The sequence below is a fragment of the Dermacentor variabilis genome, chromosome 6, assembly GCF_050947875.1.
Source record: "Dermacentor variabilis isolate Ectoservices chromosome 6, ASM5094787v1, whole genome shotgun sequence".
NCBI classification, from domain to species: Eukaryota; Metazoa; Arthropoda; class Arachnida; order Ixodida; family Ixodidae; genus Dermacentor; species Dermacentor variabilis.
Genome location: NC_134573.1, coordinates 12,077,934 through 13,231,366, shown reverse-complemented (window position 1 = coordinate 13,231,366; position 1,153,433 = coordinate 12,077,934). Strand labels below are relative to the sequence as shown.

The following is a 1,153,433-nucleotide window of genomic DNA, read 5'->3' as shown; positions in this document are numbered from 1 at the left end:
GAGAACTCATTTTTTTCGAAAAGTGTTTCAGCTTCCCTTTAAGGGCATGGTTGAACGAACAGGAAGCGCGTACGCGAGAAGAGCGGGCAGCGGAGCGCCAGGCTAGGAGGGAGGAACTTGCACTGGAGGAGAGAAATTTACAATTACGGCTTAAAGTCGCGGAAGCTGAGGGCGCATATCTGGGCAAGAAACAGCCAGAAATTAGATTGTTTGACTTAGCCATCGTCGCCCAGCGATTGGGTTTGCATGGGGCAGACTTGCACAGATGGGTGCAAGACAGATGGTTGTTAATATGCGGGAAAGCTCGGAGGGAGTGCGACAGGCGAATGGCAGAACAGGCAGCTGAGAGGGAACGCCTGGAGGAAGAGCTTCGCAGGGTGCGCGTTCGCATGGAGGAACTCGCGGATGATTGCTCCGAAGGGACAAGATCCGCGGTTGAGGATGCAGCACAGCAGTGCAGCGGCGACCCAAGGGTTCCCTCCGACATGGCGTCAGGCCTTGGCGAGGAAAAAATGTCTCAAGGAGAGACAACTTGTGACCAGGCCATTATAGGCAAAGATACTGATGTTAGGTCGCAAGACAAGAAGCAGATTGCTTCCGTACTTCAACCAGTGCTGCGTGGGCCCAGCGCAGGCGATGACTGGTTTGTACAAGGCTCAGAGCTACCATGCATAAGCATGGTTCAGAAAACTAAAGTTAGAACTGAGCACCTCCCACAGGATAAATATAGTACGCCGGAGTGTTTGCGCCAGGGTCAGGATGGACCTGAAAATATCAGGGCTCGTGAGGAACCAGGTTTGGTTTCCATAAAACGTATTGAGTTGTCCTTACTGCGTTCCTTGAATTCAACAAAGGCAACTGCTTGTGACCCTATGCGCACCTGGGAGGGCTCGGGCCTGTGTACCCAATCAATACATGGCTTTGAGGATTCAGTACCTCCTTTGTCTTCTCATGCACTCGTGTGTGGTTCGACCATTGGCACTGATGCTGCAACCACACATTACAGTGTTGACTACCTTAGAACGCAGACAGTGACTTGGTCGACACCATGCAGAGGCATTATTGCCTGGAGCAATATTATCGCGGACTGGCCAGGGTTCTCTGACCGAGAAGATAAATGTTTAGTTAGGTTGATATGGGAAAAGGTCACCTGAGGGTGCCGATGCTTCGCTTATGGCTCTTCACGGACTTTTGACCTCATACTTGGTGACTTCAACTTGATTGTTTATAGTGTGTTGTGATAGCCTTTGGTGCTACAATTTTTATTCTTTAGAGTTGTTGTGGTCTTTTTGTATTAGTGTTTTCCTTTAACGGTTTCATCTGCGCGCTCAGTGAACTGTGCGTTGGAACCATACAGCGCAATCTCGTGGACAGATCATGACTGTAGTGTTGTGCGCAATCTCGTGGACAAACCATGACTGTAGTGTTGTGAACTATGTCGCGCACTGAGCGGCAGTCTTTCTTCAGAAAAACTTGTTAAAAAGGGGCTTGTGTGATGTGTGGTGCGCGACATTGTGCCCTGATCGGGACGGTCAGGAGCAGAAGACACTGAGTGCAAGCGCGCCGAGGCGGATTCCATGCTGGAAGCAGGAAAACAACGACGCCGAAGAGCGTCCGGCACGACAACGCGCGGCGCATGAAAAACAACAAAAAGAAAAGCAAACCAATTAGAAAAGACCACGGGGCGTCAGGCAGCCAATCCGCGAATGCCAAATCGGCCAGATCAGAAGAAAAAGCGTGGTGCACTGGCAGAACGAGAGGACACGCAACGAGACGCAGGGGAGACCCCAGGAGAATTCCAGGAAGCAACGGCAGGAGGAGGTCAACCACCGGAGCGGGCGTTGAAGACGGGCCGTCAGGTTCCCGACCCGAGCCACCAGGACTTCACCCGACCGGGGCCTCCTGCCAACCTGTTCCTGTGCGTCGCCCGTCTACCTGAGCGGGCCGCCAGCTGCTCAAGGCCGGTGAGCTTCTGCGCCCGTGGGCGAGACGAGAACAGTCGGGCTTCGGGCCCGAGTTCTACGCCAGCTGCCCGGCCAGAACGCCAGCCCCGTCTGTCGTGCCGCCTGCTGCCCGAGGCCGGCGTTCGAGCTTCTGCGCCCGTGGACGGGACAAGAGCAGTCGGGCTACGGGCCCGAACTCTACACCCAGCTGCCCGGCCAGAACGCCGACGCCGTCTGCTCCTGCCACCAAGCCGCCCGCTTTACCTGGCCTAGCCAGAGCTGGCGCGCTCCTGTCGCCCGGTCGGTCAGCTTGCACCACGACCTATGGTGAGACCGGCGCCACTCCTTTCGCTAGCCTGTCGCCGCGTCACCGCGTCGAGACTGTCACGCGTCCCTGCCCTCGTGGCAAGCCCGGACTCGCGCAATCGTTAATCTCATGCGAGCCCTATGTGTGTTCCTTGTCGCAATGTCTGCTTGAGTGTTCATTTTAGGCATGCTTTCTATTTCCTTCTATTTACTTGATGCCTCTATTTAGTTTGATTAAAAGTCTGTGTGTGTGTTCAAACCAACGGCTTCGTCCTCAATTGGGTTCTCGGAGGCTCCGCCTAAGAGAACCATCAGAACCTTTTGAGTATACGAACCTTTGTCCCCATATTAGGGTCATAACAATATATATATAAAGTACATTGAACCAGTGAGTTTTAAAACGGTCTGCAACAACAAGACAGGCATATATATAAATATATATATATATATATATATATATATATATATATATATATATATATATGCCTGTCTTGTTGCAGACCGTGTTAAAACTCACTGGATCAATGTACTTTTGCTTAATTGTGGCCGTGGATGCCCAACAGTCCAATTTAAGTTTCAAGTTAATCTGCTTTGCTTTAGCAAACCGATAGAGGTCCTCTGACAGCTGCATTATTATTCCGACATTCTACGCACGTGCTGCTTCTGCTGCTGTTGAAAAAGTTGCCTATTGCAACCATAGCCTCCGTCGCTGTTGGCGTCTGCGGACAAGGCAATCAACTACAGGAGATTGTCATCAAAATTTGTGGTAAGACTCTTCGCTTGCCTGATTTGCTTTGTTTACTTTGCAAGATTTTTGATTGCGACTCTTCATTACACGTCAACGAACCAACGCAGCGTTCTTGCTCGCAGTAGCCAAGAACGAGTTATAAATTTCTCATTGTTAATTTCTTTAGATATCTGACGCACGCATTCTCATGTCTCGTTTATTTCACCATCTTTTATCATGCGCAGGGTAGGAGTTCGGATTCTACCGGCGGTAGGTAATTTTCTTTGTCTACATTAAGTTTCCTTGTTGGTGAAATTTCTACACTTCAAATTAAAACAATCAAATATTTCCAATTGCATTCGTTTGCTGCATTCATTCCTGATATATTTGGGAGTAACAACAATCGGGCGCCCTCTGCTCCCCTTTCTCGGTTTTTGTTTGTTGCAGGTTAATTGCACAGACTTTATGTTTGAAATTACTACTATTATGACAACAGGCGAAGCTTATCCTTGTAAATTAATCTGCAGTTAGTGTATCAGAAAATATGATTTTGTAAATCACCAGAAAGCTTTTAGAACCAGCTCATGCAAATCGCCAACATTGCTCAGTGAGCACCAACGAACACTAAGTACATTTCATAAAGTCTCGGCACGTTATCTTATTGTCCAGTTTTATTTCCCATTGCGTTATTATTTCTACACTTACTTAAACATAACCTAAGGGTTATCGGCAAAGTGTGCTAGTGTCTTCGGACTTCGAATACATATGCGTGCTTTCCTATCTTTTTACAAAAGGCACACGGCGTATGTGCATATAATGAAATTATTGAACATGAAGAAAGCCATTCAGCAAACCCGTCGTGCAGTTGGTGAACCGAACCGTTTAATACATTTAATTAATTCGTGATGCACCTGCTTTTCTAGGCGTCTGGTCAGTTTCGTGTTTTCTTAATAGGAACTCCGCCTTTCTCACTCATTGCATGAATCATGCAGGCGTCCTGGCGAAACGAGATGCCTGAGTCATGATTACGGCATATGATAACACGAATAATACATTTTAATGACCCACCACGAGTGCTTGCTAGCAAGATGAATTAGCTCAAGGGCAATGTGAGGTACATCACATTTCATACGTTCCCGTTTGCCCAATGCCAATTCCGCCGGCATTCGGAACGTGCAAAAGAAATATGGTAGTTTTTTCGTTTCCTAACAAAGCAGGCCATTGTTGATCCACGGTTGACATGCGACGGCTTATTGGCGTGTTTGCAGATCCTAAGGTGAACTAAGCCATCACGCCTGCGGTTAAAAAGTACGCTTTATGTCGGTCGCTTTCACCGTGAACGGTACTGGCTAATACGCCCCGGTTACCAATCACTGATCAGAGTGGGCGTCAGGATGGTCCCCGCGGGGACATTATGGGTAAATCAGGGCGCGTAAGGCGCCCACCTGCGGCAAGTTTCCTTTACGTCCACTTTCATATCCTGTATTATCTGTATTATCAGAGACCTGGATTGGGAAGAATTGGGGATAAAAGTTAATGGAGAATACCTTAGTAACTTGCGATTCGCTGATGATATTGCCTTGCTTAGTACCTCAGGGGACCAATTGCAATGCATGCTCACTGACCTGGAGAGGCAAAGCAGAAGAGTGGGTCTAAAAATTAATATGCAGAAAACTAAAGTAATGCTTAACAGTCTCGGGAGAGAACAGCAATTTACAATAGGCGGCGAAGCACTGGAAGTCGTAAGGGAATACATCTACTTAGGGCAGGTAGTGACGGCGGATCCGGATCATGAGACGGAAATAATCAGAAGAATAAGAATGGGCTGGGGTGCGTTTGGCAGGCATTCCGAAATCATGAACAGCAGGTTGCCATTATCCCTCAAGAGAAAAGTATATAATAGCTGTGTCTTACCAGTACTCACCTACGGGGCAGAAACCTGGAGGCTTACTAAAAGGGTTCTACTCAAATTGAGGACGACACAACGAGCTTGTAAAGAAGAATGATAGGTGTAACGTTAAGGGATAAGAAAAGAGCAGATCGGGTGAGGGAACAAACGCGAGGTAATGACATCTTAGTTGAAATCAAGAAAAAGAAATGGGCATGGGCAGGACATGTAATGAGGAGGGAAGATAACCGATGGTCATTAAGGGTTACGGACTGGATCCCAAGGGAAGGGAAGCGTAGCAGGGGGCGGCAGAAAGTTAGGTGGGCGGATGAGATTAAGAAGCTTGCAGGGATGGCATGGCCACAATTAGTACCTGACCGGGGTTGTTGGAGAAGTATGGGAGAGGCCTTTGCCCTGCAGTGGGCGTAACCAGGCTGATGATGATGATGATTATTTGACTATTTCTGCGCCTGAATTAACATAACAATTACTTTTTCTTTATGCGTGCCCAGTCTTCGTGGCTCGTCACTTCGTGCGCTCGTAGCCACGGTTGTGACCAACTCTCTTGTGTGCTATGCTTGATACCAAGGCACCATGACATACATAGAAACGAACACACCGAGAAGCGTGTTGGCCAAGGAAAGATGCCCTCCCTAGCCTGGATATAGAGGCGGTCGGCAATGACAGTCAAGAAAGCGCTGGTAAATTCAACTGGACGAGCAATGTGATACTATTTTTCTGTAATAAATTAACTTTAGTTCATTAGTGGCAACACAGCCTGTTCAGGCCACAAGATAGCGATAGGGCACGGCTATGGTATTGCGCTACTATGCAGGAGGTCGCGGTATCAAATCCCGGGCCGTGGCGGCCGCATTTCGATCGGGGCGAAACGCAAAAACACCCTTGTCCTTCTTTGCATTGGTGGTCGAAATTATTCCGTAGTCCCCCACTGCGGCTTGCCTTATAATCAAATTGTAATTTTGGCAGGTCAAACCGCAGAATTCAATTCAACAATAGGGCGACTTGGCGTGCTACGAAGAATGACGTTCGATCGCGGGTTCGGATGGCATTGCTAGTCTCCTTTTGCTTGTGTGCCTCTCGCGTGTAACAATGTAGCGAAGGTGCTTCGTAGTGCACAGCGTAAGACACCGTCGCCACCACTGGAGCGAAGCTCCAGTGCTTGCGTCTCGATGTCTGCTATATCCACCGGTTCCGACTCGATGAATGCTATCTCCAGTGGTTGCGAGTCGATGACTCCAGTAGTTGACTCTCCAGTGGCAAGGTGACGACTCCAGTGGTTGTGACTCGATGACTGCTATCAACCACTAGCTGGAGCGAAGCTCCAGTGTTTGATAGCAGTCAGCACCGTCCTTCGCCAACAGTCATCGCTTAAGCAAAGAAGTGCACCAAGGCCGAGACAACACAGTTGGGACAACACAGCAACAACCACTGTAGCATCGTCAAATATTGCCGTTGGCCCATTTCATTGAGTGCCCAAGAAATGGGGCGGTGGGGGTCATGTGGGGCGGGAAAATTATTTTTTAAGGAAAAAACAGGAGCATGGATGAAAAGGAATGCACGGCTATTTAGAGTACAAAAAATACATGTACCTCAAATGAGTGCCGACTGAATGGAGGAAGAGGACAAGTAAGTTGGCAGCCAAGTACAGGTCAATTGAAAGTGTAACTAGACAACCCTCAGTGGCTGTGGCGACGATGAAGGAGCTTCGAAAAAATAATAAATCCTGTGGCTTTACTTGCGAAAACCACGATATGTTTGTGGGGCTCGCCATAGCGGGGGACTCCGGATTAATTTTGGCGACCTCGGGTCCTTTAACGTGCACGTAATGCACGGTACATGGACGCTTTTGCATTTCGTCCCCATCGAAATGCGGCCGCCGCGACCGCGATTCGATCACACAAGTTCGGGCTTAGCACTGCAACACCAAAGCCTCTGCGCAACCACGGTGGGTCATCTAAAAAAATGGTGTCTGATGAATACATTGTTGCGCCAAAAAAGGAAAATAAGGACTTGGGAGGGAGAGTACGAAACGACAGATTGAGCGCTGAACTTCAACTGATTTTATTCTTACAGCAGGGCAGGGAGAATGAACATGCACATGCGTACGTGAGTGTTGCCTAGAGCGATTACAGTGACGTTTTTGACAGTTGCAACTCGTTGTTTGGGATCAAATGTATTCATTAGATCCCAACCAACTCGCCCAGCAACAAGTCCTACTCAGAAAATGGTGTATGACTGGGTATGATGTTTTCCTAAGACTTCTCTGGTGCAGCTTCTGTCCTATTAGGTTTTAATCGTCCTTCTTTCTTTGCCTCACAGCCTCGGAATGAAGCATCCATCCATCATCTATCTCAAACCAGAATTTGGTTGTAGCCGAACGATATTGGGGGTTGTTTTCTATCAAAAACAATGGTCCCCTAAAGGTATGACGCCCGATAGACCTGCGAATTTATAGTAGACGCTTTCCGGTTCTGGTAAATATTATTTTTCTCCTTCTCTTCACTAAGGCAGTCCCATTCAACGAAGCTCGCTGAGACCCGCGTCTTAGAACTTGTAGAATTGATCAGCGAATATGCGGGCCAATGAGCGATTTACTTATGCTACGTAAGAATGTTCGAAGCCGAAGGTATCTTCCCGAGCCACAACTTAATGAGTAACAAACGATATGATCTCTTCTCTGTAAGCTGCTACAAAGCTCCGAAACATAGATTTCCTAAGCTGGAAGTGCAGCATAAGCGAATCTACAGCAATTGCCACATTCATGCGCGATTGGGTGGGCTAGGTAACGCAATGCATCGCACCAAAAAAAAATGTTACTGACACAAGCCCATTACAGCCTGCGGCTTCACAATAAAAGGAAGTAACTAGAAATGACGAGCAACTGACAGTAATTACGATTTAATACAGCGGCTGAAAGTACGTGAAAGCAATTTCTACCTTGCGTTCTCGTGCACGGTACGTGTGGCGTGCTCACAGCATTTGGACAAGCTGTATGCGAAGCTGGCACGGACACCTGTGCAAAATTTGCTTGTCCTCTGAAATTCAAGTTTTGTGTCCCTCGCCACATAGAACGACACGGCATCAACGCTTAGCGAGTGACGCCTGACAAGTGTGGCCGAGGACCAGGGCCGGATTAAGAAAAATAGGGGGCCCTGGGCTAATGCGCATGCAGGCCCCCTTTCCCTATACTGACCCCCCCCCCCAGTGTCACCTGCTACGCTACTGGACAGAAGCCATGTTTCATTTTATTTCCACCAAATTAAAAAGAACGACGTGTGATCAGCGGGATTATTGTTATTATTATAAAGAAAACAACAAACCTTGCTTGAAACGCGTGCTGTTGTAAACACCAGCACATATGTTCACTTTGTGATTAATCTACATTTGTTTTCAGCAAAAGCGAGGCTTTAAGAAAAAGTTTAGCGCACTCAAGACGAACACGAACGTAGAAAATACAACACAGCTCAGATGTCGATCCTTCTGAAGCTAGGCTTTCTTTGCATCAATAAGTTTAATCCCGTGAGGAAACGCATGATTGTATCCAAAAAATTCTTTATTAAAATTCAAGCATCAGACTGCAGTAATCGTTATACACGTTACCCTATAAATACGCAATAGATATATACAATACTTAAAGCAATACAAACACCATAAAAACGCACTAGAATACAGATGAAAATTACCAACCGTATTTACAAAAAGTTATTTGAAAATATTTTCGTTAAAGGTAAGACAAGCAAACGACACCAAATAAACGTTGTACTATCAAAAACAACAAAATACAGTTCTTTATAAGAACGCGAAATATCAAAAGAAAAACAAACAAGAGACGAACAACGAAGAGTTGCATATCTTGATTTACACTGCACAGCGTTTCATTGGCAACGTGGAGGCTGCGAGGCGACACAACGAACTTATCAAAGCTATTCATCTATAGCGCAAACAGTCCTCCTTTAAAATGGCATCTTTCGCGCCTTCGCTTTGGCGAAATCAGATGTAGTCTGTTCGAAGGATAGATCGCGGAGGATAGTTCGCACTTTCAATGGACATGATAGCAAGCGAGTTCAGCTTGTCGTCAAGGAGGCTCGAACGAAGGCGATTTTTTATTAGCGACAACTTGGAAAACGATCGTTCGGTCTCACAGTTTGAACCGGTATGCTTAAGTACATTCGCAAAGCAGTAGAAAGGTTCGGAAACACATCAATAAGCTTTCTTTCGTGCAGCAACTTCATTATTCGAAGGGGACTCGTGTCCTGGCACACAGAGTTGTCCAGAAAGTTCGCAAACTGAACGAATGCAGCGGGAAATTCTGGCTGCAAATGATTTTCGTAGGTTTTCACCAACTTCTCAGTCTGCTGTGCCAGAGAGTCCTCGCTCCCTACTTCTTTTAGCAATTTTAAAAATTCGAACCTTTCGCAGAGTTCAGTGTAGGCAGTCTTTCGCACTCGCAAAGCAGAGCCTAGACTGTCAAGTACAACATTTTAGGTTTCTACGATAAACTTTTTTCTACCTTGTAGCGCACTATCGCTTATTCAGTCCGGGTGCTTACTCAAAACGATGCGTTTGCCCTCATCCTGATAACATTGAGTGGTACTTTGCGTGCGTGCTCTCTCTTCGAAGGTATCAGAGAGGTCACAAAGAATTAACAAAGCCTTCTAGAGAGCTCAGCAGGTCTACAGCAGCTGAAATGTCTAGGCCTGGTTTCTGAAGTGCTACGCTCGTTTTATCAAAGCCCTCCAAGATATCACCATAGAAAATCGCCACTAATGCAGTCTCTAGTTTTCTCATTTTATTGAACAGAGAGTGCGCTTCGTTCCTTATGTCACCGTTTTCTTCCTCGTTCTTTGATATAGCTTCAAGGCAACACAAGACTGCATTGAAAATTTTCAGAATTGCCTTACATGCTTTAGCGTGTCGTGACCACCTTGTATCAGAGAGACTTTTCAAAGCAAGCCACTGGCCAGTTCCGCCCATGCTGTCCAAAAGATACCTCCATCGCTTCGGTGAGGCAGCAAAGAACACACACAGTCTCTGAGTTACAGTGAAAAAGTTGACTGCCTGCAGGCAACTGTCAACGCTACACGCGCGAAGTAAGCACGGTGAATGAACAGCACACCCGACGTAGACTGCCAATTCGTTCAGGTGTTTGCTTTGAGCTTGCAGTCCTTTGTATTTTCCTGACATATTACTCGCATTATCTTAAGCTTGGCCCCTACAATCATCAACCGAGATGCCCTTGGTCGTCAAATGGGACATAACGGTATCGAAAAGATACATGCCGGTATGCGATTCAATTGGAACAAATCCAAGAAAGCGTTCGTACACTTTCCCATATAAATAGTATCGTAAAACAACAGACAGCTGATCAACGTGAGTAAGGTCTGGAGTCGAATCAGCAAATAAAGAGAAATATTTTGCGCGTTTCACTTCGTCAACAAGACGTTCCATGACAGTCTTTGCCATATGCTCGATAAATTCATCACAAATGGTTTTTGACAGATACAATGGGTGACCTTTTCCTTTGTCCCCGTAGCCTTTGATGTGCTCCTCTAAAAAGGGATCAAATTTGGAACTGGCCTCAAGCACTCCCATATAATTGCCATTTCTCGGTGACCCAAAAATCTCCTCACTGCCCCTAAACGCTAGGTTGCGCTCAGCTAGAAGCTTAACCACAGCGACTAAACACTTCAACACCTCTGTCCAGTAAGCGGTCTCAGTGACAAGATGCTTAACCAGCTCCTTCTCAATTGTGCTGCTCGAGTTAGAGCGGGTGAGCCATGCTGCCACGTAGTTCCGGTGCTCGACGCTATTTTCATGTGCGCAAACCTTTTCTTCTGCTCTTTTCCAATCAGAAAAGCCGTGCGTGGTGAAAGCACTGGGGTTGCTTGAAATCGAAAAAGGTTTGCACATGAAACAGTCATCATCATCAGCCTGGTTACGCCCACTGCAGGGCAAAGGCCTCTCCCATACTTCTCCAACTACCCCGGTCATGGACTAATTGTGGCCATGTCGTCCCTGCAAACTTCTTATGTTCATCCGCCCACCTAACTTTCTGCCGCCCTCTGCTACGCTTCCCTTCCCTTGTAATCCATTCCGTAACTCTTAATGACCATCGGTTATCTTCCCTCCTCATTACGTGTCCTGCCCATGCCTTTTTACGTGTCCTGCCCATTTCTTTTTCTTGATTTCAACTAAGATATCATTACCTCGCGTTTGTTCCCTCACCCAATCTGCTCTTTTCTTATCCCTTAACGTTACACCTACCATTCTTCTTTCCATAGCTCGTTGCGCCGTCTTAAATTTAAGTAGAACCGTTTTCGTAAGCCTCCAGGTTTCTGCCCCGTAGGTGAGTACTGGTAAGACACAGCTATTATACACTTTTCTCTTGAGGGATAATGGCAACATGCTGTTGATGATCTGAGAGTGCCTGCCAAACGCACCCCAGCCCATTCTTATTCTTCTGATTATTTCAGTCTCATGATCCGGATCCGCATTCACTACCTGTCCTAAGTAGATGTATTCCCTTACCACTTGCAGTGCCTCACCACCTATCGTAATCTGTTGTTCTCTTCCGAGACTGTTAAACATTACTTTAGTTCTCTGCAGATTAATTTTTACGCCCACCCTTCTGCTTTGCCTCTCCAGGTCAGTGAGCATGTATTGCAGTTGGTCCACTGAGTTACTAAGCAAGGCAATATCATCAGCGAATCGCAAGTTACTAAGGTATTCTCCATTAACTCTTATCCCCAATTCTTCCCAATCCAGGTCTCTGAATACCTCTTGTAAACACGCTGTGAATAGCATTGGAGAGATCGTATCTTCCTGTGTGACGCCTTTCTTCATTGGGATTTTGTTGGTTTCTTTATGGAGGACTACGGTGGCGGTGGAGCCGCTATAGATATCTTTCAGCATATTTAGATACGGCTCGTCTACACCGTGATTCCGCAGTGCCTCCATGACTGCTGAGGTTTCGACTTAATCAAACGCTTTCTCGTAATCAATGAAAGCTATAAATAAAGGTTGGTTATAATCCGCACATTTTTCTATCACGAAACAGTAAACGGAACCTTTGGACTCCAACTACATTAACCAGTGTCGCTCGTACGCATCCCCATTTACAGCCTTTCGCGCGAAAAGATGAGGTGAAATACAGCGTTTCTGAGTTTTGTATTGCCTTTGGGAAGATGGAAAATTTTCTGCCCTATTTTGAAAATACAATGGCCCTTTCTCAAGGCATACACTTCGAAAGCTGTCAGTGATAATGTCCGGTCACTTAGGAGGGTCACTTCGGAGAATCTCTCAACGTACCTCTTGCTGCGGTGGTGTCTGTTCTTCTCTGTTGCCGCAACGAAAAGCCGTCTCATTCGTTCTTTCGAGGCACACTTTGTGGGTGGGAACATCATTATTTGAAGCCAAACTAACAGGAAACAGTGAGTCGGTTCTTGGAGTGTTATTTTCTGGCGCTCGTCAGTAGAAAAAGGCTCATCGGAGGCTAATTTTCGCATGAATGGATGCTAATTGTTCACCGGGTACTTCCTCAGTCCGACGCGACCGCAGGTGTCCAACGGTGGCCGTCCCGATGACTGGCGCACGCTGCCTGGATGGTCCGTGGCAGGTCGAGAGTGGTGCGTCCCCCGCGAGCTCCTCAACGGGCGGGCTTATGCAAGCTTAACGGGCGGCTCAGGGCTGAATCGCGGCCCGCGATCAACTTCCATTTATAGACGCGCGCCGCGTCTGTATGTTACTCGCCCCAAAGCAGGCGTTCACGTACGCATACAGTTCCTTGTACAAATTCCCTCCTACTCCATACAAACTCACTTCTCCCGTTCCGCTCTCGTCTTCCTACTGACTAGGTGCAATAGTCTGTTCTGAGAGGTTCTCGATTTTTCTTCCGTCCTTGGACGCCGAGCGCGAGAGCGAAGGAGAGAGGCCGACTCCTAACGCGGGCGAAGTTACGCGCCCTCCGTCGCATCTGAGTCAGCTTTTTCTACTTTCTGAAAAGTTCGGCGGCCCCGTAGAGGCCTGACCCGGCGTTGGCGGCGGCAAAAACATAATCGGAAACTTCGTCTGCGTATCGACGTCAGACTCTGGAGTTTTGCAAGACGCGTAGCGCCACCTGCCGGTGCGAAGAGGCAGTAATTGAGTAGTGCGAAGCCTGACTCCCTTGCTAAGTTGCCTATGCAGCTAGCGACGACGAAACAACAATTTAACTAGATTTTGGTCCATATTGCGAGTATTTTGCGCATTTAACACCCAGACTGAGAGCTGCGAATTTCTATGCTAGTCGGAGGCGCCGCCGAACTGCCATAAAGTGCTTGCTGGCTCCCTTTTCAGAGTGATGGCGGAAACAACGGCAACCACGATAGTTCTGCGCGCTACGAAGAAACGCCGCAATCGACGCTCCTGTTTTGTTGTAAATTGCCATGAACGTGAAGGACGGAATAACAACGTTCAGTTTTACCGATTTCCATCGCGATCGTATGAAGGGGAAAGGTGAGAGCGCTAGATATGGGCCGTTCAACCTGTTGGGTAATCGGATTACTTGCATTCCCCACAACACAGCAGCTCGCATGAGAAAGTGCGACAATTTTGTTCTTCTGTAATTGTGTTGCGTAGCCCTGACGGAGGACCGTGGTAACCAAGCGAAAACTCAAGAATTTGCAGCCGCCACTTCATTGGTAACAGAAAAAACAACGTTGCGAACCATCCTGCTTATGTACCATCGATATCTCCACCTTTTAACAGACGTCCGCCTCCGCTTGACTCAACAAGTGGAACGGAGAGATTTGGCAGGTCAGCTTAACCAAACATTTTGGTTCGTTTATGAATTCAAAATCCTGTTCTAGATCATCTTTGTATCGCGAGCTCATTTCTACTTTCGGTATTTTGTATGTCCTGCGCCGGTAAGCACGCTTCGCAATGTGCTGAGCTTGCTCGACTGCGTTTTTGAAAAGTGGGCAGTGAAGTTGCTGTAGGAGCACTGGACGAGTAATTGCGAAGCAACGCATGTGTGTAAAGAAAAAGAATGTCGCGTGTATCGACATTTATTTGTGCGCGCTTGTTGCTCGAAGCGTCTGCGAAAAGTTCAAATTAAGGTACGAGCGATGCTGTAGCTCCTGCGAGAAAGAAAGATGCAGCGCGTAGGCACTGTAGGAAGCTTCCTTCGTTATGATCTCACGCTGTTCGCTGCCCTGGAAAACGTTTTCTGTTTGCTGACCTGGAAAAGGTTATGAAAGGATACTCTCTGAAAATAATTGCGAGACAAAACATTACGATAAAACACATAAAAATATAGGAGATACTGAAGTCTTGTGTTCAGGACATATTCAATAGAACCCATTTGAAATGCTTAGATTTTTATGCTCATATGCATACAGACAAACCTGATGCTCTTTGTACTTGCGAGTTGCAGCACGCCGAAGTAACACTTGAGACTTTATATTGTACAGGTACTTCACTCTGCTGGGCTTCCTTTCCGAAGCGTGGATGGGCGGAAGAAGCTTTCCAGGTCCTTGATTTTTAGGAAACCGTGCCTCAACACAAACGAAAGAGAGGGGTCCATTGTGGCCTATGCACCTTCGCTTGCGGACAGCTCTCCTTGCACTACTCAGTTCGCGCCAAGGCTCCGATTGGGACGCTGGTGACAGCTTTTTCCGTAGCGCCGCCTGGGCAGAGTCTGAGGTCTATCGCCCGCCTAACTACGGAGGCAGATGACTGCGCGAGCACCCTCACTAATAACAATTGGCGTAGCCTTTGCGATTGCCTCAGCGGCACGCTAAGCACACCTGGGACCTGGTCGCTACTCCGCGCATTATTAAACCCTACGCAAACCAAAATACACACTAGTAACACAGTCCGCACCATCCTCCACAAATCAGGCCTCGATGACACTACTCTACTTCACACTCTACAGCAACGCTACATTGCTACAGGCACCCGCCCCACCTACAGAGACTACCCACACATAGACGCCACCACCCTAGACGCCGACATTACAGTAGCCGAGGTTAGGGCGGCCTTATGAGGCATTAGGCGCAACACTGGACCCGGGACTGATGGGATTCAATACACAGTCCTACGCCACCTGGATGATGGGGCCATTAAAGACATAACTGCTTTCTACAATGACCACTGGAGAAATGGCACGCTTCCACAGGAATGGCGCCATGCGGACATCACACTAATTCCTAAGCAAGGCAAGCCACTGTCCCTCCAGAATCTCCGACATATATCCTTAACTTCGTGTGTAGGTAAACTCTTCGAGCGTGTTGTACTTTCGCGGCTACAACCGTTTCTCGAAGACAGCCAATGCTTTCCGGATACACTCTTCGGCTACCGCCCTAACCTCTCTCCGCAGGACATTTTGCTGCAGCTTAGGGAGGACGTTGTGGATGGCCCCACTGCGGCACAAGCCAGAGCTATTCTGGCCCTGTACCTCAAGGGGGCTTTTGACAACGTCTCCCATGACCTAATTCTCGATAATCTGGCTTCTTCCCAATGCGGCACACGTACCTATAACTACGTCAGAGCTTTACTGTCGGACTGCACAGCCACTATTGGCATAGGAGAGCTCCGGTCGGACGTCATCGCACTCACAGGTAGAGGAACACCACAAGGCTCGATCCTATCGCCGTGGCTCTTCAACGTGGCTATGGCTAAGCTGCCCCCCTTCCTAGACCAGATACCTACTATCCGGCACGCTCTCTCTGCCGACGACGTTACTACCCGGGCAACCCAGGGATTCGACGGGGCCATCCAGGATGCTCTCCAGGAAGCTGTACATGTCATGCAAAACTATGCAGCCACGGGAGGCCTTTCCTGTGCAGCCGAAAAGTCCGAATTGCTCCTCGTGCACAGACGGCGCCGCAGAACCGACAAATTCCTTAATATCTCCCTGTTTTTACACGGCAGCCCCATCCCTCAGGTAGATAGACTCCGTATCTTGGGCCTCCTCATTCAGTCTGATGGCAAAGCCTCGCACACTATGCACCTTTTGGGTCAGCAGATAGCACAAGTCACACATATGATAAACCGCATTACTAATCGTACAAGAGGCCTTCGGGAGAAGGACGTCGTCCAGAAAGTACAAGCTCTGATAATCAGCCGGCTCACATATCACCTCCCCTATCACAATCTCACCCTCACTCAAACTCAGAAGATGGTCTCCCTTCTGCGGAAGGCAGTGAAAGCGGCTCTTGGGCTGCCTCCACATGCTTCCACAAAACGGCTTATTCAGCTTGATATCCACAACACCGTAGGCGAGCTTTTGGAGGCTCATCGCCATGGTCAGCTCCAACGTCTTAGACGCAGCCGTCAGGGCTGCGCTATGCTCTCTCGCCTTGGCTACCCTGTCCCTGAAACACCCACACACGCCCCACAATATCGCCTCGCTCCTGCTCTACGCGCTAGCAAACAAGTAGCTCCGATTCCCCGTAATATGCATCCCGAGCGACACGCCGGCCGTAGACGCGCCCGAACTCAGGCCCTGGCACGCATTTTTAGAGACCGCACCACAATTACAACGGTTTTGTACACTGACGCGGCCCGCTACCCAGGGAAGCAGGCCATGTGTTTAGCTGTAACTGACAATACAGACGCGCTTAGGGTGTGTGCCACAGTTCTGACAACGCACAGCTGCTCAGCAGAGGAAGGGGCAATAGCCCTGGCCATTGTCTACGCCTCGACCCTTTCGGCACAAGACACCCCCATCACCATAGTGACACACTCGCAGGCTGCCTGCCGGGCCTTCGCGCAAGGACTCGTGACTGCACACACACATCGAATTCTCTCATCTGTCTCCCCTTCCACGTTACACAGGGTGCGTATCGTCTGGACGCCTGGACACGCCTCTCTCCATGGTAATGAACGCATTAATGCGGTAGCCCGAGGTCTGACTGGCCGGGCACCATCGGAAGAGCTGTCCAACCCAGACGACGCACCGCCAGAGCCTCTGCAGTACACGGAGACGCTCGAGTACTACCGACAATATCGTCATACCTATCCCCCTCCTCATCCATCGCTTAGTAGGGCAGATACCGCTGTCTGGCGGCAACTGCAGACCAATTCCTTTCCTTGTCTTCACATGCTACATACTTTTCATCCCACGCTGTACCCTTCCTATTGTCCCCGCTGTGGGGCTAAACCCACGGTGTATCACTCCATATGGGAATGCCCTTACCCTTCAGGTGTTCCTCCTATACCCAATCCTACCCTTTCCTATTGGGAGTCTGCGCTGCTCAACACAAGCCAGCAGGAATAGCAACGGCTTATCCAGCGGGCTCACGAAGTCGCGCATGGCAATGAAGCCCTGGTCTGAGGGCCCCACTCATCGAGGAAATCTTCTACTTGCTTTACGAAATAAATGTTCATTCTCTCTCTCTCTCTCGGCGGCCAGTCTGACCTACTTTTTCCGTCGAGCGCGCGCGAGGGTGCGCAGCCACTAGGCAGGAATGGGCCCTGGAGACAGGCCTTTGTGTCCAGCTCTCCAACTTCCCCCTTCACTCTTCTACAACCCTAGCCCGAACAGTGAACATTCCATGCCCCATGGCACGCGGACGAAAGCACCGTGTGACATCTTCTTTCCTTTCCTGCCTAGACTCTGCCATCAGACTCATCATCATCTGCTATCGGACTCATCCTCCCCCGCCCAAATTACCATCACGCTAAAGAAAAGTCGAATGAGAAGCACTGTTGGGTACTGCAGCACATCCTTTCTATGAGAAGGGCAGCGGCGGAACTATTTGAGAGGTGGATGGTGGCGCGGTGGTGACGAGGGGCAAGGGAGATTTAGGTCCTCATCCCACATGTTTTAGTTCTTTCCCCCTTGCCCCTCCTCTCCAGGCAGCACTGGACAGACGGACTCATAGGAAACCGCGAAAACTCTTCCAAGCAAACGCACCTCGCTTCCTAAGAAAGAGGGTCTCGCCGGGGTGGCGGGGGATTCCTGTTTTTGCAGGTCGACAAGCTCTTCCCAAATGATCAGGCTGAACGCATGCTATTACATGAAGCGAGGGGCCCCGTTAGTTCGTTCTGGTTTTCTCGCTTCATATATGTCGCTCGAAGTTCCGTTGCCCATGGTTCCATATACTAAGCAGGTTAGAATAAATGGGCCCCTTCTCCTACTCCCCGAGGTCAGGCCCTGGGCTGCAGCCCCCTTAGCCCCCCCCCTTAATCCAGCGCTGCCGAGGACGTGCTCAGGATTAGGGCTTAAATGAGGGAGCTGGAGACTTACGAGCACGGATACCCTTAAGAAAATGAACAGTCAGTTTCTGCAGAGAATGTTATGTATTCCTAATGTGGCATCCACATTGATAAGAAATGCATCGTCTAATGTTGTTTGGCGTTACAAGTACATCAGAGACTCAAACAGCAGTGCACCTTAAGATTTCTGATGAGAGGAGTAGACAGCTTTTTGTGTTATTGATAATGTCAAAGTACATCATATAATTATGTGTACGATTCCAAGTCGTGAAAAAGTATTTCTAATGCTATAGTATTAAATGGCTGAGGAGGCGGAAAATCTGGCATGTTTGGCGTGAGCACACGATGTACAAAAAGGTTACAAACCCTCGACCGTTCATGGGAGTCGAACCGACTACCTATGGTGTTAATTAAGGCTACGAACCCCCGACCTTTGGTGTTGATTAAGGCACAGGTAATTAAAATAAGGTTAATAAAGACACTGGAACCCACGACCTTCACTGGGAGTCGACCCATACAAAAAAAATTGTTGAAAGGTTATTGACGTATCATTGTTCAACGTCAACAAATGACCTTGAAAGATCATTGGGGAATTGTTGAAACATCATTGAGGAAATTGTTGACAAGTGTTGATAATTGGCCCGCGACATTCACTCGAAACATCATTGTGGCCTCTCAATTTGAAAGATCATTGGCATATCGTTGAAACTATGGTGTACTTCAAAGCTGAAAGCCCATTGAAGCATTGTTGAAGATGTGTTGTTTGTCAATGTTGAAACCCAATTGACGTATTGTTGAAATGTGTTGTTTGTCAATGTTGAAAGCCCATTGAAGCATTGTTGAAGCTCAAAATTGAAAGCCCATTGAGGTATTGTTGACATGTGTTGTTTGTCAATGTTGAAAGCCCATTGAAGCATTGTTGAAGATGTGTTTAGTCTCAAAATTGAAAGCCCATTGACGTATTGTTGAAATGTGTTGTTCGTCAATATTGAAAGCCCATGGAAGAATTGTTGCAGATCTGTTGAACATCAACACAAATTATGTTGAAATCCCTTTATGCCCCACTGGGTATTTAGCAGTTTAAACCTGCACTTACCTTAAAATACTGCTAAGCTATGTTGCATATAATTACCTTTGATGTCACATTGGTATGTTTGCTGTGAGAGGATAGGGATAAAATTTAAATACAGCCGTTTTGTATCGCAGGCCTCTGTCACCCTGGGCTCAAAACATGCTCCTAGATTGCCTGTAATAAAACATATTGCAAAACTGCTAGCAGTACTGTTATGCCACATTTTTCAATTGTCAGAGTGAACGGTCCTCCACAAAATCAAGAGTGCTGAACTGGTGCAGACAAAAACCATTTTTCTAGGTGAACTGTTTATTTGTAACCAAACATCTGTGTAAATGTACAACCATTTGTAGTTTGAGAACATCAGAAACTTCTTAAAAACTATTGCACAGTACAAACTTCCTGCAGCTTGACACCATAACAAAATTGAATACTGAAGGTGTAGTCTGTGTAGCCCTCAAGTAAAACACATTTCCCAAAAGAAATAAATTTTAAAAAATAAATACCTAAATAAATATATGTAGAAGCAGACTGACATGACTGTCAATAAGAACACTCAAAAAAGGTACTTGCTTTCTCTATTAGGGAGCCAGTGGTACTATTACCATGGCACGATTTGCTTGAGCCCACAGCAATCAAATGAGACCCGATATGTAGGGTGGTTATCTTTAAGTTTCATGGAATTTATTAAACACGGACTGTTGCAGCTAACATAATTCTAGATACAGAGTGCCAAACATTACTTGCATGAGAAATCAAGACACCATAGTCAGCTGATTAAGAAAAACTCAGTTCCTAATAAAGTTTTTACGAATTGTAGACGGTAATTTTACAAGGTGTATGCACTAAGAACAAACTTCCAGAATGACACCAGTAACGAGACACATGTCATCAAACTGGCTGTAGAAATGCACTGCTGTAGCACTTTTTTGTTAACAAAACGCACTGTTATGCATTGAAGCACAAAAGTAACCGGAATGCCCATGTATTTCTCTCACATTTATGAAAAAATCTCGCAACTGGTGTCATCCTGGAAATTAATTTCAAGTGAATATGTCTTTCAACCTCACTGGCTACAATTTGCAAACTGAAATATGTGCCGTGATGTTTAAGTGAATTAATAAATTTATGAGAATCAGTTTAATATTTCCATTTCTTGTGCTAGTAATGTCCACCTCTGAATAATCCAGCTCAAGAACAAAAATTATGCTACCTGGCACAGACAACTTTTAAAAAATCTGTAAAACTGAAAAAGGACCACTGTACAATCCTTATTTGTTGGTTGAATGGTGTCTGCCAATTTCAGTAAACCTCACATACTTCTGAAATATGGCAATCACAATAAGTGATGCTTATGGGAGCAGTTTATTATGCTGCATTGCTGTTGCATGATACAGTTGCGTTTTCTGCCATGATAACGTTCCTGCGCAGGTCATTCCATATCAAGCAACTTATTCATATTAACTACTTCAGATTTTTATATGAAAAAAAACTATTAGTGATGTGCTGGAATAAAACAAAGTTACTCTTTTGTGAGTTCAATTTTATTCACTGTCACAAAAAAATAACGAAAGAATTCAGAAAAAGATACGGTTTCATGCAAGCATGAAAGGCACATCATTGCCATTACAGGAGATTTTTTGTTGCACATTAAATGTAAGCCGACTTATACCTCTTAATTTTTACTCATATATTTTAGATAGCAATAAACCATGTTTACAAAGCTATGTAAAATGCAGTTTTTACTGAACTCTGACAATGGCACAGATGCACTTGCAGGTGTGCGATTCCATGCCGAATCGACCAGTGTTTTTTTGACACCACACATATAGCTGAAACATTGCCATGTGTTTATAGAGTTCAAAACTCGCTACCCACTTTTATTAATTTTTGCGAGATATTTTGTAGCATTTTGGTGACAGTTTAGTTTTCCTGCTCAGCTGAGCTAGAGGACATCAATCAACATTCTTTCTCAAATGCACATTGTATTGATCGAGGCCTTCAAATGGTGTGCGTGGAAATACGGTGAAGTGATGCAACTGCCAAAATAGACAATTTTTCAAATATTTGAATACTTCAATTGCTTTTGGCACCGGCAAAAAATGAGTCAAATTGCAATCCGTTAGATTTTTTTTTCGTAACGAAAAATTCACAGGACAGAACTTAAATACAGAATGGTAGCCCAGGTGACATAGCATAGCAAAAAAATATGTGCAGCTTTGAAGGTTCAGCTGATCGCTTGTAAAAAAAAACAAATTCTAATCTTTTGCAAGAAGCTTCATGTTGAAGGAAAAAACAGCTTTCGTAGTTGGCCAAAAAATATGATACATTATTGGATAGCTCTACATGTCTGCTATGCATGTGTTAAGTTAAAGAAGGCATTATTTTTAAATGCGAGAAATTCTTTTTTGAAATTTTGTCAGCACCGACTTTTCTCGGATGTGCGCACAGCTTGCCGGCTGGGAATGCACACGAGAAAGCTGGCTTTGTCTCCACACAGATGACAGAGAAGCGGTGTTAGGGCCTGCATTTTATTGCCAAGGGCCACATGCTCTAACGCAACAAGGCTTGTGTTTGGTGTGGGCCAGGTAAACCATACAGACATTGCACATAAACTATCAATACGAGGTCTGTTAGAAAAGTATCTGACCTTTGGCTGAAGAAAAAAAAACTGGCATCACTGGAGCGTTGGAAACCTAATCACCCTCAATGTAGTCACCTTGGGACTCCAGTCACTTCTCCCAGCAGTGCTGCCATTGTTAGAAGCATTCCGAGAAGGCCTCCTTCCGAACGGAGTTTAGCTCAGCTGTCGTTGCAGCCATAATGTCTTCTCTTGTCTGAAATCGCGCTTCTTTCAATGGCCTCTTCATTTTGGGAAACAGCCAGAAGTCGCAGGCGGCCATATCAGGAGAGTAAGGAGCCTGTCGAACTACAGGAGTCTGGTTATTCGCCAAAAAAGTCTGAATCAAGTGCGAGAAAAGCGTTGTCGTCATGGATGCGCCAATTTCCTGTTGACAACTTCGGTATCTTGCGCCACACAGCATCACATACCATGGAGGACATCCCTGTAGTAGTCTTTAGTGATTGTTTGACCCTGTGGTGCGTACCCGTGGTGTACCACTGCGGGAGTCAAAGAAAGCAGTCAGCAACACTTTAACATTGATGTGCACTTAGCGGTCTTTGGTTGGTGACGTGGAATGCTTCCACTGTAATGACTGGGATTTGGTTTCCGGCTCGTAAACATACCCCCAAGACTTGTCACCAGTGATTATGGTGTTCATGAAGTTGGGGTCACTGTTTGTGGAATCCAGCATGTCTGTGAGACTTCAACACGAAGTTGCTTTAGCTCCACCATGAGCAGCTTGGGAACGAATTTCGGTGCAACTCTCTTCATGGCCAAATCTTTAGTGATAATGGAATGTGGATAAAATGTGCTGATGCCCACATCTTCCACAATTTCTTGGATAGTCACACGACAGTCCCGCATCACCACGGGGTTCACTTCGGCAATGACCTGGTCATTTCGGCATGTTGATGGCCGACTGGAGCGTGGCTCGCTCTCCACCGATGCGTAGCCGTCTTTAAACTGGTTGTACCACTCCTTAATCTGTGTGCTGCTCATAGCATAGTCACCAAAAGCAGTCTGAATCTCGGAATGGTTTCCACTTGGCTGTCGCCCAGTTTCTGGCAAAATTTGATGCAGTAGCACTGCTCCAGTCACTCCGCCATTTTCCTTGCAATAAAAAACCGACGAGAGCACTGTGTACTACCTCATTCAAATGCTGCGTCCCAGCAAGTCACGCTACTGGCAGGCAGGAAAAAATTCGTGCATGCGCACAAAGGTTCAAGGGCGGCTGATGAAAACCCACTTGTTACATATTCATCAGGTGTTCGCAAAAAAAGGTTAAATACTTTTCTAACAGACATCGTACGTATTAAATACGTGAGGGAATCCTGCAGTGCTAAAAGATATGGTTCCTGCAGTTTACAAAAAGAAATATCAGCTATTATGTAGACAGTAAATCCAGAAAGAGCGCTGATATTGTTTATACAAAGCATTTTAAAGGGCATGTCGCAGTGCAATGCAACATAGAGGGAGCAGGACACTTTGTGCCCTGCTCCCTGAAGCCCAATGATGATGCAAGTAGAAAACACCTTCATAATTAGGACTGAAAACCTACATGAGTACGAACAAATTCTTGTGGTGTTGTTTGCTACCACTGTTTCAGAGCCGGAACATGCTCATCTATAAAAGTCATATGTGCCATGTTTGGTCTGATGCGGTCAGACACCATTGGCAACCACTTCTTGCGTTCATGTTAAAAAAATACGAATTGAGACTGCAGCTGCAGCGCTTGACGTCACCTGCCTTCGCAATGATAAAAAAGGCAGTCAGTTGTTGTTGTTGTTGAATAGTTCTTGTGGCTAATTATATTAACAATATTTCCTTACTAGATGACATGGCTTCATATATTTATGCTATATTTATGCTGTATGTGTGATCCACAAATGAAGATTATAAAAAATAATTTATCGCACTTAAAGAATAATACCTTTTTGTTACTTGTCACATGTATAGCAGCCATGTAGGGCTGTGTAACGATGGGCGACATATACTTTTGTGCCAACCACCAAAGCTAATTTTTTACCTTCAACACGAAGCTTTTTGCAAAAAATTTGAACTTTACAGTTTTTTAGCTGATCAACTGAACCTCCAAAGCTTGAAATATTTTGCAGCTATCCCAAGTCAACCAGTCTGATTTTATATTTATTTTGTGCCTTCTGTATTTCCCTACGTTAGAAGAAAATTCAAACTTTGCAAATTTTGGCACTCACACCACTTCAGTCTCTTGACATGAACACCATCTGAATATTTGGATCATACAATTTTCCTTTCAGAAGAGACGTGTATCACTGCCTTCTAGCTTAGCTGGGCAAGAACAATAAATTTTTGCCAAAATTCAAAAAATTTTTGCGAAGGAAAATAAATGGGGAGCAAGAGTTCGGAGCCTCAGCTATATCTGTGATGGTCAAAAAAACGCTGGTTGGTTGCCCTGGAATGACTCAAGTGTGTGTACGAAAGCAAAATTTCTCATTGTACCTACTCAAAATCAAGCAAACTTGAAATGGTTTGCCATAATGGAACAGTTCTTGACAAAATTGGGTGGTTTGGCATGAAATGGCTTAAGATACTTAAAAAATATATTAATAAGGAAACACTTTCCTTACTAGAACCATATCAAAAACTAACATAAAAATGTAGTGAACTATAACAAAGCACAGGACTTGTATTCTGGATTGAGCAATCCAATGTGGACTTCTCAGGAGACTAGCATAATTAACATAAATAAAATTAACATAAAAATGTGAAGGCATAGAAAGGCACAACATTTGTAAGCTCATTTGAGAAATCCAAATTGGGCCCTTCAGGAGACTAACACAGAACATAAAAATGTCGAGAGTTACAAAAGCACAACACTTGTGTTTTGGTTTGAGCTGTCCAACTTGGGCTCTTGAGAGGTTATTGGTCCCATGCGAGAAGCGAGGCCACAGTTCTTTACATAGGGCATGTTGGCACCAGGCAATTTGCGACACGTGAAGCCTGCAAAAACAAGCAGCCAGAACAAGTTTTAAAAGGCAACTTCCACATGCAAAAGAATGGCATGCAATCTGTCCTCGTTATAACGAAATTGATTTATGTATTTGTGTTGCTTTATTCCAACTTTCCACGGGTACAGCTTTACAGCATGACCATTTCAATTTATTCAGTGCGGCACAGGACTCCACTAAGTGTCAAATGCAGGAAAGGGCAAAGAGGAACAAAACACTGTAGCAAAATAACTTTATGAATATCCTCAATGTCAAAGATGTGAGCTTTGCTTGCTGAGAAACGAAATGGTGAAACAAATTCATGTCGTTCAATAAATAAACCTGAACTGACAACTAAAATTATTTCTTATAACTTTCATAATTAAAATTTGCTGCACTTCACTGTGCTTTTCCATGCTCCAAATACAATACTGTCATGTCACTACAACTGAGTGTAGCTTCATTTGATGTTAGGTTTCCTGAGTTCACATGCAATCGGAATGTACTTCTCGCCTTACGATGACTTAAGACATTCTACATTAAAGAAGACACTGCCTACAGTGAAGTATGTTTTCTGCCTCGACGACTGAATTACTGTTATAATGAGGATTCCGTGTAGTGCACCAAGCTGCTTAGCATGACACATGCAGAATGTGACAGAGACGAAGAAATGCCGTCTTTTAAGAGCCATATGCCATAGGACTGACTTCTTTAACCCTTTTAGGGTTCACTGCCGTACATCTGTGGCTGTGATGGAACGTTTTGAAAAAAATTTGCCTTTTCAGAATAAAGTGTTGCCTAGCATCCCACTGGAGGTGCTGCAACCTTCTGAGACTTCTAGAAAATATTCTTATAGTGCTGTCGCTCCTTGGGTTTCTCCAAAACTGATTTTTCACCTAGCTCCTTGGTGTCTGTCATTGCAGTAATTTGGGAGTGTTGCCACAAGTTTTTTGTAAGTTTCATTACACAAAAAAATTATGCTGCTTTATCCTGCATAAAAAATAAAACATGTAAAACTGCAAATACTGAAATGGTATTGCCACTTTATTGTTATTTAAAAATATTATTTACCAGTTTATTTTCTCGGAATGTCACTCTGAAGAAGTTAAATCTGCAATAAAATATTAAGGGTGCGCGAAAAGTGATTTTTGAGGCTGAACCGAAAAATGCTAGAAGCAAATCAAATAATGGATAGCTTCTGAATAATGAACAGCTGATAGCACAATTAATGTAAGATGAGGCTCACATCCTAGTATTATTAAAGTTAGCAAGTTTCTGTCATTGTTATGTTATGAAAAGCTGTTTATTAAAAGCACAAATGGAGCAGCAGAAAGTTTCTTCACATGCACAGGACTCTTCAGTAAGCATAAATGATTGCTGTAAAGCTTCTAAAGTACAGCTACTGAAGCAACGTAGCCTGGTCTGCTATTACAAGTTCTTACGTATTATGTCTACACTAAGTTATTGGAGGTGAAAATTTACCGTACTTTGGCTCAAATTTCATGTTTTATTGGTGTTTCGAAATATTAGAATACTCGCATTTACAAATAGTGACCACTCAAAGACTAAATTGAATAGGACACTATTCAATTCGAAAGTTTTGAGCATTTGCACACCACAAAAAATATATAACTCCTAAATTAGAGAGGCATATTTCTCCCCAAAATGTGATCCTCAACGGGCTAAACAAGAGCGACAAAAAAGCCCATTCATCTTTTTGATTAATTTAAGCCCATAATCTACTTGGGAATGGTTCATAATCCTGTTAACAGGTAGGTGAAGTAAGGAAGCAGGAATTAATTCTAACAATTTCAGAATGGGAGTAGTGGACATATCCGATGGTCTGTAAGAAGCTTTATACATTAGGCCCCAAGATCCTATTCTCAATTTATCGAAGTATATGCGGAAAAGCCACATAAATATTTTCTTCATGTTAGAATACAAAGTGATAAAGTATGCATTAATAAATACGAGTCATAGGTTAAGTGCTTAGAATGAGTAAGCGCCCACTAAACGTAGTACTGTTGACAGCAATGCTTGCAACTCTGTCCCTGTTGTTTCTTTGATTGAAACAACCAAAAGAAAATTGTCACACCACTCAGATTCCCTCTGCTAAAAGGCTGCTGTCTGGCATCACATGGACCTCCTTCAATATAGGAGCAACCTTAATTCGATGTGGTCTGTTAAAATTGGTGAAACTACTGTTTCACATCTCAGAACCTGGAGAGCTGTTTTGACTTCTGCAATTTGGTGAACATGCTCCTGCTCGAGCTGAGCAGTAACCACACTTCAGCATACCTTCTCCGCAATTCGCGTATTAGAATAACATTTTCAGGCTAACTAAACATGTCCTCCATGCCAATAGATTTGGAGCGTGCTTCACAGACAACTATTCCTTGCAATGACAGCCAAGTAACACTGCTAATGCGCAAATGCAGCTAATTTTATGTGGTGGAGCCACTAAAAACTTTCAGCAGTGAAGGCAGCTTTTAAATTTTAGAAGCATTTGAGTATGGCGGCATAACGCACTTAAGATCGTATGAACAGTCATTCCAAATAGTAGGCTATTGTCGCACACAACTGCACACACGGGCTACTTGAAAGTCGTTTGTTATGCCAATGGCAAGTTCATAATTTTAGAAAAAAATGTGAATGTAAAAATGCAACCAGAAAGGATATATGGTACTTACCTATAACTGCACTGACCCTGGTGGGGTCAAGAGCCTTTTTTGCCCCTTGGTGTTATTTCCAAAGCCCAAATGGCCCATGAGCTCCTCCTCTGTGAACACATGGTGAAGCAAGGCCCTTGCAAACTTTCCTGGTCCACCATGGCAGGCCATGGCAAGCTGTGCCAGGATAACCTCAATGTGCACTCCTTCAACCTATGTGAACCTGCATGTTTAAGTAAATGTTAGCAAAACAGTTTTAAGCCTTCCAAGCACATTCACACAACAGCCCTACTGCAAATAAATTACAAAAGTACCTGTTGCAAATCTAGATTGCTAAACTTGACTTCTTACAAGCTTCTTATGCTGTCTGGACGCCACATGATTCAGAAAAACAATCCAGCACAAAGAAGAATAATAAACCTAAGTATCCAAACATCTAGTACTTGAAAAAGGGGAGTACCAGCGAAACACAAATGACACGCAAACAAGGAAACGGCATTAGACACGGACGGACGTTGGGACGGACCAGCGTCCGTCCCTGTCTAACGCCTTTTACGTGTGTGCGCGTCCTTTGTTTTGCTGGTAACCCCCTTTTTCAAGTTTATCTTGCACCAACTGGCCCAAGAGCTTGCGCTAATGCACATCTAGTACTATTTATTGTGATTACCATTCTTAGGATACTTCATATTTTCAGGTGTTTGTCTCTATTTTCCCATCCATTTGTGTCAATAGGTAGTCCATGGTCTAATGGGGAGATTGGGCTATGTTGAGGGAAGAGTTCAATATCAACCGTTTGAACAGCTTGGGTGACTGGGTATGCGACCCTGAGCATATGCCACTTTTCAATGAATCTCTTTCATGCTATCTTGGGCAACTGCTGCTGCTTGTGTTGGCAAGCAGCATTAGGAGCTCAAAGAGGGACATGATTGTCGATCATTACTAAGATTACCACTACACGTCACGTTAGCTTGCTGTGCTGCAGAAGCAATATGTGAGATTCCACTCCACTGTATGAAATGTACGTAAGCTGCAAGGACAGTATGTGCCAACCACCACCTCAATTAAATTAATCGACTCGCAAAGCACAGGCTGCACAAGATCACGGAGTGAACTCAGAAGTTTGTGGACAGTCAGTTGATGTCCATGTCAGGGACCTCTAGGGAGACTCAGTCATTTCCTCGATGTGCATCATCGTGCCGTCATACATTGTATTACAATTCTGTCTGTCTCGTTGTACCACCGTTCTAATAGTCATCACGTATCACCACAATTCAAAATATAGACACTTATATCTACTGTTTATTTAATCTTTATGGAGAATACTTTGAGCATGAGTTTTTGCAAAGATCATGAAATCTACAGCTTAAAGGAGCACTAAAGCAAAATTAAATTAATTAAATTCTGGCGTTTTAAGTGCCAAAACGACAATCTGATGTTTAGGCACGCCTTAGTGGGGAACTCTGGACTAATTTTTACCAAATCAGGCTGCAAGGTACCTGGGCAGTTTTGTATTTCACCTCCATCAAAATGCGGTTGTTTGATCCTGTGACCTCGTGCTTAGCGGAGCTGTGCCAACACCCCTAAGCAACTACGGCATGAAAGCACTAAAGAGAAAAATTTTTTTAGATGTATCTGTACATGACCTTCCTACAATTCAAGAGATTCACTCATACCGTGACAAGAGGCTGAGTAAACTGTAAAAGCAGCAAGAGGAAAGATTGGTGGCAGTGCTGCTTTGAAGTTACCACACCCGCTTGCTGTGACGTCATGGATTTTGATGATGTCTGTTGAGGTGTAGCAATTTTTTTTACAAATTAAGATGTTCTTCATCGTATTCCAAAAACCCAAAATAAAAAGCGCCAAGAACTTTTACAGAACCAATACAGCCCAAGTTTGAAAAAATACTTGGAATCCATGATGTGACAATGAGGTGTCAGCACAAAGATTTTGGGGCGATACTCAGAAAATTGAACTTAGAGCTTTATTTTCTCTAATAATCAAACAACTACCAAGAAAGTTACAGAAGTAGTTATTTAAGACGATGCTTTATTTTAAATTAATTTAAGGTGTCATTAGCGTCCCCTTAATACAAAACAAGGAATGCACTTGGCTGCGTAATAGGTTAACATGCATCACTGGTTCTCATTAAGGTAGGATTATCAGTATAGCAAAGGGCATGCACTGGCTGTTCCAGAGGGGAGCCCTTCCACTTCCCCTCAACCTCCCAAGTTCCAATTTCTTTATGAGCAGTGATGCAATTTCTGTATCTTAACGAGACATAATCCCAAGGAGATTAAAAATGCCATGCTGGCTACAGCATGTGGTGACCGGCACTTCACACCGTCCAGCTCGACATCAATCTTTTTGGAATTTGGCCCTTGAAATGTAGAAAGCCCCGATCACTGCTCGTTTTTCAGCCAACTTTCTCAAAGGGTGCTGCTGTTCTGGTTTGATACCTCTAGCTGTGCACTGCTGTATGACATGGGTCATAATACCTTCGTTCTGGTAAAACTAGAAAGATGTGCACTCATGCAGACCACTAATGTCCACACTAAGTTTCTGAACGCCCCTCTCATATCAGGCATATACACTGAAAAAGGCACATTCCGCGTTTAATATGTTCACAAGTGGCACTGAAATTCACTCCCAGTCCCGGTGCAGTTGCAAAGTCTTTAAGCTGAGTGCTTAAAGGCACCATGTCTCCTAATAAAGGCACTCTGCACCAATTGATCACTGGAGCAAATGCGTTGCAGTTGCATCAGCAATGTTGTTGTTTTTAGAGCGCAGCTCTTTGGCGTCCGTTCCTGGGTTTCGCGTCGGCGTCGTCGCCGGCCTCGTAACCAGCTCCGCCCCCCTTTCGTCCCCCCCAGCGCTAGCAGCGATCGACTGATACCGCTGGATGCCGCTGACGCCGCTAGAGAGTCAAGATAACGTGACTGCATAGAACACCGTCGCCGCCATGCAGAAAGAGGAGGAAAGGGTCCCCCCCCCCTTGTTCTTGTGTGGCGGATAGGGTGCTCTTCAGTTGCCGACGCGCCGGTTATTCGTTGTCCCTGAAACCAACTCCGCAGCTGGAGTTGACTCACTATCGGCGTCAGCGGCATCAGTCAGTCGCTGCTATCTCTTCCCTCCTCCCTTTATCGTGTTGTCCGCTTGCTGCGCGCGCTTCTGCCCCCATCGTTTGACGCTGGGTGTACACGCCGCCCCCCTCCCCACTCTTCCTGCGAGTCTCCGGTTGTCAAAGCGCCAGCTCGAACTTAGTTCCTTTCTTCGCTCCTCCTCCAATGCAACCCCTGTGCGGTGGCAATCAGAGCCAGATCGGTGGCGGCGGATCTGTATATGTGCACCGCCCGAGCCGAAATTGCCGCTGCCGTTCGCCCTGTGCGATGGCAATCAGAGAGCCAGATCGGTGGCGGCTTGACATAAAGACAAACAGCAATTTCCTAACACTTATGCGGGAGAACATCCCGTTCCTCTCGCTCGTAACGCGTCCCACGGCTGTGACAACCTCGCGAGGCACTTGTATACATCTCGTCTTTGAGAATCAAGCATTGGTGTACCAAGTCGAACATATATCAGTCTATTTCTCCGACCACAAAGCTTCCTTCATGACTGTCAAGAACTGTTAGTGGAGTCTTTGTTAAAGGAATACGTGTGAAAAATAAAAAAAGAATTCTGTGATAGCGCATACATGTGTTGCTAGATTTCTTTGCCTCAACCTATCGAAAAGGTGAAATAGCTTATTTGCTGCGCTCAAATTTCGCATTAGGAAGTAACGTAATCGTCGGCAATTTTTTCTGCTTCCTGCAATACATTTTCACGGTATCACTGTATTTGATCATCGTGACGCTACAGAATGGATGGCCAAAGAATTCACTTTTACCGTTCCAGCTGGGGCATCTCCCAGCTCATTTTGAATCTGAAAAAAGATGTCACTATTAAAACGTGAAGCCACGATGCAGCAAAAGTGACAATCAAAAGAGCTACATGGACCATTAGGCTGACATAAATGGACGGAGTCATTGAATACACTAAAGTGTGGCCGCTCTTGCCAATGGCAGTGTGAGCTTGTCAAAAAATTTATTTCACATTCCTCTAGTTACTTTAAACATTATTTCCACGCATCTACTTAACTGTTATGGCCACATATTAGAGGCAGCTCCTTCATATAAAACCAGTGTAACATTCTTTTACTCCCCGTATACCTGATGCTACTGAAGTTTTGCTTACTCTCAAAGAAAGAATTTCACAGAACTGCTCTTTCGACAAAGCATTATTCCAAGCTTGTGGCAAAGCGTCGTGATTTAGTTCACAACGATGCGCTCCCCTTTCAATCTGTTCACTCTATAGTGCTCTGATTCAAAGCAAAAATAGCTTTTCGACATAACTAGCTACTTCTATGGTCACAAGAAACAATGCTAATTATTGATGTTTATGTTGCCGATAACGTATACATGCCGCCTCGAAACACAGTGGGACGACAACGCAGATATGCCAGGCCTCTCGTTCCTTTACTGATTTTAAAACTATTGTTAAATCAGTTACTGAAGTGCGAAAAGCTGCAATTTCACGAAATTACATTATTTTGAATGTTGTAGGACCTGGAGTGCCATGAAATCTGCCTTTCCGTGAATGCAAAGAGCGCCTACGCGAAGCCGTTTGGGCGAAGCACTCGATGGCGTCGAACGGAGAAGATGATAAAAGAAAGTTGAATGCGCGCGACCTGGGGGAAAACAAAACACACGCGGTTGGCAAGGCGTATAACTCGATGATTTCGCAGCACTCTGTGGCATCACCCCTATTGTATCTCACGTATCGCATGTACACCCTTGAAATTCTTTATTATTATTGCGCGAGAGCCTCCTCTGTGTTTTCCGATCGCGCGAACATCGGCCACACGACGTGTCAGATAGCGGCCTTGAAGCACCGCGGAGTCACTCGATCCTGAAGGGAACAGCGCAACAGAATACACTTTCGCCAATCCCACCGCACCCCCCCCCCCCTTTTTTGATGAAAGCTCGCTCACACGCCTTGTACCAGCGTGGCGCAAACGAAATATCTTCGATTACAGTACAGATCGGATGGTTTCACGTCGCATTGTTTTGCGCTCATTAATAAGGCTAACTCAATCGGTGCTCGAACACCGTATCAGAAATCATGGCGTACAACATGCCCTGTTTTAGGTGGCACCACGTAGCTGCCTTACGTCACCACAAGCGGAGTGTAAAGTTAAACCAGGACAAAACTCCACGTTATCTACCACAAATCTAGTGCTGTACAACCCATTCTCGCAACGGAAGGATAGTACTAGGAATGAAAACTAGAAAAGAGGCGCGCGGAAGACACGCACAAGCGCTGAAATCATTTCCCCGCTTCCGTTCACCGCGTCGCAATGGACGAACACGGGGAATTCGAAACACTCACTCACCCTTGATGTCGCTGAGTCGGAGGCGATCATGGCGATCTTCGAGGCAACATGTCCATAAAAAGCGAGCAACACGCAGGAATATTCCAAAGATGTCACAGCGAAGCACACAAAGAACACAGAAAACGCAGGAAACTCTCACGCAAACGGCGTGCACGAACTCGCCGGAATGCGCCAAGCATCAACAGCGCAAACGCGCAATCATACATGTACACTCATACAAATACACGCTTATATTATCATATATTGTACTATTGGATAACAAATTATGTAATTTCATGTTATTACTGAACAATTGTTGCGATTTGCAAGTGTATAAAAGTTTTTTGCTTCGCTTCTATGATGAACTACTTTCTTTAGCGCAGTAACGCAGTGCACCGGCCGGAGCTAATGGCATGCGCGGGAAAAGGCGCCAAATTCAAACGTCACAAACGCCGCGCTAATTTGTGCGCGCACAGTTTTCGTCGTTTGGATTTTAAAAAAAAAGTAATGCGTGCCGCAACCATACGAACTGAACTATTGACCAGAAAAGTACAGAAACGTCGCTGTTTGTGCTTCTTATTTCGACGTCATGGCAAACTGCAGGCGGTCTGTCGTCCCATTCTTTAAACATTTGTGCGTGTGCTCCTGCGCTGTGTGATTTGTCACCGAGAACGTATAGCAGCGCAGATTGTGCTTGGTGGCCGAGCAGACTCCGAACACATTCGCCAGCACCCCGTCTAGGTCACAGAAAAGAATTTGGCCTCCATGTGAAATATGAGCACCATGTCGTACATATCGGCCAAGCTTTTCGTTTCGTTCTGTATAGCGCGCTAACGGGTAAGCGAAATGCACTCTGTAAAAACGATGTTCACTCCTTTCTCCGCCGCACCCACCGTGGTGGCATAGTGGCTGAGGTGTTGCTCTACTAACCCGAGTGCTTGGGATCTAATGCCGGCCGCGGCGGCTGCATTTCGATTGGGGTGAAATGCAAAAACGACCGTGTACTGTGCGTTCGGTGCAGGTTAAAGGACCCCATATGGCAAAAATAAATATGGCATTTCTTACTACGGTGCGGCTCATAATCAAAGCGTGGTTTTGGCACGTCAAACGCCAGACTTGAATTTTGTTAACGTTCTCCGCCACCTTGACCATATTTAACATGGAGGCATGCAATGCCGTTTCCTAACACACAGCCAGGGCACTGGTCCATTATAATGGACGCCGATGGAAATGCAGGATGTGTCCAATCATCGGTTGTTTGTCACTGCTTGTAGGGACGTTTGTCTTCTCAAACTGCATATATATATATATATATATATATGCAGGGTGTTTCTGCCAACTTTAGGCCGAGTGTATAAACTCTATGACGACGCGACTAAATGCATGTTGCTCCCTTTGGTATGTAGCGTGTCGCGCTCTTTGTGTATTTTTGCTTAATTAGCTAATTAGTCAAGCATAATTAACCAACTTCTGAAGCAAGGAAGTTAGGAAAGAAATTCCGATTAGAAAGTTGCAGAGCTGTTGGCAACACGTCCGAATAAACAGTTTCTGTCTTTCTATCTGTTAAGTATTATTGTTTTTCAGCTTACTGCGGATGCTCGCGAAATAGAAAAAGCACGTGCCACGTGACATATGCCCGCCTGCGTCGTGATTGCACTGCTCCTAAGCCTTCTGCGCACAAACGAAAACATACCATTTAACCGGTGTGAACACCTGTCTGCTTATCGCCATCATGAACCGCAGCGAGCGGAGCACGTCGCTGGCGTCAATACCACAGCCAACGCCTTCGTCACTGCCCTGTCGCCTTTTAAGCGGCAGCACACCCTGCTCGATGGTATGCTCGTTTGGGAGCGCTGCAAGGACTGCGCGCAAGCGGATGTCAGGTGATATTTTTTGTATTTCACGGGCATCCGCAGTAAGCTGAAAAACACTAACACTTAATAGATAGAAAGTGAGAAATTGCCTAATAGGACGTTTTGCAAAGTGCTCTAGAGCTTTCTAATTCGAATTTTTCGCCTAACTTTGTTCCTTCAGAATGGCTAATTTTCTTGACTAATTAACTACTTAGGAAAAATACAAGAATAGCGTGACACGTACAAGAGTGAGCAACATGCATTTGGTCGCATTGTCTTATGGTGCATCGGCATATTTTTAAACTCTGAGTAAAGTTAGCTGAAACACGTCTATATACGTCTATGGTTCAAGTAACGTGAAACAACACCCTGTATATATGCAATGGTGATCAAGTGATCAGTAAAGCAACATATATGTGCAAAAGACGCACACATACATATGTGCGTGTGTTTTTCACATGTACTTCGAAACTCAATATTGCTCGTGACTCAATTTTATTCAACAATAAGTTAACATCATTTAGTCAACGACTTTATTGTTGGAAACTACTCAACAATGGTTCAATATTCAATACTATTCAACAATATGTCAAGAGAATTTAGTCAACGACTTTATTGTTGAAAACTACTCAATATTGGCTCAATAATACTCAACACTATTTAACAATATATCAAGAGAATTTAGTCAGTGACTTTATTGTTGAAAACTGCTCAACAATGGCTCAATAATACTCAATACTATTCAACAATATACCAACAGAATTTAGTCAACGACTTTTTTGTTGTGAACTGCCCAACAACTTTACTGTTGAATTATTGCCTGTGGTTTCAATAATTGTTGAGGTATTGTTGAAAGGCTATTGAGTCAACAATTCGTCAACAATATGCCAACAACTTTTCAACAGTCATTTTCATAAGGGGAGGCCACGAAGTGTCGTGTTAATGAAGGCGATGTTAATTAGGACACAGTTAATTAAGATATTGTTACACTCAAACCCACGACCGTTGGTGGAAGACAAACCCTTGAACTTAGGGGTTAATGGAGGCGGTGTTAATTAAGGCGCAGTTAATTATTCTATATTTAATTAAGGCACTCGAACCCACGACCTTGGGTGGGAGTCGAATTCCCGACATTTGCTGTTAGTGAAGGCGATGCTAACTAAGGAACAGCCAATTAAGGTACACTTTAGGCACTCGAACCCACTACCTTTGTTGTTAATGAATGTGATGTTAATCAATGCACATTTAATTATCACATAGTGTATTAAAGCACTCGAACCCATGACGCTGAGTGGCAGTCGAAGCCACGACTTTTGGTGTTAATGAATACGATGTTAATTAAGGTACAGTTAATTAAGATATAGCTAATTAGGACACCCGGACATATCACTATTGGTGGCACTCGAACCCAGGACATTTAGTGTTATGAAGGCGATGTTAATTAAGCTCCCGTTGATCAAGGTATAGTTAAGGCATCGGATCCATGACCTTGGGTTGGAACCTAACCCTTGGCCTTTGGTGGGAGTGTTTTACATTCGTTGTTGGGAGCAGTCTAAGAGACAAAATTGAAGAAAACGATATTACACAGCGTGAGCGCGGAGTACTGCCTTACCAAGAATCTAATGCTTAAATAAATAAAGGATGTGATGCATGCTCTGAAAGGGATTCTGATTTATCCGGGGGAGGCACAAAACACCGGCGTCCTTTATTTTTAAAGACCACTCTGAGTTCGTGCAGCCCAGTTATCACTTTTGGTAAACAGAGCAAGCCTGTAGCGTATGCGTGGTTCTGCGTAGCTTGCTTTCTAGGCTGTGTTACTTGTCTGTAAGTGGCAACCGACAATTGTGCAGATTGACAAGGTCATGACAAAGAAAACTGCACGTAAGCGGCAGCGTCTATTTGCTTGAATGCACTCTAGTACTCGGTTGCAAGCACATCGCAAGCCGGCGCACATTTCTGGCACATACCACACAAGACAAAGGCACGCTGAATATACATGTGGGTGTCTTCGAGGTATCTTCATGGGTCGTACGATCAACGCAGAAGGCACGGACGACAGTAGCGCAACCCGCGCACTTTAAACACACTGACACGAAAGCAACATACGGACGAAACGGGTGTAACCTGCGCTACACGAGCAGATTCGATGCTTTCCGACTGACGCTGTTGCGGCGCGCACTGAAACATTGCACACTGCACATCCTGTGCCACGGAGATCGCGTCAACAATGTTTGAGGCTATACAGTTGATGTTAAAGACAGCACGATGTTATTTAAATGAATTGACGGCGCAGGTAGCACGGGGAGGTGCGGAAGACGTAATTCTCTCGCATTAAGATAGGTGACCAAAATGCAAATCGTTGGAATACCGCCAAAGCGACGGCTTTTTATGGGGATAACATTTCCCGATATCGAACGCCATGCTTTTGCTGGCTGAAGACAGCAGGAGCAATTCAGAATTGAAAATGCGCCATAGAATTTCTTTCTATGCTGAACTACAGCTTACAATATAGACTTAACCGTGGTTCCTTTTGTCTCGAAACATCTAAACGTAGTTGCGAGCAATACGGCACAGAAGATAAGCGTACTGGTTAATATTGTTAGGAAGGCTAAAAAAGAGAGAGGAAGAAGAAGATCGCGAGACGCTGGCTGCTGCGTGTTGTCGCTAATCCGCCAACTTAACCCCATTGACTCTGCTTGTATATACATTGTAAATACAGTCTGTCTACGCTCCCAAAATCCCCGTAACATATTGGTGGGAGAAGAGGGGTACCACGGCTGGAAACGGAGCTCCGCAGTGGAACTTGCATCACCGTCCCCACCATGAATGATGGTGAGCATCCGAGATCATGCAATGTCGTTGCCACCTCAATTGTCACCATTCCCAGTTACGTCGCTGTCGCGTTCGGTTGTGGTTGTGCAACCTAAGGATCCCAGAACTTTCTGCGGGACCGATGGCGCCGACGTTGAAGAGTGGGTGGAATCAACAGATGGTGACCCTACGCTTATGTTAGCTAAGCTGTTGTTCTACCTGAGACGGATGGCGAAGGTGTGGTTCAAAAACCATGAAGAAGAGCTGACCAGCTGGAACCAATGCAAAGAGAAGTTAACAGAGTTGTTTGGCAAACCTGCCGGCCGCAAATTTCCGCAAAGCCAGGAACTGGCCTCTCGTGCCCAATCCCCCACGCAGTCCTATGTTTCGTACATCAAAGGCGTGGTTGCGCTTAGTCGTAAAGCTGATCACGACATGACAGAAGCTGAGAAAGTAGGGCATGTGCTCAAGGGAATTGCTCACGACGCCTCTAATCTGCTCGTGTGCAAAAGCTGCTCAGCAATTTATGCTATCATCAAAGACGGCCGACAATTCGAGCAGGCCAACAGCCGACGCGTCCCGCAGCCATTCGCCAGGCATTCCAATACTGCCGCAACGTCGACGTGTGAAGATCAGCCCGCACAGCAGCATGCGTCGCCATCAGAGGACGGGGTGCGAATCGTTCGACGTGAACTGGACACGATGGCGCCCACAGCTTTCTATTTGCGTAGCCTTGATGCTATCCCTTTTTTTTAGTTTTTATTTTTGATTCATTTTTCTATCGATTTACACAATACTGCAGGCTGGTAATTTGGCTCTAGCAGGAGGGTCCAAATTCTTCGAAGAATACATACGATGTAACAACGATCAACAACAACAAAGATCAAGAGAACACCAAGACCCTAGCAATGTTCAACCATCGAAGTTTACAATGTGAGACTCGAGTACCTTCACAAAGTCGGCAGATTCCAAAATCTTTCAGAGTAAAGAATTCCATTTAGACACTGTTCGGAAGAAGATAGTGGACTTATGTGCGCCGGTTCTAGCAAAAATTGACGATAAAGAGCATCCATAGCTATGTCTAGTTGTCCTTGTAGTTGAAGGTTTTATGCAATAAAGTATTAATTGAGTTTTCCCTGCAACACAATTGTGAAGAAACGCAAGAGGACAAATTTTCCTGCGAGCCTCGAGAGTCGGTGCATCGTACTTCTGCATCAATAAGGATGGCGAATCGTGCCTTCTGTATATACCACGAATAAATCTTATTGCCTTTCTTTGGACCATTTCGAGTTGCATAACATCCTTCTTAGAATGGGGATCCCTTGAACGAGCCGTCGTTAGCCAGGAACTTGAAAACATTGGCCTATACTCTGTCTGTGCTGTCGCCAACCCCAGAGTCAACGAACGCCCAACTGCTATTTTCTCTCCACCCCGACGCTTCTCTCCGCGTTATCACAACCCAACTGAGTGGAGAACTGCGGTCGACCAGCCCATATGTTTCCCCTGTCGCCGCATTGGTCATGTCGCCCCATACAGTCGCAACTCGCTGCCCTCAACACTTCGAACGCCGACCAACCTGAGCCGTTTTAATGGAAATACCCGCAATGTTTCACCCAGCTCCGAGTCTAACAGCGCCGACAACTGGGCTAGGAACACGTGGTAGAGTCACTCACCATTGCTGCGCGGACACCAGTCTCGTTCACCGCAAGCGCGTCGCCCATCTTCCCGTTCGCCGTAGCCACGTGGCTTTTCGTCCCCTGTTGCTTTTGGGCGCACCCTTTCGGAAAACTAAGAAATGCATCCCGCGAAGATGGTGCTGCATTGCCTACTACTGCAGCAAATCCTCTCTCTGTGCCCACAAAGAGAAGTGCAATTGAAGTTAAAATAGACGGCCTACTTGTCCAAGTACTCGTCGACACTGGAGCCCACGTACCTGTGATGAGTGCTAGCATACGTAGACGTTTAAAGCAGGTCTTCACCCCAGCAGCTGCCCGAGCGCTTTGTGTGGCCGATGGCGGTGTGCGTGTTGTTCTTGGAGTCTGTGCTGCGCATTTAAGTATAGCCTGCCGCCCTACTCCTGTTCTCTTTGCTGTGATCGACAACGGCCCTCACGACGCTAACCTTGGATTGGACTTTTTATCCCATCATTCCGCTCTCATCGACTGCGCAACCGGCCTTCTTCAGTTGGAACTGACTCAAGTCGCCGATGGTCCAAGCACCGCTCCGCCGCACTTGTGTTCGCTCTAAGATGTGCGTATGTTACCTGAAGCGGTCACGTCGCTTTGACCGCACAGCCACAGATCCCTGACGGTGAATATGTTCTTCGCCCTATCATCGACGTGCTTTTGAGCCGGAACGTTGCTCTTCCGCATACACTGGTGACGATTACTAATAACGGCGTTGTTCTTCCGCTTCTGAATTGCAGCTTGTGCTCTGAAGTGCTCCCTATCGGCAGGTTCTTGGCCAGCGTTTCTAATACGTTCGAATTTGACATTGAGTGTCTGAATTCCGAAAGTGGTTTCTTAGGGCCAATTTATTTATTCATTTTTATATTCAGGTACCTACAGCGCCCGTTGAGAGTATTTTTGTAGTGGAGATACAGCTGCAAAACATACATCGTCATGCAGATGACACTGTATAAATAACAAACAACCAACAATAATAATGCAACGCATTCAAATACTGAGCAAACTGATAACAAAAGAATCACGAAAGCAAGAAAGACGTAAATATTGTCATATGAACAATCATATAAAAAATTCGAAAACGCACAGCAACACCGCACAAAAAAATTTATTCAACTAAAGTTAATTCAAGAAAAGGCGTGACAGAGCATTTTCAAAAGAATATTGCGAGGCTAAGACAACTTCTTCTGGCAATTTATTCCAGGCATGCACTGTGTTGGGAAAAAAAATGAGTTTTTAAGCACGTTTATACGGCACTGGTATACTTGAACCTTTAAAGAATGATCTAAACGGGAGGATATATAGCTGGGAGCTTTCATGTATGAATCTTTAGACAAACCTGTTGCTCCTACAAAAATATTGTAAAATAGCTTAAGTCTAAGGTATTTGCGTTTGTCTTGCAATATAGGCCAGCCCAAATTTGTGCACATGTGAGAGCTGCTTTTGGTGAAATCATAGTTGGCGAACACAAACCTTGCTGCTCGTTTTTGAATTCGTTCAAGTTCGCTGATAAGTGTTTTTGTTTCAGGGTCCCAAGTCGCACAACCATATTCTAAGATGGGACGCACGTTTGTCAAGTAGAGTGTCTTCTTCAAATCAGCAGGTGCCTGCTTGAAATTGCGTTTTAGAAAGTTTAACACACGGCTAGCTTTGGCAGGAATATGGTTTACGTGGTCGTACCAAGAAAGGTTGTTTGCGAAGATAACACCCAAGTAGTTGTAATTCTTAGCAAATGATAAGTTTCTGTCGCCTAAAGAGTACTGGGTAGGTAATGGATTATTTTTATTTGTAAATTGCAGAACTTTACATTTTGAAAATTTAATGTCATGTTCCATGTTTTGCACCATGCCAAGACATAGTCAAGGTTGCATCGCAGTTCATAAGAGTCCCTTATACATCACACGTCACGGTAAATGCATCAATCGTCAGCATACAATCTGACCCGACTCGAAACCTGGTCAACTATATCATTGATAAATATTAAAAAAAGAAGAGGGCCCAAAACTGATCCCTGGAGAACCACCGATAAGACTGCAATATCAGATGAACTTGCGCTTTCAAGAACAACGCGTTGCTTTCGACCGACGAGGTACGCTCCGAGCTATTAGCAGGGTGGGTTGAAATTTGAGGGTAGACAGTTTCAGTAATAATACATTATGTGCGAAAGAATCAAAAGCTTTTTGAAAATCCAAAAATATGCAGTCAACCTGGTTACCATTGTTAATTGAAAAAGCGATATCGTGAGCAAACTCTATCAGCTGCGTATCGCAAGAAAATTCCTTTCTGAAGCCATGTTGCATTGGACAGAAAAAGTTGTTATTTCCGAGGGGCTTCAATAGATTAGTGTAAACGATGTGCTCTAGCGATTTGCATATGACCCTTGTAAGGGAAATAGACCTATATTTTATAGTTTTTGTTTTGTCGCCACTCTTATATAGAGGAACTACGTTGGCGCTTTACCAGTCATCGGGCAAGGCGCCGACATCCATTGATTTTTGAAACAGTGTTACTAAGAAGGAAGCAACAGAAACTGCACAGTTTTTCAAGATGCAGTTCGGTATACGGTCAGGACTGGTGCCGTGTTTACCTTGAGCTTCTCCAAAAGTAGCACTATTCCATGTACTGAGAAATCTATGCCACTCATCTCCGTAAACTCATTCACAATATGTAAACCGTCGGTAGGGCATGCCGATAGAGAAAAAACTGACTGAAAATCAGGATAAAACTATTCACCCTTGCCTTCCAGATCCGAGCTATAGTTAAACGTCATCCATAATATCGGGAATGTCTCTTACGTGCTGCTTACTTTTTACAGCGCTTGTGGTGTCTTCTTGCCTCGTCTCTCGTCTACATTTTGCGCTGTTAACAGCAGTATGGAAAACCAACAAGCCCAAGCTGCTATTTTAGCGAAATACATTACATTTTACATACTTCCCTACTTGCTTTGGATTATTCTTTATTTTCCCGCCAAGAACACCCAGATACGCACGTTCGGCCCTGCGCATCTCCCGCGTTATAATTTTGTACAGCTCTTTCCATTCACAATGCGCAATGCTCTGGTGATTGACAGTACCTTCGATATAAGTGGTGCCTTTTATTTATCAAGGTTCGAATGGCAGCGTTCATCCAAAGCTTATCTGTCCGACACTTCGACGAAATGGTGCGTGATGGAACATACGTCTGCACTAAGACCAGGAGTTTTGTCTTCAATAGGTGCCACGTGGAATGTATATCAAGTCTGGAACTGCGATGTCGAAATTCTGGGACAAAGGCATTGAGTCCATGCGAGAGCGACACATAGTCTCCTCTGTCGTAATGAAATACCGTACGTGGTGGCGACTTTTTGCGGTGCTCGGCAAAACAGGGTAATCTTGCGATTACCACTTCATGGTCACTTAAACCGGGAATTGTGATGATTGAAGAAACAAGGGTGCGATCGTTGCAGAAAATCAAATCAAGTACATTTGCACTACTACAGCCTATTCTAGTTGGGCATTCGACAAACTCAAATAGGAATGAGTGTTAATCATTTCACGAAAAACAGTATGAAGAAGCGATGTTGTCTTTACATTCGGCTTATGGGGGACCTATTCTACATTAGGTAAATTAATATTACCACCTAAAATAAAGATGCATCCAGGATTAGTACGATGTTGCTCAATTCAAATAGGGGTTGCGGTGTTTTAGGGGCTGGAGATCGGTAAAATGAACCAGTAGCCATTGAGGAACCGTCAGCCAGTATGACCTTACACGAAACCGTTTCGCATGTCTTGCTTTCTGTGTTAAGAAGTATGCTGTTCAGTCCATTATCGACAATTACAGAGACACCACCGCCATGCTTGTTAGGGTCCTTCCGGTATACACTATAATTAGGCGGAAATATCTCGCAGGTGCCTATTGTTTCGTCCAGCCATAATTCGGTGCCTATGACCACTTGTGGTTTGACCAATTCCAAGAGTGCATCAAACTCTTCTTTGATATTCTTGAGGCTGTGGCAGTTGACAGCAATAATTATCAAGTCGAATTTATGATCTGCTCTTTTGTGCGGTGCAGGATTCCTTGGTGGCTATTGATTTATGCTTTTCACGGTATCAGTAGCGCTTTCATACATGTAAACTTGTTTTGCCAACTTTAGTTTATTGACATGAAGTTTGAAGTCACCGTCACGTTCCTTGGCAAACTGTATCAGCTTTTTCCGCTCATGCCCTACATTATTCGAGTAGTCTTCACTGATAGCAAAACCGGTATCTTTTAGTTTTGGGGCAGCTGCAAGTAAGCGTTGCTGATCTTTGAAAGATAAGAATTTTACCAGAATTGGCCGTTTTTTTTTCTGGTGAGTAACGCCCAAGTCTGTGCGCTCTTTCCATAGCCATCGAGCTAAGTTCGAGCTTAGCTTAGTTTCTCAGCGCAGTCACAATCCGTTCCGCACACAGTGCCCACGTTTCATTCTCGGAATCTAGGCGGCCATGAAAGATCAGGTTGTTCCTTCTTGCTCTGTTATCTAGATCGTCTTGGCCTTTGTGCACTGTCGCAAACGAGAAAGCAACCGATTCGACACGAGACGAGATCATTTCTATCTATTCTTTTAACTGTGGAACACATGATACGCGGTCTTCAGCGCACACAACCTTGGCTGTGAGCTCCTCGACTTTTTGTTCAATGGTCTGCTGATTACTTTGGAGCCAACGAATTTTGTCAAGAATGTCGGATTATTTTTCCGAGATTGATGGTATCTGCATAATAGCCTCAAACATTTCCTGTTCTTGTTCTTCGGTAAGAGGACCAGGATTCAGCTCGACATCCCCGGCAAGCAGTAAGAGCAACTTTGAAAACAGACAAAAAATGGTAATAGAGCAGCACAATCTTAAACAGAACACGCGACATGCGAGCATGTAAAGGCATTGGGTGGGATCTGACGCCAGTTTTCTAAAAGGTTCGCCATTTACACACCGATAGGAATAACCAACCGGTAGAAACACGAAGCATAAGTGCCTGGCAGCCATGGCGGCGCCAGATCCCAAAATGGTCGGCTGCGGCGGCTGCTTTAGTAGGCTTTAGTCCGAAGGTGACCATGGTGGCCAGCAAGCGAGAGAAACAACCGCAGGCCGCGCTGTCATGTCCAGTGGTGATTTGAAATCTCACAGCACTGCAGCTCACAGCTCTGGTTCCCTAACGTATGAATTCGTGAAGATGATTGCACCTGACCTCACCTCTGCACATGCCACGGACATACGTTTTTCCCTCGAATCGTACCGTGACATCTTTGATTTCGGTGACAGGGCTTTAGGACAAACGTCTGTTGTTCACCACCGTATCAACAATGGAGACACGAATCCTATTCGTCGGCCTCCCTATTGTGTATCACATGATTAACGGAGAGTCATTCAATCAGAAGTGTACAAAATGCTCCGTAAAGGGGCCATCGAATGACCAGCCAGCCCTTGGGCTTCGCCTGTCGTCCTTGTGAAAAAAATGGTACCTGGTGTTTTTGCATAGATTACCGCCATTTAAACCAGATCACCAGAAAAGACGTCCGCCCACTTCCTCGCATCGATGACACCTTGGGTTGCTTGCGCGGAGCTAAGTACTTCTCGTCCATTGATCTTCGGTCCGGCTACTAGCAGATAGCAGTTGTTGAAATGGACAGCGTGAAGACGGCCTTCATCACACCTGATGGTTTATATCAGTTCAATGTCATGCCCTTTGGCCTATGCAATGATCCTGCGACATTTAAATGTATTATGGACTCTCTTTTGCGAGGCTACAAGTGGACCACCTGTCTTTGTTATCTTGACGACGTTATTGTTTTTTCTCCCACGTTCGGCAGCCACCTAACCCGACGTGCTGCAATTCTTGCGGTCGTCAAAAAGACGGCCTCCAACTGAACTCCAGCAAATGTCGATTCGGGCGCCGTCAGTTTACCGTGTTGCAACACCTCCTTGACGCACCCGTTATACAACCTGATCCGGAAAAAGTTCGCACCGTTCGCAGTTTCCCGGTGCCACGTTCTGCTTCTCACCTGCGCTGCTTCGCCGACGCGTGTTCTTACTATCCCCCTTTGGTCAAAAACATCACCGAAGTTTCTCGGCCTTTGACAAATCTTCTTAATAAAAACACGCTGTTCTCATGGGGCCCTGGGCAAGCTCATGCGTTCGCCGCTCTCATTGGGTTTCCGACCACCGCTCCCATACCTGCCCACTTTGATCCATCTGCACCGACCGAAGTCCGCACTGGCAAAAGCGGCAACGGCATCGGCGCTGTTCTCTCCCAACAGCAGAATGGTACCGAGTGCGTGATAGCTTACGCCAGCCGCCTGCTATTACCTGACGAGAAAAATTATTACAGCACCGAGCGGGAGTGCTTGGCTTTAGTTTCGGCTGTCGCCAAGTTCCGGCCATATTTGTACGGCCGCACATTTTGTTGGCTGCCGCCAAGTTCCGGCCGTATTTGTGCGGCCGCGCGTCCGGGACCCATAAGGGTGGCTTGGCCGCTCTGCTTCGCTGCTCGAGGAATTTTGCTTGTTGTCAAGTATAGGTCTGCACATCTGTACAAGGACGCTCCCTTATGAAAATGGCTGTTGAAATGCTGTTGGCATATTGTTGACGAATTATTGACTCAATAGCCTTTCAACATTACCTCAACATTTATTGAAACCACAGAGCAATAATTCAACAGTAAAGTTCTAGGGCAGTTCACAACAAAAAGTAGACTAAATTCCCTTGGTATATTGTTGAATAGTATTGAGTATTATTGAGCCATTGTTGAGTAGTTTCCAACAATAAATTCGTTGACTAAATTATTGTCTTGATATATTGTTAAATAGTATTGAGTATTATTGAGCCATTGTTGAGTAGTTTCCAGCAATAAAGTCGTTAACTAAATTTTGTTGATATATTGTTGAATAGTATTGGGTATTATTGAGCCAATGTTGAGTAGTTTCCAACAATAAAGTCGTTGACTAAATGCTGTTAACTTATTGCTGAATAATATTGAGTGACGAGCAATATTGAGTTTCGAAGTATATGTGAAAATCACACGCACATATTTATGTGTGCGTCTTTTGCACATATGTGTTGCTTTAGTGATCACCGATCACCATTGCATATATACAGGGTGTTGTTTCACGTTACTTAAACCATAGACGTATCTACACTGGTTTCAGCTAACTTTACTCAGAGTTCAAAAATATGCCGATGCACCTAAAGACGATGCGACCAAATGCATGTTGCTCACTCTTATACGTGTCACGCTTTTCTTGTATTTTACCTAACTATTTAATTAGTCGAGAAAATCAGCCATTCTCAAGCAACAAAGTTAGGCGAAAAATTCCAATTAGAAAGTTCTAGAGCACTTTATAAAACGTCCGATTAGGCAATTTCTAACTTTCTATCTATTAAGTGTTAGTGTTTTTCAGCTTACTGCGGATGCCCGGGAAATACAAAAAATATCACCTGACATACCCGCTTCCGCGCCATGGTTGCAGCACTCCCTAACGAGCATACCATCGAGCAGGGTGTGTTGCCGCTTAAAAGGCGACAGGGCAGTGACGAAGGCGTTGGCTGTGGTATTGACGCCAGCGACGTGCTTCCCTCGCTGCGGTTCATGATGGCGATAAGCATACGGGTGTTCACACCGGTTAATGGTGTGTTTTCGTTTGTGCGCGGAAGGCTTAGGGGCAGTGCAATCACGACTCGCAGGCGGGCATATCACGCGGTGTTTTTTGTATTTCGCGAGCATTCGCAGTAAGATGAAAAACACTAATACTTAACAGATAGAAAGACAGAAACTGTTTATTCGGACGTGTTCCCAACTCCTCTGCAACTTTCTAATTGGAATCTCTTTCCTTTCTAATTGGAATCTCTTTCCTAAGTTCCTTGCTTCAGAAGTTGGTTAATTATCCTTGCCTAATTAGCTAATTAAGCAAAATACAGAAATAGTGGGACACGCTACACACCAAACCCTTACAAAAATTGTTGAAAGGTTATTAAAATATCATTGTTCAATGTCAACAAATGACCTTGAAAGATCATTGGGGAATTGTTGAAACATCATTGAGGAAATCGTTGACAAGTGTTGATAATTGGTTGGCGACATTTTGTCGAAACATCATTGTCGCCTCTCAATTTGAAAGATCATTGGCATATCGTTGAAACTATGGTGTATTTCACTGTTGAAAGCCCATTGAAGCATTGTTGAAGCTGCGTTGGTTGTCAATGTTGAAAGCCCATAGAGGTATTGTTGAAATGTGTTGTTTGTCAATGTTGGAAGCCCATGGAAGCATTGTTCAAGCTCAAAATTGAAAGCCCATTGAGGTATTGTTGAAATGTGTTGTTTGTCAATTTTGAAAGCCCATTGAAGGATTGTTGCAGATGTGTTGTCTCAAAAATGAAAGCCCATGGAGGTATTGTTGAAATGTGTTGTTCATCAATATTGAAAGCCCATGGAAGAATTGTTGCAGATCTGTTGAACATCAACACAAATTACGTTGAAAGCCCTTTATGCCCCACTGGGTATTTAGCAGTGTAAACCTGCACTTTCCTTAAAATACTGCTGAGCTATGTTGCATATAATTACCTTTGATGTCACGGTGGTATGTTTGCTATGAGAGGATAGGGATAAAATTTAAATACAGGTGTTTTGTATCGCAGGCCTCTGTCACCCTGGGCTCAAATGCATGCTCCTAGATTGCCTCTAATAAACCATATTGTAAAACTGCTAGCAGTACTGTTATGCCACTTTTTTCAATTGTCAGAGTGAATGCTCCTCCAAAAATCAAGAGTGCTGAACTGATGCAGACAAAAACCATTTTTCTAGGTGAACTGTTTATTTTTAAGCAAACATCTGTGTAAATGTACAACCATTTGTAGTCTGAGATCAGAAACTTCTTAAAAACTACCGCACAGTACAAACTTCCTGCAGCTTGATACCATAACAAAATTGAATTCTGAAGATGTAGTCTGTGTGGCTCTCAAGTAAAACACATTTCCCTAAAGAAATAAATTTAAAAAATAAATACCTAAATAAATAAATGTACAAGCAGACTGACATGACTGTAAATAAGAACATTCAAAAAAGGTACTTGCTTTCTCTATGAGGTAGCCAGTGATACTCTAACCATGGCACGATTTGCTTGAGCCCACAGCACTCAACTGAGGCCTGATATGCAGGGTGGTTATATTTAAGTTTCATGGAATTTTATAAAGACTGGCTGTTGCAGCTAACATAATTCTAGATACAGAGTGCCAAACATTACTTGCATGAGAAATCAAGACACCATAGTCAGCTTATTAAGAAAAACTAAGTTCCTAATAAAGCTTTTACGAATGTAGCCGGTAATTTTACAAGGTCTATGCACTTAGAATGAATTTCCAGAATGACACTAGTAACGAGGCACACGCCATCAAACTGGCTGTAGCACTTACTTTTTTTAACAAAACGCACTATTATCCACTGAAGCACAAAAGTAACCGAAATGCCTATGTATTTCTCTCACATTTATGGAAAATCTCGAAACTGGTGTCATCCTGGAAATTAATTTCAAGTGAATGTCTTGCAAACTCACTGGCTACAATTTGCAAACTGAAATATGTGCGGGATGTTAAAAGTGAATTAATAAATTTATCAGTTTAATCAGTTTAATGTTTCCATTTCTTGTGCTAGTAATGTCCACCTCTGAATAATCCAGCTCAAGAACAAGAATTATGCTACCTGGCAGACAACTTTAAAAAAATCCGTAAAACTTAAAAAGGATCACTGTACAATCCTTATTTGTTGGTTTAATGGTGTGTGCCAATTTCAGTAAACCTTACATACTTTAGAAACATGGCCATCACAATAAGTGATGCTTATGGGAGCAGTTTATTATGCTGCATTGCTGTTGCATGATCCAGCTGTGTTTTCTGCCATGATAATGTTCCTGCACAGGTCATTCCATATAAAGCGACTCATTCATATTAACTGCTTCAGATTTTTATATGAAAAAAAGACAGCTATTAGTGATGTGCTGGAATACAGCAAAGTTACTCCTTGTGTGAGTTCCATTTCAATTTTATTCATTGCCACAAAAAATAACGAAAGAATTCAGAAGATATGCTTTTATGCAAACATGAAAGGCACATCATTGCCATTACTGGAGATTTTTTGTTGCATATTAAATTTAAGCCGACTAATACCTATTAATTTTTACACATGTATTTTAGATAGCAATAAACCATTTTTACAAAGTTATGTAAAATGCCGTTTTTACTGAACTCTGAAAATGGCACTGATGTACTCGCAGGTATGCGATTCCATGCCGAATCGGCAAGCGTTTTTGTGACACCGCACATATATCTGAAACATTGCCATATGTTTACTAGAGTTCAAATCTCGTTACCCACTTTTATTTATTTTTGCCAGATATTTTGTAGCATTTTGGTGACAGTTTAGTTTTCCTGTTCAGCTGAGCTAGATGACATCAAAGGTCACCTAGCTTTTCATTCTTTTTTTTCAAATGCTTCAAATACTTTTTTTTCAAATTCTTTTTCGAATCCACGTTCTATTGATCGAGGCCTTCAAATGGTGTGTGTGGAAATGCGGTGAAGTGATGCAGCTGCCAAAATAGCCAATTTTTCAAATATTTGAATACTTCAGTTGCTTTTGGCACCGGCAAAAATGAGTCAAATTGCAATCCGTCAGTTTTTTTTTCGTAAGAAAAAATTCACAGGACTGAAATTAAATACGGAATGGTAGCCCAGGTGACATAGTATAGCAGAATAATATATGAAGCTCTGAAGGTTCAGCTGATCCCCTGTAAAAAAAATTCTAATCTTTTGCAAGAAGCTCCATGTTCAAGGAAAAAACAGCTTTCGTAGTTGGCCAAAAAATATGTGATACATTATTGGATAGCTGTACATGTCTGCTATGCATGTGTGAAGTTAAAAAACGCATTATTTTTAAATGCCAGAAATTCTTTTTTGAAATTTTGACAGCATCGACTTTTCTCGGATGTGCGCACAGCTTGCCGGCCGGGAATGCAGACGACAAAGCTGGCTTCGTCTGCAACACAAATGACAGAGAAGCGGTGTAGGGTCTGCATTTTATTGCCACGGGACACATGCTCTAACGCAACGAGGCTTGTGTTTGGTGTGGGCCAGGTAAACCATTCAGCCATTGCACATAAAATATCAATACGAGGTCTGTTAGAAAAGTATCCGACCTTTGGCTGAAGAAAAAAAACAGGCATAACTGAAGCGTTGGAAACCTAATCACCCTCAAAGTAGTCTCCTTGGGAATCCAGCCACTTCTCCCAGCGGTGCTGCCATTGTTAGAAGCATTCCGAAAAGGCCTCTTTCCGAATGGAGTTTAGCTCAGCTGTCGTTGCAGCCTTCTCTTCTTCTCTTGTCTTCTCTTGTCTGAAATCGCGCTTGTTTCAATGGTCCCTTGATTTTGGGAAACAGCCAGAAGTCGCAGGCAGCCATATCAGGAGCGTAAGGAGCCTGTCGAACTACGGGAGCCTGGTTTTTTGCCAAAATAGTCTGAATCAAGTGCGAGAAAAGCATTGTCCTGATCGATGTGCCAATTTCCTGTTGACAACTTCGGTATCTTGCGCCATACAGCATCACATAGGCCATGGAGGACATCCCTGTAGTAGTCTTTATTGATTGTTAGACCCTGTGGTGTGTATCCATGGTGTACCACACTGCGGGAGTCAAAGAAAGCAGTAAGCAACACTTTGACGTTGCTGCACACTTAGCGGTCTCTGATTGGTGACGTGGAATGCTTCCACTGTAACGACTGGGATTCGGTTCCCGGGTGTAAACATACACCCAAGACTTGTCACCAGTGATTATGGTGTTCATGAAGTTGGGGTCACTGTTTGTGGAATCCAGCATGTCTGTGAGACTTCAACACGAAGATGTTTTTGCTCCACCATGAGCAGCTTGGGAACGAATTTCGGCGCAACTCTCTTCATGGCCAAATCTTCGGTGATAATGGAATGTGGAAAATGTGCTGATGCCCACCTCTTCCGCAATTTCTTCGATAGTCACACGACGGTGCCGCATCACCACGGGGTTCACTTCGGCAATGACCTGGTCATTTCAGCATATTGATGGCCGACTGGAGCGTGGCTCGCTTTCCACCGATGTGTGGCCGTCTTTAAACTGTTTGTACCACTCCTTAATCTGTGTGCTGCTCATAGCATAGTCACCGAAAGCAGTCTGAATCTTCCAAATGGTTTCCACTTGGCTGTCGCCCAGTTTCTGGCAAAATTTGATGCAGTAACACTGCTCCAGTCGCTCCGCTCCGCCATTTTCTTTGCAATAAAAAACCGACGAGAGCACTGTAATACCTCATTCAAACGCTGCGTCCCAACAATTCACGCTATTGGTAGGCGGGAAAAAATCCGTGCATGCGCACAAAGGTTCAAGGGCGGCTGATGAAAACGCGCTTGTTTCATATTCATCAGGTGTTCGCAAAAAAAGGTCAAATACTTTTCTAACAGACCTCGTACGTATTAAAAAAGTGATGGAATCCTGCAATGCTAAAAGATATGTTTCATGCAGTTTACAAAAAGAAATATCAGCTATTATGTAGACAGTAAATCCAGAAAGAGCACTGATATTGTTCATACAAAGCATTTTAAAGGGCATTCCGCATAGCAATGCAACATCAGGACACTTTGTGTCCTGCTCCCTGAAGCCCAATGATGATGCAAGTAGAAAACACCTTCATAATTAAGACTGAAAACCTACATGAGTATGAACAAATTCTTGTGGTGTTGTTTGCTACCCCTGTTTCAGAGCCGGAACATGATAATCTATAAAATTCATATGTGCCATGTTCAGTCTGATGTGGTCAGATACCATTGGCGACCACTTTGTGCGTTCATGTTCAATAATACGAGTTGAGACTGCAGCAGCAGCGCTTGACGTCACCTGACTTCGTAATGATAAAAAAGGCAGTCAGTTTGTAGAGTAGTTCTTGCGGCTAATATATTAACGATCTTTCCTTGCTAGATGACATGGCTTCATATATTTATGCTATAATTCTGCTGTATGTGTGATCTACAAATGAACAGTATAAAAAATAATTTTTCGCACTTAAAGAATAGTAACTTTTTGTTACTTATGTCCCATGCATAGCAGAGATGTAGGGATGTGTAATGATGGGTGACATACTTTTGTGCCAACCACCATAGCTAATTTTTTACCTTCAACACGAAGCTTCTTGCAAAAAATTTCAACTTTACAGTTTTTTAGCTCATCAACTGAACCTCCAAGGCTTGAAATATTTTGCAGCTATCCCAAGTCACCCAGTCTGATTTTATATTTATTTTGTGCCTTCTGTATTTCCCTACGTTAGAAGAAAATTCAAACTTTGCAAATTTTGGCAGTCACCCCACTTCAGTCTCTTGACATGAACACCATCTGAATATCTGGATCATACAATATCCCTTTCAGAAGAAACGTGCATCAGTGCCTTCTAGCTTAGCTGGGCAAGAACAATCAATTTTTGCCAAAATTCAAAAAATTTTTGCGAAGGAAAATAAATGGGGGGCAAGAGTTCGGAGCCTCAGCTATATCTGTGATGGTCAAAAAAACGCTGGTTGGTTGCCCTGGAATGACTCAAGTGTACGTATGAAAGCAAATTTTCTCAAAACTTTTGTCATTGTACCTACTCAAAATCAAGCAAACTTGAAATGGTTTGCCATAATGGAACAGTTCTTGACAAAATTGGGTGGTTTGGCATGAAATGACTTAGATACTTAAATATATATTAATAAGGAAACACCATCCTTACTGGAATCATATCAAAAACTAACATAAAAATGTACTGAACTATAACAAAGCACAGCACTTGTATTCCGGATTGAGCAATCCAATTTGGCCTTCTTAGGAGACTAGCATAATTAACATAAATAATATTAACATAAAAATGTCAAGCCATAGAAAGGCACATTTGTATGCTCATTTGAGAAATCCAAATTGGGCCCTTCAGGGGACTAACATAAAACATAAAAATGCCGAGAGTTACAACAGTTCAAAACTTGTGTTTTGGTTTGAGCTGTTCAACTTGGGCTCCTCAAAGGCGAAGGGGCAGGGGCAGTTTCTTCAGGGGCAGGGTCCCATGCGAGGCCAGAGTTCTTTACATAGGGCATGTTGGTACCAGGAAATTTGCGGCACGTGAAGCCTGCAAAACAAGCCAGAACAAGTTTTAAAAAGCAACTTCCACATGCAAAAGAATGGCATGCAATATGCCCTCGTTATAATGAAATTGATTTATGTATTTGTGTTGCTTTATTCCAATTTTCCACGGGTACAGCTTTACAGTATGACCATTTAAATTTATTTAGTGCGCACAGGACTCCACTAAGTGTCAAATGCAGGAAAGGGCAAAGAGGAACAAAACACTAGCAAAATAACTTTATGAATATCCTCAATGTCAAAGATATGAACTTTGCTTGCTGAGAAACAAAATGGTGAAAAAAAATTTATGTTGTTCATAAGTAAACCTGAACTGACAACTAAAATTATTCTAACTTTCATAATTCAAATGTGCAGCACTTCACTATGCTTTTCCATGCTCCAAATACAATACTGTCATGTCACTCCCATTGAGTGTAGCTTCATTTGATGTTAGGTTTCCTGAGTTCACATGCAATCGGAACGTACTTCACGGACTTAGGACTTTCTACATTAAAGAAGACGCTGCTTACAGCGAAGTATGTCCTCTGCCTCAACGACTGAATTACTGTTATAATGAGGATTCCGTGTAGTTGTGCACCAAGCTGCTTAGCATGACACACGCAGAATGTGACAGATACGAAGAAATGCTGTCTTTTAAGAGCCATATGCCATAGGACTGACTTCTTTAGCCCTTTTAGGTTTCACTGCAGTACATCTGTGGCTGTCATGGAACGTTCTGAAAAAATTTGCCTTTCAGAACAAAGTGTTGCCTAGCATCCCACTGGAGGTGCTGCAACCTTCTGAGACTTCCAGAAAATATTCTTATAGTGCTGTCGCTCCTTGGGTTTCTCCAAAACTTATTTTTCACTTAGCTCCTTGGTGTGTGTCATTGCAGTAATTTGGGAGTGTTGCCACAAGTTTTTGTAAGTTTCATTACACAAAAAATTATGCTGCGTTATCCTACATAAAAAATAAAACATATTAAACTGCAAATACTGAAATGGTATTGCCACTTTATTGTTATTTGAAAAAATTATTTACCAGTTTATTTTCTCGGAAAGTCGCCCTGAAGAACTTAAATCTGCAATAAAAATATAAAGGATGCGCGAAAAGTGATTTTTGAGACTGAACCGAATAATGCCAGAAGCAAATCAAATATTGGATAGCTTCTGAATAATGAACAGCTGATATCACAATTAATGTAAGGTGAGGTACACATACTAGTATTCTTAAAGTTAGCAAGTTTCTGTCATTGTTACGTTATGAAGACCTGTTTATTAAAAGCACAAATGGAGCAGCAAAAAGTTTCTTCACATGCACAGGACTCTTCGGTAAGCATAAATGATTGCTGTACAGCCTCTGAAGTACAGCTACTTAAGTAACATAGCCTGGTCTGCTATTCTTACAAGTTCTTACGTTTTATGTCTGTACTAGTTATTGTAGGTGAAAATTTACCGTACTTTGGCTCAAATTTCATGTTTTATTGGTATTTCGAAATATTAAAATAATACTCGCATTTACAAATAGTGACCATTCAAATACTAAATTGAATAGGACACTATTAATTTCGAAAGTTTTGAGTATTTGCACACCACAAAAGATATATAACTCGTAAATTAAAGAGGCATATTTCTACCCAAAATGTGATCCTCAACGGGCTAAACAAGAGCGACAGAAAAGCCCATTCTTCTTTTTGATAAATTTAAGCCCATAATCTACTTGGCAATGGTTCATAACCCTGTTAACAGGTAGGTGAAGTAAGGAAGCAGGAAACAAATCTAACAATTTCAGAATGGGAGTAGTGGACATGTCCGATGGTCTGTAAGAAGCTTTATACATTAGGCCCCAAGAGCCTATTCTCCATTTATTGAAGTATATGGGGAAAAGCCACATAAATACTTTTTTCATATCTTAGAATACAAAGTGATAAAGTGCATGTTAATAAATACGAGTCATAGGTTAGGTGCTTAAATGAGTAAGCATCCACTAAGCATAGTACTGTTGACAGTGAAGCTGGCAACTCTGTCGCTATTGTTTCTTGATTGAAACAACCAAAAGAAAATTGCCGCACCACTCAGGTTCCCTCTGCTGAAAGGCTGCTGTCTCGGATCACATGGACCTCCTTCAAGATAGGAGCAACTTTGATTTGATGTGGTCTGTTAAAATTGGTGAAACTACTGTTTCACATGTCAGAACCTGCAGAGCTGTTTTGATTTCTGCAATTTGGTGAACGTGCTCCTGCTCGAGCTGAGCAGTAACCACACTTGAGCATAGCTTCTCCGCAATTCGTATATTAGAATAACACTTTCAGGCTACTTAAGCATGTCCTCCATGCCAATAGATTTGGAGCGTGCTTCACAGACAACTATTCCTTGCAATGACAGCCAAGTAGCACTGCTAATGCGCAAATGCAGCTGATTTTATGTGGTGGAGCCGCTAAAAACTTTCGGCAGTGAAGGCACCTTTTAAATTTTAGAAGCATTAGAGTATGGCGGCATTAGGCAGTTAAGATCATATGAACAGTCATTCCAAATGGCAGGCTATTGTAGCACATAACTGCACACACAGGCTACTTCAAAGTCGTTTACTATGCCAATGGCAAGTTCATAATTTTAGAAAAAAAATGTGAATGTAAAAACGCAACCGGAAAGGATATATGGTACTTGCCTATAACAGCACTGACCCTGGTGGGTTCAAGAGCCTCTTCCGCCCCTTGGTGTTGTTTTCAAAGCCCAAATGGCCCATGAGCTACTCCTCTGTAAACACATGGTGAAGCAAGGCCCTTGCGAACTTTCCTGGTCCACCATAGCAGGCCATGGTAAGCTGTGCCAGGATAACCTTCTCAATGTGCACTCCTACAACCTATGTGAACCTGCAAGTTTAAGTAAATGTTAGCAAAACAGTTTTAAGCCTTTCAAGCACATTCACACAACAGCCCTACTGCAAATAAATTACAAAATTACCTGTTGCAAATCTAGAATGCTAAACTTGACTTCTTACTAGCTTCTTATGCTGTCTGGATGCCACATGTTTCAGAAAAACAATCCAGCACAAACAAGAACAATAAACCAATGTATCCAAACATCTAGTACTTGAAAAAGGGGAGTACCAGCGAAACAAAAACGACACGCACACAAGGAAACGGCATTAGACACGAACGGACGTTGGGACGCACCAGCGGCCGTCCTTATCTAACGCCTTTTCCGTGTGTGCGCGTCCTTTGTTTCGCCGGTACCCCCCTTTTTCAAGTTCATCATGCAACACCTGGCCCAAGAGCTTGCACTAATGCACATCTAGTACTATTTATTGTGATCACCATTCTTAGGATACTTCATATTTTCAGGTGTTTGTCTCTATTTTCCCATCCATGTGTCAAAAGGTAGCCTATGGTCTAATGGGAAGATTGGGCTGCTATGTTGAGGGAAGAGTTCAAAATGAACCGTCGGAACAGCTTGGGTGACAGGGTATGCGACCATGGGCATATGCCACTTTTCAATCAATCTCTTTCATGCTATCTTGGGCAACTGCTGCTGCTTGTGTTGGCAAGCAGCATTAGGAGTTCGAAGAGGGACATGATTGTCGATCATTACTAACATTACCATTACACATCACGTTCGCTTGCAGTGCTCCAGAAGTAATATGTGAGATTCCACTCCACCATATGAAATGTACATAAGCCGCAAGGACAGTATGTGCCAACGACCACCTCAATTAAATTAATCGACTCGCAAAGCACAGGCTGCACAAGATCACGGAGTGAACTCAGAAGTTTGTGGACAGTCAGTTGATGTCCATGTCAGGGACCTCTAGGGAGACTCGGTCATTTCCTCGATGTGCATCATCGTGCCGTCACACATTGTATTACAATTCTGTCTGTCTCGTTGTACAACCGTTCTAATAGTCATCACGTATCACCACAATTCAAAACACAAATAGACACTTATATCTACTGTTTATTTAATCTTTATGGAGAATACTTTGAGCATGTGTTTTTGCAGAGATCATGAATTCTACAGCTTAAAGGAACACTAAAGTAAAATTAAATTAATTAAATTCTGGCGTTTTAAGCGCCAGAACGACAATCTGACGTTTAAGCCTGTTTCACATGCAAAGGATTCAGCGAATGGAGCGAACAGCGGCGCGGCGCTGTGAAGCTTTTCGCGAGGTTTCGTTTCACATGCATTGCCGCCGCGCGTTTTCCGCCGCTGCGAATAGCAATGTTGCTGGTAAAAAACACAGGACTTTCGGCCAGTTTCGGTAGTTTGCGACTACCAACATAAGCATTGCTTTGTCCCTGCCTCTCAAATTTTTATTTTATAAATACATATCCTGCGCTTAGCAATTAACAATTCATTGAAAAGCTCTCTTGGCATGTTGCCTGTACCACGCGTAGCAAGTAAATAAACATCGTCCTATGCGCAGGCTTTCCAGCACTAATCGTCCGCTGATCACGTGTCGAGGTGGGCGGTTCGGAAGCGGTGCTGCCGCTCTGCCGCTGCGATTAAATTCCAACTTGCCCGAACCTTGCCGCTCCCGCCACTAGTGCCGCCGCCGCCGCCGCTTGAAACTGATTTCTTCGGCGCGGCGGCAGGATTCGCGAGCATTTTCGCTTGCATGTGAAACAGGCTTTAGGCGCGCCATAGTGGGGAACTCTGGATTAATTTTTACCAAATCAGGCTGCAAGGTACATGGGCAGTTTTGTATTTCACCTCCATCAAAATGCGGTTGTTTGATCCTGTGACCTCGTGCTTAGCGGCGCTGTGCCAACACCCCTAAGCAACTATGGCAAGAAAGCACTAAAGAGAAGAAAATATTTTAGATGTATCTGTAAATGACCTTCCTGCAATTCAAGAGATTCACTCGTACCGCGACAAGAGGCTGAGTAAACTGTAAAAGCAGCAAGAGGAAAGATTGGTGGCAGTGCTGCCTTGAAGTTACCACACCCGCTTGCTGTGACGTCATGGATTTCGATGATGTCTGTTCAGGTGCAGCAATTTTTTTACGAAAGAAAGATGTTCTTCATCGTATAGCAAAAACACAAAATAAAAACCGTCAGGAACTTTTACTGAACCAAAACAACCCAAGTTTGTAAAAATACTTGAAATCCACGATGTGACAATGAGATGTCAGCACGAAGATTTCGGGGCGATACTCACAAAATTGAACTTTTAGCTTTATTTTCTCTAATAATCTAGCAACTAGCAAGAAATTTACAGAAGTAGATATTTAAAATGATGCTTTGTTTTAAATTCATTTAGGGTGTCATTAGTGTCCCCTTAATACAAAACAAGGAATGCACTCGGCTGCATAATAGGTTAACATGCATCGCTGGTTCTCATTAAGGTAGGATTATCAGTATAGCAATAAGCATGCACTGGCTGCTCCAGAAGGGAGCCCTGCCTAGTCCCCTCAACCTCCCGATTGCCAAGTTTTTTATGAGCAGTGATGCAATTTCTGTATCCTAACGAGACATAATGCCAAGGAGATTCATGCCATGCTGGCTACACTATGTGGTGACTGGCACTTCACACCGTCCAGCTCGGCATCAATCTTTTTGGAATTTGGCCCTTGAAATGCAGAAAGCCCTGATCACTGCTTGTTCTTCAGCCAACTTTCTCAAAGGGTGCTGCTGTTCTGGTTTGATACCTGTAGCAGTGCACTGCTGCATGACATAGGTCATAATACCTTCGTTCTGGTAAAACTAGAAAGATGTGCACTCATGTAAACCACTAATGTCCACACTAAGTTTCTGAATGCCCCTATCATATCAGGCATATACCCTGAAGAAGGCACATTCTATCTTTAATATGTTCACAAGTGACAATCAAATTCACTCCCAGTCCCGGTGCAGTTCCAGTCTTTCAGCTCAGTGCTTAAGGGCACAATGTCTCCTAACGAAGGCACTCTGCACCAATTGATCACTGGAGCAAATGCCTTGCAGTTGCATTAGCAATGTTGTTTTTTCTGCTTCCTGCAATAAATTTTCCCGCCATCACTGTATTTGATCATGGTGACGCTACAGAATGGATGGCCAAAGAATGCACCTTCAGCATTACAGCTTGGGTGTCTCTCAGCTCATTTTGAATCTGAAAAAAGATGTCAGTATTAAAACGTGAAGCCACGATGCACCAAAGCGACAATCAAAAGAGCTACATGGACCATTAGGCTGACGTAAATAGACGGATACAAATGATTAGTCATTAAATACACTAAAGTGTGGCCGCCCTTGTCAATGGCAGTGTGAGCTTGTCAAAAAATTTATTTCACATTACTCTACTTATTTTAAAAATTATTTCCACGCATCTACTTAACTGTTATGGCCACATATTAAAGGCAGCTCCTTCATATAAAACCACAGTGTTACATTCTTTTACTTTCCGTCTATCTGATGCTACTGAAGTTTTGCTTACTCTCAAAGAATTTCACAGAACTGCTCTTTCGACAACGCATTATTCCAAGCTTGTGGCAAAGCGTTGTCATTTAGGTCACAACGATGCGCTCCCCTTTCAATCTGTTCACTCTATAGTGCTCGGATTCAAAGCAAAAATAGCTTTTAGACATAACTAGCTACTTCTATGGTGACAAGAAACAATGCTAATTATTGATGTTTATGTTGCCGATGACGTATACATGCCGCCTCAAAACCCAGTGGGACGACAAGTCAGATATGCCAGGCACCTCGTTCCTTTACTGATTTTAAACCTTTGGCAAATCAGTCAGTTACTGAAGTGCGAGAAGCTGCAATTTCACGAAATTACATTATTTTGAATGTTGTAGGACCTGGAGTGCCATGAAATCTGCCTTTCCGTGAATGCTAAGAGCGCCTACGCGAAGCCGTTTGGGCGAAGCACTCGATGGCGTCGAACGAAGATGAAAAAAGAAAGCTGAATGCGCGCGAACTGGTGGAAAACAAAACACACGCGGTTGGCAAGGCGTATAACTCGATGATTTCGCAGCACTCTGTGGCATCACCCCTATTGTATCTCACGTATCGCATGTACACCCTTGAAATTCTTTATTATTATTGCGCGACAGCCTCCTCTGTGTTTTCCGATCGCGCGAACATCGGCCGCACGGCGTGTCAGATAGCGGCCTTGAAGCACCGCGGAGTTGCTCGTTCCTGAAAGGAACAGCGCAAAAGGAATACACTTTCGCCAATCCCACCGCCCCCCGCTGCTACAAGCTAGCTCCCGCGCCTTGTACTAGCGTGGCGCAAACGAAATATCTTCCGATTACAGCACAGATCGAATGGTTTCACGTCGCACTGTTTTGCGCTCATTGATTAGGCTAACTCAATCGGTGCTCGAACACCGTATCAGAAATCATGGCGTACAACGTGCCCTGTTTTAGCTGGCACCACATAGCTGTCTTACGTCACCACAAGCGGAGTGTAAAGTTAAACCAGGACAAAGCTCCATGTTATATACCAGAAATCTAGTGCTGCACAACCAATTCTAGCAACGGAAGGATAGTACTAGGAATGAAAACTAGAAAAGAGGCGCGCGGAAGACACACACAGGCGCTGAAATCATTTCAGCACTTCCGTTCACCGCGTCGCAATGGACGAACAAGGGGAATTCGAAACACTCACTCACGCTTAATGTCGCTGAGTCGGAGGCGATCATGGCGATCTTCGCGGCAACAAGCCCATAAAAAGCGAGCAACACGCAGGAATATTCCAAGGATGTCACAGCGAAGCACACAAATAACGCAGAAAACGCAGGAAGCTCTCAAGCAAACGGCGTGCAGGAACTCGCCGGAATGTGCCAAGCATCAACAGCGCAAACGCGCAATTATACATGTACACTCATAGAAATACACGATTATATGATCATAAATTGTACCATTTCATAACAAATTTTCTAATTTCATGTTATTACTGAACAATTGTTGCGATTTGGAAGTGTATTAAAGTTTTTTGCTTCGCTTCTTTGATGAACTTTCTTTAGCGCAGTAACGAAGTGCACCGGCCGGAGCTAATCGGATGCGCGGGAAAAGGTGCCAAATTCAAACGTCGCAAACGCCGTGCTAATTTTTGCGCGCACAGTTTTTGTCGTTTGGATTTTTAAAAAAGGTAATGCGTGCCGCAACCATGCGAACTGAACTATTGACAACAATAGTACAGAAACGTCGCTGTTTGTGCTTCTTATTTCGACGTCATGGCAACCTGCAGGCGGTCTGTCGTCCCATTCTTTAAACATTTGTGCGTGTCCTTCTGCGCTGTGCGAGTTGTCACCGAGAACGTATAGCAGCGCAGATTGTGCTTGGTGGCCGAGCAGATTCCCAACACATTCGCCATCACCCCGTCTAGGTCACAGAAAAGAATTTGGCCTCCATGTGAAATATGAGCACCATGTTGTACATACACCCGCCTTGGTTGCTCAGTGGCTATGGTGTTGGGCTGCTGAGCACGAGATCGCGGGATCGAATCCCGGCCACGGCGGCCGCATTTCGATGGGGGCGAAATGCAAAAACACCCGTGTGCTTAGATTTAGGTGCACGTTAAAGAACCCCAGGTGGTCAAAATTTCCGGAGTCCTCCACTACGGCGTGCCTCATAATCAGAAAGTGGTTTTGGCACGTAAAACCCCAAATATTATTATTATTATGTTGTACATATCCGCCAAGCTTTTCGTTTCGTTCTGTAGCGCGCTAACGGGTAACATCTAAGCGAAACGCATTCTGTAAAAAAGATGTTCACTCCTTTCTCCGCCGCACCCGCCGTGGTGGCATAGTGGCTGAGGTGTTGCGTTACTAACCCGAGTGCTTGGGATCTAATGCCCGCCGCGGCTGCTGCATTTCGATGGGGCTGAAATGCAAAAACGCCCGTGTACTGTGCGTTTGGTGCAGGTTAAAGGACCCCAGATGGCCAAAATAAATATGGAGTTTCTTACTACGGTGCAGCTCATAATCAAAGCATGGTTTTGGCACGTCAAACGGCAGAGTTGAATTTTGTTAACGTTCTCCGCCACCTTGACCATATTTAACATGGAGGCATGCAATGCCGTTTCCTAACACACAGCCAGGGCACTGGCCCCTTTTAATGGACGCCGATGGAAACGCTGGATGCGTCCAATCATCGGTTGTTTATCACTGCTTGTAGGGACGTTTGTCTTCTCAAACTGCATATATATATATATATATACATGCAGTGTGTTTCTGCTAACTTTAGGCCGAGTGTAAACTCTATGCCCTCTATGACGACGCGACTAAATGCATGTTGCTCCCTTTGGTATGTAGCGTGTCGCGCTATTTCTATATTTTGCTTAATTAGCTAATTAGTCAAGGATAATTAACCAACTTCTGAAGGAAGGAAGTTAGGAAAGATTCCAATTAGAAAGTTGAAGAGCAGTTGGCAACACGTCCGAATAAACAGTTTCTGTCTTTCTATCTGTTAAGTATTAGTCGTTTTCAGCTTACTGCGGATGCTCGCGAAATACAAAAAGCACCACGTGACATGCCCGCCTGCGAGTCGTGATTGCACTGCTCCTAAGCCTTCTGCGCACAAACGAAAACATACCATTTAACCGGTGTGAACAGCCGTCTGCTTATCGCCATCATGAACCACAGCGAGGGAAGCACGTCGCTGGCGTCAATACCACAGCCAACGCCTTCGTCACTGCCCTGTCGCCTTTTAAGCGGCAACACACCCTGCTCGATGGTATGCTCGTTTGGGAGCGCTGCAAGCACGGCGCGCAAGCGGGTATGTCAGGTGATATTTTTTGTATTTCCGGGCATCCGCAGTAAGCTGAAAAACACTAACACTTAATAGATAGAAAGTTAGAAATTGCCTAATCGGACGTTTTACAAAGTGCTTACAACTTTCTAATTGGAATTTTTCACCTTTGTTCCTTCAGAATGGCTAATTTTCTTGACTAATTAACTACTTAGGAAAAATACAAGAATAGCGTGACACGTACAAGAGTGAGCAACATGCATTTCGTCGCATCGTCTTATGGTGCATCGGCATATCTTTAAGCTATGAGTAAAGTTAGCTGAAACACGTGTATATACGTCTATGGTTCAAGTAAAGTCAAACAACAAGCCGTATTTATGCGATGGTGATCAAGTGATCAGCAAAGCAACATATATGTGCAAAAGACGCACACATACATATGTGCGTGTGTTTTTCGCATATACTTCGAAACTCAATATTGCTCGTCACTCAATGTTATTCAGCAATAAGTTAACAGCGTTTAGTCAACGACTTCATTCTTGGAAACTACTCAACAATGGTTCAGTAATACTCAATACTATTCAACTATATGTCTAGACAATTTGATCAACGACTTTATTGTTGGAAACTACTCAACAATGGCTCTATAATACTCAATACTATTCAATAATATATCAAGAGATTTCAGTCAACGACTTTATTGTTGAAAACTACTTATCAATAGCTCAATAATACCCAATACTATTCAACAATATACCAACAGAATTTAGTGAACGACATTTTTGTTGTGAAATGCCCAACAACTTTACTGTTGAATTATTGCTCTGTGGTTTCAATAATTGTTGAGGTATTGTTGAAAGGCCATTGAGTCAACAATTCGTCAACAATATGCCAACAACATTTCAACAGTCATTTTCATAAGGGGGATGTGTTGGGAATCTGCTCGGCCACCAAGCACAATCTGCGCTGCTATGCGTTGTCGGTGACAAATCGCACAGCGCAGAAGCACAGGCACAAATGTTTAAAGAATGGGACGACACACTGCCTGCAGTTTACCATGACGTCGAAATAAGAAGCACAAACAGCGACGTTTCTGTACTTTCCTGGTCAATTAGTTCAGTTCGCATGGTTGCGGCACGCGTTACTTTTTTTTTTAATCCAAACGACGAAAACTGCCCGCACAAATTAGCACGGCGTTTGCGACGTTTAAATTTGGCGTCTTTTCCCGCGCATCCCATTAGCTCCGGCCAGTGCACTGCGTTACTGCGCTAAAGAAAGTAGTTCATCAGAGAAGCGAAGCAACAAGAACTTTTAAACACTTGCAAATCGCAACAATTTTTCAGTAGTAACATGACATTACGAAATTTGTTATCAAATGGTACAATTTATGATAATATAAGCGTGTATTTGTATGAGTATACGTGTATGATTGGGCGTCTGCGCTGTTGATGCTTGGCGCATTCCGGCGAGTTCGTGCACGCCGTTTGCTTGAGAGCTTCCTGCGTTTTTTTCGTTCTTTGTGTGCTTCGCTGTGACATCCTTGGAATATTCCTGCGTGTTGCTCGCTTTTTATGGGCTTGTTGCCTCGACGATCGCCATGATCGCCTCCGACTCAGCGACATCAATTGTTAGTGAGTGTTTGGAATTCCCCTTGTTCGTCCATTGCGACGCGGTGAACGGAAGCGCGGGAATTATTTCAGCGCTTGTGCGTGTCTTCTGCGCGCCTCTTTTCTAGTTTTCATTCCTAGTACTATCCTTCCGTTGTGAGAATTGGTTGTACAGCACCAGATTTGTGGTATATAACATGGAGTTTTGTGCTGGTTTAACTTTATACTCCGCTTGTGGTGACGTAAGGCAGCTATGTGGTGCCAGCTAAAACAGAGCATGTTGTACGCCATGATGTCTGATACGGTGTTCGAGCACTGGTTGAGTTAGCCTTATTAATGAGCGCAAAACAATGCGATGTGAAACCATCTGATCTGTACTGTAATCGAAGATATTTCGTTTGCGCCACGCTAATAAAGGCGTGTGGGCAAGCTTGTAGCAACGGGACGGGGGACGGTGGGATCGGCGAAAGTGGATTCTGTTGCGCTGTTCCCTTCAGGATCGAGTGACACCGCGGTGCTTCAAGGCCACTATCTGACACGCCGTGGGGCCGATGTTCGCGCGATCGGAAAACACAGACGAGGCTGTCGCGCTATAATAATAAAGAATTTCAAGGGTGTACATGCGATTCTATGCGATACGTAAGACACAATAGGGGTGATGCCACAGAGTGCTGCGAAATCTTCGAATTATACGCCTTGCCAACCGCGTGTTTTGTTTTCCACGAATTCGCGCGCATGCAACTTTCTTTTTTCATACTCTCCGTTCGACGCCATCGAATGCTTCGCCCAAACGGCTTAGCGTAGGCGCTCTTTGCATTCACAGAAAGGTAGATTTCATCGCGCTCCAGGTCCTACACCATTCAAAATAATGTAATTTCGTGAAATTGCAGCTTTTCGCACTTCAGTAACTGATTGATTCTACAATGTTTTAAAATCGGTAAATGAACGAGATGCCTGGCATATCTGCCTTGTCGTCCCACTGTGTTTCGAGGCGGCATGCATACGTTATCGGCAACATAAACATCAATAATTGGCATTGTTTCTTGTGACCATAGAAGTAGCTGGTTATGTCGAAAAGCTATTTTTTTGTTTGAATGCGTGCACTATAGAGTGAACAGATTGAAAGGGGAGCGCATCGTTGTGAACTAAAAGACGACGCTTTGCCAGAAGCTTGGAATAATGCTCTGTCGGAAGAGCAGTTCTGTGAAATTCTTCCTTTGAGAGTAAGCAAAACTTCAGTAGCATCAGGTAGAGGGGGAGTAAATGAATGTAACACTGTGGCTTTATATATAGTCTTTAATATGTGGCCATAAGAGTTAAGTAGATGCGTGGAAATAATTTTTAAAATAAGTAGAGGAATGTGAAATAAATTATTTGACAAGCTCACACTGTCATATTTGGCAAGAGCGGCCACGCCTTAGTGTGTTCAATGACTAGTCATTTGTGTCCGTCCATTTATGTCAGCCTAATGGTCCATGTAGCTCTTTTGATTGTTGCTTTTGCTGCATCGTGGCTTCACATTTTAATACTGACATCTTTTTTCATACTCGAAATGAGCTGGGAGATGCCCTAACTGGAACGCTAAAGGTGAATTCTTTAGCTATCCATTCTGTAGCGTCACCATGATCAAATACAGTGATACCGTGAAAATGTATTGCAGGAAGCAGATAAAGAACAACATTGCTAATGCAACTGCAAGGCATTTGCTCCAGTGATCAATTGGTGCAAACTGCCTTCATTAGGAGACATGGTGCCTCTAAGAACTCAACTGAAAGACTTTGCAACTGCACCGGGACTGGGAGTGAATTTCAGTGTCACTTGTGAACATATTAAATGCAGACCCCGTAGGGGCGTCTGCGTAAGCAGACATTTGGTGCGTTGCGACACCACGTACCCGAGCACACGAGGGTTGGACCCTCCCGCGTGTAGCCGTGCGCGGCTTAGCCGTGTCTGGGGAAAGGGGGATCCTGGAGGTTGAGCCGATGCTGGGTGTTTGGACCTTTAAGGCTCCCCGGCGGAGGCAACACACCTCTTTGGCCTCTGCTTCACATAGACGGCACCCCCGGACTGACCCACCCGGGGGAAATCGGCAGTCGCCTTTTCCTGTCCTTTCCAATCTTTGTCTTTCTCTCTCGCCTTTTTTCATCTTTCCTGTCTTCTCATCACTTCTCCTCACTTCCTAGTTTCCCGGCGGCAAGGGTTAACCTTGTGTGGCTAGCCAGCCTTGGTTATGCTGTATTTGGTTATAGCAGCGATGTACGGCTGACGTTGGCAGGGTTTCTCTAGCAGCAACTTCTGTCACGTCCCCCTGTTGGGCTCCATGGTGGGTAGTCGGCATCGCGGCCGAAAACCCAACTGTACCTATGGAAAACGCTTTTCCTAAACTCCCTGATCGCACTCAGAAACGAGGGCGCACCGAAGAAGTCTTTCAGTTTTTCGGACGGTAAGTCCACAATTTTCCTCGTTTTCACGTGATCCACTCAGAAAAACCAGCTAAACAAGTGCGAACAATCTCACCGTTCCTTGTATCGAAGCTTCTTACCGAAGTGTTTGGTCCAGGATATAAGGCTTCGAGGATGGCTAGCGGTGACCTCCTCTTGGAGCTCCGCGATCAGAAGCAATTTGAGAAACTGCCTAAACTAGATTCATTTGGAGAGACCCAAGTAGTAGTAACCCCGCATACGTACGATGAATAGCTCCCGCGGCGTTGTCTCGGACGATGATTTGCTGGAGCTCACTGAGGCTGAGCTCTTGGTGGGCTTCAGTGAACAGAATGTTATAAATGTCAAAAGAATCAAAGTGAGACGAGATGGCAAAAAAATCCAAACCAAACACTTGATAATCACCTTCGGTTCAAGCGTCCTGCCCGAGTCAATCGAGTCCGGGTACATCAAGCTCCGTGTCAGGTCGTACGTGCCCAATCCTCTCACTTGCTTTAAGTGCCAAAGGTTTGGCCGCAGTTCACAGAACTGTCGAGGCCGGCTGACATGTGCCAAGTGCAGTGACAATGAACATTCCTCCGAGACGTGCCAGAACACTCCACATTGTGTCAACTGTGATGGCGAGCATGCCGCATACTCGCGGTCCTGCCCGTCTTGGAAAAAAGAAAAAGAAATTGTGACAATCAAAGTCAAAGAAAACATATCTTTCAAGGAGACACGTAGGCGGGTGTCATACCTGCCTAAGAGCAGCTTTGCCGATGTGACGCGTCAGGGGGCAGCGACACAACGGCTTCCGGCGGCTGTCCGACCCACAAGCAGTGAGTCGGCAGTTACGCCACCTGCCCCGCGGCGATTGCACCTAGCGCTGCTCCGTCACCCCAGCAGACGGGGCCATCTACCTCCGGGCAGGTGACCTCGAAGGTCTCGTCCAACGTGCCGAGGCCTTCACGTCAAGCAAAGCGCTCGGAAGAGCGCGTGTCCAGCGCCTCGCTAGAGGCGATGGACACAACCACCAGCAAGACGGCGCCACCAGCGCCTAAGGAGCGGCGAGGATTTCTTGATCGCTCCAAAAAACATAAAACTCCCGTCACGGCGCCTGCAAAGCTCCGGTGAACTAACCTTTCCTTTCCTTTCCAGAACACACAGTATCGAACTCTATCAAACTGGATACACAAATTAGGCAATGGAATGTGAGAGGTCTCATCCACAATCTTGACGACGTAACAGAACTCCTACACAAACTTAATCCAAAGGTACTCTGTGTTCAGGAAACGCACTTAAAAGCTACACAGACAAATTTTCTCCGGTCACACATTATTTTTCGTAAAGATCGTGACGAGGCCAACACCTCATCCGGCGGTGTAGTCCATTGTCCATAAAACTGTTGCTTGCCAACACATGCCGCTTCGGACGCCCCTCGAGGCAGTTGCGGTTCGCGCAATTCTTTTTAAAAGGTTCGTAGCCGTCTGCTCTGTCTACATACCTCCAAACTATCACATGAGTAAAATTGAATTCCACGAACTTATTAATCAACTTCCAGAGCCATTTCTTATTGTCGGGGACTTTAATGCGCACAACAGCCTCTGGGAAGATTCCAGGACTGATTCGAGGGGCCGACTAATCAAATCCTTTCTTGTTACGTCCGGTGTGTGCCTCTTTAATAGGAAAAAACCCACCTACTACAATGTTGCGCATAATTCATACTCCTCCATAGATTTAGCACTTGGATCTTCCATACTTTTCTCTTACTTAGAATGGAATGTTATAGAAAATCCATTTGGGAGAGACCACTTTCGATAACTTTAAACTTACTAACACGACACGACACTCGTCCACAGGTACGTGGCTGGAAACTTGACTCCGCTGATAGGAAGCGTTTTAAGGAATCTACTTAGTTATCACAAGATTTTATACGTGATTTTAGCATGCATAACGCTGTAGCATATTTTACTGCTTTTATTATTGATGCAGCTTAAAATTTCATTCCACAAACAAATGGTCCCTCATCTAAGAAACGAGTTCCTTGGTTGAATGAAGACTGCAGGGATGCACGAAAAAGACAAAATAAGGCGTGGGGCAGATTGCGGCAATATCCTACGGCGGAAAATTACATCGCATTTAAACATATCAAGTCACAAGGACGGCGCACAAGACGGCGGGCTAGAAGAGCAAGCTGGGAAAGTTTTCTCTCAGGCATCGATTCCTATACCCAGGAGGCTAAACTATGGGATGGGCTGAGAAGGCTAAAAGGGCAGCAGATCAACCCATTACCTCTGATTGATGAGCGAGGGAATACCTTGGAAAAGCAGGCCGATGCCCTTGCATTACATTTTGCACGTGTATCAAGTTCCATAAGCTATCCACAAACATTCGTTCAATATAAGCAAATAGCAGAACTTCAACCAATAAACCGTAAATGCAGACCAAATCTACCGTACAACTGTCCTTTTAATATTGCCGAGCTTAGAGCTGCGTTGAGCTCGTGCATGAGCTCTGCACCTGGAGTTGACAAAATCATGTATGACATGATTAAATACCTACACTCTAAAAACTAGGAAGGGTATCGCAGGAGTGAACCGGCAGGTTCACTCTTCAAAGCGTCGTTTTACTGTCGCAAAATGTCGAGGAGAGTAAAATGTATTGTTCACTCTGTCACAAAGGAGAGAGTGAAATGTGCTTTTCACTCTCCCCTTCAGGGAGAGAGTAGAATGCCCGTTCTACTCTTGCGGCAATAGAGAACAAAACGTAGCGTAATCTTCTGCTTCAACTGTAGGTGGCTGGCCCCGAACTTGGAAATGTATCATTCATGCACGCTGAGCAAAGAACACATCGTTTTGCTTCTAAGAAAACAGGCCGCCGCAGTTCAAAGGAACGCGTAGCGAGCGCTCCACTTTTTCACTCGGAGTTGCTCCACCGCGCGCGCGCGCGCTCAAGATCGCGGAACAACACAGCACCGGAGAATGGTGATCCGTCCTGCGAGCAGCAACCAAGGCCTGCCAAGGGAGATCGTGTGTCAGCCATCTCGCGTCGCCAGGAAAACACGACAATCGTTCGTCATGCCTAGGATATAACAAATCCTCCACGGTAAGTGAATTCTAACTTAGGCGCACATTCTCCGTATATGTCATGCTATCGCCAGGAAGTCGTCGCTGCGCTTAGCCGACGCGATTGACAAAGGACTAGGCATACGCGCTGTGTCTCTCGATGTCAATCGAAAAAGCCAGTCGTCGCGATAACTGCATGTGATTTTATCACTTCGCCGTTGTCCGTAAGAGCTTTAAAAATCGCAAACGCTGCCAGAACTATGGTATGTTCAATAAGACGCCAGGCGAGAGGACCCTTAAAATGGTTGGTTCACCAGTCCGTGATTCTGAGCATATGCTGAGCGTGATTAGCGTGCGTTTTGTGTGTTTGAATTTATTCAGTTTGGCAGTCTACTGTGTACGGAACGCTGTTGAACTAAGGAATCACATAACAGAAGGCGTCATTTTGCTGGCAGCATGCGTCTTTTATAAATAAACCGCGCGCTTGACGGTGTCTCGCGTAGGGGGAATCTGCGACCACTGATGTTACGTGCAGCACTAGTGCTGCACGTAACTTTTGCCGCAGGCATTCAGCTGAAATGCTGCAAGAGGTCAGTTGGGCGCGTTATCTTGAACTTACTGAAAACGCATGAGGAATTCATGTTTTAAGCTGAGAAAAGTCTAAACCCCACACAAGCGATCTTTCGCGCGGCAGCTACAAGCGACGCGATGGAGATGGCTGTCGCGTTCGCTCGTTGCCTACAAGTCGTACTCCGTGCGAGCGACGATTTTGAGCGACCGGCATGAGGGCTGCAATCACGCGTGACGCGTGCTTTAGTAATTTACGTTTATGTATTTTACTATAAAAAGTAGCATAAAATATTTCCGGAGGTCTTGCAGTAGGTTCTTATCCTTGCACGTATAAAAATTGAATCATTTGCTCGTTCCGCGCGACATTCGGTAGTATTTGAGCGATGTACATCCAGTTCCGGCTTCGCGCTATTGGCTAGTCGCTCATAGCTCTTCCGGGCGACGAGCGACGATTTCTAGATTTCCAGGACCGAGCCATCTGTTCAAGCGACGGCCCGTTTTGTCGCTCGAAGCCGTCGCTCGTCGCCGTCGCGCACTAAATCGCTCTCACAGTGTTTATCCCTAAGACTGAACTGTTTTTGCTCATGTATTGAAATGGTGTGATTATAGGTCTGGTTTTGTCTCCTGTTGCGGTTTTCGTGCACGGTGCGAAACTGAAAGGATGCTGATGTCTACGAACTCGGTGAATTGTCGAGCAGCTAGTCATGCATCGGCATCGAATATAACGGCTGCTGTGTGGAATTACAATTGCAGGGGCGCTTTGCATACGCTTATTGTTTTGGACGTGCCTGTGCATTTTTTAACATGAGTTGGCGTGGTCAGTGTTATGTCATATGTACAGCTAAATGAGCCTTCCTCTGGGGGTTACAAGCGTAATGTGTGCACTTTGCTATTGCATGGCAGATCAAAATGTGTTTATCGCTTGAATATTTTTAGTAGAGAAATAAAATATCAAAATAAAATGTTGCTTTAATTCCGTGTTACCAGTCTGTCGTACACAGAACAATAGGTTGCTGTAATAAACTAATGACTGCGGTTTAACTGCAACTTTTACATGCCTTCAAGAATCTAAAATGCTAAATTTCAAACTGCAGCAGTAGTCGGGTCTGTCAAAAATGAACTCCATTGCGCACCTCATACATGAAAATAAGTTCATGTCTTTTAGTAAGCTTAGATGCATTCCGCAGTGAACTTTCTTGTCAGTATTGAAATGCGGGTAAGCTTGCCATAACAAGCCTTGTTGCCCTTTTTTATAGGCGCATCCATATATCCATTGAACTGAAGGACAATATTTTCATCCCTACTGAGCGTCATGTTTGCAGCTTTAATCCTCAAATTGTGGCTTCAGCAGTGGCACAACCAGGGATGGTGCGGGGGGCACACTGGGCACATGCTTAGGATGTGTCACAAGTGGTGTTTGCGATACACCAGACTCATGACAGACCTATGACGTCTGAAAATGACCAATATTCTATTCATTAGCCGAGTAATTTAACATTCGTGACAAACAAGGATGAACTGTTGGTTATTTGTTTTTTGCTTAAATCTAAAAATTGAAGTTAGTTTAGCAGTTGACTGTTGCAGTCATTTGGTTGTTTTGCATGCATTTCACTAGGAAGACTAAGAGCTAAGACTTTCTTTTATTGCCATGGCCTTGACTGTCTTGATGTTGTTTTGCACCATGCCCTTGTGCTGACTTTTGCATACGATATTTTTCAGGCACCCACTTTATATAACGCAAGAAGGCAGCTGCAAGGACACGAGGATGTGAAAGAGCCAGTGCAGCGCGACTTCACGTAGTGCAGAGGAGCCAATGCCAAAAAATCAAAATACATTGGCATGCAATTTGGACAAGAAAACTTGAATGTGGGTATATTGGGTGTACCATTTGACCAGATGTCAACAAAATCAAGATACAGTATGTTACACCAAGATGAAAATTCTCACGTGCTCCAGGCAGTCATCTTAACATGGTATATTTATGTAATGTCTCTGACTGGAAAGTCAAATCAAGTATGCTTTCTGGAGACAAACACGTAGCAGCAAGTGTCATTGAAAAGTTAGAATTGTGTTTTAAAAAAGCTGATTAGTTCTGAGAAGTGACTGCTTTTTGTCTTGCCTCTCAACAGATACATCCATGTGATAAAAAATAGTGGTACAATGAAATTGCATATTTGCTTAGTGACATAATACATACTTGCAATGAGCACGGTGCCTGTGTTTACTATAGAAAGCAACAGCCCATGCTTGGTTAGGTTAGGCCCACTACAACATGCAGGCATGGGGGGGGGGGGTGATTGGTGCTTTTTTTATTTGTGTGTCGTGTGGTTTATTGACGTGCGTATAGGTGCAGTGGCACGCAGTATGGCTAGTACAAAGAGGGGTGGGGCAGATATATGTAGGTCACTGTACACGGCACAGGACAAAGGAAATCCGTGTTCAGCAACTATGTCAAACGCCATGTACGTAAATTTTACAACGCTACTCATTCGAAGCGCGCACAGGTGCATATTGAAGAAAAGTTTTCCAGGGTACATAATTTAGTGCGTAATTTACACTAATTTTGCTCTAACCACGAGACATAATAATTTGAATATACTGCACGGAAAAACCTAGAGCGAATTAAATTGTGTGTCAGCTTCGTGTGTATACATATAGTCTTTCCTATGCATTAGGTTTTTCGCATAATGCATTACCAGTTGACAGCCTATCTTATCATGTGTACTCTGTTTACATTACAGTTGTTTATTAGTTTACTCATTTGTTTTGCAACTTATGAAATGCCGATGTATATATATTTTCAACATTTGACATAACCCTGTATGTTTTGTAGGGACAACCCAGGACGTGCATTTCTCAGCACCCAGTCAACTGCCGAAGTGACTCAAACACAGGCCACCAGTAAGTGGACATCAGTTGCAATTTCACATTATGCAGTTGGCTGCTGCCCTGTACTGAGGCTTTTTTTAGTGAGATGGTGGTGTCGTTCTAATGTACATTTTGACCACAATAGTTCGATCATGTCTCAGAGGCATATATGGTTGTTATTCTCTACGAGGGACGTGTTCTCGTGTTCGTGAAGCATTTGTGCTTGGCAGTATTGTCACCCAATGAGTCAGATATATAAACACTGTAACTCGCCACTGCTGGCAAGTAGTTGCGAGAAACACAATATATTATGACGCTGTAAAGTTATTTCATTAATTCGAAGGAAAGTTCTGCAGCAGGAAAAAATGTTGCTATTCTATGTAAACATGTCTTTTTCTCACAAGGTATTTAACCAAACTGTGGATGCGTGAAATTCGTGACTTATGAATAGATTTTAATTCATCCTTTAGTAATGCTTCTAAAAGAGACTAGAAATAGCATGTGACTACCTCTCCTATCAGCAGATCATACACTTACAGTCATAAGTGGTAGTTCCATGCAGTCTCGCACTCTATATAACCTTTCCTTTCAGCAGCATAGGAACTGGTGGCTGCGTTTTCAGAAGGAGGAGTGCACTTGGCACCGTATATGTATGTGTGAATTCGGTTTTCTTTGTATGTGTCGGCTCACTGACACAAACAGTGCAAAAATCAGTTGTACCATGAGGCTGACGACACTTTCTGCTGCTAGAAATGCGGCACTTCATATTTTATAGTACTGCATGACATTTAAATCATAGCTAGCACATAAAATGATCAAGAAAACTAACCGCTGTTGTAGCTGTTTTCCTCAAAGAAAGCTTGTCCTTTATGGGCTGTGTTAATCTGAGCTCTCCACCGATGTTTCAGTAGTATTATCCCTTAGTGAGTAAGAGATTGGGGGCATTTAATCGTGTTAATGTTTAAATGGTGTCCTAATTATGTGTATTTGTTCCAACAAAGTTGTCTAGATTACTTTATTGTGTAGTGTAAAGCTTATGAAACCATCAGCAACTACTGAGTTGCTAACATGCTTATGCATTTGTCACTATACAGGTAGCACTCGGCTGTACCACTGCAGTGCTGCGGAAATTGCCAGCACCAGTGGCTTTGCAACAGCTGTTTCACAGCATGTCGGTATGGGCTAACTTATAGTTATGTTGGGATGGGCTAGTATTATGGACCACTGCTACTCTGTATTGTGACAGATCCATATGATAAGTGATGTAATGGGCACAGCGAAAAACTGTGATTGTTTTACTATGGTACATAAAAAGGCTCTCCTTTTCGTCACTGGAGCAGGGGAGAAGAGCATGCAGGCACTCCGGAATGTACATATATTTCAAAACATGATATATATATAATATATATATATATAATATATATATATATATATATATATATATATATATATATATATATATATATATATATATATATATATATATATATACAATTAAACTAAACCCAGGGACATTCCCTCTTTCATCTTGACTTAACTTGTACAGCGCAAAAATAGAACACAGACCACAGAGAATCCCGCATGTTAACAGGTTTGATGCACACAATAATTCAACAGATTTGATACTTCAGGTGTGCTATTTTACGCAAGGGGGAAGGGAAAGGGGAGAAAAACCAGAAAAAAGAGGAGTGGAAAAGAAAGGAATCATGCCAAAAAGCATGAGAAACTTCGTGCAGCCAGGATCGCCAGCAGGACATGTATAAAGCACTCTGATAAAATTACATACAGGGCATCCTTACATATTGTTTGTTTTGAATCAACTAAGATCACATGCAGCCATTACTGCAATCAAGTTTCCTTATGTCATATGAGGGAATGATGTGAGCCCAAAAAACTGTTTAGAGCTGAAGGATTATGTTCCATGCTAGCCTCATTACCTGCTTTTTATCATATTGTTATCAGCTGCTTACGTTAGGGACAAAAAGTAAGAGTACGAGCTTTTTCCTGATTCGCCATCCCACACAACATGTCTTTGTGACTATATGTACATGCAGATGATCCATAGATGAAAAATATTCAGTACAGTAGAATCTCATTACAAGATACGCTTGGTTGTAAGAGACATCTGAAAATGGTTTGGTTGGTTTTCTGATGTTTGCCACGTTAACAACACTGTACACAAAGAGACACCTTTGTTACTAACGACTTTTTAAGTATTCACTACTTCGAAGGGATCCAACCCAGACACATTCACTTCATGCACCTTGTGTGCTCCGAAGGGCGTAAAGATCACGCAACCCTAACACAAGTCAATTGCGCACGTCTCTTTAAGCATGAACTAGAAAAGGAGGGCAACGAGGACAGTGCAGGGCAGAAAGTGTCCGCAGTTGAAGCTGACGAACGCCTAAGAGCACCTCAAAGGTACTGCGAGCAACAAGGCTTGCAAAGTGAAGTGTTTAACTTCCAGAAGTTAGGAAGGAAGCTAACACAATCTACAGTCACTAAAAAGCTGTGAATGTCTTCTTTAAAGGGCCCCTAAACCACCGAGGTTGAAATTTAATTGCGGTGTTGTAGGTGTACATGTTAAGGCAACGAACACGTAGCTGTCGCGTGGTTGGTGCCGCGCGGGGCACGAGCACGCAGGGACGGACCGAAACGTGCGACCACTTGCTTGGACGAAAAGGGAATGCCCCTTCTTTATTGGGCCCGAACATATATAGACACACAGATCACAGGGGGCGCCACACTCTGGTGGCAGCCTAACAAATGGGGCTGAAATGTGGCGACCTCTACATCTCCCCCCTTGAAGCATTGGAAGTTAGACGGGAGAGATTGAGGAAGCCAGACACCTCAAAAGTTTCACAAGTTCAAACGGCGTGGCGGTACGATAGGCCGACCGTAACGTGTTCGAGTCACACCGTCACTGCGGTCCCTGGCTGCAGGGGACTGTTGCACGGACTGTCCGAGGGGGACCGTTGATTCCACGATGTTGGCAGGCCGAGGCTCCTGACAGCGAACTTGCTGCAGTGGTGGTGGTTCATCTCCGGAGGCAGTAGTCCCAAAAGGCACTAGGTGACGCCGGTTGCGCTGTAGGGTGCCACCTCGCTCCGTTTTGACCACGTAGCTTCTTGGTCTTTGCCCCGGACTGAGGACCGTAGCCTGCACTTGATCGGGTCGCACCCAGACGCGCTGACCTGTTTGGAGTGGCGGCAAGTCTCGAGCTCCATGATGCCTGTTGTAATTGTCGACCTGCTTCTGCTTGTAAGACGCATCCTTGGCGACGACTTCTTTCATTGGGGGCCAGTTGGGACATAGCTGGGAGCCTTGCTTTGGGACTCTGGTTCTCAGTTGACGTCCCATGAACAGCTGGGCTGGACTAAAGCCGTTGACTCCTGGAGTGTCCCTATAGCTGAGCAGAGCCAGATAAGGATCCTTTGACTTGCGAAACAGGTCCTTGAAAGTCCGCACCATCCTCTCCGCCTCGCCGTTCGATTGAGCGTAGTGTGGACTGCTGGTCCTGTGGTTAAAGCCGTATGACGCTGCAAACGCCGCGAACTCTTGCGACGAGAACGGTGGGCCGTTGTCGGACCTGACTTCTTGCGGGATTCCATGGCGGGCAAAGATGGATTTGAGAGCGTCAATGACTGCCTGAGCTGTCGTGCTCCTCAGGGTCACCACCTCAGGGAACCTTGAGTAATAGTCCACCACCAGGATGAACGTCTGGCCGTTGAGGTGGAACAAGTCTATTCCAAGGAATTCCCAGGGATGTGCAGGTAGGGCTGTGGAGAGCAGGGGCTCGGCAAAGTTCACGCGGGTGGAAGCGCACTGTTCACAGTTGGCAACGAGAGAGGCGATGTCTGTCGAGATACCGGGCCACCAAACTGACTCCCGAGCTAGGGCTTTGGTCCTGTTGATGCCCTGATGACCTTCATGCAACAGCGTCAAGACCGCTGGCCGAAGGGACGATGGGATGACTAACCGGGCGCCCTTCAACAGAACACCGTCGCAGACAGAGAGCTCGTCTGCCACCGAGGCGTACTTTGTAAGGTGCAGTGGTATCGTGGTCTTTTTAGGCCAACCATTCTGGCAGTAGGAAGCGAGGGCTTTGCACTCGCCATCGGACTCTTGTGCCTGTCGCACGTCTTAAGGGCTGAGTGGCAAGACTTCCGACGTGCAGCCAACTACCTGTGCTGCAAAAAGTTCGATAGTGTCTAGAGGAGTGGGTGGCTTGTAGGTGATGCGCGACAACGTATCAGCTGTGGCTAGCAGCTTTCCTGGCACGTGCAGCATACGGAACTGGTATTGCATGGTCTTCAGCCGTAGTCTCTGAATACGAGGCGGCAACACGTCCAGTTCCATCTTGCCCAGAAGCGAAACGAATGGCAGGTGGTCAGTCTCGACGTCGAAGGGGATGCCACGGACGAACTCGTCGAACCTTTGGATAGCCCACGTCGTTGCCAAAGCTTCTTTTTCAGTCTGGCTGTAACGCTGCTCGGTATCGGTCATTGACCTCGAAGCGAATGCGACTGGGCGGCGCTCTCCTGAGGGTTGCGTCTGTAGCACAACTGCGCCGAGTCCGAATGAGCTTGCGTCTGCAGACAACGTAGTGGCGTACGACGGGTGGTACTTGGCCATGCACCTGTCTGACGTCAAGAGTTCCTTGATTTTCTCGAACGCTGCCTTTTGCTCGTGCTGCCACACCCAACTCGCAGACTTGTTCAGTAAGGCTCTGATGGGAGCCGTGACGTCCGAGATGTGTGGCAAGAACCTGGCAAGATGGTTCACCATTCCGAGCAGTCTTCTAACGCCAGCGACGTCCGTTGGGGCTTCCATGGCTTTGACTGCTTCGACCTTGCCCGGATCTGGCCTGATGCCCTGTGCCGAGACGACAACTCCGAGGAAGGAGACCTTGGGTACCCCAAAACGACACTTGTCCTGGTTCAATGTGATACCTGCTTTTGCAAGGCGAAATAGCACCTGGCTCAGTCTGGCGTCATGTTCCTGGCGGGTGCGTCCAAAAACCAAAATATCGTCTATCATATTGGCGACTCCTTCTTGGCCCTCCAGGATTCTTGCCATCTGCTTTTGGAAGTACTCGGGTGCGGAGCTGATGCCAAAGGGGAGCCGGCAGAAGCAGTATCGGCGATATGGGGTGATAAATGTCGTAAGCTCTTGGGAGTCTTCAGCGAGCTTCACCTGGTGGAAGCTTGCGGTCGCGTCCCGCTTCGAAAAAACTGTTGCATCGCCGAGGAGGCCAAGGACTTGCTCGACAGTTGGCAGAATATGTCTTTCACGAAGGACGACCTTGTTGAGTTGTGTTAAGTCGACGCAGAGGCGGTAGGAACCATCGCCTTTCCGGACGACGACGAGACCCGAGCACCATGGTGTTGGCTCGTCGACCCTACGGATCACGCCTGCGCTTTCCAATTTGTCCAGCTCGCGGCGGACAATCTCGAGCAGCGGAATGGGGATCCTGCGAGGTACGCTTAGCGAGAAAGGTACGGCATCGGGTTTCAACCGGATGTTGTATTCGTCCTTGAGGGTTCCCAATCCATTGAAGAGCTCGGCGTGCAGCGTCGCTTTTGAAGTTTTGAGTTGGTCAAGAAACCGAACTACTTGGAGAGCTTGGAGCGCTGGCAGTCCCAGAAGAGGCACAGTGAGAGACTGGATCACGTAGAGGCGCTGACAGCTTGTTTTCCCTTGCCACTGAAGTCGTGCCATATACGAGCCCAGCACGCGCAGTGGCTGTCCTCCCGGGCCAGTGAGCAGAGTGTCGACTTGGTCGAGTGTGGCAGGCAAGGTAGGAAAGTCGCTGGGAACAGCAGATACTTCGGCTCCGGAGTCGACCTTGAACTGCGCTGTGTAGTCGTCAACGGTGACGTCGACGAACTTTGCCGAGGCGGGCGTCGCGACGGCGTGCAGGTGAACGGAGCTGAGCTTGTACTGCTTGAACTTCCGCGAGCGGCATACTTCGGCAAAGTGGCCTTTCTTTTTGCAGAAGTTGCAGGTGGAGCGACGGGCCGGGCAGTCTGAACGTCGATGAGGCGCGCGGCCGCAGAATTCACATGTGGACGGCTCGCGTGAGCGCTCTGCTAGCGACTGCGGCGAACGAGGCTTAGCGGCGGAGCGGCGGCGAGAGGGGAACTTGCTAGCTTTTGCGGCGTCGAGGTTGAGCTCGCGGGAGTGCTCGGTGCGGTTCTGGGGCAACGCCTTTTACCTGTCGGCGTCTTCGGATTGACGGGCTTGTGTCCAGGCGTCCTGTAGTGTCAACTTCGCGTTCCGGCACAGCTGGTCCGAGAGACGGGAGTCGCGGAGGCCGACGACGAACCGGTCGCGTACGAGCCTTTCCTCGACAGCAGCAGACGGATAGTTACAGCGCTTGACCACCCTGCGCAGTTCTGCGTAGTACGTGTCGACGCTTTCGTCGGGCAGCTGAACGCGTCTGTGGAACCGTGACGATTCGTAAAGCTCGTTTGCCGGGTGCACGAAGTGCTCAGTGAAGCGGGTGGCAACGGCTTGGTATGAAGCGAGCGACTGGGCGTCGAACGAGAAAGTCTCGAGAAGCGGGCGGGCCTCCGGGCCCATGCAGTACAGTAGCGAGCTTACCTGCATGTCTTCCGACGCTTTCGTCAGTCCTGAAACCACTGCGTAGTCTTCGTAGCGGTTGAGCCATGTCGCCCACGTTGGCGGGTTCGCGAAGTCGAACGGTGCCGGCGGCTGGAAGTTGACGCCGTACAGTTTTGGTGGCTCGCCGGTCTCGAGGGACATCTTGGTGCCTTCCTATGAGGTGAGGGCTAAGGCAAGGGGGCGTTATCCGGCCGCTTCTGACACCATGTCGCGTGGTTGGTGCCGCGCGGGGCACGAGCACGCAGGGACGGACCGAAACGTGCGACCACTTGCTTGGATGAAAAGGGAATGCCCCTTCTTTATTGGGCCCGAACATATATAGACACACGCAGATCACAGGGGGCGCCACACTCTGGTGGCAGCCTAACAAATGGGGCTGAAATGTGGCGACCTCTACAGTAGCCACGAGAATTTTTCGAAACGGTGCAGTAATAGTGGAGCTACATGTGTTTGCTTATCGAAAAGTAGTCCCCGCTCATTTCACTCTTTCATCTGGCACACGCCATCTGGACAGTATCGTCTTTTCCTCGCCTAGTACACCTCCAAATGTTACGGGACAGGCCATCACCAACGAGCTCTGCTGCTGCTGTGCTGGCCCGTCCTGCGAAGGGTGGCGCTAATGACCTCGCCAATACAATGGAACTGTATGGTGGCTCGTGTTGAAGAGCCTCATAGGGAGACCCTTCTGTTGGCGTTTCTGTTCTTTGCCCCCATTGGCTGCCCACAATGGCATCGCGAGCAACGCGACCAGGTAGGAGGAGTGTGTATTTCCTTGCAGGCCTTGCCGGCAGTCGTACACTTTCGTTCGACCAATCGACAGCACCGGAAACTGGTGACATCATCAGAGACAGCCTGGTGATGTCAGGACAAACTGGGGGGTGCAGGATAGGTCCAGAGAGTCGCACGGGGTCATTTTCTTCATATTGTGGTGCTCCCACAGTGCTACGCACTGTGGCGTTTGGCATCGTCAATTGTGACGGCATTCTGATTTTGATGCGCGTGTTTACTTGAAATGTTCAAAAACTGTCAAGAAGTGGTTTAGGGGCCCTTTAAGCCACCCTGAGCAATTATTCCTTCAGATATATCTGAACATACTTTAGTGATGATGCATAATAAAGTGATCTAGTCTGGCTCCTCAGTGTTTTAAAATTTTTCGTTTCGAGAGACATGTTTCCCGTGCCTCTTGAGTATCTCTTCTAATGAGGCTTAACTGTAATGTGCACACACAATTGTGTAACTCCTCCTGCGAGTATTATTCATTAAGCCTGGTCACTGATGTGCAAAGCTTGTGGTTAAGTTTTGATATCCGTACTTTTTAGAGCTATGTTTAATAATTCAGGCTGTTCTTATTGGTTCTTCGATGCAGGAGACAATGCCTAAGAAATTATTGGCCCTGATGACGAGAGCCCTCAAGGGGCAAACGACATCTCTGTTGCAGAAGTGAGCCCGATACCACCTGAAGTTACCATGACAGGTGGCATGGCAGCAATAGATACAGAGACGGCCATGTCTACTGCAGCTACAACAGTGTACGAGGCAAGCATCAGTGTGTCAGCATCAGCAGCAGTGTCAGAAGGAACCACACCAGGCCTGGTAGAGCAACATGTGTGCTATCACTGTGACTTTTTTGTAGTGCATACAACTCATTTGCTCAACATACAAAAGCTTTTCACCACGACTGTGAGCCAGCAAGTGCAAGACTAAGTTAGGTGTTATAACACAGTACAAGCATCACTTTAATATATGCAAACATACTACAGTTGTTGCCTCCCCAGCCAGCCCACATAGCGACAACAATGTGGAACACATGGTGGGACACACCTCTTCCCCATTAGAAGATAGTAGAGACTGTCAGTGTTCTTGCTAGATTAACTGGTCTTTGTAGGCAACTAGAAGGACAACACAGGTGTCATAAGATTGTTGTTGATGTTGTTGTTGAAGAGGTAAAAAAGAAGTTTGGTGCAGCTGAAGTGCCAACTGAAATTAAGCAAATCAAAAACAACCACCTGAGAAAGCAACACTATCGAAATTTGGGCTTCTATGTGCTGCCAACTCTGGTAAGGATGGCATAGGACAGAAGTGTGATGAAAATCACACAGACACTGCTGTTCCATCACTGGTCACAGTGAGCAGTGACTTGTAGGGCAAGAGATTAAACTGAAACGAACATTATGGCATAGTGTCATGCTCCCATGTGACCACTTTCCATGTTATTTTGCATGATACAGCTCAACCTCCAGAAACGAGACTGCAACTTGTCTGTAAGAAGCTTTCACAAAAAATTATTCATAACACCATTAACTTCTTCTTTTGTGGGTATCTTCTTCTTTTGTGGGTTCGAGGTTCCCGGGTGTCCATTAATGCAAAAATTGCGGAAAAAAAGAACATGTGTCGTACTTGCACCTTTTTAACAAGTACGAGGGGGACAGAACCTTTCTAGTCATGCATCTTCATCATAATATCAAGTTTTGTAAATGCCTTTTATAATTATTATTACCAGTTATATCTGAGTGCACTGTATGCATTTAGCAGGTGTAAAATCAGGTCAGTTGGATCAGATGCCTTATCCGCAAGAGAGCCCTATATTCAAGGAATTTGAATTAAAGTAGGTACGTTAGAGGCACAGTCTTTCAGCAGTTTATTGCGTGTGGTTTAAGCATTGCTCAATAATTTTGTGGATGGCAGTTTCAACCGGCATAGCACTGCGCTTTGTCACGGTCACGTGTCTTCAAAGCGGTGTTTACCATTTGTGTTGATCTGTTTGTGTATTCATAGAGCAAGTTTTTAATTTACTTTTTTCCGCACTCTTGTGCTTGCATGAAGCTTGTATAAGGCAGTTAAAAAATGTGCGCCACTATAACGAACTGTTCTGTTGAGCTTACACTTGCAAATAATAGTGTTCAGATGGCCGCACTTCTATGTAGGTGCACCGATAGCTTTGTGTATGTCCTCATGTTTGTATAAAGCTTATATAAGCTAGTTACGAAATGTATGTCACTAAGCATTGTGATATTCTTTAAAGAACTGCTTTGTTGGTTTTACACCTGTGAGTAATAGTACTCGGGTGGCACTAGTCATGTGTAGGTACACAGGGACAATTTGTATACATTATGCTCATGTAAAGCAGTTACAAAGTATATGTCACTAATCACTGTGATATTTGTTGAAGAATTGCTGTGATGGTTTTACACATGTGAATAATAGTGGTCAGGACACAGTACTTGCGATGTATAGTTGAATTTATACAGTGACAAGACATGGGCTGTATACGTACCAAAAGAAATGTATGTCATTATATTGTTGTGATTATTACTGTTTGGATTTTATTAAACTCTAATAAAATTGTTTCTTGTATCTATTGAGGTATGGCAATTTGTCATGCAACCAAACTGAGGACCTGAACTTGTGCATACAAATAAACAGCTAATTTAAGAGTATACTGCTCATATTCTGCGAAACCAGTTTAACAAATCTTGTACCACAATGCTGGAAAAATGACAGAGCTGACAGGGATGTACAGAAAGGGTTCTGCACTGGCTGAAGGACTGCCCCACACTGGAGTTGGTAATGTTGCGTTCATTGGAGTAGAACAGGAAATGCACTTGTATTCAAAATGTGACAGTCAATGCAGAAACATAAGGCAGACGAGGAGATGTGGCACATTTTTTTCAGGGCCTTCCATGCCTACTACTGAATTTCTAGTCTTCCTGTGCTCTTCGTATAAGCCCCTGTTGAGCCAAGGTTTTTACGCCATGACAGTTCTAGTGGGTTCGTAGCAATATTGAAGAAAAAAATTCAATGGTTTTCAAGAACTTTCGAGGCCCCGACACAGTAACTTCAAGGACCTCCTGCGATTTTTTTAGTAGTTTGGACAGGCAATAACTTGTTCAACAACATCGTTAACTTTAATGCAAACAAAAGAAACTAAAACAAATCGCATTTCACTCATTTCAAACATTTGAAAGACTGCTAATTTGCCTTTCACCGCCCATCGCTAAACGCACACAAGGAAGCATTTCAAGAAAGCGCTCAACGTGTTTGTGCAATAGCACAATTAACTACTTGGACCTGCAACATTTGCAGTTTTTGAATACTGTTTGGTTTGACAGTGTATGTGATGTCATCTGTTGCCTCAGCTTTTCACCATCAAATAAGCAATAGTCATTTGTAATTTCCTTTTATTGTGTCTGTAGCTCTCGATTTACTCATCACGGCTTTTCTTTGAATGCCTCAACTGTGGAGCTTCCTGCGTCTGCTCCTCCAAGTACATTTGTCGCCGGTTCCATGCGCCTAAAACTGGTATCTGCAGTTCCTTTGTAATTTCAACTTTAAGGATGTCGCTTTCCTTCTATTACCTCCACAGACAATTCTCTGTGGCATGCGAAGAGTGTCACAGAAGGGAAAAAACGCTTGGCAATGTCTACTAAGTCTAGCCAAGTGTACAAATTTAAGGACTTTCCAGTACTTCTAAAAATTCCAGGGTTTTCAATGCCGTGAAAATGACATTTTAGAAATAAAGGGGTTTCAAGGATCGCTACAAACTCTGGATTCGAGCACCTAAATAATTTTACAAGCTTATTTTGGCATGGAGTTCGGAAATTCATGCTTTTTAGCTAACGCTGCACTATCTCTGTACATTGAAGCCACGAGAGCGCAAGCATATTGGAGTAAAGAAAAATACTGAAAGCTTTTAATACCACTCTTATTCTATGGAGCTTCGTATTGCTTAGCTAAGTTTACGAATGTGCCTGGTTTTGGTGGGCGTTTCTTCGACATTTTCTGTGAGAAGTAGATGACTAACTCCCGTATTCAGAAATGTATCTTAATACAAAGCTCATGCTTGACTTTATATAAACGACGCCTGGTGCGAACGTCCCCCAGACGCTCACTGCCTTTCTTTTGGTGCGTTCACGACTTGCGTCATTTAGATCAAGTCAAGCATGGGCTTCAAGTTATGATGCATTTCTGAATATGGGGGTAAGCGTGCACAATTCTGGGCAACGCATTGTGCTGTTGACACTGAGAGGAAACGGGGAAAACAAAGTTAACGCCCTATGCTCCTAAACTTTCGCGTACCTGTGGTGTGCGTGTATCGTGGAAGAAGAAACAGCGCAAACACCAGGACGAAAAAAAGCATCAACCACAGCAACGCTTCGTGGTGTGGTCCATATTTTTGCGTCGTCCTTGTGTTGCGCTGTTTCTTCTTCTAAAATGCTCAACCAACTAGCCGGCAAGTCCATCCTGCGCATATATATTGAACACAAGTATGAGTGTAGATGGTCTTCGAAGCTTTTAGAACGAGCATTGCCACAGGATACGAGCAGTGCACGCGTAACAAGTGGACACATTAGTCATTTAAACATGCGTGCCAATGCATGTGACGCGGCTATCGGCATAAGCAGTCTCCAAATGCTGGAATGCATGCTCTTTAAAACGCTAACGATCCGCTGCTAATGCAGGACAACAGCTCACAGCTGACTGAACCAAACTCTAAACAAATGCACTTGAAAAGAACGCCTTCACGGCAGCGTGAGGCACGTCGAAATACCTAGTACTGGCGTCGCAGTTGACCACATACGAATGAAACTGGCGGAAAAAATAAACGGAAATGCTCACCAGTATACGCGCGAATTAAATTGACATACGTGGATGGTTGGCACGATACTTTGTATCCGCGTATTTTCGGAGAACATATAATGTATGGACTGGAAAAGCACTCGATCGTGAGCTGAACGGCACATTTGTTATTTTCCTGGGGTAACGACAAGCCGTGAATAGTTCTCACGTTGTCGTCTACGTTGTATTCCTTCGTTAGTCGTAGCAAGGAATAGAAATGATGCAAACGCAAACGTATTCCAGTACACAACAGCACAGCATACTACAGAGAAACTCCACCTACCGCAGCCGATTCCTCAAATACATTTGTTATATATATAACCTCTAAAAGAACACGACTGGGCGTGGTGGCTCTGTGGTTTACTGGTTAGGATGTGTGCTTTGAGTTGTATAGCTGCGAGTGTACGCGGGTTCAAATCCACGTGATGTATAGAGTAATGTGGTTCTTCATAAGTATGTGATTTCCTTGACCATTGTGTTCTCGTTAGATTATGTGACTCCTGATTGTGAAATTTGCGAAGATAATTGCGGATTAAATGTTAACTTCTTTTTCTCCGCAGTGGCGTTCGGGACGCATACGCATAGGCCGATTCCGAGCAGTAACGCCCCATGGTAGGCAGCAAATAGCCAGAAAAAATGACTTTAAAATTCTGCATAACTTTGCTCACGCCTATTCTGAAGGCCGCTTGGAATTGGGCCACTGACTCTGAGGAGCCGCCTAGGGAATGGTATATCAACGGCCCTAATTTGATCTGATTTCCTGCCTGCATGCGTGGCCAGGACTTCGCTAAGAGGGTATTGGGAAGAGTACTAGCAGTCTGTTTGGGGGCGTAGAAATACTCGGTCTGGTGGAGTGCCATTACCCCTGCGGTGAAAGTATTAGCACTCTGCGGAAGAGTACTAGCAATCCCTTGCGGTGGAGTAACAAAACTCTGTCAACAGGAGTTGACCTACTCTCTCTCAAAGAGGGTCGATCTACTCTCGAAAAGAGCGTGAAATATCGGACAAGCCGCTACTCCCTCAAAGAGAGTGCCCGGAACTCTCTTTGTTTTTAGAGTGTTCATACTGATACACACATGACACTTCTGGCACTTTTTAACTCTGTTTGGGCTGCTGGATACCTCCCATCCTCATGGAAAGAAGCTTTAGTAGTGCCGGTCTTGAAACAAGGCAAGGACCCATCCGACGTTTCAAGTTACCGTCCAATAGCGCTGACAAGTTGCTTATGCAAACTATTCGAGAAAATGATAAATCATCGTCTTTTACATTTCTTTGAATGGAATAAAATGCTCGACCCTTATCAGTGCGGCTTCAGAAAGGATAGGTCGACTACTGGCGAGCTCGTGCGCATTGAGGCAGGCATTCGCGACGCCTTTATCCGTAAGCAGTTCTTTCTTTCTGTTTTCCTAGACATGGAAAAGGCATATGACACGACTTGGAGTTATGGGATATTGCGAGACCTCTCAGAAATGGGTATTCGAGGGAATATGCTTAATGTGATTGAAAGTTACCTATCAAACCGTACATTGCGAGTTGGGTGGGCAATGCTCTATCCAAGCCATTTACACAACAAACTGGGGTGCTGCAAGGAGGGGTATTAAGCTGTACCCTTTTTATAATCAAAATGAATTCCTTACGCTTATATATACCCCAGAGCATGTTTTATTCGGTGCACGTAGATGACGTGCAATTGGGTTTCAAGTCATGCAACCTTTCTATATCTGAGCGACATGTCCAGCTTTGCTTGAACAAAGTGTGTATATGGGCAGAGGAAAAAATTGGAGGACGCTTAAGCTTCGCCTTCAAGAGTGGAACGCGACAGCGTTCCCATCGACCCGCCAAGGGGTGTAAGACAATGCGCTACGGCGCAGGGATCACTTACGAGGCGCCCCGAATCGGACTTTGCGGCCACCTATCACACGGAGAGCGTCGAGCAACGCAGCGTTCGGCGCGGCAACGAAACGTGCGCCTGAGCAAACGGAACGAACCAAAGAACTCGGTGTCTCGGAGGGGGAAACGGTCTACGCCAGCCAAACGTCGTGATCGGCACGGGCAGAGAGATAGATAGATAGTGATCTAAAGAAAGGAACGGCGCTTGATTCTGCAACCCGCGTGGGAGCACGGCGAAGCGTCGTCAGGGGAGAGGGAGTCGGAGCCGCGGCGCGCCTGGCACCGGTCCGCGCACAGCCTCAATGCGCGCATGGCGCGCCACCTGTCGGGGCAGCGCCGTACATTGAGAGGAGGGGGTCTTCTGTGTTTGCCGCAAGATGGCTCTGCGTGTGCGGTAAGCGCAGAAGAAATGTAGCGGAAACTTACTTCGCTACTCGTGTAAATGCGACTTCTGTAAGTTACATGCTCATAATTACCGATATACACCGCAGTATAACTTTGTACGCCACGTTTTTAAGGCAACACCGCGTTCACTAGAAGCGCGTTTGTACCGCTTTCAAGCGTCGAACTCGTGGCTGAGTGGTAGCGTCTCCGTCTCACACTCCGGAGACCCTGGTTCGATTCCCACCCAGCCCATCTTGGAAGTTGCTTTCTATTTATGAAGTGCCTGCAGTGATTTATCGCTCACGGCCAACGCCGCGGACGCCGACGCCGACACCGACCCCGACGACACCGGCTTTTCTGCGGCACGAGCTCCTTAACGCTATCGCGTTAAAATGGCTTTAAACTGAATCCTGCTAAAAGCGCATGTGTACTTTTCACGCGAAAAAGAGGGTTATTTGCAGAGCCCAGCCTAGAACTACATGGACAGCACATACCAGTTGTCACACAACACAAATTTTTAGGAATCATATTAGATTCAAAACTGACCTTCATTCCACAGTTAAAATACCTAAAAAAGAAATGTCTAAAAACAATCAACCTACTTAAACATTTATCACATAAAACATGGGGCAGCGACAGGAAATGTCTGATGAACGTTGTGGGGATCGCACGCGCATCCCGATATCTCCGGAGCGGCCACGCGGTAATCACGCGATAATCACGTGCTCGCTCGCGGAGAGTGGCTGGGAGAGGGCACGTTCGCCGCTGCCGCTGCTCTTCGCGCCTGGCCGCGACGCCGCAGCCCAAGGCACCCCGTTCCCTCCTTTCCCTTTCTTGGAACCGGGGAGACTCCCTCTCCGCCGCTCGGGGAGAAGCGCTATTCCCCCGATGCACTGTTGTCTTTCGGCTGAGGAGCTTGCGACAGGCCGCATCTCAATTCAACCGCTGAGACCGCCGCACGCCATCCCCCTGCTACGCTCGGCCTTTGTAAGCGACTGACCGCCCCAGGGCCCGAGCGCGGATCCACTCTGGGTGAGCTGAACTCTTATCAGCCTCTTTTGTGGTCCCCACACTGTGCGGTTTATTTCACCCCAGACGTGCGGAATGCTCCGCCGCTGTGGTTTTGTGTTGTATTTGTATGTGTGGCTGCTGTTGTTGTCAGTTGGTATATTTGTACTCTAAGGTGAATAAACACCTTAGGTCGAGACTCACCCTGTCCCCACTGGCCTGAACCTGCCGTGGTCGCAACTCACTGCGAACCGCGGGTTAGGGGTCACAGCTCTGACTGTTAGGGCTGCTGCGAAAGTGCTAGTGAGCGACTGCCGCTCCGCCGGCACTGTGCGATCCAGAGAAGGGTCAGGTGCGCACGCGCGAACCTGAGTAATACCCCTATATTTGGCGCCCAACGTGCGGCCAGAGGTGTGACAGGTTGAGTCTGTTTGTGTGAGTGACTGCCACCACACAAACGAACTATGGCAGCATACGGGGCTGACTTACAGCCGTTATATACGCTGTCGCAGTTGCTACCAACAGGCAACAATTCGAAGCGGCGGTAACTGCTACCGCTCAGTCATACCCTGTGGCGAACATTAGCCCTGGGAATGTGATAAGCTTCGAAGAGGGTAGCGCAACACATGAGGCGCTCTCTCCGGCAGGACGTACCCTTGAAGGCGTGAGGCACATTACGCCGAACGCTTCGCCAGAGTTTGCGGAGAGCATGGAGCCACAGCAGCACACTTGCTGAAGGCGTCCCGCTCCTGTGCCACGCATTACTGGCCAGAGCGAGCCTCAGCAGGCACTGTTGCACGATGCGATGCGCTTGATTGAGAGGTTGACAGGTGCCGTGCAGAACACTCTGCTGACAGCTGCCGCCGCAGCTGCTAGACCGAGAGTGAGGGTGGACTTACCCACCTACAGCGGGTATCATGATTCAGTTAGCGTCAACGAATACCTCGATCGCGTGCTGACTTACCAGCGCTGTCCGATGGCGAGATACTGGAGCGCGTCGTGCCAGTGTCGTTGACTGATCACGCTGCCCGCTGGTTCCGGCTTACTAGCTACCGGTCTAGCACGCTGGCCGAGTTCCGAGCGACCTTACGCGAGGAATTCCTGCCCGCAGATTACGAGCGTCGTCTGCGGTGCGAGTTGGAGCTGCGTACTCACCATCCGGACGAATCCTTGCTAGAGTACGTAAGGGCGATGGACGAACTTTATCGTACCGCTGACCCTTCAGCTCCGAACTGCGATAAGGTGGAGAGAGTCACGCGACAAGCTCATCCCACCTTCGCAGCGTAGCTAAGAGGCAGCAAGTTCAGGGATTTGGATGAGCTGGCCTTCGAGGCAAAGCTCATACAGGCGGACATACTCGCCTCGCGCTCATACCGACCTCCACCCCCCGCGTCGAGGGCACTTGAGCCGCGATGCGCGTGGAACGGGGACACTTTTCGCACTCGTTCCGGTGGAGATGGTGCGGTTGCTTTCAGTGACGGACAACTGAGAAACGGTTGGGACTTATCTGACCGGGCTCTCGACCCGTACACTTATGCCATGCGTGCAGCACGCGCTGCCGATGGCCGAGGTATGCAGAATCGTGGTCGACATGCCGGCCCGAGGATGCCAGAGCCCCCGCAGGGGCGTCTGCGTCAGCAGGCGTTTGGTGTGTTGCGACACCACGTACCCGAGCACACGAGGGTTGGACCCTCCCGCGTGTAACCGTGCGCGGCTTAGCCATGTCTGGGGAAAGGGGGGATCCTGGGGGTTGAGGCGATGCCGGGTGTTTGGACCTTTAAGGCCCCGCCGGCGGAGGCAACACACCTCTTTGGCCTCTGCTTCACATAGACGGCACCCCTGGACTGACCCACCCGGGGGAAATCGGTAGTTGCCTTTTCCTGTCTCTCTCTTCCTCTAGTCTTCGTCTTTCTCTCACTTTTCATCTTTCCTGTCTTCTCCTAGCTTCCGCTTACTTCCAATTTTCCCAGGCAGCAAGGGTTAACCTTGTGTGAATAGCCAGCCTAGGTTATATCATATTTGGTTATAGTGGTAATGTACAGCTGGCGTTTGCAGGCCGTGTTTCACAGGTCCTGCAACGTCCCCTTGTAGGACTCCACGGTGGGTGGTTGACGTTACTGCCGAAATTACAATGTCTTATGGCGTCTTCTTTCCCCCCCTTACCTGATCGCTCCCTCAAGAGGGGGCGCACCGATGATGTCTTCGAAGTTTTTGCCCGTCAAAAATAAACTTTTCCTCGCTTCCATGTAGTGCACTCCGAAACACCAGACAAACCCGTGCGAACAATCTCACCATTCATCGTGTCCAAGTCTCTTACCCAAGTTTTTGGTACAGGTTATAAAGCATCCAGGATGGCAAGCGGCGATCTCCTCTTGGGACTCCGCAACCAGAAACAGTATGAAAAGCTACCCAATCTAGTTTCATTTAGTGGCGCCAAAGTAACCGTAACTCCTCATCGTACCATGAATACCACCCGTGGCGTAGTCTCTGATGATGATCTCTTGGAGCTGACTGAGGCTGAGCTCTTGGAGGGCTTCAGTGAGCAGAATGTCATAAATGTTAAGCGAATTAAGATGAGGCGTGATAATAAGGAAATACAGACCAAACATCTGATACTTACTTTTGGCACAAGTGTTCTGCCCGAGTCCATCGAGGCCGGGTATATCAAGCTCCGTGTTCGCCCATATGTTCCTAATCCCCTGCGTTGTTTTAAATGCCAGCGTTTCGGTCACCGTTCACAGAGATGCCGAGGCCGCCAAACCTGCGCGAAATGCAGTGCCCATGAGCACACCTCTGAATCTTGTGAAAACTCTCTCCATTGTGTAAACTGTGAAGGCGAGCACGGCGCATACTCGCGGTCGTGCCCGTCTTGGAAAAAAGAAAAAGAAATTGTAACGATCAAAGTGAAAGAAAATATATCGTTCAAGGAGCCACGTAGGCGGGTGGCTTACCTGCCTAAGAACACATTTGCCGAAGTGGCGCGTCAGGGGGCAGTGCCACAACGGTCTCCGGCGGCTGACCGTCCCACACCCAGTGAAGCGGCAGTGACGCCATCCGCCCCCCCCCCCCCCGGCGGCTGCAGCTAGCGCTGCTACGCCAACACAGCAGACGGGGCCATCGACCCCGAAGGTGGGCGCAGCCGAGGCTACCCCAACCTCCCTGGCCCCATCCAGCGCTGGCAACAGCCGGCGCAGCCAGATCCCTCAGGGAGCCCCATCGACCTCCGGGCTGGTGGGCGCAGGGATCTTGCCTTCCGAGGCAGGACCCTCACAGAAAACTTCTCGCTCGCAAGAGCATCTGTCCGGCGCCTCACAAGAGGCAATGGACACTACACCTGTCCTCACGGCTCGCCAAGCGCTTAGGGAGCGGCGAGGCTCCCTCGAACGCTCCAGAAAGGGCAAAACCCCGATTACAGGGCCTCGAAAGAGCTCTGTAATCTAAGGCATAACATCCGTTTCTGTACACACAGCACTTATTCACTTCCAATATGGATACACAAGTAATTGAATGGAACATCGGAGGTCTTCTTAGAAACATAGATGATGTGCAGGAACTCATCCAAAAACACAATCCAATAGTGCTGTGTTTGCAGGAAACACACCTAAAATCCAAACACACAAACTTTCTCCGACAGTACATAACTTATCGCAAAGATCGCGATGATGCTGTCGCATCATCGGGCGGTGTCGCCATTGTTATTCATAATAGCATTGCGTGTCAACTTTTACAGCTACAAACGCCTCTCGAAGCAGTGGCGGTTCGAGCTGTTCTCCTAAACAAACTCATCACCATTAGCTCTCTTTACATACCCCCCCCCCATTACAAATTAACGAAACATGAATTTCAATCCTACGTAGATCAATTGCCAGAACCTTATGCTGTTCTTAACGATTTCAATGCGCATAGCACCTTGTGGGGAGACTCTCGCATCGATGCGCGAGGTCGTCTCGTTGAACAGTTCCTTTTTTCTTCTGGAGCGTGCCTTCTAAATAAGAAAGAACCCACATATTACTTTCTTGCAAACAGATCCTTTTCGTCAATAGATCTTAGTATAGTTTCCGCGTCTATACTGCCCGAAGTCAAATGGGAAGTTACGAGCAATCCTTACGGGAGCGATCACTTCCCCGTACTGCTAAGAACATCTAAAGAAAATGAATTTCCCCCACAAGCTCCTAGGTGGAAGATAGATACAGCCGACTGGGAGAAATCTCGAAATCTATCTAGCATCTCATGGGCTGATATGTCTTCTCTAGAAATTGATGCCGCTGTGGAGTATTTTACAGCGTTCATAATAGATGCCGCATCTAAATGCATATCTGAAGGAAGTGGTTTGGCAGGCAGACGGCGTGTCCCGTGGTGGAACGACGAATGTAGGATTGCTCGTAAGAAACAGAACAAAGCGTGGGGGTTGCTACGCGCTTCCCCTACTGCAGAGAATCTTATCAACTTTAAGAAAGTAAAATCTCAAGGCAGGAGAACCCGCAGGCAGGCCAGAAGAGTAAGTTGGCAGAACTTTTTATCAAGTATTAACTCGTTTACAGATGAGGCGAAAGTATCGAACCGCGTAAATAGAATTAGAGGGCGACAAACATATTCACTCCCTCTGGTAAACACACAGGGTGATATGCTGCAAGACTAGGCAGACTCACTTGGGGAGCACTTTGAGAGCGTGTCAAGTTCAACAAATTATTCAGAATCCTTTCTCAAATACAAACAAATAGAAGAATGTAAGCCACTCATAGGAAAATGTCGAAAGAATGAACCATACAACTGTCCATTTAGTATTGCCGAGTTCAGAACTGCCTTGAGATCATGCAAGAGCTCCGCACCGGGTTCTGACGGAATCATGTATGAAATGATCAAAAACCTACACAATGACACCAAAGTTACACTACTCACAATTTTCAACACTATTTGGGCTGCAGGATACTTTCCAACTGCATGGAAAGAAGCAACTGTGGTCCCTGTTTTGAAGCAGGGGAAAGACCCATCCATGGCGACAAGCTATCGTCCGATAGCTCTTACAAGCTGCCTGTGTAAGGTTTTTGAAAAAATGATAAATCGGCGACTCATCCATTTCCTTTAACAAAACACAATGCTTGATCCCTATCAGTGTGGCTTCCGAGAAGGGCGCTGCACAACGGACCATCTTGTACGTATTGAAGGACATATTCGTGACGCGTTTGTACACAAACAGTTTTTCTTATCGATATTCCTGGATATGGACAAGGCGTACGATACTACCTGGCGCTACGGAATCTTGAGAGATTTGTCAGAAATGGGCATTCATGGTAATATGTTAAACGTAATAAAAAGCTACTTGTCCAATCCTACCTTCCGGGTGAAAGTAGGCAATGTGCTGTCACGTCCTTTTATACAAGAAACCGGTGTACCCCACGGTGGCGTGCTCAGTTGCGCACTCTATATTGTTAAGATGACAACACTTCGTGCTTCCTTACCACCGGCCATTTTATATTCCGTCTATGTGGACGACATTCAAATAGGTTTCAAATCCTGTAACCTCGCAGTGTGCGAGAGACAGGTACAGCATGGTTTGAACAAGGTGTCAGGGTGGGCAGAGAAAAATGGACTCAAAATCAATCCTCATAAGAGTTCTTGTGCTTTGTTTACAAGGAAGAGAGGCCTGGTTCCGGATCCCTGCTTAGAAATGTGTGGACAACAGATACCTGTAAACAAAGAGCACAAATTTCTAGGTGTTATACTCGACAATAGACTCACTTTCGTCCCACACATTAAACATCTTAAAGAAAAGTGTCTAAAAACAATGAACATAATGAAACTTCTATCCCAGACTACGTGGGGTAGTGACAGGAAGTGCCTAATGAATCTTTATAAGAGCCTCATCCGGTCACGATTAGATTATGGTGCCGTGGTATATAACTCTGCCGCCCCGTGCGCGCTAAAGATGCTAGACCCTGTTCACCATCTGGGTATCCGTTTAGCCACCGGAGCTTTCAGAAGGAGTCCCGTACAAAGTTTATATGCAGAATCGAATGAGTGGTCACTTCATATCCAGAGAACATACATCAGCCAAACATATTTTTTGAAAGTCCACTCTAATCCTGAACATCCCTGTTTTAACACCATTAATGATATGACATATGCTACACTGTTTCGTAATCGTCCTTCCGTAAGACAGCCTTTCTCGCTGCGTGTGAGGGAGCTTAGTCATGAAATGGATCTTCTACTCCTCGAACTTCGCGTAATGCATCCAGCCAAGCTGCTACCTCCTTGGGGGTGGCAGTTGATACAATGCGATACATCTTTCATGGAAGTTACAAAAACGCTCCAGAGATTGAAATCCAAATGCATTTCCGCAAACTCCAGCACAAACACTCCTGCACGGAGTTCTACACAGACGCATCGAAGTCACACGACGGGGTGTCCTACGCAGCCGCCGGGCCATCCTTCTCGGAAACCGATGTACTGCATGCGGAAACTAGTATCTTTACGGCTGAGGCCTACGCACTATTGTCGGCTGTGAAGCATATCAGGAAATCAAAACTCCAGAAAGCAGTCATATATACGGATTCCCTTAGTGTTGTGAAGGCCTTGATGGCATTCTCTAACCACAAAAATCCGGTAATTAACGAACTCTATTCTGCTCTGTGTAAAGCGTATATAGGTAATCAGCATGTCATCATATGCTGGGTGCCAGGTCATAGGGGCATCGAAGGTAACGTTCTGGCTGACCAGATGGCCACGTCAGTTGCATCACATTCTGCTAATCCCACCGCTGCAGTTCCTGTCACAGACCTGAAGCCGTTCTTACGGAGGAAACTACGGAAGCAGTGGCAACGCCTATGGGACGCGGAAAGAAATAATAAACTCCACGTGATAAAGCCACAGTTAGGATTCTGGCCTTCCGTAACAAAATCGCGCCGGACAGATGTCCTATTCTGTCGTCTAAGAATAGGACACACATTTGGCACACAACTTTTTACTCACCGGAAACGAGCCTCCAACCTGTGGTAGGTGCGGGGAGAGGCTGACCGTCCTCTATGTCCTTCTGGAGTGTCGGAAAGCCGAATCTGAAAGAAAGAAACATTTTCCCTTAGCATACCGCCAGCACATCCCCCTTCAACCAGTAATGTTACTCGGCCCAGAACCGCTGTTTGACTCCAGCGCAGTCCTGGGCTTCCTGAAAGATGTTGTATTACATGTTATTAGCCCCACACACTCGTAGCGTCTCCTCTGTTTAGAGGATGCCGCTGTGATAGCTGTTTCATATAGCACATGCCTCTAGGCCCTTGTGTTTCAAGGGCTCTGGTGAGGCAGTGGTGCTCCAGGTAATTTCACCAGCTAATATATTTTCTCCATTGCATCACTCTTTCACGATGGATTTTATTACACATAGAACACGTCATTTGTCATCGACATAATCTTATTACAGATAGATTTTACGCACTCTAGAGCGACTATTTTTAAGGCCCCTATACAGCCACTTTACATTAACCCCATAGAACACGTAACTACATTGCGAACTTATCAACACTGCCTTGGCGCTCTTTGGCCACACTTGGCCCTTGCGCCAATAAACACTATACATATCATCATCATGCCAGAGCAGTGCGTGCCTGCAAGGGAGCAGTCGATGGAGAGGAACAACGGTCAAACGGCGCGAGGCACTGGACGCCAAGCCCGACAAAGGCCGGCTCTCCTCTGTTATCGGTGCAACCAGCCGGGGCACTTCGCCCGGGATTGCAGACAGCCTGCGAACCGAGAGCACGCGCTTTCGGGAAACGAGCGGGGCCGCCGGTGAGCAACGCTGCATGGCCGGCGGCGGTTACAGCGGGGCGAAGTGAGACACATGAACTCCTTGCCCCGCTGGCTTGTCGTTTCGGACCACCCAACGACACGCCAGTGCCGCTCATAGAGGTTACAGTCGCCCGGCGCAGGTTTTTTGCGCTGTTAGACACAGGAGCAAGCGCTTCACTATTTGGCGACGAGGTGTGTGAACATCTCCATCGGAACGCTATCCGACTGAGAGAGAGTAATGTGACCTTCCAACTCGCCAGCAGCACGGCACACGTGAGCTGTGCTGCTAGGCTTGTGGTGCGGTGGGAGAAACGGGTGAGGCGACAACGCCTCGCTCACCTTCCCGGCCTGTCGGTTCCTATAATTCTTGGTAGAGACTTCCTCGCCAAGACGGGCATTGTTATTGACGTCTGCAACGGAGGATATAGGGAGCGAGCATGTGGCGCCCTGAAACCTTTCGTTTCATTTCAAAAAGCGTCAGAGACAACTTCGTTCGATGATGCTTCGCGCGCAGACCGACCAAACGATTGCCCGAAAAGGTCCCTCAGAACGGTCGCGGCCGGGTCGATATGCCGTCCGGCCAACCGCGCTGAGAAAAGAGGCGCGGAGGGGAACTGCTCCCCTCCCGCACAGCCCATAGCCCCCGCTGCGGTGGCACAGTGTGCCGCAGGGAGGGGCGAACGATACCACCCGCTGCTGAACGACTCAAGCAGTTTGTCGGGGGAAGAAAAGGCTCGCCTCTCATCGCTACTGACTGAATATGACGCCGTATTCACAGAGCGGCCTAGTTGCACTACGCTATACAGGCACAAAATTGAGACAGGCGACCCCTCTCCGTGGAAGTGTAATCCTCGGCCGGTGAGTTTGGCTAAGAGGAAAGCACTAGACAGCGCTCTGGACGAACTGCTCGATACAGGCGTTGTTGAAAGGTCGGACAGCCCATGGGGTTCTCCTGTGGTGTTGGTTCCTAAAAAGAATGGGACGCCCCGCCTTTGTGTTGACTATCGCCGCCTGAACGAGGTGACGCCGCCTGAACGAGGTGACGAGGTTCAGGCATTATTGAACTACCCGTCACCGGCAGACATAGGCGGACTGAGACGCTTTTTGGGGCTGGCGAAATTCTATCGACAGTTCATCTCAAACTGCGCTGCACTGCAAGCCCCCTTGACTATCCTGTTGAGGAAAGGTGAGCAGTGGAGGTGGGGTCCCGAGCAAGAGCAGGCATTGCGCAACCTCGTAAACGCGCTCGTGGAAACCACCTAGTTAAGGCTACCAGATTTGAACAAATAATTTGTCATACATACGGACGCCAGCGGCCTTGGCCTAGGAGCGGTTTTGCTCCAACAGCACGAAGGTAGCTTGCGCCCGGTAGCTTTTGCCAGCCGCTCTTTGACTCCCGCAGAGAAAAATTACTCCGCGACAGAAAAGGAATGTCTGGCGATCATTTTCGCTCTCAAAAAGTTCGGCTACTATATTGATGGAGTCCCATTCATAATTGAGACCGATCATATGGCACTAACTTGGCTTAGGCGCGTAGGAGAGCCGAGCGGCCGGCTCGGGCAATGGGCACTTCTCCTGCAGCGATACGATTTTACCGTTCGCTACAGGAGAGGAGAGAACAACGTTGTGGCGGACGCACTTTCGCGCGCGCCCGTTGACTGTGAGAAGAGTAACATTACTACTCAACTCACCTCGCCCGAAACTGAGCTTGAGAGCGGACTAACCGCTGCGACGATTGAGGGTGTCAGGAGGGGTAACATTAATACCCATCGTGACTCATCAGTGACTCAGCCTAAGAGCAGAGTAACTGTTACAATGCTCGACCGCGCTGGTCCCGAAGGAAAGGCGGACGAACCCCCTTCTCAGGACGAAAGCGTGAACCACTTGGACTGCGTCAGTTCAGTGGGGAGCGTGTTCGGCAGAAAGGAGGTGTTAGAGGCACAGCGGGAGGATCCGTTTTGTAAGAAAGTGTTTGATGGGCTCCTGGAGCCCGGCGGCGCGGCGCACATGGACGCAGCTGGTATTGCTGTGGGTGCGCGGCGCTCCGAAACAGCTGGTAATGCTGTGAGCGCGTTGGATTTCTACCTGCTAGACTCTGACGGCGTCCTGCTGAGATACATAGCCGCGGGGAAGGATACACATGAGTCCTTCAAAGCGGTGATTCCACGCACGCTGAGAGGAGCACTTTTACGCTACTTTCACGATACGTGCCTGGCCGGGCATGCGAGTGGCCCTAAGACTTATCTGAAGTTGTGCCGCTTTGCAACCTGGCCTGGAATGAAGCGGGATGTGATGCGCTACGCCCGCTCTTGCAACGTGTGCCAACGCGTGAAGCCGCGTGGTGGACGCCCACCCGGGCTCATGCAGCCGATCAATAGCCGAACACCGTGGCAAATTGCGGCATGTGACGTCATGGGACCTTACCCCAGGACACCGAGCGGGAACCGATTCCTTCTCGTAGTCACAGATCGTTTCAGCAAGTGGGTGGAACTGTTCCCCCTACGGAAGCTGACGGCACGCGTAATCACGGGAAAGCTGATCGAGGTGTTTACACGATTCGGCTATCCTGAGCAGCTGATAACGGACAATGCGTCCTACTTCACTGCCAAACTCTTCGTGGACTCTTGTGCAGCTCTCGGCATTAAACACAGGAGAACAACCACGTACCATGCCCAGGCGAATCCCACTGAGCGTGTGAACCGCAACATCGAGCACATGCTAGTTGCATTTGCGGGGACGCACAATGAGTGGGACGCTTGTCTTCCTGAAATTGGATTTGCGATCAGGTCGACAGTGAATCGATCGACTGGGTGTATACCTTGGGAGGGAGCTGTTGAATCCGGTAGAACTTACTCTACAGGAACGAAGCAGCACGGAACTGGTTGTTTCATCGGCACGCGCCGATTATGCGACTGGGCTGCGCGCGACGGTAACGGAGGCTTTACGAAAAGCGCGACGGAACCTGAGCACTGCACGTGCCGAGCAGAAAGCGCAGTACGACCGCTCTCATCGGGAAGTTCATTACAAAGTGGGCGACCTGGTGTTGAAACGGAATCACGTCCTGAGCGACGCCAGTAAGAAATTCTCAGCTTCTCTGGCGCCGAAATGGACAGGACCGTACCGGGTGCGAGAGACTGTCTCTTCGCTCGTGTAGAGGCTGGCGGACTTGAAGTTAAGACCGATCAGTCGACCGGTGCATGTCTGCGATCTCAAACCCTACTACGACAGAGGGAACGAGTGCCCCGAGAAGAACGCTCTCCCGCGCCCGCAGGCAGCAGCATCGGGTGGCACAGCTCGACGTTCGAGCCTAGTGCGGCGTTATAACTTGCGATCTCGGCAGAACTAACTCTGTCCGGTTCGCGGAGGCTATTTTATTGTTCGTGATATCGGACGGAACGCTCATCCGATGTTTAGCATGCAGGCTTCCAGAGCGAGCACGCGCTTTCTCTTTGGAAGAAGCGAGAGGGGCTAACGGAATTGTCGCAGCAGCAGACCGCCCGTCTGGAGCCGTGCAACAACATTCAAGCAAGAAGAAAAGACCGTCTTCACTGTTGGTACGAACGAGCATGCCGTAAGCAGTCAGCAACGCAGTTCAGGCAACAGGCGGCGAGAAAAGAGGATCATCCGGCGGCTAACAGCGATGTGAGAGGTGCAGCGGGCGACTTCCGGTCCGTAATGGTCGCAGCGGCACAGAATTCGACGAAGTGCGCCGCACAACTCCGCGACCGAGTTGCGAGCCCCGCAACCAAGCACCCAGCCTCAAGGTCGAGCGAAAGACTTCGCCTGCAAGGACAGAGTGGACCCCTGCTGCGCAGCGAGGTGCAAGCCATCGTCAGGGGCGGGTCGGCGCGCCTTTGCCGATCTTGCGTGCCGACACCAGCGAGGGTGCGCAACGACAGAGAGAGCTGTGTCGGGACGAACAGGAAGAAACGCGTTCGACCATACCAGAGGGCAACGACCTCCGGGAACATCAAAATACAGCTGTCCTGCGCCATATCGAGGCTCGTTCGGGGATCGCGTCAGCATAATCGAAACAGCCAAGAGAAATTCAGGGGCCCTTTCGCCACCACGGACCCGGCACGTCCGACAAGGCAGGTGACGCTGCCGAGAAGCAAGGTGACCCGGACCCAGCAGCCTTCTTGCCTCCTACTATATCCAATTACTGTCAAGCTGCTCCGTACCATCATTCGATGTTCCGGCCTGGCTCGCGACTACCCACACGGCAACAAAGGCGGTCCGCAGCTAGAGCTGCTCCCTCACCAACATGGGCTCAAACCGTGTTGCTGCCCGAGTAGCGGGTCCCTCTCGGAAAAGCCTCAGGTGACGGCGGCCTCTTAACGGCTAAAGGGTATATTTAAGGAGGGGGGGATGTGGGGATCGCACGCACATCCCGATATCTCCGGAGCGGCCACGCGGTTATCACGCGATAATCACGTGCTCGCTCGCGGAGAGTGGCTGGGAGAGGGCACGTTCGCCGCTCCCGCTGCTCTTCGCGCCTGGCCGCGACGCCGCAGCCCAAGGCACCCCGTTCCCTCCTTTCCCTTTCTTGGAACCGGGGAGACTCCCTCTCCGCCGCTCGGGGAGAAGCGCTATTCCCCCGATGCACCGTTGTCTTTCGGCCCAGGAGCTTGCGACAGGCCGCATCTCAATTCAACCGCTGAGACCACCGCACGCCGTCCCCCTGCTACGCTCGGCCTTTGTAAGCGACAGACCGCCCCAGGGCCCGAGCGCGGATGAACTCTGGGTGAGCTGAACTCTTATCAGCCTCTTTTGTGGTTCCCACACTGTGCGGTTTATTTCACCCCAGACGTGCGGAATGCTCCGCCGCTGTGGTTTTGTGTTGTGTTTGTATGTGTGGTTCCTGTTGTTGTCAGTTGGTATATTTGTACACTAAGGGGAATAAAGACCTTAGGTGGAGACTCACCCTGTCCCCACTGGCCTGAACCCGCCGTGGTCGCAACTCACTGCGAACCGTGGGTTAGGGGTCACAGCTCTGACTGTTAGGGCTGCTGCGAAAATGCTAGTGAGCGACTGCCGCTCCGCTGGCGCTGTGCGATCCAGAGAAGGGTCAGGTGCACACGCGCGAACCTGAGTAATACCCCTATAACGTTAACAAAAGTCTTATACGCACGCGCTTAGACTATGGGGCCATAGTATATCAATCTGCCAGTCGAAGCGCCTTGAAGATGCTTGACCCTGTTCACCATTTAGGTATCCGCTTGGCGACCGGTGCCTTCAGGACAAGTCCTGTAGAGAGTCTCTACGTTGAAGCTAATGAGGGGTCGCTTCATCTAAAGAGGTCATACTCTAGTTTCATGTACTTTCTAAAAGTGAACGCAAACCGCGACCATCCCTCTTATGTAAGCATAAACGATGTGGCAGCTGCACAGCTCTTTAATAATCGACCTGCAGAATGAGAACCATTCTCTCTGCGCATTAGAAAGCTTGCTGAGGAAATGAAAGTTCCAGTTCTTCAGCAAAACCTAATGGTCCTAGCTAAGCCATTGCCGCCATGGCAGTGGGAACCCATAGAATGCGATACATCATTCGTAGAGGTGACGAAACACGTCCCACAGGCACATATTCGACTGCACTTCTTGGAACTTCAATCGAAGTACTCGTGCATAGAGCTTTACACTGACACTTCTAAGTCACATGCCGGAGTGTTTTATGCTGCAATCGGACCATCCTTCTCTGAGTCCGATGGACTGCATCCGGAAACAAGCATATTCACCGCGGAAGCTTATGTAATTCTATCTGCTGTTCGGTCGGACTGCTTTCACTCGCATCCGCACTACGTGTGTCCCCCCTTGCTCTCATGCGCGTGAACTTCGGCCTCTTCCAAATTCACCCTTTTGACCGTCCTTAGCTCCGCGAGCCCGACACGCGTCACAAACTCCTCGGCTAGCTCGGCGGCTTTAGCCACCGTACTAACATCTGGCCTATCCAAGACCCAGCACCGCACGTTCTCAGGTAACCGACTATAAAACTGTTGCAGCCCGAAACACTGCAGAACTTTCTCGTGGTCACCAAACGCTTTCTCTTCTTTGAGCCACTCCTGCATGTTTGACATCAGCCTGTATGCAAACTCTGTATATGACTCACTTCAGCCTTTCTCATTTTACCGAAACTTCCGACGGAACGCCTCCGCTGACAACCTCTACTTTTTTTAGCAGACTCGATTTCACTTGGTCGAAATCCTCTGCCTCCTCTCTCTTCAAGCGAGCGACTACGTCGGCCGCATCGCCGGGTAACAAAGTGAGCAAGCGCTGTGGCCACGTTTCCCGAAAGAATCCCTGCTTCTCGCATGTTGGCTCAAAGTTAACCAGGAACAAACCAATGTCCTCTCCAAGCTTAAACAGCCGCATCAGGTCAGTCATTTTGAACGATACTCGTTCTCCTGCACCGTGTGCCTGACTTCCATTACGAGCGCGTTCCATCTCTACCTCGAGACGCTTCATTTCCAAAGCGTGTTGACGGTCGCGCTCCTCTTTTTCTTTCTCTTTTTGCTCTTTGCGTTCGCGCTCCTGTCTTTCTCTTTTTGCCGTCTCCCTCTCCTCAATGGTCTCAAGGCATTCCGACAGCTCGTCATCCTCAGCTTCTAACTCAAGAATAGCCCTCAGCAGTTCTGGTTTTCTGAGTTTGTCTGAGACATCCAGACCCAACTCTCTTGCAAGCTCCAGCAATTTCGGTTTGCCCAACAACTTCAAATCCATGGCTGCTCTGAATGCTGCTTTGTCTACTGCCTACTATTGTCTTGCCGCAAACTAACCCGGCAGCAACGACAACCACAATTACCAGCTCTGTTTCTGACACTAACAAAAGCCTGGCAAAACTCAGAAGAAGAAACTCCCGCACTCACCAAACCTCGCAGCCAAGAATTCAGAGCAGTCGTTCCGCTGCAGGCAACCAGTCATCATACAGGGCTCGTTGCACTGCTCCAGGATGGTCGTTGTGCCGCTCAGCATACAGTCGACCGCATATCTTCGCTGCTGGCCTCCGTTGTCGCGATCTCACCGCTAGCAGCCAAGTGTTGCAAATGGTTCGCAAGCCCCAAGGGTAGCGTTGGCCTGGCGGCCTGGGGCACAGCTGGAAGCATCCGAAGGTCCTGGCAAAGGATGAGTCGACTGCTAACAGAACAACGTGTTCATTCTCGCATCGCAAAAGAGCGGCCGGTCAGGTCGACCGAAGTGGAGAAACGGGAGACCACGTTACTCGACGGAAGAGATCGAAGCCTCTCCTGGCGTCCGGGGGCAGCTGCTTTTATACTCTCGGAGTCGAGGGCAAGAAGGAACGGCTCGGAAGAGGCGCACGTGACGGCGGCGCACGGAACACGTCGCGACAAGTCTCCGCCGGGCCGGCGCCGCGCACAGACGTGTCATTGAAACATGACTGGACGCGCTTAGCGGGAGGCGTTGGGACAGCGCTGAACTGGCCAAAATGTCCGCCGCTGTGAACGAAGCCCCGGCGTCCGTTGCATCCGCGCCGGCTATACCGCACGTCGGAGGCGAAACGTAACACGAGTGATATGCGGTGGTACAGCGATGAATAACGCAGCATTCAGCGAGAAGTTCTTGAATGACATCGGCGACAAAGACGCGGCCTTCGTCGCTCAGGAGTTCGCGGGGAGCGCCGTGACGTAGAACGAAGCGTTGAAGGAGGAAGGAGGCAACGTCACGGGCCGTCGCGGCTGGCAGAGCGGCTGTTTCTGCATACCTCGTGAGGTGGTCTGTAGCTACAACGACCCAGCGATTGCCAGCAGCTGTGTATGGCAGAGGTCCGTATAGGTCTATCCCAACCCCGTCAAGGGGTTGCGAAGGGCACGGCAAAGGTTGCATTGGTCCAGAAGGGCGGCGAGGATCAGGCTATCAGCGTTGACATTCTGTGCGAGAACGAATGTACTTTTGCACAAATGTGTACATACCGCGCCAATAAAACCTATGACGTAGTCTGGTGTTGGTCTTGAAGACACAAGCGTGTGCGCACTGAGGGTCGGCGTGGAAAGCGGCGCATACATCTGTGCGGAGCTGCCGAAGTATTACAAGCAGCCATTTGCGGGTGTCGGAACAGTAGTTACGCCGATAAACTATTCCGTCGCGGATGGCGAAGTGCGAAGCTTGTCGGCGTAACGCTCGGGATGGTGGGCGTGCAGGTGAATCAGAGATGTAATCTACCAAAGATGAAATCTAGGAGTCCTTGCGCTGCTCCAAAGCCATGTTGACAGAAGCGAATGGGAGAAGTGGGTGGTATAGTACGGAGACATGGACATCGAGGGCTGTGCTGCCCGCTACAAGTCATGTAAATGCAACTGCGTCGACCACCCACTGTTCAGCGCTGAACGTATGTTTGGCGTATTGTGCTTGAAACGAGTGGTGCAGCCATGCAGAGGGATAGTGGAGAAGCAGAGTGGCTGAGGGCCTCCGTTTGCGCGTTCACAGACATGTGCTCCCGTTTTTGTCTCATTAGCGGCTATCTCTGTGCTATCTCTTTGCCTAGTGTGAAGTTTACGATGCTAACACACAGCATGTTCAGGTTTTTCCGTGCTATATGTCATTTGCATGACGACCGAGTCGAAAACGATACATGTTTGTGTTCGTTGCGTTTGTGTTTTGTAAATTACTTTCTATTGTTGAAGTTCTGGGTGTCTTATTACGCAAGGAGTGCGAACGTAAACATAAACACATATGTGTGTCTGAAATCTTGAATTACCCATAATACCCTTTACGACTGATAATAGGGCTACGCGGCCTGTGTGAATCAGCAACCGTATGTTGCGGCGCTCTTCCGTGTGGTAGACTGATGCATGGTGCACGTTTTTTTCTGTTCTTGTTAAAATCATTTGTTTATTCACTCAATACAAATATACTGCTCCTTCGCTGCAGTACATTTTAGTTACGTGGTGCAGCATACTAAAAGTGGGAGGAGGCCGCTATCAGCCAGCATAGTATGTACACTTAGGCGACCGGAGAGGCGGCGGGTGCGCGAGTGTATAATTAAAGAACTCTTATTATTTGACATAAAAATTGTTACAGCGCAATCACATGCAACCACAAAGTATGAAGGGCGGGACACAAGCGCTGACTGTCAACTAAATATTATTGACGGAAGACGGATGCCTTATATAAGGGGAAAGGCAGAAGTGAAGGGGGAAGGGAGTGATACAATCAGGGAAAAATGCCAATGCGCATCGATGAACGATCGTGCCAGCAGTCAACGGAATCGGCGCAGAAAAAACAAGAAAACGAAAAAAACTAAAAGAACACTAGCAAAAGGCGAGGGATACTAACAAACATTGAAATCAGTAAGCAGTGGCTTCCAAAATACGAAGCTCTGCATCAAAAAGTGATACAGCAGGGGTGCTTACGCACTTGCTGCCACATTTGTGTATGTGGAACGCTTCCAAAGTGGCGCGCGCCGTCGCGTCGGCACTCTTGCCGAGAATCTTCGTCTCTCCCAAACGAGCCTCGCATCCTGTGCATTCAATTACGTGCGCAACCAAATGTGCGTACTTGCCCTTTAAGTTCCTTGTTCTTTAAGATGCAGCGGCCGGTTTGGCCGACATTGAAGGGGGAAGGGAGTGATACAATCGGGGAAAAATGACAATGCGCATCGATGAACGAACGTGCCAGCAGTCAACGGAATCAGCGCAGAAAAACAAGAAAACGAAAAAAACTAAAAAAAACACCAGCAAAAGGCGAGGGATACTTCATTCACTTCTGCCTTTCTCCTTATATAAGGCATCCGCCTTCCGTCAATAAAATTTAGTTGACAGTCAGCGCTTGTGTCCCGTCCTTCATACTTCATAGTTGCATGTGATTGCGCTGTAACAATTTTTATGTCAAGTATGCACCAACTCGCCCAGAATGAAGTTTTAATGAACTCTTATTATGTCCAGTGACAGTGGCCACCTTTCACTTTTAGTATGCTTCACCGCAGTAATTTGCTTAGGCTTCACCGCGAAATTCTGTTGTATTGCGAGAAAGGTAATCCTAAAAAGCCTAATTATGCAACGATTTTTTGTAGCTTGCTACATGGCAATACAGGGCTGCAAATAAACATCGTGCAGTAAAGAATACTAAGTGTGGAAAGGGCACATAGGTTAACACTGTGCTCATTACTTTCAATTGTGATATAATTCGCAAGTGCATCTGTGCTCGTGGTAAGCTTCATTGACAATTCTTTGTACTTTACAAATTCATCTTGCAGGGAAGCTTACTGAAGCACAATCAAAATTATGGTACGCGTTATTCACTTTAAATGCAGGAGCACAATGTGGATATTTGCCACTGCCTTCGGCTGGACTGCACATGCTCTGAGAACTGATTCATTGTTCATAAGTGCACTGGCACTTTAAACTGGAAGGCTCAAGTTGATATGGGAGCACAATTTTTATTAAGGCGACGAGATGTTCCCGCGATTGTTGCAGTACAACTATTTTTCTTCCAGGCACATTTTCTACTTGAAGCCTCCATTGCAGTGTTTCGAGCCTCTTTGAACCAGCACCTAATGTACATAAAAATTGGACACTGATTGGGAACATCACCTATGTTCATGCCTATCTATAGTAAAGAGATGTAGCACGACCAGACAAAATAAAATAAGAGGGTGGGCTGCAGCAGTATTAAGTGTTAAATGATGCTTTATCCTTTCCCTTGAGTTTTCTGTTTTTGTGCTTTTTATGGATCCTCCGCAGTAACCACGCGAGTGCCGAACTTGAGCTTGTTGGTTTCAAGTCTCATGGTTGTTACTAACAGAACAGTGTGATAAACGAACAAGGGCTTGGAGGCATCCGTTCACCTTGCTTGGTGAATTCACCTTGGTGTTGCTTCATAAGCACCGTGAGCAACCAGGCCAACTAGGAAGGGAGGTTTGTTGCAATCGCTTCTGAACTGTATTGCCACCAAACCAACAGTGCTCTCAATGACAACTTTTGGACACTAGAAGGCTTGCACCCAGCAATGTCTAAGAAGGAAGCATTAAGGAAGTGCAAAGTGGCCTTTTAAAGCTGGCAGCAATGCTGAAGGAGCTTTGCCTGCCTACCTTTTTTATTGATACATAAAGATGATTTCCTCGTTGAAAGCGATTGTTTCAGAGGTCTTTACATGGCAACAGTGTTGGGTGTTTAGTAGCAGAGAAGCTTGTCTTTGCCCACTGTTAATAACATGTTCCTTCTCCAGTGCACCTGTGAAGTGCATACTTTTTGGACACAATGGGCTCTCGATGCATGCATGCAATTTTAGCTTGTAAAGACGTCTATTACCCCTTGCCTCCAGCTGGTCCTTGCTGATGTCACCCAAGTAGGCATTGAAGAGTATGGCAATGTACACTTACAAAACACTGTTGATACCGGTGAAACCAAATTGATCGAGCTGCTGTTTTTGTTGTCCACTCCATCCTCGTTAGTCACAATGAGCAGTTCTTTGTCCGAACAGAAGGCTATGTAGTTGGTCGTGCATATACTGCACACTAAGACATGACGTGTTATGACCTTAGCACAGTGTTTATATGTAAAAACCTTCTGATGTGTTGATGACTTCCTTCTCTTTATCACACTTTGCTTGATGAAGCCAGCAACTGGGTCAACCAGATGTTCAAGAGGCTTCCCACTACTTCTTCCAGCGTCTCCTTTACCAGGGTGCTTCTCATAGATATCTGTTTTCTTGACAATCCACTGCATTTCGACCATGGCCACACTTGCTAAACCTATAGCACGCGATCAAAAAATGCTATACATCATATTGCTCCAAACTCATGACATGTGCTACAAGGCCTTGAGGAACACCCTCATTTATTTACGCCCTCATCATATTGTATAATGCTTCGCATCATAAGTACGACAATTAAGATCTGCTGGTTTTTCAGTGTTATTCCTGTCCAGCTTGCTGAAAGCTATTCTCGGTGTTTTAAAAGCAATAAACCACTGCTGGACAGGAAATGCATAAAACAATGGTCGTTGTAACCACATATGTCACACAAAATGAAGAAGGCCACTGAGTATACAGGCGGAGTAAAGTTTCGTTCGTTCTCCGTCCTCGCTTCACCGCTGGAACTTGAAGCTTCTCGGACGATGATCGGCAGTTGATCAAACGCAGGCAGGAAGCGATGAGATCAGATGTACAAGAAATATTTATAGGTAAACTTTTCTATATACATGGCAGGTAAAACAAATACATTACAAACTTGAACAATTGAGAAACAAAGTCTCACTCTTCGACTGTCTCAATGACTGTTAGAGCCCAGACTCGTTTTAACGTACATAGTACGGGGGCTCACTGATCTATCAGCAATCCTGATTTCAGCCAAGTCTGAGGGACAGCATGTCGTCCCAATTTTTATAGCCCAAATATACAAAGAAAAAAAGGCGGTAGGGCCGTTGGCCCGTCCCACAGGTTCAGTTGCCAATCAGGGTCAACCGTTTGTTAAGCCACAACCCACAGGGATGGGCTTACTCTTAAAAATAAACATATTGGAAAACAAAGCTCTTTTCCTTCTTCGCCAAAACTCCGTTGCCCTCTCATTTCTCCGTAGTTAGTGACGGGCTCAGCAAAACACGCCAGGCCCGAACAAGTTATCGCTAGACCGTTTCAAATCCCAACGGCGTCTAGGCCGCAAATGTCTCGGAAGCAGGGGCATCGATACCACGTAGTGCGGCCGTACTCAAAGTTTGTCCGCGTGGGAGACTGATGGCCCTCCTTGTCCTTCAAACTTATTGTCTACAAGACAAAGTTATCCGAGTGCGTGTTTCCAAGACGCCGTCGTCCGAATGCACTCTTTACGTGTGCACCGCATTCCTACAGCGTGCACTGTAAGCTGGCCTTCGACACCACACCGGCAGTCGCACCCAACAACAAGGCTGGCGATTGCGTTCCGGACGCGTAGAAGATTAGGTCCATGCTCACTGCATGCGGAACGGGGTCAGAGTTGCTAAGCCCTTCTTAACCTCGGCGGCGCCTCCAATTAGTCAGGCACTCGGGAGCCACACTCACAATACCTTGTACAGCGGTCCCTTTCAAGGCTGGACTGTGTGGACTCGTGTGACCGTCGGCGGACTGCCAACACCGTGCGCACAGTGCCGACTTCCCGGAATCGGCACTCGCCCACCTGGCACCTGCCGCGACGCGTCACCCAACACCGCGCGGTGCCTGTGACCCCACATAACACAGCAACTGTCGCCCGGCTGACACGTGGGCAAGTGAACCCCCTCTCTATGCACAAAGCACGTGGCCGATTCGTGACACTTAAGAACCCGAACAATCAGAGCGACCTTACACGTCCCTCCTAAAGAGTATACTGGGCTCACAATGTGCCCAGCTATACTACAAGAGCCAAAGGGCGCTGTATCGTAAAATTTAGGCTCTGAAGGTTCCGTCAAAGAAAATTGACATACGCTGCCCAACACGGGTGCTGCGGAGCCCGTAAGGAACAGGAAAATGAACTAAAAAGACCACGAAAAAAAAAACAATTTTCTCACAGTGATAAAAGAAAAGGGCGAAGGCTCAACACATTCATGGCAGTGAGCATGCACAAGAAATACTCATGTAAGTACAGGAACACTTTCCAACGCGCTGCACTGCACAACAGCAGAAAAGTGACATATACAGGGTATATACATAGTATGTACACAGTCTTATAACCCTCACACACATAAACGACAACAACCACCGAAAGTTCCATCAAGGCTCAACTGTCCCACGCACACGTCCTTCGGGTGAACGGGAACATTCACGCCTGTCGTAGCTGGCATGGCTGTTTCTGTCTATCCTTTCTTTTCTGCTCTTTACTCGGTTGGCTCCCACGAACGATTCGAGAGCCTTGACAATGCATCAGCATTGGCGTTACTTGTTCCTTTCCGGTGACGCACCGTTACATTGTAGCGCTGTAGTGAAAGCGCCCATCTTGCTAACTTGGCCCCCTACGGGGTGCTGGTTGTCAAATATGACAATGGGTTATGGTCAGAGACAACATTCACTACTGCTCCGAAAAGCCAGTAGTCAAATTTCTTGAGTGCCCAAATAATAGCAAAGGCTTCTCTCTCTATAGTCGACCAGCGCGCCTGTGTCGGGTTAAAGCGATGGCTAGCAAAAGCGATCGGCTTTTCTTTTCCGTCCGCTGACATTTGAGCTAAACAGGCACCGGCCGCCGTCGCCGACGCATCAGTGAATAGCCAGTACGGCTGATGAGGCTCAGGAGTGTTCGTGGCGACGGCTTGACAGAGAGCTAATTTCAGACTTTCGAACGCGCACTGCGCTTCTTCCGACCATGGAATTGAATTAGGAACCCCTCGCCTTGTCAAAGCTGTAAGCGGGCTAGCCACGTCGGCGTAGTTTGAGACATAGTCCCGATAATATCCGCAAAGCCCCAACAGACTTCGCAACTCCTTCTTTGTGTGAGGTGGCACAAGACCTTCTATGGCAGCTATCTTGGTTGCCCGATCTGTGTCAAAGAGGAGTACTTGGTCCTCGACATTAAATTCTTTAGTCCGTGCCCTCTTAATGTAAACTTCAGCATATTTGCTCTGGCACTCGGTGCTTGTCAACTCAGCTACACTCGCGGCTAGTTCTAGTTGCTCCCGCAGCTGCTGCAAATACTTGGCAGGTTTCTCTCTCAGAGTTGAGGGCACCGCGATCTCACCCGTCCAAGTTTGCTGCAATATTGATAGGGGCCCATTTGGGTTTCTACCGTACAATAGCCTGAACGGCGCCACCCCGGTGGTATCATGCGGCACTTCGCGATAAGCCCACAGAACAAATGGGATGAGCTTGTCCCAGTTTCTTCGGTCCCGTTCCATTACATGATACAACTTATTTTTGAGGACGCTGTTCCATCTCTCAACCACTCCGTTGCTCTCAGGGTGTTCAGCAGTGGAGAACCTGGGTGAACAACCCAGTTTTTCTAACATTAGCTGTGTCAGCTGAGCTTTAAAGTTCGTGCCTTGGTCTGAACAGATCGTTTCCGGCACTCCAGTACGACTGAAAATTTCCAGTAAAGCCTCGCATGTGGCCCTCGCTGTCAGGGATCGGAGCGGCACTGCCTCATTGCGTCTTTCTTCTGGTAGGACCAGTTGTCTGACTTTGACTCCCGCTAGGGAATCCCAATGGCACAAAAGTCCGTCTGACACGAACTTGTCAGCTTTGCCGTTTCCAGCATTATTCCAGGCCTTTTCCAGGCTTTCATCGGCCAGCTGAGCAGCTCGAAATTCCTCCCGCTGACTGGGCACCCCATTGACATCTTGTATCAAACTATTCCCTTGCAATTTAGGGATTTCATCTGTCGTTTCTTCGCAACTTAGACCGCAGTCTGGCTCAGTGTTATCGACCATTTCAACTGATCGGACCCCAACGTAATTGGCCACCCGCGGAATATTTTCTCCTCCAAACTCCTCTTTTTCCTGCGCCTGTAGTAGTTCCCAATCTCCCTTTGACAGCAGGCAGTCAACCCCGTTTGCAAGTTCGTCTGTAACCGCGCACACCAGATCGATCCTCTGCGGTTGTATCACAGCCCCCGGGCGATGCATGCCTACGGGCAGCGTAGCTAGGTTAGCTCGAATGGTGTTTCCGAATGCCGACTCGAGTTTTACTGTTCGTGATGGCTCCTGTAAAACGACGGGCAACATACTTTTACGGACCACCGTTATCTCACTACCTGTGTCCAACACAGCTTCTGTTGCTACATCCCCGCACACGATAGGGATGAGGTCCAGCTTTGACCTCCCTGAACTAGCATTTTGAGCTAAGACTTGTACTCTAGCGCTTAGCACCCTTTCTTGCTCTGGTGGAGGTTCTTCACTTACAACAGCAACCTTCTGTACCCTTTGTTTTTGCACAGTCGGCGCCTTCCCCTGCGGTTCTTTATCTGAAGCTTTTGGGCAGTCTCTGGCTAGGTGACCCTGTACATGACACACGTGGCATTTCAAATTTGTCCTCTGCGGGCTAGCTAGTTTTGCGTGCTGCAGCAGTGAGGCTGTTGCGGCTGGCTTAGTTGCTCGTCCTTTCCCTTTAGCTTGCTCGAAAGTCTCGAGCACTTTCGCCACCTCCACTGGCTTAAACCAATCTTCGCCCTCCCGCAAAAGAACATATTCAAGGGCTTCTGAGCTTAGACTGGCTTTCATACGGTCAGCGACCATAAGCTCCGTCATAGCTTCTTTGGTGTTTGCATTGCGAGATTGAAGGTAATAGGCCAAATAAGTTCTCGCGCGGGATGCGAACTGAGCCCAAGTTTCCTCCTTTCGTTTAGATGCCTTTTCAAACCTCTCCAAGTATTTAGCTGGCGTGAGCTTAAGTTCCTCTAATACCGCCTTCTTTACAGTCTCATAATCTGTACATTCCTCGTCATTGAGGCCACGCAACAGATAACGAACCCGCTCGGCCAGCGCAGGCATGATCAAATGTACACGGCTATGTGCTGGTACTTGAAAAGATGCAAACAACTTTTCGACCTCATCAAACCATATCGGAACGTCAGCGTCACACGGCAACCGGTATACCTTAAGCACTTTAGCACATTGTGCTATTCCATCCGTGATGGCACCGTGCCGATCGCTTCCTTCCGACACCGAAGGCGGCCTGCTCGACTGCTCGAGCTCCACTCTCCGTAGAGCAATGCGCTCGCACTCTAGCTGTAGGCGCACCTTTTCCAGCTCCAGCTCCAGGCGTCTCACCGCCATGGCTTCTGGATCCGTCGTGCTCGGAGCCTGCGCAGCGCCTTGCGCCTCACTATCCATTTCAGTATCCGACGTCTCAGACTCGGTCTCTCCGACGCGTTGCAGCTCCTGCCGTCTCTGACCCTCTATTTGTTCAGATGCAGTATCAATGTTTATGTTAGCCTCAATCGCATTTGCTGTTCTGCGCGTGAACACCATTAACCTCACTGAACAACAGCCATGCCAACCTAGACAAAACGCAAGGAATCCCGCTCACCCGTTGCTGCTGGGGGCGCCGCCTGACGTCCTCGTCCAGATGAATTGCAACCCTTGCGGAATTGGCTGGTAGCCCTCTGATGCCTTGCGCCTGGCTCGCTGCTCGTTGCTCGTTGTGGGGCTTGCCGATCCTGTCGGCTGCGCCAGTAAAGTTTCGTTCGTTCTCCGTCCTCGCTTCACCGCTGGAACTTGAAGCTTCTCGGACGATGATCGGCAGTTGTTGATCAAACGCAGGCAGGAAGCGATGAGATCAGATGTACAAGAAATATTTACAGGTAAACTTTTCTATATACATGGCAGGTAAAACAAATACATTACAAACTTGAACAATTTAGAAACAAAGTCTCACTCTTCGACTGTCTCAATGACTGTTAGAGCCCAGACTCGTTTTAACGTACATAGTACGGGGGCTCACTGATCTATCAGCAATCCTGATTTCAGCCAAGTCTGAGGGACAGCATGTCGTCCCGATTTTTATAGCCCAAATATACAAAGAAAAAAAAGGCGGTAGGGCCGTTGGCCCGTCCCACAGGTTCAGTTGCCAATCAGGGTCAACCGTTTGTTAAGTCACAACCCACAGGGATGGGCTTACTCTTAAAAATAAACATATTGGAAAACAAAGCTCTTTTCCTTCTTCGCCAAAACTCCGTTGCCCTCTCATTTCTCCGTAGTTAGTGACGGGCTCAGCAAAACACGCCAGGCCCGAACAAGTTATCGCTAGACCGTTTCAAATCCCAACGGCGTCTAGGCCGCAAATGTCTCGGAAGCAGGGGCATCGATACCACGTAGTGCGGCCGTACTCAAAGTTTGTCCGCGTGGGAGACTGATGGCCCTCCTTGTCCTTCAAACTTATTGTCTACAAGACAAAGTTATCGGAGTGCGTGTTTCCAAGACGCCGTCGTCCGAATGCACTCTTTACGTGTGCACCGCATTCCTACAGCGTGCACTGTAAGCTGGCCTTCGACACCACACCGGCAGTCGCACCCAACAACAAGGCTGGCGATTGCGTTCCGGACGCGTAGAAGATTAGGTCCATGCTCACTGCATGCGGAACGGGGTCAGAGTTGCTAAGCCCTTCTTAACCTCGGCGGCGCCTCCAATTAGTCAGGCACTCGGGAGCCACACTCACAATACCTTGTACAGCGGTCCCTTTCAAGGCTGGACTGTGTGGACTCGTGTGACCGTCGGCGGACTGCCAACACCGTGCGCACAATGCCGACTTCCCGGAATCGGCACTCGCCCACCTGGCACCTGCCGCGACGCGTCACCCAACACCGCGCGGTGCCTTTGACCCCACATAACACAGCAACTGTCGCCCGGCTGACACGGGGGCAAGTGAACCCCCTCTCTATGCGCAAAGCACGTGGCCGATTCGTGACACTTAAGAACCCGAACAATCAGAGCGACCTTACAGGCGGTTTACTTCCTATCTAACAAGATTGGTTCTTCCTTTGCAAGTGGGTCAACTCAACTTGCCCCAAGGACATGGCCTGTGACAAACTATGTGCCAGATGCTGTGTCCCCTGCAACGCTAAAGATGTGTATGAGATCCTGACACCCCGCAGTGGCTTCTACACTGGGCAAACAGGTTACTATAAGAACGACTGCCTTTACTAATATGCTAATAACATGAAAAAAGGCAGAAATTTGGCTATTCATTGGGCCCAACTGCAGGTGCAAGCCACTCTTCCACCAGATGTGTGTTCACAGAAACTGGAGTTATACAAATGCAGATAAAAACAATGTTGTTTGAAAGTAGTGGAGTTGAACTATATTCTCAACAAGCAGTGCTACCTGCAGCGCTGGTACCTTATAGCCACGATTCATGGCTGCACCACCACGCAAAGGCACTGTTCTTGAATTAATAACTCCTATTATATTTACGGTGGTGACATATTGCAAGTACATATCATCCACATTGTGTGCAATATGGTTAAATGTCAATTATGATAACCATTCCTAATCTGAAGTGCAAAAAAAGAGCAAATATAGGCAACAAATTGTAATTCAAAGAGACAAAAGACAACCAGTTCACAGGATAAGTGACAGGCTTCCTTTTATTGAAAAAGAAATGTCAAGTGTCATGCCACCAGCAGTGGGTAGCAATCTTTCAAGCTTGGGTGACAGAGGCAAAAGTTAGCAAAATACTACAATCACACTGTAAAACTGCCTAGGACACAAAAAACCGACATCATATTGTACAGAATGAAAAGGCAAGACTCCATCTAAGAACAGTCTATGGCACCACATACTTTACATGGTGTAAAAATGTTAACATGCCCTACCCATAAAAAAGCAACAAACACGGATACACACCTTAAAATGCAATGTGCAGAGTTTTAAACCAAGAAAGAAACAACCCAAAAAAGTTTTCCCTAAATCTTTCAGCGATTAAAATTGTCAAACTGTCTCATCACTTCTTAATGAGCCTGCACAGTTGAAAAGGTTGGAAGGAAAGCCCAATAGCAGAGCCGCAAAAAATGTCACCAAATAAATATACTTTGCTTAACAAGGATATCTGTGGTTTAGTTGTGGTCCTCGCACAATAATTGTGTATAAGCTTTTCTTGTTTAGAATGGTTTAGCGGATAGGGAAAAATGACCATAAGAGCACCAGGTGTATCCATAGTCTACGCACAAAAAGCCACTGCTTTCTTACTTTTATTTTTTTCTCTCTACTATTCTTGAGTGTTTAAGTGTCTTAATAGCACTGCTAACATGCTGCCGCAAAACACAAAATTTGGCAAGTTGTGCCATAAAGAAAATTGCAGTTTCACTCATAATGTGAAACAATGATGCAGTAGCTCGTGAAGCATGTGCAGGAAGCTTACTTCATGCAGTGTTTGTTGAAGTGAACACTTGCCAATGCAAGCCAGTAATCTCATTTAAAAAAGTAAAATAAGTACGAGTCGTATTTATTTGTGGGAGTTGTGCCTCGCAGTGTTGAAGTGGAAAGACGGCTTTTATTCCTCTTTCATATCCGGACTTGGCCACTAGTCTCCACCAAAGCAACCCTTTAGCTTCTTACAGCTGAATTCGTGTTAGTTTTCTCAAATCTATATTTGGGCTACCCATTGCTAGGTCTCGCGCTGTGCTTGAGGAAAACAAGACACCAATAGCTCCATCCAGAAAATCTAAATAGCCAAGCACTAGAAGAAGATTAATGAAGCAGATGCACCCAATTATTGCCATTACATGTAAGAAGAAAATTAAAATAGGACTGCCTTCACAAGTGGGCAAAGGATGTGCAAAAACTTGAACGTGTGGACGCCAGCTCTATATACAGTACGCAGACATTGAGCAGGTGCTAGCCAATCATGGCACCTGTTGGCTAGATCACGCTCTCTGGGATCAGTGTTCACGACGACTGTACCTTCAGCAGAGTGGCTGAAATGTAGAATTGTGGACTGCCAATGTTTTGATCGTAACTATGTTTGAATCCTCGCACACAAAGAGAACTTTAAAGAGCGTAGGTCAGGGCGTGTTGGTATTCCATAACTGAGGTTTTTTAGCGCACGAGAAGGGACGAAAGACAGTGGTGAGACGAGGACACAGCGCTAACTTCCAACAATGGTTTTACTCCACAAACCGGTACACACATATATATACGTAGCACACACAACTTTACTTGCAATATTCTAGCAAGAAATGTGGGAATTCAGGTGACAACACCAGTAGACACCAGAAAAACCAGGGGAGTTAGCCCATAGCAGCTATTGCTCTAAAAAAGAAGACTGGCATAAGCACAACAACTGAGATGGGCACACTACATACCTTTGTTCTGGCAGTGGTCTACTAATTTGGTGCAATATTTATTGATCTCGAATGAGTTCAAGGAGCAAGAATTTAGCCCAGAAAAAAATATTACGCCTATCAGCTGTATCTAGTAGTCATTTTGCCTATGCAGCTTTATATAACCCTGTCCACACTTACCTACAGCACATAAGTGGCATCCTGAAACAGAATGAGGGTCTGATATTGCTTTGAAGAAAATTAATCTGTTTCAGCCTAACAGTATATACACATACTGCACATACCTGCATTCGGTCGACCTTATCACCAACTATTAAGTCGCCTTCTTACCTCATCAGCAAATTACTCCTGCAACCAAGTCTGCTGGTCCGGGTTTTACCTGCATTTCCACCTGTGCAGATCGTAAATGTCTCAGGCTGTTTACTGTAACTCCATATTTCAAAAATTTGGTTGCATAAGAGGCTTTGGCAACACTGGCAACCCTAATGCCTGAACAGGCTTCACGAAAGGCCACCAGTACCTCCTCGTTGCAGACTGTGTCAACATCCTTCTTGGTTCGACTGTCACTATACAACCCATATATCTTTCCTCCGAAGCGGCTGGTATTGGCGATGCTTTGATGCAGAAAGAGGTTATTGTCGTACATGCCAACCTTAGGCCAGAAACCAATCTGTCACAGGTGGAAATATTCTTGTCTTTCCCAGATGGTGGTTCAGCCTCGAGAGCAAAGTCCCTTCGTCAACTTGCACACTCAATGTGAATGAGACTAATCGAAGGTTGGCTATGGTGTCAGGTTTCTTGCCTGGTTTCGGTAGTGGCATCATGACCAAGTGTTTCCACTATGTGGGGAATTCTAATATTCCAGATTTCATTGATTAAAAGCAGTAGTGCTTGCTTTCTTGTTTCGGCAAGAATCCTCAACATCCGCAAAATGACTGCATCTTTGCTACGTGCGCTTTAAGTGTTGATATGCTGGAGAGCAATGACAGGTTCTGCCATCGTGAACAGCTTTCCATTCCTTCCTTGGCAAGTGGTCATTGAGGTGCGTACAAGCGTTCCGCACTGTGGGCTCGGTGGCATTGCCACGATGCGATCCACTAACCCGCTGCTGTTCTTCATGCAGGTTTTGACGTCAGTTATCATGCTAATACTGCTTCTTCTTCTTGTAAAATCAACGAGCGTCACTTTGGGACGATCGCACCCGTGCTCCGATGACGTATTAACATGGGACATCAGAACCAACGTGGATTCAACCCATCTGGCCACGCCGCCAGTGAAAGAATGGATCCTCGACGAAAAGCCGCTGGCCCTACTACCATCGTCAACAACAATCCAGCTGCCTATAAAGGGGGAGCGACTACCCCTGCCGCACTGTGGGCTCGGTGGCATTGCCACGATGCGATCCACTAACCCGTTGCTGTTCTTCATGCAGGTCTGTAAACCAAACTCTATTTACGCTAAGAAAACCAATAATTATTCTCTTGTGCAGCTACCGAGCCCGCAGTGCTGCTTGTGTGTTGTCTCTGAGTGCTTATGTGTTATGAAAAACCTTTTGTTACTCTCTGGGGACATTGAAAGTAATCCCGGTCCGGATTACGCCGCATTACTTGCCGAAATGAAGAATGTATCCGCTGGCCAAGATACGATTATCGCTGAGATGCAAGATCTCAAAAACAAACACGTGGCTATGACTGCATCTCTAGAGGCTCTAAGCGAGAGGCTGACGCACCTACAGGGCAATTACTGAAGTGTTTTATCCATGCAAGCCGATATGCAATCCATACGGGCAGACAGTGAACCAACGACGCAGCTGGTTCATAAACTGGATGCCCGTGTAGATGATGCTGAGAACCGGTCAAGGCGAAATAATTTATTTTTTATGGCCTTCCCGATCCATCAGCATCAGAGCCATCAAATGAATCAGAAAAAATTATCTTACGCCTCTGCTCGGATCATCTAAAAGTACCGCTTGAGCCTAAGGAAATAGAGCGAGCGCATCGAATTGGTCGGTATTCCCGTGATCGCAAACGCCCAATTATAGTTAAATTTGTATTCTTTAAAATAAAGGAAGCTGTCCTTTCAAATGGCCGTAATCTTAAAGGCACTGACTTCAGCGTTGCCGAAGAGTTTTCGCCGGCTGTTAGGAATGCTCGTGAACATCTTGTCGCCTTCGCAAAAGCTAAGTCTGTGCCGTTTTCCCTACGCTTTACAACACTATTCGTAGGTTCCAAGCGCTACGTATATGATGAAGCTTCGCAGACGATTAAAGAAGTATAGCAACCACTTCGTAATCAAAAAATAAATCGACGCCCCCGAATAGCAGATTTACCACGCACTTCTATTTCAGTAATCTTTACTAACATACGAAGCTTCATTGCAAAACGCGAACACGTGTCTAACCTTGTACTAACGTCTAAAAGCAACGTGCTGGTACTCACGGAAACCTGGCTTAGTGACCATATTCCAGACTCGGAAGTGCTGACTGATTTACCGAATTTTAACCTGTTTCGGAAAGATCGCACGACAACACGAGGGGCAGGCGTCCTTAGCTGTCAGTCAACAATTATCGTGTTCTGTTGTTAGCGTCACATCCAACTTAGAAATCCTTTTAATTCATTTTCACGCCGCTCCACAATCAGTTCTTTTGGGCGTTTGCTATAGACCCCCTCGCAGTAGCACAGATTTTGCCTGCCAACTTAGCAATGTACTCTGCAAACTAACTTTTCAGTACCCCAAAGCTGACCTCCTCCTCTTCGGAGACATTAACTTTCCTGATATCGATTGGCACAATATAGCTCCGTCTCTCGTGAATCAGACAGAAGCAAGAAATTTCCTTGATGTTTCTTTTAATTTTAACCTCGCTCAACTTGTATCTTAACCAACGCGCGTCACACCAGACACAGCTAACGTATTAGACCTAATACTAACAAGTCGACCAGACAGTTTATCGTCAATTGCATATCTGAAGGAAATTAGCGACCATAAGGTTATTCACGCTTCCTTTCACTTTGGGCCAATTCCACGCCAGAAACTTCAAAAGACAATACATCTTTATAACGAAGGCAACTACGAGGCTATACGCGATAATCTGTACGACTTCTTTATTTCATTCGAGGCATCCTTTAACAAACACGATATCCATACCAACTGGCAAAGGTTCAAAGAAAAAATAAATGATCTAGCTGACAGGTTCATTCCAACGATAACGTTTCAAACGCAACTTCAGAAGTCATGGTTCACCAATTCTTTGAAGAGACTTGATAATAAAAAAAAACGTTTGTACCGTGCAGCAAACGGCAGGACAAACACATGCGCCTGGGATAAATACTACGCAGCGGAACGTGCATACTTATCAGCTATTCGGGAGGCAAAACACTCTTTCTTTCTCGAAGATCTGCCATACATGCTGTTCACTAATCCAAGAAAGTTCTGGCAGGTGATCAATCCTCGGGAAATAAGCAGTATTGCGTTAGTCAACGATAACGGTGAAACGATCGATGATGTTGAATGTGCTAATCTTTTTAATACAGCTTTTGTGTCAGTCTTCTCCCATGAACCTAGCTTGTCATTTCCCTCTACAGTTAACAACTCAACTAGTGTCATGCCATCAGTAACCTTCTTTGCCGATGGTATTTTGTCTCTAATTGACAATCTTAAACTAACATCCTCAGCCGGAGTGGATAACATAAACTCAATAGTGTTAAAAAATACTAAAGACATCAGACCTGCTTATTTGTGCTTGTTCTCGCAGTCACTCTCATCTGGCATCATACCACATGACTGGAAGGTGGGGAGGGTTGTTCCCATCTACAAATCAGGTGACAAGAACTCTCCACTTAACTATCGCCCCATCTCACTGACAAGCATGCCTTGCAAAATTATGGAACATGTCATTTATACAGAAATTATGAAATGTTTAGACGCAGGAAACTTTTTTCATTCTTCACAGCACGGATTTCGCAAGGGATTTTCCTGCGAGACGCAATTGGCACTTTTCCTTCATGATCTTCACACTAATCTAGATACTAACCAGCACACAGACGCAGTATTCCTAGACTTCGCGAAAGCATTCGATAGGGTACCACATCAACGACTATTACTAAAGCTATCTCTAGCGAACGTGCACCCCGATATATTGCGATGGATTGAAGCTTTTCTTAGTAACCGCTCACAGTTTGTCCTTATTAACAACAGCCCATCTGTTTCCCTACCGGTAACTTCTGGGGTTCCACAAGGATCTGTCCTCGGGCCTCTCCTCTTTTTAATGTATATTAACGACTTACCTCTGCATGTATCCTGCAATATTCGCATGTTTGCAGATGACTGCGTCGTTTACCAAACAATTACTAACATGTCTGACCAAATCTCCCTTCAGGAGGGTATTAACCGCTTGCAACAATGGTGCGATTGCTGGTTAATGACACTTAACCCAAATAAATGTAAAGTGGTGGTATTCTCCCGCCGACGTAACCCACTAGCTTACCCATACACAATAAATAACGTAGACGTAGAAACTGCGCAGTCCTACAAATACCTTGGTGTTACCCTTACCAATGACTTGACTTGGAGCGCACATATTACTAACGTCATCTGATCTGCTAATAAATCTCTTGGTTTCTTAAAACGAAACTTTAAGCAAGCACCCAAGCATGTGAAATTACTAGCCTACAAGAGCATAATCAGACCCAAACTCGTATATGCATGTGCCGTATGGAGCCCTCATCAAGCATATCTAATCAACGCACTGGAATCGGTGGAAAACCGTGCCATAAGGTTCATCCATTCAACGTATTCATATGATGTCAGCGTGTCATCACTGAAAAAAGAATCCGGACTGGTTACACTCGCTGATCGCCGTCGCATCTCAACTCTCTCTCTTTTTCATAAGTTTTGTCATACTCCCCTTAATCAACCACCATACATTATTCCCGCTGCCCGTGTATCACATCGCACTCGGCACGTGTACCAAGTTGGCCGCCCTCGCACTCATACTACCACTTTTTCAGGCTCATTCTTCTTTCACGCAGCAACAGATTGGAACAACCTGCCCCACCAAATTGCCGCCATAACCTGTGCACCTACATTCATGTAAAGACTGACAGACCATTTTTTAGAATAAAAAAATGAACGGGATATGCTGTCTATGGGTTTACTAGATGGAATTATGTACTTAATTTTCACGTGTGTTGTAACTTATGCTCTGTTATTCTAACTTATGCTCTGTTATTCTTAAAATGATGTATAATAAATATATGTATTCCCACCCCTTATGTAATGCCCCTATGGGGCTTTTAAGGTAATAAAATGAAATGAAATGAAAGTCTGGGGACGGCCAGTCGCTGTGAGGTGTCGGGGAAAGCATTTGCAGCTTCTCACTCAAATATCTCAGATGTGCCCTGAAGATCAATAGTATTACAGTATTTGGTTCATCCTGTCAGAGCCGAGAATGTGTCGCAGCTTATCGAGACCTATGCGTTTAAATTACACGCAGTGGTCCATCCACTAGCCTCTCGCAAGTTTTTTAACATGACATCTTGCCTGCTCAGTCTTGTGCAGAACATTGATCAGGGTTTGTTGCGTGTGGCCACAATTTAAGTATACAGCTTGGCTTGCTCACCCCAAAGTTGCAGCAGGTGCTTGTTAGGGCTGGATGTTGCCTCGGTAAGCTCTAGTTCGCATGTCGCTTTTTGTACTGCGTAAAGAATGCGTGTTGCTAGCGATTCTTCGACACCTTCACATTCTGCAGACTCAAGTGCATCACGGAAATGCTCCCAGCCTGATACCCTCATTTTTTTAATGTGGCACATTTTCGCTCCTTCGTCAAGTGTTATATGAGATAATGGTCGCCTCCTCTTGGGGTAGACTCGCACTGACACTCTGGATGAAGGCCCCAGTTGCCTATGCTAGGTAAGTGTACTGCCCTTCTGGTTTGAATGGAAGGTGCGGCCGTTGGCATAGTTGGTGTTCATTGTTAACTTGAGGTCTGCGGTGTCTGCTTCGTCAAGGTGGCATCCTCTTTAACATCTTGCCTTACATCTTTGCATCCCCAATGTGGGTGATGTGCATTGAGCTCACTTTGAGTATTGTGTACTCGGGAAAGCAAATATGCAGACGTCAAAGCCAAGTGCCAAACCAACGGCAAGTATCGTGCCGCAAAATGAAGTATGAACACGTGTGCATGGGAAAAATACTACGCTGCTGAACGCGCATACCTATCAGCGATTCGCAAGGCGAAAGATGCATTCTTTGGTGATGACCTTCGGAAACTTTTAATCAATAACACGAAGAAATTCTGCCATGCGATAGACCCTCAAGGAAGGCACAATGTAACACTTCCCAATGAAGGAGGTGAAACGCTCCACGATGTTGAGTGCGCGAACATTTTTAATGCAGCTTTTGTCTCTGTATTTACAGAAGAGCCTACCACGTCCCTTTTTTCTTCGCGTACTAATGAAACAAGCGTTATGCCGACCATTACATTTTCCCCAGATGGTATCTCATCATTAATTGACAACCTTAATCTCGCATCGTCAGCCGGCGTGGATAACATTAATTCGAAACTGTTAAAGAATACTAAACATGCCACCGCGGTGTTCCTGTGTTTGCTATTCTCGCAGTCACTTTCAACTGGTGAAATGCCACATCACTGGAAGGTGAGGAGGGTTGTTCCTATCCACAAAGCAGATGACAGGAATTGCCGGCCTAATTAACGCCCCATTTAATTAACGAGTGCGCCCTGTAAGCTCATGGAACACGTCATGTACACAGAAATCCTGAAATTCCTTGACAGGAACAAATACTTTGTCTTCACAGCATGGATTCCGCAACTGGCCATTTTCGTGCATGACATTCACACCAATTTAGATTCTAACCTACAAACAGACAAGTTATTTTTAAATTTTGCAAAGCGTTCGACAAGGTACCACAACAACATCATCATCATCAGCCTGGTTACGCCCACTGGAGGGCAAAGGCCTCTCCCATACTTCTCCAACAACCCCGGTGATGTACTAATTGTGGCCATGTCATCCCTGAAAATTTCTTAATCTCATCCGCCCACCGAACTTCCTGCCGCCCCCTGCTACGTTTCCCTTCCCTTGGAATCCAGTCCATAACCATTAATGACCATCGGTTATCTTCCCTCCTCATTACATGTCCTGCCCAAGCCCATTTCTTTTTCTTGATTTCAATTAAGATGTCATTAACCTGCGTTTCTTCACTCACCCTATCTGCTCTTTTCTTATCCCTTAACGTTAAACCCATCATTTTTCTTTCCATAGCTCGTTGCGTCATCCTCAATTTAAGTAGAACCATTTTTGTAAGCATCCAGGTTTCTGCCCCATAGGTGAGTACTGGTAAGACATAGCTACTATACACTTTTCTCTTGAGGGATAATGGCAACTTGCTGTTCATGATCTGAGAATGCCTGCCAAACGCACCCCAGCCCATTCTTATTCTTCTGATTATTTCCGTCTCATAATCCCGATCCGCGGTCACTACCTGCCCTCGGTAGATATATTCCCTTACCACTTCCAGTGCCTCGCTACCTATTGTAAATTGCTGTTTTCTTCCGAGACGGGTAAACATTACTTTAGTTTTCTGCAGATTAATTTTTAGACCCACTCTTCTGTTTGCCTCTCCAGGTCAGTGAGCATGCATTGCAACTGGTCCCCTGAGTTACTAAGCAAGGCAATATCATCAGCGAATCGCAAGTTACTAAGGTATTCTCCAATTACTTTTATCCCCAATTCTTCCAAATCCAGGTCTCTGAACACCTCCTGTAAACACGCTGTGGATAGCATAGGAGAGATCGTATCTCCCTGCCTGACGCCTTTCTTTATTGGGATTTTGTTGCTTCCTTTATGGAGGACTACGGTGGCTGTGGAGCCGCTATAGATATCTTTCAGTATTTTTACATACGGCTAGTCTACACCGTGGTTCCGTGATGCCTCCATGACTGCTGAGGTTTCGGCAGAATCAAACGCTTTCTCCTAATCAATGAAAGCTATATATGAGGGTTGGTTATGTTCCGCACATTTCTCTATCACCTGATTGATAGTGGGAATGTGGTCTATTGTTGAGTAGCCATTACGGAATCCTGCCTGGTCCTTTGCTTGACAGAAGTCTAAGGTGTTACTGATTCTATTTGTGATTACCTTGGTAAATAGTTTGTAGGCAACTGACAGTAACCTGATCGGTCTATAATTTTTCGACTCTTTGGCGTCCCAAGGATTATGTTAGCGTTCTTCCAAGATTCCGGTACGCTCGAGGTCATGAGGCATTGCGTATACAAGGTGGCCAGTTTCTCTAGAACAATCTGCCCACCATCCTTCAACAAATCTGCTGTTACCTGATCCTCCCCAGCTGCCTTCCCCCTTTGCATAGCTGCCAAAGTTTTCTTTACTTCTTCCGGCGTTACCTGTGGGATTTCGAATTCCTCTAGACTATTCTCTCTTCCATTATCGTCGTGGGTGCCATTGGTACTGTATAAATCTCTATAAAACGCCTGAGCCACTCCTCGAAAGTTCTGCCAGTCTCCATTCTAGCTGTAGGGTTAGAGGCTTTCGTACATTGGCGTTTCTTGATCAGATCTTTCTTCTCCTGCGATAGCTTACTGGTATCCTGTCTAACGGAGTTGCCACCGATTTCTATTGCACACTCCTTAATGATGCCCACAAGATTGTCGTTCATTACTTCAATACTAAGGTCCTCTTTCTGTGTTAAAGCCGAATATCTGTTCAGTAGCTTGATCTGGAATTCCTCTATTTTCCGTTTTACCGCTAACTCATTGATCGGCTTCTTATTTACCAGTTTATCCCGTTCCCTCCTCAGGTCTAGGCTAATTCGAGTTCTTACCATGCTATGGTCACTGCACCGCACCTTGCTGAGCACGTCCACATCTTGTATGATGTCACGGTTAGCGCAGAGGATGAAGTCTATTTCATTTATAGTCTCGCCGTTTGGGCTCCTCCACGTCCAATTTCGGCTATCCCGCTTGTGGAAGAAGGTATTCATTATCCGCATGTTATTCTGTTCCGCAAACTCTACTAATAACTCTCCCCTGCTATTCCTAGTGCCTATGCCATATTCCCCCCACTGGCTTGTCTCCAGCTTGCTTCTTGCCTACCTTGGCATTGAAGTCGCCCATCAGTATAGTGTATTTTGTTTTCACTCTACCCATCGCCGATTCCACGTCTTCGTAGAAGCTTTCGACTTCCTGGTCATCATGACTGGATGTAGAGGCGTAGAACTGTACAACCTTCATTTTGTACCTCTTATTAAGTTTCAGAACAAGACCTGCCACCCTCCCGTTAATGCTATAGAATTCCTGTGTGTTACCAGCTATATTCTTATTGATCAGGAATCCGACTCCTAGTTCTCGTCTCTCCGCTAAGCCCCGGTAGCAAAGGACGTGCCCGCTTTTTAGCACTATATATGCTTCTTTTGGCCTCCTAACTTCACTGAGCCTTATTGTATCCCATTTACTCCCCTCTAATTCCTCGAATAGCACTGCTAGACTAGCCTCACTAGATAAGGTTCCAGCGTTAAACGTTGCCACGTTCATATTCCAATGGCGGCCTGTCCGGAGCCAGGGACTCTTAGCATCCTCTTCTGCGTCGCAGGTCTGACCGCCGCCGCGGTCAGTTGCTTCGCAGCTGCTGGGGACTGAGGGCCGGGGTTTGATTGTTGTGTTGAGATAGGAGGTTGTAGCCAAGTACTGCACCAAGGGGGCCAATGCTGCTCTGGTGAGGGAGTGCGTTACCGGTTCTGGTCACCGGGATCAGGCCACACTCCAGGCCTGTTTATGCAATTCTATCAACACGCGGATTTTTTTATACCTGTGGAAAGTTCGCGGCACCGGGATTCGAACCACAGACCTCTTGCACTCGAGGCGGGTGTTCTATCTCTACGCCACCGCTGCACTACACCAACGTCTACTACTGAAACTTTTTCTTGCGAACCTTCACCCCGACATTTTGCGATGGATTGAAGCGTTCTCGACAAACCGATCTCAGTTCGTTACAGTTAACAACCGCGCATCTAACCGCCTTCCAGTGACTTCCGCTGTACCGCAAAGATCTGTTCTTGGACCCCTGCTATTCTTAATATACATCAATGACCTACCCCTGCTCGTGTCTTCCAACGTTCGTTTGTTCGCAGATGACTGCGTCATTTATCGAACAATTACTAGACTATCTAATCAAGACTTACTTCAGGAGGACATTACCTGTTTACAGCAATGGTTCGACCTGTGGCTAACAGAACTTAATCCTAAGAAATGCAACTTGATTGTATTTTCTCGTCGGCGCGACCCATTTCCGTACCAATACACAATTAATAACATTCCAGTGTGTGCGGCGCAGTCTTACAAGTACCTAGGTGTTACTACATACATACATACATAAACATACATACATCATTATTTCAGCAGTTCACAACTCATTACACATATCGTGCCCGCATAGCGCAAATCGCTTGTGGGCGGGTCACGGCAGACATGAGCTGCTAGCTCGCTGCTAGCAAAAGAAGTATCACGTATATGTTACATATTGTCACGTGGTGGTGACGTTAAGAACACCGTAACAATACTGTGAAAGGCAAAACTAGATTTTTATTGGGCGAACCTTTGCCCACAAAACAAGCTACACTTATAGCACAACGAAAGCGGCGAACACAGTCGGCGATCGTCAAAAATCTGATCAGCGGGTCAAGTGCGTCGGCTTTTATAGAGCAGTCGTCGAATGTTCCAGACTAATCGTTCGGACCCGCGTGCATTCCACAAAGTTCTACACCATTCGCGTTACGCGATGAAATCAGATAACACAAGGTTCGCCGACAACAGACAGCCGGGTAGAAGCATCGATAACTTTCCAGAAACGTCGGATACATGCAGGCGCGTCCCTTGCTGTGCGATTACCGTTGTTAAGCGGCGAAACGTGGTCGCCCGAGAAAGATAAGTACACACGTCAAGACCCCCCTCTTAAAAGCATCGTCCCGAGGCTACAAATATAAGAGAGCGAAACAAAAGGACACTTATTAAACATAAGTAACAAGAAAAAGAAACAAAGTCCAAAGGTCTGTTACGCGAAGCCCGAAAGTTCATTAACGCTGGTAGTAGGGCTTTAGTCGCACAACGTGGACTATTTCAGGTCGTGAGCGGCGCCGCTGTGATAGCGAAATACAGTCTGGCACGACCTCATAGTCCAGTGCGCCAATACGTCGGATGATCTTGTACGGTCCGAAATAGCGACGCAAAAGCTTCTCGCTCAGGTCTCGTCGGCGTATAGGGGTCCAAACCAAAACACGGTCACCGGGCTGGTACTCCACGAAGCGTCGTCGGAGGTTGTAGTGTCGGCTTTCGGTCCTCTGCTGGTTCTTGGTCCGCAGGCGGGCGAGCTGTCGGGCTTCTTCGGCGCGCTGGAGGTAGGTAGCGACGTCAAGGTTCTCCTCGTCAGTGACGTGCGGCAGCATGGCGTCGAGCGTCGTCATCGGGTTCCTGCCGTAGACCAGCTTGAACGGCGTGATCTGTGTTGTTTCTTGTACCACCGTGTTATAAGCGAATGTTACGTACGGCAGGACGGCATCCCAGGTCTTGTGTTCGACGTCGACGAACATCGCTAGCATGTCGGCGAGAGACTTATTCAGCCGCTCCGTAAGACCATTCGTCTGCGGGTGGTAGGACGTTGTCCTCCTGTGCCTTGTCTGACTGTATTTCAGAATGGCTTGGGTGAGCTCCGCTGTAAAGGCCGTTCCTCGGTCGGTGATGAGGACTTCTGGGGCGCCATGTCGCGGCAGGATGTTTTCGACAAAGAATTTCGCCACTTCGGCTGCACTACCTTTCGGCAGTGCTTTTGTTTCAGCGAAGCGGGTGAGGTAGTCCGTCGCCACGATGATCCACTTATTTCCGGTTATTGACGTCGGAAAGGGTCCCAGCAAGTCCATCCCTATCTGCTGGAATGGTCGGCAAGGAGGCTCGATTGGCTGTAGTAATCCGGCTGGCCTTGTCGGTGGTGTCTTGCGTCGCTGACAGTCTCTGCATGTTCTGACATAAGGGCGACGTCGGCGGTCAGGCGCGGCCAATAATACTTTTCTTGTATCCTCGATAGTGTCCGGGAAAATCCGAGGTGTCCCGCGGTCGGATCGTCATGTAGGGCGTGCAATACTTCTGGACGAAGTCCTGACGGGACAACAAGAAGGTAATTGGCGCGGACTGGTGAGAAGTTCTTCTTCACGAGTAGACTGTCTTGAAGCGTGAAGGAAGATAATCCGCGCTTAAATGCCCTGGGGACAACGTCGGTGTGCCCTTCCAAATAATCGACGAGGCCTTTAAGCTCCGGGTCCGCTCGTTGTTGTTCGGCGAAGTCTTCCGCGCTTATTACTCCAAGGAAGGCATCGTCATCCTCGTCATCTTGCGGCGGCGGGTCAATGGGGGCGCGTGATAGGCAATCGGCGTCTGAGTGTTTTCGTCCGGACTTGTATGTTACAGTGATGTCGTATTCTTGTAGTCTGAGGCTCCACCGTGCAAGCCGTCCTGAGGGTTCCTTTAAATTCGCTAGCCAACACAAGGCGTGATGGTCGCTGACGACTCTGAATGGCCTGCCATATAGGTAAGGGCGAAATTTCGCTGTAGCCCAAACGATGGCGAGGCATTCCTTTTCGGTTGTAGAATAATTGCCTTCCGCTTTTGACAACGACCGGCTAGCGTAAGCTATCACGTGTTCATGTCCATCTTTTCTCTGGACTAGGACGGCACCGAGGCCTTGGCTACTGGCGTCAGTGTGGATTTCGGTATCGGCGTGCTCGTCGAAGTGCGCAAGTACGGGCGGCGACTGCATGCGTCGTTTGAGTTCTCGAAATGCGTCGGCCTGCGGCGTTTCCCACTTGAACTCGACGTCACATCTAGTTAGCAGCGTGAGCGGCTCAGCGATGCGTGAAAAGTTCTTGACAAATCGCCTGTGGTAGGCACACATGCCAAGAAATCTACGCACTGCCTTCTTGTCGATGGGCTGTGGGAACTTTGCTATGGCAGCTGTCTTCTGCGGGTCGGGGCGGACTCCAGATTTGCTGATGACGTGGCCTAAAAATAGAAGCTCCTCGTAAGCGAAGCGGCACTTTTCCGGCTTCAGAGTAAGTCCTGATGACCTGATGGCCTCTAGTACTGTTGCAAGCCGCCTCAGGTGATCGTCGAAATTTCCGGCGAAGACGACGACGTCATCCAAGTAAACGAGACAGGTCTGCCACTTCAATCCTGCTAAAACCGTGTCCATCACGCGCTGGAACGTTGCAGGCGCCGAGCACAGTCCGAATGGCATAACCTTGAACTCGTAGAGGCCGTCTGGGGTGATGAAAGCCGTCTTTTCGCGATCTCTTTCGTCGACTTCTATTTGCCAATAGCCAGATTTGAGGTCCATTGACGAGAAGTATTTAGCGTTGCAGAGCCGATCCAGTGCGTCGTCTATCCGTGGGAGGGGGTATACGTCCTTCTTCGTGATCTTGTTCAGACGACGATAATCGACGCAGAAACGAAGGGTTCCGTCCTTTTTCTTCACCAAGACAACAGGGGATGCCCACGGGCTTTTCGAAGGCTGGATGATGTCGTCGCGCAGCATTTCGTCGACTTGTTCACTTATAGCTTCACGTTCTCGCGCCGAAAGTCGCTAAGGGCTCTGACGGAGTGGTCGAGAGCATTCCTCGGTTATTATGCGATGCTTTGAGACTGGGGTTCGTCGAATCCGTGATGACGTCGAAAAGCACTCTTTGTATCGTCGAAGTAGACTTCTGAGCTGTTGTTGCTTAATCGCGGGGAGACTTGGATTTATGTCGAAGTCTGGCTCGGGAACTAAGGCCGTCGGGGTAGATGCGGCGGAATCCGAGAGGACAAACGCATTGCTGTTTTCCAGAATTTCCTCGATGTATGCGATCGTCGAGCCCTTGTTGCTGTGCTTGAACTCCTGGCTGAAGTTTGTCAGCAACACTTTCGTGTTTCCTCCGTGCAGTCGAGCGATCCCTCTTGCGACGCAAATTTCACGGTCTAGCAGTAGACGTTGGCCACCTTCGATGACGCCTTCTACGTCAGCGAGTGTTTCGGTGCCGACCGAAATAACAATGCTGGAGCGAGGCGGGATGCTCACTTGATCTTCGAGCACACTCATGGCGTGGTGACTGCGAGGGCTCTCCGGCGGTATCGCATGATCTTTCGACAGCGTTATGGACTTCGGCTTCAGGTCGATGACTGCGCCGTGTTGGTTGAGGAAGTCGATGCCGAGAATGACGTCTCGTGAACACTGTTGGAGGATAACGAAGGTGACAGGGTAAATGCGGTCGTGAATGGTAATTCTTGCCGTGCACATTCCTGTCGGCGTAATCAGGTGTCCTCCAGCGGTCCGAATTTGAGGGCCTTCCCATGCAGTCTTAACCTTCTTTAATCGGACGGCGATGTGTCCACTCATGACTGAGTAATCGGCGCCTGTGTCGACTAAGGCGGTGACTGCGTGGCCGTCTAGAAGCACGTCGAGGTCGGTGGTTCTTTGTCTTGCATTGCAGTTGGGTCTTGGCGTTGGATCACGGCTGCGTCGTGATGAACTGAAGTTGGAACGTCGCGTCGTGAAGTCGTCTTTCGTCGGTGTAGTCTTGGCTTCCTGACTTCGTCGGGACGGCGGCGTGTCGTTATTATGTCGTCGAGATGGTCTCTTCGTCGTCTTCGTCGGCGGCGGAGGATCTTCGTCAGTTCGACGAACAGCAACCGCACCTCCATCGGTTGCTGCTTTTAGTTTTCCGGATATGGGCTCGCAGAGCGGCCCCGGGCTGGGCCGGTGTATGGTCGGCGCTGCGGCGACAGGTAGCGGCCTGGTGACGGCGAATGGGACGGTCGTCGAGGGTTCCACTGTGTGGCGACGAGGTAGTCGGCGATATCGCGAGGTCGTTCGCCAATCTGTGGTCGCCGCGCGTTAACGGCGAACACTCGGAGTCCCATCTCCCGGTATGGGCATCTGCGGTAGATGTGCCCGGCTTCTCCGCAGTGATTGCAAAGCGGGCGGTGGTCGGGGGTGCGCCAAAGGTCAGTCTTCCTCGCGTAGGTGCGCTGGGCGACGGGTGGGCGTGCTGGCGGCGGCGGCGGTGGACGACGGAATTGCGGCGTTACAGGGCCCTGGCGTTGTCGCGGAGGGAGACCTTGACGGCGGGCGACGGCGGCGTATGTCATCGCTTGCGGCTGAGGCTGCGGCGATTCAGGGGCTACTCCGAGTTGTTGTTGGAGCTCTTCACGTACGACGTCGGCAATCGAAGCCACTTGAGGCTGTGATGACGGGAACAGCTTCTGTAGCTCCTTCCGCACGACCGCTCGGATAGTCTCGCGCAGGTCGTCGGTGGCCAATGACTGAACTCCGACGTTGCTTGTTGAATTCGTGCGGCGGTTGAATTGCCGGTTCCTCATTTCCAGTGTCTTCTCGATGCTGGTGGCCTCGCGAAGAAACTCGTCGACAGTCTTCGGTGGGCTTCGTAACATACCACGCATCAGTAGCCGGACTTTCTTTTCCTCTGACATTTCCGGGTCAGCGTGGCGGAATAGGCGGCTCATTTCTTCTATAAAATTGCGGTCGTCTCATTAGGCAGCTGCACTCGGGTTTCTAGTAGTGCTTGTGCTCGTTCTCGGCGTACGACGCTTGTGAAGGTCTGCAGGAAGCCGCTTCGGAAAAGGTCCCACGTCGTCAAGGTGGCTTCTCGATTCTCGAACCACGTCCTGGCGGCGTCCTCCAAGGCGAAATAGACATGACGCAGTTTGTCGTCGCTGTTCCAGCTGTTAAATGCGGCGACCCTCTCATACGTCTCGAGTCAGGTTTCCGGGTCCTCGAATGTTGAACCGCGGAACGTTGGAGGCTCCCTGGGCAGATGCAGCACGATGGAGGACGCTGGGGCTGCCATTGGGGTTTCCTTGGCCACAATCTTCTTGGTCTTCTCAGGTAGGAGTCCGTGCTCCGGGGGCAGCTGTTGAAGACGGCGGCTTGCTCGATGTTCCGGGACGGCGCTGGTGTTGTCTTTGCGGTCCGGGCTTGCATTACGGCTTGTCGGGGGCGTCCGGTAGATTGACGTAAAGCACCTAGACCAGATGTCACGAGGTGGTGACGTTAAGAACACAGTAACAATACTGTGAAAGGCAAAAGTAGATTTTTAGTGGGCGAACCTGTGCCCACAAAACAAGCTACACTTATAGCACAACGAAAGCGGCGAACACAGTCGGCGATCGTCGAAAATCTGATCAACGGGTCAAGTGCGTCGGCTTTTATAGAGCAGTCGTCGAACGTTCCAGACTAATCGTTCGGACCCGCGTGCCTTCCACAAAGTTCTACACCATTCGCGTTACGCGATGAAATCAGATAACACAAGGTTCGGCGACAACAGACAGCCGGGTAGAACCATCGATAACTTTCCAGAAACGTCGGATACATGCAGGCGCGTCCGTTGCTGTGCGATTACAGTTGTTAAGCGGCGAAACGTGGTCGCCCGATAAAGATAAGTACATGCGTCAATATCGCAACAGCTCGAAGAGAACACTGAACAGGAATATTTTACTGTGTTAGTAGCATGTCAAAAACAACTAATTTGAAAAATAATATTTCCCTCTTCTTTTGGGAAACACATAAGTTAAAAATGATCACAATCTGTTTTTGTTTACAAAACAAAAGTGTAAATAATGATAGGAACTGTTTAAAAAACATAAGCAGACAATACCTTTCAAGAATTTTGAGGATGAAGTAACCATGCTTTAATTTGTTGTTTGGCTTCTTTTTGGGAATGCTGTTGAATTATTTCTTTCGGCAACTGGTTAAAATAAAAAAAAAGGAACGTAATATTGTCGACACTTTTTCACCATAGTTCGTATACATACGCGGTAAATGATAAAGGCATGTTTTTCTTAGCGTTTTAGGTTTACTCTGTATTATTTTGTGGCTATTCGAGAAAATATTACGAAGAAGTATCACTTCTACCATCAGATCCGAAAAGGACTCAACACCTGCAATATTACTTCTTACGTCATTGTCTGAATAATCATAAGTTGTACCAAACAGTATGCTCGCAGCTATCCTATGCAATAGCTTATCCACTCGATCTAGTTTCGTTTGTGAGCAGGAACCAAAAACTCAGATGCCATATCTGAGCACAGGCTGGCCTAGAGCCTTAAAAACTAACCTTCGCAACTTAACAGGCGTGTTAAATTTAAGTGTGTATAGCTGAGCTGCTACCGTTCGTAAAGGCTTCATTATGTAGTCAATGTGGACATCCCACAACATACGGTCGTCTTAATGAAGACCAAGGTACTTACCAGAATAGGATAGCGGTAGAGACAGGCAAGAGCATTTTAAACACTGAGAACCATGTAATTGAATGGACAGGTCTAGGCTAACAGTCTTATGAGGATTTCTGAAACATATCATGGTGGTTTTGTCTTTGTTTAAATATATTTGATTAGTATTTAACCAATCAATCACACGTGTTGCATCTTATTGAAGTAGTTTTACGGCATAAGAATACGATTCGTGTGATATATAGTGCAGTGTCATCAGTCTATTGAAATATTGCAGCATTCAGTTGTATGTTGGCAATGTCATTTACGTAAATGTTAAATAAAAGAGGTCCCAGGACCGATCCTTCAGGTACACCATATCTAACGACTTATCCTGGCGAACACACGTCAGTAGCATCATTTCATCTGCTAACAAATCGCTGGGTTTTCTCAAGCGTAATCTAAAACGTGCCCCCAAACCTGCTAAACTACTGGCCTACCAGTCAATAGTCCGACCGAAACTGGAATATGCATCCGCCATATGGAATCCACACCAAACATATCTCATTAACGCACTCGAAGCCGTTCCAAACCACGCCGCAAGGTTCATTCATTCTAACTATTCATATGACGTAAACATATCTTACTTAAAAAAAGAATTGAATTTACTTCCCCTTTGTACGCGCCAGCGCACTGGAACCCTTTCACTTTTCCATAAATTTTATCACAGCTCGCTTAATCAACCACCCTATGTCCTCCCCGCAGGCCGAACATCTCATCGTACACGCCACACTTATCAAGTGGGCCGTCTTCGCATGCGCACTGTTACCTTCCCGCCTCATTCTTTTGCCATGCCGCTACAGATTGGAAGAACCTGCCCCACCATATCTCCGCCATGACTTGCCCTTGTACGTTCATGGAGAGTGTCACTGTGCACTTTTCACAATGAAAATGACTTGTGTTAACAGACTTATTTGCTCGTGCAACTTTAGTTTGTATTACTTAGCTCTAGGTATTTGCGCTGACGTATGTAACACTTTAGCACATGTAGCTTTTTGTTGTTTGCGTGTTCAGTTATATATTATGCAAATTATGTACCAATGTATTCCCACACCTTATGTAATACCCCTATCAAGGGGTGTTTAAGGTAATAAAATGAAATGAAACGATAGTGAAGTCACTTCAGGTGTGGTGCCTGGTTTTGGGACCAATGCCAAAACGGCTTTCTTTCACTGCCTTAGCCTGCAGCCCACTGCCACAACTTTCCGATGAGACATATGTTTATTCAAGCTGTTCTTTCCTTGCCCTAATGCAATAATAGCCAATTTTAGGAGATGCAGATCAAGCTGACTTCAGAAGACTGCCGAGTTTTTGCTACTTATAGTAGCTTATTGTTTGGTTAATTTTCTAGTCGGGCATGACATGCTTCGTGCTTAAAAATTATCTGTTTAAAGAATCATTGGAGTAATATTAGGACAGGCAACTCTTAATGAATGATTACTGCTGTTGCAAAATGTGGCAATGAGCTACGCAGATGCTGTTACGACATCACAGTGTGTTTAGGTTGTATGAGTAAAGAAGAAACAAAATTGCAGTTGTGAAGTTCGAAACCCTATTACTACAGCCTCTCTTTATACTGCTCACATTAGAGAGCTTTCGATTAGTGGATGCAAGCAGCATACATAAACAAAAACCTTGTTTGTGTTTTTGTGGGACCCATGTGGTTTGCGTAACCAAGCAGCACACGGCTCGCTTGCATTCTCTTATCCAATATTATTGTCATTGTAAAGCAACCAATATTGCAATAAATCTGATCAACCTGCATCAATATGCTAGAAATTTTTAAGCACGTAAGGTGTGTCGGTTGAGTGTTAAAAGCACTTCACCGCACCCTTGCCCACTAGACTTGACTTTCCAGTATTACTTGCTAGTCAATTCTTGAAGTGTTTACATTGTTTTTCTGTGCTGTAAAAGTAGTTTCACACTCTTAATAAAATTGTTAAAGTGAAGGTCTGGGCTGTTATTTTGGCCATGTCATTCTGAAACTGTTAGATCTGACACTGTCAAAGCATTGGCAACTTTAATAAGCTTCACCTCAATACATATATGTATTGCGGTGGGACCATACAGCATGTGAAAATAAAAATACCGACAAATAGAGAGTTCGAGAGCACCTGAGATTATAGTAAAGCGGGCGGGGCAATATCTTCAGGGTAACGGGGACATCAAAGCTGGAACTAGGGCTGCCATACATCCCATCCCCGCAATACACTGTTTGCTTCATCGCATTACACGAATGTGTTGCGATGAAGTTATAGCAGACGCATATACACATTCATTTGTCTCAACATTGGACAGAACCCTGCGTCCCATTGCTAAAACTAAGAGAGGGAGAACGGGCGGAGATGCAGCTGAACATCACCGGGCACAGTGTTAAGCTCCACCTCACTGTGTTTATCGCGCCCTTAGTACCGATAATATTAAACACCTACTCTGCATTTTAGTTCATGGAATTCTGGCGGACCATGTGATGTCACTAAAGCTCCGTTATGTTCACAGAACTACGCGATAATTGTAAAGCCCACGACAAAAGTAAGTCACATGAAGTCACGGACAGCGCTGAACACGGATGGATGGATGGAAGGTAGGAGCGTCCCCTTTGAAACGGGGTGTTGGCAGTTGCCACCATGTTTAGCTTTTTATTTTTGTTTAACTGTGTTATAAGTTATTAAAATTCGCCATTTTCTTTAAGTACGTCTTCCTACACTTTTAACCTTATGTCATCTGTCTGTTTTTGAGGCACCAAACCTCCAATCGCTATTTGCTAATTTCCACCGCATATTTATTTACATGACTATTGTTATCTCTGAACCCTAGGGCCTCAGAAAGCGTAACTGTACCAACATCGACATCGACATGGATGCCATCACATTTCAGTATGGGGTGTTCTATTGTTTCTACAGATTTAGCACACACAGTACATGTGTCTTCTTTCTTTGTTAAATTTCTTTTTATAGCTCCGCGTTCTAAGACATCCTGACCTAGCTTCAAAAACTAGGGCACTGCCTCTTGAGTTATTATAAAACGCTTCCTTCCTGATCTGCTGTTTCGACTCCCGATTAGAGGGGTATTACTCAGGTTCGCGCGTGCGCGCCTGACCCTTCTCTGGATCGCACAGCGCCGGCGGAGCGGCAGTCGCTCGCTAGCACTTTCGCAGCAGCCCTAACAGTCAGAGCTGTGACCCCTAACCCGCGGTTCGCAGTGAGTTGCGACCACGGCGGGTTCAGGCCAGGGGGGACAGGGTGTCTCGACCTAAGGTGTTTATTCACCTTAGAGTACAAGTGTACCAACTGACAACAACAGCAACCACACATACAAATACAACACAAAACAAAACCACAGCGGCGGAGCGTGCCGCACGTCTGGGCGAAATAAACCGCACAATGTGGGAACCACAAAAGAGGCTGATAAGAGTTCAGCTCACCCAGAGTGGATCCGCGCTCGGGCCCTGGGGCGGTCAGTCGCTCACAAAGGCCGAGCGCAGCAGGGGGACGGCGTGCGGCGGTCTCAGCGGCTGAACTGAGATGCGGCCTGTCGCAAGCTCCTCAGCCGAAAGACAACGGTGCATCGGGGGAATAGCGCTTCTCCCCGAGGGGCGGAGAGGGAGTCTCCCCGGTTCCAAGAAAGGGAAAGGAAGGAACGGGGTGCCTTGGGCTGCGGCGTCGTGGCCAGGCGCGAAGAGCAGCGGGAGCGGCGAACGTGCCCTCTCCCAGCCACTCTCCGCGAGCGAGCACGTGATTATCGCGTGATAACAACGTGGCCGCTCCGGAGATATCGGGATGCGCGTGCGATCCCCACACGATATAGCTCAACACTATGCTTCTTTTCCATTGAATTTATCCAATTTTGACCTTCAGCGTTTTTAACCTGTCCTTTAATGCTCTGTCTTTCTCCGTCCTCGTGTCTGGCATACTTACTGGTTAGCTTCCTAGTTCTTTCTCGCCATTGTGAGTCAACGCTGTTTCTATATTGACACGTGTACTTACCTTTATCGGGCAACCACGTTTCGCCGCCTAACAAATGTAATTGCACAGCATGGGACGCGCCTGCATGTATCCGAAGGTTCTGGAAAGTTATCGATGCTTCTATCCACTGTCTGTTGTCGCCGAGACTTATGTTATCTGATTTCATCACCTGACGCGAATGGTGTAGAACTTTGTGGAAGGCACGCGGGTCCGAACGATTAGTCTGGAACATTCGACGACTGCTCTATAAAAGCCGACGCGCTTGACCCGCAGATCAGATTTTCGACGATCGCCGACTGTGTTCGCCGCTTTCGTTGTGCTATAAGTGTAGCTTGTTTTGTGGGCACAGGTTCGCCCAATAAAAATCTAGTTTTGCCTTTCACAGTATTGTTACTGTGTTCTTAACGTCACCACCACGTGACATCTGGTGGAGGTGCTTTACGTCCATGTACCGGACGCCCCCGACAAGCCGTAATCCAAGCCCGGACCGCAAAGACAACACCAGCGCCGTCCCGGAACATCGAGCAAGCCGCCGTCTTCAACAGCTGCCCCCGGAGCACGGACTCCTACCTGAGAAGACCAAGAAGATTGTGGCCAAGGAAACCCCAATGGCAGCCCCAGCGTCCTCCATCGTGCTGCATCTGCCCAGGGAGCCTCCAACGTTCCGCGGTTCAACATTCGAGGACCCGAAAACCTGGCTCGAGACGTATGAGAGGGTAGCCGCATTTAACAGCTGGAACAGCGACGACAAACTGCGTCATGTCTATTTCGCCTTGGAGGACGCCGCCAGGACGTGGTTCGAGAATCGAGAAGCCACCTTGACGACGTGGGACCTTTTCCGAAGCGGCTTCCAGCAGACCTTCACAAGCGTCGTACGCCGAGAACGAGCACAAGCACGACTAGAAACCCGAGTGCAGCTGCCTAATGAGACGACCGCAATTTTTACAGAAGAAATGAGCCGCCTATTCCGCCACGCCGACCCGGAAATGTCAGAGGAAAAGAAAGTCCGGCTACTGATGCGTGGTGTAAAGGAGGAACTTTTCGCCGGTATGGTACGAAGCCCACCGAAGACTGTCGACGAGTTTCTTCGCGAGGCCACCAGCATCGAGAAGACACTGGAAATGCGGAACCGGATACTCAACCGCCGCACGAATTCAACAAGCTACGCCGGAGTTCAGTCACTCGCCACCGACGACCTGCGCGACACTATCCGAGTGGTCGTGCGGGAGGAGCTACAGAAGCTGTTCCCGTCATCACAGCCTCAAGTGGCTTCGATTGCCGACGTCGTACGTGAAGAGCTCCAACAACAACTCGGAGTAGCCCTTGAATCGCCGCAGCCTCAGCCGCAAGCGATGACATACGCCGCCGTCGCCCGCCGTCAAGGTCCCCCTCCGCGACCACGCCAGGGCCCTGTAACACCGCAATTCCGTCGTCCGCCGCCGCCAGCACGCCCACCCGTCGCCCAGCGCACCTACGCGAGGAAGACTGACCTTTGGCGCACCCCCGACCACCGCCCGCTTTGCAATCACTGCGGAGAAGCCGGGCACATCTACCGCAGATGCCCATACCGGGAGATGGGACTCCGAGGGTTCGCCGTTAACGCGCCGCGACCACAGATTGGCGAACGACCTCGCGATATCGCCGACTACCTCGTCGCCACACAGTGGAACCCTCGACGACCGTCCCGTTCGCCGTCACCAGGCCGCTACCTGTCGCCGCAGCGCCGACCATACACCGGCCCAGCCCGGGGCCGCTCTGCGAGCCCATATCCGGAAAACTAAAAGCAGCAACCGATGGAGGTGCGGTTGCTGTTCGTCGAACTGACGAAGATCCTCCGCCGCCGACGAAGACGACGAAGAGACCATCTCGACGACATAATAACGACACGCCGCCGTCCCGACGAAGTCAGGAAGCCAAGACTACACCGACGAAAGACGACTTCACGACGCGACGTTCCAACTTCAGTTCAACACGACGCAGCCGTGATCCAACGCCAAGACCTAACTGCAATGCCAGACAAAGAACAACCCACCTCGACGTGCTTCTCGACGGCCACGCAGTCACTGCCGTAGTCGACACAGGGGCCGATTACTCCGTAAAGAGTGGACACATCGCCGCCCAGTTGAAGAGAGTTAAGACCGCATGGGAAGGCCCTCAGATTCGCACCGCTGGAGGACACCTCATCACGCCGACTGGGATCTGCACGGCAAGAATAAGCATTCATGACCGGACTTACCCTGCCACCTTCGTTATCCTCCAACAGTGTTCACGAGACGCCATTCTCGGTATGGACTTCCTGGACCAACACGGCGCAATCATCAATCTGAAATCGAAGTCAATAACGCTGTCGGAAGATAAATCAATGCCGCCGGAGAGCCCTCGTAGTCACCACGCCTTGAGTGTGCTCGAAGATCAAGTGAGCATCCCGCCTCGCTGCAGCATTGTTATTTCGGTCAGCACCGAAACACCCGCTGACGTAGAAGGCGTCATCGAAGGCGACCAACGTCTACTGCTAGACCGTGAAATTTGCGTCGCAAGAGGGATCGCTCGACTGCATGGAGGGAAAACTGAAGTGTTGCTGAGAAACTTCAGCCAGGAGTTCAAGCACATCAACAAGGGCACGACGATCGCGCACATCGAGGAAATTCTGGAAACAAGTAATGCGTTTGTCCTCTCGGATTCCGCCGCATCTACCCCGACGACCATGGTTCCCGAACCAGACTACGACATTAATCCAAATCTCCCTATGATTAAGCAACAGCAGCTCAGAAGTCTGCTCCAACGATACGAAGGCTGCTTTTCGACGTCATCGAGGATTCGACAAACACCAGTCGCCAAGCATCGCATAATCACCGAGGAATGCTCTCGACCACTCCGTTAGAGCCCTTACCGAGTTTCGGCGCGAGAACGTGTAGCTATAAGAGAACAAGTCGACGAAATGCTGCGCGACGACATCATCCAGCCGTCGAAAAGCCCGTGGGCATCCCCTGTTGTCTTGGTGAAGAAAAAGGACGGAACCCTTCGTTTCTGCGTCGATTATCGTCGTCTGAACAAGATCACGAAGAAGGACGTATACCCCCTCCCACGGATAGACGACGCATTGGATCGGCTCTGCACCGCTAAATACTTCTCGTCCATGGACCTCAAGTCTGGCTATTGGCAAATAGAAGTCGACGAAAGAGATCGCGAAAAGACCGCCTTCATCACCCCAGACGGCATGTATCCGACGTTTCTGGAAAGTTATCGATGCTTCTACCCGGCTGTCTGTTGTCGGCGAGACTTATGTTATCTGATTTCATCACCTGACGCGAATGGTGTAGAACTTTGTGGATGGCACGCGGGTCCGAACGATTAGTCTGGAACATTCGACGACTGCTCTATAAAAGCCGACGCGCTTGACCCGCAGATCAGATTTTCGACGATCGCCGACTGTGTTCGCCGCTTTCGTTGTGCTATAAGTGTAGCTTGTTTTGTGGGCACAGGTTCGCCCAATAAAAATCTAGTTTTGCCTTTCACAGTATTGTTACTGTGTTCTTAACGTCACCACCACGTGACAATATAGGTATTTAAATACTGCAGCTGCCCACCTGTTATCGTCCAATTTCCTCAGGCGTTTTTCGTATAGGATTTTACTCTGAGCTTCACGTGTATCGAGCAATGCCCAGCCCAGGATTGAAAACATGCGCTGCCCCATTTCAAGGACGCTTGAACAGTTGCGCGCAAACACCACCTTAAGCATTATATTACTTATGTAACCTGCGTCGTGGCGAAGTACACGTACAATACCTCCGCCTACGACGCCCGTCAAGTAAAGGTGCATGCGCGATGTGATGACGCTGCCCGAAAAGGGCGAACACGGTGACGCTGCTGCACAGCGCCAGTTCGCAAATTACATTGCCGAGGCACTATGCCACTTGAATATTTCGATCGTCAACACCACTGAATTCTTCAGAAATACGGGTTTCACACCACCAGAGTTCACCGAAACCAAAAGCCGATATGCCACACCACTACTACTGCACGACTTTTCGCCAACAAATACCGAATTCACTGCGGAAACATCACATGACCAGCGGCCGGAGATTCAACGCGCCACGTGGCGCCACCATCGTGTCTTCTCAAAAGTCCCTAAACGATCCTGTCCCTAGGCACCTAGGATCAGGTCACGTGAGGGATTTTTGTATAACATTTAGACGCACGGGTACAAGAGCAGGTATTTCGCCGCCGCGCTCCCTTTCGCCCCATTAATTTCGCTGAGGCGAGTGGCAGCACCGACGTCGCGCAAATCCCGAGCTTCGAGAGCGGGAAGCGCACAAAAGCGCTAACAGAGGGAAGCCGCTACCGCCGAGGATCAAGAAGGGGAAGAGCAAACCAAGCGGCGGTGGAGGTAAGCCACCCCCACCCCCCCTTTCAAGAGAAGGCAACCCAAGTCAAGCGACAACAGAGGCAAGCTAGCCCTCGACTTCGAGAATAGGAGGCCGAGCAGAGACGTTGACGCAGAGAAATTCCTCCCACGTAGGGTACCGATGGACGGTTCAAGAGAGAATTCCTCGACCGTGAGTGCGGCCCCAGCTGTAAGGTGTGTGATAGACTGTGGTTTGATCACAACTTCACGCAACAGAAGAGTGCGCGGAATCCAGAACGGAAACTCGTATTTAGAAGGACGACGACAACGAGACAAGGCTCATGAAAATCGCCCTAAACACCATTTCAAACTTGCGAAAACAACCGCCAGCTTCCCTGTTTTGACAGCTTTCACTGCGTGTAACAGGTTTTATTATTATTATTATTATTATTATTATTTAATTTCGCAGTGTGTCCGCGCCGCGATTGTCCCGTTCGTTGGCGCGTGCGCTGCTCGCGCGAAAAGGGTCTCCAGAGACACGCAGTGGCTGCAAGAACCGTCATCGCAATTACCATGGCGTTCTGCTTGCCACTGCGGGCACGAGCGTTGTGCGCCCGCCTCTACAGGCGCACTAGCGTTCCTGCTGAGCTACGGTGTGCCGAGTGATACGAGCGAAACAGATAATGAACGATAAGCTCGCGTTATCTCAGACATTGTTGGGTATACGTGGATCGAGGTGCGACGCTTCTCACCTGGCCAGCAGGTGCTGCTTCGCGAGGCACCAAAATGTCGCACATGGTTACAACGCCGTTCGAAGTATCGAAGGGCAATATTGCTAGCGGTGTCAGTGCTTTGCCCTTTTAGCGCAACCGCCAACATATTTGCTGTCTTATATGTGCATTCTACAGGTGAACGGCACTTCCATGTTTCGGAAGTAGTGGTGGACTGCGCCGCCCGGGTCTACGGCGAAAAGGTGAGCGCGCCGCAATTCCTCTTCAAGGAATATACCTCAACAACAGCCCACACCAATGCTTAGCTGTCCCTGTTGTGGAAGCCCAAGAAACGGCTGAGCCTTCTGCACCTCGGCCTATAACAACAAAATCCGAAAGGCCTTGCAGGAGTTCGCCAAACGGGATGCTGTTTATTTGAATGGGTTGAGATTTCTTGATGAAAAATTACTGCTGGTAACTGTTTTCAGTCGCGTGAGCACCTGCACCTATCCCATTCAGAAGGGAAACGATGGGCGCACAATGTTCAGGCGTATCTACACCATGTCGTTCACTAGAGGCGAAGGCGACGGCCGTTTCCGTCTCGCCGGCTAATCCCTACGACTGTCCGTTGTAATGAACACGACAAGTTACCGGCCGCTGTAGACTATAGACGACGGTTCGCTTACCCTGCTTGGCATAGACACGGTTCGCGCCTCAGGACTATGGAGGTCCGATCCTTTGCTCCGACGTACAGCATTCGTCAGAAACGAAAATAAGGTCGTGGTATCGGCGCATAATAAATTAATAATAAACTTAATATATTTAATAATAACCTAATAATAAACTTAATAAGACGTACAAAATGAAGTTTGTACAGGTCTACACCATGATGACCAGGAAGTCGAAAGCTTCTACGAAGACGTGGAATCGGCGATGGGTAGAGTGAAAACAAAACACTCTATACTGATGTGCGACTTCAATGCCAAGGTAGGCAAGAAGCAGGCTGGAGACAAGGCAGTAGGGAAATATGGCATAGGCACTAGGAATAGCAGGGGAGAGTTATTAGTAGAGTTTGCGGAGCAGAATAATATGAGGATAACGAATACATTCTTCCGCAAGCGGGATAGCCGCAAGTGGACGTGGAGGAGCCCGAACGGCGAGACTAGAGGTGAAATAGACTTCATACTCTGCGCTAACCCTGGAATCATACAAGATGTGGGCGTGCTCAGCAAGGTGCGCTGCAGTGACCATAGCATGGTAAGAACTAGACCTAGACCTGAGCCTGAATTAGCCTAGACCTGAGGAGAAAACGGGAGAAATTGTTACATAAGAAACCTATCAATGAGTTAGCAGTAAGAGCGAAAATAGAGGAATTCCAGATCAAGCTACAGAAGAGGTATTCGGCTTTAACACAGGAAGAGGACCTTAGTGTTGAAGCAGTGAACGACAATCTTATGGGCATCATCAAGGAGTGCGCAATAGAAGTCGGTGGTAACGCCGTTAGACAGGAAACCAGTAAGCTATCGCAGGAGACGAAAGATCTGATCAAGAAACGCCAATGTATGAAAGCCTCTAACCCTACAGCTAGAATAGAACTGGCAGAACTTTCTAAGTTAATCAACAAGCATAAGATAGCGGACATAAGGAACTGTAATATGGATAGAATTGAACAGGCTCTCAGGAACGGAGGAAGCCTAAAAGCAGTGAAGAAGAAACTAGGAATTGGCAAGAATCAGGTGTATGCGTTAAGATACAAAGCCGGCAATATCATTACAAATATGCATGAGATAGTTGAAGTGGATGAGGAGTTGCATGGAGATTTATACAGTACCAGTGGCACCCACGACGGTAATGGAAGAGAGAATAGCTTACACGAGTTCGAAATCCTACAGGTAACACCGGAACAAGTAAAGAAAGCCTTAGGAGCTATGCAAAGGGGGAAGGCAGCTGGGGAGGATCAGGTAACAGCAGATTTGTTGAAGGGAGGTGGGCAGATTGTTCTAGAGAAACTGCCGCAATGCCTCATGACCTCGAGCATAACGGAATCTTGGAAGAACGCTAACATAATCCTAATCCATAAGAAAGGGGAGGCCAAAGACTCGAAAATTATAGATAGATCAGCTTGCTGTCAGTTGCCTACAAACTATTTACTAAGGTAATCACAAATAGAATCAGGAACACCTCAGACTTCTGTCAAGCAAAGGACCAGGCAGGATTCCGTAAAGGCTACTCAACAATACAGGATATTCACACAATCAATCAGGTGATAGAGAAATGTGTGGAATATAACCAACCCTTATATATAGCTTTCATCGATTACGAGAAAGCGTTTGATTCAGTCGAAACCTAAGCAGCCATGGAGGCATCACGGAATCAGGGTGTAGACGAGCCGTATGTAAAAATACTGAAAGATATCTATAGCGGCTCCACAGCCACCGCAGTCCTCCATAAAGAAAGCAACAAAATCCCAATAAAGAAAGGCGTCAGGCAGGGAGATACGATTTCTCCAATGCTATTCACACCGTGTTTACAGGAGGTATTCAGAGACCTGGATTGGGGAAGAATTGGGGATAAAAGTTAATGGAGAATACCTTAGTAACTCTCGATTCGCTGATGATATTGCCTTGCTTAGTAACTCAGGGGACCATTTGCAATGCATGCTCACTGACCTGGAGAGGCAAAGCAGAAGAGTGGGTCTAACAATTAATCTGCAGAAAACTAATGTGACGTTTAACAGTCTAGGAAGAGAACAGCAATTTACAACAGGTAGCGAGGAATTGGAAGCGGTAAGGGAATACATCTAGTTAAGGCAGGTAGTGACGGCTGATCCGGATCATGAGACGGAAATAATCAGAAAAATAAGAATGGGCTGGGGTGCGTTTGACAGGCATTCTCAGATCATGAACAGCAGGTTGCCATTATTCCTCAAGAGAAAATTGTATAACAGCTGTGTCTTACCAGTACTCACCTACGGGGCAGAAACCTGGAGGCTTACAAAAAGGGTTCTACTTAAATTGAGAATGACGCAACGAGCTATGGAAAGAAGAATGATGGGTTTAACGTTAAGGGATAAGAAAAGAGCAGATTGGGTGAGTGAAGAAACGCAGGTTAATGACGTCTTAATTGAAAGCAAGAAAAAGAAATGGGCATGGGCAGGACATGCAATGAGGAGGGAAGATAACTGATAGTCATTAAGGGTTAGGGACTGGATTCCAAGGGAAAGGAAGCGTAGCAGGGGGCGGCAGAAAGTTAGGTGGGCGGATGAGATTAAGAAGTTTGCAGGGACGACATGGCCACAATTAGTACATCACCGGGGTTGTTGGAGAAGTATGGAAGAGGCCTTTGCCCTGCAGTGGGCCTAACCAGGCTTATGATGATGATGATGATTGGCGCATGGCGGCATGCGATATCATCTACATCGCGATTGCTGGCAACAAAATAGGCATGGACACTTGTCTTGAAAGTTACATTTGAAATTCATATCTCCGAATGAACCTGGTTTTGACAGAAGTATCTGTATTTCCGCGCATTGCACTCTAAGAAAAAAGAGAGTAAAAAGGGAGTCACGGCAACTTGACTCTCTTTTTTCTTCCGAAGACCCACTTTGCGCGAGTACAGTCACAAAACAAGATTCCATATTTGCGCATGGGTCGTTTGACTCTCAAAAGATCGCGATTCCTCTGATATTCGAGATGAGTCTGGCGACAGAAAGATGATAATGCAGGAGAAGAAATACCAGATAACCTCTTCTGTTTGCCCTCGGGCTCCTGTCCTGGTTGTAATGCGGTGTATAATTCTTTCATCCTTGTCATGTTCTGCAATTATTTCGAACTCTATATTTCGATTTTCCTTGACCATGTTAGTTGATACCTCACACGCTTAAGCCATAGCTGGTTTCCTATGCTAAGGAAGACCTGGATTTGTCACGCTGAATTCTGACCATCAGTAAATCTTTAAAAAGTATTGGCTACTAAAGGGAGCACAGCAACGAGATAACAGGTTCAGTAGGCGCACTCAACAGTGTCGATCGTAAATGCAATTCCGCGACGTAAAATTACATTTTGAAGATTTAAGTTCCAAAGTCAAGATCTTGTTATGAGGCGCACGGTAATGGAAAGCTGCAGATTTATTTTCAGCAGCTCGGGTTATTTAACGTGTACGGAATGCATGGTATACGCGCGTTTTCGCATTCTGACCCCGTTGGAATGTGACTGCCGCTGTTGGAATTGGACCCGTCACCTCGAGCTCAGCATCGATGACCAAAGCCACTGGGCGACCGCAGTGCGTTGCGTTACGTGACCAGAAACAAATATTAGTGTCCGCAACACTGCTTGTAAACCCCTAGAAATATAAAAACAAAAATATAGCAGTTTCACCCCAATGATACATGAACCACTGCACGAACAATAGCACGAACCAAGGTTCGTAGTTTCATGGGCTGAATAAACTGCAGTAAACATTCGCTTACTCCTTAAATTAGCAAGCACTGGGTCACGCGCACACGTGCAAACATGAACATATTTCACTCAATGACCGCGAACACTCGCTGCCAGAGCGTTGGCGTGATGAAGGGCGCGAATAGAGCGGACTGAACGCTTCTGCTGCCTCTTCCTTCAAAGCGTCTCCGAAAAATTGCGCTGAGTGCCCCCCAACTTTGCACCCATCGGAAATTATCTCCAAGACAGAGCGAGGGTGGCGCAAGACTGGGCTAGAGCAACGGCCAGAGGAGGAGAAGCGCGCTAAACTAGCGCCTCCCTCCCCCGGCTTGCGCGCGTTTTATCACGTGACCTTCTATACATACTTGACTTGGGGCGCCCAACCAGCCGGCTCACCCTCGAACACTTTCTTTAACGCGCACAGTCAAAGGCGCGGGACAGGATCTTATCGCAGTTGACTTTATACGTAAGCTCACGGCAACACCGACAGATATATTTCGACGGTTGTGTCCATATAACTGCTATCGCAAAATACGCAATAAACAGAAAATTTTACTAAGGACTAACAACGCTGCTTCTCCACGTCGTGATACAGCGGTGAACGACATTTCTGGAAAATGTGTTGCTAAATCTCCGCCAAATGACTACGCTCGCATTTGGTGACAGCGGAACGCAGTCGCAAGAAATTGTGGAGGAAATACCGGAGTTTTGGCAGCTTCAGGTGCACTAGATTATCCAATAACATCGGTGGCTTTATAGTTCTACCTTACATCAGAGCAAACTGCACTCGACAGATATCAAGGGCAGCCGCACCGTTATAGCTAAGCAAATTAAGCGCAATTACGCCGCGTCTTCCCACTTCGAGCACGCTCCGACAGCCCAACGATAGATATTTCAAACGTAGCCACACTCGGACGAGCAAACTTTGCTTCTGCGAAGTGAACGTAGCGGGTATTTGAAGACGCGTGTTAAACTCATGGCTCTTTCATTCGTGAACATTACTTACGTGACGTAAAATTATCAGTGAGCAAAACAGTTTTTATTTCAACGAGAGGAAAGAAAACCGAAACTAGTGCAACTGTTTTGCTCAGTTGTGCGGATACAAATGATCCAAAGCCGAAGCCGTCAATAGCATGGCGGCATTTTGCAGTTGCGTCAGGCCCCGCACACTCTCAAGTTCAAGAAATTGCCACAGAGGGCGAAAAAATCGACCACGCGCCGCTGCTAATGAAACAAGCGTAGTAGAAACACTCAAGGGATGCTCGAGTTAGTTTCAATATCTCCCGCAAGGGGCGCCGTAATAAGCGCAATTTTTTCTTACAAACTTTCTCCTACAACACCGAAACATGTTTATTACATAAAATAAGCCATACAATTGTCAGTACTAGTTAGATACTGTACGTTTCTTTACTAAGTTTACTGTTTTTTGTCACTAAAAACGCAAATAGCGTTCCGCATCATCGATCTTCCACGTGACCTCAAGCCTGGATTTAAAATTTTTACCGGTATTTTCGAGTGCATGGCAGCATGGATTCATTCGTTCGTACACTTAGACCAATGCTTAGACTGGTTGCTTCTTTGTTGCTAAAACTAGTTTATTGCGCTTCGATGTCTCCCGTTATTTAATTTGTGGTGAAGGGACGTGTTTGCAAGCGGACATGTAAGCCCGAAAGCTACGTTTCTGTCGTGAGCCATGCATGTGCATCGAAACGGGAGCCGTATTCTGCGACTGAGGACAGCAATACCGGTGAGTCGTTTAATATCGCTGCCTGAATCCTTATGTACTGTTGCTCTCGTTAACGTACAGGTGGAGACAAGTTAACGAACTAGATGCTGCATTACATATGGGCAGTCAGCACCCTCCGTTGCAGTTTGCGAAATAAACTTTTAGTTGCGAATTAACGAAACAGAAAGCGATTTCGGAACGCGCGTCACATTTTTATCTCGTTGTAGCCGTAGCCATGGGCCACAGAGTAGCCTTATCAATGTTTTTTTTTTCCGAGGCCGCCTGCAAGTTCTTTCGTCCACAGAACCGAATAACCCTTTGATAAACTGAAGCTAAAGTACTGAATTTAATGTATCAAACAGTTTCACGCATGATAATTCACCCATATTTCGTACCTGTTGGTTCCAAATGTTCTTGCTGTGCAGTCTGGTTTACGGACATTTATTTTTGTAGTAGTGAAGTGGAGCATCACGTTCACGCAGAAAAAGAATGCATCATTTCTAATAGCTTCATGTCTTCATGTATTTGCTTGTGAAACCAGCACTGTGATCTCTTCTAGTGCATAAATGAGCGCACAAATGTTCTCATCCATGATCTTAATAATACTTAAGCTGTTGACATGCATTGTAGTTACGCAGACATCAATTTTACGGAGAGTAGCAATATTTATTTGCCATGCTGCTAAGCAACCTAGAACAAACTGTGTACATTTGCGTGTGCTCTGTAGCCACCAACCATTACAATGTATATGTTACACCTTTCCGCATGTCATATTGCAAAACTGTGCTTATTCATTTTCTGATGCAGCCAAAATTTTTGTTCCAGACATGCAGTAATGAGTACGGTACCAGTATAGAGCAACAAACTCCACGCACTAAAGAGAACTTGCTGCCTGCTACAACAAGGTCTTTGTGTGGACTTTGGCTGCTACCACAAGGTAAACAACACCTGGTTCAGACATAAATGGGCCTGATATATGCTGTATTGGCTTGCTAGTCTTTAGATACATGTAATTTGTTTCTAGCAGATGATAGGAACATTTGTTCGTATTTAACTTCAGTATAATTGGTTCGAACATAAAAGAAAACACTACATGACTTTGTATAATCTCTGCTGTATCTCATGTGTCACTGTTCTGTCCCAACAGAGTCTGTGCCAAGCACATCTTGGTCATCACGGGAGCCGCCATCTACACCAACAGGAAGGGGCTGAATCCGAATTCCCAAGGCTTTGCACCACAAACAAAGAAGTTCTTCTAGAAGTATTGGGATGAGATATCAAGTCTATAGACGACTGTGTCCAGAGTGAAAAGAGCCTCTGCCATCATTCCACCAGCACAGATATTGGTCGAGTCATCCAGGTACCTCAACAACAAAAATTGTGTGTCTTCAGATGTACCTGCAACCTCTGAACAAGCTCAGACGACGCTGGCCAAAAGAGTTCCGTCAGCTTGCCCTTCCTTAATGAGCTTCCTCGCATTGTCAAATACCATTTGTGCAAAGTACAACTTTTTCCAATGAATGAAAGCTTTTTCATTTCACATTCTTGCTAAAGATGATTCCTCTTCATCATCCAAACTTTAAAGGTCAACCAATTCTTTGCTCATACTTAATACCAGTCACTGTCTAGTAGCATAACATATGTGTAGCAGTATTTTCTAGTGTACGTTGCCATGTGCAATTCCTCTCCTGAAATAGCTGATGCGGCATTGGCATGTGTCTTCCACTAACATTTGCACTGTGTGTTATGTAGCATTAAACTTTTCTTAATGTTTTTGGCTTTCAGTGCTTGCAAGGTAGAGTGGCTTCTTTCCTGAATGCAAGCTTTCTCATTCCTATAATTCCTAGTCTCGTTCAGAATTGCTATTCTTGCTCGACAGCCTGTGTTTTCGCGCAAGCTACATTGAAGTGATCTATTGTGAAATCTTGTTTCGCTGCCGTCCGACTTGGTGCTCGTCACCGTGTCACGTTTCTGGTATGTGGGAGCCTGGTCAGTTGCATTGGGAAACAGTCTCTGAAGGCAAGCACCTGCTCCTGCAGTCAGCGCAGCGACATAGACTCTGAATTAACACACACTACGATTGGTGCTCCCCAAACCGTCCTTTCCTGCTGCTGCCGTGTGCAAATTCTGCTTGTGGCCTCGGCCATGATTTGGCGCCAACGGAGAATATCATACGTGAGAACACGGTCCGAAGTGTATGAAGTTGATATCCACATGGATGGAAAGGCCTGCAAAAGTGGCTGCAAAATGGGGAGGCCCACAAAACCGACCATGCCCATATTTCCAGGATTTGGGGCACCAAGTGTGAATTACACAATAGCGGCACGCGAAAGAACAAAAATAAACATGCAGGTCGGAAAGGAGATAACGCTAAAATGCCGGGTAGTCCATGTCGCTTTGCTGGCTGCGGCAGCAGATTCCTGCGTCACCTGGTTGCTTCGCAATGAAAGTTGCTGCGACTGTCGGTGCAAACAGGTAGTACACTGTCCAATTTCCTTGCGCTGCTGATTGTCGCTCGTTACCAGACCCCCATGTGCGACGGCTTAAGTGAGCTTCTCAGCGTATCTCGAGATGCACATTTTATTTCTGCTCTTGTACGAGAAGGTGCACTGCTTCTGCCAATAAAGCCGCACGTCCTGTTCACTCACTTGTGGGTTGTGTGTATGGGCTTCAGTAGAGGCTCTTTGGTCTCCTGGCAATTAGAACGCACCAGCTACGCGGCAGCCTAGGCAATGAGGCATACGCGACCACGGCGCGTACCAGCGCACGCGACCAGCGCAAAACGGCCATATTGGATTTTGCTCTAAAAAAAAGATAAGAAACTTCCGCTTCCTGGTTGAGCATCGCCATCTGGCGTCCGCCTCGCTAAGTTCCATGCGCTGCCGCTGCTTATTTTCGTACCACTGCCAAAGGTACAGTTTCCCTTCTCTAAAGTTTGTCTTTATTCTATGGTTACGTTGCATCTCGCGCGTGTACGTTGTCGTTGAGTGGTCGTTGCTTCTTTATTCTATGGAGTGGTTCTGAAAGCGCTGCGTTAGGGGCGACTGCATGTAACGATACAAACGAGCTATGGAAAGAAGAATGATAGGTGTAACGTTAAGGGATAAGAAAAGAGCAGATTGGGTGAGGGAACAAACGCGAGTTAATGACATCTTAGTTGAAATCAAGAAAAAGAAATGGGCATGGGCAGGACATGTAATGAGGAGGAAAGATAACCGATGGTCATTAAGGGTTACGGACTGGATCCCAAGGGAAGGGAAGCGTAGCAGGGGGCGGCAGAAAGTCAGGTGGGCGGATGAGATTAAGAAGTTTGCAGGGACGGCATGGCCACAATTAGTACATGACCGGGGTTGTTGGAGACGTATGGCAGAGGCCTTTGCCCTGCAGTGGGCGTAACCAGGCTGATGATGATGATGATGATGATGATGATGATGATGATGATGATGATGATGATGATGATGCAACCAGGCGTTGCGGCAAGTTACGGTGGGAACTTCTGTCCGTACAGTGTGATTGCGACGAGGAGGACCGCCGCCAGCAGTGGCGTGTTGCCGATTTCGTCTTTGTCGACATCGAGCGAGTGCAGCTCGCCGGACCGTCACAAGCACCTGAAGTGTTGCGGTTTGCACAGCGTCTCTCATTGTGATATGAGAGATCGCAACGCACAGATACGGCCAGATGCATACAAAAGACTACCAGCGGGGATTGACCTGTACCATATTTCTCTTAACGTCTCAGGTGAGCATATCAGCTTTTGTTCCGAGTTCACAAACGGCGCGTACTCGGCCTTTCCGGTATGGCTATGTTTTGCGCCGCGTTTCTCTTGGCAGTTCACAGACGTTTCTTAGGCATGCCTGCGCGTATGTATGCGAAAATACTACTGGCAGACGGAAGCCTCAGGAGAGCATCTGAAATCACAGCAAAGCTGTACTGCCAGGGGAAACACCATTCTTAACGACTCTAGTGACCAGTGGCCTGTCGCATCTAAAAATCCATAGAATATCAAGTACTGCGTAGCTTGAAGTCTAGATACAATAGTAGCCCCAGTGTGACTTTCGCTGGCGAAGATGGGTCGTCGGAAACATTGAAGACAGCTTGTGTATTCTGAAGATTTACTAGCGCTTTAGGTATGTTACCGCAAATTATACAAACGCTACAATGCTCTATTGAGCGTCAGGCGATGTGGCAGCACAGATATTTTCGTAGCGGTAAGGCGGGTGCATGCACAAGCGAACAGACACAACGCTTTAAAAGCGCTGAAACAGAACAAATTTAATGTGCATTTGGCTGCAAGTCGGAAACACATTAGCTCACAATCTAAGCCAATGTATAATGTTATTATTTTTTATGTAATCTTTATTTTCATGGTTGTAAATATTTAAAAGCATGAATTTGCTGCAACTTTTATATAGTAAATCCTACTAAGCTTGCGAAACCTGTCTGTGCTATGTAGAGGATTTGTGGTATTCCTACTGGATTTTCTATTATGAGTCCGGTGTTTTATGAAAAAAGGGTATTTTTATTTGTAGTCTTATGATAGTGCATATAGTTGGCAAGCAGAAATGAGTTGATTGCAAAGTTGTACCTCCCGGTGAGCTGCATATGAACCCAAGTTTATCCTGTCTTGGCAATTGTAATGTGCATATAACAATTTTAAGTATATACAGCTGTAGTTGGAGTAGTCGCTGTAGCGTATATTGTAAAAGTAGAATGCTATGATTATTTTACTGATTTCATGCAGAAATACCTTTTTCCTTGTACCAAGAAACGCTCACAGCATTGAATGAAATGAAGTGTGGTGTATTTTTCTACTAATTCAATAAAGGAAATTTCGTCTGCCGTGTGTCAGAGATTAGTTTACTTTCTTTTACTAAACAATGCGTTATCTCCTCTGCTACTGCGGTTGTTCTGTGTATTTTTGTAATGTTCAAATGTACTTTATTTTAGGTATTCAAGAAATGGCAACATCCAAAAGAAGACGCCATCTTATCCAGCACGTTATGGGTGAGACAGATCGTAGCAGACACTTTTGCATATCTCATTAGCATATGATGCTATTTGTTCTAATTTTTGCGTCTACTTTCCTGGCCTCTATTCATTTTAGCATTATTGTGCAAAGGGTAATACTTTTACAATTTAATTGATACAACATTGAAAGTACAGAGGTACACAGGAAGACAGAGACTTGAAATGATGAAGAGCCGTAGAACAAGGAGCATAGTTGGAGCCAGGAGCCAATGTTTCGACAAAGAGAAGGAGATAAGTTTTTTGTGAAAGAATTGGCCCCGGTAAAATTTATTGTTCTATCACTATTTACGACTAAAAGACACCATCATTCCTTTTGCTGAAGTATTATGCATTATGGAATAAAAATTAGCAGGGTGAAATATCCGGAATGTCAAAATTCTTGTATATTCCAATGCTAGACCGAAAGCCAGAAAAACAAGTTGTCGAGAACCACATTATTATTTTCACTACCCAGTCTGTCCAGCTTCATTCAGAGCTTGCACTTTGTTGCATTAACGACCACTGGAATTCATTAATTGAATTAGCTTCGTGATTTAGTTATGTTTAGAGATGTTGAACTTGTTTTAATGCAGTTTAACCTAATGCATGTAAAATGTATACACTAACATTTTAAGAAGCCTGCAGTTGACTAGCAGATCACTTGATGGTATAAGCTCAGGTTTCCATCGAGCTTCCGTGCACAAATCAGATGCACATTCTTTTTTTCATTGCTTGGATTTTCATAAACATAAGTACCATTTCTTTGTCGACGTTCTAGTTGTGTTGTAGTACCTAACTGATTACCTTTATTTGTATTGGTATCCATGTTACACAGACAGCTGAATTTTTCTTGTAAATTGTGACATGGTAGGATTAAGAGTATTTGTGCGAATTTGCTGCAGGTGCACTCTGGCGGCTGCCGCCCCTGCATACTACCACCACCGTATCCTGACTACATCCATTAGGAAGTTGGAAGCCTTTGGCGGCTCCTGCCACTGCGTCCTGCCACCACCGTGTCCTGACTACGTTCACTAGGGAGTTGGCAGCCTTAGTGATGATGCCAAGCAGGCTGGAAGCCGACATAAAGATTAAGGTAAATACATGTAAATAAGTGGCAACTTTTTGAATGAAGTGGCTTGTAGCCACTCAGCAATGAAAGAATTAACTTCAAAGCAGTTTAGACTACCTGCTATCGGTGAAGGAATGCACAAGTCCATGTACAATGTCTTAGCGGCCAAGAGGCTAAGTGGATTAGACGAAGCGCGATGCAAATTTTGAAACTAGTAGGAAACCACTTGTACAAGTTTTTTCTTGCTTAACACAAAAACTGATTGGATAAAGCTTTAGCAATTTGAAAACAATACGATGTACTTTCATACATGGTATTGGGCATAAATTTACTTGGACTGCCTCAATAGTAAGCATGCCGATAAGCTTACACCAAAACTGACTTTTTTTGCAAGTTCATCCTCATCTCTGTGCACTGCTGCATAATTTATCTTCCTGAAACCAGTTTTTGCATACAGCACAAGTCCTAAACACGTGGATTACATAAATTTGCAGCTTTTGCTGCAAGCCAGTTCTATGAAAATAAAGTTAATAAGCTATTTTGTCCATTTTTAATGACTCATAGTAAACTGAGCAAATAAGCTGTTCAATTTTTGGTTTAAGGCCTCTCTTTATTGTCCTGAAAAATTTGGCCCTCTTAATGAAGGAACCAATTTTACGGCTATGCCTTTTAGGATGGATAGTTTGGTGCTTTACACAAAATCTCACTTAGTTCTTGCGCCTGTAAAAACTTTTTTTAAGTTATGTATTTCTTGAAATTAACATTTGTCCTATATTGAAGGGCCTCCAGTGTGCCAGGTTGGGACAGCTCGCATGGAATAGCCTAAACGCGGTGGTTGCTCAGTGGCTATGGTGCTGGGCTGCTGAGCAGAAGGTAGCGGGATCGAACCCCGGCCACGGCGGCCGCATTTCTATGGGTGCGAGATGCGAAAACACCCGTGTACTTAGATTTAGGTGCACATTAAAGAACCCCAGGTGGTCTCACTTTCCGGAGTCCTCCACTACGGCGTGCTTCATAATCAGAAAGTGGTTTTGGCACGTAAAACCTCATAATTTAAATCTTTTAGGGAGGTCCATGTACACTTGACTTTATGTTGAGATACTATTATTGATCTACAAAAGACAACATGAAACATTCCGTCCTATAAGCAGCTCTTCACATTCTTTTACACCTTTGCACATTTGTATACCTCGAGCCTGGTGACTTGTGTCTGTTTTCATTATCTGCTATGTGCCGATGGTAGACTTCAGGTTTGCCCTGAAGAATATTTTGGTGCTTATAGATATGGATCTGTGTTTCCCAGGTTGCCTCGAAATTTTACCCAAGCCATGCCACACACTCGGGCCAGGCCTCTTGCAAACGACGTATAACCAGGCTCAAAGCATGAGTGTCGAGTGAGTCCGGAAATCAAGGCAACCTGCTGTGCAGCCAGCGTGCAACCTTTGGTGACCCCTCTACATGTTCCACCTGTTTCATAGCCGTACCTCAGCTCCCATCTATCCAAACAGCATCGCCAGCTGTGGTCACTTATGAAACCATGGATGAATGTTGGCGTGGAGTGATTTGAAGAGAGATTCTATTTGTCTCTTCAAATTCTTAGCAAATACTTGTGTTATTGTAATTCATATGTGTCTTTAGTACCTAGTTTATAATGGTCCCTTCCTATTAGAATTCTAACCATTGATTCCTGCTATTATAATGTATGTTTGTCTTTATGCCTAGTTTTTCGTATTTCTTTTGTACTTGTGTATGTAGTTGATAGGTTCCTAATTCTTGTTATACAGAAGGCTAAAATGCAAATTTATGGCATTTTTTCTTCCTTTCGATAATCTACAGCACTGCAATGTGTTCAGGAAATGTAACCTAACCTGGGCTCTGGTGCTGGAAAAATTTGAGCAATATAGAGTATTTATTTCAAACACTCATTATGTTTGGGAAAGTCAAGAATATAGGAGCGCAAAAAAGAAAACATTAAACTAGAGAAACATGAGTTCCCCTCATAAGTCTGATAATAATGTGACTTCCTTTCGCTGCAAAGATACCAGTAATACTCGCATACAAGGTTTGAGACATGAAAGCTATGATGCCCTTGGCATTTCTCAGTGCCTATTTGCCGCACTGACGAACGTCAAAGGCATCGTAGGTTTCATGCACACATTGGTTGCGTTACACCTTTGAGTATTGCATTTCTCAAACACAAAGGTTTACAGCACTGCTTTAAATAGCAAATGCATTTCCTAATTTATTGGTGCAAAAGTAACAGTACAGATCATGTAAAAATTATTTTACAGACTATATGTTCATGGATGCACGCTTCTGATGACATAGCAGTGATGTGGTCGTGGGATGTATGTCTTTATTTCAGATTTAAATATTGGCTTCCAGGTCTGGGTTAGTCGCCTACGCTGAGTATTCTAGGTCGGAGTCCATTTACTAGAGAAAGTGAATTAAACTAGAAAATATAAGCATCAAAAGATCTAGTTTAGGACACTAATGTGACAATCAGCAAGGTTCTTTGTGCATTCATTTCCGAATTTGTAAGGATATATTTTATGACTGGTTTCATTATTGCGAGAACAAATCTTTGTCACACTAGAGTTGGCTGCCCCCACTTCTATACAGCCCCTTTACAGGCCAAAAATTCAGTGTGTCACCCTATTTACTCGCATAATGATAACACTTTTTTGTAAAAAGAAATTGACGCAAATGAAGGGGTGCGATCATTATGCGAGTTAAATTTCCCGCAAAAAGAAAAAAAGATTTCATCTGGAATTTGCTACGGGATGACAACAGGTCAACAAATAGGCGGCTGCCGCTGTTTGTAGTGCGGGACACAAAACAAAGAAATGGCGGCCGGCAGAGCAATCCAAACGCGCCAAACGCGATTTTTTTTCTTCTCGTGAGTACATTACGTGCATTCAAACACTTTCTTCCGTATCAGTAATGAATAATATCGGCAAGGTTGCAGCAATAACATAGCCATGTCCACTTTGAGGGGACAGAAACAGATGGGCGCGCTTAGCTGCCAGGGACATAGGAACACATGGCAGGCATGCTGCGGAAACTGCGGCATTTGTCTTCACCACTATCCTAATATGGCACGTTTCCGCTAAGGGCGGGCGAATATCTCAGCTGTGTTACAAACGTCGGCGTATGAATAGGCTACACTTCTAACGTATCAATATAAACGTGGCTGCTATCGTTAACGCTTGCGATTTGTTGCGTACCCACGAGTGCAGACGAGAAGAATCGAAAGACGCCTTTTTGTTGTTGTTGTTATTGACCACAACCATTATAAAGCCTACACATAATAAAGACAAGTTTGGTTGTAGCTTTTTTTTGTCATAGAAGTGCGGAAAGTGATGAAAGGAATGAAATGGGGCATCTGCTTAAGAATGTTTGGTGCGTGCAGACCGCTTGGTTCGTCTTAGCAGTCGACAGATGGTAAGCGCGATCATTATTAGCTAGACTTGGCACGTGACATATCGCTGCGGCAAGTTCGGGGTTCAATCATTACACGGGAAATAAGAAAATTGAATTTTAACGACAAAATTTAGGGGTGCGATCATTAAGCGAGTGCGATCATTATGCGAGTAAATACGGTAGTAGGCTGTTTTTGTTTTTGCACACTCAATGTTACGGGATGCAAATGGTAACATACAACAGAATGCAAAAATGACTAAGGAATGCGAGCAGGGCGTGGGGCTTTTTTGGCTGATGCGTGCATGGGATATTTATAAAACTCCCCATGGTATGCCTGAAGGCATTTTCGACCACTTTGGTAGAATACACTGACACCCACTTATTAAGGGGAAACACTCCTCGAAACAACCTTTTTATATATTTTTACTACAGATTTGAATATACTGTCATTCATAAAGTGTTTTACTGTATTTGAATTGTCATTGATTTTTGTGTATCTGCTGTTTTTTAGTTATGTCCTACACAGTGGCAATATATTTTTGTGGGCACGTTCTTGTGTATAAATTTTTCCGAAAAAGCTTCATGCTGTATCTTATTTAGCTAGTTGTATACTGCAAAGTGGTGATACCTAACCAAACGGCTTGCACAATTACTGGAACTATGCAAAAATATATTAGGCCACTATAAATAATTTTACAGATTGCAGTTTCAATTAGATATCAGCATTCTGCATATCTTGAAGAGTAGGTATCCCAAATTTCGTTAGTATAGGACAATTATAAGTGCATAAGGTTATTCTCTTGCTATTGTGAGAAAAAATTATTGAAGTATATTCAATAATTTTTTTCACAAGAGCATGAGAAGTATGCAAGATTAGTAGGCAGGCCTGTATGCCTGCCTACTAATCTTGCATACTTCTAGTAACTTTACATGCTGTTTGAATAGATATCGGCACTTTGCAGTCGATAAAGCGCTGAGTTAGCTACAGCACACTGCTTTTTGTGAAAATTTTGTACACAAGAAAGTTCCCGCAAAGATCACTGTATTTTCCCAATTTGAAGGACATAACTCAAGAAGCAGCTAAAAAATACTAATGACATATATGAAATCTGCATTAAGAACTCTACAATTTTCTCTCTTTTCAAACCTCTAGCACAAATAATAAAACTTTCGAGTAATATTCAATCAGCAAAACATGCCCCTTGCTATAGTGACCTACAACATACCGACGAAAAGTTGAAGGCAAGTCCTTTTGTCGACGCGACTCTGGGCTGTCTTCCCAGGGGCTGCTGTTAAACACTGAATTTTCCTGCATTTGCCAGAAGTGCAATACTAAAACGTTTGTGAATGTGCAAGTGGTATTGTCACACCAACAGAAAAAAGGAACAGTTCTGTCAAATGCAGCATCGACAATAACTTTGTTCGACATTTACATTTTGACTCCATGTCCTTGTTTTGTGTTTTGTACTGACTTTTTCAGCAGTGACTGCCGCTAAAAATTGAACATAACTTCTTCATGACAATGCGACACTTTTCGCTAACAGAAATTTATAGCAGTAGCAGGCATTATAATTACAGTACTCAATAACATCTAGTTTGTAAGAACTCAGACTAGCACCAGTTCTGAGATACACAACCCAAAAAAGCAATGATCAAATAGGTTTACCTTCCACACAGAATTGTCCCACAAGGCTTACAAAATGTTTTGTGGCAAAGTAATATCTGCAACAGCAAAACACGTTCCACCAAGTATGGCGACAAATATTTCAGAGCTGTCAGTCTGAGGACTCCTACAAACTAACAATACCTTCAGCACTGATTAGCCTCGATAATGGGATGTCGGCCATTTTGCTGAAATGAATAAAATTTCAATTATTGTGACTAGTTTAAGAAGAAATTTGCAGTTATGATGTAGTTCTTATCTCTGTCAGTTTTGTAAATATTTTCCAAATAATTTTTGAGACAGCAATTTTTGGTAATACAGGTATTAATTTACAAAAAAAGCTAGTACATGGCATTTAATATTAAAGGTACTGGTCATTGTAGACTCTTTCTTCAGCATTTGTTCTGTTGCACAGCTGTGGCTTGAAATCTGAAATGATGTACCTGCCTCCTTATGTTAGCAAGAAACAGGGAAATCTGTCAGTATGTTTTGTTTAAAATACAGCTGATCAACCCGATAGTTAGGCTGTTTGCTAATTATAAATTAAAACGATAATAGTGCAGGACCACAAAAACAGACTGATGCTGATTCACAACTATGCCCAGCTACATCCACGCAGCTGTGCCATACAGTGTGCACGTGTTCAGGAGAGCCAAATGCCCCAGAGAGAAAGCAACAGTAACTCATTGTTTGTCATCTTGTACAAGCAGATTATGCGCTAGGCGTAATTTATGCTGCGTAAATACATAAATCAGTCATGTGAGGTGACTTACTTTAGGTTCGTAAGTTCGAAGGTCTTGTAATCTTGCTTGTTTTTATTTTGTTTCCTTTGTGAGCATGGAGTGACTTGGTCGCCTTCGCACATATTCTCAAAACTGTTTCATCACTGGGAATCACGAAATTTAATTTACATATAAAATTCCCAGTTACTAATTTGGTAGGCTTCGAGCTTAATTCTCTTATCTGTTATATGTTTATCTACCAAGTAGTTTTATCGTTCATTGTAACATATCCACGCAATGCACAATGGGGACCAAGTTATAAATATCTGTTCTTGCTTTCTACCCTGCTCTGGTGTTTTCAAAACCTAGCATTGGTGCAATGGCCTGTCTGCACCTGCAGAAAAGTAGCAACGTGGCTGAAGTTAAAGGTCAACAAGATAATTAACATACAAAGCGAAAATATAAGTTCGCAATTGTCCCCCATAACCAGAGTTTCACTTAGAAAAAGAATTGACATCCTGCTGTGGTGTGAGAGTTGCTTTGGGCACCAAGAAGACTACGTAGCATCTGTGCTAGTGTACACAACAAAGCAGAAAAACACGCCAGATTGGAATGGCAGTGGAAATTTTAGAGCAGATGTTTTATTTCACGCATCATTAATGTGGCTTATCATCTGGTGCTGTTGTGTGGGAACGCATACATTGGGAAGACGATCCTTTGCGTTATTTTTACCTTAGCGGGACACCAGAGAAAGGTACAAATCGAGAACAGTTATTCACGCTTGGTTGCCACAGTGTATTATCTGGATGTGTTTCACTCTACAAAAGACTACTGTGGTAGATAATCATAAAGACGAAGACAAAAGAATTAAAAGAGGTATGTGTCAGTCATCCGTCCGTGACCTCTAGTGTTTATAGACACACTTCTTTCTGTATATGTGCCAAGCCGTAGGGAGGCTTTACGTAACTCAATTATGCTTGCTAAGTTAAAGATTGGAATAAGGAAAATCACAAGAACATTGTATGAGTGATTTGTAAATGTGGCACCTAATGTAACTTATTTATGTATGTCCTGAGGATAGATTACAGCCAGTGCATAATGTACTCTTACAGGATGACTTGTGATGAGTAAAAGAAGCCTTCTTCACATCTTCTTCTTTGTTTATTTTGGATCTTTCTGCACTATGGGTGTATTGTTACAGCTGCGTGCATGCAGCTGGGTATAGTTTGTTTATGTGTTCTGCTTCCTCCCTTATCCTCATCATTCGTGCGCTATCTTTGCCGTAACAAGCTACCTGTGCTACTTATTTTGACAACGTGTTTACATTATGGAAATTTTTGTATTAGCGGCTATTTCTGCCTGTGAAATCGTCTGTGTCAGCTATTACACTTAGTCTTGCAAAAGTATGTTTCTCAACATAAATAAATGATCAGTATAAGTGTTGCTGTATTTATTTTTGTAATTTTGTCAGTTATGAAGTTTTTTATACACTGTTGCATGTTGTATGACAAAATTAAATTGATGCACAACTTTTTCTTGTGGTGTTTTTCAGATCAATTCTCTTCTCACGCTAACACGCAGAAATTGTGTGGGAAAAAGTGCCAACAAGAGTACCATAAGGTAAGACAGCTGCTTTTACTGTTAGATTGGATTATCAATTGCCAACCAGTTGTGTTCAGAAAGCATAGTATGATGCATAGATTATGTAATCTAAGTTGGAATATTGTTTTTATTGCACTTCATTATCTGGGTCTCCTTTGTACTAAATGCAGCCTTTCTCGTTATGTGTAGTTTACTTGCTTACAATATTAAGTCGTAAATTAAGTCTTTTAGAACAGGGAAATAGGTTGAACTTATAAATCTTTTGATATATTATAAGAGATTTGTGCGGTGGTGAATTGAACTTCTTAATGAGTTACATAATATTTTGGGATCTCATTATGCTTCTGAGTGGCATTGCAGTGTCATGCATATGCAGCCACAGGCTACATATTCGATATTTAAGACTGTTTTGCTTGGTTGGCTATTGATTCCAGTATAATAGTAATGACAACTGTTTTGCTTTCATAGTGGTTCTGTGCTGACTGATACATTTGAATTTTCCAGAAGGCAATAACAAAGATTCATTAAATATTAACTTTTTCTTGCTAACCTGCCATGTGCTTCATGGCCAGCTTACTGTGGATTCTTTTTTATCCCATGTTGCCTTTTCATAGTAGTCTTATTGAGAACTACAGGTAGTCGTGTGTACTTACAGCAAGAGTTACTGACACATTTTGAAAAGCGGCTCGACACTGCCATCCAAGAGTGAAACGACTTACATGGATTAGTTACTTTACTTTATTTGCAAGAGACAGGCACCACGCACTAAGGGTAACTTGACACACACTGCTGGAGTCATCAGATTCATCTAGAATGGTTACCTAAATCATTCTTGCATTGTTCATGTGACACTTTATCTTCATTCATCTGACTCATCTAGAATTTTTAATCGACTCCCTCAGCACTAATCTTGTAACCCTTTTGAGAGGGTATAGGCGACTACTACAACAGAGTATGCATGGCTATTGTGTTCGGAGTCACGTAAACACCTTGTATCGAGCACAGATAGTCTCGGGACTCTCTGCCAAAAGAGAGTTCGGGTGTCTCCCACAAAGTGTGTCGTATACGTGACGAGTCCAGACTCTTTAAAAAGAGGAAGGGATAGTCTTTTTTTTTTCTTAGTGTGTACTTTGAAGTCAAGACACATACGGTGTTGGTAAAACGAAGAGCGCGAAAAAAACAGACACAGGGAAGGAGCTCAAAAGCATACATAGCGCCCTTCTCCGACCATTTGTATGAAAAAAGCGGTCCATATACTTCTCTCTGGGTATCTATATTTTTTCTCACTCTTTCTCACAATGCAATTGTATGAAGCACCCACTTTGTGGCCTCCACCTCGCTCTGCTGCACCGGAAGTCGCCCGGACCACCGCGCAGGCCCAAAGATATCAGCCCTCAGGGCGAAAGCCCAATCGTTTTGGTGCTCGGTAAAGGCATAAGCATGGCTTTCACTGTTCTGTTCATTCTCTCTGTGAAGCTGGACTGGGGGCGGTAGGCCGAAGTAGTGCGATCATCAATTTCAAAGGAACGGCTCGTCACACTACACAACCAAGCCGGAAAACAGGACACATTGTACATGATCAGCCTTTCCGGTGTAAGATTCGTCGGACGATCCTACCGCTGTCAATCAGATGTGGGAGTCGTCGGACTATCCCACCACTGCCACCAGTTGTAAAATTCGTCGGACTATCCCACCGCTGCCACCAGTTGTAGGAGTTGAGGACAGACTTTGCGATGAAAAGCTTGGGAGGTTTATTTTACATTATATACAGTGAGACGTCAATGAACAGTCTTACAGTCATTACGGGCCGGCAGCAACTCGGACGCTGCGGCCCGCGGCAAGAAGTTCGAGAGAGGTGAATCCGGGAATGCTCCAGGAATCTCTGGAATGCTCTGGCATCCTCCTCCGCTGCTCCCGGTCTGCGTCTTTTAAACCCTTCGAGGTCTCGGCTTAAAACGACGTTCAGCCAATGGGCGAGCCCGCTCAGATGACGCCATTTTCGGCCAATGGTAGGCGCCCGTGCGATGGTGTCATACCCGGCGAAGAGAGTCGCCGCTTGGTCCTCCTGCGGTCTTGCTTTGCTGACTTACAACTCGCCGTCACAATAGCCAGGTGGGGGCGACGGCGGACCAAGGCGGGCAGGGTGCCTTACTTTCACGGTGCCTTACTTCTCCCTGCGGTCTTGCCTCGCTGGCTTGCAACGCGTCGGCACAATGGGCGTATGGGGGCTACGCTGCCAGGCCTTCCCAGTACATCACAGCCGTCTTGCTTCGGGACCCACTTTCCTTGCAACAGTGCCGGGCTATCCCCTCGTTTTCTGGAAGAGTCAAGCATTGAATACCTCCCCCGGCGGCACACGAAGTGGGGGCTGCCAACTTGTTTGCACGTGCGCTCCTCTGGAATGTGCTTTCCGTGTTTCTGCGCTCTTAACAGTGGCGCGATTCGATGTGGTCTCCAGACCTCGAAGTAGACGCAGGAAACAGCCCCATATCTAACGCCGGGTAGCCAAACCGATTGAGCACTTCTAGGGTCTTTTCTAGCACCGTCCGCGCTGTTACCTTCCGAGGAGGGAACAGTTCGACTCATTTCGAAAAAATGATCAGCAAGTACCAACTAGTATTTATATCTACTTATTCTTAGGGTAAGCCTCATCAGGTCGCAGGTAGCTGAAGCAAGGTTTGGGTACGGGCTAGTGGGTATTCCATGATATGAATCGTCACTTACAGCGCTTACATAGACGAGGGACGAAAAGGACGACGAAGACAAGCGCTGACTTCCAACTAATTTTTATTTTGAGAAACAAACGTATATATACTGAGACACCAAGACAAAAGCGCCACCTACAAAGCGTCAACCCAACATGAGTATGCATTCAAAATTTATGACTTAAGATGAACGAGAGCGCATGTGCGACCTCAAAAAACCAGTTCTTTGTCTGTTAATACAATTGATGGCATTGATGGCTAAGGATTCTAGAATGTACCAGACTTATCATTGAAGCAGCAGCGATTGCCGATTGTGACTCAGTAAGCCATCAATGGCATTCACAGACAAAGAACTGGTTTTTCTGAGGTCGCACATGCACTCTCGTTGCTGTTAGGTCATGAATTTTGAATGCATACTCATGTCGGGTTGACGCTCTGTAGGTGGCGCTTTTGTCTTGGTGTCTCAGAATATGTACGTTTGTTTCTCAAAATAAAAATTAGATGGAAGTCAGCGCTTGTCTTGGTCGTCCTTTTTGTCCCTCGTCTATGTATGCGCTGTAAGTGACAATTGATGCGCAGGTAACTACCCGCCATGGACGCGCACTGTCAATTGGTTTCATCAGTCCAGGTGGCTTGCCTTCTCGTGATTTAATCATTTGACAGACATGGCAAGAGCGACAATAGCCGAGTATATCCCACCTCATGCCAGGCTAGGTCACAGTTTGCCTCAGTTTTGTGAAAACTCTGGCATCTCTAATGACCAGCCAAGGGTCATTCATGACAGAGTTGCAACAGTGTGCCTCTCATACTTCTGGAGACCCTTAAACGAGTCCCTGGACTCATCATCAGTGGCTATCTACTTCAGCAAGCGCGTATCATTATCCACCAGTGGCGTAGCCACAAATTTCGTTCGGGGGGGGGGGGGGGGGGGGCTCACGTTGCAGCTTGGCCTCCTCCTTAAGAGGAAGCTTTATCTCGGATGCACCTATCCAAATACGTGTAGATGGTAAATTAGTTTTTCTCGGCAACCACTGCACGAAACTTCATGAGGTATTTTTGTATTTAAAGGAAAAGCTTAAGTACTACTGTCTTCTGGTTTCGAATTTTTCATACCCAGGTCGTGGAACACGATGACACCATTCGTCAATTTTCGCACGTCCTTTGTTCTTGATTGTGACACGCAGCCGATCCGGCGTTTCATAATATCGAAAACGATTGATAGTTTCTCCGGCTTTAGAAAATTCTATCAGTAATGGCCCCTGACTATCGAAAAAAATACTAACCAACACCTTTCCGGCGGAAATGACGGCCGTTGCTTTGTTTGGGGGCGGTGAATTCGAATGTCTCCACTGTAAGCTTTGCCGTCGTGTTTCAGGCTCGTAGTAGTGGCAGCATGGTTGGTCCCCGATCACAATTGCAGACAAGAAGTCGTCACCCTCATTGTGATACCGGATCAGATCAGTCAAGGGAGCGCAGAACCTTCTTCTGGCGGTGGTTCAAAATCTTGGGCATCCTTTGCGCACACAACAGCCGATGACCGAGATGTTCATGAATTATGGTGTGAACTGAACCGCGGCTGGTGTTCACAGGCTCTGCCAGTTTATCGATGTTTATCCTCCGTTCTTATCTCATCAGCTCATCAACTTTTACAGTTGTGTTGGAGGTGATTGCATGATGGTTTTGGCCCGGTCTTGGATCCTCTTTGCAACTTTCACGTCCTTTTTCAACCGGTTGCTCCAATGCTTCACAGTGGCCAATGAAATGCAATGTTCAACGTACACGGCAGCCATACGGCGAATAATTTCCTTTTGGGAAACACCTTCAGCTGTCAAAACATAGGACAAACCAGTAGGTGCATAAACACCCGTCTAAAAGAACATGGACGTTCTCTCGGTAAAGAAAACCGTTCGCACTTGTCGAACCACTGTAATCTATGTCATTGTGATCCGGTATTTTTTAACACTGATATTTTGTTTTCAGATAAAAATAAACTAACACGTGAAATCACAGAAGCATTTCATATCAAAAAGTATGCGAAAAGATGCATAAGCCAGGCATCGGTTGTAATCACTGAATATAAATTTGCTTTTTTAAATACTGGATGACCCTTGTTAATCTGTTTTTAATCTGTTTCTGTTTTACTGACCACTCTTGTTGCACATGCTCAGCGCTGATAGCTGGGGTATATATGTTCTGTATGTTTGCGAAAATAAAATAGCTGTGAGTAAGCGCTCGTGTGTCCCCCTTCACTGGGTCCGTGTCAATTGTACGCGCTAAATATTTTACTATAAATTCGTACCAACTCGCCCAACTATCAGTTTTGCTGCAGTTCGTCAACGTGCTTGCCTTTGGGAGGCTACATACGCTTTTTCACATGCAAGTGCCTGTCACATAGTTAAAAAACTTCCAATTTATATATTGACATGAAAGCCTCCTCTGATCACGGAAAACGAATAGAATTGTCATATAGTATACATAACATTTAAAGCATCAGGGTACTATTTTTCACATTACGTAAATACTCACGAAAGACAAAACTGCAAGAAACAGACTACCACTTTGCCACAATCCGTAACTGATATGTCAATGAGTTTCCCATTTCATGTGGCAAAGTTGCATAGGGCAGATGGGATGTGACATCTGCGATTCAGAGATGCGTTATTGTATCTTTGCACAAGTATTATACAACTGGTAATTATGGGAATAAAGAAACAACAGACATCAATTACCCGTATGTCATCATGCCACTTCCATCTGAAAAGTGACTCATTTCAAGGCAAGCTTGCAACTGGCCCACTTGCATTGAGCATCAAGTTTATGTGCCCATATGTGTGCGTACCATCTGTAATGAACTGTTGCTTTAAGTTATGACCAGTGTCGTGCCATTCCTGTATGTAATTATGGTTTTACATAATACACCTATAAAGATTTTGATCAGCATCCTAGTACATTTCCTTGCATTTGCACACAGGCTTTCTGTCGCAACACCCACTTCGCACCCATGATAAATACTGCAGTCAGTAAAATAGAGCTTTAGATTGTTTCCTAAACTGCTTTCATTCCAGCAAGTAGAAGCCGAGCATACACTGTGCCGCAAGTGAACATTTATGAGGGCGTTCATCCTTGATGCTTACTAAGGAGGCTGCAGGGGAAATGGAAGGAAAGTGTAGAGGTGAAGCGATGCTCCGCTGTCGCATGCACGAAAACAAAGCTTATGGTTCTGGCGTCAAAACATTTTTTTGCGTCAATCCTCCTACCATGGGAGCATGTACTGCCAGGATGTAAAGCAAACACCGAGCAGACGTTACGGCGCGAATGCACACATTTTGAGGGGCATTCAGCCTTCCTCTTAGCCAAGGAGCCCAGCAACTTCCCCAGTGCTGCAAGGAACAACTGAGATGGAGTACAGCTCACAGAACACATTGTTAGCGTGAAAGGTTAGTGTCGTGTTCCAGAGCTTCCGTGAACGAAGAGGCAGACTGAACTTGAAACATGCTTTATTGCATGGCAACAACTTAACGTGGCATAATGACAGCCAAGGAATACAAGGACAAAACCACACCACAGCTTGGCGGTGAGTGATTATATACACATAGTGGGCGAGGGTGATGTGATCACGATATAGCCCGCGTGACAGAAAGGGAAACGCTATCACACGTACACATGTACAGATATGTGACAGTTGGGCAGTGGTAGAGAAGGTGATTCGCTGTGTCATCACATGGGCGAAAAATTGCATAAGGGGCATTTGAATAGCTTACATTACAGCAAATGACACCTAGCACGAAGTGAATAATTGCAATATGTGGAGCAGTGATATAACTTCTAAGCCGTTCCCTAGCCTCCCCTCTTCATAAAGTGCAAAATGTGCTGAGACAGCTCTGGAAAGGAACGGGCACAAAGCAAAGAATCTGCTTTGATTCAATACCTATATTGAGGTGCATTAGAGCAAGAGCGACAAGCGACGCTTCTGCAATGTTTATAACTTCAGAGCATATGCAATTGACAGAAAAAAATCACAGATAATTACGACACTCCCTAATAAGAAATTTGAGTGCAGCTCTATACGCGTTGTCATTTCTCTGGCCTGGACAACTGGTCTCGTGTGGAATGTTGCAAATGGAGCGAAGTGTGGCACCACTGCCTTGCTAATCTGGGGATCGCGTGAGCCAGCGCATGGGTGATGCGTGGGCGTGATTCACAGAAGCCACCAACAACAAATCTCCCAGATGTTGCGTGCTGTTCTGGCACCATCTCGTAGCTATCGTCACCGCACTTCGCTTTTTTTTTCTCGCGCTCTCGCCATACATTCCTCTGCTTTCTGCCTCGTAGTTCTGCTGCACCTTCCTCTCCGCTTTCCAGCTCGTGCCTCTTCCCACTTGCCGATTTTTTCATCTGCCACTGCGTGCTGCGTTCGCTCTCTTCTTTTTCTATGCTCGGTCGCTCGGTTAAACTGAGCGAACGAGTGGTCCTCACAGCACCACAAAACACCACTAAAGCTAAATGGAATGTGCTCAAAACCATCGAAAAGAACACCCTGAATGTATGCACTATAAACCACGTTAAAGGATTGGTTGAATGCGCGATAGACGGGGTCTACAAGATACCTTTGACACGTGGGGCTGATTACATGGGCTAAACAGGCAGGCGCGAGAATGATTGACTCTACGAACGTCGATACAACTGCTGTCTGGTACAAGCACCCGGAGACCTTGCCATACATTGTGCTTCATGCCATATCTATCTTGCACATGACGGTAATACTGCTGAAATGCAGTAGCCAAAGAAAAAGAAAAGTCGTGGAAGCCTACAAGATCAAGATGACCCCATGTGCCATCTATATCAATCAGAAAAGAGATTAGCTTAATGGCTGACAACAGATGGCGTAGGTAGACTGGGAAGAGCATCCCTGCACATGCGAGTATGCTATATGAAGGTCTCATGTTCCAAAAAATAAAAGACTTGTTAATTTGCATTCAGGTATCGCGCATTGTTTTTCTCGCTTAAGTCCTGTCCCTTCGTCACTTTGCGCAAGAGTGTTATGCCGAACCAACTAGGCCACCGGGAAATTTCTTTAAATATATGTAATATGCTCTGAGTGCATGTTTATCTTGCAGTCTTCTTTGCAATGTACATCTGAAAGACAGCACAAAAAGATGCAATATTAGAGGTGAGCAAATAAGGATTTTTGGGACCGAACAGAATAGTGCCAGAAGCAAATAGAATCGAATACTTTTCTAAAAATGAATAGCCATTATCACAATTGATATTAACAGACGTTTAAATCCCAGTACTTTTGAAGTTAGCCAGTTTCTCTCATTATATTGTACCTTACGAAGTATTGTACTTGAAAAAGAAAAAAATGAGCATTACGAGCAAACAAGTGCTTCATTTGCATGCACAGGGCATTTCAGAAGATGCAAATGATCGCTGTAGAGCCTGTAAAGTGTCTCTACCTGATTGTCGTAGCCTGCTCCACTACGCAAGTTCTCATGTTTTAAGGCTAAACTATGCCTGTCTTGAAAATTTACCGTACTTTCCTGCAATTTAATGTTTATGTGGGTGCAGTTGGCATTTTTGAAATATCAGAAATGTATGGAAAAAATATTCACATTTACAAGAAGTGACCACCGAATCGAATAGGGCACTATTTGATGCATTATTATAAAGTTGCAAATATTCGCACATCCCTACGCAATATCGGCAGCTTCAAATATTGGTTTCGACGCTTACATACGCACTACATGGTGCAGCAGCTAACAGAATACCATATATTGACAAAAGGGTGTTTAACTGGGCAAGTTGGTTCATTCTTCGAGGATTGTAGCAGCAGAACTTAAGGAACACGGACACAGAAAGAAGGACTAGACGACGACGGAGCTGCACTGTCAGCTGATCTCTTTATTGAAACTCCCACCTCTTATTTATTTCGTCGCCACATCTCTTATCTGAGGCTGTCTCAAAAAGGCGACTTCCTTTCTTGTCAAGGCGACTGACGGTGTGCTTAAATATCGCGTTCCTGTTTTACTTATCTCAACTGCCTCAAGAATCTCCCGAGTTAGCCCATCGTTGTTCCTTTTCAGGACTTGCACTTCATCAAATTTGAGGGTGCACGTGCTTACTTGGCTACCTTGTCCCTTCTTGTTCATTTCGCAACGTTTGCAGTGCAAAGCCAGATTGCTGCCGGATGTCCCTGAAAGTGATGTTGCGTGCTCTCTTGTTCGATCATTAAGGCACCTTCCTATTTGCCCTATGTATTGTTTTCCACAGGACAGGGGGACGGTGTACACTACTCCTTCGACGCCATAGCAGTCAAATCGAAATGAACAAGAAGAGACAAGATAGCCAAGTAAGCACGTGCCCAGACCTCAGTGCGTCCTAGTCCAGGCGAAAGAAGGACTTGAACGGGTGCTAGTTTCTGGTGTCCGGTCACTGTCAAAAGCGTAAGAGAATTATTCTAAGACCCCAAAGGAATGCCTCGCCATCATTTGGGCTATCGCTTAATTCCGCCCTTACCTATATGGCAGGCCGTTCAAAGCCATCAGCGACCATCAAGCACTCTGTTTGTTAGCGAATTTCAATATTCATTCGCATACGCTGTGAATAAGCAGTTGAAAGTTGCGCCTGTCCCATCTCGCTTGCTATGTGTTGTCTCTTTTCGTCGCTACAACCTTCTTCTGGAAACATGCACCAACAAGCCCCCCAACAAGTATTACTCAATTTAAAAGACCCTTCAGGACACCTGTCGCGGTGGAGCCTCAGACTGCAAGAATAGGACATCACTGTGATCTACATGTCCTGACAAAAGCACTCGTGTGCCGATTGCCTCTCTCGCGCTCCCGTGGAAACGCCGCCCTAATGGCGCCAAGACGAGAACGTCTATTTAGGAACAATAAGCGCAGGAAACTCTTCCGAGCAGCATGAGAGTAGACCCAGAGCTTAGAAGCCTTGGTGAGTAGTTGCAAAGCAAGAGCGACTTTGTCCCGGTGGTATTTAGGCGCGCTTTGTATTCGTTTTTCTTGCGAAACAACATCCTCGTGAAGACGTTTTCGGCAGCCCGCGCAAACTACCTTCTTGACCCCTCAGTACAACGGTCAGAAGTCCTCAACGCCCTGCACAATGATAAGACAGCCGGGAACATCTGGTTTCCTTGTACACTCGCAACAATACAAGTATTCTTGACCGCATCTGACCGCTGACGTCGCCCGTTACGTGAAGACATGTCGAGAATGCCAGTGACGCAAGACACGACTTACAAGGCCGGCGGGATTACTCCAGCCGATCGAGCCTACTTGCCGACCGTTTCAGCATGTCGGGATGGATTAGTTGGGACCCTTTCCGACGTCAACATCTGGAAACAGGTGGATCGTCGTGGCCACAGACTACCTTACCCGCTACGTTGAAACGAAAATCCTGCCCAAATTTATTGAAGCGGAAGTGGTGAAATTCTTCGTTGAGAACATCGTGCTGCGACAGGGTGCACCAGAAGCCCTAATTACTGACAGAGGAACGGCTTTTACAGCTGACCTTACTCAAGCGATCCTGCAGTATAGCCAGACAAGTCACTGGAGGACTACTGCCTACCACCCGAAGAAGAATGGCCCAACGGAACGACTGAACAAGACGCTCGCCGACATGTTATCGACGTACGTCGACGTCGAACACAAGACGTGGGATGCAGTGGTTCCGTATGTCACATTTTCTTACAACCCGGCAGTGCAATAAACAACACAGATCAGGCCGTTGAAACTGTCTTGCGGAAGGAACCTTGTGACAACGCCATGCTGACGCATGTCACAGGCGAAGAAAATGTCGACGTCGCCGCCTATCTCCAGCGCGCCAAAGAAGCCCGACGGCTCGCCCGCCTGCGCATCAAGTTAACCAGCAAAGGACAGTCAGCCAGCAATACAATCTTCGATGACGCTACATGAAATACCAGCCCGGTGACCATGTTTGGGTTTCTACCCCACCCGCCGTGGTTGCTCAGTGGCTATGGTGTTAGGCTGCTGAGCACGAGGTCGCGGGATCGAATCCCGGCCACGGCGGCCGCATTTCGATGGGGGCGAAATGCGAAAACACCCGTGTACTTAGATTTAGGTGCACGTTAAAGAACCCCAGGTGGTCGAAATTTCCGGAGTCCTCCACTACGGCGTGCCTCATAATCAGAAAGTGGTTTTGGCACGTAAAACCCCATAATTAATTAATTGGGTTTCTACCCCGACACGCTGGCAAAGACTCGATGATAATCTGCTGGAACGCTATTTCGGAACCTACAATATTATGCGACCCATTGGCACACTGGAGTATGAGGTCGTGCCAGACGGTATTTCGCCATTACAGTGGCGGCGCTCGAGACCTTAAATAGCCCATGTTGTGCGCCTTGAGGCCTTCTACCAGCGCTAACGAACTATGGCACTTTCTTTGTTGCATTGTGACTTTTTTTTTACTAACTGCTTTTGTTTTTCGCTCTCCATTTTGCAGCATCGGGTCGATTTTTTATAAGGGGGGGGGGCGTTGTCACGTATATTTAACCTTTATTGGGTGACCGTGTTTCACAATTTCAGAAATATTATCACTAAACGCAGGACGCGCCTGCATGTATCGGAAGTTTCTCAGCTTTTATCGAGGATTCTATCTACTGTCTGTTGTCACTAAACCTTGTGTAATCCCATTACTTGTACACGAATTGTGTATAAGTTTCCCGAAGACACGCGGGCATCAGCAATTATTCTGGAACGTTCGATGACTCATTTATAAAAGCCGACGAGCTTGACCCGCTGATCAGATTTTATACAATCGCCGTGTTCGCCACTATCAATGTTCTTTGACTCTTGCCTGGTTTTGAGGGCATAGGTTCGCCCAATAAAACGCTAGTTTTTATCTTTCACAGCTTTGCTGCTTTCGCCCCCGTCACTGCTACGTGAAAATGTAGAGACTTCCTTCATCGATTATATGGTCATGTTCATTGAAGTGGCTCGCTGATGCTTTAGGTAAATTCTGTTTTGTGTCTGCGTGATGGCCGTTGCATTTTGCATGAATTTGTTGTTAAGTCTCACCTACGTAGTGTTTCTTACATCTAGTACATTGTAGACTGTAGACTACGTTGCCTGGCGCGCATGTGAAACTCGAAGGTACTTTGTGAAGGCAATCCGACGCTGCACTTTTTGCTTTAGTAGCAGATTTTTGAACAAGTTTGCTTGTAGAGCACGTGGGGCTGCCACAGTGACCGGATGTTGGCTCCGTCTTTTTTCTTAGTTTGGCATGCACAAGAACATCCTTGAAATTAGTGCTGCGTCTGTAGGCTACTCTTGGCGGGTTGGAAAAAATCTTAGTAAGTTTCTTGTTGCTGGTGAGAATTCAGTAGAGCATACTGAAAATGTTTACGTTTCGGAGTGCGTTTGAGAATTTAGTAGCAAGCAGAGGCATTGTTGTTCTTGTGATCTTAGGGCGGGGTTTGTGGGCGTCGACTTGATCAAGTTTTGTTGGATCGATGTAGGCTTTTTGAAGGGCAATGTTCGTCTGGTTCCTGTTTGATAGGGTTACTTTAAGGTGATAAAGTTCATCATCATCATCATCAGCCTGTTCGATGTCCACTGCATGACGAGGGCCTCTTCCTGCGATCTCCAATTACCCCTGTCATGCGCCAACCGATTCCAACTTGCATCCGCGAATTTCTCAATTTAATCGCTCCGCCTATCTTCTCTTGTCCTCGATTGCGTTTCCCTTCTCTTGGTACTCATTCTGTAACCCTAACAGTCGAACGGTTATCTAAACGGCTGATCACAAGACCTGCGCAGCTCCATTTTTTTCTCTTTATGTCAATTAGAATATCGTCTATACCCGTTAGCTCTCTGATCCAAACCGCTCTCTTTCTGTCTCTTAAGGTTATGCCTAGCAATCTTCGTTCTACCACTCTTTGCGCGGTCCTTAACTTCTTCTCGAGCTTCTTCGTCAGTTTCCAAGTCCCTGCCCCATATGTCAGCACTGGTGAAATGCACTGATTGTGCACTTTCCTTTTCAATGATGTTTATTTTTCCAAAGTTCTTTGGAAAAATAAACATGATTTTGATTTTGATTTTGATGGTAAGCTTCGAGTCAGGAGCTGGCAATGTCTGTCGTATGCGATCCAACCCATTTTTATTCTTCTGTGAATTTGCTTCTTACGATCTGTGTTACCTGCGATTATTGGAGCTAGCTAAATGTATTCCTTCACAGACTCTGGAGGCCGACTGGCGATCCTGAACCCCTTTGTCCGGTCATTTATTATTATCTTTGTCTTCCGTCAGTCATGGTCTTTAAGGCAAATGCGACGAGGTCGTATGGCTTAACCTTTAAAGAACTTGTTTGCAATGTTTGGGATGCTGGCTTGTATATTCTAGGCACTGTTTATGAAATTGTTTCCTATAGAGCGTTGGCTTTCGTGTCCCATTATCAATATACAGCTTTGTCCAGAGAGTTTGAGCACTTAGTTGAACATATCGATGTGAATTTTTTGTTGGGTAAAAAGAATTTAAGAGTGTCACAGATTTATCTAGACTGTCTTGACCATGTCCCCATGTCTTAATGATGAATTTCTTGTTTCATGGCGCATGGGACAATAATTACCAAAGAGCTCCAAGCTGGTGTTAATGAGTTGGCAATGTAGCGTTTATGTACGAGGTAAATATGATGTGTCTGTAGAGAGGCCTTAAAACAGTCCAGATTGTGTACGTGTATATGCAACAAAAGTATGGCAATGACTTAAGAAGTGTGCTATGAACGCAAAAGTGACTATAGTGATGGATGATAGGCTAAACTAGAATATGTCAGTGATCATAGCTTAGTGAGGGCTAGGATTCACATACATTTGATTAAAAAAGAGTTAAATTGGTCAAGAAACAGGCCGACCTAAAAGCAGTAAGGGTAAAAGCAGACACATTCAGGCTCGTAGTTGGAAACAAATATGGAGCCTCAGATAAGAGAGATGATGATATCATAGAGCTAATAAATGAAGCCGTAACTAGGTTGGCTTCAGAGGCAGCAATTGAAGTGGGAGGCAAGGCACCAACGCAACCAGTAGGCAAGCTCTCCCCGAGTAACAAATGACCTAATAAAGAAACGACAAAGAATGAGTGTTCAACTCAAGAGATAAGATAGAATTCGCGGAACTGTAAAAACTGATCAACAAAACAAAAATAAGTGATGTTCTAAATTATAACGTGAGAAAGACTGAAGCCGTAAAAATAGACGCAGCCTGAAATCATGGAGAAGGAAATTTGGCATAGGGCAAACCAAGGTGTATGGGTTGAAGGATAGCTGGGTAATATCATCAGCAATTTCGAAGATATAATAAAAGCAGCAGAAGAATTCTCACTGACTTGTGCAGTACCCAGAGGACTCAGGCGCCTTCTAATCGAAACAATAATGAATAGTATACAGAAACTTCTTCTATATCTAGACATGAGGTGGGAAGGGCCTTGAAAGGCATGAAACGGGGGAAACCGGCAGGAGAGCACGGAATAACAGTCGATTTAATCAAAAATGGAGGAAACATAATGATAGGAAAACTGGCGGCTCTCTATACGAAATGTCTATTGACTGCAAAGGTGCCATAAAACTGGCAGAATGCAAACGTTATACTAATCCAAAAAAAGCAGACGTTAAAGAACTGAAAACTTATAGGCCCATTAGCTTACTTCCAGTATTATAAAATATATTTACCAAAATAATCTCCAATAGAATAAGGGCAACACTGGACTTTCGTCAGGCTTGCTTCAGAAAGGCATACTCTACAACGGGTAACATCCATGTCACTAATCAGGTTATCTAGAAATCCGCAGAATTCAATAACCCTCTTTATATGGTTTTCATAAATTACGAAAAAGCATTTGATTCAATAGAGATACCAACAGACATAGAGGCATTGCGTAATCAAGAAGTACAGAGGGCTTACGTAAATACCCTGGAAAATATCTACAGAGATTCCACAGCCACCTTCATTCTACACAAGTAGGAAGATACCTATTAAAAAAAGAGGTCAGACAAGGAGACACAATCTATCCAATGCTGTTCACTACTTGTTTGGAAGAAGTATTCAAGCTATTAAACTGGGAATGTTTAGGAGTAAGGATCGACGGCAAATACCTCAGCAACCTTCGGTTTCCGTATGACATTTTTCTATTCAGCAACCCTACGGACGAGTTGGAACAAATTATTGAGGACCTTAACAGGGAGAGTGTAAGAGTGGGGTTGAAGAGTAATATGTATGCAGAAGACAAAGATAATTATAAATAACCGGGCAAAGGAGCAAGAGTTCAAGATCACAAGTCAGCCTATAGAGTCTGTGAAGGAGTGCGTTTACCTTGGTCAACTAATCATAGGGACCCCTGACCATGAGAAGGAAATTCAGAGAAAAATAAAGATGGGCTGGATCGCACATGGCAGACATCGTGAGCTCCTGACTGAAAGCTTACCGTTATTATTGAAAAGGAAGGTATACAATCAGTGCATTTTACCGGTGCTAACATATAGGGCACAGACTTGGAGACTGACGAAGAAGCTTGAGAACAAGTAAAGGGACCGCGCAAGGAGCAATGGAACGAAGAATGATAGGCATAACTATAAGAGACAAAAGGAGAGCTGTTGAAATCAGAGAGAAAACGGGTATATACGATATTCTTGTAGACATTAAGAGAAAAAATGGCTCTGTGCAGGTCATGTAATGCGCAGATTAGATAACCGTCGGACCATTAGTGTGGCAGAATGGATAGCAAGAGAAGGGAAGCGCAATAGAGGACGGCAGAAGACTAGGTGGTGCGACGAAATTGGTGCTAGTTGGAATCGGTTGGCGCAGGACAGGGGTGATTGGACATCACAGGGAGAGACCTTCGTCCTGCAGTGGACATAAAATAGGCTGATAATGATGATGATGATGACGACGACGATGATGATGATGATTATGGCGATGAAATTTTATGAAAAACACTACTGCCTTAACAAGGCCCTTGAAACTCAAGGGTCCAGAGCTATGGGCTCTACAAATATATTTTGCAGCAGCAACGTAAGCGAGAGGGCGTGCTGCAAATTTCTTGGATTAATAATATCTAGCATAACATCAAAAGAGTGTACTGCTGGGCTAGGTGGTTATCCGACAAAATAAACCAGTTTTGCGCCAAGGCCACACGCAAAAGAAGAGAGAGAACACCGGCGCTTACTTCAACTGTTTATTGAGCGGAAAAGCATCCGACATATGTCGGCCCGCCAGACCCGAGCGCATGCGCACGCGTACAAGGCAATCAAGTAGATTCGGGAAGAAACACTTTATCTGGGTGCGCTTGAAAGAAAAATCTGCTCGGCCTCGTACAGAAAAACAGTTGTGTCACTGACACAATTCGGACCAGCTTTTCTAATGAAAAAAGCTTCCAAAGTTTCACGTGCCGTTTGTTGCCTGCGTCTACCCAAGATCCTCACATCTCGGAACCGTTGAATAAAATTGGTGCAAGCCCTACAGTGTTCTTCTAGCCGTTCACCGTCATTCTTTTTTATATATTTTGCATATTCCTAAGTCGGCCATTCACGCAAACGATTCAACGTACCTGTAGTGTTTTCCGCTCCCAAAAAGCTATTCCAACTTAGCCGACGCATAACTTGCGAAAACCAAAAGATTGGCTAACAGAAATTGCATGCCCAGCGTTTCATATAGTGCGTCACAAACGTACTTTATAAAATTCCTGCACTCCCAAACGTAAATAACATCCTCAGTAAGCACTACCTCATTCTCACCAGCAACAATCTTCCCCGATCCACCCAGAGTAGCCTAAAGATGCAACACTAACTTCAAGGACATTGTTCTACATGTCAAACTAAGGACAAAGACAAAACCAATATCCGGTCACTGGGGATGCCCCAGGTGCTCTGCATGCAAACATGTTCAATAATCTACTACTAAATCAAAATGTGCACCGTCGGATTGCCTTCACAATGTAACTTCGAGTTTCACATGCACGTCAGGCAACGCATGTACTACTTGTCAAAACCAATACATAGGTGAGACTGAACAACAAATTCATACAAACTGCAACAGCCATCACGCAGACGCAAAACAATTTACGTAAAGCATTAGCCAGCCACTTCAATGAACGTGACCATATATTCCATTAAGAAAGGCTCTATATACTACAAACAATTTTCCGTTGGCCTCTCGATAGGAAATATAGAGGATCATGCTTCACGCACAAGTTTAAATTCCTGCACCCAACGGTGATCAATTTCGGACGTGGCAGCTTAGAATCGAGAAAACTTGCAACTTGAACCTGAAACTCGCATATCGTTAACAAAAGCACAAAACACGTTATGCCTCCAGCTAACCTCGATCCTGAATCTCACCTACTTCTCCATTTGCACTTCGTCCCTGTCTCTCCCCTAACACTCAAATTATTCACTTCCACTGTATTAAACATGTATAAACCATACAAGCCCTTTTCCCATGTACACTTGCCCCCTCCCGTTTGTTCTTCTTTCAGCCTCCTATTTCTTATCGCCTTCTTTTTATCGTTGCTTCTGGTATTTCTTTTTTCTTTTTCTTTTGAACGCCCATACCGACACATTCCATAGTCCCAGGCGCCACGATACCTTTTCGGTGCCTCGACCACACGGGTCGTGCCACATCTGTACACCTTCGCGACGACGGCTACATCAAACTATTGAGACTAACGTTCTTTTATAGATCAGGCTGCCTTCTTCCATCTACCCTACTCATTGCCCCCAGACTCCATGTCGCCACTTTAACGCGTTCAAAATTACCCGATGCATTGCTGTTACGCTACTCAAGTCATTCTTTCAACTCATCTATTTTTGCTACCAGCACACTGGCCGGCTGACCAGCTGTTGCATAACTAATGAATACGTTGTTGCGCCAAAAGGAAAATAAAGGCCAATGATGGCAAGTAAGAAACGATAAGTCGAAGCGCTGAATTGTTACAGCAGAGCAAGGTGAATCAAATAATGCGCATGCGTACATTAGTGCTGTCTAGAGCGATTACAGCGACGTTTTTAACAACTGCATGCCGTTGTCAAACATAAAAACAAGCGTATCACTAATACAACTCGCGCCTCTCTCTTTTATGTAATATACCTCCCAGAAGTTCTCTTAACCTACCACCACTACTGCCAAGTATTTTATTCTCGAGCAGTAGTGTCTGGCACCAAGCAAACAATGCAATACGCAGGTAATTGCGCTTTACCTGACTTTTTGTCAACGCGGCTTATGCGCGTACACAGTCCAGTCAACTTGCGTGGCGCCGAGAAAGCCATTGGAACACCAAACCTGGCAGCGACTTTCCTCAAGTTGTGGGAAAGCTTGAGGACGGATGGCACCACTGAGGCTTTGCATCCTTTTTGGTCAGGGCTAGGCATATGCTTTTTTCTCTTCATCTTCTGGAGCAATGTTTTTGACATCGCCCTTACGACCGAGCTCGAGTAGCCGGCTGTGTGTAGCCTCGCCGATTGGTTATGCAGGCTAGTTTTTATGCAGCTGTTAATAACTTCACTGTAATCGCCCTAAACAAAACCGATGTACGACTTTTTTTAGGCTTGTAGCGGAGCTGACAACGAGCATTAAGGAAGGTGGAAGGGGTAAGGAAAACGAAGGGAGAACAGAGTGAGCGCTCACCCTTTTCGCCGTTGCTTTCAACAAAGGATGAAAATGATAGTTTCTTGTGTTTCTGAACACAGGAGGTTAGTTAAAGCGGCTCCGAACTTAGGATTATCAGATATTTCAACTACAGGCCAGGGAAGGCGATTCAGGCTTGCTGACGTACTGGGGTGAATGAATTGTAAAAATGGTTATTGTGGTATGAAGGAATACGAACCTTATGACGATGGTCGATGATGATGATTTGGGATTTTTATGGCGCAGCAGCCGTGCAGACTATAATGCGCCAAGCACATGTTTTTCGGATCAGCTTATTTATTCAAATGCGGTAAAATGATGTAAATGGCCAAGTGAAAATATAAAGCATGAAATGTGCTACAGCTCTTGTAGGATTCCTGTGGCTTTTAAAAAGTTAAATGTATCTTAATATGGGACGAGTGGTTCATCGCTCAATATGAACATGGGATGGATAGGGATTCTTTTTTCGTAAAAAATCTTAACATATCTTTTCCTCCATTTTTCTAAGCCAGGACATGTTATTAAAATGTGTAGCACGTTTAAAATTTCACCGCAGTATTGGCATGTTGGTTGTGGTTTGTTATTAATTAACTATCTGTCAGCCTTGTGTAACTAATTCTCAGGCGACATAAAATAACCTCGTAAAATCTGTCTGTGGCGACAACTCCACCATTCTCGTAAAAATAGGTTTTATGCAATGAAGCTTGTTAAGTTTTTGCTGATCCCACACTTTCTGCCAGTGTTTCTCAACTGCTATTCTTAAAGTGGTTTTAGAATCTTGCCAAGGTAGACCAACATCATGTAGCTCCAATTCTTTGGTACAGGCTGCCATAAAATCTGCTCTTTCATTCCCGGGAATTCCTACGTGACTAGGAATCCAACAGAAAGTGACATTTAAAGCTCTCTTGTGACACTTGGTGTATTGATTTTGTATTTTGTTGAGTAGAACATTTCTAGATAATAACCTGGATGCGAGAGCTTGAAAAGAGCTCAAGGAGTCGCTACATATAACAGATTGATTATTTCCTCTTTTCAGCATGTCTTAAAGAGCTAACGAAATGGCATGGAGTTCTGCAGTAAATACAGTTGCCCGACTTGGAAGTCTCATTAGTTTTTCAAATTGATTTGATGTGACTACAGCGCATACATTGTCATTGCTTTTTGATCCATCTGTAAAGTATTTCATGCAGAAATTATATTCTGATTTTATTTCTAAGTATTCACTTAGTAACGCTTCTCTTGGTGAAGCTTGTTTTATGTTTTTTGTTAACCTAAAGTCGCATTGCGCATGTTTCATCTCCCAAGGAGCAAAAGAAGATTCATCTTGCAAGAATTTTTTTCTTACGTCGTAACATAGGTCCGCATTCAGCTTTTGGTACCTGTTAAACAAAGAGGGAGTGATTGCGGGTTTGGTGCTAAAATGTATTTCATTTCATTTCAAAGCGCTGTCTTGTAAATAGTAGTCTACAAGGATGCGTTGAACAGGACAGTACTCTCATAATGTGCATGTTTCCGAGAAATAGCCTTCTGTGTTCCAAAGACAACTGTTGGTTTCTGCATGCAAGCTCTGTATGAGAGACATACGAAACGCGCCGGAACACAAACGTAGTCCAAGATGATGCACCGGATCAAGAACATCTAATGCGGACTTTCGAGCTGAGCCGTACACAAAACATCTGTAGTCTAATTGTGACCGGACAGCTATTGTATATGCGTAGCAGACATATTCTATCTGAACCCCATGGTCGATGGGATAGGGGCTTTATTAAATTTATGGATTTGAGAGATTGCTGTTTTGCATAAGCGATGTGCGCTTTAAAGTTGAGTTTCTTGTCAAAGATCATACCAAGAAATTTGTGTTCATTCTTTACTGTAATTTGCTGTCCCTTAATATGTAATGTTGGGTCCGGTGTGAGCCTTCGGTATTTACTGAAAGGTACGCATATTGTTTTTTCTGCGCAAAATTTAAAACCATTTTCGTTTGCCCATTGCACTATAGAGTTTACACCCAACTGGAGTTGGCGTACGCAAGTAGCCATATTACAAGAGGAGAAACAAAGTTGAATGTCATCAACATATAAAGAATACATTAAGGAAGAAGGAATAACTGTAGTTATCGAATTGAGCTTCACTAAAAATAGTGTAACGCTCAATACTCCACCCTGCGGCGTTCCATTCTCCTGCATAAAACAGTTGGAGAAAGTTGGTCCAAACATCACATGAAAAGTTCGGTCCTCCAGATAGCTTTTGATTATACCAAGCATGTGCCCTTTTATTCCGTATCTGTGCAAGTCCATTAAAATACCATGTCTCCACGTCGTATCATACGCTTTTGATAAGTCAAAGAAAACGGAGACGCAATGTTGCCTTTGGACGAAAGATTCACGGATTTTTGGTTCTAACCGGACTAATTGGTCGATTGTACGGTGATTGACTCTAAAGCCCCTGGTACTGATCAAGTAATCCGTTACTTTCCAAAAGGTGTACAAGCCGTTTGTTAACCATTCTTTCGAATGTTTTTCCTAAACAACTGGTTAAGGCAATGGGGTGATAACTATTAGGGTCAGAGCGTGCATTTACAGGTTTTAAAAGTGGCTGAACTATCGCCTTCTTCCGTGCTTTGGAAAATAGCCTTCCACCCACAACCTGCTGAAGAGGTGAAGTATTGTGTCGTACGTGCTCATGTATAGGTGGCGCAGCATTTCGTAGTGTATGTTGTCCGGACCTGCTGAATGGCTTTTCCCTAAATATATCGCATCGAAGGGTTAAGTTTTTTTTTTAAAAAAAGACAGTTATATTGCTTAGTGCCATTCAGTGATATCCGAAGATCTTTCTTTTCTGCAGTGGCCTTTATCTTAAGAAACTCGGGAGTGTAGTGAGCGTCACTCGAAACTCCAGCAAAGTACTCGCCAAGTATATTTGCTTGCTCTTTAAGATCCGTTTCCTCGTCAAATATAGGGAGCGTGTCTTCTGTGTGAACACCGTCAATTTTTCTCACTTTCTCCCAGACTAATTTACTTGCTCTGTGCCTGTTTATCGAGCTCACATATTTCACCCATGATGTTCTTTTTGCTATCCGTCTTTCCCTTCTAGCCTCACTGTGCTTTTGTTTAAAAAACAATAAATTTTTTAAAGTTGGATACCTGTTTAGCGGAGACCATGCACAGTTTTGTGCATGGTCTCCGCTCTTATCACATGATCTCCGATCTTTATCACATGCATCATTCCACCACGGGTTTGGTCTACGTGGAAGCTTCCCTTGTGAAAGTGGTATGGAGTCTTTAGCTGCATCTAAAATTTGTTTCGTTATCGCATGACATACGTCGTCACAGGCACGTACCCAGGGGGGGGCCCGCCCCCCCCCCCTCGAAATCAAGTGGCATAACCCCCCCTCCCCACCCACGCCACCACTCCTCACACATTCCTAAAGCGCCGCCAGATCAATGTTGAGACTTCGCAGCTGTTCATCGGTCAGCATTATGCTGCCTTTTTCACTCCTTTTAGATGGCGGTAGTTATCGGCATCTCTTGTAATGTTAAGGACAGTTTTCTCGTAGATTCCGCACCCGCGCGATTAACTCGAGATGGGTTCAGTTGTCACCATCTATTCAACCGTCACGCGCATAGCTGTTGCTTTTGTTGGTTCAACCTTCTTTGTTTAGGCTGATCCTGGGACCAGGAGAGGGATGCGGCTGTTACTCAGCTGGTCTGTACTCTCATGGAACGAGTTGCGGCCGGAGAAAACGCCAATTGCGTTTAACTTATCCCTTTGCTTCATTGTTTCCTTGAGTTACGGCTCGCCGCGACGCTGGCAGATGCCTGGAACCATATACACGTGATATGAGTTAGGTAAAGTGGGAAATAAAATATAGTGAAAGAGCGTCCATCATGAAACCCTGCAATAACCCTTGAACGCATAAGCAAGATGACTGTCGCCCGTTACCTCGTCTGTTTTTCCCTAACTGTATAGCACTTTTCGTTCAAAATTGGCAACTGGAAACAAAAATAGCAAGTAGTTGAGAAATTAAACGATCTACTAAGGGAGAGAGCCAAGGCAACAACCAAACTGCAAGCAAAAGCGAATAACAAAAAAGTTAACCGTTGTTTATCAGAGTATTTATGGATCAACATCTTTTTATTTAACAAGGAAGTAGAGAAAACGCCGCCGGAACTGGGGAACAATTACTTGTTTTGAATGACGCTTCTACAGTTATCGGTCGAACCGCCTCACGTAGCCACTTCTCTGCTGTGCTTATGTGGGTGTTTTTCTAACCTTTCGCAGTGAGCGCAGTACGTGAGCGCAGAATCGCAGAGTCCTGCGCTCTACGCGGTTGTATGGGACTGGCGGCTGCACAGCGTTACGCAATTCGCGGAACTGTCAAAACTGATCAACAAGGCGAAAATAACTGATATTCGAAACTATAACATGAGAAAGCCTGAAGAAGCCGTAAGAAATGAACGCAGCCTGAAATCATCAAAAAAGAAACCTGGCATAGGACAAACCATGATGTGTGCACTAAAGGATAAGAAGGATATAATATCATCAGCAATCTCGAAGATATAGTAAAAGCAGCGGAAAAATTCTAAGCTGACCTGTATACAATACCCAGAGGAGTCACGATAGTTCACTTAGAAACAGTAATGAACAGTGTACAGAAACCCTCCTATAACTAGCGATGAGGTCAGAAGTGCCCTGCAAGACATGAAACGATGAAGAGCGGGAGGATAACGTGGAATAACAGACGATTTAATCAAAGATGGAGGAGACATAATGCTTGGAAAACTAGCGGCTCTTTCTAAGAAGTGTCTATCGACTGCAAGGGTCCCATAAAACTGGAAGTATGCAGACATTATACTAATCCACAAAAAAAAGAGACGTTAAAGAATTGAACAATTATGGGACCATTAGCTTGCTCCCAGTATTATATAAAATATTTACCAAAATAATCTCCAATAGAATAACGTTAACACTGGATTTTGTCAACCAAGGGAACAGGCTGGCTTCAGGAAGAGATACTTTACAATGGATCACATCCATGTCATCAATCAGGTTACCGCGAAATCTGCACAGTACAATAAGCCTCTCTATGTGGCTTATATAGATTACGAAAAGGCATTTGATTCAGTAGAGATACCAGCAATCGTAGAGGCAATACGTAATCAAGGAGTACAGAACGCTTACGTAAAAAGCTTGGAAAATATTGCTACATGCTTGAGGTATTTGTTTGTTTGAACGAGGCGCGTAGGCGCCATCACTCCAGAAAAGAGGAGGAAGAACGAACTGGGCTCGCGCTGTGAATCTAACCGGTCAGCGCTGCAACCGTTGTTGTAAATATAATCTGTAAATAGTTTCTCGTCTTACTGACTCGTCTTTCGCGTTAGAATATCTACAGAGGTTCTACAGCTACCTTAATTCTACACAAGAAAAGCAGGGAGATACCTATAGAGAAAGGGGTCAGACAGGGAGACACAATTTCTCCAAAGCTATTTTCTGCGTGCTTAGAAGAATTCAAGCTATTAAACTGTGAAGGGTTAGGAGTAAAGATCGACGACAAATATCTCGGCAACCTTCGGTTTGCCGATGACATTGTTCTATTCAACAATAATGCAGACGAGTTACAAATGATTGGAGACCTTAACAGAGAGAGCGTAAGAGTGGAGTTGAATATTATTATGCAGAAGATGAAGATAATGATAAATAGCCGGGCAAAGGAACAAGAGATCAGGATGGCCAGTCGGCCACTAGAGACTGTGAAGGAGTACGTTTACCTAGGTCAATTAATCAGAAATAACCCTGATCATGAGAAGGAAATTCACAGAAGACTAAATATAGGTTGGATCGCATACGGCAGACATTGCCAGCTCCTGACTGGAAGCTTACCATTATTATTGAAAAGTAAGGTGTGCAATCAGTGCATTTTGCCAGTGCAATATGTCCAGTGCCAATGCATTTGCCAGTGCATTTCCCAGTGCATTATGCCAGTGCATATGGGGCAGAGACTTGAGAGCAAGTTAAGGATCACGCAAAGAGCGATCGAACGAAGATTGCTAGGCATAACGTTAAGAGAGAAAGAGAGTGGTTTGGATCAGAGAGCGAACGGGTATAGACGATATTCTAATTGACATCAAGAGGAAAGAATGTAGCTGGGCAGGTCATGTAATGCGCCGGTTAGATAACCGTTGGACCATTAGGGTTATAGAATGGCTACCAAAAGAAGGGAAACGCAATCGAGGACGACAAAACACTAGGTGGAGCGATGAAATTAGGAAATTCGCGGGCGCTAGTTGGAATCGGTTGGCGCAGGACAGGGGTAATTGGAGATCGCAGGGAGAGGCCTTCGTCCTGCAGTGGACATAAAACATGATGATGATGATGATGATGGAGGTGGTGGGCCGCCCCTCCCCGAAAAAAAATCCTGGGTACGTGCCTGCGTCGTCAATATTAAGTTCGATGACATCATCAATCCTTATTTCAGAGCATTCCAAAAAAAAGTGGCCAGTCTGCTTTACCCAGCTTCCATCTGTCTTCGTGCTGGCATTGTTGGAGGCGCGTCGATTGGCTTGAGTATTATAGGGCAGTTGTCGCTGCCACGTGGATTTTCCCTCACGTCCCAAGTAAAAAACCTAGCAAGTGACCGCGTGCCACAGGAGAGGTCAATGCTTGACGTAGATTGTGATCTCGCAATAAAATATGTTGGCTTTCCATCATTAGAAAGGTACCCATTGCAGTTGTCTAAAAATTCCTCTACCATTTTCCCCCTCGCGTCAGTGTGGCTACTGCCCCAGATGTTGTTATGAGCATTAAAATCACCCAATAAAAGGAAGGGTTCTGGAAGTTCTTTCACGAGATTTTCTCTTTCTTTTCTTGGGATATTCTTACCTGGTGGAAAGTACAGCGAGCATACTGTTATTGTTATTTCTATCTGAATCTTTACTGCAACAGCTTCTAAGTTGGTGTTAAGCTTCAGTTCACGTACTGGGACTCCTTGAGCAACCACTACAGCAACTCCTTCGGATGCGACTGAAAACTGTTCCCTGTCTTTGCGAAAGATGCTACATCGACGCAGAGGTTGTTTATGTCAACCTTTCAAATGAGCTTCTTGCAAACGCATAACAGAAGCCTCAGCATTCCCCAAAAGATCGTAAATGTCATCAACATTAGTTCTTAAACCACGGCAGTTCCACTGCACAATAGTAGCCATATCTGATGATGTGGACTGTCAAGTACTTCACGAAGAAATTCTATGTAAAAGGTCACAAAGATGACATATGTAAATGAGCGAAAAGCTTGTTAAAACGCTTTTAGGTCACGTCTCCTTGGCATGGACAATGACCGGAAGTCTACCCCCTTTCTCTTTTCCAGGGGGAATACTCGAGTTTTTAGTTTGCCTACTATTTTGTTTGATTCGTGTCCGGTGGACACACTTCCATCATATCATCGCCCTTTGGGCGTTCAACGTTGATGGTGCTTGGTGAAGGTGCCGACTTCTTGGAAAGAAAGCGGTCCTTCGGCACCGATGTTGAGACCTTCGTGGCCTCTACCGCGTGCTGACTGAAGTCAGCCCCAGCAGAAGCATCTGGGCCTTTTGGGAGAGGGTTGCGCCGAGCGTCTGTTTCTTCGCTAGGTGAGGAGGGCCGGGGCGCTGACGCTTTGTCCAGCAGCTCCACCTGGGTTCCAACTGACACCGTCGGCGGCGCACGCCCTCTATGCACAGCCTGTGCGTAAGTACCTCTATCGGCAAACGCGACTCTCTTTTTGGGTTCAATGCATGATATGTTCTCCCGTAGCTTCAAAGCAATCACTTATTTTTCTTTTTTCAACTCAGGACAAGATCTAGAAAACGCCGCGTGCTGACCCGCGCAGCTTGCACAGCACAGCTCGTCTGTGCACGTTTCATCACCATGGTCTGGTTGACCGGATTTAGCACAGGCTGCTCTTCCACGACTTGACTGGGATCCGCGCCCACATTTCTGACACCGAAAGCACCGGCGGGAATTGGGCAAATATGGTCTTACTCTAAGGTACAGGTAAGCGGCCTTAACAGCACTTGGAAGCGTTATGAAGTTGAAGGTCAGCACAATGTGTTTAGTCGGAGTTTCACTGTCATTTTTTTCTAAATTTAATTCGTCTTGCAGATAGAACACCCTGATCTCTCAAGGCTTCTTGGATTTTCTCGTCTCTGCACATTAGGAGTTTTGTATCTGAAATCACACCCTTCGCGTAGTTCAGTGTACGATGTGGCGAGACAGACACACTGTCCTCGCCGATCTCCTGAAGTTTCTAAATCTGCCTGCTATGCTCAGCCGTCATAACTTCGAGCAAGAGGTCTCCAGAATTCATTTTCTTTGCTTTGTAGGTTTCACCAATACACTCATTAAGTGCATTGGCGATGAGGAAAGGGGAGATGTCTTGAATTTTTTGTTCAGTTTCAGACGTGATGACAAAAAAAATTTGTAAAGCTATCCCTAGGTTCACTCAAGTTCATTACCTCGGTCCGGTGCCTTTGGGCCTCCGGTCAGGTTTTGCTGGAGAGGGGATTCTATCCATTAAATTACAGATACGTTCGGCAGCTAAGCTGGCCGCCCACCATGGAGCCCAACGCGGGAGTGTTTTAAAAACCACTAGCCATACATAACTACTATAACCATATAACCATGACCAAACAAGGCCACGCCCTCATGGTTAACCCTAGCCGCCCGGAAACTTGGAAATGAAATGAAGTAAATAGAAGACAGGAAAGATAAAAAGATAAAATAAAATATAAGATAAAAAGATCGAAGAGGGGGCAGGAAAAGGCGACTGCCGATTTCCCCCGGTGGGTCATTCCGGGGGTGCCGTCTATGTGAAGCAGAGGCCAAAGAGGTGTGTTGCCTTCGCCGGGGGGCCTTAAAGGTGATATCTATGGTAATAATAAGCTTGCTTTCACGGTAGTAATGCTGGAGTTGCGGTGACAGAATGAAGCGAGGTGCCCAGTTCTGGACTGATTGAAGTTGATAGATGAGCGTCTCTTCACTGGGGTCCCGGACAGATGCAGCATAGTGACACGTGTGCTTGTTTATTTTGGGGGGATGACCGCTTTTCACGGTGTAAATGTTATCGCTCAGCGCGGTACGCGCCCGTATGTATCGGAAGTTTATCGAGTGTTACCGATGGTTCTTTCTACTACGTTTTGTAACCGAATTTAATGTAATCTGATTGCATATGTGACGCGATTTGTGTATAACTTTCTGGAAGACACGCGGCCACCAGTAATTACTCTGGAACCTTCGATGGCTCATGCATAAAATCCGGCGCGCTTCACCGGCAGATCGCCGACTGTGTTCGCCGCTGTCATTGTGCTTTAAGCGCAGCCTATCTTTGTGGGCACAGCTTCGCCCAATAAAAGTTTCGTCATTGACAGTATTGCTACTGTGTTCTTTACCGTCACTACTACGTGACAATATTCAAGCTTAGTACGAACTCACCATTTATAAAGTAGTAGTTTTACACAACTTCAAGAAAGATAAAAATTGCGGTGCATGTAGCCCTGCATGTGATTATCGTTGTCGGGTTACATGGTGTACGTGCATCTAGCAAGAAAAATTAGAAGAAATAAATGCGCCTAGATATTTGTAACAGGGCACAGATTCGAGGTTACTCGTATTAAGGTGATTGAGGGCAGTCTAGTATTACGACGAGAAACGCGCATGTACATTCATTTGTTGAAGTGCAGTTCCATGTTCCACGTGTTAGCCCAGTCAGGAGCATGGTTAATATCGGACTAAAGACCTATATCGGAGTCGCTGTTAATTCCACGGTATACGACACATTCATCAGCGAAAAGAATAATTGATGAGCATAACCTATCAGGTAAATCGTTCATAAACTTGTGAAAAAACAAATGTCCCAGCCCAGAGCCTTGTGACACACCTGATTACACTGCAGAAGTGACAGAGGAAGTGTTATTACCTGTGAAAAATTGTGAACGATTGGTGAGAAAAGAGTGCAGCCATTGAAGAACGTTAGGATGAAAGTTGAGTTTACTTAGTCTTAAAAAAAGCAGTTGAGAAACCCTGCCGAACGCTTTTCAAAAATTTAGGAACATAGAATCAACAATGGAACACCTGTCAAGTATGGAATTCAGATCATGTGTAAACGATAAAAGTTGAGTTTCATAGGAAAATCCCATGGCAAATCCATGCTGGTCTGTAAAAGATGCGTTTGACAGCAGGAATGATGCAAGGTGAGATTAAATGACATGTTCCATCATTTTACAGGGCATGCACGTAAGTGAAAGGGTACGATAATTATATAGCGAAACGCTATCCCCAAAATATTGCAAGGGAATCACCTTCCCGACCTTCCAGTCTTCCGGAATGCAGGCTGTCTGAAGAAATTGCTGGAATATATTAGAAAGTATTATAGCAGTGTACACTTTAGTTGTGATCAAAGACTTGGAATTTATGTTATCGATGACATGTTATGACGAAACATTTATCTATTATTGTTTCTATGCCAGCAATATCTAAGACAGTAGGGTCCATCGGAAAAAAGTCTCTACCGGGATAGGCAGGAGTTACAGAACACACGTTTTTTTGGAAAAAGCGGAAACTAATACAGAGTTCTGAACATCTTCCAATTAACCAAGTTGGATTAGTTCATCGCTTGAGTCTTTAAAGTAATACTTGGCGCAATAAAATATTATTATTATTGTTATTATTATTACTACAATTATTATTAAGTTGTCCTTTTTATTGACTACTCTCCAAAACTGTCTAGGGTTAGTAATTAGAAGACATGGTAATGCAGTATTTAGAAATGAATCCTTAGAATGCTTAAGAGCTTTTTAGTATTCGGTAGCAACGGCCTCATAAGTAGTCCAACGTTCTTTAGTGCCAGTTAGTTTTGCAAAGCGAAAAATGCGTTATTTTCTTGTTACAGAGCCTGTTTAACGATTGACTGAACCATGGTGATTGCCAGTTTGACGCAATGACAATGTGTGGAACGTATTTCTTGATGAGCAATTAAACTTTTCCTTTGAATAATTTCCAGTTAGTATTCATAGAGCGATGATACAAGTTAGGCAAGTAATTATGTAAAAATGCGGAAAGCTCATGGTTAATATCATCATAACCACCGCGCTTAGGGTCCCGGATATATTTTTGTATTTACTTTTCTGAGGCACAGTGCATGTCCAAGAAAAATGAAGCAGTAAGTTATCGCTTAGCCCCGGTAGGTACGATATGAGATGGAAAATGTCAGGCGTAGTGGTGAGTGCTAAATCGCGGATGTTATGGTAGTAGATATAATTCGAGTGGCCTGCATTACAAGTTGCGACAAGTTGTAATCATTGCACAAATTCAAGAATCTGTCGCCTTCACTGGATAAAAGATGACAATAGGAATGCACATTAGACCGTACTATATTAGGGAAATTAATGTCACCTAGTTAAAGGAACGGGCTATTCGGATACCGCGCTGTAATCATATGCTTCAGATCATCAAGGCTGTTAGCAAAGGTGGGTGAACAGGACGGCGGACGATAACAAACGCCCAATGTGAATTTCCTAAAGCACGTTTGTATTTCAACCAAAACAAGTTCAAAATCCTTGGTAAGATGGATGGGAAAAGACTAAACAGCATCAGAGACAGCTACAAGCACGCCTCCGCCACACCGGTAAATGTTGTAGTGTTTCTTACACTCCAACAACTCGCTACTATCGATCGTCGCAGATAACCAGGTTTCAGTGAGACATATTATGTCGGCGTCAGAAGCATCAATAGCAGAGCAAAGATCGTCACGTCTTGAAAGTATTTCTGAGCCAAATGGAACACTGGTTACTGATCGGTAACTTTGATTCATTGCCCCTCGCGCAGAGCTATTCAGCGGTGGGTGGCACGGAAGCATAACAAGATTCCACCGATGGCGCGAAGGCGTGAGAAATTTCACGCACGCACTCTTCAGAGCGATTGTAGGTGTAGCGCTTTTTACTTGTGTACAGTTTATTGAAGCGCAGCTTGAGAGTTTAGGGTTGGATTCTGCCCAATTCGACCAATTTCTTCCTAGCGAGGCGAGTGGTGGTTATTGAGTTATTGAGTTATGAGTTATTGAGTATTTGCTCTTTGAGCTTGAAAGAAGAGAATTTGACAATAATTGGTTTGCACTTATACGACGTATACCCGCCGAGCCTGTGCGCTCTCTCGATCAGTACTTCAGAGGGCGACATTTTCAACCAGGATGTAAGCACATTGACCAGCTTTTCCTCCGACTGAGCCCAGGACTCTGATTGGGTGTCCGATAGGCCGTAGAATAGAAGGTTGTCTCGCTGCTGCATGTCTTCAAGCTAAGCTTGCTTGGAGCGCAGTTGAACGTTTTCACCTTTAATTTGATCAGTCGACTGGCGAAGGCGCTGTTCTTTGTCCTCGAATTCCTAAAGCGCGACAGTTTTGCAGTAAACCTCCGTTAATCTTTTGTCTGTAGCTCTCAGATTTTCCTAAATATTTCCCGTGTTTTCTTGAGGTCATCAACAGAATCGATTAAATCCATCTGGTGCTTTTTCGTTTTTTTTTTGTTCGCGTGTTTACTGTTTGTAACATCGCGAACATATGAAATTGCTTAGACTGGAAATGAAGAACAGGGCCTTGCAGTGGGGTTTGGGTTATTGTGCTCGTACCAGAGTTGAGCACAACATCCTCGGACAGCATAGGCAATTAGGCTGCAACGTCAAAGCACTCAAGGAACACGCAAAACAAAACTTTCGGACATGGTAACAGCAACAGATAAATAAAATTCATTTTCTTGCGTACATAGATGTAATAGGGCTAACGTGGACGAAGAAGCAGAGCGGATGAATAAGCCGCATCGCAGTGCTCTTCACGTCCCCAGTAAGGGCACCGAAGTTCCGCCAACTCTTCATATAGGCAGCAGAAGATTTCGTCGATACGAATCCTTGATGTGGCAAACGGATGACTATAAAGATGGATCTGTTGCGCGGCCAATTGCATACTCTTGCGTCCATGGATTGTCTGGGCAACTTGCTGGTATGAAGGTGCCACGACGCTGGCAGGGTAAGTCCAGTCTTGAACAGTAATTCTTTGCCGTGCACATTCGAGTCGGCGTTATTAGGTCTCCTCCAGCTGTCCGAATTTGAGGGCCTTCCCAGGCAGTCTTAGCATTCTTGAACTGGGTGGCCATGGGTCCATTCATGACGTACTAGTCGGCTCCTGTCTCCACTAAGGCTGTGATTGCGTGGCAGTCGAGAAGCACGTCGAGGTCGGTTGTTCTTCGTTTTGCGTTGCAGTTATGTAGTGGCGTCGGATCACGGCTGCGCAGTGTTGACCTGAAGCTGGAACGTCGCGTCGTCAGGTGGTCTTTCATCGGCGTATTCTTTGTTTCCAAATTTTTTCGGGATGGTGGCGTCTCGTTGGCGGCGGAGGATCTTCGTCAGTTCGACGAACAGCAACCGCACCTCCATCGGTCGCTGCTTTTAGTTTTCCGGGTATGGGCTTGCAGACCGGCCCCAGGCTGAGCTAGTATATTGTCGGCGTTGCGGGGACAGATAGCGGCCGGGTGACGGCGAACGGGACTGTCGTCGTGGGCTCCACTGAGAGGCGTCTAGGTGGTAAGCGATATCGCGAGGCCGTCCACCTTCCTACGGGTGCTGTACTGGTGGGTATGGGTATGTGTAAGTCGCGGTATGGGCATCGGCGGTAGGCGTGGCCCGCTTCTCCGCAGTGATAGCACAGCGGGCAGTGGTAGGGGCGCGCCATACATCTGTGTTCCTTGGGTAGTGGTGTATGGCAGCAGACAGATGAGCTGGTGGTGGCGTCGGCGGACGGCGGAATCACTGCGTTACAGGGCCCTGGCGTGAGCTCGGAAGCAGACCTTGAAGGTGAGCGATGGCGGCGTAGGTTGTCGCTTCTGGCGTGGGAGGCGTCGATTCGGGCTGCACTTCGGACACGCCCAGTGACCGGCGAAGTTCGCCCTTGATCATGTCAGTAACTGAGGACACCTGAGGTTGCGACGAAGGCAACATCTTGCGCAGTTCATCGCGCACAACGGCTCTGAAGATCTCTTGGAGGTCCCGGATACGTCCGCAACTCACCGAAGACCGCATCAAGAAGAGGACTTTTAAAGCCAAGCTTTCTTTGCCTCTGCTGCCTCTGCTTTCCCACTGCTACTATCGCGCACACCTCGTCGGGGGATGGTTCAGAGCGCGTATATATATGACAGTTGCGAGTAAGAGAAGAAAGGCGACAGGAGAAACTCGTTTTCGCCCCACCGCGTCTAATGTCCACAATGCCCTCTGGAGCTCCCTGGCCGTCGCCACATTAGCCGCTTGACAGCTGCAATTATCCGTAGCTCCCGTGAGTAGCCTGCTATCCGTGAGTAGCATTTCATAAACTGCGGCGCTCCTTTTCTACTAACGTCGGAGGACAGAGAGGACGCACATAAAACTGTAAAGAGAACAACGAGAGGTAGGAGAAGAGGCAGTTCCCATATAAGAGAGGGGGGAGGTGACGTGAGAAGGCAAGGAAACCCCTATACTATACATTCTTATGAAAAATTACACCCTTTTGCCACACAACAATAATCGTCATCTGTCTTGTCCGCGTGTCCTTTCTTTAACGCGGCGAGCCCGGTACTTCCAAGTTATGTACGGCATGCCCGTTATCAGTATGACAGAGCATTCTCGACAGGAAAGTAGCGAGCGAATCCTTTGCAAGGAAGCAAACGCAAGCAAGACAGATAACGATTATTGTTGTGTGGCAAATATTGACACGTGTACTTATCTTTATCGGGCGACCACGTTTCGCCGCCAAACAAATGTAATCGCACAGCGCGGGACGGGCCTGCATGTATCCGAAGTTTCTGGAAAGTTATCGATGCTTCTACCCGGCTGTTTGTTGTCGCCGAACCATGTGTTATCTGATTTCATCGCGTGACGCGAATGGTGTAGAACTTTGTGGAAGGCACGCGGGTACGAACGATTAGTCTGGAACATTCGACGACTGCTCTATAAAAGCCGACGCGCTTGACCCGCTGATCAGATTTCCGATGATCGCCGACTCTGTTCGCCGCTTTCGTTGTGCTATAAGTGTAGCCTGTTTTGTGGGCACAGGTTCGCCCAATAAAATCTAGTTTTGCCTTTCACAGTATTGCTACTGTGTTCTTAACGTCACCACCACGTGACATCTGGTGGAGGTGCTTGTGCGTTCATGTACCGAACGGCCCCGCAAAGCCGCAAAGCCCGAAGCCCGAGGACAAAACCAACATCGCCCAAGACCAGCGTGCTAGCCGCAGACTGCAAGCACTGCCCCCAGAGCACGGACTTCTACCTGAGACGACAAAGATCGTGGTGAAGACAACCCCAATGGCTGCCCCAGCGTCCCCCGTTATCCAACAACAACCTCGGCACCCACCGACCTTCCATGGGGCAGCGACTGAAGACCCGGAATCCTGGCTGGAGACCTACGAACGAATTGCGACATTCAACAACTGGGACGCCGATGACAAGCTGTGGCATGTCTACTTCGCCTTAGAAGACGCCGCCAGAACGTGGTTTGAGAACAGGGAGTCGACCTTGACAACGTGGGACCTGTTCCGTAGCGGCTTGCTGCGCACCTTTACAAGCGTCGTGCGCAAGGAAAGGGCCGAAGCTATGCTGGACGCCCGAGTGCTGCTACCAAACGAGAACGTTGCCATCTTTACGGAAGAAATGAGCCGTCTATTTCGCCACGCCGACCCTGAAATGCCCGAGGGGAAGAAACTCCACCTACTCATGCGTGGTGTGAAGGAGGAACTTCTTGCCGGAATGGTGTGAAGCCCACCAAAGACCGTCGACGAGTTTCTTCGCGAGGCCACCAGCATCGAGAAGACAGTCGAGATGCGAAACCGGCAATTCGACCGCCGCCCAAACTCGACAAGCTACGCGGGAGTTCAGTCACTGCCCACCGACGACCTGCGCGAGGCTATCCGAGCGGTCGTGCGGGAGGAGCTACAGAAGCTATTCCCGTCATCACAGCCTCAAGTGACTTCGATTGCCGACGCCGTGCGTGAGGAGCTCCAACAACTCGGAGTAGCCCCTGAATCGCCGCAGCCTCAGCCGCAAGCGATGACATACGCCGCTGTAGCCCGCCGTCACGTTCCCCCTCCGCGCCCACAGCCGGGCCCAGTGACGACACAGTTCCGTCGTCCACCGCCACCCCCGCCGCCAGCACGCCAACCCGTCAACCCGCACGGCATTCCAAGAAAGACTGACGTTTGGCGCGCCCCCGACCAGCGCCCGCTCTGCTACCACTGCGGAGAAGCCGGCCATGTGTCCGCCGATGCCTATACCGGGAGATGGGACTGCGAGGTTTCGCCGTTCACGCGCCGCGGCCACAGATTGGCGAACGACCTCGCGATATCGCCGACTGCCTCGCCGCAACTCAATGGAGCCCTCGACGACCTTCCCGTTCGCCGTCACCAGGCCTCTACCTGTCGCCGCAGCGCCGATCATACACTGGCCCAGTCCGGGGCCGGTCTGTCAGCCCACATCCGGGAAACTAAAAGCAGCAACCGATGCAGGTGCAGTTGCTGTTCGTCGAACTGACGAAGATCCTGCGCCGCCGATGAAAATGACGAAAAGACCATCTAGACGACCTAATAACGACATGCCACCATCCCGACGAAATCAGGAAGCCAAGACTACACCGACGAAAGACGACTTGACGACGCGACGTTCAAACTTCAGTTCAACACGGCGCAGCCGTGATCTGACGCCAAGGCCTAACTGTAACGCAAGACAAAGAACCACCGACTCGACGTGCTTCTCGACGGCCACGCAGTCACCGCCTTAGTAGACACAGGAGCCGATTACTCCGTCATGAGTGGACCCATCACCGCCCAGTTGACGAAAGTTAAAACTGCATGGGAAGGCCCTCAAATTCAGACCGCTGGAGGACAGCTGATTACGCCGACTGGGATCTGCACGGCAAGAATTACCGTTCATGACCGAACTTGCCCTGCCACCTTCGTTATCCTCCAACAGTGTTCACGAGACGTTATTCTCGGCGTGGACATCCTGAATCAACATGGAGCAGTCATCGACCTGAAGTCGAAATTGATAACGCTGTCGCAAGATCAAGCGATACCGCCGGAGAGCTGTCGTAGTAACCATGCCTTGAGTCTGCTGGAAGATCAAGTTAGCATCCCGGCGAGCTTCAGCATTATTATTTCCGTCGGCACCGAAACACCCGCTGACGTAGAAGGCATCATCGAGGGTGACCAACATCTACTGCTCGACCGGGAAGTTTGCGTCGCAAGAGGGATCGCTCGACTCCACGGAGAGCAAGTGGAAGTTATGCTAACCAACTTCAGCCAAGAGCTCAAGCACATCAACAAGGGCACTACAATCGCATACATCGAGGAAATTGTGGAAACCAGCAATGCCTTTGTCCTCTCGGATTCAGCCGCATCTAGCCCGATGAGCATAGTCCCCGAACCAGACTTCGACGTGAATCCAAGTCTTCCTATGAGTAAGCAGCAACAGATCAGAAGTCTTCTCTGACGATACAAAGACTGCTTTTCGACGTCATCGAGGATTCGACAAACACCATTTGCAAACATCGCATAATAACCGAAGAGTGCGCTCGATCACTCCGCGAGCGCCCTTACCGAGTTTCGCCGCGAGAACGTGAAGCTATAAGAGAACATGTCGACGAAATGCTGCGCGACGACATCATCCAGCCGTCGAAAAGCCCGTGGGCATCCCCTGTTGTCCTGGTAAAGGAAAAGGACGGAACCCTACGTTTCTGCGTCGATTATCGTCGTCTGAACAAGATCACGAAGAAGGACATGTACCCCCTCCCACGGATAGACGACGCATTGGATCGGCTCTGCAACGCTAAATACTTCTCGACGATGGACCTCAAGCCTGGCTATTGGCAAATAGAAGTCGACGAAAGAGATCGCGAAAAGACCACCTTCATCACCCCAGACCGCCTCTACGAGTTCAAGGTTATGCCATTTGGACTGTACTCGGCGCCGGCAACGTTCCAGCGCGTCATGGACACGGTTTTAGCAGGATTGAAGTGGCAGACCTGTCTCGTTTACTTGGATGACGTCGTTGTCTTCGCCGGAAATTTCCACGATCACCTTAGGCGGCTTGAAACGGTACTAAAGGCCATCAGATCATCAGGGCTTACTCTGAAGCCTGAAAAGTGCCGCTTCGCTTACGATGAGCTTCTGTTCCTAGGCCACGTCATCAGCAAGTCTGGAGTCCGCCCCGACCCGCAGAAGACAGCTGCCATAGCAAAGTTCCCACAGCCCATCGACAAGAAGGCAGTGCGCAGGTTTCTTGGGATGTGTGCCTACTACAGGCGATTTGTCAAGGAGTTTTCACGCATCGCTGAGCCGCTGACACAACTAAATAAATGTGACGTCGAGTTCAAGTGGGTAATGCCGCAGGCCGACGCATTTCAAGAACTCAAACGACGCATGCAGTCGCCACCAGTACTTGCACACTTCGACGAGGACGCCGATACCGAAATCCACACTGACGCCAGTAGCCTAGGCCTCGGTGCCGTCCTAGTCCAGAGGAAAGAAGGACTTGAATATGTGATATCGTATGCTAGCCGGTCGCTGTCAAAAGCGGAAAGCAATGATTCTACGACTAAACAGGAATACCTCGCCATAATTTGGGCTACAGCTAAATTCCGCCCTTACCTCTATGGCAGGACATTCAAAGTCGTCAGCGACCATCACGCACTGTGTTGGCTAGCTAACTTAACGGACCCTTCAGGACGGCTAGCGCGGTGGAGCCTCAGACTACAAGAATATGACGTCACGGTAATATACAAGTCCGGAAGAAAACACTTCGACGCCGACTGCTTATCGCGCGCCCCCATCGATCCCCCGACACAAGACGACGAGGACGACGACGCCTTCCTTGAGATAAAAAGCGCGGAAGACTTCACTAAACAGCCACGAGCAGACCTGAAGCTAAAAGGCCTTGTCGAGTATTTGGAAGGGAACACCGACGTTGTCCCTAGGGCATTTAGGCGCGCGTTGTCTTCGTTCACGCTACAAAACAACCTGCTCGTGAAGAAGAACTTCTCACCAGTCCGCGCCAGATAACTTACGTCAGCGTTGCGTCCAGAAATACTGCAGGTCCTACACGACGATCCAACCGCTGGGCACATCAGATTCTCCCGGACGCTGTCGAGAATACAGGAAAGAAATTACTGGCCGCGTCTGACCGCCGACGTCACCCGTTACGTCAAGACATGCCGAGACTGTCAACGACGCAAGACACCACCGACAAGGCCAGCAGGATTACTACAGCCGATCGAACCTCGTCGCCGACCATTCCAGCAGATTGGGATGGATCTGTTGGGGCCGTTTCCGAAGTCAACACCCGGAAATAAGTGGATCGTCGTGGCGACGGACTATCTCACCCGCTTTGCTGAAACTGAAGCTCTACCAAAAGGCAGCGCAGCCGAAGTGGCGAAATTTTTCGTCGAGAACATCCTGCTGCGACATGGTGCCCGAGAAGTCCTCATCACCGACAGAGGAACGGCTTTTACAGCAGAGCTCACACAAGCCATTCTGCAATACAGCCAGACAAGCAACAGGAGGACAACTGCCTACCACCCGCAGACGAATGGTCTGACGGAGCGCCTGAACAAGACCCTCGCCGACATGCCAGCAATGTACGTCGACGTCGAGCACAAGACGTAGGACGCGGTCCTGGCGTATGTAACCTTCGCTTACAACACGGCGGTGCAAGAAACAACACAGATCACGCCGTTTAAGCTGGTTTACGGCAGGAACCCGACGGCGACGCTCGACGCCATGCTGCAGCACGTCACTGACGAAGAGAATGTTGACGTCGCTAGCTATCTGCAGCGCGCCGAAGAAGCCCGACAGCTCGCCCGCCTACGGATAAAGAACCAACAGAGGACCGACAGCCAACACTACAACCTCCTACGACGCTTCGTCGAGCACCAGCCCGGCGACCGTGTTTGGGTTCGGACCCCGACACGCCGACGAGGACTGAGTGAGAAACTATTGCGCCGCTGTTTCGGACCCTACAAGGTCATTCGACGTATTGGCGCACTGGACTATGAGGTCGTGCCAGACGGAATTTCGCATTCACAGCGGCGCAGCGCACGATCTGAAGTGTTCAACGTGGTGCGTCTGAAACCCTTTTACGGACGCTGACTAACTTCCTTATTTAATTGTTTTCTTTGCTACTGGTGTTTTTCTTTATTTCTTTCGTTTGTATGCAGCATCGGGTCGATGCCTTTTAAGAGGGGGGGTATTGACACGTGTACTCATCTTTATCGGGCGACCACGTTTCGCCGCCTAACAAATGTAATCGCACAGCGCGGGACGCGCCTGCATGTATCCGAGGTTTCTGGACAGTTATCCATGCTTCTACCCGGCTGTCGGCTGTCGCCGAACCATGTGTTATCTGATTTCATCGCGTGACGCGAATGGTGTAGAACTTTGTGGAAGGCTGGCGGGTCCGAACTATTAGTCTGGAACATTCGACGACTGCTGTATAAAAGCCGACACGCTTGACCCGCTGATCAGATTTTCGACGATCGCCGACTGTGTTCGCCGCTATCATGGTGCTATAAGTGTAGCCTGTTTTTGTGGGCACAGGTTCGCCCAATAAAAGTTAGTTTTGTCTTTCACAGTATTGCTACTATGTTCTTGAACGTCACCACCACGTGACAATATACACCTCAAAGGGTCTATGTACATTTGCTTAAGAGTACGACAGCTGTTGCGGGGAACAGGATAACCTTATGTTCAAGGTACGGCACATCACGTCGCCGCTATTTCTGAAAAATAGGCGCCGTGCAAATGTCAAGCGGACAAATTACGCAGGGCGTGCAGAAGCAGAGTCGCATTAATTAAAGCGCAGCGTAGGGTCCAGGAGACACTACGGAAGAGGTCGACCGTCAAATCAACACTTCTGCGCCCGCCGCGTAAGATTTGCGGCTATGACATTGCTAGAGTTCGTGGACTTAATCCCAGTCGCGGCAGCCGTATTTCGATGGGGGCGAAGTAGAAAACGCACGTCCACTTACATTTTGGGACCCGTTAAAGAACATCGCGGTGTCAGAATTAATCCCGAGTGCACCACTACGGACTGCCTCATAATCCGTTTGTGGTTTTGTACACCCCACAGTCCAATTCAAGTGTAATACTTCTGCCACTGTGCGATGCGCCATGTGAGTAAATGACAACGCTCAATCCTCTCTGAGGTTATAAAATATGGCACACAACACCTCAAGCAAACACATCTCCCTGTGTGTTCTGCGTACTACGCAGACAAACAGCAGTGGTGCACGCAAGGTGATGAACATCAACTCACCACTCTCGCGTTAGCCTAATCGTTGAAGAAGTTAAGTTTTAGCCGTCAACATTCCCGCTAATTAGCGTCAATCAAAGCATTTAGCAAGGAAAGCTGCGCTTAGATCGATTCCCACAGTGCGTGGGATCTGCATATTTTTTCTCCTCGGACATTTCCGGGTCCGCGTGCTGGAAAAGACTGGTCATCTCTTCCGTGAAGACGGCAATGGTCCCACTGGGTAGTTGCCCTCGGGTTTCCAGCAGAACTTCGGGCCTTTCTTTACGGACAAATCTCGCGAAGGTCATTAGGAAGTTTCTGCGGAACAGGTTCCACGTTGCAAGAGTGGACTCCCGGTTCTCGTACCAGGGCCTAGCAGCACTTTCCAAGGAGAAGTACACGTGGCGCAGGTTATCGTAAGAGGTGCAGTTATTTAAGGCTGAGACGCCTTCGAAGGTATCGAGCCTGGTTGTTGGATCCTCGGACGAAGCTCCACGGAAGATAGGGGGCTCCCTGGGTTTTTAAGCATGATGGGGGACGCTGGGGCTGCCATTGTGGTTGGCGAGCTGGCACGGACTTCCTAGCAAGGTCGTTTCAAGCAGAAGTCCGTGCTTCGGGGTCAGTCCTTGCACTCTGAGGCTAGCTCGCTTGTCTTGCACGACGTTGGTGGTCTTCGGGTTTGGATCACGGCTTTGCGGGCGCGTTCGGTACATGAACGCACTACCCAGGTAGCACACAAAGTCTTGGAGACGTCGTATTAAGGGATTCAACGTCTGAAACGGATTTTTGACCAAAATCGACGCATCAAAGACGTTCCAAGCAAGATAGCTTAAAAACGAGGGGTGAATACGTTTTCATAACGTTGGAAGCCAGGCTGCTTAAAAACGAGGGGTGAATACGTTTTGCAAACTACTCAAAACGCCACCGCCACGCCACGGCGCGTCAGCCTCTTTTGCGGCTTCTATACAATATTCAACAACCCATCAACGCGATCCAACCTTGCGCAAGGTGGCGATACCGTCGTCAAATCATGTGACCAAGGTGGCCACGTGATTCGTGATGCCGGGCAGCCGGGCATAGTCGCGTCGTCATGGCGTCGTCGCGTCACCGCACTCGCATTGCGCTTTGGTGTGTTTGCGGCTGTTCCGAACGTGCTGCCGCTGCCCTTTGCTATGTAAGTGTTGCAGTGTTTTGCTGTCAAGAAAACAATATTCTGTGATCAGTTTGGGTTGTGCGATATGTTTGTGTGGTTTTAATTTGGAAATCAGTAGTGTTTTCAATTGTTATGTGACCAAGGCGGCCACGTTATTCGTGAAACAGGGCATAGTTGCGTTATCGCACTCGCATGGCACTATGGCCTGTTTGCGACTGTTCTGAATGTGCTGCCGCTGCCCTTTGTCATGTAAGTGTTGCAGTGCTTTGCTGTCAAGAAAACGACATTCTGTGATTAGTTTGGGTTGTGCGATCTGCTTGTGTAGTTTAATTTGGAAATCAGTAGTGTTTTCAATTGGAGGGCGCGGAGTGGAGGGCACTAATCAGCTCTTCAAGTTCATTGTCATGTTATGTGAGGCGCCTTTTCACTGACCCTGTAATTAAGGCGTTAAGGGCAGTATAAGGACGAAAGTGAGAGGGACGAAATCGTGCTTGTGTGTCCCTAGCGTCGGGGTCGGCCGCTATGCGTGATCCTAACAAGAAAGCATTTTGCAGAATGCGAAGAAAGGCGGCAAAATTTCTGTCTGTGCGCACCTTGCCGATCTCCGCAATAGAGCCGTCATCGTGGTATTTTAGTCTCCCGTTTAGCAAGAGTGTTGCAGACAAGGGAACTGGTTCAAACAGGCTTTTTTTAATGATTCAGTACTAGTGCGGTATGATTCAGTACTAGTGCAGTACTAGTGCAGTACTAGAGCACTTGACCTCACCAAAAGGTGAGGTCAAGTGCTCGCCCTATTTTGTTCCCTCGCGCTACAGCGCACTGACAGAATTTTGCGTGCACCATACCGTGCTTTTATCGTTTGCGCTTCAGGTTCTCGATTGTGTTTTCGCCCCCTTTACCCAAGTGATGGGTATTTCATGGTATTACCGGGTACCACATGTGTCCATATATTGTGTCCAATATATGAAACGGCCAAATTCGATTTTATTTGACGCCTCAAATGGTAGTAATGTATTGAGTCCTTTGTAGCTTTGTGCTTGTTATCAATTTTACTATTTGGCGAATGGATACAGCATGTACGCTGCATAACTCGCTCGTGGATACTGCATACGTAAGTCGAGTATGCCCTTGGTATAAAATAACTTGTATGCTTTAGGTAGTACGATTGTTTGCAGTTTGGGACATGTGTCGGAATGTACGCTGTGCGCCCTTCGCGCTTTACGGCGGCCTGCCGAGTTCGTGCGGGTGCCATGTGTGCGCATGGAGTTCGCGAAGCGCTCTCGCAGTATATATATATATATATATATATATATACATGAGTTCTGTTCACGCGCTTCGCACAACAGGGCATGTCGCAGTTCTTTGTCCTTATGCAACACATTTTCCTAGTGCACGTCTGTGCATTATTTGATACCGGTTTCACACGGTGCTCTTTTAGCCGCTATCCAGTCCGTTACAAATCGAATTTGTCGGTCGTGATTGGCTCCTCTGCGCAAGCTTACGAGAGTGAGCCAGTCGCATCGATGATTTCGATCCGGATCGGGCTTGATCGCGATCGAAAGTGGTCGTGTGACACCGGTTTTACACATGGCTCCCACATAGGGAACACTTTAAGTTCAATGCTACTGAGTGAAGAGCAAGTGCATATATATGCCAGTGGTGGTATGTGGGCAAGTCTTTCTGGTGAAGCCAATACTTGTGCATTCAAAAGATTTCAATTACCAGCGTAGTGCATCAATGTGTCTACTTCGACAAAATGAAGCACCAGTGCAGATATCTGAGCACACCTGTCCAGGGCAGCAAGTGTGTCTACATTGAAACCACTACCAGCATGTGCGGCAGTTCTATTTCAAGCTGCGGGACTGCACAATAATCAGTAGGGTGCTCTCAAGCTGTTTATCTGTGAAGCTCTGCCTGGTCTGTGTGCCAAATATTTTTGGACGTGAAAGTGGGGGTGAATTTGTAAACATCAGTGGAACTGTGCCTGGACTTTGTGGCAAATGTTTTTGGATGTGAAAGTGTGAGTGAACTGGCAAAGAATTTGCTCTGGGCTACATATGTTAAACGTTTTTCTCATTCAGAGTGCTTTTTTTTTTACTTTAGGAGACTGGAGATGTGCGCAAAGTGTGACATGTCAGTGTGCTAATTAATGTATTTGCTGGTTTGCAAATTATTCGTCGCAACTTTATTTTTGCCACAGAGGTACAACTTTGCCTCTTGTAAAGGGCTTTTTAGATAAAACACTTACTATTTATTATGACCATTGCTTCCTTTGTTACACAAATGCAGCTTCCAGTGCATTCCAGTTTATTTCCATGTAAGTTTCTAATATGAGGCTTGCATATTCATTTCTCACGTTCTGGAGTGGCAAGATGCAGCATTACTGTCTCATCGTTCGCTGTACTACAGTAGTGTTCACTTGTTACACTTAATCCCCCGTTTAAGTATTCTGTACTAATTTCACTTTATTTCTTTTTTGTTGTATGGTTATTTTTTCTCGCCATTACCTTCTTTGATATATCCTAAAGGCAATATTTCCATTTTTGCGTTGTTCCCATTTTTTTATTTCTGTCACAGGATTGTTTTATGATGGTACGCGGTGGTATTTCTTTTTCTGCTCTTTTCAAGCTTCTAGATGATTGGTAACATTGCTTGGAGGCAGTTACCATCCAGTTCATACTCTTGCATTTTTCAGTCCACTTCTTCCATTTGCTCCGATGTCACTTGTGCATAACTCTAGTCCATCTAATAGCACGCGCACTTTACTATGATAAATTAGACACTTTAGTACACTCCATGTTTTTCTGTTGATTTTTGTATGTGTACTTGGAATTTTGTTTATGTGCTAGTGAATGTTCAATTTCGAGTTCATTATGAATCCTTTCTGCGACTTTTGTCATTGTTGATGTACTTTTACTTCTATTTGCATTTCTCACACAGTTTGTTCGAACCTTGCATAAGCATTACATTTTAATAAAGTGTTTTTGCTTTGTCACAATGTTCTCATTTCATGCACTCTTGGCATGAAGGGCTTGGTCTGGCCACCTGCCAAGACGTGGCCATTTGTTCTTTTCAGGATGTCATTCCCATTGTGGTTGTAAGCATCGTAGCTTACTAAAGGCGGTATTAAGGGTTTATTATTCCTAACAGGCTCATTTTCGTGCGACTTGGTAGAGGATGCGCCGGCCATGCGGGGAACAGTGCTTGGCACTGCGCCATGGCTCTTACAGTCAACACCGACGCTTCTACTTATCTGGGGCGCGATTGGAGATCGTTGTTCGAAACGCCCGATCAGTTTCACCTCACGCGATTGGCCTAGGCCGTGCCAACGGGTGCGGCTGACGACGTCTGCGCGGCATAGGCCAGTCGCGTGAGGCGAAACTAAACGCGTGTTTTGAACAACGATGTCTGATCGCGCCCGTCACCCGCGAAAATTAGCTTCAGATGATCGTAAACCTTTCAAGACCACTTCTAGACCAGCTTTTTGATAACGTCCTAAAAACGTTTAGAAATCGGTTACGAATAGTTTTGGCAAAGGGATTACTTGTGTCTTTCCCAATCCTATTTCTAGACCAGCTTTTCGAATACGTCTTGCAGACCTGTTCTAGATCATCTCAAGAAAGTAATTAAGCCGGACATTAGCAGAGATATACGACGTTTTCCCGCCGAAGTTCTCTTATTCGTGTCTTCTTTAACCCGTTTTTATCGTCTTGGATAAACGCTACGAAAACGTTACGTATCTCTTTTGTGCTACCTGGGTAGCACCTCCACCAGACGTCACGTAGTATTGACGGTGAAGAAGATTGCAAAACATGTGATTTACGAAACTAGCGCATTATTGGGCGGACCTGAGCCCTCAAAAGCATGCTACACTCAAAGGACAACAACAGCAGCGAAGGCAGTCGGCGGTCGTCGAAAATCTGATCTGCTGGTCAAGCGCGTCGGCTTTTATACATGAACATCGAAGGTTTCAGGGTAATTGCTGATGCCCACGTGTCTTCCAGAAAATTCTACACACTTCGCGTCGCACATGCAGTCAGATCACACAAGTTAAGGTGACAACAGACAACGGGTAGAAACACTGATAACATTCGAGAAACTGTCGATACATGCAAGCGCGTCTCGCGCTGAGCGATAACATTTGTTAAACGGTAAAAAGCGGTTTCCCGGAAAAGTTAATCAAGTGCACGTATCAGTATGGTAGAGGGAGGCCCATAAAATTGCGTCTTTTTCGCGGTCAAGCGGATCTTCTTGCGTAGTTGGATTTACAGAGGATTCACACGCCGAGTGCTATTCACATACCCACTAATATTGTCACGGTATGCGCAGCGCTCAGCGAGTGAAACGAGATACCCGGAGCGTATGGCTGCAGCCGTTTTTTCGCGCCACCGCTGAGCGAACATCGAGCTCGTACACTGTGGCATGCAACAAAACAGAGCCTTTGTGACTAATTGGGGCTAAATTTGGTCTCCAAGCAATCACCCAGCGCTCTCCAGTGACGCCAAAGCGATGACCGTCATGCGGTTTCAGTATATATATCGCAAAAATTGTTCAGCACTGCATACCCCACCAACAATATAATGCTGTCAGAAATAAGCAGTAAACGCGTAAGCTTACGGAGTCGAAGGTTTCCATTAGCCCTAGCATTAAGGCTGCATTGATTCACCGCGATCTAAGTGGACAAACCATGACGATTTCCCAATTTATAAATCACGTATTATTGCGATATGTGACGGGTAGTCTAAGCAGAAAGGCATGAGCAGGGACTCGATTTGAGTGTGCAGGTCGATAGGTTGACCTTGTCGCCGTAACGGGGCATGTAAAAATTGCCGCCTTCACTGCGTCCAGCGTGCCGACTGTAGGCGCGTTTAACCTGAGGTAAGGCGTGGTTACTAAACAACGCATCGAGGATATCACTACACTTGTGGAGGTGGCATACAAAGCTCAACAAAGCGGTACGTTCGTTAAGGCAAACGAACGTGGGCCCTTGGTTCCACTAATGCTCCACTGCGTTGTGACCACGATTTCGCGCATCATGCAAGGTCCACCTAAATACGTCGCGAAGCATGGAACGAAAAGCGTGCCAACACCAATCGCCTGGGATATCAGTTAGTGGTGCACGATTGAAGCGCCATAGGTGAGGGGGGGGACGAACTCTGAAACTGGAAAACCGATGTAGAAAAAAATGTTCCAACCTTTTTAATCACAGTACAGTCATACGGGTAAATATTTACTTCAAATATTTTTGCTGTACTAAAACACAAATGTTAATTATTTCTATTTCACAATTTATTACTTCGTCCTCGGGGACCCCACCAACCCGTGATTTTGACGGAGTACTTGCCAAGCCTGTGCAAACCAGTTATGTAGTGCGGAATGGCGTTGCTCACTCGATGCGGCGGTTTCATCGGAGTTCTTTTATTTCCATGCATGTTTTTTTTTTTCAAAGTGTGGCGTGCACTTAAAATTTTGCGTGACCTAGCGCTCAGCATTCATTGGGGAAAGGTGTGAGTGCAATATACAATACAATATGCCTTTATTTCCATAAACATACAACTTATGGGAGAGTTAAGGAAAAAAGTTGCTTCCAGCAACTTGACGAGCCTTAAACCCGGTTTGAGGGCAGCAGCAGAAGGCACAGGCACTGATTCAGGACCGATAAAGATACACAAGCAAAAGAAATGAGAAGTTGGCTTAGACAGTATGCCAGCAAACAGAAATGCAATGTAAAAAAATTACAAACCATAAAAAAACTATGCATTGACAGAGGCTAGTATCAAACGGAGATGTGTGACGACAGTCTACCTCAGAAATAGTCACAAACAAGAAACTAATTCGTGTTCAAAAATCACTGAAATGCTCAAATAAATGCGATACAGGACAAGAAGTGACATCTATGTTATTACGTTTAAGCGTGTTTAACAGTCGTGGTAAGCGATGGGGCAACATTTGAAGAGCATAGTTAGTGCGAGGATGCGGCACATACCAGTGTTCAGGTGACCGTGTACTGTATTCTGTTCTGTTTCTAATTACTTGCGCTAACAACGTGATGTATGACTGCCATTGTTTTTCTTTTTTACAAAAAGCTAGTAACAGCCTGAACTCTAAAAGAGAATGCAGTGCGAGTAATTTCAACTGTTTGAATAGAGGTGCACTGTGAGCGTCTACTGGAGCATTACAGATGCTACGTATTACCTTTTTTTGAAGCAAGAGTAACCGGTTTGTGTTTGTAGCAGACGTCGTACTCCACACGAGACAACAGTAGTGTACGTGACTCAGGAAGAGAGCGTTGTACAAAATAAGTTTGACCTTGCGTGGCAGCGGTCTTAAACTGAAGAGCGCCCCCAGCAACTTGCGCAAGTTTGCCTCCAAGGAAGTCGATGTGATCAGTCCATAACATAAGGCTGTCAAAAAAGACACCTAGCGTCTTCGCAGACTGAACAGGCTCAATTTTTGAAAAAACCTATTATAATGTCAGTCTCTAAGTTCACACCTTTATTTTTTGATGGAAATAATATAGCTTTTGTTTTGTCAGTGTTAATTTTTAAGCCATTATCCTGTGACCATCGCTGCATTTTTTTCAAAAACAGAGTTTGCAGTTGAAACCAGCCTTGCAATGTTGTTCGATGAAAAAAGCACCGTAGTATCATCTGCATAGATGATGTATTTAGGTTCAATATCGACAAGAACAAGAACTGGGAGCAGATCGGTACCTTTAGGTACCTCAATGTTGACTAATTGTTACGTTACCATTGAAAATCCATTGTGCTTAGACGGCCCGTTGTGTTTGTTTTGTTGAATGGTTGTTGGGTTACCATTGCTTCTGCATTGAACTGACGTTGTGGTAGTTCTGTTGACATGTCTTTGAGTTATTATTGCCACAGCACTGAAAAGTACATTGTGGCCCAGTTGAAATGCCATTGAAATATGATTTACGTTTCGTTGGGCTAGTGGATTTTTATTCATATATTGAAATTGCTTTGCTGTGCACACTTGCATGCCCCGGTGCCTGCTCATAACTTTCCCAAACACAAACAAAAGCAAAGGAGACTGATCAATTTGAAGTACCTCTATTTACACTAAAGATGCGTGCACATGAAACATTATTACAGTACGTAAGCCACCACTAAATGGAACCTGGAGACATAGGCTTGTACCTACAGCACTATAGCAGTGTAAATACATCTGAAAAAAAACTTATATATATGAATTAAATTAAAACGATCGTTGTGGTCTTGACTTTCGACTTAAGTTTATGACTAGAAGGCAAAGCGACTCAAAAGACAGGGCTTAAGCATACCCAAGAAACAACCAACTTTGAACACATCAACGCTTGAAGCTGCTTGCGTGTGAATACACAAAAGACATCTGAATATGTTACATTAAAATGTTTTGTAAACTAACAGATCACAGGAAGAGCTACGGTTGACTGTGAGAAGGCAAAATAACACTTGAAATAAACGACTTTATGTAAATATATACAAGCTTGAGAACACGTCTTTCACCGCGATTAAAATTTAATTAAGTACCAAAATAGACTTGCCTGAGCTTTTTGTCTTCGAGATGCATATATCTTCAGGTTGCCCAATTATTTTCTAAAATAACATCACTCAACTTAACTAATAATTGAAGAGACATCATTTAGAAAGTTGTCGGGCATGGTGAACATCTGGATCATGTTTCTGACGAGCCAGGTTTGCTTTCTTCAAAAATAAACTTCTAAAACTTTTGTGTAATGGATGCAGCTTATCTTCCTGGCACAAGTCAAGAACAAACAGTACACCATTTGATAATGCTAATTTGGGGTGCAGAAGAGTTTGTTGGCGGCATTTCCTCAATATAGTTAGCTCATTTGCAGGTAATTTTTCTGGACTTGCACAAAGCTAATTAGAGCACTTTTTCGGGCCTTTTTCGCTATTCCCAGTAACTTTTTTTTTTGTTTTTGGTTTTACGTGCCAAAACCACTTTCTGATTATGAGGCACGCCGTAGTGGAGGACTCCGGAAATTTTGACCACCTGGGGTTCTTTAACGTGCACCTAAATCTAAGCACACGGGTGTTTTCGCATTTCGCCCCCATCGAAATGCGGCCGCCGTGGCCGGGATTCGATCCCGCGACCTCGTGCTCAGCAGCCCAACACCATAGCCACTGAGCAACCACGGCGGGTTCCCAGTAACTAAGTGGTACCTCAGTCAATAAAGAGATAAGGCAAGGCTAATACCTTGAACGATAAGAGAAAAAATATTTAGCACAGAAAATTGGTAGTAACACACGGCTGACACAATTCCAAACAGCCAAATAAATGGTCACCTGGACTTCCAGTATCAAGTATCCCAGAAATACTCATAAAGGATGAGAAAAGGTTCCAATGACTGGACAGCCAGATTGGTGAGACAGTGAAAAACGCAAATAAATATGTATACGAAAACCCAATGACTTCAATTTCGCAGGTAAAATGTTATTAAAATGCTACCAGAATTTTATTGCATAAAATATATAAAAGTTGCATAAAAATTGGGACAAAGCAGTGACAAAGACGGAGGGAGATACAGCACCCATGTTGAGAAATATTACAAGTGATATACATGCATGTTTAAGCTCACGGCAATTTTTTCTCCAAGATATACAAAAGGAACACATGCACTTACCGCATAAAAAGGTTCCTGCGCCTAGAGAATGCAGCACAGTACAAATCAGCGTCATGAGAACGGAAAAGTAGAGCTTAGTATGTTTAAAAACTACGAATGCTTGCATACCTACAAACAGGCATGTGGCATGTCATGCCTTGAATGGACGAAATTCATAAACCTTACACACAAAGGAAGTTACCATCACTCTTATTGGCTTCCTCAGGGGAGTCCTTGAAGTTGAACCAGAAAAATGTACATCAGTGTTAAAAACAAAGAGACGATAAGACTCTATAGCGTTCTTCCTGAAATAAACAGCGCAAATAACTTCATGTATCAATTCTATGGACACTTCGCCTCTTCGGTGTACATTTATATTTGACAACCACCCGAACAGAGACGAGAAGGATGAATTAAGGTGGGAACACACATGAACGCTGACTCAACTAGAAGTTTATTCGTGAAGACAAAGATTTTAAACACACTGGCCAACTTCACAAAGAAGAAGCCACGGATGCGCAGCAGAAACAGCCCGCCACAGCAAAAAAGGACCAGAAGACGTCCTGTAGAATAAATATGTGCCTCAAAAAATAACAAAAACATGAAAACTGATCGGTTTGTCTTGTGATATTAACGAGAAGTACTGCAGCAACTCTTTCCCATTAAGGGTCACAAAAATCTTGCTTATGAATTTTTTTTCGTGATCAATAAATAATGCTTCCATAATTCCTCTTGTGTTCCGGTATTTGTGGTGAAACAATCGTTCTTTCTGCTCTATACCGCTACACCAAAGGAGTTCCAGAATCAATATTTATTGATCACAAACGAAACAAATGCATAACCATGTTATTTGTTGCCCTTAGTGGGAAAAAGTTGCAGTTCTCAAAAGAGTATTTCTCGTTGGGCAGTATCACTTATCGGACAAATCTTTCGCTTTTTCGTAAAATTTGTCCGATAGTTCTCATTATTCACGCACGTTTATTCTACATGACATGGCTTTTTCATATTTTTTTTCTTGTCGCACGGGGCTGTTTCTGCCACGTATGCACGGTTTTTTACCTTTGTCAAGTTGACCAGTGTCTTTATTACCTCTGTCATCGAAAGTAAACCTTTAGTTGAGCTTCAGCTCGTGTGTGCTCCTACCTATTTCGTCGTCCATCGTCCGCCTCTGTTCGTGCTGCTGTTTACAGTACGCACGTATCACTTGGTTAGGCTGGTAAACATTCTCACAAGCAAAAGTAAATGTCTCCCCTCAAAAGGTAGCCCATCTTTTACTACTAAACGCCAGAGCAAATCGAAAGTAAGCCTTCACAGCGTCCATGCGGCAGCTAGTACACCTCAGAGCAGCACAAAAAATTGTTGAAAACCCCACTTGGTGGAGAGTGGCAACAGAGATGCGAGCTTGCTAGTGAATCAGCCACATATCAACGGCTGTCACTTCCACGACACCAATGTGCTCTTGACGTAGAACACTTTAGCACCTGGGCATTAGCTGCATGCGTAACCTGTGAGAACGGAATGCGGACAGAAAATGAGATTACGCAGATTAAGAATCTGCCACACACTGCACATAACTACGCACGAAATAGAAGTACACACTATACTGGCAAGTAAAAATTTGCGACTCTTTACTAGTGCCGTCGAGAAAAGGAAGAAATGGGTTGTTACGGTAAATGTTAGCTAAAACACGCACAGCGATGTTTCACAGCGCGGAAAAATATTCCCGGCTCAAGAACAGTTTACACCCTTTGGCTTGCCCCTTCTGCCACACAAAAATAATCGTCATCTGCCTTGATGCGTTTCCTTTCTTTATCGCTGCGAGCCCGGAACTTTCCAGTAACGAATGGCACGCGCGTTATCAGCATAGAACAGTTTACACCCTTTGGAGTGCCCCTTCTGACAACGCGCGTGCCGTTCGTCACTGGAAAGTTCCCGGCTTGCAGCGATAAAGAAAGGAAACGCATCGAGGCAGATGACGATTATTTTTGTGTGGCAGAAGGGGCAAGCCAAAGGGTGTAAACTGTCCTTAGAGTGAAGGACCACGCGACGGTGCATAGCGGATACCAAGCAGATATCGAATCTTTGGAAGTCCAGCAGAAGGAATGACCTAAACATACACTGAGAGCGATGCGAGCGTGCCTGTGCGAGTGAGAACATGTACCGCTTCTTTGAAGCTAGCCGCTCCGGCGTGGCTCCGATCATCCCACGCCATTTGTGTGCAGAACGTCGCGTACACGCCCTTGCGCGTTTGGCGCGGTAGCGTCTGCGCAGTGAGCTAGCTTTATGCACGCGTTCGCCGCGCAAACGGTGCTCGAGTGCGACACAACGCGCCGATTCGCGCTCCTTTCGCTTCTGCAAGCAACGCACATTCGGATCGGTCCAACTCAAAGCGGCAGCAGAGAACGGTGGCATGTTTCGGTTATCGCCTATTAATATAGTACAGTACGCCTTCAGCGGCAACCCGCCGCGCTAGGTAAAGATGCTTACTGCGGTAGTTTTGGCGGCGATAGGCGAGCCCGTCGGCGGCTGTGTTCTTTGCCGATATCGTCACCACACCCATAGAGAAAGGAATACAAGAGCGGAAACTCACATAGAGCCCAGCGGCCGAACTGACTGCAGCGCACCAAGCCGTGGGCGTTAATGCCTGAAGCACACTTCCGGTTTCGGTTTTGTGCGCGCGCGTTTTGAATACTAGCTGCTGCGCGTCACGCCGGCTCTGTTTTTGTTTTTAGCAGCAAATATTTTATTTATTTTTATTTAGGAAATATTTATTCGCAAATCACTTTATTAGTAAGTAAAAATGATTGCGAACGATCTTCACAAGCCTCTATTGAATATGTGCCACGTGCAATTTCATAAAGACGCAAGACACCTTGTGAAATGAGGAAATGTTTATTTTATTCTTTGTAAATGCTCGTCGCGGGCTTTTTGTGCATTCATCCAACGTTGTGGCACCAGGTAAGCAGCAATAGTTTCCACAGGAAGCTCCCACCAGACGACGTGAGCTGAAAAATTACAAGCAAGATTTATTTTGTTATTAACATGTAAGAATAATGCCTGTAGAGGCGAAGCATCCGAGAGTGGTGAATGGGAGGCATTACAAACAAAAGCAGTTCGTATTTACACACACGGCGTAGAAAATACCCGACTCATCCCAAGCAATGCCGTACAGTAGCGATCAATTTGAAGGTGATCGCGCGAGCATCGACCGGCGGGCCTTCCATGCAGCATAGCGGCCGATTTCGGAACTGCGAAGGTAAAGATTGCGCTGCCTTCTTCCCCTATTATGCTATTCCAGGCTGCAACCATCACCCCCCAGACCAACTCGCCACATTTTTGTTTCCCTTTCATGGCAATGATCTGTGTGCGTCGCTTCCTCATGCATATCTTGGCTAACAATGACGCCTCTGTGCAACAGCTCATAACACAACCGAAATGAATTCGCAGATTATGCCGTGAACGGTGACGGGAGGGACAGCTTTTCAGGGAGCACCGAAAGATAGAGAGGGGAGCTATCTGATGTTTCCCTCTCGACCGACGGTGATGACGTAACGTGGCGCTGCTCCTAGTTTTTGGTCGCCGCTCGAGCGATCTCCTTCCAATTGATCGCGACTGTACATACCACAAACACATTCCAATTCCAAGCATTCCCCTCTTTCCAAGACTTGTTTCCTGCGCTTTAATACCACGAATGTGCGGGCTACGGCGCGTTTCGCGAACTTGGCTACGACCGACGCGATAGTACGCTACGAATACAGAGGTGGCCACAACACAGGCTCTCAACCAGAGCATGCTGGACGCTCGCAGAATTCCTTCTACTCGCACTAAAGACAAATGCGTGGTTGCCATTCAGAAGAAAGAATTTTCGAGTTAATAGTTCCTTGCGTTTGAGCCCCTTGGCTTATCTCTTGTGCATTCTGGGCCGGTATTTTGTAGCGACGCCTTTTCCGATTCTATGCCTTTTCAGGCTTTTCGCGCTTGGCCAGTGGTCAGAGCGACGATCTGCCCACATTATCAACGGGATCAGGCGGCCGTGTGTGGTGGATGATAAGAATAGCATAGAATAAGGCATAAGGCATCGCTACAAAATAGCGGCCCTGCAGACGCAAGCAACGCACTCCCGTGTTATCACTCTTGACGATTGCTCGTCGCGTTTTCGACAAGCGTCTGTACCGAAAGAAGGCTTAAATTGTTGCGGGGACATAAAAATTGCCACAAACTTGTCGCAGTAAAATTCAGTACGCGCCAAACTATCTTTGTCACCACGGACGAGCTGCTTTTCGCTGCGTCACAACAGGCGCGGCGAGCGGGCCTCATAACATAAAAGTACCTAAAATAATTTTCTGCAATGTTGGGCGTCAGAGAAAGCGCCATGAACTTGTCCGTGCATTAAAGCGCGAAACCGCCCACCACGCCTAAACTGATTTTCGCTAACCGCGTCACAGCGCCAGGCACGCCCACTGCGCTCGAAAGGTACCCCAAAAAGTAATGAAATTAGTGTCAATAATGTTGGCAGTCAGAGAAAGGGCCAAAACTTGTCGCAGTAAAAGTCAGTACACGCGAAACTGTGTCACAGCCTCCTGTGCGACTAGCGTGCCCAAACACTACCGAAATTAGTTAAAATAATATTGGGGCTCATAGAAAGCGTCGCAAACATCTCCCAGTACGATTCATTAATTCAAATTAACTGCTCCACGACGGCCACGCTGTTTTTCGTTAACTTCGTCACAAGTCTAGCCTAGGTGCCGGGCAGTAAGCCTAATTGCTTGAAGTGCGTCGCAGACTGCTCAACAAAGTTTCTCACCTTCCCGTAGTCCAATAGTGCAGTGGTGCCATGCCGAGGTTCCGAAGGAACGCAATAATTCGCCGGGAGGCCACCAAACCAGGCTAAATCCCAAAATAGAAAAACAGGCAGACGGGTACCCGAACAGTCCAACGATCACATGTGCGGCCGGTCTCTCTCGCTTCGGCGGTGTGTCTGACGAATGACGCAAACATCTGGCTCATCATTCGCCGGTTCGCCTGTCGCTAGGCAACGGAAGTAAGCCGCAAAGCTTAATTTAATTTATGCGCAAGGATTTTTACTTTTTTCCGGGAAAGACTAAAAAAATAAAACAATTTCTGTTATTCTCATTTCACATTATTTTTTTTTCGGTGCTCGCGGCTCCGATTCGCCGGCGTTAATACCATAGAGAAAGAAATTCAACAAGAGGGGACAATCTTCAAAAACTGGCAACAGGAAAGACGTCACGCCTAGTTTCAACAACATCCGTTAGTTGACGCGAGCATCAGAAAAAAAAAGAATGTGAAATAAACTTCCAGACAACGTTTTATTTTTTTAATTCTTTCCCACTAAAAGTGAAAAAGTTTTGCGTGTAAATGAACTTACACTTTGCAACTTTTTGTTGCGTTGCCTAGCAACAAGCTAGCGGCACGCCAGACGCGCGTGCATACGTCATGCGCCAGACAAGCCGCAGGAGTGAGCGAGGCCGGCCGTACGTGCGAAGCTCGCGTGCTCGGCGACCCGTCTGTTTTGGATATAGCCCATGTTTTTGGGCTCCCGGCCTTCTCTATGCTTTTCTTGCGTATCGTCTGCATTTCGACACGGCACCACTGGACTACGGCAAGGTGAGAAATTGTGTTTGACAGTGTGCGGCGCATTTTAAGCACATTTAGGCTTAGTTCGAGTGGCGGAGTTAGCGAAAAACAGCTCCGCCGTCCTGGCGCAGTTAATTTGAGTTAATGCCTCGTCCTGGGAGATGTTTGCGACGCTTTCTATGAGTCCCAACATTACTGTAACTTATTTCGGTAGGTTTTGGGCACGCTTGCCGCGCCCGGCTTATTGACGCAGTAAGCGAAAACCGGCTCGGCCGTGTGAGGCATTTGCCTGTGTACATGCGTGTACTGCGTCGTAGCGCCTAAGACAGACAAGTTTTCGCGCATTCTGTGGCCCCCAACATTATTGGAACTAGCGTCGTTATATTTGGGGTAGTTTAGAAGCACGGTTGCCGCGCCCGGCTTATTGACGCAGTTAGCGAAAAGCAGCTCGGCTGTGTGCCGCAGTTAGTTTCGCGTGTACTGGATCTTACTGGTAGAAGTTCGTGACGCATTCTCTGACCCGAAAAAGTATTGTAATTTATCTGGTAACATTTTGGGATATCTTAAGGCTTGCTCGCCGCGCCTGGGGTTGTGAAGGTGTTAGCAAAAAAGCAAGCCGGCCATAGTGAGTTAGTTTTGCGTGTACTGAATTTTAGTGGCACAAGTTTGTGACTCATTTTATAGCCCTGCAACAAGATATACCTTATTTCGGTACTCACGCTTCTCGAAAACGCGACGAGCGATTGCCGAGAGTGATAACACGGGAGTGTTGCATGCGCCGGCAGGACGCGTAAAAGATAACACGGAGGAGCTCAAGAACATGACATCTACGTATTATGAGCGACTGAAAACAGGCTTTGCACCCACGAGTCTGACTTGAGTGCCATTAGAAGGCATTCTGCGAGCGTGTAACATGGTCTGGCTGAGCCTGTGTGTGTACTTCGCGTACCATCGTGTCGACTGAGGCCAAGTTGTTTTGGAAACGCGCAGTCACCCGTGTATTTGTGCACTTAAAGTGCAGGAAATAATGCCAGGGAAAGGAGGGGTGCTTGAAAATCGGATGTTCAGATTTTATGGCATTGTTTCGGAGGAGTCTTTGCTGCGAAATGTACGTAAAAGTGAATTTATCTGTAATGCCGCTTATTCACCACTTACGCACGTTTCGCCTCTACACGAAATACTCCTGTTAGGTCAATATGCCAAAATGATACATGCTTGTAATTTACTTTCAGCTGATGGGATCCGGTGGAGCATCGTACGGCAACGACTGCTGCTTACCTGGTGCCACAACTTTCGATGAATGCAGAAGAAGCCCGGAACGAGCATTTATATAGAGCAAAATAAACATTTCATCATTTCAGAAGACGTCTTTCGTTTTCTTTATGAAATTGCACCTGACAGATTCGGTGCAGTCTTGTAAAGGTCAATCGCAATCATTTCTACGTAATAATGAAACGATTCCACGCCAAGGCCACGCGAGGTTCAGCAGAAGCGAAAAAAAAATGCCGCGCCGAGCAGCGGAGCCAGCGCGGCGTGTACCAACTGGTGTTCAAAACGCGCGCGCCCAAAACCGAAACCGGAAGGAGTCTACAACATCCGCTTGGTGTGCTACAGTCAATTCGGCCGCTGGGCTCTATGGGAGTGTCCGCTCTTGTTGAAATTTCTTTCTCTATGTTAATACTATAGCGCGACGTGTTTCCTGCTTCCAGTTTTCGCCGAGTGTCCGCTCTTGTTCTATTCCTTTCTCTATGCCACACCTCTGTTCATTTGCGCTGTGTATCCGTGTGCAGTCACCGCGCGGAAGCTTTTACTAATCCGTTGGCCGCTCTCCGCAAATCCCACAGAGGCGAAATATATTTTGCGGTGTGCTGCATCATTAGCCGCAACCTAAATCGAGGCGCGCTTAACCGCTACGGCACAAAAGGTGATCACACTAACTGTATGATACACGATGAGCCACTACGGATTAAAAAAAAATAATTCTGATGTCCTACGTGCCAAACCAACGATCTGATTATGAGGCAGGTCGTAGTTGGGGACTCCGTAATAATTTTGACTTCCTGCAAATTTTTACGTGCATACAATGCACAATGCACGAGCGGTGTTACATTCTGCTCCTTTGGAATGCGGCCGCTGCAGGGATCATATCCACGACCTCGCGACCCAAATTGCCAAAGCGGCCGCGATAGTTAGGAAATGCCTAAGCGTGAAGTGCAACACTGCCTTCCGGTACGAGTGTGGTACAAGTGTAGCACAGCTGCACACCTGCTGCACAATTATTTGTCGCGGTTCTCCTATGCTCGTAGTGCCTGCCTAAATACCTTGAAAGGCAGCGCGCCTCTCACATATCGGAACGCGATAACAAGCGCTTAGACAGCCAACGTGAGCCCCTATGAAAGATGACGTGGACTGCTGTACAAAATTATCACTGCGCAGAGAAGCCGATCCTTATGTTCCAATTGGTTTGCTTGAAGAAAGTGAACGGTGTGCTTAATATCTCACGCTTGTCATTGTCAAAATAGAAAAAAAGGCTACGTGCTCAAGAAAACGAGATTACTTACCTATCTGCAGAAGTTCGGCTGCGACTATTTCGGGGTGCCTTCTCTCCAACAGGCATCATGATCTCTGCAGCGCAACTCATCAAAACAACCAGGCTCGCACATCAGTCGAAGATTAGTAGCTGGGTGAGCCAACAACTTCAACGCATAAACGTCCCACTTATCGTCGTTAAAGCATTTCACTAAAATGTGCGTCATGATGTCCGAAAAGAAAAAAATAATTTCATCAAAAAGCACGAGGCGTGAAACACCGCACAACGGCTACCAAGTAACTGAGTCTGAAAGCCGTTCACAGCTCCACTATCGTATTGAGTTATAAAAACCTTTCAAACACAAAATAACGGCACTTAAAAACCGCTAATTAATTATCAGTAAGTTTTCATCCACTAATTGATTTATTTCTTTATTTATTTCAGTACTCTCAGGGCCAGAGGCATTACAGAGAGGGGAGGCATACAAAATCGGCGGCAGATTTCTTAAATTTGTTGAAGTCTGTGATGGCAGCCCTGAAGGCAGGGAGGTGGTTTCAGTCATTTCCAGTTCGAGGAACAAATGAATTTATACAAAGGCTAGTTCGGCATTGCGGTATTCCTACCTTGAAGTTGTGGTCAGCGCGTGAAGATATATAGGCTGGAGAGAGGAGTAACTTATCTTTGAGAATAGACTTGGTATAATAAATTCTGTGAAAAAGACATAAGCGAAAATATTTACGGCGCAGAGAAAGAACGAGAAGACCAAGTGCAGATTTCATTGCAGATACGCTCGCTGTTCGGGAATAATTTGAAACAATAAAACGGGCGGTGCGGTTTTGAACAGACTCTAAAGCGTTAATTAAGGTTATCTGATTAGGATCCCAAAAGGAGCAAGCATATTCTAGTTTAGGTCTGATTAACGTCCTATATAGATGAAGCTTAATGGTGCTGTTAGGAGCTATGAAATGGCGCCGTAGGAATCCGAGCGTGCGGTTAGCCTGGTTGGATATTGTCACGTGGTAGTGACGGTAAAGAAAGAAGCAGTACGGTGGAATACAAAACTAGCTTTTATTGGGCGAACCTGTGCCCACAAAACAGGCTACACTTATAGCACAACGATAGCGGCGAACACGGTCGGCGATCGTCGGAAATTTGATCAGCGGGTCAAGCGCGTCGGCTTTTATAGAGCAGTCGTCGAATGTTCCAGACTAATCGTTCGGACCCGCGTGCCTTCCACATGTTCTACACCATTCGCGTTACGCGATGGAGTCAGATAACACAAGGTTCGGCGACAACAGACAGCCGGGTAGAAGCATCGATAACTTTCCAGAAACGTCGGATACATGCAGGCGCGTCCCACGCTGTGCGATTACATTTGTTAAGCGGCGAAACGTGGTCGTCCGATAAAGGTAAGTACACGTGTCAATACCCCCCTCTTAAAAAGCATCGACCCGATGCTCCAAACAAACGAAGGTAATAAACAAACGCACTCGTAGCAAAGAAAAGAACAAAAATGGCGAAGTTTGTCAGCGTCCGTAAAAGGGTTTAAGGCGCACCACGTGGACCACTTCAGATCGTGCGCGGCGCCGTTGTGAATGCAAAATGCCGTCTGGCACGACCTCATAGTCCAGAGCGCCAATACGTCGGATGACCTTGTAGGGTCCGAAATAGCGTCGGAGTAGTTTTTCACTGAGTCCTCGTCGGCGTATCGGGGTCCAGACCCAAACACGGTCGCCAGGTTGGTACTCGACGAAGCGTCGTCGGAGGTTGTAGTGTCGGCTGTCGGTCCTCTGCTGGCTCTTGATTCGCAGGCGGGCTAGCTGTCGGGCTTCTTCGGCGCGCTGGAGATAGCTAGCGACGTCAAGGTTCTCTTCGTCAGTTACGTGCGGCAGCATGGCGTCAAGCGTCGTCGTCGGGTTCCTGCCGTAAACCAGCTTAAACGGCGTGATCTGTGTTGTTTCTTGCACCGCCGTGTTGTACGCAAAGGTTACGTACGGCAGGACCGCGTCCCAAGTCTTGTGTTCGACGTCGACGTACATTGCTAGCATGTCGGCGAGGGTCTTGTTCAGGCGCTCCGTGAGACCATTCGTCTGCGGATGGTAGGCAGTTGTCCTCCTGTGGCTTGTCTGGCTGTACTGCAGAATGGCTTGGGTGAGCTCTGCTGTAAAAGCCGTTCCTCTGTCGGTGATGAGGACTTCTGGGGCACCATGTCGCAGCAGGATGTTCTCCACGAAAAATTTCGCCACTTCGGCTGCGCTGCCTTTTGGTAGAGCTTTAGTTTCAGCAAAACGGGGAGATAGTCCGTCGCCACGACGACCCACTTATTCCCGGATGTTGATATCGGAAACGGCCCTAACAAATCCATCCCAATCTGCTGGAATGGTCGGCGAGGAGGTTCGATCGGCTGTAATAATCCTGCTGGCCTTGTCGGTGGTGTCTTGCGTAGTTGACAGTCTCGGCATGTCTTGACGTAACGGGCGACGTCGGCGGTCAGACGCGGCCAGTAATACCTTTCCTGTATTCTCGACAGCGTCCGGGAGAAACCGAGGTGCCCAGCGGTTGGATCGTCGTGTAGGGCGTGCAGTATTTCTGGACGTAGCGCTGACGGTACAACAAGAAGGTAGCTGGCGCGGACTGGTGAGAAGTTCTTCTTCACGAACAGGTTGTTTTGTAGCGTTAACGAAGACAACCCGCGCTTAAATGCCCTAGGGACGACGTCGGTGTTCCCTTCCAAATACTCGACGAGGCCTTTTAGCTCCGGGTCGGCTCGTTGCTGTTTAGTGAAGTCTTCCGCGCTTATTATCCCAAGGAAGGCGTCGTCGTCCTCGTCGTCTTGCGGCGGGGGATCGATGGGGGCGCGCGATAAGCAGTCGGCGTCGGAGTGTTTTCTTCCGGACTTGTATATTACCGTGACGTCATATTCTTGTAGTCTGAGGCTCCACCGCGCTAGCCGTCCTGAAGGGTCCGTTAAGTTAGCTAGCCAACACAGTGTCTTTGTATCGTCAGAGAAGACTTCTGATCTGTTGCTGCTTACTCATAGGAAGACTTGGATTCACGTCGAAGTCTGGTTCGGGGATAATGCTCATCGGGGTAGATGCGGCTGAATCCGAGAGGACAAAGGCATTGCTGGTTTCCACAATTTCCTCGATGTATGCGATTGTCGTGCCCTTGTTGATGTGCTTGAACTCTTGGCTGAAGTTGGTTAGCATAACTTCCACTTGCCCTCCATGGAGTCGAGCGATCCCTCTTGCGACGCAAATTTCACGGTCGAGCAGTAGATGTTTGTCGCCCTCGATGACGCCTTCTACGTCAGCGGGTGTTTCAGTGCCGACGGAAACAATAATGCTGGAACGCGGCGGGATGCTCACTTGATCTTCCAGCACACTCAAGGCGTGGTGACAACGACAGCTCTCCGGCGGTATCGCTTGATCTTGTGACAGCGTTATCGATTTCAACTTCAGGTCGATGACTGCGCCATGTTGATTCAGGAAGTCCATGCCGAGAATGACGTCTCGTGAACACTGTTGGAGGATAACGAAGGTGGCAGGGTAAGTCCGGTCATAAATGGTAATTCTTGCCGTGCAGATTCCAGTCGGCGTAATGAGCTGTCCTCCAGCGGTCCGAATTTGGGGGCCCTCCCATGCAGTCTTAACCTTCTTCAACTGGGCGGCGATGTGTCCACTCATTACGGAGTAATCGGCCCCTGTGTCGACTAAGGCAGTGACTGCGTGGCCATCGAGAGGCACGACGAGGTCGGTGGTTCTTTGTCTGGCGTTGCAGTTAGGTCGTGGCATCGGATCACGGCTGCGTCGTGTTGAACTGAAGTTGGAACGTCACGTCGTCAAGTCGTCGTTCGTCGGTGTAGTCTTGCCTTCCTGACTTCGTCGGGACGGCGGCGTGTCGTTGTTATGTCGTCGAGATCGTTTCTTCGTCGTCTTCGTCGGCGGCGGAGGATCTTCGTCAGTTCGACGAACAGCAACCGCACCTCCATCGGTTGCTGCTTTTAGTTTTCCGGATATTGGCTCGCTGACCGGCCCCGGGCTGGGCCAGTGTATGGTCGGCGCTGCGGCGACACGTAGCGGCCTGGTGATGGCGAACGCGATGGTCGTCGAGTGCTCCACTGAGTAGCGGCGAGGTAGTCGGCGATGTCACGAGGTCGTTCACCTTCCCTCGGGCGCTGTGCGTTGACGGCGGTACAGGGCGCGGTATAGGCATCGGCGGTACACATGGCCGGCTTCGCCGCAGTGGTAGCAGAGCGGGCGGTGGTCGGGGGCGCGCCAAATGTCCGTCTTCCTCGCGTAGGTGCGCTGGGCGACGGGTGGGTGCGCTGGCGGCGGCGGCGGTGGACGACGGAATTGCGTCGTTGCAGGGCCCTGGCGTGGTCGCGGAGGGGGACCTGGACGGCGTGCGACGGCGGCGTATGTCATCGCTTCTGGCTGGGGCTGCGGTAATTGTGGTTGCAGTTCAGGAACTCCTAGCGATCGGTGCACCTCTTCTTTCACGATGTCGGCGATCGAGGCCACTTGAGGCTGCGACGATGGCAAGACCTTGCGCAGTTCTTCGCGCACAATGGCCCTGATGGTCTCGCATAGATCGTCCGTGGCCAGTGATTGAATTCCGGAGTAGCTTGTTGGCTTGGTGCGTCGGTCGAATTGCCGGTTCCGCAATTCCAGTGTCTTCTCGATGCTCGTCGCCTCACGAAGAAACTCGTCGACGGTCTTCGGTGGGCTTCTTACCATACCGGCGAAAAGTTCCTCTTTTACACCACGCATCAGTAGACGTACTTTCTTCTCCTCGGACATTTCGGGGTCGGCGTGGCGGAACAGACGGCTCATTTCCTCAGTGAAGATCGCGATCGTCTCATTCGGCAGCTGCGCTCTTGTCTCCAGTAGAGTTTGGGCTCGCTCTTTCCGCACGACGCTTTGAAATGTTTGCAGGAAGCCGCTTCGGAAGAGGTCCCACGTCGTCAAGGTGGCTTCTCGATTCTCGAACCACGTCTTGGCGGCGTCCTCCAACGTGAAATAGACATGTCGTAGCGTGTCGTCGCTTGCCCAGTTGTTAAACGTAGCGACCCTCTCATACGCTTCCAGCCAGGTTTCCGGGTCCTCAAATGTGGAACCGCGGAACGTCGGTGGTTCCCTGGGCTGCTGCAGCACGATGGGGGACGCTGGGGCTGCCATTGGGATTGCCTTGGCCACAATCTTATTGGTTTTCTCAGGTTGAAGTCCGTGCTCCGGGGGCAGCTGTTGAAGACGGCGGCTTGCTCGGTGGTCCGGGACTACGTTAGTGTTCTGTTTGCGGTCTGGGCTGGGATCACGGCTTGTCGGGGGCGTCCCGTACATGAACGAAAAGCACCTCCACCAGATGTCACGTGGTAGTGACGGTGAAGAAAGAAGCAGTACGGTGGAATACAAAACTAGCTTTGATTGGGCGCACCTGTGCCCACAAAACAGGCTACACTTATAGCACAACGATAGCGGCGAACACGGTCGGCGATCGTCGGAAATCTGATCAGCGGGTCTAGCGCGTCGGCTTTTATAGAGCAGTCGTCGAATGTTCCAGACTAATCGTTCGGACCCGCGTGCCTTCCACAATGTTCTACACCATTCGCGTTACGCGATGGAGTCAGATAACACAAGGTTCGGCAACAACAGACAGCCGGGTAGAAGCATCGATAACTTTCCAGAAACGTCGGATACATGCAGGCGCGTCCCTCGCTGTGCGATTACATTTGTTAAGCGGCGAAACGTGGTCGCCCGATAAAGATAAGTACACGTGTCAATATGTAGTTGACGTGCATTTTCCAGGACAGATTGTGTGTTAAGTGAATACCCAGGTATTCGTACGATGAGACAGATGATAACAGAGTGTTATTAAGAAGATAGCAAGGGGTGTATTCAGGAGGACGGCTGGAGACACGCAGGTGTTTGCACTTAGTGGTGTTAAGTGCCATGAGCCATTCGCTGCACCATGAGGAAATTGCTTTGAAGTCCGATTGCAAACATGCTTCATCAGAAGGATTAGTAATTGAACGATAAAGCACACAGTCATCTGCGAAAAGATTTATATGGGAGATAACGTTATCAGGAAGATCATTAATGTAAATTAGATACAGTAGAGGACCTAACAGAGAACCTTGAGGCACTCCAGAAGTTACGGAAACAAGAGGCGAGTCATAATCATTAACTGAGATATATTGACTACGGTTGGAAAGAAAACATTTAATCCAGCCTTATACCTGATCGTTAATATTAAGAGCACCGAGTTTAATTAATAATAGATCATGAGAAACAATGTCGAACCCCTTAGCAAAGTCTAAAAAAAACGCAATCCACAATAACGTTAGCATCCATAGCGCGAAATAAATCATTAGTGAAAGACAGGAACTATGTCTCACGCGAAAAAAATTTTCTGAAGCCATGTTGACATGAATTGAAAAAGCTGTTAGATTCAAGGAAGGTAATAAGATGAGAATAAATAATGTGCTCAAGAAGTTTACAGGGAACGCTGGTTAATGAAATGGGCCGATAGTTTAGTATTGAAACTTTACTACCTGATTTATGCAATGGAACCACCTTCCAATCAGGAGGGATGCTACAACTCTGCAATGACTGTTCAAAGATTGCACAAAGACTCAATGATGAGCAGGTAGATGTACTTTTCAAGAACTTCGTTGTAATGCCGTCGACGCCTGAACAAGATGAAATCTTCTGTTTTTTCAATTAAACATGTCAAACCAACCGAATCAATGAGTATTGGATCCATGGGTAAAAAGTCAGGTGTACAAGTATAAGGGAAAACATTCGGCAAGGTAAAAGAAAAACACGAGACAAAAAAATCATTTAACACTTTGCAGCAATCGCTCTGGTGTATTGGAGTGTTGTGATCATCGCAAAGATCTATTGTATTCGGCTTATTCCCGCTGACCACATTCCAAAATTTCCTCGGATTATCTCTAAGAAGGAGCGGGAGCGTGTGCTGGTAGAAATAGTGCTTTGCTTCATACGAAGTTTGTTTATAATCCGTTTTAGCGGTGGCGTAAGCGTGCCAGCGTTCGGCCGTTTGAGTTGCCTTGGCCCGCCGGAATAGTCTTTTTTTTTTTTCTTGTTCAGTAGGCGCCGCAGACGCGCGTTAAACCACGAGGCATGAGAGTTGGATATAATGCGTTTCTGAGGGATAAGTTCATTAGTTAAAAAATTGACTTTATCTTTGAATAAGGTCCAATTTTCATCAATCTTGCGCGTGTGGACACTTGGAATGAAGTCAGTGACAAAATCCATTAGTTCGCAGTTTATAGATTCAAAGTCAGCGTTTTTATAGTCTCGGATAACTTTTGGCGTTTTCGTAGCGGGAACAGATATGCGCAGTTCAAAGTAAATGATGCAATGATCACTCAAACCAGGTAAATATCTTAAACATGAAACAAGCTGCGGTGTAGTAGTGAGAAGGAGGTCAAGAATGTTAGCAGATTGGTCAGTAGTTCGTGTAGGCTGAAGCACAAGTTGCTTAAAATTAAAATCCGTACAGAGGTTGATGAAGAGAGAGCACTCAGATGAGCAGTCAGATGAGGGAGGATATTCGTGCCAGTTAATTGCTTGAAAATTGAAATCACCAAGAAGGAGGAGTGGACATGAGGGGAACCGGACAATTAACTCATGTAATACGTCATGTATATCTGAATTAAATGTTAAGGGCGAACTGGGCGGGCGATAGCACACACAAAAAATAAAATCACGATATCCGAGAGTGACACGCGTACACACGATTTCCAAACGAGTAGCAATATCTATAACACAACTCAAGCCGTCACGTACGGCGATCAACACTCCGCCACCAGTACGCGAGATACGATCACAGCGAAAAAATTTGAAAACTCTTTCACATTCAAAGATTACATAGTCTGCAATATCACTCGAGAGCCAATGTGCAGTTAAGATAACAACGTCAGCTGAACACGAGTCAATGGCTGAAGACAGGTCATCACGTTTATTACGCGCACAGCGCACATTGGTAAAAAGGAAGGAAATTGGTTTAGCCACCGGGCGAGCAGATAGCTACAGCGATGAAGTACTAGCGGCGAGCGAGGCATTCCCGACAGTTTTCGTGGAAGCCGAAACAGATATGCCTCTGTTCTCGCTGGAACGATTTTCGGCAATATCTACTTCACAAACACGATCGGTGGATGAAAAATAGACGTAGCACTTTTTCTTGATGAACAATCGGTTCAACCGCAAGAGATACTTCTCTCCCGAAGCCTTACCGAAATCAGCCAACTTTCTGCGGGACTGGTGTGTGGCGCGAGAGAAGTCTTCACTGAATGATACTTTGGAATTCTTGAACTTTCTGCGTTGCGATATAATCTTGTCTCTTAATTTGGAAGGACCGAATTTAACTATAATGGGTCGACATTTCTCCGAGACGTACGAGCCCAGTCTGTGAGCGCGATGAATACCTTCGTCGGGAAAAGATAGATCCAGCTTTTCTGAAAGACTTTTTCGAATGTGTTCTTCAGACTTTGCCCGTGTTTCAGAGCTAGTGTCCGGGATACCGAAAAAAATCAGGTTATCTCGACGGGACCGATCCTCAAGATCGTCTAGCCGTGAATTTATAGCACCTGACTCCGCACGAAGTGCTTCGGATATGGCATCGTTGAGCGCAGGAACACGTTCACTGTCCAGCGACAGTACCTGGGATTTGACAGCCGCAAGCCTGTTAGTAAGGTCGCATACTTTCTGCTCTAGCTCAACTTGGTTCGCCTCAAGCTGTGGTAAAGCATCCATCAACTCACTGTGACGGGTATCCGATTTTTCAGACAGGGCAGCAATAGCAGCTAGCACATCGGCATTTGGATTAGTATCAGTTGGTCCCGGGTTTGACTCAATGTCGCCTGCTAACATCAAAAGTTTAACATGAATACAATCACATACTGTAGAAACTAACACTAGCGGACAGGGGAAGAGCAGCGTACAAATGTTGCTGGTACGTTTAGCGTGCAAGGAAGGACAGTCACCAACCTGTACAGCAAGGAAGCAGAACAGATTGTCAAGCGTGCGCATGGTAGTCGCTCTTTCCTGCCCACTGAAGAATAATATAATAATATTTGGGGTTTTACGTGCCAAAACCACTTTCTGATTATGAGGCACGCCGTAGTGGAGTACTCCGGAAATTTTGACCACCTGGGGTTCTTCAACGTGCACCTAAATCTAAGCACACGGGTGTTTTCGCATTTTGCCCCCATCGAAATGCGGCCGCCGTGGCCGGGATTCGATCCCGCGACCTCGTGCTCAGCAGCCCAACACCACTGAAGAAGTCGTTGGAACCGCAGGCTTTTATATGCTCGGTTGACGTCATTGATGTGCCGGGGCCGCAAGATGGCGTTGGTCGCAGTATAACGTTGGCGAGAGCGTTAAAATCTTTGGTCCAATTTGTTGCCACAGAGCACGGTGATGTTGCAGCGATGTCGGCATATCCCCGGGCTGGTGCAGATAGCCACGTGCCAAAAAGAACGGGAATCTGTACAGCAAGGAAGCACAACAGATTGTCAAGTGTGCGCACGGTAGTCGCTTTTTCCTCCCCACTCAATCTTCATAAATTTTTCAGCACAACCTAATTTGTAGCGTAAACAATAAATACTACGACCAAAAAATGCGACTACGAAACTAGCGGTAACCATGTGCACTGTTGCAAAAGTGTGCTCAAAACGAAGCTACAAAGGTTGTAACCGCGTGCGCGCGCTAGCACACACGCACCCGAACGCTACCTTGACGTTTGTAGCGTCACCTAGAAATAAAAATTGCTACTAATTTTGCTATTTCGACAAAAGTAACGCTTCCAAAATAGTTTGTAGAGCCTTTGCAGATGACGATATGACAAGTAAGGTATGATAAAAGTCCGTTACCTGCATTTCTTTCATTTGCCTTTGGCGTTCTTCTATTTAACTTTACATACGAGACATACGAGGCTTCGGAGATGAGAGGATGACAGTTCGGCGCGTGCGTCTATTTGTCGTACAAAAATCCCTCACGCGACCTGATCCTAGGTGCCTAGGGACATCATCGTTTAGGGATTTTTGAGAAGGCGCGATGCTGGCGTCGAGCGACGCCGTGGCGTGTTCGTCTATATGTGTTCGTCCTCGGCGTGATCGTTCTCTGGACCGCGCGTTGTACAACATTTCTCATGTGATTGTTACGTGCGTTTCTTGTGTGTTGGTTGTAGGTTGTGTGTTACTTGGCGGAAAGCCGTGAGTAGTGGTGGTGGGGCAGTGCGGCTTTGGCCTCGGTGAGCTCTGGCAGTGCAGAATCTGCGTTGTGTGACCCGTGCTTTCTTGAGAACAACGCGGTGGCGACAATTGAAATATCGAAGTGACCTTGCGCCTCGGCTGCGAAGTTCTGCGAACCGCGATGTGGCGTCGCCGTGTCCGACTTTGCTTAACGGACATCGAGGGGTGTGCTGCTCGCTGCAAGTCATGTAAATGCAACTGCGTCGACCGCCCACTGTTCAGCGCCGAATGTTTGTTTGGTGTGCTGCGCTTGAAACGAGTGGTGCAGCCGTGCAGCGGGGGTGGCGGAGGAGCAGAGTGGCTTAGGGGCTCCGTTTGCGCGTTCACAGACATGTGCTCCCGTCTTGGTCTCATTAGCGGCGGTCGCAGGATTGTGGTGTGCTAGCTCCTTGCTTAGTATAAAGTTTACGACGCTAACACACAGCATGTTCACGTTTTTCCTCGCTATATGTCATTTGCATGGTGGCCGAATTGAAAACAAGACATATGTCTGTGGTCTTTGCGTTTGTGTGTTGGAAATTACTTTCTATTGTGGAAGTTCTGGGACTCTTATTACGCAAGGAGTGCGAACGTAAACATACACATATGTGTCTGAAATATTGAATTACCCATAATACCCTTTACGGCTAATAAGTGGGCTACACGGCCTGTGTGAATCAGCTACCATATGTTGCGACGCTATTCCGTGTAGTAGACTCATGTATGGTGCGCGTTTATTTCTGTACTGTATTAAAAACCATTTGTGTATTCACTCAAAACAAATGTACGGCTTCTTCACCGCAGTTCATTAATGTTAGGCGGTGAAGCATACTAAAAGTGAGAGGGGCCGCTATCAGCCAGCATAGTACGTCCAATTAGGTGACCTGAGAAGTGGCGGGTGCGCGAGTGTATAATTAAAGAGCTCTTATTATGTCCAGTGACAATGGCCCCTTTTCACTTTTAGTATGCTTCACCGCAGTACATTGCTTAGGCTTCACAGCGAAATATTAGTGTATTGCGAGAAAGATGATTGTAAAAAGCCTGATTATGCAACGTTTCTTATGTAGCTTGCTACACCGCAATACAGGGGTTTAAATAAGCATCGTTCAGTAAAGCATACTAAGAGTGGAAAGGGCACATAGGTTTACACTGTGCTCATTATTTTCAATTGTGCCATAATTTGCAAGGGCATCTGTGCTCGTGGTAAGCTTCATTGACAATTCTTTGTACATTACAAATTCGTATTGCAGGTAAGCTTATTAAAGCACATTCGCCACTATGTACGTGTTATTCACCTTCAGTGCAGGAGCACAATGCGGATTCTTGCCCCTGCTTTTGGCTTTAGTGCACATGCTCTTTGAGAATTGATTCATTCTTTGATTAAGCGCGAGACCTAGCAATGGGTAGCCCAAATATAGATTTGAGAAAACCAAAACGAATTCAGCAGTAAGAAGCTAAAGGGTTGTTTTGGTGTAGACCAGTGGCCAAGTCCAGATATGAAACAGGAGGAAGAAAAGTCGAGTCTTTCCACTTCAACACTGGGAGGCACAACTCCCACAAATAAATACGACTCTTACTTATTTGACTTTTTTAGGGAGATTACCGACTTGCATTGGCAAGTGTTCACTTCAACAAACACTGCAAGAAGTAAGGTTCCTGTGCATATTTCACTAGCTACTGCATCATTGTTTCACATTATGAGTGAAACTGCAATTTTGTTTATGCCACAACTTGCCCAATATTGTGTTTTGCAGTAGGATGTTAGCAGTGCTATTAAGGCACTTAAACACTCGTGAATAGTAGCATAGAAAAAAAAATAAAGTAAGAATGTAGTGGCTTCTTGTGCGTAGGCTGTGCATACACCTGGTGCTTTGTCATTTTTCCCTATCCGCTAAACCATTCTAAACAGGAAAAGTTTATACACAATTAGTTTATACACAGACCACAACTAAACCACAGGTATCGTGGGTAAGCAAAGTATATTTATTCGGTGACATTTCCTGCAGCCCTGCTATTGGGCTTTCCTTCCTTCGTTTCCAGCTGTGCAGGTTTATTAAGAAATGACGAGACAGATTGACAATTTTAATCGTTGAAAGACTTAGCGAAACCTTTTTCGGGTTGCTTTTTCTTGGTTTCAGACTCTGCACATTGCATTTTAGGGCGTGTTTTCTGTGTTTGTTGCTTTTTCTTTATGGGTAAGTCATGTCAACATTTTTTACACCGTGTCAAGTATGTGATGCCATAGACTGTTCTTAGATGGAGTCTTGCGCTTTCAACCTGTACAATCTGATGTCGGTTTTTTTGTGTCCAAGGCTGCTTTACATTTGAGTGTGATTGTATCATTTTGCTGTTTTTCCTCTATCACCCAAGCTTGAAAGATTGCTACCCACTGCTGGTGACATGACACATGTGACATTTGCAATATATGACCACCATAAACATAATAAATCGAAGTTCATTCAAGAATAGTGCCTTTGCATGGTGGTGCAGCGATAAATTGTGGCTATAAGGTACCAGCGGTGCAGCTAGCACTGCTTGTGCGGAATATAGTGCAACTCTACTACTTTCAAATATCATTGTTCTTATCTGCATTTGTATAGCTCCAGTTCTCGTGAACAACACACACCTGGGGGAAGAGTAGCTCGCACCTGCAGTTTGGGCCAATGAATAGGCAAATTTCTGCCTGTTTTCATATTATTAGCATGTTAGTGAAGGCAGTCGTTTTTATATTGACCTGTTTGCCCAGTGTAGAAGCTACCGCAGGGTGTCAGGATCTCGTACACATCTTCAGCTTTGCAGGGGACACAGCATCTGGCACATAGTTTGTCACAGGACATGTCTCTGGGGCAAGTTGAGTTGACCCACTTGCAGAGGGAGAACCAAGCTTGTTGGATATGAAGTAAACCGCCTGTACACTCAGTGCCCTTCTTTCATTTTGAGTTACATAAGTGGTTATAGCTACCCTTGTTTTATGCACTTCTTGTTCGGCAGCAGTCTTTTGCACATGAAACACTCGGCATAGCTTTCAGCAAACTGGACAAGAATAACACTGAAAAACCAGCACATGTTAATCATCGCACTTATCATGCGAAGTTTCGTACAGTATGATGAGGGCGTAAATAAATGAGGGTGTTCCTCAAGGCCTTGTAGCATATGTCACGAGTTTGGAAAAACATGATGTATAACACTTTTTTGACCGCATGCTATAGGTTTAGCAGGTGTGGCCATGGTTGAAGTGCAGTGCAAGGTCAAGAAAACAGATATCTATGAGCAGCAACCTGGTAAAGGAGACTAAGAAAACTAGTGGGAAGCCTGCTAAACATCTGGTTGACCCACTTGCTGGCTCCATCAGGCAAACTATGATAAAGCGAAGGAAGTCGTCAACACATCAGAAGGTTTTTACATATAAACACTGCGCTAAGGTCATAACACGTTATGTCTTAGTGCGCAGTCTATGTACGACTAACTACATACGCCTTCTGTTCGGATAAAGAACTGCCCATTGTAACTAACGAGGATGGAGTGGACAACAAAAACAGCAGCTCGATTAATTTGGTTTGACTGGTATCAACAGTGTTTTGTAAGTGTACATTGCCATACTCCTCAGTGCCTTCTTGGGCGACATCAGCAAGGACCAGCTGGAGGCAAGGGGTAATAGACGTCTTTACAAGCTAAAATTGCATGCATGCATCGAGAGCCCATTGTGTCCAAAAAGTATGCACTTTACAGGGGCACTGGAGAAGGAACATGTTGTTAACAGTGGGCAAAGACAAGCTTCTCTGCTACTAAACACCCAACACTGTTGCCATGTAACGACCTCTGAAACAATCCCTCTCAAAGAGGAAATTATCTTTATGTATCCATAAAGAAGGTAGGCAGGCAATGCCCCTTCAGCATTGCTGCCAGTTTCAAAAGGCCACTTTGCACATCCTGAATGCTTCCTTCTTATACATTGCTGGGTGCAAGTATTCTAGTGCCCAAAATTTGTTATTGAGAGCACTGTTGGTTTGGTGGCAATACAGTTCAAAAGCGATTGCAACAAACCTCCCTTCCTAGTTGGCCTGGATGCTCACGGTGCTTATGAAGCAACACCAAGGTGAATTCACCAAGCAAGGTGAATGGATGCCTCCAAGACCTTGTTCGTTTATCACACTGTTCTGCTAGTAACAACCATGGTACTTGAAACCAACAAGCGCAAGTTCGGCACTCGCGTGGTTACTGCGGAGGATCCATAAAAAGCACAAAAACAGAAAACTCAAAGGATAAAGCACCATTTAACACTTAATACTGCTGCAGCCCACCCTCTTATTTTATTTTGTCTGGTCGTGCTACATCTCTTTACTATAGATAGGCATGAACTTAGCTGATGTTCCCAATCAGTGTCCAATATTTATATACAATATGTGCTGGTTCAAAGAGGCTCGAACCACCGCAATGGAAGCTTCAAGTAGAAAAGGTGCCTGGAAAAAAAAAGCTGTGCTGCATCTTGGGAACATCTTGTCCCCTTGATAAAAATTGTGCTTCCATATCAACTTGAGCCCTCCAGTTTAGAGTAAAATACCAGTGCACTATGAACAACTAATCAATTCTCCAACAGCACGTGCAGTCTAGCCAAAAGCAGGGGCAAGAATCCGCATTGTGCTCCTGCATTGAAGGTGAATAACACGTACATAGTGGCGAATGTGCTTTCATAAGCATACCTGCAATAAGAATTTGTAATATACAAAGAATTGTCAATAAAGCTTACCACGAGCACAGATGCACTTGCAAATTATGGCACAATTGAAAATAATGAACACAGTGTAAACCTATGTGCCCCTTCAACTCTTAGTATGCTTTACTGAACGATGCTTATTTAAACCCCTGTATTGCGGTGTAGCAAGCTACATAAGAAACGTTGCATAATCAGGCTTTTTACAATCATCTTTCTCGCAATACACTAATATTTCGCTGTGAAGCCTAAGCAATGTACTGCGGTGAAGCATACTAAAAGTGAAAAGGGGCCATTGTCACTGGACATAATAAGAGTTCTTTAATTATACGCTCGCGCATCCGCCACTTCTCAGGTCACCTAATTGGACGTACTATGCTGGCTGATAGCGGCCCCCTCCCACTTTTAGTATGCTTCATCGCCTAACTATAATGAACTGCGGTGAAGAAGCCGTACATTTGTTTTGAGTGAACACACAAATGGTTTTTAATACAGTGCAGAAATAAACACGCACCATACATCAGTCTACCACCCGGAAGAGCGTCGCAACATATGGTAGCTGATTCACTCAGGCCGTGTAGCCCACTTATTAATCGTAAAGGGTATTATCGGTAATTCAATATTTCAGACACATATGTGTATGTTTACATTCGCACGCCTTGCGTAATAAGAGTCCCAGAACTTCCACAATAGAAAGTCATTTCCAACACACAAACGCAAAGAACACAGACATGCGTCTCGTTTTCAACTCGGCCGTCATGCAAATGACATATAGCGCGGAAAAACGTGAACATGCTGTGTGTTAGCGTCGTAAACTTTATACTAAGCAAGGAGCTAGCACACCACAATCCTGCGACAGCTGCTAATGAGACCAAGACGGTAACACATGTCTGTGAACGCGCAAACGGAGCCCCTAAGCCACTCTGCTCCTCCGCCACCCCCGCTGCACGGCTGCACCACTCGTTTCAAGCGCAGCACACCAAACAAACATTCGGCGCTGAACAGTGGGCGGTCGACGCAGTTGCATTTACATGACTTGCAGCGAGCAGCACAGCCCTCGATGTCCGTTAAGCAAAGTCGGACACGGCGACGCCACATCGCGGTTCGCAGAACTTCGCAGCCGAGGCGCAAGGTCACTTCGATATTTCAATTGTCGCCACCGCCTTGTTCTCAAGAAAGCACGGGTCACACAACGCAGATTCTGCACTGCCAGAGCTCACCGAGGCCAAAGCCGCACTGCCCCACCACCACTACTCACGGCTTTCCGCCAAGTAACACACAACCTACAACCAACACACAAGAAACGCACGTAACAATCACATGAGAAATGTTGTACAACGCGCGGTCCAGAGAACGATCACGCCGAGGACGAACACATATAGACGAACACGCCACGGCGTCGCTCGGCGCCAGCATCGCGCCTTCTCAAAAATCCCTAAACGATGCTGTCCCTAGGCACCTAGGATCAGGTCGCGTGAGGGATTTTTGTACGACAAATAGACGCACGCCACTTCGGTGGGGCTCAAATAAATCGCGTGCTTCTTGCAAGGCTAGAGTCGGGAGCAGCCGCAGATACAACGATTAGCTGTGACACTGTTGCGGCTGTTGCTGAATTCGAAGCAAGTCAGTTGTTGTAGCGGCTGCGCGCTGCCATCTCAAAGCGCGTTCGTTCTTTGATCTCCAGCACCACGGACATTGGATAAAAAAACTATATTTGCTTTACGGACAGAGGGTACGTCGCAGGAAATTCGAAGACCTCACACGTGCATGTTTGTAGCCTATTGCGCGCTTGCATCCTGCGGTTGCCACAGCGCGTTCGATGCTCGAAGGCAGCGTCGCCGCGAGTCGGCGCCTGTCTTATCGCCGGCCGCGCTGCCGCCGTGTCTACTTTTGGGGAACTCCACATGCGCGTAGTCACCGTGTTTGCAAGTGAATTTCGCATTCTTATGCTCCCCGAAATGTGCTCATTTGGGATCGTACCAATGGCTATGTCATTTAGTGTACGTTAAAACGACGATATCATTTGTACAATGGCGAAGAAATAAATCGTTATGAACTTGGGCGGTCATGAATCTAGTCTAACGTTGCCGTTTTTACGTAGCGAAAACGGCTACGAAAGTGGGGCGGTCCCGGAGATAGGCACTGGCGCTGTAGCGACAGCACGAGGAAGTGGCACGCGGCGCACGCGCCAAGCATTTCAGAGCTTACTGGCTTTCGAATGAGATGAGTATGCGGGTGCTCGTGGCCTATTGGTTAGAGTACCGGGCTCGACGGCCGACGTTCGATTCCAACCCATCGGTCACACATTATTTTTTAGTGAAAGCGAGGCGAAAGAAGAACCTACCTGCCGCAAAGTGAGAGGAATGAGGTTGGAACTCTTAGCAATAAATTTTCGGAATATCTTCATATGCGAGTCCTAATTATTGTATACTGGACTCAACTGATACACAACAAAAAGACAACGAGAACAATCAACACAAATCACCCAATAAATTGTTTATTCAGAATACTCAACGGTTATATTGTTGTGCAAGGGTTGAGTGAACTCAATTGCTCTTGAAAATTTGTTGAGTTCCGTTGTTTCAACAATTGCCCAACAATATATCAGTGGTTAATCAACAGTCATTCTTGTGCGGGAATCGCGAGCGTGAGTAGCTTGTTTTCAAAATTTCGCATTATTAGTTCCTTTTGTGTTAGTAACGCGAGCTGGGTTGACCGTCCCTTTCGGAAAGCATATTTACAGTCAGTGAACAGGTTATGTTATTCAAGGAAATCTGAAATACGCCGAAATATTATTTTTTCAAGTCCTTTTGAATATACTGGATGTATAGAAATAGGTCTGTATTAGATATCACAATTTTATTGCGTTTTTTAAATAGTGGAAGTACTTTAGCAGTCTGCGTGTTGGTAGGAAATACCCCAGATGTCAGGCAGAGGTTGTAAAGGTATGCTAAAACAGGCGATGTAATGTCAAAGACGTGCTTTATATGTGTAATCCGTATGCCGTCAATGTCACATGACGTGGTATTACGTAACTCAGAAAATAAATGGAAAATAAATGGACTAGCTCAGATTCAGTAGTAGGATATAGGAATATACTATCGGGGCACCTGACCTGAACATGGCAAATGGCATTTCTATGGACACATAAACCAGCTGCATTAACATAAAAATTATTAAAACAATCAGGAAGCACTTCATCCGGGACGATAATGTCATCTTTAAAAATCTCAATATTGGCGTGCGACGACGATGCTCGATTTAGCACAACATTTAGTTTTTTCCGAGTTTTGCGACTATCATTTTGACAAAACAGGAAGTATTCATATTCATATGATGTCTTGGCTTTGCGAAGCTCATTTGTTAGCTTATTGTGGTAGCGCTTAAATATGTGTAGATCGGTTATATTACGCGACTTAACAAACTTGTTATAGAGTATGTTTTTAAACTTTATTTTGCGAAAGAGGTCGTCCGCGATCCACGGTTTGCGAATGTGCGATGATCGCTTGCGTCTAGTTCGCAGAGGAATGCTTTCCTGGTAACACGTGCTGAAAATACGCAGGAATTCCTCATATGCTGATTGGGCACGTTGTGTGGCATATACATCGCTCCAGTCAAGTAACTGAATCTGTCTGCGAAACGTTTCGAGACGGTTTGGTGTAATCACTTGGCTGGGGAAAAGACGCTGTCCGTTCTTTTCGGTGCATCGTTTGAGACAGAAAAAACGGCCATATGGTCGCCCAGGTTACACGAAAGAACACTGGCTTTTATGATAGCCGTTGAAGCATTGGTGATAAACAAATCCAGGCAAGTTGACGCGGCATAGGTTACTCGTGTTGGGACGGAGATAACGCTTGAGCAACCATGCGACTGAAGTAAGATATGAAATTCCCGAGTTAAGCACGTGTCAGCTAGGAGATCAATGTTAAAGTTACCACCCCAGATGACGTCATACTTATGCGTACAGACATATGCGAAGAAATTTTCGAGAAAACTAAAGAAACGTGGAATATTGCCTCTAGGTGGACGATAAAACACCGAGTAAACGCATCTGCCGCTGAGAATGGATATAACTTCGTAGCCATCTGTGACACATGAGAATTCTTCGATGTAGTCGACATTAATATTGTCACGAACAAGCAAGCTAACATCACCACCATTAGAGGTAGTCCTAAATTGGTTTAAACATTCATAGCCAGGTAGATGCCAAACAAGAGAATTGTGGTTGTAGCATGTCTCAGATAACATAACGAAATCGAATTTAAAATTAGGGCTACCAAAAAACATCTAGCTCATTATGCTTGTTTCGAGCAGACTGGCAGTTTAAATGAAAACATTTAGTGGATAGCCAGTGTTCCGAACCGATGAAGTCGAGTAATTCTGTAGGTGATACCCAATCCCCACTTGACACGGTGAACTGAAGATATGCAGATTGACTCGTCATTTCAGACTGTTTAGATCAGCTACATTCTTTACCACATGGGCGCTATGTCCTTCCTTCCTAATAAAGATCTTGCCGCCACGGTGGCAGACAAAGCGGAAGTCATTCGCTTTCGCCCATTCCTTAGCCTCCTTAAGTAGAGCCCTGTTATACGTTGTCAAGTTTTCCATCACATGTAGGCCAGATTGAAGACCCGGGAACGATTTTCTTTTCTCTAACCACTTATCTCTAACCGACTGATTCGCAAAACGTATCAAGACACCTGGAATTTTATCCGCTCCAGATAGCAGCCTGTGGATTGCCGAAACTAACTGATTATTCAGCATGTCTAACATGAGTTTGGATGCGATAGCGTTTATTTCTGTAAGCAGGCATTCGTCTCGAACGTGCTTAAGACAATGAACTTCGAGGTTCAGCTTTCTGCTCTGATACTCAATGTCATTTACAGAAGAAGCAATGCGCTGCAGTTCGGCACCAAAGCCGTCCGTTTTTGCGAGCTTTGAAAGCCTAAAGAATACATTGTTGCGCCAAAAAAACGAAAATAAAGACTTGGGAAGGACGAGTACGAAACGACAGTTTTGTACTCGTCCTTTCCAAGTTTTTGTTTTCCTTTTTTGGCGCAACAATGTATTTTTTAGATCCCGAACAACTCGCCCAGCAACAAGTTCTACTTTGAAACCCTAGCGGTAAGACATTTAATCTCGCCTTCATGCCTGGTTACGTCACCAAGAATGGCATCGTATTTGTCAGACATAAGCTTGACCGATGCCTCTAGGTCATGAACCATCTTCTTCAAGGGAAGCAGCTCGTCAAGCTTTCTATTGATCTCAAGAAGCAGGGCAGCAACACAAGTATCTTCAGCATCTTTGGGACGGGAAACATTTGGCTCGGACTTTCAGCACTCGTTCCACCATTTCTCATAGTCCTCGCCTTTCGACCTAAAAGTCTTCTCTGGGACTCCGGAGCAAGAGCCCAAATGGAAAAGGCCTAAGCATTCACAGCACACCATGTACCGGGTACCAGACGAAATATCTCCCATGCAGTTCGCACAGGTTGTATCGCTGAGATCGCTCATTGCAATTTAAGAGCACGGCTATCTGGTACAGAGGAAAAAACTTCTCGGAAGTGCATCTGACAAGAGCTAGGAGCACTTAGAACATAAAAAATACAGAAGAACCAGAGTGGCAGCGGCAGAGTACGTTAACATGAGTGTTTGCTACATAAATCAGCAAGTGTAAACAACCAACCTGCAAAAAGTTTTCAGCAGATTTAGACAGCGTGCCAGGCCTCCCCGCTGCTACTGCCAGAAGGGGTTTTTTTATCGTGCAAGTTCAAGCAGCCGCATCTGATGCGCTGTGTCTCGTGGTGATGATAAATTCGGAACGCTCCGCGAAGAAACGTCGCTTTGTTCGTTCACTCTCTATCAAAGGCTATGAGTGTCCGACGTGCAGCAAAATTAGTATGTAATTTTTTTTCTAAATGATAGTGTGGGGCAATGTTGTCTTGCCTGATAACTGTTGTGATGAATACATGGTGTATCAAAATGTCACAGAACTGCGAATGATTGTGCGAAAATGTTTGGCATGTGTTACGAAACATTACTATAGTGCGCTCGCCATAGTAATTTTCATTCACTGAAGCACGCGTTGTTTGGTCCATTATTGCAGCGAAGCTGCTTATGGACATCCAATTCGTCCATCCGTCTGTCGCCTGTACGCCGAAAACTCCTCCGGTGCCACGGAATGCACATGCGGAAAAAAGGAAGAGAGGTGCGCGATTGGCTGCGCCAGTAGTGACGTCGATGGTCTCCGTCGCAGCTGAGCCAGTGTTACTAGGTTTGGCTATATATAGCCAAATTGGGCTACAGAAACAAATCTGTGGCATCGGCTTGGCCGAGTTGGCTATGTGGCTATATTTAGGCTACTGAAAATCTGCGGCGACTTGGTTTTGTTTGGGCTTTACGGGACGCCCTATTCCAAGCTTCAGAGGTGACTCTAGCACATACAAATCTCGAAGGCTCTGTTTTAGATGGCTTAGCCGGCAGTGCGTGCGTGCGTGTGCGAAATGTCCACACTCCCCTCAGTGCGCCGTGGTGTGAGCCGGTGGATTTGGTCTTTGATGCCCTTAAATTTAAACCGCGCTTCACCGTGCAAACATCTGCGCCAGCAACGTCGTCTCACCTTCGTCTTATCTGTTTCACTCTTCAGACACCCGATCACAAGGTATCCGGATGAGCCTCGAAGTCGAGGATCTTTCACAGTACACTGTACTAACATGGTTATGCTCAGAAAGGGAGAGATCGTGGCGCCGGCACCAAAGAAAGGTATCACGGGTAGATGACAGGCTCGAGTGTGTTCATGGCCACCGTTTCTGGGTGGAGTATTGCGCCGCGTACCGCTTTCGACTTGCTCCACGTTTCTTACGGTAAGCTTTACTGCCATTTTCCTTTGCCTGCGAGAGTAATTTTAACACGACAGCGTTACGGGCACCGTGCAGCAAAAAATCAGGTGTTCGCGCCCGGTGTCGGCGCCGTTGTCGGTGCGAGAAAAATGAGGCCGAAGGATGCAGGCTTCGCGCGTGGAGCGTTACCGAACGAGCTGAATTTCTCAAAGTAAAATCCATCAGAAAATTTGTAAATTTGTACACACATGATAGCGTCCGATTGTAATTTCAATACATGAGAAAACCCATTTTTGTTGCCCGGAAACTCGAACCCTTTTCAGCGAACCATTTTCGAACCCTTTGGCGAATCGCGCCGGGCTGCCATCGGGCGACGATGATTGGATGAAACGGCGTATTGGGGTAGCCCGGTGTGTAGCGATTTGCCGAATGCGCCACTAGTGGGAAGCTCGGTTCCTTGCGACACCAATGGTGCTCGCATCCTCGGCAGCGCGGCCGCCGCCGTGTGGGGGAAAGACAAAAGAAAGCCCACCTTCGTGCATAGGGTTAGGTAAGCATTACGGTTTCATAAGCTGCACTTGCCAGGAAGCGTGAGAAGCGCTCAGGGATCTTTGAATGCTATCGCGTTCCACTCATAAAGGCGAAGTGTCCTAGTTTTTACAGCGAAAGCTCTGTATGACTAACCTTTCGTAGTTTTTTTCGGCGTCCGGCAACAGAAACGGACTTAGCGATTTCTTGCAAACCCACACGGGTGCAGTGCGGCGGCGCAGATGTGCAAATGCGGAAGAGATCAGAATGGTCGCTGTGAACAATGGCGTGCCGTCAAGGTTATCGCAGTATGTGCGCAGCAGGGGTATCGGCGCTAAAGATACCTGCGTTATCGATGGGTTGTACAAGTATACTTCGTACACGAAATATATAACGTTACCCGCCGTGGTTGCTAAGTGGCTATGGTGTTGGGCTGCTGAGCACGAGGTCGCGGGATCGAATCCCGGCCACGGCGGCCGCATTTCGATGGGGGCGAAATGCGAAAACACCCGTGTGCTTAGATTTAGGTGCACGTTAAAGAACCCCAGGTGGTCAAAATTTCCGGAGTCCTCCACTACGGCGTGCCTCATAATCAGAAAGTGGTTTTGGCACGTAAAACCCCAAATATTATTATTAAATATATAACGTTAGCCCCTTGTTGTTATCTTCCGTTCCTCGTTATCTTCGGCTAATCTTCCTGCACGTGTCTTTCCCATAACGATAAAAGGTGACAATGCCCTAGTAACCAGTTGTCGTCTGATATCAATAGCTTCATCATATTGCAAGTTAATCGAACATATTATAACTAATTAAATAACCAAATTCCTAAGTGACAACAACGTACTGTCTCCTCATCAGCATGGTTTCTGGAAGGGTTTCTCCACTGTGACACAATCAACGACAATTATTCACAACTTTGCAAGTGCTCTTGACAAGTCAAGCCAAATTCAAGTAATATTTTTAGTCTTTAAGAAAGCGTTTGACCTTGTTCTTCACAATAAACTTATAGAAAAACTACAGTCGATATACCTTCCAGCCTATATTATCAACTGGGTGGCGGTTTATCTGTTTAATCGCAAGCAGTTTGTTTTAATTTGTAATTACTCTTCTAACGAACTTTCAGTAACCTATGGAGTACCCCAAGGTAGCGTGCTGGGACCTTTACTATTTCTGATATACATAAACGACATCACTGACGAAATTTCTCATCCTTTTCAAGTTACACTATTTGCTGACGATTGTGTGTTGTTTAACGAGGTTACTTGCCACGAAGAACAATTAATGCTTAACTCTCACCTTCAAAACATTATTTCCTGGTGCAGTCGGTGGGGCATGGAATTGAACAGAGAAAAAACTGTTTACATGTCCATAACAAAAATGTTTTTCTATAACCTCGACTCTGAACCGCTGACCAAAGTCAGCCAATATAAATAGCTTGGAATCACAATAACCAGTGACCTCAGCTGGAATAGCCACATTTCTAACTTATGTAACTCGTCTTTCAGAAAGCTTTGTCTCCTCAGGCACAAACTAAAGCACGCTCCCTCGGGTACTAGATTACTGACTTACACTTCACTCATCCGACCGAAACTATAATACGCATGCATTGTGTGGGGTCCCTATCAGAAAATTGACATTAACGCTTTAGAGATGGTCCAACGTAAAGCTGTCAGGTTTATTTGTTTTTCTAAATATAGACTGAGTGACTCTTCTACTAGCCGAATGAATCAACATAATATTCAAACGCTACAACTACGCAGGAAAATTCAATGACTGAAATTTCTTTTCTTGCTTAAAAACAACTGTTGGTGCCTCCACCCACAGACTTACGTTAAACCACTTACAGCGCGTCAAACACGGCATCTTCACGCTGATTCTTTGACACCTTATAACACCCGAACTAACCTATTTAAGTTTTCCTTCTTGCCGCTCACTGTAACAGATTGGAACAGCCTGCCATTATCACAATTGATAAACACCGATTCTATCGAACGCATGTGTCTTTAAAGGGACACCAAAGTGAAACAATAAATCAGTTTTGACTAATGAAGCATTGTTTGAGAACCCTGCAAGCAGTCATTTCAAAAAATTAGTTTGATTATTAGATGAGAAAATGAAGGTCCAAGTATCAGTATTTGAATTTCGCGCCGAAACCCCAGCGCCGGTACGTCAGCGTGACGTCAGGGATTCCAAAGTATGTTTCGGCATTTGGGCCGCGTTGGCTGAATAAAGGTTCCCGAAACTTGCTAAGTTTAATATTTGGTTCTTTTAGAACACAATGTAGTCAATCTGTACCGCTATATATAATTAGCAGGCCCTAAAAGATGCCATCAAAATCGAAGACGTCACAGCTACCAGGTGCGGGAACTTAAGTAGGCGTCGCCACCCGTGTTTCGTTCTTGCGCTTTTTCTGACTTACCAAACGTCTTATCGTTGTAAGAGTGGTGTTTTTGCTGTTGTAGAATGGTGATTTACTGACGCAGAAGAAATCATTTTTCACTTTAGTGTCCCTTTAATACTAAGGTTATTGCCATGTCGGCAAGCCTTGTAACTGTTTTCTTTTTTTTCACGTGAATTTTGTTTGATACTTTCCACATATTCGTTATTCTATTATTTTCAGTATATTTCAATGGTCGCTCGTTCAACTTCTGGTACTTGTTCTTTTTTTTCCCTCTCGCGATAGTGGTTGCAAGTACTCATATATGCGTGTGATACTGTTTGTCGAGTTGTCTTCCTTCAGTGTACTTCCTCTTAATCTTATTTAGTTGTCGCTCTCATTTCTTTTTCTGATATGTACATACGTTGATTTGCTTTTGTATTACCTTTTCTTGTGTGTATGTATATATATATATACGTGCATAAGTAAAGATTTATGTATTCCTGCCCTCCTGCTAGGGCCCCCATTTGGGCCCGCAGTATTGTATAAATAAATAAATAAATAAATAAATAAATAATACACCCGAAGAACAATATGCGTGTACGAGGAGCTCCGCAGAGAACAGTAACGAGAATGCAAACGGCGCCGGCACGAAACGACAACCGACGAAGAAAGTTCCCGCGATGCTGAACGAAAGCGACAATCGTGAGCCCGGGCACCTCAGAACGACCAACGATGCCAGACTCGCAACACAAAAAGAAATGACAACCATTCCTTTCTGTGAAGGTAGAATGGCAGCGAAAGCACTTTCCTTTTCGTTTGACAGCTTTGACTGTCCTGAGCTTTCGCTGCCATTCCATCTTCACAGATTGAAAAGGTTGTCATTTTCGTTTTTGTTCGTGTTTCCATTCAAGATTTATCTCGATACGTTCGCCCTATGCAGCGATTTGCTTGGAACTTCAGTTTCTGTTGCCATCCAAAAAGCCTTCTGTGTGCAACCATAATGTCGCTGTTGCTGATGTGAAGGGTCGACCGTGACGTACTTTTTGCTATGACGGGTTGCGCAAAAAAGGGATTGCCGTAGTCGAATGTGAAAATGTATATGCAAATAAAACTGCAAATTAGAAATGGCTATCATCATCATCATCAGCCTGGTTATGCCCAGTGCAGGGCAAAGGCCTCTCCCATACTTCTCCAACTACCCCGGTCAGGTACTAATTGTGGCCATGTTGCCCTTGCAAACTTCTTAATCTCATCCGCCCACCTAACGTTCTGCCGCCCTCTGCCACGCTTCCCTTCCCTTGGGATCCAGTCCGTAACCCTTAATGACCATCGGTTATCTTCCCTCCTCATCACATGTGCTGCCCATGCCCATTTCTTTTTCTTGATTTCCACTAAGATGTCGTTAACTCGCGTTTGTTCCCTCACCCAATCTGCTCTTTTCTTATTCCTTTACGTTACACCCATCATTCTTCTTTCCATGGGTCGTTGCGTCGTCCTCAACTTAAGTAGAACCCTTCCCGTAAGCCTCCAGGTTTCTGCCCCGTACGTGAGTACTGGTAAGACACAGCTGTTATACACTTTTCTCTTCAGGGATAACGGCAACCTGCTGTTAACGATCTGAGAATGCCTTCCAAACGCACCCCAGCACATTCTTATTCTTCTGATTATTTCAGTCTCATGATCCGGATCCGCCGTCACTACCTGCCCTAAGTAGGTGTATTCCCTTACCACTACCAGTGCCGCGCTACCTATCGTAAACTGTTGTTCTCTTCCGAGGCTGTTAAACATTACTTTAGTTTTCTGCAGATTAATTTTTAGACCAACCCTTCTGCTTTGAATCTCCAGGTCAGTGAGCATGCATTGCTATTGGTCCCCTGAGTTACTAAGCACTGAGTTACTAAAATGGCTAGATTTGCCTACAATTTTTCTTGCTCTTTTTTCTCTTTGGCTGTGTTTTCGCTACCATTTCTCTAGCTTTGGGCTATGCCGCCTTGTCCGACCTGGCCACACTGAGCTGAGAGAGCGCGCTGCAGTTTCTCTCCGGCTCCGCGATGGGTAGGCGACGGAAAGGACTGCTCAGGAGCGGAAAGCTCCTGAGCAGCAGGCAGCTTTCCGCAAAGCCGCGAGCAGAACCGGTAACGAGGTCGTCTACGTCATGCCGATGCTGCAGCTCAGGCACAAGAACAGGCTCGTGCAGCAGCCTGCCACGTGGTTTAATGAACCGTCTGGATTAACCCAGTAAGAAACACCGGGGCCCTATTTTTCAGCTTTGATGGTTAACCATCTGTACGGAGTGCTTGGGCGATTATCTTTATTGCCTGCAATCTTCTAGGCGAATAAAAGTGAAGTTGCTTTTGAAACCTCTGTGGTACTGTCGTTTATTTGCATCCTAATCGTTCACCTTTCTAAGGAACCTACAGGAGCAATTACCATCAGTAGCAGCCGAAATATTTTCAGATTGAGATATACGCCACTCCTAAATTTTTATGACACGCTGGTGCTTCAGCTTAGGTGAGTCGCAAGCTCGCCTCAGCCTCAAATGAAAAATAACTGCTGCCGGAGTGGTCGAAATGCCAGACACTAAATTCATACATTCGCGCGAAGTAGCATAAGATCTTGACGTTGCTGCCAATTCCGTTTCTGACGTCAAGTTTTTTTCGCTTGCTGTTAGTTCTCCCCTCGGTATGTAGATAGCACGGTTGCAACGAGTCGCCGCGACAAAGAACGGAGATGTACAAGAGCAAAGTTCGCAATGGGGGTTCAGAAAAGTTGGTTGTGGTAGTTCACAGTGTTCTTTTTTTTTTCTTTTTTTAAACTTAGGTAGGGCATTAGGCAGTATAATAGCAAGAGCTTGGTGGCGCCACCCACCGCCCCGTTCCAAAGGGGACGCTCTAAAATCCAACCATCGATCGAGCCATTTACTTGACATGCGGGCTTCAACGGAAGCTTCGCTACCAATTTGCACATACCCTGCGTCATGCACATAAAGAGGATTCGATTCAATTAAGCCTTCGAGCAATCAGTGGTTGCCAGCACTATTTTGTTAGTGCACGCACAACATGAGCAGACGACGCCGCGACACTCGCAAACCACGTTTTGGCCACCCCAGTTCTGAAGGTGCACCCCTGTTGTGCCCGTTGAAATATGATGTAGGACAGTTACACGTGGGATTACTGCTTAAAACTGCAGATTTAAGGACACTCTTTATCCGTCCCTCAGCAGAAGAAATGAAGTGAACGTATCAACAGTGTGGCCATAGCGGGGCATGCTGGTGGGGGGGGGGGGGGGGGCGGTCCTCCAGTGGTCTGCAGTTGTGAGATTCATCGATGATGCAATGCTTGCTTTTCTGTTATGGCACTCGCTCTATGCTGCGGCTGTTTCCGCAAGTAAACTCACATGTTCTCATGCTACTCTTGAGCGGAGTGTCATCATTATCATCAGAAGCAGCCTAATTTATGTCGACTGTAGGACGAAGGAATCTCCCTGCGATCTCCAATTACCCCTCTCCTGCGCCAACCGATTTAAACTAGCACCCGCAAATTTCCTAATTTCGTGCCACCACCTAGTCTTCTGTCGTCCTCTACTGCGCTGTCCTTCTCTTGGTCGCCGTTCTGTCACCCTAATGGTCCAGCGGTTGTCTAATCTGCGCTATACATGACCAGCCCACCGCCATTTTTTCTCTTAATGTCAATTAGAATATCATCTATACCCGTTTGCTGTCTGATGCAAACCTCTCTCTCTCTGTCTTTTAATTTTATGCCTAGCATTCTTTATTCCATCGCTCTTTCCGCGGTCCTTAACTTGTTCTCGATTTGTCACTCTCCAAGTCTCTGCCCCATAAGTTAGCAATTAATTGTAAAATGCACTGATTGTACACCTTCCTTTTCAATTGCAATGATAAGCTTCCAGTAAGGAGCTTACAATGTCTGTCGTATGTGATCTAACCTATTTTTATTCTTCTATGAATTTCCTTCTCATGACCAAGGTTCCCTGTGAGTGATTGACCTAGGTAAACGTACTCCTTTACAGACTCTAGAGCCTAACTGGCGATCCTGAATTCTTGGTTTTTTGCCCGGCTGTTCATCATTATCTTTGTCTTCTGCATAATAATCTTCAACCCCACTCTTACACACTCTCTGTTAAGGTCCTCAATTATTTGTTGTAACTCGTCTGCCGTGTTCCTGAATAAAACAATGTCATCGGCAAACCGCACGTTGCTGAGGTATTCGCCGTCGATCCTTACTACTAAACCTTCGCAATTTGATAGCTTGAATACTTCTTCCAAGCCCGCAGTGAACAGCATTGGAGAGATTGTCTCTCCTCGTCTGACCCCTTTCTTCATCGGTATCTTTCTACTTTTCTTTGTAGAATTAAGGTGGCTGTGGAATCTATGTAGACATCTTCCAGGGAATTTACGTAAGCGGTCCGTGTACTCTGATTACGCAATGCTTCTAGGACTGCTAGTATCTCTGCTGAATCAAATGCCTTTTCGTAATCTGTGAAATCCATTTAGAGAGGCTTATTGTACTCTGCGGATTTCCGGATAACCTGATTGTGATACAATTGATGTGATCGATTGTAGAGTATCCCTTCCCAAAGCCAGCCTGTTCCCATGGTTGACTAAAGTCCAGTGTTGCCCCTATTCTATTCGAAATTATTTTGGTAATTTTTTATATAATACTGGGAGTAAGCTAATGAGCCTATAATTTTTCAGTTCTTTAACGTCTGCCTTTTTTTTGGATTAGTATAACGTTTGCATTCTGCCACTTTTATGGCACCTTTGAAGGCGATAGACACTTTGTATAGAGTATAGTTTTTCTAGCGTTATGTCTCCTCCACCTTTGATTAAATTGACTGTTATTCCATCTTCTCCTGGCGCTTTTCCCCGCTTCATGTCTTGCAAGGCTCTTTTGACCTCATGTCTAGTTATAGGAGTTTCCGTATCCTGTTCATTATTGTTTCGAATGCAGTACTCCTGAGTCCTCTTGGTACTTACTGTTCAGGGCAGTATAGAATTCTTCCGCTGCTTTTATTATGCCTTCGAGATTGCTAATGATATTAGCCTACTATCCGTCAACGCATACATCTTGGTTGGTCCTATGCCATGTTTCCTTCTCACTGATCTCAGGCTGCGTCCATTTTTTACGGCTTCTTCAGTATTTCTCACTTTATAATTTGGAATGTAACTTATTTTTGCTTTGTTGGTGAGTTTTGACAGTTCCGCGAATTCTATCTTATCTTTTGAGTTGGACACTTCCGTTCTTTGTCGTTTCTTTATTAGATCCTTTGTTACTTGGGAGAGCTTGCCTACTGGTGGCCTTGGTGCCTTGCCTCCCACTTTAATTGCTGCCTCTCAAACTAGCCTAGTCACAATTTCATTCATTACCTCTATTTCATCTTCATCTCTCTGTTCTAAGGCTGCATATATGTTTGCAAGTACCAGCGTAAATTTGTTTGCTTTTACCCTTACTGCCTCTAAGTTGACTTGTTTCTTCTTGACCAATTTTGCTCTTTCTCTCTTCAAATTGAGGTGAATCCTAACCCTCACTAAACTATAATCTCAGCGCGTTACCCAACCTATGACTTCTACATCCTGCCCTATTTATTTATTTATTTACAAATAGTGCCGGTACACATCAGGACCAAGACAGGAGTGGTAACAATACATGAACATACAGCAAGCAGCGTACGAAACAATACAATACAGTGATACAGCGATATATGCCCTATTGTTGAAAATATTCGGACACAAGTGCGGAAAACTGCTCGCGGGTCCTGGAGTTTACAATGTTTGCAGAGAGACAATTCCAGTCACGTGCTGTTGAAAGGAAGCACGGCCCAGAGGGCCCTACATGCCTAACAGATCCGCTGCTATGTCCGCTCTTTCCGGGTTGCACGATATAATGTCAATTCTCCGTGGTCCCAACTTCTTGCTTCCCCAATCTCACGTATGCACGCCTCTCGAACGCGCCCACGTACACGATATATTTTCGCTGAATTTCAACAGCACTTGTGTGTAAAAACGAAAAAGGGCGAAGCTTTCAGCGCCCACCGAGAGCATCATCCGCCCGACGCGTCTGCTTGTCCCCGCGTCTGCTTGTTAGCCGATTGTGACCTACTCGTACAGGGACACGCGTTTTTCTCTTGCAATCACAGAAAAATGTTTTTGCTGTCACCGCAGCTCCCTGCTCACCGAAGTTTTGCAGAAAGATCGAATCTGGTGTCCCGGATTGTTCACCGCAAAAGTTGGAATAGTTACTTGCGAAGGCCTTAAGCAATAAAATTGAAGATAAAGCTGCTGCTCAGACAGTGTCAGCGTAGACGTATTTCGCCACCTAATGGCAGCTGCGAAAGCAGTACCGTGCGGGTTTGCGCATGTTTCCCACTCCTCTAGAACACGTGACAACTCTACCAAAATGGCTGCTTTCCGCAGCGGCCAACAGGCGGCTAAACGAAGTTATGCTAGCGCCGCATCGATAGGGCGTTGCTTTCACCATAAACAACGACAAGTTCGTTTTCTTTCTATTTTTAGTCGACTGTGTAAATTGTCACAGTAAATGATCCGGAACATAAAACGCGATGTTTCTGCAGAATTCCATTAAGGACAGGCAAGCTGAATGAGAAATACAGTTAGTGTTATTGTGAGAGAAAAACACAAAGAATGTAACAACCTTCTCCAAACACCGTAATCGTCGCTTGCACGCGTTTCAGTGACAAGGATGGCGATGTCTGAGCCACGCGCCTTTCCACACGTGGCCTGTATTGACGCTCGGCGCCACGTCCATTTCGTTTCGGCTCCTATTTGTGGTATGTACATGTCACATACCAGGCATTCAGGCATTTCACCGAAGATTTAAGGAAAAGAGAAAAGAAAACAACGCACGAAGAGGTCATTTTCTTGCCATTGCGGTATTCATGCTCGCGGCTATGAAAGGTATATTTTAGGACTACTAATATCCACAAAACTGCTTATTTTTCATTCGCGTCTTTTAAAGGCATATCGTTATACCAAAATTCAAGCCGGACAATATGTGAATTCACCCATCTGGCAGAAATGCTGTCAGTACTAGCCTCAAAAAAAATTTTACAGTCACTTTACCATACCCTAAACAGGATGAAGGCAGAAGTCTGTAGGCTCGCGAGACATTAAATAAATTACCTGGCATTTTCATTCGAATGTGCTGTAGCTTCCTATTGTTTTATCCCACCAAGGGTCGTGTGTCCGAGTCCTTTAATCTACCTTGATTAACTGTGCCTTAATAATCTTCGCAATTGCTCCCACCAAACATCGCAGTTTTAACTCCGACCAAAGGTCGTGGCTCGAGTGCCCTACTTAAGTTCATCCTAATTAAGTGTGCCTTAATTAACGTCACCCTGACACCAAAGGTAATGGGTTCGACTCCCACTAAATGCAGTGGGTCAAATATATCTTAATTAAGGTAGAGATAATTAAGGCACTCCAACCCAAGACCGTTGTTGCTGGCACTATAAATTTTGGTACGATAACGCTGGACATACTATTTTCCTACCCATGAGTCATCTAAGTTTTCCGCCCTAATATAACCTAAAAATTAAATTAAATTACGTGGCTATACGTGTCAAAACCACTATTTGATTATGAGGCATATCGTAGTGCTGGCCTCCGAAACTATTTCGACCACCAGGGGTTCATTGACATGCACCTAAATCTAAGCACACGTGTGTTTTCGTATTTCGGCCTCATCGAAATGCGGCCGCCGTGGCCGAGATTCGATCCCGTGACCTCGTGCTTAGCATCCCAACACCATAGCCCCTAAGCAACCACGGCTAGTTTAACATGCACCTGATGTGCGGTATATGCACTAGAAAGATTTTCTTAGAAAACAGATAACAGTAGGTCATGAAGTATACCATGCCCGATGTTTTAGAAGAAATGATTTAAAACTTGTGCCGCTAACCGAATTTGCACTTATTGGGTACACTTTTCATACAGGCCGACTTGTAATTACAGCACGCTCTTTTAAGTAAAAACGAAAGCTAGCTGGTTCCATTTAGTATCTATGTAGTTTAGTACCAGGACATGCACCTGGCGTTAATTGCGTCGAATAGGGCATTGCCGAATTAGGTACCTTTATTATCACTGATGCTATAGGGTTATGTTATCTACAGCCTTTGTGAAAGACTCGTGCGCACGCTTATTATACATCTTTACGAGTGTATGCAATGCACACCTTTCTAGAGCACAAACATTCCTGTTGCCACTCGAAGCGTGCTAACGATGTAAGCAGCCTACTGAAAGGTTGTAATATTGCCAAAATAATGGCAAAGGGTGTGCAAGGATGCGGTCGGTTGGTCGGTTATATATTTATCTTCAGCCAAGCTAGGCCCTACACTTTCCGGTCATGTATCTACACGAAAGTGGTCTACTCCAGAGTAAAGCGTTTATTTTTATCTTCTAGGACAAACAGTATTTCCGCAATATTTCGCTCCATGGTAAATCTATGTTCATTTGCAGCTCACAGGCCGTGCCTAAACGAATGTGAAAGACAGCTCTAGCCAGGGGTTAAAATCGCGTCATCCACTGGGTTCAGGTAGTGCGCCTCTGGGCCTCCTTTCGCTTGGCGCAGGGCATGCACGTGGCGCTCCGAGAATGCCTGCTGGCACACGTGTCGGGCCACGATCGCCCGGAGGCGTGTTTCGATTTACGCCCAAGCCCAGCGCTCGATCGCTGCGCCGCCATGCGCCGCCCGCACGTACTACATCTCTAGGTACTTTTTCGCCGAAGCGCCATGATACGCGCCCTAGATGTATTGGGTTTTGCGTCCCTGGCTGTGCCAGGGCGCGCAGTGTGTTCGGGCCAGCCCGCATTCGCAGAGTTTAGGCGGCGTAGGTAAATTTTAATTCTGAATGCTTAAGCAATTGTATGCTTACCCAAAGAGAAAACCGTCCCTTCGTCCGTCCCGTGATAAGACGACCGCTTTCGATATAGCGCCCGCAGTAGCGAACGAATTTGCCTTTGCGCTGCCTTCCGCTTCAACGGAAATGAAGCGGCGAAAACACAGGGCTGGCGTTGCTCTCAGTTAACGCCTCATTCTGCAACTTTCGCAGATCGCTTTGAAGTTAAGCGGACCCGCGTCTCTTCAAGACTATGTAAGCGGCAAGAACACAGCGCGCGAAGCTATGAGCTGTTGGCACTGTTTTGTGGGTATCGCAGATCGCTTTCAAGCTGCGTCCCACGCGGCATTGACGTAAGCCGCCGCCTTAGTACATTCATGGCTCAATAATAAAGAATTTTAGGGCGTCCCGTATTCCGTCAAGCGCGGGCGGTTTGCCAGGTGAACGGGGGCGTAAACGTCAGCAGGCCAGATTGGTGGCGCCAGCTGTTGGCGCAAAGCTCAACCACACAAACACGGAGCCAATTGCTATATTCTGCTTATCTGCTGGTGTAAATTTTGCACAGCAGCGTAATCGTGTGGACAATTATGCCACTGCCAAAAATTTGCACCGGCACCGAAGCAGAATATAGTAGCTTACTGCAATTTTAGCTCTGTGTTTGTCTGGTTGAGCTCTACGTCACCAAGGCGGCTGCATCGCGCCGGCCGCTCACGTTGCTCCCGCCCATCCGGCAATCCGCCCAAACCACCCTGGTGTCACCAATCCAATGGTGTCACGCGGATGAATAATCCGCTAAAGAGCGATAACGGCTTATAAAATGATCGGAACGGTCATCAGCGCACCTCGGGCCTCCACCTGCAGTACTTTAATTGCTTGCGTCATCAATGCTCCTTGCGCCGCCGTCGGCACTAGTTCGTGTCGCCACTGAGCTGTCGTTAGTAATGGCCTAATCAAGTTACATAACATTGGTAATGACACCGGGCTGCGCGGAGGTGAGCTAGTGGCACAATGCTTACGCATAGTCTAACTCCCAGAGGAGTTTCTGCGAGATTTTTTGTTGTTGTTGTTGTTCCTGGTCGTTTAATGTGCGTCGTGCATGGCGCCAGCGCACTGCTATTGTTTCTGCTGGAAGAGCGATAGTGATATCAATAAGGAAGCTTGAGCGCAGCGATGATGTGACTCGTGGTGCGAGAAACCCTCCATGCCCCACGATTATTCCAGCTTTTGTAGATCGAAGCGCTTCGCACACCACAACCAACTTCTTATCACATCCCTTTATCCGTTTATCCAAACTGAGCGTCCGCACGCAACTCTTATTTCGAAGCAGCCTATAGGCGGCTTGTTTTGAAACACCTATTTTCTCTTAGCGACAGCTGGGTGAGCAGATTGTGCGCCCAGGCACAACATCTCCCTAGGCCCACCAAGTACCTACAAGGATCTAGGGCGCTCGCCGTGAAGCTTTGGGGAAGAAGTACCTAGAAACGTGGTACACGCGAGCAGCGCATGGCGGCGCAGCGATCGAGCGCTGGGCTTGGGCGTAAATAGAAACACGCAGCCGGAGCGTAGACAGGTCCCGGATGTACGCGGCGGCGCTGCAGTCGCACGGGCTGTACGGACGCGTTCTCCGTGTGTTGCGGCCGGTTGCAGCGTGCTTGCCCTAAAGCACTGTGATGAAATTTCTCGAGTTTCTGTCTCGCTAGCAGTCACATGCAAAATGACTTGGCGGCTTCTTGAGCCAGTCGACGGTAGATGGGCTCCGTGCGACATTGTGCAGCACTTTGGCTGTTAGAATATTTGGAAGGAGACGGTTGTAAATATCTATAGACCCTATTGACATCTAGACTAAGCGAAATTGGAGAACTTTGGTATTGTGGGGTAGTCGTGCGTATCCAACGGTCACTCAACGCCGTCTCAATTTTTCATTGTCGTGAATTGCCTGTCTTTTTATAACTTGGCGAAGGCAATGCAAACAGGGAACACAGAGGCCAGTGAAGACTTGGTATCGCTACTTCACTTAACTTACCTGATAATTCTCGCAAGGAAGGGGACGTTGCGTCACTTCATGAGTTAGTTGAAGCTAGAAATCTGACGCTTGTAAAGCAAAGGCTAAACATACAGTGCTCCGGTAGAGCGCTGGGCGTATGTTAAGGAAAGGAGCGATGACCAACTCATCCATTATATGGCAAGGTATATCGCACAGAAATTTTTTACTCGCAACAAATGTGAGGACTGCCGCTCTCTTAGTCTTCAGCAGAACGTTAGTGTCAGTAGCATAGTCTCAAAATTCACGAAATTTGTGACAGGGGATCTTGCTGTATTCCTCCAAGTTGCTTTTTGAAGCAGTAAAGAAGGGAATATTTACAACCTTCTTCAGCCAAAATGAGCTTTGCAGCGGCGGCATATAGTCGATGTCATGATTCTAGTGAAAGCTAAGTTTGCCTATGCCATACGCTGCAAGTTGCATGCTGATGATTTCGCATCAGCAGTTGTGCGCTTTGATGTTAACAGTCTTAACGTCGAGAGAAGCACAACGAAAAAGGAAATGAGACTTCAAAAGTTAGCCACTGTTCTTAGCAGGCTGGTGCAACATGCATACTGACACTTCATCGTGTTTTTTTTATCTAACCGCACAACTTTTTCTGGTGCATTCAAAAAGCTAATTTTGTCAATACTATTAAGAAATGAATTAAGGAATTCAGTTAGGCATATTAATTCCGCTGTAAGTCTCCATTGTTTGGGTACTCGCATTGTTTTTCTGCGTTTTCGCTTACTGACATGTCTAGTTTTTCATGGATCCCTTTTACTTGACGTATTTACCTGTTTGAGTCCTTTCATAAAAATATAGGATGTCGGTGTGTCTCACACTCGCACATGAGCCTGACTTTCGGGAGCACTTCATGATGTAAGAAAAAAAGACATTCACGGATAAACTGTATGTGCAAATGTAGTCGTTGCAGGGGATTCGCGAAACAATGAAAGAACGAGGCACAAATGTTTATCATGAAAGAGGCTAAATTCCAAGCCGGGAAGGTCTCTATGGCTTTGGGCTGCGCTATATATACATCTATATATATATGCATATTGTTTTGCCTTGTCTTTTACAACAGCGGCTGAGGAACTAAGCGCTTGATGTTGGGTCGCGGTTGTCGCGGTCACTTTCTTTATGAATGAGAACCGCAAAAAAATGTGTGCACCTGCAATCCGAATTGCATAAAATCAATTCGAAGCCTTTACTACGGCGCTACTTCCAGCACGAGTGTTGCTTGCGGATATTAAACCCATTAATCAATCAGTTTTATTTTTCCGTCCAAATAATATCTGGTTACGGGGTAGCGTGGCTCAAAACAGATTTAATGGTTTTACGCCACTACGATCGGTCTCTGAAAAACCTTTGCTGTCAGGTTAATAAATCCGTCTAATGGGCGTTGAGATGGCCTAGAAGTGCTATATCAAGTGAGTTTCGGGCATGCATCTTAACATCCGCTATGCATTTGCACGTCTATTCGACTGCGGCAGGAAATGATTACAATAATAATAACGCGCAGCGCAAGCTCTGCGCCATCGGTTCCGTATAGGATGGATGGATGATTGAGGCTCAACCCTTTGAATCGGGCGGCGGCGGCGCGCGCCACCTAGCCTTTAATGGTTCTATATGCATGCATACCTATGTATTTGCTCCTTTACTTTTGTGTTGATATTATCCACCAATCAGATAGTCTCCGTTTAGTTATTTCTACCTGTTCAAAGTCTATTCTACTTTCACTGTCTTTAAAACCCAAAGCTTTGAATAGTTTCCCGTTAGATTTAACTGCAGGGTGAAGTTGTTTACAAGCAAGTATCAGGTGTTCAGCCGTTTCCTCCTCCTCTCCACACGCCTCGCACACCAAATCTATCTCCTGGTATCTGGCTCGGTACGTTTTAGTCCGCAGTACACCTGTCCTGGCTTCAAACAACAATGAGCTTCCCTTAGAGTTATCGTAAATATTTTCTTTGGCTATTTCTTGCTTAAACGTCCTGTATGTCCCCAATGCCGATTTGGTTTGCATCTCTGTACTCCACATACCCCTCTCTGTCTCCTTAACCTTTTTCTTGACAGATGATTCCTTACTTGTCCAAGTATTTGCTTGTCAATTTTCTAGTTCGCTTCCTCCACCTCGTATCAACATTCCTCGTATATAAGTAACTGAAAACCTTCCTAGCCCACCGAATTTCCCCCATTTTTCTCAATCGCTCCTCAAATGCTATCTTGCTACTAGCCTCTCTGCCCTCGAAAGAAGACCATCCCAGATCCCCCTGCACTCCAAGATTTGGTGTCTTGCCATGTGCTCCCAGAGCGAGCCTACCCACACCACGTTGCCTAATTTCCAACTGTTGCCGGGTCTCTGTTCTAATACATAGAACTGCATTGGCAAAAGTCAGGCCTGGTACCATTACCCCCTTCCATATGCCTCGTACTACCTCGTACCTATTGTAGTTCCACAGTGCCCTACTCTTCATAATCGCTGCACTGCTGTTACCTTTAGTCGTGAGATATTTTTCGTACTCTGTCAGATACTCAATGCCATTATTTATCCACACCCCAAGGTACTTGTATTTATCGACTATCTCCAGCATGGCCTCCTGTATCTTATGCTCGCCGCAAATGTTATCATTAAAAATCATGACTACTGATTTTTCTTTGCTAAATTTCAAGCCTAATCTGGGGGTCTCCTTCTGTACCACATATGTCCATTAATCCCTGCAGATCTTCTGCATTGTCAGCCATTAATACAATATCATCCGCGTACATCAGTCCTGGTAATGACTGTTCAATCAATTTTCCTTGTTTCAAAAATGATAGGGTGAAGCCGAGTCCACTTTGCTGTATTTTGGCCTCTAAACCTTGCAGGTAAAGCATAAACATCAGAGGTGACAATGGGCACCCCTGCCTAAGCCCCCGCCGAATCATTACAGGCTCTGAAACCTGCTTTTCCCATTGTATAATCACCCGGTTACCTTTATAGATATCTTTTAAGAAATTGGTTACTCCATCTTGCACTCCTAAAGTTTCCAGAATGCCCCACAAGCCCTCTTGAAGTACACTGTCATAGGCTCCCTTGATGTCCAAAAAAGCCAGCCATAGGGGTCTGTGTTCCTTTTCAGCTATTTCAATGCACTGTGTTAGCGAGAACAGATTGTCTTCTAGCCTCCTATGCTTCCGGAACCCATTTTGTAACTCTCCAAGTACCCCCTCGTTCTCTACCCATGCCTGCAGTCTGTCCTTTATAATCTGCATAACCACCCTGTAAACCACTGACGTCACTGTTATAGGCCGGTAGTTATTTATGTCAGCTTTGTCCCCCTTTCCCTTATATATCATTCTCATCCTACTTAGCCTCCATTCGTCAGGTACTTTACCATCCACTAGCATTTTGCTCACCACCTCCCTCAATGCTTTCTTAGATTTCGGGCCCAATTTCTTTATTAACGTAATTGGAATACCATCGGGGCCTGCCGATGTGCTTGGTACCTTCTTCTCAGCCCTTTCCCACTCTTTTTGTCCAAGCGAAAGCAGTGGGTTGACCGGGCTATCCCTCTCCGACGTACTGCATGTACCATTTCTCTGTTTTGTAAATTTTTCCCTCATCATGGTTCCTATATGCTCCATTGCCTCCTCTCCTTCTAACCGAGTACCTTGAGCTGTTACTATACACCTCTGCTCTAGGCTTGTCCTATTACCCAAGGAGTTCAGATGTTGCCAGAATTTTCTAGCTGCCTGTTTATATTTTTTATTGCTTATTTTTGACAGCCATTAAGATCCTTTTGTCTTGATTTTCTCATTGATCAAATAGGAAGCTTCCCTTTTGCATTTTATGTAGTTTACCCATTTCCTCTCTACTTCTGCTTCAGGTTCTCCCTCACTTTTGGAATACCTGTGTTCCCTGGAGGCTTCCTGACGTTTCTTTATGGCCTTCTTAACCTCTTCATCCCACCAGCTCTTGAGTTTTCGTATCCCTTGCCTTGTTTTCCTGACTCGCGCCTTACCTAGCTCACGCTCAAATAGTCTCATTAACTTTGGGTAAGTCCAATCAGAGTCAGTACCCTCTGATATTTTCTCTTCAATTGTTTGGCCGCTATTTCCACTTGGTCTTCTGAGTAAAAAATCGCATCTGGCGTTTCCTCGCGCGTCGTTCGTGCTCTAGTTTCCCTCTTAAAACTCAACTTGATACGTTTGTGGTCGCTACCTATACTTCTAAGAGCCCTGTTCATCTATAATCATGGCTCCTAATCTATCGTACATCCTATGTGACATTAACGCATAATCTATTGTCGAGTGTCGACCCCCTACCTCCCATGTTATAATCCCGTCACACTTTTCAGTAGAGTTACAGACAACTAAGTTAAGCCTCTCACACACATCCAGCAGCATGTTACCTGTGGAGTCTGTGTACCCATCCATATCTTCAACATGCGCATTCATGTCTCCTAATACAATTACTTCAGATCCTTTTCCTAGCTCATTGATGTCCGCTGCTATACAGTCCAACATTTTTTGTTTTCCTCTTTAGCATTTGATCCTGTCCAAAGGTATACAAAGCCTAGAAGTGTTTTCGCCCCTGCTACTTTTCCTTTTATCCATAAATGCTCCTTGCATTCCTGTTTGACCCTTTGCCAATTTGTATTTTTATGAATGAGTGCTCCAATTCCCCCACCCTTTCTGCTACCCTGCACTCTGTTGCAGTATTCCCATGCATAATCAGGGTTACAGGGCGGTTGTTCCATGTCCCTAAGATGTGTCTATACAAACCCATAAACCATTACGTTCTCCTGTCTTGGTTGTTCTTCGATTTCCTCCCATTTTAGTCTATTTCTGCCACCTTGCATGCTAATGAACCCTATGTCTGGCTTAATTTGGCTCTTGCGCTTATTCCTGTCACCTCTCCTACAGTACCAATGTTTGCGTGTTGGTGGCTCCTGCCTCGAATCGTCCACGCCTACACTGCTTCTTTCAGGGCTCTGGGTCCCCCTAAAAAAGCTGTTGCCTGGCGACCCATCCTGCCCCCTATCCTTTTGCCAGTGGCACCACTGTAGTGAATACCATCCTGCACAAAAGGTTGGAAGCCGGTTCCGTACACGTCCCTGTTGACCTCCATCACGCTGTACCCGACTCGTCCGCTCAGACTCCTAATGACCCGATTGGCCTCAACCACCCTCCTTTCTACCTGGTAAGCCTGGCCTTGGACCTCTGGGATAGTGCATATGGTCACATGCACCCTCCCGGAGGCCTCTCTAAGCTTACTCAGCCCAGTCTCAATGTGCCTCTCAAGGTCCTGGCTTCACCCCTTAAGCACGTCATTGAGCCCAGAATGCATAATGACCAAGCTGTCGCTCTCCGTGCTGACCCCAACTACTTCCCGCGCCTTGGTCATGGCTTCCGCCATGCCCTTGCCCGCTTGCGCCTCCACCTGTACTCGCCCGTCCGCCTTCACTCTCGCCATCACGCCCTGTTCGGCCCTCCCCACATTGGAGTCCCCTATCACCAGGACCCTTCTACGTGCAGACCGTTCGACTGCAGCCTGTGTCCGCTGCCCCTCCCTTTGCGCCCGCTGGCGCCCCTGTGGCTGCAGCGTCGCCTCACTCGTGGCGCGTTGTGCAGCTTCACTATAACTACGCCGTTTCACCGGCGGCGAGCTGAGGACGGCTTGTTCTGGCTCTCTGCCTCCCACTTCGCCTGTAGGTTCTACCCTACTTTCTGAGTTTTTGCCAGCACTTTGTTGTCCTGACCCTACCTTCTCCGCTGCCCGCGTCTCCAGCGCGTCGAGCCGCCTTTCCAGTTCGGTGCTCCTTTCTTTTTCTTCCTCAAGCTCGGCCACGGTCCTTACTAACTGCGCGGCCTGGGCCGCCTCCACCTTGACGAAATTGTCAACTTTCGCCTGCAGTGCTACCCGCTTCTCCTGTTCCTCCCTCAGGTCTGCCTTAAGCTCGTCGAACTTAGCCGCCCAATTCCCTTCCAGTTTTTGGACGGCTTCCCTGACGTTCTCGCACGACCTGCACGTGAAGCTAGACCCCTCCGCGTCTGCTAAATTCTGGAACTTATTTTCGTCGAGGAAGCACCATCGCAGGCAACTCGTCGCACTGCATTTGCTCCCCGGCCCCCACGGCCTTCACGTTCTTCGATTTCATCGCTAGGCCTACGTCCCTAGGCTCAACGAGGAAGTTCGCCAAATCACTCAAGCAAAGCCGACCTCGACCGCTATCCCAAACTAAAATAAAGAATTATCACTCCCTACCCCATGAAAGAATCCGAGGAGCTAGCTGAAAGAATTAACTAAGCCTGTCAATAGGTCCCTCCTACCAACTAGGCCTAACGGGGGAGCCGCCAGACCTAGACAAAGCCGGTACGTTTGCTACTCTTACCAAGAATTCAAAATTTGCGCCTCTACTCCATGCAACAGAAAACACTTCAAAGCACTAGCTAATAAAGATAAAAAAGTACTTAGCTACGAACGAAGTCGCTGAAGCCTCGACCACAGGAGCATCCGTACGAACAGCTTACAGCCGCACAACCTTCCTATGCCCGTGTTCCTATAGACCGTTTTTTCGTAGGCGCCGCCATATTGCGAACGCAGTGGCGCCGCCTATGAGCAGCGCCATACTGGCTTGGGTGAAAGCGGTCTTTTGCATGGCAGGTATACGCTTGGCGGCAGTTTCTGGCGTTTGTTTTCGCGGTCGTGCGGTCTGTTTAGTATGACGTGCGTCTTCTACGTAGTAAACGTTCTGTGAGACGTGCTGAAGTGGTTTAAGGCATCATGGCCGGAATTTCTGCTGGCGTTCAGGTGGACAGAACACGCAACGCGATGTGTGCGCGCATATTCGAGTCTGCAATCAGCCTCGGAGATGAATTGTGTATTTCTGAATGTTCCAGTCACTAATGTGACCTTAGTGCAGTATTATCCTCTATTTCTAAGCTGCGGAAACATACGCGACGATCATAACAGCGTGATCGTGGGTACCGTTCTGCTACGATAGGAGCTGTGATGTTATACTTTAATTGGCAAGCGTTCAATCTGTTCGCTGCAGGTTACATTGCGTGACTACTTGGTTCGATGGGTGAGGTTTCCGCACCTGAATAAAATAGTTTTGGGAAGTGATAGCAGCATACCTTACAGTCTGAATTACGCTTGTCCAGCAAAGGGACTGTTTACGAACTGCGCGAGCGTCCTAAGCAGTGGTAAGTGCTGGATTACATATGTCTTTGTTCTATATACCGCATGGTCCAAGCATACCGCCTCAGCGGTTATATATTTATAAACGTTGTGCGGCGTGACAATGCGAGGCCCTATTGCGGCGTTAGCCCGTTTTCTCTTGCTTTTTCGAGAGAGAGGATTATCACCGAATTTCTTTTTCGGTTGTGTTTGTTCCGTTCACTACGACGCACTCACACGCATTACGGAAATCTTGTCCTCAGAAATAGGCATCGCATTATTTTTATGCGATCCTTCATATATTATGGCTGTATGCAGGCAAAAAAGGCAATGCCGAAGCGCACAGCTTACATATGTACCGTGCTGGTTCACAAACCGCAGTGACCGCTGTGTTGAGCAGCGCCATCGGCCTCATGCAGGAAGGCTAGCGTAGACATATGGTAATTTGAAGCCTACTAGACTTGAAATGCGCGAGAACGATGCCGGTGCATCACAAATATTTGATTGCTCCTGCCGCTTAGATGTTTCGTGGTTGCCTTAGGTTGGCCGTGCACGAGCACGCGCTCTTATGTTTATGCTTTGCTCCCTACGCCAAGCGATCAGATATTGAGCAGATTTACCATTTCATGCTGCTAATACAGAGACACCGGGTTTCTTTGTTGAATTAAAACCGATAAGTAAAATAGTTCACAACATATACACACACCGCGACTGATAATGTGCGTACACCGCGGCTTATAAAACGCGTCACATTTCTGCGCTCCCAAAAGATATTTCCGCCTACTGTAGTTATCGATGCACCGAAAGGCTTCCCTGACGACCTTATATGAACGGACACGGCGTAAATTTCACAAAATACCATCTAAAACATCTCAAAATCGCTCCGCAGCACGCGACAGCAATACTTTCAAGCAGCGCCGCGCCGGATCGCCCAAGCCAGAGAGTAGGAAAGGCTCTCCGCGCGCCTTATCCGCCTCGCCCGATGAAACGGTCTATAGACAAGACCATGCCTCCTTTACTAGATGCCAGCCGCGTTGCTCGCTTTCCCATTGAGGCGGCGGTTCCCTTAGTTGAAGTTAGTTCAGCATAAATTCCGTGAGGCGGCGCTCGTTGCCTTTTCAACTTCCGGCGGATGTGGCAGCGGCGGCTGAATGCTCCGCCGGCGCTTTATATGCGCGGGCGTCTGTTAGCGAGCGTTATCGCGGGCCTCCGAGATGGCAACAGACGCCATGGTAATCTCAGAGGCAGCAGCACGTGATCTAGGTTGCAGGCGTCCGCCACAAGTGGCGCTCGTTGCCTTTTCGCGGAGGAGAGAAAAGGGAGAGGGCCAGGAACCGAGTTTACGGACATAGAGTTTCTCCCTACATTACCTAGAGGGAAATCTGGCGCTGCTGCGCTGTGGTATGCATGAGAATGCCGGTATATTGTGGATTCGGATTGGCATCGTTCTCGTAGAGACAGGACACCTTGAAGACGCGCTTGGCAAGTACCGTTCCGTCTGTCACAATGATTCATTTTCTACTAGAACAGCACATGAAAAGCTGTTTTAGCTTTATTATTACGCGAAAACATGTTTTGTTTCACTATGAGAACTTGTTATTGTGTGTACGACTACATGTTACGTAAAAAGTATCAGCGGGCCGCTAAAGTTGGAGGACAGACGACAAGGTTCGCGCTCGCTTTGAAAGAGTTGGTCGTCTGTTCTTGCTTTTCTTTGCTTGGTCATGCATGGTGGGTGAGTAAAGATGTAATATGCGTGAATGGAAACATTTTATGAAGATTTTACTTTGAGAACGCGTTATTTGCGTAGCCATATCCACGTTTTAGACGAAGCCTCTTACAACACCAGCCAACACGAGCCTCGCAGACACATATACCGGCATTCCCATGACGGCACGGTGCCCCCTTAAGAAACTCCCATAGACGGTGGCGCCAGATTACCCTCTAGGTGTTATAGTGAGAAACTCTATGTTTACGGACAACGCGGCTGGCATCTAGTAAAGGAGGCATTGGACAAGAACACGACAGCCTCGCACCCAGACTAACCGAACGCATACTCTCGCACCCGGGTTGCCCGATCGACCGGCGCCATATTGTACTGGGCCGCAGTGATGCTATGGTGGCTGGTGATGCCAACCCTAGGGATTTATCCCTAGATCTAGAGATTTTTTCTTTGCTTTAGGGATCTGGCGTCTTTTTGTGAAATCTAGGGATTTTAAGAGGCCGTATAATTGTTACTTTAAGCGACCTCAAAGCAGGCGTATCTGATTATATTGCCTTCCAAACAGAAAATACTATGAAAAATGCTAGTTACTGCTCATCTATTTTTGGTGTTTTGGCAAGCCGATAGATGGCGGCCGCAGTTCTGCAAGGCGAAATAATCGGCTGCTGCACAGTGAGGTAAAACGAAACCATATGACTTTCAAACTGTTTCATCATGCGTGTGATCTCCGGCGCTACGAGTGACTGCTGCTCTACGAAAGAAAAAGTTGAATTTTGACTTGTAGTGTCAGCATCAACGCGCTAGGTTTACGCTCACCGCCTACCTTCACCGTTCAAACGTGCTGCATGTCAGATGGCAACTTCTGGACCAGGAGACTTTGATGATGGTGAGCCAAGCATAAAGAAAGCGAATGCGTACGACCAAAAATATTTGACCAAATGGGAAGCGGATCCGAAGTATGGAGGGTGATTGTCAGCCAGTAAAAAAGGGCCCTTGTACTTTTCCTGCAAAGCATGCAGATCCGATTGTAAAGGTGGAAAATCAGAAATCGACCGCCACCTTGCAAGCTCCAAGCACAAGAAAAGCGCTGCAAGCTTGCAATCGACCCGCGCGCTGACATCCTACCTCTTCTACCTACCCTAAGTAGATGTAAGGGAATACATCTACTTAGGGCAGGTAGTGACGGCGGATCCGGATCATGAGACGGAAATAATCAGAAGAATAAAGATGGGCTGGGGTGCGTTGGCAGGCATTCTCAGATCATGAACAGCAGGTTGCCATTATCCCTCAAGAGAAAAGTATATAATAGCTGTGTCTTACCAGTACTCACCTACGGGGCAGAAACCTGGAGGCTTACGAAAAGAGTTCTACTCAAATTGAGGACGACGCAACGAGCTATGGAAAGACATCCATGCCTTCAATAAGTGGGCAAACTCAAGTAGACAAATCGGTCAAAGAGGCTGAAATCAGACTTGCCGCGTTTGTCACGGAACACAATCTACCTTTTAATGTCATGGGGCATTTAGTTCATGTTGTCAAGGCGTCGTGTGACGACTCGCAGATTGCAAAGAACTTAAGTTGCCGCCGGACAACGTGCGCTGCAATCATAAAGAATGTGCTTGGAGAGGAGAGTCGCGAAGAGTTCTGTGAGCTTTTGCGCCCACAGAAGTTCTCCCTTCTGGTGGACGAATCCACTGACAAGGCTACGGTGAAGCATCTGTCACTTGTCGCCCGAGTAATGAACGCCGACGGCGGCATAATGGATGCGTTTTGGACTTAGTACCAGTCAGTGATGCGACTTTCAGCTCTCTCTACACTAGCTTAAAGGCGGTGTTCAGTGCTGCGGAAATTCCGTACGACAAAAGTTTGATTGCTTTTGCGGCCGACAGAGCGAACGTAATGATGGGTGCACATCATTCCGTCGCGTCGCTGCTACAAGCAGAAATTCCAGGCCTCTTCATTGTGAAGTGCGTTTGCCGTTCGTTCCATATCTGTGCGCCTCGTATGCGTGTAAAACACTTCCAAGAGTAGTTGAAGATTTCGCACGCGATGTTTTCAATTACTTCTTGTCGCCGAAGCAGACATCTGCCTTCCAAGAATTCCAGAAGCTGGCAGAGGTGAAACCACACAAGCTCTTGCACCCAAGCCAAACAAGGTGGCTGTCTCTCCAAGTTGTTGTGAAACGCTTGCTTGAGCAGATGCCTGCCCTGATTTTGTTTTTCAAAAAAGCAGCCACTGACGACCGCCTGCTTGCTGCAGAAGCCATTCTGGAAAAACTGACTGACCCGTCAACGAAACTCTACCTCGAGTTTCTTGAGTACGTCCTGCCTTTTTTCACTAACCTAAATAAGGAAATGCAGTCGGAAGAAACCAGAATTCACTTGCTCCATGAAAAGGTTTCGACCATGCTGAAATGCATACTGGAATGCTACATCAAGCGACACTACCTGGAGGCCACGCCGTTGTCCGATGTGCGGTACAAAGACCCAGCCAAGTTCCTGCCATTGGAAGAAATTTACCTTGGAGCAAAGCCAACTGCCGCACTAGCCGGTAATACGCACGGTTTAAACGATAATCAGGTTCACAACTTTCGGCTGCGGTGTTTATAGAGTTTTTTATTGAAGCAGCTCACCAGATCCACCTGCGGTTCCCCCTAAAAAGTGAACAGATGAAAAACCTTCGAGTCATAGACCCGAAAGTTGTCCTGGGAAAGACAGTACCATCAATCGCGTCGCTTGCGGTCTCCTTTCCCCTGAGCGTGATAGAAAATGAAATGAACGAACTGGACAGGTAATGGCGACTTCTTCGCAACATGGAGCTGAGCGACCACGTTGACTTGACTGCGAGCCAGTTCTGGCACAAAGTGTCTCAAATGAAAAAAGTAGACGGATCACAAGAGTACCGCCTGCTGTCAAGTTTTATGAAGAACCTTTTGTGCCTACCACACTCCAGCGCTGCTGTCGAACGCGTATTTTCGCAAGTCAACCTGCTGAAAACAAAGCAAAGAAACAGATTGTCGACAGACGCGTTGTGCGGTTTGCTGCACGCAAAAAGAACCTTGATGGACAGTTGCTGTTACAGCTTCAAGATCACTCCTTCTCATCTGAAGAGGATGAACAAAGATATGTACGATGATTAAGAGTTTAAGATTGTGTGCGCGTCTTAATTCCTTGTTTGTGTGCCATATAATAATTCTAGAGTGTTAAGAAACCTATCTTAACGCGTCAACATCGACACTGCACGCGCGTTTACGTTATCTTTGCATACAGTATCATTTGCGTCGTACGTGTTTTTATGTTATTGAAGAAAGTGCTACTGTGCAGCGTTTTTTTTTTAAAGAAAATCATTTTTCCACGTATGTTAGACCACTTCGTTGCAACGTGCTGCGCAACCAAAACAACATATATATTCTCAGCTTTAAGGAACCATTTTCTGATTTTGTAATTACCAACTCTACATCTTAATCACTGCTTTATAACTAGCAAGATTACATTTTTGGGGATGTCAGTTTCTCGTGATGTCATTTCTTAGTCGCTCCAACTACTGTTTGACAATCTTTGATCGAGACTTTGATAAATAAAGAACTATGCGGTGAGGTGCGCCATTTCACCGCTTCTGAGTGTTCTATTTGAGGCGAGAAGGGGACTTTAACGAAGTCCAACATGTCCGTTTTTCTGTGCGCATCATAAAAAGACTGTTGATGTTGTCTGAATAAAATACCTTGATGTGATGACGGGGCTTAGCAGACAATGTCCAGCTCTTTCAACTTGGGACCATTCTTTTTTTAAAGGACTGCATGGGTTCTTTGCGCGTGAAGATGAGCCTGCTGAAGGAGCAGCTCGAAAAGCGGTGCGGTGAAACGGGAGTCGTCTGCTCGAAGTTCACTTCAGATAGAGAGGAAATGTCGTTGCTGACTCCCCCTCTATCTGGTGGTGCCATCTGTCGACCCTCTATGCATAATAACTCTACAGAAAATTAAGAAAAAAACTACAGATGCGGCTAATACACATTTATTTATCTCTGATAAAATGTATAACAAATGGAACAAAGAGTGAACTGCGCTGAGACGTTGTTAAAGCTGAAATTGCCACATTAACAAGTAAACAAAGAAAATCTAGGGATTTTTCTTTAATCTAGAGATTTCTGGGGGTTCATTTTAGGGATAAAACGTTGACCTGAGTTGGCATCACTGCGGGCCGCCAAAGTGTGTTCGCCGGCGACCGGCACACATGGCGAGCGTCAGCTCTAGGACTCCAAAGTGCGGAAATGTGCCCGTTCACGCGGATCCAAAGTACAAGAAGTCATCTGGGCATCATTGCGTCGTGTTTGGATGCCAAAACAACCAGCGCAAAAGGAGCAGGTTGCTTAGCGCTGTTTGCGAAGAGCACAACACACGTAGGGAATCGTGCCGGTGCGGTGTTTTCAGCCTGCACCGATTTCCATTCGGAACGAAGAATGCCAAGCTGCGCCACCGGTGGATAGCTGCAGTGAATAGGAAGAACTACCAACCCAGTGAAAATGCACGAGTGAGTATTCGATCTCTGTATATTTTGGTGCCACGTTCAACTTTGCGCCCTACGAACGTAATATGTGTAACACGCAGGTTTGCTCCGAGCACTTTCTGGGCAACAAGCCTACAGAGCAGAATCCTGTGCCTGTGCTTCGCCTTGGCTATAACAAAAAGACAAGCCTTTTCGTGTTTTTAGTCATGCAGAGCTCCCGACGGTCAAGCGGAACAGTTGAGTTTGCGGTTTTAGCGATACTTGCAGCTGGTGCACGGCATGGCCATTGAACGACAAGTTGTAGGCAATAGAATGTTGCCCTGCTGGTGAGCGTTATTGCTATGAAAGTAAGCCGAAGTCTGCTCGTCACGTAGCATGCGTCCACAAAAACGTAAACGACGACTGCTCGTCGCCGAAGGTGCTCGTGCAGCGCGCCTGTCTTTACGAGCTGGTGTTGCAGGTGTCATTCGTGACGAATTCATTTGAGCTTCCTGAGCTCTAAACTGCGCGCGGGCTGTTATGCGGGGTAAAACGCAAGATTTTTCCGTTCATATAGCGAGGAAAATAAGGTGGTTAGTTATTGTTGTATTTTGTAACAAAATTTTGCTCGTTCTCGCCAGTTTTTTTATTTTACTGTTTTCTTTTCTAAGGGAGCGCCAACAATCCGATATGGCCTCGCCCAGGCGAAACAGGTCTGATACCAGGTACCTGCAGTTGGTGGGGCTAATTTAATGCAGGCGCGGTTGTTGTATTGTACAAAGGGGTCCCTGATGATGCAGCTTAAAGTAGGGATGGTGATTTTATGTGCCCTGTCATGGTTTTTGCAGCAGCTGTACAACACCTGCATCTGTCATGCTCACCCTGTTATACGGGCTTTGACTGCACATGTAGTTGAGCATTATAACTGCTGTAGTTCCTCATTTTCCATTGAGTGCAGGTTTAGCTTCGTATGCTGCTTGTTCGAGTGCTGTAGGCTTGTGTTCTGAATGTTGTACTCTTAAGTGGTTGCACGATACAATTGGCCTGGTGTATTTTTCATATTGAGAGGACTTTATATCTTCGCAATAGTGATGGCATGGGAAAGAACTACAGCCGTTCTTACTATAACATATATTATTTTGTTTTCAATATGCAGGTGGTGAAGGGCAGGCGTCTGCCAATCAGGCAGTCTATAAGCCCAGTCATACGACCTCGCCAGTTGGTTGCCAAACGCGGCCAACCCTGTAGTGACCATGACAAACAAGATCAAACTGAAAGTGCAGAGGACAATGTTCTGCATGCTTTATTAATATATGGCACCAACACAGTGCTGTATATTTCTTCACAGGTTACGTGCTAAAAATACGGAGATATTACAGCTCACACGTGTTCTAGCATATAGCGCGCGGTTTGTACAAACGTAATAGCGTACTTGCCCGATGTATTCGCTTCTGCAGCCTGCACAGCACTCAGTGTGGTCATTGCGGACTTGCATGAGGTCTTGAAGTTTGATTGGATCGAGACAGCGAAAATTACAGGTTAGAAAAAACGCGACACACGCCTTCCGCCCAGCTGAAAAGCCCAAGTTTCGCTTATGCGCCGGGTCGCATCTCCCGGCGTGGCAGCCCAGACCTGCTACTTCGCGGCGCTTGGGATAGATGGCGCGACGAGCGCTCATCAATATGGCGGCGCGCTTTGAATTCACGGTGTTCTGGTGTATAGCGCCATCTTGTGCTATCTACATGAAGCGCCTCAGCGGCGAGCCCTTCCTGAACACCCTGCCCCTATTCTAGTACACTGTACTCATCGAGGCCTTGTTCTATACACGAGCCATGAAGGAAGGTAACACAGGAGAGGCCCTACCCCCTCCGCACACTAGGAGAAAAGTGTGGAGGAAATGACGTAGTGTAGGCTCACCTTTTTTTGCTGTTTTTTTGTCTTTGCTGTAGTGGCACGGAGGAAGGAAACTCAGGAGAGGCCCTGACGTCACTCTTTGTGAAGCGAAAGTGAAGCCGGAAGTTGGCGTTGCTCGCCTAAAGCCCCTCCATACACGTTTCCGCCGACAAGGTTAAGTACCGCTAAAGCCCCTGCATCCACGCGCCACCGCCGCTCCCTGCATCTACGTGCCACCACCGCTTTCTTAAGTAGCGACAACCTTTGTTGTGCGCCGCCTTTTCCCCTCACACAAAATCCGGTTCTGGCATTTCCGGTTCCGGCGTTTACGCTTCCTGGAGTTGCGCTGCGGGAATTTCCGCTTTGACTGCTGTTAGACGATGGTGAGACGCCCGCGCGTGCTTAGCAAAACTATGGCAGTCACCATAAGAAGAATGCAAAGGGGATAAGCTGTCGTATTCCGCTGAAGTAGTTCGCGGTCGCTGTTGTCCAAATGCACGAAAAACGGCAGTGGTCTCCAAGCGCCCAGGCACTACATTCCACTGTACGTTGTTGCTCGTTCCACAACCCGTCGCAGGTTGACGCGAAGCAGTGAACACGAGCAGATCGCTGGTTACAGTAGGCGGTGGTTATTGTATGGAATCGCATTCACAGTTTCAACCGCAACTCGTGCAATTAAAGCCTCTCCAGCGGCGCGAAAGTAAACAACGCTAAAAAACAGTGTCACTTCCACTCGGAACAGGGAGCTGCAGCTACGTAAGTTCCGCTTGACGCCGGAAGCTAAGGGGGTGAGTGGGAGAGGAGCGTGGAGGAGGAGGGCAGGTTACGGTACTTAACCTGGTCGGCGGAAACGTGTATGGAGGAACCGGAAATACCGGAACCGGATTTGGTGTGAGAGGAAAAGCCGGCGCACAACAAAGGTTGTCGCTACTTAATAGATGCAGGTGCCTTAGCTCCGCCTATCGGGCCACCTCTCCTCTCTTGTTTACATTTCTCGCGAAACCACGCCGCGCTGCGCGCCACCGTGCTACTCGGACCCTCTCGCTCCGGACACTGCCCAGGCGGCGCGTCCGAGCAGCGATCGTCAGCGCCTCTTGCGGCACCTTCCCTTAAAACTGACACTGACGGACCACGCTACTCACGCTGATCTGCCAACGTGATCTCATATTCATGCTTGTTTTGAAACGAACAAATGGCGCAAGTTTTGCTATCTGGTTTCAGACCAATCTCAAAATTACACGGTCGGATACGCCCTGCCATTCGTCGTAAAGGGGAAAAGCTCTACGCTGCCGGGCACGTTCACAGCGTGAAAGAAGTCGCCGGTGAGACTGTGCTGGCGAAGTGTCACAGCCATCAAGGCAAACGCAACTGCAGCGTATCACTGGCCTGAGTACACTCAACTATCATATTATGCTTTGATCAAGCAACTCAATTGAGTGTGCAGGCATGACTGAGCTTATTAAGCATTAGGCGTAGGTGTTCTTATCCAACCATTTGAGTTACCGCAGACAAAATGTGTGCTTCCATGCTGCAGCTTTGACACGCTTGCAAAGCCTCATTTGCCAGGGAGGATGGGCGCCATATCTTTTAGAATTATTAAAAAGCTTTTTTAAACAACTTGCAGAAAAATGTTATTAGACTGCTATGTTCTGCCAAGCAACTGCAGTACTTTGTTTACACTCTAAAACAAAATTACACCATTTGGGTTGTATCTTGCCATATAACGATAAACGTCATCTGTCCTGTCCGCATTTCCTTTCTTTAACGCTGCGAGCCCGGTACTTCCCAGTAACGAACGGCATATGTGCGTTATCAGCATGACATATAATTCCCGATAGGAAAGTAGCGGGCGCGGCGTTTTCAAGAAAGGAAACCCAAACAAGGCAGATGACGATTATCGTTGTGTGGCAGATTACACCCCAAGGGGGGGGGGGGTTACCTTTGTCTAAGAGTACACAACTGCCGAGGCACCGGCACGACCTTGACCCGCTCCGGCCGCCAAGACTCGGGTGACGGCAACCTGGACCCAAGCAGAGCCACACAGCGTGAAGTGCTCAGCGACTCACGCAAGCCAGAACATCTGCAACCACCACGCACTACGCTTCGTACAGCAAAATAAATAGCTCTAAAAGATATGGACAATTTGGAAAAATATGTAAATCGGCTGCCCGGCAAGACTCTTTCTCGACCAAAAACTTCACTCACTAAGCTATTTTTTCCTGGGCTGTTTTAGATGTCTTGCACATTTGCCATCGTAAAACAGTGGTATGAGAACGTTTGCCCGAAGGACGGTGGCGCACGTAGTTCAGAAGTTTCGAATCACACGCAGTAATAACAATACGTGCGCCAGCTGGATTCTACGCCGTCGACTGAAGTTGTATCAGCACAGAACACCTATACAAACTTTAGAGAAGGGAAACTGTACCTTCCACAGTGCTACGGAAATAAGCGTAGCGGTGGCGTCGTGAACTAAAGTATGCGACCACAGGTGGCGCTGTACAACAGGAAACGATTGGACAGGAAGGCAACAATTTAGGTTTGAAATTTAGTGTTAGAAAATCAGGTGTTATTGTATTCAATGAAAACAGTGAACAGACAGTGGAGATACAGGGCCAAGAAATACCTCGGGTAACAGAATATAAATACCTTGGTATATGGATAAACGAAGGCAACAGATATATGGAAACACAGGAAAAAACCATAACAGTCAAGGGGAAGAGAAATGCAGCCATAATGAAGCACAGAGCGCTATGGGGATACAATAGGTACGAGGTCCTCCGAGGTATGTGGAAAGGGGTAATGGTTCCAGGACTTACTTTTGGAAATGCGGTTGTTTGCTTTAAATCAGGGGTACAATCAGGACTCGACGGGAACCAAAGGTCAGTGGGTCGCCTCGCATTGGGCGCTCACGGGAAGACTACAAATGAAGCTGTGCAAGGGGATATGGGCTGGACTAGTTTTGAAGTGAGGGAAGCTCGCAGTAAAATTGAGTATGAAAAACGGCTGAGGAATATGGAGGAAAGTAAATGGGCTGGGAGAGTGTTCAGGTATCTGTACAGGCAAAACATTGATTCACAGTGGAGGAAAAGAACTAGGAAGCTTACCAGCAAGTATGCGGCCTGTGGGGTGGGCAACACAGCAACAAAGAAGGTCAAGCGGAAAATCAGAGAGGCTGAATTAATCTCATGGGTGGCGGCAATGGAAAAGAAACCTGCCATGAGTAACTACTTAAGGGGAAAAAACGAAATTAGGAAAGAAACCATTTATGATAACTCAAAGGGAAGCTCATTACTTTTCGAAGCGAGATCGGGATGCCTTAGAACACGCACCTATAAAGCGAGATATAAGAAGAAAGAAGAAGCATGTGCTTGCTGCGGTAAAGCTAGGGAAACGACGGAGCATATTTTATTAGAATGTGAAGACGTCTATCCAGCGGTCGATTTAGGCACCACTGGCCTCCTTGAAGCCCTTGGGTTCAGCGGGAGCAGTGGTAAAGCAAACAGGTCCGCAATAGACATCAGTAAGAGGCGATTGGAGGATTGGTGGAAGAAAAGTAGGGAAACGACAAAAGACGGAGACGTACAAAAGCACAGTTCGCAATAGGGTATCAGAAAATTTGGACGTGGTAGTTCATAGTGTTTTTTTTTTTCATTGGTTAATCTAGGTAGGATATTAGGCAGCATAGTAGCAAGAGCTTGGTGGCGCAAGCCACCGCCCCTTTCCAAAGGGGACGCTCATAACATCCATCCATCCATCCGGAAACGGGGTTTTGCACAGTATGGCCGTTGGCTTTACCAGGTGTTCTGTGGTTTTACTGGGTTTCTGGCTGCTGCGCCTCGATCGTGCACCCGCCAGTTTAGTTGCTGTGTGGCAGACGTAGCGCCTACATATATATGTAGGCGCTACGTTTGCCACACAGCAACCAAACTGGCGGTAGCACGATCGAGGCGCAGCAGAATACATGTAGCGCTGAGTCATATCGAGTTGAGGCACACTCTGAACTGACTTTTAAGGGCATCCCGAGCGGGTTTTCGTTCATTACGCCGCCGTTACCCCGAGTTGTGCCGCCGCGCTCCAGCTGTTGCATTTCGTGTAGGGCTACTGACAGAATGCGGTTTCCAGGTGGCACGATGGCCTCGACTGGAATAAACGCACACGACACCGAAGATTGAGTAAGCCTGAAAATATTTTATTTGCATTTTACAAGTACAACAAAGAGCACACGTCTACGCATCCACACAAACGCGGTTACATGGTCAAGAACATAGTCAAGAAATGGCTCATTAATAAGGGTAGCACAAGCGCACAAGAAAGAAGACCTAAGCTACAAAACGCACGGTCGGCTGCTAAGTATAATAATTTCCCTGTCACCGCGTGTCACTTTTGTACAGCATCTTTACAGCACTACCAGGCCGGGTAGTTTGGCGGAAAGAACGCAACAGCTTACGACCGTCAGCTGCCTCTTCCTTACGGGTGTCATAATTATCCTAATCTCCGCATCAACGTCGTGCAAGTCCGCAAACAGGCATCTGTATCTGAACCATATGTGCCAGCTTAATACATGTGTAGTAAAATTATGATAACCACTGCGTCTTATCAAACGTATTGGTTTTGCAAATGCGCATTACAGCTGACGGAACGACATACTGTAAGTGAAGCACAAGAGAACAAGGACAAAAGGAAGGTACAACACTTGAAGAAGAAATGAAGAATTAGTAGGCGTACAGCAAACAAGCGATGACGGAGAACACACAACGATGCATCGGGTGTTCTGCGACATCGGTTTGCGTACTTACGGTGTTATGGAGATCAACGGCATAAAAACGTACCTTCAAGCGTACTCCCTCAACCTCCGCCGCATTCATTATGATAATCAACGCCCAAAACAAAATGAGGCACTATTTTTTGCCAAGAGTAGACCTCTTTACAGCAAGTCTATGTAATGACTCGCAGACGAAACCAGCATGCTTTCGAAAATGTTTTACCGCCGTAGTATTTGAACGCCAACGGCCAGGAAACACATCGATACCAATAGGCTGTCGGCTGTCGGTGGTTAATCAAGTACAAAAACCTTGACGCTATGACTAAAAAGCAGCTTCAACAATCGAATTTAAAAAAAATCAACTGCATATTTGTCTGAGGTAACAAAACATCCTTAGACACCTCGATTGTTTATGTCAATGGTTTGGGTAAAGTAAAAAATCCGGCTTGTTCAGCGCCCCTAGCAGAGAAAGCACAAATTAAAGTATTCGACCAAATTACAGTAGCTACACTTGCGCGCTTACGCTGAAACGCGCTTCGATTGATTTTTCGCCCTCTGTGGCCATTTGTTGAACTTGAGAGTGTGCGGGGCCTGGTTAGGGTGGCTAGAAGGGGAGGTGTGAATACCGGTGGCGCTTTCCTTCGGGCGCGCATGACCCCCTTGCGCACCGATGCCACCAGGGGGAATGTGGCGCTGCCGCTCGCGGCGGGGGACTCGTAGCCGTGCTGGCCTGCGCCTCCGCCGTCAGTTGGTCTCGGCGCCCCTTTTGAAGTGTTCCTCGCGACAATCCGTAGTTCGAGGGCGAGATGCAGTCGGCAGCGAAAAAGAAGACGGAGCTTTGTGCCCGGATGTGATACTGGGTGCAAGAAAACCTCAGAAAAGGTATCTCTTCCGTGCCCCTGCCTGCAAACAAGCGTTTGCCAAACGGGATCGAGTGGTCCCAATGGTCAGGCCAGGCTCATTGAAGCTATGACGTCGAGGTTCCCTGCAGAAGTCATGAGGTTATTTTAACATAGTTTTTCTCTCAAAATGGTGCATGATTGTTCTCTTTGGTATTTCAGACGGTGCAGCAAGAAAGAGGCCACTCTTGATGAAACTCTTCCGTTTCTTGATGAATGGGAGGCTCACTCCAATTAATGGGCTCGGCTTTCTTAGTAACAGTACTTCTGACGGGCTGACGATGACCATCCATTCAACAAAACACCTTCTGAAGCACCTTACCGACAATGCTGACATCATGTACATGACGACTTCGAAACTGAGCCAAGACCGCCTAGAGCAATGTTTTGGCGTTGTGAGACAAGCGAGTGGGGCAAACAATCATTCTACCCCACCTCAATTCATTCTAGTCATAATGTATGTATACGTGCAAGCTTGGTAAATAGTACCAATGTTTTGCAGAAGTTCGGCATGCTTAAAGGGACACTAAAGGTTACTATTAAGTCAACGTGGACTGTTGAAATACCATCACAGAAACCTCGAAACGCTTGTTTCGTGCCAAGGAGAGACTTATTTTAAGAGAAAATGCGTTCTGAAGCGTCCGCGTACCTCTAGCGCAGTTCAAATCGCCCGCCCTCCGATCGAGGAGTACTGACATCATGGTCTCATAGTGACGTTGCGCCATCGGTGAGTATAACGGCGTCCGCAGACGGCGCTACGGCTTTTCTGCGCAAAACGCGAACGCGCGGCCAGAAACAGAGCCAAGACAGAGACGACAGCAGAGCGAAAGCGGGAGAGAGAGAGAGAGAGAGAGAGAGAGAAACAACTTTATTTTACCACTGCAGGGTAGCAAGTTAGGGCAGGTAGGCCTAGTGTGGCTCCCAGGTGGGGGCGACGTCCAGGGCCCACGGAGTAGGGTGGCTAGTGGAAGGAGAAACGAATTACGTCCCACATTACGTCCCACGGCACACGGAGAGTCCGTTTTCGTTAAACTATAGGCTGCGGCGAGCTCGCAGCGTGGTCGGCGTGGTCTATGAGAAGCGACGAGCCTTTTCGCACTCGCAACAGGGCATAAAAATGTGCGAATCGACGCAACACTCGGCCTAGAAACGTGCTTCGCCACAGCCAGGGCTCAATACGACCCAAGCTGGCACGACCCAGATGTCGTTTCCCGCACCGCCACCAGGCGCCGCTACTATACCTCAAACTACAGCGCAAGACGCCCATAAGCTGGTACTTCATTCTATGACGCTAACTTCGACGCTCGTCGCAATGAACCCTGACACCGACAGATTGGCTCGCGATGGTGGGCTCAAATTCAGCAATTTCAGCACCGACGAGCGCGACCTGCTGCTGAGGGCTCGCACTGCCGGAGTCGTTGCGTACTACGACGGCGGCCTCGACACCGGCTCTCCGGAGCGGGAAAGCAACGAGGGCTTCCCACGACATCACATGGACGTGGCATTCTCGCTGCTTGTTCCAAATGAAAGTTTCGCGAGCCAGCAGAACCCTCACAGCACGATGCGATAACGAAACTACTGAAACTCCAAAGCGTGCGCGGCGCAGAGTCGAGCACGCAGAGTCGAGCGAAAACGAAACCTTTCGAACACCCATATTACTGAAGGGTAACGTCTAAATGTTATTTTTTCTTAGAATCGAATAGACGTAGACAAGCAGCATTTTTTCCGTCTTATAATCGAATGAAATGATATTTTTAATACGAGTAGTTGAGTATTAGTAGCACAAATTATGAGGAGTCCTTTCGTCATCGGGCTAGTACCGGAATGTCGCTGGGGGGTCTCAAATCGTGTCATGCATTTACCTCAATTTCTCGGTTACTAAAGCTCTGTTCGGGATTATATTGACGCCTTAGACGTTCTAGAACATTGCTCTACCACTTTAACTTGAGTTTCTGGTAACCTTTAGTGTCCCTTTAAGTAACAAATGTTGCTTGTGCACATCCAGGTGTCTTAGCTTCTAGAGCCTCACAAGGAGCCCCAAGGACGGCAATGTGTCTTCGGATGTCCTGGAGTTATCTGTTGAAAAGGTGCTGGCTGAACAAGAAAGCCACAGTGAAGACAGCGTGAAGGCTGTGCCAACAGATGCCGTGCAAGTGGCTGTGGACCACCAAAATTATGTATAGAGCACCGCAGCGACGCACGGCTTAAAGTTTATTACATTGCAGGTTATGTGGCGAGAAGGCGTGTTTTGCCCACACATTGTGAAGACTGCAAAGCAGCATGTCTTAGTGATAAAGGCAATATCCCCGGAGAACTTCCATCAGAGGCAACCAAAGAGCGGGACCTTGGGGGCATTTTATATCCCCCAGAATCGTCCTATAAGCTGGTAAATGCCCCTGAAAAGAAACTGTCTCGTTCATTCAGTGTAACACGCTTGCATGCCAAAGCTGTGGCCGAAATATTGCAGTCAATTCGTGATATGCCAAAAATTGGTTGCCTGGACCATTCTGCTACCCTGACAGCCTCAGTTACACGTTTTTATAGCTTCACAAGGATTCACTTTTTGCTTAAAGGTGTCAATCAGCAGGGCAGTGAGAAGAAGTGGAAAACACTGAAACATTGTGTGTTGTAAAGTTCTCACTATTTTTTTCCTCACTTGTAAATAAACGATTTCATGACCAGATCTGTTGCTTCACTGTCTGCAGTCATGGGAAATTGCTTATATGGGCGTCAAAATGACATGCTACAGTTGTGAAAGTGCAGACAGAAAGTGGCTTGTAAATACGTCGAGGCGAATTATCAGGTAATGTCTCTTAATCTGGAGACATTACCTGATACGCATAGGGTGATTGACTACTGTGCGTGACTACGTCATAGGGTGATTGCATAGGGTACGTGAATGACTACTATGCGTGCGTCACGCATAAGGTGATTGACTGCACTGATCTAGAGGACGACGGTCGCATTTTCAGGGAGGCGAAATGCAAGGCCCCCGTGTGCCGTATGATGCCAGTGAGCGTTAAAGAACCCGAAGTGGCCGAAATTATTTCGAAGCCCCCCACTAGCCCTTATAACACCCTGAGCCGCTTCACGAAATGTGCACAGACAAAACGCGTTTGAATCCCGATACAGTGCGAACTGGGCCCGTAAAATTTCACAGGAGTAATGATGTGCATGGTCTGACGTAAGATCGTTTTCATGATAAATATTTATTCTTTGACGCTCGCAGAAAGCCCGGGATATCTGAAACGGGCTCACTTTCACTTCGGTTCTAAAGATGCAGCCGACGCGAGGCTGGCGAGGCGCTCATTTCGGCTGGCTGCTTCCCGCGCCTCGGTCAACAGCGCCGCCCCGCGGCATCGGTGCGCTGTGGGGTCACGTTTTCGCCGCCGGTATTCACACCTCCCCTTCTAGCCACCCTAGCCTGGTATCAGTACCAGAGTTGCGCTTTCGACGCTACAGGTGGCGCGGCCGTCGCCGGGAAACTCCACTGTCAGGAGCCTCTAAACAATCGCTAGCACGTTAGCATGATTCCGCCAGAGGGCAACATTTCCCGCGGATATTAGGGTCTTTTCGCGGTGCTACGGAAAGTACAGTATACGGTACGGTAAGTGCGTAATACCGTACCGGTTGAGGACTGCGCATGCGCGAACTTTATCGTACGGAATGACTTTCCCTACGGCATACTAGACGGTAAGGAGTCGGAAAGGCTCGGCTGGCACCGTGTGTCGCGAGCCGAGCTGCACCAAGCCAAAACAGTGAGAAGCTGATGTCAGCCACAGAGTCCACGCCGTGCATGGCCACGTCTCGCGTGCTTTTTTTACCATGATAATACCAAGGCAAGAAGTTACTTTAAATTACCTTCTGCGGTAATAACGAAGTAACAACAAATAAACAGTGGCATAAAAAAACAGGTAGGTGGCGCCATCTAGTGATGCAGAGTTTACTTAGAGGGGAAGTAGAGTTTTTATTGCAGTAACTAACTATATTCTACTTATCTTATGATGTAAAGTGTCAGCAGTGGTGCAATTTACAAGAAACAAACCCTTTTTTATGTATTGATCAGATAAGAACACCTATGTAACAAAAGGTTTCACGTGTTGCAGGACGAAGTGTCACAAGATGTCGCTACCGGTCTTGTGACTGGTGTCTATGTTTGCTGCAGCCGGGCACTTCTGTAAAGAATAATGCGTCCATGGACAAGCTAAAGCTTTCTATTATTCGTCAAAATGAATATTTCGTGCTCAGCGCATAGTTATTGCGCATAGCTATTGTATTCTGCAAGGCCCCAATGTTAGACGCTGTCATCATTACTAACTTTAGTGCCTCCTGTCCCACCTGGCCACAGAAACATCCGGTAGAGCACGGTCCAGATAACGCAGCGCAACAAAACACGGAGACCAACGCAAACTTGCCCGCACGGCGCCTTTGCCACGGTACGAAACCGACGGAGCAACACGTGTGAGCGCGCAGAACAATAACCATAGAGTTTCTATGATAATAACAAAGCCGCCGTTGTGGCCCGAAAGGCGGGGCCGTGAAATGTAAAGGTGGGGCCGTAAAGTTCGTGAAATGAACGCGCATGCGACGCTGTACGCAATGTACCGCGCCACGGCTATGGCAACTGACGAAGGAATATCTGCGGGAAATTTTGCCCTCTTTGGCGGAATCATGCTAACGACTGTTTAGTATCGCGCGTCCGAGCAGCCCGGTTGCGCACAGCAAGGCGTGGTTTCGCGAGAGATGTAAACAAGAGAGGAGAGCTGGCCCGATAGGCGGAGCAACGCCATGAACAACGCCAACTTCCGGCTTCACTTTAGCTTCACAAAGAGTGACGTCAAGGCCTCTCCCGAGTTTCCTTCAACCGTGGAGGCAACCCTTCCCCTTTACTTAACCAAGGGGTCGTCGACGCTGCTGGGCCGAAACTGGATTCATGCACTGGGCGTTCGTCTGCCAAAGTACCAAGAAGCCAGCCTGCATGTGGTGCAAGACGTCCCCAGCCTCCTGACAGAGTTCAGGTCCCTCTTCTAGCCAGTGGTGGGCACATTTGCTGGCACGACGGCTAGCATCTATGTACCCGAGGGAGCCCGGCCTCGTTTTTTCAAGCCTCGCCCGCTGCCGTTCGCCCTGAAGGACAGTGTCACCCAGGAGCTGCAACGGTTACAGCGAGAGGGCATCCTGGTGCCCGTCAAGACGTCTGAATGGGCCGCTCCCATCGTGCCAGTCCTCAAGCGAGACGGCAGTGTCAGGATCCGTGGGGATTTCAAAGTTACCATCTACCCTGTCACTGGTCAGCATTGTCCGGATACCGAAGTTTACAAAGCTCGACCTCAGAGATGCTTACCAGCAGCTGGTGCTCCACGATGCCTCCCAGAAGTATGTCACAATGTCGACAACTTTGGGGCTATTCCAGTACAAAGCGCGTACCTTTTGGCGGTATAGGCCTGGGGCTGACCCAGCCATATTTCAGAGGGAGATGGACAACCTCTCTTCAGGGGCATGAGGCACATGGTGGTGCACTTGGATGACATCCTGGTTACTGGCAGCGACGACGAGGACCACCTGCAGGACCTGCACAACGTCCTGGCACGACTGCAGGATGCCAGTCTCAAGCTGGAAAAGTGCATTTTCCTGGCCCCCCGTGTTGAGTACTTGGGACACGTCATTTCCCAGGCTGGCCTAGCCCCGGCCCTCCGCAAAGTTGATGCTATGCTCAAGGCGCCTAAGCCCCAGAAGAATAAGGAGCTTCAGAGCTACCTTGGCCTCATCAACTTCTACAGCAGTTTCCCGCCAAACCTGTCGGAGCATCTACAGCCGCTCTTGTCTTCTGCTTCGAGATGGTCAATGGGTCTGGAAGAAGGAGCAGGACCAGGCCTTCAAGCATAGCAAGGAGCTAATTACCAAGGCTCCAGTGCTGGTACACTTCGATCCTACCAAGCCTGTCGTCCTGACCATAGATGTGTGGCCGTACGGCATGGGAGCCGTCCTGGCACACCGGGACGGGGATGGCCAGGAATGCCCTGTGTCCTTTGCTTCTCGTCGGCTTCATGCTGCAGAGCAACGTTACAGCCAGCTGGACAAGGGAGGTTTACCCCTCATGTTCAGTGTCGAAAGCCTCCACCAGTATCTGTGGGGCCGAAGTTCGATGCGGTCACGGACCACAAGCCGCTATTGGGGCTGCTGGGGCCTGACAAGGCAGTTCCCGCGCAAGCATCACCTTGAGTGGTACGCTGGGCCTTGAGGCTGGCAGCTTACAGTAACCAGCTGGTTTACTGTCCAGGAAAGGACCTGGGACCTGCTGATGCCCTGAGTCGCCTGCCCCTGCCAGAGGTGCCTGATGCTGTTGAAGAACCTGCTGGAGTGTTCATGCTGGAGCACGTGAACCCAGAGGTGCTCTCCAGATCTGCGGTATTGCAAGCGACCAGCTGGGACCCAGTCCTGTCTCAGGTGGTCAAGGCGGTGTCCCGTGGGGAGGAATTGGTTCAGCAGGCCTCAGCAGTAACAAGGCCGCTGAGCTGAGCTTGCAGCAGGGCTGCCTACTGTGGTGTTCCAGGCTGGTGATTCCACAGAGTCTCCGGTCCAGGGTCCTGCAGTTGCTGCACGCAGGTGATCCTAGCATGGAAAAGACCAAAATGGTGGCCCGGTCCCATGTTTGGTGGCCTGGCCTGGACCACGACATCGCTCACATAATGCAGAGCTGCCAAACTGCCAGGAGCATCAGTGGGCCTCGCGTCATGTAAAAATCACCCCATGGCCGTTCCCATGGAGACCCTGGTCCCACCTACATGTGGATTTTGGGGGGGTCCTTCAAGGGCCATTACTTCCTGGTGGTGGTGGACGCCTTTTCGAAGTGGGTGGAGGTTCTACCTGTCGCCGCACTACGACAGGTCTTCGCCGCCCAGGAGTTGCCGGACATCATTGTGTCTGACAATGGTCCAGCTTTCACCAGCACAGAGTACCTGGCCTGGCTGACGAAGAACGGAATCCGCCGGATGATGGTTCTGCCGTACCACCCTGCTTCAAATGGTGCAGCCAAGCGGGTGGTGCAAACCATCAAGGACAAGCTCAAGAAGAGTCAGACTGTGGATTTCCGGGTGCAGATTGCCAGGATATTGTTTCAGTACCGTACCACGCCCCATGATGTCACTGGCCGTGCCCCATGTGAGCTCCTGCTGGGTCGGATGGTCAAGACACCCTTGGACGTCTTGCATCTGGACCTCTGATCCATAGTGCTCCTGATGCAACTGAAGCAGAAGCTGGCTGCTGACCGAGGGTGCCATCCCGGGCCTTTGCCGGAGTCGGGAGCTCCAGTTTCCGCCAGGAACTCTCGTCCTGGCCCAACCTGGTTTGCTGGATAGGTGGTGTCTCCTGCCAGCGCCTCATCGCGGCTCGTCCGCATGTCAGACGGGGCCACATGGCACGGACATGCCGACCATGTCAGGCCTTGCCTCAGGACCTGGCCAACACCCTCAACTGCCACATCAGAGTTCCAGCCCGCAGGAGGACTAGCGGCAACACGTCGCCTCCAGCGGAGCACCACCCACGTCAGAGGCGGCAAGCGTTGCCAGTGGTGTGGTGCCCGTTGGGGCTGGTGTCGAGCCCGGCACCACTCACAAGGCCGACCACTGCGGACCCTCCGGATGGAGTGAGGCTGTCTCAGGCAGCACCCGGCGCTGCCATACCCGGCCCATCAACAGCGGTGCCCAGGCAGAGTACTCAATGGTGGAGGCCGAGCCTCGCATTTTGAACTTGGATGTTTGTTGTCGACAAACAAACTGGGGGTAAGGGGGTATAACAAGCATGTGACACCCCCTCGGGCATAATCTTGGTTGGTCTGCCAGGCTCAGTAAGGAACAGTGGTCACCGCACCGCAATAAACACCGATGAGCACAGCTGATTGTTGTGTTCATAGGAGGTTTCCCCCTTACCGTTAGCGGTAAGGGGGAAAATAGAGGAATTCCAGATCAAGCTACAGAACAGGTATTCAGCTTTAACTCAGGAAGAGGACCTTAGTGTTGAAGCAATGAACGACAATCTTGTGGGCATCATTAAGGAGTGTGCAATGGAAGTCGGTGGTAACTCCGTTATACCAGCAAACTATCGCAGGAGACGAAAAATCTGATCAAGAAACGCCAATGTATGAAAGCATCTAACCCTACAGCTAGAATAGAACTGGCAGAACTTTCGAAGTTAATCAACAAGCGTAAGACAGCTGACATAAGGAAGTATCATATGGATAGAATTGAACATGCTCTCAGGAGCGGAGGAAGCCTAAAAACAGTGAAGAAGAAACTAGGAATTGGCAAGAATCAGATGTATGCGTTAAGAGACAAAGCCGGCAATATCATTACTAATATGGATGAGATAGTTCAAGTGGCTGAGGAGTTCTATAGAGATTTATACAGTACCAGTGGCACCCACGACGATAATGGAAGAGAAAATAGTCTAGAGGAATTCGAAATCCCGAAGGTAACGCCGGAAGAAGTAAAGAAAGCCTTAGGAGATATGCAAAGGGGGAAGGCAGCTGGGGAGGATCAGGTAACAGCAGATTTGTTGAAGGATGGTGGACAGATTGTTCTAGAGAAACTGGCCACCCTGTATACGCAATGCCTCATGACCTCGAGCGTACCGGAATCTTTGAAGAACGCTAACATAATCCTAATCCATAAGAAAGGGGACGCCAAAGACTTGAAAAATTATAGACCGATCAGCTTACTGTCTGTTGCCTACAAAGTATTTACTAAGGTAATTGCAAATAGAATCAGGAACACCTTAGACTTCTGTCAACCAAAGGACCAGGCAGGATTCCGTAAAGGCTACTCGACAATAGACCATATTCACACTATCAATCAAGTGATAGAGAAATGTGCAGAATATAAGCAACCGTTATATATAGCTTTCATTGATTACGAGAAAGCGTTTGATTCAGTCGAAACCTCAGCAGTCATGGAGGCATTACGGAATCAGGGTGTAGATGAGCCATATGTAAAAATACTGGAAGATATCTATAGCGGCTCCACAGCCACCGTAGTCCTCCATAAAGCAAGCAACAAAATCCCAATAAAGAAAGGCGTCAGGCAGGGAGATACGATATCTCCAATGCTATTCACAGCGTGTTTACAGGAGGTATTCAGAGACCTGGATTGGGAAGAATTGGGGATAAAAGTTAATGGAGAATACCTTAGTAACTTGCGATTCGCTGATGATATTGCCTTGCTTAGTAACTCAGGGGACCAATTGCAATGCATGCTCACTGACCTGGAGAGGCAAAGCAGAAGAGTGGGTCTAAAAATTAATATGCAGAAAACTAAAGTAATGCTTAACAGTCTCGGGAGAGAACAGAAATTTACAATAGGCAGCGAGGCACTGGAAGTCGTAAGGGAATACATCTACTTAGGGCAGGTAGTAACGGCGGATCCGGATCATGAGACGTGTACTATAGTGTCGCCCCCTGTCAGATCTCTGTCATCGTACATGTGTGTTTTGTAGTTGTATAGCTAGATGGCGCACCCCCCTTCTGTCATGTGACGAGGTTGGGCCAATCTGGAGGTGTCATCTAGCGTGTGAAGCCTTTATAAGTAATAAACGGCCGTGCGTCGGCCGAGTCTTCGTTCCGGTTTTCATCGGGAGCAGTTTGCTCCGCGTCGCCTTCCTGCGCCGGCGCTAGCCGCGCGTTCGCCCGGTCAGGGCCCCCCTCTTGCCTGCCGCTGCCGACACAACATCTTTTGGCGACGAGGATGGGATTCCCGCAGCGGTTCCGACCGAAGCCCCGGAAAACCAGCGAGCTTCGTAAGTGAAGCGTCCTTTACGTGTCGGCACGGCCTGCAAACGCCGCCGACGCACTTGGCGTCGGCGAGCGAGGCTTCCGAGCCTAGGCCTACTCGCCCCCTTGTTCTTCCGTGCCCCATTCCTGCTGCGAGCTCCGGCTTGTTTTCTGCACTGTCTCCTGCGCGCTACCGGGCATGGCGTCTTTTACGGCGAACCTTCCCGTTTTTCTTGAAGTGCCCGGCCCACCGTTAATTCCATGGTTTCGATGGAAAAAAATTTTTCAGGCCCACCTCGAAGCGGCCGGCGGTGGCGACTGGACGGACGCGCGACGAGCGTCCGCGCTCGTCAGCGCTCTCGGGCGTGAAGGACAACGGAAGTACTTTGCAGACAAGGAGCAGGAAGCAGCAAGGCAGTTAACCAGCGCAGCGTCAGCTTCAAGCGAAGCAGCAAGGCAGTCGACCGGCGCAGCGTCAACGTCAAGTGATGCGGTCCCGCCAGCGTCAGAGTTCCCGAGACTCGTGCAGCGGCTTGACCGGCTGTTCGCCGCGTCAACAAATGTCCTGGCGGAAAGGCACGAATTCACCAGTCGAAAGCAGTTCGAGGGAGGATTCCTGGAATTCGTGACCGCATTGAAGGAGAAGGCGGTACAGTGCAACTTCGGCACAAGCTATGACGAGCGCGTCCGAGACCAAATCATACATGGGGTAGCGAACGTCAGCGTTCGGGAAAAGTTGCTGGCTCATGGCGAAACCTTGACCCTGGACAAGGCAGAAGAAATTGGACGCTCGTTAGAAGCCTTGCATCGAGCGAACCGCGCGTTCGGCTCCGAAAATGTACGAAGAATCGTGGCATCTCAACTTGGCGTTCCGTCGACGGGCCAAGATGGCCGACGTAGTCCGGGAGGCCGCCAAGATGGCCGACGTAGTCCGGGAGGCCGCCAAGAGGGCCGACTTCTTCCGAGAAGCCGCCAAGAGGGCCGACATTTCGCACATGGCTCCTCCGGGAACCGTGGTGCATGCGACCGGTGTGGCAGCACGAAACATATTGCAACGTACAAGAATTGTCCAGCAAGGAACCGGCGGTGCAACGCCTGCCACACGTTGGGCCATTTTGCATCTGTATGCCGAAAAACTCGTACTGTTCAACCCGTCTCTTCCGCAGAGACGCTGTCTTCAACTTCCGCAAGGCAGCCGTCCGCGTCTGTCTTGACGGTAAGTGCTTTTGAAACTAAAAAAGATTTGGAAGTTCCGGTCGTAGTGAATGGCGTCTCCATGCGACTGCCGGTGGATACGGGAGCGTCTGTGTCATGCATGACGGCAGAAGATTTTAGAAATAACTTTGGTCGACAGCACAGGCTGTCACAACCAACAGTGGACTTGAGAAATTTCTCCAAGCAACGCATCATCATTCAAGGCCTGTTTCAAGCCACTGTCCAGTTTTTCCAAAGGTCATGCTCCGTCACGTTCCACGTAACGACTACAGGAACATCACTGCTGGGTTTAGACGCCATCCAACGCTTGGGCATACAGATCGACGGTACGTCGCTGACATGTCGTCTACCATCGCTTCCTTCAGTACAGAGCCCCACAGGTGTGCCTCCGGGTTTTGATCACCTCTTCAGTGACGAGTTGAGTCTCGTCAACAACTGTGTGCACCGAATTCATCGGCAGCAAGATGCGAAACCAGTATCTTCAAAGTTGCGCAGACTACCCCTGGCTCTCCGTGACCAGGTCACAAATGAATTGCGACGTCTCGAGGACTGCGACGTCATCGAGCGCGTCGAGGCTTCTGAGTGGGCGTCTCCACTCGTGGTGGTGCGCAAGAAGGATGGAACCATGCAGCTCTGTGTAGATCTACGGGAACAGGACAGTCTTGTGCCTCACGTTCAAGAAAGGGTCTTGCAGAAACAGTGGCAGACTAAACAGTACGTAGACAAACGTAGAGGTGCTCAGGCAACTCGTATCAAGGTGGGAGACACCGTCAGAATAAGATTTAAGAGGAAACTATTTTTTAAGTACAGTAAACCTCGTAAAGTCAAGGCCCAGATAGGACCATCTACTTTTTTACTCAGTGATGGGAAGACGTGGCATGTGTCTAAGTTAACCCTAGTGATAAAGGATTCAGCAGGTAGTACATTGTGTACAAGTGACAAAGATTTTTTGTACTCGTATTCAAACTTGGATAGTCATTCCGATGACTCGTCTGTGGCGACAGCGTCTTCTCAGTCATAAGCTTCAGTTGAGTAGTCCGTCTGACTGTATCACTTCCGAGTTTACACAGTCAGCAGTCGTCTCTGATTCCGTAGGAGAATCGGTAGCCTCCCAGGACTTGTTGGGACGTCGAGAGGAGCTTCCTGGGCAACCCTCTCCAGCTTTGAGCGACAACCACATTCAATTGTCCAACCAGGGGGAAGGAAATAGTGGGACGACTGGGTCTTTAAAGTCGACCGATACGCATCGCAACCCCCAAAGTTCTGAGGTACGCACGCGTCCTCATCGTGACAGAAAACGGCCTCCGTGGCTCGATGATTTTGTTTCTGTAGTGTAGAGCGTATTGCCGTCTTCGAAATGCCACGGCTAGGGACCTCGCTGTGACATTTAGGAGACAGTCCACATGTTTCATTAACACAGGAAAAAAGTGCTTATTGTTGCGGTGCAGTGAGTTTTGTGCCGTGTTCCTTGTCAGACTTTGTTCGAGTGACTGCCTGTGTTATGGTGCCCAAGACTGGTGCGCGTGTATGTGAACTTGGGCAGGGACGGATTGAATTTGTTGTGGACTTAAGTGCGTGCTTTGTGTGCGACTGGTGCGCGTGTGTGAACATGGGGGGAACGAACTGAAATTGCCTTTGGACTTAAGTGCGCGTGTTGTGTGCGCGTTTCACTGTATGCTTACTTTGTTTCCAGGGGGGGGGGGATGATGTAATATAGTGTCGCCCCCTGTCAGATCTCTGTCATCGTACATGTGTGTTTTGTAGTTGTATAGCTAGATGGCGCACCCCCCTTCTGTCATGTGACGAGGTTGGGCCAATCTGGAGGTGTCATCTAGCGTGTGAAGCCTTTATAAGTAATAAACGGCCGTGGGTCGGCCGAGTCTTCGTTCCGGTTTTCATCGGGAGCAGTTTGCTCCGCGTCGCCTTCCTACGCCGGCGCTAGCCGCGCGTTCGCCCGGTCAGGGCCCCCCTCTTGCCTGCCGCTGCCGACACAAGACGGAAATAATCAGAATAATGGGCTGGAGTGCGTTTGGCAGGCATTCCCAAAACATGAACAGCAGGTTGCCGTTATCCCTCAAGAGAAAAGTATATAATAGCTGTGTCTTACCAGTACTCACCTACGGGGCAGAAACCTGGAGGCTTACGAAAAGGGTTCTACTCAAATTGAGGACGACACAACGAGCTATGGAAAGAAGAATGATAAGTGTAACGTTAAGGGATAAGAGCAGATTGGGTGAGGGAACAAACGCGAGTTGATGACATCTTAGTTGAAATCAAGAAAAAGAAATGGGGGGGGGGGCATGGGCAGTACATGTAATGAGGAGGGAAGATAACCGATGGTCATTAAGGGTTACGGACTGGATCCCAAAGGAAGGGAAGCGTAGCAGGGGACGGCAGAAAGTTAGGTGGGCGAATGAGATTAAGAAGTTTGCAGGGACGGCATGGCCACAATTAGTACATGACCGGGGTTGTTGGAGAAGTATGGGAGAGGCCTTTGCCCTGCAGTGGGCGTAACCAGGCTGATGATGATGATGATGATGAGCACAGCTGCTCGGAGGTCAGTCATCGTTCTCCACCACCACGCCACGGAGCACGTCTAACAGAGGGTGCCTCAAGCCCTCCCTCATTCACGAACCCGGGCGGGTCGTGAAAACATGCCCTGATAACTGCAAGTGTTATTGAAGTTGAGCGGTGGCTATGATGGGAAAGTGGTAGCGCGAAAGTGAAGAAGGAGCAGATATCCTTTTGACTGCTCTTGAAGCTCTACATGTGCGACAGTGACATCTTCCCTGTGATCAAGACACTTCTGCAAATACCACTTACTCTTCCCATCAGGGTTGCCAGTGCTGGAAGGTCTTTCTCCACACTCCGTCGCTTAAAGACACGGCTGCTGTCACAATGAGTGAAACCCACCTGACCGGCCTGGCCTACCTATATACGCAGTGAAAAAGTTGCCAATTGCTTTGCCAACGGAAATCTTCGACGACGGAGGTTGAAGTTTGCGGTGTAACGCTAGCTTTTTATTTGCTACCTCAAATGGACTTTTGAGAGAACTGCCTAAATCAATGAAGCTGACATCCCAGTTCTCTGGTCATTAATTTTGTATCAGTATTGTTTCTACAGTCTAGTACATGAAGTGACATTTTTATATTTTTATTTGCTATAAAGCTTCATTGTGTAAGTATTCCCGCATACCCTCTCCGATTCTTAATTTTGTTTAAGGGCATGAATATACATTTTGGTCGCATGTCAACAATGATATGCATTGCTTTCGTGATCTTCGTGTACTCTATAAATTTCAAATTCCATATACATATTGAATTGCTGATGGAGAGTGAGGTTGTGTAGCTATAATTTCACATGTCTCAATTCGTTAGATGTATAATCACTATTTTAATTATCTTGTTGAATTTTGGGGTGATTTTCTCTGTGTTGCCATCATGTTGATTCTGTAGCATTAATAGCAAGTACTAAAGAGGGATGAGCATTCTATAAATATGTCGCTGCTACATGCTACTACGAATTTGAGACTTTTAATTGATCTTGCGTTTGCTCCTTTGTTGCATAAGAATATAACCATGCTTTTGCTGACTGCACTAGTCTTCAGTCAATGGGCACAATTTGATTAGTGTTATTTTGCCACTGTATAGTCCTACAAGCGGTAGTGATGTTGCCATCCTTTCTTTCATCTCCAGGTTTCGACTGATATTCTCCAATGTACGAGTAACCTTTCACATCATTATTATGTGTTACAGTAAATGTAGAATAATGGTTATTTGAATGCAATTGCACAAACTTCACTGATAGCGCAAAAATAAACAACACTCTGCCTGTTATGTAATAATTTTGCACCCCACTCAGCACAATGATCAGTTTAAAATCATATTGATTAAGGCACCAAGATCAGTGCTCACTCATTTTGACAATGGCATTGTGTATGTTTTCTCCATAATACTGACACTTGTACTTATCTGTATCGGGCGACCATGTTTCGCCGCCTAACAAATGTTATCGCACAGCGCAGGACGCGTCTGCATGTATCTGAAGTTTCTGGAAAGTTATGATGCTTCTATCCGCTGTCTGTTGTCGCCGAACCTTGTGTTATCTGATTTCATCGCGTGACTCGAATGTTATAGAACTTTGTGGAAGGCATGCGGGTCCCAACGATTAGTCTGGAACATTCGATGACTGCTGTATAAAAGCCGATGCGCTTAACCCGCTGATCAGATTTTCGACGATCGCCGACCGTGTTCGCCGCTATCGTTGTGCTATAAGTGTAGCCTCTTTTGTGGGCACAGGTTCGCCCAATAAAAGTTAGTTTTCTGTTTCACAGTATTGCTACTGTGTTCTTTGACGTCACAACCACGTGACAATACGTTGAGAACCAATCTTCATGATTTAGAGTCATAGTGCAACAAATTATGGAAATACCTGAAGCCTGGCTCATAAAGCTTTCATTTTCCAGAATTCTTTATGAGTGGAAAAACTGATTAAAACGAATGAGTGGGTTGACTTAAAGATATTAACCATATTTATATTATGGTGGAAGTCTTGCGATAAACTCCATAAAACAAAAAAAGAGACCTTCCCCTGCCTGGTCTCACTTCGAGTAACTTCTCCACCTTCCCTAAAACGAATGACTAGATCTGCCACTGGACGGTGCCGCCACAATATTCCAGACCAATCATTCGACAGAAAGCTGGGGAGCTACATATTACTGTTAGTTGCAGGTACACGAGCTTTTCAATACCAGGGTGCTGCTACAATACCCTTTGGAATGTTCCTAATGCACCTCACCTGTTTCAAGGTAAGGAACCTGGAAGCCCACTTGTGCTCCAGGTGGCTTCAAAATCATAGTAGATTGCTGTGCAAACGCCAAGCAAAAGCATGCCCCATGTTGTGAATTAGGTGCAGACTTCAGTGTGCTACTGTCCTGCTACTGCACAAAAACATGGGGTCTTTGGAAAACTTAAACGCAACCACATTTGATAAAATGGAAGTAGGCAGGAACTGAGCAGCATTTGAATGCTGTGGAGAATTTTGCTAGCAGCTTGAGTGTGCTCGACGTGTTGGACCAATTGTGAAGTCTGACAAGTTCAATGAGACGTGCTTACTTCTGTGGCAAGGCAGCCCTTGCCCATCTATTCATGTCTGATGCTCTTGTCATGTCAACAGTAAAGCTCCTCTGTGTATGATCGTTGTGGTGATTTAGGCTTTTGAAATTAGGAGGATGCTTATAAAGGACTTATTGCCCTTGACAGAAACAGCAAACTTCAGTTTTCTAGTCTGTTCCTAGTTCTGTTATATTTTTCAATTTTCCAGCACGATTGAGTGGTAAAGCACATCTTCAATCATATCAACAGCAAATGAGAACATGTTGCGGCACTATGAATCATGTGCGGTACCTGAAATAGAGAAAGCTACTGAAAGCAATGACGAGAGATTTTTTTTTGCACTTAGTATTACAGTTTTGCTTCTTTGATGGTCTTCATGATTTCAGTACAGTTGCTGCAAATGTGTGGAACATTACTGACGACTTCCGGCTTTCCTGAACTCGTGTCTCCAGCACAGCAAGCATATCCTCAACCTTCTGTTCGCAAGTAGACCCAAAGCATGGCACATCATTTTCTTTGTCGTCCTCTGAAATAAAAAGAATTCAATTGATGCAGCAAAACAACACTGTGACACAAATAAGGTGCCTTCAAAGATGGCCACCAGCTCTGTGCATTGAAAGCGTCTACTTGCTGAACACGCACACATCACATGCCGTTTGTGCATGAAACTTCTCTCACTCACTGAAGAGCACTGTACTGCGCTGCCAAAATCTCTGGTGAGTGCACAGCTTTGGCATTGTGGATGATAAGGTATGCGCCGTAGGTACTCACCTACAGGGCAGAAACCTGGAGGCTTAGGAAAAGGGTTCTTAAATTGAGGACGACGCAATGAGCTATGGAAAGAATGGTGGGTGTAATGTTAAGGGATAAGAAAAGAGCAGAATGGGTGAGGGAACAAATGCGAGTTATTGACATCGTTGTTGAAATCAAGAAAAAGAAATGGGCAGGGCATGTTATGAGGAGGGAAGACAACCAATGGTCATTAAGGGTTACGGACTGGATTGCAAGAGAAGGGAAAACGTAGCAGGCGCCGGCGGAAAGTTAGGTGGGCGGATGAGAATAAGAAGTTTGCAGGGACAACATGGCCACAATTAGTATATGACCGGGATAGTTGGAGAAGTATGGGAGAGGCCTTTGTCCCGCAGTGGGCGTAGCCAGGCTGATGACAATGATGATCAAATATTTAAGTGTAATATGATGACCTTGGTGATGCAACCATACAAAGTGACAAAGCCAAAACAAGCATAGGGTAAATTAATTTTTGTTGAATTGAAATTCAGAAATAACGATAAAAAGGGGAAGTAGACGAAAAGAGAACCTGCCACACGGCAGGTAGCCTTGGTCATGAGTGGTGCAGGCTACTCAAGCAAGTGGCCACTGTGGTAGTGCGGGTTGGACTCTGACCTGTGGCAATGATACTATGGGTCAAGTATTAATAAGGGGGAAAGATCAGCTGGGATGGGGCTTTACCGCAAGTCACCCAAGGCTTCATTTGGAATGTGTTGAGACAGCTCTCGTCATATATGAACCATCGGAGCACATTTTATTCTCTTTACATCACCTGCGTGACACCATAGCAGCCAGAGATCTTGCATCGGTCTCTCTTCTGACTATGCCAAACTTCCTCATCCTGTGTTCCTGCTCTAAACCAACAAATGACTATGGCTGCCTGTCAGTCAGTGTTTGTCGAAGACATTTAGCCAGAAACCATGTACTCAATACCAAAACTCCGCAAGAAAAAGACATTCTTGTATGTTGGTAGGCAACACACGTCAATAAAGGGTTAATGTGAAATTGAAATTGTAAATTACTGAAGTCATGTTTCCTTAGCAGGAACACTGAGGCTATTAGGTGACCATTAGTATTAGTGAGACTATTAGATGAGTTATTAGTCAACAAAATGATATAAAATATACATTGGCATTGCAGTATTCTGAACTGTTAGAGGGAGGCTTTTAAGAATATATTTCATACATTTTGTACACACATCAGCCATAAACTGAGCTTCATGTTAAGCAGACATGACTTATTGCTGCTCAATTTCACGATTTCAAAAGATTAAACAAATAATTCAAAAAATAATTACTGAATCTTTAAAGTTAGGTGATTTGTCATTCAAGTAATGTTCACATCTTCACGTAATTCTCCCGAACAGGCTGAACTGTGCTTTCACAAGCTACCCTTTAAAAAAATGTTTAATCTTAAAAATACCCATAGAACGTGGTATTTTGCAAAAGTGTCCGAGACTGACATCTTTGGTACACCTTCATACCAGAGACACTGCAATAAAATCAGGACAATAAAGAGCTGACAGGACAGAGTGCAGATCTGTCTGCTCTTGTCCCATTTCTTGTACAGTTCTTGTTCATCATGAATGTATTTGTACCTAGCTTTAGGTGGCAACATTTGACAGGACGTAAACTTAGCTTAAGCTAAGCTTGTGTGAACTCTTTGAAAAGATTTTCGTTGTGCAGTTATAGGAACTTCGTCCCACACAGGAACATGCAACAGCCCTTCGCAACGATACAATATTTGTATGAATCCTTCTTTATTGAATTATTTATCATAGCTGTGCTAGAGTGCACTAATGTTTTTCGAGTGGTGCGACTGTGCCTTTCTGCCTGACTCATTCTAAGTCACCAGTAGCGGCAGCACTGCAGTCGCTGATTATGGAAGGTGCACTGCAGACGAGTGCGCTGACAACACCGCCCCTATGAGCACCATTTCAAGCGACACGCATAAGACACAGCGTATGTGGGGGGGCACAATGGCGATACATTCCAGCTCATTGTAGCTATGCTGTGAACTACAACGCAGCCACGGCTCAGCTGGGGTAGTTAAAAATTATCATACTCAGTTCTGCTTCTTTATTTCCAACACCACACCGACGACAGCGCCATACTTTCCAACGGTGGCACTTTCCCTGAATACACTTTTGTTTTTTTGAAAATTCAGCAAAACTTGGCAGCAATTATAATCACCATTTAGAATTTTTTTGACATAAAAACAGTTGCTTCAGTCTGTTGTTGAAAACACTAGCAGGCACTGGATAACGCAGGCAACGAAAAATACAGGCGCACACTTAGCATGGCGCCTGAGCCTCTTAGCCACGTTTGCCACATTGCGACGGCTAGCATTGGCGAGACATGCCGAGGTCTTCCGTCGGAGCACCTGTGCTGCTATTGTGGCTGTGATTGACAAAGTCAAGCTCCACGGATTTCTCTATTCTCGTTGCTCATGAATGTAGCATGTCTTTTTATGTCCGTGTCATTTTATTGAACTTCAACATTTAAAGGGGCCCTGAAACACCTTTCAAACTAATCATAAAATGACCTCACTATTAAATGATGTATCTCACGAATCTCACGCTGCAAGTATTTTTTGAATCCTTCGAGTATAAGTGGAGTAATCGCACCTTCTCTCTCTTTTCGTCTCTGCTAGGGTGCGGGAAGCGAAAGGGGACAATGACGACAATGTAAAAGCAAAGCAAGCAATTTTTCGCTATTTTTGGTGCGAGATTCTAAATTCCCTCTGGCAGTGCAATATTTGGCTCACACATTCACAGGAGCCTCTTGCACAGATTGGCAACATTTCCTTACAATGTTCAAAAAGTGTTTCGAGGCCCCTTCAGGTATGTCTGATGAAAGTCACATCCTCTTTTAAAATAACTGACAACCAATTCCTGACTTAAAGTTTATGTAATATGGCTTGGATGTCCTACCTGCAGCCAGTAGAAACATCAGGCTCCCAGGAGTTCTCACAAATTCATGGTGACCCAAGGACTTTTGAGGACTAATGATTGGCCCATGCAATAAGACTTGCATCTTAAGAAAGCAATGAAAATGTGCCAAATAATTTTTTAGGTGAAAACACTCATGAGAGCCCTATGGCAGATAGTGCAATTCTGTCCCATCAGCTGGATTACTTGAAGAGGCAGACAGTGCTTACATGAGAAATTGTAGTGTGATGATTAACCTCTTAATTATTCGCTTTAGGGCCTCAATGACAGAAATCCTGTGCTTGGAACTAGTCTCAGAAAGAGGGGCTCAAATTCTAAAATGTGTTCCAGATATCAGCACTGTTGAATAATGCAGTTCCGACAACCACCACTTAATTCTATGCCATGGAACCCTCATGTCCTTGGAAAATATGTTACTGCACTATTTGGCGACCACTAACCCTGGCTAAGCGTGGAGACGTTGCTGGGAGTTGTCAGCATGGTTTCCAGCTGAGAAGAAAATGAGGCTGACAAGCTCTTATGGTGTGCAAGCATCATTTCGAACTGATGCAGACACTGCGAGTCTGAAGTCCCAAGCACTTGATCTGTTCCGCCAACAGGTTGCAGCACTTTTTGCTCCCCTGTAAAATGTAAGCACACAATATTAGCTTTCTTAATGTTTATTTTTTGCTTAGAAAACAACAGCACCATGCTCAGCACTACAGCGGTGGTGAAATGGTAAAGCATCTGACTTGTATATGGGAGGTTGAATTTAAAATTAAATTATGGGGTTTTACATGCCAAAACCACGATCTGATTATGAAGCATGCAGTAGTGAGGGACTCCGAATACTTTGACCGCCTGGGGTTATTTAACATGCACCTAAATCTAAGTACACGGGTGTTTTTGCATTTCGCCCCCATCAATATGTGGCTGCCGTGGCCGGAATTTCACTTATCACAGTGCTTGGACAAACAACCTTGCTTCTCTCCAGTTGTTAGGGACGTAGTATAGTGACAATACGGACATAGTATAGTGACAATACGATGGCGGAGTTGGATCTGGCTCCAATGCGAGCCTCCACATGTACGCACCACAGCACCTCGAATAAAACCAGCTAGCACACGCTGCTGGGTGAGGGAGGCATGTCCCTCTGATATTTTTGTTTTGTATTGTTTTCTGGTGCTATCCACGAATATTCAAACTGCATAGAACTGAACATCTTATCCCCAAAAAGCTTTTTCAGCCCGCCAAGAAAGTATTTGAAGGTGCTGCCGTGGGAATCCCTCTTACTGCTTACTGCAACATTTTCCAATTTCACGGCCGAATTCAGGGCAAACTAAAGAAGTTGTCTCGAAAACCTTTCATGCTCATTTCAATATCCTTAAATGTAAATAATTTCCATGCGTTTATGCTATGTACAAAAGAAAAAATATATTCAGTTCCACACCCGGTCCAAATGAGGAACGTTTTATAACTGACGTGCCTTTGTGTGTTTTATATTTCAAACTGAATTGAAGAGAGTGTCATATTTAGAATATCGCCTTTGCAACATTCCTGAAAAAGATTGTGTTCCTAAAAAAGATATAAGATAAAAAAAATATAATTACATAAATTACTTTTTACAAAAAGATGATTTTCATACAATAAAGGAAAAAGGTTTGGCCTCAATTGAAAAAAATTTTGTATGGAAGTCTACTTATGTCAGGCAAAACATGGCTGTGAGATTATGTTTCCTCCTTTGCTTCATTTGCAAAATATGACGGGCCCAATAGGCTAATATTGAGCATGCTGGCTTTAGTGCCCTCCGTGAGGACTTGTTCTGGTTTGTTAACATTTACTCTCTCTCCCTAACAAGAACAAAAAAGGGCATTGGTTGCCATAAGTGAAGGAAGGCTCACCTGGAATTTTTTTATTGTGTTCAGAACAATCAATATATTTTTTACTTTGTTTCCTGTTCCAGGACATAATGCAAGAGAGAACAACCTCAACACTACTTGTGGTGCTCAAACAAATTTATTGCGTGTCCTTTGCAGTTATTACTTAAACTGGTTTAATCAGCATCAGCGGGCTAGCAGCAGTTCTCGCAACAAACAGCAGATGTCCGCTTGACTGATCATGGGAACACATCCACACATGCCACGAGTGAATTCCAGGTGGCATCGACTTCCATTCTACTGACTTTTGCGGACCATGAGCCTCAATGGCTGCAGCAGGTGCACAAAACAGGGCCACAGGTTGTCGCTAAGTTGGGAGATTGAATGGCGCTTCCAGAACTCGGTTTGCGCAGGGAAGCTTGGTGCTTAACGAGTCCACCCACACCAACACAGGCGTTGTGCCCGTGCCCAGTGGCGGAAAATATCCACCTCGCGGACGTATACTTGGAGTGGCACAACTCGTACAGTTGGCACTTTGTTTTTAAAAGGCCTCATTGCACAACTGCTGACGTATGTCACGGGACAGTGTATAGGTGCTTTTTCATCTAATGCTTCGTGCACTCTACCTAGGGCATAGCAGGCATGCGCTGCGTCATGATGCATGTCGTCACTTATGACAGCAAAGCTGTGCGTTGCTTTGCTTGTCGTGGCGACACAGGTGAGATTTGTTTCTTGTGCCAATGGTACAATTGTGTTTCATTTGAGAGAAGGACAGTACAATTTTCTGCAAAATCAAAATGCAGAACAATGCTTCCATGCCGCTCGTACTTCTTTGCCTCATGAATAGCCGCAGCTTGAGGGCGGCGCATGCATTCCTGAGGAATACATTTGGTCGACCATTTGCCGACCTCTTTCACAAATAGGGTCGGAGACGTCTTCTTGATCGAGTCACCGCTTTCCCATACAGCAAATTTGACCTCGTCTTCGTCGACCATTCCCCAGACTGGCCAGAGTGAGGCCTCCACTCTGGGCAGCGCTCGCATTTCCCGAATATACAATCTGTGGTCGGGGAGCCACAAAGGCACAATGCTTTAATGCCTCTTAATGAGATTTCCATGCAGTTTTGCATTCTCAAGCGTAGAGACACAAAGGTTGGCACTAGTGAAAGAAAACGCTAATGCAAACTTCTTGTGAGCAGCACCCATTTTGGATGCAGGCTGTAAAACCTTGACAGAGCAATGGCACTTTCGGGGTGAGCAGCTTTTAATATCTGGAATGTTTCGCGGATAGAATGTGTCATAAACCACTTCGAGACGTACTGTCTCTGGCCGTTCGTAATGACTGACACGTCCTTCTTGTTTGGGCTCTGTCGAGAGCACCCAAGTTCGTCCTTGGGGAAGTAGTCGAGCACAGCTTGTACATCCGATGGGCTTAACGTTGACCTTGTGTACCACTCAAAAGCTCATACATGCTTCTCGCACCAATTTTGGGCCTTTGTGAGCATGTACGTTGTAACAGCTGGGATTGTCCGTTGAAGACGTTTGTTTCCAACTTCTGGTGGCACGATAGTTAAGAAACGAAGAGGCTCTCGACAGGACCTTGAAGCCTCATACGCTTGCTTCAAACTATTTAACCAGTGCATATTGCGCATGCACAACATTCTGTCACGGACAGTTCAGGTGTACTGATGCTTCCGTATACAGCGCTTAAAAATTGAGCGCATCTCGGCTCGTTTTCTCTTTCCATAAGATCCTCTGCTGCATATGTGAATGGAAGATGATGACCTCAAGAAAGGTGGACGTACCTGTTCAAGTCGTCAATCACTTCTTTCTGAAAGAATGCCTCGCCTGCTTTATCATGGGTGTCACTAGATCAAGACAGGCTTTCCTTGAGGCACGTAAAGTAGTGCTGGCAGATCTCATTGGTGGTGTCGTGAATATCCTCAGCCTCTGGAAGCAGCTTCCGCAGGGAGGCAACTACCAAAACGTTTACGCAACTAAATTTTTTTTTTCCTTAGCAATCTTCTTGTGAACACGTAAATAATCTGCACAAAATACTCGGACCGAGCTATCAAGCCGCATGCATCGCGTGTAGTGAACAGTTAGACCAAACTGAAACATTTATACTGAACACCACCGCACCCTTCCTGTTGCTTTTTCTAAGCTGCTGTCGTGACTGAGGTTCCAGAATGTCTCAGTTTCATGTTTTATGAACAAGGCTGTTTAAAGTTTTTTACTGAGAAATTGTGCGTGTGTCGAAGGACAACGTCCATGTGGCAATATTGGCAACCTCTGCTGTTCTTGGCATGGGAAAGCACTGTTAGCAAGTAGCTGACAAAACATAATAAATTAGGCAGCTTCAACAGCTTTTGGCTCCGTCAAGCCACAGCGTACTTTTTTGAACAGCTGAAACGTAGAGTTAAAGGTTGAGGTAATACAGGAAGAGGTTTGTGAGTGGCAAAGAAAACATGCGATAGCAGGAAACTAAATGAACGGTTCAGGAACTGGCTCGAGAAATTACTCAGATAATTTACTACTTACTTACTTACATGTTTCCTTATATATGATTTTATTTGTTGTTCTCCTTGTTTCTTTAGAAAACACATTTATAAATAACAGGCGGTCCCAATACAGTCTTTGACTATGAGATCTCCTTCTGTATATTATTCTTTTTGTCAAGAGGCGTTATAGTTCGATTGCTAAAACGCTCAGATAGCAGAGCACTGCAGCGAGAGGACACAGAGCTTCGGCGACACAGGCACAAGGCTTCCAAACACTCGTTGTCGTCGTCTTTCTCCAAGCAGTGCCTGCTGCTCATTCTTCTTCTGTACAATTTGTATAACCTGTAATCTATAATGAATAAATCAATTTCAATCTGTGAAGACAGCGATAGAGAAAACAAACAAACAAGAAAAAGGCATTATAATCGTGTCACAAACCTGAATATAATGCGAGACACAATCTGAGGCCTGACACTTAGGAAAAAAACTTGCGTTATATTCGTGCAAATATGGTATACCAGTAGCAGGCTGCAAATTGAGTAAGCATTAGCACTTCTGACGGCAGCAGCACACAAGCGAAACAAATAAAATCTGAGAATACATTTTTGTTGAAAACAAGCTACCAGAGCGAAGTTCTTTTGCAGCAAAGAAATGAGAACTGTAGATTTACGTACAGTGCAAACTAACAAAGACAACCAGCAAAGGCACTGAGGCCAGTAGGCTCAACATCGGTCACTCTGGCCCATTACATTTTGTGAATAAAGCAAACGAGGAAATAATATCGTACCTATGTCTTGGCCGACATAAGTGGACTTTCATCCAAATTTCTTACCTTAATTTTCGAAAATTAGCATTTTGGGAGAAACTTGCTTCTTTAACTTTTTCTTTTTTCGTGTCTTCTGTTTTCTGAAGGAACACAATCTTGCAGGAATGTTGCAAAGGCAACATTATATATTTGACACTCTTTTCAAGTTTGTGTGTGAAGTAGAGAAAACACACAAAGGCGCATCAAAATTACAAAGCTTTCCTCATTTGGCCATGTTTGGAATTTTAAACTATTCTTTTTCTTATGTCGACAGCATAAAAAAGCATAGAGGTTATTTACACTTAAGCATACCAAACGAGCAGAAAAGGTTTGACATAATTTTTTTCAGTCTGCACCGAGTTCGACTGTGAGGTAGGAAAATACTGCAGCAAGCAGTAGCAGCACCAGGACAGCTGCGGCTTCAAATATTTCCTTTGGCATGCTGGGAACTGTTCTTGTGAATAAAATTTTAAGTTCTGTGCAGTTTGAATATACCTTGTTAGCATACATTGATTGATTTGTAGCGTTTATTGGCACAAGGGCCAGATGTGGCCAAAGAGCGCCAAGCCGATGATTTGTGCTTCTCAATTATATATGATTTAATTGCACAAAGTATATGAAACACGGCTGTATAGAGGCCTAAAAATATTCGCTAAAAAGTGCAAAATATACACGTGGTGCAATGTGGCTGTAAAAGGGCCTGAAGTTTATTCCCTCTAAAGTGGTAAAATACAAGTATATACATATTAAAAATTACAGAGATTGATCGTGTATGCGATGACAATAGATGTTTCACGAGATGAAGGATGATCAGTAAAATATGTAGTGTCTCTAGCACTAGTGCCTCAGCAAGGCCTTGAAAGCAAGGGCTGGGAGACACATGCTCTAGAATACGGTTTCGTTGCAGCTACGAGGCCGTGCTACAAGTAGCCTGGCCAAATCACATTTAAGGTGTCAGTTTCAGTTAGAAAGTTTAATACTGATTGAAAAGTAAAAAGGGGTTCATTGCTCAGAAAAAATACTGAGTGTAACGGTATGTGTTGGAGATAAGCAGAGGGAAAGTACTTTTTTCTTTCTGCCTCTATTTCAGTGCATTGGATAAGAACATGAATAACTGTAAGCCTCTTGCCACATTTGGTAAATGTCGGAGGTTCGCTTCCCACCAAAAGGTAGGAGTGAGTGGCGTAAGTATGTCCTATTCTTAATTTACAAAGAAGCACTTCCTTATGTATTGCTGTTCTTTCAGATATCCAGTTTCCTAATTTTGGTTTGATAACGTGCAGCTTATTCTCTACTGCATGATCCCATTGGTCCTGCCAGTGCTTCCTCAGTTTGTGGCATAAGAAGGGCTTAAGTTTCGTGGGAGGGACAGGTTTATTCACATCTGTTTCATTAAAGGGAAGCTGAAATGGTTTTCAATTTCCATGAATTGCTGGGATTGGGAAGAACAGACCTAACAATTTATGGTTCCGAAATTTTTTTCTTCGTTTTGTTAATATAAGGGGCGGAAATCGCTTTCTAAATCACCCCCGCGGACACGCCCCCATCGCTTGCCGGAGCGCCGGGTGAGGTGGTTGCCAGAGGAGAGAACCGGCAAGAGTGACGTCATTCGTGGGGACCGAGCTGCCAGACCGGCGTGCTGGCATGTGCTGGCATGCCTCTTTCCGTCCTGCGCTTTACTAAACGACACTACGAGAGATCTGCTGCTGCCGCCGCTCATGTTTGTTTTCTTTTGCGATTTTCGTAAACTGTTCTTTCCTTCTGTGCTGCGTGAGTGCATACAGCCAAGGGCGCCCAACATGCCCTCATTCTGTGCAGCATTGGGCTGCGCGAACACAGGCGGGTGAGACGATGTGGTGTTTCACAGATTCCCGAAGGACAAGAAGCTTGCAGCGCAGTGGGTCCGTGCGGTGAGGAGAGATAAGTTCGTGCCGACGAAATCAACTGTGCTGTGCTCGGACCATTTCCGCGATAGCCGGATAGCCTTACGACAAATGCGGAAACGCGTTGTTGCTAGCGTTGCTACACTCCGTTTCATACATCAGGTGCAACGCTGTGGAGGCTTGAGATATTTCTTGCAGTGGCTGAGTTCGCACTTCGCACTGAGTTCGCACTGAGTTCGAACAGAAAAAGTTCGGTGTTTCTTGACCCAATTTTTGAGAAGATTTTCTATATATAAGCTCAGTTCTGAATGAAAAAAAAAAAAAGAATTTACCCATAGAAACAATCCGTGTACTTATACGGCTGCTAACACGTTCTTTTAAATCAATTTTCTTTTCGGCATTTTTTAATTGCAGCCTGTCGCGGCAGCTTCACGTGTATGCTCGCGCGAGCAAACACCGCTGGCATGCTGCGAAGCATAGACGGAAACGCGTGCAGTGATAAATTTTGGTGACCGGACTTCGTGCGTAGCTTCCACAGCGTTGCACCTGAGGTATGAAATGGAGCATAGGCTTGCCAAGTGACATTCGACGTACGGTTGCAGTTATCGTGTTTACCATACGGCGGTGCTAAAACTGCCCGATATCTTAATGTGAACACTAGCATGGAGCACGCATACTGATTCTTGATCGAGCCACAATCGCAAAGTCGTCGAACCACAGTGTGAATATTGCACATATAATACCTTTGGCCATCTCTGGATGTGTATGATAAGCAACTTCCATGACTGTACCTCGCAGCACTGCATGTGCGTGCTTTGAAACGTGGCACTTATGTTCGCAATCGTGTATCAACACTAAAGAAACCAGGGGACTTTAGACAAGCAGCGACAAGGTGCTTGACATTGCGGAATTGCACCCGTGTTTACAATCTAATGAGAAGTTAGTGCTTCGTCATTCTTCCAGCAGCATGTTCCCAGTGACACTTTAGCGCACTTTTTCTCCCGTCATCGGAACGTGCAGCTACATGAAAAAAAAAATAACAACATACGTACCAGCTAAGATTTCCAACGCGCGAGAAGGTGCACACATCGCTCTCGCTGTTGGCACACTCTACATTGTCGTTGCCGCTATCGTTTTCCGTATCGGCTGTCGGTTCGAACATGTACGGCGAAAATACAAGCTGCCCGAGACCGCGAGAACGTTCCATAATGCTTACAACTCAGCTATGAAGCCAGAACAGAACAGCGTGCTACGCTCTGAAACGGCGGCGCCGACCGGCAACTGCCACGAATGACGTCACAGCGGCCCCGACCAATCATGGGCAACAGCGGCGTTCGTGCGATGCCCTGAGGCGCTGGTGCGCGTTTTCATCAAAAAACAGCTGCTTGCGTTTGTTTCTGCCCTTTTTGAACCAGATATTCGTGTTCAGGGAACTCAAAACTGTAGAATGCCGCAGAGAACTCATTTTTTTCGAAAAGTGTTTCAGCTTCCCTTTAAAGGCGACTGACGTTGCATTTTCGTCAGCAGCTACATTACCTTTTATGCCCCTATGGCCAGGTACCCCACATAGGACAATGTTTTGGTTGTATATTAAGGCTAAGCATAGTTGTGCGTATAGTTTATTAAAAACAGGGTTCTTATGTTTTCGAAAACTCATTAAGGCCCTTACTACGCTTAATGAATCTGTGAAGATGATGGCGATGATGGCTTTATTCAGATTTGTTTGTCTGATGTGCTTTACAGCTGAGAGTATTGCGTACGCTTCAGCCGTAAAAATACTTGTGTTAGGATTTAGAGTACTGGAGGTAGAAAAAAATGGCCCAAGAGCTGCATACGCGACACAAGCAGATGATTTGGAAGCATCTGTATAAAACTCGGCACAGCATTACTTCGCTTGCAGTTCGAAGAAGTGTGATCGTATGTGTGCCTCAGGTGCATGTTTTTTTATTTCGACAAAAGAGATATCGCACTCCATGGTCTGCCATTCCCAAGGCGGTGGAAGGCGAGTGGGAGGCATTAGGATATTTTCTGGGAGATGGATGTCTGTTTCTTCCGCCACTGCTTCCAAGCGTAGGCTCAAAGGAGTTTAATACGTGGGCGGTTACTGTAAAATCTGGCAGCGGACAGGTCGCTAACGATGGAATGTCATGGATGCTCGGTGTCTGATTTTACCTTAGTGTAGTATGAAAAACTTAAGAATGTTCTGCGTTGATATAAGGACCATTCGTTGGCCTCGACGTACAGACTTTCAACAGGGCTAGTTCTAAAGGCACCTGTTGCCAGTTGTATATCGAGGTTGTGGACGGGGTCGAGAATCTTTAGTGCACTCTCAGTTGCGGAGTGGTACACCACGGCTCCGTAGTCGAGGCGTGATTGTACGAGACTCTTATACAGGCTAAGCAGACACTTCCCGTCACTGCCCTAGGTTGTTCGAGAGAACAGCTTGAGGAGGTTCATGGTCTTGAGGCACTTTTATTTCAGATATTTTAAGTGGAGAATGAAGTTAAGTTTTGTGTCCAGGGTAACACCTAAGAATTTGTGTTCGAGGTTGACAGTTAGTCTTTCTCCATTAAGGTTAATATCTGGTTGTGGTAGTACACCTCTCTTGTTTGAAAACAGGATGCATGTGCTTTTTTGGGGGTTCAATTTAAAACCATTCTCGTCCGCCCACTTTGAGAGTCTATTCAAGCCGAGCTGTAGCTGTCTCTCGCAAATGCTAAGATTGCATGACCTGAACCTTATCTGTACATTGTCTACATAGACGGAGTAGAAGGGTGCGCGAGGTAATACGGTGTGGAGGGAGTTCATTTTAACAATAAATAGCGTACAGCTCAGTACTCCACCCTGCGGTACACCTGTCTCCTGTATGAATGGTCGGGACTGCACGCTGCCAACTCTAACACGAAATGTTCTGCCAGAGAGATAGCTTTCAAGTATTATAAGCAGGTTGCCGCGAATGCCCAATGCAGAAAGATCCTGAAGGATCCCGAAGCGCCACGAAGTATCATACGCCTTCTCCATGTCAAGAAACACTGATAATACAAGCTGTTTGTGGACAAAGGCATCCCTAATGTACATTTCCATGCGCACAAGCTGATCTGTCGATCTGCCTTCTCTGAAACCACATTGATATGGGTCTAATTTCTTGTTTATTTCTAGATAGTGGACCAGGCGACTGTTTACCATCTTCTCAAAAACTATGCATAAGCAGCTCGTCAATGCTATAGGCCTATAACTATTTGCCAAAGAAGGGTCCTTACCCCGTTTCAAAATGGGAATTATGATGACCTCTTTCCAAGCAGAGGGAATGTGGCCGGACGACCATACAGAATTGTAGAGACAAATAAAAGTTTCTTGTGTTTCAGGCGGCAGGTGTTTAAGCATTTCATATAGGATGCGGTCAGATCCGGGGGCAGATTTGTTGCAGCTGTTTTGGTCTGCCTGAAGCTCTGCCACGCAAAAAGGTCTATTGTATGCCTCGTATTTTGTGCTTTTCCGTTCTAATAATTGTCCTTCTATTTGCCTTTTGTACCTTTGGAATGTTTCAGAGTAGTGCGACGAGCTGGATATCTGTTCGAAATGTTCGCCAAGAAAGTTCACCTGATCTTCCATGCTGTCGCCTTGAGTATTCACTAAAGGCAGAGAGTAAGACTGTCGACCCTTTATTCTATTCACTCTATTCCAAACCTTTGTTTCGTCAGTGTAAGAGTTAATGCCCGATATATACTTTCTCCAACTCTCTCTGCTAGCTTGTCGCCGCGTTCTTTGACCCTGGGATTTGACCTGCTTGACATTGACTAGATTTTCTGCCGTCGGAGAATCCCGAAGTAAACCCCATGCCTTGTTCTGCTTCTTACGTGCTACTCGACACTCATCATTCTCCCATGGAAGACTGCGTTTTGGGGACAATCCACTTGTTACAGCGATATATTTGGAGGAGGGTGTCAAGGAGAAAAACCGTAAAATATTTAACCGCAGCATCTATGCTTAAAGCACTCATGTCGTCCCAGGATAAAGAAGCAAGTTTTTTAACTTTTCCCAGTCAGCAGAGTCAGTTTTCCAGTGAGGCAATTGTGGGGGACATTCATTAGACATTGGTGTGCATAGAGCTACAGGGAAATGGTCACTACCGTAAGGGTTTTTAATAACTTTCCATTTAAAGTAAGGTAGAAGAGTAGGAGATGCAATGCTAAGATCTATTGAGGAGTATGTTTTGTTTGCCAGATTATAATACGTGGGCTCCTTCCCATTCAAAAGACATGCACCTGAAGAAAAAAGGAACTGTTCAATCAAGCAACCTCTCGCGTCACAGCGCAGGTTGCCCCATAGGTTGCTGTGTGCATTTAAATCTCCAAGCACAAGATATGGTTCAGGTAACTGATCTATTAATGTTTGGAATTCTTGTTTGTGAAGCTGAAAATGCGGCGGTATATATAAAGAGCAGATGGTTATCAGTTTATTTAAAAGTACAGCTCAAACAGCCACTGCCTCAAGGGGTGTTTGTAGCTGTAAGTATTGACAGGCTATAGATTTGTCAGCTATGATGGCTACGCTGCAGGATGATGCGAGGGCATCATCGCGATCCTTCCGAAATATCGCATAGCGACGAAGGAAGTGTTTATGCTTAGATTTCAAGTGAGAATGAACTTGGTTTAGCTTACAGTGCCCTTTTGGGGCCCTGTAATTGGAGTTTTTTCTTTTTTGGAGCGGTCGACAAAATCGCGCCGCTCCTTAGGCGTCAACTGCGCCTTCTGACTGGGTGTTGTGTCCATGGCCTCTTGAGAGGCACTGGACACGTGCTCTTGCGAGCGGTGTGTTTTCCGTGAAAGCCTTGTCTCGGAAGACAAGGCCCTGGAGCCCACCGTCCTGGTGGTTGGTGGGTTTTTCTTGACCTCTGAGCTGGGCTGACTGGTGCCAGCACTAGCAGAGGCCTCCACTGTGGTCAAATTCGGGAGAGGTAGGGTAGCCTTCGCTGCTCCCGCCATGGGGGCGGGTGGCGTTGCCGCACACTCGCTACGCGTGGTGCTGGCGTCTGCCAAGTGCCGTCGTGGTACTGCCTCCCGACGTACCACTTCGGCAAAAGATGTGCTCTGTGCAAATGTTGGTGAGATGCGTTGGCTTGCTTCTCTGAAAGTTATGTTTTCTTTTACCTTTATCACAATTATTTCTTTTTCTTTTTTCCAGACTGCGCATGATCGAGAATATGCAGGGTGGCCACCATTACAATTGCTACAATGGGGCTCAGCCTTACAGTCATCTGCAGAGTGATCATTGATGCCACATTTCGCACATGTTAGCGGCCCTCTGCAGCTCTGGGAAGCGTGGCCAAACCTCTGGCATTTAAAACAATGTCGCGGGTTGGAGATGTACGGTCATACTCTGATTTTGATATATCCAGTTTCTAATGTCTCTGGTAATGTGCTAGAGCCAAAGGTAACTATCAGGTACTTAGTTGGCAGCTCCTTGTTGTCCCGTCTGATCTTTATTCTTTGTACGCTTATTACGTTTTCATCAAGCTTCCATCCTTCCAGGAGTTCTTCTTCGGTCAAGTCTATCAAGTCAATGTCAGAAATTACGCCTTTGGCCGTATTCATGATTCGGTGTGCTGTTACACTGACAGGGATGTCTCCAATTTCTACAAGGTTTGTTAGCTTGTCGTGTTGTGCTTTGTCTTTTGAGTAATAAGTCGCCACTGGCCAGCTTGGTGATTTTATAGCCACCTCCAATGGTCTCTGTGAGATACTTCGCCACAATGAATGGTGAAATCGTTTGTGCCTTCTTGTCAGATTTATCACTGTGAACGTGAAATTTCGGGAAAGTCTGAGTGGCTTTCAGAGAAAACTGAAATGCAGCATCGGTGCGCCCCCTTTTAGAGGGACGATCAGTTGAGAAGGGGTTGGAAGTTCCCATGAAATATGTTGAGTATTCAACGACGATGCCAGTCACCCAGCACCGAGCCCAACAAGGGGACAAGGCAAGGTATGTGGTGAAACAAGCCCTACCGTGCCAACTGTACGTCGTCGCTATAACCACATGTTATAATCAAGGTAGGTAATACCACACCAGGTTAACCCTCGCCGCCAGAAATGTTGGAAGTTATCAAAAGAAAAAGAAGACAGGAAAGACTAAAAGTGAGAGGGAAAGACGAAGGTGTGTGAAGAGAGAGACAGGAAAAGGCGACTGCCGATTACCCCCGGGTGGGTCAGTCCGGGGGTGCCGTCTACATGAAGCAGAGGCCAAAGAGGTGTGTTGCCTCCGCTGGAGGGCCTTAAAGGTCCAAACACCCGGCATCGGCTCAACCCCCAGGACCCTCTTTTTCCCAGACATGGCTAAGCCACGCACGGCTACACGCGGGAGAGGCCAACCCTCGTGTGCTCGGGTACGTGGTGTCGTAACACACCAAACGCCTGCTGACACAGACGTCCCTGTGGGGCTCGATAGCATACAAAAATCAATACATACATATCAAGTGGATGTGCACGTTCGATCTCTCGTGGAATCACCCTACTGCACATCGTTGTCACACATCATGTCAGAAGCTTGAGGATGGTCATCTCACGTTGGCAAGTCCTCAGCATTTTTGAACTGCCAGCGGTCTTCATCAGCAATCAGACTGATCAAATCAACTCGCTCATTTACATCATGGGCAAAAAGGCTCAAGATGTCCTCACGGCACTTTGTCAAATGCCAGCCAGTGTAGAGAAGTACACTAAAGTCATTGAAGCCTTTGACCGTCACTTTGTCATAAAGAGAAACGTCATTTAGGAGAGAGCGCTTTTCAACTGCTGTGCACAAGACGAAGGCGAATCAATAACAGACCATCACAGCTCTGCACTCCCCAGCTGAGCGGTGCGACTACGGCAACTTAAAAGACGAACTGATCCATTGATCGGATTGTCATTGGCATGTACGACCAAAAGCTGCCAACGAAACTACAGTAAAACCGTAATTCATATTTCACGGGACTGAAATGAATGTCTGCATGAGCTAAATGTTGAATTATTGAGGATATCAAGAAAACCATAAACAAATGCTTACTACGTCAATATGCTTTTACTTACTGAATCAATCAGCAAGCCCTATTTCTATCTTGCAGGAAAGCAGTGCAGAAGCTACAATTCTTGCCATCTCGTGACTGATTACCACTCTCACCCCCATATTCACAAATGTATCTCAACTTGAAGCCCATGCTTGACTTGATATAAAGGACGCCTGTCGCAAACGCACCAAAGGATACGCTATGAGCGTCATGGGCACGTTCACACGAGGCATCATTTATATCAAGTCAAGCATGGGCTTCAAGTTAAGATGCATTTTAAATACGGGGGTTAGTGGCAAAGGCCTGGTGAAAGTCTGCAGCGTGGCCGGGGTGCGTCTTCATCCGAGACATGCTCTTCACCAACGTGCACACAACCGGATTATTTTTTCGCTGGGGAGCTGGTTGCCAAAAGATTGTTCATCCAGTGCGGTGTAGCCGGTGCTCTTCATCCTTGACAGCTTTGCATTGAGTGAAAATGGAATTACCGTTTGCTGCAACCACTGCGTAAGAAACAGTGATCACTATCGAAACGATCGTGGATGGCTGTGATATGTGGTACGCGGCAGTGGGAAACATAAACACATGAAGGCAGTGTGCCGTGTGGTGGTGAAGAGGAGACTGACTCCTGGCAAATACCTGTGAGTGGGTACGTGCGAAAGGGCCCCTCATCATCATCATCTACACTGATTCGGGAGTGTCGACAGTGGTGCCTCAAAAGGCATGGCGCGAGGGAGTGTGGCCCGTCGCGTGAGCAGTGTGTGAGGTTCGGCGTTCGAGGGCGAAGAGCTTCATCGCTGGGTGTCCGGCCCATAGGAGCTATCGCTGCCCGCGTTACGACGCTGCACCCGAATCAACGCTGTCGCCCACTGAGAGGCTATCTCGTCCAGTTCATCCGCTGGGCAACTGGTCCAGGAGGGCTGGCGGTCTTGAACCAGGGTGAACGAGCATTCGGGTGAGCAGCCACAGGGCCACCCCGCCAGCTGTGGATGTGACATGGTGGCTGTTGCTGTGGGCTCCGAAGCGAAAAACCCGCCGGTGAGAAGCCGGGCACGCAGAGGCTCCAGTATATCGACTGTGGCGCAGGGCCACCTGAGTCCCGCAAAGCGGTCCGACCCTGCTGGCCGACACTGGTTCCACGACGTCTCCGACATGGTGACACATGCTTCCGCCTGAACCGTACGCCAATTATATTTTATCAATACATATATATAGCTGCGTGTCAAATTTCGGGAACTGTCGCGTTTGTGTGCCGTTTTAATGTGTTAAGTGTGTCAACACAAGTCTGATGTGTGTATGTTTCTGCGTGCTGCTTTTGCCTCTTTCTGTAGTGATCCTGCACCCAATAACATCAAAATGGCGACTACGCAGTTTTTAGGCGCGCAGCCGACTCGCGCACCGAGTCAAAATGAAACTACTTTTTGCTGCAACTGCTGCAGACGAAAGTGCAGTCACTATCGATGCGATCGATGATGGCGACTGCGCAGTTATGAAGGCATTTGGCCGACACAGTGTTATGAGCAGCGGTAAACACAAGCATAAAGGCACAAATAGGCATGAAGTATTCCGGCTTTTTCAGCTGGTGACATGGCAATGTGGACTCCGCCGCTCCATTTTGGTTGGATGCTAGCATCGTTCTTGCTCTTTTGCGTTGCACGTTTGGCGCTCCATGCTCGCCGAGCTCCGAGAGTTGTCCTATTAATCGATGTGTGGCCAAACACGTCTAAATTAATTATGGTTTGATTGCTTTAAATAATGCATACGCCTGCTGGGACTAGAGAACGGGCTCGATTGAGCTGAGTTTGAGCTGAGTTTGAGCTGAATGAGCTGAGAATGAGCTGAGCTGAACAAGGCTTGCACATCTGGTGGTACCAGTCCATTCTTCAGGGCAAAGGATAGCACTCTTGCCCAATAGGTAGTTACTGCTATTAGGTTCACATATGTAACTGAGGGATCTCGACACATAAAAGAAGGAAGCACAGGGCCCGATGCACGAGAAATCAAAGCGATCAAGGCAGAAAGCTGGGCTAGTTGGTGCGTCATCATTATTCAAAAGACTAGCACAAAATAGCAGGGACAAAGACAGAGAAGACGGCAGGACGAGCGCTAAACATCAACTGGTTTTTACTGCGAGCGAAGGTACATATATACATTTGGTTGGTGCATGCGCGCACAGTGTTAAAACAGTACAATCACATTCTAATCAAAATGTGGCCGACTGTTCTGTAAGTACATTTTTTCTTTTTTGGACAAGGCAAGTGAAGCAGTGCTGACACAGTTATCACCTTCCCTGTCAATGTGATATGCCTCACAAATCTCGCGCCCCCACCTTGTGCCTCCCCTACCAAGCACACACGTGGTGTCAAACGCTGTGCACGCTGTTCCCAGACAAACTCTGCTTTGTCCTTTTGAATTTTTGTTTGAACTCTTGTGAATACAATATGGAGGCCTCCACTCTGTGCACACTTAACCCTAAACATTAGAGTTTTTTTTATCTTTCTTTAGCTAGCAACCCACCAGCAGAGGAGACGAGACTCGAAGCGGGTGTCACTGGTTGCAGGCCGGTGGTCTCAGGCTTCAGGGGCGGCCTCACTGCACAGCAAAAGAGCTTATGACAAAGCGCATCTCTGGAAAAAGGGTCTGCACACACTGGGCAGCAGAAACATTTAGATGAAGTCGATGAAAGCTCGGTTTAGTTGGGCGCGGTAATGAGATGTTCACGAGCAGGAAAACTTGCACTGATACAGACGACAGCATTGTTTCTTTGTCCTTCATCCACATTAGTGCTGCCTTATGCCAAGTACAAGGTGGGTGCAAACCAAATGATTTTATTTTGAGAGCTGTGCTTTAACAACAAGCTTTGATCGTCGTCAACTAGAGGTTGAATTTCTTTCCAACTTTTTGTCGTAGTCATCTCCATCTCCATCATAGTCATCATCAGCATGGCTTGCAGAATAAACTACATGGTTCATCATTATGAACAGCCCCATCGTCAGCCATCATCATCAGCTTTGTCTTTTAGACTGCATTAGTTCAGGCTCAACTCACAATTAAGGCTACAGACAAACATACGGTACCAGATACAGAAAAGAATAGTGGCAACTCACCAAGAAAAGCACTATTCTCAAAAAGTGCACAAAACTAATAATTTTAAGGAAACACCAATACAATGCTTGTGAACTTATAATGACTGGCTATCTTGCAGTACATTAGGTTTGCCATGACGGTAAGCACTTCATAGCCAGCCAGCACAAAAGGATGCACAAAGGCTGAATGGACGCAGGTGAGTCACCTATTTTTTAATATACAAGCATTGGCAAAGAATTAACTATTTATCACAGTACCCACAGCATGAGTTTGGCATTACAGTGGGTGGGGGGGGGAGAGAGAACATATATCATTGACAAATAAAAGCAGTTATTATAGAACACATGAAGATGACGATGAACAGTTCAGGGCAAATCGCTGACTCAAAAAAAAGACAAGCAGGGCATAATCGCGCAAGCACAAAGTACAGAAAGGAAGTGCAAATCACATGGCTGAAGCAAAGGCAGCACTTGAAGATAGCGATACAACATCACAAGGCAACCTGTTCCATTCACTGACTGTTTTAGGAAAAAAAGACATCTTAAAAGGCTCTGTTCTACACCTATACTCTTTAATCTTAAGTGGGTGATCACGCCTTGCAGAAGTGTACTCTGGTGCCTTTATGTAGCTATGATGATTGAGGTCAGTTTTAGAATGATATATGTTGAGCAAAAATTTGAATCTGAATGTCTTTCTACGATTTTGAAGTGTATTCCAGCCTAAGTTTTCCTTTGTTTTGGATGCGCTAAAATACCAAGTATAATTTTGAGCCACAAAACGGGCTGCTAAGCTTTGTACTCTTTCTAGTTTCATCATATGTCACAGTCCAGAGGTCCCAGATGGTACAAGCATATTCCAGTATTGGCCTTATGTTAGTTGTGTAAAGTTCCTTGTTTCTATCGTAAAGTAAGTTCTTTGTTTCTAAAGGAAAGCATTTCGCATTTCTATGTAACATGCCAAGGACTCTACACGCCTTAGCAATTATATAGTTATCATGAAGGTGCCAGCATAGTTGAAGGGTCAAGTACACACCAAGGTATTTATATTCACACACGGATGCAAGATTTGTCCCGTTGATGCTATATATATGCATAGTTTTATCAAGGTTTATACCCATGCCCCATTTACCACACCACTCTGCAACCTTGTCTAAATCCTTCTGTATTTCATTGTAATCATTGGGAAATTTCACAACATGATACAATACGTTCAATACTTATCAGCTTAGCAGTGAAATATAACAGCAGTCCTAGTGATGCCTGCCGTACCATTGTTTAAAAAAAAATCTTCCTGCTGGATGTCAGTGGTAAATAAAGCCAGTGACCACCCCTTGATCAAAGCATGCTTGGGGCTTCTCTAGAAAAAGCAGTGCAGTGAATTTTATAAACAAGGCTGCTGTGGAGTGCCTCTAGTCAATAAGTCAATAGGCCAGGTAATTACCAGCTCGAGGCGTCGGCACACATGTGTCACCATTTTAAGCACTCATATTTTAGAAGCATGCTAAAGGAGCCAATCTCACAAGCAACCAAATCTTACAACTGTCCTTAACACTACCTACCTTACCTGTAAAGCAGCAACATTTGTTCGTTTTTGGTTATGTATTTTAATGTGTTAACATTTTTACTCCACATGCTTTCCGGGCCTGGCCTGCCCTGCCTGCCCTGCCTGCCCTGCCTGCCCTGCCTGCCCTGCCCGGCCCGGCCCGGCCCTGCCCTGCCCGCCCGCCTGCCTGCCGCTTTACAGTGACGATTCCTTAGGTTTCTCCGATGCCGAGCGGACTCGAACCCATTTCCCAAGGATTCCTCAAGGACTGCAACTTGACACATTAGCAAGCTGCTCCACAATTGCACTGGGTATGTGCCGCTCCTCAATGAACTTCTCACCAACTTGGGTCACTGAATGTGTACCAGTGAGTGTGCAGCAAGCGAGGGAGAATTCTCAGCAGGCACAGGCACGCCATACTTCTCGTCTTGGAGGCCACATGTGGACTTCTTGACACTGCCACTAGATGGCGCAGTGTGCAGAAAGAAGCGAGAGAGGAGCCTGGCTGTTGCATGACGCGCTTCTGTGTTCAAACGCATTGTCGCACCATGCATTTTGGTGGCCACACGCAGGCTTCGCGGCAGAAACGCCAGATGGCTCCGAGTGTTCTTACGGAAGTGCGAAAGAGGAATCTAGCTGCATTACATGCCTCGCACTTAACTCTTCAATAGTAGCAATACGTTGTGTCACTATATTGATTTAATGCTAAATGCATTACTGCCGACAGTCATCGTGAGATCAGTTCCGCCTAATTGTTTTATGCAGCTGTTACCTTTCTGGCATACTTAGCTGTTTGCTGCAACCAATTTTGTTGACTAGCATCACTTACTAGGTTTAAGTGCACTCACTATTTGCTTCTCTGACAAAACTCCTGGCAGGTGTTGTACAAGGAATAAATGAATGAAAACCTCAGCAAAGTTTGCATGTATGCATTACTGCACAGTTGAATGTGGAAAGAAGAGGCTGAGCTACATCTACCACTCTTGCAAATGTATCTCAACATAGATCCTGCAAGTAATTTTGTAACAGAAAAGCAGTTGAGCAAACACGAGAAGTAATCACACCTCACATTACATTCAGTATTTCTATCAGAATTGTAGGCAGTATGATATTCTGGTGTGTTGTTATTCGCCGCATATCATTATTCTTGGCAGTGCTTGCCAGTAATTTTCCCAAGGGTTCTCGTGAAGGCATAAAGTGCAACAATGATTAGATGGGAGACATAGTATCGTGACAACAAAGCAAAAATAAACTCGACAATCTTGGTGTACCTGTCCTTCACACGTGCAGTAACAGCTTTTCCACATGGTATGGGCATTATATACTTAAAAGTGCATCTATGCAAAATCTGCATTATTGTGGTCTAGCGCAGCACAGGCAAGGCACATATTTAGCGTATTGAAACGTGCAAGTTGAGTTTGGATGAAGAGAACAACAAAGCTGGGCTGGCTCGCCACTAGAGGCCATTGGTAGTGGAGCCCTCAGCCGAGGCCCTCAGTTGCAGTAGCCGTGCTCGTTGAAACTTGCAGCATTGATTGTTGTGGATGGTATATCACACTGCGTTTCTCTAGCTTGCACAGAAACAGAAGCATGCCAACGTAGTTCCTCGTGTACAATGAGACGAATGGTGGAGGAAAGGTCGGTAGGTAGTGAATCATGGCATACATCGACGGTGGCAACCGTCGTGACGTTGGCCAGACGTCCAAGCTTCGAAGTGATGTGACATGTTTTCAGGGCCTCGAAAGTTCAACATTGATTAATCATGTCAGCGACTGATTGCATACTCTCCTTGCCAATGAGGAGGTGATAAACATCCTCGGCAATACCTTTAAGAATATGGCCCACCTTGTCTTCTGCCATGTGGGCATCCACCGACTTGCACAACTTTGGTATCTCTTCAATGCATGTTCTACAAATCTCCCCGGTAACTTGAGCCCCCTGCGACAGCGTCCACACCGCATGTTTCTTCTTTATTGCTGGGTCTCTAAAGCATTTCTTAATTTCCTCCACAAATAGTTCCCAGGCTGTCAAAGCGTGTTCATGGTTCTCAAACCATAAAAACACAGTGAAATCAAGGAACAATCTCACATTAGACAATTGACTAGCAGCATTCCAGTGGTTGGATCGGCTCACTCGCTGATAGTGGCTGAGCAACCCACCCACATTGTCGCCGGGGGTTTTCCTGTGAAGGCTCCCTGTAGTGGTAAGTAGATGCCCTCGTGGACGGTTGCTGGGTATCTCCATTTGAGCTCATGTCTTGAAGTAGTGGTGCCAAGCCCGCAAGTCGATGGCTGCGGCGAAGCTCGTACTGCTGGGCTTTTGTCATTGGCAGACTAGGTAGCACGAGGTAGTGCCCGGCTTACCCAGCACCTCCACCATAATTGTGACAATGGATCATGTTGATTTACAAGATGAATTTAAAAGTATCGCTCAGTGAAAGCAGTTCACAGTGCCGTGTGTGAGCCAACCAAACTTCGTCCTCCTCTTCATCCAAACTCTACTCGCACATTTCAGTATTGGGGGCGAGGAGTTACGGAGTTATCATCTGTCGGAAACGCCTCCCTTGCGTAGTATGAGGGATCACGCGGCACGCTCCTCATAGGTTTCGCTTTCGGCGCTCAATAATAACACCACACGGCAGCACTCCTGGACATTTATGTAGGTACTCTCAAAACGAGAGAAGTTTTTGACGGTCTATATAATAATGTTGGGCAAACAGCAGAATCGTTTACAGACGCTATCTCTTTACCGAATACGTACAGCGAACACCACTACGCGCGGTTGCCGCGATGGAGTCTCCTGAACCGGCTTTTTGCGTGAAAGGTAAGCAAATGCTGAAAGTAAACTATGTGAAATATGTTCTTATAGTGGGCTGTCTGTATAACCAAATGAGGCATAACAGAATGAAGCCGCAATCCAGCGATTGCACGGGTTTGCAGTGACCGACTGCGCGTCTGCATGCATGTCCGTGCACAATGTTTTGCTTTCGCTGTAAGCGCGTTTTTTCACCCTGCCGTGAGCTTTAGGCCGCAGCATATGAGCATTTTGACAGTACACAAGCAACCCCTGTTGCGTGTACGCTATCAGAACTGTTCAAAAATAATTTCGTTATAGAGCGTCTACAACGACTGTGATGTGCTGTCACGACGATTCAATCTTTTGTTGTCTTTTAAATTCTTGGACATTTCAATATTATTTCTCAAGTTGCGTCACACTGTATGCTTATTGGTCTTCTCAGCGTGCGATTTCCCGTTGCTTCTTTTTTGTAATCCAGTGCATTAATTCTTAACACAGACATGACTATATGCTATGCCTTTCTTTATTGTGCGCCTTACGGCTCTCTTTCCGTTACAGTGAATTTGCCAGTATCTAGCATCAATAAGTCACCAAACCACCAATAGCACCAAACCGTCCTGGCATTAGCCGGGCAGTGGGTGTGGGCGAGCGTCTCAGTGCGCGTTTTTTGCTACTCACCGAACATCGCGCAGTCCCGACGCCGTAGAACAAATCTTCCTCGCGTTTGTGCTTGCTGCATACCCAAGTTGTAGCCGATGGCTGTCTGCCGGTTCTAAGTTTCGCCAGCCAAGCTTCACGCAGCTCCTTGCCCTGTGGCTACACGTGAATAAGGCTGACACCAAGCTCCATTGCGTACGTCCGGCACTACGGCACCGAGCAGTAGCCTACCATGCTGCACGCCTCCAAAGGCAGCCACTACCTATTATAGTAGTTTCATATGTTGTCAAGTTGACACCCAAGGCGGTAAAGCAGCACCACTTAATCAGAACCGCGGTGCAGGTGGGACTTTAAGCTTTCGTTTTCAGCTCGCTTTGGCGCTTCTGAAGCAGCTGACGCAGCCACTGTGTCCACGTGATCCCTCATGCCACCTCACGCCGAAGGTGGCGCCAGCTTTTCCAGTGATGGAACTCGCCACCAATATTCAACTGGCACTGTGCATCTGCCCTGTTCCTTCTCTACCATACACAATGCTGTCAGTAAAATAAAAAAAATAATTTTATTCAAACCTTTCTAGTGTGCTTCAACATTTAAATAAAATATTTCAAAAATGCCTCAAATGTTCCTGCTCTTACACTAATATATAGTGTAATATATAGTCCATAGCGTAATCGAACTGCGTAGGTGTGCGCACTCAAGAAAATTGCTTGGTTGTGGGTCCATCAAAAAAAGCAACACGTGTGACAAACTTCTGCTAATCTTCATCTTATTGCCAACCAGCTAGGGCAATTAGTTTTCGTGAGTCTTAAAAAAAAGAAAAGAAACGGAAACGCATGCCCAGCGGCATCCTTTCTATGCGCACCCCTGTGAGCACTAGAAGAACGAGAAACAAGCGGTCGCCCTTCGAGAGATTACGAACGAGATAGCCATCAGTTTCGCAAGCGCAAAAAGCCGAAACTGCCCGCAAAACAAAACCCAGACGACCACCTGCCCGCGCGCACGCCAATGTGCGAGCGGTAGTATATAGACGCGCGGGAGCAAACTAGCACTAAAACAAACTATGCAACGAAAACCGAGAGAGGGAGGCATGCGAAAAAAATTCCCTGTATCCCCACATAGTGGCAGCACATAACAGAAAAAGAAAAGTTAGGAAAGTGGCGCGCTTTTATTGCGAAAGCAATACTGCTCGCACTTTTGACCCATCGGTGGTCGTGGCGCCTCCTTATACAGCTGCCGCGTCACGTGACCGTGTGACATCACGCTAGACTGAGAGACGGGGCCCCAGCTCGCGGCATCGATGGTGAAGGTGAAGCCTTGCGCACCGCTGCTGCGGCGCTACCAAGAGAGGGCGCTCGCTGGTGTGACGTCACGCTAGGAGGATAAATGGGGCTACAGCTCGGCTCCTCGCAGTGGTCGGTGCGCTGCCTTGTGCTATGTCGGATGATGTATAGCCATAAGTTTAACAAAGGACAACCACGTCCACACCATCAGCCAAACCAAGGTGCAGCCAAGGGTATTGCTTTCGCAATCTTCCAGGCTTAACCAAGCTAAGCCTTCAGCCAATTTTTTAAAAAGTACAGACGGCGCCGTAAATATACGGCATCGACCATCTTCTGAATTGTTCGCGGTGCCGTATATTTACGTCATTGACCGTCAAAGGGTTAATAATCGAGAAATTGAGGTAAATGAACGACATGATTAGAGACTCCCCTGGGACACTGAAGCACTTGCCCCATGACGAAAGCCCTCCTCGGTTAAATTCTGTCACTAGTAGTCAACGACTCACTGCACAAAACATCCTCCTATTGTATTATAAGACGAAATAAAATGCTACTTGTCCAGTTTTATTTAATGTTTAGACAAAAGAACTCATTGATTGAAATCACCCTTGACAACCACGCAGGCGGTCGAACGGTTTTGTTTTCTGCCGGCTGCGCACCGCCCACACATTCACGTTTCAGTAGTTATCGCATAGTGTTGTGGTGGTTTTTCTGGCTCGCGAAACTCACACAAACTGCAAGTAGCAGAGAATTCACTTTCCATGTGATGTCGCGAGATGCCCGAACGGTCTACACAACTTGGCCAAAAAGCAGCTGCGGCGGAGAATCCGCCGCTCTGACTTTGTCTGTCTTGGCTCGGTATCGCCGTCTGTCGGATGCCGTTTCACTCACCGACGGCAGCAAAGAGCGTCTGCAACGTCACCACTCCCGCGGTTGGGTGGCGGGAGATTCAAATTTCGAGAAAGGTATTCGTACCCTTTAGATGCAATTTTCTCGTAAACTGTCTTCTCTTGGCACAAAACGAGCATTGCAAGGTTTCTGGAACGGCATTTAAACAGTCCATGTCGACTTAGTATTAGCCTTTAGTGTCCCTTTAAACCTCAATATAATGAAGATGGTAAAATTGGATTCGCTTCGTTGTGTTAAAATTTTGTTGCATTGAAATTCAACCTTTTATACAAATAAGTACAGTCACCGATTGATTTTTCTTACACAGAAAGGGGCTGCGGAATTTCCACAATTATCGGGCAAATAGTGGGCACGAGAGAGCGGCAGACATGTGCTGGCCGCTAATTCCGCCGTTCAATTTCCTTGTGCAGTTTCTTCTGCTTGGCACATGGCTTCCTTCGACACCTGGCGTTTTGACGACTGTGCAGTCACCACTGAACTTGAAGTTCGCGGCATCGATGGTGGATGAATGGTGCTTTCGTCATCGATGGAGCTGGGGCACCATCTACAGTTTTTCGTTGGGCGAACCAGCGGCATCAACACTGACAGCGCCATTACCGGCCTACTTAAGGAACTGGCATCGCCACGCTGCCTTCGGTGGGCACGGGAGAGCGGCAGACATGCGCTGGCCGTTAATTCCTCCGTTCAATTTCCTTGTGCAGGTCGGTGAAGCACCATCCCTTTATGCTAAGCATTCTAGTAATGCATGCTTGCTGCTCCTCCCGTGCCCAAGTGTTCTTTATGCCATGTTACAACAATGCGTTTTTGTGTTTAAACAGTTAATGATGTGTGGTGATGTTGAGTCTAACCCTGGGCCTGATGAAAAAGTGCTAGCTGCCATAACCGCACTTTCATCAAAATTTTAATCCCGTCATGCTGAGGTAATGCAGGCATTTGGTGACCTTAAACAAAGTCAAGACGCACTTGCTCAAAAGGTTTCAGACCTATCAACCAGACTACAAACTCTTGAGACAATTGTTGAATCTCTTGAAGGTGCACAGCCCTCGAAAGATATTAGTAGCATGGTTTCTGCAGCTATTAAATGTGAGAATGCTGAGCTCAAATCAAGGTTAGATAATCTTGAGGATCACTCATGGAGGGACAACCTGATCTTTTATGAAATCCCCGACAAGCCGTCCAAGACCTGGGCGGAGTCAGAAGCTCACATTTGTGACCTTGTTTCATGCCATCCTCAATTAAACATTTCTGGCCATAACATTTCTAGAGCACACCGACTGGGATAGTTTGTGGCTTCCAAGCCTTGTCCTCTAATTGTCACGTTCGTTTCATATAAAACACGAGAAAGCATTTCATCACAGAAAAAGATACTAAAAAATGAAGGTGTTTCTGTCAGTGAAGACTTTTGACAAGAAACGTGGCAATCACGGAAAAAGTTAATTGCGTTTGGCAAGGCTGCAGACCAATCTTTTTCTTTACACTTGAATAAGCTTTTAATGAATAAAAGGACGTACATCTATTGTGTGGCCACTGATATGGTGTGCAAACTTGAAACAGTTCGAGAGCTGTGTGCACCTTAAACTGTAACCCCAAACCCACCAACACCGCCTCTGTAGCAATCTTCGGCTCGACCCCCTTACAGCAATCTACCAGTACTTTTTACAAACACACATAGTATCTTCAACAAGCGTGCTCAGCTTTCTTCTATCATTGATTCTTACGGGGCAGATATTAGCATTCTTATTAAAACTTGGTTGTGAGCAAAAATAAATAACCATGAAATATTCGATTGTGCAGAAGCATATACAACATTTATCGGCATGATTGCGACGTTCGCTCAGGTGGAGGCGTTTTAATTGGCATTACCGACGCGTTCAACTCTTCAGTTATTAATGTTGCCTCTTCTCTGGAACTGATTTGTGTACATGTAAATTTTTCCTCTCGCGACTTCATTTTTTGCGCATGCTAAAGGTGGCCTACTACCTCACCCTCTTTTTGTCATGATCTTAACGATATCCTTAACATATTATTTGTAAGATATCAGAATTCACCTTTTTTTCCTTCTGGGTGATTTTAACTTCCGGAACATAAAATGGCAATCCCAACTTGTTCCTTTAGAGCACAATTTGTCTGAGTGTACTCAATTCATAAACCTATGTTCCGATTTCAACCTCACTCAGCTCGTCCACCAACCAACATGCATTACTCCTAATTGCTCTAACACCCTAGATTTTATCCTCACTACCCCACCTGACCTTGTTTTTGCATTAAGTTATCAGTCAAGAATAAGTGATCACTTAGTGTTGCATTTTGATATCCAAGCTCGTGTTTGTATAAAAAGAAGTGTAGAGCGTATCCATGATTTTTCTAGAGCTGATGTTCAGGCTATGATGGTAAACGCTTTGTTGATGAATTTATTGCAGAGTTTGATCAGCGCTCAGTCAACAAAAACTGGTTGATGCATAAAAGCAAATTACTGTACCTTATTGATCGTTATGTACCCCAAAAAATTGTTCAATCTGACTAATGTTCCCAGTGGTTCAATACAACATTACACTGCCTACGCAACAAAGAGAAGCGCTTGTTTCGATGCGCGAAACGTTCGAACCTCACTATATGTTGTTCAGATTACCCAGCTGCTAATGCTGCTTATTTTTGCGTGGTTGCTGAAGCAAAACAAGTTTTTTTTACTCTTGCGCTTCCTTCGTACTTGCGCAGTAGCCCTCGTAAATTTTGGAGCATTGTTGGCAGCAAAACTAACAGGCAAATACATTTTGAACATTCCGACATCACTGTTCCTGTCAATGAATGCTGCATTGTGCTGAGTAATGCTTTCACATCAGTTTTTCATAAAGTGTCACCTGTTTGTAACCCTTTGTTTGCGGTTCGGAATTTCCCGCCTATGCGCCCTATTATAATAGATTGGGACGGTATAACAAATCTAATTAGCGGCTTAAAAATATCTTCATCTGCAGGACCCGACAAAATCACGTCGAAAATTCCAAAATGTACTGGTGTGTATTCATCTATTATTCTCTCTAAAATTTTTGAACAGTCCTTACAGTGCTCAATTCTACCCGGCGATTGGAAAGATGGGAAGGTGGTTCCCTGTTCACAAGTCAGGTACTACACATTCACCCAAGAACTATCACCCTATCTCATTAACCAGTATTCCTTGCAAAATTCTAGAACATATTCCCCCCCCCCCCCCATTCACAACTAGTTAATTTCCTAGAAACAGCATTTTTTAACCCTTGTCAGCACGGCTTTAGAAAGCACTTTTCATGTGAAACTCAGCTATTATCATTTATCAATGACCTGTTCTTTAATGCTGACCTAGGTTTTGATACTGACTACATTTTCCTGGATTTTTCCAAGGCATTTGATACGGTCCCACATAATTTACTAACCTTAAGCTCAGCAAACTTAATATTGATCCTAATGTCTTATCTTGAATTAAAGACTTCTCGACTAACAAGACACAGTATGTAACAGCTAATGAGTACTCTTCTCCTTCCTCTGCTGTAACATCGGGAGTGCTGCAAGGATCGGTGCTGGGTCTATTGCTTTTCCTCTCGTCTATATTAACGACCTCCCTGACTGCATCACTTTTTCCTTTATTAAGCTCTTCACTGATGACTGTGTACTTTACTATAAATTACTAATCCATCTGATGCATGTAAACTGCAATACAATCTGAATAATGTGTCACTCTGGTGCAGTAAATGGCTAATGCAACTTAACATAAGCAAATTAAAACTACGCAAACTTCCCGCCATTCAAAATGCAGTAACATGCACCTATACTTTCTTAACAGTAATCAGCTAATGCTCGTTGACTCATACAAGTATCTCGGTCTTCATATCACTAACAACCTCTCATGGCACACCCACGTTGAGTATGTCTGTAATGCTAACCGCATGCTTGGATACCTGTGTCGTAATCCGCCTCTTTCATGTTCCTGTGTTGCCCTCTGACGCACGCCGCTGGAAACGTTTTGGAAGGGTGTTGGGGATTTCGCCGGTTGATTTGTGTGCCAGTGCCCGTGTTGAGTGCACGTTGGTTGTCCGGTTTGTGGATCGCAATGAATTATTAATGGTTTCTTCGGGGCAGCATGTTGTTCACCCATCGAGTATAGTGGGTGAACAGGCCCGAGTGCGCTGTTGTGGTAACAGCGCTGCCGATAAAGGCACGCTGCGTTCCGTCTGCCGACGCGGCTGCCTTGAGTTCGTTGTCGCTGATTTCTGCGATTGCACATCGATTTTTGTATTCCTTTTACGCATTCACTAAACATTTCGCATATTCAAGAAGCCTTCGAGCGCAGCCTTCCACGTGGGATTTGCCAAAGCAGCGCATTTGTTTACCTCTACAGCTTCAGATCGCTGCAAGCTTCGGTAATTGTAGAAACGGCGCATCGCTGATGTGAAATAATCTCAAAATGTAGCAAAACAGACAGACGAGTCAGTATGAGCGGCCGAGTCCCTTAAACAACTGCAACTGTGATCCAGACACATATATATTACAGGCTGCCACTACTGATTCTCGCTTTTGTTTAACTTCATCATACTTCGCTTGCGCGTGCTATAAAGTATTATTAGAGACAACTGTGCTCGGCATAAGTCCCCACTTATACGCCATGTAGTTCTCTCGCAAAAAGGCGGATGCCATCGCCGACACCGTTGGCAACTGAGCGAGTTTATGCTGCTGTAACGAATGCACTGTCTCTCCTTTCCTGTTTGACGCAGAGGTAAACAATGCTTCTTTGGAATTAAGGAATGTCAGCGTAACAACACACACAGACTCACCATCTACAGGAATGCGACCGGCAGCATTCGGGTACAATGACCAAAGCACAAGATGTTGGCACAGTGCTGTGTCGCCGCTTGCCCCTTATTGTGTATGTGCCATGTGAAATGAAGAGTAGTTATCAAATCACTATAGGGCCGCAACCTAACTATAAGAGCGGTTTCGTTCGTCCTGGCTGCTTATTTTTTAAGTTCAGCTCTATCGGTAGCGGGTGCACGAACTCGACGGGGTCAGGCCTAACCCAAACTTCGCTAAACAGGATCAACATTGGCTCAAACTTCACCTGCACGGCTTGAGAGGACTGAAGCTCATGCGTTTCCACTTCGAAGGCATGTCGGTGTGCCCGGTGTGCCCGGTGTGCCCGGTGTGCTGGAGTGTTACGCTGACAAAGATATTTACAAGTGTGACAAAACTGCTTTTTTTTTCTGATGTTGCTGTCGAAGATGCACGCTTTTAATGGAGATACATGCCCCGGCGGGAAGCACTCTAAACTTAGGGTGACTGTGTTGCTGTGCTTTAGCATGGACGGAAGCCATCGCCTTGCGCCGACCACGACAGCAGAAATGTGCCTGGAGTGTCCGGATCATTGCTATTGCAATTCTATAGGAATGGCACCAATAGGTTTGGGTATGACCCGCCTTCACGAAGTGAAAGTCACTGTATCTTTTTTTATATTGCTTACAGAATGAACAGGTGCATCTTATACACCGGTGCAACTTATATATATATTTTTTGTTTTGAAGAACTGCCGTATTAGGGTGGATGCGACTTATAGACAAAAATATGGTAATTAGGTTTTTAACCAATTACCTTATGACACATATTGCAATTTACAAATTCTAGCGGGAGAGAGTGCAAGGCATGTCCACTTGTAAAGAATTGTGTAGATGAGACCATTTACGAGATATGCGCCATCAAACTTGTAAAAATTCACTGTTGTTCCACTTACTTTAACAAAACATCGTTTTTGCATTGAAGCACAAAAGTGACTGGAATGTAAGTAACTATGTCCTCCCAGAAAACATTGTTTCATGCACTGACCGTAAATCGTCCCGCGAAATGTTAAGTGACCACATCGCTTAATTACCCGTCATACCGACCCCTACTGCAACGCAATGTTTCCCTTTTTTCCCAATAGTTTCTTGCTTGTTTTTGTTTGTTGTTGTTCCTTTTGTTGTTCTGTTCACTTGTTCTGACATTGCCGCATGGATTAAAGCCCTCCCTTATGTAATGCCTCCATGCCTTTAAGGTGAAAATAAATGAAAATGAATGTCGCTGCATTTCTCCACAAAGTTTGGAAATTAATATCTCGAAACTGGTGTCATCCTGAGAATTCGTCCCATGTAGATCCACCTTGTGAACTCCCTGGCTAGAATTTGTAAATTGAAATATGTGCCACAAGGTAATTAGTTAGAAATGTAATTAGCAATGTTTGTTATGTAAGTGTTAGTAATGTTTGATGCAGACGACCTTCATTTATTAAGGAAGAACGTCTAACATCCATCGACTTAAAACTTGACAGCCTAAGCATTCTCGATACCAAGGTTTCTACATGCATGGAATAAATTAACAGCCTCCAGAAAGCACTAATATCGCTTGAACTAAAAGTGGACGACCTTGAAAATCGCTCAAGAAGATCAAATCTAATTGTTTACGGTCTTCCCGAGGAAGCTAAGGAAAACGAAGGCTCACTTGAACACAAAGTGCACGAAAACATTCTTAAAAGTGTCCTCAAAGTCGAAGATGTAACGATTGAAAGGATTCACAGATTGGGCAGGCCAGCAGCTAAAAAAACCAGACCGGTTATTTTGAAGCTCCTGGACTACCGCGACAAAACACAAATCCTAAGCAACTGCTATAAGCTGAAGGGGAGCAGTTTTTCAATCGGCGAAGATTTTTCATAGCATGTAAGAAACATCAGGAAAAAAACTGTGGACCTACGCGAAAGCTAGAAAAGAATCTGGGGACAAGGTATCGCTATCCTACGACAAACTGCGTATCAATGATGACCTCTACCGATGGGATGACGAAACAAATGATGTGGCCCTAATACAACCACAGTCAGCTACCTCGAGCAAAAAAAAACCAGGAAGCAGAAAGGCAACCAACACGCACTTGGCGCAACGCGCTACGTCCGAAATAACTTTCTGCAATATTATTGCGCGTAGCATACTAAAGAAAACTGACTTCCTTGAGGCATTACTTCTTGGTATCGAACCAGATTTTGTTGCTCTAACTGAGACCTGGCTAACAATCGATATCAGGGATGCTGAAATCACACCACCAAACTATGTAATCGTACGGAAGGACCGATTAACACGTGGTGGTGGCGTCGCCTTATTGATTAAAAAGGAAATCCCTTGTATCGAATTACCTGATGTCACAGGAGTGGAAGGAATTTTTTGTAAACTAACATTTTCTACATGCAATATTGTCGTCGGCTGTATTTATCGTAGTCCCTCATGTGAGGTTGAAGTGATGGAAAGACTGTGTTTGTATGCGCAAAATAACGTTTTAGGTTCCAGACTAATACTTCTAGGGGATTTTAACTTGCCTGATGTGAACTGGCAAACACTTGAACACCACTCACCAAGTGCTGATATGCTTTTCGAACGCATGCTTTCATTGAATCTCAGCCAAATCGTAACAGAGCCCACACATGTTCAAGGAACTACTTCTAACACACTTAATTTAGTTTTTTTGAGCCATCATTTCCCGTTAGAGCAAACGCATCTTGAATTCATTGATGGCCTGTCTGACCATAAGATTACTTTATGTGTTGTACCTGCTCAGAATACATTTTCTTCTCAACCACGCATTACTTACCCGGACTTCAGTAGAGCAGACGATACGAGTATTACAGACTACTTATCTAACGAAATTACCGCCTTTGAAGAACTTTCAATACGTTCCACTACGAACATCGAAACATTGTGGCATGATTTAAAAAAAATTATGTTTCATTGTATTTCTGAGTATGCACCTTCTAAAGTTAAATAAACGAGGAAGCACAATCCCTGGATCTCATGTGACATCATTCATGCCAAACGTAAAGTCAAGCGTCTGAAAAAAATCAATGAGAATAGCACCTGAACCTTCATCTCGAAGTAATCTTACTCTAGCTAGCCAAGACATGAAATCTAAAATAAAGACAGCGAAGTCAAACTTTTACACAAACACACTTCAAGGATTCCTAAGAAATTCATCGAGCAAATTCTGGAACTACCTTAAACCTAAGGCATCAAGTGATCCCCAAGTGTCGCCCGAAGCTAGCAAACAAAGCGCCAATTCACTAAATAACTATTTTTCTTCTATCTTCACACCTGACAATGGGAAACTGCCCCAAATTGACATCATCGTTAACAGCACACTGAGCCCCCTCACCGTCAGTACTGAACCTTCTCCTAAACCTGGACACAAAAAAAGGGCCAGGCCTGGATAAAATACCTAACACTTTCTTGAAACGATATGCAGAATGGATGACGAAGTACCTTTGTATAATATATAACAAATCATTATTATCATCTGTTCTTCCACGGGATTGGAAATCTGCAAAAGTTGTCCCAATACATAAGTCAGGCTGCAAAGACGACCCGTCCAACTTTTGGCCGATTTCGCTTACGAGTACCGTGTGCAAGCTTCTAGAACACATTATACTAAAACATATAACCGTTTTCTTAGAAAAGGAGAGTATCATATCACCCTATCAACATGGCTTTCGCAGAGGCCTTTCTACAATCACTCAACTACTGCAACTAACCCACGACATATCATTTAATATCGACCAACAAAGACAAACCGACCTCATCCTACTCGATTTCTCGAAGGCATTTGGTCGGGTATCACACAAAAAGCTCATAAGGAAACTTGAGATTACATTAGGTACAGGCCCCATATTTGACTGGATTTGCGACTATCTTACTAACCGTACCAAGTTTGTGGAAGTGAACGGACAGATTTCCCGGAAAGCCCGGGTAACATAGGGAGTCCGAAGCATTCTGGCTCCCCTTTTATTTCTAATTTTTATTAATGACCTACCCACAAGAATCACAGGAGACATTAGGCTATTTGCAGACAACTGCATTCTTTATATAAATATTAACTCGCATGATGACCACATAACATTAAACAACGACTTGAAAGCTTTGTTTAACTGGTGTGCCCACTGGCAAATGACTATCAATACTAAGAAATCTGCTGTTCTTTCAATCACCAGAAAAAAAAGTAACTCGAGCTTTATGTATACCATTAACGACGTGCCACTAATACGAGTTCATGATCACAAGTACCTCAGATTAACGTTAACATATGACTTCAGATGGAACTCCCATATAAATAACGTTACAGCAACTGCAATGAAACACCTTTTCTTTCTTGTAAGACACCTCGGACTAGCACCACCCGATACAAAACTTCTGGCTTACAAAACTTTCGTCAGGTCAGTCCTTGAGTACGCAAATGTTATCTGGTTCCCATACACTAAACAACTAATTAAAAAACTAGAAGGTGTACAAAGGAAAGCTCTACGGTATATATACAATAAACATAAATTAACAGACTCGCCCACCGAACTACTTAACAAAGCCGGAATCCTAACAGTACTAAATCGAGCTGTACTAGCCCGTTCTAAACTTATTTACCAGCGCTTACACAACAACCTTAATATTGATACCTCTAGATACATCTCCAGAAATGAAACACGGCCAACGCGGCATAAAAACACACAAACACTCAGTGAGCATTCTTTTCATACCGATTGCTTTAAGAATTCATTCTTTCCTTTAGCGATAAGAGAGTGGAATAAACTGAGTCAATTCATTAGTAACAGCCCCTCATTAGATACATTTGCTAATTCAGTGGAAGAACATCTCCTTGCCTTACAGCTCTGAATTACATACTCAGGTTTATTACCGATCTTCATAGCCTAACACTTTAATCTATAAGTGTTCTTTTTGTATGATGCATCAAACGCATGACTGCATCCTGTTTGTCATGTTCATTAGGTATTTTATATCACATGCATTTTCAGGTGTTATTTTTTTTTCTTGTTTGGTTTCTTGTTTTCTCAGATTCTTTTTTGTTATAGTATATTGTACCCGAATACTGCATCTGTGATGAACTACTTAATTCTTTTGTTTAGCGAAGCCATAACCTTTGCAATAACACACCTACGATTATATAATGTATTTATATTCTCTGTTCGTAAATACTACCATATGTACTTGCCCTTCCTGTTATAATCCCAAGAGGGATTGACAGTATGTGAAATAAATAAATAAATAAATAATCATTTAATTATGCACTTCAATTCTTTGAGCAAGTAATGTCTGCATCTTCCAACTGTGGGATTCTCACCCATGCCCTTGGGACAAAGGAACGACAACACACTAGTGCAAACAATCACACGGGCATTTAATGCACCTTTTATAGACTAATGCCTGCTAGCCGAGTTGCTATCCACAAAACATGCCGATGGGCGCGCGACAAATCAAGGAAGTCCGACTCACTGCGACCGGATAACGAGTACAAACAGGGACGACAGAGGCACGCGAATTATTGGAGGCATTGTAAAAAAAAAAAGGTGAGGCATGCAGACCAGACACAAGAGTAGAGAAGTGGACAACACAAACGTGCGGCGTTCGTGTTGTCCCAACGCCTGATCGTTTGCGCGTACGGTCACGTGAACGGTGGCGCGTTCGAATTAAGCACAGGAGCACTGCTTTTATCTAAGCGGCCACGACTGCATTTTTTTTTCCATATTGCCTTTTTTCTTTCTTTGCTCAGAAAGTAACCATCCTCGCTTTACTTCCACAACAACGCAGTGTTGTTGCCAAATGCATGGCGCCTTTAAGTCAGCATTTCATAAGAACGCCTCTTCTGTTGATCTGACAACCTGAAAAATTCTATTACTCTTCGAAAGCAATTATTTTACCACAGAACATGAACATTTCCCCATGCCGAAATGACACTTCGCTTAAATAAGTCGTCGTCGGACAAAAACTTTGCATTGCATTTACGTGAACATAATTCATTTACGTCCACTTACATTGTAACCTGAACTGATGTGCAACACTAATCTTGTCGACAACCATCTGCCGTACCCGGTGGCGGCACCTGAATTCTGATGAGGGCAGATGGCAAAAGCTGTCATTACAGTGCTTTAAGTGCACGGTGAAAAACCCCAGGTGTTCAAAGTTAATCCGGAGTTCTTGCTTACAGCATTCTTCATAAGCCACTCTGTGGCTTATGAATTAATTTTACTTCTTAGTCATTGCAATCCGAATACACGAAGCTTATACAAATCATACATAACTTGTTGCAAGTTCACTTTGCTGTACCAGCAAAGTTAACTAGCAACTCTTTGCTGGCCTTACCTTAAAAAAGACCCAGTTTTGCATGTTAATGTGCACCATCACAGCATGGGTATTGTGTTTTAAGGAGAATTATAAGAACAAGAAATAAAATATGTTAATTGTTTTAGCTCAAGCCCATGAGATCTGCTATAAAGTGCAATAATTTTAGTGGACCACCTTCTGTGCAATCCCAGTGGCATATACAAGCAGCTTCAGCAATGGTAAAAACATGCTAATAGCGCATGCACATTCCTTGTGGCGAGGTGTACGCTGCTCCACGAATGGTTAAAAAAAAGAATAATGGAAGGAGCTCATACCTTTAGGCCGATAGATTACGCTGAAACAATTCTTTTTTTCTACACAGTGCAGATGACACTGAGATATATGCGCTCAGTGATCATTGCGTCTTGTTCACCCGTGCGAAGAAACGACAGGCCCTGAAGTTCTGTCGATGACGATGGTCACCAAGACTGCCCCTATTACACGTCAGTGCGTCCATGTTATTGCGAACACGATGCATTGCTAATCGGGCATTATACAGGACACACACCCACACAACAATGTGGTCCGTTTCCCTACGCAAAGATGAGTCCATAGTGCCACTATTTTTTGGTGCATCCTTTATCATGACACAACAAATGCGCTCGATTCCTGAAGAAAAGCCGCCGTCTCTGTCTTTCATCGCACAGTCCACCACAAACAGCCACGTTCTCCATTCCTGCTAATAAAAAAGCTATTGTTGACTGTTCTTCATCATACAGTTTACCACACACCAATGTTCTCTGGCACACAATACTGCTAATATGACTCACAAGAGTTCACAAAAGAACAAAAATAAGAAAATGCTTCCACGTGGCACTCACACCAAGCACAGCACCCCCCCCCCCCCCCTTTGGCTGGCGGAGATGGTGTTTTGCCCACCAGAACCACTGCACGTGTGCCGGCAACCGTGTGACTTGCCCCTGGAGAGGTCTGTTTGATCACAACCAACGCACTGGGCCGGCATTCATACATTTCTATGGGCCCAAACCTTCATTATTTCAGTCCTGAAATTGGTCATCATAGGGTCGATCTTGGCTGGTCTGCACACAAGTGCTTGACTTCTGTTGTGGCAGCATCTGTCTTGGCGGCGCTTAGGATGCAAGGAATGCATCAAACAAATGTCATCACCTATGAAAATGCCAATCTTCAGTCTGCTCAAGAAAGATTTTAAAGCTATAGCGATAGCTAACAATTATTACAGCATATACCCAATGTTAATATGTGACCCAACGCTAACGTGCATATTTTTTTTTACAGGAAAATTTGTCCGCAAGTTTCCTGTGCAACGTAATTCGATGCAAAACCAGAACTGCAATGGCAATATGCAGCAACAGCCTAGCCAGCCTAACCAGCGTCATGGATGGCCGCAGAAAAACGCACGGCAGGAAGATGATGCACTGCTTTCAGTCCAATTACAAAAGAACACTTAAATGATAAGTTATCTTACATATTAAGACAGTGGCAAAAAGTCCGTCATGTGTCTTTGACATCCCGGAGAACTGCATGCATTGCAGGATGAATCACCAAAGTGGTTAGTCCAGGCGTGGGCCACCGTGCTGTTATGGAGTAATTTGATAAATGCAGAATGCCAACTGTGCCATGGATAGTACGGAGGAAATGTTGTGGTCCTTCAGAGACAATGATAAAGTGCTGTCTGAGAGTGATTATGGTGGAAATTAAGCAAATAAATTTCCATTTTGCGAACTTAGTTGGTTTTGTCTTTTTCTTATTGCCAGAATCAGAGGCATGCTATGTTCTTCTTGCCAAAAAAATAAAATAAAAATGGGAGTCCGTTCGGCTTCTGCTTTGTGAACGAGTGCTGATGCCACTTCTACTCTAGTTTTATACTTTGAATGCAAAAGAGTGGGTGTGCGTACGATTTAAAGACATGCTTGAACACAAGCGTACAGTGCCAAACAAATCAGCAATGTGTTTAGATGTTTTTTCTGCCTATTAGTTCGACCTGCTGGATAATTCTACCAATTTTGACAGTCCCATCAAGGTCGAATTAGTGTACGCTTACTGTGATGCCAATGGCCAATTGATCACTTGAGAACATCTGACTGGGAAAGAGAAGCACTACAAAGAGGAAAGACCTCATACGAGTTCAGCCAGCCCGTTCAATAATTCAGCCAAGTACTCCTTACCCATGGAAGCACCCCTGCTGGGCAGAAGCGTGATGTCCACCCAAGTGTCCCATGCGTTGAACTGGTCAAGCTCAGCAGGTAGGTAGTGCACCACCATCTCGTCCCCGGTGCCCTTAAAACAGCCACAGTATACCACTCGCGTGCCTTTGCCAGAAAAAACACAACTGCTGCATTAAAGTGTCAAAAGGTGTCTGAAACTACTTGGACGATGCTCGATGTTAGAACATGCAGAGGTTCTCTGCCCTGGTGATGCTGTGCACAGCAGCTGCAAAAACTATTACGGTGCACAAGGAGTGCCTGAACTCCATCTGTGGAAATGGCACAAGCATATATTTTTTGCCCCAAAAAAGAAAAAGACAGTTCGAGTGGTGTTAGTAAATTATTCGTCTAAAAAAACAACCTCCCTTGCCATTAGAGAAAGTACAAATATAGAAAGATGGATGGCAATGCCGCCTTAAAGTTCCAACCAGCCTTGACATGTCTGTCACAATTCGTGAAAGTGTACTTGTTTTAAATTTATTTATTTATTAATACACATACCTCACAGGCTGCAACTGGAGTAATGCATGAGGGGGTAAGGAAAAAAAAAAAAACATGGCAGAAACAGGAGAGGATAACTAACAGCAAATCAAATTGAGAAAAAGAAAGACTCCATTTAACATCAAACAAACGAGGAACAAAAACAACACTCTGGGCAGTCAAAAACGCACATGGCTCAATAAAACTCTAGGCCAAGAACTGCAAACGTGTGTATACATATAAATAGCAGGCAATAAGCATGGATGATAAACAGCTAAGCCACATGGGACAAATTAACATATGCGCATGACTAGGCTACGAAATCAATTTTTTAAATGCTTCTCTAAAAGATTCCACATTATTAATTTCAACAATATGGCTTGGAAGTTTGTTCCCAGCTGCTATTGCCCGAGATAATGCAGATTTATTAAATGCATTTGTACAGCCAAACAAGTGTGAAAGTGCGTGTGTTATATAAGTGGCAAGTTTTACGAAATGGTCGGGAAAGAGGTTAATGTAGTTATGTAAAAAGAAAAGAAAAATTATAGGGTTTCAGTGCCAACACCACAACCTGATTATGAGGCATGCCATAGTCTATGGATTAATTTTGACCACTTGGGCATAGAGAAAGAAATTTCAACAAGAGCGGACACTCCCATAGAGCCCGGCGGCCGAATTGAGTGTAGCGCACCAAGCGGATAGTATTAACACCTTCCAGTTTCAGTTCTGGGCGCAGACGTTTTGAACACGAGTTGGTACACGCCATGCCAGCTCCGCTGATCGGCACAGCATTATTTTTTCCCAGTTCTATTGCTGAACCATGCGCGGCCTTGGCGCAGAATCGTTTTATTATTTAGTAAAAATGCCAGCTCCGCTGATCGGCACAGCATTTTTTTTTTTCCAGTTATACTGCTGAACCATGCGCGGCCTTGGCGCAAAATCGTTTCATTATTTAGTAAAAATGATTGCAAACAATCTTTACAAGCCTTCACCAAATCAGTGTCACGTGCAATTTCATAAAGAAAACGCAAGGCGTCTTCTGAATTGAAGAAATGTTTATTTTGCTCTCTAAAAATGCTCGTTCCGAGCTTCTTGTGCATTCATCCAAAGCTGTGGCACCAGGTAAGCAGCAGTCGCTGCCGTATGAAGTTCCACCCGATGCCATTAGCTGAAAAAAAGTAAATTACAAGCATGTATCATTTCAGTATATTGACTTAACAGGAATGTTGCGTGTAGAGGCGAAACGTGCGTAAGTGGTGAATGAGCAGAATTACAGATAAATTCACTTTTACATACATTTCGTAGAAAATAGACTCCTCCCAAACAATGCCACAGTTGACGTGACGGTACACCAAGTACACGGAGGTGGCTACAACACAGTCTCTAAGGCAGACCATGTTACACGCTTGCAGAATGCCTTCTAGTCGCATTGAAGACAGATTTGTGAGCGCAAAGCCTGTTTTCAGTCGCTCAGAAGACAGAAATGTCAAGTTCTTGAGCTCCTCGGCGTTATCTTTTACGCGTCCTGCCGGCGCAAGCAACACACTCCCGTGTTATCACTCACAGCAACCGCTCGTCGCGTTTTCGACAAGTGTGAGTACCTAAATAAGGTATGCGTTGTTGCAGGGCCATAAAAAGCATCACAAACTTGTCCCACTAAAATTCAGTACGCGCAAAACTAACTCACCACGGCTGGCTTGCTTTTTTGCTAACAGCGTCAAAAGCCCAGGCGAGGCAAGCATGCCTCAAGAGTATCTCAAGAAGTTACGAAATGAATTGCAATAATTTTTGGAGTTGGAGAATATGTCATGAATTTTTCCCAATAAGATTCAGTACACGCAAAACTAGCTGCAGCAAAAAGCCGAGCTGCTTTTCGCTAACTGCGCTACTATGCCGAGCGCGGCCACTGTGCTTGAAAAGTACTCCATAAAGTAGTGAAATTAGTTACAATAATGTCTGGGGTCAGAAAAAACGGCAAAACTTGTCCCGATTCAGTTCACGTGAAACTGTGTCAAGCGGCCGAGGTGCTTTTCGTCACAAAGCCAGTTGTGGGAAGCATGCCCAAAAACTACCGAAATAAGTTGTAATAATGCTTGGGCTCATAGAAAGCGTCGCAAACATTTCACAGTTTGAGTAATTACCTCAAATTAACTAGGCTTGAACGGCGGAGCTGTTTTTTGATAACTGAGTCACTATATAGGTTCAGTTTTGTGCAGTAAGCCTAAATGTGCTTGAACTGCGTTGCAGACTGCCAAACAATATTCCTAAAATTAAAATTAAATTAAGGGGTTTTACGTGCCAAAACTACTTTCTGATAATGAGGCACGCCGTAGTGGAGGACTCCAGAAATTTCAACCACCTCGGGTTCTTTAACGAGCACCTAAATCTAAGTACACAGCTGTTTTCACATTTCCCCCCATTAAAATGCAGCCGCCATGGCCGGGATTCGATCCCGCGACAACGTGCTCAGCAGCCCAACACCAAAGCCACTGAGCAACCACAGCGGGTAACAAAATTCCTCACCTTGCTGTAGTCCAGTGGTGCAGTGGTGCCATGTTGAAATGCAGATGGAAAGCAAGAAAACGCCAAGAACCCAACAAAAGTGCTGCATCCAAAAGAGATGGGTCATCATGGTGAACTTCACATGCGCAGCCGGCCTCACTCGCTTTGGTGGCATGTCTGGCGAATGGCGCATGCATATGGCGCATCTGGCGTGCCGCTAGCTTGTTGCTAGGTGACGCAAGAAAAATAAGTCGCACAGTATAAGTTCATGTACACGCAAAACTTTTTTAGTTTTAGTGGAAAAGAATTTTTAAAAACTAATACGTCTCTAAGTTCATTTCCGCTTCTTTTTTTTCGGATGCTCGCGTCAACTAACAGATGGAGTTGACACTAGGTGTGACGTGTTTCCTGTTACCAGTTTTTGCCGAGTGTCCCCTCTTGCTGAATTTCTTTCTCTATGACTTGGGTTTCTTTAAAGTGCACTTAAGTTTAAGTACACAGGTACTTTTGCCTTTCGCCCCCATCAAAACGCGGCTGCCGTGACCGGGATTTGAGCCCACGACCACGTACTTAGCAGCGCAACACCACAGCCACTAAGGAACCACGCCGTGTAACATAGTTGTGCGTTAACTGTGAGAGATTTTGTACAGCAAGCAAAGCAGAGCTACCATTCTTCGTGATTCAAAAGATAGGAGTGATAGCGATTTCTTTATAGCAGTACAGTGAAACCTTGTTAAACTGTAGTTGGCCGGAGCTCGAAAAAAGTATGCAATAAATGGCAGTAATGCTTAACTGAAATAGCATGAGATCACCTACTTACCTGTCAAAATCAGAACTCGGAGAGAGTGCGATGAAAGGGAAAAAGTCATGCAGTATTTATTCCCTTCGCGCGACAAAAGCGTTATTTTCGTTTGATGCAGCGGCGGCCTAGCAGCGACGACAGCGGCCTCAAACTTACTGAAGCTGCGAGCCCGCTTTTCAGCCGGCCCCCTCTTCACGGTAAACACTCACAGGGCAGATTCCTCGTTGCCGTCGCATGTTCTCTGTGCACGCGAGCGGTAGCACTGCAGAAGTTGTGGGGTACCTTTTTCATTGTGGGATGCTGTTCTCGTCATGACGATTGCATTTGTGAGGCTGTCTGGCCTGAATCGCTCATGCTGTCACTTTCTGTCGTCCTCATCGCTGTTGCTAGTCGACATTTCGGCAACAACAAAGGCAACGATGGCAAAAAGTCGAAACTCGCAGCCGACATCTCTTCGCAGTTGCAGCAGCGCTGCCGAGCAACTTCGTATTTCAAATGCCACGCACCGTCGTCAACAGTAGACTCATGTCGCGTGCCAGCGCCAACTTCGTGTCACGTTCGCTAGAGCGAACTATGTCTAATATTTCTTCTGTGCTGCGCACCCGGCGTCTTTTTTATCCGAGCTTTGGCATGATGCAAGTCCTTGTTTGCAGGACGCCACAATGCTCTGGCACGGCGCCGAAATGATGTTGATGTGGCTACACGCACAAACGCACAGGGTGCTTAGAGGCCGTTCTGATCTCTGAGGCTTGTTGTTCTGCCAAACCGCCCGATGGAGACGACGCACCGACATGTTTACACGACAAAAAGTGGAAACACTATGTGTTAACTGATACGTATGCAATAAGCTGGTACGGTTTATGCGAATACAAAACACATTATGTCCAATGGCCGCCGAGTCGGAGATTTGACTTTACTACTTTTAAAACGAAACTACTGTTTAAACGGGTACGGTTTAACGAGGTTTTACTGTAACACTAGAATGCCTACTGTAATCTTTGGCGATGAATTATGCGGCACTGTTTTGAACAGATTCGAGATAATTGATGAGATATTCTAGGTGTTGTGACCAGACGGGACACGTTAATTCGAGTTGCGGACAAACAATAATTCTGTACGCTATTTCACGAGTGGCTGAAGGGGTGTCACGCAGGTTTTGTTTTAGGTAAAATGTGCTAGATGCTTTTGCTGCAACATCTTTTCTATGCGCCCTTGCACGATAAGTTAGTTGTAATATGGATACCGACATGCGTACAAGGGAGTGACAGTGAGGACACTGTTATTAAGTAAGTAGGTGTAAACAGAGTAGGTTTGCTTTTCACTCTGGGTATGTGCATGCAAGACAGGGCCTGGGGAGACCAAATCGGAGCACGAGAGAGTGCAAATATGTTGCTCTCTGCCGGTGTCCACCACTGGCCAATGGAGCGAGCCGGAGCAGGTGGGGACACTGTATGCATGGTGGCTCGGAATGCTTAAGGGGGGACGCGACTTTTGCATCGCGAGAAATGGTCAAGGAACTGATTTTTCGAATTTCAGTTTCTATAACTCTTCTTCTATCTGATTCCAAAATGTCATCACTGTAAATCATGTAGAAGCGCTCTAAAAAAATTGTTCGATCAGCCAAGGTAGCAGATCTTGTGGACATGAAGAAAGAATGGTGTTTTTCAAGCCACAATATCTCCAGAACGACGCAACCGAGCGCCGCCATCTTGGTCTCGTTGGAAAGCGCATTTCTCTCTCTTCAAATCTGCCACTTAAGCTATCTCATCCACACAGAAACAAGCACACAAGAAGCAAATGATTGAAGGTCACGCCCGCAACGTGACTCTAGTGCTGTTCGCCACTGGTCCGGCGATTGCGTCATTTGCACGGCTCTTCGCACCTCGCGAGTCTGGAAGTCTCCACTCGCCGTAATATCCACATGTCAAAACGGGCGCTACGTGAACATCACAGTAGCATGGCCGATCCCCATGTCTGTGGACATCTCAGACTCGCGGCTAAGCATTCCGACGCGGACTTCGCGACCAAGATTCACGAGCGGAATTCTCGGACATACGGCTAAGCATTTCAAGGACAGGAGTCTCTGACTCTGCAATCAAACACATCGCACACGGACTTCTCAGACGCTCGCCTAACCATGTTGTGCATCAGCACCTTGGACGACGTGAATAAGCGCATCGAGCGGCGACTCCTCAAGCCCGTGTCTAGGCATTTCGGGCGTCGGCACCTCGGACTACTTGAATAAGTGCACCGAGCGTCGATTCCTCGAGCCCGCGTCTAGGCATTTCGTGCGTCTGCACCTCGGACTACGCGAATAAGCGCATCGAGCGTCTACTACTCGAGCCCGCGTCTACGCATTTCACATGTTGGCACCTCGGATTGTGCGAATAAGCGCATCGAGCAGCGACTCCTCGAGCCCGTGTCTAGGCATTTCGGGCATCGGCACCTCGGACTACTTGAATAAGTGCACCGAGCGTCGATTCCTCGAGCCCGCGTCTAGGCATTTCGCGCGTCTGCACCTCGGACTACGCGAATAAGCGCATCGAGCGTCTACTCCTCGAGCCCGCGTCTACGCATTTCGCGCATCGGCACCTCGCACTGCGTGAATAAGCGCATCGAGCGTTGACTCCTCGAGCCCACGTCTAAGCATTTCGCGCGTCTGCACCTCGGACTACGCGAATAAGCGCATCGAGCGTCTACTGCTTGAGCCCGCGTCTACGCATTTCGCGCATCGGCACCTCGCACTGCGTGAATAAGCGCATCGAGCGTAGACTCCTCGAGCCCACGTCTAAGCATTTCGCGCGTCGGCACCTTGAACTACGCGAATAAACGCATCGAGCGTCTACTCCTCGAGCCCGCGACTAGGCATTTCACATGTTGGCACCTCGGACTGCGCGAATAAGCGCATTGAGCGTCTACTCCTCGAGCCCGCGTCTACGCATTTCGCGCATCGGCACCTCGCACTGCGTGAATAAGCGCATCGAGCGTCGACTGCTCGAGCCCACGTCTAAGCATTTCGCGCGTCGGCACCTTGAACTACGCGAATAAGCGCATCGATCGTCTACTCCTCGAGCCCGCGACTAGGCATTTCACATGTTGGCACCTCGGATTGCGCGAATAAGCGCATCAGGCAGCGACTCCTCGAGCCCGTGTCTAGGCATTTCGGACATCGGCACCTCGGACTACTTGAATAAGTGCACCGAGCGTCGATTCCTCGAGCCCGCGTCTAGGCATTTCGTGCGTCTGCACCTCGGACTACGCGAATAAGCGCATCGAGCGTCTACTCCTCGAGCCCGCGTCTACGCATTTCACATGTTGGCACCTCGGATTGTGCGAATAAGCGCATCGAGCAGCGACTCCTCGAGCCCGCGTCTAGGCATTTCGTGCGTCTGCACCTCGGACTACGCGAATAAGCGCATCGAGCGTCTACTCCTCGAGCCCGCGTCTACGCATTTCACATGTTGGCACCTCGGATTGTGCGAATAAGCGCATCGAGCAGCGACTCCTCGAGCCCGTGTCTAGGCATTTCGGGCATCGGCACCTCGGACTACTTGAATAAGTGCACCGAGCGTCGATTCCTCGAGCCCGCGTCTAGGCATTTCGCGCGTCTGCACCTCGGACTACGCGAATAAGCGCATCGAGCGTCTACTCCTTGAGCCCGCGTCTACGCATTTCGCGCATCGGCACCTCGCACTGCGTGAATAAGCGCATCGAGCGTCGACTCCTCGAGCCCACGTCTAAGCATTTCGCGTGTCGGCACCTTGAACTACGCGAATAAGCGCATTGAGCGTCTACTCCTCGAGCCCGCGACTAGGCATTTCACATGTTGGCACCTCGGACTGCGTGAATAAACGCATCGAGCGTCAACTCCTGGAGCCTGTGGCTAGGAATTTCGTTCGTCGGCACCTAGGACTGCGTGGCTAGGTATTTCGCAAATCGGCATCTCAGACACGCAACCAAGCATATTGCGCGTTCACTATACGGTCGAACCCGGCTATATCGAACTCGCAAAAAAATGCCTATCAGTTCGATATAGAGCATAATTCGATATAAGCCTGCTAAATAATTGGATGTCATAAAAGCACATACCATCTATAAAATCACTTTATTGATTAAACTAGCCTAGTTTCGCACGAAATAGTCCTGCATTTTCTTCTGCTTTGGCAATTTCGCTGCCTGCGACGCACGCACTTTTCCACATTAAGGAGTCGGAGCAGCTGAGGCCGCAACTTTCCGCATTCGCGCAGAAGCACCGGACTAGTGCGAGCGCACCAATCACTTCGGAGGATGTGGGCCAAGGACCGTCGTTGCTTTCCTCATTGTGCCCACTTTCACTTGTGCTCGGTACAATGTTGGCAATGTAGTCTTCGTTTTCGGGCTCTCCCGTGGTCGCAACACATCATTTGCGCTCACAAACTCATCCACCGTTGATTCGTCAACAGCTTCCGGAAATTCTGACAGTTCGCTCCAAACTTCGGCAACACTGGCAACGGCTTCGTCGCATTCATCAGAATTTACGGTCATCACTGAGCACGCGGAAGTCGGCACGGCTGAAGCAATTTCAGATTAACCACTCGTACACGGCCGTGCGTACGGGTCGGGCGCCACGGTCACCGGGTCGCGAGTTTGGATGCTTTAGCCCTAATCTCCGCCTTATTCTTCAAGATCGTGCCGAGAGTGCTCCTCGGAATCTTGTGCTCTGCGGGGACATCCGACTTCTCACCGCGTTCGACACGATTCATGATTGCGAGCTTCACGACGAAAGGCAAATTCTTCTGCTTCATCACGGCAACACTGCGAGAGGAGGCCTACAAGGCGCACACAAAAACAGCGAGGCAAGTCGCACTTTCGCCATCTTGCATGATGAGGGCACAAGAGCATCTGATTGGCTGTCTGAGCAAGCGCTGTGGGCGGGCCAGGATCATGTTTTGCAGGGGGGGGTGCCGACGGCTCGTCCGAGGCAGCACGGTCGGGCGCGGTCACGGTAGGGAGAGCGGTTGGATGGAGCCGCGCAGCCGGGTTTTCTCCACCACCGCGAGGGAAAGCCAACATCCGGGGGCACTTTCCGCCGCTTGACGTTCGATATATCGGGTGTCGCTGCTATTTTTGTTCGATGTAAGCGTAATTTTTGCGATATATACTCATTGTAACTATATCGTGTGCAGAAATTGTTCGGTATATAGAATAATTCGATGTAAACGGGTTCGATATAGTCGGGTTCGACTGTATTATCATATTGTCACGATAGCTAATAACAATATCTACCATACTACCCCTTCATAAAGAAAACCTCATCATGAGCTCTGTTCACTAGATTCCTTGAGCTGACACAGACTGCAGAAGTGATCGAGGCATCATACAAAAGTACAATTCTGAAAAGCCCCCAGCAGCTGCACATCTATCACTGGCTCTCTGATCCTGAGTTCCACAGCCATTGTCAAGTGAGGATGACTTGGAAGGCTGTTGACACTCAGAGCCTTTATTCAGTAACATGGTCAATTCTGCCAAAAGAAAAAAAAAATGCTTTACTGATTGTAATGGAGACTGCTATCAATCAGGCACCTTGCAGGTACAGCTACAACACTGGAACTACCGTATTTACTCGCATAATGATCGCACTCGCGTAATGATCGCACCCCTGAATTTCGTCTTCAAAATTCGATTTTTTTTTATTTCCCCGTGTAATGATCACACCCCGAACTTGCCGCAGCGATATGTCGCGTGCCGAGTCTAGCTAATAATGATCGCGCTTACCATCTGTCGAATGCTACGCGAACGACTCCAAGACAAACCAAGCGGTCTGCACACACCAAACATTCTTAAGTAGACGCCTCATTTCATTAACTTTCATCACTTTCCGCACTTCCATGACAAAAAGAGGTACAACCAAACTTGCCTTTATTATGTGTCGGCTTTATAATGGTTGTGGTCAACAACAACAAAAAAAGGCGCCTTTCGATTCTTGTCATCTTCACTCATGGGCATACAACAAATCGCGAGCGGCAATGATAGTAGCCACGTTTACACTGATACGTCAAAAGTGTACCTTATTCATACGCCAACGTTTGTAACACAGCTAAGATATTCACCCACCCTTAGCGCAGATGTGCGGTATTAGGATAATAGTGGAGACAGATGCCGCAGTTCCCACAGCATGCCCGCCATGTGTTTCTATGTCACTGGCAGCTAAGCGCGCCCATCTGTTTCTGCCCCCTCAAAGTGGACACGGCTATGTTATTGCCGCAAACTTGCCGATATTAACGATATTATTCATTACTGATACGGAAGAAACTGTTTCGATGCACGTAATGTACTCGCGAGAAGAAAAAAAAAATCGCGTTCGGCGCATTCAGCTTGCTCCGCCGGCCGCCATTTTTGTTTTGGTGTCCTGCACCTGCATCCCGCAGCAAACGCGGGGCGAAAAAAAAAATTTTTTTTTTCGCAGGAAATTTAATTCCCGTAATGATCGCACCCCTGAATTTGCGTCAGTTTTTTCTGACCAAAAAGCGCGATCATTATGCGAGTAAATACGGTATATTCAGGCCCACACAGAGTTCTGCACCTCACATGGTTTGAAACCCAGGCACCATGCTTTGTAGAGCAGTAGCAAAGAATGCCATACAAAAATAGGGGGGGGGGGGGGAAGGAAACAAAGGCACACCAGACCAGAGGCCACATGTACAAGAAGCCCCACATCACAAAACACTCCAAGGACTAGAAATTTGGTGCCTTTTAGAAAATTGAAGAGAAGGTGAAACTTTAAAGGGACACTAAAGCGAAACAATAGATCAGTTTAGACTAAAGAAGCATTGTTTGAAAATCCTGCAGGCAGTCATTTAAAAAAAATAGTTTGATTATTAGATGAGAAAATGAAGGTCCAAATATTAGTATTTGAATTTTGCGCCGAAACCCCAGTGCCTGTACGTCAGCGTGACGTCAGAAATTCCAAAGTATGTTTTTGCATTTGGGCCACGTTGGCTGAATAAAGGTTCCCGAAACTTGCCATGTTTAATATCTGGTTCCTTTAGAACACAATGTAGTCAATCTGTACCGCTATATATAATTAGCAGGCCCTAGAAGATGCTATCAAAATCCAACACGTCACAGCCCCCAGTTGCGGGAACTCAAGTAGGCGTTGCCACCCGCATTTCGTTCTTGTGCTTTTTCTGGCTTATGAAACATCTTATCGTTTTAAGAGTGGTGTTTTTGGTGTTGTACAACAGTAATTTACTGATGCAGAAGAAATCATTTTTCACTTTAGTGTCCCTTTAAGAGCCGTTTTCTCAAAACTGTTTTTTTTTCCCTTTCTACTCAGTTTCTGGAGCTGATTTCTTTGTTACCGTTTAGCATATTTTGACTCCGTAGTTTTTGTCACATTCCTTGGGCTACAGTCCAGATCGTGACAGTCTCGCTTTCCTATCTTGACTCTTTGTAAGTTTACGATATGGCTATTCGTCTACCCCAAAAGTGTGCTTGATGCAAAGGTAACATAGAAAGGGCACTCCAAAAATTTTGTGTTGCGAAAAAAAGAAGGAAGAATGTCACGACCTTCAGCCCGCATTTAGCTGTAGCCAATACTTAACAAGCCTTGTATCATGCTTCTTCATTTCCCCAGGCTCTCCAGAAAGTTCGAAGGAGAAAAATCCTGCTGAATAAAATTGAATAAATGTTCTCAAGATATCGCTCTGAAACTTTAATGGAAGCATCAGGAAGAGATTCCAAACATTTGTGCCAATTTTCATCAAAATCCATGAAGAAATACGCAAGTTGATTTTCAAAGCCATGTCCCCCCTTAAACCCGCAGTGGTCGTCTGACGCGTGCAATCAGAGTGTGCACGCCGTGAGCGTAGCGCGGGACCACAGTAGCTAGCACCGTCCAAGTCTGCCAATACCCGCTGTGCGAAGAAGCAGCAGGCATCAGTGGCGGCTGCCATGAAAGATGGCTCAATGCCATTGGCGGTTCCTGTTGGGCTTTCTTCGCGACCCTGGCCACTGTCGCTGCTGTCTAGCCGAAGAACTGGCCAGGCTCAGAAACCACGACGGTGGTGGAATCGGACCCCAACAGCGCAGCAGCCCGTTGCTCTAACCATTAGGCCACAATCGCATGCACACTTCTATCGTGCCAACGCGAAGTAGCTGTTTGAGATTATTGCCGCGTGTGCCACACTGCCCAGCATAGGCACGACAGCATGTGCAAGAGCACAAGTTTCCTTGACGCCAAATACACAGGTACGGAATGGGATAATTTAAAGCCTTTGATTAACCACTCCACAAATAGTACTTTGCTTCACATAGGTTCCAAGATCTGCGTAGGATTGACATAACTTGTTTTATTTGGTCTATTGGAAACTGACTAGTTTTTCACAAAGACTGCACAACAGATATGGAAATCCAGCTTAATGGGTTTGTCTTAAAGGGAGCCCCAAAATGTTTTAACTGAATAGTACGCTCAATCATATACCTACTAAGACCTACCTATATACCTACTAAGACCTAATATATACCTACTATACCTACCTCTTCGTAGCGCTCTCTTTTTTCATTAAGTATGCTCAACCAACTCGCCCACATCAAGCTTCTGCTGCTTCAGATATACCTACTAGCCCAGCCCCACACTCTGTCACAATATTTGATTATTCACTCTATTATCCAGTTTATTACTAAAACCCGCAGCTGAACACTACGTGCTGGCAAGATCATCTTTGAGGCTTCGGTGACAATGATAACTGTGTTTTCTGTGTACTACTTTTATATTTGCAATAACTTCCAAAATGTCACAAAGGGGAAAGAAGGTCACCCATAAAACTGGCTTCTTGCGTGAATCACTGCCGACTAATTTTCATGTCTGAAAAGAGCACTGGGCCTTGATTATTAGTGCGGATATTATTAGTGTGCATTAGTATGGATATTAATCTACTTTTTTTTTGTATCGATGCCTTCATCCATTAATTTGTAGATCAGTTAGGGGGGACGTGGGTTGTAGAGCAAGCCTATGTTATTTCTTGATCAAATCTGATGAAACTGAATATGCTCATTGAGTTTCTTGTGCTGATTCTAAATATCTAATTATATTTTGCATGTACATTGTAGTTGCCAAGATAATTAGTAATTACCTTCTATTGACTGCTGGAACAATTAAAATTTAACTGCTAAAGAGAAAGTTGTAAACAACATATAGACGGATACTGCAATGCATAAGGATGGCAACGCTGGAAACAGATTCGAAATTGAACATTATTTGTCATTTTACAGCCCATTGAAGTTCTGTGTTCACAGCATCAATAATAAATGCAAATGCAAATAAAAAAATTTTTTTTGAGTAGAAAATTAAAAATCTGCTCTCAGCATTGCCTTTCCAACACATCTAGCTTCATGCTGCAAAAAAAAAAAAAATGCTCTAGTTGTCCTAGATCCAAAGATACTGAAGCAGCAAATAAACAAAGTGACCAAAAACCATGTTTTGAGAAAAATAAGAGAAAAGAAACTTTACTCAGTGCTATACTGAGTCTTACTAGTCTGTATAGACAAGTAAAGCACAAAGTAAGCCCCAGGCACATAGTCCAACTGCTTGGCTGCACTGACGTGCCTCTTTTTCAAGGTCTGCTGCAGGTTTTTGGCTGATGAGCGCTTGTGTGCCGATGCCACAGAATGACGGTAATCTTTTTTGGTCATGCACTTCATATTGAGGGAGCTAGGGTTCAGCCCAAGCTCTTTCAATATGTCTCCAGAGCTTCTTTCATTGCCTGCATTAAACTTCATAACTGCCTCAGCTGCCGCAGCTTCGACGCTGAACAATGTGGCATGTCGCTTCTTGTGTGCAAGTGCCCACATCATGGAGTGCGAGCACTCATTGCTGTTCTGTGTTTTGCCCTGTAGACAGCGCTGCAGCAACTTCTTATCAGAAAGCCTCTGGTATACTGGAAGCAGGGCCTTACAAACGTGTGGAGGCAAGCTGTGGGGTTGTTTTGGTGCAGGCTCGCCCCTAGCCTCTGCAGCGTTCTGCAAACACCAAGAGTTGGGCCCTGTTGGGCAAAAGGTGTGGTTGGCCATTGTATCATTGGAAGTGATATGATGGTATGTGGCCATCACAGCCCTCTGCACGACATCAACATCCTTGTGTGTCTTCAGGGCCCAGCCATATTAGGAACTCAATTTGTTAATGAGATCACCCGTCAGCCGCCCTTTTTCACTGAGGCTCTATGAGCCAAGGTTTTTGTACATAGCGATCAAGCTGCGCAGAGCAGTTCCCATCCGCTTCTTTACGTGGTTGACACAGTCTCCTTTCTCAATGGGAATGTAGCCGTATACCTTGTCTTCTTGTAGAGCAAGGTATGTTCAGCAGTCTCCATCAGATAGCATAGTTGTGTATCGGAGGTTGTGTCACTCCAGGGACCTCCTGAACAAGCTGAGCGCAGCCTCTACTTCCATCTCGCCAGCTTTCTTTGCTGCATTTTTCTGGCACAAATGGAACTCCTTTCACTTTTCGTGAGAGGGGTCAACTTCCTTTGGGCCCGATTCACACCCAGCACAGAAGTTACTCAGGACAACATAGTCCAAAACAAGGCCGCTGAAGAGCTCCATAACGGTGCCGACGCCGATGTGTGACGAATGTCCCCGAGCCATCCAGGACCCGTCGTTGTTGCCCGGATAGCTTAAGTTTAGTACCACGTAGAGTTCACGAATTGAGCATACACACTCGCTTGTCTGTTTCTCGGTAGCGCGGGTAGCAGCGGGCGTCAACTTCGTCTTCACGTACGTTTGCCACATTTTCGTATGCAGGCCGTGATGTGCAATGTTCATTGTTGCAAACACGTCAGTTAGCGTGGTTTGCTTGTTTCCCATAGCTTGCATAGCGCGCACTACGAGTACGTTCACGCTGAATGGATTTATTTTATCGATGCGCGGCGAATTCCATCCCGACGTCGTCACGCCGCAGAGTTCGCACACAAACAGCAGCTTCATGGCAAGGCCATAATCCAGCTCACCTTTGACGATTTTCACGCAGCCGTTGCAGATTTTTCAATTTGCAAACGTCAGCAAAGCATTCACTGACTTCAAGCTCAGAATTGTGAATGTCGTAGCATCAGGCGGGGGAGCCGCAGCATCGACGCGTTCAGTGAGGAAGCTTTGTTTTTGTTCCATCGCTAGAAAGGATTACAACTGCTGAAGTTTCATTGCTACTTTCCCTCTGATGTCTTGTAGCTGCGGAGGTTGCAGAATTTGCGTGTCGTAGCGCACACGGCAGTTGTCCGCGGTGCTGTCGGTAGCCGACGGGTTCGCTGGGCCAGCATGCGTTAGGCCTAGCGCGAGGAGCTCGGCCGGCTTGGCGACTGCACCACTAAGCACGGCACGTCCGTCATCTTGGGAATCCTCAGTCGTAGTGGGGCACTTCTTGAAGTTTTTGGCCAACGACCGCTTTCCCGCTTCCTAAATTTGTGCTTGCTGCGGAACTTCTTCCCTTCTCGGGCCATGACTACATACTTGCTCCGCAGGCGACAGCAAAACAAAATGACGCGCGCGTGTGCACGTTCCTGTGCCGTGAAGCAGACGACGGAAAAGCTGCAAGGCCAATCGGGTGGCTCGCTGCGTCAAGCAGCCAATACGAGCGCACGCTGGTACATCACGAAGCGTTTTTACTATAAAACCAATGAACAAGCCGAGACTAGGGTGGCGGGAAATTAAAGTTGAAGGACCGCTCTTTCAAATGAGACCAAGATGACCTCAATAGCACGTCTGCAACGGCTTCTGCGTGCCGTGAGAAAATGCGGTTTTAGAGTAAATTCTGGCTCAGATCCTGCTCAAATAGATTATATCAATTAGTTTTACGGCAAAGCTACTGATCTGCAAAACTAAAAACTTTGCAAATTTGTGCAAAAAGAGCTCAAGATATTGAAAATATTGTCTACAAAAGATCTTTTTTCGCGAATTTCGGCCTCTTAAGACCCGTGTCCCGCCTTAACTAGCATCATACGAGGGTGAATCAGAAAGTCCTTGGGACCCCCCCCCCTTTTTTTTTTAGCCATATTGTGACTGTAAATGCGAAGTCAACATATCCATTCCCAGCGATGGACCTTTCCTGGACTAGCTTTGCCTTATCTGCCAGTGGCTCGGCGGCATGATGCTGCTGTCAGTTGTTTGAATATGGCAGTTGTGCTTAACACGCCCATGGCTTACAAGCAACTAAGTGTGATTCGTTATTTATGGAGCAAGAGACAAACGCTCATTGAAATCCAGAGGGATACGATGCCCACATATGGGGGAAAGGTGTCTCGCTTTAAGAAGTGTGAGGTGTTGTGAGTTTGAAAAAGGCCGTGATGACTTGAATGACAATGAGCATTCGGGGAAGTCGTGTGCGTCGCCGACTGACGACAACGTGGCAGAGGGGCATCTCAAATTTAGTGCTGTGATGGGAGAAATGTCCGAACCAGTGTAGGGACTATGTGGAAAACAGTGTAAGGTATGTAGAATGCATATATTTCTAATTACCTGTATGTACATTATTTTGGCTAATAAACAAGAGGGGAAAAGTCTTTCTGATTTGCCCTTGTAATTATTAATTTATCACGCACTTATTATGCCCATGTTTGTTTAGTAACACCATGACCATTAGCCCACTGAATATAATTGCCTGTAAACTGTGCCACGAAATTCTTTGCTGTTTCATGTGGATTTGTTGCAAAGCGCGCAAGGGATGCAGGGAATGCACTTTGCCAATTATCTATGGCAAGCAAGGAGCTTTTTGACTTGAACCATTTCAAGTGGGTTCGACTCCCACAAATGGTCGTGGGTTCGAGTGCCTTAGTAAACTTCATTACTTCATCTTCACTAACTGTGTCTTATTCACTTACCCTTAATTAACACCAAAGGTAATGGGTAGATATGGCCGGTATGCCCATATCTCTAAGTGGGTTCGATTCCCATCAAAGGTAGTGGGTTTGACTACCACCAGAGCTCGAGGGTTCAACTCTCACCAGAGGTCATAGGTTCAACTCCCGACCTTCACAATGTCAATTGGAATCCAACTTGGAGATATGGCCGGTTCGCCCATATTTCCATGTGGGTTCAACTCCCACGAAAGGTTGTTGATTTGAGTGCTTTAATTAGCTACATCTTAATTTAACTACATCTTAACTTTGTCTTAACACCACAGGTCGTGCTGACGCTTCATTGCCTCGGCTTCACACTTTGTTATATAAAGAAATTGATGGCCTAATTCACCCTAACTAACACCAAAGGTTGTGGGTTCGATTTCTAATGAATTTTGGTGCCATAACACAGGACATGAATGTTTCATTCCATGAGCCATCTAAGGCTTTTGCCTTAATAGAGGTAAGGAGGAGTGCAATCCTACCTCATCCTCAAAGCTGGACCCAAAGAGAAGATGGCAAAAGCACTCTTGCAGGACGTCAACCCAGGGTGTTGCAGACGACAGCCAAGGACTGCTCTCCCCATGCTGTTCGAGCACAGTGGCAATGCTGCAGGGACAACAATGTTACCTTGGCTTCGCTGGAGTTGAGCATGCTTGGAGTCAGTGATCAATAACCAACACAACATAAATTCCCCCTCCCCCCTTCAACTACCAGGTACATGCAACTCTTCAGGCTAACATTTTTCAGAGATTTTATTTATCAATATCGCAATCCCCATTGGGGATTTTAGCAGGGTGGGAAACAATACATATATAAAGAACACTATAGCATAGGCGTCAAAAACAATACAAATCAGGTTAACAGAGCTTGAACATAGCACTGGCACAGCAAGGTAACAAATTGTTACTCAATACTTGAAACAAACGCCGAAAGTGATAATTTTGAAACTTGGTCATTGGTTAGAAGATTCCATTCAACCACCGTTCGGGGAAAGAAGGAATAGTTAAAGCAATTATTACGTGTACTAAATGGGGTTATTGTTCGGCTATGTCGCTGCCTAGTAGCATAACCAGATGAAAAAGTAATTATTCCCGTGAGATCTGTCTTATAATGACCGTTAATAAGTTGAAAAAGGAATTTTAGTTGTGATACCCGATTTCATTGCATTAATGGTCTGTCACTGAAGTGCGTCCGAAGCTGTTATAAATGAAACGAGCTGCTTTTCTTTGCACCATTTCTATCTTGTTGGTGCCAGCTTTAGTAAAAGGGTCCCAAATTACACATGCATAGTCAAGCATCGGCAGAATTACAGCTTTACATGCGAGTAGGCGTACAGTGGGAGTAGAAAGTTTCAAAGCCCTCCTTAAAAAATAAAGCTTGCGGTTAGCATTAGCTATTACATGTTCAAGGTGCTTAGCCCAAGTGAGGTCATTTGTGATCCATAGTCTGAGATACTTATAATGTGTTACTTCGGAAATAATTATGTTATTAGTACTGTACGGAAACGTTAGTTTATGCTTCTTATGTGAAATGGACATGAAAACTGTTTTCTTGAAATTAATTGACATTTGCCAGGCATCGCACCAGTCAACAATTTGTCAAAAAGCATCGTTCAGCAACTCGCGGTCAGTAATATTGTCTATCTCTGAGTACAATACACAGTGATCAGCATAAAGCTTAACCATAACTGGAATGCAATGCAGCATATCATTGATGAGTAAAAGGAACAAGAGAGGTCCAAGGACCGAGCCCTGGGGAACACCAGAGTCTACTGGAAGTCGTTCAGAAGAATGATTATTAAAAACAACTAATTATTCTCTGCCATTAAGGTATTCTGTGAGCCAATTAACTAGTCTGGAGTATTTCAGTATCTTGCTCAATTTGTAAAGTAGTTTTTTGTAAGAGACCCTGTCGAAAGCCTTTGAAAAGTCCATGAAAATAGCATCTATTTGTTTCCCATTGTTAATTGCTTTCGCAAAGTCGTGCACTGTTAAAACTAATTGGGTAATTGTAGACTAACCTTTTCTGAATCTGTGTTGATGCTTTGTTAATATATTATTGTTTTCCAAGAATTCTGAGACATGATTATGGATTATGTGCTCCAAAAGTTTACATATTGTAGATGTTAAAGAAATTGGACGGTAGTTTTGAATGCAGTGCTTCTTTCCTGTTTTATGTAGTGGCTTCACTCTGGCTGTCCTCCACTCACTCGGTACTTGTTCTTCGCACAATGACCTTGTGAGCAGAACATGCAAGTACTTTGATGTCCATTCTGCATATCGTTTTAAAAATGTGTTTGGAATGTTGTCTGGGCCAGAAGATCCTTTAGTGTTCAGTTGTAAAAGCATGTTTAGTATACCTGGTTTGCTTATTTGAACCTCGGGTATAGGCGGCACAGACATTTCGAAAGGTGGCATTACATCATTATTATTTGTATAGACGGACTTAAAGTGTTCTTTAAATGCATTTGCTATTTCTTTGCTTTCGTGAACTGCCTTACCATCAACATGAAATAAATCACATTCCTTGGAGGTCGGAGGTCGGAGAAATAGAACACCAAAATTTCTCTGGAGCCGTGGTTATGAAACTTAGTAGTGATTCACCATAGTAGCGTTGTTTATCAGCACGCACTTGACTTTTCATGCACGCACTTGATGGCATTTCATGCAGCTTTAATGCCACAGTTGAATGCCACCTGCCTGTATTCATCTAGAAGCAGGAGCTCCAGAACCCGGGGAGGGTGTAGTGAGGGCAAGCAGCGCCCCCGACAGGTTTCACAACCTCTTCCCCAACTTTGTACAAAAACACAGGTGAAATGAGGTGCAGCTACCACAATCAAAATGCACTTCCACAGTCCCTGTCGTTGCCATACCTGGTTCTCATTTGCCGAGAGCGTTCTTCAGGCACACTGTGGCAATAGCTCGTTTAATGAGCTCAGTGTGCTTGTTAAACAAGCTATTGCCATGTTGTGCCTAAAGAACGCTCTCGGCAGATCTTGCCCGCACTGTACCTCAGATGTGTTCAATCATGAAGCCGAAAGACTCCCAAGTGCCGGGCATCCTCAGCACCTCCTCATTTCAGCCTCAGGGGGCCTTCCCACAGAGATGTGTACAATGCTGCAAACGTGTGAATCTCGTGCACAACACAGGCAGAGGCTAGCTGTGATGCCTTACAGTCACATGCTATCACACAATCTGAAAAAGGAGGCCTAGCATAATGACGCGACAGGTGTGTTCTCTGCACCCCACAAACTGTCAAAGCTGTGCGGGTGGCAATTCAGCGATGTGACAGGGGCACAAAGCACAGGCAGTCTTTTGTTGAATGCAGAGAAGTGTAGTCTACAATTCCTTTAAGGTGTGGCAAAGTGCACATTGGTCAAACTGGGAGATGTATTAACGACAGGTTAAGCGAGCACTCAAACAACATAAAAAATGCATGTGAAGGAAAAAATTTTGAAGGTTTTTCCGGAAAGCCACTGTGACTTGCAAGGACTGTTCACCCAACCTTGTGAACACTTCCGTTATCAAGAAGAGTAAAACGGATGTGACATGGGAAATCGCAGAATCTGAACAGATTTTTAGACTTGGGGAGGGATGTGTCGGCATCGCCTGAATTACAAGCTGCCACTTGTAATTCTATCATTTGACCATCTGCATCCATGGAAGTTTCTATTTATTGTCTCGGCATTCCTTTGCAGTGGAAGCGAAACTTCGTTATATTGTAATCTCATACAAACGCACTTTGTTATATTGAGGTTCTAATTACATCATGTTCTATGAACAAGAGGCTATGAAAAGGTAAATACTTTGTTATATCAAGAATTTCGTTATATTAAAATTCCTTATATCAAGGCTTAACTGTATTTGTGCACACATAATACAGCAATTATTGGCAGTCTGCGCTAGTCCTGCGTTCTTCCTTCTGTATGTGCTTTTAGCGTTGTTTTTCTACCGAGGTGTTTATGGAGTGGACCGCTTGCTCGCCGGTCTCGTCTCGAACCAGTGTTTTTGCCAAAAAAGCATGGAGACCACCTACGTGAACAGGGGCATGTTGTCATCGCCGTTTTCAAACGCGGTGCTGACTCGTCTGCACGCGAAAAAGCCTCGGAAGTGTTTCATCCCTGAAAAGGACTTTTCTGTCCCGCGAGAGGTGTCAGCAACGAGGCCATTGGTGATGACTTGAAGTGCATGACCACGATCGAGAACCTGAAGTGAGTGCACCGATATTTTCACAGCAAGTCCAACCTTGTTTGACAGGCGGCACAGCAAAGCACTTCTCTCAAATGAGCGAGAGATCGCTGAGCTAAAACTCTCCAATTCAGGTGGCACTCCGCTGCTGTTGCTGCTGTCTCCACTCATTCGCTCAGCTTGCTGGTCCGCAAACTCACTGAGCTATAACTTTCCAGAAACATATCACACACAATTCCTGCTGATGAACATGGCAATGCGAACTCTGCCGCTTCGTTTCGGGTGGATGCTGGCGCCGTTTTTGTTCTTTTGTGTTGCGCATTTGCAGTGCTCTGCACTTGCCAAGCTACCGTACTAGAATCAACTGGGTTGCACTGCTCTGTGCATCTATCTTTTTAATCCTTCTACATATCCATCAGTGTGCACGCTAGAATCACCTATATACATATGGAAGAAATGGGCAAGGTGGTAAGTTACGGCCTCTGAGATTCAAGTGTGAAAGCTTAGGTGCGCTGCCTGTTTCTGGACTGCCAATGCATCTTCCCAACATCTGACGTCTCAGCCTTCGGCGGCGCATCAGTACCAGTTCTGTCTCGTTCAGAAATACTTCTCTGATGCATGAGACAGGCAGCCGAGACCTTGAGCTGTTTGGTGTACCTCCCTCTATATGCGACTAGTGAATTTGCGGTGAGCGCTGAAAGTTTTTTCTTTTTCTCATTTTCTTTTTCTTTTCACACTACTTTTAAGTGCTGTTCAAATTCGCCTAAAATATATAGTGTATCTAGCCGCGTTCATGGCTGCATGCAAACGGGAGGCTCCGAAACCACGATGTTAGAACCATAGAGAAATACTATGCCATGCCACCTGCCGCAATCAGCGAAACCCACATATTGCAGATAATTCACTATTGTTTTCAGCCATTTTGAGATACACTAAATTGACTTAAACTGACTCTACCGACATGCCTCACGCTGACTTTCTATTCGGAGCCCCCCCCCCTCCCAGAAAAAAAGACGTAGTGCAAAAGGAAGAGAAAAAAGTGATCAGAAAGTTTGCAGTATCACACAAACAATAAGAAAAAATATTAACATAGCGACAACAGTTGCATAGTTCACATACAGATTTTCCACAAGTAAGAAAAAAGAGCGTCATAGTTTGCATTTATTTACTTCTACATTTCCACTTCTATTCGTTTTCCGGTGTTTCAGTTTGTACTCCTGTAGATCATGAGCATGTATTCGCAACTGTCAAAGGTCGTCGGCACGCCTGCATTGTTTGCCTAACCGAGCTCATGGCCGTCTGCGCAAGTGACATTCTGGAACTACAAGGCCAGAACTGTTTAGAAGTCGTTCTATATTGAGTTACCCATCGCGACCAGCAAAACATGTCTATCGCGGATAAATCAAAGAAGTTTTTGGGCACGTACGGCCCTCTGGGCTGTACTTGTCGGTCATATGGTAGCCTTGCTGCCTACGGGATTTTCTGACTGAGCTATGTCGAATGCTAGGTTGCCATAGTCATAAATTCGAATCCTTCGAGAATTTTTTTTTAGTCTGACGATGGTGAGCTTGAATTTCACCTCATCCAGCGCATCATATCTGCAGGCTTGGAGTGATGCCTGACACCGGCAAAAGACGCTGGGAGAAAGTGGGGCTATACTAATCCAGGTACAACCAAATTAGGAAGGCCCACTAAGCTTCGACAAAGACACTCCATCACCACAACAGGAATTGGCCTCCCTGGTGCAGTATTCGGCCACTACCTCCCTAATGATTCCTACAATTAACCCAAGGCCCTCAGTCCCCAGCAGCTACGGAGCACCTGACCAAGGCGGCGGTCAGACCTGTAACGCAGCAGAGGGTGCAAAGAATATATGGGTCAGGACAGAATGCCAATGGAAACTGACCCTGTCAACCTCCAATACCCGAACTCTGTCGAGTGAGGTTAGATTAACAAGACTCTTTAAAGAACTATCAGACATTGTTTGGGATATCATCGGCCTTAGTGAGATTAGAAGAACTGGAGATGCTTATACAGTGCTGAATGACAGCCATGTCCTCTGCTATAGAGGTCCCCTAGATAAGAAGCAATACGGGGTAGGATTCCCAATCTATAAGGACATAGTGGACAACATTGACGAATTCTACAGCATTAATGAGAGGGTAGCTGTAGTCATAATCAAACTTAATAAGATGTGTAGATTAAAGGTAGTACAAGCCTATGCCGTAACATTCAGTCACGATGATGATGAAGTAGATAAGTTTTATGAAGACGTTGAATTAGCGATGAGAAAAGCGCAAATTCAGTATACTTAGTAATGGGCGCCTTCAATGCATAAGTGGTACAAAAGCAGGCTGGTGAACAAGCAATTGGCCACTACGGCATCGATTTTAGGAACGCTAGAGGAGAGATGCTGGTAGAATTCGCAGAAAGGAACAAGCTTCGAATAGTTAACACTTTTTTTCAGGAAGCGTAGCAACAGAAAGTGGACCTGGTAAAGCCCTAATGGTGAAACAAGAAATGAAATGGATTTCATACTTTTAGCTGATCCCAGAATAGTGCAAGATGTAGAAGTGATATGTAGGGTAAAGTGCAGTGATCAGAGGTTAGTGAGCGCTAGGATTCACATCAATTTGAAGAGAGAAAGAGCAAAATTGGTCAAGAGGAAACAAGCCAATATAGACACAGTAAGGGTAAAAGGAGACAAATTCAGGCTGGTACTTGAAAAGAAATATGCAGCCTTAGAACAGAGAGATGAAGATGACAAAGAGGTAATGAATGAAACCGTAATGAGGCTGGCTTCTGAGGCAGCAATTGAAGTGAGAGGCAAGGCACCAAGGTAACCAGTAGGCAAGCCCTCCCAAGTAACAAAGGACCTAATAAAGAAACGACAAAGAATGAAAGTGTCCAACTCAAGAGATAAGGTAGAATTCACAAAACTGTCAAAACTGATCAACAAGGCGAAAATAAGTGATATTCAAAACTATAATGTGAGAAGGACTGAAGAAGCTGTAAAAAAATGGACGCAGCCTGAAACCAGTGAGAAGGGAACTGGGCATAACGCAAACCAAGCTGTATGCACTGAAAGATAAGCAGGGTAATATCATCAGCAATCTCAAAGGTATAATAAAAGCAGTGGAGGAACTCTATACTGACATGTACAGTGCTCAGAGGAGTCAGGATATCTCCATTAGAAACAGTAATGAACAGGATACAGAAACTCCTCCTTTCACTATCGATGAGGTCAGACGGGCCTTGCAAGACATGAAATGAGGAAGAGCAGCAGGAGAAGAGGGAATAACAGTCAATTTAATCAAAGATGGAGGAGACATAATGGTTAGAAAACTGCCGGCTCTTTATACGAAGTGTCTATCGACGGCAAGGGTCCCAGAAAACTGTAATGCAAACATTATACTAATCCACAAAAAGGGAGATGTTAAAGAATTGAAAAATTATAGGCCCATTAACTTACTCTTGGTATTACACAAAATATTCACCAAAATAATCTCCAATAGAAGAAGGGCAACACTGGACTTTAGTCAACTAAGGGACAGGCTGGCTTCAGGAAGGCATACTCTACCGTGGATCACATCCATGTCATTATTCAGGTAATCGAGAAATCCACAGAGTGCAGTATGCCTCTCTATATGGCTTTTATAGATCACGAAAAGGCATTTGATTCAGTAGAGATACCAGCAGTCATAGAGGCATTACGTAATCAAGGATTATAGACCGCTTACGTAAATACCTTGGAAAATATCTACAGAGGTTCCACAGCCACCTTAATTCTACACATGGAAACTAGGAAGATACCTATAAAGAGAGGGGTCAGACAGGGAGACTCAATCTCTCCAATTATTCACTGCGTGCTTGGAAGAAGTACCATAAAAACCGGACTATAGGTCGGACCGGAATATAGGTCGATCCCTCCAACTAATGAATTCTAAAAATGAAAAAGATATTTTTCAATGGCAAAAGTACCGAAAGACAACCTTACCTTGAAACAAATGCAACTCATGCACAACAGTGACAGTATTTATTTAAATGCTGCTCGCATCTACACCCGGCCAATTTTTAACAGTATTGCGCGACCATCGACCCGCATGCTTATCAGCACCTTATTAACGGTGCTGGCGGCAAAACAAACGAGATACGCGCATGTGTACACGTGCGCTTACTTTCGCTATTTTGCCGCTCTGTGCCGTGATGATAAGGTGCTGACAAACATGTGGGTCGATGGTTGCGCGATACTGTTAAAAATTGGCCGGGTGTACAGTACACAGAAGGGCGCGAAGTGCGCAAGTGCTACTCAAATCAGAGCAACGCCTTTGATCAGAGTCGTCCAAACTAGAGTCGGATGACGAGTGCTTCTCGCTGCCCAGTCCAGAGGCGTGCGCGATCTCTACCGCTCTCAAACGTATGCATTCGGCAGTCACAGACAGAGATCTTACACGCAGCTCTCGGATGAACTCCACAACCTTGTCTTCCAGTTCTGCGGTCCGCCCACGCATGACGTTTTCTGTTGGTTTGCTGCTTCTGCCTCCGCCAGTGCCGAATGCTCTTTTCGGATACTCCAAATTTGTGCTGTGCTGTGAGGTTGCCATGGGCTTCCGCACACTCAATCGCCTTTTTCTTGAAGGCGACGATGAATTGCCGTCGGCTTCCGCTCATTTTGAAACAAAATGTGAAAAAGCAGCCTTTAACCAATGTAACTTTGTGACAATGTAAACGCAAACTGGCGGTGCCACAATGTCACCCCGCCGCGCTACTGCTGATGGCGATAGCGAAGGCGGCTCTTTACTTCATCCGCCCATTGTTGAAAGACTTTCGTAGTTTTTCCGCCAATGTCCGGTATATAAGACGAGGGTCGACTTTTCGCAATGGTTTTTTGAAAAAAAGTTTGACTTATATTCCGGTTTTTACGGTATTCAAGCTATTAAACTGGGAAGGCTTAGAAGTTGTTGTGCCATACCACGTGGCTATCATCGAGGTGACGGGAGCTCCCACTTCTCCGCGACAAATCAAAAATTCAATGAGGGGGACTTCAAGAAGTAACCAGCCATCTCTGCGATGAATCAAGAATTCAACGTGAGTGACGTGGGCACCTGCCAAACTGGTTCCTGCCGATGAGGGGTCGCAAAAGGAACTAAAGGTAGAACCGGCCCATTGTGAGGAGATAGAGTTGCTTCCAGCCGCCCAGTCGGTCTGATGCGCTCTTGCAGCTACATGTCTAACATCCACTATCTGTAAATATTTTATAAAGCTTTTCATTTATTCGTTGCCTGCGGAAAGAGTCTGTCTTTCGTCGTCCACCCCGAAGTCAAAACAGTGGATGGCAAGCTGTGGGATTCGAAGCCAGATAACGCCTACTACACTGCTGAACGGAAGCCACGACGAGCACCGGCGTCAGCTACTTCGGAGGAGTGAGTGCCCGACATTTGTCTTTCACATCGCCAGACCGTTGTCGCACATGTAAATGCTAAGAACAATTGCTCAAGTATTCTGAAAGGGTTGTAGTGGTTTTGTCTTAGTTTGCTTCAGGCCTTGCATAGATTTTCGGCTTCGGAAGCAAAGCTAATTTAGAGGCAAAACCAGAGATGAGCCGTCAGGTCGCAATGGAGAAGTTCAGGATACAGGACCTTCTTGAAGTTTGTCATTAGATGGGCATTTCAGTTTCCGCAAAAAGGCGAAAGAAAGCCCATTCTGGATTTTATAAGGGCACATAAGGGGTAAGGGCACATAAAAGGAGTAACCGAGGAGGAAATTGAAGAGGTCTGGGGTGAAATTCTTGAGAGGAGAAGCGAGAAAAAATGTGCAATGAGGAGCAGAAAAGGTGCGAGTAGGCAAAGGAGAAAGAAAAGCGCGAATAGTGAGATTACAGTAAAACCTCGTTAAACCGTACCTGCTTAAACAGTAGCTAATTTGAAAAGTAGTGAAGTCAAATTCCCGACTCAGTGGCCATTGAACATAGTGTGTTTTGTATCCGCATAATCCGTGCCAGCTTATTGCGTACGCATCGGTTAAAACACAGTGTTTCCACTTTTCGTCGCGCAAACATGGCGGTACGTCGTCTCCATCGGGCGGCCCAGCAGAACAACAAGCCTCAGAGATTGGAACAACGGCCTCCAAGTGCCCTGTGCATTTGCACATGAAGCCACATATACATCATTTCGATGCCGTGCCAGAGAGCGTTGTGGCGTTGTGCAAGTGAGGGCTCGTGTCATGCTGAAGCTAGGATAAAAAAGACACCTGGTGCTCAGCATAGAAGAAAAATTAGACATTGTCCGTGCTATCGAACGTGACATGAAGAAGTCGGCGCTGGCACGCGACAGGGATCTACTGCTGACTACGGTGTGTGGCACTTGGAATGCAAAGACGTTTCTCGGCAGCGCTGCTGCGACCGTGAAGAGATGGCGGCTACGAGGTTCGACTTTTTGCCATCGTTGCTTCTGTTGTTGCCGAAGTGTCGACTAGCGACAATGATGAGGACATGGAAAGCGACAGCACGGGCGATTCAGGCCCGACAGTGAAGCCTCATGAATGCAATCGTCATGAGGAGAACAGGGGCGCGATAACGTAAATATTCCAAACGAAAAGTATTGCGAACTCCAGCACCCGGCAATGAAAAAGGCGCCCCGGAATGTCTGCAGCACTACTGCACGCGTGCACGGAGAATACGTAATGCCAACGAGGAATCTGCCATGCAAGTGTTTGCCGTGAAGAGGGGGCTGGCTGAAATGCTGGTACGCAGCTTCAGTAAGTTTGAGGCCGCTGTCGTCATGCTAGGCCGCTGCGGCAACAAATGGCAATAACACTTCTGTCGTGCGAAGAGAATAAATACTGCATTTTTTTTCCCCTTTCATCGCACTCTCTCCGAGTTCCGTTTTCAACAGGTAAGTGGGAAATCTCATGCTATTTCGGTTAAACAGTACTACCGTTTAGTACACACTTTTTCCGTGCATCGGCCAACTACGGTTTAACGAGGTTTCACTGTATGCTCTTAATATGAGAGAAGTGGAAATAGAGCAAATTCGAATTAGCTCGGCGTGTTCAGGTCCTCTTTCCTGTGGAGACGATACGCCTAAACTGAGAATACAGGACCTGATGCTACCTTACAGGATAGGAGGTGATATCACACTTTTTCTTGTGAATTTAGAACCTATGTGTGAAAAGACAGGGCTGGACGAAAGCCTTTGGTCTCAAAAGCTTGTTTTAGTTGTCCCAGGAGAGGCCGCGGAAGTTCTCTCATGCTTGTCTGAAGAAGACTGCGAGAACTATGGAAAAGTAAAAGCCACGCTTCTTCGCAAACACCGCCTCTCTGCCGAGGCATTTCGATAGCGGTTTAGACAGGCAAAAAGGGGCAGCGAGTCGCACACTGAGTTCGCGTAGGAGTTAAAGTCTAACTTAAAAGAGTGGCTCAAAAGTGCAGAAGTGTATGGCAACAACAACAAGGTGCTTGAATGCATAGCACTGGAGCAGTTTTACCGAGTTCTTCCAGAAGAAGTTAGACTGCAGGACAGGCTACCAGCGGTAGACCTAGAGAAGGCAGCGCAGCTCGCAGAGAAATATTACACGCGCCGAAGCTTCCAAGAAAAAATATTCAGGAAGATAGGGTGGAAAAAAAGAACTATTCTGTAAAGCGGCTTTTCCCTCGCAACCCAATTTTGCAGAGTTCAACAAGGGAGTATTGACTAAGGCTGAGGTGGCGAGGGAAAAGGGCTAGCAGAGACAGCCCAGTTGGCTGGGGCCGCAAAAGCTAAGGCAGACATAGAGCAGACGTTCGAGGCCCGGAGACCAATTATCTGCTTCCGCTGCAACAAGGAAGGCCATATTTCCTTAAATTGCAAGGAGCAAATCGCATTCGCCAGCATTAGCCATTCAGACAAAAATATCTGAGGCTGCTTGAGCCATATATACATGAGATTGTGGTAAACAGGAAAATGTGCAGGGCACTTTGCGATTCCGCCGCCACCGTGGATGTTACTCAACCCTCCTGTGTTTCTTCCGGAGACTATACAGGGGAATGCACCTGGATCAGACAAGTTGCAGAAGAGCAGAGCGCATGCTTGCCAGTTGCCAGGGTAAACCTCGAGGGCAATTTTGTAAGGTTGCAAATGGAGGCAGCCGTGAGTCAAGTTTACCCGAACACTTTTCATATCTTTTTTTGAACAAATCGGAGCAGCTTTTAGAAAAGGAGGGCCGGTCGTTCTCTACCAGTCTCGCATGCATGGCATTACCGTGATCGTGGTCACATGCCCTTTCAAAGAAATGTGAAAGCTTATCTCCAAACAAGGAAACTGACAGTGTAACGTCCTCACAGCGGCAGCCTAGGCTGGGAGATACGGCTGATGAAAAGCAGAGGAGTCAGACTTGTGACGGATCAATTACCGGATCGGTGACAGTGGGTAAGGAGCCTTCTGAAATTCTGGAAAACGGGTTGCCTAGGGCTGAAGTGGAAGGTTCACTGCTTAGTCCCGCATCTTTTTGCTGGGAGAAGCTTAGTAGGGTTGAACGAGCCGCGCTTACCGCAGCACAGCAAAGTGACCCTTCGTTAACTGCGCTGCAGGCTAATGTGAATGAAGGGATGGGCCGAAAGAACATATCGTTCTACACTAAGTCAGGTCTCAAGTACCGGAAATATCAGCTTTCAATAGAATAAGCGCCAAAATTGACGGCACACAAGAAGAAATACAGACAGCGCCTTGTCCTGTCTGTATTTCTTCTTGTGTGCCGTCAATTTTGGCGCTTATTCTATTGAAAGCTATGCACCAACTAGCCCCACAACGTGTTTTACTACGGAAATATCAGGATTCCAAGTGTCCGACATACAACCAACTACTCGTGCCAGAAAAGTACCAACCACCGCTTTTAGAGTTAGCGCACGGGAATGCTTGGGCAGGTCACTTTGGTATCAAGAAGACAAAGGCTAGGCTAGCGCAAGATTACTATTGGCCAGGATGCTGGAAAGAGATTGAAACACTTGTTCCATCATGCGACGCATGTCAGCAAGTTGGTAAATCCAATGACAAGTGACAGAATTTCACTTGAAGCGAGACAGGGCAAAATATAAACATTCTTCGATTGCCTCAGCTGTGTTTGGTCTGCCCAAATGACTGTTAGGAATTGCTTTGCAATTTATTCTTTAGCTGTTTATTCTCTTTGAATGTGTGTTCTTTGAGAGCACTATTTGTAGAGGTCTGTATCCCGGGCTCTTTATCAGATGTGTGTTTCTTGTTGAGTATGTGGGGTTCTCACCTGTGCTCTTGGGACAAAGGAGCAACAACACAGTAGTGCAAATAATCACAAGGGCATTTATTGCACCTTTCATAGATTAATGCCTGCTAGCCGTGTTGCTATCCACAAAACATGCCGATGGGCGCGCGACAAATCTAGTAGTCCGACTCGCAGCGACCGGATAACGAGCGAATATGTTTGCCCCATGCTAGATCCCAATGCCTGGTCGTTCGCGCGTACGGTCACGTGAATGGTGGCACGTTCGAAGGAGGCCATGCGAGACGGTCTCGCAGAAACATGGATCGGTGCATGCGCGGGGCATCCGCGGCACTTGCCGACCCGCAGCCAAAGAGAAGCGCCTTCACCTTTCCACGCCCAAGTAACCCTGCCGTGAGGCGGCATTAGCAGTGCATCACTTGCACCGTCTCTCGTACTGCGCTTCAACCACACCGACCGCCGCAGGCACCAGGCCCTGCGGCGAAGCCAGATCTCAGGAGACGGGAGCTATGCGGAAAAAACAACGTATCAGGGGACGCGTGAGAGTCGCGCATCCCCACAAGTGCAATAACCATAATGGTGCTGCTGAGAGCACAGAGGGGGTTAGAGAGTTTGTTTTCACGGAGTTTGGTCTGGAGCTGTGGAGAGCATTGGGAGGGTGCTCACTTTCACCGAAGTGGTTGGCGTTGATTTTCGGTCACTCCGTGAGCTTTCTCAGATCCAAGCAAAGGAAAGACCAGCGGATGAAAGGGCGGCAAAGCCATTTCCTTGGCCCCATCAAGGACGTCACTCAATCAGCACATCGCATACGTCGAGCTGCGTCAAACAGCTCGACTTCTGGATGTATTATCTGGAGGTGGGGGTGCTGTTGTGCCATACCACGTGCCTATCATCGAGAAGATGGAAGCTGCTATACTACGTGCACCATGTGGCTATCATCGAGCCGATGGGAGCTGCCACACTACGTGCACCCCGCGGCTATCATCGAGGTGACGGGAGCTGCCATACTAAGTGCACCGCGTGCATATCAGTGAGGCGACGGGTGCGCCCACTTCTCCGTGACGAATCAAGAATTCGACGAGGGGGACTTCAATAAGCACCCAGCCATCTCCGCAACAAATCAAGAATTCGACGCAAGTGACGTTGGCACCTGCCAAACTGGTTCCTGCTGACGAGGGGTCGCCAACGGGACTAAAGAGAGAATCAGGCCACTGTGAGGAGAGAGAGTCGTTACCAGCCGCCCAGTCAGTCTGATGCGCTCTTCCAGCTACATGTACTCTATCATCCACTATCTGTAAATATTGTATAAAGTTTTTTGTTTCTTCTTCGTCTGTGGAAAGAGTTCGTTTTTCGTCCTCCACCCCAAAGTCACAACAGAGTAAGGATCGATGCTGAATATCTCAGCGACCTTCAGTTTGCCGATGACATTGTTCTATTCAGTAAACAATGCAGACGAGTTACAACAAATGATTGAGGACCTTAACAAAGATAGTATAAGAGTGGGGTTGAAGAATAATATGCAGAAGACAAAGATAATGATGAATAGCCGGGCAAGGGAACAAGAGTTCAGGATCGCCAGTCAGCCTCTATCAGTAAAGGAGTACGTTTACCTAGGTCAATTACTCACAGGGAACCTTGATCATGAGAAGGACATTCATAGAAGAATAAAAATGGGTTGGATCGCATACAGCAGACATTGTAAGCTCCTGACTGGAAGCTTACCATTATCACTGAAAAGGAAGGTGTACAATCAGTGCATTTTACCAGTGCTGACATATGGGGCAGAGACTTGGAGACTGACAAAGAAGCTTGAGAACAAGCTAAGGACCGCGCAAAGAGCGATGGAACAAAGAATGCTAGGTATAACTTTAAGAGACAGAAAGAGAGAGGCTTGGATCACAAAGCAAATGGGTATTGGCGGCGAGGAGTTACAGAGTCGCCCTCTATCGGAAGCGCCTCGCTGCCGTAGTATGAGGGATCACCTGACGCGCTCCTCATAGGTTTTGCTGACAGCGCTCGCTGAAAACTCCACGCGGGAGCTCTCCCGGACAGTTCTGTAAGTACTTTCGAAACGAAAGAAGTTTTTTATTGTCCAAATAATAATCTTAGGCAAGCAGAAAGCACAGAATGGTCTACAGACACTATATCTTTGCAGAATACAACAGTGAACACCCACTGCGCGCGGTCGCCGCGATGGAATCTCCCGAACCGGCTTCTTGCGTGAAAGGTAGGCAATTGCCGAGAGCTAACTATGTGAAATATGTTCTGATAGTGGGCTGTTTGTATAACGATATGGAGCATAACAGAATGAAACCACAATGCAGCGATCGCAATGGTTTGCAGCTACCGAATGAGCGTCTGCATGCACGCCCGCGCATGAAGTTTCGGTTTCGCTGCGAGCGTGTTTTCGCACCGTGCCGCGGGCTTTAGGCCGCTGCATATGCGCATTTTGCTGTACAGAAGCAACCTTTGTTGCCTGGACACTGTCAGAGCTGTTCAAAAATATTTTTCTTATAACTAGGGACTTCGACGCCTACGGCAATTTCTGATGTGCCGTCGCGACAATTTAATCTTATATTTCGTTTTTTATAAATTCTTGGACATTTCAATATTATTATTTGTCAAGTTGTGTCACACTGCATATTTATCGGTCTTTTCGGCGAGCTATTCCCCACTGTTTATTTTTCTTGATACAGTACATTAATTGTTTGGTGCTAATACAAACATCAGCATATACCATGCTTTTTTAGATGTGCTTCTTACCCTTTCCTTTTCCATTCCAGTGAACTTGCCGTTATCGAGCATCACCACGTTCATAGACCAAAGCTTCACGACTTCGCGACTGCTGTTGGAAGGAGAAGCGGTGTACGAATCGAAACATGTGGTAGCATGGAATGTGAAGGAGAAGAAAGATGCCACAATAACGTTTGCTGGGCTTGTTCTCCAAACGTCGGCACTAAACAAGGACCCGCATGAGCTGGAAATTTCCGTGAAAGACAGAGAAGTTATTGCAGCAACTTGCAGCTGCAAAGCAGGGTAAAAACAAAGTGTAAATACTAAAATGCAAATTTTTTGAAGCATTACATTTTAAAAGTACTTTTTTATGAAATCCTTTGATCACTTTCAGCGTATATTTAAACAATATTACAAATTTTATAAAATAATTTGACCACTTTCTTGTTATAATCCAACCAGAAAAACTACAAATTACTACCCTTGCTTCTCTTGACTTCATTATCTACTGGCTTCATATGGTTGCCACTAACAAATTAGCCCCCTCAGTTACCCTTCTTTTCAACTAGAATTGAAGTATTTAACAAATGTGAGTAAAATGACCGCACACCTATGCATGTCTCTGAGCACAAGAAAGCACTGCTACGTTATTAGCTAGCAGCATTCTATTGTGCCACTCTATGTACATTACCGAATATCATTTCTGTGGGTGTATATGGCTGTTAGTATGGCATCAATTCATTCAGTAAGCATGTATATTACTCCAAGCTAACAGCTAGTTCTGCATGTCTTCATTCAGGTTGCACAAATGCAAGCACATGGTTGCACTCCTCCTGCACATTAATGCAAGGGACACCTTTGACATCCTGTCTTCCACTGATCTTCCTCAGCTGTGGGGCAAAGAGCTCAAGGCAGGTGTCAAAGATAAATATGTGCCAAGGAAGATTGTAGATCTTCCTTGTTCAAAAAAGGTAAACAAAAATTACTTTCAACTTGGTTAATGGAACGTTAAAGTTATAGCAGCAGTAAAATAAAGCAGAGCCAAGTAAAATACAGATGTTTATTCCTGAAATGTTTCAGGCGAAGAGCGACCACGTGAAGCCTCCCACTGAGGACACCTTAAACAGGCTGCTGCATGCTTTGCCCTACAGTTCTACAGCATTCAGGCACAGTGAAAGCAGTAAGTACACCTTTAATACCATTAAGTCATGACTGGCTGCCAACACCATTTGTGCACAGATAATGCCAACTACAAGAAATGTACAACCCACTGTCAGAGAGCACATATTTGGTAGAATCGCTCATTATAGAAGCACTCCAGCTCTTTGTACTAGCCAATTCTTGTTAACACACTGTGCAACCACTCAGAGAGGAACTGCTGCTGCTTCACCTTGCTTGCTAGAAACAGGAAACCCAGCTACTTTGAAACCTGCAGCGACATGCAATTCAGTAGCACCACTAAAATTCCTGCTCCCTTTAACATTGGACTGCAATGTACATTTCATTGAACCTGTAAGGCTGACTACTGATTCTTCCACATACACCACTTAATGTTATCTACACACTTTGGTGCTGGTTGCTGCAAACATAACTTGCATAGGTAGTGGATTGCAAGTTTATTGTGTTGTGTTATCCACTTAAGCTGCAGGAAGACGTTAAAACAAATATTTTACAACTAAATCTCTGCTTCCATGGCCTATAAACTTTTTTGACAGTTTCACATTAGAGCACATGCTTACAAGAAAACACAGACAAATGAAGTTTTGGTAATGAGCCAACTGTATTTATGACCAATGCACTACATGTAGTCATCTTTTACTAGAAACCTGCAGGTGTAAATAAAATCAAAACAATAGAGCAACTACTTATACAAATTGTGGACATAATTCCCAGTCACAGTCATAGAGTCTAAACATTAATACAAGGCAGATTATGTACAATGAGCAAAAATGGACTGTACATGTGTTGTCAGAAGTGCTTCGATTGGGGCTAGTTGGTATGGCATCACTGTATGCGGTATTGTTGCACTGCACACACAAGGTGGCACACAAATGACATTAGCACGGTTTGTGTTTGTTTCTTGTTTTTAGTGTTGATGTACTATCGGCCAAAAAAGTAAACGGACCACGGCACCGCTGGCCGTAGCGGCTGCGGGGCCGCACCGGGGCGCTGCTATCTCGCTCCGCGCGCTGATGGCGAGAGTGCCCCGAGTGACGCCAGACTTCGCCCTCTCTCTCTTACGGATCCTTGTCACGCTTGATAAATTTCTAGTGCCCCGTTCGGTTGCTCTGCTGCTGACGGTCGCGACGAAGGGGACTGTGCATCGCCGGTAGTTTAGCACATGGCGCTGTCGAACACTAGTGGACGGCTGCGGGGCGTCAAACCGCGCTACTGAGAAGGAACGAAGACTCGTTCTTAATGTTGTTTTGCTTATATTCACCATACCTCTCATATGAGTGCATTTCGCTGGCGTCCACCGCTGTTCGATTTTAGACAACACAATGAAAGCAGCCGCAACGGCGGCTACGGTGACGCGCGCTTGCAGGTGCCAAGCTTTACTGCCGGCGCGGGTTCTCTGTCGATGTTACTTTTCCGGCATTGTCTCCAGCAGTGGGTTTATTAACTATAGCAGTGCGCCTCTTCACACTGCTTTAATTCGCTACTACAATACACAGTCCGTCATGAAACTTTCTTTACAAAAGTACCGTCAGAAAGAGATGATTGGAAAGACTAATCGGAAAGACAAGTCGCTTGTGAAAGTTTATTCACGGAAGAAAATAAAAATTGGGGTTTCATGCGTTGAAGAGGTCCTCAATGGGATGAAAATTCGCTGTCGTCCGCGATTACTTGGCCTACTCGCCTTGGCATCGAGTCATAGAGCGCGGCCACTAGCTCCGGACGTCCGCGTAGTGCTTCCCACTCTTCCTTCACGGCATGCCAAAGCTGATCCGCTGTGCCACCACACAGGCGCCGTGAGGCAAGAGTCTTCTTCAACATTGCCCAAATGTTCTCGATGGGGTTAAGATCAGCCCCGTTAGGCAGCCACGGAGGCTGACGCACGGCGTAGCTCTCCAGAAGTGCACTCACAGCGCGGGCTTTGTGCACAGGGCAGCGGTCGTGCTGGAACATGTAGCACCCGTCCCGGAATGGCCCGTCCAGAACGTATGGAATCAAGTGCTTGACGAGGAGTTCGCAGTACTTCGACCCAGTGAACGAGCCCTCAATCCGCACGAGTGGGCCAAGGCCGTCTTTACTGATGGCGCCCCAAACACTAACCGAGCAGCGGCCGCTGCTGAGCACGCTGTGGATGTGGCCGGGGTCATATCTGGGCATATGAGAGAGCAGTCATTAAAATATGTCGTGTACAAAACCTAACGCGCAGCCACCTCACTCTGCTGTAGAAAAGAAAATAATGAAGGCTTAAATCATACCCTGTCTAACATTCAGCTCGCTGATATGCAATGACGCAAAAGAAACACTTCGTAGTCAATACTGCGCCTACGTGTAGTCATGTAGTAAGACGAGAAATGAGGCTGTACAGCATTCTTAAGGCTAGTATGCGTTGCAAACAATCCCTATTTTTTAGCACTGACTAGCTATGCAAACTTTACCCGCAACTTCCCTCAGCTGCAAGGATGACAGGTCGTACCTGCTGTTCAACGGACGCCACAGACGCTGCTGTTGGTCCTAGCGTGTGCTGAACGTTGACTCATCTGTGAAGATGACCTCCCGCCACTCCTCTGCAGTCCATTGCTCGAACGCTCGGGCAAAATTCAGTCGCTCTTCCCTCTGCTTCGTCGTCAGGTGCGGCTTCTGAGCGGCAACGCAGTTCATGAGACCTGCCTCTCACAGTCTGCTCCTGATAGTCTCGCTGCAGCAACTGAGGTCCAGTGCGTCGCGAATTTCCCTGGCGTTCAGAAAGGGGTCAACAACAGCGGCAGCAACTATCTGTTGGTCCTCTTCCAACGTTGTAAGCCTTGGCCGCCCACTGCGCTGAGCATCAGCAATTCTGCCGTATTCATCCCTATAGGCTTGAATAATGCGGTTCACCGATGTTCTGCTCCTCCTAGTGCGGCGGCAGATTTCACGCTGAGGGACACGTTCTATGCTAAGCCGCACGATGCGCCTTCTCTCCTCGATCGGCACCCGGGATGGCATTTTTGCGACGAAACAAATGCGACCATTCTCGTTTTTAAACATTTCCTAGTCTTCCAGTGTCCAATGGCTGGACACAATCATATCTGGATAGCAGCGCGCACTACAAAGCGCATCGCCGACACCGTTCCAGAGAATAAAAAGGAAATATTGAACGCCGGTGTCCTATTGGCCCCTTTGCTGTGGCACCGCGGATCAGCTGCATCATACCGCGAAAGAAGGGTGGGAAGCAGTACGCGGACGTCCGGAGCTAGTGGCCGCGCTCCATGACTCGATGCCAAGGCGAGTAGGCCAAGTAATCGCGGACGACAGCGAATTTTCATCCCATTGAGGACCTCTTCAACGCATGGAACCCCAATTTTTATTTTCTTCCGTGAATAAACTTTCACGAGCGACTTGTCTTTCCGATTAGTCTTTCCAATCATCTCTTTCTGACGGTACTTTTGTAAAGAAAGTTTCATAACGGACTGTGTATTGTAGTAGCGAATTAACGCAGTGTGAAGAGGCGCACTGCTATAGTTAATAAAACCACTGCTGGAGACAATGCCGGAAAAGTAACATCGACAGAGAACCCGCGCCGGCAGTAAAGCTTGGCACCTGCAAGCGCGCGTCACCGTAGCCGCCGTTGCGGCTGCTTTCGTTGTGTTGTCTAAAATCGAACAGCGGTGGACGCCAGCGAAATGCACTCATATGAGAGGTATGGTGAATATAAGCAAAACAACATTAAGAACGAGTCTTCGTTCCTTCTCAGTAGCGTGGTTTGACGCCCCGCAGCCGTCCACTAGTGTTCGACAGCGCCATGTGCTAAACTACCGGCGATGCACAGTCCCCTTCGTCGCGACCGTCAGCAGCAGAGCAACCGAACGGGGCACTAGAAATTTATCAAGCGTGACAAGGATCCGTAAGAGAGAGAGGGCGAAGTCTGGCGTCACTCGGGGCACTCTCGCCGTCAGCGCGCGGAGCGAGATAGCAGCGGCCCGGTGCGGCCCCACAGCCGCTGCGGCCAGCGGTGCCGTGGTCCGTTTACTTTTTTGGCCGATAGTACATATGCTTGCCATCTTTACAGCACAACAATATACTATACACTCATGTGGTGGCATTTTGTCAAGCTGCGGTCATGACTTTTGGCACTTACACAATGTGCTTGCATTCTAGGAAACCCCACGCATCCAGCAGATGTAGCCAGCAGCTCATCTTCAAGTGGCAAACAAGACTGCAGAGCTGCAGATGCAGCAAATACAACCCCAATGCCAAATGAACACAGTGCATGTGGAGAAATAATGGAGCACAATAAGGAAGAGTCTTGCGGGCCACCAGCACTGACAGAAGCCGTCATCAAGGCAGTAGAAGTGGGGGCACTTTCAACAGAAGACATTTATATACAATTGCAGCAGACATTCACACAATCAAACATTCAGACAATCACGCATTTGACAGAGCAACAGGTGAACTCGCAACACTGGATGCTCTACAGGAAAGGACTTATAACAGCATCCATTGCTTACTCTGTGTACACGCGAGTGCATACACTGAAAACAAGAATGGGCCCTCATGACGTGCGCCCTCTGCTTAAGTCGGCGATGAGGGAACACACGGTGCAAACTCCAGCCGCGTCAAGAGGATCCTTGCTTGGGAACACAGCAAAGGACTTCTACTTAGCCACAACAACACACCAAAATCTCCAACTACAAAGCATAGGCCTTGTAATTTCCAAAGAAAACCCTTGTATTGGAGCAAGTCCAGATGGACTTGTTACTTGCAGCTGCTGTGCTACCAGAGTGCTAGAAGTAAAATGCCCAGTTAATTTGGAAAGGTTTAAAGCTAAGGAGCTAACAACACTGAGCAACGGCAAGTTAAGCCTTAAGAAAACAAGTAGATATTTCTGCCAAATTCAAGTGCAAATGGGGATTCTAGAAGTAGAGATGGCTGATTTCTTTGTTTTTCAGGACAGCGAGAATGTGCTGCTGCTAACAGCTAATTTTGATAGAGACTTTTTTAGCACTGTTGTAGAGCGAGCTGAATATTTTTTTAAGTCTTATGTGCCCCCGTATGTAACTCGTTAAAAAACTCAAGATGTGAACATTGCTTTTAATAATGAACAGAAAATTGATTGCAAAGGTGCAGACTGTACAAACAACCCTAGTGTCGCATTCATTGCACTATTGAGCTATATTGTGAGTAATCTGCAACAAGATCGTTGCTTAGAGAGGATTTTTTACATCAAAAAAGTGTTTTCATGCACATACATGTTCACCTCTGAACCACTGTTAGCAAAATTAAGGACATCAGCATCTACAGATTCTCTAGACAGTGCGACTAATGACCAAAATTAAATGCAGGCTTGTTTACGTGGCCTCTCTGTTGCGTGCTCTGTCGTATTAAACAAATAATTTCCTAATTTAAAAACTTGTCATCACTGAAAATTGGCTTAGAAAGGTTCACAATTCCAGCTATGATCTGCACAATGTCATCAATAAAAGGAAAAAGTTCTATTCCTACATTTCCTCCCAAAATCTTGAATGCTTTCATTCGCTGGATTGCCCTCTCCACGTGAACTCGTGCTGCAGCAATGCTTTGATTTCTTTCAGCATCATCTTTTGAAAGCTGCCTTCTGTTCTTCAAAAAAGGTGGACGCACCATTTTAATGTGGTATTCAAGGCATAATTTGTCAATCAGAAAACCCTCATCTACCATAACACTGTCTGTAGAAGGCAGAAACTTCAACACTCTACATTCCTTAGTTATGAAGGAATCGGATGCCCTTCCCCCATAGGCATAGCTGATGTGTCCTCCTGGTGTCTCACAGACAAGAATTTTAGCTGTGTATGTACCTTTATACCAACTGTAAGTCAGCAACTGAGACTCCATGTCCTTGGGCCTCTGCAATGGTATCTCAGTACAGTCAAGTACTGCGCGTACAGTGGTGTAATCTTTAAAGTACACAGTCATATTGTCAACGACAGCTTCTTTTGTTGGCCAATAGACTGCCTCTCGCAATATTGCTGCAAGGACTGTCACACTTGCTTTAAAGATGTCGGCTGCAGTGGTTCTATAAACACCAAAGAGTACACATAACACTGAAAATGTAAGGTTGTGCTGCAACTTCATAAACGTGACCAGCACAGCGTCTTCATTTGAGATGCAAAATCCCTTTGCATGTGAAAGTAGTCTACAATCTGTGTATAGGTCACACAAGTTGGAGAAAAGCTGGAAGCAGGGCAGACCAGTAAGAACATTGAGGGCTTTTTCATCTTGGATCGCAGCAATGCTTAGTGGTTGGCTCCGCACTGCGTCAAGGGTGTTGACTTGGACACCAATGTCAGTCGTAACTGTAAGGACCTCGGAAGGTATGGCTGAAGTAGAAAATAATTATTATGGGTGTTCCCATGAATTAAAAATACAGATTAACCTTTGTTCTTAGCGCACCTTGGCTGCAGGTTTCACTGGAATCTTGTTCTTCATCAGTGTGAATGGGGGAGGAGCTGGTACTGGCCTGGGGGTCAACAGCCAGTGTTGCAGGATCATCTTTACGGAAGGTCTCGGCCTGAGGTCTGTCCTCTGTGCACACTTAAAGCACATAGCATATTACCCACAACAAATATGAAGCAAAATGACTTAGTTAAGCACCAATTCTAAATGTATATAGAAGAACATGTATTACCACAGCACAGCAACAACATTTCAAGCTAAAGGTAGAGATGTTCACATTCTTTCCTTTCTAACTAGAACTGTTAACAATACTTGGTTTGTGTGGATTCGATTTTTTTACTTTGCATGCTTCACAACTGGCTGCAAAGAATGGTGACATTTACTTTTGCTATCATACTATTTCATCGCATACAGAACAATTTTTTAGAGGGAAATATTTATTTACTTTCCTCCATCTTGCAGGTTTCTGCAGAACTGATTTGCCAAAATAATTCTTATAGGTACTGACGTAGTATTTTACTGATAACTTTACACATTCTCATCTAGTCATGTTATAAACCACTTGAAGTTCGTGCGTACTTTTTTAGACATGTGCACAAATTGTTCCTCCAGTGGGTTAGCTAACGGCCACATTTCTTACAGTACAGGTGACTACATACATGTATTGCATCACTACTCAAGTCTGGTGAAGACCGCAGCATCTTGGCACAACTATCAGAACATTGTGATTCACCATTACATCATAACCAAGATTTGGCAACAGCACTTCCTTACATACTACTTTAAGCTTATTATAATGTACAGTTGTAGGTCCTTTTTCTTGATATGCTGACACCATGAGAAATGGTCATGCACTGTACAGCAGATCTTGCATATTGGGAAAAATAAGTTATTTTAGGTGCTGTTACCCTTCGACAATGACTTGCATTTACAGTTTGGCATAGTGCTCGCATGAAGCTCTCTTGTTGCCCACACACTGAAACTTAACATGTATTCTAGCTGCTATGGACTCTGATCGAGCAGAAGTAAATAAAATACCCATGCGCAGTAGAAATTAGTGTCGGAAGATTACAAGTATCATGAAGCATGATGCAAAAATGCTTGTTTTTAGCTGAAATACCCTCGAAATGCGAGAACCAGGGAAGGCCGAGCAAAGGTCAAACATGCCTCACAGGGCTTATCTGTTGTTCGTTTTTCGCTGCCATAATTACAATTAAATGGCCTGTTTACAATACTGGTACACATGTGCATCAAATGTTTGAGCCTTCGTGTCAATAAAACCAGGAGCAATACGAACATTTACGCATAAGTAAACTGCCACCGTAGGCAGGGTATTGATTGTGAATCTCGGCTCGCACAGCACTTCGCTGTTTTTTAGCGCATAGCGTTTCCGTCAGAAGAACGCAAGCTTGGTTGAGAGAAAATTATTGCTACAATAAATGCAGCACACATCAAATGAGCCGCAGCCACAGCGTTTAGCTCGCGATGCACATCCACCAGCAAACGTCGTGTAGATATTATAGCATTCAACGAGTCTAAACAATGACTTACGTATCTGCAGTCGATTTTGCGGACGCTGAGGACGGGGCGGACGATCAAGAGGTCGCACCGGAAGGTTCCGAGATGGTATCGCACCTCGTAAAAGCCAGCGCCTTTTCCAGCCTGCGAGTGATAAGCGTCTTTAGCCGGGCAGTGCGCGCGGGCGAGCATCTCCGTGCGCGCTTTCAGCTACTCACCGAACATCGCAGCCCCGACGCCGTAGCAAAAATCTTCCTCGCGGAAGTGCTTGCTGCACACACGAGCTGTAGCCGATGGCTGCTTGCCGGTTCTTAGTTTGGTGATCCAAGCTTCACGAAGCCTCTTGTCCAGTGGGTATGTGTGAAGGGTGACACCGGGCTCCGTTGCGTACGTCCGGCACTGCGGCACCGTGCAGTAGCCTACCATGTTGCGTGCCTTCAAAGGCAGCCACTACCTATTGTAGTGCTTTCAAGCGTTGTAAAGGAGGCACTCGAAGCGGGAAAATCTCGCCGCTAAATGAGGATCGAAGCGTACGAGGGAATTTAGACTTTCGTTTTCAGCTCGCTTCGGCACTCCCGAAGCAGCCGACGCGGCCGCTATGCCCACGTGATCCCTCATAGGACGTCACGTCGACGGTGGCGCCAGCTTTTCCAGTGGTGGAGCTCGAGGTCAATAGCCGATATTTTAATTGACATTAAGAGAAAAAAACGGAGCTGGGCAGGTCACGTAACGCGCTGGTTAGATAACCGTTGGACCATTAGGGTTACAGAATGTGCACCGAGAGAAGGGAAAAGCAGTCGGGGATGGCAGAAGACCAGGTGGAGCGATGAAATTAGGAAATTCGTTGGCAATAGTTAGAATCAGTTGGTGCAGGATAGGGGTAATTGGATATTGTCACGTGTTAGTGACGTTAAAGAACACGGTAGCAATACTGTGAAAGACAAAACTAGCTTTTATTGGGCGAGCCTGTGCCCACAAAGACAGCCTACACTTAAAGCACCACGATAGCGGCGAACACAGTCGGCGATCGTCGAAAATCTTATCAGCGGGTCAAGCGCGTCGGCTTTTATAGATCAGTCATCGAATGTTCCAGAGTAACCACTGGGACCCGCATGTCTTCCACAATGTTCTACACTATTCGCGTGGCGCATACATGCAATCAGATTACACAAGTTGCGGGGAAAGACAGCAGATGGAAACATCGATAACATTCCAGAAACTTATTTTACATGCAGGCATGTCCTGCGCTGTGCGATAACATTTGTTAGGTGGTGAGAAGTGGTCGCCCGATAAAGAAGTACACATGTCAATATCGCAGGGAGAGGCCTTCGCCCTGCAGTGGACATAAAATATGCTGATGGCGATGATGTCTACAAGTTGCTGGTGGATTTATTGCGTAGGCTACGCGTTTCTGTTATGCGCTGTGATGTGCTTTTTGCCACTTGGCCATGGATAATGGAGGTTCCTTGGATTGAGCACGCCTCGTGTTCACCGTCTTAGCGGCAGCAGGGAAAATGTATCAGTGGCTTGCAGAATCCAGAGGAGGGGACTGCACAACCCGTTGTTCTGTGGAATCCCCTTTGAGAACCCATGGTTTGGTGCAAGGTGGCTTGCTAATCAACTGCACCAACTTCGTGTAATAAAGTTCCTTCAGAATGTGTGTGGGCACTTAAGCTACAGAGTGCACTTTTTGTACTAAAGTCTCATTTGTTGACCCTCTAAACGTCACTGATGTACCGATACGTTGCTGCGTTTCTGTCCTGCCATGTCACTGATGTCCCCATCACGTTCTGCACTCTATCCCCTTGGATAACATGAGTGAATTTCTCATTACCCAATTAACATTTTTCTTGCTTCTGCATAACCAAAAACAAACCATTGTGTTAATTTTACAATGTCTGAGAAAAAAAACCCGTTGCTAGGGGTGCGTCACATCCGAAGAAACCCGACACTTTCTGAAAGGATTAAAAGGACCAGTGCAAGACCACAGTGGACCACTCTGATTTATACAGAGTGTTCTTCGTTTGAAATAAGGTTCTTGATCATCTGCCCCTTGGCCTACTGCTCACCTTCTGAGCAAAGCTGCCTTCCGGTGGACAAGGCACCCATGCTGGTTGCACAGCTCTTCGATGTAGCTGCTCAACGTAGCCACATCGTGAGTTTCGCCGCACACCTCCGCTAGCTTCAACGACTTCACGTGCCAGCATAGTGCCTTGAGGCGGTGAGGTTCATTCCAGTCTTGGCTGTACCCTGCACCACGACAAAGATGCTCGTCATGTCATTTTGTGATGATGATTTATTGGCACCCCCTTTGAAGCAGGGTGATGTCACCTAGCCTGATTAGGTTAATCAGGTATGCTGTACATGCTTTTCATTCTAGCATTTTTATATACAGTAAAACCTCATTAAACCATACCCACTTAAACAGTAGTTTCGTCTTAAATGTAGTAAAGTCCGATCCGACTCAGAGGTCATTGAACATAATGCGTTTTTTATCCGCATAAACCGTATCAGCTTATGGCGTACATATCAGTTAAGACATAGTGTTTCCACTTTTCGTTGCGCAATCACGGTGGTGCGTTGTCCCCATCGGGCGGCCCGGTAGAACAAGCCTCAGAGGTGGGAACAACGACCTCCAAGAGCCCTGTGCGTTAGTGCGTGAGGCCACATCAACATCAACATCATTTCAATACCGTGCCAGAGAGTGTCGTGGCGTCGTACAAGCAAGGACACGCGTCATGCTGAAGCTCGGTGTGTGGCACTTGGAATGTGAATAAGTTGCTCGGCAGCGCTGCTGCAACCGCAAAAAGATGTCGTTTACAAGCTTTGACTTTTCGCCATTGTTGCCTCTGTTGATGCCGTAGTGTCGCCTAACGAAAGTGATGAGGACGACATGGAAAGAGACAGCACAGGCGATTCAGGCGCGACAGTGGCAGAAGCTACGTGTTATGTCAGCCTCATGAAATCAATCGTAGTAATGAGAAAAGCACCCCGCAATGAAAAAAGCGCCCCGTGACTTATGTAGCACTACCACGTCTATGCACGGAGAATATGCAACGCTAACAAGGAATCTGCCATGCGAATGTCTGCCAAGAAGAGGGGGCTGGCTGAAAAGCTGGCTCGCAGCTTCAGTAAGTTTGAGGGTACTGTCGTGCTGCTAAGCCGCCGGGGCATCAAACGAAAATAACACTTTTGACTCGCGAAGTGAATAAATACTGCATGTTTTTGCCCTTTCATCACACTCTCTCTGAGTACTCTTTTTGACATGTAAGTGGGCGATCTCACACTATTTTGGTTGAAGTACTACCGTTTAGTACGTACTTATTCTAAACTACGGCCAACTACGGTTTAACGAGGTTTCCCTGTACATTTCTTTTTAATCTTTTATTTTCTACCTCAAAACTTCTCTATCTACCTTGTCCGCTACCTATGCCATAACGGGTCCAGTTGTATCAATCTCTTCCCTGCTTTTTCTCCACCAATACTCTAAACACCTCTTGCTTGTCTCGACTGCTGATAGGTTGATGCTTCTGCCCACTTTAAATCCAAGCACTTCTGGAAGATGTACGTTACCTACGGATCTGAGTGGATGAACCCCTCTGCATTACATTAGGAGATGCGGAGTGGTCTCCTAGTTTGAGATTATGCCCTATCTGAGGCACGTCAGGTATGTTAGATCAGCTTCAACGTGCTGACTACAAATCACACGACATCTGCCAGTTCAGGTCGTCAATCAGCGAATATGGCAGGAATACTGTATTGCGAAAGCTTGCAGCCATTTATATGCGATGACACCCAACTTAATATGCACCAGCAACTTAAGGTTCGTTACATAGGTAATATAAGGGGGGCATAAATATTTGAACATTTTAGCTACTATTAAATATTATATTTTTAACATTCGCCCTGTGCGATACACAGGTACGCCCTGTGTGATACACCTCTCCTTTACTTGGCAAACAAGGAACTACGTCAAATGGACTTGCGCAGGAAGAACACTGCCAAGGACAAGCAAAGAAGCCAAAGTGTAAAATAAAGATTACTTTAGTAGAATACAATTTTAAAAAACAGCAGTTGGCGACCAAGGCACACAAACCACACAGGGTTGTGATACTTATCCAGCCAATCACAGAAGCAAACAAAATCGTCGTTATGCGGCCTTTTCAAAATGGCGTCGTACTTGATACCTCCGGAGTGTCTGCTCTTCTTGAATAGTCTTTTCAGCGGCAGAAGCAATGAAGTGTGCAACAGACATGGACGAAGTGTCTAAGGTCGGAGCATTTCACTCTTCAAACGCCTGCGGTACAGTTAATTTCACTGCTGAACCCATTTTATTCATGAAACTTCACTGCCAACTGAAGTGAAACTTGACAATAAATAGTTGCAGCAAAGCAAGCATGTTATTTCAGTTCAATAAATAATTTAGGTTTGGCCATTCCACATAATAGGCGAGGCAAAAGGTATAAAATTAAGCACCAATAATTTTATTTTTGTGGTTACCGCCCTATTTGAGTAACAGAAAAAGTTTGAAGATCTTGGAGGAACAATGGCTGGCAGTTATGAGGGCGTGGCTTCACTGCAGACTTAATTTGTATCCGACTAGAGTAGCGTTTTTTGAATTAGCTCTGGAAGAACTATAGAGAAATATATATTTGCGGAACCGTCACAATTCTTTTGGATCCCTCGTTTATGCTCTACCAGGTGCCGCAAACGACTCGTATTGTTATTTGGGAAGTTACGTAACGATGCGTGGCTGCCAGTCCATCACAATCTCTTAGGGCACAGGACGTGCGATTCTATACGTACTACGCCCACCGTGGAAGCTTAGAAAGACACTTACAAAATCACAGCAGAGAAGTGGCTACGTCAAGCGGCTCGACTGATAACTGTAGAAGCTTCATTAGAACACGGAATTGTTCTCCGCTTCCGGCGGCGTTTTCTCTACTTCCTCTTTGAAATAAAAGATCTTGATCTATAAATATTTTCATAAACAACGGTTAAATTTGTTAACTTTCACTTTTTCTTCCTGTTTGGCTGTTGCCGCGGTTGCTGACAATGGATTCCTTAGTAGATCGCTTAATTTCTCAACGCCTTGCGGCTCCTGTTTCCAGTTAGCAATTTTGCACAAAAAGCGCTCTACAATTAGGCAAAAACCAGACGATGTAACGGATGACATTCATGTTGCTTATGGATTTAACGATTATTGCAGGGTTTGGTGATGGACGCTGTTTCGCATTATTTTATTTTTCACCTTATCTAACCCGTATCGCGGGTACATGGTGCTGGAAATCTGTCAGCGTCGCGGCGAGCCGTTACTCGAGGAAATAATGAAGCAAAAGGAAAAGTTAAACCCAACTGGCGTTTTCTCTGGCCACAACTCGTTCCACATACAGACCAGCTGACCACGAACCAAATCCCTTTCTTGGTCCCTGGATCAGTCTAAACGAAAAAGGTTGCACTAACGAAGCAACAGCGAAGTGCGTGACCGTCGAAAAGATGGTGACAACTGAATGCATCTCGAGTTAATCGTGTGGGCACCGAATCGATGAGGAAACTGGCCTTCACACCGCAAAAGGTGCCGATAACTACGGCCATCCAAAAGGAGTGAAAAAGGCAGCAAACTGTTGGCCACCGAAGAGCTGTCAAGTTTCAACATTGATTTGGCGGCGCTATAGGAATGTGTGTGAGAAGTGGTGGCGTGGGCGGGGAGGGGGGTATACATCAATTTCAGGAGGGAGGGGGGGCCCGGGCCCCCCTCCGGGCCCCCCCTTGGGTACGTGCCTGTCTTAGACAACCTGTGTGCTGCATACATTACCCTCCCATCCCATGCGGTGAGTAGTATACAACTCTTTTTACCAGCCTCATCATTCATATCTTGTTCACACTCCACTGACCACAAAGGCACACCTCGAACAAACCTCAACAATACCCAAGTTGCTCTATGTAACGGTTTCAATCAGTGTTGTACACATTTCTCTAAAACAGCAACGAAAGCTTGTTCCTCGTTCTTTCCCAATCTTGAAATGAGTTCTTGTTACAAGTTTCTTTAATACGAAAGGAACGCATTCCAGTTACACTTTGAATACTAGAATGTGTTCTTACATTAACATTACATTCAATGTGTTTAATTAAAATGCAGTAAAACCTGGATGCAACAAACTTCTTTGTAACAAATGCCTGAATTTAATGAATTTTTTCATTCCCCAACGCTTATATCCCCATAAAATCCCACATATTTCTGACCTCCACGTAACGAAGTCATTGTGGCAATTGATCTTGTAACGAATTTTCAATGCTCATCATTTATTAGACAGCTTTAGTTTAACGTTTGCGTAATAGTGGGGTTAAGGGAAATAGTGTTACCATTCCGCAAACAAAATTTGCAGAAAGCCAGTTTTAGTATAGCGTGATAGCATAGTTTACGTGCAGGATGCTATTCCAATATGCTTTGAATTTCGCATACATGGTGCACCTAAGTGATTCTATCTGTGTGTGCATCCGGAAAATGTGAGAGGCAGCGCAATAAAAGCCAGGAGCGCGTTGTATTCGCACTTTCCATGTCCTTTGATCCAGCACCGATCTGCGGCGCATCCGTACAAGCTACCATAGCCTTCGAAATCTTCCAATCTCAGAGGCCACCATACCGTTGTTGCACCTATTTCCCGATTTCACCGATAGGTAGCACTGGCATCTCGAAAATGGAAATCTCTTTCGTTACGCTTGAACGGATTAGCAACAAGAAGCAATCTCTAAAGCTCTTAGAGTTTACCCATAATACTCTCTCGTCGAAGTGGCCTGAGACTAAGCGAAAGCAGTTTACACAGTCATTTGCTACAAAGTGAATTCTACAAAGACAATTCCAAATTCAGTTCAATACGGGTGGCCGAGACCACCGCCATGTTTCACGTAAACGACATAAAGCACGCAAAAATGGTAACATTAAATCTAAGAAATAGCGTGCGTATGCTAAACGGTACGGGTCGTTTAGTGTTCTGCGCATGTGCATTTCCATCTCACTCTTCCGCTGGTGCATATCTTAAAATCCTTGAATCTAAGCCGACCCTAGAGTTTGGTAAGTGATTATTTGAAAAGAACTATTGGCTTGGATTGGAATAAGTACAGCATATTTTTTTCGAGTTTCTACCAAAGAGCTAAGCGCAGCTAATGACAGTCAGCATGATGGAACATTATACGCTGTTATATCATGATCTACCATTTCTTCGTCTGACGAGTAATCAAGATCCACATTTTGCAAGATCACGATCAGCAGCGCACATTGCTCCACCTTGAGCTTTAACATTCTCACATTTACACGCAAACATTGAACATTGCTAGAAGCTCATTATGTCATCATGATGGTGATAATGAAAATATGAGCACCTCATTTGAAATGGGGTGGCAGTATGCAGAGTTTATTTTTTAGCTGCACCAACTTTTAAAAAATGCAATTATGCTAGCAATTATGCTATCTACCACAGGTGATTTAAAAAAAAATGTGGTGCAGCTAAAGAAAACTTAGTATGTTATCAAGTTCGTTCTTTCAACTTTCTGGTGTTTATATATTTAAGTAGCTTGACAGCCGAACCTATATTTACTGTGTTTTGCTGGTGCACAAAAAGGAAAAGTGCATAGTGCAATGCATAGGCTATACGCAATCTTACGTCAGTGGAATCCGCGGAACTCATTCATTGCATCATAATGTGCAGATTGTGTACTGAAGCTTAATGTAGGAAAATTACCTATGTGTGCAAACTAGTATGCAGTAAAATAGGACGCTGACCTGCTTTATGATAGAACTACAAATCAGTGCATCATAACGAGTGTGACAGTGGTATTGAAAAATTGATTGTGCAGTGTACTTGCATTGATCTTATGCAAGTCCAGTCTACCCGATAGGATGTTGAGGAATGGCAATAGGATACCCGATTATATTGTAGGAAAAAAATCTTGCATGTTAACAGAGGAAATCTGAAAGGAACTGCTAGTGGGAGAGGAAAAATTTACAAGCAATCACCTGCAAATTTGCAGCAGCCCTACAGTGGAGCCATGAGGAGGAGTTAACTGATGTATAGAAGTGTCTTAGGATATAAATGGAAAGTTTCGTATCATATACAACTTACCTGCCAATATCTTGTACCTGTATGCCAAATACTTGTCGGCTCAGTATTTTGTGCCTGTGTCATGAAACAGTTAGAAAGCACCAGGCGAGAGTAGGCGCTTCACCTGCACGCCCAGCATTACTGTGCACATTTTAATGACTTGGTTATAGCACTGAGGTTTAGCTTGTTATGTAGCTGACCAGTTTAAAGTTTAGTATTATTTGCAGCAGTTTCATACGATGGGTCACTCAGAGCTTTTCAACGAGTTCAAAAAGCTGTGAAATAAAAAGGCTTTCCAGTGGTGGCAGGCATGCGAGGCTACCTATGGTTCTTGCTCTACACAAACACAGATTGAAAAGTTCTATGGTGCTGATCAAGAGCAGGTTGCTGGCTATCTAAAGCAGTGTTGCGACTGATAGTATTTTGGAAACATACTCAAACATCTTCTTCACTCTGTATGAGTCCGTCGCAACACCAGAAATGCAAGCAAGGGAGGAGGCTGGGAATTGGCCTTCTGACAGTGATGTCGCGGCATGTCTGTTGGCGTGCAGACCACATGGCCGAGGCATATCTGCCAGGGCGTGCTGTGTCACTGGCTCCTGCAACGTGGCTCGCCGAGGTCTCTGGCTGCCATGTTAGCTACTTCTGCTCATTAAACATGCTGCGTTAGTCGACTGTGTATCTCTGCTCAAGCTCCAATACACACCACTACATGTTCCTCGCTTGCAGTGAGCTGGGCAAACTTGCTGACTTGACTGGTACAGACACTGCTGCAGTCAGCATTGCCATGAGGCGAGTTGTGACGGCAGCAACACACTGAGCTGGAAGCAGCAGGCTCAAACACATCTTGATTGCGAGACATCTTAGTTTCACCTGATTTCCCATCTTTGTGTCTTCCTTGTACATGGCGTTGTCATGTAATGACTCGTCGCTTCTTGCAAATGACACTGTCCTGTTCGACAGTGCTGGTCAAGACACTACAAACTTTCACGAAACTTAACTGGCAGGCTAGATTTCAAGATCATAGCACACAAAACTAATGTTATATGGCCTATTCAAGCAGTGTCCATACCTGGACTTGGAAAAGGAAATTTATGCACATATAGAAATAGGCTTGAGGGCTTTTGGCAGGCATTTCCAAGTCATGAATGACAACTTACAGATGTCATCACTGATATCCTAGTCAAGATTAACAGCCAGAGTGGAATTTAACTGTTCTCGTAATGCTTCGAACAGAATACGCTGCTCGAGTAATTGAATGATTCTTGAGGAGAGGAACCACAGCCGAGGGCAGAGAAGGTTTGGACACACCAATGACGTGAAGTATGGAGTCAGCTGATGCAGCATATGATAAGCCCGTAAATGTGCTGATGAATAAGTTACTGCGCATTTCCAACCCTTTTTCCTGATTTCCTGCTGTGCATGTTTTCAGCAGAACCTTGTAGATACGATCCTGTTCCGCACAATTTCCCGGCACTTGTGGTTCAGAACAGCCTTTTTTTTTTCTTTTGCCGGTTGATATGTGTCTGGAAAACACAGTCTATCAGTGTCAATGTTCAGTGCATGGCCAAACTGCAGTGGTATGATACCTTTTCCAGCTGCTAGATTCTTTGTGAACAAGGCACATGCTTTCGAGAACGGTAAGCACCAGCCACGGCAGCTTCCCCATGATACCCGCCCACCTGTGTCACGCGAGAATACTGGCACGCATTCGGTTTCCTCTTTCAGTACCAATAAATCGGCATCTTAAAACACTGTGCAATAGAAAAACGACAATGCGTGCCTTGTGCCGTTCGGGCCTCACCCGCTTGGTGTGTGCTGGTGCCTTCTGGCACAACGGTTCTGTCCGAGTGGGCATATCATAAAAACTTCCTGCTAAAGTACCCAGCCCGAAGAAGCTGCTGACCCAGTCCGAATTTGAGGAGTGCAAACGTAAGGTCGCTAAAGCTGCAAGGATGACAATGCACATCTTGGGCCACTTCAGCCCTGAAAGCTCTACGTGCCTAGACATCTCATGGTGCAACAATTCACGTAATGCTTCGCATTGCAAAGATGTCAACAACAGTAGAGGCATGCTCAATTTTTTACTGACTCCAAGTTTTTTCCCAGTTAGTACATTTTTGCTTGTTTTTTCACGAAATGAATGAAAGAGGTTCTACTTTATATACCAGTAAACCCACAACAGGAGATAACCCACTTGGATGTTTGATCTCTGGTGCAACCACGCTCAGTTCAAGGAGCCGCTCCGAGGCTGCCACGGCTGCAAGGTGGTCCAGTGTACAGTTGTACAGCTTGATCATGTCGTTGGGGAACTGCAAGATATGCCAGTTGTTGGATGGTACAATATTTAGTCTCTACTTGTTAATGTTACTCAAGTATAATTGTGCACAGTGAATGGCAACAATACACATGGTGGTAAGTGAAACCTCGTTATAACGAACAGTTAAAAAGTCGGAAATTAGTTCGCTATATCCATAATTCGTAATATGAAATTTCGTAAAATATACATGCAAGAGGAGCAAAATTCAATCAGAGAAGGCACAGCAACTCGAACGATGCTTACTTGGGTCACGTTCATTTATTTACGCACAAAGAACTGCGTTATCGCGGCCTGCTTCTTGGTGTTGATCGCATTCCGTATCACGCCCTGTTCCACAGTTTGCAAACACTCAACAAGGGCAAACCCACTGCCCTCAATAGCACTGCAGTGGCGGCGCAGTAAATCCAACGCAGCAAGTGCTTCTTGTGAAGTCGGAATGTTCTCATCGTCTACAGGGTCTCGTCTGCTTGTGCCTTGATGACAGCTTTGTTCTTCACAATGGTACTCAAAGTGCTCCTTGGGATGCCAAATAAGTCCGCAAGAATGCACTTCCTTTCGCCGTTCTTGACACGTTGAATAATCTCGAGCTTGGTCTTTAACGTCAGTGCCACTCTTTTTTTCACATTCATCGCCATCACAGCACTACGCACACCTGCGCACCGCGCTTGACACGACCACCGAAAGAGCCTCCACACAACGCTACGACGGCCACGCCACTGCTAACACTAAAACGCAAAAGCAACATTCGATCACGCCGCTGCCGCCGCTGCTGAAGCGGCGCTGTCAGCGGTTGTGAGGTGCGGACGATTTCTTTGGCTGTCAACTCTCGATGACGACGTGGCCTCTGTGGCGCTGTCAGCGCCTGCGAGGTAGTCCTGAATGTTTGCTGCGCCGCACAACACACTTGTAGTGCAACGAAGCCTGCCGCCTGCTATTAAAGTGAGGTAGGGCTTGGCGTCGCGAAGTTCGTTATATCCGTTTTATGCCAAACCGCGTTCGCTATAGGAAGTTAAAAATACATGTGTTTGACAAAAATATTTCGGAAGAGTTCGATATATTCAATAATTCGTTATATGCGTGTTCGTTCTATCGAGGTCTGACTGTACATCTAAGGGATATGGTGCCTGTCACAGACAAATGGGATGCTGCCACGAGCTGCCTCAGCAAGTTCTAAATATATAATTACGTGGACTAATTATATAGGCAAATAAAGCAATTACAGTAAAGTGTCGGTGAACAAAATTGCTGCCTAAATAGAACAACAGCCTTATGTTTGGTTGATTTTGCAAAAATGCCACCAAAAGCGAAACCGAGTGTCCAATCTCAGCAGCATTGCGATATGCATTAGTGTTGGTACCTTTCCATTTTAAGTTTTCTTGCCAAGGTGACATTTGCTGGCTTTTGTTTGTGCCGTGGTTAGCATAGCTCGACTGTGGCTGTGGCTTGCTGTGGACTCTTGGTGTGTCAGTGAACCGCAAGTTTACTTCGCTTTCCCATAGGGGCAAAGAAATGCCCGCAGAATACGCTCACAAAAATCACAGTTATCTATTACTTTGACAGTGGTAGCTTCACTCAAATCCCTATTCTCTATTGAATGACTTTTTTCTTTTTATAATTATTGTTATGGTTTCATTTTCAATTGCCATTTGTTTAGTGGATGCAAAAGAACTTGTTCACAGTGGCAGTTCAATGCTTGCCGTTATGCAGTGGTATACGTCGGTTCCTCGGGCATTGACAGCGACTGCAGAGCTGGTCCACCTCTTGCCATTGCTTGGTCTACACTAGTAACAATTAAGTACTGCGCTACTAACTCTAGTTAGCAGTTGCTCGCACGTGGAAATTTTTTAAGAAAATGATCAGATGTGTTCCACCAGTCATCTGCCGTTGGCAATAAAGCATCTGCCTCGTTTAAAAGAGCATCTTGTGTACTCTTGAGCTCGATCTGTTGATACTGCTGATAAACAAAACTTATTTTCCTGCTTCCTTCAGGTTCTGTTTAACCCTTTAAGGGTGAATGACGTAAATATACGGCGCAGCGAACAAGTCCAAAAATGGTCGATGCCGTATATTTATGGGGCCATCTGTACGTTTAAAAAGTGCGCCAATTTCCTTTTTCTTTTCTGTCACGTGCTGCCACTATGTGGGAATACTGGAAATTTCTTGCGCGCGCCTCCCTCTCTCGGTTTTCGTTGTATTGTTTGTTTTAGAGCTAGTTTGCTCCCGTGCGTCTATAGACTACCGCTCGAGCATTGGTGCGCGGGCGGGCGGCGGTTTAAATTTTGTTCTGCGCATGGTTTTCGCTTCTTGCACTTGCAAAACTGATGGCGATCTCATTACTAATGGTTTAAAAGGCGACCGCCTGTCGCTCGCTCGTTTAGTGCTCCCAGGGGTGCGCATAGGAAGGATGGCGCCGCGCATGCGTTTTTGTTGCCTTTGTCTTTTTTTTTTAGACACTCACAAAAAACTAATTGCCTCTGGTTGTTGATAAGATGAAGGTTAGTGGAAGTTTGTCACACGTTCCGCTTTTTTGACGGGCACACAATCACACAGTTTTCTTGAGTGCACGTGCCTATGCAGTTCTATTACGTTGTGCATGTACATATTAGTGCAAGAGCAGGAACATTTGTGTCTTGTGAAACATTCTCGTGTGCGCATTTTCAGGGCCTTGAACTATGTGTATAACAATGCATCAAATTTTTTATTCTTATAAGTTTATTTCCTTTTTTATTGTTGTTATTCATGAATGAAGAGTACATATACACCAACACAAAATACATTTTCTTCTCACTTTACGGTCACCCTAGAAAAATTACGGTAATTTTTTTTTTTCAAGTTGGTCCCTCAGGAGAATTGGAATATGCAGTCCAAAAATCTACACTGGGTGGTCGCATATGGCAAAAGAAATTGACCCTCAAAGGGTTGAAGAGTTCCAAAGACTTAAAGAATACATTGTTGCACCAAAAAAGGAAAATAATGACTTGGGAAGGAAGAGTACGAAAAGACAGATTGAGCGCTGACGAAAAAGGAAAATAAAGACTTGGGAAGGAAGAGTACGAAAAGACAGATTGAGCGCTCGTACTCTTTCGTACTCTTCCTTCCCAAGTCTTTATTTTCCTTTTTTGGCGCAACAATGTATTCTTTAGATCCCAACCAACTCGCCCAGCAACAAGTTCCAAAGACTTACAGCTTCGGTCCTACACTGCCATGCTTTGAGCCAATCAGAGATGACAAAGATTCAACCAGTGCTCCCAACTGCAGTGGCTGGACAGAAATGTTTATTGCCAATCATGACAACTTGTCATCAGTTTTGATTAATACTTGAATCTCATTTTTCAATAAGTTCTTCCAGAAAAAAAGTGTGCACCTGAGTCTAATAAATATGCATGCAGTAAAATCAACAAAAAGCATAGCATTTATGTGGCAGTGCTAAATCGTAAGGGTCACATCATAAAGCAGGCATCGGCAATATCCGATTATCATTGCACAAAATCAACAAGAACAACAGTTCAACCAGCTAACACTGATAACTTGAAAAGGAAAATTGTCATCCACCTGAATGCAGCACGAAGCTACACAGAAAGCTCACAGGGGTTTCTGAGAAAGAAAGCTTTGCAATTGAGGAAAAATTAGTTGTCTGGGATATATACTTTCTGTATGCCAGCACATGGTGCCTCCCATGCCCAGGGTCCACAACACTGCTCAGCTATTCTGCTGAACTTTACAGTCAAGTTTGGTAAACAAGACCTCGTTCTCCTTAGTCCAGATTCATCATCATCATCAGCCTACTTTATGTCCACTGCAGGACAAAGGCCTCTCTCTGTGATCTCCAATTAGCCCTGTCTTGCGCCAACTGATTCCAACAAGTGCCCGCAAATTTCCTAATTTCGTCGCTCCACCTAGTCTTCTGCTGTCCTCGACTGCGTTTCCCTTCTTTTCGTATCCATTCTGTAACCCTGATAGTCCAACGGTTGTCTAACCTGCGCGTTACATGGCCTGCCCAGCTCCATTAATGTCAATTAAAATATTGGCTATACCCATTTGCTTTCTGATCCAAACCGCTCTCTTTCTGTCTCTTAACGTCTTTCTGTCTCTTAACCTAGAATTCTTTGTTCCATCACTCTTTGCACGGTCCTTAACTTGTTCTCGAGCTTCTTTGTCAGTCTCCAAGTCTCTGCCCCATATGACAGCACCGGTAGAATGCATTGATTGTGCACCTTTCTTTTTAGTGATAATGGTAAGCTTCTAGTAAGGATCTGAGTATGTCTGCTGTATGCGTTCCAAGCCAATTTTATTCTTCTGTGAATTTGCTTCTCGTGATCAGGGTCCCCTGTGAGTAAATGTCCTAGGTAAACATATTCTTTCATATACCCTGGAGGCTGACTGGTCATCCTGAACTATTGTTCCCTTGCCAGGTTGTTGTTGGTCATTATCTTTGTTTTATGCATATTAATCTTCAACCCCATTCTTACACTCTCTTTATTAAGATTCTCAATCATTTGTTCTTTACTATTCCTTATTCATCAATTCCCCTGCAGCGTCCAAAGATGTTACAGCAGGGGTTCAGCAACACTCTTCCCCAGTGTTGCTGAACAGGACATTGTCATCTGTAAACTGAAGGTTGCTGAGATATTTGCCATTGATCCTTAACCCTAAGCCATCCCAATTTAATAGCTTGAATATTTCTGGCAAGCACATAGGAGAGATTGAGTCTCCTTGTCTGAACCCTTTCTTTATAGGTATCTTCCTACTTTTCTTGTGGAGAATTAGGATAACTGTGGAATCTTTGTAGATATTTTCCAAAATATTTACGTAAGCCTCCTCTACTCCTTGATTACGTAGTGCCTCTATGACTGCTGGTATCTCTACTGAATCAAATGCCTTTTCCTAATTTATGAAAGCCATGTAGAGAGGTTGATTGTACTCTGCAGATTTCTCGATTACTTGATTGATTACATGGATGCGATCCATTGTACAGTACCCCTTCCTGAAGCAAGCCGGTTCTCTTGGTTGACTGAAGTCAAGTGCTGCCCTTATTCTATTGGAAATCATCCCTTATTCTATTGGAAAGCATCTTCGTAAATATTTTATATAATATTGGAAGTAAGCTAATGGGCCTATAATTTTTCAATTCTATAACGTCTCCCTTTTTGTGGATTATTATAATGTTGGCATTCTTCCACTTCTCTGAAACCACTGAAGTTGTGAGACATTTCGTATAAAGGGCCGCAAGCTTTTCCAGCATGATGTCTCCTCCATCTTTGATTAAATCTACTGTTATTCAATCTTCACCTGCCGCATTTCCTCGTTTCATGTCTTCTAAGGCTCTTCTAATTTAATCGCAAGTTATAGAAGGAGATTCAACAGTCAGCTAATGCTAGCAAGAAGTTTCTTATGAGTTGCGGTGTTTTCCGGAACCAGTGTGAACAGTGTAGGCCTGGCAGTTCTACACTTTGCCCATTTTGCGCTACTGGTGCTGGCTGAAGAGGTGTTGCTGTGTCATCTGGGGGTAGTATAACTGTCGGTCGCCCCTCAGGTTCCCTGTGTTCTGCTGTCTTGCCACTGCTCATTCTGCCAATTGTAGGACTTGACACAAGATGGACATCAGGCTGCCATTACATAGGTACAGGCTCTGCTACCATGGTGGGAGTGATCCTCTGACGACAAAACTTGTCCGTGTGCCAGAGCAACACTTGGCCGTCAGGGAGGAAAGCAACCTCACAAGAGATCGGGCCAGCTGCTCTGACGATGATGGCAGAGACACATGGGTGGAGGTGGGGGGGGACTGGCTGTAGTTCCGTGCAACAACAGGGTTTTTGGGTTGGAATGTGTATGGCGTAGGCGGAGCTTCTGTCTACTGGGAGGACTTGTCTGGGGCCTGGCCTGGGTGCAGCCGGTCCAGCATGTTAGACAGTTAGTGGCCCATCAGTAGGTCAGCTGGAAAATGTCCCGTGGCAGTGTGCAGGTTTACATGCTGCTGGAGATTGAAGTTTGCCAAGCGCTGTGTCCAGTTTTCTTAGATTATGCCAGACAATGCCTCCCTGGTGGTCTGCCCTGTATTGGTCACTGCATATGAGATGACCAGTGGTGCTCTATGGGCACGAGCAAGGGGACGTGTACTAAATAAAGCACTTGGAGTTTGGTTCTGAAAGGGTGTGCGTGTCATCTCGCATGCTCTGCTCTGTCGTGGCCTGCCAGAATGGCCTGACAGGAACGCCACGTGATATGGTGCCAGAAGTTGGATCCTTTTGAAAAACTTCAATCTCTGAATGGCCACCAACAACAGCATGCCCCTCGAAGTAAGCGCCCCATCGAATCAGTGGCTAGGCCTCACTCTTCAGCCACCAGACATGCTCGATTTCTCTAATCCTGCAAGTCGGTCCTCGTGGAAGTCTCACTTTAAAGCTTATGCTGCTGCCTCTAGACCACAGAAAGCTCTGCAAGACTTCCAAGTATGTACGCTACTTTACTGCCTGGGCCCAGATGCTTGCCCGCTCCTGGACACCCTTCCACTCAACAGAGATTTGTTAAGTGTCCTACGACGCTGTTGTCAAATGCTTCACCGGGCACTTAATGCACCCTATTAATGAACTCTATGAGTACACCTGCTTTTATAAGCAACAAGTCCAACAACCTGGCGAAACCATCGACATGTTTCATGCCGAACTCTGCAGGTTAGTAAAATGGTGCAACTACCCGTCATCGGCCGTGGCAGAACGCTCAGTTCGCGACAGGTTCATTGTCGGGTTGCAGGATACGCATCTTTCAAAGCTGCTGTGCCGCTCCCCGAAGCTCGCTCTCTAAGAAACTTGGATGCAAGCTCATCAGTCCGAAGACGCCGATAAGGAACGCTCACTTGCACGGGCTACTGGCTCGAAAGTTCCCTTTGCGATAGTGTGTCAACGCCAGAGCAGCTCGCTCAATGGACGCAAAGTCGGAACGCTGCCATTGTAAAGCTGCAGTTTGTTCCTTCTGTGGTTACATGTTTCACACATGCTCGAGTGCCCAGCACGGAACTTGGTCTGCAATTTTTGCGGCAAGAAAGGTCATTTCGCTGCAGTCTGTCATTCCAGAAAGTCGAAGCACGCCAAACTCAGTGCCATCGAGCTACATGCTCTGGAGTCACCTGCCAAAGCCAAGTTCGTGGATGTCACAGTCGACCATTACAGAACTGAATTCAAAATAGACTCGGGAGCTGAGGTTTCTGCAGTCCCAAGTGACTTGCCTGGAGTTCCAGCCAAGCTTGAAAAGGTTGATGCCGTCTTAACAGAACCTGGAGGCCAACCTTTCCGAGTACGAGGCTTGTATCTAGCACGTCTATTTTGGCAACAGAAGACAAGCTCTCAGCGTCTTTACATCATTGAATCCCTTTCTGTACCATTACTGGGTCTACTGGCTATCCAGGTCCTTTAGGTCATCAAATTCCTTGGTGCCGTGAACACTCCCGAGCCGATGCTTCATACCGAACTGTTCCGTGGCCTCGGCACATTTCAAGACAAGTACACAATTCACTTAAAGCAAGACGCTGTAAACACCTGTGTACTTGGACTTAGGTGCACAGTAAAGAACCCCAGGTAGTCCAAATTTCCGGAGTCCCTCACTATGGCATGCCTCATAATCAGATTGTGGTTTTGGCACGTAAAACCCCATAATTAAAATTTTTTTTTAAGATGCTGACCCTAAGTGCCCTCGACGTGCCCCTCGACGGATACCTATTCCGCTGCATGAAGTCATTCGGCAAGAAGTGAAGAAACTTGAAGGCGACGGAATCATTAGTCGTATTGATAAGCCAACTCCTTGGTGTGCTGGTTTGGTAGTGGTACCTATGAAGAATGGAAAGTATTGTCTGTGTGTTGACCTCACTCGACTGAACCAAGTGGTCCTCACAGAGCATCACTTTCTGCCTATCGTCGAACAATTCCTTGGGCTCCTCTACAATGCAGCTGTTTTTTTTTTCGAAGCTGGACTACCTAGAACGCCACAAAAAGGTCTCAATTTTAACAATAGATGTTAAAGGAGCCTTCGATAATGTGAAGTATGAAGAAATCCTCCAAAATCTCCAAGACACAAACTGCGGAATCCAGACCTACCCCCCCTCCTCAATACGTACACGACATTTTCAAAGATCGCACGGCTACGGTGGATATCGGCAACATCCGAAGCGACAAGTTCGAAATGCCCAACAAAGGAATTCCACAAGGGTCAGTCATTTCACCTTTGCTGTTCAATCTCGCCATGATTAAGCTCCCACATCAACTCGAAGGAATCGAGGATTTAAGCTATGCAATATACGCCGACGATATAACGTTATGGACAAAAGCGTCCACAACCGGCCAACAGCAAACTACCCTCCAAGGGGCAATCGATCAGATAGAACAGTACCTCTCAAGATGCGGGCTCCAGTGCGCCCGCGAAAAATCAGAGCTACTTATACTCAAGGCAAGGACCCGGGGAAGACCCACCAGCCTACGTCGCTCCAGATCTCAACGTCAGACTCAATGGAATCGATATCCCTAAAGTTGGCTCACTCCCCGTCCTTGGCCTCACAATACATAAAGACGGTTCTGGCGCAGCTACACTTCCGATGCTTCAGAGGACCCTAACACAAGTAACCCATCTCATTCGGCGTATAACCACCAAAAGAAGAGGACTTAAAGAGCAAGATACCGTCCAATTAATCCAAGCACTCCTTATAAGCCGGATCACATATGGCACCCCGTATCTACCCCTCAAGAACGCTGAAATTTAAAAACTCAACACCATCATCAGAAAAGCAATCAAGAGTGCACTAGGACTACCCAGTACGACCTCAACCACGACACTTCTAAAACTTGGCCTTCATAATACCTGGGAAGAAATGAGTGAAGCGCAAAAAGGCAGCCAGCTGGAATGCCTTAAGCTGACTCAAACAGGCAGAGCGGTACTTCGCAAACTCGCATACAGCGAAAACTTCATAGCAGACTCAGAAGCGAAAGCCTGATTGCTGCCACTTCTTCGTGACTCTATCTCAGTCGCTCCAATGCCTCACAACATGCATGCAACATACCACAAAGACAGAAGACAAGCAAGAGTCAGAGCGCTGAGCAAGAAATACTCAAAGGACCCCAACACGAGATATACAGATGCGGCAAAATACCCAGGTAGAAGAGCATACGCAATTACCATGACGAACAACCAAGGGAAGGAGCTAATCGCTGCCACCATACCGGCCAGAAATCTATAAACGGCGGAGAAAGTGGCCATCGTCCTCGGCATCGCCACATGCAAAGACACAGCAATAATCTTGAGCGACTCGCAAATGGCATGTAGAAACCTACAAAAAGGCCGAATTTCTGCCGCAGCAGTGAAGATTCTGAAAGAAATAACAAGACGCCAAGAACTACCCGAAACCTACGTCGCATGGACCCTAGGCCACGAAAACCTGGCAGGAAATGAAGCAGCACATGCTGCCGCCCGAGAGCATACCAGCCGGGATTTCCTGCCACATGGTCTCCGGAAAGCGACGAGGGTGGAGGACATTCCCATCAATTACTCCTTAATATTGCAACATTACCGACTGGAAAGAAGACAATATCCCCTACCGCATCCAAAATTAAGCAAGGAAGAAGCCACTGCCCTCCGCAGACTACAAACGAATACTTATGTCCATGGAATTATCATGCACCAAATGCACCCCACCGAATTCTCATACCTATGCCGATATTGTGAGGTACCAGACACCCTACAACACATGGTGTTGGTGTGCCCACACCGCGGGAACAACAGTCAAGATGATACCCCAGAACCGCTACAAGAGATCGAAGAAACGTGGGAGGCGATGTTAAAGGCACAGAGCCTGGAAGATCAGTGAGAAGTCTGGTGGACCGGGCCTGGGCTGTGGCATTAGCCAACGGCTTTCCGGACTAAGAGAGCCGCCCACCTAGGGCGAATAAAGAACACTTTCTTGCTGTTTCACACAATAAACGTTCATTCCTCCTCCTCCTGGATACGACTGCAGGCTTTCATCTGGTCAAGTTGTTGGCAGACTCTCAAGAACTTATAACTTTCCCCACACCTTTCAGTCACTATTGCTTCTGCCAACTGCTCTTTCGGTATCACGTCTGCCTCGGAGCATTTTCAAAAACAAATGGCATGGATTCTCGAAGATCAGGATGGTGTTGTTAATATGATTGATGATGTTCTTGTGTTTGGACATACCATGCAGGAACACGATGCAAGGCTTGAGCACGTGTTGACTCGTCTTGCAACTGCAGGCATCACTTTAAACCAAGAAAGGTGTTGGTTTGGGGTCTTCGAAGTCTCATTCTTTGGCGTCACTGCCTCAGCACAAGGCATTGAGCCAGATCCAGGCAAGATTGAAGCAGTCCATGTAATGGCATTACCCACAGACCTTGCAGGTGTCAGATGTCTACCTGGTATGGTCACTAGTCTTGCCAGGTCTATACCCCGTCTTGGAAACCACCGCACCGATACGCTCCTCTAGCAGCCCAGCCATCTTTCTTGGCCGCCTTTTATGCACCTGCACATGTGCCTTCTGCTGCGAGCTGCAAGATTAAAAGAAAAAAGGAAGAATAAAAAGAGCTTCTTCTGCTGCTCTTATCGGTCCATACAGTCTTCAGGTCTTTTGCTCACCGACTCGCTCACTGTTGTAGTGGACCTTACCTCGGTCCCTGTAACGTGGTGACCCGGATGAGATTGATGAGGATATCAATAGGGGCTTGTTGGTACGGCATATCTCATTTTGTTATAGCGCAAGCTTGACACAGACAACAGAAGGCACATCTGACACACACAGCGCTAACTTTCAACAACAGATTTATTTCTCTTTCTTGTCACTATATATACACCCTCGAACCGTCATACAGCACGTGTAAAATATTAGGAAAAATAAAGAATATAAACTGGGAACCACACGTAGGCAGTTTGTTGAATCACATATTCACAGACATGTACACGTTCAATATGAACAAAGATAATTGAGCTCTTTTGATGATAATGGAATGGAAGGTTTACTGACGCATGAGTCGCCGAATGTTGATATGTGTGTAGCTTCTATTGACATGTGAACTCGTTTATCTTTTACGGGTGAGCGATTTTACCTTCTAAGAAATGTTATCGCTCAGCGCAGGATGCGTCTACATCTATCTGAAGTTTCTAGAATGTTGTCGATGCATCTATCCGCTGTCTGTTGTCGCCGAACCTTGTCTAATCTGATTGCATACATGCATGCACGCGAAAGGTGTAGAACTTTGTGGAAGGCACGCGGGTCCCAGCGGTTACTCTGGAACATTCGATTACAGTCAACGACTGAATTTTTGGACGCCCAAATTTTAGAACATGCCTGATATTTCGGACATCTTCTCGGCACCGCCACGAGCCCCATAGAATCAATGTATAAGGACATCTGAAGTTTCGGACGCTCGAACCCCCCACCGTCCAATTTTCCGGACTTTTTGACGCGACAGAAGGTCCTTTGGCTCCTCACGCAGCGCCCTTGCGAAGCAAATCGACTTGAAGCCGAAGCATATCACCGCTCTGAACCACAACTAGCCGAATCTAGCCGTCACACACCGATTTGGTCTGGCCACGCTGGCTATGTTCATCGCCGCGCTTCGACCTCTGGCGGAGCTTCCGGAGCGGCGCCATTTCGTTTGTTTGCGCAGGCCACGTTTTGGCTAGCGTGGTGTGTGGTTGTGCTGTTGTGTTAAGTGTGCTCTGCAACGCCAAGCCTAGGTGCTTCGACGCTCATTAGCGGACTCCACTGTTCGCAACTTGAGGATTTCGTTTGCCTGCGATGGCTCCAACTTTGTCTTCGTCATCGTCGCCGATGGCATCGAAGCGCGGAAAGCAGTACCGTCGGGGAAGACTCCAATGTTGAAAATGAGGAGCCAATGCCTGCGCCGCCTCCAAGCACCGAGTTGACGCGAGCACCGTTGACTTTTTCATCAGTGTACAGTGCTGACATGACCCTTGCTCAGATCGAGGCGAATATGATCGGATCCAACCGGAACGCCGTCCAAACAACAATCAACAAGTTCTTCAAGCCATTGCAGCAATAACACTGGCTGCCCGACGATGCACATGTACATAATAAACCGGCCGTTGGCTGTATAGAGTTTTTGAACGCTTCTTTTTATAGCCATTTCACTGATGCTTTGGCAGGGTTTCGGAAGCTTGGTACTATGCCCTTTACCCTCTACATCTGATAAAAGAGAAAAAAAAGGTGCGTTTTTTTGCATGCATTCATTTTTTCGGACTGTCTGAATTTTCGGACGTTTTTACGCTCCCTAGAGGGTCCAAAAAATCGGTCGTTGACTGTACTGATCTATAAAAGCCGACACACTTGACCCGCTGATCAGATTTTGACGATCGCCGACTGTGTTCGGCGTTGTCGCCGTTCTTTAAGTGTAGCCTGTTTTTGAGGGCACAGGTTCACCCAATAAAAGTTAGTTTCATCTTTCCCACTATTGCTACTGTGTTCTTCATACGTCACTCCACGTGACACTATTATCAAGTGCATCATCTCACACCTGCTTCTACTCATGATGACTGTTTCTTGAAATCTAGGGTTGCATTTGCATCTTTGGCAATGGATGGCAAGAGAGCCGTCTGAAGCCAAGTTGTTTACTTTGTTACTGTGTTCTCGTAGCCTGTCATTTACGAATCTACCTGTTTGACCGATGTAGGATCGTCCACACCCGAGAGGAATAAGGTATGCCACACCGGCAATGCAATCAATGAATTTCAATCAATGAATCAACGGGAGGATTAGATTCCTTGACATTAAGTTTATGCTCACCTATAACGAAACCTGCTGGTGTTACAAACGCAGGGCAAGTAAGCCACTTTTACCATTTAATTCCGCGCATACAAAGCTTGTGAGGAAGGGAATCGCGAAGATGTGTTTCAGCAAAGCACTGAAAAAATCATGCCAACACCTAATGCACGATAGCTTCGGACGGCAAGCCTCACGTTTAAGCTGCGCTGGTTACTCGAGCGACGTGCTTGTGTCAGTCGTAGAAGGACTGCTTAAGAAGGCACAGCAAAGCAGTTCGGAGCAGGTGCACGTTTCGAGCACTGACATGAACAAAAGAAAGGTTGCCGTCATCTGCACAGGTTGCCGTCACGGGTTTTCCCACAGAATAAAGAAGATTGCTGGAAGGAGCGGCATCAGCGTTGTATTTTTGGCACCTAATAAATTGGTCAGCCTATGTAAAAACACAAGGCCAGTAAGAATCCCACGTAGCGCATGCGAAAAAGAACATAAAAACAAATTCACTGATTGCATCGCCGGTGTGGTATACCGTATTCCTCTTGGGTGTGGATGATCCTACATTGGTCAAACAGGCAGATGCATAAATGACAGGCTATGAGAACACAGTAACAAAGTTAACAACATGGCCACTGATGGCTTTCTTGCCATCCATTGCGAGAAATGCAAATGCAAACCAAGATTTAAATAAACAGTCATCATGAGTAGAAGCAGATGTGAGATGACGCGCTTGATAATAGAAGCCAGACACATATGAACATTCGGCGACGCATGCGTCAGTAAACCTTCCATTTCATTATTCTCAAAAGAGCTCAATTATCTTTGTTCACATTGAATGTGTACATGTCTGTGAATATGTGAGTCAAGAAACTGCCTACGTGTGGTTTCCAGCTTATATTTTTTGTTTATTTTTCCAAAAATTTTACAAGTGCTGTATGATGGTTCGAGGGTGTATATATAGCGACGAGAACGAGAAATAAATCTGTTGTTGAAAGCTAGCGCTGTGTGTGTCAGATGTGCCTTCTGTTGTCCGTGTCAAGCTTGCGATATAACAAAATAAGATATGCCGGATGAGATTGTATGCCAAGCATGATGTCATGAATGAGGCTGCAAATGAGAGACGAGACTACCAGCTCAGAGGGCCTCGCCATGGTGCAAATTCAGCTATCGCCCTTTTGGCCACGAAATCCTGCAGCCTGGTTTACTCCGGTGGAGGCCATCTTCGACCTTCGGTGCATTACCTCGCAGCATGTGAGCTTTCTCCACCCTGTCTTGGCACTCCCTACAGAGGTGGTCGAGAAGTTCCAAGATGTTGCGCATGCACCCCCTATGACCTCTTCAAAATGGCTGCAACGCAACTCCATGTCTGTGTGCAGGCACCTCCTGCAACTTCTCAACAAAGAGGAGCTCGGCGACTGTCGAGCGTCGGAGCTTTTACGTCGTATGCAGCGGCTTCTCAGTGACTGTGGGCTTGATACAAACAGCCCGCTGCTACATGAACTGTTCCTACAGTGCCAGCCCCAGAATTTTGTGGTTGCCTTGGCTACCAAACCAGAGAACATGCCCCTTAACAATCTTGCAGAGCTGGCCGACCGCGCCGCTGATTATTCAGTAAAAGGTACTGTGGCAACATTGACCGTTCCGCTGTCGCACTTCAAAGATCGGCAGTCTTGCCTTGAGCAAATGATTGCCAAACTTTCTGAGACCATTAGTGCACTACAGTCATTGCCCCACCAACGTCAGCACAACTGCAATTGCCATTCCCAATTCTCTTCTCGGTCGAGCTTCTTTTCAGGCCCTCGTCGCGGCACATATTGCTGGTATCGCAACCAGTTCAGTGCCAGCACACGTCAGTGCCGCTCCCCTTGCAGCTGGCAGGAAAACATTCCGCAGAGTCACCGATAGCGGCCAGCCACTCTTGCCGCACAACAAGCCGCCTGTTCTACGTCACGGAAAAGCTTGCCGGACAATGACTTCTCGCGGACACGGGTGCAGATGTCAGCATCGCTCCTGCCATGCAACTAGACTGGCACCGTGTCCGAAAAAACGTGTCCCTTCAAGCAGCCAACAGCTCTTCTATCTACACATATGGCCAGCGTTCTCTTACCATTGACTTGGGTGTCCGACGCACCTTTCGATGGGTGTTCATTGTTGCGGACGTACGCATGGCCATAGCAGAAGGGTTGAACGCAGCCCACGGGAGGGAAACCACTCTTTGATGCAGAGGGGTTGAACGCAGCCCATGGCCACAAAATGGAATGACCCAAGTGGCCACAAAATGGAATGCAGGCACTGCAGGCAAACAGCCACATGCAGTTCAACCGTTTGATCATGTGCATCCACGAAAGTTTCCGTTTATTGTCTCTGTATTTCTTCATAGTGGCAGTGAAATTTTCTTATATTGAAATCATGTATAAACACACTGCATTATACTGTTAAACCTCGATATAACACAGTATTTAACTTCTTATACCTTCTCGTCTATAAAACAATGTACCTTGAACCTCAATATAATGAAGCGCATCACATACAATTTTAATAAAATTTCACTGCCACCACAAAGGGATACCATGACAATAAGTGAAAACTTCCACAGACGCAGATGGTCGAATGGTTGACTTACATGCAGCTGCTTGCAAATGCACCTCTCAAATTGCATTCCGTACGACCACAAATGTGGAGCAGCGACATGTTCTGCATAAAGTCAAAGTGTGAGAAGATACTAATGAGTTATGCTTGCACAGATGTTTGACTGCAGCCTGAAGAAAGAGTGACAGCCATCTATCTTGCAAACTGACAGCTGGGCTTAATAACCATCTATGGGTCACAGTTCCTTATTCCAGATTTAAGGAGCGACACTGCTATTGGAATAATGTTAATGTTTTTATCAATATTAATGAAGCTTTCCATGCTTATTAAGATTCTTGTGCTGATTTCAAATATGTTGTTAGTTTTGTTGTAGGTCAGTTAGTCCCCATGATAACATTTCACATCCACTGCTTATGGCCACAATGGAAAATGGCACATTAAAAAAATATCTTTAAGCATGGTTATATAGTATAAAAAGTATGGAATGAAGTATAGCAAGCCCTTTTTTATCTCACCAATAACAGATGTTTTACAGCCCACTGAATATAAGACCACAAAATGTGGCAACTATGTAGCAAAAAATGTAGCAAAAAAATTTATTTCTGGAATGAAAAGAATGAAATTTGCTTGCTATACTTCATAGAGGCTCATTAAGCTCCAGTCAGCAAAAGAAATGTTTAATCTGTTCTTGATGTTGAGATATCGAGGCCTGAATACTGGATTGAGCCCAAAATTCGTGTTTGGAGATATGTACAAAAAACAAACGGCACTAAATATGAGGGGACATGGCATCCAGAACAAGCCTTTTTAATGCGATAGTGTTAAGGAGCCCATGTCGCAGAAAATATGCCATCCCATGTCGGACATCGCATTGGCAAAAAAGATTTTCGAACCAAATGTACCTACGTCTTCTATATGAAGCAATGAATTGACTGAAATAATTGAATTTCTCAAGCTAAAATACGTTAAAAAAAACTGTAAACTACGACTTGCACACAACCTACAGACATGATAGCTCTCAGATTGTATTTTACAATATGAGAAAACATAATTCTCTTATGCGAAAACTCAAAGAAACCCCTTCACACACACAAACCGGCCGCGGCGTCGGCCATATTGCATGCGCTGGCTCCATGTGCGTCTTGAGGGCCACAGAGCGGCGCACCCGGTTCTTTGCATTAACTCCAGCTGGCGCTCACCTCCGCCACATCGCGGCCCTCGCAAGAGGCCGTGGTCCCACCACAAAGCTCGCCTTTGTGCATAGCGTTCGCGGCAAGCGTATACAGGTAAACACTACGGTTACATATGCTTCAGTTGCCGGGAAGCGTGAAAAGCAGTCAGGGATGTTCGAATGCTATCGCGTTCCACTATTAAAGGCGAAGCTTACACGTCCTCCAAATTTTTAAAAATTTGCTTAGACACATGAAACTTTCAGGACACATCCAATCTTGTGGGCTCATTACAAATATCAAGTAGTTGTTCTTCTCAAAGTCAATAAATAATGGAGTTACAATTCTTCTTGTGTTCAAAATTAGGGATGCAACTTGCAAAAGATGTACAGCAACAACATAGCTTAAAGTAAGCAGGTAAGTTCATGGATGTTCAAAACGTGCAAGTTAGAATTTGGATGTTTGTAATTGTACTTTAGCCAAAGTTGTGATATTCTAATGTTGCAGCTTTACAAATGTGAATTCTTGTTGGCGATTTCTGCAGGACTTCAAGATATTTAATTGCCCCAAGACACTATATCATAGTTTTTGTGCACTCTGACTCGTCAGCATTCAGGCAAAAAAAAGAATGACAAGAATTGAATGAGTAGAAGTGTAACCATTCAGATACCAAAATTTGACACTTTAGAAATGCTTTACAGGCGCCGACCGATTATTCAGACCTCATGGGGATTGAGGAAATGTCCGAATAAACAGGCGTCCAAAAAAGCAGATTAAGAAAAAAATAAAAAATAAATCCTTAATTTCCAAGCACTTATTCTGGCTCAGCAGTAGGCTTGAAGAAATCGTGAATGCGCCGTTGCACGCTGTTCCGTTTACATGCAATCAGATAAGCCTGAATCTCAGAGAGGGTCCTACGGTCACTATAGGTGGCTGAAAGCACAGTCACTGCTTGTACCCGCTCTGCATGCGATGGCAGCGTAGCACATGGTGTGTCATCTTCCGACTCATTGTCCAGTGGTGCGGCAGAAACCTGACGAATGATCTCGCCGTCGTCGAGTTCTGCGCATCTCAGTACAGCATGTCAGCACCTGTGAAACTGTCAAATCAGACGGTGTCCGGAATCGCAATGCAACTGCTGCGCAGGTCCCCGCAGAACATTTTCGGCGTCAGTAGGGAGCACATCGGAAGGCGACAAATCCTAGGCCTCCCAGCACCCGCTTGCTGGCATTCCCCAGCGCTCTCTGCGCGGGCACTGTCGGCGCCATTAGACACTTGACGCAATGTTTCCGTATGCCACGTTGGATCACTGCAACCTTGACACAGCACACAAAGCAAACATCACCACGCCGTCATGCCGACACCAGTCGCACAAACGAAAAACGTGGCCTACGCACAGCGTCATGCACGAAGAAACAAATCAGCTGCTGGATTGTCTTGACATATGGCTTACAAAGCTGAGCCCGGACTGCTGCAGCCATGCTGCAGCCACGAACCAGGCAGAAATGATGATGATGAAAGGGGATTCGCAGTAGCGCCACTTCGTGGGGCAGCAAGGAGGCTCCATTCAATACAAAGATGGCGTTCAGCAAGTCTAACCATTCAGCGGTCAGAATCGCTGCATGGCGCTCTCGATCGAGTTGGCTCAAGGACTGTCCGAAAAGTCAGACGAGAGGTTGCAAGGTGTCTGATCTTTCGGCAGTTGTTATACATTATGGTCTATGGGGAGAATGGCAGTGCCACGAAGCAGACCGAATAATTGAGCATGCCCGAATTTTTGGAGTCCGAAAATTAGTCGGCGACTGTATTTAAGAAAAATGAAAAAACTAAACAAACTGGGAACACATAAATTTCAAGCTTCAAAACTGAAATTAATTACACAATTACAAACACAAACTGCTTCCACCGATGCTGACATTAGGGTCGTAACAGGATCTGGAATACATGTAAAACTACATGCGAGCACAAAGGGCAATGGTTAGCTTCACTTTTGCATTATTGCTGAGGCAGTACGAAATGGCATAGTGCTGCAAGTTATATCCGGCATGATCTTATGATGATGATGATCATCATCAGCCTGGTTACACCCACAGCCAGGCAAAGGCCTCTCCCATACTTCTCCAACAACCCCGGTCATGTGCTAATTGCGGCCATGTCGTCCCTGCAAACTTCTTAATCTCATCCGCCCACCTAACTTTCTTCCGCCCTCTGTTACGCTTCCCTTCCCTTGTAATCCAGTCCGTAACCCTTAATGACCATCGGTTATCTTCCCTCCTCATTAAATGTCCTGACCATGCCCCCCTCCCCCCCCCATTTCTTTTTCTTGATTTCAACTAAGATGTCATTAACTCGCGTTTGTTCCCTCACCCAATCGGCTCTTTTCTTATCCCTTAACGTTACACCCATCATTCTTCTTTCCATAGCTCGTTGCATCGTCCTCAATTTGAGTAGAACCCTTTTCGTAAGCCTCCAGATTTCTGCCCCGTACGTGAGTACTGGTAAGACACAGCTATTATATGCTTTTCTCTTGAGGGATAATGGCAACCTGCTGTTCATGATCTGAGAATGCCTGCCAAACGCACCCCAGCCCATTCTCATTCTTCTGATTATTTCCATCTCATGATCCAGATCCGCCGTCACTACTTGCCCTAAGTAGATGTATTCCCTTACCACTTCCAGTGCCTCGCTACCTATTGTAAATTGCTGTTCTCTTCCGAGACTGTTAAACATTACTTTAGTTTTCTGCAGATTAATTTTTAGACCCACTCTTCTGCTTTGCCTCTCCAGGGCAATGAGCATGCATTGCAATTGGTCCCCTGAGTTATTAACCTTTTTTCTTTTAATCTTGCAGCTCGCAGCAGAAGGCACATGTGCAGGTGCATAAAAGGCGGCCAAGAAAGATGGCTGGGCTGTTAAGCAAGGCAATATCATCAGCGAATCGCAAGTTACTAAGGTATTCTCCATTAACTTTTGTCCCCAATTCTTCCCAATCCAGGTCTCTGAATACCTCCTGTAAACACGCTGTGAATAGCATTGGAGAGATCGTATCTCCCTGCCTGACCTCTTTCTTTATTGGGATTTCGTTGCTTTCTTTATGGAGGACTACGGTGCCTGTGGAGCCGCTATAGATATGTTTCAGTATTTTTACATGCGGCTCGTTTACACCATGATTCCGTAATGCCTCCATGACTGCTGAGGTTTCGACAGAATCAAACGCTTTCTCGTAATCAATGAAAGCTATATATAAGGGTTGGTTGTATTCCGCACATTTCTCTATCACCTGATAGAGAAATGGAGCTGATAGAGAAATGATCGGCTCATCTAACAACTGCCTCTTCTTTCTTGTGCTTGCACTTCGCTTTCTATGGACGTGTGTCCAGTTTTAAACCCTCTCCCCCCCTTTTTTTAGAGGGCCTGTCATGCCTAAGAGGCATGCGGTGCAGAAAGGAAGAAGAGGACGATGTGCACATATCGGTCCAAACGGCACAAGCACTCGAGGTGCGTGACCCGAGCTGTGATCGAGGGAAAAGCGGCGCCGAGCTGGCATTATCGACGTGGCTCTGGGCCAAGAAGATTGCAGCATCAGCATTGCACTGGCGACAGGAGCCACAGAGGTTCAGTTAAGTCCGTGACGCTGGCGGTCCAGGGTGTGGCTGTCGACCTCGGCGACACTCGAGCGAGGCTCCTTGGACCTGCTGCAGCCTCTCACGGTAGTGCCGCGCACTCCAGGAAGGATCCCCCTTTCCGAGGCAGACCAGCACATACAATAGTCCCCGGGGCGTCTCGTGGGCACTCGAAGAAGAAGTAGCGGGGGGACTCAGAGTTAGGCCTAACCGGTGTGGCCGGGATGCCACGTCACCTACTGTGTTCGGAACACCGGCATCAGAGATGGGCGAGTTGAGTGGCCAACACCAAGGTAGCAACGTTTACTGAGCTGACAAGAACACCGACTATGATGAAGATCCATCACACATCAGACACGGAGGATACGTGTGACGACAAAAGTCTGTAAGAATGCTCCTTTCTGATAGCGTTGCAGCCATAGGCTAGGGTTGCCTGACTTTCGCACAGAAAACGCCGAGAACTATCGTAGATGGGGATAAGGACACGTTTGGGTTACATAAGTGTTAACATTCCTTCAGTGAGCTTTGTTTTGAGTTATTGAGTTTTTAATGTAATCAAAGCTTGTTTGCTGTGCCGCTCTGCGTCTCCCAACCCCATCTCTCGTAACATCTGCACACCCCGAGATCGGTGACACACGACAGGGTCGATTTGCCGATAATGTTCTCAATACGATCAACAAACGGCGGATCAACAGTTTTCGCAGCAGGCCCACTGGCAGGCCTAGCAGACGAGGTAGGGCACTAGTTGCCATAAGAACAGCCAATCGGAGGGCCGCATGCATTGCGAGCTTCATCAGACTGGTCCCTGATTGTTTCACATTTGAGTGTTTTCTATGCAGCCATCATTGGCGAGGATGCGGGGTGAACCCCAGTGTTTCTGCGCGATTGGGCTCCTTTATCGCTGTCCACGCCAACAAAATAACTTTTTCAGACCCTTACAGTGCGTTCTTAAGCAAATCATTTTGATACCGCATAGATTAAACATTAGACATACCAAAACAAGTGGTTCCCATAAATCTAATTTTTTCCCCACTATTTTAGGTTTTTAAGACCTGTGTCCCTCAAATTCTGCAGAGTGACTTGTTCTGAGAAAAATAAATTAGCGAACAGTTTTTTCAGATTGCACATTAGTGCTTTTCCTTCACCCACTGGCCAGAGGTGTGACTGAACAAGGCTTACCTGCCAACGCAACCGATGTTGGGTCAGGTCACTGTTGATGGTATCGAAGACTAGCTGGTAAACGCCTGTCCTGATGAAGTCTCTCAGCAGGCTGGTTTGCAGCGGAGGAGGCACAGCACGGAACTGTGAACACCACCACACTGCCTCCTCCAGCTAGAACACCAATAGAGTGATTCCATCACAGTGTGCTTGTACTATATACCATACTATCAATCTTTAGACTCCGGTTATTGCAAGTTATTGGTTATTTCAATCCTGCAAAATAAAACAGCCATGCATTTGGGAGTAAGTTGCTTAGCGGAACTAGAAAGGACAGAAGAAAGTGTTCCCAATTGTCGCTTAAGACACAAAAATCAAGACTGATCATTTTATTTGAAAAAGCATTGGTGGCTGCATTCACAAGAAAAAGCTATTATGCTAAAATTGTTCATGAGAGCAAGTGCCAACATATTATGATGGAGGCGAGATGCAGGCTGAGTAGACCATAAATATGATCGCTTGGCGCAAACAAGGAAGGACAGAAAGGAACAAGGGGGGCGCCAACTTTCGACTGTTTATTCTCTATTGTTGATTGATTGATGATTGATGTTTAATGGCGCAAGGGCATCTAAGGCCAAAGAGCGCCAAGACATGTGTTATGGTTTAGTAAAATTGTGAGATTAGGACTATGATTTAAAATAAAGGCTGTATAGAGGCCTACACGTAAGATATATCTTTAAACACTATTGAATGAATTCTAAAATAATTACTAAGATAAATGTAGGGCTTTAAATGCATTTGCTATAAGCACACATGTTAAATTATTCTGGATTGTCCAAGTCCCTTGGTGTACAATTTTTGCTTACGCAAGAAGCGCAAGAGCTCAGACATACTTTTGTGCATCAGACTGTGCCTCACCTGTGAAGCGCAATCTGAAGGTTAGGATGGTATGAGATGATGTCGAGAAAGTTAACTTGCGCAAGATAATTAAGCACTCGTTCATAGTTAAAAAGTGCATCCTCTGATAAGGACATCGAGGGATGGGGTGGTATATGGTGTGAGTAGAGTTCTCTAAAATGAGTCAATCGGTGTTGGTGAAGTTCGGGACATTGAATGAGGACATGTAGGATGGTTAAGTTCTCACCGCAGCGTGTGCACATCGGTGGGTCAGTTGCAGTCAAGAGGTACTTGTGTGTGCCGTAAGTGTGTCCCATTCTGAGTCGCGCCAGTGTGACTTCAGTGTGTCTATCAAGCTTCAATGGGAAAGATTTGGTTAACTGCGGTTTAAGCAGGTGGAGCTTATTTTCAACTGCCTTGTCCCATTCAGCTTGCCAATGATTACGGAGTGCCTTTCGTACCACAGGTTTCATGTCCACACCAGGTAGCCAGCTTACATCAACGGTATTCCGATGAGCCGCTTGTTCAGCATTTTTGTCTGCGATTTCATTGCCTGTGATCCCAGAGTGGCCTGGCACCCAGCGTACAACAAGAGCCAGGTTTTGTTTATGCACTACGTGGATCTGTTTAAGGAGCTGGTTAATTACAGGGTTTCGGCTTGGTTTGCCACAGGACAGGGCTGTGACAACGCTTAAGGAATCTGTGTATATTATAGACTTTTGTATATTGTGTTGTACCATATACTCAATAGTGATCAGAATACCGTACGCTTCCGCTGTAAAGATGCTGCTATGTTTATGTTAGGTTTTAGAGTTGGAGAAGTTTGGGCCATGGGCTGCACATGACACCGAAGTTGCAGACTTTAAAGCATCAGTGAAAAATGCCATAGATTTATACTTGTCTTCGAGGGCCAAGAAATGTTGCTGAATGAGGGCATTTGGACAAGTCTTTTTGTTGAGTTCTGTAAAGGACAAGTCACAGGTGACTGTACATTCATCCCAAGGTGGGATGGGTTCAATGTAGTCGCTTTCCAGCAGATCTATGAAATCTGCTCCAAGTTTTTCTGCAACGGATTTTACTGCTAACGGGAACGATGGTGCGTGTGAAGGCCTGTTTGAATACAACTGACATGTGGACTGATCACTTATGAGTGCTTTGCATGGATGTTGTTTAAGGGACATGCGTAGGTGACTCCGAGATATGTACGCTGATAATCCAGTGGCCACTGATCCGACTCTGCATAGAGACTTTGCACAGGGCTGGTACGAAAGGCACCAAGTGCTAGACGGATACCTAAGTGATAGATAGGATTGAGTAGCTTAAGTGCTGCCTTTGAAGCCGACTGATAAACAATGCATCCATAGTCTATGCATGACAACACAAGGCTTTTAAAGAGAGATAGGAGACAGTGCCTATCTGTTCCCCACGACTGGTGAGATAAAATCTTTAAAAGGTTCATTGTTTTAACACATTTCAGCTTCAACTCTTTTAAATGCTGCATGAAGGTTAGCTTGGTATCGAAGATTACGCCCAAAAATTTTTGTTCCTTTCTAATTGACAGGCTTCTCCCATTCATCGTAATGCAAGGGTCAGGACATACCCCTCTTCATCGGGAAAACAGCACACAGGTAGTCTTTTCTGCACTGAATTTAAAACCGTTTACGTCTGCCCATTTGGCGAGCCGATTAACAGTTAACTGTATCTGGCGTTCACATATGGACAGATTGCAAGATTTAAAGCTGACTTGGATGTCGTCCACATAGACAGAATAAGACTCCACGGATGGTATAGCAGAGGAGAGAGAGTTCATTTTAATTACGAAAAGTGTGCAACTTAGCACACCTCCCTGTGGTACGCCGTTTTCTTGAACAAAAGTGCGCGAAAGTACACTGCCAATTCTTACGCGGAACTTCCTTTCAGACAGGCAATTCTGCAAGATTGTCAGCATATAACCACCAATTCTATAGGACGCCAGATCTTCCAGAATACCATATCGCCAGGCTGTATCATATGCTTTCTCAAGATGAAAGAATACAGATAGACAGTATTGGCTGTGTACAAATTTAAATGCATCACATATATATGACTCAAGGAGAACAAGATTATCGGTTGTAGACCTTGCTCTTCGGAAGCCAGATTGTTGAGGATCCCAATATACTATTTTATTTATTTATTTATTTACAATACCCCTAAAGGCCCTCGAAGGAGGGTATTACATAGGGGGGGGGGGGGCTACAAGAAAAGCAAATGTAGTACATTCTTTTTGGAATATATATATTCCAAAAAGAACACAAGGCGACGGTTAATCATTTTTTCAAATACCTTAAGTAAACAGCTTGTGAGTGCAATCGGTCTGTAACTGTTCACTAAGGAAGGGTCTTTGCCGTGTTTGAGTATTGGCAGGACTATTGCCTCCTTCCAAGATGAAGGTATATGACCTGTTGCAAAGATCTTATTATAGAGACCTAAGATACAGTTTAGGGTCTCACAAGGCAGATTCTTGATTATTTCATATGTTATGGTGTCAGAACCTGGAGCCGAGCTGCCACAAGAGCCTAGGGCAAGCTTGAGTTCATGGATTGTCAGTGGTTTGTTGTATCCTTCTGATGACAACTTGGTTGGACGCAGAGGGATATTTTCAGCTATTTTTTTATGGTGTAAGAACTTTTCGGTATAATTTTCGGAGCTTGATACCCACTGAAAGTGCTCACCAAGGGTGTTTGATTGACCTTCTATAGTATCGCCAGAGCCAGTGATGAGAGGAAAAGGATTTGGATGTTGCCCTTTTAGTTTACGTACCCTATTATACACTTTGCTAACATCCGTGTATGAGTTTATGGAGGATACATAGCGTGTCCAGCTTTCTCTTTTCGATACTCGGTGGATACGGCAGCCATTTGCCTTGCACCGCTTAAATTCTATTAGATTTTCTGTGGTTGGGTAGCGTGAAAATCTACTCCGTGCTTTGTTCTGGAGTTTCTTTGCAGTTTCACAGTCTTTGTTCCACCACGGTTTTTGGATTTACTTTATCTGTGCAGGACTGAGGTATGCAGTCTTTAGCAGAAACAAGGATATGTTCAGTGATGTAGGTGGTTAGTTCCTCAACACCCAGGTGGTCCACATCTTCCAGGCACAGTTTACATATGTTTCTGAATTTTGACCAGTCTGCACAATGAAGTTTCCACTTTTTGGGGTAAGCTGGTCCATCGTGCCACTTTGTTGTTTCTAGGAGTGTTGGGAAATGATCGCTCCCATATGGATTACTGATAACTCTCCATTCCAGGTATGGAAGAAGTGATGCTGACCCTATGGCTAAATCTATACATGAATACGTGTTGTGTGTGGAACTGTAATAGGTTGGCTCTGCCTTGTTAAATAGGCAGGCTCCAGAAGAAAGAAAGAAGTTCTCTATTGCCCGTCCTCTCGCATCACATCTTGAGTCACCCCAGAATGTGCTGTGAGCATTGAAGTCTCCCATTACTATATAGAGTTCAGGAAGCTGGTCAATCAGTTTTTCAAATTCTGCTGTGTCAAACCGTTCATCAGGCGATATATATATGGAGCAAATCGCCCGAACAGCCACTGCTTCAAATGAACTCTGGAGTGATACATGCTGGCATGCTACTGACTTTTGGACTATGATTGCCACACCACCTGAAGAAGAATTACCATTATTTCTATCTTTATGGAAAACTATGTACTGTTTTAAGAAGTTCTGGTGCGTAGACTTTAAATGTGTTTCTTGAACACAGAGCAGTCGTGGCTGATATTCCGCTAGTAGATCTTTGATATCATTTAGATTGCGAAATAGGCCCCTGGCATTCCATTGAATTACTTGTGTAGCCACATCGAGGAAGATTTTGGTTGTCTGCGTTCAAGAGCACATAGTAAAGATAGATAGATATGTATACTAGGGCGGCAACCGTTTAGGTTACCGGTCCCTTTCTTTGAACAGTTACAGGTATTTTATCTCTTCTAGTGCGCTCTTGAGAGTGCTGATCTTTCGGCGTCGATGACGCCGGGGATTTTTGATCGACCTCCATAACTTTCTCAGAGGCGCTGGAGGATCGTGAACTAGGCGCTGAAACTCGCGTCTCAGGCCGTGGAGTTCGGATTAGCTTTGGGACCTGCGGAACCGGAGTCGCAGGTCCACCTTCGATGTTGATGGAGCAGCACTTGCTGCAGCCACCAGGGGGGCAGGCGGAGTGATTACCGGACCACTATCAGTGACCGCGGTAGACTTCCCAGCGGTTTGTGACGCTGCCCCCCGTCGCGCCACCTCGGAAAAGCTTGTGTGATTCAAGAATGACAGACGTTTCCTTGCTTCGTGAAATGTTATATTTTCTTTGACCTTTAATGCAATTATTTCTTTTTCTTGCTTCCATTTAGGGCACGTTCTAGAGTAGGCTGGATGGCTTCCATCACAGTTCACGCAATGTGGAGATGAGTCGCAAGTGTCTGATGGATGATCGTTCGAGCTGCATTTCGCGCAAGTCTGCCTTACTCGGCATGTCTGGGATCCGTGCCCATACCTCTGGCACTTAAAGCTCCGTCGAGGATTTGGGATGTACGGCCTTACACGTACTTTAATATAGCCTGCATCCACTGTACTAGGTAACACACTGGTACCAAAGGTTAGTACAATGTGCTTTGTTCGAAGTTGTTCGTTATTCCTGCGGATTAGAATTCGCTCTACTTTGATGACATTTTGGTCCTGAAAACCTTCAAGCAATTCTTCATTACTAAGGTCCATGAAGTTGTCTTTGGAGATTACTCCACGGCTCGTGTTCATGGTTCGATGTGCGGACACAGTGACTGCTACATCGCCTATTCATTTCAATTCATTGATTTTATCATATTGAGGTTTATCCTTCAATTCAATCAACAGGTCTCCATAGCTCATCTTTGTGGCTTTGTAGTCAGCTCCTATCGTGTTGCCAAGGCATTTCGCCACCAAGAAGGGGGGGAATTTACGTGCGCTCGTGTTGCTTTCACTATGAATAACATATTATTTAGGGAAATTTTCTTCATTGTTTTTCAAAAAGAATTGAAAGGTTGCATCGGTGCGCCCTCTTTTTAGAGGGCGATCAAGGGAAATTGGTTTGCTAGAAGCCATATAGAGGTCATGAGTTTGGCAGCAGTGCCAACCGCCCACCACCGAGCCCAACATGGGGACGGAGCAGGTCTTACGAGTAAGACAAGCCCTCGCCAGTTGTACGGTGCCACTATAACCCAATCTGAAGTACCCAAGGTTGGCCACCCACACAAGGTTAACCCTCGCTGCCAGGAAAGTCGGAAGTAAATAGAAGCGAGGAGAAGACAGGAAAGATTGAAAGGAAGAGAAAAAGACGCAGAATGGAGAGGGGGACAGGAAAAGGCAACTACCGATTTCCCCTGGGTGGTTCAGTCCGGGGGTGCTGTCTACGTGAAGCCAAGGCCAAAGGGGTGTGTTGCCGCCGCCGAGGGGCCGTAAAGGTCCAAACACCCGGCATTGGCTCAACCCCCATGATCCCCTTTTCCTCGGACACGGCTAAGCCGCGCACGGCTACACGCGGGAGGGTCCAACTCTCATGTGCTCGTGTACGTGGTGTCGCAACACACCAAACGCCTGCTGGCGCAGACGCCCCTGCGGGGGATTATTCTCTATTGTATAACATGCAATACACACACGTAGGCAAATGCGTGCCATACAAAAATAGCTTCTATCGCGCAACACCCTAATCACAGCCTGCTATCAAAGAACCTTCTTTCTGCATGCTAAAGTAAAACTGATGTGTCGCTAATACAAGACGAACCTCGCTCTTTAATATGAAAAGACTAACAATTCACGTGCTATGGTGTCTCTGCTTCTTGCAATAATCTGTATCCTGTCCAGTCATGGCTCACACGAATGTGAATTGCAGTGCTTAGACAAATGTGCTCTGTCCTCACCTTTCAGTGACCGTTCATGTTCCCGCACGTGCTCATTTACGCATCGCCCAGACTGGCCGACATATGTCTTACCGCAAGACAGCGGAAACTCATACACGACTTCAGTAGCACATATTGTGTACGGCTTGGCGTGTACTTTAAGACAGCCATGTTTCTGCTCCCATCGGAAAGAATGCGAGGACACAGCTGGGCGACCTTGCGTGGTGCAGAAAATACTGTCACAGTCGGCAATGTGGGAAAAAGAGGACGCTGATGGTGGTCTTGGAGACGACGAAGAAGAGTTAAGTGTTACCGTTGCTCCACGCTTGCTGGCTCAGCCATTCAAAGTCATCTGTGAATAGACGCACGCTTCTTCCTTCCCGTAACATCATTGGTGGGGGTGCTGGGTAATCACTTGCGCAGGACGGAGCTCCACAACGGACGTAACCTGGCCGCCATGTCATCCGAAGGAGAGAGTTCAACCATGGCCCCGTCGTCGCCACCGACGGTCATCATGGCCCAGCCTCGCGACCCTGGCATGTTTTCCGGGATTGACAACATTGACGTTGATGACTGGTTGCAGAATTACGAACGGGTCAGTGCACACAACAGGTGGGATAACACGCTTATGCTGGCTAACATAATATTCTACCTCAAGAAAACTGCACGGGTCTGGTTCGAAACACACGAAGAAGAGATTACAAGTTGGGACCAGTGCAAACAGAAGCTTAGAGATTTGTTCGGCAAGCGTGTCGGCCGCCAACATGCTGTGAAGAGGGACCTTGGGACCCGTGCACAGACGTCCAATGAATCTTACGTGGTGTATATCCAGGACGTCCCCGCTCTTTGCTGCAAAGTGGATAAATAATATGGCAGAGGCACCTACGTTTTAAAAGGCATCGTGGATGACCCGCTTAACCAGCTTGTTTACAAGAACATAACAACGGTCAATGAGATCATTAACGAATGTCGCCACTTTGAAGAAGCGAAGAGTCGCCGCATAGTTCAACAGTTTACACGTCTACCCAATACCGCAGCTTCATTGACAAGCGAAGACATTTGTCCACCGCGTGAGCCCACCTCCTGCGAGAACGTCGTACGTATCGTTCGGTGAGAAATCAAAGCAGCGTCACCTGCCACGCCAGTGACACAGTGCTTTGACGATTCCCGGCTGCTTGTGTCTCTCATCCAGTCGGTCATTCGCCAAGAATGTGCCAATGTGGGTCTTCCGTCCATCGGCTCCACCAGCCGTCCTGACTTTCCTTCGTCTGCTGCCTCTGCCCCTGTTCACCGGAGCCAGTACGGTCCGTATCCGAGCTATTGCAACCCGGCCGAGTGGTGCACACATGACGATAGGCCCATATGCTTTTACTGTGGACGTGTGGGCCACATCTCTTGCCACTGTCGAAGTTCCTGGCCAGCCCACTCTCGACCAAGCTTTCCAACCTACCACCGCTCCCCATTGAATCCTCACTCGCCATCACTCTTCACCGAGGTTTTAGATGCACCTGACAACGTTCGAGCCACAGCTACTAGCCGCTCGCCATCACCACATACTCACCGCTCCCGTTTGGCCCAGTTGCGTCGCTCTCCATCCCCAGCTTACCGTCGCCGCTCTCCGACGGGAAACTAGCTGGGGCAGCTCCTGGAGGTGGCGCTGCTCTAGAACCCCGGCCTGAAATTCCTCTGCTGACCCTGCCTACTGATTGGAACCTTATAGACGTTGACGCGGATGGTTTGCCCGTTACAGCACTCATCGACACTGGAGCCCAAATTTCCATCATGAGTGCGGAGCTTCGAATGCGCTTGAAGAAAGTACTTACTCCTGCTCCGACTCGACTGCTCTACGTCGCCGATGGTGGAACTCTGGCTGTGCTTGGAATGTGTACTGCTCGTGTCAGTGTCGCCGGTCTCCACACGTCCGTTTTGTTTAGTGTGCTCGAACATTGCCCTCACAATGTGATTCTCAGACTTGACTTTTTGGCCACCCATTCTGCTCTGATTGACTGTTCAGCCGGTGTTGTACAGCTTGACCTACCCCTACCTGTTCCCGTTGACCATCCTGCTCAAGCTCCAACTCAGCTTTGTCCCGTGGATTTTATTCGCCTGCCATCTCTAGCAGCAACCTGCATTCCTGTTTTAGCCTGCCCACCTGTACCTGATGGAGACTATGTCCTTACTCCCGCGACTTCAGTCCTGCTTTCTCACAATGTCTCCTTCCCGCACACCATCGTTTCTGTTGCGGACAATCAGACATGTATTCCCATCCTAAATTTCGGACAGTGGCCACAAGTACTTCCTCAAGGCATGTCTCTTGCCACATTGTCACCGTTGCAGGAGTGCCACATTTCTGCTGTATCTGTTGCGCTGTCTTCAACCAATGCCCATTCTGTGCCTTCTGCATCTGCCCTGACCGACGACCTTACAAAGATGATTGCTCCGGATCTCTCAACCCAACAAGCCACAGAGCTCCGTGGCCTCCTCGAGTCCTACTCCGACATTTTCGACCTGAACAATCACCCTTTGTGTCAAACCACGGTTGTGAAGCATCGTATAAATACCGGCGACGCAGCACCAGTTCGCTGGCACCCATACTGGGTGTCGCCCTCTGAGCGACAAGTTATCCAGGGCGAGGATGACAAGATGCTTGCCAAAGGGATTATTGAACACTCTTCCAGCACGTGGGCTTCCCCAGTTGTTCTAGTTAAAAAGAAGGATAACAGTTGGCGATTCTGCGTTGATTATCATTATCTAAACACGATCACCATGAAAGATGTGTATTCACTTCCCTGCATTGATGATGCTCTGGATTGTCTCCACGGTGCCACTTATTTTTCATCTATAGCCCTTCACTCTGGATATTGGCAAATTGCTGGGGATGAAATGGACCGCGAAAAGACCGCATTCATCACACCAGATGGCCTGTATCAGTTCCGGGTAATGCCTTTTGGCTTGTGCAATGCCCCGGCGACCTTTGAACAAATGATGGACATGCTCTTGCGTGGTTTGAAATGGTCCATCTGTTTGTGTTACTTGGATGACGTCATCGTGTTCTCTTCCACTTTTGAGACTCATCTTGAAAGACTTTCATCTGTTCTTTCTGTTTTTCGCACCACTGGCTTGCAGCTCAACTCGTCCCAAGTGCCACTTCGGTCACCGCCAAATAACCATGCTCGGACATCTCGTCGGTTTGTCTGGCATTTGCCCCGACTCCGCTAACGTACATGCTGTGCAGAATTTCCCCGTACCAACTTGTGCCAAAGATGTCCACAGCTTTATTGGCCTTTACTCTTACTTTTGCAGGTATGTGGAAAATTTAGCCCATGTTACCCGTCCCCCGACTGACCTCCTGAAGAAAGATGTTCCTTTCTGTTGGGGCTCTGAACAAGCGTCTGCTTCCTCGCAGCTCATCACGCTGCTCGCCACACGTCCTGTTCTCGCCCATTTTGACGCCTCCGCTCCGACAGAAATCCGAACTGACGCCAGTGGCTATGGCATCGGCGCAGTTTTAGCTCAACGCCAAGGTGGGCACGACCGCGTCATCGCCTACGCTAGCTGTCTCCTCTCTCCAGCAGAGTGCAATTACTCAATTACTGAGCGCAAGTGTCTTGCCCTCATTTGGGCAGTGGACAAGTTCCGACCCTACATATATGGTCGACCATTTACAGTTACAACCGACCACAACGCCCTTTTGTTGGCTTTCCTCCCTCAAGGATCCCACCGGACACCTTGGTCGCCGGGCCTTACGGCTGCAGGAATACACATACACTGTGGTCTACAAGTCGGGTCGTCTACATCAGGACACCGACTGCCTGTCTCGTCATCCTGTCGATGTACCGGACGGTTTAGTGGATGTCGCACCAATCTGCGTTCTTTCACTCTTTGCCTTGCAAGACATTGGTGCTGAACAACGACGCGATGGATCGTTACAGCCCATTATCAAATGCCTACTCTCTGATTCGTCTGACCCATTCCTTCACATGCTCGTGCTACAAAATGGCATCCTGTATCGCCGCAACATTACCCTGACGGGCCCGAGCTCCTAACCGTCATACTGTCTCATTTTTGACAGATTGTACTGCAGCAACTGCACGATGTTCCCACCGCTGGATACGTTGGCATCACGTAGACCTATGACCGAATTCGGCAATGGTTTTTCTAGCCCCGTCTCAACTGCTGCGCCTGGCGCCATGTTGCCGCGTGTGAGTTCTGTCAATGCCAAAAAAGATCAGCCTCCTGCCGGTCTGCTGCAGCCTTTGGATATACCGACCGACTGTTTCTTTTGCGTTGGCGTTGAACTTCTCAGACCATTCCCTGTATCAAATGATGGAAATAGGTGGATTGCCATCGCTACGGACTATACAACTCGCTATGCCATTACTAGAGCCCTATCGACAAGCTGCGCTACAGATGTCGCTGATTTCTTGCTTCAGGACGTTATCTTGCACCACGGTGCACCTCGCCAACTTCTCACCGATCGCGGCAGATACTTTCTTTCCAAAGTCATAGACGACCTACTTCGATCATGTGCTACTAAACACAAACATACTACCGCTTGCCGTCCTCAAAGTAACGGTCTTACCAAACGCCTGAACCGTACATTAACTGACATGCTAGCAATGTATGTTTCCTCCAATTATCGCGACTGGGACATTGCTCTACCATTTGTCATGTTCCCCTACAATTCCTCGTGCCACGACACAGCTGGATATTCCCCCTTCTAACTCCTCTTCGGCCGTGAGCCAACTTTGCCTTTCGAGACACTCCTCTCACCCACGCTCGACTCGCCGACAGAGTACACTCGGGATGTCATAACCACAGCGACCCAAGCACGCAAGATTGCCCGCATTCGTCTTTCTGCTTCACAGACTCGCCAGAAGTGCCGTTACGACCAGCGCCATCACGACGTGCATTACGAACCAGGTGCTCTTGTGCTAGTTTGGTATCCAACTCTGCGTGTTGGTCTTTCAGAGAAATTCCTCTCGCGATACTATGGCCCTTACCGCATCCTTCGCCAGGTGACCTCTGTCACATATGAAGTGTCCTCGTTGGATGCCATGGTGCCTTCACCTCTCTCTGACATCATCCACGTCAGCCGTCTCAAACCTTACCTCTCTCGGACCGATGAGCCACACCAGTAAGGTGCTTTTTCCAATGGGGGTGATGTCACAGTCGGTAATGTAGGAAGAAGAGGACGCTGATGGTGGCCTTGGAGACAACAAAGAAGAGTTTACTGTTATCGCTGTTCTACGCTTGCTGGCTCAGCCATTAAAAGTGACCTGTGAATAGATGCAAGCTACTTCCTTCCCGTAACACTACGACGGCCACACCATGTCTGTCTGCAACCTTCTTTAGGTTTTGGGTTACACGGTGCACATACCGTATTTACTCGCAAAATGATCGCACTTCTTTGTGAGAAAAATTGATGCAATATCAGGTGTGCGATCATTACGCAAGTTAAATTTCCCGCGAAACGAAAAAAACATTTTTTCGGCCCGCGTTTGCTGCGGGACATCAAAACAAGAATGGCGGCCGGCGGAGCAAGCCGAAAGCGCCGAACGCGATTCTTTTTTCTTCTCGTGAGTACATTACGTGCATTGAAACAGTTTCTTCCGTATCAGTAATGTATAATATCGTTAATATCGGCAAGTTTGCGGCAATAACGTAGCCATGTCCACTATGAGGGCACAGAAACAGATGGGCGCACTTAGCTGCCAGTGACATAGAAACACATGGCCGGCATGCTGCGAAAACTGCGGCATCTGTCTTCACTACTATCCTAATACGGCACCTTTCCACTAAGGGTGGGTGAATATCTTAGCTGTGTTGAAAGCGTCGGCGTAAGAATAGGGTACACTTTTAACGTATCAGTGTACACGTGGCTACTATTGTTGCCGCTCGTGATTTGTTGCATGCCCACGAGTGCAGATGAGAAGAATCGAAAGGTGCCTTTTTTGTTGTTGTTGACCACAGCCATTATAAAGCCTACACATAATAAAGGCAAGTTTGGTTGCAGCTTTCTTTTAGTCATGGAAGTGCGGAAAGAGATGAAAGTAATGAAATGACGCATCTACTTCAGAATGTTTGGTGTGTGCAGACCGCTTGGTTTGTCTTGAGTCGGTCGCGTAGCATTCAACACATGGTAAGCGCGATGAATATTAGCTAGACTTGGCACATAACATATCGCTGCAGCAAGTTCGGGGTGCGATCATTACATTTGAAATAAAAAAAAAAGAATTTTGACGACAAAATTCAGGGGTACGATCATTACGCGAGTGCGATCATTATGCGAGTAAACACGGTAAGCTAAGACCTTATATGCACTTAAAGGGAAGCTGAAACGGTTTTCAACTTCCATGAATTGCTGGGGTTGGGAAGAACATGCCTATTAATTTATGGTTCTGAAATTTTTTTCTTAGTTTTGTTAATATAAGGGGCAGAAATCGCTTTCTAAATCCCCGGGTGAAGAGGCAGTCAGAGGAGAGAAGCGGCGAGAGTGACGTCATTCCCGGGGACCATGCTGCCGGACCGGCGTGCTGGAACGTGCTGGCATGTTTCTTTCTGTCCCGAGCTTTACTAAACGACGCTGCGAGAGATCTGTCGCTGCTCACGTTTGTTTTCTTTTGCGATTTTCGTGAACTGTGCTTCCTTTCTGTGCTGCGTGAGTGCCTACAGACAAAGGCGCCCAACATGCCCTCGTTCTGTGCAGCCAGCGTTGGTGCAGCATTCGGCTGTGCGAACACAGGCGGGTGAGACGTTGTGGTGTTTCACATGTTCCCGAAGGACAAGAAGCTTGCAGCGCAGAGGGTTCGTGCGGTGAGGAGAGATAATTTCGTGCTGACGAAATCAACTGTGCTGTGCTCGGACCATTTCCGCGACAGTGATTATCATCGCAGCTTGACAACAATGCGGGCAATCGGTATTCCAATTAAATCAGCGCAACTGAAGCCCAGCGTTGTTCTGTCTATATTCTCCCACAAGAGAAACACCTCGCCAGCTCCAAGAGCGGCCTTCGCCAAGAAGAAAAAGCGTGAGGTAAGGGTTTTTATGTGCACACGGGCAATTTTTTAACAGATGATCACCTGAGTGACGAACAAACGGCCTTACAGCGGCCTATGATGAAGCAAGGTGGAGGCACAGCCGGGAATATGCGCATGCGTGCAAAGTGCTTGCCTTTTCATTCTGTTTTGCCACTCAGCTTTGTCACGGAACACTGTACTACGGCTGTTTGTTCAGCGCTGTTTTGATATGGTGAAATAACTGGCCGGGGGTATGCTTGCGCATTCAGTGATATTTTTTATTCGTCCAACCATGCGGTGCCCGCAGGTTAAACCATTCAGCATTCCTGTTAAATCGCATGACATGAGGCATTACGGTAATATTTTCATGTTCGCGTTCGAGTAGTTGAACTCGGCATGTAAAAACTTCGTTCCGTAGATCTTGCACTCACAGCTTGCTACCAGCAGCGAAATGCCGCAAAAACGAGTGTCGGCATAGCCGCGGCCGTGGCAAGGCGAACAGGCTGAAATAATCAAGTAACGTTGTGAGGTACTGAACTTGTCAGCGTTCGATGTAGTCTAGCCCAATACAGGCATTGCTGCTGAACAAAAAATGTTTTCTTGCCCTTGTACCTAGCTATGCATCACGGGTGGCAAAATTATTTGAAAGTAATTATATTACATTACTCATTACTTTCTTATTACGCTCATTGATTTGAATTACATTAGCAATTGCCGCTTTCAAAAAAGTAATGGTATTACTTTACGATTGCTTCCAAACAGTTTTCATGCATACAAGAAGCAAAAAGCAAAGTACAGTGGAACCCCGTTCATACGTTTTTCACCGGACCGAGGAAAAAAAACGTAACAGCCGGGAAAACGCAACAGTGAGGAAAGCTCCGAAAATTAATGAAAAAAGTGCAGCTTCAACTATAGACAATTTATTTCCGCAGAGTGCGCTTAGGACTTAAAAAGAGTCTAGAATGGTGGCTTGCCGTTTCTTTTGCTCGCTAGAAATCACCACACGCTTCTCAATAGCCTGGAAGGCCGCATTGCTGTCAGCGTCGCTGTGAGGTGCGACGTACCTGCGGAGGAGGTCCAGAGCCGCGACGGCTTCTCCAGAGCTAGGATTTGGCAACTCCCCGGCATCATGCGGCTCGTGCTCCTCGTCGTCACCGCGCCAGGCAACGGCAATGGACGAATGAATATCCGCGGGAAATTTTGCCCTCTTTGGGGTAATCATGCTAACGTTTGTTTAGTATTGCTGCGGAGCGCGCGCGTCCGAGCAGCCCGGTTGGGCGCAGCGCTGCTAGTGCCGCGTGGTTTCGCGAGAAATGTAAACAAGAGAGGAGAGCTGGCCCGATAGACGGAGCAACGCCAACTTCCGCCTTCTCTTTAGCCATAGCTTTCCGAAGAGTGACGTCAGGGCCTCTCCTGAGTGTCCTTCCTCCGTGGGTCGACCCGCGCAACAAACCATGCGGTGACCGTAATCACAGTGATGATAGTCGGAGCATTTTTCACGAATGGCCACCTAGTGGCGGCCTCTCGAACTGGCGTGCGGCTCCTTGCAGGCAGTTCAATAGCCAAGCCCGGCCAAGTCCGGTCAAAACTCGTCAAAAGCCAAAATGGCGGTTGGAGCACGTTGCCTACTTTAGCCCAGGCGGGTTCGGGTTGCGACGCATCATGCGGGAACGCTTTCACAGCTACTACGTAACAGCGGGGTTCCTTATACATTGGATCCTATGGAAGCCATGCCGGGATGGGATGAAAGCGACGTAGCAGCCGGGAAAACGCAGCAGTGAGGAACGTAACAGCGGGGTTCTACTGTATAAAGGGACGCCAACTTTTCTTCAAGGTAACATACACTTGCCAACATTTCATGCCCTCCCCCCCCCCCTCCCATGCTTCTCCACGACACCTCACCACACTACCGACGTTCTGGCGCTGTACACAGCTTACTGGTGTATAACGTAATCAATATATTACTTTATCCAAGAAATTACAGACTCCAAATAATTTACATTACTAAATCACTAGACAACAAATCAATCACATAAAAAACTGAAGAGGTGTATTTCAATTACTGTAATTAATCCAACTGTTGTCATGTTTGCTGATATGCACGATATTCTGAAATTCATGACATCCATGCCTTTCACTCTTCCAGGTTCTAGCAGAGCTCCTTGAGAACTGAGCCCCGGATGAACCTGTTCCACTACTATCACCAATCGAAGAGTTTGAAGCAGCCAGTGTGACAAAGGCAGATAATGTTGTAGAGTTTGAAGTAGCCAAACGCGGCACTTATGTTCGCGATCGTGTATCAACACGCAAAAAAAAAACACGCAACTTTAGACAAGCAGCGGCAAGGTGCTTGACATCATGGAATTGCACCCGTGTTTACAATCTAATGAGAAGTTGGTGTTTCGGCATTCTTCCAGCAGCAAGTTCCCAGTGACAATTCAGCGCATTTTTTCTCCCGTCATTGTAATGTGCAGCTACATGAAAAAACATATTTGCAAGCTAAGATTTCCATCGCGCGAGAAAGTGCACACATTGCTCTCGCTGTTGGCACACTCAACATCGTCGTTGCCGCCATCGTATTCTGTATCGGCTGTCGGTTCAAACATGTATGGCGAAGATAAAAGCTGTCAAAGACAGCGAGAACGTTCCATAATGCTTACAACTCAGCTATGAAGCCAGAAGAGAACAGCGTGCTACGCTCTGAAGCGGCAGCGCCGACCGGCGATCCCCGTGAATGACGTCACAGCGGTCCCGACCAATCGCGGGCAACAGCGGCGTTCGGGCGATGCCCTGAGGCGCTGGTGCGCGTTTTCTTGCAAAAAACAGCCGCCTGCGTTTGTTTCTGCCCTTTTTAAACGAGATATTCCTGTTCAGTGGACTCAAAACTGTAGAATGCCGCAAGGAACTCATTTTTTTCGAAAAGTGTTTCATCTTCCCTTTAAAGAAGGTGGAAGACAGACATGGGGTGCCAGTCGTATTATCTGCGCCATGCAAGCTCGCCCAGCTTTGTCCTCGCATTCCTTCCAATGGGAGCAAGAAACACAGCTGTTTTGAAGTACACGCCAAGCTGTACACAAAATGTGCTACTGGAGTCGTGTACGAGTTTCCGCTGTCTTGCGGTAAGACATATGTCGGCCAGTCTGGGCGATGCGTAAATGAGCGTGATCGGGAACATGAACTGTCACTGAAAGGTAGGGACAGAGCACATTTGTCTAAGCACTGCAATTTCCATTCATGTGAGGCACGACTGGACAGGATACAGATTATTGCAAGAAGCAGGGACACCACAGCACGTGAATTGTTAGGGTCTTTTCATATTAAAGAGCGAGGTTTGTCTTGTATTAGCGACACATCAGTTTTACTTTTGCATGCAGAAAGAAGGTTCTTTGATAGCAGGCTGTGATTAGGGTGTTGTGCGATTGAAGCTGTTCGTGTATGGCGCGCATTCGCCTATGTGTATATATTGCATGTTATACAATAGAGAATAAACAGTCGAAAGTTGGCGCTCCCCTTGTTCCTTTCCCTCCTTCCTTGTTTGTGCCAAGCGATCATATTTATGGTCTACTCAGCAATATGAACCGACTAGCCAAACAACATGTACTTCTGGAGATGTAGGCGAAGGATATATTTACAAAATATTCACAAGAGGAAAGCTAGGGCAAGAGAAGATGTCTGATCCGGCCCATGTGCAAGTGACCTCATCGTCTTCATCGCTCTGCCAAACCTCGCGTTCACCCATGTATCAATTGCTCCGTAACATCACCCTCCGGGTGTGGAAGCGCTGTCCTGGCGCTTGCTACGAAGGTGAGGACCTGGAAGGGCAATAGGGCTTCAGCCGGGAAACGTGAACATCAGTTGGTAGTGAGGAGGTTGAAGAAGCAGGGCCTAGGGGTATAACCTCGTAATTGATGTCACCAAGTTGACACAGCATCTTGTAGGCACGGTGTAATGTGGGAAGAGCTTCTCTAATAGGCATAAATAGGAGGACCATGGCAACCATAGGAGGACCAGAGAGCCAGGCATGAAGTGCACACTTCTGTGTAGGCTGTTGTGACGAGACTTTTGGGAGTCTTGCGAAGCACAAATCAATCTCTGGTGGGTTAGGGGACTTTTAAGGGGAGGAGGATGCGGGGTGCACACACATTTCTTTCTCTCCCGTATACTCACGTCGTCGCATTCGCACATTCCGGATGCGTCGAAACCCGGCATAGCTATGGGAAAGGCACACTACACCCTCTCCCGGTTCTCCCTCACTCTCACGATATGCACATCCTCGCCCCCCGACTCGTGGGAAGGTATTTGATGGGTGAGGAGGACATTCCTCTTGTAAAGGTAAAATGGTATAAAGCAGCGTCACCGGGGGAGACTCCCCCCATCTGGCACCCCGACCTCGAACCTGTCGAATGCGCATACCTGCTGCAAGCCATGAGTCACCTCGTTTGCCTGACTATACCACAAAACCAAGGCAAGCCTATTTATTATTAAAGGGACCCTAAAACGTGTAACATTCCTAAATTGATTTACTTAAACACATGTGTAAAGAGATGGGTGTTGTCCGCCATTTTAATCTCCTCCACCCTAGTATCTTTTGCTTCCTCTTCTTATCCCTCTTCGTCTTCTATGACTATTCTGGAGCAGACCGCTTCACTCCTCCGGACTTCATTGTTGACACCTCCTGGTGTAATATTTGAACACATTGTTGATGGAGGCGTACTCCGTTTGCCCAGACTCTCCCAAGTACTAGATGGTCTTCACGATACCATGCTGCGAGGCACTCTTGATTATTTGAAAGGGTCCATAAAACGTGTGATTGGAAGTGTCGCTGCCTTTCCGTACTAAAACGCGGTCGCCAGGTTGTATATCCGGTATGTCGCTGCTGTGTTTTCTATCTAAATTTTTCTTCATTCTATCTTTATATGCCTCTTGTTGTTTCGCACTTTTCTTACTCTCAGAAAGCTTTAGGTTATTAAGAAGGTCCAGTTCGTGATGCACTGGAAGTACGGGCACAGTCCCTGAAGCAGTGAAAAGGGGGCTGCATCGAAGACCACTTGTACAAGGGCGGTTGTGATGTCTCACAGCAACTTCGAGCAAGCACTTGTGACCACCTGCAATGTTCGGGTACATTTTTATGTACTGTTTTGTATCTCCTATAGCACGTTTGAGGAGGCAATTAGCAGCTGGATGATATGGTGAACAAAACTTGACTGTCATTCCTTTACCTCCCACCCACTTTGCAAGCTTTTTGCTCCGAAAAGCAGGTCCATTATCACACACTAAGATCTTTGTGTCTTGAAAACACCCAGCCGTAAGAAGAGCGAAGATGCTGTTGGCATCTTCCTTTCCTGCCCTGGCCATAATCACGCTTGTACATTCATCAATAGCCAGCAAGAAAGCTTGCGTTTTCCTGATGCCTTCTTTCTTACTGAGCCCCGCGAAATCCAAATGAACGACTTCAAACGGTATACTTGAGTGCTCTGTGGTTATCATTATATCCGTGGACTGCCTGAACTTGACTTTATTCGTCTGGTACAGATGGCACATTCAGATGTAGGTTCTGGTATTATCCTTTATACCTGGCTGCGTAAATCTCTTGAGCAGTTTATTGTACGTGCGCCAGAAACCATCATGCCCGCCAGATTCTGGGGTGTCATGGTAGAGATGCAGTATTTTGGGAAACATTATGGCTGGAACACTATATTTGCTATCAATAAACTTCATTTCTTCAGTGCCCTCCGAACGCTTCATGCGATTAATTTCTTGAGGGTGGTCAAATGTGTTCAATACCAGCAACCCATACAGTGCATCAGCGTCGGTGAGGAGAAGACCGGGTCAATGGGAAATGATGAAATCAAACTGTTGGAGATAATTTACCCATCTAGCGATGCATCCTCTTGGTTGTGTCTTGCCAAGAAGGTGAGTCAGTGCCTGGTGATCCATGAAAAGGGTGAATTTTGTACCTTCTAGGTAAGCTCGAAAATACTGCACAGCTTTCAAGACTGCCAGCGCTTTTTTTTTTTCTGTTGTAGAGTAGTTGATTTCAGCTGGCTTCAGTGTATAGCTGTAGTACCCGACTACATAATGCTTTTGGTGGTTAGACTCCAATTATTTCTGGTAGAGAACGGCACTGGTCGCATAATATGATGCATCTGTATTTAGCACAAACGGCAAGGAGGAGTTTGGTATACGTAGGATAGGGTCCGACGATATCATTCTCACAAGTTCACCGTAAGCAGTCTCACACTCGTCATCCCACTGGTAAGGTACAGTCGAACCCAACTATATCGACCCCATTTACATATAATTATTCTATATATCGAACAATTTCAGGACACGGTATAGTTACAATGAGTATATATAGCATTGAACAAAGGTAGCAGCGACTCCTGATATATCGAACGTCAAGCAGCGGAAAAGTGCCCCCAGAAGTTGGCTTTCCCTTGCGGTGGCAGGGAAACCCGGCGGCACGGCTCAATCCAACCACTCTCCCTACCGTGACCGTGCTACCTCGGACGAACTGTCGACACCCCCCCTGCAGAAAATGATCCTGGATAGCCCGCGGCACTTGCTCAGACAGCCAATCAGAGGCTCTTGTGCCCTCGTCGTGCAAGATGGCGAAAGTGCGAGTTGTCTTGCTGCTTTTCTGGTTCATTGTGCATGCGCCTTGTGGGCCATCTCCCGCAATGTTGCCGTGATGAAGCGGCAGAATTCGCCTTTCGTCATGAAGCTCGAAATCATAAATTGGGTCGAACGCGGTGAGAAGTCTGATGTCCTCGCAGTGAGCAAGATTCCGAGGAGCACTCTCAGCACGATCTTGAAGAATAAGGGGGACATTAGGGCTAAAGCGGCCGCGACCTGGTGCCTGTGGTGCCCGGTGCGTGCGCACGGCCGTGTACGAGTGGTTCACCCAAAATTGCTTCAGCCGTGCCGGCTTCCGTGTGCTCGGTGATGATTGTAAATTCTGATGAATGCAACACAGCCGTTGCCGAAGTTTGGAGCGAGCTGTCAGAATTTCCGGATCATCATCATCATCATCAGCCTGGTTACGCCCACTGCAGGGCAAAGGCCTCTCCCATACTTCTCCAACAACCCTGGTCATGTACTAATTGTGGCCATGTTGTCCCTGCAAACTTCTTAAACTCATCTGCCCACCTAACTTTCTGCCGCCCCCTGCTATGCTTCCCTTCCCTTGGAATCCACTCCGTAACCCTTAATGACCATAGGTTTTCTTCCCTCCTCATTACATGTCCTGCCCATGCCCCATTTCTTTTTCTTGATTTCAACTAAGATGTCATTAACTCGCGTTTGTTCCCTGACCCAATCTGCTCTTTTCTTATCCCTTAACGTTACACCTACCATTCTTCTTTCCATAGCTCGTTGCGTCGTCCTCAATTTAAGTAGAACCCTTTTCGTAAGCCTCCAGGTTTCTGCCCCATAGGTGAGTACTGGTACGACACAGCTATTATAAACTTTTCTCTTGAGGGATAATGGCAACCTGCTGTTCATGATCAGAGAATTCCTGCCAAATGCACCCCAGCCCATTCTTATTCGTCTGATTATTTCCGTCTCATGATCCGGATCCGCCGTCACTACCTGCCCTAAGTAGATGTATTTCCTTACCACTTCCAGTGCCTTGCTACCTATAGTAAATTGCTGTTCTCTTCCGAGACTGTTAAACATTAGTTTTCTGCAGATTAATTTTTAGACCCACTCTTCTGCTTTGCCTCTCCAGGTCAGTGAGCATGCATTGCAATTGGTCCCCTGAGTTACTAAGCAAGGCAATATCATCAGCGGTTTGCAAGTTACTAAGGTATTCTCCATTAACTTTGATCCCCAATTCTTCCCAATCCAGGTCTCTGAATACCTACTGTAAACACGCTGTGAATAGCATTGGAGAGATCGTATCTCCCTGCCTGACGCCTTTCTTTATTGGGATTATGTTGCTTTTTTTATGGAGGGCTATGGTGGCTGTGGAGCTGCTATAGATATCTTTCAGTATTTTTACATACGGCTCGTCTACACCCCGATTCCGTAATGCCTCCATGACTGCTGAGGTTTCTACAGAATCAAACGCTTTCTTGTAATCAATGAAAGCTATTATAGGGGTTGGTTATATTCCGCACATTTCTCTATTACCTGATTGATAGTGTGAATATGGTCTATGGTTGAGTAGCCTTTACGGAATCCTGCCTGGTCCTTTGCTTGGCAGAAGTCTAAGGTGTTCCTGATTCTATTTGTGATTACCTTAGTAAATAGTTTATAGGCAACTGACAGTTAGCTGATCGGTCTATAATTTTTCAAGTCTTTGGCGTCCCCTTTCTTATGGTTTAGGATTATGTTAGCGTTCTTCCAAGATTCCGGTACGCCCGAGGTCATGGCACATTGCATATACAGGGTGGCCAGCTTCTCTAGAACAATCTGCCCACCATCCTTCAACAAATCTGCTGTTACCTGATCCTCTCCAGCAGCCTTCCCCGTTTGCATAGCTCCCCAAGGCTTTCTTTACTTCTTCCGGCATTACCTGTGGGATGTCTAATTCCTCTAGACTATTCTGTCTTCCATTATCGTCGTGGGTGCCACTGGTACTGTATAAATCTCTATAGAACTTCTCAGCCACTTGAACTATCTCATCCATATTAGTAATGATATTGCTGGCTTTGTCTCTTAACGCATACATCTTATTCTTGCCAATTTCTAGTTTCTTCTTCACTGCTTTTAGGCTTCCTCCCTTCATGAGAGCACGTTCAATTCTATCCATATTATACTTCCTTATGTCAGCTGTCTTACGCTGTCTTAGCGGTGGCATAGAGGTAGAACACCCGCCTCGCGTGCAAGAGGTCCGTGGTTCGAATCCTGGAGCCGCACAATTTTCCACCGGTATAAAAAAACAATCTACATGTTGATAAAATTGCATAAACAGGCCTGGAGTGTGGCCTGATCCCGGTGACCAGAACCGGTAACGCACTCCCTCACCAGAGCAGGATTGGCCACCCTGGTGCAGTATTTGGCCACAACCTCCTACATGAATACAACAATCAATTTCCGGAAGCTGTTGACAAATCAATGGTGGACGACTTTGTGAGTGCATATGATGATGTCACGACCACGGAAGAGCCCGAAAATGAAGACTACATTGCCAACATCGTACTGACCACAAGTGAAAGTGGGCACAATGAGGAAAGCAACGACGGACCTTTGCCCACATCATCCGAGGTGATTGGTGCGCTTGCACTTGTCCGGTGCTTCTGTGCAAATGTGGAAGGTCGCGGCCTCAGCTGCTTTGACTCCTTAGACAATGTGGAGAAGTGTGCGTCGCAGGCAGTGAAATCACCCAAGCAGAAAAAAATGCAGGACTATTTCATGCGAAACTAAGCTAGTTTCATCAATAAAGTGATTTTACATACTATGGTATGTGCTCTTATGACATCCAATTATTTAGCAGGCTTATATCAAACTAATAGGCGTTTTTCTGGGAGTTCGATATAGCCAGGTTCTACTGTATGTCTTTCTGCGTCAAACGTGTGAGACATCTCATCTTAATGGCACAGTCTTTGATGGAGGACCTGAAATGTCCTGCTAGATCTAGGAAGACACGTAGTCAGTGTATATCAAAGGGTTTCACCAATTTTGAAATGCTTTCAACTGATTCCTGCTTTGTACTTTTTGTGGACCCGTCAAAAACTCTTCCAAGGAACACCACCTTTTCTTGGAAAGCACTTTTTTTTAATTTCACTTTGAGATGTACAAGACTGCGAGCGTTCAAAACTTGTGAAAGGTGTTTCTGATGTTCCTCCTTTGTTTTTGAATAAACAATGACATCCTCAATGTAAACGTTGCAGAACTTACCCAGGCTCACTTCTGCCAATGTTTTCTGCTTAATGGCGCGTCAGTGCGAAGGCTCCAGGACCAAGTCCACAAGCCCCTGCAGCTGCAGGTCCACTTTAACGGATCCTACCTGCAGAAGTTCTTTGCAACTCATAGAAACTCCTTGCAGCAGCACTGCCACGAGGTTCGCCGTTGCGACCTCCCAGGCAAGGTCTTTTGCTGTCTCACCTTGCACTTGGTAAAGGCCAAAGGATACGCTCGGGCGTGACTTTGAGTCAATGAAGAAAGTCACCCACATATTCGCTTCTTCTTCATCTTCTTATCCCTCTTCATGACTCTTCTATGACTCTTGGAGCAGACTGCTTCAAAACGATTTTGACAATTTTGTACAAATGGTACTAAATCATTAGGGTAGGTCCTTCAGATCATTTATTGATGCATTAGGTGCACTGCATAAAGTGTGTAATTATTATAAAGATTAAAAAAAAACGTGCGCAGCTTGCACTAGTGGTGCAAGGCTGGAGTCAACAGCGGAGCTTGTGATCACCTAGCTTTTACGCGGCTTGCCTAAGTTGAAATGGAACAGCGCGGTTTTCATGGGGACAAGCAGGGAGCAACGACACGGATTAGCACTGCCGTAGAACTGATAGTTGGGCGAGTTGGTACGAATTCATAGTAAAATATTTTTGCGCGTACAATTGACAAGGACACAGTGAAGGGGGGACACACGAGCGCTTCAGTTTCTACATGAACTACAGTTTCTAGATCTTTCTCTGCGATTGCTACCCAATCACACATGCTGGATGTACAGCCCTAGATCAAAAAAGCCCATATTACAGTACAAATCAGGACATTCGAAGATTGTAAAAAGCGGAATTGCGGTGTCTTGCTTGCCTTCGGGCTGCGTTAGTAAAATCTTGTTGCCACCGAATAAAAGAAAGCTTCGCCAATCAGGTAACAAGACTAGCTTCGGCAAGATTCCCAAAACGCATTACAGTCAGAGAGGCCGAAAAGGTAATAAAAATAGCAAAGGGTGTACAACCCACACATTCAAGGAACAGGCTTAGCACGAACAAAAAACACCTTGCAGTTGTACCCTACGTACATTATTTTTCCCATGGCCTAAAGAATGTTGCCAGCCGGTATGGCGTTGAAGTGGTTTTCAGCGCTCCTAACAAGGTGCAAAAACTGTGCCAAGCTATTTTCAATAAATTAGACAATAGGGTAAAAAAATGTAGCTGCGGTCTAAAAGACGATCAAAAATTCACAAAATGCAGAATAGGTGGTGTGTACTGGCTTCCATTGACCTGTGGTAACATGTACATAGGGCAAACCGGTCGGTGCATAAACACCCGTCTAAAAGAACATGAATGTTCTCTTGGTAAAGAAAATCATTCGCACTTGTCAAACCACTGCAATATACGCCACTGTGATCCGGTATTTTTTAACACTGACGTTTTGTTTTCAGATAAAAATAAACTAACATGTGAAATCACAGAAGCATTTCATATAAAAAAGTGCGCTGAAAAATGCATAAGCCAATCATCGGTTGTAATCACTGAAGATGAATTCGCTTTTTTAAATACTGGTTGAACCTTCTTAATCTGTTTTTTAATCTGTTTCTGTTTTACTGACATGCTCAGCACATGCTCAGCACATGCTCAGCGTTAATAGCTGGGACGATGATGATGTGTGGTGTTTTGTGGCGCAAGGGCCAGGTTTGGCCAAAGAGCGCCATGACAAGTGGTAATGTCGACGATGTATTATGGAAGATGTGACTTGGCTGTAAAGTGGCCTAAAAATAGTCACTGTAAAGTGCGTAAAATCTACTTGCTATAAAATTATGGCGATGACAAATGACGAATACTATGAACATTAAAATCCATCGTAAAAGAATGACGCAGAATAGAAAATATATGAGATGGTAAAAATACCTGGAGCACTGTTGCCTTGCCGGAGCCCTTGAAACACAAGGGCCTAGAGGCACGTGCTATACGAAAGAACTATCACAGCGCCATCCTCTGAAGAGAGCAGACGCTACGAACATGTGGGGCTAACAACATGCAACACAAGATCTTTCAGATAACTTAGGACTCCGTTGGTGTCAAATAGCGGTTCTTGGCTGAGTAACATTACTGGATGAAGGGGGATCTGCTGCCGGTATGCTAGGGGAAAATGTTTCTTTCTCTCAGATTCGGCTGCCCGACACTCCAGGAGGACGTGGAGGACGGTCAGCCTCTCCCCGCATCTACCGCAGGTTGGAGGATCATTTTCAGTGAGTAAAAAATTATGTGTGCCAAATGTGTGTCCTATTCTGAGGCAACAGAATAGGACATCTGTTCGCCGTGATTTTGTTACGGAGGGCCAAGAACCTAACTGTGGCTTTATCACGTGCAGTTTGTTATTTACTTCTGCGACCCACTTACATTGCCAGTGGTTTCGCAGTTTCCTTCTTAAAAAAGGCTTCAGGTCTGTGACAGGGACCGAAGCAGTAGGATTAACTGTATGCAATGAAATTGATGTGGCCATCTGGTCTGCTAGAACGTTACCCTCGATGCCCCTATGTCCAGGCACCCAGTATATAATGACATGCTGGTTAGACATATACGCTCTACAGAGAATGGAATAGAGCTCAGTACTTACGGGGTTTTTGTGTTTACAGTGTGACTTCAAGGCTTTTACGACGCTTAAGGAGTCTGTAAATAAAATTGTTTTTTGAATATTTGATTTGCTGATATGTTTCACAGCCGACAATAGTGCATGGGCCTCAGCCGTAAATATACTTGTTTCAGGGTGCAGTACACCGGATTCCGAGAAGGATGGACCAATGGCTGCGTAGGACACCCCGGCATGCGACTTAGAAGCGTCTGTGTAAAACTCTGTGCACGAGTACGTGTACCGGAGCTCCAAGAAGTGCATTTGGATATGTGTCTCTGGCGCATGTTTAGTGACCTCTACAAAGGATGTGTCACACTTTATCAGTTGCCACTCCCAGGGCGGTACTAGCTTAGCTGGAGGCATTAGGCGTTGTTCGAGAACTGGGACATCCATTTCCGTGCTAAGTTCTCTTGCACGCAGTGAGAAAGGAAGTCTCATAGAGGGTCTGTTATGAAAAAGTGTCTCACACGTCAAGTCGTTAGCAGTTGCGAAACACGGATGTTCCTTATTAGAGCGAACCTTGAGAAAATACGTTCAGCTGATGTTTGTTCTCTGAAGATGGAGTGGCCACTCATCTGACTCTACATATAGACTTTCAACAAGGCTTGTTCTAAATGCGCCAGTGGCCAGACGGATACCCAGATGGTGAACGGGGTCTAACATCTTAAGCACGCTCGGTGCGGCAGAGTGATATACTAGGGCACCATAATCTAACCGTGATCGAACTAGGCTCTTGTAAATATTCAATAAACACTGTCTGTCGCTACCCCACATTGTGTGGGATAGGATTTTAAGTAAGTTCATTGTTTTAAGACATTTTTCTTTAAGATGTTTTATGTGAGGAATGAAAGTGAGCCTGGAGTCAAGAATAACACCTAGGAATTTGTGTTCTTTGTTGACAGGAATTTGCTGTCCGCCCAGTTCTACACAAGGATCTCGGACCAGGCCTCTCTTTCTTGTGAAGAGAACACAAGAACTTTTGTGGGGGTTGACCTTCAATCCGTTTTGGTCTGCCCATTTGGACACTTTGTTTAAGCCCTGCTGTACCTGTCTTTTGCATACTGGGAGGTTGCAGGATTTGAAGCCTATTTGTATATCGTCTACGTATACGGAATAAAAAATGGCAGGTGGTAGTGAAGCACGTAGTTTGTTCATCTTAACGATAAAGAGAGTGCAGCTGAGCACGCCTCCCTGGGGTACACCAGTTTCCTGGGTAAAGGGACGTGACAGTGCATTGTCGACTTTTACATGGAAGGTACGATTCGACAAATAGCTTTCAATTATTTTCAACATATTTCCACAGATGCCCATTCCCGACAAATCTCGCAAGATCCCGTAGCGCCATGTTGTATCATATGCCTTCTCCATATCGAGGAATATGGAGAGGAAATACTGTTTGTGTACAAAGGCATCGCGAATATAGCCTTCAATGCGCACAAGATGATCTGTTGTTGACCGCCCTTGTCTGAAGCCACACTGACAGGGATCGAGTATATTGTTGAATTCAAGGAAGTGTATGAGTCTGTGATTAATCATTTTTTGAAAGAGCTTACACAAACAATTCGTAAGAGCTATCGGACAATAACTTGCTGCCAAGGAGGAGTCTTTCCCTGCTTCAGGACAGGAACCACAATCGCCTCTTTCCATGTAGATGGGAGGTATCCCGCAGCTAAAATAGTGTTGTAAAGTGTGAGTAGTGTAACTTGTGTGTCAGCATGTAAGTTTCTGATCATATCATACATGACTCTGTCAGGTCCCGGTGCAGTGCTTTTGCATGTGTTCAAGGCAGCTCTCAACTCGGCAATACTGAAAGGCCGGTTATAGGGTTCATTCTGTCTGGAGTTTCTAATTATTGGCTTACATTCTTCTATTTGTTTATATTTGAGAAAGGACTGAGAATAATGGGTTGAGCTCGACACGCTCTCAAAGTGCTCCCCAAGTGAGTCTGCCTGATCTTGCAGGGTATCGCCTTGTGTGTTTACCAGAGGGAGTGAATATGTTTGGCGCCCTCTAATCCTATTAACCCTGTTCCAGGCTTTGGCCTCGTCTCTAAACGAGTTAATACTCAATAAAAACTTCAGCCAATTCTCTCTTCTGGCCTGTCGGCGCGTTCTCCTGCCTTCGGATTTTGCTTTGTTAAAGTTAATAAGATTCTCCGCAGTGGGAGAGGCGCGTAGCAACCCCCACGCTTTGTTTTGTTTCTTACGGGCGGTCCTACATTCGTCATTCCACCACGGGACGCGCCGTTTGCATGCTAAGCCACTCACTTCGGATATGCATTTTGATGCGGCGTCTATTATGAATGTTGTAAGATACTCCACCGCAGCATCAATTTCTAAAGAAGACATGTCAGCCCATGAGATGCTAGTGAGAGTTCGAAATTTCTCCCAATCAGCTGTCTCAATCTTCCACCTAGGAGCTTGTGGAGGATATTCATTTTCTTTAGGTGACCTTAGCAGTATAGGGAAGTGGTCACTGCCGTAAGGGTTGTCGGTAACTTCCCATTCAAGTTCAGGCAGTACAGACGGGGAGACTATGCTAAGATCTATTGAAGAATAGGTTCTGTTTGCAAGAGAGTAATATGTGTGTTCCTTCTTATTCAACAGGCACGCACCAGAAGAAAAAAGGAACTGTTCAACAAGACGCCCTCGCGCATCTATACGAGGGTCGTCCCACAGGTTGTTATGTGCATTGAAATCGCCAAGAACAACATATGGTTCTGGCAATTCGTCTATAAAGGACTGAAATTCATGTTTGCTTAGTTTGTAGTGTGGGGGTATATAAAGCGAGCAAATAGTGATAAGTTTGTTTAGCAGAACAACTCGAACCGCCACTGCCTCAAGAGCCGTTCGTAGTTGTAAACGTTTACAGGCTATGCTTTTTTGAAATACAATTGCAACACCGCCCGATGATGCGACAGCATCATTGCGATCTTTGCGAAAAGTAACATACTGTCAAAGAAAGTTTGTGTATTTTGATTTTAAGTGTGTTTCCTGTAAACACAGCACTTTTGCATTGTGTTTATGGATAAGTTCTTGCACATCATTGAGATTCCTAAGAAGACCTCTCACATTCCATTGAATGATTTGTGTATCCATATTTAAAGAAAAATTGGTGCTGTGTTTACGGAAACGGAGGTGATGCCTTAGGTTACAGAGCTTTTTCGAGGCCATGTAACGGGAGTTCTGCCCTTTCTGGAGCATTCAAGGGAGCCTCGCAGCTCCTTTGGCGCTTGGCGCGACGTGGGGATAGGTGTAGTGTCCATTGCCTCTTGTGAGGCGCCGGACACGTGCTCTTGTGAGCGAGAAGTTACCAGGGAATGTCCCGCCTTGAAGGGCAAGACCCCTGCGCCCACCAGCCCGGAGGTCGATGGGGCTCCCTAGGGGATTTGGCTGCGCCGGCCGTTGCCAGCACTGGAAGGAACCTGGGAGGTTGAGGCAGCCTCGGCTGCGCCCACCTTCGGGGTCGATGGCCCCTTCTCCTCGGTTGACGGAGCAGCGCTAGCTGCAACCGCCGCGGGGGCAGATGGCGTAACTGCTGACTCACTGCCTGTGGGTCGGACAGCCGCCGGAGGCCGTTGTGACGCTGCCCCCTTACGCGCCACATCGGCAAAGCTGCTCTTCGACAGGTATGACACCCGCCTACGTGCCTCTTTGAAGGATATGTTTTCTTTGACTTTGATTGTCACAATCTCCTTCTCTCTTTTCCAGGACGGGCAGGACCGTGAGTATGTGGCATGCTCGCCATCACAGTTGACACAATGTGGAATGTTCTGGCATGTTTCGGAGGAATGTTCATTGTCACTGCACTTGGCACATGTCAGCCGGTCTCGACAGTTCTGTGAACTGTGGCCGAACCTTTGGCACTTAAAGCATCTAAGAGGATTAGGCACGTATGGCCTAACACGAAGTTTGATATAACCGGCCTCGATGGACTCGGGGAGGACACTTGAACCGAAAGTGAGTATCAGGTGTTTAGTCTTGATCTCTTTACCATCTCGCCTCATTCTAATTCGCTTAACATTTATGACATTCTGTTCACTGAAGCCCTCCAAGAGTTCAGCTTCGGTGAGCTCTAGCATGTCATCGTCCGAGACAACGCCGCGGGCGGTGTTCATGGTACGGTGCGGAGTTACTGTTATTTGGGTCTCACCAAATGAGCCAGGTTTCGGCAGTTTCTCGTACTGCTTCTTATCGTGGAGCTCCAAGAGAAGATCACCATTTGTCATTCTCGTCGCCTTATATCCTTTTCCAAAAACTTCAGTTAAAGACTTCGAAACAAGGAACGGTGAGATGTTACGCACCAGTTTGTCTGGGTTTTCTGAGTGAATCGCATGATATCTAGGAAAGTTCTGGACTTGTCGTCTGATAAACTGAAAGAGATCTTTGGTGCGCCCTCGTTTGTGAGGGCGATCAGGGAGTTTAGGAAAAGCGTTTTCCATAAGTACAGTAGGGTTTTCAGCCGCGATGCCGACCACCCACCATGGAGCCCAACAGGGGGACGTGACAGGAGCTCCTGCTAGAGAAACCCTGCCAACGCCAGGCGTACATCGCTGCTATAACCAAATACGGCATAACCAAGGCTGGCTAGCTACACAAGGTTAACCCTTGCCGCCGGGAAACTAGGAAGTGAGGAGAAGTGATGAGAGGACAGGAAAGATGAAAAAGGCGAGAGAGAAAGACGAAGATTGGAGAGGAGGACAGGAAAAGGCGACTGCCGATGTCCCCCGGATGGGTCAGTCCGGGGGTGCCGTCTACATGAAGCAGAGGCCAAAGAGGTGTGTTGCCTCCGCCGGGGGGCGCCTTAAAGGTCCGTACACCCAGCATCGGCTCAACCTCCAGGATCCCCCTTTCCCCAGACACGGCTAAGCCGCGCACGGCTACATGCGGGAGGGTCCAACCCTCGTATGCTCGGGTACGTGGTGTCGCAACACACCAAACGCCTGCTGACGCAGACGCCCCTGCGGGGTTTAATAGCTGGGGTATATATGTTCTATATCTTTCCGAAAATAAAATAGTTGTGAGTAAGCGCTCGTGTGTCCCCCCTTCACTGTGTCCTTGTCAATTGTGCGCGCAAAAATATTTTACTATGAATTAGCACTGCTGTCTCTCTGCCGTTTCTCCCTGCTTGTCCCCATGAAAACCGCGCTGTTCTGTTTCAAATATGTCTTACCAACTCGCCCAAACGTCTGTTTTTGCCTAAGTTGTTTGTAGGTTTTGTGAGGTTATGCTAGGTTTTGCTAAGTTGTTGTCTCGGCGGGCTTGACGGTGGAAGTGTTTGAGTAGTCGCAGGCCAGGATCGCTTTCTCAGCGACGTCGAGCATTCAGGCACCAACGCTTGCGTTTGCTGGACTGAAACTCAGGATCCTCAACTTGGCGTCGCCTCTTCTCAACCGCAGCTTCGGTGCAGTGTTCTGGATCAGCTCGGCGGCAACGCGTCGCTTCTTGCTTGGCAGTACGGTGCGCTTCCTGGTAAGCCGCTTCTTCTTCATGTGTCCGGACTTTCTTTGGTCTTTCCATGGCAGCAGCACATACGCACGGAGTAGAGGAGGTGACAGATGTGGCACCGCACCAGCTGTTCCAAGCTTTTACTCGCCTGAGATGTCACGACTCCATCCTACATGCATGGGGTACGAGGAGGTTACGTGGCTAAGTGCTCTTGCAGGTGGTTGCTAGGTGTTGTGTCGGCAGCGGCAGGCAAGCGGGGGGCCCCGACCTGGCGAACGCGCGGCTAGCGCCGGCGCAGGAAGGAGACACGGAGCAAACTGCTCCCGATGAAAACTGGAACGAAGACTCGGCCGACCCACGGCCGTTTATTACTTATAAAGGCTTCACACGCTAGATGACACCTCCAGATTGGCCCAAGCTCGTCACATGACAGAAGGGGGGTGCGCCATCTAGCTAAACAACTACAAAACACACATGTACGATGACACAGAGATCTGACAGGGGGCGACACTATACTACACTAGGCAATGCGAGGCGGCGCACAGCTGGGCTGAGTTTTCTAGTAATGTTCCACGGCAGAACAAAAAGCTTAAACAGCTCTGCTGTTAAAATGGACATTGCTACCCATAGCAGCACCCCACTCGGCTGATTTTTGAGCTACACCTGACCAGGTGACTTGAGGTGACCATGTGATGCCAGCAGGGCGAGCTAGCCGATTGGCTGTCCAGGGCACATCATCAATAATTTTTCCAACTTTATGGAGAACAAATGCTGTTCGCAATAGTCGGAATGTTAGTTAATTTGCTTCTATAAAAAACTGGCCGATGATTACGCTTCTTGGCAATGCGATCTTCAGATCGACCAGCACACACCGCGATCTGCCGTTATCGAGTCGGCGCTCTGGCAACGCGCCATCGCGCCATACTATAGTGGGTCACCGGCGCGGAGAAAGGGGGGGGGGGGAGATTAGCAATTATTATTTAATGTTTCTTCTGAGGTGGGATGGGGAAATGGGTGGAGAACAGGGGTATTGAGTAGAGGTCACACACTCATTCACTCAAAGACAGGCCTCAATGTGGCCGCACAAGGTTGGGGTGGGAAGTAGAAGTAAGGGGACGAGACGCTATAACTGTCTTTCGAGCCACCGCAACAGCACTGTGCTAGGTAAAAGGAGGTATAGAACGAGAGTGGAGGCGGGAGAAGGACAGCCAGGTGCAAGCACTGTCAGAGGCGACAAATGCCACCGAGGAACACACCTCGCAAATGGGGAAGCGAGAGACATGGCTGAGAGCTGTACAGTCACGTGACGCGGAGACGGACGAGCACATAGCCGTGGATCACGCGCAAGGTAGCAAGGAGTGCCCGTGGCCGGCACCGCGGCAGTGTCATGACAGCGGGAGAAGGGATGGTGAGGACGGTGTGGACGGTAGCGGCGAGAGTCACTGCAACGGCACCGCACGGAGGAAGGGGGCAAGAGAATAGGTGAGAACACGTGATCCGGCTTTGGAGGACAAGGGGAGAGCAAGGCTCGCGCCGTGCGAGAGAGATGGCGATGGGAGCGTGCGCAGCTAGAGCTGTGCACTGGCTCCAGCTATGGAGCTGGTTACGGTGAGGCACAATGGTGAGGCCGACAGCGACGCAGAACATGGGAACGGGCGCCGAAGAGCTGCGCTCTAAAAAGAAAATAACATAAAGAGAATGCACAAGGACAACTTATCGCTACACTCAAGACTTCTGGCACACAGCAAGTGTCCTCTGCTTGTGTTACAATGTGCTCTGTGTTGACGACAGCTCTGCAGTCAGCGTTGGTCTCACTGCTTATTTTCACAAGCACCATGGTTCGCCCGAGTTAGGTTGTGAGCTGCAAACGCAGCGAGTGGTAATACGTCAAGCTGCGACATCGCGTCCCTCTGCAAGGCAGCAGACGAGTGGAGTGGGTGCAGTGCATCGGATTGTCGCTATCCGATCAGTGCCAGGATTTGTGCATTTGTGGCCATCACTTTATGCCGCAGGATGACTATCACAATAGTGTTTGAGGTACAGTCACCGACTGATTTTTCCGGACTCCAAAAATTCGGACATGCCCGATTACTTGGTCAGCTTCGCGGCACCACCTTTCTCCGCATAGACCATAATGTATAACAGCTGCCGAAAGTTCGGACACCTTCCAACCTCTCGTCTGATTTTTCGGACACTCCTTGAGCCAACTCGATCGAGAGCATCATGCAACGACTCTGACTGGTGCATAGTTCGACTTGCTGAACGCCATTTTTGTTTTGAACGGAGCCTCCTTGCTGCCCCACGAAGTGGCGCTACTGGAAATCCCCGCTCATCATCATCGTTTCTGCCTGGTTCGATAGAGGGGCTCTACAGCAGTTCCGGTTTCAGCTTAGTAAGCCACGTCAAGACAATCCAGCAGCTGATTTGTTTTTTCATGCACGACGCTGCGAGCAGGCCACGTTTTTCGTTTGTGCGACTGGTGTCGGCACGGTGGTGTTCGCTTTGTGTGCCATATCGAGGTTTCGGTGATCCAATGCGGTGTACGGAAACATCGCGTCAAGTGTCTAGTGGCGCTGACAGAACCCACGCAGACTGCGCTGGGGAATGCCGGCAAGCGGGTGCTGGGAGGCCGAAGACTTGCCGCCTTCCGATGTGCTCCCTACTGATGCGGAAAATGTTCTGCCGAGACCTGCGCAGTGGTTGCATTGCGATTCCGGACACCGTCTCATTTGAGTTTCACAGGTGCTGACACTGCTGTACTGACATGCGCAGAACTCGACGACGGCGAGATCATTCGTCAGGTTTCTGCTGCACTGCCGGACGATGACTCCAAGTCGGAAGATGACGCACCATGTGCTACGCTGCCGTCGCAAACGGAGCGTGCACAAGCAGTGACTGTGCTTTCAGCCACCTATAGTGACCGTACGACGCTCTCCAAGATTCAGGCTTATCTGACTGCACATAAACGAAACAGCGTGCAACGGCGCATTCACGATTTCTTCAAGCCTACTGCCGAGGCCGAATAAGTGCATGGAAATAAAGGATTTCATTTTTTTTTTCTTAATCTGCTTCTTCGGACACCTGTTTATTCGGACATTTCCACAGTCCCCCTGAGGTCTGAATAAATAGTCGGCAACTGTATTTGGTATTCGGGTAAACGGAAGCACAAATGGACTGGGCCTGGCCATTTCACAGGATGAGCGGAGCCGCAAACGTGAACAAACGGTCTGCAATGTGCAGCCACCTGGTAGCACAGAGCTCAACCAAACACATAACTAATATAGCAGTAACGAAGTGTATTCTACTTTGCTTAATATGTTTAAAATGTTTTTTACTTGGTTAGAGCAATATTAGCTCTTTGTTTCGCTGCTTAAGCTCTGCACCACCAGCTGGCTGGGCCGTGCAGACCAATCAGGCTGCTCACGTACGTCTACACTTAAGCTCCTTTATAAGCTTGAGTTAATGCCTCCATCCATTCGTCAAAACACCCAGCTCGCCCGTGGTTACTGGAATACCAGACATGCTTGGTGCCGAGACAGAATGCTTGCAATGCACGCTGCTTCGATAGCTCTCGCTTGGGATAGACTGCCAGGCAGCTGGTAGAGACGTTCGAAAGGCTTCACGCACTGACTGGAAGGCAACCGGAAGCAGACAACACGACATTCCGTCACGACGCAGACCCAGTAAAGGCATAGCTTAATCCCGATCACTCTGCGAACGAGCTGAAGACAAAATACATGGCTATGGATGATGGTAACTTGTAATCATCTGTAGCTCTCTTAATATGACACGCTACAAACAAATTGTGGTGCAAATGATTTACTGTAGCTGTAACCTACATGTCTACAAAATTTGTCCAAACCATTTCAGGAACCCTTTAAGACAAAAACCTTAGATGGCTCAAGGGACAAAAGAATCTGATGTCCAGCTTTAGGGCACCAAAATTTATAGGGAGTTGTACCCTCAACCTCTGATAGGAGTCAAACGTTAATTAAGTCAAATGTTAATTTGAGTTAATTAGGGTATAAATTTTTTTATAATAAAGCGTGAAGCCGAGGTGAAGAGGAAGTGTCAGCACAACCTGTGGTGCTAATTAAGGCAATGTTAATTAATATAAAGTTAATTAATGCACTCTTACACACAACCTTTGGTGGGAGTCGAACCCACTTGGATATATGGTCGAACTGGCCATATCTCCAAGTTGGATTTTAAGTGACACCGTGAAGGTGATGATGATGATGATGATTTGGGATTTTTATGGCGCAGCAGCCGTGCAGACTATAATGCACCAAGAACATGTTTTTCGTATTAGCTTATTTGTTTAGATGCTGTAAAATGGTGTAAATGGCCAAGTAAAAATATAAAACATGAAAGTGCTACAGTTCTTGTAGGATTCCTGTGGCTTTTAAAAAGTTAAATGTATCTTCATATGGGACCACTGGTTCATCGCTCAATAAGAACATAGGATGGATAGGGATTCTTTTTTCGTAAAAAATCTTAAAATATCTTTCCCTCCATTTTTCTAAGCCAGGACATGTTATTAAAATATGTAGCACGGTTAAAATTTCACCGCAGTGTTGGCATGTTGGTTGTGGTTTGTTAGTAATTAAGTAACTATGTGTCAGCCTTGTGTGACCAATTCTTAAGCGACATAATATAACCTCGTAAAACCTTTGTCTGTGACGACAACTCTGCCATTCTCGTAAAATAGGTTTTATGCAATGAAGCTTGTTTAGTTTTTCTTCATCCCACACTTTCTGCCAGTGTTTCTCAACTGCTATTTTTAAAGTGGCTTTATAATCTTGCCAAGGTAGGCCAACATCATGTAGCTCCAAATTTTTGGTATGGACTGCCATAAAATCTGCTCTTTCATTACCGGGAATGCCTACATGACTAGGAATCCAGCAGAAAGTGACAATTAACGCTCTCTTGTGGCATAGTGTGTATTGTTTTTTTATTTTCTTCAGTAGATTATTCCTAGATGGTAACCTAGATGCGAGAGCTTGAAGAGAGCTCAAGGAGTCGCTAAATATAACAGATTAGTTATTTCCTCTTTTCAGGATGTTTTCAAGAGCTAACGAAATGGCATGAAGCTCTGCAGTAAAGACAGTAGCCTGACTTGGAAGTCTCATTTGTTTTTCAAATTGATTTGATGTCACTGCAGTGCCTACACTGTCATTGCTTTTTGATCCATCTGTAAAGTATTTCGCGCAAAAATTATATTCTGATTCTATTTCTAAATATTCGCTTAGTAACGCCTCTCTTGGTGAAAATTGTTTTCTGTTTTTTGTTAACCTAAAGTCGCATTGCGCATGTTTCATCTCCCAAGGAGCAAAAGAAGGTTCATCTTGCAAGAATTTATTTCTTACATCGAAACATAGATCCGCATTCAGCTTTTGGTACCTGATGAAAAAGGAAGGAATGATTGCCGGTTTGTTGCTAAAATGTATTTCAAAGAGCGGCCTTGTAAATAGTAGTCTACAAGGATGCATTGAACAGGACAGTACTCTCATTATGTACATGTTTCCAAGCAATAGCCTTCTGTGTTCCAAAGACAGATGGTTGGTTTCTGCATACAAGCTTTGTACGGGAGACGTACGAAACGCGCCGGAACACAGACGTAGTCCGAGGTGATGCACCGGATCAAGAACCTCTAATGCTGACTTTCGAGCTGAGCCGTACACAAAACATCCGTAGTCTAATTGTGACCGGACAAGTGCATTGTATATGCGAAGCAGACATATTCTATCTGAACCCCATGATCGGTGGGATAGGAGCTTTATTAAATTTATGGATTTCAGAGATTGCTGTTTTGCATAAGCGATGTGCGCTTTGAAGTTGAGTTTCTTGTCAAAGATCATACCAAGAAATTTGTGTTCGTTCTTTACTGTGATTTGCTGTCCTTTAATATGTAATGTTGGGTCCGGTGTGAGCCTTCGGTATTGACTGAAAGGTACGCATATTGTTTTTTCTGTGCAAAATTTAAAACCATTTTCGTTTGCCCATCGCACTATAGAGTTTACACCCAACTGGAGTTGGCGTACGCAAGTAGCCATATTACAAGAGGAGAAACAAAGTTGAATGTCATCGACATATAAAGAATACATTAAGGAAGAAGGAATAACTGTAGTTATCGAATTGAGCTTCACTAAAAATAGTGTAACGCTCAATACTCCACCTTGTGGCACTCCATTCTTCTGTATAAAACAGTTGGAGAAAGTTGGTCCAAACATCACCTGAAAAGTTCGGTCCTCCAGATAGCTTTTGATTATACGAAGTATGTGCCCTTTTATTCCGTATCTGTGCAAGTCCATTAAAATGCCATGTCTCCACGTCGTATCATATGCTTTTGATAAGTCAAAGAAAACGGAGACGCAATGCTGCCTTTGGACGAAAGATTCACGGATTTTTGTTTCTAACCGTACTAATTGGTAGATTGTGCTGCGATTGGCTCTAAAGCCACACTGGTACTGATCAAGTATCCTGTTACTTTCCAAAAGGTGTACAAGCCGTTTGTTAACCATTCTTTCGAATGTTTTTCCTAAACAACTGGTTAAGGCAATGGGGCGATAACTATTAGGGTCAGAGCGTGCATTTCCAAGTTTTAGGAGTGGTTGAACTATCGCCTTCTTCCATGCTTTGGAAAATAGCCTTCCACCCACAACCTGCTGAAGAGGTGAAGTATTGTGTCGTACGTGCTCATGTGTAGGTGTCGCAGCATTTCGTAGTGTATGTTGTCCGGGCCTGCTGAATGGCTCTTCCCTAAATATATCGCATCGAAGAGTTCAGTTTTTGTAAGAGGACAGTTATATGGCTCAGTACTATTCAGTGATATCCTAAGATCTTTCTTTTCTGCCGTGGCCTTTATATTAAGAAACTCGGGAGTGTAATGAGCGTCACTCGAAATTCCAGCAAAGTGCTTGCCAATTATATTTGCTTGCCCTTTAAGATCCGTTTCCTCGTCAAATATAGGGAGTGTGTATTCTCTATGACCACCGTCTATTTTTCTGACTTTCTCCCAGACTAATTTACTTGTTGTTTGACTGTTTATCGAGCTCACATATTTCACCCATGATGTTCTTTTTGCTATCCGTCTTTCTCTTCTAGCCTCACTGCGCTTTTGTTTAAAAAACAAAAAATTTTCGAAAGTTGGGTGCCTGTTTAGTCGAGACCATGCACAGTTTTGTTTCCTACGAGCTTTATCACATGCATCATTCCACCACGGTTTTGGTCTACGTGGAAGTTTCCCTTGTGAAAGTGGTATGGACTTTTCAGCTGCATCTAAAATTTGTTTCGTTATCGCATCACATAAGTCGTCAATATTGAATGCGATGACATCATCAATCCTTATTTCAGAGCTTTCCAAAAAAAGTGACCAGTCTGCTTTACCCAGCTTCCATCTGTCTTCGTGCTGGCATTGTTGGAGGCGCGTCGATCGGCTTGAGTATTATAGGGTAGTGGTCGCTGCCACGTGGGTTTTCCCTCACGTCCCAAGTAAAGAACCCAGCAAGTGACGGCGTGCCACAGGAGAGGTCAATGCTTGAAGTAGATTGTGATTTAGCAATAAAATATGTTGGCTTTCCATCATTAAAAAGGTACACATTGCAGTTGTCTAAAAATTCTTCTACCATTTTGCCCCTTGCGTCAGTGCGGTTACTGCCCCAGATGTTATTATGAGCATTAAAATCACCCAATAAAAGGAAAGGTTCTGGAAGTTCTTTCACAAGATTTTCTAATTCTTTTATTGTGACAAAAATAGAATCCCTGACCATTGGTCTTAATTAAGGCGAAGTTAATTAAGGCATTAGAACCCACAACCTTTGGTGTTAATTAGGGTGACATTAATTAAGGTACTCGAACCCACGACCACTGGTGGGAGAAAACAAGTAATAGGAAGTAAAAATGCATTAGAATTAAAATGTCAAGTAATGTAATGAATGACTTGGAAGCGGCCAGGCTTTCACCTTCATCCTCTTTAGCGTAGGCTTAAGTGACTGTCAACATTTTATTACAGAGTGGACTTCAGTTTGCAAGTTATACTTACTGCTTGTAGCAATAAACATAGTTAGAGTTGAAACTGTTGGTTGCGTTATTTGGTCAAACCCACCGTAGCTGAAATTACATGCCGTAGGGCTGGGGAGTACCACGGGACGACTGAGTGTGGCTAGGTCTTGAGCTTGCCTTCAGCCCTAGCCTTGCACAGAGCGTACCCCCAGAATGAGGATCTCAAGGGGAATTTCACATGTTCCTATAGGTGGGCAGTGCAACACGGACGAAAGACGAGAGCAAGTGCACAACACGAGCGCACTTACTTCCCACCCCCGCACTTAACCCGCACCTCTAATTACAACAGTCCGTAAATAAAAAAAATTCTGCCGGTTAACCCATGCAAATAATTGCATGCAACAACACACATCATTGCAAAAACAATCTTCATTCGTGGATGCACAACTCGTCCAAGTCGCATCTTCGGTCATGCTCAAAATATCCTGCTGTGCTGTAAAGGACAGCCGCAGAGTGTAGCTCATTGTGATTTGAGTTCCAGTTTGCCGGCGTGCGATCACCACCCGCACTATTCGCTAACTGCTAAATGCAAAATGGCAACTTCTAAAGAAGATAATGGGCGACAATGAAGGGTGCAAGGAGGGAGCTTCTACACGTAGAGGAGGGGAGAGGTCGGGTTTCCCTAGAGATAACGTAACTTTAAATGGTGGAGAACCTTGCACTGAGGTGTGGCTTCACGGCAATGCATGCTGGGTAGCTGTGAAGCCACACCTCAAGGTGAAATTAATTTATTGTGAAATTTCTAGTAAGAGTTACTTGAATTTATAGGACAGGTTATACGGACGAAAATACAGTATCTATTATTTCATTGTACGGGGTCTGTCCCAAAACTTTCCGGAATTTTTGTTTATAAATCATTTATTCAATATCAGTCTACAATCTTTTCAGAAATTTTCAAAGTATTCTCCCCCTGCTTCAATCCACCATTGCCAAAGCCTCACCCAATCATTAAAGGCATCCTAGAAGACATCAACGGGAACCTCCTTCATTCAGGTTGTCGCAGCTGCTTTTACCGCCTCCAGTGCCCCATGCAGAGTTGCTTTCAGGTTTCTTTTGATCCTTGGGAACAAAAAGTCCGGTGGTGCCAGATCAGGGCTGTATGGTGACTGGGGCAGCATTGCCACACCCATTTTGGCCAGCAACTCGGTGACAATGAGCACGGTGTGGCTTGACACATTGTCATGGTGCAAAATCCAATTGCTGCGAATTTCTTTTCGGACGCATCAAACACTCTTGCGCAACTGTTTGAGCACTTCACAGTAAAACTCATTGACTGTTGCTCCTTGTGGCACGAATTCACTGTGAACCATGCCTTTTCTGTCAAAAAACACATCGAGCATTGCCTTGATTCGCGATTTGCTCATCATTTCTTTTTTTCGAGCGAGGTGACTCCATGGTCTGCCGCTCGCTGCTCCGACACTTTGATTTGGGAATGTACTGACAAATCCACGTCTCGTCCCATCTGATCACTCTGTCCAAAAATTCTGGGTCCGTTTTGTGGCGTTCATGCAATTCCTGGCACTTCAACAAACGCTCTTCCTTCATCTCACTTGTTGTAAATCAGCATGCGACGATGATACTTGTTTCTGTCAGATTCCCCCCCGACCACGCTTCTTTTAACCGGCAGTGGCTGTAGTGACGTCACAAAATAAAGCCTATAAAAGCTATACTAACCTTTAATAAAGCGTTCATTCTTTGCCAACTGCTTGTCGAGTTACTTCAGTGGTGACGAGGCTGCCCACAACCGGGCCGCTGTCAGTTCCATGGCGGCCCACGCCGGACTGCTGGGTTTCGACGAAACGGAAGACAGTTGGGACGCCTACCAGGTGCGTTAGAGTTTTACCTTTAATAAAGCGTTCATTCTTTGCCAACCGCTTGTTGAGCTACTTCATCACTCGTCAGGACTTTTGGCACCATTTTCACGCAGACTTTCCTCATTTGAAGATCCTCCATTAAAATGCAATGAATGATTTTTTGGGTATTCCACAATCCTCTGCGATCATCCGAAGACTTAATCATCGGTCCTTGTCCAAAACTTGATGCACTTTTTGCACTGAGTCCTCCGTTTGCAATGTCAACAGGTGTCCTGAGCTGTCGTCGTTGTTAACTCCCGACCTTCCTGGAACCTCTTGTGCCACACGAAAGTTTGGCTTTATTTCATAACTGTCGTAACTGTAGGCTTTCCGAAGCACTTCGAGCATATCTGCCCTGTTTTTACTCAGTTTCACACAAAACTTGATTGCATAACGCTGCTCCAAAAACTGGTCCATTCTTTTTATCGGCGAGGATGCAGTAGATACCTCTGCACTGAGCGTGGCCTGCCTCAACAACTGCCAGCAGGAAACTGAGACCGGTCTTGTTTCGAAGCTTAGATCTCCCGCTAACTTCTCCGTCTTAAGTCCCGCCCCACCAGGCGGTGTTGCCGACAACAAAAATCACTCCGAGAAGTTTTGTGACAGACCCTGTATTTTTGTTCGTTGTAACAAGGTGTGAAAGTATTCGGTGAGAGCCACTTGACAAGATGGAAAAGACTGGAAGGTTGGAAGGTCTGCTCATCGTGGGCACTAGCGTTTCCGACAGAACACTTCTCGAGCCAGAGACCATACCATACCAAGAATGAAAAGAGGCATCACCTTTTCATTGCTCAAGTGAAAAGATAATTAGAGGCCCAGTGCTGCAAGATATTCGTGGCTGTGGAAGAGCAAATGAGCCCTGTTATGCAGCACATGTGCAACGATTCTGTGTGAAAATACAGCTGTGGGCTAGGCTTGAAAGCCTCTCCTGAAGAACCAGGCGATTCTATTCAAAGCACTTGGCCTCTTTTATGACCCCTGCTTTACACAAACAACCAGATCAAGCAGTGTGAATAAAAAAAAAGGGTGAACTGGGCAAGTTGGCATTGATTCATCTTGAAAACTTAGCACTCTAACCAGACAAACAGAGTGAACACTACGAGTAGTCTCCTTTCTTCTAGCATGGTTTTAGCAGCAAGTTTTTGACATGAGGCAATGTTGAAGAGTGATTGTATGCCAACATACTCGACTCCCGATAATATTAAGTTGCTTAACTGAGGAATTTTCGATTGATTAGAAGTGGTCCCGTAAGTTTTGCATGCAACCATGCAAAATCATAACCATAATTCAATGCTAAAAGCCCATAATATTGGTTAATTAGAAGTTATTTTTCTATCGAGAGCCTCGAGGCAACCATATATTTTTTCAACAAAATGTGCAATTTTTCAAGTGCCAAAATAGCTCATTCATGAAAGGGTAAGATTGTTCAGTCAACGCCAGCGGGTCTCTTTGCTTTTCTTTTGTCGAGTGTGTGCCAGCCGTGCGTTGGGTTTATTACGCAGGTGTTTCTGATTTTGAGTGTACAATGCAGACCACTTATAACAATATCAAGAAGAATGATCGTTATAACTGATTACTGCTATATCTGGACTGTCTGGGAAAAAAAGAAAGAAAGGCTGCCTGAAACCGAATTTGCCATTTATGCCAAAAATAAATGCTGTAGAAAGTAGGGTGTGCAAGATAAAACGTTTATTTATACCTCTAAACAGCATGTCAAGCATTAGGCACACTGAAAGAGTAAAAAACCTGCACTGGCTTTCATGGGAGTTGCAGATTCACAACTGTGGCGCGCATTGCGTCCACCTGCTGAGTGAACCCTGGCGGCAATACTTCAGCACGCATGAAATCAATGAGCTACTCACTCGACGACAGTGCACTATGCATAAACACTGGGGTCGGTATCAAAGACCGGCTACTGTCAATCTCATCATCACTGCTGCAGCTGTCATCACCTCCGTCTGGCGTCGCGACAATGATCACCTGGAGATCTCTTTGCAGAATGAGGCACCACTATCTGTACTGTCCTCCATTGAAGCACTGCCTCTTTCACAGTCAGTGGTGACATGCTCCCAGAGCTCGGTAATTTCAGCGACTTCCACAGTGTTGGTTTCACCCATGGGGAGGTTTCACCCAGGTGCACAATGGCTGCCTTTTCTGCTGATCGGCAAGGCCACTGGTTCCAGTCTTTGGATCATGGTGCTCTCGGTTTTCAAAATCGCTAATATCATCGATGGCGCCAGCTAGTAAGTACTTCGAGTCTTGCAAAATTTGCAGCTTCGTCTCCAGCGATGCAGCCTTGCGCTTTGTCAGTGCCATCTTCTACTAATTGGGCTGTTTACGGCTACCACTGCTACTGTGGCATATTTCAGAGCTCGCTGCTTCATTTTTTTTCTTTTCATTTTTTTTTCTCTTCTCTTTGAACGTGTGGAGCACGCTTTATCTTGTGGCACGCTGCGCCAACTCGCAATGCTCTTTGTGGCCGCGGTGGCTTTTACAAGTGGCATGCAGGCAGATGGCGGGATGCGCTGCATGGTAATGAGCGGTAATGGTGGCAGATACAAACTCATGTAGGTGAACTTTTCGCGACGTTTCGGCTTCGTCCTAGGACACCAAAGCACTTCTTACAAGTTGTGAATGTGAAAGCATTAATGTCCAATCGAACGCCGCTGGGCGGTCCTTCAAGTTATGAACACCTCGTGGACAAGCGGGTGCATTGAGACGCTTGGCCAATGCCTCTGGATACCACAAGGCCGGCGGCGCACTTGATCCGTGATGTCATGCTACCTTGCCCGACTGCGATAGAATCTAATGGGCGTGCTCCCAAGTAAGCCACAGCGATTTTGACGTCGCCACTTTCACCATGCCGGGCTTGGCAATGAAAATGTTGATCCAAGTAGCATGATGTTGAAAAGCAAAGTACCCAGGCCTGCTATCTAGGAGGCGCTGCTTTTGCCCAGTCCGTAAGACAGTTGGTTTCTGAGCATCGGTTTGTAAGTTTGAAACTCACTACTGCCAACGTTTTTCTTTTCCAATTTATTCTGTTTTTTTAATACATTAATTTCTTTATAGTGATTACCGAGACAAAGTTAGAATGCAGGCGAGAGCTTGCACGGACAAGGAACACATGGACAGCACAGGCTTCTGAGCGAGAGAGCGAGGGTGACGTGGGTCGTGGCGATACCCTCTCTTCTCTCTAATGCAACACCTGGAATGGCTAAGGTGGCCCTTCCAGCCGCCCTTTTCTATCGAGGAGCGCACGTGACGTGGCATCGCAGCCAACGGGAATTTAGGTGCCCTTTCACTGCTACAGATGCAGCTTTTTCACTCAACGGGCCATTTGATGCTTTCACATCAAAATGTGAAGGTCCTGTACAGGCAGCTTGGTAGTTTGCTTGGCGGCTGAAAGCGCAAAATCGCATCAACTTGCGCCTGTCTACTTCGATCTCGGGAGCCTCTTAGGCTACCAATCAAGAATGTTGTGGGCTACTTTGAAGAGAACTCTCTTGCTCTGTTGCTTTCAGACAAAGAAGGTGGATTTGAGGTTTTGACTAATCTGTTCCTCACGAAAGCTACCACTGCCATCGATTCTGTCTTTTGACCCGCGGTTGCCATTTTGTTGCCCGAAATTAAATTTGAAGGAAAAAAGCTGTGCAACAAGTTGGGTTTCAAAAAACTGTCCAAAGCAGTCGATAAGTGCAAGAAACATAGCCTTGACATGCCCTTCACGGCAAAGACACATAAAATTGACTGCTCCTTGTGGGTTTCAATAGAATAAGCGCCAAAATTGACGGCACACAAGAAGAAATACAGACAGGACAAGGTGCCTTGTCCTGTCTGTATTTCTTCTTGTGTGCCGTCAATTTTGGCGCTTATTCTATTGAAAGCTATGCACCAACTAGCCCCACAACGTGTTTTACTCCAGTACCTTGTGGGTTATTCTAATGGAAAGAGGGACATGGCAAAAATCTGTGGCACTATTTTTACCAGATAAACTTGACTTGTTTACTGCTGACAACCCTATTTTAGTAAGGAACTCGGATGGTTTGACAAACTTTCCGAAAGAGAATAACGAGGGTTTACATGCTTTTTCAGTAGACATAAAAGATTTATATTATTCTTTACCGCACAACAAGTTGTTGCAGCGTGTTGAGGACGCCACTGATTCCTTTGGTGCGATAGCTTTCCAGAATCGTGCTGGTGTTCACAACAGCCTCACTGAACTTTTATCCTTTTACCTAAAATCAACTTTTGTATCTTTTAATGACCGGACCTACATTCAAAACAGTAGTGTGTGCATTGGCTCATGCCTGGTCCCTGTGCTAAATGACATCTACCTTGCTCATCATGACCGGCTGCTATTGAGCATGCTAGATAAATGAAGTGTCGTCAAAGTATGCCGTTTCGTAGATGATTTTTTTGTCCTTGTAGATTGTGACAACGCTGCTTTCCAGCTCACATCAGACGAAATCGTGAAAACTTTTAACAATTGCTTTCAGCTGCTTGTGTTCACCCATGAGATGCCTACTGACAAAAGCTTATGATTTTTAGGCCTCAATTTACTTATTTCATGTGACTGGATGTACGTGGATGTATGTACGTGGACGTGACTGGTTGTATACTGGATGTACAAACCAAGAAGTGGGAAACCTCTTTTATAATTTGACTTCACCCATTCTAAGCTTGTTAAGCGAAGCATTACTAATCTTTATCTTACTAAAGCCCCCAGGAAATCCTGTCATCATGCCATGCAGCGCAGTTTTGCGGGTCAAGTTGATTGACTATTGTGTGCCGGGTACCCGGCCACACTACTGTCAGCCATTGCTGAAAAGCTATTAAATCAGCTAAAGACGGTCACTGACACGGAAACCCAACAAAGAAACAATGAATGGAAGAGGCTAGTAGTCATACCATATTTGCATAACGTCTTTCACAGATGAAAAAAGATTGGCCGCAAGGATAACATGGAAGTAGTATTTTATGCGCCAGATACGCTACGCAGGCTCTGTACGGTCGTAAATCCGCTCTATCCATGTACCACTGTCTGTTCGACCATGCAAGAGCGTTTTGGGTTTTAAATTGTTGCGGTTGTTTATTCAATTCTACTAGCATGCGAGAAGAGATATATAGGCCAAAGTGGTCGCTGCCTTAATGAAAGGCTAAAAGAACATGGTTACAATGTGCGCCAAGCTATACAGGAACACTTAGGAATTCACTGTCGCGACTGTGGATGTAAGCCTAATTTTTATCGGTGTGAAGTGCTAAAAAAAGCACCGATCACAACTTACGCGGGAGATTACTGAAGCTGATCTCATAGCAAGGGCTGGCCGCACATGTGTTAGCGGGCCATCTTTCTGCCTGTTGTTATGTTTCGCCTCCGACGTGCGGTCTAGCCGGCGCGGATGCAATGGACGCCGGGGCTTCGTTCACAGCGGCAGACATTTTGGCCAGTTCAGCGCTGCCGCAACGCTTCCTGCCAAGCGCGTCCAGGCATGTTTCAATGCCACGTGTCTTCGTGTGTGGAGTGTGCATGTTGGTGCCCACGCTTGTCAAAGCACGGCAGCCGGCGAGAGGAGCTCCCCAACTGTGAAGCGAGGAGGTCTGACCGGCGCCGGCCCAGCGGGTGCGTCACTTCTTGTCACAACGTGTCCGTGCGCCGCCGTCACGTGCGCCTCTATCGAGGCGTTCCTTCTTGCTCTCGACTCCGAGAGTATAAGAGCAGCTGCCCCCGGACGCCAAGACAGAGGCTTCGAATTATTCCATCGAGTAACGTGCTCTCCCGTCCCTCCACTTCGGTTGACCTGACCGGCCGCTCTTTTGCGATGCTATAATAAACAAGTTGTTCTGTTAGCAATCAACTCATCCTTTGCCAGGACCTTCGGATGCTTCCAGCTGTGCCCCAGGCCGCCAGGCCAATGCTACCCTTGGGGCTTGCGACCCATTTGCAACACTGTCTTCACAGGTAGTAAGATTTCTTGATCAGTTTAACCATGCTTGACAGAATTGCACGTTCTGCGACTCATGATGGTGCAGTCTTCTATTGGTGTGACGTTTTGTGAAGTGTCGTGACGACATGTCCCGATGCTTTTGTGTAGCTATATATTTTGCGCAACTTGTCAATAAACTAGTTGGAAGTCAGCGCTCTGTTCCTTCATCTGGCTGGCTCAACTTGTTTCTTCCTTTCTATGTTTTGCCATATCAGTTTTAGAATTGCTTTCTGCTGCTAAATTCGGCAAGCAGATGACAGACTGTTTTTCCTAAAATACTGTTGGCGTTAAGAGTAACAAAGGAGCTGTTTTTGTGCTTTTTGCTTAATTGGAAGTCTAATTAATTCCAAGTCTTTTTCAGTTCCCACGAACATCATATTAACAGGAGTCGACTGTACGTACATTGCAGAGAGAAACGAAAGTGCAGACATTTTTGCAAATGGGGATCGTGGCAACAGTCCAGTCTTGTCATGGCAAACAGCGCAGAACTCACCTGGCATTGGTTGTCTATGTTGGTGGTGGCCTTTAGTGGTGCCCATCGCATTCAGATGTGTGGTAAAATGCGTATCCGTTGACTGTGCTGGATATTGTGAAGGACACAAACAATGTGTGTAACGTCAATTTGCTGTTGCCGCATTTGTGCAAAAATATATAAAACTTGGAAGCCGGAGCTGCCATTTCGCTTCGCCTTCCATCCTCATTTATGTTTCGTACCAGCCTCTGGCCACTTAGGCCCACCACCGCACGCTGAGCGACCGCCATCCGTTGAGGAGGTTGCCCACTCACCACTCTGCGGGGAGGTGCCTTTCCTCGGCTGCAGGAGAAGATGCGCCACACTTGGGGAAGCAGGCCTCGGAGGTGGCCCTCCTCCACGACATTCCCAATGACAGCCGGGTCTGCCAGGTCCACCACACACACGCACGGCACTGGGCGCAGCCTCGAAGCGTCCCTCAAGGTCTCTGCCAGCCTCCTCTCCAACTGCATCACACAATTGGTGCACTTTTGGAAGCGTCACATCTTCCCATTCTGAGTGCCATTTGCATGCACAGCTGGATATAGGCCCTTCCTTATGGAGGAACTCAAAGTATGCACCACCACCAGCATAACTTGAAACATCAAAACCAACCAGAGCATGCTTTCTCATATGTGGTACGATTCAGGTGCGAAGCTTCCATGACACCCTAAAGGAGTTGTCCTTACAACTTACACTTGTCCTTACAAATGGCACGTGTCGGCAAGCTTCGGCATGCACCTACAAGCGAACGTTTCGCTTCGTGTTGGTCGTAGGAAGAGGCCGCGCAACCGCTGGACACAAGCTCTGACGTGCGCCGAAGCTTGCTCCTTGGCTGCGCCTTACTATCAGTCAAAGTCCGGCATAAAACAGCCTGCTGTAAACTAAGCTTGAAACAATAAGAGTGATAAACAATAAAGTTTTCACAATGTAAAGGCCATATTCTATTGTAACTGGTTTCAACATGTCAAGTTTGTCTTTCTGGACATTAATGAAATGACATACCGTCACATAATACAAGCTTGAGAATTGGAGGGTTTCAATAGGTGTCTTTCGCTGCCCTTTGCCAAGTCGTACTGTTGAAGTGCTTATTCGAATGTATGGGTGCAGCTCATTTGCATCATATAAGAAATATATAAGCAGGTAATTTTCACAATTTATACACTTCGTCACCACAAAAAACCTGTTGATTGTTTTCAGCCTGCTATGATGTTTTGACTGAGAAAGACATTCAATTTGCACTGTGAGGCACACAGTAATTGCTGTGGCATATTATTTTATTCCACAATACTGGATACAGTAGCTAACCATTATTAAAACTCAGAAGAAATTCATAGCACAATACATATGATCAGCCATGAAGCATTTTATTGCACTTTCTTAATTCATGCCCTTTTTTTAATTGCACAAATACTACTGCACTAAAATAATATATTAGTACGATTTTACGCTACAATAATAATCAATCAATTAAATGTTAAGGAGCCTTCGTACTGGTGCACTTAAGGAGCAATATGTGAGACAAGATCCACAGAAAACATGAATGCGGTAGACAAAGAAATGCAAGATAGAGAAACAACATGCAAAAATAAAGTCTGGCCTCATTGAATGCATCCAGAATAAATTGATACCTACCTTCAAGCAACATTTCTCCCATTCTGGTGACCACAGTTGAGCCTTCTCAAAACATACCTCAACTCGCACCTCTACATTCAAGACTTAATCAGAGCTTTTGCTCCTGTATAAGGTGGTTCATGACATTACACATTCCCCAAAGCTTCTTGATCATATGCATTTGTTCATGCCGCAACAGTATACCAGGCAGCATTCCACATTCTTTGCCTGGTCTTCTAGCAAGACTGTGACTTGACTCCAAAACACATAATAAGAACTGTGCCTGTATTGACATACTTCAGAGTTCATTTCCTGTGTTTTGCATATCTGTAGATAATCATGTATGATTAACTTCCTTTTACTCTTTCTTGTTTTCCTTTTTCCCTGTTTGTTTCTCTATCTCGCATTTTTTTGTCTACGACATTCATGTTTTCCGTACAATTATGTTGCTCTTTAAGTGCACCGGTACGAAGGCTCTCTAGTTATTCCTGGGCACTATAATAAACATTTGATTGATTGATCATTATTGTAGCATAAAATCGTACCAGTATATTATTTCAGTGCAGTAGCTTTTGTGAAATAAAAAAAAAATGGCATGAATTAAGAAAGTGCAATAAAATGTTACGTGCCTGATAACATGCATTGTGCTACTAATTTCTCCCGATTTTTAGTAATGGTTGGCTACTGTAACCAGTGTTGTGCAATAAAGTATGCTACAGCAATTATTGCGTGCCTCACAGAACAAATTGAATGTCTTTCTCGGTCAAAAACATCATAGCAGGCTGAAAACAATAAACTGATATTCTTTTTTTTTGTGTGTGTGGTGACGAAGTGCATAAATTGTGAAAATAACCTGTTTATATATTTATTTCTTACATTATGAAAATGAGCTGCACCCACACATTCAAATAAGCGCTTCAATAGTACGACTTGGCAAAGGGCAACGAATCTTAAGCTTGTATTATCTGACGGTACGTCATTTGCTCAATGTCCAGAAATACAAACTTGACGTGTTGAAACCAGTTACAATAGAACATGGCCTTTACACTGAAAATTTTTTTTTCTAGCAATACACTTGATGTGAAGGCTTCCCGATCAACAACGTAGAATAATAAATGAGGTGCTCCATGAGCAAGATTTGACAGAATCGAGAATCAGGAGGAGACAATTTTCTAATTACGTAAATTTTAGCTATTCTAGATGCATTTTTTTACATGTGTGAGCGCTATAGGTGTTTCAATTCCTTTCTGCAGATTTTCTCGGAACCCACATTTTCACGTTTCTTTCATGCACCAGCAATAAGCGTAATTATATTGACACAGATACATTATCTGTATCTGGTGACCGTATTTCACCAAGTAAAAAATGTAGCATTATCGCTCGGCGCAGGATGCCCCTGCACACATCGGAAGTTTCGGGAATGTTATTGATGATTTTGTAGGTTGTCTGTTGTCGACGAACCTCGTATAATCTGACTGCACACGTGACACGAATCTACCTTTTTCATTGTCCTGTGCTGCCCTCTGCCGCACGCCGCTGAAAACATTTTGGAAGGGTCCCAGGGCTTTCGCCAGTTGATTCGCGTACCTGCGCCCACGTTGAGCGCACGTTGGTTGTGGGTTTCGTGGATCACGAATCATTATTAATGGCTTCTTTTGGGACAGCATGTCATTCCTGGAAGCCATGTAGCACTCACCGACTACTGGGTGAGCAGGCCTAAGTGCATTGTTCTGCAAACATTGCGCCCGATAAAGGCACGCTGAGTTCCGTTTGGTGGCACGGCTGCCTTGGAATTTGTCACTGATTTCTGCCCTTGGACATCCTTTTTTGTATTTTTCTTGCACATTATTTAGACATTTCATATATTCAAGAAGCCTTCGAGCGTGGCCTTCTGTGTCAGATTTATCAGAATGGCACACTTGTATACATCGACATCTACAGCCGCAGGTCATTGTCATCATCAAATGTTGCGAGGAAAGTGCATCGTTGATACGAAATAGTGTCAAAACGTAGCAAAACATGCATGTATGCGCATATGTACCGTGTTGTTACGCCCTGAGACGAGTTAATATGAGTGGCCAAACCACTTAAACCACAGCAACTGTGATCCAGATACATATATTACGGGCTGTTCATTAACTTATTCTCACTTTTCTTTTACTCAATCATACTTAGTTTTAGCGGGCCATGGAGCATTATTAAAGAAAACTGCACTCGCATAAGTGCTCATTTGTAGGCCGTGTTGTTCTCTCACGAAAACGCGCAGATGCCATTGCTCACACGGTGTTGGTATAACTGAGTGAGGTGGTTGTTTATGCCCTGCTGTATACTGAACACACAGTCTCTTGTTTGCCGCTTGATGCAGAGCCAAACAGTGCATCTCTGAAACTGAGAAATGTGTCGGCAAAGCAACACGTACAGGCCCACCCATATACGTAGTGAATTCGGCTGACAGCCTACAGGTACGGTGACGTACAGATGTTGGCACAGCGCTGTGTTGCCTCTTACCGCTTATTGTATGTGCACCGTGCGAAGTGAAGTGTAGCTGATTTCAAAACGCTAAGGCCAGAATTGAACCATAAAAGCAGCTTCGTTCGACCTAACCGATTACATTTCAGTTCAGGTCTACCGGTAGCGGGTGCACGAACTCAACGGTGCCAGCTTAACCTTTGCTGAACAGGATCGACATTGGCTCAAACTTCATGGGCCCGGCTTGAAAGGGTTAAAGCTTGTGCATTTCAGCTTGGCAGGAGTGTTTGAATCCTTTTGAGCATGATCAATTATATAAACAAGCGAAGACACTGCCACTATTGCGTTGTCGGTTCAACGGCCGATCGCGCGGGGTTCAGTCGAACGTTGGTCGGCACGCTGATTTTGCCCGTGCCATCGACAAGAAAGCCCGTCGCAGTACAACTTACGCTTGTCGATTGCGTCGTTGTCGACCTGGTATGATAAAAATGTTTCAGTGACGCACAATAGTTGGTCAATCAATGGAGTGAGCGTCTTGTCGGTCTCGTATCGACCCAATGTTGCCGTGCCTTATCACATTGCTAATGAAGCCAGCAATGTGATGTACTTAAGTGTCGCCCAAGTGTAACGCACAAGTTTTTCGTAAAATTTGCTAGCTATCAATGAAAGGAGGCAACTATCTGGCTCACGGTGCAATCTGGACTAGTCGGATGATGTCCTGCCCGCTTTCTCTTTTAAAGTGGAGTTGCAGTCTTATGCTATGCATGTTTTCGGCACCGCACCGACGTAGAGTTACCAGTACAGTTTCAACATGGTACACACCACAAGTGTTTGCAGCAGCGCCTGTCCGAATGTTTTTTTTTTCAGGGGACTTTCCAGTGAACGGCCACGCTCGCTACTCTTCCAAAACATTTTGCGACTGATCCGCTAGGGCAGGGCACATGCGCCGTCGCACCATGAGAGAGGCGGATTGTGTAGTAGTTTCTAGAAGGCGTGCGAGCACCAGCGAATACACTGGAACTTTCGACGACTGATGTATGAAAACTGGCGCGCTTGACCCGCAGATGAGGTTTCTGACGATCGCCAACATTGCTCGCCACTATAGTTGCGATTGAGTTTCAATCCTTTTTCACTTTCAATCATTTTTCACCGTCACTACAACGTGACTATTTTTAACGCAGATTTTTGCAAGGATACCTTGCATGCCTAATTCGTACAAACTTGGCTGTGCAATGAGCTACCAAAAAATGAAATGGTACAACAGCTTTTGATTTATTTTGGCATCGTCGTGCCAGTGTTTGCAAAGCGATCTTGTACACAGACGACGCACGAGCGCAGATGTCGATATGTTGCGCACTATTGTTACTTCAATGTTGCAGCAGGCATCCATGCATTAATCAAACATGTTTTTTTTTTTATATCTAAAAGAGCTTAGTTTACAGCAGGCTGTTTTAGGCTGGACTTTGACGGATGAGGACAAAATAGTCCGGCCACAGTGCGCCACAGCCGAGGAGCCGCGCGTCAGAGCTTGTGTCCAGTGCTATCTTCCTCTGGCCAATGCGAAGCGAAGCACTCGCTTGCCGATGTGTGCCAGTGGTTGGGCCTTTATGCTGGTGGTCACACCAATTTCTTGGCGCTGTGCCTGTGCACCATCTCGTGTGGCACTGGGGTTCAACAAGCAGGTGCAGCCCAACTGGGTACACAATGCATGTGCTTCTGCTGGCTACGAAGAAGCGAGGTGGAAAGGCGCACACTTGGGCAACTTTTGCTGTGCTTGGGAACGCAGTTGGTGAGAGATGCTGAGCAAGCAGCTTAAGGGGGGACGCGGCACTTGAAAGAGAGGACCCAAAAATCGTATTTTCAGTCTCTTCATTTTCGCATTCCCGAGACTTTTCGGCACTGATCTGCAACTTTTGGTTTCAAAATTACGCTCATTTTATGAGTTACAAGAGATAAAAACAGCGAATGCACACACTTGGTCTTTTAAATTGAAGTCCAAACTAGCCCTATTTCAACTACCCACAACCAGCAAACTAGGTGCTCTACCGCCGCCATTTTGGTGTTGTTGGAAAGCTCATGTTTCCAGTGTTTCATTTTTTTCATTAAGCAATGATGCTTACCAGACAAAAGAGAAAAAAGCAATGTCAAAATAATGTGCAGCATATGCTTCTATTGGTTGGTTGGTGCACCTGACCAAAATGGTGGTTTTTGATTGGCTAGGGAAGCTTACTTTCAACTTAACAAAAAAGTGCGCGAAAAAGACGTAGACAAGAAGGAGAGAACTGACAAACACAGGCCCATGTTTGTCATTTCTCTCCTCCTCATCTACGTCTTTTTCGCTCACTTTTTTGTTCAGATGGAACCACACCAACTCACCCAGCTCTCATTTTTGATCTAGCTTTCAACATTGGTGCGCCTGCGCTGCCATTATGAAGAGGTATTTCTCTTGCAAAGGTGTGTTACCCCAAACGCGTTCGTGCGGTTCACCATGCCCGGCGGTGCGAGGAAGTTCCGATGTCTTCATCATTTCGGCCGTACACAAAAGAAAGGCAGGCACAGAAAGTGTGTTGGAGCTGCTACTACGTCACGGGAGGATGTGAGGAACAATCAAGCTACATCTCCTGGTAACACCATTGTGACCAAGGACGCTTCTTTGGAAAGCGTGTGCGGTTTGGACTATGGCCGTGTAAATGACGATGTTGTCGGTGACGGGGATGTGTGCGAGATTGCTTCCCCTGAGAGCACGGACTCTGGCCGCATTAGGACAAACAACGATACTATTGGCGACTGCAGAGTGCACGAGGACGCTTTCCATAACAGCGCGCGCGATGTCAACTCCAGCTGTGTGAGAGTAGACACCGGTGTTATCGGTGTCAGAGAAGTGCGTGAGGCGCGCACCTGTCAGGAAGGCCACACTTAAGGGGCTTTCGTTGGTACTGGTAACAGCACAGAAGGTTGAGCCTTTTGCAGAGGCAAGCGGTGCAGCGACGGCAACAGTTTCAGATCAACCTACCGCTCCTTACACGATAGTGAACCTGGAGTCCCTCAACTCGCTCCTTGAAGTTCTGCCATGTGAAACATGCATTGAACCAGCGTAACTATGAAGGGTGATCGTGACTACGGCCTTGCAGTGAAGCTGACTGTTGTTTGCAACAATTGTGGAGACATTGCAGCCGCATGGAGCTCGCCCCGGTTTGATGGTAAGAAGACATGCAACCCATTCAACATCAACCTCTTGGCTAGGCAGGCGATGATGTCTACAGGAAATGTCCAGACAGCCACGAATGATATAGTTGCGGCAATGGGATTGTCCCACCATGGGATGCATCACCGCACTTTTCAGCGCTATTTGAAGCGAATTTTGGCACCTGCTGCCACGTAAGCGGCCAAGGTCGCCATGAGCCAGTGTGTGTAGAGAGCGGCCACCCTGTACGAGGACCTAGGTTTTGGTCACAGAGGAAACATAGCAGTGTTTCATGACGGCACTTGGATGACTTGGTCACTTCTCTCACATAGGTGTTGGTGCTGTCATACAGTTGTTCACAGGGTTCGTATTGGACTATGTTGTATTCTCAAACTTTTGTTTAGGGTGCGAACTTGGACCAAAGCATAATTCGGATGGCTATTAAAGGGAAAATCAGACAACCACCTGTTCGTAGCAATTGCTACAAAGGAAGCCCATACGGGTTCCTCAAAAGAAAAGCCTCAGAGTTGAAGAAAAATTCGTCCTGGTCCGGGACTCGAACCCGGGACCACCGCCTTTCCGGGGTAGCCGCTCTACCCTCTGAGCTAACCAGGCGGCTAGCAGATGGCAGGGTGAAGTCAAATTTGTCGACAACACACGAAGCAAAGGCAAGTGTACAGCTTCAAGTACACTTGTGTACTTGAAGCTGTAAGTACAAAGGCAAGTGTACTGCTTACTGTACAGTACAGTAAGTGTGCTGTACTGTACTGCTTCTCTCCACCTTGCGGGTTTCCGCAGAACTACTACATCAAACACTTCCCTTTGCTTCATGTGTTGTCGACAAATTCGACTTCGCCCTGCCATCTGCTAGCCGCCTGGTTAGCTCAGATGGTAGAGCGGCTGCCCCGGAAAGGCGTTGGTCCCGGGTTCGAGTCCCGGACCAGGACGAATTTTTCTTCAACTCTGAGGCTTTTGAGGAACCCGTATGGGTTTCCTTTGCAGTAATTGCTACGAACAGGTGGTTGTCTGATTTTCCCTTTAATAATTCCTTCTTCTCTCCATCTTGCGGGTTTCCGCAGAACTACTACGTCAATTCGTATGGCTACGCAAAATGGAAGGAAACGCACTGGTGACAAAAAAATACTGACAGCAAAGCTGGTCACATGGAAGTCAAAGCTAACCTCACACTATTTAAAAGGTCTTTAGAGCGACATGTATTGAGGTACACACCCATCTTCCGCGATGGTGACAGCCGCACATTTACTGCTACTCATGAAGCACAAGTCTATGGATTTGTCAATGCCCAGAAGGAGGACTGTGTCAACCAAGTCTAAAATCGCATGGGGACGGCACTGAGTAATTTAGTGCAGAAACAAAACACTTAGTGCCCTTCTACTCTGTGAAGAAGGATGGCCAGCAAAACTGTGTATGTGGGCCCCTTAATGGCGAACTGCACCTCCGCGGTGGGTTGGCCCGGCATTGTGCTATCTTCAGGGTCGGCCTATGTATGGGGAGTGCTCAACACCTGCTTCACCTCAGCCGTGGGTCGGCCTGGCATTGCACTATCTCTGGGATCGGCCCACGTGTGGGGAGTGCTTAACGCCTGCTTTGCCTCCGTTCCAGGTTGGGCCTGTATTGCACTGTCTTCAGGACCGGCACACGTATGGGAAGTGTTTAACGCCTGCTTCACCTCCGCCGTGGGTTGGCCTGGCATTGCACTATCTCCAGGATCGGCCGACGTACGGGGAGTTTTTTGCTTACAACGACGACATGAAAATTTCCTTGGACAGTAGAGATATACAGCTTCGCTGTAACAGGCGAGGGGAAGTGAAGCCTTAGTGGGAGAGGCCAGCTGACAAATGAACTCATCACAAAGCTAAGCACCTGTTATGGCTGGGCTCTAAAATCCAATGAAGGTGATGTGGATGCCACGCAGAAGGCTGTGATGGCAACATACCGGCATGTCGCGTCCACTGACAAACGTTCGGATCAAAGCCTGTGCCCAAATGGTGAAAATTCATGGTGCCGTCACAATGCTGCAAGAGCAAAGGGAGAGCCTGAACCCAGGCACTACTACAACTTGCCAGAACATGCGGCAGAAGCAATGCTTCCTGTATATACTCGGCTATGTGAAAAGACCCTGTTCCAGAGATGCCAGCAAGGCAATGCTCAAAATTTTAACGAAAGCCATCACTCTGTGATTCAGAGTTTAGTTGCAAACGAACAGCATCTCTCTTTGCTGTACAAGCTGCTGTTGCAGAAGCTGTCCTATGCTTCAACACTGGGAATCTGCATGCATCTGCTACAATTCTACAGCAGCTAGACATGAACATTTCTGGCCGTGCATCTAAGAGAGTAAAGTAGAAAAATCTCCGTCAAGCTTCAGCGGTAAGCCTCCCTGAGTGTGCGGAAGCTGGCCAAGAAGAGGCATGAAGATGGGATGCCTTCAGATTATGCTCCAGGTGCATTTCCTTGAGATTTTATGGGTATGCTCCCAATAAAGATGTTGCAGAATGTTTTTTCTTGATTTTTCAAAACAACAACTTTGAAGGTAAAATAGCTTCTGTCCTTAATTTCAGCCATTGGCATAACTTTTTTTTTTGCCAGAAAGATAAATGCATGCAGCAAGCAATATGTTCGTTTTCAAGGCAGTACTTTTCTCAGAAAATGTTTGAAATGGGTCACATGTTTGACATGTGATGATGGCATTTTTTTCCTAGCAAGTTCGATTAGCTCTAACTTTTGTTTTAATTGGCCTAGAACATTGATTAAAATTTTATTACACTCCCTAAACAATCTAGAGTCTTTATACTCAAACCACTGTGTTGGCATTTTTGTTTAGATGCTAATTTTCATCAAATGGCCCAGCTTATAGAATGCTTTCAGAGTATATATCGGAAACTACTTATCCTATGAGAAAATTAATTAAATATTTAGAATCTGCACATTAAAATACACAAAGTGTGAAAATTTCATTCAGATCAGCCCACAAATAAAAAAAGTTGCCTTTCAAGTGTAGCCTCCCCCTTAATCTGCACATTCCAGGCTGTGCATCAAGGCCACAGATAAACTTTATGGTACAGTCAGCTTGCAGCCACACACCTTTTAACTAGGGCTGTACGAATATTGAATATCATTGAATCAAACTGAATAGCAAATAGTGAAGTAATTCAATTTGCAAATTGAATAACTACTATTTGATTTTTTGTATATTTGATATATTCGGTGTAGAGATGCGCGCAATGCCACACGAGGCATCTGCCACAGGGACCTTCGTGCTCAGTGACGCCACAGTGAGCTTTTCGCTTCATTTTCGCTGCAGAGAAGTGCCGAGGGTGCCGTCATCGGGCTGCCTCGGCTAAGGCGGCACAGGGTTTTGTCACTATAACAGCTCCTATATCAATCCGATGCAGGGATCTAGCACACAGTGACCTTGGCAAACTCACAAACTGCCTCGTGAATGAAAGTGAGAGACAGTGAATGAACGAGTTAGCGAGTGCCACCAACCTGTCCTGACCCTCAAGATTCTATGACAGGTGGCCAATGATAACAAACCCGACAATAAAACGGCACAAACTGCACCTGCTCTTGACCATCAGTAGCGTGGCTGTGGTTGGCACCAGCTACGCATGGAACGATGATCGAGTCACGTGATGCACGGTCCTTTTACCTGTCGCGTAGATAGACAATAACCCACCTGTTGTAAAGTTGGGGTAGTTCTGCATTTTGGAGAGAAACTGCAACGCGATACCCTTATGCAAAAAAATAAGATTGCTGAAAACACAGGTCCACTATTAAAGTGAAAACTTAATTGGCATTCAATGCAATAGAACATGAATAATTCATTACATGCAGAGAAAAAAAAAATGCACTTGATTTTACTGAACAGACATTTTATTGATATTGCTAAAAAATATATTTCCCAAATTGCTAAAAAATATATTTCCCAAATCTTCATATACTACTAGAACTCAGTGCTGGCATACTAATTTGGTGTTGCCTTTAAGAAGAGCAGACCATACTGTATATATCCTGATTGATGTGTTACCAATGGCTTGCCGCATTCGTTCTGCAGTGCTGCGAGACTCCTGAGCATGTGCAGCACCGTATTTTCCTGCCCAAAACTTGCAAGCATTAAACTTTGTAAAATATTTTGATATTCAATATTTGGCTTTTTTCCCCTTGATTTGATACTCAAATCAAAATCTACTTTTCAGTATTCGCACATCCTACATTTAACCGAGATATTCGAAATGCACATTGGCTTGGGAAACCAAACAACAATCAGGGTGTCTACCAAATTCACATTTCCAAATTCCCTGAGTTTTCCAGGTTTTCCCTGAGTGCCTTTGCCAAATTCCCTGAAGTGACACAGAACTTTGTTTTGTGTTAAGAGATGTCAGGGCTGACACCATGTTGCCTGATGGTGTCACTCACTAGTAAGCATGCTAAAAAAATGAAAAAAAAAAAAACTTAATCCAGCTTGAATAGTAAGAGGCGTTGCTTATTTTATTCAAAATGAAAACAGAAGGGAAGAGCTAGTAAAATGCAGTGAAAAAAAAAAATACCATATATTGGAAAAAATGCGTAAAACTCGGAGTGAGACATTCTCAAATACAAATAAAAAGGAGATGCACACAGAAGCAAATATTTTCGAAGATGAGCTATTTTTATCAGCTTTATCCCAAGGTGCTGAGACTCCATATAGAAGGTAAGTCAAGGCGAGAGAATGCCTCTGAATTTTATAGTGACCCATCGTAAATACATAGTATCTAATATTCATTAATTGCACAGTCAGTCGTGCTACGTTTCTTCAATAAATATATTGAATAACCCGCTCAAATGACTTGCAAAGGTTAATTATTGGGCCCATGCATTAAAACTTAGACTTAGACTTAGACTGCTGTGCTTGCATAATAGACTTAGACTGCTGTGCTTGCATAATTACAATGACAACTGAGATAAAGTTGTGCGAACATAAGGGGAACAATACGCTAAGTTTATGTGCGATGGTAAATGTGTGTTTGAAATTATCACGTTACTGCTATTGTCCCAAGAGAGTTTAAGATACTTTATACTTTGAAAGAATAGGCAGCATTTCAAGTGGAATGTGTCTCATAGTTTTAATATTTCTGGCTTATTGAGAAGTGTTACAAATAATGATTGAACTTTCATTTTTTTAATTCTTACGTCATCATACATGATAAATTAGTTTCGGATGGTGTACTCACTGAACTAAAGGCAGCTACATTCGGTTTGGTGACTGTAAGGACAAATTAATGGGGGATGTAGAGGTGAAGTTCAAAACAGATGGCTTTCGTAAGAAATTATGTATGCAAGCACTCAAGCGTGTTTGAGCGTGTCTAACGAGAGCGGAAGAATTGAGCCCGTTGCTCTGGCAGCACTATAAAAGCCACCAAGACCAAATTTAGTGAAAATTGGTGGTGCCCAATGCAAACTTCCTGTGCGATGTGGTTGGATCAAATACAGCCTTTGTAAAAATTTTTGTATTCAAGCATTAGAACGTGTGATATGACCGCTATCAAATATAGCTGCATTTTACAACAGGTTCATATCTTGTAGAAAGTGGAGGGGGGTCACTGTAACTGCAATGTGTGACAAAATTTTTACATTCCTGGTCCGGTTAAAAGCGTAAATAATAATGAGCCATCACTTTTCTTTCCTTATTTTCATGCGTCATGAAACCTTCTGTCTTTGTTTCAGCGATGTCCTCCATGAACTAAACAATACATTTTGTTTATATTTGGTGAAAATAAAGGCTGCATTATCACCTATATGTAGGCAAACTTCAAAGATAGAGAACTAATTATGATATGTTTAGTATATTAAGCATGCAAGCTATTTGGAGCTTTATGAAAGTGTTTTGCGAACAAATAATTTATCCGATTGCCCTGGAATAACTATGAAAACAGATATCAGATCAAGTGGAAATTGAGTGTGTGGGGAGGGTGGGGGGGATGGGGGGCATTATAAAGCAGTAAAGCATGGCATTCCCCCCTCAGCAGTCGTAGTGGTGGTTTTTAACAGCTTCGCTGGACATCCGCTGTCGCAGGGCCGGGATGGCGAGTCCATTTTTTTTGTGTGCCTGTGAATACTGCAAGTAATTTATGTTGATTGTACATTGTTGCCTATAACCTTGACAGTACTATTACCAAAACTAGCGATACATTTATGTTGTAGACTTAAACAGCACGTACAATTCTTTGTTGAATTATTTAAATTCCTTGTAGCAAATGTTCTTTTTATGTACGCTGTACTACTATTACTGGGCACAATTCGAGACTATTGTGGGTGCACTCATTGCCTTTTGTCCCTGTATCATCTCGAGATGTTATATAGTTGCAAGAGATAAATGCAAATTCAGCTAACTTTTCGGGCCCCCATGGTTCACTATGTGTGATTGATAAATAGGCCGCTGTCGGTTAAATCTACTTGTAACAGAAGTATTCCCAGGCTACTATTTCACTTATTGCAATAGTAATTGGCAATACAGACACACACACACACGCACAGAGCAAAAGGTCAGACCGTCTGCGGTTTGCCCCCCCCCCCCTCCCCACATACACACTCTAGAAATAGTTGGTACGCCACTGCATGTCTTTTACTGCCGCAGCACAGCAGAAAAACCTCTGAAGGCCTGCCAGTATACTTATTATGCATATCGGTGCTCACCCTGTGACAGGAGGAAGCGGGGGCACGCTTGTTTAATTGAGGAATACATACTGTGTCCCATGACAATTGCCCCTTCCCACGCTTGTTGAGCCTCACTGCAATAATTAGCGCAAGCTTCAGTGCGTAATATTGCTGTAGTGAGGCGAAGCTAACTTTTGGCAACCAGCATTATGCAACACGTCGTGCTTTCCGAGCTTCGAAGCTAATTGCGAGGACCACAAAGGCGAAGTCAGTGCCATTGCTGACAGTGGCAAATTCTTTCAATGAAAAACACGACACAGAATGGCAAGAAGCTTCATAGTGAGCGCAGAAGCAGCTAGGCCTAGCGTTGCTGTGGTGGTGGCTACGGCTGCCAGCGGATCTGCGTGCGAGAGCGCCGGTTCGAGGAGCGACGAGGTAATCAAAACAGCGGCGGTGGTGGTGGTGGTTTTATTAATGCCATTTCAGACTTGCTATGATGGCAAAAAGTCAGGAAAATCGGATGGCGAATGGTTCTTGCATTCAAAATTTCAGACGTTATTATACATAGGCTCTATGGGGCATGTGCTGGTGCCGCGAAGCTGTCTGAATTATCAGGCGTCCAGAAAGTCAGTCGACTAAACACTGGCAACTCCTCCTACTCCAGCCAGCTTTACCGCGACTTTCTTTTCTTTTCAATAAAATTACAGCTAATTTTCCCTGATAGAAGCGCAAATTCCCTGAGTTTTTCCAGACTATTGAAAATCCCTGAGAATTCCCGGTTTTCCCGGTTGGTAGACACCCTGAACAATGTGCCCAGTGAATGACTCGCTTCGTGCTGCAAATCACAGAAACCAGGGTATCTAACAGGTTGACATTTTCAAATTCCCAGAGTTTTCCAGGTTTTCTCTGAGTGCTTTTGGGAACTTCCCTGAATGACACAAAACTTTCTTTTATGTCAAGATGGGCTGACACAATATCGGCCGATGCTGTCCCTCTAGTAAGCATGTTAAAAAAGACTTAGTTTGAATAGTAAGGAGTAGTGTTTATTTTATTCAAAAAGAAAACAGAAGGCAGGGGTTAGTAATATGCATAGCGAATCAAATACCTTTCGAAAAAATGGTAGAGCCTATTGCTAATCGAGCCAAACATTTTCAAATACGAATAAAAAGAGATGCATGCAAAGCAATCTATTTTCAAATATGAGCTATTTCTATCAACTGATAGCAATCTCATCGGTATGAGGCCCGAACTTTGTCCCAAGTGAGGTTCTTTTTTAGCAGCTGGAAAGCCAACCTCAACTATCCTGACATATTCTCAGCCAGCGCACAATGCCTCAGTGCTGCCTTTCACTGCTTTAAAGAGTTTATTTTGGTTTGCATGAGTGAAAGCTGCATCTTGGCGTCAGCCAACACTCTTTTTTGTGCTCAAGCTCCTTCAAAGAAGCGGTGACATGCTTCCTTTCCCGATCATTCCCCAATGCGTTGGTCCTTTCCGTTTTCATCCTCCTTCCACAGTGTGTTCATCCCACAGACCATTTGAAGCATCCCCTTGGTCAGCAGTTAAGAAAGCGTCTGATTTGACTCCCTTGAGGCGGCGAAAACGACCGAAAAATTGTGCAATTTGAAAAAAGGAATGCATGTCTTTTACTGCCCTTAAGTACTCAAATCGCCACAGGCACATCCGAAAAAGTTCTGAAGGCCTGCCAGTACACTTACTAGGCCTATCGATCCTCATACTGGGACAAGAGATGGCAGGTGCATGCGTGTATGATTAAGGAATACACACTGGGTCCTGTGACAACTGCCCCTTCCCACGCTTGTTAAACTTCACTGAAATGCTTCACATATGCTTCACTGCGAAACTATTGTATTAAGGCGAAGCTTACTTGCGGAAACCGGCATAATTTAACGTGCTGTGTTTTCCAAGCTTCGAAGCCATTGGCGAGGATTACAAAGTCCGAGTCGGCGTCATTGCTACAAGCGGAAAATTGCTAACAGTAGCGAACGTCAAAGTAGCTTGGCCTAGCGTTGCCACGGTGGTGGCTACGATTGTCAGCGAATCCGCGTGCGAGAGCACCGGTTCGATGCGGCGAGGTAATCAAAATGGTGGCTGTGGTGGCTTTGACTAATGCCTTTTCAGACTTGCGGTCACGGCAAAAGGTCCGGAAAATCGGACAGCAAAGGGTGCTTTCGTCCGAAATTTCATACGTTCTTATGCATCGACTCTATGGGACACATGCATGGTGGTGCCCCGAAGCTGTCCGAATTATCAGCCATGTCCCAAAAATCAAGCGTCCGGAAAATCGGTCGTTGATTGTACACTGACTACTCCTCCATCTAACGACACAGCGTCAAAGACGATTCGTTATTATTCCTCTGTTACTCAAGCCAGCATTTGCATGACTTTCGTTCCCTTTCAATAAAATTACAGCTAATTTTCCTTGATAGAAGCACAAATACCCTGAGTTTTTCCTGAGTATTTCTAGACTATTCAAAATCCCTGAGAATTCCCAGTTTTCCCGGATGGTAGACCCCCTGGGAAACGCTACTGACCAACCTTGTTAATAACTGTAAAGTCATACCATGTAAAAGTATGATCAGCGCTATAGACTCGAGGCAGGGATAACTATGCCATGGTATTCCTTGCAAGAATTTAAACGTGCCACACCCCCGTATGTGCACACCATAGGACAAACAGCTGAAGAGGATGATGACAAATAATGCCTTCCTTGATACAATATGTAAGTGTGGCACTGTCTGCTTGTTTGAAAGCACGGCAGTTGGAGATGCAAAACAAGCTGAATGTCTGCTATCAAATCATGCGCTGTTTAGTCTGTGGTGCACCTGGCAGACCCGCATAGTGAATCCCTATGTCTTCTCGGTTAACCAGTGAGTGTTGGTTGGCAGCAGAAAGGAGGTCTTGTTTTAACAAAGGGAGGACAACAATGACTAGTTAAACGGGCCCCCATTGAGCCAACAAACAAGTCCACAAGAATAACGCTTTTTCAAGTTTTGCCCACAGCACTTGCTGTGTGCCTATGTAAAAGTTGTGCCACTGGAGATTGCTGTAGCTGAGCCGACTGCATCTATATTCCATCTTACAAGCTGGTTGCAGCACTTGCTACACAAATTCTAAGGCAATAGGAAGGCTGAATGCCCCTCGACATGTGCTCATCCGCACCGCAATGTCTGCTCAGCATCTGCTTGCCATCCTGTTACATGTTCCATGGTTAGTGGATTGACACAAAAAATTTTTTTGACACCATAACCATAAGGTGCGTTTACATGCATGCAACAGCAGGGCTTTGTTTTACCTGTACGCGTTCCCTGCAGTTACCTCGCAGTCTCCTTGGCAAGGATTACGGGCTAATATGCCCTTACAAATGTTCACCTGCACTATAACGTCTGCTCAGCATCTACTTAGCGTTTGCTCGCTACCCTCATCACGTATCATCCTAGAGCGGGGTAGTAAATCAAGCATTCAGTGAACAATTAGGCTTTTATAGCGTTCTGCATTGTCAACGCACCACCAATGCTAATGAATGAATGAATGAATATTTGATGTTTAATGGCCCAAGGGCCAGGTGTGGCCAAAGAGCGCCATGCTAATGTATAATGAGTTCGCAGTGCCTGATGGGTTCTATGATCTTAGTGTGCCGTGGCTGTAAAGGGGCCTAAAAGAGTTGATGCAAATTCCATAAAATGTACGAGTGATAAAATTATGGGAATGACTATTGGCGTGTACTATAAACATTAAAATGTATTGAGAAAGAATGATGCAATATATAAAATATGTGATTGTCTAGATGTATAATATTGTCTAGAGCACTACTGCCTCACCGGGGCCCTTGAAATAGAGGAATCAAGGGCCTAGAGGCATGTGCTATACAGAGAATCTATCCTAGCGATATCCTCTGGAAAGAGGATGCGCTAAGAAATGAATGGGTTTGTAACATGTAGTACAACATCTTTTAAGAAAGCGAGGACTGCTTTGGTCTTAAAAAGTGGTTCTACACCAAGAAACATGGCCGGATGCAAGGGGATATGATGGCTGTATGCAAAAGGAAAATGTTTTCTCCTGTCTCTTTCGGCTTCCCGGCACTCCAGGAAGACATGGAGGACGGTCAGCCGGTCGCCACATCTACTACAGGTTGGAGGCTCGTTACCGGTCAAGAGAAAGTTATGAGTGCCAAATGTGTGTCCTATTCTCAGTCTAGTGAATAAGAGATCTGTTCTTCCTGTTTTCGTATTTGAGTGCCAGAAACCTAACTTCGGCTTAAAGGGACACTAAAGGTTACTATTAAGTCAACGTGGACTGTTGAAATACCATCACAGAAACCTCGAAACGCTTGTTTCGTGCCAAGGAGAGACTTATTTTAAGAAAAAATGCGTTCTGAAGCGTCCGCGTACCTCTAGCGCAGTTCAAATCGCCCGCCCTCCGATCGAGGAGTACTGACATCATGGTCTCATAGTGACGTTGCGCCATCGGTGAGTAGAACGGCGTCCGCAGACGGCGCTACGGCTTTTCTGCGCAAAACGCGAACGCGCAGCCAGAAACAGAGCCAAGACAGAGCCGACAGCAGAGCGAAAGCGGGAGTATGGTGGCTAGCGGAAGGAGAAACGAATTACGTCCCACATTACGTCCCACGGCACACGGAGAGTCCGTTTTCGTTAAACTATAGGCTGCGGCGAGCTCGCAGCGTGGTCGGCGTGGTCTATGAGAAGCGACGAGCCTTTTCGCACTCGCAACAGGGCATAAAAATATGCGAATCGACGCAAAACTCGGCCTAGAAACGTGCTTCACCACAGCTAGGGCTCAATACGACCCAAGCTGGCACGACCCAGATGTCGTTTCCCGCACTGCCACCAGGCGCCGCTACTATACCTCAAACTCCAGCGCAAGACGCCCATAAGCTGGTACTTCATTCTATGACGCTAACTTCGACGCTCGTCGCAATAGACCCTGACACCGAAAGATTGGCTTGCGATGGTGGGCTCAACTTCAGCGATTTGAGCACCGACGAGCGCGACCTGCTGCTGAGGGCTCGCACTGCCAGCGTCGTTGCGTACTACGACGGCGGCCTCGACACCGGCTCTCCGGAGCGGGAAAGCAACGAGGGCTTCCCACGACATCACATGGACGTGGCATTCTCGCTGCTTGTTCCAAATGAAAGTTTCGCGAGCCAGCAGAACTCTCACAGCACGACGCGATAACGAAACTACTGAAACTCCAAAGCGTGCGCGGCGCAGAGTCGAGCGCGCAGAGTCGAGCGAAAACGAAACCTTTCGAACACCCATATTACTGAAGGGTAACGTCAAAATGTTATTTTTTCTTAGAATCGAATAGACGTAGACAAGTAGCATTTTTTTCCGTCTTATAATCGAATGAAATGATATTTTTAATACGAGTAGTTGAGTATTGGTAACACAAATTATGAGGAGTCCTTTCGTCATCGGGCTAGTACCGGAATGTCGCTGGGGGGTCTCAAATCGTGTCATGCATTTACCTCAATTTCTCGGTTACTAAAGCTCTGTTCGCGATTATATTGACGCCTTAGACCTTCTAGAACATTGCTCTACCACTTTAACTAGGTGAAGCTTATTATTCGTTTCAGCGTCCCACAAGCGTTGCCAGTGGCTTCGCAGTTTTTTTTCTTAGGAAAGGCTTCATGTCTATGGCATGGACAGCAGCAGAACAAATACCTTGCGAAGGTATTGATTTGGCGATCTCGTCGGCAAGCACATTTCGCTCGATTCCTCTATGGCCAGGAACTCAGCATATTACTACATACCTATGTGATAAGTAGATGTTACATAAGAGTGAGTAGAGTTCATTGAAGACAGGATTCGTTTGCTTTTGAAAAGAAATGAGTGCTCTTAAAAGACTTAGCGAGTCTGTGAATATGATGGCTTTCTCAAGTTTCAGTTACTTTATATGTTTGACGGCACTCATTACTGTGTAGACTTCTGCAGTGAAGATACTTGTTATGGGGTTCAACACGTCAGATTCAGTAAAAGAGGGACCAACAGCAGCGTAAGATACGCCAGCATGTGATTTGGACGCGTCTGTGTAAAATTCGGAGCAGGAGTACTTCAATTGAAGCTCACAGAAATGCATGGCAATTTCAAGCTCAGGAGCGTGCTTTGTGATCTCTACAAAGGATACGTCACATTCTATCACCTGCCACTGCCAGGGCAGTAATAACTTAGCTGCAGGCATTAGGCGATGTTCAAGAAGTGGGACGTCCATTTCTTCGCTAAGTTCTCTTACACGTATTGAGAAAGGTAATCTCACAGAGGGTCTATTACGAAAAAGTGTTTCACACGTCAATTCGTTAACGGTTGTGAAACACGGATGTTCCTTATTAGAACGCACTTTCAGGAAATAGGTAAAGCTGATGTATGTTCTCTGAAAATAGAGTGACCACTCATTTGACTCGACATACAGACTTTCAACAGGGCTTGTTCTAAATGCACCAGTGGCCAGGCGGATTCCCAGATGGTGAACAGGGTCTAATATCTTTAGCGCGCTCGGGGCGGCAGAGTGATAAACTACGACCACCGTAATCTAATCGTGATTGAACTAGGCTCCTGTAAAGATTTAGTAAACACTTCCTGTCACTGCCCCATGTTGTGTGGGATAGGATTTTAAGTAAGTTCTGTGTTTTTAGACATCTTGTTTTTAGATATTGTATGTGTGGAATGAAACTAAGCTTGGAGTCAAGTATAATACCTAGAAATGTGTGCTCTTTGTTAAAAGGAATTTGTTGTCCACCCATTTCTAGAAAAGAATCTGGGACCAGGCCTCTCTTTCTTGTGAAGAGAACACAAGAACTTTTGTGGGGGTTGATTTTAAATCCATTTTGGTCTGCCCACATGCACACCTTGTTTAGGGCCTGCTGTACCTGTCTCTCGCAAACTGTGAGGTTGCAGGATTTGAAACCTATTTGTATATCGTCTACGTAGACGGAGTAGAAAATAGCTGGTGGTAAAGATGCACGAAGCGTGTTCATCTTTACGACATAGAGCGTGCAGCTGAGTACACCACCCTGGGGTACCCCAGTTTCCTGTATGAATGTACACGACAGTGCAGGACTTATTTTCACTTGAAATGTACGGTTCTCTAGGTAGCTCTCTATAATATTTAACATATTGCCGCGGATACCTAGCGCGGAAAGATCGCGCAGTATTCCGTACCGCCAGGTTGTGTCGTAAGCTTTTTCCATATCCAGAAATACAGATAAGAAAGATTGCTTGTGCACAAAGGCATCACAAATGCTCGCTTCGAAGCGCACAAGATGGTCGGTTGTAGACCGCCCTTCCCGAAAACCACATTGAAATGGATCAAGCATTTTACTGGACTCTAGGAGATGTACGAGACGGTGACTGATCATTTTTTCAAAAAGCTTACACAGGTAGCTCGTAAGCGCTATAGGACGGTAGCTAGTAAGCAGTGAAGCGTCTTTACCGTGCTTCAAAACAGGGATAACAATAGCCTCTTTCCATTTTGATAGGAGATAACCAGCAGCCCCGATAGTATTGAGAAGTGTGAGTAGCGTGGTTTGTGTGTCGGAGTGCAGGTGTTTAAGCATATCATACATGATTCTATCGGGGCCCAGTGCAGAGCTCCGACATGCTGATAAGGAAGCTTTAAGTTCAGCAATGGTAAAAGGACGATTATAAGGATCGTTTGGCACGCATTTCCGATTCAGAGGCTTGAGTTCTTCTATTGCTTTATATTTAAGAAAGTTCTCCGAATAGTGAGTGGAGCTAGACACGCGCTCGAAGTGTTCACCGAGAGCATCAGCCTGGCCTTGCAGGGTATCGCCTTGTGTGTTTACCAAAGGGAGGGAGTATGCTTGTTGCCCTCTTATGCTATTAACCCTGTTCCAGACTTTGGCCTCGTCTGTATACGAGTTGATACCCGATAAAAACTTCTGCCAACTCTCTCTCCTGGCCTGTCGGCACGTTCTCCTGCCTTCGGATTTTGCTTTCTTAAAGTTAATAAGATTCTCCGCAGTGGGAGAGGTGCGTAGCAACCCCCACGCTTTGTTTTGTTTCTTACGGACGGTCCTACATTCGTCGTTCCACCACGGGACGCGCCGTTTGCGTGCCAAGCCACTTACTTCAGATATGCATTTAGATGCGGCATCTATAATGAATGCTGTAAAGTACTCCACAGCAGCACCGATTTCTAAAGAAGACATATCAGCCCACGAGATACTAGTAAGAGTTCGGAATTTCTCCCAGTCAGCTGTCTCAATCTTCCACCTAGGAGCCTGTGGTAGATATTCCTTTTTTTTATATGTTCTTAGCAGTATGGGGAAGCAGTCGCTCCCATAAGGATTGTTGTTAACTTCCCATTCAAGGTGGGACAGTAGTGACGGGGAAACTAGGCTAAGATCTATTGAAGAAAAAGTTCTGTTTGCGAGAGAGTAATATGTGGGTTCCTTCTTATTCAACAGGCACGCACCAGAAGAAAAAAGGAACTGCTCAACAAGACGTCCTCGCGCATCTATACGAGAGTCGCCCCAGGTAGTTGTATGCATTGAAGTCGCCAAGAACCACCTAAGGTTCTGGCAATTCATCTATAAAGGACTGAAATTCATGTTTGCTTAGTTTGTAATGTGGGGGTATATAAAGCGAGCAAATAGTGATAAGTGTGTTTAGCAAAACAACTCGCGCCGCCACTGCTTCAAGGGGCGTTTGTAGCTGTAAAGGTTGACAGGCTATACTTTTATGAGTGACAATCGCTACACCACCCGATGATAGCGACAGCATCATCGCGATCTTTGCAAAACGTAACATACGTTCGGAGAAAGTTTGTGTGTTTGGATTTTAAGTGTGTTTCCTGTAAACACAGCACTTTTGGATTATGTTTGTGGATGAGTTCTTGCACATCATCAAGGTTTCTAAGAAGACCTCTGACGTTCCACTGAATTATTTGTGTACCCATTTTTAAAGTCAATTGGTGCTGTGTATACAGAAAAGGAAGTGATGCCTTATGTTACAGAGCTCTTTCGAGGCCCTGTAATCGGGGTCTTGCCCTTTCTGGAGCATTCGAGGGAGCCTCGCCGCTCCTTAGGCGCTTGGCGTGCCGTGAGGACAGGTGTAGTGTCCATTGCCTCTTGTGAGGTGCCGGACACGTGCTCTTGCGAGAGAGAAGTTTTCCGTGAGAGTCCCGCCTCGGAAGGCAAGACCCCTGCGCCCGCCAGCCCGGAGGTCGATGGGGCTCCCTGAGGGATTTGGCTGCGCCGGCTGTGACCAGCGCTGGAAGGGGCCGGGGAGGTTGGGGCAGCCTCGTCTGCGCCCACCTTCGGGGTTGATGGTCCCTTCTGCTCAGTTGGTGGAGCAGCGCTAGCTGCGACCACCGTGGGGGCAGATGGCGTAACTGCCGACTCACTGTTTGTGGGTCGGACAGCCGCCGGAGGCCGTTGTGACGCTGCCCCTGACGCGCCACTTCGGCAAAGCTTTTCTTTGGCAGGTATGCTACCCGCCTTCGTGCCTCTTTGAACGATATATTCTCTTTCACTTTTATCGTTACAATTTCTTTTTCCTTCTTCCAGGAGGGGCACGACCGCGCGTACGCGGCGTGATCCCTGTCACAGTTTACACAGTGGAGAGTTCTTACAAGCTTCAGTGGCGTGTTCAAGGGCGCTGCATTTCGCACATGTTTGGCGGCCCCGGCAGCTCTGCGAACTGTGGCCGAAATGCTGGCATTTGAAGCATCTTAGGGGATTTGGCACATATGGTCTGACACGGAGCTTGATGTACCCGGCCTCTACAGACTCGGGCAGAATACTTGAACCGAATGTGAGTATCAGGTGCTTCATTTGAATTTCTTTACCATCCCTTCTCATTTTAATTCTTCTGACATTGACAACATTCTGCTCACTGAAGCCCTCCAAGAGCTCAGCCTCTGTCAGCAGGAGCAAATCATCATCCGAGACAACGCCATGGGTGGTGTTCAGAGTGTGGTGTGGAGTTACTGTCAATGGAACATCCCCAAATGATAATAGACTGGGCAACTTTTCGTATTGTTTCTGATCATGCAGCTCTAACAGAAGATCACCACTTGCCAGCCTTGATACCTAGTAGCCTGGACCAAGGACATCAGTTAGAGACTTGGAAACTAGAAAAGGGGAAATGTTTCGCACTTGTTTATTGGATTTTTCTGAGCGGATCACATGGTACCGTGGGAAGTTCGGTCTTTGACATCCAAGGAACTGGAAAACTTCATCGGTGCGCCCTCTTTTCTGAGGGCGATCAGGAAGCGGAGGGAAGGAGGTTGCCATAAAGGAATTGAATTTTCGGCAATAACGCCAGCCATCCACCGTGGAGCCCTGCAAGGGGACGTTACAGGGACTGTAAAAACAGGTCCTGCAAACGCCAGCTGTACGTTATCACTATAACCATATATGAGCTAACCTAGGTTGGTTATTCACACAAGGTTAACCCTTGCTGCCTGGAAAAATTGGAAGTAAAGGGGAAGCCAGAAGATGACAGGAAAGATGGAAAGTGAGAGAAAGACGCGGAGGGAGAGCGAGAGACAGGAAACGGCAACTACCGATTCCCCCGGGTGGGTCAGTCCAGGGGTGCCGTCTACGTGAAGCAGAGGCCAAAGAGGTGTGTTGCCTCCAAACAGGTCCAACACCCGGTCCAAAAGGGTTCAAACACCCGGCATCGGCTCAACCTCGAGGATTCCCCTTTCCCCGGACACGGCTAAGCCGCACACGGCTACACGCGGGAGGGTCCAACCCTAATGTGCTCGGGTACGTGGTGTCGCAACACACCAAACGCCTGCTTACGCAGACGCCCCTGCGGGGACCAATGCTAATGAGGTGGCGCCATTTGCTGACTAGAAATCAAACCAGTTTTACGGCTCGGTGCCGTGTCGGTAGTCCTCACGGTGTCAAAACAAAAAGCCGATCTCAATAATTACGACAAAATATTGTTACGAGGATGTTGGGAGCATAGAAAGAGTGTATTTACAATATATATATACAAAATGAGTCATAGTAGTTGAGATGGCTGACCACCAACAACATGCAGCAGCCAGCGTCCCACGATCCCCTTCTTCCTCTCTCTTCTTTCATCCTTCTGTAACAGGACTACCGAGTGAAGCACTGTCTCGGCGCATAGTAGGCGCAGAATTGCGAGCGAAGTATGGTTTCAGCCGCGAAACGTGCATGACTTCAACAGGCGTCGGGCTTGAGGATGCATCAAGCTGTAGCGGCGAAATCCCGTAATTTAGGTCGTTAACTTGGCGTAGGACTTCATAAGGCCCTGTGTAGTGAGAGAGAAGCTTCTGGGAGAGGCCAACTTCATGACATGGTGATCAAAGGAGCACCCAAGCACCAGGCGTGAACTTAACATCATGATGGCACTGGTCATAACGCATTTTGTGTATGCTGCGAGGCTAATGAACGAGATCGGGTGACTTGACGTGCCATGTGAGCGCGATCTATGACTTCAGGAGCGTACTCAGTTGCAACACGTCGCATAGTAGGAAGGATGGTGTCAAACGGCAATGTGGGGCCGTGACCATTCAAAAGACAAAAGGGCGAATATCCTGCGGCATCATGTTGGGACAAGTTGTACGCGAACATCATGTAGGCCAGCGTGGCATCCCAGTCACGGTGATCGTTGGAGACTTGCATTGACAGCATCTGTGATTCTTCGGTTGACACGTTCCATAAGATTATTCGTTTGTGGGTGGTATGCTGTCGACAGCTTGTGCTCAGTGGCACAAGAGCAGAGGAGGTCGTCGACAACTCGAGACAAGAACGAGCTGCCGCGGTCTGTAAGCAACTGTCGAGGTGCACCGTGGTGGAGAATGACGTCGTGGAGGAGAAAATCGGCGACGTCTGTTGCACAACTAGTCGGCAACGCCTTTGTTATCGCGTAGCGTGTCGTGTAATCAGTAGCGACGGCGATCCACTTATTCCCTCTAGTCATCGTCGGAAAATGGCCAAGCAGGTCAAGGCCTATGCGAAAGAACGGTTCAGAGGGAACTTCAACTGGATGGAGTCGTCCGACAGGTGGCAGGGGAGGCTTCTTCCGGCACTAACACAATTCGCAAGTTGCGACATAACGACACACGGAGCGGTAGAGACCCGGCCAGAAGAACCGGTGTAGTACTCAGTCATATGAACACAAAACTCTAAGGTGTCCCGCCGTAGGTTCATCATGAAGTTGTTCGAGAATGACGGATCGCAGATGACGAAGGAGGACAAGGAGCAACTCAGGGCCGTCAGGGTTGATATAGCGGTGGTAGAGGATGCTGTCCTGCAGCACGAACATGCGGCACATGCCGTCGGTGCTGCCAGATTGCACTCCGGCGATGATGGACTGTAAGGATGCACCGCATTGTTGTCCAGCGTGCATGTCGGTCATGTCAGTCAAAACCATCATGCAGATCACCGGATCATGTGCAGCAGGATCGGGAGGATCCACGGGGTGACGAGAGAGGCAGTCAGTATCCTTGTGCAGACGTCCAGACTTATCATCATCATCAGCCTGGCTACACCCACTGCAGGGCAGAAACCTCTCCCATACTTCCACTACCCCGGTCATGTGCTAATTGTGGCCATGTTGTTCCTGCAAACTTAATTCATCTCATCCGCCACCTAACTTTCTGCCGCCCCCTGCTATGCTTCCCTTCCCTTGGAATCCAGTCCGCAACCCTTAATGACCATCGGTTATCTTCCCTCCTCATTACATGTCCTGTCCATGCCTATTTCTTTTTCTTCATTTCAACTAAGATGTAATTAACTCGCGTTTGTTCCCTCATCCAATGTGCTCTTTTCTTATCCCTTAACGTTACACCCATCATTCTTCTTTCCATAGCTTGTTGCGTCGTCCTCATTTTAAGTAGAACCCTTTTCGTAAGCCTCCAGGTTCTGCCCCTACCCACGCATGCTACCTGAAGGCATCAATATTGTAGTATGTGTCGATTTATTGACCAGTTGCCTTCCCCCTAAAAGATCCCATACTCGAGACGCCTGCGGCAGAAAGGATGTTCCACATCTTCCATCAAGGTTTGTGAGTGGTGGCGCTAGCGAACACTCCCAGGGCTAGTTCAAGTAGTAAAATATAAATACCCAAGAAAGTGGCTGGAAGAATGGCGCCGCGGTAGCTCAATTGGTAGAGCATCGTACACATAATAGAAAGATGTGGGATCATTCCCCACCTGTGGCAAGTTGTTTTTTCATCCACTTTCATTTCCATTAATTCATAATTTCTTCCATTCAATTGGCAAGTACAAGTAATTTCCCCTATGTTGTCCTCGGTGTCATTGTTTGTTGGCTTCTTATGATATGATTAATAAAAATCGGGCCCCTCTTAACCCCTTTCTTCTTGTCATAGTCTTCCAATAGTTCCATATCATAAACAATGTGTTTAAGTATTCTTTCTTTCCATGAATGGTAATGGAGTGGAATGGCTTAGATTCACATGCAGTTGAAACAAAAATCAGAAAAATTCCTAACATTTGTTGCCGGCTGAATTGTGGATGTTGATTGTTTTTACCTTTTATACACTTTCTTTTTCTTTTTGATCTCATGCTACAGCCCTTTGTTTTAGAGACTTGTTATGTATGAACTCATTTTTTGTAACCCAGTCTGCAACGACTCCCGCTGGAGTCAGCAGCACTGTCAAATAAAAAAAATGAAGTAAGCAATGATAGCAAGCTAGCCAACGTAAGATGAATTGAATTGCGCTTCATCTGGGGCTAGTTGCCACACCAACAACCATTTAGGTTGAAAAGCTTCCATTCCTGTGCAATTAAGTGCAAATAGTACACTTTGCTGTAGTTAGTATCACTTGCATGGGCACAGCAAGGTGCAGGAAAATAGAAATGTAGTGCAGTGGGACTGGCTAGCTAGCTAGCTAGCACTGCTAGTAGTAGCTCGGCCTACTACTAATGCTTTCCACCACCCACCTGGTCCTTGGGTTCATCTGCGTCCACAAGCAGCAGCAGCAGAGCAGATGTGCCCCACAGTAGCCGAGGCCTTCCGGCAGAGTCCCATCCCTCGGAGGAGAAGTCACCCCCGTGCACAACCGTCAGGCAGAAGGGTGTGGCACTGCCTTGGCGGCTGGCTATGGTTTCCACCTGCAAGAAGAGCACTTCATAATATGGCAAACAACTCGACAGCAGGACAAACACCCAAGAGAACAGACAGCACGGGCACAGGAGTCGGTGTTGTCCATTTCCTTAATCTTTGATCCCGTTGAACTTTATGCCAGCTTGAAATGTTAGCTGCAAGCCTAATAAATGCCTTCCAAGTAGTTGTGGTCTATTGTTCCTTGAGCTTGGATTGGAGCAGACCGTGGTTGATGGGCAGGCTTTAAAGCCATTGAAGACCCTTTATTCTAGAAAGTAGCACCACTCTTCATTCTTTGCCCCCCCCCCCCATACCCACACTGCTCTCTTTCCTACTCACTGTAGCTGCACCAGTGCTTCTCACGTGCTGATTGGCTGCAGCGCATGAAATCGCCCTATCAGTTGACCCCACGTCAAGCGGACGTTCGGAAACTTACTTGTTTTTAACTATTTTTCACTTTTTCTGGCCACCATTTGCCTGCCACGTATTGATTGCGCTGCTATGGCGCACATGCGTTTTGCAAGTTGAGCTTTGTGTTACGGTTCATTGTTATAGACTGCTGTCTGTTGCATGGCGCCACTTGAGCGCCCCTGTAAAAGCGGAGAAAAAACGGGATCAGTTGCAAGTGCGATCGCGAGTGCATGGGAGTGTTGCAGTATGTGTTGGTGGTTTCTGTTAATTGGGTGCAACCGTTGATGACTGCAGAGTTGATCTGCCTCTCAGAACTACTCGGCTACACTCGTAACAACTGGCGACGAGGGAAAAAATCATTCCAGTGCAGTTAAACCATGACATAACGAGCTTCAATACTACAACGAAATTCTCTATATAACGATTAATTAAGCTATTAAGGACGATGTATAACATTGTCCCAGCATGGGCGATGCTATCAGCCAAGTGGGGGCGGAGTGCAAGCGAAAACGCGGCTGGCTTCGCTTAACTTGTACTGCCTATGGGAAGATATTGTCAACATGTTATGAAACCATATCGTTCAGCGCCGACTCCCAATTTATTAAAATTAATTGTTTTCTCATTCAAATTTGCATTTCTCGATTGCCTGATAATTCTGGAAATTCTGCGACCCTTTTCCTGTCACGATCCGCCTGGGTTCGCGAACAAGGGAAGCTCGAGGCACCCTCCGTTACAAAAGACACTCCGCAGCGTGGTGGTGATGAGCGATGACTGACCGCTGAGCAGCTGTGCTCGTCGGTGTTTATTGGTGCGGTGACCAATGTTGCCTAACTGAGCCTGGCAGGCCACCGAGCCTGGTGGGCCAATGAAGATTAGGCCCGAGGGGGCGTCACATGCTTGTCACATGCCCTTACACCCAGTTTGTTTGTCGCCAACAAAAAAACTTCTAAGTTCAATGTACGAGGCTCTGCCTCCATCCTAGCCGGGTCGACAGTGACTGCTACCCAGGCGAGTAACGGTCTGGTGGCCTCCGTCGTCGAGTATTCCGCCTGATAACCAGTGACAGGCCGGGCGTGGCAACGCTGGGTGTAGCCTGAGACAGCCTCGCTCCATCTGGAGGGTCCGCAGGGGTCGGCCTTGTGATTGGTGCCGAACTTGACACCGGCCCCAACAGGTGCCGCACCACTGGCAATGCTTGCCACCTCCGAGGTGGGCGGTGCTTCCTCTCAGACCAAATCCTCGCTTGAATGGGCCTCAGAGCATCCCCGATGGGCAGTGACCCCACCACTATTCCACCACACATCAGGGGCATGTTCGTCATCAAAACGCTGCCTAAAAACACACTCGCCGGCCACCACGACGGCAGAACAAGAGCGAGGGTGACAAGAGGTACACAAGACGTATGGGACCAACTCCATCGTGGCGTATGTCGACGCAGCCCAGTATTCTGATTGACCGAACACCTACGCCAGTTGCGCTGTTCCAGGCCCAGGATTCAAGGTACGAACAGCTTTGAGCTCTTTATGCGTTGCAACCCCCACCGAAGCAGAAAAAGCCGCCACTGCATTGCCATGGCCTCAACAGACGCCTGTATAGCTATGAGCAACTCCAAAACTGCCATAACAAACTTTGCGCAAGGAATAGTGGCACAGACCACACTAAAGCTCCTACACAACAGATAAGAATCACGCTCAATAGAATTGATATGGGTCCCGGCTGATGCGGGGAATCCAGGGAACGAAGTGGCCCACCAACATGCTCGAAGGATTCGTCAGTCGAGCAGAGGGCCTGCTAAAACCGGAGACCTCAAACGAAGTCCTGCACTCATATCCCGACATAAGCCAATATTACTGTCTTACACGACACACTAGGCCTGTACCATACAGTAAACTAAACAAGTGTCAGGAGATCACCTGGCGCAGGTTACAGACACACTCATACCCAAGCCCCTACGTATATTCGCACATTTACCCGGACAGAGCAAGTCCATACTGTCACCTGTATGGCGAGCTAGCTACGCTCAGTAACATCTAGGACTGTGAGGAGTACCTCCTTCCCACTGATCTCTTGGACTCTCCCTCACTTTCATCATGGGAGGAAGCACTGCTTAGCTCCATCCCGGACGTGCAACTCTGAGCCGTGGAGCGAGCCGTAGAGGTCGCCCTCCCCCATCACCTGGCCTTCCTGACGAGCCCATGAATTAGCTCCCCACTCTGACGAATAAAGTTGTCTCTCTCTCAAACCAAATAGCATTAAAGGGCCCCTGAAACGGTTTGGACAAATTTTGTGGCGTAGGGTACAGCTAAAGTTAATCATTCGCACCACAAGTTGTGTTAAACGTCTCATATTAAGAGAGCTATGGACAATTACAAGTTACCCTCCTCCACAGTCAGGCATTTTCTCCTCAACTTGTTCGCCGAGTGATCGGGGCTAAGCTCTGCCTTCACTGGTTCTGTGTCATGGTGGCACGTCGTGTCGTCGACTTCCGGTTCTCTGGGAGCGAGCAAGCGAAGCCTCTCCAAACTCTCCGCCAGCTGCTTGGCAGTCGACCCCAAGGGAGAGCTATCAAGGCAGCATGTGCTGCGAGCATTCTGTCAAAACGCCAAACATGTCTGGTATTCCACTAACCAAAGGCAAGCTGGGCATTTCGGCAGATGGCTGGAGGCATAAACTCAAGCTGATGAAGGAACTTTAGCGTAGACATACGGTGAGCGGCCCGATCGGTCTGCACGGTCCAGCCACTTGTTGGCGCAGAGCTTAACCAGCCAAACAAAGCGCTAATATTGCTCTAACGAAGTGTAAAACATTTTAAACATTTACCAATACAATGTCTTGATGATTACACTCCTGCAAAAAATTTACGCCAGCAGCAAAGAAGAATACCTTTTGTTACTACTACTGTGTATGGTTGAGCTCTGTGCCCCCCAGGTGGCTGCACCGTGCAGACCATTCACATTTGCACTTCTGCTCATCCCGTTAAACTGCACAGTCAAGCGGCCAGGCCCTGTCCCCTTGCGCTTGCATTTGCTTTTGCCCTAATACCAGACTCGCGAAACGCTATTGCGTTAGTAATCTTCCGGTGCAAAGTGACGGCTGCAAACGTGCAAATCCTGGGGCCGATTGGATAGTGGCAGTCTGATGTGCTGCAGCAAATTCGCTCGTCTGCTGCCTTGCAGAGGGACACGATGTCGCAGCCTGACATATTCCCAGTCGCTACATTTGCAGTACACAACGCAACAAAGTCGAATCATACTGCTCGCGAAAAGACTGAGACCGACTCTGACTGCGGAGTGCTTGTCAAAATGGAATATGTCGTAACACAAGCAGACAATGCTTGCTGTGTGCCGGAAGTGCTTAAGTGTAGTGAGAAATTGTTGTGCATTCTCTTTCCGTTACTTTCTTTTCATAGAAACAAATTAACTAACATTCCAACTATTACGAACATCATTTGTTCACGATAAAGGTGGAAAAATTATCGATGACATGCCCTGGGCAGCCAATCGAATAGCTCGCCCTAATGACGTCATATGGGTGATTTACGTCATACGGCTAAGGGCGGCTGAAAATTCTGCTGATCAGGGTGCTGCGATCGGCAGCAATGTAGCTTTAAAACCTTGTAATAAATTACATGCTTTACGTGGAGCACTTAGATGCATCAATTAATGATCAGAAGAACCTATTTTAACGACTCAGTATGTTTGTACAAAATCGTCAAAATCGTTTCAGGGTCCATTTAAAGGGGGCATGACATGGTCACCCAAGAATTTGTGGTATTCCACGAGAAATTGTAGTGAGGGTCTATTACGGCTATTCACGTGTAGAAACCAGGCAGTAAAAGCACATTTCTGCCCAAAATACGAACTAGAACTTGCTGGCTCTAAGCCCCACCCTCCGGCGCCCACCGCCATATTGCCAAGCCATGAGTGACATCATGCACTGCATGGAGCCGAGCCATCATCTGCTACAAGATCAGTCATCGCACCATGTGAGATCGGAGCATAGCTGTCGTTTGTTGCTGTATTTGCTACAGATGCCATATGCCATGTCTTCGACACCACCAACTTAGCGTGATGAAGAAAGCGACGAATCTTTGAGCAACAGATGCAGCAATTGCTTAGTATACGCTGCAAATTTTGACTTCGACCTCATCACCACCAGCTCAAGTGACAAAATATGGCCTCAGAGATTTGCATGCGCCGACTGGTGCATGCAAATCTTGGAGGCCATGGATGAAGACAGCGTAGTAAACGTGGTTAAGAAAGATGGCGACATCAGTGTTACATGAAATGCTGCTGATGCCTTTCCGTACTGTTGACATTTCATGCACGCAGCACTGCTTAGCTATGTTTAACCAGCCATTCATGGAAGATGAAGTCTGCTGCTACTTTGCACAATGCAAATTGTTCCAAATGTAGATTGTTTGCTACCACGCATTTCTCTCGGATCCGTACTCAACAATACTACGATTTTGTTAAGCTGCCGCGCGTTCCTACCAGTTCCTTTTTTTTTTCTTCCTTCTGTAGTTGCGTGCAGCATAAGTAAACAAATGACCGCACACATGTGGCCACGGCGCAAGGATTTTGCGCAATGTACGCTATGGCCGACCCTTTCCTTGAACTTGCTTTATTGCACCCAATATCGGTAAAGAAAAATAGCAAGGCTAACGTTTGGCCGGGGCACTGCTTGCCGGATGGGTCGGTGTGCTAATGCGGTCGGCATCACATCTGGCTGCAGCCTAAGCTTTTTCACAGGTATCCCAAACTCAGCGAGCAGGTGCAAAGCATCGTTCTAGCTGTCTGGTGTGAAGTGTTTTGAGAACAAAACAAAAGTCTCAGATAAGTGCCACTCTTTCCTGCACACATTCATCTCCCAAGGCTTACGCTGGACGGTCTCCATGGGAAACCTGACGTACGATACGGAGCACTCCTTGCTCTGTTCACTCTGGCGCCGCAATGACACTGTTTCAGCCGCTTCAAGTTGAACCATTCCAATGGCAAGCTGAACAAGGCAGAAGTTTCCCACATGCGCGCACAGATAAAACACGAATTCTTCGCCACAATGTACATGTTAGCTCGGCAACATGTAGCCTCTGACGTCACGGCTCATGAGTATGCCAGTGTTGCTCCACTGTTATGCCGTTCGAGTGTAATATAAAAAATTAGATTACATATTACGTCCTGGCTCAAATGTGCTAAAATTTTGCCGTGTCTTGAAAATTGGGTGTCCTGCCCCCTTTAAGTTCTTATTCATGCATTTGAGAATGTGGCCAAATTTTTCACATGCATGCTGTGGGCACCCACCCTTCAGTGTGTTTGGAACGTCACAGACTGAAGAGAATGAAATAAAAGAAAATCACTCAACTGCTACTTAAAGCTGTGTCGGCATCCACCGTGAAGTAAGCAGCTAGCAACACGAAAGAAAATAACCTAACTGGCACACTATATTCGCAACTTGTCACAGAATACAAGCTATGCGCATCGCATTTGGCCCCTTAATTCTGGTAAAATGTACATGTTGCATGCTATTGGTTTATTGTGAAGTTACATAAGTGAAGCTCAAGCGTGTGCATTGGTTCTTTTATTGATTCTTCACACAAGGCCAGAATTTGTCTTGCATAGTGGCATTGTCCCAGGTTCTTTCGGCACACTCGATTAAAGTGGATTTACTGCAAAAACCATCATGTATCTTCTTGCTTATATTTCCTAAGTTTATTTAAAGCCACTGATATGAAATGAATGCTGCGCCAAAATATTAAATACTCATGGCTGCGCCAAAGCGACACGGCCATGAAGAGCAAGGCGCTGAACTACTACTCAATAGCCATATTGTAGAGTGCTTCCACTAATTTATCTTGGTGTCTTTTTCTAAAATATTCATCAGCATGACCTATCAGAAATTTTTTACCATAGTCTTACCAGTGCCATTAGGAGATAAATTCCACAATAACGCTTCAAATGGCTGAAACAACAAGCGCAGGCATTGATTCTTCAGTGGTGCCCTGTTCCCGCTGGCAGAAAAAGTGTGCCATGTGTCAGCCTGTGGGAGATTGAATTGAGCAATAGAGGGGCTTCAAGCACCACTGCTAACCCCATTCCTACAGGCCTTTTGGACCACAAGCTTGCATACCTGTACACAGTTTTTAATTTAAATAATGAAAGTTTGATCCCACAGAAATGCATGGGTGCCGACTGGAACCTTTGGTCGGTATCGAATTAATCCATATATTGTGTTAACCGGAGGCAAATTAATGAAAGTCTACTGTATTTGGCGGAATGACCTGAAGCAACATCACATGCAGCACAAGGTGAAAGTGCAGCTGTTTTCAATTTACACATAGCACAAGCACTGCTCAGGTGTTGGGAAAACTTCCTAAAAAGCATAAGACATTGTGGAATGCAGGTAACCCCACTGCAATCGAAATCCAACAGAAGGTTCAGTAGGTGGTTTCTCACAGGATCTCCAGTTTTCCAATGCAGATAGCACGAGCAACAGTAATATAGAAACAGCAAGGGCTAGTAGCGCCGCAGAGGAAGTAAGCTCGCACGTTACAAGTGTCTAATGCCACTAGCAAACGACAAAAAAAGACGATGGAGGAAGGAATCCCAAACAGAGGCAGACAACCCCCTCTGCAGACAGTCGGCATTGTTGGAATACGTGTCGTACAAGTGACGAGAACGGTTTTCCTATGTCAATTACAAGTACCGGTGCATTTGAGTGTGATGTTACTGAGGTAGTCAGTCTCCTAGTACTGGGGCTGTCTTCTGTGACCATCACTTTCGTCAACATTATCGCCTCAGTGATAGGCACGTTGAATAATCCAAGCGGCTCCTTACCTGTGACGTCAACGTTGCACTGCCAACATGAGCTTTCGAATGCTTCACAACACAGGAGAGTGCACAGTGCGTGTGTAGCTGGGCTCGGGTGCGTTGTTTTCAAGCGTACAGGCTGCAGTACAGCGTCTACACATCGACTAGGGCTGACTACGGCTGCTTTAGGTAAAATAAAGTGAAAAGAAAGTGTGAAATATTTTATTTTATTAATTAAAGTGTGCTGCAACTCACGTAATTGCAAAACACATTTTTGATGATATTATAAAGCACACACTTTGTTCCTCATATCATGAGAAGCCAACAAACACTGACACCAAGGACAACATAGGGGAAATTACTTGTGCTTAATAAATGAAATAAGGAAACGATAAATTAATGGAAATTAAAGTGGATGAAAAAACAACTTGCCGCAGGTGGGAACCGAACCCACAACCTTCGCATTTCGCGTGCGATGCTCTACCAATTGAGCTACCGCGGCGCTGTTTCCCCATCCACTTTCTTGGGTATTTATGTGTCCTAGTAGAACCCTGGGAATGTTAGCCAGCGCCACCACTCACAGACCTTGGCAGCGGACGTGGAACGTCCTTCTTGCCGCAGGCGTCACGCGAACGTGATCTTTTTGGGTGAAGGCAACTGGTCAATAAACCCACATATGCTACCTGAAGGCATCAATGTAGCCGGATTCGAGACCCTCGTTATGTAATGAACGAGAAGAAAAGGGGGTTAACCGAGGGGCCCGATTTTATTAGTCATATCATGAGAAGCCAACAAACACTGACACCAAGGACAACATAGGGGAAATTACTTGTGCTTAATAAATGAAATAAGGAAACAATAAATTAATGGAAATTAAAGTGGATGAAAAACAACTTGCCGCAGGTGGGAACCGAATCCACAACCTTCGCATTTCGCGTGCGATGCTCTACCAATTGAGCTACCGTGGCGCTGTTTCCCCATCCACTTTCTTGGGTATTTATGTGTCCTAGTAGAACCCTGGGAGTGTTAGCCAGCGCCACCACTCACAGACCTTGGCAGCGGACGTGGAACGTCCTTTTTGCCGCATGATATGACTAATAAAATCGGGCCCCTCGGTTAACCCCCTTTTCTTCTCGTTCATTACATAGCGAGGGTCTCGAATCAGGCTACATTGATGCCTTCAGGTAGCAAATCTGGGTTTATTGACCAGTTGCTTTCACCCAAAAAGATCCCGTTCTTGTGACGCCTGCGGCAAGAAGGACTTTCCACGTCCGCTGCCAAGGTCTGTGAGTGGTGGCGCTGGCTAACATTCCCAGGGTTCTACTAGGACACATAAATACCCAAGAAAGTGGATGGGGAAACAGCGCCGCGGTAGCTCAATTGGTAGAGCATCGCACGCGAAATGCGAAGGTTGTGGGTTCTGTTCCCACCTGCGGCAAGTTGTTTTTTCATCCACTTTAATTTCCATTAATTTATCGTTTCCTTATTTCATTTATTAAGCCCAAGTAATTTGCCCTATGTTGTCCTTGGTGTCAGTGTTTGTTGGCTTCTCATGATACGACTAATAAAATCGGGCCCCTCTGTTAACCCCCTTTTCTTCTCGTTCATTACATAACGAGGGTCTCGAATCCGGCTACATTGATGCCTTCAGGTAGCATATGTGGGTTTATTGACCAGTTGCCTTCACCCAAAAAGATCACGTTCGCGTGACGCCTGCGGCAAGAAGGACGTTCCACGTCCGCTGCCAAGGTCTGTGAGTGGTGGCGCTGGCTAACATTCCCAGAGTTCTACTAGGACACATAAATACCCAAGAAAGTGGATGGGGAAACAGCGCCGCGGTAGCTCAATTGGTAGAGCATCGCACGCGAAATGCGAAGGTTGTGGGTTCGGTTCCCACCTGCGGCAAGTTGTTTTTTCATCCACTTTAATTTCCATTAATTTATCGTTTCCTTATTTCATTTATTAAGCCCAAGTAATTTGCCCTATGTTGTCCTTGGTGTCAGTGTTTGTTGGCTTCTCATGATACGACTAATAAAATCGGGCCCCTCGGTTAACCCCCTTTTCTTGCACTTTGTTCCTGCGTCACTGTGTCAGCTATCGTGCACTGCCAGGCGACATCATCTTCCAGTAGAGGAACCACGCGAGCAATGCGTTGTTTATGGTGCCGCTGTCAGCTGCCTCAAGACATGGTCACCTCACCGAAAATTGCCACTAACAAAAGGCAACACAACGCACCAATTAAAATATTGCTGCGCAAAACCACGTCCAAACAGCCATAACAAAAATACTACAAGCTACCATCTTTCTCGTATCTACTACGCTTCTCCAACAATTGACCACGAAAAGGTGCATTCATTTCTTCCAAATGTGCCAGGAGCACCCAACAACACCGTGACGTAAAATTGACGGAGACTGGAACTACCAGATGGCGCTATTTGTTTTCCGGTCTTGCTAAAACAGCCAATCAGCCTGATGGTCGAGGAGATAGTAATTGCCAAAAGTGATCGTCACAGAATACATCCCTTGCAGTAAGATAACCGGAGAATTTTCATTAAGCAGCCACATTTTACTGTTTTAGAGGCAACAGTGCTTGTATAAGGACTGTGTGACCACCATCCTAATGCCCATTGTTCGAACTCTGTGCTTACCACAAACTGCCAATTCGGAGCTTGGCGCACTGTCCACAATCCCAAAAGTAAATGCACTAAAGCCTTGTGATGCATCCCGCACCTTGGTTCCTCCCATGCATGTGGATTTAAGATTGAGAGCAACACCCAAGAGGGCGGAGGCTGGACAGCCTGCTGAGTAGCCACGATGTGACCTTGGCATGCAGGTCCTTTGTGACCTGAAGCAAACTAATTTTGGCCATCAAGAGTCGACCCTTACTCACCTTGGCATCTTCCAGCTGAGGCAGACAACCCAGTTTGCAGCGCACACGGGACACGGTCTGCTGTGCCTTGTACGAATGCACGCAGTTGGCCGATGGAAGACACACGACCAACTTGAATGGGAATTCATGCTGTTCAGTGCTGATGTACCTCAGCAGCTGGTCCAGGTCTAGTGGGGCTCGCTCTAGCTCCTCTGTCAGGGCACTCATCAGCACACCTGCGTCTGGTGGTAACCCCAACAACACCATGACATTGGAGTCGTTCCAACGAGGACAAAATTTGTTCACACTCCCGTGAGAGTGTGCAGTTGCTGGAACATGTTACAGTCCCTGAAATAAGCTGCTGCCAGTGGTGTAGCCAGAAGTTTCATTTGGGGGGGGCTCACGACAGCTCGGCCTCCCCCTTATAGAATTTGTCGAGGGATCAAATACACGAATAACTGCACTGGTATTGCCAAAGGTGCTGCAAACGAATTCTTGAAGGCTACGCTCTGTCAAGACAGGCAAAATATGTATTTTTTCATGAAAGAATATACTTGTATATCCCAAAAACTGTGCCCAAAATAACTGATATCAATGGTTCCATGTTTTTGGCTACTTAATAAGTAAAGAAAATGTCACACGACCTTTACAACTATATCAGCTTGAAACCAGGAAAGCAATGCATGCCGCTGATATGAAACACGTAAAGGCCATGAAATGAACAAGCTGAGGACAAATATTTCAATGAAACTTTGTCATTCAAGAACCTTCTTTACATTTTTGTACATATTCAACCGCCAGGGAAAAATCTCAATGACGCTGTCCTTTGTTCCAATGTATTGAGCAGAAGCAGCTCTTACCGGTCGTGTATTGCGAGTAATTGCACCGAAATTATAGTTGCAACAGAGAGCACACATAAAAAGCAGAAGTTCTGCAAAATATATGAGGTCGAGTCAAATGAAAGTGAGCCAACGCGAATATATGACAAACAGGGTACTTTATTTAAGAATTGTTTCCATGAGCATTTAGACATTTGTACCACTGAATAACGAGTGGCGTGATTCCCGTCTCGTAAAGCTTCTCAGGTTGCTGCTTCAGAAAGTCGGTAAGGCTCTTTCACGTCATCGTCCGACACGAATCTGATTCCCTTGAGCTGGTTTTTTATGTGCTCCAAAATGTGGGAGTCGCAGGGCGACAGGTCTGGGCTGTACGGCGGATGTTGCAGCATTTTCCATTTGAAGTTGCCAGTTTTGTGTTAAACACATCAGTGACATGCGGACAGGCATTGTCGTGGAGCAAGATGACCCCATTTGTCTATGTTCCACATCGTTTGTTCTTGATTGCAACACGCAGCCGATCTAGCTTTTCACAATATTGGAAACGATTGATAATCTCTCCAGGATTGGCAAATTTAATCAGTAATAGCCCCTGACGATTTAAAAAAAAAAAGTCAGTACCTTTCTGGCAGAAATGACGGCGTTTCCTTTCTTTGTGGGTGGTAAATACGAATGTTTCCACTGTAAGCTTCGCCGGCATGTTTCAGGCTCGTAGTAGTGGCACTGTGATTCGTCCACGGTCGCAATTGCAGACAAGTAGTCGTCACGCTCATTGTGGTACCGGATTAGATGAGCAAAGGCAGCGCCGAACCTCTCCGTCTTCTGGTGGTGGTTCCTATAATATTGGCATCCACTGTGCACACAAGGGTTGCAAACAAGATGTTCATGAATTATAGCGTGAACCGAACTGTGACTGATGTTCACACGCTCTGCCAGTTTATCAATACTTATCCTCCGTACTTGTCTAATCAACTCATCAACCTTTCCGATCTGAGACTTTGCAATTTGTTGGGGGTGATTGCACGGTGGTTTCGGCCCGGTCTTGAATCATCTTTCCAACTTCACGTCATTCTCTGAACCGTTTGCTCCAAATCAAAGTGGCTAATAAAATGCAATGTTTAACGTAGGTGGTAGCCATAAGGAAGTAATTTCTTTTTTGGAAAACACCTGCAGCTGTCAAAATCCTCATGACACCCCGCTGTTCAACTTTTGGAGCGTCCATTATGTCACGCAACCATCTTCAATCCAGTGTATGAGAGCACAGAAGAACATTTATCCTCACACCTGCATGTCACTTTTGTAAATGATAGACGTCTGTGTGCTACACGCACGTCTCGAAGATAATGAACAGAACCATTATTGCGCGAGGTGGGTTAGCTCACTTTCATTTCACTTGCCCACGTACATTCGGAATGCGAAGCTACAATAGAATATACAAATGCGAAGATGCAGCTTGTTAAAGGCAAAAACGTGTCACTGGAAACAAAGTTCACTGCACGTATACACAAAACCTTGCAACAAGATATTTATAATACATATAATATACGTATAAGTCTCCGATAAATCTACGTGTCTAAGAAAAAGTCACGGTATATGATGCGTTAAATAAGGAAAATAAACATGTTGCGCAATCACAGACTTACAGATAACAGAATTCTAAGGCCCACACCCCCTTCATTCACTGTCCCCGATGTATCGTGCGCGACGAAAGGTGGCGCTGTTGCATTTGGAGACGATCCCACCGCTGTCAACCAGTTGTTGGATCTGGAGGACAATCCCAATTGCTGTCCCCCAGATATTGGACCTTGCCGTGCAGGAGTTGGCCGAGGTTGAGGAGGGCTTTGAGATGAAAACTGGAGGTTTATTTACATTATTTACAGTGAGAGTACAAAGAAATTAACAGTCATAAAGTCATTACGGGCCAGCAGCAAGTCAGACACTGTGGCCTGTGGCAAGAAGCTCGAAAGAGATCAATGAAGGAATGCTCCCCTGCTGCTGCCAGTCTCTGGCTTTTAAGTCCTTCGGTGTCTCGAAGTCACGTCACGTTTGGCCAATCGGCGAGCCTGCTCAGGTGTCGTCATTTCCGGTCAATGGTAGGCGCCCGTGCGATTGTGTCACAACCGGCGCAGAGGGTCGCTCCTTGGGCTCCAATTGTCCAAGAGCTTACTTCTCTCTGCGGTATTGCCTAGCTGGCTAGCAACCACCACCACAATAGGCGGAAGGGGGCGACGTTTCAGTGCTGCAAAGCAGATTTGCTCGGGACCTGCGTTACCCGGAACCGCGCCAAGCTCCCGCTACACTTTCGGGAAGAGTCAAGCAGTGAATAGCTCCACCTGCGGCGCACAAAGTGGGGGACACCAACTCGTTTGCACATGCCGCGCCTCGGGAACGGGGTAGATGTGCTTCTGCGCTCCTTAATTAGCTGTGGCGCGATTCGATGTGGTCTCGTGAACTCGAAGGAGGCTCAGGAAAAGGTCCCATATCTAACAGCTCCTTCTCGCCCCGGAAGTTCGGAATGGCCGGTGAAATCAATGCGCTGGCCATGAGGAACGCTGAAAGAACCTGCAGGGTACTGGTGTCAAGGCTCGTTTGACGAACTTCGGGATCCTGGGCCCTGGAGAACGTATGTCAAACAAACAAAACAACACAGCGCTGCACCACGTGTAAGCGCGAGCTCTTCACCCCTTACTCGCCAGGCTATTACTGAATCAAAATGAACCCTGATCTTTTATTTCCCCAATTTTGACAAAGCAGTTCCAACCACCTTTCCATTTCCAAACCGCTATCCATTTTTCCCCGAATGCCGACAAGGCCAGAGTGACATTGCTGTTGCAAAACAAAGGCCCCCCCCCCATTGTTGCAAACAACAAATGAAAACAGGCGAACACACCTTAAGTGGCCTAACTACATGAACAGCATGTTTCCAACCTATTGCAGTGGCGTACTTATCTCACGTACTGTTGCCACTGAACAGTCTGGCTAACTTCACAAGTACGTAATCACAAGCGCACTAGCCTTGTGGTCGCTATTCAGAACGTGTACTTGCGTCGTAGGCACACCTTTCATTACGCTTACTCACGTTTCTTCTTTTAGTCCATACAGGACACGTACCTTAAACAAGAACTTAATTTGCGTAACTTACGCACTCCGCAGAACCCTTTTAAAAAAATGCATCTCCTAATAACTCGTTCCACGCACACTTATTAGAGAAGTCAGATACGGCTGCCCTCAACACACACGAGCAACCCAGTCAAAAATCTGCTTCCTTCCATCTGCACAGGACACGCGCTAACAGAACTAAGAGCTCTTCTCAGTGCAAATTACGCACTTACTGAAAACCTACACACTTAACCTTAGAAAATCAAAAAAAGACACTTAAAAAAAAGAAGGTTAACTAATACACATGTGCGTTACCATAGGGCTCTCACCGATTACCTTGACACTTCAGGTTACTCACTCACACACACACACACACACACACAAAAGATAGCCTACCTACTCATTAATGACCACCTCGCGAAACTACATGTTTACATAAAATGCGTCTTTCAACTCTCGGAGCTTCTCAAACAAAACAAACAAAGCTCATACCTTACACACTGAAAGAAACTCTCTCAAATCACAAAAATTTTCCAATGCTCAAAATTAACAAAACAAAACGCTTCACTTCTACGGAAGCTCTCTTGGTCTCCCGCTCCAAACGCTTACGACTGACTCAAAATTTTGGAGCCGTACTCGAGGTGGTCGCAGTTCGAAAGCTATTCTGGCTACCCAGGAACAACAAAAGGGCCGACACACTATCAGCTCCTTAAACACGTTACAGTTTCTGGCCAATTTCCGTCCTGGCACCATGCTTTCATTACTAACTCGACTGACCGTGTCGCGACTCCCTACCACCTCGTCCCGTCTGGCCCCCTTGCGCTCCTTTGCGCTACATGCTGCACTCCGGAAAGAACGACGGAACGACGAGGAACATAACTGCCCCGTGCCCTTTGTCCGCGTCCGTGCAGAACATGCTTCACGGTCTCTTTTTGACCGGTGGCTCAAACGTGTTTGATGCATCAACATCGTCAACGACGACCGCACCTTTCTTTTCCTCACGCCCGGCCTGTTTGCCTGTCGCTGTCTTTGGCTGCGCTAGCTTATTTATCGCTTTCCTATCCTTACGGCGCTTCTTCCTGTGGTGCTTTCTCTTTGAATTCCCTCTCATGTCGCCTTCTCGCGCCTCGTGCTAGCCAGTACACATCTCGTCAGCCCGGATCCGTCTCTTACCCGCACAGTCTGAATGATTCCTAACTAAATCATAGCTCTCGTGGGTACCTAGACTGGCGGAGAGCTGCACCGATGCCTGAACAATGCAGTGGTCTTCCCTTGAGCTACGGAGCTCGCAATCCTGCGAACTGCCCACAACTGCATCGTCCAGCTGGCACTTCACTTCGGCACGCAGATCCGACTCGACAGTTATCTCGACATGGGTGCTCGTGTCTGTCGGGTCAGCACTACTCTGTACCTCGCTAGCAACCTCGTTAACTTTACAAGCGATGCACACACACGGTGACTGTGCCAATTTGTTTGCAGCTGGCCTAGCTGTCTCTACAGTCCTCTGTGGGCACAGCACCTCGTCGCTCTCACTCTGGCCTTTAACGGCCTCTGCTGCCACTAAGACATCATTAACTGCTAGCCCTTTCCGGTCACCTATGAATGTGCTGCTAATTTCACAGGCCCTACTCTTCTCGTCGGCGTTTGGTGAAAATCCGCTAGATACTTCCTCATTCTTTTGCTCTGTACCACCTACATAATTTTGAGACAGCCGTTGTCTTTGTGCCTTTAACTGCTTAAAATATTGTATCTGTTTTTTCCAATCCAGCCTTCTGTTCCTCGTGCTTTTGCTTACGGTCGTGACTCTCACGCTTACGTGTTTCTTGTACCACCTCCCAAGCAACCTCAATGCTTTCATCATCATTGCCACTATCCTGAATCGCCTTTATGATAGCTGGCTTTTTCATATGTTCGTCCGCCTCAACTCCCAAATCGTTGCACACCAATAACAAGTCCAACCTCGTCAACCTTCTAAGATCCATGGCAGCTGCCCCGACTGGTGGTTAGAACTGTTTTCCTTAATTTGTGCAAACACACAATATGCAACAAATTCCCGATTCCTAGAACTATCAAAATAAACACATTTGAAGTCTGGCGAATCAAAAGGAAAAAGACCACGCGCTCATTTACGGTTGCAGCACCCTACCATCTGGTTCATTGGTCCGCTGTTCCCTGTTCCTCAGACTCCCTAGGTCGAAGGCTCGCTCTTCTTCTCTACTCCCAGTTCCTCAGGACTACTTTGGACGAAGGCTCTCTCTTCTTCACTGTTCCAAGTTCCTCGGGACTCCTTTTTGGACGAAGGCCCTTTTGCGCTGTTCCGAGTTCCTCAGGATTTCTCTCGACGAATGTTCATCTGTAGCGCTGCCACCAGTTGTTGGATCTCTTTGAACGAAGGTTCATCTGTAGTGTTGCCACCAGTTGGGGTTTGAGGGCGATCCCACCGCTGTCAACTAGTTGTTGGATCTGGAGGACAATCCCAATTGCTGTCCCCCAGATTTTTGGACCTTGCCGTTGGGTGCGGGAGTTGGCCGAGGTTGAGGAGGACTTTGAGATGAAAACTAGAGGTTTATTTACATTATTTAGAGTGAGAGTACAAAGAAATTAACAGTCATAAAGTCATTATGGCCTGGCAGCAACTCGGACGCCGTGGCCCGTGGCAAGAAGCTCGAAAGAGATCAATGAAGGAATGTTCCCTTGCTGCTCCCGGTCTCTGGCTTTTAAGGCCTCTAGTGTCTTGACGTCACGTCACGTTCGTGACGTGACGTCATTTTCGACCAATCGGCGAGCCCGTTCAGGTGTCGTCATTTCCGGCCAATGGTAGGCGCCCGTGCGATTGTGTCACAACCGGCGCAGAGGGTCGCTCCTTGGGCTCCAATTGTCCGAGCGCTTACTTCTCTCTGCGGTATTGCCTTGCTGGCTTGCAAGCGCCGTCACAATAAGTGGAAGGGGACGATGTTTCAGTGCTGCAAAGCAGCTTTGCTCGGGACCTGCATTACCAGAAACCATGCCAGGATCCCGCTACACTTTCGGGAAGAGTCAAGCAGTGAATAGCTCCACCTGCGGCGCATGAGGTGGGGGAGGCCAACTCGTTTGCACGTGCTGCGCCTCGGGAATGGGGTAGATGTGCTTCTGCCCTCCTTAATTAGCTGTGGCACGAATCGATGTGGTCTGGTGAACTCGAAGGACGCTCAGGAAAAGGTCCCGTATCTAACAGCGCGCTTTCTCCCCACTTCGCTACCATCATCGGCTCACCCCCCCCCATGCCACCCCCCTTCCCTATGCTTTCACTCGCACATACAGCATGCGGAGTGCGGTCACGATTTGAATGCCCTTGGCCTTTACGCGGAATGTGAGGGCGAGGGCGACCACAGGATCGCGCCGTAGTGTCCATATGCTTGCTATAGTATAATAAGAGTATTCGGCAACTGAAGCGTCCCAAGGCCATTTATTTTCCGCGAAAGGTTAAGTAACAAAATCAAACTTTCCCCATTCAGCAATTCGCTGTGACGCAACAATGTCTTTCTTTCTTTTATGAGGCGAGGGCACTGAAATGAAAAAAAAAAAACTCGAAGGAAAGCATGTTGGCCACAATCGAATGCCTACTTTGGGCATCTAAGAGGAAGCTTTACCTCAGGCCAAACTGCAATGCGGCCTATTCAAATACAAGTAAAACGCAGAAACGCTTTTCTGAGATAACCATTGGACCGATATTAATGAAATTTGCTGCATTTGAGAGAGAAAGTTAAATTCTAGTGACTATTGGAAGCGTAATTTCGAGTTAGGGCCTGCATTTTGTTGAGACTTTTCAAAGATTCGAAAGTTCAAAAAAATAGAAGCACAAATTTTACATATTAATAGCTCTCCGTCAAGAACAGATATCATGGTTCTTTAAATGACATCCATTAGATCATTCAAAGTGCACAACTTGTATATGTCAATTTATAGGTTACATGAATTTGTTACGTTGTGTACAAGGGTTAAGAAAAAGCTGCATTTACACATTACATATTTTATTTTCAGATTCATGTGTAACAAATCAGTTTCTTTTGCTTTAGATGTGCTATGAGATGGAATTCACAGAATTGTGATATCATTTTTCATTGCTGAGTTACCGAGTTGTAAACTTGATAGTTTCGCTTTTTGAAAATTTGCAATACTTGCCAATTTTTAGTGAAAATAAATGACCTAAACAAAAAATTCGAAACCAACAGACACTAGATTTTAAGTTTTTATTTTCGATGCAACAAACCTCATCAAGTTTGGTGCAGTGGTTGCAAAGAAAAACCAGTTCTCCTTTTACATGTATTTAGATAGGGGCACACGAGCTAAAGCTTCCTCTTAATGTGGCTACTGAAGAGATATCGAAGAAATCCTAAGACGCTTGGTCCACTGATAAGCATACGCGTGCTGCACGATATCCTGCACCAGTGAGACGGGACTTTCCGAAGAGGTTGCGCTCAAGCGAACGCATTGTAATCTGTCGACTCCTCACAGTGATGGTGTTGTTTCTTTTTCTTGTCTGCTAGCCAGAAAGCATCGAAAACTTTGCCAGGGGAAAATCCACTCGGCCAGAGACGCACACCCAAGTGCGCCGCGGGATGTTCTGGGCAACACATGAAAAACGCAAGCTGGCTCTGGCAGCCCGCGGGTAGCGAAACAAGAAAACAGAAGAGGCTCAATGTGTCCTCCTGAATAAAACTCAAAGTAGGAAAATAAATATGAACGTAGTTACCTTTGCTGGCTTTAGTGTCTTGACATGGACTCTTTGGCGCAGGTGAAAATATGTTTGATATTTTTTTTAGTGACATTACGACCCAAATGAACTACCTCAATGCTTTGTTTAATTGGACCTCGCTGCGTGCTTTGTCAAATTCTCTGATAGTGTGTTTATTTGGCTTGTCTCGTTGTATGGTGCAATGTACAACTTTAGAAAACCAATGCACCTTTGCCATCAAATGTTTCGAAGAACATTAAACCCACAAAGTTCCGGAATATAAAATTTAACGCATGACTTTGGAAATGTCAATGCATGTTTCGCATCAAAAGTTTGAATACTTCATACCCATAAAGTTTCAGAATTGAAATCCATGCGCTTCGTAGATTCCGCGGACTCCGCGAGATGCTGCGAAGAGCTCTCGCCATCAAAACGCCCTTGAAACACTTGAAACTTTGTGCTCGGATGAGGCTCCTTGCATTATGTGACTCCCAGTGCATGGGTGTTGCTGCAAAATCCAGCCCGAGTTAGCAATGTGCGTGCCGAAATTTCTTTTCGAGCACGAAAAAATGACCATTCTAGACAAAATCCAGAATGATTTCCGGCGCCCGGGGTTGTTTGGGTCGGCAGTGCATCACAGCACGAAAATATTTCGGGGGTGGGGCTGAAGCCCCATAAGCCCCCGCCCCCGCCCCCTTCTGGCTACACCCGTGGCTGCTGCTCATTGGAGCCCATTCCAGGGTTATATTTTTATCAGGAACTGTTTCAACTTGGAGTATGCGACATGGGTTCTACACTCTCAACAAAAACAGAAAACCACGTCTTTATCCGCTACAGGGTGTCTACCAAGTTGACATTTCCAAATTCCCCGAGTTTTCCAGGTTTTCCCTGAGTGCCTTTGCAAAATTCCCTGAGCGACACAGAACTATGTTTTATGTCAAGACGGACTGAAACCATATCGCCCTATGCTGTGACTCTCTAGTAAGCATATGAAAAAAAATTAAGGAAAAAAAACAACCTAATCCAATTTGAATACTAAGCAGTATTGTTCATGTTCTTCAAGAAGAGAACAGATGGGAGAGGTTAGTAAAATGCGCAGCAAAAAAAATGTATTTGAAAAAAATTGCAAATCGATTCGGACGTTCTCAAATACGAATAAAAAGGAGATGCATAAAGAAGCAAATATTTCCGAATAAGCTATTTCTATCAAGTGATAGTAGCTCAGTGGTATGAGGCCCGAACTTTGCCACAATTGAGATTTTCCCACAACAGCTCGTAAGATCAACCTCAACTGTCCTGACATACCCTCAGCCCGCGCACGACGCCTCATGCAGTGTTGTGTTTCACTGCTATAAAGAGTTTATCTTGGTTTTGATGAGGGACACCTGCATGTCGGCATCAGCCAACACTTTGTTTTTTTTTTTAGTTCAAGCTCCTTCAAAACAGCGGCAGCACGCTTCCTTTCCCATTCATTCCTCAATGCCTAGGTCCTTTCTGTTCTTGTGCTCCTTCCATGACTCGTTCGCCCCACGGACCACTCGAAGCATCTTCTTGGTCAGTTGCACCGTCCACGTCCGATTTTTCAAACTCCATAGGGGCCGCGAAAACGTTAAAAAAATCGGCCAGTTGGAAAAAATAAATGCGTGTCATTTACTGCCCTTAAGGGCTCAAACCGCCACAGGCACATTTGAAAATGCTCTGAAGGCATGTTGGTACACATATTAGGCATATCGGTGCTCATACTGTGACAGGAACAACAGGGTGCACACGTTTAGAATTAAGGAATACATACTGTGTTCCGTGGCAATAGCCCCTTCCCACACTTGTTATGCTTCACTGCAATACTTTTGCATATGCTTCACCAAGTAAGATTTCTGAACAGAGGTGAAGCTGACTTTCAGGAACCGGCATTATGCAACGCACCATGCTTTCCAAGCTTCTAAGCCAATCGCGAGCACCACAAAGGTGGAGTCCGTGCCATTGCTGACAGCAGCGAATTCTTTCAATAAAAACATGGCCCCCAATGGCAAGAAGCTTTATAGCGAACGTCGAAGCAGCTAGGCCTAGCATTGCAGCAGTGGTGGCTACGCCTGCCAGCGGATCTGCGTGCGAGAGCTCCAGTTCGAGGCTGCGAGGTAATCAAAATGGCAGCGTGGTGGCTTTGATTAATGCCGTTTCGGGCATGCGATCACGGCAAAACCTTCGGAAAATCGGACAGCGAAGAGTTCTTGTGTCCGAAATTTCAGACGTTCTGATACACTGACTCTATCGGGTACATGGTGGTGCCATGAAGCCGTCAAAATTATGAGGAATGCGGAAAGTCAGTCGCTGACTGTAAACTGGCAACTCCTCCAGCCGACAACAGGACGTCAAAGACGATTCATTACTATTCCTGTCTGTTACTCGAGCAAGCATTACTGCGACTTTCGACCTTTTCAATAAAATTACAGCCAATTTTCCTTGATAGAAGCACAAATTCCCTGGGTATTCCCTGAGTTTTTCCAGACTACTTAAAATCCCTGAGAATTCCCAGTTTTCCTGGTTGGTAGACATCCTGCCATGACCACTTTGGGATAACAGGCGATTCATCATCACCAATCACTTTACGTCAGCATCAAAGACACTTGGTGGGTACAGACAAAAAGTCATCTACCAGGCTGGACAGGGTCTGCTGCTGCACCCTCGAGCATTGGCAGACAAGACACACCTTGTACAAATACAGCACTTGAACAGAATTGACCGAACAGTGCACACAAGTCAGGTGTAATAAATGAAAAGGTCGTAAATCGGTTACTAATGCCATAAATACCATAACAACACTGTGCAGGAAGCACTTGTACACAGAAATAGGTTCACATGAGCACATGAATATCATATGAAATTGCACGTCGTCTTGTGAAGGGAAAACACTGAGAAAATTGGAGCACCACAGAAAAGCACATAAGACAAATAAGCGTGTTATACGTGGAGCTCTGAAGTATTAAGCAGCTATTAAGCCACCGTTATGCTCTAGCCTCGTTGCCGTTGAGACTGAATGCGATTGGCAGAACAACTATTGTTACTGAGCCCGCTACCGCCGCCCTGGTCTGCCGCGAGCGGGGGAGTGCTCGTGGGAACATAGTTCGAGGCTCCTTCCCATGCTGCAGGGGTCAGCTCAGGGAATAAAAGGCATCTTTCCTGACACAAGCCCCGAGTTCTACAAAGTCCGTCTGACGTCGGCTCCGGACCGTGAACCTGTGCAGAAGTGTGTGTGTGTAAGTCGTCCCACAGAGAGGCGGCTTGTTTACGATGACTGGGCGGCCGTTTCTGTCACCTGGGTATCGGGGGAGGACCGTGTGTTTATAAACCGCTGTTGTGCGGCTGCTCAGAGGCATTTTCTCAAGCAGTCATGTTAGACTGATGTACATTTCTCTCGCAGTCATGCTAGACTGATGAACTGCATGTAGATACTGTAAATAAACCCATATTCCTCGTTCTTGAAGAGAAGCAGTCCTTCCCTTCAACAACGTCCTCAGCATGGATAAGTTGGACGACAGCATGGGCCAGCTACCTTCTAATTCATGCCCGACTCCATCTTGACAACTGATTACGAGTGATGGGATTGAGCCCCCAATCCTAACAACTGGCTGACAGCGGTGAGATGGACTTTGCGACGTGGTGCTGTCTCTGCGGTGAGTGCTTGGTTCTTGCTTTGACTCTCTAGGCTTCATTTTGTGGCTGTTCTGTTTAGAACAGTAGGGAAGCTAGATTGTTGAGTGTTAGCTAAGTTGTGTTTTCCTAGGTAGATTTAGCGAGCAGGACCAAGGGAGTAAAGCAGCAATCATGGAGTTAAGGACACTGCTGAGAGACGAATTGTTGATTGTTGGTGAGGAACTGGGCCTAGATGTACGCAAGGAAACGCTAAAATCGGAATTACTGAAGCTAATTTCTGAACAGGCATGTGAGGAAGAAATTGAAATTGGGTTGGAACTTCTGAAGAAAAGAGAAGAAGGGGACAGAGAGAGAGAGGGATGCGAGTTAAGAAAAATGCAACTTGAACTTGAAAGCAAACATTTGGACTTGTCTCAAGGAAGTGAAGGGGCTCTGGGACGATCAAGTGAGGCAGAATCATACCGCATGGACAGGCTGTTAAAGCCATTTGAGGTCGGCACCGACACACGCTTGTTCCTAAGCAATTTTGAAAGGACTTGCAAGAAGATGAACTTCGGTCCGAGTACATGGCCACAGCGGTTGCTGTCTATTTTGCCGTGCGAGGCGGCGGAAGTAATCGCCAGACTGAGTACACAGGATGCATATGACTATGCAAAAGTTAAGGCTACTCTCCTGAAGAAATACCGCCTTTAAGCCGAAGCTTTTCGGCAAAGGTTTAGGAGCACAGGCAAGAAAGATAACGAGGGGTATCCGGAGTTTGCATACGGCTTAAAGGCCAACCTAGTCGAGTGGCTGAAAAGCGCAGAAGCGTACGACAGCAGAGACATGATCATTGAATGCATGTTTCTAGAGCAGTTCTACAAAAGCATCTCCCAAGCTCTGAAACTGTGGGTGCAAGACAGAGGGAATGTAAACACTGTGGAAAAGCTGGCTGAATTAGCCGAAGAGTATGCAATGCGTAGAAAACTGAACGCCGAGGATGGTAATTGGGACGGTCAAAATGGACCGTGGAAACCATTTCCGTTCAAAAAGGGTTCGCAGACTAGACGACCGGAGCCTGCAGCCGTGGACGAAAAGCCCACAGAAAAGAGCAAGGAGAAAGCTAATGGGAAAACAGTACAAAAAGAGCAGAAAAGAAAAATTGAATCTTTTAGACCGATCCACTGCTGTAAGTGCTACAAACTGGGACATATCGCTGTGAACTTCGGAAAGCCTAGCGTAGTTTTTTCCTACGTAGATGAAAAAGACGAGAATATGGAACTTTTAAGCCCATATCTTCACGACCTGCAAGTTAATGGCAAACCATGCCGGGTGCTAAGAAACAGTGCCGCCACGATGGACATTGTCCATTTGTCTTACGTGACGGTAGATGACTTCACCGGAGAAGTAGCATGGATCAAACAGGTTGTCGAAGAACACAACGTGTGTCCGCCCATGGCCAAAGTCAAAATCAGTGGAACATTCGGGGAGCTAGTGACCGAGGCTGCAGTTGCCAAATTTTTGTCACTGCAGTACCCTTACATTTTTTCGAATCATTTGAATCGGTTACTGCGTGAAAAAGGGCTTAAACTGGGAGAGGGCGTAGTACAGGCATTGACGCATGTCAAGCTCGTAAAATTGTGTCGCTTTCGGCCGAAAATGCACAAGCTGATCCAGCGGAAGTAGCAAAGGAGATAACTTCAATAACCGAATCCGAGCTAGGCTCGAGGAATGAAAAAACGGTTGAGGAAAGCCGGCCAGCTGACCAGCTCAATGAGAGCGTATCACTGGAGTGTCAAAGTTCATGCCTGCAGGAAGAGCAAGCTGACACAATCGCAAGCAAGACGGGGTCGTTATTATCACCGGCCTCAAAGAACTTTGATCAGCTCTTACGTGCGGACAGAAAGTCACTGGCAGCGGAGCAAAAGAATGATGACAGCTTAGCTAAATTACACCACACAGCTAAAGAAGGCATTGCTAGGCACGACGTGACGATACATGAGAGCAGAGGATTGTTGTATCGGCACCACAGAGATCGAAAGGGTAGGATTTTAGATCAGTTAGTCGTACCTATTAAGTACAGGGAGGACCTTTTGAGTCTCTGTCATGGAAATGGGTGGTCCGGCCACCTAGGCATAATGAAATCAAAGGAAAGATTGCTTATGGAATACTACTGGCCTGACTGTTTCAAAGATGTAGAAAACTTTGTAATATCATGCAACGCCTGCCAGTGCTCGGGTAAACCAGGAGAGACATGGAAAGCTCCACTAAAGGTAGTGCCCTTAATAACAGAACCTTTCAGACGACTTGTCATAGACTCGGTAGGGCCTCTACCAAAAAACAAAATCGGGTTACAGGTACTTGTTTACCATGCTGTGTCCAGCTACAAAGTTTCCAGAAGCAATCTCTCTGAAAGAGCTCAACTCCACCGAAGTAGTAGACACACTTTTGACAGTGTTTGCACGAGGTGGGTTTCCAGCAGAAATTCAGGTGGATCAAGGGTCAGTACTCGCCAGCGCACTGACTTCCACATTCTTGCAAAAGTGCAGGGTAAAATTAATACACAGTTCCATTTATCACCCTCAGCCAAACAGTGTAGAGAGGTGGCATTCATTGCTTAAGCGAGTTTTGCATCCGCTCTGTTACGAGCACAAGGAGGACTGGGAGAACTGTTTGCCGGCAACTTTGTTTGCTTTGCAACGGTTCCACATGAAGCAACAGGGTTCCCGCCAGCAGAACTAGTGTATGGGAGGACACTCCGTTCTCCACTATGAATGTTAAAAGAAATGTGGGAGGAAAGAGGAGAGAGTCCAACAGTGGTAGAATACGTGCTAAATCTGCTGGAACAGCTAAGCGCAACCCAAGAACTGGTTGGAAAGAACATGGGAGTAGCTCAAAAAAACACCAAATGGTATTACGACAAGAATGAGAGGCTTCGTACGTTTAACGCCGGAGACCAGGTAATGATCCTGAAACCTTCAAGAAAGAACAAGCTTGAAGTTCACTGCGACGGGCCCATTAAAGTTTTCCACAAACTTTCAGACACTAACTATGCTCTGAAAATGCCCAGTCGCAGGAAGGAGGTGAGGTTATATCACTGCAATTTGATGAAGCCGTATGTAGAGCGGAGCGGAGTCGTTAACTATGCTATCAAAGAGCAGGATGGCACTAGTACCAAGTTTAAGGAGCACAGGGCGACCTCCAGCTCTGAAATCGGCCTAGAAGAAGTAGTAAAACATTCGGTAAGCTCGCATGCTCTTAGACCCGAGCAGCTAAATGAGCTAAAACGGGTGTTAGGGAATATCTCGACAGATTCAGCGATCGGCCGGGTAGAACCTAACTAATAACGCATGAAATAGAGCTGACATCGACTGAACCTCTAAGATCAAAGCCTTACAGGGTGTCTTCAAGAGAGAAATTATGGAGGCAGAGATACAGCGCATGCTAGAGTTGGGAGTTATTGAGCCCTCTGAGAGCGACTACAAGTCACCGCTAATACTGGTAGAAACCCCTAACAAGGACCCTCGTCCGTGTGTTGACTACAGGAAGTTAAATGCCATCACTAGGGACCAGCTGTACCCGATACCCAACATTGAGGAACGAATTGAAAGAGTTAGCGCTGCTAAATACATTTCAACTATAGATCTCGTGCGGGGGTTCTGGCAAGTTCCCCTTTCAGAAAGTGCCAGCCGCTATGCCGCCTCATCTCACCTGTAGGCACTTTTCACCCTCTCGCACTCAGCTTCGGGCTGAAGAACGCTCTGTTTAGCTTCTCTAATTTAATGGATATTGTTCTAAAAGACTTGCAGGAGTTCGCCTTGCCATATCTTGATGATGTAGCAATTTTTTCAATCGCACCTCAAACAGGTGTTCTCACGGTTGAGACAAGCTGGCTTATCGATGAAAGCGGAAAAGTGTAGATTTGGTTGTTCACAGGTTACTTATCTGGGCCATGTTGTCAGCCAGGGCACGAGATGGCCGGCCGAGCTGAAGATAGCTGCTATTGGAGAATTTTCTCAGCCGCGTACGAAAACAGACCTTCGTTTATTTTTGGGACTTGTGGGGTACTATCAGCGGTACATTCCGAATTAATCTCAAATGGCAAGTCCATTAACGGAGCCCCTCCAAAAGGGAGCACCGAGTAGCGTAAACTGGGATAAAGACAAAGAGAACGCTTTCCAAAGTTCGAAAACGCTATTGGTTTCTCTTCCTGTGCTTCGCGCGCCAGACTACACAAAAGAATTACTAGTTCAATGTGACGCAAGCGACACAAGTATGGGCGTGGTACTTAGTCAGGTCGTCGACGATAACGAGGAGCATCCTATCCTCTATGCCAGCCGTAAACTAAATGTAAGAGAGGAAGCCTACAGCACTTCAGAGAAAGAATGCGCTTGTTTAGTTTGGGCTGCCCAGAAGTTGTCGTGGTACATGTACGGAGCGAAGTTCATCTTCGAGACCAACCACTGTTCTCTGACGTGGCTCAATCAAATGTCACACAAACATGGCCGCTTGCTCCGATGGAGTCTCACTCTCCAAGAGTACAACTTCTTCGTTAGATATAAGAAGGGAAAGTTGCATAGCAATGCGGATGGTTTGAGCAGGCTAATTTGAATTCTGCGTTTAAGGGTCCCGCCTAAATTTTAGGGTTATTATTGTTAATTTTGTTAGGCCAAGAAGATCCCCTGTCATTAAGCAGGATTCCCTCCATGATTGCTGAATTTGTCAGCATGAAATTGCTTCGAGAATTGGCATAGCGAAATGCAGCATTTTTTGTTTCTGCACTTACGTTTTCTTTGAAGCCTAGCGGTTCTAAAGTAAGAGCCAAGGTACGCCATCTCGGCGCAGAGCCGTGTTGTGGGGTTCGTTTTGCAGTTGCCTGTCCTTGTTGGATGTTTTGGGGCGGTGACATCATTGCACAAGTGGTTGCTACTAGCCAAGGCATCACCCCCTGGCTACCAGCCGTTCTCTTCCTGCCCAGCGGTTGTCAGCGCTGGACAGTCGAGATTTTCCGGGCCATGGAGGCGCTGTTAAGAACGGCCCAGCTGAGGTGCAAGTTTTGCCAGCCAGTTACAACAGTGGCGGCAACCTTTCTTAGAACGCCACCGTTACGCTCTAGCATAGTTGCCGTTGCGACTGAATGCGATCGGCGGAACAACTATTGTTACTAAGCCCGCCACCACCGCCCTGGCCTGCCGCGAGTGGGGGAGTGCTCGTGGGAACGTAGCTCGAGGCTCCTTCCCACGCGCCGTCCAAGACGCAAGACAATGGGCACCCGGCCGTGCTGCGGGGGTCAGCTCGGGGAATAAAAGGCACCTTTCCTGACACAAGCCCTGAGTTCTACGAAGTCTGCCTGACGTTGGCTCCGGACCGTGAACCTGTGCGGAAGTGTGTGTGTGTGTAAGCCGTCCCGCAGAGAGGCGGCTTGTTTACGATGACTGGGCGGCCGTTTCTGTCACCTGGGTATCGGGGGAGGACCGTGTGTTTATAAACTGCTGTTGTGCGGCTGCTCAGAGGCACTTTCTCAGGCAGTCATGTTAGACTGATGTACTTTTCTCTCGCAGTCATGCTAGACTGATGAACTGCATGTAGATACTGTAAATAAACCCATATTCCTCGTTCTCGATGAGAAGCAGTCCTTCCCTTCAACAACGTCTTCAGCGTGGATAAGTTGGACGACGGCATGCGCCAGCTACCTTCTAATTCACGCCCGACTCCAATCTTGACAACTGATTACGAGAGATGGGATTGAGCCCCCAATCCTAACAACACTCAGGGCACGGACGTGCCGAGTCTTAGTCCAACCGATTCAGTAAGAAATTAATTGGTATTTTGCAATTCCAAATTATTGGACTTCTGCTGTACCGCCACCTGGCGAGATGGTGGTGACCCTTACAAGTTTTCTACAGCTCATGTAGGTGTTTTCGGCGAACATTGTCATGGTGGTCCTTCCTGATTGATTTAGGTTTGACCACGCATGCCTGGAACTGGTCGACAGTGGTTCTTTGTTTTAGACTGACTTGTTCGAGGCCTTTGAGCTGCAGCAATGTCCAGCCTGTGACGAATTTGATTGTTTTGCAATTCCGAGCAGGCAACACAGCCAAGTGGGCATCGACGCTGCGAAGTGTTGGCTGCAAAATCACCAGAGCTGCACTGTGACGATTGGGCGCGGAAGTGGCGAGCTGGTGGTGACCTTAACGAGTTGTCTACAGCTCACGCAGGTCATATTTATTTTTACGCCTTGAAAGCATCATGCTACATTTTGCCGGTTCCACCCCAAATGCTTTACTTCGCTTTTCGCTGTCAGCAATGGGGTTTTGTGTTGTCAAATCGTGTGCACGTAAGGAGGCATTTCTCACTTTTTTGTAGCCCAGCATTTTACCTACTGATTTTGCTGCTTTGTGGTGGGGATATTGAGTGTATCCCTGGGCCACCAACTGCTGTAAAAGTCCAACAACTGTCGAATGGTCAAAGTAAGTTAATGCAGCTGACCGCAGGCGTTATTGCTTGGACTCTTTCTTCAGAAACTAAGCTAGAAGATTGACACAGTTGAAATAATGTTAGGTAACGTTGAAGATCAGCAATAACAAGATCATGATGCTTTGACAAGCATTATTAAAAGAAAATGGATGACTTGGAAAATTGTGAGAGGTGCATTAATTTGTTTTGTTTTTTTATGGGTTGGCAGATCCTAATGCCTATGAGATGGCAGCCGAGTCTGAGGAACTAATCATAAGTCAGTGCACTGCGAAGCTCGAATTGTCTTCGTTATCCACTGAATGTGCACACAGGCTGGGCAAATTCAACGAACGAAAAAGTCGGCCCATTATTGTGTGCTTCAATTCTTTAAAGACCGCCAAGCTGTGCTTGCAAAAGCATTCAAGCTTACGGGATAGATCATTGCTATATCTGCCGTACTGTCTGTGAGAAGTGTAAGAAATTATGGGCTTATGCCAAACAAAACTTCGAAGAAGGCTTTAAACCAGATCTGAAATTTGATAGGCTTCACTCGGGGCGCTTTCAATGGGACAATGAAGCCGACGTTGTACGGGAGCAGTGACAAGGTACTGTTAATGATGCAATGTGTCCGGTCAGTGATTTGTTAATCAATTGCCAGTACAAAAAATGAAGTTGACGATTTTCACTTTTTTCTTTGTACCATCCAACCGACCATTGCTCTGGTCACAGAAGCTTGGCTCAAACCGCCTGTCTCAAGCACTGAAATATTTCCTGGCACATAGGAGTGTTTTCGTCAAGACTGCTGTGCACATGGCACAGGGATGTTTATTCTTCTCCATACTAGTACCCAAAGTGTCCAAATGGAATATCCCAATAGTGAAACTGAATCGATTTTTTGTTAGGCAATCTTTTAGGCCTCCTGGCTTTTCTATCAAACTACTAGTTCATTTATCCAATTTTCTTGAAACTATTAACAACAATGCCTTCTTCTAGGAAGGGACTTTAACCTTCAGGATACTGACTGGTCAGCCGGGGAACAAAGGGATACTGCTCGAGGGAGTCTATACTCAACTTTCTTCGGTATTGTAAATCAGAACACTTTCTATTAGTATGTGCATGAGTCATCATGCACTGATGTAACAGGTTGCATACTTGACCTTTTCCTCTGTAATGCACCTAATGTTGTATAGAATGTATGAGTGATGCCAGGATTGAGCGACCACAATGTTATTCTAGCAGATTTATCAGTTCTGCATGTGAAGGTTGCAAAAACACTTAACCAAAAGATTTATGCCTATAGCAAGTCCAACTAGGATGTGATTTGCACTGCTTTCGAGTCATTCCTTCCACTCCATTGGTGTAGCCAGGAGGGTTTGGAGAGTCGAAACCTCCCCTGACATTTTCTGACAAACTCTGCACCCCCTTTCCCCCGGAACAGCTCTGAAAGAGCAACACGGATGAAAGGGAAAGCTTGAATACGAAAGCAAGGTGAGGAATAGTGGCGGTTTGGAGGTGGGGGAGGGGATCCCCTCTCCCATGCACAGAACATTGCAGCTCCACTCATGGCATTATGGATCATGTTAACCAAAACTCCTGAGGGAGAATCGGCGCTAAAAATTCCACACAGAGATAAAGATGGGACAAGTGTGTCCATAAAACTTGGGGGCATTGTTACTCCCCACCAGGCCATCATGTCGTCGAAGAGCTTCTCATTTCTGGCACTTGACCGAATCGTCGACAACGCTGCACGGAAGAAAAGCATTCCGAAAATATTGCCACTTGCTTGTCTGGGATAAGCATAATAAGCATCTCCACCCACTTTTTTTTAAACGAAAGCTTTTTGTACCTCTTCTTTAGACTTTCCCACTACTGAGGCTCCTGCTGCTGTCAGGTTCATCGCATCGGGGGTGGTGCAGAGCATGTGTGTACATGACAGGAGCGCAGCAGAGAGAAAAGGCGACACAAGAAACTTGTTTAAACCTTTGCACTGTGTCGAATGTGCACAATGTTCTTTGGAGCTCCCTGGGCGTTGCCACGTAAGCCTCTTGACAACTGTAATTATCCGTGACCCTCCCACAAAAGCACTGTGGCAGCACTTACCTTTCTACTAACATGCAACCGTTCAGAAGGGAAATAAATAGAATGGCAGGGAGGAGGAGGCAGAGAATGGAAACCACCAATGCAGCCATGAAACAAGTGAATAACAGCCTTTGCACTCTTCACTCACAACTCGCATGCATGGGGGATGGCAGGAGAGGTAGAAAGTGACGCGAGATGCCCAGAAAACTCTACTACTAGACACGACAGCAGTTGTAGACAAACTGGACAAATTTAAATTCAACGTACGGTATGGCATGTTTCTGCTATTTCTATAAAATAAACAAGCAGACAACTTATGCAGAGTGTGCAGGAGCAAAGCCGCATTAAAGCACGCCGTAGGGTCTAGGTGACACTACGTAAGCGATCGCATGTAAAATCAACACTTCTGTGCTCGCCACAGTGCATTGTGGCTATGGCGTGGCTAGAGGTCACGGGTTTGATCCCGACCACAGAAGCCACCTTTCGACGGGGGCAGAATAAAAATGCTAGTGCACCTGGATTTAGTGACACGTTAAAGCATACCAAGCTGTCAAAATTAATAGAGTTCACTACTACGGCGTGCCTCATAATCCTATTGTGGTTCTGGCACGCACAACCCTATAATTCCAATTCAAGTTTAATACTTCTGCCACAATGCGATGTGCCATGGGAGGCAATGACAAGGCTCAACCCTCTCAGAGGTTATGAAATATGGCGCACAACGCCTGAAGCAAACACCTGTCCCTGTGTGTTTGTGCACTATGCAAACAAACAGCAGTGGCGCATGCAAGGTAATATTTAACATCAACTCACCCCTCTTGTGTTGGACTAAAAGTTGAAGTAATCAAACATTTGCCGTCAATCACCACTAATTATTGTTGATCAAAGGAAACTGCACAGAAAGCTGCCCTTACATCAATTCCAACAGTGCATGGGACCTGGATATACTTTTTCTTCATTTTTCCCCCTTGTCTCCAACTTTCATTATGTTACTAAACTTGAGACGACAATAGGGCAAAAAACAGGACAAGAAAGGAAGACCTACAGAACATCAATTTGTGCATGACAAAATATATCAAGGACGAGGATAGGAGGGCAGGTAGGTGAATGGCTTCAAAGTCCATGCAAAAACAGAAATATAGGAATTTTAGGGGTGACCGTGCCGTTCAACAACTCGGTGAATGTTGAAGAGTGCGACAGTGACCAATGGAAAAGAATTTTCATAATGAAACTAGGATGATGGATACGACAAAACAGGTGGGGGACGGGCATTAAAGCCATCAAGAACGAAATTGGCAGATAATTATTCACACAGAGAGAGTGTCTCGTCACTGGCCGAACACTCAACACCAGAAGGCCTCGGCCAGTCGCCTAGCCGAGTCTCACCTAACCCGCTGTAACAAGTGTTGCTTGCTGCGGCGAGCCCATCTTAACTAAATGTCTTGGCAATTTTAGAATAGACAGGCATTGAGAGATCAGAAATCTCTGGGAGCTACTTGCCCTTATTTTACCGTGAACTACGGATGCCGCAATTTTCGCAAAGGCTTCTAAACAGGGAGCAGCCCTGCTTTGGACTGTCTAGCTCATCAATTCCCAAGTGTGATCAAATAACAATATGCGCTGGACGATGACTGCAATGCCACGATCGCAAGTTACTTTCAATTCTTATTACTATTATTATTATTATTATGAAAATATACAAGTACACAAAGGAAACAGGGAGGGAGCAGAGCAAGCTGACAACTGCCACCCAGTGGTGCACAACGCCTGCCAACTCTATTGAGAGGAGGGAATGAAAAGAGGAGAAGAAGATACGAAACAAAGAAATAGGAAAGAAAATAGGAATTGAACAAATGACACAGACACAGCAGACAAAATAAAGTCAATACACGGAAAAAATGTCTATAAACGGGAGGCCAAATCAGTTTTCTGCATGAAAGTTAGCAAGGCACTATGAGCTTGGTCCACGTTAAGCAGCACTCTCTCGCAGATAACAGGGCAAGGTTGAATTTGTCAACAACTCGAAGCAAAGGCAAGAGTTTGACGTAATATTTCTGCGGAAACCCGCAAGGCGGGGAGAAGTAACTAATTAGGGAAAAAGAGACATCCATCCAATCATAGCAATTGCTACAAAGAAAATCCATACAGGTTCCTCGAAAGAAAAGCCTTGCAGTTGAAGAAAAATTTGTCGTGGTCTCAGACCCGAACCTGGGGCCACCGCCTATGGGGCAGCCACTCTACCATCTGAGCTAACCAGGAGGCTAGCAGATGGCAGGGCAAAGCCGAATTTGTCAACAACTCGAAGCAAACGCAAGAGTTGGACGTAATAGTTCTGCGGAAACCTGCAATGTGGAGAGAAGTAAGCATTTAAGGGAAAATGAGACATCCACCCAATCATAGCAATTGCTACAAAAGAGATCCATACGCGTTTCTCGAAAGAAAAGCCGTGCAGTTGAAGAAAAATTCGTTCTGGTCTGGGACTCGAACGCGGGACCACCGACTTTCTGGGACAGCCACTCGTAACATCTGAGCTAACCAGGAGGCTAGCAGATGGCAGGGCGAAGTCAAATTTGTCAAAAACTCGAAGTAAAGGCAAGAGCTTGACGTAATAGTTCTGCAGAAACCCGCAAGGTGGAGAGAAGCAATTAAGGAAAAATGAGACATTTACCTAATCGTAGCAATTGCTACAAAGTACAGGTTTCTCGAAAGAAAAGCCTTGCAGTTGAAGAAAAATTCATCCTGGTCTGGGACTCAAACTTGGGACCACAACCTTTCCGGGGCAGCCGCTCTACTATCTGAATTAACCAGGCGGTTAGCAGATGGCAAGGCAAAGTAGAGGTGGTGAGTCACTGAAATTCTTGCACTGTGTCAAAAGTATTGAGAGCAACACCTGTTCAGCCGGTAAAGAAAGAGGCGACTGATGCCTCATTATATTCTTCAAGTGCTGTCACACCCACCGAGTCCCTTGGACAGGCAGTCCCAGCTGATCCTGGCCCTCTTATGGGGCCGTGACGGCTCCAGCTTGAGGCTGGGGTCAGTCAGGTTGCACCGCATGCTGGGAGCTGCAGGGAAGCTCTCACGGGCTCTCCTCTGGCGCTTCTCTCGTTCACAGAACTCCACCCAGCTGAAACGCAAACGTCGTCATCACTCAAACAACTGAAGGGTGCTCGGAGCGTGTTTGGAATAGGGAAAATGCAGCTGACTTGCGCATTAATTTGATCTTGATGGGAACAACACAAATTCAGTGGGCACAATTGAAGCAAGGGGCATACAGATGTCTGAATACACCGCTCTCTTATTTAGCAGTACAGTGGAACCCCGTTGATACGTTTTTCACCGGACCGAGGAAAAAAAACGTAACAGCCGGGAAAATGCAACAGTGAGGAAAGCTCTGAAAATTAATGAAAAAAGTGCAGCTTCAACTACAAACAATTTATTTCCACAGAGTGCGCTTAGAACTTTAAAAAGTCTAGAATGGTGGCTTGCCATTTCTTTCGCTCGCTAGAAATCACCACACGTTTCTCAATAGCCTGAAAGGCCGCATTGCTGTCTGCATCGCTGTGAGGTGCGGCGTACCTGCGGACGAGGTCCAGAGCCGCGACGGCTTCTCCAAATCTAGGATTTTGGAATTCCCTGGCATCATGCGGCTTGTGCTCCTCGTCGTCACCGCGCCACGGCAATGACAACAGACGAAGGAATATCCGTGGGAAATTTTGCCCTCTTTGGCGTAATCATGCTAATGTGCTAATGATTGTTTAGTATTGCTGCGCAGCGCGCGCGTCCGAGCAGCCCGGTTGCGCGCAGAGCGGCGTGGTTTCGCGAAAATGTAAACAAGAGAGGAGAGCTGGCCCGATAGGCGGAGCAACACCATGAGCAACGCCAACTTCCGACGTCAGGGCCTCTCCTGAGTTTCCTTCCTCCGTGGGTCGACCCGTCCAACAAACCGTGCGGCGCCCGTAATCACAGTTATGATACTGAGAGCATTTTTCACGAATGGCCACCTAGTGGTGCCTCTCGAACTGGCGTGCGGCTTCTTACAGCCAGTTCCATAGCCAAGCCCGGCCAAGCCCGGTCAAAACTCGTCAAAAGCCGAAATGGCGGTTGGAGCGCGCTGCCTACTTTAGCCCAGACGGGTTCGGGTTGCGACGCATCATGCGGGAACGTTTTCACAGCTACTACGTAAAAGCGGGGTTCCTTATACATTGGATCCTATGGAAGCTATGCCAGGACCGCATGAAAACGACGTAGCAGCCGGGAAAACGCAGCAGTGAGGAACGTAACAGCGGGGTTCTACTGTATTTGCCCGATTCTGACACACCCACAACTCAAATGCTCACTCAGTATCTATGAATTCACAGTACAAAACAATGTGAAACAAATCTAATGTCCGAACAATTTTGATACGCACTCGAACGTCATTATAACGAAGCTGAAAGCCAAGCCCAAATTACTTGGTTATTTCATTTCATTTCATTTTATTACCTTAAAGACCCCTTGCGGGGTATTACATAAGGGGTGGGTGGTACAAAAATACAGGAGGTTGCCCACTATCTTATTTTGAAGACTATCAACTATTGACCTTTAATGTAGTATTTGCCCAATGCTGGCCACAACTTCACACGTGCAACAAAGACTATGGCTCCATGGCCCGCCAAACCGCTACACAACTGCAAATCCAATGAAATTTAACCCTTTGAAGGCTTTTGCCGTACATGTGCAGCATCGGTTTTCTGTCCCGCAAGGTCTTTGCCACGGCTTCGACCCTCCGTTTGAAATTTCACGCCATAATGAGGATGCATGCCTTCTGGGAGGTGCTGCCACCTTTTAGACAAGAAGCGTTTGAAATTTGTGCTACCTTCTTGGAGAGATAAACAAAACTGATTTCTAGCTTCAGCGCGCCACGCAGACTGTGGCAACACTTCTTTTGCGGTTTCGGTTTCGCCGTGTGATCGCAACGGAGGCGCGCGAAACGTCATTTTTCTTTTTGTCGGCACTCTCTTGCAGGGCCGGCGGAAGTTGATTTCTATCTTGATTGGCGCTGCTCTTAGCTTGTTTATCGCCACCGCTCACGAGGTATTCTCGCTCTCTGCGGCAACGCGCTTACGCGAGAGGGTGCCTCAGAGAGAGCCTAAGGCAGCCGCACGCAGAGAAGATGTCATCTGTGCGCCAACACAACTCGTCGCTCCAAGAGCAGAACAGACACGCATTTTAGGTGTGCAGAATGCAATAAGGTGCTGTGCGTAGACCCGTGTTTGAAGGAGTACCACACTCTGAAATACTATTGAACATTTTGCAGTTCTGAGTGATGCCAACACCAGAATACTGTTCCTATTTTTTTTATTATTTATTCCCGACTTTATACATTTTGTACATTTAAGATCTGCAATAAAGTAATTTGACCACCGGGCAATGTTTTTTTTCAAAATAATTCGACCCTCAAAGGGTTAACAAAACAATGCAAAAGGCTCTGGCCCACTTTTTAGCATGCGACATCCTTTGCGATAGCCTCCTTCTGTTCCAATGTCTCTTGCTTCTCACTTGGCTCACTCCTATTGTCATGAAACCGATGTAAAAGAACAGCTAGCATGCTGAGATGTGCACGAAGTCTCTCGTGTTCAAAAAGCACACAACACGTTATGCCAACTAACTGCATTCTTTGGCAATTTCCATGACTTTTGGAGAGTTTCACTTTAAGTGAGATTTCCTGAACCCGTCCAAGACAGAGATTGGCACAGCACTAGAAACATGCACTTGGCCTGTGAATGACCTGATTCGCCCCTCTTTCGTAGCCTTGCACCTACTGTGGCTCCGACGTGTGAGTGAGCTGGCTTGGCTTGGTCAGCTCGTGGCCTCCAAGATGGCACTGACGCAATCTTGGAGGTCACTCCTGCTTGCGCCAGTCGGCGCGGCGTGCCACCGTGAGGAAGAGAAGTCAACGTGCAAGCATCGCTATGTGGCACGGCGCACCAAGAAAGTATAACCCCGATTGCGGAACTCATAAGTAAGATGAAACCTCGAGAGCTTACATACACAGAATGGAAATTTATGTACACTTACCGTAACATTCCGAGCAAGCGCCCCTACCCGTGCAAGCACCATCCCGGAGCGCTCCCCCCCCCCCCCCACTTCCCTTCACTTTCGAGTGATTTGAAATTGGCGCCGACTACTGAGCAAGCGCCACTTCATCCATTTTCACCAAACCACTTGGCTACAGTTTGTCAATTTCTTAAGAAATTGCATATTAAATTACACAAAATGGAGCAATTTAGTGACAAATAAATGTATTGTTTAGCCGCACTTCTGCCGAGGCCTGATAATTCACCAGAGAGAGGTATCTGCATAGCCATAGCCTTCGTCAGTCGCCATTTTGGTCTAATGTGCGAAGTCTCACATGTGCGAGAAGCATGGTGCGATTTTGCATGCAATTCGTCATATGACGTGCCGGAGTGTGATTTCCTGCATACAATGATTCTTGACTCAAAGATTCCTCTCATTCAGTACGAATGAGAGAGCGACGCATAGCTCCACCCAGAACCAGCGCCCCTGCATGTGTGCTTGGAATGACTTTGCAAATAAAGTGAAGACAAGCGTATTTGCACAGCTCTCACGTTTTAAACAAAAGACGGCAACATAAATACGACTATGCGAGCAGTGCAGATTTTTTTCTGCAAGGCCACATCGACAGTATCGGCTCCATTGACAGCCACTCATGATTAGAAGCTCGCTGGGCCATTGAATCGGAGAGCGGTGGTGCTTGCGACATGACCGTACACAGCTCGTAATGAAGCGCCTATGTTAGTCAGTAAAACATGTACACAATTATGTGACGCTTGAATTGCAATATATTTGATTTTATTGGTGCCGATGGAAGCGAACGAACAAGCCAGGCAAGCCGGTCGCTGGAAGACGACGTAGCCTAGCTCAGTGGCTGCCGGATCCACGGCCGACAACCCTTGAATTTGGGTTCACGACCGAGACAATATTTTCCGATTTTACGGCCAAATTGAATGCAAACTAAAAATGTTGTGTCAAAAAACTTTCCTGCTCATTTTAATACACTTCACAGTAAACTAGTGCCATGCAATTTTTTTTATGCTGTCCAAAAATAAAAAAATTTGAGAAGGAATTCCAAACATGGCCCAAATCAGAAAACTTTTGCAACGTTGATGCGTCTTGGCACCATTTCTATTTCACACAGAAACTTGAATAAACTGTCAAACATAGAACATCCTCTTTGTAACATTTATGGGAAATATTATCTTCCTAATGAAACATAAAAAAAAGTTGACTTAGCAAGCTTTAAAAACAAAACTCATCTGAAAGAATAAAAAAACTCTGATTCCAATTTCTGAAAAAAATTTTGGATGGAAGTCTGCTTACGTTGGGCAGAATGCGGGTGCTATAATATGTTTCCTCATTTGCTTTATTCACAAACTATAGTAACAGGCCAAAGTAGCCCATGTTGAGCGCACTGGCTTCAGTACCTTTGCTGGTCGTCTATCAGTTTGCATAGTATGCAAATCTAGTTACAATTTGTTTGCTGCTTCAGAACTTCGCTCTGGCAGCTTGTTTAAGACAAAAATGTACAGTTGGATTTTATTTGTGTCTAGCGTGTGTGGAAGTGGGGGGTTGTTGCCTTCTAAAGTGCTAATGTGTACCAAGTTCTCAGCCTACAAGCTCTGTGGGGATTACACTTACACCACCATTATTCACTCGTCAACATCATGCAAGATACATTGAGTGCACATTGTGGCTGACCTTGCCAAAATTCACCTGGTGCACACACTAAATCACCGGTAAGCCAAGGCAGGCTAATCTGTAAGCGACGGAGCGCTTCCAAAATCAGCATGTGTGCCATTGTGGAGGTGCTATTTCACTGCCTCCTCCCCATCCCCCCACGTGCAATGGGTACTGGACCCTTCTTGGGCATCACTGCGTGCAACTCACACTGTGCCTTTCTAAAAACTTATCTGCATCTGTTCCTGAGCCGTTCATTTCATCTCCTGCTATCCCATGTTTTCCGTGTCGCTCAAAGATAACGTGTTGCTGTCTTAGCTCGAACTTCACCTCTGCGTTTTAACTGTCCAAAAACGTGTAGTGCGGCATGACTGAGCCAAAGGCTGCTGAAGTTGCCTAAGCTATGATGCTTTGTCAGCACCTTGCTGACGCACTTTCCCATGCTGAGAATAGCAGAGGCCACTGGGTGGCGCCAGACGGACCTTTGATAACGAGTGTGGCACACAGGTTTTCATAGCGGAAAGCTTTAGACAGCCTTGTTCATAAAACGTGAAACCGTGAGACATTCTGCAGCCTCAGTCACAACAGCGGCACAGAAAAAGCGACAGAAAGGGTGCAGTGCTGTTCACTACACGCGATGCATGTGGCTCATAGCTCAGTCCGAATATTCTGTGCCCAATATTTACGCATCCACAAGAAGATTGCTAAGAAAACAATTTTTCGTTGCGTACATGTTTTCGATGTTGCCTCCCTATGGAGGCTACTGCCAGACGCTGAGGATATTCGCGACCCCGATGAGATCTGCCAGCACTACTTTACGTGCCTCAAGGAAAGCCTGTCTTGATCTAATGACACCCACGATAAAGCAGGCGAGGCATTCTTTCAGAAAGAAGAAGTGATTGACGACTTGAACAGGTACGTCCACCTTTCTTGAGGTCATCATCTTCCATTCACATATGCAGCAGAGGATCTTATCGAAAGAGAAAACGAGCCGAGATGCGCTAAATTTTTAAGCGCTGTATACGGAAGCATCAGTACACCTGAACTGTCCGTGACAGAATGTTGTGCATGCGCAATATGCGCTGGTTAAATAGTTTGAAGCAAGCGTATGAGGCTTCAAGGTCCTGTCGAGAGCCTCTTCGTCTCTTAACTATCATGCCACCAGAAGTTGGAAACAAACGTCTTCAACAAACAATCCCAGCTGTTACAACGTACATGCTCAGAAAGGCCCGAAATTGGTGCGAGAAGCATGTATGAGCATTTGAGTGGTACACAAGGTCAACGTTAAGCCCATCGGATGTACAAGCTGTGCTCGACTACTTCCCCAAGGACGAACTTGGGTGCTCTCAACAGAGCCCAAACAAGAAGGACGTGTCAGTCGTTACGAACGGCCAGAGCCAGTACGTCTCGAAGTGGTTTATGACACATTCTATCTGCGAAACATTCCAGATATTAAAAGCTGCTCACCCCGAAAGTGCCATTGCTCTGTCAAAGTTTTACAGCCTACATTCAAAATGGGTGCTGCTCACAAGAAGTTTGCGTTAGCGTTTTCTTTCACTAGTGCCAACCTTTGTGTCTCTATGCTTGAGAATGCAAAACTGCATGGAAATCTCATTAAAAGGCATTAAAGCATTGTGCCTTTGTGGCTCCCCGACCACAGATTGTATATTCGGAAAATGCGAGCGCTGCCCAGAGTGGAGGCCTCACTCTGGCCAGTCTGGGGAATGGTCGACGAAGACAAGGTCAAATTTGCTGTATGGGAAAGCGGTGACTCGATCAAGAAGACGCCTCCGACCCTATTTGTGAAAGAGGTCGGCAAATGGTCGACCAAATATATTCCTCAGGAATGCATGCGCCGCCCTCAAGCTGCGGCTATTCATGAGGCAAAGAAGTGCGAGCGGCATGGAAGCGTTGTTCTGCATTTTGATTTTACGGAAAATTGGACTGTCCCTCTCTCAAAAGAAACACAATGGGACCATTGGCACAAGAAACAAATCTCACCTGTGTCGCCACGACAAGCAAAGCAATGCACAGCTTTGCTGTCATAAGTGACATGCGTCATGACACAGCGCATGCTTGCTAAGCCCTAGGTAGAGTGCACGAAGCATTAGATGAAAAAGTACCGATACACTGTTCCGTAACATACGTCAGCAATTGTGCAGCGAGGCATTTTAAAAATAAAGTGGCAACTGTACAAGTTGTGCTGCTTCAAGCATACGTCCGCGATGTGGATATTTTCCGCCACTGGGCACGGGAACAACACCTGTGTTGGTGTGGGTGGACTCGTTAAGCACCAAGTTTCCCTGCACAAACGGTGTACTGGAAGTGCCATTCAATCTCCCAACTTAGCGGCAAGCTTAAGAATGTGGCCCTGCTTGACACACCTGCTGCAGCCGTCAAGGAGCACCGTCAGCAGAAGTCGGCGCCTCGTATGCCATCCAGAATTCAGTCACGGCATGTGTGGATGACGACTGCCCACGATCAGTCGAGCAGACACGCACTGTCCATTGTGCAAGTCAGCTGACGGTGATTAAACCATTCTAATTGTTAACTACAAAGGACACGCAATACGTTTGTTCAAGCCCGACAAGTAGTGTTGATTTCTCTCTTGCTTTCCAGAAAACAATGCAGAAAACACATTCTCTGTTCTTGCCACAATTCAAAGAAAACCAGGTGAACCTTCCTTCATTTCTGGCAACCGTTGCCTTTTCTCTTTCTTTTTAAAGAGAGTAAATGTTAACGAATGAGTCACAGCACCACTAAAGTAAGCACACTCAACATTGGCCACTATGGCGCGTTATATATTGTGAATAAAGCAAATGAGGAAACATATTATTGCACCCATGTTTTGTCCGACCATAAGAGGACTTTTATATAAATTTTTTTTTTCAGAAACTGGAACCAGAGTTTTTTTTTTAAGTGAAATTTTTGAAAAAAAAACCTTGTTGAACTACTTTTTTCTGCTCTTGTGTGTCATATAGGAAGATAATAATTTGCATAAATGTTGCAAAAATAGCGCTCTATGTTTGATACTTTTTTCGAAATAGGAAATGTGCCAGATGCATCAAGGTTACAAAATATGTCCAATTTGGGCCATGTTTGGAATTTTTTAATGTATTTTTTGTTTAAGGAGAGCGTAAAAAAATGCATGGAACTAATTTGCTGCGAAGTGTATTAAAATGAGCAGAAAAGCTTTTTGAGGCAACATTCTTACTTTGCATTTAATTTGGCCGCGAAATCGGAAAATATTGCAGCATTAGGAGGGCATTCACACTGCCACCTTCAGATATTTGTTGTTTTTTTTTTTTTGCTAGCAGGAACACTTATCGAGAATAAAATTTTTGGTTCTGTGCAGTTTGAATATTATTCCTACACAACATATAAGAAAACCGGACAGAACAAAAATATCAAGCGGACATGCGTGTTTGATCTCTTGTGAAATCACCCAACAGCCCCTGACGTGTGGCTATGCTACAAAACTCTTGGGCCAATAATTTGTAACGAACTAATATCCTGTAGATTAAAAACTGAGCGTCTGTCAAAAATGGGTCCGCACCAAGGAACACTTCTGGATGAAAAGAAATGTGCTGTCAGTCCGCTGGCGGGAGGTGTTTCTTCCATTCAGTTTCCACCCAAGCAGGACGTGGAGGTCGGTATGTGTCTCACCCCATTGACACTAGATGGGAGGTTGGGTTACGCTGCACCGACGTCAGCCATGGGGCGCAGCCACAATTTTGGTGACGTCAAAATGACATGCTCCTCCCGTCAACCATTTCTAAACCGAGAACATCATCTGCTAGGACCAGAACGTGACGAGAGGCACTCTTTTCGAACGATCACGCGCGCTTACTACGAGACCGGCTTCGCGTGGCACATCTGGTAGATTGGACTGGATCCAAATGGCAGCTGTGGCTATGGAATGTAATGTTCAGATCCAATCCGTAGTCTAATTCGAGGAAACGTTGCTTGAAATGAGAGCTTCAGTTGTTGCGTTGGTGTTGCATGAAGAGCAAGCAGAGCGGTTGGAGGTGCGAAATGCATTTGAAGAGACAGCCGAAAGTGAATTCCGGCACTGCTTTCGTTTCTCGAAACGAGAAGCATGATGAACAGCTTCCTTTGATGAGCTAAGACCTAGGGGCCCAGTAACACATTGCGGTGCGACGACATGTTGTTGCTTCTTGGAAAGTGTGCCAATGTTCCCAATGTCTATGTTATTATTATTTTTTTTAGCTGTGTGTGGCACCACCTAGCGACCATGCAGAGAGACTAAGGGTAATAAATTGTAACGGTCATACATATTACTACAGTCGCCGACTGATTTTTCGGACTCCAAAAACTCGGACACGCTCGATTATTCGGTCTGCTTCGCGGCACCGCCATTCTCCCCATGGACCACAATGTATAACAACTGCCGAAAGTTCGGACACCTTGCAACCTCTCGTCTGATTTTTTGGACACTCCTTGAGCCAACTCGATCGAGAGCACCATGCACCAACTCTGACCGGTGCATGGTTCGACTTGCTGAACGTCATTCTTGTTTTGAACGGAGCCTCCCTGCTGCCCCATGAAGTGGCACTGCTGCAAATCCTGCTCATCATCATCGTTTCTGCCTGGTTCGTGGCCACAGCAGTTCCAGTCTCGGCTTGGTAAGCCATGTCAAGACAGCCCAGCAGCTGATTTGTTTCTTTCTTTATGCACGATGCTGCAAGTGGGACACGTTTTTTGTTTGTGCGACTGGTGTCGGCGTGATGGCGTGCTGATGTTTGCATTGTGTGCTGTATCGAGGTTGTGGTGATCCAACGCGGCATACGGAAACATTGCGTCAAGTGTCTAATGGCGCCAACAGTGCCCGCGCAGACAGCGCTAGGGAATGCCGGCAAGCGGGTGCTGGGAGGCCTATAATTTGTCGCCTACCAATGTGCTCCCTACTGACGCTGAAAATGTTCTGCCGAGACCTGCGCAGTGGTTACATTGCGATTCTGGACACCGTCTCATTTGAGTTTCACAAGTGCTGACACTGCTGTACTGACATGTGCAGAACTCGACGACGGCGAGATCATTCGTCAGGTTTCTGCTGCACCACCGGACAATGAGTCGGAAGATGACGCACCATGTGCTACGCTGCCATCGCATGCGGAGTGGGTACAAGCAGTGACTGTGCTTTCAGCCACCTATAGTGACCGTAGGACCCTCTCTGAGATTCAGGCTTATCTGATTGCATGTAAACGGAACAGCGTGCAACGGCGCATTCACGATTTCTTCAAACCTACTGCCAAGCCAGAATAAGTGCTTGGAAACAAAGGATTTCTTTTTTTTTCTTAATCTGCTTTTTCGGACACCTGTTTATTCAGACGTTTCTGCAGTCCCCGTGAGGTCCGAAAAAACGGTCGGCGACTTTATTTGAGAAAGTGTTTAAGCTTGAGAAGAGAAAAGTACATTTTTTTCATATAGATATATTATTCATTAGAAGGCAAGAAACATTTCATTTTGTAGTATACTGTACCGAAGCAGATGACAAACGAGGCATGCAAACTTCTAGGAAGTTCACCGTGTTCCGAACAAGAATCAGAGATTCCTCCCCAGATAAGAGCGTGCCATACGTATGGCCAATCCTAAGGTGGCAGGCAGTGGCCTCAATACGCCGTATTTTTTTTTTTTTGTTACTGGTGGCATATTTCCCAGATGTGGCTTGATAAAATGAACTTTACACGAGGTTTCTGTGTCCCACATCATTTGCCAATAGGTTCTAAGTTTTTTGTTCAAAAATTACTTTAGGTCGGTGGCAGGAAGAATTGCCTTGGAAGAATTGCCAGCTTCTATCGCAATGGATGTGGAAATTTTAATGTAGCGAAATTTAATACAATGAAGCAAAGTGCCGTTTTTACCAACTTCATTATTTTCGGCTTTAAAACTTGATGTATTCACCGGAATCTAAGGTGAACATCTTAGAAAAGAAAATGGTCCAGAAACTGCTCGCTTATATCGGCCATTGTGGTTCAGTAAAAGTTCTTGAAATTTCCTAAGTTCAGTCTATGGCTCTTTTAGAATATAATGCAGTCCATTCTCATCGATAAATATTTAACAAGGCCAAGCAGACGGCGTCAAAATCCATGACGTCAATGCATGTGGTACGGAAATTTCAAGCTTGCCATTTTTCTTTCATTTTTGCACCTTTTCTGGCATATCGAGCATCTTCTCGCAGTGAGAGCACCTTTTCTGGTGTTGCGGGAGGGTAACTTACTAACACAACTACAATAATGCTTCTATTTTAGTGTCCCTTTAAGTGCAGGGATAGAACCAACTTGCAAACGCACCAATGGTTGGCACTATGCCAGAATACTTATGTAACATGTACGGGGATGCTCGACTCTGATGCATCCATTGATGTTTTCCCTGCATGGGCCTAGCATCTCCTGTTAGTATCTGGCTTCGCCAATAGCTAAGTGCCGCTGGCAGTCATTGTAGTTGCAGAAACGTATGAGGGATGGCACTAGTGCTGCGCTACTAATGCCGCCTGACGGAAGGGCTACTTGGGCACAAGAGGGAGTGGCCTCCTCCTCTTTGGCTTTGGATTGGTGGAGAAACTGACTTGTCACGTGTCTCACGGCATGCTCTGCAAGAGGACTCTAAGGAGGGCACCGGGATGGATGAACATGATCGTTCGAACAGGGCAACGCTCGCGTGACTGGACGCATGAACGATATGGTATTGGTGTCCAGCATGGGGGGGCAAACATATACTTCCTATATCTTGTTGCGGTGAGTCGGACTTCCTTGATTTGTCAGTGCCCATCACCACATTCTATTGATAGTAATTCAGCTAGCTGGTATTAGTGAATGAAAGGCGCAAGAAATGCCCTTCTGATTCTTTGTACTGCTGCATTGCTGTTCCTTTGTCCCAAGGGCACGTTTGAGACCCTGCATCTCGCTGTGCAGGTGGGTGTGTGGCAACAGCAGATCGCTGTCTCTCTTTTTCGTCAGACCTCTGAACAAAGCTCAGTGGAGCATCAAAGCATAAGTTGACACTTGACATTGCCTGTGCTTTCTTTAACCTTTTCCTGCCCATGGAAAAAGCAGTGGTCTCCGAGTAGCCTAGTACTACTTTCTTCTCACAGAGAATGCTTGATACTAAAGTGTATAGCATTAGATTGCCAAGGAAGAAACTCCTTCCAAATGTACTAGTCGCAAATGACATGTTTATAAAAAAGAATACTACAGTAAAACCCTGTTAAACCGTACCCGATTAAACAGTAGTTTTGTTTTAAAAGTAGAAAAGTCAAATCCCCGACTCAGCGGAAATTGAACATATTGTGTTTTGTATCCGCATGAACCGTACCAGCTTATTGCGTACGTGTCGGTTAACAAGTAGTGTTTCCACTTTTCGCCGTGGAAACACTGCAGTACGTCATCTCCATCGGGCGGCGGCAGAACAAGCCTCAGAGATCGGAACAACGGCCTCCAAGCACTCTGTGCGTTTGTGCATGAAGCCACATCAACATAATTTCGGCGCCGTGCCAGAGGGCGTCTCGGCGTCGTGCAAGCGAGGACTCGCATCATGCCGAAGCTCGAATAAAAAAGCCGTCGGGTGCTCAGCATAGAAGAAACATTAGACATTGTTCGTGCTATTGAACGTGACACGAAGAAGTCGGCGCTGGCAAGCGGCAGGGATCTGCTGTTGACTATGGTGTGGCATTTGGAATGTGAAGAAGTTGCTCAGCAGCGCTGCTACGACCTCGAAGAGATGTCGGCTACAAGATTAGACTTTTCGCTATCGTTGCCTCTGCTGTTGCCGAAGTGTTGACTAGCGACAGTGATGAGGAGGACACGAAAAGCTACAGCACGCGCAATTCAGGCCTGACAGTGGCAGAAGCTGCACATTACGTCAGCCTCATGAATGCCATCGTCGCGAAGAAGAACAGCACCCCGCAATAAAAAAGGTGCCACGCGACTTCTGCAGCGCTATCGCAGGCATGCACGAAGAATACGTAACACCAACAAGGAATCTGCCATGCAAGTGTTTGGCGAGAAGAGGAGGCTGGCTGAAAAGATGGCACGCAGCTTCAGTAAGCTTGAGGCCGCTGTCATCGCTGCTAGGCCGCGGCGGCATCAAACAGTAATAGCACTTTTGTCGTGCGAAGTGAATGCTGCATGCTTTTCCCCCCTTTCATTGCATTTTCTCTGAGTTCTGTGTTCCGTTTTTGACACAGGTAAGTGGGTGATCTCATGCTAATTTGGTTAAACAGTCCTACCATTTAGTACCTACTTTTTCTGAGCTCCAGCCAACTACGGTTAAACGAGGGTTCACTGTACTGTATTTATATGACTGTAGGTCGACTTGAATGTAAGTAAGTCCTACCGTTTAGTACCTACTTTTTCTGAGCTCCGGCCAACTACGGTTAAACGAGAGTTCACTGTATCGTATTTATATGATTGTAAGTCGACTCGAATGTAAGTCGAGCCCCCCCCCCCCCCCCCCCCCCCCCCATATCGCATAACGGAAAAAAAAAAAAAGAGCATACCCGAGGGCGCATTTGATCACGAAAATTTATTAGTAGCTGACATGGTCACTGGACTACTCGTCTTCACTAGTGCTGCCATCGTCATTGTTGCTACGGTCCCACAGCGCGTCGTCGTCCAACGAAATTTCACATTTGACAAATGACCGCATCACAACATCTTGTGGAACAGCAGCCCACGCCGAATGCACCCAACCACATGCAGCCGTCAGGGAGGCTCTTTTGACAAATCCGGTTGGCGTAATTTTGCGGTCTTCTGCCGCCAGTCATTTGCACTCACGGTGGAGCAGGTCCTTAAAAGGCGAAGGTCCGGGCTTGTTTCATGACCATGTCGCACTTCACTGGCAGGGACCGATCACGCATTTCAGCAACATACGCCGCAAGCTTAGCCTACAGCTCCGGAAAGCGTCAAGACCTCTAAACGTGGGAAATTTTTCACTTGAATTTCGCTTCGCTGCAGTCACCACTCTCGCACTACCCGTTCAGAAACATCGAACTTGCAGCCCGCTGCGCAGTGATTTGTTTCTTCGGCGTCAAGGATGGCAGCCCTCTTGAACGCTGCTATGAACAAGGGCCGAATGATTAGTGGGCCTAGAGTACTCATGATGACTGAGGAAGCATAGAAGTAGCACATAGCTGGCAATCAAGTGGAACGCATCAAACCAATGCCTTTTGTCAAACTATAGAGAAAGCTAAGCGCAACAGGGAAAGAGAAACCCGCAAGCGGTGTCTACTCTTTCATGAACTACAGATACATTCCGCAAGGCCAATGCCTCATTGGCAAGGCGCAAGTGCCGCCGCTCTGAGGGTGCTGCTGCGAATGGGAACAACGGCGCTTCCATCAACTATCGACAGCCCCCATAAGTGTTGCGTGCACTGTAAAACTCTCAAAAATGTTGAAAAACCCTTCCGAGAAGCAAACAAATATGCGGGATGGCGAAAAGCTACAGGTAGGGCCATAGAGCAAACATAAAATTGTAAGTACGTTGTAGCTTCCATCGGTCTCGCTTTTTTGGCCGTGCAATGTTTTGGTTTCGATTGTAAGTCGACCCCCTCACTTCAGATTTTCAAATTTTAAAAAAGTGGTCGACTTACAAACGTGTAAATACGGTATTATAAAAAAACATTATTCACAGAGATTTGTATCGAGAAACAAGAAGTTATACAAAAACTTCAACGCAGGTTGGCATAAAGAGATTATAAAAAAATATTGGGATATGCACTTTTAAATGCCAGTGCTGACATTGTACTGGTGCTGACATATGGGGCAGAAACTTGGAGACTGACAAAAGAAACTAGAGAACAAGTTAAGGACTGTGCAAGGACCGTTGGAACGAAGAATTCTAGGCATAGCGTTAAGAGACGGAAAGAGAGCGGTTTGGATCAGAGAGCACATGGGTATAGCTGATATTCTAATTGACATTAAGAGAGAAAATGGAGCTGGGCAGGTTATGTAATGCCTAGGTTAGATAACCAGTGGACCATTCGGATTACAGAATGGGTGCCAAGAGAAGGGAAGCGCTGTCGAGGATGGCAGGACACTAGGTGGGGCAATGAAATTAGCAAATTTTCGGGTGCTAGTTGGAATCGGTTGGGGCAGGACAGGGGTAATTGGAGATTGCAGGGAGAGGCCTTCATCCTGCAGCGGACAAAGATTAGGCGGATGATGATGATGATGAAATGCAAGGAATTAATGCAATAATGCAACAAATACAGTAGAACCTCATTCATGATCCCTGATGGGATCGACAGTATGAATAAATAAATAAATACGTTCCCATTACATATGTTTTCTCGGCGCCAACGCTCGCAATTGAGCACACAAGAATGACCTGGAATCTTCCTCGAAAACACAATTTTTCGGCACCAATGGTCAGTACGTCGCCAAACTGCAATCATATGATACGTTTTCCGGCCACTAGATCCCATGCAATCAAGGAAAGGCACGAGGTGCACGCAATCGAGAACCGTATAGAACTGCCCGCTGCGGCAGCTTCACCACAATACTCGCCCGCCCATCTCGCATTAAAACGCCTGCGCACACTCAGTTTCTCATTTCGGTACCAGCAAATCTTCGCCGGGGTCATTGCACATAGCACTCACAGCTATCACCAGCAATCCTATCGCGATAAGCATCTTCGCCTACCTGTTTCATAGCGCGCGTCGGAAGCATAGCTCATGCTTTTAACAGGCGTTAACTGAAACGTACAGAAGCTCCCTGCTGCAGACTTCGATCGTACGCGTTCTCCCACCTCTAGATCCCATGTGAACAAGAAAAGGCACGAGGCGCACGCGATCAAGAACAGTACATAGCCGCCCATCTCATGTCAAAACGACAGCACGCGCAGTTTTATTCCGGTACCAGCAAATCTCCGCCAGCCGTAGTGAGGGACTACGGATTAATTTTGACCACCAGGGGATCTTTAACGTTTCCCCGATGTATGGGACAAGGGTGTTTTTGCATTTTGCGCTCGTCACAAATGCGGCCATTGTGGCCAGAATTCGATCCCGCGACCTCGTGCTTAGCAGCAGAACACCGCAGCCGCTAAGCCACCGTGGCTGGTAGAACATGCAGGATATCTTTATATTGGTACTTGGTACCAACAAAATGGTTTGAAGAAGAAACGACACTTCGTGCTGAAGTCTGACGAACTGAGTTGTTTTCCACGTCAGTGTTGCAGCTGTCACTGTCCAAAAACTCACGGGCCGATGCATCAGAATCGGTAGAGAGAGAGAGAGAGAGAGCTCTTTATTAGAACAACAGAGAATTTTGCCGGCGCGTATATAACCGCTGGCATGCTACTCTGTATAGGGATGGGGAATGGGATTAAAAGATTCCAGAAGAGAGTGGGAGAAAAAGGGGATAAAAATAAATATGGAATGTCCGAGTGGACCTGATACTAATATTTACAGGTGACATGGTGGGTAAATTTAGGCTTTTTTATATAAGGTGTGCAATTTTTAAAGCTTTCCTATTAGACCAATTTCTGACAGGTATTTGAATAATAAATCCAAAACCCGTCGCTGTTTTGAAGGACCGGGCATTGGACATGAGATGCTCGGTAACGTTAACGGTTCGTGGCAAATCATATTCATTTGTTGCTCAAAAAATTGTCTCTCGTCGCAGTATGCGGGGCATTCTAATAATATGTGCTCAATTCTCTCTAAGTTGCGATAGTTAACACAGTATGGGTTAGTGGTAAGCCCTATGCAGTACAGATAATCGTTCGTACTGCATCGGTAGAAAAATGTGCAACACCAATGCCATTTTGGGAATTCGAGCGCCCATCACCCTGGCTTTGCCTCGACTTTGGAGTTACCTTAAAAAGCATTGTGCAGCAGGAAAAAGGAAAAACAAAAGCGAAACTGAACAAACAGCTTCTTTCTTCATTAAAACTTCTTTCTGGCGAGTTGGTGCATACTTGACATAAAAATTGTAACAGCGCAAACACATGCAACCACAAAAAAAACAAGGACGAGACACAAGCGCTGTGTCTCCAAAGTCCATCGGATGGAGCTAACAGTTCGAAAGCAGCCATCGACGCTGAGCTATTCATGGGCTAGATCAACGAGAGAATGAACTCACCGAGCAAATGCTGCAGCCAGTAGGGAGTGACGGCGAAAGAGGTCGGCCCGCTTGCAGTTGTCTTCGTGCTGCGCCCATTCCTCGGCCAGGCTGTCCCTGGCCGCACAGCTGCTTTCCTCCAGGGGCACTTCGTCCAGCAGGCTCGCCAGTATGAGCTCACTCTGGAACCACTGCCACCGGCCCAGGGCCTCACCGTGGCAGCCCCTGTTAGCAAAAAAGGCAGGAAACCTCAAGGCAGTTGCAGGAGCTACCTATGTCACGGCATATATTGGTATTAGTTAAACGCGTCACCATGCGTCAGTGTTTCATGGTTTTTCGGGTAAGCAAGGTGGCCTAGACCACAATTTCTTCCACTTTCATGCTCACGCAAGCGCTGTCCAAACCTACTGAAATGTCTAGTACACTATAATAAAAACTTAGAGCGCTAAAAATGTTTTTTGAAAATTTTTATTATAATGCATTACCAACTAGCCCACCTATCCATCCTCTTGCAATGTCTAGGACACCCAGACGCTTTCAAGGTTGCCTGCTTACGGGTGGCTCAGAACCACAATGTTAGAACCATTCGTAAATTGTTTCTCCCATCTCCTTTTTTACCATTTTATTGATATTTTTTTTTCCTTCTCTTGTGCCTTTCGACGTGGCAAGTGACAATGAAATGTATAAATAATATTGACTTACCTATCGCAAGAAGTTGCACTCCGTTAGCTTAGTGCTGCTTTCTAGCATAAATTAGTTACAGCTTTGTTCCTTCCAATCCACATAGGTCACGCCCGTTGGCTTGGACTTAGATGCAGCACGTGCCTTGTTCAACCCTGATGTTACAACCATTTGTGTATATTTTTGTCTCCTTTAAACCCGTCTATTGCAGATAATTCAAGTGAGTCTTTGGACATGAATCATCCTCTGGGCTGGTCTTCTCTGCCATAAAGTGGCTATCTCGTAACTGAGATATCTCAGTTGCTAGTCAGTAGCTCGAATCCTCATTTCCCCTCCCCTCCCTCCACCTTGAGCATTGGACTACTAATCTGAAGGTGGTGAAGGCTCGAATCCTCCTCCAGTACACTACATTTCCAGGTTTCAAGCGGCACCTCACAGCGGCAAAATATGCTGAGAGCCATTTGGGCTGTACAGTCGAACCCACTTATAACAATATTGACATGTGTACTTGTCTTTATTGGGGGGCACGTTTCGCCGATTAACAAATGTTAACGCACAACGCAGAACGCGCCTGCATGTATCCGAAGTTTCTGGAAAGTTATCGATGGTTCTTTCCACTGTCTGCTGTCGCCGGACCTTATGCTATCTTATTTCATCGCGTGACGCGAATGGTGTAGAACTTTGTGGAAGACATGTGGGTCCAAGCGATTAGTCTGGAACATTCGACGACTGCTGTATAAAAGCCGACGCGCTCAACCCGCTGATCAGATTTTCGACGATCGCCGACCGTGTTCGCCGCTATCGTTGTGCTATAAGTGTAGCCTGTTTTTGTGGGCACAGGTTCGCCCAATAAAAGTTCGTTTTGTCTTTCACAGTATTGCTACTGTGTTCTTCACCGTCACCACCACGTGACATCTGGTGGAGGTGCTTGTGCGTTCATGTACCGAACGCCCCCGCAAAGCCGCGATCCAAGCCCGAAGCCTGAGGACAAAACCAGCATCACCCAAGACCAGCGTGCTAGCCACCGACTGCAAGGACTGCCCCCAGAGCACGGACTTCTACCTGAGACGACAAAAAGATTGTGGCCAAGACAACCCCAATGGCTGCCTCTGCGTCCCCCATTATCCTGCAACCACCTCGGGACCCACAGACCTTTCATGAAGCAGCTACTGAAGACCCGGAATCCTGGGTGGAGACCTATGAATGAATCGCGACTTTCAACAACTGGGACTCTGACGACAAGCTACAGCATGTATATTTCGCATTAGAAGGCGCCGCCAGGACGTGGTTCGAGAACCGAGAAGCCACCTTAACGATGTGGAACCTGTTCCGAAGCGGCTTCCTGCAGACCTTCACAAGCGTCGTACGCCGAGAACAAGCCCAAGCACTACTAGAAACCAGAGTGCAGCTGCCTAATGAAACCACCACGATCTTTACAGAAGAAATGAGCTGCCTATTCCGCCACGCCGACCCGGAAATGTCCGAGGAAAAGAAAGTCCGCCTACTGATGCGTGGTCTAAAGGAGGAACTTTTCGCCGGAATGGTACGGAGCCCACCGAAGACCGTTGATGAGTTTCTTCACGAGGCCACAAGCATCGAGAAGACACTGGAAATGCGGAACCGGCAATTCAACCGCCGCACGAACTCGACAAACTACGCCGGAGTTGCGTCAATGGCCACTGACGACCTGCGCGAGACTATCCGAGCGGTCGTGCAGGAGGAACTACAGAAGCTGTTGCCTTCATCACAGCCTCAAGTGTCTTCGATTGCTGACGCCGTGCCCGAGGAGCTCCAACAACAACTCGGAGTAGGCCCGGAATCGCCACAGTCTCAAGCGATGACAGACGCCGCTGTAGCCCGCCGTCACGTTTCCCCTCCGCGCCCACGGCAGGGCCCAGTGACGACACAGTTCCGTCGTCCACCAACACCCCCACCGCCAGCACGCCAAGCCATCACCTCACGCGGCATTCCAAGGAAGGCTGACATTTGGCGCGCCCCTGACCACCATCCGCTTTGCTATCACTGTGGAGAAGCCGGGCACATCTACTGCCGATGCCCTGTGGGGTTCTCCTCCGTGCTCTTAGGAGAAAGGAACGACTATACAGTGGTGCAAACAATCACAAGGGCATTTATTGCACCTTGCATAGATCAATGCCTGCTAGCCAAGTGATTATCCACAAAACATGCCGATGGGCGCGCGACAAATCTAGAAGTCCGACTCACCGCAACCGGATAACGAGCGAATATGTTCGCCCCATGCTGGATCCCAACGCCTGGTCGTTCGCGTGTACGGTCACGCGAACGGTGGCGCGTTCGAAGGTGGCCATGCAAGACAGTCTCGCAGAAGCTTGGATCGGCGCACGCGCGGCACGGCACGTCCGCACTGCTTGCTGTCCCGAACCAAAGCCTTGTCTTTCCTGCACCCAAGTAACCCCGCAGCAGAGCAACACTCGCGCCATCTCTCGCACTGCGCCTGTACCACTCCGACCGCCGCGGGCGCCAGGCCACGCCGCGAAGCCGCACTGCAGGAGCTATGTGCAAAAACAAGATATCAGGGGACGCGTGAGAGTCACGCATCCCCACAGCCCATACCGGGAGATGGGACTCCGAGGGTTCGCCGTTAACGCACCGCGACCACAGATTGGCGAACGACCTCGCGATATCGCCGACTACCTCGCCGCCACTCAGTGGAGCCCTCGACGACCGTCCCGTTCACCGTCATCAGGCCTGTTGCTGCAGCGACGACCATACACCGGCCCAGCCCGGGGCCGCTCTGTGAGCCCACATCCGGAAAACTAAAAGCAGCAACCGATGGAGGTGTGGTTGCTGTTCGTCGAACTGACAAAGATCCTCCGCCGCCGACGAAGAGACCATCTCGACGACATAATAACGACACGCCGCTGTCCCGACGAAGTCAGGAAGTCAAGACTACACCGATGAAAGACGACTTGACGACGCGACGTTCCAACTTCATTTCAACACGACGCAGCCGTGATCCGACGCTAAGGCCTAACTGCAAAGCCAGACAATTACCGACCTAGACGTATTTCTCGACGGCCACGCAGTTACCGCCTTAGTGGACACAGGGGCTGATTACTCCGTAATGAGTGGACACATCGCCGCCCAGTTGAAGAAAGTTAAGACTGCATGGGAAGGCCCTCAAATTCGAACCGCTGGAAGACACCTTATCACGCCAACTGGAATCTGCACGGCAAGAATTGCTGTTAATGACCGGACTTACCCTGCCACCTTCATTATCATCCAACAGTGTTCACGAGACGTCATTCTCGGCATGGACTTCCTAAACCAACTCAGTGCAATCATCGACCTGACGTCGAAGTTGATAACGCTGTTGGAAGATCGTGAGATACCGCCGGAGAGCTTTCGTAGTCACCACGCCTTAAGCGTGCTTGAAAGTCAAGTCAGCATCCCGCCCCGCTCTAGCATTGTCATTTCTGTCGGCACGAAAACACCTGACGACGTAGACGGCATCATCGAGGGTGACCAACGTCTGTTGCTAGACCATGAAATTTGAGTCGCAAGAGGGATCGCTCGACTGCACGGAGGGAAAACTGAAGTGCTGCTGACAAACTTCAGCCAGGAGTACAAGCACATCAACAAGGGCACGACGATCGCGTACATCGAGGAAATTCTGGAAACCAGTAATGCGTTTGTCCTCTCAGATTCCGCCGCATCTACCCCAACGACCATGGTTCCCGAACCAGACTTCGACGTAAATCCAGGTCTCACCATGAGTAAGCAGCAACAGCTCAGAAGTCTTCTCCGACGATACAAAGAGTGCTTTTCGACGTCATCAAGGATTCGACAAACACCAGTCGCCAAGCATCGCATAATCACTGAGGAGTGCGCTCGACCACTCCGCCAGAGCCCTTACCGAGTTTCGCTGCAAGAATGTGAAGCTATAAGAGAACAAGTTGATGAAATGCTGTGCGACGCCATCATCCAGCCGTCGAAAAGGCCGTGGGCATCCCCTGTTGTCCTTGTGAAGAAAAAGGACGGAACATTACGGTTCTGCGTCGATTATCATCGTCTGAACAAGATCACGAAGGACGTATACCCCGCCCACGGATAGACGACGCATTGGATCGGCTCTGCAACGCTAAATACTTCTCATCGATGGACCTCAAGTTTGGCTATTGGCAAATAGAAGTCAATGAAAGAGATCGCAAAAAGACCGCCTTCATCACCGCAGACGGCCTCTCAAGGTTATGCCAAGGTTCAAGGTTATGCCATTTGGACTGTGCTCGGCGCCTGCAACGTTCCAGCGCGTGATGGACACGGTTTTAGCAGGATTGAAGTGGCAGACCCGTCTCGTTTACTTGGATGACATCGTTGTCTTCGCTGGAAACTTGGACGATCACCTTAGGCGGCTTGCAACAGTACTAGAACCCATCAAGTCATCAGGGCTCACTCTGAAGCCAGAAAAGTGCCGCTTCGCTTACGATGAGCTTCTGTTCCTAGGCGACGTCATCAGCAAGTCTGGAGTTTGCCCCAACCCGCAGAAGACAGCTGCCATCGCAAAGTTCCCGCAGCCCATCGACAAGAAGGCAGTGCGTAGATTTCTTGGCATGTGTGCCTACTACAGGTGATTTGTCAAGGACTTTTCACGCATTGCTGAGCCACTGACACAACTAACTAAATGTGACGTCGAGTTCAAGTGGAAAACGCCGCAGGCCGACGCATTTCAAGAACTCAAACGACGCATGCAGTCGCCGCCCGTACTTGCGCACTTCGACGAGCATGCCCATACCGAAATACACACTGAAGCCAGTAGCCTAGGCCTCGGTGTGGTCCTAGTCCAGAGAAAAGATGGCCATGAACACGTGATAGCTTACGCTAGCCGGTCATTGTCAAAAGTGGAAGGCAATTATTCTACAACCGAAAAGGAATGCCTCGCCATCGTTTGGGCTACAGCGAAATTTCGCCCTTACCTATATGGCAGGCCATTCAAAGTGGTCAGCGACCGTCCCGCATTGTGTTGGCTAGCGAATATAAAGGACCCTTTAGGACGGCTGGCGCGGTGGAGCCTCAGACTACAGGAATGCGACATCACTGTAACGTACAAGTCCGGGCGAAAACACTCAGATGCCGATTGTCTATCACGCGCCTACATTGACTCGCCGCCACAAGATGACGAGGATGACGACGCCTTCCTTGGAATAATAAGCGTGGAAGACTTCGCTGAGCAGCAACGCGCGGACCCGGAGCTAAAAGGCCTCGTCGATTATTTGGAAGGGCGCACCGACACCGTCCCTAGGGCATTCAAGCGCGGATTGTCTTCGTTCCCGCTTGAAAAGAACCTACTCCTGAAGAACTTCTCACCAGTCCGCGCCAACTACCTTCTTGTTGTTCCGTCGGCACTGCGTCCAGAAGTACTGCATGCCCTACATGACAATCCAACCGCTGGGCACCTCGATTTCTCCTGGACACTATCGAGGATACAAGAAAGGTATTACTGGCCGCGCCAACCGCCTATGTCGCCCGTTACGTCAAGACACGTCGAGACTGTCAACGACTGAAGACACCACCGACAAGGCCAGCTGGATTACTACAGCCGATCAAGCCTCCTTACTGACGTTTTCAGCAGATCGGGATGGACTTGCTGGGACTGCTTCCGACATTAACTTGTGGAAATAAGTGGATCGTCGTGGCGACGGACTATCTCACCCGCTTCGCTGAAACTAAACCTTTACCGAAAGGTAGCGCAGCCGGAGTAGCAAAATTTTTCGTTGAGAACATCCTGCTGCGACATGGTGCTCCAGAAGTCCTCATCACCGACAGAGGAACGGCTTTTACAGCAGAGCTCACCCAAGCCATTCTGCAATATAGCCAGACAAGCCACAGGAGGACAACTGCCTACCGTCCGCAAACAAATGATCTCACGGAACGCCTGAACAAGACCCTCGCCGACATGCTAGCAATGTACGTCGACGTTGAGCACAAGACGTGGACGCGGTCCTGCTGTATGTAACCTTCGCTTACAACACAGCGGTGAAAGAAACAACACAGATCGAGTCGTTAAAGCTGGTTTACAGCAGGAACCCGATGACCACGCTCGACGCTATGCTGCCGCACGTCACTGACGAGGACAATTTTGACGTCGCTACATATCTCCAGTGCGCCGAAGAAGCCCGACAGCTCGCCCGCCTATGGATCAAGAACCGCAGCGCAGAGCAGCGTACCGACAGCCGACACTACAACCTCCGACGACGCTTCGTCGAGTACCAGCCCGGAGACCGTGTTTGGGTATGGACCCCGATACGCTGACGAGGACTCAGTGAGAAACTACCTCGACGCTATTTTGGACCCTACAAGGTCATTTGACGTATTGGCGCACTGGACTATGAGGTCGTGCCAGACGCCATTTCGCATTCACAGCGGCGCCGCGCACGATCTGAAGTGGTCCACGTGGTGCGTCTTAAACCCTTTTTCGGACACTGACGAACTTTCCTTATGTTATTTTCTTTGCTACGGGTGCTTCTTTATTACTTTCGTTTGTTTGAAGCACTGGGTCGATGCTTCAAACAAACGCCTGCATGTATCCGAAGTTTCTGGAAAGTTATCGATGCTTCTTTCCACTGCCTGTTGTCTCCGAACCTTATGTTATCCGATTTAATCGTGTGACGCGAATGATGTAGAACTTTGTGGAAGACACGCGGGTCCAAGCGATTAGTCTGGAACATTCGACGACTGCTGTATAAAAGGTGACACGCTTGACCCGCTGATCAGATTTTCGACGATCGCCGACCTTGTTCGCCGCTATCGTTGTGGTATAAGTGTAGCCTGTTTTTGTGGGCACAGGTTCGCCGAATAAAAGTTTGTTTTGTCTTTCACAGTACTGCTACTGTGTTCTTCAACGTCACCACCACGTGACAATATTCAAGTTCCACAAAAATTCCATTGTTATAACTGAGAATTCGTGTAACCGCGTTGCATGAAAAAAGAAGATCAGAATGGTAGATGGCATAGCTGCTCCGAGAGAAGTATAATGGCAGGGAGGCCAGTTCTCCTGCCCACCACCTTTCTCCATCTGGCTGCTGATTGTGTTGACTCGTTTAACTGTTTAATCCAGCTTCCTGCATGGTGCAATTGCGTGTTGTTAACAAGCCGTGGCTTTCGGCGTTCAAGAATGGCACTGCTATAAAAACTGTAAACAGGGGTCACGGGTAGCAAGTGACATAGGAGCTCTGCCAAGGTGTTGCTATGGTGGCCCCAAAAGGCACCTTTTAAAAAATGCGGGAAGGTTGCTGCGGCATCACCTCAGCTTGAGAAATCAGGTTGCCTCAGGTCAGCGAAGCTTTCCATGCTGGATACTTTGATTGCCGATAAGTAGTGGTGATGTTGATGGCTAAACCTTAATTTCTTCAACGTTTAGACTAACACGTGATTGGTGAGTTGATGTTAAACGTTACCTGGCATGCACCACTGCTGTTTGCCTGCATAGTACACAGAACACACAGGGAAAGGTGTTTGCTTGAGGCGTTGTTGTGCACCATATTTTATAATGTCCGAGAGGGTCGAGCATTGTCATTTCCTCACATGGCACATCACATTGTGGCAGAAGTATTAAACTGGAATTTTATTATGGGGCCGTACGTTCCAAAACCCCACTCGGGTTATGAGGGAAGCCGCAGCAGTGGACTCCAGATTAATTTTGACGCCCCCCCCCCCCCCCCATGACGTTCTTTAACGTGTCCCAAAATCTAAGTGCAGGTGCGTTTTCTATTTCGCCCCCGTCGAAATGTGCCTGCTGCGATTTGAATCAAATTCGTGAACTTTAGCAATACCATAGCTGTAAAGCTAATGTGGCGAGCACAGAAGTGTTGATATGACAGTCGATCGCTTCTGTAGTGTCTCCTGGACCCCGCGGTGTGCTTTAATTAATGCGGCTCTGCGTCTGCACGCCCTGCGTAAGTTGCCCGCTTGACATATTGGCATGGCACTTATTTTTCAGAAATAGCAGCACCGTACTGTACTGTATCTTTAACTTAAACTTATCCTGTTTCCCGCAACCGCTGTCATATAGTAGTGGGGTTTCCTTGCCTTCTCACGTCACCTCCCCCCTCTTCTCCCTCTCCTTTTCCTTTCTACAGTTCTATTTGCGTCCCCTTTGGCCTCGCAGGTTAGTAGAAAAGGAAGCAGTGCAGTTTCTGCAATGCTTCTGAGAGGAGACACTGATAATTACGGCTGTCAAGTGGCTAATGTGGCGACAGCCAGGGAGCTCCAGAGGGCATTGTCCACATTTGACATGGTGTGGTGAAAACGAGTTTCTCTGTTCGTCTTTCCTCTTTTACTCGCGCTTGTCATCTATGTACACGCTCTGAACCATTCTCCGAGGCGGTGTGCACGACGGCGGCGGCGGCAGCAGCAATGGGAAAGTCGAAAGTCGAAAAATGCGTTGTTAGAAGATGCCGGAAATTTTCGTGATCACTCTCATAAGTGATGGTGTTAGGAAGATTGTTCCAAAGGCGAATGGCTCTTGGAAGAGTGGAGTAGTTAAATGAATGAGGCTTTCCGTAGATGCACTTGAAATTGAACTGATTGTACAACCGGTGTGACCTGTAATCAGGAGTTTCAAGACGCAAAACTGATGGCGCTGTATTATGGACATATTTATGAAATGATGATAGCAGGGCTATATCACGACGGTAATGCAAGGGCTGTAGTGAGAGGTCGAGTTTAATTTGTGTCGTGCTTTTCTTAAAGTCATAACAACGTGAAATAAAACATGCAGCCCTATTGTGAATAGATTCGAGTTTTTTGATCAAGTATTTCTGATGAGGAGACCAAACAGACGCGGCAAATTCAAACTGAGGTTGAACAAATGTTAGAGAAGCTAGTTTACAAATGTCTTCAGTAGAATTTTGCAACTTGTGTCTTATGTACCCTTACGATCTCAATGCACTGGTGCATATGTATGCAATGTGCGTTGACCACGAAAGAGTCGAAGTTAGGTTAACAACAAGATATTTATATTCAGTATCATGCAAAATAGCGATGTTATTTATGTGATAAAGAAACGCAGATTTAGTATGCTTGAGGCTAAAAGAGATAATTTTACATTCAGAAACGTTAAGCTTCATTAGCCAAGTCTTACACCAAAGAAAAATAAATTCAAGTGCGAGACAGCTGCTAAGCCTCAACGGTTTATTTCGCAGGTTGCGCGCTGAAGACGATGACGCTGGCCATGATGATGAATCTATACAGATGAAGAAGACGAAGGGGTAAAATAATGCTCACATAATTTCCCCCGCGCATGGAAGCGGCCAACCTGGCTGCTGGTTATGGCGGGAAACGCCGTATGAAAGGCTTTAAACGCGAAACATGCACAATCTCTGTGGCACGGCAGCGGCTGTCCAAAGGCGGAACAACGGGAGTAACACGATAGTTAACTGGCGAAGTCTGTTCCCAAACAATGTAGGGCCTGATAAAACGGGACTGAAATTTTTCGCACAATCCAGGAGCGTGAACTGGGGTACACAGTAACACTTCATCTGCATGGTGGAAGGAAACGACACGGTGAGATGCGTTATAGCGAGTTTTGCGGTCTTGTTGACTGGCGTCGGTGTTGAGGCGGTAACGTTGGTGACACCGGGCAATGCGCAAAACAAACTGCTCACACACTGATGTGGTTGAAGGCATGGGGACATCAAAGAAATAAACGTCAAAGGTAGTGATTGGTTGGCGACCATACACAAGGAAAAAGGGCGAGTACCTCGTAGTGCGTTGGACGGCCGTGTTGTACACGAAAGTGACGAATGGTAGAATGATATCCCATTTGGTGTGGTCAGGGTTGATGTACATAGATATCATGTCCGGCAGCGTGCGATGAAAGCGCTCTGTGAGACCATTAGTTTGAAGGTGGTAGCTGGAAGTCGTTTTATGGATGGTATTGGACGCACGGAGAACATTGTCGAGAAGTTTAAGAGATAAAGGTCCTGCCGCGGTCACTCAAAAGGACACGTGGGGCTCCATGCCGTAAAAATATGGCTTCCAAGAAAAAGGCCGCAACCGCTTCTGCGGGTCCCGAAGATAGTGCGGCTGTTTCAGCATACCGTGTCAAGTGGTCTACAGCTGTGACGATCCATCATTTACCGCCAGTGGTTAAGGGTAGCGGTCCATATAGGTCGATACCAATGGCTGCGAAAGGAGTTTCAGGACACGGGACAGGTTGGAGCAGTCCAGCCGGAGGTGAGGTCAGTCGTTTGCGGAGTTGGCAGAGCGAACAGGAAGCGACGTATTTCGCTACGCTAGTTGCAAGTCCAGGCCAAGAGAAGCGGCTGCGAATTCGCTCGTAGGTTTTATGGAAACCAAAGTGACTGGCAGTGGGATCGTAGTGAAAGGTCTCTAATATCTGGACCCGAAGTGATCAGGGAATGACAGGAACCCAACGGTGTCCTTCGGGATGAAACACATATCAGTATAATACCGAATTTTCAATCTTGAAGTTCTTCAACTGCCGATGGAACCGAGCGTTAGGTGGGCGAGATGATCCGCGAATACGCTCCATAACGGAGTGGCAGTAGGAGTCATTATGTTGGCTAGAGGCAAACGTATGAGAATGGCTGGAAGAGAGCCGGTCGAGAGCTGCAAGCGAAGGGAATGCAGGCGACGCGGCCTGCGGTTTCCTCACTGAAGGTGGTAAGCAAACAGCGTTTGAAGACAGTGGTAGGGGACGATGAGAGAGAGCATCAGCATCCTGGTGTTTCTTTCCAGACTTGTAGGTGACGTCGAAGTCATATTCTTGTAAACGAAGTATCCAATGGGCAAGACGTCCCATTAAATTCTTTAGAGTCGCCAACCAGCAAAGGCGTGGTGATCAGTAACAACCGTAAAGTGGCGGCCATGCAGGTAAGGCCGAAATTTTTGGACGGACCAAACAACGGCGAGACACTCTTGCTCGGTAATCGTATAATTTTTCTCTGCAGCTGTTAGCATGCGACTTGCATATGCAACCACAAGTTCTTCAGGATTTTGCTGACGTTGCAGAAAAACAGCGCTGATACCGTGTCTGCTGGCGTCAGTATGTAGGAGAGTGGTTGCGGTGTTGTCGAAATGACAAAGCACAGGTTCGGACGTGAGGGCATGCTTGAGGGCGTCAAAAGCAGTTTGGCATTCGTCCGACCATACGTAGGGAGCTACACAAGGAAAGAGTTGATGGAGCGACGCAACAATGGTGGCAAATTTACGTATGAAGCACCGGAAATCCGAAGCTAGGCCAAGGAAGCTACGCAAGTCTTTTGCGCGCTGAGGCCTGAGAAAGCGGAGGACAGCGGTAATCTTGTCGGGGTGGGCTGAAGGCCCTCCTTACTGACAAGATGTCCGAGCACTTTAATGGTTTTGTTGGCAAAGTGGCACTTTTTTGTATTCAGCTGAAGGCCAGGAGCTGAGAGGCATGTCAGGCCTTCGTCGAAGCACTGCAAGTGCTTATGGAAGGTTGACGAAAATATGATGTCATCAAGGTAGCATAAGCAAGTCTTCCACTTTAGGCCCCGTAGTACGGTGTCAATCATCCGCTCAAATGTGGAGGGAGCATTACACAGCCCGAAAGGCATTACGTTAAACTCGTAAAGTGCATCGGGTGTGGCAAAAGCAGTTTTCTTCTTGTTTGCTTCGTGCATGGGGATCTGCCAATATCCGAAGCGTAGATCAAGGCTGGAGAAATACACCGCGCCTTGTAATGAATCTAACACATCATCGATTCGGGGCAGTGGATATACATCTTTGCAGGTTATTTTGTTCAAGGCACGGTAGTCTACGCAAAATCGCACTGAGCCATCTCTCTTTCGCACCAAAACGACAGGTGACGACCAAGGGCTTGAGGATGGGCGGATTATGCTACGTTTCGGTATGTCGGCAATGTGGGTATCGATGATCTGGCGTTCAGCGGAAGAAACGCGATATGGCCGCCAGCGCACGATGGATGTTTCATCTGTGTGTATGCGATGAGCTGTCGCAGAAGTCTGTCCCAGAAGAGGAGAGTGGACGTCGAAGGAATCTTTATGCTTGGATAACAACGCCAGTAACTCCCCTGTCTGCTGTGGCGTTAAATCGGAGCTCATGGTACAGCACAGTCCACTTATAACGATACTACATATAATGATATATCGGTTATAACGATGGGTCGACATGAGTGTGTCAATTTATGCATTAGGTCTATGGGGAAAAAACTCATCTATAACGATGGGTTATTCACAGCATATTGTATATAACGATCAAAATTTTGCCGTCTGGACAGCATTTTCCGTGCCAAATAATCGTAACATTTGCATTGCTCAGTTCTCTGAAACGAACGATGTCGAGACGAGGCGATGTTTACCTCCGTAAGTTCGTATCTGCCGCCATTGCCGTGCAGCACGTCCCGCCCCAACCGCGCACTGGAGAGTACCTGAGTAGGCGCAGCGTGCCACAAGATGGCGCTAGCTGCTTCATGCGCGTCGGCCACAGTCGCTCCGAAAGAGAGAGAACGAAAAAAAAAAGCGACAAGCAAAGCGGTGCAGTGGCGCCCGACCCGCGTCTCTCTCTCTCGCGATAGCAGGCTGACGCCACCGAAGCAGCGTGCAACCAACGGTTCAACCCCCTTCGAAGATGGCGCTGACAAAGCGCAAAGCTGTATCGCTTGACACGGACATGGATATTTTGCAGGACTCGACGCGGCTTCAAGGTGAGCGCCTTCGTGAAGAAGTATGAGCTTGCCCAGTTAACGATATCAACCATGATGAAAACCGGGAGCACCACGATTGTAAAGGCAGCAGCTATCAGCGGCCATGCCAATCAACGGAAAAGGGTTAGAGACCCTTTGTAAGCCGATGTTGAAGACGTGCTTTACCAGTGGTTCATCATCAATTGCTTCAAAAAGGCGGGCTTTGTGCGTAAGGACAAACGTCCCCAACCCACTGAGACCAACACGGTGGAAGATGCCGACATAACCGAGCTCTGGGAGCTCGTACCTACTGGTGACACAGGTGGTGCATCGAAGGAGGAGTTTTTGACTAGACAGTGCTGCCTCGTTCTGCGATGAGGTCAGTGACGAGGCGATCGCCGAAGATCTGCTCTCTCGACAGACGGCAAAGTTGTGCGACGGTGACGACGGCAGCAGCAACAGTGACAAAGAGATTGACAGTGGCTCCTTGACCCCGAGCTCGATGTCCACGCAAAGTGCACTGTCGTCGATCGACTTCTTAATTGATTTTGTGCATGCTAAATGATTACCGCCAGTGTTCGCGCAGCCGCTGGATTCCATGCACACCGTGGTTGTGAAGCTGAAGCTGCCGCAAAAGCAAGTGCAGATTTCGGACTATTTCGGCGCGCTTAACCCTTGACACGGTCATTGGCGCTAGAAATAAAGTTTGTTTTTCACAGCCTACTTTTTACATCATCTATTCTTTAGAGCAAGTAGCGAATTCGAGTTCGGAGCTGGAAAGCTACGTTCCGCATTTTTTATTAGAAAATAAAAAAAAAATAACTGCAGTCCAGATATAGCGATCATCAGTTAAACCGATCATACTTTCCGTCTTTCTCGATATCGTTAAAGGTGGACTGCACTGTACTAGCGAGAACAGAAGCAGGGACCGGATCCATAGCTGTGGGCGGTTGTGAAACAGCAGTAGTCGAGGTAAGCACAGAGACGGGCTGAGTGTCCAAGACGCACATTAGAACGGCGCCCTTAGAAAGCAGGTCTGGCTCATTGGTTGTGTTGAGTACAGCCAAAGTGGCCGTGCTGTTGGTAAAGCGAACAAGGCTGGGTGCCAGAGCAATCCCTTTGGATAAGCAACAGGCTGACGGTACAACTAAAATGTCACCATCAGTGACGTCAGAATTAACTACAAGGAGTTGTTCGTGGCCAGGGGGCACCATACAATCGTCAGCAGTTCGTAAGCGAAGGCGCGGTTTGTGTACGTCGTCGGAATTGTCGGTCTCTGTCAAGTTAACGAGGCGTTGACAGCACGAGATGAAAGCAGACACCGAAGACAGAAAGTCCTACCCTAGTATAGCATGTGAGCACAGGAAGTCAACACTGCGAACTGGATATGGTGGTGTATCCCGTCGATCGAAACTCGAACGGTGCAATGCGCTGATGGCCGAATCACAACATTATTTGCACCACGAAGAAGAGCTCCACTGTAAGGTGTAGTAACTTTATGTATACGAGAGCACAAGCCAGCGGGAATAATAGAAATAGCTGCTCCCGTATCAATCAATGCTAGGACTGGTATACCTTCTACACAAACTAATAAAGTATTGGCCGGGCACGCTGGAGGAATTGTAGTCAGTGCAAGCCATGCAGCTATCCCCCCAAAAACTGCACCATCTAGTTTTCTGATCAGTAGTCAGGAGTGCAGGTGGCCGGTTGTAGGGGTGATGTCGAGCGTCGGAGAGGGGAGGGCGAGCGGCGGCGCCCTGGACGGTAGTTGTGAGGTGCTTCGGGAGGTGGAGAAAATGAGCGTAGGGAGAGCCAGCGCAGGTAAGGACTTGGAGGAAACAATGGGTCTCTCTCATAAATATCTAAGCCACGGCGTTTGTCCTGTTGTCGTCTACGGCAAAAACGCGATATGTGCCCGCGAATACCACAATAATAACAAATGGGGCGGGGCGTAGGCCGGGTGGTGTAAAATACTGTGGCAGGCGGACGGGGTGGTAGAGTCGCCAGATGGTTGGGGGCAGTAGCAGGAGCAGGAGGAGGTGTCCGAACAAACGCTGGTTGCATAGCCGCAACTTGAGCGTACGAGGTGGTTGGCAAAGGAGGGCCACAGCTCGCAGCGCAGGTCATGGAGGACAGCTCCTCTTTGATGATGTCGCGCAGGCCAGGAACTGAAGGTTGAGGCTGGAGAACAGGAGGACTGAGCAGGCCACACGCTTGGAACTCTTTGCGTATGAGAGTCCGAATCAGCATACGCAGGTCAGTATCCGACGAAGGAGGCGCGTCCCCGGCGACAGGTTGTAAACGGATGGCCTGCAGTGAGTCCAGGTGTTGGCAAGTCGCGATCAAATTGTTAACTGTATTTGGATTCTTGATCGCCAGTGCGCTGAACGCGACTTGGGATATTTTGGAAGGATCCTTGGAATCCTTTAGGATATGACGGACACGATCAGATTCCGTCATGGTGGCGTCAACACGGTGACAAAGGGCGAGGATGTTCTCGATGTGAGAGGTGTATGTTTCCCCAGGAAGTTGCATGAGTCCATCAAGCTTTTTCTTGGCGACCTCAGAGCGGACGTTGGGAGCGCCAAAAATCTGCCGAAGCTTGTGTTTGAATGCCGCCCAGTCAGGCAAGCTGCTCTCGTGGTTGAGAAACCAAGTCTGGCAACGTCAGTGAGGTAGAATGCAATGTTGCGAAGCTTGTGCATATCATCCCACCGGTTAGACTCACTCACGCGGTCATAATTGTCCAGCCAGTCATGAACGTCATCACTACGAAGGCCAGCGAACATGGCGGGATCGCGCTGCCGCATGCTGACGGTCCATGAAGGAACGGCCAGTGGGGCAGTGACAGTGACGCCAGAGGCTCCTGGAGGATCTTCTTGGGGCATCCTGGTGGAAAGGCGGAGCAAGCAGCGGCCTGAACGAAGCTCCAGGGAAAGTCTAAGGCGCAGAGGACCAAGGGATTAAAAGCAGCCTCCACCACTTGCGAGACAACTGTTAAGCCTCAACGGTTTATTTTGCAAGTCACGCGCTGAAGACGATGACGCTGGCCATAATGATGAATATATACAGATGAAGAAGACAAAGCGGTAAAATAATGCTCACACAAGATCTTTTTGGAGGACTGCATGATCATGGGCACATTTGATGGAATGATAAAGAATGCAGCCTGCAAAAATGCGCACGTGTGAGGAAATGTTATTGGGTAAGTCATTAATGTGTATTAGAAATAGTAATGGCCTAAGAACGCTGCCTTGTGGTACACCTGAAGTAACGTGCGAAAGAGGAAAAATTATCAACTGCTGTGAATTGCTGATGATTAGAAAGGAAATTGCGAATCCATGTTAATGTAAGTGCATATAATTAAAGAGCAGATAATTTCAATATCAAACTGCAATCTGCTATGAGGTCAAAGACTTCTGAAAAGTCTAGAAAAGCACAATCAGTTTGTAGATCCTCTTCCATGTTAGTTTGCAAATCGGTTGTTAATTCTAATAATTGCGTCTCACAAGAGAAGCTTCTCCAAAATCCATGTTAATTAGAAAAGAAGAATTTGTTGGCTTCCGGGTGACTGTATACATTTGATGCAATTACGTGTTCTAGCATTTTGTAGCATATAGATGTTAACCCTTTGAGGATCAAGGACGTAAATATACGGCGCCGTAAACAAGTCCAAAAATGGTCGAAACTGTATATTTAAGCCGCCGTCTACACGTTTAAAAAGCACACCGATTTCCTAACTTTTTCTTTTCTATCATGTGCTGCCACTATGTGGGAATACAAGGAATTTTTTTCCCGCACCTTCCTCTCTCGGTTTTCGTTGCATGGTTTGTTTTAGAGCTAGTTTGCACCAGCGCGTCTGTATACTACCACTGGCGCATTGGCGTGCGGGCGGGCAGGCGGGCGGTTTCGGCTTTTTTCGCTTGCAAAACTGATGGTTATCTTGTTACCAATCGCTCAAAAGGCGACCGCATCTTTCTCGCTCGTTTAGTGCTCACAGGGGTGAGCATAGAAAGGATGCCGTCGTGCATGCGTTTCCGTTGCATTTCTTTTTTTGACACTCGCGATAACTGATTGCCTCGGGTTGGCGATCAGATGAATATTAGCGGAAGTTTGTCACACAATGTGCTTCTTTGACAGGCACACAACAACAAAGTTTTCTTGAGTGCACGCACCTACGCAGGTCGATTACGCTATGGATGTACATATTAGTGTAAGAGAAGGAACATTTGAGTTTTGCAAAATATTTTCATGTGCGCATTCTCAAGGTTTTTAACTATGTGTATAAAGATGCATCAAATTTTTAATTCTTATTTGCTTTCTTATTGTTGTTATTTCTGAATGAATAGTAGAAATATACCAATGCAAAATATTTTTTTCTTACTTAATGGTCACCCTAGAAAAATTGCGGTAATTTTTTTTTCAAAATAAATCCCCAAGAAGAATTGGAATATGCAATAAAAAAAATCTACCCCGAGCGGTAGCATAGGGCAAAAATAATCGACCCTCAAAGGGTTAATGATATTGGATGGTAGTTTTCCCATGTGTGTTTGTTACCTGACTTAAATATGGGTATGACCTTTGCTATCTTCCAGTCTGAGGGCAGCACGCCAGTCTCTAAAGATTGCCTGAAGATGTGAGACAGAATTTTACTAGGTGCTATAACAGTGTTTTTCAGAATTTTAGAATTAATGTTGACAACACCACAAAATGTGGTTAGCTGGAGGTTATTTATCAGGCATGCCAGACCTTCAACTGTTATTTCAATTGGTGACATGTATTGGTAGTTAAGCACGGATCCATCCAGCAGATCAGGTTGATCTTCTGTGGTGAATATAGAAGAAAAGTAAGTATTGAAAGTAGAAGCACTGTGATTATCTGCAATGGGAGTGTTATTATTGTTGTGTAAAGAAATGTTAGTGTGGTCCTGATCTGGCCCTATTATGTGCCAGAACTTTCTGGGATTAAGAAACTACAGAGTTCACTCCTATCCAGTTGCTCCACGGCTGTAAAGCAACCACCATGCTGGACGCTATGCTTCTAGCCGACCAATACGACATTACCAATGACGCGTGTAATAGTTTAACCGGCTTACAGATGCAGCTCGCAAGCTTGCATACGAGCGAATCCAGAATCCGCAATGCCTAGACTCCCAGAGGTATAAAGCTCGCCATCGCAAGGTTATCATCCAGCCCAGTGATCAATTTTCGGTATTGACACGTGCACTTGCCTATCTTTATTGGGCGACCACGTTTCGCCGCCTAACAAATGTTATCGCACAGTGCGGGACGCGCCTGCATGTATCGGAAGTTTCTGGAATGTTGTCGATGCTTCTATCCACTGTCTGTTGTCGCCGAACCTAGTGTTATCTGATTTCATCGCGTGCCCGAATGGTGTCGAACTTTGTGGAAGACATGCGGGTCCCAGCGATTAGTCTGGAACATTCAACGACTGCTGTATAAAAGCTGATGCGCTTGACCCGCTGATGAGGTTTTTGACGATCGCCGACTGTGTTAGCCGCTGTCGCCGTTCTTTGAGTGTAGCCTGTTTTTGAGGGCACAAGTTCGCCCAATAATACGCTAGTTTCGTGTTTCGCAGTTTGGCTGCTTTCTTCACCGTCACTGCCATGCGACAGTACAGACCCTGATTTGCCTACACGGCCGTTCGGAAAGGTTACTATGCTGCTACTCTGGCCCCTACAGAGTCCTGCATTGCCTCAGTGAGGTCAACTATGAAGTTCTTTTTGAAGACATTGCAATCCCGCCGTGCGCAGCCGATGAACATTATCCATGTTTTCTGGATGAAACCGTACCATTCACGTTGATGAGGCCATTCTCATTTCCACTCACCTTCATCCCACTTGTGTGACAATTTCCTCTTCACAAACTTTATCAGTGTTGCCGTGTATGTGCTTTGTATTTTTTTTTCTCTCGCATTTGAAGCATCGAAGCAATGCTTTCTGGAAGGATGGCAATGCTACATGCATGAAAATTAGCTGTTTTGTGGGTTTTCTGCTTCTGCAGAAGCTGAGTAAGACGAAGTGAACTGGGTGTCGACAACAATGAAAACGCACTATCAGTGAAGGACGGAAACTGTGTGCTTCCGTCAGATTAAAGTGAACAGTTTCTAGCCATATATACATAGTAAACGTGAATGGTGCTGCACTTTCTGGAAGGTACATGAGCACCAGTGATTATGTTGGAACGTTCAACGCGTGGTGTATGAATAGCTCGCGTGTCTGCACATTTAATAATGCATTTTCCTCTGTCTTTATTAAGGAGTTAAACATACCTTCTGAGTTTTTTTTTTAATAATAATACTTCCTCCATGACTGCTACTAGATGGCATCTAGCTGTCATCGATAAACTTAAGCTATCAACAACACACAGATTCTATGACAGCAGTTCTGAAGTGTTGAACAACATCAATTGTACCTTCATCTGCTTACGTCATTCTACTCTTTACGTAGTCACTATAGGTACGATACCAGATGAATGCAAAACGGGAAAGGCCACTCCCATCTTCAAATCTGGTAACAAGAATTCCATACTAAATTACCAACCAATCCCTTTAGCAAGCTCATGGAACACGTAATTTTCCCTGATGACATAACTTTCTCGATTCTAGCGATTTCTTTCATCCCTCTCAGCATAGGTTTCTCTTGTGAAACATAGCTGGCCATCTTCACGCTAATCTTGACATTAACGTTGAGACAGATGACATTTTTCTTGATTTTGCCATGGCTTTTGACAAAGTTACACTGGAAGCATAGCACGGAAAGAACGATTGACAAAGACTAGACAGGACAAGCGCTATCTAGTCTTGGTCGATCGTCCTTCCCGCGTTATGCTTACAGTGTAACAATGTTTTACCAACCAGCCCAAGCTTATGCTTTTCTGCTTTTGACAAAGTACCTCACCAATACCTAATGTTTAAGTTATCTAGTTGAAACTAACACCCTCATGTACTAGCTTGGATCAACAAGTTCTTGTATAATTGTTCTCAATAAGTGTTTTTATCTAACTATCAGTCAAGACCTATTTCAGTATCTTCTGGTGTACCTCAAGATTCTGTACTTGGCTCCTCTTATCCTTAATGTATATACAGTAAAACCTCGTTGATATGTTCCCGTTCCACACGTTTTCCCGGTGCCAATGTTCACCATCAAGAACACAAAAAATGACCCAATAGAGTTACACTCATATTTTACCAGTTACTATGCTGCCAGAAAACAAGATTTTTCGGCCCCAACGTTCAGTACGTCGCAAAGCTGCAATCGTATGATGCGTTTTCCGGCCGCTAGATCCCATGTGCACAAGAAAAGGCACGAGGCGCACGCAATCGAGAGCAGTATACAGCTGCCCTTCTCACATGAAAATGACGGTGCACAGTTTCTTATTCCGGTAACAGCAAATCTCCACCCAGGTCATCGCACGCCGCATTCATAGCTATCGCTGCCAAACCTGTTGCGAAAGCATCTCCACCTATCTGTTTTACAACGCATGGTGCATCGTGCCTTTGGCGGCTTACTGCAAGCTTTTAGTAGGCGATAATCCAAACGCATCGTCGTTCCCTGCTGCAGGTGGCGCAATGTGGGCATCCCGTCTCGCTTCGGCGACATACGGCGTCGCCCACCAGCTCGATTTTGTTTCGGTTTCCCATCGTCCTCTCAAAACACCATGCAATGGGAAAACAACAAAACACGACTCGGGATGCCAGAGCACCACCAGCTCTACACATGTCAGAGTCTCGTGCCACAATGATCCGCACGGCACTTTGTAGATGTAAAAAATAGCTGAGTGTCAATTTTTTTTTTAGTTACTTCGGATCGTGCAGTTTCCCGGTTAGTAGGTTATTTTTCACAGTTTCTTCCAAAATATATGAACGAGGTTCTACTGTAAACAAGGTTCTACTGTAAGTTGCCCCTTCACATGCTAATGATTGTTCGGTTTACAGGACCATTACTAACTCATGAGACCAGATTGTACTTCAACCAAATCCAAAATTGGTGTGACTAATAATAATAATAATATTTGGGGTTTTACGTGCCAAAACCACTTTCTGATTATGAGGCACGCCGTAGTGGAGGACTCCGGAAATTTTGACCACCTGGGGTTCTTTAACGTGCACCTAAATCTAAGCACACGGGTGTTTTCGCATTCCGCCCCCATCGAAATGCGGCCGCCGTGGCCGGGATTCGATCCCGCGACCTCGTGCTCAGCAGCCCAACACCATAGCCACTGAGCAACCACGGCGGGTTATTGGTGTGACTGGCTAATGACCTTGAACTCTGCTAAATGCAAAATTATGTCCTTCAGTCACCGCTATAGCCCATTCTGCTTCACTTACAAGAATGCAAACGCACAACTTGAATCTGCACCTTCATACAAGTACGTTAGTGTTACCCGATCAAATGATCTGTTGTGGAACGCGTACGTGACTAACGGCACCTCAGCAGTTAACACAGCACAGGGTTTCCTTAGACACAATCTATGCCATGCACCCTAACATGTAAAACTTTTTGCTTATAAATCATAAGACCAATCAAAAGTAGAATACGCGCACTCCCTTCTGGAGTCCCGCCACCTGAAGTTGGTCTCACTAAAGATCTTGAATCAGACCAAAACCGTGCCACAAGGTTAATTCCTTCTTAATTCCTATACCGCCAGCGTTTCCACGTTAAGGGGGAAAGTGGGTATTCTGACCTTCATTAAGACCCCTTTTACCAAATTTAGTGAGACTGCACAGTCTTGTTCAGTTGTTTGTGCTGATTCCAAATATGTAATCATTTTTTAAAATATGCCAATTAGTTCTAAAGTTAACTAAAAATAATTATCATTGTTCCTGGGGACGATGGAGCAAAAACTACTAATCAAAATTTTCCTTTAGGCACATAGCTGGATACTAGGAACCATAAGCTTCACAATAGTAGTAATAGTTTTTGGTATAACAGTTATTAACAATTATACAGCACATTGCCATTCAAAATGGGTTCAATGTGGCTGTTTATTGTGCGGACAATAAAAAAATATTAAAACTAAGATACAAAAATATGGTCCTACCATTGCGTGCAATATTCATGTAGCTCAGTACTGCAACAAAAATTACAATTCTAGGTGCCCCGATTACTGCGAAATCGGTCCAGGAAAGATGCAAAAACTCAAAAATTAATGCTTTGAGAAAACGAAAAAAAAAAAAAAAAAATGGGCAAGCTCATTTTTATTTAAATATAACAAAAAGTATTGATATATCCACATATCTAAATGATCAGTAGCCACCAGGGATGTAATCTGTGTGTCTACAGCTACCCAATTGGCATTTTTTGAAGGCTTGTCGAAGATTTTTGCAGATTCACGCTTGCAGGCTGATGCTCCTGCTCGCTGGTAATCTTTCTCGGCTATTCTCACGCTGTTCGGTAGCCCCGGGTTGAAATGAAGCTCCTGGAGTATGGTAGATGAAGCACTCTTGTTCCCCGAATTAAATTTAATTACTGCCTCAGCCACAGCAGCTTCAACAGCAAAAAGCGAGGCATGCTGTTCCTTGGGCGCCAATGATCAAATCATGGAATGCAAGCATTCATTATTGTTTTGGGTCATGCTGGCATGACCCAAACATCTTTGAACAAATTTGAACACCTTTGAACAAATTTTTCTTCTGAGAGGCGCTCACACACTGGAGGAAGGGCTTGACAAACATGGACAGGCAAATTATATCGAAGCTCTGGGATGGGTTCACTTCTTGCTTGCGCAGAATTCTGACAGAACCAAGAGTATGGACCAGATGGGCAAAGACTATGGTTTGAAACCTTGTCGTATGACATGACGTGGTATGTTGCCATCACAGGCTTCTGCATAGCCTTCACATCCCCTTTGTTGAATTTTAATGCCCATTCATAGAAGGCACTGAGTTTGGTGATCAGGTCACCTGTCAATTTCCCTTTCCCACCAAGTGTTTCAGAGGCAGAGCCATTGTGTTTGGCAATGAGAGTGCGCAAAGCAGTCCCCATCCTTTTTTGGACGGGATTCACGCAATCTTCCTTCTCGACTGGCACAAAGACTTCGGCCTGTCTGAGAGCGAGAACTGCATGAATATCACCGTCTGAAAGGAACGTGGTGCACCTCAGTTTGTGCAGCTGAAGCGACCTCTGGAACAGTACAAGCGCTCCTTCAACTCCCCTGCTTTCCTTTCTGTATTTTTGGGGGACACATGGCTTGCCTTCCAATTTTGGTAGTCCGGGTCTCATCAGGTTTCGGGCCACACACACACCCAGCACAGAAGTCGCTCAGCACAACGTAGTCGAGCACAAGTCCAGACAACAGTTCCGATGACTGTGCCGACTCCGATGTGCGACGAATGGCCGTGCTTCATCCACGATACATTGTAGGATACCGCTATATTCCCGGAGTTCGCAAGTTTCATGTCATTATAGAATGACTTCACTGATTGTGCACACGCGCCCATCAGCTTTTGGGCAGCAGATGTCAATGCCGGCTTCTGCTTGAGATAGCCTTGCCACGGTTTGTTATGAAGGCCCCGGTGCGTGATATTCATTGCAGCAACAACGTCATTCATCGCTGTTTGTCGATTTCCAGTGCTGATCATTGCATGAGCGGCAAGAATGTTCACTATGAAGGGGTTCACCGTTTTGCTGTTTCTCCCGTGCAGCAAGCTCCACTCGGAAACAACATCGCCCCAGTTTTCACAAATGGCGAGAAGCTTGATGGCAAGGCCGCATTCTCGCTCCTCCGAGTCAAAAGTCACGGAGCCGCAACAGAGACTACACTTTCGATGTGAGACCAAAGCGCTTATCCCTTCCGCACTGATAACACAAAAACGCGACTGCATCTCTGCCGGCCCGTCCGCACTGCCGTTGACACTCATACACATGGTAATTTCCGCTTTGTTGCCGAAGTTCTTGCCAGTTATTGGAGGTTTTCCCCTACTTGCTTCTGCTGTTGGAGCAATTCTGCTGGCTGCACCGTCTTTGTGTCGGGCCGAACGCTGCTCCTGCAATCACTATTGGCCAGCAACGCCGTTAGGCCTAGCTCGCTCTCGCCAGGTCCGTTGCATCCCGCATCGCAGCAGTCACTTGAAACCGCCAGCAGGTGGTCATCGCTGTGTTTTTCAGCAGGGTCGGAGCACATTTCGAAGTTGTAGCACGGTCACTTTCTTTTTTTGCCAAACTTGTTTCGAGTGGCAAACTTCTGACATTCTGACATCACTACACGCTACGTTAGCAGCTTTCATAATGGCATCACAGTTCGCTATGGTTCCCTTTCCAAGCACGTCCGCAGGCTGTAGCAGACAATGCCAGCCGCCTAAGCCAATTGCAGGACTTTATTTAGTCAGGTGCACTGAATGGGCGAATGGGTCAATAAAGATAGCTATAGGGCTTGTTGGTACAGCATATCATATTTTGTTGTAGCACAAGCTGAACAAGGACCACAGAAAGGCACATCTGACACACAGTGTGCTAACTTTCAACAACAGATTTATTTCCTGTTCTCGTCGCTATGTATACACCCTCTAACAGTCATACAGCACGTGTAAATTTCAGTAAAGATGAACAAAAAAATATAAAGTGGGAATGACACGTAAGCAGTTTCTTGACTCGCATATTCACAGACATGTACACATTCAATGCGAACAAAGATAATTGGGCTCTTTTGAGGATTATGGAATGGAAGGTTTACTGACGAATGAGTCGCCGAATGTTGATATGTGTCTAGCTTCTATTATCAAGCAGGTCATCTAAAACCTGCTTCTACTCATGACGACTGCTTCTTTAACCCTTTGAGGGTTATTCTTTTTTGCCATATGTGACAGCTCAGGGTTGATTTTTGTCATGCAGATTCCAATCCTTCTTAGGGACTTATTTCGAAAAAATTTACCATAATTTTTCTAGGGTGACCGTAAAGTGAGGAAAAAATATTTTGCATTGGTATATATCTACTTTTCATTCATGAATAACAACAATAAAAAAGGAAACAAACTTATAAGAACTAAAAATTTGATGCCTTGTTAGACACATAGTTAAAGGCTTTGAAAATGTGCACACGAGAATATTTCACAACTCTTACCTATTCCTGTTCTTACACTAATATTTACATTCATTACGTAATCGAACTGTGCAGGTTCGTGCACTCAAGAAAACTGTGTGGTTGTGCACCTATCAAAAAAGCAAAATGTGTGACAAACTTCCATTAATCTTCATCTTATCGCCTACCAGGGGCAAATAGTTTTCGCGAGCGTTCAAAAAAGAAAAAAACAAAAAAGCAACGGAAATGCATGCACGGCACCGTCTTTCCTAATCACACCCTTGTGAGAACTAAACGAGCGAGAAACAAGTGGTCACCCTTTGAGCGATTAGTAACGAGATAGCCATTAGTTTTGCAAGGGAAAGAAGCCGAAACCGCCCGCGAAACAAAACTCAAAGCGTCGCCCGCCTACCACGCGCACTACCGCACTACAACGCGCACTACCGCTCGCACGTTGGTGCGCGTGCACCAACGCGCGAGCGGTAGTATACAGACGCGTGGAAGCAAACTAGCGCTAAAGCAAAGCATGCAACGAAAACCGAGAGAGGGAGGCGCGTAAAAAATTCCCTGTACTGTATTCCCACATAGTGGCAGCACATGATAGAAAAGAAAAAGTTAGGAAATCGTCGCGCTTTTTAAACATATAGACAGCGGCTTAAATATACGGCATCAACCTTCACAGGGTTAAATCGTAAGTTTTCATTGCATCTCTGTCAATGGATGGCAAGAAAGCAGTCTGCGGTCAAGTTGTTTACTTTGTTATTGTGTTCTCGTAGCCTGTCATTTATGCATCTGCCTGTTTGACCAGCGTAAGATCGTCCACACCCAAGAGATGCGGTATACCACACCCGCGATGCAATCAATCAATTTGCTTTTATGTTCTTTTCCACATGCGGTACGTGCGATTCTTTCTCGCCTTGTGTCTCTAAACAAGCTGACCAATTTATTAGGCACCGAAAATACAACGTTGATGCCGCTCCTTCCAGCAATCTTTTCTAATCTGTGGGAGAACCTACGTATGTTGGGGATGACAGCAACCTTTCTTTTGTTCATGTCAGTGCTTGAACCATGCATCTGCTCCGAACTGCTTTGCTGTGCCTTCTTAAGCAGTCCTTTTGCGACTGACACAAGCACGTGGCTTGGGTAACCAACGCAGCTGAAACGCGAGGCTTGCTGTCCGAAGCTACCGTGCATTAGGCGTTCGCATGATTTATTCAGTGTTTTGCTAAAACACAACTTCGCAATTCCCCTCTTCCCAAGCTTTGTATGCGTGGAATGAAATGGTAAAAGTGGCTTGCTTGCCCTAAGTCCGTAACACCAGCAGGTTTTGTTATCGGTGAGCACAAACTTGATGTCAAGGGATCTAATTCTTCACGTGGCATTTCAAAGGTGACTTCTACTGGATTAAGACAGTCACGAATAGCGGTAAAAACAGAAGCACATTGATCAGTAAAACAAGAAAGGTCGTCAACATATCTAAAGACGTTTACAATATTAGATTCATGAAGGCGCTCTGACAGGTCTCTGTCCAGTTTGGCTAAAAGCAGATTACTTAACACTGGTGCTAGGCAAGAACCTACACACACTTTCTGTTTCTGCAGATACAGGGTACCTTTGTTTTCAATAAATGTAGATGAAAAATACAGTAGAATCTCGATAAACAGAAATCGCTTAAACGGAATTGCCGCTTAAACGGAACAGTCGCCTGTAGTTTGGTTGGTTTCGTATTCACATGAAGTAAAAAAACTTTCGGTAATCAGAACTAAAATTTCCGCATCACTGTGTAAACGGAACCGAAAATGAAACTTCTTGGAAGACCCATTGTCAGTTTTTTCCGGTTCCGGCTCTTTCTTGTTTTTAATCGTAAGCCTCACCTTGTTGGTAGTCAGCCGTGTTTGTGCAACAAATGAGCAGTTCTTGTGTTGTGTTAGCACAGTTCTTATTCTAGTCGTTCGTCAGTTCAAGTCGCCGAGGTTACAGGGCTTAGCCCCCGCCGCCATGTTTGTGCCGTCGTGGTGCCATTCGTGCTTCATTGGCACGTTGGTGTTTTCTAACATCGGTGGCTTGTAAGCGCTTGCGAAGTTGAGGTCTAGCCTCTGTTGTTTCAATGGCAGCACAGAAGCGTGCACAGCATGCGCTTACGTTAGAAAAGAGGATGGACATTATTCTCGACTTCGAAAGTGGCTCTTACACGAAGTTGGCGCTCGCAACGAAGCACGGCGTCTCGAAAAGCAGCTTAACGAGAATCCTGCACAACAAGGAGAAGCTACATGATGTCTTCGAAAGTTTGCGATTTAGGCCCCAGAGGAAGCGTCTGCGACAAGGCGACCACAAAGAACTAGAGAAGTGTCTTGTGTTGTGGCTTAGGAGAGCCCAGAGCCAGAACATTCCCATCAACGGACCGCTAATCCGTGCCAAGGCAGAAGAGTTTGTCCTTCAACTCGGGGTAACAGACTTCTAGTGCAGTGAGGGCTGGCTGACAAGGTTTTAAGACAGCAACGGCCTCGTTTTTTGCACCATTGCAGGAGAAGCCTCACCAGCTGATGCGACAGTGTGTCGCAACTGGCGCGCAGGGTGGCTTCCGGAGATTATGTGTCAAATCAAGGACAATGACATCTACAACATAGATGAAACCGCGCTTTCTTTTAAGCTCCTGCCAACGAAATCGATGGCTTTCAAAGGTGAGAAATGCACAGGTGGCAAACTGAGCAAAGAAAGACTCACTGTTCTTGTAGGAGCGAACATGTCGGGCAGCGACAAGTTGAAGCTGCTTGTGATCGGGAAATCGAAAAACCCTCGCTCTTTTAAGGGCATAACTAATATGCCCGTGACTTACGAGTCAAATTCAAAAGCATGGATGACGCAAGCCCTCTTCAACAAATGGCTGCACACCGAGGATGCGCCATTTTCGTGGCAGAAGAGGAAAGTACTTTTCCTTGTTGATAACTGTCCTGGACATGGGACTGTAACAGGACTGAAGTTGATTCAGTTGGAGTTTCTCCCGGCCAACACCACGGCACTGTTCCAGCCCATAGATCAGGCAGTTATTCAAGCCCTGAAAGCCCGCTTCCGCAAGGGTCTCCTGCAGAGGATGCTGGTGTATGAACCAGAATAAGGAGTACAAGGTGGACATTCTTGATGCCATTCATCTTATTGCCGATGCCTGGATGCAGCTGACTGTTAATACTATAGCAAATTGCTTTAGGCACGCGGGATTTTTTTCGGTTGACCAGGCATCCGACTTGCAGGATTTGCCTGAATGTCACGGTGAAGATGCCCTTGAGAGGCAGGAGGTAGTAGAGCAGTGTTCTTTAAAGGAAATCCATCTGGACTTTAATGAATATGTGCACATTGATAGTGATGTTGTGACCTGCCCTGAAAACATGGTGGAGAGCATTGTTGTGTGTGTGATGAAGAAGGAAGTGAGCCAGAAGAGGAATCTGAAGGGGTAGCTACCATCGAGCCTACCACACTTCAAGGAGCAGAATCAGCTGTGCAGTATCTCAAAAATTTTTTTCTGAAGGAACCAGGATTTGAAATGTTTGTCCAAAGCTTAAGTGCCATGGAAAAAACAATCCTAACGATGCAGTTCCAAGGACTCAAACAAAGCAAAATTGGTGCATTTTTTTAGTGCACAGTGACTCATCATCATCATCAGCCTGGTTACGCTTACTGCAGGGCAAAGGCCTCACCCATACTTCTCCAACAACCCCAGTCATGTACTAATTGTGGCCATGACATCCCTGCAAACTTCTTAATCTCATCTGCCCACCTAACTTTCTGCCGCCGCCTGCTACGCTTCCCTTCCCTTGGAATCCAGTCCGTAACCCTTAATGACCATCGGTTATCTTCCCTCCTCATTACATGTACTGCCCATGCCCCCCCATTTCTTTTTCTTGATTTCAACTAAGATGTCATTAACTCGCGTTTGTTCCCTCACCCAATCTGCTCTTTTCTTATCCCTTAACGTTACAGCCATCATTCTTCTTTCCATAGCTCGTTGCGTCGTCCTCAATTTGAGTAGAACCCTTTTCATAAGCCTCCAGGTTTCTACCCCATAGGTGAGTACTGGTAAGACACAGCTATTATACACTTTTCTCTTGAGGGACAATGGCAACCTGCTGTTCATGATCTGAGAAAGCCTGCCAAACGCACCCCAGCCCATTCTTATTCTTCTGATTATTTCAGTCTCATGATCCGGATCCGCCGTCACTACCTGCCCTAAGTAGATGTATTCCTTTACTACTTCCAGAGCCTCGCTACCTATTGTAAATTGCTGTTCTCTTCCGAGACTGTTAAGCATAACTTTAGTTTTCAACAGATTATTTTTAGACCCACTCTTCTGCTTTGCCTCTCCAGGTCAGTGAACATGCATTGCAATTGGTCCCCTGAGTTACTAAGCAAGGCAATATCATCAGCGAATCGCAAGTTACTAAGGTATTCTCCATTAACTTTTATCCCCAATTCTTCCCAATCCAGGTCTCTGAATACCTCCTGTAACATGCTGTGAACAGCATTGGAGAGATCGTATCTTCCTGCCTGACGCCTTTCTTTATTGGGATTTTGTTGCTTCCTTTATGGAGGACTACGGTGGCTGTGGAGCCGCTATAGATATCTTTCAGTATTTTTACATACGGCTCGTCTACACCCTGGTTCCGTAATGCTTCCATGACTGCTGCGGTTTCGACAGAATCAAACGCTTTCTCGTAATCAATGAAAGCTATATATAAGGGTTGGTTATATTCTGTACATTTCTCTATCACCTGATTGATAGTGTGAATATGGTCTATGGTTGAGTAGCCTTTACGGAATCCTGCCTGGTCCTTTGCTTGACAGAAGTCTAAGGTGCTCCTGATTCTATTTGCGATTACCTTAGTAAATAGTTTGTAGGCAACTGACAGTAAGCTGATCGGTCTATAATTTTTCAAGTCTTCGGCGTCCCCTTTCTTATGAATTAGGATTATGTTAGCGCTCTTCCAAGATTCCAGTACGCTCGAGGTTATGAGGCATTGCGTATAGAGTGTGGCCAGTTTCTCTAGAACAATCTGTCCACCATCCCTCAACAAATCTGCTGTTACCTGATCCTCCCCAGCTGCCTTCCCCCTTTGCATATCTCCCAAGACTTTCTTTACTTCTTCTGGCGTTACCTGTGGGATTTCGAATTCCTCTAGACTATTTTCTCTTCCATTATCGTCGTGGGTGCCACTGGTACTGTATAAATCTCTATAGAACTCCTCAGCCACTTGAACTATCTCATCCATATTAGTAATGATATTGCCGGCTTTGTCTCTTAACGCATACATCTGATTCTTGCCAATTCCTAGTTTCTTCTTCACTGCTTTTAGGCATCCTCCGTTCCTGAGAGCGTTCCTGAGCACAATGACTAATTGTTGCCAAATAAACTTTTTGAGTGCTGTACAAAAACCTCTTGCAGTTTTCTTCTTTTCTGAAAAACTTACCAGGTACATTCACCTTCTAGTGCTTAGAGTTCCATTAAATGATATTAAGAGTGCACGCACATAAGTCTGCACTTTTGCACATCTCTCTCAGTAAACGGAACTCCTTTTAAATGGAACTAATTTTTTCAGTCCCTTGGAGTTACGTTTATTGAGAGTCTACTGTAAAACTTAAGTTAAGAAAAAGCCTGAACTTTTATCTAGTGTGCATCAGGTCTCCAGACGTGCTGCAGAGGACGAGGCTACGAGGATCAACTCCAAAGGTGTCAACGCGTTGAAGAGCTCTAAGCCTCCACGTCAGAAATTACCTGTGAAACACGTCGAATCATACTAATTGTTACAGCATAATCTGTGTGTGCTGCCAGCTGATAAAGAAAGCGCTTTGCAGTTTTTCACATGAAGAATTTAATGAGAAAGCAATAAACACTATTCCGTCTATTTTTAATTAAAGAAATTACATTTCTTAATAAGGTCAGAGCAAAAGGACAACAATTGTGTATAAAATTGAATCTGCAAGGTGTGATGAGCAGCATCAATAAAAGAAAGGATTGCCTGGAAGTATTTTTCAGCGCTAAGTCTCAAAAGAAGGTGTACCGTTCAGGGTGATAGTTTCTGGGAGGGTCACATAGCAGAAATCTGTCACCTCGTACCTAGAAGAAAAACCAAACTTGCTAGACATCAATGACCCTTTCCTGACAAAATGTGCTGAGGAGGTCTTAAATTTTGTAAGAGCTCATGAAAATCAACATTTAAAAGCATTCTCCGCAGATGTTAGATCTTTATTATTCTATGCCACAATCAAAATTATTAACCCGTACTGACCATTGCATTGATACATATGGTGCCATTAGGTTTAGTACGGAAGCAGGTACATCCATTGAGAAATTTTTAGAATTACTTACCCCCGAATACAGAGATCTAACTAGGCTCGAACTTGACTTCTGGCAGTCTCAAGACAGCTTCGCCACACGTCGTAAATCGGGCTTGATCTTGCGGACGACTTGAGAATGACTAGGCTCTGTCGAAGTCCACTCAAGTTTCAAGTCTGCTCCCGGGCTAGCTTGGAACTGACTTCGTGTGTTATTCCAACATGGCAGCCTCCCGAACGGAGGTCACGCGGAGGTTAGCTGCTTTCGAGTTTGTTTGCCACGCCATAGATACAGCATTTTCAGAGGCGAAGCCCTTGACGGAAATTCCGCGACCCACCCTACGTGACCGAGGGAATCCGATGGAGCTGTACGACGACGAACAATTCCTCGGTCGCTACAGATTCAAGAAGAACACCGTGCGACTTCTCGCTATGTTGCCTATCCGGGTAAGCGGGGACAACAGAGGACAGCCTGTGTGCCGCCTCCCATGCTGCAGTTGCTGATGGCTGTGATGTTTTACGGTGCTGGCACGTTTCAAACAGTCACCGGAGGTCTGGTCTGCATTCCTCAGTCAACAGTGTGCCACGCAGTTGGAAAGGTGACCCTGCTCATCGCGAAGCACCTGCGCCCGATGCTGGTGCGCTTCCCGCAGCCGCGGAAAGATTGATTGCGAGCGTATTTTCTCATCTCCTGTGACTACACATGCCATCACCAGTTATTAGTGCTCACGACCATATTTACGCTCAGCATGCCGAACTGTCATGCACTCATCCATCGAATATGAAACATGCGCATGAACATAATAAAAAGTAGCCCAAATAAGTCAGTCATGCACAACATGTGCGCTTACCAGTTTTGTGCCGCTTTCCCTTCTCTTTCGCAGCTTCCTCTTTCCGCTTTTGCTTCAGGTTGGTCCAGCATTTTTTCAGTTGCAGGTGATCGCGCCGCGTAATCCCGTGGTTGGCATTATAATATTTTGATGTTTCTTTCCATGTCTGATTCTTCTTGGTCAACGAAGCGACATCAGTTTTCTTGCATTCCACAATATGCTTGTAGTCGTTCACAAGTGTCGTCAGCTGGCTCTTTTCGTCTTCTGTAAAACGGGGTGCCGTCTTGCGTTGCGGCGCATTCTCTTGGGGGGACAGTGTATGTGAGTGAGACATTTCAGTGTCAAAGCCTGTTGACAGAACAGCAATTTCGTACCAAATGAGGCGCGCGGCCGTTGCGCGAGCCCCACAACTTGTTTTCCTAACAGGCGACACTTTCCTAGCGGACGACACGCACTGCCAATTTGCGATGTCTACGACTGTGCCACCACTCTCCCTCTCGACAAACCCTCCATGCGAAGTAGACAAATAGTTTGCACGTGTCATTTTATTTATTTATTTTGTTTTTTATCGGGTGTTGTCACCTATATGGGTCCGGGCAGGGGACTCTACGGCGCTCGGTACTCTTCGTTCGCGGCACATGTTGCAGTTTTTTTCTTGTTTGTGACTCCGGCCTAGTGCGTTCGAATAGGTTGGTCTTTTCTTGAAAAGGTCACGTAGCCCGAGCAAAACAAGGGCCGTCGCCTTCCTCCTGGAACACCTATAGGCGAAAAGGGATGCGCGAGCTCCCTCAGAAACCGACCGTATGCCTCGTCTCGGCCTCTTGTATCCGGTTGCCGGCCCAGACGGCGCATGAATGCCTTGCGGCAATCGAGAACAAAAGCCATTTAAAGACCACCATACGAACCAACCATTTCGTTCGATTCTCTACAGCCAGTTATATAAACACGCAAAAAGACCTCTGAGTTAAAGATAAGCTAAAACCAAAATAAATGTGACGATAAAATTGATTTGCACTCAAATACACTGTCACATTAAAGTGTAGCGGCTACTTGAAGAAATGGTGGAACTTGCAACTCAAAAAGCGCGCCAAAACACTGAAACTTGAAGACCACCTAAACCTGCCAGGAACGCGCGCTTTCCGCAAGCAACACTGCCCATCGCAGCGGCGGACGTAGCCAGATGGAATAAGTTTACGCAAACTATACTTCAGCAGTTATGCCCTGGTGGAAATTTGGAAAGATACACACTTTTTTGCTGTACAACGTGCCTTACGCTAATAAATTTATTGTTAACCTCGGACACAGACGAGCAACCTGCTTTTGCATTGAAGCACAGACTTGACGAAGCAAGTCAGCTTGAGCGTCTATGAAACGCGAAAGCCGACTTGGGCGTTTTGAAGTCCGCCTCTTCCTTCGGGCCGACTTCGTCAAGTCCAAGCCCGATCCAAGTTAGATCTCTGCAGTCGGGGGTTAGATTTTATTTGTCGTCTACGTTTATCGAAAACAAAGGTACCTTGTCTCTGCAGAAATTGGAGGTAGCACCAGTGCTAAGTAATCTGCTTTTAGCCAAACTGGACAGAGACCTGTCAGAGCGCCTTCACGAATCCAAGGTTGTAAAAGTTATATAGAAATGTTGACGACTTTTTAGTTCTTATTGACTGTACATCCGCTTGTTTTATTAATGAATGCGCTGCTGCTTTTACCACTATTCGTGACTGTCTTAATCCAGCAGAAGTCACCATTGAAATGCCACGTGACGGGAGAATTAGGTCCCTTGACATCAAGTTTGTGCTCACTGATAACAAAGTGAGCTGGTGTTACGAACCTAGGGCAAGTAAGTCACTTTTACCATTTCGTTCCCCGCATACAAAACTTGTGAAGAGGGGAATCGTGAAGTTGTGTTTCAGCGAAGCACTGAAAAAATCATGCCAACGCCTAATGCACAATAGCTTTGGACGGCAAGCCTTACGTTTAAGCTGCGCTGGTTACCTGAGCCACGTGCTTGTGTCAGTCGCAGAAGGACTGCTTAAGAAGGCACAGCGAAGCAGTTCGGAGCAGATGCAAGGTTCAAGCACTGACATGAACAAAAGGTTGCTGTCATCCCCTACATAGGTAGGTTCTTCCACAGATTAAGAAAGATTACTGGAAGGAGCAGCATCAACATTGTATTTTCGGCGCCTAATAAATTAGTCAGCTTGTTTAGAAACACAAGGCGAGACGGCACTTCTTCTATCGCACGTACCGGCACGTACCGCATGCGGAAAAGAACATATAAGCAAGTTCATTGATTGCATCGCGGGTGTGGTATACCGCATCTTCTCTCGGGTGTGGATGATCCTACGTTGGTCAAACAGGCAGATGCGTAAATGACAGGCTACGAGAACACAGTAACAAAGTTAACAGCTTGGCCGCTGACGGCTTTCTTGCCATCCATTGCTAGAGATGCAAATGCAACCCTAGATTTAAAGAAACAGTCATCATGAGTAGAAGCAGGTGTGAGATGACACACTTGATAATAGTGCCACGTGGAGTGACGTATCAAGAACACCGTAGCAATACTGTAAAAGACGAAACTAACTTTTATTGGGCGAACCTGTGCCCACGAAAACAGGCTACACTTAAAGAACGGCGACAATGGCGAACACAGTCGGTGATCATCAAAATCTGATCAGCGGGTCAAGTGCGTCGGCTTTTATAGATCAGTAATCGAATGTTCCAGAGTAACCGCTGGAACCCGCGTGCCTTCCACAAAGTTCTACCCCATTCGCATGCATGCATGCATGCATGCATGGAATCAGATTCGACAAGGTTCGGTGACAAGAGACAGCTGATAGAAGCATCGACAACATTCTAGAAACTTCTGATAGATATAGACGTGTCCAGCGCTGAGCGATAACATTTCTTACATGGTAAAAGCACTCACCCGTAAAAGATAAATGAGTTCACGTGTCAATAGAAGCTACACACATATCAATATTCGGCGACTCATGCGTCAGAAAACCTTCCATTCCATTATCCTCAAAAGAGCCCAATTACCTTTGTTCGCACTGAACGTGTACATGTCTGAATATGTGAGTCAAGAAACTGCTTACGTGTCGTTCCCACTTAATTTTTTTGTTCATTTTTACTGAAATTTTACACGTGCTGCATGACGGCTCGAGGGTGCATACATAGTGACGAGAACGGGAAATAAATCTGTTGTTGAAAGTTACCGCTGTGTGTGAGATGTGCCTTTCTGTTGTCCTTGTTCAGCTTGCACTACAACAAAATAAGATAGGATGAATAGGGTCGCAGGCTGGGACTTTTTTTTGGTGCGGTATTTCTAAATAGCGAATAGGGGGACAAACGAAAATGTGGCGGGAAATTCAAAAACAGAAGTAGTTCTTTCCAACGCGACCAAGATACAGCGACAGCATACGCCGTTCAGCAGCAACGTGGCATGAAAAAAGCCCCCCTTTTTATTCTTTTTTCTCTCAAAATATAGCTTGCAGTGGTTACATAAATTGATATTGCGGCTGAAATCTCGATCCATGACGCGGGAAACTTGGTGAGAACATGCGGCAGTGTTTGTATATTCCCACGAAACAGAATTTGCCATCACAAAGAGGCAAGCAGTAAGAAGATGACGAGGACGATTGGAGGATAGCGCGGGCTGTTGCCTCTTTGCCAAGTGAGGTGCATTACATTTTAAACATACTTCTATATAGCTTTTCATCTGCGTCTTCTTACGTAACATATCCGGTGGAGGTGGATGTTGTGGAGGTTCCACTCTGCATGCGGCTAGGGCTTAAGGCGAGCTCCGGATCTAGCCCCACGCAGTCGCTTTGTGTTACTCCCCAATCCGTAGCGCGAGAATCGCGGCTACGTCAGGTTCGAACGAATAAGGCAACCAGCGGCGTCAACTGTAAGAATGTTTATTGCTACCGGCAATAAGGAACACTGGCAGAGGGACGTCCTCTCTGTAATAGTAATAAATAGGCTGGCCTTGTTGCCCGGGATAGTCAGGCAACGTGGTCACTCACGGGTTGCGGCAGGTACTCAGTCCGGCAGGTTAGGGGTCCGGCCTCAGAGAGAGAGGGTCTCCCCAGGTCGCGCTGTTTTGTACCTTTTTACCTGGGTGAGGGAAATGTCCTCCTCGCCCGTCAGCTACCTGCCCGCGAGTCGGGGAGGAAGAGCACACGCGCGTCGCGAGAGCGAGGGAGAATCAGGAGAGGGCATAGTGCGCCTCTCTCCTGTCTATGCCGGCTCTCGACGCGACGGCGCGGGGGAAGATGGGCGAGTGTGCTCCCCACATCCTCCTCCCCTTAAGAAGTCCCCCGTTTGTTGATGCTGGCACCTAGGTACACCCGAAGGGTTCAGGCGCCCGTTTGCTAAAGTTCCCGCCAAGGTTGGCTATCAAGGCAGCGTTGCACACGCCGGCTTTCAGCGTCGGGCTTGCGTTGCTGTAGCCCTCAGCTGGCAGATACTTGATGCCGACTCGAAGGTGCCCAGTCAGCGGCACTGCTCGGGCTTGCGAGGCAGATCGCAGTCCCGGCTCGAAGGCGACTCTCCGTGCCGCACCCCAGGTGTCGGCTGCACAACTCGGGCGGTCGCTTGCTGCGCGCCGGGTAGTGGTTCGTGCGGCTGCAAGGCCAGCATAGCACTGCCGGTGCGTCAGTTGTACCCGCGAGTACTGCAGGCAGTTCGCACGGCCGCGTCTTGTTTCCTGCTTCAGAAAATTGGATTAGTCCACTGCATGGAACAAAATTGTGATAAGCAGCATGACTGGCCGGAACCGGGAACACCGTCAACGCCTGTTACGAAGTGAATGGTCGTCTGCATCATCAACGACTCACAGCACACCGCACTGGCCCTCGCAAGGCTTTGGTCAATGAACACACTGCATGCAAACACGTTGAATCGTTCACGTCACATTCCCTTCGTAGTCTGTGTGGTTGCTTGAAGACTGGAACGACGGCTCGTCGTCAATACTCTGCGCTCTGCTGTCGCTAGACGTTCGCTTCCCGGCAGGAACTAACAAGGTGCCAGCACGGCCCGGACTTACGAATGGTCCTCGTAGTCATCGGGCTACGCAAATATAGCAGTCGGATCACTTCCGCCTGCTACGCAAGTTGTAGCGCGGCTGCGGGCTCGCCATTCAATTCTGGCTGCTCTCACTCACCGACCGCAGTTGAGGGAGGGTCTGATCTTCATCCCACTGCTCATCACGTGGCACGTAGCGTTTCAGGTCGCATACGTGTACCAGCCCGCCGATCGGCTTCCCTTTCATGCTTTTGAGCCGGTAAACAAGCGAGGAAACCTTCTCTCGCACTTGATACGGCCCGGTCCACTTTGGCACCAGCGAGGCAGCGAACTGTTTGCTAGAATCGCTGAGAACATGCTGGCGTTAAAGCACCAGATCGCCCACTTCGTAGCGGACCTTCCGATGCGAGCGGTCGTACTGCGCCTTCTGTTGCGCCCTAGCAGTGCGAAGATTACGGCGTGCTTTGTGTAAAGCTTCCGTCATCTTGTCACGTAGGTGCGTCGCGTATTCAGCTCGTGCTGCCGGTGCGACCGACATTCTGCTGCGATCCGCGAGAACTCTATCCATCAGATTTGGCAGCTCTCTCCCCAGGTTGAGAGAAGAAGGCGCATACCCAGTCAAGCGGTTCACTGTCGATCGCAATGCAAACCCGATCTCTGGAAGGTAGGTATCCCAGTCCTTATGTCTTTCAGAGAATGCGACAAGCATGTGCTTAATGTTGCGATTGACTCGTTCAGTGGGGTTCGACTGAGCATGGTAAGTTGTCGTTTTCTTGTGCTTAATGCCAAGTGCAGTGCACGAGTCGACGAAAACCTTCGCAGTGAAGTAGGACGCATTGTCCGTTATCAACTGCTCCGGATAGCCAAATATGGTGAAAACCTTGATCAACTTATCCATGATCACTTGTGCCGTCAGTTTTCGCAACGGGAAAAGTTCGACCCATTTACTGAAGTGATCTGTGACTACAAGCAAGAATTTGTTCCTGCTTGGTTTGGTGGGATACGGTCTCATGACGTCACACGTCGTGATTTGCCAGGGAGTCTGGCTGTCGATAGGCTGCATGAGGCCGGGCGGTCGTCCACCTTGGGGCTTCACGCTTTGGCACATGACATGAGCGGGCGTAGCGCATCACTTCCCGTTTCATGCCTGGCCAGGTTGCGAGGTGACACAACTTAATGTAAGTCTTGGGGCCGCTCGCGTGCCCAGCGATACACGAGTCGTGAAAGTAGCGTAGCAGTGCTCCTCGCAATGCGCGCGGCATCAACACCTTAAACGCCTCACTTGTGTCGTCCTCGGTGGGAATATACCTCAGCAGGAGGCCGTCGGAATTCAGCAGATAAGAATCCAGCGCACTCACAGCATTACCAACTGATCCCGAGCGCTTAGCACCGACAGCAATACCAGCTGCCTCCATGTGTGCGGCGGCCGCGCCACCCTGCTCCCGGAGCTCGTCGAGCACTTTTCGACAAAACGGGTCCTTCTGCTGAGCCGCGAACAGCTCCTCTCTGCTCCTGCGACTGCACGACTCCTGCGGAACCGACAACATCAACGTGGTTCACGCTCTCGCCCAGGATCAACGGTTGTTCCGCGTCCCTTACTTGGGCCTCTCCATCGCCTTGGACTGGCGCTCGCGAAAGTGCGTCAGCTACGGCATTGCTTTTTCCTTTGCAGTAGCGCACAGTGAAGTCTTAACGCTGCAGCAGCAGTGCCCAATGCGCCAGGCGGCTCGCTCAAGCGCCTCAACCAAGTGAGAGGCATGTGGTCAGTCTCAATCTTGAATGCCACTCCATCGACGTAATAGTCGAACTTTCGCAGAGCGAAAACTATCGCGAGGCACTCCTTCTCTTCACCGAGTAGTTCCGTTCTGCCGGCGTCAACGAACGATTTGCGAACGCAACCGGTCGGAAAGTGCCTCCGTGCTCCTGAAGCAAAGTTGCACCTAAGCCTAGGTCGCTTGGGTCTGTTTGAATCACAAACTCCCTATTCAAATCGGGCAGCTGCAATTCGGCCGTGTCAGCGAGCACCTTCGTGAGGCCACGCAGTCCCGCCTCCTGCTCTTGACCCCAAGTCCACCGTTCGTCTTTCCTCAAGAGCTTCGTCAAAGGCGCTTGCACTGCCGCGCAGTCTGGAATGAATTGGTGATAAAAGTTCACCAATCCCAGAAAGCGCCTTAGTTCGCCGATATCTTTCGGCGACGGGTACCTCAGTATAGCCTCATGCTTATCCTTACTCGGCAGGATGTGGCCGTTGTCCAGTGTGAATCCCAACAGCGCTATTCTGCTATCTGAGCTTCTGAGCTTCTGAATCAGGAAAGGGCATAGTGCGCCTCTCCCCTCTCTATGCCGGCTCTCGACGCGACGGAGTGGGGGAAGATGGGCGCATGTGCTCCCCACAACGTTTCCTGTACCTCGACACGGAGCTTTGGAGTGGACGGTACGTCAAGCCTTCCTTCATGGCTCCTGGCGATGACAACTCGACTCAGCCGCCTCCGACACCTGCTGCCACTTCGAAGACCTACATCACTCTCCCCGCTCCCCGTGATCCTGGCATATTCTCGGGCAAAGATGGGGAAGATGTCGATGACTGGATCAGCCTGTACGAACACGTCAGCCGCAATAACATGTGAAACCCTACTATCATGCTCGCCAACGTAGTCTTTTACCTCGGCGGCACCTCGATTTTGGTTTCGGACGCATGAAGATGAGCTCACCAGTTTAGATTCGCTTAAGCAAAAGCTCCGAGACTTCTTTGGCAACCCATACAGTCACCAACTTGCTGCGCAGAAGGCGTGATCCAGCCGTGCACAGACGCCAACGGAGCCCTATGTCACGTACATTCAGGACGTCTTGGCTCTGTGCCGCAAAGTTTACGCACATATGACTGAGGCCGACAAGGTTTCCCACAACCCCAAAGGCATTGTTGATGACGCCTTCAACTTGCTCGTATTCAACAACGTCACGATGGTGGATGCAGTTATAAAAGAGTGCCGCCGCCTCGAACTCGCTAAAAGCCGAGGTATCGACCAGCAGTTTGCCCGTTTGCCCAACACGCCAGCGATCTCTTCCTGTGTCGACGCTCCTCGTCCCAACAACACTGCGATGTTACCAGGATCGTCAGGCGTGAGATCGCGGCCGCCTATCCGGCTGCCTTCGACTCCAGCCCCACCAACGCACTTGCACACATGGTTTCCCTGATCCAGGCAGTTGTCCGCCAGGAGTTCGAAAACATGGGTCTTCACACCATCTGCTCGGCCCATCTCCCTGATACCTGCCCAGCTTCTTCAAATCCACCCCGTCCCGCACCTTCTTACTCACCACCTTTCCGCAATCCATCTGAATAGCGCACTGCTGACGACAAGCCCATTTGTTTTCACTGCCATTGAATCGGGCACATTTCTCAGCACTGTCGCAGTCACTGGAGTTCCACGACCCGGTATTTTTATACTGCCTACTCTCGCCCCTCAGGTGGCCCTTCTCGTCCCTATGCCGCACACTCCGATAATACCGCCACTGATTCTCCTGCGCCGAGCCACCCCTATTCTCATTTGCCTTCGCCCCAACGAAGACAATCTCGCTCTCTCCAGCCCCGTTGCTCCTATTCACCGACTTCCTTCGGACGGCGCTCCCAGCCGGAAAACTAGACGATGCAGCGCCTCGAGGTGACGCTGCATTGCTCCCTGCACCGCCAAATCCTCTACTGACATTGCCCACTCATCTGAACCTTCTTGACGTAAAAGTTGACGGTGTATCTGTGTCTGCTCTTACAGACACTGGGGCGCATTTGTCGGTAATGAGTGCTGACCTTCGTAACCGGCTCCAGAAAATAATCATGCCCGCCATGACGCCTGTTGCCCGTGTCGCCGATGGCGGAACAATTGGTATGTGGTATGTGGAGTAATTGGTATGTGTGCCGCGAGCGTCTCCTTCGCCGATGGCTCCACTATCGTGCTATTCCCAGTCATCACTTACTGTCTCCACGACATCATCCTCGGCTTAGACTTCCGCTTTGCACATTCTGCTCTCGTCGATTGTTCCGCCAGTAGTCTCCGCCTTGACCTGCCCGTTCTGGATCCTGCTGAACCACACCCCAGTCGCCTCAGTTCCGTCGACTTCATTTGCTTGCCACCTACGGCACAGACTTACGTTGACTTAAGAGTCATCCCCACCAGTCCCCGACGGTCACTACATCGCGGTTCCAATGCAAGACGTTCTTCTTACCCACGTGATCACAGTACCCCATACAGTTTTATCTATTATGGCGAATTGCGTCTGCCAGCCAGTGGTCAATTTTGGCTTGACGACACAAGTGCTGCCACGCGGGATATCTCTGGCCCAGCTTTGCTCATTCGAGGATCACTCAATAGCATCTATTGCAGTAGATGACAATTCAGCCGATCCTACTCTACCATCGCAGTCGGTAACTTGTACCATCGCCGACTTACAGAAAATGATTGCGCCCGACATGCCGTCCGAGCACGTTCGTGAGCTCTCCGCATTCTGTTTTCCTACCACGATATTTTTTACTTTAACGATCGTCCTTTGGCCCAAACTACAGCTGTTAAACATCGCAATAATACCGGCGATGCCCCTCCTATTCATCGCCGCCCGTATTGAGTGTCACCGGCTAAGCATCAAGTTATTCACGCCGAAGTTCACAGAATGCTTGTCAAGAACATTATTGAACCGTCATGTAGTTCATGGACGTCACCTGTTGTACTCGTAAAAAATAAGGATGGCTCAGGGCGCTTTTGTGTGTATTATAGGCACTTTAAAATGGTTACCCAAAAGGATGTGCATCCCCCACCTCGGATTGATGATGCCCTTGACTGCCTCCGCGGTGCTCGCTATTTCTCCTCTATTGACATTCGCTCCGGCTACTAGCAGGTTCCCGTGGACGATCTCGACCGCCAGAAGACTGTTTTTGTAAAACTCGACGGTCTTTATCAATTCAAAGTGATGCCGTTCGGCATATGTAACGCTCCTACCACTTTTGAACGCATGATGTACTCACGGTTTCAAATGCTCCACGAGCCTGTGCTACATGGACGACGTTATAGCATTCTCCCCAACGTTCGCTACGCACCTCGAATGCCTCTCAGCAGTCCTGGATGTTTTTCGTCAAGCTGGTCAGCAACTCAACGGATCGAAGTGCCAATTCAGCCGTCGGCAGATTACTGTCCTTGGACACCTCGTTGACGCGAACGAAGTGCAACCAAGACCCAGGCAAGATCCACGCTGTTACACAATTCCCTGTTTCGAAGTGTGTCAAGGAGGTGCGTAGCTTCACCAGCCTTTGTTCGTAATTCCGCCGTTCCGTGAAAAATTTCGCGGCCATAGCACGACCACTAACCGAGCTATTCAAAAAAGACGCCCCTTTCCAGTGGCCGATAACGAGGCCTCTGCATTCTTGCATCTAATCGCCCTTCCCACAACGCCTCCCATTCTGGCCCGTTTCGATCCTCCTGCGCCTACCGAAGTCCGTATTGATGTCAGCAGTCACGGAATTGGCGCAGTACTGGCACAACACCAGCGCGGCCACGACCGTGTTATCGCTTACGCCAGCAGGCTCCTCTCACCCGCGGAGAACAACTATTCCATCGCTCAGCATGAGTGTCTGGCCCTAGTTTGGGTGGTTGCGAAATTACACCCATACTTATATGGCCAACCCTTTTCTGTTGTCACACACTATCTCACCCTTTGCTGGTCACGCTCACTGAAAGGTCCTACAGTAAGACTGGGTCGACGGGCCTTACGCCTCAAGGAATATTCGTATACTGTCACTTATAAATGTGGCCGATTACACAAGGACGCTGACTGCCTGTCTTGCTACCCGGTAGATGAGCCTGACGACGCCGACAGTAATAGTGCCAACGGCATTTTCTCTGTGTCTGCCTTCGCTAACATCGCCGATGAGCAGTACCGAGACCTATCGCTGCGAGTACTCATCGAGCGTCTGCGCACTACACCTACGGACACCTCCGTTTGCCGATATGTCCTCCAGGCCGGCATTCTGTAATGAAGGAACTTCCTCCCTGACGGCTCTGATCTTCTTCTTGTCGTGTCAAAACATCTGCGACAGACTGTGCTCTTTGAGATGCATGATGCACCCACTGCAGGACATCTTGGGGTAACCCGCACGTACAACCGCGTCCGCCGCCGCTTCTATTGGCCTTGTCTCGCTCGTTCCGTTCGACGCTATGTTGCTGCCTGTGATCCCTACCAGCTTCGGAAAACACCTCAGGTGCTACCTGCCGGTCATCTACAGCTGATCACTGCCCCTGTGGAACCGTTCTTTCGTGTTGGATTAGACCTCCTCGGTCCCTTTCCCACGTCATCTTCTGGGAACAAATGGGTAGCCGTCGCAACTGATTGCGCCACCCAATACGCTATCATGCGGGCTCTTCCGACCAGTTGCGCCACAGACGTCGCGGACTTTCTCTTGCGTGACCTTCATGGCACCGCACGACAGCTGCTTACTAACCGTGGTCGTAACTTCCTGTCAAAAGTTATCGTTGACATTGTGCATTCCTGCTCCATTCAACACAAGCTGACTACCTCATACCACACTCAAACCAATGGCCTGACAGAGCGGTTAAACCATACTCTTACCGACATGCTGTCTAAGTACGTTTCCAAGGACCACCACGACTGGGACATTGCCCTTCTTTACGTCACATTTCCGTACAATTCTTTCTGGCATGACACCGCCGGTATTCTCTATTTTATTTACTGTACGGCCGCGAACCGACCTTGCCCCTTGACACTGCACTTCGTCCTGCTGCGATCTCAACAAGCGAGTATGCGCGAGATGCCATCGCCCTCACCGACCATGCACGCCAGCTTGCCCGTGGTCGACTGACGGACTCGCAAACCACTCAGCAGCTCCAGTACAACGCCCGCCACCGTGACGTCCAGTTTTCACCTGGTGCTCTCGTGCTCCTGTGGTCGCCCTCTCGTCACGTCGGACTTTCGGAAAAGCTCCTGTCTCGATACACAGGGCCCTACCGCATGCTCCTGTGAGCTCAACCTCGTCATCTACTCTGGCATCTAGTGATGTCGTGCACGTCAGTAGGCTCAAGGCCAATACACTGCTTCCGAGTCCGGCCTTTAGTCGCTCCGGGACGGCGCTTTTGCCGCCGGGGGTAGCGCTACGAAACAGTATTTGCCATCCCGAAGAGGAGAGCAGTGTGAAGATGACGACAATGATTGGAGGCTAGCGCAGGCTGTTGCCTCTTGGCCAAGTGCGGCATATTTCGTTGTAAATATACTTGTATATAGCTTTTCGTCTGTGTCTTCCTACGTAACAATATTATGAATATACCACTTTCAAGAAACCCATTTTTGTGCGATTTTTTGGTTTCTAATACTCGTGTCCCCCCCTTAACCCTTTCGCTGTCACGGACATACCGGTACGTCATTGCGCTTCCCCCCCACACTGTCACTGACGTACCGGTACGTTCACTATTGTGCGTTCAAAGTTTCGTGCCTGAGCGCAAAGCTGGTGCTCCTGGACTAGCCATGCCATCTGTTGACTCTTTCTACAAGTTCGTATTTTCGCCCCGACCTGTGTTAGTCTATGTATTGAAGAGTACAGTGCGACTGCCACTCCCCACTTTCTTTCTGCTGAGGGGCACGGTGGCTCCGCGTTCGCTGGATCATGCGTCGCGCGCGTGTGGTTATGGGTTCAAGGGTTGTTCTGCCACCTCCGCTGGTTTGAAGGTTTTTATTTTTCTTCTGTTGGTGTGTCCTCTACAGCGCGTCAAGTTCAGGCGCACGTGCCGCTGCCCCTCCGAAAAGAATGGCTCGATTGCTACATTCGCTCTCTCGCTGCACCCTCGCTTCCGACTTGCAGCAGTAAACGTAAAGCCCTTCGAATTTTGTTTTAGCCTTTTTTCATCTCCCTCTGTCTTGTTGATCACGCAGCCTCCCATTTCACTCCGTTGCACGGGCGACTGAAAGCGCATACTCCCTGCGCGCGATTACTTTCGTATGACTGAGCGAGCGGGAGTTCGTCTGCTCTTTGGAGTGGTGGCTCTTCCGATTCAGAATACGAGCCGAGCTCGGATTTGGACTTGGACAGCGTCTCATGCGAGGAAGAGATGAGTTCCGCATCATCAGATTCGGATGTTGAACGGATGTTATAGTCAGGCTGATTATGATGATGATGTTTATTAACAACAGCTGCAGAACACTGAAATCTGCATATTGCATTGACTATGTTATTTGTATACCAATCATAATCAAAAATAAATTGCTATGTTCATTCCCTATTATGCTCGTTCCCTGAAACCAAACCGACACTGGGGGTGCATCACGGCCAGAAAGGTCCGACAGCGAAATGGTTAAAAGAGAAGGGGTGATTAGAAATTTTTTTGACTAAATTCAATAAAATTGTGACCCAGATGGAGTTTTTCATGCTGATTTCAAAAATATAATTACTTCGTAAATTGACTGAGTGGTTCCCGATATAATTAAAGTTAATCCCCTATTGTTTATCAGAACAATTGTAAGAAAAGTATCAGCCAGAATGTTTATACTACAAAGTGTAAGCAACATAACTGTAGGACTACTTTATTTATAATGCCGGTATTACCAATTTTACAGCAATTTGAAGTTGAATCAAGAAACATGGCAATCGTGGTCCAATTGGTAGCCAGATATTAAAATTTATAAAGCAAAATAAAAAAAATCCGCTTCTAGCATTGTGTAGTACACACATGTGCATCGCGCTGCAGTAAGACATGCGCTGGCATAAGCCGCATTATGCTTAGCACTACCACAACGCGTGCCCTTTCTTTTCTTTCCCTCGCCAGTTTGGCTTGGCTGGGCTATACAATCGAGCATGGAATAAAGGCTGCTGCATTGTCTCCTTCCTGATGTCGGCCTGTCATTTCACCGTCCAAGGAATGACGATACATGGTGTCAGAAGTGGGATCCCATCTCGACAACGCCCTGAACAGAAGAAAGCCTTGGTAGTTAGGCTACTGCACTGGATCTCCTGAAGCTGCCTGACCCACTTTGCATCATAGGTGACGTTTCTAAAAACTGGCAGCTATTTAAGCAGAAACTAGATGTTGAAACTCATAGGAGCGGACAAGACGAGAAAGAAGACAACGGCGGGCTCCAAAGGCGTGCGCGCTAAAAAAAGAGAGATAAAGAAAAAAGAAGAATCTTGATTTCGTTCGCATTGAACGCAGCTGCCTCGCCTCGTTTCTGCGACATGGTGTCGTGACCAGGATTGCGGCTACTTCTCTTCCGACTGGCCATGGACTACCAGAACGACGGACTGGCCACAGACGACGGATGAAGAGAAGCCCTGAAGGCGAACCAACGGCAGCGAGACGAGACAAACAGGAAGGAGCGGCACAGACAGAGGGCGACCAAGACTCCAGATGACGTTTCGCCGCTAGAATCTGTAAGCGACCAGCAGTTTCCTCAGTTATTCAAGATGAACAGAGAAGTGATCTTGAAAAAGCGAAAAACGCTGAGTACACATAACAAACTTAGTTAGCGATGCTGAAAAGAGACTTGAGGAAAATCAGGATCCTACAGCGATGTCGCTGATAGCCAGCCAGATTAAAGGTATTGAAGACTCACTAAAGAAAGCAGACGAGCAGATGGAGCAGTTCATAACACCCGAAATAGCTGACTAGGATTTTGCGAAAACCACTGAGTACGAGTGGAAGATAATAGATGGTCTGCAGAGCATCAACGCGTACCTTTCCCGCTAAGTAATACGGGAAACAGCGAGAGAGCAACCCAACTTTCATGGCAAAGCTAGACAATTGCGGCAAGCAACGATAGTGAAGTTACCAAAGCTAGAAATAATGAAGTTTGATGGCGATAAAATGAAATGGCAGAGATTTTTGCGGCAATTTGAAACAGAAAGCCCAACACGCCCAACAAATGGCAATGCTGAAATTTGAAACAGCTGTGCACGAAAGAACCAACTTGAACGAAAATCAGAAATTTACGTACCTTCTGTCATCACTAACCGAAAAAGCAGCAGCTGTCATAGAGGGACTACAGTTTTCGGACAGTAACTATGGGAATGCCATTGATCTACTCAAGCAGTACAAAAAAGATGATGTGCTGGTAGAAATGCATATGAAAGAATTAACTAACTTGAATACAGTGACAAGCTGAAACGACCATGACGGTTTATGAAAGCTGTGACAAAAGGTGCAAGTGCACATACGTGGATTGGAATCATTAGGATTGAAAAGAGAGTCCTATGCATCGATGTTGCTTCCGATCCTGAACAGAGCTTTGACAGTGGATCTGTACATTGGATTCCAGTTAAAACAATGTGAAGTGATCAGCAGACCCTCAAGCACAAGATCAGAATGTGGCTTTACGTCAAGAAGATATTCTTAGGCGCTTGATGAAATACTGTTAGGAATGGCCTGCCGAGGTGGCAACATGCAAGTTTTCTCAGCCAGCTGCAGCTGCGAGCGTTGCAAGCTTCCCAGAAGAGAACCATGGAATCCTACCACAATTGCTGCGGTGACTCATTTCGTAGGGACCTCGAGGTGCTGCTTCAACACCCCCTCGGTGCCGTTGTGACTAAACGCGATCGGCGGACCAACTTTTGTTACTGAACCCGCCACCGCCAACATGGTCTCTCTGCAGCAAGAAGAGCTTCCCTAAAAAAAGGGTGCTTGCGGTATGTGGGCCCCAGGATTCGTCGCAGTCCGCTGACACTCGTGGCGACTACAGGATGCAAGACAATGGACAACCGGCGGCCATGCTGCGGAGGTCAGCTAGGGGAACCAACACGCTTTCAGAAAATGAAGCGCCAACGGTAACGGCACACAAAGAAGGAACAAAAGACAGGAAGCACCTCGTCCTGTCCCGTCTTTCGTCACAACAAAGTTATCAACAGTAAAACGTATGCCTACTGTGCAGCCACCGATAGCGTCTGCGAAATCTTTCCGTCCCGAAATAAGCAGGCGGCTGTAACTGAGTCTACAGTGACTCAGCTGAATGTTTCCTCATAGCCATCTGTTGCATGCCAGAAAGAGCAAGACGTATCCATACTGTTCACTAATGCACGAAGTGTACTCAACAAACGTGTTGCTTTGTCGTTAGCTATTGATTCTTGTTCGGCTGATATTGTTATCATTACTGAAACGTCGCTGCCCGCAAAAAGAAGAAGCAGTGAAATATTGGATTGCGAAAACCCTTACAATCTGTACCAATATGACCGTGGCACTCGATCAGGAGGGAGTCTTGATAGCTATTAAACATACACTTGTGTCACAAAACATTCCGCTTGTTTCATCATTAGAACTTGTGTGTGTAAGAGTGATGCTTGCTAACCGCGAGTTTATTTTCTGTGCTTAATTTATTCACATCTTATTAATTTTGTCGAGACCAACTCTTTCTTTAACAACGTGCAGCATGGCTTTAGAAAATTCTTTTCCTGTGAAACACAGCTCCTTTCTTTTACGAACGATTTGCTTAACAATGTGGATCAGAAAACTGACGACTGCATATTTCTGGACTTTTCGCAAACTTTCGATTCTGTTTCCCGCGATTTACTGATCTTTAAACTTTCCCTTCTTAATAGTGACCTCAAGGTATTCGCATGGCTAAAGGATTTCCTCTTTAACAGGACCCAGTCAGTATGTAAGTTCTAACGAATTTTCGAAACACAAGACTCGCTACTCGGTCCATTGCTTTTTCTAATCTACATTAATGACCTTCCTGACTGTATCTCTAATTCAACCATTAGGCTGTTCGTGGATGATTGTGTCATCTATCGCAAAATAACTAACATTAGTGATTCTGGTAAGCTACAGGACAACCTGGATAGCATATCCAAATGGTGCAACAAATGGCTAATGCAGCTTAACACAACTAAATGCAAAAGTGTGCGCGTCTCCTCTAGCTCTTCCTCTTGTGATGTATTCTCATATTCTATTAACGGTACTACCCTGTTGGTTGTTAAATCGTATAAATATCTCGGCCTGTATGTAACTAGCAACCTTTCATGGAATATGCATGTTGCATATGTCACTAACAATGCTAACCGAACGTTAGGCTATTTGAGAGGAAACTTTGGATCAGCACCCACCTCACTAAAGCTTGCTCTATACAAAACACTCGTCTGTCCAAAATTAGAATATGGTTGTGCCATATGGGACCCTGCTCATGCCAATCTTGCCGTTTCCTTTGAAAGCATTCAGAACCGCGCCGCCCATTTCATTCACTCAATTTATTCTCGTCATTATAGCGTCACGTCTATGAAAACAACACTAGATCTACCTGACTTTTGGTTACGTCACAAGTACTTTCGTCTCTGTCTTTTTCATAGAATATATTACTTCAACCCTTCTCTTAAAGAAAATCTTTTCACCGCACCAAGTTACATCTCATCTCTCATCGACTATCAACACAAAAGTGAAGAGCCATCTTGTCGAACTCACTTGTGCCATTCTTCCTTTTTGCCAAGAACAGCCATTGAATGGAACCGCCTTCCCACCTCCGCAGTCTCAATTTGTGACTCCACTAACTTCAAGATCGCCATTCAAAGTGCCTTATAGTTTGCTAAGGTGGTTGCTTGGGCTAGTTGGTAATTCATGATCAAAAATAATGTACAGCGCGAAGGACAAGGACTGCGAGAGATGACAAAACACAGCGCTGTGTTTTGTCATCTCTCGCAGTCCTTGTCCTTCGCGCTGTATGTTATTTTTGGTCTTGTAGTTTGATTTTCTATTATTTCCTTGTACTGCAATTATTAAATATTTTTACCACTCCTTTCTGTTGTGCCTACTAGGCCTTGAAAGTATGTAAATAAATAAATAAACAAACAAACCGGCAACATTTACTACCCACAGACGAACCTTTCAACCTGGAGGTGTTTGGAAACAATGTCGCCGATGAGGCTAATCACCACACCACTCCGCCTACATCAGTTCCTGACACAACAAGCGCCTCTGTTCCTTCTACAACGCAAGCTTCCACTCCTCCCCCGAGATGAACCTCCCCATCACCTGCAATACGACAGGAACTTTAATCAACTCACTTGAAGCATTTCTTTTTTTCAAGAGGAAAAAGATGTATCGCGCTGCGATAAGACATGCACTGGCATAAGCCGTGTTACGCTTGGCACTCGGCTTAAGGCATGCCCTTTCTCTTCTTTCCCTTGCCATTCTGGCTTGCCTGGGCTATATAATTGAGCACAGAATAAAGGCCGCTGCATTGTCGCCTTCGTGATGTCGTACTTGTCATTTCGTCATCCACGGAACGACGATACAACATGTAGCTACATGCCATTGTTAAAATTATGGTCCTACGTGTCCTGAAGACCGAGATAGCGCTTCGGAAAGTTAAAAAAAAAAAATTGACTCTGAGAAAACGTGAAAAAACAAAATGAGCGTACTTTTATAACAGAACACCAGAAAATATCTGAATATATACAACTGCTATTGCATTAGTAGCCTCCAAGTCTGTCTGTGTAGTCTGTCTGGATAGTGTCACTACGATGATGCCTTCTGAGCACCCGCTGCAAGTTTTTTAGCAGACGCATGCTCAGCAGACGTAGCCAGCTCGTTTGTTTCGGCAGCAGTGTCGTCAACGTGATCTAGTAGTTCCGATTTTCCGTCAGTAGCAGGAGTTCCCGCTAATGCTTGAAGTTTTCCCTTGAGCTCCCCTGTCAGTACGCCGCAAAAATTCTGGCTGCAGAATAGCAGCGTTGTGCCGAAACATCGCTGAAACGCGGTCGTTGTCAGGAGCACTTCAGGGGATTAGGACTAACATGCCATCGAGATCTCCTGCATCACTCGAATGCACGAGTGGGCTGTTATCAATCCCATCAGGAAGTGGCACAGCGGAGCATTGTTTCTTGAAGTTGCACACCAATTTTCTCCTCTTTTCTTTTTTTCTAAATTTGTAATTCATAGTGAAATTCAGAGTTGAGGTCGGCATCGCTGACAGTGTGGAAAACCTCGTTGGCATGCGCGGCATGCGCGGCATGCGCGGCATGCGCGGCATGCGCGCAGCGGCTGCGGAGTGATGCAGATGACGTGAGTCTAGCCAATGGCGTGGCTAGCTGAGGGTCACATGCCTTTTTTAAACAATTACAGCACCCATTGGGACTTCTTTTTGAGGCGGAATTTTTTCACTGCCAATGTGCGGACGGAGCCGGTGGTGGTGGGGGGAAAATGAAAACGAGAGACTGCTCTTTTAAACGATATACGAGTCGGCAGGACCGAACTACTGCGGCGGCTGTCACGCGCCATGGAAAAAGCACTTTACAGAAACATTGGCTCATATTTAGCCGACACTGGTGCCAAAAATTTATATTGCGGCTAAAATATTGGTTTAGAATGCACAAAATTTCACAAAGTGGTAGAATAATAGTTGGAAATTCCAAAAGTATCATTTTCAACATAATGATTTTTTCGCAATTTTATTGGTCCATGCTGCGCTTTTCTGCCTCTATGTTGCCACCCTCTTCCTTTTCGATAAGTTCTTTCAATCGACACTTAATCATGAGCTTTAAATCACCGCTGCCACTTATATCTCATCACACTAGGCATGCATTACAGGTTCATTGTCTACGTGCCCACAACAGAACATTTGCTGCATCTCTTTTTTTTTTTTTCCCCCAGAGCAGTCAGAGACTGAAACGGCTTTCCCTATAACATCGCTCTGGTCACCTGCCCTTTGACCTCTACAGCAAACGTAGCTAGATGTCTGACCCCATGTGGTGATACCCGCACATAGGGTCTTCAAGGAAATAAAATGAGAAGAAAAAAAGAATGACCTGCAGGTCAGATTCTGGTGATCGCCCACTATGCTTGCCACTATTGTTGTGCTTCGAGTGTCATTTGTATTCCGTGGGCACAGGTTTCCCCAATAAAGAGTAAGTTTTATGATCCACAGTTTTCGCTCCCGTTTGGTTCTTCACCATCACTACTATACGACAACACAGAAGTAATGCAAGTTTGATCAAAATGCATCCATGAATAAAAAACAAACAAGCATGTTTTTAGGCAGTATCCCCCACAATCACAATGTTTGGTGCCTGCAACTAAAGGACAATAGACAAATTTAATTCAGATGCTGCTCGAAAAATCAAGGGGCTTGCAGATGAAATGGGTCTCACCTGCAGAGGTCCTCAGTCTCGCTCTCCAGGCCCTCGCGCAGGATCTCAGCTGCAAGCTGCTCTCGTGCCTGTTCCTCATCCTCTCGCGCCTGTCTCTTGGCCAGCAGCTTCTCCTGCAGACGTTGCTCTTCTGCACGGAGGTACTCTTCCCGGCAAGCCACCCTGAAATGTGTGCTCCCAACATTCAACATGTTGCACTGATGTCACGGAGAACCTCCTCGAGAATAAACAAGGCACTACAATTAGGCTTCCTTACTTCACAGCTACTGGCTTTCACACAACTTAAGATGGGCTAAAAAGGCCCAAGTGCAAATCATCTTTACTGGGCCTAACTGTGCGAACAGTCTGTGCAGGCGGTCAAGTTCTGATGCCATTTCTGCGTGCCACTGCACGCAGAAACACTGGCATAAGTTTGCATACTGGTCTTACAAGGTTGTTATATTCCACTCGGCAATAAAGCGTGCATGAGGCTGACAGGCTGCTGTCACAACAAAATTTTGAGGGAGCAGAAATGCAACATGGGAAGAACCCCATCAGGCTAAGAAGCTGTTCACTGTAACGGTTGTGGCTGTTCCAAAAAGCAACCGTTATGAGCAGAAGCTGGAACAAGAGCTTGTAACACTACAAAGCAGATATCAAGTCAGTAGTGTAGCTTGTAACACTACGAAGCAGATATCATGTTAGTGTAGTCAGGAGTTCAACAGAACTTTGTCTCGCCATGTGTTCTAATGAAGAAATTTTTGTAGTCACTGACTAAACCTGTCAACTTAACATTGGCACATAATAAAATCCATTTCCCAGGGTCCAACAGTTTCTGCTGTCTCACTTTGCAGCTGCACTGTCTTTTCATGGACAGCCACATGCCACTGTGTATGCACAGCACGCATGCAAAGGTTTTCACATTTCATGCACGCCCAAAACTGCCCAAAAAGTATATGGCTGTTCGACTACAATATTCTGTTCACATTTCGCACGAAAACCTTACGAGTTTTTCAGCACGTGACCCTACGAGTGGCAATATGTCCAAGCCTGCACTCAAGGATCGCTTACCGCCAAACATCACAGTACTATTGGTATGCCATAGAGGCATACTGCTCAGTCTATCAGTCTCCTCTTTGGTTGTTTGCACAGTTGTTGACTAAGCATTGGCGAAAGTCATATTCCGGCACCCTGTGACTGCCCTGTAGCACTTTGCACATGTGTTCTTTGTAATGTATGTATGCCATGACACCCGCAGGCAACGCGCTGTACACGTGCCATACGCATTTGTGCGGCGAGGTTCCGCCACTCTAGTTCCGGTGCTGCCTCAAACGTACATTGTCATTTTATGGGAAAACGTTCACACTTTTTTTCATCGCACAACCTTACATGTGGTGTGACGTCAAAGCACGCATAAGAGGATGGCTTCATCTTGTAATGTACGCTTGTGGTGCACCAGATTCGAGCTGCTCGAGTTTCATGGTTATGTACCAGGAATGACAAACGAGGGTAGCAAAGAAAAAGTCCCAGTTCCGCCCGAAAGGTGAAGCACCGATTGCTATAGCAAATTAGTATATAGCTAAACAAAGCAAGGATAATAGACACACAGAGACAGCGCTGTGTCTGTGCGTCTCTTTCTTTCTACGGCCTTATTCAGTCATGCTTACACATGCTATCATGAATTCAAACCAACCAGCCCGCCAACATGTTTTAACTAAATTAACAAGCACGGTGTCACGTGCGCACAGGTAAACGTGAACACATCTCACTCGATGAGCGCGGAAACTCGCTGTCAAAATGCTGGAGTGGCGACTCGTGGCAGTAGCAGCGATCAAATTGACTTTCGTGCATTTCTCGCTTCAATGCTAACAAAACGTCAAAAGCACGGCGAATACAAAGTACCGGCACTACGTGCACTTTGCAAACATTGCAGATCGCTTTGAAGATGAGGCCTGTGCAGGCATGCACTTTGGCCCTCTCTCAAATCGCTTTCAGCGTACGGCACCTGCACAGCTGCGCCATAAGCAGCAGGCGCCGGAGAGGAACGCGCCACTCCCTTGCTTCAGCCGCGAGCCTCCAGCCCGCCTTTCTCACTTGCACACACGAGTTTGAGCTGCGTTCGCGGACTCTTCGTTGCATGCTTTCACTCGCACATACAGTGTACAGCAACGATTCTATCGCCCTTGGACTTTATGCGGAATCACGGTGATGGTGATGGCAGAAATGTGCCTGGAGTGTCCGTATATTTGCTATTGCAATGAAACCAAAACAAAGGTTTGCCAATGTTGTTGCGTGTGGTGGCAGTTACATTGATTATTAAAAGCAGATGCACATTTATCCACTTTTCTCTCATGTATGAGCACCCACAATGTCCAGGCCCAAACTTACTTCCAAGATATGTGGCCTTGATACGAAAATATGTGATAATATGTCAATTTCTGTCTGCTTTAGATGTCCAAATAAATGCTATTTACAATATTGCTACTTGAAATAGCAATAAATATGAAGTAAATTCATCTTTACTGCTGGATTAAAAAGTAGTAGGCTTAATGCCTCAACTAAAAAAATCTTAATTTTTGTGGAAACAATGGTTGCAAGAAAACTGATGGCCTAATTAAAAAAAAATATTGCTCTTAGTAGCTGGTACTCGATACAGGGTATTTGCATTTTTCTTCCCTATGCCACAAACTTGAACAAGATCAGTTCACTAGATGCCAAGCGAAGCATTTTCTTAGTCGCATCATTTCAGTGCAGGCTTCCAAGATGCCAAGTGTGGCACCTGGTGGTGCACAATGCAGCAGAGAATGCTCACTTGGAGAGCTGGTGTGTCTCTTCCTCGAGCAGGGCTGTGGCTGTCAGCTCGGCCACCTTGGTGAGCACAAGGTCCTGCCCCAGGGCCTCCAGCTCCTGGTGCACCACACCCTCAACCAGCGCATGCAGCACTTCCTCGATCACCTGCCCAAACGCAGCAGGAGGCGTGCTCCTATTAATTTCCATCAAGCAATGGCAACAGCAACAACAAGCACGTGAGAACTGCAAGAAAGCCCAGCAGTGCAATTTGCACTTGACATCTGAGAAGACACAGGCTTTACTTGGGCAACTACAGCACTCCCTATTTTCCATCGCAGAATGGCTCAGATGACGGAGGAAAAAAAAAAAATATTTTCACAGTCACTTAAGCGCTACGTCAAAGAGGATGAAGACGAAAGTATATGCGCTCATGAGCCATTTATCAAATTACTTGACCTTCTCATTCGAATGCGTCGTTACTTCCTATTACTCATTTTCTCCTCCTTTATTGCGAAAGCATTATACAGCTCATGAGGCAGAAAATGCGGCAAAATTTAAAGGTCGAGCGTTCGACTCCCACCATAGATCATTGGGTTTGAGCACCTTAATTAACTGTGGCTTATTTACCTTGGCCCCAATTACCACAAAGCGTCGTGGGTTCGACTCCCACCAATGGTTGTAGGTTCAACTCTGATGAAATTTGGTGCCACTGAATTTTGGTGCCATTGAATTCGGTGCCATTGAATTCGGTGCCATAATTCTGAACGATCAATTTTTTTACCCATGCACCATCAAAGGCTTTTAACTCACTAAAAGAAACAGATAGTTGATGCCAGAAGAAGGAAGATAAAGGACATGCCTGGCGTCAAGGTCACTTGCCTCCAGGCACGTCATGAACCTTCTTCAGCCGAGATTATTTTCAAAGCAGGAAATGCGTCAAGACTGGCCCTTCAAAGCTGCAATGCCACAAGTGGCATTGCAGCCTTGCAACACTTTTCACAGCAGGTATTACACCACAGAGAAAAAAACGAGAGGAAATGGGGTTAACCGACGGGCCCGGTTTTTATGAGTCATATCATAAGATGCCAACAAACTGACACTAAGGACAACATAGGGGAAATTACTTGTGCTTAATAAATGAAACAAAGAAACAATAAATTAATGGAAATGAAAGTGGATGAAAAAAGAAATTGCCACAGGTGGGGAACGATCCCACAACCTTCGCATTACACGTACGATGCTCTACTAGTTGAGCTATCGCGGCGCCATTTCCCCATCCACTTTCATTTCCATTAATTTATCGTTTCTTTATTTCATTTATTAAGCCCAAGTAATTTCTCGTATGTTGTCCTTAGTGTCAGTGTTTGTTGGCTTCTTGTGAAATGAACCACAGAAGAAAGGAATACGTCAGTGTATGTGTTTCTCATCACATGGCGAGAACTTACTCTGCCAAACGCACCTCTCACATATGGCCACACTTGCCCACATGGCCTGTAGCATTGCACAGCAGAGCTAACCTTTAAACGGCCCCAACAGCATATCTCAGCAGATCCACTGGGAAGCAGCCGCCCGTGTTTTTCGCCCAAAATATGGGTGTTTTGGAAAATGCTTTGACTAAGGTAAAATGAAAAGTTATAATTCCTAGGAATTTATTTAAGCATGCTGTAGAAACCAAGTCTTTCTCCCACTTTAGTTCAGGAACTGATATACTGTGTTGTTGTCGTTAAAAAAATTCTGGATGGCACGTAAGCAATGCTTTCCGAGCCCCACATTTTTTCTAGGCTCCAATCTGAACAGCCTTCACACATTACCTGGCAAAGGACACCATCTGGTGTACTCTCATAATTCCAACATGCTAGCTGCATTACTTGACCGTACAGTCTACTCACTAGGCAGTAAAGAAGCACCAATGCATTTCAATGTTGTTAGATCAAACTTGTATTTGTTCTGCTTTGCCACACACATCAGAACAGTAGTTGGGATGGCCAAATGTCATAGATATGGCAGATCTGCCAAGTTGGACTACAGCACACAAGCATCAAGTTAAAAATATATTGTATTAAAAATTTACACAAATATATATTAGGCAAACAAAAATGAGTGCACAGACAAGGCCCTCCACCCCCTTTTTTTTGTTTTGCTGTACAGTTTTGCTGTATTCACATAGGCAGGCTTCTGCAAACTTTGGCCTGCGGGCTGGAAGCCCTTGTGGCCTACGGCCGTCCTATTGATGGCAGGCAGCTGGCAGCCAGACCGTTTTTCCCTGAAAGTCTCAGCGGCGCTTCTGCCTGTTATATATACAGTCAAACCTCGATATATCGAACACGGATAGATCGAATTATTGGGTATACCGAACACTTTCTATATCACCCGGAAAATGGCATGCATTTTTTATTTCTTATTTCAAACGGGGTCGGACATAAAATTGACATATCGAATTCCGCCACCCCAGACCATGTGCGCTCTTTCACAATGCGGTGAGCTTTCCTGCAACACCCTCAAAGAGGTGGCATGATGAGCATTTTCTGACTGCTGCGCACTGTAGCTGCACACATCAATCGTGCCGAGGGTGCTATGTGAATGTAGCGGCGCATGCACGCGGCGGTTTGGCTAGTTTGACATCAACAACTCATTGAATTTGCCGTACTGACTCCTTGGCGCAGTGCTCTGCGCCTGCCGCGCCTCGCGAGGACTGGTGGTTTGCATCCATAATGATGTGCGACAGCGCACGCTCACTGGGCTCACTCATAGACACCTTGGCAGACACCACTCAAGACTTTCTTGTTGCCACTGTCTCAAAATGCTTCGACTGACGGACGTGGAGATCGTAGCAAAAGTAGCGGCCAAACGAAGACGCTGCCGAGGTTGATCTCGCAAGCGCTGATGTTGCCCCGCCCCCGACTTCAATTGAGGCTGTAACACGTTGTAGCTGCTTTGGCCATACTACTACTTCTACGCCGCTACTGCGGCGCAATAGAGGGCACCGGCCTATCGCTTGTGGATCGTTTAGACTAGGTTGAGGACTCCATGTTTAAGCACGGGGCTGTCAATAAAAAGGAGGCTACCCTGTTTCAGTGCTTTCATCCAAATAAATAGCTACTTGGTGTAAGGCTTCAAGTGAGTATTTACTGCACCACGATTGAGGCACGATTGGGGATCATTGTTCGGAGCATGCATTCGGCTCAATCAATGCGCAGACTTCGTCACCTGCACGAAGTTGGTGCGGCCCAGACCAATTGCGCGTGGCGAAACCGAACACGCGCTTCAAACAACGACCCCCGTTTGCACCCTTGGTTAACACTGATTGATTTGCAGAATATTTTGATGCATTTTTTACCTGATTTTACATATAGAATTTTGGCTATATGGAACTAGCTCGTGATCACCGCACTGTTCGATATATCGAGGTTCGACTGTATGTATATTGTGTGTGTGTGTGTGTGTGTGTGTGTGTGTATATAAAATCTAAACACATATTCAAATAATTAACAAAAATTAAATAATTACCTTTTCAATTAATTTACAGCACACACTGCAATTTAAGAATTACAGCCAGTGAGCATGCAAGACATATCCACTTGAAATTAATTTCCAGGATGACACCAGTTTCAAAAGTGTGGAACGAAATACATGGGCGTTCCAGTTACTTCTGTGGTTCAATGCATAAAAGAGCATTTTGTTAAAAAAGTAAGTGGAACAACAGTGCATTTTTAGGAAGTTTGACGGCGTGTCGTATCTCCGAACTGGCGTCAATCTGGAAATTCATTACAAGTGGATACGCCTTGCAAACTCGCCTGCTATAAATAGTAAATTGCAATATGTGCTGTAAAGTAATTAATTAAACATATAATTAGTGGAGTTTTGTTAATTAGTTGAATATGTGTTTCAATTTCTCATTTAAGTAATGTCTGCCTCTTACAATAATCCAACTCAAGGACTAGAATCACATTATCTACAACAGGCTATTTTTAAACATTCCATAAAACTTAAATATGACCACCCTGCATATATTAGACAGGCAAAGATCTTAAGGAGGGGTGGTTGGAGGCCAGGGTACCACTGGCCTTTGCCAACTGCCTGACATGGCTAATTAAGGACTTTTGTCCTGCCAGGCTGGAGTGGGTAAGCTGCTCCATCGTACTATTACTATTAGTTGCGAGTTCATGCCACCTCATCCAAGCAGCAGTGACCAATCAGCAGAGCCTCGTGCTACAATTCCGTGAGGAGTATGCGATGCTCCCATTGGCCAGTCCAGGACGCTGCATCAAAATCACGCGCCATCTAGATATGCTTGGCCTCTTTTGGAAGTTTTTTGCCCCGCAAAAGTAAAGCGTGTAGACAGTTGTATAGTGTAATGCCCATTCCCGCCTTCCTCAGTCGGCCTAAGTCAAGAAACCTGACGTAAAGCTTTTAGTCAAGAGCAGAGATGGTGCTCTAATTCTGGGCGCACCTCCTAAAAATTCTAGCGGCGACATCACAGAGGAGCGCCAGCCCATGGAAAAACTTGACAAGGCAAGGTTCCGACTTGTGTGGCACAAGCCCGACCTCAAATTCAATGTTGCTCAGAGGAACCTGAACGGCTTCGCATAAACTCTCCCTCTGCCATGCTGCAAGGCAAATGAGGATTAGTAACAATGATTGTACACAACACACTGTTAATTTTGTACTTTAGCAAACAGTGCGAATAATGGGACATAGAAAAGAGGCACACGACACAGCGCCTGTGTCGTGTTCCTCTTTTCTGTGTCCCGTTATTCGCGCTGTTTGCTAAAGAATTAGTTTGTCCAACAAGCCGGGCTAGCTACTATCCTGAAGTTGATTATTTTGTACTTTGGGGCAGTGCTTCCACAGCACCAAAGCCAGAACCCAAACTGGTCTGTGGGATCGCCTAGGCCTGCACGCTCTGGCTTCGGAAGCCGCCGTATAGACAAGCACATCAGGGACCTTAGGCGGACTGTCCCCATTCGAACGTAAATCCTCCCGCTCTGGCCCTTGGGCTCCCCCGAGAACTCGGATGCTCACTCGAGGCCTTGATTACTATTACCACCAGCTTCAAGTAGTATTTGGGAGAGTGCATGTCCCAGGGCTCATGCAACGCCAGTCAGATTCTTCAGAGCAACGCTGAACCAATAGTATGGCAACAGACTTCGGCAGCACCAACTAGCCCTTCTCCCAAGTGGCTTGTTTTTAAAGTGAACAGCTATTTTTTGTCTCTTTCAGCTGTTTTCGTGGCTAGTGATGAATCAACTTGCACTAAGGTTGAGCAGCCGAGCTGCAAGACACGCTATCTTTCAAATGGCGGTGGTCGAAGGTTGGCAAAGAATGCGCAATGAGTTTGGGATGCTACCGAGCGCAAAATCGTAGGGCATGTGTTCGTCCCCTAATGCCAACCAGCTTTTTGAGATGCACATGCGAGCGCTTTGTGGCATCAGAAGGTTTACGTAATGTGCTTGATGATGGAGCTGTCTTGTGTTTCTCCACCATGTAGACAAAAATAAGAAAATAATCATGAAGAATAAAATGACAAATGCGACGAACACTGTGAAACAATTGTGCTAAAATTCTTCGTAGTCCCTCGACACTTCAAATTCGCAATGGTGCCAAATAAGAATGGTAAGCCTGTTTACTTGGAAATCTGTACTTACTTGCCTCAATACTTTACCAATAAGAACACACACGCATACATCGAAATGTTCATGATGTGTGGTGTTTAATGGCGCAAGAGCCAGGTATGGCCAAGAAGCGCCATTACAAATGGTAATTTTAACGACGTATTGTGAATGGTGTGCACAGTGAATTCATCATGGTAGATGTGACATAGCTGTAAAAGGGCCTAAACTTGTTGCTGTAAATGGCGTAAAATATATAGGTACTAAAATAATGACAGGAATTGTTTAGGGATGTGGGCGATGGCAATTGTGTTTTGGTAAAAACATACAACGAAACAACACTAACACTAGAGCTTCACGAGGGCCCTCGAATACAAGGGCTGTTAACCCCGTGTTAAAATTACCTAGCCAAATTACCTATTTTCAGAGTGTCGGTTTCGGCTAAGAAATTTAAGACTATTTGCAGATTAAAAAGCGGTCCATAGCCAAGAAAAAATACAGGGCGAAGAAGTATACTTTCGCAATATGCAGAGTGGAAATACTTCTTCCTCTCTATTTCTATTGCAGGGCACTGAATAAGAACATGGAGTACTGTCAGACAATTGCCGCACTTTCTACAAGTCGGAGGATCGCCCCCAGTCAAGAGATAAGAGTGAGTACCGTAAGTGTCCCTATTAATCGGCAAAGAAGTACTTCCTTATATTGTGCTGTTTTTCTAGTTACCCAGTTCCCTAGTTTTCGTTTTATTATGTGAAGCTTATTCAATGCTTGGGTATCCCATTCTGCTTGCCAGTGGTTCCTCGGCTTATGGCTTTAGGTCTGTGGCAGGGATGAGGATGTTTCCATCTGTTCGGCTAAAACTGACGTAGTGTTTTCGTCAGCAGCTACGTTGCCTTTCATACGTTCGTGGCCAGGTACTCAGCATAAGGCAATCACTTGGTTGCACATACAGTAAAACCTCGTCAATTCAACGTCATCGGGACCGCAAAAAATCTTCGAATTAAGCGGGTTTTCAAATTGACCGAACACACAAAAAAAATGGAACCCAGGCAAAAAATTTCGTTGGAGGAATGCGCAACCTTTATTCGGTGATCTTTGGATTACTTAAAGTAATCAGAGATGCTGGTTTACCATGTCCTACAGTTTGAGGCTCGAGTCATGTTTTCTAGTTGGCCAACTATGTGCAGCATTTGAGAATTTCCACCATGGCACTCAATAAAACTGCGGATAACGTTCAGTGATCTGATAACTTCCCCAAGGGTGGGTGCTTGGGAGGGCTTGTTAGCGTCGTTGTCGTCTTTGTCATCGCACATGATCGCATCAGCGGTAGTTTCACTCTCCAAGTCTGAGTAGCATGTTTGTTGATCATTTCCCAAGTTCAAATACTCGGCGAAGCCGACTGCACTGGATTCGTTATCCTCTGCACAGAGTGCATTGATCTGGTCGCAATACTCGGCTTCTTCATCAAGTGTATATGAATAGTCAGCATCAGCATCGACGGTGCTTTCCTTCGAGAAGCCAGCGTGTTCTAAACACAAAGGAGGTCGATGGAGTACTCCTTGTCGTTGTCGTAGCAAAGGAGCATCACTTGAGCAGGTGGTGGTGGTGAATCTTCCTCGTATGGTGAATGATGCCTTGGTCTATTGGCTGAGAGATCGACATGGTGTTCGGAGGAAGAAATACCGTCGTGTTCAGGTGTGATGTCAGATCGTGTTCAGGTGTGAGATGTCACCATACGCCAGGCAATTATCAACAATGAAGAGTACATTCCTGCCTGTGCCCGCGAACTTGCAGTCAAACTGCCAAACGTAATCTGCAAATATTGTGCCTGTGACTCAGGCTTTCTTGTTGTGCTGGTAGATAAGCTCATCCCTTGGCAGCAGCTGTGCATACTTAAAGCAGCGAGGCTTCCCACTCTTTCCAATTACGAGTAGCAGTAGCTTGTGTTCACCGCACATGTTCGCGCCGAACAGAATGATAATTCTTCCCCTTGCTCTGCTTTTGACCCATGACTGCGGTGTCTTTCGCTGCAAACGTTTTTGCGGGCAGCATCTTGTAAAAAAGGGTTCCATCGTCAAGGTTGTACACATCGTCTGCACCGTACTCACTAAGCAACGTAACCAACGCGTGTTTCTTCAAGTCGTCGACACTCTGGTTAGCGCTGCTGCTCTCGCCACAGACGGCTATGAAGGTCAAGTTTCTGCGCTCTTTAAAACAGCTGAACCATCCATTGCTACACTTGAACTCTTCGCGCCCAAGGTGCAGAGCGAAGTCGTTGGCCTTCTCCCGCAGTATCGTTCCACTGACGACAAGGTGGGCTGCATTTGCTTTCTGCAGCCAGCGAAGTAAAGCTGATTCCACATCTTGGTACGTGTGAGCCCATACTCGTGACCACTTCGAAGAATAAGTCTTGATATAGGCTTCCAGTACCTTCAACTTGTTCTTTAATATTGTGGACAACGTCGAGAGGCGCACACTGTGCCTTTCAGCCTACTTGGTCTTGGAACACGTGTTCTTACCCGCTTCTTGGATCAAGCAGAACTTCATCAGGGTTAAAGTCCTATACTTTGGCATCTTCGCTCACTGGTACTTCTGCACAGTTCAGAAAAAAGAAAAGAACACCACACTAGCTGCAACGGCGCTAACTACCGTACACAAGGCACGGAGAGAGAATGGGCGAACGGCAGCAAGTGGCAGCAGCATGGAACATGCACTGACGCTGCGACTGAGAGGAGCGTGCGGAGTGGGGGAAGAGAGCATGTGACAAAAAACGGTATGCCCGCTGCATTGCAGTGAAGCATGTCTTCCCTGCAGGTGCGCGTTTCGGCGGTGTGCGGGGCGTACCGTGGACTGATTTTTGTGCTAGCAGTACTACGGATCAGGCGCGTCGTCTATAAATAATCGCAATTGCTATGTGGCGCCGCCTCGCATCTCCAAATGGCCATAGTTTCGTCGGGTTTGCGGTGAAATGGGGATGGGGAATTGCCACATAGCACCCAAAATCTTCGAATTAACCGGGTTGGCCTAGGCCACCAGTTCGAATTATCCGGTCAAATTTACATTGGAAAATATGGAACTGCATAAAACCTTCGAATTATCTGGGATTCCGAATTAACGAGGTTTTACTGCATATGCCGAACACAATAAGCGGTACAGTTCATTCAAAATGGAGTTCTTGTGTTTTCGTATACTAATAAAGGCTCTCACGACACTTAATGAGTCTGAACGCAATAGCCTTAGCAACATTTGTGAGCCTTATGTGTTGATTAGCCGAGAGTATAGCGTACGTTTCCGCTGTAAAGATACTGGTGTGGGGGTTTAGTGCCCCAGATGTTGAAAATGAGGATCCGAGAGCTGCGTAAGCAACACCAGCAGGAGACTTCGAAGCATCTGCGTAAAATTCATCCCAGAAATACTTCTCCTTAAGTTCAAGAAAATGCGAATGTATGTGTGCCTCAGGTGCTCATTTCGATATTTCTAAGGAAGAGATGTCACATTGGATAGTTTGCCACTACTCTCAGAGCGGAGGAAGTCGCGTAGAAGCCATTAGGACATTCTCTAAAAGAGGGACTCCTGCTTTTTCTGAGAGTGATTCCAACCGGAGAGACAGAGGAGGCCTAGTGGCTGGGCAGTTACAAAACAGCCTGGCAGTGCGAACAGTCGCGAATAGTAAAATGACATGGATGTTGAATATGTGACTTAACTTTCAGGGCGTAGGAGAAAGTTAAATACGTCCTTCGGTAGTATAATGACCATTCGTTAAATTCAACGTACAGGCTTTGCACAGGGCTGGTTTTAAAGGTGCCTGTAGCAAGGCTGATGCCTAAGTGGTGAATAGGATCTAGCATTAGCATTTTCAGAGCACTAGGTCCAGAAGAATTATACACTATTGCTCTGTAGTCAAGGCGTGTTAATATTAGACTTTTGTACCGCATTATAAGGCATCTCCTGTCGCTTCCCGAAGATGTGCGTGACAAGAGCTTCAGCAGATTCATAGTCTTGAGGCACTTTGCCTTGAGATACTTGTGGTACAAAAGTTAGCTTACTGTCTAAAAGGATCCCTAAAAATTTGTGTTCACGGCTCATAGATAGCCGTTCTCCACAGAGATCCATTACGGGGTCTGCCAGTATACCTCTCTTGTTAGAGAACAGGACGCACATACTTTTTTGACGGTTTAGTTTAAAACCGTTTTTGTCCACCATCTTAGACCATTTATGCAAAGTTGTACTTGTTGCTCGCAGATTCTTGGATTACATGATTTGTAACCTAGCTGGATGTCATCCACACATACATAATGAAACATAGTATGTGCTACGACACTCTGGATAGAGTTCATTTTGACAGTAAAAAGAGTGCAGTTCAGCAAGCCACCTTGTGGAACAAGCCTCCTGCGTAATACGATGAGATAGAACATTACGAACTCTCACATGGAACGTATGTTAGGAAAGGTAACTATGAATCACGTCCAGCAAGTTGCCTCGAACTCCCATTTCAGACAGATTACGGAGGATTCCATAGCGCCAGGTTGTGTCATATGCCTTCTCTACATCTAAAAATACTGCCAAGAAAAGCTGTTTGTGTACAAAGACATCACGGTTATTTGTCTCGATGCGGACAAGGTGATCTGTTGTAGATCTACCTTCCCCGAAACCGCGCTGTAAGGGATCGAGTACCTTTGTTGCTTTCAAGAAAATGGTTGAGGCGCTGGTTAATCATTTTCTCAAATACCGTATTTACTTGCATAATGAACGCACTTTACTGTAAAAAAAAAAAAAAAATGACGCAAATTTAGGGGTGCGATCATTACGTGGATTAAATTTCCCATGAAAAGAAAAAAATTTGTCATCCCGCGTTTGCTGCGGGATGATAACAGGTCAACAAATAAGTGGCTGCCGCTGTAACAGTAGGCTTCTTCGATTTTCCACTTCTGGCTACCCGTGGGCTGCCAGAGCCAGCCAGAGCGTTTCAATTTTTTTCTCGGGTTGCTCCGCCCACCGCACCATGCACTTCCACCGGGCGTTCGTTTTGCTCAGTTTGGACGGTTCTGGCTACCCGTAGGGTTGCCAGAACCAGCCAGGACGATTTTGGTCTGGCTGCTCTCTGAAAGTTCTCTGGCGTGCAGACGACTAAAAGAGGCGAAGGGCGCTCGCCACCATCTTTGCGGGGACTTCCCAGATTGCAACACAGGCGCTTGAGGACTCAAATTTACCTTGCCCAGCCAACTGTCTACGGTTACTTTCGCATTTCCTTACTTCTAGTGTTATCTTTTTAGATGCTAACGCAAGATTCCACTACTACGAAGCGGTGTGATATGAGCAGTGGTGAACCGTTTGAAGCTTTTGTGCATGTGTGTGTCCCCAAGGTATCTGTGTGTCCCAAGGCCCTGAAGGGTGGGATCACCCAGGAGCTGCAACGGTTACAACGAGAGGGCATCCTGGCGCCCATCAAGACGTCTGAATGGGCCAGTCTCATCGTACCAGTCCTCAAGCGAGATGGCAGTGTCAGGATCTGCGGGGATTTCAAGGTTACCGTCAACCCCGTCGCTACCGTCGAGAAGTACCCGTTACCCCGGATTGAAGATCTCTGCTCGGCGTTGTCCGGTGGAGATGAAGTTCCCCATGCTCGACCACAGAGGTGCTTACCAGCAGCTGGTGCTCCAGGATGCCATTCGGAAGTACGTCACAATATCGACAATTTTGGGACTCTTCCAGTACATGCGCTTACCCTTTGGTGTGGCCTCAGCCCCTGCCATATACCAGAGGGAGATGGACAACCTCTTAGGGGCATAGGGCACATAGCGGTGTACTTGGACGACATCCTGGTTACTGACAGCAACAATGGGAACCACCTGCAGAACCTGCACAATGTCCTGGCACGACTACAGGACGCCGGTCTTAAGCTGAAGCTGGAAAAGTGCATTTTCCTGGCCCCCAGTGTTGAGTACTTTTGACATGTCATTTTCCAGGCTGGCTTAGCCCTGGCTCCTCGCAAAGTTGATGCTGTGCTCAAGGCACCTAAGCCCCGGAACAAGAAGGAGCTTCAGAGCTAACTCGACCTCATCAACTTCTACAGCAGTTTCGTGCCAAACCTGTCTGAGCATCTACAGCCGCTCCATCTTCTGCTTCGAGATGGCCAGCAATGGGTCTGGAAGTAGATGCGTCGCCATACAGCGTGGGAGCCGTCCAGGCTCACTGGGACAAGGATGGCCAGGAACACCCTGTGTCGTTTGCTTCTCGTCAGCTTCATGCTGCACAGCAATGCTCCAGCCAGCTGGACAAGGAAGGCCTGGCCCTCTTGTTTGGTGTTGAAAGCTTCCACCAATATCTATGGGGCCGGATGTTCGAGCCGGTCACGGACCACAATCTGCTGTTGGGGCTGCTGGGACCTGACAAGGCAGTTCCCGGGCAGGCATCACCTCGAGTGGTACGCTGGGCCTTGAGGCTGGCAGCTTACAGTTACCAGCTGGTTTACAGTCCGGGAAAGGACCTGGGACCTGCTGATGCCCTGGGCCGCCTGCCCCTGCCAGGTGCCTGATGCTGTTCCAGAAAGTGTTCATGCTGGAGCATGCGTACCCATAGGTGCTCTCCAAATCTGCGGTATCGCAAGCGACCAGCTGGGACCCAGTACTGTCTCAGGTGGTCAAGGTAGTGACCTGTGGGAATTGGTTTGTGGCAACGGGCGACCACGTAGACCGGTAAAGTCTCGGGCTCTCGCAGGAGAGGAAAAACTGACACTATCTCTCAGCGTAGCATTCTTTTTTAAAATTTTTCAGAACGCTAGCCCGTGCCGAAGCGTGCCAGCCGGTCATGCCTCATGTGGACGCGAGCATCTACGTAACTCTCATGCGATGCCGATGCTGCTGCAGCTAAAGAGGGCTCCCCCCCATGAGAGGAGGAAAATTTGACGAACGATGGAAAGTCCACGTGACGCGGCGTGTCTTTGCGTTGGTCTTGGGTGTCACATGCGGAGGCGACGGCGGTGAAGGAGGCAGCAGGGTTGCATTGCACATTGGTGAGGCCGATGGTACGGGTGCTTCAATGTAGGCGGGTTTGAGACGTTCCAGGGCAATTGTGTCTGATCGGCCGTTGACATTCACGACGCTCGAGAACAATATATGGCACGGAGTAGTGTGGGTGCAAAGGCTTTCGCACGGCACAGTTATGCACGAAAACAGGGGTAGCAGAGGTGAGTGCGGCAGAAATGTACGGAGACCTTGCTTCTTGCGAACGTGTAGGCATGGGGCGCATCTGGCTGAAGACAGCTTGCAGTTCGGCAACATAGTCGGCAGGTGATGGCATAGGTGTTTTGGTGGTGGCAACAAAGAAACTGCACGGAAGGCGTAGGTGAGTGCCGTAGACTAGCTCAGCACAGGAGCAACCTAGGTCGCTCTTGAGTGCAGCTCTGATACATACCAAATAAGACGAGGGGCAAATGCAGGATCCACTTCTCTGGTGATTTTTGCACCATAAGGGAGGCCTTGAGATGCCAGTGCAAATGTTCCAACTAGTCCAGTGTACTGCGAGTGGTAAGCAGTCGTGCGAAAATGTGTCGTTTCGAGTAGTTTGAGTAGCTCGTTGAAGTGTGCTGAGTCAAACTGCCGACTGCAATCGGTGATTATCACGGCCGGGTCACCAAACGGTGCCGACGGGCGACCACATAGACTGGTAAAGTCTCGTGCTCTCGCAGGAGAGGAAAAACCGACACACGATCTCTTAGCGTAGCATTCTTTTTAATAATCTTTCGGAACGCTAGCCCGTGCTGGAGTGTGCTAACCGCTCGTGCCTCATGTGGACGCAGGCGTCTACGTAACTCTCATGCGACGCTGACGCTGCTGCCACTACAGGTTCAGCGGGCCTATAACCACAAGGTCCCTGAGCTGAGCTTGCAGTAGGGCTGTTTACTGTGGGGTTCCAGGGTGGTGATCCCACAAAGTCTCCGGTCCAGGATTCTGCAGTTGCTGCACGCGAGTCATCCGGGTGTGCAAAAGACTAAGATGGTAGCTCGGTCCCATGTTTGGTGGCCTGCCCTGGACTAGGACATTGCTCACATGGTGCAGAGCTGCCAAATCTGCCAGGAACATCAGCGGGCCTCACGTCATGTGGAAATCACGCCCTAGCCGTTCTCACAGAGACCCTGGTCCCGCCCTCATGTGGATTTTGGGGGGTCCTTCAGGCGCCATTACTCCCTGGTGGTGGTGGACGCCTTTTCGAAGTGGGTGGAGGTTCTACCTGTCACCACTCCATCAGCAGGTGCGACCATTACAGCGCTATGACAGGTCTTCGTTGCCCAGGGGTTGCCGGACGTCCTCATGTCCTAAAATGGTCTTGCTTTTGCCAGCACAGAGTACTCGGCCTGGCTGACGAAGAACAGAATCATCCGGATGATGGTTCCACCGTGCCAGCCTGCTTCAAATGGTGCAGTCGAGTGGGTGGTGCAAACCATCTAGGACAAGCTCAAGAAGAGCCAGACTGGGGATTTCCAAACACAGATTGCCCGGATACTGTTTCAGTACTTCACCTTGCCCCACGATGTCACTGGCCGTGCCCCCTGTGAGCTTCTGGTGGGTCGGATGGTCAAGACACCCTTGAACGTCTTGCCTTGAACACTGGATCCAGACCTCGGATCCAGTGTTCCTGAAGCAACTGAAGCAGAAGCTGGCTGCCGACCAAGGGTGCCGTCCCGGGCCTTTGCCAAAATCGGGAGCTCCAGTTTTCACCAGGGACTTCCGTCCTGGCCCACCGTGGTCCGCCGGACAGGTGGTGTCTCCTGCCAGCACCTAATCGCTGGTCGTCAGCATGCCAGATGGGGCCACGTGGCACAGATACACCGACTATGTCAGGCCTTGTCTCGGGACCTGGCCAGCACCTCCGACTGCCCCTTCCGAGTTACAGCCAGCAGGAGAACTAGCGGCAACACCAGTCCTTTCCAGCGGAGCACCACCCACCTCGGAGGCGGCAAGCATTGCCAGTGGTGCGGCACCGGCACCACTCACAAGGCCGACCACTGCGGACGCTCCGGATGGAGTGAGGTTGTCTCAGGCAGCACCTAGCGTTGCTACACCCGGCCTGTCAACACCGGTGCCCAGGCGGAGTACTCTACGGCGGAGGCCGCCGGATCGTTACTCGCCTAGATAGCAGGCACCGTGGACCCGGCTAGGGCGGAGGCAGAGCCTTGTACTTTGAACTTGGATGTTTGCTGTCGACAAACTGGGGGTAAGGGGATGTAACAAGCATGTGACGCCACCTCGGGCATAATCTTCGTTGGCCCGCCAGAAAACACTGGTCACCGCACCACAAGAAACACCGACGAGCACAGCTGCTCAGCGGTCAGTCATCGTTCACCACCACCACGCAGTAGAGCGTCTGTTCAACGGAGGGTGCCTCAAGCCGTCCCTTATTCACGAACCTGGGTGGATCGTGACAGCGGCGGTCTGACAGTGTGGTGGTCAGTGCACCGCACTCTCATGCGTGCATGTTATCTGCATCGTGTTTCATAAGTTTAGACGCTCATTCACACATATTGTGGTACATTTTCGGTTCGTCTTTCTCTGGTGGTGTTCCTTTTCACATATCTCGCGTATGTATGTGGAGATATCCTTTTTCTGCAGTTAGCGAAGGTGTTGCAGCTAGCCCGTGTTCGCTCCATCTCTCCATCGTATAATTGGGTGACAGCTTGAAACTGATATGTGTCCGAACTGCAGGCTGTTGATGTAACAACGCACTGGTTGAGTAATAGGCACACATACATTAGACACACATACATTGACTTATTGCTCTTGTTATCGTGACCAAAGTTATTTTTCGTGTGAAACTTTTCGCTGGTCACAGGCAGCATGCATTTTCATGCGCCAGCTGCGTCCCCAGCTCCTTAGGGTCAAAATGAGAAGCACGATCAGCCACGACAAACTTTCTGAAATCGAAGCCCAAGCAGGTCACCACGGAATTTTATGCATATAAGAGGTACCCAATATCCTGCTTTTTCATGTCTTATGAAGTGATGACACAACGCAACCTCATCAATGTCGGTGGGCAACGCGATCGCTGCAAGCAGAGATCCTCGAGCTGTCGTTTTCGAGGATAAAATCTCGCACAATTTTGTGTCTTGTCACCGGACGCGTCGGAGGCCATCTGTTGCGGTGCACAAGGTGAGGTTGGCCCAATGCACGTCCTGTGCCGAATCTGAACGCATAAATGGGCCGACTACGCTGAGCGCGTGCCGGCCTCGCCGGATGCTGCCATGCTGGTAGCATGTTTAGATTCGGCCAGCGTTCCCGGCATTCAATTTTGCAAACTTCAAGCAAGTTCGGGTTGTCTTGGGATCTCAGCCCACGTGACTTCCTATCAGTACCAAAACTAGCAGGCTGCCATATGGATGCCAGAACTCAGAAAATCGAAGAGGTGGGGGACACCAAAACAAAAATGGCGGCCGGCGGAGGAAGCTGAACAAGCCGAAGCATTTTTTTTTTTCTTCTCGTGAGTACATTACGTGCATTGAAGCAGTTTCTTGCGTATCAATAATGAATAATATCATTATTATTGGCAAGTTTGCGGCAATAACATAGCCATGACCACTTTGAAGGGACAGAAACAGAGAAGGCGCGCATAGCTGCCAGTGACAGAAACCCATGGCAGGCACACTGCAGAAACAGCGGCATTTGTCTTCACTACTATCCTAATACGGCACGCTTCTGCTAAGGGTGGGTGAATATCTTAGCCGTGTTAGAAGCGTCGGCATACGAATAGGGTACACTTCTAAAGAATCAGTGTAAACTTGGCTACTATCGTTTCCGCTCGCGATTTGTAGCGTGCTGTTGCGATTTTGAGGTGGTCCCGTAGTGCTCGTCACCCGTTTCATGACAGAGCGTTGGTAGCGAAGACTCTGAGTCAGGCATTGGTGAGAATAACAAAAGGGACTTTATAAACTATATGCAGGTCATTATACAGGACAAAATCGGATTGGCACGGGGCCGAGAGCTAACAGCAAACGCGACTGTTCCCGCACGGCGACGTCCGGCAAGACTCCAACGCGTAACACATCTCACTCCACTCGAGAGCGACACTCGGCTCACGGTTGTGCGGTGGATCCGGTTCTCCAGGCGGCAGCGTTGGGGCTTATAAAGCCCCGAGAAACGATTGTCACTCAAATGGCCCAATACAAAGCCAGCACTCGACAGTCATCCGAGAGGTCCAACCAGCGACTGCGCTGGCCACCCGCTTCAATTTTGCCGCACGCGGTGACCTCCAGGGGAAAAGAAATACAGCGCCGGGCTGTCTAGAACTTTGTTGCACGTTTGGACATGTCGCTCGCCGATGCCCTTTCACAGGATGTTGCTCCCTGGCGGCGCAGCATCTTGACTTGCCAAAGGAGAGTTAGGGCACCGTGCCTTTCGGCACAGCCCCGGGTTTGTCCAAAGGGTGTTCGCAGGATAAATTCTGCATCTTGTAGATTCGGAATCCGGGCTGGATGTACGGGCACAACAGTGCCCACGAGTGCAGACGAGAAGAATCGAAAAGCACCTTTTTTGTTGTTGTTGACCACAACCATTATAATGCCAACAAATAATAAAGCCAAGGCATGTTTGGTTGTAGCTTTTTTTTCATGGAAGTGAGGAAGCGATGAAAGGAACCATGTGCTTAAGAACGTTCAGTGCATGCAGACCACTTAGTATGTCTTGAAGAGTCATTCGCATAGCATTCGACAGCATTTGACAGATGGCAAGCACGATCATCAGTGATATGTCGTGTCAGTGACGACACGACATATCACTGTAGCAAGCTCAGGGTTCGATCATCACACGGGAAAGGAAAGAAATAGAATTTTCACAACAAAATTCAGGGGTTCGATCATTACGCGAGTGTGATCATTGTGCAGGTAAATACAGTAGTTTGCATAAACAACTTGTCAGAACTATAGGCCTATAACTGCTGGGTGAGGAAGGGTCCTTGTCCTCTTTGAGGATAGGAATTATGATTGCTTCTTTTCAGGCAAACGGAATGTCGGCGGCAGAGAACATGGAGTTAAAGAGTGACAGAAGTTCTTTTTTGGGTTTCGGGGTGTGTCTGGTCATCTTGTACATTATTCTGTCACTTCCGGGAATAGACTTGTTGCAACAATTCAGTGAGGCCTGGAACTCAGCCACTTTAAATGGACGATTGTATATATGACTGGACGTGCCTCTCTGACCCAACGGCAGCTCTTCTGCTAGTCCCCAGTATTTTAGGAATGTATCTGTGTAATGAGATGTACTGGATATGTGCCTGAAATGTGCTCCTAGACAATCTGCCTGGTCCCCCAGAGTGCCTCCTTGCGTATTTACTGAAGGTAAAGGATGAGTTTCGCGGCCTTTTATTTTGTTCACCCTGTTCCAGGCTTTTCATTTGCCTGCTTAAGAAGTGCAGCGGCTTATGTAGTTTTCCCAACTTTCCCCTTTTAGCGTGGCGGCATGTTCTTCTACCTTGTGATTTGATTGCCTTGAAGTTAATTAGGTTGTCTGTGGTTGGGGAGTTATGGAGGAGATTCCAAGCCTTGTTTTGCGTTTTCCGAGTTTCCTTGCACTCCTCATTCCACCATGGAATACGTCATTTCGAGGGGGACCCATTTGTTTGGGGGTTACATACTAATGCAGAATCAATAACGAACACTGTTATGTATGCTACTGCATCATCTAGACTATGTTCACAGATATCATTCCAGGGCAGCTGTGTTCGCGAAACTTCATCCAGTCGGCTGAATCAAGTTTCCATCGAGGAACATGTGCAGGGCACTCGGCTTGTTTTGTAAGGTGTAGAACGATGGGGAAGTGATCTCTTCCATAAGGGTTATTAATGACATCCCACTCTAGATATGGCACAATTGTACTGGACGCTATGCTTAGGTCTATGGAAAAAATGTTTCGTTTGTAGAGCTGTAGAATGTTGGCTTTTTATTGTTAAGCAGGCAAAAACTTGAAGTGAATAGGATGTGTTCTATAAGCCGCCCTCTCGCACACAGCAAGAGTCGCCCCACAGAGCGCTATGCGCATTTATAGCACCTACGACTATGTAAGGGTGATGGAGCTCATCAATAAAGCTTTGAAATGTTGTTCTAGAGAGTTGATAACTTGGGGGTTTGTATACCAATATGATGGTGACTAGTTTATTGAATAGCACTGCTTCGATAGCAACTGCCTCAAGAGGAGTTCGGAGTTGCAGTTGCCGACGAGCAAGGCCTCTGTCGACTATTATTGCTGTCCCGCTGGTCGATGAAACAGCATCGTCTTGGTCTTCCCGGAAAAAAACGTATTGCCCGAGAAAGCTTGTTTGCGTAGATTTAAGATGTATCTCCTAAACACATAGCACCTATGGAATGTATTTGTGTAAAAGTTCTTTGATATCACTGAGGTGGTGGGTAAGACCTCCCACATTCCAGTGCAATATTTGCATATCCATACTGTTTGTGTTTTTGTGCTGTGTGTCAAGGAGAGCCAAGTTGGCTTATGGAGCCTTTCCAGGCCCTGTGATCCGGGGTTCGTCTTTCTTGGAGCAGTCGTGAGAATCGCGCCATTCCCGAAACACCAAATGCGCCGCCCTGCATGTGGTTGTGTCCGTCGACTGCTGGGAGCCGCTGGACTTCCACACACTATAGCGGGGTGTTTTCAAGGTAGGCCTTGCCTCGAAAAGCAGAGCCTTAGAGGCCACCAACCCAGAGGTCGATGGGCCCTCCCTTATAAATGGTGCAGCAGTGCTTGCTGCTGTTGTCTGGGGGGCTGGGGGCACTGCTGCGGCCACACTCTAGTCTGCTGCAGCGTTGCCCTTCTACGTGCGGCACCAGCATACCCTGCAGTATCGAGGAAAGAAATACGCTATCGGGCTTCTTGCAAGGAAATGTGCTCCTTGACTGAGGTGAGCGCACGAAAAGGGACGTAAGACAGTGGCAGGACGCGGACACAGCGCTAACTTCCAACAATTGTTTTATTCCACGAAGCGGTACACATATATATAGGTAACACACACCACCGTACGCATGCGCATATGTACTGATTTCTGGTCAAATGAGACAGCAACGAGACATGTGTAATGGAAAGTTAAGATGATATCAAAGATGAACAAACGACCATGCATAGCCAGAAAATTTTTTTGCAATTGCAAGATTAAAATGTAATCTCCATCAGGCCACCCTCTGTGTCACGTTTAAGAAATCAAATTCTTTTGAAAGATCTATTGAAGGCTCGCTAACACAAGTACGCCCTAAACTAGCGATTTTCGCCGCTTCAATAATCTCATGTGTTGTTTGCGCTGGGCTTCTTCCTATCACCGTGCACTGTTTATAAATGGGACTGCACCCATGCTTTCTCCAGTGAAAAGCCAGATGCCCCACTCCTCCAGTTCGCACATCATTTGCGTGTTCATACAACCTGTCATTTACGCACCTTCCCGTTTGGCCGATGTATTTTGTGCCGCACGACAGCGGCAGTTCATACATGATATTGTTCTCACAATGAACGTAGCATTCCTTGTGATTTGTCCGGCAACTGGGGTTCTCAAAACCACAGTAGCTGGCCTTGCATCGGCCAAACGGGAAGGTGCCGTGGAGTGTGCATTCACGGCAGTGCGGCATGTGCTGGTCGAAGGTACCATGTGAATGAGTCGTGCACTCACGAATGGAGACTTTTTGCAAGGATTTTAGGATTCTTAGATGCCGTGATTTCTACGAGTTACACATGCGAATATATATATGCTTCTTTCTTTCCAGGCTGTTGTAATTGAGGTCGCAGGTTACACGCACCCTCAATTACAGCTATGTAATACCCTTCAATGTAACATCCCTACTAAGGGTTCGTTGAGGAAATGAAATGAAAAATGAAAAATACAGTAAGTCAGATGGGAAAGGAAGAGCTTGGCCAAGATTTTGGCATCAGTTCGAGACACTGCTGCGCAACAGAATGAAGATGCTGAAGAGTCAGGAATTTAATTATTTTCTGGTAATGGAGAAGCAGTGTCTCTAACAGAAGGCTGACAGTTCCCCAAGAAGATTTGCGTGCATGCAGTTACCTGCCTGAAAGAAACGTTCGGGCGACAAGATAAGAGGCTGTCATATGTACCGTATTTACACGATTGTAAGTCGGCCCTACTATAGTCGGTGCTAACCTAATTCTAATCTATAAGAAAGGGGATGCTAAAGACTTGAAAAATTATAGACCGATCAGCTTACTATCCGTTGCCTACAAAGTATTTACTAAGGTAATTGGAAACAGAATCAGGAACACTTTAGACTTCTGTCAACCAAAGGACCAGGCAGGATTCCGTAAAGGCTACTCAACAATAGACCATATTCACACTATCAATCAGGTGATAGAAAAATGTACGGAATATAACCAACCTTTATATATAGCTTTCATTGATTACAAGAAAGCGTTTGATTCAATTGAAACCTCAGCAGTCATGGAGGCATTGCGGAATCAGGGTGTAGACGAGCCGTATGTAAAAATACTGAAAGATATCTATAGCGGCTCCACAGCCACCGTAGTCCTCCATAAAGAAAGCAACAAAATCCCAATAAAGAAAGGCGTCAGGCAGGGAGATACGATCTCTCCAATGCTATTCACAGCGTGTTTACAGGAGGTATTCAGAGACCTGGATTGGGAAGAATTGGGGATAAAAGTTCATGGAGAATACCTTAGTAACTTGCGATTCGCTGATGATATTGCCTTGCTTAGTAACTCAGGGGACCAGCTGCAATGCATGCTCACTGACCTGGAGAGGCAAAGCAGAAGAGTGGGTCTAAAAATTGATTTGCAGAAAACTAAAGTAATGTTTAACAGTCTCGGAAGAGAACAGCAGTTTACGATAGGTAGTGAGGCACTGGAAATGGTAAGGGAATACATCTACTTAGGACAGGTAGTGACTGCGGATCCGGATCATGAGACTGAAATGAGCTGCAACGAGCTATGGAAAGAAGAATGATAGGTCTCACACTAAGGGATAAGAAAAGGGCTGATTGGGTGAGGGAACAAACGCGAGTTAATGATATCTTAGTTGAAATCAAGAAAAAGAAATGGGCATGGGCAGGACACGTAATGAGGAGGGAAGATAACCGATGGTCATTAAGAGTTACGGAATGGATTCCAAGGGAAGGGAAGAGTAGCAGAGGGCCGCAGAAAGTTAGGTGGGCGGATGAGATTAAGAAGTTTGCAGGGACAACATGGCCACAATTAGTACATGACCGGGGTAGTTGGAGAAGTATGGGAGAGGCCTTTGCCCTGCAGTGGGCGCAACCAGACTGATGATGATGATGATGAAGTCGGCTCGAATATAAGTCGACTCCTCCATATCGCGTGACAGGAAAAAAAAAATTGGAGCATACCTGAGGGTGCATTCGATAACAAAAATGTATTAGTAGCTGACATGGTCACTGGACTACTCGGTTTCACTAGTGCTGCCATCGTCATCGTTGCTACGGTGCCCCAGCGTGTCGTCGTCCAGCGAAATTTCACATTTGGCAAACGACCGCACCACGTCTCGTGGAACAGCAGCCCACGCCGAATGCACTCAACCACACGCAGCCATCAGGGAGGCTCTTCTTACAGGTTAGGTTGACGTAATTTCGCGGTCTTCTGCCGCCAGCCACTCATACTAATGGCGGAGCAGGTCCTTAAAAGGCGAAGATCCGGGCTAGTTTCATGACCATGTCGCAGTTCAGTGGCCGGGACCGATTAGGCATTTCAGCGACGTACACTGCAAGCTTAGCCTACAGCTCTGGAAAGCATCCAGACTTCGGCTCGTGGGAAATTCCTCACTTGCCGTCACAGGTGAAAATTTCACTAGTTGCAGTCGCCACTCTCGCACCACCCGTTCAGAAAAATCGAAGTTGCGGCCCACTGCACAGTGATTTGTTTCTTCGGCGTAAAGGATGACAGCCCTCTTGAGCGCTGCTGTGAACAAGTGCTGAATGATTAGTGGGCCTGGAGCACTCATGACGACTGAGGAAGCATAGAAGTAGCACATAGCCAGCAGTCAAGTGGAACGTGTCAAACCAATGCCTTTCGTTAAACTATAGAGAAAGCTAAGCGCTACAGGGAAAGAGAAACCCGCAAGCGCCGCCATTCTGAGGGTGCCCCCAAAAATGGAACAGCGGCGCTTCCATCAACTATCGACACCCCCCATGAGTGTTGTGTGCACTGTAAAACTCTCAAAAATGTTGAAAAACCCTTCCGAAAAGTAAACAAACATGCAGGATAGCGAAAAGCTACGGGTAGGGCCACAGAGCAAACATAAAATTGTAACAATTACGTTGTAGCTCCCGTTGGTCTCGCTTTTTTGGTGGTGCCATGTTTTGGTTTCGATTGTAAGTCAACCCCCCACTACAGATTTTCAAATTAAAAAAAAAAGTGGTCGACTTACAGTTGTGTAAATGCGGTAAGAGGCATGCGGTGAAAGGAAGAAGAGGACGATGTGCACGTATCAGTCCAAATGGCACGAGCCCTCGAGGCACGTGACCCGAGATGTGATCAAGGGAGAAGCGGCAGCGTGCTGGGATTATCGACGTGGCTCTGGGCCAAGGAGGTTGTAGCGTCAGCATCGCACGAGCTACGGGAGTCATGGAAGTTCAGTCGATTACGTGGTGCTAGCGGTCCAGGGTGTGGCCGTCGACCTCGGCGGCATTCGAGCGAGGCTCCTTGGACCTGCTGCAGCCTCTCACGGCAGTGCCAGGCACTCGAGGAAGGATTTGCCTTTCAGAGGCAAACCAGCCCGTATGATAGACCCCGGGGCATCTCGTCGGCACTCTGAGTGACGAAACTGTGAGTTAGGCCTAACCGGTGGGGCCAGGGTGCGACATCACCGACGTCATTCGGGACACCGGTAACAAAGACTGACAAGTCGAGTGACCAACACCAAGGCAGCAATGTTTACGGAGTCAGCGAGAACGCCGACTTTGGTGAAGATCTGACACGCTTCGGACTCTGAAGATATGTGCCACGCCAAAAGTCAGTAAGAACGGTCCTTTCTAGCAGCGTCGCAGCCATAGGGTAGGGTGGCCCGACTTTTGTGTAGTAAACGCCAACGACTAACGTAGCCGGTAATAAGGACATGTTTAGTGATTATCAAGTAGGTTGCATAAGTCTTAGTATTTCTTCATTATGTTTTAATTTGAGTTTGGCGTAGAGTAATTAAAATCTGTTTGCGGCGCTGCTCCGCATCTCCCAACCCCATCTCTCGAAACGTCCGCACGAGACATATCTGAAAGAGCTCGGAAGCATGGAAGTAGTAAAGAGTTCCAAAGATGTAGATCGCTTGAAGAAACTATTCGAAAAATTGCAAGTAAACACAAGAGCGTTGCAGTTGTTAGAGATGGCAATGGACAGTTGCCCCACAGTTATAGCACCTGTCATGAAAACTGCACTACCGAAGGAAATGAGGATTGAAATGAAAATGAAAGAAATGGAGAAAGGCAATAGATCAGCAACGCTGGGGTCTGAGACCTAACATCAGCAGAGAGCACACGTAACCTAACAGAAACTATGGATCTTTTGAACGTCCATATATGCAGTAAAGAAGAGACACGCGAGAAGAAATATGACATGAGCCAGTCACCACGTACAGTGAAACCTCGTTAAGTCGTAGTTGGTCGGAGCTCATTAAAAATACGTACTAAACGGTAGTACTGCTTAACTGAAAGAGCATGAGATGGCCTCTTACCTGTCAAAAACGCAACTCGGAGAAAGTACAATGAAAGGGAAGAAACCCCGCAGTATTTACTCACTTCGGGCGACAAAAGTGTTATTTTCGTTTGATGCCGCAGCGGCCTCAAACTTACTGAAGCTGCGAGCTAGCTTTTCGGCCAGCCCCCTCCTCTCGGCAAACACGCGCATGGCATATCCCTCGTTGGCGTTGCATATTTTCCGGGCACGAGCGCGGTAGCACTGCAGATATCGCGGGGCACCTTTTCCATTGCGGGGCGCTGTTCTCGTCACGATAATTGCATTCATGAAGCTGACGTAACGTGCAGCTTCTGCCACTGTTGGGCCTGAATCACCCGTGCTGTCGCTTTCCGTGTCGTCCTCACCACTGTTGCTAGGCGAAACTTCAGCATCAGAGGCAACGATGGCAAAAAGTCAATCCTCGTAGCCGACATCTCTTTGCGGTGGCAACAGCGCTGCCGAGCAACTTCGCATCCCAAATGCGACACACGGTAGTCAACAGTAGATCCCTGTCGCGTGCCAGCACCAACTTCTTTGTGTCACATTCGACAGCACGAACGATGTCTATTTTTTCTTCTATGCTGAGCACCTGGCGTCTTTTTTTATCCCAGCTTTGGCATGACGCGACTACTTGTTTTCACGACGCCACAACGCTCTATGGCACAGCGCCGAAATGATGTTGATGTGGCTTCACGCGCAAACGCACAGGGCGCTTGGAGACCGTTGTTCTGATACATGGTTCCAATCTCTGGGGCTTGTTGTTCTGCCGGGCAACCCGATGGAGATGACACACTGCCGTGTTTGTGCGACGAAAAGTGCAAACACTATGTGTTAACCGATATGTGTGCAATAAGCTGGTAGAGTTTCTGCGGATACAAAACAGATTATGTTCAATGGCCGCTGAGTCGGGGATTTGACTTTACTACTTTTAAAACAAAACTACTGTTTAAGCGGCTACGGTTTAACGAGGTTTTACTGTAGTTCGAGACAAACAAGGACATCCATGCTTCAAAGCACCATACTGAAAAAGTGCATTTTCTGTCATATGACCTGGTATTAAACTGAAGATTAGAGAAGAAGCATAATGTAGGAGAACAAAGCAACTTTTCAGCGGGAGCAAAGATGTTTCAGATACACAAGACCTTACCCCACAGCAGAGAGATGCTGCACCAACACGCATTGGAAGGTGTGCAACAGAAGGTATACAACATCCATGTGTCAACTATTTACACCCGGGCCATCGACTCAGCAGTCAAGCAGCGGTGGCGGATGCCCACACACAAGCACTCAAGTTGATCTGTTAGACATCAAGTTCTGCAACATGCATGCACAGCAGTTTGGGTGTCCAAGTGCATACTGCTGCAGACCGCTTTTTCATGGATAGAAAAAGAAGATAATGGGTGCTACGCACGAATTATGCTGGGCAATGGGAGTCAGAGGACATTCATCCTCATTAGATTATCGAGAAATCTAGGCTGCAAAGTGAAGAGATCTGAAAGAGTCATGGTGGGACCGTTTGGAGGAGGAGAGACTAAACTCAACATCAAAGTTACTCAGGTCCAAATCAAGAAAGACCCTACATCGGAACACATTACTATTGAGGAGCTCGAGATAGAAGTAATATCCTGCAACTTCGTGTCTATCACCGCCGTTTTTAATACAAGAAATTGCAAGGTCTCTAAGTCTTTATTTAGCTGATAACACTATGAAGAGCAATAATAATGCAGCTCTCAAGACATCAATATTAATTGGAGCCAATTATTACTGGACAATATGGTTGGTCTGCTAGCCAAGTTGCTATCCCCGAAATATGCTGATGGGTCCATGACGAATCGATGAAGTCCCACTCACCGCAACCAGATAGGGATCGAATATGTCTGCCCCATGCTGGACACCAACACCTAGTTGTTTGCATGTATGTCCACGCGAATGGTGGTGCGTTCGAACTATCACGTTCGCCCATTCCGGTGTCCCACTCTTAGGCCACGCAAGACGGTCTCGCAGAAGAATAGGTCGGCGAACGCGTGGAATGTCAGATCCGCTTGCCAACCTGGAGCCCAAGAGGAAGAGCTCCCTGTCATGCCCGACCAACCGCGCTGCTAGGTGGCGCTAGCACTGCCCCGCATGCGCCATCTCTCGTAATGCGCTGCAATCCGACCGATCGCTGCCGGCACTAAGCTACGCAGAGAAGCCGGACTGCAAGAGATGTGAGACATGCGGGGAAAAGAACATATCATGGGATGTGTGAGAGTCGCACATCCCCACATCTAATCACTGGTCGCACGAGCAAGATTGAACCAAAAATAATGGCAACAGAAATGATTTTGGGATGGATGGTTTAAAGGCCTGTAAATATTCATTCTATGCCACATAAATCTGCGACGGTTATGGTCCTCAAAGTCACTGCCAAGTCTCCATACGATCGCCGATGAACTGCACAAGTTCTAGGATTTAGAAAGCATTGGAATCACGGAGAAACCGATAAGAAAGCTGAGCGATGACTGTGTGCTACAATGTCAGAGAAACCATGGTTCAAGGCAGGAAGCTATCAAGTGTGGATAGGAGGAGTAACACTGGGTGACAACAAGCCAACTGCAGTGAAGAGGCTTATGCAGGTGACTAAGGAATTAAGCAAGGAGTGCAATGAACCACACCGAATGGACCTGCAGGCCTACGACAAGTATTTTGAGAGAGAAGTAGCAGAATGCGTCGAAGAAACTGCAGGATCGGACATACAGAACAAACTTGTATAATATATGCCGCACCAGGCAGTGATCAAGAGAGAAAGAGACAAAGATACGCATTGTTTTTCATGCACTGCCAAGCCATAACTCAGAAAAATCCCTCAATGACAAGTAGGAAAATGGATCCAACCTGACCCTGGCATCACAGGTTCGCTGATTAACTTTTGACAGCACAGGATTGCCATGTCAGTGGACGTGGAATATGCATTTCTGCAGATAGCAATACACTAACGTTACTGAGACGCACTGTGCTTTCTGTGGCGAGAAGAAATACCCAGCGAAGCTGCACCCCGCCCAGTGATTAAGAGAAAATGGATGACGAGGGTAACTTTCGGCATAACACCAAGTAGCTTTCTTCCAGCGGCCTTAATTCATCAACAGTTGGATGACTTCGAAGAGCAATACCCCGTAGTTGTCGCACAACTCTGGAAAGAAAGACATTTTGCTAAGAGTGGACGAATGTTCTCAAGCTGGTGAACTGTACAAAGAAGCAAGAGCCATTTTTCGTAAAGTGGGAATGAATTTGAGAAAATGGACTTCAAATAATGCCAAACTACCATATCTATTAGATGAAGAAGAGGAAGAGCTGGAACGACCATTCAGAACAAAGGGACAAATCATGGTTTTAGGACAGAAATGCAACTTCATCGAAGACGTGCCAAGTATTCCAGACACTACGTGGCGAGAGTACATTGATAGGAGACAACTTTCAAAACGACAGATCCTGCAAGCTACAGTGAGGCTATATGACCCTATAGATTGTTTTTACACCATATTCAATTAGTGTGACGTTACTGCTACAAAAGATTCGGATATAATGACCAAAATTGGATGGCCCACTACCAAGCCAGGAGTAATTAGCATGAAAAGAGTGGGCAGAATAGCTTCAGCATTTGGATAATTTTACTGTAAACAGATGATATGTCTACAACAGGCAAGCTGAAGTGAAAGTGTCAACTATACATGTTTTCTCAGATGCAAGTCCAATGGGGCACTGAGCAGCAGCACACATAGTAACAGAATACTCAGATGGAAGTAAATTGACTCAGATGGAGTCAATTTACTCATCACAAAAGGTAGAGTTGCTCTAGAGTCTGCTAGTTACATAACTGATAATTTCATCAGGAAAGTAATCACCATAATATTCTGCACTGACTCAAAATGTGCTCTGTAGGATCAGGTCAAGCAAGACAAAATAACTATTTCTTCCTAATCACACAGAAGAAATCAAGTGCAAATACAACCAGAGTTGTGGGATTCTCACCTGTGCTCATGGGACAAAGGAACGACAACACAGCAGTGCAAACAATCACAAGGGCATTTATTGCACCTTTCATAGATCAATGCCTGCTAGCCGAGTTGCTACCCACAAAACATGCCGATGGGCGCGCGACAAATCGCGGAAGTCCGACTCACCGCGACCGGATAACGAGCGAATATGTTCGCCCCATGCTGGACACCAACGCCTGGTCGTTCGCGCGTACGGTCATGCGAACGGTGGCGCATCCAAACGAGTCCTCACAAGACGGTCTCACAGAAGCATGGATAGGCGCATGCGTGGTATGTCCGCAACGCTTGCCAAGCCCGAGCCAAAGAGGAAGAGCCTCCTCCTTTCCGCGCCCAAGTAACCCCGCTGTTAGGTGGCTTTAGCAGAGCCACACTCACGCCATCTCTCACAATGCGCTTCAACCACACCGACTGCCGCGGGCATCAAGCCATGCGGCGAAGCCGCATTACAGGAGATGAGAGCTATGTGGAAAAACAACATATCAGGGGAGACGTAAGAGTCTCGCGTCTCCACAGAGTCAATAGAGTTATGTTAAAAAGTAAGAAAAACTTGCAGATTTGATGACAAGGGGGCTGAGCAATGACTTATGGTGGAAGGGCCCAACATGGATCGAGAGCAAAAAACAAAGGCCTGATTAAGAAATCAAATTAGATTTGGACGACGAAGGCAAAGAAGAGACTGTTGCAAGGATGACTACCACCATCAGTCAGCAAAAGATAATCGACCTTAACAGGTTGGGATCGTGCAAACAGGAACTACAAGTTGCAGTGTGGGTGATGTGTTATGTCGTGAATCTCAGAAGGGAAGAAACAGGTTTGCCAACAGAAGAGCTGGACACGTGGTTTGGTGCCTACAAACGACAGGAGCAGAAGACGAAAAAATAAGCAAGATGAACCTATACAGCACGAACATCACAGACGATCATGGCGTCGTAAGAGTGCAAGGGAGGCTGCAATGCAGCAATTTCAGCTTTGATGAAAAACATCCTATTTTATTGGTGAGAGAGAGTCACTTGTCAGAACTCTTAGTAGTTCACGTGCATCAAATAATCGTGAACAGTGGAGTTTTCTAAACATTGATGCAGCTAAGGACAGACTTTTAGATTGTGTGTGGCCGACAGACGGTTACTGAGGTACGCTATAAAGAGATATCATAAGAAGCCAACAAACAAAGGCACCAAGGACAGCACAGGGGGAATTACATGTAATTCTTAATTTAATTGAAGAAATGATAAATTAATGCGAATGAAAGTGGGTGAAAAAATTTGGAGGTTGCTTAAGCTTCATCTTTAGCCCTTCCAGGGTAAATTTGTTTTGCCATATGCGACCGTTCAGGGCCGACTTTTTTTTTTTATTGCAGATTCCAATTCTTCTGAGGGATCTATATCGAAAAAAATTTACAGTAATTCATCTGGGGTGACCGTGAAGAGAGAAAAAAATATTTTGCGTTGGTATGTTGTACTCTTTATTCATGAATAACAACAATAAAAAAGGAAATAAACATAAGAATTAAACATTTGATGCATTGTTATAGTTCAAGGTTTAGAAGATGCGAACACGAGAATATTTCGCAAGTTTGTAACGTTTCTGCTCTTACACTAATATTTACGTCCATAGCATAATCAAACTGCGTAGGTGAGCGCACTAAAAAAACTGTGTGGTTGTGTGCCCGTCAAAAAAGCAAAACGTGCGACAAACTTCTGGTAAACTTCATCTTATTGCCAACAAGAGGCAATTAGATATCGCGAGTCTCCCCCCAAAAAAGAAAAGGAAATGCATACACAGTGCATTCCTTCCTAAGCTCACCCCTGTGAGCACTAAACAAGCGAGAAACAGGTGGCTGCCCTTTGAGCGATTAGCAACGAGACGGCCATCAGTTTTGCGAGCGCAAGAAGTCAAAATCGCCCACAGAACAAAACCCAAACCGCCGCCCACCAGCGCGCGCACCAATGCGTGAGCGGTAGTACATAGACATGCCAGAAAAAAATTCCCTGTATTCCCACATAGTGGCAGCACATGCCAGGAAAGAAAAAATTAGGAAATTGGTGCACTTTATAAACCTACAAATGGTGCCATAAATATACAGCATCAACCGTTTTGGACTTGTTCGCAGCACTGTATATTTATGCCATTGACCCCTAAAGGGTTAAGAGTGGAACGCAATAGATTTCAAAGATCCCCGACGGCTTGTCATGCTTGGCAGCTTTAGCCCTAATGTCCCCCTTATTCTTCAAGATCGTGCTCAGAGTGCTCCTTGGAATCTTGCATGCTGCGGGGACATCCGACTTCTCACCGTGTTTGACCCGATTTATGATTTCAAGCTTCACGAAGAAAGGCGAATTCTGCCGATCTATCACGGCAACACGGCAGGAGAAGGCCCACAAGGTGCAAGCACAATGAACCAGAAAAGCAGCAAGAGCACTCGCACTTTCGCCATCTTGCACGACAAGGGCACAAGAGCCCCTGACTGGTTGTCTGAGCACGCATTGTGGGCAGGCCAGGGCATTTTCTTTTTCAGGGGGGGGTGTCGACAGCTCGTCCGAGGCAGCGCGGTCACGCTAGCGAGAGCACTTGGATCGAGCCACGCCACAGGGTTTCCCCGCCGCCGCATGAGAAAGCCAACTTCTCGGGGCGCCTTTTCGCCACTTCACGTTCAATATATCGGGAGTCGCTGCTGTCTTTGTTCGATGCTATACAGTCAAACCCACTTATAACAATACCGCTTTTAACAATATATCGGAAATAGCAATGGACAGCCGTGGCACTGTCACCTTTGCAATGTGTTCTATGGAAAAATAAACCGCTTATAACAATGCTATCATACTGGATTGTCAGTTATAACAATTAATTGTAGTCATTTGGAGCCAACCCTCACAGAAAAAAAACGCGCAAACGCAGCGACCACGCCGGCCAAATTACTCCGCCAAAAGCACGCGCGTGTATGCGGAGCCGCCCGCACAGGGGCAGCGAAAAGCTCACGTGACGACGCATGCGAGGAGAATGGGGTGAGCAGGAGAAGCAGGAGAAAAGATGGACACTTTCCTCTGGGCAGAGTAGGAGAGGGAAGGAAGGCACTTCTTTTGTTGCTTTTGTATCGGCGCGCGGGGAGCAGTCCACTCTGAGGGTGTGCCGCTCGTTGAAAACGCGTCACGGCAGTTGAGTGTGGGCTGCCCCAACGTTCCCATTCTTCTTGGTTCCTGCTTCACCAGTTGCACGTGTTCCGAAGGCAGCGTACAGTGTCAAAGCACGTGCGTTGCCAGCGAGGTTTTCGTCATCTGCCATCATCGGCCTTGGTCCTACTGGTTCTGCAAGCCCATCGGATCCCCCCCAGAGTTCAACGATGGAGGATTCTCCTTCAGGAAGCGCGGCCAGCGTGGCTCAACTGGATCAACTGCCGCAGAAGAGAAAGCGAGCGGCAATATCTTTGGAAACGAAGCGAAACATTTTGAGAGAGCACAGAGGTGGTGAAAAAGTGTGCAACTTAGTACGCAAGTACGGCCTGTCACAGCCGACAATTTCAACCATTATCCGCAATGCGCTCAAGATGACTGAAAATGAATGCCATGCTAGTGCTGGCCATGCTATGGAGGACAGCCGGAAAAGTATTCGGCATGGTGCCTACAAAGACGTGGAGGAGGCACTGTATCAGTGGTTCCTTAGCGCACGTGCTATGAACTTGCCAATTAGTGGCCCGATTTTGGCAGAGAAGGCGAAGCACTTTGCGTATCTCCTTCAAAATACCGATTTCCAGCCTGGTGGTGGCTGGATTCAGCAGTTCAAGGAGAGGCACGGAATCGTCTACAAGGCAGTCATGGGCGAGGCAGGGTCGCTCGATGTTGACGCTAGACTGAAGTGGTTAGATGAAACACTGCCGTACATCCGCGAAGCATATGCGGACCGGGACTTGTACAATGGTGACAAGACCGGGCTATTCTTCCAAATGCTTCCATCGAAGACACGTGCACTCAAAGGCGATCCCTGTAAGGGCGGCAAGCAGAGCAAATTACGGGTGACCGTTTTCCTTTGCGCGAATATGGACGGCAGCGACAAGTGTCCCGCCTTCGTAATTGGAAAATCTATGAATCCCCACTGTTTCCCTGGTGCTGCGAGGATTCCAGTTCGTTACCGTCATAATAAGAATGCGTGGATGACGCGTGAACTTTTCCTCGAGTGGCTGAGAGAGTTCGATCAGCAGATGCAGCACGAAGGTGGCGTTGGTCCTTGATAACTGTACTGCACACCAGACTGCCCAGAAGCTGTCGCATGTGAAATTTTTTTTCCTGCCGCCGAACACGACTGCAGGCTTGCAGCCCATGGACGCAGGCGTGATTGCATGCTTCAAGGCATTATATCGCCGACGTGTGTTGAGCAGGCTTGCTCTTAACCTGGACATTGCTGTGCATGAATGCTGACCCGCTCCAGACGTTAAGATTTCACTTCTGATGGCTGTCCAATTCATTTTTGGGGCATGGGTAGAAGTCAGCTCCTCCACCGTCATGAATTGCTTCCAAAAAGCGGACTTTGCCGGGGATATCAGCGATGCGGAGTATCGCGAAGCTACTGCCGATGGAGTAATTACAGAACTTTGGTCTACGGTGCGTGGTGATGACGGCGACGCGGAGGGGCTTCAAGAATTCTTGCACGCCGACGATGCAGTCGCGACAAACGAAGAATTGACTGACGAGGCGATCGTTGCAGCAGTCACCGACGCGGAAGACGACGACAGCAGCGACGACGAAGCTGAACCGGAACATGTACAAGTTGTGTCTCAACAGGAGGGCTCAAGAATGATCGATTCCCTGCGGGACTTCATTTTTGCAAAAAACCTTTCGCTCGGACATGTTCAATATTTGGATGCTCTCCAGAAAGACATCGGCAAGATTGCCGCGAAGCAGTCGAAACTCGCCGATTACGGGCTTGTTTCAGCAAAGAAGTGAGAAGTGCAAGCTATTTTGCCCTAATTAAATGCTCTTAGGTATTCATGTTTTCTTTGCTTTTTTTGGGGGGGGGGGGGGGGGCGCTAAGGGATTTTCTAGCTGAGAGGCAGCCACGGCAACCTTCTCGTATTTTTTACACGGCCTCTTTCGGGACCACCAAAACGATGCCTCGGAGGAGCTGGCATGTCACTTGCCGTCTGTGACCCCTCTTTGCAGTTGTTATGCTTTTTTTCGTGCAACCCGTTTATAACAATTATCGGTTATAACAATGAAATTTTCATGGCACTTGAACATTGTTATAAGTGGACTCGACTGTATATACTCATTGTAACTATACCATGTCCAGAAATTGTTCGATATATAGAATAATTCGATTTAAACAGGTTCGATATAGTCGGGTTGACAGTACTAAAATAGTTATTCTGCTTTTTTTCTGAACGTTATGCCAGAAGGTCAACATAACTTATCAAAACAATAATTTATTTGAACACTGATCAACTGAATTAAAATTTAAAGCCTACATGAAGATGGCCGCCATGCACAGTGCTGCGTTCACGCCGACTCGGCCTTCGTGACAGTCAACAGCTATGCATGAGCAATGCCTGAGCAGCAGTTAGCAGAAAGTGGCGCATTATGTTCACTTACGACTTCTTGCATACATTGAAAGTTCTAAACTGCTCCCACTTAATTAACAATCTAAGCTGCTAATTAGCCTAATTATAACCCAAATTTAACCACACCTAAGGAAAGAACAATGAGTGCACGGTAAAATAAGTTGTAGTTTGCAATAAACACATGAGGTGCAACACGGAAATCTATCAACAATTTCTCAAGCTGAAATAAAAAAAGACAGAAAGAAGCCTTCAGGTGCCTCGCCTCAAGTCAAAGAACTGGGTGATAGCTGCTTGCTTATGCCCAGTAGTACTGCATTAGATGGCTCTTTCCAAGTTTTATAAATTACTGATATAGTCTTCTGGACGTCCCCTAGAATATACAAGGTCATTATGCAAAAGGTGAGGCGTGCCGACAGGACACAAAAGAAGAGAAGTGGACAACACTGGATAAGAAGAAAGAAGGCACAAAACTCATCTGAGCAAGCTCTGTAATGGTATCACCACGTATCAGTTGGGTGCATGTGGCGGTCTACATGAGAGATAGCTGTTAAGGCACCTAATCTCTTCCTTCTGTAAAGTAATCGAAGGCTGACTCACGCAAGCACTTCCACCATTATAGATATGCCATGCCTCTACCATAAAACCCATATCTTCATTCTTGTGCCTGTACAATATCGCGCATTCATATAGATCTGGCGTGCAGTTACAATCTTGGTAATGTAGGGAAAGATTAGAAGGCGATCCACCGGTTAACGACCTTTTATGTTCCATTAGCCTCTTATTGATACAGCACCCCGTTTGCCCTACATAGACCTAGCCACAGCTAAAGGGAACTTTTTAAACCACACCAACACGACAGTCAGTAAAACTGTTGTTCTTGTTGTGCTTCACTGGACAAACATCTGTTCTTTTTCTGCCTTTTACCTGCTCCTTTTTCCTCTGCACGGGAGCGCATATCTTACGTAGCTCATTGGGGCAGTGAAAGCAACATTAACATCATATCTACTTGCAAGTTTTTTAATCCTGTGCGATACTGAATGAATGTACGGAATAGCCACTACTCTTTTTTTGCTATTACTGCTTTCTGTAATCACGTCCGTCCCGTTCGAAATTGACTTTGAGCGTTTAGCTCAAAGTCAATTGAGTCAATTGAGTCAATTGAGCGTTTAGCCACAGTGGCCACTGCTACGCTAGGATAACCTGCTTATAATAGGCGCTGGACCTGTGCATTAAAACTGACGTTCATTTTGTGCATGCAGGATCTGGCGAGACAAAACTTAAGGCACGACATGGCAATTCCATTTTTTACAACTTTGGAATGCTTGCATTAAAAATTTAACAACGCCTTCGAAGATTTTGGGGAGTACTGCCAACAAATGTAATTTTGTTCAAAAACCAAGGAAATCTCTAGAAAATTAATTACGTGTCGCTGAGAAAATTCCTTGGTAAACATTAATCCTCCTCCATAAAGTTTAAATTGCTCACTTACTGATAGCAGCAGAATCGAATTCTTCCATATCGCAGAAAATCAGGTAATCATCAATGTAACGAAATACCTTGATAACGAAATCACCTAAGGCTTTCTCTAAGCAGCTGTCAACCTTACTCAGGTAAATATCGCTAAGAATAGGGGCAACTTTTGAACCAATACAAATGCCTCATTTCTGCAGAAACACGCCATCTCCACCCAATCAGTGTCGACCTTAAGTACATTGAAAGAATTTGTAGAAAAGCTCCCGTGGAGACATCGCATCTGTTAATAAAAGCCAACTCCTGCACTTGCTCTTTAATACACTCATTTACGGAATTTAGCAACTCATCATGCGGCAAGGAGTAATACAGGTCTTCGATACACATACTAAAAGCTGTACAATCACCCCGATTTTCCTCTCTCAAATACTGAACTAGTGCCTGAGAATTACGCAAGCGAAAGGGGTCTGAAAAAACTAGTGAATCTAAGCAGTTCTGCAGGTTACTAGCAACACAGACCTGCAATGTCCCTTTCTCTGACACTATAGCACGAAAAGGAATTTCTTGCTTATGGGTCTTCGCCGAGAAAAATAGTTCTAAGGTGAAAGATTTTGCTTTCTTGACATTAGAGACAATCCTATCTAGATTAAGTCTTGACAGGAGGTCAACCGCATGTTGCTTAACTGCCGAAGGCTTGAGTTTTACTGACTGTAAATTCTTTTCTATGGCTGAAATTGCTTTTTCTGAAAACATGTCATCTGGCATAATTACGAAATAACCTTCCTTCTCAGATATCAATGGTCTAAGTTTATGCTCCACAAGGTAATTAACTAATGGTTCGACAGGGTCAAGACATCTTAAAATGAGAATTTGATTTATTAATGCTTGCAATGCAGTCTGAAATAAAGCGCGAGCGTTGTTCTTCCGGAATGAACTTGGTTATGCAGCGCGGTATGCTTAAAGTGCCAATGGGTTTTCTGTTAGGGTTAAAACAGTGCTTGAGACCTAAAGCAAGGGTTTTCCTATGGATATCACTTACGATGGCGTCTCCAAGAACCAGTACGTTATTTGACGGTGAATTATTAGAAGGGCGTTTTTTCCTACTTTGTTGAAGCTCAGGAAGTTTTATCCTCCACAGTAAGTGTGCGTCTTGCTCGCCTAACGTGTTCCAATCGGCGTAAAGGCGGTTCCAATGACGACCGTCAGCCTTCGATTACTTTACATTAGGAAGAGATTAAGTGCCTTGACAGCTATCTCTCGGGTAGACCGGCACATGTACCCGACTGATACGTGGTGACACCATTCCAGAGCTTGCACAGATGAGTTTTGTGTCTTATTTCTTCTTTTCGCCTCAGTGCTCCCTACAGTTGATAGTCGGCGTTCATGTTATCCACTTTTCTTCTCTTGTGTCCTGTCTGCATGCCTCACCTTTTTGCATAGTGAACCCTTACCAACTAGCTCAGCTTTCTGTCATTCTATACAAGGTCCTTATGAGCGGCAATGTACTCATTCGCCATTGCAGAAGTTATAGGCGCAGGTGGAAGAACGTCTCCATCATGACTGTCCTCATCCGAGGCTGGTGCCTCAGGTTTTTCACACTTCACAGATAAATGCGTTCTCATCAAGCTCTTTGGTTACCCACACCGCAATGCTGGCCACCAGAAAGTCATCAAGGTTGTCTGTATTACTCGCAAGTCTAGCCTTTAAGGCGTCCTCTCGTGCTTGCCATACATACCGTCGGGCATTGGGAAGGACAGCGTCCTCGACTGATGCCTGCGAAGCCAATGGACTGACAAAGCCAGCCTTTCTGAAACAGTTTTGCATAGTTTCGCATGTCACATCCATCCATTCTACTTTGAGCATCTGAACTGCCATCCACAAATCAATCTTGAGAATCTTGTTTTGACGGATGATGACGAGTATAAAAAGCCTCTCGATAACGCGGCGATGGTAATTAACCTTAAAGTTTTGAATTATGCCCATGTCAAGGGGCTGTAGCCTTGCGGTGGCATAGGGCAGCAAGAAAAGAAAAATAACTTTGACGGCTTGCAGGCTCAGGGTGCAGTCGATGAGTAGACCAGTTGTTGAGGATACGAAGGGTGCTCTTCTTCTTTGCCACCATCGCGTCATCAAACTCCTCCAGCCACTAATTGAAAAGCACCCGAGTCATCCAGGCTTTTTTACTGTGCCTGTATTGAACAGGCATAAACTGTTGGAAGCACCTTGGCTTCTTTGACTTTCGAATGATGAAAGGAAAGCGCCTGACGCTACCGTCCATATTACAGTAGAGCAAAACCATCATCATGCGCACTTAGCTGTTTTTTCCACCAACACACTCGCTGCCTTCCAGTGAGAGGGTCTTGTACGTTAACACTTGACAAAATAAACCAGTTTCATCAGCATTATAGATGTCCCGCTCGCTGAACTGGAACACATCGCTGTTGTTAGCAGACAGCCAGTCGTTGGAGACGTCTTCGTTGACTGCTGCTCCTACACCAACAATTGCTCAGTAGACGATGCCATGGTGTTCTTTAAATCATTGCAGCCATCCTCTTCCAGGCTTGAGCTTCTGATAGTCAAGAAGAAATGCAAAGTCATTCGCTTTCTTTATCAGCAGGGGTCCAATGAAAGGAATGTTCTTCCCTCTAGCATCCAAGAGCAATTTGAACAGGGCTTCTCCTACGTCCTTTCGTATGTCGCTTCACATAAGCGCTTCCGCTTGTTTTCATTGCCGCAAAGGTTGGACAATGCCTCCAACTTCTTTTCATCTTTCGCAATTGTAGAGGCTTTTGACTGGGAAAGATCATATTTCCTCATGACGTCGACATTTTTCACCCCAGATCAAATGTCACAGTTAATGTCAAGCCTTTTTCCAATAAGGATAGCTTTTCTCTTTGGTGCATCTTCAGCCATTGCGCAAGCTAACACGCATACACTGCACAAGCAGCTCCAGCCAGAGATTTGTTTCTTCGTCCTTGTCACGGTCTTGTCCTCTTCATAAAAACTTCAAGTGCTGCTCCTAGCGAAGGAACACCAAGTGTTAAAGAATCTTGGCAGAAACAACCACAAAAATAAAAAAAAACAATGCGAACCGATACGAACATGGCTCAAAATACACATGGTGTGCTGCGAGGAAGAACACAGAATGCAACTGTTGTGGAAGAAAGAAGGAGAATGAATAGAGGGGTGCAGTCAGCCATCAACACGTGAACCTTCTAATGATGATGACAATGAGACGCAGCTGTGGCCTTCCTTATTGTATCGAGTGATCTATGGGAAAGTGAAAGTCCAATCTGCAATTACGGAAAAAAAAGCTTTTCCATAAAAGAAATGGAAGCGAAAAACTTTCCCATAGCGTTCTTGCATATATTTTCTGAACTACTCGCTTAGTTCTTGAGCGCGCCGAGTAGACCAACCAGCTTGTTTCGTGGTATGTTTTATTCGACGTGCAGGCAGCTAGCCTCGGTAGAGTTTAGCCTCAGCGAGGCAACCTCTCGCAAGGTACCCTCCTCCACGGCTGCCAGACATACCAAGGTATTGTTAGCAACAGTTTGGTTCGTCGTAGGCAGTCATACCGTAAAAACCGGAATATAAGTCGAACTTTTTTTCAAAAGATCATTGCGGAAAGTTGACCCTCGTCTTATGTACCAGACATTGGCGCAAAAACTACGGAAGTCTTGCAACAATGGGCGGATAAAGTAAAGAGCCGCCTTCGCCATTACCATCAGCACTAGCGCAGTGTGGTGACATTGTAGCACCGCCAATTTGCGTTTACAGTGTCACAAAGTTATGTTGGTTAAAGGCTCCTTTTTCACATTCCGTTTCAAAATGAGCGGATGCTGATGGCAATTCGCCGTCGCCTCCAAGAAAAAGGCGATTAAGTGCGCGGAAGCCCGCGGCAACCTTGCTGCACAGCACGAATTTGGAGTATCCGAAAAGAGCATTCGGTACTGGCGGAGGCAGAAGCAGCAAACCAACAGAAAACGTCATTCCATGGGCGGACCGCAGAACTAGAAGACAAGGTTGCGGAGCTCGTCCGAGAGCTGCGTGTAAGATCGCTGCCTGTGACTGCCGAATGCATACGTTTGAAAGCCGTAGAGATCACGCACGCCTCTGGACTGGGCAGTGAGAAGCACTCGTCATCCAACTCTAGTTCGGACGACTCTGATCAAAGGCGTTGCCATGATTCGGAGTAGCGCTTGCACACTTCGTGCCCTTCTGTGTACTGTACACATGGGCAATTTTTCACAGTATCGCGCGGCCATCGACCCGCGTGTTTGTCAGCACCTTATCATCACGGCACAGAGCGGCGAAATAGCGAAAGTAAGCGCACATGTACAGCTGCACGTATCTCGTTTGTTTCGCCACTCAGCGCCGTTAATAAGGTGCTGACAAGGACGGGTCGATGGTCGCGCGATACTGTTAAAAATTGGCCGGGTGCACATGCGAGCAGCATTTAAATAAATACTGTCACTATTGTGCATGAGTCGCATTTGTTTCAAGGTAAGGGTGTCTTTTGGTACTTATGCCATTGAAAAATATTTTTTTTTTTCATTTTTAGAATTTGTTAGTTGGGAGATCGACCTATATTCCGGTCCGACTTATAGTCCGGTTTTTACGGTAGTTCTAGAGACCGGCGTCAGAAAAAGTTGCCGCACGAAAGCTGACAGCCGGGCTTCGTGCTCTCTGATGTTTTTCACTTTTTTTTTCCTGACTGCCATTTTGCCCCTGGAGAACTGCATAGAAAGTCAGTGACCTCACTCGCGGCGTCCAAAATCTGCAAGCAGTGCGCCCCTATCTGGGAGACCTTCATCGCGATTAAACTGTAGCGGAGCACGTGCCCGAACAGGCTTTATAAGGCGTGTTCCGATTTTTTATTTTTTTGTTCACTTTGTATTCGGAAAATTTTTACCACGATTGGGTTTGAATAGTTTGTCGTAAAAGTAGGACGTTTTAAAAAATTTTTGTTATATCTGAACGCAGTTTCAATGGGTAGGATAGCAAAATCGTAACTGCAGCAAAATATGGTTATAATTGATAGAACGTTATAAGTGGGTTTGACTGTACTGGATGTTGAATCACACCATGTGCCTCCTACTGTTTAACGGAGGCCGCGAAGAAAAAGATCACTAAGAATTTTAGCCCACAGAATGAATGCACGCCTGAATTTTGCGTGAATTCCTCTGGTAAAGAAGTGCATTCCTTACTTCGCTAAATACGGTATTGACACGTGTACTTATATTTAACGGGCGACCACGCTTCGCCGCCTAACAAATGTTATCGCACAGCGCGGGACACGTCTGCATGTATCAAAAGTTTCTGGAAAGTTATCGATGCTTCTATCCGCTGTCTGTTGTCGCCGAACCTTGTGTTATCTGATTTCATCGCGTGACTCGGATGTTGTAGAACTTTGTGGAAGGCATGCGGGTCCCAACGATTAGTCTGGAAGATTCGATGACTGCTGTATAAACGCCGACGCACTTGATCCGCTGATCACATTTTAGACTGTCGCCGACCGTGTTCGCCGCAATCGTTGTGCTATAAGTGTAGCCTGTTTTTGTGGGCACAGGTTCGCCCAATAAAAGTTACGTTTTGTCTTTCACAGTACAGTAGAACCCCGCTGTTACGTTCCTCACTGCTGCGTTTTCCCGGCTGCTACGTCGTTTTCATGCGGTCCCGGCATAGCTTCCATAGGATCCAATGTATAAGGAACCCCGCTGTTACGTCGTAGCTGTGAAAACGTTCCCGCATGATACGTCGCAACTTAGCACTCCGAGCCCGCCTGGGCTGAAGTAGGCAACGCGCTCCAGCCGCCATTTTAGCTTTTGACAAGTTTTGGCTGGGCTTGGCCGGGCTTGGCTATGGAACTGGCTGCAAGAAGCCGCACGCCAGTTCGAGAGGCCGCCACTGAGTGGCCATTCGTGAAAAATGCTCTCACTATCATCACTGTGATTAGGGTCACCGCATGGTTGTTGGACGGGTCGACTCACGGAGGAAGGAAACTCGGGAGAGGCCCTCTCGTCACTCTTTGTGAAGCAAAAGTGAAACCGGAAGTTGGCGTTGCTCGTTGCGTTGCTCCGCCTATCAAGCCAGCTCTCCTCTCTTGTTTACATTTCTCCCACGGCGCGCCGCGCGCAACCGGGCTGCTCGGACGCGCGCGCTCCGCAGCAATACTAAACAATCGTTAGCAGGTTAGCATGATTACGCCAAAGAGGGCAAAATTTCCCGCGGATATTCCTTTGTCCGTTGCCATTGCCGTGGCGCGGTGACGACGAGGAGCACGAGCCGCATGATGCCGGGGAGTGGCCAAATCCTAGCTTTGGAGAAGCCGTCGCGGCTCTAGACCTCCTCCGCAGGTACGTCGCACCTCACAGCGACGCTGACAGCAATGCGGCCTTCCAGGCTATTGAGAAACGTGTGGCGATTTCTAGCGAGCGAAAGAAACGGCAAGCCATCATTCTAGACTTTTTTAAGTCCTAAGCGCACTCTGTGGAAATAAATTGTCTATAGTTGAAGCTGCCCTTTTTTTCATTCATTTTCGGAGCTTTCCTCACTGTTGCGTTTTCCCGGCTGTTACGTTTTTTTTCCCCGGTCCGGTGAAAAACGTATGAACGGGGTTCCACTGTATTTGCTACTGTGTTCTTCAACGTCACCACCACGTGACATCTGCTGGAGGTGCTTTGCGGTCATGTACCGGACGCCCCCACAAAGCCGTGACCCAAGCCCTCAAGCGGAAGACACCAACGTCACCAAGAACCAGCGAGGTAGCCGCAGGCTGCAAGGACTGCCCCCGGAGCACGGACTTTTTCCTGAGACGACTAGGAAGATGGCCACCAAATCCACCCCAATGGCAGCCCCAGCGTACCCCGTCGTGCTGCAGCAGCCCAGGCAGCCTCCGACGTTAGGCGGTTCAACTTTCGAGGAGCCGGAAAGCTGGCTTGACACGTACCAGAGAGTCGCTACGTTTAACAACTGGAACAGCAACGACAAACTCTGATATGTCTTCTTCGCATTGGAAGACGCGGCCAGGACGTGGTTTGAGAACTGAGAAGCCACCTTAACGACCAGGGAACTTTTCCGTAGCGGCTTTCTGCAAACATTTACAAGCGTCATGCGAAAAGAGCGAGCCCAAGCTCTACTGGAGACCAGAGTGCAGCTGCCGAATGAGACGATTGCTATCTTCGACAACGTGGGACCCGTTCGGTAGCGGCTTCCTGCGCACCTTTACAAGCATTGTGCGCAAGGAAAGGGCCGAAGCTATGCTGGACGCCCGAGTGCTGCTACCAAATGAGAATGCTCCCATCTTTACGAAAGAAATGAGCCGTCTATTTCGCCACGCCGACCCTGAAATGCCCGAGGAGAAGAAACTCCACCTACTCATGTGTGGTGTGAAGGAGGAACTTTTTGTTGGAATGGTACGAAGCCCAACAAAGACCGTCAACGAGCTCCTTCGCGAGGCCACCAGCATCGAGAAGACACTCGAGATGCGAAACCGGCAATTCGACCGCCGCCCGAACTTGACGAGCTACGCAGGAGTTCAGTCACTGCCCACCGGCGACCTGCGCGAGACTATCCGAGCGGTCGTGCGGGAGGAGCTACAGAAGCTGTTCCCGTCATCACAGCCTCAAGTGACTTCAATTGCTGACACCGTGCGTGAGGAGCTCCAACAACAACAACACGGAGTAGCCCCTGAATCGCCGCAGCCTCAGCCGCAAGCGATGACCTACGCCGCCGTCGCACGCCATCAAGGCCCCCCTCCGCGACCGTGCAAGGGCCGTGTGACGCCGCAATTCCATCGTCCGCCGCTGCCGCCAGCACGCCCACCTGGTGCCCAGTTCACCTACGCGAGTAAGATGGACATTTGACCAGCTCCCGACCACCGTCAATTCTGCTATCACTGCGGAGAAGCCGACCATGTGTACCGCCGATGCCCATACCGGGACATGGGACTTAGAGGGTTCGCTGTCAACGAGCCGCGTCCACAGCTTTGGGAGCGCCCACGTGACATCGCCGATTACCTAGCCGCCACTCAGTGGAACTCTCGACGACCATCCCGTTCGCCGTCACCAGGCCGCTACCTGTCGCCGCAGCGCCGACCATACACCGGCACAGCCAGGGGCCGCTCTGCGAGCCCACATCCAGAAAACTAAAAGCAGCAACCGATGGAGGTGCGGTTGCTGTTCGTCGAACTGATGAAGATCCTCTGCCGCCGACGAAGACGACGAAGAGATCATCTCGACGACATAGTAACCACACGCCGCCGTCCCGACGAAGTCAGGAAGCCAAGACTACACCAACGCAAGACAACTTGACGACGCAACGTTGCAGCTTCAGTTCCACAAGACGCAGCCGTGACCCGACGCCACGACCTAACTGCAATGCCAGACAAAGAACCACCGACCTCGACGTGCTTCTCGACGGCCACGCAGTCACTGCCTTAGTGGACACAGGGGCCGATTACTCCGTAATGAGTGGACACATCGCCGCCCAGTTGAAGAAGGTTAAGACTGCATGGGAGGGCCCTCAAATTCAGACCGCTGGAGGACACCTCATCACGCCGACTGGAATCTGTACGGCAAGACTTACCATTCATGACAGCACTTACCCTGTCACCTTCGTTATCCTCCAACAGTGTTCACGAGACGTCATTCTCGGTATGGACTTTCTGAACCAACACGGCGCAATCATCGACCTGAAGTCGAAGTCAATAACGCTGTCGGAAGATAAAGCGATACTGCCGGAGAGCCCTCGTAGTCACCATGCCTTGAGTGTGTTCAAAGATCAAGTGAGCATCCTGCCTCCCTCCAGCAAGGTTATTTCGGTTGGACCGAAACACCCGCTGACGTAGAAGGCGTCATCGAAGGCGATCAAAGTCTACCGCTCGACCGTGAAATTTGCGTCGCAAGAGGGATCGCTTGACTGCACTGAGGAAACACGAAAGTGTTGCTGACAAACTTCAGCCAGGAGTTCAAGCACACCAACAAAGGCACGAAGATCGCATACATCGAAGAAATGCTGGAAACCAGCAATGTGTTTGTACTCTCAGATTCTGTCGCATCTACCCCGACGACCGCAGTTCCGTAGCCAGACTTCGACATAAATCCAAGTCTCCCCGTGATTAAGCAGCAACAGCTCAGAAGTCTGCTTCGACGATACAGACTGCTTTTCGACGTCATCGAGGGTTCGACAAACACCAGTCGCAAAGCATCGCATAATAATCGAAGAGTGCGCTCGACCACTCCGCCAGAGCCCCCACCGAGTTTCGATGCGAGAACGTGATGCTATTAGGCAACAAGTCGGCGAAATGCTCCGTGACGACATCATCCAGCCGTCAAAGAGCCTGTGCGCATCCCCTATTGTCCTGGCGAAGAAAAAGGACGGAACCCTACGTTTCTGCGTCGATTATCCTCGACTGAAGAAAATCACGAAGAAAGACGTATACCCCCTCCCACGGATAGACGACGCATTGGATCGGCTCTGCAACGTTAAATACTTCTCGTCGATGGACCTCAAGTCTGGCTATTGGCAAATAGAAGTCGACGAACGAGATCGTGAAAAGACCACCTTCATCACCCCAGATGGCCTCTATGAGTTCAAGGTCATGCCATTTGGATTGTGCTCGGCAACTGCAACGTTCCAGCACGTGATGGACACGGTTTTAGCAGGATTGAAGTGACAGACCTGTCTTGTTTACTTGAATGACGTCGTCGTCTTCACCAGAAATTTCGACGATCACCTTAAGCGGCTTGCGACAGTATTAGAGGCCATCAAGTTATCAGGGCTCACTCTGAAGCCAGAAAAGTGCCGCTTCGCTTACGATGAGCTCCTGTTCCTAGGCCACGTCATCAGCAAGTCTGCAGTCCGCCCCGGCCCGCAGAAGACAGCTGCCATCGCAAAGTTCCCGCAGCCCATCGACAAGAAGGCAGGGCATAGATTTCTTGGCATGTGTGCCTACTACTGGCGATTTGTCAAGGACTTTTCACGCATCGCTGAGCCGCTGACACAGCTAACTAAATGTGACGTCGAGTTCAAGTGGGAAACGCTGCAGGCTGATGCATTTCAAGAACTCAAACGACGCATGCACTCGTCTCCTGAACTTGCGCGCTTCGACGAGCACGCCGTTACCGAAATACACACAGACGCCAGTAGCCTAGGCCTCGGTGCCATCCTAGTCCAGAGAAAAGATGGACATGAACATCTGATAGATTACAATAGCCGGTCGTTTTCAAAAGCGGAAGGCAATTATTCTACAACCGAAAAGGAATGCCCCACCATCGTTTGGGCTACAACGAAATTTCGCCCTTACCTATAGACCGTTTCATCGGGCGAGGAGGATAGTGCGCGCGGAGAGCCTTTCCTCCTCTCTGGCTTGGGCGATCCGGCGCGGCGCTGCTTGAAAGTATTGCTGTCGCGTGCTGCAGAGCGATTTTGAGATGTTTTAGATGGTATTTTGTGAAATTTACGCCGTGTCCGTTCATATAAGGTCGTCAGGGAAGCCTTTCGGTGCATCGGTAACTACAGTAGGCGGAAATATCTTTTGGGAGCGCAGAAATGTGACGCGTTTTATAAGCCGCGGTGTACGCACGTTATCAGTCGCGGTGTGTGTATGTGTTGTGAACTATTTTACTTATATCGGTTTTAATTCAACAAAGAAACCCGGTGTCTCTGTATTAGCAGCATGAAATGGTAAATCTGCTCAATATCTGATCGCTTGGCGTAGGGAGCAAAGCATAAACATAAGAGCGCGTGCTCGTGCACGGCCAACCTAAGGCAACCACGAAACATCTAAGCGGCAGGCGCAATCAAATATTTGTGATGCACCGGCATCATTCTCGCGCATTTCAAGTCTAGTAGGCTTCAAATTACCATATGTCTACGCTAGCCTTCCTGCATGAGGCCGATGGCGCTGCTCAACACAGCGAACACTGCGGTTTGTGAACCAGCACGGTACATATGTAAGCTGTGCGCTTCGGCATTGCCTTTTTTGCCTGCATACAGCTATAATATATGAAGGATCGCATAAAAAGAATGCGATGCCTATTTCTGAGAACAAAATTTTTGTAATGCGTGTGAGTGCGTCGTAGTGAACGGAACAAACACAAGCGAAAAAGAAATTCGGTTATAATCCTCTTTCTCGAAAAAGCAAGAGAAAACGGGCTAACGCCGCAATAGGGCCTCGCATAGTCACGCCGCACAACGTTTATAAATATATAACCGCTGATGCGGTATGCTTGGACCATGCGGTATATAGAACAAAGACATATGTAATCCAGCACTTACCACTGCTTAGGACGCTCGCGCAGTTCGTAAACAGTCCCTTTGCTGGACAAGCGTAATTCAGACTGTAAGGTATGCTGCTATCACTTGCCAAAACTATTTTATTCAGGTGCGGAAACCTCGCCCATCGTACCAAGTAGTCACGCAATGTAACCTGCAGCGAACAGTTTGAACGCTTGCCAAAGTATAACATCAAAGCTCCTATCGTAGCAGAACGGTACCCACGATCACGCTGTTATGATCGTCGCGTATGTTTCCGCAGCTTAGAAATAGAGGATAATACTGCAATAAGGTCACATTAGTGACTGGAACATTCAGAAATACACAATTCATCTCAGAGGCTGATTGCAGACTCGAATATGCGTGCACACATCGCGTTGCGTGTTCTCTCCACCTCAACGCCAGCAGAAATTCCGGCCATGATGCCTTAAACCACTTCAGCACGTCTCACAGAACCGTTTACTACGTAGAAGACGCACGTCATACTAAACAGACCGCACGACCGCGAAAACAAACGCCAGAAACTGCCGCCAAGCGTATACCTGCCATGCAAAAGACCGCTTTCACCCAAGCCAGTATGGCGCTGCTCATAGGCGGCGCCACTGCGTTCGCAATATGGCGGCGCCTACGAAGAAACGGTCTATATGGCAGGCCATTCAAAGTGGTCAGCGACCATCACGCGTTGTGTTTGCTAGCTAACTTAAGGGACCCTTCAGGACGACTGGCACGGTGGAGCCTCAGACTACAAGAATACGACATCACTGTAACATACAAGTCCGGACGAAAACACTCACATGCCGATTGCCTATCACGCGCCCCCATTGACCCGCCGCCGCAAGATGACGACAATGACGACGCATTCCTTGGAATGATAAGCGCGGAAGACTTCGCTGAACAGTAACGGGCAGACCCGGAGCTAAACAACCTCGTCGAATATTTGGAAGGGCACACCGACGTTGTCCCCAGGGCATTTAAGCGCGGATTATCTTCCTTCACACTTGAAAACAATGTATTCATGAAGAAGAACTTCTCACCAGTCCGCGCCAACTACCTTCTTGTTGTTCCGTCGGCGCTGCGTCCAGAAGTATTGCGCGCCCTACATGACGATCCGACCGCCGGGCACCTCGGCTTCTCGCGGACGCTATCGAGGATACAAAAAAGGTATTACTGGCCGCACCTAACTGCCGATGTCGCCCGTTACGTCAGGACATGCCAAGACTGTCAGCGACGCAAGACAGCACCGACAAGGCCAGCGGGATTACTACAGCCGATCAAGACTCCTTACCGACCTTTTCAGCAGATAGGGATGGACTTGTTGGGACCGTTTCCGACATCAACTTCCGGAAATAAGTGGATCGTTGTGGCGACGGACTAGTTCACCCGCTTCGCTGAAACTAAAACTCTGCCGAAAGTTAGCGCAGCCGAAGTGGCGAAATTCTTTGTCGAAAACATCCTGCTGCGACGTGGCGCCCCAGAAGTCCTCATCACTGACAGAGGAAGGGCCTTTACAGCGGAGCTCATCCAAGCCATTCTGAAATACAGTCAGACAAGGCACAGGAGGACAACGGCCTACCACGCGCAGATGAATGGTCTTACGGAGCGGCTGAATAAGACCCTCGCCAACATGCTAGCGATGTACATCGACGTCGAACACAAGACCTGGGATGCCGTCCTGCCGTACACAACATTCGCTTACAACACGGCGGTGCAAGAAACAACACAGATCACGCCGTTCAAGCTGGTCTACGGCAGGAACCCGACGACGACGCTCGACGCCATGCTGCCGCACGTCACTGACGAGGAGAACCTTGACGTCGCTACCTACCTCCAGCGCGCCGAAGAAGCCCGACCGCTCGCCCGCCTGCGGATCAAGAACCAGGAGAAGACCGACAGCCGACACTACAACCTCCGACGACGCTTCGTCGAGTACCAGCCCGGCGACCGTGTTTGGGTGTGGACCTCGATACGCCGACGAGGACTCAGTGAAAAACTACTGCGACAATATTTCGGACCCTACAAGGTCACCCGACGTATTGGCGCACTGGACTATGAGGTCGTGCCAGACGGCATTTCGCATTCACAGCGACGCCGCGCACGATCTGAAGTAGTCCTCGTGGTGGTGCTTAAACCCTCTTACGGACGCTGACGAACTTCCTTATTTTCTTGTTTTCTTTGCTAGGAGTGCTTTTCTTTTATTACTTTCGTTTGTTTGCAGCATCGGGTCAATGCCTTTTAAGAGGGGGGTATTGACACGTGTACTTATATTTAACGGGTGACCACGCTTCACCGCCTCACAAATGTTATCGTGCAGCACGGGACACGTCTGCATGTATCCGAAGTTTCTGGAAAGTTATCGACGCTTCTATCCGCTGTCTGTTGTCGCCGAACCTTGTGTTATCTGATTTCATCGCGCGACTCGAATGTTGTAGAACTTTGTGGAAGGCATGCGGGTCCAAACGATTAGTCTGGAAGATTCGATGACTGCTTTATAAAAGCCGACGCACTTGACCCGCTGATCAGATTTTGGCAATCGCCGACCGTGTTCGCCACTATCGTTGTGCTATAAGTGTAGCCTGTTTTTGTGGGCACAGGTTCGCCCAATAAAAGTTAGTTTTGTCTTTCACAGTATTTGCTACTGTGTTCTTCAATGTCACCACCACGTCACAGTATCATGGACTCGTCTCTGGACTGTCCTTCTTGACAAGCTCGCATCTTGAATGGTGCCTTGCCCTGCAAGCAGCATCTGCTTTAAATGCACTGCCTCTGCCGGTGTCGAAAAGAGTGCACAAGAGCATCGTGTCTTGCAGCGATATTGTGCTCCTTCGGAAAATTCTCTCTCGGCAGCTGGGAAGTCAACCTCAACTGTCCTGACATACTCTCAGCCCCTACACAACATCTCAGTGTTGGGTTTCACTGCTTTAAAGAGTTTATTTTTGTTTGGATGTGGGACACCTGCATCTCAGCGTCAGCCAACACTTTGTTTTTTGGTCTCAAGCTCCTTTAAAAAGGCAGCGGCACCCTTGCTTGCCCGTTAATTCCTCGGTGCGTCGGTCCTTTCTGTTCTCATCCTCCTTCTTCCCCGCGTTCACCCCATGGATCATTTGAAGCATCCTCTTGGTCAGTTGTACATTCAACGTCCAATTTTTCGGACTCCCTAGGGGTCGCAATAACATCCGAAAAATCGGGCAGTCCGAAAAAAATAAATGCATGTCTTTAACTGCCCTTAAGGGCTAAAATTGACACAGACACGTCCGAAAAAGCTGTTAAGGCCTGCCAGTACACTTATTAAGCATATCGGTGCTCGTACTGTGACAGGACACGGGGGTGCACGCGTGTATAATTAAGGAATGCATACTGTGTCCTGTGACAATTGCCCCGTCGCACGCTTGTTATGCTTCACCGCTTCACAATACTGTACGGAGGCGAAGCTAACTTTCAGAGACTAGCATTACGCGACGCGCTGTGCTCTGCGAGCTTCGAAGCCAATGACGAGGAATACAAAGGCGGAGTTGGTGACATTGCTGACAGCGGCGAATTATTTCAATGAAAAACACAGCACCGCATGGCCAGAAGTTCAACAGCGAATGTAGAAGCAGCTAGGCCTAACGTTGCCGCTGCGGTGGTGACTACGTCTGCCAGCGCATCTGCGTGCGAAAGTGCCGGTTCGAGGCGGCGAGATAATCAAAATTGCGGTGGTGGTGGCTTTGATTAATTCGATTTCAGAAATGCAGTCAGGGCAATATACATTGACTATATGGAGTATGTGGTGGTGCCGCAAAGCCATGCGAATTATCGGGCATGTCTGAAAAATCGAGCGTCCGGAAAATCAGTCAACTACTCTGGCAATACCTCGTGCCGATGACACAGCGTCAATGACGATTCGTTGCGAATCCTGTTACTGGAACCAGCATTAACACGACTTTCGTTCCCTTTCAATAAGGTTACAGCTAATTTTCCCTGACAGAAGCACAAATTCCCCGAGTTTTCCCTGAGTATTTCCAGACTATTCAAATTCACTGAGAATTCCCAGTTTTCGCGGTTGGTAGACACCCTGTCTATGGACAGTTTCAAGCAAAAACAAAACATATCGAAAATTCCACAGTAGGCTAGTCGGTAAGACATATGTAAAGCTTTTCCGAAAAGCAACGATGAGACAGGACTGCATGCTCAGGTGTCGTGTTTTGTTTCCTCACTTCGGACCTGTCCCTTTGTCGCTTTGCGCAACAGTTCTAACTAAGAAAAAATATTTGAGTTTGTTCCTTTTGTCACTGTTTAACCTTACCTTTCGGATAATTAGACCAAATTTTGTAGTCTAGCAAAGGTGAAACTAAATTATACTAAAGGGAGGCGACTGTCTTTAGGCCCCATGCAAAGCCTATACACTGCAGCCACCAAAAGCTCTGGACCAGCGACAGCAACGCAACCACACTGACCTCATCAGGGTACGCAATTGGCCCTGGCCCTGGCCCTGGCCCTGGCTCTGGCTCTGGCTCTGGCTCAGGCTGTCGTTCTACCTTTGGGGCAGGCTCTTGCTCCTTCTGTGTACTCTCTCCCCAGCCTGCATGCAGCAGAAAAACCATCACAAATGTTTTCGCATGCTGCTGTCAAAATTGTAGAACGAAATATAGCTGTCAGTTGGCATTTTGCTTGTTTGCCTCCTTCACTGCTTGTTTTCACTCAAAGCTTAGTCTTCACTAACAAGGAGAAACCACACTTTACATAAAGCCACTGCTGTAGATTCCCAAAGTACCCCAAAAACAATAAACTGTTTGTGTGACCGATAAGGTATGCAACACCAGTTCACATTGGTAGAAAGCCCCAGAAAGGCAAACTGGAAGTGCACACAAACGCCCTATGTGTGCTTCTTTCTGTTTAACATTGACTGACAGATTGACTAAAGGACTAAAGGCAAATAGTAAGTTAAGCTAAAGTGATAGATTAATGCTCGAGGGCACCTAATACGTCAATATTATCCAGAACAGAGCTTTAGTAAGCGAGAAATTGAGGTAAATGCAGGACAGGATTTGATACTGCATCAGGACATTTTAGTCGGATGACGTAGCAACTCATTATATTTCGGCCACTTGTACTCAACCACTGATAAAAGAAAAAAAAAAAAACATTGCACTGCATCATAAGACAGGAGAAAATGCAACTTGTGCAGTTCTAATTTATTCTTAGAAAAATAAACTAACTTGACGTCGCAGATGGTCAACAGCTTCAGTGTTCACTCGACCCAGCACCACCTGCAGCTCTCGTGCTTCGGCAGTTTCTGCATCATGCAAATGCTGTGCTGGCTTTGCCATCTTGCCAAGCTCACACCCAAGAGTCAACCACATGCATCCAAGTGAGAGACGGACCCTTTGGCGCTATCACATCTGGCTGTGGAACTACATACACAAGTGGGCACAACACCGCAAAGGAAATACTTTCATTCTTGTCTGAATAAATACAAGTGTATGCCCACACGAAAACCTCAAACGTGCTGCAAGGCCAGTGTTTCAATTGCAGGGTACTAAGATCTAGCTTTGGTAGGCTGTTATTGCCAGTAAAACTGCATTCCATGCTAGCCTCAGTAAATGCTATGGCGCCACTTCATAGTAAGAAATCACTTTCGTGACTCCGTGGCCCCCCGAGATTGTGCGCACGCAAGTGCTTTGTTCTAGATGTGAGAGGAGACTGAGTGAAGGCTCATGTCACCATTTATTCCTTGCTGCCACAGATCAAGTAGACAGAGCGAACTCCAGTAGAAGCGAGTGCCATGATTTGTTTCATAACTCTATTACACAGCCACTGGGTAACGGGCTTGCACACTCCACGGAGACTTCCAGCTGACAAGTGACATTTTTGCAGGCAGCAGAAAATGCCGCAGCCATGATATCTTAAGGATGCTATCTACCGTGTCTTCGCTTGGTTTCTGGTCATGCCGTCACATTTTAGGCAAGGGTGTGCGAATATCAAAATGTCTGAGTACAAATTGAATACGAATACTTATCTTAAAATAGCTAAATCAAATAATGATAGGCAAACTCATTTATTAGCAAGCTAGGTCAAAGTGTTACTTTGGATGAGTGCAATTACATTGTCAATATTAAACAGATAGACCAATGAGCCGTTATACTAGAGCACTGTATATTTGGCTCATGTTAACTTGGAAAATTGAGTAATTCCCACTAGCTGTCCTCGCAAACCTGTGCCTTATTATACCGCATCAAATGCCCATAAATCGGGGGCATTTCACGCTGTGCCAGTCACTCATCACACTTGTTGTCACTCAATATGCCCAAAATTGGAGGTGGCACTGCAAAAAGAGAGAAAAAAAAAAACCCTCGCTGTCTACAAATTCGTGCCCCCTGAAACATTATGTCGTTCAGTGGCTAAATGTGCTTTACTAGCAAAATGTCACTAGCAGTGCAAAATCATCGCAATATTCACCACAAAATCACCCCAATATTCCTAGATTACACAGAAACAAATGCGAAGAACTGTGTTTGCCCCTGTACAGCTGCAACATATTCGATTTGATTCGAATATTCGTATCCGACCAAATATTCGAATGTTTTCAAATGTCTATTTCTCTAACAAATATGAATATTGAAAATATATTATTTCATAATATCCAAACTATTCGAATATTTCCACACCCCTAATGGTCAAGTTTCTTTACTAGCTTGAGTGCTGGGGGGGATAAGGAAGGGATGGATCTTGTCCCTCTGGGCTGACACACCGAACCCTTGCCACGCTGCCTCTGGCTCGCAACTGCTCGTGCCGTGTTTGCCGTTTCTTTCATGCAAGGCGAGCACTCGGGAGTCAAGCCTCGACATTCGGAGAGGCTTAATGAGAACAGAACAAAGATACAAGAAAGGAGACTTCACTTCTCGTAGCAACCAGCTAAGCTATTGCTTTAGTATGGGTAAACTGACTAGCCCGAGAACAAGTTCTACTTGGCCAATGTTAGCTGCAATGCTACCCCTGGGGGCTTGGACTCGAGCTGAGAGCTGCAGAATTTATCAATCGGCAGGTCATTAGCAAGCCTCCAACTTTCCAGTTTGTCGGGACGCTCGACTCTCCCGCGTCCCCCGTTGTTGTTTACCCCACGTGGCTGTCAAGTCTTCCGTAATCCGGTTTTCCCACATAGCTGTGCACTGCTGGTGGTCGGTGTAGTTGCAGCATGGAACGAGAGATGGCTTGAGTCTCGCACTGCTAATGCAGGACTGGTCAAAAGTGGGTAGGGCTTCGGCAAGTCCCACTGATTGCCGTTGATGCTGAAATGATTGCTGAAACCGACAATGAAAAGGCCTCTACTGTCGGCGAGACCGTGAATCAACCATTGCAGTGCCAATGATGGCCATGCGTGACGCGGTGAATGACTGAGTCACATGATGCATGGTTTGCAGTTCCATCTGTCACGGAAATCGAACTTCCCGAGCTCACAATAACCCGCAAAAACCACTTGCCTGCAAAGCTAGGAAAACCTTTCTCAGTTTTGGAGGAAAGCTGGAAAGAAAAACTTTCATGCAATAAGAGACTACCCTAACACACGGGCCCACTATTAAACTGAAAATCTCATAGGGTATTCAGTACGACATAAATTCAGTACTTCTTCAGCTTCAGAAGGCAAAAAGCACTGGATTCCATTCAATAGATGTTGTATTGATTAAAAAAAAAAGCTCCAGACCTTCATATAAAATTGAACTGTAATCAGTGCTGACATACTGATCTCCTTTAATAAGAGTAAACCATGCCTGTACACCTTGATTGCTAGGTGCCCAAGTGAACGATACCTTGCAACATCCTGCTAACGCTCTGCTAGTGGACCCCTAAGCATGTGCAGCACCTTGTCTTTTGCGTAGAATTTGAACGCATTAAACTTCGCAACAAATATTTTGATATTCAAGTTGATATTTGGTGCTCCTTTTACTTAATACATTTGATATTTGATTCGAAAACAACTAAACCAAAACCTCCTTAAGGGGATATGTGGGGTTTTGAATTTGTCAACGGCCGATCAGACACAATTGCCCTGGAACGTCTCAAACCCGCCTACATAGAAGCACCCACGCCATCAGCTCCACCAGTATGCGACGCGACCCTGCTGCATCCTTCGCCGCCGCCAGTGCACGTGACACCCAAGACCAACGCCAAGACACGCCGCGTCACGTGGACTTTCCATCGTTCGTCGAACTTTCCTCCTCTCTAGGGGGGGAGCCCTCTGTAGCGGCAGCAGCATCGGCGTCGCACGAGGGATGACGTAGACGCTCGCGTCTACACGAGGCTCGAGCGGCTGGCGCTCCGGCACGGGCTAGCGTTCCGAAGGAGATGATTAAAAAGAATGCTACGCTAAGAGACGGACTGTCGGTTCTTCCTCTCCTGCGAGAGCCCGAGACTTTAACGGTCTACGTGGTCGCTCGTCGCCACAAATTAATTGCTTTAATATTTGAGCTAGAATGATGAAAATTTCTAGGTTTATGGAGTTTTATTTACAGGTCTTAAATATAAAGCTTATTGTAATGTATTTCATACCATTCTTTCTTAACAGACACTTTCTGGTAAAAATGTTTTGTCATGTTACTAAAAAAACGTACCGCCTATATTTTGTTGCACTCTTTACCATTACAACCTACACCAATCAAAGAGTGCCCTAAGACAAGTTTTGTCATTCTAGCTTCTCCAGAACAAAAGTTGTAAGTATTTCAACTTGATATTAGCAGTACAGGCATTACTTAGATCAAAATTGTAACTTGTAATTAAAATTAAAATTGTAATTGTAATTGTAATGGTGTAGAACTTTGTGGAAGACACGCGGGTCCAAGCGATTAGTCTGGAACATTCGACGACTGCTGTATAAAAGCCGACGCGCTCAACCCGCTGATCAGATTGTTGACGATCGCCGACCGTGTTCGCCGCTTTCGTTGTGCTATAAGTGTAGCCTGTTTTTGTGGGCACAGGTTCGCCCAATAAAAGTTCGTTTTGTCTTTCACAGTATTGCTACTGTGTTCTTCAACGTCACCACCACGTGAAATCTGGTGGAGGTGCTTGTGCGTTCATGTACCAAACGCCCCCGCAAAGCCACGATCCAAGCCCGAAGCCCGACGACAAAATCAACATCGCCCAAGACCAGCGTGCTAGCCGCAGACTGCAAGGACTTCTCCCAGAGCACGGACTTCTACCAGAGACGACAAAGAAGATCGTGGTCAAGACAACCCCAATGGCTGCCCCAGCGTCCCCCATTATCCTACAACAACCTCGGGACCCACCGACCTTCCATGGAGCAACGACTGAAGACCCGGAATCCTGGCTGGAGACCTACGAAAGAATTGCGACATTCAACAACTGAGACGCCGACGACAAGCTGCGGCATGTCTAGCCTTAGAAGACGCTGCCAGAACGTGGTTTGAGAACAGGGAGTCGACCTTGACAACGTGGGACCCGTTCCGTAGCGGCTTCCTGCGCACCTTTACAAGCGTTGTGCGCAAGGAAAGGGCCGAAGCTATGCTGGACGCCCGAGTGCTGCTACCAAACGAGAACATCGCCATCTTTATGGAAGAAATGAGCCGTCTATTTCGCCACGCCGACCCTGAAATGCCTGAGAAGAAACTCCACCTACTCATGTGTGGTGTGAAGGAGGAACTTTTTGTTGGAATGGTACGAAGCCCAACAAAGACCGTCGGCGAGTTTCTTCACGCGGCCACCAGCAAGAGAAGACACTCGAGATGCGAAACCGGCAATTCGACCGCCGCCCGAACTTGACGAGCTACGCAGGAGTTCAGTCACTGCCCACCGGCGACCTGCGCGAGACTATCCGAGCGGTCGTGCGGGAGGAGCTACAGAAGCTGTTCCCGTCATCACAGCCTCAAGTGACTTCAATTGCTGACACCGTGCGTGAGGAGCTCCAACAACAACAACTCGGAGTAGCCCCTGAATCGCCGCAGCCTCAGCCGCAAGCGATGACCTATGCCGCCGTCGCACGCCATCAAGGCCCCCCTCCGCGACCGCGCAAGGGCCGTGTGACGCCGCAATTCCGTCGTCCGCCGCCGCCGCCAGCACGCCCACCTGTCGCCCAGTTCACCTACACGAGGAAGATGGACATTTGACCAGCTCCCGACCACCGTCAATTCTGCTATCACTGCGGAGAAGCCGACCATGTGTACCGCCGATGCCCATACCGGGACATGGGACTTAGAGGGTTCGCTGTCAAAGCGCCGCGTCCACAGCTTGGGGAGCGCCCACGTGACATCGCCGATTACCTAGCCGCCACTCAATGGAACTCTCGACGACCGTCCCGTTCGCCGTCACCAGGCCGCTACCTGTCGCCGCAGCGCCGACCATACACCGGCACAGCCAGGGGCCGCTCTGCGAGCCCACATCCAGAAAACTAAAAGCAGCAACCGATGGAGGTGCGGTTGCTGTTCGTCGAACTGATGAAGATCCTCTGCCGCCGACGAAGACGACAAAGAGATCATCTCGACGACATAATAACCACACGCCGCCGTCCCGACGAAGTCAGGAAGCCAAGACTACACCAACGCAAGACAACTTGACGACGCAACGTTGCAGCTTCAGTTCAACAAGACGCAGCCGTGACCCGACGCCACGACCTAACTGCAACGCCAGACAAAGAACCACCGACCTCGACGTGCTTCTCGACGGCCACGCAGTCACTGCCTTAGTGGACACAGGGGCCGATTACTCCGTCATGAGTGGACACATCGCCGCCCAGTTGAAGAAGGTTAAGGGGGGACACGGGTCTTTGCGGCGAAAAAATCACGAAAAAATCGATTTTTTGAAAATGAAATTTTCGATATCTACAGCTAATATTCCTTTAATTCACCAAGTCTCGAATCTCAGGAAAGAGTATTTCGTCCGCAATATCAATTTATAACATCACTGGGAGCTGAATTCCGCGCAAAAACAGCCCTTTTTATCGCGGCGCGTAGCTCTTTTTCTATGCGCGCGATCTCAGCCATCTTGGTCTCGTTGGAAAGAGGAGCCTTCCTTCTTTAATTTCCCGCCAAAAGTGACTCCGTCGGTACGCCAGTGACGTTGAAATCCGGGGAGGAAAAAAGCCCGAACGCGCGATCCGATTCGTTGACTAGCGCACGTGACCAAAAACGCGTGCTGTGGTTGGCTGCGCGAGGTTCCCATCGTCTGCTCCACTCCGGAGGCGACGCGACCGCGCGTCTCGTAGGTTTGTTGGCACATGCCCAACGATGTCCGATCCACCGGGAAAGTTCGCCACGAGGCACAAGTTCGGCAAAAAGAAGAAGCGATCAGCTTATAACTTTCAAAAGCGCTCCATTCCTTCTGAAAGCATCGAGAGTAGCTCGCCGCCAACCGCAAATGATGCCGAAACCGCGGACGATGCCGAAGTAGGCTTAGCCAGCTCACAAATGAGTGAAATCATTACAGACAGCGGCCGCGTTCGGCGTGACACTGCAATGTTGCAGCGTGCGGATTTGTTGCAGAGGGAGATGAATGCTCAAAAAAACTTCGAGTTCTTGCGTCAACGCCAGCAACAAAGCGGGTGTCGGATTTGCGCACTCGCGCCGACGGCGTTGCAGCCGCGCCAGTCGACGCCGAGGCAGGCTTCGCTATCCTCAGTAGGACTCCGTGAACGCACTGATGTCGTTTGTCAAGTGCAAGGTGTGCGGCGGCAGCGTCGCAGGAGGCAAAAGCGAACGGTAATCTGGCCTCGCCATAAAGATCGTTATCACTTGCGCGTGTTGCGGCGATATCGCGTCGGCGCGGAGCTCGACCCGCGTGAACGACAACCTTGCCGCGCGCGCGATGCAAGCCACCGGGAATCGGCGAACGGCGCTAAATAACGATGTTTTTGCCGCATTTGGGTGGCCGCGGTCAGAGCGACTATATTCCTGGTGGCTTTTTGCCACTTTCACTGCAAAATAATGCAAAATTATTTCTGTACTTTTGATTAAAAGTGAATGTATTCCTTTTTTCTCGTTTTCTCAAAACACCGACTTTTGACTTGTTGCTGATTTGCCGCGGCGATATCTCTGCCTTCAAAGCAGATAGAGCCATAATTTTTGTTTTGGCTTGTAGCTGAGTGTGCAAGGTACACAGTGGTAGGGTCAGATTTTGGAATTTATGCTTTAAAAATTTTCAATTCTGCTTTAGATCAGATAGTGGGGTAGCCACAATTCGAACAGTAAAGATTGAATTGCTATAAAATTACTAATATTTGTTGTATCAAAATAGTATTCCTACCATTGTGTTCCTTATGTTTTCTAGTACCCAGGCATGTGCCAATATGAATTTTGTAGCGCATTTTTTCCCCCCTATTGTTTGTGCAGATTATGAACAATGAATTTCATTTACCTTCAGAACTAAATGGCCTATTGGAAAAATAATTACATATTTGAAATCAGCACAAAAGTCTTAACAAGAATAGAAAGTTTCATGAATATTGATAGAAGACGTCATATACATTATTTGAAGTACAGTGTCCCCCCTTAAGACTGCATGGGAGGGCCCTCAAATTCAGACCGCTGGAGGACACCTCATCACGCCAACTGGAATCTGTACGGCAAGACTTACCATTCATGACAGCACTTACCCTGTCACCTTCGTTATCCTCCAACAGTGTTCACGAGACGTCATTCTCGGTATGGACTTTCTGAACCAACACAGCGCAATCATCGACCTGAAGTCAAAGTCAATAACGCTGTCGGAAGATAAAGCGATACTGCCGGAGAGCCCTCGTAGTCACCATGCCTTGAGTGTGTTCAAAGATCAAGTGAGCATCCTGCCTCCCTCCAGCATCGTTATTTCGGTCGGACCGAAACACCCGCTGACGTAGAAGGCGTCATCGAAGGCGATCAAAGTCTACCGCTCGACCGTGAAATTTGCGTCGCAAGAGGGATCGCTCGACTGCACTGAGGAAACACGAAAGTGTTGCTGACAAACTTCAGCCAGGAGTTCAAGCACACCAACAGAGGCACGAAGATCGCATACATCAAAGAAATGCTGGAAACCAGCAATGTGTTTGTACTCTCAGATTCTGTCGCATCTACCCCGACGACCGCAGTTCCCTAGCCAGACTTCGACATAAATCCAAGTCTCCCCGTGATTAAGCAGCAACAGCTCAGAAGTCTGCTTCGACGATACAGACTGCTTTTCGACGTCATCGAGGGTTCGACAAACACCAGTCGCAAAGCATCGCATAATAATCGAAGAGTGCGCTCGACCACTCCGCCAGAGCCCTTACCGAGTTTCGATGCGAGAACGTGATGCTATTAGGCAACAAGTCGGCGAAATGCTCCGCGACGACATCATCCAGCCGTCAAAGAGCCTGTGCGCATCCCCTATTGTCCTGGCGAAGAAAAAGGACTGAACCCTATATTTCTGCGTCGATTATCATCGACTGAACAAAATCACGAAGAAAAACGTATAACCCCTCCCACGGATAGACGACGCATTGGATCGGCTCTGCAATGTTAAATACTTCTCGTCGATGGACCTCAAGTGTGGCTATTGGCAAATAGAAGTCGACGAACGAGATCGTGAAAAGACCACCTTCATCACCCCAGATGGCCTCTACGAGTTCAAGGTTATGCCATTTGGACTGTGCTCGGCGCCTGCAACGTTCCAGCACGTGATGGACACGGTTTTAGCAGGATTGAAGTGACAGACCTGTCTTGTTTACTTGAATGACGTCGTCGTCTTCGCCGGAAATTTCGACGATCACCTTAAGCGGCTTGCGACAGTATTAGAGGCCATCAAGTTATCAGGGCTCACTCTGAAGCCAGAAAAGTGCCGCTTCGCTTACGATGAGCTCCTGTTCCTAGGCCACGTCATCAGCAAGTCTGCAGTCCGCCCCGGCCTGCAGAAGACAGCTGCCATCGCAAAGCTCCCGCAGCCCATCGACAAGAAGGCAGGGCATAGATTTCTTGGCATGTGTGCCTACTACAGGCGATTTGTCAAGGACTTTTCACGCATCGCTGAGCCGCTGACACAGCTAACTAAATGTGAAGTCGAGTTCAAGTGGGAAACGCTGCAGGCTGATGCATTTCAAGAACTCAAACGACGCATGCACTCGTCTCCTGAACTTGCGCACTTCGACGAGCACGCCGTTACCGAAATACACACAGACGCCAGTAGCCTAGGCCTCGGTGCCATCCTAGTCCAGAGAAAAGATGGACATGAACATGTGATAGCTTACGCTAGCCGGTCGTTGTCAAAAGCGGAAGGCAATTATTCTACAACCGAAAAGGAATGCCTCACCATCTTTTGGGCTAGAACGAAATTTCGCCCTTACCTATATGGCAGGCCATTCAAAGTGGTCAGCGACCATCACGCGTTGTGTTTGCTAGCTAATTTAAAGGACCCTTCAGGACGGCTGGCACGGTGGAGCCTCAGACTACGAGAATACGACATCACTGTAACATACAAGTCCGGACGAAAACACTCATATGCCGATTGCCTATCACACGCCCCCATTGACCCGCCGCCGCAAGATGACGAGGATGACGACGCCTTCCTTGGAATAATAAGTGCGGAAGACTTCGCCAAACAGCAACGAGGAGACCCAGAACTAAAAGCCCTAGTCGATTATTAGGAAGGGCACATCGACCTTGTCCCTAGGGCATTAAGCGAGGAGTGTCTTCGTTCACGCTTCAAAACCACATACTCGAGAAGAACTTTTCACCAGTCCGCGCCAACTACCTTCTTGTTCCGTCGGCGCTGCGTCCAGAAGTACTGCATGCCCTACATGACGATCCGACCGCTGGGCACCTCGGTTTCTCCCGGACGCTATCGAGGATGCAAGAAAGGTATTACTGGCCGCACCTAACTGCCGATGTCGCCCGTTACGTCAGGACATGCCGAGACTGTCAGCGATGCAAGACAGCACCGACAAGGCCAGCGGGATTACTACAGCCGATCAAGACTCCTTACCGACCTTTTCAGCAGATAGGGATGGACTTGTTGGGACCGTTTCCGACATCAACTTCCGGAAATAAGTGGATCGTTGTGGCAACGGACTATCTCACCCGCTTCGCTGAAACTAAAGCTCTACTGAAAGGCAGTGCAGCCGGAGTGGCGAAATTTTTCGTCGAGAACATCCTGCTGCGACATGGAGCTTTAGAAGTCCTCATCACCAACAGAGGAACGGCTTTTACAGCAGAGCTCACGCAAGCCATTCTGCAATATAGCCAGACAAGTAACAGGAGGACAACTGCCTACCATCCGCAGACGAATGGTCTCACGGATTGCCTGAATGAGACCCTCGCCGACATGCTAGCAATGTACGTTGACGTCGAACACAAGACGTGGGATGCAATCCTGCCGTACGTAAAATTCACTTACAACACGATGGTGCAAGAAACAACACAGCTCACGCCATTTAAGCTGGTTTACGGCAGGAACCCGACGACGACGCTCGACGCCATGCTGCCGCACGTCACTGACGAGGAAAATCTTGACGTCGCTACGTATCTGCAGCGTGCCGAAGAAGCCTGACAGCTCGCCTGCCTGCGGATCAAGAACCAGCAGGGGACCGACAGCTGACACTACAACCTCCGACGACGCTTCGTCGAGTACCAGCCCGGCGACCGTGTTTGGGTATGGACTCCGATACGCCGATGAGGACTCAGTGAGAAACTACTGCGACGCTATTTCGGACCCTACAAGGTCATCCGACGTATTGGCGCACTGGACTATGAGGTCGTGCGAGACGGCATTTCGCATTCACAGCGGCACCGCGCACGATCTGAAGTGGTCCACGTGGTGTGCCTTAAACCTTTTTACGGACGCTGACGAACTTCCTTATTTTGTTGTTTTCATTGCTGCGAGTGCTTTTCTTTATTTCGTTTGTTTGCAGCATTGGGTCGATGCCTTTTAAGAGGGGGGTAATGACACGTGTACTTATCTTTATCGGGTGACCACATTTCGCCGCCTAACAAATGTTATCGCACAGCTCGGGACGCGCCTGCATGTATCCGAAGTTTCTGGAAAGTTATTGATGCTTCTATTCGCTGTCTGCTGTCGCCGAACCATATGTTATCTGATTTCATAACCTGACGCGAATGGTGTAGAACTTTGTGGAAGGCGCGCGGGTCCCAACGATTAGTCTGGAACATTCGACAATTGATGTATAAAAGCCGACGCGCTTGGCCCGTAGATCAGATTTTCGACGATCGCCGACCGTGTTTGCGGCTATCGTTGTGCTATAAGTGTAGCCTGTCTTTGTGGGCACAGGTTCGCCCAATGAAGGTTAGGTTAGTCTTATACAGTATTGCTACTGTGTTCTTGAACGTCACCACCACGTGATAATATGCCCCAGGTGAATGATCGGTGCATGTTTCTGAAAGGAAGGCGGCTGAAGCTACCCACTTTCGCTCTGCGCTATTGAGACGGTGACCGCCTTTCCCTTCTGCTTTTTGGGTGCCCTTGCTGCTTTGTTGTATTTTCATTTCTCATAGAATACGAGATGAGGCTTCTTTCATCCCTGCATTGTACCTCGTTACTGCTTCGGCAACCACGGTTTTTACTGCAAATAGGGAGGCATGTTTGGTCTTTGGCATGAGGGACCAGATCACAGGATGCAGTGATTCGTTTGCATTTTGTGTCTTGCCTCTGTGGCAGCACTGCAAGAGTTTTTTGTCAGCAAGTCGTTCATAGACAGGCAGGAGTGCCTTACTAACATGCTCTGGCAAGCGCCAGTGCTTTGGAAGTGGTTCTCCTCTAGCAGTAGCAGCATTCTGCTTGCATCATGAGTTGGCACCACTTGGGCACAGGCTGTGATTTGGGTGTTGAACAGTCAAACATATGTGATGACAGGTTACCATTACCATTTCGTGTATACCATCCATGTTGCCCATGTTAGACTTCAGTGCCCAGCCGTAATAATTGGTGAGCTTTGTAAACAGGTCACCATCAGTCGACCTTTGCCACTCAGACTCTCGCTGTGCTCTGTTTTGTGCTGGCAGATGAGGCTGCGAAGAGCAGTGTCCATCCGCTTCTGTATATGGTTAATGCAGTCTTCCTTCTGTACATTTATGTAACCATAAACTTCGGCGTCTTTGAGTGCGCGGAAAGACCAGCTGTCTCCATCGCAAAGCATTGTGGTGTAGCGCAAACCATGGCGTGACAGGGAGTGCTCAAAGAGTGCAAAAGCTGCCTCTGGTTCCATCTGGCTGGATTTACTATCAGTATTTTTCTGGCAGACGTGATTTTCTTTCCAGGCACTGTACCCAGGATCTTCCTTTGGTGGTGCTTGTTTGCACCCAAGACAGAAGTTTGATAGTACCTTGAAATTTAGCACATATCCTGAAACCAACTCGATTACTGCACTCAAACCGATATGGGTCAGGTGCCCCCTAGTCATCCAAGCGCCATCAAAACAAACTGCAATGTTTCCAGTATTTCCAAAATCCGGCACTTTGTAAAGTTCCTTTACTGCTGAAACAGAGTTAGAAAGCACCTTTGCACAAGCCTCCATTGCAGCTGGGTTCAGTCTTCCCTTTAAGTGTCCTTGGTACATCTTGTGGTGCAGGCCTCCGTGGGATATCTCCATAGCTGAAATCCCCAGCGCTGTTTGCCCGTTCTCGGTACTTTGAACGGCACGGGCCACGAGAATGTTTTTCTCAAACGGGTTAGATTTTGCTGTTCTCAACATGCACCTTGAGCTCCATTTCGTTTCCAAACAGCCACAAAAGTTGCATTCCATGCTCAGTTGCACAGCGATACCGTAATCATTTGCACCTCTGGAGATCGAAACACTATTACCTCCGCACTTCTGGCACGGAGTCTTGTGAAGCAGTTCGTTGGCAATATCGGTGTCGACGGGCTCGTGTCGTAGCCCATCGTTGCGAGTGTCTGCAGCTTCCGCTTCGTGGCCGAGAGAGACGATAAATCCAGAGTTTTTTTGTCCGCCTTTTGTCGGAGCTGATCGCGATTATCATTGCCCAGGAACGTTGTGTCAAATCTCCATAGTTGTTCCTGGCCGCCACTTCCAAGGGAGCCAGCGCGCTGTATTGCGGATTTGCCCGATGTCGTTGAGCTGGCCATCGACGCCTCCACTGATTCGCCTTCCGATAGCGCACCATTGCCCGATGTTATCGTCGGCGAAACAAAGGAGTCCGCTAGCCTTTTACTGCATTTCCTGCACTTTTTCCCGAACTTGTGGACGGTGTGGTACTTCCAATATGGCGGCATACGGCACGTTTGCGCGCGTCTTTATCCACTCTCAAAATGGCAGTGCGCGCAAACGATATGCAGGCGAACGTGCGGCTCAACATCGAGCGCACCACGCGGGCCAATGCGAAGCCTCCATTTCGACACATAATCACAAGCAGCCAATGATGGGCTTGCATTCATTTTTTTTTTTTTACTTTTTTGCACTTTCGTATGCATTGACGCGACGCATGAGGCTCATCTAGGCGGGAAAAAGAGCTGAAAGATCGCTCTTTCAAGCGAGGTGAAGATGACCGCGTAAAGGCAGGCGGCTACGAAATGCGCCGCCGCCGAATGTAGCTGTTTCTTGAGACGCTTTCGCGAGAAACGACGTCGAGTTCGCTCGTTTATTTAATAATTTCTTTAAAACTACGAGTCTATAAATGACGTGACCGCATGCTGTGGTGATAATGCGACCACATGCGCTGGTGATGACGCGACCGTGGGCTGTGTTGACAACGCGACCGTGGGCTGTGGTGACGACGCGCCCCCGTGCGGTGGTGAATGGCGCACCCGTGCGTGGTCATGACGGCAATGTGACATTGGCAAAGACGTCGCGTCAAATATTCAGCTGCAGATTTCAGCTCCAATTCTCACGAATGAAGAGATTGCGAAATGAGGGGATGTTTTGAATGCGCTGTCATCTACCTCTCCGACAAAGAGGAAATTTCAGCTTTTGACAGAAGGAGAGTGTGCCGACGACGTGGTTCCCAAATCGTCGTTTTTCATTGTAAATAAAGCACTCTTAAACGAGCTGCTCTCTGCAGCAAGCTGCAATCAGTGCAGGAAAGCACCAATTCGTGTCGAAACTGGGCCATGTCTCGAGCTTGCGACTAAAATGGAACTGTTGCGTGATGACTGTGGGGTGATAAGCAAAAGGTGGTCACCCCCAAAATGTGCTGGCACTCAGAAGATCAACCCTTTTGAAGTGAACGTTCGTGCACTGAGAACTGTGCAGTCAGTAGACAAAAGCAAGCCACACTGAATGATGTTTTCTCCCACATGGACATTTCCCATCGAGGACTGCATCACAAATCCTACGCAAGGCTGCAACGTAGGCATACTCACCCTGCCACTGCCTCAGCAGCCATGAAAATAGAGTCCGAAAGTGCACAGAAAATGTGCGAGATCTACAGGGAACTTGGATGCGCCCCAGGCAACGTTGATGTGATCTATGATGGCACTTGGATGACAAGGGGCCACACAAGTCACATTGGTGTTGGCAGTGCTAGTGAATTATACTCTGGCCTTGTCTTGGACCACTGTGTCCTCTCCAACTATTGCCATGGATGTTCTCTTGGCCCCAAGCCTGGAGACAGTATTTATTCAGAGTGGCATGAAGAACACCGACCACAATGCCAAAGAAACACCGAGGCAAGTGCAGGGCAAATGGAAATAATTGTGGCAAAAACCATGTTTTAGCGGTCTCTTCATAAACACCAGCTCCGTTACACAAATGTCCTTTGTGATGGGGATAGCCGCACTTATATTGCCCTCAGTGAAGAGAAGGTGTATGGTTTCATACCCATACACAAACAAGAGTGTGTGAATCACGTGAAAAAAAGAATGGGAACTGCTTTGTGCAACCTTGTTCAGAAAAACAAGAGCAAGGACCGTGAGCTCAGCATGAGTGGAAAGAGCCGCCTAACGCAGGGTTTAATTTAAGAACTCACAAATTATTATGGCTTAGCCACAAAAAGTAACCCAAATGATGTGCCTGCTATGGAAAAGGCCATCATGGCTACTTTTCACCATATAACATCGACCGATGGTGAGCCGCATCAAGAGCACTGTCCCACTGGCGCGAACTCTTGGTGGAAGTTTAATTCTGCGGTGGCCTCAGGTCAACCAACCCTTGCACACAAGCTGCAGCTTCCTGCACTTGTTCGAGCAGCACTCCTGCCTATATATAAACATCTATCTTCAAGAGAATTCCTTGAAAGATGCCAGCAAGGCAAAATGCAGAACGCCATCGAGTCGCTGAACAATGTCATTTGGTCACTCCAACTAAAAAATCAGTTTGCTTCACTCCTGAGTGTTGAAAGTGCTGTGGCAGATGCAGTTTGCCGTTTCAATGCTGGCTGTGAAAGAGCACTGCAAACAATCGCGTCACAACTGGGATACAGTCCAGGATTGTGTTCACTGCGACGGGCTGCTGAAAAGGATGCACGATGTATCAAAAAGGCAACGAAGGCACACGAAACTGCTATAAAGAACAAAAAATTACCTCAAAATGTAAACAAAATGTGTCCTCACTGTCAAAGGACTACATTCCAGGCGGGTTTTAGGTGCTGAAAGTACAGTCGCCGACCGATTTTCCGGACTCCAAAAATTCGGACATGCCCGATTATGCGGTCAGCTTCGCGGCACCACCATTCTCCCCATAGACCATAATGTATAACAACAGCCGAAAGTTCGGACACCTTGCAACCTCTCGTCTGATTTTTCGGACGCTCCTTGAGCCAACTCGATCGAGGGCACCATGCACCGACTCTGACCGGCGCATAGTTCGACTTGCTGAACGCCATTTTTGTTTTGAACGGAGCTTCCTTGCTGCCCCACGAAGTGCAGCAATTTCTTTCTCTATGGTGGCGCTACTGGAAATCCCCGCTCATCATCATCGTTTCTGCCTGGTTCGATAGAGTGGCCGTACAGCAGTTCCGGTTTCAGCTTAGTAAGCCATGTCAAGACAATCCAGCAGCTGATTTGTTTCTTTCGCGCACGACGCTGCGAGCAGGCCACATTTTTCGTTTGTGCGACTGGTGTCGGCACGGTGGTGTTTGCTTTGTGTGGTGTGTTGAGGTTTCGGTGATCCAACGCGGCGTACGGAAACATCGCGTGAAGTGTCTAAGGGCGCCGACAGTGCCCGCGCAGACTGCGCTGGGGAATGCCGGCAAGCGGGTGCCGGGAGGCCTAAGATTTGTCGCCTTCCGATGTGCTCCCGAAAATGTTCTGCCGAGACCTGCGCAGTGGTTGCATTGCGATTCCAGACACCGTCTCATTTGACAGTTTCACAGGTGCTGACACTGCTGTACTGACATGCGCAGAACTCGACGACGGCGAGATCATTCGTCAGGTTTCTGCTGCACCGCGGGACGATGACTCCGAGTCGGAAGATGAGGCACCATGTGCTACGCTGCCGTCGCATGCGGAGCGTGCACAAGCAGTGACTGTGCTTCCACGAACCTCTCAGAGATTCAGGCTTATCTGATTGCGCGTAAACGGAACAGCGTGCAACGGCACACTAATGATTTCTTCAAGCCTGCTGCCGAGCCCGAATAAGTGCGTGGAAATAAAGGATCTCATTTTTTTTCTTAATCTGCTTTTTCGGACACCTGTTTGTTCGGACATTTCCGCAGTCCCCGTGAGGTCCGAATAAACGGTCGGCGACTGTAAATACTTTGATGTTTCCAGCAAATAAATCTTTGAGCCCCGTTATCTCAGCTTTCACTTTTTGTGCAGTTGCTTTCAGTAATCCCAGTGCAATTTCACAACGAATGAAGACAGAATCATTCTGTTTTTGAAAGCGCGCGAAAGAGGCGTGAAAATTGCTCCCGTCAACCGCGGCACTTAGATCGTGAAACATTGATGAGCACAATAAAGCTGTCCATTTCCATCTGCACATCATAAAAAAATTTATTATGGATTTTTCGCAAAGGTCGTTAGTAAGACAATATGCACAGAAAAGTTCAAAAAAAGGCTTTTGTGCTTATTTCGGCACCTAAAAATAAACCAATAGCTTTATTGCACATATTGGGCTTTTTTGAACATGCATACCAGCATGCCTTGACAAACTTATGTGTAATTAATTAATTAATCTGAGGGATGACCATTAGAGGATGTCAAGTGTTCTAACTCAAGTACTATATAGATAGCTCAAAAATATAGCAAACTATTTCAGTTATGATATCAGCATAACAAATCAGACCTGCATGCCAAATTTCGTCAATTTATTCCCAGAAATAAAAAATTTCATTACCACGTCCCCCCTTAAATTCTTATTTTCTGCGTTCCTCACGTGTTTCTGCGCCTATCTCCGAAATTTGGTCACAAAATATCTCATAGTTCTTCCGTTATCGTGATCTAAAGATGCGAATCTGCAAGCGTTGCCCTTTAAACTGGGAACAAATCTCGCCTGATATTCATCACGCATAACTCGATAACTATGCGCTCTACCAGCGACATTTTGGTAACATCCAAAAGCTCAAGTTTCTGGCTTTCTTTATTCGTTGGTTGGCAACATTGTCGGTGCTGCAGTCACACACACACTGTGGGGATGCGTGACTCTCACGCCTCCCCTGAGATCTAGTTTTCCCGCATGGCTCGTCTCCTGCAGGGCGGCTTCGCCCGCCGCGTGGCCTGGCGCCCGCGGCGGTCGGGTGGTACAAGCGCGGTGCGAGAGATGGCGCGAGCGTCGCGCCGCTGCGGGGTTACTCGGGCGTCGGGAGACAAGGCGCTCGGGCTGTTGGGTTCGAGACAGGAAGCGGGACGGCCGTGCCGCACGTGCAGCGACCCTCTTGCCCGGCGGGTCGGCGCGCGGCGGGGACGTATCCCGCGTGCGCGCCGACCCATGCTTCTGCGAGACCGCCTCGCGTGGCCGCCCTCGAACGCGCCACGATTCGCGTGACCATACACGCGAACGACCAGGCCTTGGGATCCAGCATGGGGCGAACATATTCGCTCGCTTCCGGTCGCGGTGAGTCAGACTTCTAGATTTGTCGCGCGCCCATCGGCATGTTTTGGGGATAGCAACTCGGCTAGCAGGCACTGATCTATGAAAGGTGCAATAAATGCCCTTGTGATTGTTTGCACTACTGTGTTGTCGTTCCTTTGTCCCAAGAGCAAGGGTGGGAGAGACCCCACAACACAGAAAAAAAAAAGAAGTTCGGGGCACATGCTATTACTGGCCAGTTTGAACATGTGACCAATATGGTGAGTCACGTTTGGCTCCAAGGACCACGAGCGCTCAAACGACGAAAACAAGCACCATTTTGTCTTAGTCGGTCACAGGCACGTCGATACGGACGACGAATACAGCCGAAGCAGAAGAAGTGGCCGTGGCCCTCGCACTCGCACAACCAGGAGTGAGGACCGTGGTCACAGACTCCCAGACCGCCTACGCAAGCTACCGCAAGGGGAACATCTCTCCCGCGGCACTAGCGATCCTCACCAAATGCAAATCATCGGGACGGGCCGTTGAGCTCGTGTGGGTCCCGGCTCACTCGCAAGTGGAAGGCAACGCACTCGCCGACCACTATGCCCGAGGACTGTCAATCCGGGCCGAGGACGAGCCAGAGCTACCTCACCCCGTGACAAGTTACAAAAAAATCACCCAAATGTACAGAAGCGGCAGATGTAGGCTTCCCCGTCCGCATCCGCAACTCAGCCGAATGCAGCAAACGATCGTGCGACGCACACAAGTGGGGGTCGGTAGCGCATCCCGTACTCTTGCACAAGATGTTCCCAACAAAGCATGACACTTCATGCCCGTTTTGCAGACAATCAAAAGGCACTCTAACACACATCCTTGCAGAGTGCACTACGCTCAAGAACCCCCCCCCCCCATCCCCCCCCCTCCTGAGCGATGGGAGACCTTGTTGTCCAGCCCCGACCTACCGACCCAGCTCAGGCTGGCGGCTAGGGGCCAGGAATTGCTGGACGCATATGGGACCTGAGAAGAAGGTTCCACCCCATCTGGTGCCAGCGCGCACCAACCTTTGCTAAGGGCTCAGTATAAAAGCTGATTCTCTCTCTCTCGGGTCCGCGATGCTGTAGGTCCGACAAAGTTTCGTTTCATGAATCGTTACAGACAGAAATGTACGAGATGCAAGCAACTTCCGAAAGCAATTCCATCGTCGCAGTCGGCACAGGATGCCCGGCAGCTCGCCGCCAAACATCACCTCACTGCTCTGCCGGATCACTCATATCCACATGCCGGTTACACTCGCCTAAGAATTGAACACGGCTCTCATAACTGAATAGAAAGTGGATAAGAGCACATGAAAAAGCTACGCTCAACAAAATAGCATCTATGACAGCCACAGAGCGAAAGATTCTGTTTTGTTGATGATCCAACCGCCGATAGTGCAACAGCCTCGGTCATAAAGGCCACAAAGCCTGCAGCAGTGAACAATCTCGTTTTCTCGTGTAATACTTGCAGTGGTTTTGCGTAGCTGATGTGGAAAATCGGGATTACGATCTCGCTACTAAACTGACTATGATTTGGGTGGTGAAGTTGCATTGGGACAAGAGCTCGCAGGGAATGGAAGGCCCGAAAATTTTTGAAGTGAACGTACTCGTAGTGCATGCTATGTCGTCGACCGGCAATGGCCAAATCGCCATGAATTATACCTGGTACCTACTGATGGCCTTTGGGGCCATTTTTACAAACTTTCAATATATCAGTTGTGAAATGTTTTTTCTTGTTTTCTCAAAACCACAATTTTGATGATGATGATGCTGTATTGGAGGTGCATTACCTCTGCTTCTACTTGAGCTATCACTGTAATTCCTTTTTTTTTCTCAGAAAGGCAAAGCTATGTAGAGTACAAATAAACGAAAAAAGGTTGCTGCATCTGTTGGATTTTTTTAATGTTTCTTTTTTTAGCATTTATATGGATTTCTCTGACTGAAGTTTGTGATGTTCTCATTTGATATAAAATTGGGTTGAAACACCATACTTGCTATTTGCACTCTTTGTTAGTTCCACATCATTTTTGTAAGTCTATATTTATTATGCCATGTATAGTTTGGTAGATATCTCACCTCCAGGCAAATTATGCAATGAAGCTGAATTTCTTCAATTTCTGGAAAGTTACTTACTCTGCAAGAAAACTGGATGTATATTTAAATCTAGCACACTGAAATACATAAACTTAGCAAGTGTCATCAAAATCGACATCGAAAAGTTTTCAGGCGCACGGTTTCCCCTTAAGTTATACGCCTGCTGCGGGACAGAGTTTATTTGCTCACAAAACGGAAAAGCTGATCGGACAGTGATAAACTTCAAGAGACGCACGCAGTGTGCTTGTCAAAACAGATGCACGCTTCAATGTGAGGCTTGCGATAATGGCAGACGGCCGAAAGCGGCTGCAAGGACGAGCTGGGCTGCAATCGGTGATCACTTTTCGGAGCGCATGTTCAGTTTTGCTTCACGCGATTGGCCCAGGCTACGCTGACTTCGCGCAACTGATGCATTGGTTCTTTATTCTATGGTGGAACCACGATGTGGACGCAGCAGCCAGCGACCTGAACAGCAGATCTGGTGGTTCCGATGCAGAGTGAAGTTACGGTTTGTAAATGGTATACATGTGTTTTTACTGCGAAGATATTTTATGCACATTCCTAATCACCATCTTATTTATCAATTTTTGCTGTTTCGAAAATGTCTCCATGAAATTTACCTTACATAATGAACGCACCCCCAAACTTTGCTTTGGTGTATTGGAAAAAAAAAAGAAGTGTGTTCATCAAGCAGGTATATACGCTAACGCGTTTGTATCCGCATAGATCGTACCAGCTTATGCATACATATTGACCAACACATCGCATTTCCACGTTTCGTCGCGCAATCACAGCGGTATGCCATGACTGCAATCACGGCGGTAGGTCGGCCCAGAGAACTGCGAGCCTCGGAGATCAGATGGCCCCCACGCGCCAAAGCAGAGAGCGCTCTGAAGGTTGAAATATAGGTTGAAGCCACATCACCATCAACATCATTTTGGCACCGTGACCTGTGTTGTTGCGTCATGCAAGCTAGGACTTGCATCATACCGAAGCTCGGACAAAAAACCGGGTGTTCGGCATAGAAGAAAAATTGGACATCGTTCATGCTATCGAATGTGGCACGAAGAAGTCAGTGCTGGCATGCGAGAGGGATCCACAGTTGGCCGTGGTGTGTGTGGCACTTGGAACACGAAGGAGAAGTTGCTCGGCAGTGCTGCTACAACTGCGAAAAGATGTCTGCTACCATGCTCGACTTTTTTCCATCATTGCCTCTGTTATTGCTGGAGTGTTGCCTAATGACAGTGATGAGGACAACATGGAAAGCAACAGCACAGGTGATTCTGGCGAGACAGTGGCAGAAGCTGCGCGTTACGTCAGCCTCGTGCGGGTGTTTGCCGAGAACAGGGGGGCTGGCAGAAAAGCTGGCTTGCAGCTCAAGTGAGTTTGAGGCCGCTGTCGTCTCTGCTTGGCCGCCACAGTATCAAATGAAAATAAAAGACTTTTGTCACAAAAAGTGAATAAATACTGCATGCTTTTTTGCCCTTTCATCGCACTCTCCCTGAGTTCCATTTTTTACAGGTAAGTGTGCAATCTCACGCTATTTCGGTGAAGCAGTACTACCGTTTAATACATACTTTGTCTGAGCTCCGGCAACTACGGCTAACGAGGTTTCACTGTATTTGGCATTCGCCCACCCCTAAAAAAGATATTTGCTAAGCCATCACACTGAGTTTCCTTCAACTGCTAGTGTATTCTATTAGTCAGCAACTTAATTTTCTGTATATAGCTTTTTCTTTTTGCTGTGTTGCTTTTGCTGCTTAATGCGATGACCACAGGTCCTTGAACAATAACCTTTCAACATACATAAATTTAAATGGATGCGAGCATCCCAGTTGTATGCTTCGATTCTCAGATATACGCGGCTTCCTTGGTCTACATGCTTAGCACATTTTGCCTAAGAAAAATTTCATTTTGGCTATTGTGCTCCATTCAGCAGCAGTCGTCATCCTCCTCAGCAGCCTTTTATGTATATGGCGCACTGCGACATGTGTCTCCGGCCTCGTGCTGCGAGATTAGAAGAAAATGGAAGAATAATTTAAAAAAAAGGAGCTTCTTTGGCTCCTGCCATCGGTCTGAATGGTCCTCAGGTCTTTCGCTCACCGACTCACTCATTGTTGTAGTGGGCCTCCCCTCAGTCCCTGCAACATGGTGGCCCGAGGCCACGAATGAGAGCGACAACCGGCGCAGAGGGCCTCGCCACAGTGCAGGTTCGCCTACCGTCCTTTTGGCCATGAAATACTGCAGCCTGGTTTATTCAGGTGGAGGCCATCTTCGACCTTCAGTGCATTACATTGCAGTACGTGAGGTTTCTCCACCCTGCCTTAGCACTCCCTACAGAGGTGGTCGAGGAGTTCCAAGATGTTGTGCGCCCACGACACCACCCCCTATGACCACTTCAATATGATGGTGCTGCAACGGAAGTCCGTGTCTGTGTGCAGGCACCTTCTGCAGCTCCTCAACAATGAGGAGCTCTGTGACTGTCGAGCGTCGGAGCTTCTATGTCGTATGCGGCGGCTTTTCAGTAGCTGTAGGCTTGATGCAAACAGCCCGCTTTGCGTGAACTGTTCCTTCAGTGCCCGCCACAGAATCTGGTAGTCACCTTGACTACCACACCATAGGACATGTCCCTTGACAATCACAGAGCTGGCCGACCACATTGCTGACTATACAGCAACAGGTACTGTGGCAACAATGACCGTTCCGCTCTCACACCTCGAAGATCGGCAGTCTTGCCTTGAGCAAATGATTGAGGAACTTTCAGAGACCATTAGTGCACTATGGTTATTGCCCCACCATCATCACCGTGACCACGAATGCTGTTCCAGATTCCCTTCTCGGTCCAGCTCCTGCTTGCTGGTATCACAACAAATTCAGTGCCAGCGTACATCAGTGCCATTCCCCTTGCAGATGGAAGGAAACATGCCACAGAGTCACCGATGGTGGCTGGTGACTTGCCGTACAACAAGCTGCCTGTACTGTGTCACTGACAGGCTTGCTGGACAACAATTTCTCATGGATACAGGTGCAGAATTCAGTGTCGTTCCTGCCGCGCAATTAGACTGCCAGTCTGCCCAAGTGCCTTGAATTGGTGCACTTTGCACCACTTCAAGCAGTCAACAGTTCAACACATATGGCCAGCGCTATCTTACCATCGACTTGGGTTTCCGATGCAACTTCCAATGGGTTATCATTGTTGCAGACGTACGTATGGCCAGATCGGGTGTGGATTTTCTGACCTACATTGCTCTTAGTGTTGACCTCCGCACTCGTCAGCTTGTCGACACGACGACTAGGATGTCTATACAAGGCATCCGCACGCCTATGAAATCAACCACTAGAATGGCACCACAGATACCATCATCTGCATTTGCCTCAATTCCATCAGACTTCCTAGCCATCACGAAACCTTCCAACCTTGAGCTGCCAGTATGTCACAACGTCACGCATCACGTTGTCACCAGTTTTCTGCCAACTCGGACGCCTCGATGGTGACCGCCTTGCCATTGCAAGGAAAGAATTCAACCACATGCTGAAACTGGGTATAATCCGTCCTTCATCAAGCAGTTGGTCTTCAGCTCTCCTCATGGTACCAAAGCGTGACCCAAGAGATTGGCGGCCGTGCGGCAACTACCGTGCGTTTCACGCGTGCACCGTTCCTGATTGCTATCCACTCCTTCACATTCTTGGTTTAGTAGCCAACCTAGCTGGAATGGTATTATTTGGCAAGATAGATTTAGTGGAGGCCCACCATCAAATCCCTGTCGAGTCAGCGGACATCCCAGACATTGCAATTTCAACATCATTCAGGCTTTTGGAGTAGGTCCACATATTGTTCGGGCTGAGAAAAACTGCTCAGACGTACCAGAGGTTTACCAAGGTCACCCGGGGACTCCCCTTCATCTTTGCATACCTCGACAACCTCCTGGTGGCTAGTGTTTCCCCTGAGCAGCATAGCAACCATTTGTGCCTGCTATTTTCTCGGTTCCAGGAACAAGGCTTTCTCATTGATGCGCCTCCACGACATCGAGTTCCTTGGTCCTTATAGGGCAGTACTGCTTTAGTGCAGATATTTGCGACTTACGTTATAAGCGGTCTATGATGTATATGCAACGGCGGATTTAAGAATTTTACGTTATGGACGCATTAGCATAAGACACGCAAGCCACCAACACTGCGATCCCCAAAAGTCACCTAAACAAAGAAATGCACAGCTCACTGCTGTCAAAATGAGTGTAAAGTGCATGGCAGTGATTTAAATCTGTCAGTAGTGAACCCTGACGCTGCAATAGTTGTTCCTCTTTTGGTTAACTTCCTTTGCTTTTATTCTTGCATGGCAAAATGTGGTGCTGCAGCTACCTGAAGCTCTGCTCTCTCCTCTTTATGGAGGTGTCAAGATGGCGGCATTGCATCAATGAGCCACACAATTCGCAGAGCGATGGCACCTCCCACAGCATGATTTTCTCCCCAACTTTTACAGACAGCACACCAGAAAAGTGCAATTTTCCTAACTTCTACTTGACATTCCTCTCCAATTAATATTACCCCATGTGATAAAAAGGAGCACCTGAGCAAGACAAAACTCATCAATGCCAAGTGGATGACAAGGGGAATGCCTCACATTTCAGGACTTGGTCAGTGGCGTCATAGGCTGCCGGGCGTAGCATGCCATCTAGCATGAAGCTGTCATGTGGCTGGTATATCTCCTGGGGATCTGGTGGCAGGGGACCCCCATTCACCACCTGCAGTCATTTGGTCATTAGCTCCAGTGAGACTTGGGAGACACTCTGAAACAGTCTAGCCTGGCACAGCTTGCACCACTTCCCCATTGAAACATATTTGTAGAAACAAAACAAATTTGAATCAAATTTGATGCTAAACTTGCAAAACTCTGACTATGGTAACTCAGAGCGAAGAAGTGCATAGACCAAAAATAAAGTAGGAAACAAAATGCACACAAGCATTATATTGTTCTAAGTTACCAGAGTCAGAAAGTGAGACCAACAGTCAGTTCCTGTAAAACTGCAAATCTCTAATGACTACTCAGGAAGCAGAACAGTGGCATAGGGCTTCAAATGACTTAAAAAAATTGTCAAAAATCATTAATAAAAAAATTAAAACGTGTAGTTTACATTGCTCAATTTTACAACACAAACAGATACGATCAAACCTGTTTTTAATGAACTCGATTAGTTGCACGACAAGTGGTCTTTGTATCAGTAGTTCGTCATATGTGAACTCACCCTTCAAATTGCACAAATATTGACGACACCGAAGCCTTTGTGGCAATTTGCTAGGTTTGGGTGAATATCTCATTTTCCCTTTATTAATTACTTCTCTCCACCTTGCAGGTTTTCACAGAACTAGTATGTCAAAGAAAATGAGAGAAAAAAAACTTACCTCGAATGTAGGCCAAACAAAAAAAGCAAGGACAGCAATCACAAAATGAAAACAGCATTTATTGAATATGAACATGCTGAGCTCATTCTACATCGCGACCTTCCTTATCGCTGTTATCTCCTCATTGGGGCCAGCATGCAAAGAGTGTCTCCTGTTGGCCCCACCAACGACGGACATATTTCTCATCAATGGCGAAGTCCCACCCTGTTTGAATGTTTAATAATTCCTCTGTGGCTAGCATAACCTTTTATTTGAAAGCAGCAGCATGGTGGCATCGCCTGTTTGGCGCTGTTACGATAACGCCACGCTAAAAACACATGACACACTGAAACGACACAGGTCAAAATGACGGCGTCGTTCATGTACTTCAGACGGCTACTGGCGGGCTGCAATACTGACTTTTCTAGACAGCACCAGCTATGCACCGTATTTATCAATTTCAATTAAAAACTGGTGCGTATCTTGAAATTTTCGAATCTAAGCCGACTCTAGATTTTGATATATGATTATTTGAAAAAAAAAAGAAAGAACTATCGGCTTAGATTCGAATAAATACGGTATCTCACTCGTGGCAGTGCAACCCCGGAGGCCACAAGCTTGCCACACCAGGTCGGTGAGCCCACACAGGAGGGGCCACAGTGCCAAGTGAGCGTGGCAGGTAAGCTGCGTAGTCAGCACACTGGGTTGTGTGTTCTGTGCTTCTTGAGCATGTCAAAGCGCGCTGGCTGTCACCCTTGGCCGCATCACCATTTCGCAAGTTTCACGACGATATTGTTATGCAAGAAGATGCAGATGAAAAGCCATATACAAGTATATTTACAACATAATATGCCACACTTGGCCAAGAGGCAACAGCCCGCGCTATCCTCCAATCGTCGTCATCATCGTCTTCCTACTGCTCGGCTCTTCGTCATTGGAAATACTATCCCGTAGCACTACCCCCGGCGGCACAAGCGCCGCCTCGGAGCGAATAAACGCCGGACTCGGAAGCAGTGTAGCAGACCTTGAGCCTACTGACGTATACGACATCACTAAATGCCAGAGTAGATGACGAGGTTGAGCTCACAGGAGCAATCTTGTACGTCACAGGCGTCGCCTGGCACAGCACGCGGTAGGGCGCTGTGTATCGGGAAAGGAGCTTTTCTGAAAGTCTGACGTGACAAGAGGGCGACCACAGGAGCACGAGCACACCAGGCAAAAACAGCGTCACGGTGGCGGGCGTTGTACTGACGCTGCTGAGTGGTTTGCGAGTCCGTCAGTCGACCACGGGCAAGCTGGCGTGCATGGTCGGTGAGGGCGATGGCATCTCGCGCATACTCGCTTGTTGAGATCGCAGCAGGAGGAAGTGCCGTGTCAAGGGGCAAGGTCGGTTCGCGACCATAGGGTAGATAAAGTGGAGAAAATCCGGCGGTGTCGTGCCAGGAAGAATTAAAGGCGAATGTGACGCAAGGAAGGGCAACGTCCTAGTCGTGGTGGTCCTTGGAAACGTACTTGGACAGCATATCGGTAAGAGTACGGTTTAATCACTCTGTCAGGCCATTGGATTGAGGATGGTACGAAGTATTCAGCTTGTGTTGAGTGAAGCAGGAATGCACAATGTTGGCGATAACTTTTGATAGGAAGTTACGACCACGGTCAGTAAGCAGCTGTGGCGGGGCGCCATGAAGTACCATGAAATTCCGTGATCGCTGGCATCAGTACGGACTTCGGCAGGCGCAGAAGGATCGAAATGGGCCAGAACGGGAGGCATTGTGAGAAGGTCGATTAGATGCGAGAATGCAGAGGCCTCGTTATCACCCCACTGGAAAGGGGCGTTTTTATTCAAAAGCTCAGTTAATGGTCGTGCTATGGCCGCAAAATTTTTCACAAAACGGCGGAAGTACGAACAAAGGCGATGAAGCTGCGCACATCCTTGACACACTTCGGAACAAGGAAGTGCGTAACAGCATGGATCTTGTCTAGGTCCGGTTGCACTCCGTTCACGTCAACGAGATGCCCAAGGACGGTAATCTGGCGATGGCCGAATGGGCACTTCGATGCGTTCAGTTGCAGACCGCCTCGACGAAAAACGTCCAGGACTGCCGAGAGGTGCTCGAGGTGCGTAGCGAACGTTGGGGAGAATAATATATCATCGTCCAAGTAGCACAGGCACGTCGCCCATTTGAAACCATGAAGAAGGGAGTCCATCATGCGTTCAAAAGTGGCAGGAGCGTTACATAGACTAAACAGCATCACTTTGAATTGATAAAGACCGTCAGGTGTTACAAAAGCAGTCTTCTCGCGGGCGAGATCGTCCCCGGCAGTCTGCCAGTAGCCGGAGCGAAGGTCAATAGAGGAGAAATAGAGAGCACGGTGGAGGCAGTCAAGGGCGTCATCAATCCGAGGTAGAGGATACACATCCATTTTGTTAACCCTGTTAAGGCGCCGATAATCTACGCAAAAGCGCCATGAGCCATCCTTCTCTTTTACCAGTACAACAGGTGATGTCCATGGGCTACATGACGGTTCTATGATGTTCTTGGCAAGCATTGTGCGAACTTCGGCGTGAATAACTTGATGCTCAGTCGGTGACACTCGATACGGGCGGCGATGAATAGGAGGGGCATCGCCGGTATTATTGCGATGTTTAACAGCTGTAGTTTGGGCCAAAGGACGATCGTTAAAGTAAAAAATATCGTGGTAGGAAAATAGAATACGGTAGAGCTCACGAGCGTGCACGGACGGCATGTCGGGCGCAATCATTTTCTGTAAGTCGGCGATGGTACAAGTTGCCGACTGCGATGGTAGAGTAGGATCAGCTGAATTGTCGTCTACTGCAATAGATGCTATTGAGTGATCCTCGAATGAGCAAAGCTGGGCCAGAGACATCCCGCGTGGCAGCACTTGCGTAGTCAAGCCAAAATTGACCACTTGCTGCCAGACGAAATTCGCCGCAATAGATAAAATGGTATGAGGTACTGTGATCCCGTGTGTAAGTAGGACGTCTTGCAGAAGAGCCGCGATGTAGTGACCGTCGGGCACTGGTGGGGATGACACTAAGTCAACGTAAGCCAGTGCCGAAGGTGGCTAGCGAACGAAATCGATGGAACTGAGGCGACTGGGGTGCGGTTCAGCAGGATCCAGAACAGGCAGGTCAAGGTGGAGAGTACTGGCGGAACAATCGATGAGAGCAGAATGTGCAGAGAGGAAGTCTAAGCCGAGGATGATGTTGTAGGGACAGTGGGCGATGACTGTGAATAGCATGATTGTGGAGCGACCGGCGAAGGAGACACCGGCGGCACACATACCAATTACGGGGGCTGTACCGCCATCGGCAACACGGACAACAGGCGTCATGGCGGGCGTGATTATTTTCTTCAGGCGGCTACGAAGGTCGGCGCTCATTACAGACAAATGCACCCCAGTGTCTATAAGAGCCGATACAGAAACACCGTCGACTTGCACGTCAAGAAGGTACAGATGAGTGGGCAACGTCAGTAGAGAATTTGGCGGCGTAAGGAGCAATGCAGCGTCACCTCGAGGCGCCACATCATCTAGCTTTCCGGCTGGGAGCGGCGTCCGAAGGGAGTCGGCGAAAAGGAGCGACAGGGCTGTGGAGAGCGAGATTGACGTCGTTGGGGGCGAAGGTGAACTAGAATAGGGCCGGTTCGGCGCAGGAGAATCAGTGGCGGCATTATCGGAGTGTGTGGCATAGGGACGAGAAGGGCCACCTGAGGGGCGAGAGTAGCCAGTATAAGCAGACTGGGTCGGGGAAGTCCAGCGACTGCGACAGTGCCGAGAAATGTGCCCGATTCGACGGCAGTGAAAACAAATGGGCTTGTCGTCAGCAGTGCGCCATTCAGATTGGTTGCGGAAACGTAGTGGGTAAGAAGATGCGGGAGGGTGCGGAATGGAAGAAGCCGGGTGGGTATCAGGGCGATGGGCCAAGCAGATGGTGTGAAGACCTATGTTTTCGAACTCCTGGCGGACAACTGCTTGGATCAGGGAAACCCTGACTGCAGATGCGTTGGTGGGGCTGGAGTCGAAGGCAGCAGGATAGCTGGCTTCCATCTCATGCCGGACGATCCTGGTAATATCGCCAGTGTTGTTGGGACGAGGAACGTCGACACAAGAAGACGTCGGTGGGGTGTTCGGCAAACGGGTAAACTGCTGGTCGATACCTCGGCTTTTAGCGAGTTCGAGGCGGCGGCACTCTTTTATAACTGCATCCACCATCGTGACGTTGTTGAGTACGAGCAAGTTGAAGGCGTCATCGGCAATGCCTTTAAGGATGTGGGATACCTTGTCTGACTCAGTCATGTGTGCGTCAACTTTGCGGCACAGAGCCAAGACGTCTTGAACGTACGTGACATAGGGCTCTGTTGACGTCTGCACATGGCCGGAAAGCGCCTTCTGCACGGCAAGTTGGTGACCGTAGTGGTTACCGAACAAGTCTCGCAGCTTTTGCTTGAGCGAACCCCAACTGGTGAGTGTAGCAAGCATGTGACGCCCCCTAGGCATAATGTTCGTTCGCCGCCAGGCTTGGTGGCCTGCTAAAGCTCGGCAGGCAACATTGGTCACCGCACCACAATAAACACCGACGAGCACGGCTGCTCGCCGGTCAGTCATCGTTCAGCACCGCCACACTGCAGAGCGTCCGTCTTCTGACGGAGGGTGCCACAAGCCCTCCCTTTTTCACGACCCGCGGTGGATTTTGACAGTGAGCTCATCATCCTGTGTCCAAAACCAAACTTGAGGTGTGCCACCGAGGTAAAAGACTACGTTGGCGAGTATGATAGTAGGGTCCCACCTGTTATTGCGACTGACGTGTTCGTACAGGCTAATCCAATCCTCGACGTCTTCCCCATCTTTGCCAGAGAATACGCCCGGATCACGAGGAGCAGGGAGAGTGATGTAGGTCGTGAGAAGTGGCAGCAGGTGTCGGAGGCGGCTGAGTCGAGTTGTCATCGCCAGGAGCCACGAAGGAAGGCTCGACGTACTGTCCACTGCGAAGCTCCGTGATGAGGTACAGGGAACGTCCACCTCCACCAGATATGTTACGCAAGAAGACGCAGATGAAAAGCTATATACAAGTATATTTAAAACGTAATTCACCTCACTTGGCCAAGAGGCAACAGCCCGCGCTAGCCTCCAATCATCCTCGTCATCTTCTTACTGCTCGCCTCTTCGTCATTGGAAATAATATTCTGTAGCAATATGAATGAGCCAAGTGGGAAGCAGAACTACCACACTGGAGCCAAACAAAGCTATCATAAAGGCTGTTGCGTCAGCTGCTAACAAGTCGTGTGTCGAGCATGCCAGAGATTCTTTTGTTCTTGCTTGATGTCTTCTTCCTTGCATGTTTAAGGTTGTGCAAGCCATTTGGTATATACTGCACATAAGGGAAATAATGAATACATATAATGAAGTTACTTCAGCCCTCCTTTCAACTTTGTTATGATGCGGTTCAAGTGTAGTATGATGCATTAAAAAACAGTCATTATATTTGAGCTAATTTCAATGGGTATAGTCTACAGCTTGTTAAAGAAAGATGTTTGTTATAATGAACAGACTCTTAAACGTGTGATCATTGGAAGTGGTATTGTAAGCAGCCTGCAGCGTAGTAGTTTAACAGCATCACCTCTCAGGATGGGCAAACAATGGCGTTAACATAGACCAGGGCAAAGAAATAAGGTGTGGGCACCACAACAAAGTCCTTCACTACTTGTGTCCAGTGAGAACGCGCACCAACTTGACCAAGTTTCCCTACTATGTATCACCTCTCAGTTGGCGGTCCGAGTAGTTTACAGTGCTGCGCTTACAGAGCTTAGCAGTGAAACTGTATTGCTGCAGTGAAGTCAGCACCTTGTCTGATGGCATGCAGTACTTGTGATTTCATCTGCACAAAAGAACAGGCAAGCTATGCAGCCAAGTGAGGCATTAAACTGCATGCACTGCAAAACACCATGTGCGTGCAAAATGTGAGCATAAATCTAGTTTGGATGGAAAGGTATGTGCTCACCTCTCCCACCGAGGTGATGCGCTTGGACTCGACGAGTGCCTGGGAGCGCCCCACTGGCAGGGCACCCATCAACTCCGGCTGGATCTGGGAGGCACGGTCCAGCAGCAGGGCCTGCTCACTTGTGTGCAGTCCCAGGGCGGATGCAAACACGCGCACCTCGGATGACGAATCAAAGCCCAGCTGCCGCCCCAACACCTCCAGCGAGAACTGAGTGAAGAGATCAATCCATTATGTTCGCATGGCTTGAAAATTTAAAGAGTTGAGTGCGGAACAAAACTGAGGAGCATCTTACAGTCATCTAAAGAGATAAGTGGCACTGCCATGCTGTTAGATGCACACAAATACTGGGCTTTGGATTGGCTTCTTCTTTGGACATCCCTATAAATACACATCTGGCTAGTAGCATAGTATCACAATGGTTCAACCTTGACTATACTTCTGGGCACCTTTTCTTCCCTAAGTGAAGGCTCCGGAGGCAGAGCTTCTGCACATGTACTGTAGAGCCTCGTTGATACGATCTCTTTTCATACAATTTCTCAGTGGAATGTTCTAAATCAAAAACACAAGAAATGCCAAATACAGCTAGGCTTCTTTTTACCGACTAATAAGTTACCACAAAAAAACAATGTTTAGGCACCAACATCCAGTATATTACCGAACTGCCACCGTAATGTCACATTGCAGTGACGAAGAACGTAGTAGCAAAACTGTGATTCATGAAACTAACTCTTTATTGGGCAAACCTGCGCCCACAAACACAGGCTACACTTAAAGCAATGATAGTGGTGAGCACAGGTGGCGATCATTGAAATCTGAGCTGCAGGTCAAGCGCATCGGCTTTTATACACAACTCGTCGAAGTTTCTAGCATAATCGCTGGTGCCCGTGAGCCTTCCAGAAAGTACCACACAATTTGCGTCGCACACAGAATCAGATTACACAAGGTTCGGCGACAGCCATTAGTTAAAAAGTGAATTAGTGATTTCTTGTGAATTAGTTATTTACAAGTTCCAATTTTTCGCGCCAGTAATGTCCGCCTCTTCAAGTAGACCAGCTCATGGACCAGAGTTATGCCATCTGTCAAAGGAAATTTTAAAAAGTTAAGAAGCGTTCACTGAAACACCCTGTATAAATAAAATGATGCGGATGATGTGATGCTATACGGTAAAGTGTTCTATAATTTCACAGCAATATACATGTACTCAGCAGCAATGGCAATCTGCTGTCTTGGCCTGGTGCTAAAGGGCTATTCATATTTGCAGGTTAGTCTAGCTGTTCTGTACTTACATTTATTTACACTTTAGCAGCACATCTGCCGAGACCTGATAGTACACTAGAGCCAGATATCTGCATAGCCATAGCCTTTGTCAGTCACCATTTTGGCAAACCCCTGAAGTGTCACATGTGCGAGACACATGGTGCGATTTTGCTTTAATTCCGTCATACAACATGCCGGAGCCCGACTTGCCGCACATGATTCTGGACGCACGGTACGAATAAGCTAGCAGCCCAGAACTGGCACCCCTGCATGGCCGTTCAAAATGACTTCGCAAATAAAGTGAAAACAAACGTGTTTGAACAGCTCCCTCATTTTAAACAAAAGATGCCAATATAAACACGACTATGTGAGTAGCGTAGACTTTTCTTCAAGGCCGCATCGGCAGTGTTGGCTCTGTTGACAGCCGCCGGTGACTAGGAGCCGGCAGGCCTAGCTCTCTGGGCTGTCGAATCGGAGACCAGGGTGCTTGCGACACGACTGCATGCACCTTGTAAAAAGCACCTAGTACAAAGCACATGTACACAATTATGCCACACTTCAATTGCAATACATTTTATTTTACCGATACCGACGGAAGCTAACGAGCAAGCCAGATGAGCCTGTGATTGCTGGGAGACGGTCTAGGCCTAGCTCGCTGGCTGCTGGATCTGGCGCCGACAGTCCCTGAATTTCAGTCCGCGATTGAGTTTTGTGGAGCAAGGGCCAAGTACGACCAAAAAGCGCCGGGCCAAGGGTAATGAGTTCAAAGTGAAACGATAAATTACGAGCAATGGGTACGACAGGGCTGTAAAGGGGCCTTAAAGACAGTTGCTGTAAAGTCCGTAAGAGCTATATATGAAATACCTCTATGGGAATAACTATGAAGGCGTGCCAAGGACACGAAAGATGGACACGAAAGGTGCAATGTGAAAAGAATTACAATGTACTAAACTTGGTCACAGGTTAAAAATTCCAAAAAGCACTAATGCCATAACAGAGCCCTTGAAGTGCAAAGACCTGAAAGTGTGTGCTATACAAGGACAACTATTACAGCTGCATCCTCTGGAGAGAGGATGCGCTATGAAACTATAACATGCAAGACCACATTGTTGAAGAAACCTAGGACAGCTTTGGCAGTAAAATAGGGTTATTTACCAAGAAACATGGCGGGATGGAGAGGGAGACAATAGCGGTGTGCTAGAGAAAACGTTTCCTTCTTTGTCTTTCGGCTTCCCAAAACTCCACGAGGACGTGGAGGATGGTGAGCCTTTCACCACATCTACCACAGGTTGGACTTTCATTGCCAGTCAATACAAAATTGTGAGTACCACATGTGTGTACTATTCTGAGTCAACAGCATAGGACATTAGTTCGCTGTGTTTTTGTAACGGAGAGCCATAGACCTAAGTTTGGCTTAATCAAGTGGAGCTTATTTGTTTCATTGTCCCACAAGCGATGCCAGTGGCTTCGTAGTTTCATTCGCAAAAAAGGCTTGAGATCTGCGGTAGGAATAGCAGCAGTAGGATTAATAGCTTGTGATGCAATTGATGTGGCAATTTGGTCTGCCATCACATAGCCTTGATGCATCTACGGCCAGGCACCCAGCATATTGTCACATGTCTACGAGGTGAATAAATATTGCACAAGTAAGAGTAAAGCTCAATGAAAACAGGATTTTTGTGTTTCCTTAAGGACATTAGTGCTTTTACAACACTTAATGAGTCTGTGAATATTATTGCATTCTCTAGTTTTAATTTCTTGATGTGCTTAACTGCAGACAGTACTGCATAGGCTTCTGCAGCAAAGGTACTTGTATGGGTGTTCAATACATCCAATTCAGAGAAAGAGGGACCAACAGCCATGTAAGACAACAGCCATATAAGCATGTGACTTTGATGCATCGCTGTAGAATTCAGAACAAGAGTACTTTGATTGGAGTTCATGAAAATGCATTAGAATTTTGAGCTCTAGTGCATTGTAACTCTTACAAAAGATATATCACGTTATATCACCTGCCGATCCCACAGCAGTGGATGCTTCGCTGGAGGCATTAATCGGTGTTCGAAGAGTGGGACATCCATTTTCAGGCTATGCTCCCTCACACGGAGTGAGAAAGGCTGTCTCACGGAGGGTCGATTACCGAAAAGTGCAGTACATGTCGAATTGTTAATAGTTTCACAACATGGATGTTAAGGATTAGAGTGCACTTTAAGGAAATATGTAAAGCTGGTGTAAGATCTCTGCAGATCGAGTGACCACTCGTTTGATTCTACATATAAGCTTTCAATGGGGCTAGTTCTGAATGCGCCTCTGGCCAGATGGATAGGATACCCAGGTGGTGGACAGGATCTAGTGGCTTTAGTGCACTCGGGGCGGCAGAGTTGTATACTATGGTGCCATAGTCTAGTATGTCTAGTATGGTGCCATAGGCACTTAATCAGTGATTGGATGAGGCTCTTATAAATATTCATTATACACTTCCTGTCCCTACCCCATGTTCTGTGTGATAGTATTTTGAGTAAGTTCATTGTTTTTACACATTTAGCTTTGAGATATTTTATGTGTGGGATAAAAGTAAGTTTAGAGTCAGGTATTATACCTAGAAATTTGTGTTCTTTGTTGACAGGTATTTCTTGTCCACATAGTTCCATGCACGGGTGAGGAACCAGGCCTCTCTTTCTTGTAAAGAGAACACACGAACGTTTGTAGGGGTTGATGTTAAACCCATTTTTGTCTGCCCACTTAGATATCTTGTTCAATCCCTGCTGTACTAACTATAAAGAGTGTGCAGCTGAGCACACCTCCCTGGGGTACACCAGTTTCCTGTATAAATGGATGTGAGCGTACATTCCCTACTTTCACAAGGAAGGTACGATTGGACAGATAACTTTCTATCATGTTTAGCATATTGCCACGGATGCCCATTCCCTACAAGTCTCGCAAGATCCCGTACCATCACGCTGTGTCGTACGCCTTCTTCATATCGAGGAATATCGATAAGAAAAACTGTTTGCGTACAAACGCTTCACGAATATTTCCCTCAATGTGCACGAGGTGATCGGTTGTGGACCGACCTTCTCTGAAGCCACATTGACAGGGATCAAGTATTTTGTTCACTTCAAGGATATGCATGAGTCGCCGGTTAATCATTTTCTCAAATAGCTTACAAAGGCAACTCGTGAGAGCTATCAGGCAGTAGCTTGCCGTCGCTGAAGGATCTTTACCTTGCTTCAAAATGGGGTCCACAATCGCTTCTTTCCATTTGGGTGGAAGATATCCGGCAGCCCAAATAGTAATGAAAAGTGCAAGTAGTGTCAATTGTGTATCAGCGTGTACGTTCTTAATCATGTCGTACATTATTCTATCAGGTCCCCGTGCAGAGCTCTTGCATGCGATCAAGGCAGCTCTCAGCTCGACAATACTGAAAGGACTGTCATATGGTGCGTTTTATGGGGATTTACGCTCAAATGCCTTACATTCTTCTATTTGTCTGTATTTCATGAAGAAATATGAGCAGTGGATTGAGCTTGACACATGCTCGAAGTGCTCCCCTAGGGAGCCTGCCTGCTCTTCTAAGGTATTCCCTTGGTTGTTCACCAGAGGCAACGTATTTATTTGCTACCCTTCTAGCCTTCTTAGGCCATTCCAAACTTTTGCCTCCTATGTGTAATAACTTATATGTGAAAGTAACCTTGCCCAGCTTTCTCTCTTCACCTCACATTGCATCCGCCTTCCCTGCGATTTTATGTGCTTAAACTCAATGGGAATTTCTGTATTCGGCAATCTATGTAATATGCCCCATGCTTTATTCTGACTCTTTCGCGCATCTCTACAGTCTTCATTCCACGAGGGAACACGTCTTTTAAGTAAACCACCATTAGTTCGCAGGATAACCTTTCCAGCAGCATCAATAATAAAAGCGGTAAAATATGTCACAGCATCATCTATACTAAGGTTGTTTATAAAATCGGGTGATAAATGAGTTGATTCTTTAAAATGCTCCCAGTCGGCTGATGCTACTTTCTATCGAGGAATATCGCGTCATTAAGTTTAAAGTTACAGGGAAGTGCTCACTTCCAAAAGGATTATTAATGACATTCTATTCCAAATTAGGCAGAAGAGAAGTAGAGCCCATTGCTAGATCTATCGATGAATGTGAGTTGTGATGGATGCTATAATAGGTTGGTTCCTTCTTATTAAAGAGGAAGGCCCCACATGCAAGAATAAAATTTTCAATAAGTAGGCCTCTTGCATAGCATCGCTCGTTTCCCCATAACGCGTTGTGTGCGTTAAAATCACCCACAAGTATGTAGGGTTCCGGAAGTTGATATATGAAGCTATAGAAACCTGTTTTGGAGGCGATAGTTCTGGGGTATTTATACGGAACACACAGTTACCAACTTATTGAAATGAATCCCTCTAACTAATACTGGTTCAAGGGGTGTCTGTAAGGCTACATGGCGACAAGCTACAGACTTGTCTACAAGGATTGCTACACCGCCGCAAGAGGTGTTAGCCTCATCACGGTCCTTTCGGAAGATGGCGTACTGACGAAGAAAGGGGTGTACTGAGGAAGAAATGGATGGCTTTGCTGCCCCTTAAGACTGCGAACCTCTTTCCATACATTTGCCTACTGGGTATACGAACTAATGCCTGAAAGGAACCTCTCCCAGCGTGCCCTTCTGGCTTGCCGTGGCATCCGCCTTCCTCGTCATTTAATGTGTCTGAACTCAGGTTTTCAGCTGTTGGCGATGAATGGAGTATGCCCCACCACGGGTGGTGTTCATGGTACAGTGTGGGGCAGGTGTCATTGGAACATCGACAAAGGACACTAGATTAGCTAGTTTTTCATGCTGTTTCTGATCGCGGAGCTCTAGTAACAGATCACCGCTTGCCATTTTCGATGCATTGTACCCAGGTTCAAAGACTTCAGTAAGAGATTTCGAGACGACAAATGGTGAGATTATTCTCACCATCTTTCCAGCTTGATCAGAGCGGACAACATGAAAGCAGGGAAAGTTGTATGTTCGGTTGCCCGAAAATTGAAAAACTTCGGTGCACCCTTGTTTAAGAGGGTGATCAGGAAGTGGGGGAAAGGAAGTTTCCATGAATAAACATAAAAAATTCGGCAACAGCGCCGACTGCCCACCATGGAGCCCAACAGGGGGACGTGGCAGGGTTTGCATACAAGTCTGCACGAGGCCGGTCGTACGCCGTCACTATATCCAAATATGGTGCACCCAAGGTTGGATAGCCACACAAGGTTAACCCTTGCCGCCACGGAGAAAGGAAGTAAGTGGACGACAGAAGAAGACAGGAAAGGCCCAAAAGTGGGAGAGAGAGATGGTTTCAGGAGAGAGAGACAGGAAAAGGTGACTGCCGGTTTCCTCTGGGTGGGTCAGTCTGCAGGTGACGTCTATGTGAAGCAGAGGCCAAAGAGGTGTGTTGCATCCGTCGGGCGGCCTTAATGGACCGAACACCCGGCATCGGCTCAATCCCCAGGATTCCTCTTTCCCCAGACACGGCTACACACAGCTACAGGCGGGAGGGTCCAAACCATGTGTGGTCGGGTACATAGTGTCGCAACGCAGCAAACGCCTGCTCACGCAGACGCCCCTGCGGGGCCGGGCAACACAAATGCTCGGCACAAGGCATTTATAATTGGGTTCAGACATTTACAAGCTGAGCAGTTTCCAAGTGAGAAAGTCTCAAGATGTAAGAGAATTAGAAAGCCCTCAATCAACCCGTCCTTACTTCATCGCATTAATGTTAAAAACTGGCTTTACAAGACTTTCGTCCAAACTAGAGACTTGGATGATTTGTCGCAGTACAAGGAATACCAAAAGAAATTGTACAAGGACATACGAGTTGCCAAGACGCAGTATTATACCGACATGGTTCAATGTAGCTCAGCTTGCAGTGACATTCTCTGGAGGCAACTAGCCGCTCCTTTTAACTGTGGTAGGAAAAATGAAACATCCAGTAATGTTAACTTCAATGGTACCGAAATCAGCAGCCCCTAGCTGGCAGATGCCTTCAACAGCTCCTTTCTCGTTCATCTCAGCCTAGTTGCAGTTTAGAGGCATTGCAATTTATTAATTCAAGCAGTCCCGATGGCACCTTTCTTACTCCTGTTGTTAGCATGGAAGTTGTAACTGCATTTTATGGCCTCAAAAACAGCACGTCCTGTGATGCAGATGACTGAATTTTGCCAGTCAAATGTGTTATCAACTTGATAGCACCTTTCTTAACTCATGTTTGCAACTTCTGTTTCAGGACAGCCACCTTTCCCACTCAAATGGAAGTCGCAAAGGTCTTTCCAATATTTAAAAAAAAAAGGTGACAGGAATAAAGCTGCTAATTATAGGCCAAGGTACTTACTTCCTGTTTTCTCTAAGGGCATAGAGAAGGTAATTTTAACTCGTCTTTTCCATTTTGTGGAGTGACAAAATACTATTATGCCATTTAAACATGATATCAGAAAAAGGACACAAAAAACAGATCTACGGAACCTGCACTTCTTGCCCGAAAAGAATTCATTCTTAAACATTTTGAAGACAAAAAAATTATGCGGATCTCACACACTGTGGGAATCGATATAAGTGAAGCTTTCTGCATTGCCATTTGTTGGGCGTGTTGGTAAACTGACTTGGAAAGCATATTTAGAGCCAGCAAACAAGGACAGAAGGGAGACAACCCCACAATGCGCTTGTGGTATCGAATCCCTTCTGTCCTTGTTTGCTGGCGCCAAATATGCTTTCCAAATGAAGCTTTCTGTGTTGTTTGCTTTGATTGACGATAATTAGCAGTGATGGCGACGACGAATGTCTCATTTCTTCCATGTTTAGTGCAACAGGAGAGTGGTGAGTTGATAAACATTACCTTGCATGCACCACTGCAGTTTGTCTGCGTAGTACACAGGCCCCTCAAAGGGTGTGTTTGCTTGAAGCATTGTTGTGCACCATACTTCATAACATCTGAGGGTTGATCATACTTACCATATTTACTTGCATAACGATAGCACTCGCGTAATGATCGCACCCCTGAATTTTGTCGTTAAAATTTGATTTTTTTTTTTACCGTGTAATGATCGCACCCTGAACTTGTCGCAGCGATATGTCGCGTGCCAAGTCTACCTAATGATGATCGCGCTTACCATCTGTCCAATGATACGTGAACGACTCTTGAAGACATACCAAGCGGTCTGCATGCACCTAACATTCTTAAGCAGATGCCCCATTTCCTTCCTTTCATCACTTTTGGCACTTGCATCAAAAAAAAAGCTACAACCAAACTTGCCTTGGCTTTATTATTTGTAGGCTTCATAATGGTTTTTGTCAACTACAACATAAAGGGCGCCTTTCGATTCTTCACGTCTGCACTCGTGGGCACGCAACAAATCGCGATCGGCAACGATAGTGGCCACGTTTACAGTGGAATTTCGATGATACGATCACGGCTAATACGAATTTCTTGATGATACGAATTTTTCTGTGGTCCCGGCTGAGCCTCATTACTTAGCAACATGCTAGAGACCGGTTGTTACGAATCAATTTTCGAACCGTGTCGGTTGATATGAAAATTACCGAAGAAACTGGAAATTCTAAAGTGTGCTAGGTGAAAGCCAGACGCTGCTGCTGCCTGCGCTCCGTTTCCCTGTGTTTGCTGTTTGGTGTGGGGATGCGTGACTCTCATGCGTCCCCAGAGATCTAGTTTTCCCGCATAGCCCCCGTCTCCGTGCGGCTTCGCCGCGCACGCGGCGGTCAGAGTGGTTGAAGCACAGAGCGAGAGATGGCGCGAGTGGTGCACTGCGGCCGGTTTACCTTGGCGCAAGGGAGAACACGCTCGCTCTTGGACGGTGGGCCGACGAGTGCCGTGGACATCCCGTGCGCGTGCCGATCCATGCTTCTGCGAGACCGCCTCGCGTGGCCTGCCTTCGAACGTGCTACTGTTCGCGTGACCGTACGCCCGAACGACCAGGCGTTGGGATCCAGCATGGGGCAAACATATCCGCTCGCTATCCGGTCGCGGTGAGTCGGACTTCTAGATTTGTCGCGCACCCATCGGCATGTTTTGTGGATAGCAACTCGGCTAGCAGGCAGTTGCTATGAAAGGTGCAATAAATGCCCTTGTGATTGTTTGTACTACTGTACTGTCGTTCCTTTGTCCTAAGAGTACGGAGGAGAACCCCACATTGGTGACATAGCCAGTCGCTGCTGCCGTCTGCGCTCCAATTAATTCGATTTGGTGTTCGGCAATATCGCCTGTCGCTGCTTCCCTGCCTTCGGTACCCGGCCGTCTTATCAGTCGCTGTTGGCATTTCCGTTCTGCCTCCCTTGCTTTCACATCTGGTGACATGTTCATTCATCGCATGCGCATTCGCTCCTAGTTCTTCCGGCGTTTGGTGTTGGGAGAATCTGGCGTCCGCTGCCGCTTCCCCGAACCACTTGGCGCGGAATCATTGGGCCGCTTCGGAGCCATGCGTCTCACTCACACGACTGCAACGAGACGTCTGGCGAAGGAGCAGGGGTGCAGCTGCCACCACCGACGCATGGCCGACGCGCGCGCGCTCATTCTACCGCTACTGTGTGACATCACGGTTGCTATGCACAGCGGGCACCCCCCACCGGCGCGCCGGTTGCTAAGGAGGGGAGGAGGTTGTGCCGCTGCGCGGAGGACAGGCCGCAGTTGGCACGATTCCAGCGCACGGACGGATGCGACCGCGAGCATGAGCCAAAGCTTTCGCCTTAATAAATGCCGCTCCACCGATGGCCGCAAAAGAGAACAGCATGAAGTCACGCAATTTCTCCCTTTCTCTTTTGGTACGGAGGCGTGGACGCAGCGACGGACAGCGCGGAGGCCGCAACTAGGCACGAAGACTTTGAAGCTGTGGCGCTTTTGTTGCTTGTGTGCTTTTCCTCCTTTTCCGTGTGCAATTGGATGGAGTAGCTGCTGTGCTTCGAACCGCGTTCTTTGTGTTAGATGTGGGCAACGGCGAAGGTCCACCACAGGCGGCTGAAATTCTGCACGCGCTCGAAATTCTGAGGCGTGCTATGGCCACGGATGAAATCAGCAATGACACATGCACATGTTTTTATGGATTTGAACAGTCTGCTGAGTGACCTGACAAAGAAAAGGAGGCCGAAGGACATTAGAGACTTTTTCTTCAAGAAATAAATGCTTTTTACGTATGTGTGCCTAAGTGAGTTCACCTCTGACTCTTTAATATAGCTAGTTTTAATTGTTTTGATGATACGAATTTCGGATAATACGAATATTTTTTGTGACCCCGTGAGATTCCCATCATAGAGATTCCACTGTACACTCATAAGTTAGAAGTGTACCCTTTTCATACGCCAATGCTTGTAACACAGCTAAGATATTCGCCCACTCTTAGCAGAAACGTGTCGTATTAGGATAACAGAGAAGACAAATGCCACAGTTTCTGCGGCATGCCCGCCATGTGTTTCTATGTCACTGGCAGCTAAGCGCGCCCGTCTCGGTTTCTGTCCTCTCAAAGTGGACATGGCTACATTATTGTCGCAAACTTACCGACATAAATGATATTATTCATTACTGATACAAAAGAAACTGTTTCAATGTGTGTAATATACTCACAAAAAGAAAAATAAACGTGTTCGGCGCGTTTGGCTTGCTCCGCCAGCTGCCATTCTTATTTTGGTGTCCCACATTGATAGCGGCAGCTGCCTGCTTGTCATTCCGCAGCAAATGCGGGATGAAAAAGAAAATGTTTCTTTTCGTGGGAAATTTACCCCCGTAATGATCGCAGCCATGAATTTGCGTCATTTTTTTAAACAAAAAATGGAATCATTATGAGAGTAAATACGGTATTGCCTCACATCACACATCGCATTGCAGCAGAAGTATTAAACATTAATTGAAATTTGGGGCTGTATAAGCCAAAACAACAATCAGATTACGAGGCACATCGTAGTGGCAGACTCCAGATTAATTTTGACACTGCGGCATGTCCCTAAATTTTTATTTCACCCTATCAAAAAGCCGCTGCTTGGGTTGGGAAAAAACCCGTGACCTTGAGCAATACCATAGTCACAAAGCTACTGCGACAAGCACACAACTGTTGATTTGATGTGTGACCACTTCCGCAATGTCACCTAGACTCTACTGTGCACTTGAATGTGGATATGCTTCTGCACGCTCTGCATAAGTTTGCTTCTGTGCACTCCGTGGAAGTTGTCTGCTCAACAAATTTGCATGGTGCTTATTTTACAGTAGAGCTGTTAGAAGCTCACTCGGTTTCTCTTGAAGTGCGTAGCTTTGCCGCGCTGGGAGAGACAGAGCTGTGAGAGAGTGAAAGCAGAGCATAAAAATAGCATCGCGCAGCACAGAGATGCGGCGAGGTTGGGTGGAACCTAGCGGGAGAGGAGCGGCGCGCACGTGAGCGAGGAACACAGCCCGGATGCGTGCCCTCTCCTGTGGCATGCGAGGCAGGGGGTCAGGCGAGGGAGGAGGGCGTTCTTCTCCGGTAGCTGCTAGGGTGCCTTGATGTCCTCCTCGCCGGCAGCTCTGTACAGAGTGGAGACAACTGCGGTGTGTACTATGGTTGTGGCCACACAAATCGCGGATGCCGTAGTAGATTCCTTTGGCGAACACCATAGGCATGCGTTGCAGGCACTGACACTCGTGTGTCTTGTGTGGGGTTTACCCTTCCCCCAGCTCCACCGGTCTATGGTGTTTGCGATAGCAGAGCCACGCATAATTTTTTCAGAAATAGCAGAAACCATAGAGTTTCTCACTATTACCTAGAGGGAAATCTGGCGCTGCTGCGCTGTGGTATGCATGGGAATGCCGGTATATTGTGACTTCGGATTGACATCGTTCTCGGAGAGACAGGACACCTTGAAGACGCGCCTGGCAAGTACCGTTCCGTCTGTCACAATGATTCATTTTCTACTAAAACAGCGCGTAAAAAGCTATTTTAGCTTTATTATTACGCGAAAACATGTTTTGTTTAACTATGAAAACTTGCTATTGCGTGTACGACTATATGTTACGTAAAAAATATCAGCGGGCCGCTAAAGTTGGAGGACAGACGACAAGGTTCGCGCTCGCTTTGAAACAGCTGGTCGTCTGTTCTTGCTTTTCTTCGCTTGGTCATGCATCGTGGGTGAGTAAAGATGTAATATGCGTGAATGGAAACATTTCATTAGGATTTTACTTTGAGAGCGCGTTATTTATGTAGCCATATCCACATTTTAGACGAAGCCTCTTGCAACACCAGCCAACACGAGCCTCGCAGACACATATACCGTCATTCCCATGACGGCACGGTGCCCACTTAAGAAACTCCCATAGACGGTGGCACCAGATTTCCCTCTAGGTATTATAGTGAGAAACTCTATGGCAGAAACCTGTCGTACTGTGCCTTGAACTCAAATTTATCCCATTTGCGTGCAACCGCTGTAGTGTCTATAGTAGTAGTGTTACCTTGCCTTCTTATGACACCTTTTCCCTATCCCCTCTACCCACCCCCCTTCATATGGGAACTGTGAGCAAAGAGTGGCAAGGCTGTTCCCTTGTCTCACCAAAGCCCCTGCATCCACGCGCCACCGGCGCTTTCTTAAGTAGCAACAACCTTTGTTGTGCGCCGCCTTTTCCCCTCACACCAAATCCGCTTCTGGAATTTCCGGTTTAAAAATTTTCAGTTCCGCCGTTTCCGCTTCCTGGAGTTGCGCTGTGGGAATTTCCGCTTTGACTGCTGTTGGACGATGGTGAGACGCCCGCGCGTGCTTAGCAGAGCTGTGGCAGTCACCATAAAAAGAATGCAAAGGGGACAAGCTGTTGTATTCCGCTGAAGTAGTAGTTTGCGGTCGCTGTTTTCGAAATGCACGAAAAACGGCAGTGGTCTCCAAGCGCCCAGGCACTACATTCCACCGTAAGTTGTCGCTCGTGCCATAACCGGTCGCAGGTTGACGCGAAGCAGCGAACACGAGCAGATCGCTGGGTACAATAGGAGGTGGTTCTTGGATGGAATCGCATTCACAGTTTCAACCGCAGCTGGTGCAATTAAAGCCTCTCCAGCGACGCGAAAGTAAACAATGCTAAAAAACAAAACCTCACTTCCACTCGGAACAGGAAGCTGCAGCTACACAAGTTCCGCTTGGCGGCGGAAGCTAAGGGGGTGAGTGGGAGAGGAGCATGAAGGAGGACGGCAAGTTGGCGGTACTTAACCTCGGAAGGGTTTAACCTGGTCGGCGGAAACGTGTATGGAGGGGCTTTAGTTTCACGATTGCGTCGGTTCTACCCATTCTATGCCTCCTCTCCCCCCTCCTCTCTACCATTTTATCTAGCTTCCCTCTGAAGTTGCATGCTAGCAGAAAGGTAAGCGCTGCAATTTCTGCAATTGGGAGTTCACAGGTAATTACAGCTGTCACGAGGCCAATGTGGCGATGCCCAAGAAGCTCCAGAGGTTATTGTGTACATTTGAAGCAGTGCAAAGGTCCTCACGAGTTTCTTGCGTCGCCTTTCTTCTCCGCCACGCTCCTGTCGTGTATACACATCGTCTGAACCACCCCCTGATGCAGCGTGCCAGACAGCAACAGCAGCTGCAGAAGCAGCAGTGGGAAAGTTGAAGGAAGAGGCAAGGAAAGGTACACTTTAAAACATAGTATTATTCCTGTTCACTGATCTTAAGGCTTTCGACAGCCTAAGTCGTCATGTATTTCTTGCCAAAGTCCAAGACTATTGAATTAGAAGACATGCTCTTGAACTCTTAGGTTCTTATCTGTCACAGCACTGTCAGTATGTTAGTGTCAATGGACATTCATCACAAATGCCATGAATTACGTCAGGGGTACCGCAAGGAAGTATACTGGGGCCTTCTTTGGTTAACTTATAGAGTAACGATGTCGTAAGTGTTTACTCTGATGCCTTTTACGTTATATATGCCGATGACACCAGTGTATTTTTTGCCGGTAAAGATCCTGACAAATTAATTAGAAAAGCTAATGAAATGTTTGTCATGCTGGAGCGTTGGTCGCATATTAATGCTTTAGAAATTAATGTTGTGAAAGCAAAAGCTATGATGTTTCATTTGAAAGGCAAAAATGTAGTGTTCCAGGTCTTGCAGATTTCTTTCCAATAATATAGAAATTGTGCCAGCTTTCAAAACAACCACGTTTGCTTTATAGAGAAGTTGCTGTGGGATGCGCATGTCACTCATGTTTACTTAGCTGCCCCTCATTTTATTGATTTCTTATAGCATAATAATTATGATGATGATGTGTGCTTTTTTATGGTGCAAGGGCCAGGTACGGTCAAATAGCGCCATGGCAAGTGGTAATGTTAATGCGCAAGGGCCAGGTATGGTCAAAGAGCGCCATTCTAGTGGTAATGAATATGTAGCGGTCTGATGGGTTCTGTGAATTCAATGTGACGTGGCTGTAAAGAGGCCTAAAAGAGCCAGTGCAACTTGCATAAAATGTACACGTAATAAAATTATGGCAATGATTAATGACGTGTATTATGATCACCAAATGCATTAAGAAAGAATGATGCATTATATAAAACATGCGAGATGCTAAATTGCTTAGAGCACTACTGCCTCGCCAGAGCCCTTGAAACACAAGAGCCTAGAGTCATGTGCTATTCAAAATAATTATCACAGCGGCATCCTCTGAAGAGAGGAGGCGCTACGAACAAATGGGGCTAATAACATGAAGCACAACTTCTTTCAGGAAACCTAGGACAGCATCGGTATCAAAGAGCGCTTCTGCACCGAGTAACTTAACAGGATGAAGGGGGATGTGCTGCCGGTATGCTAAGGGAAAATTTTTCTTTCTTTCAGATTCGGCTTCCCGACACTCCAGAAGGACGTGGAGGACGGTCAGCCTCTCCCCGCATCTACCACAGGTTGGAGGCTCGTTTCCCGTGAGTAAGAAGTTATGTGTGCCATAAGTGTGTCCTATTCTTAGACGGCAGAATAGGACATCTGCCTGGCGTGATTTTGTTACAGGAGGCCAGAAACCTAATTGTGGCTTTATTACATGCAGCTTATTATTTGTTTCGAGGTCCCACAAGCGTTGCCAGTAGTTTCACAGTTTCCTTCTTAAGAAAGGCTTCAGATCTATGACAGAGACCGAAGCAGTAGGATTGACTGCATGCAATGAAATTGATGTGGCCACCTGATCCCATAGAATGTTACCCGCAATGCCCTTATGTCCAAGCACCCAGCATATAATCACATGTTGATTAGATATATATGCTTTACACAGCACGGAATAGAGTTAATTAATTACCGGATTTTTGTGGTTACAGAATGACATCAAGGCCTTCACAACACAAAGGGAGTCCGTAAAAATAACTGATTTCTGGAGTTTTGATTTCTTTATATGCTTTGCAGCCGACAACAGTGCGTAGACCTCAGCCGTAAAGATACTAGTTTCCAGATACAATACATCAGTTTCTGAGAAAGATGGACCGACAGCTGCATAGGACACCCCGTCATGTGACTTTGATGCGTCTGTGTAGAACTCTGTGCACGAGTGTTTGTACTGGAGTTCCCGGAAATGCATTTGGATTTCAATCTCAGGAGCATGCTTTGTAACTTGCACGAAAGTTAAATCGCATTGTATCATCTGCCACTCCAAAGGAGGTAGCAGCTTAGCTGGAGGCATTAGGCGATGTTTGAGGATTGGGACGTCCATTTCAGCACTAAGGTCCCTCACACACAGCGAGAAAGGTTGTCTTTCGGAGGAACGATTACGAAAGAGTGTAGCATATGTCATATCGTTAACAGTATTGAAACATGGATGTCGAGGATTAGAGTGGACTTTCAGAAAACATGTTTGGCTGATGTATGTTCTCTGCAGATGAAGTGACCACTCATTTGATTCTACATATAAACTTTCAATGGGACTTGTTCTGAAAGCGCCAGTGGCAAGTCAGATTCCTAGATGGTGGACTGGGTCTAGCATTTTTATCGCGCTCGGGGCGGCAGAGTGACAAATTACGGCACCATAGTCCAATCGAGATCGGATGGGGCTCTTGTAGAGATTCATTAAACACTTCCTGTCACTACCCCATGATGTCTGGGATATAAGTTTCATTATGTTAATTAATTTTAGACATTTTTCTTTAAGATGTTTAATGTGGGGGACGAAAGTGAGTCTACGGTCAAGTATAACACCTAGAAATTTGTGTTCTTTGTTTACAGGTATCTGTTGTCCACACAGTTCTAAGCAAGGATCTGGGATCAGGCCTCTTTTTCTTGTAAAAAGAACACAAGAATTTTGTTAGGATTGATCTTAAATCCATTTTTGTCTACCCACTTTGACACTTTGTTCAGGCCATGCTGTACCTGTCTCTCGCACACTGCGAGGTTACAAGATTTGAAAGCTATTTGAATATCGTCCACGTAGACAGAATAAAAGATGGCCAGTGGTAATGAAGCACGAAGCGTGTTCATCTTCACGATAAAGAGTGTGCAGCTGAGCACGCCTCCTCGGGGTACACACGTTTCTTGCGTAAAAGGACGTGAAAGTACATTGCCGACTTTTACCAGGAAGGTACGAGTGGACAGATAGCTTTCTATTAGGTTTAGCATATTACCATGGTTGCCCATTTCTGACAAGTCTCTTAAGATTCTGTAACGCCATGTTGTGTCATACGCCTTTTCCATACCGAGGAATATGGATAAGAAAAACTGTTTGTGTACAAATGCGTCCTGGATATTTCCTTCAACACGTACGAGATAACAGTTGTGGAGCGCCCTGCTCAGAAGCTGCACTGATAGAGATCAAGCATTTTGCTCATTTCAAGGAAATGGATGAGTCGCCGATTAATCATTTTTCAAATAACTTAAAAAAGGCAGCTTGTGAGGGCGATCGGGCGGTAACTTGCCACTAAGGAAGGATCTTTGCCTTGTTTCAAAACAGGAACCACAATGGCTTCCTTCCATGCAGTTGGAAGGTACCCTGCATCCCAGTTGGTGTTGAAAAGTGTGAGTAGTGTAACTTGAGTGTCATTGTGTAGGTTTTTGATCATTTCATACATGATTCTGTCAGATCCCGGTGCAGAGCTCTTGCATGAGCTCAAGGCAGCTCTCAACTCGGAAATACTAAAAGGACAGTTGTACGGTTTATTCTGTGGACATTTTCTTATGAGTGGCTTACTTTCTTCTATTTGTTTATATTTCAGAAAGGATTTCGAATAATGGTTGGAACTTGACATGCTCTCAAAGTGTTCCCCAAGTGAGTCTGCCTGATCTTGCAGTGTATCGCCCAGTGTGTTTACCAGAGGGAGTGAATATGGTCTGCCACCTGTAATTCTATTAACCCTGTTCCAGGCTTTGGCCTGATCTGTAAACGAGTTAATACTCGAGAAAATCTTCTGCCAACTTTCTTTTCTGGCCTGTCGGCGGGTCCTCCTGCCTTGGGACTTGACTTTTTTAAAGTTGACAAGATTCTCTGCAGTGGGAGAAGCGCATAGCAGCGCCCACGCTTTCTTCTGTTTCCTACGGGCAATCCTACATTCATCGTTCCACCACGGGACACGCTGCCTGCATGCTGGGCCACTTACTTCAGATATGCATTTAGATGCAGCATCTATAATGAAGGCTGTAAAATACTGCACAGCAGCGTCAATTCCTAAAGAAGACATGTGATTCCATGGGATACTAGTGAGAGTTCGGAATTTCTCCCAGTCGGCTGTATCGATCTTCCACTTAGGATCCTGTGGTGGATACTGGTTTTCTTTATATGTTTTTAGCAGTATGGGGAAGTGGTCGCTCCCGTAAGGATTGTTCATAACTTCCCATTCGAGTTCAGGCAGTATAGATGGGGAAACTATGCAGAGATCAATTGAGGAAAAGGTTTTGTTTGCAAGACAGTAATATGTGGGTTCCTTCTTATTCAGAAGGCACGCACCAGACAAGAAAAAGGAACTGTTCAACAAGGCACATCTATATGAGAGTTGCCCCACAGGCAGCTGTGCGCATTGAAGTCGCCAAGAACAATGTAAGGTCCTGGCAATTCATCTGTAAAGGACTGAAATTCATGTTTGTTTAATTTGTAATGTGGGGGTATGTAAAGAGAGCTAATGGTAATGAGTTTGTTTAGGAGAACAGCTCGAAGCACCACTGCTTCAAGAGGCCTTTGTAGGTGTAAAAGTTAACACGCAATGCTTTTATGGATAACAATGGCGACACCACCCAATGATGCGACAGCATCATCGCGATCTTTGTGAAAAGTTATATACTGTCGGAGAAAGTTTGTGTGCTTTGATTTTAGGTGTGTTTCCTGTAAGCACAACACTTTTAGGTTATGTTTGTGGATGAGTTCTTGCACATCATCAAGGTTTCTAAGAAGACCTCTGACATTCCATTGAATAATTTGTGTATCCATATTTAAAGTAAATTGGTGCTGTGTGTACGGAAACTGAAGTGATGCCTTAGATTACAGAGCTCTTTTGAGGCCCTATAACGGAGGTTTTGCCCTTTCTGAAGCGTTCGAGGGAGCCTCGCTGCTCCTTAGGCGCTTGGTGCGCCTTGTGGATAGGTGTAGTCCATTGCCTGTGAGGCGCCGGACACGTGCTCTTGCGAGCGAGAAGTGACCCAAGAGAGTCCCACCTTGGAGGGCAAGACCCCTGCGCCCACAGGCCCGGAGGTCGATGGGGCTCCCTGAGGGATTTGGCTGCGCCGGCTGTTGCCCGCGCTGGAAGGGGCCGGGGAGCTTGGGGCAGCCTCAGCTGTGCCCACCTTCGGGGTCGACGGCCCCGTCTGCTGGGTTGGCATAGCAGCGCTAGCTGCAACCACCACGGGGCAGATGGCATAACTGCTGACTCACTGCCTGTGGGTCGGGCAGCTGCCGGAAGCTGTTGTGTCACTGCCCCCTGACGCATCACATCGGCAAAGGTTTTCTTGGGCAGGCATGAAACCCGCCTGCGTGCCTCTTTGAATGATATATTCTCTTTTACTTTGATCGTTACAATTTCCTTTTCTTTTTTCCAGGATGGGCACGACCGCCAGTACGCGGTGTGCTCCCCATCACAGTTTACAGAATGGAGAGCGTTCTCACAAGCTTCAGTGGTGTGTTCATGGGCACTGCATTTCGCACATGTTTGGCGGTCCTGACAGCTCTGCAAACTGTGGCCGAAACGCTGGCATTTAAAACATTGAAGCGGATTTGGCACGTACGGCCTAACACGGAGCTTGATGTACCCGGCCTCGATTGACTCGGGCAGGACACTTGAACCAAAGGCGATTATTAAGTGCTTCCTCTGAATCTCTTTACCATCTTGCCTCATCTTACTTCTTCTGACATTGATCACATTTTGTTCGCTGAAGCCCTCCAGGAGTTCCACTTCAGTCAGCTCAAGCAAATCATCATCCGACACAACACCGTGGGTGGTGTTCATTGTACAATGCGGGGTTACAGTTATGTGGGTCTCCCCAAATGACACTAGCTTCTCTAGTTTGTCATATTGCTTCTGGTCGCGGAGCTCCAAGAGGAGGTCACCGCTTGCCATCCTCGACGCTTGTAACCTGGACCAAAAACATCAGTCAAGGACTTTGACACAAGGAACGGTGAAATGGTTCACACTGGTTTGTCTGACTTTTCAGAGTGAATAACGTGAAAGCGGGGGAAGTTTTGGATTTAGCGTCAAAAAACTGGAATAAATCTTAGGTGCGCCCTCGTTTCTGAGGGCGATCAGGAAGTGGGGGGAAAGAAGTTTCCATGAAAATACAAAAAAAAATCGACAACAGCGCTGACCGCGCACCGCGGAGCTCAACGAGGGGACGCGGCAGAGCTTGCGTACAAGTCTGCATGACACCAGTCGTACGCCATCACTGTAACCAAATATGGTGTACCCAAGGCAGGACAGCCACACAAGGTTAACCCTTGCCGCCAAGAAGAAAGGAAGTAAAAGGAAGAGAGAAGATAGGAAAGGTCAAAAGTGAGAGAGAAAGACGAAGATTTGAGTAGAGAGAGAGAGACAGGAAAAGGTGCCTGCCATTTTCCTCCTGGTGGGTCAGTCTGGAGGGGCCGTCTAGGTGATGCAGAGGCCAAAGAGGTGTGTTGCCTCTGCCGGGGGGCCATAAAGGTCCAAACACCCAGCACTGGCTCAACCCACAGGATCCCCCTTTCCCCAGACACGGCTAAGCCGCGCACGGCTATACACGAGAGGGTTTAACCCTCGTGTGCTTGGGTCCGTGGTGTCGCAACACACCAAATGCCTGCTGATGCAGATGCCCCTGCGGGGCAAGTGGTAATGTTAACGATGTACTATGAATGACATGGCCAACGAATTCCTCATGATAAATGTGACATGGCTGCAAAAGGGCCCAAAACCAGTCGCTGCAGATGGCGTAAAAGCTATAAGTGCCAAAATAATGACACTGCCTAAGCAGTGCTGTAGGCCATGGCAATGGAATCTTGTTAAAAGCACAATGCAATAAAACATAACAATGACACCATAGCTCCAAAAAAGCCCTGGAGTATAAGGGCTGTTATACATGTGCTAAGAATTCCCTGGCCAAATGACCCTCAGAGTGTCTGCCTCAGCTAAAGAATCCCAAGACTAATCTCAGATCAAAAAGCGGCTCATTGCCAAGAAAAAATTTCCGGTGAAGAGGTACATTTTCGCGACATGCAGAAGTGAAACACTTCCTCCTTTGTGCCTCCCCTGCAAGGTACTGAATAAGAACTTGCAGGAGTGTGAGACTTTTGCCGAACTTACCACAAGTCGGAGGATACCCCCCAGTCAAGAGGTTGGAGTGAGTGCCATGTGTCCCACCCCCAATCGGCAAAGGAGCACGTCATTATATTTTCTCCAATATCCAATGTCCTAATTTGGGTTTGATCAAGTGCAGTTTATTTGATATCTCAGTATTCGATTGTTTTTGCCAGTGGACTTTCAGCTAGTGGCCCAAGTATGGTTTAAGATCTATGGCTGGGATGGGTGTGTTTGTGTCCATTTCGCTAAAAGCTACTGAGGTAGCTTTCTCGTCACCAGCTTCATTGCCTTTTATGCCACAGTGGCCAGGTACCCAGCATAGGATGATCATTTGTTTAGCCCGATAAGCTGAACATAGCAACGTAAACAGTTCATTAAAGACAGTGTTCTTAATTTTACATAGATTCATCAGGGCTCTGACTACACTCAATGAGTATGAACACAATAGCCCTAGTGAGATTCATTTTCTTAATGTGCTTTACTGCAGAGAGTATTGCATATGTCTCCGTTGTAAAAATACATGTATGTGGGTTCAATGTACTGGATATTAAAAATGCTGGTTCTAGTGCTGTGTAAGCAACTCCAGAAGGAGACTAAGAGGCATCTATGTAAAATTCAGCACAAGAATACTTCTCCTGAAGCTCAACAAAATGTGAACGTATGTGTGCCTCAGGTGCTCGTTTTGTTATTTCTGCAAACGAGACGTCACACTCGATAGTCTGCCACTCCCAAGGCGGTGGAAGCCGCGTAGTTGCCATTATGACACTCTCTAAAATTGAGGCGCCCGTTTCTTCGGACAATGCTTCCAACCGAAGGGATAGAGGAGGTCTAGTGCCTGGGTGATTATGGAAAAGCCTGGCCGTGGACAGGTCGTGAATAACTGAATGGCATGGATGAAGGAAATCTGATTTCACCTTCAGGGCGTGGGAGAAACTTAAATATATTCTTTGAAGATGTAGAGACCATTCGATGGATTCAGCGCACAGGCTTTCAACAGGGCTAGTCCGGAACGCATCAGTAGCAAGACGGATAGCCAAGTGGTGGACGGAATCCAGAATCTTCAAAGCACTAGGCGTGGCAGAGTTATACACAATGGCTCCGTAGTCAATGCGCGACCGCATAACACTTTTGTACAAGCTGAAGAGGCATCTTATGTCACTTCCCCAGGATGTGCGGGACAAGAGCTTCAGAGATTCATTGTTTTCAAACACTTCATTTTCAAATATTTCAAGTGTCAGATAAAAGTTAGTTTAGAAACTAAAATGAGGCCTAGAAATTTATGTTTGTGGCTCACAAATAGCCATTCTCCATTAAGATCAATAACGGGCTCCCGTATTACACCATTCTTATTGGAGAAGAGAATGCACATACTTTAGGGTTTAGTTTAAAACCGTTCTCGTCTGCCCACTGAGACAATTTATCCAGGCCAAGCTGCACTTGTCGCTCGCAGTTACTACAATTACTTAACTTGTAACCTATTTGGATAGCATCTTCATATACTGAATAAAAGATTGTACGTGGTATGACAGTATGGAGGGAGTTCATTTTTACAAGAAATAGAGTGCACCTCAGCACTCCACTTTGTGGCACACCAGTCTGCTGAGTAAATAGATGAGACAGGACGTTACCAATCCGAACACGAAATGTGCGATATGACAGATAACTTTGAACAACATTTACCAGGTTGCGTCGGAAGCCCATTCCCGCTAGACCACGAAGAATTCCGAAACGCCAAGTAGTATCATATGCTTTCTCTATGTCTAAAGATACCGATAAGAAAAACTGTTTGTGCACAAACGCATCACGCATATTTGTCTCAATGTGGAAAGATTATCTGTTGTGGATCCGTGTTTCCCTGAAGCCCACTGCAAGGGATCTAGTATCTTGTTGCTTTCAAGAAAATGGACTAGACACCGGTTAGCAATTTTCTCAAAAAGCTCACATAGGCCGCTTGTTAGAGCTATAGGCCTATAGCTGCTGGCCAAAGACAGGTCCTTGCCCTGTTTCAGAATAGGAATTATGACTGCTTGCTTCCAGGCGGACGGAATGCAGCTGGCAGAAAATATGCCGTTAAAAAGAGATAAGAGTGCTTTGTATGCTTCGGGGTGTACGTGTTCAATCATCTCGTAAACTATTCGATAGTTTCCAGGGGCTGATTTACTACAACAATCTAGTGCAGCTGAAATTCCGCCATACTAGATGGACGGCTGTAGGATCCATTACTCTTGCTTTTCCTATCCAGAGGCAGTCACTCGGCTTGTTGCTGGTGCCTCAAGAATTATCTGAGTAATGCAATGAACTAGAAATACACTCAAAATGTGCCCCTAGAGTATCAGCATGGTCATGACGAGTATTTCCCTGCGTGTTTACTAATGGGAGAGGATGAGTAATGGGAGAGGATGAGAGAGGATATTATTCACTCTGTTCCAGGCTTTTCTTTCGTCAGTATAAGAGTTAATGTTAAAAATTTTTCTTTGCCAGCTTTCCCTTTTGGCACAACACCACATTCTTCTACCCTCAGACTTTATTTTCTTGCAAGTGATCAGGTTTCCGTAGTTGGAGCGTATCGAAGGTGGTTCCAAGCATTGTTTTGCTTTTAACATGCTTCGTTACACTCGTCGTTTCACCATGGAACATGTCGCTTACAGAGCAACCTATTTGTTACGGCGATAACTACGGACACCGCGTCAACTATAAACACCATGAAATATGCCACAGCATCATTGATATGAAGTGTACAGATGTCATTCCAGGACAAATGCATGAGATCCCTGTAGTGTGTCCAGCATGCACAATCAACTTTCCACCGGAAGGGATGTGGAGAGCACTCATCCCCGTTTGTTAGTTTTATGAGAATAGGGAAATGGTCACTCCGGTGCGGATTCTTAATCACATTCCACTCCAGATGCGGCAAGAGTGTACTCGATGCGATGCTTAAATCGATAGATGAAAATGTTTTGTTTGCGACACTGTAAAATGTAGCATCTTTCCCATTTAGCAAGCAAGCATCAGTAGAGAAGAGGAAGTTTTCAACTAAGCGTCCTCTGGCATCACAACGATGGTTTCCCCAAAGGGTGTTGTGTACATTAAAATCTCCAACGACCATGTAGGGTTCGGCCAGTTCATAGATAAAGTTGTGAAATTCTGTTTTTGAAAGTTGGTAGTTCGGGGGGATATATACAGAGGTAATTGTGTCAGCTTATTAAACAGTACCGCACGTACTGCAACTGCCTCTAGGGATGTTTTAAGCTGTAGCTGCCGGCAAGCAACACCCCTATCTAGAATTATTGCCACACCGCCAGACAAGGAAAGGGCGTTGTTGCAGTCTTTTCGATAAACGGCATACTGCCGGAGAAACTTCATGCGTTAAGGATTAAGATGCGTTTCTTGGACACACAGCACCTTTGGATAGTACTAATTTAAGAGTTCCTTAATGTCGTCTAGGTTGTGGAGTAAACCCCGGACATTCCATTGTATTGCCATTTGTTGGGCGTGTTGGTAAACTGAAAGCATATTTAGCGCCAGCAAACAAGGACGGAAGGGAGACGACACGACAATGCGCTAACTTCAACAACTTGATTTTCAGGAAATACACCTCATGCACAGTGGCGCCACCTCCATCCAAATCTTAACCATCTGAAGAAAGCCGTCTCCTTATCTAACAAGTCGACCGAAGGGGCACTAACACATGTATCACTATTACACCAGATAACCTGAGCCTCAATAAACTCTCACACATCTTTAACTTTGTGCTTCGCAAAAACACGGCAGGATCCATACACCGGTGCACAGCTGCATTCCTGACAGTGAATTGACACATGACCGTATTGCTTATTTTTCACATTTAGGCTATGTTCCCGTAATCGGTCATTAAGACATCTCCCTGTCTGTCCAATGTATTTTTTCCCACAGGACAGCAGAAGCTCACATACAACAGCTTCTACGCAACCCACTGGTGCTTTTTGATGATTCGTACAACATCCGGCAGCTGGCTTACGGTACGGGTCCGTTAATCGACATATTTTTGCCAGCTTTTCTGGTGCTGAAAAGATCACTTTTGTGTCCACTCGGCTAGCCATTTTCTTAAGATTATGTGCCGTTCTATGCAGGTAGGGCACTACCACTACCTTCCTTCGGCATTCCGTCCATCGATTTGCCGTGTCCTGAATTGCGCTATCTGACCTGCACCTTTTTAGCAGCCCCTCTACGACCGAAACTTGCAATGATCCCGGAAACCCTGCTGCTGATAACCTTCCCGACTGATCCATAAGACTCATATAGATCTTATGGCGGCAAGACTTCTTTAACCCTTTGAAGGTTTTTGCCGTACATGTACGGCGGCGGTTCTCTGTCCCGCAAGGTCTTAGCCGTACGGGTATGGTCCCGACCCTCCGTTTGAAATTTCGCGCCATAATGACGATTCATGCTCATCGGGAGGTGCTGCCACCTCTTAGTACTTACAAGATGCGTTTGAAATTGGTGCTACCTTCTTGGGGAGATAAACAGAGCTGATTGCTAGCTTCAGCGCATCGCTCAGACTGCGGCAACGCCCCTTTGACGGTTTCGGTTTCACTGCGTGATCGCAACGGAGGCGCGCGAAACGTCATTTTTTTCTTTGTCGGCACTCCCTTGCAGGGTGGTGGAAGTTGATTTATATCTTGATTGGCGCTGCTCTTAGCTTGCTTATCAGCGAGGTTCGTGAAGTATTGTCGCTCTCAGTTGCAACGCGCTTTCGCGGTTTCGGTTCCACTGCGTGATTGCAACAGAGACGCACGAAACGTGGTTTTTCTCTTTGTCGGCACGCTCTGCAGAGCGGCGGAAGTTTATTTCTATCTTGATTGGCACTGCTCTTAGCTTATCACCACCACTCCCGAGGTATTCTCGCTCTCTGCAACAACGCGCTTACACGAGAGGGTGCCTCAGACCTCTGCCCAAGGCAGCCACACGCAGAGATGTCATGTGTGCACCAACACAACTCCTCACTCCAAGAGTACGCATTTTAGGTGTGCAGACTGCGATAAGGCGCTGTGCGTGGACCCGTGTTTCAAGGAGTACCACGCCCGGAAATACTATTGAACATTTTGCAGTTCTGAGTAATGCCGACGTCAAAATACTGTTCCTAATAATTTTTTACTATTTATTCCAGACTTTATACATTTTGTAAATTCAAGATCTGCAATAAATCAATTTGACCACCTGGGAAAGTTTTTTTCAAAATAATTCGACCCTCAAAGGGTTAAAGAATTTCCAAAGCATAAGTTGGCAATGCTCCTCTTGACGAGCTTCGAGAGGGCTGACCGATACAATAACAGGGGCTTATTAGCTCTAGGTTTATACTCCCAACACGTGTGCCGTTCCATGAACTCGAGCTGAATATCTAGGAAATGCAGCTCGTTATCAAGTGTTAAAGTTAGATATATAATGTTATCGATAATGAACTGTAATGCGCAATTTGCTGAAGTGTGAAATGTCCCATAAAATGTACTTAGCTGTTGAACTGTACACGGGCTAGGAAGCCTTGTCAGGCTCTCTAGAGCTTTTACTTCCTCCCCTTCCACTCTTTGAAGTGGAAATAAACTGACTGATTGATTGATAGAAAATGAATATAATCCATAGATAGTCCTTATGTAGAGTATGCATAATGGTACAGGGTGGTCCTTTATGAAAGGAAACACGCGAGCGCGTGGCCCGCGCTCTGCGGAGGCTGCTTAGAGCGCTAGCAAGTGGCAGCAAGGAGAAGCACGTCGGCTTGTGGTGTCATCTGTTGGCGGCCAGAATAACCAGGCATGGCCGATAGGCAAGTGCCTGCTAGAATTAGCTTGAATCCCACCCACCCTCCTCGTATGACTGTTGTGCAAGGAGCGGGGCCATCAGCACAACGCCTGCTGCTATCAAACTGCATTGTATACGCAAGTGCACTGGAAACGTGCAAGGGTCAGTATACGCCCGGTAGTTATTAGGTACTCCTGGCGTACCTATATTAATGCGTAAGCATTCTAGAGCTTTTTCCCTCGGAACTTTGTCCATCCATCCGTCCAGTTTTTCCGTCTGTGCCGCGTGACACGATGTACTGCATGAGGTCCTGCAGAGGTGTATATGAGAATGCCTTAAACTATGCATGACTAATGAGATTTATGATTTTGAATATATATAGTGAATACTGAGAGGCATAAGTGTAAGTAAGGTTTATAAAGAATTGAAATTAGTTACGATAATTTTAGTTCAGTGTAACGGCGATTAATAGAGAGTAATTAGGAATACCAAGGCTAATTAAAATCAATTTATATTAAATTATTAGACTAATAAAAAATTACTAAGATTAGATCAACCAAGCCTAATCAAGAATTAAGGGCACCTCAAAATTAGACATAATTAAGCAATCTTATTGCTTAATTATTATTAATTATTATTAGTTACATACATAAATGTCGTCATAATTTTAACTATGGTTGATTAATTCAGCAAACGTCGTCACTATCAATATACCTAAGCCTGAATAATAAATAAAATAATTACGCTTATTTACCTAAGCTTACATTTCACTTGAGTGCACTTCTCTTCTTAATTGCACCGAATCAATGACGTTTATTCATGCTATGGTGGGAGGGGGTGGCCAGGGCTCTGTACTGCAAAAATGCATGCAGAAACTCTAGTGGAGATGTCAAAGTGTGCACAAGCCTACCCCCAAATTTAAGTCGGGCAACTCCAAATTTCAACTTGGCCCACCACCAAATTTGAGTTGACCCACGGTCAAATTTCAAGTTGGCCCACCTCCAAATTTCTCCAAATTTCAAGTTGTTGCACCCCAAAATATTAAGTAGGTCCGCTCCCAAAATTTTAGGTTAGCCCACCCCAAAAATTTCAAGTTGGTTCACCCCCAAAATTTCAAGTTGGCTCACCCCCAAAATTTTAAGATTGCCCACTCCCAAAATTTTAAGCTGGCTCACCAAGAAATCTATGTTGGCCCACCCCCAAATTTCAAGTTGGCCCACTGTCAAATTCCAACTTGGCCCACCCTCACATTCAACTAGGCCTACTACCAAATTTTAGGTTGGCCCACCCTCAAAGTTCAGTTGGCCCACCCCCAAATTTGAAGTTGGCCCACCTCCAAGGTTCAAGTTGGTCCATCCCTAAATTTAAATTGGCCCACTTCCAAATTTACGTTGGTCTACACACAAAGTTCAATTTGGCCCACTCCTATTGTAGGCTTCCCCATAAATTTTCTATGGACCCTATGTATTCTCTCTAATCAATCTTCTTTTCAACTGTTCCTCATCGCTAATAAAGCTACCAATCATCTACATTTACATCATTATTCGCAAATTACGAATTTTTGTGCAGATACAAGGCATTACACTTTTTGCGTGGTGGACCAGATCTTGCTGTGGTACTCGCCGAAGAATGCTTACGCATTAAAATGCGCTGGGAGTGCCTATTAACTAGCAGGCATATGTTGGTCCTTCCACGTTTCCAATGTGCTAGCATACCTAGTGCGGTTTGCTAGCAGCAGACGCTGCGTTGCAGGCCCCACCTGTTGCGCATCCACCTGGCGTGGGAGGCAGTCCACAGCCGCTTGCCGCCAGTAAATGGCACTACAAGCGGGTTCCCTTTCATAAAAGACCACCCTGTACAATTGATGTACAATGTAGTAAACATGTGGGTTTTTTATATGTTGTTATTGAAGGCAGTAGAACAGCATTATTCAAAAGTTTATGTTTAAATTGAATGTAAAAATATTATATGTAAATATTTACCATATTTACAATAGTGAACATTAAGGCAATTTACTCAGACATTTCGGCTCCAATGCAGGTGACGCACCAGCTAGTGAGTATGACGAGAGCAAATTTCAAGAAGTGCAAGCCGACAGGTCATTGTATCTAATAAGATCCCAGAAATTTTCAAGGCCCTTAACTTTGTTCATGGCCAGCGTCAAGGCACTTTCAAAGTGAGCAAACAAGTAGCTCCATGTCGCCACTCCTCCCAGGCACCTATGTCAGGCACACAGCGATTACGGGAGTAGAAAGGTAGAAAAAAATATAAGTTTCGACCTAAGAGCAAAGCAATGAATGCGATAGCAGCATGTTAGAATATCACACAAAGTGTAAGACTCGTAGCTGTAGTGGCAGCATGAATTGAAGTACAGTCACCAACAAATTTTTCGGGCTCAGGAAATTCAGACGCCAATGTATGAAAGCTTCTAACCCTACAACTAGAATAGAACTGGCAGAACTTTCGAAGTTAATCAACAAGCGTAAGACAGCTGACATAAAAAAGTATAATATGGATAGAATTGAACATGCTCTCAGGAACAGAGGAAGCCTAAAAGCAGTGAAGAAGAAACTAGGAATTGGCAAGAATCAGATGTATGCGTTAAGAGAAAAAGCCGGCAATATCATTACTAATATGGATGAGATAGTTCAAGTGGCTGAGGAGTTCTCTAGAGATTTATACAGTACGAGTGGCAACCACGACGATAACGGAAGAGAGAATAGTCTAGAGGAATTAGAAATCCCACAGGTAACACCGGAAGAAGTAAAGAAAGCCTTGGGAGCTATGCAAAGGGGGAACGCAGCTGGGGAGGATCAGGTAACAGCAGATTTGTTGAAGGATGGTGGGCCGATTTTTCTAGAAAAACTGGCCACCCTGTATACGCAATGCTTCATGACCTCGAGCATACCGAAATCTTGGAAGAACGCTAACATAATCCAAATCCATAAGAAAGGGGACGCCAAAGACCTGAAAAATTATAGACCGATCAGCTTACTGTCCGTAGCCTACAAAGTATTTACTAAGGTAATCGCAAATAGAGTCAGGAACACCTTAGACTTCCGTCAAGCAAAGGACCAGGTAGGATTCCGTAAAGGCTACTCAACAATAGACCATATTCACACTATCAATCAGATGATAGAGAAATGTGTGAAATATAACCAACCCCTATATATAGCTTTCATTGATTACCAGAAAGCGTTTGATTCTGTCGAAAGCTCAGCAGTCATGGAGACATTACAGAATCAGGGTGTAGACAAGCCGTATGTAAATATAGTGAAAGGTATCTATAGCGGCTCCACAGCCACCGTAGTCCTCCATAAAGAAAGCAACAAAATCCCATTAAAGAGAGGCATCAGGCAGGGAGATACAATCTCTCCAATGCTATTCACAGCGTGTTTACAGTAGGTATTCAGAGACCTGGATTGGGGAAGAATTGGGGATAAAAGTTAATGGAGAATACCTAAGTAACTTGCGATTCGCTGATGATATTGCCTTGCTTCGTAACTCAGGGGACCAATTGCAATGCATGCTCACTGACCTGGAGAGGCAAAGCAGAAGAGTGGGTCTAAATATTATTCTGCAGAAAACTAAAATAATGTTTAACAGTCTCGGAAGAGAACAGCAATTTACAATAGGTAGCGAGGCACTGGAAGTGGTAAGGGAATACATCTACTTAGGGCAGGTAGTGACCGCAGATCCAGATCATGAGCCAGAACAAATCAGAAGAATAAGAATGGGCTGGGGTGCGTTTGGCAGGCATTCTGAGACCATGAACAGCAGGTTGCCATTATCCCTCAAGAGAAAAGTGTATAATAGCTGTGGCTTACCAGTAATCACCTACAGGGCAGAAACCTGGAGGCTTACGAAAAGGGTTCTACTTAGAAATTGAGGACGACGCCACGAGCTGTGGAAAGAATGATGGGCGTAACATTAAGGGATAAAAAAAGAGCAGATTGGGCGAGGCAACAAACGCGAGTTAACAACATCTTAGTTGAAACCAAGAAAAAGTAATGGGGGCATGGGCAGGAGATGTAATAAGGACGGAAGATAACCAATGGTCATTAAGGGTTACAGACTGGATTCCAAGGGAAGCGTAGGAGGGGGAGGCAGAAAGTTAGGTGGGCGGATGAGATTAAGAAGTTTGCAGGGACGACATGGCCACAATTAGTACATGACCGGGGTAGCTGGAAAAGTATGGGAGAGGCCTTTGCCCTGCAGTGGGCCTAACCGGGCTGATGATGATGATGATGAACCAGCTGCTGTTCTTCATGCAGGTTTTGACGTCAGTTATCATGCGAACGCTGCTGCCTCTTCTTGCGAAATCAACGAGCGTCAGCTTGGGACAATCGCACCCGTGCTTCGATGACGTGATAACATGGGATATTGGAACCAACAAGGATTCAACCCGTCTGGCGACACTGCCAGTGAAAGAATGGATCCTCGACGAAACGCCTCTGGCCCTGCTGCCATGGACAACAACCATCCAGCTGCCTATAAAAGAGAAGCGACTACCCCTGGCGCACTGAGGGCTCGGTGGCATTGCCACGATGCGGTCCACTAACCCGCTGCTGTTTTTCATGCAGGTTTGTGAACCAAGCTCTCTTTACGCTAAGAAAAGCAATAATTATTCTATTGTGCAGCTACGAGTCTGCAGTGCTGCTTGTGTGTTTTCTGAGTGCTTTTGTGTTATTAGATGCCTTTTGTTACTCTCTGGGGATATTGAAAGTAATCCCGGTCGGGATTACGCAGCATTACTTGCCGAAATGAAGAAGGTATTTACTGGCCAAGATACGATTATTGCGGAGATGCAAGATCTCAAAAACCTATATGGCTACGGCTGCATCTTTAGAGACTAAGTGAGAGGCTGACGCACCTGGAGGGCAACTACCGAAGCGTTTTATCAATGCAAGCCGATATACAATCCATACGGGCAGACAGTGAACGAACGACGCAGCTGGTTCATAAACTGGATGCCCATGTAGATGATGCTGAGAACCGGTCAAGGCGAAATAATTCCAATTTTTTATGGCCTCCCCAATCCATCAGCATCAGAGACATCCAACGAATAAAAAAAAAAATATCTAACGCTACTGCTCGAATAATCTGAAAGTACCACTAGACCCTAAGGAAATAGAGCGAGCGCATTGAATTGGTCAGTATTCCCCTGATCGCAAGCATCCAATTATAGTTAAATCTGCATTCTTCAAAACAAAGGAAGCTGTCCTTTCTAATGGCCGTAATCTTTAAAGGCACTAACTTCGTCGTTGCCGAAGATTTTTCGCCCACTGTTAGGAATGCCCGTAAACACCTCGTCGCCTTCGCAAAAGCTAAGTCCGTGCCATTTTCCCTGCGTTTTCAAAACGCTATTCATAGGTCCCAAGCACTACGTATATGATGAAGCTTCGCAGACGATTAAAGAAGTATAGCAACCACTTCGCAACCAAAAAAATAAATCGACGTTCCCGAATAGCAGTTGTAGCACGCACTTCTTTCTCAGTAATCTTTACTAACATACGAAGCTTCATTGCAAAATGCGAACACGTATCTAATCTTGTACTAACATCTAAATGCAACATGCTGGTACTCATGGAATCCTGGCTTAGTGACCATATTCCAGACTCAGAAGTGCTGGCTGATTTACCGAATTTTAACGTGTTTCAGAAGGACCACACGACAACAATTATCATGATCTGTTTTTAGCGTCACATCCAACTTGGAAATCCTTTTCATTCATTGTCACGCCGCTCCACAATCACTTCTTTTGGGCATTTGCTAAAAACCCCCTCGCAGTAGCCCACATTTTGCCTGTCAACTTAGCAATGTACTCTGCAAACTAACCTTTCAATACCCCAAAAAGCTGACCTCTTCCTCTTCGGAGACTTTAAGTTTCCAGATATCGATTGGCACAATATAGCTCCGTCTTTAGTAAATCAGACAGAAGCAAGAAATTTTCTTGATGTTTCTTTTAATTTTAACCTCACTCAACTTGTATCTGAACCAACGCACATCACACAAGACACAGCTAACATATTAGACCTCATACTAACAAGTCAACCAGACAGTTTATCATCAATTACCTATCTGAATGAAATTCTCAACCATAAGGTTATTCACGCTTCCTTTCACTTTGCACCAATTCCACGCCAGAAACTTCAAAAGACTATACATCTTTTTAATAAAAGCAACTACAAGGCTATACGCAATAATCTGTACGGCTTCTTTATTTCATTCGAGGCATCCTTTAACAAACACGATATGCATACTAACTGGCAAAAGTTCAAATAAAAAATAAATGATCTAGCTGACAGGTTCAGTCCAAAGATAATGCTTCGATAACAACTTCAGAAGCTATGGTTCCCCAATTCTTTCAAGAGAGTTGAAAAAAAAAAAAAAAAATTTGTACCATGCAGCAAATGGCAGGACAAACACATGAGCCTGGGATAAATACTACGCAGCGGAATGTGCATATTTATAAGCTATTCGGGAGGCAAAACAGCTGTTCTTTCACGAAGATTTACCAAACATGTTGGTCACTAATCCAAGAAAGTTCAGGCAAGTGATAAATCCTTGGGAAATAAGCAGTATTGCGTTAGTCAACGAGAACAGTGAAATGGTCGAGGATGATGAATGTGCTAATCCTTTTAATATAGCTTTTGCGTCAGTCTTCTTCTATGAACCTAGCTTGTCATTTCCCTATGCAGTTAACAACTCAACTAGTGTCATGCAATCGGCAACCTTCTTTGCTGATGGTAATTTGACTCTGATTGGGAATTTTAAAATAACATCCTCAGCCGGAGTAGATAACAAACTCAAAAGTGTTAAAAAATACTAAAGACATCAGTCCTGCTTATTTGTGCTTGCTGTTCTCGCAGTCACTCTCAACTGGCACCATACCATATGACTGGAAGGTGGGAAGGGTTGTTCCCATCTACAAATCAGTTGACAAGAACTCTCCACTTAACTATCGCCCCATCTCACTAACAAGCATAGGTACCTTGCAAAATCATGGAACATGTCATTTGTACAGAAATTATGACATTTTTAGACAAAGGAAACTTTTTTCATTTTTCACAGCACGGATTTCGCAAGGGATTTTCCTGCGAAACGCAATTGGCAGTTTTCCTTCATGACATTCACACTAATCTAGATACTAAGCAGCAGACAGACGCAGTATTCCTAGATTCCGCAAAAGCATTCGATAAGGTACCACATCAACGACTATTACTAAAACTATCTCTGGCGTGCACCCCGATATATTGCGATGAATTGAAGCTTTACTTAGTAACTGCTCACAGTTAGTCCTTGTTACCGACAGCCCATCTCTTTCACTACCGGTAACTTCTGGGGTTTCACAAGGGTCTGTCCTCGGGCCTCTCCTCTTCTTAACGAAAACTAAAAAGACGTCGAAAAAAAAGGATAAATTGTGCGGAGATAATAGAGCTCACATGCAAATTAAAATTAGAAATAAAAGCTGCAAAAGACGATTTCTTTTCAAATAAGTTAACAAATTTTATAAGGAATCAACCGCAAAAGTTTTGGCGCTACTTGTCGAAGCCAGAAGGCGTGAGCAGTAAAATAGAAGTAGCAGGTTTGGTCACAGAAGACATGTGCGTTGTAGCAAATACATTTAACACCTATTTCCAATCCCGTTTTCACGCGCTGGCCAATCTCGACTGCGCCCGTGACAGCCGCTGACACCCAGATGGGTGGAGTTGTGATAACAGAGTCGGGCATATTAAACTTGCTTTTGGAAATAGACATCAAGAAGGCGCTGGGGCCCGATAATATATCAAATATATTTTTGAAACAATATATACGCAGCAGCTGTCTCCCTTTTTGCAGATTACATTTTCTGAATCACTGAGTACAGCCTCTCTTCCCAAGGATTGGTTATGTGCCAAAGCAATCCCCATACATAAAGAAAGCAATAAATTACACGTGGAAACATATAGACCAATATCACTAACAAGTTACTGCTGTAAATTAATGCAGCACATAGTAAGTAAAGCCTTCATGACATACTTAGAAGAAAATAATGTATTATACCCTAAGCAACACGGTTTTAGAAAAGGCTTGTCAACTATAACACAATTATAAGAAATAACACATGACTTCGCATCAATAATTAACTTCAAATTCCAAGCTGATGCTATCTTTATTGATTTTTTGAAGGCTTATGATCGCGTCGTGCACTGTAAACTAATCGAGAAAATAAAGTCTATCGGAATTGAACACAATGTAGTAGAATGGATAGCAGCCTATCAGTCAAACTGAACTCAATATGTTACCATAAATAATTATGACTTGTACCAACTCGAAGTTTATTCAGGGGTACCACAGGGGTCCGTATTGGGGCCATTATTATTTCTCATATACGTTAATGACATCGATGATTGTGCAGAAAATGGAGTAAAATTGCGGCTCTTCGCCAATGAATTGGTAATTAATACAAGCGTGCAAGAAATCGAGGACCCAGCTTAGACTGAATAACAACAACATAGCCCAGTGGTGTGACATGTGGGGAATGAAAATTAATCTTACGAAAACACAGTATATGACCATAACTGGTAGAAAGCCGATCTTTAGGTTCAATTATACATTAATGGTCAATGATTTAATACAAACTGACACAGCAAAATATTTAGCCATAACCTTTACAAGCGCATTAAAATGGAATACCCATATCGATAATACATGTACGAAGGCCTTCCGAACACTCGGTTTCTTGCGACGAAAATTAACTGCAGCACCATCCTATGTGAAACTAAGAGCATATAAAACTTTAGTAAGGCCAATTCTTGAGTATGGTAGCGTAGTGTGGAACCCACACCTGAAAGGTCTCTCACAGAAATTAGAAAGTATTCAAAATAAAGCGTTGCGATTTATATACCATAAGTATTCTCGACACGAAAGCGTAAGTGCTCTAAGAAGCCAGGCAGCACTGCCTACCCTTGTTTATCGGCGTCGTGTGGCTGTCATGAAATTTCTTTTTATGCTATGTAATGACAACATTAATATGGATAAGCGAGATTAAGTGCAGCCACCACACCGACACTCCAATAGAACCTGTCATAGTAAACACATCAGGCAGTATCCGACACAGTGCGACACGTTTAGATATTCATATTTCCCATGGGCATTCGAAATCTAGAATTCGTTGCCAAAGGAAATTGTAGAATTAGATTCTGTGGATGGCTTTGTCGCAAAATCGGAGCCATATTTTGGTTGTTCATGAAAGTATTTGAGTGCGTAGTTTAAAGGTAATGCGTTGGTTGAGTGATTGGAAACTAGTGCACGTGTGATTGCATACTGCCTTATGATTTCAAATGTAAATATTGCAATGTGCTAAATAGTTCTGTTTTATAGATCCACAATAACTACAAGAATGTTATACGACTAATATTGTGTAATGAAGCAGACGCGCTCCTGCGTATGTACCGTCTGAAGAGGAAGACGAAGGGCCGTGCCGTGATCGCGAGTGAGCCCTGTGGTACGGACAGCCCTTGCAGTGCCTTGATTTATCTAGCGTTCCACACCGTTGTGAACGACAATAAACGTCGTCGCATTTGGTGGAGGTTGCTGAGATCCTTCGCCTCGTCCTGGAGCTCCGCACTCGAACCCTGTCAACAAGACCGCTCAGCACAATGCCCGATCCCGCCACCTCGTTGCCTGCACCCCCGGCTGCCACTGTCATCTGCGCCGGCATCCCTCGTCAACATGACCCACCCATTTTCAGTGGGACCGCCAAACACGACGTGGAAGACTGGCTGTCATCGTACGAACGTGTAAGTGCCCATAACAGATGGGATGACCAGTCTGACCCACGTGCCTTTCTACCTAGCCGACGTAGCCAAACTTTGGTTTTTTAACCACGAATCAGACTTTACGAGCTGGTCCGCGTTTAAGACTCTGTTTGCTGAAGTCTTTGATCGCCCAGCTGTGCATAAGCTACGCGCTGAACAGCGTCTACGCCAGCGTGCACAGCAGCCTGGAGAGACATTCCCCAGCTACATCGAGGATGTTCTCAATTGTGCAAGCGGGTAAATCCCAGCATGTCAGAGGATGACAAGATTAAACAAATCCTCAAGGACATAGAGGACAGCGCATTCCAGATGTTGCTGGCCAAAAGCCCAACTAGCATATCAGTATATTAACCTCTGCCAGAGCTTTGACGAGCTGCGCCGCCAACGTTCCATCGCCCGCCAGAACATTCAGCACGCCGATTCCGTCTCGAGCATCGCGGTTTCTACCGAAATAACCAACTCGACCCTCTCGCAGAATATTAAAGATTTTATTTGTGAAGAGGTGGCCAGGCAGCTCTCGCTGCTCCCTCACAGCGACGCACCTACGGCAGCTTTGCCTCTAACGCTGCAGCAAGCCATCCGAACTCAGATATCTGAAGCGCTTCCTGCAGCTCCTACAACACCCCTACCCAATCCTGTGAGTGTGCCGCTGGCCCATACCACCTTTGCCACTCACCCTACGTCGCTGCCGCTCAGTTATGCAGCCGTGGTTGCGCGGCCACTTGCGCAGACAGCTTCCTTTTCATCGCCGATGCATCCGGCCTCATTTCCAGTTGCCCGACCGTCACCACAGTTTTTGCGTCCCACCGAGACGTGGCGCACTCAAGACAACCGGCCTATCTGCTTCACTTGCGGCATTGCTGGTCATGTAGCGCGCTTCTGTCGCCGCCGCGCCCCAACTGAGCGTACCAGCTTTGACACGCCCAGCTACGCGCCACAATACGCAGCCCCACCGCCATTTTCACCGCGACGTCTCGACACTGATCGCCGGTCGGAAACTCGGCGCTCTCCTTCCCCTCGTCGGCGTTCGATTTCGCCCCTGCGTCGTCGAGTTCCCACTGAAGAGGGAAACTGACTGCTGCAGTTCCTGAGGCAAGAACTGCAAATACATCGACATTCTCAAGACCTCAATCTTCACCGCAAAATGTTATTAGCGTTTTTGTAGAGGGAGTACCCGCAGTCGCACTAGTCGATACCGGAGCAGCCGTTTCCGTCATTCACGAGAGCCTTTGCCGCAAGCTACGAAAAGTGACTACAGTTCGCTCAGGCCTGGTGCTTGCCACTGCCAGCGCGCAGCGAATTCATCTTTCAGCTGTATGCACGGCCCGTGTCATCATCAACGACGTTCTGTACATTATTGAGTGTTTCGTGCTACCATCTTGCTCTCACGACCTCATCCTTGGTTGGGATTTCCTGTCACGTCATCATGCTGTCGTTGACTGTTCGCATGCAGAAGTGTCGCTTTTACCACTATGTGAATCACTGCCGACCAGCTCTCCTCACTTTGCTGACAAACTCACTGTGGATGCCGACACAACCATACCTCCTGAGTCATCGATGGCTGTTGTCGTCTGATGCCACATCTGAAGCCACTGTGGTGTTCAAGCCGTCCGATGTGTTTGCTCAACGCAAGGGCATTGTTCTTCCGTTTGCCGTGCTTACTGTAACATCTGGGTCAACTGTGATGCTGGTCACCAACTACTACCAGTACCCGATCAGCCTACTGCGTGGAGAGGCCGTGGGATACTTCCAGGCGGTCGACTACATCGACGACCTCAATGTTCCTACCGACTCCCTCCGTCATGTTGATGCCATCACTTCAGTCTCCAGCTCATCCCCTTCAGTGGTTTTTGACAACGCCATCGACCCTGCTCTTTCCCCACCTCATCGTCGCCAACTTCTCGCTCTCCTTCACCAGTTTGTCAATTCCTTCGACAGTAATCAGACGTCACTGGGCCGTGCCACCGGTGTTTCTCACACCATCGAAACCGGTTCCCACTCCCCCTTGCGACAGCGCCCGTATCGTGTCTCCGCCGAAGAGCGCCGACTCATCACGGAGCAAGCGGACGACATGCTCAAACGTAGAGTCATTCGTCCCTCTCAAAGTCCTTGGTCTTCACATGTCGTATTGGTTAGAAAAAAATATGGCTCCATTCGCTTTTGTGTCGACTACAGATGCCTAAACAAGATAACGAGCAAAGACGTTTATCTACTGCCTCGAATCGATGACGCTCTCGATTGTTTACAAGGTGCAGAATACTTCAGTTCCTTGGATCTGCGCTCCAGGTACTGGCAAGTTCCAATGGCCGAGCCTGACCGTCCGAAAACCGCATTCGTTACACCCGAGGGCCTCTACGAGTTTAACGTCATGCCCTTCGGGTTCTGCAACGCGCCTGCTACTTTTGAGCGTATGATCGACACCATCCTTCGCGGTCACAAATGGAAGACCTGTTTATGTTACCTAGACGACATCGTCATTTTCTCAACCGATTTTCCGACACACTTCGCATTGCCTGCATGACATTCTGACCTGTCTCACATCTGCCGGCCTACAGCTTAACCTCAAGAAGTGCCGTTTTGCTGCAAGAAAACTAACCATATTGAGTCACGTTATCTCAAAAGACGGCGTCCTCCATGACCCAGACAAGCTCCGCGCCGTTGCAGACTTTCCAACGCACACATCTATCAAAACCCTCAGAATTTTTATTGGATTATGTTCCTATTTTCGTCGCTTCGTACGCAATTTCGCATCCATCATGGCACCTTTGACAAGTTTACTTTCCGGCAGTAACGGCATAGTAGCGTGGTCACCTGAATGTGATGCAGTGTTTTGGCAGTTACGCCACTTGTTGACCTCACCACCGATTCTTCGCCACTACGACCCCGATGCTCCCACGGAAGTCCATACTGACGCCAGCGGAGTTGGCCTTGGCACGGTCTTAGCGCAACGGAGAGCTGGCTACGATGAATACGTCATCGCTTATGTGAGCCGAACTCTAAAGAAAGCAGAATTAAATTACTCCGTCACAGAAAAGGAGTGCCTAGCAATCATCTGGGCACTAAGCAAGTTTCACCCATACCTTTACGGCCGTTCTTTCACCGTTGTTACTGATCACCATGCCCTTTGTTGGCTTTCTTCCTTGAAAGGCCCGACTGGACGCTTGGGACGTTGGGCGCTTCGCTTGCAAGAGTACGACATCCGCGTCATGTACCGCTCTGGTTGCAAGCACTCCGACGCTGATGCACTCCCTCGCTCTCCACTGACGCCTGATTTGGAGTCTTTGTCAGCTTCCTCGTCGAACCTTTCACCATCACTGACATGCTCACAGAGCAGTGCAAGGACCCAACTTTTGCAAAGTTACTTGACTACCTTGCCGCTCCGTCTGACGTCACTTCGACACGAGCACTGCGTCGCCAAGCAACCCACTTTTCCATGCGGGACAACATTCTATACCTTTGCAACTACATGCCCGACAGACACAAATGGCTCCTCGCTATACCTCGTCATATGCGCTCTGACATCTGCACGTCTTTTCACTTTGATTCCCTAAGCGCCCATGCCGCAATCCTCAAAACTTACACAAGGTTGCGTCAGCGTTATTATTGGAGAGGCATGTACAACTTTGTGCAAAAGTTCATTCAGTCTTGCACTACATGCCAACAAGGCAAGACACCTACCCAGCGTTTCACAGGACCGTTGCAGCCACTACCATGCCCGTCTCGTCCGTTGACCGCGTCGGCATCGACCTCTACGGCCCGTTTCCATGCAGCGGGCGTGGAAATCAGTGGATTATTGTCAGCGCAGATCACCTTACTCGCTACGCTGAGACTGCAGCTCTGCCAGCAGCGACCGCCCGTGACGTTGGTTTTTTCATTCTTCGCAATTTTGTTCTTAGTCACGGTGCTCCCCGAGAATTACTGAGTGATAGGGGCCGTGTCTTCCTGTAGGAGGGTATCCAAGCCCTTCTCGCTGAGTGCAGGATAATTCATCGCAAATCGACCGCGTACCATCCCGAGACCAACGATCTGACCGAGCGCTTCAATCGCACACTTGGCGACATGTTGCGGATGTATATTTCATCCGACCACTCCAACTGGGACACCGTACTTCCCTTTGTTACGTTCGCATACAACACAGCGACGCAAGCGACCACCGGCTTTTCCCCTTTTTTCCATGTGTATGGCCGTGAGCCTTAATTGCCCTTTGGACACCATACTGCCGTACCAACCTGACGCTACAGAGTATACTCCGCTTTTCGAAGTCGCCAAATATGCTGAAGATTGCCGTCAGCTGGCACGTACCCTGACTAGTGAAACTCAAGAACGTCAAAAGACAAGACATGACCGTGATCATCAAACACCGAACAACTTTGCTCCTGGTTCGCTTGTGTGGCATTGGATACCAGCCCACATTCCTGGCCTTTATTCCAAACTTTTGGCCCGTTATAACGGTCCCTACCGTATCATCGAGGCCACTTCACCGGTAAACTACATCGTCGAGCCGCTCACCGTGTAACCAGACCTGCGTCATCGTGAGCGCGAGACAGTACATGTCAACCGCCTGAAACCGTATTATGACCCGCTTATCTTTTCCACACCCAGAGTCGCCAGGACGGCTACGCTTCGCTCCTGCGGCATTGTAATGAAGCAGACGCGCTCCTGCGTATGTGCCGTCTGAAGAGGAAGACGAAGGGCCGTGCCGTGATCGCGAGCGAGCCCCGTGCTACGGACAGCCCTTGCAGTGCCTTGATTTATCTAGCGTTCCACACCGTTGTGAACGACAAGAAACGTCGTCGCAATTGCAATTGTTTTGAGCACCTTTTGTTATTCCTTGATTCATGAGAAACAAAGAAAGTGTCTTGTGTTGAATACCAGTGCTGTTGTACGGCAGTTTTCTTGTGCTTTCTTTATTTTTTCTTCTTTTTTTCCTGTTTTGCTCATGCTCATGTGTATTTTTACAACCCACTCCCTGTTTGGGCCTGTGAAAAGGCCTACAGTATTGTTAAATTTAAAAAATTAATGAATATTAACGACTTACCTCTGCATGTATCCTGCAATATTCGTATGTTTGCAGATGGCTGTGTCGTTCACAAAACAATTACTAACATGTCTGACCAAATCTCCCTTCAAGAGGATATTAACCGCTTGCAAAAATGGTGCGATTGCTGGTTAATGACACTTAATCCAAATAAATGTAAAGTAATGGTATTCTCCTGCAGACGTAACCCTGTAGCTTACCCATACAGAATAAATAACGTAGATGTAGAAACTGTGCAGTCTTACAAATACCTTGGTGTTACCCTTACTAATGACTTGACTTGGAACACACATATTACTAAAGTCATCTCATCTTCTAATAAATCTCTAGGTTTTTTAAAACGAAACCTAAAGCAAGCACCCAAGCATGTGAAATTGCTAGCCTATAAAAGCATAATCAGACCTAAACTCGAATATGCATATGCCGTATTAAGCCCTCATCAAGCATATCTAATCAACGCACTTGAATCGATGCAAAACCGTGCCATAAGGTTAATCCATTCAACAGATTCCTATGATGTCAGCTTTCGTCATTGAAAAAAGAATCCGGTTTGGTCACACTAGCTAATTGTCATCACATCTCAACTCTCTCTTTTTCGTAAGTTTTATCATACTTCACTTAATCAACCACCATACATTAATTCCGCTGCCCGTATATCACATCGCACTCGGCACGCGTACCAAGGTGGCCCGCCCTTGCACTCATACTACCACTTTTTCAGGCTCATTATTTTTTCGCACAGCAACAGATTGGAACAACCTACCCCACCAAATTGCCGCCATATCCTGTGCACCTACATTCATGCAAAAACTAACCGACCATTTTTCAGAATAAAAAAAATGTATGGGATATGCTATCTATGTGTGTACTAGATGGAATTATGTACCCAATTCTCACGTGTGTTGTATTTAACACTTGTGCTCTGTAATCCTTAAACTGATGCAGAATACATTTATGTATGCCCACCCCTTATGTAATGCCCCTATGGGGCTTTTAAGGTAATAAAATGAAAATGAATTGAAATGGATAACAGACAATATACAGATGAGGGTCCCAAAGTCTAAGACTGCAACGGGTCCCTCAGTTAACAAGAATGGAGAGATGTATTAAGGAAGAGCAAGTTAACTAAAAAAAAAGAAACACAACTGTGCAAATACAATATAGAAAAATTAAATTAACGAAAACAAATTGTCTGTATAAAAGCCTACAGTGCAGAAAAATAAAAGCTGTCAATACATACAAATGGAAAATACAGTGTAATGAATGAAGTAAACTTAGTTATACATGTAAAAAGAATAAAGTAAACTTAGTCATACATGTAAAAAAGCTTAAGGGCATGACTAAATGTATGAAAGGATGAAGATTTAATGCTGATAGGTAAACCATTCCCCAATTTTATAGCAGCGAGTGATGATGTCATTTTTACATAGTTTGAATTAACCATGCAGTAGATAACTGGAGTTACGTGCAAACTTGGTATTATTATTACTGATGAGGTACCTGGAATCAATGCATTGGTATGAAAGCTGTTTAGTGTGTAATTTATAAAACAAAATTATTAGATGATAGTTGAACAAGTCCGTTACAACAAGGATATTATTCTCACGAAGTAATAGCGTAGCACTCGTGAAAAACTCACTGTTAATGATAATGCGTATTGCATGGTTTTGTAAGTGCTGAATAGACGAGATATGATAGTTATATGTGTTTCCCCAGGAAACAGTGCCATAATTAATGTGATTGTGGATGAAGGCAAAGTATAATGCTAATAATGCTTCTCTGGAGAAATATGCTCTTGATTTGATAAATGCTCTAATACCGAAGGTACACTTTTCCTTAATGAAGGCAATGTGTTGAGAAAACATTAGGTTAGGATCTAATTTGATGGCCAAAAATGACACACAGTCGAAGACGGGAATGTGATGATTGCCTAGAGTTATCTCAGGCAAGCCAGGCAGTATTCCTTGGCTAGAACGAAAAATCATGAATTGAGTTTTTGAAGGATTGATAATTAAATGATTGGAAGAACACCATGCAATAATATGATCAAGCTCATGGTTTAGTTTAAACAGTAAGGTTGTTAGAGAAGTGTCACACAGTGAGATAGTAATATTGCCTGCATATAGTACACAATGTGTCGATATAAGACACGTGGGTAAATCATTAATATAAATGAAGAATAGTAAGGGACCTAGTATGGAGCCTTGTGGTACACCTTGGTTAGTAACTTTGGTACCAGAATAAGCACCTCCAAAAAAAGTTTGTTCTCTATCATGCAGGTAAATTTTTCGGAGTACAGGACTGGTAATTCCCAGGGCTTCTAGCTTAGTAAAAAGTATGTTATGATTAATGGTATCAAAAGCTTTAGTGAAGTCTCAAAATACCGAACCAACTAAGTTACCTGAATCAATCGAGAGACGAATGTAGTCTTAGGGATATTAAAGCTAAGTTAATTGAACTGCCAGCGCAAAAACTAAATTCAGAAGATTGCAACAAATTAGATTTTTTAAAATAAATATTTAGGCACTTACAAAATAACTTCTCAACAACTTTACTAATCGAAGAGAGGACAGAAATAGGACAATAGTTAAACACCCTCGTTTTATCACCTTTCTTATGTACAGGAATAATCTTAGACCTTTTAAGCGAAGTGCGAAAAATAGCACATTTAAAAATGTTATTAATTATAATACAAAGTGTATCAGAAATAAGTGGTGCAACAAGTTTTAGATGAACTACAGAAATGTTATCTAAGCCAGCGATAGTATTCTTTAGAGCTAATACCATGGAACATACCTCTTCTGCAGTTATGGGAAAGAGAAAAAAAGAATGATTGCAGTGATAAATGGGAAAAGTAGTAGTCATATGACGACTGCTGTATATGTTATAAAAGTAGTCACTGAAACTATTTGCTACACTAGAAGAATCAGTATGAGTTTTATTATTGTAGGTTATTTTATCATCAATATTACCGGACTTAGGTAAGTTCATGAATGCATTAAGAAGTTGCCATTGTTTTTTGGGATTGTTCTTGTGTTCTGCAAATTCATTTTAGTAATACTGTCGTTTACACTTTTTTCGCAAGTTATTCAGAATGTTAGTACAACAATTTTCATAGCGTGCTACTAAGCATACATTAAAAGGTTTCTTTTTAGTCTTTCTGTATAGGTTTTCTTTTTTCTCATACTAGTCAGTAAACCTTTTGTTACCCAAGCGTTACCGGCAGGGGTGCAGCCAGAGGGGGGGGGGGGGGGGGGTCTTATGGGGCTTTAGGCCCATAAGCACCCCCCCCCCCATATCGTAATAACATCGCAATAACATCATAACTGCGCGCCGCATGCTGTATGTGCGAGTGAAAGCATAGAGGGGGGGGTAGGGGTGGAATGGGTGAGCCGACGATGGTGGCTCAGCCTTGTGTGCGCAAAGATGAAAAGCGGGGAAGCAAGCATGCTGCCTTCCGTCGCACGTGATACATCGATGGAATGGAGCCGTGATCCAGAATTCCGTCAGTCTGCGATTGTGCAACATGTTTATTTGCCTTGTTTGACGCAATATACACTGACTTTTTCATAGATACGTAGCTTTATTGGAGACCTAAACGTGCATTTAAATATGTTGTTGCGAGGTTTCGTGTATACGTGCAGGGAACTTTGTTTCCAGTGACACTTTTCTGCCCTTTATCAAGCTTTATCTTCGCATTTGTATATTCCATTGCATATTCGGATTTTTAATGTGCGACAGCGAGTCAAATGAAAACGAGCCTATCCACCCCGCGCAATAACGGTTCGGTTCATTATCTGCGAGGCATGTGAGTAGCACACAGGCATTTACAAAAGTGACACACAAGGGTGAGGATAAACCTTTTTTAATGTTCTCATACACTGGGTTCAACATGGTTGCGTGACGTAATAGACACTCCAGAAGTTGAGCAGCGTGGTGCCATGAGGGCTTTGACAGCTGAAGGTGTTTCCCCAAAAAAAATCAGTCGCCGTATGGCTGCCATGTACGTTGAACATTTCATTTCATTGGCCACTGTGAAGGGTTGGAGCAAACGGTTGAAAGAAGGACGTGAAAGTTGCAAAGACGATCCAAGACTGGGCCAAAGCCATCGTGCAATCACCGCTAACAAAATTGCAAAGGTTGATGAGCTGATGAGACAAGAATGGAGGATAAGCATCGATGGACTGGCAGAGCGTGTGAACATCAGTCCCGGTTTGGTTCACGCCATAATTCATGAACATCTCAATTATCGGCTCTTGTGTGCGCAATGGATGCCCAAGATTTTGAATGACCGGCAGAAGACAAAGAAGTTCGGCGCTGCCTTGACTCATCGGATCCGGTATCACAATGAGGGTGACGGCCTCTCGCTTGCAATTGTGATCGAGGACGAACCATGGTGCCCTACTGGGAGCCTGAAACATGATGGCAAAGCTTACAGTGGAAACATTCGAATTCACCACTCCCAAAGAAAGCAAAGGCCGTCATTTCCGCCAGAAAGGTGTTTTCGACTTCTTTTTCGATCATCAGAGTTCATTACTGATGGAATTTGCTGATGGCAAAGTGCAAGTGGGAAACACTGCAACATCCGCCATACAGTCCAGACCTGTCGCCTTGCGACTTCCATATTTTGGGGCAATTGAAAAAACAGCTCAAGGGAACCAGATTCGTGTCTGACGATGACGTGAAAGAGTCAGTTACAGACTTTTTGAAGCAGCTACCAAAGGAGTTTTATGAGACGGGAATCACACGACTCGTTAGTCAGTGAGACAAATGTCTAAATGCTCATAGAGACTACTTTTACATAAAGTATCCCATTTGTCATATACTCCGATTGGCTCACTTTCACTTGACTCGGCCTCGTATATTTCGCAATGTTCTTGCGTTTTATCTGTGCTCTCTGTTGCGACTATAATTTTGGTGCAGTTATTCAGAATACACAACTGGTCACAGCTGCTCCTGCGCAAAACATAGGAACAAAGGACAGCGTCATTGAGGTTTTTCCATGGCCATTGCATATGTACAACAATGCAAACATAGTTCTTGAATAACGAACTTTCATTAAAATATTTATCAACTAATTCATTTCACGGCCTTTACATTTTTTATATTGGCGGCATGCACTGCTTTGCTATTTTCGAACTGATATATAGTTGTAAAGTTCGTGTGATATACTTTAAAAGAGTTAACTGCTTGGCTAGTTGGTGATCTTGCATACTGATCTGATCTTGCGCCCGTGGTATCGTCGTCTTTCTTGTGTGTGTTGTTTTTTGGCGCAGAATCCTTTCGTGTGATATTCTCTTTAGTTATTTAAGATAAAAACATGAAAGCATTAGTATCAGTTATGTCGGGTACAATTTTTGGGGCATACAAGTATACTCTTTCATGAAAAAATATATATATTGTACTTGTTATGACAGTGCATAGCGTTCTAGAATTTGTTTGCAGCATCTTTGGCAATGACAATGCAGTCATTATTCATGTATTTGATCCCTCAAGAAATTGTTTAAGAGGAAGCCTTAGCTCAGGCCCAACTCCTACGCGGCCTATTTAAATACATGTAAAACGCAGAAAAGCTTTTCTCACATAATCCCTGGATTGCTTTTAATGCAATTTGTTGCATTTGAGAGAGAAAGTTAAATTCTAGTCTCTGTTGGAAGCAAAATTTCAATCTAGGGCTTGAAAATTTTGTTTAAAATATTTAGAAAAATTCGACAGTTTGAAAAAATAGAAGCATGACGTTTACAAATTAAGAGCTCTGCATCAAGAACAAATATCACGGTTCTGTAAATGGCATCTATTATAACAGTCAAAGCGGACAAATTTGGTATGTCAATTTGTATTGACACGTGTACTTGTCTTTATCGGGCGACATGTTTCACCGCCTAACAAATGTTATGGCACAGCGCAGGATGCGCTTGCATGTGTGGGAAGTTTCTGGAATGTTATCGATGGTTCCATCCACTGTCTTTGACCGAAACTTGTGTAATCTGATTGCATGTGTGCGCAACGTGAATAATATAGAACTTTGTGGAAGGCGCGCGGGTCCCAGCGATTAGTCTCGAACATTCGACGATTGATCTATAAAAGCCGATGCGCTTGACCTGCTGATCAGATTTTCGACGATCGCCGACCGTGTTCGCCGCTATCGTTGTGCTATAAGTGTAGCCTGTCTTGTGGGCACAGGTTCGCCCAATAAAAGTTAGTTTTGTCATTCACAGTATTGCTACTGTGTCCTTCTACGTCACCACCACGTGACAGTATCTTGTGTGAACTGTTTACGCTGCGTACAAGGAATCTGCAAAAGCTGTATTTCCATTATACTAAATTTTTTTTAGATTCATTATGGACAGGTTCTCGGAAAGCATTGCTCCAGAAATAACGCATCACAATTACTGAGTGAAACAGAAACTCGAAATAGGGCATTTCTAAATCTCGAAATAAGTTACCTGTGGTTTGGTTGTACGCAACACTTTTTAGTATGCTTTTTAATAGGTTGTCAATTTTATGTTTCCAAAATCCGTTGCAATTAAAAAAACAGCAAATGCCGTACCTTATATGCGAGTAGCCTAAAGCATGCACTATCACTTTTTTAATATTGGTAGGTGCATAACTCCTTATACGGTAAAAGACACATGCAACATTACATAATCACGCACAAATTCGAGCCATTTGAATATTCCATGATAAGTCAGTCTCAAAGTATACTCCAAGTATACTTTGTTGAAGTTAGCGCATTGTGGTGTCGTCTCCCTTCTGTCCTTGTTCGCTGGCACTAAATATGCTTTCCAAGTCAGTCTACCAACACGCCCAACTAATGGCAATCCTTTTGCATGTTACTCCCAACGAGACAGAAACTCTAGGAATTTCTTCGGAGGGCTTCAGAGCAAGCACGCTGCAACCAGCCGCAACACACGGAGAATGCGTCCGTACAGCCCGTGCGACTGCAGCGCCGCCGCATACATCCGGGAGCTGTCTACGCTCCCGGCTTCAAAGCAGTGCGTGGCGTGCTCCGCCGCCTGAACACACTGCCCCTATTCTAGTACATTGTAGTTCTATACCCTCAGTTTCAGCTTCAGATTGTTTTGACCAATAGTAGCATACTGCCCATCCTTGTAAGAGTATTTACAAAGCTCCGTTATTAGGTCAAATGTTCTCAGGAGTAAGGCCGCCACTGGGCGATGTAGTAAAGAGAAGCAAGCCGTTGCACAAAGTGCTATAATCTCAGCTTCAGCTCAGGATTGTTTTGACCACTAGCGCCCCCAGTGTCCAACCTTGTAAGGGTACCGAAAAAGCCACGCTGATTACCGTATTTACACGATTGTAAGTCGACCCCTTTTTTAAAATTTGAAAGTCTGAAGTTGGGGGGGTAGACTTACAATCGAAACCAAAACATGGCCCCGCCAAAGAAAGCCATACCAACGAGAGCTACAACGTAGTTACAATTTTATGTTTGCTCCATGGCCCTACCCGTATCTTTTAGCTATCCCGCGTGTTTGTTTGCTTTTCGGAAGGGTTTTTCAACATTTTTGAGAGGCTTACAGTGCATGCAACACTCATGGGGGGGGGGGGGGGGGTCGGTAGTTGATAAAATCGCCGCTGTTCCCATTTGCGGCGGCACCCTCAGAATGGCGGCGCTTGCGGGGAGTATCGGTAGTTCATGGAAGAGCAGACACCGCTCGCGGGTTTCTCTTTCTCTGTTTAAAGGCATTAGTATTGGTTTGACTAACTTCTTGACGTGCTCCACTTCGGCTACGTGCTACTTCTACGCTTCCCCAGTCGTCATGAGTGCTGCAGGCCCACTAATCTTTCGGCACTCGTTCACAGCAGCGTTCAAGAGGGCTGCCATCCTTTACGCCGAAGAAACAAATCACTGCGCAGCGGGCCGCAATTTTGATGTTTCTAAACGGGTGGTGCGAGAGTGGCGACTGCAGCGAAGCGAAATTTTCACCTGTGTGACGGCAAGTGAGAAATTTCCCACTTGCCGAAGTATGGACGCTTTCCGGAGCTGTAGGCTAAGCTTGCAGCGTACGTACATCGCTGAAATGCATGATCGGTCCCTGTCAGTGAAGTGCGACATGGTCATGAAATAAGCCCAGACCTCCGCCTTAATTTTAAGCTTCTGCTCCACCGTGAGTACAACGAGTGGCTGGCGGCAGAAGACTGCGAAATTACGCCAACCGGACCTGTCAAAAGAGCCCTCCCTGACGGCTGCGTGTGGTCGGGTGCATTTGGCGTGGGCTGCTGTTCTGCAAGATGTCCTGGTGCGGTCGTTTGCCAAATTTGAAATTTCGCTGGACCACGACGCGCTGTGGGACCGCAGCAACGATGACGATGGCAGCACTAGTGAAGACGAGTAGTCCAATGACCATGTCAGCTACTAATAAATTTTCGTTATCGAATGCGCCGTCAGGTTTTTCTTTTTTTTTTTCCCGGTCAAGCGATATAGGGGGGTCGACTTACATTCGAGTCGACTTACAATCGTGTAAATACGGTAGGAATAATGACCTAAGGAGTAAGGCCGCTACTGGTCGACGTGGTAACGAACCGCAAGCTGTTGCAGAAAGTGCTATATCTTCAGTTTCAGTTTCAGATTGTTTTGACCGCTACAGCCACACCGCGCCAAACTTTGTAAGAGTACTTCTCCGTGTTCACCTTCCCATTTTTTGAAATAAAGCCAATCCCTTTGGTCCCCGCACAAGGAAGTCCTTATTTTTCTGTGGCACTCCGTGCTCCAAGCCGTTGGCCTTACTCTTTAAGCCCTACTTTCTGGCCAGCCCGTCGAGGCAACACTACAATTTGGAAATACAACAGAAAGCTTGCCGCGAATACCCAAGATTCCACGTACCGTTTATATTGATGGCTTCTGAAGTGGCATTAAATTTGTTGACGCGTATCGAACATGATCTGTGTGCCTTCAGCAGTGGTTAATCGAAGAGATTTTCACAATTTGATCCCAAAATAAGCACTGGTTTTGTTGCCATTTCCCCTGTCCGCATCACATTATAGTTTTGATCATTCCTGTTCACCTAACAGAGGCGGTCCTGTTCACTAACAGAGGCGGTCCCAGCTTACCCCGTGCATTGGGCAGACTTCAAGGAGCCCATGCAGTAAAGCAGCAGACGCACTGTCAGAGACAAAGTTTACGACTGTGAGGTGCTCGTTTGGGTGGCACTGAGTGCTCAATGAGCACGAGGTGCGAAGTGGTACTGTGCAGGCCTTTACATCGAATATACAGAATTTACTTGAATCTAACCTGCACTTTCTTTTTTTCAGTAAAGATGGGTCCAAAAATTGTGTGCGCATTAGAATCAAGTACAGCCCTTACAGTCCTAAATCTGCGCTACCATATCACCATTGGCATTTCAATATGGCCGCCTCGTACACGTTCGAGCCTAGCTGCCGTAGCTTTCTCCGTATGCTGTATTATGTGCTGTATCGGGAGGGTTGGCCGGTATGCCATTGTTATAACCGGTAATTGGTAAAACCGGTTTGCATGAAAAAAACAAAATAGGGGGATGGCAGAGCTGTTGTGAGAAAACTATATAGGCGGGGAGGCCAGTGCCCCTCCCCACTATAACCCAACCGCCTTCCTCCATCCGGCTGCTGATTGTGCTCACTCATTTAACTGCTTCCCGGGCGCCTTGATCGCGAGTAACAAGTCGCGGCTGTCGGCGTTAAAAAATGGCACTGCCATAACTGCAGAGTGGTCACGGGTGGCAAGCAATATGCGAGCACTGCCAAGGCAGCACTTTGGTGGGCCCAAAAGATGCCTTTTAAAAAATGTGAGGAGATTGCCACGACAGCCTGTCAGCTTGAGAAATCCAGAAGAAACGCTGAGGCGAGATCACCAGAAGCGTATCGGCATGTAGGTCACGCTGCGTTGCACAAGAAAACCCTATGTCCATCAGCCTTGCTGACATCCCTCTCGAAGGTACTCAGGTGCTCCATCTAGTGCAGTGGAAGGTTCCTCGCGAAAATGAAGCTCCGGAGGGACTGAATCATCTGCCAGGCTTCCTGTGAGGACATCGTTGAGGCAGCCTGCCCTATCGCATCATAGCTGCCGTCGCTATACAATGCAAGCATGCTTGCGACGATCGCCTCATCAGTTACAATGTCGTGCATTGCTGATGATTAGCAGGTGGATCAGCCATCTTCCATTTCGGCGGTGAGTCAAACCAACTGTTGGTCAAACGAGGCTGAGGAACCGCATGGCCAGGAATGATTTCGACGCAACTGACAGAGACAAACGCGAGCGATTAAGGTGTTTGCAGAACTGTGCTGAATGAGGAGCCAGCGAGCAAGATGCGAGCAGCACAGTTGGCGCGATCCATTAGTGTTTCGGAGGGTCGCGCGGCGTAGAGATATGGGTGCAGCCCATTCGTGTTCGGAGGGATGGAAGGGCGACATGAGAGAGGCACGCGGAGAAGGCTGAAAAATGAGCGTGCGGCGGCCATTTGACCATCGGCCATCGTGCAACAGCTTGAACTTCTTGCTTTTTTTTTTTCAAGGATTTTGCATTTCACTACTTTTCGGCTCAGGCACCGAGCAGCCAGACTTCACCGTTATAACTGATAATGCGGCATCGGGGCATGGTAGTAATTGGGTTATTTCACCATGCAAAACTTACAAAAGTTGATGGTGCAGCAGCTTCTCATTGTTATAACCGATATATTGTTAAAATCAGTATCGTTATAAGTAGGTTTGACTGTATTTCTGTATGAAAAATGATGTACGCGGCACTGTGAAGGACCTTTCTTCAGGTCATGGCAACTGAGTGTGCGTTGCAATTGACGCATTTTTTTCCCTTTTTTTTTCATCACGAAAAATAGGTGCACATTACAATCGAGGGCGCATTAGAATAGAGCAAATACAGTACCCAATATACAATAAAATTTAATAGTAGATATTTGATTTGCAAATATAATTATTTGAACAATCACTGTTCGCCCATCCCTACTTTTTGTAGCAACATTGTAGACAGGGTAGTATGTTGTACAGCCTTCATCGTACAGAGCACACAGAGGCCTCTGCTGCGAGGGTGCTCGAAATATCTGGTTAGATTTGCTGCTTCACCGTTCTGTCTTGCCAGATGGTTCTGTCACTGCAGTCAGGCCCGATCCAGACCGAATTCCATGACTGCAATTGACAACGACTTCTGCCACATGGTCCAGCAATCGGGATCAAGTTTGGATGTGCTCACGTGCACCAGATTTCGTCAGTGGGTCCAAAGCACCTATGAAATTTCTATAATACAATGTAAAAATTGTGTTATAATACTCCATTTTCTTTTAAGGAAAATATTTGGGCTGTCTTTGCTTTCTGTATTAAGCGTTTTCTAGCACATTGAGTGTAGACGTCAGCCTTTGATCATGATACACGGACTGAGTCGCATAGATTGAGCAAGATTGCAATCGAAATAAGGCTGCTGGCAACTGTATGTTGCCTTGAAACGATGCTCACCTCCTCGCTGTGGTTGGGTTGGCAGAAGGCCTTGAGGAAGGTCTGGAGGGCGCGTAGGCGCACCTGTCCAAAGTAGCGGTGCAGGAGGCAGGCTGCCAGGTAGGGTGCTTGGGCCGCCACCCGGAAGAAGCGCACATAGTTGTTGCTGTTGAGGGCTGCAAATGCAGCCACCGCACGCTTCACCTCGGCCGACCAGCGCACCCAGGCAGGCAGCTTCTGCACCTGCCTGCACCCACAACATGCCCGAAACAAGGCTCAAAACAGCAGCTCTGTGCAAGGTACCACTTTTGGGGACCATGCATGATCCCTGCTCAAATGTGGTGTGGCTCCACGGCAGTGCACCGCAGTTTTGCCGTGAAGACACACTATGAGGCCAACAAATTTGCACATAATCTGCATCATCCTAGAATGAAAATATGCACAAGGAAGCGCAACTTTTCTGTACTGCTTATTCTATGATGGACATTTACCAGTGCAAGCGTTGTACACTTTCAGCATCTAATGAAAGCAATAGATGCAAAGAACTACAAGGCTCATTATGAAAGTGGAAACAATGTAATTGTGATAGCCGAGGGGAACCCACATTTTCTATACTGAAGCCCCCTCGCATCTTAAAGCACCTGTTTTCCAGGCAGTTACTGTTGCTTGTGTGCTCTTCATTGTTGTTGTTATCACAGACTGCTGCTCCGCGCCAATAACATTCATTCAGGCATGTTTATTTTCAATTATTGGTCGGCACTCAATATTTCCCGCCATTCAGACACCTCACAGATTCCTGCCAGAAGATGACGGGGGTTACACAGGGGAAGTGACAGGCCGCTGTGGCAACCACAAACTGAACAGAGGCATTTCTTCTTGCTGTTGCACATGCAGCCCTCATCTTCAAATGGTGCTTCAGCTGTGGTATTGCTTGCGCACAATGCGGTGTTTTTGTATGTTCCACATAAAAGAAGTTATTGAACAGTGTAGTTGCAATAATGTTGCTACTTTCACAAGAGCTCTTTGTATTCATGCAAGACATGCATAGGGTGGCAAAATAAAGTGAACTCACTCGGATTCAGGAAATTTTTTAATTGGGAAATTCCTCAGACTTGGACTCACCATAATCAGACTTGGCTAGAGCCCACCTGGCTCACTGATACTCAAGCTCACCACTCAAGCCAACTTGAACTCAGTTTAACCAACATCAGACTCCAACACACTCGGATTTATGAACTCATCCAACTCCCGCGGAACCCCAAAATCGGAATATGCTTGACTCAGAATTGCAGGCTCAGCATCAACAATCTTTGCACGATAAAAGTCGTATGCGGTGGCATCACAATCCTCCTTTTTCGTGGCAGAACGGCCTTAGTGGATTTGTCGCAAAACATTTTTGGAAGGTACACACACACGGCCGTGCAGCCAGATATAGAAGGAAAGACCCAAAAAAAAAAGTGCACGGACGGGCACTGCACGAAACACTCGTGCCATGTATTGAGCTGGAACTCCACTGGTATATAGCTCTACATCGGTGTGGTGCAAAAAATACGTGTAGCATAAAACTGCAACTCTACTTTTAAAACAGAAAGCGGCAAGGGCTTTGTCCGGACTACACCGTGAACCACAATAGTTGCCGCATTGCACTGATGGCTATAGCAAATCTATCTATAAACCCCTGCTTTACATTTGGGCGCCATTTCAAAAACATCACGTTGCTGACGAAGACTTCCAGCAGCATTGGCCCTCTCTTGCTAGTGGTGGCAGCGCGTGCCTTATTTCAAGTACTTAAGGCGTGTTAACACTGGGTCAATACGAGAGCGACAAGACAATGACACGAACAATTGGTCGACTATTCAGCATAGCATGTCGCTGAGACAATTTTCTCATACTAGGCTGACAACGACGCAACTCACAGGTGCCAGTTGTCTTGGCGTGACGGGTTTTCTTGTTGATGGCACTGACAAAATCAGCGTGCTGACCATGATCCGCACCCAGACGACTGAACCCACAGGACTATGCAATAAAATTGACAACGCGATAGCCGCAGTGCCTTCGCTTGCATATACAGTCGAACCCGACTATATCGAACCCGTTTACATCGAATTATTCTATATATCGAACAATTTCTGGACACTGTATAGTTACAATGAGTATATATAGCAAAAATTACGCTTACATCGAACAAAAAAAGCAGCGACTCCCGATATATCGAACGTCAAGCGGCAGAGAGTGCCCCCGGAAGTTAGCTTTCCCTCCCGTGACCGCCCTGTTTCGGACGAGCCGTCGACACCCCCCTGCAAAAAATGATCCTGGCCCGCCCGCAGCGCTTGCTCAGACAGCCAATCAGAGGCTCTTTTGACCTCGTCGTGCAGGATGGCAGAAGTGCGAGTTGTCTCGCTGCTTTTCTGGTTTATTGTGTGTGCGCCTTGTAGGCCGTCTCCCGCAGTGTTGCCGTGATGAAGCGGCAAAATTCGCCTTTTGTCGTGAATCTCGAAATCATAAATAGGATCGAACGCGATGAGAAGTCAGATGCCCCCGCAGCGTACAAGATTCCGAGGAGCACTCTCAGCACGATCTTGAAGGGGGAGATTACGGCTAAAGCGGCCAAACTCGCGACCCGGTGCCCGTGGCGCCCGATGCATACTCAGGGCCGTGTGCAAGTGGTTCATCCGAAATTGCTTCAGCCGTGCCGACTTTCGCGTGCTCAGTGATGACTAAATCCTGATGAATGCGAAGAAGCCGTTGCCGATGTTTCCGAAGTTCGGAGCGAGCTGTCAGAATTTCCGGAAGCTGTTGACGAATCAACGGTGGACGAGTTTGTGAGCACAAATGATGGTGTCGCGACCACACGAGAGCCCGAAAACGAAGACTACATTGCCGACATCGTACCGAGCACAAGTGAAAGTGGGCACAATGAGGAAAGCAACGCCGGTCCTTGGCCCACATCCTCCGAAGTGATTGGTGCGCTCGCGCTAGTTGGTGCTTCTGCGCGAATGCGGAAGGTTGCGGCCTCAGCTGCTCCAACGCTGACCATGTGGAAAAGTGCGTGCGTCGCAGGCAGCGAAATTGCCCAAGCAGAAGAAAACGCAGGACTACTTCGTGCGAAACTAAGCTAGTTTCACCAATAAAATGATTTTATAAATGGTATGTGCTTTTATGACATCCAATTATTTAGCAGGCTTATATCGAATTATGCTCTATATCGAACTGATAGGCATTTTTTTTCGAGTTCGATATAGCCGGGTTTGACTGTACAGTAGAACCCCGCTGTTACGTTCCTCACTGCTGCGTTTTCCCGGCTGCTACGTCGTTTTCATCCGGTCCCAGCATAGCTTCCATAGGATCCAATGTATAAGGAACACCGCTGTTATGTAGTAGCTGTGAAAACGTTCCTGCATGATGCGTCGCAACCCGAACCCGCCTGGGCTAAAGTAGGCAAAGCGCTCCAACCGCCATTTTGGTTTTTGACGAGTTTTGACCAGGCTTGGCCGGGCTTGGCTATGGAACTGGCTGCAAGAAGCTGCACGCCAGTTCGAGAGGCCGTCACTAGGTGGCCATACGTGAAAAATGCTCTCACTATCATCACTGTGATTACGGTCACCGCATGGTTTGTTGTACGGGTCGACTCACGGGGAAAGGAAACTTAGGAGGGGCCCTGATGTCACTCTCTGTGAAGCTATTAGCGGCGAGGAGTTACGGAGTCGCCATCTATCGGAAGCGCCTGGCTGGCGTAGTATGAGGGATCACGTGGCGCGCTCCTCATAGGTTTTGCTGTCAGCGCTCACTGAAAACACCACGCACGAGCTCTCCCCAACATTTCTGGAAGTACTTTCGGAACGAGAGGAGTTTGTTACTGTCTAAATAATAATCTTGGGCAAACTGAAAGCACAGAATCATTTACAGAAGCTATCTCTTTACCGAATACGTACAGTGAACGCCACTGCGCGCGGTTGCCGCGATGGAGTCTCCCGAACCGGCTTCTTGCGTGAAAGGTAGGTAAACGCTGAGAGCAAACTATGTGAAATATGTTCTTATAGTGTTTGTATAACTGAATGGAGCGTAATAGAATGAAGCCTCAATGCAGCGATCGCACAGATTCGCAGCGACCGACTGCCCGTCTGCATGCTTGTCCGCGCACTGTTTCGCTTTCACGGCGTGCGCGTTTTCGCGCCGTGCCATGAGCTTTAGGCCACAGAATATGACCATTTGACAGTATACAATCAACCATTGTTGCGTGGGTGCTATCAGAGTTGTTCGAAAATAATTTCATTGTAGAGACTTCGACGGGGACTGTGATGTGCCGTCGCGACGATTCAATCTTTCTTTTCTTCTTCTAAATTCTTGGACGTTTCAATATATTTCTCAAGTTGCGTCGCACTGTATGTTTATCGGTGTTCTCAGCGTGCGATTTCCCGCTGCTTCTTTTTTGTAATCCAGTGCATTAATTCATAACACAAACATGACCATATGCCACGATTTTTTTTTATGTGCTTCTTACCGCTCCCTTTCCACTCCAGTGAACTTGCCAGTATCTATAGCATCGACAAGTTCATAGACCAAACCGTCATGACATTAGTCGGGCAGCGGACACGGGAGAGCATCTCAGTGCGCGTTTTCCGAACATCGCAGACCCGGCGCCGTAGCAGAAATCTTCCTCGCGTCTGTGCTTGCTGCATACCCGAGTTGTAGCCGATGGCTGTTTGCCGGTTTTATGCTTCGCGAGCCAAGCTTCACGCAGCTTCTTGTCCTGCGGCTACGTGTGAATAAGGCTGACACCGGGCTCCGTTGCGTACATCCAGCACTGCGGCACCGAGCAGTAGCCTACCATGTTGCGTGCCTTCAAAGGCAGCCACTACCTAGTTTGGTGCTTTCAATCGTTGTAAAGGAGACACTCAAAGCGCGAGAATCTCGCCACTAAATGAGGACCACAGCGTACAAGGGAATTTAAACTCTCGTTTTCAGCTCGCTTCGGCGCTCCCGAAGCAGCCGACGCGGACACTATGTCCCCGTGATCCCTAATAGCATGTCACGCCGACGGTGGCGCCAGCTTTTCCAGTGGTGGAGCTCGAGGCCAATAGCTAAAGGGAAGCTGGAAGTTGGCGTTGCTCATGGCGTTGCTCCACCTATCGGGCCACCTCTCTCTCTTGTTTACATTTCTCGCGAAACCACGAAGTGCTGCGTGCAACTGGGCTGCTCGGAAGCGCGCGTTCTGCAGTAATACTAAACAATTGTTAGCACATTAGCATGATTACGCCAAAGAGGGCAAATTTTCCGCGGATATTCCTTCGTCCATTGCCATTGCCGTGGCGCGGTGACGACGAGGAGCACGAGCCGCATGATGCCGGGGAGTTGCCAAATCCTAGCTTTGGAGAAGCCGTCGCGGCTCTGGACCTCCTTCGCAGGTACGTCGAACCTCACAGCGAAGCTGACAGCAATGCGGCCTTCCAGGCTATTGAGAAACGTGTGGTGATTTCTAGCGAGCGAAAGAAATGGCAAGTAACCATTCTAGACTTTTTTAAGTTCTAAACGCACTCTGAAGAAATAAATTGTCTATAGTTGAAGCTCCAGATTTTTCATTCATTTTCGGAGCTTTCTTCACTGTTGCGTTTTCCCGGATGTTACATTTTTTTTCCTCGGTCCGGTGAAAAACGTATGAACGAGGTTCCACTGTATAATTAATCGTGGTCACGAGTCGAAACATGCCCTAGAAATTGAAATGCACAGATTTCAGCACTCTGCGAGCCGCGCACATGAAGTTTGAGCCAATGTTGATACTGCTTAGCAAAGGTTGGGTTAGACCTGGCCCCCTTGAGTATGTGCATCCGCTACCGTGGGACCTGAACTTAAATTTAAGATAAGCAGTTACGATGAAGGAAACAGTAATTTTTTGGAGTGTCATATTTTGTTACCTTCGCATCAAGCACACTTTTGGGGTACACGAATACATATTGTAAACTTACAAAGAGCCAAGATAAGAAAGTGAGAATGTCACAACCTGCACTGTAGCCCAAGGAACGTGAAAAAAATATATATATGGAGTCAAAATATGTTAAACTGTAACAAAGAAATCAGCTCCAGAAACCGAGCAGAAAGGCAAAAATAAAAAAAAACACAGTTTTCAGAAAACGGCTCTCGAAGTTTCACTTTCTCTTCAGTTCTTTAAAAGGCACAACATTTCAGTCTTTGGGGTGTTTTGTGACGTGGGGCTTTTAGTACATGTGGCCTCTGGTCTGGTGTACTTTCATTCCCCCCTCCCCTCCTTTTTTTGTGTATGGCATGCTGCTGCCGCCGCTGCCGCTGCTGCTGCTCTACAAAGAACATGGTGCCTGGGTTTCAAACCAAGCGAGGCGAAGAACTCTGTGTGGGCATGAACATAGTTTCAGTGTTGTACCTGCAGGCTGCCTGATTGATAGCAGTCTCCAGTACAATCAGTGAGGCATTTTTTCTTTAGGTGGAATTGACCACGTTACTGAATGAAGTGAGTGTCAGCAGTCTTCCAAGTCATCTTCACTTGACAATGGCTGTGGAACTTAGGATCAGAGAGCCAGTGATAGATATGGAGCTGCTAAGTGCTTTCTAGAATTGTACTTTTGTATGATGCCTCGATCACTTCTGCAGCCAGGTGTCTGTGCCAGCCCAAGGGGCCTAGTGAACAGAGCTCATAATGAGGTTCTCTTTATGAAGGGGTGGTATGATAGATATCGTTACGGCCTATGTGACAATATGATAATAGACTGAACGTGCAATATGCTTGGTTGCAGGCCCGAGGTGCCAATGCCTGAAATGCGTAGCCACAGATACAAGGAGTCGACGCTCCATGTGCTTAGTTGCACAGTTCGAGGTGCCAGCACGCGAAATTCCTAGCCGCGCAGTCCGAGGTGCCCTGCGCGAAACGCCTAGTCTTGGGCTTGCAGCGTCGATACTCGATGCGCTTATTCGTGCAGTCCGAGGTGCCGACGCGCGAAGTGCCTAGACGCGGGCTCGAGGAGTCGACGCTCGATGCGCCTAGTGGCGCAGTCGGAGGCACGATGCCCAAAATGCTTCGGCAAGGGTCCAAAAAGTCCATGTGCAGTGTGCTTGATCGCAGAGTCAGAGACTCCTATGCGCGAAGTGTTAGCCACGGGTTCGAGGATTGCGTGTGCGATGTGCTTGGTTACGAATTCCAAAACACCAAGTGTTAGAAGGCTTAGCCGCATGTCTGAGGATTGCGCACACGAATCTTGGTCGCGAAGTCCGTGTCGCCGATGCTCGGAATGCTTAGCCACAGGTCTGAGACGTCCACAAACGTAGCGATCAGCCACACTAGTACAATGTCCATGTAGCGCCCATTTTGACATGTCGAGATTACGGCGAGTAGAGACGTCCAGACTCCTGAGGTGCAAGGAGCCAAGCAGATGATGCGAGCGCCAGACGAATGGCGAACTGCACTAGAGTCACGTGGAGGGCATAGCCAATCACAGACTCCGGCACGACCTTCAATCATTTGCTCCATGTGTACTTGTTCCTGTTTGGAAGAGATACCGTATTTACACGATTGTAAGTCGACCCCTTTTTTAAAATTTGAAAGTCTGAAGTTGGGGGGTCGACTTACAATCCAAACCAAAACATGGCCCCGCCAAAAAAAAAAGCGATACCAACGAGGGCTACAACGTAGTTACAACTTTATGTTTGCTCTATGGTCCTACCCGTATCTTTTCGCTACCCCGCGTTTGTTCGCTTTTCGGAAGGGTTTTTCAACATTTTTGAGAGTCTTACAGTGCATGCAACACTCATGGGGGGTGTCGATAGTTGATGGAAGCGCCGCTGTTCCCATTTGCGGCGGCACCCTTAGAACGGCGGCGTTTGCGGGGAGTATCGGTAGTTCATGGAAGAGCAGACACCGTTCGCGGGTTTCTCTTTCTCCGTTTAAAGGCATTGGCATTGGTTTGACCAACTTTTTGACGCGCTCCACTTGACTGCCGGCTACGTGCTACTTCTATGCTTCCCCAGTCGTCATGAGTGCTGCAGGCCCACTAATCTTTCGGCACTCGTTCACAGCAGCGTTCAAGAGGGCTGCCATCCTTTACGCCGAATAAACAAATCACTGCGCAGCGGGCCGCAATTTCGATGTTTCTAAACGGGTGGTGCGAGAGTGGCGACTGCAGCGAAGCGAAATTTTCACCCTGTGGCGGCAAGTGAGAAATTTCCCACGTGCCGAAGTCTGGACGCTTTCCGGAGCTGTAGGCTAAGCTTGCGGCAGCGTCGCTGAAATGCGTGATCGGTCCCTGCCAGTGAAGTGTGACGTGGTCATGAAAAAAGCCCGGACCTTCGCCTTAAGTTTAAGGTTCTGCTCCGCCGTGAGTACGAGTGGCTGGCGGCAGAAGACTGCGAAATTACGCCAACCGGACCTGTCGAAAGAGCCTCCCTGACGGCTGCGTGTGGTTGGGTGCATTTGGCGTGGGCTGCTGTTCTGCAAGATGTCCTGGTGCGGTCGTTTGCCAAATTTGAAATTTCGCTGGACCACGACGCGCTGTGGGACCGCAGCAACGATGACGATGGCAGCACTAGTGAAGATGAGTAGTTCAGTGACCGTCAGCTACTAATAAATTTTCGTTATCGAATGCGCCCTCGGTTTTTTTTTTCCCCCCCCCCCGGTCAAGCGATATGGGAGGGGGGGGGGGGGGGGGGTCGACTTACATTCGAGTCGACTTACAATCGTGTAAATACAGTAGCTGAAGCGGCAAATTTGAAGACGGAGAAATGCGCTTTCCATCGAGACGAAGATGGCGGCACTCGGCTGCGCTGTTCCGGAGATATCGTCACTTGAATAACGATGTCCTTTCTTGATTTCCACGAAATTTTCTGCAGCCTTGGCTGATAAAACAAATTTTTTAGAGCACTTCTACGTGGTTTACAGTGATATTTTGGAATCAGATAGAAAAAAATTTACAGAAACTCAAAATATTTTTTTTAAATCCATTTTTCGCAACGCAAAAGACGCGTCCCCCCTAACATACACTGGATACTGACTACTCGATTATCAGCAGCAAAGTGGCAAGCAGTTTGAAGAAAGTTGTTATGCCTTGGACAGGGACGCATGTACGGACAGCTGGCGAACATATCGCCAAACCATTTGGTGTGTGCACTTCTCGGGTACAAATTCAAAACTCTCCGCTTCCGATCAGTTCCCTTGTTCCCCGAGAATCCTCCTGTGAATCGATACTTAGAATCGACTTTCTACGAGAGTATAGCCCCATCATCGACCTCCGCCGACATTGCATTCCATTCTCTTCAAAGAAAGTGACAACACAAGATGCCTGCCGCCCCAGAGCTGTACTTCGAATTTCCCACGACAGCGTTACAATACCATCTCGTGCTAGTAGAATGATTCCGGTAATTTCTGAGGGCACATGCGAAGGCGAAGTACTCGCAGAGTGCAACGCCTCCCTTCTACTTACCCTCGGAATTATCTTGGCTAGGGAATCATTGACAGTAGGGATGGCCAAGCTGACGTATTGATCACCAACTTCACAAATGAACAGTGACACCTCTTCCGTGGACCTGCCATCGCTTACAGCCTTGGATGACGTCATTGAGTGTTTCGCTTGTTGAGAAAGCGGCAGCGATGAAGAATGCGTTACAAATATCGACATTAACAACGAGCTGCCGAAGGACAATAAGGAGGCACTGTGAGGACTGTTGTGTGAATTCAAGGACCACTTCGCTCGATTGTCTAAAGCCAATCAGATGCCAATCACGCAGCACAGGATGATTACTTACGATGATCCCCATCCTATTCACCAGCAGCTGTATCGTGTTCACAGAAAGAACGCAAAACAATTCAAGGACAAGTCAAGAAGATGATTGATGATGGTGTCATCCAACCTTCAAACTCCATGGTGGTCACTGGTTGTCCTGGTAAAGAAGAAGGACGGCACTCTCCACTTCTGTGTCAATTACAGAAAACTCAACGCCACAAGGAAAGGCATCTATCCAATGCCGCGCATAGATGACTCTCTCGACCGGCTACAGCGAGCGAAGCATTTTTCCTCTTTTGACTTGAAAAGTGGGCACTGGCTGATTGAGGTAGACGAGCGTGACCTGAAGAAAACAGGCTTTGTCACTCCAGATGGACTTTATGAGTTCCGAGTACTTCCATTCGGGTTGTGCTCTGCTCTGGCAACTTTCCAATGGATGTTGGATATTGTGCTAGCCGACCTAAAATGGCAAACCAGTCTCGTCTACCTGGATGATGTGGTCGTATTTTCAGGCAGCTTCTCCGGACATCTTAAGGAACTGTGACAAGTGCTCGAGGCAATCTGATCAGCCAACCTCACCTTAAAGCCTCAGAAATGTCACTTCGGTTATGAAGAACTGAAGTTCCTTGGGCATGTTGTGAGCACGGAAAGCGTCCATCCCAATCCCGAGAAAACTTCCGCTGTAGCTGCTTTCCCGACTACTACCGACAAGAAAAGCATTCAACGTTTTCTGTGACTGTACACATACTCGGTGCCATAAGCGAGGCAGACTTATCTACACGGCAGCGAGCAGATTGTGAATTGCGACCTATCACTGAACATAGGTCACACCGTACATCTGCCCCGACAACTTGCTCGTGGATTGTCTTCGTTTTGCCTGCGACAGGGAATGCTATACAAGAATTCTGCTGCCAGCAACAAAACCTATCTTTTGGTTGTACCAGCCGAGCTTCGTGACGAAATCCTGTTTGCCTGCCAAGATGGGCCTGCGTCTGGTCACTTGGGTTTCACTCGAAGCTTTGCTAGGGTACAGAAATCGTTCTACTGGCTGAAACTCGCCAGCTGTGTTAATACGTCGAAGCCTGCCCTGAATGCTAGCGCAGAAAGTCACCCAATGTGAAACCTGCGCAATTGCTTCAGCCTATCAAACCATCTCGAGGGGCCTTCAATCACGTCAGCATGGACCTCCTGGGCCCGTTCCGTTGTATACTTCCGGAAACAAGCAGATCATCATCGCCACAGATTAACCCGCTATGCTGAAACAAGGGCTCTCCCTAAAGGCACAGCTTCTGAGCTTGCACAGTTTTTCGTACGGAACATCACACTGCGTCATGGCACCCCAACCAGTGTCATCACAGATCGAGGGGCGGCGTTTACAGTAAGGCTGCTTGAAGTTTTTCAACTGAGTTACACTACGCACCGAAAGATGATTGCCTATCATCCGCAAGCAAATGGCTTGACCAAAAGGCTTAACAAAATGACAAAGAACATGCTGTCGATGTACATAGGTGTGCAGGATAAGACGTGGGCCGAGGTACTACTGTAGGTCACGTTTGTGTACAATACTGCTACGCAAGAGACCACAAGCTATACACCGTTTTCTCATGTTTACGGTCATGAAGTTCAGACGATGTTAGAAGCCATGATACCATGGGAAAATTCTGACAGTCTTGATGAATACACCGAGCGTTTCGTGCAGCGTGCCAAGGAAGCATGTCAACTGGCTCGCGTGAACATCAGGAAACAGCAGTGTATTGACATGCGACACTACAATTTCCAAGGCCGACTATCAAGCGCATCACCAAGTGTTAGTTTGGACCCCCGTTCGCCGTAAAGGCCTTTCGGAAAAACTTCTTAGTCCATACTTCGAGTGAGTGACCTCAATTACGAAGCTCATCCAGATGACACCCAGCCAGCACGACGCCAACAACCGTGGCCAGAGGTAGTGCAGATCGTGCGGTTAAAACCATATCGCACACCATAATAGTCATGGTTTTCGGACCACTGCCCATCAACGATTTGTTTAGCATCGAGTCGATGCTCTTCTGGGAGGAGGGGCAATGCCACGCGCTTGTGCCACAAGCTTGGGCCACTTGCTCCCAGACGAGGACGGGCTGGCTCACGAGCTCATGCTTTGGTCTTTTGTTGGTGCAGTGCTGCCCATTCTACGACTCGGACTTTAATGGCCTCTTTTAGAAGTCGCCTATCAATTAAACGTGACAATATATTTGTATTATGATTACACAGGTGTGCAGTTTATATTAGGAAGAGAATGCTGTGAGTAGCGTGGCTGGCGCGGACAATCAGTCTCATGCGGCACATTGCAAATGGAGCGAAGTGTGGCATGACTGCCTCGCTAATCGGGAGATCACGAGGCAGTATCTATAAATAATAAATATATCAATGATAAATAATCAAGTAAGCTCTGTTCATGTGTCTCGGGGCACATGACACGATTCTGTGAACCGCTTTAACTACCATAATGACTTTATTCTAACGCATCCTCGACTGTAATACGCACCCATTTTTCATAGTACAGTAAAACCTCGTTAAACCGCACCCGCTTAAACAGTAGTTTCGTTTTAAAAGTAGTAAAGTCAAATCCCCGAATCAGCGGCCATTGAACATAACGTGTTTTGTATCCGCATAAACCGTACCAGCTTATTGTGTACGCATCGGTTAAAACGTAGCGTTTCAACTTTTCGTCGTGCAAACACGGCGGTGCGTCGTCTCCATCGGGCGGCCCGGCAGAACAACGCGCCTCAGAGATCGGAACAACGGCCTCCAAGCGCCCTGTGCGTTTGCGCGTGAAGCCACACCAACATCAACATCATTTGCTCTTCTCAGTGTTTGCTGAGAAGAGGGGGCTGGCTGAAAAGCTGGCACGCAGCTGCAGTAAGTTCGAGGCCGCTGTCGTCGTGCTAGACCGCCACGGCATCAAATGAAAATAACACTTTTGTCGCGCGAAGTGAATAAATACTGCATGTTTTTTTCCCCTTTCATCGCACTCTCTCTGAGTTCCGTTTTCGACAGGTAAGTGGGCGATGTCATGCTATTTCGGTTAAACAGTACTCCCGTTTAGTACGCAGCTTTTTCGAGCTCCGGCCAACTACCGTTTAACGAGGTTTCACTGTAAAAAAAAAAAGGTCCTTTACAGTAACGCAGAACTCACTTTTTCATACAGAAATACAACGTTCTCTCATTTGGAAAAACGAAGATTTACTCCCAATGCACTAAAGTTCCAATGAATAAAAGAAGTTGCATTTATGCCCAAAAAGCAAAGCATCAATTGCAATAGCAAATTAGTAGACAGCTATTTGAAAAGTAAGGATAGTAGTTTTATTGGCCGTATCAACTTCAAAACATTTGCTTACTAACTAAATTAACAAGCATGGTGACCACGCCTGAACGCCGACATTCAGGCATGGTCAGTAATGCCATATTTACTTGTTTCTAACGTGCCCTCGATTGTGACGCACACCTGTTTGCCACAACCTAAAGAAAGAAAGTCATTTACAGTACCGCACACCTCATCCTTTATACAGGAATACAACTTTCTCTCATTTGGAAAACAAAGATTTACTCCCAATAGACTAAAGTTGCGATAAATAAAAAAAGTCGCAGTTTCGCCCAAAAGGCAAAGCATCAATTATGATAGCAAATTAGTAGATAGCTATACGAAAAGCAAGGATAGCAGCTTATCGGTCCTATAAATTTTTAAACATTCGCTTACTAACTAAATTAACAAGCGTGGTGTCATGCGCACACAAGCAAGCACGAACATGTGTCACGTAATGACCGTGGAAACTTTTTATCAAAATGTTGGAGCAGGATTGAGCGAACTGACCTTTGTGCGGCCTCTCGCCTCAACGCAAACTAAGCGACGAGAACACAGCGCAGTGCGCCTAGATGCATAGACTCTTGTCTCCACTGCAGATCGCTTGCAAGAGAAGGATCATGCAGCTGGACCGTACGTAACAGCCGCCGGTGTAGAACGCCTCTCCTGTTTGTGTCAGTCCTGCACGCAAGTTTCGGGAACTCCGAACGCTCGTGATGCGGCCCGATTTCCATCCGCCTCCGCACACGTGATGAACGCGGCATGGCTTTGCAGTCGGCACTTCTATGCTGATAGAGCAAACACACAAAACAGGAAGACTGGGAAGACAAACGGTGCACTAACCTAAGCCAAAGGAGGCATTGCCTAAGCACACATACTACAGCACATGGAGGAAGCCACGGCAGCTAGGCTCGAAGTGCGTACGACGCGGCCACTTTGAAATGCTGCCGTCTAATGCACACGCAATTTTTGGACCCGTTCTATCGGGAAAAATATTTCGCATTAGATTCAAGTAAATAAGGACTTGTTTTTTCCAAGGACAGTAAGGTAGTGGAACAAATTGAGAAATGACATTTTGCATCTACCTACCTAAATGTTAGCTTAGCGTATCCATATCCCGCATTGAGATTGTATTGACCCATCCTGATAAAATGCCTTCGTGTGTGTTCATGTGTCTTAGGGCACGTGACATGGCACTTGCTTAGCTAGTAAGCAGACGTTTACTGTAATTTATACTGCTCATAAATCTAGCAGTACTATGTGTAATAAGCTAATAATTCGCTATCGCTATTGATGCTTCACCTTTGGGAAAAAAAATATGACATTTTTCAGCTATTTTGGATCTAACGTTTTTTCAAATAGCGTGTTTTCATAAAATCTTTTAGGCAATACGTACCAATGACGTTCAGCTGTGTACTATGGAGAAAATATTTCCCAAGTTCTCACCTGATGGTGTCTCCCTCGGTGAGGTGCAGGAGCACGTCGTATGCCCGAAACTCCGGCTCATTTGGACAGCGCAACCCGCGCAGGGAGAGGTCGTAGTAGAAGTGCTTGAGCGTCTGCAGACACTTGACCAGGTTCTCATTATTGATCTTGGGGTCAAAGGCTGACATGTCCTCCTCGCAGAGGGCAGCAGCGCAGTGTATGTGGAAGCGCGCACACTGCTCCACCAGAGCCACGCACACTTCGTCGCACAGGTGCTGCTGCGTGATGTCCTGCACAAGAGTGGCACTCTTTTCTGTTGAGGTGGCTTCACCACAGCTGACCCTCGCGTGAAGATAAGCAAGCTAAAGATGAACCCACGACAATCGCCCAATGATTCGCTATCACAATCAACATCAGCTCTAAACATCGCACCTATCTACACAGCTAGTGACATATATAAATAGTTGTTTTCCCACACAAAATTGAACATTGAAATTCATTCATTGAAATTCAGTCATTGCCTGAATTCCTGCATGCTCTAGCACAGTATAGCAATGTAAAACCAGTAGGGGTGTACGAATACTCAAATATTATGGAATCAAATCGAATAGTGAAAATTTTAATCATTCGATTTACAAATCGAATATCTACTATTAAATTTTTCGAATATTCGGTGTAGAGACCCGCACAGTGGCTCATGTCGAGTGCGCCGCAGAGCCATGCCGAGTGAGCCGCAGTGCCCCTCGTGCTTGTTGCCACCCAAGCGTGTGTTTCACTTCGTTTTCAAAGCAAAAGGAGAGCTGGGCACACTGTGGACAGGCTGCCCCGACTGATGCGGCAGCAGTCCCTCCTGGACGTCGGCCCAATGCTGGGATCGCACACACAGCACTCGAATGCCACAAACTCGCAGAATGGTGCCACAATGCAAGGTTTGTCCAGCGTGACAAGAGTGATCAAAATGATAATGTTACATGCGGACAGAGAGAACCACAATAAAAGCAGTGCACATTTCGTAAGAGTGCGAAGCCAATAAGCCACAGGCACACAGATCGCGTTGGATAATGCAGTGATGAACCTCACGCTGCTTCAACCAGCGTTTTTAGATCTCTTTCAGTTTGAAAGCCCCGGCGCGCGGAGTGTCGCCTTTCTCTTTCCTGCCGCGCGGTGGCGCTCGCCACAGTGTTTGCCCGACCGGCCCGGTCCATCCCTATCGTCGCCGCCGCTGCAGCCGCCTTGTCAAAGTAGCAAGCAGTGGTTTTTTTCATGTGTGCATGTTTACGCTGTGTGGTACAGTCGTGAATTTCACACGAATATTCCGACTGCTTAGTCTGTACACACCTATAAAGACCGGTCTTCGTGGAAGTGTGGAGGGCGCACCGAGTGCTGTGCTTGTAGGTGTTCAAGACACACTGAAGAAATCGAGAGAAGCACACCGCTGTAAGCAAGCACAGCTGCATGACCTGATTGAATCCAGAATTCTTGAGTTAACCTCTGAACCTAATGACTTGCCCCAGCACAGTGGCAGTGACCACATTTACTCCAAGGGAGAAGTAGATGAAAGCACCTCCTACTACTTTTCGGGCTATGTGGTGCATAAACTCAGCAAGAGTACATGCCTTTCCTGCATAGAGGATATCAGCTCTCCAGTGCCAGTTGTTGGCAGTCACTCACACCTCACGGTGTACAGGAGCTTCAAGCAAGGCTGCCTAAAGCACCTTACCAAAAAGATGTTAGAGTTTACAAATATTGTAAACAGAGCAGTTTTAATTTCATTGAAAGAAGGCCCACTTTCCGCGGATATGTTTTGGGAGGTGTTGGACGAGTAGGAATTGAAAAACCTTGCGCGGCTTGGATGTGCAGAGCATATGGCCTCTTTTACATGCCAGGTGTTGAATTTTGTCATAGTTACACGCAAGCACTTCTACACGAGAGATGTGAATCGCCGGCTGGAAAGCAGAGAAAAAGTCACCATTGCAAATAAAAAAGCTCGTCTTCTGTAGGCATTCCTTCCGTGTTTCGCACCAGGTGTGTCTGCATTCAGTGTTTGTTTGTGTGCACTTAAATAAATGCTCAAACTGAATGTGAAAAACCCTGCTCTCTGTGCTGTGCTCCGTACGTCGGTAACAGAGCGCGGAATTTCGTGACTGTTCTAGAAACAGAACGGAACATGGCTATTTTAAATCGTCTTTTATGGTTCGTGAACTATTCACAAGAACTATTGATAGCGTTACGCCAACAGGCACTAAACTATCCAGGATAAACATCGCAAATACGATGCGATAGATAAAGCGCGAAGCAAGTAAACGATCGCAGTTTTTCGCGATCTTGCTTCAGCCTGCTCTTTATCTCACCCTTACTGCTCAGGCCAAACAGTTATTTAACCATGAGACTGAATTCAGTTTCTACGTGACAACTAAAAAAAGGCCAACAAATTTGAATTCTGCGCATCTGGCGCCACAGAGTTGGCTGCCGCAGCCGCTGACAAGCGCGAGCTCTCCGGGCCGACAGTGACCGCAGCGCCGCATGGTGAGTGGAAACGGAAGGGGGCCACTTTCTCGTGCGCGGCTCGTTGGGAGCTTGCAAACTGAAAGAGATCTAAAAACGTTGGCTTCAACACTGATACACCTAACCTGCACGCATGACCTCTGGACCAATCATGATGAGTGCAAACAAAGTAGAACCTCGTTCATACGTTTTGGAAAGAAATTACAGAAGAAACATACTAAAACGAACAATCGAAAGTATCATATTTACTCGAATCTAACACGCACTTGAAGGAAAAAACCAGTCAAAAAACACAAAGGACAAGAGGAGAGGTTCACACCACAACGACTGGACTATCAACTGAGCTTTATTAGAATCGGTGTAGTCCCAGCAAGGCCAGCAGAGCATGCGCAACTGCATCATCCCTAATCACAGAGCATGAAAAGACAAGAATCGCTTCTATCGTGACCGACCTAGAAATGCAAATTCTTTTTCAAGTGCACCGAGCTTGTACTAATGTAGTCGTCACCTAATAAACTGATGTAGTATGCTTCCAGGATTTCTCGCTCTTCTTTGCCCTTCCCCCTACCAAGAATCGTCACACTGCTGAACAAAGGGTAACAACTACATTCGCTGCAATGGCGAGGCAAGTTTGCACCATTATCTGACCCCAGGGAGGAGTGGTGCTCACGCAGGCGGTCATTAATACCTCGACCGGTTTGGCCTATGTAAAATCTTTCGCACGTGAGAGGGAACTTATAGACAACCCCTGCAGCACATGCCGTAAAACGATTGTCATGCTGCGTTGTGCAAACGTGGTTCCTTGCCCTGCCTCGAGAAATAGGGGCAAGGGCAAAGAAGGTATGGGCAAGGGCAAAGAAAAGCGAGAAATCCTGGAAACATACTACATCAGTTTATTAGGTGACGACTGCGTTAGTACAACCTCGGTGCGCTTACTTGAAAAAGAATTTGCATTTCTAGGTCACTCACGATAGAAGTGATTCTTGTCTTTTCATGCTCTGTGATTAGCGATGATGCAGTTGCGCATGCTCTGCTGGCCTTGCTGGGACTACACCAATTCTAATAAAGCTCAGTTGATAGTCCAGTCGACCTCTCCTCTTGTCCTTTGTTTTTTGACTGGTTTTTTCCCTTCAAGTATGTACCAACTGGCCCAGATTTCAACCCTTCTGCTAACACGCACATTTTTTCCGATAAAAGGGGTCAAAAAATTGCGTGCGCGTTAGAATCGAGTACGACCCTAAATTTGCGTTGCCATATCACCATCGGCATTTTAACATAGCCACCTCGTACGCACTTCAAGTCTAGCTGCTATAGCTTTCTCCATGTGCTGTAGTACGCATGCTCGACAATGCTTCCTTTGGCTTAGGTTAGTGCACTGTCTGTCTTCCCATTTTCTGCATTTGTTCTATCAGCATGGAAGTGCCAACTGCAAACACATGCCGAATTCATCACGATGCCACAATTAAAAGGAAAGCAATCACGTGTGGGGAGACGGACGGAAATCGGGCCGCATCACAAGTGTTCGGAGTTCCCGAAACTTGCGTGTGGGACTGGCGCAAACAGGAGAGGCGTTCTGCACCGGCGGCTGCTATGTACGGCGCAGCTATACGGCCCTTATCTTGAAAGCGATCTGCGATGAACACAACAGTCTGCGCATCAAGGCGCACCACGCTGTGTTCTCATTGCTTAGTTTGCATCAAAGCGAGGGGCCGCTATTAGATCCTGCCGTTGAGTGCAGGAGTGGGCCGACGTTGAGGAGGATTTTGAGAACTGAAGGTTTATTTACAATACTTACAGTAATTAGACAAAGTAATGAACAGTCATAAAGTCATCGACGGCCGGCAGCAAATCGGACGCTGCGGCCCGTGGCAAGAAGAATGAATAAGAAACTCTTCTCCCTGTCTCTCGCTTTCAACCCCTTCGGTCTCTCGGGGTCACATTATTTTCGGCCAATCATCAAGCCAGCTCATGCGTCGTCATTTTCCTCCAATGGTAGGCACCCGTGTAAGTGCCGTTACATTTGGATAATGGGGATGCTCCAAGGGCTCCATTGTCCAATGGTTGACTTGCCTCTAGCGTCGCCTCCTCGCCAGGAAGCTCTCAGCTGGAGGAGACAGATTGTTCTCAAACTACCTTGCAGAGCTGCAAAACAGCTTTGCTTGGTACCAAAATCAACTACCTGGAACCGTGCCAGCCCCTCGTAGCACTTTCGGGATGAGTAAAGCAGGGGGAGGGACAATAGCTCGACATGCAGCGCATGAGGTGGGGGTCGCCAACTCATCTGACGGGTCCGGTAAGATGGTAGACGCACCCCGGCGCACCATAACTGGAATGCAACGGCGATTGGATGTGGTCTGGGAACTTGAGTGATGCCAGGAAAAGGGTCCGTATCCAATACCACACAAAGGTCAGGTCTCTCGCTTCTGCTACCACACTTCCTCACTCCAGCGTTTAGTTTCCATGGTCATTGAGTGAGACGTGTTCATGTTTACTTATGCGCACTTGACACCCTGCTTTTTAATTTAGTTAGTAAGCAAATGTATAAAAGTTTATACTGCTGATAAAACTACTACCATTGGTTTTTGTATAGCTGTCTACTAATTTGCTATCATAATCAATGCTTCGCCTTTCGGCCGAAACTGCGACTTTTACTTATTGCAACTTTAGTGCATTGGGAGTAAATCTTTTGTTTGTTCCAAATGAGAGAAAGTTGTATTTCAGTATGAAAGAATGAGGCGCGCGGTACTGTAAACGACATTTGTCTGTTTAGTTCATGGCAAAAAGGAGCGCGTTACAATCAAGGGCACGTTAGAATCAAGTAAACACGGCAACTAAAAAAGTTGACAGACTCAATTGTAGTTGGCACCTATGTAAGGTTAAGCGTGCCACAAATTGTTCTGGCACGAGAGGCTGACGCGCATCGAGCTGGTGGGGTTCGGGCAGACCAAGGTGAGTTTTGTTTTCCTATTGCACAATGTTTTAAAATGGCGACAGAAAACCACAACAAAATTGAGCTGGCAGATGACCCAGAATGCTGCCGGAGCGAAACGTGATATGTCATGCTCACATTACAGTGCCTGCAGCAAGAAACGGCAGCATGTTTGAGTTATAGCCAACTAAACCCATGCAGTACACTTCCGATACTACATCCCACGTGGTGGAGAATAGATAGGTGAGGGTACTTATTGCATTAGGGTTGGCAGCGATAGCTGTGAATGCGGCGCACGACGACCCGTGAGGAGACTTACTCGCATCGGGATAAGAAACCGAGTGCATGCTGGCGTTTTCACGTGGAACAGGCGGGCGAGTATTGCAGTACAGCTGCCCTGGCAGGTGGCTACTATTCTCAATCACGTGTGTGCCCAGCACCTTTTTATGGCTTACATTTCTTGCGAACAGAGCCTCAATAATCGAGAAATCGAGGTAAATATAGGACATGATTAGAGACTCCCCCGGGACATTCAAGCACTTGCCCGATGACGAAAGCACTCCTCATTTAAATTCTGTCATCAGTACTCAACTACTTGTTACAAAAAAAAAAAAAATTCTCGTATTGAATTATAAGATAAAATAAAATGTTACTTGTCCAGTTTCATTTGATGTTTAGAAAAAAGAACTAATTGAAATTACCGTTGACAACGACGCAGGCGGTCGAAAGGTTTCGTTGGCTCTCGACTCTGCGCCGCCCACGCTTTCGTGTTTCAGTACTTTCCTGATCACGTAATGCTGCGCTGGATTTTCTGGCTCGCAAAAGTCGCACAAACTGCAAGTAGCAGAGAATTCAACTTCCATGTGATGTCGCGGGGTGGCTGAACAGTCTACACCACTTGACCAAAAAGCAGCTGTAGCAGCAAATCCGCCGCTTTATCTTAGCTCAGTGCCGCCATCTGTCGGGCGCAGTTTCACTCCCCGACAGCAGTAAAGGGCAGTGATGGCATATGCAACGTCACCAATCCCCCGGTTGGGTGGCAGGAGATTTGAATTTCGAAAAAGGTATTCGGACCACTCGGATACAATTTTCTGTTAAGCTAAGTCATTTCTTGGCACGAAATAAGCGTTGCAAGGTTTCTAGAAAGGCATTTAAACAGTCCACATTGACTTAGTATTTGCCTTTACTGTACCTTTTAAAATGTACATCGCTACTGATTGCAGCATGCCGCTTGGCTGAATTTTCAGCCCCTCCTGACCATTTTACGCAAGTTGCCCTAATGACGCGAGTATGGCGAGGTATCCGATTGGCTGCCCAGGGCGTGTCATCGATCATTCCTCCAACTTTATGGTGAACAAATGCTGTTCCTAATAGTTGGAATATTACTCAATTTGTTTCTATAAAAAGCAAGTAACAGAAAGAGAATGCACAAGGACAATTTTTCACTACACTTCAGCACTTCTGGCACAAAACAAGTGTCGTCTGCTAGTGTTACAATGTGCTCCATGTTGACAAGAGCTCCACGGTCAGTGTTGATCTCGATCCTTACTTTCGCAAGCACCATGGTTCGCCCTTGTTAGGTCATGGGCCACAAGCATAGCGACACAAGCTCAATGTCAAGCTGTGACATTGCGCTCCTCTGCAAGGCAGCAGACGAGCGGAGTGGCTGCAGTGCATCGGACTGTCGGTATCCGATCAGTACCAGGATTTGCGCGTTTTCGGCCGTCACTTTACGGCAGAGGATTACTACCACAATAGTGTTTCCCGTGTCCAGTATTAAGGTAAACTCGAGCACACATGGTCTGGGCCTGGCTGTCTGACCATGCCGTTTTACAGGATGGGTAGAGGGGCAAGCATGAATGGTCTGCACAGTGCAGCCACTTGGTGGCAAGAGCTCAACCCAACACAGTAGCTGTAACAACATGTATTCTACTTGGCTTTGCAAAATAACCTGAAAGAAATGTGGAAGTGTTTAAAAACAAAGAATAAGTTGGCATCCTGAGCTTAAAAAACGGTAGTGTACTTCTAACTGATGACTTAGATAAAGCTTCTTGCTTCAATCTTTGTTTCCAGTTTTCTTTCACTACTCCCTGTCATAACGAATTACCACGTATTCCCGACAATGTGTTCGAACCTATGCCGGAACTCGTCATGACACACGGTGGTATGCTTAAGTCACATGGCAATATAAATGCTTCTTCTGTAAGTGGTCCTGATGGTATACCTTCTTATGCGTTAAAGGCTTGTTCTGACATAATCGCCCAGTATCTGGTTATTACTTTCGAGAAATCGTTAAGTACTTCTTGTTTATCTAAGGAGTGGAAAGTTGCAAACGTAGTACCAATCCATAAAAGTGGCCCAAAAAATATAGTCTCCAACTACAGGCTAATTTCTCTAACGAGTGTGGGTAGTAAAACACTGGAGCACATAGTATAAAGCGCCATAATAAAACATCTTGAAAGCTAATTTTTTTAGCGAATATCAGCATGGTTTTAGGTCTGGTCGTTCTTGTTCGACACAGCTCCTAGAATTCAGCCACAATCTTTTTCATTCATTTGATCTCTGTGTACAGACTGACTGTATATTTCTAGATTTTAGAAATGCATTTGATTCTGTTCCCCATGTTTTACTGTTGCATATGCTATCATCCCTCGGTATATCTCCTTCGTTGCTTGATTGGATTAAGTATTATCTACAAGAATGCATGCAACGTGTTGTAATTAATGGCTCACAATCTGATCATATTCCTGTTACTTTGGGAGTTCCCCAAGGATCTGTTTTGGGGCCATTGTTGTTTTTGGTCTACATCAATGACATTGCTCAGGTTCTGTCATGCAAAGTATGTCTGTATGCAGATGATTGTGTGATTTATCACTGCATTAGGTATGCCACTGACCACGAGTGTTTGCAACGCAGTTTGGAGTGTGTACCACGCTGGTGTGTTAGGTGACAAACGTCTTTGAACCCAAGTAAGTGTCAATACGTCTCCTTTACATGTAAACAAAATCCGTATCTGTTTCACTATACATTAGACAATGTCCAGCTATCGCGAGTAACTGAGTATAAGTATCTTGGTGTTTATTTCTCATGAAATTTAACTTGGACTAAGCACGTTGAATATGTTACAGCGAAAGCCTGCAAAATGCTAAATTTTGTTAAGGACAACTTCCAATTAGCTCCTCCTAAAATTAAAGAACTACTTTATTTTTCGAATGCAAGACCCATATTAGAGTATGCCTGTATGGCCTGGGACCCGCAAACCAAAACTCTGTCTAATATGCTCAAGCATGTGCAAAACCGCGCAGCCCGATTTGTCTGTAATAATTATAACTACTTCTAATATTACTGCAGTTAAGGATAACTTGGGGTGGGAATTAAGCACACACAGACAAAATATTAGATTAGAAATGTTTTGTAAAAATTTATTTCAGTATGGTTAAAATAGATAAAGAAACTTATTTTTTACCTCCTCATTTCTTATCTCAGAGTAGATTTAAAAATGAGAGAACTTATTTGTAGAACAAATATCTTCAAGCATTCTTTTCCACACACAATATCACAGTGGAATCGGCTACCGCAGGAAATTGTTGATTGTCGCACTAAAGCATCGTTCAGAGCATTTCTGCTGAACTTATAGCGGCGGGAACTTTTCTACTGCTGTGTTATTTTTGGCTGACCAGTTATGTATTTGGTCGAGCTTATGTACACTGTGTATTCCCCCCTGCAATATTGCCTTCGGGTGCTGCAGATACTTGAAATAAATAAATAAATACAGCAAGCTGGGCGAGCTGGTGACCGAACATATTCCTAGGGGTTGGGCAGCGCAACTCGGACGAAGGAAAAAAGGAACTGCACAATATGAGTGCTCCTATTATGCATTTCCTTTTGTCCTTTGTCTAGGTTGTGCTGCCCACCCCAGGAATATGTTCTACTGTGCTGCTGGTGCAAACTTTCCTCAGAAGTTGAGCGTAATCATGAACACATTGTTTTTGTAAAAGTTTAAAATGTTTTACACTTGCTTAGAGCAATATTAGCTCTTTGTTTGGCTGCTTTAACCTCCGCATCACTAGGTGGCTAGACCGTGCAGATCCATCAGGCTGCTCACGTAGTACGTCGACGCTAAAGCTTCACCACAGCGATAGTAGTCATCATCATCAGCAGCAGCCTGTTTTGTGTCCACTGCAGGACGAAGGCCTCTCCCTGCAATCTCCAATTTCCCAATTTCATCGCTCCACCTAGTCTTCTGTCGTCCTCGATTGCGTTTCCCTTCTCTTGGTACCCATTCTGTAACCCTAATGGTTCAACGGTTACCTAACCGGCGCATTACATGGCCTGCCCAGCTCCAATTTTTTCTCTTGATGTCAATTAGAATATCGTCCATACCTATTTGCTTTCTGCAATAGCAGTATGGAGGGGCTTTAGTTTACACCGCCACCTACCCGACAAAACACTCAGCTCGCCTGTGGTTACTGAAATACCAGACACGTTCAGCGCTGCAACAGAATGCTCACAACGCACACTGCTTTGATAGCTGTCGCTTCGGATCTAATACCAGGTGGCTGGTGGAGAGGTTGGAGAGGCTTCGCGCACTTGCTCCTAGACAACTGGAAGTAGATGACACGACGTGCCATCATGATGGAGAGCAAGTGAAGGCTGTGGGGTCTCTCACACCCGTGCTCTTGGGACAAAGGAACGACAACACAGTAGTGCAAACAATCACAAGGGCATTTATTGCACCTTTCATAGATCAGTGCCCGCTAGCAGAGTTGCTACCCACAAAACATGCCGATGGGCGCGCGACAAATCTAGAAGTCTGACTCACCGCGACCGGAAGCGAGCGAATATGTTCGCCCCATGCTGGATCCCAAGGCCTGGTCGTTCGCGTGTATGGTCACGCGAATCGTGGCGCGTTCGAGGGCGGCCACGCGAGGCGGTCTCGCAGAAGCATGGGTCGGCGCGCACGCGGGATACGTCCCCGCCGCGCGCCGACCCGCCGGGCAAGAGGGTCGCTGCACGTGCGGCACGGCCTTCCCGCTTCCTGTCTCGAACCCAACAGCCCGAGCGCCTTGTCTCCCGACGCCCGAGTAACCCCGCAGCGGCGCGACGCTCGCGCCATCTCTCGCACCGCGCTTGTACCACCCGACCGCCGCGGGCGCCAGGCCACGCGGCGGGCGAAGCCGCCCTGCAGGAGACGAGCCATGCGGGAAAACTAGATCTCAGGGGAGGCGTGAGAGTCACGCATCCCCACATCCCCCCAACCTTAAATCACTACATATTCCGGCGAGACATGTGACACGGTCTAACATCAAACTGTGCTTCGCAAACAAGGTAGAACATTAAACAGTGGTCGCGCCGAAGAAATGTCCGCACGCTGTCCATAACATGCGAGCCGACATTGTCCTTGGGTGCACCGCTGGCGTCCGCCGGTCACAGCGGCAGCTTTGCAGACTCGACGGCACGATGCCAGGCCAGGACTCCGGAGACGACGACGCAGTAGTCGGTACGAGCAAGCGTCGCTCGCGCCGACGCGCCCTGCTGGGAAGAGCCGCCGTAGCTGTCGGTGACCGCCGGCCCTTTTGTCCGCCGCCGAGGGTTGTGAGCTGGATGCAGGAGGCCGCCGAAGTCGCTGCGCCGAACTGGCCACAGCATCACCATCGCCCGGGGTGGCCCGATCGTAGTCCGGGGCAGCAGCGCAGACGATGTGCAGGTGACGGCAGACCAGGGGTGACTCCGTTCACACTGCGTACACTCAACACACTCGGCAAACACTAAAGTAGTGCAAGGGAGAGGAATTCTGCATGCGCATCGCCCACGTGGTATGATGTTCAACTCGGCTAGCAAAAGATCGGGCAGCTACTCAGATGCTAAGTTCACGTGAACGAAGCTCGCTTTCTTGAGTCGAACGAGTAATTTCAATTCGTGCGAGGCTAAATAGAATGAGGGAAGCGAATTGCAACACCTCAACGCCACGGTCCACCAGGTTGTGTCCCTCCACGTGCGACAGGCAGCTTCGTAAAGCCTTAGGCCTAAATCGTCGCTACCCTGACAACAACCGGCATCCAAAAACAACACCCAAAATGAGCGCAAAACAGGCAGCCGCGAGGAGACGTTAGCTCTGTGAGGTGGTCCTACTCCGCTCGGTGCACAAAGCATCCGAGTTGACGGCGCCCACCGTCCCAGACGGTGTCGGAGCGCCCGGTGCCAGGCCGCAATACCAGTCAGCCCGTAGTGGCACCCGTGGCCCGCGGCCACCCGGCTCCCAGAGCCGCGACTTCATCAGAGTCAAAGAGATAGGAGAAGCTATTTACATGAGAAATTCGGACCACCCACGAGGCTTCCGTACTCACTCGCTTCAGGCTTGCCACTGCTCTGCGGGCGCTCAGCCTCGCTCTCCCAGGATGCAGACCACGTGGCTCTCGTACTGACGAATTTCATTAAAAAAAACACTTGCGGAAAGGCTTAGCATGTTGACATGTTCAAACACACTACAGCCACCATCACCTCGCTCAAGAAAGCACGCCGCCGACGCTAGCGATCAAAATTCACGCTAGGCCTACGCTTCGGTTCAAACAAAGGTCTCGAACGAAGCAGAACTGTTAAAACTATCGTCCGATGCCCCAAGAGCCCCACGTTGGGCGCCAGATGTGGGGTCTCTCACACCCGTGCTCTTGGGACAAAGGAACGACAACACAGTAGTGCAAACAATCACAAGGGCATTTATTGCACCTTTCATAGATCAGTGCCCGCTAGCCGAGTTGCTACCCACAAAACATGCCGATGGGCGCGCGACAAATCTAGAAGTCTGACTCACCGCGACCGGAAGCGAGCGAATATGTTCGCCCCATGCTGGATCCCAAGGCCTGGTCGTTCGCGTGTATGGTCACGCGAATCGTGGCGCGTTCGAGGGCGGCCACGCGAGGCGGTCTCGCAGAAGCATGGGTCGGCGCGCACGCGGGATACGTCCCCGCCGCGCGCCGACCCGCCGGGCAAGAGGGTCGCTGCACGTGCGGCACGGCCTTCCCGCTTCCTGTCTCGAACCCAACAGCCCGAGCGCCTTGTCTCCCGACGCCCGAGTAACCCCGCAGCGGCGCGACGCTCGCGCCATCTCTCGCACCGCGCTTGTACCACCCGACCGCCGCGGGCGCCAGGCCACGCGGCGGGCGAAGCCGCCCTGCAGGAGACGAGCCATGCGGGAAAACTAGATCTCAGGGGAGGCGTGAGAGTCACGCATCCCCACAAGGCGGAGCTTAGCCCCAATCACTCGGTGACCGAGTTGAGGAGAAAATGCATGGCCATAAAGGAGGGTAGCTTGTAATTGTCCATAGCTCTCTTAGTATGAGACGCTTCACACAAATTGTGGTGTGAATGATCAACTGTAGCTGTATTCTACGTGTCTACAAAATTTGTCTGAACCATTTCAGGGGCCCTTTAAAAGAGATGATCTCAATTTCAATGCAATGATGTTCTTTTCGTTTTTTCGAGAGTGGACAAGACCAGGAGTATGTTGCATGTTCTCCTTGGCAGTTTGCACAGTGAGGTGTGTTCGCACAGTTGTCAGGAGGGTGATCTTGGGAGCTGCATTTTGCGCAGGTTAGTCGGCCTCAACAGCTCTGCGATCCATGGCCAAATCTCTCAGTTGAAGCATCGGCGAGGGTTTGGGATATAGGGCCTTATGCGGATTCTTGTGTATCCAGTTTCGATAGTTTCAGGAAGTGTACTAGAGTTAAAGGTCAAGATTAGGCGTCTAGTGGGAATTTCTTTGTTGTCACGTCTTAGTTCAAGTCTCTCCACACGGATGACATCCTGGTTCTACCTTCTTTCAAGGAGTTCAGCTTCACTCAGATCCAGTAGGTCTTCTTCAATTATGACGCCGTGAACAGTGTTTAGAGAATGATGCTGTGTTACTGTTACTGGGATATCCCCGAACGCCACAAGTTTGGAAAGTGTTTCATATTGCAGCTTGTGGCATACCTCAAAAAGGAGGTCACAACTTGCCATCTTGATTACCTTGCAGCCTGGTCTTATTGTATCCATTAAGTATTTGGCATTTGGCCACGAGAAAGGGCGAGAGAGTTCTTACAGTCTTGTCGGGTTTTCACTGTAGATAAGGAAAGTTTTCTTTGACATGACTGAGGAAAGTGAACGTCATTCTGAAAGAAAACAATGAGGTAGGGCCAGGAAACAAGTTGAAGGAAGCCATAAGGATTTATGTTTTTCAGCAGTGACGGCAGCCACCTGCCACGGTGCCCAGCAATGGCACACTACAATGCCGCTAAAGAGAGACTTGCATGGACTAGCTATAGTACATCGTAGCTTTCACCTAATATAATATACCCAAGGCTGAATAGATTACACCAGGTTAGCTCTTGCCACCAGACAATAGGGAAAGTGAGATGAAATAAGCATACAGGAAGGATAATAAAGAAAAAAAAAAGAGTTAAAGGACATAGAGAGCGATAGGAAAAGGCGCCTTCTGATTTCCCCCTGGCTAGTCAATCCAGAGGTGCCGTCTACATGAAGCCAAGGCTAAAGAGGTGTGTTGCCTCTACCGAGGGGCCTTACACCCGACATCGACTCAACCCCTAGGTTCCACTTTTCCCCAGACAGGGCTAGGCCGCACATGGCGAAGAGTTGCAGAATAACCCGTGTGCTCGAGTCCGTGGTGTCACAAGACACCAAATGCCTGCTGACGCAGGTGCCCCTGCAGGAATTTTTATTTTCTAAGCAGTTCACTTTTTTCCCACCAGGTGATAATTTGTGAACGCACTCCAAAGTTTTGGGATTGTCAAATTAGAAAGAAAAAATGGCCGCCTCTGGGAGTGGTGCCCGTGCTTCGAAAGATCACAGATCTCGCAATTCCGCTGCGTCTGCGGCTGATTTAATCAATGGATCGAGCAGCAGCTAGTCTGAGAATGCTGCCTTTTTGTCAGATTTAGTCTCTGACAGGGACGACGACACACACCAACCTGGAGCATCAGCGGCCGCAGCCCAGCAAGCCAAAATGTAGTACTTGCAGTTAAGATTACGTAGTGGTAAACCTGCTTAATGAAAAATTTTGATTCTTTTTTGGAGATAGTGCCTATTAAATGGCAATACATTTTGTACTTTTAAATTTTAAATTTAAATTTAAATAAATTTCAGCCAGCCCACTCTTCTCGGCAAACATTGGCATGGCAGATTCCTCGTTGGCGTTACGTATTCTCCTTGCGCGCGCGCAGTAGAGCTGCAGCAGTCCCGGGGCGTCTTTTTCATTGCCAGGTACTGTTCTCGTCACGACGATTGCATTCATGAGGCTGACGTAACGCGCAGCTTCTGCCACTGTTGGGCCCAAATCGCCTGTGCTGTCGCTTTCCTTGCCGTCCTCATCACTGTCGCTAGTCGACACTTCGGCAACAACAGAGGCAACGATGGCGAAAAGTCGAACCTCGTAGCCGACATCTCTTCGCGGTCACAGCAGCGCTGCCGAGCAACTTCTTTGTATTCCAAATGCCAAACACCGTAGTCAACAGCAGATCCCTGTCGCATGTCAGCGCCGACTTCTTCGTGTCACGTTTGACAGCACAGACGATGTCTAATTTTTCCTCTATGCTGAGCACCCGGCGTCTTTTTTTTTATCCAAGCTACAGCATGACGCGAATCCTCGCTTGCTCGACGCCACAACGCTCTCTGGCACGGCCATGCATGGCGCCGAAGTGATGTTGATGTGGCTTCATGCGCAAAAGCGCAGGGCGCTTGGAGGCCGTTGTTCCGATCTCTGAGGCTTGTTGTTCTGCCGGGTCGCTCGATGGAGACGACGCACCACCGTGTTTGTGCGACGAAAAGTGGAAACACTATGTTTTAACCGATGCGTACCCAATCAGCTGGTACGGTTTATGCGGATACAAAACACATTATGTCCAATGGCCGCTGAGTCGGGGATTTGACTTTACTACTTTAAACAGAAACTACTGTTTAAGTGGGTACGGTTTAACGAGGTTTTACAGTATAATCGTGTCTCTTTAAACTTTGTTTAATTTTATCCGAAAACTTTGATTTTGGAAATTTATATCTTTTTTGTGACATATGTATCCTTAATAAAACTTTGACATGTGAAAATTGCATTCATTCTGCTTTTTGTTTATGTATTCCATAAAATATTGAGTGAGGTAGTTCCTTCAGGAAAAGACATCTGGCATAACCTAGAAGAAACACCTAGTATCCGCATGGTAGGGAAAGAGTTATGGCAGGTTGAGGGTCATGAAAACTTTTTTTTTAACATATATTGGTTAAATTTTGTGTGCAGATATACTGTAGAATGCCGATGTCAACTATGTATTTAGATTTCACATATCTCACTTGGAAGGAAAGATATGACAGAACCCAACAGTCCTAATTAGGTCATTTCTTATGGACCTTTTTAGTAATTTCTCATTAAAATGAAGTGTTTTTAAGAATATGCACACATTTCCAAAGGCCCACTGCTTATCCTAAAGCTAAGCAAATACCAATAAAGTAATTGTGATTATCACAATTATTCACAATTATGTCGCTGTGATATTAATAAAAAATCACCTAGTTCACTGAAATCAGTTGATGCAAACATCATCAAAACTTCCGTAAGGCAAAAGCACTTGACGACAAAAAGAAAGTTGAGAAAATTGCACTTTAAGTGTTATTGCAACTACCTCTTTTGTCTATTGAACATATGGAAAACCTTTAGGCTCTAGCATGTTGCCCAGGTGTTGCTGAGCACAAAACACCAATTTTACTGAAATCGATTCATGAAAACTTTATCAAACCTTCATAAGGCAAAGGAACTTCAAGAAAAAACACATCCAGATAGTCAGCTTCAAGTTTTTACTTTCAAGCGTCGCCCCTTAAACGGACCACCAGCCTGAAGATTGGTTGGTTTTGTATCAAAGCAATGCTCTTGAAACATGAAACTTTCGGGGCACACCTAATCTTGTGTGCTGCTTCATCATTTTTTCTTTATTTAATTACTTCTCTCCACCTTGCGGGTTTCCGCAGAACTATTACGCCAAAACTCATGCCTGTGCTTCGAGTTCTCGAGAAATTCGACTTCGCCCTACCATCTGCTGGCCGCCTGGTTAGCTCAGATGGTAGAGTGGCTGCCCCGGAAAGGCGGTGGTGCCGGATTCGAGTCCCGGACCAGGACGAATTCTTTTTCAACTGCAAGGCTTTTCTTTCAAGGAACCCGGATGGGTTTCGTTTGTAGCAATTGTTATGAACGGGTGGATCTCTGATTTTCTCTTTATTTAATCATCATCATCAGCTTATTTTATGTCCACTGCAGGACGAAGGCCTCTCCCTGCGATCTCCAATTACCCCTGTACTGCGCCAACTGATTCCAACTAGCATCCGCAAATTTCCTAATTTCGTTGCACCAGCTAGATTTCGGCCGTCCTCTACTGCGCTTCCCTTCTCTTGGTACCCATTCTGTCACCCTAATAGTCGAACGGTTATCTAATCTGCGCATTACATGACCTGCCGAGCGACATTTTTTTTTTCTCTTAATGTCTATATTAGAAAATCGTCTATACCCATTTGCTCTCTGATTCAAACCGCTCTCTTTCTGTCTCTTAAAGTTATGCCTAGCATTCTTCGTTCCATCGCTCTTTGCGCGGTCCTTAACTTGTTCTCAAGCTTCTTTGTCAGTTTCCAAGTCTCTGCCCCATATGTCAGCACCGATAAAATGCACTGACTGTATACTTTCCTTTTCAATGATAACAGTAAGCTCCCAGTCAGGAGCTCACAATGTCTGCCATATGCGATCCAACCCACTTTTATTCTTCTGTGACTTTCCTTCTCATGGTCAGGGTTCCCTGTGACTAGTTGACCTAGGTAAACGTACTCCTTCACAGACTCTACAGGCTGACTTTCGATCTTTAACTCTTGTCCCCTTGCCCGGTTATTTATCATTTCTTTGTCTTCTGCTTATTAATCTTCAACCCCACCCTCACATTTTCCCTGTTAAGGTCGTCAATCATTTGTTGTAACTTGTCTGCAGTGTTGCTGAATAGAACAATGTCATCGGCAAACTGAAGGTTCCTGACGTATCCGCCTGTCATATGTAACAGGCATGTGGCGATAAAGATAGGAAGAGGACGATGTGCGCGGATCTGTTCGAACAGCATGAGCCCTCAAGGCGTGTGACCCAAGCTGTGATCGGGAGAGATGCGGCGCTGAGCTGGCATTATCGATGTGGCTCTGGGCCAAGATGGTTGGAGCGTCAGCATCATACTGGCGACGGGAGCCACGGAGGTTCAGCCAAGCCTGTGACGCTGGTGATCTAGGGTGCGGCCATCGACCTCGGCGACGTTCGAGCGAGGCTCCTTGGACCTGCTGCAGCCTCACACAGCGGTGTCGGGCACTCCAGGAAGGATCCCCCTTCAGAGGCAGACCAACACGTACGATAGTCCCCGGGGTGTCTCGTCGGCACTCTGAGAAGTAGCGGCGGAACCTGACGTTAGGCCTAGCCAGTGAAGCTGGAGTGCCACATCACCGACAGAGTTCGAGACACCGACATCCAAGACGGACAAGCTGGCCGGCCGATGCCAAGGCAGCAAAGCTTGCGAAGTCGGCAGGAGCACCGATTGTGACCAAGAGCTGACACGCATCAGAATTGCAGATGCTTGCGACAACAGAAATTTGTAACAGCATTCCTTTTTGTTAGCGTGCAGCCATAGGCCAGGGTTGCAGGACTTTTGCGCGGAACGCACTAAGGACTGACGTGGCCGGATTAGGACATAGTCACCATTAAGTGGGCAACAAAGGTGCCGATCGCTCTTTATGGAGTTGCATTTCTTAGGAGTGTTGTGTGGAGTTAACCGAGTTTTGAGTGTGTTTTATTTTGGGTTTGTCCCGAGTAAAATTTGTTTGCTGTGCTTACCTGCATCTCCAGACTCCATCTCTTCCATCATCCGCACGGCCCCAACATCTGCGACAAAAATTGGCAAGCCTGCCAGGATACAATCCGTACCAGGATACAATCCGTACCAGGATACACCTCACGATAGGATCCATCCAAGGATATTTCCAGGATTCTATTTTGGCCCTGTCATTGATCTTGCTGATTTAGAGATCGAGTGGGAACGTTTGGCGGCAATAGCTAAAGATTTAAACCTGTTGAAGGAGGAGACGACGAAGTTCTTCGAGTGTGCTCAACATGAAAAAGAAAAGCAACACGAACGAACGTGCGAAGAGCAAAAAAGAGAAAAACATATTTTGGAGCTAAAGATAAAGCTAGCAGAGATGGGCGCAGGCTCTCGTGATGGAACTAGTATTCCCGGATCGGCGTCATCCGACTTGCCTTCTTCCAGGCAAAAACAGATTTGCCCTAGGAAATTGATGGCACCTTTCGAAGAGCACAGGGATGACCTGGATGCATATATTTGCATCGGTTTGAAAGGATAGCAATCGGGCAAGGCTGGGAGAAGAGTGAGTGGGCTCACGCTTTGAGTCTGTGTTTAGTGGGCAAGGCTCCGAGTGTCTTTGGGCATATGCCAGAAGAGGAGTCATTAGACTATGACAAGGTGAAGAAAACTTTATTGCAAAGATTCAGGCTGACCACAGAAGAGTTCTGAGAGAAGTTTAGGTCATGTAACCCTGAAGCTTCAGAAACAGGCAAGCAGTTTGCGTGTCGTCTAACAAATGATTTTGAGAGATGGATACAGCTGTCCAAGACGGACAAAACATATGAAGGGGTTTGCGACAAAGTCGTGGGTAAGCAGTTTCTTGCCAGGTGTAGCAGCAGTTTGGCGATATTCCTTAAGGGGAGACACTGGTTTGAAAATATTTTTTCTTAATTTTCAGTATTTCCAGCTGAAATTTTTATACAATATGTATTTTTCACAGCTGAAAACAAATATGCAATTAGATTTGGGCTATCACTCCCACATTTCAAAATATTGAGTGTTTCATGAACTTACATTCTGCCCAGTCTTTTGACAGCTTTCGCATAAAAGATTGCTACTAATTTAGTATGACAGCACTCTATAGAGACCAGCGAGTGCAGGAAAACCATAATTTTATTTTTAGCTGCATTGGTTCAAGAGTTATGGCCTTATCAAGTATACTCATCAGAAATCTGAAACTGTCGCTTAATTTTATTGTTGATTAAATCACTGTTCTAAATAAAAGTATCAAAATTTTTTTTATTTTATTGCGCTAATCAATGTATAAGCTTTCAAATGCTACAAGAATTATCAAAATCCAACCGCTACATCAAAAGATACTGTGGGCAACGGCCTAGGATGTGATAAAAAATGTTTTGGGAAAACGAGAAATGAAGTTTAGGAACATGGGGAGCATTTTTATTCAATAGGAGAAGGTATGAATCAGTGTCGTAATGATGCTAGAAGCCACCAGGAACGTAGTCATCATCATTTTCCTTGGTGCGCTTTCTTTTCATTGCACGCCTGAAGTTTTCAGCATGTGCATGCTTCTTATCGGATGCCACTAGTCGGCGACTGTCCTTTTCTAACATCTTTCAGAGGCTACGGCACTCTGCTGCAGGTGCAGTTCATTTAGTATTGCTGCATCTGCTCTCCCTTTGCCTGCGTTAAACCTTGCGACTGCTTCGGCCACAGCAGCTTCCACAGTGAAAAGGAAGGCATGTTTGCTCTTTGACACAAGCGACCAAATGACAGAGTGCAGGCTCTCGTTCGGGTTTTGGGTTTTGCTTCTCCGACAACGCTTCAGCAATTTCTTGTCAGAGAGTCGCATGTACACAGGCCGCAAGGCATCAACAACATGCTCCGGCAGGTTGTAGCGATGCTTTGGAGGAGTCTCCTTCTTGGCAACAGCCCTGTTGTACTTGCACCAGGATTCTTCACCACTTGGGCAATGCGAGTGATTTGGGCTTGCATCAGTAGATGCTACATGATAAAGAGCTGCCCAAACAGCATTATGCATGGCTTTGATGTTTCCTTGAGTTTTCGAAGCCCATCCATAATGTGTAGTGAGCTTTGTGACCAGGTCGCCCGTGAGTTTTCCTTTACCGCCAAGGCTTGGCTTTCCGTCAGCTCTTTGTTTCTGCAGGAGGTTTCGAAGAGCTGTGCCCATGCACTTATGCACATGGTTGACACAGTCCTTTTTTTCTATTGGCACAAAGCCATATACCTGTGCCTCCTGCAGGCTATTGAAGGCCCGGCTGTCTCCATCACATAACATGGTTGTGTAGTGAAGCCCGTGTATTTCTAATGAGCGGCCAAATAAAATTTGTGCTGCTTCCACCTCCATTTGGCCTGGCTTACTGGAGGTGTTCTTTTGGCAACTGTGGTCAGCTAGCCACTCGGCATACCTTGGGTCGTCCTCCTTCGGCCCTAGCTGGCACCCCAAACAGAAGTTCGATAGGACGACGAAGTCAAGCACATATCCCGTAAATAGCTCGATCACTGTCCCAACACAAATATGGGATGAGTGGCCCCTGGTCAACAAAGTCCCATCAAAGGAAATAGCGATGTTTCCAGGAGATCCGTAGTCCAGATCAGCATACAGCGTTTTCACCGTGCTCGCGCAGTCGTCAATAACGAACGCGGCAGCCTCCTGCGAGGCAGGGTTCATCTTCAATTTAACATAATCTTGGTAGGTCTTCGTGTGCATGCCTCTCCGCGAAATATTCAGAGTGGAAAATATATCATTTAGCGCAGTTTGTCCGTTCCCTGTGCTCAATGCCGCACGAACCGCGAGCACGTTGATTTCGAAAGGGCCGCGCGCCGCGCCCCCCCCTGCTCTTGGCGAGCTCCATACAGTCTCGAGTTCTTCGCACTCATCACAGGTCAGCACAAGTTTCGCGGCGATGCCATATTCTCGGTCTTCTTTGGAGATGCTGCCAGGCCCGCGACACACAAGGCAATTCATGCTCTGAAGCAGTTCATTCACCAACGCTAAGCTTACGACGGTGAACGACGTTCCAGTCGTCGCGGCTCCTTCAGAGTCTCGAAAAAAAAGACCGCTTGCGTCGTGTGGCTGACGTCAACGAAAGGTCTTGCTTTATATCACTCGTATGACACTCGATGGCCACTTTTTCAGCGTCGGAGACCAGGGGAGTGTCGACGCGCACAGCTCGCGTGTGATCTTTGATCACCGCTATCGCGTCCGCGATCACGGGTGCCGCGTTCGTGATAGCGCCGGCACAGCCCGCTTCTTCCGTGTTCTCGGCGGCAGAAGGTCTCGTTGGTGATACGCTGCGTGCTCTCGGACGCCGTTTTCGCTTCTTCCCGAACGCATGAACAGTCCGGAACTTGCGATGACCGCCTGCCATCGCACCGATCACACAGCCGTCGCTAAAGCCTCTTGGGAAAATGGCGGACTGCGCGCCGCTGTTTAGCAGACGAATCCACTAGCATACAATAGGGAACCAGGAACTGCCCCACGTGATAGAAATGCACCAATAATGTGCGAGTATGAGTTCTTTTTTTAACGCGCGATAGCTGTGCCATTGCCAGACGGAAAGCGCTCTTCCGCTAGGAACAGACAACAGAAGAATGAGTCTTTAAAATGAGACCAAAATGGCCGCGCTACTTGGCATGGTTCTCAGGCGTTAGGGCGTTGAATATGATCGTTTTTGAAGTGGTTTCGCGAGCGAAAATGGCAATGTAACTGACTTTGAGACCGAATAACTCGACGAATGCGCATTAAATTGCTACAGTATTTTAGGAACAGTTTCTTTAGACCTTATTAATTATGAAAACAAAATACTTCAAAAAATCGATTTTTCAGAATTTTTTTGGCCTCCCAGACCCGTGTCTCCCCTTAAACAAAGAAAACTACAAACGGTGGAGCAGACAGCTGAACAAACAGACCAGTTCACAGATGCACAAGGACTGAAAAGTGCGACAAGGATGCGCAGACGACAACAGTAGGAGAGATGAAGAACCAGAGGCAATGTAGTAGACCAAGGGAACCCCAGAGATGTTTTCTATGTAACCGGTTAGGTCACGTAGCGGTGAACTGCTGAGTGAGAGATGATCGTCACAAAACACCGGTGGTTTGCCAGTTGTGCCAAAGGAAAGGTCACAAGGAAGACTAATGCGGGATTGGAGCCATGGATAAGACGGCATGTATCATGATCTCAAGAGAGGACAGACAGAGAGAGCAGGACATGCCTGTAGTGGAAGGCGAGGTACAGGGACGCAAGGCTATTGTCTTGAGAGACACGGGAGCCAACACCATTTTAGTAAGGAGGAGTCTAGTGCCACCAGAAAGCATGACCGGGCACTTTAAACCAGTAATCTTGGTAGATAAGTCCGTTAAATATCTGCCAGAGGCACGGACTCAAATATCGACACCCTTTTTTACAGGACCAGTCACAGCTATATGTGTGGAGGACCCCCTTTATGATTTAATTGTGGGAAATGTACTTGGGGTGAGGAAGGCAGCCGACCCAGACCCAAGTTGGAAGAGGAACGGGAAGGACGTGGAAGAGAAAGAATGCTCGGAAGCGCAAAAAGAGGAGATGCAAGAGGCAGACTTAGCGGCGTTACAGACAGTAGTGGAGTTCGCTAGTTCTTTGCTGCACGCGATGCCGGCAAAGCCCGAGACAGTGTAGATGTTCGGTGCACAGGAGCGCGATATGCGTCTTGTACGAGCATCGAACTTCCTATCTTCCGCAGCGAGTGCCGACTGCGTAGACGCTTTTCAGCGGCGGAACTGTGCTGTCAGGTGTCGCCAGTCGAGAATCCAACACATTGAGTGTGCCTGGAGCCGCAAGAGTTAACTAAAAGCTCCGTAGGAGCTTCCTAATAAAAAAACATGTTCGACTTTAAGACTTGTTTTCTCGAAATGGATTTTTTCGCTAGTAGTGGTGCTGGGGAAGGCCGTACAGTCAACGACCGATTTTTCGGACCCTCTAGGATACGTAAAAACGTCCGAAAATTCAGGCAGTCCAAAAAAATGAATGCATGCAAAAAACGCACTTTTTTCCTTTCTTTTCTCGGATCTAGACGTAAAGGGCGAAGTACCAGGCTTCCAAAACCCTGCCGAAGCATCAGTGAAGTGGCTATAAAAAGAGGAATTCAAAAACTGTATGTAGCCGACTGCCGGTTTATTATGTACATGTGCATCATCGGGCAGCCGGTGTTATTGCTGCAGTGGCTTGAAAAACTTGATTGTTGTTTGGACGGCGTTCCGTTTGCATGCCATCATATTCGCCTCGATCTGAGCAAGGGTCATGTCAGCACTCTACACCGATGAAAGAGTCAACAGTGCTCGCATCAACTCGGCGCTTGCAGGCGGCGCAGGCATTGGCTCCTCATTTTCAACATCGGAGTCTTCTGAATCCCCCACAACCTGATGGACTATTTCCTCGTCAGTCAGTTCTGCGCAGAAGTCGAGCTCATTGTCAGCGTCAACAAACTGTTCAAAAGTTATTTCTGCAGGTATGGAAACCCCAGCAGAGCAGAGCCGATGCCGAACATTTTGCTCACGTCAGCCTGCGATCGGCCGCTCACGACTTGCTTAATAACGGCGGCTTTCTTCTCCATCGTTAACCAACGGTACTGCTTTCCGCGCTTCGATGCCATCGGCGAGGACGACGAAGACGTAGTGGGGGCCATCGAAGGCAAGCGAAATCCTCAAGCTGCGAACAGTGGAGCTCGCTGACGAGCGTCGAAGTACCTAGGCCTAGCGTTGCAGAGCCCACTTGAACAGCACAACCACACACCACGCTAGCCAAAACGTGGCCGGCGTAAACAAACGAAGTGGCGCCGCTCCGGAAACTCCGCCGGAGGCGGAAGTGCGGCGATAACCATTGCCAGCGTGGCCAGACCAAATCGGTGTGTGACGGCTAGATTCGGCTAGTTGTGGTTCAAAGCGGTGATATGCTCCGGCTACAAGTCGATTTCCTTCGCAAGGGCGCTGCACGAGGAGCCAAAGGACCTTCCGTCGTGTCAAAAAGTCGTGAAAATTGGACGGCGGGGGGTTCGAGCGTCCGAAACTTCAGATGTCCTTATACATTGATTCTATGGGGCTCGTGGCGGTGCCGCGAAGACGTCCGAAATATCAGGCATGTCCGAAAATTTGGGCGTCCGAAAATTCAGTCGATTGTATCTGAAGAACCGCTCTTCAGATTTGTATGCAGTTCTTTTTATTCTGTTCCTGAATGACTTTGCCAGGGGTAACAGGCATCGTGTTTTGAAAGCTGGTGCAGTTAATTTATAAGAAGAAATTTATTTTTGATGAATGTGGTCATTACTGGCTACATCAAATTCAAAGTTGTCTTAAAATTATTTGGAGGGGAAATTAAGGAAAAGAGCTTCTTGGCCCCCTGGGATATCTATGAAGGGATCATCATAGTGAATTTCAGTTTCCTACGATGTCCTGGCATTTCTCCAGGCTCTTCCTCAGGCATATACAAGAACCACCTAGTTAGACCTCAATACCACTGGAACTAATAAATACATCTTCATGAATCTTTCCAGTTCCTCATATTCGGTGCTGTGAACGTACCATGAAAGTTTCATCTGGATATCCTAAAAAATAAAAAAGTTCAGTCTCCAGGGTAGCCACCCCTCTTAATCACTTTATGTTGGGCAAACTTGTGCCCGACAAACAGCTAAACAAGAGACTCACTAGAACGTCCGCAGTCTTTTCGAAAGAGTCCCGTGCATCTTCTTCCCGCGTGTCACGCGCTGATGGTACGTTGCTCCGATTGCGGGTGCCTTGTGAGCCCGTGTTGCCCGCTTCACTGCCGCTATCTTTCGCAGGTAGCAGCAAACAAGTGGACGGACGCAGGAGGCGGCTGGTGCGTGTAATTTGAAATCATCTTGTGTCAATACAGAGTTTGCACTTTTCTCCATCGCTAATTCAACATATTAATAAAACTGATCTACTTCCCCATTGTCGTGACTGGATTTTGGAGGCTTGTAGTACCTTTAATCCATACCTCTTAGTAAGTTTGATTACGACTACTGCTACCCTCTTGTTAATGCTGTAGAATTTGTCAATGTTGTCGGTTATGTCCTTGTGGATTAGGAATCCTACCCCGTATTGCTTCTTATCAAGGAAACCTCTATAGCAGAGGACATGGCCATTATTTAGCAATGTGTAAGCCTTACCAGTTCTTCTAATCTCATTAGGCCCGATAACATCCGGGACAATGTCTGATAGTGTCTTGAGTCCTGCTAAGCAAGCCTCACTTGAGAAGGTTCGGGTTGGAAGTGTCAGTTTCCATTGGTGGCCTGGCCGGACCCAGAGATTCTTAACACCCTCTGCTGCATTCCAGATCTGACCGCCGCCTTGGTTGGGTGCTCCGCAGCCGCTGGGGACCAAGGGCTATCGGTTAATTGTAGGTATCATCAGGGAGGCTGTGGCCGAATACTGCACCAGGGAGGCCAATTCCCGCTCTGGCGAAGGAATGTCTTTGTTCAAGCTTAGTGGGCCTTCCTAAGTTGGTTGTACCTGGATCAGTATAGCCTCACTAGCTCTCGGCATCTTTCGCCAGTATCAGGCGTCAGCCTTCAAATGTAGGGCACTGGAGAATGTCAAATAAAAAAAAAAACGGGGTGGGGATTTGAACTTCCGACTACTGTAACCGAGCATTTGACATAGCTCAGTAAAATAATCCCACAGGCAGCAAGGCTACCTTGTCGCTGATAAGTACGGCCCAGAGGGCCCCTACATGCCTAAATGATCCGATGATTTGTCTGCCCTAAAGAGGGCATCGTTAAAGTTAAAGAGGGAATCACGGCAGGTGCAGAAGTTCGGAATTCATCTGCATTACATTTTCTAGTGTTGTCCCGAGAAAGCATGTGCAAGGTATTTCGGTGGTGTATTTGCAAAGCCTTCTTCGTAAAGATTTCGTGTTGCACGATATAGTCTCAATTCTCCGTGGTCCTAACGTTTTGTTTCCTGAATCTCGCATGCACGCGGTTTTAAACACGCCTAGGTACACAATATATTTTCGCTGAATTTAAACACACTTAACACTTGTGTGTCAAAAAATAAGAAAAGGAAAAGTTTTCAGCGCTTAACGAGGGGCCCCGAGTTGCATATCACCCGCTCGTCGCGTCTGCTTGTCCGTTGAGTCTGAAAACTAGCGCACCCGGGTAGCTATTCAGAATGGTCAGTCACGCAGCCATATCAATACCGCTCTGAGCCTCGTACAAAGCAGGTGACCTTGACAGCGGTTATACTAGAGCTAATGAGGAGGAGGAAATGTGGGTGGAAGGTAACTGACCCCGTAGTTTTTCTGGGAACACTGCGAGCCTAAATGCTAGGGAGTTGGGAATTTTGTCTCATTTAATCTACAGTGGTGCCTTCTTCGATCAGTCAGACATGGTTTGAACGTTTCGCGCTTGTAAGAAATTGATGGCTCTGCTACCGCCGCAGTCGTAATACAATTCTCGGGAATGCAAACGAAAATAAGAAAGAAAGAATAACTGCAGATGTAGACTAAAGAAATGGACGCATATATGATCGTTCTGACGTGCTGAAAATCTGTGTGTTAACTTTACAGCTACGTGTTGTTGCTACTTGCTTTCAAATATGCAACAAGTTTATGCAACAAACATGAAAAAAATATGCAATTAAGTTTTTTTCTACAGTCAATATAGACAAGTAGTTACAATTTGGCACGTGATTTGCAAAAAATGTATTGCAACAGGATAGCTAAAAGTAAGCAAGTATGTTCCTGGATGTTCAAATACTGCATGTTAGCCCTTGGATGTTTATATCTGTACTTTAGCCAAAGTTACGAAATTCTGAAGTTGCATTCAGCTTTACAAATGTGAATTCTTGTTGGCGATTTCTACAGAATTTCAAAATATTGCTACGGAATAGTATTTCCCATGACGAAGAGGCGAGCAGTAAGAAGAAGACAACGACGATTGGAGGCTAGCGCAGGCTGTTGCCTCTTGGCCAAGTGCGGCGTATTACATCGTAAATATACTTGTATATAGCTTTTCATCTGTGTCTTCTTACGTAACATATCTGGTGGAGGTGGACGTTCCCTGTACCTCGTGACGGAGCTTCGCAGAGGACGGTGCGTCGAGCCTTCCTTCATGGCTCCCGGCAATGACAACTCAACTCACCTGCCTCCGCCACCTGCTGCCACTTCGACGACCTACACCACTCTCCCTGCTCCTCGTAATCCTGGCGTATTCTCGGGCAAAGATGGGGAAGACGTCGAGGCTTGGATCAGCCTGCACGAACATGTCAGCTGCAATAACAGGTGGGACCCTACTATCATGCTCGCCAACGTAGTCTTTTACCTCGGTGGCACACCTCGAGTTTGGTTTCAGACACACGAAGATGAGCTCACCAGTTGGGATTCGCTCAAGCAAAAGCTCCGAGACTTGTTCGGCAACCCCTACGATCACCAACTTGCCACGCAGAAGGTGCTTTCCGGTCATGTACAGATGTCGACAGAGCCCTATGTCACGTACATTCAGGACGTCTTGGCTCTGTGCCGCAAAGTTGATGCACACATGACTGAGTCCGACAAGGTATCCCACATCCTTAAAGGCATTGCAGATGACGCCTTCAACTTGCTCGTATTCAACGTCAGGGCGGTGTATGCAGTTATAAAGAGTGCCACCGCCTGGAACTCGCTAAAAGCCGAGGTATCGACCAGCAGTTTGCTCGTTTGCCCAACACCCCAACGACATCTTCCTGTGCCGACGTTCTTCGTCCCAGAAGCACTGGCAACATTACCAGGATCGTCCGGCGTGAGATTGAGGCCGCCTATCCGGCTGCCTTTGACTCCAGCCCCACCAACGCACCTGTAGTCACAGTTTCCCTGATCCAGGCAGTTGTCCGCCAGGAGTTCGAAAACATGGGTCTTCACACTACAGTGGAACCCCGTTCATACGTTTTTCACCGGACCGCGAAAAAAAAACGTAACAGCCGGGAAAACGCAACAGTGAGGAAAGGTCCGAAAATTAATGAAAACAGTGCAGCTTTGCCTTGAAACAATTTAATTCGACATCAAGTGAGCCTAGGTCTTAAAGAAAGTCAAGAATGGTCGATTGCCGTTTTTTCCGCTCGCTGGAAAACATCACGCGTTTCTCGATGGCCGGGAAAGCCGCATTGCTCGCAGCGTCGCTTTGAGGTTCGACGTACCTGCGAAGGAGGTCCAGAGCTGTGACGGCTTCTCCAAAGCTCGGGTCCGCCAACTCCTCGGAATCATGCGGCTTGTGCTCCTCGTCGTCATCACAGCCTGAGGCTTCACTCGCGACCGAGTCTGCAATGATCTCGGCGATACTCTGACACTCGGACGTCACGACAGCAGCATCCACGGCGACGTAGTCGTCATACGCGACTCCCGTGGCACCCAGCGCATTCAAAGCTTCACTCAGCTCTTGATCATGAGAGGCTGCTTCCATCTGTTCAGCTTCCGTGGCAGTTTCCTCTCCGCCGTCCATGCGAAAGCCACACCGCGCGAAGCAGTGCTGTGCAGTTGACGCGCTCACTGCAGTCCACGCTGAAGTGACGTAGTGCATAGCGTCCAGTATTGAAACGATTGTAGGCTGCTGTCGCGATCAATACGCGCCAGACAGCGCTTTACGATGGACTTCCTGTACGAGTGCTTTAAGGGGGGACGCGGCACTTGAAAGACGAAAATCGGCCCGAAAATCGCATTTTCAATCTCTTCATTTTCACGTTCCCGAGACCCTTCTGCACCGACCTGCAACTTTTGGTTTCAAAATTACGCTTATTTTATGAGTTATAAGAGATCAAAACTGCGAATCCGCGCTCGCGGACCTTTAAATTGAAGTCTAAACTCGCCTATTTCAACCATCCGTAGCCCGCGAACAACGCGCTCCACCGCCACCATTTTGGTCTTGTTTGAAAGCTCCTGTTTCTAGCGTTTCATTTTTTTTCTGTAAGCAACCCTGCTCACCACGCGAGAACGAAAAGACCAACGACAAAATAATGCGCAGCGTGTGCGTCTATTGGTTGGTTGGCGCACGTGACCAAAATGGCAGTTTGTGATTGGCTAGGGAAGCTTGTGTTGCCAACGCCGCCTCTAGTTTTACATAGATGCCGCCATTATGAAAAGGTTTTTCGCTTGCGAAGGTGTGTTCTCCCTAACGTGATCGTGCGGTTGACTATGCCAGGCGGTGCGAAGAAGTTCCAATCTCTGCATGCTTTCGGCCGTACACGAAAGAAAGGCAGGGGCAGAAAGCGTGTTGGAGCTGATACTGCGCCACAGGAGCATGTGAGGAACAATCGGGCCCTGACATCGCCTGATAACGCCGTCGGGACCGAGGACGCTTCCCCCCAAAACATGCACTGTGTGGACTACTGCCGTGTAAGCGTAAACGTCGATGTTATCGGCAACAGCGGTGTTCGTGGGATTGCTTCCCCTGACAGCTTGGACTCTGGCCGCGCTATGAAAACCAGCGATGCTATCGGCAACAGCGAGGTGCGCGAGGACACTTGCCGTGACAATGCGCGTGATGTCGACTCCGGCCGCGTGAGAGTAGACTCCGATGTTATCGGTGTTGTAGAAGTGCGCGAGGCGCGTGCCCGTGAAAAGGCCGCACTTGAGGGGCTTTCGTAGGTACCGGCAACGGCACGGAAGGTTGAGCCTTTCGCAGAGGCGAGCGGTGCAGCTGCGGCGTCAGCGTCAAATCAGCCTACCGCTCCTTACATTATAGTGAACCTGAACTCCCTCAACTTGCACCTTCGAGTTCTGCGATGTGAAACGTGCAACGAACCAGCGCAAGTAGTGAGGGGTGATCGAGACTACGGCCTCGCAGTGAAGCTGACTGTTGTGTGCAATAATTGTGGAGACATCGCGGCCGGATGGAGCTCGCCCCGAGTTGATGGCAAGAAGACGTGCAACCCATTCGACATCAACCTCTTGGCTACGCGGGCGATGATGTCTACTGGAAATGGCCAGACAGCCATGAATGATGTATTTGCGGCAATGGAATTGTCCCACCGTGGGATGCATCACCGGACTTATCAGCACCACTTGAAGCAAACGTTGAAACCTGCTGCCACGCAAGCGGCCGAGGTCGCTATGAGCCAGTGTGCACAGAAAGTGGCCACACTGTATGAGGATCTATGTTTTGGTCATAGAGGTAACATAGCAGTGTGCTATGATGGCACTTGGATGACTCGTGGTCACTCCTCTCACATAGGCGTCGGTGCTGTCGTAGAGCTCTTCTCAGGGTACGTGCTGGACTATGTTGTGCTCTCAAACTTTTGTTTAGGGTGCGAACTTGGACCGAAGCCCGATTCTGACGGCTATGCAAAATGGAAAGACGCACACCAGTGCCAAAAAAAGAAAAGACCCGTTTCGTCGGCTTTGTAAATGTCACGAGGCTCATACCCCTCAATTATGGTAGATAGTATGGCCTTCCAATTGTCGACTGTTTCCAAGTTTAAACTTGCTGCTTCCCCGGATACCATCTTATACGCCATGCCGTGCCTCTTCCGGAAACAGTCGATCCAGCCATTTGACGCCGCAAAGTCACTGATGCCCAGTCGGTCGGCTATTTCCATCGCCTTCTCGCGCAAAATGCTGCCGTCGAAGTTAACACCGGCAGCGCGAGCTTGTTTAAACCAAGTAAGGAGCGACTCGTCGAGGTTTCCATACTTGGCGCCACGAGCCTGCTTAGCTTTCGGGCCAAAGAGCGCGACATTCCCTTGTATATCGGCACGCTTCGAGACGATGCTGTTAAGCGTCGAGGGTGGAAGACCAAGATCCTTGGCGATGTCGACTCTTTTCCGAGTTGGCTGCCTGTCGACTGCGTAGAGAACACCCAGCTTTTTCTCGAGGGAAAGCGCCTTGCGCTTGCGCGACGCCATCAAAGGATGACAAATCGCTCACGGAGTTAGTGAGGCCCGACGAGGCGTAGGCAGCATAGCTGTTGACGGAAGGACACGGACGACTCGGATGGGTTGAACCGCATAAACAAGAAAGACTGGATTGCTGCGGGCCCACGGGTTTTACTCGCTTCGGCTGACGAGGCAGTGGCCATCTAGCGGCTTTTTATGGCCTCCGACATTACCCACGTGCGTGCAAGGGGGTGATCTCGGAGGCCATGGTCTTGTAGCCAATTCCGTAGCCAAGCCTGGCCAAGACTCATCAAAATAGCGGTTGGCGCTCGTTGCCCGGCCGGGTTCGGGGTGCCAGGTTACGACGTATCATGCGGGAAGGTTTTCACAGCTACAACGTAACCGCGGGGTACCCAATACATTGGATCCTATGGGAGCAATGCCGGGACCGGACGAAAACGACGTAACAACCGGGAAAACGCAGCAGTGAGGAACGTAACAGCGGGGTTCTACTGTATCTGCTCGGCCCATCGCCCTGATACCCACCCGGTTTCTTTGATTCCACCCTATCCCGCATTTTCTTACCCACCACGTTTCTGCAACCCATCGGAATGGCGCACTGCTGACGACAAGCCCATTTGTTTCCACTGCCATCGAATCGGGCACATTTCTCGGCATTGTCCCAGTCGCTGGAGTTCCCCGACCCGGTCTACTTATACTGCCTACTCTCGCCCCCCAAGCGGCCCATTTCGCCCCTATGCTGCACGCTCTGATAACGCCGCCACTGATTCTCCTGCACCGAACCGCTCCTATTCTCGTTCGCCTTCGCCCCAACGACGACAATCTCGCTCTCCCCAGCTCCGTCGCTCCTTTTCGCCGACTCCCTTTGGGCGCCGCTCCCAGCCGGAAAACTAGACGATGCAGCGCCTCAAGATGACGCTGCATCGCTCCCTACTGACGTTGCCCACACATCTGACGCTTCTTGATGTGAAAGTCGACGGTGTTTCTGTATCTGCTCTTATAGACACTGGGGCGCAATTGCCGGTAACGAGCGCTGACCTTCGTAACCACCTGAAGAAAATAATCACGACGACAACGACGCATGTCCATGTCACCGATGGCGGAACAGCCGTCTTAATTGGTATGTATGCCATCCACGTCTCCTTCACCGATCGCTCCATTCTCCTGCTATTCACAGTCATCGCCCACTGTCCCCACGACATCATCCTCAGCTTAGACTTCCTCTCTGCAAATTCTGCTCTCATCGATCGTTCCGCCAGTACTCTCCGCCTTGACCTGCCTGTTCTGGATCCCGCTGAACCACACCCCTGTTGCCTCAGTTCCGTCGACTTCGTTCGCTTGCCACCTTCAGCATCTACTTACATTGACTTAGTGCTATCCCCACCAGTGGCCGACGGTTACTACACCGCGGCTCCTATGCTAGACGTCCTACTTACACACGGGATCACAGTACCTCATACCATTTTATCTACTGCAGCGAATTGCGTCTGCCAGCCAGTGGTCAATTTTGGCTTGACGACACAAGTGCTGCCCCGCGGGATGTCTCTGGCCCAGCTATGCTCATTCGAGGATCACTCAATAGCATCTATTGCAGTATACGACAATTCAGCCGATCCTACTCTACCATCGCAGTCAGCAACTTGTACCATCGCCAACTTACAGAAAATGATTGCGCCCGACATGCCGTCTGTGCATGCTCGTGAGCTCTACCACATTGTTTTCCTACCACGATATTTTTTACTTTAACGATCATCCTTTGGCCCAAACTACAGCTGTTAAACATCGCAATAATACCGGCGATGGCCCTCCTATTCATCACCACCCGTATCGAGTGTCACCGGCTGAGCGTCAAGTTGTTCATGCAGAAGTTCGCAAAATGCTTGCCCAGAACATTATAGAACCGTCATGTAGTCCAGGGGCGTCACCTGTTGTACATGCAAAAAAAAAAGGATGGCTCATGGCGCTTTTGCGTCGATTAACGGCACCTTAACAGGGTTACAAAAAGGACACGTATCCCCTACCTTGGATTGATGACGCCCTTGACTGCCTCCACGGTGCTCGCTACTTCTCCTCTATTGACCTTCGCTTCGACTACTGGCAGATTACCGTGGGCGATCTCTACCGCGAGAATACTGCTTCTGTAACACCCGACGGTCTTTATCAATTCAAAGTGATGCCGTTCGGTCTATGTAACGCCCCTGCCACTTTCGAACACATGATGGACTCCCCTTTTCACGGTTTCAAATGGTCCATGTGCCTGTGCTACTTGGATGACGTTATAGTATTCTCCCCAACGTTTGCTACGCACCTCGAGTGCCTCTCGGCAGTCCTGGACATTTTTCGTCGAGCCGGTCTGCAACTGAACGCATCGAAGTGCTAATTCAGCCGTCGCCAGATTACCGTCCTTGGGCATCTCGCGTCAGTGCAACCGGACCCAGGTAAGATCCATGCTGTTACGCACTTCCCTGTTCTTAAGTGTGTCAAGGATGTGTGCAGCTTCATTGGCCTTTGTTGTACTGTCGCCGTTTCGTGAAAAATTTCGCAGCCATAGCACGACCACTAATCGAGCTTTTGAAAAAAGACGCCCCTTACCAGTGGGGCTTTAACAAGGCCTCTGCATTCTCGCATCTAATCAACCTCACAACGCCTCCGGTTCTGGCCCATTTCGATCCTTCTGCGCCTACCGAAGTCCGTACTGATGCCAGCGGTCACGGAATTGGCGCAGTACTAGCACAACGCCAGCGTGGCCACGACCGTGTTATCGCTTACGCCAGCAAGCTCCTCTCACCCTCCGAGCGCAACTATCCATCACTGAGCATGAGTGTCTGGCTCTAGTTTGGGCGGTTGCGAAGTTCCGCCCATACTTATATGGCCGACCCCTTTCCGTTGTCACAGACCATCACGCGCTTTGCTAGTTAGGCTTACTGAAAGATCCTACAGGAAGACTTGGTTGCTGGGCCTTACGCCTCCAAGAATATTCGTATACTGTCACCTACAAATCTGCCCTACTACACAAGGACGCTGACTTCCTGTATCGCTACCCGGTAGACGAGCCTGACGATGCCGACAGTAGTACCGCCAACGGCATTTTCTCTGTGTCTGCCTTCGCCAACATTGCCGTTGATCAGTACCGAGACCTAACGCCGCGAGCACTCATCGAGCGTCTGCGCTCTACACTTACCGACGCATCCGTTCGCCGATATGTCCTCCAGGGCAACATTCTGTACCGAAGCAACTTCCTCCCTGACGGATCTGATCTTCTTCTTGTCGTGCCAGAACATCTACAACAGACTGTGCTCTTTGAGATGCATGACGCACCCACTACAGGACATCTTGGGGTAACCCACACGTACGACCGCATCCGCTGCCGCTTCTATTGGCCTGGTCTCACTCACTCCGTCCGACGCTATGTTGCTGCCTGTGATACCTGCCAGCGTCGGAAAACACCTCAGGTGCTACCTGCCGGTCATCTCCAGCTGATCCCCGTCCCTGTGGAACCGTTCTTTCGTGTTGGATTAGACCTCCTCGGTCCCTTTCCCACATCATCCTTTCGGAACAAATGGGTAGCCGTCGCAACTGATTACGCCACCCGATACGCTATCACGCGGGCTCTCCCTACCAGTTGCGCCACTGACGTCGTGGACTTTCTCTTGCGTGACGTTATCTTACTTCATGGCGCCCCGCGACAACTGCTTACTGACCGTGGCTGTAACTTACTCTCGAAAGTAACCGCCAACATTTTGCGTTATTGCTCCACTCAACACAAGCTGACAACCTCATACCATCCTCAAACCAATGGCCTGACAGATCGGTTAAACCGTACTCTTACCGATATGCTGTCCAAGTACGTTTCCCAGGACCACCATGACTGGGACATTGCCCTTCCTTATGTCCCAATTGCTTATAATTCTTCCCGGCACGACACCACCGGATTTTCTCCATTTTATCTACTCTACGCTCGCGAACCGACCTTGCCCCTTGACACGGCACTTCCTCCTGATGCGATCTCAACAAGCGAGTATGCGTGCGACACCATCGGCCTCGCCAACCATGCACGCCAGCTTGCCCATGCTCGAGTGACAGACTCGCAAACCACTCAGCAGCGTCAGTACAACGCCCGCCACCGTGATGTACAGTTTTCGTCTGGTGCGCTCGTGCTCCTGTGGTCGCCCTCTCGTCACGTCAGACTTTCAGAAAAGCTGCTTTCGGGATACACAGGGCCCTACCACGAGCTGCGCCAGGTGATGCCTGTGAGATACGAAATTGCTCCTGTGAACTCAACCTCATCATCTACTCTGGCATTTAGTGATGTCATGCACCAGTAAGCTCAAGGCAGTAAGCAGTGTAGTAAGCTCAAGGCCTACTACACTGCTTCCGAGTCCGACCTTTAGTCGCACCGGGACGGCGCTTTTGCCACCGGGGGTAGTGCTACGGAATAGTATTTCCAATGACGAAGAGGCGAGCATTAAGACGACGATGACGACGACGATTGGAGGCTAGCGCGGGCTGTTGCCTCTTGGCCAAGTGCGGCGTATAACGTTGTAAATCTACTTGTATATAGCTTTTCATCTGCGTCTTCTTACGTAACAATATCTCAGTGTCCTAAGATACTATATCAGTTTTTGTGCACTCTCTGACTTTCCTGCATTCAGAGAAAATAAGAATAATTTTAATTGAACGAGTAGAAGGGACACGGTTCTGATCCCAAAATTTGACTTTAAAAAGGGTATACTTGACAAAAAGATCTAGAAAAAACTAGGAAAATATAAATTTCGAGCTTCGAAACCGGGGTACAGTAATTACAATATAATTAATAACGCAAAATTCTTTGGCTCATAACAGAATCTGGAATGCACCAACACGAACATGTGTATGCACGAGAGGCACTCACGTGAATAGTCATCGGCACATCATCTGTGGTCTCCAAAGTAAACCTACATGCGGGGATAAAGTGCAATGGATAGCTTCACTGGCTGCGTTATTGCCGATGCGGTACGAGATTGCGCGACACAATGACTTATCCCCGGCGGGATCTTGTTGGCTCGTCTGAACCTTGGGATAACCGCTTCCTCTTTTTTGCCGCAGGAAGCAGAGAAGGCTTGCGCGCCACTTTTTGTAGACGCGTGTTCGGTTTCAAACTTTTTTTTTTTAGAGAGGGTCCATTTGCTGCTAACATTTGTAATATGATGAAGAAAGAAACAGCGTATCAGCGGTTTTTGAAGCGACCCACTGCCAGGCCTAGCAGACAAGCTCATCTGCTACGCCTAGTTTCCATAGCAACAGCCCGCCTCTTAGCACGTTGGCGCACTGAGTCACGTGCCATGCGAGCTTTGTCAGACTGTTCCCTGATTGTTTTACATTTGCACTTTTTCTATGCGGCCACTGTCGGTGAGGGTGCGAGGAACTGAAAGACACAGGAAAGATGAGAAATAGCTCCATGAACTCCGATGTTTCGGCGTGATTTTCGGGCCGTGTCTTGCCGTCCGCGCTGCCAAAGTAATTGTTTTCCAACACTTACGATGCGTTTCGGGGCAAATCGTTTTGATACGGTGTAGATTAGGCATTACAGATGCCGAAACAAGCAGTTCTGAAAAATAAATGTTTTTTCGATTTTCGCTTTTTAAGACCCACATTCCCCCTTAAGTAACGTGATTAGCCTCCTTAGCATGTGCAGCATTGTTTTTTCGCACATTAATTGGAAGCATAAATGTCTGCATTAAATTTCCTTATATTCAATTCGATATTTGTTTCTTATCTTAGTTTGAGTAGATATTCACACACCTAAACAAACAAACATTGTCTTCCACAGGTTTTCTTGAAGCCCAAGTGCACTGGGAAAGCGTCGAGAAAGGTCAGCAGAAAGGGACCTGTCTCACTGTCCCCTTCCCAAGTGCGGAAGCGGCAACAAAGGCAGCATTGCAAGAACAGCAACGAGTAACTTGCACTGCCCTGAGGAGGACGAATGGGCCAGAGAAGGCTGAGCGTGTCTCACCTTGCGGATGGCTCGTGTCCGGTTCCAGATGAAGTCATACCACTCTCCCATGGCTGGCGCTGTGCCGGAGGCCGAGTCCATCAGGTGCACCAGCAGGTAGTCCATGGTGTGTCGTAGCACGTGGGGTGGCCGCAGTTCGTGAGCTAGGGGCTCTTCCTGGTCAGCAGAGGAGCGGCTGTACTCCTTGACCATACGCGTGTGGTCCATCACACCATCACTGCCGGGCTGCATGAGCCAAGCATCGAATTTACATGGTGACTAGAAATGTCCTTAGAGGCCACTGTGCTCAAATGCTGGCTCGACATACAACCTAATTTTTCGTCCCCATTTTGTTCTATTAAGGGGCACATCCCGAAGGCATCAGCTGGTGCTCCCAAGTTATCTTAGAATCTAATCTTCTGATGTCTGATGTGAACAAAATCACTTGCAGCTCGAGTCCACCGCTCAAGGTACTGTCCACACAACTTGAGGACTGACGTAACTTTCTCTTGCCCATTTCGAGTGTACAAAAGAAAGGCATTCTGTTACAACATCCCACGAGTACTGCTGAAGCACAATCACCCACTAACGGACACATGCCGCTCTGAACACGCGATCGCAGTCTTGAGCAAATAGGAATACGCGCGACTCTTCCAGCTGTGGGGGTTCCACTCTGCGTGCGGCTAGGGCTGAAGGCGAGCTCCGGATCTAGCCCCACGCAGTCGCTTTGTGGTACTCCCAACCCGTAGCGCGGGAATCGCGGCTACGCCGGGTTCGGACGAATAAGGCAACCAGCGGTGTCAACGGTAACAACGTTTATTGCTATTAGCAATAGCGAACACTCGCAGAGGGACGTCCGCTCAGTAAAAGTAGGAAAAGGCTTGCCTCGTTGTCTGGGTGGGTCAGACAAACGAGGTCACTCACGGGATGCGGCAGGTGCTGTCGTCCAGGCGGTCCAAGGTGTCGGCGTCCCGAGAGAGCGAGTCTCTCCCGGTAGCGTGCTTTTATGCCTTTTTTACCTTTTTGCGAGGGGAAGTCCTCCTCGCCCGCCGGATATGTTTCCCTTTCCCGTGAGCCGCGCAGGAGAAGAGGAGTACGCGCGTCATCCGAGCGACGAAGAGAGGGAGGGCGCGTAGTGCCTCTCCCCCCCCGTCTACGCCGGCGCGACCCGTCGCCACGTGCGACGTAGTGCCTCTCTCCGCTGTCTACGCAGGCACGACCCGTCGCCACGTGCGAACGGGCCGCCGCGGGTACGCGGGAGGAAATGGAGGCGAGTGCTCCCCACACAGCTAACCCAGCCACTCATTTGCACTAAAATTCCGCACACAGTTTTTCGCCACCTCTGGATGCAATACCTGCCTGTCTTGTCACCAAAATAAATCAGGAGTCTGCATCGATGCCAGATAAAGACAAGGTGTACATTTTGCTGCAACAGAATGCCATCTGCTGCTGCCAAGACGAAACAGAACACACAGTTCATCCTCAGGTTTCGTTGCTATCCCCTCTGTCAACATCTCATTATTGTTCCGATAATGCGACGCACAGACAGCTACTGACAGAGCTGATGCCACGCCATTCTACAAATTCTGGAGTTCGGGCATTGTGTATGCGATCCCCGAATCACACTGCCATTGGCGAGTAAATGCAGCGGGGCAGAAGCGCTCGCAGAGAAAAGTTTGCTCCCGCATCAGCTCGGGTAGTACTTGGCTCGACATGCAACCTAATCTATGAAAACAAGCAAATGAGCCGCTCACTGGCATGGCATCAAAGACAACGGGCTCTATGTGCATGCCGAATACTGTAGAACCCCGCTGTTACGTTCCTCACTGCTGCGTTTTCCCGGCTGTTACGTCGCTTTCATCTGGTCCCGGCATAGCTTCCATAGGATCCAATGTACAGTCGACTCCCGATAATTCGAAGCCGCTTAATTGGAATTTTCGGTTAATTAGAAGTGAAGTGCTGGTCCCATCAGCTTTGCATGTAATCCTATAGAAGAAATCGCTCGATAATACAAAGTCCTCATCCAGTAATATTGTTTAATTGGAAGTTAATTTTCAGCCGGGATCCTCGAGGTGACCGTCATTCTTTGGTAGAATGTGCAATTTTTCAAGTGTTGCAACAGTTCCGTGCTCCGCGTTGGTGTCATCGCCACTGCAGCCGCCCGCAACACCATCCTTCTTGGAGCGGCGCGATTATTTATTGCTACGGCTGCCGTGGCCTCCGCGATCGACTCCCGCGGGAGGCGAAGCGGCTCCCGCCGGAGGCCACGCGCGGCTGCCGCGCGTGGCCAGAGCTGATCGCGGAGGCCACGCGGGTGCCATAGGTGCACGCAGCGCTGCATACTGGCAGTGGTGAGATTGTGCGAGATTAGTCTTGCAGCGTGCGCAGCGTATGTCGAGACATGTGTTGGTCGAGCGCCTTTGTGTGGGAAGCTCGTAGGCTAGGTTGTTCCACGAGTGATTCCGAATTGACTGTACCTAGTCGCGCAGTTTATAGCCATGGCAGACCGTGGCACTTATCGCACGCTCGACCTGGCAACGAAAGTCGAGGTTTTGAAGGAAGTTGAGAAGGGAGGTGCCGCCAAACAAGACATAGCGCGGAAGTACGGGATCAAGCCGAACACGCTCTCTAACTACATCAAGAACAAGCGCAAAATAATGGATGCATTTGAGAACGACAAGTTCAAGACTTCTCGGAAGCGAATGCGCACCGGCGCTTACCCAGAGTTGGAGAAGGCTCTGCTGGTTTGGATTAGGGAGGCCAGGAGCAACAAACTTCCTCTCAGCGGAGACATCGTTGCGATGAAAGTCCGAACGCTTGCAGCAATGTTGGGGATCGATGACTTCGTTTCGTCAGATGGATAGCTGACGCGCTTTAAAGATCGCCATGACCTGGTTTTCAAGAGCGTGTGTGGTGAAAAGGCGTCCATTAACCAGGAAACATGCGCCACGTGGAAGGACGGAAAGCTGCGTGAAAATCTCGCCGAATACAGACCGGAAGACATCTTCAATGCAGACGAGACTGCACTCTTCTATCGGCTTCTACCAGAGAAGACCCTGACATTCAAGGACGACGACTATGCGGGGGCAAACGCAGCAAGGAGCGAGTGTCGGTGCTGATCGCGGCAAACATGACTGGCACGGAACGATGTCGTTTACTTGTGATCGGGAAAGCCGCGAAGCCGAGATGTTTTAAAGGCGTGAAGACGCTGCCTGTGGACTATGAGGCGAACAAAAAAGCGTGGATGACGGCCGAACTCTTGAAGAGCTGGATAAGCAAATTGGACCGCAAGTTTGCTGCTTCGAACCGCAAGGTGTTGTTCCTTGTCGATCACTGCAGTGCTCACGTGAATGTGCCAGCCTTGAGTGCAATAAGCCTCGCATTTTTGCCTGCAAACACAACGGCTGTTTTGCAGCCAATGGACCAAGGCACCATCAAGAATGTTAAAGTCCTGTACAGGCGGCACCTCCTCGAGCGCATGATTTTGTGTATGGATAGCTCCACAAAGTACGAGGTGAGCCTGCTTACTGCCATCCACATGTTGGCGTGAGCATGGGATCGGGTGAAGCAAGAAACAATCGCAAACTGCTTCAGGGCTTGCGGTTTTGTGGCAGCTTCTTCGGAGGATGCCTCTGCAATTTCAGCGGAGGAAGCGTCAACAAGCAAGCTTGACGGCACTGATTTTGGTGATGCTCTCGGGGACGCCAATTTTGAAGATTACGTCGTCGTAGACAAGGCGGTCGAAACGTGCGGTGCGCTGACGGATAGCGAAATTGTAGAGATTATTCGGCCCCAGGAAGCGACCCAGGAAAGCGACGATGACGTTGAAGGCGAGCTGCAACCTAAGGCTGCCGATGTAGCTGCGGGCCTTGCTCTTGCGTAGCGCTTCTTTGCCGCTGAAGGTAACGCGGAAGAAGCGTTCCGCCACATCTACAGCCTGCAGAACTTGCTTTCAGCAGCGAGATTCGGCAAGAAGAAGCAAAGCAAGATGACCGACTATTTTTCTTAGAGAAAATACTCGATTTCGCCACAAATAAAGTGCTGTTTTTTGTGTTTCGGGCTTAATTGGAAGTTCGTTTAATTAGAAGTTTTTTGCGGTCCCCGTGAACTTCGTATTAATGGGAGTCGACTGTATAAGGAACCCCGCTGTTACGTAGTAGCTGTGAAAATGTTCCCGCATGATGCATCGCAACCCGATCCCGCCTGGGCTAAAGTAGGCAATGCGCTCCAACCGCCATTTTGGCTTTTGACGAGTTTTCACTGGGCTTGGCCGGGCTTGGCTATTGAACTGGCTGCAAGAAGCCGCACGCCAGTTCGAGAGGCCGCCACTAGGTGGCCATTCGTGAAAAATGCTCTCACTATCATCACTGTGATTACGGTCACCGCATGGTTAGTTGGGCGGGTCGACTCACAGAGAAAGGAAACTCAGGAGAGGCCCTGACGTCACTCTTCGGGAAGCTATAGCTAAAGAGAAGCCGGAAGTTGGCATTGCTCCGCCTGTCGGGCCAGCTCTCCTCTCTTTTTTACATTTCTCGCGAAACCACGCAGCGCTAGCAGCGCTACGCGCAACCGAGCTGCTCGGACGCGCGCGCTCCGGAGCAATACTAAACAAACGTTAGCATGTTAGCATGATTACGCCAAAGAGGGCAAAATTTCCCGCGGATATTCATTCGTCCGTTGCCGTTGCCTGGCGTGGTGACGATGAGGAGCACGAGCCGCATGATGCCGGGGAGTTGCCAAATCCTAGCTTTGGAGAAGCTGTCGCGGCTCTAGACCTCCTCCGCAGGTACAGCAAAACCTCGTTAAACCGTACCCGCTTAAACAGTAGTTTCATTTTAAAAGTAGTAAAGTCAAATCCCCGACTCAGCGGCCATTGAACATAATGTGTTTCGTATCCGCATAAACCGTACCAGCTTACTGCGTACGCATCGGTTAAAACGTAGCGTTTGAACTTTTCGTCGCGCAAACACAGCGCTGCGCCGTCTCCATCGGGCGGCCCGGCAGAACAACACGCCTCAGAGATCGGAACAACGGCCTCCAAGCGCCCTGTGCGTTTGCGCATGAAGCCACATCAACATCAACATCATTTCGATGCGGTGCCAGAGAGCGTCGTGCAAGCGAGGACTCGAGTCGTTCCGAAGCTTGGATAAAAAAGACGCCGGGTGCTCAGCATAGATGAAAAATTAGACATCGTCCGTGCTATCGAACGTGACATGAAGAAGTCGGCGCTGACACGCAACAGGGATCTGCTGTTGACTACAGTGTGTGGCATTTGGAATGCGAAGAAGTTGCTCGGCAGCGCTGCTGCGACCGCGAAGATATGTCGGCTACGAGGTTCGACTTTTCGCCATCGTTGCCTCTGTTGTTGCCGAAGTGTCGACTAGCGACAGTGACGAGGACGACACGGAAAGCGATAGCACGGGCGATTCAGGCCCGACAGTGGCATAAGCTGCGCGTTGCGTCAGCCTCATGAATGCAATCGTCGCGACCACAATAGGGGCGCGATAATGTAACTCTATTCCAAATGAAAATTATTCCAAACTCCGGCACCCGTAATGAAAAAGGCGCCCCCGGGACTTCTGCAGCACTACTGCGCACGTGCACGGTGAATATGTAACGCCAACGAGGAATCTGCCATGCGAGTGTTTGCCGAGAAGAGGGGGCTGGCTGAAAAGCTGGCACGCAGATTCAGTAAGTTTGAGGCCGCTGTCGTCGGCATGCTAGGCCGCCGCGGCATCAAACGAAAATAACGCTTTTGTCGCACGAAGTGAATAAATACTGCATGTTTTTTCCCCTTTCTTCGCACTCTCTCTGAGTTCCGTTTTCGACAGGTAAGTGGGCAATCTCATGCTATTCGGTTAAGCAGTACTACCGTTTAGTACGTACCTTTCCCGAGCTCCGGCCAACTGCGGTTTAAAGAGGTTTCACTGTACGTCGCACCTCACAGCGACGCTGACAGCAATGCGGCCTTCCAGGCTATTGAGAAACGTGTGGTGATTTCTAGCGAGCGAAACAAACGGCAAGCCACCATTCTAGACTCTTTTTAAGTCCTAAGCGCACTCTGTGGAAATAAATTGTCTATAGTTGAAGCTGCACTTTTTTCATTCATTTTCGGAGCTTTCCTCACTGTTACGTTTTCCCGGCTGTTACGTTTTTTTTCCTCGGTCCGGTGAAAAACGTATGAACGGGGTTCCACTGTATACCGAATATTAAAAAAATGAAATATTGTATTTACTCGTTCAATTAACACACTTGTTTTGTCAAAAAGATTACGCATATTTAGGAGTGTCATCATTATGTGGGGTAAATTTTCAATGAAACAAATTTTTAGCACCCAAGACTCAAACAAGTTGTGGGTCAGAATTATTACAATAGCTATCATGAACATAACCAAAAATAAAAGTTGAGTAAGGCTTTCCTTTTTGAGAAACGCACACATTACCGTATTTATTCGAATCTAGGTCAATAGTTTATTTCAAATAATTATGAAACCCTAGGGCCAGCTTAGGTTCAAGGATTTTAAGAAACATGCCAGTTTGTAATTGAAAATGGTAAGGTACAAAGCTAGTGCCATCTAGAAAAGTCTATCGCAGCCGCCACTAGCTGCGCCAGTAGCCAACTGAAGTACACGAGTGAAGACACCATTTTGACCTGTGTCGTATCAGCGTGCGGCGTGGCATCATCGAAATGGTGCCAGAGTCGAAGCCGACTATATCAAGCCATCTTCCAGTACTGCATTCAGATTTCACAGAGGCCAGAATGCCTGCCGGCAGCTCGGTTGCCATGCTCCAGTGAATAGAGAGCAGCTTCAAGCTTGAACAAAACATGGCCGTAAAACTTGCATGCCACCCCATAGTAAAATGGCACCAAAACATACAAAGCACACTACCGCCTTGCAAAATGGCAAAAACGCGGTGTCTCTGTGGGAACAGGTTGGGACATGTTTGCTGTGGGATGACAACGGGTCAACCAACAGGCAGCTCTGTAACAGTGCTGAAGATCAAAACAAAAAATGGCTACTGACGGAGCAAGCCAAACTTTTTTTTTTTTTCTCGTCAAAACGTTACATGCATTGAAACAGCTTTTTCCATGTCAGTAATGAATAATATTGTTACTACTGGCAAGTCTGTCGCAATAACGTAGCCAAGTCCACTTTGAGGGGACAGAAACAGAGATGAACGTGCTCAGCTGCCACTGACATGGCAGGCATGCTGCGAACATGAAAAAACTTTTGCATCTGTCTACACTACAATCACAATAAGGAATGTCTCCGCTAAACGTGGGTGAATATCTTAGCTCTGTTATTAGTGCTGGCGAATGAATAGGGTACACTTCTACCATATCAACGTAAACGTGGCTACTGTTGTTGCTGCTCGCGATTTGTTGCATGCTCTCGAGTGCAGACGGGAGGAATTGAAAGGTGCCTCTTTCTTTTGTTGTTGTTGACCACAACCATTGTAAAGTCAACAAATAATAAAGCAAAGGCAAGTTTGGCTACAGATATTATTTTTTCTTGAAGTGCGAAGGTGATGAAGGGAATGAAATGGGGCATCAGCTTAAGAATCTGTCTGGTGCATGCAGTCTGCTAGGCAAGTCTTGAAGAGTCATTTGCTTAGCATTAGACAGATGGTAAGCACAATGATCATCAGCTAGACTTGGCACATGACATATCGCTGTAGCAAAGTCGGGGTGCGATCATTACTCAGGAAAATAAAAACAAAGGATTTTTGGCAAGAAATTGAGGGGTGCGACCATTTGCAAGTAAATGTGGTAGTACAGATCTGATCCACGAATTGAATTACTTGATTGTTCAAAATTCGATTTGATTCGGGGATAAGAGTATTCACACACCCATATTAATGATCACTAAAACAACTTCACCAATCACTGAACAATATCAAATCATTTACTGGGATGTGTGGGGATGCGCGACTCTCCCGCGTCCCCTTATATGTGGTTTTCCCGCACGGCTCGCGTGGCCTAGCGCCCGCGGCGGTCGGAGTGGTTCAGGCGCAGTACGAGAGATGGCGCGAGTGTTGCGCTGCTAACGCCGCCGACAGGCAGGGTTACTTGGGCGCCGAGAGACAAGGCGCTTACTCTTTGGTTCGGGACAGCAAGCAGGGCGGACGTGCTGTGCTGCGCGTGCACCGATCCATGCTTCTGCGAGAGCGTCTCACGTGGCCGCCTTCGAACGCGCCACCGTTCACGTGACCATACACACGAATGACCAGGCGTTGGGATCCAGCGTGGCGCGAACATATTCGCTCGCTATCCGGTCGCGGTGAGTCGGACTTCTAGATTTGTCGCGCACCCATCGGCATGTTTTGTGGATAGCAACTTGGCTAGCAGGCATTGATTTATGAAAGGTGCAATAAATGGCCTTGTGATTGTTTGCACTACTCTGTTGTCGTTCCTTTGTCCCAAGAGTATGGAGGAGAACCCCACATCTGCCGCCCAACGTGGGGCCTCTTGGGGCATCGGACAATAGATTTAAGTTTTGCTTCGTTCGAGACCTTTGTTTGAACCAAAGCGTAGGGCTAGCGTGGATTTTGATCGCTAGTGTTGGTGGCGTGCTTTCTTGAGCGAGGCGACGGTGGCTGAACTGTGTTTGAACATGTCAACATGCTAAGCCTTTTCACAAGTGTTTTTTTTTTTAATGACATTCGTCTGTACGAGAGCCATGTGGTCTGCATCCTGGGAGAGCGAGGCTTAGCGCCCGTGGAGCATTCGCAAGCCTGAAGCGAGTGAGTACGGAAGCCTCGTGGGTGGTTCGAATTTCTTATGTAAATACCGTATTTACCCGCGTATAACCCGCCCCTGCGTATAACCCGCACCCCTAACTTTGAACTCGGCGGAAAAAAAAAAAAAAAAACTCGCGTATAACCCGCACGTTTACCTGAAAAAAAAAATGAGCGCTAGAAAGATGCAACTCACACTCAGTGATCATTTCGTTTTCAGAACATTTATTCAAACGACCGCCACCACGTCACTGGTTATCCGATTCTTAATCGTCGCCGCTCTCACTACTGCCATCCGAGGCTTCATCGCCACTCTCAAAGACGTAGTCGTCCTCGGAACCATCCAGACTATTACTGATCGCACATTTTTTAAAGCTTTTGCGCACCAAATCGGCCGGTATCGCTTTCCACGCATCCACGATCCACTGGCACAGCAATGGAATATCAGGCCTTCGCACGCGTCCCGTCGGTGTGAGGGCGTAAATGCCGTCGGCCATCCACTGGGCATACAGCCGCTTCACGTGTGCCTTGAACGGCTTGTTCAGGCACACGTCGAGTGGCTGTAGCATGGACGTCATGCCGCCAGGTATTATGACGAGGTCGGTGCTGGTCTCGGCAAGGCGAGCCTTCACCGCATCAGTGCAGTGGCCTCTGAAGGAATCTAGTACGAGCATCGACCGGCGTGCCAGCAAGGCACCTGGTCTTCGCTCCCAGATTACTCGAAGCCAGTCACCGACTAGGCCACTGTTCATCCACGAATTTTCTTCCGCACGCACAACGATTCCTGGGGGCAGTGGAATGCTAGGCAGCGTCTTGCGTCTGAAAATGACACACGGGCGCAGTTTCGTGCCGTCAGCCAAAGCGCATAGCATGACTGTGCCGCGCAGCTTGGCATTTCCGCCGGTCAGCACGCTGACTGATTTGGAGCCCTTTTTTTCCATGGTCGTGTCCGTCGGCATCTCAAAGTACACAGGTGTTTGATCAGCATTTCCCACCTGAGACAGCAAATAGCTGTGCTCCTTCCGAAGTGCGATCACATATCGTTGAAAGTTCAACAACTTTTCCTCGTAGGCTTCAGGAAGCCGCTGGCACATGGTTGTTCGCCGCCGCATAGAAAATCCATGTCTTCGCATGAAGCGCTGAAGCCATCCACGGCTTGCACGAAACTCACGTGGAATGTTCAATTCCCGGGCCAACTTCAGGGCTTCCATTTGCGCCATCTCAGTCGAAACAGCGTGGCCACGACTTCTCTGCTCCTCAATGAACTTCGCAAGCTGCGTCTCGAGGTGGGGGTACGCGCCAGTCTTCGGACCCCGAAACGCTCGCCTGTTCCGGTTCGTTGCTTCGAGACTCTCTTTTTTCTTCCTCCAGTCGCGAATGCACGACTCGTCGACGTCATGCTGTCTTGCAGCAGCTCTGTTGCCGATTTCTTCGGCAGCGGCTATAATCTTTAGCTTCTCTTTCGCTGTGAAACACTGCCGTCGAGTCGCACTCATGATGCCAAAACAAAGCAGGCAAACAGTGCAAACTGGGGTAAGTACACTAAACAGCGCCTAACGCGAGGCTCAACAATGCTGGCCTTTCGTTGGCCCTTCATCGGCTTGACAAGCGTCGATGACGATGGGGATGTCGGACTACACGGGGAGGCCGCCGCACATTGCGGTGAAGCCGACCCCCCCCCCTCCCAAGGAAAAAATTCGCAGATAACCCGCACCCCCACTTTTTAAACGCGTTTTTTCACATTTTGGTGCGGGTTATACGCGAATAAATACGGTAACTTCTATCTCTTTGACTCTGATAAAGTCGCGGCTCTGGGAGCCGGGTGGCCGTGAGCCACGGGTGCCACTACGGGCTGACTGGTATTGCAGCCTGGCACCGGGCGCTCCGACACCGTCTGGGACGGTGGGCGCCGTCAACTCGGATGCTGTGTGCACCGAGCGAAGTAGGACCACCTGACAGAGCTGACGTCTCCTTGCGGCTGCCTGTTTTGCGCTCATTTTGGGTGTTGTTTTTGGATGCCGGTTGTTGTCACGGTAGCGACGCTTTAGGCCTAAGGCTTTACGAAGCTGCCTGTCGCATGTGGAGGGACACAACCTGGTGGACCGTGGCGTTGAGGTGTTGCAATTTGCTTCATTCATTTTATTTAGCCTCGCACGAATTGAAATTACTCGTTCGACTCAAGGAAGCGAGCTTCGTTTACATGAACTTAGCATCTGAGTAGCTGCCCGATCTTTTGCTAGCCGAGTTGAACATCGTACCACGTGGGCGATGCGCATGCATAATTTCTCTCCCTTGCACTACTTTAGTGTTTGCCGAGTGTGTTGAGTGTACGCAGCGTGACTGGAGTCACCCCTGGCTTGCTGTCACATGCACATCATCTGCTCTGCTGCCCCGGACTACGATCGAGTCACCCCGGACGCAGCGACTTCGGCAGCCTCCTGTATCCAGCTCACAACCCTCGGCGGCGGACAAAAGAGCCAGCGGTCACCGACAGCTACGGCGGCTCTTGCCAGCAGGGCACGTCGGCGCGAGCGATGCTTGCTCGTTCCGACTACTGCGTCGCCGTTTCCGGAGTCCTGGCATGGAATCGTGCTGTCGAGTCTGCAAAGCTGCTGCTGTGACCGGCGGACGCCAGCGGTGTACCCAAGGACAGTCGGCTCGCATGTTATGGACAGCGTGTGGACATTTCCTCGGCGCGACTAATGTTGCATGTACCACCTTGTTCGCGAAGGACGCGTTGATGTTAGAGCGTGCGACATGTTTCGCCGGAATATGTAGTGATTTAAGGTTGGAGGGATGTGGGGATGCGCGACTCTCAAGCGTCCCCTGATATGTAGTTTTCCCGCACGGCTCGCGTGGCCTAGTGCCCGTGGCGGTCAAAGTGGTTGAGGCGCAGTACGAGAGATGGCGCGAGTGTTGCGCTGCTAACGCCGCCGACAAGCGGGGTTACTTGGGCGCCGAGTTCGGGACGGTTCGGGACAGCAAGCAGCGCGGACGTGCCGCGCCGCGCGTGCACCGATCAATGCTTCTGCGAGACCGTCTCGCGTGGCCGCCTTCAAACGCGCCACAGTTCGCGTGACCGTACACGCGAACGACCAGGCGTTGGGATCCAGCATGGGGCGAACATATTAGCTCGCTATCCAGTCGCGGTGAGTCGGACTTCTAGATTTGTCGCGCGCCCATCGGCATGTTTTGTGGATAGCAACTCGGCTAGCAGGCATTGATCTATGAAAGGTGCAATAAATGCCCTTGTGATTGTTTGCACTACTGTGTTGTCGTTCCTTTGTCCCAAGAGTACGGAGAACCCCACAGATGTTATACCCTATGTAAAAATACATAAAAGGAAGAGGTCTGGACACCGAACAAAAATGTTTTAAAATAGTTATTTACGTTTAGGCTCCCCCACGGGAGCCTTGTTCACAATGAAAGAAGCGACAGAGCTGGCGCCCCTTTTTATGTGTGTCTCAAAGCATGATTAAAGCACCTGGCATACATGGGCGACAGACTGCCTTCGTTGCGATTAAGAGTGTGCACCATGGTTTGGATGATTAGGGACTCAAGATAAAGACGTGAAGAATGATTTCGTTCCTTGGCAATCGCGCGAGATTTTTCCCAGTTAATCTTATGTGATGTGGCTGCGCAGTGTTCGGCCAAGGCATTCGATGCAATGTGTCGTTTCTGGATGTCATTCATGTGTTGCTTAAGTCTTGTTTTGAAGTTGCCGGTTTCACCGACGTAGACATACCGACAGTCCGCACACGGAATGGCATACACCACGCCTGGGAACTTGTCCTTTTCCAAAGGATCTTTCTCATGCACGAGCTCATGTCTTTTTCGGGAGGGCACGTGCGCAGCCTGCATGTCATATGACCGCAGGACGTGTGCAAGAGTCTCGCTTATGCCGGGGACGTACGGAATCGTAGCCAGTCTTTTGGGGGGTCGAGGCTGGGTGGCTACCGTGCGAGCCAGATGGCGCCCTACTGAGTCAATGACGTACTCAGGGTATCCACAAGCCATCAATTCTTTCCGCACAAGTGCACTGTCCGCCATGCGGTCTTCCACTGTTGTGCACAGTTTTTTTTCCTGACGAAGAAGAGAGCCGACAACAGACCTCTTTTGCGAAGCAGGGTGCACCAATGTGTAGTTTAGGTAGGGGCCCGTGTGAGTGTGCTTCCTAAACACCTTGAATGACAGGTTTGGCCCTTCTCGATACACAAGGATGTGCAAGAACGGCAGTTGCCCTTCAGTTTCCACTTCAACGGTGAACTTGATTGCTGCTTGTATATTGTTTAGGTGAGCCGTGAAAGGGTCAACTTCATGGCTCACCCATAGAGTTGAACCCATTTATAATGACCCCGATATACTGACCGCAGTTCACTACCCTACCTATTGAAACTGTGTCCAGATATACCAAGAGTATTTTTATCAGCACCTTACAAGGAACATTACAAACCCACTTGCTGTAAAAGATGGGAGCATGCAAAGTTCTGAAGCACGGCAGCACAAATCCCAGCTCCAGTCTGATTGCAACGAAGGTTCGATCACCGAGACGAGCAAGCGCCGCGCGCAGATTTCAGAAGCCATAAGGAAAGTCACTCACTTTCAACCATGCTAGGATAAACATACCTCCAACGCATACCTCAAGCCTGCTTCAGGGCCTACAATCTTGGAGGCCATGACGGCAGAACATCTACGGAGTTTTTCTTGCAGCACTTTGGTGGCACCGCACTCAATCTCGTAAGCTATGGTGGTGGCACTTGTTTTCGAGCAATTTCCCGCGCAGCAACATGTGCATTGTGTTATGTATGCCATTAGGGCGCTTCCCAGCAATTTGAATGAACTTGGAGCTCATGGAGACAAAGTCCACTACATTGTCAGCCGAGGTAGACGGCATGCTGCTATCGCTATTCAGCTCAAGCATTACTATCGATATTCGTGCAGCCAGAGTCATCGAGAAAGTGGCTCGATGCGCCACTGCAGCACAAAGCTGCAAAAACACAACGGTTGCAGTTTGTTGACAGTTCAATTATGTTGTTGCTAATGGTTTGCGATGGCACTATACTTGTCAAACTTTTCACTTTTTCACCTGAAGCACCATAGAAAAACCTAACTTTTTTTCGCCCTCTAGCTGCATGCCAGCACGCCGCAGTAGTTTAATTCTGCTTCCAGGCAACTAGAACAATTTGCTGTCGAATGCAGAATCCACTCGTCATCCAATGATCATAAAATATAACACAATTCTCGAAGAAACAAGAAATGGCGGCAGATACGCTCGCAGTTCCCTAACTGCAGGTAAGTGGAACCGGCTGTTTGCCGTCTTGAAAGACCCACGGCGCCGCATTTCTTTCTTCAGGCAATGTTCTTTAACAGACTAAGCTAGGTGCAGGAAAGTGCCGCAAACAAACGTAAATGTACTGAAAATTCTAATTTTGAGCAAGAGTGGCGTCGAATCGTCGAATTGTTGCCAGCTACTGTGCGATAATTTGTTTTGCGTTTTGAAGGGCGAGTCCACATTCAACGAATTACTGATACAACCACTTTTTGTGAAACCGTCGAGCTCATTGTAAATGGGTTTAATTGTAGTGATTTTATCACTCTTGCTGAAAAGATTGCAAAAGACATTCTGTATTATTTATTTGTCAAAATTACGTTGTAGTGCAACCTTTGTCACGACGAGTCAACCCATCAACGGTAGTTAATCGGTGTTTTCTAACACATGCCAAAGGGACACGGACACGAGTAAGAGCGGGGGCAACTCACGAGGATCTCGAAAGAGGAGAGGCACTTCTTGTCAGTGCGCGAGTAGCGCTCCTTCTCGGGGCACATGTCGGGGCAGGCGCCCCTGGTGGCACGTGCGGTGGCCAGGTCGCTCTGCTTCTCCAGCCCTGCAACAGAGCCCGCCGGGGCACGTTGCCCGTCACCACAGCGCCTTCACTGCATTTATTGTAGACAAGCTTCATTTGTCACATTACCAGTGCCAGTGGGTCACTCAAGTAGAACGGAAAATGAGGTCTTGTCATCCTCAGCCTATGATTATGTCTACTGCAGGATGAAGGCATCTCCCAGCAATCTCCAATTAGCCCTGTCTTTTGTTAGCTCATTCCAAGCTGTGGCTGCGAATTTATCTATTTCATCACCCTACCGAATTCTCTGTGACTGTGCTTCCCTTTCCTCGGCGCTCGTTCTGCCACTCTAATACTCTTGCTCTGTGAAAGAGCACATGTTGGGCTGTTTTAATGAAAGGGTCCGATAGCACAGTTTGGCTGCATGTGGTAGAAATGGCGGTCCCCTTGATATTCACTTTAGGCAATGTGGGTGCACACAGAAATTTGAAAACACAGTCTTGCTGTGTAGATCAAAGGGTAAACTGTAAAGGAAGGTCATGGAAGCCTATTTTATTGCTAAGAATGACAATTGCATAAGCATGCCTTCTGTAAATTTGCTCTCAAAAAAGCTGCATTTCTTAAATGGCTTTGTTTCACTGACACGGTGCTCAGTTTTACCACAGTATCATGTTTTTCCAGCTCATGCGGTAGATTTATATACATATCTGTGCATGCTTGTGACGCGATTCATTCAGGATGGGGTGTGTGTCTCTGACAGGGATAAAGTGGAAGCTTAAAGTGGAAGCTCCTAATTTTTTATAAGCTGATCTTTACAGGCTTAAAATTCTTTTTGATTGCCTCTAATGCTTTTTCGTTAAAGGCTTGCCTAGGAAGGGCTACAAAAGCGCCTTTCTTATTGGACTGCATTAGACAAAGTACATTGTCTTTGAAAAAAGACACCACACGTTGCTACATTCAGACCTGTCGACCAGTTCCGGCCTTGGGGGCAACTCTCTGTAGGCTGTCTACATCATCTATCAGGCAACGCTCGTGCTGTTCTTGGAGCGCTTTTCTTGCGACTTGCCGATTCTATGCCAGAAGCTCTTGTGCTGGAACCTGGGGCTCAAGTTTGTATTTCGGTCCCTTGTTGAGAAGGTTGACTATATCATTTGGAATATTGGTTTCACCAATAACCATCAGTCTCTCTGTCCGCCTTTTATATGCTATCTTGCCTACTGAGGAGTGTGAACGCTGCAACCACCAAGACAGCAAAAAAACAACAAAAGAAACACCATAACAACAAACGGTGAATATCACACCGATCAACAAATGTGGAAATGGCATCATGAAAGCAAAAAGACTCAAAATATAGCAAATAACTTTTATGCTATTTATCAGCACATGTGAGAGTGATAATGTGGACACGTGTAGAGGTTCCTGAATATATGTACGTTGCTTGCTTACCAAAAATAAACAGTTGGCAGTCTGCACTCGTGGCGTGGCGTGTGTTTCTTTTGTGTGTACTCGTTTCTTTTTCCACGCAGTTAAAAGAAATGTCTAAAGATGAACTAGCTGGGCCTAGCATTGCTGCGCTGTGGCTACGGCTGCCAGCGGATTCTTGTGAGAGAGGGCTGGCTCGAGGCGGCTAGATAATCAAAATGGCGGCGGTGCTGGTTTTAACTAATGCCGCTTCAGACCTGCGGTCATGCAAAAAGTCCGGAAAATCCGACGGTGAAGGTTTTTTGTGCCTGAAATCTTAGCAGTTCTCGTACATTGACTCTATGGCGTACATGGCGGTGCCATGAAGGTGTCCGAATCATTGGTCGTCCTGAAAATCGGTCGCTGACTGTACAGGACACCCGTCTCTAACAAGACACAATCAGTGATGCGCGCCTGCAGACGGCTGTGCACAAATTTCAGCTACGGGATTTTTAAGATTTTTTTTTCTCCTAGCGTGCGGCGCTGAGGGGTCTCTTCTAAGCTTTTCCTCTATGACAGGGTCGGAAGAATTCTGGTCGGAAGCCCTACAGCGTGATTTGGCGCGCTGCTGAGAGCATTGTCAGCACGCAGTAGGTTCAAATTAACCATCGCAAATGCCTGTGCATTCTAATTATCGGGCACTTTCACCCACTGGAATACACAAATCTTTGATGGGACCACAGCATCAGTTTCAATAAACTGAAAGTTCCAATTAGGCATGTTTGAATTAACGAGATTCAACTGTATAATGTGTAAATACATTTTCTTTACTTTTTGTGCCACTATATATTCACAAGCTTTCTTATTGAATGCAAAAGGTAGTGTATACTCCGTTGTTGCTGTCAGATACTAATGTAAGCGGTCTCATAAAACCTTCCCAAGCAATTCCAGTTGACAGGCGTTTATTCTTTAGACAAACATGAACACTAGGCAACAAAATCCCAATAAAGAAAGGCGTCAGGCAGGGAGATACGATCTCTCCAATGTTATTCACAGCGTGTTTACAGGAGGTATTCAGAGACCTGGATTGGAAAGAATTGGGGATAGAAGTTACTGCAGAATACCTTAGTAACTTGCAATTCACTGATGATATTGCCTTGCTTAGTAACTCAGGGGACCAATTGCAATGCATGCTCACTGACCTGGAGAGGCAAAGCAGAAGAGTGGGTCTAAATATTAATCTGCAGAAAACTAAAATAATGTTTAACAGTCTTGGAAAAGAAAAGCAATTTACAATAGGTAGCGAGGCACTGGAAGTGGTAAGGGAATACATCTACTTAGGGCAGGTAGTGACAGCGGATCCGGATCATGAGACGGAAATAATCAGAAGAATAAGAATGGACTGGGGTGCGTTTGGCAGGCATTCCGAGATCATGAACAGCAGGTTGCCATTATCCCACAAGAGAAAAGTGTATAATAGCTGTGTGTTACCAGTACTTGCCTATGGGGCAGCAACCTGGAGGCTTATGAAAAGGGTTCTACTTAAATTGAGGACGACGCAACGAGCTATGGAAAGAAGGATGGGTGTAACGTTAAAGGATAAGAGCAGATTGGGTGAGGGAACAAACGCGAGTTAATGACATCTTACTTTAAATCAAGAATAAGAAATGGGCATGGGCAGGACATGTAATGAAGAGGGAAGATAACCGATGGTCATTAGAGACTACGGACTGGATTCCAAGGGAAGGGAAGCGTAGTAGGGGGCGGCAGAAAGTTAGGTGGGCGGATGAGATTAAGAAGTTTGCAGGGACGACATGGCCACAATTAGTACATGACCGGGGTTGTTGGAGAAGTATAGGAGAGACCTTTGCCCTGCAGTGGGCATAACCGGGCTGATGATGATGATGGTGGTGAACACTAGGCATGTGTGAATATAAATTCTCTTTATTTGCAGTGAGGTTGAAGCAAATGGCAGCAGAGAGCATCGAATAATTACAAAGTCAGTAGTTCGAGTAGTAATGGGATTTGCATAAAACCTTGACATAGGAATCAGATGTTGACAAATCTAAGTTGATTCTATACTTGCAAAAAAAGGAAAACAGTTCATCTTCAACAGTTCTTTCCAGAATTTAATGGTTTAGATATTTACATGCAAAAATGCAAGTTCAACATTTCTTATAACTTGAGCAGCACTGAAGGTGCGATCGTGAAATGCTGAAGCATTTTGCGCTCACCTGTTGCATGGTGTTGCACCATATAGTCGAACTCACTTATAACAATATTCAAGTGCCATGAAAATTCCATTGTTATAACCGTTACAACTGGGTTGCATTAAAAGATCAAAATGTAGGATCGCAGAACTGCTGTGATAAAACAATTACGGCAGCGAGGGCAGTGCCCCTCCCCAACACCTTCCTCCATCCGGCTGCCAATTGTGTTGACTCGTTTAATCGTTTAACTCTGCTTGCTGCATTCTCTGATTGTGTGTAACAAGCTGCAGCTGTCGAAATTCAAGAATGACAGTACTATAACTGCAAAGCGGGGTCAGAGGTGGCTTCACTTCACTTTATTACCTTAAAGGTCCCCGAGGTTGGGGGTGTTACATAAGGGGTGGGTTACATGTATAAATCATATAATAAACAAAGAAAACTATTATGAACATAAATTATTTGCTGTTAAATACAGTAGTTATACATAACTGCGGGTCGGCTTAGTTGGAACAGGTTCATCTTAAAACTTTTTGTGCGCAAACAAACAGGGACAAAGAATAGAAGAAACACAAGGACGAGCGCTTTCTAACAACTGGTTTTATTTTTGAAGAACCACCTGCTTAAATACCCACAGATCTGCGCGATCTAGTCAACAAAGCACGCCTATAGAGCATATAATACACACAGATCTGCGCTGTCAAGGCATTTAACGCATTTTATCGTAAGTGGTTGTTTCATGCACCTTGCTGTTTGTATGTTGACCGGGTGGCTTTGATCCACGTCTTTTTATCAAGTCTTATATGTACTATAGACGCGCATTAATGCATTTTATCGTAAGTGGTTGTTTCATGCACCTTGCTGTTTTTATGTTGACCGGGTAGCTTTGATCCACGTCTTTTTATCAAGTGTTATATGTCCTATAGACGCGCTCTCTTGACTTGACAGCACAGATCTGGGTGTATTATATGCACTATAGACGTGCTTTGTTGACTAGATTGCGCAGATCTGTGGGTATTTAAGCAGGTGGTTCTTCAAAAATAAAACCAGTTGTTAGCGCTCATCCTTGTGTTTCTTCTATTCTTTGTCCCTGTTTGTTTGCGCACAAAAAGTTTTAAGTAGTTATACAATTCAGAAATCTATATGTACAGGTGATTGCGACGATGTCGTGTGAAAGGCCGTTCCAGTCCGGGGCTGAGCGCGGATGGAATGAAGATGCGAAAGTAGCAGTGCGCGTACGAGGCCGTGCAACTTGAAGGGGATGACCAATGCAGGGGGAAATGCATGTCTGTGGATTGATGTAGGGCGGATCACGAAGTGAGCTGTAATAAAGTTTATGAAACAAGCACATACTAGTAATACGACGTCTACACGCTAGAGATGTTAAACCTGCCTCTGCTTTTAATGATGATATACTAATGTTATATGAATAGCACGAATATATGAATCTTGTGGCTCGACTTTGTACTGATTCTGGGAAATTGTTAGATAATTTTGGTTCGGGCTCCAAATAGCAGAGGCGTATTCTATTTTAGGACGGACAAGTGATTTGTAGGCAAGTAATTTTAGGTTTTGTGGGGCATGTCGTAGATGACGTTTTAAGAATCCAAGGGTTCTGTTGCGGATGATACGATTTTTGTGACATGTGCGTTCCATGTTAGATCATTGGACAATGTTATGCTGAGGTATTTATAAGTGTGAGTTAATTCTACCGCGATGTGCGAGATTTTGTATGAGAAGAGGAGAGGATTACGTTTTTGGTTAAAAGACACATGATTACATTTTTTGTTGTTTAGTTTCACGAGCCATTGGTTACGCCAGTCCTGTACGCTGTTTAAGTCATTCTGGAGGGCAAGCTGATCAGAGGTGTTATTGATTGTGCGATAGATGACACAGTCGTCGGCAAAAATACGGATGTTACAAGAGACATGCGTTGGTAGGTCATTAATGTATATTAAAAATAATAGCGAGCCAAGGACTGATCCTTGCGGGACACCTGATGTTACAGCAAGAGGACTAGAGGCTTGATTATTAATGTAAACATACTGGGTGCGGGTAGCAAGGAATTCACTTATTCACTGTAAAATGTTAGGATGAAGGTTTAACATGAAAGTATTAGTAGCAAGCGTTTGCAGGGTACTTTGTCAAACGCTTTCGCGAAGTCCAGGAATATTGCATCAGTTTGAAAGTTACAGTCAAGGTTCATATGCAAGTCATGGATGAAAATAGCCAATTGTGTATCACAGGATAGGTTTTTACGGAAGCCATGTTGAGCAGGATGAAAAAAAATTAATAGATTCAAGAAAGTTCATTATGTGGGAATAAATGACATGTTCCATGATTTTGCACGGCATGCTTGTTAAAGAGATGGGGCGGTAGTTAAGGGGCGATTCTTTGTTACCTGATTTGAAAACCGGAACAACCTTCCCCACCTTCCAATCACTGGGAATGCTACCTGTGGAAAGTGATTGTGCAAAAAGTTTTGATAGATACGGTGCGGAAGCATGGCCAGTATTTTTTAGGAACTTGGGGGTGATTTCATCAGCACCCGCTGAAGATGACATCTTGATATTTTCTATAATACATATAATGCCGTGCGCAAAAAACATGATTGAAGGCATAGGCAAACTTACCTTGGTAGTTGCGGTAGAAAGTGGCATATCAGTTTCGTGTGTGAAGACGGATGAGAAAGCGGTGTTAAAAAAATTTGCACAGTCACGGTCACTGGTCATCTCGCCAAGTGGGTTAGCTAGTGTGATGATCGGAGCCTGTTGAGGATTTAGTACTTTCCAGAACTTCCTCGGTTTATATGTTAGGAACTTGGGGGAGTCAGTTTGGAAAAATCACGTTTGGCATTACGGATAGATTGCAGGTACGTTGATTCGGCTGTGTAATATTTCTTCCAGGCGCATGCGCTTGAGTTGCATTTTGCTGCACGGAAAAGACTTTTTTTTGTTCTCGGGTGTCTTCAAGAGCTTTGAAAACCATGGTTTGTAGTGAATGGCACGAAATGTGATGGTGGGAATAAACTTCGCGGTGAGTTCCGCAATTTTAGTTTTGAAAGTAAGCCAATTATCCTCCAGGGATCGATCCTCAAAACCCGTCTCAAAGTTTGGAAATGACGCAGTCAGGTGATTAGTAATTTCTTCGTAATTCCCTCTGTCATAGAGGCGAATTGTTTTGTGGAAAGTTTGACGCGATTCAGGGGTGATGGTGAAAGTAGCGCGTAAAACTTTGTGGTCACCGATTTCGCGGAGGCAAGTAAGCGATGATAAACTTTCTAGGTGATTAGTTAGAATAAGGTCCAAGATGTTGGAGGATTCATGTGTGACTTGTGTGGGTTCAGTTGCTAACTGGGTGAAATTGAAATTCAAACAAACGTCAACAAAGTTAGTTATTTCGGTGTTGCCTGTTGGTGTTAGGTTCAGCCAGTCAATGGAGGGGTAATTAAAATCACCAAAAAGAATAATGACATACGAGCAACTACTGACATACGAGCTTCGCCGAGGCATTGCTTTGGTGCCCTCAAAAGGGGTCTTTCAAAAAATGCAAGAAGGTTGACACAGCAGCCTCTCAGCTTGAGGAATCAAGAAGAAATGCTGGGGTGAGATCGCCACAAGCATCTCGCCACGTACACCTTACAAGCTAGCCCGATAAAACCGTGTGCCCGTCAGCTTCCTTTGCTTTATGTGAAGCTTGCCGACATCCTTCTCGAAGTCATCCAGGTGCTCCAAGCAGTGCAGCAGCATATCCCTCGTGAAAACAATGCCCCTGGGGGACTGAACCATCTGCAGGACCACCTGTGAGGACCACATTGAGGCAGCCTACGCTACCACATCGTTGATGCATCGTCGCCACCACTCTGGCTGTCGCTATCCAATGCAAGCACGTTCGTGATGATTGCCTCATTGGTTAGAAGCACTTCGTTTCCAAATGTATAACAGTGCGCTTTCTTTTCGCCGGCAACGTCGTGCATTGCCGACAATCAGTGGGCGAATCAGCCATCTCTCGTTTTGCCGTCAAGCCCAACGAGGCTGAGAAACCACATCGCCAGGAACGACTTCGACGCAATCAACAAAGACGACCATAAGCGGCTTAATCCCTTAGTAGAACTGCACAGCATGAGGGGCCAGTGAGCAATCTGGGAACGGTGCCCAGCGCTGTCAGCGAAGTTGGCGCAGTCTATTTGTGTTTCGGAGGGTGGCACGACATAGAGCCATGGGCACAGCCATTTTGTGTTCGGAGGGGTGGAAGGGCAACGGGACAGAGACTCGCAAGGCTGGCAATGCGAATAAGGCTGGAGAATGGCGTGCGGTGGTGTGAAGCAGCTTGAATTTCTCTTTCATTTTTATTTTCAAGGATTTCGCATTCCGTCACCTTTCGGCATGGACACCCAGTATCCAGACTTCATCGTTATAAACGATAATGCGGCATGGGGGCATTGTAGTAAGCAGGTTATTTCACCATAGAAAACATACAGAAGTTGACGGTGCAGCAGCTTTTCATTGTTAAAACTGGTATGGGTATAAGTGCGTTCTACTGTACTGTGAAGGGCACACTTGAATGCACAACGCTGGCAGTTTATGCTGTATTGTGCAAATTCAGCTTGATGCTTTCTGTCTACACGTGAGCTCAACCCATTCCGTACTACAAGCACACTGCTATTCAGTCTAGCCCGTGCGCGTGATCTGGGGCCTGATCATCAATGAACTTGGCTGTTAGGCCTAATCAGTACTGTGTCACCGGCTTCCCAAGTCGTATGGCTGTCGGAAAGCCGTACAGTTGTTGCTTTCAAATAACTGAGAAGGTGCCCAAATTAGTAGACGACTGTCAATAATTTCATCGATACCTTGTCTTAGCTATAAGCTATGCAATGCGACTCGCTCACTGAAACCGAAGCTGTCGATTACGCATTTTTTAAATTTACGATATTTTTTATGCATACATCATGCACTGAAAGTAAAATGAAATGAGATTAAAATACATTACCGCTAAAATTGGGATGCAGTTTATAGGCAAATTTTGACTTGAGATGTGGCTTCATGACAGAACAGTTTTTTGCCTTAAGGGGTGGCTTCACGGCAGCACAGTCTGCACTGCCGTGAGAGCCCCTTTAGGGGAAAGTTCTTTGTCACCAGCGTCGACGAAGAGGTGGGATCGCTGGTCAATGTGGGCGATTTCTGAATCTGCAAATGGAGACCGTTTTTTACAAAGATTTCGGTGGTGTACTTAAGAGTGGGCGAATAAGGAATATCACTGAATCGAATCAAACAGTCAATGTTTGAATAATTTGATTCTCAAATTTAATATCTACTAGTCGAACCCATTTACAAAAACCTTGATAGTTCTGCGGAAAGTGGTTGTTATACAGTGGAATTTCAATAAACGGAACTGCCGCTTAAATGGAACACCATCCCCATGGTTGATTGGTTTTGTATTCATGCAATGGTCTCTGCAATGTCTCTCTAAATGGCACTTCTGATGAACAGGACCAATTTCCCTGGTCCCTTGAGTTCTATTTAAAGAGTCCACTGTGTCAGTAGTTTGTTATATGTAGACTCGTCCTTAAACGGTCAAAAAGTAACTGCACTGAAGCTGGTGTCAGCAGTTAAAACTCAGCATAACTTTGGTCTGAAAAAAAGGTTTTCAATAATTGTTGTTTCTGGTGTGTTCCCTATCCTAGTTGCAAATTCTAGTTGCGTCTGTCTAAAGAACAAAACATGGTGGTGTATAGCTCTTTCAAAACAGCACCCAGTTACGATTACCTGTCATTTCAAAACTGGAAGCACAGCCACCATTTTTATTCGAGAGCTTGATATGTCTTACTACCAGCAGGACATGACTGTATTCTGCCCACGAGGGCGTTCTAAGTAAAATTTGGAAGCTGCTGCGACCTGCCGCCATTCTGCAAAGGTCTCGGCCGATGAGCTCCCTCATGCTCGATGCCACCAAGTGTTTGACTTCATAGTGAGTGCAAAAGGAGCACCAGGGGCACTGCAGAGGGGCCACCCCAGCTGATGCAGTGGCAGAATTTCTCAGTGTGAGCGTTCGCGTCGCAGAATGACATCGTGTCGGCTGGGGCCACCTCTGTCGGCACAAAGTTCGTCTTGGTCGACTGGACCAATCGAAATGATAATGCAACACAGGCAGAAGATGGCAACAAAAGTAGCGAGTATTTAGTAGTAAAAGGCAAAGATCGGGTCAATTTGCCATCACGAGACACGCAGATCATATTTAATGTGTAGCTACAAACTTCACGTTGCTTTAACAGCTGTCAATCTAACCCGCACGCACAACTTTCGGACTGATCACATGATAAGCCATGCGTATGAACATACTAGCAGCAAGCATTTTGCAATGGCTTGTGTTCCCTACCCCATTGGCCAGCGGTGAGTTTTCATCATGGCCACAATTCATAGGCCATTAGCCTTAATCAGTGCTGCTTCATTGGGATTTGGTGACTAATGTTATGGTTTGGTGCCAATTTGATGCAGATCTATTTGCAGCACCTGCGCAACACTCAGAAAGCCAACAAACTGCCTCGCAAATGAAAGCAAGTGCACAGAGTGTCAACAAAGTTGTTCCGAGCTACCATTTTTGCGACACTCGGAATGGCGGTCCCTCGTCAGCGACACCAGTTTTTTTTTTTTTGTTCTTTATATTTTATTATTTTTTTTCTGTAGCTTGTGGGGATGCGCAACTCTCACGCGTCCCCTGATATGTTGTTTTCCCCGCATGTGTCACGTCTCCTGTAATCCGGCTTCTCTGCGTAGCTTAGTGCCAGCGGCGGTTGGTTGGATTGCAGTGAATAACAAGGGGTGGTGCGAGCGTGGCGCTGCTATCAGTGCCTAACGGCCGGGTTGGTCGGGCACGACAGGGAGTCTCTTCCTCTTGGGCTCCGGGTCGGCAAGCGCCGCAGACATTCCGCGCACACGCCGATCCATGCTTCTATGAGACCGTCTCGCGAGGCCTAGGAGTGGGGCACCGGAATGGACAAACACGATAGTTCGAACACGCCACTGTTCGTATGGCTGTATGCACAAACGACCAGGCATTGGTGTCCCGCATGGGCAAACATATTTGCTTGCTGTCCGGTCACAGCGAGTTGGACTTGCACAATTTGTTGCATGCCCATCGGCATGTTTTGTGAATAGCAACTCTGCTAGCAGGCATTAGTCTATGAAAGGTGCAATAAATGCCCTTGCGATTGTTTGCAGTACTGTGTTGTCGTTCCTTTGTCCTATGAGCACGGGCGAGACCCCACAAGCTTCGAGCAAGTCGTCACAAGACTAGCTTTGGATTTCCACCAGAAGCACGAAAGTGTCACGACGTGGCTTCATCATGCCTTGGCGAGGATGGCGGAGGAGCGGGACAGGAGCAGGAAAAGCGCATCTTTTGAGCTTCCTGTGACTGCAGATTTTAGAATGATTGACAGGTGGCAAATCATGCCGTACCTGACAATGAAGCGGAGCAGACGGCACCTACTGTTTACTGTCGGCGCTAGCAATATGGGTTACGCAATGCGCAATCCTTTCGTCTGTCATGCAGGTTGGCATAACAATAGCCCACCTACTGCAAAAGTTAGAACTTCCCTTCTGCATTTTGTAAGAAAACTGGAAAGCAAAACCGCATGGAAGCTCTTACTTGACGATTTTCGTTTCTCCTGCGGCAGGAGCGCGGGTTTTGTGTGAAAACATGAGGTCCGGTGGCAGCGACACATGCACAGCTGGCCCGTAAACCACCCCAGAAAAATGCTTTTCATCTTGGTCATCATCTTCAAATGAGAATCATTCAGATACCGATGCTGATCTTGTGTCTGGAAGTGAAGAAGACAGAGATGGCCTGAATTGAGCAGTTCCTTTGGCGATAGTGACGTTTATGAAGCGAACACTGCAAGTGCACGTCAGTGGGTGCAGCTTGACGTCGACAATCCTGGCGCGAAGCATCGTCGGTTTCCTTTTTTTGGCCGTTTCAGGCAAGACTTTCAATTTGATATGGCCAGATGCCAGTCTGGACTACATACAGCAATTTCTCGCCTGTTTTCTTTACATGATATTTTTTATTAGCAGCAGACAGCTGGTTTCCAATGTAATGTTCAGAAATAAACTGCATTGTGTTGATTTGACTTAGTATGTAGTCCAAATATTTATTGAGTAGTTGCTTTTTTAGTGCAATATGATTCAAAATCGGCAAAAAAAAGGCACTCTTGGTTAGGAAATTTTCAAAAAAAATAAAACACTTAAGGGGTTAAATAAATTATGGCGCTGCATATGCTAAAACCACAATTAAATTATGAGGCACACTGCAGTGATGGACTTCGGATTAACTTTGACACCATGATGTCCTTTAACGTGTCCCTAAATCTAAGTGCATGAGCGTATTTATTTTGCCCGTCCAAATGCGACTGCCATGGTCGGAATCAAATCTGCGACCTCGAGCAAAGACACAGCCATAGATCTACCTTAGCGGGCACTGAAGTGTTGACTTGACGTGTGACCGCTCCCATAGTGTTGCCTAGACCCTGCGGTGTGCTTTAATTAATGCGATTCTGGTTCTGCACACCCTGCTAAGTTGTCCGCTAGACACATTTGCATGGTGTTCATTTTTCAAAAAAAAGCAGAAACGTGCTGTACTTTACCTTGAACTTAAAATTATCCCATTTCCCCACAACCACTGTTGTGTCTAGTAGTAGCATTTCCTTGCCTTCTCACTTCACCTTTTCCCTAACCCCCCCACCTTTGTATCAGAACTGTGAGCAAATAGTGGCAAGGCTGTTATTCACTCGTTTCACGACTGCGTAAGTTCTACCCAGTCTGTCCCTCCTCTCCGTTATTCTATCTCACCTCCCTCTGGACGTGCAGATTAGTAGAAGGGTAAGCGCTGTAATTTTTGCAAAGTTTCTGCGGGGTGCCACTGGTAATTACGGCTGTGAAGAGGGTAAGTGGCGACGCCCAGGGAGCTCCAGGGGGCATTGCGCACATTCAACGCGGTGCAAAGGTCAAACGAGTTTCTCACGTCTCTTTTCTCTGCCACAGTCTTTACAGGTATATACATGCTACGTACCATGCCTGACATAATGTGCAAGACATCAGCAGCAGTGGCAAAGTTGAAGGAAGAGGCAAAGAAAACTTCGATTTAGAACACTAGGTTCTATTCAACAGAAATTCTATTGATCAAAAGACAATATTTTTCATACCTTCCTATAGTATAGCCGAGCTGTAATCAGTGCTGGCACATTAATTTGGTGTTCTCTCTCATTAATGTTCTCGCTACATTCTTGTTATGCAATGCCAGAAGACTCCCAAGCATGTGCTGCGTCATGTTTCCTTGCCCAAAATTAAATTTAAAAAATTAAATTTGATGCAATTTTTTTTGTTTACCCTATTTACTCAAACCTAGGCCGGCGCCGATTCTAAGCCAATCCCCGGTGTCCGAAGCCAGAAAAAATTTAGAAAACCTACCTCGAATGTAGGTTGAACAGAAAAGTGAGGACAGCGTTCACAAAATGAAAACAGCATTTATTTAATATGATAATGCCGAGCTCACTGTACGTTATCATCGTTACTGGCTTCATCGCTATAGCCCAGACCACACGCACGCTTGCGGACGCACGCCCACCCATGCGCAGACAGTGCAGCACGGCTCGCACGGACCGAAACGCTGCGCAATCTCTGCGAACAGCTCCTCTCTGTTATTGCGCACTTATCTTCCTTGTCATCTCGTTGCGGCATACGCAAAAGGCGCCTCCCGTTGCCCCCCTCCAACGAGGAATGTTTTTCTCATTGAAGCTGAAGTCCCATCTGTCTTGAACGTTTGACGATGCCTCTGCGGCTAGCACAACTTTTCGTTTGAAACCGGCATTGAGTGTTTGGTGCCATTGCGAAACACCCTGCTATGGACCATGCCACATACTGATAGGATACATGTGAAAATAGCGACATCGCTCGTGTATTTCAATTGGCTATTGGTGCTGCTAATAGCGGTTGTGATACTGACTTTTCTAGATAGCGCTAGCTATGCACCATATTATCTTCAATTACAAACCGGCGTGTTTATTAAAATCCTAGAATCTGATCCGACCGTAGAGTTTGGTATATGATTATCTGAAAAAAAAAAGACTATCGTGCTAGATTCAAATAAATACGGCATATTTCATATTGAATGCTTGGCTTTATTTTCTTGATTCAATTCGATGTTCGATTCAAAACTTATTGTTCAGTATTTGCACAAGTATTGTATGCTTTTATTTCTTGGGTAATATGCACTGATTTCTTTCTTGCTTTTTTTTTTCTTTCCAGAGTGTTGTAATAAAGGGGTGGCTTATACTTAGAAACTTGTTCATTTCGAAGCACTGGGATTGGCCAGTATTTGGTTAGGAGAACCCCCTACGCTGCGCTCGTGGCCGGAGAATAATGGAGCTGTGGTGCAGGGGGACAACAGTTGCAATAAGCAGCAATCTGCAAAGTTCTGCACAGATCATGCAGATCACAGGTTATGCCGAATGCAGTTCTGTTGCTGTTGTGCTAAGCGAGGCTAAAAAAGGGCTGCTGCCTCTTTCCAGCTGAGCAAAAGATGTTCATCTGCTACACAGAGAGCAAAAGACAGCTTGCAGTGGGGCACCTGGATATTTGTTTTCTGATTAATATTATTTCCAATATATAGAGTCAACCCTCTATATAACGAACCTCGACATAACACAATTCGCGATGTAACAAACTACTTTTATTACCAGATTCTAGATGCATTGAAAATTGTGTTTTTTTTTTTCGATTTAACCAAGCAATTTCGCAACACATTTTCGATTAAACGAAGCTTTCGGCCATTTCGAGCATGTGCGAACGAGACCAACTAAGCCAACCAAAACACATGCTAGCGAGAGCTGACACGAGCAGACGATAGTGCAAAACAAGCGGTCTGGCCGAGCCAGACGCAAGTACAAACAGAGCGGTCGGGAGGGTCCGCATGATACCAGTTTTTCGCACATACGTCACTGTGGGAGCCACTCATTGGTCTCCTCCACTCACAGGTGGCTTGTCGCCGCGGCAAGCCATGAAAAATTGACCCAGGGCCAATCCCTCCAGCGGCACATGTTTTGCCACTAGTGTGGCTGGGGCATTAAGGTGCGACGCAGAAATCGTGACCTTGCCACTTGAGAGAGGGTAAAATTGCCGCCCCAGTTCTTTTCTTCTCGCACGGTGCGTTGAGGGGTCTCTCCTAAGCATTTCCTCTGTGGCAAGGTCAGAGCAGTGCTGGTCAGAGGCGCCACCACGTGATTTCGGGCGCGGCTGAGAGCATTATCGGAATGTGGTGTGTTCGAATTAACTGTCGCAAATGCTTGTGCGTTCCAATTACCACGCGTTTTTGCCCATTGGAATATGCATAACTTTGACAGGACCACAGCATCAGTTCCAATAAACCGTAAGTTCAAATTAAGAGAGTTCGAATTGTGGGGACTGCATTGTCCATTTTGTTGCGGTGCCACAGAGCAGCACGTTATGGGCGTAGGAGCCGCATCGCGGTGAGGTCACTTTCGAACTTCATGCGTACGGGCCATTGCTTTCCCTCTCTCTCGTTCCTCCGAAGACGCCGAACAGCAGCGGGACCATAAAACAGTTGCTGCTGTCTGCCTCCAAACGGCGGTCCAGGGGCTCACCCGATTGGTCTGTTTGGGTAAGAACCCTGGGTTCCCTCTTTCCCGGTGGCTCAAGCCAACAGAGGAGCAGGAATGCAGGGAGAGGCTCTGGGACAGCAAAATGGTGCACACTGAATTCCCATTTTACCGGTCACCCCTTTGGTTGGCCGGTCTTGCTGAAGCTCCTCGACCTGAGGTGGGTGGGCGCACCTCGACCCGAGGTGAGGTGGGCGCACCTATTCGCTGCTCCTGTTCTGAAAGCTACGCCTGAGAGACGCGGCTCATTTGACGTGCGCGTTCGTACTGCATCGAGTCACCCTCAGAGGCTACTCCGAGCTGAAGGAACGTTGCCCTGGCAGCACGGTCGTTGGGAGCCATCCTGCCATATAGCAACGTGATACAGCTTTTTCGCATACTGAGTGTCACCCTTGATGTGCAGGAGTTTCGGCTCATGGGCCCCGCGCCGATACGGGTGCAACAGTTATAGTACCGCATTTGCTCACATAACGATCACATTTTTTTTGTCAAAAAAATTTACGCAAATTCAGGGGCACGATCATTCCGTGGGTTAAATTTTCCGCAAAAAGAAAAAAAAAATTTCACCCCGCATTTGCTGTGGGTTGACAACAAGTCAACAAACAGGCAGCTGCAGCTGTATGTAGTGCGAGACACCAAAACAAAAATGGCGGCCAGCAGAGCAAGCCGAATCTGATTTTTCTTCTCGCGAGTACATTACGTGCACTGAAATAGTTTCTTCCGTATCAGTAATGAATAAGATCGGTAATATCGGCACGTTTGCAGCAATAACGTAGCCATGTCCACTTTTAGGGGACAGAAACAGAGATGGGCGTGCTTAGCTGCCAGTGATTTAGAAACACATGCCGCGCATGCTGCGAAAACTGTGGCATTTGGCTTCACTAATATCCTAACGCGGCACATTTCCGCTAAGGGTTGGCGAATATCTTAGCTGTGTTACAAACGTCGCCGTATGAATAGGGTACACTTCTAACGTATCAGTGTAAACATGGTGACTATCGTTTCCACTCTTGATTTGTTGCGTGCCCACGAGTGCAGACGAGAAGAATTGAAAGGCGCCTTTTTTGTTGTTGAGCACAACCATTATAAAGCTTACAAATAATAAAGTCAAGGCGAGTTTGGGTGTAGCTTTTTTTTTTTTTTCATGGAAGTGCGGAATGTGATGAAAGGAATGAAATGGGGCATCTGTTAGGCGCGTGCAGACCACTTGGTATGTCTCCAAGAGTCGTTAGCGCAGCATTCGACAGATGGTAAGTGCGATCATCATTAACTAGACTTGGCACATGACATATCGCTGTGGCAAGTTAGGGGTGCAATCATTATGCGGGAAACAAAAAAGAAAATCAAATTTTGATAACAAAATTTAGGGGTGCGATCATTACACGAGTGCAATCATTATGCAAGTAAATACGGTAAATGCCAAGGTAGTCGTCTAATAAACGCCTTCCTTGAACTCTGGGCCTTCTCCTTGTGGTGCTCTGCTTCGCTCCCAAAGGAGACTGAACGAGCATCCGCTTAGAGCATACGCTACACGCGCGGCTGAGCTGATCGTCCCCTGAGGGGCTCGGATCCCCAGACCCGCGCAGAGCTCTAGGTGACTCCCGGTGGAGCACCACTAAAGCTGGAGACGACACAATTACCAAGGTTCAACTGTACAAACTTTTCCTCCTTTGCACCTTGTGAAGTCCTGGAGAGCTTATGGAATATTGTGAGCATAGCTAAATGGGACATTCTTGGAGCACTGACCCCCCACCCACCTCCTAGTTTGCATTTTTTATTTTTTCGTGGCACCTTCACAAGAGGCACACACTTTGGGTGTGAATAAATTGAAATAATCAAGCCAAAAAAGCGAGTAAGTACCAACCTGCATTGTAGCTAAAGCAACCGTGACCAAAAAAAATAAATAAAATAAAAGCTCAACTGTGGTACGCAATGTGCTTGGTTGCAATGTCCATGTCTTGCCCATTTTAACACTCATCGAGACCGCGGTTGTCGAGGTGCAAAGAGCTCGCACATCTGGTCTTTGCACCTTGCGAGGTCGAGCTTGCGAGGTGCAAAGAGCAGACGATTCCCCTATGGAGTGTGCACCAGACCAATGGCGAACAGCGCTGGACTCTAAAAACGTAAAAGTTATGGAATACCAACATGCCCAATGTTATGCTTTTAGAAGAACAGAAACAGTAACAGAAAATGTGATCTTCAAAAAAAAAATAGATTTTTTTTTTTTTTCAACAGCCACGTCCTCCTTAACAAGGGCTTACTGTATTTTATTACTTATTTGTTATTTCTATATCTTAGAGACACGTTGTGCACATATTGCCACTGATGTTCAGCATTATCTGCTGTTTTATCCCAGTATTCATCTTCTGTGCACATTTCATTTCCTTCTGTTGAACTTTGTTAGACAGTCGAACTTCATTATAACGAAGTTGCACTGGCCACAAAAAACACCTTCATTACATCCTATATTTGCTAAAGCATGCACACAGATACTGATGGAATAAATTCACTATCAGGCCTCTGTTTAACAAATTCGAACCCTCAAACAGGCCAGCAAAGGAAACCCTGCAAATTTTGATAACCTGGTGGCATTCCTGCCATGCCGATACGAGGAACGGAAATACCGATAAATTTTATGCATGTGATCTGCAATGCTGCGAGGAACCAACCATGAGATCGGTGCGTAGGATTAGCACGCTGGCTTGCACACTGCCGTCCAACATGGATCTGCCACGAGTACGAGCCTATTGCTGGTGAGCTCCCCCCGTGGTGGCTTGTCATCAGCAGCTCTGCCGGCTGCACTGCTTAGGCCACTAGGCCTAACCAGTGCCGCTTCGCCTGCAACCATACCTGCTATTTCATGCCTAGTCGACGGCATTACACGTACTATTTATGCCCGAAACCTTGCGCAGCCTCTGGAATTTCAGTTATTGCGATTATACATGGGTCTCAGGGGCACGTGGCAGTGCCACAGGGCAGTCCGAATAATTCCGCAGGTGCAAACAATCAGACGTCTAAAATTTCACTTTTTTGCTAGCAGAATATATTTTGAGGCCCATGCAAACAAACATTTGTTTCGCAATAATCGATACTATGTTAGATCCCACATTTTTCAAGGGCTAATTGGGAGGGACAAGAACAACACAATAACAGTCTCAATATTTCTGAATGCCAAAAAAAGCAGAACGGAACAGAAATCACAGTAATGCCAACACGAACGGGCCAGCTGGTGTGCCAAATGTCTTCGAGGCCAGTAATGCCAACAGGTTGTCATTTCTGTGCAGAAGCCTGGCAACGGGTCAACCTACACTGTACTAGTTCATAGCATCAATGTGAAACAGCCAAGTGGAAGAGGTGCACATATAATACTTACGCAGCCGAATGATCTTGTCCCGTGCATCAAGCACTCGAAAGCGTTCTCCCACGCTGTGCGCAGACTGCCTGAGTAGCGACGACAGGGAGTCCTCTGCAATTGAGAAGAAGCCCAACTCAAGCACCAGTAAACACGCGCCGACTATGGCGCCAGGTGGCAGTGCAGTGCTATGTTTGCCTCTGCCGCAATATTATGGTTTCGCTTTGTTTTCCAAGGGCACAGCGTTGTGATAGGCAATGTCTGGTGTTCTCAGGGCATATGCGCCATGATTTGTTTTGCTTTTATGTTTTTGTGTCGGCAGTTAGAAAAAGGGCTTTTCATCAGAAATGAACTTTAATGTTACTGGTCATCCTGCCATCTCCCTTGCACATTTGAGGCAACCATGCATAAGTATGAACTCGTCTAAATTTAAATTCTTGTAAACTTACTTCTCTTCTGGGGATGTTAGTAAACTACCGTTGACAATTTGCAAGCATCTCCCAGCTACAGTGCTGCTTGGCCTGGATTGCCTGGCCCCTACTCTGCTCCTCCTTGCAACCCTATGTGCCTATGTTCATGCCTGTGGCCAGTTCCTGCATATGGTGTCCTTAGCTCATGAATCTCGCATTCCCATAAATCTAGACTGATGTGCACAAAACCAAGTGTTGCCAGTGGGGCATGACATCACATGGGCTGTTTAGAGTGGCTGCAATAAAGTCATCCTACGTCATCCACGGCCACATTTCATCCACATCAGCTGCCCGGCTATTCCTGCAGGTCAGCTTGAGCAGAATGAATACGACAATGCTTGTATGCAGTTCCCGTAAAGTGGCAGGTGACAAATAGACATTTTGGCATGCCTGCTTGACCTTTACCATACACACACAGCAGGCAAGAAGCCAAGAAAATCATAGGGATAATCAACTGTGGTTCAATTAGTGTGGGGAGCTGACCACAACCTTTGCACTACGCGAAGTGGTTGCAGGTTCGGTCCCCACCAGCAATAAGTTATCTTTCTGTCCCCTTTCATTTTTGCTTTTCTTCATTATTTTCCTAATTGAAATTTCAACTGCAGCTGATTACCGCTATGCCTCCTAGGCTTCATTGACTGCTGGCTTTATATGGTCGTGATCAAAAAAAAATCTTGCCCCTCTGTCTTTCTTGTCCTTGTTGCTCGACCATTAGGTACTCAGTCACCTTTGCTCTAGGTATACTGTGAACCATGTGAAAGTCAAAGAGAGCATAGGAGAAATTAGGTAGCAACCTTTTCAATTACGTGTTATGTGCACTGGACAGATTCAAGAGATCTTTAATGTGCAGCTATAATGAAATATGAAAGCTGTGGTGACCATGACAATCGTGCCATTTTTCTCTTCCTTGCACAGTGCTGCCGTCAGCAAAAGAGGCCGCATCGCCACCTTCAAGACAGGATGAGGAAATATATACCGTATTTGCTCGCATAACGATCACACTTTTTTGTCAATAGAATTGACGCAAATTCAGGAGTGCGATCATTACATGGGTTAAATTTCCCGCAAAAAGAAAAAAAAAGTCATCCCGCGTTTGCTGCAGGATGACAACAGGTCAACAAATAGGTGGCTGCCGCTGTGTGTAGTGCGAGACACCAAAACAAAAATGGCGGCGCGACTTTTTTTCTTATTGTGACTACATTATGTGCATTGAAACAGTTTCTTCCATATCAGTAATGAATAATATTGTTAATATCGGCAAGCTTGCAGCAATAACGTAGCCATGTCCACTTTCAGGGGACAGAAACAGATGCTTTGAGGGGACCGAAGGCAGGGCCTGCCCTGGCTGCAAGGCCTCAAAAGAGCGCATAACTGTGTTGTTCTGTGCTAACATGGATGGAAGCAACAAGCGCCGTCTGTTTGCCATTGGAAAATCAGCGAGGCCATGTTTCTTTAACCCTTTGACGGTCAATGAGGTAAATATACGGCGCCGTGAACAAATCCGAAAATGGTCGATGCCGTATATTTACGGTGCTGTCTATACGTTTAAAAAGCGCGCCAATTTCCTAACTTTTTCTTTTCTGTCATGTGCTGCCATTATGTGGGGATACCGGGAATTCTTTTCACGCCCCTCCCTCTCTTGGTTTTCGTTGCATGGTTTCTTTTAGCGATAGTTTGCTCTCACGCGTCTATATACAGTCAAACCCACTTATAACAATACCGCTTTTAACAATATATCGGATATAGCAATGGACAGCCGCGGCACCGTCACCTCTGCAATGTGTTCTATGGTAAAATAAACCGCTTATAACAATGCTATCATACTAGATTGTCGGTTATAACAATTAAATGTAGTCATTTGGAGCCAACCCTCACCGAAAAAAAACGCGCAAACGCAGCGACAACGCTGGCCAAACTACTCCGCCAAAAGCGCGCGCGTGTATGCGGAGCCGCCCGCACAGGGGCGGCGAGAAGCTCCCGTGACGATGCATGCGAGGAGAATGGGGTGAGCAGGAGAAGCAGGAGAAAAGACAGACGCTTTCCTATGGGCAGAGTAGGAGAGGGAAGGAAGGCATTTCTTTTGTTGCTTTTGTATCGGCGCACGGGGAGCAGTCCATTCTGAGGGTGTGCCGCTTGTTGAAAACGCGTCACGGCAGTTGAGTGTGGGCCAGGCCCCGCACACTCTCAAGTTCAACAAATGGCCACAGAGGGCTGAATTTTTTACTTTACACAAACCATTGACATAAACAATCGAGGTGCCTAAGGATGTTTTTTTACCTAAGGCAAATAGGCAGTTGATTTTTTTTTAAATTCGATTGTTGAAGCTGCTTTTTTAGTCATAGCGTCAAGGTTCTAGTACTTGATTAACCACCGACAGCCGACAGCCTATTGGTATCGATGTGTTTCCTGGCCGTTGGGGTTCGAATACTACGGCGGTAAAACATTTTCGAAAGCATGCTGGTTTCGTCTGCGAGTCATTACATAGACTTTCTATAAAGAGGTCTACTCTTGACAAAAAATAGTGCCTCATTTTGTTTAGGCGTTGATTATCAATGAATGCGGCGGAGGTTGAGGGAGTACGCTTGAAGGTAAGTTTTTATGCCGTTGATCTCCATAACACTGTAAGTACGCAAACCGATGTCACAGAACACCCGTTGCATCATTGTGTGTTCTCCGTCATCGCGTGTTTGCTGTAAGCCTACTAATTCTTCATTTCTTCTTCAAGTGTTGTATCCTCCTTTTGTCCTTGTTCTCTTGTGCTTCACTTACAGTATGTTGTTCCGTCAGCTGTAATGCGCGTTTGAAAAACCAATACGTTTGATAAGACGCAGTGGTTATCATAATTTCACTACACATGTATTAAGCTGGCACATATGGTTCAGATACAGATACCTGTATGTGGACTTGCACGACGTTGATGCAGAGATTAGGATAATTATGACACCCGTAAGGAAGAGGCAGCTGACGGCCGTAAGCTGTTGCGTTCTTTCCGCCAAACTACAGGGCCTGGTAGTGCTGTAAAGATGCTGTATAAAAGTGACACGCGGTGACAGGGAAATTATTATACTTAGCAGCCAACCATACGTTTTGTAGCTTAGGTCTTCTTTCTTGTGCGTTTGTGCTACCCTTATTAATGAGCCATTTCTTGACTATGTTCTTGACTATGTAACCGCGTTTGTGTGGATGCGTAGACGTGTGCTTTTTGTTGTACCTGTAAAATGCAAATAAAATGTTTTCAGGCTTACTCAATCTTTGGTGTCGTGTGCGTTTATTCCAGTCGAGGCCATCGTGCCACCTGGAAACCGCATTCTGTCAGTAGCCCTACACGAAATGCAACAGCTGGAGCGCGGTGGCACAACTCGGGGTAACGGCGGCGTAATAAACGAAAAACTGCTCAGGATGCCTTTAAAAGTCAGTTCAGAGTGTGCCTTAACTCGATATGACTCAGCGCTACATGTATTCTGCTGCGCCTCGATAGTGCTCCCGCCAGTTTGGTTGCTGCGTGGCAAACGTAGCGCCTACATATATATGCAGGCGCTACGTTTGCCACACAGCAACTAAACTGGCGGGAGCACGATCGAGGCGCAGCAGCCAGAAACCCAGTAAAACCACAGAACACTGGTAAAGTGGCCATACTGCGCAAAACCCCGTTTCCGTTTCCTGTTGTACAGCGCCACCTGTGGTCACATACTTTAGTTCACGACGCCACCGCCACGCTTATTTCCGTAGCACTGTGGAAGGTACAGTTTCCCTTCTCTACTTTGTATAGGTGTTCTGTGTGTGGGCTGCCCCATCATTCCCATTCTCCTTGGTTCCTGCTTCACCAGTTGCACGTGTTCCGAAGGCAGCGTACAGTGTCAAAGCACGTGCGTTGCCAGTGAGGTTTTCGTCATCTGCCATCACCGGCCTTGGTCCTACTGGTTCTGCAAGCCCATCGGATCCCCGCCAGAGTTCAACGATGGAGGATTCTCCTTCAGGAAGCGCGGCCAGCGTGGCTTAACTGGATCAACTGCCGCAGAAGAGAAAGCAAGCGGCAATATCTTTGGAAACGAAGCGAAACATTTTGAGAGAGCACAGAGGTGGTGAAAAAGTGTGCAACTTAGTACGCAAGTACGGCCTGTCACAGCCGACAATTTCAACCATTATCCGCAATGCGCTCAAGATGACTGAAAACGAATGCCATGCTAGTGCTGGCCATACTATGGAGGACGGCCAGAAAAGGATTCGGCATGGTGCCTACAAAGACGTGGAGGAGGCACTGTATCAGTGGTTCCTTAGCGCACGTGCTATGAACTTGCCAATTAGTGGCCTGATTTCGGCAGAGAAGGCGAAGCACTTTGCGTATCTCCTTCAAAATACCGATTTCCAGCCTGGTGGTGGCTGGATTCAGCAGTTCAAGGAGAGGCACGGAATCGTCTACAAGGCAGTCATGGGCGAGGCAGGGTCGCTCGATGTCGACGCTAGACTGAAGTGGTTAGATGAAACACTGCCGTACATCCGCGAAGCATATGCGGACCGGGACTTGTACAATGGTGATGAGACCGGGCTATTCTTCCAAATGCTTCCATCGAAGACACGTGCACTCAAAGGCGATCCCTGTAAGGGCGGCAAGCAGAGCAAATTACGGGTGACCGTTTTCCTTTGCGCGAATATGGACGGCAGCGACAAGTGTCCCGCCTTCGTAATTGGAAAATCTATGAATTCCCGCTGTTTCCGTGGTGCTGCGAGGATTCCAGTTCGTTACTGTCATAATAAGAATGCGTGGATGACGCGTGAACTTTTCCGCGAGTGGCTGAGCGAGTTCGATCAGCGGATGCAGCACGAAGGTGGCGTTGGTCCTTGATAACTGTACTGCACACCAGACTGCCCAGAAGCTGTCGCTTGTGAAATTTTTTTTCCTGCCGCCGAACACGACTGCAGGCTTGCAGCCCATGGACGCAGGCGTGATTGCATGCTTCAAGGCATTATATCGCCGACGTGTGTTGAGCAAGCTTGCTCTTAACCTGGACATTGCTGTGCGTGAATGCCGACCCGCTCCAGACTTAAGATTTCACTTCTGATGGCTGTCCAATTCATTTTTGGGGCATGGGCAGAAGTCAGCTCCTCCACCGTCATGAATTGCTTCTGAAAAGCGGACTTTGCCGGGGATATCAGTGATGCGGAGTATCGTGAAGCTACTGCCGATGGAGCCATTACAGTACTTTGGTCTACGGTGCGTGGTGATGACGGCGACGCGGAGGGGCTTCAAGAATTCTTGCACGCCGACGATGCAGTCGCGACAAACGAAGAATTGACTGACGAGGCGATCGTTGCAGCAGTCACCGGCGCAGAAGGCGACGACAGCAGCGACGACGAAGATGAACCGGAACGTGTAAAAGTAGTGTCTCAACAGGAGGCCTCAAGAATGATCGATTCCCTGCGGGACTTCATTTGCAAAAAACCTTTCGCTCGGACATGTTCAACATTTGGATGCCCTCCAGAAAGACATCGGCAAGATTGCCGCGAAGCAGTCGAAACTCGCCGATTACGGGTTTGTTTCAGCAAAGAAGTGAGAAGTGCAAGCCAGTTTGCCCTCATTAAATGCTCTTAGGTATTCATGTTTTCTTAGTTTTTTTTTTGGGGGGGGGGGGGGCGCTAAGGGATTTTCAAGCTGAGAGGCAGCCGCGGCAACCTTCTCGTATTTTTTACACGGCCCCTTTCGGGACCACCAAAACGATGCCTCGGGGGAGCTGGCATGTCACTTGCCGTCTGTGACTTCTCTTTGCAGTTGTTATGCTTTTTTTCATGCAACCCGTTTATAACAATTATCGGTTATAACAATGAAATTTTCATGGCACTTGAACATTGTTATAAGTGGACTTGACTGTACTACCACTCGCGTATTAGCGTGCGCGCAGGCGGGTGGCCGTTTGGATTTCATTTCGCGTGCGGTTTCGGCTTTCTGCGCTTGTGAAACTGATGGCTATCTCGTTCGTAATCGCTCAAAGGGTGACCGCTTGTTTCTCGCTCGTTTAGTGCTCACAGGGGTGCGCATAGGAAGGATGCCACTGTGCATGCGTTTACGTTTCTTCTCTTTATTTTAAAACTCTTGAAAACTAATTGCTCTAGCTGGTTCGCATTAATATTAGTGGAAGTTTGTCACACGTGTTGCTTTTTTTGATGGGCACACAATCAAACAGTTTTCTTGAGTGCGCGCACCTACGCAGTTCGATTACGCTATAGACGTACATATTAGTGTAAGAGCAGGAACATTTGAGGCTTGCGAAATATTCTCGTGTGCAGATCTTCAAAGCCTTGAACTATGTGCATAAAAATGTACCAAATTTTTAATTCTGATAAGTTTATTTCCTTTCTTATTGTTGTTATTCATGAATGAAGAGTGCATATATACCAACGCAAAATATTTTTTCCTCACTTTACGGTCACCCTAGAAAAATTACGGTAAATTTTTTTCGAAATAAGTCCCTAAGAAGAATCGGAATCTGCAATAAAAAAAATCTACCCTGTGCGGTCGCATATGTCGAAAAAAATCGACATGCCTGCCAGTGACATACAAATCCAACAAAAAGGAGTGGATGACGCAAGACATGTTCACAAGCTGGCTTTGCAAGTTCGATGAAGACATGGTGACAGAGAAGCGACAGGTGCTCATTTTCGACAATTGTACAGCCCACAACACCAAGCCAAAGTTGACTGCAGTAAAGTTAAAGTTTCTGCCTGCCAACACGACTGCAAAATGTCAGCCGCTCGACCAGGGTGTCATCGCAACCGTAAAGGCACTTTACAAAAAAACGCATCTGCGAAAGAGTTTTGCTGCGCATGCAGCAGCAGCCTCTTAAAGTGAATTTAAGGGGCGTGATGGATATGGTTGCTACTTCATGGTGGCAGGTAAAAGCCACAAGAATAAGCAAGTGCTTCAACAAAGCAGGCTTCGTGCGCAATGCAAAGGCTCTTGACGCTGGTGAGCCGAGCGATGGCCGGACTACACACCGACGATGTGTAGTCCAGCCTCGTTGAAAGCAAGTTTGTTTCCGCCCCAGACAACTTCCAGGATTATGTCGATACCAGTGAGTCAGAGATTCCTGTCTGCGAGGAAGTGAGCACGGATGACGCATTCGTCGCAGCAGCGCGCGGTAGCGAAGAGCTTGCAACCGAAGACGAGTCAGGGGACGATGTCAACCCGGCGCCAAACCCAGATGTCCCATGCAAAGACGCTTTGGAATACCTTTGCAAAGTGAAGATGTACTGCACGAAGAACAGTTTGAGTGAGAAAGTGCTTCAGCGCTTAAGCTTTGTAGAGGACGAAATTGTTCGAAGCGCTGTTAAAAGGATCGCCAGACAAAAATAACAGCGTTCTTCAGCTGATGCCGCACTTGTCAGGAGAACTTGGTTTCTGTGTGGTGTTGCGATTGTGTTGCATGTGTGTGTGAGTGAAATATGTAATAAATTGTGTTTGCAAGGTGGGTGGTCCGTTTGGCATAGGCAAAAGCCAAAAAGAGCATGCTTTGGTTATGACGCAGTACCACTTATAGCACGGATTTTTACGCGACTTACGTTATAAGCAGTCTACACTGTATCTTTCTACTTGTGGAGAATTAAGGTAGCTGTGGAAACTCTGTAAATATTTCCCAGGGTATTTACGTGAGCGGTCTGTACTCCTTGATTACATAATGCCTCTATGACTGCTGGTATCTGTACTGAATCAAATGCATTTTTGTAATCTATGAAAGCCATATAGAGATACTGCACTCTGTGGATTTCTCAATTACCTGAGTGATGTCATGGATGTGATCCAATGGATGTGATCCATTGTACAGTATCCCTTCGTGAAGCCTGCCTGTACTCCTGGTTGACTGAAGTCCAGTGTTCCACTTATACTATTGGAGATTATCTTGGTGAATATTTTATATATTACTAGGAGTAAGCTAATGGGCCTCTAATTTTTCACTTCTTTAACCTCTCCCTTTTTCTGGATTAGTATAATGTTGGCAGTGCTCCAGTTCTCTGGGACTCTTGAAGTATACAGGCAGTATGTATAAAGGATTGCTAGTTTTTCAAGCATTTCATCTCCTCTATCTTTGATTAAATCGACTGGTATTCCATATCCTCCTGCCGCTTTTCCCCATTTCATGTCTTGCAAGGCCCTTCTAACTTCATCACTAGCTATAGGAGGATTTCCTGTATCCTGTTCATTACAGTTTCTAATGCAGGTATCCTGACTCCTCTGGGTACTGTACAGGTCAGTATAGAGTTCTTCTGCTTCTTTTACTATATATTCGAAATTTATGATCAAATCAAATCATCAAATCAGTTTATTTTTCATCTCAAGGATGAGGGCAGGCTCGGGATAAAAGTGCCATCAGTCACTTGAGGGGAACCCGAGCCTCCCTGATACATGGAATGCATTGAGGACAGACGAACAAAATTCGTTCATAGCAAGAAGGGGTTAATATTTACAACTCGTAATACACATAGATTCGTCATGAACTGAAAATATAGATATACAGATTCCTTTACGGTTAAATTATACAGTATAATACATGAAGACAAATTCCAATATACACTGAAAGTTTAGTTAGTGATAAACAATATTGCATTGATTTCATGATAAAAGGGCTTCCCTAATAACACGTATGCCACATTCTTCAATTATTATATATTTTTTAATTAATTTGTTTAATAAAACAGGAACAGTGAAGCGGAGCATTTGTCGGCCAAAGTGTGTTCTGCACAATGGAATGATCCAGTGTTGTTGGTGACGAGTAGGGTATGGGATAGTGTACGGTTCAAGTTGAAAAATATCCAAAAAAGCTCGATTGCTATTGAGCACGGATTTTTTATATCTTATTGTTAGGTAATACTCGTAAAGCTGATGAATTGGGATAATGTTAAACCGCTTAAATAATTCACCCGTATGTGCATAGTAGTCAACATTAGCAATGTGCCTAATCGCTTTTTTCTGTAGTTTGTATAGTCTATTAATGTTCGTTGCTGTTGTACTTCCCCCATACCAAAAAACAATAACTGACATGCGATAAAAACAAGCTGTTATAAAGTGTTATCTTAACGGAAACTGGAAGCAAGGAACGCAGTCGTGCAAGTATACCTACACATTTGGAAATATTAGTTATTAGTTTATTAATTTGTGGTTCCCATGACATTATACAATTAAAAAACACTCCTAAAGTTTTAACCGTCTCTACAATTTCAATTGTCGCGCTACCTAAGCGTAAGGCATCGCGTGGAGAAGTAAGCTGCATCCGCGAGTGAAAAATAACTGCTTTTGTTTTGATGCGTTAATGACTAATGAATTTTGCTCACTCCATGCATACAGGTTCTCTAATGTAGTATTGATAAGTGAAGTCAATGCACTCATATCATTACCGGTGAAGAAAATGCTAGTGTCATCGGTATAGATTATATATTTAGGTTTGTCAATAATTTTTACAATGTCGTTGATGTATAGGTTAAAAAGCAGCGGCCCTAAAATACTACCTTGTGGTACCCCAGTAATTATCGGTTGAAGAGAAGAGCAGTAATTGTTAATTTTTACACATTGCCATCGGCACTTAAGATATGATTTCAACAGTGAAAGTGGGATGCCACGAATACCATACATTTCTAGTTTTTCAATTAAAGTGTAGTGACAGAGACGATCAAAGGCCTTGGAAAAATCTATAAAGATTCCAATGCAGAGTTGCCTATCTTCAAAAGATTTTAGAATTATTTCTTTTTGGGCTAGTAAAGCAGTCTCAGTCGACCTGCCCTTCATGAAACCGTATTGCGATTTTGTTATTATGTGAAATTTGGTGCAAAAGTTTATAACTCTTTTAAAAATAATTTTTTCAAAGCCTTTTGAAAATGTCGGTAATATGGAGATGGGTCGGTAGTTCCCAAGGTCATTTTTGTCTCCTTTTTTATGTAGCACAGTGACAACAGACGTTTGCATTTGTTTTGGAAAACAGCCTGTCGATAAAGACAGGTTATAAATGTGAGTGAGCACAGGAGCTATAATATGGATTACATGCTTGATCGGAGATATCTGAAAACCGTCTATGTCACGTGCGCTGGTGTTCTTTAGTGTAGAGAACGTTAACACTATTTCTTGATCGTCAGTTGGTGCGAAAAAGATGCTGTTCGTTTCTGTAGTCTGTGCACGAGTTACCGTTGGCTGTAATTGTTGCTTTGGCTGTCCAACGTTTATGAGAAAGTGGTTAAATTTTTCAGCCAGCTCTAGATCTTTAACAATGCGGCCATCTATTTCTATTTCCGTAATTCCTGGGCAAATAGGGGTCCTGTGAAGTAACGTATTAAGCTTCCTCCAGATGTTTGCACTTCCATTGCAGAAGTCTGGATCGAATTGTTGACTTAAATAATTTCTTTTTTCTTTCCTAATAAACGCATTTACTTTATTTCGGAATTCTTTAAATATTTTAAGGTCCGATATGTCTCTAGTTCTTAACCTACTAAAGAGTTTCGTTTTCCTTTTGATCATTTTTAAACATTCATAATTTATCCATGGTTTTAGATTCTTACGGCATTCTTTTACAACCTTTTCTTTGAAATGCTTCAAATAAATTTGTTTAAGGATAGCTATGAATGTCTCGTAGGCTGAATCTGCAGTTAATGAAAGGTAGACTGTACTCCAATCTGTTTGGGAAAGACTTGTGCTAAAAGCAGCCAAGGTAAGAGGAGTGATGTCTTGAACGGTTCTAGTCGGTAACTCCGTCGGCTTTTTGGTAGTACTGTCTGTCATAAAATAAAGTGCTAGGTGGTCGCTTATATCGCAGTACAATACACCTGACTCCACGTTATCTTTGTTTATGTTGGTAATAAAAACATCAATTAAAGTTGCTGAATTTGGTGTGATACGTGTGGGGGTCTCTGTTACTATCTCGTAACCATTTGACACAACCATAGCCACAAACTCAGTTACGAGGGGAGAAGACTCTAGTACGTTTATGTTGATGTCGCCACCAAGAATTAGTCTTAAATTGTTGTCATTTATGTAATTGAATAATTGTTCAAGAACACTGGTGAAATTATTTACAGATGAATCAGGTGGTCTGTATATGACAGAGTAAACGTAATTTCGTGACGTTAGAGTTAAGCATTCAATGTCGGAATTAATAAAAGAAAATTCTGATACTATTCGAGAGTCTGTGTCGTTCTTTACTAAAACAGCAAGTCCACCCCCTTTTTTATTCGTACGGTTGAGGAAGTAAGTGTTATAGTTATCGTGCCTGTAAACCTGGTCTTCTAGAGTATACCAAGTTTCCATAATCATTATGATGTCAAAAGTAAAAGAAAAGGTGTTAAGAAAAGCAGATAGGTCATCTTCCTTGTGTCGTGCTGAACGAATGTTTAGGTGAAAGCAGCACAGTTTGTCGCGAAAGCGACTCGCTACAAGATTATTTACGTCACGAGATGATATCGCCATGGCGAAAGAAAAGATGCACCACAACAGTGCACAGCGATTCTAAGCAATCTTTTCAATGTCACATGCTTCACGAATGTGCAGAACACGCGAGTCTTCATCTTTCCGTGCAAGAATGCGCCCATCATTCGTCCACACAAACTTCCAGTTTGCTGTTTTCTTTTTAGCTATTGCCATGCCGAGAAGTTGCTTTAAAACTGGGCATAAGTGTTCATTGATGAACACAGGCGTGTTAGAGGAGTGGCCAAGATCCTTTGTCGAAATGCGCGTTTTCTTTGCTTTTTGAAGCACCGAATCGCGTTTGGAGCGACTCTTGAATTGTACTACTATGTTCGGGTTTGAAGTGGAATTTTTTGCAGGTACACGGTGACACTTTTCAACATCATCTTTCGAGATGGGAACATTTAACAGTGCGCCAATCTCATGAAGGGTACTAGGAAGGTCCTCATTAGCAAGTTTGGGTATTCCCTTAATTTCAAGATTACATTTGCGAGAATATTGTTCTGAGGCAGTGATCCTCTGATCCTGTTGAGACATTTGTTTCCTCAAAGCTTCGCACTCAGTTGTTAGTTTTTCATTGATGCTCCTTAGAGACTTGTTGTCCCTCTCAAGATCAACGTTTCCTCTCTTTAATTTTTCGACATCCTCATTCAAAAAGCTCACACTGTTTTTTAGGTCCCTTATTTTCTTCCGTAGTTCTCTCTCAATTGCAGATTTGAATTCAAGCATTTCTTTTCTCATCTCTTCTCGAAACTATGCTAATTCGCTCATATTCACAACACCAAATTATCACTATGATAACACTCTGCTTATCTTTCAGTGCATGCATCTTGGTTTGTCCTATGTCAAGTTTCTTTCTCACTGATTTCAGGCTGCATCGATTTTTTACGGCTTCTTCAGTCTTTCTCACGTTATAATTTCGAATATCAGTTACTTTCGCCTTGTTGATCAGTTTTGACACTTCCGCGAATTCTATCTTATCTCTTGAGTTGGACACTTTCATTCTTTGTTGTTTCTTTATTAGGTCCTTTGTTACTTGGGAGGGCTTGCCTACTGGTTGCCTTGGTGCCTTGCCTCCCACTTCAATTGCTGCCTCTGAAGCCAGCCTCGTTACGATTTCATTCATTATCTCTATGTCACCTTCATCTCTATGCTCTAAGGCTGCATATTTGTTTGCAAGTACCAGCCTGAATTTGTCTGCTTTTACCCTTACTGCCTCTAGGTTGACCTGCTTTTTCTTGATCAATTTTACACTTCCTCTCTTTAAATTGAGGTGAAGCCTAGCCCTCACTAACCTATGATCACAGCACTTCTACATCCTAACACTTCCACACCCTGCACTAAGCTGGGATCAGCAGAAAGTATTAAATCTATTTCATTTCTTGTTTCACCATTAGGGTCTTCCAAGTCCAGTTTTTGCTCCAACGCTTCCTGAAGAAGGTGTTCCACTACTCGCAGTTTATTCCTTTCCGCGAATTCTACAAACATCTCTCCTCGAGTGTTCCTAGAATCTACGCCGTAGTTGCCTATTGCTTGTTCACCAGCCTGCTTTTCCCCACTTTCGCATTGAAGTCGCCCATGACTACAGCACACTGAGCATCTCCTACCCCTCGAAGTACATGGCCAACAGTGCTCTTGGCACTGATAAGCTTGGCAATGCTTGCGGTGCCAAATCAAGTGAAATTTTGCCAACTTTTGCAAATTTTCCCAAAGTGATCACGCGAGAATATCGTGCAAGGGAAGCTCAGTCTCAACCTCAGACGATGATCAGAGAAGAGAACTCGTTTTCAAATTAATTTCTTGAATAAAGGTACTATTTCTATTCATCTCATGTTACATTCGCAGCTTTATTTATTTTTTATCTCGCGGACTAAAAAGTCGATACTCATGTTACATATGTGTAAATACAGTAGTGTAGGACCAAAGCCTATCCGCACCACGTAGCACGGCTAGGCTGTAGCGCGAGCACACCCTGTGGTGTGCAAAGCAAATGCTGAGCACAAGCACTGCAGTTGCACGTGGTCGGCTATGCAGGGCAGATGCTGCGGCCGCTGCGGGGTGCTGTGATGAGCTAGCTTGCCGAGCACACTGCGGCTCGCCAAGGACCACCGAGCCTGGCATGTCGTAGGCACGAAAATTGGAAAAAGCGGTGTCTACGTGGGCACACAAAATCAAATTTAAGCTGACCGTCATGGTGATGTTCAGTACGTGGAGCATTGTGGGCCTGCCTCGCTCTGCCGTGGCGAGCCCCCTCTGCCGCAGTGCAAGGCATTGAAGAATGAGCGGAACTACCATGAACAGGTTATTTCATTGCCAATTACTACTCTTGTGCTGCACACATTGAAGTACTTTTTGCTGCCAAGTATTCCTAAAATAGTCTAGTTTAACTTGAAATGCATTTTTCAACTTGGACAAAAAGTGCTTTCGTGGCCTCAATCAGCCTTGGTGCAATCCTACCCCTCGCAGATAGTGTTTTTACACAGCACCACACAATATTCTGACCCCGTACAAATCATTCACAGAGGTAGTAAAATATCTCACACACACATTAGTGCCGTGTTTACTCGCATAATGATCGCACTTTTTTGTCAGAAAAATTGACGGAAAATCAGGTGTGCGATCATTACGCGGGTTCAATTCCCTGTGAAAAGAAAAAAATTTCTTCGTCCCGCATTTGCTGCGGGACACCAAAGCAAAAATGGCGGCCGGCGGAGCAAGCCGAACGCGCCGAATGCAATTTTTTCTTCTTCTTGTGATTACATTACATGCATTGAAACAGTTTCTTCCGTATCAGTAATGAATAATATCGTCAATATCGGCAAGTTTGCAGCAATAACATAGCGATGTCCACTTTGAGAGGACAGAAACAGATGGGCGCGCTTAGCTGCCAGTGACACAGAAACACATGGCCGGCATGCTGCGGAAACTGCAGCATCTGTCTTCATTACTATCCTAATACGGCATGTTTCCGCTAAGGGTGGGTGAATATCTTAGCTGTGTTACAAGCGTCGGCGTATGAATAGGGTACACTTTCAACGTACCAGTGTAAACGTGGCAACTATCGTTGTCGCTCGCGATTTGTTGCGTGCCCACGAGTGCAGATGATAAGAATCAAAAGGTGCCTTTTTTGTTGTTGTTGACCACAACCATTATAAAGCCTACACATAATAAAAGCAAGTTTGGTTGCAGCTTTTTTTTAGTCATGGAAGTGCGGAAAGTGATGAAAGTAATGAAATGAGGCATTTACTTAAGAGTGTTCGGCGCATGCAGACCGCTTGGTTTCTCTTGAAGAGTCGTCCACGCGGCATTAGACAGATGGTAAGCGCGATCAATATGCCATATGATCATGTGCCAAGCTAGACTGGGCACACAACATATCACTGCGGCAAGTTCGGGTTGCGATCATTACACGAGAAATTTAAAGAAATCAAATTTTGACGACAAAATTCAGGGGTGCGATCATTATGCGAGTAAATATGGTAATTTTCATGGTGCTGGGACTGAATTAGCTAATACATGGATTAAATCGAGCAGGAAAACCTGCGGAAATCGTAATTTTCCTGCCAAACAAGAGACACAGTGTTGGAAGAATACTAATCTAGGCTAACTACGTGTCCACAATCCCTGAATTTTTACTACCGACTGGGACCGATGGCAAAATGCAAAGCCACAGAAGCAAGCACACACTGCGGTCTGTGCTAAAAGATGGTCCTTGAAACGGGGCATGCATGTCACCTGCATGGTGGGTCTTGGCCACCACCGGGTCGTCGGCACTCTCGCCAGCCTTGACATGCGAGGCTGTCGTTCGTTTGGAGCCTCGGTCCAGCTGCGACCGCACCCGCCATGTTGCGCTGCTTGCTTGAGGTCTCTCCAGGACAGAGGGCTTGGCAAGTTCAACCTCTGTGCTTGAACTGCATAGGGGAATGTCACCCACACCTGCGCAACATTTGAAGCAAGCAAGAGAGAGAGACCTTATTATTGTTTCAAGTACACAAGAAGACACGAATATTTTAGCGCATCACAATGTCCTACAGTAAAAGACAGCCAGTGGGACCTGCTCTTATTCATCATCATCATCATCAGCCCATTTTGTGTCCACTGCAAGACGAAGGACTCCCACAATAATCTCCCATTACCCCTATCTTGCACTAGTGGATTCCAACTTGAGCCTGCAAATTTCCTAATTTTATCCCCCAACCTAATCTTCTGCCGTCCTCAACTGCGCTTCCCTTCTCTTGGCACCCATTCTGTAACCCTAATGGTCCCCCAGTTATCTAACCTAGGTGTTTCTTTCCGTTAATGTTGATTAGAATACCGGCTATCCCTGTTTGCTCTCTGGTCCACACCTCTCTCTTCCAGTTTCTTAATGTTACGCCTAACATTCTTATTTCCATTGCTCTTTCCGCGATCGCTAACTTGTTCTCAAGCTTCTTTGTCAACATCTAAGTTTTTGTCCTATTTGTTAGCACCGGTAGAATGCTAAGCTTGCACACCTTTCTTTTCGACGACAGTGGTAAGCTTCTAGTTAGGATCTGACAAAGTCTGCCTAATATGCTCCAACCGATTTTTATTCTATGAATTTCCTTCTCAAGATGAGGGTCCTCTGTGAGCGATTGGCCTAGATAAGCGTACTCCTGCACACCCTAGAGGCTGACTAGCGATCATGAATTCTTGTTCCCTTGCCAGGCTATTGAACATTACCTTTATGTTCTGCATATTAATCTTCACCCTGCTCTAGCACTTTCTCGGTTAAAGTTCTCAATCATTTGTTGCAATTTGTCCCAGTGTTGCTGAACAGGACAATGTCATCTACAAAAGAAAGGTTGCCGACATATTCGCCATTGATCCTCACTCCTAAGCCTTCGCAGTTGAATAGCTTGAATACTTCTAAGCATGCAGTAATAGGCTTGGAGAGATTGTGTCTCCTTGCCTGACCCCTTCTTTTTATTGGTATCTTTCTATTTTTCTTAAAGAGGACCAAGGTAGCTGTGGAATCTGTAGATATTGTTATGGGGATGTTGGGAGTATAAGGCTGTATTTACAATGTATACAAGCAGAGTCAATGGGGTTAAGATGGCTGACTAGTAACAACATGCAGCAGCCAGCATCTTGCGATCTTCCTCTCTCTTCTTTTATCCTTCCGTAACGGGACCCCCGGGTGCTGAGGCGCCGTCTCGGCGCATGGTAGGCGAAGAACTGCAAGCAAAGTATGGATTCTGCTACGAAACGTGCACGATGTCGATGGGCGGCAGACTTGAGGATGGATGAAACTGTAATGGCGCAATCTCATAATCGACATCGTTAACTTGACGTAGGACTTCATAAGGCCCTGTGTAGCGAGAGAGAAGCTTCTGGGAAAGGCCGACCCGACGATGTGGTAACCAAAGCAGCACCCAAGCACCTAGGGTGAAATGAACATTGCAATGGCACCAGTTGTAATGCTCTTTTGTTGCAGATGCTACGAGGCTAATAAACGAGAGTGGCGACTTGACGCACCATGTGAGCGCGATACATGAATTCATGAGCGTACTCAGTGGCAATGCGTGGCACAGATGGTAGGATGGTGTCAAAGGGCAAAGTGGGGTCGTGACCATATAAAAGATAAAAGAGTGAATATCCTGCGATGTCATGTCGGGATGAGTTATGTGCGAATGTCACGTAGGCCAGCGTGGCATCCCAGTCGCGGTGATCGTTGGAAATGTACATCGACAGCATCTCTGCAAGTGTTCGGTTGAGACCTTCTGTAAGGCCATTCGTTTGTGGGGGGTAGGCGGTGGACAGCTTGTGCACAGTGGCACAAGAGCGTGGTAGGTCGTCCACAACTCAGGACAAGAACAAGTGGCTGCGGCCTGCAAGTAACTGTCGAGGTGCACCGTGCTGGAGAATGACGTCGTGAAGGAGAAAATCGGCGACGTCAGTTGCGCAAATAGTCGGCAACTCCTTTGTTATCATGTAGCGTGTCGCGTAATCAGTAGCGACAGCAATCCACTTATTCCCTCTAGCCGTTGTCGGAAAAGGGCCAAGCAGGTCAAGGCCTACGCGAAAGAAAGGTTCTGGGGGAACTTCAATTGGATGGAGTCATCCAATAGGAGGCAGGGGAGGTTTCTTCCGGTGCTGACACAATTCGCAAGTTGCGACATAACGACACACAAAGCAGTAGAGACCCAGCCAGAAGAACTGGCGTCGTACGCGGTCATATGCACGCAAAACTCCAAGGTGTCCCGCCATCGGTACATTGTGAAGTTGTTCGAGAATGACAGAACTCAGGGCCGTCAGCATTGACATTGCGGTGATAGAGGTTGCCGTCATGTAGCACAAACATGTGGCACGTGCCGTTGGTGCTGCTAGATTGCACTCCGGCAATGATGGACTGTAAGGACTCGTCGCATTGTTGTTCAGTGCGCATGTCAGTCATGTCAGTAAAATCCATCACGCAGGTCACCGGATCAAGCGCAACAGGATCGGGAGGATCCGCGGGCTGACGAGGGACGCAGCCAGCGTCCTTGTGCAGACGTCCAGACTTATAGTTGAAAACAAATAAATTTTCTGGAGCCGCAAAGCCCAGCGACCCAGCCGTCCTGTGGAGCCCCAGAGCGAAGACAGCCAGTAGAGGGCTTGATGGTCTGTAACGACTGAAAATGTGCGGCCATACAAATATAGCCAGAACTTGGCGACAGCCCAAATTAAAGCCAAGCACTCCCGCTCGATAATGGAGTAATTTCTCTCAGCAGGTGGCTAGCGTAAGCTATCACGCACTCAATACCATTTTGCTGTTGGGCGAGAACAGCGCCGATGCCATGGCCGCTAGCGTCAGTGTGGACTGCGGTGTTGCAGACGGATCATAGTGGGCAAGTATGGGAGGGGTGGTCAGAAACCTGATGAGAGCGGCGAACGCATGAGTTTGCCCAGGGCTCCATGAGAACGGCGTGTTTATCTTAAGATCTGTCAAAGGCCGAGCAACGTCGGCAAAATTTTTGACGAAACGGCAAAAGTAAGAACATAAGCCGACGAAGCAGCGCACGTCAGAAGCAGAACGTGGCACAGGAAAACTGCGAACGACGCCAACTTTTTCCGGATCTGGTTGTACACCGGGTGCGTCCCCAAGGTGTCCCAACATGGTAACATGAATGAGCCCAAATTGACATTTTGTGGAGTTCAGTTGGAGGCCGGCTTTTCGGAAGACTGCAAGGATTGCAGCGAGTCAGGTAAGGTGGCTGCCGAACGTGGGAGAAAAAACAATAACGTTGTCAAGATAACAAAGACAGGTGGTCCATTTGTAGCCTCAAAGAAGAGAGTCCATCATATTTTCAAATGTCGCAGGAGCTGGCATTGGCCAAAGGGCATGACTTTGAACTGATATAAACCATCAGGTGTGATGAAGGCCGTCTTGTCGCGGTCCATTTCATCAACTGATATCTGCCAGTAGCCGGATCGAAAATCAATGGACGAGAAGTATTTAGCTCCATGCAAGCAGTTTAAGGCATCATCAATGAGTGGTAGTGGGTATACATCTTTTCGTGTGATCTAGTTTAAATGGCGATAACCGACGCAAGAACGCCAGGTACCGTTTTTTTTTTTTTTTTTAACAAGGACAACAGGCGAAGCCCAAGGGCTGGCTGATGGTTCGATGACTCCGTTGCAGAGCATTTTGTCCACTTCTAATTGGATGGCTCAACGTTCAGCATGCGATACACGATAGGGACGCCGACGAATAGGATTCATATCTCCAGTGTTTATACGGTGGTGAACAACAGATGTTTGGCTTAAAGGCCTGTTGCCGAAATCAAGGATGTCACTGTACGATTCAAGCAGGAGACGTATGTCCGTGGCCTGTGCAGAGGTGAGGCCAGGTGCAATCATCTTCACGAGATCATCCGTTAGGGTACCAGATCTGTGAGCTGCCATTGGTGCTAAGAAATTGCTCTCGGCATTCAGACTTTCAATGTCAAATTCGGAAGTAGTAGAAACGCTGGCAAGAACATGCCGGCTGAAAGCACTTGAGGGCGCAGGCTGAAATTCAGAAGCGGAAGAACGACGCCGTTATTAGTAATCATCACCAGCGTACGAGGAAGAGCAACGTTCCGGTTCAAAGGCATGTCAATGATGGGGCGAAGGACATATTCACCGTCAGAAATCTGTGGCTGTGCAGTCAAAGCGACGTACATGACTGACTCAGGTGACAGACGCACATCGTGAAGCAAACAAAAGTGCAGTGGAGCGGTGATCAGAGCATCGGCGACTTGAGGCAGTTCCAATTGAAGAACGCCGGTTGCGCAGTCCAATGATGGGATAAAAAGTCCAATCCAAGGATAACGTCATGAGGGTAGTTGTCGATCACGGCAAAGAGAACAGAAGTAGGGCAGCCGGCTATGCTTAAATGTGCAGTACACATTCCAAGAACAACGAGCACACCGCCGCCGGCTACACGAAGCACTAGGGCAGCTGCTGGGGTGAGGACCTTCTTTCAACATCTACGTAGGCTAGCATTCATCACAGATATGTGGGCTCCAGTGTCGACGAGTGCTTGGACAGGTAAGCCGTCTAGTTTATTGTCACTTACACTTCTCTTTGCGGACACAGACAGAGGCTTTGCTGCAGTAGTATGCAATGCAGCACCACCTCCGAGGGCTGCATTTAGTTTTCCAAAAGGGTGCGGCCAAAAGCCACAGGGGACAAAAGGCGACGTGGCTGCAGTGAACAGGAAGATGGCCGACGCGTTTGCGGTGAACGAGATCGGTGTCTGCGCAGCGATGGTAAGCGACTGTACCAGGTGTTCCCAGCAGAGTTGTCGGCGCTGTTAGACTCAGCAGTGGGCAAAACAATGCGGGTATTTCCATCAAAACGGCTCAGGTTGGTCGGTGTGCAAGGTGTTGAGGGCCACGAGTTGCGACAGTTTCTGGCAACATGACCAATGCGGCAACAGGTGAAATATATCAGCTGGTCATCCATGGTTTTCCACTCAGTCGGGTTGCGATAACGTGGAGAGAAGCACCGGCATGGAGCGAAAATAGAAGCAGGGCATTCGATGGCTTTGGAGCTGGCGACAGCACAGACAGAATGTAGGCCAATGTTTTCAAGTTTCTGTCGAACGATGGCTTGCACAAGGGGAACTGAAAAAGGGGTAACATCAGGGCTATGCAAAAAGAAAGCTGCAGGTGCCATGGCATCCAGTTCACGTTGAACGGTTCGCACCATGTCCTCTGATGGCGACGCATGCTGCTGTGTGGGTTGATCTTCACACGTCGACGTTGCGGCAGCATAGGGAAGTTTGGTGAATGGTTGCAGGACGCATCGGTTTTTAGCCTGCTCGAATTGTCGGCACTTTTTGATGATAGCATCAACTGTAGAGCTTTTGCACATGAGCAGATTAAAGCCGTTGTCAGCAATTCCCTTGAGCACCACCTTCTGAGCTTCTGTTATGTCATGATTGGCAACGAATCCTTGACTGCTGGCATTTGTACCGATTCAAATGCCATTTCATAATCTATGAAAGCCATACAGAGAGAATGATTGCGCTCTGCAGACTTGTCAATTACAGTCGCCAACTGATTTTCCGGACTCCGAAAATTCGGACATGCTCGATTATTCGGTCTGCTTCGCGGCACCACCATTCTCCCCATAGACCATAATGTATAACAGCTGCCGAAAGTTCGGACACCTTGCAACCTCTCGTCTGATTTTTCGGACACTCCTTGAGCCAACTCGATCGAGAGCACCATGCACCGACTATGACCAGTGCATGGATCGACTTGCTCAACGCCATTTTTGTTTTGAACGGAGCCTCCTTGCTGCCCCACGAAGTGGCGCTACTGCAAACCCCCGCTCATCATCACCGTTTCTGCCCGGTTCGATAGAGTGGCTCTACAGCAGTTCCGGTTTCAGCTTAGTAAGCCATGTCAAGACAATTCAGCAGCCGATTTGTTTCTTCGCGCACGACGCTGCAAGTAGGCCACATTTTTCGTTTGTGCGACTGATGTCGGCATGGTGGTGTTTCCTTTGTGTGCTGTGTCGAGGTTCCGGTGATCCAATGCGGCATACGGAAACATCGCGTCAAGTGTCTAATGGCGCCGACAGTGCCCGCGCAGACTGCGCTGGGGAATGCCGGCAAGTGGGTGCCGGGAGGCCTAAGATTTGTCGCCTTCAGATGTGCTCCCTACTGACGCAGAAAATGTTCTGGTGAAACCTGTGCAGTGGTTGCATTGCGATTCCGGACACCGTCTCATTTGACAGTTTCACAGGTACTGACACTGCTGTACTGACATGCGTAGATCTTGACGACAGCGAGATCATTCGTCACGTTTCTGGTGCACCGCCGGACGATGACTCTTGAGTCGGAAGACGACGCACCATGTGCTACGCTACCGTCACATGCAGAGTGTGTACAAGCAATGACTGTGCTTTCAGCCGCCTATAGTGACCGTGCGACCCTCTCCAAGATTCAGGCTTATCTGATTGCTTGTAAACGGAACAGCATGCAACGGCGCATTCACGATTTCTTCAAGCCTACTGCCGAGCCCTAATAAGTGCGTGGAAATAAAGGATTTCATTTTTTTTTTCTTAATCTGCTTTTGCGGACCCCTGTTTATTCAGATATTTCCGCAGTCCCCATGAGGTCCGAATAAACGGTCGGCGACTGTACCTGATTGATTACATCGATATGATCTATTGTAGAATGTCGCTTTCTGAAGGCAGCCTGTTCTCCGATTCTATGGGAAATTATCTGTCAATATTTTATAAAATACTGAAATCAAGTCTGTGGGGATGCGAGACTCTCACGCCTCCCCTGAGATCTAGTTTTCCCGCATGGTTCGTCTCCTGCAGGGCGGCTTCGCCCGGCGCGTGGCCTGGCGCCCGCGGCGGTCAGAGTGGTACAAGCGCGGTGCGAGAGATGGCGCGAGCGTCGCGCCGCTGCGGGGTTACTCGGGCGCCGGGAGACAAGGCGCTCTGGCTCTTGGGGGTCGAGACAGCAGGCGGCACGGACGTGCCGTGCCGCGCGTGGAGCGACCCTCTTCCCCGGCGGGTCGGCTAACAGCGAGGACGTCCCGCGCACCGACCCATGCTTCTGCGAGACCGCCTCGTGAACGCGCCACGATTCGCGTGACTGTACGCGCAAACGACCAGGCGTTGGAATCCAGCATGGGGCGAACATATTCGCTCGCTTCCGGTCGCGGTGAGTCAGACTTCTAGATTTGTCGCGCGCCCATCGGCATGTTTTGTGGATAGCAACTCGGCTAGCAGGCACTGATCTATGAAAGGTGCAATAAATGCCCTTGTGATTGTTTGCACTACTGTGTTGTCGTTCCTTTGTCCCAAGAGCACGGGTGTGAGAGACCCCACAAGTCAATGGGCCTATTATACTTCAATTCTTCAACGGTTCCCTTCTTGTGGATTAGTATAATGTTCCTATTCTTCCAGCTCTCTGGTACACTTGAAGTTGCGAGGACTTGCGAATAAGGGGCCGCAAACTTTTCAAGCATAATGCCTCCTTCATCTTTGATTATCAAATTGACTGTTATTTTATCTTCTTCTTTCACTTTTCTCCAGGAAGTGTCTTGCAAGGCCCTTCTATCTTCAGTAGTTATATAGGGGCCTCTGTATCCCGCTTATCTTTACATCCAGTGAAGGTAGCATGGCTGCACTTGGTACTGTACAGGTCAGTACAGAATTCTGCTGCCACTTTTACTCCTCTTAGTAAGGGGTACATAATTATTATGATATGCAGTGGGTTATACCAATATAAGTCCGAACAATTTGTCCAAAAGACACGAAATAACTGAAGCACATGAGATACATGAAGGATATATAAAGACACAGACAGTGAAAAAGTAGTAATTACTGAGATACAAAAGTAATAATATTTATAAATGGACAGCAACAAGGAAAACAAGTATAAACAAGCCAAAACAAGAGAACGACAAATGTTTCAGTAAGCACAGTGTGCACGTGAGCCACATCCGATGAGTACGTGACAGCATCTCGGGAAACATTTTTGACCCACGGCTTGAGCCCACCCATCGTCGGCTGACTCGAGCACACCTATGAATGTGTGTGCACTGCTTCAAGCATGTCTAGTAAGAAATCGGGGATGAAAAGTGCGTGTTGTGAAAGGCTGATGCCAGGTTTGAAAAACCACAAGAGCTTTTGAGTCAACTCTAAAATTCTGTCTAGGAGCACATAACATTCATACACAGTCAACGTTCGTGTTTTCAGACTCCCTATAGGCCGCATAAATGTCCGAAAAAATCAGGCAGGCGAAAAAAAAATTACTGCATGCCCTTTACTGTCCTGCAATCACCACAGGCACGCTTGAAATAGCTGTGAAGGCCTGCCAGTACACTTGTTAGGCATGTCGGGTGCAGGTGTGCCTAAATTAAAGACTACATACTGTGCCCTGTGACAGTGCCCCTTTCTATTCTTGATATGCTTCACCGCGATACAGTGTGTATGCTTCAGAGCATAGCGCCACTCTGTCGTGGCGAAGCCGAATTTTGAGAATCGGCATTATACAATTTTTCACTCTTGCAATTTTTTTCTGCTTCGAAGCCATCCACGCAGATGACAACAGTGGAGTCGGCACCCCTGCTGACAGCGACGAATTCTTCCAAGGAAAAGCTCGGCGCCAAACAGCGTGAAGCTCAGTGGCGAACATCGCAGCAGCTAGGCCTAGCGATACCACGGTGAATATTAGACTACGTTAGTTGAGCGTCCTTACAGTCCGCTCTGCTCAGAGTTGCCCTGCTAAGCTACAGCGGAGCGGCGGGCAATGTTCACACTTTAGCTATGCGTTTAGCATAGCGGAACTGACCTTCCGTAGTTGCAGCACCATCTGGCCAAATTCAGGGTAATGAAATAAAATCAGCACACCCATTGATTACGTCTATAGAGTTATAAGAGTATATATATATATAACTCCATCATCCATGAAGTACCTAGACGTGTGCTTCAGTGGCATAGCCAGAAATTTCGTTCGGTGGGGGGGGAGGTAGGAGAGGGGGGCTCACATTGCAGCTCGGCCTCCTCGACATAGAGTTTGTCGGGTGACCCAATGAATAATAACTGCATTGCCACTGACAAAGATGCTCCAACCGAATTCTTGACCGCTACGCACTGTCAAGACAAGTAAAATATGTCTTTTTTTTTTCATAAAAGAATACACTCGTACGTCCAAAAATGTGTCTGAAATAACTGATATCAATGCTTCCACGTGTTTTGTCTATTTAATAAGTAACGAAAATATCACATGAACTTTAGAACTATATCAGTTCGAAACCAGCAAAGCAGTGCATGCCGCTGATATGAAAAATGTAAAGCCCAGGAAATGAACAAGTTGAGGACAGACGTTTTAATGAAACTTTGTCAGTCAAGAACCTTGTTTACATCTCTGTACATATGCAACGGCCAGTGAAAATTTTTCATGACGCTGTCATTTGTTCCAATGAATCACTCAGGAGCAGCTGTAACTGGTCGTGTATTGCGAGTAATTGTACCGAAATTATAGTCGCAACAGAGAGCACATATAAAAAGAAGAAGTTTTGCAAACTATAGGAGGGCTAGTCAAATTTAAGTGAGCCAATGGGAATATATGACAAATGGGGCACTTTATTTAAAAGTAGTCTCCATGAGCATTTAGACATTTGTCCCACTGACTAACAAGTCACGTGATTCCCATCTCATAAAATACCTTGGGTTGCTGCTTCAAAAAGTCTCTGACTCTTTCACATCATCGTCAGACACAAATCTGGTTCCCTTGAGTTGTTATTTCAAATGCCCCAAAACGAGGAAGTCGCAAGGCGACAGGTCTGGGCTGTATTGCGAATGTTGGAGCAATTTCCCCTTGCACTTTGCCAGTTTTGTATTAACCACATCAGCGACGTGGGCACGGCCATTATTGTGGACCAACACGACCTAATTCATCAATTTTCCATGTAGTTTGTTCTTGATAGCGACGCGCAGAAGATCTAGCGTTTCACAATATCGGAAACAATTGATAGCCTCTCCAGGTTTAGTAAATTCGATCAACATGGCCCATGACTATTGAAAAAGAAAAGTCAACAACACCTTTCCGGCAGAAATGACGGCCTTTGCTTTCTTTGGGGGTGGTCAATTCGAATGTTTCCACTGTAGGCAGTGCCATCGTGTTTCAGGCTCGTAGTAGTGGCACCATGATTCGTTCCCGGTCACAATTGCAAACAAGAAATCATCGCCCTCATTGTGATACTGGATCAGATGAGTCAAGGCAGCACCGGACTTCTCCGTTTTCTGGCGGTTTCTCAAACTCTTGGGCATCCATTGCGCACACAAGAGCCAATAACCAAGGTGTTCATGAATTATGGTGTGACCGAAACCGGGACTGATGTTCACACGCCCTGCCAATTCATCGATGCTTATCCTCCGTTCTTGACTAATCAGCCTTTTTAATTGTGATAGGGTGATTGCACGGTGGTTTTGGCAGTGTTGGATCGTCTTCACAATGTTTTAACCGTTTTCTCCAACACTTCACAGTGGCCAATGAAATGCAATGTTCAACATATACAGCAGCCATATGGCGATTAATTTCTTTTTGGGAAACATGAATTATGGTGTGAACCAAACAGTGTCTGATGTTCGCACGCTCTGCCAGTTCATCTATGCTTATCCTCCGTTCTTGTCTAATCAGCTCATCAACGTTTGCAATACGTTGGGGGTGATTCCACAGCGGCTTTGGTCTTGGATCATCATTGGAACTTTCACATCCTTCTTTGAACCGTTTCCGCCAACGCTTCCCAGTGGCCAATGAAATGCAATGTTCAACGTATGGCAGCCACACGGCAACTAATTTCTTTTTGGGAAACACCTTCAGCTGTCAAAAAACTCATGACACCAAGCTGTTCAACTTTTGGAGCGTCCATTATGTCACGCAACCATGTTCAACCCAGTGCGTGAGTGCATTAAAGAACATTTATCCTCACACCTGAGCGTCACTCTAGCAAATGAGAGATGCCTGTGTGCTATGCGCATGCCTTGCAGATAATGAACCGAACCATTATTGCACGAGGTTGGTTGGCTGACTTTCATTTGACTCGCCCTCGCACATTAAAGATGCGAAGATACAATGGAATATACAAATGCGGAGATACAGCCTGATATAGGGCAAAAAAGTGTCTCTGGAAAAGGAGTTCACTGCATGTATACACAAAACCTCGGAATAAGATATTTAAATATTATATGTATAACTCTCGAATAAGTCTATGTATCTAAGAAAAGTCCCGGTATATAATGCGTCAAACAAGGAAAACAAACATGTTGCGCAATCACAGATTCACAGACAGAATTCTAAGGCCCGCCCGACTCCCTCCACTCCCCCTGACGTATCACACGCGAAGGAAGGCTTCCTCCCCGCTTTTCTCCCTTGAACAAACAAGGCTGAGCCACCATCGTCTGCAAACCCATGCCCCCCTCCTATGCTTTCGCTCGGCCATACAGCATGCGGCGCGCGGTCACAATGTTATCGCATAGGACTTTACACGGAACATCAGGGTGACGACGATAGCAGGAATGTGCCTGTACAGTCAACGACCGATTTTTCGGACCCTCTAGGGAACGTGAAAACGTCCGAAAATTCGGGCAGTCCGAAAAAATGAATGCATGCAAAAAAAGCACTTTTTTTTTCTTTTTTTCTCGGATCTAGAGGTAAAGGGCGAAGTACCAGGCTTCCGAAACCCTGCCAAAGCATCAGTGAAGTGGCTATAAAAAGAGGCGTTCAAAAACTGTAGCCGACTGCCGGTTTATTATGAACATGTGCATCGTCGGGCAGCCGGTGTTATTGCTGCAGTGGCTTGAAGAACTTCTTGATTGCTGTTTGGACGGCGTTCCGGTTGCATGCCATCATATTCGCCTCGATCTGAGCAAGGGTCATCTCAGCACTGTACACCGATGAAAAAGTCAACAGTGCTCGCATCAACTCGGCGCTTGTAGGCAGCGCAGGCATTGGCTCCTCATTTTCAACATCGGAGTCTTCTGAATCCACCCCAACCTGACGGACTATTTCCTCATCAGTCAGTTCTGCGCAGAAGTCGAGCACGTTGTCAGCGTCAAAACTGTTCAAAAGTTATTTTCGCAGGTATGGAAACCCCAGCAGAGCGGAGCCGATGCCGAACTCCTTGCTCACGTCAGCCTGCGATCGGCCGCTCACAACTTGCTTAATAACGGCGGCTTTCTTCTCCATCGTTAACCGACGGTACTGTTTTCCGCACTTCGATGCCATCGGCGAGGACGACGAAGACGAAGTAGGGGCCATCGGAGGCTAGCGATATCCTGAAGTTGCGAACAGTGGAGTTCGCTGACGAGCGTCAAAGCACCTATAGGCTTAGCATCGCAGAACACACTTGACACTACAGGTCTATTCGATTCAGCCAAGTTTCTCTGCACCTTCTGCACCTATTCACGGTGCACTGCACAGAGACCCTCGATTCCCCGAGGTGCAGCAGTGCACCCTGCACCCCTGTGCTCGATTGAACGGGGTGCAATGCAAGGTGCCGCCGCGGTGCACTGCACCCTTGAACCTTGCAGCGGGTGGGTGCATCCCGGCACCCCCTGCACTTTTTCGTTTGAGGTGCCGTGCACCTTTTTCTGAATCGAACAAACCTTACAGCACAACCACACACCATGCTAGCCAAAACGCGGCCGGCGCAAACAAACGAAATGGCGCCGCTCCGGAAACTCCGCCGGAGGCGGAAGTGCGGCGATGAACATAGCCACCGTGGCCAGACCAAATCGGTGTGTGACGGCTAGATTCGGCTAGTTGCGGCTCAAAGCGGTGATATGCTTCAGCTGCAAGTCGATTTCCTTCGCAAGGGCGCTGCGCGAGGAGCCAAAGGACCTTCCGTCGCGTCAAAAAGTCCGGAAAATCGTACGGCGGGAGGTTCGAGCGTCCGAAACTTCAGATGTCCTTATACATTGATTCTATGGGGCTCGTGGCGGTGCCGCGAAGACGTCCGAAATATCAGGCATGTCCGAAAATTTGGGCGTCCGAAAATTCAGTCGTTGACTGTAGTGTGTGTATAATTGCTATCACAATAATATAATAAGAGTATCCGGCAACTGAAGCGTCCCATTACCTATTAATTCTGCAAAAGAAGTAACAAAGTCGAGCTTTCACCATGCAACAATTCGCTGCGCTGCAACACTGTCTTTTTTTTCTTTTGTGTGATGGGGGCACCGAAATGCAAAAAAAAAAAAAAAGAAGAACTAAAGGAAAACATGTTAGCCATAATCGACTGCCTACTTTGGACACCTAGCGAAGAAATAGCGAAGAAAAAGTGAGACGCTTGGTTCGCAGTGCTCAGTTTCCTACACCGGCGAGGCAAGACTTTCCAGAAAGGTTGCGCTCAAGCGAACGTGTTGCAATCCGTCGAGTCCCCGCAGTGATGGTGGCGAGCGACCATGCCTTGTTTCCTTTTCTCGTATGCTAGCCAGAAGGCATTCAAAACTCTGCAAGGCGAAAATGCACTTGCCCAGAGAAAAACGAACGTGCACCGAAGTGCACCGCAAGGTGGTCGGGGCAGCACGATAAAAATGTATGCGCTCTAGCTGGCTCTGGCAGCCCGTGGGTAGCAAGAACAAGAAAATTGAAAAGGCTCAATGTGCCCTCGCGAATAAAAGTCAAAGTAGAAAAATAAGCATGAACGTAGTTACCTTTGTTGGCTTTAGTGTTCTGAAATGGATGCTTTGGTGCAGTTGAAAAAAATGTTGATATTTCTTTGTGACATGACAGCACAAATTAACCACCACAACGCTTCGGCTCATCGGACCTCACTGCGTGCTTTGTCAACATGTCTGATGGTGTGTCGATTTGGCTTGTCTCATATGTTAGGCTAGACTTGTCTCGTTCGCTTGTCGTTGGCTATTTGGCTCGTCTTGTACGACTTTAGAAAAGTCGCTCGACCTTTGGTGCCAAATGTTTATAACAATATTAAACCCACAAAATTCCGGAATTGAAAATCTAAAGCATGACTTTAGAAATGTCCCAATGCACCTTCCGCACCAAAATTTTATGAGAACTTTATACCCATAAAGTTACAGAATTGAAATCTATGCACTCCGTAAATTCCACGGCCACCGCAAGATGCCGCAACCAGCCCACTCACCATAAATACCCCCTTGAAACTTTGCGCTCAATTGGGGCTCCTTGCATTATGCGACTCCGGGTGCGTGGGCGTTGCTGCAAAATCTAGCCAGACTTTGCGATGTACGTGGTGAGATGTCTTTTCAAGCGTGAAAAATATCCCCCCCCCCCCATTCTAGACAAAACCCAGAATTATTTCCGGTGCCAGGGGTTGTTTTGGTAGGTGGTGCATGGGCAAAAAAAAAAAATAAGAAACCATAAGCCCCCCCTCCCCCGGCTATGCCCCTAGTGCGCTTGTATTGCGTTACCGGTCCATTTTATCAGTGAAAAACAAAGCACCATGTTGGGGAACACCACATGATAGCCGGCGAGCTTGCATTCTGCATCCAATCCTTTCCGACTCCAATGCGCTGCACAGAGCGCACCACATCCTACCACGCTGCGGGGTTTTCAAGTGGGTCAGCCCTGGCAACTTCTTTTAGCAAACTTCGCCTATGCCAAATCTCTTTCGTGACTCACGCTGTGCAGACAAATATAAAGGCATGGTTCAAGTGCATGGCAATGTCGAGAACATGTCACTGGAGGCAGCCATCTTGGATAGAGCGAGGTGCCTCGATGCACGCACAAGAGAGGGTGCATGCATCGACCACCCTTGCTAGAGAAAGACAGCAGCGACGCTCCGCTCGGGCAGCTTGTAAGCAGACCATGTGTCTCGCTCTGCTTGCTGCTAAACAGAAGGAGCATACGCATCTGCACCTCCGCTCTGCTCAGCTGCTGAGCGGAGCATAAGAACACCAAACTAAGACACTCTGCTAGCAGATTGGTGTGCAAGAGCACCTGTTTGAGGAGGCAACATAAACAAAATGGCGGCGGTGGTGGCTTCAATTATGCCATTTTGAACCTGCATTCAAGACAAAAAGGCAGGAAAAACGGACGACAAAGTGTTTCCGTGTTCGAAATTTCAGACATCCTTATGCATTGGCTCTAACGGGTTTGTGGCAGTGCCCCAAAGACATTCAAATTATTGGGCACATCCGAAAAATCAGTCGTTTACTGTAGTACTATTGCTAAGAGTGACAAACAGTTGTTACCAGAAGGTCGCCTCTTTGAGCACCAGAAGATTTCCACGGGGGGAAACTGCTTGGAGATGATGGTCCCTCTTTTCTTTGCCAACTCGGCGGAATGCTGAAAGGCACAAGAGAGCTCCAGCTCTGCACACACTCATGCAGCAACACATCCAAAAAGTTTGTTGCACCACCACATGCAATACATGTCACTGGGGCACAAATATTCTCTAGGAAGCTCTGGAATCTATCTGCTACACAAAGGGCAAAAGTCGAGCACCACCACCAAATCTTGATGTTCTGTGGTACAACACACCTCCGATGTGTGCAGTATGGATATAGTTATCAAGACTGACAGAACATCGCCTGTTAAGGCAAAAACATTAGTTGTACACAGGTTACTGACCAATGAATAAAACACAGTTTGGCATTTTCAGATATATCCCTTGTTCACGATGAACCATACAGTATGACTGCACTGTCGATGATCCACTTGACAACATAAGGGTTCCCCGCATTTCATAGTTGAAGGTCTGCTGAGCAGCTGGTGGCGAAACCAGGTCTGTTTTGTTTGTGATACCACGTGGCCACCAGCTACAGTGACAAGAACTCGCCGCGTTTGAACTGGTCAATTAACAAGTGATATAATTATTTGTGGCACTTTAACGGAATTGAGCCTTCACAGCATAATTACAGTCTAGGGCAACCTGAAAAATCAAGAAAAGCATGGCAACCAGTTTTTCTGTATATATTAAGTATTATGTTTATATTTGGAAGCTGCTTCAACAAAGTTAGAAAAAAGCACGAAGTTTACAGCTCTTTCCGCACCCAAAAACAGATAGCACAATTCTGAAAACTCCCTTTTTAGCTTACATAAAACTGTTACACACTGCACATGCAAGTTGTGCTTTATATAATTTTGTCTTTATTACTAAAAATGTTTCTCCCTCTCTTAACATTGCTACGAAACATTATTTGCGTTGACGAAGAGACGAGCAGTGTGAAGACGACGACGACGATTAGAGGCTAGCGCGAGCTGTTGCCTCTTGGCCAAGTGCGGTGTATGTCCTGGTAAATACACTTGTATATAGCTTTTCGTTTGAGTCTTCCTACGAAACAACATAATTAGTTATATCGCAGAGCACCGCATGATAGCTCACCTTTTGTCTACTTTAAATGTCCCAATTTGCAGATTTGCGATATTATTTATTACAGATTCAGATTTAGAAACTTGGTGCCTCATTATACAGAAATATATTAAAGAACTGAAGGCTAAGATACAAAACCTGCTGACTGGAACTTTTCTTTTTGTATGCAACAAGCATTGGTTAAAGGCCAACTGCAACGAAATTTTTGAACAATGTAAAAATCGCCGTTTCACATAATTTAGACATGCAGCAGCCTCTGTGCCAAATCTTATGCTTGAAATAGAGATCAATGCATTACAAAGGGCTCGCAAAAACCAGTGTTTTTCATACCAAAACTAAGAAAGAAACACCACCATTATTGCCCAGTGGAAGTGACGTGCAGTAAACAATGTGGAGAACAAGCGCCCGTGCTGTGTGCTTTCCTTGCTTGTATTCCGTTCTGGCATATCAGTGAACAGGTCCCACACCTCTGCTAGCCACAGAGTTATGGCCGGTCGTGATAAAGCCTCGCCCATTTCCCTCTGGCAGCAGTGCATTCCTGCGTCGCTTGCCGCTGTTGTGATCGGCCATTTACACAACGACCACAGTCGGGCACAGATAACACGATAATGGCAAACAGGCTGATGCCTCGTCAAAGCCATCCTCAACTGGGATGATTAATGGCCACCAGCGAGTCATGCGATGAAAGGGCCACCGGGAGTGGCCCTTTCAGGAGGGGACATTCCTTCACATCACCTGTCACCAACCCAAATTGCCGAGTCCAAGCCGGAGCACATCACTGAGCTCTGTTCGTTGCACAGTGATGTGCATAGCTCTCTTCAGATGGACAGGTCTACCACCCTCCGGATTGGTGGGACACGACATCGCTCGTCTCCTATCGCCGGATGAGTGGAAGGTGGCTGGACAATGACAACGCCGGGGTCAAAAATAGAGACGGATGCTTGGAGAGATCGGCAGCTGGAACTTGACCATGAACTTCTTATTTTTCTGTACTTCTTGCAAAACTCTTGTACATAATGTAGCATAAACATTTGTGTTTAATCTTGGATACCGGTCCCAGCCCCACGTTCTCTTACTCCTCCACGCTGAATGGATACCACAAATGTTCGGACCCCCGGTCACAACACGACTGCATCTACACCATTGCAGCTGCGCCGCATTCTCCTTCGTGAAAAATGCAGCATGCATTTCCTGCTTGTTTCTGGTGCTGTGCCAGAAAGGATTTCATTCTGTCTGCTTTGACAAGTCCAATGTAGAGACGCACGTTACCTCTCAATGATGTGCACTACGGAAAAAGATTACCCTTGAATGTAACTTACCTTTGGTTTTCATGTGCCATCGCGGCATATACAGCGAAATCTCATTACTATTGTGGGGATGCACGACTCTCGCGCGTCCCCAGATATCTTCTTTTCCCCCATCTCCTGCAATCCCGCTTCGCCTTGTGGCCTGCATGACGCCCGCGGCGGTCGATGTGGTTGAAGCGCAGCGCGAGAGATGGCGCGAGTGTTGAGCTGCTACCAGCGGGGTTACTTGGGTGCAAGAACGGAAGGCGCTTCCTCTGTCTGGGGTTCGAGACAGCAAGTAGTACGGACGTGCCGTGCCGCGCGTGCGCCGACCCATGCTTCTGCGAGACCGTCTCGCGTGGCCGCCTTGGAACGCGCCACCGTTCGCGTGACCGTACACGCGAACGACCAGGCGTTGGGATCCAGCATGGGGCGAACATATTCGCTCGCTATCCGGTCGCGGTGAGTCGGACTTCTAGATTTGTCGCGCGCCCATCGGCATGTTTTGTGGATAGCAACTCAGCTAGCTTGCATTGATCTATGAAAGGTGCAATAAATGCCCTTGTGATTGTTTGCACTACTGTGTTGTCGTTCCTTTGTCCCAAGAGCACGGAGAAGAATCCCACACTATGCACATTACATCAACTAGCTTTTCAGAAATCCCCTGCCGACTTCTTATGGTATCAATGCAAAAAAAAATTCAGTACTGCGAACTTCAGGATAGTGAACTTTCCAGAATAAGCATCCTTATTCAATTTCCATGTCATGTTAACGCCTCAGCTAATATTCCAAAATGTACGGATTCTTCGATTTCTGCATTTATTTCATGGCAGTCAAAACAGTTGGCTAGCAGATGACAAGGCAGATAAAGCGGCCGCTGCAGCGCACAGGTTTGGGAAACCTGACATGACTCTCAAAAAAAAGAAAAGCGGGAGAGGATTTCTTAAATTTATTCCGGAGGTGACAACGCATAGGGATTTGCGAGCGCATGGTCCACCCAGGCAAGCATAACCCAGCAACAGAGCCACGTCTCTTCCTTCTTTCTACACATTACTCTTTCTTTTGCGCTTCATTCTGCAGCCATACTAGCTACGCGCGCGGAGAAATGTACCTCTGTACTCGCGGGAATGCAACAGGGTCGCACTTGGCACTTTCCGGACGGTGTCGTTTACGTGCGCTTTGGAATAGTTCAGGAGGAGCGAGACAGTGGCGCTGTCCACGGCAAGAATGTGAAAAACAAACGAAAGGCAAGAACCACGCTTTGAAAGCGGCATGGGGCTTCCTTTATGGCAGTAGTTTTCCCAGCTTTGTGCGCTTGCTACACAGTGCATGGCAGCGGAATCTACGGAAAATAGCAACAGCGCAGGCCCTGACCGAACAGCGACATTTTCATTGATAGTACGAACTGATGGGTTGATGGGTGGAATGGTTAATTTTGGGCCTTTCCCGAAAACAACATTCCAGAATAACGAACAATTTTCCGCGGTCAAGCATGATTCATTATAATGAAACATGTACTTCTTTATCTTTACCGGGCGACCACGTTTCACCGCATAACAAATGTTATCGCACAGCGCAGGACGCACCTGCATGTATAGGAAGTTTCTGTAATGTTATCGATAGTTCCATCCGCTGTCTGTGACCGAACCTTGTGTAATCTGATTGCATGTATGTGCGACGTGAATAATGTAGAACTTTGCGAAAGACACGCAGGTCCCAGTGACTACTCTGAAACATTCGACGACCATAGAGTTTCTAAATAAACACCCTAGAGGGAAATGTGGCACTAGTGTCTATGGAGCTTCTCCAGAGCATTGCCTCAACCTACATGGGAATGATGGGAAGTACAGGCTTCGAATTGACATCAATCTTTAGACTAGCGGCATTTGCTTGCGGCGCAGTAAACAAAGCTATACTCAAATATTATCGCATAAAATCTAATTTTATTTCTGCAGTGTCTTATATAATGCCCAACACGTTAAATAACCTTTGTATGACTTGGAGATTGAAGCACGTTTTGCTATGGTTTACACCAGCACACACCAGGGTATGCATTCTTGTGCGATTATGTTCCCGATTAAACGCCAAAGAATATTTATTTATTTTTACAACTGCAATAACAACCGTGCACGTACTTATATAAAAATACTCATCAAGCATTTATTGAAATAAAATTGCTGTGTTGTGAGAAAGTGTTGCGCCCTTGAGAGGAATGCTACAAGTGTCGTCTGCTACGACGCCTGCTTGCCGCGAACATGAGACTTTTCTGACAGACTACACGCACTTGCGAACTCTCTGGTTCTTTTGAAAGGCTGCCTCGGCTTTCACAATTGCTGAACATCTTCAAGTACTTTTAAGCAGATCTGCTGCACTGCTAGCAGGGATGCTTGAGGCCTCCTATGAGTATGCTTCATTTTCTTTTATGTTGACGTACCGCTACTGAAGCGTTACGGCGTGCCTTTGCACTTACCCATCTTGTGAGACTAGACTACAGCCAGGAAGCAGCAACCTTTCCTACCACGTTTGTGCTCTCAAAGTCCTAAAACATGCATTTCAATGAGCAAATAAACGAGCTATGCATAATGAAGCCCTCTATAAAATTTGATTGTCAAGCCACTAGAAGTACAACTGTCTATGCCTTGTATCAGTAGTGCCTTCTTTTTCCTATTCTGAAGTTTCATAAAGCATGTAACGCTACAGCGCTAACCTAGAACACCTAACAAACCATGGTCCAAACGGTAAAAACACGGTCTTTCAACGTTCATGATGCCATTGCTTTCTTGTCACGGCTTCGACACAAACATCGTCCCAGCCGCTGGCCCAGCACGCTATCGCCACTTCGAGCAACAGAACAAAGGCAGAGAGCTTTGCGTTGCACTGCCCCACTGCAGGTTATAGAAATTGCGCTTGAAGCGAAACCAAAACTGCCAAAAAAAAAACTTGTAGACTAGTTTGCCAGTCAAGATAATGCCAATCCGTAGCCTGTACTTTCAATCATTCCCATAATGGTTGAACGATTGCAGCACCAGATTTCCCTCTAGTTATACTAATATGAAACTCTATGTCAGCGACTGATGTATAAAAGCCGACGTGCTTGACCCGCTGATCAGATTTTGACAATCGCCGACTGTGTTCGACGTTCTTTAAGTGTAGCCTGTTTTTGTGGGCACAGGTTCGCGCAATAAAAGTTAGTTTTGTCTTTCACAGTATTGCTACTGTGTTCTTTGTATGTCACTACCACGTGACAATATCGTGATTTGACTGTAGTACTTATAGTCATCCCGAGAAAGCATTTGCGAAGCAGACTTTGATGGGTAAGTGGCTGTGCTGTTGAAATGTAGGTTGTGCAGCTTTCCTCTACTCAGCGTTGTGTACTGCACAGCCATCGCTCGTACTCGAGTACGTATTCGAGCACCCAACGGTCATGCAGCGTATCGGTATTCTTGCAACAGCTCAAATCGAGCGCAACATGGAGAACGTGCCGAGTGAGAGACGCTTGTCAACTCGCAAATGACAAGTGAGCTATGCGCCTGGCTGCCTAAGCGAAACATGGCGCAACTGAGAGATCAACAGTTGCGCACAGTTCTTCAATATTCGCCACATCCGCATAGCTACCGCTTTGCCGCTGGGTACACACGTCGTCTGCATAGGTGCTATTTAATGGCTGATAATAACAAAATTAGGCAATTTCGTTGAAGTTGGCCCTTAAGCAGATGGCAAAGAAAATGACTTCTTCATTTATTTATGTAGGAGCACCAGTAATTCTTCGCAGTAAAATTGGACTGACAATGTTGCGTGCACCGCTGGACACTGCGGTTCTCACTCACGTGGTCGGTGAAATGAATGGTAGCACACTTGCGTTTGAGGTTGCAGGTGATGCGCTCGACCTGACCAAACTGGGCAAAGTGCTCAAGCAGCACTTCACGGTCGTTGAGCTCCGCAGGTACCTGGTTGCACAGCAATGTGGTCAGTACGCTGATCTCCTCGGGTGTCGCAGTCACCTGCAGGAAGATCAATGAAGACACAGTGGGACCACAGTGTGCAATGAAACCAGGCGGCTAAAGCTGCTCTCTCGCAGCACGACAGTGCAACATTGACAGTCCACACAGTTCAAGTGATTTTGAGTTCACATCTCAAAACTACTTAGGTTCAGTAAGCGACATCAATTGCACTGTTGAATGCTTCGGTGACACCTGCGCATTCCCTGTGAATAGACCAGCACACTGGTTACAGGTCAAGTTCCCATTCTTCCTTTTATAGTGCTTAACATGTAACAACGCTTCCTTCACTCCAAGTGCACTTCAAAAAATTGGTACCATTCTGAGCCCTATAGTGTATGGGTAGCCTCGAATGTTTTGCAGCTGCCTCGTAAAAGTCCCAATACACGCAGAACAAGAGGTGCACCTTCAATAGTGCAAGCTTTTCCAAACAACTTTCACAATATGAGGCGAGTGGGTATACACATATCAGAGCAATTACAAGTAAAAGAGAGTTTTACAAGTACCGGTAGAAAAACATAAAACTTGAGCCAGGAATAAATATACTGAGTACAAAGAAAGAACCGAAACTATTAGCAAAGTATAGCAACATGCATTAGCAAATGAAACCGTACTCTGATAAGCAATGTTGTCTAAGGCATTGCAAAAGAAGGAATTATCATCGTTTGAAAGAACATTTAGAACATACTTCCACTGCAGCGATATTTAAGGCCTGGGAAAATGTTGCACAAGCAATGCAAGTTTAGTAAAGGTGGTGATGCGATGGGCCACGCAATGCAAAGTGTAAGGAGATACACCACGTGGTGAGAAAGCTTATAAAATAGTGCTAAATAAATTTTTCAGCGAGATGCAAGGGACAGGAGAGAAAGGCTCACTTTGACAGCAGTTATGCCGGCAGTTGTGTTCGAATGAATAAAATGAGCAGTTCTTTTTAATTAGTTTTCCTTAATTTCACATGACCAGGGCCCTAAAGTATTATGACCATGAACCTGCTTTACAGTGCAACAGATTTAAGGTGTCCGGAGAATATAAATAATTTTGTCATAACTAAACAGTGATTGTTGTGGGTTTCCCAGGTAATTACACAAAGCTAGGTAAGTAGAGAAGGATTCTATATATGTATATATATATATATATCAGTCCTGGTTAGGACTTATACAAACGAGACAGTGGCGCCTCACCTTGGTACCATGCCTCCTTTGCTGACACAATGGCTGCACACAGCCAACCTTTTCGGTAGGCTGGTGTGCATCCTCGGAGGTCTTGTCCTTTTCTAAAATGTTGTCAAAAAGAGGCCGGACCGTCGGCTGCACTGCGAGAGTGGCGGATTCCCTGCCAAAAATGCCTCCTGTTCCAGAGGTCACCTCGCTCGGCTTCTGCACCCCAAACACGCTAGGTGGCACAGAGCTCGTGGCTGGTGGCAGTTTTTGCAAGTTGGCAAACATGCCAGTCTTGACCTGCTGTGAGGAAGCTAAGTAGAAGGCAGCATTCTCACCCGTCTGACCAGCACCACACACCTCCTTTGTGTTTCCAAAAATGTTTGACTGGGCCATTTTTTTCGGCTCTTCAATTGCAGTGGCGCTATGAGGAGCTTGGGTGCTTGAAAATGTGCTCCTCTGGCCAAACACAGCTGAGCTTCCAGTTGGTGTGTTTCCACTGTTGCCGTACAGGACTGGCTGGGATGTAGCGACACCACTGAATGACGACATTGTTGCCTCATTTGAAGGAGGTGGCGAGCCGAGCGCAGCATTCCCAAACAAGGTAGCAGCCCCGGATGACGAAAATGGCAGCTTGAACGGCTGTTCCGCCTTGGTTCCAAGCTCTGCCATTCTGTAGAGGCCTTGTTCTGCTTTGAACCCACTCTGGCTTGCACTGCACGACATTTCAGCAGAGCCTCCAAAGGTGAAAATGGGTGCTGTGGTTGCTGGGCAATCCCACTTGGCACCGAAGCTAAGCTTGTTTGCATTCCCAAATGAACTTTGGGTCGAGGCTGCCGAGCCACCACTCACTACTGTCGAGGCATCCGACGAGAATGCGGCCGAAGCAGTCAATGCAAACGGACTCCCGGACGTGCTCTGACGAAGCTGGGCGTTGCCGCCTTCGGGCGGCTTGGAGTCGTCAGACTGTTTAAACATCCCCTGAAATGGGAGCAAGACTCTTGTGAAATCAGAAATCTTATGCAAAAGTTCATTAAGTTTTCAACAAGAACACAACACGTCTGGGTAGTTGAAATTTGTGTATTTTGAAAAACTTGCAGTGCTTAGGGAAAAGATATCAAAAGAAGGCATTATATTTCGATCGCCGTATCGCAAGGTGCATCCGACAGATTTCCTCATGCCTCGCGGAGCCCTGCCTTCAAGATAACACCGCCGATTTTCCTGGGGGAGCAGTATTCGAGACCGACCCTGCTTTCCTGTATGCCAGGCTTATCGCATGCCTCTCTCTGCGACTTTTCAAAAGCATTTCTGAATGGCCCCCTTTGAGTTAAATAAGCATGCTTCTTCAATAACATGTGCAGTCATCGGTAGGCGGGAGCTAGGGAAACGGAAGCAAATACGACGCATCTTTAACGCGGCACGAGCGGAGATGCTCCACAGAAGAGCCGCCGGATTGTTTCGAAGGCCGCGAGAAAGGCGCGATCGGCATGAGCGCCGCTGGCGCATTTTGATGGCCCTTTCATTTCGCAGCATAGGGGTTCTAGAAGCATAGGGCTCTGAAGACGCATCTGCACCAAATATGCCGACGAGTGCGTGCCACACGTAGTACGCACGCTCGTCATACATTATCGCAGGGTTTTTCTTTTTTAGAAACGTCTCACACATTCAGTCCAGCTTAAGTTTGGCCGAAACTTTGACACCCTTGGATGAAATATGAAACAGCGCGAAGTAAACACGGTCAAGGCTCTCGTAGTTCTCACCGATGGCTTCTTACCAATCGCATTCGTACCCTTACCTCGAGGACACGCTCGTATCATACGCCACTAAAAAGCAGCAGCGGGACATGGACTAGAACCGGTGTGAGAGCAAACAGACCTTGCCTTTCAGAAAAAACGGCGCGCCGACCACTAGCACTCATGAAAAAGTTTTGACGAGGCGTCAGAACAACGCATTCTTGGGCGTTATATTGTGAGGCAGCAAATATCACTGAAAATATCAAAGACAAACGCTGTTCAGGCGCACTAGTAGCAACCACGACACAGCTGAGAGTCACTCGAATAGCAACGAACAGTCGAGCAGCGAAATCCTTTAACGATACTGCGCAATGCAAACGACAGCAGATACAACACCTCGTAACCAACTAACGACTAATCCCAGAAGCGCAAGATGTACACAAGCGCAACCACTTAAATTTAAAACCACGCTTAAAGTGCATAAACCTTCCCCCAAGCGTTACAGAATCGCTGAACCCTCCACAAACGACTCTTCGCAGACATCGTGCGTGTCAAAGAAACGGAACCTAGTACGTAAACATATACTCTTTCGACTATAAACGTACCTCGCAAGGCCGCTAAAAACAAATGTGTTTGACTTAACGCATGGCAATTCACACGCAATCTTGAAGCATCTACTCAACAAAGCCGCCTTCGTCAGGTGGTAGAACAGGGTTTCCGGCCCAGAAGATGATAGTTGCGGCCCGCGCGACCGTGCCTACGACGCCACTCGGCGGGAACTCGGAAATGTGCCGCTAGGCAGCGCCACCGGCGGCACTGCTACTGTAGTGACGCAAACGTCTGGTAGAGAGAGTGTACACAATAGATTAGATGTAGTGCGGCGACGCTTTGATGGTAATACGAGGGGAATTTATCGTATAAGAATCCAAACCAAGGCGATAAATGGGTAAGTAAATCGTTTTCTTATCCATTGCGCGACGTTTTCCGCCGTTTTTTTTCTGGCCGATCACTCCGAACTCGGTTTTTAAAGCTTGAAATCATTTTTCTGCGCTCCTCGACGACTCCAATTCAAAAGCTGCCAACCTTTCCCGCCATTCTTTATGAGTCTCTGCTATCACTTTTGGTGCAATTTGATAAATGCCGGCACTGTCCAAGTGCTGCACACCGACTGAAGCGCGTGCCAGTGCCGTGCGCGGCCCGTAGTGTTTTCGGAAAGTGTCGTTGCCGGCTCGCCACCGCCGTCGCGACCGCGTTTTCCACGCGAAGGGGGTTTGCCAGCCCCAAACAAAAGGACGAAGTAGGCCTAGCAGCAGGCGCACAAGTAAGCAGCCAATGGGCGCGCGCTTTACTAGAGAGCCCAGCCGGCTCGTCAAATCGTGGTTGCCCGTGCAAACGGCGGTGTTGGGCATAAGCCAATCCGGTGGCGCCTAGGCTTTTGTTAGGCTTAACCGCGTGCTAGCGGGTAGCGTTTTTTTCATTAGGTCATGGACGAGCGTGATTGTTTCGTATCGGCCACAAATTGAAACGGCATGCGGCGGTGACATCACGGGCGCAGCGGCACCGGTGTGGCGACGACAGTCGCCGTCACGGGCACTGTTTTTAAGTTGCATACTAACTGATTCGATCCTCGCGATCGCTTTTCTCTGCACATTAGGCCTAGCACGTAAAGCTCCGCGCGCCCGCACAATGGAGATGGGGACGACGCTGGTAGGAACGTTGACAACGCACATGTGACTGCGCCCTGCGACAATTTTGGTTTTCTTCCACCTTTTCGTGAACGCGCTCGGCTTGTGGCACAGAAGCGAGTGCCGCCGTTCGTGTTAGGGAGGCGCGTGACATTGGTTACGCATATTCGCTCTGCTCGCGCGCGTTCTGACAGTTGTGCATCGGGCTTCATCGGCTGTGGTGCAGATTCATTGGTTGGAATCTTGAGGTAATCTTTTCTCGGAAGGCGGCTTCTTCGCGAAGCGCCTTTTGAGAATGCGTTCTTGCCGGCTGTTGGACAGCAGCCACTCATTTCCTTGTATATCGGCAAGCTGGACGGTGGGTTAATCGGTAATGTCGCGCCACGCGATTAGTATTAGAAGGCAGTGATTTCTCATGTCAACGTATCGGTCGGTGCGTAAAGTAACGGCGCATAATTTGACCGGACGCAATCGCTCGATGAGTTTTGGCAGTGCGCGACACGTGTGGATCGAGCAGTACGAGCGATGGGGCTTTGATTGGGTGGAACAGTTTTGTCGGTACGCGCAGCCGAGCGCAAGAGTTCACGGACCGCCGGATCGGAGAAATATCTTGGTGACCTGCATATACGAACCACATCGTGCGGCACGGTCACAGCGTTGCTCGGCAACGTCCTTCATCAATGCGTGGTCTACAGGGGTTATTGCAAACCATCATCGCAAGAAGAGTTAAGCGGCTACGAACAATATATATTATAGAAGAAAGATGGGCAGCCATGCGCAAAGCAGCGCTATGTTAAAAAAGCACCATTTCAGTCTGCCGCAACAAATGAGTCGCTTGACAGCGACTCGCTACAAGAAATAAAAAATGGCGACTAACAATTGTGAAATGATGCACACAGCCGGTTTTGAGGAGGAGCTGAATGTAACCGAACATGCTACAACTGATTAGTGCCTGCAGAGTGAAGAAGCAGGATTACTTGAATGCCAGTTCCTGTGTGAATCCATATGAGAAGGTATTGGCCTGAAGTGCCAATCAAGTGTGCTAGAAAGGGTGTGCCAGCTTTCTAATTCTTTATTCAGCATTTTTCTAACAAAACAGCAAAAAAATGCCACGATAGCAGCAAGTGCTGCTGTGCTAGCTTGATAAGGCTCCTGCCACATTTTCTTTGCTAGCAAAACACAATGTGCAATGCTTTGTACATGCTGATTCTAATCAAAAATAATTTATACAAACTTGTCTAAATCCAGTGCCCTCCTCGCACAGTACCTAAAAAGCACGAGAAGACGGGTGACACCTTGAAATTCCCAAACAAGCGCGTCTTGACTGCGAGGGTTGAATTTTCGTCGGTAAAAATGAGTACATTGTACGCTTGTTTAAGCGAAAGCGCAGTGGTCCCTCAAACCTGTGAGTAGTACGGGAAAAAGGTAGCAACCAGCAGGACTTTTGCTTAACTTGAGAAAGTAAACTTTGGCTAGCAAGCTTTGCATGTAATGTATTGCATTAAAGCAGGAACCTGCAAGGCAGGAAAGACAAGTGCTCGAAGCTTTCAGGCAAAACACTCAACTTCCCAACACAGTTCAATCTTATAGGTGTCGTATGTTTCCATTATGTTGAACCAATATTTTTCTCTAATAAGAAATATTTTCTTCACAAGTATCACCCCCGCACAAGTTTGCAGTAGGTTTATCTGAAAGAACAGTGCATTATAAAGTAAAAGCTTTATTTCCGATGGAAGCATCTGCCAGAATTCTAAATTGCATACCGCATGTCCTAGCTGTGTTTTGTATGCATTGTCAACATGTTTGTCCTATTTAGGCCTTCATTGTAAATTAGTGAAATAATGTCATTTCTTTCATAGCCTCAACTTTTTGATCTCCGAGGTGCATATATGAATTATGGCACAACAGGTGCAAATAATACAGCTTTCGATTTTGCACTATCTACTAGTCTACTGTGCCCCAAATAAAAGTTAAAATGGTATAGGCTGCATCTACAAGCTCATTGAAATCTTCGCACTTGAAGAAAAGACTAGTGCATATACAATAAAATTTGCAGTCATTAATTCTTGCTGTGTCATTAATATATTAGCATAAATATTCAGTTGTGGCCAAGTTAAGGCCAAATTATTCTTGTGAAAATGTCAATTATTTGTTTAGTTCATCGAGCATTCTGCAGAAAAAAATTTGTTCCTGCATAGTTTCTTCCAAAAAAAACGAAGTAAGATGTGTTGACCTATCGGCTTCAGAAACCGTCTTTTGTTTTTTCGCTATAATATTAGGTGTAAACATAATGGTTTGAGGGCATTTTGAGTGTCTTTTCATCTTTAATAACAGATGTTAACCCTCACAAAGATGGACGTGTTAATTGCATGAAACGCCTAAGGATACTGATGTTATTGTTGTCTCAAAACATGGGTCGTACCAATGAAGGGGATTGGGCACACTGGATGGATTGAAATGTACACCCAGCAACTTACCAAAAGGGGTAAAGGTGAACATTCAGAATGACACCTTTGGCAATCACCTAGTAACAGATTTAAGAATACCTATGCATAAACGAAATAAAAAATTAAATAAACTGACAAAACAAAAGTAATAATACTAATGTCCCACGGTTGCTACCCTGGCAGCGTACCCTTCTGGATGCTTCAGTTAACTTGTGCAGTGCAGTAATAATCGAACCTGCCTAATTGACAGGCACCAGAAAACAATATGTTGTGTTGTCAGTGCTAAATAAAACCAGTTTACTAATTGGAAATATGAGGAACATTCTGCAGATGTAGGGGAAGCGGCGTCAAGAACGAAGGAGATGGTCAACATTTCTGGTGCATTGCAAAAAGAGCAGAGGTTAGTTATGGATAAAGCAAGTCTGTGAAGGTAAAAATTCAGGCAGGGAACTATACAGCGGAAGCTTGATAACGTCACCTTGCATTGGCGAGAAAGGCATTTGTTTGTGTTCATGTTCCACCGAAATTTTGGATGTCGTAAATCATCTGTGGCAATTATGGATGATTCATTACAATTCAACAATGAAAGGCATTTAAATATAGCTCCTCTTATAAACGAGAAATCGGGAAGAACGTTTAAGGCCAGGCCATTTAGCGATGATGATGCGAGCGAGTCGGCTGATTCATTTAAACAGATTCCGCTATGGTCCGGGGACCCAGAGAAAGTGGACTTCAGACAAATTGTCTTGGACATTAGTCGAACATTATACTCTGCAGGTGTGAGCGATTATTACAAGTTAAATGTGCACAGACTGAAAGCACATCTGCAACCACTATTACTTCAGATTTATGTGGCCCCAATTTCTGGGTCTCCAGAATAATTGCCAGGAATTCAGGCAGGAATATTGGAGTGTAATCAGTGAGATGCAGAGTAAAAGACCACTTAAGCTGATTTGGAAGGATGCAAACACTGGCCTTCTCTAAATTTTGTGTTGTGTCTATAGAAATTATCATGTGAGACTGAAATTAAGATCTTGGAAGGAGATGTTCAAGTCTGCATGCGGGAAGAAGTTTTGCGTGTTTTGGGAAAGAAGTCATCAATGATCAGTTTTACCTTGGAACAAATTTGATTTGGTAGACGAACTTGAACATTTTATAAAGCCCCTGAAGAAAAACAACTTGCGGCTGTTGGGTAATGGCGCCAATTTATGAAAAATCATTTGGGAGAATTGATGAATATGTTGCAAATGGGAGAGGTATGCATTGTAAAGCTTCAAGAAAGTCAGGGCAGTCAGTTACTTAAATCTGGGTATAAGCAGAATAATTCCAGACACCAGGTTAAGTGCATCGTTATCCACAAAACTTGACAGCCCGAGGCAGAGGCATAGTGCTTACTTTTCCAGTAGTATTAAAGGTGTATTTGTGTTGGGATTTTTGCTAGTGCGCTGGTCTTCCATACGGAATATCCAAGACGTTTCAAGAAGCAGTGTCCCGCTGTTGTGTGTTGTAGCCTTTCCTTCTGGCTTACCAGGTGTGTTGCACACCCCTGTCTCCTCAAGGCGCAAAGTAGCCGTTCCGGGTGGGAGTCTTGAGCGCTTGCTCGTATGCCTTGCATATCACCCGGTCGAATACCTCCGCTTCCACATGGCTGACATTTAAATATGGTGCCAAGTGCGCAATGCGGCTCACAACCAGAGCCAGCACTAGTTGGATCAGGTCCTGTTCCCCGAGTCCCCTCTTCCTGCTGGCAATTCGTTGCATAATGTGCACGATCTCCAGGGCCGTGTATTGTAGCTTCTGTGTGGCGTATCCCCGTCCTTTTGTAGGTGAACACTGCAGGTGAATTGTTGCTGTCATGTTCCATGTATATTTATGTATGTGTGCTATATTTTTACCCATGGTATACTATCCAACCACCAAAGTAGCTCAAGATATTCCTCAATTTTTTTTCAATTGTAGCAAAAGTCGTGTGAAAACTTTCATTTGTAGCATGTGCTGTTTTTAAATCGTCTAGATAAGGTGCAAAAACGTGTTACTGCTCACAGTGTGAGGACAATAAGACAGGGCACTAGCAGTGGGGCTTATGCAGCAGTGGTCCTGTACACTGTCTTGTGCTGCATTCTCGTAGTATAGCAACAGCTCAAATGCTTACACGACTGCCATTCGCTGGCAGAGGGTATTACACAAGACCGGGTAGGGTAAACAGTTTTACTCCTCAAGGACTCTGCAGGTGCAGTAACCAAATGGCTGTTCTTTTTCTTTTTTTGTTTTTTTTTTCTGACCAAAGAAAAAACGCTTTTGATACAATATGTCACAATATTTCACTTTCTAAGGTGTTTACATTAGAGGCCCAGTTTTTGAACTAGTCACTCATTGACAGCAGTGTGTAGTAATTAATAAGCGTTATTGCAACTTGTATTTAATACCACAGAGCAAGCTTTCTCTTTCCTTTTTCATTTTATATGTGAATAATTTTTCATTGATACAAAAGTATTCTGAATGCTTTGTATACAGTGCTGATCTTTACATTAGATGAGTTCGAGGTAATAGTCGGTTGAGAACTGAAAAGTGTTAAATCTGTGTTTACAATGAGAAAGTAAGAAAATGAATGCACTATATTTCATTCCAGAAAAAAGGTGGACTATCAGAATTCTGACCATTTCAATAATATTCAGTTGGTGCATGTAGGCTCTTGCACACAGGAAAAAAAAAACAAAAGTAGTATCTGCACAAAAAGTAGCATATGGAGGCTACATCCTTTTAAAGGCATGTGAATATTTTCTTTCATTTGCTTCTTATTGAATTTTCAAATGGCGTGTACCCACTGTATGTGAAACCATTGCCTCGGCTCGAAAATGCAGATCAAAATTGTTTTCAAAGATTATAGATGCTAAACCCTTTCATTTAAACAGTATGCGCATGCATATCTGCGAACTATAGTGATTTTAGCTTGTGTTGACTCTTAATTGATGCCGAAGATTTTGCGATATTTCATTTGCACCTAGTCAAAACTAGTACTCTGAAAGGGGTGCAAATGCTTCATAGTTTTGTTTTCTTAGCCCTGTGTCCATTGACAATCTACTTGTGCAACGACACCAACCTATGTGCGTAATGCACCGCCTGTACAGAGGCATCACCGAGCGGGCACTTTCGAAAGCGCACTTGGGAACTGTAGCAAACGGCAACCCTTTGCAGTCAGTTTGTGCCTGCAATTTCTCCTTTGTTCTGGTGCCAAACTGCTGCTTCTGCAGTGACAGAAAAGGCATGGGCCTCTCTGAGAGGGGCCATGCACACAGTTACGACGTGTAGCTTGTGTTATGTAGCCGTTTCATTTTGTTTACGAATCTAATGTCTCCAGCCTTACTCTTTAATTCCACCTGTGCCACATTAATGTTTCTGTATCTGAGTATGCGCTCATAGTTAGTGCAGATTATATATCTGAAACGACTCCATGTGGCGCAATGACGGTACACATTGTAGTGATCGCTTTACTGCTGAATATACATGCGACATTGCTTAATAACCGCTGCGAAACTCACGTTATGAAGAGCAGTTGTGAAATTGTTAATGGAAATGTGCACCATTGTCAACGAAGTCGCCACAAGCGTGGGAGAATACAAGCTCGGGTTAGCGCTGGAGACCCAATGCAATTCTGCTGTGTACGTCAATGAACTGCCCTTCCCCCTGGTGTTTTCTCAATGTGATATTGTCTTAGTGACTTGCTTGGAAACGTACAAAGCTAGTGTCTTACGAACTTTTCGGTATTTTTTTCCCCCCTGGAATGCATTGAACAGAGAAGCTACACAGTATATTTACAAAGACAGGTTTAGTCTTTTGTGGCGTAAACACTGCACTCCTACCCTGCAAAAGATAACCAAAATGATTCCAAAATGCAAGTGAAGAAAGGTGCTCGGCTCTGAAGTGGACAAAGCATGGTAAATCTGCTCAGACAGTAGCAAGCTTTAAAGATGTTGCAAATGTGGCGCAAATTTTTCACTGAAAATCAAACAGCAATGCCATATGCAGTAGCTAATAGCAATTCTCCCTGTGGGCTACCTCTTTTCTAAAACATTTTCGAAGTAACTGCAATATTGTAAATGAGAAGAAAGGGGGTTAACCGAGGGGCCCGACTTTTATTAATCGCATCATGAGAAGCCAACAAGCAAAGACACCAAGGACAACATAGGAAAAATTACTTGTACTTGCTAATTGAATTCAGTTAGTAAGTACAAGTAATGCTCCCTATGTTGTCCTTCGCGTCTTTGTTTGTTGGTTTCTCATGATACAATCTTAATGGTTACTCTGTGTATGTATAGAAGCAATTTCGGCAGTGAACTGCACTTCGTGGGCATTTCGCGGCCCAGCTTGTTGCGGTGACAATAGAGAAGAGTACCTATTGAGAATGTTTTGGGGGAATCAAGAGCGCTTTATATTATTCGCCAAATTATAGTATTTCATTACTGCGACAATACCTTTTAAGTTGTAGGTTGGCATATAAAACACAACAGCTGCAGCCAGAAATATCTATTGTGCTTGTTTTGAAGAATACATTGAGATGGAGGCTTAAATGGAGCATCTACAGGAATGTCACTGTGTATGATCGCCAGAAATTTTCTTTTCTCACATTAGTTCTTGTTAATGCGTAATGTGCATCTCAATGTGTGCATTGCTGCGTTTTCTTTCTTCTTTAATGTTACTTCCACTATTCATCTGTATTTTCCCTAAGAAGTACCCGTTGTCACTTGGACTCGAGACTACCTATGGCAGCTATAGCATCCTTTGAGAGTAAAATAGTATAGGGTAAACACATAGGCCAGAAGATTGCATAAGAAATTGTCACTATACACAGAGTATTGTAAAAGTAAATTCCTTGAGACAGTGCCTCCATCTTGCAGACCGACCTAAACAGAACCATTTCATGATGTCAAAAATGGGCAGAAAATTAAACCAAAGTAAAATTGCATGTGCTTCAGCCAAAAACTAAATATATTTAAATTTAATTACTCGCCGAGTACAGGTGGCAGCACCGTTTTCGAAAATGATGAATTCAGGGCGTAACATTTTCTTCAGACCTACATGTAAACATCATGCTGAAACTAACTTTTGATGGCAGATTGATTTTTTAATTTTATTGTTAAAAAAGTAATGAGCCACTCCACTCTGTGGTTGCAGCTTGTGTGCATACTCTTCGATTCTGAGCATGAGGCATGCTTTGGACATGGTTGTGAAAAGCTCTTCCATCCCAGCCATATCAAATGCCATAAGGGGGCACTGAGAACCACTGTATCCATGAACGCGCTATCAAATCTTAGCAAGAACAGTGGTGAGGAAGTGTTTGCTCTTTTTGCACACAAGAAAGAGCTAGGGTTATTTCACACGGCCAGAAAAGTGACACTGCAGTGGCCGACCATTCGCCACACCTTGTAAAAAATGTGCATAACAAGCGTGGCTCTTGCACAACTTCATACGCCAATGGTGTGGGATCCTGAAAATAATATACTAACAAGTTGGAAACCATTCACAACTGTGCTGCTTGGTTTGCTGCTAATTCATGCAATCGTGGGAATTGCATATAACTTGCCATTGCTTTTCCAGGATTTCCTTCAGTTATACCATGATGCCTTCCACATCAGTAAACAATATTACCTAAAACCCCCCACATGCCAATCCCTGTGAAGAGATAAACTGTTGCACCATGGTTTTGAAATTATCCTTTCTAGCGCATAACTCGCTGGAAGAATTTGCCCGACGTAGTAGCTGCATCTGATAACTCATTCCCCACACTACTTGGCGGCATGGAAAATATTATCGGCAGCGATATGTCTTGGGCACTTCGAGTTTTCTTCTTTGATACATGTGGTTCGAACTCGCCTCGCTTTGTTTTCGGCTTTCTCCCCTTCCGACATCACACTTGTGTACTTTGAAATGTACACCCACCAGTGCACTTTGTGTTCTGTGCATGTAGTCTTCAGTATAAATTTTAAAGACTTGCTGCGATTTTATGCAACAAGACACTTAGTTACTTGGACAAACCAGTGCTGTTGTAGTGAGATGTGTTCAGAGCAAATCACATGTCCAAAGAGGCTTGTAGTTATTTTCTAAGCCCCACTATTTGCCATATGAAAGATTTCTGTTTTCAAAGGCCCAGGAGAACAAGCAAAGGCAAATGAGCCAGCAGGCACGACCGCTTTAGTAACAACCTCTAGTAGTAGTCCTGCCAAGGGTTTGACGGACATTCACCATACATTTTCTTGGCTAATGAGGGTGCTTCTTGCAGTCGCAGGCCTGATATCTTCATGTTGGCCACCAAAATTTAACTTTTTCGTCCATCATGCAGTTCCAACGAAGAGTGCCTTGTGTCTATGGGCACATTGTTTGTATACAATTGGCCTTGCTGGAATGTGCTCCTCGCACTGCAAACAGGCTTACTAAGTGGGTTATATGCTGACGTTGGTTCGATTCCTGCAGCCACATTCTGTTGGGATGACATGCAAGAAATTGGTGCATATTAAGCCCAAGTGGTTCATCGGGATCCTTCGACCATAGCGTGTCCCATAATACGAGAGTTGCCTTGGGGCGTTAAGTCCAATTATCTTTTCTTATTTCATGGCAGGTAGTGTAAAATAGCTGTTGTGAAAATTGCAATATGTCACAATAATTGGATGTGCTGTAGCATGCGCAAATAATTTCTATTTATTCACATTTCTGCTCATAACGGCCTATGCTTTATGCTGTAGGTATCTGTATCATTGGCATAGCTGCAAAACTTCAACCTTGTGGGAAGTAGGACTGTGAAAATAACTTTTCCGTAATGAGTACTGGAGCATTAGTGTAATATGGTTGCGATTTTACTCCTGTAGGAATGGTTAAATGAAACTTAGTGTCTCATTTTGTCAGAAAAGAAGTGCCAATTCAGCTTGTTTCTGAATGTAGAATTGGGGTTTCATATGTAATTTATGAGCAAACTGCCTAGGCCAAGCACAACTTATTTCACAATCTTCACTGCTTTTTGTCACGTAGGTTCTGTCAGCATTAAAAAAAAAACTGATATGTGCTTGCCTTGGTGGTCAAATTAACACACCATTAAACCCGCAGATTGGTTTAGAAACACCAAAGGGCACTCTGTTAGGCATCCAAAATTTCAGTTGTCCTTGTACATTTACGTATTTAGGAGTAATGATATTGCTATAAAGCTGTCTGGATGATCAACCACTTACCTAAATAATCTGTTGGCGACTGTTGAAGGCCGTCCCATGCTTAAAGTATGGCATGCATGATATTTTCAGTGTAGTTCTGTTTGTATCGGTGCTATCCCCTATAAGGAGACAAATACATTGGGCATCGGTGGGCTTAATGCTTATTGTCCAGAATTAGGCGAGGCTTCGCGCACTGTTCCCATTGACAACCAAAAAAAACAATGCATCGCGTATGAAAGAAAGACGTTAGGCCATTCATTTCCGTGTAAAATTCAGTCCCATACTTTGTGGGGATGCGTGACTCTCATGCGTCCCCCGATATCTTGTTTTCCCGCATAGCTTCCATCTCCTGCAATCCGGCTACGCCGCGTGGCCTGGGGCCCGCGGCGGTCGGTGTGGTTGAAGCACAGTACGAAATGGCGCCAGTGTTGCGCTGCTAACACCACCTCAAGGCGGGGTTACTTGGATGCTGAAAGGGGAAGGCTCTTTTCGTTCGGGACGGCAAGCAGTGTGGACGTCCCGCGCATGCGCCGATCCATGCTTCTGCGAGACCGTCTCGCGTGGCCTCCTTCGAATGCACCACCGTTCGCGTGACCGTACTCGCGAACAACCAGGCATTGGGATCCAGCATGGGGCAAACATATTCGCTCGGTCGCAGTGAGTCAGACTTCCTAGATTTGTTGCGCGCCCATCGGCATGTTTTGGGGATAGCAACTCAGCTAGCAGGCATTGATCTATGAAAGGTGCAATAAATGCCCTTGTGATTGTTTGCACTACTGTGTTGCCGTTCCTTTGTCCCAAGAGCACGGGTGAGAATCCCACAACTTTTACATGACAAAGTATGTTGTACTTGTTACTTGAAAGGCTTAGGAGATATTGGCCTGTTACCACGAAACAAGTGGGTTCACACGTTTCTGCGACCACATCGTGAATGACATTGTATGCCACATACTGGAAGCGCACAGGTGCACAATATCTCATTTGACGTGAGCTTGCATGGAAGTTGTAATACGTGAAGTAATTTTGAGGGGAATGTTGCAGATAGAGAACTGCAGTCTAGGCTTGCATGGCTTCCACAGCGTTGGCTGCCAAGTGTGGAGTCATAGTCCAATAAGCTGACCAGGAGGCTTTTAAAGGGCCCCTCACCAGGTCTGGCCATTTCGAACTGACAAGGGCAGTGTTTACAATGCTCACTAGCGAACTTGTCTGCTAAGTATTGCATCCCTATGTGCCGTGGAAAGAGCTTAAATTTCAAACCAAACGCCATTTGCCCTTCTCCTCATGGGGGCCGCGCGCCCAGCCAGAGTTGACGTGTATTGCACAAGTGTGCCTACGTACATTGCCTACTGGGTCGTCGCTCATAGTGACACGTGTCGTAAGGCGCAACCTCACTTATTTGTTTAATGTGTTAATTCAGTAGGCAAATTAAACTTTTATAGAAATAATAAAACATACAAACCGACTGTCTCATTGTTTTTGTTTTGCTTGGTACCAAAGCAAGAGTGATGTACTTTCGTTTTGTCTGCTTGGTCCTACATCATGCAGTTGCATGCACAGACAACGAAACTGTGACATTTTCTACCATGGTCTAGCACCACAATTATGCTCTTTCGCCCACTCACGCTAATACCGCTAATCGCGTGTTGTCATGCAGAGCGCATAAAATTGTCCGGCGTGCAAAACGAGACACTCGCAACAGCTCGAGCATGAGACCGTCAGTGGAAATGTACCACTCAGCAAAAGCCCGGGTGAGGGAACAAAGGGAGGCCCCTGACATTTTTCACAGGACCCTCTGGCTTCAGTATGAGAGAACACAGGGAATTAATTTCTCTTGTAGAGACACCTCCTGAAATTATGGGTGCATGCCACTCATATTTCTATCTCTGCTATTAATGAACCGATTTGAAAATTTTTTGCGGCAGAACACTCAGTAGAGGGCACTTGCAACATATAACCAAAATTTGCTATGTGGCCTAGTGAGGGGCCCATTAAATAGCGACCCGAATAAAAGAGCAGGTTGAAGTATGCAAATCTTCAAGCAGCCTTATGAATGAGATGTGTACTGCAGCCGTGGTGCTAGAATGGATTAGGCTCACCTGGCGCTGCAATAACTCTTTCTTATGGGCTAATACACTTGCACTCAAGTCACTGTATTGTTGTAAACCTATAGATTCATCATTATATTGCGCTTAGTGTTACACTGACGATTTTAAGTGAAGGACAGGGCGTGAACGTCCGTCCACGTCCTGTCCTTCACTTAAAATCGTCAGTGTAACACTAAGCGAAATATAATCATGAATGTCCGCCAGCTAGCCCCCTTCATTGCTTTACTGAACCTGTAGATTTGGAAACTTAGCGCAGGTTCAGTTGATACTTTTGATTGGAAATGTATGTGAAGTTTTCTGAGGCTTTAGTTTTCTTTTTTTTTCTATTTTTGGTATCTAGCAAGGCTGCTACAGTTCAAGTCTAAATAATCTTACTTCGTGAAACTACAATTCTGTTTATATATTATATGGCTATGGATTCTTTTATGTTTGTTTGGAAAGTGCACAGAAAATACATTTTAACCTCAAGCTCTGGACAGTCAATACCCCTGACACACGGGCAAAACTAAAGTCCTTTCCAGTAAACCCCTTTTGCTACTCTGAAGGACCCTTTGCAGAAAGGAGTTGAGCTGATGACACACGGCACCGCACTGAACTTCTTTAGGTAGTTCCTCAGATGAACGCCGCAAGAAAAATAGCGCTGACTGTTAAAGCCACCAGAGAGAAAACGTTCTTAAAAAGCTGCGTATTTAATTACACTTAGCTACTGTAGAACCTAAAAATATATTTTTTTCATTGTTGATGGCTAATAATGCTTATAGTCCTTTATTTTATTTGCGTTTTTGCATTGTTAGCAGCCATTTAACTTGGTCCAGCAACTATGTGCAGCCGGTGTTTTGCTGCGCGTGCTGTTTATTCTGGTGATGCCCACGTTTCTGTCGTCCTTTTTCAAGTCTTTGTAGTCTCTTCCTTTGTGCGCGCAGGTGTAACGCGTTTTATTCAATATGTTATTCCAACAACTGTGGTTTCTTCTGGGTATTTCCTGCGGGCGCTGATTGTGCAGTCTCCATCTCGCGACGTGAACACACAACATGCGCGCAGCAAACGACGACGACACTGCCGGAATTCAATATGGCGGCACTAGCGCTGTTATGCGAGCGTTTGAGAGTATAGCTAGAGGAAATCTTCACTATTCGACAAATTGTATTACCGCTAACAATTCAAACATTTTCGCAAGGTAAAAAAAAATACCTATGGGCACTGTAGTTGTGTGGCAGGCTTCCTTCTATTGACGAGTTGTGCAAGCTGTGTGTGAGAGTAACTCCTTTTCCGCTCGAAAAGTAGTTGCGCGATCTCCTATTCCGAAAAGGAGATACTCCTTTGTTGTGTGTCACTGCACTTGAACGCCTTTCCGGTAGATGTCCCCTTACCTAAAGGACTTTATAGAGTGCCCGTGTGTCAGGGGTATATATACCAAGTGATGTCTCGGCAACAATGTCCTGTACTACAAGCAATATCGTCCACTAGCTGAGCCTTAAGCAGCATTTGTACACCAACTTGAAACCCTTGAAAACCATTGAATTTACCAAGACACATCAAGGGCCCTTTAAACTGAAAATAAATGTGCTCCTTTATTTCCTTGAAAACAAGTTTGGGGCGACTTGTAAGCATTCAAAGCAACAAACTCTGCATCAGAGCTGTGTCCTTGTGGACATTCGAGTAAGCAATTGAAGTCGTCTCGAACGTCTACAACCACTCGTGACAGGCTTGTTGAGATCGCCACTGCCATCGTGGTGCTATAGACGAAGCCAGATACAGTGACCAAGCCATGCCATAGTGTCATTGTTTTGCTAGTTGGTTGGCGTTGCAGCCATCATGGCTCCATTTTTCGAGTCCTGTGGTTCTGGAAATGGTTGCCAACACTCTAGTGGACCAAGTCGGGGTGGCATGGGGTGGGGATAGGCTGAGCGATAGGATAGCAGAGTTCATCAACTGCCGTGGCGTTGATAGCCTTTGAAAAAGGTATCTCAAAACTTTAAATACATTGTCAATGAACTTGATAGGCAAGGGGCACTGTATCATGTTGAAAAAGCTGCAGTGCTTCCTAAGTCTAGTTCATACTTGATAGATATACAATATAACAATGCAGTGATAAGACTGCAAGTGGAGCAGGAGCCACCAAGCTGTGCTTGCAACAAAATGGCATAAATGTTTTCACTCCCACTATGTTGAGAAAGGTATAGTTTAAATGTTTGCCTTTTGTTTAGGTCACAGGAGGCAAGGAATGTGGAATACAGTCGCCGACCGTTTATTCGGACCTCACGGGGACTGCGAAAATGTCCGAATAAACAGGTGTCCGAAAAAGCACATTAAGAAAAAAAAATGAAATCCTTTATTTCCACGCACTTATTCGGGCTCGGCAGTAGGCTTGGAAGAAATCGTGAATGCGCCGTTGCACGCTGTTCCGTTTACGCGCAATCAGATAAGCCTGAATCTCGGAGAGGGTCGTACGGTCACTATTGGCGGCTGAAAGTACAGTCACTTCTTGTACACGCTCCGCATGCGACGGCAGCGCAGCACATGGTGCGTCATCTTCCGACTCAGTCATCGTCGGGCGGTGCAGCAGAAACCTGACGAATGATCTTGCCGTCATCGAGTTCTGCGCATGTCAATACAGCAGTGTCAGCACCTATGAAACTGTCAAGTGAGACGGTGTCCGGAATCGCAATGCCACCACTGCGCAGGTCTCGGCAGAACATTTTCCGCGTCAGTAGGGAGCACATCAGAAGGCGACAAATCCTCCCGGCACCCGCTTGCCGGCATTCCCCAGCGCAGTCTGCGCGGGCACTGTCGGCGCCTTTAGACCCTTGACGCGATGTTTACATATGCCGCGTTGGATCACCGAAACCTCGACACAGCACACAAAGCAAACACCACCGTGCCGACACCAGTCGCACAAACGAAAAACGCGGCCTGCTCGCAGCGTCAATGCCTCTTGCGCGAAGAAACAAATCAGCTGCTGGATTGTCTTGACATGGCTTACTAAGCTGAAACCGGAACTGCTGCAGAGCCGCTCTATCTAACCAGGCAGAAACGATGATGATGAGCGGGGATTTCCAGTAGCGCCACTTCGTGGGGCAGCAAGGAAGCTCCGTTCAAAACAAAAATGGCGTTCAGCAAGTCGAACCATGCACCGGTCAGAGTCGGTGCATGGTGCTCTCGACCGAGTTGGCTAAAGGAGTGTCCGAAAAATCAGGCGAGAGGTTGCAAGGTGTCCGAACTTTCGGCAGTTGTTATACATTATGGTCTATGGGGAGAATGGCGGTGCCGCGAAGCTGACCGAATAATCGGGCATGTCCGAATTTTTGGAGTCCGGAAAATCGGTCGGCGACTGTAGAACCTCCGAGCGTTGTAATCTGGCTTATTGATTGTTATTCAGCATAAGTTTGGCTGTACCGACTGGGTCACATTAGGACTCAAAAAGCAAGACTTTGTATTATGTACACGTGGTTGGAGTTTATTGCAATACTTTCTTACTAATTGTGGTTTCAAATAAACCACCATATGCATGCAACTTGTGGTATAGAAAGTGACACGGGCAAATTCATGACTGCACCCACGCAGCAACTTAGTTGTGCTCCAACAAAAAAGTTCTTTGTTGAAAGGGTCCTCCCTCAAGTCATCTCAAAATTTACCCCATATGTTGTGGGACCACGCATTACTTGAATAGCTTATTCCCATACCCCTATGTGTCACTGTTACAAGTCCCGAAATCTTGTGTATATAATGTATGTTTTAAAACATGCCTTTTGCACGGCCAATTCTGCAAAGGAGTTGCTGTGCAGGAAATTCTGGTGAACGGGCACAGAAATGTGCAGGATTTTATCATACAACATAATAAAAAGATATATTCGAAATAGCCTTCTGCATAATAGTAATCTCTGCAACCAACCAAAGTTGCACACCCACACGGTATGCGCTCGTGCCCAATGTGAAGGCAAGGATTGGTTCATCGCTCTTTCAAGGGTATTAGTCATATACGAAAGTGAAGTGAGCATCCTAAGAACCAGTGACCATTTGCAAAGAGCAAGCACGTGAAGGCTGTGGTGCTGTCTGGCCTTGCGTAAACGGCATCGCGTAGGCTACCAGACGTACATATATCTGATGCGGCATTAAGGCCCGGCAGCATGGCGCCCATGTCCGAGCGGTGACAGTTGTCACTCGCGCAGTGGACGCCCGCTGACAGCAAGACGTGCCGCCATTCAAACGCTGCTATCTTTGCTTACCCTATGGAATTGCTTGATGATAAAATAAATGGTACGTAAGCTTCCTCATTGCAAGAAACAAAACTTCGGCAGGAATACTATTCTTTAATAAAGCAAACGTTCTGTGTCTGCTTTCCTGGCCATAATGACGTAAGCACAAGACATGAAAATATGACCGTATAGAGCCCAGCATTTGATGCGAATGCCTGAACCACACTTCCGGTTTTGGTCGACTCGCACGCAGTTTGAACGCTGGCTAGTACATGTTACGCTGGCCGCAGTGATCGGTGTGGCATTTGCTCGACGTAGCGCGCTGCCATACAGGCTGGAGGCACTGCCTTGATATTAAGGCGAGCGCAGATACGGTGAGCAATAAAGTGTTGGCCGATATTTACCATGTGCCAGCAAATTCAGGTTTATAGAGGTCTTGCACTTTTACTAGCAATCCTTAGTGCACTGCCTTGAGAAACACCTCGGTGTCGTGCGGTTTGACAATTTACAGAGACGACCTCGCGAAATTGCTATAGCACAATTTGACCAAGGACCTCTAACAGAGGAACTTATTTTAGAATGCCGAAATCGCAGATTTTAGAATGCCGAATAGTGCTGCAAGTGCTACTGTGCTGTGTGGCGGTGGTATATGGTGACAGTATTTGACAGTGATTGTACATCTACACTCCTTTCTTTATCTCTACTTTGCTATCGCTTTACCTTCCCTCTCTCCCCAGCGTAGGGTATCAAACCGGTTCTACCCATCGGGTTAACCTTCCGGCCTCTCTCTCTCTACTCGCAATCCTAAGCGCTTCTTGCACACAGAAATTAAATTGCGTATGCTTGCATACGTAGATCTCTGAGGAAATGACTACCTTCTTCAGCCAACTGCCTTTCTCCCAATCACGGCTCGGGACACGCACCTTGTGCTGTTCCGAACGCATTCCTCGCGCCATACGTCTTTCTATGCCTGCTTTCCTGGCCATAATTACATATGCACAAGGCATCAAAATATGACCATAGACAAAGACGTTCAACGAGAGTGAACACTCCCACAGGGCCCAGTGGTTGATGTGAACGCCTGAACCACACTTCCGGTTTTGGTTGACTCGCACGCAGTTTGAATGCTGGCTAGTATGTGTTACGTCGGCTGCAGTGATCGGCACAGCATTTGTATTAGCTTCTGCTCAGTTGCGTGCTGTCTTGGTGCGAAATCATTCTTTCTTTAAGTAAAATGAATGATTGCGAGTGATCTTTACAAGCCTCCATCGAGTCTGCCCTCTGTGCAGCGTGCAATTTCATAAAACTGATACAGGCGCCTTTGAAATGAAGATTTTCTCTATAAAAATGCTCGTTCCTGGCTTTTTATGCATTCATTCAGTGTTGTAGCAAGCTTGGAGAGGTGTGTAATCAGTTGTGTATCGGAGCTTGGAAAGAACAGTCGCTGCTTCATCGCTGTGAAGTAGTGTAGGCAGGGTGGGTCCTTCTCGTGGTCTTGCAGCTGAGCGACAAGCTAGAAAGACTGAGATACAACGCCACTGCCGTCTAGAAGTCTACTGTTGCTGAAGTCGTCGCTAAATGCTCGGGCTGAAAGGGCTCCGCAATGCATCGGGGTAGACGTGCTCATGAGGCACCTGAGTCGTATGCAGCTCGACAAGACGAGCTTGTCGTCCTGGCCAGTACCGTCACCGTAGTCGGTCTGCATTGGATACCGACTGCGGAACAAATGGAAGGTGAGTTTGATCATCCATCGTCGTGAAATAAATGGATCGGGAGGGGGACAACAGCTGGAGCAGGGTTGGCAAGAGTGTGGCTGCTCGGATCCTGTTGGTGGTCAAGTGAAATGAGTGGGCTGATAAGAGAGATAATTACAATGATGGCAGAAGTGAGGTTCACTTCATGGAACGAGGGCGTTTTTTTTTTTTTTTTCTCTCTCTCTCTCCTTCCGGCCTCTTGGAAAGACAGGTGAAATGTGCTGATCCAGAAAGTGGTTCGAGCACGGTACGTGTGGTCCACGACGCGTCGGCTGCGACATTGGTGCGCATGCGCTGGGTGTGTTTTTAGTGAGGCTCCTTTTTCTTTTCCCGCTTCCTTTCTCGTCCTGACTGCAGACCGGACGTATTGCGGCAGGAGGGTTTCAAGGTTTTCAATGGTGGGATTCGAACCAGAGACAGCAGCCCAGTATCGCGATGCATTCTTGCCTTATTAGGCAATGGATGCATGCATGCATGCATGCTGCTGTCGCACCAATTACTCGCCCACAGCGGCTATGAATTTGCGTGAAAACGCTCGTTAGTTTCTACCCACCGTGTTGCCATCGACACGAGAATCGCCTTGAGCGAGCTTCATTTGCGACCCTTTACTGCCCACTTGGCTGAATCATTCGGGCCAACTCTCGTAAAGGTTTTCTTTTTCGTGTTTGGCAATGCTATGCTGCTGTATTCGAGCCTGCATTCGAAAGGCTGGCGTGCAATCGAGTTGCGGGGACAAGCACTGTGGCGCTTTTTTCGCTAGCAATCATCGTCAATAGTTTCTTATATTTTTCTTAGATGTCTATGAATGTTTCGTTGTTTAGCGGCGAATGCTATTCATGAAGGTCTAGAAATTGAAATGTTGGGCAGGGCAAGCCTGCAAGAACTGCAGACGTAATTCATGGGGTGGAGCAAATGGCCACCCAGACCAGGACGATTGTTTCCTCAGCGGCAGCGAAGGTCCTCCCATGTGCAGGTAGATATGTGTGTGAGTGCACCACAGGCACAGTCCCCCTTGTGCCAGCGAGCCATGTGCCAGAGTCAGGGGTGGGATTCCTGTGCCAATTGCCATTTTTATAGAAATGCAAATTCTTGCAGTGGCTGCGAACAGCGAACGGATTTGTTCTCATGCAGCCACGCTGCAGTGTTGGCCTCGCCTTTTGTGTGATAACTGCTGTGTCAGACGCAGTGCGACTCCGACCTGTAGCGGCTTCGCAGTGCAATGGCAGGCTCGAAGCCCCCGACAGTACTTCGAAGTGTTTTTGAAATCGTGCTCGGCAGAATTTCTGTGCTTCGTGCCGTGCCGTTGAAGAAAGGCGAGGAGTTCGGATTCTGCACCACTTGTGCCTGTGATGTGAACATCTCGCATAGCGGCAAGTCTCACATCAAGGTCCACATCGCTTCGAAAAAGCATCAGGGATATGTGCGAGCTGCGGACAGCCTGCCAAGCCTAGCAAGTTCCGTACGCAGCGACAGCGACCTCGGTGTGATTTGTGCAGAATGCCTCTTCACGGCGTTTTTAGTCTAATACAACATCCCGTTGAGTGTCAAGGATGCATGCCAGGCTGCTTTTCCGGAAGGTGTTCCCCAAGTGCGAATAAGCGAAACGCTACACCTTTGGACGAACAAAGACGGCATCAATTGTTCGGGAAATGGCCACCAACGCGGAGACTCCTTTGCTGGATGCCCTAGAACAGCAAGTATATTCGATCAGTGTGAATGGCAGAACCAATAAGGATGCGCAGCTTTACCCTACTGTTGTGACATGTTTCGTTAAAGAAACAAGTAGAGTCGAGAGCCGCCTTCTTTGCCTCGGGACAATCCAAGGGGAAGTGCCAGGTCACAAGATTGCAAATCTGGTTCTGGACGAGATGAAGTCTCAGAATTTGCCTGTTGGAAACCTGTTGGCTACGTGTACGGACAATGCCAATTTCATGATCGGCAAGAAAAACAGTGTTTCTACTGTATTAAGAGAGGCCGAACCAGGTATGATAGGAGTTGGTTGTCATCTCGTCAGCTTGGCCACCCAAAAAGCAGCTTCATGTCTTCCTGTAAAGGCTGATGTGGCTTCGGTTGACATTTTTTTTACCTAAAGAAAAGTTCGAAATGGAAAGATTGACCTAAAGAGCTCCAAAAGAACTGAGATCAGAAAGATGTTGAAGCATCCAGCGTCACGTTGGCTGTTGTTGGGAAAGTGTTTGAAGAGGCTGCTCGACCAGTGGAAACCACTACTCAGCTTTTTCTTTTTTTTTTTTTAACATCTGATACAAAGCAGTGCAACAAGTAGAGCTTGGTTTTGGAGTCATACCAAATTCCAGACTTTCTCACTAACCCCCGTGAGCTGTGCACTGACCCGAAGGTCTGCTACACATTTTCAGAAGACTGCTGCTGGCCTCGGGAAGTAAAGCACCCACACCGATGAACTTTCGCTAAAGAGGAAAAGAATTCATTCTGGACCTCAAGCAAAAAAAAAAAAAGAAAAACTAACTTCACACCAAGCTTCTCGAGAAGCCAACCACGTGCCCCGTGAGGAGCACCTGTTTTATTTTTTGTCATCCGAGCTAAACAGGGCATGCTGTCTTTTTCACCAAAATGTTATGCCACTTTTTGAGAAGGCACACTGCCTTCTTCAGGCACAGGCTCCTCAGGTTCATGTACTGAGGGGCCTTTTGAACCGCTCTTTCGGGGATCTCCTGACAAGATTTGTGCGCCCAGGTGTTGTCAAGGCAGGTCATTCATTGCTGTAAGTTGACTATGGAGCTCCAGAGAACCAGAAAGGCGATGAAAACATAGTCATTGACAGCACAACCTACTCTGCGGTTGAGACACTGAGCTGCATTGGGAGAGAGTTGTTCTCTGCTGCACGTCTATACTTAACGGTAGCATGCTATTACATTCGCCATAAATTCCCACTAAAAGAGGTCAATCTCAACATGACTGAAGTTGCTCAAGTACAAGCTCGTGAAACTGCTTCATTCAACAGCTTACGTGATTTTATTATGGCGTTCTCTGCTATCGTACGCCAGCAGAGTGGCGAAGCTAAAGAAGCAATCGACACACTTGAAGTCGAGTTTGCCAACTTGCAAGCATATCAGGTTCCAGCCGACATATTGAATGAGCCAAGGTGCAGCGTGCAGTGGTTGCAATTGGGAAATGTCAACCGATCGCTCAGGTTCCACAGAATTTCAATGGTAATGCTGGGTATTCTCTCCATTCCCCACAGCAATGCTGAATGTAAGAGAATATAGAGTTTTAGAATAGGGGCCCCAGACGTTTTGGGGCCCCAAGGAAATAGCGTCGAAGCCACTGCGCATGCGCAAGACGCAAACTCCGTTTGGGTTTTGCGTTGGTAACGCTATTTCACCGATTTAGCGGGAGCCCAAATAGCGGCCCAAAAGCTTTGCGTCGGCAAACATGGCGGCACCCATCGAAGCGACGGCTCTAACCTAGCACAAAACTGGGTTCGATTCGCGGTAATGCATGAAGTTCGCAAGCTAGGAGAAGTGAGTGCGGTTATCGCTTTCTCTGAACTAGCGTGGTGAAGATTGACTCATTAGACGCCGCTGATTTTGAGTTCGATTGTGGATTTTATGGCTCGTAGGCCTAACACGGCTAAGCTTGGCTGGTGAAGGCTAGTAAAGTTGGTTAGCTCAAAACTAAGCGCAACTAATTGTTTGCTGCTTACAGAGAATAACCTCTAAATTGTACTTAAACGCGAATACACGCAAGTAAAAATTATTATTCCTATCATAAAATGGTATATTTTATGTAATTATTTCTAATAGTTTTTCTTTGACGCCGTAGTGGCGCTGTCAGCGCAAGACGCTATCCGCAAACGTCAAACCCTATTCTAAAACTCTTCACTCCTACGTGCCCCAACGCTAACACCCGCAAAGCTCTTTGGGGCCCCAAACTATTGGGGCCCCTATTCTAAAACTACCTAATATTCAGCACTGTGAACAAAACTCCAACGGAGTTTCGTTCATCTGTGTTAAAAGGGACACTAAAGAAAAAAATGATTTCTTCTGCTTCAGTAGATTACTTTCCACGACACTAACAACACCACTCTTACCGCAACAAGACCCTTGGTCAGCCAGAAAAAGCGCAACAACGAAAGACGGGTGGCGACGCCTCCTTGAAGTTCCCGCACCTGGTCGCTGTGACGTCATGGAGTTTGACGACATCTTATAGGGCCTACTTATATAGCTATACAGATTGACTACATTGTGTTCTAAAGGAACCAGATATTACACATGTCAAGTTTCAGCAACCTTTACAGCCAACGCGGTCCAAATGCGAAAACATACTTTGGCATCCCTGATGTCCCAATGACGTACCGGCATCTGGCTTACGGCGCAAAATTCAAATGCTGATACTTTGAGCTTCATTTTCTCATTTAATTATCAAACTATTATTTTGAAATGACTGCCTGCAGTGTTCTCAAGCAATACTTTATTAGCCTAAACTGGTTTGTTGTTTCACTTTAGTGTCCCTTTAAGAAAACACTCGAAAGTCTGCTGACGGTGAAGGGGCACCAGAATGGTACTTGCTTTGAGCAAACATACACGGAGAAGTTTCTGAAGCGGGCAAAGTCAGCAACAGCAAAATCATTGCAAAAATTGTGCCCCAATAGAGTTTTCACTCTTTACTCGCCCAAGGCACGGATTTCACTTGTGATTGTGGAAACGTGAGTAAGCTTGTCGCAAAAGGTAAACCCCATTAAGAAATAGCTGTCGCACACCTTCCCGCCGCCGCGATAGTTTTATCAATTTCCAAATCTTCAGGTTGGCAGGTATGCTAATGGCATATTTGGAATAAAAAGTTGCAGTTTAGCTCGAAAGGCGAAGCATCTATTGCGATAGCATGTTAGTAGACATCAGCACAAAGTAAAGACGGTAGCTTTATAGGCCGTATGGAATTGTAAGCATTTGCTTACCAACTAAACTGACGAGCATGGTGTCACGCGAGCACGAACACGCTCGCTGTCGGAACGCCGGGGGTGGAGCGCGGGCGTTCGCGCTGTCCCCACGGGCGGAGCGCCGCCGGCGTGGCTGCGCTGCGGTTCCCGCACTGCGAGGACGTTAGAGAAAAGCGTACTTTAAGAAAGTGTCTGTGGCTACTGTTTCTATTGCAAAATGCACGTTTTCGTGATTATTTTATTTGTCCATACTGTGAGCCCTTGTCAGGTTGTTACAGGGTGGGAAATACAATCTTATAACAAAACAGTGGCATGTGCACATAATCAGTTTGTATAGACCGTTTCATCGGGCGAGGAGGATAGGGCGCGCGGAGAGCCTTTCCTCCTCTCTGGCTTGGGCGATCCGGCGCGGCGCTGCTTAAAAGTATTGCTGTCGCGTGCTGCGGAGCGATTTCGAGATGTTTTAGATGGTATTTTGTGAAATTTACGCCGTGTCCGTTCATATAAGGTCGTCAGGGAAGCCTTTCGGTGCATCGATAACTACAGTAGGCGGAAATATCTTTTGGGAGCGCAGAAATGTGACGCGTTTTATAAGCCGCGGTGTACGCACATTATCAGTCGCGGTGTGTGTATGTGTTGTGAACTATTTTACTTATATCGGTTTTAATTCAACAAAGAAACCCAGTGTCTCTGTATTAGCAGCATGAAATGGTAAATCTGCTCAATATCTGATCGCTTGGCGTAGGGAGCAAAGCATAAACATAAGAGCGCATGCTCGTGCACGGCCAACCTAAGGCAACCACGAAACATCTAAGCGGCAGGCGCAATCAAATATTTGTGATGCACCGGCATCGTTCTCGCGCATTTCAAGTCTAGTAGGCTTCAAATTACCATATGTCTACGCTAGCCTTCCTGCATGAGGCCGATGGCGCTGCTCAACGCAGCGATAACTGCGGTTGGTGAACCAGCACGGTACATATGTAAGCTGTTCGCTTCGGCATTGCCTTTTTTGCCTGCATACAGCCATAATATATGAAGGATCGCATAAAAATAATGCGATGCCTATTTCTGAGGACAAAATTTCCGTAATGCGTGTGAGTGCGTCGTAGTGAACGGAACAAACACAACCGAAAAAGAAATTCGGTGATAATCCTCTCTCTCGAAAAAGCAAGAGAAAACGGGCTAACGCCGCAATAGGGCCTCGCATAGTCACGCCGCACAACGTTTATAAATATATAACCGCTGATGCGGTATGCTTGGACCATGCGGTATATAGAACAAAGATATATGTAATCCAGCACTTACCACTGCTTAGGACGCTCGCGCAGTTCGTAAACAGTCCCTTTGCTGGACAAGCGTAATTCAGACTGTAAGGTATGCTGCTATCACTTCCCAAAACTATTTTATTCAGGTGCGGAAACCTCACCCATCGAACCAAGTAGTCACGCAATGTAACCTGCAGCGAACAGATTGAACGCTTGCCAATTAAAGTATAACATCACAGCTCCTATCGTAGCAGAACGGTAGCCACGATCACGCTGTTATGATCGTCGCGTATGTTTCCGCAGCTTAGAAATAGAGGATAATACTGTAATAAGGTCACATTAGTGATTGGAACATTCGGAAATACACAACTGATTTCCGAGGCTGATCGCAGGCTCAAATATGCGCGCACCCATCGCGCTGCGTGTTCCGTCCACGTCCTCAACGCCAACAGAAACTCCGGCGATGACGCCTTATACCACTTCAGCACGTCTCACAGAACCGTTTACCACGTAGAAGACGCACGTCATACTAAACAGACTGCACGACCGCGAAAACAAACGCCAGAAACTGCCGCCAAGCGTATACCTGCCATGCAAAAGACCGCTTTCACCCAAGCCAGTATGGCGCTGCTCATAGGCGGCGCCACTGCGTTCGCAATATGGCGGCGCCTACGAAAAAACGGTCTATATACAAGGCATATAAGTACAAGGCATACATACACTTACAATAAGTAAAACATTTCCAAATTTACTTCAATGAAAACCACAGAGATAATTAATCAGTAATTGTATAAGTACAAGGCATATATACACTTACAATTAGTAAAAAATTTCCAAATTTCTTTCAAAGGAAACCACAGAGTCAACATTTTCAAAACCCTCGGAATTAAGTTTGTTCCAGTCAACAATTGTTTTAGCCAAAAAAGAATGCTTAAAGACATCAACTCTGGAGGAATAAGGCATGAAAGCATAGCTGTGATTAATCCTTGGTGATATTCTGCCAGGAGGTCGCAAGTACGGGCTGAGATCCACGTTTAGGTTTCGCGTTTGTAATTGGAACATGAATTTTAATCTAGCAACCCTCCGGCGCTCAGCAAGTGTAGGAATGTTAGCCCTATCAAGTAACTCTGTAACTGACTGTTCGATTGTAGGAGGAAAAGATAAACCTGCCAGCAAGACGCTATCTTTTTCAAGTTTATTAATGGGGTATTGCTGGTAAGGGTCCCAGACGATACTTGCGTACTCTAGACTAGGGCGAACAATTGCCCGGTGTGCACTTGGTTTTACATCAGAACTGGCAAATTTCAGTTTCCTTTTTAACAAGCCGAGCTTTCGCTGTGCGGATCAACAAGAGATCGCCTCATGACGGTTCCATTTTAGATGTGCTATAGTTATTCCAAGATATTCCATTTCTTTTGTACGTTTTATTATATCACCGCCAATAAATAGCACAGGAAAAAAGCGCGGGTAGTTTATTTGATACAGTCATGCAAGCCGACTTAAAATTAATTTGCATATCCCATAAGGTACACCAGTCATTAATAATCTGCAATGACTCATTCAATAAAATTTGGTCACTGGCGCTTTTTACCCGACAGAACACCAAACAGTCATCTGCAAATAGTCGTACTTCAATCAGTGGGTTAACGTTCATGGCTATATCATTAATGTATATCAGAAACAGTACCGGCCCCAAGACCGACCCCTGTGGAACGCCGGACGTAACTGGCAGTCTTGACGACCGTTCATTAGAAATTTCTAGGAACTGATGTCGATTCTTTAAATAAGCCTGGACCCATCGTACGATTTTCGGACTAAGACCAGCGTCATAAAGCTTGCGCATAAGTTTTGAATGGCAAACCCTGTCAAATGCCTTGGAAAAATTCAAGGCTATGACATCTGTGTCTTCTTTATTGTTTATGGCTGAAGCAAAGTCTCGAACAGCCTGGTCACGGTGGAGAGGTGCCTGCGAAATCCGTGTTGTTTAGCATGGATTTTTTCGTTTCCATGTAATCTGTTACATACTTGCAGAGGATGTGTTCCAACAATTTACAAACAGTACATGTAATAGAAATAGGACGGTAATTGTTCACGTTGAATCTGTCTCCTCCTCTGAAGATCGGCACTACCCTCCAATCATCAGGTAAAGTACCGGTGTCTTAATGATGCCCGAAAAATTTGTACAAGGAGTTCATTAGGTATGTCTTCTGGCTGCTGATGACTTCTTACAATTTAGTTTCAATAGGAGCTCTAATACTCCTTCCTTGGAAATTTGAACTTCGTCTCCGCAGGTGTCCCGTGATTCCCCCCGTAGGTCGATTTGACCAGGCGAGGACACTGCGCAGAAGTAGCAGTGATCGAATTCCTTTGCCACAAGTGCTATCATCCACGCGGACTGCAGTTATAACTGGTTTCGAACCGGTCAGATGTCTCCGTAATCTGTCCGGACTATTGAGCATCTAATTGGTCAAAGTAGTTGAAAAGAAAGTTGCCCTTTTAGTTCGAACCTGCGCGCTAAGAACAGATATCGTATCAGGGTTTCTTGGCGTTGCCTGCCGGGCGCGCCGTAGTCGGCGTTTCAAGTGGATAATGGTTCTAGTGATCCACGGGTTTGCCTTTTAAACGCGTTTTCGTCTGACACGTACAAACTGCGATACACAATCTGCAACTGTTTGACTTAAAGTGTGTCCAAAGACGCTGCACATCATTTTCCTGCGGTATCCTGTCAAGAGCTAGCTCTAGATGATCGAGTATTGATGTCATCTGCCCTTGAAAATTTAGCACATGCGTCTTACAATGTTTGGCAAAACCCTTATCGTCTACCCTAAGGGTGGCTGCTATGGTTTTATGGTCCGATATTCCATTTTCTACATTGATTTGGCAATTAAAGCTGTCTTCCGATAAAAATACCAGGTCAAGTATCGAGTGGCACTGACCCTGTATTCGCGTTGGTTCATTTAACACTTGAATTAGGCTATGTTTTGCCATTATTTCCAGCATACAGACCGCGTGGATATGCGTGCGTTCCAATCAACACCAGGCAGGTTGCCCATTAGTATTAACCTACTATGTTTGTTATGCTTACAATGTAATCATCAAGCTTCTGAAGAAACTCTGAGGAACTGCCAGGGGCACGATAAATAACACCAATTATTAAAACGAATCTATCGATAAATAATTTGCACTAAATGCTCTCGTGATCCTCAATGACGGGAAGTGGTTCGTACTTATTGAGTTCTTGATTAACGAGGCAACGCCACCGCCCCTTGTTGTCCTGTCATCACGTATGACATGAAAAGAATTCGGGAAAACTTGATTTTAAATGTCTCGTTGTAACCACGTCTCCGTGATGCCAACCACGTGAGGGTCGTGTATTAAAGTCGGGCATTCGAATGGTTCGTGCTTGTTAACAATGCTTCGTGCATTTATATTTAGTAGCCTTATTTCTTGGGGCTTCTGTGGCCACGAGCACTCGTGCGGCCCAGATTGGCGGTTAGTGCGTGCTTCGGCTATTTGCCGGCAAAGACGTGGAAGTAATCGTGGGCACGTTTGGCGACGGCCGCCTTGGTGTGACCGCGGAAAGGATTTATAGGCTCGGCCAAAAGACGAGATACATCCATTATGTTAAAGCTATATATCGCCAATTAAATATCTACAGGCACTAATACCAAAATTTGCATGCACTATAGACGCTTTCAGTATTGGAAAGATCTTCGAAATTCAGCTTAAGACATTTTCAGTATAGTGCTCGTGTTGGTTTGTTTCGTCGTGGTTTGGAAGTGAGCTGCTATATTCCATTATTCCACCAAAATTTAGATTGGCCTGCTCTAAGATGAAATTTGCGTTGAATTCCAATGGTAGGTCCAGATCGTTTTTTTTTTTTTTTTTTTTCCCGCTCAGTATCGAGCAATCCTATTCCAGTGGCAGAATGAGAGCGTGGGTTGTGTGTTCCAATGGCGTAGTGGGACCAGCCACCGATTCCGGATCGCCCTGCGGAGCAAAAATATTTCCTTCGCCGGCCTCTACTTCCTGTCATAGTCGCCTGTTTCCGGTCCCGGGCAGCCATGGATGCTGTGTCACGCCGTGCATTTTTGTTCCTGCTCCTGAATGGTGACAGCTCCGACTCGACCACTATAAGTTCCCAAGTCCTTGTGAGGATTCTTCCGACAAGGAAGAAAAGCAAACGCACGGTACGACGGGATGGTCCAGATGATGGTGATGAGGTCTACCCGGTCCACCTAGAGTCACTGTATATGGCTCCCGCAGGGCATACAGTTTCATACAATAATTACTAGAGGTAGCTCTGTCGCTAGTGTCTACGGGAGCTGCTATGGGAGCGGTTGTACCAGCATGGGAATTATGGGAAGTACATGGATTTGCCTAAACTTCGTCCTCCCGGCTCGTCATTTTCAACAATGTACCGCGCAGTAAATAATTATACAAAAACATTAAAATTGTCCGACACAGGACCTCTAGCAGAGGCCTGATATTGAAATCATTTCGCCACGGACGCATGCATGGCGAGCGATGTGAAACGCCCTTCCGAATTTATCGCGACCATGCCTTGAGACGCTTGGCGCGTTTCGACCTGGCCACCTCGACAAGCTCAATCGTTGCAATTAGTAGCGATTTACGTGTTCGCAGCGTGTTCTGCACTTCGAAAAGTACAGATTGCTCCGAAATTTACGACAATGAAGGCACATGAAGCGTAATATACAAAGCCACAAGCACGAAGATCAGACAGATCCATGTACTTTCCGTCATTCCCGAGGTGGGTCAGTGACTGCAGTGCCGCAGGGAGCGATGTACAGTAACTCTAGATCCGCCCAAAGTCCCTTGATAATTTGAAAGTACCGCCACGCGGCCTCCTCGCCCCTTGCGCCCGTTTTTCTGCACGACCATTGGTCTCCCTGTCGTTGCCCTTGGAAACGCGCAGATCTTTCCTTTTGCTTGTTTTTCTTTTTCCTCCGCACCATTTTTTCTCCTCGGCTTGGCTTTAGCTCGCTGTAGCGGACGTTGTACGCTGTGTTTCCTGTTCTCTGTGTTAGCGCTATGCCGTGCTGTTGCGCATATAACTGCAGCAAGAAGCCTGAAGATTGTTATGCAATATTTGTGATACCACAAGGAAAGCGTGATGGCTTGTGCAGGAAGCAGTGGCTGCATAATATTGGCCGAAAAGCTTTGTTCTGACAAAGAACAATGTTTGCGAGGTGAGGCGTCGTTCTTATTGCTCGTATCAAAGCATCCCCTAATGCTGCATTTTTTTGTTAATCTTCCCGGCCGGCTCACTGGAGTTTTTGCTGCGGCAATTGATACGTTGCATAAAAATGAGGTTGTCCTCAGTATGCTTAATATTCTGGTGCAACTCCATGACCTCGTACGTCGCTAACTGTTGTTATTCAGTCGGAAATGCAGCACCATAGGTAGTTTTCCGCTGGGAAGAATTCTGAGCGATGATACAGCCTCTCGATCGACTTTTTCGTTATTAGGATACGTTACCTGTTTTACTGAAAATTGAAATAGCGGCTTGTAGAGGAGCTATAGTTTTCAGCTTACGTCGATTTGTGCGTCAGTCATACAATGATAGCAGGCCCTGAAAAAAATTTGTGGCAAGTATACCCTTGGTATTGCATGTGGTGAGCGCTAGCTTTAAAGTTTTAAGGCGAAAGCCTTTAGATCTCGGTTTCAAGGTCGCGGTGTGAACAGAAAATATCACGCGACCCCGGAAGGCCAGAAAGTTACATAAAGGGAATGCACAAGAACAATTTTTCAGTACACTTAAAGGGACACTAAAGTGAAAAATGATTTCTTCTGCATCAGTAAATTACCGTTCTACAACACCAAAAGACCACTCTTACAACGATAAGACGTTTGATATGCCAGAAAAAGCGTAAGAACTAAATACGGGTGGCGACGCCTACCTAAGTTTCTGCACCTAGTGGCTGTGACGTCTTGTATTTTGATGACATCTTCTAGGGCCGACTAATTATATGTAGCGGTGCAGATTGACTACATCGTGTTCTAAAGGAACCAAATATTAAACACGGCAAGTTTCGGGAACCTTTATTCAGCCAACGCGGCCCAAATGCGAAAACATGCTTTGGAATCCCTGACGTCACGCTGACGTACCGGCGCTGGTGTTTCGGCGTGAAATTCAAATACTGATACTTGGACCTTCATTTTCTCATCTAATAAACTACATTTTTTAAGTGACTGCCTGCAGGGTTCTCAGACAATGCTTCATTAGTCGAAACTGATTTATTGTTTCGCTTTAGTGTCCCTTTAAGCACTTGCGGCACACAGCAAGTGTCGTCTGCTTGTGTTACAACATGCTCCGTCTTTGACGAGAGCTCCGCCGTCAGTGTCGGTCTGTCTTTTCGCGAGCGCTATGATTCGACTTCGTTGCGTTGTGGACTGCAAAGGTAGCGACTGGCAATATGTCAAGCTGCGACATCATGTCCCTCTGCAAGACAGTAGACGAGCGGACTGGCTGCAGCGCATCGGACTGCCGCTATCCGATGGGTGCCAGGATTTGCGCGATTGCGGCCGTCACTTTACACCGGAAGATTACTAGAGAGTTTTAGCAGTGCCGTATCACGACACGATACGTGCGGTATACGGTACGGTATTACCGTTCCGTACCAACCTACTGCGATGACCGAATACGTTTTAGCTGCGTGTGCCGCTCGATGCGTACGGTAACGTGATAATGATGATAGTGGCCAACATTGGGGCCTTGGAGAATACAATAACTATGTACAGAGCGCGAAATATTCATTTGGGCAAATACTAGAAAGGTTTAGATTGTCCACTCTCACATCATTCTTTACGGAAGTGCCGGGTTATGGCAAACGAAGACGCCAGTCACAAGGCCAGTAGCGACCTCTTGTGACACTTTGTCCTGCAACACCTGAAACATATTTTTGTTACATAGGTGTTTTTGTCTAAGCAACATATAAATATAGGAGTGTTGTCATTTGCACCGCTGCCGGCCCTTTACACCAGCAGACAAGTAGAATATAGTTACTGCTATAAAAACTCTGCGTCCCCTCTAAGTAAACTCTGAGTCACTCTATGGCGCCACCAACATGAAGTGCTTTTTTATGCCTTTTCTTATTTTCTGTTTTTCTTTGAGATAATTTTCGCTTTTCGGGATAGGCCTGGGAGTCAAATTCCAGGCCTTCGTCAGGTCCTTTCTCATGAATAGAACTGCTACTATTCAGGTGGGGCAGATTCGGTCGAGCGTGTACGAATTAGGAGCTCGGGGTACCCCTCAGGGATCAGTCATCTCGCCACTGCTCTTCAATATAGTCATGAAGGGTCTATCAGATAGGCTGGGCGGCCTCCAGGGCATAGATCACGCACTTTACGCAGATGACATCACGATCTGGTGCCCAAGGGGCTCCCTAGCTGAAATGGAGCAAGCTCTACAAGCGGCCTTGGACGAGACGGAGGCTTACCTCGCGGACACGGGTCTCAAGCTGTCTACGAGTAAATCGGAGCTGTTGCTTTACAGACCCGCAAGGCAAGGGGTTCGGGGTCTGACACCCCTCAACCAGCTACCCGTGGCATTATACGCGAATAATGGGCAGAAAATTCGCAGAGTCGACTCAGTCAAGATCCTAGGCCTGCTCATAGACGCGAGGGGCTGTAATGCCAGAACAATTACCCACGTTACAGCCAGAACAGAGGATATGTTGCGGCTAATTGCTAGGGTGTCCAACCGAAAGGAGGGGTTAGGTGAAGACAATCTCCTTCGGATGTACAACGCGTTCCTCATGAGCCATATTAACTATGTGGCGTCGGCTCTAGTGTGGACAAAAACGGAAAAGACCAAATTAAATACACTCATGCGCAAGAGCATCAAGAAAGTGCTAGGCTTGCCTATTGCCACGAGCTCCGACAGGCTAGATCAACTCGGTATGCACAATAGAATAGACGAGATCATAGAGGCACAGGTCACTGCCCAGGTGGTTAGGCTATCGTCGACCCAAGCTGGCAGGCGAATTCTCGACGAGGTTGGCATGGCTCCTAGGATAATGGAGGACCGGCGTATAACATTGACACGAGAAATGAGGGCAACCTACCTGGTGAGGCCCTTCCCGCGGAACGTACATCCTCAGCATAACGAGGGTAGACGTAAAGCCCGTGCGCGAGCCATATTGAAGAAAGTTAGAGATGACAGAGACTCCGCGCTCTTTGTCGATGCGGCGCAGTACGGGAACAGGAGAGTGTTCGCGCTGTCGGTTGTAGACGGGCGGGGGGTGCTTCGGTCCTCGGCCTCGGTCAGAGCGGCCACCGCGAGTACAGCAGAGCAAATTGCGGTTGCGCTGGCCTTGTGTGATACAGAGCGTTCCTACATTTACACCGACTCGAGAGACGCAATCAGAGCGTTCGAGTCGGGTAACCTCGCACGAGAAGCGGCCTCTATTTTAGAGAAAAGGGCTTACCCCGGTTTTCATTATATCACGTGGTTCCCCGCACACGTGGGGACGAACGTTCTCGACGGATTCCCAAACCTCAACGAGCTTGCCCACGACCGTGCGCGAGAACTCACGCGCCGCGACGGTATGGAGGCTCCGGAGGGGCAGGAAGGGCCTCAGCAGAACGATCCACTCCTCACATTTAATGAAATCACTAAACATTACCAACTTGGTCGGAGAATTTATCCTCTGCCTCACCCGAAGCTCAGTAGAGGTCAGTCAGCTACACTTAGAATGCTGCAGACGGGATCTTTCCCGTCGCGGGGATTCCTCAGTAGGATGTACTCGGATGTGGACCCTAGTTGTCCCGACTGCACTGAAACCTTTTGCTCATTGGCTCACATGCTCTGGCGATGTCCCGCGTTGCCTAACGACTTCCTCTCCAGCGAAGCCGAATGGGAGGAGGCCATCAGAAGCACGGTACTCCGAAAGCAAGCCCAGGCTATCCAGAGGGCCCAGAAAGAGCGGAGCGTCACGGCGTTCTGTCCTTTACGTGGGCGCGGCCAGCGGCTACAATGGCCTCCCGTTAGGAGGTCCTGGTAGCTCCTCAGGATTAAATAGAGTTCGTTGTCTGTCTGTCTGTCTGTCTGTCTGTCTTAACTCAAGGGTACGGTAGGGTTCAGTTCAACCGAAGTTTCCTCCCGGTTAAAAGGGCTGCCTTGCTGCTACTTCGTCGTGTCGCAGCAGATGAATTAATGTTAACTCGTGCCTTGGTCCTATCATCGTGAAAAACGCACACGAGACTTGAACATGCACGTCGTGGACTCTGTGGCCGACACCAGCTTCTCACTGTTTTGGCTTGGTGCAGCTCGGCTCGCGAAACGCGGTGCCAGCCGAGCCTTACCGACTTCTTACCGTCCAATATGCCGTACGGTAAAGTTAGCGCATGCGCAATCCTCAACCGGAAGGGTATTACCGCACTTACCGTACGTTAACTTGGAACTGCTAAAACTCTAATAACGCAATAGCGTTTCGCGAGTCCGGTATTAGGGTAAGCGCAACGGGACAGTGCCTGGCCGTATCCCCTTGCGTGTCGTTTCATGGGATGAACAGAAGCACAAATGCGAATGGTCTGCACGGTGCAGCCACCTGGTGGCATAAAGCTCATCCAGACACAGTAGCAATAACAATATGTATTCTTCGCTTGCTGGTGTAAATTTTTTGCTGCAGTGGAATCGTTAACGCGTTGTTTGTGTAAATGTTTAACATGTTTTGCATTTGGTTAGAGAAATATTAGCTCTTTGGCTGGTTAAGCTCTGTACCACGGGTGGCTGGACCGTGGAGACCGATCAGGCAACTCACGTACGTCTACGCTAAAGTTCCTTCATCGGCTTGAGTTTATGCCTCCGCCGTTCCGTCGAAACGTTCAGCCAGTGTGTGCTTACCGGAATACCAGACACGTTCGGCGCTGTGACAGAATGCTCGCAACGCACGCTGCTTCGATAGCTGTCGCTTGGGGTTGACGGCCAAGCGGCTAGCGGAGAGGTTTCGTGGGGGCGGGTTCCAAAACAACCGGAAGTGGATGATGTGGCGTCGCATCGTGACGCAGAACCAGTAAAGGCGGATCGCTGGGCGAACGAGTTTAGGAGGAAAAGCATGGCAAGGGAGGAGGGCAACTTGTAATCGCTTGTGGTTCCATTAATACGTAACGCTTCCCTTAAATTGTGGTGTGGATGTTCTACTTAAGCTGTACCCTGCGCGTCTTCAAAATTTGTCCGAACTGTTTCGGGTCCTTTAAGGTGGGTTAGGGAAGATTAAAGTTGATTAGGGTGTATTGAGGCGGATTAAGGTGCATGAACAAGAATGAAGGTGTATCACGGTGGATGAAGGAAGATTAAGAGGATTAAGGTGCGTGAACAATGATTAAGGCGTACTAAAGAGAAGTAGGGTGGATTAAGGCTGATGAAAGATAATTAAGGTCGATTAGGGTTGAAGGAAAATTAGGACCGATAACGGTGGATTAAGGTGAGTTACAGTAGGCTTTACAAGGCTTTCGCATTCGCGTCTCTTAGGCGATAACTGAGGACACCTTGGATTTTTGGTATTTGCTTTGAACTGCACTTCCACGCACGAAAGAGTGGGCGACGATTATTCGGTTTTCTCACGAACATGGGCAATGTGGAGGGGTTGTTCACATGATCGCACGCGCTTTCTGTTGATATCGACGTGTAGGCGAAGGCCGGGAATCTTCGCATTAATAGGGAATGTTTTAAAAACACCTTTCTGCGGTTTTGTTCTGTGGGGAAACTTTTTTATTGATTTAACACGAGCTGAAATCATTGCATCAATGCGATTTCATTACGACGGTTGAGCAATCAATCATGATTGTGGTCATGAAATAGTAATGCAAGAAATATTCTGCAGGCAATAATGTTTAGCACTGCAAGGTTTTTCATCGTAATCCACCTTCGTGGACGTTAATCCTCAATCCACAATAATCCTCCTTCATCCACCCTAATGCTCCTTAATCCAACCTAGTTCTACTTATCGCACCTTATTCCTGCTTAACACACCTTAATCGACATTAAAACAATAAATAATCAATGATTAACTTTGCTAATCAGTAATCATCTCTTATACACGGCTGGACATGCTTTGGTTCGCTTCCGGCCTTTCTTTGGTCACGTGGTATTTTCAGTACCTCACAACGAGACCTTGAAACAAATCTAAGGTGTTCGCTTAATAAGCCACACGCATAGGGATATGCCACAAGCAATACTAGTTCAGACGCACAAAGTAAAGCATCTCATCATGGGGCAGAAAAATTGTCTGCAGTATCGAACTCGCCGCAAAGCACATTTTACATCAGTATGCCCCGTTCATACGGCTTTAGGAAAAACCCAAGCTCCTCATAAACGTTGCCTTGAGCATTGTCCATGCGGTTATCAGCATTTCTCAAAATTTTCAACATCACTGGGCCCTGCAAATGGCCCAAAATGACGCGCCTCCATAGAATGCTGCGGCCCGTCCGCCAAGGAGAAAAGGCATCGAGGAGGAAAGCGCCTCTGGGAGGAGAGCACACGCATTCCATGCGCAGATTTGACGAGAGCGATCTCGGTCGGAAGGGCGCGCTCCGTTCGGAGTCTACCATTGGAATTCAACATTAGTCTGGTCCAAGCTGCTCCAAGATGACTTTGGGCAGTCCGCCCCTGCGGAGTGGTTCGAAGAATTTAAGACGAGTTCCTTAGTAGGCCACACTGGCAAGAGTGAAGTCGGTGAAATAGTCGCGGTATATTGTGTTCCTTGTCTCAGCTGGTGCTTGTGTCTAAAGGAAGTCATCGTAAGTGCGAACGTACCCACGAAAACTGTGTCCTTGGGGCAAACCTTGCAGTATAGCTCGCCTTTGTTCTCGTGCCCGCAGGGATATTACGAAGTTGCCGGTGCGCATGCCGTACTTTCATCGCTGCACGGGCCTTCCGCGGATTTCGCAAAATGAAAATAATGCGCCAAGAGCACAGCCGCTAAAGGGGCCAGTTCGGCTCGACACGAGTTCTCGGTGTTCCTGTGGTTGAGAGGGCTGTTCTGCAAATAACATAGCCACTGGAGTCTTTTCGCAGGCATATGTTATTTTGCAGAAAGCTTTCGTGGCTCTCCTTTGAATTTCTCTGGAGAATAAGATGAGCAAAATGCGACCAAGGTAAAAGCGGCAGCTGACGTTTCGACAGGTGGACTTTTCGAGGCTTGAAACGACAAGTTCTCGAACGTTGGCTCCCGTTTTTACCTTGTTCTCGTTTTGCTCGTCGTCTTGAACTTGCATCTCCCGCCTTCTCTGTGTTCTCTCTGCAGAATACGGTGGTACAGCTACTGGAACCACGCCCGACATCTTTGGGCACATTTAGGCACTGTTCAAAAGTTACTTGGAGAGATGTGACCGTCATCGAGATGGTCGTGCGCTTCGCATGCCCGGCAGCAATATCGAGCGAGGAGGCCGCCGTGGCCCTTCGCCATTTCTCTTTCCCCCACCCGGCGTGGCCTTATTGATCGGCCCCTCGCTAAAACGGTGCAGCGGGGGCCATTGAAGCGGCGCGCGCTGCTGTTGCCGCCGGCGCATCCATTTTGCGCTCGCCTCCCGAATCGGGATTCCCAATGTCGCCCTTCCACTCGCGCCCATACTGGGGGCCGCAGCGCGAAACAAAGCGCCTGCTGCTGCGGCTCTAGTGTACCATGTTGCTGGGTAAGTGCTGCGCGCGTGCTGGATGCTTGCGTGTGTGTGTGTGTGCTGTGTCGACGCTAGGCGGCGTCATGCGTGCTCCAACCCTGTCGTTTGTACACCCAGCTGGAAGTCGCGGGAAGTACTTTGGGCAGCAGCTTGATGATTGGCGCCAGAACAGCGAGCTATACTCGAAAAAAGGTGAATAGAGGGTCTCCCGCTTTCCTCCTTTGGTCTTGCGCCCCCGCATCCCTGCCCCCCCCCCTTTTTTTTACGGCTAAGTTGTTGTCCCGTGCGAGAGGACACGCCCGCGTAGGCGGAACAGTGCTCACTGACGTTCTCGCCGCCGACCCAGCGGACTACGACTACCACCACGCGATGGCTCAGCACGCGGCCGTGGTGTCGGCCGCTGGCGGCGGCCAGCTGCACCCGGCCATGGCGCAGCTGCCCATGCTGCCCACGGGGCTCAACCTGTCCATGGGCTCGGCGGCCAACATGGCCGCCAACATGGCTGCCGCCGCGGGCCTCCAGATGTCGCAGCTGACGGCGAGCGCCAACTCCACCTCGTCGTCCGCCTCATCGGGGGGCGGTGGTGGTGGGGGCTCGGCGGCCGCGCTCCATCACCACCACCACCACCACCACCAGCACCTTCAGCACCAGCACGGGAACGCTCCGGCGGCGCACCAGCAGGCCGCCGCTGCGCTGCACCACCAGCACCAGCACCACCACCACGTGGGCTACATGGGTCACATGGGCGCCGGTGCCGGCGTCGTCGGCCCCGGCGGCAAGCTCAAGCACAAGAAGCCCAAGGTGAACAAGGACGGAGTGCCGGCACCCAAGCGTGCCACCACGGCCTACATCACCTTCACGCAGTGGTACCGGGAGGAGATGAAGAAGTCGGGACGCCAGATTCCGCGGGTGAGTGCCACTTGTTGTCGTGGAACACGGAAGTAGTTGGGCATCGCTGAAAGGTGGCAGGCCTCGTTAGTCGGCCATAACAGGTTGGAGACTGCTTGCCTCGTCTTGGGCCGGGCTTTATGGAGGCAGCTTCTTTTACTAGCATTGAGAAATGCTTGCTTCTTTCCTCCTGCCTGCACCGAGTGCCTTGACCTGATTGACTGTTGAAACGAGTGAGCACCAGCCAATTTTCTCGTCTTGTTGGTGTAGTTGTGCAAAAAATACGTAAGCAAAACCATTCAGTCAGTTGAGAACAGACTTTACTATAACAAATTACACTTTTTGGTAGTTTTGTAATTCACCGATTCCCTTTCTTACTCGGCAACACTTGCTACGATTACTTTTTTCGGTAACCAGTTTATTGACGAGACCAGCTGTAACAGCCCACACTACTTTGAGAGCCTGAGTTTGGTGGGTGATCACGGTTGTGCCACATGGCACCTTAGCAATCGCGTGTTCAGTTGGGCTGCTCGGCATTTATTTCCTCATTTTAATGTTGGCCATGGCATGGCTGGATAGTAGTGGCACGTAAAACATCGGCCTCACAGAGTGTGGCTCCTCCAAGTGTTCATATGAGGACCAAGTCGCAGGAGTAACAATTTTCAGTGCAGACTGTTTGCATCATTACAACACTGCCCTTCCATCCGCTGTGTGCATTCAGCGAGGTTTCAGTGTTGCTGCTTGTCCTTAAAAAAAAAAGAAAATGTGGACGAAAATTTTTAAACAGCAATTTTAGTGAATAAAATACCTGCAGGGCGGCAGAGGATGCACCGAGAGGGCTGCTCGTTTTGTACACTGTATTTGTGCGAGTTAAAGCTTGAAAGGAAAGCTATGCAAAAATGGTCAATAACTTTTTTTAATTTCTCAGTTACCTGCATAGGCCAGTAATTGTTCACTAATCACATTTTCGAATGTGGTTGTAATACCTCATGGGGATTGCTAATAGGCACTGTGTGTGCTCTAAACAGGTGAGAGTGTCGACGATACCTGCTGTTAAAGCTTAGGAAGTTCATGTCTGAAAATTTTGGGGAGGCTTTCCCTCGTATTCTGGACTCCACTATGACTAGACAGAAGTGGTCTTCATTGACGGCAATGCGCCTGGAGTGTGCGTGTAACGGCTATTGCAATAATAACCTACTAACCGAATGACTGCCGAAGCCTTGTTTTACTTCGTGCCGTAGCAAGAGGGAGGTACTTCCGCTTCGTCTGCTTGTTCCCACGTCGTGCAGTCGCGCGCGCAGAAAACGAAAGTAGCTGCCATTTTCAACCGGGCTCCAGCGCCGTGCGTCAGTCGAGGTGCTCGTGTGTGGCACTGGCCGCGTGTTCTCGCGCGCGAGACCGCCACCGGAGGTGCGCCGCTCAGCAAAAACGCGAGGAGGAGAAAAAAGTGGGACCCGCGACATATGCGTCATTTCCGGTGTGGGAGAATGCAGGGATAGTTTTGGTTGCAATAGGCTAGGCGGCGGCAAGTGGAAAGAGTGGATGTTGGCGATGAAGCTCGCCTCCTGAAATCAGGGGCCCGCAGCACTTGGAATATTTGTTTCTGCTAATAATGAGCCGATTAAAAAAATTCTCGCGTTATGACGCTCACTAACGGCACGTAAAAAGTAACCAAAGTTTGCTATGTGGCCTAGTGAGAGGCGCCCTCTACGATATGTGCGGCCATTTCTTCAATTTGTCTCGTTTGTGAACAGGATTCGTCGATCAGACGTGAAGGCTATTCGCAACTTTCACGTATGGTGGCGCCGTCGTGCGGCGGCGGCCGGAAACAATCGAAAGATTATACTCGCCGCTGGCTGCCGCCCGTTCGGGTAGCGCATTGGTGTTGTGTGCGCTTTTACTTCACTTTTGGTTGATGTTTTAACGCGTTCAAAGCTCCCGTGGGATCCTGAAGGACAGTTAACATGCTCAGAATGAGCAAACATAGAAGTAACCGTATTTGTTGCGTGCAGGCAGCAATGGGTGCCGAGCGGTAGTTATGCGGTAGGTGATGTGAGCCTTCACTCAATCCCGCCGGCTGCATCCATGAGGAAGAAATTGATTATTAAACTGCGGATTGGTAAAGCTGTCACAGGAGCGATGAAGGCTTGCAGTGCGCACTTCATGCCGGAGTACTTTTTTTTGGAATACGACAGATAAGTGACGATTCCGAGCACTTGAAATCGCGAACAGACGCACCTCCATAAAGACGCAGGCATAGCTCTATATTACGTGCAGGGAAAGAAATAATACGCAATCTTAACTCAAATGTGTTGTAGGATGATTGATGCTTGCATTCTTGCCGCTCATGCCTTTGCGGCTACGTTGGAGCGCAAACATTCTCCGTGAAGCCTTGTACCTACTTCAAAATTTCTTCTCGTTCATGCATTCGTGCTCTGCAACGCCGGCTTGACATTCCACCATTTTTCGAACAGAGAGATGAGTTTCTCATTTGTACATCGAAGCAAAGTGACGCAGGCGTGGAGGGACCTGGAATTCGTACCTCGTCTGCCACTTCGATTCGCGGCTGCAACGTGTGCATAGGCGCGCATGACTGCACTCGTAAGCAACAAATCCTAGTCCAACAAACGTTAAACTACTGTGCAGTGTTCGCGTCGCGAATCCTCAGCTGATGTGCGTGTATATTATTTTCTAAAGATAACTGGAAGAAGGAAGCGAGCACATTGCCGCGTACCGGTAAATATCGGCTATGTATCGCTTGATCTGTCTATTGCAAGACGTGGTAGGACTCACGCAGGCTGTAAAACTACCGCAAGACTGTAGCTTGCACAGCACACATAACGCGCAATAACTAAATTACACGGGTGAACGGTTATCGTATTAGCTCGCAAAAGCGTTCAGATATATTTTTTTGTTTACTTCTCGTGTTCAGCATCTAGCTTTGTGAACACAGGCAGGGATAACTAGACAAGAAATTTTCGCACGCAAAACTCTGCTTTAGGGCTGCCTTTCACGCCGTCGATGTAAAGGGCTTCGGTCGCGCGACACCAGGAAGGTTTTTTTCTCGGCACGGCGGCTTATTCAAGCGGTCTAAGTAACAACTTGCAGAGGGCACCACACCGTATAAAAGTTCATGGTACCCGTTCAAAGAGGTCAAATTAATAGAATAGCAAATAGAAAGCACGCTCACTTCATTAATAACACCGTCGCGGTAAAACTGAAACCACAGCTCGTGTGATTTGTTTCGAAGCCGCGAAGTTTATATGAAAAGGCCTTCAACAGTCACGGACGTCGACGTGCACGCTTTTATGCCGCAGCACACAAGATGACCAGCGTTTAGGACTTCCTCGCCTTCAAGCAGGCTTCGAATCCTGCGTTCTGCTCGCATAATATGACCAATTACGCAGGCTAACGACAGCGGGCTTAAGAGACATTTCAGCATGACGACGGGAAACATGTCACCGAGCAAAACAACGGCAGCACTGCACCGACTGCTCTAGTTCTTAATCTCTCGGACAGCCATGTTGGATTTAAGGTGGCGCCCCCTATAGGCCGTGAAAGTTGCGAATATGCGAACAGTGGACCGAGGAAGAATAGGCCTCACATGGTGCCTCATTATTTCATCCAGCTCCAATACTCGACAGCTCCCTGAATTTCACAAGTGCTAGCACCAAATCGTTTGTTGGAATGCCCGTAAGGCTTGAGAGTTGAAACGAACTTGTAGGGGGCGTCGTTGCCTCTGTGTTTTCGTTTTGCGGCAGCCATGCTGCGCCCCTCTGTGGACGTGGAACCGGCTTCTTCGCGGCGGGACTTTCGCGACCGGCAGACGAAACGTGTTTCGGTGGTAGTATCCCCCCACTCCGACCTTGACGGCGTCTCGTGGGAACAATGCCGGAAGACCGGCCATGCCTGCGGTGTACGGCGGGCGGCACAGTCCGGGGTCCAGCGGGCGCATTCATCGCCTCGTCGCGAGCAGTGCCTGTAGTCGCGTTCGCAAATGTGCAATGCGGTCGTTGCAGTGGCCGTATGGATGCGCGGTGTTATTGGCGCCATTTGGTGGCACCCTCCCCTGAAGTGGCCTGGCCCATTGGGCGAAGGAGCGGTTTGCGGGCCCGACTTTATTCCAGAAAGGGCATTTGATTGTTGGTTAGGATAGAGGAGGACAGGCGCTTGGCTTAAGTGCTGGCTACATGAATGGCATTCTTGTCTGCCTGCGGCGCCGGGGAATTCCCTCGGGGATCGTCGCAGGCGTGAAAGATGACAGCGCAGGTGCGCGGTGCCTGATCGCAGAGTTCGTTCGACGGTGTTCGCGAAATGCTATGACAGCAATCCGGTCTAATGAAACCGAATCGAGAAGGCTTGCGGGATTCCGTGGCTAGGCGTCAAGCACTCGCTGGCCGACACGGTTGGTGTTGCTCGAACAGGACTCGCGGCGACGCTCACCTTCTGTCAGCCGCTGGCACGAGCCTCGTCCGCCGCAAAAGGCAACGAGACTGTAACTGGGTAGCGTATTGTTTACTGGCGAGCACACTGGTCGTCCAACGCAATGTGTCGTGCTGCACCCCCGGCAATGGCGGCGGCGTTTTGCGCGCTCGTTTCATTATCGTTGCCTTTCTACGCCCCGTTCCCCACACGGTGGGCTGTGGCAATCGATGAACGCGGCGAGTGACGTCAGCGAAGCAAACAAGGCTGGGCGCGAGGGAGGCGGTCACGTGACGCGAGAGCAGAAGGGCGGGGATTACGTGCGGCGGGGTCATTTGCATCTTCTCCCGGGGATCCGCTGCTCGACGGACGCACTTGTGGCGTCGCTTGAAACAAGCGGCACAAAACGAGCGTCACAAAACGAGTCGTCGTTGGCATTGGCCCGACCGTCGACGGTGTCCCCGCGTCTGTTCTTGGCGCCACGTGGTTACGCCTACTGGCGCATGCAAGCCATGTGGCGTTTGCCTGCGAGTGCGGGCGGCGACATTGAGCGACGTGTTGCCGGTATGAGGGCAGCAAACACGCGCCGAAATCGACGGGCTTCATTATTTTTAGTTGATGCGTTTTACGTAAGGAGCAGCGTAACATGTCTGAAAGTCTTGCAGTAAGTTCTTACCTTTGCACATATCAAAAATGTCGTTGGCGCGTTTCCTGCGACAATCGGTAGTACTTGACTTCTGACATCTAGTTTCGGCTCGCGCTATTGGGTAGTCGCTCATGGCACTTCTGACGAGTGACGAAGTCTGGATCTCCAGAACCGAGCGACAAGCACGAACGATGGGATCTGTTCGCCCGATCTGTTTCGTTGCCGTCGTGTGCAAAATCGCTCTCGTGGGGATTGAATGCACGGGCTATGTGCCTTGCTGACCGCGGTGCCCGACACCTTTGCGCGCCCAAGTTGAGGCTCGCCACCGCGAATTTCGGCGCTGTTATGCACGTGCCACGAAATGAACTGCGATCTCGCGGTTGCTGAATCGGCCGTCTGGACGGTCACTCCTCCTCTCCTCCTGCCCGTTTCACTTTCCACGAAGGCGCCCGCGGCCCGGTAGCTGCTGGGCGCGCGCAGCCGGTTTGCGGCGCGCTGCGAGGGTCGATGCGGGGAAGGGGGTGGGCGAGGGCAAGCGGGCTTCGCTGGCGGCTCTTCGGGAGGGCGAGAATGGCCGCCGGAGCTCCCGCTTCGGCCGCCTGCCCTCCCGCGCGCCGTGTCGGGGAGAAACATGGCCGCCCGCCGAGCAGCAGCAGCAGCCGCCGCCATGTCCTCTCTCTCTCTCACGCGGGCGCGCGCGCTCTTGCGTTTCTGTTTTGCCTTCGCGCTGTATTTTTTTCTTTTTCCGCCTGCCTGCTGTTGTGATTTTTCCACCGCGTGTTTTCGTCTTTGTCGTTGCTTTAGTGGCTTTTTTTTTTCTTTCTTTTTTTGAAACAGCCGGGTGGGGGCCCCTAGCAGAGAGATCGCCTACGATGCAACCTAGGTGCGCCCTTTGAGGTTTTTTTTTTTTTTTCTGCCTTTCGTCACCGAGCGATTGATCAGTGGTCGAGCCGAGGAGTGCGCTTTTGGGACATGAGGAGCTCGCAGGCTAGCAGTGATAATGACGGCCTTTTTCGCGTCGGTACATCACTGTTGGGGTTGAAAGGGCCCACGAACACTTCTCAAGCCACCGGTTTTCGGTCGCCACTTCCGTAGATTAACGGTCGGAAAGATAAATTCAACAATAATGGCAGAGGTAAGGGTGTGAATTCCAGTGTTATCCGGCCAACAAATTTCAAATACAAGAAAAAAAAATGCATGCCCTCAACTTCTCACACCCATTGACGCCCCTCGCTGCCCGTGGTAAGAGCCTGAAGCGCCTACATAGTTTGCACTCCATGATTGCCCACGTGTTTGTGGATTCCCGTTACTCCAGTGTGCTAATGACGCTGGCCGAGCAACCTACAACTACACAGTGGCACTTTTCATTAGTTCTGCACAGCACCAGGACAACAGATAGGGTGTGGCAACAACAATGCACCAAGGTGACAAAGCTGCTAACGAGCGTACAAAAGCTAAAAGCTTTTGTGCTCGGAGGCCACACGTATGCCACCATGCCAGAGGCGAAAGTAGAGTTGTGACGCCGTTGTTGGTTCTGGCGAGTGCCACTGGGTGATGATGCAGTCGCCAGCGATGTAGTGATTTGATTACGTGAATAAAATAAAATTTTCAATATCGCTGCATTGATTTAGGTCAGAGGCATCTCCAGCCGTCAGTCTGTGCTATGTGCAACAGGAAGACTGCTTAAAAAGTATTCTAGCAAAGGGCCTCTTCAAAGAAAATGCTATCTTGGCAAAGTTCACACACTGCAGAACCTGTAGCAACAGCCAATACGGGGCAACTGGCCACTCCATACAGTGCCAAGAAAAACAGCTATAGCCGTGGACACAAATAAAACACGATTTTAAGCATTACTTTGGGGATCATGGTAATCCAGAGGCAGAGAAAATGCTTCTGGTGATGAATATTGCTCGAAGTAAATTGAATTAAGAAGTTTGTGAAGGTTCAGGATTGTAACATCCGAAGCATTCGGTGCATACCCAATGTGGCTTGTAGCAATATGTAAGGAAAAGTAATTAAATTAAAATGTAATTTACAGCAGCAATACAAGGTCAGTAATCTGTTGATATAGCTTTTCATGCATTAGTCGGTCACATAACACGTCGATTTGAATAATAATATTAATAAACATTCAAGTCATTGGTCATTTACAACTAGAACAACAGTAATTGTATGCGAAGGCATGGGTCACATAATCTTCATTTCACTTGAGAAAGAACGGCCCTAATGTGTCTGCACGGAACATTCATCAAACACTGTCATATCTTGACAGAACCATGAATTGGGCTTAGTCGAGGTACATGCATTGTTGCAGCGCTGTGTCTGCACCCTATAGCCGTGCTTTGACCGTACTTGTTCTATCAAACCTCGTTACAGTCAACGACTGAATTTTCGGACGCCGAAATTTTCGGACATGCCTGATATTTCGGACGTCTTCGCGGCACTGCCACGAGCCCCATAGAATCAATGTATAAGGACATCTGAAGTTTCGGACACTCGAACCCCCCGCCGTCCAATTTTCCGGACTTTTTGACAGACTGAAGGTCTTTTGGCTCTTCGCGCAGCACCCTTGAGAAGGAAATCCACTTGCAGCCGAAGCATATCACCGCTTTGAACCACAACTAGCCGAATCTAGTCGTCACACACCGATTTGGTCTGGCCACGCTGGCTATGTTCATCGCCGCACTTCCGCCTCCGGCAGAGTTTCCGGAGCGGTGCCATTTTGTTTGTTTGTTTGCGCAGGCCACACTTTGGCTAGCGTGGTGTGTGGTTGTCTATTGTGTCAAGTGTGCTCTGCGACGCTAGGCCTAGGTACTTCGACGCTCGTCAGCGAACTCCACTGTTCACAACTTGAGGATTTCGCTTGCCTTCGATGGCGCCCACTCCGTCTTCGTCGTCCTCGCCGATGGCATCGAAGCGCGGAAAGCAGTACCGTCGGACGACGTGATCAACGACCTCCGTTCTGCTGGGGTTTCCATACCCACGGAAATAACTTTTGAACAGTTTGTTGACGCTGACATCGAGCTCGACTTCCGCGCAGAACTGACTGACGAGGAAGTAGTCCGTCGGGTTGTGGGGGATTCAGAAGACTCCGATGTTGAAAATGAGGAGCCAATGCCTGCGCCACCTACAGGCTCCGAGTTGACGCGAGCACTGTTGACTCTTTCATCGGTGTACTGTGCTGACATGACCCTTGCTCAGATCGAGGCGAATACGATCGCATGCAACCGGAGCGCCGTCAAAACAACAATCAACAAGTTCTTCAAGCCACTGCAGCAATAACACCGGCTGCCCGACGATGCACATGTACATAATAAACCGGCAGTCGGCTGCATACAGAGTTTTTGAACGCCTCTTTTTATAGCCACTTCACTGATGCTGTGGCAGGGTTTCAGAAGCCTGTTACTTGGCCCTTTACCTCTAGATCTGAGAAAAAAATAAAAAGGGTGCGTTTTTTTGCATGCATTCATTTTTTCGGACTGCCTGAATTTTCGGACGTTTTTACGTTCCCTAGAGGGTCCGAAAAAACGGTCGTTGACTGTAATACGTAGTCGCGAAGATGCCCCCGCCCAGCCTCTATTGGACCCCGTGTATTGGCTGACTGCTTAAGCCATAGTTGCCGAGTGCCCACCAAACGGTTGGTGTGTACTACTTGTTCTACACGCACAGGCACAAAATCTGCAAAATCTCATGTGCGCAGACGTTCGATTCTCGAGTTGTGACACCCGGATGACAGCCGCCAGTAAAAGGGACGTTAAAACATAGCTACCGTGACGTATTTCCCACTCGTACAGCTGTTGCCGATTGCAGGGCACAGAAGCATGGCCTTGGAGATTGGCTTCCGGTGACACAAAGAAGCCGGTAGGGGTGCAACTTCGCTGTCGCCATCGAACCTAATCCAATTCAAGTAGTAACCACCGTGCAGAAGCAATTTTCTTTTCTTTTCCCTTTTTTTTTTTAATGCACAGGCATTTTACGCCAACGTTGCCTCTGTTATTACGGAAATGCCGCCAAACAACAAAGTGATGAGGACGACGCAGAAAGCAACAGCGCACATGATAGAGACCCGACAGTGGCAGAAGTTGCATGTTACGTCAGCCTCGTGCGAGTGTTTGCCAAGAAGGCGGGGCTGTCGGAAAAGCTGGCTGAGAGATTAAGCGAGTTTAAGGCCAGCGTGACATCAAACGAAAAAAATACTGCATGTTTTCTACCCTTTCATCGCACGCTCTCGTAATTCTGTTTTTGACAGGTAAGTGGGTGACGCAGAAGGGCAGCGGATCGGACGAGTTGGTGTTGCATGGTAACAATAAAATTCAAACAGCGCTAAACGAACGGGACCAGGAAGAGAAGGAGACAAACACGGCGCTGTGAAAGTGGGTGACCTCACACTATTTCAGTTCAGCAGTACTGCCGTTTAATGCATACTTTTTCTGAGCTCCAGCCATCTACGGTTTAACGAGGTTTCACACTTTACTGCCCGCATGGATATGACCCAGGTTCTTAATTTTGGCATGAGAGAGTTTTAGAATAGGGGCCCCAAAGGAATGGCGTTAAAGCCACTGTGCATGTGCCACTGCGCACTGCCACCGCCTTTGAGTTTTGCGGCGGGCACACTATTTCCCTGATTTAGCGCGAGCCCCAAACAGACGCTGCCTCAAAGAAATTGTGTCAACAAACATGTCGGGACCCATCGAAGCGATGGCTCGAACTTTTTGGTAAGGCGTGAAGTTCGCAAGCTAGAAGTGACTGCGGTTATCGCTTTCTCTCTGCTAGCGAGTGTTATGAAGATTGAATCATTAGGCACCTCTGATTCCGAATTCGATTGTCGGTTTCATGGCTCGTAGGCCTAATACGGCCTAACTTGACTGGTGAAGGCATGTAAAGTTGTTGGTCAAAATAAAGCACAACTAATTGGTTACTCCTAATAGAATAACCTCAATTGCAATTAAATGCGAAAAATGATAGTTAAAATTACTCTTCTTATCATAAAATGGTATATTTTATTTAATTATTTCTAATAGCTTTTCTTTGATGTCATAGTGGCGCTGTGAACGCAAGACGCTATCCGCAAATGCAAGGCCCTATTCTAAAAACTTCACTGCTGCGTGCCACAATGCCAACACCCACAAGGCTCTTTGGGGCCTGCATTCTAAAACTCTATTATGTATAAGTGCTCAGTGGGAACACATGGGGTCCAATTAGAAAGAAAATTGGAAAAGACAACCGTGCAGGTACTGTATTTACTCACAAATTAAAGGGTGCAATCATTACGCGGGTTAAATTTCGCGCTTTTGCTGTGGGATGACAACAGGCCAACAATCGGGTGGCTGCCACTGTGACAGTGCGAAACACCAAAACAAAAATGGCAGCCAGCGGAGCAAGCTGAACGCAATTTTTTTTTTTCTTCTCCTGAGTACATTTCGTGCATTGAAACAGTTTCTTGCGTATCAGTAATGATTAATATCGTTAATATCTGCAAGTTTGTGGCAATGACGTAGCCATGTTCACTTCCAGAGGACAGAAACAGATGGCCGCGCGTAGCTGCCAGTGACAGAAACACATGGCGGGCATGCTGCGGAAGCTGCGGCATTTGTCTTCACTGCTGTCCTAATACAGCACATTTCCGCTAAGGGTGGTCGAATATCTTAGCTGTGTTTAAAGCGTCGGCGTATGAATAGGGTACACTTCTAACGCATCAATGTAGACGTGGCCACCATCGTTGCCACGCGTGATTTGTTCCGTGCCCACGAGTGCAGACGAGAAGAATTGAAAGGTGCCTTTTTTGTTGTTGGCCAAAACCATTATGAAGCCTACGAATTATAAAGCCAAGGCAAGTTTGGTTGGAGTTCTTTTTTTTTTCTTTGACGGAAGTGCGGAAAGTGATGAAACGAATAAACTGGGGCATCTGCTTAAGCATTTTCGGTGCGTGCAGACCGCTTGGTATGCCTTCAAGAGTCCTTCGCGTAGCATTCGACACATGGTAAGCGCAATCATCATTAGCTAGACTTGGCACACGACATATTGCTGCGACAAATTCGGGGTGCGACCATCACAAGGGAAAGAGATAATGTCGACGTCAAAATCCGGTGGTGAGTAAATACGGTAGTTTTTGGTGCGCCCCGAAGTTTGTGATGCGTCAGGCTAGCTTTCAGAAAGGCTGTGGCACTGCACTGCGGAGCTCGAGATGGCAGGTTTGCCTGCGGCTGCCACATACTGGTGAGGCAGAGATGCAAGAATGCTTTTAATGAAACAATATCAAAGGTGCAAAAGTAAAATTTTTTTTTGCAACTTCGTTATGTTGTGTTGTGCTTTATTGAATCAAATGAGCGAAAGCAATAACCTACGACACCATTTACTGCGTTTGATAGCTTCAGATTTATGAGGACTCAGGTCAGATGTGCGAAACGCCAAGAGCCGCCACTGCGATGGATGCCGCCACGTTTGTTAATTCAAAACTATCGTGTTAAGTTTTAGTCGCTGCACTATGTTGGCGAAATAGAGTAGCCGACTCAAATGCAAAACTCTCTTTGCTTCTCTCACTTGTGCTGACACTGTTTCTTTGTTCAAAAACTCCCTAATGGGCATGGCCTGACATGAGTGTATTGCACGATCTCATGTCCGGTGCAGGCGTGCATATTCGATCGGTCTTGCGGCGAGCCTTTGCCCACGAGCCGTGACTGTTGCACTGTGTTGCATCCTTGGTTAATAAACCAACGTTTGTTGACGATCTGACTGTAGTGCCTTCTCTGCACCTTTTGGTAATGTGGAGAAACCTGGCTATAGCGCCCTTTCTGCATCGCGGTGTACAGTCGCTGACCGTTTATTTGGACCTCACGGGGACTGCGGAAATGTCCGAATAAACAGGTGTCCGAAAAAGCAGATTAAGAAAAAAAATTAAATCCTTTATTTCCACGCATTTATTTGGGCTCGGCAGTAGGCTTGAAGAAATCGTGAATGTGCCGTTGAACGCTATTCCATTTACGCGCAATCAGATAAGCCTGAATCTCGGAGAGGGTCGTATGGTCACTGAAGGCCGCTGAAAGCACAGTCACTGCTTGTACACGCTCCGCATGCGACGGCAGCATAGCACATGGTGCGTCATCTTACGACTCGGAGTCATCGTCCGGCGGTGCAGCAGAAACCTGACGAATGATCTCGCTGTTATCGAGTTCTGCGCATGTGAGTACAGCAGTATCAGCAGCTGTGAAACTGTCAAATGAGACGATGTCCGGAATCGCAATGCAACCACTGCGCAGGTCTCGGCAGAACATTTTCTGCGTCAGTAGGGAGCACATCGGAAGGCGACAAATCTTATGCCTCCCGGCACCCGCTTGCTGGCATTCCCCAGCGCAGTCTGCGCGGGCACTGTCGGCGCCATTAGACACTTGAAGCGATGTTTCCGTATGCCGTGTAGCATCACCGAAACCTCGACACAGCGCACAAAGCAAACACCACCATGCCGACACCAATCGTACAAACGAAAAACGTGGCCTACTCGCAGCGTCGTGCGCGAAGAAACAAATCAGCTGCTGGATTGTCTTGACATGGCTTACTAAGCTGAAACCGGAACAGCTGTAGAGCCACTCTATCGAACCAGCCAGAAACGATGATGATGAGCGGCGATTTGCTGTAGCGCCACTTCGTGGGGCAGCAAGGAGGCTCCGTTCAAAACAAAAATGGCGTTCAGCAAGTCGAACCATGCACCGGTCGGAGTCGGTGCATGGTGCTCTCGATCGAGTTGGCTCAAGGAGTGTCCGAAAAATCGGACGAGGGGTTGCAAGGTGTCCGAACTTTCGGCAGTTGTTATACATTGTGGTCTATGGGGAGAATGGCGGCGCCGCGAAGCAGACCGAATAATCGAGCATATTCGAATTTTTGGAGTCCGGGAAATCGGTCGGCGACCGTAAAGGGTTGTCGTAAGCTTTTCTGATTGCACTCAGGTGGTAATCGATTAAACCTTGGCTTACAGCGTGTACATAGACAGGGACTAAAAGAGCGATGAAGACAAGCGCTGCTTTTGAATAACGCGCATATATACCAAGACAAAAGCCCCCCAAAGCATAAAACCGACATGAGTAGGCATTCAAAATTCAAAGAAACCATGACCACCACCTTAAGATGAACGAGAGTGCCATGTGCAACCTAAAAAACATCACTTCATCTGTTAATGCAATAGACAGCTTACTAGCCGAGTCTCCTTCAGCAAACGCTGCTGCTTCAATGATAAGTCTAGTGCATTCATTAGGATGCCTAGCTAAGTTAGTGTTCCCTTTTTTTTTTTTTTTTTTTTTCCGAAAAACAGGATACAGCCGCATTGTGCGCAATGGACACCTAAAAACACTTCCCACCCTTTGCGTAGTTTATTGCTATGTTCTTGCAACCTAACATTCAGACATCTACCTGTCTGCCCTATATAAGAGCGACCGCATTTCAGGAGTATCTTGTACACAACACCTATCAGACAAACTGTAAACTTTCTTCTATGATTAATACTGCAAGGCCTACATTCCTTAGCAACAGGATTAGTTCTGAAGCAAAGCTGGGCCAGTTCCTTCTTTTTTTTTTTTTTTTCTTTTGAGCAGAGAAAACCACATCGACACCTGCTCCTTGTCCTATATTTTTTAAGTTTGTGGGAGGTCCCATGAATGGACAGGATAACAGCAGTTTTGTTCCTTTGATCATGTACCTGAGGCTCAATGCTATCTGAATGCTCAATTTCGAATGCATACTCATGTCGGTTTTATGCTTTTGGAGGGGTGCTTTTGTCTTGGTGTCTCGGTATAAATGCGTGTTACTCAGAATAAATTCAGCGCTTGTCGTCGTCGTTCTTTTGGTCTCTATGTAAGTGATGTTTGAAACAATGGAATACCAATTAGCCCGTACCCAAACCCTGCTTCAGGAGGTAAGCCTCGCACAAACTCTTCTGCACAACAAATCGACTCTATTGGTTAAAATTGGTAAGCATACATGTGTTTGACCCTGCGCCAGAAGTGCTAGCTGCCGCACCAAGAGGTGAAATGGCTGTTCCACCACTGCAAACTTAATTATTTGGTTTTCCAAGCAACCTGCCTCGTACAAATAATCTTTCGATTATTCAAACAAGAGTACCCTTACAATACATGTTTGCCTTCTCGAATAACGATGGTATTTCTCTCGTACCCATTGCTCTGCACATTTCGTAATGAACTAGCTTTTCGGCTGCGAATGCTGGTGACCCTGGGGAAGCGTGATATTGCAAGTGTGTTGACGACGCACCTTGCAGCTTGTTGTGACATGGCAGGAGTGATGCAGCAGCATGCGTTTTCCTTTTGCAGATTGGTGATTTTGGCAAAGAATGTGCCGGAAAGTGGAACACGATGTCCGACGAGGACAAACAGCCTTTCCTCAGTGCTGCTGCCAGAGACCGTGAGCGATACAAGCGGGAGGTAAGTGACGTTTGAACCACCACTTTGCTGCTTATCGGGAACACTTGGGAAACTGAGGTTCAACAACATTTAGTTTCTGGGAAGTTAGGTGAACTGCACATGAATAATGCCTGGCTTTCTGCGGTCACTGTCCGAACAGGGCTAATCTGATGCCGACAAGCTGTATAAAGAGGGCACGCGGGCATTTTAGGTAGAACCAACCACAGTTAAGGGGGGAGACTACGCTTGAAAGGCAACTTCTTTTATTTGCGGACAGATCTGAACGAAATTTTCACACTTGGTGTATTTCAATGTGCAGATTCTAAAAACATAATTTTGCCATAGGATAAGTAGTTTCTGATATACTCTAAAAGCATTGTATAAGCTGGCTCCTTTCTTTGGAGGAAAATTAGCATCTAAACAGAAAACCTTAACACAGTAATTTGAGTATAAAGGCTATCTAGAATGTTCAGGGAGTGCCCTAAGGTATGAATCAATGTTCTAGGCTAATCTGAGCAAAAGTTAGAGCTCATCAAAGTTGTGAGAAAAAAATGACATCTTGACCATGTCAAGCATGTGACCCATTTCAAAAACTTTTTAAGAAGAGTACTGCTTTGAAAAGGTGCATATTGCTTACTGCATACATTTCTCTTTCTGGCAAAAAAAAAAAAATTATGTCGATAGCTAAAATAGGACAGAAGCTATTTTACCTCCAAACTGGAAGTCGGTCAGAATTGTTGTTTTGAGAAATCAAGGAAAAACATTCTGCAACATCTTTATTGAGAACATACTGATAAAATCTCAAGGAAATTCACCAGGGGCATAAACTGAATGCATCCTATCTTTATGCCGCTTTTTGGCCAGCTTCCTGTTGGAGTTAGCACTTCGATGGCCATCTTTCTCCTTTGCTCGCTGAGATGCAGTGCCAGGAATATTCATGTGTAGCTGCTGTAGAATTGCAGTGGACGCAAGCAGGTTGCCAGTGTTGAAGCGTAGGACAGGTTTCCCAACAGCAGCTTGCACGGCAAAGAAAGATGCATGCTGTTCCTTTGAGACACTCCAAATCACTGAGTGAAGGCTCTCATTCGAATTCTGTGTCTTGCCTCGCTGGCATCACTGGAGCAGGGTTTTTTTCAGATAGCCGCGTATATACCCGCAGCATTGCTTCTGCCACACGTTCTGGCAAGTTGTGGTGCCTAGGTTCAGGCTCCCCCCGCACGAATAAAAAGTCTCCCGATTTTCAGTCTCGTCTCGCCAGGTTGGCAGGCATGCCATTGCAGTTAATAAAGGGAAAATCAGGCATCCACGTTGACGAAAGCATGACCACCCAGTGGAAAAATGGAAAGCTTCTTGAGCACATTTCTGCATGTGAACCAAGTGACATGTTTAATGCAAACGAAACTGCTTTATTTTTCAGAGCTTCGCCCAACAAGGCGGTCACTTTCAAAGGGGGCGGCCCGTGCATGCGTAGCAAGATGTGCAAGTAAATTATAACTGCCGCCAATATGACTGGCACGGAGCGCTTGCCACTTGTCATTGGGAAGGCACATATGCCACATTGTTTTAAGGGGAGACGTGGGTTCCAAAACCAATTTGGTTAATTTTAGTGTGAACTGGATGATATTTAACAGTATTGTTCAGTTTTTTCTGCTGATTGCAAATATCTCATTAGGTTTTGTATGTCTTCATTAGAACAAATGATGCAAGGTTTTTAATGGAGAAATTCAGTCAATTCGTTATGGGACTTTTCAAAAACTTAACTTTGTCAAAAGCAAAAACAAAGTACACGGCCAGAACGCCACAGAGTAGCCGGTGATGCTATTTTAATTCATTAAAACTTCTTTCTGGGCGAGTTAGTGCATACTTGACAAAAATTGTTACAGCGCAAACACATGCAACCACAAGTATCAAGGACGGGACACAAGCGTTGACTGTCAACTAAATTTTATTTACGGAAGACGGATGCCTTATATAAGGCGAAAGGCAGAGCTGAAGGGGGAAGGGAGTGATACACTGGGGGAAATGACATTGCGCATCGATGAACGAATGTGCCAGCAGTCAACGGAATCAGGCGCAGAAAAAACAAAAAAAAACTAGAAAAAGGCAAGCGATATTAACATACAATCAAATCAGTAAGCAGTCGCCTCCAAAAAAGAAGCTCTGCAGCAAAAAGCAATACAGAAGCTCGATTGGGAGAGACGAAGATTCTCGACAAGAATGCCGATGCGACGGCGCGCGTCTGTTTGGAAGCGTTCCACATACACAAGTATGGCAGCAAGTGCGTAAGCACCCCTTCTGTATCGCTTTTTGCTGCAGAGCTTCATTTTTTGGAAGCGACTGCTTACTGATTTGACTGTATGTTAAGGGGAGACGCTCCTCAGAAACCTTTCTTTTTAAATATTATTGCTAGGCAAATGAGAATTTTACCACTTATATAGCTTGATATCCTCATTACAAATCTGTTTTTAGTTTTAGGATAGCTCGATGCTTTCATGTCCTAAGTGCCATGCATAAGCGAGAAACAGTGCATGTTTGTGCAGCTATGGGACCTAGCAGTTGGCATGATATAGCAGTGCAAGATGGCGTTTCTTGTCCCTAACACTCCAGTGAGTGCTAATAACCAAGATAATGCAATTCCCTTGACAGGCAACATTTTGAGAGAATTTCATATCTGATGCTTCGTTTTCAGTGACTGGTACCAACGAGTATTCAACATTTCCATTCTTAAAAATAAACTGGTTGCACTAAAACCTAGGTAGGCGCATTCTACACATCTTAAAGATGATGCACACCAAATTTGGTCTTGTTTGGACCACAATAAGTACATCAAATGTCACGCACAAAAGCCATGTTTGGCCAAAAATATGAAGCCGAGAAAAACACGATTGAAAGTTGTAAAAGTTCTTTATTTGTGTTGTAGCGCTGAAATCTACATAAAAATTGCACATAATGCAGGCCAGGGTATCTAGATCCAGTGCACAACTTTATACAGTTGACTCCCGATAATTCGAAGCCGCTTAATTGGAATTTTCAGTTAATTAGAAGTGAAGTGCTGGTCCCGTCAGTTTTGCATGTAATCCTATAGAAGAAATCGCTCGATAATTTGAAGTCCTCATCCAGTAATATTGTTTAATTGGAAGTTAATTTTCAGCCGGGATCCTCGAGGTGACCGTCATTCTTTGGTAGAATGTGCAATTTTTCAAAGTGTTGCAACAGTTCCGTGCTCCGCGTTAGTGTCATCGCCACTGCAGCCGCCCGCAACACCATCCTTCTTGGAGCGGCGCGATTATTCATTGCTACGGCTGCCGTGGCCTCCGCGATCGACTCCCGCAGGAGGCGAAGCGGCTCCCGCCGGAGGCCACGCACGGCTGCCGCGCGTGGCCGGAGCTGATCGCGGAGGCCACGCGGGAGGCCACGCGGGAGGCCACGCTCGACCTGGCAACGAAAGTCGAGGTTTTGAAGGAAGTTGAGAAGGGAGGTGCCGCCAAACAAGACATAGCGCGGAAGTACGGGACCAAGCCGAACACGCTCTCTAACTACATCAAGAAAAAGCGCACAATAATGGATGCATTTGAGAAGGACAAGTTCAAGACTTCTCAAAAGCGAATGCGCACCGGCGCTTACCCAGAGTTGGAGAAGGCTCTGCTGGTTTGGATTAGGGAGGCCAGGAGCAACAAACTTCCTCTCAGCGGAGACATCGTTGCGATGAAAGCCCGAACGCTTGCAGCAATGTTGGGGATCGAGGACTTCGTTTCGTCAGGTGGATGGCTGACGCGCTTTAAAGATCGCCATGACCTGGTTTTCAAGAGCGTGTGTGGTGAAAAGGCGTCCGTTAATAGTGTATCCACACGACGGACGGCTCCGCGCAAATCTGTGCCGCAGACGCCTATTCCGCCGCCCGTCCGGCTGCGAAGCGCATCCGTACGACGGATGGACTCAGCAGACGACCGCGCCGGAAAAATAATGATGGCGGCACCGCCCGAAGCGACTGCCGTCCGCCTCGAACTTGTCAAGCCGTCGTCGTCCACTGTGTGGCCCATAACTTTCAAACTGAGGCTTGTATTTGGTTTAAATTTGTGTACAGAAGCTTCGAGAGCAATGCATTCGTGATGCGTGGGCACCGTTTCCGAAAGAGATAGTCAGATTCTCGCCGTGTAGGCTTAGAGTGGTTGTATTGGCTGAACATGGCCTCGAAGATGCTGCGGCGGCCCGGGCGGATCTTAGTGGCCATAATTTAATATGATTGCTTGTTGCTACTCACTGTAGATGACTCCATCAGTGTAAGAAAGACTATTTCATACGTGTTTTTCACTCTGAATGAACATGGAGATCGAAAGGAAACGACGGTTGGCCGCAATAGCTGTTGTTTTGTCCGAATTGGATGATGACGAGTGCTTGTTTAATCGAAAGAGGTCTTGTTACGCTCTCGTGTCCGCATAATCGGTGAGAGTCATGTCCCACAACGCGGGGAACTGCTCCACGAGATCTAAGAACAAAGTTGCCTCGTCACTCAGGTTCATTTCACTCGCTCTTGTTAGATTCGCGCACGCGCGAACAGACACGAATGGTGTCAGCAGTGATGAAGCTGTTTCAGAAAGATCCCAAAGCCGTGCTGGTTGCCAGACTGTGAGCATGCCAGGCTAAATCCGCAGCATTCGACCCCCAAAATCCGGATGCGAAAAATAGTTCGGTATTTTCCGTCCGTTGGGGTCGCGGACGACGCGCGGACGGCACAAATCCATGACGCGTAGTCACGTGATGCGCCGTCCGTCGCGAAAAAGACTGATTTCGTCCGTCGTGTGGATCCACCATAACCAGGAAACATGCGCCACGTGGAAGGGCGGAAAGCTGCGTGAATATCTCGCCGAATACAGACCGGAAGACATCTTCAATGCAGATGAGACTGCACTCTTCTATCGGCTTCTACCAGAGAGACCCTGACATTCAAGGACGACGACTGTGCTGGGGGCAAACGCAGCAAGGACAGAGTGCAAACACAATGGCTGTTTTGCAGCCAATGGACCAAGGCATCATCAAGAATGTTAAAGTCCTGTACAGGTGGCACCTCCTTGCGCGCATGATTTTGTGTATGGATAGCTCCACAAAGTACGAGGTGAGCCTGCTTAGTGCCATCCACATGTTGGCGCGAGCATGGGATCGTGTGAAGCAAGAAACAATCGCAAACTGCTTCAGGGCTTGCGGTGTTGTGGCAGCTTCTTCGGAGGATGCCTCTGAAATTTTAGCGGAGGAAGCGTCAACAAGCGAGCTTGACGGCACTGATTTTGGTGATGCTCTCGGGGACGTCAATTTTGAAGATTACGTCACCGTAGACAAGGCGGTCGAAACGTGCGGTGCGCTGACGGATAGGGAAATTGTAAAGATTATTCGGCCCCAGGAAGCGACCCAGGAAAGCGACAATGACGTTGAAGGCGAGCCGCAACCTAAGGCTGCCGATGTAGCTGCGGGCCTTGCTCTTGCGGAGCGCTTCTTTGCCGCTGAAGGTAACGCGGAAGAAGCGTTCCGCCACATCTACAGCCTGCAGAACTTGCTTTCAGCAGCACGATTCGGCAAGAAGAAGCAAAGCAAGATGACAGACTATTTTTCTTAGAGAAAATACTCGAATTCGCCACAAATAAAGTGCTCTTTTTTGTGTTTTGTGCTTAATTGGAAGTTCGTTTATTTCGAAGTTTTTTGCGGTCCCCGTGAACTTCGTATTAACGGGAGTTGACTGTAATTCCCCTGCGCCATATGCTGTTCTCTCATAGAGTCTTCGTGAGCACCATGCTGACCCACTTCCTGTGCTGTTACTTTCCGAGCCAACTCCAAGTTCAGCCACTGCTCTTGTAGCAGCGAGGTGCACTTTCTTTGTTATGGCGGTGATCGATTTATGGTGCATCGGTTTTGGCAAACAAAGAACTGCACCAAATCGTACGAGTTGATTGTGTCCAGCTCCATTTGCGCGCGCCGCAACCACTGCGTTGATATGCACGGCGAAACTCTCTTTCGGGCTGGCCGAAGGGCACGCTCCACCGTTAGCGTCGTTTGCCAGAGATGCACGCCGCGACGAATACGTTGACGAGATAACGGACGTGGTACGCGCTGCATTGTTGCAACACAACCCTAAAAACGACACGAGTCCTTTCCGTTTTTTGGCCAACTCACGGATATAAAAGTCGCGCCGTCCGCACGCCGAACACGCCGCGACGCTCACGTTCGCGATGCCGATCTCGCAGATAAAAGGTGCTTGTCGGCTCCTTGCTGCTCCTGTCTTGATTGTCGAAGATTCTCTACTTTTTCTCCGGTGCACTGACGAATACGCCTGCGCTGTCAACGAATCTTGAGCGACCGGCTGGCTCTGAACCGTCGAAAGCATCGCAGTCACCGAGGTTAGGCTTCGCAGTCGCAGACGTCTCCATTGCACACCGCTTGACTTTGCGGCGAGTTCCCTTGAACTTGTAGCCTTGAAGCCGACCTCGGAGAAAAAAAGTGTAGGCCTACTGCCTTGCACAAATCCAATGGCTTGCGACGCTGCAATTTGACGCATCATGTGCTGGAAAATGGCCCAGATTTGCACCTTTCCTTGCCACCTCAAGTGCTTTCACCGAGTTTATTTATAATTTCCCGATCATTTACGGCTCTGATTTCTTTATATATATGAAAGAGGAGGGATCAATCTTGTTGAAACAGTCGAAAACATAAAACTGCCTTTTTTAATCAAGATCGCCGTTTTTCAACCCGCGTCTCCCCTTAATATCCCTCGCCTTTTTCTAGTGTTTTTCTAGTTTCTTTTCTCTTTTTTCTGCGCCTGATTCCCTTGACTGCTGGCACGTTTGTTCATCGATGCGCAATGTCATTTTCCCCGATTGTATCACTCCCTTCCCCCTTCACTTCTGCCTTTCCCCTTATATAAGGTATCCGTCTTCCGTAAATAAAATTTAGGTGACAGTCAGCGCTTGTGTCCCGTCCTTGATACTTGTGGTTGCATGTGTTTGCACTGTAACAATTTTTATGTCAACTATTTTAATTGTTCTCAGTGCACTTACAATGCAAAAAAGCACGATGTAAACTTGATTGAAATATTTTTGCTAATTTTCATTTGTATTTAATGGCAATTAAAATTTAGCTGGCAACTTTAGAAATAAATAAATAGCATCGTCGGCTAGATCCATTCGACACAAATATATTGATGCCAAACATTTTGCCGGTACTTAGAAAGAGCATATGACGATCCCCCATAAGGCAGTGTGCGGTGTCCAATAAAATGAAGCTGAGAAAAACGAGTTTGAACTTTCAGTTCACTGTAACCTTGAATGGTCGAAAAATATGGCAATATAAATAACATCAGCATCACTTCAGCAACAAGTTCATGACATATATATGGCCATTGTGCAAAAATAACACTGAGATATCATGCATAGTCATTGAAAGCAATGCCAGAAAGCTAGCACCACAAGCTTCACATTCCTATTTTAGTGCCTTGTTGAACAGAAGGCAGACAAATACCATCCCTATGCAAGTAAGTTGCACAGATTTCATGTCTACAACAAAACATGTCCTTTGCACAAAGTTTATGGCTAAAACAAAAAATCTGGATCAAATCCCAGTGGTGGTCGCCACATTTCAATGGAGCTGAAATGCAAAAAAGTTCATGTGCTTGTGTTGTGGCACTTTCCAAGTGGTCATAATTGATCCAGAATCATATCATGGTTTTGGAACGTAAAATCTCAGAATTCAAATTTTAAGAAAAATGTATATCTCTTGCACACTCACACAATTGTGCATTCAGCACAGGTCACACCTATACCTATAAAAGCCCAGGACTGTAGGCACAAGCTTGCTGGCTTGTGCCTCTTTGCAAGCTTGTTTGTCAAAGCATTTCTGTTTGTGTTATTCTTGTTGGACATGTGAAGCCTCCGACGATCCTTTTCATCATCCGACGATTCTTTCGCGCATGCCACACGTGAAGCACTCCAGCACAAGCTTGTCACAGAGCCCGTACTCTTTGGCAGGGTCCTTCGAAAGCATCAGCGTCTTGCCGCACACAGGACACGGCATAAGTCCAAAAAAGTCTTGTACAACGGATAAACCGACGATCGCAAATTCCGTTTTGCTGTTGTTGAATCCTCTTTCGTGTGATTACCCAGCAGCTCAAGCTTTCGCTCCGTTGCAGACTGCGACACCAGGCGCGTTTTCGCCTTGTCGGCGATCGCTGCACGCTTGCTTCTTTCTTAGGTCGTGAAAAAAACGGTATCTACACGGTCTGTGCCAACACGCGAGGCGTGGGTGGATGAAATGTATGCTAGACATACCTAGTTGCAGCTCTGAACTCGATCCGATAGAATCTTCAGGCAGACCAGCAACCGGCAACTCCGGGTGCATGACAAGCCTATCCATGTTCTGTCGCGCATTCCATGGCCGCCTTCGTGCCTTGCCGAACGCTTTACGCGTAGTAGTCTTCGGACGACGATCGCATCCAGCCATTCGGGCAGTGAAAAAGACACCTTATCGAACGTTGTCGAGAAGCGAGGGGCTGAACAAACGTTCAGAGTGGCCCGATAAAACCACAGAGAGAAGCACGTGGCGCGCACGAGAGCGACCAGCCTGTCGGGCACGCGGGAATCAGCACTCAAATGGTGCCAGACCAATAGGAGCAAGGCGCACGGGGGGCGTGCGTGCTTTGGCCAATCTGCGGCATGGGCGCATCCTTCAGAAATGACACGATAGCATCGGTTCCTCCTCACCTACGTCATTTTGAACCGGCGCAAAATACGCACAAAGAAAGCAGCTTCCAGACAAGCTCAACATGGCGCTCGCCGGCCAACGCGTTCGCAAATGATGACGGCGCGAAGTTCGAACATTTTTGGCAATTTTTTTTCTAATTTTTCTGACCCGTATAAGTGTTTTTTTATTATTATTATTATTATTATTATTATTATTATTATTATTATTATTTTCCGATTAAATTTAGGTTCTAGATTTCGCGGAGGGATTCTTGAATGTATAAACGTAGCGAAAATGCACTTTTCCGAAAATAGACTTCTTTGCGATTTTTTGTCATTTCAAGACCCGCGTCTCCCCTTAAGGGGAGACGCGGGTCTTTTAAGGGGAGACGCGGGTCTTGAAACAGCAGAAAATCACAAAGTAGATTGCCTTGAGTTTAATGAGAAGCTTCTTATGACACACTGTGTCGAAAGCTTTACTGTAATCAATAAACATGGCATCAAGCTGTCCTCTAAGGTTAAAGGGAAGCTGAAACACTTTTCGAAAAAAATCTGTTCTCCGCGGCATTCTACAGTTTTGAGTCCCCTGAACACGAATATCTGGTTCAAAAAGGGCGGAAACAAACGCAAGCGGCTGTTTTATCAAGGAAACGCGCACCAGCGCCTCATGGCATTGCGCGAACGCCGCTGTTGCCCGTGATTGGTCGGGGCCGCTGTGACGTCAATCGCAGCAGTCGCCGGTCGGCGCCGCCGCACGCCGCCGTTTCAGAGCGTAGCACGCTGTTCTGTTCTGGCTTCATAGCTGAGTTGTAAGCATTATGGAACGTTCTCGCTGTCTTGGACAGCTTGTATTTTCGCCGTACATGTTCGAACCGACAGCCGATACGGAAAACGATGGCGGCAATGGCGGTAACGGCCGCAACGACGATGTTGAGTGTGCCAACAGCGAGAGCTATTTTTGTGCACCTTCTCGCGCGTTGGAAATCTTAGCTGGTACGTATGTTTTTTTCTTTCATGTAGCTGCACGTTCCAATGACGGGAGAAAAAATGCGCTAAAGTGTCACTGGGAACTTGCTGCTGGAAGAATGCCGAAGCACTAACTTCTCATTAGATTGTAAACACGGGTGCAATTCCACGATGTCAAGCACCTTGCCGCTGCTTGTCTAAAGTCCCGTGGTTTTTTGAGTGTTGATACACAATCGCGAACATAAGTGCCGCGTTTCAAACCGCGCACATGCAGTCCTGCGAGGTACAGTCACGGAAGTTGCTTATCATACACATCCAGAGATTGCCAGAGGTATTATATGTGCAATATTCATACTATGGTTCGACAACTTTGCAATTGTGGCTCGATCAAGAATCGGTATGCATGCTCCATGCTAGTGTTGACATAAAGATATTAGGCAGTTTTAGCACCGCTGTGTAGTAAACACGATAACTGCAACCGTACGTCGAATGTCACTAGGCAAGCCTATACTCCATTTCACACCTCAGGTGCAACGCTGTGGAAGCTACGCATGAAGTCCGGTCACCAAAATTTATTACTGCGCGCGTTTCCGTCTATGCTTCGCAGCGTGCCAGCGGCGTTTGCTAGCGCGAGCATGCACGTGAACCTGCCGCGACGGGCAGCTTCACGAAAGAACATTTTACGAAAATCGCAAAAGAAAACAAACGTCAGCGGCGGCGGCGGCAGATCTCTCGTAGCGTCGTTCAGTAAAGCGCAGGACGGAAACATGCCAGCACGCCGGTTCGGCAGCTCGGTCGCCGCGAATGACGTCACTCTCGCCGGTTCTCTCCTCTGGCAACCACCTCACCCGGCGCTCCGGGAAGCGATGGGGGCGTGTCCGCGGGGGTGATTTAGAAAGCGATTTCCACCCCTTATATTAAAAAAAAAACAAAGAAAAAATTCGGAACCGTAAATTATTAGGTCGGTTCTTCCCAATCCCAGCATTCATGGAAATTGAAAACCGTTTCAGCTTCCCTTTAAGTGTGGATGCAATATCATGGGAGAATTCTAGAAGTTGTGCTACCGTCGAGAATCCGGAACGGATGCCATGTTGAGCATGCGAAAGAACATTATGTTCAGATAAGTACTCAATGATATATTTATGAATAATGTGTTCCAATAGTTTGCAAGATGTTGATATTAAAGAAATAGGTCTGTAGTTAGACATTTCCTGCTTATTACTGTCTTTGTGAATGGGAGCAACCTTACCACATTTCCAGAGTATTGGAACAGTGGATGATTCTACAGATTTCGAAAAAATTAGGGATAAGTACTGAGAGCTCCATTCAGAATATTGTAGAAACATATCTGGTATATTATCTGGCCCAGTACTTTTCATAGTATCCATCTTGAGTATAAGATTATGCACACCAGCTGAAGTGATTACCATACTAGGAAAAGGTGATGATGAAAGAACAGTGCAAAACGGGGGGGTGCGTCCATCATCACAGTGAACACTGATTTAAATTATTAAAGGCTTCAGTAATGCTAAGATCATCTGAGCATGGTTGATTGGCAATAATAAGGGGTGGGGAGCCCTGACTTGTTGGACTGATGAAGCATGACAAGGTGCTATTAAAATAGAAACTACTCGCATTTGACATACCATATTTTAATTTATTTTTAAGTGTGGACAATACTGAAGCTTTCATTGGATTGTTTGCATAAGGTTGTTTGTGCAGACGCCTGATGCGACGAATTAGGTGCATAATTTCACGTGTGTACCAAGGGTTCTTTGGATTGCGCTTTATACACTTGGTTGGAATGTAATCAGTTATGCATTGATTGACATTGAGCAAAAATGGCTCACTAACATGTTAACAGAGGAATGGTTCACGCAACTCGAAAACTCATCAAAACAGCATGCGAGTAACTGAGTTATGGAGTTGTCATCAGCACGTTCAAAGTTTAATACCTTCTGATGTGAAGGAAGCTTAAGCATAGTTGCTAAATTCAAATAAACAATGACCCCCTTTTGGTCCGACAGACCTTCGACAATATTACAATCGTAACCATTTTGTCTAATTTGCTCATTTATGAAAACGATCTAAAATTGAGCTTTCATGGGTTGCGGTATTCACAATTTGCATCAGATAGAAATAGTCATGTTAATCGAGTAATCACAAATGGCTTCGTGACGGCCACTCGCAGATAGCGTTGGCCAATCTATGCCAGGGGTGTTGAAATCGCCAGCAAGTAACATTTTACAACAGTTAAGTTTATGTTTGGTTATATAATCGGTAAGATCGGAAAAGACACAGATCCGTGTCAGGGGGTGGATAAGCAGCCCCTAAAGCCAAAGTGAATCCACAAAGCCTTATTTGGCACCATACAGATTCGCAGTTAAGACATCAGGCAATACTGTAAACTGTCTTGGTTCACAAAGAGTGCCACCGCGCCAGCCACTTCTATCTTTCCTGAGGACGCTGTGACCTGGTGGTAAAATTTCAGGATCTAAGATGTGTTTTCACTGCCACGTCCCAGCGAAGCTTCGGATATCTTAAGGGGGGATGCGGCCCTTGAAAACCGAAAAAATCGCGAAAAAGTCAATTTTTGAAAAACCATATTTTTGGGTTGTATGTCTCATAAACTACCTGTTCTGTAATTATCAGCACCTAATTCAACCGTAAAGTACCAAAAATAACGTTACTTTTGAGGCCACCGCGGCTCAAGAAACATGTGCAAATGCCGAAATGAAGTCAGATTTCGCGCGCGCGCCATTCCCGGCCTATGCGGCCTGCCCACGCCATGTTGGTGTCGTTTTGACCGTGGATTGTTTGTCTCTGTTTTGCCGCCTTGCAAAATTGCATCGTCGGCGCGGTTGAGGCACTATTGGCATTTTCCCGCGATGTGATGCGGAGCGCTGATTGGCCGGAGCAGCGCGTTCAAATCTCGCGGGCTAAAGCGCGCCTGCCATTGGCTGCTACACGGGCAGCGGCGGCTGCTCCCTTTGATGCCGCTCTCGCATCGTTGTCGCCCCTTGCTCCGTCCGCCTCAACATGAGCTTGCGCGATGCTCATCGCCTTGCGCTACCTTTTAGATTATTTGCTCAGCTTTCTTTTCTCTCTAGTTCTTCGCTGCGCGCGATGCCGGCAAAGCCCAAGACAGTGCAGATGTTCGGTGCACGGGAGCGCGATATGCGTCTTGTACAAGCATCGAACTTCCGATCGCCCGCAGCGAGTGCCGACTGCGTAGACGCTTTTCAGCGGCGGAACTGTGCTTTCGGCTGTCGCCGGTCGAAAATTCGACACACTGAGTGTGCCTGGAGCCGCAAGAGCTAATTAGAAGCTCCGCAGGAGCTTTCTAATAAAAATACACCTGTGTTCAACTTTAAGGCCTGTTTTCTCGGAAATTCGCCACTAGTAGGGCTGGGGAAGGCGATATCTCAAGAACCGCTCTTCAGATTTGTATGCCTTTTTTTTTTTTTTTTCTGTTCCTGAATGACTTTGCCAGGGGCTAACAGGCTTCTTTTTTTGAAAGCTGGTGCAGTTAATTTATAATAAGGAATTAATTTTGGTGAATGTGGTCATTACTGGCTACATCAAATTCAAAGTTGTTTTAAAATTTTTTGGGAGGGGAAGTTAAAGAAAAGGGCTCTTTAGCCCCCTGGGATGTCTATCAAGGAAGAATTTCAGCTTCCTACGATGTCCTGGCATTTCTTCAGGCTCTTCCTCAGGCATATACATGAATCACCTAGTTAGACCTCAATAACTCTGGAACTAATAAACATATCTTCGTGAAACTTTGCAGTTCCTCATAGTTCGGTGGTGTGCACGTACCCTGAAAGTTTCATCTGGATATCTTAAAAAATAAGAAAGTTCGGCCTCCACGGTAGCCCTTAAGGTCCCGGGCAATGCTGGCTTTCGTGGCTCCGTGCCGGTTTTCCGCTTCCTCGATAATATTCAGCTTATTGCCAAGCGACAGAACTGTCCGCTTTGTGGACATTGTGTGTCGCGTTGCTCCACACAACTCAAAACCTGCGCTGTACGCTGGTCGCCAGGATTACGACGAAGAACACGTGCGATAAACCTAGGCCTCTCCGTGCTACCTTGTCGGCGATCTGCTGCTTGGAAACTGGAAGGAGAGAAACGCTTCTCCAACGCGACAAGAGGCGATGCCGCCGAGAAGAGAGGGAGAAAGTTATTGTGGAGAAGAAAAGGCGCTACTCCCGCACAGTGAGCGTCGCGGGCGGCTGCTGGTGGGGGGGAGAGAAACGAGCGATGAGACGAGGCAGGGAAGAAAGCTTGCGCCGGAGCGAACTGGTTGAGCGGTGCCAACCGCTCCGCATGCAAAGAAGCAGAGCGAGGAAAGAGACCCGTGGCACTTTTATTTCGTCTGCCGTTCTGACCCGCGCTTCACGAAGGTCGTCGAATAATGTGGATCAGGCGTAAAATTGTGTCGGATAACCGGGGTTTCTAATGCATTGCTGCTTCTATGGGGACTTAGCCGGGACTGCGCTAATAAGTCGTAAAACCCGGTTCATCGCAAAACCGGGGTTCCACTGTAATTAATTTAGGCACTTCAATAAATATTCGTTTTTTACTATTATTCTGCAAGTTTATTTGGCTATGGAAAGGCTACTTTACAATTTTTGTATTGAAACTTGCAGGCCTGCAAGTTTATTTGGCTACGGAGAGACTACTTTACTACACAATTTTTGTATTCATTCAAACTTGCAGTGTGAATGTGATCTATTGTTGAGTAGCCTTTACGGAATCTATATTCACACTATGAATCAGGGGATGGAGAAATGTGCGGAATATAACCAACCCTTATATATAGCTCTCATTGATTACGAGAAAGCGTTTGATTCAGTCGAAACCTCACCAGTCATGGAGGCATTGCGAAATCAGGGTATAGACGAGCCGTATGTAAAGATACTGAAAGATATCTATAGCGGCTCCACAGCCACCGTAGTGCTCCATAAAAAAAGCAACAAAATCCCAATAAAGAAAGGCGTCAGGCAGGGAGATACAATCTCTCCAATGCTATTCACAGCGTGTTTACCGGAGGTATTCAGAGACCTGGATTGGGAAGAATTGGGGATAAAAGTTAATGGAGAATACCTTAGTAACTTGCGATTCGCTGATGATATTGCCTTGCTTAGTAACTCAGGGGACCAATTGCAATGCATGCTCACTGACCTGGAGAGGCAAAGCAGAAGAGTGGGTCTAAAAATTAATCTGCAGAAAACTAAAGTAATGTTTAACAGTCTCGGAAGAGAACAGCAGTTTACGATAGGTTGTGAGGCACTGGAAGTGGTAAGGGAATACATCTACTTAGAGCAGGTAGTGACCGCGGATCCAGATCTTGAGACGGAAATAACCAGAAGAATAAGAACGGGCTGGGGTGCGTTTGGCAGGCATTCTCAGATCATGAACAGCACGTTGCCATTATCCCTCAATAGAAAAGTGTATAATAGCTGTGTCTTACCAGTACTCACGTACGGGCCAGAAACCTGGAGGCTTACGAAAAAGGTTCTGCTTAAATTGAGGACGACGCAACGAGCTATGGAAAGAAGAATGATGAGTGTAACATTAAGTGGGGATAAGGAGAGAGCAGATTGGGTGAGGGAACAAATGCAAGTTGAAATCAAGATAAAGAAATGGGCATGGGCAGGACATGTAGTGAGGAGGGAAGATAACCGATGCTCATTAATGGTTACGGACTGGATTCCAAGGGAAGGGAAGCGTAGCAGGGGGCGGCAGAAAGTTGGGTGGGCAGATGAGATTAAGGAGTTTGCAGGGACGACATGGCCACAATTAGTACATGACCGGGGTAGTTGGAGAAGTATGGGAGAGGCCTTTGCCCTGCAGTGGGCGTAATCAGGCTGATGATGATGTTGATGAAACTTGCAGGCCACTGGAACAGGCACATGAAGTGGTAAATGTAGTTTCTCATGCTGGTTAAGGGGCAGTACATGGCTTTATAACAAGCTTTTTCTCGTTTTCAGGGAGGGCACAGTCCTATATTTCGTATGGTCATTCTCGGGAAGAATAGATCTACAAGATGTCATTGATACTGCTGTAGCTGCATTCTAGAAAAAGTTTCGGCTGCCTAAACTTCAAATGTGTTTTTCTCAGTTCCATAATTTTACACACCCCTCTCAGTCTTACAGGGCTTTCTCCTATGATGTTGTTGAGTGGCAATAAGTTTGGTATCGTCATCATCAGCCTATTTTATCTCCACTGCAGGACGAAGGCCTCTCCCTGTGATCTCCAATTACCCCTGTCCTGCTAACTCCAACTAGCACCCGCAAATTTTCTAATTTCGTCGCACCACCTACCGTATAAACCGGAATATAAGTTGAGAGTTTTTCTTAAAAACAGCGAGTGAAAGTGCCCCTCGTCTTATATAGCGGCCATTAGCAGAATGTGAGTCGCAGTCTGGCAAGCCGCGGCGTACCTGTTCGCGAACGGATAGCCAAAGCCGTATCGACATCCAAACGCGATTGCTTGTATTGTTTTTTTCGTTCCCTGGCTGTTAGTCTTCGCGTGCGCTGTTTTGTTTTACCTCGTGTGCAATTCCGCGTTAGCAATGAGTAGCGGCACGTGGAGGCAGTTTAGAGCGGCTTTCAAGAAAGTTGTAGAGTTCACTGAAGCGAACGGGAACCTGGCCGTTCAGCGCCTGTTTCGGAGAAGAGCATGCAGTATTGGCGCGGACAGAAAGATAAGTTGTTCGCGTGCAAACCGAGCAAAATGTCCTTTCACGTACGTCGTGCAGTACATCCTCAGCTTGAGGACGCACTTGCGGACTTTGTGCAGCACCTTCGTGCGCGATGACTACCCGTGATTGTGCATTCAATGCAAAGCTTTGGAGTTTGCGCGCGAAGCCAGACTACGCCAAGAAGAGTTCAGCGCACCGAAGTCATGGGTGCATCGTTTTATGAGACGCAAGGGATTTTCTCTTCGCCGCCGCACATCTGTATACCAGAAGCTGTCAGAGGAGTTTACCGATAAGCTCGTCAACTTCCAGCGGTATGTGATTCGAGAGGAGCACGATTACATGCTCAGACAAATTGGAAACGCTGCCGAGATCCCTGTCTAGTTTGATATGCCTTCGGCTACCACGGTCAGCGAACACGGCACCAAAGAAGTGAAACTTCTGTCGACAGGAAGTGAGCACTCGCGCTTCACCGTCATGCTTGCGTGCACGGCAGATGGCAGAAAGTTGCCTCCTTTTGTCATTTTCAAAAGAAAAACCATGCCGAAGGAAGCCTTCCCTTCAGGTGTTGTGTGCGTGAGTGAGAAGGGGTACATGCACGAGGCTATGATGATTGAATGGATTCGCGTGGTGTGGAATCGCCGGCCCGGTGCACTGCTGCGTCATTGGAGCATGCTGGTTTTGGATGCGTTTCGCGGTCACCTGACAGAATCAGTAAAGCGCGCGCTCACGTAAGCTAGGACCGACCTCGTCATCATTTCTGGTGGAATGACGTCTACCCTTCAGCCACTCGTTGTCGTACTAAACAAGCCCTTTAAGGACAGAGTGCGACAGGAGTACAATGAGTGGATGGCCGGCAACAATCCGAAGACGCCAACAGGTCGCCTACAAAGGCCTCCGCTTGCAACCGTCTGCAGCTGGGTGTTGTCGGCCTGGCGTTCTTTGCTAGATGCCATGGTGCGCTGCATAAGCAACAAGCTAAATGGAACCGAGGACGACGCACTGTGGGAGGCGCTGAACGACAGAATCGTCTTCCGACGATTCTGATAAAAGTTCGCACTATAAAGTCGCAGCTCCGGTAGTCCAGGGACGCAGCCGATGTTGCAAATACAGTCAACGACTGAATTTTCGGATGCCCAAATTTTCGGACATGCCTGATATTTCGGACGTCTTCGCGGCACCGCCACGAGCCCCATAGAATCAATGTATAAGGACATCTGAAGTTTCGGACACTCGAACCCCCCGCCGTCCAATTTTCCGGACTTTTTGACGCGACGGAAGCTCCTTTGGCTCCTCGCGCAGCGCCCTTGCGAAGGAAATCGACTTGCAGCCGAAGCATATCACCGCTTTGAACCACAACTAGCCGAATCTAGCCGTCCCACACCGATTTGGTCTGGCCACGCTGGCTATGTTTAACGGCGCACTTCCGCCTCCGGCAAAGTTTCCGGAGCAACGCCATTTCGTTTGTTTACGCCAGCCGCATTTTGGCTAGCGTGGTGTGTGGTTGTGCTGTTCAAGTGTGCTCTGCGACGCTAGACCTAAGTGCTTCGACGCTCGTCAGCGAGCTCCACTGTTCGCAACTTGAGGATTTCGCTTGCCTTCGATGGCCCCCACTCCGTCTTCGTCGTCCTCGCCGATGGCATCGAAGCGCAGAAAGCAGTACCGTCGGTTAACGATGGAGAAGCTGCCATTATTAAGCAAGTCGTGAGCGGCCGATCCCAAGCTGGCGTGAGCAAGGAGTTCGGCATCAATGGACGACGTGATCAACGACCTCCGCTCTGCTGGGGTTTCCATACCCACGGAAATAACTTTCGAACAGTTTGTTGACGCTGACAACGAGCTCGACTTCTGCGCGAAACTGGCTGACGAGGAAATAGTCCGTCAGGTTGTGAGGGATTCAGAAGACTCCGATGTTGAAAATGAGGAGCCAGTGCCTGCGCCGACTACAAGCGCCGAGTTGACGCGTGCACTGTTGATTCGTTCATCGGTGTACAGTGCTGACGTGACCCTTGCTCAGATCGAGGCAAATATGATCGCATGCAACTGGAACGCCGTCCAAACAACAATCAACAAGTTCTTTAAGCCAATGCAGCAATAACACTGGCCGCCCGACAATGCACATGTACATAATAAACCGGCAGTCGGCTGCATACAGAGTTTTTGAACGCCTGTTTTTATAGCCACTTCACTGATGCTTTGGCAGGGTTTCGGAAGCGTGGTACTTCGCCCTTTACCTCAAGATCCGATAAAAAAAAGAAAAAGTGCTTTTTTTTTTGCATGCATTCATTTTTTCGGACTGCCTGAATTTTCGGACGTTTTTACGTTCCTTAGAGGGTCCGAAAAATCAGTCGTTGACTGTAAATGCGTTTCAGCAATATTTGCTTCTTTTCTGTTTTTTTTTTTTTTTCTTCACTTCAAGGTCAGGGGGTCGACCTATATTCCCACTCTACCTATATACGGTTTATACGGTAGTCCTCTGCCCTTCTTCTACTGTGCTTCCCTTCTCTTGGTACCCATTCTGTCACCCTAATGGTCCAACAGTTATCTAACTGGCACATTACATGACCTGCCCAGTGCCATTATTCTCTGTTAATGTCAATTAGAATATCGTCTATACCCGTTTGCGCTGATCCAAACCGCTCTCTTTCTGTCTCCTAAAGTTATGCCTAGCATTCTGCGTTCCATAGCTCTTTTCGCGGTCCTTAACTTGTTCTCAAGCTTCTTTGTCAGTTTCCAAGTCTCTGCGCCATATGGCAGCACCGGTAAAATGCGCTGATATTATACTTTTCAATGATAACGGTAAGCTCCCGGTCAGGAGCTCACAATGTCTGCCGTACGCGATGCGATCCAAACTGTTTTTATTCTTCTGTGAATTTCCTTCTCATGGTCAGGGTTCCCCGTTCTTAGTTGACCTAGGTAAACGTACTCCTTCACAGACTCTATAAGCTGACTGGTGATCCTGAACTCTTGTTCCCTTGCCAATCTATTCATCATTATCTTTGTCTTCTGCATATTAATATTCAAGCTCACTCTTACACTCTCTCTGTTAAAGTCTTCAATCATTTGTTGTAACTAGTCTGCTGTGTTGCTGAATAGAACAATGTCATAGGCAAAATGGACGTTGCTGAGGTATTCGCCGTCGATCCTTACTACTAAACCTTTCCAGTTTAATAGCTTGAATAATTCGAAGCACGCAGTGAATAGCATTGGAGAGATTGTCTCTCTTTGTGGGACGCGTTTCTTTAAAGGTGTCTTCCTGCTTTTCTTGTGTAGAATTATGGTGCCTGTGCAATCTCTGTAGATATTTTCCATGGCATTTACCGTATTTACACAATTGTAAGTCGAGCCCGCCATATCGCGTGACAGGACAAAAAAAAAAAAGAGCATACCTGAGAGCGGCATTCGATAATGAAAATTTATTAGTAGTTGACATTGTCACTGGACTACTCGTCTTCACTAGTGCTGCCATCGTCATCGTTGCTGCGGTCCCACAGCGCGTCCTGGTCCAGCAAAATTTCAAATTTGGCAAACGACCGCACCTCGACGTCTTGTGGAACAGCAGCCCACGCCGAATGCACCCAACCACATGCAGCCGGCAGGGATTTTGACAGGTCCAGTTGGCGTAATTTCACGGTCTTATGCCGCCAGCCACTCGTACTCACGGCGGAGCAGGGCCTTAAAATTAAGGCGAATGTCTGGGCTTGTTTCATGACCATGTCGCACTTCACTGGCAGGGACCGATCACGCATTTCAGCGACGTACGTTGCAAGCTTAGCCTACAGCTCCGGAAAGCGTCCAGACTTCTACATGTGGCAAATTTCTCACTTGCCGTCACAGGTGAAAATTTCGCTTCACTGCAGTCGCCACTCTCTCACCACCTGTTCAGAAACATCGAAATTGCGGCCCGCTGCGCAGTGATTTGTTTCTTCGGCATAAAGGATGGCAGCCCTCTTGAACGCTGCTGTGAACGAGTGCTGTATGATTAGTGAGCCTGGAGCACACATGACGACTGGGGAAGCATACAAGTAGCACGTAGCCAGCAGTCAAGTGGAACGGGTCAAGCCAATGCCTTTCGTCAAACTATACAGAAAGCTAAGCGCAACAGGGAAAGAGAAACCTGCAAGCGGTGTCTACTCTTCCAGAACTACCAATAGTCCCCTTCCCCGCAAGCGCCGCCGTTCTTAGGGTGCCGACGCGAATAGGAACAGCGGCGCTTCCATCAACTATTGACCCCCTCATGAGTGTTGCGTGCACTGTAAAACTCTCCAAAATGTTGAAAAAACCTTCCAAAAAGCAAACAAACACGCAAGATAGCGAAAAGCTACGGGTAGGGCCATAGAGAAAACATAAAATTGTAACTACGTTGTAGCTCCCGTTGTTCTCACTTTTTTGGTGGGTACATGTTTTGGTTTCGATTGTAAGTCGACCCCCCAACTTCGTACTTTCAAATTTTAATAAAGTGGTTGGCTTCCAATTCTGTCAATACGGTACATATAAGCTGTCTGTACTCCTCGATTATGCGATGTCTTTTTGACTGCTGGTATCTCTACTGAATCAAGTGCTTTTGCATAATGTATGAAAGCCATGTAGAGAGGGTTATTGTACTGTGCGGATTTCTCGATAACCTGATTAATAGACAGGTTTAGAATGGAGTTTGTCGCCTTATGTACGTTAAGTGTAAGCACCTTTACAGGAAACTACAGTGCGTCTGCTTTCAAGTCCTTTAGCTTACCTTACAGAAACGCAAACGTAAAGAAAACATATCCAAGCGAAGAGGGTCCATTAGCAACCGTCCTGCTGTTGCTATGTGGTTGTGCTATGCACTCATAACCAACCTTTCAGGTGAGTTTAGAGAAAGCGAAAGCTCATTTCAACGGTTACTGGCGATCAGTGTGGGTGAGAGCGTAGCCATCACGAGAATTCACGCTGAAGCGGGAGCCATGGGTGGCGCCAGTTCGACAGCGTTATTTCTCAGTGTCCGTAAACGTTATAAACTCGCCAAACAATGTGCGTTATCATAGCGCGCGTAAACTGCAGAAGCCCAATGAAGTTCCGAGCATGCGCAATGAGGACGACGCTACTTCTTTGCGTACGCAATGCTTTTAAGTTGTGTTGCAAATGCTGAACTAAAACTGTCCAATAACGTGGATGTGATCCATTGTAGAGTATCCCTTCCTGAAGCCAGCCTGTTCCCTTGGTTGACTAAAGTTCAGTGTTGCCCTTATTCTATTCGAGATTATTTTGGTAAATATTTTATATAATACTTGGGAGTAAGCTAATGGGCCTATAATTTTTCAATTCTTTTAACGTCTCCCTTTTTGTGGATTAGTGTAATATTTGCATTCTTCCAGTTTTATGGGACCCTTGCAATCGGTAGACACTTCGTATGGTATCTGTGTATTCATATTGAAATTATCTTAGGGGCGATGCTATTGCACTAACTGTAGCATCACTTTTGCAAGTTATGATCAGAAATGATGAGTGAAAATAACACTCTCAGCACAGGTTGGTCACTTTCTCACCTTTATAATGCTTTCAAACAAATAAACATAGCATCACCCCCTAGAACAAGCCTTTGGCATTAGGGCCATGCACTTGCTTTCTGTGTTAAGCAAGGCAAAATTGCCAAAAACCCTCTAAGAAGCACCCATCAAGTGTGTTTTCAAATGTCAATATTTCTCAACCAGAGTAGCTATCGAAAGACCAATTATTGATTTGAAATCTGCATGAAAAAAGAATCGTAACAATGGAGTTTAGTTCAGATTGAACCAAAAATACATTGTCGAACCCACGTCCGCCCTAAGGGGTTGCGGTAGACTTCTAAGATCTTTTTTTTTTTTTTTTTTTTAAAGCAATTTGGATGAAATTTGCACAGTTAATGTATTGTTAGCAGCCGATTCTGAAAATGCAACTTTTTTTCCCAGGATAAGTGACTTTCATGACATCTGAAGCACGAGCTCTTCCATTTAATGCCAATTAGCTAATTAACACCACCTTGCATAGTACCGTATTTACTCGCATAATGATCGCACTCGCGTAATGATTGCACCCCGAACTTGCCGCTGCAATATTTCACGTGCAGAGTCTAGCTAAGAATGGTCGCGCTTACCATCTGTCGAATGCTACGCGAACGACTCTTCAAGACAAACCAAGCGGTCTGCTCACACCAAACATTCTTAAGTAGATGCCTCATTTCATTACTTTCACCACTTTCCGCACTTCCATGACAAAAAGAGGTACAACCAAACGTGCCTTTATTATGTGTCGGCTTTATAATGGTTGTGGTCAACAACAACAAAAAAGGCGCCTTTCGATTCTTCTCATCTGCACTCATGGGCATACAACAAATGGCGAGCGGCAGTGATAGTAGCCACGTTTACACTGATACGTCAAAAGCGTACCTTATTCATATGCCAACGTTTGTAACACAGCTAAGATATTCACCCACCCTTAGCGCAGACGTGTGGTATTAGGATAATAGTGGAGACAGATGCCGCAGTTTCCGCAGCATGCCCGCCATGTGTTTCTATGTCACTGGCAGCTAAGCGCGCCCATCTGTTTCTGCCCCCTCAAAGTGAACATGGCTACGTTATTGCCGCAAACTTGCAGATATTAACGATATTATTTATTACTGTTACGGAAGAAACTGTTTCGATGCACGTAATGTACCCGCGAGAAGAAAAAAAACATTGCGTTCGGCGCATTCAGCTTGCTCCGCCGGCCGCCATTTTTGTTTTGGTTTCCGCACCCACATCCCGCAGCAAACGCGGGACGAAAAAACACATTTTTTTTTTTTTTCACGGGAAATTTAACCCCCATAATGATCGCACCCCTGAATTTGCGTCAGTTTTTTTTCTGACCAAAAAGTGCAATCATTATGCGAGTAAATACGGTAAACTGCAGCCCACGGAATCTATTCTGAATGTTCATCGTGTGTCGTAAGGTATAAGCCATTGTTTTAGGCCAATTGGAAGTGATGTTATAGGTTGTCAAACTTAGTCTTAAAAAAATTTCCCATCTTGATACTAAAACAAAATGAATAATTTTCAAAATTGTCTCAAAAAAGTGTAAAAAAATACTTCCTGACACACCAAATCTGTTTATCTTACTAGGGGAAAAAAAGTTATTGGGATAGCCCAAGTAGAACAAAAGATGCACTCCGGCAAGCAGGAAGGCATGAAAATTGTTTTGGGAAATCAAGGAAAAACGTTCCAGCACATCTTTACTCCAGGAAAAACAACCGTAATTCATCAAAATGCACCACAAGCATAGTCTGGATGCATCCTGGTTTCATGTTTCTTCACCAGTTTTCCAAGTTCCAGTGAGGCTGTCCATTTCTTGCTGGAGCTGATGCTGCTGCGGCGGTGATCCTTCTCTTGCTCTCTTCGAGCCAGTGCCTGTGACAGGCATGTCCTCCATCTGCGCCAAAATTGCTGGCGCGGAATGGAGATTTCCGGTTTTATTGGGGGAGGCTACCCTCGGATACCAACTATATTGTTTATTGAGATAGGTTACTGAAATTTTCAGGATAGACTCATAGCAAAAGCATTAGTAGAACTACAAGATTTCATGCAGTTATGTTGACTGGTTCTCAAGTTGCAGCAACATGTCAGAATCGTGCACTTGGTTTTCTCATTCCAGGCCTGGAGAATTTTCGAAAGGTGCTGCAGCTGTGAAATTCACTATGATGATTCCCAGATGGATACCTCAGGGCAGGACAGAGCCCGTTTTTTAAAATTTCCTTGCTGAAAAAATTTTAGGAGACCATTGAATTAGTGTTAGCGATTAAGATTTTATCAATCAAATTTTGATTAAATATCACAGACACAGTATATAAAAAAATGGGCTTGTCTTGCCCTCAGAAATTTATTCAGATACACAATAAAAAAAAAAACTTCTGGAAATCTGATGAGCGGTAACAGAGGCTGGAACAAGCAGCCTCACCAGCCGAAAAAGACATTTTGAGAAAATGAGCTTTGAAAGTTTTGAGCACATATATTGGTCTAAAACGACCCTGCAGCGTAACTGGAAATGTCCTTAGGCACTCTCCTTTTGCCGCCTTTCCGCCTTGCGATCGCTTCTTGGCCTTTTTTCAAGTGCAGAGAAGCTTTCTCGGCTGTCCGTTGAGTGGCCAAGTGGTCAGGGGTTAGCCCCACTAATGAACATAGCTGTCGGATGAACCTTCATCCCAGTCGCGAAGCATCGCTGCCGTGGGGTCCCGAATAGCAGGTCACCTAGGGCATCCATTTCCACAAGGAGAAATTTTTCACCTTCACTTGTAGTGGTGGCAGCTTCAGCGTTGCGCCCCATTGCTTGAAATTTTCGCTCCATCGCTGACGTAGCGCCAAGTCCTCATTACACAGCACAGCAGCACAGTCCTCTTTGCACAGCAGCAACCAGCAGAGCTTGTTTTTGGAGTCATACCAAATTGCAGACTTTGTCACTAACCCCCGTGAATCGTGCACTGACCCCAGGTCTGCTACATGTCTTCAGAAGACTGCTGCTGGCTGGCCTCGGGAAGAAAAGCACCCACAGCGATGAACTTTAGCTAAAGAGAAAAGGAGCTCATTCTGGACCTCAAGCAAAAAAAAAAAAAAAAAAGCTGAAACTTCACACCAAGATTCTGGAAAAGCCAACCACGTGCCCCGTAAGGAGCACCTGTTTTATTTTTTTTCATCCAGGCTAACGGGGCATGCTGTCTTTCTCACCAAAATTTTATGCTGCTTTTTGAGAAGGCACACTGCCTTCTTCAGGCACAGGCTCCTCAGGTTCATGTACTGAGGGGCCTCTTGAACCGCCTTTTCGGGGATCTCCTGACAACATTTGTGCACCCAGGTGTTGTCAAGGCAGGTCATTCATTGCTGTAAGTTGACTATGGAGCTACAGAGAACCAGAAAGGCAATGAAAACATAGTCATTGACAGCACAACCTACTCTGCGGTTGAGACACTGAGCTGCATTGGGAGAGAGCTGTTCTCTGCTGCATGTCTATACTTAACGGTAGCATGCTACAGTCACCGACCTTTTATTCGGACCTCACGGGGACTGCGGAAATGTCCGAATAAACAGGTGTCCGAAAAAGCAGATTAAGAAAAAAAAATGAAATCCTTTATTTCCACGCACTTATTCGGGCTCGGCAGTAGGCTTGAAGAAATCGTGAATGCGCCGTTGCACACTGTTCCGTTTACGCGCAATCAGATAAGCCTGAATCTCGGAGAGGGTCGTGCATCACTATAGGCGGCTGAAAGCACAGTCACTGTTTGTGCACGCTCCGCGTGCGACGGCAGCGTAGCACATAGTGCGTCATCTTCCGACTCGGAGTCATCGTCCGGCGGTGCAGCAGAAACCTGACGAATGATCTCGCCGTCGTCGACTTCTGCGCATGTCAGTACAGCAGTGTCAGCACCTGTGAAACTGTCATACGAGACGGTGTCCGGAATCGCAATGCAACCACTGCGCAGCTCTTGGCAGAACATTTTCCGCGTTAGTAGGGAGCACATCGGAAGGTGACAAATCTTAGGCCTCCCGGCACCCGCTTGCCGGCATTCCCCAGCGAAGTCCACGCGGGCACTGTCGGCAACATTAGACACTTGACGCGATGTTTCTGTACGCTGCGTTATATCAGCGAAACCTCCACACAGCAAACAAAGCAAACACCACCGTGCCGACACCAGTCGCACAAACGAAAAACGTGGCCTGCTCGCAGCGTCGTGCGCGAAGAAACAAATAAGCTGCTACATTGTCTTGACATGGCTTACTAAGCTGAAACCGGTACTGCTGTAGAGCCACTCTATCGAACAAGGCAGAAACGATGACTATGAGCGGGGATTTGCAGTAGCGCCACTTCGTGGGGCAGCAAGGAGGCTCTGTTCACAACAAAAATGGCGTTCAGCAAGTCGAACTATGCGCCGGTCATAGTCGGTGCATGATGCTCTCTCGATCGAGTTGGCTTAAGGAGTGTCCGAAAAATCAGACGAGGGGTTGCAACGTGTCCGAACTTTCGGCAGTTGTTATACATTATGGTCTTTGGGAAGAATGGCAGTGCCGCGAAGCTGACCGAATAATCGGGCATGTCCGAATTTTTGGAGTCCGGAAAATCGGTCGGCGACTGTATTACATTCGCCATAAATTCCTGCTGAAAGAGGTCAATCTCGAGATGGCTGAAGTTGCTCAAGTACAAGCTCGTGAAACTGCTTCATTCAACAGCTTACGTGATTTTATTATGGCCTTCTCTGCTATCCTACCCCAGCAGAGTGGCGAATCTAAAGAAGCAATCGACGCACTTGAAGTCGAGTTTGCCAACTTGCAAGCATATCAGGTTCCAGCGGACATGTTGAATGAGCCAAGGTGCAACGTGCAGTGGTTGCAATTGGGAAATGTCGACCGATCGCTCAGGTTCCACAGAATTTCAGTGGTAATGCTGGGTATTCTCTCCATTCCCCACAGCAATGCTGAATGTAAGAGAATATTCAGCACTGTGAACAAAACTCCAACGGAGTTTCGCTTCTCTCCCTCCCCCCCCCCTCCCCTGGCCACGATAGTTTTACGAATTTCCAAATCTTCAGGTTGGCAGGTGTGCCTTAGTGGCAGCATGTGTTCCCATGGACAGGGAGGGTGTTGGATGATATACATCTCTTGTCAAGCTACGTACATTTTCAAGCAATAACTGTAGTTTGCAGTGTTTCAAGTATGGTATTTACCTAAATCTAATGTGTCTTTTTTTCTTCCTTTAAATAAAAAAATTTGGGCTAGAAATAGCCTACGCAGCACAACTGGACGCAAGAGCATAACTGCAATGTTTGCATGCTTGCCACATAACACGAATGAAGTGCGATTTAGGAACCTTCAATGTCATTTCTGTGTTCGTTTACTTTTACTACCTTGCACACATACAGAGTGGGCGTACCTATGTTTCAGAGGTGGGCTAGAATTGGGCAGATTGTACCAAATGTGTTTGCAAATGGCCAAATTCTGTAAAGCACTGTGTTGTGGCGGTCTCTTTTTCTGCGTCTTGTTTCTTTCAACCCATGGGATAATTCTATCAGTTTTGGCAGTCTCGTCAGGGTCGAATTACTGGGAATCGACTGTAGCAGTAAACGACAGTGGAGGACCCCCAGAACCAGTTTGAAAAGAGCTGTTTAGTTTGGTCGTGCCGTAGAAAAGCCTGTGCGTGCTGCTACTGGCAACTGGTGGCTGCAGTTCGGGGCCGGGGTCGTGCCGAGCGGAAATGATGCTCAGGCGAATATTCTGTTGCCGGTGTGTTTTTATGCAGATGGCTGTCTACAAGCCAGCCCGAGATGTCAACAAACCTAAGCGCCCTGGCACTGCCTTCATGCTCTTCATGGGCGACTTCCGGAAAGAAATGGCTGGCAAGGAACCGGAGGGTGGTGTGGCTGCACTTGCCAAGTTGGGTGAGTACTGGTGTACTGCCTTGAGCGTCTTTGCCAGCACCCATTTGCATCTGCTAGAGCGCCCATTCATCATCATCATCAGCCTGATTACGCCCACTGCAGGGCGATGGCGCCTCCCATACTTCTCCAGCTACCTCGGTCATGTACAAATTGTGGCCATGTTGTCCCTGCAAACTTCATCTCATCCGCCCACCTAACTTTCTGCCGCGCCCTGCTACACTTGCCTTCCCTCGGAATCCAGTCCGTAGCCCCTAATGAGCATCGGTTATCTTCCCTCTTCATTACATGTCCTGCCCATGCGCATTTCGTTTTGTTGATTTCAACTAAGATGTCATTAACTCGTGTTTGTTCCCTCACCCATTCTGCTCTTTTCTTATCACTTAGTGTTAGACCCATCATTCTTCTTTCCATAGCTCGTTGCAGCGTCCTCAATTTAAGTAGAACCCTTTTTGTAAGTCTCCAGGTTTCTGCCCCGTACGTGAGTACTGGTAAGACACAGCTGGGTTATAAACTTTTCTCTTGAGATATAATGGTAACCTCCTGTTCATGATGTGAGAATGCCTGCCAAACGCACCCCAGACCATTCTTATTCTTCTGATTATTTCAGTCTCTTGATCCGGATCCGCAGTCACTACCTGTCCTAAGTAGATGTATTCCCTTACCACTTCCAGTGCCTCGCTACCTATTGTAAATTGCTGTTCTCTTCCGAGACTGTTAAACATTATTTTAGTTTTCTGTAGATTAATATTTAGACCCACTCTTCTGCTTTGCCTCTCCAGGTCAGTGAGCATGCATTGCAATTGGTCTCCTGAGTTACTAAGCAAGGCAATATCACCAGCGAATCGCAAGTTACTAAGGTATTCTCCATTAACTCTTATCCCCAATTCTTCCCAATCCCAGTCTCTGAATACCTCCTGTAAACATGCTGTCAATAGCATTGGAGAGATGGTATCTCCCTGCCTGGCGCCTTTCTTTATTGGGATTTTGTTGCTTTCTTTATGGAGGACTACGGTGGCTGTGGAGCCGTTATAGATATATTTCAGCATTTTTACATACGGCTCGTCTACGCCCTGATTCCGTAATGCCTCCCATGACTGCCGAGGTTTCGACAGAATCAAATGCTTTCTCGTAATCAACAAAGCTATATTATTGGTTATATTCCGCACATTTCTCTATTACCTGATTGATGGTGTGAATATGGTCTATTGTTGAGTAGCCTTTATGGAATCCTGCCTGGTCCTTTGGTTGATAGAAGTCTAAGGCATTCCTGATTCTATTTGTGATTACTTTAGTAAATACTTTGTAGGCAACTGACAGTAAGCTGATCGGTCTATAATTTTTCAAGTCCTTGACGTCCCCTTTCTTATGGATTAGGATTATGTTAGCGTTCTTCCAAGATTCCGGTACACTATAGGTCATGAGGGATTGCGTATACAGGGTGGCCAGTTTTTCTGGAACGATCTGCCCACCATCTTTCAACAAATCTGCTGTTACCTGATCCTCCCCAGCGGCTTTCCCCCTTTGCATAGCTCCCAAGCTTTTCTTTACTTCTGCCGGCGTTACTTTTGGGATGTGAAATTCCTCTAGATTATTCTCTCTTCCATCATCGTCACGGGTGCCACTGGTGCTGTATAAATCTCTATAGACCTCCGCCGCCACTTGAACTATCTCATCCATACTCCGCCCATTCACTGCATGCTTATTTTGGTGGCACATGCTCCAGGGTAGCGTTCCTAGCTGACTGGTGGGCAAAAATGACACCTCCTCCTCTCGGCACAGATTTAGAGCCACATCCTTTCGCGGGTCCTCCACAGTGATGGTCGGCAACCACAAGCGGATGCAATACTGCGACGCCATGTGCCCCCTCACGTGGTGTCGGGGCCAGTATTTGCATCTGCTAGAGTGTTTGTGCTCTAGTTCTCTGTGCAAGTACACTTCCGAGGGTTATTTCACATGACTTTTTCTCTTTGTTTCTTTTCGTGTGTGTGTGTGTCTGTGTGAATTGATAAAAACGCCTCAATAATCTATTTCTCACAGGCTGCATACCATGAACACTAATGGAGCCCAATCCAGCCAGTTGCGAATTTTTCATACGCGGTTCTACACTGTTGGGCACCTGTTTAGGTAGAAACATAAACATGAAAAATGGGATGGAATATTCACTTTGGTACAACAAGCATTGAACTCGTAAAATTATTACCTTGATTCTAACCCACTTTATCACAATCAGTAAAACACCAAATTTGTTCATTCGTCGACTGAAACATCTGACGTTAGCATGAAAGCTGAACTACTGTACTTACTTGTGTAATGAATGCACCCCCAGATTAGTCACGAAAAAAATTTTTTTCTTTTTCCTCACGCAACAAACGCACCACCGACTTTGCTACTGTATAGTCTCATGATCGAACAGCCGTGCCATAGTTTTTTGGAGACGCTACAATCTTTGACTCTTGCGCTTGTGTTTATTTCCTCTTGCAACCTCGCCAAGACATCAAGTATGGTCTCAGAGATTGCACGTTACGACGGTAATTTCTTAGGCCTTGCCCTGGTGGCAGCCCTTCGCCTCACGATATACTGTAAAAACTGGACCATAGGTCTGACCGGAATATAGGTCGATCCCCCAACTAACGAATTCTAAAAATGAAAAAAAAATATATTTTTCCATGGCAAAAGTACCGAAAGACACCCTTACCTTGAAACAAATGCAACTCATGCACAATAGTGACAGTATTTATTTAAATGCTGCTCGTATGTGCACCCGGCCAATTTTTAACAGTATCGCACGACCATCGACCCATGTGCTTGTCAGCACCTTATTAACGGCGCTGAGCAGCGAAACAAACGAGATACACGCATGTGTACAGGTGTGCTTACTTTCGCTATTTCACCGCTCTGTGCCGTGATGATTAGGTGCTCACAAACCCGCTGGTCGATGGTCGCGCGATACTGTTAAAAATTGGCCAGGTGTACAGTACACAGAAGGGCACGAACTGCGCAAGTGCTACTCCGAATCATAGCAACGCCTTTTATCAGAGTCGTCCGAACTAGAGTCGGATGACGAGTGCTTCTCGCTGCCCAGTCCAGAGGCGTGCGTGATCTCTACCGCTTTCAAACGTGTGCATTCGGCAGTCACAGGCAGCGATCTTACACGCAGCTCTCGGACGAGCTTCGCAACCTTGTCTTCCAATTCTGCGGTCCGCCCACGGAATGACGTTTTCTGTTGGTTTGCTGCTTCTGCCTCCACCAGTACCGAATGCTCTTTTCGGATACTCCAAATTTGTGCTGTGCCGCGAGGTTGCCGTGGGCTTCCGCGCACTCAATCGCCTTTTTCTTGAAGGCGACGGTTTCTTGAAGACTGTTGGCTTCTGCTCATTTTGAAACAAAATGTGAAGAACCAGCCTTTCACTAATATAACTTTGTGACAATGTAAACGCAAATTGGCTGTGCCACAATGTCGCCACGCCGCGCTACTGGCTCTTTATTAGGCGGCTCTTTACTTCACCCGCCCATTGTTGCAAGACTTCCGTAGTTCTTCCGCCACTGTCCAATATATAAGACGGGGGTCGACTTTTCGCAATGATTTTTTGAAAAGAAGTTAGACTTATATTCCGATTTTCAAAGTATAAGGGGGGGGACGCGTCTTTCGCATCGCGAGAAATTGCCAAAATATTGATTTCTTTTTTTTTTTACATTGCATTTTCATTTTCTGTAACCCTTTTTCTATCTGATACCCAAATGTCATCACTGTAAACCACTTAGAAGTGCTCTAAAAATTCGTTTTATCAGCCAAGGTGGCGAAAAATCTCACGGAAATCAAGAAATAACAGCGTTTTTCAAGCCACAATATCTGGAACGGCGCAACCGAGCTCCGCAATGTTGGTCTCGTTGGAAAGCACATTTCTTCGTCTTCAAATTTGGTGCTTCAGCTATCGCCTCCGTACAGAAACAAGCACACAAAAAGCAAATGATTGAAGGTCATGTTGGAGTCTGCGATTGGTCGCGCCCGCCACGTGACTCCAGCGCGGTTTGCTATTGGTCCGGCGCTGGCATCGTCTGCTCGGCTCGTTGCACCGTGCGGGTCTGGATGTCTCCTCTCGCCGTAATCTCGACGTGTCAAAACGGGCCTACGCAGGCATTGCGGTAGTGTGGCCAATCCCTAAGTTTGTGGACGTCTCAGACCCATGGCAAAGTATTCCGATCATCAGCGACACGGACTACGCGACCAAGATTCGTGTGCGGAATCCTCGCACATAGGCCTTTCAGCACACGGTGTTTCGGGATTCATAACCGAGCACATCGCGCATGCAATCCTCGTACCGCGGCTAAGCATTTCGCCCATAGGAGTCTCCGACTCGTCGATCAAGCACATCGCGCGCGGACATCTCGTGTCCTCACCTAAGCACGTTGCGCACCGGCGCCTTCGACTGCGCGACTAAGTACATCGAGCATTGCCTCCTCGAGCCTGCATCTAGGCATTTCGCACGTCGGCACCTCCGAGTGCGCGAATAAGAGCATTGAAGGTCGACTCCTCGAGCCTGCGCCTAGGAATTTCACGCGTCCGCACCTATTGTCACGATAGCTCGGAACAATACCTATCATAACCCTCCCCCCCATAAGAGAACCTCATAAAGAGAACCTCATCATGAGCTCTGTTCACTAGGCCTCTTGGGTTGGCACAACATCTGGCGGCAGAAGTGATCGAGGCATCATACAAAAGTACAATTCTGGAAAGCACCTAGCAGCTGCATATCTATCACTAGCTCTCTGATCCTATGTTCCGCAGCCATTGTCAGGTGAAAATGACTTGGAAGGCTACTTACACTCAGAGCCTTCATTCGGTAACATGGTCAATTCTACCAAATGAAAAAATGCCTCACTGATTGTAATGGAGACTGCTATCAATCAGGCAGCCTGCAGGTACAACACTGGAACTATATTCATGCCCATACAGAGTACTGCACCTCGATTTGAAACCCAGGCACCATGCGCTTTGTAGATCATGGTGCCTAATAAAGTTTCTTGTGCTAGTTCAGTGGCCAGTGTGCTATTATTTTGAGTGTGTGCATTCACACATTTAGCATGGCCATTCTTACAAAACATAGAGCTTAAAAATGGTGCCATATGTATTGCTGTAGATTCACTTTAGCGAAAGCTACATTTGTTTGAAACTTCAAATGCATTTATTTCAGTTCGATGTTTTTGCACACTGTACTCTGCCTTACTGGTGTCTTTTGTGGGTTGTTTCTGTCCAAAAATGACAAGGGTGGTATAATTTTATTCGTATTGAAATTATCTGGAGGGTGACGCTATTTTTATTACTCTTGCACCGTCATGAAAATTACATTCAGGTACAGTCGCCGACTGATTTTCTGGACTCCAAAAATTCGGACATACCCGATTATTCGGTCAGCTTCGCGGCACCGCCATTCTCCCCATAGACCATAATGTATAACAACTGCCCAAAGTTCGGACACGTTGCAACCCCTCGTCTGATTTTTCGGACGCTCCTTGAGCCAACTCGATCGAGAGAGCATCATGCACCGACTATGACCGGCGCATAGTTCGACTTGCTGAACGCCATTTTTGTTGTGAACAGAGCCTCCTTGCTGCCCCACGAAGTGGCGCTACTGGAAATCCCCGCTCATCGTCATGGTTTCTGCCTTGTTCGATAGAGTGGCTCTACAGCAATACCGGTTTCAGCTTAGTAAGCCATGTCAAGACAATCTAGCAGCTAATTTGTTTCTTCGCGCACGACGCTGCGAGCAGGCTACGTTTTTCGTTTGTGCGACCGGTGTCGGAACGGTGGTGTTTGCTTTGTGTGCTGTGTCGAGGTTTCAGTGATCCAACGCGGCGTACGGAAACATCGCGTCAAGTGTCTAATGGCGCCGACAGTGCCCGCGCAGACTTCGCTGGGGAATGCCGGCAAGCGGGTGCCGGGAGGCCTAAGATTTGTCGCCTTCCGATGTGCTCCCTACTGATGCGGAAAATGTTCTGCCGAGACCTGCGCAGTGGTTGCATTTCGATTCCGGACACCGTCTCATTTGACAGTTTCACAGGTGCCGACACTGCAGTACTGACATGCGCAGAACTCAACGACGGCGAGATCATTCGTCAGGTTTCTGCTGCACCGCCGGACGATGACTTCGAGTCGGAAGATGACGCACAATGTGCTACGCTGCCGTGGCATGCGGAGCGTGCACAAACAGTGACTGTGCTTTCAGCCACCTATAGTGACCGTTCGACCTTCTCCGAGAGTCAGGCTTATCTGACTGCGCGTAAACGGAACAGCGTGCAATGGCGCATTAACGATTTCTTCAAGGCTACTGCCGAGCCCGAATAAGCGCGTGGAAATAAAGGATTTCATTTTTTTTTTTAATCTGCTTTTTCGGACACCTGTTTATTCGGACATTTCCGCAGTCCCCGTGAGGTCCGAATAAACGGTCGGCGACTGTAGTTGAGTACTAGCGACATAAATTATGATGAGGAGTGCTTTCGTCATTGGGCTAGTACCGGGATGTCGCTGGGGGGTCTCAAATCGTGTCATGCATTTACCTCGATTTCTCGGTTACTAAAGCTCTGTTCGCGATTATATTGACGCCTTAGACGTTCTAGAGCATTGCTTTATCACTTTAACTTGACCTTCTGGTAACCTTTAGTGTCCCTTTAATATGCAGGAATGCTTCTACAGCTTGGTCGTTCCACTGAATGGCGCTTGCATTAGTTCCCGATGCTGCTAGTAGGCTGTGCAGCGGGTGAAGGATGTGGGCACACTTCAGAACAAACCTATGGTGAAAGTGTACGAGTCGCAGGAACTCTCGAAGCTGGCGGATGGTTTTCGGCTGTGCAAACCATCGTACTGCTTCGACCTTGTCCTGATGTAGTTGCACTCCCGCGCTTGAAATGCTGTGGCCCAATAATGGTAGTGGCGGTACTCCGAACAGACACTTGGCCGTATTGATAACGATGCCGTGCTCTGCCAGTCGCTGTAGCACGCAGCGTAGATGACTCTCGTGCTCTTCGGGCGTGCTGCTAGCAATCGGCAGGTCATCCAGGTAAACCTTGCAGAAGTCGAGGCCCCGGACAACACCATCCATGAACCGTTGAAAAGTTTGGCCTGCGTTCCTTAAGCCGAAAGGCATCCATAGAAATAGGAACATTCCCAACGACGTTGTTATTGCAGTCTTGGGAACATCCTCTGGTTCCACAGGTAGATGATATGCTCTCCCTAGATCTATTTCTGAGAAGATGTTGGCTCCATGCAGGCAAGAGTGAGGTCGTGGACGTGCGGCACTGGGTAACGGTCCGGTACAGTCACACGGTTTAGTGCCCTATAATCCCGACAAGGCCTGTTGATTTGGGGACCATGTGCAGAGGCAACACATATAGGCTAGATGAAGGGCGTACTATGCCGAGTTCCATCATATGGGAAGACGCCGTGGCTGCGCGTAGACCGGTGTTCATGTGATTTCTATGTGATGCTGAACCTCCTGTTTCACTTCGGCAAATGCTTGTAGCTGTTGTGTCAGCTCTGGGAACTCTTGTACTATGGTGCTGCAGCGCGATTCTCCGGACGGACGGAGTAATGTCGGGCTGAGAGGAGGACGCAAACACGGCTTGCCTTGTACCACTGCACTACATACAGGATCCTGAAGCCGCTTGTTGCGAACATCAACCAACAGACCGATGTATTGCAGAAAGTCAGCGCCCAATATGGCGAACTTGACATCAGCGGCTATGAACACCCATTTGCACGTTCTGTTGAAACCCAAGTTCAAGGTGAACGAACAGTGTCCGTATGTTTGTATCACCGTGTTATTGACAGCTTGGAGTGGTGATGTACTAGGGTTCTTCCATTCAGTTTGTGGCGCAGGTAACACGCTCACCTCGGCACCTGTGTCGGCTAAGAAACGAGCCCCGTTGTTGCGGTCAGTAACAAAAAAATACCGAGGGACGACTTGAAGGCAACGTAGAAGCACTGGTCGCCCTCAGTGCTTGCTGCGGTCGTTTCCCGAGGGTGCGCAGGGTGGAACACAGTTACGCGCAGCATTTCCGAACCGCCAATGATATCGGCATATATTCTGCCACTGAGGTTGTGATAGCAACGTGTTTGGCTCGCTTAAATTTTGTGCTTTCCGGCTTGTGCACAAAACTAACATCTCGGTGAGTCGAGAAATATCATTATCTTTGCGCATTTGCTGAAGTTCGTCCTGAGCCTGTGGTGCTCGCACAGCAGCCAGTGATGTGGGCGTGGTGATCGCCATGAGCCAATCTGCAAGCTCAGATGGCAGGTAGGTCTTTCTGCTCTGACGCAGTGACAACCAAGCGGACAATTGACGGCAGTTTTTGCAAAAAAAGTTCTCAGAATAATGCTCCATCTACAGTGTTTACTGTTTTGCCGCGTAATAGTTGCATGTGCCGCAACAGCTGACTGGGAATACAGTTGCCAAGGTCCGTGTCGCGAAGCAATTGCTGTAGTCGCTGCGACTCGGGGCGAGGGGTGGGAGGGGGGGGGACACGCCAGATGAGGGTTTCATTTAGCATTGCATATGCTTTTTCCGCAGGCGGGCCAAGTAAAAGATCCTGTATTTCATTGGCTATGGGCGGCGGAAGACTGCTTACAACGTAGTGGTATTTGGTAAGGTCTGCTGTGATGCGTCATGGTGCGAACTGCGCTTTTACTTGAATAAACCGTAGTGCGGGGTCCGCAGTCCAAAAGGAGAGCAGCTTACCATTGACTGAAGAAACTGTCGGCGTAGCGTTCGTCATCAAAGTCGAAGTCATAGCAACATTGATGCTCAACCCTGGTGGCTGCCGATCACATCCGAGTCACCAGTGTTGGAACGCGCTGCTAGGTTGAGCTAAGCGAGTATAAGAAACCACGCGTCCCAAACAACTGAACTTTTATTCACTCCGAAGCTCGTGAAGAAAAGTCACGTGGTTCCTCGTGCATGCAGTCATGGCATTGTGCATGCAAGGGCCATCAGTTATATCCAACATACGGTGAACAAAATACCATTGGTCATGGTGTTTTTTTTTTCCCCCCTCATAACCCTGATGCACAAGTTGATCCTTTTAAGTCGGCTCATCAAACAACCAATATGTTACATGTAGTTGGACTCCAGTGTAGTACAGTGCAGTCCATCTCAAATAGTTATATATAGTCAAACGAAACACCTTCTTAACAAAGTCCTCAGGACTTGGGCATTATCCAGGTCATGTAAAGGAAGGGCACCGTACGACTCGCAGCTTAACCATGTTCAGAAAAATAATAATTTTACCTCGCATAATTTCGGGAGAGATTGCCAAAACGGTGGCAATTTTTTTATGCTCTTCTTGTCTGACCGACTGTGCAATTGCAGCCAGCCTTATTGTATTGAGGTTCACGTCAAAGCACAGGATTCGAATGCCGCTATTGTGTACTTTGCTGCCAAAATTTTTTATTTGTAATATCTACATCAATGCTGACTTTGTTGACATTTGTGTCCTTTTCTCTGTATATGGCATTGAAGACATCGGTCGTCAGTTACGATTACATAATCACGTTGCCACCTGTGACAATTTTGTTGGCTGCTGCACACGCTGATGTGCTACAGTAAGCAGTGTGCGCATGTATGTAACAATTCTGTGGAACAGTAGAGTGGAAAAGCGGTGGGGTGGAAGGGGGGTATTCTGCAAATGTCCACCTAGTGGACTTGTACACTTCAATCGTCGGGGGCACCTAAATTTTGTTATAGAGGCAAATTCATTGTGGCTGCGGTTGTTAAAATGGTCACAATACAGTTTGGCTGGGACATGATCCATATTTTGTTGTGCATGCCCCAGCAGACACCACCAAAGCCATGACGCGTCCTGCAGTGAGTGGTTTTTATGGTATGGTGGAATGGTAATTTAGTAGCATTTAGTAGCATTTAGCAAACTGCAGTGCTTCATTCATTGGTCTTTTGCTCTCATGGTGCCAGTGCTATGGTGAAAAGAAAGAGCCCATCAGTTGTTGTCTCATGTGCAAATATGTATCACTGCCAATCCTGCGTGCACAGGACTCTTCATTTGGCAAACTGGTCGCACATTGGGCATGCTCTTAAGCGAGGCCTTACTTTGTTTTTTGCCCAGGTGGGGAAAGGTGGCGGGGCATGTCGGAGGAGGACAAGCGGCCTTATGTTGAGAGGCAAAACGAGGAGAAGATCAAGTACGAACAAAACATGGAGGACTACAGGCGCAAGGTAAGTGTATTCACTGACACTTATATTTTGAAATGGGCAGGCAGCAACAGAGGTACCATAACGTGGTTGGTACACCTCCTTTAAATCCCGGAAAAAGAGATTCAAGGGCCCTTATAACATCATTTCATCATCTATTGTCCCTTAAGGACCCTTTTCAGTGTATCACATGGGGGGGGGGGGGGGGTGCAAAAGCATCAACAAACACTATGGTCAACTGCTTGAAAATAAATGTGCTCCTTGAAAACTGGCGTGGTAGGCAACTTTTGAACCTTCAAAGCAACAAACTCTGCATTAAGACTATGTCACTGACACAGCCTTTCGGGTTAACAATCCTTTTCTTTTCAGTGTTGCCAAGCGATGCAATTGCCATGTCCACATCCTTTGACAGGCCAGTTTCAATTGCAATTGGCAACACAGGCAAAGCTGTTGTTTTGCTTAGGGGGGGACACGGGTCTTAAGGGGGGGGGGGGGGCTACCCTGGAGACCGAACTTTTTTATTTTTAAAGATATCCAGATGAAACTTTCAGGGTACGTTCACACCACCGAACTATGAGGAACTGCAAAGTTTCACGAAGATATGTTTATTAGTTCCAGAGTTATTGAGGTCTAACTAGGTGATTCATGTATATGCCTGAGGAAGAGCCTGGAGAAATGCCAGGACATCGTAGGAAGCTGAAATTCACTGTGTTAATTCCTTGATAGATATCCCAGGGGGCTAAAGAGCCCTTTTCTTTAATTTCCCCTCCAAAAAAATTTAAGACAACATTGAATTTGATGTAGCCAGTAATGACCACATTCATCAAAAATTAATTGCTTATTATAAATTAAGGGGGGAGGAGGGGATCGGAACTAACTTTCTTGTTTCTTGACAGAAAGGGCTGAAATTTGGCACACACACTGCATACTGCTAGAAAGAGACAAATCTAAAATTTCATAAAGATATCTTCATTAGTTTTTGTTTTATAAGAATTTATAAGTTCCTTGCTTGTGGAAAGCCTGGCACAGTAACGAAACATGATAGGGAGCTGGGAATACTTTGCATGTTTGCCCAAATGTCTAATCTACATCAAGACAGTGTTCGATTTTTTTTTTGGTGCACTAATAATTTTTTGTTCAACATAACACGCACCTGACTGTGCTTCACTGCATGGAGCCATGTAGTAATTGTGAAATAATTAAATAATGGAAAGATAAAGAAACATTTCAAGACTGTCTTTAAGTACAGCACAGCTTATGGATCACAGCAAAACAAACTGGACCAAAATCGGCCCAGCCATTGTTGTGCTACGCTTTCCACGAGCGAGGTCATTGACAAAAAATACGCAACAGAGAAAACTGGCTGCAAAGTTTTAAAAGCACTGCAAATTTATTAAAAAGCACCAGGGCTGTAATATTTTGATTCATTGCTGCCAGGCATCTTCTTGCACCTTTGCTTCTTTGTTTGGTGGGCTTTGGATGCCTTCTTCAGGCGTTCCTTATCCTTTTCTTGAGCCCTCTGGACGGCAAGGGCACCAGGATGTACACCCAAGGTAGCACACATTTCTGAGTAAGCTCTTTGGCTCCCTGAATTATATTTCAAAATTGCCTCGTTTACTGCTGTCTCTACCGCAAAACGTGAGGCATGCTCATCCTTTGACAATGTTGACCAAATAACTGAGTGCAAGCTTTCAGCTGCATTCTGGGTCCTTCCACCCTTGCAGCGCTCCAGCAAGTGGACGTCTGAAAGACGTTGATACAAAGGCAGCATGGCTTGGGAAACTCTGCTCATAAGCTTGTATTTGTGAGCAGGCTGTGGTTCTTTTTTCGCTTCTGCTGCTCTTTGCTCACACCAGCTGAGAGGGCCAGGGGGGCACAGCTCATGGTGGGGGTCACTGTCAGTAGATGACACGTGATAATATGTGGCCATGACAGCTTTCTGCATTGCAGCAACATCATTAGTGTTCTTGCTGATAGCCAGGCCATAGTAGTTGGTGAGCTTTTTTATCAACTGTTGTGTGAGCCCACCTTTGCCACCAAGTGGTTCCCCTTTCTTGGCCTTGCTCACAATGGAGCGAAGGCCAGTGCCCATTCTTTTTTTCACATGGTTTATGCAGTCTTCTTTTGTGACTGCTATAAACCCATATGGCTGCTCGTCTCGCAATGCCTGGAAAACACGGCTGTCTCCATCAGAGATGACTGCAGTATATCGCAGGTCGTTCTTGGCCAATGAACGGCCAAAAAGCTGCAATGCGGCCTCCACTTCCATTCGCCCAGAGCCAACTTCAGTGTTCTTTTGACACTGGTGCTGCTGCCTCCACTGAAGGTATGTGGGGTCACTCTCTGCTGGGCCCAGGCTACACCCAAGGCAGAAGTTTGACAGGACAACACTGTCCAGCACAAGCCCTGTATGAAATTCTGTTATGCATCCAACACCAATGTGGGAGCCGTGACCACGCGTGAGCCAAGTGCCATCATAAATAACGGTCACATTTTTAGTGAAGCCAACCTCCATCTCGCTGTACACCTTCTTCACAGCAGCTACAGCATCTATAAAGATGTTGTTGGCAGCCTCCCCTGCAGCAGGCTTGAACAGTCCCTTCAAGTGGCCCTGGAATGTTTTGTGGTGCAAACCACGATGGGACACATTCATTGTGGCCCAGAAATCGTTCAGGGCTGTCTGCCCTTTGCCTATTGCTTGAACAGCTTGCATTGAGCGAATGTTTACATCAAACACCCTTGCACTTTCCTTCCTTTGAGAGGACCACTGGGACTCAATAGGGCCACAAGTAGTGCATGACAGCACCATTTTCACTGCCTGACCGAGCCTAGTATCGCAGTGCACACTCACAGAACGCTGTTGGCATCTTGTGCACAGAGTTTTGGCGATCAAAGAGTTAATCGCGGAAAACTGCGCAATAATGTACTCACTGTCACAAGGGGCCGAAATTTGTTCTTGGCCTTGCTGGTCCATCAAACTGAACTTCCGCTCAGTTGCGGACACTGCGCGAAGGGAGTGGCGAACGCTGCACGCCTGCGCTTCTGCTGTCACTGCTGAGACGAAATGCGGCTCGAGGCGCGCCTGAATCGTGCAACGTTCGGGCGAAGATTCGTCTGGTGAACCTTGAGTCACCATACTGTAGCTCGTCGACGGTTGGGGCTCACTCGCAGGTTGCGCGTCCCTGTCCCACGATGCGTCGGAAACAGGGTACACAGTCTCTGCTGGCGATGGTGATCTTCGACCCGCGTCACCTCCAACGACGCGATCTCGGTTGCCGACGCACGCGGCCGTACGCACAGGTGCGAGAGCCTCCGTTGGCACGTCTTCCGGTGGCTTGGTTATCGGGGTAGATGGCACAGGGCGATTGTCGGCTTCGCTGCTGGAATCGCGCGGTGCAAGATAGCACGGCACGTTATCCGCGTGTTCAGTAGGGTGCTCCGCTGGCCGCCGTCTTTTTCTCGCCGTAGGAGGCTTGCGCTTCCGTTTTCCGAAGGCGTGCTTCGTCAAAAATTTCTTTTCGAACGAGCGACGATCCATCACTGATCTGAGAGCTTTCAGAAATCCGAATTCTGCGAGTGTCAAATGAAGACCAACGCCGGCGTGGTTTGCAAAGCAGACAACTGCGGCCGGCCGTGGTTGCCAGCTTGCCCGCTGCCGCAGCAGCAACCAATGGCGAGACGCCTTTCAGCGCGGGAACCAATCGGAGGCCCGCTTTCATCGCAGGGCCCGTGTGACAGCCTCTAGCAGACCCGCGCTTCTTTTGTGTTTGTGTGTTTGTTACAAGATGGCGACGACCGAAGAATTCAGAAACGGAACGGCGAAACTTCGAGCTTTCGAACGATACCAAGATGGCGGCGCTCGGTGGCGGGAAAGACGAGTTAGGGCTCCGCGAACTGCGGTGATTTTACGCGATTTGAAGCTGCTTTCTCGCCCTATACACTGATAAATTATTTTTTTTCGGGCACTTTTAGTGCGTTTTCAGCCAAACCATTTTGATACAATGTAGATTAGGCATTGCAGATACCGAAACGCGTCGTTGCCAAAAATCGATATTTTTTGCGATTTTCGCGATCTGATCCCCGCGTCCCCCCTTAACTGCACCAGCTTTCAAAAAAAGAAGCCTGTTACCCCCTGGCAAAGTCATTCAGGAACAGCATTAAAATAACGGCATACAAATCTGAAGAGCGGTTCTTGAGATATCACCTTCCCCAGCCCTACTACTGGCGAAAAAATCCATTCCGAGAAAACAGGCCTTAAAGTTGAACACAGGTGTTTCTTTATTAGAAAGCTTCTGGGGAACTTCTAATTAGCTCTTGCGGCTCCAGGCACACTCAATGTGTCGGATTTTCGACTGGCGACAGCCGAAAGCACAGTTCCAGCCGCCACTTACGGGGAATCTCCGATAAGTGACTGCTTTCGGCGGGTAGCTGATAACGAAGACAGCTTTTGTCGTTCCTCCTCCGCGCGACATTCAGTTGCCACTTGTTCGGCTTCTGTGATCAGGAGCGTGTTGACGTGCGTTGCCCTCGACGTGTTGCTGGCCGCAGGCATTGCTTGCGCGGCCGTAGCGTCGGCAGCTGCCGTTCGCTCGCTGGCGCATGTCGCTGGGCTAGTTGCCGTCACTGCCGATTCATTCGACACCACTTGGGCATCCGAGAACGTCGCTTGCATTTTTTTCCCGAAAGCATGAGCCGTCGCGAACTTCCGTCGACCGCCAGCCATCGTCGCGTTGCTACGGCGCACTGGACTGCGTCCAAACCACGTCTAACATGGCGTCTCGCATTGTCAGGGAAACGAAACTCCCGGTCGTCCTATCAGAGATCAGAATTTACCCCACGTTGTGCAAAGGCGCCAATGCCGTGCGAGTATTCCCCCTTTTTCGAAAGCGTGTACTTCAATAGTAGCCAGACTTGGTGCCCTTTTCAGACTAAAAACGGTATGTAGAAGAATGCAGCTTTTGAATGATTCTAAGATGACCGCGCTGCAGGTAACGGTTGGTGTAGACGAAGGCATTGAAATCGGCTCTTTTCGAGGGGCGTTTGCGAGCGAAAGCGGTGATGAAGCTGACTTTAGAGCGCAATAACAAAATAAGTGCTAATCAGAGTGCATTATTATTGCAGCAATAGCTTCTCTAGGACGTCTAGATTGCGAGAAAAGTTGTTACAAGAAGTCGATTCTTTAAAGATATTTTTTGGGCCAGAAGACCCATGTCTCCCCTTAACAAGGTCACTGAGATATTTGCAATTGGCAGGCAACCATCTTGAAGGTAATAAGCCTGGTTTGCGACCGTCATCTGTAAATACCGAACAGAAAAATTGATTGAAAGATTTTGCTATCAAACTTTGATTGGTTACAGTTTCCCCGTCAATGTAGAAACTGGACAAGGGCTGCTTTTTCGAAGAAAAATGACGCCAGAACTTTGCCAGGGAAAACAGCAAAAAATTCTTCAAAGACACACTTTGATAGTGTTCCTTCGCTTTTCTAATGCTTGCGTTTAGTTGCAGACGTATGTCGGAAAGTTTACTGGCATTTCCCTCTGTGGTATATTGACGGTGCTGTTTTCTTATTAGTTTAGCCTTCCGTTCCAGCCGCACTATCTCCTTTGTAATCCATGGGCGTGTGCGCTGTTGAATGCTTAGTCTTATTGGAACAAAGTCCCTGGTGCATTTTAAGACTAGGTTCCTAAAGAATCACCACAGCTCATTCACGCAGCCCGTGCCCAATTCAGAAAAAAGTATGAAATCGGCCAGTGACCTATCCATGGCATCCAATATGTCAACGTCCTTGGCACTGCAAAGGTTTTGAACGAGGAATCTTTTTTTCTTGGTTTCAGTGGGGCGGCCAAATTGAACTGTTAAAGATATCATTTTGTGATCAGATATTCTGTCAAAAATATGTACTTCGGGATCACGACTGAGCACTGCATTGCTTACAAGGAATAGATCTAAAATTGAAGCTGTATCATTCTGACTTTACGTGGGCTCTTTTACTAAGTGAAATAAATCATGGAATACTACGAGGTCATCAAAAGTTTCAGCAACACTAGAAAGGGGCTCAGGAAAATCGGCACTCCAGTCGACTGAAGGCATATTGAAGTCGCCACCCAAGAGGACATTACAAGAATAGCTTTTGCTAGAATATAGGAATTTGTTGAGCTTGAGAAAAAAGTTATCTTGAGTAGGGGTAGTAGAAGCCTCCTACAATTAAAGTGTGCCCGTCCAAATGTACTTTAATGAGGACGCACTCAATTGCAGGTATCAGGTAACCTATACACCAGTAGTGTGACTGTTGATAAATAATTGCAACACCACCACCGCGCGAACTTCTATCTTTACGATGAATTCTGTAACCTGGTGGTGTTACTTCCTCGTTGGAGATATTGGGGTGAAGCCAAGTTTCCGCGTTTATAAGAACATGTGGCTTGTGTGTTAGTATTATACTTTCAATATCATCAGATTTATTAACGATGCTACGTGCATTAAGGTTGATGAAACGAAGGGGCTTTTGGGTATCAGTTTGGATTCATTGTGACTGGTGTCCTTCTTCAGTTTGTCTGCCTCTGGGAATCCTTCTGTCACTTGTGCCATCCCATCTGAATAGCTCGCCATTAATCCTAATTTTGTCATACAATCGTTACACTTTTCCCCCAGCAGCTCTAATTTCGAAGGCACCATCCCAGAGTTTCTTTCTTTTAAGTCTTGCGGGTGCTGAGAAAGAAGCTTTCTGAGAACGAAATATCTTTATTTTTCAGTTTTAAACAATTCTGTAGTACGGCCATTTTCTCACTGTGGTCAAAAAGCTTGATTATAACTGGGCGTAGTCTAGTCCCGCGTCTACGCCCAATCCTATGAAGTCGTTCAGCTGACGAAACTTGCACACCAAGAACGCTCTTAAACGCGCCCTCTAGCACAGCTTTCTTCATATCGTCATGAGTTTCGGCAGCTGTTTCTTTGACCCCAAAAACCAGGAGGTTGTGCCTCTTGAAACGATCTTCTAAATCGACAAATTTGCCCTGCAACTTCTGCACGCTTTTCTTGAGGCCAGAGACTTGTCGATAGGCCTGGACGCGTTGACACCCAGCAATCGTCATGGTGTGGCGGTGTGTGCGTGCAGTTTCCGTAGGAAGCTGCTGTGGTGATGAACAAAGACGCTGAATCTTGCAATGCGCCGACCGCTGTCATGCCAAACAGGAAAAACTGCGTGTAAAAAAGCAACGGGTTGGTCATGTTGACTGGCGGCCAGCCGACGAGCCCACTCTGTCAGGGCAGTTGAGGTTGATTTACCCAGTGTTGAGAGAGAATCTCGCTTGTGTCAAAGTTCAGGCCTCATACCAATGAAGCTCATATTCGAAAATGTTTGCTTCTGTATGCATCTCCTGCCTATTTCTATTTGACAATGTTCGACTCAGTTTGCAATGGGCTTCACCGTTTTCTTTTTGAACATATTTTATTAACTGTGCGTTTTACTAACCCCGCCCGACTGTTTTCTTTTTGAATAAAATAAACACTACTACTTTTATTCAAAGTGGATTAAGTTTTTGGTTATAGCACTCTTACTAGAGTGACAGCATCGGGTGACATGGTGTCAACCCGCCTTAACATAAAACAAAGTTCTGTGTCACCCGGGGAATCTTGCAGTGCCACTCTGGGAAAAGCTGAAAAACTCGCAGGGGAATATGGAAATGTCGACTTGGTAGACACCCGAATGTTCAAAATACCCACTGACCAGTTTCATCATAGCATATATTCACATAGCAATGTGTTGGCAAGCTTTGTTGGCCACTTGTGGAATACTCGCTAATTGTCTAGCAAATCATATGCAGTAGAACCTCATTCGTCCGCTTTATAAGAAAGCACGAGAAAAATCATACGATTCAATATGACTAAAGAATTCAATAGACTGAAGCATAGCTGACATCTATGTAATGCGAAGCATTACGCGAATTGTTGCACACGTGGCATAAGATGCACATCGCGTTGGCAGGGCTTTGGCAACCCGAGACATATTTTGTTGTTTTCCCATTGTGTAATATTTTAAAACGGCGATGGAACAAAAGAAACAAGATTGAGCTTGCGGGCGAAGCCAGATGCTACCCAAGGGAGACTTGATGCTCACATTGCGCCGCCTACAGCAGGGAACAGTGGCACATTTGGAATATTGCCTACTAAAAGTTTGCAGTAAGCTACCAATGGCACTACGCCCCACATGCTGTGAAAGTGGTAAGTGAAGATGCTTATGGCAATAAATTTGGCGGCAATAGCTGTAAATGGGCTGTGCCGCGACCCCAGATAAGATTATGCTGGTACTAGCATAAGAAACAGAGTGCACACCTACCGTTTTCAAAAGAAAGTGGCGAACAAGTATTGCATGGAAGCTGATGTGGTGGGTGGCTGTTCTCTATCGTGTGCCTCACTCATCTTGTTGTTTGCATGGGGTCTAGCAGCCGGGAAACGTTTCATACGATCGCAGTTTGGGGATGTACTGAACGTCGGTGCCAAAAAATAGTGTTTTCCAGGTATGCACATACCGGCAAAAAATAATCTTAACTCTATTATTGGGTCACTTTTTTGTGTTCACGATGGCCAACGTTGACACCAGGAAGTTCGAAACGGAAACATATCAACAGGGTTCTACTGTATTCGAAACTACTGGGGCGAGATAGTGCGAGCATTCCGCTTTCCAAACATTTGCTTTTGATCTCTCTATTTGCCATGCCATACTTTCCTCAACACTCGGCACTATGAGGCACGAGTGCAAATTGACGTAGGAGGCTAAGTGAGCGTTCAGATAGAGATATAATTGCGCGATCTCACCCATGATTACATTCAATACTTGCTCCAACTAACCTAACATGACTGAAGATTCCACCAAGGGAGTATTGAAATGTTTTTTAGGGCCAGAATGGTGTTGAAAATATTTTTTAAATATGAGTTGCATTGTTCTAGTTCAGAGCAAAGTTCAGAAAAAGCAATTGTCTACTAGCAACTAGCGCACTTTTCTTCAATAGCTCTAGATTAGGTATCGATGAAGCAGTTCAACATTGCTACCTTATTTACAAGATTGTAAGTCGAACACCCCCACCCCCACCCCATATCGCGTGACGGGGAAAAAAAATGGAGAGCATACCCGAGGGCGCATTCGATAAAGAAAATTTATTAGTAGCTGACATGGTCATTGGACTACTCATCTTCACTAGTGCTGCCATCGTCACCATTGCTAGTCGCACAGCGCGTCTTCGTATAGTGAAATTTCACATTTGGCAAATGAGCGCAACACATCTTGTGGAACAGCAGCCCATACCATATGCACCCAAACACTCGCAGCCGTCAGGGAGGCTCTTTTGACAGGTCCGGTTGGCGTAACTTCGTGGTTTTTTGCCGCCAGCCACTCGTTGTACTCACGGCAGAGTAAGTCCTTAAAAGGCGAAGATCTGAGCTTGTTTCATGACCATGTCGCATTTCAGGGACGTGCTCCGCAAGCTTAGCCTACAGCTCCTGAAGGCGTCCTGAATTCGGCACGTGGGAAATTCCTCACTTGCCGTCACAGGTGAAAATTTCGCTTCGCTCCAGTCGCCACTCTCGCACCATCCATTCAGAAACATAGAACTTGCGGCCCATTGTACAGCGATTTGTTTCTTCAGCTCTTGAACGCTGCTGTTAACGAGTGCCGAATGATTATTGGGCCTGGAGCACTCCTGACGACTGAGAAAGCATAGAAGCGGCACGTATCCGGCAGTCAAGTGGAATGTGTCAAGCCAATGCCTTTCGTCAAACTATAAAGAAAGCTTAGCACAACAGGGAAAGAGAAACCCACAAGCGGTGTCTACTCTTCCATGAACTACCGATACTCCCCGCAAGCACTGCCGTTCTGAGGGTGCCGCCGAGAATGGAACAGCGGCGCTTCCATCAACTATCGACACCCCCCCCCCCCCCCCCATGAGTGTTGTGTGCACTGTAAAACTCTCAAAAATGTTGAAAAACCCTTCCGAAAAGCAAACAAACTCACGGGATCGCGAAAAGCTACGGGTAGGGCCACAGAGAAAGTGAAAGTTTATTTTCTTTTCAACGAAAAGAGGGCGCCAAGACAAAAGGCAAGATAAAGCCCCTTGATAATTTGAAAGTAGTGACACTCTCCTCCTCACGGCGCTTTCCTCCTCGATTCTCCTCGCCCGCCGGCTGCGCACGGCACGCTATTCCTCCTGGGCTCCCGCGGACGGGCCGCAGGATTCTATGGAGGCGTGTTATATTGGGCCAGTTGCGCGCCCCAGTGGGGTTGAAAATTTTGAGAAATGCTAATAACAGCATCGATAATGCTGGAGGCAACGTTTATGAGGAGGTTGGTTTTTTCTTAAAGCCGTATGAACGGGGTATACTGATTTAAAGGGAGCTTTGAGGCGAGTTCTATACTCCAGACAATTTTTCTGCCACATGATCAGATGCTTTACTTCGTGCGTCTGGTCTAGTATTGCTTGTGACAAATCCCTTTGTGTGTGGCTTATTAAGCGAAAGCCTTAGACCTCTGTTTCAAGGTCCCGTTGTGAGCTACAGAAAATATCACGTGACCGAAGGAAGGCGAGAAGCGAACCAAAGCATGTGCAGCCGCGTATGAGAGATGATTAATGATTACCAAAGTAATGATTGATTACTGATTGGATTGTTGTTCATGCACCCTAATCCACCCCAATCGGTCTTAATACCCTTTCATCAACACTTCACCTTAATCCACCATAATCCGCCTTAATTATCCTCCACGTACCTAAATCTTCATTCATGCATCTTAATCCTTCGTAATGCACTCTAATCCACCTTAATCTTCTTTAATACACTCTAATCAACCTAATCCTCCCTAATCCACCTTATGTCAACCACTAATGATTCATTAATTAACTTGGGTAATCATTCTCTCATACAGGGGTGGACATGCTTTGGGTCCCCTCTGGCCTTCCATGGGTCACGTGATACGTCCAGTTTAGAACGCGACCGTGAAACATAAAGATCTAAAGGCTTTCGCCTTAAAACTTTTAAAAAAAGCTCAATTTTGACTAGTGAACGCTCATCACCTACAATACTACGGGGATACTTGCCACTAATTTTTTCAGGGCGCAAAGCAGAATCAATAATACTGCGCTTCCGACTGAATAACAACAGTTAGCGACGTGCGAAGTGATGGAGCCACCCCAGAATATTAAGCATACTGAGGACAACCGCAACAAAAACGCTGGTGAGCAGGCCGGAAGAATGATAAAAAAATGCAGCATTACGGGATGCTTTGCTACGAGCTATAAGAAAGACTCCTCAGCTCGCAAACAACGCTGTTCTTTGTCAGAACAAAGTTGCTTCGGCCAATGTCATGCAGCCACTGCTTCCTACGCAAGCCGTTACGCTTTCGTTGTGGTATTATAAAAACGGCATAACCATCTTCAGGCTTCTTACTGCAGTTATATGCGCAACAGCCCGGCATAGCGCTAGCACATAGACAAGAAACACTGCGCACAACGTTCGCTACGCCGAGCTAAAGCACCGAGCCAGCCGTGCTCAGGAGGAAAATGGCGCGAACGAAAAAGAAAAACACAAGCAAAACGCAAGAACCGCGCGTTTCCAAGGGCAACGGCAGGGAGACCAATCGTCGTGCAGAAAAACGGGGGCAAAACTGGTTGCCGTGGGGGGGACACGCAAGGGGCGAGGAGGAGGCGAGGAGGTCGCGCGGCGGCGGCAGAGTTCAAAGAGTGGCGGTACTTTCAAATTATCAAGGGACTTTAAGGCAAGAGCCTGACAAGGTCCCGGTCACCCGTAAAACAGCTGGCATTGTGCATAAGCACTTCACAACAAAATACACAATGAATTTCTGAAGCATTGTAAAAGCATGAAGCAGTAAGTTAACATGCACAACATTTGTACAAGAAGATAATAAATTCAATACACAACTTATCGTATTAGTGGTGTAAACACACAATATCTTTTTTATACAAACATAAAAATATCAGTCCTAAAACAAAGAAACAATATCACAGCTTACAACATGTGCGTTATAGAAAAAAAATACATTTGAAAGGTAGTAAATTAAATACAAATAAATATGAAGTATGTCGACTAAATAAATGTACCATTCCGTTTGTTCCAATAGGTATTTTTTAATTGTAGATTTAAAGCGTTTTTGTGGAAGGTAATACTCAGTTTCAAAGGGAAAGTTATTTATTACCGTGGGAATCTGGTAGCTTAGTGTTTGCTTGCCATAATTGGTTCGTGTGATAGGAACAAGCTTACGTTTCGTCCGAAATGCATAACAGCTGTTGGAATTATCTGGGCATGAAAAGAACAATCTATGATGATGGATGTACTTAAGTAGACAGAAGTTGTATACTTCTTTTACTTTAAGGATGCCATATTTCAGAAATAGCGGTAACGTAGGTAAATCTGAAGGTCTGCCGTGAAACCCTTCAATGGCACCCATAGCGCGTTTCTGAATTGAAATTAATTTGAGGTAATTGCTGGACGTCGTAGTTCCCCATACAAGGATACAGTAAGATAACCTTGAGTACAGAAGTGCGTAATACATGGATATCTTTAACCAGGGGGGCAACAAATGAGATATCTTATACGAACAGCCGTCTGTTTTACTTAAATCGGACATTAATTTGGCGATATGAAAATTCCAAGAAAGATTCTCATTGAACCAAACACCAAGAAATTTCTGGTTTGAAACACGTTTTAATTCAGTATGTTCGTAGAAAATTTTCAGAGTGATACTTTCTACTGTATTAATAGGCTGAAAAATTAATACAGTAGAAAATACAGTACAGTAGCAGAGCAAACCTAAAATTGTAATAACTACATTGTAGCTCGCGTTGGTCTTGCTTTTTTGGTGGTGCCATGTTTTGGTTTCGATTGTAAGTCAACCCCCCCCCCTCCCCCCTCCCTTTCAAATTTAAACAAAGTCGTTGACTTACAATTGTGTAAATATGGTATAACAAAGTTCGTAAAATTGGTAGTTTGTTTCATTATATTGAAATTCAGCCTTTTATGCAAATAAGTACAGTCTCCGATTATTATTTAATCATTGAAGAGGTCGCCAAATTTTCCTGATCAAGCAATCAGAAAAGTCAGAACTTGAGTGACAATAAAAATTCATCTTGTTGAATTTAACAGTTGACGAAACATATGGTCTCCTGACGTGCTGACGATATCTTTACATTGGCAGTATGAAGCACGAAGCAAGCTATGTTTTCTCGTCGACTTCACCCCAGCAGTTGATGGTGTCAGCTCCAGTAGGACAGTGCTATCACGAAAAGTGCCGGCAGTGGAGAGTGAATGCTTTTTGTCTCCAGAACTCGAGGTCACACAGGCTTCAGCAATAAATGTGCGGAAATACAGTCACGGTGACAACCATACACAGCCTGGGCCATGTTAGAAAAGGAGACGTGCACTTGATTCAATTATCACAATCGCCTCCCCCCCCCCCCCCCCCCTCTCATCCCTTGCTTGGCCACAGCACTTGTCAAGCCACAGTCCTTCGCTGGCCACTGCTTTACTTGCTCGCAAAAGATGTAGGATGATGATGCTCCGCTTCAGTGATGGTCGCTCTTGGCGCTCTCGACATGCGGTTCGCGATTTGAGAGCTGCGTTTGCAAATAGCCGCTTGCAATTCAACCATTTCACCATCTGTGTCTGCGGAAGTTTTCGTTTGTTGTCTCTGTATTCCTTTGCAACAGCAGTGAAGGTTGGTATATTGACATTGTGTATAAAAATACTTAGTTATATGAAGGTCCTAAATATATGATGTTCTATGGAGAAGTCATAGGAAGTTCAATACTTTGTTAAATGAAGAATTTTGTCATATTGAAGTTGTTTAACTGTACACCTTGTTGGCCAATTCATGATGTCCGTGAGCATGAGCATGTGCCTGTCATCTCTCAGCAGCAGACAGCCGAGAGCCAAGCAGCCAAGCTGCAGCAGCAGCAGCAGCAGGCGGCGGCGGCGGCGGCGGCAGCTGCAGGGCAGGGTGGTGGTGACGACCAGGGTGGCGGCACCCGTGACCAGCAGCAGCAGCAACACGACAATGGCGGCGATTCCGAATCGGGTGAGGACACGTTCCATGGCAACCAGAGCCACTCGAACCCACCATCGGGTGGCTCCACACCTAGCCCCGGTGGCGGTGGTGCCACGACGCACTCTGAGCACACAGATGAGTCGCAGCAGGGTGCCGCACCGCCCACCTCCTCTGCGGGCGGGTCAGTGTCGGCTGCTGCCTCAGAGCGCGGTGGCAGCAATGCGGGTGGCTTGCCATCGCTGGCGTCACCCCTGTCACTGGCGCACCCACTGGCCTCGCTGGGCTACCAGCACTCTCTGGCCAGCTTTGGCATCACTTCGGGTGGGTTTGGCGGCTCACCGCACGCTGCGCACGTGGCTGCCTCGACTGCCGCTTCAGCCTACCTGCCTGGGAATGCAGCTACCTACTCGCAGGCCCACCTGCCCGGACCGTACAGCTGGACCTGAGCACTGGGCGCCCAAGGGGGGAGCGACGGAGCGGGGCGCATCGTATGCAACTTGTAGTCTCTTGTCCTCGTCTCTTCTGTCGCCGGCCCGCCGCCTCCTCCTTCCCTGTCCCCCACCCCCCTCTCAACTCAATGGCAAAGAAGGCCCTTCACCTGCGGCTAGGAATCTCGCTCACAGTGTGTCTGCTCGGCAGCCCCTGTGTGCAAGGTGCAGGAGCCTGTGCAGCGAGCCGTTTGGGAAGCCACAGCCGAAGTGCTTTGCTCGTGTGCCAAGATCCAACAGCTGGACTGGGAAGACGTCAAACCAAGCCTCTGCCCAGGTGTTGTTTGGGAAAACTGCGGGGAAAGTCATCTCTGCGAGGCCCACTCATCGTCTTTGGGGAAGTGCACTTCATGCGTGGACCAAACAGGAGTGGAGACGGCTTTCGTTTTGTGTTTACCTTCTCTTTGAGCTCGCTGCTTTCATTGCCATCACATGCTTAGCGGTTTCCTCATCTACATTGCGATCGATTGATTGCCCTCTTGGCTGTGTTGTTAGGGTTTGCCAGCTTTGAAGCTGCTTACTCGTGTGGTGTCATTATGGCCTTGTTCTTTTGTCACACACACTTGTAAAAAAATGCTGTCCTTGCGTCTTGACTTGAATTTGTCCTTAAGATCATTTTTCTTGGCTATATTCAAGTGAAAATTGTCTCGTCATTCTTGCAACTTAATTTATTGCTTACAATCTGTGAGGAGTTGCCGGTGCACTGTAGCATTGTTTCAAAATGCAAAAGAATACATTGGCAATGCATTGAAAGTGCATGAGAAGGAGAGTGGCCTTTGCCATTTTGCTCTTTTGTTTCATTAGATGTCTGGGGCCATTTGCATAGACACAATGGTTTTATTCTTGTTTCTCATCTTTGAGGCTGTCAACTCTAGTGCCATTCCTTATAAATGGCCACCTAATTTTTATGCCTTTTTTTTTTTCTAAACTGCTGGGGCCACCAGAAGCTGGAAGATGGAATGAGCAGGGCCACATACTTGCCTTGCTGCGCAATTATATAAGAACAGGCCGTTGTAAGAGCTCAGAGGTAGGCTAATTGTGTTTATCAATTCTGTGCATTGACTCATGCAAATGGCTTTAAAACACCGGGCAAGTTACTTAACATGCTTTTTATTCCCCTGCATTTTATTCCGGTGTCAGTCTGCCGCCGCCTCTCTGCTGTTCTAAGCCAAATTAGCGCAACTCTTTCAGCAGGAATATTTTGTTGTAGAAGGCATCGTGGAAAACAATTACATGCAGGTGCGAATATTTATGCTTCCAGTAGTTTTCTAAGACCAGCTTGTGTGAATGTTGTGGGCACACCTCTCTTTGGACGTTTGGGAGGTAGAATTTAATTGATGGGGGCTGCACACAAAGCCTCTGACAGCTTTTGAGGATGAGAGGTTAATCAGCTGGCAGAACTGTTGGCAACCTTGTCTTGCCGCTGCAGCACGGCCTTAATCTTCAGCATAGTGCGTAAATGTGTGGAGCAGAACTTGTTTGCAGTGCCGTGAATGGTGCGTGAAGGCTGCCAGCTTCATCTTATTTGAGAAGGAACAAAGCCACCTCTGTGAACAAGGCTCCTGCTTCAGTTCAAGATGCGTGTGCTCTAAGGCACATTGTCGAGTTCCCTCGTTTTGAGTGAGCTGAAATGGCAGTAGTGTAGGTTCCACATGTGCACAGATGAGCATAAAAAAAATACTCAAACAATTTTACTGCGCTTGCATATTGGTCTGCCCCGAAAATCGTAGATTGAAATGCAAGGGGACACATTTATTGGGACATGTCCATACGCACATTGTTTTCAGTCTTTCTTTTTTCTTAGTTTTTTTTTTTTTTTGACTGCATATTTTTGTACATGTTAAAAGTGTGGTGTATTTTTTTCTTTATAATGCTTTGTATAGTTGCTTGTTTCTCTAAGTTGGATGCGTAATGAACAGCCATTGTTGAGATTTTTCTTTTAAGAGAAACACTGCACAGAAAGGATCACAGTAAATATTGTGATATGGCTGTTTTCTTTCACCCCCCTTCCCGTGTTGGATGTGTGTTGCTTCTTGCCGTAGACATTGCTCGTCTCGAAACTAATCTTGGAAAAATGAAATGAAACGCTTGCTCGGTTGGATCTGTGTAGGTGTTATGCAAGGGCTCGGTGAGCTTGCCACAATTTCCTGTGAAGTGTACTTTTGAATCCTCGGCCATTGTTATTTGTTTTTTCAATCATTGGGGAGAGCTCTTTGTTGAAGAGTTTCTCAGAGAGCGCTGTGGTGCTTTTGCAGGCTTGGGTTGTCTTCTCAACGGGCAGTCTCACTGCACATGCATTGACAAAAAGTACATCTGTGCCCTTACTTATGCCACATGGAATTGTGGCAGTTTGATGCACAATATTTGAACACGCTAACATTGACTTGGGCATCTTTCAGTATGTGCGGCTCCAGGCACTGCACGGGCTATCTAGGTTTGGCTGGATATTCGTCATTTTCTGGCACGTTGGAGAGTTTCAAAGCTGTCTCCTAAAAGTACAGCCTAACACTTCAAATATGCCAGCAGTTCAAAATGTAGCAGCTACACATGTCGGCACTATTGCAATAGTGAAAATTCAGTGTGTTTCGGGTGACCCAGCTTTCAACAATGACTACCTGTGCATTTTGTCTCTGGGTGGTTTGGGTTAGGCATGCCCTCTTTGGTCCTTAACAACCTGTTCTCTTGTTGGTGTCTGAACAATGTGTACAAAAATGTGCCAAAGCACAGTAGCATATGAAATTTGGCTCCACCTGGGTTCAGTACCTTTTGCTTAGCCTATTTCATAACAAAAAAAATGCAGCACAGTGTTGCATGCATTGTTTGTCTGCTTTTTACTTTACTGCAGAGCTCTGGCGTTGTTGCAGCCAACATCAGCATCCAGGATACATCAAATGTTTTTAGTTTGGCTTAACTTGGAAAAGTTGATACTATGGCACAGTGCATATTTTTCCATATTTCAGACTGTCTCTGTGTGTAGTGCTTTTCAGCTGCTTCGTGCACAATTTTTTTTTTATTTGTTCAGTTTTTAGTCTTGCATGTAATGGACTTGTACTAAAAGATTTTTTGACTGGTGTATGTCAGATCCATTTACTATACCAGCACGTAAGCTACAGTATTATATCTGAATATATCCGGTGGCTAGTCTTTAAATAAAATCCAGAGGTTTTGGAAATTGCTGTGGAAAGGAAAACACATGTCCTCGTTTCTCGGGAGGCCCTTATGGCCTGCACCCCAGAGGCAAGGTTGTGCCATGTATTTGCCGTCAGCCAGCATAGTGTGGGTTAGCCCAAGGAATTGTAGCCATGCACAGTCTGCAAAAGCAGAAACAGCCGCAGGGCATTGTGTACGATAGGTGCAGCCAACTTACATGTGAATTGTTTTGCCATTTTTGTTTCCATGACTGTATAAAACGCAGAGCAAGCATTTCTCGCCTCTCTTAGTCCTTGAATGGGTGAAGTGGCCTCCAAAATAAAAACTGTTTGAGGTCAACTTCTAAAGTGTCTTGAGTACATGTCAATGCTTTGTTGTTGTACATAGTGTGTTTTTGGATCATCCCACTACGTTTGAAGCACCTCGAGTGATTTTATCGTTTCCCTTTTAAAAAAACAACTGAACACTTTTTATCGGCATGTGTGATTGTTCATTTATTGCGCATGTGGTTTCGCATTTGCGGAGCTCGTCTCTTACCCGCCTCACCTGTCGACAAAAACGTTTGCAGCATTGCTTCCCTCGAACATATTTTTCTTCTCTGGGAAGAAATGTTATTCTGTGAGTAGGCATGTATGCATCTGTGTGAAGCAATTTCGAAATTCACAAGGAACGTAGTGCTAATAAAACATTTTTTTGGTTAAAACATGACCATTGTGCAAAGCTGTTCTGCCAAGTATTAACATCAGCCAGTTTTGCCAACTCTTTGGGCAGCTCGTTACAAGGCAGCGAGCTTGGCTCTCGGTGAGTGCGATTCCTTTTAAACAATGCATCATACACGGGTGTAGTCTAGGGGGATGATCGATTAATTTTTTTTCTATTAACAATTAACCATTCGTAATTTTAGTCCTTAATTAGTCTGTTTCAATGCAGGGTTTTTCGTTCATTATTTGAACGTTTGCTGGGCAGAATAAAAAGGTCAGAATATGATCCACTTTTGTGAAACCATATTATCGCCTAGTGGTAATGTTAAAAAACACTAGCAAAATTTTATGGCGAAACACGTTCGCTTGGGCGAAGCTGTGCCTTCGAAACTGGCTACACTCGAACGATAGCGGCGGTCACGGTCGGCGATCGTCGACAATCTGTTGTGCTGATCAGGCGCGTTGATTTTTGTACAGGGATAGTCTTAAGCTTCCAGGGATCGCTGGTGCCCGCGTGCCTTCCAGATACAGAATTCGTGTTGCGTGTGCAATCTGATTACACGAGCTTCGGCGACATCGCATAGCATCATTGGTGACAACATTCCGGGAGTGCAGGCGCCGCTTGCGCTACGTGGTCGTCCGATAAGTGCACGTGTCAAGGAGGAACTACGTTAGAAATACAGGTGCATAAAGTTATTTGTACAAATAAAAGCTTATAAAATGGCACTTGGAGCAGAATTAAGATGCATAACACTAGTGAATCTGTACAGTATCGTTAAAAAAAAGTCAGCGTCTCGTGCAACGCGGTGCCCCCCAGACCATAGAGTTTCCTACAAAATTACTAGAGGGAACCCTGGCGCTAGTGTCTACGTGAGCTACAATGGGAGCGGTTGTCCCAGCATGGGAATTATGGGAAGTACATGGATTTGCCTAAACTTCGTCCTTTTTGGCTTCAAACGGCTTTGTGACTTAGTAAACTCGTCATTTTCAACAGTTTATTGCGTAATAAATAATTAAATAAACATCATTAAAATTACCCGACTGCAGGATTCGAACACAGGGACTCTAGTACAGAAGCCTGATATTGAAACCATTAAGCCACGGATGCATGTATCGACAAGCGAATGAAACGCACTTATGAATTTATCGCGGACATGCCAGTGCTTTGAGACGCTTGGTGCGTTTCGATTTGGGCACATAAACAAGCTCAATCATTGCAATTAATAGCAATTGTACGCGTTCCCCGGCGTCTTCTACACTTCGAAGAATATAGATTGCGCTGAAATATACGACAATAAGATTTATATAGCGTAATATACAAAGCCACAAGAACGTCTGAATCCACAAGCACAAAGATCAGACAAATCCATGTACTTCCCATCAATTCCCATGGTAGGACAACGACTGCAGCGCCAGAGTTCCCTCTAGTAATTTTGTAGGAAACTCTATGCCCCAGACAACTCCACACAGAATCTACTCCTGCAGCGCACGGGAGTGACGTCACTTTAATAAATTAAACTAAAAACAATTGAAATATATCAAATCTTACTAAAATAAACAATGCGTTTAACTTGCAAAGATATGAAAGTTGTCTTATGCGTTCATTAATGTACACATTTTGATTAAGGACATCAACGCAAAATGATTTCAACTATACTGTCATGCGTTTCTCTATAACAATAGTCAGCGTTCAATATTACAAGGCAGAAAAATATTATGCTATCTATCAGGTGCCTGCAGAGATGGAAAGCAATTTTTTTGAGCGTCTCGTGCGTCACCCGAGGAATGTGGTGGGGCCGCAAGCACACGCACGCTTCTCCCCCGTTTCCTCTCTGGAGCAGCAGACGACAAGCGCTGCAAGCGTACATGCCCACATTTACGTCGCCACACGCTGTGTTTACAGCAGTCTCCGAACGCCGCAATATGGATTTATATACAGTGTGACGGATACGTGAAACTGCAGTCTTCGCACTGTCACTCGAATGTTTCCTCAAAGGGTCGGGCCCATACGAGTTCTTTGCTAGCTGTCTACCACAAAAGTCGGTCACCACGATTCGTTTTCGAGATCGAAGCAACCAGTGAACCAGTTTTGACACCCCATTTCTTGCAGCGCCGTGTGTCTTAATGTCATCATAGCTGCGCAAATATTACTGACTCGGATCGCGGAGAAACCGATGCGGCCGCCACCGTTGTGCTCAATTATAAACAGAAGCTTTCTTTTCCTGCGTTCCCGGGATTAGCCGTGTCCTCGTGCTTATCGTCGAGTAAATTGAGCGGATCCTTGAAAGAGTAATAGTAAACTGGGCCGGTCCCGAAGATCTTGAATATGTATTCAAGATAATATATAATGAAAGGTACGGTGACCCAGTCGTGGTTGCTTGTTGAGCTTGGAAGGCTTAAACAGAAGGAAACCCATGCTTTGCCATTGGCCAATTGTCAATTAAGGGAACACATTACGAGGCAAAGAATGCACCTGGGGAGGGTGGGAGCTTCACATTTCGAACCTATTTCCTATAGTGATGCACATTATTAAGATTCTTTTATGTGAAATTGCTGAACGAAAACAAGTAAACTTCAAATATGCTTCACATTATAGCGATTATCATTCTGAGCTTAAAGCCTCCTTAAATTTCTGTAATAAGTCTGCCCCTGGCACTTGATGGAATTGTACATACACAAGCTATTAACACTTGCATCCTGAAACACTAATGATTCTTTAAATTATAAAACAATATCTGCAGTCATTTCAGGCATCTTCGTTCTGCATAAAAAAGAAAGCCGTTGTAATTCCTCTTCTCAAGGAGCAAGATTAGGATCCATCTTCGGCAGCTAGCAACAGGTCTGTGATACTTACTGTAGCTGTCTATGCAAAGTTTTCGAGAAAATGATAAATCGCATCATCTCGTACACTCTCTAGAAAGCTAAATAAGCCGTATCAATGCGGCTTTAGGGAGGGCAAGTTGACGATCAATGGCAATCGGTATACACTGAGCCCCATCAGGTTCTTTCTAACTACATATTTGCAGATATAAAAAAATCTTGTTACACAACATGGCACTATGGAATCTTGTTAGGCTTACCAGAAATAAGCATCTGTGACATGCTGAGCACAACAAAACTATGTGAGCCCATCTCGCCCCACTATTGGTTTTTTCGTCGCGTACAAGGCAGAAATGCCCAACTCACCGTACTACTTGAATTGCATTGCAAGCCTCTCATGATGCCATCTAGTCCATCTGTACAGCACCCAACATCACAATAGTGCAAGTCCCTCTCTATCACTTATGATAAAAGATTCAGTCACTTACTGCAGTGAAGCAGCTCAAACAAGTTACAGTTAAGAATGCTACTAATCTGTCAATAAATTCACAGACTCTACACTTCCTTACATCTCAGTATTGAGGTGCACTGAGTACAAGGGCACAGATGGAATTGGTTCAACCATTTGGGCAGACCAATTGGCTCAATCAACTGCCTCATTTGTGACACCTGACTGTATTCCTCCATCTAACCTAACTGTAATCCCCATGCTCTTCACCACGCACTGGAATCTTTCCTCTGGTGGGACACGTATATATGTGCCTTACTTCCCCGATAAGTTTGCTCCTTGCCTGTGACCTTACCCAGACACAGGAAATATCTCTTCAGAGATTTTGTCCAGGAGCAGCCCTTAGACAATCCATCACTTGGGCTTAGGGATTGCCTCAAGTTTACTAAGAAATGTGCCCCAAGTGCTCAACTCCTGTAGCAACGTCAGTGGCATATAAGAGGGGGGGGGGGTGCACGGAGGACACATCCCCCCTTTCCCAAGATGTCTGTATGCGGCTGGCAAAGCCCCGACCCCCCCACCTCTCCTCTCCTCCCTCAACCTCTGCATCCCCACTCAAGTGCGCCACTTAGTAGCCTCGTGCTAACATTCACTCAGATTCTGAACACTGTTGCCACACTGTAGTAGATGGCATGTCAAATACTCTGAGCTATTTACACAGCCAACATGCAGACTGCCATTCACAATGCATGTTAAGAGCATTGTTGCCAGATCTTGGACAGATTAATCCTTGGAAATCGTTTAATGACCCATGCTAAGCATTTGCCACCTCAACAGTAACAATGCAAAGAGTGTGACACCTCATTCCTTAAGCTTCCAAGCATGTGCTAGGTGTGCATATATGCAACTGCAATACTTAGAACTGAAATAGAAGTATACATGCTCAGAGTTCATCACTGACGCCTCAAAATCACAAGCAAGAGTATTGTTTGCAGCACTGGGACCTTCTTTTCATGCATGTGAGGCTGTTAATTTGCAAACAAGCATCCTTACAAGCAAAGCACTAACAGTTATTTTCCCCATAAAATATATTATAGGCACAAGCATTCATAAAGCTGTATTACTACACATTGACTGCCTTAGCACAGTGAAAGTAATGAAAACGTATAAAAACGTGGTACTAAGCTAGATACACAAGTATCTGTGCATGGCCTAATTGCATATGGTGCCTGCTCGCCGTGGCTTAGAATGAAATGAGCTTGCAGCACCGGCAGAGACCGAGTCCTGAGGGCCCAGGCTTCCCCTGAGAATGCTCGCATTTTAGCACTCGTAGTGTGCAGTGAGGTCCCCCTTATTCTCTTTTGCAAATTTTGACGTCGGCCCCCCTGTAGAGGCTGCCCAGGATTCATCTCTGGCTCACAGATTAGGAAGAAGCATCCATCACTTATAGAGGCCCTGAAAGTGGAGCTCACGTTTCATTCACGGACCTAAAGCTTTTCTTCTGTAAAATGTTCAGAAGCAATTTGGAAGATACATGGAATATATAAAGGTCAGTAATGAATTACACACAGTGCAGAATAACTGAAAGATGGGCAAGGGGGTGCAGATTTATAGCGATGCCTTGCTTGGCAGCACGATGTAACACAGACAAAAGAAGAGAAGTGAAGAAAGTAAAGACTTGGCACTGTATACACAAGAAAAATAATTGTTTAAGGAAAACGCTAATATATACATAGATATATGTATGTCCTGAAGCAACAGTATACACAACGAGAAAAATAAATCGCAAAAGTAGATTCACAAAGCCACGTGATAACAAAACAATGTTAGAGAATGGTAGACATGTACAAAAATAAAAACGTAACAATAATTCATTTCACTCTAGGACACGCATCTAGATAATTGCATTTCTTGGTCACAAGAGTCACAATTTAAGCCTGGCTAATGCATTTTTCGCGTAATTTGTTGATACAAAATGTTTGAATTATTTCACTCATTAATTTGTTACAATGATGGGAAAGCATAAGTGTGTGATTGAGCATGGGGTTACATACACATGAGTGACAGTAACTGGCCAAATAGTAAGGCAGTCGAGATGAAGTGAACGGATGGTGGTGCTTCTGCACTCTCATGTTACACCTCGTCACAAGATAACGGGATCAGGTATACCAAGTCTAGTTAGCAGCATACACACTTGGACGCATGTTTTGTTTGGCAATCAGATTTTGCTTTTTTGTTTTTACCTTTTTACACTTAGTGCAGCCTGATCCCAATGGAAAGACAAGCAAGGTGGCTGGAATTTGGAATGTGGAGAATAAAAACGGATGGCATGTACACATTCTTACGTTCTGATGAGCAGTGAGTCATCAACATGCAACAAGTTTGGAGGGTCCACCTGTTCTCCATGTCTTTATGGAGAACAGGTAGCCTAGCCATAAAACATGTCTATAAAATAGGTCTATCCATAAAACAGCATAACAACAATTTATTATTACATTATATTTTTGTTTTTATTTATTTATTTGGCAAATACTATCAGCCTTGCATAGGCTGTGACAGAAAGTGCGATATAATGTACACCTGTTTACCTTTCAGTACAGCCCTTTTCCTTGGCTATACAAGCCATTCGAATCCTGGGTCGCACACTACAATGGACCCATGGTATCGTCTGGTGCCCCGGGCACGAAGGCCTGCGGGGCAACGAAGAGGCGGACTGCGCAGCTCGAGGTCTCACTAGCCGAGCGGCAGACCCCACCGTTCTTCAGCCCCCGACAGACCGACGAGCGACCCACGAGTTATTAACGACAGGTCAACAAATACTACAGGACCAACGGCTCGGAAGAACGCAATACGCTCCCCCACACAAAGCTCTCAATAAACTCCAGGCAAGGGACTGGCGCCGCCTGCAAACTAACACATACCCACACTTGTCTCGTCTACACGCAATCTACCCAGACAGTTATACGTCCCGAACATGTCCCTGGTGTAGCAACCACACAGCGACACTCGCGCACATAACACACGAATGCACCGACCGTTCGGGCGACGCAATTTCGCCACGAGTCACAACACACACACTCACTACGTGGTCTTGGGAGGCGAGACTCTCCGAACTGGACCTGGGAAGCCAACTGGCGACCCTCGACCAGGCCCGGCGAGCCGCGATCGCCAGTGGAGCCCTGTCAGAGGGAACCACCCAGGAATAAACCGCGCAACGGTTTCTGCAATAATAAAGTTTCTCCTCCTCCTGGCAACAATCTACTTTTCAATAACAAAACTGTCAGGTACTTTTCTCAGTGGTGTAGGTATGCTGGATATATATACAGTGTCTTCAATTTCTTAAATCATAGCATTTCCTCCAGTTGAAGCCTTAAGCTGCAATGCTGCAGTGCACATGGAGTGCCAGCTTCCAAACCATTGTGCGTAAGGGCTATGGAAAGGCCCAGAGTGCTTGGTAAAAGACCACACCAGTTCAAATGCTTTGTCTTCTCATCTCCTCATGCATTTTAGCAAAGACAAACATCACTTATAGGCGTGTAATTTTAACAGCAGATATATTTTACACTCCTATACAGCTAGTAATTTTAAGCCTGTATACAGCCAATATTTATTATTTATAGCAATCCATTTTTAAGTGTTAAATGTATCATGCAACATTCATGGCATTCTTTAGTCATTCCAGGCCATTGTACTATTAAACATCAGACATAATCAGACAAAAAATGGACATCAGCATAAAAAGAATATGCATAAGGCTCTGACTTGCCTAAACTTGACCATGATTGTCTGGCTCTGACTTGCCTAAACTTGTGCAGAGTGGCACAAAATGTTTTCACTTCATGGATGTTATGAGCGTCCCCTTTGGAACGAGGCGGTGGCTTGCGCCACCAAGCTCTTCACATCACGCGCAAAAGCGCCACCTGTGCTTTCATGCCATTTCATGCAGCCCTACTCATGCCGCGTGTTTTACCGCAACGCTTGTCACTGCGGTGAAGTTCGACAAGTTTGTAATTGTGTGGCACGCTATGACCGAATTTAACGCTTTGAGACGGCATCATGAGCGGAGCGGCAGCAAATGGTTACATTCATCTTAAGCACAAGCGCACTGTGGAGTTACTCGTTCGATTCCACGATATCTTTGCGTCTGTCGAGGGCATCACCTCAACGCTTGGGCAGTGCCGTGAAGTTCGACAAGTTTGTAATTATGTCGCACGATATGACCGAATTTCACACTTTGAGACGGCATCTTCAGCGGAGCGGCAGCAAATGGTTACATTCATCTTAAGCACAAGCGCACTGTGTAGTTACTCGTTCCAATCCACGATATGTTTGCGTCTGTTGAGGGCTTTACCTCAACGCTTGGGCAGTGCCGTGAAGTTCGACAAGTTTGTAATTATGTCGCACGATATGACCCAATTTCACGCTTTGAGACGGCATCTTGAGCGGAGCGGCAGCAAATGGTTACATTCACCTTAACCACAAGCGCACTGTGGAGTCACTGGTTCGATTCCACGATGTGTTTGCGTCTGCCGAGGGCTTTACCTCAACGCTTGGGCAGTGCAGTGAAGTTCGACAAGTTTGTAATTATGTCGCACGATATGACCGAATTTCACGCTTTGAGACGGCATCTTCAGCGGAGCGGCAGCAAATGGTTACATTCATCTTAAGCACAAGCGGACTGTGGAGTTACTCGTTCTATTCCACGATATGTTTGCGTCTGTTGAGGGCTTTACCTCAACGCTTGGGCAGTGCCGTGAAGTTCGACAAGTTTGTAATTTTGTCGCATGATATGACCGAATTTCACGCTTTGAGACGGCATCTTGAGCGGAGCGGCAGCAAATGGTTACATTCACCTTAAGCACAAGCGCACTGTGGAGTCACTCGTTCGATTCCACGATGTGTTTGCGTCTGCCGAGGGCTTTACCTCAACGCTTGTGTAGGGCTGTGAAGCTTCATAAATTCTAATAACATTGCATGTTCTGATAGAATTTCATGCACTAAAGCGTTTAATTATGTGTGGAGACGCAATGAAACTTCATACTGAGCTCGCAGCTTCACAGGCATAGGCTATTTTTTAGATCCCCCGCAGGGGCGTCTGCGTCAGCAGGCGTTTGGTGTGTTGCGACACCACGGACCCGAGCACACGAGGGTTGGACCCTCCCGCGTGTAGCCGTGCGCGGCTTAGCCGTGTCTGGGGAAAAGGGGATCCTGGGGGTTGAGCCGAAGCTGGGTGTTTGGACCTTTAAGGCCCCCCGGCGGAGGCAACACACCTCTTCGGCCTCGGCTTCACATAGACGGCACCCCCGGACTGACCCACCCGGGGGAAACCGGCAGTCGCCTTTTCCTGTCCTCCTCTCCAATCTTCGTCTTTCTCTCTCGCCTTTTTCATCTTTCCTGTCTTCTTATCACTTCTCCTCACTTCCTAGTTTCTCGGCGGCAAGGGTTAACCTTGTGTAGCTAGCCAGCCTTGGTTATGCTGTATTTGGTTATAGCAGCGATGTACGGCTGGCGTTGGCAGGGTTTCTATAGCAAGAGCTCCTGTCACGTCCCCCTGTTGGGCTCCATGGTGGGTGGTCGGCATCGCGGCCGAAAACCCAACTGTACTTATGGAAAACGCTTTTCCTAAACTGCCTGATCGCCCTCAGAAACGAGGGCGCACCGAAGAAGTCTTTCAGTTTTTCGGACGCCAAGTCCACAATTTTCCTCGTTTTCATGTAATCCATGCAGAAAAACCAGCTAAACAAGTACGAACAATCTCCCCATTTCTAGTATCTAAGTCCCTTACCGAAGTTTTTGGCCCAGGATATAAGGTGTCGAGGATGGCTAGCGGTGACCTCCTCCTGGAGCTCCGCGACCAGAAGCAATTTGAGAAGCTGCCACAGCTAGTATCATTTGGGGAGACCCAAGTAGTAGTAACCCCGCACCGCACGATGAATACCACCCGCGGCGTTGTCTCGGATGATGATTTGCTGGAGCTCACTGAGGCTGAACTCTCGGAGGGCTTCAGCGAACAAAATGTCATAAATGTCAAAAGAATCAAGATAAGGCGCGAGGGTAAAGAAATTGCGACCAAGCACCTAATCCTCACCTTCAATTCAAGTGTCCTGCCCGAATCAATCGAGGCCGGGTACATCAAGCTCCGTGTAAGACCGTATGTGCCAAATCCCTTGAGATGTTTCAAATGCCAACGTTTTGGCCACAGCTCGCAGAGCTGCCGAGGCCGCCAAACATGTGCGAAATGCAGCGCGCACGAACACTCCTCTGAAGCTTGTGAGAATGCTTTCCACTGTGTAAATTGTGATGGCGAGCATGCCGCATACTCGCGGTCATGCCCGTCTTGGAAGAAAGAAAAAGAAATAGTAACAATCAAAGTAAAAGAAAACATATCATTCAAAGAGGCACGCAGGCGGGTTGCATACCTTCCTAAGGCCAGCTTTGCCGAAGTGGCGCGTCAGGGGGCAGCGTCACAACGGCCTCCGGCGGCTGTCCGACCCACAAGCCGTGAGTCGGCAGTTACGCCATCTGCCCCCATGGTGGTCGCAGCTAGCGCTGCCCCACCACCCGAGCAGAAGGGACCATCAACCCCGAAGGTGGGCGCAGCCGAGGCTGCCCCAACCTCCCCGGCCTCTTCCAGCGCTAGCAACAGCCGGCGCAGCCAAATCCCTCAGGGAGCCCCATCGACCTCCGGGCTGGTGGGCACAGGGGTCTTGCCCCCCAAGGCGGGACCTTCCCTGGTAACTTCTCGCTCACAAGAGCACGTGTCCGGCGCCTCACAAGAGGCAATGGACACTACACCTATCCCCACGGCGCGCCATGCGCCTAAGGAGCGGCGAGGCTCCCTCGAACGCTCCAGAAAGGGCAGAACTCCCGTTACAGGGCCTCGAAAGAGCCCTGTAACCTAAAGCATCACCTCCATTTCCATACACACAGCACATATTTACTTTCAATATGGATACACAAATTATTCAATGGAACGTCAGAGGTCTGCTTAGGAACCTTGATGACGTGCAAGAGCTCATTCAAAAACACAATCCAAAAGTGCTGTGTCTACAGGAAACACACTTAAAACCAAAACACACAAATTTTCTTCGACAGCACATAACTTTCCGCAAAGATCGCGATGATGCTATGGCATCATCTGGCGGTGTTGCCATTGTAATTCAAAAAAGCATAGCGTGTCAATGTTTACGGCTACGAACGGCCCTCGAAGCAGTAGCGGTTCGAGTTGTCCTACTGAACAAACTCATCACTATTTGTTCGATTTACGTACCCCCGCATTACCAACTAAACAAACATGAATTTCAGTCCTTGATAGATCAATTGCCAGAACCTTATCTTGTTCTTGGCGATTTCAATGCACACAGCAGCTTGTGGGGAGACTCTCGTATTGATGCGCGAGGTCGTCTCGTTGAGCAGTTCCTTTTTTCTTCTGGAGCGTGCCTTCTCAATAAGAAAGAACCCACATATTACTCTCTTGCAAACAGAACCTTTTCGTCAATAGATCTTAGTATAGTCTCCGCGTCTATACTGCCCGAACTCGAATGGGAAGTTACGAGCAATCCTTACGGGAGCGATCACTTCCCCGTACTGCTAAGAACATCCAAAGAAAATGAATTTCCTCCACAAGCTCCTAGGTGGAAGATACATACAGCTGAATGGGAGAAATTTCGAACTCTTACTAACATCTCGCTGGCTGATATGTCTTCTTTAGAAATCGATGCAGCTGTGGCGTACTTTACAGCCTTCATCATAGATGCCGCAACTAAATGTATATCACAAGTAAATGGATTGGCAGGCAAACGGCGTGTCCCCTGGTGGAACGACGATTGTAGGATCGCTCGTAAGAAACAAAATAAAGCGTGGGGGTTGCTACGCGCCTCCCCCACTGCGGAGAATCTTATCAATTTTAAAAAAGCAAAATCTCAAGGCAGGCGAACCCGCCGACAGGCCAGAAGAGAGAGCTGGCAGAACTTTTTAACAGGTATCAACTCGTATACAGATGAGGCCAAGGTCTGGAACAGGGTTAGTAGAATAAGAGGGCGACAAACATACTCCCTCCCTTTAGTAAACACACAAGGCGAAACCCTGCAAGACCAGGCAGATTCACTCGGGGAGCACTTTGAGCGTGTGTCAAGCTCAATCAATTATTCCCAGTCCTTTCTTAAACATAAAGAAATAATAGAACGTAAGCCAATCATACGAAAATCCAGGCAGAATGAACCGTATAACCGGCCTTTCGGTATTGCCGAGTTGAGAGCTGCCTTGAACACATGTAAAAGCACTGCACCGGGACCAGACAGAGTCATGTATGACATGATCAGACACCTACATACTGACGCACAAGTTACACTTCTTACACTATACAATACTATTTGGGCTTCGGGATACCTCCCATCCACATGGAAAGAAGCGATTGTGGTTCCTGTCCTAAAGCAGGGAAAAGACCCTTCCTTGGCGGCTAGTTACCGTCCGATAGCTCTAACTAATTGTCTGTGTAAGCTTTTTGAAAAAATGATAAATCGCAGACTTATACATTTCCTTGAGCTCAACAATATACTCGATCCTTATCAGTGTGGATTCCGAGAAGGGCGGTCCACAACCGATCACCTTGTGCGCATGGAAGGAAATATCCGCGATGCCTTTATACATAAACAGTTTTTTCTATCGATATTCCTCGATATGGAGAAGGCATATGACACGGCATGGCGTTACGGGATCTTGCGAGACCTGTCGGAAATTGGCATCCGTGGAAATATGCTGAACACAATTGAAAGCTATTTGTCAAATCGTACCTTCCGAGTAAAAGTCGGCAATGAACTCTCACGTCCCTTTACGCAGGAAACTGGTGTACCCCAGGGAGGCGTGCTCAGCTGCACTCTCTTTATCGTCAAGATGAACACGCTACGTGCTTCACTACCACCTGCCATTTTTTATTCCGTATACGTAGATGATATACAAATAGGCTTCAAATCCTGCAACCTCACAGTATGCGAAAGACAGGTACAGCAGGGCTTGAACAAGGTTTCCAAGTGGGCAGACGAAAACGGATTTAAGGTCAACCCCCACAAAAGTTCTTGTGTTCTCTTCACAAGAAAGAGAGGCCTGGTCCCAGATCCTTGTGTAGAACTGGGCGGACACCAAATTCCTGTCAGCAAAGAACACAAATTCCTTGGTGTTATTCTTGACTCTAGGCTCACATTCATTCCTCACATAAAACATCTTAAAGAAAAATGTCTAAAAACAATGAACCTACTTAAAATCCTATCCCACACAACATGGGGTAGCGACAGGAAGTGCCTGTTAAATCTTTACAGGAGCCTAGTTCGGTCGCGAATAGACTATGGAGCCGCAGTATATCACTCTGCCGCACCGAGCGCACTTAAGATGTTAGACCCCGTTCACCATCTGGGAATCCGTCTGGCCACTGGCGCATTTAGAACAAGCCCTGTTGAAAGTTTGTATGTTGAGTCCGATGAGTGGTCACTCCATTTTCGGAGAACTTACATCAGCTTCAACTATTTTCTCAAAGTGCGCTCTAATAAGGAACATCCGTGTTTCACAACCGTTAACGACTTGACATGCGAAACACTTTTTCATAACAGACCCTCTGTGAGACTTCCTTTCTCACTGCGTGTAAGAGAACTTAGCACGGAAATGGATGTCCCAGTTCTCGACCAACGCCTAATGCCTCCAGCTAAGATAGTACCACCCTGGGAGTGGCAGCTGATAGAGTGTGACACATCCTTTGTACAGGTCACTAAACATGCGTCAGAGACACATATCAAAATGCACTTCTTGGAGCTCCAGTACAAGTACTCGTGCACAGAGTTTTATACAGACGCTTCTAAGTCGCATGCCGGGGTGTCCTACGCAGCCATTGGGCCATCCTTCTCGGAATCCGGTGTACTGTACCCTGAAACAAGCATATTTACGGCTGAGGCCCATGCACTATTGTCGGCTGTGAAACATATCAGAAAATCAAATATTCAAAAAACAATTTTATTTACAGACTCCTTAAGCGTCGTAAAAGCCTTGAAGTCACACTGTAAACACAGAAACCCCGTAATTACTGAGCTCTATTCCGTCCTCTGTATAGCGTATATGTCTAACCAGCATGTCATTATATGCTGGGTGCCTGGACATAGGGGCATCGAGGGTAATGTTCTAGCAGACCAGATGGCCACATCAATTTCATTGCATACAGTCAGTCCTACTGCTTCGGTCCTTGTCACGGATCTGAAGCCTTTTTTAAGAAGGAAACTGCGAAACCACTGGCAACGTAAATGGGACGCAGAAGTAAATAACAAACTGCACGTGATAAAGCCACAGTTAGGTTCTTGGCCCTCCGTAACAAAATCACGGCGAACAGATGTCCTATTCTGTCGCCTCAGAATAGGACACACATTTGGCACACACAACTTCTTACTCACTGAAAATGATCCTCCAACCTGTGGTAGATGCGGGGAGAGGCTGACCGTCCTCCACGTCCTCCTGGAGTGTCGGGCAGCCGAATCTGAAAGAAGGAAACATTTTTCCCTAGCATACCGGCAGCACATCCCCCTACATCCCGTAATGCTACTCGGCCCAGAACCTTTATTTGACACCAACACAGTACTAAATTTCCTGAAAGATGTCGTCCTACATGTTTTTAGCCCCACATGTTCGTAGCGGGTCCTCTCTTCAGAGGATGCCGCTGCGATATCTCTTAAGTATAGCACATGCCTCTAGGCCCTTGTCTTTCAAGGGCTCTGGCGAGGCAGCAGTGCTCCAAGTAATTTTAACATCCTACATATTTTTGATTTTGCATCATTCTTCTACGATGGATTTTAATGTTCTTAGTAATCGTCATTAGTCATCGCCATAATTTTATAGCACGTAGATTTTACAATTTTTAGGCCACTTTACAGCCAAGTCACATCTCCATAATACATCGATAACACTACCATTTGTCATGGCGCTCTTTGGCCAAACCTGGCCCTTGCGTCATTAAACACTACATATCATCTTATTTTTTAGATCAATGATAATGCTGTGCAGGTTTCTTTTGAGGAATGAACGAGTGCTCTTTGCAGAATGAATGGTAATCATGCTGTGAAGCGTGCAACAGCAGTCATCAGCCATAGCCGGCGCTTTTTCGAGTGTTTTATTATGCTTCTGTAAATTGAGCCTGTACGTTCGAGTTTACGCTTCACATAAGACTTGAGTGTGATTCTCTCACAGTAAAAGCGTTTAGCAGGCATGTGCGTTGAAAAGCCGTGAACAATGACTGACCTAGAGGGAACGTAATGTATTATACGCATTGGCGCTGTGCATCGTACGTAGCTGACCGAGCAATGGATATGCAAAACGGGTAGCGATATCGCAGAACTTTCGCTTGACACCGCTTCTGGCAGAACCGGCGCGTAATAATAAACAAATGAAATGCTGAAACCAGCGGTAACACCCACATTGTTCAGGTACGAAACAATCCGGGAAAGCATTGCAAGTCAATCCAATGCTCTTATGTCCTAGCGAATCGTAGTGTTCGTGAGTTCGCGTCTCTTATGCGCGTTTAAATTTCAAGCGTGAGAGTCGCTTCTTAATGCTTTTCAACAATGATGAGTCTGACGGTGAGTTTCACGATGCGGTTACGAGTTTTACAATGTTTGTATCTAAAAAGTGCGTCTGCTTTCGGCTTGCTATAACTGTTCCGCGTCTGGATGGACAAGTAGCGCGTTTTGCAAACAGCATTTCTAGTGCAGGATTTGGTACTGCGTCCGAGAAAATTTGCACTTATTATGTAGTAACGAATAGTTATTGCTGCTCCTAAACAATGAGTCCACAGCGCCGCCACTGCAAGCTAACATCGAATTTACGCGCGTTGGGTGTTCGCACTGAAATGTGTGCCGATGTGTGGTGCAAGGGAAGTCCCTGTACTGAGTTTAGTAGGAAACTCCATGCTCTTGCTGATGGTTGAGTTCTTTCATAGTGTGGGGCATACCGCCCCAGATGGTGCAACGTGTTCAGTTCTAGTATCCGTAACCGGAGAACACCGAGGCAGCTTGCCCTAGACGCGGGTGCACTCGGCCGCTGTTTTTGCTTCATCGCCATGCAACCGAGTAATCCTTCGTTGAACCGTTTTCTTCTGTATCAGGCCACTTCCTCCTGCCCACAGTGGCACCATTTCATACAGCATGAGGCAGCAACTCATTTCTCTGTTCTGCTTGCACTCAGCACCCTGTCATGTCTTTCCCAGTGAAAGCTGCATTAATTGATGCACTAGGCATGCTTGAACTCGGTTTTAGCTCTACTGAAACTTTGCTCAAGCAAAGTGGTATCGTTACTGTTCTACTACCATTCTTCCACTTCGCACCCTGCCATCCATTCTGAAAGTGTGACACCTGATTTAGTGTGAACACATTTTCATGAAGGAGTTTTTAATACATTGATGAATTAACAAGACCTTGCTCCACTAAGCTTGAGCAGGCTAAGCTGGGTGTGCATGAGTGAGCATGATTTCTTCTCTGCTCATAATGCCGACATACATGATTGGCAGACAAGTGAAAGGTTGGACTTAAAAAACATAGTGGTGTCACTTCTAGGTGCTTGATACATTAAGAGATAGCATGACATATTATGAGCGTGACACATTAATGCATAATATAAACAGCTGCAAGGACCCACTAATGGGATTATACTGGGACAATGTTAGTTTATTACTTTGAATGTGATAGCATTGTAGGTGAACTTCAACCGCTTTGAAGGATCTAGCAGAAAATGTAGCCTGATCCCAAAGGCAGTGCAGTCTAACGCATCATCTCAAAGTACCAGCTGTCAAGAGGGAAGAATGCAAGAAACTGGCACGTTTTGCACGCACCGGATGTTTCAAAGAGTGACTTTGGCACAAGAGAAGTGTATGTGCAATTATGGATTAACGGTTAGAACATTGGGCCGCTTTGCTATAAGACGGATTCAATCCCACCAACAGTCACACACTGCTTTATAGCCCTATAAATGTACTTCACCCGCTTTGGAGGTGGGTTGAGCGTGTACGATTGTGTCACAGTGTGCATGAAATCACAAGTTTGTGGGAGGTACAAGTTATAGGAACGTCACTTTGATAAATGAGTATGTGCAAGATTACACATGCATAGAAATGTCACAATCATCACAACCTATTGCATACTTAGACAGTTAGCAGTGCTATGTTTTAGTCTAGTTTTTTTTTAATTTACTTATGCTCAATGGCTGGACAAACATTAGCACATGCAAAGAATCCTCGAAACAGAATTCTGTGACACTCTGCACATGACCTATGCGGTTAGGCACGGGGGAAAGGGGGTGGGTCAAGTGCATAGTTTCACCGCAGCATGGTAGGAGAAGTGTGTAGTAACTTTCACATGATTATTTACATTTCTTTCTTGGTGCAGAGAAAAGGCACGGGTTTAAGCCATACGGGTTCACTTTATGGTGGAAGCCTTAGAGTACCTAGAACAGCTACTCGTGACCTGAAGCATCCAAACAACAGGGTGATATGAATTTCAATGTGGCAAAGCATGCTGTGTAAGTCTTAGTTTTTATTGGTTAGCTTAGCCTGCAGCGAAATAATCAAAAGCCATAAATTTCCAGTAGCTTAATCACGAAATGCTTAAGTTGTGCATGTTTACGTGTTTTCTCCACACTACATTTAATTTGTAGCTTTTCCTCTAGATGTTTAATACAAATGAGCTTTCACTTTGCTACTTATTTAATTGAAAATTGTTGCATGCTCAACAGTGTTATAGTGTAGCGGAAGTCAGTATGTGAACAAAGCATGGAAAGGTTTATTTAGGTGAGTGCTCTACACCAAGTTATACCAATTGTGAACTTGAAATTATTTTTATCCCTCAGATATGTCACCTTTTCATACCCATTTCATGTAGTGAAGCAGGTTACCTTTATATAGCTCTTTTAATCAGCACAGATTTCTCTGCTACATTAAAGTAACATTTCGATGGGCTACACTGTCGTACACTATAAAAATGTGCTGTATTCTTTCAGTCAAAGAAACTAAGAATAACTTTGAATTAATATTGAGGCTGTTTTCAGGCAACATTCAAAATGCCTTTTTCTAAACGTTCAATGAACACCCATGTGATACGCACAGGTCTTGCAGCGAAATGTCTATGGGATACCCAGAAAATGTTCTAGAAAAAAATGTATGCATAGGGCATGCACAAATGTAATCTGGATGACTGAATTGTGTTACAATTCTTTAAAGTATGCTCAGATTAGGTACAGGGGCCCAATACTTCATCACCCATGCAACAGTGAAAGACAATCGAACAGTAAATGTGTGTTGTGCTTTTCGAGTTTATTGCAAAACAATCTGGACTTGAGTGTTGGGTTGTTATAGAGTGCTGCTCTTTAGCATGAATTTTTTAAATGGTCTCTCTGTTCATTTGTGTTCATAACCAATAAAAATTGTAGACAAAGCTATACCTTGCCGTACCTCCGACATTGTCCTACAGGTACCTTTGCATTGAACTTACAACTCATCTTTCCTGGAGTACACACATAACAGCTATCTGCGCAAGAGCTTCGAAAACGCTGGGTTATCTTCGACGGAACTTGCGTAAATCCCCTGCTACAGTTCGTAAATTAGCATATCAGTGTGTTGTTCGCCCACAGTTAGAATTTGCGTCATCTGTATGGTCACCACATCAAAATTATCTAGTTGATATGCTAGAAGAAATTCGGAACAGGGCATCGCGCTTCATCACAAATAACTACGACAGAACTTGTAGCGTGACCAAGATTAAAGCAGATATTTCGCTCCAGCCACTTTAAACTCGTCGCACGATAAGTCTTCTTTGCCTTTTCCACAGATGCGTCCGTGGTAATCGACATCACGTGTTGCCGCTTGAAGTACCAGCGCGCACGTCACGTCGCCTTAACAATAGCCATAGTTTCATGCGCATATTCGGCAATACACTGTCATTTAATGCATCAGCACTGCCACTTGTCATAACCGTATGGAACAGACTTCCTGATAACATTACGAGCATAACAGATCGTGACGCTTTTCGTGAAGAATTGCAAAGTTTCCTGTAGAAACATTGTATAAGGATGTTATTTACCTGCTTTCCTTCGCTGTTTCTCACATTTGTATTTTTGTATTTTTGTATGCATGAGTATATTACTGTGTTTACGCTCTCTAAACCTTAGCCTAGACAAACATTTATTGAACTTCGCTTTACTTATCTTGTGAATGCCTGTATTGATATTTATACTGTTTACCCCTATACTGCTTTACTTATCTTGTGAAAGCCTGTATTGATGTTTATACTGTTTACTCCTGTTGAATCACTTACTTTGTGTCCCCCCCTTACCCAATGCCCTTAAATGGGCCTGTAAGGTATTTTAAATAAATAAATAAATAAATTTTGACAGTGACAAGCACCTGATCAAGGAGGAGTATTTAAAAAGACTCGCCTAGGAATTAATTGGCACATACCTAACGTAGTTAGTGCAAAAAGAAACTTGTGTGTAGGCTAGTTTGTTCTTGAACATGGAAGCCAAGTTGTGCTGCATAGCTGATGCAAAATACTCCTAAATAAGAATGCGAAGGCACTCAAGATGGTGCACAATCATCTTCTGTGTTTCATATTCACTATGCAGTGCAAGTTGGCTTCATAGCAGGTGAGTGTTATGCATTTGCAAAAAAAAGTTATAGCTTATATGCTGCACTGGCCTGTTACATACACAATGCCAGCTTTGCAAGAAAATAAATATGTATAATCAATCTTTTATTGGCAGAACCATTACAGCAAAATATACAAGTCTGATTTTCCATCTTAGACAATAGTGCAATATTTAGATAGAGGTACAGACGCTCCTGATGACTTGATGGTAGTGTGAATGCATGCAGCTGGTACATCAGTGGACCTGTACAAGACGGAAAAAAACGCAGGTGAAGTACAAAGGATTAAACAGAATCTGCAACTTGCACTCTGAGATGAACATGTCACTGTGCAGCCCATGCCATGTACACAACAAAATTTCAGAATTAGGAAGAATCTTGGTCAAAATGCGTAGCTCGTTCATGTCTTTATCTATCATGACTACTCTGCAAGCAGATACAATGAACGGGTTAAACTCTGCAAACTTGGCAAACATAGCCTCCACAATTTCAGTCATATCATTTTGCAAAAAGGCATAACACACAGGTCTTCCACGACCTCCACCATCTTCAACCAATATAGAGTACAAGATATAGCCTTCAATGTTTACTTTATATGTTCCATCAATAAATAAAATCTCTGGGTACTTTTCCAAAATCTCACGCATGTGCGTTGTCTGAAGTAGCACAAATTGCAGCTTATTTGATTCTTCTCATAGTGAATGACCCAGTTTGGATTATTTGCTAACAAGGTGGCTATTTTTTCTAAAACCATTTCTCGGTGAGCCTGCTCGTTGCGGATAGGAATAGAAAACCTTTGCTTGTAATTGTTAACATCTTTTGTAGTTAATTTCTTGCCCGTTTTCTGTTCGACCAAATTTTTAAAATACTTTGGGCCAATATTACATTTGGCAAAATCAAAGAATTCGACCTTCTCTGCATCGTTTAGAAGCCTGCTTTGAGGATACAAGTCATAATACTTCGTGGTGTGATTATGCTTAGCTTGCAGCTTGGTTATTTTGTAGTGAAGAGTAGGTGATTTGCACAGGCTTACTGAAACTGCCATTTCACAACCAGTACCATTGTATGCTTGCTTGGGTCGCTTTCCTGTGCCTCTTGGTTTTATAGCACGACCATGAACACAGCTATATGAAATCCTATTATACTCAAACTCTTTAGATACTGTTGCAAATGGACTTCTATGAGACCTATTTATTGTGACTACGTGCTTGCCCTCCCTGCACCATTCATCAAGGCTTTGCTTAAAGGAAATAAAATTATCAAATATTGCATTTAAATAAACTTTGCTGCCTCCCCCATGCAATAAAGTGACAGTGTTAGGAACTCTGGTTGTGTTAGCACCAGCTCCTTCACAAACAGCCTGGGCATCAGAGCTGGCAGGCCTGCAGCTGGATGTCAAAGCAGCCTCACAACACCTACGTCGCGTGGGAGCAATGCACGCAGCTTTGTCAAGGTCACCAGCCTCTGTGCCAGGATTGCTCGTCATCTGCCCTCCATCTTGAATTGTTTCTGACCTACAGCATTTGCAGACAATGACCTCATTTGGAACACCATTTATGCCAGGTCTGCACTAAGCCATAGCAACTACCAAGCAGTCTTTATTCTGCCTGCTAGCCACATGCTGCACCTTGACAAAACTATCACAAATGGCGTCATGAGGGGCAATGGCTTGTCCTTCAAGCTTGCTACCAGAGACAGCAGAAGGAGCAGACTCAGACTTTATACTGTCAATGCATGTCTGTTTCTGGCTTACAACTGCTCTTAAAGGTGAAGCGAACTTCACGAATTTGGCAGCTGTCACAGCAAGAACTTTGCCTTTCCTGTCTGCAGCCAGGTCACAGCTCCATTCTTGCTTGTGCAGTGCTGCAGCCTTACGCCTCCTCCTCGATACTACCAGTTTCCACTCCCTCTCGCCACAGTGGGAGACAGCCTCTGGCACAGCTGCTTCTTGAGCACTGGCCTCTCCTTCCCCCACAGGTGAGCACACAGCAGGAGCACTCTCATGCTTTTGTGTGGCTCTCCTAGTTTTCCAGACACAAGTGCTGCTTGCACCTCGACCAGGGATCATTGGCTCAGCAGACCTCCCCTCGGCTTTTCCCCTACTTGGTACACTTGTGCCATGGAAAGTGGGGGAAGGCAGGCTGTCCCAGCTGAACCAAGCCTTGCTTCCCTTGCAACGGACACGGACACCGCCAACAAGTGAAAATCCAGCACCTTGAAGGGTTCTGGTAGGCTGGTTGGTGCCGTGCCTCTGCAAGGGAGCAGTGCTGGCTTTCCAGACAGGAGCTGGTGCTGTGGAAGGTCCACTTGCTGCTTGCAAAGAAATTAAAATATGCAAACCAAGCGGGGGAAAGTCAGCCTCGGAGATGGCAGGGATGCTGTCCTGCCGAGTCCAACTGGTCTATGAAGAAGGTGCCTGGGTCTCCTTGTAGGACTGCTGGATGCGGCTTCTCTACAGATGGATGGACAGGGTGCAGGCCCCCTGGTACAGGAAGTCTGCCAGCACCTTGTTACCAAAGCGGCTCGAGTGGACACCATCTCTGCTCAGGCAACTGGGCCAGTTGTCCACGAGACCACCCAGGAGTGTGTAGCCGCACTCGTGGCAGTACTGCATCAGGGCTGTGTTAATCTTTTCGTAGTTATCATTCAGGTCATGCAACCATGAGGACTGAGCTTCCCATGAGCTGTACTGATTCTGCCCCCGAGGAAGAATGGCAGAAAAAGCTACATGCACCATGGTATTTCTCTCAATGATCCCCTGAGCGAGCTGGCGATACTTGTCCATGCACACGCCGACACTGTCAACAGTGTTGTTAGTGCCAACGTGCACAATGACAACATCAAAACCAGCTAGCTTGTGAGCAATCATTGACACCAAATGCTCAAACCTTACTCCTCTATGCGCGGCAACACTGACTGACAAACTACGACGCGATGGGAAATACTGGTCCGCGTATATTTCACCATCGAGTCACCGGCAACCAACACACGTGTCATGTTGCAAGCAGTGCAATCTAAAATGACACCTAGAAGAAAAAAAGACTGCGAGAAAATAAATCTGAGCTTTTTCACAAACGAAAGGAGGCTACCTTCTAGTCAGCACTATCATCATCATCATCATCATCAGCCTGGTTACGCCCACTGCAGGGCAAAGGCCTCTCCCATACTTCTCCAACAACCCCGGTCATGTACTAATCGTGGCCATGCCGTCCCTGCAAACTTCTTAATCTCATCCGCCCACCTAACTTTCTGCCGCCCCCTGCTACGCTTCCCTTCCCTTGGGATCCAGTCCGTAACCCTTAATGACCGTCGGTTATCTTCCCTCCTCATTACATGTCCTGCCCATGCCCATTTCTTTTTCTTGATTTCAACTAAGATGTCATTAACTCGCATTTGTTCCCTCACCCAATCTGCTCTTTTCTTATCCCTTAACGTTACACCTATCATTCTTCTTTCCATAGCTCGTTGTGTCGTCCTCAATTTGAGTAGAACCCTTTTAGTAAGCCTCTAGGTTTCTGCCCCGTAGGTGAGTACTGGTAAGACACAGCTATTATATACTTTTCTCTTGAGGGATAATGACAACCTGCTGTTCATGATTTGGGAATGCCTGCCAAACGCACCCCAGCCCATTCTTATTGTTCGGATTATTTCCGTCTCATGATCCGGATCCGCCGTCACTACCTGCCCTAAGTAGATGTATTCCCTTACGACTTCCAGTGCCTCGCTGCCTATTGTAAATTGCTGTTCTCTCCCGAGACTGCTAAGCATTACTTTAGTTTTCTGCAGATTAATTTTGAGACCCATTCTTCTGCTTTGCCTCTCCAGGTCAGTGAGCATGCATTGCAATTGGTCCCCTGAGTTACTAAGCAAGGCAATATCATCAGCGAATCGCAAGTTACTAAGGTATTCTCCATTAACTTTTATCCCCAATTCTTCCCAATCCAGGTCTCTGAATACCTCCTGTAAACACGCTGTGAATAGCATTGGAGAGATCGTATCTCCCTGCCTGACGCCTTCCTTTATTGGGATTTTGTTGCTTTCTTTATGGAGGACTACGGTGGCTGTGGAGCCGCTATAGATATCTTTCAGTATTTTTACATACGGCTCGTCTACACCCTGATTCCGTAATGCCTCCATGACTGCTGAGGTTTCGACTGAATCAAACGCTTTCTCGTAATCAATGAAAGCTATATATAAGGGTTGGTTATATTCTGCACATTTCTCTATCACTTGATTGATAGTGTGAATATGGTCTATTGTTGAGTAGCCTTTACGGAATCCTGCCTGGTCCTTTGGTTGACAGAAGTCTAAGGTGTTCCCGCATGTGATGTTTGCGGATGCGAGGAGAACATTGACCACTTATTGTGCCATTGTCCACAATTTCAAGCACAAAGACAGTCTTTGTCCAACACATTGAGGAAACTAGACGATCGTCCTCTGAGTGAACAGACCATATTAGAGCACCGTCCCGACCGATCATCGGCTCAGAAGGCAGTGAAGGCACTTTTGTGTTTTCTCAGAACTTCTGGTTTGCTCGAGCGACTCTAACTGAAGTGCTGTCCGTACGCGTATCTACACCTTCTCTCTCCCTTCTTTCTCTTCCCCTTCTCCCATCCCCCAGTGTAGGGTAGCCAACCAGTCTATTGACTGGTTAACATCCCTGCCTTTCCTGAATTCTCCTCTCTCTCTCTCTAAGGTGTTCCTGATTCTATTTGCAATTACCTTAGTAAATACTTTGTAGGCAACGGACAGTAAGCTGATCGGTCTATAATTTTTCAAGTCTTTGGCGTCCCCTTTCTTATGGATTAGGATTATGTTAGCGTTCTTCCAAGATTCCGGTACGCTCGAGGTCATGAGGCATTGCGTATACATGGTGGCCAGTTTCTCTAGAACAATCTGTCCACCATCCTTCAACAAATCTGCTGTTACCTGATCCTCCCCAGCTGCCTTCCCCCTTTGCATATCTCCTAAGGCTTTCTTTACTTCTTCCGGCGTTACCTTCGGGATTTCGAATTCCTCTAGACTATTTTCTCTTCCATTATCGTCGTGGATGCCACTGGTACTGTATAAATCTCTATAGAACTCCTCAGCCACTTGAACTATCTCATCCATATTAGTAATGATATTGCCGGCTTTGTCTCTTAACGCATACATCTGATTCTTGCCAATTCCTAGTTTCTTCTTCACTGTTTTTAGGCTTCCTCCGTCCCTGAGAGCATGTTCAATTCTATCCATATTATACTTCCTTATAGTCAGCACTATGTATACGTTAAATCCGAGAAATCCGCGCTAGGGTTGAACAAAGCAAGCGGTCGCGAACAAGGACAGCAAGATCGGCAAATACGCGACTAACACAATCAAAATACCATCAAAATACTTATTAGAATAGATATAAATAACGCTAGCAAATATAATAACCCTGCAAAGCAGCTTTCGCACATATAAAAGGATGATGTCAAAGGCTTGCGAGGATGCAGCAGAACCAGGCCTTGGGTCTAGCACCAGCGGCAGCAGAAAAGGACGACCCGCAAGCGCGGCTGACGGGATGCGTACTGAATGTCACGTGCGAACAAACAATCAAACCACGCGCCCTCGAAAAAACGGAAATACGCGTGCATGTGACGTTGACATTTAGTGACGTCACTTCCGTGCGTTGCAGGAGTCGATTCTGTGGGGGTCGTCTGGGGAGCACCGCGTTGCAGCAGTCTTTGCCTAAAAGAAGGAATAAAAAATAGTAACACTCAAGGTTGTCATCAAAGTATGCAAGGAATTGCATGTACACAGGGAAAAAAAGATTGCTGGTTTAGGATTTTAATCCAGATGCTCTTTTCTACAGACTGAAGGAATATCAATTGGCTGGTGTTGCGTACTCCAGGGTAGCGTACCGTACTGCTGCCGAGAAGTAGCGGCGCCTGCCTATCGAAGCTCGACCGACATTACTTATTGGGTAGCGTGGCGTTGTCGGCGGGCTGCAGGCATCCGGTAGATCATGGCGACCAAGCCGGGGCGAGACGATTTGCTGGTGCGAAACTTGCAGTGTTTATTCAAAGGTAGTTGAAAGAAAATAAGAAAAGCATGAAGTATGAAGTCTCAAGTAAGAAGTATATCAAAGTAAATTTTGGAGCCCCTTAAATAGCTCTCTACAAGTGTGGGCGGGATCTTGCTTCCATCGATGACACGTGACAGGCGCGGAGAGAGGGCCCCTCCTCCTGCAATACCAAACACGGGTAGGAGAGGTCGATCCTCTCAGCGACGAATCCGGTCGGGTGAACGACCCCTCCGGTGCACGTGGGCTCTTGTTCAGAAAAGGTCGGGTGAATGACCCCTCCGGTGCACGTGGGCTCTTGTTCAGAAAAGGTCGGGTGAATGACTCCTCCGGCGCACGTGGGCTCCGGTTCAGGTGGGGCGGGTGAATGACCTGTCGCCACGTGGTGTCAGACGCCAACCCTAACACTGGGCTGTTTGCCTGACACTGGCACCTTTGAATGGCCACACAACCAGCATGCTAGAATGGATGCTTGGGAGATTTGCTGGAATCGACGTGAACTCCATCGCTGTGTCGAATGTTTCAAACCGAGGCGAATGCTGCGCCACATTAGCGGATGGGATGTAACGCTCGATCGGCATTAGCTCCATACAGTGGAGTTTGCGTAGAATCCATCCTTTGAACTCTGCCGCCGCCGCGGGAAGTGGTGGTGTGCTCGTTTTTGCGCAAGACGATTGGTCACCCTGCCGTTACCCTTGGAAACGCGCGAATCTTGCGTTTTTCTTTTTCGACCGCGCCATTTTTCTCCTCAGGTCGCGGTGTAGCGAACGTTGTACGCTGTGTTCTCTGCTAGCGCTATGCCGGGCTGTTGCGCATATAACTGCAGCATGATGATTATGCAGTCCTTATGATACCACAAGGAAAGCGCGATGGCCTGCGCAGGAAGCAGTGGCTAAATAACGTTAACCGAGCGATTTTTGTTCCGACAAATAACTGTTTAAAAGCACTTCTTGTTGGGTTGGTTGCTAGCTGTTCATTTTAAATATAATGACGCCAAATAAAGTGACGCACACGAGAGGAGAGAACGGGACAGGTGTTGCTCAACTGCTTTATTCACAGAACGCAGGCACACATGTACCGTCAATCAACGCATACGCGCAGAGCAAACTCGCAATCGCGCATATAATCAAGCATTCATGATACACAGCGCTCAAGAAATTTCTTGGCCTTATAATGATAACGAAGTTTCGTTAATGCACAAGCTGCTTTTCTTGCATATGTGATGGGCTTCAACCAGTTGCCTTGCTCTAGTATCAGTGCTTCGGGCAAGAATCCGCACATCTGAAAAACATGGTTCACAAGAGCGTGAGGGACAGGTCCCAATGTGCATAGGCAAATTTGGGCCCTCTTTCATGCTACCTGACACGCTCATTAACACAGCGCCCGGTCTGTACTATATAGGAACGACCGCACGAGAGGGGAATCTCGTACATGACCCCTTCGGCACACCTCATGAAAGGTCGCCCTTGTTTTGTCCCACAGCCTATTTGTGTTCTTTTTGCGATTTGAGAGCAAAGGCTTCTGAGCTTCCTTGGGTCTGAAAACACAAGTGGGACGCCATGTCTACTCGCTACCTTCAGATTGTAGGCCACCTTGTCCGTTCGGCTGATAAAACTACAGTCAGGACGGGAAGATATTGTGGAGATTTCTTATTTGGCTTCCCTTTTTTCTGTACTTCCGGAGTGCCACACTTTGTTCCTCAATTTCACGGCACAGCGCGCACCGTCAGCACCACACGCTTCGATTTTGCTTCGCGCAGGCAATGCAGGGCCTGTATATCGTGATGTTCGATTTCAAGTTCCATTGATTCTGTCACGCGACGCGCCGTTGCAGGAGTTGAGGAGGGCTTCGGCATGAAAACTTGGAAGGTTTATTTTCATTATTTACAGTGAGAGTCAACAGTCTTAAAGTCATTACGGGCCGGCAGCAACTCGGATGCTGCGGCCCGCGGCAAGAAGCTCGAAAGAGAAGAATCAAGGAATGCTCTCCTGCTGCTCCCGGTCTGCGTCTTCTAAGCCCTTCGGTGTCTCGAAGAGACGTCACGTTCGGCCAATGGGAGAGCCCGCTCAGGTGACGCCATCTTCGGCCAATCGGCGAGGGCTTACTTCTCCCTGCGGTCTTGCCTTGCTGACTTGCAATGCGCCGTCACAATAGGCGGATGGGGCGCCGCTGCCAGGTTTTCACGGCGCATTACAGCCGTCTTGCTTCGGGACCCACTTTACCGGCAACAGTGCCAGGCTCTCGCTTCACTTTCGCGAAGAGTCAAGCAGTGAACAGCTCCACCTGCGGCACACGAAGGGGGGACCGCCAACTTGTTTGCACGTGCCGCGCCTCAGGAATGTGGTATCCGTGCTTCTGCGCTACTTAATTAGCTGTGGTGCGATTCGATGTGGTCTGGTGAACTCGAAGTAGGCTCAGGAAACGGCCCCGTATCTAACAGCTCGTCCTCGCCCCGGAAATTCAGAATGGCCGGTGAACTCAATTCGCTGGCCATGAGGAACGCTGAAAGAACCTGCAGGGTACTTTCAGGAACTTCGGGATCCTGGGCCCTGGAGAACGTACGTCAAACAACACAGCGCTGCACCACGTGTAAGCGCAGGCTCTTCACCCCTGACTCGCCAGGCTACTACTGAGTCAAAATGAACCCTGATCTTTTATTTCCCCAGTTTTGACAAAGCAGTTCCAACCACCTTTCCAAACCGCTATCCATTTCTCCCCGAATGCCGACAAGGCCAGGGTGACGTTGTTGCAAAACAAAAGGTCGTCGTCGTTGCAAACACACAATGAAAACAGCCGAACATAACTTAAGTGGCCTAACTACACGAACAGCATGTTTCCAACCTATCGCAGTGGCGTACTTATCGCACGTATTGGTGCCACTGAACAGTCTGGTCAACTTCACAAGTACGTAATCACAAGGGCGCTAGCCTTGTGGTCACTAATCAGAACGCGTACTTGCGTCGTAGGCAAACTTTTTATTACGCTACTCACGTTTCTTCCTTTAGTCCCTACAGGACACTTACGCGAGCAATTAAATTTGCGGGGCTTACGCACTCCGCAGAAACCTTGAAATGATGCGTCTTCTAATAACTAGTTCCAGGCACGCTAACCAGAGAAGTCAGAATACGGCTGCCCTCAACACACACGAGCAACCCAGTCAAAAATCTGCTTTCTTCCGTCCGCACAGGACACGCGCTAATGGAACTAAGAACGCTTCTCAGTGCAAATCATGCTCTCACTGAAAACCTACGCGGTTAACCTTAGAAAATAAAAAAACGCTTATAAAAAAAGAAGGTTAACTAATACACACGCGCGTTACCATAGGCCTCTCACCGATAACCTTGACACTCAGGTTACTCACACACAAAAAAGCCCATCTACTTATTAATGAACACCTCGCGATACTACATATGTTTACAAAAAAAAACGCGTCTTTCAAATCTCGAGCTTCTCAAACAAGACATAAACAGAGCTCATACCTTACATATTGAAATAAACTTAAATCTCGAAAATTATCCGAGTGTTCAAAAATAAAACAGAACAACATTCTTCCACGGAAGCTCTTTTGGCCTCCTGTTCCAAACGTTTACAACTGAATCATACTATTTGAGCCGTACTCGAGGTGGTCGCGGTTCGAAAGCTGCTCTGGCTACCGAGGAACAACAAAAGGACTGACTCACTATCAGCTCCCCCAAGACGTTACAGTCCCCTGCCAATTTACGTCCTGGCGCCCCGCTTTCATCACGATCTCGATTGACCGCGTCGCTACTCCCCACCTGGTCTCGTCTTGCCACCTTGCGCTTCTTTGTACTACACGCTGAGCTTCGAAAAGAACTGCGGAACGACGAGGAATTTAACTGCCCCGTGACCTTTGTTCGCGTCCGTGCAGAACATGCTTCTCGGTCTCCTTTTGACCTGTGGCTCGAACGTTTATGATGCGTCAACATCGTCAGTGACGACCGCACGTTTCTTTTCTCCGCACCCTGCCTTTTCGCGTCTGTCGCCGTCTTTGGCTTCGCTACATTAGCCACCGCATTCCGATCTTTACGGCGCTTCTTTCTGCGGCGCTTTCTCTTTGAATTCTCTTTCATGTCGCCTTCTGGCGCCTCGTGCTGGCCGTTACACATCTCATCGGCCCGGATCGGTCTCTTACCCGCATAGTCTGATTGATTTTCATTTAAATCAACACTCTCTCTGCCTCGACTGGCGGACAGCTCAACCGACTCTTGAAAAATGCAGCAGGCTTTACTCGAGTTATGCAATTCGCACTCGTGCGAACTGCCCTCCACTGCATTGCCCAGCTCACGCTGTGCATCGGCACACAGCCCGTCGGTATCGATCACTGTCTCACGCGCACAGTCCGAATGATTAATAACTGAATCATCCCTAACTAGGCTATCTAGACTGGCGGAGAGCCGCACCGATCCCTGAACAATGCAGTTGTTTTCTCTTGAGCTACGCAGCTCGCAATCCTGAGAGCTGCCCTCAACTGCATCGTTCAGCTCGCACCTCACTTCGGCACGCCGATCTGACCTGACATGGGTGCCCGTGTCTGTCGGGTCAACAGTACCCTGTACCTCGCTAACGACCTCGATACCATGAGATGCGACGCACACGCGCTGTAACTGTGCCAATTTGTTCGCAGCTGGCCTAGCTGTCTCTACAGTCCTGTTGGCACAGCACCTCGTCGCTCTCACTCTGACCTTTAACGGCCTCTGTTGCCACTAAGGCATCGTTAGCGGCTAGTCCTTTCCGTTCACCTATGAATGAGCAGCGAACCTCACAGGCCCTACTTTTCTTGTCGGCTTTTGGTGAAAATCTGCTAGACACTTCCTCATTCTTGTGCTCTGTACTGCCTACAGAATTTTCAGACAGCCGTTGTCTCTGTGCCTTTAACTGCTCACAATATTGTATTTCTATTCCCAATGCTGCCTTCTCTCTCGTACTTTCGCTCACGCTCGCGTTCTTGACGCTCACACTTAATCTTAAGTTCTTGGCGCTCACGCTTACGTTCACGACGCTCACGCTCCCGTGGTTCTTGTATCACCTCCCAAGCAATCTTAATGCTTTCATCATCATTGCCACTATCTTGAATTTCTTTTATGATAGCTGGCGTTTTCATCTGTTCGTCCGCCTCACCTTCCAAGATCCATGGCAGCTGCCCCGACTGGTGGTTAGAACTATTTTCCTTAATTTGTGCAAACACACAACGCAACAAATTCCCGATTCCCAGAACTATCAAAATGAACATACAACATTTGAGTCTGGCGAATCAAAAGGAAAAAAACCACGCGCTCACTTACGGTTGCAGCACCTTGCCATCTGGTTCATTGGTCCGCTTTTCCCGGTTCCTCAGGACTCCCTGGGTCGAAGGCTCGCTCTTCTTCACTACTCCCAGTTCCTCGGGACTCCTTTTTGGACGAAGGCTCTCTTCTTCGCTGTTCCAAGTTCCTCGGGACTTCTTTTGGACGAAGGCTCTTTTTCGCTGTTCCGGGTTCCTCAGGATTTCTCTCGACGAAGGTTGATCCGTAGCGCTGCCACCAGTTGTTGCATTTGGAGGCAATCCCACCGCTGCCACCAGTTGTAGGAGTTGAGGAGGCCTTCGGGATGAAAACTTGGAAGGTTTATTTTCATTATTTACAGTGAGAGTCAATTAACAGTCTTAAAGTCATTACGGGCCGGCAGCAACTCGGATGCTGCGGCCCGCGGCAAGAAGCTCGAAAGAGAAGAATCAAGGAATGCTCTCCTGCTGCTCCCGGTCTGCGTCTTTTAAGCCCTTCGGTGTCTCGAAGACACGTCACGTTCGGCCAGTGGGAGAACCCCCCAGGTGACGCCATCTTCAGCCAATCGGCGAGGGCTTACTTCTCCCTGCGGTCTTGCCTTGCTGACTTGCAATGCGCCCTCACAATAGGCGGATGGGGCGCCGCTGCCAGGTTTTCACGGCGCATTACAGCCGTCTTGCTTCGGGACCCACTTTGCCGGCAACAGTGCCAGGCTCTCGCTTCACTTTCGCGAAGAGTCAAGCAGTGAATAGCTCCACCTGCGGCACACGAAGGGGGGGCCGCCAACTTGTTTGCACGTGCCGTGCCTCAGGAATGTGGTATCCGTGCTTCTGCGCTTCTTAATTAGCTGTGGTGCAATTCGATGTGGTCTGGTGGACTCGAAGTAGGCTCAGGAAACGGCCCTTAACACCGTCGGGCAGATCACGGGGAGAGCGGCAGCGCGGCGGCGAGCGAGTCATGTCAGAGCCGATGTCCAAGGGAGAAAAAAAGGAAAATTGATATAGTCGGCTAGTAAAGGTGTCCCTAAGAACCAGTTCACGGTTTTGTCGCGCTCGCTGCTTAAGAATTGCTGGCAGTGCGTTCCTGTTGCCTGCATCGTGCGAACTCCTGGTAGCAGACGACATGGCGCTCATAAAACTCGGACATGAAACTCGTAGAGTTTCTCACTGAGAAACTATGCGCTCGCCTCCCACGAAACACGCAAGCAGCTATTTGATGTCTAAAAGATGTCTTGAACAGCTAATTCAAAAGCCTAGTAGCTGTCTTGATCAAGACATTTTGTAGCCATGGACGTCTAGAAGTACTTCAGTAAGCCCTGCTAACGTTACGCTAAAAGTTGGCTAATGGACAGCTTGACAAGAACAACTGAATACTTTTATTAGACATTCCCTCAAAATTTTGCGGCAGCTGTTACAGTAACACGACGCTTGCCCACAGTTACAATTTATTTTAAACGAGGCTTGAACATTAGAAAAAAAAGTTTATATTGTCGGATAGAGTGATGCACAGGTATCTTTTCCAGATGTGAACCATGGGAATCGTGTAGTACAGCCTCATTGGTCAATTAGTGCTTTTTAATTACACGAATAAATTGAATGCCGCCTGTCAGAATTATTTTCCAAATAAAACAAGATCTGTGTTGTATGCTGATATCATTCCAATGTTCGCCCATTGACCTAAACAAGAACATCTCTCCATGAAACACGTGATTATTGACAAAACTTTGCCCTGCTGGGTCTCCACCAAATTGAAATAGTTTCCAGCAAAGAAAAATTTTGTTAGTGATGCTGCAGTTCAGGCAAAAATTACATCCTGGTTTCAGCTACAGGGTGCACAATAGCCTTACACCAGTATACGAAACAGAACGCTGTGCTGCAATGAGTTAAGAAATAAAGGATAATACACATCTGAAAGAACACTCTGCGAACCACTCTAACTGGCAATACAAATATATTTTTTCTGATGTCCATGCTTCATTTAAAAGTAAATTGTAACTAGCTTTGTGGGTGCCTCTTTAAGGTAACGCCACATGCTTGCACAGCATCACGCAGAAATAATGGCCAGTTCTTCGGCATACCATCCATTAGTGAATTCCTTGTTCATTGCATGTTACCAGAACTGAAAGGTAAATCATACTATGCTGTTATTTCTTTTCATCAACTACAATGAGCTTTTCAGGCGTAAAAAGATTATTGCAAGCGAAAATGCAGCAAGACATCTACTTCGCACCATGTCACATACTTTATTACCTAATAAATTAGAAAAGATGCAGAAAGTGTAACTGACAATAGTGAGAAATAGCAGCAAAGGTGATCATGGATAAATCTTGAAGATTGCCGCCGCTACCAGAGCAGGCCAGCCTTCGTAGTAGAGCACTTGCTGCCCACAAAAGCTTGCTGCCACAGGCCACGCGTCAAGGTTCTTGTGTCTCGACACAATTGTTCTTGTAGACATAGGCAAGCAATACCTGCACAGAAGAGGGAAAAAGGCAAAGGAGGAAATGGGAATAATAAAATTGGAACTTCAATTAGCAATATGTGCCAAGTAAGAAGTTTGGCTCACATTAAAAATAAATTTAAGCCCACTCCTTTCTCTTAAATTACGGGTATCTTAAGGCATGTATGTGATGATGTTTAAAATGACTAGTATATTTCCTGGCATATAGTCAATAAATTGCATCGCAGAGTCAAAGTCAGCCTTTAAATTAATATATGGTGTTCTGTGGCGAAAAGGCCACTTATCAACCTGTCAAACAAGTCTGAGAAGCTTCCTGCAAAATATAATCACTTTGAAACAGTCATCCACTCTGCAGGTAAATGATGCACTAATTTAATTAAAAAGTTAAATAGCGTTTTGTATGGTTGAACTAAAAGCATCTTTGACATTTTGCACTGCCTAGCTGTTGCCTTTCTTTCAAACTTAAACATGACACAGTACAGAGTAAGCAGGTAGCATGCAAGATGACTGGTGACAAAGTTGGAGTGTTCCAAAGCAACACACCTAGCTGGATCAATCACTTTTGTTGATATATTTTCATGTGACCCTAAGTGGCTTAGGGCAATACCTCACACAAATGATGCAACACTTGGATAATGCGTCATACAAAATTGAAGGTATCTCATGATGTGATCAAACGATAACATTGCCCACTGTCTTGGGAAGTGTTAACATGTTGTTTGCACGAGAAAGTGCAAAGTGATTCCTATAGTAGCAAATTCATCAGTGCATATATATCCTCAGGTAATTATGAGCATCTATGTTGACTCGCAATTGAGAAGCCACTGTACACAAAAAGGTGTATTCAAGTAATGGTCCATGCTGAATAATTCCCCACCTAGTGAAAAGTCAAATGTGTCAGGCTAATGGGCCAAGGAAAATAAATTGCTAAATTGATAACACCTCCAACGATACTATTGAAATAGGTCACAAAAAACAGCACAGGTAAAATTATAGTTATGACAAAATTTTAAAAGCACCTCTGCAAACTGCTGGTACCCTCAGCATCATGCCTGTTCTACACGCACATATGCTGCAACGCAATCTATATCTTAGACGCAGGTGCCTCCACACATCAATTTGTGATCTCCTCACTATAAGGTTAAAAAACAGTCCGGCACAAGCTACCTGCTGTGATTCATTTTGCAAAAGCGCCAGCCAAGTGCTGACGGTGGTAGAGCGAAATTGAAGTTTGTCCCTGTAGGGAAGCCTCGGCCCATGTTTTATCAATAATAGCGGCAAAGCACACCTTTTACAGCACACATAAATCTTAAATTAGACTGCTGATGCTGTACAGTAAATTCCTGCAAAGAAACTAAATCACACAGAAAACATTTAGAGTACCAAACTAATAAAATACTGGCTTGAATACATTTGTGCATTAGGGAAGCAAGGTGTAATGTACACTGTTGTAGCAAATTTTTATTCATGTATGGAATACATGTATGACACAACAGAGTTAATTTTTGAGTTCTTACATAGCAATAACTGTCTACAGGTAAGTTTTGTAAGGCTTAGGGAAACTAATTAGTAGTAGAACTGTGTATGTACACTGGCACTAAGAAATTGGTTATAATAGTGGCAGCCTATAATGGACCAGTGCAAAAAAATGCCCGTTTGTGAGACACCAACTAGCTATTTTACCACGAAGCGCTCCCTGGCCTTAACCCACATAAGAAGCACAGGGAGGACCAGAGAGCGTACAGTACATTGGCTTACACTGATCATGATGAGGTGCCGTCATCCAGCTAGCGCCAAGGCACAAGGATGTCCAGTCGTCTATAGAGTGAAAGAAACAAAATAAGAGAGCATCAAGTCAGTTGAAAGGCAGATTTGCAATTACAAATACGGTGACCCAGTCACAGTCATTCATTAATGAATGCCAAGCTGTCGTGATTTCACTCCCAGGTGAAGCACCTACTAGGCTAAAGGTTTTGCTGCTTATTTAGAACAAAACACAAGTGAAATTTGTACATCAGCAGACTATTTAATTGGGAATTGCATAGATGAAGTAAACAAGTAAACATTGCAGTTATATTTTTATCTTGCTATGAAGAGGGAACGCCACAAGCTGCATAGTCACTGACACGCGCGCGCGCACGCACCGATGTAACCCATGCAAGAACAAAAGGACACAAAATAGGGCGAGTTCAGTCTGGTTCAGGATTACAGCCAGCGCGTCGTCTTCGAATGCACTCCCTTCGGTTGGTTCGTGCTACGTTAACCACAAAGACTAACAAGCAGGGCAAAGTTCTGACTGGTGTTGCGGAAGTCGTGGAGCGCGGTAGTGCTGAACGGCTGAACACAAGCAGAACCCTCGTATAAAAGTAAAGAAGAAAACTCGCAGGGCAGAAGAGCCCATCCATCAGGAATTGTCGCGGGTAACACCAAATATATTCTCATTGTTGACGAAAAACGAAGTGCAATGTATTTCACTTACCTGAAAAAGTGTTATCTGAACGTGCGACGTACAAAGACGCACCGAGACACGAAGGCGGCGAACGCAGATCCCGCCATTGTGGTAGTAAGCCGTCGGCGAAAACACGCAATACAGCCGATGTTACGAAGCACGATGTCAAACGACTCCAGTTAATATCCAGTATAAATGTACAAAACGGCTTAGAATGACGCACAACTGGCATAACGAAACCACGACCGTGACATTGCGGGTGGCAATGGCCGTTTTTTGAAACTTCCTGCCACCCAGTGTTTCCAGCACGGAGTGAGATGTCTGACAAATTTGGAGCGTGCCGCCGAAGTGATCACAGCGCGGTGGCTCTGTGACACCGCTGTGCAACTCCGGCGTTTCGCTACTGCTGCAGTCAGCATGCCTGCTACGCGAGCATAGAATTGTTTCCAGGCGTCGTGTGCGCGTCCCGTATGGAAAACTATAACACGCCCTTGATTGGTGAAGTTCTGGGGTGAAATTATTTAACATTAAAGCGAATTAACTTATGTTGCTTGCAACGAGTTCGATTTGTCTGTGGCGTCTTTCATTCTCTAACGCCGACGGCCGACGGTAACCGCACTTTTAATACGTTGTTTGTCATTTAATGCACTTTTAGACAAAAAGATCTAGAAAAGTTCTTGAGTTAGACATTCTGAATGTGTTTACCAAAATAGACTCTAGTGACATCAGTAGTGGGTTCTGCCGCAAATAGAATATATACTAGCATATTCCGAGTGCTGAGGTTATGTTTAGAAGAAATTCTATTTTCAGTCTTATCATAGACCAAGACGTCTATAAAGCAATGAAGGGGGCTAGTTGGTGAACGTTCATGGTTATATTGCGCTGTTTTACAAACACGATATTAAGGAAGGACAGGACGTGGACGGACGCAGCGCAATGTTGCGCTGCGTCCGTCCACGTCCTGTCCTTCCTTAATATCGTGTTTGTAAAACTGAGCGCAATATAACCATGAAGACGTCTATAGCCGTTTGTAACCGTTTCAAGAAGTTTTTAAGAGTTTCTGTGTTTCGTGGGCTGTGCATGGATGGATGTTGTGAGCGTCCCTTTTAGAACGGAACGGTGGGTTGCGCCACCAAGCTCTTGCTATTATACTGCCTAATGTCGTACCTAGGTTAAACAATAAAAAGGAGAAAAAGAAGCACTATGTATAGCCGTTTGTAGCCGTTTCAAGAAGTTTTTAAGAGGTTCTGTGTTTCGTGGGCTGTGCATAGATGGATGTTATGAGCGTCCCTTTTAGAACGGAACGGTGGGTTGCGCCACCAAGCCCTTGGTATTATACTGCCTAATGTCGTACCTAGGTTAAACAATAAAAAAGAGAAAAAGAAGCACTATGTACTACCCCACCCAAATTTTCTGATCCCCTATTTCGAACTGTGCTTTTGTACGTCTCCGTTTTTTGTCGTTTCCCTACTTTTCTTCCACCAATCCTCTAATCGCCTCTTACTAATGCCTATTGCGAACATGTTTACTTTTCCACTGCTCTCGCTGAACCCAAGTGCTTCAAGGAGGCCAGTGGCGCCTAAATCGGCCGCTGGGTAGACGTCTTCACATTCTAATAAAACATGCTCCATAGTCTCCCTAGCTTTACCGCAGCAAGCACATGCTTATTCTTCTGTCTTATATCCCATTTTATAGGTGCGTGTTCTAAGGCAGTTCTAAGGCAGCCTCGCCAGTCACTATCCAATCTTGACCAAGGTATAGCCAAAGCGCAAGCCGATCTATAGAAGGCACGGTCCTTGGTGATTACGACACAATGTGCTTGCAACGAGTTACTAGAAGAAAAGAAAAAAGTCGAAAGCGCAGAGAAGTTTGAGAAGGCATCAGCAAGACTCTGTGCCGACAACCCCCTTACCAGCCCTTCTACTCCTCCAATGCCGGATAAGACCTCTGCTCCTCCAAACCCATCACCACAAAATGTATGCCCGCCGCCCACATCGCAGTCGGCATACGAAAAACCCGATATGCTTGCAAATGAAAGGATTACAGCAGCATTGGCGGATATTGGGAAGACTTGACGCCCAAGAGGAGAAGCAAGCCGAACAGACCAACGTAACTACCCAACTGGCCACAATCATGACGAAACTGTGTGCGCTAGACACGATTAGCAACCAGCTTAGCCAAGTTCATGTAGAACAGCAGAGGCTCCGCCTTCAGCAAGATTACATTTTACAGCGACTGGACGCCCTAGAAAACAAGCTGCACCCCCAACCAAGCACATCTCCGCCGGAAAGCAAAGGTCGGCCCCCTACTAACAGCATAAATATGGCGCCTGTTTCCCCCGAAGATACACCGGACATACTACAGTGGAATTGTCGAGGTCTTCAAGCCTGTGCATCAGAATTGAATTTTCTATTCGAGCGTATAGGTTATCCGAGCATTCTTCTGCTGCCGGAGACCAAGGGAACATCTCCGGGTCTTCATCACTACAAAGCTCTGTTTTCTCCCAGCATCACGCATGCTTATTATGGACAGGAGAAAATACAAGCACAAGCCGCCGTTTTTGTACTTAAAGACACCGCATGCGCAGCTGGACACCGCCACCTTCTGCACACCACATCAAGAAATTGTGGCAGCGAGAATACATTAGAACAACAAGCATATAGTCATAGCTAGCGCATGCTACAGACCATCGGCAAAATCGCAGGATACAAATTATGATTGGTTATGGCAGCTGAAACACGCCTACCCAAGGGATGCCATTCTGGTAGGTGGGGACTTCAATGCGCCGCATGAAACATGGGGCAACCGAAACTCAAGCTCAAAAGAAACAAGACTTAACGCAGCCACGGAAAAGGCAGGGCTTTTATTGGCCAATGATTTAGACTATCCCACGCGACGCGGTATGCAACCTGGGCAACGTGACACGATTCCAGACCTGACCTGGCACTCTGGAAACATCATTAAGGGTTGGCGGTGCGGCCATGAGACAATGGGTAGTGACAATTACCCAATTTGGATTGAGCTGAACTCGACTCTTAGAAGACGAAGACGCACTACTCAAACAGTCAATTGGCAAAAGTTCAGAGAGGCACTCGATGAACATCTAGAGGAACTTCCTGTTGAGGACCTCCTGCGCAGGGCCAAAGAACAAGCCACCACTACTACACTGGTGACAACTGATGTCCGCACACCAGATACCCACCTCTCTGGGGGAGCAGGAAGCAGGCAGAGCAAGAATACCTATTATCAAGAAAGGATTATAAGAAATTGCCGACTTTGCGCAAAAGAACAGCAGAGGCGAGACGATACGCTAAGCAGCTCACCCGGGAGAGACTTCTGTAACACTCTGTCACACTGTTCCGGTACAGGGCGCTTGTGGCGCACCTTCCGAGCTATGACTGGTCAAAAGAAGACTGGGAATACCATAGAGAACATCCTGATCCGCACCGGTCAGACCGTCGATGAACTAGAGCATGAGGCAGCATACACCTTTTTCCCGCAGCCCGTTCATTTGCCACCATCCGATATCTACACCCCTCTGCCTTCTGAGAACTCCGACGGCATAAATGCCCCATTCGGCCTGTTTGAGTTAGAGCTAGCCCTTTCGCAAGTGAAGCGGAACAGTGCCCCAGGAAAAGACGGGATCTCCTGGAGCATGCTCCGCAACGCAGACACAAATACTAAGCACAAGCTCCCAGAGTTTATAAACAAGCATTGGCAAGACGGCTCCCTTCCTAAGCACTGGAAGCATTCCGTTGTCATACCTATACCGAAACCTGGCAAGCAATCGACGCAACTCGACAATATGCGACCAGTCTCACTTACTCCGACCATTTGTAAGTTAATGGAAAAGATGGTTACTACACGCTTCTCCCACTACCTCGAAGAGTGTGGGTACTTCCACCCCTTCCAGACCGGATTCCGGCCGCAGTTGGGCACACAGGATAACCTCTATCTTCTGCATACCACCATCAACCGCGAGTGGAAATTTTGCAAAGGACGACCAGACATTCTAGTAGCAGTTGACTTGAAAGCTTTTGATAGCATTGGCCACCCTGATATTATCAAAGCAGTCGAAAGCACTGAAGCAGGCACCAGAATTGTAAACTTCCTGAAAGCATTCTTAAAAGACAGGACATATGAATTTCAGCTATCTCCCGGTCATTTAGCCAGGCCACAGGGGTCGGACATCTCCCCTACACTCTTTAATGTCGTCATTGCCAAGATCGCGTGGGAGTTAAACGCAGTTGAAAACCTTTGGTTTACAATGTACGCTGATGATATAACCTTGTGGACGACCTATAGGCTCAGTTCAGCTAAACAAGTAACAACGCTACAAAATGCACTGGACATAATTGATCAGGAGCTGAAACCAACAGGCATGATCGAGGCCCTCGCCGAAGAAGACGCACTACATCACGATACATGACAAACATCTAAGGTCCGACGTAACCCTTTACTTCGATGGCCACCAAATTCGCCAACCGGAAGAGGGATACCTCGGAATATTGGGCATCCCAGTCAACAAGGACGGCACGGCAAGCACATGGCTGCAACATTTGAAGCAGCAATGGAAACCGATGGTGCACCTTATCAGGAGGCTAACCCACCACAGCGGAGGCGCAGGAACAGAGGTTGCACGACGGCTTACGGTAGCTGTTCTCATCGCCAAGATAAGGTACGGAGCCCCACATTACGACCTGACGGCCGCAAACTACAAGCAACTTTACAAGCTACACAACATGGCTATGAGGGCAATCACCGGCCTACCAATACACGCAAAAATAGAAGACCTGCGCAGATACTCCGGCCTCCCGACGGTGGAAGCATTGGTTAAAACCCGCAATGATAACCATGAAATGAGGCTGAAGAACACGTGGAATGGTCAGCGACTGCTATCTGCACTGTATGGAACCAACCTGCACCTGCCAGAGCTGGATCACCTCCTTGCACCCTGGGATGAAATAAGGGTTACGGAAGCTAGACCACTACCTACGAACACCAAAGGTGAAGGCAGGGCACACCGACAACAAAGTGTATAGACGCGCAACAAAAGCTTGAAGGAACAAAAATATATACTGATGCTGCGTTACAATACGATGAACTTTCAGGAAAAATGTATGACGCTACCGCTTTTTACAGAGGAAACGGGCAAGCACACGGCGTGAGCCACAGCGGCTATGCTTCCTGGACAGCCACCGATCTTGAACTACTGGACATCGAAGACGCCATTCAACTCTGTGAGGCGCGCACCGAAGACACGGTCCACATCTACACCGACAGTCAAGAGGCCGTCAAGCAACTGAACTCCCGATCCTACACGACTACCATGGTGCACCGCATAAAACAAGCCTGCCGCCACCTGCGGGATGATAGACATGCACGCATTTTCGTACACTGGACACCGGGTCACAACATGAGGGTAGCGGGGAACAGGGCGGCCCATGAAGCTGCAGGCGAGAAAATTAGAGAAGACCGCCATCGCAGCCGTGAAGTGAGCCCGTCCCTGCTGGACCATACCTATAGCTCCCCGTCATCCGTCGTTGTACCAGATAACCAGATTGCCCGGTTGAAACACGAGAGGAAGGCTCTACTGCGAGAGTCCATTCCTAGCACCCTTCCTCGCATTCCCACTCGCCTTCCCAGAACAGCCCAGGTTTTCATCCACAAAGCAAGAGCGAAGACATCTATTACACCGGATGTTCTGACCAAGTGGAGAAGAACAAAAGTGGAATGCTCCAACTGCCCTGCGTCAACGTCGATCTTAAACATCTGATCTGGTCCTGTCCTGCCACAGCCACCCTCAGGGACAAGCACACCCGACCTCTAAAGGTGGCATCGTACGAAGACTGGGTCGCACCGCAAGCAGATGCCGCCAGAAGAATCAACGCTTTGCTGTCCTTTGCGAAGGAGGCAGGCACCCTTCCTTTCACCTGATCCCTTACCCCTATCTTAGGCCACGGGCCTAAGATAGGGGTAAGGTCCCTAGGTGTCCAAGGTCCCTAGGTGCCCTAGGTAAGGACCTAGGGTAGGTCCCTAGGTGTCGTGTAAAAATCGCGCCTAGCTCCTGAACGCCCCTAGTCCCCATGCGCGGGGCGCGGTAGCATTTGCGCAAACCCGCCGGGGCAGCAGGGTGGGCGGTTCATTGCGCGTGCACGCAAGCAGCACGACCGCGAACGAAGCGATACAAGGTGGAACAGCGGGTTTTACGGCAATCGAAGTTGTGTGTGTGTGACGCGCTTGGTGTGTGCAAAGAGCAGTTGAGTTGCGTGAGTGACGAATGTGTATGCGCAAGTAGCACGGCCCCGAACGAAGGTGGAACATCGGGTTTTGGCGTTTGGTGTGCGCAAAGAGCAATCGAGTTGCGTTGCGTGTGTGACGCGTTTGTTGGCGCAAACAGCACGACCACGAACGAAGCGATGCAAGGTGGAACAGCGCGTTTTGCGCAGTCGAGTTGTGTGTGTGTGTGTGTGTGTGTGTGTGTGTGTGTGTGTGTGTGTGTGTGTGTGTGTGTGTGTTTGTGTGACGAGTTTGTGGTGTGCAAAGAGCACGACGACGACCGCGTTGAAGACGATCGTCTTCTAACTGCGCCAGAGCAAACCGATTGTTGGGTTCTACATACGTATTGGACGGGCGTTAAAACTAGAGCAACACGGGATTGCGACGCGACCAGCCGCGGTGTATCGGACTGTACGTACGTACGTTTTTGTAATGTGGTCAATCTTAAAAGGACGATGGCATTTCTGCACCACCGGAGAAATGGGAAATTGTGATTAAATTTGGCCGATCATTGTCAAAAGCGAAGGCTTACCCATAATTAGGGTCATATATATCCCCTCCCTTCTGCAGAAACTGCAGCCTCTAGTAGTTTTCATGCACTCTTGTAGTCATGACACGATACGAAGATACCCTCTGACGTGGGGCCAAGACTACCGGAGAGCTGGTTGATCAAGCTTCCTCAAGAAACTTGACCTTTTGTTCTTTGATTATTCCGCAGTGCTAGAGCGTAGTTTCTTGCTATTAGTAAACAGGTAAGACGACAACAAAACATTGCTACTCTAGTCCTGTTGTGGCTCTTCAGTTAATGACACTTGAGGGGAAAGGAATCGAGATCCCAGTTAGGCGGCAAATTGTGTTTAGTCAGTCTTAAACACCCTTAACTCAATGTTTTAAATGCCTATGTGATTGATACCTTGCCTAGTGGAACTTCTTGGCAGCCCCAAAATGTGCATAGCACCAGATGAATAGTTTGATAGCTATAAGCAGTGCAACTAAGGGAGTGCAGTGCCTGTATTGCAGCTGTACACCAGCTGAGATATTGCAGCTTGGGAGTATGTTCATATTTCTCATTTATAGTGTGGCAAGAACTTGTAATCTGCCCTCAAGTTCTGCTGGGGCAAAGCTACTGTTGCTTTACTGTGCAGCTAGTGCCTATTCTTACACCGTGAGCTAGTGTCAGCAGACAAGCTTGCAGTATTGCTAGGCAGAAAAGCACTTGGGCTTCATGACCATCCAAGTCATAAATGAATACGCGCATGGCTAGAAGTTGTAATTGCAAGAAACAGTTCAAATACCATTGAGCATTGTACGAGCCATGGTAGTCCCTACATTGTCTTGAAGTGCTACACCAGTGACATATGATAATGATGCCAGCGAGATCCAGTGTGGCTGTACTTTAGTCTATAACTTTTCATGTGTTTTAGATTATATTTAGTGCAGTATCTGAAAGGTTATTCGCAGAAGATGATAGTTAACCTTAACAGCCATTTTTTCTATACAGTCCTTCACTTTCCATAAACTTCAGTAAATCATTGAAGCCCCCAAATACCACATTTAATATTGGTACTGAGACTGAACAGTTGCAGTTCTGTGTGTATGTTTCAGAGAACTGGACCAAACATCAAGAAAAAAATGAAAATTTAGCTACATATTGATGCCGTACCTTTAGGCTCTGCAGGAGCCATTTATCTGCAGCACCCAACTTATCCCGTATTTGACAGAATCATGATAGATGTTTGAAGAAGCACGAATGTTATGCAGAACAAAAATTATGGGGTTTTACGTGCCAAAACCACTTTCTGATTCTGAGGCACGCCGTAGTGGAGGACTCCGGAAATTTCGACCACCTGGGATTCTTTAACGTGCACCTAAATCTAAGCACACGGGTGTTTCGCATTTCGCCCCCATTGAAATGCGGCCGCCGTGGCCGGGATTCGATCCCGCGACCTCGTGCTCAGCAGCGCAACACCATAGCCACTGAGAAACCACGGCGGGTGTTGTGCAGAACAGTTTTCAAGATTGTAATGAACCTCTACCATGTAATTCATAAATAACTGGGAGCCTTCTCCTAAGAAAATGTTCATGCTCTGCACTGTAACATCGACAAGTCCCTCCCTAAGATAAGGTGATAAAGAGAGCTGCTTTTATGAATCTGTTGTATTTCCACACTTTTAACACGGTATAACTGAGGCCCAAGGAATAAATGGGACTGCGTGCTGTTCTGTATGTATGCTGCGCTTATTGTACAGATCAATAGTAGCCAATAAATAGCCATTTTATTGAAGACGCAAACTGGATCATATCCTAGGGCCAACTCACTGTCAATGAAAACTGTTATACTGGCTTCCTGCATTGTTTATCGATCATGGACTTCTTGAGGTGCAAGTCCCTCGAATTTGTACTTAAACTATGAATTGCAGCTGAGGGAAGGTGCTCATGCATTAGGACCAGACTTTTTGTATTTTGCTCTCATCATTGTAAGCGGCTTCATAATGAGAGGAACCTCAGACGAAATGATTTTTTTCCTGGCATCCTTCTTCTGCCTTCTTTGTAAGCAAGGTTTGGGTGCGGGCTAGTTAGTATTCCATGGTATCAATCGTAACTTTGTAAGTACAAACTATGGACATGTAAACAAGGTAATCTTGCATTGATCCTGCCTACAAGTGCTTCTTTTGGCGTTCGTGCCTGTATTGCCTTTTCAGTGCCTAAAAATCCCTCTTTTTCCTTCTTTTCTCGTGACTCCATTTTGTTAAACAAGTACCACTGAACAGTAATGACGAAAGCATTGTGCGGAAACATGCAAGGTGATCATAAAATGTAAAATGAGTCATACACGCGATTGTACTAAACTGTTACAAAGAAAACCCATGCGGGTTTCTCAGAAAGTCTTCACAAACCTACCACATGCTTCAGACTGCTCTTGCAATTCAGATGTCTGCGATAATACGTAAGACTAGGTTCTCACAGGCACATCTATTCTCCAGTTCATGAAGTCTTCATTCCAGAGAGCCTCACCATGCCACAACACTAAACCCCGTATTCAGAAATGCATTTTAACTTGAAGCCCATGCTTGACTCGATTTAAATGACGCCTGTCGTGAACACACGAAAAGAAACGCAATGAGCTAGTTGGGCGCGTTCACACCATGCGTGATTTATATCAAGTCAAGCAGGAGCTTCAAGATGTATTGCTGAATACGGCGGGAAGATTGATAATGGTTGTTATTAATTATTTGTCCAATGTTTCAGTTTTCTCATCAAGAATATCTAGCTTTTTCTGAATGCCACCAATTTTTGCTTCATTCTCCTTTTTCACCATATGTGCTTCATGGCAATCTCTTTCATTTTTCCATACCTTCTCCTTTCCCACACTGTTGGCCATTGTGCAGGTGACGTCTATGCGCTAGACAGTTACGATGTGGTCAGCGGGCTTTGCATTTCTGTGTCAACCAATTTCTCTCTCTTTGCTTTTGTGATCAAATCCGCCAGACCCTTAGCTTACTGTATACAATGAAAACAAAGCCTTTTTTTCATGAAATGGGCAAGCACTTGCACCTCTTGCAAAGGATCTTCCAGTAAAGTTTCTCATTCCTTGCAATCACACTGAACATGCACGTCCATCATAATTTTTACGTATCTAAAACACACCGGTCAGAAAGAGTAACAAAAAACAGCTATATTTTCAGATAGCACTTGTGGCTAAGGGAGCAAACCAAGACCAATTATGGGTGGTCTCCACTTTTTTTTTTTCAAAATGCAAGGTGCATTGTGCACACACCTCTCAGGCATAAAGGGAGCACGTATGAGCCATGATGCCTCAATGGCTCCCATCTCTGATCCCCCAAAAGAAGGCAGGCCAAACATAAAATTTTTTTTGGAAATTCCGTTTATTATAGCTAAAATTTTATCTTGAAAACACAGAAAGTAGTCTTCATTGCAAAACCGTGCAACCTCTGGCTGTATTTTACAGAGCATGAAAATATGAGAAAAATACGAAATTGAAATGGCAACAGTAAAGAAACATCGGCATCCATCTTCTGCAGTGCAGAAGAGATTGACACTACACGGTAATCCAAAATATGGACCCAACTTGGGTATAGTATACATGCTAAGTGCAGATGTAACTTTAATTAGAACTGAAGTGTGGCATCCACTACTAGCCTGTGTCGTCAAAGGCCATTTCATGTTGCCACACATTCTTTATCCGCTACCTGAAAAGATTACATTACACCGTGAAGATGACAAAGCTCAGATGCATTGGAGGAAAATTGGTTGACTATCTTGTCTCCCATACAACTCCGACAAATACCTGCAATTAGTGTAACTATGCTAGTTCCTTGCACGGTTCCCCATAACATCTCTGGTGAAGGTACTGGGTAACAGTATCTCAATCACTTGACAAACTCTGCAGATTATTGTTAATTTTTAAAGCAAACAGCTTTCTTTGTGTCTCTACAGCACATGGCATAATTTGTTTAATGTAAAAGGTTGAAGCAATTCATCGGCATGTGCTCCACAATGTACCTTGCAAAGATTCCTCATTAACAAATATACTGTTTCGAGAGTTTTCATTTCAGTTTTCTGACACAATGACAACAGACAGGAGGGAAGCTATGAAGCTGCTTGTCTCTCCACACCAAAAACCAGCACCTATAGACTCTGATAAATATGTACTTCCCAAAATCTGACTACTCCTTGATAAAACTGTGCAAAAATATTAAATACTTGAGTCAGAAGTGATGTCAATCATGCTGCTGCCACTCAAATGGCAAAGCTCCTTGAAACAGCAAATACCCAAAAAAGAAAAAAAAACACGTGCGAACGTTTCACGCTTTATAATGTAGAATAAAGATTTCGCCAAATCCAGGAATGGCCAAGCATCAGTGCCAGCGGGAACATCGTCTTGAGAATGGCTCCTTGATCTGGATTACATATTTCAACTAACAGTTCTTCTGTATTGATTTACAGGTTGTATTTATGAAATCAGCAGCAATTCTGCTCGTACAGTTTGAGAAATGTGCCAAAAGTGATCCATGGTTTTTTCACATAAGAATTTGAAGGATAAATTCTAGGAAACATTACAAAGGCAGAAACAGTGTTTGAAGGTGTCAGAATGAGGGTCATGAAATGAGGTCCTTGACTAACCGAACAGTGCCACTGCTGCAGACATTTTAAGCATTACATACGCTAGTTAATTACTTCCCAAACATGTTAAAAAAATTGCTTCTGAGTTCTCCTAAATATTTGCTCACAATATCACTCAAGCTGTAACTTCTAGTACGCTGAAGTTTTATTTGTCACTTCTGATAGCGACGTTCAGAGGCAGATACAAGGCACTATACACTCGATTGTCATATTTTGGCACTGAGACAGAGTTGCTTGTGCTCTTTTCAATGCCAGCTAGCAGTCCGTGAGGTCCACGGCGCGTCTGGTGGACTGCATGAGACGAGACTTGCAATGGGGTTATGTCTTTGACATGAAACTTGCGTCCGTATGAACCAGTGTAATCCAGATCAAGGAGCAATTCTCAAGACGATGTTCCCACTGGCACTGGTGCGTGGCCATTCCTGGCTTTGGTGAAATCTTTTTTCTACATTATAAAGCGTGAAACGTTCGCACGTGCTCTTCCTTCCTTCTTTTTGGGGATTTGCTGTTTCAAGGAGCTTTGCCCTTTGAGTGGCAGCTGCCTGATTGACATAACTTCTGACTCAAGTATTTAACATTTTTCCACAGTTTGGTATGCATGGTATTCGTGGTATGTGTGGTGCGGTGTGGTGAGGTGTGCCGTTGCGAATGTGCGCTACACCCATATTAAGATTGTGGCTAGTATCATCTACAACCAATCTGCTTTGCCGGTAGCCATTTCATGCTTACATCTACTCTCGATTACGGGAGAGCTAGTATTTTTCAGTGTCACCAGAACAGCCTGAATATGCTCATACAAAATTCTCGAAAGAGTGCAAGCGCTTCCGAGCTTTGTTAGTCTGTACATTCCAGCTATCTGAAATGAATCCAAGAAAGTAGTGGACGTTAAGGATATAATCATAGAGCTATGGCATATTACTTCGAGGTAGATGAAGTGGTACACGAGGGTGTCCTGTGTATTCTACTTCAGTAATAACATCATAGTGAACTGTTGGAGTGTTCAGGAGAGATGCCACGCTACTGCAGCCAGCATCAAGTGCAAACAAAATGTGGCTTTGCTGTTGTTCAAAGCAGATATTGTATTCGCCCTACAGCATAAAGGAAATGAAGCAACACCTTCAAGAAGGCAGTCCCCAAGCAGTGAAAAAGAAAAAAAGATTGGAGGACACTTAAGCTGCGCCTTTAAGAGTGGAACACGATAGAATTAAAAGATCCTTGGCTGCTTCCCACGCTTCCCGGAAGCTGCAGCTTATGCTTCTGTAATGTTTCCCTGGAAATGTTGGTGGCCAACGCTATGCATGAAGGCGAGCTTTCTGGAGCATGCCACTCCTAAGAAAGACCTGAAATGGCAGCTGAAGAGGCGTTCGTGTTTGAGTTTCCGCGCAATAAAATTGTATTTTCTCGCATATTCAAATTGCAATCCAACGCTATCATGTTTCGAGGTTGTGTGCAAGTCATACTTTAGGAATTTTTGACACATTGTACTTTGAGAACTTCAATTAGTTCAGTAACGCCTATGTGCCACTTGGAGGGCCTGCATGGATCGGGATTCATGGTTTGAGATTAATTTTCTCATATGGAAAAGGTCGCTGACACCACTGCTGGATTTTCGGCGACATGGGGCCCTGAACGCTATGGGTGTTAATATTGCGAATCAGTTCCAAGCCAACAGCACATGTGCCATGCACAAAAGAAAATCAAACTAGATGCACTTGGACACTTCCCAAAATTTTTTTTAAAAGAAAGGCAGAGGGAAAACCTTCGCTGCTAAGGCATGAGATGAGTAGTGTGTAAAAGATGCAAATCTTAGTTGTACACCCGACAAGGACTATATGCACAAATTGCACGCAGAATTGATGTCGACTCGGGGTGAAGGTCGCTTTCCGATTTCTGCCTGGTGTTGCCTACAGGCAACAAACGCATTGCTGAAGAAGCTTACACAAAACATTTTTCATTTTCCTTCACTGTCTTTAGTCTGTGTATTTTCTACACTTCCACCAAAACTAAATGTTTTCCTAAGGGTTTTTCGTGTTTCATCCCTAACAGTTAATGCCCATTGCAGTGTTGAAGATGTTTGCGTGCTTTTTTCTTCTACGCACAGCACAGCCACCTAGGTCTACTCCTTTTGCTCAACTACATTTTGGAGCCCAATGACGAGAAAGACTTCTCTAGCATACCTGAAGGTCACGGAGAAATAGAACAGGAGTACCGGCTGCGTGAGATATTTGAAGACATAATGACTTTTGGAATATCAACAATATTTCAGACAAGATCCAAAACATGCGTTCCAAATTTATTAGCTTTCTTTTACCATTTTTATAAGGCTATTGAGTAAAACCATCTTCATCCTCAATTACTGACTGAATTCATCTTTGATAACAGGAACATTCTTCTATCATATAGCATGTGTTGATGTTGGGCAGTGCTTCCACAATAACAGCCTTTAGGGAGTTATATCTATGTGTAGCTGTTCGTTATTCTCCTTCCCAGTAACACCCGCCATACATAGCGGCATGCACGTTGAAGTATTCGGAACTAGGGATGCTACATCAATTAAGATTGATGTGGTTTGAGAAATTTACCACCGGACACTTCTGAGCCATGCAAGTGTTGTGGATGCAAATAAATTACATAGGGCGGTGCCTAATGACATCATGACCAAAAAGCTTTGCTATGTCACCTGAGGCTGCTTGGCTAAGGCCATAATAGGCTTTTGAGGGTTCTTAATCGTATCATCCCCTACCTCCTGGAGGAACTCAACCACCTGAATGGCACCTTGCCACGGGCATCACTTATTTCTCGTTGTCACAGATGATAGCCACGATTTCGTGTCTCACCCTGAAAACAATGTGGTTCGTGACATTTCAAGAAGGTGGTGATCTCCAAGTTACTGTGGTCAGTGTGTAAGGCAACTACCACAACATAAAGTTCCATCTCATGCATCAGGCATAACGCTGCTATTTCCAAATAAATTTGCTAAATAGGTCACAGAGGTGATTGTGAAGGTGAAGTCGAGCGCTTAGACAGATTGAGAATGTTGATGGTTGCGGAGATTCAAAGCCGCATGCTCAAATACTTTGCGCAGCGCGCTTGCATGACAATGTTGAAACTGGTGCCTGTGTCCTTTTCACTAACATTTCACTGTTTTGTATGGCTACTTTTATAGAAGATGAAAGCCAAACTTCTCCAAGTTTAAGATTGGTTTTACCACAGCTATGACAGAGCCAACTCCTTGGTGCACGCTTATGGTAGTGGTGACGAAGCCATCAGGATCACTCCGCACTTTTGTGGATTACACAAAAACTGAACAAGCAAGTCCTATGAGCATCACATCCAATTCCTGCAGTAGAGCACACCCTTCAGATGCTATGTGCCACAGCTTGGTGTCTGAAAAATTGGTGCCCAAATTCAGGGTTTTGACAAATCCCTGAGAAATGACCGCAAGTTCTCGACCACCATTACAGCACCGTTCCGTTGCTTTCGCTTTAGCTGCTCATGCCATTTGGTATCTGGCGTGCCCCATATCAAATACAATGGTATATGAATGATACTCATCAAGAACTTATATGTGTTGCTTGTCATATGGTCGAGGTTATCAGTTGGTGCTCAAGTAAACAGCAACACGACGAACTCTGCAGTACATTTGAGGGCACCTACTGTGCAAGAGCTGCCATCAGGCAAGAGAAATGTAAGTTTGGCATCACAATAATATTGCTATTGCAAGTCCACCAAATTAATGTTACGTGTAGCTGATGTACAAGTCTATTTACAGTATACTTACACGTAGACCAACGGTGGCAAAGATGGCGACGCTATATCAAGCGGGGCCACGTCGTCTTCTTTCTCCTCAGTGCAGCCACACTGTGGCGGCTGTTCCGTAGCAATATCCTACTTGGGGCACATCATGAAGGAAAACAAGCTCAAAGCTGTTACAGACATGCCAAGACCATCATCAAAATCAGAACTACAGCTGCTAATGAGCATGACCACCTATCTAGGTTTATTCGCTCCTAACATGACAAACACTACACCCATTGTCCAGCGTGCTGTTTTCAAAGCATGGTTAATCTGGAACCCACACAGGATCAAGAATTCTCAAAATGGAAAGAAATACTTTCTTCAGATCCAATGCTTGGCTGGTGCTCCTCAATATGAGAGACCAGCTGTTAATCACAGCTGATGCTTTGTGCTGTGGTCTAGTTGCAGTGCTCAGCCAAAAGCAAGACGATGGGCAACATGTTACTAGATACACCTCAAGATATTTTGCAGAGACAGAATGCCTGGCTATGCCCAGATATAGAAAAAACAGCTTGCTTTCTTGCAAGCTCGAGATAAATTCTATGAATGGGGCAACAATCTGTCTCCCAATTCGTAAAATGCGCACATGATTGATACATTATGAGGCATAATGTACATCTTAGGCAAAGACTTTCCCGCAGCTGATACACTGTCAAGGTCTCATGTGAAGGAGAATAATAGGCACCAGAAGGGCTATCAAGATTGAAGGCTACGCATACTGCCTCTCCCCACCTTCTTTACAAGAGCTGAAGAAAGAACAATTGCTAGATTAATGCTGCTGCCAACTTCGCATCTTCACTCGAAAGAGCTGGACAAGGTGTTGCAAAGTCTGAAAGAATTCTAGCTTCACAAGGACGATGTAGTCCAAGACATGTTGATATCTTGGCAACAAAACCATCGCGTTCAAGAAGCTACAGGAGCTTACCCAGCACTTCTCACTTGAAGGCCACTTTGGAATCAACAAATGCCTAGCAACACGACAAAGCACTGCATCATAAATGCATACACACTGCAAATGTCTTCAAGTCATGTCATACATGCTAGCACCACAGGGCTAAGCGAAGGTGACACTCCTGCAACTGGGATTCTGATAAAAGCTGTTACAGAAGTTCACCATGGACACATTTTCTATTGGAGGGGTGTGGTGGCTCATCGTCACAAAATACTAGTCTGGGTATGCTGAGCTAGTACTGGCTAGATTGAAAGGACCTGTGGTTGTGACCCAATGCCTCTTTGTTATCACAAGGCGTGCAATAGTGTAGTGGTCGTGAACCACAACAAACTAGCTTGCAAAAGGACACAGCTCGCTATTTGCAGAATTCATAAGAACTCCAACAAATGGCGTGCAGTCCACACTACCAACAGCTCAATGATCTCACAGAAGCCACTGTAAAATTATCAAGAACTCCCTTGAGACGTCAGGTGATACCTACAAGACACACGATTATAGACTGAGCCCGCTGAAAAATAGCTCCTCGCTAGTGCAAATGCTTATGAGCTGAAGGCTTAGGACTACACTTCCAGCTACTGCAGACAGCTTCTTTCCACAACTCCCGGACTGGAGGAAAATGAAAGTGCATGAGCAAAAGTGCTGGCAGAAACAGAAAACTTACTCTGATGTTGGGCATGGCATGCAAGATCTACCCAATTTGTATCCAGACATTAATGTCCGAGCAGTTGACCTGGAAAATGCAGGCGCACTTCAGCAGCCAGGAGATAAGTCCAGGTCATAGTGGATATACACAGACAAAAGGACCGTTCATCGCAAACAGGACATAACCAGTGCCCCTGCCTCTGGCTACATAATCAAGGGTTCGACGAAAGTTCGTCTGGTCAGGCATGGAAATGAAAAAAAAAACGTGACGTAAGAAGTAATAGTCACACGACTATTATTTGCCGAGCATGCGCAGGAACACAGTCACAAGATTGACTGGGACAATGCCACTGTTGTTGCCAAAGAAATGAACGTCATCCCGGCGGCTGCTACAATCGCTAATCATTCAATCGGCGCCAGCTACGATGAACCGGACACCAGGAACTGTGCCCGCCATTTACGCATGCTCACTACGTCACGTGCTGGCTACATAAGTCATGACGATTTCCTGTCCAAGTCAGTGAACAAGGAACCCGTATGCAGTTCCGAAAAAGAAACGTCGGGTACATCAGACTTGGTCAGTGACCGTGAACCCCCCTTCATGCCTCTGGCTAGGGGAGAACAACACAAGCAGTCACAAGACTGTACCAAAGAAGTTCCGTTTTGTAGAGATCCTGGGCATCAACACCATAAAAGTGGAAAATGCATAACACCAGCTAAGCAGTACGCAACATGACCCTTTTTATACAGGGAAGGATGTGCTACAAAGATGCTTGTACTACTGTAACGCTAATGTGCATGCTTGTAGAAAATGGTCACAATAAAAAACTCCCCTCTTGCCTTGTGCTCAATGTTGAGGCTACCATTCTGAATCACAATTACTTTATCCCACCTAGCTAACAGTTTGCCAAGTCTCAAAGAGGTTTTAATAAGAATCTTGTCTCGACCACCCGAAACGTCAATCTGTGTAGTAGTGTTACACAGTATTGGGTTCAAATCTGCCATAATCATGAATACGAATGAACTTGCCCACATTTCAGTTATTCTGCAAAAGTATTTGGCATCACTTCGTTGCTTCTATACGCACTGAAGTAATCACAGCTGTGAAACACATTTAGGTCGTACTGGAGATGCCAAAGGCCATGTAACATATGCATGGCCTTTGCTGTACCATGTTATCTGTTATCAAAATGGGGACTGCAACCAACTATCCAGAAAGCAACGCGAGAATTTCTGGCGGGCCAACTCTTGCATCGACCATATAAATATAGTAACTCCGAATTTCGCCCTACAATCTGCTAACGTCGAAGCAAAACTGTCAGACCACTACTTCGTTTGTTGCTCTTAAGCCCGGAAATCAAACCCTCCAACAGCGGATCGCGGCAAAAAAGAAATATCCATTTGTGATCCCAAAACCATCTACAGACTGGTATGGGAATACGATTGGGAAGTGTTCTTGGAAAAAGTGTCCCCGATAGACATTTATTATAAACTTGTTGAACTAGTACAAGAGTTTCAGAAAGCGGCTACTCGCGTGGTTGAAATCAGGCAGTGCAATAAAGAAAACTCTTGGATGACCTCCAAAATACTATCAGCTATAAAAGAAAAAGATCTGCTCCGGGCCCAGTCAAAAAGGGCACCTGCATCTATCCTGCTACGGTCAAAGTTTAAGGTTGCAAAAAAAAAGTAAATGCAATGATTCGTCAGGCTAAACGAGTACATTTCCGTAACAAGTTTAAGAATGCAGGCTCAGATACTAGAAAAACGTGGTCTTTGATTAATAATCTAAGAGGTGTCAAAAAGTATGGCAATGATGGACAAGTTTTTGTGTCGTATTTTGGCACTGATGAAGAAAGCATAGCTCAGGAATTCAACAAGTTTTTCTCGCAAGTTTCGGGTGGTGCACAACAGCATCCCTTATTTTGTACTCTTAAGAACAGCACAGTCGAATCTACACACATACCTTTGCTAAGTGAGGATGAGCTAAGTTCAATTATTTTTGGTCTTAAACACAACAGATCTGTGGGAATAGATGACATTTCAGTTGATGATCTGCGAACCTTGTTCGACATACTAAAAGGCGTGTTGCTATCGCTGTTCAACAGCATTATCTCAAGTGGCAAGATCCCGGCGAACATGAAAGCGGCTATTATTACCCAAATTCACAAAGGTGGTGCACATAATAGGTATGATAATTATCATCCCATTTCAGTCTTGCCCTGTTTGACTCAAATATTAGAAAAACAAGCACAAAATCCTGTCACCGCGTCAGTATACAAGATAAAGGGACGGGAATGCTTTTGGAGGACTTTTCGGACATGTTAAATCATTCTTTTGAATGTAACCAAGTGGTGTGGGCACTATTTCTGGATGTCAGCAAGGCTTTTGACAGCGTTTGCCACACTGTGTTATTATGTCAACTGTCCAGGTTAGGCTTCCGTGGAATGTTTCCTGCGCTTTTGGAATTTTTTTTTACAGCAGAGAACGCAATACGTCTCGATTGGGCGGGCAAAGAGCGCTTCTTTGCTAACAAAAGCTGGTGTTCCTCAAGGTTCCATAATTAGTCCTCTGTTATTTAACGTATACACGAATGACCTTTCAAACGCTGTGCCTGTAGGCCTGTATCCTGTAGGCCTGACGATACTGTCCTCGCATCCCAGTCGCCAAACTACTATGACTCCCTTTCTTGTCCTCAAGCTGCAGCAACTATTGCTATGGACTGGTTCTCACACAGCCTAATCAAAGGTAACAGCTCTAAGACTGAACTTATATGCTTTCACAGCCCGATGACGAAGGTAGATTCAAACCATCAGCTGTTCTTGCACGAATCTGATTGCTCTCAATGTCAATGTCTACCCCTGAGCTATAAAACTACAGTGAAATACCTAGGAGTATATTTTGACAGTGCTCTTTCTTGGAATGATCACTTATCCCACGTTTATAAAACGCTCCGAACCGTCTCCTGTGTGCTTTACAACATTAGGTACTACATGCCGCTTTCAATACGCAAAGTTATTGTAAACGCTCTCGATTATAGCGTACTGCGTTATGGCATAACGATTTATGGTCACTGTGCAGTTCGTTAGAAAAACAGGATCAATTCTCTCCTACGATCTTTGTTAAAACATATTGGCTATGATTTAGGCCAGCACTCAAATTCTGATGTTTTTAAGGTATTTTCGCTACCTGATTTTGATCGCCTTTTGATGGAAACGATTGCCCTGAAACATTTTTGTTTTAGTGACTATAAGATTCCGTTTGTTCCCAGTCTCTTCGACCGAATGAATCTTTTTGTATTCCCCGACGGTTTACAAGATATGGAAAGCGAGTAAGAGATTTTTACGTTTCCTTTTACTTTAACAGGTTACCTCCGTTGTTGCGTTTCGCCTGCGACACGTGGTTTTGCCGGCGCGACTGCGGCGGGGCGGCAGACATTTTGGCCCGATCGTCGTCGCCGCAACACTCATCGCCAGGTGTTTCCAGGCGCGACTGCGGCGATGCGACCGCCTAGGGATCATCCTCGCATTCCAGTCATTGTGCCCGAAACAGGCGATGCCAAAGCAGGGATCTCATTCCAGTTATTGGGCCCGAAACAGGCGATGCCAAAGCAGGGATCTCGTTCCAGTCATTGTGCCCGAAACAGGCGATGCCAAAGCAGGGATCTCATTCCAGTTATTGGGCCCGAAACAGGCGATGCCAAAGCAGGGATCTCGTTCCAGTCATTGTGCCCGAAACAGGCGATGCCAAAGCAGGGACCATCCTCTCATTACAGTCATTGTGTCCGACCGGCAGCGCCACGACGGGGTGCTACGAGATCGTGCTCGACATGGTGCTACGGCATCGCTACGACAGTGTGCGTCACCATTAGCCCATTGTACATTCACGTGCTCGTCTTTTGAGGGGTTCCTTCTTGCCCTCAACTGCGAGAGTATAAAAACAGCTGCCCCCGGACGCCAAAGAGAGGGCTCCGATTTCTTCTGTTGAGTGAAGTGCTCTCCCGTCTCTCTACTACGGTCAAACCTGACCGCCAACTCTTTGCGATGTTAAAATAAACAAGTTGTTTCGTTGTTACCAGTCGACTCATGCTTTGCCGGGACCTTCGGATGCTTCCAGTTGTACCCCAGGCCGCCAGGCCAACGCTACCCTTGGGGCTTGCGACCCAGGTACAACCACGGGCGTCAGCGCCGAGTTCCCAACAGATCGTACCAGCAGTCGGATCCAAACATCTGGTGGCAGCGGTGGGATCGCCTACGACGTCAAACAACTGTCTGCCTGCGGTGAGATCGCGACAACGGAGGCCAGCAGCGAAGAGATGCAGTTGACTGTATGCTGAGCAGCTCAACGACGATCCGGGAGCAGTGCAACGAGCCCTGTGTGACGACTGGTTGCCTGCAGCGGAACGACTGCGTGGAATTCCTGCCTGCGAGGTTTGGTGAGTGCGGGACTTTCTTCTTCTGAGCTTTGCCAGGCTTTTTGTTAGTGTCAGAAACAGAGCTGGTAATTGTGGTTGTCGTTGCTGCCGGGTTAGTTTGCGGCAAGACAATAGTAAGCAGTAGAGAAAGCAGCATTCAGAGCAGCCATGGATTTGAAGTCGTTGCGCAAACCGAAATTGTTGGAGCTTGCAAGAGAGTTGGGTCTGGATGTCTCAGACAAACTAAGAAAACCTGAACTGCTAAAGGCTATTCTTGAGTTAGAGGCTGAGGATGACGAGCTGTCGGAATGCCTTGAGACTATTGAGGAGAGGTCAAAAAGACAGGAGCGCGAACTTAAAGAGCAAAAAGAAAAAGAAGAGCGTGAACGTAAAGAACAGAAAGAAAAAGAAGAGCGTGAACGTAAAGAACAGAAAGAAAAAGAAGAGCGTGAACGTAAAGAACAGAAAGAGCGAGAGCAACAAGAGAAAAAAGAAGAGCGCGAACACGCTTTGGAAATGAAGCGTCTCGAGGTAGAGATGGAACGCGCTCGTAATGGAAGTCAGGCACACGGTGCAGGAGAACGCGTATTGTTCAAAATGACGGACCTGATGCGGCCGTTTAAGCTTGGAGAGGACATTGGTTTGTTCCTGGTTAACTTTGAGCGAACGTGCGAGAAGCAGGGGTTCTCTCGGGAAACGTGGCCACAGCGCTTGCTCACTTTGTTACCCGGCGAGGCGGCCGACGTAGTCGCTCGCTTGGATAGAGAGGAAGCAGAGGATTTCGACAAAGTAAAATCGAGTCTGCTAAAAAAGTACCGGCTGTCTGCGGAGGCGTTCCGTCGGAAGTTTCGGGAAAATGAGAAAGGCAGAAGTGAGTCATATACAGAGTTTGCGTATAGGCTTATGTCGAACATGCAGGAGTGGCTCAAAGAAGAGAAAGCGTTTGGTGACCACGATAAAGTTCTGCAGTGTTTCGGGCTAGAACAGTTTTATAGTCGGTTACCGGAGAACGTGCGATACTGGGTCTTGGATAGGCCAGACGTTTGTACGGTGGCTAGAGCCGCTGAGCTAGCCGAGGAGTTTGTGACGCGTCGAGCTCGCGGAGCTAAGGACGGTCAAAAGGGTGAATTTGGCTCGAAGTTTGAGAGGCCGAAGTTCACACCCATAAGAGCAAAGGGGGACACGCGTAGTCCGGATGCGAGCGAAAGCAGTCCGACCAAACGTAAAGAGACGGCGGCAGCCAAACGCAGAAAGCGGTTCGAGATGAGGCGAGCGCGCTTGTGTTATACGTGCCAGAAGCCGGGTCACTTTTCGGCGCAGTGTCCGGAAACAACACCAAAAGTTGTGTTTTTTTCAATAGGCAGCACTGACGAGAACATGAAGCTTCTCGAGCCTTACATGCGAGACCTCCTCGTAAACGGGAAAGAGTGCCGAGTGCTTCGCGATTCCGCAGCTACGATGGATGTAGTTCACCCGTCTTACGTAGAACCCCATATGTTCACGGGCGAGTGCGCGTGGATCAAGCAAGCCGTGGAAGCTCATAGCGTGTGTCTGCCAGTAGCAAAGGTGCTTATTGAAGGACCTTTCGGAGCGCTCGAGACGGAGGCGGCAGTGTCATCTATGCTGCCACCCCAGTACCCGTACCTATTTTCAAACAGGTCCGATCACCTCCTGCGCGAGAAGGGGCTTTTGTTTGGTGAAGCTAGTGTTCAGGCCTTAACCAGATCGAAGGTTCGGGAGCTCGCTGCAAAGGCGGTAGTTGCGGGGCCGACGTTATCAAACAACGAAAAAGGGTCAGAGGCGCAGCAAGCTGATATTCCGAGCACGCCCGAACTGAATAAACTTGAGTCTGTAACGTTAAAGGCGCCAGATACTGGAGAGGAAACGCCCGACGCGGGAAAGTTAGAAGAGCTATCTACTGATTTGCTCATCGCGCCTACGTCAGACGGACTTGATAGGTTGCTAAAAGTCAGCCGGTCGGCTTTGATAGCCGAGCAAAAAAAGGATGGCAGCCTGGAAAACGTGCGCTGCAATGTCAAAGAAGGTATCGCCAGGAAAACTGCGCGTTTTGTGGAAAGGGGTGGAGTCCTGTACCGGAAGTATCTAGACCGAAGAGGAGTGGAGTTCGATCAGCTGGTCGTGCCTCAATGCTATCGTCAGGATCTGTTGCGCTTGTCACATGGGGGTTCGTGGTCCGGACACCTAGGAGTTAAGAAAACTAAGGACCGTCTCTTGCAAGAGTACTATTGGCCAGGGTGTTTTCGGGACGCAGACCATTTCGTGAGGACATGTGACACTTGTCAGCGGGTGGGCAAACCAGGGGACAAATCAAGGGCGCCGTTGAAATTGGTACCTATCATTACGGAGCCTTTTAGACGGCTCGTTATTGATACTGTGGGACCTCTGCCGGTAACAGCCACGGGGTACAGACACATTTTGACTGTGATCTGCCCAGCGACAAAGTTCCCTGAAGCAGTGCCGCTTAAAGAACTCAGCTCAGTTGAGATGGTCAATGCACTACTGTCCATATTTGCGCGAGTTGGTTTTCCTGCGGAAATCCAATCAGATCAGGGCACAGTGTTTACTAGCGCTTTGACGACAACTTTTCTCGAAAGGTGTGGGGTAAAGCTGTTACACAGCTCAGTGTACCACCCACAGTCGAATTCCGTTGAGAAGCTCCACTCCGTCATGAAGCGCGTGTTGAGAGCGTTGTGTTTTGAACATCGAACTGACTGGGAGCTGTGTCTGCCTGGGGTGATGTTTGCTTTAAGGACCGCGCCGCATGCGGCTACGGGGTTTTCGCCAGCTGAACTGGTGTACGGTCGCTCGCTTCGATCTCCGCTTCGCATGCTTCGAGAATCGTGGGAAGGTAGGGGCGACGACCCAGTCGTGGTGGAGTACGTGCTTAAGCTCCTCGAACGCTTAAGAAGGGCACAGGAGTTGTCAGGTGAAGCAATGACAAAGGCCCAGCAGAGGGCCAAGGTTTATTATGATCGGACAGCCAGGGCCCGTCGTTTTGAGGTTGGCGATGAGGTCATGATATTGCGCACATCGCTAAACAACAAACTAGACGTGCAGTGGGAGGGCCCAGCACGAATTGTTCAGAAACTGTCGGACGTTAACTACGTGGTAAGTCTGCCAGGAAAGCGGAAAGCACAGCAAGTTTACCACTGTAATCTGCTCAAACCTTATAGACAACGGGAAGCAGTGGTGTGCATGATGATAAACGTTCCTGAAGAGCCTCCAGTCGAGCTTCCGGGACTAGGCTCAGTGACGAACAGGGAAGACACCGGTCAAGTCATTGGTGACCTTATCAGTAAAGCACCGCTGTCGCCTGAGCAGAAAACCGAACTACACCAGCTATTACAAGAGTTTCAAGGTCTGTTCTCTGAGAGGCCTGGTAGGACTTCTGTACTTACTCATGATATAGAACTTACCTCCACAGAGCCAGTACGATCCAAGGCGTATCGGGTGTCACCCCGCCAGAGCGATATTATGGAGGCTGAGGTAAAGAAAATGCTACAGCTCGGTGTTATTGAGGCAGGTGAGAGTGATTATACCTCCCCTTTGATTTTTAGTTGAGGTACCGGGCAAGGAACCTCGTCCTTGCGTCGACTACCGCAGGCTTAATTCCATCACTAAGGATCAAATTTATCCGATCCCTAACATCGAGGAGCGCCTTGAGAAAGTTAGTAGCGCTCAGTTTATTTCCACCCTAGATCTTGTCAGGGGTTATTGGCAGGTTCCACTTACAGAAGAGGCTAGTAGGTATGCGGCGTTCATTTCACCAATGGGAACATTCCGTCCTAAAGTGTTGAGTTTTGGTTTGAAGAACGCGCCATACTGTTTTTCAAGTCTCATGGATAAAGTGTTGCGGGGACAGCAAGAATTCGCTTTACCGTATCTAGACGACGTAGCGATATTCTCCGCATCCTGGTCTGAGCATATGGCACACTTGCGGGCAGTGCTAACCCGCCTGCGCGAAGCGGGCTTGACAGTCAAGGCTCCTAAGTGCCAGTTAGCACAGGCCGAGGTTGTCTACCTCGGTCACGTGATTGGTCAGGGTCGTCGCCGCCCCTCTGAAATAAAAGTGGCCGCTGTGCGAGACTTTCCGCAACCGCGCACCAAGACCGATATTCGGTCGTTCTTAGGTGTCGCCGGCTACTATCAGAGGTACATCCCTAGGTACTCTGATATCGCGGCTCCCCTGACGGATGCTCTAAGAAAGACAGAGCCTCAAACAGTCGTCTGGGACGAGACCAAGGAAAGAGCTTTTAGCGCCCTAAAGAGTGCCCTAACAAGCCAGCCTGTGCTACGATCGCCAGACTATACAAAAGGGTTCATTGTTCAGTGCGATGCTAGTGAGCGAGGCATGGGCGTTGTACTGTGCCAACGGGAAAATGGAGAAGTAGAACACCCCGTCCTGTATGCTAGTCGTAAGCTGACCAGTCGTGAGCAGGCGTATAGCGCCACCGAGAAAGAGTGTGCATGTCTCGTGTGGGCCGTTCAGAAATTGTCATGCTATCTAGCCGGCTCGAGGTTTATCATTGAGACGGATCACTGCCCTCTCCAATGGCTGCAGACCATCTCTCCCAAAAATGGCCGCCTCCTGCGCTGGAGCCTCGCTTTACAACAATATTCCTTTGAGGTGCGTTACAAAAAGGGGAGTCTCAACGGTAACGCCGATGGCTTAAGTCGAAGCCCCTAACGTAGGAATCAGCCTCAAAATTGTTTGTTACTGATGTTTTTCTTCCTGAGGCAGGATTTTTTTTTAACATATTGCTTTTGTTTAGTGTTTCAAAGTGATGATATGCTTTCTAGTGCAATTTTTCAATTTGTGGACGCGTTCTGAGTGATGCTAGACTACTGTAAGGAACTAGGCAGTGGTATAAAAAGGGGAAAGAGCCTGGCAGGGCTTAGTGAGGGTTGTGCCGTGCTTGCTGACTGAGCGGTTGAGTTTCAGCGTAGTTCTAACGCTTGCCGGGAACGAGAACAAAAATGTGAACTCTCCCGAAGTCACTTTGCAGTGTCCCGTGCGAACCTGAACGAGAGAACGAGGCCTTCTCTGTGCGCTGCGCTCAAGAAACGTCAAGGGACGCCCGACTTCGGTTATGAGCATCATCGAGCGACATCCCTCCGGACAGCGGATGCAGTCCCCTGTCCATCGGGATCTCCTTCCCCCGGCGGGGCGGTCTGTTGCGTTTCGCCTGCGACACGTGGTTTTGCCGGCGCGACTGCGGCGGGGCGGCAGACATTTTGGCCCGATCGTCGTCGCCGCAACACTCATCGCCAGGTGTTTCCAGGCGCGACTGCGGCGATGCGACCGCCTAGGGATCATCCTCGCATTCCAGTCATTGTGCCCGAAACAGGCGATGCCAAAGCAGGGATCTCATTCCAGTTATTGGGCCCGAAACAGGCGATGCCAAAGCAGGGATCTCGTTCCAGTCATTGTGCCCGAAACAGGCGATGCCAAAGCAGGGATCTCATTCCAGTTATTGGGCCCGAAACAGGCGATGCCAAAGCAGGGATCTCGTTCCAGTCATTGTGCCCGAAACAGGCGATGCCAAAGCAGGGACCATCCTCTCATTACAGTCATTGTGTCCGACCGGCAGCGCCACGACGGGGTGCTACGAGATCGTGCTCGACATGGTGCTACGGCATCGCTACGACAGTGTGCGTCACCATTAGCCCATTGTACATTCACGTGCTCGTCTTTTGAGGGGTTCCTTCTTGCCCTCAACTGCGAGAGTATAAAAACAGCTGCCCCGGACGCCAAAGAGAGGGCTCCGATTTCTTCTGTTGAGTGAAGTGCTCTCCCGTCTCTCTACTACGGTCAAACCTGACCGCCAACTCTTTGCGATGTTAAAATAAACAAGTTGTTTCGTTGTTACCAGTCGACTCATGCTTTGCCGGGACCTTCGGATGCTTCCAGTTGTACCCCAGGCCGCCAGGCCAACGCTACCCTTGGGGATTGCGACCCAGGTACAACCACGGGCGTCAGCGCCGAGTTCCCAACAGATCGTACCAGCAGTCGGATCCAAACACCGTGTAATATAATATAAAATAAAAAAATATAAAATAAAAAAGATGCTGCGATACATTAATTAATGGGTTTACGACGTTGTACACGTATGCCCCACCACTTGTCAAGTAAATCCTGTGATTCACTGGTTACTGCAGTATTTTTTGCACTGATCTGAGTATTGTCATGCCGTTTTGGTTTTCCTTCCTCGCTATTTATTCTGATGATATTTTTTTTCTATATGTGTAACTTGGGTTCTGTGTCTATTTTTATTTTGCCACTGTACTAATTTGATGTTCCGTAATTTTTAATGTGCATTTATGCCTGTGTGTATATCTGCGCGGTTCCGCTGCCTGTCGGGCTCTGCCATTCAAGCCCAATGAGGCTTTGGCAGGCCGGATTTTTGTACATTTTTTAATGCTTAGTGCAATAAAGTATTATTATTATTAATGTGCTGAAAGGAACAATTACAAGTTACGACATTGACAGATGCCATCCAGATGAGCGTTACTGTGCCAGTCTGAAATTGCTGCTTTGACAATGGCAAAACTTGAGACAGAACAGCATGAGGCAAAGTGAAAAGAGAACAAATAAGGTGCATTTCTCAGCTACATCGCCTCATTGCTCCAATGCCCATGCATTTGATAATTCATTCATACAATGCGACTGCCAAGGCAAAGCCACGTTTGGATGAACCAATGTATGCTTTTAAACGACACAAAATTCCACTTTTTCACGCACTAACGAAGAACTGGCAGGTTTGAGGATTTACGAGCGTCAAGAAATATTGAATCTGTCATTCATATGTTTACACTTTGTCTCATTATCTTCGTATTATCAAGTGTATGCTTGACAGCGCAGACACTAGTGCTGGCTTGCTAGCTAAACGCACTTTCAAGTGGCAGCTGGTGATAGAAATCTTAGAGCATTTGTCTATAAAAACGCTCGCGTAGATTTTGCTGTATGCTCATGCGTAAGCTTTCAGTGCAACGCACTACGTGACACCTGCCTGTCAGGCCGAGCAGGAGAGCGCCAAGGGACGAAACACCAAATTGTTCCTTTGGCACTGTAAATACGTAGGTCTCTGTTATAGTGTGCCTGTTTATACACTTCGGCGACGGCAATGATGCCACCGCTTGCAATAGTCGACCAATTTAAAGAACGTGTCACAGCGTTCGCTTTTCATGTGTACAATCTAACACGGCGAGTCTCCTTTTTCATGCGGAAGCAGCATTCTGGATCTAAAAACCCTGATATCGCGAGCGCAACAGAACAAAGGGGTGGTAGCGCGCATGAGCTTAAAATCGTAGTCCGCAGCATAAATAACGGCTCAAACACCTTACAGATGGGTGTCAATTTAAGGCGTGCAGTGCATTTAAAGGGTACTTTTAGCGAGGACTTCAGACGGCGTGAAAAATGATGCCTAATCATGCATAAATAACGCACAAAAAATTAGGTGCGCCCCAGATGAGTTGAAAGTGGTCGCGAACCACTTACCTGTCTATGTGAATGACAGGTGCAGCCTCTGAGCTTTTTATACGATTCCTATTCGGTATTCTATTGGGCACAAGAAAGAGTTATTACGCGGAAGGATAAGGAACAGCTTGGAATAACCAAGAAAGCTTAGATGTACCATTGGAGCTCCCATGCTACGCTCACATCCAATTGACAGGAAGCCGCCACGACGCATTTTGACTACCGGAAACAGGTAGCGCTTAGAGCCCTAGAATGTTAGAGTTGCTCTAAAGAATGTTGAAACAGTTTTTAATTTAAAATATTTTACGTATTGCTTATTTTAATTTCCAGTTTTCGTTTTCATCCCTTGCCCAAAGAATCGTCAACGAAAAGCTCAATTTACAAACGGTTTATTATCACGAACGGCAGCGAAAACCGAAACCGGAACCAGGGCGACGCGCTCGTTGCGCGTACAGTTTTATTAAAGGGACACTAAATGTTAATACTAAGTCAACGTGGACAGTTGAAATACCATCCCAGAAACCTCGAAGCACTTGTTTCATGCGAAGAAGCGACTTATTTTAAGAGAAAATGCGTTCTGAAGCGTCCGCGTACCTCTAGCTCAGTTAAAATCGCCCGCGCTCCGATCGAGGAGTGGGGACGTCATGGTCTCATAGTGACATTGCGCCGTCGGTGAGTAAAACGGCGCCCGCAGACGGCGCTACGGCTTTTCTGCGCAAAACGCAAACGCGCGGCCAGAAACAGAGCCAAGACAGAGCCGACAGCAGCGCAAAAGCGGAACTATGGTGGCTAGCGGAAGGGAAAGTGCGCGACAATAAGCTGGTTCTTTATTTTATGACGCCAACTTTGACGCTCATTGCAATGGACGACCCTGACAACGACACATTGGCTCGCGATGCTGGGCTCGACTTGAGCGATTTAAGCACTGATGAACGTGACCTGCTGCTGAGGGATCGTGCTGCCGGCGTGGTTGCGTACTATTACGACGGCAACTGTATGTCATGGCTGTACATATTCGCACATTTGTAGCTTTTCCTTCGTGAAAACCAAATGCCGCAATTGTTCCTGCAGTTGTTCCTGCGCTTCGGAGAATGCAGGCAAGACCAACGGAAGAGCGCTACGTGAAAGCATTGCTTTGAAAGGTACCCTACACGACTTCAGTAAGTCGGCGCGTTGAACTCGTAATCCTCTGGGCGAAAGTGCAGCGAGCACACTATGCGATTTTCGGCTCTTTGCCAACGCGCTGTGGCAGAGGTACGGCGCTTAACCACTTGGAACGGAGAGGTTCACTCGTTGGCACACAGTGATAAGTAACGTTGGATTCGCCGCTGCAACTGCCCTTGGCCAAGTTCCGCGGACCGTTCGCGCATCACACGACATCACGTGGACGTGGCATTCTCGCTGCTTGTTCCAAATGCAAGTTTCGCATAGCCAACAGAACCAGCGCAGCACGACGCGATAACGAAACAACTGAAACTCCAAAGCGCGCGTGGCGCAGAGTCGAGCGAAAACGAAACCTTTCGACCATCGATACTACTGAAGGGTAACGTCTAAGTGGTATTTTTTCTTAGAATCGAACAGGAGCAGACGAGTAGCATTTTCTACCGTCTTATAACCTACCTAAATTATCTTTTTAATATGAGGAGTTGAGTACTAGTGACATAAATTATGAGGAGTGCCTTTGTCATCGGGCTAGTACCGGAATGTCGCTCATCATCATCATCAGCCTGGTTACGCCCACTGCAGGGCAAAGGCCTCTCCCATGCTTCTCCAACTACCCCGGTCATGTACTAATTGTGGCCATGTTGTCCCTGCAAACTTCTTAATCTCATCCGGCCACCTAACTTTCTGCCGCCCCTGCTACGCCTCCCTTCCCTTGGAATCCAATCCGTTACCCTTAATGACCATCGGTTATCTTCCCTCCTCATTACATGTTCTGCCCATGCCGATTCCTTTTCCTTGATTTCAACGAAGATGTCATTAACTCGCGTTTGTTCTCCCACCCAATCTTCTCTTTTCTTATACCTCAACGTTACAACCATCATTCTTCTTTCCATAGCTCGTTGCTTCGTCCTCAATTTAAGTAGAACCCTTTTCGTAAGTCTCCAGGTTTCTGCCCCGTAGCTGAGTACTGGTAATACACAGCTCTTATACACTTTTCTCTTGAGGAATAATGGCAACCTGCTGTTCATGATCTGAGAATGCCTGCCAAATGCACCCCAGCCCATTCTTATTCTTCTGATTATTTCAGTCTCATGATCCGGATCTGCAGTCACTACCTGTCCTAAGTAGATGTATTCCCTTACCACTTCTACTCGCTACCTATCGTAAACTGCTGTTCTCTTCCGAGACTGTTAAACATTTTAGTTTTCTGCAGATTAATTTTTAGACCCACTCTTCTGCTGTGCCTCTCCAGGTCAGTGAGCATGCATTGCAATTGGTCCCCTGAGTTACTAAGCAAGGCAATATCATCAGCGAATCGCAAGTTACTAAGGTATTCTCCATTAACTCTTATCCCCAATTCTTCCCAAGCCAGGTCTCTGAATACCTCCTGTAAACACGCTGTGAATAGCATTGGAGAGATCGTATCTCCCTGCCTGACGCCTTTCTTTATTGGGAATTTGTTGCTTTCTTTATGGAGGACTACGGTGGCTGTGGAGCCGCTATAGATATATTTCAGTATTTTTACATACGGCTCGTCTACACTCTGATTCCGTAATGCCTCCATGACTGGTGAGGTTTTGACAGAATCAAACGCTTTCTCGTAATCAATGAAAACTATATATAAGGGTTGGTTATATTCCGCACATTTCTCTATCACCTGATTGATAGTGTGAATATGGTCTATTGTTTAGTAGCCTTTACGGAATCCTGCCTGGTCCTTTGCTTGACAGAAGTCTAAGGTGTTCCTGATTCTATTTGCGATTACCTTACTAAATACTTTGTAGGCAACGGACAGTAAGCTGATCGGTCTATAATTTTTCAAGTCTTTGGCGTCCCCTTTCTTATGGATTAGGATTATGTTAGCGTTCTTCCAAGATTCCGGTACGCTCGAGGTCATGAAGCATTGCGTATACAGGGTGGCCAGTTTTTCTAGAACAATCTGCCCACCATCCTTCAACAAATCTGCTGTTACCTGATCCTCCCCAGGGGCCCCTTTGCATAGCTCCCAAGGCTTTCTTTACTTCTTCCGGCGTTACATGTGGGATTTCAAATTCCTCTAGACTATTCCCTCTTCCATTATTGTCGTGGGTGCCACTGGTACTGTAAAATCTCTATAGAACTCCTCAGCCACTTGAACTATCTCATACATATTAGTAATGATATTGCTGGCTTTGTATCTTAACGCATACATCTGATTCTTGCCAATTCCTAGTTTCTTCTTCACTGCTTTTAGGCTTCCTCCGTTCTGGAGAGCATGTTCAATTCTATCCATAATGTACGTCCTATGTCAGCTGTCTTACGCTTGTTGATTAACTTCGAAAGTTCTGACAGTTATATACTGGGGGGGCGGGGGCAAATCGTGCCATGCATTTACCTCAATTTTTCGGTTACTAAAGCTCTGTTCGCGATGATATTGGAGCCTTAGACGTTGTAGAGCATTTCTTCATCACTTTAACTTGAATTCATACTAACCTTTAGTGTCCCTCTAACCTTTATGATGGCGCGCCGAAGCCAGGACATATGTGTACAAGGGCGATGGGTGGTACACTCATAAGAACAATATCTCGACATCGGACAAATCTGCATAACATAAGCTTGCAGCTGTAGTTTTCGAAAATTTTTTACACATGGTATGCTTCGGTTCTTTTCGGATTTACTCTCTGACACATTTTAAACTATGCCACTACGCACGTGCCCATATTTCGTCGCTATTTCTTTAATGCGGCATTTAGTTCATCGAGTACACCGAAAAAACATGCGTGGGATCACTTGTAACGCTTTCGAGATATCTCAGCAATCCCCCCCGCCCTCCTACCCCTTTTTTTGTTCTATTGGCCTCGAGCTCCACCACTGGAAAAGCTGGCGCGACCGTAGGCGTGACGTGCTAGGAGGGATCACGTGGACATAGCGGCCGCGTCGGCTGCTTCGGGCGCGCCGAAGGGAGCTGAAAACGAGTTTAAATTCCCTTGAACGCTGCGGTCCTCATTTAGTGGCGAAATTTTCCCGCTTCGAGTGTCTCCTTTACAACGCTTGAAAGCACTACAATAGGTAGTGGCTGCCTTTGAAGGCGCGCAACATGGTAGGCTACTGCTCGGTGCCGCAGGGCCGGACGCACGTAACGGAGGCCGGTGTCAGCCTTATTCACACGTATCCGCAGGACAAGAAGCTGCGTGAAGCTTGGCTCGCGAAACATAAAACCGGCAAACAGTCATCGGCTGCAACTCGGGTATGCAGCAAGCACAGACGCGAGTAAGATTTCTGCTACGGCGCCCGGTCTGCGATGTTCTGAAAACGCGCACTGAGACGCTCGCCCGAGTCCGCTGCCCGACTAATGTCATGACGGTTTGGTGTATGAACTTGTCGATGCTATAGATACTGGCAAGTCCAGTGGAGTGGAAAGGCAGCGGTAAGAAGCACATTTAAAACAAAACATGGCATATGGTCATGTTTGTGTTATGAATTAATGCACAGGATTACAAAAAAGGAGCAGAGGGAAATTGCACGCTGAGAGCACCGATAAACATGCAGTGCGACGCAACTCGAGAACTAGTATTGAAAGGTCAAAGAATTTAGAAGAAAAAAAAGATTGAATCGTCGCGACGGCACATCACAGTCCCCGTAGGCGTCGAAGTCTCTACAATGAAATTATTTTTGAACAGCTCTGATAGCGCCCACGCAACAATGGTTGCTTGTATACCGTCAAATGCTCATATTCTGCGGCCTAAAGCTCATGGCACGGTGCGAAAACGCGCGCGCGGAGAAAGCGAAACAGTGCGCGGACAAGCATGCAGACGCGCACTCGGTCGCTGCGAATCTGCGCGATTGCTGCATTGAGGCTTCGTTCTATTACACTCCATTTAGTTATACAAACACTATAAGAACATGTTTCACATAGTTTTCTCTCAGCGTTTACCTACCTTTCACGCAAGAAGCCGGTTCGGGAGACTCCATCGCGGCGACCGCGCGCAGTGGCGTTCACTGTACATATTCGGTAAAGAGATAGCGTCTGTAAACGATTGTGTGCTTTCAGTTTGCCCAAGATTATTATTTAGACAGTAAGAAACTTCTCTCGTTTCGAAAGTACTTACAGAAATGTCCGGGAGAGCTCGCGCGTGGTGTTTTCAGTGAGCGCTGACAGCAAAACCTATGAGGAGCGCGCCACGTGATCCCTCATACTACGCCAGCGAGGCGCTTCCGATAGATGGCGACTCCGTAACTCCTCGCCGCCAATACCGCCGCTAATTAATGCACGTATGTGTTAACCTCCACATACAAATCACTCGTGGTGTGTCCCTTAATTATTCACTCCGAATTAAAGTCGATGCTGTAAACGTACGTATGTACAGTCCTATACACCGCGGCTGGTCGCGTCGCAATCCCGTGTTTCTCTAGCTTTAACGCCCGTTCAATACGTATGTTGAACCCAACAACCGATTTCCTTTGGCGCAGTTAGAACACGATCGTCTTCAACGCGATGGTCGTCGTTGAAGACACCACAAACGCGCTACACACATACACACACACACACACACACACACACACACACACACACACACACAAACACACACACACGCACACACACACACACACACACACACACACACACACACACACACACACACACACACACACACACGCACACACAACTCGATTGTGCAATACGCGCTGTTCGACCTTGCATTGCTTCGTTCGTGGTCGTGCTGTTTGCGCGAACAAACGCGTCGCACACGCAACTCAATTGCTCTTTGCACACACCAAGCGCGTCACACACACACAACTTCGATTGCCGAAAACCGCGCGGTTCCGCACACCTTGCATCGCTTGGTTCGTGGTCGTGCTGTTTGCGTGCACGCGCAATCAACCGCCCACCCTGCTTCCCCGGCGAGTTGGCGCAAATGCTACCGCGCCCCGCGCATGGGGACTAGGGGCGTTCAGAAGCTAGGCGCGATTTTTACACGACACTATAGGGACCTAGGCTCCCTTAGGGCGAAAAGTTACCTAGATATATAGTTCCCGTTGGTGCCGCGGGGGCGGCTCTGCAGTCGACCCGCAGCTAAAACCCCTTGATAATTTGAAAGTAGCGACACTCTCCTCCTCACGGCGCTTTCCTCCTCAATTCTCCTCGCCCGCCGGCTGCACACGGCGCGCTTTTCCTCCTGGGCTCTCGCGGACGGGCCGCAGGATTCTATGGAGGCGTGTTATTTTGGGCCAGTTACGCGCCACAGTGGGGTTGAACATTTTGAGAAATGCTAATAACAGCATCGATAACGCTGGAGGCAACGTTTATGAGGAGGTTGGTTTTTTCTTAAAGCCGTATGGAACGGGGTATACCGATGTAAAGGAGCTTTGAGACTAGTTCTTTACTCCAGACAACCTTTCTGCCACATGGTCAGATTCTTTACTTCGTGCGTCTGATCTAGTATTGCTTGTGACACATCCCTTGGTGTGTGGCTTATTAAGCGATAGCCTTAGACCTCTGTTTCAAGGTCCGTTGTGAGCTACAGAAAATATCACGTGACCGAAGGAAGGCGAGAAGCGAATTAAAGCATGCGCAGCCGCCTATAAGAGATGATTAATGATTAGCAAAGTAATGATTGATTAGTGATTAGATTAAGATGAATTCGGGTGTATTAAGTAGGATTAAAGTCGATGGGGTGCATTAGGGTGAATTAAGGTGGATGAAGGTGTATAAAGGAGGACTAGGTTGGATTAAGGTCGATGAAGGTGAATTAGGGTGGATGAAGGTGCGTTGAGCTGCATTAAGGACGATTATATTGGATTAGGGTGGATTAAAGTGCACGAAGAAGGATAAGGGTGGATTAAGAAGGATTAAGGGGGATTATGGTGGGCTAGGGTGAAATAAAGTGAATGAAGGTGGATTAGGGTGGATTAATGAGGATTAGGGTGGACTAATGTAGATGAATCTGGATTCGGGTGGATTAAAGTGAATGAGGGAGCATTAGGGTTGATTAAGGAGGATTAAAGTGCATTAGGGAAGGTTAGAGTAGATTAAGGCCGATGAAGGGGGATTAGGGTGCATTAAGGAGGACTTTCGTGGATTATGGTGGATTAAAGTGAATGAAGGAGGATTAAGGCCGATGAATGTGGATTCGGTGGATTATGGTAGACTAATCGGTCTTAATACTCAATGACCCGTAATTCACCTTAGTCCACCCTAATCCACCTTAATGCTCCTTCATCCACCTTAATCCAGCTTAATACTCCCAATCCACCTGAATACAAGCTAATCAACCTACATCGCCCCTAATGCACCTTAGCCTACCGTATACGGTCTTAATCCTCCTTTATCAGCCCTAATCCGCCTTAATCCTCTTTCATCCATCTTAATCCTTATTCATGCACCTTAATCCAACTTAATCCTGCTTAATATTCTCAGTCTACTTTAATACACCCTAATCCAACTCTATCAAACCTAATCCAGCTCCATGGACCTTAATACACCTTAATCTACCCTAATCGACCCTAATCGGCCTTAATCCACCTTTACAACCTTAGTTTACCTTAATCCACATTATACGACCTTAATCTTCCTTTAAGCACCTTAATCCTCCCTAATCCTTGTTCATGCACCCTAATTGGTGCATGAACCCTTTCATCAACCCTTCAACTTAATCCGCCTTAATCCTCCTCCACCCACCTTAATCTTTATTCATGCGTCTTAATCCTTCCTAATTCACTCTAATCCAGCTTAATCTTCTTTAATACATTCTATCAACCTTAATCTTCCCTAATCCACCTTATGTCAATCACTAATGATTCATTAATTAACTTGGGTAATCATTCTCTTATACGGTGTTGGACATGCTTTGGGTCACTTCTGGCCTTCCTAGGGTCACGTGATACTTCCAGTTTACAACGCGACCTTGAAACAGAGATCTATAACCTTTCGCCTTAAAACTTAAAGAAAACTCAATGCGGACTAGCTAACGCTCATCGCGTGCAATGTATACTTGCCACTAATTTTTTCAGGGCGCAAAGCAGAGTCTACAATGCTACACTTCCAACTGAATAACAACAGTTAGCGACGTGCAGGTGATGGAGCCGCCCCGGAATATTAAGCATACTGAGGCCAACCGCAACAAAAACGCTGGTGAGCAGGCCGGAAGAATGGAAAAAAAATGCAGCATTACGGGATGCTTTGCTACGAGCTATAAGAAAGATGCCTCAGCTCGCAAACAACGCTGTTCTTTGTCGGAACAAAGTTCTTTCAGCCAATGTCATGCAGCCACTGCTTCCTGCACCAGCCGTCACGCTTTCCTTGTTGTATCATAAAAACGGCATAACTATCTTGAGGCTTCTTGCTGCAGTTATATGCGCAACAGCCCGGCATAGCGTTAGCACATAGAGCAGGAAACACAGCGTACAACGTTCGCTACGCCGAGCTAAAGCGCCGAGCCAACCGTGCTCAGGAGGAAAATGGCGCGAACGAAAAAGAAAAACACAAGCAAAACTCAAGATCCACGCGTTTTCAAGGGCAACGGCAGGGAGACCCATCGTCGTGCAGAAAAACGGGGGCAAAACTGGTTGCCGCGGGGGAAGGCGCAAGGGGCAAGGAGGAGGTGAGGAGGTCGCGCGGCGGCGGCAGAGTTCAAAGAGTGTCGCTACTTTCAAATCATCAAGGGATTTTACCCGCTGCAAAGGTCAGTGGGTCGCCTCCACGGTGTAAGAAGTATATTCGTACACCGTGGTCGCCTCGCATTGGACGCTCACGGGAGGACTACAAATGAAGCTGTGCAGGGTGATATGGGCTGGACTAGTTTTGAAGTGAAGGAAGGACGCAGTAAAATTGAGTATGAAGCACGGCTGGGGAATATGGAAGAAAGTAAATGGGCTGGGAGAGTGCTCAGGTATCTGTACAGGAAAAACATTGATTCACAGTGGAGGAAAAGAACTAGGAAGCTTACCAGCAAGTATGCGGCCTGTAGGGTGGGCAACACAGCAACAAAGAAGGTCAAGCGGAAAGTCAGAGAGGCTGAAATATTCTCATGAGTGGCGGCAATGGAAAAGAAACCTGCCATGAGTAACTACTTAAAATGAAAAAAGAACGAAATCAGGAAAGAAACAATTTATAACTCAAAAGGAAGCTCATTACTTTTCGAAGTGAGATCAGGATGCCTTAGAACACGCACCTATAAAGCGAGCTATAAGACGGAAGAAGAATCGTGTGCTTGCTGCGGTAAAGCTAGGGAGACTATGGAGCATGTTTTATTAAAATGTAAAGACGTCTACCCAGCGGCCGATTTAGGCGCCACTGGCCTCCTTGAAGCACTTGGGTTCCGCGAGAGCAGTGGAAAAGTAAACATGTCCGCAATAGACATTAGTAAGAGGCGATTAGAGGATTGGTGGAAGAAAGGTAGGGAAACGACAAAGAACGGAGACGTACAAAAGCACAGTTCGAAATAGGTGATAACAAAATTTGGGTGGGGTAGTTCATAGTGCTTTTTTTCTCTTTTTTATTGTTTAACCTAGGTACGACATTGGGCAGTATAATAGCAAGAGCTTGGTGGCGCAACCCACCGCCCCGTTCCAAAGGGGACGCTCATATAACATCCATCCATGCACAGGCGAGCGAATGTAAAAGAAGAGTTGACTGTTGGTCTAGTTGGTCGTCCATATTTGAAGTAGTAACTTGGCGCGAATAAAACCACAGAAACAAGAAAGACGGACAAGGACAAGCGCTGTCGGGGAGCGGGCGCCCTTTCCCGAAGCGCCGGAGAAACCAGTTTGGATGTTTGGCGGGGTAGCTCGAAGAGGGCGCTGCGTTCCTCTGGCGGGTCACTGACGGCAGCCGAAAGGATGCAGACACAAGTCGACAGTTTTGCGTAACACGTGCACCGACGGAGTTTACCTTGTTCCTGCCTTTACGTTGACACCGTAGTACCACGGCCTGGTACGATGCAAACTGCTGAACTTCCGTGACAATGCCTTCAAAAAAGAAAAGGACAGGTGTTGTTCTCCTTGCGCGTGAAAAATGCGCGTAAGCTTAGCCTTCGAGCTATTTAGCGAGGAAGCACTCAAGGGGATTTTTTTCTATAAAGATAATCTGGACAGGGACTTTCGGACAACTGAGCCGAGAAAGAGCTTGCGAAGCTTATGAAAAGGTTATTATTATTTGTAATGACTTCAAGAATACCATTCAAAGGCCTCCGACTCAACTCACCAAGTGCAAAGTTTCTTGAAGAATTCTTTCATTCCTTGAAGAAAGGGAGGATTATGCTGCCAGCCATGGTGGCGGATTTCCTAGCCCAGGAACTGCCCTTGGACTGCGTGTGGCCATGAAAAGCACTCTGTCCCTTTTAGACTACTTAAGTAGCTCACTAGGCTGCAAGTACTTGTTAGCGGCTAATCTTAGTCATTCAAGATGGAAAATATCTTCGGTGTCGTAAGGCAATCATTTAGTTGTAACAACCACCCTTCACCTGAACAGTCTTTAATCACAATAAACATGCTGCAGCCTGTCATTCTACATTCTGGTAAGGCCTCTTAAATATGGGAACTCACCAGGAGACTTTGTAACCGCACTGTTAAAGCCACGTTATGTTGGAAAACGAAAGGCTGACCGCATAACAGAAATTATTGATGAGCTCTTGGATAATGGCAATTTGTAGTGTGCATTTCTCTGTTAGAAACACAAGGCAAGCAGCTAGTTGCATCATGACGACTGTGTCGAAAAGCGCAGTGACGTAGGTTAGTATATTACATAGCTGGCTATGTTGTCAGAAAGTCCTTAAAAAGATTTTCGTGCCCAGAGTGTGCATCTTGCCTTTGTATTTTGCCTCTACAAGCAAAACATGGAAATTCCATATTAACAAGATAGTTTGATCATGAAGGCTTGACCTACCCTTTCAAAGCTGTTGAGGAGCTTGTATCTAATGTTGAGGACACATTTACTCTGTATGTCAGCAGAAATCAGCTTCATGCTGAGCGCATGGCCTGCTTTTTGCATTTTCTTCAGGGAGCGAAGCTTAAAGAAGTGGGGTGCAGTGAGCGTGGGCGGAGTTTGACAACAATCCTAATTAAGTTCTATGCATTGATGAGGCTGCACGTCCATGTACAAGCAAAGAACATGGAACGGAACACACAAAGGGAAAAGCAGAAGCTCCCGAAAATGAGGCGATGTCAGTAGAACGATAGTCGCGATAATTCTATCTGCACATACATATACACATACATACATTGTTTCGTTGCGCAATTAAAAAAAAATCTTGTAAGGTAGGCTTTGAAAGCGCTCATCAGTGTTTTTGTAGACCATAGTGTGCAAGATCATAGTGTTCAAAGCTGTAATAAATTATATACACGAGACGAACAGAATGCATTCAATTTACGCTCTCCAGGTTTGTGGGCTGATTGGTGTAGACTCCGTTTTATTACAGCTGCTTGCGTAGCTTTCATCACTCTGGTTAAAATGACAACGCAACAGAGACGAAGAAGAGATACATAGAAACGCATGACAAGCGCACTTGTGTCCCTTCATATTCAGCTACGGGCGAACTCACCCAAAACAAAGTTTTGTTTGATCGGTCGTCGCGATAAGCGTGTTCGCTAATTTTGTAAGGTTGACGGGACCTCATAGATTATTGCACGCCTGTTTTCTGAACTTCCGAACAATAGCGACCGGCGGAATGCGCCGATCACTTGCGAGCGTCGCGCGCCGGAACCCGCAAGAGCACCCGCCAGTAGGGTGCCTCGATGTCCTCCTCGCCCGCCGCTCCGTTCAGGGTGGAGACAAGTGCGTCGTCTGCTACGGCGTCCGCCATGTTCTTGCCCGCTGCGAGCAGCGCGTTGTTGGCGCGCGTGTGGATGAGCGGTTTGACGGAAGCAATGCGCTTTTTTGATTACTTAGATTACGAATTTCTCTACTATTAAGAAATATTTTTGCACCGAAAAAATATGTGCGCCTTCCCTAGGGCCCCTCTTTTATGTCAGCTCAACTCCCTGTTTCTATTTAGTGTTGTTTTAATGCTGTCGTCTGGAAGTACCCTCGTAAAGCGCGTTGCAACCATTGATCAGTGGCCTGGCGTGTTTTGTTTACGAACTGTAAATACAGAAATTAAGTTGCGCGGCAATCCCTTTGTTTTACAGTGGGAAATGATGCGTTAAACACAAGCGTTCATAGAGGAATGCAAAAATTGCTACGCTGCCTGCATTTCTGTTCTTCGCGAAGAGTTACGCCGTGAACCTGTGTTGCTTGTGAGCATGTTGGTATGCAGCCCTGGAAATTCCTATTGCATAAGAAGATGCCGGTGGTAAAGAAACGAGGTCAATAAGTGACGAGTAGATACGTGATTTCAGTCACGACGTTTGGGTCGCCATGCAGGTTTTTATTATGTCAGCTGTCAGGAGGTGTCAATTGCCACAGGTCTTTCGTAGATCTCAGACCAACGACCAGAAACTACAATGAAGCCTTGAATTAACTTGAACAAAATAAATTAGAATGTCAGCTTGCAGCTCAGTTCGATCAGTTGGAAAAAAAGCGGATACCTTGTACAGACACAAGGTGAAAAATCAGCACGCACAGCAAAGTAAGAATAAACACATGAATGTAAACTATATTAAAAGAGTAACACAAATGAAACGAAAGTTTTTGCATTCTGGCGATATGCATTAAAATTTAATTTCAGTGTTCACTGTAGGCTCACTCCTGCACACGTCTTGCTTGCATGCCCGTCAAGTCCCGTTGCCGCGGCTTGACGCAAGTGCACACGCAGCCTCAGTCTCGCGTAGTTTGACAGAAGGAGCTTTTCCACAGTTTCTTTGTGTTCCTGACAGGCGCCCGTTACGCCCCACCGCAACATCTTTGTCAAGTATGCGGTTACAGCCTTCAAAGGAGATTTCATGGTGAAAACGCTTTCCGTACGTCCAGGTGGTGATACCATTAAAATGTTCCTCGCAAGATTTGAGAACCAGCATGACTGCATCGCTTGGGTAACGAAGGTTGCTGCCTTCAGAGACGTATTCCTTGAGGGACGTCAAGTACGCATGCTCACTGCTGCTTGAGCCTAACAGTGCGGGCTTGCACTGCTCGCAGTGGCCAATAGATTTGAGGATCCCTTTTATAAGAAACCCACCGATATGAAACAAAATCTCGCACTCAGCTGATGTTACCTCTTCGACAAAGGGGATCTCCGAGTCGTCGATAGCTTCAATCTCGGCTCCGTTTGTTCTTGCATACCTGCCGACAGCAGGTCGATCAGGTACTGTGCGTCATCGACATCGTAGCTAGTCGTTGACGGTGTGTAGAAGAATTGGCTGACACAAACAAGCTTCAACGCACACTTCACATCGTAGGTGCTTGGAACAGGCTTCCTGAGAGGTATAACCGAAAATAGATTTTCCAAGCAGTCCTGGAGCAATCGGCTCGTGAGGAAGAACTTGTAGCCTTCACTTCTTAGAAGGACATCCTGCAGGCGAATGATCACAGCTGTGGCTATCATGAAACCCGCCTGTGAGGGCTTCCATTGGGATGTGCTCCCCATGTTTGTTCCCCGAATGGTCTCAGACGCCAAGCACAATACGTCTATGGCTGCGTGATATTTGTCCATGTGTTCAAGACTCAAGGCAGTTGATGGGTGTCGTGATGACATAAGAGCACACCACTTAAAGACAAGCTCTAAAAACCACGCTGTAGTTTCCGCCTCCGGATCCAAGATCTTCTGCTTTATCAAGTACCGAATCCCGGCAGGAGCTTCTCGAAAAAACTGAACGGCCACTCCCACCTTAATCTTCGTAAAATGGCCGTTCGACACGTGGATGTCCGAGAGCTTTGGCGCGACTTTCAGCTCCCGTTTTTTGTCAAAGTCTACCACTGCGCGCACGTGCTTAAGTTTTACTTCTCTTGAGGGTAGGTCATGTTGACACTTGGTTGCATCACTAATGGTGAAAACGACAGAACTCAGAAGTTGGCCCCTGATATTCTTAAGTACGTGTGCAGCATCTGCAGTGAAGAAGAGTTCTTTGTCTTCTAGACAAGGATGTGGTATCGAGCATATGGTGTTGGAGTTCCTGTGGCTAGAGAAGCACAATTCACGCCACATTGCCCTGTTGGAAGAACCCATATCCGAAGTGACGACGAGGATCCTCAGGGAGATATCTGCGCAAACTTTCACGATATTCAATATGTAGTCTTTGAGAATAAGGCCGTCTATGCTCCTTTCAGGAAAGTGATAGGCAATCACTTGTTTCCACCGCCGGTTAAGACCCCCTATCATGAACACCAAGGCATGGTGGGCAGGTTCATCCGGCTTTGCAGGTAAAGTTTTTCCCCCAAGAACAACATCTTCAGCGCGATCAAGCTCATAGCCACTGGCAATCTCCATCTCGTCTAGTAGCAGAACACAGCCTTTTTCAATGTATTGCATACCCTCCGCTTTCGTTTTTAGCAGGTCGATCACGTCAGTCAGAACACCGGGCAGAAAACTGAGTGCCTGTAGGCGACGCGCCAGAGTTCTGTTAGTTGGCAGCGGGTACCCGAGTTTCCTTAAGGTTTCATAGCCGGACGTCCCGCATGAAAATTTAATTTGAAGTGCTTGCTTAACACTTTGCGGAGGTCAAGTACTCCCTTTGTTGCTATTGCGCGACAGTGCCTGTATTTGGTCTTCGTTAAGGAACTTGATGTTCTTTCCGAATGTTTCGATGTTACCTTCGAGCTTCTTAACTTTTTTTCGGAGACCTTGGATTGTTGAGTTTGCCTGCGTACGCAATTCTTGAAGTTCGCAGTATTTCCGTGTCAGGTCTGCGAGCTGCTTACTTAATTCTGCGCAAGAGGTACAAGCAGACTGCAGGTCAGAGACCCCGGCATTCATTCCACTGGCTGAGACTTGCAGACCTGCTTCGTCTGTTACCAGTGCACTTGAGCTGGCGTCGTGTGGGCTGCAATTCTGTCCTTGAGTCAGCTCAAACCTGCCTGGTGACGACATTGGGTCCATCGCAGCTTCATGATCATCAGTGGCTATGTCGTGTTGATCTTCAAGTAGGGCCGAGAGGACAGCGGGTCCGGTCCTATCCTTTGGTGCCTTTGTGTGACGAGGCAAAGCTGCGAAAACAAAGGATATCATCAAAATGCATCCCATAAACAGCATTATTCAACAGCAGTACATGCCACGAACGACTTTCTTAATGTCTTTTCACTTTTCTGTCGAAAGCACCGCTTGTTACATTCGTGACACGCTTAGAACTCCTGTAGAGCGACAAAATGTCATTTTCGGTCAGGGTCACTAATTTTTCGTGCCCGGCGCCCTTGTTCTTATATATATATATATATATATATATATATATATATATATATATATATATATATATATATATATAAGTTACGTAGCAACAGCTTAAGAACGACCCTTCCCCCACCTCCTACCGAGAGATGAATATGGAACACGCTGAAAAATTGAACAACTTACGTCTGAAGGAAAACACTGTGGGCACCGCATTTGGCTTTAGTTTTTTCCATCCGTCTGCTCTATTTTGCTCGAAGCTGTCCTCTTCGAAATGAGCCTGCGCGTTCATAGAAAGTCGTAAAATTTATTTCCTTCGCAAGATATGACCAGTGTTCACACGCCTACAATTGCTGTGTTTCGTACGTTCCTAAACATTTTCCGAACTTTACTGCAACTGCTACATTTAAAACCGCACTATTATGTTACGCAAACAATTCCGCACGTGCGAGTAACGTCCAAGTAACGTTAATTAGCAATGGTTATACTACAGGGTGCCAGAACATTGTCGAACTTTGGGCGCACCATTTTTTTCCAACCAGCTTTTTCCTGGTTGTCCTGCACCGTCCGGAAGGGTGAGATGAACGACTCAAATTGATTCGCCTGCATCACCGTATAGCTGAAAAGCATCAACGAACGCGCAACACACCACGCCATAAACAACACAGACGCGCACATACGTTTTCGGAACATGACGGAGACAGTCGAGATGGTATTTTTTGTAAACAAATTAATGTTACTGCTACTAGTTTGCTTAACTGGTAATCTACTTGTCAGCCCAATGTTAAGTACCAGGAAACATTATACGCAATCTACTTCGATCATCACTAACGCTTAAGAAAGTCCACGTCGGAAAAATAATTCCCACGAAGCGCTTCAGTACTCACACTGCATATGCACGAGGTGTTCGTGGGCTGCCATTTGTCCCGCTTGATCCTTGCAGTCCACAAAATTCTTCTTGGATCTCTTGGGAACTGAAACATTCGCCAACCATTCCTTGAGTGATTATTGCACAACGGCACGCAGCAGCCGGGCATTTTGTGCCGACGACACCCAGCGAACTCGTCGCAGCAACGTCCTACCACCTGCACAGTGCAGCGCGCGCGGCGGGCATGAACATGGCGGCGGTGGCTAGAACGAACCGGTTCTGGCGGCACCGGCGCCGTCAAAGAATGTCTCCACCCTGAAAGGAGCGGCGGGCGAGGAGGACATCGAGGCACCCTACCCGCCAGCGAGCGTCGGCGCCATCTGCCGCAGCATAGCAGAATAGGTCTCCTCGGTTTGGCTAGGGCTAGCCACCCTAGTTTGGCTGCACTTTCTGCACTAGTTCAAGGGGTGCAGCACTCTAGCAGTCGATTGGATGGATGGATGGATGGATGTTATGAGCGTCCCCTTTGGAACGAGGCGGTGTGTTGCGCCACCAAGCTCTTGCCATTACACTGCCCAATGTCCTACCTAGGTTAAACAAAAAAAAACAACGAAAAAAAAACACTATGAATTACCACACCCAAATTTTCTGATCCCCTAGGGCGAACTGTGCTTTTGTACGTCTCCGTCTTTTGTCGTTTCGCCACTTTTCTTCCACCAATCCTCCAATCTCCTCTTACTAATGCCTATTGCGGACATGTTTACCACTGCTCCCGCTGAACCCAGGGGCTTCAAGGAGGTCAGTGGTGCCTAAATCGACCGCTGGGTAGACGTCTTCACATTCTAGTAAAACATGCTCCATAGTTTCCCAAGCTTTACCACAGCAAGCACATGCTTCTTCTTCCTTCTTATATCTCGCTTTACAGGTGCGTGTTCTAAGGCATCCCGATCTCGCTACGAAAAGTAATGAGCTTCCCTTTGAGTTATCATAAAAGGTTTCTTTCCTGATTTCGTTTTTTCCTCTTAAGTAGTTTTACTCATGGCAGGTTTGTTTTCCCTTGCCGCCACCCATGAGATTATTTCAGCCTCTCTGACTTTACACTTGACCTTCTTTGTTGCGGTGTTGCCCGCCCTACAGGCCGCATACTTGCTGGTAAGCTTCCTAGTTCTTTTCCTCCACTGTGAATCAATGTTTTTTTTTTCCTGTACAGATACCTGAACACTTTCCCAGCCCATTTGCTTTCTTCCATATTCCTCAGCCGTTCTTCATACTCAATTTTACTGCGAGCTTCCATCACTTCAAAATTAGTCCAGCCCATATCACCCTGCACAGCTTCGTTTGTAGTCTTCCCGTGGGCGTCCAATGCGAGGCGACCCACTGACCTTTGGTTTCCATCGAGTACTGATTGTACCGCTGATTTAAAGCAAACAACCGCATTTCCAAAAGGAAGTCCTGGAACCATTACACCTTTCCACATACCTCGGAGGATCTCGTACCTATATATCCCCATAGGGCTCTGTGCTTCATTATGGCTGAATTTCTCTTCCCCTTCACTGTTATTGTTTTTTGCTGTGTTTCCAAATATCTATTGCCTTCGTTTATTTATATACCAAGGTATTTATATTCTGTTACCCGAGGTATTTCCTGGCCCTGTATCTCCACTGTTGGTTCACTGTTTTTGTTGAATGCCATAACACCTGATTTTCTAACACTAAATTTCAAACCTAAATTGTTTCCTTCCTGTCCACAGATATTAGCCAGACGTTGCAAATCACTTTGCTTGGTAGCCAGTAACACAATGTCATCAGCATAAAATAAACCTGGGAGCTGCTGCTCTACTACTGTTCCCGACTGTTTGTATGAGAGATTAAACCCGATATTACTTCCTTCTAGCGCCCACTCCATCCTCAACATGTACATCATAAACAGCAGCGGGGATAAAGGGCACCCCTGCCTCAGTCCCTTGTTGATATGAACTTTCTCCTCGCTCCTCATCCCTTCCCATTCAACGCAAACGGCATTTCCTAGGTAAATCTCTATCAAAAGCTGTAGACAATCGTCACCTAAGCCTTCCCCTTCCAGAATATCCCACAAAATGTTGTGATCTACGTTGTCATAGGTTCCTGTAATGTCTCAAAAGGCCACATACAACGGTCTGTTTTCTACTTTTGATATTTCAATACGCTGAGTAAGAACAAACAAGTTATTATCCAAACGCTTACCTATCCTGAAGCCATTCTGAAGCTCTCCCAAAATGCCATTATTCTCTGCCCATGCTTGAAGCTTTAATTTGATTGCCTGCATTGCTAGCCTGTATATTACCGATGTAATGGTCAACGGTATATACGACTGTATTCTGTGTTTCTCGCCCTTACCTTTATAAATTAAATTCATTCTACTTTGTCGCCAACTCTCTGGTATTCGTCTATCTATTAAATTTTTTCACACTGCTTTCACCAGAGCTTCCTTACTTTTTGGTCCTAGTTCACTAATCAGCCTAACGGGAACCTCGTCTAGCTCTGTGGCTGTGCGCTTAGGAATTTTCTCTTCCGCTTTCTTCCAGTTGAAACAAGATGCTGAGTGCCGATTTGCCAGTGCCGCTAGCGCCACCTGCACTTCGGCACTAGATTTGACGTCGGGCTGCATGAGTTCATGTACACTTCGGCACTAGACTCTCCACAAGTTCTTTTCTCGTGCACGTAGTGCAAGGCTCTTGATGGCAGACGACACATACGGCTCCGTGGCCATGCGGGTGTTGGTAGACGGTATCGAAACGGCAGCGTTTCCCGTGACAGAGAATGGCTGTCACGTGCAGCACGATGGAGCATTTCTGTATGAGACAGAAGCTGAGTGCTGTTATTTCAACACATGGTCGATCGCAACGTTTATGATTATTCGCTACAACTTTTCTTTTTTCTTACACAGCCTTCACATCACCATTGCACATGAGGCAGCGCTAGTCTCACCTCCGCTTGCGGCGGCGGCTGGCTTTGATGTCGCCAGTCAGGCCATGCCTTCGACAAGTCAGCCGCCGACAGCCACACCGCCGCCGCTGTCCGCAGGCAGTGAACGCGAGCTGTGGAGCACCCGTGAATCAAAGTTCCAAATATCAGGAATTCAAGGAGATAATCGGCAAGAAGGGCGGCTTCAGGTAATTCGCCTCCATTGCTACCAACATATAAAATGGCAACTACAGAAGCGCTACTAATTTTGTGCACGCTTCGGTAATTGATGTGTATTTACGTTAAAACATCACATAACGCAGCTGCTGCGGCGCCTGTTATTAGTAACGCAGCACGGACGCCACTTTTCTTCAGGATGTGTACGCAGCATCTTGTTAAGGGCGCTTTCCGGGTTCAGGTGCTGCCAAGTGCACTGGAGGCCGGGATTTTACCTCAGGTCACACTTGTTTGTATTAATTTTCACGATCTTGCCGCTACCTCGACGTTAAGTTTACGCGAAACCACATCGGTCCGTCGTTTGAAACGTTGTACCATATATGATCCAGAAAGGTGTGGAAACCGCGCTTGGTCATGCTTTCTGAATAATGATGCCGAAGTTGAACTAATTTCTAGGTACTAATACATCAATTCTTTCCACAGGACCAAAAAGGCCATGTAGGAGAAACTGGACCATGAGATTAATAACGAGTTCCAATGCCATATGACGCCTCTGCAAGTGGAGAATAAATGGAAATCTATGGAACGAGCATGTAAGAAAACAAAAATAAAGAATAGTTCATCCGGCCATTCCCGTACAGCCTGCGAGTACCAAGGGTATGGGCAGCAGGCGCTTTCAAATCATTGTTTTACTCATGTCCCGACCCAGCATAATTTTTTCGAATGCGGTTTCTTAGAGAACTTTCCGTAGTGTTGGGGCTGGAGCACCACATTACCCCTGTCGCATTGCTCGCCCCGGGAAGGATTGTTGCGTAAGTTTGCATTTTGCATCCATCTTAATCTTATCCTCAAAACAATTCTAAAATGTCACCTGATCATGCATACAAATTTTCCTGACAGCATATTTTAATTCCAATTTATGTGAATTTGTGCAGAACTGTTAGCCAGCTTTAAACTTGCTTTCGTGCATGCATATTTTTTTACTTAGGACACTGCTCCAATTATTCCCTACTAATGGCAGCAGTGTCTTAAGTAAACAATATGCATGCACACAGCAAACAGACGAGGTCACTAATGTGACCTCGTCTGTTTCTCCATGTGCAATTGAATCCTTTTTGCGATGAAGATGTGTTCAGCTGTAAGAATACCTGCGTTTTACCCACTGCTTCTGCCTACTGCATTGGTGCGAGTTGAAGGTATCCAGAACATGTACAAAACAATTTGGCACTTGTTGGCATTAATGAAACTTTGTTTGTGGAAGTAACAGGAATGGCGAAAACATCCTGCCGGAAAATGGGCCTGCTGATGAACCAGCCGAGGAGGTACGAGCACCCCGCTGAAGTGAAGTTGCACCTAGGAGAGGTCGTGGTGGTGGCCGCCACAGGGGCTCGTCGATTGGCAGCCTGATCAGTGTTTTGCAGGAGGCCATCGCCGCGAAACTGGAGCAGCACGACGAGGGCAATAAATAAGTACGCCTACACCGGTAGTTTGTTTTCACATCTCAGCATTGATGTTGGGCAATGTGTCGCCTTTGGCTTTCACACTGTGATGTGGATGTGTCGCATTCGCTTGGGCAATTATCATTGCCAACATCGTCGTGAGGGGGCAGTTCTGCAAGTTCTGCAATGAAATGTCACAGAATTGCACATGTTGTGACGTACACATGCTCCCATAACAATGAGACAACACTGTATAATTGTCTTGGCATCAACAAGATACAGCCTTCTGAAGCGTTGCTTCAAAAGGCCAAAGCAGTTCTCAATGGCCACCCTTTGCTGACTGTGAAACTTGAATTTTTTTTTCGATGTTGGAAAACTGGAGCCATTGTCTTTGTACGGCGTCATCAGCCAAGACAGCAAGGGGTATGCGGAATCTCTAAATAAATAAAACTCACCGCATTTGGCTGCAGCCTCTTCAAAGAAGGTGCTTTCTCTCACCACCCGGGCCTCATGCGCAGAACCAGGGAAGCCAATGAAGACATCCAAAAACCTGTTCTGGTCGTTGCAAACTGATTGCAGGATTATAAACGCCCACTTCTTCCTGTTTATGTATGATGCAGTGGAGTCGTCCGGCTTCAGAATCTCAATGTGGCTGCCATCAATGTATCCCACGGTGTTGCGGGGGCCTTTCCCGCCACTTTTTGTCAGGAAGGCCATTTTGCTGCGTGCCATGTTGGCAGCGCTAGGCTTCAGCGCTAATCGCGTGCAGAAAATTGAGCTCTCTCTGCGTGGACAGCACAACTGATGGTTCAGAAACGTCGAATCTATCTGCCACCGAGTACATGTTTGTTTGCGCACCAAGGTAGCTCAAAGTTATAGGTCAACTCTTTTCTGCTGTGATCTGCGGACGGCCACTTTTCGGGTAGAATGGCGACAACCTGTACCACGAGCACAGACTGTCAAAAGTCTCACGCGATAGCCTAAAGAGCATTTTGAATGCAAAGTCCAAGTATTCAGTTGTCATCTGCTTAAAGGGACACTAAAGGTGAATATTAAGTCAACGTGGACTGTTGAAATACAATCCCAGAAGCCTCTAAACGCTTGTTTCTTGCGAAGAAGATACTTATTTTAAGAGAAAATGCGTTCTGGAGCGTCCGCGTACCTCTAGCGCAGTTCAAATCACCCGCCCTCCGATCGAGGAGTATTGACGTCATGGCCTCATAGTGAAGTTGTGCCGTCGGTGAGTAAAACGCCTCCCGCAGACGGCGCTACGGCTTTTCTGCACAAAACGCAAACGCGCGGTCAGAAACAGAGCCAAGACAGAGTCGACAGTGGCGCGATAGCGGAACTGTGGTGGCTGGCGGAAGGGAAAGCGCACGACGATAAGCTGGTTCTTTATATTATGACGCCAACTTCGACGCTCGTTGCAATGGATGACCCTGACAACGACACATCAGCTCGTGACGCTGGGCTCGAGTTCAGCGATTACCGTGACTCACTGGTGAACGTGACCTGCTGTTGAGGGCTCGCGCTGCCGGCGTCGTTGAGTACTACTACGACGACGGCCTGCTTTGAAAGGCACTTCACGCGACTTCAGTAAGTCGGCGTTGAACTCGTAATACTCTGGAGGAAAGTGCAGCGAGCACACTACGTGATTTCTCGGCTCTTTGTCAGCGCGCTGTGGCAGAGGTACGGCACTTAACCACTTCGAACGGAGAGGTTCAGTCGTTGGCACACAGTGATAAGTAACATTGGATTCGCCGCTGCAACTGCCCTTGGCCAAGTTCCGCGGCCCGTTCGCGCATCCCAGGACATCACATGACGTGGCATTCTCGCTGCTTGTTCCAAATACAAGTTTCGCGAGCCAGCAGGACCACCGCAGCACGACGCGATAAAGAAACAATTGAATCTCCATATCGCGCGCGGCGCAAAGTCGAGCGCGCAGAGTCGAGCGAAAACGAAACCTTTCGATCACCCATACTATTCAAGGGTAACGTCAAAATGGTATTTTTTCTTAGAATCGAAGTAGACAAGTAGCATTTTCTTCCGTCTTATAATCTAATGAAATTATCTTTTTAATACGAGTAGTTGAGTACTAGTGACATAAATTATCATGAGGAATGCTTTCGTCATCGGGCTAGTACCGGAATGTCGCTGGGGGGTCTCAAATCGTGTCATGCATTTACCTCAATTTCTCGGTTACTTAAGCTCTGTTTGCGATTATATTGACGCCTTAAACGTTCTAGAGCATTGCTTTATCACTTTAACTTGACTTTCTGGTAACCTTTAGTGTCCCGTTAAGGTACCCATTGACTCGGTGACGGTCGACCCGTGCCCTTTGCACAACGCAACGGAAAGAGCTGCGTCGAATTCCTCGCCACTGTCAGAGTCAACGAGTTCCATAGCCGTTGCCAACAAAAATGCCATTTCGAACAATCCGTGTACTTACGACTACCCAGGTAGCACACAAAGTCTTGAAAACGTCGTACTAAGGGATTCAACGTCTGAAACGGATTTTTGACCAAAATCGACGCATCAAAGACGTTCCAAACAAGATAGCTTAAAAACGAGGGGTGAATACGTTTTGATAACGTTGGAAGCCAGGCAGCTTAAAAACGAGGGGTGAATACGTTTTGAAAACGACTCAAGGCGCCACGCCACGGCGCATCAGCCTCTTTAGCGGCTTCTGCAATATTCAACAACCCATCAACGCGATCCAACCTCGCGCAAGGTGGCGATACCGTCGTCAAATCATGTGACCAAGGTGGCCACGTGATTCGTGATGCCGGGCGAGCCGGGCATAGTCGCGTCGTCATGGCGTCGTCGCGTCACCGCAATCGCATTGCGCTGTGATGTGTTTGCGGCTGTTCTGAATGTGCTGCCGCTGCCCTTTGCTATGTAAGTGTTGCAGTGTTTTGCTGTCAAGAAAACGATATTCTGTGATCATTTTGGGTTGTGCGATATGTTTGTGTGGTTTTAATTTGGAAATCAGTAGTGTTTTCTATGTGACCAAGGCGGCCACGTTATTCGTGAAGCCGGGCATAGTTGCGTTATCGCACTCGCATGACACTATGGTCTGTTTGCGACTGTTCTGAATGTGCTGCCACTGCCATTTGTCATCTAAGTGTTGCAGATCTTTGCTGTCAAGAAAACGACGTTCTGTGATTAGTTTGGGTTGTGCGATCTGTTTGTGTAGTTTAATTTGGAAATCAGTAGTGTTTTAAATTGGAGGGCGCGGAGTGGAGGGCACTAATCAGCTCTTCAAGTTCATTGTCATGTTATGTGAGGCGCCTTTTCACTGACGCTGTAATGAAACGTTCGCCCGGCAAGCGCCGGGCGAACGCCGGCGCTTGCCGCGCGTTCGCCCGGTCGGGGCCCCCCGCTTGCCTGCCGCTGCCGACACAACATCTTTTGGCGACGAGGATGGGATTCCCGCAGCGGTTCCGACCGAAGCCCCGGGAAACCAGCGAGCTTCGTAAGTGAAGCGTCCTTTACGTGTCGGCACGGTCTGCAAACGCCGCCGACGCACTTGGCGTCGCGAGGCTTCCGAGCCTAGGCCTTCTCGCCCCCTTTGTTCTTCCTTGCCCATTCCTGCGGCGAGCTCCGGCTTGCCTCCTGCACGGTCTCCTGCACGCTACCTGGCATGGCTTTTACGGCGAACCTTCCTGTTTTTCTTGAAGTGCCCGGCCCACCGTTAATTCCATGGTATCGCTGGAAAAAAATTTTTCAGGCCCACCTCGAAGCGGCCGGCGGTGGCGACTGGACGGACGCGCGACGAGCGTCCGCGCTCGTCAGCGCTCTCGGGCGTGAGGGACAACGGAAGTACTTTGCAGACGAGGAGCAGGAAGCAGCAAGGCAGTTAACCAGCGCAGCGTCAGCTTCAAGCGAAGCAGCAAGGCAATCGACCGGCGCAGCGTCAACGTCAAGTGATGCGGTCCCGCCAGCGTCAGAGTTTCCGAGACTCTTGCAGCGGCTTGACCGGCTGTTCGCCGCGTCAACAAATGTCCTGGCGGAACGGCACGAATTCACCAGCCGAAAGCAGTTCGAGGGAGAAGGATTCCTGGAATTCGTGACCGCATTGAAGGAGAAGGCGGTACAGTGCAACTTCGGCACAAGCTATGACGAGCGCGTCCGAGACCAAATCATACATGGGGTAGCGAACGTCAGCGTTCGCGAAAAGTTGCTGGCTCATGGCGAAACCCTGTCCCTGGACAAGGCAGAAGAAATTGGACGCTCGTTAGAAGCCCTGCATCGAGCGAACCGCGCGTTCGACTCTGAGAAAATACAGAGAATCGAGGCAGCTCAACTTGGCGCTCCGTCGACGAGCCAAGATGGCCGACTTCTTCCGAGGAGCCGCCAAGATGGCCGACGTAGTCCGGGAGGCCATGAAGATGGCCGACTTTTTTCGGGGAGCCGCCAAGAGGGCCGACATTTCGCACATGGCTCCTCCGGGAACCGTGGTGCATGCGACCGGTGTGGCAGCACGAAACATATTGCAACGTACAAGAATTGTCCAGCAAGGAACCGGCGGTGCAACGCCTGCCACACGTTGGGCCATTTTGCATCAGTATGCCGGAAAACCCGTACTGTTCAACACGTCTCTTCCGCAGAGACGCTGTCTTCAACTTCCGCAAGGCAGCCGTCCGCGTCTGTCTTGACGGTAAGCGCTTTTGAAACTAAAAAAGATTTGGAAGTTCCGGTCGTAGTGAACGGCGTCTCCATGCGACTGCCGGTGGATACGGGAGCGTCTGTGTCATGCATGACGGCCGAAGATTTTAGAAATAACTTTGGTCGACAGCACAGGCTGTCACAACCAACAGTGGACTTGAGAAATTTCTCCAAGCAACGCATCAACATTCAAGGCCTGTTTCAAGCCACTGTCCAGTTTTTCCAAAGGTCGTGCTCAGTCACGTTCCACGTAACGAGTACAGGAACATCACTGCTGGGTTTAGACGCTATCCAACGCTTGGGCATACAGATCGACGGTACGTCGCTGACATGTCGTCTACCATCGCTTCCTTCAGTACAGAGCCCCACAGGTGTGCCTCCGGGTTTTGATCACCTCTTCAGTGACGAGTTGAATCTCGTCAACAACTGTGTGCACCGAATTCATCGGCAGCAAGATGCGAAACCAGTATCTTCAAAGTTGCGCAGACTACCCCTGGCTCTCCGTGACCAGGTCACAAATGAATTGCGACTTCTCGAGGACTGCGACGTCATCGAGCGCGTCGAGGCTTTTGAGTGGGTGTCTCCACTCGTGGTGGTGCGCAAGAAGGATGGAACCATGCAGCTCTGTGTAGATCTGAGGGAACAGGACAGTCTTGTGCCTCACGTTCAAGAAAGGGTCTTGCAGAAACAGTGGCAGACTAAACAGTACGTAGACAAACGTAGAGGTGCTCAGGCAACTCGTATCAAGGTGGGAGACACCGTCAGAATAAGATTTAAGAGGAAAGGATTTTTTAAGTACAGTAAACCTCGTAAAGTCAAGGCCCAGGTAGGACCATCTACTTTTCTACTCAGTGATGGGAAGACGTGGCATGTGTCTAAGTTAACCCTAGTGATAAAGGATTCTGCAGGTAGTACATTGTGTACAAGTGACAAAGATTTTTGTACTCATATTCAAACTTGGATAGTCATTCCGATGACTCGTCTGTAGTGACAGCGTCTTCTCAGAGTCATAAGCTTCAATTGAGTAGTCAGTCTGACTGTATCACTTCCGAGTTAGTCGTTTCTGATTCCATGGGGGAATCGGTAGCATCCCAGGACTTGGTGGGCCTTCGAGAGGAGCTTCCTGGGCAACCCTCTCCAGCGTTGAGCGACAACCACATTCAATTGTCCAACCAGGGGGAGGGAAATAGTTGGACGACTGGGTCTTTAAAGTCGACCGATACGCGTCGCAACCCCCAAAGTTCTTCTGAGGTACGCACGCGTCCTCATCGTGACAGAAAACGGCCTCCGTGGCTCGATGATTTTGTTTTTGTAGTGTAGAGCGTATTGCTGTCTTCGAAATGCCACGGCTAGGGGCCTCGATGTGACATTTAGGAGACAGTCCACATGTTTCATTAACACAGGAAAAAAGTGCTTCTTGTTGCGGTGCAGCGAGTTTTGTGCCGTGTTCCTTGTCAGACTTTGTTCGAGTGACTGCCTGTGTTATGGTGCCCAAGACTGGCGCTCGTGTATGTGATCTTGGGCAGGGACGGATTGAATTTGTTGTGGACTTAAGTGCGTGTTTTGTGTGCGACTGGTGCGCATGTGTGAACGTGGGGGGAACGAACTGAAATCTCCTTTGGACTTAAGTGCGCATCTTGTGTGTGCGTTTCACTGTATGTTTACTTTGTTTCCAGGGGGGGGGGGATGATGTAGTGTAGTGTCGCCCCCTGTCAGATCTCGGTGTCATCGTACATGTATGTTTTGTAGTTGTTTAGCTAGATGGCGCACCCCCCTTCTGTCATGTGACAAACTTGGAGGTGTCATCTGGCGTGTGAAGCCTTTATTAGCAATAAACGGCGAGTCTTCGTTCCGGTTTTCATCGGGAGCAGTTTGCTCCGTGTCTCCTTCCTGCGCCGGCGCTTGCCGCGCGTTCGCCCGGTCGGGGCCCCCCGCTTGCCTGCCGCTGCCGACACAACAGTAATGTATTGAGTCCCTTGTAGCTTTGTGCTTGTTATCAATTTTACTATTTGGCGAACGGATACATCATGTACGCTGCATAACTCGCTTGTGGATACTGCATACGTGGTCGAGTATGCCCTTGGTATAAAATAACTTGTATGCTTTAGCTAGTACGATTGTTTGCAGTTTGGGACATGTGTCGGAATGTACGCTGTGCGCCCTTCGCGCTTTACGGTGGCCTGCCGAGTTCGTGCGGGTGCCATGTGTGCGCATGGAGTTCGCGAAGCGCTCTCGCAGTTCTTTTTAAATATATATATACATGTGTTCTGTTCGCACGCTTCGCACAACAGGGCATGTCGCAGTTCTTTGACCTTGTGCAACACATTTTCCTAGCGTACGTCTGTGCATTATTTGATACCGGTTTCACACGGGGCTCTTTTAGCCGCTATCCGGTCCGTTACAAATCGAATTTCTCGGTCGTGATTGGCTCCTCTGCGCAAGCTACGAGAGTGAGCCAGTCCCATCGATAATTTCGATCCGGATCGGGCTTGATCGCGATCGAGAGTGGTCGTGTGACACCGGTTTTCAATGCTACTGAGTGAAGAGCAAGTGCATATATATGCCAGTGGTGGTATGTGGGCAAGTCTTTCTGGTGAAGCCAATACTTGTGCATTCAAAACATTTCAATTACCAGCGTAGTGCATGAATGTGTCTACTTCGACAAAATGGAGCACCAGTGCAGATATCTGAGCATACCTGTCCAGAGCAGCAAGTGTGTCTACATTGAAACCACTGCCAGCATGTGCGGCAGTTCTATTTCCAGCAGCGGGACTGCACAATAATCAGTAGGGTGCTCTCAAGCTGTTTATCTATGAAGCTCTGCCTTGACTGTGTGCCAAATATTTTTGGACGTGAAAGTGGGGGTGAATTCGTAAACATCAGTGGAACTGTGCCTGGACTTTGTGGCAAATGTTTTTGGATGTGAAAGTGTGAGTGAACAGGCAAAGAATTTGCTCTGGGCTACATGTGTTAAACGTTTTTCTCATTCAGAGTGCTTTTTTTTTACTTTAGGAGACTGGAGATGTGCGCAAAGTGTGACATGTCAGTGTGCTAATTAATGTATTTGCTGGTTTGCAAATTATTCGTTGCAACTTTGTTTTTGCCAGAGAGGTACAACTTTGCCTCTTGTAAAGGGCTTTTTTCCTATTTCCTATTTATATTTCCTATTTTGCATTGTTCCCATTTTTTTATTTCTATCACAGGATTGTTTTATGATGGTATGCGGTGGTATTTCTTTTTGTGCTCTTTCCAAGCTTCTAGCTGATTGGTAACATTGGTTGGAGGCAGTTACCATCCGATTCATACTCTTGCATTTTTCAGTCTACTTCTTCCATTCGCTCCGATGTCACTTCTGCATAACTCTAGTCCATCTAATAGCACGTGCACTTTACTATGATAAACTAGACACTTTAGTACACTCCAGGTTTTTCTGTTCATTTTTGTAGTGTACTTGGAATTTTGTTTATGTGCTAGTGAATGTTCACTTTCGAGTTCATTACGAATCCTTTCTGCGACTTTTGTTATTCTTGATGTACTTTTACTTCTATTTGCATTTCTCACACAGTTTGTTCGAACCTTGCATAAGCATTACATTTTAATAAAGTGTTTTTGCTTTGTCACAATGTTCTCATTTCATGCACTCTTGGCATGAAGGGCTTGGTCTAGCCACCTGCCAAGATGTGGCCATTTGTTCTTTGTAGGATTTCATTCCCATTGTGGTTGTAAGCATCGTAGCTTACTAAAGGCGGTATTAAAGATTTATTATTCCTAACAGGCTCATTTTCGTGCGACTTGGTAGAGGATGCGCCAGCCATGCGGGGAACAATGCTTGGCACTGCGCCATGGCTCTGACAGTCAACACCGACGCTTCTACTCATCTGGGGCGCGATTGGAGATCGTTGTTCGAAACGCCCGTTCAGTTTCACCTCACGCGATTGGCCTAGGCCGTGCCAACGGATGCGGCTGACGACGTCTGCGCGGCATAGGCCAGTCGCGTGAGGTGAAACTGAACGCGTGTTATGAACAACGATGTCTGATCGCGCCCGTCACCCGCGAAAATTAGCTTCAGATGATCGTAAACCTTTCAAGACCACTTCTAGACCAGCTTTTTGATAACGTCCTAAAAACGTTTAGAAATTGGTTACGAATAGTTTTGGCAAAAGGATTACTTGTGTCTTTCCCAATCCTATTTCTAGACCAGCTTTTCGAATACGTCTTGCAGACCTGTTCTAGATCGTCTCAAGAAAGTAATTAAGCCGGACATTAGCAGAGATATACGACGTTTTCCCGCCCAAGTTCTCTCATTCGTGTCTTCTTTAACCCGTTTTTATCGTCTTGGATAAACGCTACGAAAACGCTACGTATCTCTTTTGTGCTACCTAGGTAGCAGTACAATATTTAGCACACGTTTACGCTCGCGGCACACACCAACAGAAGAAAAGACACAGCCGCCCAGTCGCAGCAGACGAAGGCCTGTACGTTTCTGCACTTTTGTCCTCGATTTGACCGCTGCACCGAAAGCGCTAGTGTCGCGCTACACTCACACTTCAAGAACTAGCGCTGCACTGGCACGACACATTTCTGAACTAGTGCAAAAAGTGCAGCCATATCGAGGAGTATTTCACGTTGGCTCGCGCCTTCACGACACTAGAAGAAACTTCTAGCTTCCATAGTGATGCGAGCAAAAGACTGACGCCACTCCGATGTAGCCACGAACCCCAAAAGCCCCGTGTTCATTAGACAGCCGCTTTTTATCAGTTTTCCTCAATGACGTCACAGCCTGCCCACACGAGTGCTTGGTCAGATCAGCGATAACCGATAACACTACATCTTCCCTTTTCTTTCTTTTTTTTACAACACATAGAAAGCAAATGAGCCACAAGACAACCAAACAGTATAAAATAGAGAAATAGGATCAGTATGGGGGGGGGGGCATCGCGAATCGCAACAGCACCCAGTTACAGTATGCAGCTCTCAAGTGCAGCCATATCGCTGTGGCGGCCCTATTTCTCGACCGTAGCGTGTCATATAACCACCGGGTCTCCCGTCCTCATATGAGGCAGCAGCCGGCGTTGAATTAAGCGCAGAACGCTCTGCCGACGCCTTGTTTTCCTCGGATTGGCCTGCAGCGTCCGGAGTCGGAGGAAAGTCATAGGACGGGTCATGCGCGCCGGTTCGCTCGCTGTACCGGACCAACGCGCGTCTGTTTCTCTCACGTTGAACCCCGTCGTCTGTCCGCACCCGATAAGACCGAGGCCGCATGGCTCTACTCAACACTTTTACTGGAGTTTGCTGTCTTTTATCCATACCCGGTTTCCTGGGGCGAGTAGCGGTAGCTGCGTTACCGCATGGCGACGATTCGAGTTTTTGCTTATTCCGCACTGTCTTGTCTTTGTATCGGAGGCTCCCGAGACCAGCCGTGATTGACGCTACTAGCTTTTTCGGGTGTACGGGAAGCGTAGAGTGCAACCGTCGGCCCGTGGATAGGTGGCCTGGGCTTGTACCCAACGGGCCTGGGGAGTCCCTATAACCTAAAAGGGCCAGGTAAGGGTCAACCAATTTTTCCAAATTCCGTTTTACCGTCTTCATTGTACGTTCGACCACTCCATTTGACTGCGGGTACCTGGGGCTGGACGTGACGTGCTGGAAGCCATAACTTGTCGCAAACAATGCAAATTCTGCAGAAGCGAATTGAGGACCGTTGTCTGTTACGACGAATCCCGTGCCTAGAAAATATACGCTTGATTTGCGCAATAACCGCCGCCGAGGTCGTGGAAGATAAAACGGCAAACTTTAGGTAGTGCGGAAAATAGTCTACGACCAAGAGGTACGATCTCCCGTGCAAATGGCAAAGGTCAGCTCCCACCTTCAGCCAAGGCAAGCGTGGAGACTGACGGTATCATGAGCTCGGCTTTATGAACGCGCTATCTCGCGCACTCGTACCTGAGGACACTCAGGTACGCTTGCACTTGAGTCTCCTCCATGTGATAGCTAGCCTGCAAAAGGTCTACTTAGAAAGCCGGCAAAGGCGGTGCAACTCATTATCCGTCATTTCTTCGAACACGTATCGCACTTCCAGCCGTGGTCAACACCGAGCAGGAGGAAAAAACTTCATTTTGCAGGGGCATTTGGGACCTCCTAAGCCCCCTGGGTCCCCCGCACGACCCCACTGCACTCAAACGTTCATGTTTAACATGTCCATGACGCTGGAAGCACGGCTGGCGGCGATCTTCTGCCTTGCCGGGTCCGTGGAACGTAGTGAGATCTCCCAGTCCTCCCAGGTTTGGAGTGGTACCGGCCCGCCGGGGGGAGGAGAAACCGGGCAGGCCAGGAGTATATAGGTGAGGTTTGCTTTCGGCGCATTGCACAGAGGGCAAGAAGGTGGGATGGGTCGGTAGTGGGATAGGACCCACGAAACACGGAAGCAGCTATTTGATGTCTAAAAGATGTCTTGAACGGCTAATTCAAAAGTCTAATAGCTGTCCTGGTCAAGACCTTTTCTAGCCGTGGACGTCTACAGGTACTTCAGTAAGCCCTCCTAACGTTACGCTAAAAGTTGGCTAATAAACATCTCGACTAGAACAACTTCAAGAACTGCATTAGACGTTCCCAGGATTGTGTAGTAGTGGCTTCGGAAGCATTATATATGCAGGCTTTTATAAACATCTTGACAAGAACAAAATTAGAATTTAATTAGACGTTCCCAGAATTTTATAATTTGGAAACAATACGCAGGCTCTTATAGGTGTAATTGCAGGAGCATTGGTAAATGGTTATCCTACATTGGTATGGTAAAAAGCAAAATTATGACACGACATGTTAATATATAGAGCTGAAAAATAAATTGAAGCATTACATTGTTTATAATAACCTGCATAAAATTTTGTAACATATGTAATAAATGGGATTTTTGTGCAATCACTCATCCAAAGCAAATGTGCACAACATGCAGCAAAAAATTACCACCTGATCTTATGACAAAGCGGCTTTATTGACTAATAAAATAAAGGACATGCAGACCTTACATAATTTAAAAATACTATAGAAAAGGTGACCACATAAAGTGATTATGTAGCTGCAGAATCCACAGCAATGGACCCGTCCCTCTTGGATACCACTGTGTGCCCACAGATGTTTGCCCTGCTGCAGTCCTCACATGAAGGTTTGCTCTGCAATACAGCAGTGAAAAAGAAAGAAGCCACAAATCATTTACAATGAAGATGTGCAATTCGGTATTTCAAATAGAAATATATGTGCCGTTGTTTTGCTTTGGTCACATTTACTTTATAATTTTAAGCAACTGCTTCTCTCAAAATCCTATGCTACATGATGATGTTCAGCACTATTTTTCTGATATATCATGAAAAAGCAATGGTAGAGTGCAATTACACTGGCAAATGGTTTAATCCACACACAGACTTGCAGTACGTCATTAGCAGTGGTGATGGTTTGCAAACATATCTGTTAGAACAGTTACTTTCATTTCAGTGGTGATGGTGGGTTGTATAAGTTAAAGCAACAGGCATACTCAAGCCTGGCAATCAAGGCGAGAAATTGCTCCTTTCAAGTGTCTCTTACAATTACTATTGCGATATTGTACCACATGTCATAAAACCACTCTTTCCAAAGGGGCCCGGAAACACTTTTCTAACTAAACATAGAATGGCCTTACCATGAGAAGACGTCATCACATGCCGTAAACATTTTTCGAATACTGCAACTATAAGCAGAGTAATCACACCAATACCCGACTTACTATTTTCGTGTCTGCTAGTGCACTGGAAGCTACACAGTGGAGAAGCCAAGAGAGCACAGCAAAGGTCAACAGTTGAGTGTCGTGGCACCCTGTTAATAATAATATTTGGGGTTTTATGTGCCAAAACCACTTTCTGATTATGAGGCACGCCGTAGTGGAGGACTCTGGAAATTTTGACCACCTGGGGTTCTTTAACGTGCGCCTAAATCTAAGCACACGGGTGTTTGCGCATTTCGCCCCCATCGAAATGCGGCCGCCGTGGCCGGGATTCGATCCCGCGACCTCGTGCTCAGCAGCCCAACACCATAGCCACTGAGCAACCACGGTGGGTAGTGGCACCCTGTTCTGGCCTGTGATGGACTACACTATGCAGCACGTTGCTGCCATCTCATAGGCCACACGCAGCCGATGCAGCTATGCCCAGTGCAAAGATGAAATTATTATTCTATTTTTGAGGTTGCAGACATTTTTCATTTATTTAACTCAAATTAGGAATTATATATTACCGAGAATACTCCTGTGATCACGAAATCAGCCAATAGCATTGGTGGGCCAGCTGCGTTCAATGTGGCAACATTGCAAAAGCGAGAGGAAGCAATTTTTCGCTGTGTTTGACAGGCGATTGTAAATTCCCTGCTTCATGTAGTGCAGTAATATTCGGTTCATATGCCCACAGCAGCGTCAACGACAAAGCAGCATTGTTTTCTCACTATGTTCAAGAAGTGTTTCAGGGCTGCTTTTAAGAATGCAACAAGATGCGAAGCTTGGAACCATGCGACTTACCATGACTAGACAAAAACAACCGCAGCCAGCACGCCTCGTGGTTCCGTGAGAGTAAACGGAAGAGCTGCGTAGAAATTAAAAGTAGTCAGTCCACAATACAGTCGAGCTCTGGCTTGGAACCATGCGGCTTACCTCGACTAGACAAAAACAACTGCAGCCAGCACGCCTCGTGGTTCCGTGAGAGTAAACATAAGAGCTGCGTAGAAATTAAAAGTAGTCAGTCCACAATACAGTCAACATCTGGCTTAGAACCATGCGGCTTACCTCGACTAGACATAAACAATGGCAACCAGCAGGCCTTGTGGTGTCGTGAATGAGTAAACGTAACAGCTGCATCAAAATTAAAAGAAGACAGTCAAAAAAACAGTCAATCCTAGCATGCTTCTATATGTTTACCTTAGGTTTGATTGGTGAGCACAAAACTGCTTGAAAAATGTGGCTGCTTTGCCACCATTTAACTGTTTATTCATTGGTCTGTTTCAACATGTGCCCTACAGCAAGGTAAAAAAACTAATTTATAGCAAGATACAGACCTTGATGAGGATATATGGGTGACAAGAATGAGAAAATTACAATTCATGACCTGCTTCACACTTAAGAAATGCTCAGCAGTCTGTAAAGTTGCAGCCTATGTTTATTTTCCGTGGAGTTAGGCAGATTAATTTTTAACTGCACAAATCTTCAAATACTATTGAACATATATCGGCTCTGGATACACAAAAGATGCGTCATGAAACAAATTGTAATTATTGCATAAACTTCAGAACTGAAATGAATATGAAGGCATATTTAGAAATTTAGAAACTGCACGGTAGATTATTTCGTTTATTTTTCATGTCTGTATATCAGCCTATATTTCAAGAATGTCCTTGAGGTGAAAATCAGCATGAGTGCCCTCGGGCCAACACATATAGAAATAATCTGACATGGACAAGCCTAAATTGAGGAGTTAAGACATGTGAATTATTTTAAATAATGGATCAGATTACCGCTTCATGGCTGCATCAAGACGGGCTTGCGCATTCTTTAGCCATGCCATGATACCTGTACGAATCTCTGCGTCTGAAGCAGATGCTGTTGCTGCATTTTTTCGTACAGACTCTGTAAAAAGCACTAAGTTATACAATGGGAATTCAACAAAACCACACAGGTCTCCAAATAACCATCTTTTGTATATTAAGTGACTGAGCTAACGTTCTGAAAACTTAGCTAGTTATCTAATTGCCGATTTTTTTACATACCACAGCTAATGCCACATAATAAAATACTGTAATACTGTGGTGGAGGGCTGCAGACATATGGTTGGTATTCAAGCATTTGACAATGCGTTCAGTTGAATGCCATAGCCAGTAGGCCACTGCCAGAAGTGACCTTCTCAATGCGTTTAAACTGAGCTTGCATACGGCAAAACAATTTTTTAATGTTTTGTTACAGCTTACAGATTGCAAAATTACACATTATGACTCGATGTGCACTTAAAGCAAGCCAATGCTGTAAATCTAGCATGCGACTTATTACAGTAACTTGCAGACACTTGCACACCGCTTACCCAGAATTATGCGGCACAACTCCGTCTCAGCCAAGGCTCTTTTTCCTTTTTGCCCATGGAGACTGTACATGACAGCGACGGAATCGTGAAGTAAATATTTCAAGATGTTTGAAGTTGTTGAGCGCAATGTGTTGCCGCCAATGTGACCTAGGACTTTGCACTGTTGAAGAACAGCAAAATAATTATACTTATAAAACCAAGTTGTTGAATATTATTTACCAGTTGCCTGCGGGTGCTGCTGGAGCTTTTCAAATTACCTTCCAGATGGTCAATTTCATCAACCGTCCTTAGCGGGTATGTCTGTACAGGCTGCTCATCCATCTCGCACTCGCGGTTATTACCTAAGAGGTTCAAAATGGCCTCATTTTGCGTTTTTAAGACAGCCATGTCTTTCAAGATGCTGCGAGTAGCGGCTGAAATGTGAAGATGAAATGTGAAGATGAAATGTGCAGACAAAAATACTACCTAATGGTTTGCAAATGCATTCATGTAAGCACATTTCTCAGTCCAATATAAGAAACTGCATTCCACTACCACAAAGGCTTTTTTATGGATGGGATTAAACAGATTCTGGCAACATCTTAATAAATGAAGATAAATTACCTAATTGGAAAACGGAAAACTCAAACAGTGTATTGAACACATGCACGTGAGCAGTGATGCATTTATTAGCATGTAAAAAGGTGGGAAATATTAAATTTCTCGTTTGCCAAATCAATTGTTATAACTAAATTCCTTAAGTGCAATACCTGTGTAATACCTTTATTGATGAGCAAACTGTATGCAAAATAAAGTTTACCAAAATGTGCTTACATGAGATCTCCTTCCTGATTGAAGCCAGCAGACTTTGGTCAGTTTGTTCTGCAGATTGGAAACAAACGTACAAGGATTTAAGATGTCTTTTGTAAAATTTATACAGCAGACAACCTTGCACTACCTTACAAACTTTTGTGGCTATGTTCTAACTGTTCTGCAGTCCAGTGTGAGATTAAACATTAATTAAAATCGTACAAAGGCAGGTAGGTGCAATAATCAAGTTCATTATACACACCTTCTTGAACGGAGAAACCACTCTGAGAATGGCTGGGTGCTTCACCTGTAAAACAAAACATCATTTTACACACTTTCTTGAACTGCAAAATCACTCGGTGAATGTCTGGAAACTGCACTTGTACAAAAAAGGTCTAGAGACTAACAGCCATGAAGAATCAATTGCATTTACAGCAAAGCTCCGAGTATAACTAACATCCTCTGAAACCTCTTGAGCACCAGCTAATCTCCATGCAACACTCCCCAATTCAATGTAGGATTTGTTGTGGTTACATCAAACAAGAACAAGATGCAAAAGAACAGGGACACATGCCGCACTATTGGTCCCAGTCTCTACCTTTTTCATCATTTCATTATTTACTGTGCACTTACACCAAACAGTGCATTACCCACTCTTTGCCCAAACAGCTACACTTGTGAAATGATTGATAAAACAAATTTCCTACTATGCTACAAATTACCCCTGCATTTCCAACTCTCCTCATGCATTACACCCCACACTAACACTTCTGTTTCTCCAAAAACAGTGTGGGCACATTGCCCACACATGGATACTTTGCAGCTTCAAGCTAGCACTTATGTTGTTCCACCATTCTAGATGCACTAACCTTGTAGAACAAAGAAAGGTTACATTTCTGTTGAGTGGTTCTCTTAGGACAAGAATAAAAGCTGCTACCAGTAGGAAGGAATACAACACTAGCAAAGAAGAGTAGCTCCTCCAAAAAGAAAGCGTGGTTGTCTACAGCAGCACATAAGTGAGGGAGACACATACCTGGACATGAAATTCAAAGTTGGCATCTACAGACCATATAGTTTCTGCAGTAATAATGCATAATTCCAGCAACACTCATTCTACATTGCTGAGCTAACTGGATTTTTTCAAGTACACCAGCCCAAAGCTGCAACAACCATCAATCCTCAGCATTATACAAACACCTTGGGAGTAAAATGTCATGCAAAATGTAATTTTGTACATTTGAAAAATGTACAAAATGAGGCTGTGCACTCTGTGCAGCTGTTGAGGTTAGTTTTGACAAATCAAGCCTTACCTTGGTGATGCAACTGTGACACTAACGCGGGACAGTGGCTGCCTAGAAAAACAAGCAAACCAGATGACCACTCAGCAATACAGCTGTATTTTAATTGTTGGCATTATAACCAATCATGTGTTCATGCACCAAGATGTGACAAATAATACAACTTGCCTTGAGAACTAGAAGCAGGCCACCGTGGCAGTTCTGCAAAAAAATGTAGAGGAAACGTTTTCCACATTCATAGTAGCATTCTAAATATTAATAGACAGGTGATGTTAAATATTACCTAGGTGACAAGACTGCGTGGCGAATTCTGCCTGTCCAGTTCCTGTACAAGCAAGCACAATTCCAAAAAATACAATGGCATCAGTTAGTGCGCATATATAAAGCAGCAAGGAATCCATGAATATTGCAAGATTAAGAAAAATAAAGAATGAAATGTTATGAATGAAATGCTACAAGCTGAAAATCCCAGAAAACTTACCAGGATATGTCTGTGCGGCTGGTACTTGTACTCCTAGACAACTTTCTGCAAGAAAGCAAAGCAAAATTGTTTTGTTTTTTTTAATAACTGGCCGTAATGTATGTATATATGAGCTCGAAAAGTGTACCCCCCACAATTCACCTTGTGAATGTTGTGCGATCCATCGTGGAGAGTCTGCAGAAAAAAGAGTAGTGTGCAATTGTGCATCATTCAACTGCTACACACATAGGCTTCAATTTTCAAATTAAATTTACCTAAATGCAACTCTGGGAATGGTATTCCTGGAAGGCTTCCTGTGAAAAACCCACAGAATCCTCAAAACATTATCTGCTTAACTACTAGCTCTATGCAGCGGTAATCATGCATGTATGGAGAGCAAAACTCAATTCCACAACAAACCTTGGGAGCTTGGTGCCATACAAAGCGGTGAGTCTGCAGAAAGTTAAAATTTCCAAGTATGGTAGTGTCTTAAAAAAAAAGCAGTCACAAGCAAAAAGCAGTAAAACTGCAGTGACAGACGAATTTCACCTGAACGAGACTCTGCAGCTGGTGCTCTCCGCCAGCCTCCTATAAAAATAAGTGCAATATCTAAGAACAGGTCTCTCCTTGATCACACTTGTTGAGTTATGGAACACAGTCAATAGCAAAACGCACCTTGGGCACTGGAGATGGACCACTGTAATGGGCCTTGAGCAAATAAAGTGGAAAAAATTAGGAAAATGATATGCATATATGCCAAAACATTACTTAGCAAGCCGACTGCCGAGGGTGCCAGCAAGGAAACTTACTTTCACGACGTGGCTGCAGAAATGGTGCCCTAGGCTGGTGTGCTAAAAGGAAACGAGCAATTTCACACAAGAATATGCAGCTCTTCTAGGCACTTGCTCTATAACTATGCATGCATGTAGTAATCAGGAGCTGGCAACTCCCAGGGCAAAAAAGCAGAAAATATATTAAAATATGACATCACCTGGTTTTCTACTGTTATGAATGAAACTTACCTGACTGAAATGACTGCACAGCACATTGAGCTTGCTGGCTGCCTGTCACAAAAAGAAAGCACAAATGACTCAGTACGACAACTCTAAACAAGCTCTACTCGTCAAATGGTCCTAGTATATTCATGCATGACCAAATCAGTATTTCATGACATGCACTACATATTTACTAAACCAAGTGCAATGAGTAAGCAACAAAGGTAATATGAAATCAAATTATGTTACTGCACTGTTGGCTGTGTGTAAGAAGACAACTTGCAACAAAATTTACCTGGGGCTTGTGATTCGTTTAGGCTGTCATTTTCACTCTCTGTAAAGGACAAGTATATTTTCACTAAATGTTTGATACAGCAGCCTTGCTTAGCCACATTAGTTTCAGCACTGTTCATACATACATAAAACGCAACAACGCATATCCACTACAAACCTCTTTGTTCTTCCACCGAGGCTAGAAAAGGGACAAAAAATTAAATGAGCACATGCAGCAATGGCACATAGCTGCTTACTAGAAGAGAAAATCTTACATAGATGAGCTGTCTGCACAGATAAGTCTGTCTGCTGGGTTTCTGCAAAACAGAAATTTAGTAAGTACCCAGGACCAAAATTCAGCGGTGCTATAGTGATTACGTAAAGACAAAAGTCTTACTTTCAGGAGCTGTTTCAGTAAGCCTTTGTCTGGAAGCTGCAATCCAGTGCAAAATTTAATTCAGTGATACATATTCAAGGAATAGCAGGAATTCAGCTTGCTGCTTATGGTGTAGTGCCTCAGTAAGTATGAATACCAGATTAAAGCTTACATTTGTTTATCTCTCCCCAAGGTTTAGCTCACATTTTATCACTTGCAATGCAAGCTGGTTCTACTGCTGACAAAAAGTAGCCATCACTTACTTGTTCTGCCATCATTACTGGCGCTTGAAGTGCTGCAACATGTGCACGGATTAGCATATTTTGAAAGAGTTCCTGAAAACAGCTACTACCTTTGAGAGAAGGTTGGTTCTGGAAGATTGAAATTGTCTTCCTCTTCCGAATCATCCGACCAGCTCAAAATGCGTGTGTATTTGCGCCGCTTACCACGTCCTTTTTCTGTAAATGTGAATTGTATAAGGATACTGAAAATGGAATTAGGAGAAGCCCTTACCTTGATCTGTTGTGTCGACATTGTCCGAATTTTCTGCTTGTGGCAACTTTTGCCGAGCTTCATCGTATGTTGCTGAAAAAGAAATCGCATAGTATATTTACTTATCTGTGTTATTCATGCTGAACAGCTTTTTTTCTGTATGCTTCCCCCAACTCCCTTACAGGCTGCAAATGGCTTTAAGAGTAACAGCAATCTCAAAATGATAAAACCAATTTGCAAAAAACTGTTTCATACCTGTAGTTTTGATCACCTTCACCTTGAAGTTAGGCGTTGTAGAAGGATTGAGATGGGCACGTCGTTTCACAACTTTTGTCAATTCATGGGTGCCCAGCATAGTCGGCCACAAACACATCTTTTTATTCTTCAACAACCAGTTGTTTGGGACAACAGCAACACTGTTGTCATCAACAAATCTCAAGACAGCATACATAACCTATTATTGTGAGCATGGAAAACAAAAAGAGAGCAGAAAAATTCTGACAGGTGTACAGGTCAACCCAATAGGCACAGCTTTGGTCCAGGACACCACAGATGTAAAAAACAAAGGCATAAAAAAAGCAATCCCCAAAAAGGTAAAAATATTGAGATGTGCTGTGTTTAAGCATTAAACTTTACACAAGATTTATTTGAGGAACAATTATGTAGTAGAGGCATAATCTTGTGTTCAGTGATTGTCAGTATTATTGCATGGTGTGCATTATTTACAGGTTTACATGCAAACATTCAAGTTTACCACATCACATAAGGCCCAAATACACAGTATTTTATACACACTATCCTTGTATGAGTAGTTTATCATTCTACTTTTCAATATATATAATGGGAACAAATGTTTGCAGACCAATGGCATGTCACTTTGCTGAGTCACCCAGTGGCCAAGCCATCTGGCATGCTGGCCATTTGGGACATCCACTTAGGCTGTCAGACATGGTGATTTTACGAGTGGTAATGTGCAGGCCATTAATTTGTCAGGTGCAGTGTAACAAGTGTTGTTGTAGCTATGCTTAAGTTTCTGTATGCTGATAAGTACTGCCATTGCCACTATGAGGAGATGTCATGTGCAATTTAGCTACTGAGAGTGGCAGTTGGACAGTTGGCTGCAGCTGTTAACAGAGCCAAATCTGCCAGTTCGAAATTAATGTCCCAAGTGCGACCTAGAAGCCAGATGGCTTAGTTGTAAGGTGGCTCAGCAAAGCTATTCAGCTTCATGAGGTCTATAGTGAAATAAAGATATCTGCAATTAACAAGCATGAACTATTCCACAGTTTCAGATTTTATATGTGCAGGGGGGGGGGCAATACAGTTGAGTGGATTAGGGGCAACAGTGCATATTCGGAGGGGGAACCTGCAAGAGGCAGCAGCACACACTTGGACATAACATCACAGAGCATCCTTGACGAAAGAGGACTGTCAACCTTTTTCACGATGACTATTCCAAGATGAGATGATGGACAAGGTGTAGTGTAAAGGTCACCAGAACATTCAAGGGCTTTCCCAATTAGCACTTTATTTCCCTGAATATCATGTGCAAAGTTTGATATCATGACAACAGTGGAATCTGCCATGGTACAGACATTGTTGCCTTCAGAAGTCCTTAAGGTAAATTGTGGAAAGCTTGCTATGTGGTACTGAGGTCCAATGCAACGCTCTGCAAGTGGACCACTGCTGTGAATCTGCGAACATTCTATTCCTTGCAAAGAAGGTTGTTTGATGACAAACAACGTACCTGAGGACAGTCGTTCTGCTATTCGGTTAACCAGCTGCTCTAGTGGTTTCTTTGAATGCCTTACCAACTTCTTGAGGTGATGCATGAAATTTTCTGCTGGAAATGCACTGAAGCTGTCAAGAGGCCCGTATCTCAAGACATCATCAGCCAGATGAACCAATGAATGAACATTATAAGAAAGACTGTGCTTTCCATAAATGGACTGGAATGATGAAACAAAACAAATAAGGAGCTCCTTTGCATAGCTGCAGTACTCGCGACAGAGAGAAGGGCTCGAAAGTATGGTGATTGCTGTGTGAAGAATGAGAAAGTGACTGTACAGATTTTTCGACAAAATACCTCTCAGAACACAAGGACCTAAATACAAAAGGAAGCAGCGAAGCTCAGTTGCTTTCCAACGATCAAACTCTCTGAGAGATCGTGGCCTCCTGGCAAACTCCTCACAATGTGTCCGTGAAAGCGCCAACAGCCATTTTGAAATCCTTTCAATAGATGTTGAAGGCAAACGATGTGGCAATGGGCCTCTCAACCAAAGAAGTATCAACTTTTTAGTGACCCCGATACATACTAGGTGCATGTAGTCTAAGGGAAACTGTGAAACAAGGCCAATTGGTGGTGCTGAAAGTGGCGTTTCAGAAACATGGTGTTCTTCCTGCACTCTTTGATCAAAGTCGGCATCTGTTCGCAATGGCGCCTGCGTTTCTGGAAAAACAACTCTTCCTTCTGCATATTCACCTTTTTTTTGCACTTTCCACAGCCATAGTAGCCAGAATGTAACTTTGTGCCTAAAATAAATGCACGTGCAGGTGCATCACAAATTAAACCTTTCACACTAATGGTAACTGGCTTGCCGTGAACCTGCAGTCCATTATCAAGAAGATGAAGCAAATCTTTGACTAGAGGGCCAAGGAAGTCAGTCAGAGAAGATGGTTTCTGATTTCCATGATAGCATCCAACCAAAAACACACCACTTCCTGGAATGTCAGATGTGCTGGCTAGAATTGGCCAAAACTGGCTTAGTGAGCTTTTGCTGAGTGGAAGCCCATCAATATAAAAAAAACAGTGCAATGCTTTGCGACACTAGCGATAAATTCGTACTGTTCGCTAACATTGAATTAATGCTGTCTGCAATGCCAAAATGACAGTACGATCCATTAGCACAGTCCTCAATCAAAGCCACTCGCGGAGTTCGAAGCAGCGTCCGTGCGTCAGATGGCAAGTCCGAAAGACAGGAGTGTGTTTTCAATACTCTGAGTAGTGCGGACACCGCCGTATGCGTAACATTTTGCTCGCACGCCCAATTTCTCAAGTGGCGAGCCATCTCTGTCGAACCACTCTGTTCGGACGGACGAAACGCTGCCGCGCACTCAATTCGCTCACACGTATCACTTGGCAGCGATGTAGTAGAGCTTGAACTGTCCTGTTCGTCACGAAAACACACAGCACTCGCTTCTTTGTCTCGCGCACCAATAGGTCCTGACACAGTCCTCTCATGCGAGTCTCGCGACACTTCACTTGTAGAGCCGGAACTGTGCTCCGAAAAACCATCGTTTGACGCGACACTAACAGATGGAAAAGAAGATGAATCCACTGTATGCACTTTGTCCGTATCGTCAGTTGAACGTGACTCTCGTTCGACACTTCCTGGCACGTGAAGATCGCAAACCAAGGGCTCGACTACAGCACTAAGTCGACGATATTTTTGCTGTCGAGATAAAGCCTCAAATGGCTTTTTCTTTCTTTCCATTGCCGTAGCTAGAATTTCTGGAATAATTCAACGAAATTATGTGAAATGCAAATGCATAAACGAGTCTAAACTTCACACCAGCACGTACGGGCGCGCCAAAACAAAAGTTGCGTGCAAGTTGAAGAAAGTAAACGTATACGTACCGTAAGAACTGCACCGCTTCTGCTGGCGCTGGTCAAGGCTTGAACGTGAGCAAAAGAACTGTGAGCGGTGCACAAGCTAAAATATAAACCCGATAGAACTTGGCAGGGGAACCATGAGCACCGGTGAGCAAAAGCTAAAGAATGAGCACGCGCCGAAATCAAAACTTTACTGAGAGACGTAGTCCTGAGGAAGGAAAAGATTGGCACTATCCACTGCTATCCACATGAAGTCATAGAGGGAGCGCGGCTCAACGACAATTACCTAAAGCCCAAAAGTGCCTAATTTCCTCTAAAAGTAGCGAAAGGCTTTAATCTCGCTGCCGTACCGTCCGTTCTACGCGATTGGTGATGTTGATGTTATGCGGCTATCTACCTTTGAATCGGGCGGCAACTTCAGTGCGCCCCCACAGAACACCTATTGGCGCCCCCTGGTGCTGTACAAGAGCAGATAGCATTTCGCCGTTCTCAAACGGAGTGCACGTTTGCGAACGCGCGCGGCAGATCTGCCGTTGACGATAGCCGATATCGCAATTGTGGATTCTTCATCGCTTGTTCACGCTAAGGGAAAGGCAGGCCTGTGCTCTAGCTGATAGGGACGCTGAACAGGCGCACACATGTGCGCCCGGCCGTTTTTTTTTTCTCTACACTGCCGTTCGATCGCAGCTTATTATCTTCGATCGTGCTACGCGCCTGGTGGAGTGAACGTTGGTGGCCGCTCGGAAAACACGTAGGTGTTGCGATCGAGGGATAAGATCGAAATGACATCAAAGAACCCTGCAGGCTTTTTGTGGTTGTTCACCCAAAGGGGGAAATTTAAGCATCGAAAGGCTATGACGCGACGTTAACTAACTGATTGGCTTGTTAAGTGTCACGGAATGAAACGCTGCGCGTCGGGCACATGCATTATAAATCTTTTTCACGCGCACACCTAAGCATATCGCGCTTTGTCTGAACAAACATCTAAAAAAGTTCTTGAGTTAGACGCTCTGAAGATGTTCACCAAAATATACTTCGTTGACGTCAGGCGTGGGCTGATACCACAGCTGAGACACAATAGTCTGTTTGATTCACTCTACTTGTCGCTACATAATGTTTCGAATAACGTCTGTTTAACGTCTTCGTGTAGACCAAGACGTCTATAGCCATTTGTAGCCGTTCCGAGAAGTTGTCAAGACGTTTTGTGTTTCGTGGGGAGGGATGGAGTAGGTAGCGTGCGCGTTTGCAGGCGGCGCCATAAATGTTGCTCCCTGGTAGTGCTGGAAAAGGGGGGGGGGGTATATTTGCCTCTCGGCAAGAGCATTCGCGATGAAGTCAGCGAAGGTACACGCACGCTCCTTCGAAAAACCCCCCATGAGGTCCGCCTGTGCCCGGTTTCTCGACCCTCGTGCTAAAGAATCAGCGGCCTCATTGACGGGGTTTCCCGAGTGCGCGGGCACCCAGATGAGCTCAGCGCTACGGTAAAAGGGAGGGTTCTGGGTCAGTATGTGGAAGGTGGCAGAGTGAATTCTGCCCCTAGCATAATTTAACAGTAAAGTTTTAGAATAATTTAGGATGTAGGTAACACTGGAGCGGCCAAGCGCTCGCGATGTAGCGATCTCTTCCGCTTCCTCTCGGTCTGTTCCCGGGTGTAGTTCCTGTATTAAGAGAGGGGCGTTCGGTGTGTAAGCAACCGCTGTGGCTCCGTGCTTATCACATGCAGCATCTACCCATATTGCATTCTGTTCATCGCCGTACCGTTTATGAAGGGCTGCTGCTCTGGCTTTTCGTCGCTTGCGGTTTTGCTCGGGGCGCATGTTACGGGGGACCGGTCGAATCCGTAGCGTTTGACGAATTGCCATGGGAAAGGCTTTTAGGGAGTTATGATTAGCAGGAATGTTAATTTGAAATTTAGAAAGTATATATCTTCCGGTAGGGGTGCTGGCTAATCAGAGATATTGTGCCTGAAGGCGTGATTCGGTTAGTTCTTGTATGGTGTTATGCATACCGAACTCCGCCAGGCGTTCGTTACTGGTGTTTTTGGGCAGACGGAGCGCTGCCTTGGTAGCTTGCCTGATTACAGAATTTATTGTTTGGGTTTAGGTTGCATTGAGGTTGAGATAGGGGGCAGAATACAATACTCATGGTAAAAGCTTGCACCACTTGCAGAGTATCTGATTCACACAGGCCGTGAGCTTTATTTGTTACTATGCGTATTAGCTGCGTGGTGGCTGCTAGTGCGCTCTTTAAACGTTTGATTGTTTCAGTATTTCTGCCATCTTGTTGCAAGTAGAGGCCCAGGATTCCCCGCTACCCCTTGGGTACCCTGGAGATCCTGCGCTCCCTGCTTTATTATAACCTCAGGTGCGCTCCTGAGGCCTCCGTTTGCCGGTTACGTGTGCCCTCCTGGAGCAGTGCTTGTAAAAAAATGCAATCTATCGTCGCGACGAAAAAAGCGGCCTGCGATTTATACAACACCAGCCGGAACATTTCACCTTCAGACCGCGATCACCAAGGGGCGTCCGCGCTCACTGCCTCACCGCGCGGGCAGCCGGCGGTTGAGAACGAACTCGACCGCATTCCTCAATGCCGGCATGTCTGGGGACAACCGCATACAACAGGCGTTATGAAACATCTTCCGTAGTGCCTAGGCAGTCACATATTCAAGGAGCAAAAGCCCTCAGATGTGCTCTTACTCGCGCCTGCGCACAAAGGGCTGGCGATCCCTCAAATTAACGTAACGTGTTTCCTTCCGAACCGTTATAAGATTCACGAGCGTTCATTTGAGGGATCGCCATTCGTTTGTCCGCAGGTACGAGTAAGAGCGGGCGCGAGACAGAAAATCTGGGGGCCTTTGCTCCTTGAATATGTGACTCTGCCTAGGCACTACGGAGGAGGTTTCTTAGCGCGTGTTGTATGCGTTTGTCTCCTGACCATAGCCTCCTCTATTTTTTCATGTAAAGGAGGCTATGCATAGACATTCCAGCATTGGGGAGTGCGGTCGAATTTGTTTGTACACTCTGCCGCTGGGTGCCCGCGCGGTGAGGTAGTGGGCACGGACGCCCCATTTGGTGATCGCTGTGTCTGAAGGGGCAGGGTTCTTACATGGTGTTAACGTTGTATAAGTCGCGGGTCGCTTTTTTCGTCGCGGCACTAGATTGGATTTTTTACAAGCACTGTTCCAGGAGGGCACATGTAACCGGGAAACGGAGGCCTCAGGACCGCACCTCAGGTTATAATAAAGCAGGCAGCGCAGGATCTCCAGGTCACCCAAGGGTTAACGGGGGGATCAAAGCTGGAAGCAGGGCGGCTCGTGGGTTGGGGCCGCGGAGGCCGAAGCGTGCCAGTGGATGTTCGCATAAAAAATTGGCTGCCCGCGATAGATCTTAAACACGCCTGGCACACGCAGGCGATCAGCGAGCCCTAGCACGCGGCGGACCAGTCCGGGTTCTAGCTTTGGTGTCCTGGAGGCGCCGCCAATAATGCGAAATAATGCCACGTTGTTACAATTAGTAAAAAACACTACTGAATAACTATATTTACGTCCAGCTGCCAACTTGTGCCGCTAAGTTCAGCACTACCGCGCCCCGCGACTTCTGCAACACCAGTCAGAACTTTGCGTCTGAAGGTACGTCGGACAGACTTTCCCGTGCCTGCGGCGCTGGTGATGGGTCAGCCACCATCACCGGCGGCCCTTCAGCCAACCGCGGTTGCTAAGCGCTCTGCCTTCCAGATTTGCAATATATGCGGCCCGGGTTCTACTACGGTCCCTACTGCTCCCACAGAAACACCTGTGATGTTATTTACAAGGTACATCGCAGTAAGGCGCGAGAAAGCTACGATCCGCCACGACTGATTTGGTCCGCAGCTTCACCTACTTTATACCGCACCGGCAGCCAGAGTTCCGAGCGTATTGGCCTCGAGCTCCATCACTGGAAAAGCTGGCGCCGCCGTCGGCGTGACGTGCTATTAGGGATCACGCGGACATAGCGGCCGCGTCGGCTGCTTCGGGAGCGCCGAAGCGAGCTGAAAACGAGAGTTTAAGTTCCCTCGTACGGCTGCTGTCCTCATTTAGTGGCGAGATTTTCCCGCTTAGAGTGTCTCCTTTCCAACGCTTGAAAGCACTGCAATAGGTAGTGGCTGCCTTTGAAGGCTCTCAACATGGTAAGCTACTGCTCGGTGCCGCAGTACCGGACGTACGCAACGGAGCCCAGTGTCAAGCCTTATTCACACGTAGCCGCAAGACAAGAAGCTGCGCGAAGCCTGGCTCGCGAAACATAAAACCGGCAAGCAGTCATCGGCTACAACTCGGGTATGCAGCAAGCACAGACGCGAGGAAGATTTCTGCTACGACGCCGGGTCTGCGATGTTCGGAAAACGCGCACTGAGACGCTCGCCCGAGTCCGCTGCCCGACTAATGTGATGACGGTTTGGTGATGACATTAGTCCGACCAGCTGCGCTACAGACGTCGCTGATTTCTTGCTTCACGACGTTATCTTGCACCACGGTGCACCTCGTCAACTTCTCACCGATCGCGGCAGATACTTTCTTTCCAAAGTCATAGACGACCTACTTCGATCATGTGCTACTAAACACAAACTTACTACCGCTTACCATCCTCAAACTAACGGTCTTACCGAACGCCTGAACCGCACATTAACTGACATGCTCGCAATGTAGGTTCCCTCCGATCATCGCGACTGGGACAGTGCTCTACCATTTGTCACGTTCGCCTACGATTCCTCGCGCCACGACACAGCTGGCTATTCCCCCTTCTATCTCCTCTTCGGCCGTGAGCCAACTTTGCTTTTCGAGACACTCCTCTCGACCACGCTCGACTCGCCGACAGAGTACACTCGGCATGTCATAACCACAGCGACCCAAGCACGCCAGATTGCCCGCATTCGTCATTCTGCTCCACAGACACGCCAGAAGTGCCGTTACGACCAGCGCCATCACGACGTGTATTACGAACCAGGTGCTCTTGTGCTAGTCTGGTATCCAACTCGGCGTGTTGGCCTTTCGGAGAAATTCCTCTCGCGGTACTATGGCCCTTACCGCATCCTTCGCCAGGTGACCCCTGTCACATATGAAGTGATGCTGGATGTCACATATGCTGGATGCCACGGTGCCTTCACCGCTCTCAGACATCATCCACGTCAGCCGTCTCAAACATTACCTTTCTCGGACAGATGAGCCGCACCAATAAGGTGCTTTTTCCGACGGGGGTGATGTCACAGTCGGTAATGTGTGAAGAACAGGACTATGATGGTGGCCTGAGAGACGACGAGGAAGAGGGTACTTTTTTTATCGCTGCTCTAGGCTTGTTGGCCTAGAGTTACTCAGGTGCAGGGTTGTATATTCCAGGTATTTTTCTTGAAATTTCGCTTTTTTTAGAATGAAAAAAGTGGAAGTTAAATAAAAATTCGCATTCTGAAATCTCATTCTGACTGTTTCTTTTGAGTTCAACATGACTCATTAATTTCGGTGCAGTGGTTGTCAGAAGACAGGATTGCTCATTTCCCATGTAGGACCGAAAGCTTCCCGTTAGGTTCGATTTAGAATATTGTTGCTGAAAGGAGAAGCAAGACGGGTAGCGTATTTACAGTATGGCAGGCGCACTTCGATGGGGGCGAAATGCGAAAACAGCCGTGTACTTAGATTTAGGTGTACGTTAAAGAACCCCAGGTGGTAGAAATCTTCCGGAGTCTCCCACTATATCTCGTTATAGTCTCCGTCTCATAATCAGATGGTGGTTTTGGCAGGTAAAACTCCATAATTTAATTTTTTATTTACAGAATCTGTAGTAATTTACAGTAATTGTCAAAGACAATTCTACCGCAGTCCCTGAAGTCCCTTCTTCACTCCCAAGCTCGTGCTCATCTTGCTCGGCGTTCTGCAGAGCTGTGTGCAACGTATTTCCACCTGGCGTGGAAGCACCGTGCCGCTGCTTTTTATGCGGAAGCGGACTAGTAGCGTTTTCGGCGGCTGACAAGAACAACGTCATAAGACGTCTGGACGGAGCGAGTAGTCGGCGCGACCGGAGCGATCTCGTAGGTTACGTAGGTTACCTGACAAAGGATCTAGTAAGGCCGGAGTAGCGGGACATTGGTTTTTCCGAGTGGCCGAAGCGGTGAGCGGGAGATCGCAAAACGGAGGCAGCCTTACCCTTCCCCTTTTGCAATAACACCCCTCCTCTTTCCACCGCAGCGTCTTCGGCGCATTTTATTGGTGGAGGCATTTGAAGTGGTAGCCAAAAATATAAAGAATTCTCCTTGTCTGCATGAATGCTTTCAATTTCTAAATGCAGTGGTAACTATCACTATTAGTTCAAGGCCACCCACATCTATGCGGCAGGTGCCATAGCTCGAAACTGAATTTTTTCTTTAGTGTTTCACAAGGCGTCTGATATGTCCACATTAGATGTGATGTGTTTGTTTTTATTTATCCCAGTGTGGAGAGAGCATCATTAAATTGTTTTTTATTTTTGCGTGTCTTGTTTTTTTGGTTCATTTCTGAATTTATCAACCAGCAGTCTCATGATGCTAAAGTGACTTATGTAATGGCAATCAGCTTTTGTTTTGCAGAAAAACAACGCATTTCCTGACCCATTGTTTGACATTCCCTCACTCGCATAATTTTGCAGAGTATTCTACCTATATTGACTTGCTTGACCTCCACTAAAGAGTCTTGCATTTCCAAATACGACTCTTTCCTTAAGATCATTTGACACTTCTCGTAATTTCTGTACCTTGGGCTTCTGATACTATGCATTCACCATTTTTGCTTGTTTCTGACTAGAAATGTTTTCTATAATTTAGAGCTTAAACTTTACCTTTGGAACACATGGAAGGGCTTGCCATTGCATATATGCATAAAAGGGAAACATGTTTCATTAAACATTTGCAAAATCCATCTGAAGATTGATGAATGCAGCTTGAAGTGTGATATGACTGAATGAGCCATAAAAGTAACTCATTTCACTTGGTAAATTAAAGCACATATTAGTGTGATGTACAAGATACGTTACACTAACGTGGTGGGTTCTCTTGCTTATACAGCAAAATACTCGGTGCGCGAGAAAAAACATTATCTTTGCATACCCCTTGCACACACTGATTTAAGGAAAATGAGCTGGAGCTGTCCACATGATCTACTTATTTTATCTGCGAGTACACTCAACAAAAGTGTGTCCCAGCTGCTTAGTGGTATTTGAGATTATGTCAGTATTGCATATGTGCCTGTTGTTTAAAATAATTAATTTTGAAAATGCTCGCAGGGATCTGATGTGCATATATGCAGTTTATGGATACATGTAAAGGACTCAGCATCAAGTGCAAGTGAACGGTCCCACAGGCCCGGAGTCGATCATGCAAGTAGACTCGCTGCACAAATTTGTGACTAGAAAAAATATTCCACATGAAACGGCATGCAAGGAAGTGTTGAAAATATTGCACAGTTAATAAAACGCCTACGCTATTAATATGTGGGTTGATGCACTCGTTATGCAAAACGGAGGTGAGGCGGGCAGACAGGACACAATTGTGTCCTGTCTGCACGCCTCACCTCTGTTTTGCATAATGAATCCTTACCAACTAGCTCAGCTTTCTGTCGTTCTAAGTCTCGATGCACTCGATTTCGTCCGCATTAGGCACTCGCCTCTTGATTACTTCGTGGCACAGAAATACTCGGCATCAGGCTGTTTTTCTGCTGTGGCCTTTGTAGAAGCATGATTGTTCAAAGTGCAACAATTAAACAGATTCTTTGAGTTGCTTGCGGCTTCGCCAGTACAATTCCGGTGCGCTGGTCCGCCTGTCCAGCAAATTCCTACTGAAGGGAAACCTGCAAATAAAAACACCGCTCCGCATGTAGAAAAATGCTCTACTGTGACGCTACTCAAACGATTGTGATGCACCACAAGAGCTGCCTACTCGCGTGATATTCTCAACAAGGAGATACATTCGCTTACTTACATGTGAAGGTATATGCCAGAGCACTTCGGGGCTTCGGTGGCACATAAGGCACGAGTGTGCCATAGCGTCCGATGTCGACGCTCGATCGCATGTCAAACCTAAACTGTACGAAACTACTACGCATCCAAAAAACAGATTCGAAACTGAAATTCGCGTCATTCTTTATTGCATGAATGCGTAAATCGTGATATACATAAGTCACGGACTTAGCGATCGCTTTCTGTAAATATTATATTAACGCACCACCTTCATAAAGCCATCAGGTATGCGTTTTTAGGTGAGAAAGCATAAGGTGACCTGTACTTGCTTTCAGCTCTTTCAATAGTAATTGCGCTGGCCACATTGACCAGTATCAACAGGGCGGCGCCCTAGAGGTTCCCACTTTTCCGGCCCAGCTTTTCCTCTAAAGTTGTTCTACTAACTCTATGTGACGAGCACATCGAAATTGGATTTCACCACTCTTTCTGCGCACGCGCGAGGAGCAGTGGTTGTGAGAGAGAAATGTGGGGACTTCAGGTGCTCAAAATTTCTCGTCGTTTAGGTACTACAGGGAAGAAAACCGTTTGCTCCGTTTGCCCCTAGCCAAGCTTGCTGCACAGAATCGACAGGATGCGTGGCCGGCAAGGCGAAAAAGCCGCGTCCGAGGCGAGTTTGTTGCTATTTTGTTGCGACGTTTGCATATTAAATTTTATAGTCGCAAGGGGATACGTTTGGATGGGAGGTGTCTTCTCGGATGACTTTAGTGGCAAAGCATTAAGTCGTGCCGATGCATTGTTCATTAGTGTCGTTGATCAAGGTCAGCATACCACACACTTCAGGGGAATCGCGGGAACGGAAACAGTTTACGAATTCAATTGCCGTGCCGATGCATTAGTTCTTAATGTAAATGAGCATACAACACACTTGGAGATTCGTGGGAATGGAAATTTTGTACTCTATGTGTAAGTACTAAAACTTGCGTCGCCATGCAATCTGAGCCGTAGATCGTTGTGAGAGCTGTACAGCCACACTGGCAAAACACTACGCCCTGCGGATGAATACGGAAGAAATGTATGCTAAAGAAAAATGGTCGTCATGGAATTTCATAGCAGTAGACCTTTGTGAAAGCTGTACAGTAACACTGATATTGGCTAGTTAATAATCCCGGTTCTTACGATGTCTAGCTCATATACGGGGCGCTCTATGTGGACGAAACAAGGGCTCAGATCGCTACAACCGCATGCGAAATACTCTGAATGCCTGCCAGTACACTTGTTCGGCGTCTCCGTGCTTGTACTGCGGCAGGAGACGTGACGGCAAGTGGGCGCGTATATCACAGTGGCCGCTTTCCACTCTTAGTATACTTTGCCGCAATACAATGCGAATGCTTCATTGCGCGACACTGGTGTCGTGCAGCGAAGCTGGCTTTAGGCAACCGGCATTATGCAACGCTCGAGCCATCTTGTCCGTCACTGCGGATAGAAAACGCATACACGTTCAAGCTATTTGAGCTGCATCATTTTGTCAATGTTTACCCCTCTTTACTAAATGAAGAGGATAACGTACGCCAGTGTGGGTGATTTAAAAGATTAATAAAAAGCCTGGTAACATATGTGCAGTCAGTGAAAAAAAACACTATTTATGCAGGCCTCCACGCTCCTGTAAAAAAAAGAAGATGCAATTCAATGGTGACCCTCTGGAGGTGGATCCGTACCTATGTAAGCACAGCCGGCTCATTAGTCACAAAGTAGGAGCTGAAGAGAACTTTTTAATGCTCATTACACTACATTGACAGCGATTAATTTGTGGTCAGCCAGTGACAAATGCATTGCACCAAACAGTGAGACTTCGTCCTAATCCGCAATGCTTACGTGGCGAACAGGAGAGCAAAAGGTGAAAACAATGTTTTCATACAAGGCAAGTCATCCATGTAGTGGAATTGCATTTATCGTTGGTGTAGTGTTGATGCACTTTCTGAAGTCCAACCTTTAATTCAGCTTAGTTTCCGTTGGTGCAAGTGCTTCTACTGGAAACATCCAAAATATAATTTATCAAATCAGGTTGCCGTCTTGTAATTTTTGAAATTTTCCTCTGGTCTTAAGTCTTTTCTGAATCTGGAAGAGCTGGCTGATTGTACATTTCGTCTCGAGATAGTTCACACACTTCCAGCAGCACAGGTTACCACACTTTGTTGAGTGCAGATGAGCACTGCAAATTCTATCATTTTGATGAGGCACCGATCTAATGCCGCTCATCTTGCCACAACACTTTCCCAACTTGTACTGTACTTGTTTCTTCCACCTTCCATTGGCAGCACCAGGGCTAAGGCACAACAGCAATAACATTTCTAGCAGAAAATGCTTGCTCCTTGGCATCTGATCTCCCCATTCATTTGCTACTTTCTTCAAATTTTTCTTTTTATGTGATGCTCTTGCCTTCACACACTGTCAGACTTCTCCTTCATGCGTTTCCTTAATACTCCTTCTATCCGCTTCTTGCTCGACATACCGTGCATGCCTTCAGTCATGTCCAATTGATCGATGCAGTCTTGTCCTTTTCTATCTCTCCTTCAGAACCTGCAACTTTCGACAACCTAGCATTATTTTGCTTCTTTTTGTGATAGTGCCTCGCTATCTGTTGGTGATGCCACACATTCACCTTGCAATGGTTTATTAGACCACATAAATAAATTAATAGGTGTTTAAAACCTTGACCCTCCAGCACTTCCACAATATTCATGCAGAAGTGGAAACAAAGATTACTTAATTCCTCACCACACGTTACTATGTCTGCATCAAAGCTTGATATTACCAACATGTGTGCGGTGTCGTTGCCCATGCTTCCTGGACAGGAAAGCCAGTTGCTCCAGTTCACAAGGCTAGAACAACTGCGAAGTGATTGAGCTATCTGCTTGTGCTGCATTTTGTTGCCACAAGCTGTACGAGGTCATGGCTTGTGCTGCAGAAACTGCATCTTTTTGCCTGCTGCATTCCTTTGTGATGCATTGAACGCGTCTGCTTCCGTTTCCCCTGCTATTTTTACAGAGAAGCTGTATATGGCTAGGTTCTGACCATGACCAATAGTGTGTACATCGACAGGGTGTGTAGGAAAAAGTTGCGTCGACAAAATTGAATCCACAGTAGCCTGCTGTGCGCCAGCAGTGCTCAGTGGCTCCGGAGTGGATGGCAGAATAATAAAACGTCATTGTGTACCCACCAATGTCTGTGCCTCGTTTTCTTGTGAAGTCGACATCGCTCTAGCGACGTTATCAGCAGTTTTGCGTTGGTCCCGCTATGGCCAGGACGCGTCTAGTCCGTACTGAAGAAGAACAATGTGCATGTTAAGAGCACCGGCGTGAGCAACAGCGTGAAGGCAACGGGCAGCTGCTATAGCCAGACCTGTCTTGTCTGCAGATCCGTAATGTCGGATAGCTGCTCTGTGACCGATGAAGAACAGCGTGCCCGTGAGGATCACCTTTGCAAACCGAAGCGGGAGTGAGCACGAAAGCATCGGCGACCAATTGCAGTATATCACAGTGACCACAAAGCAATGGTTACCATGGTGACAAAGTAAATAGGAAATCAAAGATGACGAAGTTGTGTGTATGTTTCTTTATTTAATCAATATAGCAATTAACCATATATAACTCAATATACTTGTCAACAAGTACAGCTTCAGCTGGTCTTCCATCTTCACATAGTGGAAGGGCTCTGAATTGTTTTTTTTTATCATCTGTCATCAAACTTGTGCATTTTCTTTTTGTAATGCTACAGCCTGTTTCGTGCCATTACTGTTTTCTCTGCTTTCGCCTATTCTGCAGCAGTTGCTGGCATTGTCTCTTGCCTAGCTGTTGGTCCGCATGACATGCTAGACATGCCATAGACAGTTTAATCACAGGGTGTTCAATGTAAGAGAAGGTCAAAATTACTGGTGTTTCTAATTTCTAAGCAGGATTTTTGAACTCTTGTGTGATAAAATCTCGCTTTGTTGATAAACAAGTGATTATCTTTGACAAGTTGTTTCCAATGACATTTTTTCTGCGTCGAAAGTTCACACATTTGCCAACAAGGTGCACACACGACTCAAAGAACTTTGAAACTTTATAGGTCTTGCTTCATGCTTTGCCACTTGGTTTGACATTTTATTCCCATTTTTGATCTCATTAACCTGGCTGCTGTGCGGGAATACCGAACTTGCTGCTTAGTACTCAGCACGAAACAATGCTTTAAAACCACTGTGTGGTTTTAAAGCATTGCCTCACCATGCCACTGTGTGGTTTTGATCAGAATTTTCCATCATAAGTACACTGTTACAAACTTGCACATGACAAGTATGTTACCCTATATGCAAGCAATGCACTGTTTAAAGCCGAGCTAAATACTTCTCCAAAAGAACTGCTTTCACCTCCAGTACACTCTTTTTAGTCTGTTGTCTAAACATCCTGCCAAATACTGTCATTGCTATTGTGTCCTGCCGCAAATGTTCATTTTCAGTATACCTTAATTGTTTTGCCTGCTAGCGCAAGTAATATGTCTGAAAATGTACTATGGTGGTGTCCTGTCCTCTTAAGGATGACCAATTTTCCTGGAAACCATAGTAGCCAGACGAAAGGTATTTAAAATGTGCATCACCAAGGTCCTGCAGAAGAGCAGAGCTCAGTGTTTGAGCCTTGACATCACTCCATAGAATACCTGCATATCATTTGTGCTCAATTAACCTTGCTGCAAGACTTTTTCCAAGGGCAAGGCCTAGAATGTTGGTCAATTTTTGATGCTCGGACCTAGCTTTATGTGATTTTCTGACATTTTTCTCTATTCCTTTCTTGATTATTTTGGATAGTGGCTTTCTTAGGAGCTATTGCTTCATTAGATGTTTCCTAGGAAGGAAAATCTTGGATGCCTTTATACCACACCGGTGCGCATCATCTGTATGGAAACAAAGCGCTGCATGAACAGAGGTCTGTCTGCAGCAGCTGCTGTGAATTGCGCCCACGCATCACCCATGTGCTGCTCTCGTGGTCTTCCAATTAGCAATGCAGTCGCGCCACATCTCGCTTTGTTTGCGAAGTGCCACACGAGACAGATTGTCCATGCTAGCCAATATATTGCGAAATGGAAACATCTATAGAGCTGCACTCAAATTTCGCATTAGGCAGTAGACGAAATATTTTGTAAAAATATCAATTATATAAATACCATGCAATGAAACCAATCAATATGTACTGAACCAAACTTGTCACCTAATCGCACTGCAGGGAACCCCTGATCATTCTAAGTTACACCAAAGGCTTGTCATATTTAAATAGTCTCTTGTGCACGCAGTGCATGAATGGGATATCATTGAAAAATATGTGAATGCCTAAGGGAGTTTGATCAGGACTGGCACTTTTTTCACTTTACCTGCCAGTTCCCTATATGTTGCTTCGCTATAGGGAGGTTATGCTCTATTAGAAACAGTTGGAAGACGGTTCTGTCCACATTGTCACTTCCATCTATATTTTGTTTTGCACTGTGCATTCGTTTAAGACCCATCAACTAGCCCAAAATAATTTACATATCTCATAAAAGCAAGTGCACTGCAGTTGAAGCTTTGGAAATAGGCCTGTGTTTAAAACAGATACGAGTGGTCGACACATGAAGTGGGCTCATTCATGCGAGTACCCATGTCAGTGCTGTATTGTCTTTTTTTGAAGAGGATCGATCGATTGTTCCTGCTTTAGATAAAGTCTAGTGATCTAGAGAGCATATTTTAAAAGGCTGATGAAAAAGGGAACACTTTTGGATTTTGCGTGCTAACTACTATCTTGTCAGCTGCTACAGTTTTTGTAAATATTCAGTAAAGATATTTGGTGCATCTCTTTTCCTCTGTCACACTTTCATGGAGGTTGCGGACGCTTCCAGACGCAAGACTGATTTATGCAGCAGGCGCTCCTTGGCTGCACCTGCAATGCTATCTCAAAGCGAGAATGCTTTGGCCACGTTGCCATCTGCATCCACAGTCATCCTGGCACAAGCGCCATGGTATGTTGGCCACAGAAACGTCACGTGGGTTGACAATATGTGTAGGCTGCTGTGAACACAGTTGGCAGGTGGGCTTTGCTTGCCTTGCGTGGTTTAGATTCCAGCTTATCATCTTCAAAATCTCACGTTGTGCTTCTACTGAATGGTGTCTGTCTGAATGGTACAAGCAATGGTGTCTGTCCTTTGGCATCATTATCTAAAACTTTTCACCTGTGTTGCCATCTGTTTACAGCAATGTTTCTCTAACTTATGTTCAAGTGCCATTGTAAGTTAATTCTGGTCCACACATTTGACTCATCCTGTCATGTCTCGGCACCAAATTTTACGGAACCTGTATCTGTGAAAATAGAGGGTTTTCACACCATTTTCTCCTCTAACACAGGATACTGATGATGTTTAGAGCATCAGCAAATGTCGATAGCGTCTAGTTTCTGCAGAGAAATCAGCAAGGAAATGCTCTGTCCTGACAGACGCGTGTACCGTGATGGGGCCGATAACACCTGTGTGAATCAGGCCTTCGTGAGGAACATAGTTGTCAATTTACCTTTAGACTAGTCTGGCTATGTCAAGAATTGCTGGATAAAACATACTTCTCTCTTTCAGAAAGAGATAATTGAAGTGTTTTGGAGGTTGTCCTGATTTCCTGCTTCTGGCTTGAGCAGGTGTGCAAGATGCAAGCATTAGGTCCATAGAATTGACTGCACCATTTGAAGGTGCACTACTGTAAATGTTTGGTTTGCCTGCAAGACTGTGAAACATGCTTTGTTAAGAGTCGTATGGCTTTGGTAAATATTACGTCTCAATGTGCAGAAATACGTCACAAGATGTTGAACTTTAAAGGGGTACTTACATGATATTTTTGACTATTCATTTCTTGCGTTAAATCAAGGTCCTAGACTTCTAAACTCTAGAAAAAATTGTGACAAGCTTCAGAACGCAGTTAGTAATTTACTAACTTTTCTACAGCCAATTTCAGTGTCGTTTTTTTATACAGTGGAACCTCGATACGATTCTGGTTAATACGTTTTTCGAAATGTTAAGTTATTTTTTGCGAAAATCCGATTAGGTTGGATAATATGTTGGATGATACGATTTTCCTATGATACACTTTATTTTCCAGTTCCTGTGAAGGTCGTATCAACGAGGTTCTACTGTATTTCAGTTTTTAATTTATTTCTCATTAACCCTTTATTGACAATTGTTGCCTACAGGCAACATACCAGAAAAAGAATGTTTGTCTTGCGTAGTTTCATTATTCAGTACCAAGATTCTAGCTAGGATTCTTTGGCCAACACTGAATGAGAGGCAGCAACTGTCATTTGTTAGTTTAGAGCAGGAATACTCGACGAGGAAGAAGTTTGGCATGTGACTCACTGTCTTTTAAAAGTAAAGTCAGAGGATACAGGCCGGTGTAAGATATCCAACTGCGGTGGTGTCACACATCTGAAGTAAAGCAAAAGAAATGTACACCTGTGGTTCATATGTGATGAGAGCTATCTATACAAATTGAAAACAAAGCATCAGGTGGCCTGGGGTGAAGCCCACTTCCAGATTCCTGCCTGGGGCTATTGTATTAAATAATTACCCCTTCATATCAGTAAAATCATAAAACTTTCCACATATTTATTCATGAGGTGGAAATGTGCACATCAGCTGCTGTGAAATATAACCTCACCGAGCATTCGACCCCACTCAACCTCAAATTTGTCCATGAGGTTGCCATTGCCATAGCTAAAAAATTTTAACAGCCAACCAATGTCGCATCACTTTGGGAGGTTGAGATCAGCTTAGGTTGACTTCATTACGTCAGCCGTGTGAACCTTGTGAGGTTGGCCATCTTTGCATGGAAGCCTACATTCTATGGCCCCCTGTAGAATCCTGGGGTGCTATAACATAAAATGATTCCAAACTTTTCTATTCCAATTCTGCAATCAGAGAGAGAGAGAGAGAGAGAATCAACTTTTGTGCTGAGCCCTTAGTGACGGTTGGTGCGCGCTGGCACCAGATGGGGTGGAACCTTCTTCTCAGGTCCCATATGCGTCGAGCAGTTCCTGGCCCCTAGCCGCCAGCGCGAGCTGGGTTGGTAGGTCGGGGCTGGACAACAAGGTCTCCCATCGCTCGGGGAGTTGGGGCTGGGGAGGGTGGGGGGTAGGGATGGTGGGGGGTTCTTGAGCTTAGTGCACTCTGCAAGGATGTGTGCTAGAGTGCCTTTTGACCGTCTGCAAAAAGGGCATGAAGTGTCATGCTCTGTTGGGAACATCTTGTGCAAGAGCATGGGATGCGCTAGCGACCCCGCTTGCGTGCGTCGCACGATCGTTTGCTGCATTCGGTTGAGTTGCGAATCCGGACGGGGAAGCCTACATCTGCCGCTTCTGTACATTTGCGTGATTTCTTTGTAACTTGTCACGGGGTGCGGTAGCTCTGGCTCGTCCTCGGCCCGGATTGACAGTTCTCGGGCATAGTGGTCGGCGAGTGCGTTGCCTTCCACTTGCGAGTGAGCCGGGACCCACACGAGCTCAACGGCCCGTCCCGGTGATTTGCATTTGGTGAGGATCGCTAGTGCCGCGGGATAGATGTTCCCCTTGCGGTAGCTTGCGTAGGCGGTCTGGGAGTCTGTGACCACGGTCCTCACTCCCGGTTGTGCGAGTGCGAGGGCCACGGCGACTTCTTCTGCTTCGGCTGTATTCGTTGCCCGTATCGACACGCATGTGACCAGTTTATCAATGGTAGTGACGACCGCCGTTGCTCTGGTTCCGTGCTTGGGAAGCGAGGCGTCCGCGTAGAGGACCTCGGGGTCCTCTTCCAGCTGTCGAGCCAGTACCTTGGCCCGCGCAGAGCGTCTCTCGTTGTTCCTCCTCGGCTGCATGTTCCGGGGGAGGGGCTTGGTTTTAATAATGTCTCTCCATGTTGTGGGGAGCGGCTCCGTTGTCGGTAGCTGTTCAATTTGCCATCCTATCTTGCGTAGGACGGCCCGACCGTGCTCTGTCCGGCTCAGCCTTACTCTCTGGTGGGATAGGTGTGCTTCCATCAGCTCTTCCACCGTGTTGTGGGCACCCATGGCGAGTTTGACAGCTTTCCTTATCGTCGTGTTCAGCGTCTCGCGGTTCACCTTCGCAGGCTGGAGGTACGGGGCGGAGTACGTTAAGCGTGACACGACGAATGCCTGCACCAGGCGCAGTGCGTCTTCTTCTTTGATTCCTCTGTTCCGGTTGGTGATCTGCAATCAGCCCACCACAATTGGTCAAAACTTTTTCAGGCCACTCCAAACTTCACCCGTCCGTCACGCGACGTCACGAAAACCGTGATGGCTCTCCATCTGATATACATGTACCCACTGATTATGAATGATTAAACCGCACAAAAGAAAAATAATTATTCCTGATTCAACGTCTTTTCACCATTAGCCCTCTGCTATTGGTTCAATGTTTTTGGGCAACACCCACCTCACCTGTCTGTCACGCGACCTCACAAAACCGAAAAAACTCACTGCATCAAAGTGACGTGTACGTGAAAAAAAATGCATTAATATGCCGAACAAAACTGAAAATTTTTCTGAATAGCCAGAGACTGCCCCGTCCTGAAAGGAATAGAAAATGACTGCCCGCAGATCGCTCAGGCCCTCGCTACTCACACCTGCCGGTCAGCATGTCTTTATTTGCACATTATAAACCTTTTTGCATGGCAGTAAAACGTTATCGAGCCCTTGCGGCATGTATACAGCATCGCTCTGCCAACTCTTCCTTGCTGAGGATCCGTTTTAGCGGCATTCTTATCCTTCTGTTGCAAGCCGCCGCGATTTTCGACCAGCCACCGCAAGCCAAGTAAGGTGAAGCGGACCAATTGGAGATGCCAGCACCACTCTCTTCATGTGGTTATCTATTTTCACTGTGCTGGCTCGGCCCCATCGAAACCCTTTCCACTAGACCGTACTCCTCGCCTCTTGTCAGCCAATTAGATAAGAAAAACCGCTGAGTGTAGGCAATGTTATTGGTTTTGAAAGCGAACAAAGGTGACCTCCTATAAACGAGGCGAGTGTTTGATTGGGTTGTTCAGACCACGCTGCAGGTCACCGCCCGATGTCACGGTTACGTAAATTTGATGTCAGGAGATTGGAATCAAAAGTTTGAAATCATTTTATGTTATAGCGCCCCTGAATGTGCTTTACTTTAGGTGCGTTCAATTCGCCTGCACCGCCTGAACCAGTTCACGAGGTGTTGCACCCTGCCATTCGTTCCAGTGGTGCAGCAATGGCGCCCGCTGAACCACTCCGTTCGTTTCAAAAGGTGCAGGGCTGGTTCATGATTTTGCTGCGCCTACTCCGCTGTCGGTGCCGACTTGGTGCAGGCGTACAGGTGCGACGCAGCAGTGCAGCAGACAATCCAGCACATGGGCGCAAGCACCATTAAAAGCCCGCTTACGCACATCTGATGTGTCTACAAGTGTGGTTTGTAGTTAGGCCCACAAGCTGATAATACTTGTAGTTCACGATCTTTCAAATGTACGCACTCTGTGCACATTAATCGGGCATAACATGACGCCTGCACCGCATCTGCACCTTGGCATTCGTTTCGAGTGTTGTGCTGTGCCTGCACCGCAGAAACAAGCTGCACAATTTCTGAACTTCTCGTGAACCTCCGTTAACTGGTTCACAGTTGAGCAGGTGAATTGAGCAGACCTTTTAAGTGCTTCCACATGAAGCTCTTATTTGCCTTTACGTTGCTTGGTGGCCTGATGGCTGCTTCAGGTATTGTACAAAATGTTCGATTCAACATTGAAAGAAAATTCAAGGATATGAATGCTCATGAAGGCCAAAATTCAGTGACATACAAATGCATTAATCCTGCACATAAACTAAGAATTGTCAAATTTCCTTCTTCCTAGCTGCGTTCAGTTAAGCATGCTACTAAGTTGGAATTGCTGGAAAAGTGTAAAAAAGGCAATTCTCCTTTATAGTGTAGAGTGCCGACTGATAACTGGCCTTACGGCCAGAAATGATGTGCTTACCTTGAAGAGGATGCTTTAGTTCAGTACCAACTCTAATCTCTTCATTCAAATACATGTAAAATGCAGAAATGCTTTTAAGACAACTACTGGAATAATTTCAATGAAATTTGTTGCATTTGAGAGAAAAAGTTAAATTTCAGTCATTCTAGGCTGCATAATTTTGATTTAAGACCTTGAATATTTAGGAAAAATTGCTGAGAGTCAGTAAGCTTACAAAATATAAGCGCAAAGTTTACGATTTCATAGCTTTTGTATCAAGTTGTAAACTTCATACGGAAGTCTTTTTAATTTCACAATTTTCAAGATTTCCTGCTGCTTTTTTTTACATGTAACCAACCTCATCGAATTCCGTTGTTGGCTTCAGAGAAAAACTATTTCTCTGTTCCCATGTATTCAGATAGGAGCTCCCGAGATAAAACTGCCTCCAAGTCAGGTAAACCATTGTATTAAAGAGCATTATAAGGAAGAGGAGGAGAAGGAAATACATTTATTAAAAAAAGAAAGGAAATGCAGGTGTCTTTCTGCTTGTGTGGGAGGCGCCCTTAGTCCAGGACTCCTGCGGCTCTTGCTGTCTCCCGGGCTCGCCACACCTGGTGTAACAGGAATTGTGTTCTCATCTGAATTACTGGAGTATACTTTTTCCTTTGTCATAGGTGGAAAAGTATCAGCAACGTTCTCACACCTACACTGTCCTTATTGGTATGTAGTGTGACTAAATTCTGCTTCTGCATTAGTTGTGTTGATAGCATGCTTGTTCCAAATTCTAATTTGTTCCTATTGCAAATTTTCATTTTGTTCACAGAACTTTCCAAAAGGGGAACGTATCCAATAAAATAAAGCACTAATTTACTTTCATGCTGCAGATTCATAACCATTACAAATTGATGTGGTTTCTACCTGGTGATCTTCACTGCACTGAAGAGTTATGAGCTGGGTACTAGGGTATCCCAGCAACATCATGAGCAAGCAACACCAACTTCTCTCATCTCTTAGAGAAAAAAAAATTCGTTATAGCTTTACTTCACTCTGCAAAATGCTTAAAGCATAAAAATATCGCTCGTTTTTTTATTTTTACATCTTATAGTACACAAGTGCCTATTAAACAACGAACAGTACACCTCATTGTCTTCTCCCATCCAGTCATCCCAGGCCCAAGACTATGCGACTGCCAGGTCAGCAAGCCAAATTAAAGAAAGTGTACCACACATGAAATAGGACGCTGAAAAACTTATAAATTGTGCTGTAGTTTAACCTAACCCCCCCTCCTCCTACATGACAAAAACTTGCTTGCATGTCAAGGTAGCATCAGAAAATACTAAATTTCTTTTCTGATTGAAATTAAACCTGGAAAGTATTCTATCAAGTGCAGAGGGCAGAAGAGCATTAGCAAATAGCATAGCTTTCAAGATTTTTCACACATTGCCTATAGGTTGCCTTGATACTGCCTCCAATCTCCCTTGTACTGAAGCATGCACACACATTATACCTCTATTGATACCGAAGTCCCACTCAAAAGTCTCTGGCCACCGCAAATCATCCTGCATGTACCGCTGACAAGGTGTACATCTTTGGGGAAGTTATTTCCGATTCAAACATCTGATGGGCCAGAAAACTATAAATTTCGTTATGTCACCAATAACCAAAACACGAATTAATATTCCTGCTTGCAGGGACACAAACTGACTGCTGTTACTGAACAGCACTCCTTGGCATTCAAGTGAAGAATGATCTTGATCGTCACTTATACGAAAAATCATTCGGTTGTATGGCTAGGATTCCTAGGTCATGTGAATTGCAGTGGAGCTGCTTAGTGTAGTGACTGACTTGGGGCGGCTCAATATTTTTTTTTGATGCCACTCTAATGTCAGCCAAATAAAAGAAAATGTTTCTTTCTACATTGTGTCTTATCATTGCTTTGCAGTTTGCAAGCACAGTACAGCAAAAAAGGGGCCTTGCCTTACATTGGTTCTATTTGAAATAGGCAATAGCTGTTTATTTCGGCATACATGCTGCAGCTCGTGCTCTCCAGGTCTCCAAGCATGAGTGCCTGCTTCTGAGAAGATGACAGCTGTAAGAAACAAATGACTCTGTGTCACACAACTGCAAAAACATGAAAGTGCCTGCTTTATGATAAATACAATAAAATGACAACTCAGGCAGACTGGCAGAGCAGTCATCAATAATAAAACAAGACATTGCACAGTTTATTTCCCTAAGAAATGAGGTCTCCACATCAAGCTTAGCAATTCTCGGCAGCTTGCTCGCCTTATGCAATCAGTCCACATTATTAGCTTAACATATCCGTTTGATGGATTTCACAGTCCTCTTTAACACTCTGCCTGTCCCTTACTTCACCAAATCTGTTGTTGCTGTGAACACCACTGAAATTACAGTGGAATGTCATTGATAAGTGTCCAGGCAATTGTAGCTGTCATTCGTTTTAACATCTATTTCAACAAACCAGTTGGGCAAGGGCCTAAAAACCAGCAATTTGGAACCACCAAGTTACAGTGCACAGGGCTGGGCAAACACTTTGAAATTGGGTGCCAACAGCACAGAAGGTTTGCACTACCCGCCATGGTTGCTCAGCGGCTATGGTGTTAAGCTGCTGAGCACGAGGTAGCGGGATCGAATCCCGGCCACGGCGGCCGCATTTCGATGGGGGCGAAATGCGAAAACACCCATGTACTTAAATTTAGGTGCACATTAAAGAACCCCAGGTGGTCGAAATTTCCAAAGTCCTCCACTACGGCATGCCTCATAATCAGAAAGTGGTTTTGGCACGTAAAACCCCACAATTTAATTTAATTTTAAGGTTTGCACTAACTTTCCAAATGCAGGCAGATTTAGGTGAACAATCACATTTAAGGTGGAGCTTATGTGCTGCTGATCTATGGTGTAAAAACACACATCTTGCTTTTACGTTGGCCTTGTTAATCAAAGAAACATATGTGCCATAGAATCTTGACTGTGGGTAATATTAGTGATAGCCACATTAGACAACTGCACCCGTCCTACTGGAGAGCTTCTTTGCATTCTTATGGGAGGAAATTTTGAAGTTCAACCATGTTATAGTTCTGCACAGTGAGGGCAATTTCGTTTCAAGGCCAATGAACCAGGAACGCAAAACATTTCTCGATGGAGTGAACAGCGTACCCTACTTTTTTAAACTTACTAAGCTGATTGAGCGTATTTTTTCTGTCCATGTCGCCAACAGCAATCTGCCAGTATCCAGAACGAAGATCAATAGAAGAGAAATAGCTGGAACCGTGGAGGCAGTGAAGGGCGTCGTCTATATTTGGGAGCAGGTAGACGTCCTTCTTAGTAATTTTGTTCAGATGACGGTAGTCCACACAAAAGCGCCACGTGCCGTCCTTCTTAACCAAAACCACAGGTGACGCCCAGGGACTCGAAGAAAGCTTAATGATGTTTTTATCTAGCATTTTGTTCACTTAAAATTACTCTGCGTTCCCATGCAGAAACTTGATATGGTCATCGGTGAATAGGCGTAGCATCGCCAGTAGAAATCCGATGCTGGACCGCGAGCGTCTGGCCTAAAGGGCGATCGTTTGAAGTAAAAAATATCTCGGTAGGACGATAATACGTGGCAAAAGTTGTCAGCCTGCGCAGAGAACAGGCCCACCGCAACCATTTTCTTTATGTTGGCATTGGTGCCCGAGGCTGGTGCGAGGGGGTTGCTAAGCTCAGAAGAACCATCGGTTGATAAAGCTGCTACGTGATGGTCGCCAAGACAATCAACGTTGACAAGGCAAATACCATGCAGTAGGATTTGCTTTCCCAATCCAAAGTTAAAGATAGGCATGCGAGTATGATTAGCAGTAACAGTCAGAATGCTGTGAGGCACGGTGATGTCACACTGTAGTGGAATGTTGGGCAGAGGAGTGATGAGGTACTCGCCATCAGGAAAAGGTGGGCAACACAAGTTCAATATAGGCTATTGACTTCGGTGGCAGACAAATAAAGCAGGTGAGGCGTAAGCGACACTGGGGTGCGTTAGAAGGTTCTACAAGAATCGGCAACTCAAGGCAAATGGTACTGGCAGAGCAGTCAATAAAAGGAGAATGCGCAGAGAGAAAATCGAGTCCGAGAATTAGGTCATGGGGCAATGAGCAATCACGGTGAAGAGGACAGGAGTGTGGCGGCCGGCGATGCTCACACATGCCGTACATATGCTGATGATGGGCACAGTACCGCCAACCGCAACGCAACCAACGCGTGCCGACGCGGGGGTGAAGTGCTTTTTCAGTCGTCGTCGGAAGGCAGCACTCATAATAGAAAGATGTGCTCCTGCATCGATGAGTGCAGTGACAGGTGTAATTGTTGGAGTCGGGCATGAAATAGATGGTAGCTTATCCACGCTGAGGACGTTGTTGAAGGGAGAGACTTGTTCTCATCAAGAACGAGGAATCTGGGATTTATTTACAGTCTCTGCATGAGAATGCAACAGTTCATCAGTCTAACATGACTGAAAAAGGAATGCGCCCCGAGGAGCCGCCAACGGCTCCTTAAGTACACTGTCCTCCCGAAATCCCTAGGTGAGGGAAAACGGCAGTTCACCGCCGACCAATTCGGAGCGTCCAAAGTCATCGTAACCAACCCGCCTTTGAGGGGGAGGGTTTACGCACTCACTTCTGCGCAGGTTGCACTGACCACACCAAGGTGAGAGGGTTTTCGCAGACACTGTGCTTGACCCGAGCAGGCGCCTCTTTATCCCAGAGTTGACCCTGCAGTCAGTGGCCGCTGCATCTGTCCATTGACTGATGCGTGAGATGGGTTCTAAGCTGCATGAGACGGCACCGCAAAATATCTTCAGGAGCTCCCCTGCTCCAAGCAGACCTTGACGGTGTACACGCTAGCAATACTTGCTCCGCCCACTGTGTCTAGCCACCTCGGCGCCCTTCCGTTGGGGACGAGGCCCATTGTCCTCCTTACAAAACCAGTCGCCGCCACAGCCATGGTAGCGCCGATGGGCTGGGACTGATGTCTGGTCGTCCTTTCAAGGCGAGTCATCACAGCAGACCTGGTGGCGCCTTTCCGTCGGTCCCTTCCTCGAAGATGCCCAGCCCCTGCTAGTCGAACGTAACACAGGTTACCCGTCAACGTCAAGAAAGTTTTGGTTCGTAGGTAACATGAGCAGAAAATTTGAGGGCAGGGTCGACAACACAGCTTCACCTCGAGAAGCTGTAGTGCCTAGTTCTTTGGCTGCATCCAGGAGGCGATAGGCGGCGAGGAGGAGCGACGGGCCTGGGGCGAACGAGACTGACGGCATTGAGGTGAGGGCGAGTGGCTGTAGCGAAGGTTCGGAGGTGGGGCATCAGCGGCAGTGGGTTCTAGGCGGGTGGCATAGGGAACAGTAGGTCCAAAAGTGCAGGAATAAGTGCAGGCGTATGTCCGAGGAGGTGGTGGCCATTGGTTGCGGCAGTGACAAGCGACGTGGTCGATGCGACAGCAGTGGAAGCAGATCGGCTTGTCATCAGGGGTACGCCATTTGGACGGGTTGCGATATGTGGCAGAAAAGGAGTGCCGGGGACAAGGAGGGCCACTAGAGAACGGGGGAACGCTGGGTTGAGTCGTTGAACACACGGCGTTCAGACCCATGTTCTCAAATTCCTGTCTGACGACGGCCTGAATTCTGGCAATTGTGGTTGCTGGCGGGTCGGGAGGTGTCGCGGAGAAGGCTGGCCAACAGGTGGCCTCGAGCTGGCGGCGAACAATACGGGTTAGGTCATCACAGGTGGTCGCCTTATGTGGTCGACCCTCACGTGTCGACGTAGCAGCAGTGTTGGGTAGCTGCGTGAAGTGGTGTGTGATACGGCGGCTCTTAGCTTGTTCAAGGCGACGGCATTCATTTATCATGGCGCCGATAGGAAAGACGTTGCCGAAAACAAGAAAATTGAAAGCGTCGTCGGCGATGCCTTTTAGCCACCTTATCTGCTTCAGACATAGTATGGTGGGCTTTGTGGCAAAGAGCCAAGACGTCTAGGATGTATCAAACGTATGGCTCTGTAGATGTCTGTTCACGAGGCACAAGAGCCTTTCTCGCGGCAACCTTGCGCCCAAAGGGGTCGCTGAACAGTTCTCGTAGCTTTACTTTGAAACTCTCCCAACTCATTATCTCGTCATGCGTTTGGAGTCGCATGCATGGGGTGCCGCCGAGATAAAAGATTACATTAGAAAGCATAATTGTTGGATTCCACCTGTTATTAGCACTGGCGCATTCATAGAGCTTGAGCCATTCATCAACGTCCTGTCCCTCCAGGCCACAGAAGAGACCAGGGTCACGATGTTGGGTAACCATGACGATAAGAGCAGTCGGACAAGCTGAAGCCGTTACAGATACGGTCTCGTCACCGGGAGGCACAGTGACAAGCTCGATGTACCGACCACTTCGGAGTGCCGAGACGAGGACGGGGATCGCTAACCTCCACCAGAATGTTGCACAGACACAGATGAAATACAGAGATGAAAGAGGCTATTTACATGCTATTTACATGCTATTTACACTGGAGCCAGACCGCCAGGCCGACGCTCGCTCACGCCATGAGCCCAGACACACTTCATCTCTTCCTCGCGGCGGCTCGTCTCTTGAGCATCTCTCGATGAGATTGTAATAATATGAATGTCTGTACTACATAGTGTGGTGTGTAGTGTGTGACACGGTGCGGCAGATGGAGAGAGACAAGAAGCAGACGAGAAAGAATGTGCGCGCAGAGGCGAATTCCGTATTGGATGGAAGACAACGTTGAAGAGCGTCCGGCACGTGAGCACGCCAGCACAAGAAGAAAAAAATAAAAGGAAAATACATCCAATCAGAAGAAAACACGGAGCTTCCAGGGGCCAATCAGGAAAGGAAAAATCGACCAGAGCGGCAGAAAAGCGAGGTGCGCTGGCAGAAGAAGGGAGAGTTCTAGGAAGCGACGCCAAGAGAAGGTCGGCCACCGGACTGGGAGTTCAAGACCGGCCGGCAGGTTCCGGACCCGAGCCATCAGGACTTCACCCAACTGGGACCTCCTGCCAACCCGTTCCTGGGCTTCGCCAATCTACCCGATCGTGAGCTGCTGCTCGAAACCGGCGAGTTTCTGTGCCCGTGGGCAGAACGAGAGCAGTCGGGCTATGGGCCCGAGTTCTACGCCCAGCTGCTTGGCCAGAACGCCATCACCATCTGCCGCGGCCTGCCTTCCCTCTTCAAACCGGAGCCACCGCACTCTGGTCGCCTGTTCGTCCACCAATCCCATCGACATTGTGGTGAGACATTACATTTTTTTCTGTTTTCCAAATCCCCTTCACCAATGAGAAATTTCGCAGCATCCCCCCTTCAAGTATTTATTGAAGAAAACTTTCAATCAAGAATTCATTTATGCTGATGTAATTATGCAATGAATTACAGAACTTCATTCAACTTGCTTGAACAATGAATAAAGAAATTAAAAGGAAACCATTAGTCGGTTGGACTACACCTTAACGTGCAACATAATTGGTGAATGTATATCCATAATTTATTTCCTTCCATGTCAGGTAATTTCATTGCACTGAGAAATTCTCTAAATTTTTCTTGTGCTTGCATTACTATGACCACAGCTAAAGTAATGCAAGGCGGCAAATTATTCACTGCTGCCAAAAATCTAATTTTTTTTTGCCACTTGTAGGCAGAAATGCAAGTGGAAAACTGCTTAGCAAGATTTGTATCTAGCAAATATGTATGCAGTTGGCAACTTCGTAACAACAGAGAGGTGGATCATGCTACACGGAGGCTCCAAGGGCTAACTGGACAAACCTAGCTGAGCTAGACAAGGGTGGACCAGTGCATGGCACTGGCTCGGGTCAGGCCAGGGAAAAGTGTTCATGCAGTGCTCTACTTTTATGCACTGTTTTCAAGTACTGAAATTTCATCCTTAAAAAACTTCTAGGTATTGCAAGCATACTATGTTTTTCTATATTCATCACAGCTGCCTCTCATTTTCACAACTACTTAAGCTTTATAGCTCAAAATAGATGTAAAAATAAGGTATACTGAAGCATACACTAATGTTTTGTTTACGTGTTCCTGTCGTATAATGAAAGGCAACGTTTTGGTTGCAAGGTGACTTTCAGTGGTGTTTTGCCTCGGCACCATGACAATGACGTATTGTTTTCAAAAAATTCATTCAACAAGAGAGATAGCAGTTGATGCCACAACGTCACGCTTACCTTTTAAGTAGCCGGAACACATTTTTACACAAAATGAATTCGCCCAAGGCGCACGATCACCAGGTCACTACAGATGTTGGTAAAGCACTATTTATTTCACACAGCTGTTGCACCTTCCTTGCAACTGTTGCATCTTCCTTTCCTTAAATTCTTTTCTTTTTCACACGGAAGGGGTGGTTTGCATAAAATTAAAATATCCGGATACACAAAAATACGGAGCAGTAAAGGTAAAGCGGCAGATGAGCAATATTTTCGCTCCAACGTAGTGACAAATGAGCTGCTGCAAATGCTTCTTAACAGTCATGCTTTAACGGTACGAGTGGTGCCTGCATTATGTTTAGAAAAAATTTACGATGCACTACCGAGGTTTAGCTTCATTTAACATGTTAAAGTTAAACAGCGGGACTCCGCTGTTATACTCTGCGTCGTCGCAAACTACTGAAAGGCGTCACAACGCATGTACAGTGCGTAAATGGATAAAGTAAGGCTATCAAAAGCTCACCTTAAATGCAAATCGGAGCGCCGAACCTACGCGTCCTGTTGGAAAGACGAAGCGAGTGCTCTTCAAAACGCAATAAACAATGGCCACATATCGATTTATCAATAAAGATCGTTATAAAACGCTTCTGTGTACTGGCGGTGCAAAAAATACAAACTGTTTGAAGAATTTAAACCATTTAAACTGGGACTGAATCCTTCAATGACACGTACGCCCTGCAACTAACCAATAGAATAACTTCCGAGCGCTGAGAACGAGATTAACAAAAAAAAAGTTTGGCTTTGCTAGTTTCTGTTTCGGTTTCTGATGCATGAAGCGCCACCTGCTTCCTGCAAAAAGTGCCATGGCAACTTCCTGTTTACTTTTCGAAGTTGGCGTAACTAACGCAGCTGAGTCTCGAAGCTTTCGTGTGCCGTTATGCATAACGCAATCTCATTGAATAGATGCTGTGAGTATTTGTGGAGCCTCTAGAAAGTCCTGCATCGATACGTGTGTGTCTTTCTATACGCGCCATCTCTGGAGGTAAGCAAACCCTCTCAGCCAACTTGCGCCGACCTTCGTTGCAAGGGCAATATTTGTAATTTAGCTACATGCTTTATCGGTTACGGCTGCATCTGACCACCACTTTCTTATAGGCCTGATGAAAAGTGGTATTGAAACCACTACATGGGTACTACCGTAACCGTAATCTCTACCGTAATTTACCGTAACCTTAACCTGCTTTTTTGTTTGCTTCAGTTCTAGTTCGATTTCAAAACAAGATCCCATTTGTTGGTACTCATCGTTCATTATATGCTTAGCATGTTGGCTTCGCCCGATTTGTCCAGAATAATATATATATCATCGCCTTATAACAGACACGTCGGTATCGGAGAAGCTCGCAGGTGGGTGTGCCGTTTTCACTGCCTAAAGTACGTATGAACGACGTAGATAATGACACCTAGTGATTCATAAATAATCTGGAGTAAGGAAATGCTGTGTTGCTGCGAAATTTTAGTAATAACAAAGCAAAGATACGCCTGAAATGTTTTTCAGTGAAGTATTTGTGCACATACTTGGGGACGTATTCTGAAACGTTCCACTTCGGCGATAGTTTGCCTAGGCAACAATTTCGCCTTCAGGCGCGCACTGAGATGCTAAGATTGCATAACAAAATACAAATTGCATAGCAAAATACAGTGGTGACTACCAGCTGATGCTTTTTGCGGGAATTACAATATATGTAGCAATCAAAATGCAAGAAAAAGTAGCAACAGAAGAAAACAAATTTAACACCTGTGAGTTTATTCAACCATACACTTGTGCATATATATGTGCTCACAGGTAGTTCTAGCTTTCTTTTATTGTGTCCGTGTTTTGCTGCACTACCCAGATACCATTCCATGATGACCGACCAACAAGCCCATATTGCCACCCTTGTCGATTTCATTTCTAGTACAACAGGCTTTTTTCAATACGTTCCTCGGGATTCCGGGCATACTGTGGCCCTCATTGCCACGGCTGCTAGCAGCACGTGTGTCCTAAGGTTCTGTATTCATAACAAGCAGCTTCCACAGGATATAAAATCGTTGTTTACTGGTTTCGCACCATTCAGATGTCAGTCACGGAAAAAGAATTTTGAAGATTGTACGTGCTAAACGACTTCAGCAGGCGTGTCTCCACAGAGATTACCTCAGCGTGCAGATGTTTGATCAGTATGAGCCGTGCGTCGCAAGGAATCTTCTGTGGAGGCATCTGCACTTAGCTGATCAGGTCACCAAGTTCCTTTGGCAACCTCAAATAAGACTACTACGGGCTCACGTGAACAAGGATTGACAGAAAGCAACAAGTGATGTCTACGTTTCTGAAGGTTTCATCCTTCCCAACAGTGTGTGCAAACTTCTTGGCCTCGGTCCAAAATTTGCCCAAGCTACCAGCTGGACTAAACCGGAACTTCCCTGTCCGTCATAAGTAAAGTGTCCAGAAGAGCCCCGCAAGAAGATGGTGTGAGGATGAACTCGGAAGGTTTAGATGCCCTGTTATGATGTAAGCCCCAACCTTCTAAGTTACCTGTAAGATGTGTAGTCTTACCTGAAGAATAATTCATTGTGTGTCATACCAGCTTACAAAGAGGGTGGTTTTGCAGTTTTTTCCTTTAAATGTTTCTTGGAAAAAGCCAGTCAAGCAATTTCTGCAGTGTTCAATGAGCGCAAGTATGTATCACTTATGAAAGCAGCAGCGAAACCAAGTGAAATTTACAGAAAGTTGAATCTCGATAAACTAAGGAAAAGTTCAGAGATCTAATTTTTAGTAAGTGCACAAGGAGGATGTTCCTTTTCAGGTCATAATTTCCGAAAGGGGTACCTGGCAGAAGCAAGCTGCCCTGTACCTGGTTTCAAAGCTGAACGTTAGATTGATGACCAGTTTCTTGTAATAGGTTCTGACGAATCCCTGATTTTGTTAGGTTTCACGGCAAAAAGGGCTTCAAGGCCTTCTCAGCTAAGGTCAAAGAATTATATTATTCTATCCTACTCAATGACCTTATTCAATGTGTCGAGGATTGTATTGACAAATATGGCGCCGTAAGGTTTTCACAGGAAGCAGGTTGTTTCAGTAGAAGGGTATTTAGAATTATGGTGTTTTTACATGTCGTCAACCTTTGCACAGTGGAACAATAGGCTGCATCTGCAGAAGAAAGGCATTTGCATAGGGTTGTGTCTGGCTCCCGTCTTTAGCAACCTATATTTAGCACAATTAAATAGGCACATATATGGCCACCTCACGGGACTAACAGTTTTTCAGCGAGCTTTTAGATTTGTCAACAATTTTTTAGTGTTTCTGGATTTCCCTAGTAATAGTTTTCTAGGAAAATGTCCTGATGTCTAAGATTTTTTGCGAGTGTTTGAGACCTCTTGAAGTGACTTTTGAAGTGCAATACGTTTCAGTTTCTTGACTTTCAGTTCATCTCTACTGATAGTAGGACTTGCTGGGCTTACAGTCCATGAGCTAAGAAACACCTTCTCCAATTTCGTTCAGCCCATTTGAATTTGGTGAATAGGGGCATAACTAACTAATAGGGATGGCTTTCTGCCCACTGCTGCGCATGTGGATGTAGGCCGAAATTCAAAAAATGTTTTATCGTTGCAAAACACGGAGACCGTGTTACACGTGAGATAATCAAAGTGGGAGAAATTCTACGTTTAAATGATGGTTGCATCAGCACCCCTCTATCGCTCCCACTGACAAGAAGATCAGATACCTCGGGCTATCACCACGTCGAATTTTGTGTGGCTTTGTCGTGGCGTTCTAAGCATGGTTGGTAGGCTATTGTGTGACTGTATAAATAGTGATGCTTTCTGAAAAGAAAATAAACAGTTGGAAGTTCAGCGCTCTGTTCTCTCTTCTATCCCTTTTGGTGGCTTTGCGCTGTTAACCTGACTTTGAAGCATAATTTATCAACAAGCCCAATCTTACACCCTTCGTAACTAACATGTGTTTCAAAAACATCCTAATGAAAACCAGTTTCCAGCAACAGGCTGCAAGTCTTAAGGAGGCTGGTTACCCTAACCACGTGTTGATGTCAAAGCAGAAAGGCTGCTCAAACAGGAACGTTCGAGACGATGCCTCCGTGCAAATGCAAGAGCTAGCAGCCGTGACCAGGTGAAAACCGCTGTGATTCCGTATATACACCAGATATCACATAGCTTGAAAAAGATAGGAAGCCAAGGTAACGTGCGGGTGTTTTTTCAGCTCCAAATAAGCTAAGCACCTTATGTAAAACCACTAACCCAATAGGGACAAAAAAGCCGGTTTGTGGTAGAATCGCAAAGATGAGTTCGTCGGATGCGCTGTAGGAGTGGTCTATCATATTCCACTGTCATGCGGTAGATGCTACATAGGCCAAACCGGAAAATGCATTAATGAGCACTTAAGTGAGCACAGAAATATAGTGTATGAGGTGACGATTTTCTTGCTTTGCATTGCAATACATGTCCATGTCGCCCTCTTCTAAATGACACCGCTGTTATATACAGGGATAAGCACAAGTGTGTAAGATTAATAGTAGAAACTGGGCAAATCCTCTCGGCCGCTGACCAATGTATCAGCAAACTATCACTATCATTGTCCGTGAGAAAGTTAGATTATTTGCGCATGCCATGAAAGTTGACTGCATTTGCAATGGATCATTTAGGTTTCTTGGTGTTTTCTTGTTGTACCGGTTTTAGACAGTGGTGGCTCTACTCATGAGCCATATATACAGTCGAATTCCATTAATTTCATCACCTTTCTGGGGTTTTACTTGCCAAAACCAGTTCTGATTATGAGGCATGCCCGTTAATCCGATCCTGACGGGACCATTGCGACTGGTTGAATTAAACAAAAGGCATAAGAGAACATTGAAACATGCCATTGCTTCACTTTGCAGTATTTGCCTTTAAAATTAAATTTGGCCGCGTTTCAATTTAGCGCTACACCTGCAACCATCAACGGCTACCAACTCGCCCAGTTTACTATTTTTTTTTAATGTTAGCTTCACTGCAATACAGCCATGTTATGCATAGAACCATACCAAGCAGGGAAAGGTGCCATTGTTGCAAGACAGCATGTGTTCCCTAATTTACGTGCATGCACATGTGCAGTCTCCAGTCACAGTATGAGCACCAAGACGCCTAATAGGTGTATGGGCAGGCCTTCAGAGTTTGATATATTCACACTCTTTTGTTGGCTTTTAACATCTCCTCGGCTTATCGCAGTTTTTTCAACTTACTGCCTTCCTTTTTGCTAGCTTTCCCAAAACACATGATTGTTTTCCACTTCTCTGTGCACGGCACATTTACTTAAAGAACACGTACTAGGTCTCATTAACGGTCTCATATACAAGACATGCATGGAAGGTGAAAAAAGGACTCAAATTACCACTGAAACGTAAGAAACAGCTCTGAATGGCTGCCAGTATGCTTATTAGGTGGCTAGGTGCTCCTACTGTGACAGGAGACTGCATGCCTGTATAATCAAGGAACACGTGCTATGTCCTGTGACAGTGGCCCTTTTCCATTCTTGGTATGCTTCACCACAGTAAGTTGCATATGCTTCAGCGCATAACACAGCTGTATTTGGGCAAATCTGACCAGTGAGGTTCGAATTATCCGACGAAGGCCAATTTTGAGATTGAAATAACAGAAGTTTGGGCTCACAGAAACGTATTTCATTAAATAAAAAACAATCATCAGCAAACAACTTTATTTAAAAGGCGTGACTGACTACTTCTACATCATTAATATATATTAAACATGACAAGAGGCCAAGCATGCTGCTTTGAGGAACACTGGAAGTAACTGGCACTTCATGGGAAGAGCAATCGCTTATGCTGACGAATTGTTTGTGCTTAGTTAAGTATGCAGAGATTCAGCCAATTAAGTATGGCAGAAGATTTGTGATTTCGAGCTTCTCAATTAGTTTAGAGTGTCAAACAAGCTCAAATGCTTTTTTGTCTGCAATACAGGAATATAACATCAATCTGGCCAGGTTTATAAAGAATGCTAGCAAATGCTTGCATGTATAAACCCGTGATCCAACTTCCAATAAATCGTTGAAAGTACCACTTGTGTGTGTCTCTTCTCTCGTCTGTCTTGTCTATGGTATCTGCACTAAGCACTAAAAAATGTTGTACCAACAATGTTAAAAGTTCACTCTTGCAATGTAAAGTTTCTTTTTTTTTCAAAAATATTCCACACTTCTCTGAAATGTGAACATATTTGTTATTCAATATTCAACAGGTCAGTTTCGTCAAATATCCATATTTAATTCTATCCAGAAATATCAGAATATGAAAACCCCTACTACATATGGGCCTTGAGTGGAGCAGTATGGCCTTAAATGCGTGTAACCAATGCTACTTACAGGGAACACAAGAGGTGAGTCTGGGGTTTTATGTGCAAAAACCACGACATGATTATGAGACACACCCTAGTGGGGGACTCCGGATTAATTTTGACCACCTGCAATTCTTCAATGTGCACTCAATACATGGTAAACAGGTGTTCTTGCATTTCTTCCCCGTTGAAATGCAGCTGCTGCTGTCGGAATTTGATTCCGCGCCCTTGGGATTAGCAGCACACAATGCCAAAGGCATTATGGCGGGTTTTGAAACTCGAGAGGTGGAAAAGAAACCGCGGAAAGCTTTAGAAGAGATGTTTTTAGATTGTTTGACACATGTAATGCCAGTCACAACCAGGCTTCTGGTCAAATTATAAGTTTGTAAATGAGAGTCACTGAAAGGTATTAGTATCTGCCGCACCAAGATGACATCAGGAACGTGTTCACATTGTCCAAATGATAATTTTTACAGCCTCAATTGAGAAAACAAATCCGTTGGCTGCCTAAAGGCGAGGCACTCTTACTGCGCGACTAGAAATTACTAAGCAAAGCAAAGAAGCACCTGCTTTATATGTCCGCTCAGGAACTGCAGTTCCCTATGAGAATGGTCACCACATGCACCTGACTTTCTCCCTAAAGATTCCAGTATGTGTAATTATTGACAGAAAGGAAGATTTGATAACTTCTAATTGCGTGTTCTCCAATTGAATACAAGTCAAATTGTCAACAACTATTTGATTTACATTTGACATTTTGAACATTCGCACAGCACAAGCCATACTCGAGAAGAACACCATCAGTGCAGATTGTGAAACACCTGACGAGTAGGGGAAAAAAAAGCTTCGTTTTCAAGGCTCTGAAATTATTTTGAGTTTTGTGCAAGTGCACCGTCAGTAGCGTACCTACTGGTGATCATCAAGGGTTCAGCATTTAATATATCTGCTCTTACCAACACTAACAATACGAGATATTCCTGTAACAATTCTTTCTTTCCTCAAATAAACACTAATAGTCATTGTTTACTGCTCTTTTATGGTGATTAAACAATAAATTAAACCACCCCATATTAAAGCCTGCCGCACAACATTAACATTCAAGAGAGATATGAAGAAATATTTACTATCGACACTACTGGCTACAGACTCTTTACTAGAACATATATACAAATTTATTTTACCACTTTCAGCGCTTCTGTATTTGCGTAATGTATCGCTTTTATTCTCTATATCCCATTGTTTTTTCCATTTCCATTGTTCCTTCCTTATTTTTAGAAAGTTTAAGTTTTTTGTCGCACAGTATATATTTCACTTGAACTTTGCATATTGTAAGCATATTTTTGTTTCTAATTATCTCGTACATTAACCTTGTGTTCTTTGATATGTGTCATCCCTATGTTTCCATAACGTGCCAATTACTACATTTTTATTTATTCATGCGCAGCATCTATTTAATTTGCTTGTATTTGTAAGCACCTTCCTTGTATTTGATTACTTGCTTCATTAACTTCGTGTATTCTGATGTGTATCACTGCTATGTTGCCATAATGTATTAATTACTATATTAACTACTAATAGGTCCCACTGACAGTTTTTGTAACTCCGGGACCTCCTTCTGTACTAATGATGAATGATGAAATAAAATTTAGGTATTCTCCATCAATTGTGTAATTATTAGGTATTAAACATCACCGTTGCTAGATGTCACAGCGGCACCACTCCCCAGGTTTTGAGCGACCTCTAGTAGAACGAACAAGTGATCTTTTTTTCATGAAGTGGATTGGCTTCCCACATGGCATCATTAAGAATACACAAAGCAAGCCTCCTCATTAAGCCTATTTTTAGTAGGATATGAAGGCATAGTAATTGATGTACCTGTAAAAGTAAACACACTAATGTAAGACATGTAGATGTTTCTTGAGTCCAATGGTAGACTTGCCTGAGATAGCAGATTGTCTGCCACTGTTGTCTACACACATACTATCGACTAAAAAAGTTTACGGACCACGGGATCTCAGAAAACGCTAAATATCCGAGCAGCCTTTCAAAGTAGCCAGTAAAACCATACATCACAATGTTCGCATATACTAGTAGAGGCTGGAAATGGGAATACCAGGCTTCGTTTTGAGGCTGCGGAGATATTCAGCTTTTTGTGAGATCCCTTCATTCGTTAACTTTTTGGGTCGATAGTACATTTGTATGTGTGTGGTAGGGAAGGTATGAATTAGAGAGTTTCTCCAAAAAAGCAGGGCTTTGCTATAGATGTGCCAGGCTGTAGATGTGCAGGCAAATAGTGAAAAAGAATGCAAAAATGTTTAACAATAGCACAGTGACGACAGCAACCAAAGCAAAGCAGCAGAGGGGTACATGTGGTGGCAGAAACTTGCACTGTATCTACTGCACTTATATTCTTGTACTGCAGGTGAGCGCAGAGAGTAAGTTACCGCGACTGCACACTGTACAAAACATGAGCGCTCTATGTAAACTTCGTTTTGAGGCCATCATCACCACAATAACAAAAAAAGCTGCATCTCTAAGTGACACGGGAACACACTAGGTTCAAGTAAACTGCAAGTAGCCAACACTACTGTCATTGTACGATGTCGTGTCCAATGAGGCAGGACATAGCCAAGGCCACATAGAATAAAAGTGACACTGGAGAGGAAAGGCTTTAGAGGAGGGTAATTTTTAACCACTTGCAGCTTATATAGCATGGTGACGTGAAGCTTTTTTGAGTAACCATTCGAGGAGAGATACTGTATACGTGTAGGTAACACACAACTAAAATGGTTTCGGGGACCCTTTGGGTGATGAGGTTAACATTTAGTCTTTTTTTCTTTATGTACCCAAAAGGTTCTGTTACACATGTACAGTTTTTCCGTGAACATTTTTTCCTTATCAATTTGTGTTGTACCTGTTTTTTCACCAATAAACTTCTAGTTGTGAATAGGTGCTCGTGTGTGTTCCTTACTTTCCTTGTACGATTTTGTTCTGTTTTCTTTAACTTAAGTCTTTCCTCAGCGGCAATGCTGGTGTCATTGTTATTGATTTCTAGTGCTTTAAGCTAATATGGCCAGTCCTACACAATAGAGAAAGAGTGAAATAAAGAAATGCGCAAGATATGCATGCTGGGATGTGAAGTGATTGCTTACGATGGGGCAGGGTGGACACCTTAGGGGATGATGGCTGGAACAATGTTATAATTATTTTCTTTTTCACACTTTCTCGTTGGTCTCAGCAGCATTCTGCTTACATTATCATCAGCAGGTCTACCAGTAAATGATAAACAAATTCTGACATACCAGCTAATAACTGCCTTGCTCAAGATGGACAACTGAGCTATTTCATGATAGGAGTGTTTGAAAACTTGCATCACTACTGACTGAACGAAATGCTATTTTGCTTCAGCTACCTATAAGAACTAGCATTAGTGGGGTTGATCTCTTGATATGTCTTATGGTAAATGAATGGAGGTGCATTTGCCCATTTAGAATGAGAATAGTGGAAATTAATGGGACATTGAAAAGACACTTCAACATTCCGACGGTTGTTACAATTATGAAGGGCATGACAGTCCCCGTAGCATTACTGTTCTGCTTACCATTTAAAGGTTACCAGCTTACTGCTGTGGTTTGGACATTAAACTCTACATTCGACCTCACATTGGGTGCTCTTGTCGCACCTGCCTTGAACCCCATCCTTTCCATGCATATGAGTTGTGTTGAAAAAGAAACCGAACTTTTGCTATAACAGCTTTGCTGCTTATGGTACAACATCTTAAGTGCTGTCCCCTTCAAAGTAGTCCCCTCTACTGGCAATGCACTCGTCCCATCTTTTCTTCCATTTTTGGAAAGCCTCCTGGAATGCAATTTCTGGAATGGCATGCAGGTCTCTTCTCGCATTGTCCTGGATCTCCTCTACGATTTGGAAAGGGTCTAGGTCCGGAGAATATGGTGGGTGGGGCACAAAAGGAGTGTGGTGTTTCGCTAAGTAGCTGCGGACAAGGAGCGACATGTGAGCCAGGGCATTGTCATGATGCAAAATTCAAGCCTGATTTTCCCACAATTCAGGCCTCTTGCTGCACACGGAATCTCTCAAACATGCTAGCGTTCCCTGGCAAACATCTTTGTTTACCATCTAACCATGTGGCACAAATTCCTGATAGGCAATGCCTTTGCAGTCAAAAAATACAACCAACATCACCTTCATTTTCGACCCACTCATGCGTGCTTTTTTTGGACGAGGAGAACCTTTGGCCACCCACTGCGACGAGTGCACTTTCGTTTCAACATTGTAGGCATAAACTCATGTCTCATCGCCTGTTATGATGTTCTTAGGAAAGTTTTCATCGTCATTGGCAGCGGCAAGCATTTCCTGGCTGATTTCAACACGGGTCTGCTTCTGTGCACCAGACAACAAACGTGGCACAAATTTTGCACTGACACGACACATCCCAAGTTTGTCACTCAAAATTTCATGACATGATCCTACGCTGATATATACCCACTTCATCAGCGACTTTTCAAACAGTCAAACAACGATTTCCACGAATCATAGTTCGAACTCTCTCGATGTGGTCATCATCTGTGGATGTGGAAGGTTGTCCAGGCTTGGGATCGTCACCGACTAACATTCTTCCCTCTTCAAAACGCTTGAACCAATCATAGCACTGCGTGCGACTCATATAGTCCTCCCCGTATGCTTGGCTAAACAACAGAAATGTCTCTGTGAAAGTTTTCCCAAGTTGTAGCAGAACACAAACTGTTCTTCCAATTCCTTCATTGTCACTTTGGCACCAATCCGAAGAGCAGCTTGTTCATGTGCTCACTTCAGCGGCTGTAGCTCGCCAACTAACGGTCAGAGCGAAACGCGGCGAATGGCAATTTGTTGTCTAAACCTGCCGCTACATGCGCTCAGTAGCCGCAGCGCGCTCCCTCTGCTGATTGGCGCGCTATTTCAAAAGTTCGGTTTCTTTTTGAACCCACCTCGTATATATTACTGCACACACACACACACACACACACACACACACACACACACACACACACACACACACACACACACACACAAAAAAAAAAACCTTGAGTCGTAAGTGAGCACTGTGTCTGTCCTCTTTCATTTTCCAATGAGTTGACACTGTTTTTGTTCTAAATACCTTCTAGGTACTAGGCCATCAAGAAACTGTCTTGCAAGTGCCCTATATTATCTGTGTTGTACAGTCCAGTTTGTCAGTCCACCTAAATTTAGCATTGTTTATAAATTATACTTAAGTGCTTCAAGATTTTATGTATTCTATACACTTCTACAGGTCAACACGACCACATATTTCATGTAAGTAAAAGTTACTAAGCAGAAAATGCTCGTTTTATTTGAAGACTAAGCAGTTTAAGTGATAATGCATGTCCTGCCTAGGTAAAGTTAATGAAAAGTGACCAAACATATTTTTCAAAGAAAGGCTATGTATATGTACTACAGGCAATACAAACCTCTATTTGCATGCCGCTGCTATAGGTCCAATGACCAGTGTGACTTGCTTTCTGTAAGCAGTACAGGCTGTACAGAGCTGTCAAGTCAGCTAGTCTTTAGTCTATCTAGCTTGCTTTCCTGGTGCTTTCATGTATACAAACCAGAAGGCCGCCTTCTACAGTATTATGCTGAAGATTATAAACGGTTGCCTGACACTGTGCCTTGCAATGTTCACAGGCATTCGGCTTACCAGGAGACATCATTTGTGTTGGCAACAGTAGGTGAGGTAAATAAAAAATAGAGTACACATTAATTTAAAAGCCTTCATCTTCACTACATTGTGCAACATGAGGATGCCTTTCCAAAGGAATGTAGCCAGTGCCATCTGCAAGCACATTGCTCACCAGCTGCAGTGGCTTCATATCGACACAGGTGACACGCAAAGACATCATTGTGCTTGAAGTGAGGTGCACGTAAAGCACCACAATCCAATAAAACTGCTCATCTTTTATACATGTACTGCGTTTTTGCTCCCACTTTGAGGTTGACATGATGAGCCCGAATGCCATCAGCCATCTAATACAAAAACTGTCCCAACTTTCATTCAAATGACTCAACCTAACTGTAATAGGCTAGCAATTTTCTTGTTTGGATATGCTGTTCAGTTTGTGCATGTTATAGTGCAGGCATACCACCAATTGAGTTAAGCATTGTGAAAATCAAGTACACTTAAGCACATGAACATTTAAGCAACAAAATCTTTTTCTGCTCATGCAGTGACCTACAGCTACAAAGGAAGACACAAAGACAGTGACGACGTGTAGGTAATACCAAGCTTTGATGCAGACATAGTAACCTGTGGTGAGGAATGAAGTGTAATCTGTGTTTCCACTTCTACATGAATTTCGTGGAAGTGCTGGAGGGTCAAGGTTTTATACAGCTACTAATTTATGTATGTGGTCTAATAAACCATTGCAAAATGAATGTGTGGCATCAGCAACAGATAGCCAGGCACTATCACAAAAAGAAGCAAAATAATGCTGGGGAGTGGTTGTCGAAAGTTGCAGGTTCTGAAGGAGAGATAGAAAAGGACAAGACTGCATCGATCAATTGGACATGACTGAAGGCATGCACGGTATGTCGAGCAAGAAGCGGATAGAAGGAGTATTAAGGAAACGCATGAAGGAGAAGTCTGACAGTGTGTGAAGGCAAGAGCATCACATAAAAAGAAAAATTTGAAGAAAGTAGCAAATGAATGGGGAGATCAGATGCCAAGGAGCAAGCATTTTCTGCTAGAAATGTTATTGCTGTTGTGCCTTAGCCCTGGTGCTGCCAATGGAAGGTGGAAGAAACAAGTACAGTACAAGTTGGGAAAGTGTTGTGGCAAGATGAGCGGCATTAGATCGGTGCCTCATCAAAATGATAGAATTTGCAGTGCTCATCTGCACTCAACAAATTGTGGTAACCTGTGCTGCTGGAAGTGTGTGAACTATCTCGAGACGAAATGTACAATCAGCCAGCTCTTCCAGATTCAGAAAAGACTTAAGACCAGAGGAAAATTTCAAAAATTACAAGACGGCAACCTGATTTAATAAATTATATTTTGGATGTTTCCAGTAGAAGCACTTGCACCAACGGAAACTAAGCTGAATTAAAGGTTGGACTTCAGAAAGTGCATCAACACTACACCAACGATAAATGCAATTCCACTACATGGATGACTTGCCTTGTATGAAAACATTGTTTTCACCTTTTGCTCTCCTGTTCGCCACGTAAGCATTGCGGATTAGGACGAAGTCTCACTGTTTGGTGCAATGCATTTGTCACTGGCTGACCACAAATTAATCGCTGTCAATGTAGTGTAATGAGCATTAAAAAGTTCTCTTCAGCTCCTACTTTGTGACTAATGAGCCGGCTGTGCTTACATAGGTACGGATCCACCTCCAGAGGGTCACCATTGAATTGCATCTTCTTTTTTTTACAGGAGCGTGGAGGCCTGCATAAATAGTGTTTTTTTTCACTGACTGCACATATGTTACCAGGCTTTTTATTAATCTTTTAAATCACCCACACTGGCGTACGTTATCCTCTTCATTTAGTAAAGAGGGGTAAACATTGACAAAATGATGCAGCTCAAATAGCTTGAACGTGTATGCGTTTTCTATCCGCAGTGACGGACAAGATGGCTCGAGCGTTGCATAATGCCGGTTGCCTAAAGCCAGCTTCGCTGCACGACACCAGTGTCGCGCAATGAAGCATTCGCATTGTATTGCGGCAAAGTATACTAAGAGTGGAAAGCGGCCACTGTGATATACGCGCCCACTTGCCGTCACGTCTCCTGCCGCAGTACAAGCACGGAGACGCCGAACAAGTGTACTGGCAGGCATTCAGAGTATTTCGCATGCGGTTGTAGCGATCTGAGCCCTTGTTTCGTCCACATAGAGCGCCCCGTATATGAGCTAGACATCGTAAGAACCGGGATTATTAACTAGCCAATATCAGTGTTACTGTACAGCTTTCACAAAGGTCTACTGCTATGAAATTCCATGACGACCATTTTTCTTTAGCATACATTTCTTCCGTATTCATCCGCAGGGCGTAGTGTTTTGCCAGTGTGGCTGTACAGCTCTCACAACGATCTACGGCTCAGATTGCATGGCGACGCAAGTTTTAGTACTTACACATAGAGTACAAAATTTCCATTCCCACGAATCTCCAAGTGTGTTGTATGCTCATTTACATTAAGAACTAATGCATCGGCACGGCAATTGAATTCGTAAACTGTTTCCGTTCCCGCGATTCCCCTGAAGTGTGTGGTATGCTGACCTTGATCAACGACACTAATGAACAATGCATCGGCACGACTTAATGCTTTGCCACTAAAGTCATCCGAGAAGACACCTCCCATCCAAACGTATCCCCTTGCGACTATAAAATTTAATATGCAAACGTCGCAACAAAATAGCAACAAACTCGCCTCGGACGCGGCTTTTTCGCCTTGCCGGCCACGCATCCTGTCGATTCTGTGCAGCAAGCTTGGCTAGGGGCAAACGGAGCAAACGGTTTTCTTCCCCGTAGTACCTAAACGACGAGAAATTTTGAGCACCTGAAGTCCCCACATTTCTCTCTCACAACCACTGCTCCTCGCGCGTGCGCAGAAAGAGTGGTGAAATCCAATTTCGATGTGCTCGTCACATAGAGTTAGTAGAACAACTTTAGAGGAAAAGCTGGGCCGGAAAAGTGGGAACCTCTAGGGCGCCGCCCTGTTGATACTGGTCAATGTGGCCAGCGCAATTACTATTGAAAGAGCTGAAAGCAAGTACAGGTCACCTTATGCTTTCTCACCTAAAAACGCATACCTGATGGCTTTATGAAGGTGGTGCGTTAATATAATATTTACAGAAAGCGATCGCTAAGTCCGTGACTTATGTATATCACGATTTACGCATTCATGCAATAAAGAATGACGCGAATTTCAGTTTCGAATCTGTTTTTTGGATGCGTAGTAGTTTCGTACAGTTTAGGTTTGACATGCGATCGAGCGTCGACATCGGACGCTATGGCACACTCGTGCCTTATGTGCCACCGAAGCCCCGAAGTGCTCTGGCATATACCTTCACATGTAAGTAAGCGAATGTATCTCCTTGTTGAGAATATCACGCGAGTAGGCAGCTCTTGTGGTGCATCACAATCGTTTGAGTAGCGTCACAGTAGAGCATTTTTCTACATGCGGAGCGGTGTTTTTATTTGCAGGTTTCCCTTCAGTAGGAATTTGCTGGACAGGCGGACCAGCGCACCGGAATTGTACTGGCGAAGCCGCAAGCAACTCAAAGAATCTGTTTAATTGTTGCACTTTGAACAATCATGCTTGAGGCGTGCAGACATGAGGCGTGCAGACAGGACACAATTGTGTCCTGTCTGCCCGCCTCACCTCCGTTTTGCATAACGAGTGCATCAACCCACATATTAATAGCGTAGGCGTTTTATTAACTGTGCAATATTTTCAACACTTCCTTGCATGCCATTTCATGTGGAATATTTTTTCTAGTCACAAATTTGTGCAGCGAGTCTACTTGCATGATCGACTCCGGGCCTGTGGGACCGTTCACTTGCACTTGATGCTGAGTCCTTTACATGTATCCATAAACTGCATATATGCACATCAGATCCCTGCGAGCATTTTCAAAATTAATTATTTTAAACAACAGGCACATATGCAATACTGACATAATCTCAAATACCACTAAGCAGCTGGGACACACTTTTGTTGAGTGTACTCGCAGATAAAATAAGTAGATCATGTGGACAGCTCCAGCTCATTTTCCTTAAATCAGTGTGTGCAAGGGGTATGCAAAGATAATGTTTTTTCTCGCGCACCGAGTATTTTGCTGTATAAGCAAGAGAACCCACCACGTTAGTGTAACGTATCTTGTACATCACACTAATATGTGCTTTAATTTACCAAGTGAAATGAGTTACTTTTATGGCTCATTCAGTCATATCACACTTCAAGCTGCATTCATCAATCTTCAGTTGGATTTTGCAAATGTTTAATGAAACATGTTTCCCTTTTATGCATATATGCAATGGCAAGCCCTTCCATGTGTTCCAAAGGTAAAGTTTAAGCTCTAAATTATAGAAAACATTTCTAGTCAGAAACAAGCAAAAATGGTGAATGCATAGTATCAGAAGCCCAAGGTACAGAAATTACGAGAAGTGTCAAATGATCTTAAGGAAAGAGTCGTATTTGGAAATGCAAGACTCTTTAGTGGAGGTCAAGCAAGTCAATATAGGTAGAATACTCTGCAAAATTATGCGAGTGAGGGAATGTCAAACAATGGGTCAGGAAATGCGTTGTTTTTCTGCAAAACAAAAGCTGATTGCCATTACATAAGTCACTTTAGCATCATGAGACTGCTGGTTGATAAATTCAGAAATGAACCAAAAAAACAAGACACGCAAAAATAAAAAACAATTTAATGATGCTCTCTCCACACTGGGATAAATAAAAACAAACACATCACATCTAATGTGGACATATCAGACGCCTTGTGAAACACTAAAGAAAAAATTCAGTTTCGAGCTATGGCACCTGCCGCATAGATGTGGGTGGCCTTGAACTAATAGTGATAGTTACCACTGCATTTAGAAATTGAAAGCATTCATGCAGACAAGGAGAATTCTTTATATTTTTGGCTACCACTTCAAATGCCTCCACCAATAAAATGCGCCGAAGACGCTGCGGTGGAAAGAGGAGGGGTGTTATTGCAAAAGGGGAAGGGTAAGGCTGCCTCCGTTTTGCGATCTCCCGCTCACCGCTTCGGCCACTCGGAAAAACCAATGTCCCGCTACTCCGGCCTTACTAGATCCTTTGTCAGGTAACCTACGTAACCTACGAGATCGCTCCGGTCGCGCCGACTACTCGCTCCGTCCAGACGTCTTATGACGTTGTTCTTGTCAGCCGCCGAAAACGCTACTAGTCCGCTTCCGCATAAAAAGCAGCGGCACGGTGCTTCCACGCCAGGTGGAAATACGTTGCACACAGCTCTGCAGAACGCCGAGCAAGATGAGCACGAGCTTGGGAGTGAAGAAGGGACTTCAGGGACTGCGGTAGAATTGTCTTTGACAATTACTGTAAATTACTACAGATTCTGTAAATAAAAAATTAAATTATGGAGTTTTACCTGCCAAAACCACCATCTGATTATGAGACGGAGACTATAACGAGATATAGTGGGAGACTCCGGAAGATTTCTACCACCTGGGGTTCTTTAACGTACACCTAAATCTAAGTACACGGCTGTTTTCGCATTTCGCCCCCATCGAAGTGCGCCTGCCATACTGTAAATACGCTACCCGTCTTGCTTCTCCTTTCAGCAACAATATTCTAAATCGAACCTAACGGGAAGCTTTCGGTCCTACATGGGAAATGAGCAATCCTGTCTTCTGACAACCACTGCACCGAAATTAATGAGTCATGTTGAACTCAAAAGAAACAGTCAGAATGAGATTTCAGAATGCGAATTTTTATTTAACTTCCACTTTTTTCATTCTAAAAAAAGCGAAATTTCAAGAAAAATACCTGGAATATACAACCCTGCACCTGAGTAACTATAAATGATATCGCAATTTTCTAAGCTGCAGCTAATATTCCATTTAATGTGGAAGAAAATGATATACCATATGCCACCCCGAAATACACCACTAACTCCTGAATGTGCTATTCGCAAAACCTTTACAAGCATTGTAACAGCTTCACACACGTCATTAATTCATACGTCAAATTGGTCCGATTGAGATGCTTCAAGAGATTAATTTTATAGAGATGTGATATTAGTTTTTGATGCTAACTAACGCATTTGCAAACTTCGTACTTATTTCTTTCAGATTTACTGACCTCCAACAAGTCTTGTCAATACTACCATGGCCTAAATCAAAAATATTTTTGCTGCAATAACTGTGATTTAACGTTCTCTCCTAAATGAAACTCGTTCTCTCTTAAATTCAACAATTATCATTCAGATCGTCGAGCGGTTTTCTCATCAAATCATGTGTTTTATACGTATTTGAGCTGCCGGCATCGAAGATAGGCCCGATCTAAAGCTTCCTCTAATTGCATCACACCGGTTCTATCGGAAACCCACGAGACATGAAGCTGACTATACGGAAGCCCGCAACCTCAGTGGTGCACAAATAATAGGAAAAAATGAAGGAAACCGAAAGGAAGCCTTGCGGGAGCTGTTATCACGCCCAGACATCTCACGGCCGCCGGAATGCCGACGCGTTGCTGTCTAGCAAAATCGTCGATTCATTTCCAGTCGAGCAAGTAGCAGATTGTATTCAAGATAAGGCTGATACATGAGCACGCTCATTTTCAAGTACCGAGGTGAAGCAACAGTCTCAGGGCGTGCTCCATTTTATTATGTTTGCTTTTGTCGTGCGTCATGACATACGCCACGGCGCGAATTTCAAATCTTTAAGGTCGATACGCCACGTGGTGGCGAAAAAGGAAACTAAACGCAAGTGCAGAATTCGTGGGTATGCCAATCAAGTAGCCTCCGTTTAGTTATTTTGACCTGTTCAAAGTCTATTTTACTTTTATTGTTTTTAAAACCCAAACCTTTGAATAGTCCCCGTTACATTCAACTGCAAGGTGGAGTTGTTTACAAGCAAGTATCAGGTGTTCAGCCGTTTCCTCCTCCTCTCCACACGCCCCGCACAACTCTTTCTCCTGGTATCTGGCTCGGTACGTTTTAGTCCGCAGTACACCTGTCCTGGCCTCAAACCACAATGAGCTTCCCTTAGAGTTATCGCAAATACTTTCTTTGGCAATTCCTTGCTTAAACGTCCTGTATGTCTCTAATGCTGATTTGGTTTCCATCTCTGTTTTCCACATACCCTTCTCTGTCTACTTAGCCTTTTTCTTGACGGATGATTCCTTACCTGTCCCCCCACTGCTACCCAAGTATGTGCTTGTCAATTTTCTAGTTCGCTTCCTCCACCTTGTGTCAACCTTCCTCGTGTATAATTAACTGAAAACCTTCATAGCCCACCACCTTTACCCCATTTTTCTCAATCGCTCCTCAAATGCTATCTTGCTACTAGCCTCTCTGCCATCGAAAGAAGACCATCCCAGATCTCCCTGCACCTCAAGATTTGGTGTCTTGCCATGTGCTCCCAGAGCGAGCCTACCCACACCACGTTGCCTAGTTTCCAACTGTGCCCGGGTCTCTGCTCTCATACATAGAACTGCATTGGCAAAAGTCAGGTAGCACATCACACAGGATTAGACAAGGGGACATGTATTTATTTTCATCATTTTGTAATGGTAGCGACGATAGCCTTGTTATTACTGTGATGTATACGGGTTGGTCCAGTTACAACCTTAGACAGAATCTTGTCCAAAGTAGAATCTATACATGACCGTTGTTACTTAATTGAGTTACTTGGATTCGCGTAGCACTACTAACTAAATTCTTCTCGCAGAAACTCAGTGAACCATTTCTTTTCTCGTTTTGAAACGCCCACATTGACGCCTTTAATTGTTAAATGGTGATCACAAGGGTAGTGTCATCGCGGCTAACCAATGCAAAATGCGTGGTCATGAACTTGTAGATATCACACTTGGGTGTGCCTGAATATATATAGTGTTCGGCTGCTGAGCACGAGGTCGCGGGATCGAATCCCGGCCACGGCGGCCGCATTTCGACGGGGGCGAAATGCGAAAACACCCGTGTACTTAGATTGAGGTGCACGTTAAAGAACCCCAGGTGGTCGAAATTTCCGGAGTCCTCCACTACGGCGTGCCTCATAATCAGAAAGTGGTTTTGTAACGTAAAACCCGATAATAAATTAATTGAATATATATAGACAGTGGATATCATAATTCCCTCTTTCGTTTGTGCGGCATACAACCCCACAGTAGGTGCCCCTGTGCTTTTACGAGTCAAGGTTGTAAGGTTGTACATACATTTACTCCTCTGCATATATGGCAATGCCTTCTGCTCGTGAGTACATGTGCTGTTCAGAAACTATGCCAGCGTACCCATAGACTTGAAACAATGCGTCCTTACTTATTTAATTTTCTTCTTCTTCTTCTTCTTCTTCTTCTTCTTCTTATTATTATTATTATTATTATTAATATTATTAGGGGCGCAACACTTGAACCCTGCCTCACCTCCGCCTCGTGACGGCCCGGCACCCCACGACCTCCGGCGTCGGCCCACATGTTAGCTCACTGACGCGAGAAATACATTTCGAAGCGGAGGTTCCCAGCGAAGCAGTGAAAGCGCCTGTGCAGTCAGCAGTGCCGCCCTGTATTTTGTTTCGACGGGACCATCGGCATGGTCCCGTGACGAGCTGCTAGCGGTTCGCATTCGTTATCTTCCTTGCATCGACGGCATCCCATTCTCTTGACGGCGACGACGCGCTAAATCTGCACCATCATTGCGTCGTGCATCCCTTCTGCGACAAAGCAAGCTTTAGGCGGCACACGTTCGCTGCTGTATTGACATTAAAACTTTAAACTGCTTACTTCCGAAAAAAAAACAACGTAAATACGTATCGAAAGCGGACGCAAGGAACTTGCTCACGCACGATGTCATTGATCGCAATATCGCATAAGGCTGGAAGCGGCCAGGTCGCCCTTAAAAACGTTCTTTTTCAGCATCAGTTATGCTTTAAAAGGGCTTATCTGCAAAACATTAGTGAAAAACAGAAGCACGTTTAATATTTATTCGCTCAGCTAGATAATCTCGAGGACTGGTTCCAAACTACTCATTTCCGTTAGGCGCCTAAGATCAATTATTGAAAATTTATTTATCGCAGCTTCGTTTATTACGCAAACAACTGCTCAACTTCTTCCCTACCTAGAGGTTACTAATTTGAACGCTCGAATGATAACAATAATGTCAGCAAGATTTAAATTGCTCTATTAAAGTTTGGCGCGGTTAAAAAATAACTGCCTGGATATTCACGGTGCAGTACCCTTCTGATAAAGCAGGTTCAAATGCTTGGACGGGTTTTCTTGGCGAGATTCAAGTTCACAAACTTAAGCACATGTGCCCAGCAGTACACTTCTGCCTTTACGACGGACTCTCCTACGTTATACAAGAAGCACTTCAGCGCTATGGTATATCACACAAGGTGTGCGAGAACATTGTGCGCGCTCCCGATTACACATATGAGCGTTGGTGGCATCAGGCTCGGTTTCTTGGCGTCATTAAGAATACAAACAGCTGCCTGGCGGAAAGCAATGGAAAATTGTTTTAGTACATTGTATGAAATGGAGTAGCGCGCACGTGTGTGTTAAAACAATAAGTACTGCAGTATGGAGATGAGTGCTTTGCGGAATATATTTTAACTGCCTACTGTTGACACATTAAGAAAGAAATACAACGGTTTTTTTTTCATTAATGCTGATATACGTATACAGTCCAGTGAAACATGAGCTCCGACCTAGTGTCCGTGTTGGAACCAGCCCCAAACCGCGCGGCTACATTGGCGCATAAAATATTGGTTTGTTAAGGCGAAGGCCTGCACTGGTTGGTAGCAATGGCTCATACCCGAAAAAAAAAAAAGCGGCGTCTAGTCTAGTGATACAAAGTAAAAGAGCGATACAAATAAAGTAGATGAATGGTACAAAAATACGAACAGTAATTGCTCATATTCCCGAAAAAGAATGACATAATCAGGAATGGTTCATAACCCCGTGAGCAAGCAAAGATGCAATGCTGAATATGAATGAAGAAATAAGAGAAGAAAAGAACGAAGGAAAGAAAGAAGGAAGAAAAGAAAAGAAAGAAAGAAATCTTGAGCCATTCCACTCTGTGAAGGTGGTTGACCAGCGAGGCTGTTAGCACATGACACGGAGGTGACACATAATTTTGAACAAAGGTACGAACTCATTTATTGTCTTGATGGGTCGTCATTATTTCACTCGCAACTGCAATCACATTCTTTGCTAAATGATAGGAAGTTGGGCGAGTTGGTACGGTAAAATGATCCTGGATTGCAACAGAACTGCTTGTTGGCCTAGTTGGTGCTTGCTAAAAGACATGCTTTTTGCCGCAATTGAACACACACAAAAGGAAATCACACAAAGACAAATCTAAAGACAAGTCTTTATGTGTCTTCCTTTTGTGTGTGTTCAATTGCGGCAAAAAACATGTCTTTTGATCGTGGATTGTTGCGCGAAGTGACACGGACAGGACGAGCGCTCGGCCTGTCTGCTTCTAGTCTCTGTCGGTGACACTTCGCGCTACAATCCACGACCACATTCTTTGATAATGTCAAGTCAATGCACCTACGCCGCTGCGTGGTCGGTTGGGCCCGATTGGTGTGGCATCGCAAGGGATATGCCTGCAACAAGGAACGCGTAAAGCGCTCCCTTTTCGGTACCGACACACGCACATTGAAGTCACCGACAACGACAACAGAAGTAGTATCATCGCAGCTAATTCACGCAAAGTGAGTAGCCATGAACCTTACGTGACTGTTAGCCATTGATGATGACGTTTTTCTACATGCTGTTTTGTATGTTATATATATATATATATATATATATATATATATATATATATATATATATATATATATATATATATATATATATATATATATATATATATATATATATATATATATATATATATGATTAGAAAGAATTTAAGCACTGTTCGCTTCACTTTGCCGAGTGCTTGTAGCGTCTGCTTTACGGGGCTATGAGGCATTGCGTTTTTTGCTTGCTTACGTGAGCATGAATGCTTACGGATATATGAGCCATTGATGATGATAGTTTTGTTCGCGGAGAACAAATACGCACGGCACTCTAGCCATGTACAGCTTCGCTGTTAAGATGCGCGCCGCTTTCCTTGCGCTTTGAGCGTTGCTTCTTTTTTCAGAGGACAAGTGCGCGAAATATGGCGTTAGATTCGCGACTGACAATTTTGGAACTGTCTTTGTTCTTAACTCTCACTTCTACGTGACAGTAAAGACATGCTACATTTTCATTCAGTGAATACGGGTAAATAGACCATAGATTTCTGCTCCTTTGCGTTTACCTTCTAACACAATATTTTATAAATCACAGCCTAATTTTTGCTCTAAGAGATTGCAAAATAGAGGAACTTAGATATTAGGAGGATGTCTTAAGAGAAAAGAAGATTTTATTGCTTAGTATGCAGGTTTCACCGGACGGTAGAAAAGGGAAATTAAAAACAAAATATCCTAAGCATATTTAAAAGTCTGCCAACTTCGGCGCGATTCATTTGAGTTCCTGCTTTGCACGCCGATACCGATTCGAGGAAAAACGAGAGAATTATAGGCCAAGAATAAAAGATAGAAGAATAGTGACGGCATAGCCAGTGTGGGCGAACTCCAAGAGCAATGGCCGCTAACAGTCGCGAGCGTTCGTATACAGTGTGCAGTCGTTTTCGAGAAGCACAATTGGTCTTCGTGGCCTTGAGCATCTATTAGCACTTAGGACAAGTTCCCGAGACACTTTCCACCGAGCGCAGTCTGCCATGCAAGCGGCTAATACTGAGTTCCTGGAGCCGAGCGTGGAGCGTCAGGCCTTGAGTGTCCAACCTCCGCAGATCTAACGAGACGCGTCGGCCTAGAAACGACAGGACGGTTGCTAGCGCATTTTGGTGACTGGGATGTGTTTGTCAGCAAACCCCTGTCTTCTAACGTCTTATTATGCAGGCGTTGCCGTTCTGAAGGGACGCGCACCGTAAAATGCGGCAGTGTTGCTTCCGTTTAACATATGTAGCGTAACTCTCCTACGTGTGTAAGCCCAAATACGCTCTTCCAAACTTCCTGTTCAGAACAGCGTTTCGCTGAACCCATATTGTTAGTATTCCCACAATCGCAAGAGGCAAAAGTATGACATGATCTTGGATTATAGCGCGAAGTGAACACGGACACAAAAAGGACCAGACAAGACGAGCGCTAATTCTCAACTAAATTTTTATTAAAACGAAGAACATATATATAGTGATTGCAAAAACCGCAGCATAAGAACATGACAAGGTAAAAAACATCAGTTAAACATATCAGGAGGTATGGAAGTCAAAGAAGGGAACAAAAAATAAGACTACGCGGGACCAAGGAAAAGTGCTTGTGCTCGGCGGTCAACAACTCCCAGCAAACATCGAAAGCACTATGCGCAAGGGACCAAAGTTTGCCTGTGAACCTGATTTGTCACCACCGGAAAAGGTCAGCTTGTCTAGATCCATTTCTCGTTGGGTCACTGAAGACTTTCGACCAAGGTGCGTGACTGAGTGCGTTTATATGACTGTGCGTTGATCGCGAGGACTGTACCTCAGCCCAGTAAGTCAGACAACCTAACTGGTGTGTCGCGTTTTTTCGTCAAGCATGAGCTTAGGTTGGTTACAGCGGACAAAGACGGTTTCTTTGTTGTTGTTCCTGAAGAATTCTACACACAAAGAGCTGAGACCGCTATTGACAAAAATTTTGTTCCAAAAATTACCAATTTAAAGAAAGTGAAGAAAACTGCAATTGATTTGCTTGAGAAATTTGGTCTGGAGCGCCTCGCGTCGGGAGTTAAACATTCCAAGGGTCTGCACCTCAACATATTTTTTATTGCTAAGACACATAAGCCGGAAGTTCCTTTTCGAGCCATCATTTCTGAAAAAGAAACGTGGCAGTACACTGTCTCAACTTTTTTGCATAATGTACTGTCTTCAGTTCGTCTTAATGACCCCTTCCTGATAAGACATTCGGAAGAAATTGTAGCCTTCCTAACAGAAAATAATCCAGGTAAATGTTCAGCGATCAGTGTTGATATAAAAGATCTTTTTTTATTCGCTTCCGCAAAAGGAACTAATGTGTAGTGTTAAAGAAGCAGTGACGCTGAACAATGATGAGTTCCGGTTTACTCAGGACTGTGGGATGCCCGTGGAATCTTTTTTAGAACTTTTGTTCTTTTACATTGAGAATACCGTTGTAAAATGGGGTAGTTCTATGTGTGTACAAAAATCGAGAGTTTGCATTGGTTCAAAAGTTGTTCCAGTTTTGAGTGACATTTATCTAAGTCGCGTCAGTAGAAAACTACAAAACAATCTTAAGGAATTGGCGGTGCATGCGTTTAGATGCGTAGATGACTACCTGGTGTTTTGTTCTCGCGATAACTACACCAAGAAAGCTACGGATATCTTAAACGTCTTTAGGGAATGTGGTGGGGGGCCTAGGTTTCACGCTTGACCTTATCCAGGACAACAAATTACAATTTTTAGATCTGTGCTTAACGTTCCAGGATGAGCATGTCTGTTGGCATTATTCGCCTAGGGCTAAGAAGCCACTGCTTGAATTTTCTTCTTGTCATTCTAAACTTGTTAAACAGGGGATAGCTTATTCAACTCTTAGGTATGCCATTACTAAGTCATGTCCGCACAATATGCAACAAAGGTTTTCACAACAGATAGAAAGGCTTGGAAACGCTAGTTATCCTGTGCATTTATTATCACTAACCTGTGAAAACTTTTGAAATGGGTAAGAAGCCCCAGTAAGAAACAAGAAAAACAGAAAAAAGAAACAAAGTTTGCTGTGGGACTCTAAGTACATAGATTATCCCATGGTCTCAGAACGTGGCCAATAGGTATGATGTCAATACAGTTCTCTCGGCCCCTCGTAAGTTGTCTAACATGTGCCCTATGATAAAGAGGAAACTTGAACAGGGTGGCAAAAAAAGAAAAGATGACTGCGGCGTTCAACATGTGTCCCCTTTAGTGTCTTGTAACACCGGTATAGTTTATCAGATTCCACTCAAGTGCGGGAAAGCTTACATTGGACAGAGCGGCAGGTTCATTAACATTAGACTAAAAGAACACAAACATTCACTAAACAACCCTAATGCCTCACATTTAGCGTCACATTGTTTCACTTGTGGTCGTAAACCTTTCTTTGAAGACACAAAAATTATTTCCAGACACAAATGCCAAACCACACGGGAAATTATCGAGGCATTCCACATAAAAAAATTAGGAGACACTTGCGTTAGCCATGCATCGTTGTCGCTGTTAGATTGCGAATTTCAGTACCTTCACAATACGTGTACTAATCTGAAGTAATCTTTTTTTTTTGTTCCCTTCTTTGACTTCCATACCTCCTGATATGTTTAACTGATGTTTTTTACCTTGTCATGTTCTTATGCTGCGGTTTTTGCAATCACCTATATATATGTTCTTCGTTTTAATAAAAATTTAGTTGAGAGTTAGCGCTCGTCCTGTCTGCTCCTTTCTGTGTCCGTGTTCACTTCGCGCTACAATCTAAGATCATGACACCGTACCAACTCGCCCAACTTTCCATCCTTTTGCACTTCAAAAGTATGACTTGTTCTCTAAGTTGTAAGTTGTCACGGCAACGGAGTTGTAATTCACAGCGCCTGCCGCTAAGAGATGCGCAATGAGGTATGGCTGATGACGAAATAATTGCCAAGAATGGTATTCAGGAAGCGTTTATTACCATGAGCTGCGGGCGCCAATGCCACAACAAAGGACGGATGTGAGGTGGTGACTGCAATCGTTTGCTTGCCACATGACACATCTACACTGGAGTTCAACTTGTTTCACCAACACCCTCTTGTATTCTTAGACCCTTATTTGGGACTTCGCCTGCCAGGACTCTTCTCTTTTTTTCACTTGATGTCCTTCGCCCCTTTCGCAATGTGCTGAGACGTGCTTCTCCCGGTACTCGGTACTCTATTTTCTTTGTAAATTCATTCATTCATTCATTCATTTATTCATTGCTGCAGAAAATAGCGCCTCTTCATCTCCGTAATAACCCTCTCTCTCACGTGAACTCTGTGTATGTTTGTGGCAACGCAGCGACAAACCTAGGCCTTCACTTTAGCACAGAAATCGGGAATTATCAGAATCAGAATCCACTTTATTTACAACACACTAACCGGGGGCCCCCAGGCAAAAAGCTGTCGCAGACATCTTGACGGGACCTGGGGGCCTACAGAGAGCAGCAGGCAGTGGATTTCACAAATTCGAACAATTGTAAATACATACAGACATTATGAAAAAGAAATGAACTTGTTTGATACAAATGCAGCGTACACGGTGGACACTATCACAGAATGCAGAAACAGTGCAGGAAATGTAGCAGCCAGGGGAAAAGAGGAAAAGTTCATTGCTTCATCAGGTAATCACGCACCTCCGATTTAAACGTGCCGAGTGGGGCACTGAAATTAATGTGATTTTTTCAGAGGTTGTATAGTGTTTGTATACAGTAATCCAGCCTAGATCTACCGCAATTTGTACGTGTACACGGCACTGGTATTAGCCTGTTACGTATGCTGTAGTCATACGGGGAATGTTCTGTATTGTGTGGGAGTTTATTTTTATACATATAAAGATATAGTTTATAGTCATATAACTTAGACGCTTTAAGCATATTATTTTTAATGAATAGGGAACCAGTGGGTAATAGGCTGGGGTGTGCATTAAAGTTCTCAAAGATTCTTAATACCTTCTTTTGGAGCCTCTCCAGTTTGTTATAATTGGTGGTTGTTGTAGTGCTCCAAACTAAAGTGCAATATGAAAGACGTGAGTAAAAATTAGCATAATATGTTGCATTCTTTAGTCTAATTGGAATTAATTCCCTCAGTCTGTAGAGGCAACCAAATCCTTTGCCTAATTCAATCGTGAGTTTAATAACGTGCATGTTCCAAGACATTTTTACTTCGAACCAAACCCCCCAAAATTTTTCAGATGCAACGCGTTGCAGGGCCATTCCTTGAAAGTTTAGGGTGAGTTCGAAATCGCTTTGTTGGTTGAGAGGTTTAAAAATAATATATTTAGTTTTTTTATTATTTAATGTTAATCTGTTAGAGTTCAACCACTGTTCAAGGTTAATTAGGTAATTGTTTATTGTTGTGTTTAGGTGGGCTAAAGTTGGTGCGGAAAAGAAAATATTAGTACATCAGCATACATGACCAGTTTGGGAGAATTAGGCACATCACATAAGTCATTGATGTAAAGTATAAACAATAAGGACCCTAGAATCGACCCCTGAGGCACTCCATGTTTTACCACAGTAGTCGGAGATGACAAGCCATCGACTTTCGCGCGCTGTTTTCTGTTGTGAAGATGGTTCTTTACGAGATCACGGGCGACGACACGTATGCCGCAGTCATGCAGTTCTGACAGCAGAATATTATGATTTACACAATCAAATCCTTTTCTTAAATCAATGAACAACCCCACAGTAAAAAGTTTGTTTTCTATGTTGCTAAGAATTTCATTCTTGATTAGTAATAACGCTATTTCGGTAGATTTCCCTTTCTGGAAGCCGTATTGTGAATCATTCACAAAGCGGTATTTAGTGAGAAAGCTTTTGAGCCGTGTATGAATGACATTCTCAAAAACTTTGGACAAGATGGGCAGAAGAGATATTGGTCGGTAGTTTCCTATATCACTGACGGCTCCACCTTTGCGAACAGGGGTTATACGTGCCAGCTTAAGATCAGAGGGAACTATACCTGTCTCTAACATTTTATTAATTATGAATGTCAGCGGTAAGGCTATAATAGACGCCACATGCTTAATAGGGAAAGCGCTCAGGCCATCCAACCCGGCGGCGACGTTGTTTTTAATTCTGGAAATGAAATTTGTGACTTATTGTGCAGTAACCGGTGAAAGAATAATTGAAATAGCCAGTTTTGTACGTGCAAACTGTGGCGTTTTAGTACAATCACTATGGCTATTCGGAGACACGTAGTCGCCAACGCTGGAAAAAAATTCGTTCATTTCTGTTAGGGCGTCTTCATCCGTCTCTTTAACGATTCCAGGCCGCTTGTGTCACTCATTCAGTCGGTCATTCGCCAAGAACTTGCCAATATAGGTCTTCCGTCCATCTGCTCCGCCAGCCGTCCTGACTTTGCTTCGTCTGCTGCCTCTGCCCCTCTTCGCCGGAACCAATACGGTCCATATCAGGGCTATCGCAACCCGGCCGAATGGCGCACCCATGATGATAGACCCATCTGCTTTTACTGTGGACATGTGGGCCACATCTCTCACCACTGTCGAAGCTCCTGGCCAGCCCACTCTCGACCAAGTTTTCCCGCCTAAGGCCGCTCCCCACTGAATCCCCGCCCGCCATCCCTCTCCACCGAGGTTGAAGACCCACCTGACAATGCTCGAGCCACCGCGACCAGCCGATCACCATCACCCCACAGTCGCCAGCAGTCATGGAGGCATTACGGAACCAGGGTGTAGACGAGCCGTATGTAAATATACTGAAAGATATCTATAGCGACTCCACAGCCACCGTAGTCCTCCATAAAGAAAGCAACAAAATCCCAATAAAGAAAGGCGTCAGGCAGGGGAGATACGATCTCTCCAATGCTATTCACAGCGTGTTTACAGGAGATATTCAGAGACCTGGATTGGGAAAATTTGGGGATAAAAGTTAATGGAGAATACCTTAGTAACTTGCGATTCGTTGATGATGTTGCCTTGCTCAGTAACTCAGGGGAGCAATTGCAATGCATGCTCACTGGCCTGGAGAGGCAAAGCAGAAGAGTGGGTCTAAAAATTAATCTGCAGAAAACTAAAGTGATGTTTAACTGTCTCGGAAGAGAACAGCAATTTACAATAGGTAGCGAAGCACTGGAAGTGGTAAGGGAATACATCTACTTAGGGCAGGTAGTGGCGGCGGATCCGGATCATGAAACGGAAATAATCAGACGAATAAGAATGGGCTGGGGTGCGTTTGGCAGGCATTCTCAGATCATGAACAGCAGGTTGCCATTATCCCTCAAGAGAAAAGTGTATAATAGCTGTGTCTTACCAGTACTCACCTACGGGGCGGAAACCTGGGGGCTTACGAAAAGGGTTCTATTCAAATTGAGGACGACGCAACGAGCTATGGAAAGAAGAACGACAGGTGTAACGTTAAGGGATAAGAAAAGAGCAGATTGGGTGAGGGAACAAACGCGAGTTAATGCCATCTTAGTTGAAATCAAGAAAAAGAAATGGGCATGGGCAGGACATGTAATGAGGAGGGAAGATAACCGATGGTCATTAAGAGTTACGGACTGGATTCCAAGGGAAGGGAAGCGTAGCAGGGTGCAGCAGAAAGTTAGGTGGGCGGACGATATTAAGAAGTTTGCAGGGACGACATGGCCACAATTTGTACATGACCGGGGTAGTTGGAGAAGTATGGGAGAGGCCTTTGCCCTGCAGTGTTACAGAGTTAGAAATTAGTTAGATGCTTACGAATGATGTGTTCCAATAATTTGCACGTTGTCGAAGTTAATGAAATAGGGCGATAATTTTCAACACACGTCTTCTCTCCACTTTTATTCAAAGGCTTATTTCTAGTAGTTTTCCAATCACACTGTAGAACACCTACTTTCAATGATCGAGTGAATAGGACGCACAAATACTTTGAACACCACTCTGCATACTGTTTAAGGAAGGCATTCGGAATATCATCTGGTCCAGGTGATTTCTTAATATCCAGTTTTAACAATAGATTAAAAACACCCTCTTCAGAAATTATAACATCAGGCGTGGAAGGAAGGGACATGCTAAAGGGTGGGAGACGCCCGTCATCTTTCGTGAAAACTTCCTTAAAGGTGTTATTAAATGCTGCTGAAACCTGGACATTGTCACTTACATGTTGTCCATTTATAATAAATGCATCGGTAGAACGAGAAACTGGTGCAATTGAGCGCCAAAACTTTTCAGGTGCAGTTTTTATAAAAGCCGGAAGTTGCTTATTGTAGTATTTTTCTTTATCTTTCAGAATGCACTGTTTTAATTTCTCTGAAACTTCATGAATTTTTGCCTCTAAAAAGGCTGAGCTTGATTTTTTTATCCTTTTCTTTAATCGCTTTAGCTTGCGCTGCAATTGCAAAGTTTCTCGCGTAATCCAGGGATTGTCATTATCTGACTTCTTGCATATCACTGGTACAAAACGCTGAATGCAGTCACGAACAATGTTTTTGAAAACAAGCCACAGGTCCTCCACGCTACAAGTGCTGTGCAGAAAACTATAATAATGAAGATCTAAAATATCAATAATCGATTCATTGTCAGCACGGGAAAAATTAGGAAAGTGTCGAGTATCACCCTTGCGGTCGAATAATATGTCTTCTATTACCAAGATTACGGCTTGATGATCAGAAATACCGGCCACTACATTACATGAACGTTTTTCTTTGATGTTGCCTCATACCAAGAATAAATCCAATATTGATGAAGAATCTTGTTGGATTCTAGTAGGGTTCTTCACAATTTGTAAGAGATCGAAATGAAACATGATATCAAGCAGAGCATCTCCTACAGCGTGCGGTGATTGAACAGAAAAAGTAGCCCAGTTTATGTTTGGTAAGTTAAAATCTCCAGCTAAAATTAACTTATCGTCTGGTTTCGTGTAGCAATAAAGATATTTCTTAACTACATCTAAGACAGCGACAGAGGAACCGGGAGGCCTATATATAGTACCAAGGATATATCGGAAATTGTTAGCATATACCTTACAAAAGACAGCTTCAACTGTAGCAACATCAGGCAGTTTTAAAATCTGAAATGTGCTTTTGAACAGTATAGCCACTCCGCCACCTCTTCTGTCGCGGTCTTTCCGAAAGACTTTATAGTTTCTTGGCAGAAACTCGGAATCAAATATTTCTTCTTCTAACCATGTCTCTGTTAGCACAGCTATGTCCGGATTATGCGTTAACAGCATACCTTCCAGCTGGGAGACTTTGTTCACAACGCTACGACGATTAATACTAATTATTGTTAATGTCCTCCTATCTTCCTTTTGTGGTCATTTCTTTCTTTCAGAAATTTTGTAGCGAGCATTGTTCGTTGAGTCCCAAGCAAACATCATACCATCTACACACAGCTTGTTAAAAAAAAGCTTGACCTTAGCTCCGTTCGATCTCTGTTCCGCTGAGCTTTCCCATAACTTTCTAATATTTCGAACGGCGAAAGAAAAGTCTTTCGTGATCGAAAATTCTGTTTCCTTGAGCTTATAGCAAGCTTTTAGGACGGAACTTTTTTCGCGCTAGTCTAAAAACTTAATGATTACTGGGTGACCATTTTTGCTCTTTCTTTCAAGCCTGTGGCATCTCTCTATGCCTTTAACAGTAACATCTAGTTTTTCTTGGAACACCGTCTCGTTCACCCTCGTGATAAGAGGGTGAGATGATTAATGATTAGCAAAGTAATGATTGATTAGGATTGGATTAAGATGAATTCGGGTGTAATAAGGAGGGTTAAGGTGGGTTAAAGTTGATGAAAGTGGATTAAGGTGCATGAAGGAGGACAAGGTTGGATTAAGTTCGATGAAGGTGGATTAGGGTGGATGAACGTGCGCTGAGGTGCATTAAGGACGATTATAGTGGATTAGGGTGGATTAAAGTGCATGAAGAAGGATGAGGGTGAATTAAGAAGGATTAAGGTGCATGAAGAAGGATTATGGTGGGCTAAAGTGAATTAAAGTGAATGAAGGAGGATAAGGGCGGTTAAGGACGATTAGGGTTGACTAAGGTAGATGAATGTGGATTAAGGCGTATTAAGGACGATTATAGTGGATTATGGTGGATTAAAGTGAATGAGGAAGCAGTAGGGTTGATTAAGGAGGATTAAAGTGCATTAAGGAGGGATAGAGCAGATTAAGGTCGATGAAGGGGGATTAGGGTGCATTAAGGAGGGCTCTCGTGGGTTATGGTGGATTAAAGTGAATGAAGGAGGATTAAGGTCGATGAATGTGGATTCGGTGGAATAATGATCATTAGAAGGATTATGGTAGACTAATCGGCCTTAATACTCAATGAACTCTTATTCACCTTAGTCCATCCTAATCCACCTTAATGCTCCTTCATCCACCTTAATACAGCTTAATACTCCCAATCTACCTTAATACCGCCTAAGCAACCTACATCGCCCCTAATCCACCTTAGCCTACCATATACGGTCTTAATCCTCCTTTATCAACCATAATGCATTATAATCCGCCTTAATCCTCCATCATCCACTTTAATCCTTATTCGTGCACCTTAATCCAACTTAATCCTGCTTAATAGTCCCAATCTACCTTAAAACACCCTAATCCATCTCCATCAAAACTAATCGAGCTCCATGGTCCCTAATCCACCTTAATCTACCCTAATCCATCCTAATAGGTCTTAATCCTCCTTTAGCAACCCTATTCACCTTAATCCACCATAATCCCCCTTAATCCTCCTCCACCCACCTTAATCTTTATTCATGCATCTTAATCCTTCATAAGACACTCTAATCCACCTTAATCCTCTTTAATACACGCTAATCAGTATTAATCCTCCCTAATACGTCTTATTTCAATCCCTAATGATTCATTAATTAACTTGGGTAATCATTCTCTTATACAGGTGTGGACTGATTTGGGTCACCTCTGGCCTTCCTTCGGTCACGTGATACTTCCAGTTTACAACGCGACCTTGAAACATCATCATCAGCCTGGTTACGCCCACGGCAGGGCAAAGGACTCTCCCATACTTCTCCAACTACCCCGGTCATGTGCTAATTGTGGCCATGTTGTTCCTGCAAACTTCTTAATCTCATCCGCCCACCTAACTTTCTGCCGCACCCTGGTACGCTTCCCTACCCTTGGAATCCAGTCCGTCATTCTTAGTGACCATCGGTTATCTTCGCTCGTCATTACATGTCCTGCCCATGCCCATTTCTAAATGAGACCTTGAAACATAGAGATCTAAAGGCTTTCGCCTTAAAACTTAAAAAAAAAAAACTCAATGTTGACTAGCTAACGCTCATCACCTGCAATACCACGGGTATTGTTGCCACTAATTTTTTTCAGGGCGCAAAGCAGAATCTATAACGCTGCACTTCCGACTGAATAACTACAGTTAGCGACGTGCGAGGGGAATATTAAGCATACTGAGGACAATCGCAACATAAACGCTGGTCAGCAGGCCGGAAGAATGTAAAAAAAAATGCAGCATTACGGTATGCTTTGCTACGAGCTATAAGAAAGACGCCTCAGCTCGCAAGCAACGCTGTTCTTTGTCGGAACAAAGTTCTTTCGGCCAATGTCATGCAGCCACTGCTTCCTGCGCAAGCCGTCACGCTTTCTTTGTGGTATCATAACAACGGCATAACCATCTTCAGGCTTCTTGCTGCAGTTATATGCGCAACAGCCCGGCATAGCGCTAGCACATAGAGCAGGAAACACGGCGTACAACGTTCGCTACGCCGAGCTAAAGCGCCGAGCCAGCCGTGCTCAGGAGGAAAATGGCGCGAACTAAAAAGAAAAACACAAGCGAAACTCAAGATCCGTGCGCTTCCAAGGGCAACGGCAGGGAGACTAATCGTCATGCAGAAAAACGGGGGCAAAACTGTTTGCCGCGGGGGAACGCGCAAGAGGCGAGGAGGAGGCGAGGAGGTCGTGCGGCGTCGGCAGAGTTCAAAGAGTGTCGCTACTTTCAAATGATCAAGGGATTTTAGGCCAACCGTGGCGGAATCGCCACCTCACGAGAGGAGACGGTAGAGGGTCACGTTCTCGCGCCGCTTCCAGGCGGAGTTTTACAACTGATAAATATCTAGTAGCGATAAGGAAAACGGCGCCGCGGTAGCTCAATTGGTAGAGCATCGCACGCGAAATGCGAAGGTTGTTGGTTCGGTTCCCCCCTGCGGTAAGTTGTATTTTCATCCACTTTAATTTCCAATAATTTATCGTTTCTTTGTTTCATTTATTAAGCACAAGTAATTTCCCCTATGTTGTCCTTGGTGTCAATGTTTGTTTGCTTCTTATGACATGACTAATAAAAGTCGGGCCCCTCGGTTAACCCCCTTCTCGTTAATTTTGTGAAAGAAACTTGTGGTTTGAAATATGCGCTATGAAAGACATGTTTTTGTGAATGCATGTGGATTGTGCAATCATTACTGAATGACATTCTTTCTCCTCTTCGAGTGCAGAAATGTGTCTTTGGTTGAAAGTGGCTGAACTGACGGGGTAATGTCTATGAGTACGAGCAATTTTAAATTTTAAGTACACGCCTCCGCCTCTGAACCCTTGTTTTAATAATAAATTTTTGTGAGATGCATGGACAATTATTCAACCTACAAGTTTTACAGCTTTATTTATGACTGTTTTGCAATCACTGAATGAAATGTTATTCAGCTTGTGAACGTAACTACTTGTTTTATTAATTTATTTCTATGTCATGACAATAACCTTATAATCCGAGTATGCTTGTTGAGATGGGATATATCCCTCTCTACACTTCCTTTGGAACGCTGGGTCAGCGCATGAGTTTGATTTCACAGTACAATTGCTAGCGTATGTTACAAGGCCCAAAAAACCAAGGGTGTTGTAGAGACATCTTGAAATGCTTCCTAACAAACATGGGCAGTATCCATTTTGTAATACATTTGACTCTTGCATAAATGTACAAGACTGTTCTTGTTTGTTGTCATTATTTCTTGCCTTTTGTTTGGATCTTTTCATTTATTCATACTGCAATTCTTGATGCAAGATCTTAGCATTTGATGCCACAGGTGAAAATGTCGGTTGAGAAGCATTAAAAAAAGTGCGCTTTACAGCACTGAATTGCAGTATTTGTGGATAAAGGATGCTTGGCCATGTATAGACCCCCTGGCAAATGCTGATAAAGCTGTAAAAACTGTTTAGAATTATTGTAGTGTTATTGTATTGATATTATTGTTTTGTAATGTCACCAATATAATGACATGAGCTTCTAATGACTATGCATTTATGCTGTGATGCCTTTGCTTTCGTATATCAAATTTATCTCTATTCTCTATCACTGAAAGAGGTTATTATTTCCTTCAGACAAAATTCAAAACCACTTAATTTTGTTTACTCTGTTTACCATGTGCTCTTTTCTTTTCTCTTTAGATTAACATCTCAGAACAATGTACCAAATGGCAGCACGAGGCAGCTTCGAAGGAAGTGATGTCCCGGCTGAGGTTGGCATTGCAAGAAGAAGCTAGTGGTAAACCTGTTCTGCGCCAGCATCGGTTCTATCTCTGCATGTCCGACAGGGAAAGTCACTGCAACCATTACATTGATGCCCGGTGTGCTGGCTACGCGCAGCCAATAAATTCAGAAGTGCCAAAAAAATTTGTGAGCTTGTACACCAGGGTGTGACATCTGTAAAAACAATTGAGAGCTGTCTGAGGTTTTTTGTCCGAGATGTACTGTTCTCAAACAAGCAGTGCCCGACGACCACACGCAGAGTTTCTACCTTACAAAGACATAAAAAATCATATCCAGAAGACACTCCGTAAGGACAGACTTAGTTCAGCTGATCAAGAAAATGCAGCAATGTATGTTGAACAAATGATTGAGAAAGCACCTGGAACAAGATGTATTTTTCGACCCTATCATGTGAAGTCAATGTAAAATCATTCAGAAGGACGAGAGGAGCCAAAGGATGAGTTACCTTACTGTGACGCTTTGGAAACTGTTGCACAGGAATGCGAGCAGACACTGCTACTTTGCATTCGGACTTAGTTCATGAGGGAACTGATGCTCAAGTATAGTGATGATGTGGTATGTCTTGACGCCACATATAAAACAACGAATTATGCCCTACCGCTATGCTATTTCTGGTGCCTTCATGGTACAATTTGAAACGGCTGATTGCATCGAAGAGGCGCTAAACACCTTTAAGGCCTGGAACCCAACTCTGAGTCCTATGTTTTGGATGGTGGGCTACAGCCAGGCGGAAATCAGCACACTTTCTGCTGCCTCCCCGAACAGTCGGCCAGTCCTGTGTGATTTTCACAGAGAACAGGCTTGGCACAGCTGGATTTCGAAAAAAGAAAACGAAGTAGAAGATGTTGACATCGTGAAGAAAATGCTTAGGCAAGTAGCATCCAGTGCGAATGAGGATGATCTAACAAAAGCTATTGAAGCTGTGAAACAATCACCGCAATGGAAGGAAAATGAGAAGTTGCAAGCCTATGTAAGCAGTAAATGGCTCTCAGTAAAGGAAATGTGGGTAAAGATGTGTAGGTTGGACCTCCCCTTTTGACACGAACAACGGAACTGAATAAAAAAACAAGGAGCTCAAGACATACTTAGCTGGAAATAGCGGTTGCCGTAGTCTGCAGGGGCTTTTAAATGTCTTGGTTGAAATTTTTTTCCACAGAAAGAGGTACAATTCTTGCAGGCGAATCTGAGTTTTTCACCTTCACACCGTCTTTACCACCATGCTATGCCTGAGTTCCTCCATAGGAGGCCTCCTGCTGTAGCAAAACACATTATGGAGCGGCTTGCACGAGCGTCTGATTACAGGTTCGACGACGTAGAAGTTGGCAGTGAAGAAGGAACATTCCGCATTCGTTCTGTCAGTAAGGGTAGGGGCTTTCATAAAGTTAACTTCAGCACTCCAAGCTGTACATGCCTCGACTTTGACAGGTCAAAATTGCCATGAAAGCACTTTGCTGCAGTTTTTTTTTTTGCTTGTTGATGGGTGGGGTTTTTCACGTCTGCCTGCAGAATACAGGGAAGGGCCGAATATGACTTCCCATGCTGTTACAGGCTGCCCATCTGATGCAAGACACACTGAAGAGCTAGGTTATGTAGTCACTGAATATCTTGCGTGTGATTTGCAGAAAACATCTGAACAGAGCAGGCGCTATTTCAAATCGAAGATAAGGGCTGAAACTGAGGACATACTGTCTTCCCTGCACTACATTCATGATGACACAGTGTTGCCGCAGTTGTTTCGCTCGTTACATGAACTAAAAATGCTCGCTGAAAAAAAACGTGACCGCGAGCAATGGAATTGCTGTTAGAGGTTCACCGACAAAAGGATGCTCAGGCGTGTAAGCAAAAGAAAGCATTGGCATCACCAGCAACTGGAGTTGCCGTGAAGAAATTGCAATTGTACAAGGACCATCTCCGCCAGAAGGAGCACTGGGTTTCACGGGGAAGGGTGGACAGAAAGGTCAAAATTGTGAGGGAATGTTACAAATCACCATTGTAATAAATGTAAGCCTACATATATGTTTGGTGCTTGGAAGTAAAAATACTAAAATAAATAAAACCTTTTCTTCATTTGCATCCTTCGTACATTTTATGCCAATCTTTTTTTAGCTGTGCCTGTCTCGTATTCGAAGCTCCAATTATGTGGTTTTATATTCTTTTTTGGTTCGTACTGCCTGAGTTAGTGAGAGGTAATCCTTGGCATGATGACAGAGACATTTTGCGTGACACCTTGATTTGTTTCGTTCCTTCAGTCCATTAACGATGTTCCGTGATTTTGCTCTTCTGCACTGTGGTTCACTGGAATCTGTTAAACATGCAATATGTTGCTATATCATTTATTTCATACTTAGCTGGAAATAGTGGTTGCATAGCCTGCCATAACTTTTGAGAATCTTAGTTGAAAATTTTTCGGGACGTGTGTGCGAGTGCACACCATTGGTTGATTTAATACAAAAAATTATCTCAACCATAAAGAGTGAGAGACTTGGCGGGAAGCACAACAAAAAACCACCCGACAAGAATTTGTTTCTTTATTGCAATTTACAGCTGAACTATCCATCATGTGTTTGGAAAGTCAACTTTTTCTTGATTGTTGTATTGGCCTATTCTTTGTGCGTGTATCACGTCAAATGTTACAAACGCAGTTGTAAATGCGCATGCTCTTGTTCATCATCATCATCAGCCTGGTTACGTCCACTGCAGGGCAAAAGGCCTCTCCCATACTGCTCCAACTACCCCGGTCATATACTAATTGTGGCCATGTTGTCCCTACAAACTTCTTAATCTCATCCGCCCACCTAACTTTCGGCCGCCCTCTGCTACGCTTCCCTTCCCTAGGAATCCATTCTGTAACTCTTAATGACCATCGGTTATCTGCCCTCCTCATGACGTGTCCTGCCCATGCCCCATTTCTTTTTCTTGATTTCAACTAGGATATTGCTACGGGATAGTATTTCCAATGACGAAGAGCCGAGCAGTGAGAAGACGACGACGACGATTAGAAGCTAGCGCGGGCTGTTGCCGCTTGGCGAAGCCCAGCGTATTTTCTTGTAAATGTACTTGTACATAGCTTTTCGTCTGCGTCTTCCTACGTAACATATCTGGTGGAGGTGGACGTTCCCTGTACCTCGTCACAGAGCTTCGCAGTGGACGGTACGTCGAGCTTTCCTTCATGGCTCCCGGCGATGACAACCCGACTCCGCCGGCTCCGACACCTGCTGCCACCTCGGCGACCTACATCACTCTCCCCGCTCCCCGTGATCCTGGCGTATTCTCGGGCAAAGATGGGGAAGGCGTCGATGACTGGATCAGCCTGTATGAACACGTCAGCCGCAATAACCGGTGGGACCCTGCTATTATGCTCGCCAACGTAGTCTTTTACCTCGGTGGCACACCTAGAGTTTGGCATCGCACGCACGAAGATGAGCTCACCAGTTGGGATTCACTTAAGACACAGCTTCGAGACTTGTTCAGCAACCCCTACGGTCACCAACTTGCCGCGCAGAAGGCGCTTTCCAGCCATGTGCAGACGTCAACAGAGCCCTATGTCACGTACATTCAGGACGTCTTGGCTCTGTGCCGCAAAGTTGACACCCACATGACTGAGTCCGACAAGGTTGCCCACATCCTCAAAGGTATTGCCGATGACGCCTTCAACTTGCTCGTTTGCAACAACGTAGCGACGGTGGATGCTGTTAAAAAGAGTGCCGCCGCCTGGAACTCGCTAAAAGCCGACGTATTGACCAGCATTATGCCCGTCTGCTCAACACCCCAGCGACATCTTCCTGTGCCGACACTCCTCGTCCCAACAGCACTGCCGATGTTACCAGGATCGTACGGCGTGAGATCGAGGCCGCCTATCCGGCTGCCTTCGACTCCAGTCCCACCAACACATCTGCAGTCACGGTCTCACTGATCCAGGCAGTTGTCCGCCAAGAGTTCGAAAACATGGGTCTTCACACCATCTGCTCGGCCCATCATCCTGATACCCGCCTGGCTTCTTCGATTCCGCCCCGTCCGGCATCTTCTTCCCCACCACGTTTCTGCAACCCATCTGAATGGCGCACTGCTGATGACAAGCTCATTTGTTTCCACTGCCATCGAATCGGGCACATTTCTCGGCACTGTCGCAGTCGCTGGAGTTCCCCGAACCGGCCTACTTATACTGCCTACTCTCGCCCCCCAGGTGGCCCTTCTCGTCCCTATGCCGCACGCTCCGATAACGCCGCCGCTGATTCTCCTGCACCGAACCGCTCCTATTCTCGTTCGCCTTCGCCCCAACGACGACAATCTCGCTCTCCCCAGCCCCGTCGCTCCTATTCACTGACTCAGCCGAAAAACTAGACGATGCAGCGCCTCGAGGTGGCGCTGCATTGCTCCCTACGCCGCCAAATCCTCTACTGACGTTGCCCACTCATCTGAACCTTCTTGATGTGCAAGTCGACGGTGTTCCTGTGTCTGCACTCATACAACTGGGGCGCATTTGTCCGTAATGAGCGCTGACCTTCGTAACCGGCTCAAGAAAATTATCACGCCCGCCACGACGCCTGTTGTCCGTGTCGCCGATGGCGGAACAGCCCCCGTAATTGGTATGTGTACCGCCCGCGTCTCCTTCGCCGATCGCTCAACAATCGTACTATTCACAGTCATCGCTCACTGTCCCCACGACATCATCCTCGGCTTAGACTTCCTCTCCGCACATTCTGCTCTCATCGATTGCTCCGCCAGTACTCTCCGCCTCGACCTGCCTGTTCTGGATCCCGGTGAAAAACACCCTACTCGCCTCAGTTCCGTCGACTTCGTTCGCTTGCCACCTTCGGCACTGACTTACGTTGACTTCGTGTCATCCCCACCAGTCCCCGACGGTCACTACATCGCGGTTCCTATATGCAAGACGTCCTCCTTACTCATGGGATCACAGTACCTCATATAGTTTTATCTATTACGGCGAATTGCGTCTGCCTGCCAGTGGTCAATTTTGGCTTGACGACACAAGTGCTGCCACGCGGGATGTCTCTGGCCCAACTTTGCTCATTCGAGAATCACTCTGTAGCATCACTTTCAGTAGACGACAATTCAGCCGATCCTCCTCTACAGTCGCAGTCGGCACTTGTACCATCGCCAACTTACAGAAAATGATTGCACCCGACATGCCTTCCGAGCACGCTCGTGCGCTCTACCGCGTTCTGATTTCCTACCAAGATATTTTTGACTTTAACGATCGTCCTTTGGCTCAAACAACAGCTGTCAAACATCGCATTAATACCGGCGATGCCCCTCCTATTCATCGCCGCCCGTATCGAGTATCACCGGCTGAGCGTCAAGTTATTCACACCGAAGTTCGCAAAATGCTTGCCAAGAACATTATTGAACCGTCATGTAGTCCATGGGCGTCACCTGTTGTGCTGGTAAAAAAGAAGGATGGCTCATGGCGCTTTTGCGTGGATTATCGGCACCTTAACAGGGTTACCAAAAAAGACGTGTATCCCCTACCTCGGATTGATGACGCCCTTGACTGCCTCCACGGTGCTCGCTACTTCTCCTCTATTCAGCTTCGCTCCGGCTATTGGCAGATTGCCGTGGACGATCTCGACCGCGAGAAGACTGCCTTTGTAACACCCGACGGTCTTTATCAATTCAAAGTGATGCCGTTCGGTCTATGTAACGCTCCTGCCACTTTTGAACGCATGATGGACTCCCTTCTTCACGGTTTCAAATGGTCCACGTGCCTGTGCTACTTGGATGACGTTATAGTATTCTCCCCAACATTCGCTACGCACCTCGAGCGCCTCTCAGCAGTCCTGGACGTCTTTCGGCGAGCCGGTCTGCAACTCAACGCATCGAAGTGCCTATTCGGCCGTTGCCAGATTACCGTCCTTGGACATCTCGTTAACGCGAACGGAGTGCAACCGGACCCAGGCAAGATTCATGCTGTTACGCACTTCCCTGTTCCAAAGTGTGTCAAGGATGTGCGCAGCTTCATCGGCCTTTGCTCGTACTTCCGCCGTTTGGTGAAAAATTTCGCGGCCATAGCACGACCACTAACCGAGCTTTTGAAAAAAGACGCCCCTTTCCAGTGGGGCGATAACGAGGCCTCTGCATTCTCGCTTCTAATAGACCTTTTCACAACGCCTCCCGTTCTGGCCCATTTCGATCCTTCTGCGCCTACCGAAGTCCGTACTGAGGCCTGCGGTCACGGAATTGGCGCAGTACTGGCGCAACGCCAGCGTGGCCACGAGCGTGTTATCGCTTACGCCAGCAGGCTCCTCTCGCCCGCGGAGCGCAACTATTCCATCACTGAGCGTGAGTGTCTGGCCCTAGTTTGGGCGGTTGCGAAGTTCCGCCCATACTTATATGGCCAACCCTTTTCTGTTGTCACAGACCATCACGCGCTTTGCTGGTTATACTCATTGAAAGACCCTACAGGAAGACTTGGTCGCTGGGCCTTACGCCTCCAAGAATATTCGTTCTCTGTCACCTACAAATCTGGCCGACTACACAAGGACGCTGACTGCCTGTCTCGCTACCCGCTAGACGAGCCTCACGACGCCGACAGTAGTACCGCCGACGGCATTTTCTCTGTGTCTGCCTTCGCTAACATCGCCGATGAGCAGTACCGAGACCTATCGCTGCGAGTACCCATCGAGCGTCTGCGCTCTACACCTACCGACGCATCCGTTCGCCGATATGTCCTCCAGAGCGGCATGCTGTACCGAAGGAACTTCCTCCCTGATGGCCCTGATCTTATTCTTGTGCCAAAACATCTACGACAGACTGTGCTCTTTGAGATGCATGACGCACCCACTGCAGGACATCTTGGGGAAACCCGCACGTACGACCGCGTCCGCCGCCGCTTCTATTGGCGTGGTCTCGCTCGCTCCGTCCGACGCTATGTTGCTGCCTGTGGTCCCTGCCAGCGTCGGAAAACACCTCAGGTGCTACCTTCCGGTCATCTCCAGCCGATCACCGTCCCTGTGGAACCGTTCTTTCGTGTTGGATTAGACCTCCTGGGTCCCTTTCCCAGGTCATCCTCTGGGAACAAATGGGTAGCCGTCGCAACTGATTACACCACCCGATACGCTATCACGCGGGCTCTCCCTACCAGTTGCGCCACTGACGTCGCGGACTTTCTTTTGCGTGACATTATCTTAGTGCATGACGCCCCGCGACAGCTGCTTACTGACCGTGGTCGTAACTTCCTCTCGAAAGTTATCGCCGACATTGTGCGTTCCTGCTCTATTCAACACAAGCTGACTACCTCATACCATCCTCAACCCAATGGCCTGACAGAGCGGTTAAACCGTACTCTTACCGACATGCTGTCCAAGTACGTTTCTATATCTATATTTGGGGTTTTACGTGCCAAAACCACTTTCTGATTATGAGGCACGCCGTAGTGGAGGACTCCGGAAATTTTGACCACCTGGGGTTCTTTAACGTGCACCTAAATCTAAGCACACTGGTGTTTTCGCATTTCGCCCCCATCGAAATGCGGCCGCCGTGGCCGGGATTCGATCCCGCGACCTCGTGCTCAGCAGCCCAACACCATAGCCACTGAGCAACCACGGCGGGTAACCAAGTACGTTTCGAAGGACTACCACGACTGGGACGTTGCCCTTCTTTGCGTCACATTTGCTTATAATTCTTCCCGGCACGACACCGCCGGATTTTCTCCATTTTATCTACTCTACGGCCGCGAACCGACCTTGCCCCTTGACACGGTACTTCCGCCTGCTGCGATCTCAACAAACTAGTATGCGTGCGACGCCATCGCCCTCGCCGACCATGCACGCCAGCTTGCCCGTGCTCGACTGACGGAGTCGCAAACCGCGCAGCAGCGTCAGCACAACGCCCGCCACCGTGACGTACAGTTTTCGCCTGGGGCACTCGTGCTCCTGTGGTCGCCCTCTCGTCACGTCGGACTTTCAGAAAAGCTCCTTTCGCGATACACAGAGCCCTACCGCGTGCTGCGCCAGGTGACGCCTGTGACGTACGAAATTGCTCCTGTGAGCTCAACCTCGTCATCTACTCTGGCATCTAGTGATGTACACGTCAGTAGGCTCAAGACCTACTACACTGCTTCAGACTCCGGCCTTTAGTCGCTCCGGGACGGCGCTTTTGCCGCCGGGGGTAGTGCTATGGGATAGTATTTCCAATGACGAAGAGCCGAGCAGTAAGAAGACGACGACTACGATTAGAAGCTAGCGCGGGCTGTTGCCTCTTGGCGAAGCGCAGCGTATTTTCTGGTAAACATACTTGTACATAGGTTTTCGTCTGCGTCTTCCTACGTAACAATATCATTAACTCGCGTTTGTTCCCTCACCCAATCTTCTCTTATCCCTTAACGTTACATCTATGATTCTTCTTTCCATAGCTCGTTGCGTCGTCCTCAATTTAAGTAGAACCCTTTTCGTAAGCCTCCAGGTTTCTTCCCCGTACGTGAGTACTGGTAAGACGCAGCTCGTTATAAATTTTCTCTTGCGGGATAATGGCAACCTGCTGTTCATGATCTGAGAATGCCTGCCTAAGGCACCCCAGCCCATTCTTATTCTTCTGATTATTTCAGTCTCATGATCCGGATCCGCAGTCACTACCTGTCCTAAGTAGATGTATTCCCTTACCACTTCCAGTGCCTCACAACCTATCGTAAACTGCTGTTCTCTTCCGAGACTGTTTAACATTACTTTAGTTTTCTGCACATTAATTTTTAGACCCACCCTTCGGCTTTGTCTCTCCAAGTCAGTGAGCATGCATTGCAGTTGGTCCCCTGAGTTACTAAGCAAGGCAATATCATCAGCGAATCGCAAGTTACTAAGGTATTCTCCATTACTCTTATCCCCAATTCTCCCCAATCCAGGTCTCTGAATACCTCCTGTAAACACGCGGTGAATAGCATTGGAGATTTCGCATCTCCCTGCGTGACGCCTTTCTTTATTGGGATTTTGTTCCCAATTAATTGTTCATTGCCGTATATATGTGTGGGACGCTTCTGAAAATCAATCTGTTGGAAGTTAGCCCGTGTCTGTGTTTTCACCCCACCCTGGTGTGTCTGTGCTAGATGAAGACATGCTACAGATATACCAGTCTTTTGTGTGTCCTTGTGGGTTGCTGCAATGTTCTTGTAGTACTTTTTATGACATATTTATTTCTGTGCTGCCAATGTGTACTTACCTCATATATATTACTCATTACTTGCAAATGTAAGTTGTATGCTGATTTAACAATTCATTACATTCATTTGTAACAGTGTATAATAAATATATACCTGTGATGTAGCTTTCTTGTAGCAACATTCGTCTTACTTGCCACGGCAAGTCCTCAAATACGCGATCCTAATTCTGTGCGTTGTGTTTACAGTAACTAAGCGTTAGCAAAAGTAAACTATATTCTGATTCTTCATGCATCGTGGTCAGCAGTCCGCATTTTCTCTTCTTGCATGGCCATTAGTGCGATAAACGTAATGCGCGCGCGCGCAACAGCCATTTATGAAGTGTTCAATGCGGCTGCCAGTGTTGGCTTTTTGTTGCTGTTCAAGATAGTTTGCTTATACAAGCGTGGTCGTCTAGTTTGCATGGCTTTGGTTGCCGGTACACTGACCCCCAAAGCCATATGCCGCGCAACACCTGCACTATACTTGGAGACACCCGCAGCCGCCACAGCAGCGCACCCTCCCGAGACCCAGCTTTAGCGCAGCCGGAACAGCCGTACGGTAAATAAGGAAGCGCGTCGCCGTTGCTACCGTTACGAAGTGTTTGCCACGCCAAGTTTTCGTGCGGTAGCAATTGCAGCAAATGCCGCGTTTACCATAGGGCGGTGCTAAAACGCTCGAATGAATGACGTGTACAGCAGAAACGTTCGGATAGAGCAGAGCAACACTCGCGCTAACCTTTAATATTTTCATCATATCTTCATCAAAGACACAGCCGCGGGCGGCTTCCTGCCTGCAGCACATATAAATGCCTGTTGCAGCAGCTTTAAAGGAGCAACATTTCTTTCAGATATGCCTACCTGAGAGCCTTCGTATCTTTCAAGTTCTTCGAAGCTTGATTTCGGCTATTGTATATAAAATAAGCGACATATTTTACTGGGTCCTCTGAGTCGTCTGCGCTAGGCGTATGCTAGCGCGCGCTGCATAAGTGTGTAGTCGCTCACGTCTCTACGGCTGCTTCCGGTCGCGATCGCGGAGCACGCATCTCCGTTGCTAGGCGACGGCCGGGCATGCGTAGAGCCATGTGGCACGTGCTGCGGAAAATCTCTCCCGCGTGAAACCTCTCCGCTAGCCGCTTGGCCGTCGACCCCAAGCGAGCGATATCGAAACAGCGTGCGTTGCGAACATTCTGTCGTAGCGCCGAACGTGTCTGGTATTCCGGTAACCACACACCAGCCGAACGTTTCGACGGAACGGTGGAGGCATAAACTCAAGCTGATGAAGGAACTTTAGCGTAGATGTACGTGAGCTGCATGATCGGTCTCCACGGTCCAGCCACCCGTGGCGCAGAGCTTAACCAACCAAAGAGCTAATCTGGCTCTAACCAAGTGTAAAACATTTTAAACATTTACAAAAAACAACGTGTTAATGATTACACTCCTGCGAAAAAGTTACACCAGCAGCAAATTCGTTTTGTTACTGCTATATACTGTGTCTGGTTGACCTCTATGCCACCAGGTGGCTGCGCCGTGCAGACCATTCACATTTGCGCTTCTGTTCATAACATGAAACGACACGCAAGGGGACACGGCCATGCCCTGTCCCCTTGCGCTTGCGTTTACCCAAATACCGGAGTCACGAAACGCTGTTGCGTTAGTAACCTTCCGGTGTAATGTGACGGCCACAATTGCGCGAATCCTGGCGCAGATCGGATAGCGGCAGTCCGATGCGCTGCAGCCAGTCCGTTCGTCTACTGGCTTGCAGAGGGACACGATGTTGCAGCTTTACATATTGCCAGTCGCTACGTTTGCAGTCCACAACGCAGCAAAGTAGAATCAAAGCGCTCGCGAAAAACCGACACTGACGGCGGAGCTCTCGTCAAAGACAAGCAGACGACACTTCCTGTGTGCCGAAAGTGCTTAGGTGTACTGAAAAACTGTTCTTGGGCATTCTCTTTATGTAACTTTGTTTATGAAAACAAATTAACTAACATTCCAACTATTACGAACATAATTTGTTCACGATAAAGATGTGTTAATTAATGATCAGAGGGACCTACTCTAACGACTCAGTATATTTGTAGAAAATCGTCAAAATCGTTTCAGGGTCCCTGTATATGACTGCCTAGGCACTACGGAGGAGGTTTCTTTGCGCGTCTTGTATGCGTTTGTCCCCTAGACATGCGGAGTGCGGTCGAGTTTGTTCACACTCCGCCGCTGGCTGCGCGCGCGGTGAGGCAGTGGGCACGGACGCCCTATTTGGTGGTGATCGCTGTGTCTGAAGGGGCAAGGTTCTGACTGGTGTTGTGTACGTCGCGGGTCGCCTTTTTTGTCGCGACGATAGCTTGGATTCTTTTACTAGCACTGCTCCAAACGGGCACATGTAACCGGCAAACGGAGGCCTCAGGAGAGCACCTGAGGTTATAATAAAGCAGGTGGCGCATGATCTCCAGCGCACCCAAGGCGTAGCGGGGGGATCAAAGCTGGAAGCAGGGCAGCCCGTGGGTTGGGGCTGCGGAGGCTGAAACGTGCCAGCCCCAATCCACGGACCAGTCCGGGTTCTAGCTGCGGTGTCCCCGTTGCAGCTTTGGTGTCCTGGAGCCGCCGCTAGTTCTCGGTTTTAAATTCAGAATTAAGCATGATCCTAAATAAAAGCGATGACTGCATTTCCAGGGCACACAGACTTGGCCGTTTTGTCCCCAACAAGTCCAGGCCCACTGTCAGATTTTTATCGTCTAAGCTAAGGGGAACGATTCTTTCTTCTAAAAATAAGTTAAACGAAACTGGTGTTTCCGTAAGTGAAGATTTTTGTAAGGCAACTAGAGCTGTCAGAACTAAACTGTACGAATTTGGCAAGGAAAGCAGTCAATTTTTCACTGTGAAGTACAACAACAAAAATGTAAAAAAAAATGTTATATTTACTCCCCAGATAACGACAGTGTCTGTGAACTGCAAATGGGCAATGTTCCCTGCACTGCTGAATTATCATTCACTGCTACTAACCTCCATTCTGACGCATCGTTTCCTTAACAGAAATTAGGCACCAGCCACGCAGCCAACCTTGTCGCGATTTCTTCTTTTATTGTCGAATGTGCGAAGTGCAGTACCTATTTTTGATTTGTGTGCCGCTGACGTGGTTGTATTGACAAAAACTTGGTTGACCTATAAAATTCTTAGCGAAGAGCTGTTCCACTGTGACAAGAATTACGTTGTTCACCGTCATGACCACGACCTAAAATCAGGCGGGGCTGTTTTAATTGCCGTCGCCGACAATATGGTGTCTTATAGGATTCCACTTGCGTCGTCTTTAGAATTGGTTTGTGTTCGTATTGTTATAAACCACCAAAACACATTGCTTTGTGCGTGTTATCGGCCTCCAAGTGCACCATCTAATTTTTGCGATGAACTGCATGAAACTCTGAATGTCCTTATCTCAGAATTTCCACACTCGCCGTTATTCCTTCTAGGCGATTTTAATTTCCCCAAAATAACGTAGACTTCGGTATCGCCCTTAGTTGTCGGTACGACCGCCGAAAGTCAATCTTTCCTTAACTTGCGCCTAAATTTTAATCTTACGCAACTTGTTTCTAGGCCTACTAGAGCTGGCACTACTTCATCTAACACTCTAGACTTGATCCTTGTCACTGAACCAAACTTAGTACATTTTTTACCTTGTTTCCCCGGACTAAGCGATCACTCTTTCTTACGTTTTTTTTTGTAACAGGCCCCGTTAGATGTGAGAAGAACAATGCAAAATTTATCAGAGATTATGCGAGCGGGGATGCGACAGGACAGGCCGCCATTGGAATATGAACCTGGCAACGCTTAACGCTAGAACGTTATCTAGTGAGGCGAGTCTACCAGTGCTATTGGAGGAATTAGAGGCCAGTAAATTGGATATAATAGGGCTCAGTGAAGTTAGGAGGCCAAAAGAAGCATATACAGTGCTAAAAAGCGGGCACGTCCTGTGCTTAGCGGAGAGACGAGAACTAGGGGTCGGATTCCTGATGAATAAGAATATAGCTGGTAACATACAGGAATTCTATAGCATTAACGAGAGGGTGGCAGGTCTTGTGAAACTTAATAAGAGGCACAAAATTAAAGTTGTACAGGTCTACGCCACTACATCCAGTCACGATGACCAGGAAGTCGAAAGCTTCTATGAAGACGTGGAATCGGCGATGGGTAAAGTCAAAACAAAAATTGGAGGACGCTTAAGCTTCGCCTTCAAGAGTGGAACGCGACAGCATTCCCGTCGACCCGCCAAGGGGTGTAAGACAATGGGCTACGGCGCAGCAACTACGCGCCCCGCATCGGACGCGGTGAGCGTCGAGCAACGCAGCGTTCGGTGCGGCAACGAAATGTGCGCCTGAGCAAGCAACGCACGCCTGAGCCTTAGAAACAGCTCGTTTCTAAGGCAACACCGCGTTCACTAGAGGCGCTTTTGTACCGCCTTGAAGCATCGAACTCGTGGCTCAGTTTCACAAAGGTAATCGTTGATAGAACACTCTCTCCCAGCATTGCCGTCAGGTCTTCCGTAAGACAGGGATGTGGTTTATCGCCTCTACTGTTTACCCTATATCTCGAGCCACTGTGTCTAAAGATAATAAAAGAGAGCCATGTCCGGGGTTTTAGGGTCGGTTACAGTGAGGTAAAATTGTTAGCATACGCGGATGACGTCGCTGTTTTTTGTGATGACAAGCAAAGTGTAAGCAATACCGTTAATGTTGTGACAAAGTATTGTGAAATGACGGGGAGTGCGATTAATTGGGGCAAGTCGATTGGGATATGGTATGGACAATGGGAAGACACGCCTTCACTTTCTGAAAAAATGCAGTGGACGAATACGCCTACTAAGTACCTTGGGGTACCTCTGCAACACCACCAGGACACCAAAGATTATTGGCAAGGAGAGGTCGCAGAAATTAAGGCGAAAACGGCAAGGCTGGGTGGGAGAGAACTATCAATATTCACAAAAGCAACAATGTGTAATGTGTTTTTAGTGGCCGAAATTTGGTATGTTTTACAAGCATTGTGCGCATCAAGAGTCAGCATACAAAGAATACACCGGCAGTTTGCCATCTTCATTTGGGGTTCCGTATGGGAGCGCTCTAGTCGCACTAATTTGTTCAGAACAGTGAAAAGTGGAGGCCTAGGGTTGGTTCATCTCTTTTTAAGACAAGTCATGTCGAGATTTTTGTTCCTACGTGATCAGAAGGATACATTCTTGTGCACAGTCCTTCAAAGACGTTTGAGCAACGAGTTGCCTCAATTTGTTGTGTCCTCCGATTACAGCACAGGACCTAGGCTCAGAGGCTTCCTGCGAGAAGTCGTATTGGCCTTTGACTTCCTACATACGCGCTTTTCATTGAATTACCTTGCATCTGTTCAACGGAAAAGACTGTACAAAGATTTACTTGATGTATCATTGCCTGTGCCAGTCTATCGTTCAATGTACCGCGTTGAATCCAGAGGAGGAAATGTGCTCAAGCGAGTGAAGCGGACGCCGATACGGTCATCCGCAAAAACCTTTTTCTTCCATTTACACAGTGGAACGCTCCCAGTGAAGCCATGGCTAAGAGAAAGGGGAATCTTTGTGCCGTGGTCTGTAAACTGCTCAAGATGCAGGCAACCAGAGACGATTGAACATATCTTTCTTGATTGTTCAGATGCAATGTTCTTGTGGGACATCGTACAAAGAACGTTGAAAAAGGAATTACCGATAACACCGTACGGCATCCGCTTCTTGCCAACTGAGAACGCAGATATGCCATGTGACATGTTTATGGCAATATGTTTACATAGCCTGTGGAAAACAAGAATGGACGAGCGTCATGAGAGGCTTGTTATTCATCCTGCGAGAGAGCATTTCATTGAAAGCGTGCTATATCTGCGTGAAGCTTATAAAACGAGAACAGAACCACCCGAATGGATGTATATATTGGATGAACTAGCGGTAATCAAGTGTTTTTAACTATTCGCAAGGGCCCAAGACGGTCATTGCTTTTACCATTATGAAGTGTATCTGTTTATGCCGTATGTGTACGTCGAAGACCGGCAATAAAGAAAAAAAAAACTCGTGGCTCAGTGGTAACGTCTCCGTCTCACATTCCGGAGACCCTGGTTCGATTCCCACCCAGCCCATCTTGCAAGTTGTTTTTTATTCATGAAGTGCCTGCTGGGATTTATCGCTCACGGCCAACGCCGCCGACGCCGACACCGACGACACCGGCTTTTCTGCGACACGAGCTCCTTAACGCTGTCGCGTTAAAATACACTTGACTGATGGGCGACTTCAATGCCAAGGTAGGCAAGAAGCAGGCTGGAGACAAGGCAGTGGGGAAATATGGCATACGCACTAGGAATAGCAGGGGAGAGTTATTAGTAGAGTTTGCGGAACAAAATAATATGCGGATAATGAATACCTTCTTCCGCAAGCGGGACCGACGAAAGTGGACGTGGAGGAGCCCGAACGACGAGACTAGAAATGCAATAGACTTCATACTCCGCGCTAACCCTGGCATCATACAAGATGTGGACGTGCTCAGCAAGGTGCGCTGCAGTGACCACAGGATGTTAAGAACTCGAATTAGCCTAGACCTGAGGAGGGAATGGAAGAAACTGGTACATAAGAAGCCGATCAATGAGTTGGCGGTAACAGGGAAAATAGAGGAATTCCAGATCAAGCTACAGAACAGGTATTCGGCTTTAACTCAGTAAGAGGACCTTAGTGCTGAAGCTATGAACGACAATCTTGTGGGCATCATTAAGGAGTGTGCAGCAGAAGTCGGTGGTAACTCCGTTAGAAAGGATACCAGTAAGCTATCGCAGGAGACAAAAGATCTGATCACGAAACGCCAATGTATGAAAGCCTCTAACCCTACAGCTAGAATAGAACTGGCAGAACTTTCGAAGTTAATCAACAAGCATAAGACAGCTGACATAAGAAAGTATATTATAGATAGAATTGAACATGCTCTCAGGAACGGAGGAAGCCTAAAAACAGTGAAGAAGAAACTAGGAATTGGCAAGAATCAGATGTATGCATTAAGAGACAAAGCCGGCAATATCATTACTAATATGGATGAGATAGTTCAAGTGGCTGAGGATTTCTATAGAGATTTATACAGTACCAGTGGCACCCTCGACGATAATGGAAGAGAAATTAGTCCAGAGGTAACGCCGGAAGTAGTAAAGAAAGCCTTGGGAGATATGCAAAGGGGGAAGGCAGCTGGGGAGGATCAGGTAACAACAGATTTGTTGAAGGATGGTGGACAGATTGTTATAGAGAAACTGGCTACCCTGTATACGCAATGCCTCATGACCTCGAGCGTACCGGAATCTTGGAAGAACGCTAACATAATCATTATCCATAAGAAAGGGTACGCCAAGGACTTGAAAAATCATAGAGCGATCAGCTTACTGTCTGTTGCCTACAAAGTATTTACTAAGGTAATCGCAAATAGAATCAGGAACACTCTAGACTTCTGTCAAGCAAAGGACCAGGCAGGATTCCGTAAAGGCTACTAAACAATAGATCATATTCACACTATCAATCAAGTGATACAGAAATGTGCGGAATATAAACAACCCTTATATATAGTTTTCATTGATTACGAGAAAGCGTTTGATTCTGTCGAAACCTCAGCAGTCATGGAGGCATTGCGGAATCAGAGTGTAGACGAGCCGTATGTAAAAATACTGAAAGATATCTATAGCGGCACCACAGCCACCGTAGTCCTCCATAAAGAAAGCAACAAAATCCCAATAAAGAAAGGCGTCAGGCAGGGAGATACGATCTCTCAAATGCTATTCACAGCGTGTTTACAGGAGGTATTCAGAGACATGGATTGGGAAGAATTGGAGATAAGAGTTAATGGAGAATAGCTTAGGAACTTGCGATTCGCTGATGATATTGTCTTGCTTAGTAACTCAGGGGACCAATTGCAATGCAAGCTCACTGACCTGGAGAGGCACAGCAGAAGAGTGGGTCTAAAAATTAATCTGCAGAAAACTAATGTTTAACAGTCTCGGAAGAGAACAGCAGTTTACGATAGGTAGCGAGTAGAAGTGGTAAGGGAATACATCTACTTAGGACAGGTAGTGACTGCATATCCGGATCATGAGACTGAAATAATCAGAAGAATAAGAATGGGCTGGGGTGCATTTGGCAGGCATTCTCAGATCATGAACAGCAGGTTGCCATTATCCCTCAAGAGAAAAGTTTATATAACAGCTGTGTCTTACGAGTACTCACCTACGGGGCAGAAAGCTGGAGGCTTACGAAAAGGGTTCTACTTAAATTGAGGACGACGCAACGAGCTATGGAAAGAAGAATTATAGGTGTAACGTTAAGGGATAAGAAAAGAGCAGAGTGGGTGAGGGAACAAACGCGAGTTAATGCTATCTTAGTTGAAATCAAGAAAAAGAAATGGGCATGGGCAGGACACGTAATGAGGAGGAAATATAACCGATGGTCATTAAGAGTTACGGAATGGATTCCAAGGGAAGGGAAGCGTAGCAGAGGGCGGCAGAAAGTTAGGTGGGCGAATGAGATTAAGAAGTTTGCAGGGACAACATGGCCACTATTAGTACATGACCGGGGTAGTTGAGGAAGTATGGGAGAGGCCTTTGCCTTGCAGTGGGCGTGACCAGACTGATGATGATGATGACTGCACTGCAATTAATCATGAGTTTGCAGTATACATTGACGACGGTACACCAGGATTTTTCAGCCTTACCGCGGAAGAAAATTGGAACTTGTTTAAAAACAAAGCCATGTCACTTGTAGCTAAATTTATTTATTTATTTATTTATTTATTTATTTATTTATTTATTTATTTATTTATTTCAGAATACTGCAGGCCAACAGTTATGGCCCATGCAGGAGGGGCTATACAAGGCATGAAAATACACTTTGACATAAAAAGAAAAAGAAAAGAACGGCAGTTTAACAGATTACCGCTAATAAACAAGCAGACAGATGTCTACACACATGTACATATTTATACATATATGTACGTATACGCACATATACAGCACTCATTCACTCAAACAAATGCTCTTCTAGAGCATTAACAAAATTAGGGGACTGGAAAATGGCCCCCGGAAGACAGTTCCAGTCGGAAACTGTCCTCGGGAAAAATACTGTGTTTGGATGTTTCAGTTCTTGCAAAAATTGGTTCCAGTAAATGACTTCCTGTGTGGTGTGCTCGTCTAGACGATAACTGTTTAAGTTCTGTGGGATGCGAAATGTTTAGTTTATGTACTAAAAGGTTATGTAGGAACAACAAACGGGACATTTTCCTACGTACTTGAAGTAGTTGGATGTTATTTGTTTTCATTTGTGTCGTAGGTGAATCAAGCCTTCTGTATTTGTTATAAATGAACCTAATCGCTTTCATTTGCACCATCTGAAGTTGGTAAATGTCCTTTTTTATGAACGGGTCCCATAAAACCGACGCCTACTCTAATTTTGATCTAATAAATGTTATGTATGCAAGACGTTTAAGCTTACTTGGTGCACCTCTAAGCTTCCGCCTCAGAAAGCACAGCTTGGAAAATGATGAGGAACAAATGTCTGCAATACGCGCAGACCAGGTTAAATCGTTTGTTATTGTAACCCCTAAGTATTTATGATGTGTGGCCTCCATAATAGAATGATTTAGAAGGCTGTAAGAGAAAGGAGAAACCTGTTTCTTGCGCGAAATTCGCAAGAGGACAGTTTTATCTAGGTTAAGTTGCATCTTCCATTTAAGGCACCATTGATGAACAGCTAATAGTGAGTTTTGTAAGAGGTAATGATGATTACGCTCGTTTTTGCTCTTGAAAAAAATGCAGTCATCTGCGAAAAGCCTGACATTTTCGGAAATAGCAGCCGGCAAATGATTAATATAAATTAAAAAGAGCAGCGGGCCTAAAACGCTCTCCTGGGTTACACCTGACGTAACTGGAAGCACTTCAGATTTACAACCATTAACCTCTACGTACTGTGTCCTGTGTTTTAAATAAGCAATAATCCAATTAACAAGGTAAGTAGGGACGCCAATACTTTCCAGTTTATAAATAAGTTTACTGTGGGAAACTGTGTCAAATGCCTTGCGGAAATCTAAAATAAGTACATCAATCTGCCCTGATTTATCAAGCACAACAGAAAAATAATGAATCGTTGTAACTAACTGTGTCACAGTAGACATTTATTTCCGAAAGCCATGTTGTGCAGGTGATAAAATGTTGCTTTCAGCAAGATAGGGGATAACCAGAAACTATGTGTTCAAGCAGCTTGCAACAAGAGGAAGTGATTGAGATTGGTCGATAATTAGAAATGTTTAGCTTGTCCCCTTTTTTTAGAATTGGCACAACGCGGGCCATCCTCCAGTCCTCCTGCACTTCTCCCGAAAGTAACGAGACTTGAAAGATCCTCGTTGAGAAAATAGATACCTGTGCTGCAAGGCGCTTCAGCAAGGCATTTGGAAGCCCATCGGGACCCGCGGATTTTTTATCTGCGAGTTTACGCAGCATAGACACAACACCGTTCACACAGATAGTTGGTACGTCACCAGGATCTTCAACTGGAATTCTAGCTGTGGTTGCCCGTTCCAT

The 1,153,433-nt window shown here is 46.5% G+C and overlaps 9 protein-coding genes, 4 long non-coding RNA genes and 1 pseudogene across 21 annotated transcripts; 3 read left to right on the top strand and 11 right to left on the bottom strand.

Moving 5' to 3' along the window:
• Positions 1–24,429: 24,429 nt before the first annotated feature.
• LOC142584632 (uncharacterized) lies at positions 24,430–27,782 on the bottom strand. The gene is made up of 2 exons (XR_012828841.1): positions 27,437–27,782; positions 24,430–24,759 (listed from the first exon to the last, which is right to left on the bottom strand). It is a non-coding gene; the product is annotated as an uncharacterized LOC142584632 (long non-coding RNA).
• A 51,956-nt stretch (positions 27,783–79,738) lies between these two features.
• LOC142584555 (uncharacterized) lies at positions 79,739–80,312 on the bottom strand. Its single transcript, XM_075694659.1, has one exon. The coding sequence runs from the start codon at positions 80,310–80,312 to the stop codon at positions 79,758–79,760; it is 555 nt and encodes a 184-aa protein (XP_075550774.1). The 3' UTR covers positions 79,739–79,757.
• A 137,862-nt stretch (positions 80,313–218,174) lies between these two features.
• On the top strand, positions 218,175–219,945 carry LOC142584088 (uncharacterized). The gene is made up of 2 exons (XR_012828692.1): positions 218,175–218,610; positions 219,813–219,945. It is a non-coding gene; the product is annotated as an uncharacterized LOC142584088 (long non-coding RNA).
• Positions 219,946–294,052: 74,107 nt separating this feature from the next.
• Positions 294,053–853,239, bottom strand: LOC142584628 (germinal-center associated nuclear protein-like). Of its 2 annotated transcripts, none has more exons than XM_075694780.1 (28): positions 853,080–853,239; positions 850,766–851,722; positions 849,414–849,587; positions 843,180–843,273; positions 827,721–827,921; positions 812,100–812,192; positions 793,368–793,492; positions 778,891–779,115; positions 741,734–742,002; positions 727,232–727,457; positions 674,186–674,392; positions 667,406–667,526; positions 642,243–642,367; positions 591,217–591,359; positions 588,426–588,587; positions 535,773–535,976; positions 518,892–519,058; positions 495,142–495,362; positions 484,872–485,042; positions 457,285–457,476; positions 408,866–409,018; positions 387,414–387,528; positions 379,187–379,367; positions 352,347–352,470; positions 335,173–335,284; positions 314,074–314,148; positions 297,917–298,096; positions 294,053–294,263 (listed from the first exon to the last, which is right to left on the bottom strand). In XM_075694780.1, the coding sequence occupies exons 2-28, from the start codon at positions 851,717–851,719 to the stop codon at positions 294,112–294,114; spliced, it is 5,166 nt and encodes a 1,721-aa protein (XP_075550895.1). In that variant the 5' UTR covers positions 851,720–851,722; positions 853,080–853,239; the 3' UTR covers positions 294,053–294,111. The 2 variants fall into 2 exon arrangements, with proteins under 2 accessions (XP_075550895.1, XP_075550896.1); XM_075694781.1 differs by having other exon boundaries at positions 495,142–495,356.
• Positions 373,232–375,370, bottom strand: LOC142584630 (uncharacterized). Its single transcript, XM_075694782.1, has one exon. The coding sequence runs from the start codon at positions 375,276–375,278 to the stop codon at positions 374,565–374,567; it is 714 nt and encodes a 237-aa protein (XP_075550897.1). The 5' UTR covers positions 375,279–375,370; the 3' UTR covers positions 373,232–374,564.
• Positions 375,444–379,180, bottom strand: LOC142584631 (uncharacterized). The gene is made up of 3 exons (XM_075694783.1): positions 377,336–379,180; positions 377,151–377,261; positions 375,444–375,737 (listed from the first exon to the last, which is right to left on the bottom strand). The coding sequence occupies exons 1-3, from the start codon at positions 377,541–377,543 to the stop codon at positions 375,562–375,564; spliced, it is 495 nt and encodes a 164-aa protein (XP_075550898.1). The 5' UTR covers positions 377,544–379,180; the 3' UTR covers positions 375,444–375,561.
• Positions 853,240–853,328: 89 nt separating the features above from the next.
• LOC142584627 (uncharacterized) lies at positions 853,329–958,671 on the top strand. Of its 6 annotated transcripts, none has more exons than XM_075694775.1 (8): positions 853,334–853,420; positions 890,307–890,694; positions 890,797–890,871; positions 891,026–891,588; positions 905,950–906,060; positions 933,700–933,838; positions 943,952–944,061; positions 957,955–958,671. In XM_075694775.1, exons 2-8 carry the CDS (start codon positions 890,685–890,687, stop codon positions 958,528–958,530), a joined length of 1,584 nt encoding a protein of 527 aa, XP_075550890.1. In that variant the 5' UTR covers positions 853,334–853,420; positions 890,307–890,684; the 3' UTR covers positions 958,531–958,671. The 6 variants fall into 6 exon arrangements, with proteins under 6 accessions (XP_075550892.1, XP_075550891.1, XP_075550890.1 ...); XM_075694774.1 differs by having other exon boundaries at positions 957,952–958,671; XM_075694779.1 differs by lacking the exons at positions 853,334–853,420; positions 890,307–890,694 and adding exons at positions 859,236–859,372; positions 860,401–860,541 and having other exon boundaries at positions 957,952–958,671.
• A 22,768-nt stretch (positions 958,672–981,439) lies between these two features.
• Positions 981,440–984,162, bottom strand: LOC142584626 (uncharacterized). Of its 3 annotated transcripts, none has more exons than XM_075694770.1 (2): positions 983,168–984,162; positions 981,440–981,597 (listed from the first exon to the last, which is right to left on the bottom strand). In XM_075694770.1, exon 1 carries the CDS (start codon positions 984,135–984,137, stop codon positions 983,805–983,807), a length of 333 nt encoding a protein of 110 aa, XP_075550885.1. In that variant the 5' UTR covers positions 984,138–984,162; the 3' UTR covers positions 981,440–981,597; positions 983,168–983,804. The 3 variants fall into 3 exon arrangements, with proteins under 3 accessions (XP_075550885.1, XP_075550887.1, XP_075550888.1); XM_075694772.1 differs by having other exon boundaries at positions 981,444–981,597; positions 983,693–984,161; XM_075694773.1 differs by having other exon boundaries at positions 981,449–981,597; positions 983,567–984,162.
• Positions 984,163–1,048,561: 64,399 nt separating this feature from the next.
• On the top strand, positions 1,048,562–1,053,661 carry LOC142584554 (uncharacterized). The gene is made up of 3 exons (XM_075694658.1): positions 1,048,562–1,048,608; positions 1,050,463–1,050,607; positions 1,050,863–1,053,661. Exons 1-3 carry the CDS (start codon positions 1,048,562–1,048,564, stop codon positions 1,052,786–1,052,788), a joined length of 2,118 nt encoding a protein of 705 aa, XP_075550773.1. The 3' UTR covers positions 1,052,789–1,053,661.
• A 6,717-nt stretch (positions 1,053,662–1,060,378) lies between these two features.
• Positions 1,060,379–1,061,413, bottom strand: LOC142584087 (uncharacterized). The gene is made up of 4 exons (XR_012828691.1): positions 1,061,329–1,061,413; positions 1,060,736–1,060,830; positions 1,060,604–1,060,669; positions 1,060,379–1,060,535 (listed from the first exon to the last, which is right to left on the bottom strand). It is a non-coding gene; the product is annotated as an uncharacterized LOC142584087 (long non-coding RNA).
• A 440-nt stretch (positions 1,061,414–1,061,853) lies between these two features.
• On the bottom strand, positions 1,061,854–1,064,210 carry LOC142584553 (uncharacterized). The gene is made up of 6 exons (XM_075694657.1): positions 1,064,140–1,064,210; positions 1,063,988–1,064,025; positions 1,062,940–1,062,984; positions 1,062,702–1,062,749; positions 1,062,108–1,062,301; positions 1,061,854–1,062,048 (listed from the first exon to the last, which is right to left on the bottom strand). The coding sequence occupies exons 1-6, from the start codon at positions 1,064,208–1,064,210 to the stop codon at positions 1,061,854–1,061,856; spliced, it is 591 nt and encodes a 196-aa protein (XP_075550772.1).
• Positions 1,064,211–1,064,247: 37 nt separating this feature from the next.
• LOC142584552 (uncharacterized) lies at positions 1,064,248–1,067,217 on the bottom strand. Its single transcript, XM_075694655.1, has 17 exons — positions 1,066,827–1,067,217; positions 1,066,593–1,066,664; positions 1,066,432–1,066,537; positions 1,066,343–1,066,374; positions 1,066,101–1,066,136; positions 1,065,979–1,066,020; positions 1,065,882–1,065,902; positions 1,065,726–1,065,764; positions 1,065,458–1,065,499; positions 1,065,245–1,065,286; positions 1,065,111–1,065,143; positions 1,064,985–1,065,023; positions 1,064,856–1,064,888; positions 1,064,711–1,064,749; positions 1,064,598–1,064,630; positions 1,064,457–1,064,501; positions 1,064,248–1,064,300 (listed from the first exon to the last, which is right to left on the bottom strand). The coding sequence occupies exons 1-17, from the start codon at positions 1,067,020–1,067,022 to the stop codon at positions 1,064,248–1,064,250; spliced, it is 903 nt and encodes a 300-aa protein (XP_075550770.1). The 5' UTR covers positions 1,067,023–1,067,217.
• Positions 1,067,218–1,067,762: 545 nt separating this feature from the next.
• LOC142584551 (uncharacterized) lies at positions 1,067,763–1,073,867 on the bottom strand (annotated as a pseudogene).
• Positions 1,073,868–1,089,669: 15,802 nt separating this feature from the next.
• On the bottom strand, positions 1,089,670–1,098,100 carry LOC142584086 (uncharacterized). The gene is made up of 3 exons (XR_012828690.1): positions 1,097,872–1,098,100; positions 1,091,118–1,091,229; positions 1,089,670–1,089,751 (listed from the first exon to the last, which is right to left on the bottom strand). It is a non-coding gene; the product is annotated as an uncharacterized LOC142584086 (long non-coding RNA).
• Positions 1,098,101–1,153,433: the final 55,333 nt, after the last annotated feature.

Bases quoted from the DNA above. Each gene is read 5' to 3' on its own strand.
- LOC142584555 (XM_075694659.1), bottom strand. From the start codon at position 80,312: ATGTCCCTCGAGACCGGCGAGCCACCAAAACTGTACGGCGTCAACTTC.
- LOC142584630 (XM_075694782.1), bottom strand. From the start codon at position 375,278: ATGAAGTTGCAGCACAACCTTACATTTTCAGTGTTATGTGTACTCTTT.
- LOC142584631 (XM_075694783.1), bottom strand. From the start codon at position 377,543: ATGGTAGGCTACTGCACGGTGCCGCAGTGCCGGACGTACGCAACGGAG. The intron at 377,262-377,335 runs GTGAGTAGCTGA...TATCACTCGCAG, and splicing joins CGTCGGGGCTGCGATGTTCG to GCTGGAAAAGGCGCTGGCTT. The intron at 375,738-377,150 runs GTAAGTCATTGT...ATGTGCTTTAAG, and splicing joins GCAAAATCGACTGCAGATAC to TGTGCACAGAGGACAGACCT.
- LOC142584628 (XM_075694780.1), bottom strand. From the start codon at position 851,719: ATGTTTAAACAGTCTGACGACTCCAAGCCGCCCGAAGGCGGCAACGCC. The intron at 519,059-535,772 runs GTGAGTTCATTC...TTTGCGTTTCAG, and splicing joins CTGGCTGCAGCATTTGCTCG to CTGGGTGGAGTTCTGTGAAC. The intron at 352,471-379,186 runs GTGAGCAGTAGG...TTGTCCCTGCAG, and splicing joins AAGGCAGCTTTGCTCAGAAG to CATTGCCACTGTGCTCGAAC.
- LOC142584627 (XM_075694774.1), top strand. The intron at 891,589-905,949 runs GTGAGTGCCACT...TTCCTTTTGCAG, and splicing joins CGGGACGCCAGATTCCGCGG to ATTGGTGATTTTGGCAAAGA. The intron at 906,061-933,699 runs GTAAGTGACGTT...GTTTTTATGCAG, and splicing joins GTGAGCGATACAAGCGGGAG to ATGGCTGTCTACAAGCCAGC.
- LOC142584626 (XM_075694770.1), bottom strand. From the start codon at position 984,137: ATGGACAAGTATCGCCAGCTCGCTCAGGGGATCATTGAGAGAAATACC.
- LOC142584554 (XM_075694658.1), top strand. From the start codon at position 1,048,562: ATGGATGACCCTGACAACGACACATCAGCTCGTGACGCTGGGCTCGA. The intron at 1,048,609-1,050,462 runs GTTCAGCGATTA...TCGCCCGGCAAG, and splicing joins GCTCGTGACGCTGGGCTCGA to CGCCGGGCGAACGCCGGCGC. The intron at 1,050,608-1,050,862 runs GTAAGTGAAGCG...AAAATTTTTCAG, and splicing joins CCGGGAAACCAGCGAGCTTC to GCCCACCTCGAAGCGGCCGG.
- LOC142584553 (XM_075694657.1), bottom strand. From the start codon at position 1,064,210: ATGTGGAAAACGTTTCCTCTACATTTTTTTGCAGAACTGCCACGGTGG. The intron at 1,062,985-1,063,987 runs GTAAGGCTTGAT...TTTGTTTTACAG, and splicing joins GTCACAGTTGCATCACCAAG to GTGAAGCACCCAGCCATTCT. The intron at 1,062,049-1,062,107 runs GTAAATAATATT...GTTCTTCAACAG, and splicing joins GCAGCACCCGCAGGCAACTG to TGCAAAGTCCTAGGTCACAT.
- LOC142584552 (XM_075694655.1), bottom strand. From the start codon at position 1,067,022: ATGTATGCTGTCTTGAGATTTGTTGATGACAACAGTGTTGCTGTTGTC. The intron at 1,065,287-1,065,457 runs GTAAGTTTCATT...GTTTCCTTTTAG, and splicing joins TGTGCAGTCATTTCAGTCAG to CACACCAGCCTAGGGCACCA. The intron at 1,065,024-1,065,110 runs GTGCGTTTTGCT...TTATTTTTATAG, and splicing joins GTCCATCTCCAGTGCCCAAG to GAGGCTGGCGGAGAGCACCA.